The 1153433-nt window shown below is 43.0% G+C and overlaps 18 protein-coding genes and 4 long non-coding RNA genes across 43 annotated transcripts; 10 read left to right on the top strand and 12 right to left on the bottom strand.

Moving 5' to 3' along the window:
* Nucleotides 1-109310: 109310 nt before the first annotated feature.
* Nucleotides 109311-120511, top strand: LOC309328873 (nicotinamide riboside kinase 2-like). The gene is made up of 8 exons (XM_081839350.1): nt 109311-109576; nt 112727-112817; nt 115202-115247; nt 115405-115585; nt 117644-117715; nt 117900-118006; nt 119916-119998; nt 120303-120511. The coding sequence occupies exons 1-8, from the start codon at nt 109551-109553 to the stop codon at nt 120306-120308; spliced, it is 612 nt and encodes a 203-aa protein (XP_081695476.1). The 5' UTR covers nt 109311-109550; the 3' UTR covers nt 120309-120511.
* A 2316-nt stretch (nt 120512-122827) lies between these two features.
* Nucleotides 122828-156053, bottom strand: SQOR (sulfide quinone oxidoreductase). Of its 2 annotated transcripts, none has more exons than XM_081839125.1 (10): nt 155883-156053; nt 145182-145433; nt 142088-142258; nt 140925-140978; nt 136275-136469; nt 134465-134674; nt 132589-132772; nt 128301-128368; nt 125286-125464; nt 122828-123005 (listed from the first exon to the last, which is right to left on the bottom strand). In XM_081839125.1, the coding sequence occupies exons 2-10, from the start codon at nt 145413-145415 to the stop codon at nt 122948-122950; spliced, it is 1353 nt and encodes a 450-aa protein (XP_081695251.1). In that variant the 5' UTR covers nt 145416-145433; nt 155883-156053; the 3' UTR covers nt 122828-122947. The 2 variants fall into 2 exon arrangements, with proteins under 2 accessions (XP_081695251.1, XP_081695252.1); XM_081839126.1 differs by lacking the exon at nt 155883-156053 and adding an exon at nt 155350-155417.
* A 3039-nt stretch (nt 156054-159092) lies between these two features.
* BLOC1S6 (biogenesis of lysosomal organelles complex 1 subunit 6) lies at nt 159093-164780 on the bottom strand. Its single transcript, XM_081839373.1, has 5 exons — nt 164607-164780; nt 162629-162773; nt 162440-162527; nt 161258-161344; nt 159093-159817 (listed from the first exon to the last, which is right to left on the bottom strand). Exons 1-5 carry the CDS (start codon nt 164668-164670, stop codon nt 159698-159700), a joined length of 504 nt encoding a protein of 167 aa, XP_081695499.1. The 5' UTR covers nt 164671-164780; the 3' UTR covers nt 159093-159697.
* A 5445-nt stretch (nt 164781-170225) lies between these two features.
* Nucleotides 170226-205475, top strand: SLC30A4 (solute carrier family 30 member 4). Of its 4 annotated transcripts, none has more exons than XM_081839143.1 (8): nt 170230-170341; nt 172384-172929; nt 179275-179421; nt 191262-191415; nt 194153-194363; nt 196214-196319; nt 202017-202151; nt 202634-205475. In XM_081839143.1, the coding sequence occupies exons 2-8, from the start codon at nt 172548-172550 to the stop codon at nt 202786-202788; spliced, it is 1290 nt and encodes a 429-aa protein (XP_081695269.1). In that variant the 5' UTR covers nt 170230-170341; nt 172384-172547; the 3' UTR covers nt 202789-205475. The 4 variants fall into 4 exon arrangements, with proteins under 4 accessions (XP_081695272.1, XP_081695269.1, XP_081695270.1 ...); XM_081839144.1 differs by lacking the exon at nt 170230-170341 and adding an exon at nt 170391-170503; XM_081839145.1 differs by lacking the exon at nt 170230-170341 and adding an exon at nt 170564-171084.
* Nucleotides 205476-243320: 37845 nt separating this feature from the next.
* On the bottom strand, nt 243321-245789 carry LOC309329571 (normal mucosa of esophagus-specific gene 1 protein-like). The gene is made up of 5 exons (XM_081840474.1): nt 245711-245789; nt 245514-245578; nt 245132-245217; nt 244887-244944; nt 243321-243453 (listed from the first exon to the last, which is right to left on the bottom strand). Exons 2-5 carry the CDS (start codon nt 245556-245558, stop codon nt 243382-243384), a joined length of 261 nt encoding a protein of 86 aa, XP_081696600.1. The 5' UTR covers nt 245559-245578; nt 245711-245789; the 3' UTR covers nt 243321-243381.
* A 6330-nt stretch (nt 245790-252119) lies between these two features.
* On the bottom strand, nt 252120-256854 carry LOC309328905 (normal mucosa of esophagus-specific gene 1 protein). 2 transcript variants are annotated; one of them, XM_081839390.1, is made up of 5 exons: nt 256700-256854; nt 254168-254232; nt 253254-253339; nt 252982-253042; nt 252120-252327 (listed from the first exon to the last, which is right to left on the bottom strand). In XM_081839390.1, the coding sequence occupies exons 2-5, from the start codon at nt 254210-254212 to the stop codon at nt 252256-252258; spliced, it is 264 nt and encodes an 87-aa protein (XP_081695516.1). In that variant the 5' UTR covers nt 254213-254232; nt 256700-256854; the 3' UTR covers nt 252120-252255. The 2 variants fall into 2 exon arrangements, with proteins under 2 accessions (XP_081695516.1, XP_081695517.1); XM_081839391.1 differs by lacking the exon at nt 256700-256854 and adding an exon at nt 256280-256625.
* A 3963-nt stretch (nt 256855-260817) lies between these two features.
* Nucleotides 260818-279887, bottom strand: AFG2B (AFG2 AAA ATPase homolog B). The gene is made up of 9 exons (XM_081838895.1): nt 279865-279887; nt 276627-277747; nt 275048-275233; nt 271770-271925; nt 269883-270092; nt 267636-267863; nt 265172-265306; nt 264195-264320; nt 260818-262036 (listed from the first exon to the last, which is right to left on the bottom strand). Exons 2-9 carry the CDS (start codon nt 277698-277700, stop codon nt 261890-261892), a joined length of 2262 nt encoding a protein of 753 aa, XP_081695021.1. The 5' UTR covers nt 277701-277747; nt 279865-279887; the 3' UTR covers nt 260818-261889.
* A 16431-nt stretch (nt 279888-296318) lies between these two features.
* ATP8B4 (ATPase phospholipid transporting 8B4 (putative)) lies at nt 296319-428763 on the top strand. Its single transcript, XM_081838756.1, has 29 exons — nt 296319-296459; nt 301552-301656; nt 304225-304293; nt 307080-307138; nt 313216-313329; nt 315613-315711; nt 321574-321635; nt 334066-334138; nt 335822-335892; nt 339380-339462; nt 355273-355431; nt 356711-356799; nt 365860-366056; nt 373204-373412; nt 374270-374301; nt 387347-387512; nt 395050-395238; nt 397677-397792; nt 401927-402091; nt 403844-403955; nt 407335-407440; nt 410277-410418; nt 414627-414810; nt 419725-419948; nt 422057-422140; nt 423812-424057; nt 424229-424367; nt 427145-427275; nt 428331-428763. Exons 3-29 carry the CDS (start codon nt 304266-304268, stop codon nt 428607-428609), a joined length of 3558 nt encoding a protein of 1185 aa, XP_081694882.1. The 5' UTR covers nt 296319-296459; nt 301552-301656; nt 304225-304265; the 3' UTR covers nt 428610-428763.
* Nucleotides 428764-437278: 8515 nt separating this feature from the next.
* Nucleotides 437279-515120, top strand: LOC309328647 (NAD(P) transhydrogenase, mitochondrial-like). The gene is made up of 22 exons (XM_081838811.1): nt 437279-437405; nt 440652-440842; nt 453549-453778; nt 455544-455761; nt 461198-461285; nt 462713-462801; nt 465087-465274; nt 468977-469110; nt 472927-473118; nt 473900-474053; nt 476054-476215; nt 477848-477958; nt 479492-479637; nt 484839-485034; nt 495750-495983; nt 497015-497175; nt 500686-500865; nt 502690-502849; nt 507478-507559; nt 510135-510253; nt 513986-514101; nt 514901-515120. Exons 2-22 carry the CDS (start codon nt 440704-440706, stop codon nt 515051-515053), a joined length of 3252 nt encoding a protein of 1083 aa, XP_081694937.1. The 5' UTR covers nt 437279-437405; nt 440652-440703; the 3' UTR covers nt 515054-515120.
* A 7456-nt stretch (nt 515121-522576) lies between these two features.
* On the bottom strand, nt 522577-534027 carry DTWD1 (DTW domain containing 1). Of its 3 annotated transcripts, none has more exons than XM_081839277.1 (5): nt 533832-534027; nt 527293-527600; nt 526517-526660; nt 525178-525454; nt 522577-523328 (listed from the first exon to the last, which is right to left on the bottom strand). In XM_081839277.1, exons 2-5 carry the CDS (start codon nt 527572-527574, stop codon nt 523102-523104), a joined length of 930 nt encoding a protein of 309 aa, XP_081695403.1. In that variant the 5' UTR covers nt 527575-527600; nt 533832-534027; the 3' UTR covers nt 522577-523101. The 3 variants fall into 3 exon arrangements, with proteins under 3 accessions (XP_081695403.1, XP_081695405.1, XP_081695404.1); XM_081839279.1 differs by having other exon boundaries at nt 527293-527546; XM_081839278.1 differs by lacking the exon at nt 533832-534027 and adding an exon at nt 533426-533668.
* A 104-nt stretch (nt 534028-534131) lies between these two features.
* On the top strand, nt 534132-646784 carry FAM227B (family with sequence similarity 227 member B). 2 transcript variants are annotated; one of them, XM_081839020.1, is made up of 17 exons: nt 534132-534250; nt 536632-536685; nt 539652-539910; nt 541732-541796; nt 543095-543139; nt 544587-544691; nt 550058-550156; nt 550809-550910; nt 552125-552251; nt 553941-554093; nt 631764-631796; nt 634166-634230; nt 634937-635098; nt 642437-642513; nt 643099-643173; nt 645372-645441; nt 646568-646784. In XM_081839020.1, exons 1-17 carry the CDS (start codon nt 534215-534217, stop codon nt 646664-646666), a joined length of 1626 nt encoding a protein of 541 aa, XP_081695146.1. In that variant the 5' UTR covers nt 534132-534214; the 3' UTR covers nt 646667-646784. The 2 variants fall into 2 exon arrangements, with proteins under 2 accessions (XP_081695146.1, XP_081695147.1); XM_081839021.1 differs by having other exon boundaries at nt 534144-534365.
* FGF7 (fibroblast growth factor 7) lies at nt 559012-617131 on the bottom strand. Of its 3 annotated transcripts, none has more exons than XM_081839357.1 (4): nt 616881-617131; nt 604046-604645; nt 561900-562003; nt 559012-560071 (listed from the first exon to the last, which is right to left on the bottom strand). In XM_081839357.1, the coding sequence occupies exons 2-4, from the start codon at nt 604329-604331 to the stop codon at nt 559877-559879; spliced, it is 585 nt and encodes a 194-aa protein (XP_081695483.1). In that variant the 5' UTR covers nt 604332-604645; nt 616881-617131; the 3' UTR covers nt 559012-559876. The 3 variants fall into 3 exon arrangements, with proteins under 3 accessions (XP_081695483.1, XP_081695481.1, XP_081695482.1); XM_081839355.1 differs by lacking the exon at nt 616881-617131 and adding an exon at nt 605150-605580; XM_081839356.1 differs by lacking the exon at nt 616881-617131 and adding an exon at nt 605150-605580 and having other exon boundaries at nt 604046-604630.
* Nucleotides 599031-603257, bottom strand: LOC309328995. Its single transcript, XR_014150997.1, has 3 exons — nt 602749-603257; nt 601044-602498; nt 599031-600503 (listed from the first exon to the last, which is right to left on the bottom strand). It is a non-coding gene; the product is annotated as an uncharacterized lncRNA (long non-coding RNA).
* Nucleotides 646785-646924: 140 nt separating the features above from the next.
* Nucleotides 646925-728100, bottom strand: GALK2 (galactokinase 2). 4 transcript variants are annotated; one of them, XR_014150854.1, is made up of 11 exons: nt 723734-724132; nt 721321-721409; nt 719714-719837; nt 714431-714521; nt 704629-704775; nt 683461-683559; nt 682083-682235; nt 673396-673606; nt 652537-652738; nt 650398-650533; nt 647155-647292 (listed from the first exon to the last, which is right to left on the bottom strand). XR_014150854.1 is itself a non-coding variant. In XM_081839107.1 (10 exons), the coding sequence occupies exons 2-10, from the start codon at nt 721388-721390 to the stop codon at nt 647085-647087; spliced, it is 1305 nt and encodes a 434-aa protein (XP_081695233.1). In that variant the 5' UTR covers nt 721391-721409; nt 728020-728100; the 3' UTR covers nt 646925-647084. The 4 variants fall into 4 exon arrangements, 3 of the variants coding, with proteins under 3 accessions (XP_081695233.1, XP_081695232.1, XP_081695234.1); XM_081839107.1 differs by lacking the exons at nt 650398-650533; nt 723734-724132 and adding an exon at nt 728020-728100 and having other exon boundaries at nt 646925-647292; XM_081839106.1 differs by lacking the exon at nt 650398-650533 and having other exon boundaries at nt 646925-647292; nt 723734-724128.
* A 1638-nt stretch (nt 728101-729738) lies between these two features.
* Nucleotides 729739-750194, top strand: COPS2 (COP9 signalosome subunit 2). Of its 2 annotated transcripts, none has more exons than XM_081839124.1 (13): nt 729739-729863; nt 736846-736959; nt 738127-738204; nt 740070-740195; nt 741741-741830; nt 741929-742006; nt 742883-743057; nt 743945-744123; nt 744222-744274; nt 744880-744977; nt 746214-746296; nt 748300-748358; nt 749430-750194. In XM_081839124.1, the coding sequence occupies exons 1-13, from the start codon at nt 729810-729812 to the stop codon at nt 749572-749574; spliced, it is 1332 nt and encodes a 443-aa protein (XP_081695250.1). In that variant the 5' UTR covers nt 729739-729809; the 3' UTR covers nt 749575-750194. The 2 variants fall into 2 exon arrangements, with proteins under 2 accessions (XP_081695250.1, XP_081695249.1); XM_081839123.1 differs by having other exon boundaries at nt 741720-741830.
* On the bottom strand, nt 743515-746205 carry LOC309328951. The gene is made up of 3 exons (XR_014150946.1): nt 745224-746205; nt 744437-744534; nt 743515-743775 (listed from the first exon to the last, which is right to left on the bottom strand). It is a non-coding gene; the product is annotated as an uncharacterized lncRNA (long non-coding RNA).
* Nucleotides 746305-767061, bottom strand: LOC309328931. Its single transcript, XR_014150908.1, has 3 exons — nt 766958-767061; nt 756308-756554; nt 746305-747726 (listed from the first exon to the last, which is right to left on the bottom strand). It is a non-coding gene; the product is annotated as an uncharacterized lncRNA (long non-coding RNA).
* A 541-nt stretch (nt 767062-767602) lies between these two features.
* On the top strand, nt 767603-805305 carry SECISBP2L (SECIS binding protein 2 like). Of its 2 annotated transcripts, XM_081838804.1 has the most exons (18): nt 767604-767856; nt 780638-780816; nt 781713-782037; nt 784493-784628; nt 785452-785675; nt 785764-785788; nt 786332-786447; nt 786739-786870; nt 787908-787991; nt 788710-788877; nt 789433-789574; nt 791290-791459; nt 794095-794221; nt 795256-795418; nt 798065-798285; nt 799493-799647; nt 801216-801432; nt 802868-805305. In XM_081838804.1, the coding sequence occupies exons 1-18, from the start codon at nt 767833-767835 to the stop codon at nt 803533-803535; spliced, it is 3276 nt and encodes a 1091-aa protein (XP_081694930.1). In that variant the 5' UTR covers nt 767604-767832; the 3' UTR covers nt 803536-805305. The 2 variants fall into 2 exon arrangements, with proteins under 2 accessions (XP_081694931.1, XP_081694930.1); XM_081838805.1 differs by lacking the exon at nt 786739-786870 and having other exon boundaries at nt 767603-767856.
* An 11719-nt stretch (nt 805306-817024) lies between these two features.
* On the top strand, nt 817025-866496 carry SHC4 (SHC adaptor protein 4). The gene is made up of 14 exons (XM_081838963.1): nt 817025-817062; nt 817300-818487; nt 818908-819557; nt 833284-833354; nt 848184-848247; nt 850734-850853; nt 851441-851494; nt 852198-852249; nt 855733-855859; nt 857817-857994; nt 859834-859891; nt 861436-861615; nt 863465-863706; nt 864564-866496. Exons 3-14 carry the CDS (start codon nt 818970-818972, stop codon nt 864711-864713), a joined length of 1884 nt encoding a protein of 627 aa, XP_081695089.1. The 5' UTR covers nt 817025-817062; nt 817300-818487; nt 818908-818969; the 3' UTR covers nt 864714-866496.
* Nucleotides 848647-852389, bottom strand: LOC309328985. The gene is made up of 3 exons (XR_014150987.1): nt 852308-852389; nt 851337-851523; nt 848647-849060 (listed from the first exon to the last, which is right to left on the bottom strand). It is a non-coding gene; the product is annotated as an uncharacterized lncRNA (long non-coding RNA).
* A 2116-nt stretch (nt 866497-868612) lies between the features above and the next one.
* On the top strand, nt 868613-917919 carry CEP152 (centrosomal protein 152). 3 transcript variants are annotated; one of them, XM_081838662.1, is made up of 28 exons: nt 868613-868731; nt 871373-871485; nt 877021-877112; nt 877318-877387; nt 877553-877885; nt 878672-878831; nt 881471-881611; nt 882290-882429; nt 883092-883292; nt 885108-885255; nt 890442-890533; nt 892753-892904; nt 894973-895171; nt 898916-899023; nt 900151-900281; nt 900876-901004; nt 901134-901269; nt 903460-903651; nt 904377-904640; nt 905211-905342; nt 906639-907289; nt 911307-911475; nt 913381-913551; nt 914168-914258; nt 914342-914442; nt 914714-914870; nt 916018-916121; nt 916646-917919. In XM_081838662.1, exons 2-28 carry the CDS (start codon nt 871399-871401, stop codon nt 917587-917589), a joined length of 5295 nt encoding a protein of 1764 aa, XP_081694788.1. In that variant the 5' UTR covers nt 868613-868731; nt 871373-871398; the 3' UTR covers nt 917590-917919. The 3 variants fall into 3 exon arrangements, with proteins under 3 accessions (XP_081694788.1, XP_081694787.1, XP_081694789.1); XM_081838661.1 differs by lacking the exon at nt 868613-868731 and adding an exon at nt 874821-874948 and having other exon boundaries at nt 871370-871485; XM_081838663.1 differs by lacking the exons at nt 868613-868731; nt 871373-871485; nt 905211-905342 and adding an exon at nt 874821-874948.
* Nucleotides 917920-941312: 23393 nt separating this feature from the next.
* FBN1 (fibrillin 1) lies at nt 941313-1152254 on the top strand. 5 transcript variants are annotated; one of them, XM_081838595.1, is made up of 66 exons: nt 941329-941486; nt 941896-942287; nt 967627-967709; nt 970159-970257; nt 976120-976215; nt 978901-978996; nt 1017625-1017822; nt 1019916-1020041; nt 1026489-1026614; nt 1033184-1033342; nt 1035183-1035341; nt 1036718-1036867; nt 1037519-1037638; nt 1041709-1041834; nt 1044681-1044803; nt 1053139-1053261; nt 1054281-1054433; nt 1056911-1056964; nt 1057883-1058008; nt 1060160-1060285; nt 1061542-1061661; nt 1062844-1062981; nt 1065499-1065549; nt 1068539-1068664; nt 1070145-1070372; nt 1071977-1072102; nt 1072354-1072482; nt 1074197-1074322; nt 1076899-1077024; nt 1078532-1078654; nt 1081775-1081900; nt 1084045-1084170; nt 1093460-1093582; nt 1094366-1094488; nt 1095292-1095417; nt 1096971-1097093; nt 1098235-1098357; nt 1099445-1099609; nt 1100367-1100435; nt 1100557-1100682; nt 1102426-1102548; nt 1106127-1106285; nt 1107388-1107459; nt 1108229-1108354; nt 1111046-1111168; nt 1113629-1113754; nt 1114708-1114824; nt 1118493-1118621; nt 1119674-1119793; nt 1121216-1121341; nt 1125452-1125601; nt 1126602-1126667; nt 1127857-1127973; nt 1128390-1128509; nt 1130344-1130466; nt 1131497-1131628; nt 1133745-1133870; nt 1134426-1134632; nt 1136517-1136642; nt 1137749-1137871; nt 1138582-1138698; nt 1142211-1142339; nt 1143060-1143179; nt 1146178-1146409; nt 1147104-1147281; nt 1150967-1152254. In XM_081838595.1, the coding sequence occupies exons 2-66, from the start codon at nt 942073-942075 to the stop codon at nt 1151354-1151356; spliced, it is 8658 nt and encodes a 2885-aa protein (XP_081694721.1). In that variant the 5' UTR covers nt 941329-941486; nt 941896-942072; the 3' UTR covers nt 1151357-1152254. The 5 variants fall into 5 exon arrangements, with proteins under 5 accessions (XP_081694725.1, XP_081694724.1, XP_081694721.1 ...); XM_081838596.1 differs by lacking the exon at nt 941329-941486 and having other exon boundaries at nt 941892-942287; XM_081838598.1 differs by lacking the exons at nt 1134426-1134632; nt 1136517-1136642; nt 1137749-1137871; ... (4 more) ...; nt 1147104-1147281; nt 1150967-1152254 and adding an exon at nt 1134242-1134405 and having other exon boundaries at nt 941324-941486.
* The last annotated feature ends 1179 nt before the right edge of the window (nt 1152255-1153433 follow it).

The following is a 1153433-nucleotide window of genomic DNA, read 5'->3' as shown; positions in this document are numbered from 1 at the left end:
CTGACTTTTGGCAACTCACTCAAAAATGGTGCCAAACGGTTGCAAATGCTCGCATGAGAGGTTTGGCGATCGAAACAGAAGGCTTTTTATCACAGGAAAAGAAATCAGCCCTCGACAACTTAACCGGCAGAAAAATATTTTTTGAAAAAATCCCTAAGCCCCGGGGTCACAATTTCATCAAAAATCTGTCTTTCGGCATTTCACTCAGAAATGGTGCCAAACGGTTGAAAATGCTCCCCTGAAAGGTTTGGCCGTTGAAACAGAAGGCTTTTTATCACAGGAAAAGAAATCAGCCCTCGACAACTTAACCGGCAGAAAAATGTTTTTTTAAAAAATCCCTAAGCCCCGGGGTCACAATTTCATTAAAAATCTGACTTTTGGCAACTCACTCAAAAATGGTGCCAAACGGTTGCAAATGCTCCCATGAGAGGTTTGGCGATCGAAACAGAAGGCTTTTTATCACAGGAAAAGAAATCAGCCCTCGACAACTTAACCGGCAGAAAAATATTTTTCAGAAAAAATCCCTAAGCCCCGGGGTCACAATTTCATCAAAAATCTGACTTTTGGCAATTCACTCAAAAATGGTGCCAAATGGTTGCAATTGCTCCCCTGAAAGGTTTGGCGGTCGAAACAGAAGGCTTTTAATCACAGGAAAAGAAATCAGCCCTCGACAACTTAACCGGCAGAGAAAGATTTTTTGAAAAAATCCCTAAGCCCCGGGGTCACAATTTCATTAAAAATCTGACTTTTGGCAACTCACTCAAAAATGGTGCCAAACGGTTGCAAATGCTCCCATGAGAGGTTTGGCGATCGAAACAGAAGGCTTTTTATCACAGGAAAAGAAATCAGCCCTCGACAACTTAACCGGCAGAAAAATATTTTTCAGAAAAAATCCCTAAGCCCCGGGGTCACAATTTCATTAAAAATCTGACTTTTGGCAATTCACTCAAAAATGGTGCCAAACGGTTGCAAATGCTCCCCTAAAAGGTTTGGCGGTCAAAACAGAAGGCTTTTTATCACAGGAAAAGAAATCAGCCCTCGACAACTTAACCGGCAGAAAAATATTTTTCAGAAAAAATCCCTAAGCCCCGGGGTCACAATTTCATCAAAAATCTGACTTTTGGCAATTCACTCAAAAATGGTGCCAAATGGTTGCAATTGCTCCCCTGAAAGGTTTGGCGGTCGAAACAGAAGGCTTTTAATCACAGGAAAAGAAATCAGCCCTCGACAACTTAACCGGCAGAAAAATATTTTTTGAAAAAATCCCTAAGCCCCGGGGTCACAATTTCATTAAAAATCTGACTTTTGGCAACTCACTCAAAAATGGTGCCAAACGGTTGCAAATGCTCGCATGAGAGGTTTGGCGATCGAAACAGAAGGCTTTTTATCACAGGAAAAGAAATCAGCCCTCGACAACTTAACCGGCAGAAAAATATTTTTTGAAAAAATCCCTAAGCCCCGGGGTCACAATTTCTTCAAAAATCTGACTTTCGGCAATTCACTCAAAAATGGTGCCAAACGGTTGCAAATGCTCACCTGAGAGGTTTGGCGGTCGAAACAGAAGGCTTTTAATCACAGGAAAAGCAAACAGCCCTCGAAAACTTAACCGGCAGAAAAAGATTTTTTGAAAAAATCCCTAAGCCCCGGGGTCACAATTTCATCAAAAATCTGTCTTTCGGCAATTCACTCAGAAATGGTGCCAAACGGTTGCAAATGCTCCCCTGAAAGGTTTGGCGGTCGAAATAGAAGGCTTTTAATCACAGGAAAAGAAATCAGCCCTCGACAACTTAACCGACAGAAAAAGATTTTTCTGAAGAAATCCCTAAGCCCCGGGGTCACAATTTCATTAAAAATCTGACTTTTGGCAATTCACTCAGAAATGGTGCGAAACGGTTGCAAATGCTCCCCTAAAAGGTTTGGCGGTCAAAACAGAAGGCTTTTTATCACAGGAAAAGAAATCAGCCCTCGACAACTTAACCGGCAGAAAAATATTTTTCAGAAAAAATCCCTAAGCCCCGGGGTCACAATTTCATCAAAAATCTGACTTTTGGCAATTCACTCAAAAATGGTGCCAAATGGTTGCAATTGCTCCCCTGAAAGGTTTGGCGGTCGAAACAGAAGGCTTTTAATCACAGGAAAAGAAATCAGCCCTCGACAACTTAACCGGCAGAGAAAGATTTTTTGAAAAAATCCCTAAGCCCCGGGGTCACAATTTCATTAAAAATCTGACTTTTGGCAACTCACTCAAAAATGGTGCCAAACGGTTGCAAATGCTCCCATGAGAGGTTTGGCGATCGAAACAGAAGGCTTTTTATCACAGGAAAAGAAATCAGCCCTCGACAACTTAACCGGCAGAAAAATATTTTTCAGAAAAAATCCCTAAGCCCCGGGGTCACAATTTCATCAAAAATCTGACTTTTGGCAATTCACTCAAAAATGGTGCCAAAAGGTTGCAAATGCTCCCCTGAAAGGTTTGGCGGTCGAAACAGAAGGCTATTTATCACAGGAGAAGAAATCAGCCCTCGACAACTTAACCGGCAGAAAAATATTTTTTTGAAAAAATCCCTAAGCCCTGGGGTCACAATTTCATTAAAAATCTGACTTTTGGCAATTCACTCAGAAATAGTGCCAAACGGTTGCAAATGCTCCCCTAAAAGGTTTGGCGTTCAGAACAGAAGGCTTTTTATCACAGGACACGAAATCAGCCCTCGACAACTTAACCGGCAGAAAAATATTTTTTTGAAAAAATCCCTAAGCCCCGGGGTCACAATTTCATCAAAAATCTGACTTTCGGCAATTCACTCAGAAATGGTGCCAAACGGTTGCAAATGCTCCCCTGAAAGGTTTGGCGGTCAAAACAGAAGGCTTTTTATCACAGGAAAAGCAATCAGCCCTCGACAACTTAACCGGCAGAAAAGTATTTTTTTGAAAAAATCCCTAAGCCCCGGGGTCACAATTTCATCAAAAATCTGATTTTCGGCAATTCACTCAGAAATGGTGCCAAACCGTTGCAAATGCTCGCCTAAAAGGTTTGGCGGTCGAAACAGAAGGCTATTTATTACACGACAAGAAATCAGCCCTTGACAACTTAACCGGCAGAAAAAGATTTTTTTGCAAAAATCCCTAAGCCCCGGGGTCACAATTTCATCAAAAAACTGACTTTCGGCAGTTCACTCAGAAATGGTGCCAAACGGTTGCAAATGCTCCCCTAAAAGGTTTGGCGGTCAAAACAGAAGGCTTTTTATCACAGGAAAAGAAATCAGCCCTCGACAACTTAACCGGCAGAAAAATATTTTTCAGAAAAAATCCCTAAGCTCCGGGGTCACAATTTCATTAAAAATCTGACTTTTGGCAACTCACTCAAAAATGGTGCCAAACGGTTGCAAATGCTCCCATGAGAGGTTTGGCGATCGAAACAGAAGGCTTTTTATCACAGGAAAAGAAATCAGCCCTCGACAACTTAACCGGCAGAAAAATATTTTTCAGAAAAAATCCCTAAGCCCCGGGGTCACAATTTCATTAAAAATCTGACTTTTGGCAATTCACTCAAAAATGGTGCCAAACGGTTGAAAATGCTCCCCTGAAAGGTTTGGCGGTCAAAACAGAAGGCTTTTTATCACAGGAAAAGAAATCAGCCCTCGACAACTTAACCGGCAGAAAAGTATTTTTTTGAAAAAATCCCTAAGCCCCGGGGTCACAATTTCATCAAAAATCTGATTTTCGGCAATACACTCAGAAATGGTGCCAAACCGTTGCAAATGCTCGCCTAAAAGGTTTGGCGGTCGAAGCAGAAGGCTTTTTATCACAGGACACGAAATCAGCCCTCGACAACTTAACCGGCAGAAAAGGATTTTTTTGCAAAAATCCCTAAGCCCCGGGGTCACAATTTCATCAAAAAACTGACTTTCGGCAGTTCACTCAGAAATGGTGCCAAACGGTTGCAAATGCTCCCCTGAAAGGTTTAGCAGTCGAAATAGAAGGCTTTTTATTACACGACAAGAAATCAGCCCTTGACAACTTAACCGGCAGAAAACGATTTTTTTGCAAAAATCCCTAAGCCCCGGGGTCACAATTTCATCAAAAATCTGTCTTTCGGCAATTCACTCAAAAATGGTGCCAAACTGTTGTAAATGCTCCCCTGAAAGGTTTGGCCGTTGAAACAGAAGGCTTTTTATCACAGGAAAAGAAATCAGCCCTCGACAACTTAACCGGCAGAAAAATATTTTTTTAAAAAATCCCTAAGCCCCGGGGTCACAATTTCATTAAAAATCTCACTTTTGGCAACTCACTCAAAAATGGTGCCAAACGGTTGCAAATGCTCCCATGAGAGGTTTGGCGATCGAAACAGAAGGCTTTTTATCACAGGAAAAGAAATCAGCCCTCGACAACTTAACCGGCACAAAAATATTTTTTGAAAAAATCCCTAAGCCCCGGGGTCACAATTTCATTAAAAATCTGACTTTTGGCAATTCACTCAAAAATGGTGCCAAACGGTTGCAAATGCTCCCCTGAAAGGTTTGGCAGTCGAAATAGAAGGCTTTTTATCACAGGAAAAGAAATCAGCCCTCGACAACTTAACCGGCAGAAAAATATTTTTCTGAAGAAATCCCTAAGCCCCGGGGTCACAATTTCATCAAAAATCTGTCTTTCGGCAATTCACTCAAAAATGGTGCCAAACTGTTGCAAATGCTCCCCTGAAAGGTTTGGCGGTCGAAACAGAAGGCTTTTTATCACAGGAAAAGAAATCAGCCCTCGACAACTTAACCGGCAGAAAAATATTTTTTGAAAAAATCCCTAAGCCCCGGGGTCACAATTTCATTAAAAATCTGACTTTTGGCAACTCACTCAAAAATGGTGCCAAACGGTTGCAAATGCTCCCATGAGAGGTTTGGCGATCGAAACAGAAGGCTTTTTATCACAGGAAAAGAAATCAGCCCTCGACAACTTAACCGGCAGAAAAATATTTTTTGAAAAAATCCCTAAGCCCCGGGGTCACAATTTCATTAAAAATCTGACTTTTGGCAATTCACTCAAAAATGGTGCCAAACGGTTGAAAATGCTCACCTGAGAGGTTTGGCGGTCGAAACAGAAGGCTTTTAATCACAGGAAAAGCAATCAGCCCTCGAAAACTTAACCAGCAGAAAAAGATTTTTTGAAAAAATCCCTAAGCCCCGGGGTCACAATTTCATCAAAAATCTGTCTTTTGGCAATTCACTCAGAAATGGTGCCAAACGGTTGCAAATGCTCCCATGAAAGGTTTGACGGTCGAAATAGAAGGCTTTTAATCACAGGAAAAGAAATCAGCTCTCGACAACTTAACCGACAGAAAAAGATTTTTCTGAAAAAATCCCTAAGCCCCGGGGTCACAATTTCATTAAAAATCTGACTTTTGGCAATTCACTCAGAAATTGTGCCAAACGGTTGCAAATGTTCCCCTAAAAGGTTTGGCGGTCAAAACAGAAGGCTTTTTATCACAGGAAAAGAAATCAGCCCTCGACAACTTAACCGGCAGAAAAATATTTTTCAGAAAAAATCCCTAAGCCCCGGGGTCACAATTTCATTAAAAATCTGACTTTTGGCAATTCACTCAAAAATGGTGCCAAACGGTTGCAAATGCTCCCCTGAAAGGTTTGGCAGTCGAAATAGAAGGCTTTTTATCACAGGAAAAGAAATCAGCCCTCGACAACTTAACCGGCAGAAAAAGATTTTTTTGAAAAAATCCCTAAGCCCCGGGGTCACAATTTCATCAAAAATCTGACTTTTGGCAATTCACTCAAAAATGGTGCCAAATGGTTGCAATTGCTCCCCTGAAAGGTTTGGCGGTCGAAACAGAAGGCTTTTAATCACAGGAAAAGAAATCAGCCCTCGACAACTTAACCGGCAGAAAAGTATTTTTTTGAAAAAATCCCTAAGCCCCGGGGTCACAATTTCATCAAAAATCTGACTTTTGGCAATTCACTCAAAAATGGTGCCAAATGGTTGCAATTGCTCCCCTGAAAGGTTTGGCGGTCGAAACAGAAGGCTTTTTATCACAGGAAAAGAAATCAGCCCTCGACAACTTAACCGGCAGAAAAAGATTTTTCTGAAAAAATCCCTAAGCCCCGGGTCACAATTTCATCAAAAATCTGACTTTTGGCAATTCACTCAAAAATGGTGCCAAATGGTTGCAATTGCTCCCCTGAAAGGTTTGGCGGTCGAAACAGAAGGCTTTTAATCACAGGAAAAGAAATCAGCCCTCCACAACTTAACCGGCGGAAAAATATTTTTTGAAAAAATCCCTAAGCCCCGGGGTCACAATTTCATTAAAAATCTGACTTTTGGCAACTCACTCAAAAATGGTGCCAAACGGTTGCAAATGCTCGCATGAGAGGTTTGGCGATCGAAACAGAAGGCTTTTTATCACAGGAAAAGAAATCAGCCCTCGACAACTTAACCGGCAGAAAAATATTTTTTGAAAAAATCCCTAAGCCCCGGGGTCACAATTTCTTCAAAAATCTGACTTTCGGCAATTCACTCAAAAATGGTGCCAAACGGTTGCAAATGCTCACCTGAGAGGTTTGGCGGTCGAAACAGAAGGCTTTTAATCACAGGAAAAGCAATCAGCCCTCGAAAACTTAACCGGCAGAAAAAGATTTTTTGAAAAAATCCCTAAGCCCCGGGGTCACAATTTCATCAAAAATCTGTCTTTCGGGAATTCACTCAGAAATGGTGCCAAACGGTTGCAAATGCTCCCCTGAAAGGTTTGGCGGTCGAAATAGAAGGCTTTTAATCACAGGAAAAGAAATCAGCCCTCGACAACTTAACCGGCAGAAAAGTATTTTTTTGAAAAAATCCCTAAGCCCCGGGGTCACAATTTCATCAAAAATCTGACTTTTGGCAATTCACTCAAAAATGGTGCCAAATGGTTGCAATTGCTCCCCTGAAAGGTTTGGCGGTCGAAACAGAAGGCTTTTAATCACAGGAAAAGAAATCAGCCCTCGACAAGTTAACCGGCAGAAAAGTATTTTTTTGAAAAAATCCCTAAGCCCCGGGGTCACAATTTCATCAAAAATCTGACTTTTGGCAATTCACTCAAAAATGGTGCCAAATGGTTGCAATTGCTCCCCTGAAAGGTTTGGCGGTCGAAACAGAAGGCTTTTAATCACAGGAAAAGAAATCAGCCCTCGGCAACTTAACCGGCAGAAAAGTATTTTTTTGAAAAAATCCCTAAGCCCCGGGGTCACAATTTCATCAAAAATCTGACTTTTGGCAATTCACTCAAAAATGGTGCCAAATGGTTGCAATTGCTCCCCTGAAAGGTTTGGCGGTCGAAACAGAAGGCTTTTTATCACAGGAAAAGAAATCAGCCCTCGACAACTTAACCGGCAGAAAAAGATTTTTCTGAAAAAATCCCTAAGCCCCGGGGTCACAATTTCATTAAAAATCTGACTTTTGGCAATTCACTCAAAAATGGTGCCAAACGGTTGAAAATGCTCCCCTGAAAGGTTTGGCGGTCAAAACAGAAGGCTTTTCATCACAGGAAAAGAAATCAGCCCTCGACAACTTAACCGGCAGAAAAGTATTTTTTTGAAAAAATCCCTAAGCCCCGGGGTCACAATTTCATCAAAAATCTGATTTTCGGCAATACACTCAGAAATGGTGCCAAACCGTTGCAAATGCTCGCCTAAAAGGTTTGGCGGTCGAAACAGAAGGCTTTTTATCACAGGTCACGAAATCAGCCCTCGACAACTTAACCGGCAGAAAAATATTTTTTTGAAAAAATCCCTAAGCCCCGGGGTCACAATTTCATCAAAAATCTGACTTTCGGCAATTCACTCAGAAATGGTGCCAAACGGTTGCAAATGCTCCCCTGAAAGGTTTGGCGGTCAAAACAGAAGGCTTTTTATCACAGGAAAAGAAATCAGCCCTCGACAACTTAACCGGCAGAAAAGTATTTTTTTGAAAAAATCCCTAAGCCCCGGGGTCACAATTTCATCAAAAATCTGACTTTTGGCAATTCACTCAAAAATGGTGCCAAATGGTTGCAATTGCTCCCCTGAAAGGTTTGGCGGTCGAAACAGAAGGCTTTTAATCACAGGAAAAGAAATCAGCCCTCGACAACTTAACCGGCAGAAAAGTATTTTTTTGAAAAAATCCCTAAGCCCCGGGGTCACAATTTCATCAAAAATCTGACTTTCGGCAGTTCACTCAGAAATGGTGCCAAACGGTTGCAAATGCTCCCCTGAAAGGTTTGGCAGTCGAAATAGAAGGCTTTTTATCACAGGAAAAGAAATCAGCCCTCGACAACTTAACCGGCAGAAAAATATTTTTCTGAAAAAATCCCTAAGCCCCGGGGTCACAATTTCATCAAAAATCTGTCTTTCGGCAATTCACTCAAAAATGGTGCCAAACAGTTGCAAATGCTCCCCTGAAAGGTTTGGCGGTCGAAACAGAAGGCTTTTTATCACAGGAAAAGAAATCAGCCCTCGACAACTTAACCGACAGAAAAAGATTTTTCTGAAAAAATCCCTAAGCCCCGGGGTCACAATTTCATTAAAAATCTGACTTGTGGCAATTCACTCAGAAATGGTGCCAAACGGTTGCAAATGCTCCCCTAAAAGGTTTGGCGGTCAAAACAGAAGGCTTTTTATCACAGGAAAAGAAATCAGCCCTCGACAACTTAACCGGCAGAAAAATATTTTTCAGAAAAAATCCCTAAGCCCCGGGGTCACAATTTCATCAAAAATCTGACTTTTGGCAATTCACTCAAAAATGGTGCCAAATGGTTGCAATTGCTCCCCTGAAAGGTTTGGCGGTCGAAACAGAAGGCTTTTAATCACAGGAAAAGAAATCAGCCTTCGACAACTTAACCGGCAGAAAAAGATTTTTTGAAAAAATCCCTAAGCCCCGGGGTCACAATTTCATTAAAAATCTGACTTTTGGCAACTCACTCAAAAATGGTGCCAAACGGTTGCAAATGCTCCCATGAGAGGTTTGGCGATCGAAACAGAAGGCTTTTTATCACAGGAAAAGAAATCAGCCCTCGACAACTTAACCGGCAGAGAAAGATTTTTTGAAAAAATCCCTAAGCCCCGGGGTCACAATTTCATTAAAAATCTGACTGTTGGCAACTCACTCAAAAATGGTGCCAAACGGTTGCAAATGCTCCCATGAGAGGTTTGGCGATCGAAACAGAAGGCTTTTTATCACAGGAAAAGAAATCAGCCCTCGACAACTTAACCGGCAGAAAAATATTTTTCAGAAAAAATCCCTAAGCCCCGGGGTCACAATTTCATCAAAAATCTGACTTTTGGCAATTCACTCAAAAATGGTGCCAAAAGGTTGCAAATGCTCCCCTGAAAGGTTTGGCGGTCGAAACAGAAGGCTATTTATCACAGGAGAAGAAATCAGCCCTCGACAACTTAACCGGCAGAAAAATATTTTTTTGAAAAAATCCCTAAGCCCTGGGGTCACAATTTCATTAAAAATCTGACTTTTGGCAATTCACTCAGAAATAGTGCCAAACGGTTGCAAATGCTCCCCTGAAAGGTTTGGCGGTCAAAACAGAAGGCTTTTTATCACAGGACACGAAATCAGCCCTCGACAACTTAACCGGCAGAAAAATATTTTTTTGAAAAAATCCCTAAGCCCCGGGGTCACAATTTCATCAAAAATCTGACTTTCGGCAATTCACTCAGAAATGGTGCCAAACGGTTGCAAATGCTCCCCTGAAAGGTTTGGCGGTCAAAACAGAAGGCTTTTTATCACAGGAAAAGAAATCAGCCCTCGACAACTTAACCGGCAGAAAAGTATTTTTTTGAAAAAATCCCTAAGCCCCGGGGTCACAATTTCATCAAAAATCTGATTTTCGGCAATACACTCAGAAATGGTGCCAAACCGTTGCAAATGCTCGCCTAAAAGGTTTGGCGGTCGAAACAGAAGGCTATTTATTACACGACAAGAAATCAGCCCTTGACAACTTAACCGGCAGAAAAAGATTTTTTTGCAAAAATCCCTAAGCCCCGGGGTCACAATTTCATCAAAAAACTGACTTTTGGCAGTTCACTCAGAAATGGTGCCAAACGGTTGCAAATGCTCCCCTGAAAGGTTTGGCGGTCGAAACAGAAGGCTTTTTATCACAGGAAAAGAAATCAGCCCTCGACAACTTAACCGGCAGAAAAATATTTTTTGAAAAAATCCCTAAGCCCCGGGGTCACAATTTCATTAAAAATCTGACTTTTGGCAATTCACTCAAAAATGGTGCCAAACGGTTGAAAATGCTCCCCTGAAAGGTTTGGCGGTCAAAACAGAAGGCTTTTCATCACAGGAAAAGAAATCAGCCCTCGACAACTTAACCGGCAGAAAAGTATTTTTTTGAAAAAATCCCTAAGCCCCGGGGTCACAATTTCATCAAAAATCTGATTTTCGGCAATACACTCAGAAATGGTGCCAAACCGTTGCAAATGCTCGCCTAAAAGGTTTGGCGGTCGAAACAGAAGGCTTTTTATCACAGGACACGAAATCAGCCCTCGACAACTTAACCGGCAGAAAAATATTTTTTTGAAAAAATCCCTAAGCCCCGGGGTCACAATTTCATCAAAAATCTGACTTTCGGCAATTCACTCAGAAATGGTGCCAAACGGTTGCAAATGCTCCCCTGAAAGGTTTGGCGGTCAAAACAGAAGGCTTTTTATCACAGGAAAAGAAATCAGCCCTCGACAACTTAACCGGCAGAAAAGTATTTTTTTGAAAAAATCCCTAAGCCCCGGGGTCACAATTTCATCAAAAATCTGATTTTCGGCAATACACTCAGAAATGGTGCCAAACCGTTGCAAATGCTCGCCTAAAAGGTTTGGCGGTCGAAACAGAAGGCTATTTATTACACGACAAGAAATCAGCCCTTGACAACTTAACCGGCAGAAAAAGATTTTTTTGCAAAAATCCCTAAGCCCCGGGGTCACAATTTCATCAAAAAACTGACTTTCGGCAGTTCACTCAGAAATGGTGCCAAACGGTTGCAAATGCTCCCCTGAAAGGTTTGGCAGTCGAAATAGAAGGCTTTTTATCACAGGAAAAGAAATCAGCCCTCGACAACTTAACCGGCAGAAAAATATTTTTCTGAAAAAATCCCTAAGCCCCGGGGTCACAATTTCATCAAAAATCTGTCTTTCGGCAATTCACTCAAAAATGGTGCCAAACGTTTGCAAATGCTCCCCTGAAAGGTTTGGCGGTCGAAACAGAAGGCTTTTTATCACAGGAAAAGAAATCAGCCCTCGACAACTTAACCGGCAGAAAAATATTTTTTGAAAAAATCCCTAAGCCCCGGGGTCACAATTTCATTAAAAATCTGACTTTTGGCAACTCACTCAAAAATGGTGCCAAACGGTTGCAAATGCTCCCATGAGAGGTTTGGCGATGGAAACAGAAGGCTTTTTATCACAGGAAAAGAAATCAGCCCTCGACAACTTAACCGGCAGAAAAATATTTTTTGAAAAAATCCCTAAGCCCCGAGGTCACAATTTCATTAAAAATCTGACTTTTGGCAATTCACTCAAAAATGGTGCCAAACGGTTGAAAATGCTCACCTGAGAGGTTTGGCGGTCGAAACAGAAGGCTTTTAATCACAGGAAAAGCAATCAGCCCTCGAAAACTTAACCGGCAGAAAAAGATTTTTTGAAAAAATCCCTAAGCCCCGGGGTCACAATTTCATCAAAAATCTGACTTTTGGCAATTCACTCAAAAATGGTGCCAAATGGTTGCAAATGCTCCCCTGAAAGGTTTGGCGGTCGAAATAGAAGGCTTTTAATCACAGGAAAAGAAATCAGCCCTCGACAACTTAACCGGCAGAAAAAGATTTTTTGAAAAAATCCCTAAGCCCCGGGGTCACAATTTCATTAAAAATCTGACTTTTGGCAACTCACTCAAAAATGGTGCCAAACGGTTGCAAATGCTCCCATGAGAGGTTTGGCGATGGAAACAGAAGGCTTTTTATCACAGGAAAAGAAATCAGCCCTCGACAACTTAACCGGCAGAAAAATATTTTTTGAAAAAATCCCTAAGCCCCGGGGTCACAATTTCATCAAAAATCTGTCTTTCGGCAATTCACTCAGAAATGGTGCCAAACGGTTGCAAATGCTCCCCTGAAAGGTTTGGCGGTCGAAATAGAAGGCTTTTAATCACAGGAAAAGAAATCAGCCCTCGACAACTTAACCGGCAGAAAAAGATTTTTCTGAAAAAATCCCGAAGCCCCGGGGTCACAATTTCATTAAAAATCTGACTTGTGGCAATTCACTCAGAAATGGTGCCAAACGGTTGCAAATGCTCCCCTAAAAGGTTTGGCGGTCAAAACAGAAGGCTTTTTATCACAGGAAAAGAAATCAGCCCTCGACAACTTAACCGGCAGAAAAAGATTTTTTTGAAAAAATCCCTAAGCCCCGGGGTCACAATTTCATCAAAAATCTGACTTTTGGCAATTCACTCAAAAATGGTGCCAAATGGTTGCAATTGCTCCCCTGAAAGGTTTGGCGGTCGAAACAGAAGGCTTTTAATCACAGGAAAAGAAATCAGCCCTCGACAACTTAACCGGCAGAAAAAGATTTTTTGAAAAAGTCCCTAAGCCCCGGGGTCACAATTTCATTAAAAATCTGACTTTTGGCAACTCACTCAAAAATGGTGCCAAACGGTTGCAAATGCTCCCATGAGAGGTTTGGCGATCGAAACAGAAGGCTTTTTATCACAGGAAAAGAAATCAGCCCTCGACAACTTAACCGGCAGAAAAATATTTTATGAAAAAATCCCTAAGCCCCGGGGTCACAATTTTATTAAAAATCTGACTTTTGGCAATTCACTCAAAAATGGTGCCAAACGGTTGCAAATGCTCCCCTGAAAGGTTTGGCAGTCGAAATAGAAGGCTTTTTATCACAGGAAAAGAAATCAGCCCTCGACAACTTAACCGGCAGAAAAGTATTTTTTTGAAAAAATCCCTAAGCCCCGGGGTCACAATTTCATCAAAAATCTGATTTTCGGCAATACACTCAGAAATGGTGCCAAACGGTTGCAAATGCTCCCCTGAAAGGTTTGGCGGTCGAAATAGAAGGCTTTTAATCACAGGAAAAGAAATCAGCCCTCGACAACTTAACCGACAGAAAAAGATTTTTCTGAAAAAATCCCTAAGCCCCGGGGTCACAATTTCATCAAAAATCTCTCTTTCGGCAATTCACTCAAAAATGGTGCCAAACTGTTGCAAATGCTCCCCTGAAAGGTTTGGCGGTCGAAACAGAAGGCTTTTTATCACAGGAAAAGAAATCAGCCCTCGACAACTTAACCGGCAGAAAAATATTTTTTGAAAAAATCCCTAAGCCCCGGGGTCACAATTTCATTAAAAATCTGAGTTTTGGCAACTCACTCAAAAATGGTGCCAAACAGTTGCAAATGCTCCCATGAGAGGTTTGGCGATGGAAACAGAAGGCTTTTTATCACAGGAAAAGAAATCAGCCCTCGACAACTTAACCGGCAGAAAAATATTTTTTGAAAAAATCCCTAAGCCCCGGGGTCACAATTTCATCAAAAATCTGTCTTTCGACAATTCACTCAGAAATGGTGCCAAACGGTTGCAAATGCTCCCCTGAAAGGTTTGGCGGTCGAACTAGAAGGCTTTTAATCACAGGAAAAAAATCAGCCCTCGACAACTTAACCGACAGAAAAAGATTTTTCTGAAAAAATCCCTAAGCCCCGGGGTCACAATTTTATTAAAAATCTGACTTTCGGCAATTCACTCAGAAATGGTGCGAAACGGTTGCAAATGCTCCCCTAAAAGGTTTGGCGGTCAAAACAGAAGGCTTTTTATCACAGGAAAAGAAATCAGCCCTCGACAACTTAAACGGCAGAAAAATATTTTTCAGAAAAAATCCCTAAGCCCCGGGGTCACAATTTCATCAAAAATCTGACTTTTGGCAATTCACTCAAAAATGGTGCCAAAAGGTTGCAAATGCTCCCCTGAAAGGTCTGGCGGTCGAAACAGAAGGCTATTTATCACAGGAGAAGAAATCAGCCCTCGACAACTTAACCGGCAGAAAAAGATTTTTTTGAAAAAATCCCTAAGCCCTGGGGTCACAATTTCATTAAAAATCTGACTTTTGGCCATTCACTCAGAAATAGTGCCAAACGGTTGCAAATGCTCCCCTAAAAGGTTTGGCGTTCAAAACAGAAGGCTTTTTATCACAGCACACGAAATCAGCCCTCGACAACTTAACCGGCAGAAAAATATTTTTTTGAAAAAATCCCTAAGCCCCGGGGTCACAATTTCATCAAAAATCTGACTTTCGGCAATTCACTCAGAAATAGTGCGAAACGGTTGCAAATCCTCGCCTAAAAGGTTTGGCGGTCGAAACAGAAGGCTATTTATTACACGACAAGAAATCAGCCCTTGACAACTTAACCGGCAGAAAAAGATTTTTTTGCAAAAATCCCTAAGCCCCGGGGTCACAATTTCATCAAAAAACTGACTTTCGGCAGTTCACTCAGAAATGGTGCCAAACGGTTGCAAATGCTCCCCTGAAAGGTTTGGCAGTCGAAATAGAAGGCGTTTTATCACAGGAAAAGAAATCAGCCCTCGACAAATTAACCGACAGAAAAAGATTTTTCTGAAGAAATCTCTAAGCCCCGGGGTCACAATTTCATTAAAAATCTGACTTTTGGCAATTCACTCAGAAATGGTGCCAAACGGTTGAAAATGCTCCCCTAAAAGGTTTGGCGGTCAAAACAGAAGGCTTTTTATCACAGGAAAAGAAATCAGCCCTCGACAACTTAACCGGCAGAAAAATATTTTTCAGAAAAAATCCCTAAGCCCCGGGGTCACAATTTCATCAAAAATCTGACTTTTGGCAATTCACTCAAAAATGGTGCCAAATGGTTGCAATTGCTCCCCTGAAAGGTTTGGCGGTCGAAACAGAAGGCTTTTAATCACAGGAAAAGAAATCAGCCCTCGACAACTTAACCTGCAGAGAAAGATTTTTTGAAAAAATCCCTAAGCCCCGGGGTCACAATTTCATTAAAAATCTGACTTTTGGCAACTCACTCAAAAATGGTGCCAAACGGTTGCAAATGCTCCCATGAGAGGTTTGGCGATCGAAACAGAAGGCTTTTTATCACAGGAAAAGAAATCAGCCCTCGACAACTTAACCGGCAGAAAAATATTTTTCAGAAAAAATCCCTAAGCCCCGGGGTCACAATTTCATCAAAAATCTGACTTTTGGCAATTCACTCAAAAATGGTGCCAAAAGGTTGCAAATGCTCCCCTGAAAGGTTTGGCGGTCGAAACAGAAGGCTATTTATCACAGGAGAAGAAATCAGCCCTCGACAACTTAACCGGCAGAAAAATATTTTTTTGAAAAAATCCCTAAGCCCTGGGGTCACAATTTCATTAAAAATCTGACTTTTGGCAATTCACTCAGAAATAGTGCCAAACGGTTGCAAATGCTCCCCTAAAAGGTTTGGCGTTCAAAACAGAAGGCTTTTTATCACAGGACACGAAATCAGCCCTCGACAACTTAACCGGCAGAAAAATATTTTTTTGAAAAAATCCCTAAGCCCCGGGGTCACAATTTCATCAAAAATCTGACTTTCGGCAATTCACTCAGAAATGGTGCCAAACGGTTGCAAATGCTCCCCTGAAAGGTTTGGCGGTCAAAACAGAAGGCTTTTTATCACAGGAAAAGAAATCAGCCCTCGACAACTTAACCGGCAGAAAAGTATTTTTTTGAAAAAATCCCTAAGCCCCGGGGTCACAATTTCATCAAAAATCTGATTTTCGGCAATACACTCAGAAATGGTGCCAAACCGTTGCAAATGCTCGCCTAAAAGGTTTGGCGGTCGAAACAGAAGGCTATTTATTACACGACAAGAAATCAGCCCTTGACAACTTAACCGGCAGAAAAAGATTTTTTTGCAAAAATCCCTAAGCCCCGGGGTCACAATTTCATCAAAAAACTGACTTTCGGCAGTTCACTCAGAAATGGTGCCAAACGGTTGCAAATGCTCCCCTGAAAGGTTTGGCAGTCGAAATAGAAGGCTTTTTATCACAGGAAAAGAAATCAGCCCTCGACAACTTAACCGGCAGAAAAATATTTTTCTGAAAAAATCCCTAAGCCCCGGGGTCACAATTTCATTAAAAATCTCACTTTTGGCAACTCACTCAAAAATGGTGCCAAACGGTTGCAAATGCTCCCATGAGTGGTTTGGCGATCGAAACAGAAGGCTTTTTATCACAGGAAAAGAAATCAGCCCTCGACAACTTAACCGGCAGAAAAATATTTTTTGAAAAAATCCCTAAGCCCCGGGGTCACAATTTCATTAAAAATCTGACTTTTGGCAATTCACTCAAAAATGGTGCCAAACGGTTGAAAATGCTCACCTGAGAGGTTTGGCGGTCGAAACAGAAGGCTTTTAATCACAGGAAAAGCAATCAGCCCTCGAAAACTTAACCAGCAGAAAAAGATTTTTTGAAAAAATCCCTAAGCCCCGGGGTCACAATTTCATCAAAAATCTGTCTTTTGGAAATTCACTCAGAAATGGTGCCAAACGGTTGCAAATGCTCCCATGAAAGGTTTGACGGTCGAAATAGAAGGCTTTTAATCACAGGAAAAGAAATCAGCCCTCGACAACTTAACTGACAGAAAAAGATTTTTCTGAAAAAATCCCTAAGCCCCGGGGTCACAATTTCATTAAAAATCTGACTTTTGGCAATTCACTCAGAAATGGTGCCAAACGGTTGCAAATGCTCCCCTAAAAGGTTTGGCGGTCAAAACAGAAGGCTTTTTATCACAGGAAAAGAAATCAGCCCTCGACAACTTAACCGGCAGAAAAATATTTTTCAGAAAAAATCCCTAAGCCCCGGGGTCACAATTTCATCAAAAATCTGACTTTTGGCAATTCACTCAAAAATGGTGCCAAATGGTTGCAATTGCTCCCCTGAAAGGTTTGGCGGTCGAAACAGAAGGCTTTTAATCACAGGAAAAGAAATCAGCCCTCGACAACTTAACCGGCAGAAAAAGATTTTTTGAAAAAATCCCTAAGCCCCGGGGTCACAATTTCATTAAAAATCTGACTTTTGGCAACTCACTCAAAAATGGTGCCAAACGGTTGCAAATGCTCGCATGAGAGGTTTGGCGATCGAAACAGAAGGCTTTTTATCACAGGAAAAGAAATCAGCCCTCGACAACTTAACCGGCAGAAAAATATTTTTTGAAAAAATCCCTAAGCCCCGGGGTCACAATTTCTTCAAAAATCTGACTTTCGGCAATTCACTCAAAAATGGTGCCAAACGGTTGCAAATGCTCACCTGAGAGGTTTGGCGGTCGAAACAGAAGGCTTTTAATCACAGGAAAAGCAATCAGCCCTCGAAAACTTAACCGGCAGAAAAAGATTTTTTGAAAAAATCCCTAAGCCCCGGGGTCACAATTTCATCAAAAATCTGTCTTTCGGCAATTCACTCAGAAATGGTGCCAAACGGTTGCAAATGCTCCCCTGAAAGGTTTGGCGGTCGAAACAGAAGGCTTTTTATCACAGGAAAAGAAATCAGCCCTCGACAACATAACCGGCAGAAAAATATTTTATGAAAAAGTCCCTAAGCCCCGGGGTCACAATTTTATTAAAAATCTGACCTTTGGCAATTCACTCAAAAATGGTGCCAAACGGTTGCAAATGCTCCCCAGAAAGGTTTGGCAGTCGAAATAGAAGGCTTTTTATCACAGGAAAAGAAATCAGCCCTCGACAACTTAACCGGCAGAAAAGTATTTTTTTGAAAAAATCCCTAAGCCCCGGGGTCACAATTTCATCAAAAATCTGATTTTCGGCAATACACTCAGAAATGGTGCCAAACGGTTGCAAATGCTCCCCTGAAAGGTTTGGCGGTCGAAATAGAAGGCTTTTAATCACAGGAAAAGAAATCAGCCCTCGACAACTTAACCGACAGAAAAAGATTTTTCTGAAAAAATCCCTAAGCCCCGGGGTCACAATTTCATCAAAAATCTCTCTTTCGGCAATTCACTCAAAAATGGTGCCAAACTGTTGCAAATGCTCCCCTGAAAGGTTTGGCGGTCGAAACAGAAGGCTTTTTATCACAGGAAAAGAAATCAGCCCTCGACAACTTAACCGGCAGAAAAATATTTTTTGAAAAAATCCCTAAGCCCCGGGGTCACAATTTCATTAAAAATCTGAGTTTTGGCAACTCACTCAAAAATGGTGCCAAACAGTTGCAAATGCTCCCATGAGAGGTTTGGCGATGGAAACAAAAGGCTTTTTATCACAGGAAAAGAAATCAGCCCTCGACAACTTAACCGGCAGAAAAATATTTTTTGAAAAAATCCCTAAGCCCCGGGGTCACAATTTCATCAAAAATCTGTCTTTCGACAATTCACTCAGAAATGGTGCCAAACGGTTGCAAATGCTCCCCTGAAAGGTTTGGCGGTCGAACTAGAAGGCTTTTAATCACAGGAAAAAAATCAGCCCTCGACAACTTAACCGACAGAAAAAGATTTTTCTGAAAAAATCCCTAAGCCCCGGGGTCACAATTTCATTAAAAATCTGACTTTCGGCAATTCACTCAGAAATGGTGCGAAACGGTTGCAAATGCTCCCCTAAAAGGTTTGGCGGTCAAAACAGAAGGCTTTTTATCACAGGAAAAGAAATCAGCCCTCGACAACTTAAACGGCAGAAAAATATTTTTCAGAAAAAATCCCTAAGCCCCGGGGTCACAATTTCATCAAAAATCTGACTTTTGGCAATTCACTCAAAAATGGTGCCAAAAGGTTGCAAATGCTCCCCTGAAAGGTCTGGCGGTCGAAACAGAAGGCTATTTATCACAGGAGAAGAAATCAGCCCTCGACAACTTAACAGGCAGAAAAAGATTTTTTTGAAAAAATCCCTAAGCCCTGGGGTCACAATTTCATTAAAAATCTGACTTTTGGCCATTCACTCAGAAATAGTGCCAAACGGTTGCAAATGCTCCCCTAAAAGGTTTGGCGTTCAAAACAGAAGGCTTTTTATCACAGCACACGAAATCAGCCCTCGACAACTTAACCGGCAGAAAAATATTTTTTTGAAAAAATCCCTAAGCCCCGGGGTCACAATTTCATCAAAAATCTGACTTTCGGCAATTCACTCAGAAATGGTGCGAAACGGTTGCAAATCCTCGCCTAAAAGGTTTGGCGGTCGAAACAGAAGGCTATTTATTACACGACAAGAAATCAGCCCTTGACAACTTAACCGGCAGAAAAAGATTTTTTTGCAAAAATCCCTAAGCCCCGGGGTCACAATTTCATCAAAAAACTGACTTTCGGCAGTTCACTCAGAAATGGTGCCAAACGGTTGCAAATGCTCCCCTGAAAGGTTTGGCAGTCGAAATAGAAGGCGTTTTATCACAGGAAAAGAAATCAGCCCTCGACAAATTAACCGACAGAAAAAGATTTTTCTGAAGAAATCTCTAAGCCCCGGTGTCACAATTTCATTAAAAATCTGACTTTTGGCAATTCACTCAGAAATGGTGCCAAACGGTTGCAAATGCTCCCCTAAAAGGTTTGGCGGTCAAAACAGAAGGCTTTTTATCACAGGAAAAGAAATCAGCCCTCGACAACTTAACCGGCAGAAAAATATTTTTCAGAAAAAATCCCTAAGCCCCGGGGTCACAATTTCATCAAAAATCTGACTTTTGGCAATTCACTCAAAAATGGTGCCAAATGGTTGCAATTGCTCCCCTGAAAGGTTTGGCGGTCGAAACAGAAGGCTTTTAATCACAGGAAAAGAAATCAGCCCTCGACAACTTAACCGGCAGAGAAAGATTTTTTGAAAAAATCCCTAAGCCCCGGGGTCACAATTTCATTAAAAATCTGACTTTTGGCAACTCACTCAAAAATGGTGCCAAACGGTTGCAAATGCTCCCATGAGAGGTTTGGCGATCGAAACAGAAGGCTTTTTATCACAGGAAAAGAAATCAGCCCTCGACAACTTAACCGGCAGAAAAATATTTTTCAGAAAAAATCCCTAAGCCCCGGGGTCACAATTTCATCAAAAATCTGACTTTTGGCAATTCACTCAAAAATGGTGCCAAAGGGTTGCAAATGCTCCCCTGAAAGGTTTGGCGGTCGAAACAGAAGGCTATTTATCACAGGAGAAGAAATCAGCCCTCGACAACTTAACCGGCAGAAAAATATTTTTTTGAAAAAATCCCTAAGCCCTGGGGTCACAATTTCATTAAAAATCTGACTTTTGGCAATTCACTCAGAAATAGTGCCAAACGGTTGCAAATGCTCCCCTAAAAGGTTTGGCGTTCAAAACAGAAGGCTTTTTATCACAGGAAAAGAAATCAGCCCTCGACAACTTAACCGGCAGAAAAATATTTTTTTGAAAAAATCCCTAAGCCCCGGGGTCACAATTTCATCAAAAATCTGACTTTCGGCAATTCACTCAGAAATGGTGCCAAACGGTTGCAAATGCTCCCCTGAAAGGTTTGGCGGTCAAAACAGAAGGCTTTTTATCACAGGAAAAGAAATCAGCCCTCGACAACTTAACCGGCAGAAAAGTATTTTTTTGAAAAAATCCCTAAGCCCCGGGGTCACAATTTCATCAAAAATCTGATTTTCGGCAATACACTCAGAAATTGTGCCAAACCGTTGCAAATGCTCGCCTAAAAGGTTTGGCGGTCGAAACAGAAGGCTATTTATTACACGACAAGAAATCAGCCCTTGACAACTTAACCGGCAGAAAAAGATTTTTTTGCAAAAATCCCTAAGCCCCGGGGTCACAATTTCATCAAAAAACTGACTTTCGGCAGTTCACTCAGAAATGGTGCCAAACGGTTGCAAATGCTCCCCTGAAAGGTTTGGCAGTCGAAATAGAAGGCTTTTTATCACAGGAAAAGAAATCAGCCCTCGACAACTTAACCGGCAGAAAAATATTTTTCTGAAAAAATCCCTAAGCCCCGGGGTCACAATTTCATCAAAAAACTGACTTTCGGCAGTTCACTCAGAAATGGTGCCAAACGGTTGCAAATGCTCCCCTGAAAGGTTTGGCAGTCGAAATAGAAGGCTTTTTATCACAGGAAAAGAAATCAGCCCTCGACAACTTAACCGGCAGAAAAATATTTTTCTGAAAAAATCCCTAAGCCCCGGGGTCACAATTTCATTAAAAATCTCACTTTTGGCAACTCACTCAAAAATGGTGCCAAACGGTTGCAAATGCTCCCATGAGAGGTTTGGCGATCGAAACAGAAGGCTTTTTATCACAGGAAAAGAAATCAGCCCTCGACAACTTAACCGGCAGAAAAATATTTTTTGAAAAAATCCCTAAGCCCCGGGGTCACAATTTCATTAAAAATCTGACTTTTGGCAATTCACTCAAAAATGGTGCCAAACGGTTGAAAATGCTCCCCTGAAAGGTTTGGCGGTCGAAATAGAAGGCTTTTAATCACAGGAAAAGAAATCAGCCCTCGACAACTTAACCGACAGAAAAAGATTTTTCTGAAAAAATCCCTAAGCCCCGGGGTCACAATTTCATCAAAAATCTCTCTTTCGGCAATTCACTCAAAAATGGTGCCAAACTGTTGCAAATGCTCCCCTGAAAGGTTTGGCGGTCGAAACAGAAGGCTTTTTATCACAGGAAAAGAAATCAGCCCTCGACAACTTAACCGGCAGAAAAATATTTTTTGAAAAAATCCCTAAGCCCCGGGGTCACAATTTCATTAAAAATCTGAGTTTTGGCAACTCACTCAAAAATGGTGCCAAACAGTTGCAAATGCTCCCATGAGAGGTTTGGCGATGGAAACAAAAGGCTTTTTATCACAGGAAAAGAAATCAGCCCTCGACAACTTAACCGGCAGAAAAATATTTTTTGAAAAAATCCCTAAGCCCCGGGGTCACAATTTCATCAAAAATCTGTCTTTCGACAATTCACTCAGAAATGGTGCCAAACGGTTGCAAATGCTCCCCTGAAAGGTTTGGCGGTCGAACTAGAAGGCTTTTAATCACAGGAAAAAAATCAGCCCTCGACAACTTAACCGACAGAAAAAGATTTTTCTGAAAAAATCCCTAAGCCCCGGGGTCACAATTTCATTAAAAATCTGACTTTCGGCAATTCACTCAGAAATGGTGCGAAACGGTTGCAAATGCTCCCCTAAAAGGTTTGGCGGTCAAAACAGAAGGCTTTTTATCACAGGAAAAGAAATCAGCCCTCGACAACTTAAACGGCAGAAAAATATTTTTCAGAAAAAATCCCTAAGCCCCGGGGTCACAATTTCATCAAAAATCTGACTTTTGGCAATTCACTCAAAAATGGTGCCAAAAGGTTGCAAATGCTCCCCTGAAAGGTCTGGCGGTCGAAACAGAAGGCTATTTATCACAGGAGAAGAAATCAGCCCTCGACAACTTAACAGGCAGAAAAAGATTTTTTTGAAAAAATCCCTAAGCCCTGGGGTCACAATTTCATTAAAAATCTGACTTTTGGCCATTCACTCAGAAATAGTGCCAAACGGTTGCAAATGCTCCCCTAAAAGGTTTGGCGTTCAAAACAGAAGGCTTTTTATCACAGCACACGAAATCAGCCCTCGACAACTTAACCGGCAGAAAAATATTTTTTTGAAAAAATCCCTAAGCCCCGGGGTCACAATTTCATCAAAAATCTGACTTTCGGCAATTCACTCAGAAATGGTGCGAAACGGTTGCAAATCCTCGCCTAAAAGGTTTGGCGGTCGAAACAGAAGGCTATTTATTACACGACAAGAAATCAGCCCTTGACAACTTAACCGGCAGAAAAAGATTTTTTTGCAAAAATCCCTAAGCCCCGGGGTCACAATTTCATCAAAAAACTGACTTTCGGCAGTTCACTCAGAAATGGTGCCAAACGGTTGCAAATGCTCCCCTGAAAGGTTTGGCAGTCGAAATAGAAGGCGTTTTATCACAGGAAAAGAAATCAGCCCTCGACAAATTAACCGACAGAAAAAGATTTTTCTGAAGAAATCTCTAAGCCCCGGTGTCACAATTTCATTAAAAATCTGACTTTTGGCAATTCACTCAGAAATGGTGCCAAACGGTTGCAAATGCTCCCCTAAAAGGTTTGGCGGTCAAAACAGAAGGCTTTTTATCACAGGAAAAGAAATCAGCCCTCGACAACTTAACCGGCAGAAAAATATTTTTCAGAAAAAATCCCTAAGCCCCGGGGTCACAATTTCATCAAAAATCTGACTTTTGGCAATTCACTCAAAAATGGTGCCAAATGGTTGCAATTGCTCCCCTGAAAGGTTTGGCGGTCGAAACAGAAGGCTTTTAATCACAGGAAAAGAAATCAGCCCTCGACAACTTAACCGGCAGAGAAAGATTTTTTGAAAAAATCCCTAAGCCCCGGGGTCACAATTTCATTAAAAATCTGACTTTTGGCAACTCACTCAAAAATGGTGCCAAACGGTTGCAAATGCTCCCATGAGAGGTTTGGCGATCGAAACAGAAGGCTTTTTATCACAGGAAAAGAAATCAGCCCTCGACAACTTAACCGGCAGAAAAATATTTTTCAGAAAAAATCCCTAAGCCCCGGGGTCACAATTTCATCAAAAATCTGACTTTTGGCAATTCACTCAAAAATGGTGCCAAAGGGTTGCAAATGCTCCCCTGAAAGGTTTGGCGGTCGAAACAGAAGGCTATTTATCACAGGAGAAGAAATCAGCCCTCGACAACTTAACCGGCAGAAAAATATTTTTTTGAAAAAATCCCTAAGCCCTGGGGTCACAATTTCATTAAAAATCTGACTTTTGGCAATTCACTCAGAAATAGTGCCAAACGGTTGCAAATGCTCCCCTAAAAGGTTTGGCGTTCAAAACAGAAGGCTTTTTATCACAGGAAAAGAAATCAGCCCTCGACAACTTAACCGGCAGAAAAATATTTTTTTGAAAAAATCCCTAAGCCCCGGGGTCACAATTTCATCAAAAATCTGACTTTCGGCAATTCACTCAGAAATGGTGCCAAACGGTTGCAAATGCTCCCCTGAAAGGTTTGGCGGTCAAAACAGAAGGCTTTTTATCACAGGAAAAGAAATCAGCCCTCGACAACTTAACCGGCAGAAAAGTATTTTTTTGAAAAAATCCCTAAGCCCCGGGGTCACAATTTCATCAAAAATCTGATTTTCGGCAATACACTCAGAAATTGTGCCAAACCGTTGCAAATGCTCGCCTAAAAGGTTTGGCGGTCGAAACAGAAGGCTATTTATTACACGACAAGAAATCAGCCCTTGACAACTTAACCGGCAGAAAAAGATTTTTTTGCAAAAATCCCTAAGCCCCGGGGTCACAATTTCATCAAAAAACTGACTTTCGGCAGTTCACTCAGAAATGGTGCCAAACGGTTGCAAATGCTCCCCTGAAAGGTTTGGCAGTCGAAATAGAAGGCTTTTTATCACAGGAAAAGAAATCAGCCCTCGACAACTTAACCGGCAGAAAAATATTTTTCTGAAAAAATCCCTAAGCCCCGGGGTCACAATTTCATCAAAAAACTGACTTTCGGCAGTTCACTCAGAAATGGTGCCAAACGGTTGCAAATGCTCCCCTGAAAGGTTTGGCAGTCGAAATAGAAGGCTTTTTATCACAGGAAAAGAAATCAGCCCTCGACAACTTAACCGGCAGAAAAATATTTTTCTGAAAAAATCCCTAAGCCCCGGGGTCACAATTTCATTAAAAATCTCACTTTTGGCAACTCACTCAAAAATGGTGCCAAACGGTTGCAAATGCTCCCATGAGAGGTTTGGCGATCGAAACAGAAGGCTTTTTATCACAGGAAAAGAAATCAGCCCTCGACAACTTAACCGGCAGAAAAATATTTTTTGAAAAAATCCCTAAGCCCCGGGGTCACAATTTCATTAAAAATCTGACTTTTGGCAATTCACTCAAAAATGGTGCCAAACGGTTGAAAATGCTCACCTGAGAGGTTTGGCGGTTGAAACAGAAGGCTTTTAATCACAGGAAAAGCAATCAGCCCTCGAATACTTAACCGGCAGTAAAAGATTTTTTGAAAAAATCCCTAAGCCCCGGGGTCACAATTTCATCAAAAATCTGTCTTTCGGCAATTCACTCAAAAATGGTGCCAAAAGGTTGCAAATGCTCCCCTGAAAGGTTTGGCGGTCGAAACAGAAGGCTATTTATCACAGGAAAAGAAATCAGCCCTCGACAACTTAACCGGCAGAAAAATATTTTTCTGAAAAAATCCCTAAGCCCCGGGGTCACAATTTCATCAAAAATCTGACTTTTGGCAATTCACTCAAAAATGGTGCCAAACGGTTGAAAATGCTCACCTGAGAGGTTTGGCGGTCGAAACAGAAGGCTTTTAATCACAGGAAAAGCAATCAGCCCTCGAAAACTTAACCGGCAGAAAAAGATTTTTTGAAAAAATCCCTAAGCCCCGGGGTCACAATTTCATCAAAAATCTGTCTTTCGGCAATTCACTCAAAAATGGTGCCAAAAGGTTGCAAATGCTCCCCTGAAAGGTTTGGCGGTCGAAACAGAAGGCTTTTAATCACAGGAGAGGAAATCAGCCCTCGACAACTTAACCGGCAGAAAAAGATTTTTTAAAAAAATCCCTAAGCCCCGGGGTCATAATTTCTTTAAAAATCTGACTTTTGGCAATTCACTCAAAAATGGTGCCAAACCGTTGCAATTGCTCCCCTGAAAGGTTTGGCAGTTGAAATAGAAGGCTTTTAATCACAGGAAGAGAAATCAGCCCTCGACAACTTAACCGGCAGAAAAAGATTTTTTTGAAAAAATCCCTAAGCCCCGGGGTCACAATTTCATCAAAAATCTGACTTTCGGCAATTCACTCAAAAATGGTGCCAAACGGTTGAAAATGCTCACCTGAGAGGTTTGGCGGTCGAAACAGAAGGCTTTTAATCACAGGAAAAGAAATCAGCCCTCAACAAGTTAACCGGCAGAAAAATATTTTTTTGAAAAAATCCCTAAGCCCCGGGGTCACAATTTCATCAAAAATCTGATTTTCGGCAATACACTCAGAAATGGTGCCAAACCGTTGCAATTGCTCCCCTGAAAGGTTTGGCAGTCGAAATAGAAGGCTTTTAATCACAGGAAAAGAAATCAGCCCTCGACAACTTAACCGGCAGAAAAAGATTTTTTTGCAAAAATCCCTAAGCCCTGGGGTCACAATTTCATTAAAAATCTGACTTTTGGCAATTCACTCAGAAATGGTGCCAGACGGTTGCAAATGCTCCCCTAAAAGTTTTGGCGTTCAAAACAGAAGGCTTTTTATCACAGGACACGAAATCAGCCCTCGACAACTTAACCGGCAGAAAAAGATTTTTTTGCAAAAATCCCTAAGCCCCGGGGGTCACAATTCCATCAAAAATCTGACTTTCGGCAATTCACTCAGAAATGGTGCCAAACGGTTGCAAATGCTCCCCTGAAAGGTTTGGCGGTCAAAACAGAAGGATTTTTATCACAGGAAAAGAAATCAGCCCTCGACAACTTAACCGGCAGAAAAATATTTTTTTGAAAAAATCCCTAAGCCCCGGGGTCACAATTTCATCAAAAATCTGATTTACGGCAATACACTCAGAAATGGTGCCAAACGGTTGCAAATGCTCCCCTAAAAGGTTTGGCGGTCGAAACAGAAGGCTATTTATTACACGACAAGAAATCAGCCCTCGAAACCTTAACCGGCAGAAAAAGATTTTTTTGCAAAAATCCCTAAGCCCCGGGGTCACAATTTCATCAAAAATCAGACTTTCGGCAGTTCACTCAGAAATGGTGCCAAACGGTTGCAAATGCTCCCCTGAAAGGTTTGGCAGTCGAAATAGAAGGCTTTTTATCACACGAAAAGAAATCAGCCCTCGACAACTTAACCGGCAGAAAAATATTTTTCTGAAAAAATCCCTAAGCCCCGGGGTCACAATTTCATCAAAAATCTGTCTTTCGGCAATTCACTCAAAAATGGTGCCAAGCGATTGCAAATGCTCCCATGAGAGGTTTGGCGAACGAAACAGAAGGCTTTTTATCACAGGAAAAGCAATCAGCCCTCGACAACTTAACCGGCAGAAAAAGATTTTTTGAAAAAATCCCTAAGCCCCGGGGTCACAATTTCATTAAAAATCTGACTTTTGGCAACTCACTCAAAAATGGTGCCAAACGGTTGCAAATGCTCCCATGAGAGGTTTGGCGATCGAAACAGAAGGCTTTTTATCACAGGAAAAGCAATCAGCCCTCGAAAACTTAACCGGCAGAAAAAGATTTTTTGAAAAAATCCCTAAGCCCCGGGGTCACAATTTCATTAAAAATCTGACTTTCGGCAATTCACTCAAAAATGGTGCCAAACGGTTACAAATGCTCACCTGAGAGGTTTGGCGGTCGAAACAGAAGGCTTTTAATCACAGGAAAAGAAATCAGCCCTCGACAACTTAACCGGCAGAAAAGTATTTTTTTGAAAAAATCCCTAAGCCCCGGGGTCACAATTTCATCAAAAACCTGACTTTCGGCAATTCACTCAAAAATGGTGCCAAAAGGTTGCAAATGCTCCCCTGAAAGGTTTGGCGGTCGAAACAGAAGGCTATTTATCACAGGAAAAGAAATCAGCCTTCGACAACTTAACCGGCAGAAAAAGATTTTTTTGAAAAAATCCCTAAGCCCCGGGGCCACAATTTCATCAAAAATCTGACTTTCGGCAATTCACTCAGAAATGGTGCCAAACGGTTGAAAATGCTCCCCTGAAAGGTTTGGCGGTCGAAACAGAAGGCTTTTAATCACAGGAAAAGCAATCAGCCCTCGAACACTTAACCGGCAGTAAAAGATTTTTTGAAAAAATCCCTAAGCCCCGGGGTCACAATTTCATCAAAAATCTGTCTTTCGGCAATTCACTCAAAAATGGTGCCAAAAGGTTGCAAATGCTCCCCTGAAAGGTTTGGCGGTCGAAACAGAAGGCTATTTATCACAGGAGAAGAAATCAGCCCTCGACAACTTAACCGGCAGAAAAAGATTTTTTTGAAAAAATCCCTAAGCCGCGGGGTCACAATTTCATTAAAAATCTGACTTTCGGCAATTCACTCAAAAATGGTGCCAAACGGTTGAAAATGCTCACCTGAGAGGTTTGGCGGTCGAAACAGAAGGCTTTTAATCACAGGAAAAGAAATCAGCCCTCGACAACTTAACCGGCAGAAAAGTATTTTTTTGAAAAAATCCCTAAGCCCCGGGGTCACAATTTCATCAAAAACCTGACTTTCGGCAATTCACTCAAAAATGGTGCCAAAAGGTTGCAAATGCTCCCCTGAAAGGTTTGGCGGTCGAAACAGAAGGCTATTTATCACAGGAAAAGAAATCAGCCCTCGACAACTTAACCGGCAGAAAAAGATTTTTTTGAAAAAATCCCTAAGCCCCGGGGCCACAATTTCATCAAAAATCTGACTTTCGGCAATTCACTCAGAAATGGTGCCAAACGGTTGAAAATGCTCCCCTGAAATGTTTAGCGGTCAAAACAGAAGGCTTTTTATCACAGGAAAAGAAATCAGCCCTCGACAACTTAACCGGCAGAAAAATATTTTTCTGAAAAAATCCCTAAGCCCCGGGGTCACAATTTCATCAAAAACCTGACTTTCGGCAATTCACTCAAAAATGGTGCCAAAAGGTTGCAAATGCTCCCCTGAAAGGTTTGGCGGTCGAAACAGAAGGCTTTTAATCACAGGAAAAGCAATCAGCCCTCGAACACTTAACCGGCAGTAAAAGATTTTTTGAAAAAATCCCTAAGCCCCGGGGTCACAATTTCATCAAAAATCTGTCTTTCGGCAATTCACTCAAAAATGGTGCCAAAGGTTGCAAATGCTCCCTTGAAAGGTTTGGCGGTCGAAACAGAAGGCTATTTATCACAGGAAAAGAAATCAGCCCTCGACAACTTAACCGGCAGAAAAATATTTTTCTGAAAAAATCCCTAAGCCCCGGGGTCACAATTTCATCAAAAATCTGACTTTCGGCAATTCACTCAGAAATGGTGCCAAACGGTTGAAAATGCTCCCCTGAAAGGTTTGGCGGTCAAAACAGAAGGCTTTTTATCACAGGAAAAGAAATCAGCCCTCGACAAGTTAACCGGCAGAAAAGTATTTTTTTGAAAAAATCCCTAAGCCCCGGGGTCACAATTTCATCAAAAACCTGACTTTCGGCAATTCACTCAAAAATGGTGCCAAAAGGTTGCAAATGCTCCCCTGAAAGGTTTGGCGGTCGAAACAGAAGGCTATTTATCAAAGGAAAAGAAATCAGCCCTCGACAACTTAACCGGCAGAAAAAGATTTTTTTGAAAAAATCCCTAAGCCCCGGGGCCACAATTTCATCAAAAATCTGACTTTCGGCAATTCACTCAAAAATGGTGCCAAACGGTTGAAAATGCTCCCCTGAAATGTTTAGCGGTCAAAACAGAAGGCTTTTTATCACAGGAAAAGAAATCAGCCCTCGACAACTTAACCGGCAGAAAAAGATTTTTCTGAAAAAATCCCTAAGCCCCGGGGTCACAATTTCATCAAAAACCTGACTTTCGGAAATTCACTCAAAAATGGTGCCAAAAGGTTGCAAATGCTCCCCTGAAAGGTTTGGCGGTCGAAACAGAAGGCTTTTAATCACAGGAAAAGCAATCAGCCCTCGAATACTTAACCGGCAGTAAAAGATTTTTTGAAAAAATCCCTAAGCCCCGGGGTCACAATTTCATCAAAAATCTGTCTTTCGGCAATTCACTCAAAAATGGTGCCAAAAGGTTGCAAATGCTCCCCTGAAAGGTTTGGCGGTCGAAACAGAAGGCTATTTATCACAGGAAAAGAAATCAGCCCTCGACAACTTAACCGGCAGAAAAATATTTTTCTGAAAAAATCCCTAAGCCCCGGGGTCACAATTTCATCAAAAATCAGACTTTCGGCAGTTCACTCAGAAATGGTGCCAAACGGTTGCAAATGCTCCCCTGAAAGGTTTGGCAGTCGAAATAGAAGGCTTTTTATCACACGAAAAGAAATCAGCCCTCGACAACTTAACCGGCAGAAAAATATTTTTCTGAAAAAATCCCTAAGCCCCGGGGTCACAATTTCATCAAAAATCTGTCTTTCGGCAATTCACTCAAAAATGGTGCCAAGCGATTGCAAATGCTCCCATGAGAGGTTTGGCGAACGAAACAGAAGGCTTTTTATCACAGGAAAAGCAATCAGCCCTCGACAACTTAACCGGCAGAAAAAGATTTTTTGAAAAAATCCCTAAGCCCCGGGGTCACAATTTCATTAAAAATCTGACTTTTGGCAACTCACTCAAAAATGGTGCCAAACGGTTGCAAATGCTCCCATGAGAGGTTTGGCGATCGAAACAGAAGGCTTTTTATCACAGGAAAAGCAATCAGCCCTCGAAAACTTAACCGGCAGAAAAAGATTTTTTGAAAAAATCCCTAAGCCCCGGGGTCACAATTTCATTAAAAATCTGACTTTCGGCAATTCACTCAAAAATGGTGCCAAACGGTTACAAATGCTCACCTGAGAGGTTTGGCGGTCGAAACAGAAGGCTTTTAATCACAGGAAAAGAAATCAGCCCTCGACAACTTAACCGGCAGAAAAGTATTTTTTTGAAAAAATCCCTAAGCCCCGGGGTCACAATTTCATCAAAAACCTGACTTTCGGCAATTCACTCAAAAATGGTGCCAAAAGGTTGCAAATGCTCCCCTGAAAGGTTTGGCGGTCGAAACAGAAGGCTATTTATCACAGGAAAAGAAATCAGCCTTCGACAACTTAACCGGCAGAAAAAGATTTTTTTGAAAAAATCCCTAAGCCCCGGGGCCACAATTTCATCAAAAATCTGACTTTCGGCAATTCACTCAGAAATGGTGCCAAACGGTTGAAAATGCTCCCCTGAAAGGTTTGGCGGTCGAAACAGAAGGCTTTTAATCACAGGAAAAGCAATCAGCCCTCGAACACTTAACCGGCAGTAAAAGATTTTTTGAAAAAATCCCTAAGCCCCGGGGTCACAATTTCATCAAAAATCTGTCTTTCGGCAATTCACTCAAAAATGGTGCCAAAAGGTTGCAAATGCTCCCCTGAAAGGTTTGGCGGTCGAAACAGAAGGCTATTTATCACAGGAGAAGAAATCAGCCCTCGACAACTTAACCGGCAGAAAAAGATTTTTTTGAAAAAATCCCTAAGCCGCGGGGTCACAATTTCATTAAAAATCTGACTTTCGGCAATTCACTCAAAAATGGTGCCAAACGGTTGAAAATGCTCACCTGAGAGGTTTGGCGGTCGAAACAGAAGGCTTTTAATCACAGGAAAAGAAATCAGCCCTCGACAACTTAACCGGCAGAAAAGTATTTTTTTGAAAAAATCCCTAAGCCCCGGGGTCACAATTTCATCAAAAACCTGACTTTCGGCAATTCACTCAAAAATGGTGCCAAAAGGTTGCAAATGCTCCCCTGAAAGGTTTGGCGGTCGAAACAGAAGGCTATTTATCACAGGAAAAGAAATCAGCCCTCGACAACTTAACCGGCAGAAAAAGATTTTTTTGAAAAAATCCCTAAGCCCCGGGGCCACAATTTCATCAAAAATCTGACTTTCGGCAATTCACTCAGAAATGGTGCCAAACGGTTGAAAATGCTCCCCTGAAATGTTTAGCGGTCAAAACAGAAGGCTTTTTATCACAGGAAAAGAAATCAGCCCTCGACAACTTAACCGGCAGAAAAATATTTTTCTGAAAAAATCCCTAAGCCCCGGGGTCACAATTTCATCAAAAACCTGACTTTCGGCAATTCACTCAAAAATGGTGCCAAAAGGTTGCAAATGCTCCCCTGAAAGGTTTGGCGGTCGAAACAGAAGGCTTTTAATCACAGGAAAAGCAATCAGCCCTCGAACACTTAACCGGCAGTAAAAGATTTTTTGAAAAAATCCCTAAGCCCCGGGGTCACAATTTCATCAAAAATCTGTCTTTCGGCAATTCACTCAAAAATGGTGCCAAAGGTTGCAAATGCTCCCTTGAAAGGTTTGGCGGTCGAAACAGAAGGCTATTTATCACAGGAAAAGAAATCAGCCCTCGACAACTTAACCGGCAGAAAAATATTTTTCTGAAAAAATCCCTAAGCCCCGGGGTCACAATTTCATCAAAAATCTGACTTTCGGCAATTCACTCAGAAATGGTGCCAAACGGTTGAAAATGCTCCCCTGAAAGGTTTGGCGGTCAAAACAGAAGGCTTTTTATCACAGGAAAAGAAATCAGCCCTCGACAAGTTAACCGGCAGAAAAGTATTTTTTTGAAAAAATCCCTAAGCCCCGGGGTCACAATTTCATCAAAAACCTGACTTTCGGCAATTCACTCAAAAATGGTGCCAAAAGGTTGCAAATGCTCCCCTGAAAGGTTTGGCGGTCGAAACAGAAGGCTATTTATCAAAGGAAAAGAAATCAGCCCTCGACAACTTAACCGGCAGAAAAAGATTTTTTTGAAAAAATCCCTAAGCCCCGGGGCCACAATTTCATCAAAAATCTGACTTTCGGCAATTCACTCAAAAATGGTGCCAAACGGTTGAAAATGCTCCCCTGAAATGTTTAGCGGTCAAAACAGAAGGCTTTTTATCACAGGAAAAGAAATCAGCCCTCGACAACTTAACCGGCAGAAAAAGATTTTTCTGAAAAAATCCCTAAGCCCCGGGGTCACAATTTCATCAAAAACCTGACTTTCGGAAATTCACTCAAAAATGGTGCCAAAAGGTTGCAAATGCTCCCCTGAAAGGTTTGGCGGTCGAAACAGAAGGCTTTTAATCACAGGAAAAGCAATCAGCCCTCGAATACTTAACCGGCAGTAAAAGATTTTTTGAAAAAATCCCTAAGCCCCGGGGTCACAATTTCATCAAAAATCTGTCTTTCGGCAATTCACTCAAAAATGGTGCCAAAAGGTTGCAAATGCTCCCCTGAAAGGTTTGGCGGTCGAAACAGAAGGCTATTTATCACAGGAAAAGAAATCAGCCCTCGACAACTTAACCGGCAGAAAAATATTTTTCTGAAAAAATCCCTAAGCCCCGGGGTCACAATTTCATCAAAAATCTGACTTTCGGCAATTCACTCAGAAATGGTGCCAAACGGTTGAAAATGCTCCCCTGAAAGGTTTGGCGGTCAAAACAGAAGGCTTTTTATCACAGGAAAAGAAATCAGCCCTCGACAACTTAACCGGCAGAAAAATATTTTTCTGAAAAAATCCCTAAGCCCCGGGGTCACAATTTCATCAAAAATCTGACTTTTGGCAATTCACTCAAAAATGGTGCCAAACGGTTGAAAATGCTCACCTGAGAGGTTTGGCGGTCGAAACAGAAGGCTTTTAATCACAGGAAAAGCAATCAGCCCTCGAAAACTTAACCGGCAGAAAAAGATTTTTTGAAAAAATCCCTAAGCCCCGGGGTCACAATTTCATCAAAAATCTGTCTTTCGGCAATTCACTCAAAAATGGTGCCAAAAGGTTGCAAATGCTCCCCTGAAAGGTTTGGCGGTCGAAACAGAAGGCTTTTAATCACAGGAGAAGAAATCAGCCCTCGACAACTTAACCGGCAGAAAAAGATTTTTTAAAAAAATCCCTAAGCCCCGGGGTCATAATTTCTTTAAAAATCTGACTTTTGGCAATTCACTCAAAAATGGTGCCAAACCGTTGCAATTGCTCCCCTGAAAGGTTTGGCAGTCGAAATAGAAGGCTTTTAATCACAGGAAGAGAAATCAGCCCTCGACAACTTAACCGGCAGAAAAAGATTTTTTTGAAAAAATCCCTAAGCCCCGGGGTCACAATTTCATCAAAAATCTGACTTTCGGCAATTCACTCAAAAATGGTGCCAAACGGTTGAAAATGCTCACCTGAGAGGTTTGGTGGTCGAAACAGAAGGCTTTTAATCACAGGAAAAGAAATCAGCCCTCAACAAGTTAACCGGCAGAAAAATATTTTTTTGAAAAAATCCCTAAGCCCCGGGGTCACAATTTCATCAAAAATCTGATTTTCGGCAATACACTCAGAAATGGTGCCAAACCGTTGCAATTGCTCCCCTGAAAGGTTTGGCAGTCGAAATAGAAGGCTTTTAATCACAGGAAAAGAAATCAGCCCTCGACAACTTAACCGGCAGAAAAAGATTTTTTTGCAAAAATCCCTAAGCCCTGGGGTCACAATTTCATTAAAAATCTGACTTTTGGCAATTCACTCAGAAATGGTGCCAAACGGTTGAAAATGCTCCCCTGAAATGTTTAGCGGTCAAAACAGAAGGCTTTTTATCACAGGAAAAGAAATCAGCCCTCGACAACTTAACCGGCAGAAAAATATTTTTTTGAAAAAATCCCTAAGCCCCGGGGTCACAATTTCATCAAAAATCTGATTTACGGCAATACACTCAGAAATGGTGCCAAACGGTTGCAAATGCTCCCCTAAAAGGTTTGGCGGTCGAAACAGAAGGCTATTTATTACACGACAAGAAATCAGCCCTCGAAACCTTAACCGGCAGAAAAAGATTTTTTTGCAAAAATCCCTAAGCCCCGGGGTCACAATTTCATCAAAAATCAGACTTTCGGCAGTTCACTCAGAAATGGTGCCAAACGGTTGCAAATGCTCCCCTGAAAGGTTTGGCAGTCGAAATAGAAGGCTTTTTATCACACGAAAAGAAATCAGCCCTCGACAACTTAACCGGCAGAAAAATATTTTTCTGAAAAAATCCCTAAGCCCCGGGGTCACAATTTCATCAAAAATCTGTCTTTCGGCAATTCACTCAAAAATGGTGCCAAGCGGTTGCAAATGCTCCCATGAGAGGTTTGGCGAACGAAACAGAAGGCTTTTAATCACAGGAAAAGCAATCAGCCCTCGAAAACTTAACCGGCAGAAAAAGATTTTTTGAAAAAATCCCTAAGCCCCGGGGTCACAATTTCATCAAAAACCTGACTTTCGGCAATTCACTCAAAAATGGTGCCAAAAGGTTGCAAATGCTCCCCTGAAAGGTTTGGCGGTCGAAACAGAAGGCTATTTATCAAAGGAAAAGAAATCAGCCCTCGACAACTTAACCGGCAGAAAAAGATTTTTTTGAAAAAATCCCTAAGCCCCGGGGCCACAATTTCATCAAAAATCTGACTTTCGGCAATTCACTCAAAAATGGTGCCAAACGGTTGAAAATGCTCCCCTGAAATGTTTAGCGGTCAAAACAGAAGGCTTTTTATCACAGGAAAAGAAATCAGCCCTCGACAACTTAACCGGCAGAAAAAGATTTTTCTGAAAAAATCCCTAAGCCCCGGGGTCACAATTTCATCAAAAACCTGACTTTCGGAAATTCACTCAAAAATGGTGCCAAAAGGTTGCAAATGCTCCCCTGAAAGGTTTGGCGGTCGAAACAGAAGGCTTTTAATCACAGGAAAAGCAATCAGCCCTCGAATACTTAACCGGCAGTAAAAGATTTTTTGAAAAAATCCCTAAGCCCCGGGGTCACAATTTCATCAAAAATCTGTCTTTCGGCAATTCACTCAAAAATGGTGCCAAAAGGTTGCAAATGCTCCCCTGAAAGGTTTGGCGGTCGAAACAGAAGGCTATTTATCACAGGAAAAGAAATCAGCCCTCGACAACTTAACCGGCAGAAAAATATTTTTCTGAAAAAATCCCTAAGCCCCGGGGTCACAATTTCATCAAAAATCTGACTTTCGGCAATTCACTCAGAAATGGTGCCAAACGGTTGAAAATGCTCCCCTGAAAGGTTTGGCGGTCAAAACAGAAGGCTTTTTATCACAGGAAAAGAAATCAGCCCTCGACAACTTAACCGGCAGAAAAATATTTTTCTGAAAAAATCCCTAAGCCCCGGGGTCACAATTTCATCAAAAATCTGACTTTTGGCAATTCACTCAAAAATGGTGCCAAACGGTTGAAAATGCTCACCTGAGAGGTTTGGCGGTCGAAACAGAAGGCTTTTAATCACAGGAAAAGCAATCAGCCCTCGAAAACTTAACCGGCAGAAAAAGATTTTTTGAAAAAATCCCTAAGCCCCGGGGTCACAATTTCATCAAAAATCTGTCTTTCGGCAATTCACTCAAAAATGGTGCCAAAAGGTTGCAAATGCTCCCCTGAAAGGTTTGGCGGTCGAAACAGAAGGCTTTTAATCACAGGAGAAGAAATCAGCCCTCGACAACTTAACCGGCAGAAAAAGATTTTTTAAAAAAATCCCTAAGCCCCGGGGTCATAATTTCTTTAAAAATCTGACTTTTGGCAATTCACTCAAAAATGGTGCCAAACCGTTGCAATTGCTCCCCTGAAAGGTTTGGCAGTCGAAATAGAAGGCTTTTAATCACAGGAAGAGAAATCAGCCCTCGACAACTTAACCGGCAGAAAAAGATTTTTTTGAAAAAATCCCTAAGCCCCGGGGTCACAATTTCATCAAAAATCTGACTTTCGGCAATTCACTCAAAAATGGTGCCAAACGGTTGAAAATGCTCACCTGAGAGGTTTGGTGGTCGAAACAGAAGGCTTTTAATCACAGGAAAAGAAATCAGCCCTCAACAAGTTAACCGGCAGAAAAATATTTTTTTGAAAAAATCCCTAAGCCCCGGGGTCACAATTTCATCAAAAATCTGATTTTCGGCAATACACTCAGAAATGGTGCCAAACCGTTGCAATTGCTCCCCTGAAAGGTTTGGCAGTCGAAATAGAAGGCTTTTAATCACAGGAAAAGAAATCAGCCCTCGACAACTTAACCGGCAGAAAAAGATTTTTTTGCAAAAATCCCTAAGCCCTGGGGTCACAATTTCATTAAAAATCTGACTTTTGGCAATTCACTCAGAAATGGTGCCAAACGGTTGAAAATGCTCCCCTGAAATGTTTAGCGGTCAAAACAGAAGGCTTTTTATCACAGGAAAAGAAATCAGCCCTCGACAACTTAACCGGCAGAAAAATATTTTTTTGAAAAAATCCCTAAGCCCCGGGGTCACAATTTCATCAAAAATCTGATTTACGGCAATACACTCAGAAATGGTGCCAAACGGTTGCAAATGCTCCCCTAAAAGGTTTGGCGGTCGAAACAGAAGGCTATTTATTACACGACAAGAAATCAGCCCTCGAAACCTTAACCGGCAGAAAAAGATTTTTTTGCAAAAATCCCTAAGCCCCGGGGTCACAATTTCATCAAAAATCAGACTTTCGGCAGTTCACTCAGAAATGGTGCCAAACGGTTTCAAATGCTCCCCTGAAAGGTTTGGCAGTCGAAATAGAAGGCTTTTTATCACACGAAAAGAAATCAGCCCTCGACAACTTAACCGGCAGAAAAATATTTTTCTGAAAAAATCCCTAAGCCCCAGGGTCACAATTTCATCAAAAATCTGTCTTTCGGCAATTCACTCAAAAATGGTGCCAAGCGGTTGCAAATGCTCCCATGAGAGGTTTGGCGAACGAAACAGAAGGCTTTTAATCACAGGAAAAGCAATCAGCCCTCGACAACTTAACCGGCAGAAAAAGATTTTTTGAAAAAATCCCTAAGCCCCGGGGTCACAATTTCATTAAAAATCTGACTTTTGGCAACTCACTCAAAAATGGTGCCAAACGGTTGCAAATGCTCCCATGAGAGGTTTGGCGATCGAAACAGAAGGCTTTTTATCACAGGAAAAGCAATCAGCCCTCGAAAACTTAACCGGCAGAAAAAGATTTTTTGAAAAAATCCCTAAGCCCCGGGGTCACAATTTCATTAAAAATCTGACTTTCGGCAATTCACTCAAAAATGGTGCCAAACGGTTACAAATGCTCACCTGAGAGGTTTGGCGGTCGAAACAGAAGGCTTTTAATCACAGGAAAAGAAATCAGCCCTCGACAACTTAACCGGCAGAAAAGTATTTTTTTGAAAAAATCCCTAAGCCCCGGGGTCACAATTTCATCAAAAACCTGACTTTCGGCAATTCACTCAAAAATGGTGCCAAACGGTTGCAAATGCTCCCCTAAAAGGTTTGGCGGTCGAAACAGAAGGCTATTTATTACACGACAAGAAATCAGCCCTCGAAACCTTAACCGGCAGAAAAAGATTTTTTTGCAAAAATCCCTAAGCCCCGGGGTCACAATTTCATCAAAAATCAGACTTTCGGCAGTTCACTCAGAAATGGTGCCAAACGGTTGCAAATGCTCCCCTGAAAGGTTTGGCAGTCGAAATAGAAGGCTTTTTATCACACGAAAAGAAATCAGCCCTCGACAACTTAACCGGCAGAAAAATATTTTTCTGAAAAAATCCCTAAGCCCCGGGGTCACAATTTCATCAAAAATCTGTCTTTCGGCAATTCACTCAAAAATGGTGCCAAGCGGTTCAAATGCTCCCATGAGAGGTTTGGCGAACGAAACAGAAGGCTTTTAATCACAGGAAAAGCAATCAGCCCTCGACAACTTAACCGGCAGAAAAAGATTTTTTGAAAAAATCCCTAAGCCCCGGGGTCACAATTTCATTAAAAATCTGTCTTTTGGCAACTCACTCAAAAATGGTGCCAAACGGTTGCAAATGCTCCCATGAGAGGTTTGGCGATCGAAACAGAAGGCTTTTTATCACAGGAAAAGCAATCAGCCCTCGAAAACTTAACCGGCAGAAAAAGATTTTTTGAAAAAATCCCTAAGCCCCGGGGTCACAATTTCATTAAAAATCTGACTTTCGGCAATTCACTCAAAAATGGTGCCAAACGGTTACAAATGCTCACCTGAGAGGTTTGGCGGTCGAAACAGAAGGCTTTTAATCACAGGAAAAGAAATCAGCCCTCGACAACTTAACCGGCAGAAAAGTATTTTTTTGAAAAAATCCCTAAGCCCCGGGGTCACAATTTCATCAAAAACCTGACTTTCGGCAATTCACTCAAAAATGGTGCCAAAAGGTTGCAAATGCTCGCCTGAAAGGTTTGGCGGTCGAAACAGAAGGCTATTTATCACAGGAAAAGAAATCAGCCCTCGACAACTTAACCGGCAGAAAAAGATTTTTTTGAAAAAATCCCTAAGCCCCGGGGCCACAATTTCATCAAAAATCTGACTTTCGGCAATTCACTCAGAAATGGTGCCAAACGGTTGAAAATGCTCCCCTGAAATGTTTAGCGGTCAAAACAGAAGGCTTTTTATCACAGGAAAAGAAATCAGCCCTCGACAACTTAACCGGCAGAAAAATATTTTTCTGAAAAAATCCCTAAGCCCCGGGGTCACAATTTCATCAAAAACCTGACTTTCGGCAATTCACTCAAAAATGGTGCCAAAAGGTTGCAAATGCTCCCCTGAAAGGTTTGGCGGTCGAAACAGAAGGCTTTTAATCACAGGAAAAGCAATCAGCCCTCGAACACTTAACCGGCAGAAAAAGATTTTTTGAAAAAATCCCTAAGCCCCGGGGTCACAATTTCATCAAAAATCTGTCTTTCGGCAATTCACTCAAAAATGGTGCCAAAAGGTTGCAAATGCTCCCCTGAAAGGTTTGGCGGTCGAAACAGAAGGCTATTTATCACAGGAGAAGAAATCAGCCCTCGACAACTTAACCGGCAGAAAAAGATTTTTTTTAAAAATCCCTAAGCCCCGGGGTCATAATTTCTTTAAAAATCTGACTTTTGGCAATTCACTCAAAAATGGTGCCAAACCGTTGCAATTGATCCCCTGAAAGGTTTGGCAGTCGAAATAGAAGGCTTTTAATCACAGGAAAAGAAATCAGCCCTCGACAACTTAACCGGCAGAAAAAGATTTTTTTGCAAAAATCCCTAAGCCCTGGGGTCACAATTTCATTAAAAATCTGACTTTTGGCAATTCACTCAGAAATGGTGCCAGACGGTTGCAAATGCTCCCCTAAAAGTTTTGGCGTTCAAAACAGAAGGCTTTTTATCACAGGACACGAAATCAGCCCTCGACAACTTAACCGGCAGAAAAATGTTTTTTGGAAAAAATCCCTAAGCCCCGGGGTCACAATTCCATCAAAAATCTGACTTTCGGCAATTCACTCAGAAATGGTGCCAAACGGTTGCAAATGCTCCCCTGAAAGGTTTGGCGGTCAAAACAGAAGGCTTTTTATCACAGGAAAAGAAATCAGCCCTCGACAACTTAACCGGCAGAAAAAGATTTCTTGGAAAAAATCCCTAAGCCCCGGGGTCACAATTTCATCAAAAATCTGTCTTTCGGCAATTCACTCAGAAATGGTGCCAAACGGTTGCAAATGCTCCCCTGAAAGGTTTGGCGGTCGAAACAGAAGGCTATTTATCACAGGAGCAGAAATCAGCCCTCGACAACTTAACCGGCAGAAAAAGATTTTTTTGAAAAAATCCCTAAGCCGCGGGGTCACAATTTCATTAAAAATCTGACTTTCGGCAATTCACTCAAAAATGGTGCCAAACGGTTGAAAATGCTCACCTGAGAGGTTTGGCGGTCGAAACAGAAGGCTTTTAATCACAGGAAAAGAAATCAGCCCTCGACAACTTAACCGGCAGAAAAGTATTTTTTTGAAAAAATCCCTAAGCCCCGGGGTCACAATTTCATCAAAAACCTGACTTTCGGCAATTCACTCAAAAATGGTGCCAAAAGGTTGCAAATGCTCCCCTGAAAGGTTTGGCGGTCGAAACAGAAGGCTATTTATCACAGGAAAAGAAATCAGCCCTCGACAACTTAACCGGCAGAAAAAGATTTTTTTGAAAAAATCCCTAAGCCCCGGGGCCACAATTTCATCAAAAATCTGACTTTCGGCAATTCACTCAGAAATGGTGCCAAACGGTTGAAAATGCTCCCCTGAAATGTTTAGCGGTCAAAACAGAAGGCTTTTTATCACAGGAAAAGAAATCAGCCCTCGACAACTTAACCGGCAGAAAAATATTTTTCTGAAAAAATCCCTAAGCCCCGGGGTCACAATTTCATCAAAAATCTGACTTTTGGCAATTCACTCAAAAATGGTGCCAAACGATTGAAAATGCTCACCTGAGAGGTTTGGCGGTCGAAACAGAAGGCTTTTAATCACAGGAAAAGCAATCAGCCCTCGAACACTTAACCGGCAGTAAAAGATTTTTTGAAAAAATCCCTAAGCCCTGGGGTCACAATTTCATTAAAAATCTGACTTTCGGCAATTCACTCAAAAATGGTGCCAAAAGGTTGCAAATGCTCCCCTGAAAGGTTTGGCGGTCGAAACAGAAGGCTATTTATCACAGGAGAAGAAATCAGCCCTTGACAACTTAACCGGCAGAAAAAGATTTTTTTAAAAAATCCCTAAGCCCCGGGGTCATAATTTCTTTAAAAATCTGACTTTTGGCAATTCACTCAAAAATGGTGCCAAACCGTTGCAATTGCTCCCCTGAAAGGTTTGGCAGTCGAAATAGAAGGCTTTTAATCACAGGAAAAGAAATCAGCCCTCGACAACTTAACCGGCAGAAAAAGATTTTTTTCCAAAAATCCCTAAGCCCTGGGGTCACAATTTCATTAAAAATCTGACTTTTGGCAATTCACTCAGAAATGGTGCCAGACGGTTGCAAATGCTCCCCTAAAAGTTTTGGCGTTCAAAACAGAAGGCTTTTTATCACAGGACACGAAATCAGCCCTCGACAACTTAACCGGCAGAAAAATATTTTTTTGAAAAAATCCCTAAGCCCCGGGGTCACAATTCCATCAAAAATCTGAATTTTGGCAATTCACTCAGAAATGGTGCCAAACGGTTGCAAATGCTCCCCTGAAAGGTTTGGCGGTCGAAACAGAAGGCTATTTATCACAGGAGCAGAAATCAGCCCTCGACAACTTAACCGGCAGAAAAAGATTTTTTTGAAAAAATCCCTAAGCCGCGGGGTCACAATTTCATTAAAAATCTGACTTTCGGCAATTCACTCAAAAATGGTGCCAAACGGTTGAAAATGCTCACCTGAGAGGTTTGGCGGTCGAAACAGAAGGCTTTTAATCACAGGAAAAGAAATCAGCCCTCGACAACTTAACCGGCAGAAAAGTATTTTTTTGAAAAAATCCCTAAGCCCCGGGGTCACAATTTCATCAAAAACCTGACTTTCGGCAATTCACTCAAAAATGGTGCCAAAAGGTTGCAAATGCTCCCCTGAAAGGTTTGGCGGTCGAAACAGAAGGCTATTTATCACAGGAAAAGAAATCAGCCCTCAACAACTTAACCGGCAGAAAAAGATTTTTTTGAAAAAATCCCTAAGCCCCGGGGCCACAATTTCATCAAAAATCTGACTTTCGGCAATTCACTCAGAAATGGTGCCAAACGGTTGAAAATGCTCCCCTGAAATGTTTAGCGGTCAAAACAGAAGGCTTTTTATCACAGGAAAAGAAATCAGCCCTCGACAACTTAACCGGCAGAAAAATATTTTTCTGAAAAAATCCCTAAGCCCCGGGGTCACAATTTCATCAAAAATCTGACTTTTGGCAATTCACTCAAAAATGGTGCCAAACGATTGAAAATGCTCACCTGAGAGGTTTGGCGGTCGAAACAGAAGGCTTTTAATCACAGGAAAAGCAATCAGCCCTCGAACACTTAACCGGCAGTAAAAGATTTTTTGAAAAAATCCCTAAGCCCTGGGGTCACAATTTCATTAAAAATCTGACTTTTGGCAACTCACTCAAAAATGGTGCCAAACGGTTGCAAATGCTCCCATGAGAGGTTTGGCGATCGAAACAGAAGGCTTTTTATCACAGGAAAAGCAATCAGCCCTCGAAAACTTAACCGGCAGAAAAAGATTTTTTGAAAAAATCCCTAAGCCCCGGGGTCACAATTTCATTAAAAATCTGACTTTCGGCAATTCACTCAAAAATGGTGCCAAACGGTTACAAATGCTCACCTGAGAGGTTTGGCGGTCGAAACAGAAGGCTTTTAATCACAGGAAAAGAAATCAGCCCTCGACAACTTAACCGGCAGAAAAGTATTTTTTTGAAAAAATCCCTAAGCCCCGGGGTCACAATTTCATCAAAAACCTGACTTTCGGCAATTCACTCAAAAATGGTGCCAAACGGTTGCAAATGCTCCCCTAAAAGGTTTGGCGGTCGAAACAGAAGGCTATTTATTACACGACAAGAAATCAGCCCTCGAAACCTTAACCGGCAGAAAAAGATTTTTTTGCAAAAATCCCTAAGCCCCGGGGTCACAATTTCATCAAAAATCAGACTTTCGGCAGTTCACTCAGAAATGGTGCCAAACGGTTGCAAATGCTCCCCTGAAAGGTTTGGCAGTCGAAATAGAAGGCTTTTTATCACACGAAAAGAAATCAGCCCTCGACAACTTAACCGGCAGAAAAATATTTTTCTGAAAAAATCCCTAAGCCCCGGGGTCACAATTTCATCAAAAATCTGTCTTTCGGCAATTCACTCAAAAATGGTGCCAAGCGGTTCAAATGCTCCCATGAGAGGTTTGGCGAACGAAACAGAAGGCTTTTAATCACAGGAAAAGCAATCAGCCCTCGACAACTTAACCGGCAGAAAAAGATTTTTTGAAAAAATCCCTAAGCCCCGGGGTCACAATTTCATTAAAAATCTGTCTTTTGGCAACTCACTCAAAAATGGTGCCAAACGGTTGCAAATGCTCCCATGAGAGGTTTGGCGATCGAAACAGAAGGCTTTTTATCACAGGAAAAGCAATCAGCCCTCGAAAACTTAACCGGCAGAAAAAGATTTTTTGAAAAAATCCCTAAGCCCCGGGGTCACAATTTCATTAAAAATCTGACTTTCGGCAATTCACTCAAAAATGGTGCCAAACGGTTACAAATGCTCACCTGAGAGGTTTGGCGGTCGAAACAGAAGGCTTTTAATCACAGGAAAAGAAATCAGCCCTCGACAACTTAACCGGCAGAAAAGTATTTTTTTGAAAAAATCCCTAAGCCCCGGGGTCACAATTTCATCAAAAACCTGACTTTCGGCAATTCACTCAAAAATGGTGCCAAAAGGTTGCAAATGCTCGCCTGAAAGGTTTGGCGGTCGAAACAGAAGGCTATTTATCACAGGAAAAGAAATCAGCCCTCGACAACTTAACCGGCAGAAAAAGATTTTTTTGAAAAAATCCCTAAGCCCCGGGGCCACAATTTCATCAAAAATCTGACTTTCGGCAATTCACTCAGAAATGGTGCCAAACGGTTGAAAATGCTCCCCTGAAATGTTTAGCGGTCAAAACAGAAGGCTTTTTATCACAGGAAAAGAAATCAGCCCTCGACAACTTAACCGGCAGAAAAGTATTTTTTTGAAAAAATCCCTAAGCCCCGGGGTCACAATTTCATCAAAAACCTGACTTTCGGCAATTCACTCAAAAATGGTGCCAAAAGGTTGCAAATGCTCCCCTGAAAGGTTTGGCGGTCGAAACAGAAGGCTATTTATCACAGGAGAAGAAATCAGCCCTCGACAACTTAACCGGCAGAAAAAGATTTTTTTAAAAAATCCCTAAGCCCCGGGGTCATAATTTCTTTAAAAATCTGACTTTTGGCAATTCACTCAAAAATGGTGCCAAACCGTTGCAATTGATCCCCTGAAAGGTTTGGCAGTCGAAATAGAAGGCTTTTAATCACAGGAAAAGAAATCAGCCCTCGACAACTTAACCGGCAGAAAAAGATTTTTTTGCAAAAATCCCTAAGCCCTGGGGTCACAATTTCATTAAAAATCTGACTTTTGGCAATTCACTCAGAAATGGTGCCAGACGGTTGCAAATGCTCCCCTAAAAGTTTTGGCGTTCAAAACAGAAGGCTTTTTATCACAGGACACGAAATCAGCCCTCGACAACTTAACCGGCAGAAAAATGTTTTTTGGAAAAAATCCCTAAGCCCCGGGGTCACAATTCCATCAAAAATCTGACTTTCGGCAATTCACTCAGAAATGGTGCCAAACGGTTGCAAATGCTCCCCTGAAAGGTTTGGCGGTCAAAACAGAAGGCTTTTTATCACAGGAAAAGAAATCAGCCCTCGACAACTTAACCGGCAGAAAAAGATTTCTTGGAAAAAATCCCTAAGCCCCGGGGTCACAATTTCATCAAAAATCTGTCTTTCGGCAATTCACTCAGAAATGGTGCCAAACGGTTGCAAATGCTCCCCTGAAAGGTTTGGCGGTCGAAACAGAAGGCTATTTATCACAGGAGCAGAAATCAGCCCTCGACAACTTAACCGGCAGAAAAAGATTTTTTTGAAAAAATCCCTAAGCCGCGGGGTCACAATTTCATTAAAAATCTGACTTTCGGCAATTCACTCAAAAATGGTGCCAAACGGTTGAAAATGCTCACCTGAGAGGTTTGGCGGTCGAAACAGAAGGCTTTTAATCACAGGAAAAGAAATCAGCCCTCGACAACTTAACCGGCAGAAAAGTATTTTTTTGAAAAAATCCCTAAGCCCCGGGGTCACAATTTCATCAAAAACCTGACTTTCGGCAATTCACTCAAAAATGGTGCCAAAAGGTTGCAAATGCTCCCCTGAAAGGTTTGGCGGTCGAAACAGAAGGCTATTTATCACAGGAAAAGAAATCAGCCCTCGACAACTTAACCGGCAGAAAAAGATTTTTTTGAAAAAATCCCTAAGCCCCGGGGCCACAATTTCATCAAAAATCTGACTTTCGGCAATTCACTCAGAAATGGTGCCAAACGGTTGAAAATGCTCCCCTGAAATGTTTAGCGGTCAAAACAGAAGGCTTTTTATCACAGGAAAAGAAATCAGCCCTCGACAACTTAACCGGCAGAAAAATATTTTTCTGAAAAAATCCCTAAGCCCCGGGGTCACAATTTCATCAAAAATCTGACTTTTGGCAATTCACTCAAAAATGGTGCCAAACGATTGAAAATGCTCACCTGAGAGGTTTGGCGGTCGAAACAGAAGGCTTTTAATCACAGGAAAAGCAATCAGCCCTCGAACACTTAACCGGCAGTAAAAGATTTTTTGAAAAAATCCCTAAGCCCTGGGGTCACAATTTCATTAAAAATCTGACTTTCGGCAATTCACTCAAAAATGGTGCCAAAAGGTTGCAAATGCTCCCCTGAAAGGTTTGGCGGTCGAAACAGAAGGCTATTTATCACAGGAGAAGAAATCAGCCCTTGACAACTTAACCGGCAGAAAAAGATTTTTTTAAAAAATCCCTAAGCCCCGGGGTCATAATTTCTTTAAAAATCTGACTTTTGGCAATTCACTCAAAAATGGTGCCAAACCGTTGCAATTGCTCCCCTGAAAGGTTTGGCAGTCGAAATAGAAGGCTTTTAATCACAGGAAAAGAAATCAGCCCTCGACAACTTAACCGGCAGAAAAAGATTTTTTTCCAAAAATCCCTAAGCCCTGGGGTCACAATTTCATTAAAAATCTGACTTTTGGCAATTCACTCAGAAATGGTGCCAGACGGTTGCAAATGCTCCCCTAAAAGTTTTGGCGTTCAAAACAGAAGGCTTTTTATCACAGGACACGAAATCAGCCCTCGACAACTTAACCGGCAGAAAAATATTTTTTTGAAAAAATCCCTAAGCCCCGGGGTCACAATTCCATCAAAAATCTGAATTTTGGCAATTCACTCAGAAATGGTGCCAAACGGTTGCAAATGCTCCCCTGAAAGGTTTGGCGGTCGAAACAGAAGGCTATTTATCACAGGAGCAGAAATCAGCCCTCGACAACTTAACCGGCAGAAAAAGATTTTTTTGAAAAAATCCCTAAGCCGCGGGGTCACAATTTCATTAAAAATCTGACTTTCGGCAATTCACTCAAAAATGGTGCCAAACGGTTGAAAATGCTCACCTGAGAGGTTTGGCGGTCGAAACAGAAGGCTTTTAATCACAGGAAAAGAAATCAGCCCTCGACAACTTAACCGGCAGAAAAGTATTTTTTTGAAAAAATCCCTAAGCCCCGGGGTCACAATTTCATCAAAAACCTGACTTTCGGCAATTCACTCAAAAATGGTGCCAAAAGGTTGCAAATGCTCCCCTGAAAGGTTTGGCGGTCGAAACAGAAGGCTATTTATCACAGGAAAAGAAATCAGCCCTCAACAACTTAACCGGCAGAAAAAGATTTTTTTGAAAAAATCCCTAAGCCCCGGGGCCACAATTTCATCAAAAATCTGACTTTCGGCAATTCACTCAGAAATGGTGCCAAACGGTTGAAAATGCTCCCCTGAAATGTTTAGCGGTCAAAACAGAAGGCTTTTTATCACAGGAAAAGAAATCAGCCCTCGACAACTTAACCGGCAGAAAAATATTTTTCTGAAAAAATCCCTAAGCCCCGGGGTCACAATTTCATCAAAAATCTGACTTTTGGCAATTCACTCAAAAATGGTGCCAAACGATTGAAAATGCTCACCTGAGAGGTTTGGCGGTCGAAACAGAAGGCTTTTAATCACAGGAAAAGCAATCAGCCCTCGAACACTTAACCGGCAGTAAAAGATTTTTTGAAAAAATCCCTAAGCCCTGGGGTCACAATTTCATTAAAAATCTGACTTTCGGCAATTCACTCAAAAATGGTGCCAAAAGGTTGCAAATGCTCCCCTGAAAGGTTTGGCGGTCGAAACAGAAGGCTATTTATCACAGGAGAAGAAATCAGCCCTCGACAACTTAACCGGCAGAAAAAGATTTTTTTGAAAAAATCCCTAAGCCGCGGGGTCACAATTTCATTAAAAATCTGACTTTCGGCAATTCACTCAAAAATGGTGCCAAACGGTTGAAAATGCTCACCTGAGAGGTTTGGCGGTCGAAACAGAAGGCTTTTAATCACAGGAAAAGAAATCAGCCCTCGACAACTTAACCGGCAGAAAAGTATTTTTTTGAAAAAATCCCTAAGCCCCGGGGTCACAATTTCATCAAAAATCTGTCTTTCGGCAATTCACTCAAAAATGGTGCCAAGCGGTTGCAAATGCTCCCATGAGAGGTTTGGCGAACGAAACAGAAGGCTTTTAATCACAGGAAAAGCAATCAGCCCTCGACAACTTAACCGGCAGAAAAAGATTTTTTGAAAAAATCCCTAAGCCCCGGGGTCACAATTTCATTAAAAATCTGACTTTTGGCAACTCACTCAAAAATGGTGCCAAACGGTTGCAAATGCTCCCATGAGAGGTTTGGCGATCGAAACAGAAGGCTTTTTATCACAGGAAAAGCAATCAGCCCTCGAAAACTTAACCGGCAGAAAAAGATTTTTTGAAAAAATCCCTAAGCCCCGGGGTCACAATTTCATTAAAAATCTGACTTTCGGCAATTCACTCAAAAATGGTGCCAAACGGTTACAAATGCTCACCTGAGAGGTTTGGCGGTCGAAACAGAAGGCTTTTAATCACAGGAAAAGAAATCAGCCCTCGACAACTTAACCGGCAGAAAAGTATTTTTTTGAAAAAATCCCTAAGCCCCGGGGTCACAATTTCATCAAAAACCTGACTTTCGGCAATTCACTCAAAAATGGTGCCAAAAGGTTGCAAATGCTCGCCTGAAAGGTTTGGCGGTCGAAACAGAAGGCTATTTATCACAGGAAAAGAAATCAGCCCTCGACAACTTAACCGGCAGAAAAAGATTTTTTTGAAAAAATCCCTAAGCCCCGGGGCCACAATTTCATCAAAAATCTGACTTTCGGCAATTCACTCAGAAATGGTGCCAAACGGTTGAAAATGCTCCCCTGAAATGTTTAGCGGTCAAAACAGAAGGCTTTTTATCACAGGAAAAGAAATCAGCCCTCGACAACTTAACCGGCAGAAAAATATTTTTCTGAAAAAATCCCTAAGCCCCGGGGTCACAATTTCATCAAAAACCTGACTTTCGGCAATTCACTCAAAAATGGTGCCAAAAGGTTGCAAATGCTCCCCTGAAAGGTTTGGCGGTCGAAACAGAAGGCTTTTAATCACAGGAAAAGCAATCAGCCCTCGAACACTTAACCGGCAGAAAAAGATTTTTTGAAAAAATCCCTAAGCCCCGGGGTCACAATTTCATCAAAAATCTGTCTTTCGGCAATTCACTCAAAAATGGTGCCAAAAGGTTGCAAATGCTCCCCTGAAAGGTTTGGCGGTCGAAACAGAAGGCTATTTATCACAGGAGAAGAAATCAGCCCTCGACAACTTAACCGGCAGAAAAAGATTTTTTTAAAAAATCCCTAAGCCCCGGGGTCATAATTTCTTTAAAAATCTGACTTTTGGCAATTCACTCAAAAATGGTGCCAAACCGTTGCAATTGATCCCCTGAAAGGTTTGGCAGTCGAAATAGAAGGCTTTTAATCACAGGAAAAGAAATCAGCCCTCGACAACTTAACCGGCAGAAAAAGATTTTTTTGCAAAAATCCCTAAGCCCTGGGGTCACAATTTCATTAAAAATCTGACTTTTGGCAATTCACTCAGAAATGGTGCCAGACGGTTGCAAATGCTCCCCTAAAAGTTTTGGCGTTCAAAACAGAAGGCTTTTTATCACAGGACACGAAATCAGCCCTCGACAACTTAACCGGCAGAAAAATGTTTTTTGGAAAAAATCCCTAAGCCCCGGGGTCACAATTCCATCAAAAATCTGACTTTCGGCAATTCACTCAGAAATGGTGCCAAACGGTTGCAAATGCTCCCCTGAAAGGTTTGGCGGTCAAAACAGAAGGCTTTTTATCACAGGAAAAGAAATCAGCCCTCGACAACTTAACCGGCAGAAAAAGATTTCTTGGAAAAAATCCCTAAGCCCCGGGGTCACAATTTCATCAAAAATCTGTCTTTCGGCAATTCACTCAGAAATGGTGCCAAACGGTTGCAAATGCTCCCCTGAAAGGTTTGGCGGTCGAAACAGAAGGCTATTTATCACAGGAGCAGAAATCAGCCCTCGACAACTTAACCGGCAGAAAAAGATTTTTTTGAAAAAATCCCTAAGCCGCGGGGTCACAATTTCATTAAAAATCTGACTTTCGGCAATTCACTCAAAAATGGTGCCAAACGGTTGAAAATGCTCACCTGAGAGGTTTGGCGGTCGAAACAGAAGGCTTTTAATCACAGGAAAAGAAATCAGCCCTCGACAACTTAACCGGCAGAAAAGTATTTTTTTGAAAAAATCCCTAAGCCCCGGGGTCACAATTTCATCAAAAACCTGACTTTCGGCAATTCACTCAAAAATGGTGCCAAAAGGTTGCAAATGCTCCCCTGAAAGGTTTGGCGGTCGAAACAGAAGGCTATTTATCACAGGAAAAGAAATCAGCCCTCGACAACTTAACCGGCAGAAAAAGATTTTTTTGAAAAAATCCCTAAGCCCCGGGGCCACAATTTCATCAAAAATCTGACTTTCGGCAATTCACTCAGAAATGGTGCCAAACGGTTGAAAATGCTCCCCTGAAATGTTTAGCGGTCAAAACAGAAGGCTTTTTATCACAGGAAAAGAAATCAGCCCTCGACAACTTAACCGGCAGAAAAATATTTTTCTGAAAAAATCCCTAAGCCCCGGGGTCACAATTTCATCAAAAATCTGACTTTTGGCAATTCACTCAAAAATGGTGCCAAACGATTGAAAATGCTCACCTGAGAGGTTTGGCGGTCGAAACAGAAGGCTTTTAATCACAGGAAAAGCAATCAGCCCTCGAACACTTAACCGGCAGTAAAAGATTTTTTGAAAAAATCCCTAAGCCCTGGGGTCACAATTTCATTAAAAATCTGACTTTCGGCAATTCACTCAAAAATGGTGCCAAAAGGTTGCAAATGCTCCCCTGAAAGGTTTGGCGGTCGAAACAGAAGGCTATTTATCACAGGAGAAGAAATCAGCCCTTGACAACTTAACCGGCAGAAAAAGATTTTTTTAAAAAATCCCTAAGCCCCGGGGTCATAATTTCTTTAAAAATCTGACTTTTGGCAATTCACTAAAAAATGGTGCCAAACCGTTGCAATTGCTCCCCTGAAAGGTTTGGCAGTCGAAATAGAAGGCTTTTAATCACAGGAAAAGAAATCAGCCCTCGACAACTTAACCGGCAGAAAAAGATTTTTTTCCAAAAATCCCTAAGCCCTGGGGTCACAATTTCATTAAAAATCTGACTTTTGGCAATTCACTCAGAAATGGTGCCAGACGGTTGCAAATGCTCCCCTAAAAGTTTTGGCGTTCAAAACAGAAGGCTTTTTATCACAGGACACGAAATCAGCCCTCGACAACTTAACCGGCAGAAAAATATTTTTTTGAAAAAATCCCTAAGCCCCGGGGTCACAATTCCATCAAAAATCTGAATTTTGGCAATTCACTCAGAAATGGTGCCAAACGGTTGCAAATGCTCCCCTGAAAGGTTTGGCGGTCGAAACAGAAGGCTATTTATCACAGGAGCAGAAATCAGCCCTCGACAACTTAACCGGCAGAAAAAGATTTTTTTGAAAAAATCCCTAAGCCGCGGGGTCACAATTTCATTAAAAATCTGACTTTCGGCAATTCACTCAAAAATGGTGCCAAACGGTTGAAAATGCTCACCTGAGAGGTTTGGCGGTCGAAACAGAAGGCTTTTAATCACAGGAAAAGAAATCAGCCCTCGACAACTTAACCGGCAGAAAAGTATTTTTTTGAAAAAATCCCTAAGCCCCGGGGTCACAATTTCATCAAAAACCTGACTTTCGGCAATTCACTCAAAAATGGTGCCAAAAGGTTGCAAATGCTCCCCTGAAAGGTTTGGCGGTCGAAACAGAAGGCTATTTATCACAGGAAAAGAAATCAGCCCTCAACAACTTAACCGGCAGAAAAAGATTTTTTTGAAAAAATCCCTAAGCCCCGGGGCCACAATTTCATCAAAAATCTGACTTTCGGCAATTCACTCAGAAATGGTGCCAAACGGTTGAAAATGCTCCCCTGAAATGTTTAGCGGTCAAAACAGAAGGCTTTTTATCACAGGAAAAGAAATCAGCCCTCGACAACTTAACCGGCAGAAAAATATTTTTCTGAAAAAATCCCTAAGCCCCGGGGTCACAATTTCATCAAAAATCTGACTTTTGGCAATTCACTCAAAAATGGTGCCAAACGATTGAAAATGCTCACCTGAGAGGTTTGGCGGTCGAAACAGAAGGCTTTTAATCACAGGAAAAGCAATCAGCCCTCGAACACTTAACCGGCAGTAAAAGATTTTTTGAAAAAATCCCTAAGCCCTGGGGTCACAATTTCATTAAAAATCTGACTTTCGGCAATTCACTCAAAAATGGTGCCAAAAGGTTGCAAATGCTCCCCTGAAAGGTTTGGCGGTCGAAACAGAAGGCTATTTATCACAGGAGAAGAAATCAGCCCTCGACAACTTAACCGGCAGAAAAAGATTTTTTTAAAAAATCCCTAAGCCCCGGGGTCATAATTTCTTTAAAAATCTGACTTTTGGCAATTCACTCAAAAATGGTGCCAAACCGTTGCAATTGCTCCCCTGAAAGGTTTGGCAGTCGAAATAGAAGGCTTTTAATCACAGGAAAAGAAATCAGCCCTCGACAACTTAACCGGCAGAAAAAGATTTTTTTCCAAAAATCCCTAAGCCCTGGGGTCACAATTTCATTAAAAATCTGACTTTTAGCAATTCACTCAGAAATGGTGCCAGACGGTTGCAAATGCTCCCCTAAAGGTTTTGGCGTTGAAAACAGAAGGCTTTTAATCACAGGAGAAGAAATCAGCCCTCGACAACTTAACCGGCAGAAAAATATTTTTTTGAAAAAATCCCTAAGCCCCGGGGTCACAATTTCATCAAAAACCTGACTTTCGGCAATTCACTCAAAAATGGTGCCAAACGGTTGCAAATGCTCCCCTGAAAGGTTTGGCGGTCAAAACAGAAGGCTTTTTATCACAGGAAAAGAAATCAGCCCTCGACAACTTAACCGGCAGAAAAAGATTTTTCTGAAAAAATCCCTAAGCCCCGGGGTCACAATTTCATCAAAAATCTGTCTTTCGGCAATTCACTCAAAAATGGTGCCAAACGGTTGCAATTGCTCCCCTAAAAGGTTTGGCGGTCGAAACAGAAGGCTTTTTATCACAGGAAAAGAAATCAGCCCTCGACAACTTAACCGGCAGAAAAAGTTTTCTTGGAAAAAATCCCTAAGCCCCGGGGTCACAATTTCATCAAAAATCTGAATTTTGGCAATTCACTCAGAAATGGTGCCAAACGGTTGCAAATGCTCCCCTGAAAGGTTTGGCGGTCGAAACAGAAGGCTATTTATCACAGGAGCAGAAATCAGCCCTCGACAACTTAACCGGCAGAAAAAGATTTTTTTGAAAAAATCCCTAAGCCCCGGGGTCACAATTTCATCAAAAACCTGACTTTCGGCAATTCACTCAAAAATTTTTTTGAAAAAATCCCTAAGCCCCGGGGCCACAATTTCATCAAAAATCTGACTTTCGGCAATTCACTCAGAAATGGTGCCAAACGGTTGAAAATGCTCCCCTGAAATGTTTAGCGGTCAAAACAGAAGGCTTTTTATCACAGGAAAAGAAATCAGCCCTCGACAACTTAACCGGCAGAAAAATATTTTTCTGAAAAAATCCCTAAGCCCCGGGGTCACAATTTCATCAAAAATCTGACTTTTGGCAATTCACTCAAAAATGGTGCCAAACGATTGAAAATGCTCACCTGAGAGGTTTGGCGGTCGAAACAGAAGGCTTTTAATCACAGGAAAAGCAATCAGCCCTCGAACACTTAACCGGCAGTAAAAGATTTTTTGAAAAAATCCCTAAGCCCTGGGGTCACAATTTCATTAAAAATCTGACTTTCGGCAATTCACTCAAAAATGGTGCCAAAAGGTTGCAAATGCTCCCCTGAAAGGTTTGGCGGTCGAAACAGAAGGCTATTTATCACAGGAGAAGAAATCAGCCCTCGACAACTTAACCGGCAGAAAAAGATTTTTTTAAAAAATCCCTAAGCCCCGGGGTCATAATTTCTTTAAAAATCTGACTTTTGGCAATTCACTCAAAAATGGTGCCAAACCGTTGCAATTGCTCCCCTGAAAGGTTTGGCAGTCGAAATAGAAGGCTTTTAATCACAGGAAAAGAAATCAGCCCTCGACAACTTAACCGGCAGAAAAAGATTTTTTTCCAAAAATCCCTAAGCCCTGGGGTCACAATTTCATTAAAAATCTGACTTTTGGCAATTCACTCAGAAATGGTGCCAGACGGTTGCAAATGCTCCCCTAAAAGTTTTGGCGTTGAAAACAGAAGGCTTTTTATCACAGGACACGAAATCACCCCTCGACAACTTAACCGGCAGAAAAATATTTTTTTGAAAAAATCCCTAAACCCCGGGGTCACAATTTCATCAAAAATCTGTCTTTCGGCAATTCACTCAAAAATGGTGCCAAACGGTTGCAATTGCTCCCCTAAAAGGTTTGGCGGTCGAAACAGAAGGCTTTTTATCACAGGAAAAGAAATCAGCCCTCGACAACTTAACCGGCAGAAAAAGTTTTCTTGGAAAAAATCCCTAAGCCCCGGGGTCACAATTTCATCAAAAATCTGAATTTTGGCAATACACTCAAAAATGGTGCCAAACAGTTGCAATTAGTCCCCTAAAAGGTTTGGCGGTCGAAACAGAAGGCTTTTTATCACAGGAAAAGAAATCAACCCTCGACAACTTAACCGGCAGAAAAAGATTTCTTGGAAAAAATCCCTAAGCCCCGGGGTCACAATTTCATCAAAAATCTGACTTTCGGCAATTCACTCAGAGATGGTGCCAAACGGTTGCAAATGCTCCCCTGAAAGGTTTGGCGGTCGAAACAGAAGGCTTTTAATCACAGGAAAAGAAATCAGCCCTCGACAACTTAACCGGCAGAAAAAGATTTTTCTGAAAAAATCCCTAAGCCCCGGGGTCACAATTTCATCAAAAATCTGTCTTTCGGCAATTCACTCAAAAATGGTGCCAAAAGGTTGCAAATGCTCCCCTGAAAGGTTTGGCGGTCGAAACAGAAGGCTATTTATCACAGGAGCAGAAATCAGCCCTCGACAACTTAACCGGCAGAAAAAGATTTTTTTGAAAAAATCCCTAAGCCCCGGGGTCACAATTTCATTAAAAATCTGACTTTCGGCAATTCACTCAAAAATGGTGCCAAACGGTTGAAAATGCTCACCTGAGAGGTTTGGCGGTCGAAACAGAAGGCTTTTAATCACAGGAAAAGAAATCAGCCCTCGACAACTTAACCGGCAGAAATGTATTTTTTTGAAAAAATCCCTAAGCCCCGGGGTCACAATTTCATCAAAAACCTGACTTTCGGCAATTCACTCAAAAATGGTGCCAAAAGGTTGCAAATGCTCCCCTGAAAGGTTTGGCGGTCGAAACAGAAGGCTATTTATCACAGGAAAAGAAATCAGCCCTCGACAACTTAACCGGCAGAAAAAGATTTTTCTGAAAAAATCCCTAAGCCTCGGGGTCACAATTTCATCAAAAATCTGACTTTCGGCAATTCACTCAGAAATGGTGCCAAACGGTTGAAAATGCTCCCCTGAAAGGTTTGGCGGTCAAAACAGAAGGCTTTTTATCACAGGAAAAGAAATCAGCCCTCGACAACTTAACCGGCAGAAAAATATTTTTCTGAAAAAATCCCTAAGCCCCGGGGTCACAATTTCATCAAAAACCTGACTTTCGGCAATTCACTCAAAAATGGTGCCAAAAGGTTGCAAATGCTCCCCTGAAAGGTTTGGCGGTCGAAACAGAAGGCTTTTAATCACAGGAGAAGAAATCAGCCCTCGACAACTTAACCGGCAGAAAAAGATTTTTTAAAAAAATCCCTAAGCCCCGGGGTCACAATTTCATTAAAAATCTGACTTTTGGCAATTCACTCAAAAATGGTGCCAAAAGGTTGCAAATGCTCCCCTGAAAGGTTAGGCGGTCGAAACAGAAGGCTATTTATCACAGGAGAAGAAATCAGCCCTCGACAACTTAACCGGCAGAAAAAGATTTTTTTGAAAAAATCCCTAAGCCCCGGGGTCACAATTTCATTAAAAATCTGACTTTCGGCAATTCACTCAAAAATGGTGCCAAACGGTTGAAAATGCTCACCTGAGAGGTTTGGCGGTCGAAACAGAAGGCTTTTAATCACAGGAAAAGAAATCAGCCCTCGACAAGTTAACCGGCAGAAAAATATTTTTTTGAAAAAATCCCTAAGCCCCGGGGTCACAATTTCATCAAAAATCTGATTTTCGGCAATACACTCAGAAATGGTGCCAAACCGTTGCAATTGCTCCCCTGAAAGGTTTGGCAGTCGAAATAGAAGGCTTTTAATCACAGGAAAAGAAATCAGCCCTCGACAACTTAACCGGCAGAAAAAGATTTTTTTGCAAAAATCCCTAAGCCCTGGGGTCACAATTTCATTAAAAATCTGACTTTTGGCAATTCACTCAGAAATGGTGCCAAACGGTTGCAAATGCTCCCCTGAAAGGTTTGGCGGTCAAAACAGAAGGATTTTTATCACAGGAAAAGAAATCAGCCCTCGACAACTTAACCGGCAGAAAAATATTTTTTTGAAAAAATCCCTAAGCCCCGGGGTCACAATTTCATCAAAAATCTGATTTACGGCAATACACTCAGAAATGGTGCCAAACGGTTGCAAATGCTCCCCTAAAAGGTTTGGCGGTCGAAACAGAAGGCTATTTATTACACGACAAGAAATCAGCCCTCGAAAACTTAACCGGCAGAAAAAGATTTTTTTGCAAAAATCCCTAAGCCCCGGGGTCACAATTTCATCAAAAATCAGACTTTCGGCAGTTCACTCAGAAATGGTGCCAAACGGTTGCAAATGCTCCCCTGAAAGGTTTGGCAGTCGAAATAGAAGGCTTTTTATCACACGAAAAGAAATCAGCCCTCGACAACTTAACCAGCAGAAAAATATTTTTCTGAAAAAATCCCTAAGCCCCGGGGTCACAATTTCATCAAAAATCTGTCTTTCGGCAATTCACTCAAAAATGGTGCCAAGCGGTTGCAAATGCTCCCATGAGAGGTTTGGCGAACGCAACAGAAGGCTTTTTATCACAGGAAAAGCAATCAGCCCTCGACAACTTAACCGGCAGAAAAAGATTTTTTGAAAAAATCCCTAAGCCCCGGGGTCACAATTTCATTAAAAATCTGACTTTTGGCAACTCACTCAAAAATGGTGCCAAACGGTTGCAAATGCTCCCCTGAAAGGTTTGGCAGTCGAAATAGAAGGCTTTTTATCACACGAAAAGAAATCAGCCCTCGACAACTTAACCGGCAGAAAAAGATTTTTCTGAAAAAATCCCTAAGCCCCGGGGTCACAATTTCATCAAAAATCTGTCTTTCGGCAATTCACTCAAAAATGGTGCCAAGCGGTTGCAAATGCTCCCATGAGAGGTTTGGCGAACGAAACAGAAGGCTTTTTATCACAGGAAAAGCAATCAGCCCTCGACAACTTAACCGGCAGAAAAAGATTTTTTGAAAAAATCCCTAAGCCCCGGGGTCACAATTTCATTAAAAATCTGACTTTCGGCAATTCACTCAAAAATGGTGCCAAACGGTTGAAAATGCTCACCTGAGAGGTTTGGCGGTCGAAACAGATGGCTTTTAATCACAGCAAAAGAAATCAGCCCTCGACAACTTAACCGGCAGAAAAGTATTTTTTTGAAAAAATCCCTAAGCCCCGGGGTCACAATTTCATCAAAAACCTGACTTTCGGCAATTCACTCAAAAATGGTGCCAAAAGGTTGCAAATGCTCCCCTGAAAGGTTTGGCGGTCGAAACAGAAGGCTATTTATCACAGGAAAAGAAATCAGCCCTCGACAACTTAACCGGCAGAAAAAGATTTTTTTGAAAAAATCCCTAAGCCCCAGGGTCACAATTTCATTAAAAATCTGATTTTCGGCAATTCACTCAGAAATGGTGCCAAACGGTTGAAAATGCTCCCCTGAAATGTTTAGCGGTCAAAACAGAAGGCTTTTTATCACAGGAAAAGAAATCAGCCCTCGACAACTTAACCGGCAGAAAAATATTTTTCTGAAAAAATCCCTAAGCCCCGGGGTCACAATTTCATCAAAAATCTGACTTTCGGCAATTCACTCAAAAATGGTGCCAAACGATTGAAAATGCTCACCTGAGAGGTTTGGCGGTCGAAACAGAAGGCTTTTAATCACAGGAAAAGCAATCAGCCCTCGAACACTTAACCGGCAGTAAAAGATTTTTTGAAAAAATCCCTAAGCCCCGGGGTCACAATTTCATCAAAAATCTGACTTTCGGCAATTCACTCAAAAATGGTGCCAAACGGTTGAAAATGCTCACCTGAGAGGTTTGGCGGTCGAAACAGAAGGCTTTTAATCACAGGAAAAGAAATCAGCCCTCGACAACTTAACCGGCAGAAAAAGATTTTTTGAAAAAATCCCTAAGCCCCGGGGTCACAATTTCATCAAAACTCTGTCTTTCGGCAATTAACTCAAAAATGGTGCCAAGCGGTTGCAAATGCTCCCATGAGAGGTTTGGCGAACGAAACAGAAGGCTTTTTATCACAGGAAAAGCAATCAGCCCTCGACAACTTAACCGGCAGAAAAAGATTTTTTGAAAAAATCCCTAAGCCCCGGGGTCACAATTTCATTAAAAATCTGACTTTCGGCAATTCACTCAAAAATGGTGCCAAACGGTTGAAAATGCTCACCTGAGAGGTTTGGCGGTCGAAACAGATGGCTTTTAATCACAGGAAAAGAAATCAGCCCTCGACAACTTAACCGGCAGAAAAGTATTTTTTTGAAAAAATCCCTAAGCCCCGGGGTCACAATTTCATCAAAAACCTGACTTTCGGCAATTCACTCAAAAATGGTGCCAAAAGGTTGCAAATGCTCCCCTGAAAGGTTTGGCGGTCGAAACAGAAGGCTATTTATCACAGGAAAAGAAATCAGCCCTCGACAACTTAACCGGCAGAAAAAGATTTTTTTGAAAAAATCCCTAAGCCCCGGGGCCACAATTTCATCAAAAATCTGACTTTCGGCAATTCACTCAGAAATGGTGCCAAACGGTTGAAAATGCTCCCCTGAAATGTTTAGCGGTCAAAACAGAAGGCTTTTTATCACAGGAAAAGAAATCAGCCCTCGACAACTTAACCGGCAGAAAAATATTTTTCTGAAAAAATCCCTAAGCCCCGGGGTCACAATTTCATCAAAAATCTGACTTTCGGCAATTCACTCAAAAATGGTGCCAAACGATTGAAAATGCTCACCTGAGAGGTTTGGCGGTCGAAACAGAAGGCTTTTTATCACAGGAAAAGCAATCAGCCCTCGAACACTTAACCGGCAGTAAAAGATTTTTTGAAAAAATCCCTAAGCCCCGGGGTCACAATTTCATCAAAAATCTGACTTTCGGCAATTCACTCAAAAATGGTGCCAAACGGTTGAAAATGCTCACCTGAGAGGTTTGGCGGTCGAAACAGAAGGCTTTTAATCACAGGAAAAGAAATCAGCCCTCGACAACTTAACCGGCAGAAAAAGATTTTTTGAAAAAATCCCTAAGCCCCGGGGTCACAATTTCATCAAAAATCTGTCTTTCGGCAATTCACTCAAAAATGGTGCCAAAAGGTTGCAAATGCTCCCCTGAAAGGTTTGGCGGTCGAAACAGAAGGCTTTTAATCACAGGAGAAGAAATCAGCCCTCGACAACTTAACCGGCAGAAAAAGATTTTTTAAAAAAATCCCTACGCCCCGGGGTCATAATTTCTTTAAAAATCTGACTTTTGGCAATTCACTCAAAAATGGTGCCAAACCGTTGCAATTGCTCCCCTGAAAGGTTTGGCAGTCGAAATAGAAGGCTTTTAATCACAGGAAGAGAAATCAGCCCTCGACAACTTAACCGGCAGAAAAAGATTTTTCTGAAAAAATCCCTAAGCCCCGGGGTCACAATTTCATCAAAAATCTGTCTTTCGGCAATTCACTCAAAAATGGTGCCAAAAGGTTGCAAATGCTCCCCTGAAAGGTTAGGCGGTCGAAACAGAAGGCTATTTATCACAGGAGAAGAAATCAGCCCTCGACAACTTAACCGGCAGAAAAAGATTTTTTTGAAAAAATCCCTAAGCCCCGGGGTCACAATTTCATTAAAAATCTGACTTTCGGCAATTCACTCAAAAATGGTGCCAAACGGTTGAAAATGCTCACCTGAGAGGTTTGGCGGTCGAAACAGAAGGCTTTTAATCACAGGAAAAGAAATCAGCCCTCGACAAGTTAACCGGCAGAAAAATATTTTTTTGAAAAAATCCCTAAGCCCCGGGGTCACAATTTCATCAAAAATCTGATTTTCGGCAATACACTCAGAAATGGTGCCAAACCGTTGCAATTGCTCCCCTGAAAGGTTTGGCAGTCGAAATAGAAGGCTTTTAATCACAGGAAAAGAAATCAGCCCTCGACAACTTAACCGGCAGAAAAAGATTTTTTTGCAAAAATCCCTAAGCCCTGGGGTCACAATTTCATTAAAAATCTGACTTTTGGCAATTCACTCAGAAATGGTGCCAGACGGTTGCAAATGCTCCCCTAAAAGTTTTGGCGTTCAAAACAGAAGGCTTTTTATCACAGGACACGAAATCAGCCCTCGACAACTTAACCGGCAGAAAAATATTTTTTTGAAAAAATCCCTAAGCCCCGGGGTCACAATTCCATCAAAAATCTGACTTTCGGCAATTCACTCAGAAATGGTGCCAAACGGTTGCAAATGCTCCCCTGAAAGGTTTGGCGGTCAAAACAGAAGGATTTTTATCACAGGGAAAGAAATCAGCCCTCGACAACTTAACCGGCAGAAAAATATTTTTTGGAAAAAATCCCTAAGCCCCGGGGTCACAATTTCATCAAAAATCTGATTTACGGTAATACACTCAGAAATGGTGCCAAACGGTTGCAAATGCTCCCCTAAAAGGTTTGGCGGTCGAAACAGAAGGCTATTTATTACACGACAAGAAATCAGCCCTCGAAAACTTAACCGGCAGAAAAAGATTTTTTTGCAAAAATCACTAAGCCCCGGGGTCACAATTTCATCAAAAATCAGACTTTCGGCAGTTCACTCAGAAATGGTGCCAAACGGTTGCAAATGCTCCCCTGAAAGGTTTGGCAGTCGAAATAGAAGGCTTTTTATCACACGAAAAGAAATCAGCCCTCGACAACTTAACCGGCAGAAAAATATTTTTCTGAAAAAATCCCTAAGCCCCGGGGTCACAATTTCATCAAAAATCTGTCTTTCGGCAATTCACTCAAAAATGGTGCCAAGCGGTTGCAAATGCTCCCATGAGAGGTTTGGCGAACGAAACAGAAGGCTTTTTATCACAGGAAAAGCAATCAGCCCTCGACAACTTAACCGGCAGAAAAAGATTTTTTGAAAAAATCCCTAAGCCCCGGGGTCACAATTTCATTAAAAATCTGACTTTTGGCAACTCACTCAAAAATGGTGCCAAACGGTTGCAAATGCTCCCCTGAAAGGTTTGGCAGTCGAAATAGAAGGCTTTTTATCACACGAAAAGAAATCAGCCCTCGACAACTTAACCGGCAGAAAAAGATTTTTCTGAAAAAATCCCTAAGCCCCGGGGTCACAATTTCATCAAAAATCTGTCTTTCGGCAATTCACTCAAAAATGGTGCCAAGCGGTTGCAAATGCTCCCATGAGAGGTTTGGCGAACGAAACAGAAGGCTTTTTATCACAGGAAAAGCAATCAGCCCTCGACAACTTAACCGGCAGAAAAAGATTTTTTGAAAAAATCCCTAAGCCCCGGGGTCACAATTTCATTAAAAATCTGACTTTCGGCAATTCACTCAAAAATGGTGCCAAACGGTTGAAAATGCTCACCTGAGAGGTTTGGCGGTCGAAACAGATGGCTTTTAATCACAGGAAAAGAAATCAGCCCTCGACAACTTAACCGGCAGAAAAGTATTTTTTTGAAAAAATCCCTAAGCCCCGGGGTCACAATTTCATCAAAAACCTGACTTTCGGCAATTCACTCAAAAATGGTGCCAAACGGTTGAAAATGCTCACCTGAGAGGTTTGGCGGTCGAAACAGAAGGCTTTTAATCACAGGAAAAGAAATCAGCCCTCGACAAGTTAACCGGCAGAAAAATATTTTTTTGAAAAAATCCCTAAGCCCCGGGGTCACAATTTCATCAAAAATCTGATTTTCGGCAATACACTCAGAAATGGTGCCAAACCGTTGCAATTGCTCCCCTGAAAGGTTTGGCAGTCGAAATAGAAGGCTTTTAATCACAGGAAAAGAAATCAGCCCTCGACAACTTAACCGGCAGAAAAAGATTTTTTTGCAAAAATCCCTAAGCCCTGGGGTCACAATTTCATTAAAAATCTGACTTTTGGCAATTCACTCAGAAATGGTGCCAGACGGTTGCAAATGCTCCCCTAAAAGTTTTGGCGTTCAAAACAGAAGGCTTTTTATCACAGGACACGAAATCAGCCCTCGACAACTTAACCGGCAGAAAAATATTTTTTTGAAAAAATCCCTAAGCCCCGGGGTCACAATTCCATCAAAAATCTGACTTTCGGCAATTCACTCAGAAATGGTGCCAAACGGTTGCAAATGCTCCCCTGAAAGGTTTGGCGGTCAAAACAGAAGGATTTTTATCACAGGAAAAGAAATCAGCCCTCGACAACTTAACCGGCAGAAAAATATTTTTTGGAAAAAATCCCTAAGCCCCGGGGTCACAATTTCATCAAAAATCTGATTTACGGTAATACACTCAGAAATGGTGCCAAACGGTTGCAAATGCTCCCCTAAAAGGTTTGGCGGTCGAAACAGAAGGCTATTTATTACACGACAAGAAATCAGCCCTCGAAAACTTAACCGGCAGAAAAAGATTTTTTTGCAAAAATCCCTAAGCCCCGGGGTCACAATTTCATCAAAAATCAGACTTTCGGCAGTTCACTCAGAAATGGTGCCAAACGGTTGCAAATGCTCCCCTGAAAGGTTTGGCAGTCGAAATAGAAGGCTTTTTATCACACGAAAAGAAATCAGCCCTCGACAACTTAACCGGCAGAAAAATATTTTTCTGAAAAAATCCCTAAGCCCCGGGGTCACAATTTCATCAAAAATCTGTCTTTCGGCAATTCACTCAAAAATGGTGCCAAGCGGTTGCAAATGCTCCCATGAGAGGTTTGGCGAACGAAACAGAAGGCTTTTTATCACAGGAAAAGCAATCAGCCCTCGACAACTTAACCGGCAGAAAAAGATTTTTTGAAAAAATCCCTAAGCCCCGGGGTCACAATTTCATTAAAAATCTGACTTTTGGCAACTCACTCAAAAATGGTGCCAAACGGTTGCAAATGCTCCCCTGAAAGGTTTGGCAGTCGAAATAGAAGGCTTTTTATCACACGAAAAGAAATCAGCCCTCGACAACTTAACCGGCAGAAAAAGATTTTTCTGAAAAAATCCCTAAGCCCCGGGGTCACAATTTCATCAAAAATCTGTCTTTCGGCAATTCACTCAAAAATGGTGCCAAGCGGTTGCAAATGCTCCCATGAGAGGTTTGGCGAACGAAACAGAAGGCTTTTTATCACAGGAAAAGCAATCAGCCCTCGACAACTTAACCGGCAGAAAAAGATTTTTTGAAAAAATCCCTAAGCCCCGGGGTCACAATTTCATTAAAAATCTGACTTTCGGCAATTCACTCAAAAATGGTGCCAAACGGTTGAAAATGCTCACCTGAGAGGTTTGGCGGTCGAAACAGATGGCTTTTAATCACAGGAAAAGAAATCAGCCCTCGACAACTTAACCGGCAGAAAAGTATTTTTTTGAAAAAATCCCTAAGCCCCGGGGTCACAATTTCATCAAAAACCTGACTTTCGGCAATTCACTCAAAAATGGTGCCAAAAGGTTGCAAATGCTCCCCTGAAAGGTTTGGCGGTCGAAACAGAAGGCTATTTATCACAGGAAAAGAAATCAGCCCTCGACAACTTAACCGGCAGAAAAAGATTTTTTTGAAAAAATCCCTAAGCCCCGGGGCCACAATTTCATCAAAAATCTGACTTTCGGCAATTCACTCAGAAATGGTGCCAAACGGTTGAAAATGCTCCCCTGAAATGTTTAGCGGTCAAAACAGAAGGCTTTTTATCACAGGAAAAGAAATCAGCCCTCGACAACTTAACCGGCAGAAAAATATTTTTCTGAAAAAATCCCTAAGCCCCGGGGTCACAATTTCATCAAAAATCTGACTTTTGGCAATTCACTCAAAAATGGTGCCAAACGATTGAAAATGCTCACCTGAGAGGTTTGGCGGTCGAAACAGAAGGCTTTTAATCACAGGAAAAGAAATCAGCCCTCGACAACTTAACCGGCAGAAAAGTATTTTTTTGAAAAAATCCCTAAGCCCCGGGGTCACAATTTCATCAAAAACCTGACTTTCGGCAATTCACTCAGAAATGGTGCCAAAAGGTTGCAAATGCTCCCCTGAAAGGTTTGGCGGTCAAAACAGAAGGCTTTTTATCACAGGAAAAGAAATCAGCCCTCGACAACTTAACCGGCAGAAAAATATTTTTCTGAAAAAATCCCTAAGCCCCGGGGTCACAATTTCATCAAAAATCTGTCTTTCGGCAATTCACTCAAAAATGGTGCCAAACGGTTGCAATTGCTCCCCTAAAAGGTTTGGCGGTCGAAACAGAAGGCTTTTTATCACAGGAAAAGAAATCAACCCTCGACAACTTAACCGGCAGAAAAAGATTTCTTGGAAAAAATCCCTAAGCCCCGGGGTCACAATTTCATCAAAAATCTGACTTTCGGCAATTCACTCAGAAATGGTGCCAAACGGTTGCAAATGCTCCCCTAAAAGGTTTGGCGGTCAAAACAGAAGGCTTTTTATCACAGGACAAGAAATCAGCCCTCGACAACTTAACCGGCAGAAAAATATTTTTCTGAAAAAAATCCCTAAGCCCCGGGGTCACAATTTCATCAAAAATCTGTCTTTCGGCAATTCACTCAAAAATGGTGCCAAACGGTTGCAATTGCTCCCCTAAAAGGTTTGGCGGTCGAAACAGAAGGCTTTTTATCACAGGAAAAGAAATCAGCCCTCGACAACTTAACCGGCAGAAAAAGATTTTTTGGAAAAAATCCCTAAGCCCCGGGGTCACAATTTCATCAAAAATCTGAATTTTGGCAATACACTCAAAAATGGTGCCAAACCGTTGCAATTGCTCCCCTAAAAGGTTTGGCGGTTGAAACAGAAGGCTTTTTATCACAGGAAAAGAAATCAGCCCTCGACAACTTAACCGGCAGAAAAAGATTTCTTGGAAAAAATCCCTAAGCCCCGGGGTCACAATTTCATCAAAAATCTGACTTTCGGCAATTCACTCAGAAATGGTGCCAAACGGTTGCAAATGCTCCCCTGAAAGGTTTGGCGGTCGAAACAGAAAGCTTTTTATTACAGGAAAAGAAATCAGCCCTCGACAACTTAACCGGCAGAAAAATATTTTTCTGAAAAAATCCCTAAGCCCCGGGGTCACAATTTCATCAAAAATCTGACTTTTGGCAATTCACTCATTATTTTTTTTTAAATAATTTTTATTAATTTTCAACAAACAAAAATACAAACAAAAAACATAACCTGACTTCCCCAAACCTCCCCTTCGCTGCATCCTTATTTTATCAGTTTTTTTAGCATTCTTTCATCCAATTCTTAAATATAATTCTTATTAAAGTTTATCAAACTTCAATTTTACAACTGTAATTCCTTGTGTCTAATCCCTTGACATCTTAACATTCCATAATATTACAAACGTCCTTAAGATAAATTTTAAATTTTTCCCAGTCCTCTTCCACCGACTTTCTCCTCTGGTCTCGAATTCTGCCGGTCATCTCCGCCAACCCCATAAATTCAGTCACCTTGGTCTGCCATTCTTCCAGAGTAGGTAGTTCTTGCGTCTTCCAATACTTTGCCAGGAGGATTCTTGCTGCTGTAGTTGCATACATAAAAAAGGTTCTATCTTTCTTTGGAATTGTTTGGCCAACCATGCCCAAGAGAAAGGCCTCCGGTTTCTTTACAAAAGTCCATTTAAGGATTTTCTTAATTTCATTATAGATCATTTCCCAGTAAACCTTAATCTTAGGGCAGGTCCACCAAAGATGATAAAAAGTTCCTTCACATTCATTACATTTCCAGCACTTGTTGTTGGGCAAATGATATATCTTTGCAAGCTTGACTGGGGTCATGTACCACCTATAGATCATTTTCATTATATTCTCTTTTAGGGCAGTACATGCCGTAAACTTAACCGGCAGAAAAATATTTTTTTTAATATTCCCTAAGCCCCGGGGTCACAATTTCATCAAAAATCTGACTTTCGGCAATTCACTCAAAAATGGTGCCAAACGGTTGAAAATGCTCACCTGAGAGGTTTGGCGGTCGAAACAGAAGGCTTTTAATCTCAGGAAAAGAAATCAGCCCTCGACAACTTAACGGGCAGAAAAAGATTGTTTTCAAAAAATCCCTAAGCCCCGGGGTCACAATTTCATAAAAAATCTGATTTTTGGCAATACACTCAGAAATGGTGCCAAACGGTTGCAAATGCTCCCCTGAAAGGTTTGGCGGTCGAAACAGAAGGCTTTTTATCACAGGACACGAAATCAGCCCTCGACAACTTAACCGGCAGAAAAATATTTTTTTGCAAAAATCCCTAAGCCCCGGGGTCACAATTTCATCAAAAATCTGACTTTCGGCAATTCACTCAGAAATGGTGCCAAACGGTTGCAAATGCTCCCCTGAAAGGTTTGGCGGTCAAAACAGAAGGCTTTTTATCACAGGAAAAGAAATCAGCCCTCGACAACTTAACCGGCAGAAAAAGATTTCTTGGAAAAAATCCCTAAGCCCCGGGGTCACAATTTCATCAAAAATCTGACTTTCGGCAATTCACTCAAAAATGGTGCCAAACGGTTGCAAATGCTCCCCTAAAAGGTTTGGCGGTCAAAACAGAAGGCTTTTTATCACAGGACAAGAAATCAGCCCTCGACAACTTAACCGGCAGAAAAATATTTTTCTGAAAAAATCCCTAAGCCCCGGGGTCACAATTTCATCAAAAATCTGTCTTTCGGCAATTCACTCAAAAATGGTGCCAAATGGTTGCAATTGCTCCCCTGAAAGATTTGGCGGTCGAAACAGAAGGCTTTTTATCACAGGAAAAGAAATCAGCCCTCGACAACTTAACCGGCAGAAAAATATTTTTCTGAAAAAATCCCTAAGCCCCGGGGTCACAATTTCATTAAAAATCTGACTTTCGGCAATTCACTCAAAAATGGTGCCAAACGGTTGAAAATGCTCACCTGAGAGGTTTGGCGGTCGAAACAGAAGGCTTTTAATCACAGGACAAGAAATCAGCCCTCGACAACTTAACCGGCAGAAAAATATTTTTTTTAATATTCCCTAAGCCCCGGGGTCACAATTTCATCAAAAATCTTACTTTTGGCAATTCACTCAAAAATGGTGCCAAACGGTTGAAAATGCTCACCTGAGAGGTTTGGCGGTCGAAACAGAAGGCTTTTAATCTCAGGAAAAGAAATCAGCCCTCGACAACTTAACAGAAAAAGATTTTTTTGAAAAAATCCCTAAGCCCCGCGGGGCGTCACAATTTCATCAAAAATCTGACTTTCGGCAATACACTCAAAAATGGTGCCAAACAGTTGCAAATGCTCCTCTGAAAATTTTGGCAGTCCAAACAGAAGGCTTTTTATCACAGGAAAAGAAATCTTTTTTTATATATAAATATTTATTCAGATTTTTTTAAATACAAATGAAAAAACAATAAACAATATAACATATATCATAACATAGTTTCATAACTTCTTTGGACTCCCTCACATCTCCCGCTCCCACTTTCATCAAGGTAAGTTTTTGCTAGCAATTTATCATCTTGTTTACATTCTTGTATTCCACAAATTGAAAAAATAACCTAACACTTCTCCAAAAAGTTATTTTCTTCAATCTCGCTTATCTTCCTAATTCCATCTAATTTAGTGGTGCCGAATTATTTATGATCTAGCATCCTTCTTAACATTCAACCAAATTACAGTATTTTTGTAAGTAAATCTTAAATTTCTTCCAATCTTCTTCAACCTTCTCCTCTCCCAGGTCTCGGATTCTGCCAGTCATCTCAGCCAATTCCATATAGTCTATCAGTTGCATCTGCCATTCTTCCAGTGTAGGTAGATCTTGGGTTTTCCAATGCTTGGCGACGAGTATCCTTGCTGCCATTGTTGCATACAGGAAAAAAGTTCTGTCCTTCTTTGTCACTCAGAGGAAAAGAAATCAGCCCTCGACAACTTAAGCGGCAGAAAAAGATTTTTTTGAAAAAATCCCTAAGCCCCGCGGCGGGTCACAATTTCATAAAAAATCTGACTTTCGGCAATTCACTCAAAAATGGTGCCAAACGGTTGCAATTGCTCCCCTAAAAGGTTTGGCGGTCGAAACAGAAGGCTTTTTATCACAGGAAAAGAAATCAGCCCTCGACAACTTAACCGGCAGAAAAAGATTTTTTGGAAAAAATCCCTAAGCCCCGGGGTCACAATTTCATCAAAAATCTGAATTTTGGCAATACACTCAAAAATGGTGCCAAACAGTTGCAATTGCTCCCCTAAAAGGTTTGGCGGTCAAAACAGAAGGCTTTTTATCACAGGAAAAGAAATCAGCCCTCGACAACTTAACCGGCAGAAAAAGATTTCTTGGAAAAAATCCCTAAGCCCCGGGGTCACAATTTCATCAAAAATCTGACTTTCGGCAATTCACTCAGAAATGGTGCCAAACGGTTGCAAATGCTCCCCTAAAAGGTTTGGCGGTCAAAACAGAAGGCTTTTTATCACAGGACAAGAAATCAGCCCTCGACAACTTAACCGGCAGAAAAATATTTGTCAGGGGTTCAGGGAGAGAGACGCAGATGAGGGAGGAGACAGAAAGTGAGGGGGAAGGATTCCAGACTGACGAGGAAGAGGATGACAATGACCCAAGATTGTCCATGAGTCCGTCCAGTGAATCGGAGGACTCCCAAAAGGGAGCCCCTCTGGTCAAGCCAAGGGGAGCTAGAGGGGGAAGCAGTCAGGAGCAGGGAAACGAAGGGGGAACCCCCAGTGGGAGTTGGAGAGCGAGACCGGCTGCTCCGCTGGAACGGAGTGAGGGGGGAGGAGTGACCAGTGTGTCAGAAGGAGCAGAACAGGAAGCAGAGAGGGGAAGGAGATCAGGGCAAAACGTCCTGCCGGAAGGGGAGGAAAGTAGTATCGAGGGCAGTTTAACTGTCGAAGGGAAGGTCAGGAGCAACGTACGCGCGCCAAGTTCAAAATGGGAGGCGCGCGGAAATGAAGAGAGTCCTGGGGAGGAGCCTGGTCCCAAAGCCCGAAGGAGGGGGGAGGAGGCGGCAGAGGATTCAGCCTCTGGAGAGTCCCGAAGGGAGAGAACACAGGGGGGCAGAAAGACCCTGCGGAAAAGGAAAGAGAGAAAGAGGTGGACCAGTACAAGCCTCTTAAACTGGTGTAGAGGCGGTACTGACTCAGAGGGGACTTCAGCGGTCTAAGCGTAACAGACGTAGGGTCACGGACCTCGGATGTAAAGCTACTAATGCTCTTCAATATAAGCTTTTGTACATAAGCTGGAGTGGACTTTGGTCTCTTGTGAGCTGGGACCACGAGTGACTCTGACAGCAAGTCCCCTCTCTAAGAACGCAAAATTTTTTTTTTGCAAAGCTCACGAACGGTAGCAGCCATGAGTGCGGAGGAGCAGCTGACAACACTGCGAAACGCAGTTACAGAACTCACCGCTGCAGTCATTGCATCTCAGAAGAAGAGTGATGAAGCGGAGAAGCGCTGCCAGGACCTGCAAACAAGGTGGGAGCGTGCAAGCAGGGAAGGGTTCCCAGCGTCCAGATCGGAGGGAATTGGACTTGGAAGGCGGGGGGCAGTCTAGTCACCCACTTCGATGGGAGCCTAAAGCACTACCCAAGTTTCAGAGCAGACGTCTTGTATGCACTGCATTTGCTTCATAATGACTTTAAAGATGAAGAGGAGAAAGTGGGGTTTATTGTGTCTCATTTGCATGGGGAGGCAAGAGCTTGGTTGCGCAATTTGTGGCGCGAAGACGGCCCTGCCCGCCGCGATTCTGATGAATTTATTAAAGCGATGGACGCTTGTTTCCAGTCAACCGTGGATCTTGATCTTGCACGCAGGGAAATGCACGGGTTGCGGCAAGGGAGAGCCACTGTGTGTCAGTATCATTCGCGATTTTTCGCCTTACTGACTGTATTAGGCTGGGAGAAGGACTGCAAACCAGTGAGAGATTTGTTCTGGGAGGGTCTCAGCGGCCCCATAAAAGATGAACTTGCCAGGGGAGACAGACCTCAGACCCTGGAGGACGTCGTGCAGAGGGCTCTCGCAATAGGGGTACGGCACGAAGAACGTCCTTGGCACAATGAGGAGGGACGCCAGGCGCGTGCACCGGCAAGGACGCCTCCTCTTCTCCCCAGAGATTTCAGTCAGGCACATCCCTCGCCTCTGGCGCGGCAGGGGGAGGAACCGATGGAAATTGGTGGTGCTAAGGCTCAAGCAACAGCCAGAGTCCCCGCATCCGGTGCAGTAAAGGCGAAGCCTCCTAGAGGGAACAGGAAATGTTACATCTGTGACAGTGCACAACACATGGCGAAAGAGTGCCCCCAGAGGCCCCAGAAGCACACTGCAGCCTTAGCAACAGTGGCAGCAGAAGTGATGCAAGAGGAGCAGCCTCAGGGAAACGACAGTGCCTGGCTGGAAGCAGAGCTGCTGGGGCTCAGCCAGGCGAATCTGTAGAGCAGTCCCCAGTGCCTTTGCAACGTACAGACCCTTTACCACCCAAGCCAACGGTGCAGCTCACTGCAACACTCCAGTTGCCGAACGGAACCACCCTGGAAGTCCCCATCACGATCGATTCTGGGAGCAACGCGGACTTTGTGGGGGTGCATTTCGTCAAGCAGCATCGCATAACGCTTCTGCCCGCGACAACGCCTCTAAACGTAGTCACGGTTGATGGCAGGAAATTGCTGGGAGGACAAGTTGTGCAACAGACGCCCCCCATGGAGATGCGGATTGGGCATCATAGAGAAGTCATCAGCTTCAATGTCACCCGCCTGTCGGACACGCCTATAGTACTAGGCATGAGTTGGCTGGAGAGACACAGTCCTGCGATAGCGTGGTACCAACGGCAGATCACCTTTTGCTCATCGTACTGTGCTCAACATTGTATCCAGTCCAGCCAGGAGGAAGGGGCGGAGCAGCAGCTGCAACTTGGCATGGCGCAGGCAGTTCCTCGCAAGTACGAGAGTTTCCTGGAGGTTTTCTGCGAGAAGGAAGCTGACCGGCTGCCGCCCCACAGACCTTACGATTGCGCGATCGACCTGTTGCCGGGGGCGCAGCTGCCGACTGCAAAGCTGTATTCCATGTCTGAGGACGAGATGCAAGAACTCAGGGAGTTCATAGAGCATAATTTGAAGCGTGGATTCATCCGGGAGTCCAAAGCAGTGGGGGGCAGTCCTGTGTTTTTTGTAAAGAAGAAAGACACGCCCCAGAAAAGACTCATTGTGGATTTCAGGGCCATAAATTCCATGACCAAGCCCAAGGCCTTCCCCATGCCCAAGATTGATGACCTCCTAGCGACCGTGCGGAAGGGGAAGATCTTCACCAAGTTGGATCTGCGTGGAGCGTATAATCTCATCCGTATCCGGGAGGGTGATGAGTGGAAGACGGCCATGTTCACGCCTCTGAGCACGTATGAATACAGAGTTATGCCGTTTGGTCTCCAAAATGGATCTCACGTCTTCCAAGCCTTTATGCATCACGTGCTGGCAGGGCTCCTCTACAAGAAGTGTGTGTGTTTCCTCGACGACATCCTGATCTTTTCGGAATCGCAGGAGGCTCATGAAAGAGACGTGAAGGAGGTCCTGCAGAGACTGCGAGAACACAGGCTCTACGCCAAGTTGGAGAAATGCCAATTTGATGTGACGGAGGTGGATTTCCTCGGCTACAAGCTGTCTGACAAGGGGCTGGCCATGGACAGCGTCAAGGTCCGCGCCGTGTTAGACTGGAAGAGCCCACGCAATCGGAAGGAGGTCCAGAGATTTGTCGGGTTCGCCAATTTCTACCGCAAATTCATCAGGGGTTTTGCAAAGGAGACGGCAGCAATCACGGACACCCTCAGTTCCAAGAAGAAGAAGTTCGCTTGGACGGAACAGGCGGAGCGCTCTTTTAGGAAGCTTAAAAGCCTCTTCGCTTCCGAGGAGCAGCTGATGCACGTGAATCCGGGCAGACCCATGCGAGTAGAGACCGACGCCTCAGACAGAGCGGTGGGAGCCGTGCTCCTGCAAGAAGATTCCCAAGGAAATTGGAGACCCTGTGCCTTTTACTCCCGAAAGCTCAGCAAGGCGGAGCAAAACTACACCATATGGGACAGAGAGCTGTTGGCCGTCCACGCTGCCTTCAAAGCGTGGCGACACTTCCTCATAGGTGCCAAGCACACAGTGCAGGTCCGCACAGATCACAAGAACTTAGAGTATTGGCGCACGGCAAAGCTCCAGAGCCAAAGACACATGCGCTGGGCTGAATTCTTCGCGGATTTCGACTTCAGGATAGAATACATCCCGGGAGAATCCAACGTTATAGCCGACGCGCTCTCCAGGAAACCGCAATATCTCGAGGAAGCAGCGCCAGTGGCAGCCAAGCACATTTTCGCACCGCAGGCGTGGACGTGCGCTACCATCGCAGTCGACCTGGACGCGGTGCGACGTGCGTTGCAAGTAGATCGATTTGCACAATCCAAGATGGAGGCACTGCGCAGGGGTTCGCAGAGAGAAGATGAGTTCCAATTACGCGACGGGCTGTTAACTCACAAAGGTGCCCTCTACGTACCGGGCGAAGAGCTCCGCGCGAGGGTTCTGCAGCAGTTGCACGACGCCCCCAGTGCGGGACACTTCGGCAAGGAGAAGACAATAGAACTGGTGGCCAGGGACTTTTGGTGGCCCCAGATGCGGGGAGAGATAGCGGATTACGTCGCAAGGTGTGACACTTGTCAGAGGTCCAAGCCAGTGCACCAGAAGCCAGCGGGGTTACTGGAACCGCTGGAGACGCCACAGCAACCGTGGGAGAGGGTGGCGCTGGACTTCGTCACTGACCTGCCCAGCTCCAGAGGCAAGACGGCGGTGCTGGTGGTGGTGGACCTGTTCACCAAGATGGCGCACTTCATTCCTTGCGCGAAGGTGACGACGGCGGAACAGACCGCCAAACTCTTCATCGATCACGTGTTCAAGGTGCATGGGCTGCCACAATCCATCCTGTCCGATAGGGGGCGCCAATTTGTTTCTACTTTTTGGCGGAAGCTTCTAGGTATCCTGCATGTCAAGATCAACCTAACGTCGGCAAGGCATCCGCAGACCAACGGCCAAGCAGAGAGAGTCAACGCGATCATGCAGCAGTACCTGAGATGTTACGCCAATCAGCGCCCGGCGGCGTGGGTGGACTACCTGCCGATGGCGGAGTTTGCCTACAACAACACGAAGCACGCGTCGACGGGGGTGACGCCGTTCTTCGCGAACAATGGTCGTCATCCCAGAACCTTCCCGGGGTTCGTAACACCGGGAGAGGGGGTGACGCAAGAAGCCGACCAGTTCGCAGCAGAACTGCAAGAGGTGCACGAGGAGCTGCGGAGACATTTGGAGCTAGCCAAACAAGCATATAAGGTGCAGGCAGACAAAAACAGGAGAGTGGGAGAGGACATCCAGGTGGGGGACTGGGTATGGTTAGCGGCCCAAGCGATGCCAGGAGGTCGTTGGCTAAGAAGAAGCTGGGACACAGGCAGCTAGGGCCATACCAGGTGGAGGCTAGGATTAACCCTGTAGCTTTTCGACTGGCCCTCCCCGAAGGTTCCAGAGTGCACCCGGTCTTTCATAGGTCGGTGCTCACTCCCTACAAGACCCCGCACAGGTTTCAGGAGTCTGAAACAGTACTGCACGCACGCACTCAGTCACCCGAGAGGGAGGGGGCGCCCAGGGCCGAACCACTCAACGAGGTCACTGAGATCCTGGACTCGAGATGGGGGGTAGAGGGAGTAGAATACCTTCTAGCCAGAGAGGGTACCCCGGCCAGTGCCAATATTTGGGTGCCGGAATACGCTTTAGACGAACCTCTTCTGAAAGACGAGTTCCATGCACTTTTCCCGCATAGACCCATGCCAGCCGAGTATTTTGATGACTGGCTCTTTACGCCCACACTTTCAGACAGTACTTTCAGGGGCTTTTCTTCCGCCGAGGAGAGAACGCCAGAATCAAGCCCGCCCAGGGGATCGTGTTCGGGGGTAGACACAGAACCCTCTTACTGGTGGGACGAGCAACCAGAGGACGACTGGCGCAAGAAATGGCTGACGGGGCCTGGGCAGGCAGCTCCAGACGAAGTAACAATGGAAGAGGGAGCAGAGAACATCTTGGGTGAAGAACCCGCATTCGAACACACATACACCGAGCTGCTAGCAGAGGACATTGAAGCAAACGAACTGGATCCTGCATCTACCTCCGAAGATCTGCGGCTCCCACGACCTGCCTCCGAGGGCCGGGAGGGGGGAAGGGGGGGCTTCGAGGGGGGGATGGATGTCAGGGGTTCAGGGAGAGAGACGCAGATGAGGGAGGAGACAGAAAGTGAGGGGGAAGGATTCCAGACTGACGAGGAAGAGGATGACAATGACCCAAGATTGTCCATGAGTCCGTCCAGTGAATCGGAGGACTCCCAAAAGGGAGCCCCTCTGGTCAAGCCAAGGGGAGCTAGAGGGGGAAGCAGTCAGGAGCAGGGAAACGAAGGGGGAACCCCCAGTGGGAGTTGGAGAGCGAGACCGGCTGCTCCGCTGGAACGGAGTGAGGGGGGAGGAGTGACCAGTGTGTCAGAAGGAGCAGAACAGGAAGCAGAGAGGGGAAGGAGATCAGGGCAAAACGTCCTGCCGGAAGGGGAGGAAAGTAGTATCGAGGGCAGTGTAACTGTTGAAGAGAAGGTCAGGAGCAACGTACGCGTGCCAAGTTCAAAATGGGAGGCGCGCGGAAATGAAGAGAGTCCTGGGGAGGAGCCTGGTCCCAAAGCCCGAAGGAGGGGGGAGGAGGCGGCAGAGGATTCAGCCTCTGGAGAGTCCCGAAGGGAGAGAACACAGGGGGGCAGAAAGACCCTGCGGAAAAGGAAAGAGAGAAAGAGGTGGACCAGTACAAGCCTCTTAAACTGGTGTAGAGGCGGTACTGACTCAGAGGGGACTTCAGCGGTCTAAGCGTAACAGACGTAGGGTCACGGACTTCGGATGTAAAGCTACTAATGCTCTTCAATAAAAGCTTTTGTACATAAGCTGGAGTGGACTTTGGTCTCTTGTGAGCTGGGACCACGAGTGACTCTGACAATATTTTTCTGAAAAAATCCCTAAGCCCCGGGGTCACAATTTCATCAAAAATCTGTCTTTTGGCAATTCACTCAAAAATGGTGCCAAATGGTTGCAATTGCTCCCCTGAAAGGTTTGGCGGTCGAAACAGAAGGCTTTTAATCACAGGAAAAGAAATCAGCCCTCGACAACTTAACCGGCAGAAAAATATTTTTTTGAAAAAATCCCTAAGCCCCGGGGTCACAATTCCATCAAAAATCTGACTTTCGGCAATTCACTCAAAAATGGTGCCAAACGGTTGCAATTGCTCCCCTAAAAGGTTTGGCGGTCGAAACAGAAGGCTTTTTATCACAGGAGAAGAAATCAGCCCTCGACAACTTAACCGGCAGAAAAATATTTTTTTGAAAAAATCCCTAAGCCCCGGGGTCACAATTTCATTAAAAATCTGACTTTCGGCAATTCACTCAAAAATGGTGCCAAACGGTTGAAAATGCTCACCTGAGAGGTTTGGCGGTCGAAACAGAAGGCTATTTATCACAGGAAAAGAAATCAGCCATCGACAACTTAACCGGCAGAAAAATATTTTTTTTAATATTCCCTAAGCCCCGGGGTCACAATTTCATCAAAAATCTTACTTTCGGCAATTCACTCAAAAATGGTGCCAAACGGTTGAAAATGCTCACCTGAGAGGTTTGGCGGTCGAAACAGAAGGCTTTTAATCTCAGGAAAAGAAATCAGCCCTCGACAACTTAACAGAAAAATATTTTTTTGAAAAAATCCCTAAGCCCCGCGGGGCGTCACAATTTCATCAAAAATCTGACTTTCGGCAATACACTCAAAAATGGTGCCAAACAGTTGCAAATGCTCCTCTGAAAATTTTGGCAGTCCAAACAGAAGGCTTTTTATCACAGGAAAAGAAATCTTTTTTATATATATAAATATTTATTCAGATTTTTTTAAATACAAATGAAAAAACAATAAACAATATAACATATATCATAACATAGTTTCATAACTTCTTTGGACTCCCTCACATCTCCCGCTCCCACTTTCATCAAGGTAAGTTTTTGCCAGCAATTTATCATCTTGTTTACATTCTTGTATTCCACAAATTGAAAAAATAACCTAACACTTCTCCAAAAAGTTATTTTCTTCAATCTCGCTTATCTTCCTAATTCCATCTAATTTAGTGGTGCCGAATTATTTATGATCTAGCATCCTTCTTAACATTCAACCAAATTACAGTATTTTTGTAAGTAAATCTTAAATTTCTTCCAATCTTCTTCAACCTTCTCCTCTCCCAGGTCTCGGATTCTGCCAGTCATCTCAGCCAATTCCATATAGTCTATCAGTTGCATCTGCCATTCTTCCAGTGTGGGTAGATCTTGGGTTTTCCAATGCTTGGCGACGAGTATCCTTGCTGCCGTTGTTGCATAACGGAAAAAAGTTCTGTCCTTCTTTGTCACTCAGAGGAAAAGAAATCAGCCCTCGAGAACTTAAGCGGCAGAAAAAGATTTTTTTGAAAAAATCCCTAAGCCCCGCGGCGGGTCACAATTTCATAAAAAATCTGACTTTCGGCAATTCACTCAGAAATGGTGCAAAACGGTTGCAAATGCTCCCCTGAAAGGTTTGGCGGTCGAAACAGAAGGCTTTTTATCACAGGACAAGAAATCAGCCCTCGACAACTTAACGGGCAGAAAAAGATTTTTTTGAAAAAATCCCTAAGCCCCGGCGTCACAATTTCATCAAAAATCTGAATTTTGGCAATTCACTCAAAAATGGTGCCAAACGGTTGCAATTGCTCCCCTAAAAGGTTTGGCGGTCGAAACAGAAGGCTTTTTATCACAGGAAAAGAAATCAGCCCTCGACAACTTAACCGGCAGAAAAAGATTTTTTGGAAAAAAATCCCTAAGCCCCGGGGGTCACAATTTCATAAAAAATCTGAATTTTGGCAATACACTCAAAAATGGTGCCAAACAGTTGCAATTGCTCCCCTAAAAGGTTTGGCGGTCAAAACAGAAGGCTTTTTATCACAGGACAAGAAATCAGCCCTCGACAACTTAACTGGCAGAAAAATATTTTTTAAAAAAATCCCTAAGCCCCGGGGTCACAATTTCATCAAAAATCTGACTTTCGGCAATTCACTCAAAAATGGTGCCAAACGGGTGCAAATGCTCCCCTGAAAGGTTTGGCGGTCGAAACAGAAGGCTATTTATCACAGGACAAGAAATCAGCCCTCGACAACTTAACCGGCAGAAAAAGATTTCTTGGAAAAAATCCCTAAGCCCCGGGGTCACAATTTCATCAAAAATCTGACATTCGGCAATTCACTCAAAAATGGTGCCAAACGGTTGAAAATGCTCACCTGAGAGGTTTGGCGGTCGAAACAGAAGGCTATTTATCACAGGACAAGAAATCAGCCCTCGACAACTTAACCGGCAGAAAAAGATTTTTTTGCAAAAATCCCTAAGCCCCGGGGTCACAATTTCATCAAAAATCTGACTTTCGGCAATTCACTCAAAAATGGTGCCAAACGGTTGCAAATGCTCCCCTAAAAGGTTTGGCGGTCGAAACAGAAGGCTTTTAATCTCAGGAAAAGAAATCAGCCCTCGACAACTTAACCGGCAGAAAAAGATTTTTTTGCAAAAATCCCTAAGCCCCGCGGGGCGTCACAATTTCATCAAAAATCTGACTTTCGGCAATACACTCAAAAATGGTGCCAAACAGTTGCAAATGCTCCTCTGAAATTTTTGGCAGTCCAAACAGAAGGCTTTTTATCACAGGAAAAGAAATCTTTTTTATATATATAAATATTTATTCAGATTTTTTTAAATACAAATGAAAAAACAATAAACAATATAACATATATCATAACATAGTTTCATAACTTCTTTGGGCTCCCTCACATCTCCCGCTCCCACTTTCATCAAGGTAAGTTTTTGCCAGCAATTTATCATCTTGTTTACATTCTTGTATTCCACAAATTGAAAAAATAACCTAACACTTCTCCAAAAAGTTATTTTCTTCAATCTCGCTTATCTTCCTAATTCCATCTAATTTAGTGGTGCCGAATTATTTATGATCTAGCATCCTTCTTAACATTCAACCAAATTACAGTATTTTTGTAAGTAAATCTTAAATTTCTTCCAATCTTCTTCAACCTTCTCCTCTCCCAGGTCTCGGATTCTGCCAGTCATCTCAGCCAATTCCATATAGTCTATCAGTTGCATCTGCCATTCTTCCAGTGTGGGTAGATCTTGGGTTTTCCAATGCTTGGCGACGAGTATCCTTGCTGCCGTTGTTGCATAACGGAAAAAAGTTCTGTCCTTCTTTGTCACTCAGAGGAAAAGAAATCAGCCCTCGACAACTTAAGCGGCAGAAAAAGATTTTTTTGAAAAAATCCCTAAGCCCCGGGGTCACAATTTCATAAAAAATCTGACTTTCGGCAATTCACTCAGAAATGGTGCAAAACGGTTGCAAATGCTCCCCTGAAAGGTTTGGCGGTCGAAACAGAAGGCTTTTTATCACAGGACAAGAAATCAGCCCTCGACAACTTAAGCGGCAGAAAAATATTTTTTTAAAAAATCCCTAAGCCCCGGGGTCACAATTTCATCAAAAATCTGAGTTTCGGCAATTCACTCAAAAATGGTGCCAAACAGTTGCAAATGCTCCCCTAAAAGGTTTGGCGGTCGAAACAGAAGGCTTTTTATCACAGGAAAAGAAATCAGCCCTCGACAACTTAACCGGCAGAAAAAGATTTCTTGGAAAAAATCCCTAAGCCCCGGCGTCACAATTTCATCAAAAATCTGACTTTCGGCAATCCACTCAAAAATGGTGCCAAACGGTTGCAAATGCTCCCCTGAGAGTTTTGGCGATCGAAACAGAAGGCTTTTAATCACAGGACAAGAAATCAGCCATCGACAACTTAACTGGCAGAAAAATATTTTTTAAAAAAATCCCTAAGCCCCGGGGTCACAATTTCATCAAAAATCTGACTTTCGGCAATTCACTCAAAAATGGTGCCAAACGGTTGCAAATGCTCCCCTGAAAGGTTTGGCGGTCGAAACAGAAGGCTATTTATCACAGGACAAGAAATCAGCCCTCGACAACTTAACCGGCAGAAAAAGATTTTTTTGCAAAAATCCCTAAGCCCCGGGTTCACAATTTCATCAAAAATGTGACTTTCGGCAATTCACTCAGAAATGGTGCCAAACGGTTTCAAATGCTCCCCTAAAAGGTTTGGCGGTCGAAACAGAAGGCTTTTAATCACAGGAAAAGAAATCAGCCCTCGACAACTTAACCGGCAGGAAAAGATTTTTTTTTTAAATCCCTAAGCCCCGCGGCGGGTCACAATTTCATAAAAAATCTGACTTTCGGCAATTCACTCAGAAATGGTGCCAAACGGTTGCAAATGCTCCCCTGAAAGGTTTGGCGGTCGAAACAGAAGGCTTTTTATCACAGGACAAGAAATCAGCCCTCGACAACTTAAGCGGCAGAAAAATATTTTTTTTTTAAATCCCTAAGCCCCGCGGCGGGTCACAATTTCATCAAAAATCTGTCTTTTGGAAATTCACTCAGAAATGGTGCCAAACGGTTGCAAATGCTCCCCTGAAAGGTTTGGCGGTCGAAACAGAAGGCTTTTTATCACAGGACAAGAAATCAGCCCTCGACAACTTAAGCGGCAGAAAAATATTTTTTTTTTAAATCCCTAAGCCCCGCGGCGGGTCACAATTTCATAAAAAATCTGACTTTCGGCAATTGACTCAGAAATGGTGCCAAACGGTTGCAAATGCTCCCCTAAAAGGTTTGGCGGTCGAAACAGAAGGCTTTTTATCACAGGACACGAAATCAGCCCTCGACAACTTAACCGGCAGAAAAAGATTTTTTTGAAAAAATCCCTAAGCCCCGGCGTCACAATTTCATCAAAAATCTGAATTTTGGCAATACACTCAAAAATGGTGCCAAACAGTTGCAATTGCTCCCCTAAAAGGTTTGGCGGTCGAAACAGAAGGCTTTTTATCACAGGAAAAGAAATCAGCCCTCGACAACTTAACCGGCAGAAAACGATTTCTTGGAAAAAATCCCTAAGCCCCGGGGTCACAATTTCATCAAAAATCTGACTTTCGGCAATTCACTCAAAAATGGTGCCAAACGGTTGCAAATGCTCCCCTGAGAGGTTTGGCGATCGAAACAGAAGGCTTTTAATCACAGGACAAGAAATCAGCCCTCGACAACTTAACTGGCAGAAAAATATTTTTTAAAAAAATCCCTAAGCCCCGGGGTCACAATTTCATCAAAAATCTGACTTTCGGCAATTCACTCAAAAATGGTGCCAAACGGTTGCAAATGCTCCCCTGAAAGGTTTGCCGGTCGAAACAGAAGGCTATTTATCACAGGACAAGAAATCAGCCCTCGACAACTTAACCGGCAGAAAAAGATTTTTTTGCAAAAATCCCTAAGCCCCGGGTTCACAATTTCATCAAAAATGTGACTTTCGGCAATTCACTCAGAAATGGTGCCAAACGGTTTCAAATGCTCCCCTAAAAGGTTTGGCGGTCGAAACAGAAGGCTTTTAATCACAGGAAAAGAAATCAGCCCTCGACAACTTAACCGGCAGGAAAAGATTTTTTTTTTAAATCCCTAAGCCCCGCGGCGGGTCACAATTTCATAAAAAATCTGACTTTCGGCAATTCACTCAGAAATGGTGCCAAACGGTTGCAAATGCTCCCCTGAAAGGTTTGGCGGTCGAAACAGAAGGCTTTTTATCACAGGACAAGAAATCAGCCCTCGACAACTTAAGCGGCAGAAAAATATTTTTTTTTTAAATCCCTAAGCCCCGCGGCGGGTCACAATTTCATAAAAAATCTGACTTTCGGCAATTCACTCAGAAATGGTGCCAAACGGTTGCAAATGCTCCCCTAAAAGGTTTGGCGGTCGAAACAGAAGGCTTTTTATCACAGGACACGAAATCAGCCCTCGACAACTTAACCGGCAGAAAAAGATTTTTTTGAAAAAATCCCTAAGCCCCGGCGTCACAATTTCATCAAAAATCTGAATTTTGGCAATACACTCAAAAATGGTGCCAAACAGTTGCAATTGCTCCCCTAAAAGGTTTGGCGGTCGAAACAGAAGGCTTTTTATCACAGGAAAAGAAATCAGCCCTCGACAACTTAACCGGCAGAAAACGATTTCTTGGAAAAAATCCCTAAGCCCCGGGGTCACAATTTCATCAAAAATCTGACTTTCGGCAATTCACTCAAAAATGGTGCCAAACGGTTGCAAATGCTCCCCTGAGAGGTTTGGCGATCGAAACAGAAGGCTTTTAATCACAGGACAAGAAATCAGCCCTCGACAACTTAACTGGCAGAAAAATATTTTTTAAAAAAATCCCTAAGACCCGGGGTCACAATTTCATCAAAAATCTGACTTTCGGCAATTCACTCAAAAATGGTGCCAAACGGTTGCAAATGCTCCCCTGAAAGGTTTGGCGGTCGAAACAGAAGGCTATTTATCACAGGACAAGAAATCAGCCCTCGACAACTTAACCGGCAGAAAAAGATTTTTTTGCAAAAATCCCTAAGCCCCGGGGTCACAATTTCATCAAAAATCTGACTTTCGGCAATTCACTCAGAAATGGTGCCAAACGGTTGCAAATGCTCCCCTGAAAGGTTTGGCGGTCGAAACAGAAGGCTATTTATCACAGGACAAGAAATCAGCCCTCGACAACTTAACCGGCAGAAAAAGATTTTTTTGCAAAAATCCCTAAGCCCCGGGGTCACAATTTCATCAAAAATCTGACTTTCGGCAATTCACTCAGAAATGGTGCCAAACGGTTGAAAATGCTCCCCTAAAAGGTTTGGCGGTCGAAACAGAAGGCTTTTAATCACAGGAAAAGAAATCAGCCCTCGACAACTTAACCGGCAGGAAAAGATTTTTTTGCAAAAATCCCTAAGCCCCGCGGCGGGTCACAATTTCATAAAAAATCTGACTTTCGGCAATTCACTCAGAAATGGTGCCAAACGGTTGCAAATGCTCCCCTAAAAGGTTTGGCGGTCGAAACAGAAGGCTTTTTATCACAGGACACGAAATCAGCCCTCGACAACTTAACCGGCAGAAAAAGATTTTTTTGAAAAAATCCCTAAGCCCCGGGGTCACAATTTCATCAAAAATCTGAATTTCGGCAATACACTCAAAAATGGTGCCAAACAGTTGCAATTGCTCCCCTAAAAGGTTTGGTGGTCGAAACAGAAGGCTTTTTATGACAGGAAAAGAAATCAGCCCTCGACAACTTAACCGGCAGAAAAAGATTTCTTGGAAAAAATCCCTAAGCCCCGGGGTCACAATTTCATCAAAAATCTGACTTTCGGCAATTCACTCAAAAATGGTGCCAAACGGGTGCAAATGCTCCCCTAAAAGGTTTGGCGGTCGAAACAGAAGGCTTTTTATCACAGGACACGAAATCAGCCCTCGACAACTTAACCGGCAGAAAAATATTTTTTTGAAAAAATCCCTAAGCCCGGGGTCACAATTTCATCAAAAATCTGACTTTTGGCAATTCACTCAAAAATGGTGCCAAACGGTTGAAAATGCTCCCCTGAGAGGTTTGGCGGTCGAAACAGAAGGCTTTTAATCACAGGACAAGAAATCAGCCCTCGACAACTTAACTGGCAGAAAAATATTTTTTAAAAAAATCCCTAAGCCCCGGGGTCACAATTTCATCAAAAATCTGACTTTCGGCAATGCACTCAAAAATGGTGCCAAACGGTTGCAAATGCTCCCCTGAAAGGTTTGGCGGTCGAAACAGAAGGCTATTTATCACAGGACAAGAAATCAGCCCTCGACAACTTAACCGGCAGAAAAAGATTTTTTTGCAAAAATCCCTAAGCCCCGGGGGCACAATTTCATCAAAAATCTGACTTTCGGCAATTCACTCAGAAATGGTGCCAAACGGTTTCAAATGCTCCCCTAAAAGGTTTGGCGGTCGAAACAGAAGGCTTTTAATCACAGGAAAAGAAATCAGCCCTCGACAACTTAACCGGCAGGAAAAGATTTTTTTGAAAAAATCCCTAAGCCCCGCGGGGCGTCACAATTTCATCAAAAATCTGACTTTCGGCAATACACTCAAAAATGGTGCCAAACAGTTGCAAATGCTCCTCTGAAAATTTTGGCAGTCCAAACAGAAGGCTTTTTATCACAGGAAAAGAAATCTTTTTTATATATATAGATATTTATTCAGATTTTTTTAAATACAAATGAAAAAACAATAAACAATATAACATATATCATAACATAGTTTCATAACTTCTTTGGACTCCCTCACATCTCCCGCTCCCACTTTCATCACCGTAAGTTTTTGCCAGCAATTTATCATCTTGTTTACATTCTTGTATTCCACAAATTGAAAAAATAACCTAACACTTCTCCAAAAAGTTATTTTCTTCAATCTCGCTTATCTTCCTAATTCCATCTAATTTAGTGGTGCCGAATTATTTATGATCTAGCATCCTTCTTAACATTCAACCAAATTACAGTATTTTTGTAAGTAAATCTTAAATTTCTTCCAATCTTCTTCAACCTTCTCCTCTCCCAGGTCTCGGATTCTGCCAGTCATCTCAGCCAATTCCATATAGTCTATCAGTTGCATCTGCCATTCTTCCAGTGTGGGTAGATCTTGGGTTTTCCAATGCTTGGCGACGAGTATCCTTGCTGCCGTTGTTGCATACAGGAAAAAAGTTCTGTCCTTCTTTGTCACTCAGAGGAAAAGAAATCAGCCCTCGACAACTTAAGCGGCAGAAAAAGATTTTTTTGAAAAAATCCCTAAGCCCCGCGGCGGGTCACAATTTCATAAAAAATCTGACTTTCGGCAATTCACTCAGAAATGGTGCAAAACGGTTGCAAATGCTCCCCTGAAAGGTTTGGCGGTCGAAAAAGATGGCTTTTTATCACAGGACAAGAAATCAGCCCTCGACAACTTAACCGGCAGAAAAAGTTTTTTTTGAAAAAATCCCTAAGCCCCGGCGTCACAATTTCATCAAAAATCTGAATTTTGGCAATACACTCAAAAATGGTGCCAAACAGTTGCAATTGCTCCCCTAAAAGGTTTGGCGGTCGAAACAGAAGGCTTTTTATCACAGGACAAGAAATCAGCCCTCGACAACTTAACCGGCAGAAAAATATTTTTCTGAAATAATTCCTAAGCCACAGGGTCACAATTTCATCAGAAATCTGACTTTCGGCAATTCACTCAAAAATGGTGCCAAACGGTTGCAATTGCTCCCCTGAAAGGTTTGGCGGTCGAAACAGAAGGCTTTTTATCACAGGACAAGAAATCAGCCATGGACAACTTAACCGACAGAAAAAGATTTTTTTGAAAAATCCCTAAGCCCCGGGGTCACAATTTCATCAAAAATCTGACTTTCGGCAATTCACTCTAAAATGGTGCCAAACAGTTGCAAATGCTCCCCTAAAAGGTTTGGCGGTCGAAACAGAAGGCTTTTTATCACAGGAAAAGAAATCAGCCCTCGACAACTTAACCGGCAGAAAAAGATTTCTTGGAAAAAATCCCTAAGCCCCGGCGTCACAATTTCATCAAAAATCTGACTTTCGGCAATCCACTCAAAAATGGTGCCAAACAGTTGCAAATGCTCCCCTGAGAGTTTTGGCGATCGAAACAGAAGGCTTTTAATCACAGGACAAGAAATCAGCCCTCGACAACTTAACTGGCAGAAAAATATTTTTTAAAAAAATCCCTAAGCCCCGGGGTCACAATTTCATCAAAAATCTGACTTTCGGCAATTCACTCAAAAATGGTGCCAAACGGTTGCAAATGCTCCCCTGAAAGGTTTGGCGGTCGAAACAGAAGGCTATTTATCACAGGACAAGAAATCAGCCCTCGACAACTTAACCGGCAGAAAAAGATTTTTTTGCAAAAATCCCTAAGCCCCGGGTTCACAATTTCATCAAAAATGTGACTTTCGGCAATTCACTCAGAAATGGTGCCAAACGGTTTCAAATGCTCCCCTAAAAGGTTTGGCGGTCGAAACAGAAGGCTTTTAATCACAGGAAAAGAAATCAGCCCTCGACAACTTAACCGGCAGGAAAAGATTTTTTTTTTAAATCCCTAAGCCCCGCGGCGGGTCACAATTTCATAAAAAATCTGACTTTCGGCAATTCACTCAGAAATGGTGCCAAACGGTTGCAAATGCTCCCCTGAAAGGTTTGGCGGTCGAAACAGAAGGCTTTTTATCACAGGACAAGAAATCAGCCCTCGACAACTTAAGCGGCAGAAAAATATTTTTTTTTTAAATCCCTAAGCCCCGCGGCGGGTCACAATTTCATAAAAAATCTGACTTTCGGCAATTCACTCAGAAATGGTGCCAAACGGTTGCAAATGCTCCCCTGAGAGGTTTGGCGATCGAAACAGAAGGCTTTTAATCACAGGACAAGAAATCAGCCCTCGACAACTTAACTGGCAGAAAAATATTTTTTAAAAAAATCCCTAAGCCCCGGGGTCACAATTTCATCAAAAATCTGACTTTCGGCAATTCACTCAAAAATGGTGCCAAACGGTTGCAAATGCTCCCCTGAAAGGTTTGGCGGTCGAAACAGAAGGCTATTTATCACAGGACAAGAAATCAGCCCTCGACAACTTAACCGGCAGAAAAAGATTTTTTTGCAAAAATCCCTAAGCCCCGGGTTCACAATTTCATCAAAAATGTGACTTTCGGCAATTCACTCAGAAATGGTGCCAAACGGTTTCAAATGCTCCCCTAAAAGGTTTGGCGGTCGAAACAGAAGGCTTTTAATCACAGGAAAAGAAATCAGCCCTCGACAACTTAACCGGCAGGAAAAGATTTTTTTTTTAAATCCCTAAGCCCCGCGGCGGGTCACAATTTCATAAAAAATCTGACTTTCGGCAATTCACTCAGAAATGGTGCCAAACGGTTGCAAATGCTCCCCTGAAAGGTTTGGCGGTCGAAACAGAAGGCTTTTTATCACAGGACAAGAAATCAGCCCTCGACAACTTAAGCGGCAGAAAAATATTTTTTTTTTAAATCCCTAAGCCCCGCGGCGGGTCACAATTTCATAAAAAATCTGACTTTCGGCAATTCACTCAGAAATGGTGCCAAACGGTTGCAAATGCTCCCCTAAAAGGTTTGGCGGTCGAAACAGAAGGCTTTTTATCACAGGACACGAAATCAGCCCTCGACAACTTAACCGGCAGAAAAAGATTTTTTTGAAAAAATCCCTAAGCCCCGGCGTCACAATTTCATCAAAAATCTGAATTTTGGCAATACACTCAAAAATGGTGCCAAACAGTTGCAATTGCTCCCCTAAAAGGTTTGGCGGTCGAAACAGAAGGCTTTTTATCACAGGAAAAGAAATCAGCCCTCGACAACTTAACCGGCAGAAAACGATTTCTTGGAAAAAATCCCTAAGCCCCGGGGTCACAATTTCATCAAAAATCTGACTTTCGGCAATTCACTCAAAAATGGTGCCAAACGGTTGCAAATGCTCCCCTGAGAGGTTTGGCGATCGAAACAGAAGGCTTTTAATCACAGGACAAGAAATCAGCCCTCGACAACTTAACTGGCAGAAAAATATTTTTTAAAAAAATCCCTAAGCCCCGGGGTCACAATTTCATCAAAAATCTGACTTTCGGCAATTCACTCAAAAATGGTGCCAAACGGTTGCAAATGCTCCCCTGAAAGGTTTGGCGGTCGAAACAGAAGGCTATTTATCACAGGACAAGAAATCAGCCCTCGACAACTTAACCGGCAGAAAAAGATTTTTTTGCAAAAATCCCTAAGCCCCGGGGTCACAATTTCATCAAAAATCTGACTTTCGGCAATTCACTCAGAAATGGTGCCAAACCGTTGAAAATGCTCCCCTAAAAGGTTTGGCGGTCGAAACAGAAGGCTTTTAATCACAGGAAAAGAAATCAGCCCTCGACAACTTAACCGGCAGGAAAAGATTTTTTTGCAAAAATCCCTAAGCCCCGCGGCGGCTCACAATTTCATAAAAAATCTGACTTTCGGCAATTCACTCAGAAATGGTGCCAAACGGTTGCAAATGCTCCCCTAAAAGGTTTGGCGGTCGAAACAGAAGGCTTTTTATCACAGGACACGAAATCAGCCCTCGACAACTTAACCGGCAGAAAAAGATTTTTTTGAAAAAATCCCTAAGCCCCGGGGTCACAATTTCATCAAAAATCTGAATTTTGGCAATACACTCAAAAATGGTGCCAAACAGTTGCAATTGCTCCCCTAAAAGGTTTGGTGGTCGAAACAGAAGGCTTTTTATGACAGGAAAAGAAATCAGCCCTCGACAACTTAACCGGCAGAAAAAGATTTCTTGGAAAAAATCCCTAAGCCCCGGGGTCACAATTTCATCAAAAATCTGACTTTCGGCAATTCACTCAAAAATGGTGCCAAACGGGTGCAAATGCTCCCCTGAAAGGTTTGGCGGTCGAAACAGAAGGCTTTTAATCACAGGACAAGAAATCAGCCCTCGACAACTTAACTGGCAGAAAAATATTTTTTAAAAAAATCCCTAAGCCCCGGGGTCACAATTTCATCAAAAATCTGACTTTCGGCAATGCACTCAAAAATGGTGCCAAACGGTTGCAAATGCTCCCCTGAAAGGTTTGGCGGTCGAAACAGAAGGCTATTTATCACAGGACAAGAAATCAGCCCTCGACAACTTAACCGGCAGAAAAAGATTTTTTTGCAAAAATCCCTAAGCCCCGGGGGCACAATTTCATCAAAAATCTGACTTTCGGCAATTCACTCAGAAATGGTGCCAAACGGTTTCAAATGCTCCCCTAAAAGGTTTGGCGGTCGAAACAGAAGGCTTTTAATCACAGGAAAAGAAATCAGCCCTCGACAACTTAACCGGCAGGAAAAGATTTTTTTGAAAAAATCCCTAAGCCCCGCGGGGCATCACAATTTCATCAAAAATCTGACTTTCGGCAATACACTCAAAAATGGTGCCAAACAGTTGCAAATGCTCCTCTGAAAATTTTGGCAGTCCAAACAGAAGGCTTTTTATCACAGGAAAAGAAATCTTTTTTATATATATAAATATTTATTCAGATTTTTTTAAATACAAATGAAAAAACAATAAACAATATAACATATATCATAACATAGTTTCATAACTTCTTTGGACTCCCTCACATCTCCCGCTCCCACTTTCATCACCGTAAGTTTTTGCCAGCAATTTATCATCTTGTTTACATTCTTGTATTCCACAAATTGAAAAAATAACCTAACACTTCTCCAAAAAGTTATTTTCTTCAATCTCGCTTATCTTCCTAATTCCATCTAATTTAGTGGTGCCGAATTATTTATGATCTAGCATCCTTCTTAACATTCAACCAAATTACAGTATTTTTGTAAGTAAATCTTAAATTTCTTCCAATCTTCTTCAACCTTCTCCTCTCCCAGGTCTCGGATTCTGCCAGTCATCTCAGCCAATTCCATATAGTCTATCAGTTGCATCTGCCATTCTTCCAGTGTGGGTAGATCTTGGGTTTTCCAATGCTTGGCGACGAGTATCCTTGCTGCCGTTGTTGCATACAGGAAAAAAGTTCTGTCCTTCTTTGTCACTCAGAGGAAAAGAAATCAGCCCTCGACAACTTAAGCGGCAGAAAAAGATTTTTTTGAAAAAATCCCTAAGCCCCGCGGCGGGTCACAATTTCATAAAAAATCTGACTTTCGGCAATTCACTCAGAAATGGTGCAAAACGGTTGCAAATGCTCCCCTGAAAGGTTTGGCGGTCGAAAAAGATGGCTTTTTATCACAGGACAAGAAATCAGCCCTCGACAACTTAACCGGCAGAAAAAGTTTTTTTTGAAAAAATCCCTAAGCCCCGGCGTCACAATTTCATCAAAAATCTGAATTTTGGCAATACACTCAAAAATGGTGCCAAACAGTTGCAATTGCTCCCCTAAAAGGTTTGGCGGTCGAAACAGAAGGCTTTTTATCACAGGAGAAGAAATCAGCCCTCGACAACTTAACCGGCAGAAAAATATTTTTTTGAAAAAATCCCTAAGCCCCGGGGTCACAATTTCATTAAAAATCTGACTTTCGGCAATTCACTCAAAAATGGTGCCAAACGGTTGAAAATGCTCACCTGAGAGGTTTGGCGGTCGAAACAGAAGGCTATTTATCACAGGAAAAGAAATCAGCCATCGACAACTTAACCGGCAGAAAAATATTTTTTTTAATATTCCCTAAGCCCCGGGGTCACAATTTCATCAAAAATCTTACTTTCGGCAATTCACTCAAAAATGGTGCCAAACGGTTGAAAATGCTCACCTGAGAGGTTTGGCGGTCGAAACAGAAGGCTTTTAATCTCAGGAAAAGAAATCAGCCCTCGACAACTTAACAGAAAAATATTTTTTTGAAAAAATCCCTAAGCCCCGCGGGGCGTCACAATTTCATCAAAAATCTGACTTTCGGCAATACACTCAAAAATGGTGCTAAACAGTTGCAAATGCTCCTCTGAAAATTTTGGCAGTCCAAACAGAAGGCTTTTTATCACAGGAAAAGAAATCTTTTTTATATATATAAATATTTATTCAGATTTTTTTAAATACAAATGAAAAAACAATAAACAATATAACATATATCATAACATAGTTTCATAACTTCTTTGGACTCCCTCACATCTCCCGCTCCCACTTTCATCAAGGTAAGTTTTTGCCAGCAATTTATCATCTTGTTTACATTCTTGTATTCCACAAATTGAAAAAATAACCTAACACTTCTCCAAAAAGTTATTTTCTTCAATCTCGCTTATCTTCCTAATTCCATCTAATTTAGTGGTGCCGAATTATTTATGATCTAGCATCCTTCTTAACATTCAACCAAATTACAGTATTTTTGTAAGTAAATCTTAAATTTCTTCCAATCTTCTTCAACCTTCTCCTCTCCCAGGTCTCGGATTCTGCCAGTCATCTCAGCCAATTCCATATAGTCTATCAGTTGCATCTGCCATTCTTCCAGTGTGGGTAGATCTTGGGTTTTCCAATGCTTGGCGACGAGTATCCTTGCTGCCGTTGTTGCATACAGGAAAAAAGTTCTGTCCTTCTTTGTCACTCAGAGGAAAAGAAATCAGCCCTCGACAACTTAAGCGGCAGAAAAAGATTTTTTTGAAAAAATCCCTAAGCCCCGCGGCGGGTCACAATTTCATAAAAAATCTGACTTTCGGCAATTCACTCAGAAATGGTGCAAAACGGTTGCAAATGCTCCCCTGAAAGGTTTGGCGGTCGAAACAGAAGGCTTTTTATCACAGGACAAGAAATCAGCCCTCGACAACTTAACGGGCAGAAAAAGATTTTTTTGAAAAAATCCCTAAGCCCCGGCGTCACAATTTCATCAAAAATCTGAATTTTGGCAATTCACTCAAAAATGGTGCCAAACGGTTGCAATTGCTCCCCTAAAAGGTTTGGCGGTCGAAACAGAAGGCTTTTTATCACAGGAAAAGAAATCAGCCCTCGACAACTTAACCGGCAGAAAAAGATTTTTTGGAAAAAAATCCCTAAGCCCCGGGGGTCACAATTTCATAAAAAATCTGAATTTTGGCAATACACTCAAAAATGGTGCCAAACAGTTGCAATTGCTCCCCTAAAAGGTTTGGCGGTCAAAACAGAAGGCTTTTTATCACAGGAAAAGAAATCAGCCCTCGACAACTTAACCGGCAGAAAAAGATTTCTTGGAAAAAATCCCTAAGCCCCGGGGTCACAATTTCATCAAAAATCTGACTTTCGGCAATTCACTCAAAAATGGTGCCAAACGGGTGCAAATGCTCCCCTGAAAGGTTTGGCGGTCGAAACAGAAGGCTATTTATCACAGGACAAGAAATCAGCCCTCGACAACTTAACCGGCAGAAAAAGATTTCTTGGAAAAAATCCCTAAGCCCCGGGGTCACAATTTCATCAAAAATCTGACATTCGGCAATTCACTCAAAAATGGTGCCAAACGGTTGAAAATGCTCAACTGAGAGGTTTGGCGGTCGAAACAGAAGGCTATTTATCACAGGACAAGAAATCAGCCCTCGACAACTTAACCGGCAGAAAAAGATTTTTTTGCAAAAATCCCTAAGCCCCGGGGTCACAATTTCATCAAAAATCTGACTTTCGGCAATTCACTCAAAAATGGTGCCAAACGGTTGCAAATGCTCCCCTAAAAGGTTTGGCGGTCGAAACAGAAGGCTTTTAATCTCAGGAAAAGAAATCAGCCCTCGACAACTTAACCGGCAGAAAAAGATTTTTTTGCAAAAATCCCTAAGCCCCGCGGGGCGTCACAATTTCATCAAAAATCTGACTTTCGGCAATACACTCAAAAATGGTGCCAAACAGTTGCAAATGCTCCTCTGAAAATTTTGGCAGTCCAAACAGAAGGCTTTTTATCACAGGAAAAGAAATCTTTTTTATATATATAAATATTTATTCAGATTTTTTTAAATACAAATGAAAAAACAATAAACAATATAACATATATCATAACATAGTTTCATAACTTCTTTGGGCTCCCTCACATCTCCCGCTCCCACTTTCATCAAGGTAAGTTTTTGCCAGCAATTTATCATCTTGTTTACATTCTTGTATTCCACAAATTGAAAAAATAACCTAACACTTCTCCAAAAAGTTATTTTCTTCAATCTCGCTTATCTTCCTAATTCCATCTAATTTAGTGGTGCCGAATTATTTATGATCTAGCATCCTTCTTAACATTCAACCAAATTACAGTATTTTTGTAAGTAAATCTTAAATTTCTTCCAATCTTCTTCAACCTTCTCCTCTCCCAGGTCTCGGATTCTGCCAGTCATCTCAGCCAATTCCATATAGTCTATCAGTTGCATCTGCCATTCTTCCAGTGTGGGTAGATCTTGGGTTTTCCAATGCTTGGCGACGAGTATCCTTGCTGCCGTTGTTGCATAACGGAAAAAAGTTCTGTCCTTCTTTGTCACTCAGAGGAAAAGAAATCAGCCCTCGACAACTTAAGCGGCAGAAAAAGATTTTTTTGAAAAAATCCCTAAGCCCCGGGGTCACAATTTCATAAAAAATCTGACTTTCGGCAATTCACTCAGAAATGGTGCAAAACGGTTGCAAATGCTCCCCTGAAAGGTTTGGCGGTCGAAACAGAAGGCTTTTTATCACAGGACAAGAAATCAGCCCTCGACAACTTAAGCGGCAGAAAAATATTTTTTTAAAAAATCCCTAAGCCCCGGGGTCACAATTTCATCAAAAATCTGACTTTCGGCAATTCACTCAAAAATGGTGCCAAACAGTTGCAAATGCTCCCCTAAAAGGTTTGGCGGTCGAAACAGAAGGCTTTTTATCACAGGAAAAGAAATCAGCCCTCGACAACTTAACCGGCAGAAAAAGATTTCTTGGAAAAAATCCCTAAGCCCCGGCGTCACAATTTCATCAAAAATCTGACTTTCGGCAATCCACTCAAAAATGGTGCCAAACGGTTGCAAATGCTCCCCTGAGAGTTTTGGCGATCGAAACAGAAGGCTTTTAATCACAGGACAAGAAATCAGCCCTCGACAACTTAACTGGCAGAAAAATATTTTTTTAAAAAATCCCTAAGCCCCGGGGTCACAATTTCATCAAAAATCTGACTTTCGGCAATTCACTCAAAAATGGTGCCAAACGGTTGCAAATGCTCCCCTGAAAGGTTTGGCGGTCGAAACAGAAGGCTATTTATCACAGGACAAGAAATCAGCCCTCGACAACTTAACCGGCAGAAAAAGATTTTTTTGCAAAAATCCCTAAGCCCCGGGTTCACAATTTCATCAAAAATGTGACTTTCGGCAATTCACTCAGAAATGGTGCCAAACGGTTTCAAATGCTCCCCTAAAAGGTTTGGCGGTCGAAACAGAAGGCTTTTAATCACAGGAAAAGAAATCAGCCCTCGACAACTTAACCGGCAGGAAAAGATTTTTTTTTAAAATCCCTAAGCCCCGCGGCGGGTCACAATTTCATAAAAAATCTGACTTTCGGCAATTCACTCAGAAATGGTGCCAAACGGTTGCAAATGCTCCCCTGAAAGGTTTGGCGGTCGAAACAGAAGGCTTTTTATCACAGGACAAGAAATCAGCCCTCGACAACTTAAGCGGCAGAAAAATATTTTTTTTTTAAATCCCTAAGCCCCGCGGCGGGTCACAATTTCATAAAAAATCTGACTTTCGGCAATTCACTCAGAAATGGTGCCAAACGGTTGCAAATGCTCCCCTAAAAGGTTTGGCGGTCGAAACAGAAGGCTATTTATCACAGGACAAGAAATCAGCCCTCGACAACTTAACCGGCAGAAAAAGATTTCTTGGAAAAAATCCCTAAGCCCCGGGGTCACAATTTCATCAAAAATCTGACATTCGGCAATTCACTCAAAAATGGTGCCAAACGGTTGAAAATGCTCACCTGAGAGGTTTGGCGGTCGAAACAGAAGGCTATTTATCACAGGACAAGAAATCAGCCCTCGACAACTTAACCGGCAGAAAAATATTTTTTTAAAAAATCCCTAAGCCCCGGGGTCACAATTTCATCAAAAATCTGACTTTCGGCAATTCACTCAAAAATGGTGCCAAACAGTTGCAAATGCTCCCCTAAAAGGTTTGGCGGTCGAAACAGAAGGCTTTTTATCACAGGAAAAGAAATCAGCCCTCGACAACTTAACCGGCAGAAAAAGATTTCTTGGAAAAAATCCCTAAGCCCCGGCGTCACAATTTCATCAAAAATCTGACTTTCGGCAATCCACTCAAAAATGGTGCCAAACGGTTGCAAATGCTCCCCTGAGAGTTTTGGCGATCGAAACAGAAGGCTTTTAATCACAGGACAAGAAATCAGCCCTCGACAACTTAACTGGCAGAAAAATATTTTTTTTAAAAATCCCTAAGCCCCGGGGTCACAATTTCATCAAAAATCTGACTTTCGGCAATTCACTCAAAAATGGTGCCAAACGGTTGCAAATGCTCCCCTGAAAGGTTTGGCGGTCGAAACAGAAGGCTATTTATCACAGGACAAGAAATCAGCCCTCGACAACTTAACCGGCAGAAAAAGATTTTTTTGCAAAAATCCCTAAGCCCCGGGTTCACAATTTCATCAAAAATGTGACTTTCGGCAATTCACTCAGAAATGGTGCCAAACGGTTTCAAATGCTCCCCTAAAAGGTTTGGCGGTCGAAACAGAAGGCTTTTAATCACAGGAAAAGAAATCAGCCCTCGACAACTTAACCGGCAGGAAAAGATTTTTTTTTAAAATCCCTAAGCCCCGCGGCGGGTCACAATTTCATAAAAAATCTGACTTTCGGCAATTCACTCAGAAATGGTGCCAAACGGTTGCAAATGCTCCCCTGAAAGGTTTGGCGGTCGAAACAGAAGGCTTTTTATCACAGGACAAGAAATCAGCCCTCGACAACTTAAGCGGCAGAAAAATATTTTTTTTTAAAATCCCTAAGCCCCGCGGCGGGTCACAATTTCATAAAAAATCTGACTTTCGGCAATTCACTCAGAAATGGTGCCAAACGGTTGCAAATGCTCCCCTAAAAGGTTTGGCGGTCGAAACAGAAGGCTATTTATCACAGGACAAGAAATCAGCCCTCGACAACTTAACCGGCAGAAAAAGATTTCTTGGAAAAAATCCCTAAGCCCCGGGGTCACAATTTCATCAAAAATCTGACATTCGGCAATTCACTCAAAAATGGTGCCAAACGGTTGAAAATGCTCACCTGAGAGGTTTGGCGGTCGAAACAGAAGGCTATTTATCACAGGACAAGAAATCAGCCCTCGACAACTTAACCGGCAGAAAAAGATTTTTTTGCAAAAATCCCTAAGCCCCGGGGTCACAATTTCATCAAAAATCTGACTTTCGGCAATTCACTCAAAAATGGTGCCAAACGGTTGCAAATGCTCCCCTAAAAGGTTTGGCGGTCGAAACAGAAGGCTTTTAATCTCAGGAAAAGAAATCAGCCCTCGACAACTTAACCGGCAGAAAAAGATTTTTTTGCAAAAATCCCTAAGCCCCGCGGGGCGTCACAATTTCATCAAAAATCTGACTTTCGGCAATACACTCAAAAATGGTGCCAAACAGTTGCAAATGCTCCTCTGAAAATTTTGGCAGTCCAAACAGAAGGCTTTTTATCACAGGAAAAGAAATCTTTTTTATATATATAAATATTTATTCAGATTTTTTTAAATACAAATGAAAAAACAATAAACAATATAACATATATCATAACATAGTTTCATAACTTCTTTGGGCTCCCTCACATCTCCCGCTTCCACTTTCATCAAGGTAAGTTTTTGCCAGCAATTTATCATCTTGTTTACATTCTTGTATTCCACAAATTGAAAAAATAACCTAACACTTCTCCAAAAAGTTATTTTCTTCAATCTCGCTTATCTTCCTAATTCCATCTAATTTAGTGGTGCCGAATTATTTATGATCTAGCATCCTTCTTAACATTCAACCAAATTACAGTATTTTTGTAAGTAAATCTTAAATTTCTTCCAATCTTCTTCAACCTTCTCCTCTCCCAGGTCTCGGATTCTGCCAGTCATCTCAGCCAATTCCATATAGTCTATCAGTTGCATCTGCCATTCTTCCAGTGTGGGTAGATCTTGGGTTTTCCAATGTTTGGCGACGAGTATCCTTGCTGCCGTTGTTGCATAACGGAAAAAAGTTCTGTCCTTCTTTGTCACTCAGAGGAAAATAAATCAGCCCTCGACAACTTAAGCGGCAGAAAAAGATTTTTTTGAAAAAATCCCTAAGCCCCGGGGTCACAATTTCATAAAAAATCTGACTTTCGGCAATTCACTCAGAAATGGTGCAAAACGGTTGCAAATGCTCCCCTGAAAGGTTTGGCGGTCGAAACAGAAGGCTTTTTATCACAGGACAAGAAATCAGCCCTCGACAACTTAAGCGGCAGAAAAATATTTTTTTTAAAAATCCCTAAGCCCCGGGGTCACAATTTCATCAAAAATCTGACTTTCGGCAATTCACTCAAAAATGGTGCCAAACAGTTGCAAATGCTCCCCTAAAAGGTTTGGCGGTCGAAACAGAAGGCTTTTTATCACAGGAAAAGAAATCAGCCCTCGACAACTTAACCGGCAGAAAAAGATTTCTTGGAAAAAATCCCTAAGCCCCGGCGTCACAATTTCATCAAAAATCTGACTTTCGGCAATCCACTCAAAAATGGTGCCAAACGGTTGCAAATGCTCCCCTGAGAGTTTTGGCGATCGAAACAGAAGGCTTTTAATCACAGGACAAGAAATCAGCCCTCGACAACTTAACTGGCAGAAAAATATTTTTTAAAAAAATCCCTAAGCCCCGGGGTCACAATTTCATCAAAAATCTGACTTTCGGCAATTCACTCAAAAATGGTGCCAAACGGTTGCAAATGCTCCCCTGAAAGGTTTGGCGGTCGAAACAGAAGGCTATTTATCACAGGACAAGAAATCAGCCCTCGACAACTTAACCGGCAGAAAAAGATTTTTTTGCAAAAATCCCTAAGCCCCGGGTTCACAATTTCATCAAAAATGTGACTTTCGGCAATTCACTCAGAAATGGTGCCAAACGGTTTCAAATGCTCCCCTAAAAGGTTTGGCGGTCGAAACAGAAGGCTTTTAATCACAGGAAAAGAAATCAGCCCTCGACAACTTAACCGGCAGGAAAAGATTTTTTTTTAAAATCCCTAAGCCCCGCGGCGGGTCACAATTTCATAAAAAATCTGACTTTCGGCAATTCACTCAGAAATGGTGCCAAACGGTTGCAAATGCTCCCCTGAAAGGTTTGGCGGTCGAAACAGAAGGCTTTTTATCACAGGACAAGAAATCAGCCCTCAACAACTTAAGCGGCAGAAAAATATATTTTTTTTAAATCCCTAAGCCCCGCGGCGGGTCACAATTTCATAAAAAATCTGACTTTCGGCAATTCACTCAGAAATGGTGCCAAACGGTTGCAAATGCTCCCCTAAAAGGTTTGGCGGTCGAAACAGAAGGCTTTTTATCACAGGACACGAAATCAGCCCTCGACAACTTAACCGGCAGAAAAAGATTTTTTTGAAAAAATCCCTAAGCCCCGGCGTCACAATTTCATCAAAAATCTGAATTTTGGCAATACACTCAAAAATGGTGCCAAACGGTTGCAAATGCTCCCCTAAAAGGTTTGGCGGTCGAAACAGAAGGCTTTTAATCTCAGGAAAAGAAATCAGCCCTCGACAACTTAACCGGCAGAAAAAGATTTTTTTGCAAAAATCCCTAAGCCCCGCGGGGCGTCACAATTTCATCAAAAATCTGACTTTCGGCAATACACTCAAAAATGGTGCCAAACAGTTGCAAATGCTCCTCTGAAAATTTTGGCAGTCCAAACAGAAGGCTTTTTATCACAGGAAAAGAAATCTTTTTTATATATATAAATATTTATTCAGATTTTTTTAAATACAAATGAAAAAACAATAAACAATATAACATATATCATAACATAGTTTCATAACTTCTTTGGGCTCCCTCACATCTCACGCTCCCACTTTCATCAAGGTAAGTTTTTGCCAGCAATTTATCATCTTGTTTACATTCTTGTATTCCACAAATTGAAAAAATAACCTAACACTTCTCCAAAAAGTTATTTTCTTCAATCTCGCTTATCTTCCTAATTCCATCTAATTTAGTGGTGCCGAATTATTTATGATCTAGCATCCTTCTTAACATTCAACCAAATTACAGTATTTTTGTAAGTAAATCTTAAATTTCTTCCAATCTTCTTCAACCTTCTCCTCTCCCAGGTCTCGGATTCTGCCAGTCATCTCAGCCAATTCCATATAGTCTATCAGTTGCATCTGCCATTCTTCCAGTGTGGGTAGATCTTGGGTTTTCCAATGCTTGGCGACGAGTATCCTTGCTGCCGTTGTTGCATAACGGAAAAAAGTTCTGTCCTTCTTTGTCACTCAGAGGAAAATAAATCAGCCCTCGACAACTTAAGCGGCAGAAAAAGATTTTTTTGAAAAAATCCCTAAGCCCCGGGGTCACAATTTCATAAAAAATCTGACTTTCGGCAATTCACTCAGAAATGGTGCCAAACGGTTGCAAATGCTCCCCTAAAAGGTTTGGCGGTCGAAACAGAAGGCTTTTTATCACAGGACACGAAATCAGCCCTCGACAACTTAACCGGCAGAAAAAGATTTTTTTGAAAAAATCCCTAAGCCCCGGGGTCACAATTTCATCAAAAATCTGAATTTCGGCAATACACTCAAAAATGGTGCCAAACAGTTGCAATTGCTCCCCTAAAAGGTTTGGTGGTCGAAACAGAAGGCTTTTTATGACAGGAAAAGAAATCAGCCCTCGACAACTTAACCGGCAGAAAAAGATTTCTTGGAAAAAATCCCTAAGCCCCGGGGTCACAATTTCATCAAAAATCTGACTTTTGGCAATTCACTCAAAAATGGTGCCAAACGGTTGCAAATGCTCCCCTGAGAGGTTTGGCGGTCGAAACAGAAGGCTTTTAATCACAGGACAAGAAATCAGCCCTCGACAACTTAACTGGCAGAAAAATATTTTTTAAAAAAATCCCTAAGCCCCGGGGTCACAATTTCATCAAAAATCTGACTTTCGGCAATGCACTCAAAAATGGTGCCAAACGGTTGCAAATGCTCCCCTGAAAGGTTTGGCGGTCGAAACAGAAGGCTATTTATCACAGGACAAGAAATCAGCCCTCGACAACTTAACCGGCAGAAAAAGATTTTTTTGCAAAAATCCCTAAGCCCCGGGGGCACAATTTCATCAAAAATCTGACTTTCGGCAATTCACTCAGAAATGGTGCCAAACGGTTTCAAATGCTCCCCTAAAAGGTTTGGCGGTCGAAACAGAAGGCTTTTAATCACAGGAAAAGAAATCAGCCCTCGACAACTTAACCGGCAGGAAAAGATTTTTTTGAAAAAATCCCTAAGCCCCGCGGGGCGTCACAATTTCATCAAAAATCTGACTTTCGGCAATACACTCAAAAATGGTGCCAAACAGTTGCAAATGCTCCTCTGAAATTTTTGGCAGTCCAAACAGAAGGCTTTTTATCACAGGAAAAGAAATCTTTTTTATATATATAAATATTTATTCAGATTTTTTTAAATACAAATGAAAAAACAATAAACAATATAACATATATCATAACATAGTTTCATAACTTCTTTGGACTCCCTCACATCTCCCGCTCCCACTTTCATCACCGTAAGTTTTTGCCAGCAATTTATCATCTTGTTTACCTTCTTGTATTCCACAAATTGAAAAAATAACCTAACACTTCTCCAAAAAGTTATTTTCTTCAATCTCGCTTATCTTCCTAATTCCATCTAATTTAGTGGTGCCGAATTATTTATGATCTAGCATCCTTCTTAACATTCAACCAAATTACAGTATTTTTGTAAGTAAATCTTAAATTTCTTCCAATCTTCTTCAACCTTCTCCTCTCCCAGGTCTCGGATTCTGCCAGTCATCTCAGCCAATTCCATATAGTCTATCAGTTGCATCTGCCATTCTTCCAGTGTGGGTAGATCTTGGGTTTTCCAATGCTTGGCGACGAGTATCCTTGCTGCCGTTGTTGCATACAGGAAAAAAGTTCTGTCCTTCTTTGTCACTCAGAGGAAAAGAAATCAGCCCTCGACAACTTAAGCGGCAGAAAAAGATTTTTTTGAAAAAATCCCTAAGCCCCGCGGCGGGTCACAATTTCATAAAAAATCTGACTTTCGGCAATTCACTCAGAAATGGTGCAAAACGGTTGCAAATGCTCCCCTGAAAGGTTTGGCGGTCGAAAAAGATGGCTTTTTATCACAGGACAAGAAATCAGCCCTCGACAACTTAACCGGCAGAAAAAGTTTTTTTTGAAAAAATCCCTAAGCCCCGGCGTCACAATTTCATCAAAAATCTGAATTTTGGCAATACACTCAAAAATGGTGCCAAACAGTTGCAATTGCTCCCCTAAAAGGTTTGGCGGTCGAAACAGAAGGCTTTTTATCACAGGACAAGAAATCAGCCCTCGACAACTTAACCGGCAGAAAAATATTTTTCTGAAATAATTCCTAAGCCCCAGGGTCACAATTTCATCAGAAATCTGACTTTCGGCAATTCACTCAAAAATGGTGCCAAACGGTTGCAATTGCTCCCCTGAAAGGTTTGGCGGTCGAAACAGAAGGCTTTTTATCACAGGACAAGAAATCAGCCATGGACAACTTAACCGACAGAAAAAGATTTTTTTGAAAAAATCCCTAAGTCGTGGTGAAAAAAGCTATTTAAAATAAACTTTTTGCCAGTGCCTGATTATTATTCAAGGCATAGCATCATACTACACTCCCATTCTCTGTGACAAGGAGCATATTAGCAAAAAACAAAATAGCCTTTAGTGAGATCAGCCTCCACAATATCTGTTCAGAAACACAGGCAATATTGTTTGTAGAATTTCACAGCCCAGAATAAATTCTATAGTATTTAATATACTGAATGCTTAATATAGCGACATGTGTCTCCTCAAGCAGGATTTCCAAAGATCAGGGACACCAAGACCAAGCGATTCATGCCTGAAATCAGAGTTAGACATGTTTCCCTGTGCATGATTCTTACTGGAAGGTTTTTATTTTATGGGAGGCAAAGTTTGTGAATCACTCTGCAATTTTCTAAATTTAAAGCAGTGTAACCTAGTTTCTCCCATCCCCCAGCAGAACTACAAAACCTGAGGCATCTTTAGTGGAGTTGTTCGTTAAAATGTAGCTACCATCTTAAATACTGCTTTTAGACAACAAATTGTGGTCATGATGCTTTATCTAAATGGTTATGTCAAGATTCAGTCTCCAGCATGAACAGGCTTCGACAGAAACAAGAGTTGGAATTAAATTTAGCATTTCACAGCCTTACCAGCAGATTAGTAGTCTAAATATAACAATGTATAAAATAACATTGGTCAGTTCTCTGCCTTACAGCCAGCGGCTTTCAAAGCATCACATCCCCAAATTGGCATTTCATTCTCTCATTCAGACATCTTACACCTTTGCAGTTGAAGAATTATTGTTGTTGTAGCTTCCTTTGGAATTCATTTGTTCCTGAATTTGCCCGGCCTAGAAGAAGTATAACTGTATCAGTCCATAATTCTTGCATTCACTATACTTCCCTGACTGGACATTGTTATTAAGGTTGCAATCCAATACACACCTGATAATATGTGCAACTGAGGTCAGTTTGGCTTCTGAGAAATGTGTAACCATGCACAAGATTGTGTCAAAGTACTGCATTAAAACTAACTCCCAATGCAGAAAGCCTGGCTTAAGTATCATTAATGGAATAAATTCCAAAATACATTAGGGCAATACCTTTATTTGACTAACCGTAATTCATGAAATTGCATACAAACTTAAGTTTCCTAAGATTTCATCTGGCTAGATGGTAAAACAAAACAAAAAATGCAGGAGAAAAAATACTATCCAAGCTACTATCCTTGTCAGCATCTGACAATAGTCTAAAGTGTGGAAGGTAGTGTCGACATTCAGATAAGATGTCCACAGGTGTATTGCAGGTTTCAGGTTGCACCCAACTCTCATGGGGAAAAGAAAACAATGATTTGAGTCTTCATGTCTGCACATCTTATTTTCAGGCAGAACACACAGGTTTCTTTGATACGTAACAGGTGTAAATAGTTCCCATATAGCCAGAGGTGGAGATCAATTCTACTAAAGTCGGCTGCGTTTCACCTATGGATGCAGAATGCAGTTAACAGATGGTTGCTAGGTTTGCAGACAGGATCAACTATTATGTGTTCTTCCAAAAGACCTGGGTACAACAAACCTGTACTTGAAAGGACCTGATTTGAATGTCTGATACCTCCTCTCAGATTGCTTGAAAAGTTTTCTCCCCCCCCCCCATTGTGTTTTCAACCATCTAGCCCATGGGTAGGCAAACTAAGGCCCGGGGGCCGGATCTGGCCCAATCGCCTTCTAAATCTGGCCCGCAGACGGTCCGGGAATCAGTGTGCGTTTACATGAGTAGAATGTGTCCTCTTATTTAAAATGGATCTCTGGGTTATTTGTGGGGCATGGGAATTCGTTCATTTCACCCCCTTCAAAATATAGTCTGGCCCCCCACAAGTTCTGAGGGACAATAGACTGGCCCCCTGCTGAAAAAGTTTGCTGACCCCTGATCTAGCCTGATAAATTCTGGTGAATTCAAAAATTTGCACATTGTTTTGTTTGAAATCTTGGTTGGTCCAATAAAGGGATTGCCCTCATTGGTGTAGCCCCCCTAGAGCAAGTAAATCCTAATTCCTGCTTGCCTCTGCCCTAGAGCAAGAAAATCAATAAAAATACTTAACTGATGTTCTGCCCCTAACAAATCCTGCCTACGCCCATGGTTGTCCTAATATGTATTCAAAAATACAATAATGCCACTACAGTGGTACCTTGGGTTACATACGCTTCAGGTTACATACGCTTCAGGTTACAGACTCCGTTAACCCAGAAATATTACCTCGGGTTAAGAACTTTGCCTCAGGATGAGAACAGAAATCGTGCTCCGGCGGCGCAGTGGCAGCGGGAGGCCCCATTAGCTAAAGTGGTACCTCAGATTAAGAACAGTTTCAGGTTAAGAACAGACCTCCAGAACGAATTAAGTACTTAACCCGAGGTACCACTGTACTTTGTGTACATTCATTAAACCTTTGGTTAGCTTCTACATAAAAATATGGAGCTGCTGTATGCTTGACATTTAAACAAGCAAAGAATTTTAAGTTATACACTTTACTCAATAATACTAAAGATTCTTTTTTTGCAACAACCATGCCTTCCATTATATGCATGTTTACCCAGAAGCACGCCTCACTGTTTTCACTGGGATTTACTCACAGGTTGATATGCAGATGACTGCAGTCCAAACTGTGAGCCAACTGAGATCTTCAAGAAGTAATAAATTACCATACCAATATTAGATAATACAGTTATTAAGACATATTAAAGCACATACTTACTGATGGAAGGGCACTAGCCATCTCTTTTGTTCCAAAGTGGGTAATGGGCACAAAGTTCTTTGGTTCTACTATCATGTTTCGGTCAAGTCTTGGAGGCTTCTTCTTTGGAGTACCATGAGAAAGAAAAGCATGTCTCATTCAAAAAATGGTTTGGATTTATAAAACTGGGAAAGTCATAGTTGTTAGCCATTCTAAACATTACACACAAATGCAGAATTACTGGAAGCCCACTTTGCTTCTCAAGTTGATATTGTTTATAATCCACCTATAATTAATATCCACTATTTAACTAGGCTTACTTTCCATTTCCTCATAATGAAAACTTTCATGTGCTGTTCTGTACAATTCCCGCGAAAGTCAATTTCCTAAATATATTTTTTTTAATGTCCCTAAGCAAGCTTTAATAATTATTCCCCCAGTTCTGCTTGTGCTTATAATACAGATGCTGACAACGCTTTCTGGATTTGTTTTATTTTATTATTCCAGGATCACAAGATCTTCTGTAAATTAAAGTCATTGTATTACTGCAGGGAAACAGCTGGAACTTAATTCACGGGTCAACTCACCACTTTGAGCTGGTTACCAATGCAACAATTAAAACAAACCCGGAACTCTGTCATTGTAGCACTCAGTGGCCTCAAGAGTGAGATATTAAAAGCAATGTGTTAAGCTTGTCATCGCTAAGCACCATGCTACTGAAAAATCAACACACTGTTTACTTCAAGCTTTTAGCAACCTACCTAGGACTGCAATCCTAAATGCACTTACCTGGAAGAAAGCTCCACTTAATTCAATAGGACTTAATTATAAGTAGGCATGATTAGGACTGCATGGTTAGAATACATGGTCAGGTTGTTTCCTATCCAGTTGTCTAAATGGAAAATATATTCCTGGTTTTGTTTAAAATATCTGAAATTCTATCAAGCAACTTTACTCTTCTCCATACCTCTATGCATCTTGCTGTGCCATTCAACAGTACTAAAAGAATAGGGCTGCTGTAGGGATTGTGGTGTTGCCTAGGCATAAAATGTTGAGTTTATATACAGTGGTACCTGTACTTAATTCATTCCGGAGGTCTGTTCTTAACCTGAAACTGTTCTTAACCTGAAGCACCACTTTAGCTAATGGGGCCTCCCGCTGCCGGAGCACAATTTCTGTTCTCATCCTGAAGCAAAGTTCTTAACCCGAGGTACTATTTCTGGGTTAGCGGAGTCTGTAACCTGAAGCGTCTGTAACCCGAGGTACCACTGTAGTAGGAATACATGTTTTAACATGAAGGTAGTGTTATTCTAAAGCAGCAATGCTGCAGCAAGCAAAGGCTCCAGCAGCTCAGTCAGCTGCTTGTGGCTGCAAAGCCAGACAGGATGTATGTGACTGTTGCCATGGAAACAAAGGGGCAGTCCATTCTCCTTATTGAGCACAGGATGTGAGCTCAGTGTGTGTCATATGACCTGTACAGGATGTACATGGGTGGAGTTTCGAGTTTCTCTCTGTTGGTTGAAGAGAGCAGACATCTTTTACTGTATGACTGCTAAAGACAGGAATAAAGGCATGTAGATACATTTCTGTCTGAGTCTGATTCCCCTCCCTGGGGATATGCAGGGAGGAGGAGAAGGAGGAGAAGCAGTTGGTGTGTTTTTCTCACAGCCTGAGGAAAATCGCCGGAACGGACCTCGTGTGTTTTTCCTGCCGGGAGTCGCCGGAGGGAGGTCAAAAGAATTCAGCCGGTGCCTGGAGAGATAGGCACATACCTCTGACCGAGCCTGAATTCTAACAGGTAGTTCCTGCCACAGTTAGCTTTACAAGAACAGGGAGAGAGTCATTCTTATAAAATTTCAGAAGCTTTTTTGCTGATCTTGCAATACTGTGTCACCAGAAAGGTCTTAGATAAAGACGTTTACAGGAGTATAAACTGTTAACTCCTGTAAGATATTTCATTAGACTACCTCAGAAGTTATAACACAAAAGCAGCTTCTGAACAAGGAATAGCAAGAGTCTATAGTATATGAAGATATTTTGCTTTATCATTCAGTGCCAAATAGAGTTGATTTAATGCAATCTCTTGAGTAAAATCTATCAGCTGTATTTTAGACAGACAGCATATTTTACCAAATCTATTTTTACTTAGCCCAATTAAATAAATTTGAGGTGCTACAATGCAAGGAACAACAGTTAGGAAGAAACTCACAGCCAAGTCTTCTAAACCAGCCACTCCTCTAAATACTGTAGTTTTCCTAAAATGAATGTTAAAATATGGTATCCGGTTCTTATAAAGGCACAAAAATTATCACCTGTATTTCCTCTGGTTTATCACCACTGCATTCTGTTTTGTTTTCCTCTGGGTGGAGCCCTTCTCACATATACTTTTAGGGCTCATTTGCTGAGGCATATTTACTTGGAAGTAAGTACTGTATAAGTGAATTCAGTTGTATGTAATCCCAAGTAAACATGCATGGGTTTGTGGACTTAATTGTGCCTTCATATTTTTCATTAAGGTTTCGAACCTACACGACAGCAGTCACTGAGATGTCTATAATTATTTTGAGCACCAATATAAATTAGTGTTTACAAGCTTGCATAGTTGCAATATGCCCCCAGTCTTGCGAGGTACTACAAGAGATCCAAATTTTTGTTCATGAGGAATATATAGGGACTATTTGTGTTCCCATCACCACTCAAGATGATGACCTGTGAAAGGAATAAACTCATCACAATTAAACAGTCCACATCTGGGTTTGCATCGCAGCATTTCATGGTGAGGTACATTATATGTGTGTATGAGGATTGTTTCTTTTAACAGAAATTTAATAAAAAAGAATTTTAATAAAAATAAAATTAATAAATATGTAACAGCTATATGACAGGTCAAAATCCAACAGGTCAAGCTGTTCTTTGAACCTTGGTGTCCATCAGTGTGGCCGCCAGCCACACTGCAGATAATAACATGACAGGAGTTCTTCAACAAGGAATTCCAATTAGAAGCAAGCAGCCTAATGTCACTAAAAGTCAGGCAGAGCATAAAATAAGACAAAGTAATGCCTGTTTACAGTCACTGCTTCATGTAGAATTGCTAGAGCTCCATAGGAGGAGAAATATAGGCTGGTGTTTTGATGACGACGATCTCTTGTAATCACTACCAAAATCACATTCATGAAGAATAGGGGGGTCTCACATTAGTCACTGGATTTCTGCCTTTTCACTACAGTATTTCCATACAAACCGACCAAGTAAAAACGGAGCCTGCTCTTTATGAAGCAAGATATATACATGGTAATATCCAGCAGATATAGACAGCAACACCAGTTTTGAATCTGCAGGCATCTGTTTTAATTTCTGTAGCGATGAACGTTAGCCTGTGGCAGCAAAATCAATGAACCATCTTGTGGCATCTGAAAAATGCTAGTCCACAAAACTGTTACACCCTTTTAAGAGTGCAATCCTATACAATGCCTACTCGAAAGTAAGTCCAATGAGTTCAATAGGACTTACTCCCAGGTAAGCGTATTGCTGCTTGGCAATGCACTCATCCTAAATCAGCTGCACTGACCACATCGAGACATGTCAGTGTATATAGGATTGCCTGGCTCGTTTGTTAAGGTTTGAAACACTGTGCAATTCTTATATGAACATCTGTTTTTATCATTTTTGAAATTTCCACAAATCCTTTTAATTCCATCTGTGGAATGCTCTCCCCAGGGAAATTCGCCTGGTGCCTTCATTATACACCTTTACGCGGCAGGCGAAAACAATTCCTTTTTAACCAGGCCTTTGGCTGACCTGATTTGACATTTAAAAATGTGGTTCTTTTTTGGGTTATTGTTTTTATCTTGATTTTATATATTGTGATCTTTTCTGTGAACTGCCCTGAGACCTCCGGGCATAGGGCAGCATATAAATTCAATAATTAAAATAAATAAAATAAAACCTACCACATATGATCGAATGAGCCTATAAGATAAATCTTATTATAAGCAGTGCTCTTTTTTCTGGGGGGTACCAGTACACATTTCGTGAATCTAACAGGTGAAGAAATTATTATTTTTTAAGTTTTTTAGTTTCTTCTCTAGCATGGTGAATCGTCAGTTCTATTGCTACCCCCAATGTCCTTTTACTGTGTTTGTTTTTCCCGATTTGAACTACAAAATTATGATTTTCTTGAGTCAAAATAAGAGTACTGTATGTTGCGTATTGAGTCAAAGGATTTTATATCTGTATTATTATTGTCTGTATTTGCATTAGGGTAAAGTAACTGCCTTTTGGTTCCAGAGGGTACAGTGACTATTGGTTCATTTAAGCTGCTGTATTTGGATCCTCTGTCTTATTGGTTTCCTCCAAAAGGCAGGACTGTGATTGCCTGATATTGTTCCCTCCAAAATGTATCCTTTCTAGCTAGTTCCCTGTCCCTATAAATGTAACTCTCCCCTCCTCAGGTCTCAGTCTTGTTTGCTTTAATAAAGAAGTGTTACTAGAGAACTGTCTCCAGCATATTATCTCAAGAGAGCTGAAATCACAAACCCCACGTCACAACACTGTACATAGCTGTCAACCGTCCTTTATTTGGTGGGAAACTCCCTTATCCCAGCACTGTGTCCCGCTGCTGTCCCTTATTGATGATGTCCCTTAAATTTCCCGGGTTTCAAAGGAAGCAGCTCCTCTCCCTCCCTCCCTGCCTGCCGGCCAGGGAGGACGGAGGCTCCAACTGTGTTGCTTGGCTGCCCAGCCCGCCCCCCCTCTCACCAGCCCCGGCCCCCGGGAGCCCCTCCCCGCTGGGATTGGCGGGAGCCTCGGGCCCTTCCGCCGCCATCCTCCTTGCGGCCACCAAACTGAGCGTCTCTCCCCTCTGCCCATCGCCGCCGCTCCCTGTTAGGTTGTGGGTGAACATATCAGACAACACAGCGATTCTTCAAACAGCTCTTGTTTATTCAGCGGCCAGAACAGAACTGAACTGAAGAGCTCAGTCAGCCTGCTTATATAGAGCTCCAGTACGACGTTACTGTAGCAACTTTCTAAAACTATCCAATCACTGAACGTCACTTTCGATCTTTCATTTGCATAACTATCTACAGTAGCCCCCTGCTGGCCCAGGGTGAGAACTTCAGTACATAACACCCCTGCTAGGCCATACTGCGGCTGCGCCGCCAAAGGACCCGCCAAAGGGCAGCCTGGCGCAGCCTATGAATTGCTGAGGAGCCTTGAGAGGAGAGTGAGGGCAACCATAGAGAAAGCAGTTCAGAGAGAGGAGGAGGAGGGGAGCTGGAGGCGCAGGCAGGTGTTCCAGGGGCTAACCATAGCGGGGAAAGCGGAGGAAGGACCACAAGCGCTTCTCCCATAGATTTGTAGTGGTAGACTAGCACAGATGGTCTGATCTGCGGGCTTACTTCGGGTGCTATTTCCCCCCCTCTCTTTCTCCCGCCCCGCCTGATGGAACTGAGAGCTGCAGATGGAGCAGGAGAGAAAAGATACAGAACTGCAGCAGCATCTTCGTAGCATGGACTTCATTTTCCGCGAAAAGTGGTTGCTGCTTGCAGTTATTTAATTGCAGTGTTTCATCGGCTGGTGTCTTGAGCACCAACCTCTGGAAACGAAGGGCTAAAAACCGGCGTTGCTCTCCCAAATTATCTGGTCCCTTTTAACTTCGTATTTCAGCTGGTTGAGTAAAATCCCTTATTTTGGCTGCTGATCCCTTATTTTCGAGGCTGCCGGTCCCTTATTTTCAAATCTGTAAGTTGACAGCTATGGTACTGTACCCCTAAACATTTTTTTTTTTTTAGAAATAAGCACTGATCATAAGCTACCGTTTATGGTTCCATCCACCCTCCTCAGTGAAAAATAAAATAAAAGCAAACACCGCCTGATGCCGCCAATAACCTTCCCCACCCAAATCTGCTGCCTCCACCCTCCCCGGAAGCTGTAAAGAAAAGGAAAACGTGCGCTGGTCGAAGAGTCATTGCAAGGTTGCACGATGGGGGCGTGTCCAGCGTTGCCAGGGGGCGGGGACCGAGGGCCAGCCAATGGGAATCGAACCCGCCTTCGTTTCTTCCCCCGGGTTGGACAGCGCGGACATTCCGCCGGCGCTCCGGGCCCGTTGGTTGGCTGCGGCGCCCCTTCCCGCCCAATGGGCGCTCGCGTCGCCCCGGCGGAGAGGCGAGAGGCGCGCGCAGCCGTTAGCTGGCTCTTCTTTTCGGCGAGCGCTTCGCCGCGGCGCGGACGGCTCTCGCTCTTGCCGCCGTTTCCCGGAGATAATGGCGCCCCTCGGGAGCTGACGCTCGTGGTTCCTCTCTTCCCCCTTCTCTGTCCTCCTCCTCGTCCTCCTCCTCCTCCTCCTCTAGCTTCGGAAGGGAAAGACTGTGAGGGAAGCCGACGCCGCCGACGCCTCCGGGCCTCGCGCGCAGCAACAGCATCACCAGCATGAAAGTCATCGTCGGCATTGGCGGGTGAGGAGAATTGGGGCGCGTGGGGCGCGGGCGCGAGCCAGGAAGGCGCGCGCGGGAGCCGAGCGGGCGGGCGGGGGGGGGGCGCGGGGGCGCATGGCTCTGGACCGACCTATATTCGCCATGCTGCTGCTGCTGCTCTTTTTATTTTATTTTCACTTGATTTTATTTTAGTTTTATTAGTAATAATTATAATAATGTAATAATTGTATCAAGCGGGGACGGGGGCTCATGGCTTTGGACCGACCTATATTCGCCATACTGCTGCTGCTGCTGCTCATTTTATTTTATATTCACTTGCTCTTATTTTTTATTATAATTATTACTTTATTATAATTATTACTATCAAGCGGGGACGGAGGCTCATGGCTTTGGACCGACATATATTCGCCATGCTGCTGCTGTTGCTACTCATTTTATTTTATATTTACTTGTTCTTATTTTTATTATAATTATTACTTTATTATAATTATTACTATCAAGCGGGGACGGGGGCTCATGGCTTTGGACCGACATATATTCGCCATGCTGCTGCTGCTGCTCATTTTATTTTCACTTGCTTTTATTTTTAATTTTATTATAATTATTACTATTACTGTCAAGCGGGGACAGGGGCTCATGGCTTTGGACCGACATATATTCGCCATGCTGCTTCTGCTATTTTTATTTATATTTTTTTCTTTTATTTTTCTTTTATTATAATTATTACTTTGTTATAATTACTGTATTTATCAAGAGGGGACAGGGGCGCATGGCTTTGGATCGACATATATTCGTCATGCTGCTGCTATTATTATTAATTATTTAGATGGCTTGTTTCTCCCAGAGCGGTTCAGTTTTGAACGTTTGTTTCTAGGGGATTGGGGAGAGGAAGAAGAGGGGGCTGAATTTTATTTTTAAACTTACTTATGGTTTGCTCTCGTTTGTATTATGATTGACCCCAACAAATAAATTTTGTTTAACTGGCTGATTTAAAAACAAGCAGCAGCAATGGGTTGCATAAAATAATATAAAATGTTATAATTGTGAAACACTTCTTTTGAAAACTAAGGCGGTCTTTAAAACAGATTTTTGGGGAGGGGCTTGCGATGCCATCAGGGTGGCAGAAAAGGCGCGCCAAGGGCAAAAGGGGAAGGTGGTGAGATGGGAGGGAAAGACCCAGAACAAAGTGGCGAATTGCACAGGTGCTTATTTGGGGGATCCAGGCTAGGCTCCCCTCCCTGTTGTTTCTTTATTATATTATTTTTATTTGAGTAGAGGTTGGCTTAGAGGGCACCTTCCCCCTCCAGGCCTCCACCGTTGCAGGGCAAGTGGAGCTGAGCATTGTTTCCGGTAGGGAAAGTGATGGGGGGTAGCGAGAGAGGAGCTGAGTCTGCTACAGTTGCTGCTGCTTGTGTTGGATGAACAGGGCCAGGATGGTTTTCACCCTCCTCTGGGGATGGCCTTCAGCCCTGCTGCCCATGTGCAAGATCTGGCAGCCGTTGCACCAGGAGGCTTGCTTCCACATGCTTAGTTTCCATTCTGTGCCACAGCAGCTGTCGAGGTTATGGTGTAGGATGTTAAAAGTGTGAGGCGGGGCTGGTTGCTGGCCTCATGGAACTGTTTCATTTTCTCTCTTTTTTAAAAAAATTAATTTTATACTTTTTTATTCTGACAAATTAATAATCATAAATAAATAAGAATAAAAATGTGCACCCCACCACTGAGACCATTCCATTTTAACTATGCAACCTCCGCAAATTTCAACACCTCTTGCGATGGCTTGACCCCTTTCCGTTTTAACAGTACAAGTTCTACAAACACCCTCCATATCTCCTCAGAATAATTACAACACCTCTTGCGATGGCTTGACCCCTTTCTGTTTTAACAGTACAAATTCTACAAACACCCTCCATATCTTCTCAGAATAATTTCTCCTGCATATTCCCCATCTTACCTTAATGGCACATGTTAATTTTTCATTAATAGCTATATCCCACACTTCTTTGTATCATTCTTCCTTTTTATATTCTGGTTGCCCCTTCCACTTCCTTGCTATAATAATTCATGCAGCTGTCAATAAATTTGTGAGCAAGTCCTTCCTAGCCTGTGAACCTTCCACCCCATCGTAAACTGATAATAATGCTACCTCTGGGCTTTCAGTCAGCTTTGACCCAGTGATTTCTGTTATTTGATTTTTATGGAGATCTTACATTGTATGGTATTGATTGTTTAATAAACGTGTGCGTTAAAACCAGTTGGGTGGTCAGAAGCTAGATTCTGTGTCTGGTTGGGGAGGCTGCTTAAGAACCCACGCTGATGATGACGATGGCACAGCTTTTTTAAAATTATATTTTTATCTTGCCCTTTCTTTCTACAAGGAAAGGGCTTAAGACAGATTCACAGAAGATTAAGTTGACAGTGGCTCCTATGCCTGCTCCCCCCAGGAACAGAAGCAGCATAGCACTGAATACCAGTTTTGGGAGAACAACAGTGGGAGAGGACTATTGTCCTTATATCCTGCTTGTGGGCTACCCATAGGTTGGCCACTGGGAGACTGGATGCTGGCCTAGATGGGACTGTGATTTGCGCCATCAGAACTCTTGAGTGCCGAATGGTGCATGTGGTTTGCACAAACGTCGTTCTACTTTGCATTGACAACTCTGTGAGCTAGGCTGAAAGGGTGTGATAGTTATCCTATGAACTTTACGGCTGGTTGGGCTGCCCTAAAACCTTTAACTAGTACTTTACTTTGGCTTGTCTATGAATAAAAGCAGTGATAAAACAAGGACTTAATGCATCTGACTAAGCAGATTGTGTGTCTCCAAAGCTACAATAAATGGTGCCTTGCTGTTCTTACTGGGGATGTTTTAAAATGGTAGACACTGTGTGTGTGTGAGAGAGAGAGAGAGAGAGGGGGGGAGGGAAGCTTATGGGCGGTAGTCAGGACATAGTTTGCAGCCACTATAAGCAGAATCAGGAAGTACAGCTGTCTTTTCTTGCAGCTAGTTTCATATTTCCCCTTCTTTATCTCTTTGGTTCACTCATCTCCTAGTAACGTTTTCCCACACAGAGATGTTTCTTGCTTCCCACAGATGTGTTTGGAGTCTGCATGTTTTCTAATTTAATTCACACCTTTCATCTTCCATTCTTCCTCCCACATTCTTATTTCAGGATCACCAATGGTGGGAAGACCACCCTGACCAACAAACTTATGCAGGCACTCCCTAATTGCAGTGTTGTGCACCAAGACGACTTCTTTAAGGTGAGGCAGAATTCAGTTTGTATACCCTTTTACGATCCCCACTTTCGTTGCATCACCTCCTACCACATCCTGTTTTGAATACAAGAAACCTGCAACCTGCATCTGTTGTAAGTAGACTACTTATTACAGACTTGCTGTCTGTCAGGGGTACTTCACTTGACCCTTTCTATATAAGGTGGCTTTGGGAAATGGGTTGAATTCTTAAGATGAGGGTTGTACTGTGTGGCAGTGCTAGGGCCATCAGCACCCAGTGTTCTGAATGCCGAGTCCAAAATACATCCTATTTCTGTCTGAGATGTCTGTGGAAGGAGCGATGGCTGGAATCTCCCATACAGTCCCACAACAGTAATAGAATGCTGCAGAGTTTCTGCTGCAGCAAGTAAACCACAAAGGATGTTTTAGTATCTGATATCCATAATTGTGTATTTCTGTCAATACAGTGGAACCTTGGGTTGCGAACATGATCCATGTGGGAGGCACGTTCGCAACCCACAGCGCCGCATCTGTGCATGTGCGGGTTGTGATTCAGCGCTTATGCGCAATTTAGTGGTTCTGCGCAAACGCCAAAACCCGGAAGTAACCTGTTCCTGTACTTTGGGTTTGACACAGTGCGCAATCCAAAATCACGTAACCTGAAGCACCTGTAACCCGAGGTACCACTGTATCTATATGAGAAATAATTGAGAAATTTCTGTTGTGCCGTTACCTGTGCACAAACACAACTGAACTTCCACATAACATGGGCAGAACTGCTGTTGTGACCTAGGGCAGCCATCTGACTACCTCTGTGTGTGCTGAATAATAGCCACTGTATGCAGAAGTTAATACTAGTTGATCATATGTTGTCCAGTAAGCAGTTAAAACCAGCGTTATTTATTTAAAGTACTTTTAACTCTACTTCTTAGTCAAGAAGGCTCCAAAAGTAGCTTAACGAAATCAAGTAGTAAGACGGTCCCTGCCCCGCCAGCTTCAATCTAAAATAGGTGACTCACAAAGAAAAAAGAAGGATGTAAAAAGCAATCTTAGGCACCAGTTATTAACCTTATGACTTGTTTGTGTAAGTAATGCCTATTGAAGTTGCTCATCTCTTATAAAAGTGGTATTTCCCCCTTTTGTCCCACAGCCATAGTAATGTTTTGAAGGGCAGGGAAGGGAGGTCATCTTGCAAATGCTAGAATACAAATGGTCCTGCTAAAATGGATTTTTGTACTGGCCACACCTTAGTGAGGCAGATTTCTAGCTGTTATAATTGAGGAGAGTTTTGCAGATGTGTTAGAAAATAACCTATTTGCAGAGGTTAGGAAGTGAGGCTTCAGTGATGAGCATAGCTTGTTTTCCTCACAACTGACATGATAAAATATGCAGAAACATGTTGGTTTGCTGGTGTTACCTTACCTAATTGCAAATGTTGGCTGCTTTTAGCACAGAATGTTCACCTTGGTGCTGAATTCTTAATTTTACAATAAGACTCTAGATAGCATCAGCAGCAGATCCATACATTTAAAATGGGGGACAAGGTATTCACTTCTAACAGCTGAATGGGATGGTGAGTGAGGGCCCTGTGTCCATTGTTTACTTCCCCATAGCCTTTCTTAATCCTACACCTTAGCTCATGTCTAGTATTGGAACTTAGCTGAGAAGCACACACCTGGAGGGAGAGATGGAGGGCTGGCACACCACCTCTTTTTGCTGTAAAAATTAGATACTCTAAATATTAAGAGAAATTTGGTTTCAAATATGCAGGTCTCCTATAGTTGTATCTAATTACCTCTACTTTAAACAGATGTAATATTGGACATATTTAGCCCACCTAGTCCTTTTCCCCCACACTGTGTGCAAATTCCTCCCCTTCTTTCTCTTTTCCCTGCCTCCAGCATTGACCATTCAGTTGGTAACTTTGATCCTAGGAGTATAGAATCATCCCACTCTTAGTGAAACTGCTCCATATCCAGCAACATTTGTTTTCTCCAACTTGCTAACCTAATGGGGTTTCATACTGTTCCTACCTGATGTTTTAAGCCTTCTTTGTCCTCTTGGCCTTATTTTTGTTTTGCCATGTCAATTTACTTTGGGAGGAGGGTTGATGGCTGTGAGTTGTTCTGCAGTCAGTGGATAAGACCTCTGGTGTGGCCTCAATGACATTTCTGTTTTTGAAAGTAGGTTAGGTGTGCTTGTGGTAGTGATTAGATAAAGGGTGAAGTGTCTTGTTTCTGCCTTTTAGATCTGCACTACTTAAATTTATTGAAGGTGCAGCTGTAATACATTTTTAAGGGCAGTGAATTACCAGAAATCTGTTTCAACGGGCTCTTTTACCCATCATGCTCCTCTTAAAATGGATGTTGAATTTGTCAGCAGTTCTGTAGACAGTTCTTATTCTGTTTCAGCCCCAGGATGAGATAAAGGTTGAAGATGGATTTAAACAGTATGATGGTAAGTTCTGTTTATATCCATGCAATTACTAAAAATAAAAATTCTAGTCCTAGAACGGCACAATAGGGCATGAGTTGGTAGAGTCCCTTGGAATTCATAACTTTGATAACACGTGTTTTTCTTGAATCTAATGAATCTTACTGCTTTTTTGTCTTAGTTATTAGTGCTTTGGACATGGATGCCATGATGAGTACCATCAACGCTTGGAAGAAAAACCCAATTAAGTTTGAACGATCTCATGGCATTAACACACTAGATACTAGAGCAATAGAGGATTCAGAGGAGAATGATACCATCCATATTCTTATCGTGGAAGGATTCTTGCTTTATACTTACAGGTAACTGAAGCACACGGTTAATGAGCTCTAACTAAGTGATTACTTTATAGAGTCATGACATTTCAATGATCCCTTCTGTTTATAAGTAAAACTTAATATTCCTAGAGCTGTTCCAGCCGTCTGTATCTAATCACATAACTGCTAGCAGCTGCTTGGCAGGTCTTTGATAATGAAATGAGTGTTGTGTGATTATTTTTGATTGTATGGGCACATAACAGCAGACTGTGATAACATAACCATTACTTGTTCTGGTGCGTGATAGATAATTGCTGTTCTTTCAAAATGTGGTTACCTTTTGGTGGGGCTGACCGGGGCAGAATAGCAGAAATGAAGGACTAGGTTGGCATATTTTCAATGAAGTAACTCAAATCTTAGCAAGCATTTTTAAAATTTATATTCCTGGTTGCAGCTTGAATATGTGCCAGCCCTATAGTAAGGGACTTGGACTTCCAAACAGCTTTGGATCATCTCCCTCACCAAAATCTCCTGAGTGAACTTAATGATCATGGGGTAGAATTACCAGTTCTTTTATGGGTCATCTGAGTTCAAGAGCAGAAAACAGCAAGAACAGAGAGTTACGGTGTGCTGTCTGCCAAGGATACGTATTGGGACTAGTACTATTTAATCTATTCTTAACTATCCGGGTGAGCAGTGAGATAGTTAAAATTGTGAATGTGACACCAAAATGTCTGAGACTGTGAAAATCGAAGCTGATTACAGAGAACTCTAAAGCAGGTCTCTTCAACCTTTTTCAGACCCACACCCACTTTTAACTCAAACATGCATTTGGGGCCCCATTTCTTAATTTTTTTAATCATATATTGTACAGTTGTACCTTGGATCCCGAACACCTTGCGAGTCAAACATTTTGGCTCCCAAACGCAGCCAGCCCGGAAGTGAGTGTTCCAGTTTGTGAACGTTCTATGGAATCCGAACGTTTGATGCAGCTTCTGATTGGCTGCAGGAGCTTCCTGCGGTCAATTGGAAGTTGCGCCTTGGTTTCCGAACGTTTTGGAAGTCAAACAGACCCACCAATTGAAGTCCAGTTCTCTCAAGGACTTGTCCAAGTTGAGTGAACAGGCAACAAAATGGCAAATGGGTTTCAATGGTAATAAATGTAAAAGGATGCACATTGTGGCAATAATATTCACATGCATGCTGCAAGGATATGAACTGGCACTGACTCTTCAGGAAAGATCTTTTGTTATAGTGTGTAGTAATATCAAATCATCAAGCCTCTTTGTGGCAGCCTTGAAAATAAAGGTCCATGCTAGGAATTGAAAGTAAAATGACACATTGTTGCCCTGATGGAAATTTAATGTGACCACATTCAGAGTACAGGTAATTCGCAACTTACAAGCGTTTAACTTTTGAGCATTCAGCTTTATGCGCTTGGCAGTTTAAAAAATAATTAGAAGAGGAGGCAGGTATACGGGGAAAAGCCTGGCAATCCTATCTGCCGTTAATCCTAGCGAGATTTGATTATATGCGCTGTTGGGTATAGGTGCTATCCTCTGAACATAACCCCCCAGGGTAAGTTGAGAGTCACTGTATTGTGTATGCTTCTGGTTGCTCAGTCTTTAATAAAAGTATGGTAGAGCTGTAAAGGTGTAAAAAAAGGAAATATCAAATATCAAAGGGTGGAAAGGCAGAGCATGTGGGCTTTTCAGTTTATAACAACCAGTGCAGGAGAGGGCATGACATATTATTCATGGTTATGGATTTCACATAATGAATTTGATGAGCAGACCATTCGGGACAGAAAAGAAAATATTCTTTTACAGGAGCTTAATGTAGTACATTCACTGCTGCAGAACATGGTTGCAGCTTAAATGGCTTTAATAGGGGATTAGACAATTCATGGGGAATACGCCTGTCAATAGTTCTTAGCTATGAGCCACGTAAGAGGCAATGCTCTGGTTGCTGGATGTAACTATTGTGTTGATGCCCATTGTTGGATAAAGGACGCTAGATCATTTGGTATTATTCATGAGGGGTTTTCCTTTGTTTTGTTGTATTAAAAAAAACCACCCAGGTCACCTTTTCTTTTCTTTTTAGGCCCTTGATTGATGTATTTGACTACCGGTATTTTCTTTCTATTCCCTATGAAGAATGCAAGAGGAGGAGAAGGTAAGCCAAACACACACACCCTACAAAATGCACAAGTTGTTTTGATAATCTGAAAAGTCATGTTGAGGTGACTGAATAAGTAAATGGGGTTTGCATGAGCAAAGGACTCCTAATTTGCTCGATAGTAATCACATTCAAGCTGAAACTTACGGTGTGTTTTTCTCCCTCCTCCCCAAATATTTAGTTCAAGGAATTACACTGTACCTGATCCACCGGGTTTGTTTGACGGTCACGTCTGGCCCATGTATGTCAAGCATAAGATGCTAATGGAAGACCTTAATGTTGACGTGGGTAAGTTTAAATTGGGACATGGGGTCAGTTTTAAAGATGATTGTATTCTGTGAGGTAGGTGTTACAAGTTTATTTTAAGATTTTATAAGGCAATGTTCCCACAGTGATTTTACCACTGTGAAATATTAGTGTTATTGAAATGATCGATTTGCTCAAGCTGCAACTGTTGCTCATTAAATAACTTCATAATGAATTGACTTTCAGTATATGACTGTTTGAGTAGGGCAGTGTTGAATTGATAACATCTGTGTACAGTGGTACCTCGGGTTAAGTACTTAATTCGTTCCGGAGGTTCGTTCTTAACCTGATACTGTTCTTAACCTGAAGCACCACTTTAGCTAATGGGGCCTCCTGCTGCTGCTGTGCCACCGGAGCCCGATTTCTGTTCTCATCCTGAAGCAAAGTTCTTAACCCAAGGTAATATTTCTAGGTTAGCGGAGTCTGTAACCTGAAGCGTATGTAACCCGAGGTACCACTGTATCTGCCCATCCTTCACTTCAAAGTAGTCCTTTTCTAGCAGCCCAGATTGTCTCCTTTACACAGATTCAAATGGCTGGGGCTGCAAAGGAATGCTTACATGCCACATGGAGACTAAATTTTCTGCCCCAAGATTCAGAACCAAGTTTTCAAGTTAAAAACGGTGGTTTTTATTGGTGGTTGCAAGAACCAATGATCCCTGTATTCTGAACAAAATGCTTCTTTGACCTGGAGGTAGGCTGTATGAATTGTGTATTGCTTTGTAACGATTTGTTGGGTCTCTGGACCGTAATAAAGATTGTTGTTGTTGTTGTTGTTGTTGTTGTTGTTGTTAAAAACGGGAGGGATATAGTGTACTCAAAGGTCACACATCTGTCTTTGGGCTAGGACACCTTTGGCCCTCCTGATGTTGCTAAATTACAACTCCCATCTCTTGATGGGGCTGAAGAGAGTTATAGTTCAGCAATATCTGGAGGGCTAAAAGGGTAGGTGGTTTGGATGGGCCTGCTTAGTTGTCTGGGGACCATTTTGCTCATTGCAGGCACATAACTTTACAGTAATCTGTAATCAGTATCCTAGCTCAGAGGTTTTCAGCCTTTTGGGGTCCATGGCTCCCTTGGCCCAACTACATTCTTTCTGTTGCACCCCTGTGGGGCTCAGGAGCCCAGTTATGTCACCCCTTGCCTGCAGAGCTGGCAGCCCCTCACCCCTCCTTTGTGGAGGGTTGCCTCAGCCTCCTCTCTTCTCCCCTCTCATTGGGAGTCCTCTGGGCAACTGCTGCCCCTGATCTCTGAGCTGCCCACCTTGCCCCAAAGAGCGGTGCCTCATACTGCCCCACAGGTGCCTGGGAAGCAACCCTTGGCCATCCCCAGAGGCACCATTTGCTTGGGGAGCTCAACAAACAGCTGTGCAGGCCTTTGGGAGGCAGAGATGTGTTGAGGGCATCAGAGGAGGGAAGGAAAGAGAGGCAGAGGTCAGGGTTGCCCATGGCAACCCAACCATCATTCAAGGCACCACAGAGTGCCACGGCACACTGGTTGAAAACCACTGTCCTAGCTTGTTAACAAACTGTACTTTGAACTCTCCTTTATTTCCTGTTTGCTGAATTGCCATGGTTTGTCGCTAGGATCAGAAACATTGTAACAGCAAACCAGTATTTTGATACATCTGAATCAGGCCTGGAAATGGTCTGAAAACTTTGAATAATCCAGTATATATTCATGAAAATGAAACTGCATTTCTTCAGGAAGATCTTTGTGAATCTTAAACATCTTCTTTCCTCCTCCCCCTAACTCTTGTTGGCCAGATTTAAAAATGCATTACATATGCAGATCTGTGCGCCTGGCATACACAGAAATAGCAATACTTAAAATAACTGGCTTATTTCAGCTTGCTTCCTTCCTTCTTCAAATGGTGGTGTTTTATATTTCAGTTCAGTTGGATGGAAGAAAATCAAGAGAGGAGCTCTTTAATGAAGTCTATGAACACATTCAGAACAGCTTAGAAGAACTGCTGGTAGGAATTGTTCTTAAGTAGGGGGGGCAAAGTGAGTTGCAGATTGTTCCATGTAAGATGATTAACTCATTACGTTCCAAAAAAGTATATCTGTGTGCGTGTGCATCAGTGCTCTGTATTTTAATTTGGGCTACCCGCTAGGGTTGCTAACAGGTACTTGATGGCGAGCAATCTCTCAAATATTGATTTTTTTCAGATGATTACAATTATATAAAGGCTACATCCCATGTCATACAGCTGTTATAAGCATATAATTACCTCTTTTGGAAAATGTGTTTATGTAATTTTTTTTATTATTTTACAGAGATAGACAAGTGGTTGGAGGATTCTTGTGAAGTAGAAGACACTTGTTCAGTAACTTATTTTTTTCTCTCCTACATATGCCTGGCTTGGCAGTAAAGTTCCAACTTCTATGAAGATTTTTTTCCCCTTTGCTGTTAATAAATACATTTTTCTTGCTGACATAAGTCTCTAAAATGTGGCCTTGATTAAAAAGCATTTACCACCTTCAAAGATTTTGAGATTTATTTTGTGCTTTTTTTATTAACGCATAGGAATCCTAGCGGTTGTATTGTGCAAATTATATTGTCAATAGTATAGGATGCTTCCTAATACCTGGTCAGACTGCCTTGTCTATTATTATTTATAACCCACCTTTTTCTCAATGTGGCTTACAGCTAAAAATAAGAACCACTAAAATAATAAACAATTATTAAAGAACAATTAAACACTGATATAATTAAAGCTATAATCTGTTAAAACCATGCAAATAATTACAATAGAAACAGCACAGCACCAGCCCTTTCATTAAAAGCAGTCAGTTCCCAAAAGCCTGTTGGAACACAAAAGTCTTCATGCCAGCAGGACGACAACAAAGAGGGAACCAGTCTAGCTTCTCTAGGGAGGGCGTTCCAAAATCTGGGAATGAACTCTCCTGAAGAGTTCAAAACCCAGGCAGGTTCACATGAGGGGAAACTGTCTTTCAGATAGTTTGGATCTAAGCCATATGGGGCTTAATAAGGTTAACCAGCACTTTGAATTGCACCTGGAAAGACAGGTAGCTAGTGGAGCAATTGTGGAATGCCCTCTCATCAGATGTCAAACAACTACCGTATTTTTCGCTCTGTAGAATGCACTTTCCCCCCTCCAAAAATTAAGGGGAAATGTGTGTGCGTCCTATGGAGCAAATGCAGGCTCCTTGGCTTCAGTGATAGCAATGCGAAGCCTCCGAAGTGCAGAGGGAGCGCTCCCTCCGTGCTCCGGAGGCTTCACGTTGCTTTCGCTGAAGCCTGGAGAGCGAGAGGGGTCGGTACGCACTGACCCCTCTCTCCAGTCTTCAGGGATAGCTGCCTGAAGCCTTCGGAGTGCAGCGCAAATTCCTGCTGCGCTCCGCAGGCTTCAGCAGAGGGGGAGAGCTGCGCAGCACCCCTTCAGCCAAGCGGGAGGAGAAATGGAAGGGGCTCCGTTTCTCCTGCCGCTTCGCTGAAGGGGCGCTGAGCAGAGAGGGGAAGAATTTATTTTTCTTGTTCTCCCCCTCTAAAACAAGGTGCGTCCTATGGTCTGGTATGGTCTGGTGTGTCCTATAGAGCGAAAAATACGGTATTGTGACTTTTAGAAGACATCTGAAGGCAGTTCTGTTGAGGGAAGTTTTTAATGATGTTTTATTGCGTGTTTAGTATTTTGTTGGGAGCCACCCAGAGTGGCTGGGGCAACCCAGTCAGATGGGCAGCATACAAATAATGAAATTGTTAATTATTAACAAGGGAGTCGTATGCGTCCTATAACCAGCCCTAGTCAACAATCTGGCTGCAATCATTTGAATCTGTTGAAGTTTCCGAGCACTTTTCAAAGGCAGCTGTGCATGTATCTTGTTTAGATTATTGTAACATGCTGTAATTAAAGTGTGTGTCACTGATCAAGTCGGGCATCTCAAGGAAATGGGTGCAGCTAGCAAACAGCAAATGCGCTCCTGGCTGGCAAATGTGCTCCTGGTCACCCCAAAGCTTCTTCTCTAGCTTAGTATTGCCTACTGGCAGCTGCTTTTCAGGCAAAAAAGGTGCTTTACACCACCCATCTCATTCTTTGAATTAGTGATTGTACCTGGGACACTGCCTACAAAACATAGGATCAATCCTACTGAGCCATGACTCCTCCCCAACAGAAGAAAATTCTGCAATTGCTGACAAATCACAGGAAACAGGCAGTTGAGACAGTTCCCACTTGGCTGCTATCTAGGGAATATTGACTTCAGCAGTGTGATACAATACGTTTAACAATGCAGATATTGGCAGTACTGATAGAAAAGACCACAAAATAAAGCCTGGTTTTCATTGAACAAGGGCAGAATGTTCCATATTTGTTACAAAGATAAGTTCTATGTAAGGAGACACTTGCTGATAAGGAGTTGGTACAATTGTAACAACACGACATTTTATAGAACGCTTTCTGAATTTTCCCTGTAGCCCTTCTGACAGATTTGTAAGGTAGACCATTATCTGTATTACAGACTTGTAACACTTCTTGAACTGGGATCATTCAAGGTCAACGGTTAGCCATTACACCAGCTGTTAAAGCTGGGAAGAGAACACATATAAACTAACACAATTCAGTATATTATCTCATGGGTAGACTCAAAATAGAAAGTCAACAGCTAAAAATGCAGCTGTTGCTACACTATGCTGGATGGTGCATTTACTAGCTGGATAAAGTTTTCTTTAAAATGTAAAGAAAATGTAGATTCGGGACCTATAAAGACATTGAAAAGTACCAAGTTTATTTGCTTTAAAAAATAATACATAAAATCCAAGTATTATGAGTCTGAAGCTCTAGTCTGCTCAGAAACTTTTATTGATATACTGCACAGGACATCTGTTTCTATATCTTGCTGTATACCTTTTCAAGCTGTGGTCGTACTTTTGTAGTTCGTAGCAGGTACAAAAGGACTGGCGGCTACTTCAACCCTAGGTGTAGCAGCTTTCGTATCGGAGCTGGACCTCCCCAGTATCCCCTAGAATAATTTTTTCAAGGGTTAGAACTGGGATAAAGACCACTTCAAGCTTCATCATATTCACACACAAAAAAACCTTTTAATGTAGGTGCTTTCCTTACAATCAAGATTCCCTTCTCTTATTTGCATAAGTTATGTAACTGGCATGACAAAATATAAATCGAAATGGTTGCTATTTGCTGCAGTGATGACTTGTTCATATAGTTCATGTTTAATCTGAGATGTAAAATTTGGAAACCAAGGGAAAAATTGGTGTATTTTTTAAAAAAAGTGGAGAGACAATACAATACAATACAATACAATACAATACAATACAATACAATACAATACAATACAATACAATACAATACAATACAATACAATACGTGTGTGTGTGTGTGTGTGTGTGTGTGTGTTTGTTTTTAAATACACATTACCTACCAAAAACGCTTCATTTCTTTAGGACAATGAAATGAAATACAGTCGTACCTTGGATTCTGAACACCCTGGTAATCTGACGTTTTGCCTCCCAACCGCTGCAAACCCGGAAGTGAGAGTTCCGGTTTGCAAACATCCAAAGCAGCTTCCGATTGGCTGCAGGAGCTGCCTGCAGCCAATCAGAAGCCGTGCTTTGGTTTCCGAAGGTTTGGGAAGTCGAACAGACTTCCAGAACGGATTCCGTTCGTCTTCCAAGGTACAACTATGTATATCTTTGTTTACTGTAGAGTTATCCTGTCTGGTATATTAATAAATAATAATTAACAATAATTATTTATACCCCACCCATCTGGCTGGGCTTCCCCAGCCACTCTGGGCGGCTTCCAACAAAATATTAAAATACAGTAATGCATCAAACATTAAAAGCTTCCCTAAACTGTATTAAAAGTATAATTGCAAGTCAAATATAGTTACAAATGGAGCTACAAGCTGCTGAACTGTAACAGCAATCCAAACCCCTGAATCTCAGTGCGGAAGGAGTTTTGGATAGAGTGCAGCTGTCTCTCTGCTCAGTTCTGCCTGGTTCTGTCAACAGTTGAGCTCCACTGTCAGGGAGTGCCCTTGGGTGTACCCACCCAAACAGGTAGGCAGAAGCCCCTGAAATTGGGGTGTTCTGGGGCTGGCATGAGTGTTGCTGTCCTTTGACAGCAATGGGCCTGATCTGGGCATCTTTGCTGCACCAGCCTGAGAGATGGCTCAGTAAAGGGCCATTCTTCCCTGCTCCCCTGCCTTGACGGCCTCCAACTTGGACCTCTTTCAAAGAGGATAAAACAAATTGATGGAGGATCTGAATACTTAACTGCTGGAAATGGCAGCTTCTCCTAGGAAGTGGTTCTGCTTGTGGGCTTGCAATGGGCGGCAAGTTGTCCAGATTTTGGACAAGATGAGGGCACTGGTGTGATCCAGCAGACTCTTATGACCCTAAATTGGGGTGGTGGTTGTGTCAAGCCTCACTATGGCCAACCCAGGCGTTAGGACTGCAGTTAAAGCTATCCCTCTAAAAAATGAACTTGGCAAGTCAAATTTCCCTCTCTGCAGCTACGTCGAAAGCTGCGTCAATCCATTTGGAACAGCAGATTGCTAAAAATTTTTTAATTTAAAGTGCTTGTTTGGTGTAAAGTAAAGGTAAAGGGACCCCTGAGCATTAGGTCCAGTCGTGGATGACTCTGAGGTTGTGGCGCTCATCTCACGTTATTGGCTGAGGGAGCCAGCATTTGTCCGCAAACAGCTTCCGGGTCATGTGGCCAGCATGACTAAGCCGCTTCTGCCGAACCAGAGCAGCACACGGAAATGCCGTTTACCTTTCCACTGGAGTGGTACCTATTTATCTACTTGCACTGGCGTGCTTTCGAACTGCTAGGTTGGCAGGAGCAGGGACCGAGCAACGGGAGCTCACCCCATCGCGGGGATTCGAACCGTCGACCTTCTGATCGGCAAGTCCTAGGCTCTGTGGTTTAACCCACAGCGCCACCCGCGTCACTTTTGCTTGTTTTGTGTTCTTCGGCATTAAACTGATAGCACATATAGAACTTCCCTCTATAAAAGCATCTTTGAAACACATAACTGCATCTTTAATCCCCCCCCAATATAAGATGTTAAATTTTCTCTATGACGGTCCAAATGGCTTTTTTTTTAGACATTCACCGTTCAAACGAAAACCTACCTGCGCAGTTAAGAAATGTACAGTTGGTTTGCTGCATTGCACAAACCTGTGCCGCAAAAAATGCCCTTGCATTTTGCGTAGGTCGGTTTTTCCAAAACCCGTGCAAGTTAGTTTGGCACATATACACAAGGGATACTTACTTCAATAGCCCGTGCCAGTAAAGGAAAGGCATGAGATCAGCTTTCATGTGAAAACTTGTCAGCCGCTCCTTGCTCTGGTCAAAAGGAAATGTTTCTAAAGGCTGCGCGCTGTAATCAAATTCTGCCAGGATCGCGCGGTTGTAGTTGGTTACCAGGGGGCAGGATGTGTATCCGTCATACTACAAAAAGATTTTGTGGTGTACATTTTACATAATGGAACAAAAAAACCCCAAAAACTTCACCTGAATTTTGCAAAACAATTTCTCAGGTTGTCCACCCCAGAAGGATCCCTCCAGTCTGCTTATGACTAAGTGGTGTCCAAACTTTTTCCAAAGAGGGCCAGATTTGATGAGGTGAAGGGCTGTGAGGGCCGACCAAAGTTGTTAACCTCTTTTAAGGGTTGAAGATGAGCTTTTTTTGGATTTTATCCCAGGATTAAACCGCCCATCGGGCCATATTAGGCCCCCAAAATGGACTTTGGACATACCTGGCTTATGCAAAATACAGTCGTACCTTGGAAGTCAAACGGAATCCGGTCCAAAACTCCGACTTCCAAAACGTTCAAAAACCAAAGAAGCTCCTGCAGCCAATCAAAAGCCGCGGAAGCCCCATAGGACGTTCGGCTTCCAAGAGAACGTTTGAAAACCGGAACACTCACTTCTGGGTTTGCGGTGTTCGGGAGCCAAAACGTTCAAGACCTAGGCTGTTCGAAAACCAAGGTACGACTAATAACCTTTGTGTAATTCTCTTTACCTCTTTCATACAACATGGTAAATAAATTATTAAAAATTAGTTTGGAGATGGTACTTAATGTAGTTAGATTAAATCAAATAAACAAGGAATACAGTGGTACCTCTGGTTACATACTTAATTCGTTCCGAAGGTCCATTCTTAACCTGAAACTGTTCTTAACCTGAAGCACCACTTTAGCTAATAGGGCCTCCCGCTGCTGCCCCGCCACCGCCGCATGAATTCTGTTCTCATCCTGAAGCAAAGTAATATTTCTGGGTTAGCGGAGTATGTAACCTAAAGCATCTGTAACCTGAGGTACCACTGTATTCGGTGTTATATTGGAGGGGATGCCAGGAAACGAGGAATTATGTTCACATGTGATGGAGGTGTAAACATGTACAATTTTGGGGGGCAAAGGGTGTTTAAGGAGATAACAGAAACCACTGGGTTAAAGCTGACCAAAAGTCCAGAGGTAGCATTATTATCAATTTACGAAGGAGTGGAAGCTTCACAGGCTATGAAGGTCCTGCTCACAAATTTATTGGCAGCTGCACTAATTATTATAGCGAGGAAGTTGAAGGGGCAAACATAATATAAAAAGGAAGAATGGTACAAAGAGGTGTGGGATATAGCTATTAATGATAAATTAACATGTGCCATTAAGGTAAGACGGGGAAGATGCAGAAGAAATGATTTTGAGGAGATATGGAAGTTGTTTGTAGAATTTGTACTGTTAAAACAGAAAGGGGTCAAACCATCGCAAGAGGTGTAGAAATTTGCGGAGGTTGCTTAGTTACAATGGAATTGTCTCGGTAGTGGGGTGCACATTTTTATTCTTATTTATTTATTACTATTAATTTGTCAAAATAAAATAAAAATTTAAAATAAAGATGCAAAGAGAGAGAGAGTATACCTCCCCAGTACCAATTTCTCATTACGATGTTTTGTCTTTTTCTACTGACTTGGCTTATGTCCAAAAGCAGGGATATAATGGCAATTTGGAAGTTCTCTTGCCTGCTGTTGTATGTTAGCAGTATTAAAAAATGAACATTGCAGAAAAAACCATAAATAAATTTGCAAGTGTTTAGCATATCATAAAATTGTTGGGATAGTATTTTTTTCCAGAAAATGCAAGAAAATCCAACCTATGAAAAGCATAGACACAAGTTATATCTGTTCTTGTATTGCCGTTAAAAATAAATAAATATCTGGAGTGGTGTTTACCAAATGCATTTGGGCCATGACAGCAGAGCAGCAGAAGAATGGAACCTTGTTTTAATTAAATGGATTAATTTAATGCTCCTAATTGGGGGCTCCTCACATCATATTACTAGGAAATAACATTTGCCAATACTTGTGTGGCCAGATATATGGAGAGAGAGAGATTTTCTTAAAACCATTTATCTACCACTTATCTCCCAATAGTCTCTTAACTGGTTTACAAAGATAAAAAAATAATAATTTGAAAATATAAAATCAAGCTATAATTAAAATGCTTGCTGGATTTTTTTAAAAAAAAAATAATCAGTTGGCACTGAAAGTTCAGTCTGACCTGAATTGGAAGGGAACTCCAAAATATTGGGCCCACAATACTCATTGTATAGATCCTGGTAGATATTAGCTGTGCCTTCACCAAAGAACTCTGTGATAGGGCAGGGATATAAGGGATTAGGTGGTCCTTAAAATATTCTGGACCCACATTATTAAGAGTGGGGCTGCCCTATGTCCTGATTTTTCAGGACATGTCCTGGAATTCACCTCTGAAAATGGCGTCTTAGATTATTTTTCATAAATCGGGGAAATATCATTGAAAATTGGCAATGGGGGTTAAATCATACCCAAAATGCCTCAAAAATTCTTGTAGCTTTTGCTGAAAAAATCAGATTTTGGGGGCTTCCTTTAGAAACCTCAACAACTTTTGGGGTGTCCTGGTTTTTACTTTTTGAAATAAAGCTAGCGCAAACTTTAGAACACTGGGGTTATGCGCTGGTGACAGTCTGTCCCTGACAACTGTAGGAACAACTTTTTGCATCATTTTTTTTTTTTAAAAAAATGCAACTTAAATATCCCTGCCCACACAATGCTTGAGGACGACCTGTGAACAAGGCGTTTTCAATTTGGGAGAGAACCTTTCCGATCTTTAATAAGTTAAAGAATACTGCCTCAAAATATGTTACAAAACTTAAGTCATTACCCATGGGATCGTTATTAAAAACATAATTCTTGATTCGAAGTGATAATACTACTCACTTAATGACCAATTAATTGAATTAACCAGCTTACCTTTTTAGCTGGAAGCTTGCCCTTCATTACGCAAGAAATGGTTTTATCAAGCACACCAGACTGGCCAGCTACAGAAGAGATAATGGTTTGTTTACATTAGTGCCGCAACGTTTTTCTTCCCAAAATAGGAACACTAGAGTCTAAAAATAAAATTCTATTTTTAAATGCTACCCCCTGAAACATTTCTCTATGTATTCCTCTTATTTTTATTTATTATTATTTAAGCTATTCATAGACCACTTAATTGCCAAAGTTTTTAATTGGTGCTGTGTTGCAATTTCTTTTTCCGTCTCAATTTCCAAACGGACCAACACAGCTCCCTCTGTTAGAATATCCACTAATTTGTACCATAATTTAGTCACTGATAAAATAGATGGACCCTGGTCTAGCTAAAATTAGTTGTAAATAAGTCCTATTAATTTGTTCTAAGGCATGACTAACTAAAGACCAATGCTTGCTTACAATAGGGCAGACTAGAGAGAGCAGTTGTGTAGCTCAGGAGCAGAGCAGAGAAGACCTGAAGAAGAAATAATAATAATAATAATAATAATAATAATAATAATAAGGCGACGCGAAACGGAGGCGACGCGAAACGGCAATGGCGGTCCTCTTTACGCTGTGAAGAGGGGCTCCGCGGAAAAGGGTCGTCCGCTGCGGCAAAGCGGAGACCCATCAAGAAAAACCGCAGGCAGAGTGAGCCTGTGGCCGTGGGACTCGGCGGGTGCCAGAAGCCCCCCCAGAAGCGCAGAAGGGACCCCGTAAGGGGCTCCGGAACGTGAAAGGGGGAGCGGCACTGTGAGTTCATCGCTCTTTCCGTGGATGCAAAGCCGCGCAGCTGCTGCCGATGAGCGCCGACCTTTCTTCCTGAAAAACATCGGATTGGCTGTAATTTACCCGTGAGTAAGGGGTATTAAAATCTGGATCCAAAATTTAAAACTTGGAAATTCGGCCGAAAACGGGAGGCGAGTAACAGGAAGTCCGTCTCCCGATCTTGCTAAACAGATCAAAGCAAAGACTCTGAGGAATGCTGAGGAGTTTAAAGGAGATCGTAAAAGTGGAACTATTGTGCATTTACAGACTTAGTTAAAGGATAAAGGAGAAATTATTCTTAAACCTGTGGGATCTGCTTTTGGAACTTTCTTCTTGTTTTTCCTTTGCTTTTGGATTTAAAAGGGACAACCAAGCCGTCGGGCTGCCAGTGCGCAAGAGAGCTGTCAAACTGCGGATTACTGTTGCAAGAGTTTAAACTGTTACACGCATTGAGGTCTTAACACTTAAACATTGTTGCTGTCACCTTTCTTGTTACCTCATGGCTTTCCTTTAAGAAATAGAAGGCTTTTGGGAACTTTCCTTTTGTCTCGGAACTATAAGGATTTAACATAGGGAATATAGGAACTTTAATGGCGGAAAAATTATTCCCTTCCTTGAAACTGTGAGATACCCCCCCTAGTGGATTGTGGAGATATAGAGGCCTGGGAACTACACTTTGTTTGGACTTTCTGAGGTTTAATTGTTTGCATTCTGGACTTGTCTATCCCATGGAATAAAAGATAATTTGACCTTGAACAGAGGCAGGTGGGGAATGAGCGGCACAGGGAAAACAAGAGCAGCTAAAGCTAAAGAAAAAGAAAAAGAAAAAAAAGCTGTGCAACTCGTTCAAACAACTTTAACTCATCAACGGAGATCATCTGTCCCAACTGTGCTGACAGCACAGGAGGTGGAAGCTGAACAGCCTGCTGCAGAAGATATGGCAGCAGGAGGGTCTGAAGTAGTTTTGAAACAAATTTTGAAGCAATTAGCAATTTTGAACCAAAAGGTGGACAATCAATCAACAAAAATTGACCAAGCAACATCCTCTATTAGTAAACTGTCTGAAAAGGTTTCCCAGCATACCCAAGCAATTGAGAATTTGCAAGGAGCAACAGCTGAAAATCATAAATTAGCTGAGGAAGCCTTTCAAAAAGCAGAGCAAGCGAACAAAAAGGTTGATGAGATTAAGGGAGAAGTTAGGCCTCTGCAAAGACAGGTAGGGGAACAGCAAGCCTACCTGTCAATGGTTGAACTGAAAAATAAGGAGAATAACCTCAGGCTGAGGGCCATCCCAGAATTGGAGGAAGGTAATTTGGAGGGATTTTTGACACTTTTATTTTCCAAGTTCTGGGGAATAGAAGAAGATAAAGACTTTAAAATTGTGACGGCATTCAGACTGGGTAGATCGGTAAAGAAAGACAAGGCCAGAGACTGTTTGGTCATCTTGAGATCAAGAGAAGAAAGAGACAAGATACTAGGCCTACATTTTAAAAAATCTTTGGAGATACAAGGTAAAAAGGCTGAAATTTACAGAGATATACCCAAACAGCTTTTGGATCTTAGAGCCTCATATTTAGAACTGACAAAATTGTTGAGATACAACGCAATCCCTTATAGGTGGGAGTTTCCGCAAGGACTATCATTTACCTACAAAGGAAGGAAAGTAAGAATTAAAACACCAGAGGACCAGCAGAAGTTCCTACACGACCACGGGGAAGACCTCCAAAAAGGGGCAGTAGCTTCTTGGCCACCGCCACTACCGGAACCTACACCTGGAGTTGGACCAGCTTTACCACCATCGGGATCGGAGGAAAATCAAGATACCCCATTGTAAGACTTACGAATTGATCCAGGATGTCTCTGCAACTTCTTAGTTGGAACATAAATGGCGGAAACTCCCCGGAAAAAAGAAGAAAAGTGTTTCATATCTTGAAAAAAGAACAATTGGACATTATTTGCCTGCAAGAAACCCATGTGACAAGGCTCCATAGGAAAGTGTTAATTAACAAAAGGTTAGGCCAGGAATTCATTTCTTCGGATAAAGTCAAGAAAAGAGGAGTGGTGATATATGCAAAGGAGAGCCTGTCACCGAAATTTTTATTTAAAGATGAACTAGGCAGAATTTTGGCGATTGAAATTCAAACACAAGGAGAAAAATTTTGGATATTAGGAATTTATGCACCAAACGATGGAAAATCGGAATTTTTTAAGAAGTTGCATGAGACCTTACTGGATTATTTAGATTACAACAACATCATCATGTTGGGAGATATGAATGGGGTGGTGTCTGTACATATGGATAAGTCGCAAAGTGCAAACATAACGAAAGATGGCAGACTACCTAAGACCTTTTTTGAAATGACTGACAATATGGACCTGATTGACATATGGAGGGTTAAGAACCCCCTAGGAAAAGAAGGAACTTTCTTTTCTGAAGCTCATCTGTCATGGACACGAATCGACCAAATATGGATAACTAAAGGAATTTCTGTGTGATTTTCTGTGTGATTTTTCCATAGCTTTTCCCCCCTTTTGTTATAATGATTTAATTTTAATAGCGTTTTCCCCCTGGGTGTAGATGCACCCTTGGTCAGTTAAATAATTTTTTTAAAAAAAATCCTACTTCTGATGTTTCAGACATCAGGTCCATAAAAGGATTCTTTCAGTATAGGAAGCTTAAGACTCAAAGTTTAAGGCCAGTTTTGCAGCAAACATTTATTATTATTTATTTCAGGTATTTGTATACTGCTTTTCTTCAGATATCAAAAGGGTCTGCAAGGAGAGCAAAAAAGGCTACATCAAATAAGAATTAAATGCAATATTTATGTTAACGCTGAATAAAAAAAAAGGTAAAGGACTCCTGACAGTTAAGTCCAGTCGCGAACGACTCTGGGGTTACAGTGCTCATCTCGCTTTACTGGCTGAGGGAGCCGGCGTTTGTCTGCAGACAGCTTCTGGGTCATGTGGCCAGCATGACTAAGCCGCTTCTGGCAAACCAGAGTAGTGCACAGAAACACCGTTTACCTTCCAGCCGGAGCAGTATAGTCATACCTCATGTTATGTCCGCTTCATGTTACGTTCTTTCAGGTTATGTTCTGCGGTAACCCGGAAGTACCGGAAAGGGTTACTTCCGGGTTTCGCCGCTTGCGCGTGCGCAGAAGCGCAAAATGACGTCATGTGCAGAAGCGGCGAATCGCAACCCACACTTTTCATGTTGTGAACAGGCCTCCGGAACGGATCCTGTTCGCAACCAGAGGTACCACTGCACCTATTTATCTACTTGCACTTTGATGTGCTTTTGAACTGCTAGGTTGGCAGGAGCTGGGACTGAGCAACGGGAGCTCACCCCGTCGTGGGGATTCGAACCGCCGACCTTCTGATTGGCAAGTCCTAGGCTCAGTGGTTTAGACCACAGCGCCACCCGCGTCCATAACATTGAATTAACATTGAATCAGTTAATTGCAAAAGCCACTCTTACCTACAGCTGCAGCCGTCTTTGAAGTGGGGAGGTTAGTGCAGTCTCCAATCCCAAACACATTTGGGTATTTCTTGTGTTGCAATGTCTCCTTGTCTACATCGACCCAGCCCCCTGCATCTGAAACCGGACTGTTCAGAAGTACGTCTTGGGGTCCCATGGGGGGTGTGACATGAAGCATTTCGTACTGCATCCAGAGAAAGAGAAAAGAGTTCAAGCAGTGCCGTATTTACGTATAAGCTAAACAAGCTATAGCTCAGGGCTTCACTCTCTTGGGGTCCCCCAAAAAATTTAAAGGAAAAAAACCACCGGATGTACATTTCCAAAATATAAGATAAAAAACAAATTAAATAAAACCTTCATACAGCAATAGTGTTTTGTGTTGTGTAGGCTCCTAGGATGTAAATAATGGGCCCTGTCTGCTAGCCTGCTCCCTAAAATATCACTGGTTTGCTCATTTCTATCTATAGGGTGCCTACATTCTGCATGGACTAGTTGCATGACAACATGTGCAAATGGCTTAAGATACCTATTCGTTCCATAAATCCATATAGCATATATTCAACACAAAGAACAGTGACAATTTGTTGTTTGTCAAAGGACAGCTCGACATATAAAGGACCTCATTACCTTCAGTAGCTTAGGGCCTCATCAAACCTAAATGCGGCCCTGAGTTCAAGCACAACTGTATATTATACAGCACAAGATATTATGGGCTGTCCAGTGAATCCACTGGAAGAACGTTGCCTCAGGAGAGTGAGGAAAATTCTCAGGGATGATTCACACCCTGGCTGCACTTTCTTGATCTCCTGCCCTCAGGCAGAAGATATAGAAGGCTGTTAGGCTGCTGAATGAAAAGATAATAACAGGGCAACTGACTTTCGGGTTTGGTGGGTGTGCGTCAGTAAAGGGAATTAAGAATTAAGAAGGGAATTGAGACTAAGAGAGCTGAGTGGGGGTGTTTGTGTAATCTCACAGTATACAAGTTGTACAATAAATACAAGTGACAACAAAGTATTTCAATTTCAATATCTGATACTATAGATTAGCATGAGAGAGAGAGAATTTTCCCTGGCTAAGATGCATTTACGCAACTACAGCTGCAAGGATGTTGCTTGCCCAGCGACGGAAAGGGAATAAGATGCCGACAAAAGCGGACTGGCAGATGAAAATATTGGAGTAGATTGACTTTGAAAATCGGAAATCAGGTGGATCAAAACTTCAACAGAGAATGGGACAAATATAGATCATATTTAAAAGAACACTGGAAACGCTTGAACTCTTTGGCAGGCTTTGAATAACTCTTGCAGTGTTATAAAGACTTTGGATATTTTGGAGGACCGTAATTTGAAGGAAATATTAATATGGGGTGGATTAAGATACATAAAGGACCTGTGGAGGGGAGGAGGGAAATCTCAGGATTCAGAGGAATCTTGTTTTAGTTTAAGATGGTTTTTTAAAAAAAGATTAATTGTGTGATTTATTTTGTCATATCAATAAAAATTACTTCAAAAAAGAAAAAGAAAAAAGGAATTCCCAGAGATGATTGTCGTGTTTTTAATATTCTGTTGGGAGCTACCCAGAGTGGCTGGGGAATCCGACCAGATGGGTGGGGAATGAATAATATTTGTTGTTGTTGCAATTATTATTATTAGTAGTATTAAGATAATGTCCTTATAAAGTTTTTCTCCCACTTCTTCACTGTATCGACCATTTTCACCTTCTCACATCACATACTTCGATCAACATTTTGATTTACTATTTCCTGCCTTTGCTAACAAACAGGAAACCAATCCAGGTCACAAACAGGAAAATCACAATAGTCACAATAATTCGCTTTGTACATAGATGCATCTGGAAAAAATCTCATTTTGCTGACCTGATAGACCTCCGTCTCCCCACTTTTGTCCAAGTTCTCAAAGACCGCTTCCTGTTTATCAGCTCGAACTTCAACAAGGTTGTATTTGTAGTTGACTGTAATGTCCCTCGATTTGATAATCTCTAGCAGAGCATCGGCATACTTCTGAACACCAAAAATCACTCCAAGGGCAGTATTGAAGATTATTTTGGCTTTCGGTCGTTTCCCAGTCTACCAAGAGGATAATTCAAAAGTAATGGTTCAAAACCATAGTTATGAGTGTCAAACCAGAAGCAGGAGACAGAATGCTATTTTTTACAACACCCACCCAAAAAATCCAACATAATTTAGTACAACTTTTTTTGGGAAAGGGTAGAATTCACCATCACATTATTACGCACACACCATCTATAAAGCAAAGTGCCCGTCTTTCTTCAAAACAATTGCTTTAGTCCTTTGCAAATATATGCAGAGACAGCTGGAAAAAATGTGATTAATGAATCAACGTAATTGTGATAAGAATTCTAAGGTCTAAAATATAAAATAAATGTACAGGCAAACGCATACATAAGTATATCAACCACCTGTCTGAAACAGTACAGGAAAACAATCCTGAAGCCATTTTGACTCTCCCAAATTGACCTCAAATATTTCTCTGCAAGGAGGATGGAAATGGGAAAAAGCTTTCCAACGGTCTTTTGACTGTAGGGGCTTAACCCTCCCTTTTCAAATACAGTTTGGCAAGTATCTGTTAATAATAATAATAATAATAATAATAATAATAATAATAATAATAATTTATACCCCGCCCATCTGGCTGAGTTTCCTCAGCCACTCTGGGCGGCTTCCAATCAAGTGTTAAAAACAATACAGCATAAAAAACTTCCCTAAACAGGGCTGCCTTCAGATGTCTCTTAAAGATAAGATAGCTGCTTATTTCCTTCACATCTGAAGGGAGGGCATTTCACAGGGTGGGTGCCACTACCGAGAAGGCCCTCTGTCTGGTTCCCTGTAACTTGGCTTCTTGCAATGAGGGAACCGCCAGAAGGCCCTGGGAGCTGGACCTCGGTGTCCAGGCTGAACAATGGGGATGGAGACGCTCCTTCAGGTATACAGGACCGAGGCCATTTAAGGCTGTTAAGCTGAGCGCACTATCAATATGCATAAGAGATTCAGGAACTAAGTATTTACCATCCCAAAGGAATGGCCAGGCAACCCAGATAATGCAACCAAGTAGGGCATTATCAGGTATCTTGGCAGACAGGAGAGAAGCAACACTCAAATTTCTCCCTCCCTCTGTGATGTATATATGATGTTTTGGGGGGTGGTCTTGGGCTACAGGGTGGGCAATTTCAAAGGTCTATATAAGGGCTTGTGCACCATTGTTCAGGGTCCTCCTCCCTCCTGTGTGTGGTTAGTGGGGACCCTGTTGCAACAGTTTCTTGAGTAAAGATCAGGCTTACTAGCTGCTTTGCTTCTCAATATACTCTGGTTGGCCTCTGTTATTTCCTCCTACCGATAGGGAACCCACTTAAGGACTCTATATGGGCTTTGGAATACCCCATAAGGGAAAGGGAGCCATTTTTTCTTATAACATAATCAAGGGACAGCCTCCCTGCCTCCATCTTTCTCAGGAGACGAGAGAGAAGTCCACCCTAATAGCTAAAAAGTTTTTGTGAACAGAGGCTGAGAGTCCCAGCAGTTTAAAAGAGCGTAATATCTGTGCAGATGAAGCTCTGGCCCTTTTGCATTGCAAAGATCTTGCCATCTGCTCAAGCCACAACGCAGATCTATCGAGTCTGCTCAGCTTCCAGTAACAGACAGCGCATACCTTTCTCATGTACGCCTCTGACAAGTACATGATCTTTTGTGGTGCTCCGGCACATTTCACGGGTGTGTTTGGAAAAGTGAAGATGGCATTTCCTCCCTGGAAATCTTGCAGAGCCTTCCAAGTTTTCTCCACAGTGTGGACGGAATAATTGGAACCTATTTTAGGAGTGCTGAAAGCTTCGGGCAAGCCCTTGATCTACAACAAAACAAAATTAGCTGCGTAATATTTAATTGTGCCAGGCGCGTTGGAAATGCAAATTGAGAGTGGCTTCTTTCCAGCTACGTTATTAAACCCGTTGAGTATGGGAGGAAAGTGCCAACCTCAGTAACATAGTAACATAGTAACACAATTCCTATAGATTTTCTTGGGACCAAGATCATGATCAGAGCTATTACATCAGCATTTATCTTGATTCAGTACAGTGGTACCTTGGTTGGAGAACAGCTTGGTTTATGAACGACTTGGATTAAGATCGCTGCAAACCCGGAAGGAGGTGTTTTGGTTTGTGAACTTTGCCTTGGAATAAGAACACGTTTCACTTCCTGTTGAGTGTGTTCCATTTGTAAATTGAGCCCCCCGTTGCTATGAGAAAGTACGCCTTGGTTTAAGAATGCTTTGGTTTAAGAACAGACTTCCGGAACGGATTAAGTTCGTAAACCAAGGTACCACTATAACTGGTAAAATATTCAGATCAAGTCTTCACATAAACAAGGCATATTATTGTGTGATACGTCACATAGAATCATAGAATCATAGAATCATAGAGTTGGAAGAGACCACAAGGGCCATCGAGTCCAACCCCCTGCCAAGCAGGAAACACCATCAGAGCACTCCTGACATATGGTTGTCAAGCCTCTGCTTAAAGACCTCCAAAGAAGGAGACTCCACCACACTCCTTGGCAGCAAATTCCACTGTCGAACAGCTCTTACTGTCAGGAAGTTCTTCCTAATGTTTAGGTGGAATCTTTTTTCTTGTAGTTTGGAACCATTGCTCCGTGTCCGCTTCTCTGGAGCAGCAGAAAACAACCTTTCTCCCTCCTCTATGTGACATCCTTTTATATATTTGAACATGGCTATCATATCACCCCTTAACCTCCTCTTCTCCAGGCTAAACATGCCCAGCTCCCTTAGCCGTTCCTCATAAGGCATCGTTTCCAGGCCTTTGACCATTTTGGTTGCCCTCCTCTGGACACGTTCCAGTTTGTCAGTGTCCTTCTTGAACTGTGGTGCCCAGAACTGGACACAGTACTCCAGGTGAGGTCTGACCAGAGCAGAATACAGTGGCACTATTACTTCCCTTGATCTAGATGCTATACTCCTATTGATGCAGCCCAGAATTGCATTGGCTTTTTTAGCTGCCGCGTCACACTGTTGGCTCATGTCAAGTTTGTGGTCAACCAAGACTCCTAGATCCTTTTCCCATGTACTGCTCTCAAGCCAGGTGTCACCCATCTTGTATTTGTGCCTCTCATTTTTTTTGCCCAAGTGCAATACTTTACATTTCTCCCTATTAAAATTCATCTTGTTTGTTTTGGCCCAGTTCTCTAATCTGTCAAGGTCGGTTTGAAGTGTGATCCTGTCCTCTGGGGTGTTAGCCACCCCTCCCAGTTTGGTGTCATCTGCAAATTTGATCAGGATGCCCTTGAGTCCATCATCCAAGTCGTTGATAAAGATGTTGAATAAGACCGGGCCCAATACATGGTGTCTCCTAGTTGGTATAGGCAAGCAGTGAGTAACCTGCGGCTCTCTAGATGTTGCTAAACTACAACTCCCACCATGCATTGGGGCGTTGGGCATCTTTTAACTAGAGACAATAGGATTTGCAGTCCAATAACATCTGGAGGGTCGCAGGCTTCTGTCTCAGATATTAACCGGTCCTCAAATTACTGATGCCTCCCTGAATGTATGGAAGGCTATGGAGTCATAATTTGGTAAAAACTCCACATGCGTTGGAGATGCAATAGGAATACTGCTTCTCTAAAACATGTTTTTTCACTGTCCTATTTTGATAGATTTTTGGCAGAAGGTAACTGAAACCATCAACAGAACTGAATGGAACAACCTTACACTTACAGAGCAAAATATCCTCTTGAATTATATACCCAGCACATGGAACCCTACAAAAGGACAACATGAGTGGACTCTCGGTGCCCTTACCACAGCAAAAAGACTGATCCTGATGAACTGGGAAAATAAAAATGCGGCTCCCTTCTACGATTGGATTGAAGACTTGCAACATATGAATAACTTGCATATAAACACAGACTTGCCATGGACAAATTCAATGATATTTGGAATCTGTTCTTACAAATACTGTAATAGGTTAAGATCTGGTGAAGTACAATAGCAACCTCGTAAAATATACAATTTTGGGCGTCCCCCCCTTTGTTTTCCCTCCTCATGGGTTCTGTTTCTCTTTTTCCTTTTCTCTTTTTTGTTTGTGTCTCACCATGTTTGGTGCCCATACAGTCATGTACTTTTTGAACTTTCAATAAAGATTTTTAAAAACCTGCACATGCGTAAGTTAAAGAAGCCTTCCTCCACGTAACAGTCTGAAACAGAGAGCAATTGACTTGTTTCTAATTTTTAAATAAAAGAGGTTGTATTGTTGATGAGGGAAATGAAATTCAATTCTGGATGTACTTCTAAACATGTCCAAAATTCCACCATTAACTGTCATATTCTAACATGAACTGAGAGTATTCTCCAATTTGAAGCAAAGCTCATTCATTCTCACACTGATCCCATGCATGAAGCGAGTGCTAGACCTTCGGATACATTCAACTTCTTAAGACAGACCACCAGAGGGCCCCTGCAGGCCTTCTCTGTTAGCCTTCAGGAAATACAGTGGTACCTCAGGTTACATACGCTTCAGGTTACAGACTCCGCTAACCCAGAAATAGTGCTTCAGGTTAAGAACTTTGCTTCAGGACAAGAACAGAAATCATGCTCCGGCGGTGCGGCAGCAGGAGGAGGCCCCATTAGCTAAAGTGGTGCTTCAGGTTAAGAACAGTTTCAGGTTAAGAACGGATCTGTGGAACGAATTAAGTACTTAACCCGAGGTACCACTGTACATGCAACTTGTCTTGTCATGATCACCATCTGGAACAAACAGTCTGCATGCACACACTCCCAATTAAAAAATAGTTTCCTCACAGCACCCAGACCCTGAACATCCTAGCCCCAGCCCATCACAGATTCTAGTACACTTAAAACCATTGAAATCGGTGGTATTCAAAGTGCATTAAACTCTGTGTTGGATTGTGGATACCATAGTTTTCGGTGTATAAGATGATGTTTTTCTATTATAAAATAATGTTAAAAATTGGGGGTCGTCTTATACATGGGATAGTGCAGAGTGGGGACGGGCGATTGGTTTCAGCAGTCACTGCGGCAATTGGGTGGGTGATTGGCGGCTGCTTGCGGCGAACGGTCAGGTGATTTGTGGCTTTGGCGATGCATGCATTTGTCAGGCGGGTGAGCGACTTATGGCAACCCCCCCACCCCCCCAAAAAGCTCAACTCTAGGCAACCCACCACCCCATTTTCTTAATTTGGAATCCCCCAAAATAGGGGTTGTCTTATACACGGGGGCGAGTTTTACACGGAAAAACACGGTGTTCTAAATGCACACTGGCCCCACACCTGCATGCAAATAACTGCAACGTTTTCAGGACTGAAATGCCTTCCGGGGATGAATTTTTTGTCCACCACCCCCCCCGGCCAGTTTTGGGAAACAATATAATGTCTCAAGGAAAAACCAAAACATGATTTTTCATTGGTGTTAGTTTTTCCAGCAGAAACATTTAGAATCCAGCCAGCGGGGAAGGCCCGGCCTTCTTTTAAGGCAATTTGACTCTCCAGAATCAGAAAGTGAATTTTCAGAGCACCGGAGTGCATTTCAGTGGGGCTTACTCTCTGGTAAGTGGGCACTGGGCAGCAGCAGCTTTCTCCAACCTGGTGGACTGTTGATGTTTTGGAATATAACTGCCACAGATTATCGCTTTTTTATTTTTATTATTAATATTCTGTTGGCAGACGCCCAGAGTGGTTGGGGAAACCCAGCCAGATGGGCAGGGAATGAATTATTATTATTATTATTATTATTATTATTAACAAAACGACAATGTAATGACATAATTTTGGGACCACTTGCAAACATTACATAAGCTATGTCATTTCACCACAGCGGACAGCTCACTGCGAGAAGCCAAGTTACAGGGAACCAGGCATAGGGCCTTCTCGGTAGTGGCGCCCTCCCTGTGGAACGCCCTCCCACCAGATGTCAAAGAGAACAACAACTACCAGACTTTTAGAAGACACCTGAAGGCAGCCCTGTTTAGGGAAGCTTTTAATGTTTGATGTATTAAGTATTTTAATATTTTTTGGGAAGCCGCCCAGAGTGGCTGGGGAAGCCCAACCAGATGGGCGGGGTATAAATAATATATTATTATTATTATTATTATTATTATTATTATTATTATTATTAAGTTGAATAATGCAATTTGCGGCAAGATTGCAGCAGAACAGAAGCGGCGCTGCATAAGACAAATGCAGAATGGGCAGTAAAATGATGCCCAAACTAACTCTTTGTATCCTGCTTCACACCAGAGTTTTTACCAACAGAGACTTTTTTAAAATAAAAAAATACCTTTTCAAAATGTAGCTGGAGCCCAAGGGCGATGATCAAATACTTGTAAGATATCTGTAATATAAGAAAGTCATTCATTACATTGAGCATCCTTGCCAATCTATGCTACAAAGCTGTCTTTTCACGAGCTTCATTGACCATTAACCCTATAGATGTCTACTCACATGTAAGCCTTATTAAGTTGAATGGGACTTGCTCCCAGGTCAATGTATGTATAGTATTGCAGCTTCAAAACAATCACACAAGGTGATTGTAGAATCTCCTATGACACTCCATCTGGAAGCAATGGGTTGCTTCCAGCAATGGGCAGGAAGCCATGAAGTCCTGTTCAGAGCAGGTCCATTAAAATAAATGGATCTAAGTTAGCCATGTTCATCAGTTTCTTTCTTTTACTTTTTCTTTGTGACAAAGTAATAATCATAAATAAATAAGAATAAAATGTGCACCCCACCCCCGAGACCATTCCATTGTAACTAAGCAACCTCCCAAAATTTCTACACCTCTTGCGATGGTTTGACCCCTTTCCCTTTTAATAGTATAAATTCTACAAATTATCCTCAAAATCATTTCTCCTGCATCTTCCCCGTCTTACCTTAATGGCACGTGTTAATTTATCGTTAATAGCTATATCCCACACCTCTTTATACCATTCTTCCATTTTGTATTCTGCTTGCCCCTTCCACTTCCTAGCTATAATAATTTGTGCAGCTGTCAATAATTTGTGAGCAGGACCTTCCTAGCCTGCGAACCTTCCACCCCATCGTAAATCGATAATAATGCTACCTCTGGACTTTTGGTCAGCTTTAACCCAGTGGTTTCTGTTATCTCCTTAAACACCCTTTACCAAAAATAATTGTACGTCTTTACACCTCCACCACATGTGAACACAATTCCCTGTTTCCTGGCATCCCCTCCAACATAACACCGAATATTCCTTGTTTATTTGATTTAATCTGACTGCTGTTAAATAGCATCTCCAAATTAATTTGTAATGTTCATCCGTTTCAATGAGTCTACTGTGAGCAGGGCTAATATTGGATGCAACTGCTTGTCTCTAGCCCAAGTTTCCAATATTCTCCATCAAGGTGACAAGCTTCCGTAAAGTATAGAGCTTCAGTTTTTGTAGTAACGAGGATTAAATGAAGAGGCAGCTGAGAGCTTACCTTTTGGTTGTTCTCCAGGTGGACACAGTTCTTGTCTGGATCCAGCTTCTGAACTCTGGATTGGATCCACTTTACACCGGAAGGAATCACACTTGCCGTTGGACGGGAACAGGGTGCCAGTGGTTTTGCTCCTGCCCCAACCAAAGTCCAGAGTGGCTGATAATAGTGCTTCTGAAAATATACATTTTTAAAAAAACAGAAGCATTTTTACTTGGTATTATAGGTCAGGACATTAATAGGCATGATGTTAAATTGTTTTTATATGCAACAACTGCGATAAGGGTGTTGTTAGCCCAGAAATGGAAACAAGAAGAAATTCCGATGAAAGAAGAATGGCAGACGAAATTAATGGACTATGCAGAATTGGACAAAATGACAGGAAGGATTCGAAACCTGCGGGACCAGAGATTTACAGAAGATTGGAAGAAGTATCTGAATTATTTGAAGAGCAACTGTAATCAACAAATTACGCTAGTAGGACTACAAGAAGTTTTGTAAGGAGAAATATACAAGTGTTACAAAGTAGAAAAAGACAGAGATATTGGTTATGAGTTTGAAATGCAATAGGGAAGATAAGAAATGCATACTGAGAAATTAGACTGGAAAATTTTCAGACAGGATTGATGGAAGTCAAAAATTTGAATAAGATGTAAAAGTATGTTTAATTACTGTTGAAAATGATATGTTAAAAAAACTAATAAAAATTATAAGAAAAGAAATAAAAAATAAAATAGTGCTTCTGAAAAACAGGAGCAGAAGCCACATAGCCTGAGCACTGGAGGGACTTCTTTCAAAAGTCAGTTAAGCAGGTGTGATAAGAAAGGAGCATCTGTACCTCAGTCCTTAAATTGTAACACCTGTCTTTAGCAGCCCACAGCTCAGAATAAATAATACAGGGTTACAGTAGGAATGCAGAAATCTGTCAATTTTTGTTTCTCTCTAGTTCTCATTTTTCCACATTTGCACATTGCGAATTATCTTTCTTAGGTCCTTATAAAAATTCAGCAGTATTCAATGTGAATTTATCCTAAGATATACACTTGTATGCAACTTTGCCCATTACAGATTTTTGCAAAGCAAATTCCCCTCATGTTATTTTCACTAATACAGTCATACCTCGGGTTACAGACACTTTGGGTTGCGTGATTTCGGGTTGCGCACCACGATGAACCTGGAAGTACCAGAACAGGTTACTTCTGGGTTTCGGTGCTTGTGCATAAGTGATAAATCGTGCTTTGTGCATGCACAGAAGTGACGAATCGCAACCCGCACGTGCACAGACACGGCGCTGCGGGTTGTGAACCTGCTTCTTACATGGATCACGTTTGCAACCCAAACGTCCACTGTATGGGCATTTTTTATACATGCTTTATTCTAATGTACAGTGGTACCTCGGGTTAAGTACTTAATTCGTTCCGGAGGTCCGATCTTAACCTGAAACTGTTCTTAACCTGAAGCACCACTTTAGCTAATGGGGCCTTCTGCTGCCGCTGCACCGCCGGAGCACAATTTCTGTTCTCATCCTGAAGCAAAGTTCTTAAGCCGAGGTACTATTTCTGGCTTAGCGGAGTCTGTAACCTGAAGCGTATGTAACCTGAAGCATATGTAACCCGAGGTACCGCTGTATGTAGTTTTGTACACAATAGATGGCTGGAGAACAGCAGAGCAAAATTCAGAGACCTGCAAATTCTGATGGATTGCTGCGTTTTGGTTCTCACATGGTGCGAGTTACAATGATTTGTCTTTAAAAGTGTACTGAATAAAATGTCTCCCTTCTCCCTAGCCTACAGCTGAATGCGTGCTCCGACTCCATATAGGGCAGCTGCAGATTATGTTCACCACCTGGCGACAAATTTTAATATTTCAAAATGCGTAAACTCAGCCCAAGTCCTGGATGTTCTATTTCTAGATTAGAAGAGCAACCCACAGCCCGCCCCGTGAGTGATCTTTCCAGGTCAAAAAGCATTTGTTGTTCTAGATGCAATGCAAAAAGACAGGAATGTTGCAGCCCCCTAAGTATCAAAAATGAAGGCCAAAACTGAGACAATTTATACGTGGGTGAGCAGCATTCAATCCTACCCTGTTTAACAGGAGAACATCTTGCCTCAGGCAAAAGTGATCTGAGAGTGACTCTCTCTGATTGCTTGCTTAAAGTCCTGCCATGGAGTGTTGTTCTTTAAAAAAATTAAATCATTTTTATTTGATTTTACAAATGAAAAGTTATAACAATACCAAATACATATCCGTATATAGAGATTTCTCTGAATCTCGAGACTCCCCCCCCCCCATCCCAGGCATGGGTCCTATTGTCAACATTTCCAACTGTATTTTATTTCATTGTCTATATTTTATATCTGTCCATATTGTCCATCGTATTTGTTACACTACAAGTGTTATTAGAATCCTGCTAATGTTCTCATCTGCTTACAGTGGTCTCCTAAATAAATTATAGTGTTCTTCTTTTAATTTAAACGAGGCTTACAAACTTCGAACAGTAAATTTCTCCCCCAGCAGACCTAAAGGGTAAAGGTAAAGGGACCCCTGACCATTAGGTCCAGTCGTGACCGACTCTGGGGTTGCACGCTCATCTCGCTTTATTGGCCAAGGGAGCTGGTGTACAGCTTCCAGGTCATGTGGCTAAGCATGACTAAGCCACTTCTGGCGAACCAGAGCAGCGCACAGAAATGCCGTTTACCTTCCCGCCGGAGTGGTACCTATTTATCTACTTGCACTTTGACATGCTTTCGAACCACTAGGTTGGCAGGAGCAGGGACCAAGCAACGGGAGCTCACCCTGTCGCGGGGATTCAAACCGCCAACCTTCTGATCGGCAAGCCCCAGGCTCAGTGGTTTAACCCACAGCGCCACCCAGCAGACCTAGCACCACCTAATTGAAATTATGCACATTGGTTTTATTTAGCAAATTTATATACATCCCACCCCTGCTCAGCCGTGAGAGAAAACTTCTCAAGATTATTCTGTCCGGAATAACTGTGGGAGCGGAATGTGATGCATGGGAGGTAACTATTAATATTAGGAATTTGCTGCCCACTGGGATGGAGGCAGGAGGAGAAGAGGGAGAGCCACATTTTTACCTCACTGGGCTCAACAACCGCCACATTGCCAGCTCCGACTTTTCGCTTCATTCGTGTACTCATGGAGACTCCGCCGGTGCCTCCTCCTAGCACAAGCACCTCGTAGTAATCCTTCGAAGCAGACCTGGCTGTGGTGTGGAACTGGGACGATCTCATTTTCTGAACCCCCTGCCTCATCAAAGGCGCCATGGGACGCACACCGGCACACGAAGACATGAATCCAACTGTTGCCATCTTGGGCCAGCCTCAAATCTGCGAAGCGATAAGGAGAGATGTGAGCGGTGAAAAGGAACGTTGGTTTACGTTACTGTTTGGGTACCGTCAGGGATCGTGCTGAGGAGGGCTGCATTCCTCTTGATCGTGATCCTGAATCTTCCCAGGAGCAGGAAGATTGTACAGTGGTACCTCGGGTTAAGTATTTAATTCGTTCCAGAGGTCCGTTCTTTACCTGAAACTGTTCTTAACCTGAAGCACCACTTTCAACACCAGTCTTGAAAGACCTACACTGGGTCCCAGTATGTTTCCGAGCACAATTCAAAGTGTTGGTGCTGACCTTTAAAGCCCTAAATGGCCTTGGTCCAGTATACCTGAAGGAGCATCTCCACCCCCATCGTTCAGCCCGGACACTGAGGTCCAGCGCCAATGGCCTTCTGTTGGTTCCCTCGCTGCGAGAAGCCAAGTTACAGGGAACCAGGCAGAGGGCCTTCTTGGTAGTGGCACCCGCCCTGTGGAACACCCTCCTACCAGATGTCAAAGAGAAAAACAGCTACCAGACTTTTAGAAGACATCTGAAGGCAGCCCTGTTTAGGGAAGCTTTTAATGTTTAACAGACCATTGTATTTTAATATTCTGCTTGGAACCACCCAGAGTGGCTGGGGAAACCCAGCCAGATGGGCGGGGTATAAATAAATTTATTATTATTATTATTATTATTATTATTATTATTATTATTATTATTATTTAGCAAAGGGCTTACTACCTTCACATCTAAAAGGAGGGTGTTCCACAGGGTGGGCGCCATTCTCGAGAAGGCCCTCTGCCTGGTTCCCTGTAACCTCACTTCTCGCAATGAGGGAACCGCCACAAGGCCCTTGGTGCTGGACCTCAGTGTCCGGGCTGAACGATGGGGGTGGAGACGCTCCTTCATGTATACTGGACCGAGGCCATTTAGGGCTTTAAAGGTCAGCACCAACCCAACACTTTGAATTGTGCTCGGAAACGTACTGGGAGCCAATGCAGATCTCTCAGGACCGGTGTTATGTGGTCCCGGTGGCCGCTCCCAGTCACCAGTCTAGCTGCCGCATTCTGGATTAACTGCAGTTTCCGGGTCACCTTCAAAGGTAGCCCCATGAAGAGCGCGTTGCAGGGAAGCCAATTCCCTAAAGCCTGACAGGTACCGCTCCTATCACAGGTTCTGTGGGTAGAGCCATGAGTGCGAGCTGCCCGAAGGCGCTATACAAACAGATGTTGATAACCTGGAATACTCAGGTGCCGTGTCAAAGGTCACATCCACAGTGTCCCTTTAAAGCAGTGGTTCTCAACCTGTGGGTTCCCAGATGTTGTTGGACTACAACTCCCATCATCCCTGAGCTCTGGCCTTGCTAGTTAGGGGTGATGGGAGTTGTAGTTCAACAACATCTGGGGACCCACAGGTTGAGAAAGGCTGCTTTAAAGAATCCTTGTACCACTTTAAGAGTCACGGCTTCCCCCCACAGAATCCTGGGAAGTGTAGTTTGTTAAGCAGATTGGGCATTCTAACCCTATGAAGGGTGAACTACATTTCCCAGGATTCTTTCAGAGTAAGCACTACACATTTATTTATTTTTGAAATAATTTTTATTTGATTTTACAAGTGTAGAGTTATAGCAACACCAAATACATATCCATATTTAGAGATTTCCCTGAAGCTCCAGACTTCCTGCCTTCCCCTCCATGGGTCCCATTGTCAACATTTTCAACTGCGTATTATTTTATAATCTATATTTTGTCTGTGTCCATATTATTTGTTACATTACAAGTGTTATTAAAATCCTGCTAATGTTTTCCTCTGCTTACAGTGGTCTCCTAAATAAATTATATATTTCCTCTCATTCTTTCTTGAAGTTTTTGTCTTCTTGGCTCCTGAACCTTCCGGTCAGTTTTGCCATTTCAGCGTAGTCCAACAGCTTAGTTTGCCATTCTTCTCTGGTACTAGAAAGCACCACACATTTAAAGCAGCATCATACCACTTTGAGCAGTTCCTCCACCATCACCCAAATCCTGGTGAATTCTACAAATTCTCCTCAAAATCATTTCTCCTGCATCTTCCCCATCTTACCTTAATGGCACGTGTTAATTTATCGTTAATAGCTATATCCCACACCTCTTTATAACATTCTTCCATTTTGTATTCTGCTTGCCCCTTCCACTTCCTAGCTATAATAATTCATGCAGCTGCCAATAGATTTGTGAGCAGGTTCTTCCTAGCTTGTGAACCTTCCACCCCATCGAAAATTGATTACAATGGTACCTCAGGTTACATACGCTTCAGGTTACAGACTCTGCTAACACAGAAATTGTGCTTCAGGCTAAGAACTTTGCTTCAGGATGAGAACAGAAATTGTGCTCTGGCGGCGCGGCGGCAGCAGGAGGCCCCCATTAGCTAAAGTGGTGCTTCAGGTTAAGAATAGTTTCAGGTTAAGTACAGACCTCCAGAACGAATTAAGTACTTAACCTGAGGTACCACTGTATAATGCTACTTCTGGACTTTTGGTCAGCTTTAACCCAGTGATTTCTCTTATCTCCTTAAACATCCTTTGCCCCCCCCCCCCAATGTACATATTTCCATCCCCACCACCTGTGAACATAATTTTATACACTTCTGTCGCATTCCCCCTCCTTTATTCATCTTTTTCTAAACTAAAAAGTCCCGAATGTTGCAACTTTTCCTCCCAGGGGAGTTGCTCCCTATTATTCTGTTTTCCCTCGCCCTGCAGACTTCTCCTGACAGGAGGAAGTTGGGGAAAGTGGATGACGTTCAGTGAAATTTCGCAAGGCTGCTATATTTGATATACAGAGAGCGCTCATGTTGTACTCAGGACAAATGACTCAGCTCTTTCGACCGTTTCCTTCTCCTTTCCCATCCCAAGTTTTGCAAAGCAGGCTGATAGATCTTTTGCCACCTCGCATCCACCCCCCTGAATTTAATCCCTTAAAAGTTGGGGGCAAAGAGACTATCTGGTGACTAAAACAAGAGTCTTGTGGCACCTTAAAGGCTCCCCAAATTTATTATGCCTAAAGCTTTTGTGGACTGCAGTCGGCTTCATTAGTCGTATCGGATGAAGGAAGTAGATTGTGTTGTTTTTGCTGGAAAAACCCAGCGTGATGTTTAAGAGGCCATTAGTTCGGATCAATTCTGGATAAGCCGCAAAATAAACAACTTTAGCAGCACTAATGAGCCAAACTTAATGGAATGGCAGAAAATCTATGCATTTAAACCAGGGCTGGGGCTGGGCGAGGGATCCAATTTTCAGATTGGGAAAGGTTATGGAAAACTGACTTACATTTTTCGGCGTGCTGTACAGTGAAAGAAATGAAAATGATGTACAGATGGTACTTGACTCCTAGTAAACTAGCAAAAATGTATAAGACAGGTACAAATATCTGCTGGATATGTAAAGAAAAGAAGGCACCTTTTACCATATGTGGTGGAAGTGTAAGGTTAAAAAAAGCATTCTGGGAAATGATATATAATGAGTTGAAATTAATGTCTAAACTAACTTTTATTTTAAAAAACAACAACCAGAGGCTTTTCTATTAGGAATTGTTGGTCCTGATATTCCAAAGGAGAAGAAAAGACTTTTTATGTATGTGACAACAGCTACACGGATGATACTAGCCCAGAGATGGAAAGAAGATAAAGTCCCTACCAGAGAAGAATGGCAAATTAAACTATTGGATTACACCGAAATGGCGAAACTGACCGGAGAGCTCAGGAACCATGAAGACCAAAACTTCAAAAAGAATGGGAAAAATTTATAATTTCTCTTGGATGAAAACATTAGCAGGATTGCATTAACACTTGTAATGTAGCAAATACTATGGACAAAATGAAACGACTGGACTGTTGGAAAATATGCAGTAGAAAAGGTTAATAATAGGATCAACGGAAGGAAAGGTGGGACGTCTAGAGATTCGGAGGAATCTTTAAATGTGGATGTGTATTGTTATAATTTTATACTTGTGAAATCAAATAAAAATTATTTTTTAAAAAAATCCCGCATTGCAGGGGGCTTGACTAGATGATGCTCAAAGTCCTTTACAACTCTATGATTCTATGATTCTATGAGGCTGAAGCCATTTTGACCAGATTACTGAACAGAGGGGAAATGTCCTTTGGCTGGGTGCTGATTTGCCAACATAGATGCTGTTCGCTGATGGAAAATATATATATTTTACTTTTCTTCACCCATCTCATTAGAACAGCAAGGCCATGGTTATGGGAAACCAAATGTTTTGTATGTGCTTTGATTTGCAGAATGCACACACATTATTATTATCATTATTATTATTATTATTATTATTAGGTGGTTTGCTGAGACTTCCCAGTGATTTTAAAGTGGTTCCCCCCAAAAGGGAGACCACTGTGTTAGAGGGTATAAAACTATGCCTGGACTCGCTGTTCGAAGGTCAAAAATTAAAGTTAACTTTTGCACTAGTTTTATAGTTAGACAGCAATAAAAGCACAATCCTTTCTCCCCTTTTGGCAGTGGAAGCATAAACGTATAACCCAACAGCATATGCTCCATATCTCCATCATTGCCCTGTAAATAAAGCTCTTGCTATCAAACTCGTGCTCAGTGAAAAGGGGATGACTGCAAGTTTCCTTCTCCACCAGGCTCTGTGGCTTAATGATTAAACAGCAGCTTCCTTCAAATTGTAAAAAAGTGGTGCAAAGCACGCAATATAATCCCCACAGTCCTCTGTGTGCAACAGTTCAGTAGACCTAAGAGCAGCTGTCCCAAGAGCGATTGCAACAGAGAAAACATTTGGTACCCACCTGGATTTTATAGAGTGTAAAATGCTGTCCACTGCCAGCAGCATCTTGTGGACTAGAAACTTGAACGGACTTATTCTACTTGGCTGCTTTTTTTTTTTTTTGGTAATAATTTTTATTAGTTTTCAATTACAATAATCCAATCATAGCCTCATTATATCAATGTCAAATTATAATAAAAGTTACAGGTAGGTAGCCATGCTGGTCTGCCGTAGTCGAAACAAAATAATAAAAAAATTCCTTCCAGTAGCACCTTAGAGACTAACTAAGTTTGTTTTTGGTATGAGCTTTTGTGTGCATGCACATGAGAGCTCGTACCAAGAACAAACTTAGTTGGTCTCTAAGGTGCTACTGGAAAGAATTTTTTAAAATTAAATTATAATACAGTTCCTAATATCAATCATTCAAACTATATTCAAACTAAATCATTCAAATTATATAATTTAGGTGCCCCCCCAGCATCCTAGAATTTATGGTTTGACGATTTACTTTATTTCTGCGTTCCAAAATCTTATTGATCTCAATTACATTCCAGTCATCATAGTAATCCCTTATACAACAGCTGCAATATTTATAACTTCTTTTCGTGGTGACACATTAAATGGTTTATAAGTCTACAAGTGAAGATCTCATACTGTATCCTTGTTCTTCCTGTGTGTGACATTTATTCTGTCCATATTGTTTCTTCTTATTCTTGTAAAATATTACGGCTATCTTTTACCAGTTGTTGCTCCTATACGTCATGTCTTGCGCGGAGCTGATGTCCCAATGCTATGCCAAAATTACTTGGCTGCTTTTTGACAAAAATCCAACCGGTGGATATGGAACAACTGATTGGTTCAAAATTGGGAAAAGAGTATGACAAGGCTGTATATTGTCTCCCTGCTTATTTAACTTATATGCAGAATTCATCATGCGAAAGGCTGGGCTGGATGAATCCCTAGCCGGAATTAAGATTGCCGGAAGAAATATCAACAACCTCAGATATACAGATGACACAACCTTGATGGCAGAAAGTGAGGAGGAATTAAAGAACCTCTTAATGAGGGTGAAAGAGGAGAGCACAAAATATGGTCTGAAGCTCAACATAAAAAAAAAACGAAGATCATGGCCACTGGTCCCATCACCTCCTGGCAAACAGAAGGGAAACAAATGGAGGCAGTGAGAGATTTTACTTTCTTGGGCTCCATGATCACTGATGGTGACAGCAGCCACGAAATTAAAAGACGCCTGCTTCTTGGGAGAAAAGCAATGACAAACCTAGACAGCATCTTAAAAAGCAGAGACATCACCTTGCCAACAAAGGTCCGTATAGTTAAAGATATGGATTTCCCAGTAGTGATGTATGGACCATCAAGAAGGCTGATCGCTGAAGAATTGATGCTTTTGAAGTATGGTGCTGGAGGAGAGTCCCATGGACTGCAAGAAGATCAAACCTATCCATTCTTAAGGAAATCAGCCCTGAGTGCTCACTGGAAAGACAGATCCTGAAGCTGAGGCTCTAATACTTTGGCCACCTCATGAGAAGAGAAGACTCCTTGGAAAAAACCCTGATGTTGGGAAAGATGGAGGGCACAAGGAGAAGGGGACGACAGAGGATGAGATGGTTGGACAGTGTTCTCGAAGCTACAAACATGAGTCTGACCAAACTGCGGGAGGCAGTGGAAGACAGGAGTGCCTGGCGTGCTCTGGTCCATGGGGTCATGAAGAGTCGGACACGACTAAACGACTAAACGACTAAACGACTAAACGACAACAACAACAACAACAACTTTTCTCAGCGTGAAACTGGAGTGAGGGAGAACCTATGCTCTGCACTACGGCACAACTTGCGATAGCACAGTGTTTCCCAACCTTTGGTCTCCAGCTGTTTTTGGACTACAGTTCCCATCATCCCTGACCACTGGTCTTGCTAGCTAGGGATGATGGGAGTTGTAGTCCAAAAACAGCTGGAAACCAAAGGTTGGGAAACACTGCGATAGACAGATGGGGGAAATCAGGAAAACTTGGCCTTCTATTTCATCCCACCCCTACAGACCATAACGGTGATATGTTTAGTTTGGAAGAATTATGGCTGCAGAGACAGCAGCCAGAGGTCAGGTAAACACACATATAAAAGCGTCTTCTGGATGGCGAAAATGCTTGATGTAAAGCAGAGACGTTGTCCTCCAAGGTTTTGTTTATGCTACATACAGCCCAGCTCAATGCCAAGTAAGCAAAAGGCTGCAATTTACTACTGAGCAATACAGAGCTGAAGTTGACTCCTGTTCGGGGCTGGAGCTATTTAGCAGGGATTGGGGACCATCTCGGCTGCCTCTTAGTGCAAACCCAGGCCATCGAGCCTGAACTTACATCTACTTCTTTGGCGATCCCTCGTAGCCGAGTAAGATTGTCTTCCATAAACACAGTTTTAACTGTGAGTCTGTAAGTGACTGTGGAGGCCAATTCTGGATCCACACATCCTTCGACAGTGGGGACGTAGGTTTCGGGTGGGAGTTGATCACGGTCAGGGCTGGATTTAGGTTTGATGAGGCCCTAAGCTAGTGAAGGTAATGCAGCCCCTTTATATGTCCAGCTGTTCTTTGTCAACAACAAATTGTCGCTGTTTTTTGTGTTGAATATATGCTATGTGGTATTTTATGGACATAGGTAAAGGTAAAGGTATCCCTGACCATTAGGTCCGGTCATGGCCAACTCTGGGGTTGCGGCGCTCATCTCGCTTTACTGGCCAATGGAGCCAGTATACAGCTTCCAGGTCATGTAGCCAGCATGACTAAGCCGCTTCTGGTGAACAAGAGCAGCGCACGGAAGCGCAGTTTATCTTCCTGCTGGAGCGATACCTATTTATCTACTTTGCACTTTGACATGCTTTCGAACTGCGAGGTTGGCAGGAGCAGGGACCGAGTAACGGGAGCTCACCCCGTTGCGGGGATTCGAACCACCGACCTTCTGATCGGCAAGCCCTAGGCTCTGTGGTTTAACCCACAGCACCACCCGCGTCCCTAGTTTATGAACCTAGGAGGTATCTAAAGCCATTTGCACATAACAAAATATGCAAGGGCATCTTATCCATAGAGGCTAGTGGCGATGAGGTTCCCCCACCCCTTTCCTAAAAGCTGCCTATCTGCCCTTTTCTTGCACAAGAAAAGCTTTTCCTGCGGCAGGGAAGGGCAGAACAGAAGTTGATGTAAGCTTATATTTGATTATCCAAGGCCAAAGGTCCTAAGTTCACACCCTGCCACACCCTGGGGTTTCAATAAACCATTCAGCTGCAGTCCTGTACACATTTCCTTACAGAGGAAGTGCCTTGCACCAGGCTCCATCAAGCCCAGCAGTGCCTACTCGGACTGGCAGCAACAATCCTATCACCTGCCACTTTATCCTTTTCACAAGAGATGGCAAGAATTGAACCCAGAACCTTCCGTATACAAAGCACATGCTCTGCCACTAAGCTACAGCTCTTTCAAAAGGTGTGCAATGCAATTTGACTGTAAAGGTCAATAGACACTGACTTCTAGGGTTATCACCACTTTCTGAAAAGAATGCTATATTATTATTTATTTTTTTAAAAGGGTAGTAAAGGCAGCAATTCAAGCAGCACAGCCTTCCCCATTACAGTGGTACCTCAGGTTACATACGCTTCAGGTTACAAACTCCACTAACCCAGAAATATCACCTCAGGTTAAGAACTTTGCTTCTGTAAATATTTCTGTATTTATTCGTACAGTGGTACCTTTGGTTGCACGTGTGATCCGTTCCGGAGCTCCAGTCGGATCCCGAGGAATTCGCAACCGGAGGTGCCTGTTCTGCGCATGTGCACGGCGCAGTAGAGTGCTTCTGCGCATGCGCACGGGGCAAAAGCCGGAAAAATACTTCCGGGTTTGCTGTGTTCACATTCTGAAGAATATGCAACCAGAGGTGTGCATATCCAGAGGTACCACTGTATACTGCTTGAGGCCAGTAAGCACTTTGCAAATCTAAAAACCAATCTTGTTGGCATCCGTCGGTCTCGAAAGACAACAGAGCGCTGCTCCAGGGGCGAAGTCAAACCGCTGTGTAGGTGTAGGGAGCCCCAAACTGACCTCCCCGGGGCGCAAGCCTGGGCAGTGTGTGGAGATCTTGGGCTGCCCAGACAACAAGACCCCCCTCTCAGCCTCACTGATGTGGTTCAAAGGAAAACAGAGCAATATGTTTGGTACCAGCTTGGCTGAAGGAGTTGCCAGAAGAAGAAGAAAAAGAAGAAGAAGGGAAGAAGAAGAAGAGTTTGGATTTGATATCCCGCTTTATCACTACCCAAAGGAGTCTCAAAGCGGCTAACATTCTCCTTTCCCTTCCTCCCCCACAACAAACACTCTGTGAGGTGAGTGAGGCTGAGAGACTTCAGAGAAGTGTGACTGGCCCAAGGTCACCCAGCAGCTGCATGTGGAGGAGCGGGGAATCGAATCCAGTTCACCAGATTACGAGTCCACCGCTCTTAACCACTACACCACACTGGCGTACAAGCCAGCATTCACCTGTCTTAGGGACTCCACTCTGGATTTGTGTAGGGTTGACTCTGCAGCCTTTTTCTTTTCCCAAATACAGTGGTACCTCGGGTTACAGATGCTTACATACATTACATTATACATTATGCATTACATACGCTTCAGGTTACAGATTCCGCTAACCCAGAAATAGTACCTCGGGTTGAGAACTTTGTTTCAGGATGAGAACAGAAATCATGTTCTGGTGGCGCGGCGGCAGCGGGAGGCCCCATTAGCTAAAGTGGTGCTTCAGGTTAAGAACAGTTTCAGGTTAAGAACGGACCTTTGGAAGGAATTAAGTTCTTAACCCGAGGTACCACTGTACTAATACCAATACCAATACTAATAATAGATATCAAATGATGTGAAACTGCAGGTAAAATGTGGCCTCTTAGAAGTCACAACCCTTTCCAGTCACCCAGGAAAGAAAGCTTCTCCTAACATGGAGCCTCGCTGTGTCAAATACACACATCCCCGAAATAAAACAAAAATGAAAGGAACCCGCCCCCCCATACATGAGAAATATTGCTCTCATTAACTATTAACCAACAAAATCTCATAAAATTGAATATGATTTTATTTTACTCTGTGAACACCAGTAGTAGCTTACTGGGCTGCAGCCAAATCTCCACATGCTCAGAAACACTCTCTTCTGTCCCATTTGTCAGGAAGGAAGCCAGTTATTCCTGTTGTGGCTGAACTCCCATCATCCCTGACCAGTGGCCCTGCTGCCTGGGCTTGATGGGAGCCCCAGTTCCCCCCACCTCTGATCCCAAGCCGAAAATCCTCTTGCCCTGTTGCTCCTCATTTCCCTCCAAACCCCTCAAACTCCCCCGGTGGAGTTTTGCTGGCGGAAAAAAGAGATCTGGCGACGGGCGGAGCTTCACCGGTTGAATTTCCACCTGGCGCAACTGTTAAAAGCGCAGAGGGGGAAAAAGGAACGCTGCAAGAAAGAAAGAAAGAAAGAAAGAAAGAAAGAAAGAAAGAAAGAAAGAAAGGGGAAGGGAAGGGAAGGGAAGGGAAGGGAAGGGAAGAAAGAAAGAAAGAAAGAAAGAAAGAAAGAAAGAAAGAAAGAAAGAAAGAAAGAAAGAAAGAAAGGAGCAGGCAACTTCAACCCTGATCCCTTCAGGAAAGGAAACTCACCGGCCAGAGAGAGAAAAACCGACCTCCCAGTTCTGCTCTCCTTAATTTCAGAGCTGATGGCCGATGGCTGCGCAGCCTCCGCCCGCCTGTTGCGCAAGAGCTGCTCTTTCGCCTATCAGAGGGAAGAGTCCGGAGGGGCCGGGCGGAGGCCGGGGGTGAAGGCAAACAAACGCCGCTCCCTCTCCGGATCAACCTTGCGCCCCGGCATGATGTTTCCCTGCGCAATAAATTCTGGGCGCTCCAGAAACGCCGGTGCGCTTAGGTGGTTTTAGACTCTGGACTGCATGGGGTTATCTGTAAACACACGCACCCTCTTTTATTGGCTGGCAATGGGTTGCACCCAACTCAGTTTTACTCAAGAGTAGGCCCACTGGAATTAACAGAGTTCGCGTAGAATCGTGGAGTTGGAAGGGACCCCGTGTGGCCAAGGAAGACCGGAAGAATAAGAAATCAAGATAACACACACACACACACACACACACGAATACATACACACACACACACACACACACACACACACACACATATATATATATATATATATATAAACATTGGCAGGATTATTGCAATAACCTGCAGTTTTATAAGACTATATATTTACAGGAGATGAATACATGAGCAAACTAAGTTAATTTGGATATGCAGAAGATATTAAAAATAAATTTAAGGAACCACAGAAAGAGGGGGAAGGAAGTCAACTTTTGAAATGTCAAAATGATGGTAAAATCAGTGAAATGTGTAGAATTAATGAAATGTATAAAATTGAAAAGTATAACATAAACAGATAAATAGAGTATTGTGTAATGATTTGCTTGATTTAGGGGGGCAGCTGCCCTCCCTGCCCCCCGCCCCCGGCTACGCCCATGGGAGGCAGCAGTTAGGAGTTACCAGTCTCTGCAACCACACCAGGCACTCTGATTCTCCAGTGGGTTGAATTCACCCCTGGAGGTGCACTCCAATTTTATTTCTGAGTCAAGCTAGTGGCTTTTGCCCAGAAAAGAATGCAGCCTTGCTGCACCCCGATCAGGACTTTTGAGCTCTCCAATTTCAGTGGCAAAGGTAAAAAAAAAAAAGGGTAAAAGGACCCCTGGATGGTTAAGTCCAGTCAAAGGCAACTATGGGGTTGCGGCGCTCATCTCGCTTTCAGGCCGAGGGAGCCGGCGTTTGTCCACAGACAGCTTTCTGGGTCATGTGGCCAGCAGGACTAAACCGCTTCTGGTGGAACGGAACACTGTGACGGAAACCAGAGCGCACGGAAACGTCATTTACCTTCCCGCTGCAGCGGTACCTATTTATCTACTTGCACCAGCGTGCTTTCGAACTGCTAGGTTGGCAGGAGCTGGGACAGAGCAACAGGAGCTCACCATCGTCGAGCAGATTCGAACCGCCAAAATTCTGATCGGCAAGCCCAAGAGGCTCGGTGGTTTAGACCACCCTGTGCGAAGGTAAAATTTGGAGCCCCCCACCTCTCACGCTCTGTTCTGCAGCATTGTTTTGGCGCCCCCTGCAGTGTGGCACCCAGTGCGCTGCTCTAAACTGTCTCTAGTGGCACTGACACAGCAGAATCACTCTCAAACGCAGGATTCATGATCTTCCACACTTCCGTAGGTGCCTTGCAGTGCAGAAGCTTGTTGTCATTATTTGCATGCTCAGGGCTTCTTGATCTTTTAAGCTCAGGGGTACCAGCGCTAAATTAATCCGTAAACTCAGCATGTTTGTCTGGCCAACGTGCTCAAGGCTCACATAGTGTTAGGCAGTGATAACATATCAGTCTTGCTACAGCAGCATCTCCCTGGGCATCTGTGTACCAAGAATATTCCCATGCCTGCAGCTCCTGCCATTTGCGGGGGGGGGGGGGGGAATGTTCTTTCTGAAACCTTGGCAGGCTGCTGCCAATCAGTGTGGACAATACTGAGATAGGTGTAGTAAACCACTGAGCCTGTGATAACTCTAGCACAAGTTCCTGCATTTCCTTTCAGAATGTTTGAAAATGCATCATTTCACAAGTTTGATGAAAGTTCGCTTGTTTGCTCTTACAGAAAAAAAAAAGATGGAACACACTCTCATAATAATAAACAATTTTTTTAAAAAAAAGTTAAAGACAAAGAAATTTGATATACTGGAGTTGGTTGAATTGTTTCTTTATTTTGTTCACATTGTGTCTTTATTTTTTTTCCATTTTATTGGAATTAATTAAGCTCTCTCTATATATATATCTGCAATCTAATTTCATTTACATTTGATTACAAATAAGGTGTTTTAACAGGAGATACTCTGTCCCAAAACAAAAACAATAAAACCCACCTGGACTTTAGAATATATATATATATATATCTTTTAGAAATAAGTGGAAACCACAGCATCTATCAGGTATTTTTCCCCACTGAGAAGTACGCAATTAAATTCATTTTTAAAGTATACTTTTTATTATCTGCAACCAAGTCGGGTAACCCACTTTGGCCCCCAAGATTGTTTGAAATCCAATTGGCCTTAGTTAAGCAGAGTCATTTTTTGCTCTTTCCATAATTTGAGTAGTTGAGGGCATAGAAACATGGACATAAATATATATATGTGTGAAACTAAAGTGATGCAATAAGGACTCGACACAGGGAGTTTTCCACTAACTTTCTAGTGGTTCAGATGTCATCCTATTCTTTTGCCATATCTAGAAGATGTCATTGCAATGCATATTGAACCACAATTCTAAAACCACTTGCTACGGAGCACCACTAGGAAAGCTGGAACCAATGGTTATAATCTGCAAGAACTTTCAAGGGGCTCCATAGATTTCTCTAATCCTTTCTAACCCTCTAGCCCCCTCCCTCACCCTTAACCCCACCCCTAGTTCTCCAACCATCACCCTAACCCAGGCATCCTCCAGATGTTTTCGCCTACAACTCCCATGATTCCTAGCTAGCGGGACCAGTGGTCAGGGATGATGGGAATTGTAGTCCAAAACATCTGGAGGGCCGAAGGTTGGGGATGCCTGCCCTAACCCTCCAACCCTCTAAACATGGGAGTTTAAATATGGAAGGGATGGGGAACTTTTGGCCCTCGATATGCTGCTAGACCAGAACTCCCACCATCCCTGACTGTTGTTTGTGTTGTGCTGATTAGGGCTTATGGGAATTGTAGTCAAGAATTGTAGAGTTTTGCCACGTAAACTTTACTACTGTCACCACTGAAATCAGTGTTATGCAAGAGCACTCGTTTGATGGGTTTTTACAGACACACTTTAATTCTGACATGATCGGAAGACGACATAATTGAATCTAAAAGCCTCACTTCGCCAGCAGTGCCTATTGTTCTCGGAGCTGAAATAAAACGGACAAGGTTGTCATGCGGGCTTCTCATTCCAAGTCGGTCTACGGCTGCCCTGCTTATTTTGTACACAGCAACAGGAAAGGGAGAATCAACGAGCCAAGAATTGTAAACCAGACTTAAAGATTAAGCCTATAGTTAATGAGGTAGAGGTCAGCTATCAACAAAACATTCGTACATGGGACAAGGATGCACCAACCTAAGACATCTAAGATGTTGTTAAAGAATGCAATATTCTATTTGTGGGAAGTAAGAAAAAGGCTGACGCAGCAACGTTAATCTGTATAGTGTTAATCGAAAAGGCATCTTGAGCTGCTGGTAAGCTCCCTGTTCCTGCTTTCCTGATTAGGAAAAAACAACCTGGAAACGCTAATACTGAACTAATAGACTTCTTGGCAAGGAAGAACATCAGGTTCATGAGGTGCGACATGGGCCTCCCCACCAAGTCCAGAGAATAGTGTAATTAGTTCGACAAGCCAATACATGTTCGGCTTTCATGTTCTTTTAGCTGGTTTGGCGGTTAACTGTTTCTCTCTTTCGAGCTCTTTTTCCCGTTGCTGCTCTCGTTCCAGTTCTTCTTTCTGCCTCTTTTGCTGGAGCTTGAGAGCTCTTCTCTGAAACGAAAAGCCAGAAAAGAATGTTACTTTCCTGAAGCTGTAGAATTAGATTTGACAGCACAGCGGCAATGATATCCCGTTGTTATTTCTCCTGAGGTTTTTCAGAGAACTCCACCCACCCCCAAAAAACCACCAAGTGGGATTTGCAACATAATGTCACAGTGGATCAGACCTAACAAAACTGCTCCTGTTCAGGATTTTAGCCAGCCATGCCCTCTAAGCATAGTATCCTGTTCTCTGCCCCACTCACACATTTTCCCCAATTGCTTTTCCAACTGACACTCAATACTGGATTCCATGGCTATTCAGTGTGCCCAGACAACATCAGGCTTTTTATAGGGGTGTGTGGAATGCTCCCTAAGTTGATACTTAGTCCCTCCGCAACCTCACAGGTCCCTCCCAAAGAGGCCGATGACAATACAGTCATACCTTGTAAGTCGAACAGAATCTGTTCCAGAAGTCTGTTTGACTTCCAAAACGTTTGGAAACCAAAGCACGGCTTCTGATTGGCTACAGGAAGCTCCTGCAGCCAACTGGAAGCCGCGCCGGACATTCGGCTTCCGAAAATCGTTTGAAAACTGGAACACTCACTTCCGGGTTTTGATTGTTTGGGAGCCGATTTGTTCAGGAGCCAAGGCGTTCGTTCGAGATCCAAGGAATGACAGTACCTTCTTTTTATTTTCCAGCAGCCTTGCTTTTATTCTTTTTCTACCAGTCCTCACTACCTGAATTTGCTATTACAGGGAGTGCTGTTGGTCTAAGGAAAAATTACGTGCAACACACACAAACAATTCAAATAATTCTATTAAAAAACCTGTTAATAGATTCTGTATTCATATTTACATACACTCATACCTGTACAGCAATTGAAACTACTCTTATGAGTAGCCAATATATAGACTGAATATTTAGCTTATGTATGAATAAAAGATAAATTCATCATTAGGTAGAATCTATAGTTAATTTTAATACAGCCCATGTATGCTTACTTGTAGGGAAGTTCTGTTTTGTTAAGTGGTGCTTGCTTGCTGGTAAGCAAGCATAGGACTGTCACCTTCATTCATTAGAGACCTAAATCTGAGATGTACAATTGGATATTATGTATATTAAGAAGTAAGTCTCACTAAGTATAGATGATTGCAGCCCAAACATACTAACAAGATTGCAATATCATAATACTACGGTTACTACTCTTCGGTAGCCTGATGAATTCTCCTCATGGTAGCATTAATGGTACTAGGGATTCTGCTGTACACAAACCTTTCATCAGAAAGATAACTACTTCAAAAACTGGAAAATTAATAAAATGCTAGTTCCCAATGAAAATATAAAGCAAAAGCAGAGCATGAAGATCAAATTTGATCTGCAAGACCTCGAAGAACAAAGAAATAAGCAGTACTCTTTAACCTTCGTTAGTCAAAGTGAAACAAAACTCACTTTCAACTTTGATGTTTTCTCATGCAGCAGTAGCATCTCTTTCCTAATGTTTACCAACTTGTTGTGATAGTACTTTGCTTCTGAAAACTTGAGAGAGCGACAACAAAAAAGCAAGAATTCAGTAGAACATATAACTTCAACATCAGCAACTCACTGCCTGAAGTTACTGAAATAAGTGAAAAGTTGTGATACAACGCGTACGCGCTTGGAAATTAAAATTCCACTGTCTCAGTGAGAGTTACTTTCAACTCCTGCATGATTGGGATGTACGATGCTAGAATGTGCTAAAAATGGGAGCTTGTATTTTTCCATCTATTTTAAAAGGTCGTACCGCATCAAGAGCTACTCCTGAAGCCCATGCAATGTTCACTTAAACCACTGTTTTAAGTATATTGAAATATCTTACTGCAACCCAGGTGCCAACCTCAAAAACCTTTCCAAGTCACACTTATCATGACCCAAGCACTGCATTCCCTGGATTCTATGCAGAGTTGATTTCAGTAGTCTTAGGTATGACTAACTCTGCCTAAGATCAAGCAAACAAGACTGACCCGCACTCTCATTTACGTATGTTTGCTCAAAAGTAAGTCTCACAGTGTGTGATGGGGAGTACAGTGGTACCTCAGTTCCCAACCGCCAAAACCCCGGAAGTAAGTGTTCAGGTTCTTGAACGTTTTTCGGAAGCCGAACATCCGATGCGGCTGTTGGCTATTGTTTCCGGGGCGCCTGCACCAATCAGAAGCTGCGCATTGGTTTTCCAACATTTTGGAAGTCAAACAGACTTCTGGAACGGGCTAAGTTTGGCACCTTTTTTTTGCTATTTATTTTGCATTTTTGTTTTTGAGGCTTTTTTGGTTCATTTGTTTTTGTGACTGTGTGGAAACTGTGCGTGAATTATTCAGCTACTGAATGACTGTGTGACTGCGGAAATGGATAAAAGCCCCTCATCCAAACAATGACACTCATCAGTGCAGGTAAGAAAAATTTTTAATTTTAATTTTTATCATCTAAAGTGCTGTTTTATTTATTTTATAGTACAGTGCATTGATTATTGCTTTTATTTTATATCCTGTGTTTAGGTTTCCCCACGTAGCATAGATTTTCTCAAAATATAAGATTCCATTTTTGTACAAACACGACCTTTAAAACTGAGGAAAAAGTTATCTGACAGAACACACTTACCAGCACGTTGATATCAAGGACAGAATTACATTCTTTAAACTTTGAGATTTCTTGCTGCAGAGTTTCTAGTAGTACTTCTTGGTTCTGTCTGAAAGAAGAATGCAATAGTTTACACATATTTCACAATAAAATCATGTATTCAATTACAGAATTTAGTGAAGAGCAAATGCATTTTGATTGTTTACATACGTTAGCTCTTTTAAGGATAGTTTTGATCGTTGTAGATCAGGTAAATAATGTGAAATCAGCCCTTCTGTTAGCTGCTCCACAGCTTTCTTGTCTATAACAGTGAAGTCTTCTATTAATCCTTCATCGGGAGAATTATCGTTAGAATCTGTAACAGATGTCATACATTTTTATCAAATGTGTATATGTGTGCACACAAATATTAATTATGTAAATACAAAATTAAAAACCCCAATGAATAAGCATACAAAATACAACCAAATAACAAGCACTTAAGAACCCTAAACACTAAAGAGCGGAGTAATGTAAGATCCCTGCAAAAATTATTTTATGCTGTGGGTCACCCAGAGAACATTAATGGGTGATCTGAACATAAATAAAGGCCGCCTTATTTTCCACGTTTATCCAAGGTGAGAAAGCTCACCTCTTAATCTTCAGCCTGCAAATTCACCCACCCATCTCTTCAATTTTTGGCAGTTTTCCAGTGAAGCCGCACCGTACTCTTTTTGCCGCTTGCTAAAGTACGGTTGTGACTTTTATTTTATTGTTTCACCTTTTGTAAACTGCTTTTGAGTCTTAAAAACAAACAAACCAAACCAAACCAAACCAAACCAAACCAAACCAATCAAGAGGCACATACACTTTTACAAAACAAACAAAGGTAAACGGAACCTTTTAAAGCATGCTTTTTATTATCTGCAACCAAGTTGGGTAACCCATTTTGGCCCTCAAGCATCTCCACCCCCATCGTTCAGCCCGGACACTGAAGTCCAGCTCTGAGGGCCTTCTGGCGGTTCCCTCCCTGCGGTAAGTGAGGTTACAGGGAACCAGGTAGAGGGCCTTCTCGGTGGTGGCGCCTGCCCTGTGGATGTCAAGGAAATAAACAACTATCTGACAGCAGCCCTGTTTGCGAAATTTTTAATGTTTGATATTTTGTCAGGTTTTTAATATTCTGTTGGGAGCTGCCCGGAGTGGCTGGGGATATCCAGCCAGATGGGCGGGGTATAAACAATAAAATTATTATTGTTGTTGTTGTTGTTATTAAACCCAATTGGCCTTGGTTAGAGCAGACTCATTTTTTTGCTCTTTTCCTAATTTGAGTAGTTGAGTACATGGAAACATGGACATAAAAAACCCCATGTCACACTGAAGTGAAGCAATAAGGACTCGACACATGGAGTTTTCCACTAGCTTTCTAGCAGTTCTCTTATTCTTTTGCCATATCTAAAAGATGTCATTGCAATGCAACAAACAAACAAACACATCCTTTGGAACAAAACCCAGAAAACCCGGTGGCATCTTTCAAGAACTGAGCAGCTGCATCCCAACAAACAGTTATACTGAAGCACAGACCTGTCAAGATTAAATAATAATAATAATAATAATAATAATAATAATAATAATAATAATAATAATAAATTTTATTTATATCCTGCCCTCCCCAGCCGAAGCCGGGCTCAGGGCGGCTAACAACACTAAAACAGTGCAACATTATAAAAACATTGTAAAAATTAATTAAAATCAAAATTGATGGCAAAATTAATTAGACCCGAGTTAACCAATAATAAAATACAATTATTGATGATGATGATGATATTTATACCCGCTCATCTGGCTAATAATAATCATCATCATTTCATTATTTATACCCCGCCCTTCTGGCTGGATTTCCCAGCCATGTCCCACAGTTTTCAATAGGTCTACTCCGAGCAGGATGCAACCCCGTGGTATTTTATTACGGGCTTAATATACATTTCACGACGTTTGATGGAAGCGAGCCGTTTTTTGCTGCGGTCCTGGACGGCTCCTGCCGCACGACCCGCAGCTCTGTGACCTGTGAGCGGACTAGATCTCTTCCCCAACGGATCAAGAGCGAGACGATCAAATCCGTCCAGACTTTGAGGGCCCCGCGAGGGGACCTCCGGCGGTCATCTAGCCCGACCCCCCGCAACGGCAGCCCCTGCCGCCGAAGCCAACATACCCAAAGCAGGGTCGTTTCGGGCCTGCAGAGCCGCCTTCACGTCCAGCGGGTCCGCCAGACTCATCGCTTCCTCCCTCGCGAAACAGACAGACTAGATACTTATTTTCGAGGGGAAGCCAAGGCAACGCCAGGCCCCGCCAAAGGCAGAAGTTGAAGTAGGCCTTCCGGTCAAAAAGGCAGCCAGCCTCGACGTAGGAAGGAAGACGGGCGCCTGAGAACCATAGAGATAAGAAAAGAAAAGGTTAGAGGCGAACAGCAATGTTGTTGTTTTTTTTTTTAAAAAAAACATCTTTATTGAAAGTTCAGAAAGTACATAATTTTAATGTATTTTTAATTTTTGCTGGAAGCCGCCCAGAGTGACAGGGGAGACCCAGCCAGATGGGCGGGGTACAAATAAATAGTAGTAGTAGTAGTAATAATAATAATAATAATAATATATAATAATATATATTATATATTATATTATAATATATAATAATATATTATAATTATAATAATTATATTATTATTATTATTATTATTATTATTATTATTATTATTGCGCTAAACATGGTGAGACGTAAATGAAAGAGAGAAAAAGATAAAACAAACAGCACCATAGTATTCCACAAGTAGAGAAGAAGGCAACAAAACAAAACCAGGCGACCAGAGTATATAGCTGGGGTGTGTGTGTGGAAATAGCCACAGATAAATTTTATGGGGCAAACTAGGAGCCACCTCACAATAAAAGCAGAAGCTGCCAATTAAAAAGATAACTATTCAAGGTAACTCTAAAGGGGACCATGAGCAGTTGACTTTTGCTCCAAGTTTAATCTTTACTGGTTTTTCAAAATACATCACGTTTATCCTTCTCCATCCAGAATATACACAAAAGCAATCCTAAAGTGTTTGAAATGAAGTACAGTCGTATAATGAAGTATTGAGACTTCCCTCCACCCCAACATGGGTCCTCTACATCTCTGTATTAACTGCATATTGAATAATATCTAGTTTAAAATTATCCATTATTTCCATAAGTTATGTCACTTCCTGAGAAGTTGACTTCTGATCACATTTCCTCAAAACTGCCATCCAGTTTTTTCAGAGCAATCCTAAATTATGTCAGGGAGAAAGAGCAACATGACAGCTCTAAGGCAGTAGGTATGGCGAATGTTGCTATGCAATTTTTCACTATGCCAATTTTAGGGTCCCTTAGGGGATTTGCGGAGCTTTGTATGAAGCTGATCCAAAGCTTTTTGGGTGACAAACCTTGAAACCCTTTGGGGGCTTTCTGCTTGCTGTTACTAGTGGGAGAATCACCTTCCTGGGCACAGCTGCAGGATAAACTGGTTTATCCTGAATTTTAATTGATTTATCTGTTATAAGGGGTTGCCCTTCATCATTTTAAACCATAATCCAAAGAGCAGCCTAATATGCACAAACCAGCAAGGCAAGTTATTCAAAGTATAAACATTATCCCCTGACTGTGCATTAGTTGACTCCAATAGGCTTCAATGATTGCTCCAAAAGCTGGTAATCCCATATTTCCTCAGAAAGAGTTAGTAGCCTGACAAAAACAGAAGCACCCATATCCCTTGCTCTAGGATTGAAAATGTTTAATGAAGAGCAAGCTTTAAATAATGTAAATAATAAGAATGGTGATGATGATTATGTATTTAAACAAAGCCCCACCCTCTCCTGACATTGAATGGTTTTGGATTGGAATCAATTACACTAATCTGCATATTAATCTGTTTACCACACTTCTGTATATTGTGAATTAGTGTCAAATATTTTCTTGCCTTTCCTCCATGGAATGCAGAAATTGAGTAAGTTAATAAGTGAAACGTGCAACCTTTCAAACAGCTAAAAACAGACCGTTTCACAACCTTCAGAAATTTAAGAATGTGTTGTCCAGAGGGTGGAGGAGGTCAGTGTTAATTCAGCAAAAATAGAAATCAAAATGAAGTAAACCAGGAATGTTAAACCTTAATTAAAACAAATTAAAACATTTCCAAAACATTTTTTTTTTCTTTTGCTGCTCTTAAATTTACAAAGTTAGCAGCCAAATCCTGTGCATGTTTACTTGGAAATTGGTTCCACTTAGTTCAGCAGGACTTACTTCCCAGTTGCTTTGCTCTACTTGGGAGTAATGCTCATTGGATTAGATGTGATTACTCAACTAAACATGTATAAAGACTGGGCTATATATTAGGCATAGGATCACAGCCTTGCTAGGAAGGAATATGAACTTAATAGAAAGTAATAGAAAATAATAAAAAGTACAGGTAAGCACAATAGTGCTACATTTGATCTGGGACAGAATTAAATTTGATTATTAGTACCTATTAGTGGCTATCAAAAAGGAAAAAGAACATTTCACATCTTCTTTCTCTTTTAGGTTTCAACATGGTTTTGTTTTGGAGTATTTGGACGGTGGACCAAGCTCAGAGATAGAATACATACGTTCCATGCAGAAGATTCCAGGCTCGATCCCTAATATTATCAGTTAAAAGGATAAGATAACAGTTTGCATGAAAAGTCTCTGATGGACATTGTGCAGAGCCACTTCCACAGTTAGAGGTGGGCCAGATTTGGGGTCACCAGCCTTTTTGCACCAATGGGCACATTGGGAACTTCAATAAAGTGCGTTCTGAGTTCGAGTGTCTTATATTCCATGTTCCAAAGTTCAATTGTCTTTTACGACTGCCAGGTGGTGACCCCACTGGGCGCGGTAATCCAGTCAGGGGAAAAGGGAGGCAGACTATGTTTAGGGCACCTTTTCTAGCCCCTCCCACTTTTTGGGGTGAGCAGAGTGGATCCTAAAAAGGGCTGCTCAGTCATGGATACAGCTGCCGAGCTGCTCAACTTCCTCGTTCCTTGAGTCAGAACGACTGAATCTGTATCCACCACCCATGTGCTGGTTCATGACTAGGGGCTTCCAGATTTCACGGTCCCGTCCCTGTTATCATTTGCCGATCTCCATTGGACTTTTGGGATTTGGACTGGGTTTTTGAAAGACTCCTGTGCGTGAATTTGTTTTATGTGTGTAGATCAGTGCACGCTGATCAACGTACAGTCTTTACAGTAGGGCTCTGTTCTGATGGCATGAGTAGTCACGACGAACTGATAGATCCTATCTGCTGCAGCTTTCATCTGCCTTCACAGCCGTTGTAACATACTGCTTGTTATCATCTGCCTGTTCTGCCGTTGAGGACTTCTTGGATCATTCTTTGTCTAGCTCCTTCCCTTTGACCTTACCGGCTTGGGTAAGATTGTTATATGGTCTCGGTGGCCGCTCCCAGTCACCAGCCTGGCTGCCGCATTCTGGATTAGTTGTAGTTTCTGGGTCACCTTCAAAGCTAGCCCCAGGTAGAGAGCATTGCAGAAGTCCAAGTGGGAGATTTAACTAGAGCATGCACCACTCTGGCAAGACAGTCTGTGAGCAGGTAGGGTCTCAGCCTGCGTACCAGATGGATCTGGTAGACAGCTGCCCTGGATACAGATTTGACCTGTGCCTCCATGGACAGCTGTGAGTACAAAATGACTCCCAGGCTGCGCACCTGGTCCTTGAGGGGCACAGTTACCCCATTCAGGACCAGGGATGCCCCCCCACTTGCTCGCCCAGTCCCCCCAAAACAGTACTTCTGTCTTGTCAGGATTCAACCTCAATCTGTTAGCTGCCATCCATCCTCCAACCACCTCCTGACACTCACACATAAGTCTTTGTGAATTAAAACCAGAACTTCTTGAATTGTGCTCAGAAATGTATAAGCTGTCAGAGCAGTTGGGCCAGAACAGGTGTGCTACAAGGTGATGCTCTGACCCTAGCTATTAATTTGGCTCCTAGATTTTACACTAGCTGCAGCTGCAGCTGCAGCTTTTCTCCACCTACCTAAAGCTGTTAATAATCTTCTGCACAACTTTAAAAGATACAGGAGCCCCTTTTTCCCTTTAGCATAAGGATGGGATGAAAAGGGAAGGGAAGCAACAAACTTGTTTGAATATAAGCGGATTTGTTCAATGCCAAGCTTGGAGAGCTTGTTTACTGTTTTGAGTTCTGCAGGAAAGGCGAGATATAAACAGGCATCACCTGTTCATTTTCTGCCTAACATATAGCTCTTGAAGGTGCAGAATGTCTGCCCATAAGAAGGTGGTAACACTTTGCTAAGCCCAGGAAGCCACAGCATTTAGCAAAGCAAAGAATCCAGATGCAAGCCAGAATGACTGCTGTTAATCACGCTGTGAGCAATTTAAAAGGTATCTACGGCGAGGATTTTGTACTGTTATGTCAGCACTTTTTCATTGCAGAGTATTGCTTTGTCCAATCTTCTTAAAAGCATTGTAAAATTTGCACTTCTGCTAATGACCAAATGACCACTGCAAGCATTTTGCTATTCTAGTTTTTGTGGTTGAAAGATAAAGCTGCTGGTTATGTACAATGTGACTTTTTTGTGCTCTACAAAGAACAGCACATTTTCCGTTTGCGTAGGGTAGTGTCCTTGCTTCTCATGAGAAATTATTAACAGTTTTGTTAAACATTTCATGAGAAGCAGCATGGAGCACAACCGTGGTTTCTTGGTGATGGTCTAGCAAGTTGTACAGTCAGTGCAGAATGCCAATTGACGCATCTTGTAAGAACTATAATTAATATAAGGCAAGATTTACTTCCAAACCCCATTGATTTCAGTGAGAGTAAAGTATATAGATGTTTAAAAGCACATTTCCAAAAAAAACCCAGAGTCTTCTGGTTGGGGATAATTCAGAGGGAAATTTCCAGTTGTCAAAAAAGACTTTTTATGTATGCTATGGGGTCCCCTTTACCTTTACTTTACTACTGCGGCCCATGTCTTGTTAGCCCCCAATGGAAAACTGAAATTGATGGAATACAGTGGTACCTCAGGTTACATACGCTTCAGGTTACAGACTCCGCTAACCCAGAAATAGTGCTTCAGGTTAAGAACTTTGCTTCAGGATGAGAACAGAAATTGTGCTGTGGCGGCATGGCAGCAGCAGGAGGCCCCATTAGCTAAAGTGGTGCTTCAGGTTAAGAACAGTTTCAGGTTAAGAACGGACCTCCGGAACGAATTAAGTACTTAACCGGAGGTACCACTGTATGCACATTTTGCAGTTTTTTTATACTGTGAGTAGATCACAGTCTCTTGGGAGTTGGACGTGCCTGATATAGAATAAGAGAACAAGAAGAACATACTTTAGAGAAGACTGGAAAATGTTAACTGAATATATGTGTGAAAATTGTGTGCATTTAAAAACGCTGGTAGCATTAGGATAATTTCAAGTGTAAATAAGTTTTGATGAGTATAACAATAGATTACTGAACGGTTTAGTTTATGTAAAATATGCAGGGATGTATCACTAGTCTCTCAGCTTGACGTACCTCTTAGGGTTATTGTGAGGATGAAAAATTGGGGGAGATGAGCTTGTACAACCCTTGCAGGGTTACAGTAAACAAACAAACAAAAACAAACAAACAACAGAATGCAGACAGGAAAGCAACCTGCATGCGTGCATTTGCTTTAAGGCTTATTTATTGCGCAGGAGATCATGCAACAACTCCCCTTCTATAATTGCCTACAATTCCCAGCCTGCCCCGCGCTCCGACTCCATGTGCACGCTTAACCCCTTCGAATCCTCGGCGCCGTTGCTGCAGCGGTTGAGATTCGGAGCTCAGATGGGTGTCAAGAGAATCCAGGCACGTGAAACGGCAGCTGGCTTTTCTTCGTCTCGGAAAAGCGGTGCGTTTGCGTGTGTGTGTGTGCATTGCAACCCCCGCTTTTTTCTCTTTTTTTTTTTTCTTGCTGTAACTCCGTGATCCCCGGACCCGCATCGTGAGAACGCGTCTCGCCTTTCTGTAACCGATCAGCCAGCCTCCCAAAGAAAACGGCAAATAAAAAATGGTCGGGGACGAATTGCTGGGGGGCAAGGGGGGCACCTGGGCGCAGCACCCGGGACCCGGACGCTGGGACAGCTGCTTACACATCCGCCATGGGGAAATCTAAAGCAAAAAATTGATTTTACAAAGGCCTCTCGGAAGCTGTGCGCCTCTGGACTGGCTGGTTTTTGGGTTTTTTCCGCCTGTTTTGGGAGGTGAATGGGGGGGGGGGGATGGCGCGATCGGCGGAGAAACCTTCCCTTTCCAGGGGGAGGCGAGGCTGCTTGGATGAATATTCAGGCATGCATATTCTTCCCCAGAAGCCTACACCCTCTTTTTTTGCTAATCCCCTTCCTTGCAAGCTGGCTCTGCTCAGTTGGCTGCCGGTGGGGGAGAAGAGCGCAGGAATCTATTCTCTCCGATTCGAGGGCCGTATCCTGAAGCGCTGGATCGCGCGCAAAGCGCAGGGCGTCTTCTCCACGGGGGGGGGGGGGGGCAGGTAGACCGCGCGTCCCTACGCGCTGCTGTTAGGGACCCTGTTCCTGTGCAGACGTGCCGCGATGTCCCCGCTCCGCATCGGGATAGCGGCTGCGGTTTTCCCTGGCGGTAGGAAACATGCCATTGTCCCCGGGGCACGCCAGCTGTGCCACTGCGCGCTATTGTTTTTGTTCCGCGCAGGGAGGGATCGGGATTGCGCTTCCCTCTGTCAGTTGCAGGGTCGCCACTCTCTGCTTTTCTATGGGGGACCCCGGGGGTGGATGAGGGAGGGGGTAATAATCCTGTTGATTATGTTGCTTTGACTGTATACTTTATATTTGACTTTCTTCAGAAATGTTTGATTTTGGATTGTTTCATTGATATTTTAATACGCTGTAAAGCGCTTTGAGATTTTTCTTTAAAATACAAAATGGTATAGAAATGAAATTAATACAGTGGTACCTCGGGTTACATACGCTTCAGGTTACAGACTCTGCTAACCCAGAAATATTACCTCAGGTTAAGAACTTTGCTTCAGAATGAGAACAGAAATTGCGCTCTGGCGGCGCAGCGGCAGCAGGAGGCCCCATTAGCTAAAGTGGTGCTTCAGGTTTTAAGAACAGTTTCAGGTTAAGTACGGACCTCCGGAACGTATTAAGTACGTAACCCGAGGTACCACTGTAATAATAATAAATAGGTCACCAGTGCTCCTCGAACCCTTTCCCCAGCTGCTTCTTAGAAACATTTCCTTCCCTATAACGTCCTGATCTGATGAGTCACAGGGTGCCACCAACATCCATGGCACTTTTTTTTGCTACAGATAGGTAGCCGTGTTGGTCTGCCATAGTCAAAACAAAATAAAAAAATTCCTTCCAGTAGCACCTTAAAGACCAACTAAGTTAGTTCTAGGTATGAGCTTTCGTGTGCATGCACACTGAAGAAGTGTGCATGCACACGAAAGCTCATACCTAGAACTAACTTAGTTGGTCTTCAAGGTGCTACTGGAAGGAATTTTTTTATGAAGAAGTGTGCGTGCACGCGAAAGCTCATACCTAGAACTAACTTAGTTGGTCTTCAAGGTGCTACTGGAAGGAATTTTTTTATGAATAAGTGTGCATGCACACAAAAGCTCATACCTAGAACTAACTTAGTTGGTCTTTAAGGTGCTACTGGAAGGAATTTTTTTATTTTGTTTTGACTTTTTTTTGCATAATTGTTAATGGAAGCAGTTCCCTGCCTCGAGGCGCTTACAATTAAAGGGATTAGACAGATGGGAGAGGCATGAGATGAGTATGAGGAAACTGGGCTACACCTCCTTAGACTTTGTAACCCATCAGGCCGGGCAGCTTATTGCAGTCTTGGCACAATATCAACGGGCAGAAGTTTACCTCAGTTCCTAAACCGCCCTCTTCTTTTCCCGTGTTGCAGTTTTGATCTCTTGGTGAACTCGGCGCATCTGGCTCCACCCAGGTGAGAGATGACCCGGGTGAATAGCAAAATGAAGCCCTCTGGCCTGCGAGGGGAAGTTGCCTGAGAAGAAAAGGGCCGATTGGGCCGGCCTCTGGCTGTGGTGCCGGCCGGCAACCCTTACCATGGCTCATTCCAGCATCTGGAACAGCCTCAAGTCTGTGCTGAGGAAGAACAATGACCCTCTGTTCCTGAACGACTGCAGTGCCTTTGACTTCTCGGACGAAGTTGGCGAGGAGGACTTCCCCAGGTTCAACAAGCTGCGGGTGGTGGTTTCGGAGGATGCGGCGGACGCTTCGGCTAACGGGGCCCACCTGGGCCCCCACTCCGACGACGAGTCCTTGCTGGACAGAGACATTGCTCTGCGGAACGCGCAGAACGGACCCGGCGCAGAACCTTGTAACAATTGCAACAAGCAAAGGGAACTCTCGAAGCAGAAGAAGGTGAAGAGGCGGCTGGTTCTAGCAGCCATCCTCTATCTCCTCTTTATGACAGGGGAGCTGATAGGTAAGAATGCCTTGATCTCAGGAGATCTTTCAATTGCTTCGCTGTGCCTTCGGGGACAGTCTTTTAATTATTTACTCGGTGGGACCAGCGGGTGACATAGCTCATTATGAAGAGGCGGCAAGCTCAGAGGGCATCTTGAGTAAGTAAAAGCAATGTGCGGGTGGAAAAGGGCATTGCCACCTTTGCAAATTACTGTTACATTCATCGATTCTCTGGAATAGTATGTCTCCATTTGCAAAGTGGAGATTTCATCTTCCTGTTGGTCATGCTTTTCTGAAAGGGATAAAGGAAGTTTAGTAGTACAGTGATACATCGGGTTATAGACACTTCAGGTTACAGACTCCGCTAACCCAGAAATAGTACCTCGGGTTAAGAACTTTGCTTCAGGATGAGAACAGAAATCGTGCGGCGGCAGCAGCGGGTGGCCCCATTAGCTAAAGTGGTACCTCAGGTTAAGAACAGTTTCAGGTTAAGAATCGACCTCCAGAACGAATTAAGTACTTAACCCGAGGTACCACTGTAGTAGTCGTAATAATAATAATAATAAAACCCTCTTTCTTTCTTTCTCTCTCTTTTTAACCTCCTCGAGAGGTTCAGAGGGTGGCAACACGAGAACGGGGCCTTTTCTGCAGTGGCTCCCCGTCTGTGGAATACTCTCCCCAGGGAAGTTCGCCTGGCACCTTCATTATACACCTTTAGGTGCCAGGCAAAAACCTTCCTCTTTAACCTGGCCTTTGTTACATCTGATTTACATCCTATGCCCTTTTAAAATGTGGGGTTTTGGGGGACGGGGGTAATTAGGTTGCTGTTTTTATTTTTATTAGGTATTTTGTGGTTTTATATCTTGATTTTATTCTGTGAAGCACCTTGAGACCCTCGGGTATAGGGCGGTATATAAATTCAATAAACAACAACAACGGGGCACTGCGTAGCTTGGTCGGTAGTGCGTGAGACTCCGAATTCCAGGGTCATGAAAGCTTCCTGCATTGCAGGGGTTAGACTAGATCAGGGGTCAGCAACCCGCGGCTCCGGAGCCACATGTGGCTCTTTTACACCTTTGCCGCGGCTCTGGGACGGATACTAGCGAGGGGAGGAGGCGCATTGTGTGCCCCGACACTCCCCACTGTTTTAAATGTCGCAATGGTTTTGCGGCTCCCAGTTTTTTTCCCTTTGGTCCAAGTGGCTCTTTTTGTCTTAAAGGTTGCAGACCCCTGGACTAGATGATTCTTGTGTTCCCTTCCAATTGTACACTTCTATGATTCTGTGGTCTGTTAGCTGTATGTCACATGCCCAGACGTAACAGCCTTGAGGCTTTCTCTTGAACTGTGTGGAATTTACACGGAAACTATCCCTCTGATGGAGACATTTCCGAAAAAGTTAGTTGCAGCTAAATTCTGTGAAAATCAATGGGCCTCAGCTTAGTCCCATTCCATTGTTTTAACTGGGATAATCATAATGGATTGTGACCATTGTATTTGTTGCATGCAGAGTTCAAGCTCTTTATCTGACATTCATCCTGTCTAAAATCGTGCGGTTATTCTGAACCATGTGCTTTTGTTTTTGTTTCAAAACCACGATGTTTCCCCCACTAGCTACTACTTATGTTGAATGTTCTACCCACCACAGTTGGATTCATGCCAACTGTGAACATTATAAGTGTTTGTTTGTGTAATGCTTGCATAAATACACGTCAAGATTTAAAGCCCAGAATAAAATCACATGGTTAAGTTTTTTTCATTTTGAAAAAACAAATTCGTCAAATCATCAAATTACCGGCCATAATCTAGCATGCATAGGCATTCTTAAACCTCATTCATATCAACAGCATTCAAAGTATGCACAACCATGAACTTTTGCAGGTACAGATATTACAAAAGCCTTAAAGGTAAAGGGACCCCTGACCATTAGGTCCAGTTGCGGACGACTCTGGGGTTGCAGCACTCATCTCGCTTTACTGGCCAAGGGAGCCAGCTTCCGGGTCATGTGGCCAGCACGACTAAGCCGCTTCTGGTGAACCAGAGCAGCGCACGGAAACGCTGTTTACCTTCCCGCCGGAGCGGTACCTATTTATCTACTTGCACTTTGACGTGCTTTCGAACTGCTAGCTTGGCAGGAACAGGGACTGAGCAACGGGAGCTCACTCCGTCGCGGGGATTTGAACCGCCAACCTTCTGATCAGCAAGTCCTAGGTTATGTGGTTTAACCCACAACACTACAAAAGCCTTAAGTAACTGCAAATAATAATCTATAGAATTTGTTCGTAGAGTTGGAAGGGACCGCAAGAGTCATCTAGTCCAACCCCTTGCAATGCAGGAATCTTTTTGCCCAACGTGGGATTCGAACCCACGACCTGTGAGGTTAAGAGTCTCATGCTGTACCAACGGAGCAATCCCTTCAGTTGGTGTGATTACTTGGACATATTCTTCCTGCTATAATTTGTATTCCTGGACTTTCCGTTCAGATTAATATCTCTTGGGTTAATTATTCTGATAGTCTGAGGTCTCGCAGCTAGCAGCAGCCTTGTTAGGTATCAGTAACTAAGCAATGAAACTTTTCAGGTAAATTACCAAAAAACAAGGACTTATTTAAGCAGTGTTTGGATTTTTTTTTAAAAAAACCACCTTTGCCCTGCAGTCCAGCAACTGGATCTATGTTTCTTTTCTCTGCATGTTTCTAAAAGTCATGTGAAAAGTTTTGTTGCATAAAGTTCTCCGTATAAAGTTGCCATTTGGTCAGTGACGGTAAATGAGGGTTGTTTCCAGTCAACCCAAACTTCATTGATGTGGTGTTGAATATGGTTTCAAAGGCCTGTGTTGTGCTTTCAGCGTGGGAAGTGTCTCCTGTTTAGATGTTCAGTGTCATAAATAACTTGGCATATACTTGGTGTGGCCAAATACGGTTAATAAAACTCTTGGGCTGGACGCTTGCAGCTTCTTTGGACTTACTGGAAATGCAGTTTTTCTGAGACGTAGCTCTTGTTCTTGAGGTGGTTTGTGGGACAGGAGTCTTTGTGAACTGCACTGTGGCAGAAATTAAGAGAGACTCCACAGTCTGGAAACCCTCAGAGAGTCACATTAATCAAAGCAAATGCAGTTGTTGTTTTTTTAAAAAAATAGTTTTTATTAAGTTTTTCTAATTTACATTTCAAGATATTCCTTTAGACAACCTTAAATCAATGACTCCCCTTCTTCTCTTTCCATGGTTCATTTTGCATACAATACATCCCTGCATATTTTACATGAACTAAACCATTCAGTAATCCATTGCTAGTAAAGGTAAAGGGAACCCTGACCATTAGGTCCAGTCGCGGACGACTCTGGGGTTGCAGCGCTCATCTCGCTTTACTGGCCGAGGGAGCCGGAGTACAGCTTCCGGGTCATGTGGCCAGCATGACTAAGCCGCTTCTGGTGAACCAGACTAGCGCACGGAAACGCTGTTTACCTTCCCGCCGGAGCGGTACCTATTTATCTACTTGCACTTCGTGCTTTCGAACTGCTAGGTTGGCAGGAGCTGGAACGGAGCAACGGGAGCTCACCCCGTCACAGGGAATCGAACCACTGACCTTCTGATCAGCAAGCCCAAGAGGCTCTGTGGTTTAACTTCTTTACACTGCTGAATTTATCTTAATGCTACCAGTGTTTTTAAATGAACACAATTTTCACCCAAATAATCAGTAAACATATATTCTTCTTGTTCTCTTATTTTGTATGTTAAATCTGCAAGCTGTGCATATTCCATCAGTTTAAGTTGCCATTCTTCTTTGGCTGGGACCTTGCTCATTTTCCATTTTGGGGCTAGCAAAACACGGGGCACAGTAGTAGCATACATAAATAATATTTTTGGATACCTGGGTGCAGTGGCTGACTTCTCAATCTCCACAGGAAAAATGCCACCTGGCCTATTATTTCCCCCCACGCCGCACCAGTTTTCAGCTCTGAACCTCCTAAGCTGCTTGCACAAAGATTTGTGATCAGCCAGCCATGAGATGGGCCTTTGTCCTTCATGGCTCATTGAAGGCGGCAATGAGACAGACATCAGGCTCATTATTGACCGGGATCTTAACATGGCCTTTTTGAAATCTCTTCTACAGAGGAGGCAATAAGGAGACTTCTTTTTTCTTACTCTCCTATGGAGATCGAGTTGCTGCGGACACACCTCACCCCGCTGCTTCCATTGTCAGAGAAGTGCCTCTGACACTGGCACTGATTTTGGGCAACATTGTGCCCATTGGGGGCAAGATCTCACCCAAAATTGGCACAGTGGGGTGCACAGTGGTGGCAAAGCGGGCAGCGGCAGGAGCAGGGAGGTAGTAGTGGCAGCAGTGGCAGGGCAGAGAGGCACTTCCCGGTGGAGGAAGGGAGGACAGGAAGAATAGTTTGTGAGCCAAACGCTTATTTAAAGGTAAAGGGTAAAGGGACCCCTGACCATTAGGTCCAGTCGTGGCCGACTCTGGGGTTGCGGCGCTCAACTTGCTTTATTGGCCGAGGGAGCCAGCGTACAGCTTCTGGGTCATGTGGCTGGCGTGACTAAGTTGCTTCTGGCAAACCAAAACAGTGCACAGAAACGCCGTTTACCTTCCCGCCGGAGTGGTACCTATTTATCTACTTGCACTTTGACGTGCTTTCGAACTGTTAGCTTGGCAGGAGCAGGGACCGAACAACGGGAGCTCACCCCACTGCGGGGATTCGAACCGCTGACCTTCTGATCGGCAAGCCCTAGGCTCTGTGCTTTAACACACAGCACCACCCACGTCCCAAGCACTTATTTAGAGCAGGGCTAAAGACCTAGAGGAGGAGGAGGAACTTTATTTTAGGATCTGTACCTCATTTTCATGGTACTATGCATATGCCCACATTCTTCCTCCATGCCCAGGTTCTGCCATCTAATCACAGGGGCAGGAGAGGCACATTAATCCCACACAACAGATCGGTACATGTGATTATTGTTGGTCCTGGAAAAAAGCCATGGAAAAGGTTTGTCTGTTTTTCAGTGTAGTTCCAAGGCTACAATGGTTGCGTCCCACCACTGCGAGTAGTGCTTCTTTTTTTGAAATAGATTTTATTTGTTTTTAGAAGTATAACATCATAACAATACATCCACACACATCCACATTTACATATTCCTCCGAATTTCTGGACTTCCCACCTCCCCTTCATGGGTCTTTATTATTAAACCTTTTCTGCTGCATCTTTTCCAGTAATCTGAGTTTTATATAACTCCACTGTCTCCATAGTACTTGCTACGTTACAAGTGTTGCTGCAATCCTGCTAAGGTTTTCACCTGCTTACAGTGGTCTCCAAGATAAATTATGAATTTTCCCCATTCTTTGTTAAAGTTTTGGTCTTCTTGGTTCCTGAGCTTTCCGGTCAACTTTGCCATTTTGGCATATTCCAATCGGGGCGGAGCAAGGTGGTGGTGGGCGTCATCACCAAGGGGGTGACATTCGGCGCGCTGCCCGCCCGTGACTCCTGCCTACCCTGAGCTGTGGGGGGAAGTGGGGTAGTTTCGCTGCCTAATAGAGTGGAACCTCGGTTTTTGAATGTAATCCATTCTGGAAGACCGTTCGACTTCTGAAAACCAAGGATCAATGGGCGGTCGGCAAAATCCATTGAAAAATGGAAAAACATGCAGTGGAAGCCATTCAATTTCCAAAAATGCGTCCGAAAACAGAAGCAGTTACTTCCAGGTTTTCAGTGTTCGAGTTCCGAATTGTTCAGCTTCCGAGATGCATGAAAACCAAGGTTCCACTCTATTTACTTGTATGTGCTTGTTGCTACAGGTCCTTTAAAACACACCCTAGCATATTTACACCAGGGCTATAAACCATGTTTCATATACAGTGGTACCTCAGGTTAAGTACTTAATTCGTTCCGGAGGTCCGTACTTAACCTGAAACTGTTCTTAACCTGAAGCACCACTTTAGCTAATGGGGCCTCCCGCTGCTGCCGCGCCGCCGGAGCACGATTTCTGTTCTCATCCTGAAGCAAAGTTCTTAACCCGAGGTACTATTTCTGGGATAGTGGAGTCTGGAACCTGAAGCATATGTAACCTGAAGCGTATGTAACCCAAGGTACCACTGTATGTGCATTGTACGAGGTGTTTTTTTCTGCTAAGGGCTTCATATGCTGTAATGGCCTAGAATTATTACGACCCCGGCGCAGCTGCATTTATTCATTTGTTGATATACATTTTAAATTGTAATGTGTGGATATGGCAATTGATGTGCTTGTGTGTGATTGGCGGCTGCTCCCTTTTGAGGGTACACTTGGTTTTACTTCTCTGTAGCACAGACCCCTCAGTATTATAGACCTAACATATATTTTCCTTTTAAATTTGCACGTCAAGGTGGATACGTTGCCAACAGCCTAGCAATCATGACGGATGCGCTTCATATGTTAACTGACCTCAGTGGCATTATTTTGACCCTGCTTGCTTTGTGGCTATCTGCAAAATCACCGACCAAAAAATTCACCTTCGGATTTCACCGCTTAGGTACGTAATCTTTTTTTAAAAAAATATTGTTGTCATTCAAATAGAGCTGTATGTACTAATATAGGTAAGAGATGTATCCCTAAACTGTGCAAGCTCATCAGGGGCTAATAGCCTTTGAGAGCTACAGTTAAACCTTGGTTCCCGAATGGCTTAGTTGCCGATCAAATCGGCTCCCGAATGCCGCAAAACCGGAAGTAAGTGTTCCCATTTGTGAACATTTTTTGGAAGCCGAATGTCCAACGCGGCTTCCGTATGAGTGCAGGAAGCTCCTGCAGCCAATCGGAAACCGTGCCTTTGTTTTGGAATGGTTTTGGGAGTAAAATGGACTCCTGGAACAGATTAAGTTCGAGAACCAAGGTACCACTGTATTTTTAAAAGTTGATTTATGAACTGAAAGTAGGCGGTATTGGTGGCGAGGAGGAATAGTAAAGCCCACTTTTACCTGTTCCTTTATTAAGGAGACACTTTTGGCTGTTCATGCATTCCGCCCTTCTTCTTTTTGCTTTCCTGTATATGTTCTAAACATATTGGGTGTTCGTCTAGAAACGTTATTTGCATCAGGACCCTGACAGGCTTATTGTAGTGTGAGGTTCCATAGGCAGAAGCCCCTTCATCATGTGTGTGAAAAAGAGGGCAAGGTCAAGGCCTGTAGCTCAGTGGTTAGAGAATTTGCTTTGCATGCAGAAGGTCCCAGGTTCAGTCCTCAGCATCTCAAGGTAGGGGACGCGGGTAGCGCTATAGTTTAAACAACTGAGCCTCTTTGGGCTCGTCGATCAGAAAGTCTGCGGTTCGAATCCCCGCAACGGAGTGAACGCCCGTTGCTCTGTCCCAGCTCCTGCCAACCTAGCAGTTTGAAAGCACGCCAGTGCAAGTAGATAAACAGGTACCACTGCGGTAGGAAGGTAAATGGCACTTCCATGCGCTCTGGTTTCCATCACGGTGTCCCATTGCACCAGAAGCAGTTTAGTTCTGCTGGCCACAAGACCCGGAAAGCTGTCTGTGGACAAACGCCGAATCCCTCGGCCTGAAAGTGAGATGAGCGCCACAACCTCATAGTTTCCTTTGGCTGGACTCAGCCGTCCAGGGGTCCTGTACTTTTTACTTGTTTTACTAAGTAGGGCTGGGAGAGAACCCTGTCTGATATCCTGGAAAGCTGTTGCCAGTCAGTGTTGAAAATTCTGCGCTCAGTCGATGAAGGGTTTGACTGATGTGGTTTAGGGCAGCTTCCTATGTTCTGAAGATATAAGGCAGCAATCCCACACTTGCTTCCCTATGAGTAAGCACGGGTCTAAGGCATACCTTCTAAGACAGCTGCTGTGCTGCAGTGGTTAGAGCAGGGCTGGGGAACCTGTGGTCCATTAGCTGTTACTAGACTACAAGTCCCATCCTCCTTGACCTTCGGCCATGCTGACTCCCACATCATCTGGAGGGCCACAGGTCTTCCCCATTTCCAGGTCAGAGCATCAGTCTTAGAACTGGATCCCACTGGGAGATCTTGGGCCAGTCACACACAACTCCTTCTGACTTGCAGCCTAAGAACATAACAGCCCCGCCGTCAGAGACCAAAGGTCTGCCCAGTTTAGCATTCTGTTCCAGTGGCGTCGCGTGGGTTGCCAGAACCTGGGGCCGTATAGAGGGTGGTGGGAGGGAAATGAACAGAGTATGCATGCACGTTCAATTGCCTAATGGCGTGTGCGTCGCCCAGCAGATCACAGCCACAGAGATAAGAAAAGAAGAGCTGTTCTGTTGTACGGAGAGGTCACTTCCTGGTTTGCATGGAGAAGCCATTTTCAGATTTCTGCCCGCTAACAAATCTGCGCATGGGGCCTCCTCATGCTACAGCATTGTTCTGTTTGCACAGTGACCAACCAAATACCTGTAGAAAGCCCATAATTATGTGTAGCTTTGTGCTTCTTGGTTAGAATGTCAGATTAGGACTTGAGAGACCAGGGTTCAAATCCCCGCTTGGCCATATAGCTCACCTTGGACCAGTCACTGCCTCTTAGCCTAGCCTACTTCACAGGGTTGTTGTTGAGGTTAGATGAGGAGGGGGAGAATCGAGTCTGCCACCACTGGGAAGAAAAAAAGTGGGATATAAATGTAACGAATGAACAAGCAAACAATATAACGTTCTTAATAATAAATGCTGAATTAGTGAGGCATCTAATCATAGCCTGCATTTTAAATCAAGGCCCATTGATTTCAGGCCCATTGATTTACATTAGGCCCATTGATTTCAGAGGAGCTGTGTATTGGATTGTGGTTAAGTTGATTATTATTTATTTATTTATTTATTTATTTATTATTTATACCCTGCCTATCTGGCTGGGTTTCCCCAGCCACTCTGGGCGGCTTCCAACAAAACACTAAAATACAATACCTATTAAACATTAAAAGCTTCCCTAAACAGGGCTGCCTTTAGATGTCTTCTAAAAGTTTGGTAGTTATTTTTCTCTTTGACATCTGGTGGGAGGGCGTTCCACAAGGCAGGTGCCACTACCGAGAAGGCCCTCTGCCTGGTTCCCTGTAACTTGGCTTCTCGCAGCGAGGGAACCGCCAGAAGGCCCTTGGCGCTGGACCTCAGTGTCTTTAGAAACTATTACAGTTTATCTCCTAAAGCCAGGGCAGCACGCATCAAAAGTTTCCAAGAACATTTATCAACTCTTAGAAAGCAAAGTTACGAAACAAAAAAGTGTGTTGCAGTTAAAATATGCACTGACTCAGCTCTGCTTCAAGCCTGTGTTAGGTTAGTCTCTGATCAGATTATTTAATTCACTGTTCATGTGACTTCTTCTTCTTTAAAGCTATAATTAGATTTTTTTTTCAGTCGTGCTTTTTGTTTTTAGTTCCAAATTGTAATGGGGGCCCCATGGGAGATGCACATAATAACCCTAAGCAATGGGGTGTATTTAAAAGCCTTTGAAAACGACTCCTGGCCCCGGTGGGTTATATTTCAGTCATAAGGATACTCATGCCACAAAATTAAAAACTCTTGAAAGAAAAGGTTCGTTGCTGCCAAACTCCTTATCGCTAGAGCCGCAGGAAGACTTGCTACTGTACAGTATAGTACAGTATGGCTTTATAATGAATTGATGGGCTGATACTGTAAGCCCAGTGTGCAGGAAAATGTCTCTATCTAGGAATAAAAGCTTGGCAGGCTCAGTTATGAAATTTAACCCTCCTCCTAGATGGAGTAAAAGGAGACTTTGGAAATATTTTTTTCCTCACAGGGCCCATTAATAGTTTCACTCTTCAATTTTTATGCTGCTTTTACATTCTGTTTGCATGTATTACATGGTTTTCTTTCTTTTCTTTTTTCCATTTTTTCCATTTTGTTTTGTTTAGGCATTACAACAACTTTAGAAAAATAATTAAAACCAAATTGAATACAAATTGCTTTGAGAACATTCAGGCATTATTATATGACAGCATCAGTTACTTTTATCCTAATAAATGTTTCTTTTCTCTTGTATTACATGGTTTTACTACACTGTCCTATGTATGATTACTCGGAAGTAACTCCCAGGTATTCAATAGGGCCTTTCCCCGGAAAAGCTGCTTGGATTACTGCCTTAATATTTGTTCATTTTTATTTATTTAAAAGAATTTCTAAACCACTCAGCATTGAAAATGTATTTAAGTGGTGCACAGAAATACAAACAGCAAAACAGTATAACAAAATCAGAAATTTAAAAAATACAGTATTGTTGTATTTTTGATGTATGCATGTCCTCAAAGTCACCCTGGTTGTTGTTTTTAAGATAGTAGGGAAAATAGCTTATATTGGGCTCATAAGACTGGGAAGCAGCTGAAGAATTTTGAGTTCAGTTTCTCCTAATAAGTTAGCCTATTACTGTTGTGGGGTTTTTTGTTTTTTTTTAAGAACCTGTGACAGCTTTGCAGAGTAGCTGTCTTGCAGAGTAGCCTGTGGTGCAGTTTTTGCTAATTAAATGAGCTTGTGATGTTGTACGGCATGGGCTTTCCAAACTGAGGGCTCCAGGGAAACTTTAGATTCCTCAAAAGCTTAAATGGGATTTCTCCATAGCTTATCTGTTGGTTTCCCCCAGGCATATGGTCACAGCCATTGTGAGATGATGATGCTGGAATAGTTGGAGTATCGGCCTGATCCATCACCCTCTTCTCACATTATTATTTCCTTTTCCTTTTGAAATATTTTTTATCTGATTTTACAAGTATAAAATTATAATATACAACCATACACATCCATATTTAAAGATTCCTCCGAATCTCTGGACTTCCCACCTTCCCCTCAATGGTTCCTCTTGTCAGCTTTTTCAACTGCATATTATTCAGTAGCCCATATTTTATGTCATTCCATTATCTCCATAGTACAGTTGTACCTTGGTTGTCAAACGCCTTGGTACTCATACGTTTTGGCTCCTGAACGATCAAAACCCAGAAGTGAATGTTCCAGTTTTTGAACTTTTTTTAGAAGCCAAACGTCCAAGGTGGCTTCCGATTGGCTGCAGGAGTTTCCTGCAGCCAATCTGAAGCCGTGCTTTGGTTTCCGAACGTTTTGGAAGTTGAACGGACTTCCGGAACGGATTCCATTCTACTTCCAAGGTACGACTGTATACGCTACTGTCAGGGTTTCTGGGAGAAGTGAGGAGATGGCAGAGGAGACGGAAAGCGAGTGGGAGGAGGGAGAGAGAGACGAGGAAGAAGATGACGGAATTCGAAGGGAATCTATGAGCCTAAGCAGTGAGTCAGAGGATTCCCAAAAGGGAGCTAGCATGATCAGGCGAAAAGCAGGAGAAGAGAGAAGCTGTGAAAAGTCAGGGAAGGAGGGGAGAAAGCCCAGTGAAGCACAGACGCTGTCAGAGGGGTCTCAGCCGGAACGGAGTAAAGGGGGTGGAGTTGTCAGCCTCTCGGAGGGAGGAGGAACAGGAGAAAACAGAGAGAGGGGGTTGGAGCAAGGTGTTCAGCCGGAAAGGGTAGAGAGTGGAACAGGGGGCAGTATAGAGGACGAAGGAAAGGTCAAAAGCAACGTACGCGCGCCAAGTTCAAACATAGAGGCGCGCGGAAGTGGGGAAAGCTCAGAGGAGGAGCCCGGCCCCAAAGCCAGAAGGAGGGGGCAGGAGGCGGCAGAGGATTCAGCCTCAGGCGAATCCCGGAAAGAGAGAACCCAGGGGGGCAGAAAGACCCTGCGGAAAAGAAAGGAGAGGAAGAGGTGGTCTAGAGCCAGGCTATTAAGTTGGTGTGGAGGAGGGGAGGAGTCAGAGGGGGACTTCGGTGGTCTAACGTGACAGACGTACAGCCACAATGCCGAACTGTGAAAGAAGCAATTATCTTCAATAAACTTTTCCTGTAAGTAAACTACAACGGAGTAAGGTCTCTCGTGAGCTGGGACCCACCTGGGTGGCTGTGACAGAAAGTCCCCCTCCTCCCTCTGAAAGCAAAAATTTTTTTTTGCGAAGCTCACGAACGGGGCAGCCATGAGTGCTGAGGAACAGCTGGCTGCACTCCGGGATCAGATTACCACTCTCACAACGGCAGTCATTGCTTCGCAGAAGAAGAATGCTGACTTGGAGAAAGCGTGCCAGGATTTGCAAGCAAGGTGGGAAAATGCGGACCAGGCGGGGACCCCGGGCTCCAGAGCGGAGGGCATTGCGCTTGGAAGGAGGGGGGGTGCCCTAGTTTCGCATTTTAATGGCAACTTGCAAGACTATCCCAACTTCAGGGCAGATGTCGTGTATGCACTGCATTTACTCCGTCATGATTTTAGAGATGAGGAGGAGAGAGTGGGATTTATTGTTTCGCACCTGCATGGGGAGGCCAGGGCTTGGCTACGCAATCTGTGGCGCGAAGATGGACCAGCCCGTCGCAATGCAGATGCGTTTATCAAGGCAATGGATGCTTGTTTTCAATCCTCTGTGGATAAGGACATTGCGCGCCGGCAGATGCACGGGCTGAGGCAGGGGAGAGCCACTGTACGCCAATATCATTCTAAATTTTTTGCATTGCTCACCGCCTTAGATTGGCCGAAGGACAGTCTACCGGTCAGGGATCTTTTTTGGGAGGGATTGAGCCCCTCCGTCAAGGATGAGATCGCAAGGGAGGACAGACCCCAGACCCTGGAAGACGTGGTGCAACGGGCTTTGGCTATAGGAATTCGACATGAGGGACGTCCGTGGCACGAGGAGGGGGGGCCCCAAGCGCGCGCGCAAGCAAAAGCTCTCCCTTTTGTGCACAGGGATTTCAGCCGTGCGCACCCCTCACCAATGGGGAAGGAAGGCGAAGAGCCAATGGAGATTGGTGGTGCTAGGGCTCAAAAGCCATCCCAGAGCCCCATCCCTGCTGCAGCCAAAGCGAAGCCTCCTAGAGGGACCAGGAAGTGTTACATCTGCGACAGTGCACACCATATGGCGAAAGAGTGCCCCCAGAGGCTCCAGAAGCACACTGCAGCACTAGCAACTGTGACAGCAGAGGTGCAATCAGAGGAGCAGCTTCAGGGAAACTGCAGTGCCTGGCTGGAAGCAGAGCTACTGGGGCTCAGCCAGGCGGATCTGTAGAGAAGTCCCCAGCATCCTTGCAGCGCATGGACCCTTTACCTCCCAAACCAGCAGTTTTACTCACAGCAACACTCCAGCTGCCTGATGGGCGACTTCTCGAGGTTCCAACAACCATCGATTCGGGAAGCAACGCCGATTTCGTGGGATTACAGTTCGTCAAGCAGCATAACATAGCGCTCCTGCCTGCAACGACGCCTCTGAACGTGGTCACGGTAGACGGCAGGAAGTTGCTGGGGGGGCAAGTGGTGCAGCAAACCCCTCCCATGATGATGCAAATTGGAGACCATCGAGAGCTTATTAGTTTCAATGTCACCCACTTATCGGACACGCCCATCGTGTTGGGCATGAGTTGGCTGGACAGGCACAGTCCCGCGGTTGCTTGGTACCAGAGGCAGATCACCTTTTGTTCATCGTATTGCGCCCAGAATTGCATCCAAACCGATCAAGGAGGAGAAGCCGAACAGCAGCTGCATCTGAGTATGGTGCAAGCGGTTCCTCACAAGTACGCGGAGTTCTTGGAGGTTTTCTGCGAAAAGGAAGCTGACAAATTGCCGCCTCACAGACCTTACGACTGCGCGATTGACTTAGTGCCAGGCGCGCAGTTGCCAACTGCCAAGCTGTACTCCATGTCGGAAGACGAGCTGCAAGAGCTTCGGGAGTTCATAGAACACAACCTCAAGCGCGGATTCATCCAGGAATCTAAAGCAGCGGGAGGCAGTCCTGTTTTCTTTGTGAAAAAGAAAGACACGCCCCAGAAGAGGCTCATTGTGGACTACTGGTTCATAAACAGACTAACTAAGCCCAAGGCCTTCCCCATGCCCAAAATTGACGACCTTTTGGCTACAGTCAGGAGGGGGAAGATTTTTACCAAGCTGGATTTACGTGGAGCTTACAACCTCATCCGCATCAGGAAGGGCGACGAGTGGAAGACGGCCATGTTCACTCCTTTGGGCACGTACGAATACAGAGTTATGCCCTTCGGTCTACAAAATGGCAGCCATGTTTTCCAAGCATTCATGCATCACGTCCTGGCAGGTCTCCTCTACAAGAAGTGTGTCTGTTTTCTCGACGATATCCTGATTTTCTCGGAATCGCCAGAGGATCACGATAAGGACGTGAAGGAAGTTCTGCAGAGGCTGAAGGAACACAGGCTGTACGCCAAGTTGGAGAAGTGCCAGTTTGATGTGAGAGAGGTAGATTTCCTTGGCTACAAGCTGTCCGACGAGGGACTGGCCATGGACAAGACTAAAGTCCAAGCGCTGTTGGACTGGAAAAGCCCTCGAAATCGGAAGGAGGTCCAGAGGTTCATCGGCTTTGCCAATTTTTATCGCAAGTTTATTAAAGGTTTTGCAAACGCGACGGCGGCAATCACTGACACCCTCAGTTCCAAGAAGAAGAAGTTCGTCTGGACCGAACAAGCAGAGCGATCCTTTCGGAAGCTTAAAAGCCTTTTCGCCTCCGAGGAGCAGCTGCTGCACGTGAATCCTGGCAGGCCCATGCGGGTAGAGACAGATGCATCAGACAGAGCAGTTGGGGCCGTCCTCTTGCAAGAGGATTCGCAAGGCAACTGGAGACCGGGTGCATTCTACTCCCGGAAGCTCAGCAAGACGGAGCGCAACTACACCATATGGGACAGGGAGTTGTTGGCCATTCATGCAGCTTTCAAAGCGTGGCGACACTTCTTGATAGGAGCCAAGCACACGGTGCAGGTCCGCACGGATCACAAGAACTTGGAGTATTGGCGGACGGCTAAATTGCAAACCCAACGACACATGCGCTGGGCGGAATTCTTTGCGGATTTCGATTTCAAAATAGAATACATCCCTGGAGACTCCAATGTTATAGCAGACGCGCTGTCCCGAAAGCCTCAATACCTGGAGGAAGTAGCTCCAATCGCAGCAAAGTACATTTTCGCACCGCAGGCGTGGACGTGCGCTACCATCGCAGTCGACCTGGACGCGGTGCGACGCGCGCTGCAAGAGGATCAGTTTGCACAATCCAAGATGGAGGAGCTCCGCAGAGGGTCGCCTGACAACAATGAGTTTCAGTTGCAGGATGGACTTTTGACTCGCAAGGGCGCCCTTTACGTGCCCACCGACGAGCTTCGCGCCACGGTTTTGCAACAATTGCACGATGCCCCGAGTGCGGGCCATTTCGGCAAAGAGAAGACGATGGAGTTGGTGGCAAGGGACTTTTGGTGGCCCCAGATGAGAGGAGAGGTGGCGGACTACGTAGCCAGGTGCGATATCTGCCAGAGGTCCAAACCAGTGCATCAGAAGCAGGCGGGATTGTTAGAACCGCTGGAGACACCGCAGCAACCGTGGGAGAGGGTAGCGTTGGACTTTGTTACAGACCTGCCCAGCTCCAGAGGTAAGACGGCGGTGTTAGTGGTTGTGGACTTGTTCACCAAGATGGCGCACTTCATTCCTTGTGCCAAGGTGGCGACGGCAGAACAGACCGCAAAGCTCTTCATCGATCACGTCTTCAGAGTGCATGGACTACCGCAGTCCGTCTTGTCCGACAGGGGGCGCCAATTTGTTTCCACTTTCTGGCGGAAGCTTCTGGGTATCTTGCACGTCAAGATCAACCTGACGTCGGCGAGGCATCCACAGACCAACGGTCAAGCGGAGAGGGTCAACGCGATCATGCAGCAGTACCTACGGTGTTACGCCAACCAGCGACCCGCGGCGTGGGTGGACTACCTGCCGATGGCTGAGTTCGCCTACAACAACACGAAGCACGCATCCACCGGGGTGACGCCTTTCTTCGCGAACTATGGACGTCATCCCAGAACCTTCCCGAGCTTTACAGCACCTGAAGGGGGGGGACCTCAAAATGCCGACCAGTTTGCAGCGGAGTTGCAAGAGGTGCACGAGGAGCTGCGGAGACATTTGGAGCTGGCAAAGCAGGCGTATAAGGTGCAAGCCGACAAACACAGAAGGGCGGGGGAAGACATTCAGGTTGGGGACTGGGTATGGTTAGCAGCCCACGCGATGCCGGCCAGGTCGTTGGCCAAAAAGAAGTTAGAACACAGGCAGCTAGGACCATATCAAGTTGAGGCTAAGATCAATCCGGTGGCTTTTCGCCTAGCCCTTCCGGAGGGCTCCAGGGTGCACCCGGTCTTTCATAGGTCGGTGCTCACTCCCTACAAAGCCCCACACAGGTTTCAAGAGTCAGGAGCACCTCCAGAGCCACGTAGAAGGGCGCCTGAGAGAGGGGAGTCGCCAAGACCAGAACCTCTTAATGAGGTCACAGAGATACTGGATTCACGATGGGGGGAGGAGGGAGTTGAATATTTTCTCGCCAGGGAAGGCACTCCAGTCTCTGCAAATAGCTGGGTGCCGGGTTACGCTTTGGACGAACCCCTGTTGAAGGAGGAGTTTCATGCAATTTTTCCGCACAAACCCATGCCCGAGGAGTATTTTGATGATTGGCTTTTCACGCCCACTTTGTCGGGCAGCACGTTCGGGGGTTTCTCCTCGCCCGAGGGCTCTACGCCCAAAACAAGCCCGACCAGGGATCCCCGCCTGGGGGGGGGAGAGACAAACCCTTATTGGTGGGTGGATCAGCCAAGGGAGGTATGGAGTCAGAGGTGGATGATAGGTCCTTGGCAGGCAGCGCCAGGAGAAGCAGTGAGGGAGGAAGAGACTGTGATACCTTCAGGGGGGGAACCCGAGTTCGAACACACGTATACGGAGCTGCCAGAGGAGAAGATTGACGTGGACACCCGGTATCCTGAACCGACCCAGGAAGAACCACATTTCCCTCAACCTGCACCCAGCGACCGGGAGGGGGGAAGGGGGGGCTTCGAGGGGGGGATGGATGTCAGGGTTTCTGGGAGAAGTGAGGAGATGGCAGAGGAGACGGAAAGCGAGTGGGAGGAGGGAGAGAGAGACGAGGAAGAAGATGACGGAATTCGAAGGGAATCTATGAGCCTAAGCAGTGAGTCAGAGGATTCCCAAAAGGGAGCTAGCATGATCAGGCGAAAAGCAGGAGAAGAGAGAAGCTGTGAAAAGTCAGGGAAGGAGGGGAGAAAGCCCAGTGAAGCACAGACGCTGTCAGAGGGGTCTCAGCCGGAACGGAGTAAAGGGGGTGGAGTTGTCAGCCTCTCGGAGGGAGGAGGAACAGGAGAAAACAGAGAGAGGGGGTTGGAGCAAGGTGTTCAGCCGGAAAGGGTAGAGAGTGGAACAGGGGGCAGTATAGAGGACGAAGGAAAGGTCAAAAGCAACGTACGCGCGCCAAGTTCAAACATAGAGGCGCGCGGAAGTGGGGAAAGCTCAGAGGAGGAGCCCGGCCCCAAAGCCAGAAGGAGGGGGCAGGAGGCGGCAGAGGATTCAGCCTCAGGCGAATCCCGGAAAGAGAGAACCCAGGGGGGCAGAAAGACCCTGCGGAAAAGAAAGGAGAGGAAGAGGTGGTCTAGAGCCAGGCTATTAAGTTGGTGTGGAGGAGGGGAGGAGTCAGAGGGGGACTTCGGCGGTCTAACGTGACAGACGTACAGCCACAATGCCGAACTGTGAAAGAAGCAATTATCTTCAATAAACTTTTCCTGTAAGTAAACTACAACGGAGTAAGGTCTCTCGTGAGCTGGGACCCACCTGGGTGGCTGTGACAGCTACATTACAAGTGTTTTTGCAATCCTTCTAATGTTTTCATCTGCTTACAGTGGTCTCCAAGGAAAATTATTAATTTTTCCCACTGTGAAAATTTTGGTCTTCTTGGTCCCTGAGCTTTCCAGTCAATTTTGCCAAACAGATTAATTTGCCATTCTTCTCTGGTACGGACTTTGTCTTCTTTCCATCTCTGGGCTAGTAATATCCGTGTGGCTGTCATCATGTACATAAAAAGTCTTTTCTGTTCCTTTGGAATAAAAGGTAAAGGGACCCCTGACCATTAGGTCCAGTCGTGGCCGACTCTGGGGTTGCAGCGCTCATTTCGCTTTATTGGCCGAGGGAGCCGGCGTACAGCTTCCAGGTCATGTGGCCAGCTTGACTAAGCCACTTCTGGCGAACCAGAGCAGCACATGGAAACGCCGTTTACCTAGAGCGGTACCTATTTATCTATTTGTACTGTGTGCTTTCGAGCTGCTAGGTTGGCAGGAGTCCTTTGGAATATCAGCACCTAAAATTCCTAATAGAAAAGCCTTTGTTTAAAAAGCATTAGAAATGTTTAAACGTACATTATTAACATTTACTTAACCCAGCCTGGATTCAGTGTAATTAAAAGTACCGTGGAAATGCTAAACGCTGCATGATGTTTGCGTGCAGATGCTCTTGTAACAGTGCTGCTTTTTTCCTTTCTCTTTCCCAGAGGTGTTGTCTGCCATGTTCAGTGTCTTGCTGATTTATATCCTCATGGTTTTCCTCTTGTACGAAGCTGTTCAAAGGACCATCCACATGGACTACGAAATCAATGGGGATATTATGCTGATTACAGCAGCCATTGGGGTAGCGGTCAACCTTATGTAAGTGTTCCGTTTCCTTCTGTTGAAAGTTTGCCGCCTTCTTAGCAAGGGACTCCTGTGAAGAAAGTCCCAGAACCGCCCCACCGTTTCTCTTTTATTATTATTTAAGTTTTTATTAATACTTTTCAAGTTTAAACATTTCATTAGTTTTACAATCACTTTATCATTTCAAAATTTGACTTCCTTCCCCCTCTTTCCGCGGCTCCTTAATTTTTTTGCTTTTTAAAATATCTTCTGCATATCCAAATTCATTTAATTCACTCCTTTGCCCTTCCATTTCTTTATGCTGGTCTGTCACGTATCTCCTGTCAATCCTCTTCAATTGCCAAAAAGGGTACCAACTGGATCTCATTTGTCAGAAAGAGCCAGAAGGAAGGTTACCAGATTTTTTTCAGTGAATCCAGGGACATTTTTCAACTTCAGTAGGAATGATAGGATTTTGTAAGGGGACTGATTTGTAAATCCGGGGACTGTCCCCGGGAAACAGGGATGTCTGGTAACCTTAGCCAGAAGTCACCCCTTTCAGAAGAGAGGTTCAAAAAACCTCAGCAGCCCTCAATGTTCCCCTGCCACCACCAGGGTTTCAGAATGGACTTTCTATGAAGCTGACTAGCCTCACGACTATGGTGTAGTCAATAGGCTAGAATTAGTCCAGTTTGGAAATTTTAGGTGCCAAAATCCCAAGGGAGCAGAAAAGTTTATCTATGTATGCAACCACGGCTACATGATTGCTATTAACCCAGAGATGGAAAGAATAAAAAGTCCCTACCAGAGAAGAATGGCAGATCAAGTTGACCGAAATGGCAAAAGTGACCGGAACAATCAGAAATCAGGAAGACCAAAATTTTAATAAGGAATGGGGAAAATGTATAATCTATCTTAAAAACCATTGTAAACCGTTAAAATCGTGAGTAGGATTGGAATAATATGGTGAACTTTGAAGGTAATGGAGATGTAAAAGATTTGGATTACAGTCATACCTCGGGTTAAAGTTGCTTCAGGTTGAGCATTTTTGGGTTGCGGTCTGTGGCGACCTGGGTTTCGCCGCTCGTGCATGCGCAGACGCTCAAAATGACGTCACACGCACGTGCAGAAGCAGCTAATCGTGACCCGCGTACGTGCAGATGCGGGTTGCGTTCGCTTCAGGATGCGAACGGGCCTCCAGAACGGATCCTGTTCGCATCCAGAGGTACCGCTGTGTTATAAAAGATGCAGGAGGAAATGATTAACAATAGGACCCACAAAGGGCAGGAGGGAAGTCCTGGAGATTCTGTGGAATCCTCTTAGTCCTGTTTGGGAGCCGCGGTGCTCTGGTTTATTTTGTATTGTGGCTCTTGCCTGCTTTCCCTCTACCTTTTGTTTTTAGCGAAGTCTCCTAATTTCACCACTGCAGTGGATGCGATTGCCAGCTTCGAGGTTCTAGCATCCCCTTCTAGCTTAGAATTCCTGGTACTGGAAGTTTAGGATCAGTGCAAAATCAGAAAGAGGACGAACATTTCTCTTGGTGGGATGATTTGATCTGCCGGCCAGTGAGTCAGCGCGAGTGCGACCACCATTGCTCTCCTGGCTTCACAATCCGGTCGCTTGCTGGGTCTTTCCAAGAGGCAAGTGTGTCAGAACTCTCCCTTCTTGGTAACCACCTGCAACCCGCTTTGTTGGGAAGCCAGGAGAATGACGGTGCTCTATCTTTTGCCACCTTACTTACTGGGTGGCGCTGTGGTCTAAACCACTGAGCCTCTTGTGCAGGCATAGGCAAACTCGGCCCTCCAGATGTTTTGGGACTACAACTCCCATCATTCCTGACCACTGGTCCTGTTAGCTAGGGATGATGGGAGTTGTAGTCTGAAAACATCTGGAGGGCTGAGTTTGCCTATGCCTGCTCTTGGGCTTGCCGATTGGAATTTCAGCGGTTCGAATCCCTGTGATGAGATGAGCCCCATTGCTGTGTCCCAGCTTCTGCCAACCTAGCAGTTTGAAAGCACACCAGTGCAAGTAGATAAATAGGTACCACTGTGGCGGGAAGGTAAATGGCATTTCCATGCGCTCTGGATTCCGTCACAGTGTTCCGTTGCGCCAGAAGCGGTTCAGTCCTGCTGGCCACATGACCCAGAAAGCTGTCTGTGGACAAACGCTGGCTCCCTCGGCCTGAAAGCAAGATGAGCGCCGCGAGTCCATAGTCGCCTTTGACTGGACTTAACCATCCAGGGATCCTTTACCTTTTTTACCTTTACCTGTAGTAACAATCAAGGATATATCTACAGTAATAGCTAGTGATGGAACACCATGTTCATTCTGAGGCTGCCTTAACGTTTAAGACAAAAATGAATTTTCAAAAAGGTTTTAATATATGTGTCCAGGGGTCCTTTACCTTAGAGTGGTACCTCTGGTTAAGAACTTAATTTGTTCTGGAGATCTGTTCTTAACCTGAATCTGTTCTTAACTTGAGGTACCACTTTAGCTAATGGGGCCTCCCGCTGCTGCCGCACGATTTCTGTTCTCATCCTGAGGTAAAGTCCTTAACCCGAGGCACTACTTAGCAGAGTCTGTAACCTGAAGCGTTTGTAACCCGAAGCGTTAACCCGAGGTACCACTGTCCTAGCAGCTTGCATTTGTGGTTTGCTCTCCTCATGCTTACGAAAAGAACGAAACGTGCTAACATCTGGGGTTGGGTTTTTTGGGGTCTTCCTCCTTATCTCTGCTTTGTTCTCAACTTCTTTCCTCCTACTTTCCCTTTCAGCATGGGCTTTCTGCTGAACCAGTCTGGCCACCTGCACTCCCATTCGCATTCCCCTGCCCCTGTTCCTCCCTCCAGTTCCTCTTCTGCCACAACTCCTGGACATGGTCACGGTCACGGCAGCCTGGCAGTGAGAGCCGCCTTTGTGCATGCCCTGGGAGACCTGGTGCAAAGCATAGGCGTTCTTGTAGCTGCATACATCATTCGTTTCAAGGTAGGGCTTTTCTTTAGACTTGCAAACAAAGACACTTCTCACCTTCGGCTGGCCAGCGCTTGAACTCCACAGGAACCTGTATGTGCTCTTAACTTTTCCCCCCAGCGTGCAGGGATTTGCATGCAGAACTGTAGTTCTGCTTAGCTCAGTGGGGAAATTATTGTGGAGCTTCAGTCCCTCCCAGGAACTGCAGGGTTGGACAAATTAGGATCTGGGGGCTAGGTGCTGAGGATATTTAATTTTAAAATATTTAATTTTTAGCAGTGGGGAGTGGGAGTGTGTCAATAATAATAATAATAATAATAATAATAATATATTTATACCCCACCCATCTTGCTGGGTTTCCCCATCCACTCTGGGCAGTTCCCAACAGAATACTAAAAACACAACAAAACATCAAACATTAAAAACTTCCCAAAACAGGGCTGCCTTCAGATGTCTTCTAAAAGTCAGATAGTTGTTTATTTCCTTGGCATCTGATGGGAGGGCGTTCCACAGGGCGGGTGCCACCACCGAGAAGGCCCTCTGCCTCGTTGCCTGTGATTATGGGATATGGCAAATTTGGACAGCTTGCCTTGCTTAAATCAGCCTAGCGGCACACGAAATATCAGATTCTCTGTTCTGTATATAGAATCATAGAGTTGTAGAGTTGGAAGGGACCCCACGGATCATCTAATCCAACCCCCTGCAATGGAATCGAACCTGCTACCTTGGCGTTCCCAGCACCACGCTCTAACCAACTGAGCTGAGCGCCCCGCCCCCCTGCTACATTTTTATGGCTTAGCATGATATATGTCCTCTGGGTGCAATGCTCTGAGAGTTTGCCTAGCTTAAAAATGCTTTGCCCCATACCTGCTTACTGAAATAGGCAAGGAAAGCTCTCCTTTTTGTTTGGGAACCACAAGGAATGTCATCTGCAGTGATGAGAGGCAAGGCCTTTTTTCCTTTTGGGCCAGATCAGTGGAGCTTCTTCCAAGAGAAGCCTGTGAATGCTCAAAACAATTGATGTGTAGAAACATTGTCAACCTACTTTCAATGCATTGTAGTACTCGATACATATTTATATTTTAAAACCAGCGTAGATTTTTAAAATGTTATTTAAAAACAGTTATAAGCCACTTAATCAAAAAGATTCTCTCTCTCTTATCTCTATATGGAAATTTTTATATTTATATATTGTGTTATTAAATTATATATATATATACACACACATACATGCATACATACACACACATATTCATTATTTTATTTTTAAATTAATTATATATATATATTTATTTTGTATTTTTATGTTGTGAACTGCCCTGAGATCTGTGGATGAAGGGCAGTATACAGATTTATTTATTTGAAAAATAAATAATAACAATAGATTAAGCCATCTTAATCTGCTCCCTGCTGCAAGGCCCATTTGCACCTGGCCTGGGGAGCAGGGCCCACACTCATCCTGAATAGCTAAAAGGCTCCTGGGAGGGCACTGGGACATTGCTGGAACAACGCTTGGGTTGCGGCAACTGACTAAAATGTTTTAAATGGTTCTAATTTTGGTTCCTCCGTTTCATGTTTGTTGGGTTGGTGTCGGTTAAATGTTTAGTTGGGGTTGACGGTTATTTTAGTTTGGGTAGAACTATAAACAGTTGTTTGTTTACTGTTGTTCTTTATTGATTTGTTTGTTGCTTTTATCAGATATTTGTTTTCTAATGTTTGATGTTTTGTTGTGTTTTATAAGTTGTAAGCCGCCCAGAGTGGCTGGGGAAACCCAGCCAGATGGGTGGGATATAAATTAAAAATTATTATATTATAATTATTTATGCAGATGTAATCTTACCAGGCTTTAACCTCTTTTGTTTCAGCCAGAATACAAGATTGCGGACCCTATATGCACATATGTATTCTCAGTCCTGGTGGCTTTCACAACATTTCGGATCATCCGGGACACCGGAATAATTGTACTTGAAGGTAATGACTGAACTCCTATATTTGAGCTGCCTTTTCAAGAGCAGATAGGAGCAATGAGCAAGTGGAAGCAACAATGGCTGTACTACTTACCGTATTTTTCGCTCTATAGGATGCACTTTCCCCCCTCCAAAAATTAAGGTGAAATGTGTGTGCGTCCTATGGAGCAAATGCAGGCTCCTTGGCTTCAACGATAGCAACGCGAAGCCTCCGATGCGCAGAGGGAGCGCTCCCTCCGCGCTCCAGAGGCTTCGCGTTGCTTTCACTGAAGCCTGGAGAGCGAGAGGGGTCAGTGCCCAACGACCCCTCTTGCTCTCCAGGCTTCAGGGATAGCTGCCTGAAGCCTTTGGAGCACAGCACGAGTTCCCGCTGCGCTCCGCAGGCTTCAGGTTCCTTTCAGTGAAGCCAGGAGAGCAAGACTCTCCTGGCATCAGCAGAGAGGGAGAGCTGCGCAGCGCCCCTTCAGCCAAGCGGGAGGAGAAATGGAAGGGGCTCTGTTTCGCCTGCCGCTTCGCTGAAGGGGCGCTGAGCAGAGAGGGGGAGAATTCCCCCCCCTTGTTCTCCCCTTCTAAAACAAGGTGCGTCCTATGGCCGGGTGCGTCTTATAGAGCGAGAAATACGGTACTTTTATTTTCTAAATAACTTTCAAAATCTTGATCAATAGGTTTGAAAGATTTATGCATTTTACTGTATGTGGTTGTCTTACAAGGTGATTTCGCACTGAATCTCAGCTGGGCATCTGAGATTTGCTCAAAATCTTCGTTGATCATTTCATTTGTGCTCAGGGCTCCCCCCCCCACCCAGCCAGAACTCAGTGAAACTAAGTTCTGGCACCTCTCATGTGGGTGCCGTTGCCATGCTAAGAGAATGAGGGAGGTGTGTAAAGATGAAAGACTGCCTACCAGAGAGGAATGGCAAACTAAGCTGCTGGATTGTGCCGAAATGGCAAAATTGACTGGAAAGCACAGGAACCCAGAAGACAAAAACTTCAAGAAAGAATGGGGGAAAATTATAATTTATTTAGGAAACCGCTATAAGCAGATGAAAACATTAGCAGGATTTTAATAACACTTGTAATGTAACAAATAATATGGACAATATGGACGGAGACAAAATATAGATTCTAAAATAATATGCAGTTGAAAAATGTCAACAATAGGACCCAGGTAGGGGATGGTGGGAAGTCTTGAGATTCAGAGAAATCTCTATACAGTGGTACCGCAGGTTACAAACGCTTCTGGTTACAAACTCCGCTAACCCGGAAGTAGTTGGGTTGTGAACTTTGCCCCAGGATGGAAACGGAAAAAGCGCACTGGTGGCGCAGTGGCAACGGGAGGCCCCATTAGTGAAAGCGCACCTCAGGTTAAGAACGATTTTGGGTTAAGAATGGACCTCTGGAACAAATTAAGTTCGTAACCCGAGGTACTACTGTATATAAATATGTACCGTATTTTTCGTCCCATAGGACGCACCTACTTTTTTTTGGGGGGGGGATAAAGGAAATTTTCCCTCCCTTTATTTCCCCCCCAAAACCAGGTCGGGGAACAGTAGGATGGCGGCGCTGCGCCTCCCCGCTGTCCCCCGAGCTTGTGGGGCTGGCCGATGTCTGTCCGGCGCGCGGGGCACTCTGCTTTAGGGCGCCCCGCCCGCTGGGCGGAAGGCTGCGGACACCTGCGCGAAGCATTGGGCGTCCTCTGGAGGGCGCCCCGTGCTCCCCGCTGCCGGCTGCCGCCCGCAAGCCTTGTGCGCCCGGGGGGAGTTCCCCCGGGCACGCAAGGCTTGCAGATAGCTTCCTGGAGCCTGGAGAGCGAGAGGTGTCGGTGCACACCGACGCCTCTCGCTCTCCAGGCTTCAGCGAAAGCCTGCATTCGCCCCATAGGACGCACACACATTTCCCCTTCATTTTTGGAAGGGAAAAAGTGCGTCCTATAGGGCGAAAAATACGGTATTTCGTATTGTTATAACTTGGTATTTGTAAAATGAAATAAAAGCGATTTCAGATAATGAGGGAGGTGTTCATGGTGAGTTCTGGCACCTCTTTTTCAAGAAAAATAGCACTGGTTGTACTTCATCCAGAGGACCTAAACTTTTTGTTATGCTGTCAACTGAAACACATGTTTCTCTGGGAGATTCCACAAGTTACCAGTTATCAGCCAACAGTGTCAGAAGCTGTGCTAGCTGTTGTTGACTTATAACCCTAATAAGGCAATTCCAAATTATGCAAATGGCTCTCCCATTCTGCTTTATTGAATGTTGGTTCCCATTTATACTGCAGATTTATAATAACTCATCCATCAAATTCCTAGCCAGCTGCCACGAATTGTTTTCATCTTACGTTAACAGCTTCATGCAGGTCTTTTGCAGTCTCAGCCCAATCCTAGATTTGCCTTCTTGTGTTTACTCAGGTGTAGGGCTGTGTGATAAATCACCATATCATGGTATTGAAATCACATCCTGATAAGTGTTTCAACAAGGCAATATACCTGTAAACAAAAGATGGACACTTAACAAATTCTCAGGGCTTTTTTGAAAAAATAATCTTTATTATTTTTCTGTTTTACAATTTAGAATACTCATTTAAACATCCTTAAAGTATCAATGACTTCCCTTCTTCTCTTTCCATGGTTCATTTTGCATATCATAAATCTCTGCATATGTTACAAAAACCATACCATTCAGTATTCCATTTTTGCATCCATCAAAACTTATTTACCCTGTTGAATTTATCTTAATGCTGCCCGTGTTTTCAAGTGTACACAATTTCCCCCCATATATTCAATAAACTATTCATAATCTTCTCTAAACATACCGTATTGGCCCGAATATAAGACGCACCTTTGAAATTCCGCAGGCACTCACACCCGTTCCATTTTACCGTATGTCTGTTTTAGCAGCGACATGCGTAAAAGCCAGTTTTTGTAAGGTTGCGAATTTAAGCCGCACTTTAACTTTTCACAGTCGGATTTTGGAAAATAAAATGAAATGAGGCTTATATTCAGGCCAATACGGTATGTTCTTCTTGTTCTCTTATTCTATATGTTAAGTCTGCAAGCTGCGCATATTTTGTCAGCTTAAGTTGCCATTCTTCTTTAGTTGGGACAGCTTCCAGGGCTTGTTGAGAAAAGCCCGCTTTATAACATTATTGTAGAAGGAGCCTTGCCTCAACAAACTTTAGTTAAGATTAGCCACAGTTTAGTTTTTGAACATGATGCTAAAATGTTGCGCCTATGCCACTGGATGGGAAGGGCTACTGTGGCTTCTTCAGTGCTAAGTGAAAACTGGGCCAATTTGTCAATGGTTCCCCAAAATTGTTGAGAACCAGTGCACTACTATTTCCGAATAAATGTTATCACGTCAAAGTGACTGATAACATTTCAGTTCCTAGAAACACAGAAGATGAAATAATAATAATAATAATAATAATAATAATAATAATAATAATAATAATTTATACCCCGCCCATCTGGCTGGGCCTCCCCAGCCACTCTGGGCGGCTTCCATAGAAACCAAAAATACAGTAAAATATCACATGTTAAAAACTTCCCTGAACAGGGCTGCCTTAAGATGTCTTCTGAATGTCAGGTAGTTTTTTATCGCTTTGACATCTGCTGGAAGGGCGTTCCACAGGGCGGGCGCCACTACCGAGAAGGCCCTCTGTCTGGTTCCTTGTAGCTTTGCTTCTCGCAATGAGGGAACCGCCAGAAGGCCCTTGGCACTGGACCTCAGCATCCGGGCAGAATGATGGGGTGGAGACGCTCCTTCAGGTATACTGGACCGAGGCCATTTAGGGCTTTAAAGGTCAGCACCAACACTTTGAATTGTGCTCGGAAACATACTGGGAGCCAATGCAGGTCTTTCAAGACCGGTGTTATATGGTCTCGGCGGCCGCCCCCAGTCAGCAGTCTAGCTGCCACATTCTGGATTAGTTATAGTTTCTGAGTCACCTTCAAAGGTAGCCCCACGTAGAGTGCATTGCAGTAGTCCAAGTGGGAGATAACCAGAGCATACACCACTCTGGCGAGACAGTCCGCAGGCAGATAGGGTCTCAGCCTACGTACCAGATGGAGCTGGTAAACAGCTGCCCTGGACACAGATTTGACCTGTGCCTCCATGGACAGCTGTGAGTCCAAAATGACTCCTAGGCTGCGAACCTGGTCCTTCAGGGGCACAGCTACCCCATTCAGGACCAGGGAATCCTCCACACCTGCCCGCCTCCTGTCCCCCAAAAACAGTACTTCTGTCTTGTCAGGATTCAACCTCAACCTCTGTTAGCCGCCATCCATCCTCCAACCGCCTCCAGACACTCACACAGGACCTTCACCGCCTTCACTGGTTCTGATTTAAAAGAGAGGTAGAGCTGGGTATTATCCGCATACTGATGAACACCCAGCCCAAACCTCCAGATGATCTCTCCCAGCGGCTGCATGTAAATATTGAAAAGCATGGGGGAGAGGACAGAACCCTGAGGCACCCCACAGGTGAGAGCCCAGGGGTCTGAACACTCATCCCCCCCACCACTTTCTGAACACGGCCCAGGAGGAAGGAGCGGAACCACTGTATGACAGTGCCCCCAGCTCCCAGCCCCTCTAGACGGTCCAGAAGGATGTTATGGTCGATGGTATCAAATGCCGCTGAGAGATCCAGCAGAACTAGGAAACAGCTCCCTCCTTTGTCCCTAGCCTGCCAGAGATCATCAACCAGTGCGACCAAGGCAGTTTCAGTCCCATGATGAGGCCTGAATCCCGACTGGAAGGGATCCAAATGGTCCGCTTCTTCCAGGCGTGCCTGGAGTTGTTCAGCAACCGCTCACTCAATCACCTTGCCCAAGAATGGAAGATTTGAGACTGGGCGATAGTTGGCCATCGTGGCCGCATCGAAAGATGTTTTTTTAAGAAGCGGTTTAATAACCGCCTCTTTCAGCGGGTCTGGGAAGGCTCCCTCACGGAGGGAAGCATTCACCACCCCACGAAGCCCATCGCCCAGTCATTCCCAGCTAGCTTTTATAAGCCAGGATGGGCAAGGATCCAGGAGACAGGTGGTTGGTTTCACTCGTCCAAGCAGCCTGTCCACATCCTCGGAGGTAACAGATTGGAATTCATCCCACTCAACTTGACTAGACAAAACTCTAGCACTCTCCCGCCCCGGCCCTGCTCCCACGGTGGAGCCTACTTCTTCCCGAATCTGAGCGATTTTATCTGCAAAAAACTTTGCAAAATCATTGCAGGAGAACATGTGACCCGTACTGGGCCCCGATGTTGCAGGTGGTTCCGCTAAATTGTAAACCACCTGAAAAAGTCTCCTGCTGCTGTTTTCTGCAGATGCAATAGAGGCGGTGAAGAAATTCTTCACGAGTGTTTTCCCTTGAGGCACTTTCACAATGTGACTAAATGGCTGCTTTTTATCCTTTTTTAAATACTCTGCTCAAGTTTAATGTAACTCGGGTTAAGTACTTAATTTGTTCCAGAGGTCCGTTCTTAACCTGAATGTGTTCTTAACCTGAATCACCACTTTAGCTAATGGGGCCTCCCGCTGCCACCGCGCTGCTGGAGCACGATTTCTGTTCTCATCCTGAAGCAAATTTCTTAACCCGAGGTACTATTTCTGGGTTAGCGGAAGCGTATGTAACCTGAAGAGTATGTAACCCGAGGTACCACTGTAAACAATAATTCTAAACATCTAAAACGCATGTCCTCCTTGTAGGAGTTCCAAGGCATTTGAATGTGGATCGCATTAAAGAAGAGCTAATGAAAATTGAAGATGTGTTTTCAGTGGAAAGCCTGAATATTTGGTCATTGACTGCTGGAAAAACCATTGCCATAGTCCACTTGCAATTAGGTAAAACTGGGAAGCAGGCAGAGCTAACAGTTGTGTTAATGAAGCAGAATCATGTGATTAAATTCACTCAATAAATTAAATTTTTTTTGGGGGGGGTCATATTTGTGGTTTGTTAACTATAAATTAATTTATTGTTTCCTGTGTTCTGTTTCTAGTTCAGGGATGGGAATCTGGGGTCATTTAAATCTTGCTGGACTTCAGTTGCCATCATCCTTGACAATTGACCATTATTCCCCTGGCAGAGCCAGAGTTTCCCTCTCAGCATGTTATAGCTCCCATAATTACTCGGGGGAAGCCAATACTCTTTAAGGTGGCATCCCAGTGCTTTAGATGTTTGATGTGAAAGTAGCCTCTCTTCCCATAGCCCCTTGCCCAGAAGTGCTTTGGAGATATCTGCCATTTTCCACCCCCGCCCCAACCCACCGATACGATCGCTCTGCCCATGTTTTGGCGGTACTTACTGTGTCTTCCTTGCTTTCCAGTTCCTGGCAGTTCATCAAAGTGGGAGGAAATCCAGTCGAAGGCCAGGCGGTTGTTGCTGAGCACATTCGGAGTCTATCAATGTTCAATCCAGCTTCAGAGTTACCGGCGAGAAGAGAACAAACCGTGCGCAAGCTGCCAGAATTCCAGTGCCTAATTTTTCCACGCTTTTTTTTTCTTTTGGGAGGACTCGCTGCCTTATTCTTCTTAACCTTTGCAGCCAAAAGACCACGAAGCAATAAATGCAAGATTTGCAAACGGAACGGAATCCCTTAGGGCTGGACTAGTATTGGCAATCCTCTTGCAACAAGAAGGGTTTGGAACGGGGTCAGAATTACCCTTTCCGTGAAAACGAGTTGTAACTTTCCCTCTTGCCGTTCCTTTTGGCCAGGGTTTTCATGCCAATATCTATACATATCCAACAAATTGTTTACAGATCACGTTGTGGTTGGCGGATACCTCGTAGAGCACACTTCCTCGTTGCCATTTGTTAACTTCCAACAGTGCTTGCCTGCTTTCCTAAAGGGCGCCAAGAATTCACTACTTGAGTTTAAAAAGAGTTGCCAAGGTTGATCATGTCTGTGATCAAAAAGGTTAATGATCCCTGAACTGGTTACACCGTATTTTATCTCTCTCCAACAGCTATGGGGTTTTTTTTACTACCTTGCCTAAAACAAAAACGATGCTGCAGGTATAGCAGAACATTTTTTTATAAGTTGCCTCTCTTCATTCAAACTTGAATACATATTGAGAAGTATAGCTTTTGCAGTAACCAGTCCTGGAAATTTTAGCTTTAACCTACGATCCAAACCAGAAAAGGTCTTTTCCTGGGACAAGCTATCGGTTGTTTATCTGAAGACTTTGGGGCTGGACCCACTATGTTTGTAAAGAATAGTTGTCTCTCGTATCTTTCGGCGTAGGACTTCTACTATAGAAAAAGCATATTTAAATTTCTTTTCAAAATATATATAATTTACTTTGAGACGATTCTTATCGATCATCTTGGATATCTAACATTTTAACCTGCTTCAAGAGGCTGTTTGGTTAAGCATGAACCTTAATTCTAATGAATAAATATGTTGTAGGGGACTTTTTGTGATTGATTTGCCTCTTGCGAGAGAGGGGGGCCTTATAGAAACCACATTTAAAGCAGAGATCCAATCAGTAGATGTACTGTAGAATAGCCTGCACCAACTCTGTGCCCTGCAGATGTTGTACAGCTGCCCTAATCCTCAGCCAGCACAGAATTGTGGTCCATCTGGAGGGCACTGTGTTGGTGAAAGTTGTAGACATTCAGGAAATAAAGAGAACGAAGGCTTCACATACACTGCAGCCCCCAAAACTTACAATTGTGAGCATATGGTTTCCATTTCACCTTTGCATTTCCTCCCGATAAATATCGATTTTGCATGGTAATGTATGCTAACGTGTGCCAGTGAAATGTTAGTGATTTGGTGAACTGTACTGCCTTTTAGTCAAACAGAAGAACGCCCACTGTCTATTATTTTTTTGGTTGCCGTTCTTCTCCTAGCAGTCTAAAAGTAAAATGTTCCATTTTTTTGACCTGTGTTGAATTGCAGGCCTTCAGAACTGTTTTCCAGGCACCAAATTATTACTGGATTCTTCCTAAAACTTTTGAGTATAGAGAAGGTGAAATCAGTGGAAGGAACTGCAAGACAAGAGATGGTTCTTCTGGAGCATAGCTAATCCAAAGCCAGATACCATGAGAATTAGTGGTGTAGAAATTTATATTTTAAAAATGCCAGGGATTTGACTTCCGATTCTTTACATCTAAACAGATCTATCGGTGTGAATAAGATTGCGGTGTAACAAATACATGGTATAGTCTCTTGGAAAGGTTTGATCTTCAACTCTGAAAACCGAAGCAATCAATATTTTAAAGCTTAGCTTGCAACATTTGATTTTCCACCATAGTTTTTGTATCGCCTGTAAATAGGGCTAAAGAAGCCAAAAAAAAGAAAATAAGCCCACTTAATCCCAACAAACAACAGAAATAAGTATCAACGTTAACAATTGCCAGCATGTTTTGACCAATTGGATAGCTATTTTGCTGTTTGGAGCATAATAGTTTGAAATCTGTTCTTTTTCCTTCACAGAAGAGATACTTGTTATTGTTTTTAAGGACCAATATCTTCTCATGAAGGGTGACTTTTAAAATTAACACTTCATGAAAGCAATATGCGTAGTTATTTAACTTTAAATTATTATTCAAATACTTCATGTAAAGGAAGGATGGCTTCAGATTTTATTGGACTCTAGTGCCCATTGACAATTGGCTAAAACTGATGGAATCTGGAGTTCAACAAGATCTAGAGAGCAAGTGATTCCTTGAAAAGCAAACTCTCTCCAAGTATCTTAGGAGATGGTACACTGATGGATAAAAATATGCCCATTTGCTGGATTTTATGTCGCTTGGGACTAGCCAACTTTCCCCCCTTCTGCTCAACTCCAAGACAAAATTTCAGTATTAGAATGAGCAAACTGCACTAAATGATATCGAAATGAAGAACTGGCATATTTGGGACCCTGTTTTGATACACGACAATAGAAACACAAAGCCATATCTCAGTTTGTGAAACTTTTTGTGTATCCCTTCTTTATGACCTTTTCGGAAGTCAGGTATTTTTGCACACAAATGGATATTCATAATGGATATTTCATTAAACTGGGGTTTACAGTATACCTAATTAGAAACTGGGGGTTTGGTAGATCTGTACTGTACTTGGAGTTTTTTTTAATTGTAATTATATACTATATATTTGTTTAATGAAACAAATGTGTTGCTTTACTGTGGATTTATTAAATTGATTATTATACTGCCCACTTATGAGTTATTCTTATTACTCTTTTCTGAACTCTGAGCTCATTTTGGATTGCAGATGAGTAGATAAGTGATGGTTTTTATTTTATTTTTTTTCTTGCCTAGCCAAGAGCAGACTTTAAAGTGCCTGGGCAAATAGAGTTAAGTTTTGACCTGGCACCGAATCAGTTGTAGAGTCAGTGCCAGACATGCCTCCATAGGGAGGGCATTCCAAAGGTATCGTACCATCGCTTGGAAGTATAAACCCTGTTTCTTAATCTCAGTGGTATGTGTGCATTTGTGCAATTAGAGTTAACTGCTGTTTTCAATCTATGTACAGTACCGTATCACTCACTTTTTCCCTCCTAAAAAGTAAGGGGAAATGTGTGTGTGTCTTATGGAGTGAATGCAGGCTGCGCAGCTATCCCAGAAGCCAGAACAGCAAGAGGGATGCGATCCCTCTTGCTGTTCTGGCTTCTGGGATTCAGAATATTTTTTTCTTGTTTTCCCCCTCCAAAAACTAGGTGCGTCTTGTGGTCTGGTGCATCTTATAGAGCAAAAAATACATTATTTCTATATTCAAAGGACAGGTGAGGCCCTGTGCTTAATCATAGAGTGCAGTGTGTGTACTGGTGGCCACAACTGTGGGAAACTTTTGGGGAAATTGTATTTCTGAAGCTTGATGGCTCATAACACCACTTTTTTTTGGAGTAATACCATAATATTATATATCAATGAAAAGATAATTTAATGAAGAATGTAATGCAACAATGTTTGTTCAGTTATCTGTGTTCTATCAAAAGTTATAGCCAAATAACCAGAAAAAGGAAGCACAACTTGCTCAGGTTGATATGTGGTAAGCTTTCCTTCATTTGAATGTAGCCAATGAGCATGAGTGTTTGGAGAGCCAATCCGGTGTTACGAGCCATCAAACCTCGGAAATACACTTTCCCCGAAAGGTTTCCACAATTTTGGCCACTAGTGCATAGAAGTTTGGGTTCCTCCAGAGCAAGGCCAGTAATGACAGCGCCAAACTTAATCTGTTCTGGAAGTCTGTTTGATTTCCAAAATGTTTGAAAACCAAGGCTCAGCTTCTGATTGGTGCAGACGCCCCAGAAACAATAGCTGACAGCCGCATCAGACATTTCGCTTCTGGGTTTTCAGCATTTGGGAACCAAGGCGTTTGAGAACCGAGGTACCACTGTATTGGCTATACTGACTGCCAACGACTCCGAGATTTCAGTCTGTGGCCATGTTGTTAATAGTCTCTCCCAGCCCTACCTAGAGATGCTGGGGATTTGAACCTTAGATATTCTGCCCCCAAGACGGATACAGTGGTACCCTGGGTTACATACGCTTCCGGTTACAGACGCTTCAGGTTAAAGACTCCGCTAACCCAGAAATAACCTTGGGTTAAGAACTTTGCTTCAGGATGAGAACAGAAATCATGCTCTGGTGGCACGGCAGCAGCAGGAGGCCCCATTAGCTAAAGTGGTGCTTCAGGTTAAGAACAGGCCTCTGGAACGAATTAAGTTCTTAACCCGAGGTGCCACTGTACTCTTATCATGGAGCCAAGGTCAACAGATTATTGCAATTTACATTGCTGAGAAAGCTTCCTCCTTCCTGTTCCATTGTTTACGGCAGAAAAAGCCAGTACAATGGCAAGCTCAACATGCCAAAACCACCCCTCAAAGAACAAGAAGAACAGTCCTTCTTGATAAGGTCATAGGAGGCCTGTCAAGATGACCTGTAAGCAACAGCACTTTCTCCACTTGCAATTGCCAACTACTAGTTATATCCTCTTCTTTGGCAATCCCTCGTAGCTGAGTCAGATTGTCTTCCATGAACATGGTTTTAACAGTGAGTCCGCAAGCGACTGTGGAGGCCAGTTCTGGATCCACACGTCCTTCCACAGTGGGGACATAGGGTTCCGGGCGGGAGTTGATCACGGTGAGGATTTGCCAAGCGTGCCTTCCTCTTAGCACATTTCTCCCTTGCGTTCTGAGTTTGAGCGTCTTCAAAGCCCATGACACCTTTGGCAATGGCTGTTCTCCAACTGGAACTCTCATTGGCCAGTGTTTCCCAGTTGTTGGTGTTTATACTACATTTTTAAAGATTTGCCTTGAGAGAGTCTTTAAAGCTATTTTGTTCTCCACCATCATTACGCTTTCCATTTTTAAGTTTGGAATAGAGTAGTTGCTTTGGACGACGATAATCAGGCATCCACACAACCTGACCAGTCCAAAAAAGTTGATGTTGAAAAATCACTGCTTTGACAGTGGTGATCTTTGCTTCTTCCAGTACACAGGTATTAGATCCCCTGTCTTCCCAAGTGATCTGTAAAATTCTATACAGGCATACTGCCTCTGACGACAATGTGTGATGCTATTGTAATGTGCGATTGTCACTTAATGGTGGCAAAAGTATTCCTCTTTGCCTCTCTGTACGTTTGGTGCCACCCAGAGGAAATCCTCTGCTGTTCCTCAAAAAAGATAATACACACCGTCCGAAATGGTGACTTGGCTTTCTTTCTGATAGGAGAGCTAAAATGCAAAGCCTTGAGAAAGTTAATGATTTCTCAAGGAATTGCTGATCGCTGGAAAACAGGACTGAACTTGCTTTGCAAGTGAATTGTTTTAAAAACTACATTACAGGGCGTTCTTCACACTGCGCCGAGGGCTCATTTTTTGGCCTACCTGGAAACACAGCATTTGCACCGCAAAACGTTGTAGGGGGCAATTTGCAGGTGTTTGGCACTGTTTTCTAGTGAATCGGAAGACGCCTGAATTTTAGTGATAACCGTGACCCGTGGGTAAGGTCGCTGAAGGCTCATTTTTTTGCCTACCTGGAAACACAGCGTTTGCACCACCAAACATTGCAGGGGGCAATTTGCAGGTGTTTGGCACAGTTTTAGAGTGAATGGAAGGATGTCAGAATTTTGACAAAAACCGTGACTACTGTGGGGACAGCCTGAGTACTGCTGAGAGTGCCTGGCCAGCTGGCCAAGGGAAGGAGGGGGGCAGAACAAGCACCCCTGCCATGCAGCCCATGCCCACGTCGCCACTAGCTGCCAATGCTTGCTGCTCCTGCCTGGGCACACGACGGCCTGACCCCTGGCACGGAAGGAGGGGGTCAAGGGGCTGGGGCTAGACGGACCTGCTCCCCCACTCCAGCCCAGCCCTGTTTCGCTCACGTTGGCACCACAACCTCCTGGCACATGTGGGGAATGGGTTCCCCGTGGAATTAACATACCACAACTTCTATCTGTTTCCCTTTCCCTCAGGTGAAATCTTTCAATGGAGAATGAATCACGAGCCACAGTGGGTTTTTCTTTTGCGAAAATTTTTGCAAGCAAACTTTATTTGACCAAACTGCAGGAGGCAGTGGAAGACATGAGTCCATGGGGTCACAAAGAGTCAGACACGACTAAATGACAACAACAAAACCAGGAGTTTGGGGTTCTTCTTCTTCCACAGAAATGTAACAAACACTGCTGTTGCTTATTATTAACGGATACAGTGGTACCTCGGGTAAAGTATTTAATTCGTTCCGGAGGTCTGTTCTTAACCTGAAACTGTTCTTAACCTGAAGCACCACTTTAGCTAATGGGGCCTCCTGCTGCCGCCGCACCGCCGGAGCACGATTTCTGTTCTCATCCTGAAGCAAAGTTCTTAACCCGAGGTAATATTTCTGGGTTAGCAGAGTCTGTAACCTGAAGCGTATGTAACCTGAAGCGTATGTAACCCGAGGTACCACTGTACTGTATGCTGTATGCTGTTCAGGCTTAAGGTTACTTTCTTTCATAGATCAGACTTCTCCACACACACTTCAGGAACTTAGGATTTCAACTGGACTGTTTCCTTACAGACCCCCAAATCCTCCTTGGCCTTGGAATCACTACTGCCCTTTCCTATCAGAGTATTCCCTCTGTGGACCCTTTTTTGTGTAAAATACCGTGTGGGACTGTGTCTTGTCTATTTTAACAGTGTTCTGCGATTCAGAACCTTACAGTATGTCCGACTAGAGATGGGAAGTCCTGGAAAAAACCCGGAAAAATTGGGGGGAAAACAGTCGTCCCCCATTTTCCCAGTTTTCCCCCAGGCCTTCCCTTCTCTAGTCAGAACGAACTCTCCTGACAGAATCCCCCTCACAGACCAAATGAATCTCTCACACAGTTTCTCACTCCACTCCAACTGCCTCCCTTGGAACTCTGGCCAATCAGAAGCTGTTGCTAGGTAACTGTTTGCTGGCAGGGGATAAAAAAAACTTGGTGACTCAACAAACCTTTCCATCACAGAAGGCAGCTGACTTCATAGCTGGACTTGCTCAAAACAAGGTTTCACAGCCTAATCCCTAAGCTTTTCGTTTTGCTGTCAAGGAGGGGTTTTTAAAACCCTGTTCAGCTCACAATTGTGGGAATTTGGAGGGATACATTTCAATTAACGTATACTCTCCTTCCCGTTCAAACCCATCCCACACAGTGGCAAGATCGTGAAACTTTGGGAAATTCTCTAGAACATGTTTAGGAAAGTAGTTTGACATTTAATGGAACAACTCATGACTTCAAGGTGTGATGTCTACACAGCCTTAGAGTTAAGAGAATAGAGGCATGGAAAGGCCATATGGTTCAACCTTGTCACCAACCAGATATTGACAACAGAAAATATCATCTGGGGACCACAGCTGAGGACCTGCCAAGTTTCTCAACAGCTGCGGACAAGTCAAGCCAGGGAGCCCAAGCCACATGCACCACTTACAGGTGATAATAATAATAATAATAATAATAATAATAATAATAACATGCCACTCCTCCTCTGGGCATCGGAGCTCCTTCTACCTTCACAGTTCTTTCTCATCATGATTTGTCTCAGTAAGTCTCTCATCATCATCTGACAGGCATCCTTCTTGCAGGGCAATTGAAATATACTTGAGTCGCAAAGTGATTTCATGCTCTTTATTCAGCTCATAGTGGTGAGGAGGAATCATTGAATGTCCCCTCAAAGTATCTGCTTTATATACATTATTTACACAATGGGCTGCACATGATTGGCTAATTCTGGAATTCTACTGTAAGCCAATCAGGTTGTGGATTCACTTATATCTGGAGCATGATTGGGTGGTTCCTGCCAACCAATCATACTGCTGCATTGTTCTAGGACCAATCAGACTGTTGCATTCTGAATCCTATTGTTCTAGGACCAATCAGACTGCTGCAATTTGGATCTTATTGTTCTAGGACCAAATCAGACTGCTGCAGTTTGGATCCTATTCAACTCAGTACATAACAGCAATATAGGGCTTGCTTGCACTTTGTGACATCAGCTGGCAAACTGGGGCCAGGCTGTTGGGTTGTCAGGCAGCTGAATTAAGAAAAATAAAATCGGGGGGAATCAAAGTGTGCTGGGATGAGGCCACCGTGGGTCAGGCCAGAGTGTGCTGTTGGGGTATATGGTTGTGTCTCTCCTTGTTCTGCATCTTGCTCCCCGGCCCTTTCCTTTAGCTACTTGATAGAATCATAGCATGGTAGAGTTGGAAGGGATCCCAAGGGTCATGTAGTCCAACCCCTGGCAATGCCAGGATCTTGCCCACAGCCATCCCTGGCTGGGCTCCAAACTCTGACCATCTTCTTACCAACCAGATCAGGGGGTCAACAAACTTTTTCAGCCATGGGCTGGTCCACACTCCCTCAGACCTTGTGGGGGCCGGACTATATTTTGAAAAAACACACAACCTGAACCAATTCCTATGCCCCACAAATAACCCAGAGATGCATTTTAAATAAAAGGACACATTCTACGCATATAAAAACACGATTCCCGGACTGTCCGTGGGCCAGATTGAGAAGGCAATTGGGTTGGATCCAGCCCCCAGGCCTTAATTTGCCTACCCATGAACCAGATGCACCAACCCCTTGCAGTACTGAATGGGGTGAAGAAAGGGGACAGAGAAACGTTTTGCTGTCTCTCTCAGATATTAGAGCCACACCATGCAGCCCTGTAAATATCTCAAGGGCTGTCACAGGGAAGGAGGGAGGAAGCTTGTTTTCTCCAGCTCCAGAGGCTGGGACCGGAAGCCATGGCTTCAAGTTACGAGAAAGGAGATTGCAACTCAACTCCAGGAAGAACTTTCTGACAGTAAGATTTGTTTGACAGTGGGAATAAATCCCTCGGAAGGCGGTAGACTCTCCTTCCTTGGAGGTTTTTCAGCAGAGGTTGGATGGCTGTCTGTCATTGATGCTTTAGCCGAGATTCCTGCATTGCAGGGGTTGGACTAGATGACCCTTGGTTGCAGAGGCAGAGCAAGGTGGGGGCGGTTCGCCCCAGGTGTCATCCCTGAGGGGGAGTGACATCGCTGCGGGTGGTGCCCCCCCGGGACACACCCCGCCACCGGCGCACCCCCCTGGGACGTGCGCTGCCGCTAGCTCCGCCTCTGCCCGTCCCTATTGGTGTGGTGCGCTCTGACATACCCCAACCCTAGTCTCTATGGGTGCCGCGCCGCGTGGCACATCATGCCCCGCCCCTGGGCACACCGCCCCAGGTGCCTGAGAGGCTTCCTCCTCCACCGCCTTGGGGTCCCTCCCAACTGTGCAATTCTACCATCCTATGATTTAAAGTGCTTCCCTCACACAGACCTACAATTCCCAGATCTCCTAACAAACCACAATTCCCAGGATCGTTTGAGGGAAGACACCTGCTTTTTACAACAGGGATGAGGAACCTGCACCTTGCTTTCCCCGATTTCCTAGGAACCAGAAACGCAAAGCTCAAGTGCTTCTAACAGGATGAGTTCAGGCAGCAGGGTGTATAAAATATTGTTCCAAAAGTTGGGTGCCTCTCCTTTCTCTACTGAGCGGTGGCACGAGCCCATGGGGTTTCAGGCTCTCACCTTTAGAGAATCATAGCTGTCAACTTACAGATTTGAAAATAAGGGACCAGCAGCCTCAAAAATAAGGGATCAACAATTACTTTGATAAAATACATATTTTGTTGCGTGCAAATGGCTTTAGATACCTATTAGGTCCATAAATTACCATATAGCATATATTCAACACAAAAAACAGCAACAATTTGTTGTTGACAAAGCAGAGCTGGACATAGAAAGGGCCCCCATTACCTTCAGTAGCTTATTTAAGGGACATCATCAATAAGGGACAGCAGCGGGACATGGTGCTGGGATAAGGGACTGTCCTGCCAAATAAGGGATGCTTGACAGCTATGTAGAGAATTGAGACATGGTAGAGACTGTCATAGCTTTAAGAAATACGGTTTATTCACATGTTTTCATCTTCAGTTTGCATGGAGGGAGTCCAGATCTTACAACAGAATCGTTGCAAGAGGGACATTGCAAGAGGGACTTGCAAGCCTACAGCAGGGCAGCCAGCCTTCCCAAGTTGGATTCCAGACTCTCCTCCTCCTCTTCCCCAGCACCCCTTACTCAAAGCCTCTCTTTTCCTGTCACCTCACACCCCGTTATCCTGCCCCCTTGCAAATCCCCCATCTCTGTTCACACCTCTAAGCAAGGGAGTTCTCTTGCATTTCCACTTAGTCTCTCAGGGGCCTTGAATTGTTTCTTAGTGGGATCCCCCCCCTAAATCTATACCAGTAGTAGTGTGTGTAATAGGGTAATTAAGGTAATTCTATTAGAATGTCATGCAGGGAGGGAGGGGGAAAGAGAGAGAGTGGAATTCTAGTGGTGAGAGAAGGTTGGAGGAGGCTTGGAAAGGGAGTTTGAATGCTAGAGGGGAGGCAGTTGAGAGTCGGTTGAGAGCGGTGGGTTCTGGAGTGGGGGGCACTTGGTGGGGGACCTGAAGCTGGGCTGGGCAGCTATTCAGCATAGGATCAGTACGACAGTCATCATCGCCTTTGTTTGACGGGGGCTGAAAAGGAATGGAGACACAGAGAGGGACTGTGAGTCTCCTGTGGAGGCCCCGGGGCATGTGGCAGTTCCATGCCCAGTGAAGAGGGGCTCTGCCAGGTGCCCAGGAAACAGAATAGCCGCAAGAAAGCGAAGTGGCTGTCCAATGATGCCTTACAAATAGCAGGGGACAGAAGGCAAGCAAAATGCAAGGGAGATAGTGAAAGATACAGGAAATTGAATGCAGATTTCAAAAAAAATAGCAAGGAGAGGCACGAAGGCCTTCTTAAACGAGCAATGCAAAGAAATAGAGGGAAACAACAGAATGGGAAGAACCAGAGATCTGTTCAAGAAAATTGGAGATATGAAAGGAACATTTCGTACAAAGATTACCATAATAAAGGACAAAAGTGGTAAGGACCTAACAGAAGCAGAAGACATCAAGAAGAGGTGGCAAGAATACACAGAGGAATTATACCAGAAAGATATGGATGGCTCGTACACCCCAGGTAGTGTGGTTGCTGACCTTGAGCCAGACATCCTGGAGAGTGAAGTCAAATGGGCCTTAGAAATAATAATAATACTAATACTGCTAATAACAAGGCCAGTGGAAGTGATGGTATTCCAGCTGAACTATTTAAAATTTAAAAAGATGATGCTGTTAAGGTGCTATACTCAATATGCCAGCAAGTTTGGAAAACTCAGCAGTGGCCAGAGGATTGGAGAAGATCAGTCTACATCCCAATCCCAAAGAAGGGCAGTGCCAAAGAATGCTCCAACTACCGCACAATTGCACTCATTTCACACGCTAGCAAGGTTATGCTTAAAATTCTACAAGGAAGGCTCAAGCAGTATGTGGACTGAGAACTCCCAGAAGTGCAAGCTGGATTTAGAAGAGGCAGAGGAACCATAGACCAAATTGCAAACATGCGCTGGATTATGGAGAAAGCTAGAGGGTTCCAGAAAGACATCTACTTCTGCTTCATTGACTATGCAAAAGCCTTTGACTGTGTCAACCACAGCAAACTATGGCAAGCTCTTAAAGAAATGGGAGTGCCTGATCACCTCATCTGTCTCCTGAGAAATCTCTATGTGGGACAAGAAGCTACAGTTAGAACTGGATATGGAACAACTGATTGGTTCAAAATTGGGAAAGGAGTACAACAAGGCTGTATATTATCTCCCTGCTTATTTAACTTATATGCAGAATTCATCATGCGAAAGGCTGGGCTGGATGAATCCCTAGCCAGAATTAAGATTGCCCGAAGAAATATCAACAACCTCAGATATGCAGATGACACAACCTTGATGGCAGAAAGTGAGGAGGAATTAAACCTTATAATGAGGGTGAAAGAGGAGAGTGCAAAATGTGGTCTGAAGCTCAACATCAAAAAAACGAAGATCATGGCCACTGGTCCCATCATCTCCTGGCAAATAGAAGGGGAAGAAATGGAGGCAGTGAGAGATTTTACTTTCTTGCGCTCCATGATCACTGCAGATGGTGACAGCAGCCACGAAATTAAAAGACACCTGCTTCTTGGGAGAAAAGCAATGACAAACCTAGACAGCATCTTAAAAAGCAGAGACATCACCTTGCCAACAAAGGTCCGTATAGTAAAAGCTATGGTTTTCCCAGTAGTGAAGTATGGAAGTGAGAGCTAGACCATAAAGAAGGCTGATTGCCGAAGAATTGATGCTTTTGAATTATGGTGCTGGAGGAGACTTTTGAGAGTCCCATGGACTGCAAGAAGATCAAACCTATCCATTCTTAAGGAAATCAGCCCTGAGTGCTCACTGGAAGGACAGATCCTGAAGCTGAGGCTCCAATACTTTGGTCACCTCATGAGAAGAGAAGACTCCCTGGAAAAGACCCTGATGTTGGGAAAGATGGAGGGCCCAAGGAGAAGGGGACAACAGAGGACGAGATGGTTGGACAGTGTTCTCGAAGCTACCAGCATGAGTTTGACCAAACTGCGGGAGGCAGTGGAAGGCAGGAGTGCCTGGCGTGCTCTGGTCCATGGGGTGACAAAGAGTCGGACACAACTAAACAACAACAACAACAGGAGGGACACGGAGCCAGGGCTTGGCTTGTATTCCTAATGCCCACATGCCTCACACCACCCCCTCCAAGCCCCTGGAAAGCAGCTTTACAGACCTGGGCTATGCCTGATTATCATCTTCCCAAGCAACTTAAAAATGGAAAGTGTAATGTTTAAAGACTCTCTCAAGGCCAGGGGTTGGCAAACTAAGGCCCGGGGGCCGGATGCAGCTCACCAGGCTCCTTATTCCGGCCCGCGAACCTTGCGGACCCTGCCGCCTGCTCGGTCACTCCCTGCGCTAAACCAGCACAGCACGGAGGCCTCACCGCACGGGGACTGACTTCCATGACGCTGGCGCGTCTTCAGATTGGCTGCATGAACCTTCTGCAGCCAATCCAAAGCTGTGGACGCCTCTGGGCGGGTGGCAATGCTGGCGCAGCTTTGGATTGGCCACAGGAAGCTCCTGTGGCGAATCCGAAGCCACAGACGCCTCTGGGCAATGCCCCTTCTTTCCCACTGAGGCGGCCACGTATGGCCAAGAGCCACGTGGGAGGAAGCGGCAGTGGCAGGGAGGCTACCTCTGCTGCCCAGGCCAGAGGCACGGGCTCTGCGCCCCGTGGACCCCTGGCCGAGGCAGAGGATGGTGATGACACTGCTGAAGATGAGGCGGTGTTGGCAGCTGTGGCGTGAGTGGTGGCGTGGGGGGGTCCTTTTGGGAGAGGGGGGTGCTTTTGGGAGAGGGGGGGTCCAGCCCCCCCAAGGTCTGAGGAACAGTGAGGAACTCCTTAAAAAGTTTGCTGAACCCTGCTCAAGGCAAATCTTTAAAAATGTAGTATAAACTCCAACGATCGGGAAACACTGGCCTGTGAGTGCTCCAATTGGGGAACAGCCTTTACCAAAGGTGTCATGGACTTTGAAGACGCTCGAACTCGGGACAAAAGGGAGAAACAAGCTCAGAGAAAGGCATGCTTGGCAACCCTCACCGTGATCAACTCCCGCCCGGAAATTTATGTCCCCGCTGTGGAAGGACGTGTGGATCTAGAATTAGCCTCCACAGTCACTTATGGGCTCACTGTTCCATGGACCGTGTTCATGGAAGACAATTTTACTTGGCTACAAGTGATCACCAAAGAAGAAGATGATAGATTTGGGGTCTACGGCATATTTCATGGACACAGACTTCATGGAATGCTCTTGGGAATATTCCTCACATGCGCATGCTCCCCCTTCCCCTAGTTGGTCCAGCACTTCCACCGTCTTACTTTCCGAAAGCCACCACCCATCTGGCAGGTGGAGGGGCATCTTAGGGCAGGGAATAGCGTCATCGGGCATGAATCAGCTTCATCTGCTGAACAGCAACCTGAACAGGGAGAAGGTGTAGTGACTTCACCTGCAGCTCCAAGGACTCCGCGGAGAAGGCACTGATGAGAACCAGCTGGCTCCAGGCTTCTTAAGCAGAGCTCAAAGCAGCAGCCAGAGAAGGCAGAGAAGGCAAGAAAACTGCTTGTTATTTTTCCTTTTTAACAATGTTTATTACAAAATATTATTTGATCACCAGCATATCGAAAGCAACCAGTTGCTCCAATTTATTTATTTAGTTTTGACATGTGCCAGTCATGCCGTTCTCCTCTTGTCAGGGACTGGCACATTCAGACAGCAACCGGGACATCCTGGAAGACATGCAAGGCACTGAGTAGCATGGATTCCTTCAACGACTTGGAAGGACTTTACAATCCACAAAGGCTGGACTGGAATGCCATGGATGACGGAGTTTTGCTCTTGTCCATCAGCTTGGGAAGTGGTGATGGAGACCATTCTTTTGAAGCATGGCCCTGTGGAGGAAGAAGGACCTGGCAGACATGGGGAATGGATGTCCAATGCCCTTGACCTGACATTGCTCCCAAAGAAAACTTGGCCCACCCACTTCCAGACGAGAGCATCTCCTTTCTGCTCTCTTGCAGGAAAGTTCTGTAACCTCTGTAACAACACAGGGCTTCCTCCACCACCTTCCCAGTCTCAGTTTGTGTGTGACACTATAGTTCCCAGATGGACGCAGAGTATAACTGTGAGCATTACAAAACTCAGGAGCCGTCAGTGATTTTATGCCCTGTGAGTTTGCACAGCAGCATGGTGTGGCAACGCGATAATTGGGAAACCCGTGGACAGTTAGACCCCATTCACATGAGAGCCCATACTATATCCTGCTTCCTCCACAGGGCCATGGCTCCAGGGATCAGGCTTCAGCTCCCAGGATGAAGGACCAGAGAACATCCCAGTGGTTCCCAGCTGCCATCCCTTGTGCCTCTTCCCCACTGCCCCTTTGTGCAGGCATGGCTCAGTCTTGGCCGTCTTTGACGCAGAACCAGCAGCCAAAGTTTCTTCTAATTAAGAGAACAGCTCAGAGAAAGAGGAGACTTGGGCTGCTGCTTCTGAGCTAAGCTGGCTGGGACAGAGCTGAGATGCCTGTACGGAGGCAAAGTGGGGAAAGCTTCTAAGATCAGGTAGGAGGAAATGCCAATTGAGTGCCCTATATTATAGGAATGCTTCCTTTCCATGTCCCCCGCCCTCATGCGCCACTGGTCCTAGCATGGCTGGGAGCCAGGCGCCTGCTGATGTCTCTGTTTTCTTTCCAAGGATGGAGCCTTTCCCCAGCATTTAACTTGCTCTGGCCAAATCCCTGGAGAGACATGACAAGCCTCAGGTACTGGGGCAGAGGGAAGGAAGGGGTCCTTGTGAAACATGCTTGGGGAGTTGTAGGAACACTCTCCCCACCTGTGGCTACTGTTAACGGAGAAATCTGAGGGCTCCCTTGGACAAAAAAACAAGGGCACCAGCCAGGAATACCAGAGCAAAACAGCAGGCAGTAGGCTTTGTCTTTAATGAAGACTGTTGCAACAGGACTCACACCTGCCACAAGGTGGAACAAGATGGAAGCCCCGAACAAAAGAGCCCCCAAACCTTTTATTAGCTGCTAATCCCCATGTTACACCCCCCCAAGCTACATCACTAATACATCATGGTTACATCATGAAAGGGGAGGTCCGGTGGCAGAAATCTGAGCATCCTGGACCCTGCCCCATGGTTCTCCTTGCCCTCCACCAAACACCCATCAAGTGTAACAAATCGTCTGTTTCCCATCTGGGTTTGTTATTTCTGGAATGGCTACCTGTCTGGCACTCAGGTATCAGGATGCCAGGAATTATCACTCAGGCAGAGGGGCTGCTGAGTAGCTGAGCTCACATGTCTATATGAATTTCTGAAGTTTTCCCTGTGAGCCAGTGAATTATTACATTTGGTATCGTGCAGCAAAGGCCCTTTGAATAGATAGGAAGAAACTGTGATGAAGTGTTTTGTGGGGACAAATCACAAAAGTCACAAACGTGATTGTGCTGATTTTGGTAGTGGGCTGCATGTGCATGATATCTGCTGGAGGGGCAACTCCTCCCCAACCTATACATAACTTTCTGCAACACTTCCAGGAAGTGCTTTTCAGAAGCATTGCTCCCTCCAACTGTGGAGGCTGAACTTAATTTTGCAAGCAGCCATCTCAGGCCCACCTGGGTTCTAGATACAAGTACTAGGTCATCAGCATACATTAATACTGAGAGTTTTTGGTCGAGAATTGTGACGGGGCAAACTGTAGGCCCTCCAGTTCTTTAACCATGTCATTAATATACTGTAAAAATTAAACAGGAAAGGTGCCAAAATGCATTCCTGTTTGACTCCAGTAATGGTCTTAATTCTAGTGGTGAGATGGCCAGCCAGACCCACCTTTACTTGTATTGATGTGTCAGTATATAATGTTTCGATGAGAAATAACAGACGGAGGTCTATATTTGTCTTTTCCAATTTTTGCCACAATGCATGTCTTGGGACCGTATCGAAAGCTGACTTTAGATCGATAAAAGCAACATATAATTTTTGCTTCAAATTATGTATTTACATAGCAGAAAGTTCATCACAAAGCACGGGTCCAATGTGGATTTCCCTCTTTGGAAACCTGCCTGGACTTCAGATATCACCTTATTTGTATCTGCCCATTCTTCCAGTCTCCCAAGAAGGAGCCTGGCATATAGTTTAGAGGCTACATCTAACAAACTAATGGGTCTATAATTGGCAGGGTTTTTCTTATCACCCAGTTTTATCTGGTAAAGCGAATGATTAGAGGTTCGAACCATCTAGTAGCTGGTTCCCTTTGAAGTTTCCCTCAGGATAGCTGGCGCTCGAGCACTGCAGTTTTATCTGTGGAGGCTGAGCATAGCGATCATGGATAGTTGTCTTGGATAGGCCTCTCCTCCATGCAATTGTCTCACCCTCTTTGAAAGCCATCTCATCCAAGATGCTCTTGTAGGGCATCTGCTTCTCCTTGGCTTCCTTACTCCTGCAAGGAAATGGCTCTGCTGACGATGGCTGTGTGTTGTTCTCTCACCCTGAACACAAACAGGGACGTCCAACTCCCAAGGGACTGTGATCTACTTACAGAAAAAAATACTGCCAGTGAGCTACCATTTTTGGGGGGGGGGTCAATGTTAACCTTTTTTCAGGGGGGCAAGTCAAAGTTGTTGACTGTAGGGCAAACCGCTCATCAGAACACAAAAAAGGCAGCTAAAGCTCCATCTTCTGTTTTAGCGATCATGCAAAAATGAAAAACACCACTAGGGGGCGGGGGCGGATAAATCCCTTCTGCATCATCAACACCGAACGTAAATGAGCCCGCGATCGACTGCTGTCACCCAGGGATCGATCTATCGGTCCCAATCGACCGCTTGGACATCCCTGCACTACAGGATTGCCAGGATTCTCCAAGACTGTGAAAGTGGAGTGAGAAGTTGTAAGGGCAAATTGCCCCCTGCAATGTTTGGAGGTGTAAACCCCACGTTTCCAGGTAGACCAAAAAAGGAGCCATCAGCGCCCTTACCTATGAATCATAGAATCATAGAATCATAGAGTTGGAAGAGACCACAAGGGCCATCGAGTCCAACCCCCTGCCAAGCAGGAAACACCATCAGAGCACTCTTGACATATGGTTGTCAAGCCTCTGCTTAAAGACCTCCAAAGAAGGAGACTCCACCATACGCCTTGGCAGCAAATTCCACTGTCGAACAGCTCTTACTGTCAGGAAGTTCTTCCTAATGTTTAGGTGGAATCTTCTTTCTTGTAGTTTGGAACCATTGCTCCGTGTCCGCTTCTCTGGAGCAGCAGAAAACAACCTTTCTCCCTCCTCTATGTGACATCCTTTTATATATTTGAACATGGCTATCATATCACCCCTTAACCTCCTCTTCTCCAGGCTAAACATGCCCAGCTCCCTTAGCCGTTCCTCATAAGGCATCGTTTCCAGGCCTTTGACCATTTTGGTTGCCCTCCTCTGGACACGTTCCAGTTTGTCAGTGTCCTTCTTGAACTGTGGTGCCCAGAACTGGACACAGTACTCCAGGTGAGGTCTGACCAGAGCAGAATACAGTGGCACTATTACTTCCCTTGATCTAGATGCTATACTCCTATTGATGCAGCCCAGAATTGCATTGGCTTTTTTAGCTGCCGCGTCACACTGTTGGCTCATGTCAAGTTTGTGGTCAACCAAGACTCCTAGATCCTTTTCACATGTACTGCTCTCAAGCCAGGTGTCGCCCATCTTGTATTTGTGCCTCTCATTTTTTTTGCCCAAGTGCAATACTTTACATTTCTCCCTGTTAAAATTCATCTTGTTTCTTTTGGCCCAGTTCTCTAATCTGTCAAGGTCGTTTTGAAGTGTGATCCTGTCCTCTGGGGTGTTAGCCACCCCTCCCAGTTTGGTGTCATCTGCAAATTTGATCAGGATGCCCTTGAGTCCATCATCCAAGTTGTTGATAAAGATGTTGAATTAAGACCGGGCCCAAGACAGAACCCTGTGGCACCCCACTAGTCACTCTTCTCCAGGATGAAGAGGAACCATTGATGAGCACCCTTTGGGTTCGGTCAGCCAGCCAGTTACAAATCTACTTTGTGGTAGCATAGTCAAGTCTGCATTTTACCAGCTTCTTTACAAGAATATCATACCTATGGGTCACAATTGTTGCCAAAATAATGACATTGTCCGATTCACTTGAAAATGGCGCCAATCACCTGCAAATTGCCCCCTACAATGTTGGGAGCTGCAAATGCCGCGTTTCCAGGTAGGCCAAAATGTGAGGTCTTGGTGGCCTGACCCATGCCAAATTTACCGGAAATGGTGAAAGTTACTGGAAGAATAAGAAATCAAGATAAACTTTTTATAAAAGAATGGAAATGGCTTATTGAATATTTACAGATAAATTGTAAAAAGATAAACACATTAGCAGGATTATCGTAATAACCTGCAGCTTTATAAGAGTATTTAAAGTAGATGAATAAATAAGCAACTTAAGTTAATTTGGATATGCAGAAGATATTACAAATAAATTTAAGGAATAGCAGAAAGAGGGGGAAGGAAGTCAAAATTTGGAAATGTTAAATTGATTGTAAAACTAATTGTATAAATTTGAAAGATATAAATAAAAAACTAAAAAGTAAATAAAAACAGAGTGCTGGGCTAGAACATGGAAGACCAAGATTCAAATCCCCACTCAGCCATGAGTGGGTGACTTGGGGCCGGTCACAATCTCACAGCCTAATTGTAATGGATGTATGGGGTTGCTCGTGCGTAAGTTTGCCACCACTCCTGGCTAGGTAGCCTGGTTAAACCTTTCCTGACTGGACAGCCCTTCACTTTGTGGCTGTTCAGTCGCTAGCAGAATCCGTCAGTGGGCGTTTCTTAAACTTCTTCCAGCACAGAAGCTCTTTGACGCCAAGTCTACGCCTACTTTCCCTGCGCGGAAGTCTTCTGCGCAGGGTGGGTGTGGGCAGAGGAGGACCTGTGCTCTCCCCGCTGGTCTCCAGCGAAGAGTCCTGGAGACCCCTCTCCGATTCCCCCAACCGCCCCCCTTTATCCCTGGTGTTACGCTGATTTCCTTCCCCAGCCGATGAGTTCCCTCTCTCCCTGCTTGGTCCTTCTCCGGCATCGCTTGGGAGCCCTGCCTCCACTTCTGGCTCCGATATCAGTTCCCTGACACTAACCTACCTCACAGGGTTGTTGTGTGGAGAAAATGGGGAAAAAGAACGACACATGCTACCTTGAAATCTTTGGAGGAAAAGTGGGATGAAAAATTAACAGTCATAGTAGTAGGGATTGTGGGATGTAATCCCTTGGAACAGTCAAGCGCAACATTCCTTATTTTTCTAGAGTGGTCATAGGCAGGGGGACAGCCAATCAGGGTAACTTCCTGTTCCACTGGTCTGGAGCTTCCTCCCCCTGCATGTCACCTGGGAGATGGGCATGGCCCTGGCTGTCTCCATAAAAGAGCTGAGTCACACAGCCATTTTCTCTCTCTTGATCTCTCTCTAGCTAATCTCTTGCTTGTAGCTCTCTTGCTGCCATGCTGCTCTCCTGCAGCCATTTTGGTCTCTCCATGTAATTTGGCACATGATCTCAATCTTCATGTGAGATGAACTCACAGTTTGTTATGTAACTACTAAGTAAACCTGCCTTTCAGGGATCAAATTGTGAACTGAAATGTGGGTAAACTACTTGTTACTTTTTAAGGAAAGACTCTTGTGTCTTTATTCTTTTAAGGGGGATCAAAGGGGACACCATGGGCAAGCCAGATCGGATTACTTAACTAAAGAGATTCAAACGAATCTGCAAACTAGCTTCCTTCTATATTGAGGGGACTCTGCTCTGCTACATCATTCACTAGCGTGAGTGAAGAAAGGATAATACTTATTCAATATATCCTTCCATCCCTACTATCCATTAGGCGACACAGGTGGCGTTGTGGTCTAAACCACTGAGTCTAGGGCTTGCCGATCGGAAGGTCGGCGGTTTGAATCCCTGCGCCGGGGTGAGCTCCAGTTGATCTGTCCCTGCTCCTGCCAACCTAGCAGTTCAAAAGCACGTCAAAGTGCAAGTAGATAAATAGGTACTGCTCCGGCGGGAAGGTAAATAGCGTTTCCGTGCGCTGCTCTAGTTCGCCAGAAGCGGCTTTGTCTTGCTGGCCACATGACACAGAAGCTGTCTGCAGACAAACGCTGGCTCCCTCGGCCTATAGAGCGAGATGAGCGCACAACTCCAGAGTCGTCCGTGACTGGACCTAATGGTCAGGGGTACCTTTACCTTTATTATCCATTACATTCCTACAGGTCCCAGTAAGGTCCCAGGTTCAATTGCTCACATCAACCTTCTCCACAACCTTGGAGAACCTCAACCTTGGAGAACCACAACCAGCTGGTATAGTCAATACTGGGTTAGATCAACCAATAGTCGGATGGCTCCGTCTTGGCCTCCTTGGAAGGAAAGGATGCTTCCCAAGGACACTGCCAAGTTGGTCCTGAAGATCCACCTCATGTCTGAGTCAGAGTGACAGAACCTGGGGGTCCAGGAGAGCCAGGGCTGGGTTCACTACATGCTCCACAAGCCAGAGCCCCACATCCTGTTTTTCCGATGGCCATTGCCAGAGAAACAAAAAAAAATGATGTGCTTGTGCCTTTCCCTATGTTTTAGCCAGTGCTTTTTTTCTGGGGGGGACGCCTACTCCCAAACATTTTGCGAATCTAACTTTGGCCTCATTGAGGGGCAGTATTTCAAAATGAGTAGGAAAATGAGTACGTCTAAACATATATTTTTTTTAGAAAAAAAGCTCTGGTTTTAGCTATAAGCACCTTTAAATAAAAAGCAAACAAACCCAGCAACTGTGTTTTTTGTTGTTGGATTTTTGGAAGAGTTTGACAAACGTTTTCTCTACGTCTGTCATGAAAAGACCACTCAACATAACAGTGAATGCCGGACAAGAAAAGGTTTGCTTGCTGCAGAAAGTGTGTCGGCAGAAAAGGATTGATTTTAGCTGCTGAAACATTATTTATTTTTTTCACTGGCTGAAACCTTGCTCCAGCTTTATCCCACACTGCAGGGCTGGTTTGGTTTTTCAACCCAGGAGAATGTATTTCCCTGGTTGGATATTTCTAATCTATGTTTTTATTTTTTATTTTTTTAAACCTTGTATTTCATGTCAATCCTTTGGATCTTTTAAAAGTTACGCTTGATATGGCTGTTCTTAAGGGTCTGTCAACAAAACACCAAGATTTTGCAAAAAAACAATAGTATGACGGGCATTTAATGTAATGTTCTGAACTGCCAGTTCTTAAAAGTGTAGAGAAATATGATGAATTCCATGTTCAGAAACAGCATCTGAATACCAGACTAGGAACCTCTAAAACTGTAGCTTCCTTCCTCTGTCTCATTTCCTCCTTTCAAGTTCAAGAAGTTGAGCAACCCTGGATTTCACCCCGCTGCAGAAATCTAAGGCAGTTACAGAAAAAACACACCTTGCACACAAGAATTGAATTGCACAATTTGTGCACTGGGCTTGACCATGTGAAACTTGGGTTGTGGTTTTCTTTTCCTTGTGATCAGGGTGGAGTAAATATCATTCAGTCTTAAACGACCTGAGTAGGTTTGACATGTTAAATATGGCTTCTTCCACATTTGACATTATAATAGCCTTCAGAATTTGATTATTATTATTTGTTTGCAAGCAGTAGCAGATCTTGGCATCTCAAATTTCAGATCCACCTATGTTGCAAGGCTTCCAGAAACTCTTTTGTCAAAATCTAGACGCCACTAGATACCAGAAGGCAAACCTGCATTGTTTCATGAATTGAACTGAAACAACAGCACTCCTTCTCTGCCCTAAACCCTTCCTGTTCTTTGCTTTTAGGATATTTTCACTAATATCTACATTTTTTAATGCACACTCCCCCCAATATATGCATTTTTGTGAACATTGTTTGGAGAGCTGTGTTGCAAAATTTGGAAAAGTGGATTTCAAAGGAAAGCTGCGTTTTGGTTCACATAGTGTTTCGGAAAGGGCAAAGTCAACAGATTTGGCTTCAGGTGTGTACTGAACTGAATTTCTCCTCCATTTCAGTAACTATTATTATAGTCTAATAGCTCATCATTTATATATTGCTGAGCTGTAAAAATGTGGTGTATTCAAAAATTGCCAATTCACTGTGTCTGTAATTTTCCCCAGGCTTCTTTTGCTGTTGCGACTCTGTTTTTATCAGGCAAATAATGCAATATTTTCAGAGCCATATGCTCTCTGAGAATTGGCCATAATACTCACCTTTTTCTAATTTGTTTTTAAAAGTACAGATAATGCCACAGGGTGGGGAGCAAAGCAGCAGAAAAAGCAGAGACTGGACTATAATGCTGAGAGAGTGTAATAGATCTGTCTGAAAATGACTTCCTGCATCTGAAGCTAGTATTACTGTTCTATTTTTTCAATAATTTTTTATTGGTATTACATAATTTTATACATTTTAACTTTAACCATTTCAAAACATTAAAATAAAAAGGTTCTATTGAATCTTCGGACCTCCCCCCCTCCCCCCCTCCTATGGGTTCCATTTTCAAAGAAAATATATTCATTTTCTGCATGTTTTACCGTTGTCTATCTGTTTTATATTCATAGTTTCCACAGTTCTTTTCATATTACAAGTGCCATTGTATCCCTGCCAATGATTTTAACAGTTTACAGTGGTCTTTTAAGTATGTTAAAAAGTTATTCCAGTCTTTTAGAAATACTTGATCTTCCTGGTTTCTGATCTTTTCTGTCCGTCTTGCCATCTCTGTTCTTCTCCCTCTCTCTCTCTTAAAAAAACCACAACTCCTCTAAACATTTCCAAAATTGCCCACAGTCATTGGAAAATACGTGGTTGCATTCTTTATCAGTCTTTCTTTCTGTACATCAGTTGCTACCAACTTTCATTGATTGGTACAAAGAGTCATTTGGAACTAAAAACATTATGATGGGAACATTGTATTGACCATCCGGATATGAAAATATTGCTCCATAATCATGTATTTTTTTGGAATGCAGGGCGCTGTGGGTTATACCACAGAGCCTAGGACTTGCTGATCAGAAGGTCAGCAGTTCGAATCCCCGCGACGGGGTGAGCTCCCGTCGCTCAGTCCCAGCTCCTGCCAACCTAGCAGTTTGAAAGCATGTCAAAGTGCAAGTAGCTAAATAGGTACTGCTCCAGCGGGAAGGTAAACGACGTTTCCGTGCGCTGCTCTGGTTTGCCAGATGCGGCTTAGTCATGCTGGCCACATGACCCGGAAGCTGTACGCCTGCTCCCTCGGCCAATAAAGCGAGATGAGCGCTGCAACCCAGAGTCGGTCACGACTGGACCTAATGGTCAGGGGTCCCTTTACCTTTACCTTACACACTTCCATTATTTCTGCACCCAATGTGTACTCTGACAGCTGCCGTTTCTGAGCTCTGGGCGCAGTACTGAGCCTAATATTTCCGATTAAAACTGTAGAGTGGAAGGAAAGGAGGACCTTTTTCTGCCTCCCCAATTCCAGCTACTCTCTGAAGACCCTCTTAAGAATATCAGGGGGGTGGGCAGGGGAAGGACTAGACCGTGTGATAGATGCACCACATAAATATCTCTGCCATTTCAATGCTTTTTGCAGATATTCTGCTGGCTCTGATGTGTGCTGTTGCTATGACAAGACTGGGTGGTATATTAGAAGCCTCTGATTGATCAATGAACCAAACCATCTGAGAGCAGCGAGTAGGGAGAAGGTGTATTTATTTAACATGAAAGCTTTCCTGGGCATTGTCCAAGAGCCGCCAGCTGCCAGAATCAATTAATCATTTCCATAACTGCTATTGGTGCGCTGCAGCTCGTCTGAGGGCAACAAGTGTGCTTTAAAAATAAGACCAGCGGTAGCTGTGTTATAAGGAAAACTGCTCCCTTTACCTTATGGGTTATTCCTTGAGGGTAGGAGGAAATAACAGAAGCCAACCAGAGTATATTTGAGAAGCAAAAGCGGCTAGGAAGCCTGATATTTATTCAAAGAACTGTTGCAACGGGGTCCCAATAATAATAATAATAATAATAATAATAATAATAATAATAATAATTTATTTATATCCCTCCCATCTGGCTGGGTTTCCCCAGCCACTCTGGGTGGTTCCAAGCAGAATATTAAAAACACGATAAAACATCAAACTTTAAAAACTTCCTTAAACAGGACTGCCTTCAGATGTCTTCTAAAATCAGATAGTTGTTTATTTCCTTGACATCTGGTGGGAGGGCGTTCCACAGCGCGGGTGCAACTACCGAGAAGGCCCTCTGTCTGGTTCCCTGTAACCTCTCTTCTCGCAGGGAGGGAACTCCAGAAGGCCCTTGGAGCTGGACCTCGGCGTCTGGGCTGAATGATGGGGGTGGAAATGCTCCTTCAAGTATACTGGGCCGAGGCCGTTTAGGGCTTTAAAGGTCAGCACCAACACTTTGAACTGTGCTCTGAAATGTACTGGGAGCCAATGTAGGTCTTTAAGAGAGCAGAGCAATGGGTGTGACCCTCACCTTTGTGCAGCAAGTTACCTTCCAGCCCTGAAAAGGTCAGAAGAGTCTGCAAACACACATGACACTCCTCTCTCCATCCTCTTTCCAGGAAACAAAAGCACCCAGGAAGGTTGCAGCCTGTTGGAAGGGTGTATGGCTTGCAGAGAGTACCGAGGGCTAAATAGGGTCACATTTGGCCCCCGGTCCTGAGGTTCCCAACCCCTGTCATATAGATATGTATGTGATATAGATATGTATCTCAGCTACATCTTCTCTATCGCTATTCTTTTATTGAACTTTGTGTTCAGTAGAAATCTGTGGGTGTTGCTACCAACGATGTGCTATCTGTATTTTGTAGTTAATTATTGAACAAGATTTCATTTCTCCTAGGTGTATTTGGTTTTACTGATGTTTTCATAGAATTATTGCCTTAACGTTCTCCAGTTTAACCTTTGAAGTTCTCATATTTTTTTGTCACGCAAAGATTTTTATTTTTATTTTATTTTTACTGAGAACACAACACGGAAGCAATCTCATTTCAGCAGGGCTCATTCACAAATCTGTTACCCACATGGAAATTTCAACTATGGAGGTACTGTAAATGGTGATAGGAACCAAAGTATTTCTTTTGGGTCCCAAGGGGGGAAACAGTCTAGAGAGAATCAGAGCATGAAGCTAGAACCCTAAGCAACAGCTGATATGTATGGGCTTATAAATATAATAATAATAATAATAATAATAATAATAATAATAATAATATTCTAGGCTACAGTGTTTATCCTTTCCATTGTTTGCAGCAGCAAATGTTATGAACTGATAGCAATAATAATTGAAGAGAGAGTAAGAGCATTTCTACTGAACAAAATTTGGATCAGGTGGGCATGGTTTGGGGAAAATGGCTTCATGGGTCAAATTTGGATCCCAAATGGGCCAAGTTTGGCTCATGGGCTAGAAGTACCCACCCTTGTGCTACCTGATCCTTTTAGCCAGAGATGACAGAATATGGGTCCTTTCTCATGCAGATCATGTGCTCCACTACTGAACAATGACCCCTTTTCAGAAAGGATCAAATTCAGCGAGTTTAGATCTTAATGGAAACTGATGGTCCAAAGTTTAACTGGGTGGTGCTGTGGTCTAAACCACTGAGCCTAGGGTAGGGCCTGCCGATCGGAAGGTCGGCGGTTCGAATCCCTTGTGAGCTCCCATTGCTCGGTCCCTGCTCCTGCCAACCCAGCAGTTTGAAAGCACGTCAAAGTGCAAGTAGATAAATAGGTACCACTCCAGCGGGAAGGTAAATGGCATTTCCATGCACTGCTCTGGTTTCGCCAGAAGCGGCTTAGTCATGCTGGCCACATGACCAGGAAAAACTGTCTGCGGACAAACGGCTCCCTCGGCCAGTAAAGCGAGATGAGCGCTGCAACCCCAGGGTCAGTCACGACTGGACCTAATGGTCAGGGGTCCCTTTACCTTTATACAACATACAAACAAGATTCCAAAGAATCTCCTGGACTTTCCTCCTCCCTTTTGTGGGTCCTATTGCTAATCATTTCCTCCTGCATCTTTTTATAATAATCCAGATCTTTTGCATCTCCATTATATCCAAATTCACCATTAAACTACGAGTGTTATTCCATTCCTACTAATGGTTTTAATTGTTTGCAATGGTTTTTAAGATAAATTATATATTTCCCCCATTCTTTATTCAAATTTTGTATTCTTCCTGATCTCTGATTCTTCCAGTCATTTTGCCATTTTGCCAATCTTAATCTGCCATTCTTCTCTAGTCAGGACTTTATCATCTTTGCATCTTTGGGCCAATAACATCTGGGCAGCTGTGGTCGCATGCATAAATAGTCTTTTCTGCTCCATTGGGATTTTGGCATCTAAAATTCCTAAAAGAAACACTTCAGGTTTATTTTAAACACCCCCCCCCCAATTTAAGACCCATTTAAATTAAGGAACCTAATTTAGTTAGTCATGTCCATTAACATCCATGGGTCTACTTTGAGTAGAACTAGTGCTGAATACCACCCAGAACAGGCATAGGCAAACTCGGTCCTCCAGATGTTTTGGGACTACAACTCCCATCACCCCTAGCTAACAGGACCAGTGGTCTGGGATGATAGGGGTTGTAGTCACAAAACATCTGGGGGCCCGAGTTTGCCTATGCCTGACCCAGAATTTCCGCAGCAGGAAGGTCTCCTCACCCCCCGCCCCCAGTTTAAAATAGCTTCTTCTGCTTTCCCCATTTGGACATTATTGTTTCAAAATTAATTACCAGTGTATTTTCTCCATAGCGAAGAAGAAGAATCTATTATGCATGACTATATCTATAGCCCATCCAATTGTTAATGGAGTTGGGCAGACTTGATTTCTTTTTTCCAAAAGGCCTCTTGATGGAAAAGTACAAATGCAGCAATTAATGGCTCACATTAGTGCCCTCCCAAGGAGACATATCAGAAGTCCTTTAAAGTTTGCCAAGGAAGCAAGCCTCAACACTTCTAAAAATGGACCCCATCTAATGTCTGGAGACAGTGTAAGATTTATCTGCAAAAGTCTGGGCACCGAGCGATTGTGGCTGCAACCCAGTTTTATCCTAGCTAATTGCCCCGTCATATCTGCACGAAGAAGCAGAGACAGCACAGAAGCAAAAAAAAAAGCTGGTATTTGGAGTTCTGACAGTCTGCACAACTACCTTCTGCACAACTAAGCCTCCGGGGAGTGAGATCAAGTCTTGAGTCCACCTCCAACAGGAAACTTGGGACTTCCTGAGTGCAACTCTTTGCTCCTTCTAGAGCTGCAGCAATGCTTTACTTGCACATGCAAATAGAGAGCAGGTTTCACAGATGGGTGCAACCGCCCAGCAAACTAGGAAGAATAACAAATGCAGCTTTCCAAGAGTGGGACCTCCCTTCACGATGTGAGCTCTGCTTTGCAACTTGTGTTTTTTATTCATTTATTAATGTTTACCCCCACTTTTCAGCCAAGATTGCCTTCTGCAGCAGTTTAAAGCAATTAAAACCATAAAGATACAGTATTAGATCCTAGGGGACCACATGGGCATGTGTGTGTCTCTTTTTACCTTTAAATATCTAAAGAGGTTGTGGTTGTGGTTAGACCAGTGGTTCTCAACCTTTTTTTTGGCCATGCCCCACCTAAGCATCTCTAAAATCCCGATGCCCCCTCCCAGTGACATATAATTCTTATTATTCAGAAAGGGAACTCCTATTCACATGGAGAAAGCCTAAAAGGCCACTCACTGTTAATAACTCATTCTCAAATTGTCCCCCCTTAAAAATAAAATTGCCTCCTGTGGGGCGTGCCCCATGTTGGGAACCACGGGGTTAGACTGGATGGGCTTTGGGATCTTCTGCAATCCTGTGATTTTATAGCTGTGAAATGGAATTGTGTTGGATAAAGGGGACTTCCAAAACAGTCAAACCAGTTAGTTTGTGAAGGAAGTAACCTCCCTGGGTTTGTGACACATCTGCTTTGTAATGTAAGCTAGAAACTGATGATGTTTCTGCAAGGTGAGTGGAAAGGAACATGCCCTTTTCTCCCCTACCTTCTCTAGGTGGAGGTGATATCAGAAGACAATAGCCCTCACCTGGAGCAAGCCTCATCTTGAACAGGACTGGGAAGAGAAATAGAGGTTTTCCTGCTATGGCTTTGATGCCCCCCTGAAACCCTAAAGAGAGCAAAATCTGTTAATGTTTGCACCCTTCCACCTTATGTTCAGTCTGCATAAATGTAAAAATATACCTTATATATCATGGAAAGTGCCAGCAGTCTCCAGGGACCTCCATGCTAAAGAAACCAAACCCAAGGTATGCATTTGCACCCCAAAACCTCCTAAATAGATAGATCTCCCCACACACTGTCAATTACAAAAAGTTTGCGAGGTTATTTCCGCCCCTGCAGCACGTAGGCAAAAGAAACTCTCATGAGTCATTAGGCTAACAGTGTGACAAGGGCACAGTTCCTGTAAGCATGCAGAGGAGGAAATGAAGTCTTGCTGAATTATAGTTGCTTTTAAAGCACATAGACTACAGTCTCGAACACCTGCCCCATAAAATTGGTGCTGTGCATTCATGTGATTACAAGTGTTCCTGGGACTATTGGCCAAAGGACATTTTGCCCCATGGCCATAGCTGTCAAATTTGAAAATAAGGGACCGGCAGCCTCGAAAATAAGGGATCAATAGCCAAAATAAGGGATTTTAGTCAACCAGCTGAAATATGAAGTTAAAAGGGACCTGATAATTTTGGAGAGCAGCGCCAGTTTTTAGCCCTTCGTTTCCAGAGGCTGCTGCTCAGGACACCAGCTGATGAAACACTGCAATTAAATAACAACAAGCAGCAACCACTTTTCGCGCAAAACGAAGTCCAAGCTACGAAGATGCTGCTGCAGTTCTGTATCTTTTCTCTCGTGCTCCATCTGTAGCTCTCAGTTCCATCAGGCGGGGCGGGAGGAAGGGGGGGGGGTAAATAGCGCCCGTAGTAAACCCGCAGATCAGACTATGCTAGTCTACCACTACAAATCTATGGGAGAAGCGCTTGCGGTCCTTCCTCCACTTTCCTCCTCTATGGTTAGCCCTTGGAACACCTGCCCGCGCCTCCGCCTCCTCCTCCTCTCTCTGAACTGCTTTCTCTATGGTTGCCCTCGCTCTCCTCTCAAGGCTCCTCAGTCCTGGCGGAGAGGGGCTCCTGGGGGCCGAGGCTGGTGAGAGGAGGCCGGAGGGGGGCGGGCCGGGCAGCCAAGCAACACAGCTGGAGCCTCCCTCCTCCCTGGCTGGCAGGGAGGGAGGGAGAGGAGCTGCTTCCTTTGAAACCTGGGAAATTTAAGGGACATCATCAATAAGAGACAGCAGTGGGACACGGTGGAGTTTCCCGCCAAATAAGGGACGGTTGACAGCTATGCCCATGGCTGCGACCAAATAGGGGATGATAAGGTGCTGTCTTTCCTGCCTCCCACATTGATCCTGTTTAATAATCTCAGGAGTGAGACAAACCATAAGCAATATGCTGATCCAAACCATGACTTAGCTCATGGCAACATGGAGGGCTGGGGGGGAAGAAGTGCAACAACTGCTACCTCTTCTCCAGAAACCAGTCTGCTTGTGCATTCGCAGCGAGCCATGGCTTGGCTTAGTGTGACATGCAAAACAGGCCATTGTCTCATATCCATTTATGCCTGTGCAACTTCTGCGACGTTTAGCCAGGTCACCTTTATTTACAGCACCTGCATTTCAGTACAAGGAAGCTTTTCAGTCAAATTCTATGCATGGCAACATGAAATTAAGTCTGCATTCAATAGGACTCACGCCCAGGTTGCAGCAACCAGGTTGCAACCTGATATATTTCCCCCCAAAAGCCTGGAAACAAACCTTTAGACCTTGCAGTGAACCGCTCTTGAATTGCAGTAAGAATACTAAATTTAGCAACAATAAATCCCTTCCCAAACCACTTCTTCAGAAAGTGGTTCACTTTGAGCAGAGAAACCAATTGATTTCGGACCGAAAGGTCAACCAAGGATAATGGATAGTGTCAAGTCACATAGTTGTGATGCTGAGCTAGCTTTTAACGTTTTTCCTTTTTAAGAAAATGAAGAGTTGGTTCACCTAGCATGCTAGCAATTTAGCAATACCATAAGTGTGTTTGTCCACCTGTGAACATAAAATGTAACATATGAGACAAGATCCCATGTATATGTCCTTGCATGTGATATACCAGTGAAGGGCCATTAGAATATTGTTCTCTATATGATCCCAAAAACTGTTTGAGGCATTTTCTTCTCTCTCAAATGTTATCCCCAAACCCCTTCCTTAAAGGGGGGAGGGAGGTTTTTGCGTGGACAGGCGGAGTCCCCAGATCCCGAGTGGTCCCCCCCGTCATGTGGAATAACGACTCTAGACAACGTGCTATGGGATTAAATTGGCCACAACTTTATTAAATTTCAAATGTGGGTAGACCTTGGCTCAGGCATTGGGCGTTCTCCCTCCCTAGTCCCCAGCCGGGGACCTAGGGAGCATCAGGGTTATCCAGTGTGTGAGGGGGGGATGGGCCGGCTCTGGAGAACATATGTTCAAGCAGAGATAGCCGCCCCCGTTACGCCGCCGCAGGGGAGAGCAATGACGACCTTTCGGCGTACGGCCAAAACCTCCCTTCAAAAACCCCTTTAACGGGGAACCCTGGTATCGCCGCCGCAAAGAGGAAGATGGACTAAAGGATTCCGCCCAAGGCCTGATACCGCCACCCGAGACCGCAAAGATTGCGGTCTCGCCGCCAAGACTACCTACATCTGAAAATCCCCTTTGCCATCCTCCAACCAGTCAATCAGGCCATGCCTGATGTCGCTCAGCCAACGCTCGTTACCACGGTCCGATAGGTGCACGCCATCGGGCCAAAATAGCTCCTTCATGTAGACTTTAATGTTGGGGTGTTTTGCGACCCGACCTCCAATGCGAGTGATTGCAGAGTGCACTGCCCTATTGATTTTTTCAATGGTGTAATTAAGTCTAGTGGGTTTGATGTTGCCACGCCAATGCAAGCGTGGCAGAAGTTCGGACCAGAAAATCGTGATGTTGGGGTGAGCGGCATGTACGCTTTCCAGGTCCGCGATCGCTGTTTTAATCAGAATTATGCTTTTTTGCACGATCAAGTCATTTTCGCCAAGGTGGAGCACAACCGCGTTTGGCGGATGGCGGAACGCAAGTTCGTGACGCAACCGAGGGAGCAGGGAGCACAACCGCGTTTGGCGGATGGCGGAACGCAAGTTCGTGACGCAACCGAGGGAGCAGGGCATCCCATCGCATTCCACGTAGGCCGAACCAGGAAATGGAGATCTTTGGCTGCAGACCCAGATGTTCTCCGCCTGGACCAGTAGTGGCATGGATGGCCGCCCAATGCACTATGCTGTGGCCGAAGATCCACACATGTTTGGGGGTTGAGCCTGAAAGAAAGGATTATATGGTATCTGTCAGTGCCTGCTGGTTGTTTCAAATATAGCCTTTGAAGGCAGCTGAACGCCACCGCCCCATTGTTTTTATGTGTTCTGCCGGGAGGCCGCTCGCAGCTGCCGAGGTTGCTGCACCAATACGAAATGAATGCCCGGAGAATTGTGCCGGGTCGCCTCCACAAGCATGGATGGCCTTACGCAATATTGAGACAAATTGGCAACGGGTCATGGGGCGGCCTGATGCATGAATGAGGAGGGGGCCTGGTCCCGGAGGACGTACATTCAGGAATTTGCGTGTGTCCGCGACAGGGCATGGTCCAGTGTGTGGGGAGGAGGCTAGACTTAGCGTGGAACCCCTAAGTGTGTGTGGGGGGGATGGGCCGGCTCTGGAGAACATATGTTCAAGCAGAGATAGCCGCCCCCGTTATGCCGCCGCAGGGGAGAGCAATGACGACCTTTCGGCGTACGGCCAAAGCCTCCCTTCAAAAACCCCTTTAACGGGGAACCCTGGTATCGCCGCCGCAAAGAGGAAGATGGACTAAAGGATTCCGCCCAAGGCCTGATACCGCCAAAGTTGTGACGTTTTGCTACGGGAAAGGCGAAACCTGCCAATGCAGGGAAATTCCTTTCCGGCCCTTTAACAGCGACCTTATCGTAGCAGCGCCCGCATACCTGTGGAGACAGGTTAACCTGCAAAACCTATGAAGAAAAGTTAACCTGCAAAAGAAGACATTAACTGAGGGTGGGTAGGGTGGGAGAAGCTCTGGAGCCAAGTGAGGATTACCAATTAAGATCCACCCTCTATTGTGTGGGCAGGTAATCCCTCCCCTTACCTGGCCTGGTTTCCCTGGCAACGCTTCCCCCAGGTGGGATTGGACAACTCACTGGGGTAGGCGGGGACCTCCAGGTATCCCACCTGAGGGAAGGCAAAGCCTGTGCTGATGGAGCCACTCCAGATCCAGGGCTGCACGCGTCCACGCAAAAGGCGCCCCCTGTTTTAAGTGGGGAGCGGGCATTACACCAGCCAGAAGAACAAGGTGTTTTTCTTCTTCTTCTTGATTAAATGTTACAGTGAAAATTGGTCTCTCTCTCTGGAATGTCTGGCTTAGGCGGGTAGAGATAAAAGCAAGGCTGAATGGGTGTTATTGTAACCCCAGACGGGAAGTAGGGAACGGAAAAGGAGGAGGGTAACACAAGAAACAAAGCTATATCTTATTGCTATTCGTGTAAATCACATGTTTTACATGTGAACACGTGTCTATGCATTCTAAGGGGTATAAAAAGGGGGCGCACCCTGACTGGGGTGTGCAGATTGCAAACTCATTGCTCTGTACCTTTGTTCTGCATATGCATTTCAAATAAATCCTGTTAAATCCTGCAAGGTTGGTTGCCACTTCGTGTGAATCTGTGCTCCGAGGACCTAATAGCATATATGGAAAATGTCCAACACCAGGGTATCAACTTGAATAAAATATTGGGGGTGGGTAGAGGTAAGCCCCACCCCACATAACTGATCACATGACGCGGTGCACACACCCTATTTGAATGGCAATGCCCATTAACGGGGGATGGGGGTGGGGCTGACCCCCTCTAATATTTTATGGTGGGGGCTGAAGACCCCTCGCCCCCTAGGACTTGGCTCCTATGGCACACACTCAATTCCTGCTTTAGGTCTAACTTACATTCTAAGTATAAATTATACGCTTGCAAGTGTCTGAGTTCCAATCAGGTATGAAACCTTGTCCTCTTAGTTGAGGGAGACTCACAAGGTCATCTGGCTTTGATTATTTCCTCCTTAAAACAGTGGTGCCTTCAGACGAGGGTCTATTGCAGAAGATCAGACACTTTACAATAGATCTGAGAACACTGATTTGAAGGACTACACACGAGAAAAAGAATTTATATTTATTGAGAACAAAAGTGGTGCTGTGTGTAAAGAAGACATACTGGGCAGCTACGAGAACGGTTTACATCTAGTGAAGATTTTTAGTGAATTTTAAGAAAAAACGAATGTGGCAGCAGCAGGAAGAGATGGACATATAAGTTTGTAACAGGAGTGGGAAACCTAATTACTTTTAAAAATTGTATAAAATGTTAAATAATTTAGAATGATTTGTTAAAATTTGGAAACTAATAAAAACTAAATATATAAGAAAGATTGGGCACTGCAGAGCAGTGGCCAACTTTAGGCTCTCAGATTTCAGCAGCACCCCGTGTGACGCTAAAATTCACCTCCTGCTTCTCACACTCTCAACAGCACTGTTCTGGCGCCCCTTGCAGTGTGGTGGTGCCCAGTGTGGTGGAACTGGTCGCAATCCTCTAAGACCATCTCTGTCTATGGGCTGCTGCCTGACAGCTTCAGGTCCACAACCCTGAATTTGGTCCATCTCCTGCCTGTGCAGCTTCTGGATTCAGGGGTCATGACACAGCTCCTACCATCCATGTCTGATGGAAATTGTAGTACAGCAACATACGGAGGGCACCACGTGGTCCATCCCTGTCTTAACATGTTCTAAGGACAGAACTAACCACACTGATGCATTCAGGTAAGTTTAGACTTTTTGTACAGGGCTCAGCTGCATCATACGTTTAAAGCATTATCGTACCACTTTAAAGAGTCACAGCTCCCCCAAAATAATCCTAGGAACTGCGGCTTGTTAAGACGGCTGAGAGTTGTAAGGAGACCCCTTTCCCCCTCACAGAAATATGATTTCCCCCTGGTTCTTGACGTACTTCTTCACTCATCCCTTCTTCCTTGGTGCTAAAAATGTATTGCTGCTTCTCATCTATTTACCTGTATTGAAGCACCATTAGATGAACACACAGAGGCTGGAATCAGGGAACATATTAAGTTGTGGGTGAACATATCAGACGACACAGCGATTCTTCAAACAGCTCTTGTTTATTCACAGGCCCAGAACAGAACTGGGCTGAAGGGTTCAGCCAACCTGCTTATATAGAGCTCAACTACAAAAGCAACAGTAATCACTTTCTGTAACTATCCAATCACTGAATGTCACTTTCAGTTCCTTATTTGCATATGTAGACCTGAGTGAAAACTATCTACAGTATCTCCCCTGCTGACACAGGGTGAGAACTTCAGTACACAACAGAACAGGTGCAATCCCTCTGGACTCTCCAATTTAGTCTTGCAAGAAGTGTGCTTTGAACTGTTCAGGTGATCTATTTTCACTTTAAATAAGCACAGAAGAAGAGCCCTATTGGACCAAGTCAATGGCCTGTGTAGACTAGCTTCGGATCCTCATACCTTCGGGACCGCCTCTCCTGGTATGTCCCACAGAGGAACTTACGGTTTTCAAACAAAAACATCTTGGAGATCCCGGGCCACGGAGAGGTTAGGCTGGCCTCAACCAGAGCCAGGGCTTTCTCGGCTGTGACTCCAATCTGGTGGAACGCTCTGTCACAAGAGACTAGGGCCCTGCGGGACTCGACATCTTTCCGCAGGACCTGCAAGACAGAGCTGTTCCACCAGGCCTTTGGCCAGGGCATAGCCTGAACTCCCTTCTTTGGCAATCCTCACAGAACTCTACAGAACTCTAGCCCAATGGTTGCCATTAATCTGATTTGAATTAATTTTATAATGAAATGATTTTAGAATGTTTTATCATTTTACTGTTGTTAGCCGCCTGAGCCTGGCTTCGGCTGGGGAGGGTGGGATATAAATAAAATTTATTATTATTATTATTATTATTATTATTATTATTATTATTAATAATAATAATAATAATATTATTATTAAGGCACTTCATGGGCTATAATGAAACACGCAAGCAGGGCCATAGTGCAACAGCTATTTCCCTCTGGCGGTTTCCAGCAATTGATATTCAAAAGCATACAGTCTCTGGCAGTGGAGAAGAGGAGGTTAAGGGGTGATATGATAGTCATCTTCAAATATATAAAAGGATGTCACATAGAGGAGGGAGAAAGGTTGTTTTCTGCTGCTCCAGAGAAGCGGACACGGAGCAATGGATCCAAACTACAAGAAAGAAGATTCCACCTAAACATTAGGAAGAACTTCCTGACAGTAAGAGCTGTTTGACAGTGGAATTTGCTGCCAAGGAGTGTGGTGGAGTCTCCTTCTTTGGAGGTCTTTAAGCAGAGGCTTGACAACCATATGTCAGGAGTGCTCTGATGGTGTTTCCTGTTTGGCAGGGGTTTGGACTCGATGGCCCTTGTGGTCTCTTCCAACTCTAGGATTCTATGATTCAAAGAACATTGCCATTATGGCTAGTAGCCATTCATAGCCTTATCGTGCACCGTGCAGAACTATATGCCCTATTCTGATGGAATATGCTCTGTCAATCCAGCTGCAAGCTGATTGTTACGACCTAATTCCCACGAAGGCGTTATCTTGTGCTGAGCAACCACCAGGGGACTTTGGGCTAACTGTCCCACTCAAACTGTTTGACTTGCAAACTGACTTTCCAGAAATCAGAATATGAGCCTGGCCTTGTAAACAAACTCATTCAGGATGGTGTGCTATCTACAGCTGTGCAGGGCCTCAATTCTGTTGAGTCATGCTTGCTTGATTTTTTTAAAAATAAAACGAACCCTAATGTTCATGCTGCAGCTGTAGACGATAAACAGATAACATGTCACCAGCAATGGTTTTTTCCCCCCTTCCAAATAAAACATTGCAGTGGGGCAGGGGAAGTACCTAAATAGAAGCCTGGAGGGGAAGGGAGCAGCGCTGTCCGTTTGCAATTTTTAGTACAGAAAGTATTGATCTGATTTGTAGAGATCTTTCCTCTTCTACTTAGTTCAAGAGTGTTCTGGAAGGCTTCTTTCTATGTGTAAGAAACAGGCAGGTTTCTGACATTTGGGTTCTTTCGTTCTGGGAAGCTGAGTGCAGCTGGTTTAAATTGGTTCTGTTATCCTGTGTCCTTTTTTCCTGGGGGGATGCAGGGATACGCATACCCCTAAACATTTTGTGAATCTAAGTTTGGCCTCATTGAGGGGCAGTATTTCAATATGACGCGGGTGGCGCTGTGGGTAAAACCTCAGCGCCTAGGACTTGCCGATCGTCAGGTCGGTGGTTCGAATCCCCGTGGCGGGGTGAGCTCCCATCATTTGGTCCCAGTGCCTAGCAGTTCGAAAGCACCCCCGGGTGCAAGTAGATAAATAGGGACCGCTTACCAGTGGGAAGGTAAACGGCATTCCGTGTGCGGCGCTGGCTCGCCAGATGCAGCTTGTCACGCTGGCCACGTGACCCGGAAGTGTCTGCGGACAGCGCTGGCTCCCGGCCTATAGAGTGAGATGAGCGCACAACCCTAGAGTCTGGCAAGACTGGCCTGAACGGGCAGGGGTACCTTTACCTTTACCTTTATTTCAATATGAGTAGGAAAATGAGAGTACCCCAAACACTTTTTAAAGAAAAAAAGCACTGGTTATCCTTTCTGTCAAGGTCATGCTGATTATAATAGTCAAGCCAGGAGGAGGCTGGTTTTCACTCACTTTCTCTTTCTGTCTCTTTGTTCTGGTGTGGTGTCCTGTTCTGTATGCTATACTGTTAAGGTTTAGTCTTATTACACGTTTTCGTTAAGTTTAAGTTAAGTCTGCTGCAACTGGATTTCTTATGGACTATGGATTTATGCCTGAATGTATTGGATTTGTGCCCATTATGCTCATCCTTCAGTAGTGGGTTAAGCTCTGCTGGATGAAGTACAATTGCCTCTGGTCTATTTTTTAATAATAATAATAATAATAATAATAATAATAATAATAATAAAATTTAAACCCCGCCCATCTGACTGGGTTTCCCCAGCCACTCTGGGTGGCTCCCAACAGAGTATTAAAAACACAATACAATATCAAACATTAAAAACTTCCCTAAACAGGGTTGCCTTCAGATGTCTTCTAAAAGTCAGATAGTTGTTTATTTCCTTGACATCCGATGGGAGGGTGTTCCACAGGGCAGGTGCCACTACCAAGAAGGCCCTCTTCCTGGTTCCCTGTAACCTCTCTTTTCACAGGGAGGGAACCGCCAGAAGGCCCTTGGAGCTGCACCTCAGTGTGCGGGCTGAATGGTGGGGGTGGAGACGCTCCTTCAGGTATACAGGACCAAGGCCGTTTCGGGCTTTAAAGCACCAACACTTTGAATTGTGCTCGGAAACATACTGGGAGCCAATGTAGGTCTTTCAGCACTGGTGTTATATGGTCTCGGCAGGAACTCTGCAACATGTTTAAGTTTCTTCCTCCACACACATGACAATAACCTCAGCCAACCAGTCCATGGTTACCTGCCTTCTTACTGCTTGCCAGTTCGGGGAGGGTAGTACTGCATATCGGCTCCTTCCTCCTCAGTATCTGTTACTCAGCTTGCTGCCCTTCCAGTCCCAATGGGAACCAGTCAACACCGCAAGCCAGAGTTCTCTCCACTTCGGAATCAGAACTATTATTTAGTGCCTGCTTTGGCACTGTGGGTTAAACCACAGAGCCTAGGACTTGCCGATCAGAAGGTCAGCGGTTCGATTCCCCGCAACGGGGTGAGCTCCCATTTCTTGGTCTCTGCTCCTGCCAACCTAGCAGTTCGAAAGCACATCAAAGTACAAGTAAATAAAAAGGTACCGCTCCAGCGGGAAGGTAAACGGCGTTTCTGTGCGCTGCTCTGGTTCGCCAGAAGCAGCTTAGTCATGCGGGCCACATGACCCGGAAGCTGTACGCCGGCTCCCTCGGCAAGTAAAGCAAGATGAGTGCCGCAACCCCAGAGTCGGCCACGACTGGACCTAATGGTCAGGAGTCCCTTTATTTTGCTTGTGCTTCAGACATGAACCTACACCATGACACAATGATTTATCTTTTAGTGACTTAGGGCTTACGTAATGGTTCTGCCAGACTTCCCCAATCTACATGGAAGCCACTTTCTTTTGCAAGGCAATGTTCTACCGGGTTGTTTTGGAGGGTTTTTTTTGCAAACTTTTTAAATGTTTTTTGTTTTGCAAACCTGGATCTCCTTTGCCATTCTGTGCTAAATTAAGGTTACTAGATTTTTTTCAATGAATCCAGGGAGAGTTATTGTTTGCTATGTACATGTGAATGTTGAGAAAGTTGTAAATCCGGGGACTGTCCCTGGGAAATGGGGAGACCTGGTAACCTTATGCTAAATGCCCATTTAAAGGTAAAGGGACCACTGACCATTAGGTCCAGTTGTGGCCGACACTGGGGTTGCGGGGCTCATCTCGCTTTATTGGCCAAGGGAGCCGGCGTACAGCTTCCGGGTCATGTGGCCAGCATGACAAAGCCGCTTCTGGCGAACCAGAGCAGCGCACGGAAACGCTGTTTACCTTCCCGCCCGAGCGGTACCTATTTATCTACTTGCACTTTGACATGCTTTCGAACTGCTAGGTTGGCAGGAGCAGGGACTGAGCAATGGGAGCTCACCCCGTCGCGGGGATTCGAACCGCCAACCTTCTGATCAACAAGTCCTAGGCTCTGTGGTTTAACCCACAGCACCACCCGCGTCCCATTTAATATGCAATAAAAAGTGGGAGGGTCGCACAACATGGAAAGCGGGTGGTGCTTGGTCACATTATTCTAAAAATCATGTACATGCATGTGCAGCTTCACAGCTCTGCAGACAGTTAAGGCATTACCATTACTATGCATTAACTGCCTGCAGGCAGCCATCTCATCATTAACTTTCATAGGCACTTATTTCCACTTATGGTGGGAATGTCAACCAGCGGCAGAATTTTAAAAGAAGCCGTTCCTAGAAATTACCATATTTTTCCATGTATAAGACTCGCCTATGTATAAGACAACCCCTATTTTTTTGAACCCAAAATTAAGAAAACAATATTTTAAACATCAAACATGGCGGTCGGGGAAAAAAGCACTGATTGCAGGGTCCTGGTTGGTTCAAATGCAGAGAGGCAGTCTTTGAGTACAGCAGTTCTAAATATGAAGTCAAAATATGAAGAAAACATTTGTGTTGGAACTTGTGCTTTTTTTACTTAAAAAAATGTTTAGGTGTACTCTCATTTTGACCCAAGAAATTCACCATTTTATAGTTCAAATCAGGGAAAATAAATACAGTAAATGGACAAAAATACAATGATTCACTAAATGTTTAGTATGCATACCCCTGCGTCCCCCCAGAAAAAAGCTCTGGTTGGAACACATTTCTGGGTAAGTGTGCTTAGCTTCCTAGCTCTGGGCTTTGTGCCAATGGAAACAGTGTAAGAGCTACCAGACCAAATCCTGAACTATCCTGAGCATATTATGGTATGTTTGCTCGAGGTGAAAGCTGTGTATACCCCCTACAAACTGAAAAGGAAATTCTGTTTACTAACTTCAAATATCGATTCCAGGTTTATTGAAAATATATATTACAGCATTATTTCGGTGAAAAATAAGACAACTCTTTTCAAAGTTCACAAGGGGATAGCATATAGATCGCCAAACACCGTGCTTCAAAGCAAACGTGGCTGTCGCAAGTGTGAGCCAACCTCTATTTTTGGACTGTGTGGCTGTATGCACGGTAACTTACTAAGGCCAACAGTAAAAGTCCTTAATCCAGAGTCCAAAAAATTGGAGGGAGACCCTAAAAATGTAGCAGAAGCATTTCCGCACACTGGTTTCGATAATCTAGTTTGTGCAGAAATGATTCCACTAGATTCATAGAGTGTCGTTTGGAGGGGGTGACACCTCATCGCTTCGTCATTTCTCGAACCGTCTCCAGTTCTTCTATGGGCTTCCATTGCTGATTGATTGTTAGATGCTACCAGGCATTTTAAGACAAAAACGGGAAAAAAGAGCAAAGTGTTAAAACAAGCCCAACCCAAACTCAAAGCTTATCACGTAGCAATTTCTCTCCAAATACTGGTTATGTCATACATTCATGATTCTCATTACACGGGCAGCTAACCGTATAAGCAAGCCATCACCCTTCTTGTCGTATTATTCAGATAAGCAGTTTGCATAGTACTCCTTTAAAAATCTGGATTTTAATTTATTTTACCTGTTTCTATTTTATCTTGTTGCTAAGTCACTTTGAGACTATTTTTATTAAGGGACAAATAAATGCACTTAATCGTCATCGTATAAACTATATATTTACTAGATGCAAAGCGTTTTTTCAGCCATTGCCATTATAAGAGAGCAAGGGAGGTGTTCATGGTGAGTTCTGGCACTTGTTTTTTCTAGAAAAACATCACTGGAATGTAAATCTTTGTCATAATTATGAGCATGATTTATCACACTTTTAAACTGCCCTTCATCAAGAACGATCACATTGCAGTTCACAAACATTAAACATGGCATTGGGTCCAGATCGTTATTATTTAGCCCAAAGCCACCAATTGTACAAAATAAAAGGATAAATTGCTCAGAGCATGATAAAAACAAAAGAGTTTATTTGGCTGAAGGGTGATTTCGACCTAGGTCATACTCACAAGTAGATTCACTGACATAAATGAATCTGATCTGAGGAGCATTAATGTTAGAGAGCATTCTTACTGTGCAATTCTATCCTTGTCTATGCAGAAATATGTCTTCTTGCATTTTAATGAGGTTTATTCTCATGTAAGAGGGATTAGAATTGCAGCTTTATTAAAATAAAAGAATGGGAAAAAATAAGCACACGTTATGCGGTGCTTATTTTTTCCTGGATTGTGTCCTCTATTTTAAAGGAAGAAGGAGCGGGCACCCTGGTCATTTTCTTAATGGAGAAGTGACTCAAAATTTTTGGAAGCTGATAGAATACTAAATTATATTACAAAAAAAAAAAAAATACTATGTTGCCAGAGCAGTTTAAATTTATGAGAAAATTTTAATAAAAGCAACAAAAAACCAATTCCAATCAATTTTAATGTTCTTCTTTTGTTTTTGGCAGGTGCAAGATTCCTTAGCTCAAACGAGGCTTATGGAAAAATTATTATGAGGCTAGTAATTTACAAATTAGTTTGCGCTTTCCATAACCAAAATTTCCAGTCGAAATAAGTTGCAGAATTTTGAAACGCAGGTTCAAATAGTGTCTAAATTAATACTTTAACTTAGTGCTCCTCTATATACTACCATTCTGTTGACACATTAGCAATTCTTAAAAAAAATCAACCACACACCCGGCTAATAGTTCTTTTATAAAACCCCACCATTTACTTAGGGACTAATTACCCTATAATAATTCATTTCTTGGACAAGTATTTTCATTACCTTCTGAGGTTTGGTAGGATCCACATATTGCCACGGTTCTGGGTCAGACTTGCTTAAACTAAAAATGAAATGTCATGATCAGAAATGACATCCTGTAATTAATTGTATTTTCAAAGGTTTCTTTAAATAAAAAATTAGAGCATTTCTACGAAACAGGATCTTATAGCCCCGTTTAAAACACATCTACTTGGAAATAAAACTCCCGAATTCAAAGTTCAGCTAAGCTGAAGGAAGAATGAGCTTACATCAAATCGGGTTTTCTCAGCGCGTTCCAGCCGGCGAAGGTGGCTCCGAATCCAGCAAAACTCACAAACCCGATCAGTGGAATAAGCTGGAAGACAGAAGCAAGTCAGGGGTGTTTTCCCACCCCCCCCAAAAAATTAGTAAGGTCTGGGCGATGCATAAGCAAATCCTTAAAAGTTAAGCTCCGTCTCTGCTCTCCAAAGATGCGCTTGGAAAGGATGGCGAGGGAGGAGGGGCAGACGCTTAGCCAAAAGCATCTTTTCCCAGCGCCTCCTCGCAAGGAGAAGGAATTTTTCGTCCATCCCAAAGATGCTCCCGCTTCTCCTTGGCCAGACTCCATCCGTCTGGCACCACCATCCCTGCATCTGCTGCTCTCCAACTTACTTCCTTCTTCTTCATCAGCAGCTGGAAGAATCCCTTGTTCGCCATGGTGAGAAGCAGGCGCACACCTGGGAGAAAAAAACAGGGTCCATCAGCATCAGTCAGCATCCTGGGTACCACTCAGGGCGAGAGGGTCCCGCATCCCTTGGCGCTCCCCCTTCCCAATTTAATACGTCCGATCAGGTGCAACAAATACAAACCCGCAATGATAACCTGGCTGGCTGGATCCGCACTGAAGTTCAGCAGGACGTAGCTTCCCCTTTATATAGCCCGCTAACGCCCAAAGGGCTGGATGTGGCCCAAGTCACGTAGTCCGGACGAGACACCCAGCGCAGGAACCGCACCGGGATCCTGCCAATGGGGTGCGCGTTGCGCAGGGGTGGGGCGCCCCCTGCTGGATTCGCGCAGCTGCGCCACTTCAGGAGGGAGGCTGATTTCCACCCCGGTAATCGGAGGGAGATGAAGTGCCCCTTGTTGCAGGAAGCGATGGGGCACTTAGATTACCTGCCCCTCCATTAAATTAATAGGCACGTTGGTTTTGGTTTTGTTGATATTGTGATTTTACATTTGTGAACCGGCCTGAGATCTAGGGATGTAAAATAATCATAATAATAAATGTGCATTACTTCCGCCCCTAAGGCTTGCAACACTGGCACCATTCACATTATAAGGGACGCGGGTGGCGCTGTGGTCTAAACCACTGAGCCTCTTGGGCTTGCTGATCAGAAGGTTGGTGGTTCGAATCTGAGAGACTGGGTGAGCTCCTGTTGCTCTGTCCCAGCTCCTGCCAACCTAGCAGTTCAAAAGCACGTCAAAGTGCAAGTAGATAAAGAGGTACCACTCCAGCAGGAAGGTAAAAGGTGTTTCTGCGCACTCTGGTGTCCATCACAGTGTCCTGTTGCGCCAGAAGTGGTTTAGTCCTGTTGGCCACATGACCCGAAAAGCTGTCTGTGGACAAACAATGGCTCCCTTTGCCTGAAAGTGAGATGAGCGCCGCAACGCCATAGTCACAAGCACAATTCCCAGGTTTCTTTGGAGGAAGCCCTGTGCTTTGAAATGCATGGTGTGTGCCGCCCTAGTCTCAAGTGCAATTATCTTCCCCCTGGCAAGGTTTATAAGCCAGTTTTTAAAAATTGACTAATAGTCTGGAAAGAGCTATATCGAAACTTACTGGAAGAAATGGCAAAACTTGCTGGAAGAATAATAAATCAAGATAACAAACTTTTAATAAAAGAATGGAAATGGTTTATTGAATATTTACAGATCAATTGTAAACAGATAAGAACATTGGCAGGATTATTAATAACCTGCCGTTTCTTAAGCGTATATATTAAATAAAGTAGATGAAAAACTGAGCAAATTAAGTTAATTTGGATATGCAGAAGATATTAAAAATAAATTTAAGGAACTGCAAAAAGAGGGGGAAGGAGGTCAAGTTTTGAAATGTTAAAGTAATTGTAAAATTAGTGAAAGCTATAATCCTGAAAAGCATAAATAAATTTTTAAAAAGTATGGAAAGAGCTTTCTTAGTTGGAGAAATTGCTTGGAGATCATTAGATTGCCTGGAGATATTTTATTTTAACATCTTTATTGAAAGCTCAAAAACATAGTTATATGTGCACTAAACATTGTGAGGCGGAAATAAAAGAGAGAAAAAGAGAAACAGAACCTGTGTAGAAGGGAAAATATAAAGGGGGGAGGGGGGAAACCCAGAGACCCCCTTGTTATAGCAGTTAAAACAGTTTCCCACTGAGCACACAAGCAGGACTTGAGTGTGACAGTTATCTCCCCTCCTGCAGTTTTCAGCAATTGTTGTTCAGCGGCTTCCTACCTCCAAGTATGTAGGCAGAGCATAGCCACCAGGGAAAGATAGCCTTGCCCTCCATGAATCTGTGCTGTGGAAAAGGGCCCATTGTCTCATACCCATTTTGGGCTGTGTGCCTGCATGCCGGAGTTTCCCCTACTTCAGAGGTATAACTTTATTATTTAGTACCTGTTTTGCTTGTGCTTCAGACATTCCTCATAAAGCGTGACACAATCGCAGGATGAATCTTTATTTATTTATTTTAGGTCTCTTAGTGCAGGTAGATCCAACAGGTAGATCGTGATCTACCAGTAGATCACTGGAAGGTTGTGGTTAGATCACCGGTAGATCACTGGTTCCCCCCAAAGAAGCTCAACAACTTTGACCTGAACCCCCCAAAATGGGGTAGATCACTGCCAGTTTTTAACCCTGTGAGTAGATCTCAGTCTCTTGGGAGTTGGCCACCCCTGTCTTAGTGACAGTCATTCTGTCCTGGCGCTTAGGTAATGGCTCTGCCAGATTTCCCCAATCTACACTGATGTCCTTTTCTGTTGCAAGGCTGTTCTCTACTGGCATTTTCAACAAACACAATAGCTGCTCTTGGGGCATACTGTACAGAATACAGAATACGCAGATGGTGCTGTGGTCTAAACCACTGAGCCTTTTGGGCTTGCTGATCGGAATGTTGGTGGTTTGAATCCCCACAACAGAGTGAGCTCCCGTTGCTCTGTCCCAGCTCCTGCCAACCTAGCAGTTCAAAAGCACACCAGTGCAAGTAGATAAATAGGTACAGCTGCGCTGGGAAGCTAAACGGCATTTTTGTGTGCTCCGTTTTCCGACATGGTGTTCCGTTGCACCAGAAGCGGTTTAGTCATGCTGGCCACATGACCCAGAAAGCTGTTTATGGACAAACGCTGGCTCCCTCAGCCTGAAAAGCAAGATGAGTGCCCTAACCCCATCGTCACCTTTGACTGGACTTAACCATCCATTACCTTTTACCTACAGAATACAATGCTGTATCTCCTTTGTTTATAATGCCATTCTGTACGAAATGCCCCTGTAAGGTGCAGTAAAAGGTGGGTGGGGTCACACAATATGGAAAGTGGGTGGTGCGTGAGAGGTTATGTTATTTTCTAAGATCATGTATGTCATTGGTAGGCAAACTAAGGTCCAGGGGCTGGATGCGGCCCAATCACCTTCTAAATCCGGCCTGTGGACGGGCCGGGAATCAGCGTGTTTTTACATGAGTAGAATGTGTCCTTTTATTTAAAATGCATCTCTGGGTTATTTGTGGGGCATAGGAATTCGTTCATTTTCCCCCTCCAAAATATAGTCCAGCCCCCCACAAGGTCGGAGGGACAGTGGACCGGCCCCCTGCTGGAAAGGTTTGCTGACCGCTGTATAATTTGAATGTGAAGCTCCACACCTGTACACAGCTAATGTACATTAATGGAGAGAGCACATTTTCACAGGTGGAGAGAGAATGAAGCCCCCCAGAAATGGCCAGGCGGGGAAAATCTCACCTTGACAGAAAGGACGAGAAAAGACCCCATCCCCAGATTCGTGTTGTTAAGTTGTGGATGAACATATCAGACAACACAGCGATTCTTCAAACAGCTCTTCTTTATTCACAGGCGAGAACAAAACTGAACTGAAGGCTTCAGCCAGCCTGTTTATATAGAGTTCCAGTACAACGTAACTGTAATAACTTTCTGTAACTATCCAATCACTGAACGTCACTTTCAATCCCTTATTTGCATATGTGGACCTGAGTGAAAACTATCTACAGTATCCCCCTGCTGGCCCAGGGTGAGAACTTCAGTACAGTGGTGCCCCGCAAGACGAACGCCTCGCAAGACGGAAAACCCGCTAGACGAAAGGGTTTTCCGTTTTGGAGGCGCTTCGCTAAACAAATTTCTCTATGGGGTTGCTTCGCAAGACCAAAAAATCTTGCGAGTTCCCGCGGTTTTTTCCCGCTTTCCCCCCCTTTTCCTAAGCTGCTAAGCTGCTTAACAGCTGATCCGCTGATAAGCTGTTTAACAGCTGATCGCTAAAAGCCGCTAGACCGCTAATAGCGCTAATCCGCTAAGCTGTCAATGGGCTTGCTTCGCAAGACGAAAAAACCGCTAGACGAAGAGAATCGTGGAACGGATTATTTTCGTCTTGCGAGGCACCACTGTACATAACAGTTGTGGTCAAGCGGTTGTTGCTGGGGGGGGGGGGAGAGGAGATTCCTCCCTTCTCCAATCAAATGTTGATGCCCTGTATATTTTCTCTGAAGTAAATATCAACTTGTCAGGAGAATAGATCTCCCACACATAACATGTCGTTCGGCTCTCAAGCCTGTGCCTATCCCGCTAAAATGCTCTGAACTGCATAAAAAAATACATGAGAATGAAAAAAAAGAGTGCAGACAAATGAGCAATATATTGGGGAAACTACCAGCTAGAAAGAAGGCAGCAAAAAAATCCAAAAAAACCCAAAACCAATCCAGGTGCCAAGAATTCTCGGATTCAAAATGTACACATGCTGAATTTGCAGAATATTTTCTGTATGTTTGGTTTACTGGTATGTTTTTTTCTCAGCACTGACTTGATGTTGCTGTTGAATATGAGCTCTGAGCCACAAGGACATTTTCGTTTCTAATCTCAGTTCAGCTATGTGCTCAATAAATAAGCTTAGGATCCAATTAAACCAAATACCAGTAGCAGTGGCAAGGCAATTTTGGTCAAAGCAGTAATCAAGATTGGGCAGTGTGGCTGTAGTTAGGATGTTGGACTAGGACCTGTCAGACCAGGGTGTGAATCCCCATGCAGAGCTCATCCAGACTTCAGCTTTTCCCATCAAATTTCCCAGGGGAAATCCATTTTTTACGCTGAATTGGAGCAAATGTCAACTGCATTTTCCATGGATTGATGTTCGCTCCGATTCAGCACTAAAGAGCAGGTTTTCCTGTGGAATGTGGTGGGGCAAACAGAAAACCATGGGAGAAGCAGCAAATCGCTTGGACTTATTTATTATTATTATTATTTGAATTTATATACCACCCTATACCCAGAGGTCTCAGGGCGGTTCACAGAATAAAATCAAAATATAAAACAAACCAGTAACAGCCCCCCCGCAAAACATTTAAAAAGGGCATAGGATGTCAAATCAAATCAACCAAATGCAGCGGCATAGCGTGGGTTGTCAGCACCCGGGGCAAGGCAAGTAATTTGCGCCCCTAACCCCTAACCTGCCACTGCTGCCAGCTTCTTCTTGCTGCTGCATGGGCTGGGGTATTTACGGTAAGGTAGCCACGGCGGCGGCGGCGGGTCCGTGTCAGGTGATCTGAGGCGAGTTGCTGCTGGTGCTGCCGCCCAAACGACGCCGCTTGCCCGGAGGAGGAGGAGGGCAGAGAGGCGAGGAAAATGCAACATGGCCCAGCAGCTGCAGCAGCAGCGGCGGCGGCGGGGCTGTGAGGAGGGGCAGAGCCCTGACGCGCGGGGACCACGGTGAGCGCTGAGAGCCGCTGCCTGCCGGACACCTTCAGCCCGGACGCGCGCACAGCTCGTCGGTTCCGCGAGACATAGGGCTCTGCTACAGCCTGCGCCCGAGGCTCTTCGGCGACTCCGGAGGCGGCGAGCGCACACCCCCCCCAGATGTTGTGCCCGGTGCGGCCGGCCCCCCCTGCACCCCCCACACTACACCACTGACCAAATGCCTGGTTAAAAACGAATGGTTTTGCCTGGCGGTTCTAAATGTGCTTCTGGTGCATTTTGATTATTGTCTGAAACTAGCTTTTTTTATTACTTTGTATGATGTTTTAAACACTGGGAGATGCCTTGAATCTCAATTTGGGGAGAAGAAGGGATATAAAATTATAGAGTTGGAAGGGACTTCGGTGGTCATATAGCCCAACCTCTTGTGATGAAGAAATCTCAACATGTGGTTCCCCATCCAATCTGAAACCATACCAGACCCTGCTTAGCTTTGCTAAATAAATGAACTGCACTTAGGACTTACAAGAAAGGGAGCAGCAAGTGAACTAATCCTTTTCTGCCTATGCATCACATTTCTTTGGGTTGTTTTAATAGCTTCTGCAAGGAGGACTGGGCCAGTTTTTCTTATTAATCAGAAGCAGGTGCTTAAGGACTCCTGAAAGGCTGATTTTCCAGCTGGTTATGGAACAAGTGGAACAAGTGGAACTGGGCATGAGCCATCAGCCGGACATCATCTTGGGTTGGTTGTGGTGTCTCAGTGTTGTTGTGTGGATAAAATGTGGAGAGGGAGAATTCTGTGCACCACTAAGCAACTAAGAGGAAAAGCAGACTATGAAAGCAACGCCTTTCCTCCGCTCTTGCAGTCCTGACAAAAATTGTCCCCATCTCTCATGGCTGTTATTAAACTCCTCAAGGAAACGTTCCGTGGGTTGAAATAGAAAGCTCCTTCCAGGGACTAGAAGCAGTTTTGGGGTAAATCAATTTTTGTGCATTTTGTGATTGTGCATTTTCTTCTCTCACGTGGGAAAAAACTGGGAGAATGAAATTTGTTCTTTTTAAGTATTTTCCAAAAAGGAAAGTGTATCAACACAAAGGCAGGTAGAAAGAAACCCAGATATGTCTCCAAAGAAAAGATTAAAGAGACTCAATCAGCTGAAGTTAAAGAGCTAATTTAAGAGCCCCTGCTCCACAGTATAATAATAATAATAATAATAATAATAATAATAATAATAATAATAATAATAATAATAATAGATTGCAGCCATGGTAGGATTGATCTTTGCCCCTGTTAACCAAAAAAGAAATTCTGTTTGCTGACCTAACTTTAAACTGAAACTCCAAGTTTATTGAAAAGGTAAATTACAGTGTTCTTTCAGAGAAAAATAAGCCAACTCTTTTTAAAGTTCACAAATGGATAGAATACAGTTCACTGAGCTCCATGCTTCAAAGCAATGACATCTCATCCCTTTGTTATTTTTCTTACTTTCTCCAGCTCTTCGATGGGCTTCCATTGCTGGTTTAATGTTATATGCTACCAGGCATTTCAAGAAAAAGAGACAAAAGAGCAACACATTAAAAAATGCAAACATCCCCCCCCAATTATCCAGTAGCAATTTCCCCCCCAAATATTGGGTAATTTGTACATTCATGATTTTCATTACACAGGAAGCTATATATGGAGTAAGCCATTGCTCTTCATACTGTATTGATAGTTGAGCAATTTAGGAATTTTGTAATGTATAGTTCATTTTTTAAAAAAATAAATGAATTTGGCTTTTAATACAGTACATTTTTCCTGTTTGCATTTTACCTTCTTATTACGTCGCTTGGAGACGTTTTTATATAGATATAATGACCAACAAATGCAGTAATTAAAACATTATAAACTAGATCTTTACTACGTAAACCATTCAAATAATATTGGCCATGAGATAGCCAAAGTCAAGCCCTTCTTCACCTTATCACACAAAAACCATCCTTCGTCAAGAGAGATCGCACTGTAGTTTACAAACATGAAAGGTGGCATTGTGTTCAAATCTCTATTATTTAGCAAAAGTTCACCAGTTGTACAGCTACACTATTAACACATCAGCCTACATAAAAAATCGCTAATATTTCTGAATGAAAACCCACAATATACTTAGGAACTATAACAATTCGTTTCTTGGTCAAGCATTTTCATTACCTTCTGGGGCTTGGTAAAATCTACATCTTGCCATGGTTCTTGGTTGCCAGACTTATTAAAACTAAAAATGAAATGTATTGATGATCAGATATGCTGAAATGACATATTGTACTTAACTGTATTATTTCAGCCCCCCCCCCCTTTAATCACTTTTACAAAACTGGTCCTTATAGCCCAGTTAAAAATACATCTACTTGGAAATAAGCTCCCAAACCCCACATTAAAAAAATCCTGTAGCTGATTTAAGATGAACGAAGGGCTGTGTTGCTTACACTACATCAGGTTTTCTCAGAGAGTGCCAGCTGGAATAGATTGCGAAGCATCCAGCAGATCCCACAAATCCAATCAGAGGAATCAGCTGGAAGACAGAAGAAAGAGAGGGATTTATCTCAGCAGCATCAAGGTGACGTATGAGTCTTACTTAAATTAAGAGCCATCCCTCCTCTAAAGACGAGTTTGAAAGGATGACAAGTGAGGAGAAGATGACTCTCAGAAAATCTCTCTCTCCAGTGCTTCCGTTCTCCTTGCTTGGCTCAATGAAGAACCTTATACAGTGGTAACTTGGTTCTCAAACTTAATCCGTTCCGGAAGTCCGTTCTAAAACCAAAGCATTCCAAAACCAAGGCGCGCTTTCCCATAGAAAGTAATGCAAAATGGGTTAATCCGGCCCAGACTTTTAAAAACAACCCCCAAAACAGCAATTTAACATGAATTTTACTATCTAATGGGACCATTGATCCATAAAATGAAAGCAATAATCAATGTACTGTACTATAAAATAAATAAGACAGTATTGTAGATGATAAAAATTAAAACTATTATTTTTTCTTACCTGCACTGATGATAGTCATTGTTTGGTTGGGGGACTTTTATCCATTTCCACAGTCACACAATCAATCAATCAATCAATCAATCAATATTTGAACTCAGTCACAAAAACAAATGAACCAAAAAAGCCTCAAAAACAAAAACGCAAAATAAATATGGTGCAGGCGCTCCAGAAAAAATAGTCGACAGCCGGACGTGACATTCAGCTTCTGAAAAACGTTCGCAAACCAGAACACTTACTTTTGGGTTTTCGCATTTTGGGAACCGAGGTGCCACCGTATGCATATATGCTTATATGCAGAGGAACGGATGATAACCCAGACTCAGGCATCAGTCCTGCACCTGCTCTAAAACTTACCTCCTTCTTCTTCATCAGCAGTTCGAAGAATCCCATATTCGCCATGGTAACAAGCAGGGGCAGACCTGGAGGGGGAAACCAAATTCCAGAGATACCTTCAGTAAGCATCTTTGGGTACCACCCAGGGAAGAGGGATGCACCGCTTGACCCTTTAGCTTTTTTATATACACTTCTCCATCCCAAAATAAGTCAGTTCTAGTGCTTCCCCCACAAGGACAAACTGGCTGTTTGGATCCACCCCAAAATTCAGCAGGAGGCAGTTTCCACTTTATATAGCATGCTAAGCGATGACAAACCTAGACAGCATCATAAAAAGCAGAGACATCACCTTGCCGACAAAGGTCCGTATAGTTAAAGCTAAGGTTTTCCCAGTAGTGATGTATGGAAGTGAGAGCTGGACCATCAAGAAGGCTGATCACAGAAGAATTGATGCTTTTGAATTATGGTGCTGGAGGAGACTCTTGAGAGTCCCATGGACTGCAAGAAGATCAAACCTATCAATTCTGAAGGAAATCAGCCCTGGGTGCTCACTGGAAGGACAGATCCTGAAGCTGAGACTCCAATACTTTGGCCACCTCATGAGAAGAGAAGACTCCCTGGAAAAGACCCTGATGTTGGGAAAGATGGAAGGCACAAGGAGAAGGGGACGACAGAGGACGAGATGGTTGGACAATGTTCTTGAAGCTACCAGCATGAGTTTGACCAAACTGCGGGAGGCAGTGGAAGACAGAATTGCCTGGCGTGCTCTGGTCCATGGGGCCACGAAGAGTCGACTAAACGACTAAACAACAACAACAGCACCCGACAGCTGGGTGTGTCCCAAGTCACATAGCCTGGAGGAGACACACAGTAGAGCAGGGGTAGGCAACCTCAGGTTCAGGGGTTGGATGCGGCCCAAATCGCCTTCTCAATCCGGCCCACGGACAGTCTGGGAATCAGTGTGTTTTTACATGAGTAGAATGTGTGCTTTTATTTAAAATGCATCTCTGGGTTATTTGTGGGGCATAGGAATTCGTTCATTTTATTTTTTTTTCAAAATATAGTCGGGCCCACCACATGGTCTGAGGGACGGTGGACCGGCCCACAGTTGAAAAAGGTTGCTGACCCCTGCAGTAGAGGAACTCCACCCCGAACCTGCCAATATATATATTTATACTCCGAACCTGCCAATATATATATTTATACCCCACCCATCTGACTGGGTTGACCCCAGCCACTCTGGGCGGCTTCCAAAATATATAAAAGCATAATAAAACATCGAACATTAAAAAGCTTCCCTATACACTTTCCCTGATCTCCTTGGCTCAGGGGTCACATAACTGCATACCCTCCAACATCTCTTCCATGAAAATAAGGACGTCCTAAGGAAAAACAGGACATTTGGGGATCAAATCAGAAACTGACATGGCTTCTGTAAATCCGGGACTGTTCTTGGAAAATAGGGACACTTGGAGGGTCTGGACGGGCCCTGATCCAGCAGCGCTCTTCTTATGTCCAAGGCAATTAATCCAAAACAATATCGGGCCTTTTCTGCAGCGGCTCCCCGTCTGTTGAATCCTCTCCCCAGGGATGTTCACCTGACACTTTCATTATACACCTTTTAATTTTTATTTTATATATTGCGGTTTTTATGTTGATCTTTTCTGTGAACCGTCCTGAGACCTCTGGGTATAGGGCGATTAATAATAATAATAATAATAATAATAATAATAATAATAATAATAATATCATCAACGGGTCTAAAATCCTCTCTTCACACAATGAAGGAGAAAATACACACCCTTAAATCTCAACAACACCCCCCAAATATATATATAGAGAGAGAGAGAGAGAGAGAGAGATATGAAAAGGTTTGCAGAAAAGGCTGCTTTAGGAAGGGGAATGTAGGACAATGAGTAACCCCCCCCTTTCTTCAACAAAGGTTTCTTGGCATAAAAACAGACCCTCCCAAAGATCTGGGAGGGCAGAGCAACTACACAGCCAGACCCCCAACCTAGTGCCATCCCAGCGACACCTCTTTTTTTGGCCGTGCCCCACCTAAGCATCTCTAAAATCCTGATTCCCCCCCCCGCCATCTAATTCTTATTATTCAAAAAATGAACTCCTATTCACCTGGAAGAAGCCTAAAAGGCCCTTCACTTGGTCTAACTCGTTCTCAAATTGCCCCCCTTAAAAATCAAATTGCCCCCCCCCCCCCGGTGGTGGGGTGTGCGCCCCACGTTGGGAACCCCGGTGCTAGGCCCAAAGCAGCCTGGAAATAACCGACACCCGGTGTCTCTTTGCTTCTTTAGCTCCACTTGGATTATGGCATGCCAGGCTTTTGAACCCGGATGCGTGGCGGGCCGTTGAATAGGACTAGGCCAGGAGCCCCTAAACACACGGCTGTTGTTGGCGCTTTAACAGATGTTGCCATGTTTTATTCCCGTCTCCATCCTCCCATTTTGCAGCCGCCATCTACACTCTGTGCCCCCAGCGGATTAGGCCTGCCAGGCTCAATTTCACTCTGGCCCCCGTTCTCTCCACTTCTCTCACCGGAACAGGTGGTTTATTTTTAAGACCCTTGACAGCTAGGAGTGGTGGAAAGCGATGGAGTGGAATGGTCCGTCTTTTTTCCGCCTGCAATGCAAAGAGCAATACACCAAGGTGGGCAAGGCTGCTTGTCCCAAGGTGATGTTGCAGGAGAATTTCAGAGGCAGCGTTCCATAGGCTGAAAGGAAGCCAACCTGTTGCTGCAGGGGGAGGATAATATTTTAAGAGATGAGGGCTGCAGAGTATGGGGTGACCGTTTTCGAGTGGCTTTGAAAGATCAAAGTGTTCTGGGGCTTAATTTATGAGGAGTTGAAAAAAAATGTTTGGAATAACTTTTTAAAAAAAGACCAGAGGCATTTCTGTTAAGCATTGTTGGCAGGGACATCCCAAAGGCATTTAGGGAGGTATTCTTATTTGCAACGGCCGCAGCTCGGACTTTGGTGGCAAAGGGCTGGAAGGAACAAGAAGCCCCGACAAGAATGGACTGGCATTACAAGCTACAAGAGTTTGCTGAAATGGAGCAGTTAACAAATACCCTGAGAGGAAATTCAAAACAAAAATTTATGGAAAAGTGGGATACATATAAAACATGTGTTCAAAAATACAGTAAAGGTTCGCTATCTATGCTAGCATTTGATTGATGTTGGAGTGAGACTGAGTTGAGAAATAAGACTAAAAGCACATATGGATATAGGAATGTATTAGATAATATGTAAAGAAAAATACAATAATAAGAGTACATTCATTTGTAAAAAAGGAATATACAACGGGAAAGACAGGAAGTCTAGTGTGTTGGTATGTATATGATTTTTTTGGGGGGAATTGTTTTTGTTTTTTCTCTTTGTTCTTTCTTTTTGTTTGTTTCATTTTTTCCCTAGGTATATAAAATTTGTATATAATTTTTGTATACATGTTGGAAATTATATTATAGTAAGTCCTGTAATGTAATATGACAACGTTTACCGATGTAATATAAGAATGTTAACAAATAAATAAAATGCAAATTCAAAAAAAAAGAAGAAAGGGGGAAAAAGAAAAAGCACGACTTTTTTCTAATTTTATCATCATCATCATCATCATCATCGTTCCACTTCCCATTGAAAAGCAATTTACAATATAATAAAAACATTAATAATAATAATAATAATAATAACAACAAACTTTTATTTGTATCCCACCCTCCTCAGCCGAAACCGGGCTCAGGGCGGCTAACATCAAATATATAACATTGGTATAAAATCAAACAAGTATTAAATCACCTCCTAAAAACAAGTCAGGATCAAATTAAAATGAGAGCAGTTTTATATACAAATCAGTTACACATACAAAAACATTTTGGCATATATCAGGACACGATTTACATCTGCATATAAACATATACATGCACTACCACCACAAAAAAATAAAAACGGTTTTAAACAGCAGCAGCCCATACATAAAACTAATTGCGGCCTCCCTGTGGAAGGCCCTCCCATCAGATGTCAAGGAAATTAACAACTACCTGACTTTTAGAAGACATCTGAAGGCAGCCCTGTTTAGGGGAAGTTTTTAATGTTTGATGTTTTTATCGCTTTATTATTATTCTGTTGGGATACCCAGAGTGGCTGAGGAAACCCAGGGAAGATGGGCAGGGCATAAATAATCAATTGCTGTTAATAATAGCAACAACAACCATATTACTATTATTATTATTATTCAGATCAGTACAGATGCCAGCTGAGAAAAATATATCAGTTTATATACGGTAGGTTTGTCTTTAGTGGGCCCAGAAAATACAAGAGAGAACGTGCTTGTCTGATATATAATGGAAGGGAGTTCCACAGGGTATGCAACACCACAATAAAGTCCCAATTCTGACTTTACTCAGGATGGTTATCTGCAAGATGCCTTCTGCTGCAGGATGCACTAATCAGTTGGGTACATAGTGGGATTATGGGTACATAATCCTTCTGGTATTCTGGTCCCAAACAGTATAGGGCTTTGTATCCCAGCACCAGCGTTTTGCAATTCACTTTGGCCTTGGTAAAAGTCCATACGCATAATGCACCAATCTTAATATTGTAACCCAATATTTGTACCATTATATACTTTTTATTCCCAACCCGCAAATCTCTGTTAGTGAAAATAATAATTGTATTATTTATACCCTGCCCATCTGGCTGGGTTTCGCCAACCACGCTGAGCAGCTTACAACATATATAAAAAATTGTAAATCATCAGACATTAAAAATTTCCCGATACATACCTAATGAAACCAAACCCAAAACCTCCCTTTCCAGCAACAGGGATTATAATGATTGCTTCCTTTGTTCAAAATAAATGGAGTAAATGAAGAACGCCCCCAGAAATCCACCCCAAACTGATAAAAGTCCTATTTCTCCTATGTGCTAAGTGCACCTTATCATATACCGGTGCTGTACTCCTTTACACAAAACTCCAATATAATCTTATAGATCTTCAACAGTTATCAGAGACAAGGGGAAATTATATCAGGTTAATTCATGGTTGTTTTTTCCAATTTTTATATTTTCAAATTTATACATTTCATTAATTTTACAATCATTTTAATAATAATAATAAATTTTACTTATATCCCGCCCTCCACAGCCGAAGCCGGGCTCAGGGCGGCTAACAACAATAAAATAGTACAACATTCTGAAATCATAGAATCATAGAATTGGAAGAGACCACAAGGGCCATCGAGTCCAACCCTCTGCCAAGCAGGAAACACCATCAGAGCACTCCTGACATAGGGCTGTCAAGCCTCTGCTTAAAGACCTCCAAAGAGACTCCACCACACTCCTTGGCAGCAAATTCCACTGTCGAACAGCTCTTACTGTCAGGAAGTTCTTCCTAACGTTTAGGTGGAATCTTCTTTCTTGTAGTTTGGAACCATTGCTCTGTGTCCGCTTCTCTGGAGCAGCAGAAAACAACCTTTCTCCCTCCTCTATGTGACATCCTTTTATATATTTGAACATGGCTATCATATCACCCCTTAACCTTCTCTTCTCCAGGCTAAACATGCCCAGCTCCCTTAGTCGTTCCTCATAAGGCATCGTTTCCAGGCCTTTGACCATTTTGGTAGCCCGCCTCTGGACACGTTCCAGATTGTCAGTGTCCTTCTTGAACTGTGGTGCCCAGAACTGGACACAGTACTCCAGGTGAGGTCTGACAAGGGCACAATACAGTGGCACTATTACTTCCCTTGATCTAGATGCTATACTCCTATTGATGCAGCCCAGAATTGCATTGGCTTTTTTACCTGCCGCGTCACACTGTTGGCTCATGTCAAGTTTGTGGTCAACCAAGACTCCTAGATCCTTTTCACATGTACTGCTCTCAAGCCAGGTGTCATTCATTATAAAATTAATTCAACTCAAATTGATGGCAACCATTAGGCTAAAGTTCTGTGAAGATTGCCAAAGGAGGGAGTCAGGCTGTGCCCTGGCCAAAGGCCTGGTGGAACAGCTCTGTCTTGCAGGCCCTGCGGAAAGATGTCAAGTCCAGCCTAACCTTCCTGTGGCCTGGGACCTAATAATAATAATAATAATAATAATTTATTTATACCCCGCCCATCTGGCTGGGTTTCCCCAGCCACTCTGGACAGCTTCCAACAAAACCTCAGGCTCATTTCTAGGCATATCAAGGTAGAGTTAGGTAGGACAACCCCCAGAAACCCTGGAGAGCGGCTGCCAGTCAGTGCACCATAGACCCCACTGAGCTAGCATTTCAAAGTTTGACTTCCTTCCCCCTCTTTCTGCAGTTCCTTAAATTTATTTTTTTAATATCTTCCGCATCTCCAAATTCATTTACGTCATTTGCTCATTTAATTATCTACTTTAAATGTAAACTCTTATGAAACTGCAGGTTATTAAAATAATCCTGCCAATGTTTTTATCTGTTTGCAATTTATCTGTAAATATTCAATAAACCATTTCCATTCTTTTATAAGAATATTCTCTTGATTTCTTATTCTTCCGGTGAGTTTCAGCATATTCCGTAAGTTTCGTATCCGTTCTTCCTTTGCTGGGACAGGCTAATTAATGGTTTAAGATAGGGGACCGTATCAGAGTAGCAAAGCCAATAAGGAATGAAAGAATGAAAAAAGGAAATATCCAGACTTCATTACAAAATTGGATACCTTTATTGAATATTATGATACAAATCATCTATATTCAGTTATAAAAACACATTTCACCTTATTATGAGATGATTAAATTCTTTATGTAAAAAAAGAGCAGAAATGTGACTGTAATTGACTCTTGGAAGAATTTTTCGTTTTATAAATATGTAGAATTTAACAGCACTGTGGTAAATATTTCAGAGCAGTTTGACAGCACTTCAAATTCTGGGCACAATTCAGCGTTAAGTCACTCAGTGTTAAGCCAAGATCCATGGCGACAGTCTTTATTGGAACTGGAAAAGCTGATTGACTAGGCATAAGGTAGGCACATAAAAAACCCACAATCTTGGGTCCACTCTGAAAATATACTCACAGCATTTTCTTTATACGCACAAGAAGAAACTGGTCCCACCAGTTTGCTTGGCTGCTGTCCATAATGTCACCAAGAAACCTCTCCCCACAGCATAGGATCTAAACATTTTTTTATTCAGTTTCACAATTAAAATTATGACTTGAATGTGAATGTGAATGTAAATGTGAAGTATATAGGATTCCATGAAATCTTGGGACTTCCCTCCATGGGTTCCATTATTAATCTGTTTTGCCCTGCATCTCATATTATCCTCAAAATCCTCATTATACCCTAGTTCTTACAAAATCACAAGTGTTTTTCCAATCCTGCAAAGGTTTTTAATTCTTTGCAGTGTTCTCCTAAGTAGCTTATAAATTTTCCCCACTCTGTATTAAAGCTTTTGTCTTCTTGATTTCTAATTCTCCCGGTCATTTTCGCCATTTTGGCATAGTCCATCATCTTTATCAGCCAGTCTTCTCTGGTAGGGACTTCTATCCATAGGATCTAAATTTCACTGTAATCCCAAGAGAAACCCCTGTGATGCGTATGAGCTGCCTTGAAACAGTCTGAAGAGGCGATGGAGAAATTTACACTCTAAATAAATGAATAAACAACCACATCCCCTCTGTTCTCTTTACAGATGTGTTGAATTCATTGCCAAGAGTTGTTGGTTATGTCAATGTGGATAATAGTCCCTCCCCTACTGTTTTCACAAGAATCATTCTCGATTTCTAAACATTTTTTCATAAAATTCCAGCTCTTCATTGGTTAGCGACGGTTTGACGATCTCCAAGGATTTTTCAAAATGTTTCTGCTTCACAGGTGTTGCTTCAACTTTGTTCTCTTGCAATGCCAATAAAGCAGCCTAAGGGGTAGGGGAGGAATAACCGACATGAACAAAGCTTAGTTAATGAACACGACTAAGTAAGGGCCAATCATTTCCATATGCCGACTCTGAGCATAAAACTTAACTGACTACCATCCATTATTTCTATTCCAGGTGTGGTATACCCTCTAGCTCATGGACCTACTTAGGGTTTCAATTTGGCTCACGGGGCTATTTTCCCCAAAACAGACCCACCTGCTCTGCTCTGATGCCATGTGTGAAATCAGATGTGGGAGAGACAAACCTGTGGTTGCTAATAATAATAATAATTTATTTATACCCCTGCCACTCTGTGTGGTTCCCGACAGAATATTAAAAACACAATAAAACATCAAACATTAAAAACTTCCCTAAACAGGGCTGCCTTCAGATGTCTTCTAAGCGTCAGATCGTTGTTTATTTCCTAGACATCTGATGGGAGGCCATTCCACAGGGCGGGCGCCACTACCAAGAAGGCCCTCTGCCTGGTTCCCTGTAACCTCACTTTTCACAGGGAGGAAACCGCCAAAAGGCCCTCGGAGCTGGACCTCAGTGTCCGGGCTGAATGATGGGGGTGGAGACACTCCTTCAGGTATACTGGGCCGAGGCTTTAAAGCACCAACACTTTGAATTGTGCTCGGAAACGTACTGGGAACCAGTGTAAGTCTTTCAGGACTGGTGTTATACGGTCTCCCCGGCCACTCGCAGTCACCAGTCTAGCTGCCGCATTCTGGATTAATTGCAGTTTCCGAGTCACCTTCAAAGGTAGCCCCACATAGAGCGCATTGCAGTAGTCCAAGCAGGAGATAACTAGAGCATGCACCACTCCGGCGAGACAGTTTACGGGCAGGTCGGGTCTCAGCCTGCGTACCAGGTGGAGCTGGTAGACAGCTGCCCTGGACACAGAATTGACCTGTGCCTCCATGGACAGCTGTGAGTCCATAATGACTCCCAGGCTGCACACCTGGTCCTTCAGGGGCACAGTTACCCAGCTCATGGTCCTACTTAGGCCCATGAGGCTGTTTTCCCCAAACCACACCCACCTGCCCTGCACCTGCTGCCATCGGTGAAATCGGACATGGGAGAGACAGGCCTACGGTTGCCAATGCACAATCTTGGGAGCCTTAAAATGTGCTTCTGATTGTGCATTGGCAAAGGAGTCTTGCTTTCCTCATGGGTCAGCTGAGTCGCAGTCAGAGCAAGCCTGCTGGGATCAGCCAGGATACTGCGTTCACAGGGAACTCAGTAGTGCAAATGACCTCGGTCCAAAGCAGGACATGGAGAAGTCCAGCAGGTTTGAAATTACTGCCTATCAGCCGATAGGTGATGACTCCAAGCTTGCTGGATTGGCAGTGTGACCTATTTGCCTCAGGGAATATCCCTCTGGTTAGGTAGTAACTCGAGGCCGTGCTTGACTTTTCTCTTTTTGCCATGCTGCAAAGGGGAAAATGGTATCCTGATGTCAATAAGATAGGTGGCAAAGTGGGGGATCCATCGGGGGCTGTAACAACCATCTTACCATCGGGGGCTGTAACAACCATTGACATGATCCTGTAAGATCTTCTTAGATTAGGAATGGAACACTAGCACGATCTGGGAGCCATTTCAATATACATTGCCCGTGTATATCCTCATGGAAAGCAGTGACTCTCATGCTATTCACAATGCCATGAAATGCCAAAACTGTCCAACCTCCACAAGGTTGTTGTGAGAATAAAGTGTGTGTTGGGGAAGGAGACCCATGAGGTACACTGAAGTTCTTGCTGGAAGAACACAATCAAAATGTAGACGAGTCCAACACAATGGATCTACTCCAAATACAATCCAGTTGGATTTCACCACTATATCTGCCTCTTTTGAGTTTGCTGACATACTGTTTTCTTAATTTGTACCAGATACTAAATTAAATTAAGAATCCATTTGCATAACCCAGTTGAGATCTTCCAAGGCAAAAACAGTCAAATCACTATAACATCTAATTATTTGCAATGCTAGATTTTGTCTCTTCCTTACAAACACAAACTTCACTTCAGGTTGAGATTTTACTTCTCTCTCAAGCTTACATGAAGCCTTTCCCCCTTAATTAGGAAAAATTAGAACATTTCAGAAAACTCTCCCAAGACTAATTAGGACTAATTAGGAAAATTAAAAGCCTTACCTCCTTGCAAAGGTTTTCAAGGTCAGCTCCAGAGAACAGATTAGCACGAGCTGCTATATCCTCTAGAGAAACATCAGGATCAACCGGAATTTTTTCAGTGCAGATTTTCAAAATAGAAAGCTTTCCCTAATACAAAACAGAAAAGAAAGGGTCAGAGTTACGTATTTGTAAGTTAGAAGGGAGCCAGCTGGGGAGGCTAGCTGAGAGCGGAATGATGTTTTCCTTAATGGATCACTACACATCAGATTTCAGGAACGGCATAAAATAAATACAGCCTCCCAAAGCAGATAAAGTATTTGCCCATTTTAGACAGCTTCCCAAATTCCCTTACAGTGGCAAAAAGAGCAATAGCAAGCAAACTACCTATAAGGGACATTTATTCCCTGTTACTGATCTTTTCACCATGAAACCTCTGAAAAGTTTCTAAGGAACCCCAGACCTCCCTGGAACACAGTTTGAAAGCCAGTATTCTGCAGCACTGAAGTACAAGTCCAGTCTACTCTGAAATAGGTTTAACACTTTTTTTTAAAAAAGAACAATTATGATATACACTGCTGCATTCAGATACAGCACCGAACCATGGACTGGCATTATGTCTAAACCTAGGTCAACCTACTATGGTTTGCAAAAGGCTGTCAAACTGGGAACTTACAGCTACTATTTTATTATTTATTTCACAAAATTTATTCACCACTTAATTGTGTGTTGTTTTTTTAACAAAGTAGCATGCTAACTGCTGTTCTGTGTCTCAAAAGGCAGATGCATCTTTAGAATGGCACAAACTTAGGAAGCCGAGTTCTAAGAGGATGGAATATGAAAGCAGACAATCAGCTCTAAACCCTGGGCTTGCCTGCTAAATATCTGGAAGTTTAAACCCAAGTCTCAACAGGCTTCATATACCTTTCTTTGTGAAAAACAGAATGCTCGTAATTACCTATCTCTGCGGTTTAAAATTCACCTCTGGATTTGTGCCCTACCTTCCGATCTGGAGGTGGAATATAGATGATCTTGTCAAACCGTCCAGGACGCAACAAGGCGTCGTCCAACATGTCTGGTCTGTTGGTTGCAGCGACGACGATGACATCTTTGTTGAAAACCTCCTGAAATTCCAGCTAGAAAATTGGCAAAAATTAAAAGCTTGAAAAATAAGCATTTACATATTAACTGTCTGTCTGTCTGTCTGCCTCTCTTTCTATCATCTATCTATCATCATCTATCTAATTTTTATTAAATTTCCTGTTTTACAATTTAAAATATTCATTTTACATCCTTAAGATATCAATGACTTCCCTTCTCTTTCCATGGTTCATTTTACATATCATAAATCCCTGCATATTTTACAAAAACTATACTATTCAGCATTCCATTATTGCATCCATCAAAACTTATTTACACTGTTGAATTTATCTTAATGCTGCCAGCGTTTTCAGCTGTACACAATTATTTCCCATATATTCAATAAACATTTTCCAATCTTCCTTAAACGTATGTTCTTCTTGTTCTCTTATTCTTTATGTTAAGTCTGCAAGTTGTGCATATTCTGTCAACTTAAGCTGCCATTCTTCTTTGGTTAGGACCTCGCTCATTTTACATTTTGAGGCTAACAAAACACAGGCCACAGTAGTGGCATACATAAATAACCTTTTTTGACACCTGGGAATTTCAGGCTGAATTATCCCCAACAGGATGGATTCTTGGTCTTTTAAACACCCCCCAATTCATTATTGGGGGAAAAACATTTAATTCACATTAACTGTATATCCTGCTTATTCACCAAAAATTAAAGGTGGCTTTAGATTACCCCACATACTTGTTTTAGTCAACAAGTCAACTAAGAAAAGAATTAGGCTGCAATCCTATAAATAAATACTAAATAAGCCTCACTGAACTCAATGGAACATACTTCAGAGTAGACCAGGCTTCCTCAACCTAGCCCTCCAAATGTTTTGGGACTATAACTCCCATCATCCCTAGCTAGCAGGACCAGTGGTCAGGGGTGATGGGAATTGTAGTCCCAAAACATCTGGAGGGCCGAGGTTCAGGAAGCCTGGAGTAGACATATATAAGATTGTACTGATGGAGATTTATAATTTGGCATAAAATTTGAACTGTTAGATTGCATTACAATTTGGAATGTTTTTAATGTGGCTTTTATTGGGTTGTTAAAATGGAAATTTTAATATTTTTTTTTTTTAAAAAAAGATTGTGCTGATAGTAACAAAAAGTTTCACTAACTCTTTTCATGTACAGGATTGTCCAGGGTTATAGAACTATGAGGCACAGATGGAAATCCTGTGGCCTTATGATGTTGAACTACAACTCCCATTGTCCTTGACTGCTGGCCAAGCTGGCTGGGACTAGCTATAAGTTTCCCATCCCTGTTACGCAGTATTAGAAGAAAGCCAACTAGTTCTTTATTCAGGATTTATCAGAATTAAAGCCCAATCTGAGATAATCATTGTTGTATGTAGCTTATAGCTATTACAACCTTTGTAGACATAAAATGCAAAGTAAGCAAACTTATGGAAAAGGTTTCAAAGAAACCCATTAGCAATATTTTCTCTGTGCGTCCTTCTATTTATCTGTTTATATCTAACATTGCCAGTGGTGGTATTTATCAATTTAAGGGAAAATGAATTCAAGGATAACTGTGCAGAAAACTGAACAAAATGATTTTCAAAACAATTTAATAGATGGGCGGGGTATTAATAATAATAATAATAATAATAATAATAATAATAATAATAGTTGACTTAAGAACCTACTACTGATGGCGTTCACTGGGGAAATGGACTGATTATTATACCACTCTGGGAATGGTATCTCTGTGAGAGGATTAAGCGTCTCCTAACAACTCTCAGGTGGATGCGGGTGGCGCTGTGGGTTAAATCACAGAGCCTAGGACTTGCCGATCAGAAGGTCGACGGTTCAAAGCCCTGCGACGGGATGAGCTCCCGTTGCTCGGTCCCTGCTCCTGCCAACCTAGTAGTTTGAAAGCATGTCAAGTGCAAGTAGATAAATAGGTCCTGCTCCGACAGGAAGGTAAACGGTGTTTCCGTGCGCTGCTCTGGTTCGCCAGAAGCAGCTTAGTCATGTTGGCCACATGATCCGGAAGCTGTACACCAGCTCCCTCGGCCAATAAAGCGAGATGAGTGCCGCAACCCCAGAGTCGGCCACGACTGGACCTAATGGTCAGGGGTCCATTTACCTTTACCAACTCTCAGGACCCTTAACAAACTACAGTTCCCAGAATTCCTTGCAGGAAGCCATGACTGTTTAAAGTGGTATGATACTGCTTTAATTCTACAGTGCATAAGGGGCCCGTGTCCGTTGTTGCAACCTAGGTTTCTGTGTTTATGCCGTAACAGATTCAGCAGATAGAAATGAGCTCATCTACGAAAGCAAAAGGATGAAAAACATCTCGTTGTGAGAATTAGATACCTCTCTATCATCTTCTGTTTGTTCTCGACTGTCGTTTTCCAGCTCGGCTTTATTTCCCCTCCTCTCCGTTAATTTCAGCCCAACGCCATCCAATTCATTAAGGAGGACAGAAAGAACTCTCTCCTGGACGCCATGCCCTGTTTTACTGACTGACCGAGATCCCAGGATAGAGTCGATCTCATCAAGGAACACAATTGAAGGCGCGTTGGCTCTTGCTTGACGAAATACCTTGAATAAGTAAAATTAAGCAGCGGGTGGGGAGATAGGTAGAAATCATGTATCTGTGCAGAACGCATAATTTAAGTCAAATGGGGGGAAGACATGCATTTTCCCCCTATGTTCAAATGAAGTATAAATTCTTCTTTGTACAGTGATACCTTGGTTCTCAAATGCCTTAGTACTCAAACAACTTGGAACCCAAAAACTGCAAACCCGGAAGTGTTCTGGTGTGCAAACTTTTTTCGGAAGCCAAACATGCTCTGTTTTGAGTGTTATGCTTCCGATTTGAGTGCCACGCTTTCGTTTTGAGTGTTACACTGAGGTCTGTCTGGTTTTGCTATTTATTTTGCATTTTTGTGGCTTTTTTTGTTGTGTTTTCATGACTGTGTGGAACCTAGTTCAGCTAATGATTGATTGTGTGACTGCAGTACATTGTTTATTGCTTTCGTTTTATGGCTCAATGGTCTCGTTAGATAGTAAAATTCATGTTAAATTTCAGTTTTAGGGGTTGTTTTTATAAGTCTGGAACGGATCAATCCATTTTGCATTACTTTCTATGGGAAAGTGCACCTTGGTTTTGGAACGCTTTGGTTTTGGAACGGACTTCCAGAACGGATTAAGTTTGAGAACCAAGATAGCACGATACTTGCTGAAGCCAACTAAATACCCAGCAGATCACTCTGATTTGTAGAAGAGCTTCTTTTGCATGATATAAAGATCTCAGAAGCTTGCTCTGCAGTAACTCAAAGCAGGGCTTTTGCTGTGGCTGTCTCTGTTCTGTGTTTCTGTTGACCTTCAACCACAACCTGCACTTTCACGAAACAACTGAAGAATTTATATATCTGACAGGCTTTCCCTGCTGGATAAATAGGTATTTACCATGTGTGTCTATTTTGTTATGGTTTTATTTATTTACTTAGCTTTTTATTATTTATTTATTCTTTTCAAATTTATAATCATTTTATAAGTTTTACAATCAATTTCACGTTTCAAAATTCGACTTCCTTCCCCCTCTTTCTGTGGGTCCTTAAATTTATTTTTTAATATCTTCTGCATATCCAAATTCATTTGACTTGCTCATTTAATTACCTACTGTAAATATATACTCTTATAAGACTGCAGGTTATTACAACAATCCTGCTAATGTGTTTATCTGATTATGTCTAACTGTTTTTAATTCTCTTACGTGCAAATCGCCTTGAGGTGGTTGTTTGGAAGGTGATTAATAAACTACCACCAATAATTTTTAAAGGCATAAAAGGTCAGCCCTGCCACACCGAGAGATAAATAGAAATCTGTGAAAAAGGCTCAATACAAAAATTTAGCATCAAGTTGAAAGGTACTTCAATTAGCATGGCTTGTCTGAAGTTACAATGTATACCGAGTGAGACGGTAGCCCTTAATAATGAAAGTGTAGACATAAAATAAATAAATAATAATAATAATTTATTATATATACCCCACCCATCCAGCTGGGTTTCCCAAGTCACTCTGGGCGGCTCCCAACAGATCATTATTAATAATAAAAGTGATACAAGATAAAACATTTAAAACTTCCTTAAACAGGGCTGCCTTCAGGTATCTTCTAAAATTCAGACAGTTGTTTATTTCCTTGAAATCTGATGGGAGGGCGTTCCACATGGTGGGCGCCACTACCGAGAAGGCCTCTGCCTGCTTTTTATGTTTAACTGTTTTTTATTATCTTAAATTATCTTATTCTGTGGCGATACTGTCACCTCAGATGCAATAAAGTAGGCATAATAACATGAGTTTTGTGCCTGCGTGCTCTTTCCTCCCTACTCTAGCACACTGTAACAGAAAACTTAAACCATTTCTGAAACCACCATTTCTTCTTGTATCCAAACCAGGAAGCCAAAGTTTAATCTCAGTTTATCAGCCACAATATAAAACTAGAATCTAGCTATGGGTTATTAAAGCAGGGTGGCTAGGTCTGAACCAGCCAACTATTTAACATGGTCTATTTTCACCCAAGGACTGCAGACTACGAGGAGAATAAAAAAAACAAACCTGAGACAAAATCTTCTCCGAATCTCCAACGTAAGGCGAGAAAAGGTCGGCGCCGCTCACAGACAGAAAGGAACAGTGACAGCTTGTGGCTGCTGCTTTCACAAGCGAGGTTTTGGCGCAACCTGACGGTCCGTACAAAAGGATGCCCTTCGGGCGGGCAAGCCCCATTCTCACAAAAGCCTCTGGGAATTTTATAGGCCATTCAATGCTCTGCAAAGACAAAAAAGCCGCAGAAACTTCCATTAATTCCTTATAACGTTAGATCATACAAGGCAACACTGAATGGGGCAACTGTGCCCCTGAAGGACCAGGTGTGCAGCCTGGGAGTCATTTTGGACTCACAGCTGTCCATGGAGGCGCAGGTTAATTCTGTGTCCAGGGTGGCTGTCTACCAGCTCCACCTGGTACGCAGGCTGAGACCCAGCTGCCCACAGACTGTCTTGCCAGAGCTCTGGTTATCTCCCGCTTGGACTACTGCAGTGCACTCTATGTGGGGCTACCTCTGAAGGTGACCCAGAAACTGCAATTAATCCAGAATGCGGCAGCTAGACTGGTGACTGGGAGTGGCCGCCAAGACAGTATAACACCAATCCTGAAAGACCTATACTGGTTCCCAGTACGTTTCCAAGCACAATTCAAAGTGTGGTGCTGACCTTTAAAGCTCTAAACGGCCTTGGCCCAGTTTAGATGGGAAGCCCAACCAGATGGGTGGGGTAGAAATAATATATTATTATTACACCTGAAGGAGTGTCTCCACCCCCATAGACACTGAGTTCCAGCTCCGAGGGCCTTCTGGTGGTTCCCTCCCTGCAAGAAGTGAGGTTACAGGGAACCAGGCAGAGGGCCTTTTTGGTAGTGGCACCTGCCGTGTGGAATGCCCTCCCATCAGATGTCAAGGAAATAAACAACGATCTGACTTTTAGAAGACATCTGAAGGCAGCCCTGTTTTGGGAAGTTTTTAATATTTGATGTTTATTGTGTTTTTAATATTCTGTTGGGAGCTGCCCAGAGTGGCTGGGGAACCCAGTCAGATGGGAGAGGTATAAATAAATATAATTTATTATTATTATTACAACTTCAGATCAATGTACTTGTCATTCCAATGTGCTACACTGGTAACAGGGATGGACCCACAATCCAGAGAGAAATAGCTTTCTGCTAAACAAACACCATTCCTTGTTTTTAGTTTCCTTTAAGACTTTGAGCTGATAACTTTCTCCGCATTCTACACTCAACTGCACTGAGCATAGGGGCCTTCTCTACAGTGGCTCCCCGTCTGCGGAATGCTCTCCCCAGGGAAGTTTGCCTGGTGCCTTCATTTTATACCTTTAGGCGCCAGGTAAAAACGTTCTTCTTTAACCAGGCCTTTGGCTGATTGATATCCGATGCCTTTTTAAAATGTGTTGGGGGTGTTAATTGGGTTGTTTTTGCTCCTTATGGCATTTCTAGTCTGGTCCCAGGTTATGGTCCTGAATGCAGTAAACCAGCTGGCAGAGGGAAGTGCCCCTCCACCCCATTCTCTCTGCCATGTAGAGAAATAATTCTCACAAAACTAACAAAGCGTTTTGAACCCTCTAAATAAGTACAAGGAACGTGTGGTCCTCTGGATACTGGTAGATTCAAACTCCCACCAGCCCCTACCAGCATCAACAATGGTCAGGATCTAACAACCTTTTGGAGGGCCAACATTTCCTGATCCCTGGTTTAAGAAGTCATCTAAATCTAGCTACAAACTTACATGTTATTTTGTCTCTACATCAGTAGTCCTATAAACATCTCCCCAAGCTCCATACAGGGAGAGAGCTGAAAATGTGACAAAGTAATAATTGCAGAATCCAAGACCTGTGAAAGTATAGCTGCCCTTGAAATTCGTCTCTGTAACGCTACCTGTTTTAACTTGAGTTTCACATCTTCAAGGCCACCAATCTGATCCCAGGAGACGGGTCTGAAGTCTGCAAGTCCAACTCCACTTCGAACAGAGGACGGCCGAATCTTTTTCAATGCTTCACAGAAGTCCGACATGTGCACTGTGTCAATTGAATCCTGAAGAAATGTATGTACAAGCAGAGAAAAAAAAGGTTTGTTTGCTTTTAATGCTCCAAACCCTGAAGTCACTCATTCATGAGAAGTCTTAGCAGCCCTGCCAATGAACAATCAGTCCGTATATCTGGGTCCACAACTTACATTTATATACTGCTTTCTGACATGACACCCAGAGCAGTTTACAGTGGCAAAATACTAAAGCAAATAAATGATATAAATTGTAGGTGTAAATGTAAAGGACCCCTGAAAGGTTAAGTCCAGTCAAATGCGACTATGGGGTTGTGGCGCTCAACTCACTTTCAGGCCGAGGGAGCCGACGTTTGTCCACAGACAGCTTTTTGGGTCATGTGGCCAGCAGGACTAAACCACTTCTGGCGCAACGGAACACCGTGACAGAAACCAGAGCGCACGGAAATGCCGTTTGCCTTCCCACTGCAGTGGTACCTATTTATCTACTTGAACTGGCGTGCTTTCGAACTGCTAGGTTGGCAGGAGCAGGGACCGAGCAACGGGAGCTCACCCTGTCGCAGGGATTCAAACTGCCGACCTTCTGATCGGCAAGCCCAAAAGGCTCAGTGGTTTAGACCACAGCGCCACCTGTGTCCCCACTACTAATTGTACAGTTGGGCAGGGAGGTTTGACTGGAGCTGTCTCTAATATTGTCTTTGCCTGTTTGCCTCATTTTTCCCTTCTTTCCCACAGGGCAGATAGTGTCTGTTACAACATTCAAGTTATAATGTTTTACAACACTCTGATTCTACAGAGACGTGCAACTCTGCTATGCTATCCAGGAGCTTGTGATAACACAGCTACAGAGGCCTCCTAGGGGAAGCAACTGTGGCTATGTGATATTAATAATTACTAGCAACCTAGCAGCCCAAAAGCATACCAGTGCAAGTAGCTAAACAAGTAAGCAGATAGATAAATAGGTACTACTGCGGTGTGGCGATCACACAGGGTCTCCAGATGTTTCACCATCTATTGATCCCTGTGCCACCACTTTATTTCTTGCTGCCACCACCCAGGCCCTACCTGGAAAAAATACTGAGTCCAGTCAGGGTTAAACTGGAACATAAACTTCTGTTTATTTATTGCAGTTTAATAAGTGTGTGGTTTCATAAACGGTATCAGTCAATTACAATCATGGGGTGCCTATCCAGACCTATAACGTCCGCTACCTGCTCTCACTCACTAAACCACCTCTCAGATATTTACCTGTCTTCCTAGCTCCTAACTGTTCCTGACTCAGCTTATTTTGCTACACTAACTCAACCTCCCCACAGACTCTACCCCAATTCACTCCCACTCCAACCACCCACCCAACTCCCAACGAACTCCTTCTCCCCTCCCAGAGCTGGTTTTATAGTCCCTCTGACTCCACCCCCCTGGGTTCTGATTGGGTAACCTGTTTAACTATTTCACCTCCAGCACTCTCATATGTTAACGTCACATGAGGCGGAAAGGTTAAGTAGCGTTTCCGTGCGCTCTGGTTTCCGTCACAGTGTTCTGTTGCGCCAGAAGCGGTTTAGTCATGCTGGCCACATGACCCGGAAAGCTGTCTGTGGACAAACACCAGCTCCCTCGGCCTGAAAGCGAGATGAGCGCCACAACCCTAGTCACCTTTGTTAGGACTTAACCATCCAGGGGTCCTTTACCTTACGAGCATAAATACCCACTGTTGAGTGGGGAAACTGAGAAAGGTCCTGTGAACTGTAGAATCTGGGTCTGTTCAGTGGGATTGGCCAGGAAGACCGCCTCTCCCGGACACCCAGCTCAAATTTTCTCTCTGACCCTGTAACCCTGTGTTTACAGAGATGGCTGGAGCAAAGCAGACACCTATAACCATATACAGTGGTACCTCGGTTCTCAAACATCTCCGTTGACAGATGTTTTGGAACCCAAACACTGAAAACCTGGAAGTAAATGCTTCCTTTTTCGAATGCACCTCAGAGGTCGAACGGCTTCCGCTACGTGTTTTTCAATTTTCTCAATTGAATTTGCAGACAGTCCTTTGTGCCTCAGTTTTCAAATGTTTTAGAACTCAAACTGATAGCAGCTCATTTTACTTTGTGCTCTAGAATGTAATGGGGATCACTGAGAAATGAGCTTGACTGTAAATGTCTCGGCCTAGGTTGTGTTCCTTGGCCATATTACAGGGTGTGAAAGGCACAGATTCCAGAAATAGGCACATAAATGATATACCACCGCGCACAGAGTGGATCTGCAACAAAACATTGCAGTGGAGAGTATTGCTTCTCATGATCCCAGTTGCTCCCTTATCCGCCACCTCAAACAGTCAGCTGGTATTCCATGGCCACTGTGCAAAGTTTGGAGAGTCCCCTTCTTTGGGTTTTCCACACCAGATATCTTGTACTTTTGCAAAGCTCAACAATTTTGGGGTCTTCCTAAAAAAAAAAAAATCTCATCAACTTTTGGGGTGTGCTGGTTGTTACTTTTTGAAATATGGCAACCCCAGTTAAAACACCTTCCTGAGTTTGGGTGGTGTCAGTTAATGGTACCCACTGCCTGAACATCAGAAATAGAGGTAATGGTACATATCAGTTGAACCACTGTTGCCGACTCTGTGATGGGCAAACAAGTTATTTCCAGTGTTATCATCTCAGTCTCTTCTGCATCCCAGGTGTGTGAATCATTGATATCTAGTAAATATGGGTTACACAGTGACACAGACACTCAATTGCACCTGTAGAACTGACACAAGTCCCCCAAGCTGGTTCCCCACCCCACCCTAGATGTTGTGCGGGCCCAGCAACTCAAAACAGGCAGCCCTGTTTAGGGAAGTTTTCAATATTTAATGCTGTATTGTTTTTAACACTTGATTGGAAGCCGTCCAGAGTGGCTGGGGAAACTCAGCCAGATGGGCGGGGTATAAATAATAAATTATTATTATTATTATTATTTATTTATTTATTATTATTATTATTATTATTATTATTATTATTATTATTATTATTAAACCAAGCTATGTCCATTTGCAGCCACAATGTCACACAGGATAAAGCTGCTGAGCATTTAGCACAAAGCGAGGGCAGGGGGAAGAGACCCCCCCCCCCCCCCGTGCACAAAAATATTCTGGGCTGACATCTGAAATAATTCCTTACCGAAGAGGCACGAAACACAGCCTGCATTGCAGCCTCTCTGCAGAGCGCCGTAAGGTCAGCTCCAACATAACCAGTGGTTATTTCTGCAAGTTCAAGCAAATTAACATCGTTCGACACAGGCATGCCAGCAGTAATCAGCTGTAGAATAGACCTCCTTTGCTTCACGGTTGGCGTCCCGATTATAACCTAAGAAAAGAGCAAATGTAAAAAAATGTGTTGCTATCTTGGTGTATCCTGGCAATTCACAACCTGCATTAGCCGTAGGCAACGCAGGGCTTATCCGAAGCAAATGTCAGGCCAATTTTGAGTGCAAAGGTTTCGATCAGGAATGGGCAATCTCTAGCCCGACAGGTGCCGTGGGACTCCAACTCCCATCATCCCTCCTTGCTTCACAGACTGACTGGGGCAGATGGGAATTGTAGTCCAGCAAAATATGGAGGACTGACGGTTCTGCAACCCTGTGCTAGATGGGCTGAACTAAACCTCAGACCTGAGCTTCTTCATAATGTTCTTCTCCAACCACCTCAGATGGCTTTAAAAGACACCCTCCAATGTCCACATGATGAACAAATTCTACAAAGTAACTCCAGTGTTTAAGTGTCACCGTAAAATTATTTATCACCCCGTTTTCCATCATTCCAACTACGGGGCAGGACTGGAACTGCCCATTTCTAAATATTACCACTTGGAACAAAAGAAGTCTGCGAAATGTACTTCTGAAAATGGGCCAGATGATAAAAGAGTTCTCTCACAGGAACTACAACTCTACAGTCCTTTGAGGAAAGCCATGACACCCTAAGGTCATTGAGAGGGCTCCCCCTTCCTTTTCTTTCCATAATTTTTATCAAATTTTCTGTTTTACATTTTAGAATACAGTGGTACCTTGGTTTTTGAGCATCTCAGAAGCTGAACGTTTGGGTTTTTGAACGCCTAAAACCTGGAAGTCAATGCTTCCGTTTTCGAACGCGCCTCAGAAGTCGAACGGCTTCCGCTGAGGTTTTTTCCCCCCAACTTTCTCCATTGAATTTGCAGAGAGCCCTTTGCGCCTTGGTTTTCAAACGTTTCAGAAGTCGAACGATCTTCTGGAACAGATTACGTTCGGAAGCCGAGGTACCACTGTATTCATTTAAACAACCTTAAAATATCAATGACTCCCCTTCCTCTCTTTCCATGCTTCGTTTTGCCTAACATAAATCCCTGCATATTTTACATAAACTAAACCATTTAGTATTCCATTATTACATCCATCAAAACTTATTTTCACTGTTGAATTTATCTTAATGCTGCGAATGTTTTCAAGTGTACACAATTTCCCCACATATAATCAATAAATGTTTTCCAATCTTCCTTAAACGTATGTTCTTCTTGTTCTCTTATTCTATATGTTAGGTCCAGAAGCTGCGCATATTCCATCGGTTTAAGTTGCCATTCTTCTTTAGTTGGGACCTCGCTTGTTTTCCATTTTGGGCTCAGAAAACACGGGTTGCAGTAGTAGCAAAAAATAAAAAGGGCTCCCCCTTCCTAAACAAAGCAGTAAGTAGCAATCAGAAGTAACAAGAAAGATATAATTTACAATCACCTCTCGGTCCAGCCTGCCTGGCCTCCTAAGTGCAGGGTCCAGGGCATCAGGTCGATTTGTCGCCGCCACGATCACTACGTCATTTTCTCCCCCAATGCCATCTAGAAGAGTTAGCAATTGAGCCACCAGACGATTTTCCGGGGCATTACTTGAACTTCCCCGTTTAGGACACAATGAGTCAATCTCGTCAATAAAAAGAACAACCGGTCCGTCGTCGGACAATTCTCTTGCTTGTTCAAAAACTCGCCGCAAGTTCTCCTCGCTTTCGCCAGGCCTTGAACCGTAGATTATAGGGCCATCAATGCAAAGGAAGCTGGCACCAATTCCCCTGGCGACCGATTTCACCAGAAGAGTTTTGCCCACTCCTGGAGGCCCGACCAAAAGCACTCCTCTAGGGACAGAAAGGCCCAGCTTCTGGAAGGTTTTTGGAAACCGCAAGGGCAAGTCGATCATCTCTTTTAAGGAGGTGCTGGCGTCGTTCATGCCCGCCACTAGGATTTTGGCACCATCCTCCGTCGAACTGTTGTGCCAGTCTAGTGTGACTGCCTCTTTAACAGTTACACCAGTTTTGAGGGTGACCAAACCGGCTTCTTCTGCGGTGGCAGGCTCCATGGACAATATTTCAACACATGCCAATGGACTGCCCGGAACTGGCGCAAAGGTAACAACATGATGGGGAGAAACGTAGGCCTTTCTCAGAAGTTCCTTGACCATGTCCTGCACCATGGTTTTCGGAGTGGATTTTTTCAAGGCACGGTTCTTAAAGATGACTTTGACTGTCACTCTCCTGAGCTTGCAAGAAGGCAGGAGCTTCAATTGGTCCATGCTCACGGTGAGATTTTGGGGCTGGCACTCCTTTAAGCCCAAAGTTCTGCACTTGAGATCGACCTGCAAATAGCCATCGGCCAAATCGTGCCTCGGCCAGGTGGTACAGAGACAGCTGCCAGTAGGGAGGGTGATCTTCACTGGGGAGCCCAGTGTGGCCCCCAGGGCAGAGAATACAGCAGGCCCTAGCCTGCACCTTTGGGTGCCTTCATCTTCGGGAACCTGCGGCAACAGCTTTAACAAAGCCATGTTCACGGCGAGCTGCTGGGTTGCAAATCATACACGCAGATGTTTCTCTGCACAGTTTAGAATGAAGAGGGAAAAAGAAAAAGAAAATTAGCTGATTTTATTTAACAATAGTGTGTGCAGGTTTTAGGAAGGGGGAAAATAGATTTCAGGGAGAGGTGCAAGTTTCATAGAAAGGTTCAAAGTTCTTGGATGCATTCAAGAATAAATTACAAGACAGGCGTACATCTGAAGAGCCTTTCTGTTATCATTCCATACATAAAATTTGCCTGAAAAAGAAATACTTTTCTGAATCACAGAATGTGAAGGGGTCTGTCTTCCCTGAATAGTTTATCTAAGACATGGATGGAGAAACTCAAAGTGACAGGACCAACATGGCCCTCCAAGCCTCTTTATACAGCCCTCAGATAATTCCTAGCCCCTGTCCTTCTCCCCAGTTTCTTTACATCCTCCCCAAGTTCTTTTGCCTGGCTAGAATGTGCCCTTGACTCCGATTATACTCTTCCTTGCCTAGACCCAGGAGAAAGAGGGATCTAAGAATGTATGTAGAAACAGGCCTACTGTAATAATAATATTTTAATTTATATTCCGCCCATCTGGCTGGGTCTCCCCAGCCACTCTGGGTGGCTTGCAACATATAAAACGCAAAACATCAAACATTAAAAAACAAGGTATCCTATACAAGCAACATGGAAACCAATAAAAACCAACAACAAGTTTACAGTTATACCCAAATTAAAGTAACTGCCAACCCCAACTAAACTTTTAACCAACACCAACCTGACAAAAAATTACCTTTTACAAAGGTAAAAATTACTGTTCCACCCACTTTTGCTTCTGGGCATGTATCCCCTGGGAGGTTGCCTATTAGGAAATATAGCCCTTATAAATATAAATATAAATATAAATATAAATATAAATATAAATATAAATATAAATATAAATATAAATATAAATATAAATATAAATATAAATATAAATATACACACACACACACACATACATATATATACACCTGGTAAAATAAGATGCTTATGCAATCTTCATGCATGTAATGTTGCCTATTTATATATACTGCACTTTCCCTCTACCAACATAACCAACATAGAGGCAGCAGCGCTCGCTGTGAATCTGTCCTCTGCCCTGAAACCCTTTTAAACTACCAATTCACAAACAAGAAAGGCTGGCCCTTGGATACATGCAGAAGACCTTCCCTCCGTTGTTATGGACAGCCAGCTGCCACAATATGGGGGGGGGGGCAATATGGGGCACAATTTCTAGGTAGCCTTGAGCATCAGCAGGCCTTTTGTTGACTAGCTCTCAACCCAGCCAGTAGTTATAGGAAGCCCGTAAAGCCCATTGCTAGAGCCTAGGCTTTTCATACAGAAGGTTACAAGTTCAATCCCAACTAAAAGCATCAAGTAGCTGGAGAAGCATCAGGTGAAGCTGCTGCCAGTCCGAGTAGGCAATGCTGGCCTAGATGGAGCAATAGCCTGACAATGGCTTTAGCGGCTTCCTATACCCTATCTTTCAACACACAAACTCAATTCTGAAAGCAAAATGCGCAAGGATAGGTACGCAATTATTTCATCAAATTTATATCCTCCTTTATTGCTTTTTTTAAAACCCAGTAAACACAAAGGAATAAACACAAAGGAACCCATTCACAGAGACAGGCATCCCAAGCCATACATGAAATACAGCCACAAAAAGCAACATTTCCCAGTTTAATTTCTAAAAGCATGAGTGTCTGCAACATTTTTCCTCAGGTGCGAGATCCACCCACCCCGTAACTGAACTAAGACTTTCTAAAAAAATATATTATGCATTTTATATTCTCATTTTTTTCCCCCCTGTCGTGAGCTGCCCTGGGCTATTCGGTTGAAGGGCAGTACACAAATTTAATACCTAATTAAGATACGGCCAATTCTCTAGCCGGCATTTTAGGGCAGCATTGGGATTAATGATAATTATTTTCCATTGTCTTGCTGCCCCATTTATCTGGTGGGATTTATGGATGCGGGTGAGAAATGTGAATAATTAAGCATTATTTTAGAAGGAATAAAATAAAGATGAAAGGCATGCAAGCTTCTGATGAAACATAGGAGAAAAGCGCCTGCATATCTCAGGAAGACAGGTATAAAAAGACTGCAGCCTAAACACTCACCAACCACCAGCGACTTAAAGACATTTTCTCCTTTGCAAGCAAGCAAAGGGAAAGGGGGAAGGAAATGGTACAGTGCAGCCCGCTAATTGGCTAATAGCCCTGCCAATCAATTCTCCCCGCAAAAGAAGGCAATCAGACGAACCCTTGGAGCGAGTCGCTTTTCCTCCGGTCCCATGGAGGTCGGATGTGGAGTGGAAGGTTCCAATCAGAGAACGGGGGTGGTGGTAAGTAGTGGGTGGGACAAAGGAAAGAGGAACAGGCTTCTGGTTGGACGGTGGGTGGCGCATAGTTGCAAAAAGGGAGGTCTCTATTTTATTGAGAGAGGCTTGGGGCAGTTGTGTTAGGAAGCTGTGTGAGGTTTATTTTTTTGGGGGGGGGGAAACTTAATTTTTGCAACTTTATTCAATGAAAATATGTTTTTGGGTGCTATTATTTTTCAGATTGCACAGCATTCAGTTTGGTAAACCTAGGTCGTATTAAAAGCACATAACTGTTCTCTGATAAACCAAATAATTTTAATTTTACCTTCTGAAAACGTCAGGTAATGCTTAATAATAATAATATATGCTCTTATGAAAGTGCAGGTTATTGCAATAATCCTGTTAATGTTCGTACCTGTTTATAATTTATCTGTAAATATTAAATCATTGCTACTCTTTTATTTAAAAAAATGTTATCTTGATTTCTTATTCGTCCGGTAATTTTCGCCATTTCTGCATATTCCACAAGTTTTTGTATCCATTCTTCTTTAGCTGGGACTTCTGCTTCTTTCCATTATTGGGCTAGTGACATTCTTGCCGCTGTATAGTATATGAGTTTATATTTAAAGTAGATGAAAAAATGAGCAAATTAAGTTAATTTGGATATGCAGAAGGTATTAAAAATAAAATTAAGGAACCGCAGAAAGAGTGCGAAGGAAGTCAAGTTTTGAGATGTTAAAATGTTTGTAAAATCAGTGAAATGTATAAACCTGAAATGTAGAATAATAATAATATAAAAAACTGCAAGTATTTGGCAATCATTTTTAATGACTTCTATGCAATTTTGCACAGATTTTACATACTAAGCAAAATAAATTACATAAGTTGCACCCAAATATCTTTTGAATTCCCAAGTCACGTTAAAACGTTTAAGTACCCCTCATTTTTGGCATTTGAAAAATTCAACATGCCCCATCGAGGGAGCAAGTCTTGTTGGTCTCAGTAGGACTCCTAAATAAATGTTATTAGGATTTTTATACACACAAGTTAATTTCTTTTACAGTGCAATGCTAACCTTACCTGTTCAGAAGTGAGTAAATTCACTGGGGGTTTACTCCAGGTATGCTCTGGTTAGGATTTTGGCTTTATAAATAGAAAATACTCACCTTTTCCTCCAAGGAGCTCAAGGTGACATACATAGTTCTCTTCCTTCTCATTTAATCCCCACAAAAATCCTGAGGTATTTTAGGGTGAAAGGCAGTAACTGCCCCAAGGTCACCCAGTGATTTGAACCCCAAACTCCCAGGTCCTTGTCTTAACATTCTAACCACTACACCACAGAGGTGCTCCTAATAATATTTCCTCTCATCTGTCTCTTAGATTATATAGTGAAGTTATACTGATATATTATTATCACAGAATACAATGGAAGGGACTGAGAGGGACATCTCGTTCAACCCTCTGCAATGCAGGAATCTTTTGTCTTGAACCCACAACCATGAGATTAAGAGCCTCACGCTCTACCGATTGAACAATCCCAGCTACTCGCAAAGACCCAAAGACCGAAATTTAATAAAGAATGGGGGGGAAAATTACAATTTACTTGAGAGACCAGTGTAAGCAGATGAAAACGTTAGCAGGATTGCAATAACATTGGTAATGTAATAATAATAATAATAATAATAATAATAATAATAATAATAGTAGTAATAATAATAAATGTTTATTTACAGTATATCCCGCCCTCCCCAGCCGAAGCCAGGCTCAAAGCGGCTAACAACAATAAAATAATACAACATTCTAAAATCATTTAATTATAAAATTAATTCAAATCAAATGTAGAAACTGCTATGGACCAAATGGAGAGACTTAAAACTTGTTGGATGATGAAAATAATATGCAGTTGAAAAGGTTGATAATAGGGCCCATGGAGGGGAAGGTGGTTAGTCTAGAGATTCAGAGAAATCTCTAAATATGGATAATGTATTTGGTATTGTTATAATCTTACACTTGTGAAATCAAATAAAAATTATTTAAAAAAAAAAAAAGCAATCCCAGCTACAATACTTTTATTATTAAGGATGGAGAGGCATAGCAAAGTGGCTGTTGGCCTCAGTGCTTTTCTGGTAGTGGTTTTGAGGCACACCTTGCTCTCGCACTCATGCAGAATAAAATGACAGGGCTAGATCCGTGAGGAACAGTACAGGAAAAGAGAGCACAGAGGGGGTTTTTTTGTTCTGCTTAAGACACTTCTAGGGTCCTGACCAGAGAAGAATGGCAAACTAAGCGGATGGACTATGCCGAAATGTCAAAACTGACTGGAAAGCTCAGGAACCAAGAAGAAAAAAACCTTAAGAAAGAATGGGAAAAAATTATAATATACAGTGGCATCTTGGAAGTTGGACGGAATCTGTTCCGGAAGTCCATTCGACTACCAAAATGTTTGGGAACCAAGGCGCGGTTTCTGATTGGCTGCAGGAAGCTCCTGCAGCCAGTCAGAAGCCGCATCGAACATTTGGGTTCCAAAGAACATTAGAAAAATGGAACACTCACTTCTGGTTTTCGATTGTTCAGGAGCCAAAAGGTTTGACTTCCAAGTCATTTGAAAACCAAGGTACCACTGTACTTAGGAGACCACTGTAAGCAGATGAAAACATCAGCAAGATTTTAATAACACTTGTAACAATTAGAGTCAAACCTTGGTTCCCAAATGCCTCCGTTTTGGAATGTTTCGGCTCCTGAACGCTGAAAACCCGGAAGTAAGTGTTCCAGTTTTTGAACGTTTTTTGGAAGCCAAATGTCCGTCATGGTTTCTGCTTGAGTGCAGCCAATCGGAAACCGCACCTTGGTGTTGAACATTTCGGAAGCCGAATGGGCTTCTGGAATGGATTATGTTGGACAACTGAGGTTTGACTACAATATGGACAGATGCAAAACATAGATCACAAAACAATATGCAGTTGAAAACGTTTGCAATAAGACCCAAGGAGGGGATGGGGGGGGGGATCGGGAGATTAAGAGAAATTTCACTGTGTGGACCTTTATTTGGTATTGTTATAACTTTACGCTTGTAAAACCAAATAACAATTGTTTTCTAAAAGAAAAAGAGAAGACACTTCTAGGAGCCGCAGCTCGTGCTGCAGTTGGGAAATGTGAGAATAACTTCTGGCTTTGGCTGCCAGAGGGCAGGCATGAGCTGGCTTCATATTCCAAATGTAGAAGTCTAGCTGCAGACAGTCTCTGCAGCGATCTTTCCGTTGAGCTGAGCTTCAGTAACATGGCACATATTTGCATGCACAAGGTGTGGCTTTCACTTAAAAGGATTTCAAGGAGCAAACCTTGGAAAGACCTCACTGTGAGGCCTTGGAGTGCCACTGTTAGACGGACCAGACAACATGAGGCAAAATGGGCCAATAGCCTCAGTGTAAAGCTTTATATATTTATAGAATATAAATCCAGTCCAACTTCCTGCAATGCAGGAATCTTTTGCCGAATGTGAAGCTCGAACCCAAGACTCTGAGCTTAAGAGTCTCATGCATGTGCAGAGTGCATGGCACAGCCAGGCCTTTGCATATATGTATCAGTATTTAGAGGGACGCAGGTGGCGCTGTGGGTAAAACCTCAGCGCCTAGGGCTTGCCAATCACATGGTCGGCGGTTCGAATCCCCGCGGCCGGGTGAGCTCCCGTCTTTCGGTCCCAGCTCCTGCCCACCTAGCAGTTCGAAAGCACCCCAAAGTGCAAGTAGATAAATAGGTACCGCTTTATAGCGGGAAGGTAAACGGCGTTTCCGTGTGCTGTGCTGGTGCCGGCTCGCCAGAGCAGCTTCGTCACGCTGGCCACGTGACCCGGAAGTGTCTCCGGCCCCTGGCCTCTTAAGTGAGATGGGCGCACAACCCTAGAGTCGGACACGACTGGCCTGTACGGGCAGGGGTACCTTTACCTTTACCTTTTACTGGTATTTAGAAAGGGGTCGGCTGCTTCTAAAAGCAGGCAAAGTTTGGCTTCACAGCAAGCTTGAATTTATATTGCAAAATTCAGCTCCCTTCTCTCTCTTGTCTCTTAGACCAGTAACATTCAACATTTTCAGATCTGGAACCCACCTGTAACCCAAACATGCATTGGGTCCTCAGTTCCTTGCCATATATTTGTTTTTCCCTTGGTAGAATTACGGATTTGGCATAGGACACTTAACTATTGGCTTCGCCTAAACTCAAATCCCCCCCCCCCGGTCTAATATCCCTGGTGTTGCAAGATTGTCACAAGAGCCCCTGGACTAAAACTGTCTCTCAGAAACTTCACTCTTGTGGTTTATCACAACAGCTACTCACTTTGGGTTTTAGTAAAGCAAAGTCTAATTTGTCAGCGCCTAAATGATATCGAGCGTCAGAACAACTTGGCCACAATAAGGAAACTTTGCCCATGGTATGACTATTTTCCACCTTCCCATTTCGACTCTGCATAACCTAGTAATTCTAAAATATAGACACGCTTTTACTCTCACAAGATTGAACGTATTACCCTTGAGGGACGATTCCAACAGATTCCACACAAAAAATGCTTATGTCCCTGTGGAGATAGCAGTACAGAATCGGTGGCGTATGCACTTCCGGCTTGCACTCTCTATAAAGACTTGAGGGATGAGGTTATCACCCCTCTTTTATTGTCTATTCTGGGTCGCTCATCCACTGCCACAGTGTCCTTTCTCTTGGCAGATCAAGATGAGCAGGTGACAGCAAAGGTTGCAAAGTTTTTAGCTGGGGCAATTAGAATAAGATCCACTATTTGACTATTGAATCAAAACCCTAAAATGTATTTTATATAATGGACTTCTTATTTCTATTTTTTGTACATCGTATTGTTGTTTTATCACTATGGTCGATGGCTGACGCAAATAAAGAGTCATTCATTCATTCATTTGTCTCCCCCCCGAAATAATTTTTATTTGCTTTTACAAGTGTAGAGTTATGACAATGCAAAATGCATATCCATATTTAGAGATTTCTCTGAATCTCTAGACTTCCCACCTTCCCCTCCAAGGGTCCTATTATCAGCCTTTTCAACTGCATATTGTTTCACCATCTAAATTTTATATTACTCAATTTTATCCATATTATTTTCTAACTGATATGTAGGAGAAAACTGGATTCTATAGGGCTCATTCTAACTGACTTTGAAATCTCTGATCCTAAAGATACATGGGAAATTATTAGGAAGACTCTTATAGAAAAAAGTGCTCTCGCCATGCTTGAGGTTGCAAAGCACAGCACCTGCTTTCCCATTCACTTAAATCTCCCTTTGTGTAGAGATTTCCAAAAGGGATACATGACAAATCTGAAGAATCATGAATCGCGTAGGCTGTTTATGTTAGCCAGATTTAACATGTTTCCCTCGGTGGTAGTGAAAGGAAGATATCTAGCTATCCCAGATTCTGAGCGTCTCTGCAAATGCAGGAAAAAAGAACTCGATACTCTAGAGCATATATTCTTCTCCTGTGATTTTAGTAGTTATGCCAGAATACAATTATATGAGGCCCTAAAATTAAAAAAACAGATTTGTACTCAACCAACGGTCCAGGACATGTTGGCGGACAGTGATGATCAAATTACTTTGATAGTGGCCGAATTTTTGAGAGCTGTCCATGATGAAAGAATGGGCCATGATAGAGAGACTTAGTGGTTTCTAATGGTAGGTGACGTTGCTGTGTTGTATTTTTATTTCATATTAAATTGTATTATATTATTCATGTACATTGATTAATTTCTGGGAGTTAAGAATAGGACTAGGATAAATTGTGTTTGCTGTACCTGTATTTTATACAGTTTGTATATGTTGTTTGTCAATGTGTGGTGTGCTATGCCTAATAAAGGATTTTGAATTGAATTGAAATTATTTTCTAACTTTGCCATATATTTATAGGGTAGCAGTTTTACTTTGATCAAGCTATGAACCGGTAGGTGATTGTGTCGGATGATATTGGGGATACTCTCATGCTGCTACCTTGAAAATAAGGCTATCAAAGTTACTAGCCCACAGAAATCTTTGCTCATCTGTGTGTCCACACATGTCTTAGTAATTATTTGCGGAATATCAATGATCTGGGGAGGAGAGAGAAGAACCAGCACTCTTCCAGTTTACAGAATTGGTCAGCTGGAAACAATTCTTACTCATCACATGCTACCAGGCAAGTGGCTATTTGCAAGCCTGCTCTTGTATACATATTGTTGTTGTTTAGTCGTTTAGTCGTGTCCGACTCTTTGTGACCCCATGGACCAGATCACGCCAGGCACTCCTGTCTTCCACTGCCTCCCGCAGTTTGGTCAAACTCAAGCTGGTACCTTCGAGAACACTGTCCAACCATCTTGTCCTCTGTCGTCCCCTTCTCCTTGTCTTTCCCAACATCAGGGTCTTTGTATTTACACATCACACGTACTTACGCTGCAATCCTATACACATTTACCCGGCAGACTCATGCAACTCCAAACGGGCCTTTCTTCTGAGTAGACATGCATAGGATTATGTGGTTATGCTGGTGGGCATTATCTTTCATAAATAATAAAATATCTAGTTTGGTGTTTTTAATATCCACTAGATGGCAGAGAAAGATCAGTGATGACTATTCCTCTCCTCAGAGAAGAGTGCTTTTAAGGGGAGTAGTTTTAAAGGGAGAATAATCAAAATATGATCCAGTATTTCTCTTTGGAGCAGATTGTGCCTCAAATCCACCTATATAATTTGGCAAATCTTTTGATAGTATTCAGGAACTACACCACTAAACCAGCTCTGCTTCTTCATAACGATTTTTTTTTTTTAGCAGAATACTGCAAAATACAGTGCCGTTCCAGACCAATCCTATACTCATATTTTGAAAAGAGCAGAGCTGTAGCACCACTATGCCAGCAAAATGTCCACTGTATCCGGTACAGAACCAGCCTGGGAAGGAAAGGGGAGGGAAAAAGTGAGTCTTAGGAGGGAAAAAGTGAGTCTTATAGAGCAAAAAATATGGTACATAATAAAAATAGGAACACAAACTGATAATCCCCCCTCCAACAACACATTTAAAAGGGCATCGGGTGTCAATCAGTCCAAGGCCTGGTTGAAGAGGAATGTTTTTGCCTGGTGCCTGAAGGTGTATAATGAAGGCACCAGGCGAACTTCCCTGGGGAGAGCAGTCCACAAACGGGGATCCACTTCAGATATCCCCACAAGATCGCAGGAAATTAACACAACCCACCAGTCAGGAGTATTTGGCAAGAATGCCCACATTCTGCCCGCACACAGGTTACCAGCTCCATCTGGTACGCAGGCTGAGACCCTACCTGCCCGCAGACTGTCTCGCCAGAGTGGTGCATGCTCTGGTTCTCTCCCGCTTGGACTACTGCAATGCGCTCTACATGGGGCTACCTTTGAAGGAAGCTACAACTAATTCAGAATGCGGCAGCTAGACTTGTGACTGGGAGTGGCCATCGAGACCATATAACACTGGTCCTGAAAGACCTACATCGGCTCCCAGTACGTTTCTGAGCACAATTTAAAGTGTTGGTGCTGACCTTTAAAGCCCTAAATGGCTTCGGCCCAGTATACCTGAAGGAGCGTATCCACCCCCATCATTCAGCCTAGACACTGAGGTCCAGCTCTGAGGGCCTTCTGGCGGTTCCCTCACTGCAAGAAGTGAAGCTACTGGGAACCGGGCAGAGGGCCTTCTTAGTGGTGGCACCCGCCCTGTGGAATGCCCTCCCATCAGATGTCAAGGAAATAAACAACTATCCGACTTTTAGAAGACATCTGAAGGCAGCCCTGTTTAGGGAAGTTTTATTGTATTTTAAATATTTTGTTGGGAGCCATCCAGAGTGGCTGGGGAAACCTCAGGGGTATAAATAATAAATTATTATTATTATTATTATTAATCAATTAACTCACCATGATGGGAAATATGTTCTGAGGACAAGTTCGTGCATCGTGCATGCAGTGATGCAGGAGTTTCTCTATGGGATCAATACATTTAACAGGTCTATGGGCCAGGGCATTATGTTCTATGGATTTAAAATGGAGGTAACCATTGTATATGGGAGCTCTTCTGAATGCCATCCCCCTGCTGCTGTACAGCATATAGGGACCTGAGAGGGAGGGCAATGTGAATGGCAGTCTGACCACTTGCCCAGTTGTGTCCCTTCTGCGTGGCTCCCTCCTATGGGCTTCAAACTCCCCCCCCTTTTTTTTTACTTGTTGACCGAATTAACTACCATGCTTGCCAGGAAAGAGGGTGGCAGTCTTAGCAATCACCGCTTCTCTCTCTCTCCCTTTTGTAGTTTATTATACTGTGTGCCAGACACATGGTTTCTATAAGCACTACTGTAAAAGCAGAGGGGGTGGTCCTATTTACTTAAACTCAAAGAATGAGCATGCATGGTTAGCATCATAATAATCAGGACAATGTGAAAAAATTCCAGGCTGGATTATTTTATAGTTTGTGTAGGTATTGTGCTTGCACAAATTGCGCGCACCCGGGCGGCGGCGGTGCTGGGAGCATGGGTAAAAAAAAGCCTTCCTGGTCTGTAGAAACGGTAAATGAATAGCCTGATTTTCGAAACTGGGAGATATTCACCTCGACACTCTGCTTGCACAGCTTGCCAAACTTGCTTGTTGCCTTGGTGTTTTCTCGCTGGGGGTACCCTGTTGCTCTTGGAGTGGGCTCTCTTCCTAGCTTGTCCTCAATTTATACTTTCCACCCGGCTGCCGAAGCCAATTCAATCGGTTCCTTCCATTCATGCAGAAATCCAGCAGGAGAATCTTCAACTGTAAAAGGCGCTGCAAACCCAGCAGCACGCTTGTGGCACAAAAATGTGGTTTCCCCCTCAGTCCAGAATCATTCATGCTCATCCTCAACATGCTGCTTTCAATCTAGATTGATTGCATTTTTTCAAATTAAAAGTTTTATTAATTTTCCAATTATTTGTTAACATTCTCATCAAGCATAAATAAGAAAAAGAAGAAGAAAAAAACAGATACAAGATTCTTTCGAATCTTTGGACCTCCCTCCACCTTTCCACGGGTTCCATGTTTATTCCTTTCTGTTGCATATGTCCTCCATTTATTCCATTTATCATTTATATCTTAAGTCTCTGTTAACTCACAAGCACTACTTAAGTCCTTTTAAAGAGCTCAATTGTTTACGGTGGTCTTCTAAGTACAGTGGTACCTTGGGTTAAGAACTTAATTCGTTCTGGAGGTCCGTTCTTAACCTGAAACTGTTCTTAACCTGAGGTACCAATTTAGCTAATGGGGCCTCCTGCTGCCGTCGCTCGATTTCTGTTCTCATCCTGAGACAAAGTTCTTAACCCAAGGTACTATTTCTGGGTTAGCGGAGTCTGTAACCTGAAGCGTCTGTACCCCAAGGTACCACTATCCAATATAAATTTCATCCAGTCTTTATTAAAGTCTTGGTCTTCCTGGTTTCTGATTTTCCCAGTCATTTTCACCTCAATCTAGATTGATTCTGGATTACCTGATGCACATTTGAAAACCCTCCGCCTTGATCAGGTTGGCCACACCTTTTCCTCCCTGTAGATGCCCTGGGTGAATGAGGAAGGAAGTGGTGGTTGCTATCTTGGCATATGCCCACCCACAACCTCATTGGGCAGGGGTGAATACAGCCTCCCGCCACCAACTGCCTGGAATTATTTTCACCCATTTTCAAATGGACACACTGTGGCGTAATGCAGTATCAATCAGCAATGACATTTTATTTCTGGAACGAAACAGTTTCTCAAGAAGTGCTTTCCCGGGCCAAAAAATATGCACTAGATCTAGATTGTGTGTGGACTATGCAGAAAAAGACAAGTACAAGGATACAAGGATGTATGGAGTCAGAGGCAGCCCAGAAATATAATTTCTTCTGTGAGTGAATACTCCCAGGTCCCAGCACCATTTTGTTACGGCTGTCTTTCTACTGATAGGAGAAATTTGAGGAAAAATGCTCTGAATTCAGATGGTCTCTGCTGAGAGGGTCCTCATCTTGTTGGTGGGTCTCTGCCTTAGTGCCTTTGTAATGTTGTTGTTTAGTCGTTTAGTCGTGTCCGACTCTTTGTGACCCCATGGACCAGAGCACGCCAGACACTCCTGTCTTCCACTGCCTCCCACAGTTTGGTCAGACTCATGTTGGTAGCTTCGAGAACACTGTCCAAACATCTTGTCCTCTGTCATCCCCTTCTCCTTGTGCCCTCCATCTTTCCCAACGTCAGGGTCTTTTCCAGGGAGTCTTCTCTTCTCATGAGGTGGCCAAAGTATTGGAGCCTCAGCTTCAGGATCTGTCCTTCCAGTGAGCACTCAGGGCTGATTTCCTTAAGAATGGAGAGGTTTGATCTTCTTGCAGTCCATGGGACTCTCAAGAGTCTCCTCCAGCACCATAATTCAAAAACATCAATTCTTTGTAATACATAGGTTTTACATATATGGAAGTGAGAGGGAAAGGTTTATTTATCTTTATAGCTCAGCTTCCAAAAGACTGAGAAGCAGAACTGCTTCTAGGTTACTTTGGTTTGCACCAAATTCCATAAACATTATCCAAAAGCAGGAGAGTTTCAAAGCTAACTTCCTCCTCCTCCTCCTCCTCCTCCTCCTTCCTCCCTCCCTCCCTCCCCCTAAAAACAACAACAGTCCCCTGTATCACTTCTCCCTTCAACACTTGTGTCCCCGCCCTTACAGATGCTTAGCCAAAACATACATTTTAGCAGATTTGACTCTCTTCAGCTAATAAATCATTCCCTTTCACCACAAAAGCCATTGCTCCTCTCCCAATGGGGTCCAGTTTTTCCATCTTGGATGCTGAATACAATGCAGCTTTCTGACAGCGAGGCCCTTGCCAAAACCGTATTTCTTAACAGCAAAAGCAGTCGCCTCCCAGATTTGTGTTCACTAACCCAAGCTGCACTAGCTTGTGCCGCCCTAAATAAATACCATTGTGGAAACCCCTAGCTAATTTGCAGTCTACTGTTAACCTCAAACAATTCTTGGCACTGTAGCTTTTTTTTTTTGTTTTCTCCTGTCCTTTCAGTACCTCTACTTTGAATTATTTCCTCAACCCTGTATTATTTTGCATAGGTAGAGGCATTTTTTTTTAAAAAAAAAGAGGGGTAGATTATTAGGAAAATAATGTTTGTGGTTCGAGGACCCGATCCCCGCTTAGTGAAATGAAGACACGAGGATACGTAATATAAGGTTAATGGGCAAGAAAAGGCCACAACTTTATTGATTACAGCAAGTGGAAAGGTATTGGCTTAGGCATTGGATCATGTGACTTGACTCCACCCACTCGGAGAGGGGTGAGTCTAAAAAGGGGGGTTTATTCACCAGTAGGTGGAGCCCATTGATGCTAATCCAACTACAGTGGTGCCTCGCAAGACGAAATTAATCCGTTCCGCGAGTCTCTTCGTCTTGCGGTTTTTTCATCTTGCGAAGCACCCCTATTAGCGGCTTAGCGGATTAGCACTATTAGCGGCTTAGCGGCTATTAGCGGCTTAGCGGCTAAGCGGCTATTAGTGGCTTAGCGGCTTAGAAAAGGGGGGGGAGGGGAAAAACTCGCAAGACTCGCAAGACGTTTTCGTCTTGCGAAGCAAGCCCATAGGGAAATTCATCTTGCGAAGCGCCTCGAAAAACGGAAAACCCTTTCGTCTAGCGAGTTTTTCGTCTTGCGAGGCATTCGTCTTGTGGGGCACCACTGTATAAGCTCTCCCCTGATGTCACCGAGGGTCGTGCCATGGCCCCCCGCCACACAGGCATCGGACAGGATCCACGACAACCGGATTCCTTTAACGGAATACCCAAAATTGAAGGCGTAGGCGATGGCCACACCTAGCCCTTCCACTACCACAAACACATTCCAATGCCTAACCTACCCACCAATACTATGAAAGTTGTGACGGTTGCTACGAGGTAGGCGAAAAAACCACAAAGCCTAATGCCAAATGGAAAAATTCCTACCAGGCCCCCTGGACAACCTGGGCGACCAACCTAAGGTCCATAGCAAGGCCAAAAGAAAAATTGAAACCCTGAGCTCTGAGGGAGTAGAGGGTGGGTGACTCGCGACGGGATGGCGAAAAGTGAGACTGCGTGGCTGGCGCAGCAACAAATTAAGCTGCTGTCCACGCCCCCCTCAAGCCACCTGGTTGGCCGCTTGCCCGTGGGCGTGGTGCGCCAGCCAGGTGAGTGGGTGGCAGGGGGCTAATGCCCCCTGCTTGGGTCGGAGATCGGATCCCGCCCACAAGCCCTCCCCTCTTTGCAGGAGGAGAGTCTTTGCTTTGTTGACAGGTAACAGCTGCAAAATGGGAAAAAATGGAAGGAAGAGAAAAGTATTGCCCCGTGCTGGGTGAGTTGAACATTGTACGGTGGTACCTTGGTGCTCAAACTTAATCTGTTCCAGAAGTCCGTTCCAAAACAAAAGTGTTCCAAAACTAAGGCACGCTTTCCCATAGAATGTAATGCAAAATGGGTTAATCCGGCCCAGACTTTTAAAAACAACCCCTAAAACTGAAATTTAACATGAATTTTACTATTTAACGAGACCATTGATCTATAAAATGAAAGCAATAAGCAATGTACTGCAGTCACACAATCGATCGATCAGTAGCTGAACTGGGTTCCACACAGTCACAAAAACAAAACAAAAAAGCTGCAAATACACAAAATAAATAGCAAAAACAGACCTCAGGGTAACACTCAAAACGGAAGCGGGGCACTCAAAACGGAAGTGTGGCACTCAAATCTGAAGTGTAACACTCAAAATGGAGCACATTCGGCTTCCCGAAAAAGTTTGCAAACTGGAACACTTATCTGTACCTCCGTGTTTGGAGTGTTTGGGTTCCAAGTTGTTTTGAGTACCAAGGCATTTGACAACCAAAGTATCACTGTAGTCACATTGACACATTGGAGATACACCACAACAAACATTTATACTACTCTTATAAGCAGTCATGGCTCCCCCCAAAGAATCCTGGGAAATTTTCTTTCATGGTTGAATGGGAATTTGGACACTGGTCTTGCAGGTCCATCCCTGACATTCTCACCAGTATACACTGGTTTACACGAAAAATAACCTTAAAATGAGTAATGAACAAAATCCTTGAGCATCTCTTGTGAGTGCAAGGATGTGTTTGCATTTGAAGTTATGCTTTCTCATTTCACATTTTGGATTCTGTCCTTTTCAGAAACAAACCTATATCTGTGGTTTACATTAGGCAGTTCGCATTCACCCATCTAGCACATATAGTGGTCTTGCTCTTCGGTACGGCCTTTATTCTACAAAACTGGGACCTATGTACAATTGCTGCCAGATGTAAATACTCAGATTATTACCTCATTCTATTGGCGTAGGCAAAGCCTCATTGCTTCTGCAGTCCATAAAAGTCGCATTAGAATATTGCCATTATTAAATCTTAATAATAGGAAATTTCAGAAAGCGTTTAGCCAAGCTGCTCAAATGGTCTCTGCCCTTTGGGAAGGGAGAGAACCGTGTCTCGGAGAGTGAGCACCTGCTTTACATGAAAAAAGGTTGCAGGTTCAACCTCCCTGCATCTCCAGACTCCTGTCTGAAACCCTGGACAGTTGCTGCTGATCAGTGTCTACAATATGGAGCTAGACAAACCAATGGTTTTGGTAGAAGGCAGCTTCCTATATTCCTACATCAGGAGGTTAGGTTCAGATGCATCTTGGCCCAGTGTCCTGGCTCCCTCCTTTGGACACTGGACTCACCACTTGAGGAAACCTAAAAGTTTTACTGACAATGTTGGCACATGGCCTAAACATTAGGATACAGGTTACAGGTAAAGCGGGTGGCGCTGTGGTCTAAACCACTGAGCCTCTTGGACTTGCCAATTGGAAGGTCAGCGATTCGAATCCCCACGACGGAGTGAGCTTCTCTTGCTCTCTCCCAGCTCCTGCCAACCTAGCATTCAAAAGCATACCAGTGCAAGTAGATAAATAGGTACCACTGTGGCGGGAAGGTAAATGGCATTTCTATGCGCTCAGGTTTCTGTCACGATGTTCCGTTGCACCAGAAGTGGTTTAGTCCTGCTGGCCACATGACCCAGAAAACTTTCAGGCTGAGGGACAAGCGCCGGCTCTATTTTTATAGAGCGGGGTGAGACCAGTCATTTGTATGCTTCCTGACCCAAGTGAGAGGCAGAAGTCTCTCCAAGTCCTACCTGGATGTGCCGGATATTGAATCTGGAACTTTCTGCATGCAAAACTTATGCTTCACCACTGCACCACACCCTTCCCTCTGTGTCTAGGACATTATTATTATTGTTGTTGTTCTTGTTGTTTAGTCGTGTCCGACTCTTCGTGGCCCCATGGACCAGAGCACGCCAGGCACTCCTGTCTTCCGCTGCCTCCCGCAGTTTGGTCAAACTCATGCTGATAGATTCGAGAACACTGTGCAACCATCTCATCCTCTGTGGTCCCCTTCTCCTTGTGCCCTCCATCTTTCCCAACATCAGGGTCTTTTCTAGGGAGTCTTCTCTTCTCACGAGGTGGCCAAAGTATTGGAGCCTCAGCTTCAGGATCTGTCCTTCCAGATACCGCCCTATAGCCAGGGGTCTCAGGGCGGTTCACAGAATAAAATCATGTTATAAAACCACAAAATACCCAATAAAAACAAAAACAACCCAATAGCCTCCCCCCAAACCCCCACATTTGAAAGGGGCATAGGATGCAAATTGGATCAACCAAAGACCTGTTTAAAAAGGAACATTTTTGTCTGGCATCTAAAGGTGTATAATGAAGGCGCCCGGCGAACTTCCCTGGGGAGAGAATTCCACAGATGGGGAGCCACTGCGGAGAAGACCCCGTTCTTGTGTTGTCACCCTCCGGACCTCTTGAGGAGGGGGCCTCAGAAGATCATAGAATCATAGAATCATAGAATCATAGAATCATAGAATCATAGAAACATAGAGTTGGAAGAGACCACAAGGGCCATCGAGTCCAACCCCCTGCCAAGCAGGAAACACCACCAGAGCACTCCTGACATATGGTTGTCAAGACTCTGCTTAAAGACCTCCAAAGAAGGAGACTCCACCACACTCCTTGGCAGCAAATTCCACTGTCGAACAGCTCTTACTGTCAGGAAGTTCTTCCTAATGTTTAGGTGGAATCTTCTTTCTTGTAGTTTGGAACCATTGCTCCGTGTCCGCTTCTCTGGAGCAGCAGAAAACAACCTTTCTCCCTCCTCTATGTGACATCCTTTTATATATTTGAACATGGCTATCATATCACCCCTTAACCTCCTCTTCTCCAGGCTAAACATGCCCAGCTCCCTTAGCCGTTCCTCGTAAGGCATCGTTTCCAGGCCTTTGACCATTTTGGTTGCCCTCCTCTGGACACGTTCCAGTTTGTCAGTGTCCTTCTTGAACTGTGGTGCCCAGAACTGGACACCAGGTGAGGTCTGACCAGAGCAGATGAACCAGCACTTTGAATTGGGTCTGGAAACTAATTGGTAACCAATGCAGTCGGACCAGGATCGGTGTAATATGCTCAAACCGTCTTGCTCCAGTGAGCAACCTGCCTACTGAATTCTGCACCAGCTGAAGTTTCCAAACTGTTATCAGAGGCAGCCATACGTATAACACATCACAGTAATCTTTCAGCAGTGAATGAGCCGGGCTGGAGACAGGAGCAGGGCTTATTGTTATCACCCACCTGGTGGGCCCAGACGGGCGGCTCTTCTACACTCAATGCAGGTAGCAATTCCTTAATATTTCAGTTGTGCAGTCTCCTTATTGAATGGCTTTCAGCAGAATAAACAGGACTGATAAACCCAGGTCTGAGAGTATTGCTGAAAACTGTGCCAGAGAAAAGGATTAATGCCTCCCTCTGCGAGAGAGTTGGCATAATTCAATTAGTTTGCTGCACATCATTATTGCCTTTGTTCCTGCTTGCAATTTCTCCGTTTGCTCTGGTAAACACTTTTTTTGGGTGGGAGGAAGTGGGGTTGGGGGGAAAACATGTCTTCCAGCAAATGTTACAAGTTAATTAATTAGCAGGTTGAGGGTCCCCACCTGTCTGCATCCCTGGTTTCTTATCTTCTGGCTGAGTTTCTGCCGGACTCTGTGCAGAAAAGCTGTGCTGCGGGCGATACACCGAGCGCTTGGCGTCGGAACAAAAGGAACTCCCAGGGCATGCTTCCTGAAACGCTCTGTGGGTTGTTAGCAGCAGGTGAGGCACTACGAGCAACCGCCGAGTGCCAACCGCAGCTGCGTGGGAAACAGCTGCCCCTCCACGCTCGGCACATCTGCCTTTTTCTAATCTCACATCCAGCCTTGTACTTTCCTGTTGTTGCTCTCTTGCAACCAAATCCCTTGGTCTGTTGATAGGTGAGGATGGTTCCTTCATGCGCTTCTCCGGTGGTAAGTTGAGCAAAAACAACCCACGCATCTCCTTATGGAGGTTATTTTAAAGTTTATGCCTTCCAGACCCAGAATTTGTGTGTGAGAGACAGAAAGACAGAGAGAGGCATGTTTTATTTTTATTTTATGACGCCACTTTGATGTGCCTATATATCTATATATTAAAACTGACACCCATACTTCTTGATAGCAATTAAGACTGATTGTGTAGGAAACTGCCTCATTCCATACCAGATTTGTCCATCTTCTGGACAAATCCGGCCAGTCTTGTGGTCTTCAATCGGCAGTCTCAGGCAAAGGGTCTTCCTTGTAACTTGTGATGCGATTTTTAAATTGGAGATGCCAGGGTTTCCCCTGGATAGATACCACGGACCAGGAGACGCCAGGGACCTTTTGGGTCGAAGGCATGAGCTTTCCTACTAAGTTACAATATCTCCCCTTATTAAGTTTCTGGAGGAATTGCTACATTGTCCTCCATCCAGCTTGGTTTTGATTACAGTTTAAGGGGAAGGGCCAAAACTCAGTGGGAAAGCAACCGCTTCCACATGTAGAAAATCCCAGGTTTCAGCCCTGACATCTCCAAGTAGAGATTGGAGACAACCCTGTCTAAAGGCCTATAGGGAAAGCAGCTGCCAGTCAAAGTTGACAATATTGAAATAGCTGGACCAGTGGTAGAAGGCAGCTTCCTTTGTTTGTCCTATGCTCCCAGTTTTTAAATTTTCTTTTAAGGTATAGAAAAGTAATTTAAGGTGGGCTAAGAATAAAAGTGGGGCGCGGGTGGCTCTGTGGGTTAAACCACAGAGCCTAGGACTTGCTGATCAGAAGGTCGGCGGTTTGAATCCCCGCGGCGGGGTGAGCTCCCGTTGCTCGGTCCCTGCCAACCTAGCAGTTCGAAAGCATGTCAAAGTGCAAGTAGATAAATAGTACCGCTCCGGCGGGAAGGTAAACGGTGCTTCTGTGCGCTGCTCTGGTTCGCCAGAAGCGGCTTAGTCATGCTGGCCACATGACCCGGAAGCTGTACGCCGGCTCCCTCGGCCAGTAAAGTGAGATGAGCGCCGCAACCCCAGAGTCGTCCGCGACTGGCCCTTTACCTTTACCTTTAAGAATAAAAGTGGAGAAACAGATATTTGCAGCACACACTTTACTTTGAAGGCACCTTCCCACCCCTCAAAGAGTTCTGGGCACTGTAAAGGTAAAAAAGTAAAGGACCCCTGGACAGTTAAGTCCAGTCAAAGGCGATTATGAGCTTGCAGCACTCATCTCGCTTTTCAGGCCGAGGGAGCCGGCGTTTGTCTACAGACAGCTTTCCAGGTCATGTGGCCAGCATGGCTAAATCACTTATGGTGCAACAGGACACCATGATGGAAACCAGAGCGCACGGAAACGCTGTTTACCTTCCCGCCCCAGTGGTACCTATTTATCTACTTGCACTGCTGTGCTTTTGAACTGCTAGGCTGGCAGGAGCTGGGACAGAGGAACCGGAGCTCACCCCGTCGCGGGGATTCAAACTGTCGACCTTCTGATTGGCAAGCCCAAGAGGCTCTTTGATTTAGACCACAGCGCCGCTCGCAACCTGGAGCTGGGCACTGTAGTTTGCTTGGAATGGTAACTCTGTGAACTGCATTGCCCAGAATTCTTAAAGGGGGTACATGTGTTTGGAATGTGCTTTAGAGACACAGTGCGTACACAGCTATTGTGCTAGTGGGAAAACTCAGTAGTGATGAGCAGGGTACCTTTTCGAAACCCTGAAGAGCAGCTGCAAATCTGTGTAGACCATACTGAGCTAGATGGTCTAACTCAGTGTACGGGGCAGTTTGCTATGCATTCACAAACCACTACCAGAGCCAGTGTGGTGTAGTGGTTAAGAGCGGTAGTCTCGTAATCCTGGGGAACCAGGTTCGCGTCTCCGCTCCTCCACATGCAGCTGCTGGGTGACCTTGGGCCAGTCACACTTCCTTGAAGTCTCTCAGCCCCACTCACCTCACAGAGTGTTTGTTGTGGGGGGAGGAAGGGAAAGGAGAATGTTAGCCGCTTTGAGAGTCCTTAAAGGGAGTGAAAGGCGGGATATCAAATCCAAACTCTTCTTCTTCTTCTTCTACCAAACCTGGTTTTCATCATGAAATATTTTTTGATGGGGGAGAAATGAAGTCCGTGTGCTTGCTGCAATCAACAACGTCTCTGTTTACTTCTTTCAGCTCTTCTAGAAACCATGGTCTGTAGGTATATCTACCCTGCAGGCACAAACAGTTTAATAGTTACCAGGGCACCATGGGAACAGCGCTTCTGTAAATAGTGCTTGAAATGTCTAATCATGGAAAAGTCCTGACATGCTTATTGCTGACTAAACTACAATTCCCAAGATCCTTTGAGGAAGGGCCTGATGTTACAGTGGAACAAATCTGATAAAAGGTTCTAAGTGAGGTTACAGGGAACCTGGCAGAGGGCCTTCTTGGTAGTGGCGCCCTCCCATCACAACTATCTGACTTTTAGAAGACATCTGAAGGCAGCCCTGTTTAGGGAAGTTTTTAATGTTTTATCGTGTTTTTAATATTCTGTTTGGAGCCACCCAGAGTGACTGGGATAGGAATAATAAATTAAATATATTATTATTATTATTAGTGTAGATGATCACATCATCACCATACATTTGAATCCCATTTAAAGCACTCAGCTTCCCCCAGCGAATCCTGGGATCTAGCAAAGCTACAATTCCTAGCACCCTTAACAAACCACTGTGGCTGGGTGACATAGGTAAGGTAAAGGGACCCCTGACTGTTAGGTCTAGTCGCAGATGACTCTGGGATTGCGGTGCTCATCTCGCTTTATTGGCCGAGGGAGCTGGCGTACAGCTTTCAGGTCAAGTGGCCAGCATGACTAAGCCACTTCTGGCGAACCAGAGCAGTGCACGGAAACACCATTTACCTTCCTGCCAGAGCTGTACCTATTTATCGCCTTGCGGGGGCACTTTGTGGGCTGTAGCCAGACATGCTTTTGAACTGCTAGGTGGGCAGGAGCAGGGACCGAGCAATGGAAGCTCACCCCGTTGCGGGGATTCGAACTGCCGACCTTCTGATCGGCAAGTCCTAGGCTCTGTGGTCTGCTGATCCCTTATTTTCAAATCTGAAAGTTGACAGCTATGGTCCCAGTTAGTTTTGCCATTTTGGCATAATCTAGCATTTTACCTTGCCATTCTTCCCTGTTTGGAATTGTTTCTTACTTCCTGAAATCTCTTTGTTGCCCCCCTCCCCAAACCCTGAAATGAGACCTCTGGGTCTAACACCTGCTGCCTTGTAGTCAATTCAAGTTAATTGCTCTGCCTCTAATCCCCATGTCAGCCTAGCTTACAGCTGCTCCTTCTCACCTGTAATTACTTGACTGTATTTGCACAGGACTGTGTCCTCCAGACTGGGTTGATTAATTCTCGGTGCGTTATAATTGTAATGGGCTGCCTTTGTTGATGTAGGCTGCAGTCCTAGCCCTGTTTACCTGGGAGTAATCCCTAGTGTATTCAGTGGGACTTCCTTATGAGTAGGTTAAGGTCGTGCTGTTAGTCACCTGTTGAAAAAAAGAAGAGATGTGGTTTGAAATATGTATGCGACAAAACTGCAGAAGGCTTTATTTCTCCCCTTCCTCCAGTAAATCCATATTTCATTGAAAGAATCATTTGTACACAGACAGGGCTGTTGGCGTAAGAAATTCACAACACAAAAAATGGGGAGTTGGAAAACTCTTGCAAGGAGCGGCAACGGAGCTCAGCATATCGCAGGATTACTGTAATAATTACCTGCAACTTCATAAGAATTTATATTTAAAGTAGATAATTAAATGAGCAAACTGAATGAATTTGGATATACAGAAGGTATTAAAAAATAAATTTAAGGAACTGCAGAAAGAGGGGGAAGGAAGTCAGACTTGGAAATGTTAAAATGGTTGTAAAATTAATGAAATGCATGAATTTGAAAAGTATAAATAAAAACTTAAAACAAACAAACAAACAATGGAACTTGGTGGAGCTTGCCCGTGAAGCTAATGGAGGACCGAGCAGGTGAAAAAGTGTGAGAGTTGTCTCACAGTCAAAATGCAGCACATGTTATCTCAGGTGTGTGAATGCAGGGAACCCTCATTTCATCAAAGGTATATATCCCACTTCTAGGGACGCGGGTGGCGCTGTGGGTTACACCACAAAGCCGAGGACTTGCCAATCAGAAGGTTAGCGATTCGAATCCCCGCGACGGAGTGAGCTTCCGTTGCTCGGTCCCTGCTCCTGCCAACCTAGCAGTTAGAAAGCACGTCAAAGTGCAAGTCGATAAATAGGTACTGCTCCAGTAAACAGCATTTCCATGCGCTGCTCTGGTTCGCCAGAAGCGGCTTAGACATACCGGTCACATGACCCAGAAGCTGTATGCTGGCTCCCTTGGCCAATAAAGCGAGATGAGCACCACGACCCCAGAGTCGGCCATGACCGGACCTAATAGTCAGGGGTCCCTTTACCTTTATATATCCCACTTACTCTGTCACATGTAAACCCTGTCAGGTTCAGCAAGATTTGCTCCCAGGGAAATGTCTATGGGATAGCACTTGTGCAGAGCAATCCTGTCAGGGCCGCATTTAGGTTTGATGAGGCCCTAAGCTACTGAAGGTAATGGGGCCCTTTATATGTCCAGCTGTCCTTTCTCAACAACAAATTGTCGCTGTTTTTTATGTATTAAATATATGCTATATGGTAATTTATGGACCTAATAGCTATCTAAAGCCATTTGCACATGCAGAATGTAGGCACCCTATATATAAAAGGTTATTATTGAGATAATAATATGGTGTTCGGAACACCAGAAAGGTGGCATAGAGGTGCTGAATTGTGTGTGTGTGTGTAAGCTTTTTGCCATTTTTGTGTGTGCATTTTGTGGAAGGACAATTCAGAAATGTTTTATTTTGGAGCAGGGCACCACAACATGCTTGGACTCAAGTGCCCACTTTGCACTCTCTCTCTCTCTCCAGTAGCACTTTCAGTTTTTATACTGCAGAAATGTAAGAAGTAGAAGCAGGGCTTTTACTGAACAGATGATAACTTTCCTTTCCTCTCCTTGCTTAGGGTGGACCTTTTGGAAACTAGAAGATCTCTGAAAAGTGAAGGAGATGTTGTCCTCATGGCATGGCATTGGAGAGCTTTCTCTACAGAGCCATCTAGATTGCTTTGGTAAGCTACTTATTTATTCATTATATATATAGGCCACCTTTTTTCTTCCAAGGAGCTCAAGGTACAGTCATACCTGGGGTTACAGGCGCTTCAGGTTGTGTGTTTTCGGGTCACGCACCATGCCGAACTCAGAAGTACCAGAATGGGTTACTTCCGGGTTTCGGTGCTCGCTCATGCGCAGAAGGGCTAAATCGTGCTTTGCACATGCACAGAAGCACCAAATCGCAACCCACGCGTGCGCAGACGTGGCGCTGCGAGTTGCGAATGCTGTGGTTTGCGAACGTGCCTCCTGCATGGATCACGTTCACAACCCGAGCGTTCACTGTACAGTGGTACCTCAGGTTACATACGCTTCAGGTTACAGCCTCCGCTAAACCAGAAATAGTGCTTCAGGTTAAGAACTTTGCTTCAGGATGAGAACAGAAATCGTGCTCTGGTGGCACAGCGGCAGCAGGAGGCCCCATTAGCTAAAGTGGTGCTTCAGGTTAAGAACAGTTTCAGGTTAAGAACGGATCTCTGGAACGAATTAAGTACTTAACCTGAGGTACCACTGTAAATAGTTCTCCTCCTTCCCATTTCACCCTCCCAACAACCCGGTGAGGTAGGTTAGGCTAAGAGATGGTGACTGGCTCCAAGGTCACCCAGTGAGTTTCATGGCTGAGAGGGGATTCAAATCCTGTGCTTTGCCAGGTCCTAGTCCAGCCTTCTTAATTATTATGCCACAATTTTTAATTGTAATCTTAAACTTTTCTTATGAATGGCTAATATCTGTCCTTGTGAGTTGTGAACTGTGTTATACTACTTGTGGTTTGTATGAGTCCGCAGTTTTATTTGATTTGTTTTGTTGTGTTGTGTTTCATGATGGGCGTAAAGCCGAATAAACATTTTGATTTGATTTATGCCACACTTGCAATATTCACAGGAATTGAAGCATTCTGCCTTGATCCAAAGAGTGCGTGCTGCAAATGAGTTTCCCTCTATGGAATTCAGGAACATAAGAAAAGCTCTGTTGGATCAGAACAAAAGCCCACCCCAGTCTAGCTAACATCCTTTTCTCACAGTGGCCAACCAGATGTTGTTGGTGAATAATTGGAATGATCAATATATATAAATATTTTGCTATCCTGAAGGAGTAACTGTTTGTGTGGTGTTGTGAGAAGGGTTGTTAGCCTGGTGTATATCTAAATGCTGAGTACTTTGCAGCAAATGAACTTATTATCAGAATTGAGGTTTGAATAGAAGCTAACTTTGATCTCGCAGCCAGAAAATTATATTATAAATGTTTCCTAAGAAATAAACTGATTACATGCTAGCCGACCATGATTAAACTCCTAAATGTTGAAGGTTGAAAAAAAACTCTCAATAAAAACCCTCACTAATAACCAAGAACTGTTAAAAAAATGTTTCAAAGAAGAGTCAAGCTTAACTGTGGAAAATCGGATGAGGTCACCCGCAGAGCAGGACCATTTCTTTACCACAGTTCTGAGTATCTTCTGATGGCATGACCCATCTTGGAAAACACATTGGCTTGCTCTATTAAAAGGATCTCAGTACACACACACACACACACACACACACACACACACACACACTGAACACTTTTGGTCATCTCTGGTTATTTTCTATAAAAAACAAAACAAGCCAAGCAGAGCATAAATAGTAGGGAACTTTCTTTAGCCCAACAGGCTAATGACTGCAGATTTTACCATTGTACAGTAGGCTAGTTTACACACACACACACACACACACAGGTACATGCCCCACACTGCCCTCAATCCTAACACGCAAGATGATGATGATGGTGATGATAATTTATTATTTATACCCCACCCATCTGGCTGGGGGCTCTCAACAGAATATTAAAAACACGACAAAACATCAAAGTGTTGGTGCTGACATTTAAAGCCCTAAACAGCCTCAGTCCAGTATACCTGAAGGAGCGTCTCCACCTCCATCGTTCTGCCCGGAATCTGAGGTCCAGCACTGAGGGCCTTCTGGTGGTTCCTTCGCTAAGTTTAATAATAATAATAATAATAATAATAATAATAATAATAATAATAATAATTTATTATTTATACCCCGCCCATCTGGCTGGGTTTCCCCAACCACCTTGGGCAGCTTCAAACCAAATATTAAAATACAGTAATACATCAAACATTAAAAGCTTCCCTAAACAGGGCTGCCTTCAGATGTCTTCTAAAAGTTTGATAGTTATTTTTCTCTTTGACATCTGATGGGAGGGCATTCCACAGGGTGGGCGCCACTACCAAGAAGGCCCTCTGCCTGGTTCCCTGTAACTTGGCTTCTCGCAGCGAGGGAACCGCCAGAAGGCCCTCGGTGCTGTTATGCCAAAATAACAGCACTAAAAGAACAAAAGGTGCAGATTTTGGAATCCAAGTTAACAGTGCCCATTTAAGAAAACAAGCAAAATTCAAAGTAGCTAATGTTCTACTTTTGATTCTCAGAAGCAAATAACTTTTCAAGGTACTCTCATTGCACAGAACTCGGGCGTTACAGTTTTTCTTCCTGAATATTGCCAGCCTCTGAAATTGTACTGTTTTTCTTCAGGGCAGATACTGGGACCCTGTGGAAAATAAGCTGGTGTTATAATGCTCTGTAGAAAGAAGAAATTTGTAGGTATGTAATCCGTTCAATATGTTTGTGCGTGTGGTATAAGAAACTGTATAGTTGTCAGCAGAAGAAATGTGACTGAAATTACGTATTGCCAGTGCTTTTTTTCCTGGGGGTACGCATACTCCTAAACATTTTGTGAATCATTGTACTTTTATCCATTTACTGTATTTATTTTCCCTGATTTGAACTATAAAATGGTGATTTTATTGAGTCAAAATGAGAGTACCCCTAAACATTTTTATAAGAAAAAAAAACCCACTGCATATTGCTAAGATCATGAATAAGAGGCCTGTGACTCTGTGACTTGCACTGGCATGCTTTTGAACGCTAGGTTGGCAGGAGCTGGGAGAGAGCAATAGGAGCTCACTCCATTGATGGGCGGGGTATAAATAATAAATAATTTATTATTATTATTATTATTATTATTATTATGCATTTATTTACATTTTATACATTTTTTAATTTTGACAAACTAATAAGAATAAATAAATAAGAATAAAAATGTGCACCCCACCACCGAGACCATTCCATTGTAGCTATCCAACCTCCCAAAATTTCAGCACCTCTTGTGATGGTTTGATCCCTTTCCATTTTAACAGTACAAATTCTACAAATTCTCCTCAAAATCATTTCTCCTGTGTATTCCCTGTCTTACCTTAATAGCGCATGTTAATTTATCGGGTGGCGCTGTGATCTAAACCACTGAGCCTAGGGCTTGCCGATCGGAAGGTTGGCAGTTCAAATCCCTGCGATGGGGTGAGCTCCCGTTGCTCGGTCCCTGCTCCTGCCAACCTAGCAGTTTGAAAGCATGTCAAAGTGCAAGTAGATAAATAGGTACCGCTCTGGCGGGAAGGTAAACGGCGTTTCCATGCGCTGCTCTGCTTCGCCAGAAGTGGCTTAGTCATGCTGGCCACATGACCCAGAAAAACTGTCTGCGGACAAAGGTCAGCTCCCTTGGCCAGTAAAGCGAGATGAGCGCCGCAACCCCAGAGTCATTCGTGACTGGACTTAACTGTCAGGGGTCCTTTACCTTTACCTTTACCTTTACAGTGGTACCTCGGGTTACATACGTTTCAGGTTACATATGCTTCAGGTTACAGACTCCGCTAACCCAGAAATAGTGCTTCAGGTTAAGAACTTCGCTTCAGGATGAGAACAGAAATTGTGCTCCAGTGGCACGGCGGCAGCAGGAAGCCCCATTAGCTAAAGTGGTGCTTCAGGTTAAGAACAGTTTCAGGTTAAGTATGGACCTCTGGAACGAATTAAGTACTTAACCCGAGGTACCACTGTAATTTATCATTAATAGCTATGTCCTACACCTCTTTATACCATTCTTCCATTTTATATTCTGCTTGCCCCTTCCACTTCCTCGCTGTAATAATTTGTGCAGCTGTCAATAAATTTGTGGGCAAGTCCTTCCTAGCCTGCGAACCTTCCACCCCATCAAAACCCCACTTATGGAGAAGGGCCGTTTCTGTAGTGGTGCCCAGTCTGTAGGATGTTCTCCCACATCCCACAATAAAGCTGGTGCTGACAGTGATGTTTTCTCAGTGCTACCTAAAAACACAGAGGCAACATCATTGTTTGCACCTGCCTTCTAGTGAGACCATCAGTCCTGAGCATTGGGGCTGATAGGAACTGTAGTCCGATGAATATAAAGGGCCACAGGTTCCCATCTCCGCTTCTGTCTCTGTGACAATGGAAGGCAGGAATGGTGGGCAAAACTACAAGTAAATAAACTCTGACCAGGGTTGATGGTACCACATGGTTCCCTTGAGCAACAGCCTATTAGAGCCCAAGGCTAATGCTTTCTTTTGGCCTCAAAGAAGAAGAAGAAGAGTTTGGATTTGATATCCCGCTTTATCACTACCCAAAGGAGTCTCAAAGCGGCTAATATTCTCCTTTTCCTTCCTCCCCCACAACAAACACTCTGTGAGGTGAGTGGGGCTGAGAGACTTCAGAGAAGTGTGATTAGCCCAAGGTCACCCAGCAGCTGCATGTGGAGGAGCGGGGAAGCGAACCCAGTTCACCAGATTACGAGTCTACCACTCTTAACCACTACACTACACTGGCTCCATAAAGCATGTTGAAGCCAGAACATCTTAAACATGGGAAAAGGTCATGCTCAGAGTTGATGGGAGCTTAAGTCCAATCACATCTGGAGGGCCACAGGTTAAAAGTGGTGATCATTTTGTTATAAAATTCAATATTTATTATAACATCCAATGCAATTAAATGTTTCAAAAATTATATGACTACCACTATTTATATATTCTGGCTGCGCTGAAATTATCAGCCACAAACCCAGTCTCTCGGAGGTTATTTCATCTAGACATTCATTTTCAACTTGTAAAATTATCTCCCATGTCCTTCAGACCTTTCACCACAATGTTTCTTGCCACAAGTTTGGCAAGATGTGTGTGTGTGTGTGTGTGTGTGTGTGTGTGTGTGTTTCTTCTCCCACTCATAGTTTTAGGTTTCATTTATTTACTTTTCCCTTTATCTTCTTTACTGCAGATCTCCTGGTGCACATGAGAAATGAAAACTGAAACTATTTTTGCAGAGCAATTTGAATTTTTAAATTAGCCTTCCCAAACCTTCCCAAACCAAGTGCCCTTCAGTCGCAGTGGACTACAACTCCCATCAGTGCCTGCCAGCATGGAACTGGTGGAGGTTGATGGAAGTGACAGCCCAGCAACTGACTAAGTTATTTAAAAGGAAGGAAGGAAGAATACAGAAACTGTACTCTGGTTTGCCTTCTTATGCTTTCATGGGTTTTAATTTTTCAGAGGAGAAGCGGAGAGTGAAAGCCAATAATCGTGAATATAATGAAAAATTTCAGTACGCAGTGAGTACAATGTTTTCATAGTGGAAACACCCACCAATCAGTGGCTTCCAATTAGCTAAGTATTGCAAACCCCCTGTTTTTCAAGCTACTTTTGAAAATGTTGATATCTCTATGGTAGCTTTTGTTATGTGCGGTGCTTTTTTCCTGGGGGTACGCAGGGGTACGCATACCACTAATCATTTGTGAATCTTTGCACTTTTGCCCATTTACTGTATTTATTTTCCCTGATTTGAACTATAAAATGGTGATTTTCTTGAGTCAAAATGAGAGTACCCCTAAACATTTTTTTAAAAGGGAAAAAGCACTGGTTATGTGCATGGTGCCACGGAACTTCTGAGAGGGTTACCCAGATCCCCTAGGGTACGTGGACCACCAGTTGGGAACTGCAGCATTAATGGTTCTGTTTTTATTTGGTTTTTGTGCCTGGACTGGCCAGACATTTTAAGAGTCAAGGCATTTTTTTAGAATTCGTCTAATGTTTCTTATTTGATTGAAAATCTTGTAGGCCAGAGGTGAACTGCTAAGGTCAGCTAGCTTTTCTCCCGAAAAAAACCCTCCCCTCCTTTTGCTGATCAAAAGTATCATAGAAATGTAGAGGTGGAAGGGACCCTGAGAATCATCTAGGACTGTGGTTCCCAACGTGGGGTAATTTTATTTTTAAGGGGGGCAGTTCGAGAATGAAGGAGCATCTCCACCTTCATCGTTCTGTCCAGACGCTGAGGTCCAGTGCCGAGGGCCTTCTGGCGGTTCCCTCATTGCAAGAAGTGAGGTTAGAGGGAACCAGGCAGAGGGCCTTCTCGGTGGTGGCACCTGCCCTGTGGAACGCCCTCCCATCAGATGTCAAAGAGATAAAAAACTACCTGACATTTAGAAGACATCTGAAGGCAGCCCTGTTCAGGGAAGTTTTTAATGTGTGGCATTTTAATGTATTTTTAATCTTTGTTGGAAGCCGCCCAGAGTGGCTGGGGAAACCCAGCCAGATGGGCAGGGTACAAATAATAAATTATTATTATTATTATTATTAGGAGTTCACTTTTTGAATAATAAGAATTATATGTCACGGGGTGTGGGGGGCATCAGGATTTTAGAGATGCTTAGGTGGGGCATGGCCCCAAAAAGTTGGGAACCACTGATCTAGAACAACAGGTATATGCAGCTGTCCCATACGGGGATTGAAGCTGCAACCAGCAGGAGATAACCACGGCATGTACCACTTTCTCCAAGCCTTGAATAAATTTCTAAACTTCTGTCATCTCACCTCTTAACTCACTTTTTCTCTGAACTAAGAAGTCCCAAGTGCTTTCAACCTCTTTTCAAAGGGAAGTTGCTTCAAGTTTAGTAAGGCACATGTACACAACACTTCAGGGAAAAACCACAAACCCGGCCTCTCGGAAATTATTTCATCTAGACGTTCATTCTCTAGACGAGAATCCTGAAAATGGAATCTATTCCCTGTCACAGTGTATTTTATTTATTCACTTCTCTCTTTAAAAGTCATGTTGGCTGCCTGTGCCTGTTCCCATCAGGGGTGTGCAGTCATACTGAGGTGAGAGGGTGAGTTAAATCCTGCTCTGGTCATCAGGATTCCATGCAGAGGAAGAGGTTTTCCTTGGAATCCCCTGCTAAAATGATGGTGGAAGGAACATCTTAGCAGCACCTTGCAAGCCCTGAAGTCCTTGCTTCGGGGCTTGAAACCACTTTATATCTGATGTAGGGACGTGGGTGGTGCTGCGGTCTAAACCACTGAGCCTCTGGGGCTTGCTGATTGGAAGGTCGGCGGTTCGAATCCCTGCGATGGGGTGAGCTCCCGTTGCTCTGTCCCAGCTCCTGCCAACCTAGCAGTTTGAAAGCACACCAGTGCAAGTAGATAAATAGGTACCACTGTGGTGGGAAGGTACCGTATTTTTTGCACCATAACACTCACTTTTTTCCTCCTAAAAAGTAAGGGGAAATGTCTGTGCGTGTTATGGAGGGAATGTCTACGGGTGGCATGCCTACGGATTTTCCTCCTCTAAAAACTACGTGCGTGTTATGGTCAGGTGCGTGTTATAGAGTAAAAAATATGTAAATAGCATTTCCATGTGCTCTGGCTTCTGTCACAGTGTTCTGTTGCACCAGAAGCGGTTTAATCGTGCTGGCCACATGACCCGGAAACTGTCTGTGGACAAATGCCAGCTCCCTTGGCCTGAAAGCAAGATGATTGTATGATGATCCTGTATATCTGAAGGAGCGTCTCCACCCCCATCGTTCAGCCCGGACACTGAAATCCAGCACCAAGGGCCTTCTGGCGGTTCCCTCATTGTGAGAAGTGAGGTTACAGGGAACCAGACAGAGGGTCTTCTCGGTAGTGGCGCCCACCCTGTGGAACGCCCTCACTTCAGATGTGAGGGAAATAAGCAGCTATCTTCTTTTTAAAAGACATCTGAAGGCAGCCCTGTTCAGGGAAGTTTTTAATATTTAATGCTCTACTGTTTTTAACACTTGTTTGGGAGCCGCCCAGAGTGGCTGGGGAAACTCAGCCAGATCGACGGGGTATAAATAATAAATTATTATTATATTATTATTATTATGAGCGCTGCACCCCATAGTTGCCTTTTACTAAACTTAACTGTCCAGGGGTCCTTTACCTATTATTCATTACATTTGCACCCCAACTTCCTTTAACGAGCTTGCAGCAACCCAATATGCAGCCCCCTCCTGCCCCACTACATAACATAGTTTGTGACTGGGAGACACCAATGTACCCAGTAAGCTTCATCGCTGAGCGAGGACTGGAACCAAGTCCATGGAGTCTGAAGTCTGTTATGCAACACAGCGTACTAGGCAGCTTGTAAAACCGGTTCATGCAACATCACTACATTCCCATTAAAAGACCAGATGTCCTAAAGGAAATTAAATCACTATGCCGACTCTGGAGACAGGGGCTACCCTGAGCACGTATAACATGTGCAGATTTCTTTGTACTATCGCTTGAGCCAGTGCCAGATTTCCGCGTTTGTTCCTGACAAATGCCGAAATGAGTCTGTAAGGCCAATTATCTGTGCACTTTGCTAGGTCTAGACATTTATTTCAGCTGCGGAAGCTTTGCGTAACCTTAAGTCCGACTGTTGATCATGGATATAGTCTTTTTAATTTGCTAAAAGTGCTTTAGATTATTTAGATGAGAAACAGCATCAAGATAATATAGTCTGAAAGTAGTGGTTGGGTGAATTTATTATGAGCTACCAGGGAGTAGACGGGGGCGGGGGGGGGGACAGGGACTAGATTTGGCTTTGGGATATATTTTCCTGATAAAATCTGTTATTGGTTACATTTAGATCCCCTTCATCTTTGACAAGAGTGGCTCAAATTGGTGCAGCACATAGGCTAGGCAAGGGATAAAAGTGACAGCAGGTGGAATGTGTATGGCTAGGATTGCCAAGACGCTGATGTGACAAGCAATGTGCCTCCTTGGGACTGAAGATCTGAGCAGGCTCAGTTTTATCACATCAAGCGAGAGGAGTCCCTGGACTGGGCAAACAAACAGCCACTCCTCCAAGGGGTTTGAGTCTAAGTCAGGGGTAGGCAAACTAAGGCCTGTGGGCTGGATGTGGCCCAATTGCCTTCTAAATCCAGCCTACGGACGGTCCAGGAATCAGCGTGTTTTTACATGAGTAGAATGTGTTCTTTTATTTAAAATGCATCTCTGAGTTATTTGTGGGACCTGCCTGGTGTTTTTACGTGAGTAGAATGTGTGCTTTTATTTAAAATGCATCTCTGGGTTATTTGTGGGGCATAGGAATTCGTTTATTCCCCCCCCAAAAAAATGGTACGGCCCCCCACAAAGTCTGAGGGACAGTGGACTGGCGCACGGCTGAAAAAGGTTGTTTACCCCTGGTCTAAGCTGTCTGTGCTGGCTCAACACACACAAACCCTTCAAGTGTCCCTGCTTTCTTCTCTTCTTCTTTTTAATTTTTTTATTATTATTATTTTAAAAAGAAATAAATATACAACAAATTCAACTGCAAATCCATGTAAAGAGGTTGCTCTGAATCTCAAGACTCCCCCACCCCAATCCCTTCCATGTGTCCTAATATCAACATTTACAACTGCATATCTTTCCGTTAGCCACTTTTTTTTATCCATCCGAGTTATCCAGAATTTTTGTTACATTGCAAGTGAAATTAGAATCCTGCTAATGCTTTCATCTGCTTACAATGGTCTCCTAAATTTTTTTTTTTTTTAATTCTTTTCTTGGTTCCTGAGCTTTCCAGTTAACTTTGCGATTTCGGCATAGTCCATCAACTTGGTTTGCTATTCTTTCTTGGTTGGGTTAGTTTCTTCTTTCCATCTCTGGGCTAAAGTGTCCCTATTTTCCAGGGACGTCCCAGATTTATAGAAGCCACCCCGGTTTCTAATTTGATCCTGGGATATCCTGCTTTTCCTTGTTGTTGTTGTTTAGTCATGTCCGACTCTTCATGACCCCATGGACCAGAGCACGCCAGGCACTCCTGTCTTCCACTGCCTCCCGCAGTTTGGTCAAACTCATGTTTGTAGCTTCGAGAACACTGTCCAACCATCTCATCCTCTGTCGTCCCCTTGTGCCCTCCATCTTTCCCAACATCAGGGTCTTTTCCAAGGAGTCTTCTCTTCTCATGAGGTGACCAAAGTATTGGAGCCTCAGCTTCACGATCTGTCCTTCCCGTGAGCACTTGGGGCTGATTTCCTTCAGAATGGATAGGTTTGATTTTCTTGCAGTCCATGGGACTCTCAAGAGTCTCCTCCAGCACCATAATTCAAAAGCATCAATTCTTCGGCAATCAGCCTTCTTTATGGCCCAGCTCTCACTTCCATACATCACTACTGGGAAAACCAGAGCTTTAACTATATGGACCTTTGTTGGCAAGGTGATGTCTCTTTTTAAAATGCTGTCTAGGTTTGCCTTTCCGTAGGACAGCCCTATTTTCATCGGAGAAATGTTGGAGGGTATGCACACAGCTTGTTGTCAAGCACCTTCTATGAGGGCAGAGGCTTGCCAACAGGAGGAAAAGGAGGCTGCTTTAGCAAAGGAAGGGTCTGGTGATACAGGAATCGGGCTTTCTTCTGACAGCTGACCTCTGGTATCTGGGGGAAATAATGCTGGACTCGTAATTAGGGACGTTGGAGAGCTCTGTTGGAAACAGAAGCAGAAATTGCCACAATTCACATGTTTGTCTGAAGTCTGGAATGGAAATCAGACAAGATAATACAAGCAGTTTCTGCTACTATTCCTAACCCCCACCCTGTGGGAATATGGTCATTTGTCCATAAGAGCATGGGCAAAAGTTCATTATTGCAAGGATGATTTCATAGTAGAAAGCATTGCTTGGAAGCATGAGCAGCGCGTGGACAGCTCATGCCATCCAATGATTGGTCCACGTAGCATAGCATGATCAACTGCGTGGTCTGGTGTGAGAACATGAGACTAATGTATTGTATTGTCTTTTATCTGCTGACTGAGGCAAAGCTCGCTCCTTGAATTTGTATCTTTTCGTGAACTCACAATAAAGGTTGGGGCTATAACAGCTTCTAGAGAAGAACTGCGGCCACAGATTTCTGCAACCCATCTTGGCGTGAGACTGATTATTTACGGATGGCGAGCTGGTTCTCGTCACCACCCCCCAATTTTTATCAGAACCACAGAAGGAGGGGGACATTTAACCCTTCCCTATCTTGCAGCAGTCTTGACACTAGCACCCTGAACTGCATTTACACCTTGAAAAAAAGCTCTTGACCTTTATATTTAGCTGTTCAGGGACTTTATAAATGGTGATGATTAAAGTTTATATATTATGCATTTTGTAAATTTGGTATTGCTCAGTGCTTTGGCTTTTTATATGCAAAATAGTATATGCATAAATTAAGAATCACATTTTTTATTATGTTTATCGTTGAGTCTATAACCATTAGCCAGTTGCCAAACTTTGGTGCAGAATCATAAAAATTGTAGAGTTGGATGAGGGTCAATTTTCTGACTTTGTTTAATGTATACATTTTTTTGCTCTCCCATGTTAATACGTTTTCAATCTCCCCCACCCCCCTTCTTGCGTATTTTTCAGAACAATCGCATCCAAACATCAAAGTACAACGTTCTGACCTTTTTGCCTATCAATTTGTTTGAGCAGTTCAAGCGGGTTGCCAACGCCTACTTCGTGTTCCTCCTGATTTTACAGGTTATATTCAATATCTGTTTTTATTTTAAAGGCAAATTAAATGGCAATGGTTATACAGTAAAAGAGAAAACTGTGTACAGTCGTACCTTGGCTCTCAAACGCCTTGGGAGTCGAACGTTCCAACTCCTGACTGAACGATCGAAAACCAGAAGTGAGTGTTCCGGTTTTCTAATGTTCTTTTGGAAGCTGAATGTCTGACGGGGCTTCCGTGGCTTCTGATTGGCTGCAGGAGCTTCCTGCAGCCAATCAGAAGCTGCGCTTTGGAAGTCGAACGTTTCGGAAGTTGAGCGGATTCTGTTCAACTTCCGAGGTACGACTGTATATTATTACGTGCCACACTGATCTCTGAGTGATGAGATTGAGTGAAGAGCAGGGGTCCCCAAACTTGAGTCTTCTGCTTTTTTTAGACTACAACTCCCATCATCCCTAGCTAGCAGGACCAGTGGTCAGGGATGATGGGAAGTGTAATCTAAAAAACAGTGGGAGACCCAAGTTTGGAAAACACTGCTCCAGAGGTTCCAATTCCTTATCCAGGGTTCAGTTTCCTTGGAATGAAGGTCAGCGGAGACTGGTGTCTTCAGTACATACGGTTTTATTTACAACCTGAGGGTGGAGGGGCTTACAGCATTAACACCCCAAAAGACTCCATTAGTCACAGCTTAGGATCCAGCACAGAACAAGACATATCTCTCTGTCCCCAGCTTCCAGCCTGCCTCTTCCATCCTACTCCCACCTCTCCCTACGCCATGCTTTGGGCTATTGCTCTCCATCACTTATCTGAGGCTATTGCAACCTAGCTCACTCTTTTAGATGCTGATGATCCCCCAAAGGACCTGGGTATTGTAGTTTGTTAAGAGTGCTGGGAATTGTAGCTCTGTGAGGGGGTCAATTGCGTGCTAAGGCACCCAAGCCACAAAGTTCCCAGGAGAACAATAAATCACATTGACACAGAGTATTTTGGTTTGTGGGTTCAAATAGGCCACAACTTCATTGGTTACAGATGTTGAGTGGTTTGGCTTAGGTGTTGCGGTGAAGCCAGGCTATATCTTGACTCCTGCCTGTCTACAGGGAGTCCACTTAAGGGTAAACCACCAATAGGGGGTGTCCTATGAGTTACATCAAATAGGGGCACCCTGAGGGGTTCCCTGTTGGGGTAGTGGCATGGCCCTAGCCCATGTCCAGGCTTCGGAAAGTATTCACACCCCAGATGCCTCTAACAGGATACCCTTACTGAGGAGGGGCAGGCGAGGCAACAACCTCTCCTCCAACCAAACAAAGGCTCACCCAGTGCCTAACCTCACAAAAGTCTAACCTCCACCCCCATCGTTCTGCCCAGACTCTGAGGTCCAGCGCCGAGGGCCTTCTGGCGGTTCCCTCATTGCAAGAAGCAAAGCTACAGGGAACTAGGCAAAGGGCCTTCTCGGTAGTGGCGCCATCCCTGTGGAATGCCCTCCCACCAGATTTCAAAAGATAAACAACTACCTGACATTCAGAAGACATCTGAAGGCAGCCCTGTTCAGGGAAGTTTTTAATGCATGACATTTTAGTGTATTGTTGGTCTTTGTTGGAAGCCGCCCAGCATGGCTGGGGAAACGCAGCCAGATGGGCGGGGTACAAATAATAAGTTGTTGTTGTTATTATTATTATTATTATTATTATTATTATTATTATTATTATTATTAAAGTTGTGATGATTGCTCCTAGGTAGGTGAAAACCAAATGGCCGGTGCCAATTTGCCAAGTGGAAAAAATTCCTACCCGACCCCAACAACATGGCGACCGACTATTGCCATAGCAAGGTCATATCAGAGCAAAGCATGAAAAGAGGGTGGGTGTGTAGCGTGATCTGGCCAAGGGGCAAGAAAGAGGGTGCCAGCCAGCCGTGCCACCATTAAATGGCCCATGGCCAATGCCACCCAGGTAGCAGATTGGCAGGGGCTGTCCGCAGCACAGATGCCATGGCCAGCTGTGTTGTGGGGTAAGGGGAGGCAGCGCACCTCCCCCCCCACGCCGGAAAACTGTTGAGGCTCGGCTGACTGGATGCAATACCGCCCACCGGATAAAAGGTGAGTGGACCGACAGTACCCATTATTCTTTTGGGTGTGTGGTGCGCTTTAAATGTACGGTATGTACACAGGCTCACTCTCTAGGTGAAAACTGGCATTTCACCAATTTCTATGAATTGGTGAATTCATAGAATTCTATGATTTCTTTGAAACTATAGGAGGCTTTTTTAATATTACTTGTCCTCACACAAAAAATCCTTTAATCTTTCTCTTACAGTTGATTCCAGATGTATCCTCCTTATCATGGTTCGCTACCATTGTTCCTTTAGCGCTGGTTTTAACCATTACAGCTGCCAAAGATGCCACCGATGACTACGTAAGTCTTTGCAGTAATTTACTGGTGCCCTTCCCCCCATTTTTGTATTGCATGCACTATCACAAGATGGCTGCCTAAAAGATATAGCACCTCTGTATCTGTACCCTAACCACTGTATACTGATTTTGACAGTGGGATTTGCAGCAAGGTTTTAGTTTGCAATGTTATGCGGTCTTTCTCCCCTCTGTATCTTTTTATTTTAAGAAGAGTGAAAATCTCAAAAACGCTCTGCTTTTGCACACACAAAAAAGATACTGATAAAAAACGGTTATGACATATCATAGAGTATGTTTCCCTCCTGACATCTTTTTTAATGGGCAGTTGGGATGATTTGTGCTCCTGATGCTGTCAGGATCCTGCCCTCAATATTGTTTCTGCAAATGTTTTGGGGGCAGTCAGACTGCTTCACTTTCAGTCAGTAGGTATCTTGTAACTTCCTGCTGAAATCCTGTAACTTTGTGTATATGTGTGTGTGTGTGTGTGTGTGTGTGTGTGTTTCAAATTACAGTTTTACAATCACATATCCAACATACAACCTTAGCGGGTCCTATTGTTAATCATTTCCTCCTGCATCTCTTATAATAATCCAAATCTTTTACATCTCCATTATGTCCAAAAAATCACCATTAAACTACAAGCATTTAATGTAACTTCTTATGCTGTAAATGTTGTGGTTTATTTTTGGCCGGATTTTTTTGTGCTATAGCACCTCCAAAAAACACTACTATGGTAGCATTGCAGAACAAAGTAAAGCAGAATAAATCTACCACAAACATACTACTGTTGTGTAAAGAATGTTGCAGAATACACCCACAATGAAAGGCCAGCCTGGTCCTTCCTTCCTTTTTACACAAACCCCCTACCAGGGGTGGGGGTGGCTGTGTTGGTCTTTTAAAAAAAAAGTGGAATAGGTTATTGTCTCACTTCAAGAAAGGCCGTCTGTAAGGGCTTGTTAAGATAAATTCAACAGTTTTGATGGATGTAATAATGGAATACTGAATGGTATAGTTTTTGTAAAAGGCCTTCTGCCTGGTTCCCTGTAACCTCACTTCTTGCAGGGAGGGAACTGCCAGAAGGCCCTCAGCACTGGACCTCAGTGTCCAGCTGAATGATGGGGATGGAGACACTCCTTCAGGTATACAGGACCAAGGCCGTTTAGGGCTTTAAAGGTCAGCACCAACACTTTGAAATGTGCTCAGAAATATACTGGGAGCCAATGTAGGTCTTTCAGGACCAGTGTGATATGGTCTCGGCGGCCACTCCTAGTTACCAGTCTAGCTGCCGCATTCTGGATTAGTTGCAGTTTCCGGGTCACCTTCAAAGGTAGCCCCATGTAGAGCACATTGCAGTAATCCAAGCAAGAGATAACCAGAGCATGCACCACTCTGGCAAGACAGTCTGCAGGCAGGTAGGGTCTCAACCTACGTACCATATGGAGCTGGCAGACAGCTGCCCTGGACACAGAATTGACCTGCGCCTCCATGGACAGCTGTGAGTCCAAAATGACTCCCAGGCTGCGCACCTGGTCCTACAGGGGCACAGTTACCACAGCTCATAGACCTACTTAGGGTTTCAGTGTGGCCCATGAGGCTGTTTTCCCCAAACCACACCCACCTGTCCTGCACCTGATGCCACGAGTGAAATCAGGCATGGGAGAGACAGGCCTACAGTTGCCAATGCACAGTTGGGAGCCTTAAAATGTGCTTCTGATTGTTTGTTGGCAAAGGAGTCTTGCTTTCCCCACGGATCAGCTGAGTTGCGGTCAGAGCAAGCCTGCTGGGATCAGCCAGGATACTGCGTTCACAGGGAACTCAGTAGTGCAGATGAAGTTCAGATGGAGTCAAGAATTACCGACGAAAGAAGAATGGCAAATGAAATTAATGGACTATGCAGAATTAGACAAATTAACAGGAAGGATTCGAAACCTGCAGGATCAGAGATTCTTAGAAGACGAGTAAATATTTGAACTATTTGAAATGCAATTGTAATAAACAGATTACGCTAGTAGGATTGCAAGAAGTTCTGTAAGGAGGATTATTTGAAACATTGCAAGAAAGACTATGATGAGAATTATTAGTTAAGGACAATTAAAAGTAATAGAGAAATTAAGACATGCAGAACAAGCGATAAAGAACGGAAAATCTTCAGAAGTTGCTGACGGAAGTCACAATATTGTATAAGATAAGAAGTTACGTTAAATGATTGTTGGAAATGATATGTTTAAAAAACCAATACAAATGTGTGTGTGTATATATATGTGTGTGTGTGTGTGTGTGTGTGTGTGTGTGTATAAGTTCAGATGGAGTCATAGTCCATAGCAGATGGGGATAACCTTTGGTCTTCCGGTTGTTACAACTCTTAGGCCATTGACCAAGCTTGCTGGGGCTGGTGGGAGCTATCATTCAGCAAGTTTCTTGGTTTGTTTGTTTGGTGTTCTGGTTTTTTGCACCAGGGTAGGAGTTCTGCAAAAACAGGCATTTCATTGGGAGATTTCTCTGGGAGTTTTTGGATATTGTGAAACAGTTCAGCGGGAGATGAAGAAACTTGAATTCTTCACTGAATCCTCCCCAGGGCTTTGAGGATTCCATTAATAAACATACATCAAATTGAAGCAAGTTAGAGGAAACCATTAAAAGTAAAAAAAAAATTGAGGCAGGGGAAAATCCTTGGTCTTTTTCTTTGCCAGGGCATTTCCAGACAACAGTGGGTAGTGGAAGAAACACACGTTTGGTTTTTCAGAAAATTCTTAAATGCTTTTCTTCTTTAAAAGATCTTTCATCATATTCTGATAATATTTAGTAAGGTTCTAGTGCAGATGAGCAACGTGGAGCTAAAACTGAGGAAGGTGGGGTTATTTTTCTTTCGCATCCACTGGCTTGACTCCAGTGGGAAACAGTTCTGTGGTTTTGCGAAATGTTCTCTGGCATTGCAACAGGGCAAACCTTTGATCTTGCAAAGCAATAGAAATGAAGGGCTTGCAGTCAACAACTAAACTGGCGGCTGCTTGAGTGATTAGTGTCTCAATGGTTGATCAGCCTGCATCTGTCCATCAATTCTTGCTCGTAAGAAGACTTCACATTGTGCCTGAGTAATTCTTGGTTACCTTGTGGGTCCTTCCCTCCTTCCTTCCTTCCTTCCTTCCTTCCTTCCTTCCTTCCTTCCTTCCTTCCTTCCTTTAGATGGTGCATATCAGGCACCCACTAAAGGAGTCTTCTTCAGAGGAGGACCTCATCCTTCCTGAAGGGAACCATATGGAACTGGTGCAGGGAAACTTTGGTCCTCCAGATCGTGCTGAACAACAACTTCCACAATCCTTGGGCATTGGCCATGCTTGCTGAAGTTGATGGGAGCTGTAGTTAAGCAACACCTGGAGGGCCAAGGTTTCCCTACACATGATACACATGATACAGAGGGACAGGTGAGGTTAGGCAACAGTGAAGCAGAACCAGGACTGTTAGGTATTATGGCAGTTCAGCTCCATTTGGCTGTTATTGAGGGCTCAGAGGCAGACATGGAAGTTGAGCCATGCCCAAGCCCAAGAGAGCACTGGCACATGAAGGTTTAGTATCAGGCTGTAGAGTGTTTGAGGACCGGGACATTCACAGGGAAACCAAAATGCTTGTTTACAAAGCTATTGTACTACCAACCTTACTGTACGCTTGTGAAACATGGACCACTTATAAACGCCATTTGCAACTCCTCGAAAGATTCCATCAACAGGTGAACTAATGCCAGTGTACTGGAAGAAGCAGAGATCACGAGTGTTGAAGCAATGATTCTTCAACATCAACTTCGTTGGACTGGTCATGTTGTGCGGATGCCTGATCATCATCTTCTAAAGCAACTACTCTATTCTGAACTTAAAATACAGAAAGCATAATACTGGTGATCAACAAAAGAGGTTTAAAGACTCTCTCATGGCAAATCTAAAATAAATGTAGTATAAACACTGAAAACTTGGAAACACTGGCCTGCGAGCGCTCTAATTGGAGAACACCAAAGGTGACATGGGTTTTAAAGACATTCGAATTCAGGACAAAAGGGAGAAGCGTGCTAAGAGGAAGGCACACTTGGCAAACCCTCACCATGATCAACTCCTGTCTGGAAACCTATGTCCCCACTGTGGAAGGACGTGTGGATCCAGAATTGGCCTCCAGTGTCACTTACGGACTCACTGTTAAAGCCATGTTTATGGAAGACAATCTTACTCGGCTACGAGGGGTCGCCGAAGCAGCAGCAACAACATCAGGCTGTAGTTAGGTGCTAGAGTGCCTGTCCAAAAGCTAAGACTTCATTCAGAGTAACAAACTACACATGAGGAGTCACACACACTGGGTTCTGCCCAACTCTCTCTCTCTCTCTCTCTCTCTCTCTCTCTCTCTCTCTCTCTCTCTCTCTCTGTGTGTGTGTGTGTGTGTGGCATCTCATGGCAGGAGGAGGTCCGATGGGACTCTCCACAGCCGTGGGGAGGCCTGAGGGGGCCTGCTGTGGCTGTGGGTAGGTCCAGTGGGCCTGTCACAGCTACAGGAGAGCCACCAATGGGGCTGGTCACAGGTGTGGGTAGGTCCAGTGGAGCCTGCTGTGGCTCTGGGGTATTGAGAGGTCCCGGCTCCCTCCTTGAATTTTTATTGGGGGACCTCATGTCTCCACCTGCTGGATGGTGCCCTTGTGAGGAGTAGTGCCCTCATGAGTAGACCTTACTCCTTAGCTAGCAAAGATTCCTGATTATTATTGTTTTCTGCATTAGGTGCCCAAATACATTGGCCTGCTTTGGGTACCATGCTCCATGATAGATGATGCTGCCAATTTTTGCCTGGCCTCAGGCAGCAAAAAGCCTTGAACTGGCTCTGAGGATTATTGTTGCTGAAGGTTGACCACAAACTGGCCAGTTTGACCTCGCTGTATATGCAATTGTTTTAGCTGCTTTTAACATTTGTAAGTGTTTTATATGTGTTTTTGTTATATTGCAAATTGCTTTGGGATGCCTCATGGGAAGTGATTCATAGATGAAATAAATGTGTCTGAAAGTTCAAGTTTAGAAAAGGGAAGCCGCTAGAGTTTGCCCACTCTGGAAACAGCACTTTGGGGAGCAATCTTCTCCCCAGTCTTTTCACATTTAACTTCCTAAAGCTTTAAGTAGCAGCTCTGCAATATATCACGAGGGCAAAAGCCTCTAATTTTCAGGATGGTCCCTAAATTGTGGGACCCCTTCTCCACAGAAGTGCATCTACCAAGAATCTTCATTGTACAACTTCTGCCATATTCTGATGACACACCTCTTTACACTTAACATGTTTTGTGGGTGCACCTTTTTTGGGTATGGGGAAGAATTTATATTGTTCTGCTTTGTTTGGAAAGGGTTTACGCATTTTAGAATTGTAATGCTGTTATCTGTGTTTTTAACCCTATTTTCTCTTCCTGTATCTGACCCTGGGATCTTATGGAGAAGTGTGGATAAGAACTATTGCAGATCAATAAACCGATAAAGAACATTCCCACACAGCTCCTAATTTTGTGCTCCTGAGCTATAGGCTTTTCCGGCATTCTTCCCTTGATGTCGCCTCCTCACTTCAACTCTCAGTCTCGCTCATCGCTCAGGAAAGCCCGTAAAGAGACATCTGGAAAACGATTTATATTTGTCCTTACATTTCTGCTCCTAGCTTGCAAAACAGCAATGTGGAAATCTGCAAATGGAACCCCTAGCTAAGTCCATTTTACTTTCCTGTTCCAAGCAACTTGTTTGCATTCTGCTGCAAGTCAACTTCATTTAAAAGACGTAGTCTGGCTGGAACCTAACTGCAGAGTACTGCGTACCACACTTACCTGGGCCTGTTTTTTCTTCTTCCTTTTAACCCTTTGCAGTTTCGCCACAAAAGTGACAACCAGGTGAACAACCGGCAGGCTCAAGTACTCATTGATGGCAAGTAAGAAGCACGCCTTTATAATTTTCCGCATGCAATATCTCTTGCCAGTAGACAGTTATGGAAATTACTAGGCATTTGTCAAAATGCAGAATCCTGACATTGAAGTATTAAAACAGGGGTGGGGAGTCTCACATGCCTTCCAGTCTCTTCTGCCCTCAGCTGCAGCTTCTTTTCCCAGGCATGTAAAGGTAAAGGTAAAGGTATCCCTGACCATTAGGTCCAGCTGTGACCGACTCTGGGGTTGTGTGCTCATCTCTCTCTATAGGCTGAGGGAGCCGGCGTTTGTCCACAGACAGCTTCTGGGTCATGTGGCCAGCATGACTAAGCCGCTTCTGGTGAACCAGAGCAGCGCACGGAAACACCGTTTACCTTCCTGCTGGAGCGCTACCTATTTATCTTACTTGCATTTGACGTGCTTTCAAACTGCTAGGTTGGCAGGAGCAGGGACCGAACAACGGGAGTTCACCCCGTCATGGGGATTCAAACTGCCGACCTTCCGATCGGCAAGCCCTAGGCTCTGTGGTTGGCACATACCAGCCTGTTATAAGAAAAACTGCTCCCTTTCCCTTACGGGTTATTCCCAGAGCCTGTATAGAGTCCTTAAGTGGGTTCCCTGTTGGTAGGAGAAAGTAACAGAGGCCAACCAGAGTATATTGAGAAGCAAATCGGCTAGTAAGCCTGATCTTTATTCAAGGAACTGTTGTGACAGGATTCCCACGTACCACACGCAGGAGGGAGGAGAACCCCAAGCAATGGTGCACAAGCCCTTATATAGACTTTTGAAATTGCCCACCCTGTAGTCCAAGACCACTCCCCAAAACATCATACATACATCACAGAGGGAGGCGGTCTACAGCAAAAATCCTGCCTGCCAGGATACCTGATAATGGTCACTGATTACATTACCAGGGCAGTCCGGCCATTCTATTGTGATGGTAAATACTTTAGTTCCTGAATGCAGGTCACAGGCTCACCCTATTCATACACAAATACGTCCTTCGGCTGGGGAGGGCGGGAGATAAATAAAATTTAAATTAATTAAATTTAATTAATTTTTTTTAAAAAACAAGATTTTATTATTATTATTAAGACAGGATTTGCAAGCAAAAAGACAGTGGGAAGGCTTTCCTCATTTGCCTCCCTTACCGCAGAGGAATATTTGAGGTCATTGGGAGAGTCACAATGGCGCCAGGATTGCTCTCCCATACTATTTCAGACACATGGTTCATATACAGTGGTGCCTCGCAAGACGAAATTAATTCGTTCCGCGAGTTTTTTCATCTTGCGATTTTTGCGTCTTGCGAAGCACGGACTTTGGAAAAGCTTCAAAAATCACCAAAGTCTTCAAAAACCTCAAAAAAGGCTACCACACCGCGTACTATGAGTTGCTCCTCAAAGTGAATGCACGGTTTTAAGAAAAAGAAAACAAACTTGCAAGACAAAGGAAACAAACTTGCAAGACGTTTTCGTCTTGCGAAGCAAGCCCATAGGGAAATCCGTCTTGCGAAGCAACTCAAAAAACGAAAAACTCTTTCGTTTTGCGAGTTTTTCGTCTTACGAGGCATTCGTCTTGCAAGGTACCACTGTATTTATATATGTGTGCATTTATGAATATTTATGCTATATTTGAGACCTTAAAATTCTTATAGCAAACCCATCCTTTAGGGCTGGAGGAAGGGCCATAGCTCAATGGTAGAGCATCTGTGCTCATGCCGGAGGTTCCAGGTTCAGCCCCCATTATCTCCAGGTGGGACTGGGGGAACTCTTCTGCCTGAAGCCCTGGAAAGATGCTCCCAGTTAGCGACAAACAATTGATAGGGTAGATGGACCAATGGCCTGACTCAGTATAAAGCAGCTTCCTATGTTACTATTTTTGCCCGGCTGGAATGTGCCCTTGAGATAAAGTAGATAAATAGATACCGCTGTGGTGCAAAGGGAAACGGCATTTCCATGTGGTCTGGCTTCCGTTACGGTGTCCCATTGTGCCAGAAGCAGTTTAGTCCTGCTGGCCACATGACCTGGAAAGCTGTCTGTGGACAAACACTGGATTCCTCGGCCTGAAAACAAGATGAGCGCCACAAGCCAATAGTTGCCTTTGACACCATCCAAGTGTTCTTTACCTTTACCTTTTACCTACCACTTAGACCTTTTAAAGTATTAAAGTGCTTTTAAATAAAATAAAGAAAAGCATGTGCTTTTTTCACCTGCATATGTAGTATTGTACATTTGTAGCTGGTATTCAGGCATTTAGTCCCCACCTGTGCACGCCAGGTGGGTAAGAAGGAGCCAGCCAGACACATACACTCTTCCCTCTGTGTAATGGGTTGGATCAGGAGAGTTGTCTCATTCAATCTAACCCTGAGAAAGAGGATTGCCACCTGAATGTAGAGATTTGGGAAGCATCAGTCAGAACTCTTTAGCAATGGAATGGAGGATACGAATTAGCAGACTGAAACCAAATCTAGTCTTGGGATTGTTGTACAGATTGACTGTGTTTGGAAAGCCCCTGGAAAGCCCATAGGCCAGTCTACTACAGTTGTACCTTGGAAGCCGAACAGAATCCGTTCCGGGAGTTCGTTCGACTTCCAAAACGTTCGACTTCCAGGGCACAGCTTCCGATTTGCTGCAGGAGCTTCCTGCAGCCAATCAGAAGCCATGGAACATTTGATTTCCAAAAATAGTTCACAAACCAGAACACTCACTTCTGGGTTTGCAGCGTTCGGGAGCCTAAACATTCGACTGGTGTTCCTCAACCAAGGTACGACTGTACACCCATGGCAGAATTGGATGATGGTCTGTAGTGAGAGAATACTGGATTATACCAGTTCAAAATGCAGGTGCTTACAAACAGAGATAAAAATTAGAACATCACTGCGGAGGATATACTAAAACTTTTCCCCTGATGTGCTAGCTTTCTACATGCATGGAGCTTTTGCTATATGGTAGCATTCTAATATGGGACTCTACACCAGTGATACAGTGACATCACTTTCAGCCTTGCAGCTTTCAACAAACGACACATTCTCACAATTCAGCTGAATGTAGGAATACAACGTTGAGTGTTGAAATCATGAGTGATATACATACATATGTTAATCAGCCTAAAGAATATTAACACCAAATGTGTGGGTAAATGACAAACAGAGGGGTGGCCAAAGTTTCCCTTTCAGAACTCTACTCAAGAACGCCTTGGCAATTGGTGCCCCAGTAAATATCATCATGTTTTTATTAGTGACACATGCAAGTCGCACATGGAGCAATAATGAGAAGCAGTCTGTTCGTAACTTTTTAATGTTGTCATAACTGCAATTATATCTTATGCCTCATACAAGTGAAATTTGAAGTAAATAGGATGCATGCAGGGGAGATCATTATGAACAATTTTCTTTCTTGTACTTTTCCTTTCTTCTTTTGGAACAGAAAATATCTCCCTGCAAGTTGACAAATGACATTATGCACAACTTTTTTTTAATGAGCAATGGGCAACTTTGTTAGTCTGAGAAATCTGTGAACGCCAAGTGGCTCGACCCACTTTTATTCTGTGGTGAGCTATGAGGATTATTTCCTATTCAGCTTAGCCATGGCATAGTCTGGCTGGTTCTGTACATCCACAGTAGGAAGTGTTTGGATTTTATATTCCGGTTTATCACTACCCAAAGGAGTCTCAAAGCGGCTAACATTCTCCTTTCCCTTCCTCCCCCACAACAAACACTCTGTGAGGTGAGTGGGGCTGAGAGACTTCAGAGAAGTGTTACTGGCCCAAGGTCACCCAGCAGCTGCATGTGGAGGAGCGGGGAAGCGAACCTGGTTCACCAGATTACGAGTCTATCACTCTTAACCACTACACCACACTGGCTCCCAGGTGTGGGGTATCCTTGGCTCTCTGTGTTGTTGAACTACAACTCCCATCATCCCTGGCCATGCTTGCTGTGGCTGATGGGAGTTGTAGTTCAGCAACCTGTGGCGGACCAAAGATTCCCCACACCTGATCTACAGGTGTGTAAATTTCTGTGCATTTGTAAGGTGCTAATGGGTCTCCTTTGCAGTGTGTTGGCTTGTAGATGGTGACACCAAACCTTCTGCACATTTTTTCTGCAACTCTGTGCTTTGCAGAAGTGAGGAATGTTGATCCCAACTTTGAATATGACAGAGATGATCTTTCTTTAAATTGAACTCTAAGCTTCTATTTTAGGTTGTTTTGAATAGAATGTTTAGCAATAAACATCATTTTCTGAGATTTCATTTGTTTGAAATGGGATTTAAGATTGTAAATATAGCATTAACATACTGCAGCTGTAACAAACACAGATTCTTTTTTAAAAGAAGAATCTGTTAATGGCTGTGATGATCCACTGTCCATCATTGTGCAATATCTAATATGCTTTTTGGCATAGAGTTTTTCAAAGACCGTCAGAGTACGGGTGAATTAAGGCACGGCCTTTTTAAGGTGTACACTTCATTTTATGTTGATTGTACACTTAAAGATGTCATGTGTGAATGTGAAATCCCTGATTTCATATATGTATGCTAATAAATGCAGCCATGATTGGCTACAGTCCCCTGTCAACTATAAAGTCAGCTGCAAATCTGCAATTCCTGCCATGAAACGTGAAAAGTTTTCAGATTACACAAGCCAAAAAAAAGAAAGAAAGAAAGAAAGAAAGAAAGAAAGAAAGAAAGAAAGAATGTATTGGAGCTTTCCTGGGTATAGAAAATGGCCCTGTTTTCTCGGTCACTTTTGGCACAGCAAGGTAAATGGCAAGGAGAATTAACTCACTGGCATTTTTTCAGACATTCATTTTCTTTTATTTATGTATTACGACACTACCCTCTCAATCATATTCTCAAGATGGTTTGCAAAATGGATAAAACAATTAACATCATTATTAAAAAAATAAGCTAAAAGCCACAAAATTATAAAAGCAACAAGAAGCAGACATAACAATCTTGTTCTATTAGACCAGGGGTAGGCAACCTAAGGCCCAGGGGCTGGATGCGGCCCAATCGCCTTCTCAGCCCAGCCCATGGACAGTCCAGGAATTGGCGTGTTTTTACATGAGTAGAATGTGTCCTTTTATTTAAAATGCATCTCTGGGTTATTTGTGGGGCATAGGAATTCATTCATTCATTTTTCCCCCAAAATATAGTCCGGCCCACCACATGGTCTGAGGGAAGGTGGACCGGCCCACAGCTGAAAAAGGTTGCTGACCCCTGTATTAGACTATTATGTTGCTGTGCTCCCTGTCTATCTGTTGCCATAACATTAGACCACAGTTTCCTGCTATATCTGAACTGGGAAACCATGGTTTAGTATCTTACCACAAACCCGTATATCAGTCAAACCAGGATGTGATTTTCGTTTCATATTCTGGGTTGTAGTCAGCACTTTATTAGGCAGAGATCTTTATCCCCCCCTTTAAACATCTTTACTGAAAGTTCAAAAAGTACACAACTATATGTGCACTAAGGGACGCGGGTGGCGCTGTGGGTTAAACCACAGAGCCTAGGACTTGCCGATTGGAAGGTCGGCGGTTCGAATCCCCGTGACGGGGTGAGCTCCCGTTGCTTGGTCCCAGCTCCTTCCAACCTAGCAGTTCAAAAGCACGCCAGTGCAAGTAAATAAATAGGTACTGCTCCAGCGGGAAGGTAAATGGCATTTCCGTGCACTGCTCTGGTTCGCCAGAAGCGGCTTAGTCATGCTGGCCACATGACCCGGAAGCTGTACGCTGGCTCCCTCAGCCAGTAAAGGAAGATGAGCGCCGCAACCCCAGAGTCGGTCACGACTGGACCCAATGGTCAGGGGTCCCTTTACCTTTACCTATATGTGCACTAAACATGGTGAGACGTAAATAAAAGAGAGAAAAAGAGAAACAGAACCCATGTAGAAGGGAAAATAAAGGGGGGGGGGAGGAAAACCCAAAACTGTATATTTTACAAGGTGGTTGTTGTACTTTACCAGATCTTAACCTATTACAGTATTTGTAAGAATGGATTCCAAATATCATTGAATTTGTCCATGGCAAGTCTGCATTTATTTGCAAGTTGTTTATATGTTGTGAGTTTGTATAAGTCCTCAATCCAATTGTGAAAGGGAGACACATTTTCATTTTCCCAGTTCATCAGGATCAGTCTTTTTGCTGTTGTAAAGGCGTGGAGAGTCCACTCATATTGTCCTTTTGTAAGGTTGCATGTGCTGGGTATATAATTCAAGAGGATACTTTGCTCTGTAAATATAAGGTTGTTCTGTACAGTTCTGTTGATAGTTTCAGTTACCTTCTGCCAAAAATCTTTCCATATAGGCAGAGATCATCACTCTATTGTAATAGGATGAAATATTCTTATTATAGCATCGTTGGCAGGTAATAGTAAGACTAATAAATAAACAACCTCAAAGTACTCATGGCCTAGAAAACAAGCTCCACCAGATTATCAAGATGTGTTTTCAAGAATTCAGGACTTCAAAAACACTAGCACAGAACAATATTACTCCCTACGGAAGGGAATTCTCTGACCAGGCCTGGTACCAATACACAAGGCTACATTAGTTTAGCCTTCAGAAGTCCCAAGTGAGCCTTTTATCCAATCACCCTGGGCTAGAGAAGGTCAAGAGAGAGCATACTGTTTGAGTCTCTAAAAACAACAACCCTATTGCAGTACACCAACATCATGTTGAGTGTTATTACAAAACAAACTCAAAGGATAGCAGGAGTCTTACCCAAGAGGGATGATTTAGTGTACTTCCAAACATCACTGGAACTTTTATTTATTTTTTATGCACTTGGTATGCATCCTATGTTTTTGGCATGTGTGGAGGTGTGATTATTGATGTTTTGAGCTGATTCCTCCATACATTTGCTTTCCCTCCTAGAAGCAGAAAGAAACTTATCACCAAACGAATGAATGAATTGATTTATTATGGTAACAGACCAGAGATGTTATCACCAAATTACTTCATAGGCTGTATTCAGAGAGCCCAGTTTCTTGTATCCAAGCATAAGATGAAAACCTGTTCCTTGATCTCAGAAACCATCGTGCAAAATCTGGTTGCAATAAGTATCTGAAGAAGTGTCAAAATGCAATTAGAAAACAAAGAACTTTCTACAATCTATAGTATATTTAAAGTGCATATACACCATACATTTAAAGCACAGTCCCTCAGGAATCCTGGGAATTGTAGTCTACTCACAGAGCTACAGTTCCAACGCCCTTCACAAATTACTGTTTCCAGGATTTGTTTGGGGAGCAGAGATGTGCTTTAAATGTGCTTTGAAAGTATGTTGTGTGCACAGCCACTGTCAATACTGGAGGCCTATTTGCTTAAAACGGTTTGCTTCATGTTGCACACACAGCTGTTTAGATGCCAGGAACTAGGCTGTGTGTCTGCTACCACTAATACAGTTTTCTGCACCGAGCGTGATAAAAGGCAGAAGAGAATAGGCATGGAAGAATAGGGGCATTCTGGCTCTAGATGAAAATGCTGCAGCTGAAAACTTTCCGGGACAGCATGTACTTGGATTGAAATTAAAGCGAAAGTCATCCGATGTATAAGCCAAATGACCAGGTCAAATGATGGTGTAGGGCATTTCTCATGGTTCTATAAATATGTAAGCTGCTTTTCTATAGAACAAGTGGATTAAAAAAACTAACTAACTAAAAATAAATGACCCTGATCACCTTGTTGTAGAGTAACCCACATCATGAAATTTACTGTAGTCACTTAAACCTAGACAGCATCTTAAAAAGCAGAGACATCACCTTGCCAACAAAGGTCCGTATAGTTAAAGCTATGGTTTCCCAGTAGTGATGTATGAAAGTGAGAGCTGGAATATAAAGAAGGCTGATCGCCGAAGAATTGATGCTTTTGAATTATGGTGCTGGAGGAGACTCTTGAGAGTCCCATGGACTGCAAGAAGATCAAACCTATCCATTCTTAAGGAAATCAGCCCTGAGTGCTCACTGGAAGCACAGATCGTGAAGCTGAGTCTCCAATACTTTGGCCACCTCATGAGAAGAGAAGACTCCCTGGAAAAGACCCTGATGTTGGGAAAGATGGAGGCACAAGGAGAAGGGGACGACAGAGGACGAGATGGTTGGACAGTGTTCTTGAAGCTACCAACATGAGTTTGACCAAACTACGGGAGGCAGTGGAAGACAGGAGTGCCTGGTGTGCTCTGGTCCATGGGGTCACGAAGAGTCGGACACAACTAAACGACTAAACGACAACAACAAGCAATACAGTAGTACCCTCTGGTTACGTAAACTTTGGGATGCAAAAGTTGCAAACCTGGAAGTAGTTTACTGGGTTTTGCCACGCATGCATGCGCAGAAGTGGTCCTCATGTTGCGGAAACCTCAGGATCCGACCGGAGCTCCGGAACGGATCCCGTCCGCAACCGGAGGTACCACTGTATACAAGTGTTAAGATGCATGCTATTTAACGCTGTATCATCTTAATTAAAAAGAAAATTTGATAGGTTGATGATATAAGATGGCTTAGTTTTTTTTAAAGTGTCCAAGGCACCAATTGTTCATGTAGTACTTTTGTATCCTGCCTTTCCCCCATCGCAGGAACATGGGAAGCTCCCTAATACCAAGTCAGACACTGGTGCACGTAGCTTAATATTGCACCTGTCCAGGGTTTCAGACAGGGGCCTTTTACAGCCTTAGCTGGAGATGTTGGGGATTGAAACTGGAACCTTTTGTATTCAGAGCATCTGCTCAGTCAGTAAGTGTCAGGCTTCAAGGAATCAGCTTGCTCCCTGCCCCCGCCCCCGCCCCCGACAGTAGATAAGCATAACAAAGCAAAAGGAGTCTCTTACCAGTTAGAAATGTTAATGATCACAGCAAGAGAACAAAGAATCCATTCCTCAGAATGAAGGTGCTCCCAGTTAAGGGTTCCACCCACTCCTCCTTAGTCACCCCCGTCACTTCCGCATCTTTCAACCTGATCTCTCTACCACTGGGCTTTCTGTTCTGCCACCTTATCTGCTCTCCTTGACCTTGGGCTGAGCGGATGGACGCTTTCCAGCAGAAGGGAGTCTGTTAACCCCCTCTCTTCCAGTGTTTCTTCTCCTAGCTGTTCCCCATCTAGTATTTCCCAGCTTCTGCCTTCTGAACTATGTCCCTCTGCAAACCACTGTTCCAAATCTATACTGTCCTGCTCCTGGGAAGATTCAGCATCCTGATTAGGAGCAGGGGGAGGCTCCCACCATTCCTCCTCAGAGCACACCTCCTCAGCACGGTCTCTGACATTAAGCGACTGCCCTCAAGGGCAAAGCTCATGGGCTCCCAGGTTGCCTTGCAGACCCAGACTAGCTGAGCTTAGCAAAACGATTTCACCACCTGCCCACCGACAATGCTGTTTGGGCCAATCTTTCTGTGCCAATCTACAGCTTTGGAAAGGTCTCTCAGAAGCGTTGACGGGATCCCATTATAGTTTTGTACATTGCACTTAAGGCTGTGTGCCTTTTGCTTTCTCAAAAGTTGTGGTGTTATGGCCATGAGAAGAAAGGGGCACAAGCAAAACGGGCCAAACCAACCCCTCCTCCTTGCTAACCTCACTGCAGCCAAATTTATCTCTTTCTATGGTGTCCCAGTTCTGCCATAACTTTACTATTCAAACTTTCCCTCTACTAAACTTCTAGGCCTGTGTAGCTGTTTTATAAATAGCTTCCTTGCAATACCAGAACAATGTGCCCACTTGCCTCATCATAAATATTTATCCCCTGGCTTATTTTTATCCTTCATTCCCATCTGAAGTAATAAAACATTTCTTATATCATAAAACAATTTTATGTCCTTTTCTTTTCCAATTTCTATTTGAGTGCCCCAGCGGCAGTCCCCCCTCTGTCCAGTAGCCGGACCTCAGATCAAGGAAAACACATGACAACCTATTTGAGATTAAAATGGCCACAACTTTATTCAATTTCAAATGTAGGGAACCTTGGCTTAGCCACTGGGCTCTAGGCACCCAGATGGGAGTCTGAGGCAAGACAGGGTCAGTCGGGAATATGGGGACACTGCAAAACATAGAGGGAAGCTCTGTGGCCCACTGCCAAGCGCTCCCCTCAGGACCCCTCTAATGGGAAACCCTGATATCTCCGCTGCAGAAAGGGGTGAGTCACCGCAACACCCCTTCCTTGATTGTTGGACTAAAGGATTCTGCCCAAGGTCTAAAACCACCAAAGTTTTGACAATTGCTAGGGGGAAGGCAAAACCTGCAGGGCAGGGGAAATTCCTTCCTGGCTGTGAAAAATAGCAACCATCATCTGACCTTAGCAATGCCCATGAATCTGGAAAGGAAAAGGTTGGTCTGGAAGAAATGATACATCTTCTTCTTCTCTGGCGATCCCTCGTAGCCGAGTAAGATTGTCTTCCATAAACACAGTTTTAACAGTGAGTCCATAAGAGACTGTGGGGGCTAATTCTGGATCCACACATCCTTCCACAGTGGGGACATTGGTTTCCAGGCAGGAGTTGATCACTGTGAGGGTTTGCCAAGCGTGCCTTCCTCTTAGCATGTTTCTCCCTTTCGTCCTGAGTTTGAGCATCTTCAAAGCCCATGAGACCTTTGGTAAAGGCTGTTCTCCAATTGGAGCGCTTGCAGGCCAGTGTTTCCCAGTTGTCAGCATTTATACTACATTTTTTTTAGATTTGCCTTGAGATAGTCTTTAAACCTCTTTTGTTGACCACCAGCATTACGCTTTCCATTTTTAAGTTCGGAATAGAGTACAGTGGTATCTCGGGTTAAGTACTTAATTCGTTCTGGAGGTCCGTTCTTAACCTGAAACTGTTCTTAACCTGAAGCACCACTTTAGCTAATGGGGCCTCCTGCTGCTGCCGTGCCGCCGGAACACGATTTCTGTTCTCATCCTGAAGCAAAGTTTGTAACCTGAAGCACTATTTCTGGGTTAGCGGAGTCTGTAACCTGAAGCGTATGTAACCCGAGGTACCACTGTAGTTGCTTTGGAAGACAATGATCAGGCATCTGCACAACATGACCAGTCCAACAAAGTTGATGTTGAAGAATCATTGCTTTGACACTGGTGATCTTTGCTTCTTCAAAGTACACTGGCATTAGTTCGCCTGTCTTCCCAAGTGATGTGCAACATTTTTCAGAGACACCATTGATGGAGTCTTTTGAGGAGTTGGAGATGATACAATTAGAGGGAGGGCTGGGTGGGTGATGCTCTGGGGCCAACTGCGCCACTGGTGTCAGTGCAGGCCCTTTTTATCCTTTAGGAGCGGAACGGAGTGAAGACTGCACATTCCTGGTCCTCTCCTCTTGCTCCACCCCCCAGGCCACTGCGGATAGGCTGATTTGAACGAGGGGGTTTGGCAGGGAACCCAAAACAACTTCACAGCAACCAATGGGGTTGGGCAGAGCCAACTGTCAGTGGAGTGGCGTGGCTGCTGGAGGGCGATGGGGCAGCATGCCAGGCCTCAAACCTTGCCCACCGCCAGACCCGGTGAGCAGTTATTTCCCCCCATTATTTAATTTCTCTACTAATTATAGTGCTGCCTCGCAAGACGAAATTAATTCGTTCCGCGAGTTTTTTCATCTTGCAATTTTTTCGTCTTGCGAAGCACGGACTTTAGAAAAGCTTCAAAAATCACCAAAGTCTTCAAAAACCTCAAAAAAGGCTACCACACCGCGTGCTATGAGTTGCTCCTCGAAGTCAAGTTGCAACTGCACCCCCTGAATGCACGGTTTCAATAAAAAGGAAACAAACTTGCAAGACAAAGGAAACAAACTTGCAAGACAAAGGAAACAAACTTGCAAGACGTTTCCGTCTTGCGAAGCAAGCCCATAGGGAAATCCGTCTTGCGAAGCAACTCAAAAAACGAAAAACTCTTTCGTTTTGCGAGTTTTTTGTCTTTCGAGGCATTCGTCTTGCGAGGTACCACTGTAATCTAGAATCAGCGGAGGCTGGTCCATTAAGGCAAATAGGCTGCTGCCCACCTCCCATCCTCGGCCTGCCCTCTTTCTTGCAACCAGTCAGGGAGCGGCTCTGAATATTCATTGGCTGTGCCTCTACCAGTGTGGTGTGGTGGTTAAGAGAAGTGGACTCGTAATCTGGTGAACTGGGTTCGCTTCCCCGCTCCTCCACATGCAGCTGCTGGGTGACCTTGGGCTAGTCACACTTCTCTCAGCCCCACTCACCTCACAGAGTGTTTGTTGTGGGGGAGGAAGGGAAAGGAGAATGTTAGCCGCTTTGAGACTCCTTGGAGTAGTGATAAAGTGGGATATCAAATCCAAACTCTTCTTCTACTCTTCACCTCCACCAGCCCCAATGAACACAGCCACCAATGTCAATAAGATACCGCTACTTATTCATAAAGGATTATGTTTCAGTAAGGAATTTCGAGAGACCCTTTCCCACAACACATAAATGTTAAAAATGTATAATGCGTATTCTCCTTCACTGTAGATTGCAGAATGAAAAATGGATGAATGTGAGAGCTGGAGACATCATTAAATTGGAAAATGACCAGTTTGTGGTGGTAAGTGCCTATAACTTTACTCCTTTAGAATATGTATCACAGAGAACGATATCTTGTCCTAAACATGGTTAGGAAATAGGATGCAGGTCACCCCTCTTTCTTGCCTAAAATGCCTCTCCTTTGGTTAGCTGTAATTCTGTTTGCATGGGTGATGAGCAGGGTGTGCAAAACAGCTTCTACCCTGATTTCAGACTATTCTTCTAAAGGTGAACATGGTTCATTGATGATTGACGCTTTATCATAATTAATTAGCTGAATATCAGCTCTGGATAAATCGGTGGAAAGCATTATTAGAAATAAAATGATCATATATAGGTGTCCTAGGGTGTGTTTTTTTGAGGGGGGAGGGGTGTCCTCTAGTTGTTGTTGGACTCCAACTCCCATCGCTGGTGGTCATTATAGCCTGTTAAGGGATGATGGGAGTTGCAGTTCAAAAACATAACCACCACACTGCCCTTGATAGAGAAGAATGAGTCTTGCTGATGAAGGAACAGCATGGCTCCTGGGATGGTTAGTCTGATTTCACTGAGCTTTAAGAGTTCTTTGTGAGTCTTATCAAGCATGTGGATAGGCCTTATCTGAGCAGGTATTATTTACTTGAACTTTCAGAAAGCTTTATACAGTGGTACCTCAGGTTAAGTACTTAATTCATTCTGGAGGTCCGTTCTTAACCTGAAGCACCACTTTAGCTAATGGGGCCTCCTGCTGCTGCTGCACTGCCGGAGCCCAATTTCTGTTCTTATCCTGAAGCAAAGTTCTTAACCTGAAGCACTATTTCTGGGTTAGCGGAGTCTGTAACCTGAAGCATATGTAACCCGAGGTACCACTGTACCTCACCAAAAGCTCATGAGTAAGCTTAGCAGTCACAGAAGAAATAGATGGTTCCTTATTAAAAGGTAAAGGGACCCCTGACCATTAGGTCCACTCGTGACCGACTCTGGGTTTGCAGCGCTCATCTCGCTCTATTGGCCGAGGGAGCCAGCGTACAGCTTCCGGATCATGTGGCCAGCATGACTAAGCCGCTTCTGGTGAACCAGAGCAGCGCACGGTAATGCCGTTTACCTTCCCACCGGAGCGGTACCTATTTATCTACTTGCACTTTGACGTGCTTTTGAACTGCTAGGTTGGCAGGAGCAGGGACCGAGCAATGGGAGCTCACCCCGCTGCGGGGATTCGAACCGCCGACCTTCTGATTGGCAAGTCCTAGGCTCTGTGGTTTAACCCTCAATGGCTAAAGAACATGACAATTCACCAGTTTTTTTACTGTGAATTTCACCTTACAAACACATTATCGAACGCAGTACAATATATACATTTCTGGAAGCAATTTCCCCTATCAAAATGCATTTTTGTATGTTATCGTCACTAATATATTCATCTGATGCACCTGGCCTGCTAATATATGCGTTTTTGTACACGCCTTTGGGTTGGAGAACTTCATTGCAGAGAAGTGTGAAGGACAGCTGTGCTTTGGTGCATATATTTATTCAAAAACTACAGATTAGGTGGTTTTTCACAGAAATGCAAACAAAATCCAGTTTCTCCCCTGTCCTTACCTGCAACCCACCCCCTACATCCTAATCATAGGTGTTCGCTAACATTTCAAAGGTGATAGGAATATGCAAATAAAATACTGTTGTGCAGTTACTTTAACAGTGCTGAAAATCTTCCTTCCCTTTATAGGCTGATCTTTTACTCCTTTCCAGCAGTGAACCACATGGACTGTGTTACATCGAGACCGCAGAGCTTGATGGGTATGCATGCTCTCAATCTATTTTGCCTTTAACCTCGTAAAGTGCTGGTCCCTCTGGCAGTAATTATAAAAACAATAATAATTTATTATTTATACCCCACCCATCTGGCTAGGTTTCCCCAGCCACTCTGGGCAGCTCCCAATAAAATATTAAAAATACGATAAAACATCAGACATTAAAAACTTCCCTAAACAGGGCTGCCTTCAGATGTCTTCTAAAAGTCAGATAGTTGTTTATTTCTTTGACATCTGATGCATAGCTGTCAACTTTTCCCTTTTTTTAAGGGGAATCCTATTTGGAATAAGTGAATTTCCCTTAAAAAAAGGGAAATGTTGATAGCTATGATCTGATGGGAGGGTGTTCCACAGGGCGGGCGCCACTACCAAGAAGACCCTCTGCCTGGTTCCCTGTAACTTGGCTTCTCTCAGGGAGGGAACCGCCAGAAGGCCCTCGGAGCTGGACCTCAGTGTCTGGGTTGAACGATGGGGGTGGAGACGCTCCTTCAGGTATACTGGGCTGAGGCCATTGAGGGCTTTAAAGGTCAGCACCAACACTTTGAAATGTGCTCGGAAACGTAGTGGGAGCCAATGTAGATCTTTCAGGACCAGTGTTATATGGTCTCAGCAGCCACTCCCAGTCACCAGTCTAGCTGCTGCATTCTGGATTAGTTGTAGTTTCCGGGTCACCTTCAAAGGTAGCCCTGCATAGAGAGCATTGCAGTAGTCCAAGTGGGAGATAACTAGAGCATGCACCACTCTGGCGAGACAGTCTGCAGGCAGGTAGGGTCTCAGCCTGAGTACCAGATGGAGCTGGTAGACAGCTGCCCTGGACACGGAATTGACCTGCGCCTCCATGGATAGCTGTGAGTCCAAAATGACTCCCAGGCTGCACATCTGGTTCTCTACATGAGGACTAAAATCACTGAGTGGGCAACATTTTCCTTTCTTCAACCCCTGTCCCTACTCATCTTAAATGAATAGGGAAGGGGTATTATTTTGGTATTTTACCAGAGAAGCTGAGAAAGCAGCAACCATACCTGACTGGTGTATAGCAATCAGAGAGGATTGCAGTAGTCCAAGCAGGAGATAACTAGAGCATGCACCACTCTGGCGAGACAGTCTGTGGGCCCGCTGATTTTTCTTGCTAAAGAGCAAGGAAGTGACTGGGGGACCCTGTTGTCTGAATGCACCCTGTGTCTAGAAATCTGAACCACAAATGCTTTCAAATGTTAAAAAACATGGCAACATGGACTAAACATGTACTTACTGTTTAAGACAGACACTTGATATTTAGTTCTTTCAAGGGCCTCTCGGGGTGGGGGTGGGGATAACTATTTCAAATTCCCTGTTTCACAGTTTGGTTGCTGCTACTGTAAAATGATATTAATTTCCCTCTGAAGTGCAAAAAAATATAAAAATATCTTCAGCATGAACATCTGCGTTTGGTGTGAACTCCTTTCAGATGGCAGTGGTTTTGCCCTGTTATACTTAGTAACCTGTGTGTGGGATGTCTAGATGCAGCCTGACTAAATCATATTTGTTGTTTTCTTTCTTCAGAGCCTCAAAACAAATAATTGCTGTGCAGATGTTCAACCTTTACAATGCCAGCTTTTTAATCGAAACAAAACCAAAGATCTTTCATTGTAGTGCAATTCCAGTTAGTCCGGTGGGAAGTGAGTTTGCGTCCTGCCCTGGGGGGTTGGGAGAGGGGAGCCCGTCCAGCAGACTTGGCCCCTTTTCACTGGTCAGCAGCGGCCGCAGTTCTCCCTGGGCTGATAAGTTAATTAGTTTTTCTCCGTCTGAAACTAAGGGCCCACTCACAGCATACATTTAAACACTGTTCTACTAGTACATTAAACAATGTGTTGGATCTCTGCACCACCTGTGGGGGAAGAAGGTAAAAAAAAGGTAAAGGACCCCTGGACGGTTAAGTCCGGGCAAAGGCGACTATGGGGTTGTGGTGCTCATCTCGCTGTCAGGCTAAGGGAGCCAGCATTTGTCCGCAGACAGCTTTCCGGGTCATGTGCCCAGCATGACTAAACCGATTCTGGTGCAACAGAACACCATGACGGAAGCCAGAGCTCATGGAAACACCATTTACCTTCCTGCCACAGTGGTACCTATTTATCTACTTGCACTGGTGTTCTTTCGAACTGCTAGGTTAGCAGGAGCTGGGACAGAGCAACGGGAGCTCACCCTGTCGTGGGGATTTGAACCGCCGACCTTCCGATCGGCAAGCCCAAGAGGCTCAGTGCTTTAGACCATAGCGAAGCCTCTGGTCACAAAGAGCAAGTTAAGATGCAAGCAATTGTTCCTAAAATGAGCACTCCGAGTAATTATCAGAGAAACCCACGTTTCAAGGGTTTGAACACTTAGCCCCTCATAGCTGCACACTGTTGTTTGCAGAGTAAGATGTAGCAATCCAATCCAAAATGTCTGATGTGATGTCATTGCATAGCACAGACATGCCATGCAGTGACATCACATTCTGTTTTGTTGATTATTACCAGGGAAGGGGGGAAGAGATGCAGCTACAAGCGTGTCATTATGGGTGGTATTTGAGTAGTTTATTTTTTTAAAAAAATATTTATGCTTTTCAGGTTTATACATTTCACTCATTTTACAGTCATTTTAACATTTCAAAACTTGACTTCCTTCCTCCTCTTTCTGCTGTAACTTAAATTTATTTTTAATATCTTCTGCATATCCAAATTAACTTAATTTGCTTTAAATATATACTTTAAATATATACTCTTATAAAACTGCAGGTTATTACCATAATCCTGCCAATCTGTTTACAGTTTATCTATAAATATTCAGTAAACCATTTCCATTCTTTTATGAAAAGTTTGTTATCTTGATTTCTTATTCTTCCGGTAAGTTTCGCCACTTCTGCGTATTCTATAAGTTTTTGTATCCATTCTTCTTTTGCTGGGACTTCTGCTTCTTTCCATTTTTTAACGAGTAACATTCTTGCCTCTGTAGTAGCGTACGTGAATAAGTTTCTATACGGTTTAGGTAGTTCTGTCCCTATAATTTGACTAGTCTAGGGACTCAACTATACAGCTGCAAATATAACATTTTAAAAGAGTTTTAAATGCATTATACAAATGTGACACTAGATGGCGATGGTGAGCTAATGGCAAATTCAATATATATTTTAAAACTTTTTTAAAAGCATTTTAAAGCCTGAGTGACTTGAACTAGGGAACCTCCTGTAATTTTTAAGAGTGGCTGAAGGTGGTAAGCTAGAGACATCATGTGCACATGAATTTCTTTTGCTGTTCTATAACTTTTTTGCTCTGCTATTGCAAAAAACAATTTCACCAGGAGTTACAACAGAGCATGGGGGGAAATACATATCTGTGTTGGCACTCTTTTGTTTCTTGCGGGGACACATACCCTTATTGTCTGCTTCCAGTCAATATACAAGATCATGGCATTAAGTTCCAGAGAGATGTGTAAATAGTATATTATGAATTTTGCAGCGAAACCAACCTAAAAGTGCGACAGGCTTTACCCGTGACCTCAGAACTTGGAGATGACATTACCAGGCTTGCAGAATTTGATGGTAAGTCACTGAAGCAATAGCGAAAGTTAATTTTTGGAAACTTAATTGGTTAAAGTTTTTTGTTCGTTTGTTTTGCTGTGTCAGAAATTCCCGGTGGAAATTCCTCTGTATGAAATCAGGTACTACTTGAAAAGTAAACGTGTTATTGTCGCCATGCAATATGATTCATGTTTTCATACATTGCCAGACTAGTCTGCCAGACTAGATCACAAAAAATTAGCTGCTGTCATGTTTACTCTTTGATCCTGACATCTCTTTGATCCTTATTCTTGGCTTGTTCTCTGGTCCCAATTGCTCATTGGTCTTGACTTGGGGCTTGATCTCCAATCCTGCCTTTCGGTTGCCTTCAGATCCTGATTTACCTTGATCCAGGCCAACAAAGGTCCATATAGTTAAAGCTATGATTTTCCCAGTAGTGAGCGCTGGACCATAAAGAAGTGAGAGCTGGACCATAAAGAAGGCTGATTGCCGAAGAATTGATGCTTTTGAATTATGGTGCTGGAGGAGACTCTTGAGAGTCCCATGGACTGCAAGAAGATCAAACCTCTCCATTCTTAAGGAAATCAGCCCTGAGTGCTCACTGGAAGGACGGATCCTGAAGCTAAGGCTCCAATACTTTGGCCACCTCATGAGAAGAGAAGACTCCCTGGAAAAGACCCTGATGTTGGCAAAGATGGAGGGCACAAGGAGAAGGGGACGACAGTGGACGAGGTGGTTGGACAGTGTTCTCAAAGCTACCAGCATGAGATTGACTAAACTGTGGGAGGCAGTGGAAGACAGGAGTGCCTGGCGTGCTCTGGTCCATGGGGTCACGAAGAGTCGGACACGACTAAATGACTAAACAACAACAAGGCTCCTGGTTCCTGTTTCTCTCCAGACTGCTGTTTGAGGCCCAGCCCTAAGACAGAGCAAGAGTCATCCATTTCCCAATTCAGTAAAGTCAGATTATTTCAAATGAATTGCTGTGATAATTGCTGTCAAATGAATTGCCCTGATATTTTGTGGGAGAGTGGTATATAAACATTATATATATATATATATATATATATATATATATATATATATATATATATATATATTTGCTTTCGTAGATTTTCACGGGTACAGGAATGCAGGTTTTGGTGTCCTCGGGTGTCTTCCCGTGTAAAAGTTGGGGTGTCTAGGCGACGTTTCGACGAGGTCTCACTCGTCATCTTCAGGCTGGTGCTTTCGGCTTCTTGTTACTGGAACAGAGCAGGATCTCAGTGTTTGAGTTCCTATAAATACTGTAGAGGGGGTGTGGTGTATAGCCTCCAATGTTCTGGGCAGAGAGGAAGTTCCCAGGCTAGTGTGCCTTTTCTTCTTTTGTTCCTTAATTACTTGAGAGGTATCTTGAGTGATTTCTTGAGTGATATCCTGAGTACCACTTAGGTGGGTCATTAGGTGTGGATTAGTTGTTAAAGTCTTTGTGTCTTGACCTCTTGAACTTTGTGAAGAGTTTTCCTGAGAAGATGGCTGTACTGTACTTAGTTGTGCTCTGGCTTGGCTTCGTGTATAGGGGCGAGCTGTGGTTTTGTGGCTTGTGTCAGCCAGGTCTGTGTAGGGATTGCAGGGGGGTGCAGCATCCGGAGGTGCCACCATGGATTGGCTACTGGATGGTGTCTGTAATTCATCTGTGGAGAGGGTCTGGGTTTGGGTCTGGTGTGGTTGATTGGTGTTGGCGTTCTGTGTGCCTCTGGATCTGGTGTCAGTTTTTGTGGGGAGGGCTAATTTCCAGATGTCTGGCAAGCGGGATGTGTCGTCACGCTTGTTCATGTTGTGAGGGTGTTTCTCTATCTCGATGGCTTCCATGATTATTCTCTTGTGGTGATGTTCCGTGTTAAAGAGCAATTTGGAATCTGCAAAATTAATTTCGTGTCCTGTTTCTTTCATGTGTTGGAAAAGAGAGGAAGTTTTTTCTTCTTTTTTGACGGCATTCTTGTGTTCTGCGATACGTGCATTTATTCGTCTGTTTTGTTTGTCCAATTCACTATGGAAATAGAAGCCAACAACCAACTTCCCTTCCTTGACGTCCTAATCTACAAAAAACCTGATGGCTCCCTAGGACACACTATCTACCGGAAAAAAACACACACCAACCGCTACTTACATGCACAATCACACCACCACCCTGCACAAATAAACTCCGTAGCCAAGACTCTCATCTCCAGAACCAAACGCCTGGCTGACAAAGACCACTTGACAACTGAGTTACAGAATCTCTCAAACGTGTTAATTGCCAATGGATACCAGCAAAACAGGATTACGAAGCTAATCCAAAAGGAAACACCCCCCAAAAACCAAGACACAGAAGAAAACAATGGCATGGCCCTCCTTCCTTATATCAAGGGCACTACAGATAAAATTAGCAAAATCCTCCATAAACACAATATCAAAACAGCCTTTTGCACCAACCAAAAAATAGCCAATATCCTCAGAAACCCCAAGGATAAAATCCAGTTGGAAAACCAAGGGATCTATGAAATACCCTGCAAAGTCTGCCCAGCCACGTACATTGGACAAACAAACAGACGAATAAATGCACGTATCGCAGAACACAAGAATGCCGTCAAAAAAGAAGAAAAAACTTCCTCTCTTTTCCAACACATGAAAGAAACAGGACACGAAATTAATTTTGCAGATTCCAAATTGCTCTTTAACACGGAACATCACCACAAGAGAATAATCATGGAAGCCATCGAGATAGAGAAACACCCTCACAACATGAACAAGCGTGACGACACATCCCGCTTGCCAGACATCTGGAAATTAGCCCTCCCCACAAAAACTGACACCAGATCCAGAGGCACACAGAACGCCAACACCAATCAACCACACCAGACCCAAACCCAGACCCTCTCCACAGATGAATTACAGACACCATCCAGTAGCCAATCCATGGTGGCACCTCCGGATGCTGCACCCCCCTGCAATCCCTACACAGACCTGGCTGACACAAGCCACAAAACCACAGCTCGCCCCTATACACGAAGCCAAGCCAGAGCACAACTAAGTACAGTACAGCCATCTTCTCAGGAAAACTCTTCACAAAGTTCAAGAGGTCAAGACACAAAGACTTTAACAACTAATCCACACCTAATGACCCACCTAAGTGGTACTCAGGATATCACTCAAGAAATCACTCAAGATACCTCTCAAGTAATTAAGGAACAAAAGAAGAAAAGGCACACTAGCCTGGGAACTTCCTCTCTGCCCAGAACATTGGAGGCTATACACCACACCCCCTCTACAGTATTTATAGGAACTCAAACACTGAGATCCTGCTCTGTTCCAGTAACAAGAAGCCGAAAGCACCAGCCTGAAGATGACGAGTGAGACCTCGTCGAAACGTCGCCTAGACACCCCAACTTTTACACGGGAAGACACCCGAGGACACCAAAACCTGCATATATATATATATATATAAACTGTTTTTAAAAAATCTGCTCGGTAATTTGAATACATTGTTATGTGTATAGTCATACCTTGGAAGTCAAACAGAATCCATTCCGGAAGTCCATTTGACTTCCAAAATGTTCAGAAACCAAAGTGCGGCTTCTGATTGGCTGCAGGAAACTCCTGCAGCCAATCGGAAGCCCCGTCGGACGTTCGGCTTCCAAAAATAGTTCGCAAACCGGAACAGTCACTTCTGGGTTTGCGGCTTTCGGGAGCCAAAACGTTGGAGAACTAAGCTATTCGAAAACCAAGGTACGACTGTGTTTTGTTTCAAACCATGCCTCTATAATTGTCTTTTGATATGTTGTTTCAGCTGAGAAGTGCATCTCAATGTGAAACCCAGTGGATAGCTTCGTTCTTGGAGGTGCTGATCTGGTCAGTTTGTAATGGAATCTGCAGAGGTCAAATTCCTCCTGTCAGTTTGCATTTCTTAGTGTAGAAAGTATTGATCTGATGTATAGAGATCTTTCCTATTCTACTTAATTCAAGAGGGTTCTGGAAGCTTCTCTGTGTGAAAGAAGCAAGCAGAGTTACTCCTGGGATACTCCTTCAGAGAAGCTGAGTGTTGTTGTTTAGTCATTTAGTCGTGTCCGACTCTTTGTGACCCCATGGACCAGAGCATGCCAGGCATTCCTGTCTTTGACTGCCTTCTGCAGTTTGGTCAAACTCATGCTGGTAGCTTCGAGAACACTATCCAACCATCTCGTCCTCTGTCGTCCCCTTCTCCTTGTGCCCTCTATCTTTCCCAGCATTGGGTTTTTTCCAGGGAGTCTTCTCTTCTCATGAGGTGGCCAAAGTATTGGAGTCTCAGCTTCAGGATCTGTCCTTCCAGTGAGCACTCAAGGCTGATTTCCTTAAGAATTGATAGGTTTGATCTTCTTGCAGTCCATGGGACTCTCAAGAGTCTCCTCCAGCACCATAATTCAAAAGAGAAGCTGGGTTCAGCTGGCTTAAACAGGGTCTGTTATCTCTTCTGTCAAGGTCATGCTGACTACAGTGGAACCTCGGGTTATGTACCATCCTCCTTACGAATGCTTTGGGTAATGAGCTCTGCTAACCCGGAAGTAGATGCTTCTGGTTGCAAACTTTGCCCCAGGATGCGAGCAGAAGTCATGTGTCGGCGGTGTAGCAGCAGCAGGAGGCCCCATTAGCGAAAGCACGCCTTATGTTAAGAACACTTTTGGGTTAAGAACGGACTTCCGGAACGAATTAAGTTCGTAACTGGAGGTACCACTGTACCCAGGGCCACAAGGACCCTGGGTACCACTTTCTCTTTCTATCTCTCTTCCTTCTGTTGTGGTGTTCTGTATACAGTGGTACCTCGGGTTAAGTACTTAATTTGTTCCGGAGGTCCGTTCTTAACCTGAAACTGTTCTCAGTGGCGTAGCGTGGGGGGTGCAGGGGGGGCCGGCCGCACCGGGCGCAACATCTAGGGGGGCGCGCTCGTCGCCTCCAGAGTCGCCGAAGAGCCTCGGGGCTCAGCTCCTTTGGGAGGAGGGGTCGGGCTGGGCGATCAGGGGGAGCAGCAGGCGCCAGCAAGGAGGTCCGGAGCCGGAGCCTGGCCAGGATCGCGCGCAGGACGGGGCGCAAGAGGGAGGGGAGAGTCGAGCCTGTCCCCCCCCCGCGAGGACTGCTGCGAAGAGGCGGGAGGGAGAGGAGGCCCCTTGGGAGGAGCGGGCAGGTGCTGGGGCGGCGGCACCGGGCGGGGGAGGGGAGCACGGAGGAGCCCCGCGGGGCCTGGGCCCGACCAGCCGAGCCTCCCGAATTGCGCCCCGCAGCCAGGATCTTGTGGCGAGGAAGGAGCCCAGTCTGCACCCTCCTTCCCCACAGAGCTGCAGAGGGAAATCAAGGTTCTCCTGCTAGTTTCTCTTCTTCTCTCCCCCCCCACTGCGTTGCAACCGTGCCCCCCCTCTCGGTGCACATAGCACGATTGCAATCTCTCTCTCACCCCCCCCCAAGTTAAACTAATGGAGCAAGCCAGCGCCAAAGATTTGTAGAACTGTGAATACCCCAGCCCAGGCAGCAGCAAGAAGAAGCTGGCAGCGGCGGCAGGTTAGGGGTTAGGGGCGCAAATTACTTGCCTTGCCCCGGGTTAGGGGGTGCAAATTACTTGCCTTGCCCCGGGTGCTGACAACCCACGCTACGCCGCTGACTGTTCTTAACCTGAAGCACCACTTTAGCTAATGGGGCCTCCCACTGCCGTCGCGCGATTTCTGTTCTCACCCTGAAGCAAAGTTCTCAGCCCAAGGTACTATTTCTGGGTTAGCGGATTCTGTAACCTGAAGTGTATGTAACCCGAGGTACCACTGTATAGTGTTAAGGTTTAGTCTTATTATAAGTAAGTTTCAATTAAGTCTGCTGCAACTGGATTTCTTATGGACAGTGCCAATCCTGAATGTATTGGATTTGCGACCATTATGCTCATTTGCCTTCAGTAGCAGTAAAGCTCTGCTGGTCTATTTTTGGGGAATCCTGCAACGTGTTTAAGTTTTTACTCCACTAACTATACATCAGAGTTCTGCTCTGGCTCAATATTGAGTAGAATTTCGATGACAATCACCACTATCGCCCCTACATCAGGCACATATCTGCAACCTGCTCCCTCTTCTGCCCAGTGCATGCTTAATGCTTACCAAATTCTTCCCTCTGATACCTTTGGCCAGACCTTTGTGTCAAAGCAGGAGATTTTTTTGATCAGTGGACCTAAGAACATTAGAAGAGCCTTGCTGGATCATGCCAAAGACTCATCTAGTCTAGCATCCTGTTAGGAGCAGGACATTCACAGGGAAACCAAAATGCTTGTTTACAAAGCTATTGCACTACCAACCTTACTGTATGCTTGTAAAACGTGGACCACTTATAAACGCCATCTCCATCTCCTCAAAAGTTCCCATCAAAGGTGTCTCCAAAAATGTTTACACATCGCTTGGGAAGACAGACAAACTAATGTCAGTGTACTGGAAGAAGCAAAGATAACCCATGTCGAAGTGATGATTCCTCAGCATCAACTTCGTTGGACTGGTCACGTTGTACGAATGCCTGATTATCGTCTTCCAAAGCAACTGCTCTATTCCGAACTTAAAAACAGAAAGAGGTTTAAAGACTGTCTCAGGGCAAATCTAAAAAAATGTAGTATAAACACTGGGAAACACTGGCCTGCAAGGGCTCCAATTGGAGAACAGCCTTTACCAAAGGTCTCATGGGTTATGAAGACGCTCGAACTCAGAACGCAAGGGAGAAACGTGCTAAGAGGAAGGCACACTTGGCAAACCCTCACCGTGATCAACTCCTGCCTGGAACCCTATGTCCCCACTGTGGAAGGACGTGTGGATCCAGAATTGGCCTCCACAGTTACTTACAGACTTACTGTTAAGACTGTGTTCATGGAAGACAATCTTACTTGGCTATGAGTGATCACCGAAGAAGAAGAAGAAGAAGAAGAAGAAGAAGAAGAAGAAGAAGAAGAAGAAGAAGAGTAGGACCATGAGCACAACAGCACTCTCCCCACTTGCAATTCCTAGGAACTGACATTTGGAGGTGAATCATAGCTTTCATGCCTCCTGAAATTTCTAAAAGCTCCAAGGATACTGCATAGACTTCAGCAACGCAAGAAAAGAGCCATTTTTCTTGGCTGCTCTCAATATTCCAATCGGACTGGTGTGCAAATTTTTGTTGTTGGCCAGGTTTGTGTGTTATAGCTCTAAGTTTCATTTATCTTTCTCGAACCTGCTAATATTTTTGGTACTTTTGTTAACAGAAATACTAAATACAGCTAGCGTTCATGTTCAGAAATTGAATTCTTCCAGATTGAGAAGGATTTAGATTGTTTAGGCCAGATGAATAGCAAGGAAACTTTAAATGGATGGGCCAAGTGATATTTTGGTTTGGCCGCAACAAACGGCATTTTTTCCACACAATGTAGTTTTTTTTATATATATATAAAAGCTCATAAATTATCGTTTGTAAGTAAATAGTATATGAAGCCAGCAAATGTTTGTTTAAAATAAAGAGTGGAATATTTGTAGCGCCAATTTTCCACATGTAATAGAATGGAATGACAAGAACGCATCAAAGGATTTTGATGTTATTTGCACTTCACTGTGGCATTTGAATATATTCTGCACATCTTTCCCCATCAGGATATCTTTGGTTTTAAAGGTCACGAGACAGCATTATGAGGAGGTAACATAAGCTGAGCTGCTTAATTGTTCAATACAATGGGAAAAGGGCCTTGTCTTCTGAAGACGCAAAATGCAGCATAAAACTAAGCAGGCCTGGGTCTTGTCAGTGCTGGGATAGAAAACCACCTTTCTGGGATAGAAAACCACCTTTGGAAACCTGTGTATACAGACTTGAGTCCCCCGATGGAGGAAAAGAGAGATTTAAATGCTTTTTAGACCAGCAGGTGATGCCTTATGTTTGAGGTGTGGGGGTTTTTTAGTGGTGGCTCCTCGCATGATGAACTCCTTCACTATTGAGATGCAACTGGCCTCTTATTTTCTTTTAGGTTAGGAGGGAAGAACATGGGGCCAGTCTTGGCTTGCCAGGGGGTCCATTTCAGCTCATGAGGCCGTTTTCCCCAAACCCTGGATGTCACTGGATTATGTCAGCAGATAGGGTTCAAATCTGATGGGTGCTGTTTTACCATTGTGTTTCCTTGCATTCATAGTTTGGCTTAGCATTACTTGTGAATAAAGCCATAGCATTCAGTGCCTTCTCCTCTGTTGCATCACGACACATCGCTAGCTTGGACACAGAGTCTTGTCTCTCGCATTTATTTATTGCAGCTGCAGACGTTAGCTTCTTGCGCTAGGAATGGATTAATGTCAATTTCAGTTTGTTACTTTTCCAGTCTTACATTCAGTTCTCAACATTTCTGCAGCAATTTGCCTTAAAAAAGCACACACACAAAAACTGCTCATTGGCATTTTACTGCATATTCCCCCCCCCCAAACACACATTTTATGTTTGACTAATACACACATTTACAAGCAATTATAACATTTTCCAGCATAACAACTTAAGTTCTTAATACCATAGGCACCTTTTAAGTTTCCCTGCCATTTTAAAGTAATGATGTATTTATTAACTTTCAGTAATTGTCAAAATAAGTCAATCAACTTATAGGCCTTGATCTCTGCCCGCCCCTCCCAAGAAATGACTGACCCGATTAAAGAGTTTGAGATTTTATATTGGAATTGCTAGCATTGCTTAACTCCTGCAACTCTATATTTGCAACCTGTTTACATTTAGCTTGGAGTTGTTTTAAATTTGTTATTTAGCCTTTTTAGACATAAAAATGTTTTCCAGAGGGGATAAATATATATATATAAATCAGCCAGGCAACTCAATCAGCTGCAATTCCAATTATAGTTGATGAAAAAATTGCAGTCTATTTTTTCATATTTAATACTAGGTTATTTTTGTTGTTGTTGTATCTTCAGTTTTTGACTGCTGCGGTGGTCTGGTTCTTGCTGCTTCTGACAAGTTTACATATTTTGCATGACTGTTAAGCCTCAGGGTGGCACAGGGTTTAGTAACAGGAGTCCTTATAGGAAACATCCCGTATTTTGTGGTCATCCTGACAGCACATTTTGCAACTGAAAAAGCAGAAATATAAAACATGAATGGTTAGCAAATGTGGGGGCAAAGGGCTGTTTCGTTGTGTATTTATTTTATGCCTTCCGATAACAGTGCTGTGTTACATTTTGTAGCCCAAGAGATATATTTGATCTCTGCATGTCAAATGTTTTACAAAAGTAACAAAAAGAAACAGAAATATTTGTATTTTCTCAAGTAGCAGCTGGGAATACCAACTAGGTAAAGCCTGTTACTTAGTATTTTATTTGTACAGGTGTGGACAAAATCAGTTTGTGTCTGAGAGACTAAACAGCCAGGACAGAGTTAGCAGGTGTGTAGGACCAGGTATTAGGGACGTGGGTGGCGCTGTGGGTTAAACCACAGAGCCTAGGGCTTGCCGATCAGAAGGTTGGCGGTTCGAATCCCCACGATGGGGTGAGCTCCTGTTGCTCGGTCCCTGCTCCTGCCATCCTAGTACAGTGGTACCTCCGGTTACATACGCTGCAGGTTACATACGCTTCAGGTTACAGACTCCGCTAACCCATAAATAGTACCTCAGGTTAAGAACTTTGCTTCAGGATGAGAACAGAAATCGTGCTCCAGTGGCGTGGCAGCAGCGGGAGGCCCCATTAGCTAAAGTGGTGCTTCAGGTTAAGAACAGTTTCACTTCAAGTATGGACCCCCAGAACGAATTAAGTACTTAACCCGAGGTACCACTGTAGTTCGAAAGCACGAAGTGCAAGTAGATAAATAGGTACCGCTCCGGCGGGAAGGTAAACGGCATTTCCGTGCGCTGCTCTGGTTCGCCACATGACCTGGCCACATGACCCGGAAGCTGTACGCCGGCTCCCTCGGCCAATAAAGCAAGATGAGCACCGCAACCCCAGAGTCGTCCGTGACTGAACCTTATGGCCAGGGGTCCCTTTACCTTTACCTTTAGGACCAGGTAATATAGTTCTCTGCCCTTTTCAAAGGCTCCCTTTGTCAGGTCCAACAGATATCTAGGCCAGAGGTTTCCAAAATTATTTGGCTTACCACTCCCTTTTAAGAAACAAAAATTATGCAGTGCCCTCTGGAAATCTACTTTCTTTAAGTGAACAAAAAGATAGATGCAGTAACCAATTTGCATTCTTTTAGGTATCTATATTTCTACCTACAATTTCTACCTACTGCTAAATCCTGTGCATGTTTACTCAAAGGAATACAGAGGTACCTTGGTTCCCAAACTTAATCCGTTCCAGAAGTCTGTTCCAAAACCAAAGCATTCCAAAACCAAGGCGCGCTTTCCCATAGAAAGTAATGGAAAACAGATTAGTCTGTTCCAGACTTTTAAAAACAGTAATTTAACATGAGTTTTGCTATCTAATGAGACCATTGATCCATAAAATGAAAACAATAATCAATGAACTGTACTATAAAATAAATAAGACAATATTGTAGATGATAAAAAAAAAAAAAATATTACCTGCACTGATAATAGTCATTGTTTGGATGGAGGCTTTTATCCATTTCCGCACACAATCAGTCACACAATCAATCAATCAATCAATCAATCAGTAGCTGAACTGGGTTACACAGTCACAAAAACAAATGAACTGAAAAAGCCTCAGAAATAAAGATGCAACATAAATAGCAAAAACAAAAGCACCAAACTTAATCCGTTCCAGAAGTCCGTTCGACTTCTGAAATGTTCGAAAACCAAGGCGCAACTTCTGATTGGTGCAGGCGCCCCGGAAACAATAGCCATCAGCCGCATCAGATGTTTGGCTTCTGAAAAACGTTCAAAAACTGGAACACTTACTTCTGGGTTTGTGGCGTTTGGGAACCAAGGCATTTGAGTACCATGGCATTTGAGAACCAAGGTACCACTGTAGTCTGATCCTCCCCAGGGGCGGTGACACTGCCCCAGCCTGCCTGTCATTGGCCAAATAGGCAGGCGAGCTGTCACCCACTTCCTGAGTCTGGGTGAGGATGAAAGCATTCATCCAAGCTTGGGAAAAACCCACAGCTCCATCATAACCACCACTGGAGGCAATGTTGTCGTCCCACAACAGCGCCTGACTTGGTGGTAAGCCAAAAACCGGTGAAACATGTATGAATGGTTTTTCAAAATGCTCTTTTTTATGCTTCCACCACCGCCTTGTTTTCATTCAACTCTCTCGAATGCACCCCAGCATCCTATCATCCCCCTGGATCGTTCCAGCTCACCCCCAGGGGGCAGTATCTCCCACTTTGGGAAACATAGTCCAAAACTGAAGATACGACAACAAAAATGAACCTAGTATTAAATATGAAAAAATGGTCTGTAATTTTTTCATCGACTGTAATTGGAATGGCAGCTGATTGAGTTGCCTGGCTGATATATATATTCCCCTCTGGAAAACACTTTTCATGTCTAAAAATGCTAAATAACAAATCCAAAGGAACTGCAAGCTAAATCTAAACAGGTTGCAAAGATAGAGTTGCAGGAGTTAAGCCAGGGGTCAGCAAACTTTTTCAGCCGGGGGCCAGCCCACTGTCCCTCAGACCTTGTGGGGGGCCGGACTATATTTTTGGGGGGGGAAATGAACGAATTTCTATGCCCCACAAATAACCCAGAGATGCATTTTAAATAAAAGCACACATTCTACTCATTTGAAAACAAGCTGATTCCCGGACCGTCCGCAGGCCGGATTTAGAAGGCAATTGGGCCAGATTCAGCCCCCGGGCCTTAGTTTGCCTACCCATGAGTTAAGCAATGCTAGCAATTCCTATATAAAATCTGAAACTCTTTAATCGAGTCAGTCATTTCTTGGGGGGTAGGGCAGGGGGGCAAAGATCAAGGTCTATAAGTTGATTGACTTATTTTGACAATTACTGAAAGTTAATAAATACATAATTACCTAAAAACGGCAGGGAAAGGTGCATATGGTATTAAGGACTTGTTTTTATTCAACACTCCCAGTTGCGCCCAAGCATATTACCACCCCCCCGGATTGTTCTAGCGCCCCTAGGGGGCAGTATCGGCCACTTTGGGAAACACTGATCTAGGTCATCTTCAGCAATCCTATGCTTTATTCCAGTGGCAGTGGTCTTTAAAATTTCAGTGGTGCCCTGTGCAAAATTCGGTGCCCCCCTGTCCCTCGCCTTCCTCTCTGCTCAATTCACTACTCTACGGTTCCAAAACCCTGCAGCGCCCTCTAGTGTTGGCACTCAGTGGGGCGGAACTGGATGCACTGGCCGCCTCTGTTTATTCCAGCTTCAGTAACAGTGATCAGTAAACATGGAGCAATTCCGAAGGCTCTGAAAAAGCTCAATATGGAGGCCAAATGGCCGAAGTATTGGGAGATTTTGGAACAGGAGGGTGACAAATTGAAACTGGAGAGTTTTGAGAAATTAAGAGACAAAGTGCGAGATTGGCTTCAGTATTATCAAATAAGGGAGGTTTACAATTTGGACAGAAAAAATGGATTCCAGGTGGAAAAATCAAAATTGGAAACAGAACTTTTAGATCCTAAAACTAAGGTATTATCAAGAATGTATAACTTGCTGTTGAGATGGAACACTCAAGATGAAACAGTTAAATCTGCTATGATTAAATGGGCACAAGATGCTGGACATAACATTATGTTTGCTGACTGGGAACAGTTATGGACCACAGGTATGAAGTTTACGGCATGTAGTGCCTTAAGAGAGAATATTATGAAAATGATATACAGGTGGTACATGACGCCAGTCAAGCTTGCAAAAATATATCATTTGTCCGATAATAAGTTTTGGAAATGTAAAGAAAATGAAGGTACATTTTTTCACCTTTGGTGGACGTGCCCAAGGATTAAGGCTTTCTGGGAAATGATATATAATGAAATGAAAAAGGTATTTAAGTATACCTTTCTGAAGAAACCAGAGGCCTTTCTCCTGGGCATGGTCGGCCAATTGGTGTCAAAAAAGGATAGAACTTTCTTTATGTACGCCACAACAGCAGCAAGAATACTTATCGCAAAGTATTGGAAGACACAAGATCTACCCACTCTGGAAGAATGGCAGATGAAAGTAATAGACTATATGGAGTTGGCGGAAATGACTGGCAGAATCCGGGACCAGGGAGAAGAGTCGGTGGAAGAAGACTGGAAGAAATTTAAAGTTTATCTGCAGAAATATTGTAAAATTATTGAAAGTTAAAATGATGTTGGATTGAAACGAAGCGGTTTCAGCAACAAGGTTAAAATGAATCTGTAAAAATAGATTGATAACAGATGAAAATATAAAGTTATAAGGTGTTAAGATATTGGATTAAGATTAAAACAAAGAGGGAAAGGATTTGCTGAACTAAATAATGTGAATTGGAATACAGAAAAGGGAGGTGTGAGGGAGTCAGGGAAATAAGTAAAGGAAGTATAAGATAAAGAAAAGATGGATTTATTTTTAAGTGTTTTTTTCTTTCTTTTTTGTATTTTGTATCTTGAAATTTTCCCGTGTATTTTTCTTATCTCGTTTTCTTTGTTATTTTTCTTCATTAACCTTTTTTGTTCTGTAAAACCTTAATAAATATATTTTAAAAAAACAACATGGAGCAATTCCTCCCCCCCCCCATAGGTTTGATCAGTCTTGGAAAATTCACCTATTTAAAGGGTCTCTGTGTGTCCAACAAAAGCATTGAATGAATAGTGCGCAACGCTGAACATGTGATCTCTATTAATGGCTTCTCATACATTGGGATAAAGCAAAACAAGTCCCATTGCAGCCAACTGAGATCAGTGTGTTTAGATTGAAAACAGGAATGGCATCCTATAGCCGCAGACACCAAAGGGACACAGAAGAGGCCACATATATTCAAAAGTAGCACATGCGCCCCTGGTTTTTGGCCGTGCCTTTTAAATCTGTAGTTCATCTGTGCTTAATCTGCATGACCTCGGGGTTGAAAGCTTGGCTGAGCTTGAGTTGCAGAAGCTGAACTCCACAAGACAATGTTAAGATTGCTGAACTTTAGCAAGGTTAACACATAAAGAAAGCAGTTCTAACTTGCTGCGTTATATACTGAGTTCATTTTGCTCCCCCCCCCCACAGTTGTAGATAGCGCAAAGCCATTTGATGCCCAAGTTTTTTCCTTAACAATTTCTAGCATTTACTTGAACAAAAGTCATACCAGAATACCTTCTCAACAAACAAAAATGGAAAGCGAGCTAGGTCCCAGCTCAAGAAGAATGGCAACTTCAGCTGATGGAATATGCACAGCTTGTGGCTCTAACATATAGAAGAAGAGAAGAAGAAGAACACACGTTTAAAGAAGATTGGAAAATGTTTATTGAATATATTGGGTGGTGGAATTGTGTACACTTGAAAACGTTGGCAGCATTAAGATCCTGTAAATTCAACAGTGTAAATAAGTGTTGATGGATGTAATAATGGAATACTGAATGGTTTAGTTTATGTAAAATACGCAGGGATTTATGTTATGCAAAGGGATGCGGGTGGCACTGTGGGTTAAACCGCAGAGCCTAGGACTTGCCGATCAGAAGGTCGGTGGTTCGAATCTCTGCAAAGGAGTGAGCTCCCGTTGCTCGGTCCCTGCTCCTGCCAACCTAGCAGTTCGAAAGCACGTCAAAGTGCAAGTAGATAAATAGGTACCGCTCTGGCGGGAAGGTAAACAGTGTTTCTGTGCGCTGCTCTGGTTTGCCAGAAGTGGCTTACTCATGCTGGCCACATGACCCAGAAGCTGTACGCCGGCTCCCTCAGCCAATAAAGCGGGATGAGCGCTGCAACCCCAGACTCAGTCACAACTGGACCTAATGGTCAGGGGTCCCTTTACCTTTATGTTATGCAAAATGAACCATGGAAGGAGAAGAAGGGAAGTCATTGAGATGTTAAGGTTGTTTAAATGAATATTCTAAATTGCAAAACAGAAAAAATTAATAAAAATTGTATTTATTTATATAAAACAAACAAAAATAGGTATTACAACTGGGACTCACAAGATAACATTGTAGTATATCCTCATTGCCTAGTAATTGGCAAACAAACTACGAATAGTAACCAAGCATTGATTTGGGCATACAGTGGGACCTTGGTTCTTGAACAGCTTAGTTGCCGAACAAATTGGCTCCCGAACGGCGCAAACCCGGAAGTAAGTGTTCTGGTTTGAGAACGTTTTTCGGAAGCCGAACATCTGATGTGGCTTCTGATTGAGTGCAGGAAGCTTCTGTAGCCAATCAGAAGCCACGCCTTGGTTTTCGAACAGTTCCAGGAGTAGAACTGACTCCCTGAACGGATTAAGTTTAACAAGCAAGGTACCACTGTATAGCTCATATTATTATTATTATTATTTTCAGACAACCTGGCAATCTGGATTGTGGCTTATTGTTTTCACAGTGTGGCAGGAGCAGGGGAGGAGTCCTGTGGGAACTAGCAACCATAATTCAAAACAAGCTATGGTTTAATGGGAAAAAGCAGGCTACTGATAATGATCATCACATTGAACCACAGTTTGTTTTAAGCTATGGTTTGCTGTGACATGTGTACTGCGCCCAAGCATCACAGCCATGTTTTACCACATCAAATTAAAACAGCAATGAACAACCAAGTGAATTCAGGGTTCAGACAGTTTCTATAGTAGGTCTAAGCAATATTTGGGCTTAGAGGGTGTTCTTCCCTTCAATACTGGGGGGGGGGGCAGGGAATCAGCCCTAGGAAATCTTTGTTAAAATGTGGAACACCTCACATGCTTGCAGATAGTATCTAAAACACAATAAAGCAACCTGTTTGATTTTCATTTTGTAGGAGAAGTTGAGTGTGAACCTCCTAATGGAAAACTGAATAGATACACAGGAGTTATTTCCTGGGATGTTAACAAATACTGCCTTAATAATGAAATGCTGCTGTTACGAGGTTGTATGTTGAGAAACACTGAGTGGTGCTTTGGAATGGTTATTTTTGCAGGTAAATATGAACTTTTAATTATTTCTAATCTTACCAACAAAAACATTTCCCCCAGTCCTTATATACATTGCGTGGAGAGGCGGAGTCCCCCAGATCCCGAGTGGCCCCCCCGTCATGTGGAATAACGACTCAAGACAACGTGCTATGGGATTAAATTGGCCACAACTTTATTAAATTTCAAATGTAGGTAGACCTTGGCTCAGGCATTGGGCGTTACCCCTCCCCAGTCCCCAGCCGGGGACCTAGGGAGCATCAGGGCTATCCAGTGTTTGTGTGGGGGATGGGCCGGCTCTGGAGAACATATGTTCAAGCAGAGATAGCCGCCCCCGTTACGCCGCCACCGCAGGGGAGAGCAATGACGACCTTTCGGCGTACGGTCAAAGCCTCCCTTCAGAAACCCCTTTAACGGGGAACCCTGGTATCGCTGCCGCAAAGAGGAAGATGGACTAAACCGCCAAAGTTGTGACATTTTGCTACGGGAAAGGCTAAACCTGCCAAGCAGGGGAATTCCTTTCCGGCCTTTTAACAACCACCTTAACATAGCATACCTGTGAAGAAAAGTTAACCTGCAAAATAAGACATTAACTGAGGGTGGGTAGGGGGGAGAAGCTCTGGAGCCAAGTGAGGATTCCCAGGTAAGATCCTCCCTCTATTGTGTGGGCAGGTAATCCCTCCCCTACCTGGCCTGGTCTCCTTGGCAACGCTTCCCCCAGGCGGGATTGGACAACTGGCTGAGGTAGGCGGAGACCTCCAGGTATCCCACCTGGGGGAAGGCAAAGCCAAGCCTATGCTGATGGAGCCGCTCCAGATCCAGGGGCTGCGCACGTCCACGCAAAGGGTGCCCCCCGTTTTTATGTGGGGAGCGGTCATTACCTAATATTGATAAGTATGTAAAATCACCTAATAATAGTGAATGCTAATAACAAAAACAGCTAATCTACATATTTTTGGAGAATTGTCTGTTGGCTATGTATTTGGATGTCTTAAGATATTGTAATCAAATTTTTCATGGTGGCTCCTCTGATCAAGGAACGGATCTTGCATCCAGAGGGGTGGAGCCAACTTTTGAAAGCTGCCCTGATTTTTTGGTTTCCTGTAATTCGGTATGAGATTGCAAGTGATATACAGCCTAAAACATGATTAAAAACAGAAGAACTGCATAAAAATAATATATTGATGGATAGAAAAGTTTGAACCTGATGGGTGACCAGTTTCAAAGTAATCTACTTAGATAATGTGCTAGGGGTTTAAAAAAGAATATTAATTCCATTTTTTATAGGCCCTGACACTAAGTTAATGCAGAACAGTGGCAAAACTGAATTGAAACGAACAAGCATTGATCGCCTGATGAATACTTTGGTATTGTGGGTAAGTGACTACAGTAGGACCACAAAACTTAATCTGACATCTTAAATATAGTTTCCTTGAACATTATGTATAAAGGTATAATTCCTTAAAATAAGACGAGGGATGCCTGTACTGTCATCAGCATCAGTAGGGATGTTGGAGAATTCTGATGGAAATGGAAATGAAAGTGGAAGTTGTTGATGTTGACTTATTTGTCCCATGTCTGGATTGAATCCATTGCTTTTTTCAGTCTGCAAAGAATACGTAATTAAATACTCCCCCTTTAAATTGTGTTTCCTTTGCACTGGAGGGGACATGGGTGGCGCTATGGTCTAAACCACAGAGCCTAGGGCTTGCCAATCAGATGGTTGGTGGTTCAAATCCCCACGAAGGGGTGAGCTCCCGTTGTTCAGTCACTACTCCTGCCAACCTAGCAGTTTGAAAACATGTCAGAGTGCAAGTAGATAAATAGGTACCACTCTGGCGGGAAGGTAAATGGGGTTTCTGTGTGCTGCTCTGGTTCGCCAGAAGCAGCTTAGTCATGCTGGCCACATGGACAAACGCTGGCTCCCTCGGCCAGTAAAGCAAGATGAGCGCCGCAACCCCAGAGTCGTCCACGACTGGACTTAATGGTCAGGGGTCCCTTTACCTCTTTACCTTGCACTGGAACAAAGGATGTGGAAATAATTGTGTTATTAATTATGTTAAATTCATGTCTTACCTAAGTAGTTATAAGTCAGCTACATTAAACAGCAGGCAGCAAAGCAAATTACTTAGTATTTGGTGGAACCTGAACTGCAGCAGAACAGCAACAGTGCCAACTGAGAGGCAATGTGGTGTAGTGGTTGAAGTGTTAGACTAGGACTTGGGAGACCAGGGTTTGAATCCCCATGCAAACATGAAACACACTGGGTAGCCTCAGGGGAGTCACTCAGTCTCAGCCTAACCTACCTCACAGGGCTGTTGTAAGGATAAGATGAGGAGGAGAGGAACTGTGTACAGTGGTACCTCGGGTTACATATGCTTCAGGTTACATACGCTTCAGGTTACAGATGCTTCAGGTTACAGACTCCGCTTCAGGTTACATATGCTTCAGGTTACATACGCTTCAGGTTACAGACTCCGCTAACCCAGAAATAGTACCTCGGGTTAAGAACTTTGCTTCAGGATGAGAACAGAAATCGTGCTCCAGTGGCATGGCGGCAGTGGGAGGCCCCATTAGCTAAAGTGGTGCTTCAGGTTAAGAACAGTTTCAGGTTAAGAACGGACCTCTGGAACGAATTAAGTACTTAATCTGAGGTACCACTGTATACTGCTTTGATATCTTCAGGGGAAAGATGGTGGAATATAAATGAATGAATGTAAATCAATGAACAAACAAACAAACAAACTGATGAAGACAGGTCAGAATGGAAATTACTGCCTCCTTACATGCTGATGTACCAGTAGCTGGGTTAGTAACAGTGGGAGCCACTGTTAAAATTTCCCACGGTGCCCTGCAGTATCCCTGATATAAAGTTGTTCCAGGACACCTGAGGCAATTTAAATGATTGGCCTTGTTGTGCTGATGCCGTTCGCTGATGCCACCAGGTAAGCCCACCACGACATGTGGGAGGCCGTCAGTGTTGGAGGAACCCCACCAGAGGGCACTATACTGAAAGGCCCCTCAGTTGTGGTGCTGTGCCTGAATCACACACATGCCCGAACTTCCTTGAAATGAGCATGTTTCCTGTCATGGCCCTGCTGGCTCCTATCTGTATTACAAAATCTATCTGTTCCATACCCGACTAAATATCACAGCTTTCTCAGAGAATCCTGGAACTTGGTCACAGAACTACAATTTCCTGGATTCTCTAGAAAGAAGGGATTAAGATTAAAACACTGGGTGGGTGGGTGGATGGGTGTGTACCCCTCTGTCTCAGGAGAAATCCTGTAGCAGTCCTGACATTATTCCAAAGTTGGCATTCAGCGTGGATTTCACTATAGAATTCACTATAGATTTTCAGAAGTTTTTATTAAGTTTTTAAAAAACTTGAATCAACTAATTGTTTCCTCTTGGGAGAATTTCTTATTTTCAGACCTGCTTCCCAAGTAATCAGCATGGCACAGAATGTTGGACAGGGAGATCTGGATTCAAATTACTGCTCAGCTTTAAAACTTTAGGGTGTAGCCTACCCTACCTCACAGCAGTGGCGTAGCGTGGGTTGTCAGCACCCGGGGCAAGGCAAGTAATTTGCACCCCCTAACCCTGGATTTGCGCCCCCTAACCCTAACCCTATCCCTAACCCCCAGATGTTGCGCCCGGTGAGGCCGGCACCCCCTGCACCCCCCATGCTACGCCACTGCCTCACAGGGTTGTTATGTGGATAAAATTGCTGGTGATTAGGATAATTATGCATGCAGTCCTTGGCTTCTGAGTGGAAAGACTCTCTCTCTATATATATAGAGAGAGAGAGAGAGAGGGGGAGAGAGTGTATATATATATATATATATATATATATATATATATATATATATAGACTGTAGATGGATGGATATATAGATGACAGATAGATAGATGATGATAGATAGATAGATAGATAGATAGATAGATAGATAGATAGATAGAGATATAGATACATAGATAGATAGATAGATAGATAGATAGATAGATAGATAGATAGATAGATGATAGATAGATAGATGATAGATAGGGATGCGGGTGATGTTGTGGTCTAAACCACTGAGCCTCTTGGGCTTGCTGATCAGAAGGTCGGCAATTCGAATCCCCACAACAGAGTGAGCTCCCGTTGCTCTGTCCCAGCTCCTGCCAACCTAGCAGTTCGAAAGCACACCAGAGCAAATAGATAAATAGGTACTGCTGCGGTGGGAAGGCAAATGATGTTTCCATGCGCTCTGGTTTCCGTCACAGTGTTCCGTTGCACCAGGAGCAGTTTAGTCCTGCTGGCCACATGACCCGGAAAGCTGTGGACAAACTCCGGCTCCCTTGGCCTGAAAGCAAGATGAGTGCCACACCCCATAGTTGCCAGGGGTCTTTTACCATTACCTTTTACTTTATATATAAACATTTAAAAGTGAAAAACAACTTGTTCTTGGCAATCCGTCTGTCTCGGGAGACAATGGAAAAGTGCACTTTCAGGGGATGGTCAAACCATCACAGAGCGACTTTGCCTGCTGTGGTTGCAGAGACTGATATGGGAGAGACATGTTTCATTGCAGGGGGAGCAGGTGAAGGCATGTGGTTTTGCTGCTGCAGATGCAGCACGGTGTATCTTCTCTCTGCTCTCTTCCCAGTGGTCATTCCTTCTATAATCACTGCTGTGGATTGTCTCCAGGTGCTACTACCATCTGCAAGGGATTCCCATATGGCTGGGTTAATGTTGTCAACTGATACCCCCCCCCCAAAAAAAACCTTGTATGAACTAATATATTCATAAATAACTGTTGCTTCTTTGCAGCCATGGTTTCCACAATCACAGCAGCACTGTTGCAACAAATAGGAATTGTAACCCCAAAATGGCAGCTCTAGTACAGTGGTACCTTTGGTTGCAAACGGGATCCGTTCCGGAGCCCCATTCACATCCCGAAGCGAACGCAACCCGTGTCTGCGCAAGCACGGGTCGCGATTCACTGCATCTGCGCATGCGTGTGACATCATTTTGAGCTACAGATAGGTAGCCGTGTTGGTCTGCCATGGTCAAAACAAAATAAAAAAAATTCCTTCCAGTAGCACCTTAAAGACCAACTGAGTTAGTTCTAGGTATGAGCTTTCGTGTGCATGCACACTTCTTCAGATACACTGAAACAGAAGTCACCGGACCTTTCTATATAGTGAGAAGGTGGGGAGGGGTATTACTCAGAAGGGTGGTGGGAATGGGTGATTGGCAGATAGCTGCGATGAGCCTGTTGACGACTCTTAACGACTGCAATAGGTCTAACAGGAAAAAGCAAGGGGTGAGAAGGTGAAAAATGGCTTTGTCATGTATAATGAGATAAGAATCCAATGTCTTTATTCAAACCAGGTCTCTCCATAGTTTTAAGTTTGGTGATAAGTTGCAATTCAGCAGCTTCTCTTTCCAGTCTATTTCTGAAATTCCTTTGTAATAGAACAGCTACTTTGAGATCTTGTATAGAATGTCCTGGGAGATTGAAGTGTTCTCCTACTGGTTTTTCTGTCTTGTGGTTCCTGATGTCGGATTTATGTCCATTTATTCTTTGGCGTAAGGTCTGGCCTGTTTGTCCTTTGCTGCCACATACACCCGGACAACACCATTACTGGCCCCAACAACATCACACATACCATCTCGGGACTATTTAATTGCTCATCGTCTAACATTGTGTATGCCATAAAATGCCAACAGTGTCCTTCAGCTCTCTATATTGGACAAACAGGCATGAACGCATTCCATTACTTCTGGGTAACGCATTCCATTACTTCTGGGTCGCCGTGGAGCGTAACCTGAAAGCGCTCAACCTGAAGCATATTTAACTCGAGGTATGACTGCACAGTGGTACCTTGGTTCTCGAACTTAATCCATTCCGGGAGGCCGTTTGACTCCCAAAACCGTTCGAAAACCAAGGTGCATCTTTCAATTGGCTGCAGGACCCTCCTGCAGCCAATCGGAAGCGGCAGAAGCCACGTCGGACGTTCGGCTTCCAAAAAACATTCGCAAACCGGAACACTTACTTCTGGGTTTGCGGCGTTCGGGAGCCGATTTCTTCGACAACTAAGCCGTTCGAGAACCAAGGTACCACTGTACTTCTCTTCAATTGAAAGCCACCCTTTGCGTGCTTTTGCGGGGGCAGGACGGTGGGGGTGGGGTGAAACGAGACCATGGAGCATTGCAATGTTTCACGCGAATCGAATTGAGAAATAGGGCATTGTATGTAGAGAGAGCTCTTAACGAGAGGGAAAGCAAAATATGTCCTGGTTGGGCAAAAAGAAATTCAACTTGCATTTTCAGAGCTATCTGCAAACTTTCCAGACCATTAGTCCAATCAATAAAGTTAGAAAAATGCAACTTGAACCAGACATTGGTAAGAATATTTGCAATAAGTACCGGCTGTGGTTTTTAATTAGCTACTAAAACAATAGAAAGTTGGGTGGTGTGCGGTCGTTGTTTTGTCAGCATTTGACATATTTGCTTAATATAGGATTACACAGATGTCGGGCCAAATTCTGAAATCTGTGCCATGGACCGAGATCTGCCACAAGGCCCATGCCTTTAGTAGGTGGCTGCAAGGCGTTGCATCACCCCAGAGGGAATATAAGGAGACAGTTTGTCTTAGGAATGTATCCCAGAACATTCTGGCAAGCACAGGGAATATGTAGTGCCAATCCCATATAAGGAACCAGTACAGAAAGAGTGGGAAAGCTTCTATTCGGAGCAGAGAACTCAGCGACTTTAATTCTCCTGCCTGGCCTTGGAACACTGTGCAAAAGATGGCGAGGGGAGGCTCCTTCTTTTGGACCACAGCTGAAGGGTGCTGGGTTGGTGAAGGCTTTTGTAGGTATCTATAGAACAGGGGGACGTGGGTGGCGCTGTGGGTTAAACCACAGAGCCTAGGACTTGCCGATCAGAAGGTCGGCTGTTTGAATCCCCCCCGATGGGGTGAGCTCCCATTACTCGGTCCCTGCTCCTGCCCACCTAGCAGTTCGAAAGCACGTCAAAGTGCAAGTAGATAAATAGGTACCATTCCGGCGGGAAGGTAAATGGCGTTTCCGTGCGCTGCTCTGGTTCGCCAGAAGCGGCTTAGTCATGCTAGCCACATGACCCTGAAGCTGTACGCCAGCTCCCTTGGCCAATAAAGTGAGATGAGCGCCGCAACCCCAGAGTCAGCCACGACTGGACCTAATGGTCAGGGGTCCCTTTACCTTTACCTTACATCAGTGTTTAGTTCTTATTTAAGATATCGGGTTATTCATTTTGTAAGACCAGAGCAAGAGGCTGTTTGTTGATGAACAGTTGTTGGCCACGACTGGACCTAAAGGGACCCCTCCCTTTACCTTTACCTATAGAACAGTGGGTCCCAATGCAGGCGGTTGGATTACCTAGGGGGGCACAAACAGGCAGGGGGGCACAGGAGGTGTAAATGACATTGAAAAGCTGGTATCACCAGATCGAATTCATAATTGTTGACTTAATTAAACTACATAGTTTTAATTGGATCTTAAATAAATAGTTACTGTTTTAATTTTTTATTGCACTGTTATATTTCACAGTGGGTTCTGCAAACCATGATTCTGAATAATGCTTTTTATATACAGTGGTGCCTCGCAAGACGAAAAGAATCCGTTCCGCGAGTCTCTTTGTCTAGCAGTTTTTTCGTCTTGCAAAGCAAGCCCATTGACGGCTTAGCGGATTAGCGCTATTAGCAGTTTAGCGGCTTTTAGCGGCTTAGTGGATAAGCGGATAAGCGGATAAGCGGCTTAGAAAAAGGGGGGGGAGGGAAAAAAACCCCGCAGGAACTCGCAAGACATTTTCATCTTGCGAAGCAAGCCCATAGGAAAATCGTTTTGCGAAGCACCTCCAAAATGGAAAACTCTTTCGTCTAGCGAGTTTTCCGTCTTGCGAGGCATTCATCTTGCGGGGCACCACTGTATTCGGGTAAGGGGCAGTGGGGATGCGTTTATAGTGGCCCAATAAGGTTTTTGCAGCTGTTAGGTGCTGGTGTGGTTGCTCGAGAGCAAACAGGCAAAACTCTGACCTGTCTTTTCCAGGCTTTATTCTTAGTACAAACTATTTACAGTGAAGAGCGTCGCAGGTTCATGCATTGGGACCCACTGTTCTATAGGTAAAGGTAAAGTTCATGTCTGGCTCAGTCGCTAGCAGAATCTGGGAGTGGTCGGTCCTTGTACCTCCCCTAGCATAATAGTCCCATGACCCCCAACCTTCTCCTCCCCTCCCTGCACTGAAACCTACTGCGCAGAATGGGTGCTGGCAAAGGGGTACTTCCCTCCCCTCTGATTTGCTCAGGCTCGGTGTTGAGTCTCTCCCTAGCATCCTCTGGTCCCTGCACCTCCTCTCCACTGGAAGTGGGGCTTTCCTCCTCGCCAGAGGAGGAACTGCTTCGCAAGATTTTCGGAGGTTCCCCATAACACAACTGTCCTTCCACCTCTCGCCTCTGAGCTGATGGCAGTTCCCTGACAGCAGCTACTGATTTCGCAGTGTTTTATTATGTTTTTGTATATGTTGGAAGCCGCCCAGAGTGGCTGGAGCAACCCAGTCAGATGGGTGGGGTACAAATACAGTGGTACCTCGGGTTACATACGCTTCAGGTTACAGACTCCACTAAGCCAGAAATAGTGCTTCAGGTTAAGAACTTTGCTTCAGGATGAGAACAGAAATCGTGCTTCGGCGGTGCGGCGGCAGCAGGAGGCCCCATTAGCTAAAGTGGTGCTTCAGGTTAAGGGAAATTTCAGGTTAAGTACAGACCTCTGGAACGAATTAAGTACTTAACCTGAGGTACCACTGGAATAATAATCACCATCGTCATCATCATTAAGATTTAAGATTCATAAAATGCCCCCAATATCCACAGTGCACAGGAGCTTCCCGCGGCCAATCAGAAGTCGTTCTTTGCACAGAACCTATTCTTAGCATCCTTACAAACCTGCCCCCCCACCTGGCCTTGGGTTGGAGGTGTGGGGTTTCAGATTTCTCTCTTTCCCCCTGTCCTCTGCAAGATCCCTCCAGAAGACAAGGTGTCCAAGGGGAGGGCTTAACAGCTGCAAATGAGACCTGATTAGTTTGTGGGGAGATTAGACGGCAGCTGCTATTTAATGAATATTCTTCTCAGTTTGTTGCAAAGAGGTTGGAACACTGCATGAAGTGTTGGCCCACGCTTTCCACTGCATTTTTCTGTCACTTTCCTTATCGTTTAAAGTCCAGTCCTTTGGGGAAGTGGATTTGCTCTGTACGAATTCCAAATCAGCTTTAATTGCAAAGCCTGAATTTGACTGAATGTGTGGGATGTGATTGAATCCCATGGAAGATAGTAACAGTCTGGATGTACCCTATGTCTCCAAGACCCATTTTTTTCAATAATAATTTTATTTTTTATTTTCAACTTTTACCAACATTTTAGCCAGAAAAACAAACTCTCAACAAATCTAATTTACCTTCCCCTCAACTTCCCTCCCCTCCCTTCTGCCGTTATTTATTTCATATCTTTTTGTTACTGCATATCCAATTCAAATATATTTATAATTTTTACCTTATCCTCCCCTTAATTATTTCTTACTGCACATATTTATATCAATCTGACAAAAAGGTGAATGGAGGTCACTCCCCCCCCCCCAGCCACGCCGCAGTTTAAACAGCACCAGTCCTGCACCTCGGCTAACCCGATTGGTCAGCTGGGGGGCGTGAGACAGCAGGGAGTCCTAATGCCGTGCACGGCATCCCTCCATCCCCTGCCAGGTCACACTGAGGTCCCAGATGCCCGCCCACAACTCCACCCCCCCGAGGAAGGGGAGTGGCTTTACCATCACAAAAGAATAGCCAGGCTGCCCGGGTAAAGCAATCAGTGACCATTATCAGGTATCCTGGCAGGCAGGATTTTTGCTGTAGACCGCCTCCTTCTGTGATGTATGTATGATGTTTTGGGGAGTGGTCTTGGGCTACAGGGTGGGCAATTTCAAAAGTCTATATAAGGGCTTGTGCACCATTGTTCAGGGTCCTCCTCCCTTCTGTGTGTGGTTAGTGGGGACCCTGTCACAACAGTTCCTTGAATAAAGATTAGGCTTACTAGCCGCTTTGCTTCTCAATATACTCTGACTGGCCTCTGTTATTTTCTCCTACCGATAGGGAACTCACTTAACTCTATACGGGCTCTGGAATACCCCATAAGGGAAAGGGAGCCGTTTTTTCTTATAACGCTTTTAGGAATGTTTATAATGCAATCATATTGTTCTGAAGCTCTGTTAAGCCTAGACAATAGCTCTATTCATAGTCATGCATGCACAACGTAGAAAGGTGATTTTGTGTCCAAGTACTGCACATATACATTCGAGGCAAAACAGTAGTGTTGAGAGATGAAGGGGAACTAATCTAACCTCCTTTATTGCTCTGATTTCAGATCTTTGGACTATTGGTGTTCATGGGAATCATTCTGGCAATAGGAAATTCAATTTGGGAGCATCAGATTGGCATCCATTTCAGAATTTACCTGTCTTGGAGTGCAGTGGTGAAAAGTCCTATATTTTCAGGATTTCTGACATTTTGGTCATACGTTATCATACTAAATTCGGTTGTGCCCATTTCCTTATATGTAAGGTAAGGTGTCAGATTCTGTTGCATTTACCTTTAGGTAAAAGGACCCCTGACTGTTAGGGGTGGGAAGGTAAATGGCATTTCCGTGTGCTGTGGCTTCCATCACGGTGTTCTGTTGTGCCACAACTGGTTTAGTCCTGCTGGCCACATGACCCGGAAAGCTGTGTGTGGACAAACACCGGCTCCCTCGGCCTGAAAGAGAGATGAGCACCGCAACCCCATAGTCGCCTTTGACTGGACTTAACTGTCCAGGGGTCCTTTAGCTTTGCCTTCATACGAGTATATTTATAAGGATGAAATAATTGATGCCCCGCTCAAAAGATTTACCGTATTTTTCGCTCTATAAGACACACCATACCACAAGACGCACCTAGTTTTGGGAGGAGGAAAACAAGAAAAAATATATTCTGAATTTCAGAAGCCAGAACAGCAAGAGGGATCACTGCACAGTGAAAGCAGCAATCCCTCTTGCTGTTTTGGCTTCTGTGATAGCTGCGCAGCCTGCATACGCTCCATAAGACGCACACACATTTCCCCTTACTTTTTAGGAGGGAAAAAGTTACAGATAGGTAGCCGTGTTGGTCTGCCATAGTCAAAACAAAAAATTAAAAAATAAATTAAAACCATGGAGAGACCTGGTCTGAACAAAGACATTGGATTCTTATCTCATTATACATGACAAAGCCATTTTTCACCTTCTCACCCCTTGCTTTTTCCTGTAAGACCTATTGCAGTCGTTAAGAGTCGTCAACAGGCTCATCACAGCTATCTGCCAATCACCCATTCCCACCACCCTTCTGAGTAATACCCCCTCCCCACCTTCTCACTATATAGAAGGGTCTGGTGACTTCTGTTTCAGTGTATCTGAAGAAGTGTGCATGCACATGAAAGCTCTGTTGTTGATAAGCAGTAGTCCCGTGCACAGCGGAAGGATGAGGAGTACGTGCTACATACTGTATATTGCTTTATTTACACTTCAAAGCTGGTATGTTACAGAAAAAACATCTTGCCTCTGCCGGAGCAGAGAAAAGCATCCTCTCTCCTCTAAAGCACACACTGAACTGCAAAGAACAGTGAAAAACAGGAAACCAGTGTACGTCACATCCAGTCTCCCTTTCCCGTGGGAAAACTCCAACAGTACGCTGACTGTGAAATGTAAACATTGTCTTGTGACAAGCAGTTCGCTGCACAGTGAAGAGAGCAGAAACCAACATCCTCCCCCTTTCTGTGAACATCACTGGGCAGCGTGTTCGTACAATATCAGTACAAACCCAACTTCTGCACATAGGTACAGTGTTGATCCCTTGATACAATCTTGGACAATACATCAGCAGGAATTTCATTACCTGGCATATAGGACACCGTTACGAGTCCCTTCTGAATACGTTCCCTAGCATGTTGCAACTTCAATTGCAAGTGCTTCGTGCTTTGCTTACAACCTTCAGAATTCAGCAAAGCTAAACATGCTTTGTTGTCCTGGTAAACCTGGATTGGACATTTGACAGGAATTTTCATGTCTTTGCACAATTGTAACAACCATTCACAATCTTTAAGTGAATAAGACAGTGCATTCAGTTCAGCTTCACAAGTACTTAAGCTAACTGTTGTTTGCTTCTTGCATGACCAATCAAATACACCCTGATTGTACATATAGCAAACTCCAGACGTACTTTTCCTGTCTGTAGTGTCACTTCCAAAACTTGCATCTGCAAATATCTCAAGACCACCAGACTTCTGATTGTTAAATCTCAGTCTGTAATGCATAGTGCCTTTCAAATACCGCGCTATGCGTTTCAGAGCTTTCCAATCCTTAACAGTAGGATTGTTGACTTGTCTGCTTAGCAAATTACAGCTAACAGCAATGTCTGGTCTTGAACATCTGGCAATGAAATTTAGCTTGCCTAGCACACTTCTGTACAGTGTAGTGTCAGAAAATGCTTCTTCAGTGTCATCTACCTGATAACCTGTTGTCATCGGTGTGTCTACAGGGTTAGCATCCATCAGGTTTAGTTTGCTTAACACATCAGCAATTTTCCGTGACTGGTGTACTAGAATGTTACCATCTTGATCTCTCTCTATTTCTAGAGATAGGTAGTTGTTTACCTCACCAAGATCTTTCATGTCAAAGTGCTCTTTCAGTTGAGCTAGGGCGTTATTGTACATTGTGACATCTTTCCAAAAGAATAAAAGATCATCAACATAAAACAAACAATACAGTTTCTTTTGCCCCTCCTCTTTGACAAATACACATGGATCAGCTTTCCCTTGCTTAAAACCTAGAGAAAACAATACTTCAGTGAGTTTTGTGTGCCAACACCGTGCACTTTGTTTGAGACCATAAAGGGACTTCTTCAGAGCACAAACAAATCCCTGTTTTACCTGTACGCCATCAGGTGGAAGCATATAAAGTGATTCATCTAGAGATCCGTACAGAAAAGCTGTATTTACATCATGGTGACTAATGTGTAGATTCTCCTCTGCAGCTAGCTTGAGCATAAGCCTAATGCTCTCATACCTCACTGTGGGTGAGTAGGTCTCGTGATAGTCTTCATCTGGTACCTGTGCAAAACCTCTGGCTACCAATCTGGCTTTGTGTCTGACTATCTTGCCATTTTGATCAGTCTTCGCTTTGAAGACCCATTTGCTTCCAAGCAATTTCATTCCTGGAACTACTGGAACTAGGTCCCATGTTTTGTTCCTTTCCAAGGAATCAAGCTCAGCCTTCATTGCATTTAACCATGGCTCAGCTTCCTTTGAATCCAAATCCTGGATTTCTTGGAAACTTGAAGGTTCAAATACCTTCTTGGAGCTTTTAACAGCTGTTACTGCTATCTTAGCAAACTCATCAGCAAATCTCTTTGGAGGTCTGCCTTTTGTGGCTCTTTGTGACCTGCGAATTAGCCGTAGGTCTTCAACACTCTCCTCTTCCTTCTTGGGAGAAAAGTGACCTATTGTGAACAATGGTTCCTCCAATTCTTGATCAGAGCTTTCAGAGGGTCGCATAGAGGCTTTCGCACTCTTGAAATCCTCTGAATCACCCGATTCAGTTTCAGACTCAGAATCAGAACCTTCATCAGTGGGTGTGGGTTGTTGCGGTTGCTTTTGACTATCCTCAGTCTCATCACTGTCATCAGGATAACATTGGAAAATTCCCACATTCTCCCCCCACTTGGCATTGTACTCAACACTTCTTGTGAGCTTAATTGCCTTTGAGTCAGTCATCATTATTCTGTAAGACCCTTTCTGATAACCTAGAAAGATACCATGCAATCCACGCTTGTCTAACTTGGAGTTTTGTGGTGAGTGAACCCACATGTCAGAACCAAAAATTTTCATGTGTTTGATGTATGGCTTCTTGCCAAACATCTTCTCATACGGGGTACAACCAATCGCTGAAGATAACCTGCGATTATAACTGTAAGTGAAACATGAGAGAGCTTCGGCCCAATAACTCTCTGGAAGATTTGCATCATGCAGCAAGGTTTTTAACCCTTGAAGCAATGTCTGATTTGCTCGTTCCGCAAGTCCATTCTGCCATGGCGAGCGAGGACTAGACAAATCGTGTTGAATTCCTTTCTCAGTCAGAAAAGCTTCAAACTGCTGAGAAGTGAATTCTCCCCCGTGATCACTGAAAAGAGTCTTTACCTTCTTACCATGCACATTTTCCAACCAAGCACAGAATTCCTTGAACCTAGGAAAAGCCTCTGATTTCTGCTTGAGATTGTACACATAAATATACCTGGAAAATGCATCAATGAGAACCATGAAGTACCTGTTTCCTCCCAAAGAGGGCGCTAGTGGTCCAACCAAATCAGCATGAACAATTTGGTATGGTTCTGTAGCTTGCCTACTAGACACCTTACCTTTCGCAGCCATTTTTACCTTGTTTGCTGCGCATGCCTTGCACTTCATGTGGTACCTGCAGGGTTTAATAGTCATACCTTCAACCAAGGCAGGCATCTTAGATACTGCCTCAAAATGCAAATGACCAAGTTTTCTGTGAAAATCATGAATACATTCTGCATGCAAACTTTTGTTAGAACCTGCAATGCAACAAGTGTCATCCTGCACAACATCATCATAATACAAAACATACAAACGATCAACATATTCAGCATACAATACATAATCATTTTTCTTTGTGATGATGCACCTTTTGTTCTTAAAGGAAACGTCAATATTCCGCTCATTCAGCTGTCCAACGCTGAGCAGATTATGTTTGGCATCCGGCACATAAAGCACATTCTGTATCGATAAGTCCAAACTGTGAAGAACAACAGTTCCGTAGCCTTTACTGGGGATTGTGTGGTCATCCGCCTGGTGAATCGCGCCTTCCTGCGGTGTAAAAGACACGAACAGTCGCTTATCGTTGCACATGTGGTGGGTCGCTGCTGAATCAACCACGAAGAAAGATCTAGACGTCTTCTGGACCTCTGCAACTTTTGGAGTGAAGCGTGAGACCATTGCCTTGTGCTGCGTTGTCCTGGACACTGGACCTTTGCCTTTGCCTCGGCCTTTTCCACGCGATGAGCTTTCGCTGCGCTGCTCTGTCTTGGCTCTGGGATATTTGCATTCCCTTTTCATATGGCCTAGACGTCCACACGAGTAGCATTTCACTGCCTTCAAAGCTTTGGCGCCATCTGGTGGTTCCACTGCACTATGGGATGACGACTGTGAAGTCTCTCCCTTGCCCATGCAGCCAGCACCACGGCGATCTGCTTCATTGAGAATTACGGCAGTAACATAGTCCACTGTCAGCTGAGCAGTAGGTTGTACAGCAATCTGAGTCGCAACAGACTCCCAACCTGAACCCAAAGATTGTAGTATCATGAAGGAATACACAGCCTCTGGAAAGTTGAGTCCTCTCTGTTGCAGCTCATGTCTCAGATTCTGCATCTCCATCAGATGTATACGCACATCTCCACCTTCAGCAAGAGCCATATTATGCAGCTTGTTAAAGTAAAACATTGTGGACCCAGCTTCTGTCCTCAAGTGAGCCTCTCTCAAAGCGTCCCAAATTTCTCTGGCTGAGGTCTTATCACGCAATAGACAGAGCTCTTCTGGGGATACTATCAATGTAAGAGTTCCCCTTGCCTTGGAATCCATAGCTTTCCATTCATCTGTAACTGGAGCTGGGGGGGTGTCTGTAATAACTTCAAACAGACCCTCTTTCCGCAGAATAGCCTCTGCATAGAGAACCCAGTCCGCATAGTTATTCTTATTGAGCTTAGGAATTCCACAAGCATCCTGAAGGGCCATCATGACTCTGGCATTAGCCTTCTGTGTCATGTCTGCTGCTTTAAATCAGGCTACTTTATACAAGCTTTATACAAGCTGTGTCTGTGCTGCTTCATTCCAAAAGCAAGTTCAAAACAGCCTCTGCCTGTGCCACTCTGCTTATTCCAAGAGCACTTTTAAAAGTTACTTTCGATTTCCCCAGCCCGGCAAAACTGCCTTAAAAGTTCAAAGTCCAGCCATAAAGCCATTAATTAGAAGCTGGCAGGCTGCCCGGAGCAGTAGCACATACCTCATCAATCATCTTGACGCGCAGAGCAGATTCCGTTCCGATCTGTCCCCCTGCATTCCGATCTTTTGCCGGCACTCCGATTCGACTTCTGGAGCCCATTCTTAAGATGACTGCGTTTTTCTGGGCCCGGAACCAAATGTTGTTGATAAGCAGTAGTCCCGTGCACAGCGGAAGGATGAGGAGTACGTGCTACATACTGTATATTGCTTTATTTACACTTCAAAGCTGGTATGTTACAGAAAAAACATCTTGCCTCTGCCGGAGCAGAGAAAAGCATCCTCTCTCCTCTAAAGCACACACTGAACTGCAAAGAACAGTGAAAAACAGGAAACCAGTGTACGTCACATCCAGTCTCCCTTTCCCGTGGGAAAACTCCAACAGTACGCTGACTGTGAAATGTAAACATTGTCTTGTGACAAGCAGTTCGCTGCACAGTGAAGAGAGCAGAAACCAACAAGCTCATACCTAGAACTAACTTAGTTGGTCTTTAAGGTGCTACTGGAAGGAATTTTTTGTTTTGAGTAGGAGGGAAAAAGTGAGTCTTATAGAGCAAAGTGAATGTTCTTAATAAGTGATGAAGCACATCTTCCCATCTTATTTGGCGTAAGAACCTTCCCCACCCCACCCCACCCCACCCCCCAGAATTCATTGAAGTTTGAATTCTGTTTTACCTTGAGGTCTGTGTAACTAGGTCAAAGATAATGGGTTTACCGAAATTATTGCTTATGCATCTGACATTGACTCATGAGCAACGGCATCTTCTTAGTTAGAACTGCCAGATTATAATATCTAACGCAAAGTTATATTTGTTTTATATTACATTTGACTTTTAAAATCAGCTACATGGCAGAATAAGTTTCTCCCCCTTTTTGCCTGTTCAAACTCTGAAAATGTCAAACAGTGAATAATGCCGCTTCCTGCAACGGTGTTTGGCATCAGTAATCCCCACCACAAATTGCTATGGGTGTGGTAAGAATAGGCTATTTTGAAGCAACTATGTGGATATAGAAGGATCTGGACCAAAAGGAAGGGTGTTGCCAGTTAACATGGCATATCAAGTGCTACACTGAACCTCCTAATTTTATTCCATTTCTGGTTAGTTGAAACGTAATACCTCGGCCGTGCTTAAGGGCTTATTTATTAATTGCTAGCAGTCCTGTACCTGATGTTGCTTGGAAATTTTAAAAAGAATCCAAAAAAGTCAGTGCAGATTTTAAAAAGTGCTTAAAATGAGTGCAGTTTTGGTCCAGTCCACCAACTTGATTCAAAATGGTACCCCGTTGAATCTAAACATCGGCAAAAGCTGCTAGGTCTCAGCAATGAAGCGTTCAAATCGCACAATAAGCAGACAAACAACTTTCCAAAACACACAGTACATTCTTTTTACCCTGCTTTTTTATTTAGATGTTCAGGGCTGCAAACGAGCGACAAACCACAGGATTACAATAAAACAGAATAAAATAATATCTGTCCAACAACCAAAGAGATAAAATAGCTGTCGGTTAAAAACTCACTTCAGATATTAGTGATAATAGAAATCAACTGCTTGCTTGACCTGTTTTTGTGTTTGCGTAAGTTTTGTAACCTCCTGAACAGCACTTTCTGTCTGCATTGCTTTCAAAGTGTGGAAGTGATTCGGCTTGGACATAGCTACTTTGTCAACTGGGATAATAAAATGTATTATTCCAAAGAAAACACACCCGCTGAAGTTCGGACCACAACTCTCAGCGAAGAACTGGGGCAGATTGAATACGTTTTTTCAGACAAAACAGGGACCCTCACTCAAAACATAATGACTTTTAATAAGTGCTCTATTAATGGGAAAGTATATGGTAAGTTACTGTTTCGTGATTCTGGCAACTTTTCGTTTTAATAGCATTTCCATCAAATTCAGGCTCGTATTATTGAGATTACTTTGAGTTTGATCCAAAGACCACAAATGGAAGGGGGAATAATCACCAGTGCTGTTTCACAAACACTTGTGCAAAGGGTTCATATGGTGTAACAGTAATCAATGACAGTGATGATGTTTTAATGAAACTTAAAGGTTAAAATATAAAATTTCTAGACAAACTTTTAATTGGAAAAAGGCTTATGAAAAGAAAGTGTATTTTAAATAAAAATGGGGAAAGATCATCGGTATGCCTCCTTCTTGCTTGTATAATTGTCCTAATACGCAATGCAGGGTTGTTTTATATAAAGCAGTTCGCAACAGAGACAGTTTTTTCAGCTGCCAAAAGGGGGCTTAATGACAAGACCATCAAAGTATTGGCAGCTGCCACTTTATTGGGGATTTATCAATAATCTAGTACTAGTCTGAGTGCAATTTTTTTGAACGTTCAACTTTGATCATGAAGCTCTGTGTGTGATGAGGTGCTTGATTCTGTCTTGTAGTAACCCTCCTGAAACCCACCCCCCCAAAGGAAAGCTATTCACAGTGCAACCCTATACATGTATACTCAGAAGTAAGTCCCATTTGGTTTAATGGATCTCACCTCCAAATAAGTACACACAGGATTGCAGCCTTAGGTGCTACCCTAACCTCATTAACCTGAGAGCAGACCCTGTTGAATTAAAGGAGACTTACTTCTCAGTAGACGTGACTAGGATTGGGCTTTTAGTTGGGACACTTTTTGAACTTAAATTGAATGTTCTCTGGCTTTTGCTAATTTAAAATTATTTTTTTCAGGTGAAGTGGGCCAGAAAACACTAATCGATGAGGTACAGTGGTACAATATTTTATTTGGCTTGTGGAATTTTGCTGATTTGTGAAAAGAGCAAGTAAAATATTATTTTGCTAGTTACTTAAATGGTAAAACTGAACTTTCATTTCCATCTGAGCAACACCAGAAACAGTTGCCCTAATATAGATATGTCAAGGCTTTGTAATTTTTGTTCCTAAAGCACCAACTTCTGTTTCTCTCCCTCTTGCCCCTGCTGCATCCCAATATGATTTTAAAATCCTCTCTTTTTGTATGCACTTTCAGTTAATAGACACATTTTTGCACAGCAAATCCCCCTAAAATAATGCATCTTTGTATGTTCTTTTCACAAATATAATGCATTTTTATGGACAATTTGCCCTAGTACAATATATACATTTTGCACACATTACTTGACTGGAGAACTGCATTGCAAAATTCGGAGAAGTGCAAATTTTGAATGGTGCCTGTGTTTTGGTCCTATTGTTTCAGAAACGGTAAATTATGTAGATTTCCCCTTAACTGTGAACTCGGTCAGATTTCTCCCTTATCCCTAGGTAGAACTCACCACCTCCCCAGCTAATTTGTTCCAGTGTCAAACTACTCTTACCATCACAATGTTTCTCTTAATGTTCAGTGAATATCTACCTTCTTATAAGTCCATTAGATCTAGTTGTACCCTCTGGACCAGCAGAAAAGAAATATTTGGTCTTTTCTATGCATGACCCCTTCAGGGACTTGAAGAGTGCTTGAATCAATCTCCTTATCTTTTTCCAGGTTAAACATACGCAGTTCATTCAACCTTCCCTCATAGGTGTGGGAATGTTGAGCATAGTAGGAGAGGATATATTGATTAAATATTATCCTTCCTTACTCACGCTAGTGAGCTAGTAGCAGAGTACATTCCCTTGTACATAGCAAGAAGCTAGTTGATGGATTCGTTAGAACCATTTGAGTTAATCAGACCAGTCTGAACTTGTCCAGATTGGATTGTTCCTGGTAAATCCTCTTTAGGTAAAGGTAAAGGGACCCCTGACCATTGGGTCCAGTCGTGACCGACTCTGGGGTTGTGGCGCTCATCTCGCTTTATTGGCCGAGGGAGCCGGCCTACAGCTTCCGGGTCATGTGGCCAGCATGACTAAGTCACTTTTGGCGAACCAGAGCAGCGCACGGAAATGCCATTTACCTTCCCGCACTTTGATGTGCTTTCGAACTGCTAGGTTGGCAGGAGCAGGGACTGAGCATGAGAGCTCACCCTGTTGTGGGGATTCAAACCGCCGACCTTCTGAGCGGCAAGTCCTAGGCTCTGCAGTCTTCTTTCAAAAGTAATGATAAGGTTTACTTACATTCGGTTCACAGTATGATCCCAAAGGCAGGATTGCAGATGATACCCAGCTCTACCTCTCTTTCAAATCAGAACCAGTGAAGGCGGTGAAGGTCCTGTGTGAGTGCCTGGAGGCGGTTGGAGGATGGATGGCGGCTAATGGATTGAGGTTGAATCCTGACAAGACAGAAGTACTGTTTTGGGGGGACAGGGGGCGGGCTGGTGTGGAGGACTCCCTGGTCCTGAATAGGGTAACTGTGCCCCTGAAGGACCAGGTTCGCAGCCTGGGAGTCATTTTGGACTCACAGCTGTCCATGGAGGCGCAGGTCAATTCTGTATCCAGGGCAGCTGTCTACCAACTCCACCTGGTACGCAGGCTGAGACCCTACCTGCCCGCGGACTGTCTCGCCAGAGTGGTGCATGCTCTAGTTATCTCCCGCTTGGACTACTGCAATGCGCTCTACGTGGGGCTACCTCTGAAGGTGACTCGGAAACTACAACTAATCCAGAATGCGGCAGCTAGACTGGTGACTGGGGGCGGCTGCCGAGACCACATAACACTGGTCTTGAAAGACCTACATTGGCTCCCAGTACGTTTCCGAGCACAATTCAAAGTGCTGGTGTTGACCTTTAAAGCCCTAAATGGCCTCGGCCCAGTATACCTGAAGGAGCGTCTCCAACCCCATCGTTCTGCCCAGACACTGAGGTCCAGCGCCGAGGGCCTTCTGGCGGTTCCCTCATTACAAGAAGCAAAGCTACAGGGAACCAGGCAGAGGGCCTTCTTGGTAGTGGCGCCCGCCCTGTGGAACGCCCTCCCATCAGATGTCAAAGCGATAAATAACTACCTGACATTCAGAAGACATTTTAAGGCAGCCCTGTTCAGGGAAGTTTTTAATCTGTGATATTTTAGTGTATTTCTGGTTTTTGTGGAAGCCGCCCAGAGTGGCTTGGGAAACCCAGCCAGATGGGCGGGGTACAAATAAATTATTATTATTATTATTATTATTATTATTATTATTATTATTATTATTTAGCTTTTAGTTACAGTTACAGAAAAAGGTGTGGGTTAATCCTCTTGTGAGGGATGCGCCCATGTGCTGCTGGCTGAGAGCCAGCAGACAGCAAAAGGCATCAAGATACTCAAGAAAGTGAGACATAGGGTCTACCAGGGTCACTCCCATCTACCTGGTCACATGCAGGGGGAGGATGTGTCAGACCTGATGTGACAGGAAGTCCTCTTGGCTGGAGCAACATTCCCCTGTGTGTCCACTCTGGGCAAACAGGAAATGTTGTATTTGACTGCTTGAGTGATGTTACATCCAGTGCTCTTTTTCTTTTAAAAAAAAATGTTTAGGAGTGCTCTCATTTTGACACATTAAATCATGGGTAGGCCCAGGGGCCAGATCAGGCCCAATCGCCTTCTCAATCTGGCTCACGGAATGTCTGGGAATCAGCGTGTTTTTCCATGAGTAGAATGTGTGCTTTTATTTCGCACATTGTGAAATAAAATGTGTGCTTTTATTTCAAATGCATCTCTGGGTTATTTGTGGGGCCTGCCTGGTGATTTTACATGAGTAGAATGTATGTTTTTATTTAAAATGCATCTCTGGGTTATTTGTGGGCCATAGGAATTCGTTCATTATTTTTTCCCCCAAAATATAGTCCGGCCCCCCACAAGGTCTGAGGGACAGGGGACCGGCCCCTTGCTGAAAAAGTTTGCTGACCCCTGATAATGCTCGCTTCTGCCTGAGACTCAGGAAACACTGGGAAAGGAAAGGAGGACGCCATTAGGGGGAACTGATGATTCACCGTGCTAGAGAAGAAACTAAATTTTTAATATTTTTTAGCTTCTTCTTCCATTAGATTCACAAAATGTTTAGGGGTATGTGTACCCCTGCATACCCCCAGAAAAAAGCACTGGTTATACCCCACAATAGGTGTCAGGGAACTGCCATCGGAGAGACAGGTGGTGGACAGGCTCCAGGAGAATAGGAGAGAATCTGCAGCAGAAGAGAGAACCAGCAGGGGGAGTGCAGGAGTCACAGCGGAGGGGAGGCTCTGGGATGCTTCCAGTGAGAGTAGTGGAGAGGTAACGGGACCCCCGTTGGGAACTCCCACCCTTCGCCGGAAACTGTCACGCAGAGAGTCACGAAGGCGCATGTCCGTCAAACAGCTTTTATGTTGGCGTAAATTCCGTAGACGCCCACTGTCAGATTCTACCAGCGACTGACGGAGTCGTGCTTTGGGGGCTCCGTTAGTGCATCGGTTTGGATGACCAGCCAAACCCCAGAGGGATCAAGCTTTTACGCACAAGCAGCTTATTATCCCATCACAATAGGGAACAATAAACCGACGTGAATAGATTTGGGGTGGAGGACAGGAGTAAAACCCGCCAACGTAACTTCCTGAACCCACCAGTCGCCACTATTTGAAGCTCTTTTCCTACATCCTGCTCACTTATGGGAACACAAGAATGTCAGATGTTTTGGCTCAGACGAATGGCCTGTTTAGTCATTTAGTCGTGTCCAACTCTTCGTGACCCCCTGGACCAGAGCACGCCAGGCACTCCTGGTATGTTAAAACCGCTTGTGAAGGCGGATGAAGGCTGCAGCACATAAGAATCTACCAGTCCTCGTGATACTCTGTTGTTGTTTAGTCGTTTAGTCGTGTCCGACTCTTCGTGACCCCATGGACCAGAGCACGCCAGGCACTCCTGTCTTCCACTGCCTCCCACAGTTTAGTCAAACTCATGCTGGTAGCTTTGAGAACACTGTCCAACCATCTCGTCCTCTGTCGTCCCCTTCTCCTTGTGCCCTCCATCTTTCCCAGCATCAGGGTCTTTTCCAGGGAGTCTTCTCTTCTCATGAGGTGGCCAAAGTATTGGAGCCTCAGCTTCACGATCTGTCCTTCCAGTGAGCACTCAGGGCTGATTTCCTTCAGAATGGAGAGGTTTGATCTTCTTGCAGTCCATGGGACTCTCAAGAGTCTCCTCTAGCACCATAATTCAAAAGCATCAATTCTTCGGCGATCAGCCTTCTTGATGGTCCAGCTCTCACTTCCATGCATCACTAGTGAGAAACATTATTGGGAACAATAACTAGAAATTCCATGGAAGTTTCGTTTCTCTGATGAAACTTACTGTAAAAGATATGCTCCCAGGGGACCCTTTCCCCCTCAACATCCAGGGTGAAAACTGTCAAGTAGAAGAGACTTGCATACTTCTAGGGCCAATGGAATAAGTTGTCACTGCTGATGCAATTTGTAAAGGCTTTCAGGCTAAATGTTAAAAGGCAAGACAATAACAAACACTTGATCTTTTTCATCAAGTGAAGTGCAACAACGCAGATGCCAAGACTCTGCAGCCGGCCACATCACCAATGATTAGTTTTCCTGGATTTGTAGACACAGGGGAAAGAAAAACTCCCAAGTCTTGTTTGCTTCTTGCAAAATTACTGTAATTTTTCAGTTGCTTACTCAGTCATTTCCAAACTGTGTGCTGGGAAAGAACTGCTGGTGTGCAATGTTACTCAGTCACGTGTATGAGTCTTCCTGCTGCATCTCTGTATGATTTACTGTTCTTTTTATTATTAATTTTTATTAATTCCCCAAATTTTAACAAATCAATCCAAATTATTTAAATTTTATACATTTTTAAAAAGGTAATTAGGTTTCCCACTCCTGTTACAAATATATGTCCATCTCTTCCTGATGTGGCTACTTCATTCTTCTTCTTTAATCACCTTCTCATCCTTCTATTAATTTTAATCCATTTTCATAGCTAGCCTTTGTTCTCTGTTTGATTTACTCTTCTGACCTGCTCTACTACTAATCATCCCCTGCCAGGGCAGGTTATTCTCCTGTGCAGGCCCAGTAGCAACAACCAGCTTTCTCTGTCTATTTTATTTGTTTATTTAATGTTTAGTTTTGGTTTTTAAAACCACTTTAATAAATTATAGTAAGGTGGTTTATAACCTGCAAAAATGTAATAAACCAATCCATAAATATCCATAAAACATAATTGTTGAAAACACCAGTAAATACCGGTTGGTTAAACAGAGAATTTCATCTTGTGAAGGCCTGTTTAAACAGTACAGTTTTCTGAAGACTTCTGAAAGAAGGGAGGGCTTTTTTAAAAAAAATAAAAAATTACTTTTTAAGCTTACAAAAAAGAAAAGGAAGAAAGAAGACAAAAGAAAAAAAAAAGAACAAAAAAGAGAAAATACAATACAATACATAAACAATACAAAACACAACCTTAACACATTAAACTAACACAATAAACTAAACCGAACAAAACAAAAACAATTTAAAAACATACATCATACCTTTTCCATATTCTATCTTTCATTCCCTTGTATCATTGACCTCCTCTTACCTCCCTCTTTGTATTCCACTTCCATTAATTGTTTCAGCAATTCCTTTCCATCTTTCTCTATTTTCTATCATATAAATGTCTTAACATATTTTTAATCTTATTTCCATTAAAATTAGTATACTTATTTAAGCTTAACTCCTTATAGCATTTCAGCTAAAGCCATAAAATTTCCTTCCAACATTTTTCTATCACTCATTAATTTTACAATATTTCTATATATAGACTTTAAATTTCCAATCTTCTTCCACCATCTCCTCTCCCCAGTCTCGGACTCTGCCAGCCACTTCCGTCAACTCCATACAGTCCATCAACCTGGAGATCTTATGTCCGAGGCTCTTAACTCTTTTCCACGTCCCTTCTGCCAGTCTTCTTCATATTCTTTGATGCTAAAGAGCAGATCTCGGGGAAACTCCAATCCAATGATACTTTTATTCCTTCTTGACAGGTCAGCCAGATTTCCATAATTAAAGCTAGGATCCATAAAGTATTTCAGGGCATGTTTCAAAATTCCTCCAAATCCAAAGGCCCCCAGAACTCCAATCTCCTCCTGACCCAAGTCCATATTCCAAAAGTCAGTTAATCCCTGCATAGAGGGATCTTTCCAACTTTCCTTTTCTAGTCCAGGCCAGGCTCCGATCTTCAAAATCTGACTTTTTCTAGTCTCAATCATAAAGGGCCTCAACTTGTAGTCCTCAATTTGCCTCTGTAAGGCTAAGGCTCCCCCTTGTGTTACTTTAGGTTCGACAACAGCAACTTTCTCCTTCTCCTTTTCAGCAATTTGTCCTGTTGAAATAGATTCCTGTGCCAAATCCTGAATAATTTCTGTATTGGTGCTCACTTTTGGTTCCAAAATGTCAATTTTAGTAGTCATAGCATCCATCTTTTTATGAAGCTGTTCCAACAGATGGCTTATCTTAGAAAATGCAGTCCATAAGGCTTCTCCTGTCGACATTCTTGAATATCCAAGGTCAATCTCTAGTTCTCACAGTTCTTATCAAGCAGCTGGAGATTTCCCAGCTCCACTCTTGTAACAGTTTCAAAAGCTCCCTCTAGAGGGGAACAGTCTCCACTTGTATCAATCTTTTCCAACACAGATCAAAAAGTAAAGATAGTTTCAATTTTCAGATACTTTTCCTCCCTTTTAAACGCAGAAGCGGACAATGGAAACAATATATTTCTCTTATTTAACTGACTGTCAACATCCGTTCTCTTCGCTGTCAATGAACTCTCCTGAAAAGTCAATCACTGGGAGCCCGTTCCCAGGTTCAGTGGTAATTTAATTTTAATCACTCTCTCCTGCAGGATACACAGTCCAAAATTTCCCCCCTCTTCTCCTGCTTCCAAGGGGGGTCTAATAATTTCAATCGATGGAAGTTTAATCCTTTACATAAGGCTTTCCAAGACCTTAACTTGTAAGCTCTTTGCTTCAGTCTATTTACAAAAGGGGAAAGGCGGACTTCCTGTTTTGAACCTTCCCCGTTCGATGCCAAATTAAGATATCTAAAGATCCAATTTTCCTTTTTACTCACGGGTTGTTATTTAAAATCCAATCGTCCACAAGAAAAAGTCAGCGCTCTCCGGCAACAGCAGTGCGGCTTCACTCCGTGAAAGAAGCGAGGCAGAAGCGTGAAAGAAGAAGGGAGGGTTTGCCACATGAAAGTACCCAGTGAAAGGCAAATTAATCGCGGGGGCAAGTGGGGGAACCATGAGAAATGCCCCATCTCTGTTACTGAGGTGGACTTGGGTGGCACTGTGGTCTAAACCACTGAGCTTCTCGAGCTTGCCGATTGGAAGGTCGGCTGTTTGAATCCCCGCAACAAAGTGAGCTCCCATTGCTCTGTCCCAGCTCCTGCCAACCTAGCAGTTTGAAAGCATACCAGTGCAGGCAGAGAAATAGGTATGCTGTGGCGGGAAGGTAAACAGTGTTTCTGTGTGCTCTGGCTTCTGTCACGGTGTTCTGTTGCGCCAGAAGCGGTTTAGTCCTGCTGGCCACATGACCCAGAAAGCCGTCTGTGGACAAACACTGGCTCCCTCAGCCTGAAAAGCGAAATGAGCACCGCGCCTCATAGTCCCCTTTGACTGGACTCAACCATCCAGGGGTCCTTTACCTTTTTTTACCTACATCTAATGTCATTGCTCAGTCCCTTCTCCTGCCAACCTAGCAATTTGAAAGCACGTCAAAGTGCAAGTAGAGAAATAGGTACCGCTCCGGTGGGAAGGTAAATGGTGTTTCCGTGCTCTGCTCTGGTTTGCCAGAAGCGGCTTAGTCATGCTGGCCACATGACCCAGAAGCTGTACGCTGGCTCCCTCGGCCAATAAAGCGAGATGAGCGCCGCAACCCCAGTCAGTCACGACTGGACCTAATGGTCAGGGGTCCCTTTACCTTTACCTTAATGTTATTATAGTATCAATTAATTGCCCCTCCCAACGTGTTCAATTTGGCTGATTCTTAACCGAAAGGGTTCCTCACCCTTGCTTTAGTTTAGACTCTAGAGCATGGGCAGGCAAACTAAGGCCCAGGGCCAGATCTGGCCCAATCGTCTTCTAAATCCGGCAATGGACAGTCTGGGAATCAGCATGTTTTTACATGAGTAGAATGTGTCCTTTTATTTAAAATACATCTTAGGGTTATTTGTGGGGCATAGGAATTTGTTCATCCCCCCAAAAAAATATAGTCTGGCCCCCCTACAAGGTCTGAGGCACAGTGGACTGGCCCCCTGCTGAAAAAGTTTGCTGACCCCTGCTTTAGAGGATTGCTAAGGACTCTTGGCAAATCAAAATTCAACTCAATTGTCTGTGGACAAACGCTGGTTCCCTCAGCCTGAAAGCGACTTAAGCGCCGCAACCCCCTAGTCACCTTTGACTGGACTTAACTGTCCAGGGGTCCTTTACCTTTACCTTTTTGCCTATTGAAGTGGAGCATAAGGAATCAGGTGCTCCTTAAGCTACTCTGTGCACAGGACTTTGGGAATTAACAGAAGAACATTGAACCCGACCTCATAGCAAATGGGCAACTAGTGTCAGGAGCTCATCCTACACTCTAGTAGGACTCTGGCAGAGACACTTGCCCAACTGGCATGTTCTCTCCCTCCTGGTCGATCGTTCAGGAGCTTCATTAGCTTTCTTCAGCCCGAACATCACAGTGACCAATGCCAACAGACATCTGCACACTTAGGGATCTACAGAGTCTTCACAGCTTGCGTGACAGACCTCAGCAACTCAGCATTTTGGCTAATCTACTTTATTTACATATAAACACACACGGAGCACTGCAACATGGCTCCCTCTCTCTCTAGCATCAGACAGCAAAGAGAAAAAGAGAAAAAGATTATTTTCCTTACTTTTCAATTCAACCAGTGGAATAGAGGACTGGTACCTAAGACTAGAAAAGTGGAAATCTGCCCAAAAACTTGCTCCGACCATAATGCTTTGAAAGTGGAATTGAGACTAAACATAACCGGATCCTTTAGATGGAAAATGAATGACACCTTATTAAGGGATCAGGAGATTGTTAAGAAGGCCCAAAAAACTTTAAAGGACTATTTTGAAATAAATCTAAACACCACTGTGGAAAAAAGAACAATCTGGGACGCAAGTAAAGCAGTTATGAGAGGGTTTCTAATACAACAAAATACGATTAAGAAAAAGTTCTGGAATGAAAAGAAGGAGAAGATATTGGAGAAAATAAGAGAAGGAGAGAAAAAATTAAGATCTAGGCCCAAGTCGAAGGAAGTGCTGAGAGAGGTGAAATTTTTCCAGGCACAATACTCGAAATTGATAAATCAAGAGGTGGAATGGAAAATTAAACAAATGAAACAAAGATCCTTTGAATCAGCAAACAAGTGTGGGAAACTGCTAGCATGGCAGTTGAAAAAGAGACAAAAACTTAACACAGTTACAAATCTAGAAATTGAAGGGAGAATGGTTCAGAAACCCGAGGAAATTAGAAAGTGTTTCCAGAGATATTTTAAAGAACTTTATTCACAAGGGCCACAGAAAGACTTTGAGATGGATCAACTTCTTAAAACTAATGGATTACAAAAGATAACTCAGGAAATGAGAACTACCCTGAATAGTAATATCACCCAGCAAGAAATTGAAAGTGCCATTCAGAACCTTCAGTTAGGCAAATCTCCAGGCCCTGATGGACTTACCTCCAAATATTATAAGGTTTTGAAGGACTATTTGATACAACCTCTGTTGGAGATTTGCAATCAGATTATGGAAGGGAGGAAGGCACCGGAGACGTGGAAAGAAGCTTTCATCACATTGATACCTAAACAAGAAACTGAAAAGACCCAGCTTAAGAACTACCGCCCCATCTCACTCCTAAACGTGGATTACAAAATTTTTGCGGATATTTTAGCAAGTAGGTTTAAAAAAGTACTTAATGAAGTGATCCATAAGGACCAGGCTGGCTTTCTCCTCGGTAGGCATTTGTTTGATAATACAAGAAACATCATTGACATTTTGGAACTTCTACAAACAAATCAGAGCACACACAAATACTAGAGCGGTTTTAATCTTTATTGATGCGGAGAAAGCCTTTGAGAACATTTCTTGAATGTTTATGAAGAAAAATTTGGAAGGGATGGGAGTCGGGCGGGGGTTTGAAAATGGAATAGAAGCAATTTATTCAGAGCAAAAAGCTAAATTGATTGTTAACAATGTGGTGACAGAGGAGTTCAAAATAGAAAAAGGGACACGACAGGGGTGCCCCCTATCCCCCCTATTGTTTATTTCAGTCCTGGAGGTGCTATTGAACATGATTAGAAAGGATCGGTCTGTACAAGGAATTGAGGTCGGAGTGAAACAATATAAACTGAAAGCTTTTGCAGATGACTTGGTATTAACATTACAGGAGCCAGTCTCTAGCACTAAAAGAGTGTTAGAATTAATTTCTGATTTTGGTCGGGTGGCGGGATTTAAGCTGAACAAGCAAAAAACTAAGGTTCTAGCAAAAAATTTGACAACTACAGAAACAGATGAGTTCCTGAAAGAAACAGAATTAAATGTGGTTAAAAAAGTAAAATATCTGGGGGTGTATCTGACCTCTAAAAATTTGAATTTGTTTAAAGATAATTATGAGAAATGTTGGTCAGAAATCAAAAGAGACTTGGAAATATGGTCAAGATTGAAACTTTCCTTGTTGGGCCAGATAGCAGCTATAAAGATGAATGTATTGCCGAAAATGTTATTCCTGTTTCAGGCCCTACAGATCGTGGACAAAGTGGAATGTTTTGGAAAGTGGCAGAGGGATATTTCCAAATTTGTTTGGCAGGGAAAAAAGCCCCGAATAAAGTTTAAAATACTAACTGACGCGAAAGAAAGAGGGGGATTTGCCCTGCCAGACTTGAGGTTATATTATGAATCTGCAGCCTTCTGCTGGTTGAAAGATTGGATTTTATTAGAAAACACTGATGTCCTAGATCTGGAGGGGTTTGATAATGCTTTTGGGTGGCATGCATATTTGTGGTATGACAAGGTTAAAGTTCACAAACTGTTTAAAAACCATATTGTCAGAAGAGCAATTTTGATGGTCTGGACAAAATATAAGGACTTATTGGAGAGTAAGACTCCGAGGTGGCTCTCACCGGTGGAGGCTAAGGCACGTAACAGACTTAACATGGAAGCCTACTGGCCTAAATATTGGGAAATAATTGAAAAAATTGGAGACAATTGGAGGCTGCTGAGCTTGGAAAAACTGAAAAACAAGGTGCGAGATTGGTTGCATTATGCTCAAATCCAGGAGGTTTTTAAAGTGGATAAAAAGGTTGGATTCCAGGTGGAAAAATCGAAACTAGAGACAGAACTGTTAGAGCCAAAAAATAAATTACTTTCGAGAATGTATAATTTGCTGCTTAAATGGAATACACAGGATGAGACAGTCAAATCCGCCATGATAAAATGGGCACAGGACTTGGGGCACAACATTATGTTTGAAGACTGGGAAAGGTTATGGAACACCGGAATGAAATTTACGGCATGTAGTGCCTTGAAGGAAAATATTATGAAAATGATATACCGGTGGTACATGACCCCAGTCAAACTTGCTAAGATATATCACCTGTCTGATAACAAATGTTGGAAATGTAAAGAGGCGGAAGGGACATTCTTTCACCTCTGGTGGACTTGCCCGAAAGTGAAGGCCTTTTGGGAGATGATTCATAATGAACTAAAAAAGGTACTTAGATTTACCATACCTAAGAAACCGGAGGCCTTTCTTCTGGGCATTGTGGACCAGAGAGTACTTAAGAAAGATAGAACTTTTTTTATGTATGCTACCACAGCAGCAAGGATCCTGATTGCTAAGCATTGGAAGACACAAGATTCACCCACGCTGGAGGAATGGCAGACGCAGTTGATGGACTATATGGAACTGGCCGAAATGACTGGCAGAATCCGAGACTTGGGAGAAGAAACAATCGAGGAGGACTGGGAAAAATTTAAAGACTATTTGAAAAAACATTACAAGTTGTATGAATGTTAAAAAATGCACTTTTTAGAAATTCTTGCTTCAGCATTGGTAAATTAATGAAATGGAAATTAAGGTACAAGAAGACAAAGGTGGAATAATGAAATAACTTTATTATGTTTAAGTTAAAACATATAAGATTTGGGTTACAATAGTTTTGAAATTAGGTAACATGATAAAATGAAAGATACAATAAGCTTGGAAATAAGTTAACAAATTGCTGATATTTTGTATTACAGAGAATGCAGGGTTTGGAGGATGTGGGGAAGTCCAATAGATGTGTTGGAAAAAGGGATTATGGAAACTTGTAATTTCTCTACTGTATTTTTCTATCTATGTCTTTATTTCTTTTTTCTGTATTTCATAAACTTAATAAAAATATTATATATAAAAAAAGAGAAAAAGAGAAAAAGACAATAGTCCCACTTCACGGAACACAGTAACACAAACATCCTGTCTCCATCACTCCATCACTCCATTACTGTGATAGACAAAAATCCCATGACTGCAATCATGGAGCAGGAATTCTAACAACAAGTGCTGCTCTCTCAGCAGTGGAGTGACATGTTACTAGTAATGCGCTCCTTTGAGCAGTCTGGCCTTTGCATTCTGCACTTATTGCAGCTTCCAGACCAGATACAATGGCAGCCCCACTTAAAGTGTTTTACAGTTGCTGGGACTCCTGCTTGCTTGCATGCCCCATCAGTGACACCTGCCAAAAAGGTAGGTTCACTCTGATCAGGACTTAGTTGATCAGCATCCCTAGATATTTTATTTTATATCTTGCTGTGCAAGTTCCACTGTAATGCTGAGGTATTTCAGTTTCCTGCAAGAAAGATCCCCAACCTTACTTTCTTCTTATCATTTTCCCATGTGCTTTTATTTCACAGAAGAAAACGCCTGTGGATTTCTCATTCAATCGGCTAGCAGACAGAAAATTTCGCTTTTATGACCACAGCCTAGTTGAATCCATTACAATGGGAGACCCAGAAGTCCATGAATTCTTTAGGCTGCTTTCTCTCTGCCATACAGTCATGTCCGAAGAGAAAACCCCAGGTAACCTAGATAAATATGTATGCTTTAATTTATTTGGGACATTTGTATATCTCTTGGTGATTCAGATTTCGAAGTGGTGTTATGTAAAGACAATCCACAGAAAATGGTACAAAACAATAAATATTTATCATAAAATCTGAACATAAAAAGAGTTGGCTGGATCAGGCTAATGACCCATCAAGTTCTGGAACGTCTTCTCGCAATGTCCATGGGAATCTTGCAAGCTGAACTGGGGCACAACAGCATTCCACTTCTGATCCCCAGCAGCAGCTTTTCAGAGGTATTGTTGTTGTTTAGTCATTTAGTTGTGTCCGACTCTTCGTGACCCCACGGACCAGAGCATGCCAGGCACTCTTGTCTTCCACTGCCTCCCGCAGTTTGGTCAAACTCATGTTGGTAGCTTCAAGAACACTGTCCAACCATCTCGTCCTCTGTCTTCCCCTTCTCCTTGTGCCCTCCATCTTTCCCAACATCAGGGTCTTTTCCAGGGAGTCTTCTCTTCTCATGAGGTGGCCAAAGTATTGGAGCCTCAGCTTCAGGATCTGTTATTCCAGTGAGCACTCCAGGCTGATTTCCTTCAGAATGGATTAGGTTTGATCTTCTTGCAGTCCAAGGCTGCTTTCTCTCTGCCATACAGTCATGTCCGAAGAGAAAACCCCAGGTAACCTAGATAAATATGTATGCTTTAATTTATTTGGGACATTTGTATATCTCTTGGTGATTCAGATTTCGAAGCTTTTGAATTATGGTGCTGGAGGAGACTCTTGAGAGTCCCATGGACTGCAAGAAGATCAAACCTATCCATTCTGAAGGAAATCAGCCCTGAGTGCTCACTGGAAGGACAGATCCTGAAGCTGAGGCTCCAATACTTTGGCCACCGATGAGAAGAGAAGACTCCCTGGAAAAGACCCTGATGTTGGGAAAGATTTAGGGCATAAGGAGAAGGGGACGGCAGAGGACAAGATGGTTGGATAGTGTTCTCGAAGCTACCAGCATGAGTTTGACCAAACTGCGGGAGGCAGTGGAAGACAGGAGTGCCTGGCGTGCTCTGGTCCATGGGGTCACGAAGAGTTGGGCACGACTAAATGACTAAACAACAAAACAATACAACAACTGTAATATCCATGACATCCATTCGTCTTGACACATTGAATGGTTTATAAAGCTATAGGTGAATCATTCAAACCATATCTTTATTTCTCTTGTGTGTGACAACTATTCTGTCCATGGTTTTCCTTCCTATCCTTGTAAAATGTTATGTCTATCTTTTCCCAGCCGTTGCTGCTCTCCATCATGCCTTGGGCGGAGCTAATATCCCAAGGTTGTTTCAGAAGTTCTCCATTGCTCCGTCCCATAGTTCATTGTTTTGCAACTTCAACAGCAGCTACAAAAACCACACTGTTCCAATAAATATCTCTGTGTTACCTTTGTAGAGCTCAGCTAGGAGGAGAATGGAATGAAACCAGAATTAGTTGGCTCTCTGGCGCCACCTAATGTTCACCTCCTAGCCTTCTGCTCCAATAGCCTCAAAGGGCTCCAGCCTCCACTGGCTTAGATGATTCTGCTAGGATTCTGTCGTGGGTTCCCCTCAGGCTTCTTGGCTTACTCCATACCTCTCCTACTCCGTTCATCATGGAGAGAAGGTACCAAGTGAATGTGGAGAAGCCCATGCTTGAATGAACACAATATTTCGCGACCCTGCTTGAAAGTAGGCTTCCTCCAGCAGGTCCAGAGAACCTCTGAGCTCAAATGAAAAATGAGAAGGGAGTTGAAGAGGTAGTATGAAAGCCCCAAATCTGTTCTTAACCTGTACCCTGGGTACAAGTGGCCCAAAAGCATTTCAGAGAAAGAAGGGGGAAGAGGAAGAGACTATCAAAAGAGTGGGGTACTGTAGTATAAGATGGTTACGGATTTTTGTATTCTTTTCGGAACCCACACAATGCATTCCTAATAATTATAAATTAATCATTAAATTTATAGACCTTCGTTAGAGGATCACAGGGCAGTTTACAGTATAAAAACACAAAAAATGCATAGCATAATAACAAAGAAAACACACACACACACACACACACACACACACACACACACACACACACACCCACCCCAGTTTAAAAGGTCATGGATTGTTTCATTAGCCAAGATGAATGTTTTTGCCTGGTGCCTAAAGACATTAGTTAAATGCAAACCCTAACATAATTTGGTGTTGAATATGGCTGAGATATTCTCATGCATTGTGGGATTGTTGCTGGCGATGGTGATTGAAGCCTGCCTACAAAGGAATATTTTGCTTTTGCTGGATCGTATTGTGCAGTCCACTGCTATGACAAGATTTGACAAGAAAGAAATGGGCCATACTCTAGTGATTAACTCAGATACAACACGTCTTGGCTTGCCCTTGCCCGTATCTGTTTTGAGACATGATCTCATAATGTGTAATTGTCTTGCTTTGGTTTGTATGGATGCAGATTTTTTAACTTCAAACAGCGCAAAGTCTTCCATTCATGGTTAAAAGCTTTCTTGCCGATTTGAAGTTGATTGAAGTTGATGAATATGTTTGGCTACAACAAAAGTCAGGGTCTTTGAGTTTGAAAAAACTGAGCCATTATAAATGAGCTGTGCTGGCTACTAGTAGAGCTTTGGTGTTATATCTCTTTTAAAAACACTCGTTGCAGATCAGACTCATATTTTTTGCCCGTGGTAGGTTGGTGCAAATTTCTTCTCTATGTTCACTCTTCAAAATACAGCATGGTCAATATGGTGTAGCGCTTAGACCAGGCATGGCCAAACTTGGCCCTCCAGATGTTTTGGGACTACAGTTCCCATCATCCCTGACCACTGGTCCTGTTAGCTAGGGATGATGGGAGTTGTAGTCCAAAAACATCTTGAGGGCCAAGTTTGGCCATGCCTGGCTTAGACCATTGGTAGGCAAACTAAAGCCTGGGGGCCGGATCTGGCCCAATCACTTTCTAAATCTGGCCCACAGACAGCGTGTTTTTACATGAGTAGAATGTGTCCTTTTATTTAAAATGCATCTCTGGGTTATTTGTGGGACATAGGAACTCGTTCATATATTTTTTTTCAAAATATTGTCTGGCCCACCACATGTTCTGAGGGATGGTGGACCGGCCCCCTGCTAAAAAAGTTTGCTGACCCCTGGCTTAGACCAAGGAAACCTGGATTCAAATGTCTACACATTCATGATGCTCATAGGCCTAAAATGAGACATTTCCCTGTAAGCAATCTTGGGCATCTCGGAGCAAAGGCAGGATATAAATGTAACAAAAGAATGGTAATAATTACCAAAAATAATTAAGCCTCCATGTCAGTTGGTAACAGTAAGGTACCTATTCTTTATAAGGAGATACAGTACTTACGGTGGCGCTGTGGGTTATACCACAGAGCCTAGGACTTGCCGATCAGAAGGTCGGTGGTTCGAATCCCCGTGACGGGGTGCGCTCCCGTTGCTCAGTCCCTGCTCCTGCCAACCTAGCAGTTCGAAAGCACGCCAAAATGCAAGTAGATAAATAGGTACCGCTCCGGCGGGAAGGTAAACGGCGTTTCCGTGCGCTGCTCTGATTCACCAGAAGCGGCATAGTCATGCTGGCCACGTGACCTGGGAGCTATACGCCGGCTCCCTCGGCCAATAAAGAAGTTGTTGATGTTGACTTATTTGTCCCATGTCTGGATTGAATCCATTGCTTTTTTCAGTCTGCAAAGAATACGTAATTAAATACTCCCCCTTTAAATTGTGTTTCCTTTGCACTGGAGGGGACATGGGTGGCGCTATGGTCTAAACCACAGAGCCTAGGGCTTGCCAATCAGAAGGTTGGTGGTTCAAATCCCCACGAAGGGGTGAGCTCCCGTTGTTCAGTCCCTACTCCTGCCAACCTAGCAGTTTGAAAACATGTCAGAGTGCAAGTAGATAAATAGGTACCACTCTGGCGGGAAGGTAAATGGGGTTTCTGTGTGCTGCTCTGGTTCGCCAGAAGCAGCTTAGTCATGCTGGCCACATGGACAAACGCTGGCTCCCTCGGCCAGTAAAGCAAGATGAGCACCGCAACCCCAGAGTCAGCCACAACTGGACCTAATGGTCAGGGGTCCCTTTACCTTTACAGTACTTACATGGGATGCTTCCAGGCAACCTGTTTGTTCATCCTAACTTGATAGGCAAAGTCAGCTATTTAGTGAGCATTCATTCTTATTTGTTTGGCGGAAATTAGATGATGTTGTGTCAAAGTGTGTGGTCTTACACTTTCCAGTGTATTTTACTCAGCATTCTGGGGACATGGGTGGCGCTGTGATCAGATGGGCGGGGTATAAATTATTATTATTATTATTATTATTATTATTATTATTATTATTATTAATCACCCTCTCCTGGTGATCATGGGAATCATCTGGATGCAGTGCATGTCACAAGGTGACCCTTAACCTTAGTCAACCCCAGCCAACAACCAGCAGTCAGGCTAATTGATTTCAGGATACACACCTGATGCTTATGTCCAAACCATCTGACATCTGTAGTTAATGAAGCTGTGGCCTTATCCAATCCCAAAATTGCTGTGCTGTGTCTTACATTGTGCAATTGCATGTGCACCATGCCTGCCTCTGGCTGCATTGCAGCCCACATTCTCTATCCACTAGCGCAAGAGCCCTTGCGCCGGCGGATGACAGAGTTTAAACATTGCACAACAAAAGAATCCGACACAGAGTTGGGGGAGCTTGTTGTGCAATCTGTTGTGTAATCTTTCGCAACGTACTTGTGTTTTCCCCTTGGGCAACAGCGTATTGTTTTGTGCAATCTGCTGTGAAACAGTCTTTGGGAATGCACTTTTGTTTTCTCTTGTGAAACCACATTCTGCCATTGCAACAAGTATACCACCGTTGTTGTTGTTTAGTTATTTAGTCGTGTCCGACTCTTCGTGACCCCATGGACCACAGCACGCCAGGCACTCCTGTCTTCCACTGCTTCCCGCAGTTTGGTCAAACTCATGCTGGTACCTTCGAGAACACTGTCCCACCATCTCATCCTCTGTCGTCCCCTTCTCCTTGTGCCCTCCATCTTTCCCAACATCAGGGTCTTTTCCAAGGAGTCTTCTCTTCTTATGAGGTGGCCAAAGTATTGGAGCCTCAGCTTCAGGATCTGTCCTTCCAGTGAGCACTCAGTGTCTTTAAATCAGTAATACACTGGGCATAATAACCCGTTGTCCTTTTGTAATGGTTCAGGAGGCCGTTGTCCTTCCTTGCTCTGTCTGCTTCTACTGTTAGTGCCCCTCCCATTTCAGTAGCCCATTGAGACTCAGAAAGATAGGGAAATCCAGCTGTGGGTGCATGCCCTTGTCTCAGGGCTGCCAGCATCGCCATGCATCACATCCATACATTCCATGGCTTCTCTCGCCCTGTCTTATAGCAGGAAGGGTACAGGTTCCATTTGCTGCTTGAGTGCTCGCCTGGACAACGTGTCCTTCTCACCCTAGGCGAGCTGCAGATTAGAAGCCCTGTACGAAACAAAAACTCATTTATATTTCATTTGACATGTACCGAGGTTAAATTAAGCCCTGGCAACAAAATAAGTTTCAGGGTTGATCCCTGGCTTGAATTAATCCCTACTGCTGAGCCCGTCACATGAATGTGCTTGAGAACGACATTTTATATTACAATGACTAAACTTTGATACTGAGGAAATTACTCATTTTTATCTGTTTATTGGCGAGATCTCAGACGAAATCTCCTGACCTTTCAACAGATGCAGTTTCTCAGCCATAAAAGGATATATTTTTATGCTTATTTACTGAATCACTTCAGTAGAATCAGAGTGCGTGGTTTCAAAAATCTTGCTCTGCGTCTTGCAGCAACACATGCCTGGTTTTTTACCACATCGCGAGACGCCCACATGTGGGGTTTGGAACCGTCCTGGTTCCTTCACATTGAATATCAGTCAGATACTCTTTTTTGTGCTTTGTACTCTTATGCATCTAAATTTAAATTAAAAGACCACGATTCCCATTAATTACAGCACAGCTTGATTGGACGGAGGTAGAGAATCACCCTGTGACTTTGGTCACATATGCACCATTCATTTAGAACACATTAACAGTCATTTCTTCCTCCAACCTTTGTGCAAACAGATCAGGATGAATGCTTAATGAACAGGTCCTCTGGTCATTTCCAGTCATTTCCCTCAAAGCCTCTGGCTGGAAGCAACTGCAGTTTCTCTTATAGTGACATGCCCTTCAAGTGATTGTAACATATATATGGAAATGTGACCTGTTAAGTTGTGGGTGAACATATTAGACGACACAGCAATTCTTCAAACAGCTCTTGTTTATTCACAGGCCAGAACAGAACTGAACTGAAGGGTTCAGCCAGCCTGCTTATATAGAGCTCCACTAGAACGCAACAGTAACCATTTTCTGTAACTATCCAATCACTGAACATCACTTTCAATCCCTTATTTGCATATGTGGACCTGAGTGAAAACTATCTACCCTGCTGGCCCAGGGTGAGAACTTCAGTACATAACACCACCATTTGTTGTTGGTGGTGTTTAGGCGTTTAGTCCTGTCCGACTCTTCGTGACCCCATGGACCAGAGCACGCCAGACACTCCTGTCTTCCACTGCCTCCCGCAGCTTGGTCAAACTTTATGTGACCATAAAGGTGGGCTTTAGCCGACTGAAGCCCCATCTCCATCAACACTATTTTTATTTTAATGTATATCCTGCCCTTTCTCCTGGAGGGACCCCAGAGTGGCACTTCAAACAGTCACAGCTTCCCTCAAGGAATCCTGGGAACTGCGATTTGTGAAAGGGTGCTGAAAGTTGTGAGGAGACCCCCTATTCCCCTTGCAGGGCTACAATTCCCAGAGTGGTTTAATAATCAGTTCCTCACCCCAGATAACTCTGTCAGTAGTAGGTTCTTAAGTCCATTTTTTATCTATTAAATAGTTTGTTTGGTTTTTTTGGGGGGGGGGGAAATGTTTCGTTTCCTGCATGGTTATTCTTGAATACCACTACAGTGGTACCTCAGGTTAAGAACTTAATTCATTCTGGAGGTCCGTTCTTAACCTGAAGGTACTATTTTAGTTAATGGGGCCTCCCGCCGCCGCCGCCCCGCGATTTCTGTTCTCATCTTGAAGCAAAGTTCTTAACCCAAGATACTATTTCTGTGTTAGCGGAGTCTGTAACCTGAAGCATCAGTAACCTGAAGTGCCTGTAACCCAAGGTACCACTATATTAAACATATTTTAAAACAGTTGCACATGTAAAAACAGTTGCATAATTCCATATATAAAAAAACAGTTTAAAACAACAGCACATGCATAAAATCAATTCTGTTACAAGATAGATACCAACTGGGATACATTTTTTAGAAGGCAGGTTGAAAGAGGAATGTCAGCGAAACAGCAATAGAGTAGGTGCCATGTTGATACTTAATGAGATAGCAGTATATAAGTAATTTAAAATAATAATTTGCTAAAAATTTGTCTTTTGTGTTCTTTAACAGTGGCTGAGTTTTCTTTCTTTTTCTCTTAGATGAATTGATTTACCAAGCACAATCGCCAGACGAAGGCGCTCTGGTGACTGCTGCCAGGAACTTTGGTTTCATCTTCAAGTCTCGAACTCCTAAGACTATCACGGTGGAAGAAATGGGCAAAGTTGTCACTTACCAGCTGTTGGCAATTTTGGATTTCAATAACACCAGGAAAAGAATGTCTGTGATAGGTACCGAATGCAAATCCCCCTTCCCCCTTGTTTTATATTTGTATTTTGAAAGCATGGTGGTGGAAACAGAGCATTGACTTCTCCAGGAGTGATTTCCCTGCTCAGCGCATGACATGAGAGCTGTGGACATGATCCTAATTCATATGAAAAAGGTTGGGCAGGGCTTGACTTGACTGGGAACTGTTGGCATCCGTCTGTCTCAAGAGACAAAGGAGTGGGGCTGCCATCATTGGGGTAGCATTACTTGGTGGCAGGAACAAGGCAGGGCTATGTTGTTGTTATTGTAGATCACTCTCCAACAAGTGGGTGCTCATAGTACTCAGCATTTGAATATAAAATAGGGACATGGGTGGCGCTGTGGTCTAAACCACTGAACCTCTTCGGCTTGCCGATCAGAAGGTCAGTGGTTCAAATCCCCACAACAGGGTGAGTTCCCGTTGCTTTGTCCCAGCTCCAGCCAACCTAGCAGTTCGAAAGCACGCCAGCGCAAGTAGATAAATAGGTACCACTGTGGCAGGAAGGTAAATGGCATTTCTGTGCACTCTGGTTTCTGTCACGGTGTTCCGTTGCACCAGAAGCAGTTTAGTCCTGCTGGCCACATGACCCGGAAAGCCGTTTGTGGATAAACACTGGCTCCCTCTGCCTGAAAGCGAGATGAGCGCCGCAACCCCGTAGTCACCTTTAACTGGACGTGCGCTGCTCTGGTTCACCAGAAGCGGCTTAGTCATGCTGGCCACATGACCCGGAAGCTGTACGCCGGCTCCCTTGGCCAATAAAGTGAGATGAGCGCCGCAACCCAGAGTTGGCTACGACTGGACCTAATGGTCAGGGGTCCCTTTACCTTTATCTAACTGTCCAGAGGTCCTTTACCTTTTTTACCTTATAAAATACAAAATAAAGCCTCAGCAATTTAACCATGTATTTGCTGTTTCTGGAGAGAGCCTAGCCAGTTGCCATGCACCTCCATTTTAAATATTTTGATCCCTTTTAATAATATAAGCCATAGTTGGACCCAAAGATGCTCTTGAGGTGCCCTCGATTTTTACTGCTTTCCCTTTAACCGCACAACTGCGCACTAGGCTTTGCAAAGTTACCAGAAACCTGCTTATGGATTCTCTTGCACAACAATGTTCTGCTGGTGCAAAGAGTTTGCTGGTGGAACAAGTACACCATTAAGTGACTTTCATTTAGCATGACTTTTTGGCTACAAAAACGGGACACATCAGATGTTTCTTATCCCACCATTGGGATCTTGGAAGCCTTTAAACATCAGCTGGGCAAACACCATTCACATGGGTTAAATAATAATATAAGACATATTACTTTCTTTAGCAATATGCTGGAAGCTTTCCCCTGCTATCCAAATTGTGATAGCAGAGAAGTGACAGGCATCTCTTACGGATAATAAATACATAATAAAACCCCTCACAGTTGTTGTCGTTGTTTCCTTAAAGACAGAAAGAAAGAAAAAGTTTGGATAATTATCCTAAGGATATAAACTATACAAGCAAACTGTCACGGCTGAGAAATCTTCCTTTCAAATTGATGGCTGGTGGTGTTTAAAGAACAAAGTGTAAAAATAGCCTATAGAGTGAAAACTGCCATACTGAGCCAGGCTCTGAATCTTCTGTATAAACCAACCCCTGCTTTGTTTATCCTGACAGTGGGGAAGCATCCTTGTACACTGGCCTGGCTCAAAATATACCCTACCCTTGTTTCTTGGTGTCCTCTCTTCCCCCGACATCGAGAAAGTTCTGTTAACAACAGTAAATTAGTACCACGTAAAACTACAACTTTGCACCATATCAAACTGCAACGGTGCAGTTAGGTAATTTTAGTTTCTGAACTGAATGGTGTTTTTTTGGGGGGGCGGGGTGTTCCTTTAGATAGTAGGGTACCCACCCCTGCCTTACAGTAACCCCTTGTGGGAATTGATTAAAATTACTGTTCTAAGAAGGAAAATTAAGAATAGAAGATGGTGACTTTTTAAGCCACCTTTATGAACTGATGCAGGTGGTGCTGTGGGTTAAACCACAGAGCCTAGGACTTGCTGATCAGAAGGTTGGCGGTTTGAATCTCCCGCTATGGGGTGAGCTCCCGTGCTTGGTCCCTGCTCCTGCCAACCTAGAAGTTCGAAAGCACGTCAAAGTGCAAGTAGATAAATAGGTACCGCTCCGGTGGGAAGGTAAACGGCGTTTCTTTACGCTGCTCTGGTTCGCCAGAAGTGGCTTAGTCATGCTGGCCACATGACCTGGAAGCTGTACGCTGACTCCTTCGGCCAATAAAGCGAGATGAGCACCGCAACCCCAGAGTCGGCCACGACTGGACCTAATGGTCAGGGGTTACCTTTACCTATGAACTGATTAATGCAATATTCCACACACCACGGTAATCATAAAGTCTTCAGTTATTTTTGTTGTTCTCTCTTCATTTTCCAGTTCGAAACCCTGATGGACAGATAATGCTTTACTCAAAGGGAGCAGATACTATTTTATATGAAAGGCTTCATCCATCAACCAAATCTCTCAAGTCTTTAACTTCAGACCATCTTGCGGTAGGTCCATATTGTTTAGAAGCCAATGCAAGGGCTTCTAAAGTATTAAGTATAAATGAAAAAGACTTTGGCATGCTTCACCCAAACTGACAGTTCTGACCGGCGTGGGAAGGAACTTGATTGAATGCTGTCCCCTTCAGTCCAACCTGCCCATAAAACCTAGCATAGTATGGAGAAGGCTAGCCTAGAATTCTTCTCTCAGAAATCCTTCCTAGGGGCAGGATTCCTTTGTCGGACAACATTAAATCATACAATTATTTGCCTTCAGCTTAAAGTGGCATAGACCAGACTTAGTTTTGCTGCATTCTCAGGTAAAGTAGAGTAAGCCATAAGCACAGTTTTGAAGATTTTCTGGAGTAGGAATTTTTATTTGTAATTATTGCTTTTCAGTATACCCCTCAAAGCACCTTTTGCTCAGTTCTTCTGAACTAAAATGACCTTTTAAGGAGAACCCCCCTGAAAAGTTCTTATTTTCTTAAAGGAAAAAGGTGTTGTTGTTTTTTTAAGTGTCTACGTTTAACATGAACCATTCCACAATTCTATAACCAAAATAAGCCTTTGACATTTAATATAAAATATGTGGATTTAGTAATATTGGTTACAAACAGAACCATTTTTTCCTCTGCAATGGAGCTCTTTTGGCTTTGTTTTAATCTTCTCCAGGATTTTTTTAAAATGAAGGTTAAAATCACAAACATTTTGAATCTTGCATTTAAAATATAGAGACCTTGAATTTTCTTACACTGACCCAGCAAAGTTTATGGAATAGATTTTTGTGAAAACAGAACAACTCTTCCAGACATCTCATGTTTTCATAGTCAGCTAAATTGATTCTGTGGCTTTTTTCTAGCCCATAATATTTTACCTTGTTCAGATTCCTCTTTTCTTATAATTATTAATTTTGAATATTACAAGAAGAAATGCTAAAAATGTTAATAGAGTGTTATAAACCATTCACATTTTCAGCTCTGCAAGGTCAAAATCCAATGTGTTTGCAATTTTCATAGCAAAAGCCAAATTTGCTAGGTTTTGAAAGAAATTCATACTGTTTATATCTAAATTAGCCAAAATATATTTTAGATAATAAAACAAAATGACTTGCTATTTGGAGTTTATAAGATGGCTCCAAGTGAAATTACTGTTGTCAGAACAATAAACCTCAGCCTTCGAGAAATAAGGAATGGGTGTTTATGGGAATTCATAATTTTATAATGGAAATACAATAGAAGAAGGTCTAAATTAGCTGGCGTGCATCTCTGAGCATTTAACGCACCAGATGTTCAGATATTTACATTTGTATGCAAGATTTTGTTGTGTGTGTGTGTGTGTGTGTGTGTTTTGCTTCGTGTAGTTTTCACATATTATTTGTCAAGTTCAGATTAGGTTTCTTCTTATGTTTAGGAAATAGTAATAGTAATAATGATAATGATAAGTGGTATCCAATGCCATCATTCTGTTAACACAAGGATTTATGCTTGCACAATGGAAATTTAACTCCCTCTCATTGCCCTGCATGCACTGTGCACCCTCCCCAAACCTGCTCCCAAGGCTTTGTTGATACTACCCAAACAGATTTAGAGGGCAGACGGAGGGAGGAGAGTTGGAGGAAGGTTTTGTTGCACAAGCAGAAATCATTACACTAACAGAATGTGTGAGTTAGCAGAATTCAACGGCCAGGTTGCTCACCGGAGAAAGACGTTTGAGCATATTGCACTGATCCTGGTCCGACTGCACTGGCTACCAATTAGTGTCTGGTCCCAATTCAAAGTACTGGTTTTGACCTATAAAGCCTTAAACGACTCAGGACCGCAATACCTCAAGGACCGCCTCTTTCCATATGAACCTACCCAGACCCTGAGATCATCTTCTGAGGCCCTTCTTCATGTGCCACGTCCTCGAGAGGTCCGGAGGGCAACACGAGAACGGGGCCTTCTCTGCAGTGGCTCCCCATCTGTGGAATTCTCTCCCCAGGGAAGTTTGCCTGGCCCCTTCATTATACACCTTTAGGCGCCGGGCAAAAAAGTTCTTCTTTAACCTGGCCTTTGGTTGATCCGATTTACATCCTATGCCCTTTTAAAATGTGTTTGTGGGGTATTGGGTTTCTGTCTTTATTTTTATTAGGTGTTTTGTAGTTTTCTATCTTGATTTTATTCTGTGATAATCTTGATTTTCCCTGAGACCCCCAGGTATAGGGCAGTACAGTGGTACCTCGGGTTACATACGCTTCAGGTTACAGACTCCTCTAACCCAGAAATAGTACCTAGGGTTAAGAACTTTGCTTCAGGATGAGAACAGAAATCGTGCAGCGGTGGCGCGGTGGCAGCAGGAGGCCCCATTAGCTAAAGTGGTGCTTCAGGTTAAGAACAGTTTCAGGTTAAGAACGGACCTCCGGAACGAATTAAGTACATAACCCGAGGTACCACTATATATAAATTCAATAAATAAAACAAAATAAAAAATATTTCGGATAGAAATCACTAACTTTACAGTGTGCAGAGCACTCCATGTACATTATCTCACCATAGTTGTTGCAGCCACACTGCAAGATAGGTCAGTATTATTATATTAATATTGTGATTTGAGGACCCGTTACCCACTTGGGAATAATAAAGAAACATGGACACAGTATATGAGGTTATTGGGGTAGAAAAGGCCACAACTTTATTGATTACAGCATGTGAGAGGTATTGGCTTAGGCATTGGACAACCACAAATTTTGACTCCACCCACTCAGGGGTGAGTCTGAAGAGGAGTTAACCACCAGTAGGGGGAGCCTGTTGATGCAAATACAACTATAAGCTCTCCCCTGATGTCACCGAGGGTTGTGCCATGGCCCCCAGCCGCACAGGGCATCGGACAGGATCCACGACCACCGGATTCCTTTAACAGAATACCCAAAAATGAAGGGGTAGGCGATGGCCACACCTTGCCCTTCCATACGCCAACAACCTATTCAAATGCCTAACCGCCAAATACCGAGAAAGTTGTGACGATTGCTACGAGATAGGCGAAAAAACAAAACAAAAGGCCAGTGCCAATTTGCCAGTTGGAAAAAACTCCTACCAGGCCCCCTAGGCAACTAGGCGACCAACCACAGGTCCATAGCAAGGTCAAGTGGACAGCTAAGCCCTAAAGGGAGTGGTAGGTGGGTGACTTGAAGAGATTGGCAGTGCAATGGCGGGGAGAGCTGGCACGGCTGCATTTGAGTAGCTATACCACGCCCCCAAGCTGCCACCCGTTCTTCTGGGAGGCATGGCGTGCCAGCGATGGAGCAGGGCAGGTGCCGGCACGCCCCCTGTTTAACGCGGGAAACTGTTCCTGTTCACACTCCCTCCCCTCCTGGAGGAGGAGAGGCTTTGCAGATATGGGGAGAGGCTAAAGGAGAGTAGCTTTCCCAAAGCCACTGAGAGAGTTTGTGGCAGAGGTGATATATGAACCGATGACTTCCTGATTCACAGTTCAGTCTCCGCAATAGCTAACTTTGCAAACCTAGGGCCTTGCTTGTGATGCAGCTCCCTTGATGAAGCTAAGATGGTGTGAGGCTAGTTGTTGCTTGAATGAGTGTCCTGTGTATGTTTCCCCAAGTTCTCTAATTGAAGCAGTGGAGTTTGGTCCACGAGGACAAACAGGAGACAGTTTTGCCCTGGTAGAAAGTAGGGAGGGAGATGAAGACAAACCTTGAGTTAGTTGGCTTCACTAGTCATTGGTCTCCATTGTCGGTCTCCATTGACTTCTGGAAAACCCTGAATGGAAGACTGGTAGGGTAGAAATTCATTAAATAAATACATATATCAGTTTCCACCAATCAAGTTGCTGGGACTTCAGCTTTCCCAAATGACTGCTGAAATCTGGATCCTAGCAGCCCAGATCTGAACTAAGCATAATTTTGCATGTGCGGTTTCCCACAGAAAACGAGAATCAACCATTGAAGTTCCACTTTGAAGGAACTGTAGGTGTAGGAAGGGGGCGAGTCTTTGCAGTTTCATGTCAAAATAACCTAAACTAGGATATTGCCTAGAAATTTAGCATCTTTTGTGACTTCATTACTTAAAAGGAGGGGAGGGCAATAAAAGGCTGTTTTAATTAGCAGACATCTTACAACATGTTTGCATTTTTGTTCTGGACAAATAATAGGAGTTTGCTGGAGAAGGCCTTCGGACTTTAGTTCTGGCTTACAAAAATGTGGATGAAGAGCAATTTCAGGAGTGGCTTGAAGTTTATCAGAAGGCCAGCAGTTTGCAAGAGAATAGGGATGAACTGCTCGCTTCAGCATATGAAAGCATTGAGAGAGACCTGAAGGTATTGCAAGTCAACTTGCAGGGGGAAATATTTTGTGTATTTACTTGAGTTGATTATTCTATCCGCCTGATGCTTTTCCATTAGAAAAATTGATCAAGGTGACTTTTCTTTTAGATAAATGAAACAATTAAAATACATTTAAAAAAATCAAAACAACAATAAACATCCAAAACACTGAATCATCACTTTAAAGTCAAGAATGGGCATGACCTATTAGGCAAACCTTGGCCTGGAAAATATTTAACAAATAAAAAGGACATCAGATTTACATAGAGCATCACAGGTTATTTCCAAGTTGGGTTAAGAATGTAAGAAGATAAAGGTAAAAAAAAAAGGTAAAGGACCCTTGGACGATTAAGTCCAGTCAAAGGCGACTATGAAGTTGTGGTGCTCATCTCGCTTTTCAGGCTGATGGAGCCAGTGTTTGTTCACAGGCAGGTTTCCAGGTCATGTGGCCAGCAGGAATAAACTGCTTTTGGCGCAATGGAACACTGTGATGGAAACCAGAGCGCACGGAAATGCCATTTACCTTCCCACCACAGTGATACCTATTTATCTACTTGCACTGGCATGCTTTTGGACTGCTAGGTTGGCAGGAGCTGGGACAGAGCAACGGGAGCTCACCCTGTCGTGGAGATTGCGATCTACTGGTTGATCCCCGGGAGGTTGGGGTCGATCGCTGTCGATCGCATGCTCTTTTTCCTTTGTGATGGCCCCCTCGCCCCGCTCTCCATTCGCTCATGATCGCTAGAACGGAGGACGGAGTCTCCGTTGCGAGGCTGTTTGTTTCCTGACTGATCTTTGGGTGAGCTTCCGTTTCCTTTCCCCCCTAAAGAAAGCTCATCATTATTTGACCTGTCTCTTTAAAAAAAAAGTCAACAACTTTTTCTTTCTCCCGTAAAAAAAGTTCAACAACTTTGACCTGAACCCCGCAAAAGGTCAGCAAGTTTGAATTTCCTCCCTAAAACTAAGAAAAGCTCAACAACTTTGACCTGAACCCCCCACCCCAAAAGGGGTAGATCACTGCCAGTTTTTTATTCTGTGAGTAGATCGCAGTCTCTTGTGAGTTGGATGTCCCTGTGTATAGGAAGCTGCCTTGCACTGAGTCGAACCTTTGCTCCATCTAGCTCAATACATGGTGCCTCGCAAGACGAAAAGAATCCGTTCCGCGAGTCTCTTCGTCTAGCGGTTTTTTCGTCTTGCGAAGCAAGCCCATTGACGGCTCAGCGGATTAGCACTATTAGCGGCTTTTAGCGGCTTAGCAGATAAGCAGATAAGCGGCTTAGCGGCTTAGAAAAAGGGGGGAAGAAAAAACAACAACGCAGGAACTCGCAAGACATTTTCGTCTTGCAAAGCAAGCCCATAGGAAATTCGTTTTGCGAAGCACCTCCAAAACGGAAAACCCTTTCGTCTAGCGGGTTTTCCGTCTTGCGAGGCATTCGTTGTGCGGGGCACCACTGTATTATCTAAAACAGGAGGTGCCAATCTTCTCAGGCCCATCGACACATTTGGATTTTTGAGTGAGTACCATGGATGTCACCTCCTCTGGTCACCCAGAATAGTCCCCACGCCACCACATATAGATACAAAGGACCTGGGTAAAATATCCCTGTAAGACTCAAGGTGTTATTATGGGAATTTACATTATGCTGAGAAGTTTGAAATTGTATCAGGAATGAAAGACATGTTGCCCAGAGCTCATGCTTGTTTGTTAACATTTTTTCAACTCATCTATTTTGCTTCCTCACAAAGCTATTGGGAGCCACAGCTATAGAAGATAAATTGCAAGAAGGAGTTTCAGAAACCATTGAACGCTTATCGCTAGCAAACATTAAGATCTGGGTACTAACGGGAGACAAACAAGGTAGGTTTTCAGTTTTATGTATCAACTGATTCTCTGTGGAGGGGTACCAGAAGGGCTTCAATTCAGTGAACGTGGTTATTTTCCAATGTGGTGCAATGGTTAGAGCAGTGGTTCCCAACCATTTTTGGCCATGCCCCACCTAAGAATCTCTAAAATCCTGATGCCCCACCCCACCCTCTGACATATAATTCTTATTATTCAAAAAGTGAACTCCTATTCACGTGGAGGAAGCCTAAAAGGCCATTCACTGTGAACAGCTCATTCTCAAATTGCCCCCCTTAAAAATCAAATGTGGTGCCCCACATTGGGAACCACAGGGTTAGAGTATCAGACTAGGACCAAGGAGATTCAAATCTTCACTCAGACATAAAGCTCACTGGAAGACAGGCTATTCATTATTTCTTAGCTAAACCACCACATAGGGCAACCTTTTTGAGTCCACAGCTCCCTTAACCAACTTCATTTTTTCTGCAGCACCCCTGTTATGGGGTGTCAGGAGCCCAGTTATGTCACCCTCACCCCTTGCCTGCGCAGATGGCAGCCTCTCACCCTTTTCTGAACACCCTCCCTTGTGGAGTGTTCCCTCAGCTTCCTCTCCTCTCGCCTCTCCTTGGGTGTCCCCTGGGCAGTCGCTGCTGCCATGCCTGGTCTCTGAGCTGCCCACTCCCCCGCCCCAAAGAGAGATGCCTCCCAGAGGCATCATTCGCCTGCGGAGCTTATAGCCAGGGCTGCTGCAATAAACAGCTGTGCAAGCCTTTGGGGGGCAGAGACACAAAAGGACAGAGGAGGGAGGAAGGGAAGGAAAGAGGGACAGAGGCCAGCGTTGCATCTATGACTGTCTTTCAAGGCACCCCAGGGTGCCACGGCGTGCTGGTTGTAAACCACTGACATAGGGTATTGTGTGTGTGTGGACATGAGCTCCATGGAAATAGGAAATAGGAAATAGGGGTATGCTATGAATGCAATATATGAACAAAATACAAGGAGGAGCAGGGCAGAGTTTGAGCAATAGGGTCTATTTCTCTTTTAAGTGTAACTTTTTAATACAGTGGACCATCTGGATACAAATTAAATTTGTTCCAGGGGTCAGTAACTTAAAGGGACCCCTGACCATTAGGTCCAGTCGTGACCAACTCTCGGGTTGCGGTGCTCATCTTGCTTTATTGGCCGAGGGAGCCGGCGTACAGCTTCCGGGTCATGTGGGCAGCATGACTAAGCCACTTCTGGCAAACCAGAGCAGCACACGGAAATGCTGTTTACCTTCCCGCCAGAGCGGGACCTATTTATCTACTTGCACTGGTGTGCTTTCGAACTGCTAGGTTTGCAGGGACCCAGCAATGGGAGCTCACCCTGTCACGGGGATTCAAACCGCCAACCTTCTGATCGGCAAGTCCTAGGCTCTGTGGTTTAACCCACAGCGCCACCCACGTCCCATTCCAGGGGTCAGTACTTAACCTGAAAAGTCTGTAACTGGAAGCGCTGCTTCTGTGCACATGCGCGCACAGCGAAACCTGAAAGTATACACTTCCGAGTTTGCCGCGTTCACAACCCGAAAGTCACATATCCACTATAATAATTTTTATTAGTTTTCAATTACAATAATCCAATAATAGCCTCATTATAACAATGCCAAATTATATTACAATTACTAATACCAATCATTCAGATGCCAAATGATATAATTTAGGTGACCCCCTGGGTGCTAGAATTGATGGTTTGATGATTTACTTTAATTCTGCATTCCAAAATCTTATTAATTTCAGTTACACTCCAGTCAAAATAACAATCTCTTATACAACAACTGAAATATTCACGCTTTCCATTTGTATTGACACATTAAATGATTGATAAAACTACAGGTGAAGCATTCAAAGAATATCCTTGTTCTTCCTGTGTGTGGCAATTATTCTGTCCATGATGTTTCTTCCAGTCCTTGTAAAATATTATTTCTATCTCTTCCTGGTTGTTGCTGCAATCCATCATGCCTTGGGCAGAGCTAATATCCCATTGTTGTTTCAAAAGTTCTCCATTGCTCCGTCCCGTGGTTCATTGTTTTGCAGCTTCAACAGCAGCTGCAAAAATCAATAAACACCCTGTTCTCGCCATTTCTCCCTTTCTCTTTTAAGTGTATCTAGACTGCAAACTTAAACTAGTTAGTTCTACTCAGAGGCAGACCCACCAAAATGAATGGACTGACGTTAGTCATGTACATTAATTTCAGTGGGTCTCCCTTGAGTAAACCTTAGTTGACTACCACCTTCTGTGAGCTCTGTGCTCAAACAACAACATGGAAGGATCTTTGGTAAATCTGGGCATCCATAGCCCACTCTGGCAAAAGAATTTGAGATCTTTGAGCCCAAAGTAACATGTGAACCAGTCCTTCAACCATTTATTGTGGCACTCACAGGCATGATTTATTAGGGACTACTTACTAAGATTGGTTTGAGATAGCCAACTATTTTTGACATTATTTAACCTGTCCTAACACTTGCTCCTCTTCCTTCCCTTGTCTCATTCTGTTAATCATCACAGCGGAAAGGGAGAGAGGCTGGCGCTTAGAATTTCATTTTGCAACCTTCTCGTGTGTTCCATTGTATTTTTTTATGGGCTGGCATACAGAGTCCCGCCACATAAATGGTCCCATTTGGCAGCCTTTTGGTTTACACTTCCCTCGGAATTTACACTTTCCATTAGTTCACAAGAGGGGGGAGATTGACACACATAACTGGTGGAATTTTTTCCTTGCTCCGTTTAAGTCATAAAAATAAAAAGAAATGTGGTTGTTCATCCTGTGTAAATTATTAGGCTACAGATCAGCACTCTTTGCGTTGCCTGGGGGTGAATAAGAATTTCCTCCAGTCAGTCAGACAGTGAAGTCTTATTGTATTGTTCCTCCTACTGTGATATCCGCCACCATTTTATTAATCCAATTTTACAAACTATATCAGGAAGATCTGAAATGTTTTATATCGATTATCTTTTGGCAGACCAGTTTCCAGAGACCACTGCCAAGGTAACTAGTTTTTGTGTGGCAGCAATAGCTTGTCGGTGCAGGCACTTGTCTTAATTTTAGAATTATCAACACCTTACCTTGATTTTAACCATTTTAATATAATTATTTTATATTTCTCATTTTTTAAAAAATATCTTACATTGTTTTTAACTCCACTTTTAATAGTACACTTAACGTATTTTGTTGTGTTCTATGTACTTTGTTTTCTTCTTTTCTCCTCTACTGGTCATTGACTGAAATTATATATATATATATGAAATAACACGCATCAGGATAAACATGCACAGGTTCTCATGCTGTCCAAAGTCAAGTTCTTCTTTCATCTTCCTTCATGAGATCTTGCCCATCTTTCTTGCTTTTTTTTAGAAACGGCTATGAACATTGGTTATTCCTGCAACATGCTTACTGATGCCATGGATGAGATTTTCATAGTAGAGGGCCACACAAAAGCAGAAGTATGTGAAGAACTAAGGTAAAACTATTATAAAGCAATTATTGGGTTGTACTCAAAATATCTTATTTGTTTCTTCGTTCTCCTGTTCCTCACTAGAAAAGCCTAAATGTTCAAGGTGGTGTTAGGTGTTACAATAACTTCAGCTGAAAAGGGAAAATGCATGTCGTCTTCTTCTTTGGAGATCACTTGTAGCAGAGTAAGATTGTCCTCCTGACTGTGGAGGCCAATTCTGGATCCACACGTCCTTCCACAATGGGGCATAGGTTTCTGGGCAGGAGTTGATCACAGTGAGGGTTTGCCAAGCGTGTCTTCCTCTTAGCTCATTTCTCCCTTTTGTCCTGAGTTTGAGCATCTTCACAGCCCATGACACCTTTGGTAAAGGCTGTTCTCCTACTGGAGCACTCGCAGGCCAGTGTTTCCCAGTTGTCGGTGTTTATAGTACATTTTAAAGATTTGCCTTGAGAGAGCCTTTAAACCTCTTTTGCTGACCACCAGCATTACACTTCCATTTTTAAGTTCAGAATAGAGTAGTTGCTTTGGAAGATAATAATCAAGCATCTGCACAACATGACCAATCCAATGAAGTTGATGTTGAAGACGGGACGGCCTCTCCTGGTATGTCCCACAGAGGAACTAACGGTCTGCAAATAAAAACATCTTGGAGATCCCAGGCCACAGAGAGGTTAGGCTGGCCTCAACCAGAGCCAGGGCTTTTTCGGCTGTGGCTCCAATCTGGTGGAACGCTCTGTCACAAGAGACTAGGGCCCTGCGTGACTTGACATCTTTCTGCAGGGCCTGCAAGACAGAGCTGTTCCACCAGGCCTTTGGCCAGGGCGCAGCCTGACCCCCCCTCCTCTGGCAATCTGCACAAAATTTTGCTTAATGGTTGCCATCAATTTGATTTTAATTAATTTTTATAATGAAATGTTTTTAGAATCGTTGGATTATTTTTATTGTTGTTAGACACCATGAGCCCAGCTTCAGCTGGGGAGGGCGGGATATAAATAAAATTATTTATTATTATTATTATTATTATTATTATTATTATTATTATTATTATTGCTTGGTCATTGAATGTATCATTGCATGTATCCTTTAAGGGGAGATATGCAGGCTTAAAACATTTAGAGAGCCTACACATTTCTCCATGTGCAAAATGCACAAATTCCTTGTTTGGAAAGAACAACATTGGTGGAAACTGGAAGTGTGAATCCATGTGTGTATTTAACTTTTGCCACGTGCTGCAGTATCTGAAACTTCCCTCTCCTTGTGCCAGCAATTGCTGACTTGCTGGTTTCTGGAAAACAGACTTGGGCTTAAGTGGCTGTTGGTTGGGGCTACAAGCTAGTTTTGCTTTTACTTTGATATACAATATATTGAGTTTCAATAGTTTAATGGTGGATTTTTCAAACTAATTCTATGATATTTGATGAAGTTGTCTATAGCTGCAAAGGTTGAGGCTGTGGCCAACATTTTTTTATCATACCATATTTTTCTTTGTGTATGCCTTGAGAAAAAATGCTAGTGGAGTAGGACAACTGGGCAAGGTGTTTGTGCCCCTAATTTGTGTTCCACTTCCACTTTTGCCGGAAATGGGTTTCTGGTAACAGAGGAACTCAAACTCAATTTCTCATAATCATCCGCAACAGTGTAAGAATAGCAGTGCTTGAGAAGTTCAAAAGGAGCCAGATCCAATTCACCCTCAGTTCAATTGACAGTTTAGTTCACGATTCATTCCCATGATCCTTGGCATTTTGTCCCCTGCCGCCGCCTTTCAAATTTTAAGTATAAAATATACTTAAGAAGGTGGGTGGGACTCAACACATGCACACACAGAACCACAGTGTAAGGTGAAGAGTTGTTTTGTTTGTTTTCCTCAACCATTATAATCTTGAAGCATAAACAGCAGCATCACTTTTCAGACAAGTAAAAATGGTAAAAGCAGTGGCCAAATCAAACACAGAGTTAAATACAATGCAATCTGTGTCTACGTGTGTATAATTGAATTAAAATTAAATTTGAATCAAATTCCCCAACGTTCCACCATAAAAGAAACTTAATTCATGTTCAATGCACCTAGAAATTATGGAAACTGCTTTCAGGTGTAACTGAGATATAATTGATTCGAATTAGTTAATCTGAATTAGTTCATTTCAAGCCCTGTGTTAGAGACATTGGAACAAACAGTGAATGTGCTCATGGAGGATATAAGTAACATATGACTCTAATGAGTGTAAATATTGTGGGATGTTGTTCATGAGTAGATCCATTGGCAGGCAGACCCTCCATCTGCCATTTGACACAAAACCCACCCCCTTCAGTAGATCTAGTCATGTCACTAGAGTGCTTACTTGCATGTATTCCTCTACCGTTTTTGCTTTGAGGACTTTGACCTTGACTAGAATCTTTTTTTAAAAAAAAAAAGTGAATTTGGGAGAAAGTGGTCTATCTAGATGTTTGCTAGCTCTTTCTCTCACCACAGTTCCTAGTGCTAAAAAGGCAAGCCATTTTTAAATTGAGCAAAGGTTTGTCTCTTCCACGATGGAGACTGCTTTGACAAAAATATCAAGCAACTTTCTGGCTGTCTTCAAGATTCTCCCATGCAACTAAGTATCTGTTTGTTGTTTGTATTTGATATCCCGCTTGATCACTACCCTAAGGAGTGTCAAAGCGGCTAACATTCTCCTTTCCCTTCCTCCCCCACAACAAACACTCTGTGAGGTGAGTGGGGCTGAGAGACTTCAAAGAAGTGTGACTAGAACCCGGTTCACCAGATTATGAGTCCACTGCTCTTAACCACTACACCACACTGACTATGTGTTTCATAGATGCTGTTTTTTTTTTTTTTTTAAAGGAAAGCAAAAGATCTTATTTTGGGGCTGAGCAAGGACATTTCTGATGGACATGCTTATGATGAAAAGCTCCAAGAACCAACACAAAACTTGGAAGAAACTGTCGCTTCTGATTATGCCTTAGTAATAAATGGACATAGCCTTGTAAGTGAGTCGTTTCTGGACTTTTCCACTTTCTTTCCCGCTGCTAATAATCATGTGCTTTTGGTGTTCTAACCATGACAGATTCCTCCCCAAACTCCAAAATTATTTCACAAGAAAGTTAAACACAAGGGCTGACTGAGCTGTAAGGACCAATTAGATATGACATCTTAACTTTTGGATGGCTTTGTAATGGAAATCAAATTAGTAACTTGGTGCAGCTTAAAAAATTTTTTTTTAATGGTCTTGATTAGAAATTGACCCACTGGTATTGTTTAAGTACTTTTATGAGGGGAATATCACAAGTCATTGCAAATTACATTTTTTTAAAAAGCAACAGGCAGAGGCAAAAGGGCGTAAGGTTGAATATATTCCTAATGTCTGCTATTTGAGAGCACAGACTGACCTGAAAGTCATTACTGTACCAAATTAATGTCATTAAGATGCCTCAAGTGGTTTCTCTAAATATCAGCTTTTACAGGGATACCAAAACACTTGGCTTTGATTAAGAAACCTGGTTCTTGTCATAACACAAGAAAAGCTTACTTTTATAGCTGTTCTTGTACGCTGGTAAGCTTCCAGATCTTGGAACAAATATCTGAAATGCTCTTCTGAATTGCAAAGACCATAAAAAGCTGCAGTTGAACTCTGAATGTAACTTGTTCTGTAGGGTGGGGGTGGGGACTTGCCACAAGCACTTTGATCTTTTTGCCCTCCCTTTTACACTTATAAAAGAAGCATCTCTTTAAGCACTTTGGAATAACAGAATATGAGGAGAAGGTCTCAACCCAACGAGAAGCACCAAAAAGAAGGAGTTATGACAAAGGCATGGGAGGTGGGAGCCCCAAATATAACTTACATTTCTGCATCCCAGATGTTGTTAGACTCCATCTCCCAGCAGCATAGCTGTCAACTTACAGATTTGAAAATAAGGGACCAGCAGCCTTGAAAATAAGGGACCAGCAGCCAAAATAAGGGATTTTAGTCAACTAAATATTTAGTCAACTATTTAAAAGGGACCAGATAATTTTGGAGAGCAACGCCGGTTTTTAGCCCTTCGTTTCCAGAGGTTGCTGCTCAAGACACCAGCCGATGAAACACTGCAATTAAATAACTATAAGCAGCAACCACTTTTCACGCAAAACGAAGTCCAAGCTACGAAGATGCTGTTGCAGTTCTGTATCTTTTCTCTCATGCTCCATCTGCAGCTCTCAATTCCATCAGGTGGGGCGGGGGGGGGGGGTGTGAAATAGCGTCCGAAGTAAACCAGCAGATCAGACCATCTATGCTAGTCTACCACTACAAATCTATGGGAGAAGCGCTTGCGGTCCTTCCCTTATAGACCTTGGAACATCTGCCCACGCCTCCGCCTCCTCCTCCTCTCTCTGAACTGCTTTCTCTATGGTTGCCCTCGCTCTCCTCTCAAGGCTCCTCATCAATTCATAGACCATGCCAGGCTGCCCATCTCATCTGGGTCCTTTGGTGGCGCAGCCGCAGTACGTCCTAGCGAGCGCGGCGGCGTAGGGCAGAGGGGAGGCAGAGACGCTCAGTTCGGCGGCCGCAAGGAGGATGGTGGCGGAAGGGCCCGAGGCTGCCACCAGTCCCAGCGGGGAGGGGTTCCCGGGGGCCGAGGCTGGTGAGAGGAGGCTGGAGGGGGGAGGGCCGGGCAGCCAAGCAACACAGTTGGAGCCTCCCTCCTCCCTGGCCGGCAGGGAGGGAGGGAGAGGAGCTGCTTCCTTTGAAACCTGGGAAATTTAAGGGACATCCATCAATAAGGGACAGCAGCGGGACATGGCGCTGGGATAAGGGAGTTTCCCGCGAAATAAGGGACGCTTGACAGCTATGCCCAGCAGCCCCAACCATCATGGCCAAAATATGGAGGCCGTTACATTGGCTACCTCTGGTTTAGAAGTTTGGTATGTGTTTGTGGTAGACAACTGAAGGCCAAACCATACCTGATGAAGGAAATTTGTATCTTAAGATCCTGTTTTGTTTTTAAATTAAAAAAGGATTTGGGGGGGGTGTTATTTGCACATTCTCTCATGCAATTTCCACAATCTGAATCTGCCCCAAGCCTGCCTGTGCATGCCTTTTAAAAGTGAAAAGTGTACCACTGTAAGCAGATGAAAACATTAGCGGGATTTTAATAACACCTGTAACAAACACTATGGACAATATGGATGGATACAACATATGCATTATGAAATAATATGGAATTGAAAAGGTTGACAATAGGAAGTCTGGAGATTCAGAGAAATCTCTAAATATGGATATGTATTTGGTATTGTTATAACTTTATACTTGAAAAATCAAATAAAAAGTATTTCCAAAAAATAAAAATAAAAGTGAAAAGTGTGTACAATACACACCAGCCTCCTATATCAGGTGTGGCTTGGCTGGTTGCTACCAATATTTTGCTACCTGAAAAAGAACATTGGCTCGAAACATGTGTAGGTTGGCTATTTTACAAACCAAATAGAGTTGTCATTTTTCTCCTCTGTGTGTGTGTGTGTGTTTCTAATGGCCACTTACTTGGTCAGGAGGTGGGTGGCAGTTGTGTCACAGTGCAGCAGTTGCTCACAAACCCAGGAGGCGAAATGACTTCACCGTGGTGACTTTGCCTCCCTAGCTGGCCACCAAACTGAAGTTTGAATTTGCCCTATCAGGGACAAGCAGGGTGTGTGTGGACTAGAGTGGAGAAGTATTCGCTGTGTGCATGTGTTTTAACATTGTGTTTTGTTGTCATCTTTTCCATGGATATGCTCAGTATCTATCTTCATTTGCTTAGAAGATTTATTGTAATGTTCACTTTGAGAATGTCCTATTGCAATGGATGTGTGCCTGTTAGAGGCTTATATCTCCCCCAAGAGGCTCAGTGGTTTAGACCACAGTGCCACCTGTGTCCCGGAAGGTTGGCGGTTCAAATCCCCATGACGGGGTGAGCTCCCGTTGCTCTGTCCCAGCTCCTGCCAACCTAGCACTTCGAAAGCATGCCAGTGCAAGTAGATAAATAGGTACCCCTGCGGTTGGAAAGTAAACAGCATTTCCGTTCACTCTGGTTTCTGTCACGGTACTCTGTGTGCCAGAAGTGGTTTAGTCATGCTGGCCACATGACCTGGAAAGCTGTCTGTGGACAACCCTGGGAGATGAGCGCTGCAGCCCCATAGTCGCCTTTGACTTGACTTAACCATCCAGGTCCTTTGCCTTTTTATATCTCCCCCACATAGCCCCAGCAATATATAGCAAAAAAAACCCCAAAGCAACAAAAAAATTATGGGACGGAGTGTCATCGAACCAGTGCTGGATTACCCAATAAGCAGGCAAAGCGTGTGCTTAGAGCACCATCAAAGCAGGGCACTCTATCTATCTATTTAATTTACATTTGATATTTCAAAAAAAAAAAAAAAATCAAAATCAAATAGTCATCATGGAAAAAATCAGAACTTCCTTTCACTGCACTTCACACTCTTGCCCTATTTTCATGTGTTCATTTTATACCATATTGGCCCAAATATAAGCTGCACCCGAATATAAGCCGCACATTTAAAATTTGAAAAAGGGGGGGGGGGAGACATTACCCGAATATAAGCCGCTCCCTTAAAATTCTGCAGGCACTCACACCTGTTCTGTTTTACCATATGTCTGTTTCAGCAGCGATATCATAAAAGCCAATTTTTGTAAGGTCGCAAATTTAACTTCTCATAGTCAGAATTTGAAAAAAAAAAAAGTGAGGCTTATATTCAGGCCAATACGGCAACTTATCCCTTTGTGAACCTGGCAACATTCTATTAACGTAGATCAAAATAATGTAAGGAAATCAAACCCTGCCATGTGTTGTATTTTATTTTTATTCGTTTGAATTTTAGGGTTTAGTATTTTGAATTATGCATGTGAGAGGCGCCATAATCTTTCTAAAGGTCTTAATCTGGCCCAGCAACAAACCCATCATTTCTGTGTCTGCACAAATTGGCAGCCAAGGACTTTGACCAGAAATAGGGAAATGTTTTCTGCAATGATTGTACATCATCCATTTCTTCTTGCTATATATTACCATGGAAATATGTGGGGGAGATGCAGGTCAATGATGATGATGATGTCGGAGAATAATAATAATAATAATAATAATAATAATAATAATAATAAATGGTTTGGCAGCACTCATTTGGATCTTGATTTGCAGCTGTTTTATGGGTAACCCTTTCTTTTCACAGGCTTATGCACTTGAGGCTGATCTGGAAAATGAGTTCGTGGAAGCTGCATGTGCTTGTAAAACTGTGATCTGCTGCAGAGTCACTCCCTTGCAGAAAGCGCAGGTTGTGGAGCTGGTTAAAAAGCACAAGAAAGCCATCACCTTGGCCATAGGAGATGGAGCCAATGATATTGGCATGATAAAAAGTAAGATGATATTCTGTATCCTGGCTGGGAATGGTGAGAAAGCCACTTCCGCAATAAACAAGGAGGTGGAGTTGCGGGCGGCACGCCCCTTCCCCACATTCGCGGGGCTCCAGCCCCCGCGATACCTAAGGGAATCCCCGCCCGTGTCATACCCCAGGCCAGCCAATCAGCTGGCTCCGGGGGTGGGGCCTCGGCAATTTAAACCTGCCACAGCCGAGGCTCCCCCTCTTTTCCTCCACTGCTCCAGCTGACCCAGTTTTCCCTCCAATCCCACCCCCTTTTTAGGATAGGTTCTCTGACGTTGCTATGAACTCCGGTTGGTCGCCGTCAAGGGGCCTGGTAGGAATTTTCCCAAATGGCTCCAGCCATTTGGTTTTCGCTTACCTCGTAGCAAACTGTCACAACTCTTCAGTATTGGCGGTTAGGCATTGGTAGGGGTACTGTTCTATTGTTATGCAAATGAAGGGGGAAGGAGCGCCATCACCTTCCCCCAAGCAAGGGTAGTCCGGTAAAGGATTCCGGGGGGGCGTGGCCTTGTCCTAAGCCTAGGGAGGTGTAGGCCCACAGCACGCCCCCACGCAGTGACACCCGGGGGAGGTCCTAGTTGACGTGCCTCAGCAGGACTCCTCCCTCTGGTGATTAACCCTTCCGGCCTCTAGCCGGTTAATAGTTAGGACCAATGCCTAAGCCAATAACGCTCAATTCCTGTAATCAATAAAGTTGTGGCCTAATTTGACCCATTAACCTGAATTCTTGTGTCCGTGTCTTTATTTCCTCGGGGGGAGGGGGAACTCGCCACGCAAAGTTCAGCTATTTGCGTGTCGAGACCCCGCAGCCATCCCCTCGTTGGAAATAACTCACACAAGGACACTGATATTACGTTTATGTTATTGGGCAAATTTTGGCCACAACTTTATTGAAATTACAGAATGTGAGCGGTATTGGCTTAGGCATTGATTGGACCTGACTATATCTGACTCCTGTCCATTGTGCAGGAAGTCCAGTAAGGGTAAGCCATCGGTAGGGAGAGCCCTGTTGATGCGAACCAACTCAAGCTCCCCCTGGTGTCCCCTTCGGGGTCGTGTCAAGGCCTTAGCCCCGCAGCTGGGCTTCAGACTAGATCAACACCCCTGGATTCCTTTAATGGAATACCCTTAAGTATGGAGGGGCAGGTGATGGCCACACCTCCCTCCCACAAGGTCAAACAATGCCTAACCGCAACCCTAACAAAGTTGTGACGATTGCTACGAGGTAGGCAAAAACCAAGTGGCCAGTGCCAATTTGCCAAGTGGAAAAATTCCCCCTCGGACAACCAAGGCGACCAACCGAAGTCCATAGCAAAGGCCACTGCCTAACCTGCAAAATAGGGAGGAAGGGCGGGTGATTGAGGAAGCGAGCCAAAGAGGAAGTCCTCTGGCTCGCTCCTCCATTTAAACGGCCCTGGCCACGCCCCCTCGGCCAGCGGATTGGCTGGCCGGGCTCTGACGTGGCCGGGATACCCCAGGCAACGGGGGACAAAGTCCCCCACCCCCGGTGGGGAGTGGGTGGCCACGTGGTCTACCGCAACACCTCCCCACTGGGAGGTGGAGCAGATTTATCACAACAAACTTCTTAAGTATCCCCTCATGTGAAGAATAGTGAAACTCTGGGGGAGAAAATCCCTTCTGCTTTGCTTTCGAAGGGAGTGATGCTAAGCACAGGAGGACTTGGGTCGATATGCATCCATTAGGGATGCGGGTGGCGCTGTGGTCTAAACCGCTGAGCCTCTTGGGCTTGCCGATCAGAAGGTTGGGGGTTCGAATCCCTGCGATGGAGTGAGCTCCTGTTGCTCTGTCCCAGCTCCTGCCAGCCTAGCAGTTCAAAAGCACACCAGCACAAGTAGATAAATAGGTACTGCTGCAGCGGGAAAGTAAACGGCGTTTCCGTATGCTTGGGTTTTTGTCACGGTATTCTGTTGCTCCAGAAGCCATGTAGTCATGCTGGCCACATGACTTGAAAAGCTGTCCGTGGACAAATGCAGGCTCCCTCAGCCTGAAAAGTAAGATGAGCGCCACAACCTCATAGTCGCCTTTGACTGGACTTAACCATCCAGGGGTCCTTTACCTTTACCTATTAGGCCCTAGAACTCACTTCCAAGTAAATGCATTTGGGATTGGTGTGCCAGGTGTTAGAGAAGATATGGCAGATTGAGATGCATATTGTGTAGGGAATGAAGGAAGCAGTGGTGCATGTTTTTAGTTTGCTAGAGTTGACCATTTTTTAATATTATTTTTTTTTGCCTAAAGTGGATTTGCCTAAAGTGCACTTTAATGGGGTTTGCCAACTGAGAAATTCTGATGAAACCAAATATGAATAGCCATTTTGTGCAAATAAAGGTATCAAACAGCCAAATAAAGGGCTCATTTGTAGGATACCCTCAGGATTATTTCCTGTTCATTATTATATGTTTGGTTAGATGTATAGGATTTGGGATTGTGCCCATTCAGAATGTCCCTCCATGTCAAATGAGTCTTATATATCTGGGAAGTTAACACCTCAAGGAGAAGACTAAGAACCTCTGAAATCTAAATTTCAGTGTGGATTTGAATGGAGAGGTTGCCACAGAGTATTCTTCTTCTACGTGATCTTTCCTTTGAATTATCTGCCCTGTTAGAATGCTCAGAAAGAGGTTCTTTAAATTCTTGGGCATCTAAAACAACATTGGCAAGAACTAAAGGAATGTTAGTGAACTATAGGACTTCAAACATTACAAATATGACCTCTAGCCTCTTGAGTATCATCTAGTTGTACACAAGCAATCCAAATTAAACGGGATTAATGTTCCAGTTGGTGAAGTATTCCAAAGTATAATGAGGTACCATGGGAAGTAATCATCATTAGAATAACCCCTAATATGCAGCACTGATAATGCTCCTGAAATATGGTTTGTTCTCTTGCTAAAAAAGAGAACATCACTTTGCAGTTTTTTAAAGCAAGCCCTCAGGAAAACCCATAGGTGATTTACTACAAAATTTGTCCCAATATACACATTTGTGTGCAGTTTTTGCAAAGCAAATTTTCCTTATGGCATTTTGTATGTTATTTTCGCTAAAAAACATGCATTTTTATGTACACTTTTCTCAGTGGATACATTTCCGTGCACATTACTTGGCTAGAGAATTGCATAGCAAAATTCAGAGAAGTGCAAATTTTGGATGTCTGTGTCTCAGTCCTTGTATTGTTTCAGAAAGTGCAAATTAGGGAGTTTCACCTTTAAATGTGAACTGAATAGGATTTATCCTCCTTCCCTAAGTGGGTATAAGATTGCAGGCTTGCAATATTCCGCTTTGCTGCTGGTACAAAGATAGGAACATAGAAAGCTGTATTATACTTATCCAGACTGCTAGCTCAGTGTTGATTCCTAAATTGACTGGCAACTATTCTCCATGATTTCAGATAGGAAGTCTTTGCCTTATGCCACCTGGAGGTAAGGATGGTAGGATCTGTCAGTTTCTCATTTTTCTGATCTTAAATTCAGCTCCCCACATTTTTGTAGCAATCTTTTTTCTTATTTCAGAATCCTCATGAAGATTCATAATCACTGTAGCGTGAATTTCTCCTAAGAAACATATTTTTGCATGCATGTTCGAATTAATATCCACCTTTTCTTGCAAGCAATTTATCCTAATAAAATGCATTTTTGATGAGTTATCTTCCCTAATATATTCATTTTTATTCACACTTCCTTCTAATATGTGCATTTTTTGTAAAGACTCTCCTCCCTGAAAGAGAGGGGAGTGGTTGTGGGCGCGAGCCCGAACACCGCTCCTAGCAGGGGGCATTGCCCCCTGCCTCCAGCTCACCTGGCTGGCGCTCACGCCCCCCCCGGTGGCCATCCAACCAGGTGCCATGGGGGGGCGTGTCCAGCAGCCTTTATGCTGCAGCGCCAGCCTCTCTCCCTGGCCTCATTTCTCTTCGTCGTCCTGTGCGAGTCACCCACCCTCCACTCCCTTCGAGTTAGGGCTTAGGTCATTGGCCTTGCTATGGACCTTAGGTTGGTCGCCCCGGTTGCCCGGGGGGCCTGGTAGGAGTTTTTTCCATTTGGCATTAGGCTTTTTGGTTTTTCCACCTACCTCGTAGCAATCGTCACAACTTTTTGTGGTATTGGTGGGTAGGTTAGGCATTGGAATAATGTGTTGTGGTGTGTCGAAGTGCTAGGTGTGGCCATCGCCTATGCCTTCAATTTCTAGGGGTATTCCGTTAAAGGAATCTGGCGGTCGTGTATTCCGTCCGAAGCCTGCTTGGCGGGAGGCCATGGCACGACCCTCGGTGACATCAGGGGTGAGCCTATAGTTGGATTGGCATCAACAGGTGATGAACCCCTGGTGAATAAACCCACTTGTTTCGCGATCCAATGCCTAAGCCAATAGCTTTTCATTGCTCTAATCAATAAAGTTGTGGCCTTTTCTAGCCCATTAACCTTATATCACGTGTCCCTGTGTCTTCATTTCACTTTGCGGGGGTCGGGTCCTTGAACCACAAACAATGGTTGAGTGGCTAAACAAAAATGAGAGTGAATTCTGAAGGGTAGCTGTGTTTCGGTTTGCAAGGATGAATTTGGTAGGCTCACGTGTAAATTCAAACTGAATTACATTTCTCCCCCTCCCCAGGAAAAGGAGGTGCTGGTCCACCCCCTGAGATATGTTCAGGGGCCGCTGTTTAACTTCTCATTTTTTGTTATTTTAAAAAATTAAATTCATTTTTTAACCAAAAAAGGTGCCAGCCTAAGATAAAAAAAAGAAAGAAAACAAAATGGACTATTTAAGACGTTACAGCCTGGAAGGACAAAAGTAGAAAGATACAGCGTATCAGGTTGTTGGTTTTTTTTATTGCTATACATTTTCATGTATTTCCCTGCTGTTTGTTTGCTTGCAGGTGCCCATATAGGTGTCGGCATCAGCGGCCAGGAAGGCAGTCAGGCGATTCTGAACAGTGATTATTCTTTTGCTCAGTTCAGATACCTTCAAAGACTCTTGCTTGTTCATGGCAGGTGGTCATACTTTCGGATGTGCAAGTTCTTATGTTACTTCTTCTACAAAAACGTTGCCTTCACTCTGGTCCATTTCTGGTTTGGCTTCTTCTGTGGCTTTTCAGCCCAGGTAGGTTCTCAGTGCTTAGCTTCACAAAGCAAAAAACAAAACGTTTCCTCCTATGTGTTTAATAGCACTCGTTTCTTAAAACCTGTTTTTGGTTTTTTTAGTAGATGAGAGAAAACAAACACACTTAATTGTTCAGATGCTTCGTTGAAACTCAGATAACATTGTAATGTTAAGATAAATAATTCTGCATGCGTTGACACCCCCCTGCAATCAATCAGTAGCTGAACTGGGTTCCGTACAAAAACAAATGAACTGAAAAAGCCTCAAAAACTCAAAATAAATAGCAAAAACAAAAGTGCCAAACTTAATCCATTCTGGAAGTCCGCTTGACTTCTGAAATGTTCAAAAACCAAGGCGCAGCTTCTGATTGGTGCAGGAAACAATAGCTGACATCTGCATCAGACATTCAGCATCTGAAAAATGTTCCAAAACTTGAACACTTAATTCCGGGTTTTTGGCGTTTGGGAACCAAGGCGTTTGAGTACCAAGGCATTTGAGAACCAAGGTACCACTGTAATAGTAATGATCTGAGTCTGCTTGTTGCTCAGACTAGGAACATAGGAAGCTGCCTTAGCCCGTGTTGCCTACACGGGCTGGCAGCAGTTCTCATCCAGGGGTCTCCTAGCTTTACCTAGAGAGGCTGGGAGCACACTTGTCAAACTACAATCCTCTGGTTCACTGAAGAAGCTATGATGAGTTGTTGTTGTTATTGTTTAGTTGTTTAGTCGTGTCCGACTCTTCGTGACCCCATACACCAGAGCACGCCAGGCACTCCTGTTTTCAACTGCCTCCCGCAGTTTGGTCAAACTCCTGCTGGTAGCTTCAAGAACCATCTCGTCCTCTGTCGTCCCCTTCTCCTTGTGCCCTCCATCTTTCCCAACATCAGGCTCTTTTCCAGGGAGTCTTCTCTTCTCATGAGGTGGCCAAAGTATTGGAGCCTCAGCTTCAGGATCTGTCTTTCCAGTGAGCACTCAGGGCTGATTTCCTTCAGAATGGAGAGGTTTGATCTTCTTGCAGTCCATGGGACTCTCAAGAGTCTCCTCCAGACCATAATTCAAAAGCATCAATTCTTCGGCTATCAGCCTTCTTTATGGTCCAGCTCTCACTTCCATACATCACTATATGATGAGTTAAAACCAGTCAAAAACCAGTATACATGTGTAGTGTCAATGTGCTCCTGCCTGCCTCCTATGCTCTTAAACTTAATGAGAGTTTATCAGTTGCCTGGTCCCATACACTTGTCTGCATCTTCAGAAAGTAAGGTCTCAAGCCAATTACAAGTATTTTGTCTCCTAGCTTTATTTATCTTATTTACGACAATATGCCATTGTCAAAGAGGGCTTCAAGGAAAAGTTTCCTTAACAAAATGTGGAAACAATTATCCTGTCCATGAATATGTTTTTAATTTAATTTAGTTTAATTGCAATAAAGCCAAACCATATAAAAACTCATGGTGAAAAGCTTATTTTATTTTATTTTATTTATTTTAATAGCATGGGAGTTCTTGTCTACTCTCAGAGGTTTGTGATAACTTGCTGGATTCTGATTATCTGCGAAATAGTCATTTACCCCACCCAGTGTTATTCCCCAAAGCCATTGGTTAATGCAGTGGCTGGCTAATGTTTCAGAAAGAATACTTGCTGTTCAACTCTGTTCATTTCTCCAGTGCATTTTTTTGCTAATTGTCCAAATGGGAAACAGATGATTAAGGCACTTCCCATTTATATGGAAATGCTGCTTCTTATGTGTTTATAAATCCCCTTACAACTTCAGGAATGTAAAAGATATGAGTAACTGTGACTTTTACGAGACTGGTTCCTAGGAGGTCCGTCTCGCAGAATGGAATGTCTAAAGTAGAGAATATCACAAATTGCGATTTGTACAACTTTATCTGCTAGGCTCCCTGCTTACCAAAACGCTAAGAAGACCTAGGCATAAGTCTATGCTGAACTTTGTAGGAGAACTCAAAGCCTGGGGATCTGGGCTCCCTTCTGCTTCTGTGCCTACAAGAAAAAGAATAAAATATGAAAGGGGCAGTACTATTTATTTATTTGAAAGGTGACATCTCTGATCATACTTTTAACTTTTTATTTGTGTTATCTTTTCAGACTGTTTATGACCAGTGGTTTATCACCCTCTTCAACATTGTATATACTTCTCTGCCTGTACTAGCGATGGGATTGTTTGATCAGGTACACATTTTGGCATATTCTAGATTAATCTGCCTTCAGCACAGTCCATCCAGCAACTTCTCTGCCCAGGAATATATATAGCAATCCCTCTAAAAGGTGAAGAAGCCAGATTTGATTTGAATCTGGAGTCAACACTCAGGTGTTACAGTCCCAGTTTATGCCTAACCTTAAGAGCTGAGATTACAAACTAAGACAAAAATCTGCCGCGGTGGAAGGCTTCAGATATTAAGGATACAGCATGCAGCCAGTTTGTTAAAGGTGTCTGGGTTCTTGGCACCTGGCAATTGCAAGTCTAATTGCAAGAATTCGTGCCTCATGAGATCTGTATAGCACAGACTCCCTTTCCTTTCAGTTATGAAATCAGTTGTGCTCCCCTAAATCTGTCTCTGCTGATGGCAACTGCTTTGGGTAGCATAGATTCCATCCCTCACTCTTTATTCCAGCTCATAGCAACAGTGATTGAATTCCCCTCCAAAGACCTCTGGCTTTATATACACTATTTTCACAATGGGTCCCACGTGATTGGTTGATTCTGCTCTCCTCCTGGAGCCTGATTGGGCTGTTCCTGAAGGCCAATTGGATGCAGCATTCTAGGATCCTCCCTGCCGATTGTTCTAGTGATAGGCTGATTCACTTCCTCTTGTGGCCTGATTGGGTTGCTCCTGCAGGCCAATCAGGTTGCTGCCTTCTAGGATCCTACTAGTGTATTGTTCTAGGACCCAGGCTCAGTACATAACGCTCACATTTAATGTCATCTCTAGTTTGACCATTGGATGTGCACATTGATATTAAAAAGAGTATGCTGAGATGGCTAAAATGATGGGGAAAATCAGGAGACAGGATGATAAAAACTTTAGCAAGGACTGGGGAGGGGATATAATTTATTTGAGGGAACACTGTAAACAGTTAAAAACATTAGCAGGATTGAAATAACACTTGCAGTGTGAAAAGAACTATGGCTATAAATAGAATTTTATGGACAAATAGAGGTTGATATGATATGCAGTGGAAAATGGTTATTAGCAGACTCCACGGAGGGGAGGAAGGAAGTCCGAGAATTCGGAGAATTCTACACTTTTTTTTGTTCTATTATATGTGTGAATGTAAAATTAAATTGTAAATCCAATAAAAAATTATATCTAGATGATAGGTAGACAGACAGGCAGACAGATATTAAAAAGAGTAAATAAAAAGGTATTGGGGTTTGCTTCTGGGGTCATACTGAAAATGAAAGTCCTTTTGCCTCTGATATGCCCATCCTTTAAACTGAATTTAACAACAACAACAACAACAACAATAATTTATTATTTGTACCCTGCCCATGTAGCTGGGTTTCCCCATCCACTCTGGGCGGCTTCCACAATGACCAAAAATATCATGCATTAAACACTAAAATATCACGCATTAAAAACTTCCCTGAACAGGGCTGCCTTCAGATGTCTTCTGAATGTCAGGTAGTTTATCTCTTTGACATCTGGTGGGAGGGCGTTCCACAGGGCGGGCGCCACTACCGAGAAGGCCCTCTGCCTGGTTCCCTGTAGCTTTGCTTCTAGAAATGAGGGAACCACCAGAAGGCCCTCGGCGCTGGACCTCAGCGATGGGGATAGAGACTCTCCTTCATCGTTGGACGTCATGATGCTGTTAAAACTCAAGTCGATGCATATTTTGCAGGATGTGAATGAGCAGAGCTGCCTCCGTTTTCCAAAGCTGTATGAACCTGGGCAATTAAATCTCCTCTTCAACAAGCGCAGATTCTTCATCTGCATAGCACATGGAATCTACACGTCGGTCGTTCTTTTCTTCATCCCCTATGGTGCTTTCTATGATGCAGTTGGAGAAGATGGGAACCATATTGCTGACTACCAGTCTTTCGCAGTCACAGTCGCAACCTCCTTGATCATAGTGGTCAGTGTTCAGGTAAAAAGAAAAAAGGCTGATAATCATTTAATTATTGAGACTCCCCCTCCCTCCAAATTTGTATGCGGTATTACAGTGCTGAGATAAACATGTACGACCGATGTCCTCTAATAACCTTATGTGTTAATACTGTTACCTCCATGCCTAAATGCATACTATTTCTTTTTGTAGATTGCACTCGATACCAGCTATTGGACAGGAATCAATCACTTCTTCATCTGGGGTAGCATCGCTGTGTATTTTGCCATTTTGTTTGCGATGCACAGTGATGGCATTTTTTATTTATTTCCCAACCACTTCCCTTTCGTAGGTGAGTAAAGAAGCACTGAGTGGGGGCGGGGGGGAATGCTCATGCAGGAAACCATATAAAGGTAAAAGGTAAAGGACTCCTGGATGGTTAAGTCCAGTCAAAGGTGACTATGGGGTTGCAGTGCTCATCTTGCTTTCAGGCCGGCGTTTGTCCACAGACAGCTTTCTGGGTCATGTGGCCAGCAGGAATAAACTGCTTCTGGCGCTACAGAACACTGTGACGGAAACCAGAGGGCATGGAAATGCCGTTTACCTTCCTGCCACAGTGGTACCTATTTATCTACTTGCACTGGCATGCTTTCAAACCGTTAGGTTGGCAGGATCTGGGACAAAGCAACAGGAGCTCACTCTGTCACGGGGATGCGAACTGCTGACCTTCTGATCGGCAAGCCCAAGAGGCTCAGTGGTTTAGTCTCTATCATATCCTTGGATGGTGGCACTGGTTTGTTTAAATAAATAAATAAATTCCTGGGCTTGTATTTTGGCATGTCCCCAAGGAAAGATAATTTTTCCAGCACTGAGAGGCAGCCACTGAGGAGGCTTCTCCAAAGGCCCAGTAAGACTGCAACAAGTGCGGTCAGGACCACATGCTGTTGGAGAATGTCATTCACCCGAAAGCTTTATTGCAAAAGGCACTGCCAGGAATCGCTAAGCCCCAGATGGACTAGACTGATGTTAGAGGATGACTCTGTTGCTTCACAAAGTAGCTCTGGTAGCCAAAAGTGAGCAACAGGAAGCAAAGATGCTTCCCTTAAAATGAGGATGCCTGGAACCGTCTCCTACCATTTGAAGCCTTGAGATAAACAAGTTTATGTCACTGAGAACAGCTGGGGCTTGCTGGACACCCTCCAGAACAGGGATACCTGTCATTATCTAAACCTTGGACCAAGCTCCCTTAAACAACTTCCAGTCCATCTTTGCTTATGTGTTCTGCCTTTCCCCTTAGACTTTGATCACCAAGGAGGCTAGGACGTGTGTATCTACCACATCCCAACACAAATATAATTCGGCTGATGGGTCCAAACATGTGTCCAAACGCTTAATTTTCATTGTGCGCTGAAACCATGGTAGAGAGAGGTCAATGTTGGATGGTGTACCTGGTTCTGTCAAACGGGGGTGCGGGAGGGCCAAAGCCAAGGTGAGGCAGGGCAAGAGAGGTGGGGGAGTGAGGGGCAACAGAAACAAAGGTGGACCCAGAGGTGAGTGAAGTGCCAGGGAGTGCAATGCCAGAATCTATAGGAGCCAACTCCTAGGGGCTATGGACGCTTTGGCCGCCACAATAAAATATTTGAGGGGGCCAGCCCCCCCCCAAGTTGTTGGCCATTCCCATTCAAATGGCGTATGTGTAAAGGTAAAGGGACCCCTCACCATTAGGTCCATTCGTGACTGGAGTTGCGGCACTCATCTCACTTAATTGGCCGAGGGAGCCGACATACAGCTTCCAGATCATGTGGCCAGCATGACTAAGCCACTTCTCGCGAACCAGAGCAGCGCACGGAAACACTGTTTACCTTCCCGCCGGAGCGATACCTATTTATCTACTTGCACTTTCACGTGCTTTCGAACTGCTAGGTTGGCAGGAGCAGGGACCGAGCAACGGGAGCTCACCCCGTCGCGGGGATTCAAACCGCCAACTTTCTGATCGGCAAGTCCTAGGCTCTGTGGTTTAACCCACAGCGCACCTGCATCGCGTGTTATATTACAATATTTAATTCAAGTTGGCACCTCTGCCAGAGTCCCAGTGGCCACACCTGCCCTTTGCATTTAAAGCAATACAGTCGTACCTTGGAAGTCAAACAGAATCCATTCCGGAAGTCCGTTCGACTTCCAAAACATTTGGAAACCAAAGTGTGGCTTCTGATTGACTGCAGGAAGCTCCTGCAGCCAATCAGAAGCCCTGTCAGATGTTTGGGTTTCAAAGAACGTTTGCAAACTGGAACACTCACTTCCGGGTTTGGAGCTTTCGGAAGCTAAAATGTCCGAGTACCAAGGCGTTCAGGATCCAAGGTATGACTGTATTTTATCATTTTAAACAGTTATGGCTTCCCTCAAAGAATCCCGGAATTGTAGTTACTTCAGGGTACTAAGAGTTGTTATTAAGTCAAAAAAAACCCCAGAGTTCCCTTTGAAGAGGGATTGACTCTTAAACCACTCAGGGAATTTATTTCTGTGAGGGAGACCTCTTAAGAGAGAATTTAAGAGACAATTCTAAGCCCAGTAATATCCGCACCATAAATTCCCGGGATTCCTTGAAGGAAGCTGTGAGAGGTAAACTGGCAAAAACACCACCACCACCCTGATATAATTTTGTAGCCCTCTTCTATGTGTCTTCATAAGTTTTAAAAGAAACACAGAGAAAATCTGCCCGTTCCTACAGAAATGGAACTGGCAGTGAGTAATTGCAAGCAAGCTGATGAGCAGAGTGTACATCATTTTCCCTGTCCTACATATTTCTCAATGCCAACTCTAAATCTATATTATCCTCTGGAATATGTGTGGTATTTTGTATGATGTCACATTTTTAGATGTTGCCAAAACATGTTCTTTTATTCTCTCTCTCTCTCTCTCTCTCTCTCTCTCCCTCTCCCTCTCCCTCTCCCTCTCCCTCTCTCTGCATTTTTGTATAGCTCGTGTAATTTAAGCACTTCAGAATTAAAATCATGTGTTAACCTAAGGAATTAAAGATTGCTTAGCATGTCCCATTGTCCCACAACTGCAAGCTGTCACCACCCAACTGGTATTCCTACCAAAATATTTCTTTCTTCTGTACTGATGCAGGAAATGCTTGGAACTCCTTGGCGCAGATAAACGTTTGGCTCATCATTCTCTTGACCACTGTGGCTTCCGTTGCGCCCGTGATAGCGTTTCGTTTTCTAAAGGTGGATTTGAACCCAACGTTGAGTGATCAGGTATGCCACAGCAGTGAAACATTTAAAGCAATTCCAGCCCCTTTTATGTATACCTTTTGGGTTCAAGTTGGCAGATGTTGCATTAAATAATCACATAGTACTTTTTTTTTTTAAGTCCCAAACCATTTTTAATCAGAAAAACTTTTCCAGGAAGATTAGGAAAAGTGCTTTGTGACATTATTGATGCCTAGTCCCTTTTGCTTCAAACGGAGAGAACTTGCCCCTTTTGAGTTTGGTGCCCAAGAGAAGATTGCTTTCATATCAACAGTGTGGTGGACGTACCGTATTTTTCTCTCTATAAGACGCACCAGACCACAAGACGCACCTAGAGGAGGAAAACAAGAAAAAAAATATTCTGAATCTCAGAAGCCAGAACAGCAAGAGGGATCACTGCACAATGAAAGCAGCAATCCCTTTTGCTGTTCTGGCTTCTGTGATAGCTGCGCAGCCTGCATTCGCTCCATAAGACGCACACACATTTCCCCTTATTTTGTAGGAGTGAAAAAGTGAGTCTTATAGAGCAAAAAATACGGTATTTTCCAGAATGGAGTGGTTCCCACTTTATGCACGTTCAAGCCCTCCCTTTAATGTCAGTCTGGGGATGTTCCTAAAATAGTTTTGAGAACCCTAATTATATTACAGTGGTGATTTTATGTGTACACCAGGTCCTCTATTGCGTATTATTTTGGAGCATACAGAACATATATAACAGAGTGGTGAAAATGCTGCAGAGAATACGCCAGCGGCTTTAATAAAAATATCCTTTCGCATTTCAAAAGTGTTGTGAAAGCAGTGTATTTGGGGAAAGGAATCCTTGCAGTAGCGGCAACAACATACATTTAAATTTAGGGATTGTGGTTTGGCAAAGGTGTGGCCGAAATCAGAAGTTGTGCTTCCTAGGCCTTCCCTCAAACAACAGGGTGCCGGCCTTTTCACTGGAAACTGATCTGTCAAGAATTTGCCAATATAATTCAGATCTGAAAACTAGTCAGTGTTTACAAAAGGAAGATTATTTTCCATATCAATGTAAACTGTTTTTCCCCTCCTTCCTAAAGGTACAGATTTTGAACAGGGCTCAGAAGAAACAGAGCCCATTACCGATCCAGATTCACCAAACGCACAGAGCTAGCTCTCGGAGATCGGCTTACGCCTTTTCTCACCAAGAAGGCTTTGGGGAACTTATAACATCTGGAAAGAATATGCGTGTCAATAATATACATTCAGTATTTGGGATAGGAAAAACGATGCAGAATACCTGGATTGAGAACTTGCGGAAGAGAACATCGGAGTGTGAAATTCAGCTGAGAAAGAACTCCAAGACTATAAATCATTGAGTATGTGGAACAAAAGAGTGTGCTATTGTTACACAGAATACTTACACTCTATTTATCTACTTGCATTGGCATGCTTTCAAACAGCTAGGTCGACAAGAGCTGGGACAGAGCAACTGGAGCTCACTCTGTTGCGGGGATTCGAACTGCCGACCTTCCAATCACCAAGCCCAAGAGGCTCAGTGGTTTAGACCAGTGTTTCCCAACCTTGTGCCTCCAGCTGTTTTTGAACTACAACTCCCATCATCCCTGACTAGCAAGACCAGTGGCCAGGGATGATGGGAATTGTAGTCCAAAAACAGCTGGAGGCACAAGGTGTGGAAACACTGGTTTAGACCACAGCGTCACCAGCATCCCATTTGAAGGTGGGACCATCTGCTGGCAAGGAAGGTGCTGTGCCACTGACCTAATACTTTGGTGTGGTTTTTTTCAGAGGGTTGGTGGGAATATGAGAAAGCAGAGAAATCACCTTGCCAACAAAGGTCCGTATAGTTAAAGCTATGGTTTTCCCAGTAGTGATGAATGGAAGTGAGAGCTGGACCATAAAGAAGGCTGATCGCCAAAGAATTTTTGAATTATGGTGCTGGAGGAGACTCTTGAGAGTCCCATGGACTACAAGAAGATCAAACCTATCCATTCTGAAGGAAATCAGCCCTGAGTGCTCACTGGAAGGACATATCCTGAAGCTGAGACGCCAATACTTTGGCCACCTCATGAGAAGAGAAGACTCCCTGGAAAAGACCCTGATGTTGGGAAAGATTGAGGGCACAAGGAGAAGGGGACGGCAGAGGACAAGATGGTTGGATAGTGTTCTCGAAGCTACCAGCATGAGTTTGACCAAACTGCGGGAGGCAGTGGAAGACAGGAGTGCCTGGCGTGCTCTGGTCCATGGAGTCACAAAGAGTCGGATACGACTAAATGACTAAACAACAACAACAACACACACATTTTCCTATTACTTCTGATTACTAGATATTGCAAGTTTTCATTATGCTTCAGAAACCTGCCAATTCTATTCCACCACAATATGCACATACATTTTCCTTCTTCCGCTGTTGCATCTGCCTATCTGTACCACATTCAGCTTGCTTTAAAACAACCCTCTGTCTCTAACTCTTGGCTGTAATCCCACAAATAAGCTACACCACAGATTGTAGGCGGTGAATGTCCTGTGTGAATTTCTGGAGGCGGTTGAGGATGGATGGTGGCTAACAGATTGAGGTTGAATCCTGACAAGACGGAAGTACTATTTTGGGGGGACAGGGGGCGAGCAGGTGTGTAGGACTCCCTGGTTCTGAATGGGGTAACTGTGCCCCAGAGAGACCAGGTGTGCATCCTGGGAGTCATTTTGGACTCACAGCTGTCCATGGAGGCAGAGGTTAATTCTGTGTCCAGGGCAGCTGTCTACCAGTTCCATCTGGTACACAGGTTGAGACCCTACCTGCCCGCAGACTGTCTCGCCAGAGTGATGCATGCTCTAGTTATCTCCCGCTTGGACTACTGCAATGCTCTCTACGTGGGGCTACCTTTGAAGGTGACCCAGAAACTACAACTAATCCAGAATGCAGCAGCTAGACTGATGACTGGGATCGGCTGCCGAGCCCATATAACACCAGTCCTGAAAGACCTACATTGGCTCCCAGTACATTTCCAAGAACAATTCAAAGTGTTGGTGCTGACCTTTAAAGTCCTAAATGGCCTTGGCGCAGTATACCTGAAGGAGCGTCTCCACCCCTATCGTCCAGCCCGGACACTGAGGTCCAGCTCCGAGGGCCTTCTGGCAGTTCCCTCATTGCGAGAAGTGAGGTTACAGGGAACCAGACAGAGGGCCTTCTCGGTAGTGGCGCCCACCCTGTGGAACGCCCTCCCATCAGATGTCAAGGAAATAAACAACTACATGACTTCTAGAAGACTTCTGAAGGCAACCCTGTTTAAGGAAGTTTTTAAACGTTTGATGTTTTATCGTGTTTTTAATATTCTGTTGGGTGCTGGCCAGAGTGGCTGGGGAAACCCAGCCAATTGAGCACGGTATAAATATATTATTATTATTATTATTATTATTATTATTATTATTATTATTATTTCCGATTTGTCTCCACAACTGCCTTTAGGAAATTCGGGAAGCTGCATTATGCCTGGTCAGCCTCTATTTTTCCATCTAGCCTAGTGATGTCTGTTCTGAGTGACAGCAGTTCTCCCAAGAAGGATTTTACTTTCTGAGCCTGCTACCTCGCACTTAAATCTGGAGAACAGTGGGATTGAACACAGGCTCTTCTACAGACATATATATATAATTTTATTTGTATGCTGCCTTTTCACAGTTCAAAAAATGCTCATGCTTTGACTCTGTTCTAAACACATTTATCTATGAAGAATTTGTATATGTGGTTATATTTCTACTGCAGTCGTGTATATACTCAATATTTTCTACAAATAAATTATTTTAAATATACAAGCAATCTATGTATGTTTCTTTTGGTGTTCTTCTTTGTCTCCAGTGCCCCCTTCCCTACCCTATAAAAAAACGTTATTCAGAATCATGGTTTGCGTGACCCACTAAGGAAGATAAAATAAAATTTCAAGACTGTAATAATTAATTGGACATTTATTCAGAATCCACTTAAATATTACACCGTTGATGAACTTGACCCAGTGATGCTAGCTTCTCAAAGTCCTGATAGTCTGTTACACATCCCGTGGCCCCTGCCACCCTCTTGCCTTTTAGCAACCCCCCCCCCCCAGGAACCACTGATTTAATGGCTCTCTAACTGCTCTAAAAAGGAACATGGGTGGCGCTGTGGGTTAAACCACAGAGCCTAGGGCTCGAATCCTCGCGACGGGGTGAGCTCCCGTTGCTCGGTCCCTGCTCCTGCCCACCTAGCAGTTCGAAAGCACGTCAAAGTGCAAGTAGATAAATAGGTACTGCTCTGGCAGGAAGGTAAACGGCGTTTCCGTGCGCTGCTCTGGTTCGCCAGAAGCGGCTTAGTCATGCTGGCCACATGACCCAGAAGCTGTACACCGGCTCCCTCGGCCAATAAAGCGAGATGAGTGCCGCAACACCAGAGTCGGCCACGGCTGGACCTAATGGTCAGGGGTCCCTTTACCTTTACCTATGATGAGGTCAAATAGGAAACACCAGCTGGAGTCCAACAACATCTGGAGAGCCACAGGTAAGAAGGCATAGTTCTCCATTCCTCTTCTTTCTTCTTTGGCAATCACTCATAGCCGAGTAAGATTGTCTTCCACAAACAGGGTTTTAGCAGTGAGTCCATAAGTGACTGAGGAGGCCAATTCTGGATCCACACGTCTTTCCACAGTGGGGACATAGGTTTCCAGGCGAGGGTTGATCACGGTGAGGGTTTGCCAAATGTGCTTTCCTCTTAGCACGTTTCTCCCTTTCTTCCTGAGTTCGAGCATCTTCAAAGCCTATGACAATTGGAGCGCTCGCATGCCAGTGTTTCCCAGTTGTCGGTGTTTATACTACGTTTCCAGCAGGTGTTTATACTTGTCCTATACATTTTTGCCAGCTTGTTAGGCGTCTGTGCTTATATTTTCTAAGTTTACTAGTTATCACTTAAAACAACATAACTGGCACTTTCACAAGATTATGTTGTGTGGACATCTTTCACAAGCTTCCTGACAATGTTTTTTCTCCCAAGCTCCTTTATGGGGATTTTTACTCCATTTCAAAACTTCTAAGAGGACCATTTTCCATTTTAACTTCCGAAGATTATCAAACAGCCAGTCATCCCTGCCTAGTTTGCCATTCTATACGGATTGGTGCTAAGCCCCTCTCTAAATTCAAACATCAAGAAGACAGGAGGATGCTATTTATCTGCCAACGGGGAGTTGAAATTAACTGAAGCATTTGTGATCTTATCCCATGTAGATTATATCCAAAGATTCTCCTGGACCTTTGAAGTCTGGCTAAACTTTAGGCTCTAGCACTTCTGTTTTCCATATTTAAAGACGTGCAAATAATCTTGCCAGATAAATAACTCCTGAAAGACTGATCAGGGAACAATTTGAACTGCCCAAGCTTACCTTAAAAGCCCTATGTGGCTTGGTCCTGAAGAACTTGAAGGCTCAGTTGCCTCCATATCAGCCCATCTGAAGACCCTTTGGAGACCCTCCTCCAGCTGCTACTGCCAGCTAAGACACACAGGTGGTGACTGAGACCATGACCTTCTCAGTGGTGGCACCTCATTTGTGGAACACTCTCCCCAGAAGGATTTGCCTGGCACCAACCTTGTGGCCTTTTCAGAGCCAGGCAACCCCACATATTTCTTTTTATTTCGCCAAGCCTTTTGATAGCCTTCCTCCATATGAATTTCTTTTTTTATATTCCGTTTGTATTTATTGTGTTGTTTTAGTTATGTTTCTTCCCTCCCTAGGGGAATTCCTACAGTGCATGTTTGTAACTGATTTGTTTCGTGCATTATGTTTGTCCTTCCAATGTCATGAAATTGGAGGCAGTCCTATTCAGGGAAGTTTTTAATGTGTGACATTTTGATGTATCTTTAATCTTTGTTGGAAGCCGCCCAGAGTGGCTGGGGAAACCCAGCCAGATGGGCGGGGTACAAATAATAAATTATTATTATTATTATTATTATTATTATTATTATTATTATTATTAGGTCAAACTCTTCTTCTGTGTACAATTATATTAATGGTTTTGAGTGTGCACCATCTCTGTAGTTTGGGAAAGCCGAGAGTTGTTAAAGATTCATTTAACAAGCCAAGCAAGGCGTGTTTCACTGGATAGCACAGTTGGCTAGAGCATGGTGCTGATAATACCAAGGTTGCAGGTTCGATCCCCATATGGGACTGCGGCATATTCCTGCATTGCAGGGGGTTGGACTAGATGATCCTCAGGGTCCCTTCCAACTTGATTGTATGATTCTCTCTTCTTGGGGAAGAGTCGTAGCTCAGTGGTAGAGCATCTGTTCTGCATTGGGATAAGTCCCAGCTTCCATCCAGACATCTCTATGTAGGGCTGGGAGAGACCCCACTGTCTGGTGTTTTTACATGAGTAGAATATGTGCTTTTATTTAAAATGCATCTCTGGGTTATTTGTGGGGCATAGGAATTGGTTCATATATTTTTTCAAAATATAGTCCGGCCCCTCACAAGGTCCGAGAGACAGTGGACCGGCCCCCTGCTGAAAAAGTTTGCTGACCCCTGGGCTAGCATCTATGTTACATTACGGAATAAATGTTGTGAAAGTGTTCAGCTGGAACCTGGGCGAGATTCATAAACAACTTCACAGTCAACTCATCAAGGCGAGTTAAAAGGATGCAAGTTGCCAGGTTGAAACCTGTTGAGGACACTCTATGCAGGCTGCCGGTACAGCGTGTTACTACTTATGCAATTAAATCCCACGATGCAAGGAAAGCCAACCAATAATTGCATTGCTGAACATCCCAGAGACAAAATAACCACAACTTCCAGAAGAGCACCGCAAATGTTTTTTGTACTTTAGCCTTTTGTTCACTGATGTTTTGAATGTACCTGGAAAGGTTTCACCATGTTAAGATGCATTTTGATCGCTATATTTTATTATAGTCTCTTATGTAAATATAATGACTGCTCCCCACATCAAATGGGGGGGTGCGTTTGCGTGGTCGCGCGCAGCCCCCCAGATCCCATGCAGCTCCTGGTAGTACAGGCTGGCTCCGCCCTCCCCAGGCTGGATACCTGGATGTCTCCACCTACCTCAGCCAATCGCCCAGTCCTGCCTGGGTAGGCGTTGCCAGGGAATAGGCCAGGTAAGGGGAGGGACTGCCCTGCCCACACAACAGAAGGTGAATCTTACATGCAAAGCAGCAGTCGGCTCCATCCAGAGCTTCTCCCACTCTGACCTCCCTCAGTTAAGTCTTCTTTTGCAGGTTAACCTCTTCTCCACTGGTATGCGGGCGCTGCTACGTCATGGTAGGGCCGGAAAGGAATTCTCCAGCATTGACAGGTTTGCCTTTCCTGTAGCAAAACGTCACAACTTTGGCGGTTTCAGGCCTTGGGCGGAATCCTTTAGTCTAAATGGGGGGGGGGGCGTGAAGCGGTGACCCATGCCCCCCTTGCGGTGGTGATCCCAAGGTTTCCCTTTAAAGGGGTCTTGAGGGGAGGCATTGGCCATATGCCGAGGGATTGTCATTGCTCTCCCTTCCAACGCGAGACGGGGGGCGGGCTCTCTGCTTGAACAGACATTCTCCAGAGCCAGCCCAATCCCCACACATTCTGCATAACCCTGATGTCCCCCAGATCCCTGGCTGGGGACTGGGAAGGATAAAAGCCCAATGCCTGAGCCAAGGTCTTCCTACATCCGAAACTTAATAAAGTTGTGGCCTATTTTAATCCCATAGCACGTTGTCTTGAGTCATTATTCCACTCGGGGGTCGCCTGGGGTTGGGGGGACTCCGCCTGTCCACGCAAATGTATGGATCCATTGTGAAGCAATTTTTAATTCTCCACATTTCTACATCAGTTTACTTTGAAAATAAAATTACCTTGAAAATTCACCAGCGGCCAAACACTACCCTCAAACCACTTCTGCCAGAGGAGAGTCCCCGAACTTGTAATTTCCATTTAGTAAAGGGATTATGGATCTTTTGTATTTATGAAGGCATATCTGCATAAAAGGTTTGTGTTCATAACAAGGTTTTAGCTAACATTTTTGCATCCAAATTTATCTACTGCTTGTTTGCTTTAGCTACTATGAAATAAAGAAGGCTAAACTGAAAAACCTTGCAATAAAGAGAATTATACAGGCATCCCCATCTACCTCCTTCAGGCTGCTTGTACTAATATTTCTGTGGCCAATTGTTATAGGAAATACTTGATCTGAGCATTAATCACCATAAGGAAAAGTCTAGTCTTGCTAAGTGTGTTACAGATGTTCTTTTAATACACAAACAATGTTGGTTTCATCCACTTGTTATTTTAGAATAAAGTTAATCATCTTGTAAAATTCCATCCTCGAAGCACATAAAAATAAAATTATATTTCTACCATGAGTTTGTACAGCGTTATATTCAGGATGCGGTTGTAGTAAATGGATTATTCATTTGTCCTTGGCAAAGCCTGCAAGCAAGCCCTTTGGCAGAATGTAAGAAGACGTAATAAAAAAATCTGGTATTTGTCTTTTACCCACAAAGGTCAGCCTTTCAATTTCCTTTGGTGGCCAGAGTTCATCCTCCTCTTTCTCCAAACACCAGGAAAGGGGTTTGTTTGCAATAAGGGATCAAGAGATGCAGGAGATTTTAAGCAAGAATTGGTGTTGTGGCGAGACCAGTACATAGGAAATACTATTTTTTAATTGCATTGTAAACCGCTTTGATATTTTTTATGACACTGCAGTGAAAAATAATAATAATTTTATAAGAATATAAATAAAATAGAGACACAGCACAAGGCACCACCCTGTGTTCTTGAGTGAGACCATTGGCCCATCTACCACAACAATATTGGCACTGGCTGGCAGCAGCTCTCCAGGGTTTCATAGAATCATAAAATCATAGAATTGTAGAGCTGGAAGGGACCGCAAGTGCCTGGAGGCAGTTGGAGGATGGATGGCGGCTAACAGATTGAGGTTGAATCCTGACAAGACAGAAGTACTGTTTTGGGGGGACAGGGAGCGGGCAGGTGTGGGGGACTCAACTGGTCCTGAATGGGGTAACTGTGCCCCTGAAGGACCAGGTGCGCAGCCTGGGAGTCATTTTGGACTCACAGCTGTCCATGGAGGCACAGGTCAATTCTGGGTCCAGGGTGGCTGTCTACCAGCTCCATCTGGTACGCAGGCTGAGACCCAACCTGCCTGCGGACTGTCTTGCCAGAGTGGTGCATGCTCTAGTTATCTCCCACTTGGACTACTGCAAGGTGTGAGGCTGCCTTTGAAGGTGACCCGGAAACTGCAATTAATCTAGAATGCGGCAGCTAGACTGGTGACTGGGAGTGGCTGCCGAGACCACATAACACCGGTCCTGAGAGATCTGCATTGGCTCCCAGTACGTTGCCAAGCACAATTCAAAGTGTTGGTGCTGACCTTTAAAGCCCTAAACGGCCTCAGCCCAGTATACCTGAAGGAGCGTCTCCACCCCCATCGTTCAGCCCGGACACAGGTCCAGCTCCGAGGGCCTTCTGGCGGTTCCCTCATTGCGAGAAGTGAGGTTACAGGGAACCAGGCAGAGGGCCTTCTCGGTAGTGGCGCCCACCCTGTGGAACGCCCTCCCTTCAGATGTGAAGGAAATAAGCAGCTATCTTCTCTTTAAAAGACATCTGAAGGCAGCCCTGTTTAGGGAAGTTTTTAATATTTAATGCTGTATTGTTTTTAACACTTGATTGGAAGCCGCCCAGAGCAGCTATGGAAACTCAGCCAGATGGGCAGGGTATAAATAATAAATTATTATTATTAAATTATTATTATTACATCTAGTCCAACTCCTTGCAAAGCAGGAATCAGGAGATGCCGGGGATTGAACCTGGGACCTGCTGCACTGACTGCATGTGCTCTGCCCACTTTGCCCAGATTGTACTTCCCGGTCGTGACAAGGAGACTTGGAAATACAAGTCCTGTGGGCAGCCTTCCAGAATGCTCCTGGTGTGTGTTGCTCTGAGAGTCTCCATGCCGTCAGTGCCAAGTGGAATGTGCCTTTGGTGTCACATGGCCCCTATTTATAGACCACACAGATGCCCTCCCTTCCTCAGCAAGCAAGGTCACTAGTCAGTCAGTCCCCCGGGGCTGCCCTTTTGTGTGCCATGGGGGACAAGCACAGAGCGAGCTCCTAAGGACACCAATAATTTCAGGTTAGTCTCTCGCTAGCTTTTCTTCAGCCTGTGTGCCATGCACCTTAGCTGTCCCTCTAACAGTCCCGAAACCCCTTGGCTTAAGCGTACAGACAGAGGAATTTTCTCCCTTGGCTCATTCCCACTGCCCTTGCGGTCAGGAGGCTGGCAGGCCACAGCAGAGGGGGAAGACGAAGGCCAAAGTGGGGAATGAGAGATGTCTCATTCAGAGTACACAGCACAACATCCCTTCCCCACTTTGGAGGAAAGCTAAAGCAGCTTTGAACTAAATCTCTTACCTAGGGGAAATTGAAGAGGAGAAAACCTTCTTGCCCTTACAGGTGAAACCCGGGCTTAATTTGACTTGGGGACCTGATTGTAATGCCAGGAAAAGGCTCACCTCTGAAATATGCAGGTATTTGCAATGAAGTGCCTTGCAGAAAGACAATCTCTCAGTAGGTTTGTGTGTGGTGCGCTCAGCATCCTGGAAATTTCATCTTTCTTTCTTATGGAAAAAGCAAGTTCCTACCCCTTATTGTTGTGAACATTAATGGGCAATGCTCTTGAAGTTTCAAAACCCAGCTGAATGGGATTTCTAGTGAGAGGTGAGCCTAGTTTTTTGGTGTTCCTCATAATTAACAGAAAGAATCTGAGCTTGCAATCTTATACTCCTTACCTGGGAGTAAATCCCATTGAATTCCCTAGGGTTACGTGTATGGTAGTAATTTAATAGGAATTAGGAAATTTATTTGCAGCTATTTTAGAATTCAACCTTTCCCAATGCAGAATTTCAGGCACCTTGGCAACATTACTCTATACTTCTCAGGTGCTTAAAAGATCCATGGCCACATTCTCTCTCTGTATATAAGGTGTGGACAATTGTACGATTATCACATACAACTTGCTTGTAAGCCACCTGTATTTTTTGTGTTATGACTTGTCAAACTAGGTGATACATAATATTTGTATCTGTGCCTATACCTGCCGTTTTTTTAAAAAAAAAATTAAAAAATTGGCAAGTTGCCTGTGTGAGTGAGATATAGTTTGGAACCCTGTCTCCAATATGGTCCTGATCTGGGTATCACTTTCCTCCCTCCCCTCATGGAGCTACAATTCCCAGAGTGGTTTAACAATCAATCCCTCTTCATAGGGAGGGACATGGGTGACGCAGTGGTCTAAACCACTGAGCCTGTTGGGCTTGCTGATCGAAGGTTGGCAGTTTGAATCCCCACAATGGAATGAGTTCCTGTTGCTCTGTCCCAGCTCCTGCCAACCTAGCAGTTTGAAGAAGAGTTTGGATTTGATATCCCGCTTTATCGCTACCTGAAGGAGTCTCAAAGCGGCTAACATTCTCCTTTCCCTTCCTCCCCCACAATAAACACTCTGTGAGGTGAGTGGGGCTGAGAGACTGGCCCAAGGTCACCCAGCAGCTTCATGTGGAGGAGCAGGGAATCGAACCCGGTTCACCAGATTACGAGTCCACTGCTTTTAACCACTATACCACACTGGCTCTTGAAAGCACACCAGCACAAGTAGATAAATAGGTACCACTGCAGTGAGAAGGTAAAGGGTTTTTCCATGCGCTCTGGTTTCTGTCACGGTGTTCCTTTGCGCCAGAAGCAGTTTTAACCCCATAGTCCCTTTTGACTGAACTTACCTTTACCTTTACCTTCACAGGGAACTCTGAAAATTGTAGCTCTGTGAGGGGTATAGGGTGGGGGTGTCTCCTAACAACTTTCAGCACCCTTAACAAACTACAACTCCCATAATTCTTTAGGGCAAGCCATGACTGTTTAAAGTGGCTTATCAGCACCTTAAATGCATGCTGTGGATGTGGCTTTTGTCAGTTAGTCTGATGTCATTGCTCCTGTTCTGAAAACTGTGCTTCCCCACATTCCCCCTCTATTACATTACTAGATGAGTTTCAGTCTGGTCCTTTGACTCCTGAGCACAATTCCTTGTTTTTGTCTCCTTCCGAAGCTTCCTATGAGTCAGCTGTGACACAAACATGAGTTTAAAAACCCTTTGCACAATGTGCAGGGTCTCGCAGAAAACACTATGAGAAAATGTTTCTGGTGTGCTTCCCCCCGCCCAAAAAAAAGCACTCAGAGATTGCTAAATTCTGTACTCAAAGCCAACCCAACCCCTAATCTCCAGACATTTAGCCAGAAGAGCATCTTGCCACACAACCTGAATGAGCCTTGTGGAACATGCAATAATTAAGTTCATGCATCTCGTGTCTAAATCAATTTGGATCTAAGATTAAGGACAGGAGCAAGGGAGCTTCAGAGTGGGCATTTCAACAATTTATTTTCATTTTGACCTGAAGCAAAACAAACTCCTCTAAAATTTATGTAAGGCTAGCATGATCTTCAGTTTGTCAGATCTGGCTTCTTGCCCAGCTCAACTGTTCTTCAGCAAAGTTTGCTGACCTCTTTGAATCACACGTTTCTGTTGTAAAGGCCTACACCTGGCGTGTGTCTTCCCCCCTGACAGATCCTGAGAAATAAAATGGAGGTTCTTCACAGCAGCTGAAAATGGCCTCTGTAGAAATGTCATTGTGCAGAGGATGAACATGTGTCTCTGTGTGTAATCTGTTTCTGTGACATCGGTACAGTTTAAGTTTCTATTAAAAATAATTTCTCTTCACGGGAACTCACGGGTTCATTTCACTCATGTATCTGCTTGAGAATTAAGACATTTGTCCAAAGCACAGGCAAAGAGTGGAAAGAATAAGCCACAAAACTCTTGTTTGGTATGATTGGATAATTCCTTTTGTATACTAGGGTTTTATTCTGTAAGAGTTTCCACATTTTGCTAGCCTAAAGAAAATCCAATAACTTTGCTGACCTTTACAATTTAAATCATGGCCTGTTTAACTGTAATCCATGTGCCCAATTTGTTTGTAATTAGGAATATCTCTCAATTCAGGCTGCATCTATGGCCTGGAAGAGTCTATGAAACTTGCTAGCTTGTAGTTTTGCATTAATTGCCCCTTTCAGGCAAATTGCTGTAGGAAACTCCTGGGTATCTTTTCCCAGCCTAGTAGACATTTGAGGTAAGTTGATTATATGTCAGGTTCCTGGGCTTGCCAACATGTCTGTAGCCTCTGCTTTTAGAATAAAAAAATCTGGTTTAGCAGCTGATAATTTCACAGATACACATATTTCCAGAATGACTTTCAAGCATTTGCGACTTTGCGGTTCTGCCTCACTGAGGGATAGCATGAACTAAGTGCAAGGTAATTAAAAACTTGTATACCTGCAGGGCAACTGGACCAACATCAAGTGCAGAGTGCTTTGTCTCTGGAACTGCCAAGATGGCAGGCTTGGTGCGATGTGCTAGCAACTCTTCATTGCCCTTCCTGCTGGCATTAAACACAAGGACGTTCCAGCCATCAACTGGACAACGCTCTTTCAAAACTTTCCCTACTTTGTGGAGTGACCAGTCGGCAAAAGGTACAGTGTGTCCTTGAGTGGCCAAAAACACTTTTCTCATACTGATAATATGAAAACGAAAGCCTCTTTTTCTTCTTCCTTCGATGGCATCTATAATGAAAAATATTGCCATATTTCCAAAACTGATAGCATCACACAGTCCATTGACAGGGACCATGAAAAGCATTGGAAAATTCTTCACTTGAGGGCCTAATATAACATTTGACATTCAACAGTGGGTTTTAGCCCAGACACTGAGGTCCACTTCTGAGGGACTTCTGGTGGTTCCCTCACTGCAAGAAGTAAAATTACAGGGAACCAGGCAGAGGGCCTTCTTGGCAGTGGCACCTGCCCTGTGGAGCCCCCTCCCACCAGATGTCAAGGAGATAAAGAATTACACAACTTTTAGAAAACATCGGAAGGCAGCCCTGTTCAGGAAAGTTTTTAACACCTGACATTTTATTATTTTTCATATTTTCCTGGAAGCAGCCCCAGAGTGCCTGGGGAACATGGAAGGCACAAAAGTTGACATAGGCAAACGGCGTTTCCGTGCGCTCTGGCTTCCGTCACACAGCGGTTCCTATTTATCTACTTGCACTGGCGTGCTTTCGAACTGCTAGGTTGGCAGGAGCTGGGACAGAGCAATGGGAGCTCACTCCGTTGTGGGGATTCAAACCGCTGACCTTCTGATCAGCAAGCCCAAGAGGCTCAGTGGTTTAGACCAGAGCACCACCTGTGTCCCTGCTTCTGTCATGGTGTTCCGTTGCGCCAGAAGCTGTTTAGTCCTGCTGGCCACATGACTCAGAAAGCTGTCCGTGGACCAATGCCGGCTCCCTTGGCCTGAAAAGCGAGATGAGTGCCGCAACACCATAGTCACCTTTGACTGGACTTAGCTGTCCAGGGGTCCTTTACCCATTAGCCCTAAGGTGCTAGCCTCCACTATCCCCTACAATCTTTAAGCCTGGTTGTCTCTTCTCTCCTCAAGGAGTTTGAAACTGACACAGATGAAACAACCTCAGTCCATTTGCCCAGCTGGGGTTTAATCCAGCTTCAGCTTTCATCCTCCATGTTTTTCGGGTCTCCCTCTGGGAGGGGAACATGGCCTCTACAAAATGCCAACCACAAGCAATATTTCCTAGGCAAATAGGTCAAGTCTGTACTATCTTGTGAAAGGACTGCCTTTAACCTGAAGGAGATGTCTGAAAAATTCAGAAGGGGATGATATAATGGATCCTTTGAGGACTGGATAAAGTATGAGTTGCTAACCTTTGGGGGCTCATTTGGAAATCTGAAAACTTTTGTAGCACCAACACAAAATGGCCGTCATGGGGCCATGGCTAGTTATGAAATGGCTGCTGTTTGCAAGCAACTTCCTCAAGAAACAAGGTGGAACTGGGGCCTAAAGCCCAGAACACAAAGCCACTGTGTTGTACCTCACAAACAAAACATGCATTAAATAATTGGTCTTCGGCAGGCAGGTCAGGACTGACTGCTGGGTTGCGGCCTGATCTATGGTGGGTCACAACACCAGCACTACTACTCCACAAAAAAATATGGTTTAAAAAGCAAGAAATGGATCCTCAAATGCATGTTGAAGGCAGGTCCTGGGTCTTAAAAGTTCAAAAAGAGCTGCATTACATGCTGTGCTATTAGAGAGGCAACTGGCATTTCCCCCCTATTATTTATTGGGGAATGTAGGATAGAACATACATCTCAGTCATCAGGGTTTCAGTAACATTACTCCGTGATTCAGCCAAACTTTGTTCAAAGACACATGACATTTAACAGTTCTCCAGTGTAATCTGAGTTGGGTTTCTTTGCAACATAATCATCAGGTTAGTTTCTGAACTCCACATTCTTCAAATAGCTTCCTAAGTTGTGTTATTGGTCGTGGTTACTTGCTTGGTAGTCATAATTAAAGAAAGAAAACAGATGAAAACAGTTCTGCAATGGCAGATAAGGCATTTGGTTTCTGACAGGGAGGATATTGATTAATGGCTAAGAATGGAACTCTCATCCTTTAGAAATGAGGGGGGAAAGTCTTCATGGAGTTCAATGGTCAATAGTGATTAATAGATTATGACAGTTGCACTATTTATAAGACTAACCTGCTTTCTGAGTGCCAATATTAAATTTAAGCGTTTTTTTATTACCAGTATGTATCCCTCATTCTGTATCCTGGGAGGACTCTCCAGATGTTGCTGGACTCATCAGTCCCAAGCAGCATGGTCAGGAATGATGGGAGTTGTAGTCCAACAATGTGTGCATTAGGGATGTCAGGGAATTCTGAGGAAAACAGAAATGGGAGCAGAAATTGCCAATGTTCACTTATTCGCCCCATGTTGAGAATGGAAATCATTCCAGCGAATATAATTTGTATTCCCTATTGTTGCTTTCAGTCCGCAAACAATATGTAATTGATTGCGTGGACAGGCGGAGTCCCCAGATCCCGAGCGGCCCCCCCCCCGTCATGTGAAATAACGACTCAAGACAACGTGCTATGGGATTAAATTGGCCACAACTTTAGTAAATTTCAAATGTGGGTAGACCTTGGCTCAGGCATTGGGCATTCTCCCTCCCTAGTCCCCAGCCGGGGACCTAGGGAGCATCAGGGTTATCCAGTGTTTGTGTGGGGGATGGGCCGGCTCTGGAGAACATATGTTCAAGCAGAGATAGCCGCCCCCGTTACGCCGCCGCCGCAGGGGAGAGCAATGACGACCTTTCGGTGTACGGTCAAAGCCTCCCTTCAGAAACCCCTTTAACGGGGAACCCTGGTATCGCCGCCGCAAAGAGGAAGATGGATAAAAGGATTCCGCCCAAGGCCTGATACCGCCAATGTTGTGACATTTTGCTACGGGAAAGGCGAAACCTGCCAATGCAGGGAAATTCCTTTCCGGCCCTTTAACAGCGACCTTAATGTAGCAGCGCCCGCATACCTGTGAAGAAAAGTTAACCTGCAAAACCTGTGAAGAAAAGTTAACCTGCAAAATAAGACATTAACTGAGGGTGGGTAGGGTGGGAGAAGCTCTGGAGCCAAGTGAGGATTCCCAGGTAAGATCCTCCCTCTATTGTGTGGGCAGGTAATCCCTCCCCTACCTGGCTTGATCTCCTTGGCAACGCTTCCCCCAGATGGGATAGGACAACTGACTGGGGTAGGCGGAGACCTCCAGGTATCCCACCTGAGGGAAGGCAAAGCCTATGCTGATGGAGCCGCTCCAGATTCAGGGGCTGCGCGCATCCACGCAAAGGGCGCCCCCCGTTTTATGCGGGGAGCGGTCATTATGCTTCTCTGCAGTTTGCATTGTGTTTCCTTTGCATTTAAGTTAATGGGATAGAATAACACAGTGGCATTGTAATTTCACCACAGCGCAGAGCAAAATGAATAATGTAGTTTTTGGCAGAATCCCAGCTGTAGCAGAACAGAAACAGTGTTGCACATGATGTGTGCAATGTAGAATGGAAACGAATGCATTCTTACCTCTCTAATCTAGATAAGTCCATAGTACTCTAATCTAGATAAGTCCATAGTACTGAACAGCAAAATTCTCCCACAATATTTCTGAATCCAGAGAGCTCAACCATGTTTTCATTTTTTATACTAGAGTCACTGAAGCACTGTTGGCAGTGTTGGCAGTGTTGGCAGTGAACCCCTGCCCTTTCCGGTAGCTTCTAAACAATGTTAGGGCATTGTTGACTGGATATTAGAGAGTTGCTATCTGTAAAACTGTTATGTGTTCAAAATCTGCCGATTATCTGTAGCCCTTTACATTGAATGAGCTTTTGAACCATATTCTCACCGAAACAGTATAATTGGTATCAATGGAATAGATACAGTGGAACCTCGGTTTTCGAACATAATCTATTCTGCAAGTCCGTTCGACTTCACAAATGTTCGAAAACCGAGAATAAAAGAGCTGTCAGCAAAGTGAACGGTGAAAATGTAAAAACGTGCCATGGAAGCTGTTTGACTTCTGAAAATCATTTCAAAAACAGAAGCATTCACTTCCAGATTGTCAGCGTTTGGGTTCCGAATTGTTCGGCTTCCAAAGTGTCAGACAACCAAGATTCCACTGTATATTTAAAGTTACTTAGCAGTTTTATAAATAAATAATAGATATGTTACAAAAAACTTGGGGTATAATCACTATTTTTCTAGAAAAAGAGGTGCCGGGACTAACCTCCCTTGTTCTCTTATAATGACAACAGCGGCTACCAGAGAGGTGCCGGAACTGAGTTCCAGCAAGTTCCAGATGAAAAAAAAAGCCCTGCTTTTAGCATTATAAAACTGAATCGGCAAGGAAAGAAGCCAGCAGTCAGCCGCCTCTGGACATTGTACAGGTTATCAGCCCTGGATCTTGTTCAGATGGTATGATGTGCAATGAAACATAGACGAGAGTCATTGCCAAGGTTTACATCAAAGGAAGAATTCATAAGGTTTACTGAAAAGCCGTGCTCTGAGTGTTCTGCTGCCAACTGATCCACCAACCTCATGTGAATGGTGTTTTTTTCTATAGAAGGAAGAGAGGGCCTCTCATCTGTTCAGTGTGGGGCAGGATGTGTAGTAAAGTAGGCATATTTGTTTCTTATGGTGAAAGCTGTGTATTCGCTAGGATTTTTTTATTTTTAAAAAAACCTTAAACATCCAAGAAGAGCTGAAATTAGAAGAGTGTAAAATTAGGCAAATTTGCATGATTTCTCTTTTGAGTGTGCATTATTTACTATGCATTTTTTCCCAGTTTGCATCACCAGTGGCGTAGCGTGGGGGGTGCAGGGGGGGCCGGCCGCACCGGGCGCAACATCTGGGGTTAGGGCAAATCCACGGGTTAGGGGGCGCAAATCCACGGGTTACGGGGCGCAAATTATTTGCCTTGCCCCGGGTGCTGACAACCCACGCTACGCCACTGTGCATCACTTATTCCAGTTTTCAGGGCATCGAAATCTCTTCTTCCAGTCATTGTTCATCTGCCCCTATTCTGACTTCTGAGATTTCAGCAGACCTTGCTTACGTACTTTCAGGTGTATATTTTGCAAGCTTTAGAGCTAAGTACTTGCTCGTCTTTAAAAAAACGAATGTCTCTGTGAAATGTTGGAAGGTAAGTCGGTTTGATAAAAGGGTCTCTGTAACATGAAAATTTTGCAACATCCTGGCCTTCCAGCACAATTAGATCAATAGCATTGATAGTAACGCCAATATTATTTTGGATCATGTCACTTTGCATTTCCTATACTGCATACAGTTCAGTACCATCCACTAACGGCTTGAAGAATGGCTTTCCTTTTCCTGAAGTTATCCTTAGCCAAAAATCTCACGACATTTTGCACTTATTGCATACAGAGAGGTCCAAGTCTTTGGCCAGTTGATGTAGCTCAGCCTCACAGTTCATTCCTCCCTCATGCCAGGGATGGAAAGATCTGTCATTTACGGTTTTCCCCATCTTAAATTCAATTCTCCACATTTTGCAGTGATTTGAGAAACATATTTTTTTAAAAAAAACCTTAATGTAAACATTTTTGCAAGCAATTTCCCCTAATACAGTGGTACCTCAGGTTACATATGCTTCAGGTTACATACGCTTCAGGTTACAGACTCCGCTAACCCAGAAATAATGCTTCAGGTTAAGAACTTTGCTTCAGGATGAGAACAGAAATCGTGCTCCGGCAGTGCAGCGGCAGCAGGAGGCTCCATTAGCTAAAGTGGTGCTTCAGGTTAAGAACAGTTTCAGGTTAAGTACGGACCTCCGGAACGAATTAAGTACTTAACCAGAGGTACCACTGTAGAATGTATTTGTCAAACTGTTTTCACCAATACCTTCATTTTTATGCATACTTTCCCCTAAAATATGCATTTTTGTAAACATGCTTACCTGAAGAAATGCATCACTAAATCCGCAGAAGTGCGACTTTTGAAGGATAGTTATGTTTGGGTTTGCATATTGCATCAGAAAGTTTTTAAATGCATACTAAATCCAAATTCCCCCTCGCAACTTTGTTTGCTGTGGTTTTTGCTTATGACTTTAAAAAAAAAATAAAAAATCATTATTATTATCCTACACTTGGCCAGAAATCCGCAGTTGCTTGTCTGCCAATTCAGGTAGCTTGTATAATATTGCAAGGAGCCTTTCTTTAAGGTCCAGTGATTGTTCTTCACCTGTAGCCCTGCTACAGAGATTAATGCTTTTTTATAGTCACTCTTCTCTGTTTCTTATTAGCATCCAGTTTACATATCTTGTGTCAAGTGCTGGAAGCCATTACCTTTCAAGGTCGGACCAAGGGCGTGCCTGCAGATTTTTCAAATTATATTTGCGTCTCAAAAGAAATCAGTTTGCTTCTAGGGAAAGTGAAACAAAATAATGTTATCAAGGTAGTGTTTTAAGGATTCCTTTCTTCATTGTAGGGGGTCTCCCAGGTCCAGTTTAGGACTGCACTCTATTTGCTTGTTTTTCACACCAGAGGGCCTGTGTGCTGGAGATGTCGGACTTAGACCCAGGTTCAAAGTCCTGCTTGGCCACAAAGCTTATTAAGCATAACTTCATTCAAGTGGGGTTATGGTAATGAAAGAATGAAGGGGTCTGTTAGGAGCCAGCCAGCAATAAATCACACGGAGTAAGGGAAGTTGGTGACAGTAGCCACGAAATTAAAATATGCCTGCTTCTTGGGAGAAAAGCAATGACAAACCTAAACAGCATCTTAAAAAGCAGAGACATCACCTTGCCAACAAAGGTCCGTATAGTAAAAGCTATGGTTTTCCCAGTAGTGATGTATGGAAGTGAGAGTTGGACCATAAAGAAGGCTGATCGCCAAAGAATTGATGCTTTTGAATGATGGTGGAGGAGACTCTTGAGAGTCCCATGGACTGCAAGAAGATCAAACCTATCCATTCTGAAGGAAATCAGCCCTGAGTGCTCACTGGAAGGACAGATCATGAAGCTGAGGCTCCAATACTTTGGCCACCTCATGAGAAGAGAAGACTCCCTGGAAAAGACCCTGATGTTGGGAAAGATTGAGGGCACAAGGAGAAGGGGACGACAGAGGACGAGATGGTTGGATAGTGTTCTTGAAGCTACCAGCATGAGTTTGACCAAACTGCAAGAGGCAGTGGAAGGCAGGAGTGCCTGGCGTGCTCTGGTCCAGGGGGTCACGAAGAGTCAGGCACGACTAAACAACTAAACGACGATGAGGGGAAGTTAGCTCTTTATTAGAAGAAACAAAGTCTACTCATGAGTGCCAGGCCTACTGAGTCCAGCATCTCTCCTGGGTAGGTCTTACACCTGTGAGGCAGTTGTGGAGGCTAAAGGTCCCTGCCTGCCCACAGCTGCCTAAGTCTCTCCCAAGCCCTTCCCAATCAATCTGAGACTATGCCAGTGTGCCTGTCTTTGCTCCTTTGGCTTCATACCTCTCCTGGTCCTGGAAGACCAGGGGAGAGGGGAGCTGGTTGCAGCAGAGGTGGGAGACATGCCTGCTGAACGCCTTCTATACCATGAAGCTCGTGCCAGAAATTAAGAAAAAATATATCTGTGAAAGTTAGTTGATTATTTCCGATTTTAATGTTTCTATTTGGTTTTTTATTGTATACAGGATCCCAGGATTCTTTGGGTGAAGCCATGTGCTTCAAATATATAGAGAGTGCAGAGCTTTAACCATAGCCTTTCCTTTGGCTTTCAGCTTCATTCTGCAATTTACTTGCTACAATCGGATAAAGATAACCATAAAGAAACAATGGCATACGAAATGTTCTTTAGTTTATGCTTACAAGAACAGTAGTTTAGCTTTATTTTAGCACGTTCCAGAACATGATTTCCCAATGAGATAAAGTAAGCAAAGCAAAAGTCAATTTAAAACAAGAGTTTAATGACTAAGAAGAGGGTTTGGAAATGTGCAGTGATGGCTTTGTAGTGGAGAAATATTGGACAACACTATGTATACACTAACTGATTTCAGACTTGCGGGAAATGTTGCCCCAAATGTCACACTGACATCGTAATTATACAGAGAAAGGAGAAAGTTGTAAGAATATAAACAGGTTGGTAAGGGGAGGTGATAGAGCAGAGGTTGATATGCCAAAGCTCTGAGAGTTGATTTTTTACTAGGGCTTAATGCGCATCATGCATTTAAAGCATATTGCTTCCCCTAAATATTCCTGAGAACTATAGTTTATACCTTACAGAGCTGCCAACATCATCATCAGTGCTATTTTTCTAGAAAAAGAGGTGCTGGAACTCACCATGAATGCCTCCATTGTTAGAAAGGCAATGTTCTCTTAGAAAGACCTTTAAAGCCCTAAATGGCCTCAGTCCAGGATTTCTGAAGGAGTGTCTCCACCCCCATCGTTCTACCCGGACACTGATGTCCAGCGCCGAGGGCCTTCTGGCAGTTCCCTCACTTCAAGAAGTGAGGTTACAGGGAACCAGGGAGAGGGCCTTCTCGGTAGTGGCGCCCACTCTGTGGAACGCCCTCCCCATCAGATGTCAAGGAAATAAACAACTATCTGACTTTTCGAAGACATCTGAAGGCAACCCTGTTTAGGGAAGTTTTTAATGTTTGATGCATTAGTGTATTTTAATATTTGGTGGAAGCCGCCCAGAGTGGCTGGGGAAGCCCAGCCAGATGGGCGGCGTATAAATAATAAATTATTATTATTATTATTATTATTATTATTATTATTATTATTATTATTATTATCACCCACCAATTGCGGAACTGAGTTCCAGATGTGCTGGAACTGAGTTCTGATGAGTTCCAGCTGTTTAAAAAAGCCCCGATTCTTCTTATTATCATTTGGTTGCTTTCTTTGTGAAAATGACCCAAAGCGACATACAAACACAATGTACACACTAAATCTCAATACAAAACCAGTAAAAAACTTTTTTTTTTAAAGCCCTCATCTATACAAATAAAAAATAGGTCTTACAGATCCTGCCCCACCAAAAGAGGCTACTAGTATTTAAAACCCTTCAAATTAAAGGCCCAAGTAAAAAAAAGAAAATTTTTGCCAGGCACCTAAAAATAGATGAAGATGGCGCCAAGTGAACCCCGCTGAGGAAAGCATTCCATAAGAAGGGGGACACTCAAAACAGACTTCTCCACAGTGGCATCTCATTTGAAGAATCTCTTCCCCTTAGATTTATGACCTGTGCTGGTATTGCTATCATTTTGATGCAAGATCCAAACATACCTGCTTACCTTGGTGTTTAAAGACTTTTAAGCTGTTGTTTCATCAGCTTGCCCTGTTATCTTAACTGCTTTAATTCTGTTTTGCTGCATTTTTATTATGTGTTTTATGGCTGGATGGTGTTTTTTGGACTGTAGGGGCTGTTTGTTATATTTATGCACCCTACTTTGGTCTTGATAGACAAAGAGCATGTTTTCAATAAATAATGAAAAATAATTCTAAGGTGGGAACTAGCAAGGAAACCATCCTTTGGTAATGGCTGTTCACAGCTATGTTTCTTGAGGGTTTAAGTGAGCTTCAGTGGGTCTGAAAATATCCTTAAACATGCTACGGCTAGCGAATGAATTTGCATCTGAAACTCCCTATTGTGTTTTCCTGCAATTTAGCTAATAGTGACTGGTATCAATATACAATTTTGACACTAAGCCCTAAATGACTTAGCCCCAGATATTTTACAGATTCTCTCAGGTGTTAAGATCTTACCCTTGTGGTAATTCCTGGGGTGGCCCAGGAGAGAACATTCTCTATAGCAGCCTCTAAATGTGGAAATCCCTCGCCACAGTGGCACATCTGGCACCTTCATAATAAAGTTTTTGTGGTATGCTGAAGAAAAGCCTCCATATCTTGGCCTTTGACACTTGAGGTCCATATTTTTAGGACCCACTCTATTCTTGTGATTGTAATTACATTTACACTGGTGAGTAATAAATAACATTGTTGCTGCTGCTGCTGCTGCTGCTATTATTATTATTATTATTAATTAATTATTTGTTACTCAAAAGGTAGGCTGTTGCTGTGTTTAATCTTTAAACCCTGCCCCTGCTGTTATGTTTCCATCTTCAACCTGCATGTCGGGCAGACTCTCCAAGTGTCCATATTTTCCAGAGACGGTCCTGGATTTTCAGAAGCCGTCCCAGTTTCTGATAGGATCCCGGAATGTCCCACTTCCCCTTAGGACATCCCTATTTTCACTGGAGAAATGTTGGAGGGTATGGAGTTATGCGACCCCCTGATAAGTAACTATACAACTTTTTGAGGATATCTGCCGGCAGCCCTGTATCGGGAAGTTTTAAAAATATTTAATGTTCTATTATATTTCTATGTAAGTTGGAAGCTGCTCAGAGTGTCTGGGGCAACCTAATTAGATGGGTGGGGTAACATCATCATCATCAATAACAACAACAATAATAGACCAGGACAACCCTGTTTTCATTGGAGGAATGTTGAAGGGTAAGGTTGGGTGTGGTTGTCTGCAAAGAAATTCCCAACGCTTCTTTGCAGACAACCGTTACAAATAATTGCAGTTAACTCAAACCAGGGGGTGAGGGTGGGGGAAACTCTTCTTGACACCACTGTCTTTTTATCTATTTATTTAATCTCCCCCTCTTCAGGAGTCTGAATCCTAGACTTGTAGGTTGTCTCGTCATTCCTTGTGGCCTCCTCTCCCACACCTTTTCCCCGCTCGGAGTAAACAGCATGGAAACTTGTGTAAGCAGCATCCCAGCCAAGCCTTTTATAAACTAAACTTTAATTTGTTATTCTTTTGGCATCCACCAGAGTGTTCGTGTGACTGTGTGGGTTGGCTGTGGAACTGAGCACTGCAAAAACTTTCAGCGGCGGAATGTCTCATTTGGCAGTGGCTCTGTGTCACTAACCAAACACACACAACCCCACCATATGCATGTAACCCCATGGAGGGCAATTGGTGGAAATGTTTTGTGTGAGTAAAGAGCTCTCAATTGTGAGCGAGGTCTTACAGAGTCGGCCACTTAATATTAGTAAAGCTTTGGAGGAAGAGGCAAAGATCCACTTGGTTTTTTCACTATAACTGGGACAATAAAGAGTTACTGAAAGCAATAGGAAATGGAGGGGGAAGATATTTTTCTAGCTTTTTCTTCCTAGTACGCTAGAGAGAACAGAGAAATGAGGGGGGCTTGTTACAGTAAATATAAACCTAGAACCACGGCTTTCCTTTTATTTCAAACATCAGTGTCCTAGCTTTCTGCAAATTTGTCTGTCCACCCACATTGTCCCCACCTGAAACTGTTTTCCTGGCACGGGAAGGAAAGATGCTGTAAGAAATCTGGAACAGATGAGAAGATGAACGATTGTGTCTGGGAAAAACTGTAACATTTCACTTGTGCGCATGAGAGCGACAGTAAGACAGACAGCTGCTTCTCACTAAACACAACTTCCCCCCCCCCTTGAAATTGTGTAGAGGACATAAGAAGTGACCTGATGGATCAGAACAAAGGCCTGTCTATTCCAGCATTCTCTGAATGACTAACCAGATGCCTGTCAGTATTTGAAAAGGAAAAGGTTCTGACCTCCTTTGACTCCTTTGCCTGGTCCTTGGACCCTAGTTGGCACAAAAGAGTCCTTGAGAAAGAGTACTTTGCAGAATGCTGCTTTTATTCCTAAAATAGTCTTCTCCAACCGCGACCGACAGCTTTATACATATCAAACACAACCAGCTTTCTACCATCCAACCAACCCACCACACACAAAGTCAATGACCACTCTATATATACAATGGTACCTCGGGTTACATACGCTTCAGGTTACAGACTCCGCTAACCCAGAAATAGTACCTCGGGTTAAGAACTTTGCTTCAGGATGAGAACAGAAATTGTGCTCCAGCGGCGCGGCAGCAGCAGGGGGCCCCATTAGCTAAAGTGGTGCTTCAGGTTAAGAACAGTTTCAGGTTAAGAATGGATCACCGGAACAAATTAAGTACTTAACCTGAGGTACCACTGAACAGACATATGTAGGTGAAAGGTTGCAAGAGTCATGCAGGCTTTGCCGATTCATTGTAGGCCACTGACTCAGTTCCTTTTGTATTAAAGAAACAGCAGCAAATTTTAAGCCATGACAGCGCTGACATGAAGGCCACAAGCAGAACATGGTTGCAATAGCACTCTCTCACTTGTGCTTGCATACAGCTGGTATTCAGAGACTTAGTGTTTCTGATACTTGAAGAAACACAAAGCCATCGTAAGCAGCAATCATTGATAGCCTTATCCTCCATGAATTGGAGGAACATCTACGTGAGTGGGCACTACTTCATATTGTGGTACTGGATTCCATCGTTTAACTGTTGTATGAAGTAGTCATATCTATTTTGAAACATCTGGATTGCCTTCTAGTTAGCTTCTGGCTCAGTACAAAGTGCTAGTTTCAACTTCTGAATCCATAAACAACTCAGGACCCTGATATTTACCATCTTCTCAGCTATTTCTCTGGTCACTGAGATCCTCCATTACGACTCTCTTTTGGGTACCTCACCTCTGAGGTGTCATAGTATGCTTCCGAATACCGTTTGCTTGAAACTGCAGGATGGGAGAGTGTTTGTGTCCTGCTTTTGGGCTTCCTGTGGGCATCTTGGTTCCATTCGTACAGCTGTTGCATTGAATTTCCTATTGCACCACCATTATTCTCACTAGCACACAACAGCCCCTTACACTACTAGCACAACAGTCCTTCTGTTGGTGGTCAAAGAATGTTGATTCTTTAACTTTCCTTTTATGTATGTTGTGTTTCTATGTTTGTTTTATTCAGGAATTCGCTACAAGGATCTTATTGTTGGCGTGCCCAAGGAAATATACAAAAACGAGAAGAGAGTAGCTCTTTCTCCTGCTGGTGTCCAAGCTTTAGTGAAGCAAGGCTTTAATGTGCAAGTGGAACATGGAGCTGGTGAAGAAGCGAAGTTCTCCGATGATCTATACAAAGATGCTGGAGCAAAAATTGGGGACTTGAAAACGGTGTTTGGATCTGATCTTGTGTTAAAGGCAAGTTTGCTAGTGAAATGTATAGACTTACATTTGTGAGAGTATGACATGGCAGTTTCATCTATCCATCTCCAAACCCATATCTCTTGGGCAACCTTATTCAATGCGTCCTAGGGTTGCCATGTGTCCTCTTTTTCTAGGACACGTCCTCTTCTTCAGGGGTAAAATTTCTGTCCAGGTGGATTTTTTTTAATTTGTCTCTGGCTATACTTTCTGGATGAGTCATAGACATAACTGGTGGTTGAAGACTTGCTTTCCTCTTCTCTTCTCCTGCCCCCCTGAGCAATATATCACAGCTTCTATAGATGTCCAGTCTTTCTTGAGCATTCTTTCTGATATGTTTACAGGGTGGTTATACAAATTTGCTCATAGTGTGGTTATGGCTTCCCATTAATAACTTCTTCATCTTACACTGAAATTTCCCTGTCACTAGCTGTAACAAGTCCTTTTTTAAAAAGTGGATTTGTGGCACTAGGGTGTGCTACAATTCACTTTAGGGTGTGCTTTAATTCACTTTAATTGAACGGTAATTGAACAAACAGAAACTTCCATCATGCGCTTGAAACTCTCCTTCAAAACAGTGACAGTCTAGAAGGCACCCTTTGTTTACTCACTGTTTAGAGGACTAACACGCTCTGAAGCTACTTGCTATAAGTCATCAATGTAGGGAGGGGGTGTAGAATGCAGGTATAATAAGAGTAAAGAAGGAAACATAAAAATATCATCTTTGACTGAATTCACATTTACAATCAATGCACTTTTGCTGGGAGCCATTGTCATAACCTATGTCCGTAATCCTCCTTCACTAAGGTTGCCATATTTCATATTTCAAAAAGTGAAAACCAGGACACTGCAAAAGTGTTTCAACTTGAACAGAGATGAGTTAAGTCCAGTAGGACTGCAACTGAACATCATCATTGTGCAATACATTTTCATAACACTTTGCAGAAGTCAACCAAAAGACATTGTATCAGTATCAGCATCAAACTTTATTTGGGTCACAGACCAGCATAAGACCAGCATATACTCTGGTTTCTCTTCAGATCGTATAAAAAGACATAGCCTTCGCCCAAGAAGCTTACAATCTACATTTCAGCACAGGGGAAGACAAGGAGAGAAGTGGAAAGGTGTGAATATGATTTGTTTCTGTTGTTATGGGATAGGAACTAAAGGGTTACAGGCTTCATGGAAAAGATGAGTTTGGGAGAGGGATTTGATTGAAGAGGTGGCATTCTATAAGTCAGCCTTCACCAGCTTGGTTCCCTCCTGATGTATTGGACTATGACTCCCATCAATCCTAGTCAGCACAGCTGAGTTGGCTGAGCCTCATGAAACTTGTAGCCCAAAACATCTGGAAGACCCCAAAGTGTAGGTGGGTTCCCACGAGGCAAGACACAGTGAAAACAGCACGAACCTTTATTGAACTAACAGAATTGGACAACAGGGGCAAGGCAACTGCTTATATACATTTCTGAAGGCCAGGGCCACAGTGATTGGCTGTCTATACTTCCAAGCTGCGAATCACAACTCAGAGTTTAAGGGCCAATGGCAGAGGCCCAAATCCTGAAATGCTCTGTGACTGTATATCATGCATCGAATCAGAACACAGGGGCTCAGAATCCTTAGTCCAGACTCAAGTTCAGACAAACACAGACCACTGAATACATAACAGACACCATGTTGGAGAAGGTGTTCTGGAGGGTGTTTAATTTAGGTACATGGAAATATATATTTTGGATTAAACAAAGCATTTCTTTTCTTTCAGGTCAGAGCTCCAGTCTTTAACGAAGCATTGGGAGTGCATGAGACAGCCCTACTGAAGGAGAAGGCGACACTTGTCAGCTTCATCTATCCGGCTCAGAACCCAGATCTGCTGGATAAACTTGCTCAGCGCAAAGCCACCGTCTTGGCAATGGACCAAGTTCCTCGAGTCACTATCGCTCAAGGATATGATGCCTTAAGTTCAATGGCCAACATTGCAGGGTGAGGATCCACAATATTCTCTCTACCAATGCTATTTTTTGTAGGGCTGAATTTTCTGTTTCAGCTGTGTCATATATGGCATTGCTTCTTACCCTTATCCTACTTGGACAGTTCTCAATTGTGGCCAGTTTTTCAATAGTGAAGGACCAGGGCTACCATTTCAGATTAATCAGTACAATTCCAGCCTCAGCCCCACTACATATCTTTGCAGCCTCTCTGACTTTAGTGCCAGAAGGACAGTCAGCATGCTCAGAAGAGCCTAGGTAAAGGTAAAGAGTTCCCTGACCATTAGGTCTAGTCGTGGCCGACATTGGGGTTGTGGCGCTCATCTTGCTTTATTGGCCGAGGGAGCCAGCGTACAGCTTCCGAGTCATGTGGCCAGCATGACTAAGCCGCTTCTGGCGAACCAGAACAGCACACGGAAATGCCGTTTACCTTCCCGCCGGAGCGGTGCCTACTTATCTACTTGCACTTTGACGTGCTTTCGAACTGCTAGGTTGGCAGGAGCAGGGACCGAGCAAGAAGAGCTCACCCCGTTGCAGGGATTCGAACCACCGACCTTCTGATCGGCATGTCCTAGGCTCTGTGGTTTAACCCACAGTGCCACCCGCGTCCCCAGAAGAGCCTAGATCAGCCTAAATCATAAAGGTGGGGAAACCCTGTCTCTGGGGGGAGGCTTTTGTCACAGGAAGAACCCATAGCTTGGGACATGGAATGACTGTTAGATTGCATTTGTTCTGCCCTCACAGAGCTACAATTCTCAAGACTGGTTTACCAGTCAATCTCTCTTCTGAGGGATCTCTGGGAATTGCAGCTCTATGAGGAGGATAAGGGTCTCATCACAGCTCTCAGCACCCTGAACAATCAACAGCTCCCAGGAGTCTTTGGGGGAAGCCATGAATGTTTAAAGTGGCATGATACTTCTTTAAATGTATACTACAGATGAGACTATAGGGATGTGGGTGGCGCTGTGGGTTAAACCACAGAGCCTAGGACTTGCCGATCAAAATGTCAGCGGTTCGAATCCCCGCGATGGGATGAAGAGTTGGACATGACTAAACGACAACAACAGAAAGTGAAGTTGGTAACTGCTAGTTGATTAAGACAAACCCAGCTTCTGTCGATCACTGTTTGGTGACTGTGGGCCTTCAGTAATGATCAGCCTTCTCAAATGGGCCCTGATGATAGAAAGTTTGAGGACTCCTGTCTTAGATGGGGAGAATATACAGCAACTGTGTGTTGCAGGTCCAACATGCCCTATTATATGTGAATATAGAGAAGATGTGTAGAATCTTCTAGGAGATATTAAGTGTGTTGTGTGGGAACGCTAATGACACTTAACCTCTCTGTCTTCTGTTCTGGGAGACATTATAATTTTGGGCCTCTTCAGTGGCCGTTTATGACACCTCATTTGGGCAGAAGGAAAGTATGTGGGGTGTTATTAGATGCCAGCACTTAGGAAGCAAGTAAGTGTTTAGGAAAACAGCCTGGAAAAATAGTGTTGTCAGATTTAAACCACGGCGTAAAGTGTGTGTAATAGCCCTGTAACTGGAGAGATTACACCTGACTTAACATCTGCACGGTTCTTAAAAGACGCAAGAGTTTTCTCTGAATACAGCAATGGCAAGTCTAGCTTGGTGTCTTGACCAAAATGAGTCCGATTGAGATGAAGTGGCTTTAATTCTGAACCATTTCAAGATGCAGCATGTGTACATAATTGGTGTAGCATTTAAACCAGTTTGTTGGGTTGAAAGAAAGAAAATATCCCAGCAGCTTTGAAATCAGTTCCAAACGCGAATTGATTCAAAATGTGTTTATTCCTTAATGGCAATGACTGGCCCCAAAGGTTTTGGCTCATAGTACAGTCAATGTGATATGAAGGGCTTCAAACTCAAGCATACTTAGTTGGAAATATGGGACTTGCTTCTGAATGAATGTGGCTAGGACTGGGTCGCTGCTACTACCCGGTCATTCAAAAACACCTTGGATGTAAAATCTGATCTGGAGGCAATTTGGATTGACTTTCAAGTTTATCAGCTGAAGTTTATCAGCCTGTTCTTTCACAGGCTCTGCTTTTGTTGTGTTAATAGCAAAGTAAGGGTTGCCACATATTTCTGGGGCTGCAGCTGTTTCTGCAATTGGTTCCAGAACAGCTTTGTTTCTGAGCACTTCTAGAAGACAAATTAGGTGTCAGTAGCATATTCTGGACCTGCTTACCTGGATGCAATCTCCTGAGAAAACAGGGCCTTGATGTAGTCAATGTATTGCTTATACAATGGTTTTCTGGAAAGCAATGATGGCGCTCGACATGCCGCAGGGACGGCTCGTTTGATGTTCCTTTTCTGGTATAAGATGGCAACTTTTGCCATTTGCCAAGCCCAAAGATTGCTTGAACAGGGCTGCGTGCTGTCCTCCTTTGCACAAAACAGCCAAGAAGGGCAAAAGAGTCCAAACTAGACGTGACAGGAATTGTGTGAATGCCAGTAACCTGCATGGTTTTTGTCGTGCAAATAGCTGCCCAAAGAAAAGCCTCTGTAGCCTCAGAATCTGAGAAGAGGAGAGGAGAAGGTTAACTACAGTGGTACCTCGGGTTACAACGCTTCAGGTTACATACGCTTCGGGTTACAGACTCCGCTAACCCAGAAATAGTACCTCGGGTTAAGAACTTTGCTTCAGGATGAGAACAGAAATCGTGCTCTGGCAGAGCGGCGGCAGCAGGAGGCCACATTAGCTAAAGTGGTGCTTCAGGTTAAGAACAGTTTCAGGTTAAGAACGGACCTCCGGAATGAATTAAGTACTTAACCCGAGGTACCACTGTACTTCCTGACTGTAGTAATGGGTAATGCTAAGAGTTATACACTGTGGCCAGTTATTATTGCTGTTATGATACATTTTTAATACCCACCCTTTTCCCTAATGGGATTCAAGGGAACTTACAGATAAAAAGAAGAACTGCAGAGAAAAAACAGGAAAAAACAATAAAATAATTAAAAACAATCAAACACTGACAGAATTAAAACAATATACATATAGAACATATATTAAAAGCATACCAATAATTACAAAGAAAACAGTGTGGCACCAGCCCTTTTGTTAAAAGCAGTCAGTTCCCAAACGCCTGTCAGAACAAGAAAGGAGAGAGCCAGTCTAGCTTTCTAGGGAGGGAATTCTAAAGTCTGGGAGTTGCCACTGAGAAGGCTCTCCCCAAAGTTATTATGGGCTGGAGCTAAGACTCGTTTAGCTTTTCCTAGTGGTTGCTTTCATTTTCCTGTCCAGTTCATCAACAAACAGCCTCTTGCTCTGGTCTTACAAAATGAATAACCCGATATCTTAAATAAGAACTAAACACTGATGTAAGGTAAAGGTAAAGGGACCCCTGACCATTAGGTCCAGTCGTGGCTGACTCTGGGGTTGCGGCGCTCATCTCGCATTATTGGCCAAGGGAGCCAGCATACAGCTTCCAGGTCATGTGGCCAGCATGACTAAGCCGCTTCTGGTGAACCAGAGCAGCGCACAGAAACACCGTTTACTTTCCCGCCAGAGCGGTACCTATTTATCTACTTGCACTTTGGCGTGCTTCCGAACTGCTAGGTTGGCAGGAGCAGGGACCAAGCAACAGAAGCTCACCCTGTTGCGGGGATTCGAACCCCCGACCTTCTGATCAGCAAGTCCTAGGCTCTGTGGTTTAACCCACAGCGCCACCCGCGTCCCTAACACTGATGTAGTCCCCTGCAAAATAGTCTATGCAAAGCAGTGAACTGCATTTCAAGGAAAACTCCTCGTAGCATCAATGGGATGCTTGAAATGCAACTCGTAGCTTCTGAGGGGTGAAATGGGAGAGAAAGCGTTAAGTGTCCCTTCCCTAGCCCTGCAGTCCTGAGGCTGCTCAAGCATCCCTGCTATTGACATAACTAAAGATGGCGGCCTGCTGGACAGAGTCAATTCTGCGCCTCTTCCTTAAATACAGATGTATTGACACATCAGCATTTGTGCACTGGAGTGCTCTTTATCTGTTCCATCCTCCTTCGAACTTCAGTGGTGGCTCCACAGTGCAGGTGAGATCATGCCAGTAGCTCCTTTGACCTGCAAAATGGTTTTGGTGTTGTATGGCATAAAACATGCAGGCCTCCCTATTAGCACCTCAGTTTCAGTAGCTCAACAATCCTTATTTGGGGTCAACGGAGCTAGCACACAACCAAGGGAGATCAAGTACGCACAATGATTTTGAGGAGTCCCTGTGTTGCTCTGACAGCTGTCTATGAGTCGACCTCCTGTTGGATCATCTTGTAGGCAGAGTGAATGCAGGCATGGATGCAATTATTCCTCTTTACATATACAACAGAGGGATTCCCTTGTTAATCAGCGATAATGTAAACCCTGCGTGAAGTGAAAAATAAGGCAAACATTGCTGCGACTTTCCAAGGAACGTTTATGTTGGAAGCATTAAGTTGGGTAGCATCCCACCCCCCCTGCAAAAACAAAACAAAACCCTGTTGCTTTAAAAAGAAAGAAATAATCTAAACCTCTTGTTTTCTTCTTCAGAGAACTAGAGTGAACCCAGAATAGCTCCAATTGTTTGGAAGTTATACACCCCTAATGAACCTTAGACATGCCCAGCGCTTTTTTTCTGGGGGGACGCAGGGGTACGCATACCCCTAAACATTTTGTGAATCTTTGTACTTTTGTCCATTACTGTACTGTGGTACCTCAGGTTAAGAACTTAATTCATTCTGGAGGTCCGTTCTTAACCTGAAACTGTTCTTAACCTGAAGCACCACTTTAGCTAATGGGGCCTCCCGCTGCCGCCGCACCACCACTGCGCAATTTCTGTTCTCATCCTGAAGCAAAGTTCTTAACCCGATGTACTATTTCTGGATTAGCGGAGTCTGTAACTTGAAGTGTGTGTAACCTGAAGCGTCTGTAATCCGAGGTACAGACCTGAGGTATAAATTACCATATAGCGTATATTCAACACAAAAAACAGCAGCAATTTGTTGTTGACAAAGGACAGCTGGACATATAAAGGGCCCCATTACCTTCAGTAGCTTAGGGCCTCATCAAACCTAAATCCGGCCCTGATACGGGGTGATAATAAAACATTTCACTCTCTACCAGGTGCCTCTCCCAAAGTATTCATGGTTCCCTCCACAGCAATATTCCTTTGTTGGGCACTTGAAAGCATGTAACCAGCACTGATATAATTTGTTATGACAGTCAAATGTATTTTTTCACTTAGACAATTTATATCTTGGATATGCTCTCAAGCAGTTGTTTGTTTTCTTGGGTGGCTTTTATTAATTCTCCTTTTGGTTGCTTTCTGTATATTTGTTAAGTCTGTTGCAATTTATTCACAAAGCCTACGGAAGAGCCAAGAAATATTTTCACCATTTTCTTTCTTCTCTCTCTCTCTCTCTCTCTTGCTTTCTTTCTCTCTAGGTACAAGGCTGTAGTCCTGGCAGCCAATCATTTTGGAAGATTTTTTACCGGTCAAATTACCGCAGCTGGAAAAGTTCCTCCGGCAAAGGTGCGAACAGTACAGTGGTACCTCTGGTTGCGAACGGGATCCATTCCGGAGCCCCATTCGCAACCTGAACAGAACACAACCCACGTCTGTGCATCTGCGGGTCACAATTCGCCCCTTCTGCGCATGCGTGTGATGTCATTTTGTGCGCATGCGCGAGCGGCAAATCCCAGAAGTAACTCTTTCCGGTACTTCCGGGTCACCGCGGGACGCAAACTGAAAATGCTCAACTTCAATTCAATTCAGTTTGCATTTAAAAGAAAATCTATGAAACTCACACTGCCCCAAACAATTTGAGAAAGGAACCATGGCCACCCTTTGAAACCCACACTCATGTGAATTTTGTGGTGCAGTTCTCCAACCAAGCAATGTTGACAATAATGCCTATGTTAGGGGAAAGCATGCATCAAAATGAACGTGTTGGTGAAATAACATACAAAAATGCATTAAATTGTGGGGGAATTGCTTGCAAAAATAGGTACATTTGTCAAAATTATGTACAAAGAATGTCTTTATTAGGAGGCATTCTCTTTATATATATATAATATTTATTAATTTTCAATTACAGTAATCCAATAAAAGCCACATTATCACAATACCAAATTACAATACAATTTAAAAAGCCAATTATTCCAATACCAAATTAAACAATTTTAGGTGACTTCCTGTGTGCTGGATTTCAGGGTGCAAAGTTCTTATTTCTTTCTCCTTCCATAATCTTGATTAATCCAATTACAACAGTTCTGATCTTGCTCCTTTGTTTAACAGCCACTGATTTCTTGACTTTCATTCATGGCTGCATATCTAATAAATTTTATTTCTGCAAGAGGAGTTTGTATCCTGCAAATTTCCTGTGTGAGATGTTCTCTTGATGAATTTTCATGAGGATTTGAAAATAAAAAATTACAAATTGGTGCAGAAATGTGGATAGCTCAATTGAATGAGAAATTGAGAGGACTGTAATTGACAGATCCTTCCATTCCTAGCCGCTTCCTTGCTAGGCCAATGAGCGAGCTGGCAAGCATCTATGGTTGCACCAGCACTGTTGCCTAAGCCAGAGCAAAAGGCAAATGAATAAGCAGGTTGCTGTGGTGAAGAGGAGAAGCAGCTGCAGGGGGGCCCTTGTCAATGGGCCCCCTTGTGGAGTGTGGACCCTTGACCCTAACCCAACCATGCTGAACTTTGATGCCAACCCTGGATTAGTTATCACGCCATGGTTTTCTGTCTTGTAAAAGTTTTCAGTGAGGCTTGAGACTAATAAGCAGACAGTATGTTTGCTCATGGTCTCATTTCCAAATCTTCCAAAGAGGAGGATTTGGGCCATCACTTTCTTCCTTTATTCTAAACCATTTTATCCTGCTTAAGTGATGCGTGCTTTGTTCCAATAGTGCCTCTTTGTTGCTATTTATTGCTATTGTCTTCCTTCCTAGATATTAATCATTGGTGGTGGTGTAGCTGGCTTAGCTGCAGCCGGAGCAGCTAAATCCATGGGAGCCATTGTTAGGGGATTTGATACCAGGTATAGTAATAATAATAATAATAATAATAATAATAATAATAATAATAATAATTGCTATTTATACGCCACCCATCTGGCTGGGTTTCCCCAGCCACTCTGGGCAGCTCCCAATAGAATATTAGAAACACAATAAAACATCAAACATTGAAAACTTCTCTAAACAGGGCTGCCTTCAGATGTCTTCTAAAAGTCAGATAGTTGCTTATTGCCTTAACATCTGGTGGGAGGGTGTTCCACAGGGCGGGTGCCACTACCAAGAAGGCCCTCTGCCTGGTTCTCTGTAATTTGGCTTCTCGTAGTGAGGGAACCGCCAGAAGATCCTCGGAGCTCAACCTCAATATCTGGGCTGAACAATGGGGGTGGAGACGCTCCTTCAGGTATACTGGACCGAGGCCATTTAGGGCTTTAAAGGTCAGCAACAACACTTTGAATTGTGCTCAGAAACGTACTGGGAGCCAATGTAGGTCTTTCAGGGCTGGTGTTATAGTAACTCAAATCCTCAAACTGTAAGCTGACTGTAAGCTGACAGAAATCTGACAGAAACGCAGGGTCTTTAAAGATTGCTTATGGTGTGTGCACATATTCCTTTCCTGCTTGCAGCCTATGGTCTTACCAGTGTACCTACATCTCTTTGCAAATAAACCAGTAACTGAGCTTGATTTAATAAAAAGCAAAGATGAAACTCTGAAATCCATGGTTGTGTTGCAAAAATGTGGCAAGCTTTTGAGATCTTCCAGAACTCTTCATCTGGCAAGTTGTTACACAAAGCAGGGTGTGAGCAGAGCTGACTTTCCCATTGGGTTTACTGGTGCGTTGTGCCAGGGCACCGGTCTCTCGGGGCGCCCCAGTGAGTGGGGGAGCTGCACGGATTTGCTGGTGGCCTCCCCTTTCTGTGATGGCCTGGGATTCGGACTTGGATGCTGAACCTGAGGGATCCCAGCCTGCACAGGATTCCCCGCCTCCAGAACCAGCTGAGCCAGGGCTGGGGCATGAGCCTGAAGGGTCCTCACCTGTGCTGGGTCCTCAGGTGCAGGCATCACCTGAGTCTGCTCTGGCTCCTGAGGTGATGGAAGACCCATTGCCTGCAGGTGATCCACTCTCAGCCCCATCAGAGGAAGCTGAGTTTGCCTCTGGGTCTGGTAACTCTCCAGCCTCTCCTGAGCTGCAGAGACTCAAGGCAGAGAGGCGGAGGGAACTAAGTTCCCGCAGGAAGAGTTCTCACCTCCAAGCCAGGGGAGGTGAGTCACCAGAGGATCGGGGCCGCCCTATGCCTCGGGGCAGATAAAAGCCGGCCAGCCCCAGTCCCAAGTTGCGGGAGCAACATTGTTGGTTTCTGATTTCTGCCTGAACCCTGTCCTGCTTTCCTGCTTGAGCTGACCCGCCCTGGCTCCCTGCTTGCTTGCCTGTTCCTGACTTCACCCAGCTCCCTGCCCTGCACCCAGCTTCAGCTACTACGGGCTGCCTCCACATTGCACCTTTGACCACGGACCGGACTTGGACCTCGCCTCTCGGGTAACCCAGGGGACCAGCACACCTTTCCCTCCTGCACGCCAGCCAGATGCGCCCCATCAACCATATGGCTGGGGGGCATGCAGCTTCCTTCCCAAGCCCCCGCAGCATGAGAGCGATCCCCGCAGAGGCTTGGACAACTTCGGGGGTGGGGCGATGGAGAGATCTTTGCACCACGGCGCTGGATATGCTTAAGACGGCCCTGGGTGTGAGTTCTAGAGAACTTGTCAGCTTACCACATTTGGTTGGTATTGTCCAAATATGGACTTTGGAGTTCTTCCTTGATGGACACTCTGCATTGGCATGGACAGCTACCTGTTTTGAGCACATATTAGGTTAACTAAAGGTAAAGGTAAAGGGACCCCTGACCATTAGGGCCAGTCGTGACCGACTCTGGGGTTGCGGCACTCATCTCTCTTTATTGGCCAAGGGAGCCGGCATACAGCTTCCGGGTCATGTTGCCAGCATGACTAAGCCGCTTCTGGCAAACCAGAGCAGCACACGGAAACGCTGTTTACCTGCCCACCGGAGCGGTACCTATTTATCTACTTGCACTTTGACGTGCTTTTGAACTGCTAGGTTGGCAGGAGCAGGGACTGAGCAATGGGAGCTCAACCCGTCGCAGGGATTCAAACAGCCGACCTTCTGATCGGCAAGTCCTAGGCTCTGTGGTTTAACCCACAGCGCCACCCACATCCCTATTAGGTTAACTACCCGTGGCTTGGAAAAGATCTGACTCGGCAGTGCCTGTGAATTTCTCCCCACTTTGCTTGCAGGCCTCCAGCTCTGGAGCAGTTCAAATCTCTTGGCGCGGAAACGTTAGAAGTGAGCATTGCTGAAGCGGGAGAAGGCGTTGGAGGGTATGCGAAAGAGATGTCCAAGGAATTTATCGAGGCGGAACTGGCATTATTTGCCAAACAGTGCAAAGAGGTGGATATTGTTATTAGCACTGCCCTTATTCCAGGTACTGTACAACTTTATAACGATTCCAGATGCCCTTGGCAGAGTGTGCTCCTAATTAGGAGCCTGCAGATCCAGTCACCAAGGAGGCAGCCAAGAGGAGGGGCTGTAGCTCAGTGGTAGAGCATCCCAGTTTGCATGCTGAAGGTCCAAACCTTTGCATCTCCATGGGGGACTGAGAAGGACTCCCTGCTCATAGCTGTCAAGCGTCCCTTATTTGGAGGGACTTATTCCAGCGCCATGTCCCGCTGCTGTCCCTTATTAATGGATGTCCCTTAAATTTCCCGGGTTTCAAAGGAAGCAGCTCCTCTCCTTCCCTCCCTGCCGGCCAGGGAGGAGGGAGGCTCCAACTGTGTTGCTTGGCTGCCTGGCCCGCCCCCCTCCGGCCTCCTCTCACCAGCCTCGGCCCCCGGGAACCCCTCCCCACCGGGACTGGTGGGAGCCTCGGGCCGTTCCGCCACCATCCTCCTTGTGGCCGCTGAACTGGGCGTCTCTGCCTGGGGCCTCCCCTCTGCCCGTCACCGCCGCTCCTGCTAGGCCGTACTGCGGCTGTGCCGCTGAAGGACCCAAATGAGATGGGCAGCCTGGCATGGCCTATAAGTTGCTGAGGAGCCTTGAGAAGAGAGTGAGGGCAACCATAGAGAAAGCAGTTCAGAGAGAGGAGGAAGAGGAAGAGGAGGAGGCGTGGGCAGGTGTTCCAAGGGCTACAAGGGAAGGACCGCAAGCGCTTCTCCCATAGATTTATAGTGGTAGACTAGCATAGATGGTCTGATCTGTGGGTTCACTTCGGCCACTATTTCACCCCCCCTTCCTCCCGCCCCACCTGATGGAATTGAGAGCTGCAGATGGAGCACAAGAGAAAAGATACAGAACTGCAGCAGCATCTTCGTAGCTTGGACTTCGTTTTGCGCGAAAAGTGGTTACTGCTTGTAGTTATTTAATTGCAGTGTTTCATCAGCTGGTGTCTTGAGCAGCAACCTCTGGAAACGAAGGGCTAAAAACCGGCGCTGCTCTCCAAAATTACCTGGTTCCCTTTAACTGGTTGACTAAAATCCCTTATTTTGGCTGCTGGTCCCTTATTTTCAAGGCTGCTGGTCCCTTATTTTAAAATCTGTAAGTTGACAGCTATGTCCCTGCTTGAAACTCTGAAGGGCCACTGTCAATCAGTGCAGACAATATTGAGCTAGATGGACCAGTGGTCTGACTCAAGATAAGACAGCTGCCTATGCCAAACATTCCTCCTCTGAATTCTTTGTGAATTGCATCGTACTTGGTGGGTGGGCATGTGATACAAGATAGCTTCTACTCCATCAGATTGTATGTTGAAGAACTTGGGTGTTTTGTGTATTACAGTGGTACCTTGGTTCTCAGACTTAATCCGTTCCGGAAGTCCATTCCAAAACCAAAGTGTTCCAAAACCAAGGTGCGCTTTCCCACAGAAAGTAATGCAAAATGGATTAACCCATTCCAGACTTTTAAAAACAACCCCTAAAACAGCAATTTGACATGCATTTTTACTATCTAACGAGACCATTGATCCATAAAATGAAAGCAATAAACAATGTACTGCAGTCACACAATCAATCAATCAATCAATCAATCAGTAGCTGAACTCGGTTCCACACAGTCACAGAACAAAAAGACAAAATAAATAGCAAAAACAGACAGACATCAGCATAACACTCAAAACAGAAGTGTAACACTCAAAACGGAGCATGTTTGGCTTCCAAAAGAAGTTTGCAAACTGGAACACTTCCAGGTTTGCAGTGTTTGGGTTCCAAGTTGTTTGAGTACCAAGGTGTTTGAGAACCAAGGTTCCACTGTACTGGTCTTCGACTTTATCCCAGGTAATTGACAACAGGGACAAGAGGCACTGAGGAAAGAGGAAGTAGTAAAAGGCATTTCAAAGCCTTAGGTAAAACGATAGAAGAGGTCCCAAATTCCTGCACCTAATATTTCAATATTAGGCCTTACAATAAAAATGATGCATGCTTTATTATTATCATTATTCATTTGTTTCAGCCTGCCCTCAACCAAAATATCTCAGAGGAGGGTACATTGATGGTGATGATGATGATTTAATTTCTATACCGCTTAATTTATTAAAAATATATTTCAGTGGTGTACAGAAAACCAAAACATGGGGTGGGGAAAATAACAAAGTTTTACGAAACAAGAGAAGGAATTTACTAAAAGGATAAAATAAGGTTGCTCTGAGTAAAAAGGTCTAAACATACAAATGGTTACATGCACACACAAAATCATCTTTTTCTTCTTTGGCGATCACTCGTAGCTGAGTAAGATAGTCTTCCATGAACACGGTTTTAACAGTAAGTCCGTAAGTGACCGTGGAGGCCAATTCTGGATCCACACGTCCTTCCATGGTGGGGACATAGGTTTCCGGGCGGGAGTTGATCACATTTCTCCCTTTCATCCTGAGTTCAAGCGTCTTCAAAGCCCATGACACCTTTGGTAATGGCTGTTCTTCAACTGGAGCGCTCTCAGGCCAGTGTTTCCCAGTTGTCAATGTTTATACTACTTTTTTTTTTTTTTAGATTTGCCTTGAGAGTCTTTAAAGACAATTAACATTCATTCAAACATAATTAACAGGAAACTAAAATATTATTCTAAACTTTTTTAAAAACAACAACAACACTACAGAGGAGGTCAACTGCAGAATGCACGTTCAGCAGAGCAAAGCTAACAAAAAAAAATCTTAAACATTTCAAAAGAAAGCATTACTAAGTTGAAGTCAAGTATAAAAGGCACATTTGAAACAGCATAGCTAGCAAGAGAATAAAATGTTCTCATAAGCATAGAATATATCTGCCGCTGTAGCTGCAAATCCTGCTGATGGTGGTTCATGGCAGGGGCTGTGGAAGCTCATGTTCAGTGAGCTGGTTCTGCACAAAAATATAACCAGGGGAGCCTCTGTCCTCTTCAGCAGCCTCAGCTTTTGTAGCTGGAGTCAATCAGGGCCCTGCCCTCCCAGGCCAGGTAGGAAAAGGCCTGCAAGGCAGGAGCAGGTCTTCCAGGACTGACAGCCAACTTAGATGAGCAGAAGCACTTTCCAGGCAAAGCCATCATTGGATACAACCATTGTATCTCATGCAAGGACAGGTATCAACTCAGGGAGATGGGTTACAGTTTCTGGTCTATGGGACCAGGAAAAGCTCAGACTACAAGAACTACATATACAGTGGTACCTCAGGTTACATACGCTTCAGGTTACATATGCTTCAGGTTACAGACTCCACTAAACCAGAAATATTACCTCAGGTTAAGAACTTTCCTTCAGGAAGAGAAGAGAAATCGTGCTCCGACGGTGTGGCGGCAGCAGGAGGCCCCATTAGCTAAAGTGGTGCTTCAGGTTAAGAACAGTTTCAGGTTAAGAACAGACCTCCAGAACGAATTAAGTTCTTAACCCAAGGTACCACTGTAAATCCTCTTTTCATGCATGTGTGAGACTGTTAAGGGTCGAGACAGGAGGGTTATATGAGTTGTGACCTGGAAACCAAGTGCACTAACTCCACCCCTATAAAATGCAGGAACAGGCAGAAATGGTATCAAACCAAACCATTCCATTATTGCTTTATTGTATGTGCTTTTGTTGGCACCTGCTCAGGCTTTTTAAAAAATGCTATGCGCTATATTAAAACTGATGAGAATTCCCATATTTCGTTTCTTTTCTTGCTAATTGCAACAGGGAAAAAAGCTCCTACCCTGATTACTAAGAATATGGTGGAGTCCATGAAGGATGGCTCCGTGATTGTCGATCTTGCAGCTGAGGCTGGTGGCAATGTGGAAACCACCCAACCTGGAGAGCTTCACATTCACAAGGTTTGTAGACGGTCTGTTTGGAACACTTTGTCCCCCTCTTGATTAATGAAATGCCTTGGTTTGTTACATGTGGATCCTGTCCTTCTTCCAAAGTTTCCACAGCATTGTACCTTGGGTTCTCAGGTGGCCCCACATCCAGATACAAGCTAAGACCAGATCTTCTTGACCATATCAGATACTTTCTGGGTTCCTGCTCCTTCAAGAATATAGCTAGGGAGAACTAGAATTGTACTACTGATCTTCGAAGGCAAAATTTCCCCCTCCTTCCCATTGAAACTATTTTGGTCATATTGATCCACCTAGCACAGTACAGTTTCTTTCAACTGCCAGCCGCTCTCCAAGATCAGAAGGCAGCTGAGATCCTTTTAACTGGAGGTGACAGGGATTCATCCTGGCACCTTTGACATGAAAATCAGGTGATGTACCACTGAACCACAGGCCCTTGCCCATTGCTTAAGTCATGCTTGCATTTTATGATGGGATGGGGAACCTGGGGCCCTCCCAATGTTGTTGGACTCCAACTTCCATCATCCTTGAACCTCTTCTTTTTTGGTGATCATTCGTAGCCAAGTAAGATTGTCTTCCATGAACACTGTCTTAACAGTGAGTCCGTAAGTGACTGTGGAGGCCAATTCTGGATCCACATGACCTTCCATGGTGGGGACATAGGTTTCCAGGCAGGAGTTGATCACGGTAAGGGTTTGCCAAGCGTGCCTTCCTCTTAGCACATTTCTCCCTTTTGTCCTGAGTTTGAGTCTCTTCAAAGCCCATGACACCTTTGGAAAAGGCTGTTCTTCAATTGGAGCGTTTGCAGGCCAGTGTTTCCCAGTTATCGCTGTTTATACTACATTTTTAAAGATTTGCCTTGAGAGAGTCTTTGACCCTCTTTTGTTGACCAACAGCATTACACTTTCCATTTTGAAGTTCGGAATAGAGTAGTTGCTTTGGAAGACAATAGTCATGACCATGCTGTCTGGGGCTTATGGGGGCTCCACCCCTATGGCATATGACTTTCTTCTTTCACTTTCCATTCCATCACATTTTGAATATTATAAGGGCATCTTCTCTCTTTTTGTTCTGAAAAAATTGCATCCTATACCATTGTCTATTAGAGTAAGGCTGAATGGCTTTTCTTATACTGTAGAGTCTCCAAAAACTGGGTGGAGAAGTGGTGGAGTGGGTTTTTGTTTTTGCAAGTGTGTGTGTGTGTGTGTGTGCACTGGCGGAGGAAGAGGAGTGTGGGGGAAGCGCACTGCCCCCAGCAGCGCGATCCCAGTGGGGTTCCATCACGGCTGCCCCCCCCCCCACGCTGGGCACCCCACCCCCACAGGTGGCACGCCATGCCCCTAGGATGTGCGCCCCGCCCCCAGGACACACGCCCTGCCCCTTTGGGTTGCGCGCCCTGCCCCTTTAGGTGGCGCCCCTGGGACGTGCGCCAGCCCCGCCCCCGCCTGCTCTCCGCCTCCTGGTGCCAGAGCATGAAGCTCCGCCACTGTGTGTTTGTGTGTAAATAAAATAAATATATTCTCTCCATCCTCCATCCTAGGAAAGGCAGTGGTTTTCTAGTGATTTCTTACTTACCTCTTCCCAGAGCTTTTACCAGTGTTGTGTAGAGCCACTAGCAGCACTAGCAATGGAACATAGAGTCCATTGTTGGTTCCAAAGCCCTGTAATATTTGCCATGGTGAAGAATGGAATGAGTGACTTAAGTGCAGCAAAAGGCTTCAGTGGTGTGTCTAGGGATGAGGGTGGGGGAATTTGATTCAGTTTAAAAGTGAACTTACCTAATTTGCCCCTTTCAAAACAGTGTGCAAACTAAAACACAACCAACCTTTGAAATTCACATTTTTCTTATTTTTTCAGTGCAATTCTCCAGCCAAACAGTGTATACAAAAAATGCATGTGCTTGGATAAGTTGTGCATAAAAATGCATGAAAATAACATGCAGAATATATTATAGAGTAAGGAAAATTCCTCTTCAGAAATATTAGACAAAATTGCATAAAACGTGTGTTTTAAAAGAAATGTGCACCAAAATGCTGATGGATTTTAATGAGGACTCCCTTTTTTAAAAGTGGTGTTGTATCCAACTAAGTCCCACTCAGAGCAGACCCACTGAAGAAGTAGGTCCGAGTCAGTCATGTCCATTAATTTAAATAGGTCTACTCTGAGTAGGACTAGCATTGGAAACAACCTATCCATGAGAGTGCATTGCTCTTGTGATTGGAATTTTGAGGTCTTAGATATATGGTAATGTTCATAAGTGTACCAACCAAGCATGTACATAGATCAGCACAGGAAGACCAAGCTCGAACCATTTTGATTCCTAAACTGAGCAAATGTTTTCTCTGCAAGGTCAAAGTGTCATTTTCTCTTTCCTCACATATCCTGTCTTAAGGGCATATTTAAGATATGAATAGGGTGTGAGCCTGTGACCTGACCCAGGAACTAAGTATTTATCATTACAAAAGACTGGCCAGGCTTCCCAGGCAATCCAGTCAAGTAACCTGCCAGACAGGAGATAAACAACATTCAAATTTCTGTTTAGACCACCTTTTCTGTGATGTAGGTATGATGTATCTGGGGGGTGGTTTTATGTTACACCCCTTCTGTGATGTATGTATGATGTTTCTGGGGGTGGTCTTGATCTACAGGGTGGGAATTTCAAAAGTCTTTATAAGGCCTTGCGCGCCATTGTTCTGGGTTCCTCCTCCTCTCTTGCGTGTGAGGGGAGCACCCTGTTGCAACAGATCAATAAAGATCAAGCTTACTAGCTGCTTTGCTTCTCAATATTCTCTGGTTGGCCTCTGTTATCTTCTCCTACCAATAGGGAACCTATGTAAGGACTCTATATGGGCTCTTGGATACCCCATAAGGGAAAAGGGCAATTTTTGTTTACAACACTCTTCAGAGGACCACATATTCACAGTGACCCATAATTAATAGGCATACATTCCCTACTTCCATGTTTGGCTGCCAATCCAAACCAGGCAGGCAGAACCATAAAGGACTAAAGAATACCAATCAATATCCAGATTTTCAAACCAAACAAGGCATTTCACAGGTGGGGGATTTGCAGCACAAGTATGTACCCAGCCCAGCCTACAATGTATGTAATTTATTTCACAGTACCGTACCCAACATAACTGGTGTTTTGCTAGTGAATAAAAGGCTCTGAACTCACAATGCACTTAAATTCAAAACTTGTACACTCCTTAAAAAACCTAGAATCAGATTGTTCAGGTTTTCTTTTTCATTTCTTTTCCTTTTTAAACAATGGCAAGGCGATAGTTATGATATTTTCTCACTAAATGTATTTGCTTACAAATTTCTCAGGACTAATTGGAGTGCAATTAATCTGCAAAGTACATCTTGTAACCATGATAGCATCCCGCGACTAAGAGGTGTTTTCAAACCTTTAAAATGCATTTTGCTTCTTCATTCTTGAAATAAGCACCATATGACTCTATAGCTCATTCCCCGAATGGCCTCCCAGCTTGTTCAGTCATTGGCTCCCGGTCAAAAGTAAAGCCTTTCCTTTCCCCCTAAGCATCAACACAAGCCGTTCGTTTTAAAAAGGAGAAACCACTTAACTTGTAAAATGAAGTGTCAGAAAATCCACAGACATGTGCAAGGTTTGATTTAAACCATTCAAGAAGGCATTTGGGCATATAAGTGGTAGATAAATAAATAAATTTGCTGTTGGTTCTGAAAGGTGCACCAGGTCTGGGCAAACTGCATGAGGAAAGTTTCGAGACAATGCATGAGAAACACTTTTTGAAAAATAATAATGTTTGTTTATTTCGTTTCTCCCAGGGCGTGGTACATATTGGTTACACAGACCTGCCAAGTCGCATGGCTACTCAGGCCAGTAGCCTTTATTCAAACAACATCTTGAAGTTATTAAAAGCTATTTCTCCCGACAAAGAATACTTTTACTTTGAGCCAAAGGATGATTTTGATTATGGGACTATTGATCATGTAATTAGAGGGACTATGGTAATGAAGGTGAGATTCTGCCTGCCCTCCACCTTCCCAAAATACTTCAATTAACAGTTTAACAAATGCATGCAGAAACCCAGTGAAACCCAGACTCTTAAGGAATAAAGGGGGAGTATCCAAATGCATTTAATGGAACACAAGATAAAGATAATTTAAGAGTTGTCACTGCTGATTCTTTGCTTGAGGCATGAGTCTGGCTTTGCACCTGCAAGAGCAGCCAATATTGAACCCTCCAAGTGTGGTTGGGCTACAGCCCCCATCAGACCCAGCCTGCAGCACCAGTGGTCTAGGATGATGGGAGTTGTAGTTCAAAAACATCTGTAGGGCACCACTTTGGGACGCAGGTGCTGCTGTGGTCTAAACCACTGAGCCTCTTGGGCTTGCCGATCGGAAGGTTGGTGGTTCAAATCCCCGCGATGGAGTGAGCTCCCGTTGCTCTGTCCCAGCTCCTGCCAACTTAGCAGTTTGAAAGCACACCAATGCAAGTAGATAAATAGGTACCACTGTGGTGGGAAGATAAATGGCATTTCCGTGCGCTCTGGATTCCGTCACGGTGTCCCATTGTACCAGAAGCGGTTTAGTCCTGCTGGCCACATAACCCGGAAAGCTGTCTGTGGACAAACGCCAGCTCCCTCGGCCTGAAAGCGAGATGAGCGCCGCAACCCCATAGTCGCCTTTGACTGGACTTAACCGTCCAGGGGTCCTTTACCTTTACATTACCTGTGCAACAGAGATTCCACCTGTTATCTTATGACTGTATCCTAATGAAAATCTTTCCCTGCTACAGGAAGGGAAAAAAATATTTCCTGCACCTTTGCCCAAAACCGTACCACCTGCTGCCCCAGCTAAGCAAAAAACTGTCCTGGAGCTAGAAGCAGAAAAACAAGCTTCCATCTCGCCATTTAGAAAGACCATGACATCAGCAGGAGTTTATACGACAGGTATTTCATCTTTAAAAAATTGCAAAGCCACATTCCCTACACAAGTTGGGGAAAGTAGCTTTGCACCTGCCTTTTCTACCAACTGTGGGTACAGCTGTAACATCAGAAACTGGATATAACATTTGCACTGGATTTGCACCTGTAGGCCCAAAGCAGAGGGCAATTTCCCAGATTTTATGTGATTTTAATGTGTGCCAGCTTCACCATTAAGCCGAGTGTAGCTGCCGGCTTCAGGCAGCTGACTTTGGTTGGCATGCAGCGGCAGCAAATTATTCATTGATTTATTATTATCATTAGTTGTTTTAGTGCCAGGGAGGGGAAGAGGGGATTGGGTAGTATGTACCTTGACTGTGGGGTGCCATTTGCTGTCCCCCCTCCCCAACAAGGCAGCAATATTTCTTGGTCTGGTCCTCCTGATAGCAACTTACACATGTAGTGCCTATGTAAAAGTTGCACAGGGCAGGCACCTTAATCCCAGAGTGCATTTACTAAACAGCTGGGGTGGACAGCAGTGCGGAGTTTTGCTGCCATATATATAGGAGGGATGCGGGTGGTGCTGTGGGTTAAACCACAGAGCCTAGGACTTGCTGATCAGAAGGTCGGCAGTTCGAATCCCCGCGACGGGGTGAGCTCCCGTTGCTCGGTCCCTGCTCCTGCCAACCTAGCAGTTAGAAAGCACGTCCAAGTGCAAGTAGATAAATAAGTAACGCTCCGGCGGGAAGGTAAACGGCGTTTCCGTGCGCTGCTCTGGTTCGCCAGAAGCGGCTTAGTCATGCTGGTCACATGACCCAGAAGCTGTACGCCGGCTCCCTCGGCCAATAAAGCGAGATGAGCGCCACAACCCCAGAGTCGGCCATGACTGGACCTAATGGTCAGGGGTCCCTTTACCTTTTTATGGGGATGGGTGTGGGGACTAAAGTTTTCCTCGGACAGGGATTTGTCAGGCTGTATATGCAGCTCTGTACGTTTTCCAGTTTCCTCCATGGGGAGGAAAAATCCCACACATTGATGAGCATAGAAAAGTAATATGTTAAGGAGACGAGTTCTTGGTTCTTCCTGAGACATGCAGGGACTATTTTAATGGTCAGCATTCAGATGTGCGACTCACTGCTTGCTGTGGTTACAGGCCCCGAAAAGCTTTACCATTTTGTCATAAGTTGCCGTATTTTTTGCTCTACAAGACTCAACTTTTTCCCTCCTAAAAAGTAAGGGGAAATGTGTGTACGTCTTATGGAGCGAATGCAGGCTGTGCAGCTATCCCAGAAGCCAGAACAGCAAGAGGGATTGCTGCTTTCATTGTGCAGCGATCCCTCTTGCTGTTCTGGCTTCTGAGATTAAGATTTTTTTTTTTCTTGTTTTCCTCCTCCAAAAAAACTAGGTGCATCTTGTGGTCTTGTGTGTCTTATAGAGCGAAAAATATGATACACAATCCCAGTGCTTCTTTGCCCTGAATAACCAGACTATTCACTTAGCATTGGAAAACAGACAATTGGCTGGTTGGCTAGGTCAGGTTTCCACCATCAGCAAAGGATAAAACAGACAGAGAAGGTCAACACAGTTTCTCTCATCAGGTAATGCTGAAGAGCCTGTGTGGTCTGCTGCATATTTTAACCATTTTCAGATGCTCTTACGAAGCGAGAAAAGAAGTCAATGGAGAAATTAGTGCCGTTTTTTCATTTCGCTCTTCTGGGTGCTCTATCATTTGACGATTCGTTCAGACAAAATACTTAGCATCTCAGAATATGGCATTTCCGTTCCTGGATGCCAAAGTGTTCTGGAACAGGCAACTTGGCGAAGTGAACTCTATCCCAGGCAGGTTCCCTTTTCTGGCAAAAGCAGAGAATGCAAGATATGCCTATAAAACCCTCTCTCAGAAAGCTGCTCCTGCTCCCGTTCTTATTGTTGTCAAGGTCAAAATGCCAATGAGTATGGGTGTGGGCTGATGATCTGGGTTCATTTGAAAGAAAAATGCATTTTTGATTTGATGCCTTTCTGTTTAGGCCTAACAACGGTTTTAGGGCTGGGCCTCATTTCTCCTAATGCTGCTTTTACGCAAATGGTTACCACCTTTGGGCTTGCTGGAATCGTTGGCTACCATACTGTTTGGGGTGTGACGCCTGCTCTTCACTCACCCCTCATGTCAGTAACTAATGCAATTTCTGGTAAGTCTTGACTCTTGTACACTTTGCTTTGTTTCGTGTGGTGATCACCAAAGAGCAGGCTTACTTGTAAGAAAATTCAGAATGAATGTGCTTATTCAGATTTGAGGAATGGCCGTCCCAAAATAAGTGGCAGCCATGGTGGACTGGCTTCCATATTTTCTCTCGTTGTTGGGAAATTACTTAATACAATAGCAAAGATACCCAAAGACTGCTCATTAGTTGAAGTTATCAAATGCAGCCATCATTTGGGGAAACCCAACTAGGTAGGTGGGGTATAAATAATGTATTATTATTATTTATTATCTGAGAACACTGTAATGTAGGATTTCATCAGAAGCTGTAGGACTTGATTGTTCGTGCATTATGTCAATCCAACTGGCCAAGTGTGGCTTAATCTTTCTGTGGAAAGCCAGCAATGTCCATCAGGTGAAGTACACATGTTCTAAATGCTCTTTGAAAACAGTTCTTGCTTGCTCTGCATAACAGCACATACTGAAGACCATTTTTTCTCCCATTCTGCCTCAAGATCTGCAACTGAGGCCCTACTCGTGAGTGTGATAGGGCCTTCTCTGCAGTAGCACCCCATCTCTGGAATGACCTTCCACACCTTGGGAATGACCTTCCACACCACAGTGCACCTAGCACTGACATTGCTCACATTTGTCATCATGCATCTCTTTGCTCAGGCCATTGGGAAAGGAATGAGAACCGTAAAAAGCCACTCAGCTTGCTGCTAGCTGATTGGGTGTATTTTAATCACGTTTTATGATGTTTGGCACGGTTTTTGTTTTACAGGTTTGTTGTTTAATTGCTGTATTCCAACCTGGGTCCAGTTGGTAAAGGGCGAGTTAGAAATACAATCCATCCATCCATACCAACCACAGGGTTCTTTGACATTGCTGAGGGACAGTTTTATATAGCCAGCAAGTTTTCCCTGGACTGTGTTATTTCAGTCTGCAGAGTGAAAGGTTTGAATGCCCTTTTCCAAATGAAGAAGAACAAGACTCCCTTCACAGAGAAAACTAGCACATCAGAAAGATTCGTGTGAACCATTCTTCCAGCTAGTTTTCTAGCAGGAAGTTTTTTCACATCTGTGGTCAAGTATTCAAATATATCATCCCCCACCTGCAGACTTATGGCAAGCGGTCATGGAAAAATGCTGCCATTTGATATTAGTCTTGTCTTTTTACCTTGACATAGCAATCTCCTTATGGTCCACAAACTGAACTTGGCCTGGAAGCCAATGCAGGTGCTGTTGAAGCTGATCCTACTTTGGGATAGTAACTTTACAATCTTTGCCGTTTTATTTCTCTGTAAGAAGCCAGCCCTTGATAAACAATTTCTGATAATTAACAATGGGCAGTATGGATTTAGCAATTTTTGTAGCTTGACAAACTCTGACGTCCTTGCAGAGTCAGTAGAAGCTTCTGTCCCTGCCCTTGAGGTGGTTTTTCTTTTTAGTCTGCTTGCTCAGAAGAGGAGCAGAATGATGTTGACATTTTGAATAATCTCCATATTCAACCACAACAGGAAACATCTGCTGTATAATTCAAAGATTTTGAAAAAAAGTTTACTAATTACACATTCCTTAGTTATGTTATAAAGTCTAAACCTGTTCTGTTTTTCCTTTAGGACTTACTGCTGTTGGCGGTTTGGTGCTGATGGGGGGCTCATATTTTCCTTCCAGCGTACCACAGACATTAGCTTTACTGGCTGCGTTTGTTTCATCTGTGAATATTGCAGGTACAAATTTACTAATGTAAATAATATATATTTTTTATTTTTTTTATACCCCGCCCATCTGGCTGGGTGTCCCCAGCCACTCTGGATGGCTCCCAACAGAATATTAAAAACATCAAACATTAAAAAGCTTCCCTAACCAAGGCTGCCTTCAGATGTCTTCTAAAAGTCAGATAGTTGTTTATTTCCTTGACATCTGATGGGATGGCATTCCACAGGGCAGACGCCACCACCGAGAAGGCCCTCTGCCTGGTTCCCTGTAACATCTCTTCTCACAGTGAGGGAACCACCAGAAGGCCCTCGGCGCTGGATCTCAGTGTCCGGGCTCAATGATGGGGATGGAAACGCTCCTTCAGGTATACTGGGCCGAAGCCATATAGGGCTTTAAAGGTCAGCACCAACCCTTTGAATTGTGCTCGGAAATATACTGGGAGTCAATGTAGGTCTTTCAGAACCGGTGTTTTGTGGTCTCGGTGGCCACTCCCAGTCACCAGTCTAGCTGCCGCATTCTGGATCAGTTGTAGTTTCCAGGTCACCTTCAAAGGTAGCCCAACGTAGAGTGCATGCCAGTAGTCCAAGCAGGAGATAACTCAGTCACCATCCCAGGGCAGGTGGAATGTACTTTGGGGGATTCTCCTGGCTCCCTGTGTAGCTGGCTGGAGTTCCCACCAGCTCCTGCTCTTTAAATTGGCCAATGAGAGGCCTGCTCTGTAGGGTGTGCTTCACTGGCTGAAAGGACATTGGCTGCCAATGAGGCATAATAAGCAGAATCACCTTCCGCCCTCAGTGCAGTTGGCGGAAGAGCACTACCTACTTATTTAACAGCTCTCAGGACTGCCCCAATTTTTTTTCTGCTTGAAGCAAAGCAGAAAAAATTACCCACACAAAAAGCTGCAGAACACCCAGTTATTTTGGCACCTGAGGCAGAGGATCCCACAAGCACCTGCCCCCCTCCTTGGCAGTAAAAATGTAATAATAATAAGTTGAATGGCTTAAAATTTGATGGAGTCTTAGTCTTTAATCTGGGTAACTTTATCACAGCTAGAGATGGAGGAGAAATCCAGTTTGTATTTCAACATGATGCTACCCACTTTCTGAAACTATCAGAACTGAAACTCAGCCAGCCTTCAAAATTTGCCCTTGCCCGAATTTTGCAATTTTGAATTTTGAATTTTGGTTCTTCAGCCAAGTAAGATGTAGGAAAATGTGCACACTAGGGTAAAGTGTGCATCCAAATGCATATATTAATGAAAATTTCATACAAGAATGCACTATATTGTGAAAAACTGCTTTGCAAAAGTGAGTATATTAGAAAAAAATTCATACAAACGTATGTATATTAGGAGAAATTTACACTAAGATGCTAATGAATTTTCATGAGAGCTTTTTTTTTTTTTTTTAATGAAAGCAGTTGTGGAAATGTAGTGAATTGAATTTAAGCCTGGAAAATTGAGAAACAGAGAAAAAGGATATATAGGGCTCTAACTGTTTCTTCATTTTCATTCTAAAAATCCATGTTCCTTTTTTCCCCAACAGGTGGCTTCTTAATTACCCAGCGAATGCTGGATATGTTTAAACGGCCAACAGATCCACCAGAATATAATTATCTTTATCTCCTCCCTGGAGGGGTGTTTGTTGGAGGATATGGTGCATCTCTTCTCAGTGGACACAGCATTGAGCAGGTCAGAAATCATTTCTAATTTTTACCATACATTTGCGTAGATTGTCTTAGCAGAGATGGTAAGCAAGCAAAATCAGTGCTTATGAGCTACTCTTAAGCAAAGCCAGATCTAGATTAAGGGAATAAGAAGCATGCACTACGTATTGTAGCATAAATATACCATAAAGTCATCAAAAAAATTAACTAGAATTAAAGTAATAAATGCATTGAAATCAAAGGGGAAATCTTCACACACAAATCATTCACTACAGTCATTTTTTCAAACAGATGTTTTCTGGTTTTGACAGGAATGAAATCTACGATGTCTTACCTCTAAGGGGCTCAGGGTGGCATTAATAGTAATAGTAAAAACAACAACAACAACAACAGCAACAACAACAACAACAACAACAACAACAACAACATAAACATATAACACCGGTCCTGAAAGGCCTACATTGGCTCCCAGTATGTTTCTGAGCACAATTCAAAGTGTTGGTGCTGACCTTGAAAGCTCTAAATGGCTTCAGCCCAATTTCGATGGGAAACCCAGCCAGATGGGCAGGATAGAAATAATAAATTATTACTATATTATTATTATACCTGAAGGAGCGTCTCCACCCCCATTGTTCAGCCTGGACACCGAGGTCCAGCTCCCAGGGCCTTCTGGTGGTTCCCTCCCTGCGAGAAGTGAGGTTACAGGGAACCAGGTAGAGGGTCTTCTCAGTAGTGGCACCCACCCTGTGGAACACCCTCCCATCAGATGTCAAGAAAATAAACAACTCTCTGACATTTAGAAGACATCTGAAGGCAGCCCTGTTTAGGAAATATTTTAATGTTTGATTCTATTTTTAATATTCTGTTGGGAGCCGCCCAGAGTGGCTGGGGAAACCCAGCCAGATGGGTGGGGTATTAATAATAGTAATAATAATTTATTATTTATACCCCGCCCAGCTGACTGGGTTTTCCCAGCCAGATGGGCGGCTCCCAACAGAATATTAAAAACACGATAAAACATCAAAAATTAAAAACTACTGAGAAAGCCCTCTGCCTATTTCCTTGACGTCTGATGGGAAGGTGTTTCATAGGGCAGGTGCCACCACCAAGAAGGCCCTCTGCCTGGTTTTTCCTCTCCCTTGTACAAATTTACTGTAATGTATGATGGTGGTCCTTGTTTTTGGTTCTGCTTTGGCTTCTGTTTGTCTTTTGTAAGTTTTAGCGATTTTAAATTTGGAGGTTTAAGTATATTATGTTGATATGAAACTGTCGTGTGACGGGCCAATGGCCGTAATAAAGATCAATCCAATCCAATCATCTCCCTTGTCTTTACAATGTGGTTTGCCATTTCCCAGAGGAACAAGAACAGAAAAAAATAAACATGGTGTCAGTTTTCAGCCTGCCTTTTCATTTACTTCAAACAAGAATGGGGGGAAATGGGATGATATGTTTTATTTTTTGGACTGCCTTACGTTCAAAACGAAGCAGGTGAGCAAAATCATATTTGAAAAGAAAACTGACAAATGCTCTGGAACATTGGTCACACAACAGGTATAAAACATTGGCTTTTTTTACCAACAGCTGTATAGGGGGAATCCATTATTTGATATTGCTTAAGAAAATACCTATACCTGTTGCTTAGATTATGTAGGGTGGTCCATTGTTCTTTCCATCAAATAAAAGACAAAACAGAGCTGTTCAATAAACAGTCCATTCTTTTATTAAATCTCCAGAAGTGTCTACTGAGCCAAAGCTTAATTGTAGACTAGAACAGATGTTGGCAAATTATTTTCAAGATTCAGAGCAGCGAATTGGCATGCAGCCCCTTCTAAAAGTGCATTGTACCGTGCAACAAATACTGGGGGAAAGTGTTCATAATTGCATCTACACTTTACACTAATCTTCTACTGCCAAATTTATATACAGTGGTACCTCAGGTTACAGACGCTTCAGGTTACAGACTCTGCTAACCCAGAAATAATACCTCTGGTAAAGAACTTTGCTTCAGGATAAGAACAGAAATCGCACGGTGGCGGCGCAGCAACAGCAGGAGGCCCCATTAGTTAAAGTGGTGCTTCAGGTTAAGAACAGTTTCAGGTTAAGAACGGACATCCAAAACAAATTAAGTTCTTAACCCAAGGTACCACTGTATATCCTATGGATTATCTTACTTCATATGTATCCTGCTCTTCCTCTAAAGAGGTCAGTGCAGAATCTGTAGCAGATTTAAAGATGTTTTGAAAACAAATACTAGGAAAGATCAATGGAATAGAAATAGAAATATTGTTTGATCCTATTTGAATGTCAGATGTCAAGGAGATAAAGAACTATTCAACTTTTAGAAGACACCTGAAGGCAGCCCTGTATAAGGAATTTTTTAACGTGTGAAGTTTTATCGTGTTTTTCTAATATTCTGTTGGGCGCTGTCCAGAGTGGCTGGGGAAACCCAGCCAGATAAGTGGGGTACAAATTATTATTATTATTATTATTATTATTATTATTATTATTATTACTACTACTACTACTACTACTACTACTACTACTACTTCCAGAAAAATGAGAACAGGAGAACTTTGCTAGAACAGGCCAAAAGACCACATGGTCCACCATACTCGTCTCATAAAAAGGAAAAACAGTTAATATATATTTTTAATGACAGCAGCAAAGGTACTCATGACCTGGCATTGGAAAACAGAGGAATTTACCAACAGTAAGAGACTGGGAGTCAAAATGTTGGACTTAAACGCAATCTGCAAGATTAAGTTAAATCTGCAAAATTAACCAAATTGGAGAGAATAGAATAAGAGCAGATTTTAACTGCATTAAATTAATGAATAATTCTATTCAACATATTATTAAACTACAAGTACAGTTGGTTACAAAAGTAAGTTAGCATTGGACAGTATAAAGATATCAGAGGTGTCGTGTTTTGTATTTTGGCCCATTTATTTCATACAGTTTGTATAGTTTGATCAAAAATTTAAAAATCAAATCTTGATCGCTATATACCAAAAGATAAAACATTTACATTATTCCTGTTGTAGAATCATAGAATTGAAAAGGGTCAACCCACTGAATTGCAAAAATCACAGTTTATAGTTATCATTATTATTCTTAGACTTCTTAGATGCTTGTTACCCAAAGGTCTCAAAGCAACTTACAGCATATTTGAAAACATAAGCATAAATACATTATAACTTTTTTAAAATATACATCGGCTATTTATTTTAACTTTTCCTTTTAGAGAGAAGAAAGGGATATTCTGTACACTATGAGCTAGTCATCTGTTTTTATGATGACACAAAAAACACCTTTCATATTTCTGGAAATGCAGACAGAATAAAAGAAGTCTGTGTTAGCCTTGATTAAATAAGGGTGGAATGACTAGATTATTCTAATTGGATTCTGCTGTGTGACTTTAATGAACATTGTTGGGGAAGGGGAAATTTAGTATCACATTTTTTTTTCTTCCCTAAAGATTACATTGAACATTTGTGATTAGCAGTAGGGGAAATAGCATATGCTTTTCAAACATAAGGAGAACACCACATGTTCTATATAAATGCATTGTCATACAGGGATTTCAAAGCATTTTGGTGTATCAAAACACTAAAAAATCAAAGTGAGAGGAAAATCTGACGGAATGATCTCACAAAGCTGGCATCTTTAAAATGTGTTTGAACTGGTGATCTGTAACTCTTCCACACATAAGAACAATGGCTGAAACTTAAAAAAAGAAAAACTTGGCATAGAAGAAACTGAATAAATCTAGCAAGGATGGTTATACCAATAAACCTGAGCTACTCAGTACTTCCCTTGTTATACACCTCTGGAAGAATGTGATAAGAGCTAAGGGTTGTATTCAGTGCCAGTCCTACTCAGCCCAGAGCCACTAGAGTTAATGATCATGGCTAATACATGGAGAATATGGCTATCTTCTATCACAGTCAGAGGCAGAATGTCTTCAGTTGGTAGGATTTGTGAGAGGCCAATATTGCTGTGGCGCCGGGGTCCTGCTTGCAAACTTGCCAAAGATTGGACCCTTTGAGAAGAGTATGGTAGACCACGTGGCCTTTTGGCCTCATCTAGCAAAGTTCTCCTGTTCTCATTTTTCTGGAAGTAATAATAAAAAAATCATAATTTATTATTTATACCCCACCTATCTGGCTGGGTTTCCCCAGCCACTCTGGGATGCTCCCAACATAATATTAAAAACACAATAAAACATCATACAGTAAAAACTTCCCTAAACAGGGCTGCCTTCAGATGTCTTCTAAAAGTCAGAGAGTTGTTTATTTCCTTGGCATCTGATGGGAGGGCGTTCCACAGGGCGGGCGTCACTACCGAGAAGGTCTCTGCCTGGTTCCCTGTAGCCTCACTTCTCACAGTGTGGGAACCAACAGAAGGCCCTCGGAGCTGGACCTCAGTGTCCGGGCTGAATGGTGGGGGTGGAGACGCTCCTTCAAGGATACTGAGCCAGGGCCGTTTAGGGCTTTAAAGGTCAGCTCCAACACTTTGAATTGTGCTCGGAAATGTACTGGGAGCCAATGTAGGTCTTTCAGGACTGGTGTCATATGGTCTCAGCGGCCACTCCCAGTCACCAGTCTGGCTGTCGCATTCTGGATTAATTGCAGTTTCCGGGTCACCTTCAAAGCTAGCCCCACATAGAGCGTATTGCAGTAGTCCAAACGGGAGATAACTAGAGCATGCACCACTCTGGCGAGACAGTCTGCAGGCAGGTAGGGTCTCAGCCTGCGTACCAGATGGAGCTGGTAGGTACCAACCTCATTCCTGATGCTCATTTAGTTAAAAAATAAGTAGCTGCCTTTCCTTTTGCTCACACCAAACAAGTCACATACTCGTTTACAGCTTGCTGTGCAGAAGGCTTTGTGACAAGTGGGATGTCAATCCCAGACTTAAAAAGAGTTTGGATTTGATATCCCGCTTTATCACTACCCGAAGGAGTCATAAAGTGGCTAACATTCTCCTTTCCCTTCCTCCCCCACAACAAACACTCTGTGAGGTGAGTGGGGCTGAGAGACTTCAGAGAAGTGTGACTAGCCCAAGGTCACCCAGCAGCTGCTTGTGGAGGAGCGGAGATGTGAACCCGGTTCCCCAGATTACGAGACTACCACTCTTAACCACTACACCACACTGGCTCTCAAGAACTATCATGGATTTCTTTCATGCACTGCTTTGGGTGATCTCTGTTTTTGTCTCCCTCAGATGATGTATCTGGGCTCAGGTCTTTGCTGTGTAGGTGCGCTAGCTGGGTTGTCCAGTCAGAGCACCTCTAGACTTGGCAATGCTCTAGGAATGATTGGGGTTGCTGGCGGCATAGCAGCTACGTTTGGTGCTCTGAAACCATCCCCTGAAGTGCTGGCTCAGATGTCTATGGCCATGGCTATGGGTGGAACCATGGGTGAGTACTGTCTGTTGTACTAACTAAACCATGGGTAGGCAACCTAAGGCCCGCGGGCCAGATGCGGCCCAATCGCCTTCTCAGTCCGGCTCGCGGACGGTCAGGGAATCAATGTGTTTTTACATGAGTAGAATGTATCCTTTATTTAACATGCATCTCTGGGTTATTTGTGGGGCCTGCCTGGTGGTTTTACATGCGTAGAATGTGTGCTTTTATTTAAAATGCAACTCTGGGTTATTTGTGGGGCATAGGAATTTGTTCATTTCCCCCCAAAAAATATAGTCCAGCCCCCCACAAGGTCTGAGGGACAGTGGACCGGCCCCCTGCTGAAAAGGTTTGCTGACCCCTGAACTAAACTATTGAACTTAAGCAGGAAGCAATTGGAGCTTGTTGGAAGCACTCCTGCAATGAGAAAGTCATTTGCAGTGAACAAGCTACCAAAGAACAGCTTTCTGGCCACTGCTGTTCTTCCCCTCCAATGTGCAGATACAAGGGAATATTGTTTTACTGTTTGCTGTGTTTTCTAGGTAAAGGTAAAAGGTAAAGGACCCCTGGATGGTTAAGTCCAGTCAAAGGCGACTATGGGGTGCAGAACTGCTGACCTTCCAATCAGCAAGCCCAAGAAGCTCAGTGATTTAGACTACAACACAGTGTTCTAGGACATGCTTTCATTTAATTCAGGGCATTTGCAAGCCCCAACAGGCTGACCTTAATTATGTGCTTCTTAGATCATTCATGGATGGATGGATGGATGGATGGATGGATGGATGGAGTAGAAAGATAATTGCACCAGCCGTTGGAATTTATGTACAAAGAAGTAGATGTTGGTCCATTAGGGTGAATTGGACACTGCCCCACAAATTTCAGAGGTCTTTCCTCTGCACCTTTCTGGTTTTTTTTTCTGATAGATATTTATTGAGATTTTTTAAAATACAAATGAAAAAATAATAAACAATATAACATATATCATGACATAGTTTCATAGCTTCTTTGGACTCCCTCACGTCTCCCGCTCCCACTTTCATCACCGTAGGTTTTTGCCAGCAATTTATCATCTTGTTTACATTCTTGTATCCCACAAATTGAAAAAATAACCTAACACTTCTCCAAAAAGTTTATATTTTCTTCAATCTCGCTTATCTTCCTAATTCCATCTAATTTAGTGGTGCCGAATTATTTATGATCTAGCATCCTTCTTAACATTCAACCAAATTACAGTATTTTTGTAAATAAATCTTAAATTTTTTCCAATCTTCTTCAACCTTCTCCTCTCCCAGGTCTCGGATTCTGCCAGTCATCTCAGCCAATTCCATATAGTCTATCAGTTGCATCTGCCATTCTTCCAGTGTGGGTAGATCTTGGATTTTCCAGTGCTTAGCGACGAGTATCCTTGCTGCCGTTGTTGCATACAGGAAAAAAGTTCTGTCCTTCTTTGTCACCCTCTGGCCGACAATACCCAGAAGGAAGGCCTCTGGTTTCTTGGGGAAGGTATACTTAAATACCTTTTTCAACTCATTATATATCATTTCCCAGAAAGCCTTCACTCTAGGGCACGTCCACCAGAGGTGAAAGAATGTTTCTTCATTTCCTTTACATTTCCAGCATTTATTATCAGACAAATGGTATATTTTGGCAAGTTTAACTGGGGTCATGTACCATCTATATATCATTTTCATTACATTTTCCTTCAAAGCATTACATGCAGTGAAGTTCAACCCAGTAGTCCACAACCTTTCCCATTCCTCAAACATGATATTATACCCAATGTCCTGTGCCCACTTTATCATAGCCGATTTCACCGTTTCATCTTGTGTGTTCCATTTTAACAGCAAGTTATACATTCTTGAAAGTACCTTAGTCCTAGGTTCTAACAGTTCTGTTTCCAATTTCGATTTCTCCACCTGGAACCCTAATTTTTTATCATTTTTAAAAACTTCTTTAATCTGAGCGTAATGTAACCAGTCTCGCACTTTATCTTTTATTTTCTCCAAACTCTGCAATTTCCAATTGTCTCCATCTTTTTCTAATATTTCCCAATATTTTGGCCATTTGGCCTCCATATTGGGTCTTTTCCGGGCCTTAGCTTCCAGAGGTGAAAGCCACCTTGGAGTTTTGTTTTCTAGTAAGTCTTTATATTTTGTCCAGACATTAAAAACTGCTTTTCTGACAATATGGTTCCTAAAGGCCTTATTGATCTTAACCTTGTCATACCATAAGTAAGCATGCCAACCAAAAGCATTGTTAAAACCTTCTAAGTCCAATACATCAGTGTCTTCGAGAAGTAGCCAGTCTTTTAGCCAGCAGAAAGCTGCTGACTCATAATACAACCTTAGGTCTGGCAGGGCAAAGCCCCCTCTTTCTTTCGCATCCGTTAATATCTTAAACTTAATTCTGGGCTTTTTGCCCTGCCAGACAAACTTAGAGATATCTCTCTGCCACTTCCGGAAGCACTCCGTCTTGTCCACAATCTGTAGTGTTTGAAACAAAAACAGCATTTTTGGCAATACATTCATCTTGATCGCAGCAATTCGGCCTAACAAAGAAAGTTTCAATTTTGTCCAACTGTCTAAGTCTCTCTTGATTTCTGACCAGCATTTTTCATAATTGTCCTTAAATAAACTCAGATTTTTTGCTGTTATGTTTACCCCTAGGTACTTTACTTTTTTGACCACATTTAATTCTGTCTCTCTCTGAAACTGTTCTGACTCTGTATCTGTCAAATTTTTTTCCAATACCTTAGTTTTCTGTTTGTTTAGTTTAAATCCCGCCACCCGACCAAAGTCTTGAATCAGTTGTAATACTCTTTTCGTGCTAGATTCTGGCTCCTGCAAAGTCAAAACTAGATCATCTGCAAAAGCTTTAAGTTTATATTGTTTCGCTCCGACCTGAATTCCTTCCACCAACCGGTCCCCTCTAATCATATTTAAGAGCACCTCCAGAACCGAAATAAAAAGCAAGGGGGAAATAGGGCAGCCTTGTCGTGTTCCTTTTTCAATTTTAAACTCCTCTGTAATCACATTGTTAACTATCAATTTAGCCTTTTGTTCTGAATATATTGCGTCAATCCCATTTTCAAAACCCCGTCCCACTCCCATCCCTTCTAAGTTTCCCTTCATAAATTTCCAGGAGATGTTGTCAAAGGCTTTCTCCGCATCTATAAAAATTAACACTGCTTTTGTATTTATATTTGTTTGCAAAAGTTCCAAAATGTCAATAATGTTCCTTGTGTTAGCAAACAAATGTCTACCTGGGAGAAAGCCTGCCTGGTCCTTGTGAACTACTTCATTTAAAACTTTTTTAAGTCTACTTGCCAAAATGTCTGCAAATATTTTGTAATCCACATTTAAAAGAGAAATGGGACAATAGTTCTTAAGTTGTGTCTTTTCAACTTCCGATTTTGGTATCAATGTGATAAAGGCTTCTTTCCACGATTCCGGCGCCTTCTTCCCCTCCATAATTTCATTGCTAACCTCCATCAGTGGTTGTATCAAATAGTCTTTTAATGTCTTATAATACTTGGAGGTCAGCCCATCTGGCCCTGGAGATTTGCCCAATTGCATGTTCTGAATGGCTTGTTCGATCTCTTGCCGTGTTATTTTACAATTCAGGATTGATCTGTTTTCTTGTGACAATTTTGGTAATCCATTTTTTTCCAAAAAATGTTTAATCTCTACCTCGTCTTGCGGCCCTTGAGTGTATAATTTTTAAAAATATCTCTGGAAACATTTTCTAATGTCCACAGGGTTCTGAATAATTCTTCCTTCAATCTCTAAGTTTGTAACTGTTTTTAGTTTTTGTCTCCTCTTCAACTGCCAAGCTAGCAGTTTTCCACATTTATTCGCCGATTCAAAAGTTTTTTGTTTCATTAATTTAACTTTCCACTCTATTTCCTGATTTATCAATTTAGAATATTGTGCTTGGTAGAGTTTAATTTCTCTCAGAGTCGGCTGTGACTTCGGATTTAACCTTAACTTCTTCTCTAATTCTTTAATTTTCTCCAAGATCTTATCTTTTCTCTCATTCTGTGTCCTTTTCTTTACAGCATTCTGTTGTATCAAAAAACCCCTCATCACAGCCTTGCTTGCGTCCCAGATGATTCTTTTTTCCACCGTAGTATTCAAATTTATCTCAAAATAGTCCTTCAAAACTTTTTGGGCCTTCTTGATGGTCTCCTGGTCTCTAAACAAATTGTCATTCATCTTCCATCTAAAGGAGCCGGTTGGTAGTAGTGTCATGTCCATCTTTACTGCATTATGGTCGGAGCAGGTCTTTGGGCAGATTTCCACCTTTCTGGTCTTAGGTGCCAGACCTCTAGATATCCATATTTGGTCGATTCTTGTCCATGTCAGTTGAGCTTCAGAGAAGAATGTTCCCTCTCTTCCCAAGGGGTTCTTTGTCCTCCAGATGTCAATCAAATCCATATTGTCTGTCATTTCGAAGAAAGTCTTTGGTAGTCTTCCATCTTTTGTAACGTTTTGGCTTTGTGACTTATCCATGTTAGTTGATACGACCCCGTTCATATCTCCCATCATAATGATGTTGTTGTAGTCCAGGTAATCCAGCATAGTCTCGTGCAACTTCTTGTAGAATTCCGATTTCCCCTCATTTGGCGCGTAGATTCCTAATATCAAAAGCTTCTCTCCTTGATGTTGTATCTCAATTGCCAAAATTCTTCCTTGTTCATCTTTAAATAAGAATTTGGGTGACAGGCTCTCTTTTGCATAGATCACCACACCTCTCTTCTTTACGCTATCCGAAGATATAAATTCTTGGCCAAGTCTTTTGTTTATTAACACTTTTCGATGGAGCCTAGTCACATGTGTTTCTTGCAAGCAAATAATGTCCAATTGTTCTTTTTTTAATACGTGGAATATCTTCCTCCTTTTTTCCGGGATGTTACAGCCATTTATGTTCCAGCTCAGAAGTTGCAGAGACATCCTGAATAAATCTGGTTATTTTTCTGGGGGTGGTATCTTTTTCGCTAGATCTTCAGGTTCCAAGGGTGCAGGTACCGCCGGTGCTCCAGGCCCAAAGGGTAATTCAATTCCTTTTTGAAGGTCCTCTCCGTATGTAGTCAAAAATTTGTCTCTGTCTTCCAATGTTCTAATTTTAACCTTCTTCCCTCTGAAAGTAAAGGATAGTCCTTGGGGAAATTCCCACCTGAAAATAATTGAATTGCTCCTCAGTAGTCTAACCAATTCAAGATAGGCGGATCTAAGGTCCAACAGTTGTTTAGGAATATCTTTATAAATTTCAATTCTTCTGTCCAAAATGTCCAGTGACTTTTCGTAATGTAGGCCCAAAATCTTGTCCCTTTCCTCCTTTGATCTCAATGTTATCAAGCAGTCTCTGGGCTTCTCTTTCTTTGCAAATCTTCCAAGCCTGAAAGCTGACACAATTTTGAAGTCTTTTTCCTCTATATTCCAAAACTTGGAAAATTCTTTAGTCAGAAACTCAGCTAAGTTACCTTCTTCAACTTCTGGTATCGACCTTATCCTTAGGTTACTCTCCCGGTTCCGCAGTTCTATCATAGAAAGATAGGTCTGATGCTCACCAACTTGTTTGCAGAGTGGTCTTACCTCTTGTTCTAAATTTTCAAGTTTTTGGCTAGTGTCCTCAGCCAATTTACGATTTTCTGCTGTAGCCTCCGTCAGCTGCCCAATTGCTTGTACGTTCTGTGATACTTGTCCAGTTAATCTATTTAAGCATTCTGTATTTTGATCAATCTTAGCTGTTTGTTCATCAGCTTTCTTGTCCAGGGATTCCACTCTCTTATCCAAAGATTCCAATTTTTCATAGATTTTTTCTAGAATGGAAGCAGTTGCTCCTGAAGCCATATCTTCCAGTTGTGGCTGCTCAATTTCTCCCTCCCCTGCCAATGGCAGAGTAGACACAGCTACTTCCTCTGAAGGCAAAGTAGGTACAGATGATCTACGTATCTGCGAGGCTGAAGTTAAAGTTGTTAAGGTTGTTTGTCTAGTTTTTGGTCCCTTTTTTCTTGCGCCACTCATTCCAAAGTTATCTAAAAGTCAAGGTCAAGCTGAGTTGTTCCCATGAGAAAGCCGCAGCCCAGATGTAAACAGTCAGACAGGAGGTAGGGGAAAAGAAAGTAAAATAATGTCACTGCTGTAAATCCCAAATCCTCTAGAGGGAGCTTGAAATGTCTTTAGGGAAGAATCCAGTTCTAATAAACTTTCTGAAATCAATTTTAATATCCAAGAACCTTCAGTAGTAGGTATTAAGCAGAGTTAGTGTTGACAGCAACATTGATACTAACAGTGCAGGCTGGTATTTATGATGTTTCAAAGTAGCAAGTCCAAATACCCTCAAATTGTTGCAAGTTCTAATACACTATAACCAAGTCTGCAAAACTGACAGCTCTGTTACTCAGGCAGCTCCAGCACCTGGGTTTCTCATTCAAATTGTAGTTCCAATAGAAGAAAGGTAGCACAGTCCAGATAAAAGGAAAGAGATCATATAATTAAAGTCCTTACTTTGTTTGAAAGAGAGTTCAATGGGTGCTCAGATCGATTGAGATAAAAGTTTCTTCTACGCCTCCACTCCTCCAGCTCCTTGCTTTAAAGTTCAGTAACAGCGGAAGACGGACTTCCTGTTTTGCGTCTCTCCGCTTTCAGCCAAATTCAATACTTTGGTCTCAAATTTTAGAAAGTCCTTCTTTACTCACGGGTTGTTGCTTTTTCTGAATCAGAAGTTTCCAGGAAAAGAGGTCAGCGCTCACCGGCAGCAGCAGCGCGGCTTCACTCCACAGATTTGCGATCGACTCACAGCGCCGCTACCCCCTCCACGTTCCGGAGCCCCTTACGGGGTTCCTTCAGCATTTTGGGGGCCGCTTCTGGCGCCCGCCGAGTCTCAAGACCACAGGCTCTTGCTGCCTGTGGGTTTCCAAAGTGGGTCTCCGCTTCGCCGTAGCGGACGACCCTGTTTCCGCGGAGCTTCCTCCTCACAAAATGAAGAGGACCGCCATTACCGTTCGCGCCGCCTCCGGAAGTGCCTCCTCTGCACCTTTCTGAACACACCCATTATTCTGTTTAAAAGTGCTGTTGGGCTGCCATAATAACACACATCTGTATGGAACAAGTAGTTTGGGAATGTGGTTCCTTACCCTGCAAACATCAGCTGCCCAGGAGGCTCAGGGACTTTGTTTAAGTATTTACCCCAGGGATTTATCTATTGCCCTTTATCAAAGCATCACAGGGCAGTTTACAAAATTTAAATATCACAAATGCCTAATATAAGGCTGAAATTCCAGCATCACTCACCTGGTTGGGAGTAAGCCCAACTGAATGCAGTGGGACTTAACTTCAGGATTGCATGGTAAAACATGAAAACACTTTGTGTGCAAAGGATGGCCCTGCGCATCTGAACAGGACTGAAGCTGCAGAGTTTCTTTCTCACCACTATAGCAGCATTCATATTGCCCCAAATGAACTGTCCAATGCTATATATAGTGGTACCTTGGGTTATATACGCTTCAGGTTACAGACTCCGCTAACCCAGAAATAGTGCTTCAGGTTAAGAACTTTGCTTCAGGATGAGAGCAGAAATTGTGCTCTGGCAGTGCGGCGGCAGCAGGAGGCCCCATTAGCTAAAGTGATGCTTCAGGTTAAGAACAGTTTCAGGTTAAGTACGGACCTCCAGAACGAATTAAGTACTTAACCCGAGGTACCAATGTATTTTTTGAACTAGTTGACAAAAAGTGACTAAGTGTGATTATTTACAAAGAAAAATCTACAAGTTGATTCTTCTTACTGGTTTATGGGGCCCCTGTATGCTGCTCTGATCTACTGTAAAAGATAAAGGGTAAAGGGACCCCTGACCGTTAGGTCCAGTCGCGGACGACTCTGGGGTTGTGGCACTCATTTTGCTTTACTGGCCGAGGGAGCCGTACCGGAAGACAATGCCTTTATGAAAATTTGAACTATTGCTACTGCAGGTAATATGAAGACCTCACTGCGAAGGCATCAGTGATCCATCAGTCAGTGTGTTAAGCATCTTTTGGGACTTAAGAGGTATATTTAACTCCAAAAGGTGGCAGTCTTGACTAAGAGGAAAAATGACAAAATAGAGAAGCAAGATATGTATGTTTTAAACATAGGTGGCATTTCCTCTGGAGCCAAATTTGCAGCCAGTTGCTATGAAACAAAGTAGTTTTCGTGACACTGGTATTTATGAACTTTTGTTATGCTACTTTCCCAAAGTCTGTTTGGCCCCCACAAGGCCAGGCATCCCCCAAGCATATCCATTCTAAATTGTAAAATCAGCTTGCATGTTTTTGTTTTTTTAAAAAAATAGTTTTGTGAATAATCCCTCAGTGAACATAAATGGAGGACAAAATAATGAGAACCTATTCTGTACCCACAAAACCCAAGTTCTTGGAAATGTCCTCTAGCATTCTTCTGGGTGGAATTTTGTTCTGTGTTTTGCTCTTTACCAGGACTGAAATCCCTTTCCAACAAATATTGATATATCTTGTGCCATTTTTAAAGGATGGCTAATAATAGTTTAGAAATCCATCTCAGTCTTAAAAAATTGGCAGAGCAGAATCCCAGTCCAGTTTTTATGAGTCCTCTAAGAAGCATATAAGAGACGTGGGTGGCACTGTGGGTTAAACCACAGAGCCTAGGACTTGCCGATCAGAAGGTTGGTGGTTTGAATCCCCACGATGGGGTGAGCTTCCGTTGCTCGGTCCCAGCTCCTGCCAACCTAGCAGTTCAAAAGCACGTCAAAGTGCAAGTAGATAAATAGGTACCACTCCGGCGGGAAGGTAAACGGCATTTCCGTGCGCTGCTCTGGTTCGCCAGAATCGGCTTAGTCATGCTGGCCACATGACCCGGAAGCTGTACACCGGCTCCCTCGGCCAATAAAGCGAGATGAATGCCGCAACCCCAGAGTCAGTCACGACTGGACCTAATGGTCAGGGGTCCCTTTACCTTTACCTTTAAGAAGCATATAGAGCATACAGAACTCACTGCCACCCCCACTCTGTGCAGTAGCAAGATTTCAGGGGGTTCCAGGTGCTCACCCAGGGTTGGTGTTCCTTTGGAGAATTGAAGACGCAGCAGAGACTGTCATAGCTTTAAGAAACATTATTTATTCACATGATTACACCTTCAGTCTGCATGGAGGGAGTCCAGATCTTACAGCATGGTCATTTCAAGAGGGACTTGTACAGCACTGGAGTGCAAGGCCTCTTTCCCAGCCACAGTCTTCAGCCATCCTGCCCAAGATGGGTCACCCCCTTTGTTCTCTCCTTCTTCCCAACACACCTTGCTCTAAAGCCTCTTTTCCTGTCATCTCAACACACACCCCATCATCATAGCAACCTCTGTCTGCCCAAGCCCAATATTCCTCTTAAATGGGCCATCAACTCCTTTTGTCAGGGAAGCAGGTGGCACTGTGATCTAAACCACTGAGCCTCTTGGACTTGCCAATCGGTAGGTCAGCAGTTCGAATCCCCGCAGCGGAGTGAGCTCCCATCGCTCTGTCCCAGCTCCTGCCAACCTAGTAAATCTGAAAACATGCCAGTGCAAGTAGATAAATAGGTACCACTGTGGTGGGAAGGTAAGCGGCATTTCCTTCGTCTCTGGTTTTTGTCATGGTGTCCTGTTGTGCCAGAAGCAGTTTAGTCCTGCTGGCCACATGACCCAGAAAGCTGTCTGTGGACAAACGCCGGCTCCCTCGGCCTGAAAGCAAGATGAGCACCACAACCCCATAGTCACCTTTGACTGGACTTAACCGTCCAGGGGTCCTTTACCTTTACTTTTTTCAGTACAAGAAGATCAAGAGTAATCAACCCAGCACTGTGGTTCTCAGTCTCAGAGTATTACGTAAGAAGAGCTCCAGTTTTATCCCAGGATTCCATGATACATTTTCCAAACAACAGTGTCTATTCCAAACTTTAAATCATAGCTAAGTCCCTGTAGGAACAGGCATTCATTGTAGAAATAGACAATACCGGTAGGAAGTGGATATGGTTATTTATGCCGGTGGTTTTCAAAATTTCTACCTCCAGAGAGTTCTGTCGATGCAGGCATGCCTGCCAAGAAACCCTGGCACGTTGCAGAGGATTCTGGGTGTTCTTCCAGGGCAACCTCTCTCTTTGTAGATCACTTCTGGCTAAGGTAGCTCTCCACATCACCCTGCTGGGTCTGAGGGTGCCCCAGGACACACCCAACCCTCTATTGCTGAGCACTGCAAGGATATAGTGGACAAACTGTCTCTCAGGGTTATTTCTTTACCATTATTTATCTGCTCCTGACGATGCCCTGTTATGCTTCCAAGGTAGCCCAGGACACCCCAGGAAATTGCTTGAAAATTACTAATTTATGCCATAGTTTGATCTTCCAGCTATCCTTCTATTTAATACAGTCTGCCAACTGCAGATCGTTCTTCCACACTCCTTCCCCTGATGGGGTTGTGGCTCTGACACCCTATTTTTGTGAGTTCTTTAGATGCTGTTGCCTTGAGAGAGGTCCTTGCGACACCTTCTTTTGAGAGAGGGCTTAAAATAAGCTTGCGATTTCCTATTATTTTGTCTTTGCACAAAAAAAGGGGGTAATAACTTAAGAAAGTAAAGTAAACAGCCTTTGTTACTTAACTGGCTGTTTATGTTTCTAAGACAGTATGAAATACAATACAACATTTTCTTTAACGACAACAAAAATATCTTGGATCTAAATTGTTTCCTTTTGCAGGTCTCACCATTGCGAAACGCATTGAAATTTCCGACCTTCCTCAGCTTGTTGCTGCATTTCACAGTCTGGTGGGTTTGGCAGCAGTTCTGACGTGCATTGCAGAGTACATGATCGAATATCCACACCTTGATGTCCACCCTTCTGCTAATGTTCTCAAAACAGTGGCCTATTTGGGCACCTATATTGGGGGTGTAACATTCAGTGGTTCTTTAGTGGCATATGGAAAACTACAAGGTACGCTCAATTATTTTTATTTTTATTCCCTGCGGTTTAGACACCCAAAGTTACAGCGTACAGACTTCTGCTAGGATTTCCAAAGGCTCTTAGAGTTAGGAACTCTGTTCATGCTGAATTTCCGTAACTATTGATGCCAGCCTTTTAAAAGAAAGAAAGAAAGAAAGAAAGAAAGAAAGAAAGAAAGAAAGAAAGAAAGAAAGAAAGAACCTTTGAAAATTTTGTGGCTTGGTCCCAAGATTTGCTGAACAAGTAAATAGTTGCTTCGGACACAGCAATTTATTTGCAGAGAAGACGCGGGTGGCGTTGTGGGTTAAACCACAGAGCCTAGGACTTGCCGATCAGAAGGTCAGCAGTTCAAATCCCCGCGACGGGGTGAGCTCCCATTGCTCAGTCCCAACTCCTGCCAACCTAGCAGTTCGAAAGCATGTCAAAGTGCAAGTAGATAAATAGGTACCACTCCAGCAGGAAGGTAAACGGTGTTTCTGTGCGCTACTCTGGTTTGCCAGAAGCGGCTTAGTTATGCTGGACACATGACCCAGAAGCTGTCTGCGGACAAATGCCGGCTCCCTCAGCCAATAAAGCAAGATGAGCGCCGCAACCCCAGAGTCGGCCACGACGGGACCCAATGGTCAGGGGTCCCTTTACCTTTCAGCTGTAGTGTCATAATATTACAAATTAACATTGTGTGAGTTATGCAGTCACAACAAGGACTAGTAAAGAGTAGCAGACCAAGTGCTGCACTTAGACTCCAAAAGACCTGGGTTCAAATCCCTGATTTCCAAACGTCTTTCTCCTTGCAGAAGAGACCGGCGATTGAAAGAAATCTCCTTGACAAAAAGCAGGAACCCAACAAACACATATCCAGCAGGTTCTATTAACCCTCTGCTGACTAAACCTCAGTCTTAAAATTTAGGATCACAGGACTGGAAAGAGCGCTTCGGACGACATCCAAATTAAAAACCCCAAATTGCAATAAAATATTAACATGCCAAAAGATTAAGCCTCAATATTGGTTTTTCCCTCCCTAGGTATATTAAACTCTGCTCCGCTTCTTCTGCCTGGTCGCCATTACCTGAACGCTGGGCTGTTGGCAGCTTCAGTTGGCGGCATGATTCCTTTTATGCTAAGCCCCAGCTATATGACCGGCATGGGCTGCCTCATAGGAGTTTCAGGACTCTCCTCGATCATGGTATGAACAGAAATGGAAGCTTTGGGTTTGAAGGAGGGAAAAGGTAGGGCAAGTCAGGAACCAGAGGTGAGGGCAGAATTGGGTCAAGAGGGAACCTGGTGGGTGTTAGAATTCCTGTTCCATGATTGCAGTCATGGGATTTTTGTCTATCACATAATGGTATAGGTTTTGCCTCCACAGAGTGGGAAGTGACGGAGACAGGATGTTTGTGTTACTGTGTTCCGTGAAGTGGCACTATTGTCCTTTGTTCTTTTTCTCTTTGCTGTCTGATGCTAGAGAGAGAGGGAGCCATCTTGCAGTGCTCCATGTGTGTTTATATGTAAATAAAGTAGATTAGCCAAAATGCTGAGTTCCTGAGGTCTGTCACGCATGATTCGCAAACTCTGTGGATCCCTAAGTGTGCTGGTGTCTGTTGGCATTGGTTGCTGTGATGTTCGGGCTGAAGAAAGCTTTTGAGGCTCCTGAACAAACAGCCAGGAGGGAGAGAACATGCCAGTTGGGCATGTGTCTCTGCCAGGGTCCTACATGAGTGTAGGCCGAACTCCTGACAGGGCATAATCTTCTAGAACAGGTTGGTAATGGTAGGAAGATGGAGTCAGGGACACTGGACTGTGAAACAGATATATTATGTAGTGAGGCTGGCACAAGTCTAGTGAGCTGATAATGTGCAGTTCAAAAAAAGGGAGGGGGGGTCAGATACATTAGGCGTATTAATTAAACACTTAAATATGAAGCAGTGTCAGGGACTGCATGTACAGAAATTATACAAGGGTAAGATGTGCTCAGTCTCTGTACTGAAAACAAACTGCCCAAAATATATTTTAAAAACCCTTCTTCTTTTTGACTCAAACCTCTTCACCTTCATCTTCAGGCAGGTAACATCCTTATAAAGTAGCCATTTTGTGTGTGCCTATTACAGTTACAGGGACGCGGGTGGTGCTGTGGGTTAAACCACAGAGCCTAGGACTTGCCGATCAGAAGGTCGGCGGTTCGAATCCCCGCAACGGGGTGAGCTCCCGTTGCTCGGTCCCTGCTCCTGCCAACCTAGCAGTTTGAAAGCATGTCAAAGTGCAAGTAGATAAATAGGTGCCACTCTGGCGGGAAGGTAAACGGCGTTTCCGTGCGCTGCTCTGGTTCGCCAGAAGCGGCTTAGTCATGCTGGCCACATGACCCGGAAGCTGTACGCCGACTCCTTCAGCCAATAAAGCAAGATGAACGCCGCAACCCCAGAGTCGGTCACGACTGGACCTAATGGTCAGGGGTCCCTTTACCTTTACCCATTACCTTTATTACAGTTACTGTACGAAGGCAGATTAATAAATGAATCATTGTCGTATAGTAGATAAGAACCACAGACTCCTATGAAAAAACCACCTCTGGTACGGGATGTAAGCAAGCAGCAAAGCATGCTTTGTATTCGTTCATCTTCCCCCATCTCCTTTCTATAGTGTGGGTTGTCAAAGAGGGGAATTTGTTTAGTTGGAAAATCTGCTTTAAAAAAGCAACCCTCTTGTCATGCTCCTTGGCAAGTCAGACAATGGGGTTCGTAATAGGTTGGGCTTTTTTCTTTGTTTTTAAGTAAGGCCATCACTGAAATATCCTGGGTTTTTAGACCCCAGTACGTATTAACTTGCCAGAATGTGGTTTAACTGGTTAGCAGAGTGCAGTCATGGAACGTCAGCTACCCTTGGCATGCAAAGATATTCCAGACAAAAAGGCTGGGTATAAATTTAGTAAACAAATAAATAGCAGTGACATAGTCTGCACTGTTGATCACAAACAAGATAATTTAGGGTATATAATTGCTCCTGAACCCTGGGGTGGGATGGAGAAGCAACTATTTTGATGTTGCTGTCATTCAGCCCAATAAATCATATTGTTTTCCCTATTGCGTGTGTAAGAAATATAAAATAAGTCAGACTGGTTTTTTTAGTGTGGTGGTTGGGCCGCCAGCAAAGGCTGTGCTGTGCTGCCTATTTTGAATTTCAAGCAAGGTAGCACAAACTTCTCCCACGAATATCCAGCGTCTGCTGAGCAATGCAAGATGCAGCTGCGGCTGGAAGGGGCTGGCGATGTTCCGAGGACTCCGCAGAGCCCTCTTCAAAATAGTTGTGCGGCTCTATAGAAATTCCATGAAAAAATCCAGTGCAATCCCTTCAGGATCCCACAAACCACATCTGCAGGGTTCCAAAAACTTCTTAGCTGCGGGCTTTATGGGGAAATAAGCTACTGGTTTAATCAGTCAGATGTTATTGTAATCCTAGATTGGAGAGAGAAAGAGAGAGATAACAGTATGAGCCAAGAACGGGCTTGATGTAGGGTTCCCAAATGTCTGTTTGACATAACCAAGATCTTTGGGTAGATGCTTGCAATTTTCTTTTTTTGGGGGGGGGGTAATAATTAATGCCCTTCTTTTGCACCATTCAGACTACTGTGGCTGTAGTACACCAGGAAATATAGGGAGCATTGTAGTAACACTGTCCTGTGAAGGAGTCAATGGTTTTTTGGGAAGGACAGTAAGATGGGCAGATCAGAAGAGTCCTTATTGGCACTTCTAGATATTTAATTGAACTGTTTTCCATTCCAATTGCCAATGCAAGGCATATATGGCTTTCGCCATAGAAATGAAACAAAGCACCTGTAGAGTGGACTGTTCAGAGTCAACCTTCACTTTAATTACTTAAAGTACTTCTTCTTCTTCTTCTTCTTCTTCAATCACTCGTAGCTGAGTAAGATTGTCTTCCATAAACACAGTCTTAACAGTGAGTCCGTAAGTGACTGTGGAGGCCAATTCTGGATCCACACGTCCTTCCACAGTGGGGACATAGGTTTCCAGGCAGGGGTTTGCCAAGCGTGCCTTCCTCTTAGCACATTTCCCCCTTTCACCCAAATTTCAAGCGTCTTCAAAGCCCACTGAAGACATTGGTTCCTGGGCGGGAGTTGATCACATTGTGGATTTGCCAAGCATGCCTTCCTCTTAGCACGTTTCTCCCTTGCGTTCTGTTTTCGAGTGTCTTCAAAGTCCATGACACCTTGGGTAAAGGCTGTTCTCCAATTGGAGAGCTCACATGCCAGTGTTTCCCAATTGTTGGTGTTTATACTACAGTTTTTTAGAATTGCCTTGAGAAAGTCTTTAAACCTCTTTTGTTGACCACCAGCATTACGCTTTCCATATTTAAGTTCGGAATAGAGTAGTTGCTCTGGAAGATGATAATCAGGCATCCGCAAAACATGACCAGTCCAACGAAGTTGATGTTGAAGAATCATTGCTTTGACACTGGCGATCTTTGCTTCTTCCAGTACACTGGCATTAATTTTACTTAAAGTGCAGGCCATGTATGACCGCAGTCTTTGTTTAATGTCTATGCTTCACAAATCCTGCTGATTAAATTTCCATTTTTTCCCTCCCTGCTCCTTTTCTTTCTGATGCGGACCTTATACACTCTTGCTGTTACTTAAACCTGACCTACGTTGGGTTCGCCTTCCCTTTTTGGCACATGAAAATGGCAGGGAGTAACCCTGACGGCAGCTATTGGTGGAGCGGATATGCCTGTGGTGATCACTGTACTCAACAGCTACTCTGGCTGGGCCTTGTGCGCAGAGGGGTTTCTTCTGGACAACAACCTGATGACCATTGTTGGAGCCTTGATTGGTTCTTCCGGAGCTATCCTGTCTTACATCATGTGTGTGGTAAGTAGGGGCAGGGGGAAAATTTGAATCAGTTCTCCTTTGAAGGTGAATGTGTCTAATTTGCGCTTTCCAACCAGAGAACTGAAGCACAGCCAACCTGTGGAACTCACACTTCTCCAAATTTTGCCACACAGTTCTCCAGCCAAGTACAAAAATGCATATCTACTAGGGTGAAATGTGCATAAGAATGCACATCATGATTATATATATATATATATATATATATGCATTACAGTAGAGGAATTTGCTTTGTGAAATTTTGTATATTGGGCAAAACTGCATGCAGATGTGTATATTAGGAGAAATCTGCAGTAGAATGCCAGTGAATTTTCATGAACTTTTTTTTTTAAAAAAAGTGAGAATTTGTTTTCCTTCAAAAAAAATGCAAACTGATTTGGGAATGCAGAGAACTGAACTTAAGATTGGAAAGGCGAAAAACTGAGAGAAACCAAAATATACAAGATTCACTGATCCCCAGTATAAGATGAGTATAGGCACCCTGTGGTTGGTGTGTTTTCATTTTTCATTTAGCAAGGCAATAATTTCATGGCTACCCCACTTTATCTAGTAGCTGGAGCAACCCACCCAAATGGGCAGGGTATAAATAATAAAATTATCAGCATCGCCACCATCATTAAGTCACTAGGTGTCAGCTGCCACATCATCAATGTCCTTGTGAGGAAAGAGTACTGGACATATATGCTGGGTTTGTTTGTCTGTTGTTTTGCAACTTTAAAAAATCATTGGCAAATATACACGTTGAGGAGGGAAAACAGGCCAACCTCTCTCCCTGTCATATACAGTGGTACCTCGGGTTAAGAACTTAATTCTTTCTGGAGGTCTGTTCTTAACCTGAAACTGTTCTTAACCTGAAGCACCACTTTAGCTAATGGGGCCTCCTGCTGCTGCCGTGCTGCCGGAGCCCAATTTCTGTTCTCATCCTGAAGCAAAGTTCTTAACCTGAGGTACTATTTCTGGGTTAGCGGAGTCTGTAACCTGAAGCGTCTGTAACCCGAGGTACCACTGTACACACACAACCTGACAGGACACGTCTCAGTCTCCACCTTGGATGATAAAGATGTATCTAGCCTTGCTAGCTCTACAAAGACAATCAGTCAGCAGTACCCATTAAAGGAAAAACAGGGAACCTGTGGCCCTCCGAATGTTGCTGTAGTACAACTCTCCTCATCCCTCACAATTGGCCATGCTGGCTGAGCTTGATGGGAATTGGAGTCCAACGACACAGGCTTCCCACCCCTACATTATAGGAACAGGTTTAGGCACTGCTTTTTTATTTAAAAAAATGTTTAGGGGAACTCTCATTTCCCTATTCCTATTGAAATACTGCCCCCCAATGAGGCCAAACTTAGATTCACAAAATGTTTAGGGGTATGCGTACCCCTTGCATCCCCCAGAAAAAAATGCACTGGGTTTAGGTGTTAACAAAACAGACTGTGCAGTTATAGTGTGTAACAGTGGTTTGGTTTACTTTCCTTATCTATGAATAAGAATTATGAGTAAATACCTAACCATAGTTGATCACAAACCAGGATATGAAACCATGAGTTTGAAAGCAATGGGTTGTATCCAACTAAATTCTACTCAAGGATAGAACCATTAAAATTAATAGACCTCAGTTAGTCCTGTCCATACTCTAATGTGGATACAATCTCCTGGCTTTAATTAACCATGTTTAAGCATTCAGTAAAGCAATGGTTAATGTAGTTTTACTACCTCTCCATTCACCCCAGGTGGCAAGCAGATATCCCAAGTGGTTTTGGTTAGACCTGACATTTGCTAATATATGTCTAATGGTTTGTCCAGGCCATGAACCGATCTTTGCCAAATGTCATTTTGGGTGGATACGGTACAACATCAACAGCTGGAGGAAAACCCATGGAAATAGTTGGAACACACACTGAAGTTGGAATCGATCAAACTGTTGACATGATCAAGGAAGCTAATTCGATCATCATTACACCTGGTAAGAGTTCGACAATGCTTTATTAAATTGTTTAGTAGTTATGCACATGGGCCATGAAAACGTTATTATTCAGGTTCTTGTTCTACTGTTATCTGTGCAGTTCCCAAATATCCATATTTATTTTCCCAGTTAACAATTAACTTTTCACTATATGGAGTGCAAAGGTAAGCAATCTCTAATTACCTACTTGTTAAGGCAAATGCTGTTAGTCACATCAGTCTCTGCTGACATCTGTGCCTCAGCTGAAATGATTAGAAGACCATATGAGGTGAGGTTGGTTGGGCCACTTAGTGGTCAAGGCTGAGAACTGAACTTCAGTTGTGTGCTGAGACAAACAAACAATTTGACCTGGAATGAGTCTGTACCTCAGAAAAGTGCGCAATATCACTGACCAGAAATGTCCTTTTCTAAAACAGTGGGAAGGAGACTTGGAGAAATTTCTGAAACTGAAAGCTGATTCAGGATGTAAGAAGGCTACATTTTCCTTTCTACCCTTTGTTCATTGCATGCAGCACTGTTTCCATTCCACCAGAGTTCATCTTCTGCTAAAACTGCATTACTTGTCTTGCTGTCTGCGCTGGCAAAATGATTTAACTTATGTAATTTACGTAAGAAATTACATTGTCATTCTATTATTCCACATTATTCGTTTCACTGAAAACAAAAAATAATGCAATTTGGGGGACGTGGATGCAATTGATTATGTATCGTTTGCAGACTAAAAACAACAAAATCATATATCGATGTTATTAGCTGGATTGATTTCTGTTCCAGAGAGGGGACAAATAAGCCAACATTGGCAATTTCTGCTCCCATTTCTGTTTTTTGTCAGAATTCTCTGGCATCCCAGTTCTATCAGATTCTAGATGGAGAAGGTTTAGACAGGGGTGGAGGAAGGGGTGTGTGGTGGGTGCAGGCCGCCCCAGGTGTCACCACTCAGGGGGGTGACAAAATGCTGGGCAGCACTCACCACGGGGCCTTCAGCGCGCCCAGGCCACACGTCTCTCAGTGGCTTGAGCATGCGCAGATTCCACATTGCCCAACGGTCTGCCTGCTGCCTTCCCCCCAGCTGTAGGGAGACTGGGAGAAGGCAGGCAGATTCTGGAGGCCCTGCCCCATCCCGCCCCTATGGGTGGCTTGCCCCACTACTGGGTGCACCACACCAGGCGCCCGAGTGGCTTCCTCCACCACTGGGTTCAGAAGCAAACCAGAGTTGAGCTTCTCATCTTTCTCCAGCTTAGCAAAAAAAGCAGGAATGGAGCTTCAAGTTCAGGAGCTTCAAGAGGAGAATGGGTTTTTCTATTTTGTCTTCAAGAAGCCATCTGTCCTCCTGGGCAAGACAGAGCAGGTGAGGAAAAGTCAGGATGGTGCCAAAGTCATCTTCACTCTTCTGACGCCAGCTTCTTTTCTGTGTGGCAGAGCTTGAAGGGCATAAATGACACCTGGAGTTGCTTCATTTAGTGACTTGAACATGCATTCTGTCTGGAATAGACTAATAGCTCTTCTGTGGCCCTTCTTCTTCATTATTACAGGGCTGGGAAGCATAATGACTCCAGGGGGGTTGATGCTATTCTGATTTTTTCTGTCCATTTCCAAGCTACATTATTTGACCATGAGACACTGTACCACGTGGTCTTTGAATTCTCCAGAAAAGCATTCCTCCTCTTATTTTTTATAGGAAACCAGAAAAATATGTCCTACTGGATGAGCCTGAGTTCATAGCAAAAAAGAAACAAACCAAAAAGAAGATGCAAGTCACTGATCTCATTGACAGGGAAAATTCCCCTGCTAGGGGCATTGAGTTGTTTGCAGGAGCATTCAATTAAACCAGCTGGTGGTCTTGGCAGGACAGCTTCAGCCTGGATGCTTGAGCCAGGCCTATCTCTTCTTGGGCTCTAATAGTTCAAACCTCTTGCAGGAACAGAAAATGAACATGTCTAAGTCCATTATTCCCCATCTAAACATACTGCTTTTGAGGGAGGTGGGATGAGAGAGAATGAATTTAATACTTCAGAGATGTTTTTTCAGTAATGCTTTAAAATAGGGTTACCAGACGTCCTCATTTCCTGGGGACAGTCCCCGGACTTGCAAATAAGTCCCCGGACAAATTCCGTCCCTGGAATGTCCCCGGATTTCATCTAATGTCCCCGGGAAACGCATCAGCGGCAGTCTCTCAACAGCCCGGAGCAGTTGGCTCTGGCTGGCTTCAGGAGATGCTCAGAAGTCCCCATATGATGGTGGTGCAGGGGCTCTAAGATGCAGCTGCCGGGCTGCCTCCACCTTCCCTGACCCCAGAAACTAAGCTGTGAAGGGAGGCTTCATGCTGCCTATCGGAGCTTGCGTGCAAGTAGGAGGGGGCAGGGATCTCTCAGTTAGGCAACGGGAAGCCTCGCTTCCCAGCTGAGGGATCCCTGCCCTCTCCTGCTTGCACACAAGTAGGAATGGGATTGGGGCTGCTCTGATGAGAAGGGAGGCATCGCGCTGCCCGAGCCTCGCCGCCGTCGCTGCCGCTGTTGGCCCTCCTCCGCCTTCCATGCCTGACCCAACGCTCACTGCTTCCCCACCACCACTGTTATGTACTGAAGTTCTCACCCTGGGCCAGCAGGGGAATACTGTAGATACTTATGCAAATGAAGGATCGAAAAGTGACGTTCGGTGATTGGATAGTTTTGTATGCAAATGAAGGATCAAAAAGTGACATTCAGTGATTGGATAGTTTTAGAATGTTGCAACAGTTACAATTGTTCTGTAGCTCTATATAAGCAGGCTGACTGAGCTCCTCAGTTAGTCCTGTTCCAGCTTACAAAATAAAGAGCTGCTTTGGAGAAATCGCTGTGTCGTCTGCTATGTCAACCCACAACTTAACAACCACCACCACCACCACCGAAGAACCAACAACTCAGGGGCTGCCCAGGCTCATGGAGAAAGGAGATAGACGCCTCAGAGGAAGGGGAAACGTGGTGGTTGAGGTCAAGGCGGCGGCCACCCGTCTGCCACCGCCATCGCTGCAGCATCAAAGACCTGAATGTGTGTTTATTTATTTATTTATTTATTTATTTAATCAACCAACCAATCAATCAATCAATCAATCAGTCCCCGGATTCATTGAAAAAAATCTGGTAACCTTACTTTAAAGTATATATTTTACATGCTTGGAGTGCTCAGATATTTCCTCCTGGTCATAATACCAAAATTCCTCTCCCTCAAGAGATGGTAGAACTTTGTGCAATGAAAGTTTGTAGGGGAAAACTTCATCTGGAACTAAAGACTGAGTTCTGAATTCAACACTGCTGAGTGTTTGGAGGGTTGGGAATCCTCTGGTTGTTTCCTAGTAGGGTTTTGGCAGTGGGTTGTATTGGATTTCTTTATGCTACCCCCACCTCCATTTGCTCCTAAATGTCTGCCTTAATTTTCATACCGTTGGGTTGATGTTCTATGATTGTTACATACTCTGGTAAGACTTTTTGCTTATAGATGGGCCACTGTGGACCCCTGGTATATATTTGCAGCCAGATAAAAGGGCCCCAGAATCTTTGTTTAAATCTAGGGCTGGTGATGGTGGTCAGAGTAGCTGGGGGCCTGGAACCTCCTAGCGCTGCTGGCTTTCACAGTTGTCTTCTCTGAGCATGCAAACAGCGACCAGAATAACTAGAGATGGAGCAGCATTTTCCCATTTCCCCCCAAAAGGGGGACCCAGACTTGGCCCTGTGTCAGTGGGGGTGGGCCCAGCTTTTGCCCAACGATAGTAATTTATTATTTATAATAAATTACTCTGGGCGCCCACTCTGGGCGGCTTCCAACAGAATATTAAAATACAATAGTCTATTAAACATTAAAAGCTTCCCTAAACAGGGCTGCCTTCAGATGTCTTCTAAAAGTCTGGTAGTTGTTGTTCTCTTTGACATCTGGTGGGAGGGCGTTCCACAAGGCGGGTGCCACTACCAAGAAGGCCCTCTGCCTGGTTCCCTGTAACTTGGCTTCTCGCAGCGAGGGAACCACCAGAAGGCCCTCAGCGCTGGACCTCAGTGTCCGGGCAGAACGATGGGGGTGGAGACGCTCCTTCAGGATGGCATGTTCTGGTGCTTGGCCTGCCAGGTGACGAGGGAACACACTGAAACTATATTGCCTAAAGTGTTCCAAACCTAAAGCTTTCCACTACTTACTGGGACAGTGTGCAGTTAAATTTACTGCCCCTGAATATGACACAGACTGTGCAAGACATGCCAGCTACTCTCTTTGACAGAATAGCATAAATAACAAAAAGGGGAGGACCATTTTTTTTGTCCCATGAGTTTTTAAAGTTGCACCACAGGAAAAGACAGCAAATGAAGAGAGATGAGTGTTAAAGGGATAAATGTGAACATGCACTTTGATATGTGCTGCATACACAACCAAACATTTAAAGCACATCTATTTCCCCCCGAGAGAATTCTGGGAACTGTAGTTTATTGAGGGTGCTAGGAACTACAGCTCTGTGGGAGGCTAAACTACAGTTCCCTGGATTCTTTGGGGAAGCCATATGCTTTGAATGTCGGTGTGTATGCTGCCTTAGATTTGATTGGGAATTAAGACCTGGGAGATATTAAGCAAGTGCTTAAGCTCTGATTTCTTTTCTCTCGTCATTATAGGTTGGGGCCTTTGTGCAGCCAAAGCTCAGTATCCTATTGCTGACATGGTAAAGATGCTTAATGAACAAGGGAAGAAAGTCAGGCAAGTGTGATCAATATGCTGGTATAAACAGGTTATATTACTAATAAGTAAATTAGCTTTAGTCCCCGGAGATCTGTTGTGATCTGCAACCATTAACTCTACAGTAACAGCTTTGATGGCGCTCTTATGGAGTGAGATAATTCTTTAAAAAGATGACCATGCTATGTGGAGGCATATCATAAGACCTGTTTGTATCTACCCTTCATCCATGAGAAATGGCTGGCCGTTTCTTTTCCTTCTGTCTTCATTCACCTCCTTTCATTTCTCTCCTCAATTACTGGGTCCTGCTAACGAGAAACTTCACAAAACTCGAACTCATAGCTAACAGCAGCAGTTGTTTTTTGTGGTGGGGAATGAGTTGCTTGTACAGTGGTACCTCGGTTTAAGAACACTCCTGTTTATGAATGATTCTGTTTACGAATTCCGCAAAACTGAAAGTAGTTTTCCAGTTTGCGAACTTTACCTCGGTCTAAAACGGAAACTGAGTGGTGGAAGGGCACCAGCGGCAGGAGGCCTCATTAGGGAAAGCACAGAACAGATTGGGTTTAAGAACAGACTTCAGGAACGGATTAAGTTCGTAAACCCAAGTACCACTGTACAGTACTCATGTTGTGGGTGCCAGCACAAAATGGCTGCCCATGGCATAAAAAAAAAAGTGACTGTACTCTGTGAGTACCATCACAAAAGGCCACTGGTTAACAGAACAGAACAAACTGCTTTGCTAGTTCAAAAGGTTATAAAGAGTCAGTCCAGTGTATTTGGAGAGCAATTTTATGATGAGCCACATCTACTGAAAGCCCTGTCTTCCTGTCTTCTTTTGCACTGGACCACTCTGGTCGTGCAGCCATGAATGGCATGGAGCATCTACACATTAAAAATTGTGGCAACATTTGCCCATTTTCTCCTCTGCACCCTATTGTGCTCTGCCACCACAACAAATAGCAACATGTTCCTTGTTCATTATTTATTTATTTATTTATTTATTTATCACCTTTATAGACTGCCTTTCTGCCAAGGTATTTTACGCTTCCTTAGGCTGCCGGAAGTCTACATTTCCCTCCATCTCAGAACACTGCCGTTCCTCCCCTAGGAATACAGAAAGCTGCCTTAAACAGAATCAGACCAAGTTTCATGATTGTTATCACATCTAGTTGGGCTGTTTGAGTTCTGGACATGGATGAGGGACATGTGGATATGGAACTCTGCTTAGGTATGAATCTTGGTAGGAGTAATTTAGCCAATAATAATAATAATGATGATAATAATAATAATTTTTTATTATTTATACCCCTACCATCTGTCTGGGTTTCCCCAGCCACTCTGGACGGCTCCCAACAGAATATTAAAAACACGATAAAACATCAAACATTAAAAACTTCCCTAAACATGGTTGCCTTGAGATGTCTTCTAAAAGTCCGATAGTTGTTTATTTCCTTGACATCCGCTGGGGAGGGCATTCCACAGGGCGGGCGCCACTACTGAGAAGGCCCCCTGCCTGGTCCCCTGTAACCTGTCTCCTGGGGGTGGAGATGCTCCTTCAGGTATACTGGGCCAAGGCCGTTTAGGGCTTTAAAGGTCAGCACCAACACTTTGAATTGTGCTCAGAAACGTACTGGGAGCCAATGCAGATCTCTCAGGACCGGTGTTATGTGGTCCTGGCAGCCTCTCCCAGTCACCAACCTAGCTGCCGCATTCTGGATTAGTTGTAGTTTCCGGGTCACCTTCAAAGGTAGCCCCACGTAGAGCGCATTGCAGTAGTCCAAGCAGGATATAACTAGAGCATGCACCACTCTGGCGAGACAGTCCGTGGGCAGGTAGGGTCTCAGCCTGCGTACCAGGTGGAGCTGGTAGACAGCTGCCCTGGACACTGAATTGACCTGTGCCTCTATGGACATCTGTGAGTCCAAAATGACTCCCAGGCTGCGCACCTGGTCCTTCAGTTGCCCCATTCAGAACCAGGGACTAATTAAACTCTCTTTCCTTAGTGTACCTCACAGATATTAGCAGAGTGACTGAAATAGATCGGACCAGAGTCCAGAGAGAAAAGAAACTGATCCTAATTTACTCAGCGTGAGCTGAATAAAAGCAGCACATAATATGAGGATAAATAAACAGAGAACTTTTTTCTTTCATAGGGCACATAGGGTAAAAACTGATTAAGAAGTACTTTTCCCTCCTACACTTGCAATTGTGAAAACTCAGCTGACACTTTCTTACTGACACTTAACTCCCAACTAACTACAGCCTCCAGCCAATTGGAATTTGCTGTCATTCCGACCAATAACAGACCTAACTCCTTAAGACTCTCGCTGAATAGTCCCTGCTATTGCACTTCTCACAATAGGTTCCGACCATCTGTTTCAAGCTGAGAACAGTGCTCACCCATTGAAACTGCCTTTCACAAATGCCTTTGCTACCCATCACTCTCTCCTTAGTGGTTCAATCAGGAGGTAGGCAAGCCTGGAGCTGGCCTGCCGCCGCCTGCGTAGCATTGCTAACATCTATCAGTTTCTTTTTATTAGTTCAGCATGTCTTGGACGCAATGTGGCCATTCCTTTTCTCTCTTTGTTTCCAGGTTTGGCATCCATCCGGTGGCAGGCCGTATGCCAGGGCAGCTGAACGTTCTGTTAGCAGAAGCCGGTGTCCCTTATGATGTTGTGCTGGAAATGGACGAGATAAATGAAGATTTCCCAGGTAAAGAATGAGGGTGGAGAGAGAGAGAAATAAATAACAGCTTATCTTTTATTTAAACCATGCTGAGAAAGTTAGTTGTATTGTGTGCTTTTGCAATTAGGCCAAAGAAAGACTCTCCTCCCTGGAAGAGAGGGGAGTGGTTGTGGGCGGGAGCCCGAGCTCCGCCCCGTAGCAGGGGGCAGTAGCCCCCTGCCTCCCCCACTCACCTGGCTGGCGCCCACGCCCATCGGCAGGCACCCAACCAGGTGCCACCGAGGGGCGTGTTCAGCAGCCTATGTGCTGCGGCGCCAGCCCCTCCTCGGCCTCATTCTCCTCTCCGTCGTCTCATCGCGATTCACCCACCCTCCACTCCCTTCAAGCTCAGGGTCTTAGTTCCTTGACCTTGCTATGGACCTTAGGTTGGTCGCCCTGGTTGTCCAGGGGGCCTGGTAGGAATTTTTCCATTTGGCATTAGGCTTTTTGGTTTTTTCGCCTACCTCATAGCAATCGCCACAACTTTCGTGGTATTGGTGGGTAGGTTAGGCATTGGAATAATGTGTTGTGGTGTGTCGAAGAGCTAGGTGTGGCCATCGCCTATGCCTTCAATTTTTGGGTATTCCGTTAAAGGAATCCGGCGGTCGTGTACTCTGTCCGATGCCTGCTTGGTGGGAGGCCATGGCACGAACCTCGGTGACATCAGGGGAGAGCCTATAGTTAGATTAGCATCAACAGGCTCCACCTACTGGTGAATAAACCCCCTTGTTTTAGACATCCAATGCCTAAGCCAATACCTTATCACTGCTGTAATCAATAAAGTTGTGGCCTTTTCTTGCCCATTAACCTTATATCACGTGTCCTTGTGTATTCATTCCACATTGCGGGGGTCGGGTCCTCGAACCACAATAATCATGCTGTCTCAAGTGCTATTTGCCCTTGTCTCCTATCCTCCTCTGACTTTTCCCATAGAAGCTCTCCAGGTATCAACTTTAGCTGAGCCCCATAGCAATCTTTTTTTTTTAAAAAAAAAAATATTTTCCATACATAAACATAACAGAAGAAAAAGCCAACAATAATAAAGAAAAAAGAATTAAACGAAAAAAGAAAAAAGAAAAAAGAACATAAAATACATCAAATCACCACAAAAACTGAAACTTAATTAATTACTCAAAATCCATCTTCATAAACATATTACTTGACTTCCTCAAATCTCTTCCATCTGAGTTTCTTAGTAATTATATATAGCAGTTTCCAATATCATTATTTCATAAAACAATATCACAGTCATAACCATATTTCCTAACTTTTCTTATCGTACATTTTCTTATTTGTTTATTTAATCCCAATTTAATCCTAGGCCTAATCGATTCTTTCAAGTGATTACATATCTTTAATATTACAATATTTATTCAAATAGTCTTTAAATTTCTTCCAGTCTTCTTGGTATTCCTCTTCTTTCTGGTAATGGATTCTCCCGGTGAGATCAGCCAGCTCCATAAACTCCCTCATCTTTATCTGCCATTCTTCTACCGTTGGTAGTTCTTGTGTTTTCCATTTTTTGGCTAGTAAAATCCGTGCAGCAGTTGTGGCATACAAAAATACTTTAACATCTTTTTTGGGCAGTTCAGAACCTGTTATTCCAAGGAGAAAGGCCTCTGGTTTCTTCATAAAAGTATATTTCATCATTTTTTTTAATTCATTATAATTTTTTTCCCAGAAGTCTTTAACCTTGGAGCAAGTCCACCACATATGAGAGAAAGTACCTTCTTTTTCTTTACATTTCCAACATGAATTATCACAATTGTGGTAGATCTTCGCCAATTTAACGGGGTTAAGTACCATCTATACATCATTTTCATAACATGAGCCCCATAGCAATCTGCACCAGCTACACACCTGAAGCCTACACCCTAGGTGTACTACTATTTGTTCAAACCTCTCTCAGTGGCTTTGGGCCATCATATTGCGAGCATCAGATTTGCAGAGGGCTATTCTGGAAAGCGGTTCTGCTTGTGTAGCATACTTTCTCAGCTGACTTCAGAGGTGGTCTGCTTCCCCATACTTTCTCTTCTAGAATGAGCCGAGAGATGCAAGAGCCTTTTGATGTTGCATTGGGGAGGTCAAGTTTTATAGCGTGATGCTGCTGGACAAGAATTAAATGATCAAGCTAACAATGCATCTATGAATCAGCAGCTTACAGCTGTCAAGCTGGTGCTCCAGCAAGTCTCCTGCGTAAAATCTCTTTAAGCAATGAAAGAAGCAGAACGCTTGTGGGAATCAGAAGGCAGCCAAAAAGAGAACGGAAAATGAATTTCAAAAAGGAGCTCGGAAGTAATCTCAAGCCTCCGTCTTAAAAATCTGTGCTTTGAAATGAAAGTGTCCCCCCACCAAAATCCAGATGCTCATAAATTATAATTTAAATTATATAAATTAATCTTACCCTTCCTATTTCATTAAAAGGCTGCTACTTTTGTATTCCAAAACTGATCTAGGTAAACCATCTGGGCCACTCGCATCATATGAAAAGTAACTTTTCGAATCAAGTTGTAAATATTGAATCTCACACTTCTTAACACCGTTCTTGAGTTCAGCTAATTGAGAAGATTGCCCATTGCTTCTTTGGAAGAGGGCATGGCATTAAGTCATGAGTATTCCTTTGTAATAATTTTCAGCTGTCAATCAGAGTTCATTGTTGGTCCTTCAGTGAAGGGACTTAACCCTGTGAAATTGGCTAGGCCACTGTGGTAGAGACTACTATCCCTCCTGCATCATACAGATGGCATAATGTATGACCCAGGCACTCAGCAGAAGGGACAAATTGTGTCAATTTTTTCCTGTTTGTCTGAGGAAGAGAAATAACAAACATAAGACTCAAGTGCGATTGAGCATCAGCATGGAGTGCCTAAGTCTTCTGTTACAGCTGATGACACACAGCTCTACTTCTCCTTTACATCTGCAAGTGTTCTAGATTCAGGTAGGTAGCCATGTTGGTCTGATGCAGTTGAAATAAATTTTAAAAAATAAAAAATTGTCCAGTAGCACCCTAGAGACCAACTAAGTTTGTTCTGGGTATAAGCTTTTGTGTGCATGCACACTTCTTATACCCAGAACAAACTTAGTTGGTTTCTTAAGGTGCCACTGGACAATTTTTTTATTTATTTCATCTGCAGGTGTGGCAGGTGTGGCAGTAGAAGTGCTGGACCATTGTCTTGCCTCAGTAATGGACTGGATAAGAGGCAATAAACTGAAGCTCAATCCAGAGAAAACTGAGGCAGTGTTAGTGGGTGGTATCCCGGACTGGAGGCGTGAAAGATTTCCTGCTTTTGATAGGGTTACACTCCTGGTGAAGGAGTGGATATGCAGATTGGAGGTGCTTCTGTTGTTATTGCTTGAGTCTCAGGTGGCTCATCGTGAACATTTAGATGTGGTGGCATGTGCCCTAGTTGGCTTGAGGGAGTTTTCCTTCAGATGTTTGGTTGAATGTCTCCCTCCCTATGTACAAGTCCTGAACTAAGAAAGACAAAACCTCTCTGTTCCTTTCTCCTCATTGTTTCTGTTCAATTTCTTTATCAGTTTTTCTTTTCTCTCTGGCCTCCGGATTTATATGTTTATAAGATTTATATGCTTAGATGTTTTATCTGTCTCCGCATCCCAAGGGAATTAAGCAGTTGTCTGCCAGCGAGTTTGAAAGTCCTGACAAAAGACAGTAGCTTTTCACGTTTCCGAAGTGTTGATGAGTTTTCTTCTGCCTCTCAGACACAGATCTGACTTTGGTAATTGGTGCCAACGACACTGTGAACTCTGCAGCGCAAGAAGATCCAAATTCAATAATAGCTGGTATGCCTGTATTGGAGGTCTGGAAATCTAAGCAGGTAAGTAATGGCAAGGGATTGATTCTTTTGTGATAGCCTCCAACAGAATTCCCTTTACATCTCAACCCATGAGAATCGGGCACAGGTTCCTCATTCTTGATGGATCCTTGGCCTGTTTTGACAGGGCTAGTCTTACGTCATGAAGAACATGCTTTTTACAAAGGAAGAGTAAGACTGTATTATGGCATGTGTACCTAATTGGCTCTTCTGTCTACTTCACTTAGTTACAGGTACTTACGCCCAGTTAAAAATGGAAACGTTTCCACTAAAGTTTAGGGTTGCCATATTTCAAAGAGTAAAAACCAGGACACCCTGAAAGTTGTTGATCTTTTTTAACAAAAACCCCCAAAACACTTTTTTTCAATTGACTTGGTTCCCCCCCAGACATCAATTCCGCCTTTGGAATTGTATAGACATTTGGCAGCCTTACCAAAGTTATCTTCCTTAACATTTCCATGTCTAAAGCTTTAAGGCACTTCAATTCACAGCTGTATGTGGTAATATCTTTAAGTGCTTGAATACTCACTTTTATGGAGTTAAGCCACGTAGAATTGATGGTTTCAACCATATAATAATTAAACTATCCATAGACTTTTAAATTGGGGGGTGGTGGTATTGTTTTTGTTTGTTATTATGGTATGTATTTTTGTGTTTTTGTATTGTGAACAATCCTGTGATCCTCGGATGAAGGGCTGTATAGAAATTTAAGAAATAATGATAATAATATGGTTTCAGAGTAGGTACGCTGTGATTGCTTGAGTATCTCTCTATTCATGCCGCCATTTTGTTTCTCCACCAGGTCATTGTCATGAAGCGCACCCTGGGAGTTGGGTATGCTGCAGTTGACAACCCCATTTTTTACAAGCCCAATACCTCAATGTTGCTTGGTGATGCCAAGAAAACCTGTGATGCTTTACAAGCCAAAATTAGGGAATCTATTTCTACCCATTAGTATTCTGTGTTTTGTGTAAAAACATAGGGCACCAGCCACCCAACAATAAACCTTGTTTAGTACCATTAATTTCATTGGTTGAATTTATTTATTATAACTTATTTAATGCATTATTTGTACCTGGTTCTTCAGCCACAGAAGGGCTCCTGGAGCAGCTTACAAATATCAGGAATAAGACAGCACAGAAAGTTGAAATCAAGGCAACTAAAAAGAGGGCAACTTTGACCGGACTGTGTCTATAATTTGGTATTGTTTAGGAAATAGGTTTGGTGGTAGCTGCAGTCTTTTTTATATATATACAGCTGTGTCCGACAGACAGCTAGAAGAACCTGAGGTATTGGATCATGTTAGTAGTTTGCGGCTTCTGTAAAGGTAAAGGACCCCTGGTCGGTTAAGTCCAGTCAAAGGTGACTATGAGGTTGCGGCACTCATCTTGTTTTTAGGTCGAGGGAGCGGGCATTTGTCCACAGACAGCTTTCTGGGTCATGTGGCCAGCACGACTAAACTGCTTTTGGTGCAACGGAACACTGTGACAAGTGCCAGAGTGCATGCGACGGGGTGAGCTCCTATTGCTCTGCCCCAGCTCCTGCCAACCTAGTAGTTCAAAAGCATGCCAGTGCAAGTAGATAGAGAGCCAGTGTGGTGTAGTGGTTAAGAGCGATAGACTCGTAATCTGGGGAACCGGGTTCGCGTCTCTGCTCCTCCACATGCAGCTGCTGGGTGACCTTGGGCCAGTCACACTTCTTTGAAGTCTCTCAGCCCCACTCACCTCACAGAGTGTTTGTTGTGAGGAAGGAAGGTAAAGGAGAATGTTAGCTGCTTTGAGACTCCTTAGGGTAGTGATAAAGCAGGATATCAAATCCAAACTCTTCTTCTTCTTCAAGTAGATAAATAGGTACCGCTGCGATGGGAAGGCAAACGGTGTCTCCGTGCGCTCTGGCTTCCGCCACTGTGTTCCGTTGTGCCAGAAGTGCTTTAATCCTGCTGACCACATGACCCGGAAAGCTGTCTGTGGACAAACGCCAGCTCCCTCGACCTAAAAACAAGATGAGTCGCCTTTGACTGGACTTAACTGTCCAGGGGTCCTTTACCTTTTACCTTTATTTTTCTGGCTTCTGTGCCTTTGTGGTTGGAAATGTAAATCTCTGTAATTAAAAATTCAAATGACATCATTTGCAGCTTATTTCTCAAACTTTGCAGTTGTAGTTATGGAACTTTAAGTAATCAGAGGCAGGTGAAAGGGATGGGCCAATTTGGGTCTGGAGCATAGCTGTCAACCTTCCCCTTTTTTGCGGGAAATTCCCTTATTCCAGTGCCGTTTCCCACTGCTATCCCGGATTGTTAGATATCCCGTAGACTGTCCCTGGGACAGGTGAGGCTGCTGATCCCTTATTTTCAAATCTGAATGTTGACAGCTATGGTATGGAGAAGTGCCATCAGCTGCCAGGCCAAGGACAGGGTAGAGAAAGCAGTGACAGATAGGCTCTAGGCCTTGTTGCAGCAGCCCATTTCAAGGGAGTGATGGCTTGGTTTGCCACCCACCAACTGCTCCTCAAAGTGACTGGCTATGATGAAATGGACATCTCATATATTGGAAATCATGCCTTCTGTGTTTGTTCCAATGATCCCTCCCCTTCTCATTAGCCTCATTTTTAAAAAAACAAAAACAAAAAAACTACAGCTTCTTAAGCCAGGGAAAGTCTCTAAAGCAGCATCAGTTGCAGTGCAAGAGGTTGCAGCTGGTGGAGAAAATGGTTAGATCTCTCTTTTTTTGCTTAGAAGCACTTTTAAGTGTCCACTAGAGCAGTGTTTCCCAAACACGGGTCTTCGGGTTTTTTCGGACTACAATTCCCATCATCCTTGACCACTGGTCTTGCTAGCGAGGGATGATGGGAGTTGTAGTCCAAAAACAGCTGGAGACCCAAGGTTGGGGAACACTGCACTAGAGGATCTTTGACTCCTGAAACTCACAGAGGAGTAAACTGGATTGTAACACACTCTAAAAGTAAACCAACACTTGTTTATATAAGGTTTTATCCATCCCTACTTTTACACTAAAATGTTTTCAAAGAAACGTGATTTGGAAGAAAACGAATTATGTTTTGCCTCTTCGGACTGATTGTTAAGAATACATTGGGTCAGGGGGTCGCTTTGATGTGCGTTTCCAGTGGGCGGATTCCTTTCCCTTTCCATTATAGCCCAGTAATCTTCCACAAAGCTGCTTTAGAGACTTTCCTGGGAAAAGTTCAAAGGAGTCTTTGTTTAACAACACACAGAGAGATGAAAATGTCAGAGAGACAATCAAAAGTCATTCACTGGAAACAGTATTAATCATTGCGCAAAGCCAAGATGCCCTTTTCTTGACAGCAATAAAAAACAACAACACATGGATGGTGAAAGCATTTGCTGTTGCAATTTATTAGAGAGATGACTGTTGAAGATATTTCTTGCTGTAAAAACATGACACAGTTTTGTATAACAATATTGGTTTTAGCAACATAGGCTACCATCCAGTGAGCCTTAAGGACGATTCTTCACTATGTACTGGACTGCAGACTACATGTCTAAATAGGGGTTAGTCTACATAACCTGAGCCTGTATTCTGCTATATCACCATTAGAGGAATATGTTAACACCAGCTGGCCAGTTCTACCCATCCATTTTTGTGTGTGTGAATGAAACTAATGATAGATTTTGCCCATACTGGGGAAATAAACTACCTTCCTACTCTGCCCTCCCCAAACACCTGAAATTTGGGCTCTCCCTACAACACTGATTGGCGATACATATAGGATAAATAGAAGTACTTCTTCGCACCATGCACAATTAATTTCATAGGCTAACTACCATAAATTGCTGTGAGGAGGGCCACTTAGCTTATGTGGTTTACAAGAGGAACAGCCATTTTAGATCTGGTCCTAACCAATGTTGATGACCTGGTTAGTGGGGTAGAAGTGGAAGGATCATTAGGCGCGAGTGATCATGCTCTTCTGAAGTTTACTATACAGCGGAAAGGAGGAGCCAAGCATACTAGGACTCAATTTCTTGACTTTAAGAAAGCCGACTTCATAAAACTTAGGGAAGTGCTGGGTGAGATCCCATGGACAGTAATACTAAAAGGAAAGGGAGTTCATGATGGCTGGGAGTTTGTTAAGAGGGAGATAGTAAAAGCACAACTTCAGGCAATACCAATGAGACGGAAACATGGAAGGTGCCTAAAGAAGCCAGGGTGGCTATCTAAAGAACTTTTAACTGAGTTAAGATTAAAAAAGGATGTGTACAAAAAATGGAAAAGGGGGGAAACCACCAAAGAGGAATTCAAACAAATAGCCAGCACGTGTAGACACAAAGTCAGAAAAGCTAAAGCACAGAATGAACTCAGGCTTGCTAGAGAGGTTAAAAGCAACAAAAAAGGCTTTTATGGGTATGTTCGTAGCAAAAGGAAGAACAAAGAAACAGTGGGGTCACTCAGAGGAGAAGATGGTGAAATGCAAACAGGGGACACAGAAAGGGCTGAACTCCTCAATGCCTTCTTTGCCTCAGTCTTCTCCGATAAAGAAAACAATGCCCGACCTGAAGAATTTGGAGCAAATGATTCAGCAGAGGAAACACAGCCCAGAATAACTAAGGAGATAGTACAAGAATACTTCGTTAGTTTAGATGTATTCAAGTCTCCAGGGCCAGATGAACTGCATCCAAGAGTATTAAAAGAACTGGCAGATGTGATCTCAGAACCACTGGCAGTCATCTTTGAGAATTCCTGGAGAATAGGCGAAGTCCCGGCAGACTGGAGGAGGGCAAATGTTGTCCCTATTTTCAAAAAGGGGAAAAGAGAGGACCCAAATAATTACCGCCCAGTCAGTCTGACATCAATACCAGGGAAGATTCTGGAGCAGATCATTAAGCAAACACTCTGTGAGCACCTAGAAAGGAATACTGTGATCACCAATAGTCAGCATGGATTTCTGAAAAATAAGTCATGTCAGACTAACCTGATCTCGTTTTTTGACAGAATTACAAGCCTGGTAGATGAAGGGAATGCAGTGGATGTAGCCTACCTTGATTTCAGCAAGGCATTTGACAAGGTGCCCCATGATATTCTTGTAAAGAAGCTGGTAAAATGTGGACTTGACTATGCTACCACTCAGTGGATTTGTAACTGGCTGACTGACCGAACCCAAAGGTTGCTCATCAATGGTTCCTCTTCATCCTGGAGAAGAGTGACTAGTGGGGTGCCACAGGGTTCTGTCTTGGGCCCGGTCTTATTCAACATCTTTATCAACGACTTGGATGATGGACTCAAGGGCATCCTGATCAAATTTGCAGATGACACCAAACTGGGAGGGGTGGCTAACACCCCAGAGGACAGGATCACACTTCAAAACGACCTTGACAGATTAGAGAACTGGGCCAAAACAAACAAGATGAATTTTAACAGGGAGAAATGTAAAGTATTGCACTTGGGCAAAAAAATTGAGAGGCACAAATACAAGATGGGTGACACCTGGCTTGAGAGCAGTACATGTGAAAAGGATCTAGGAGTCTTGGTTGACCGCAAACTTGACATGAGCCAACAGTGTGACGCGGCAGTGAAAAAAGCCAATGCAATTCTGGGCTGCATCAATAGGAGTATAGCATCTAGATCAAGGGAAGTAGTAGTGCCACTGTATTCTGCTCTGGTCAGACCTCACCTGGAGTACTGTGTCCAGTTCTGGGCACCACAGTTCAAGAAGGACACTGACAAACTGGAATGTGTCCAGAGGAGGGCAACCAAAATGGTCAAAGGCCTGGAAACGATGCCTTATGAGGAACGGCTAAGAGAGCTGGGCATGTTTAGCCTGGAGAAGAGAAGGTTAAGGGGTGATATGATAGCCATGTTCAAATATATAAAAGGATGTCACATAGAGGAGGGAGAAAGGTTGTTTTCTGCTGCTCCAGAGAAGCGGACACGGAGCAATGGTTCCAAACTACAAGAAAAAAGATTCCACCTAAACATTAGGAAGAACTTCCTGACAGTAAGAGCTGTTCGACAGTGGAATTTGCTGCCAAGGCGTGTGGTGGAGTCTCCTTCTTTGGAGGTCTTTAAGCAGAGGCTTGACAACCATATGTCAGGAGTGCTCTGATGGTGTTTCCTGCTTGGCAGGGGGTTGGACTCGATGGCCCTTGTGGTCTCTTCCAACTCTGTGATTCTATGATTCTATGAAAGCAACTATTCTATTCCGAACTTCAAAATAGAAAGCGTAATGCTGGTGGTCAACAAAAGAGGTTTAAAGATCTCTCAAGGCAAATCTATAAAAATGTAGTATAAACACCGACAACTGGGAAACACTGGCCTGCGAGCGCTCCAGTTGGAGAACAGTCTTTACCAAAGGTGTCATGGGCTTTGAAGATGCTCAAACTCAGGACAAAAGGGAGAAATGTGCTAAGAGGAAGACACGCTTGGCAAACCCTCACCGTGATCAACTCCCACCTGGAAACCTATGTCCCCACTGTGGAAGAACATGCGGATCCAGAATTGGCCTCTGTAGTCACTTATGGACTCACTGTTAAGACCGTGTTTATGGAAGACAATCTTACTTGGCTACGAATGATCGCCAAAGACGGAGAGGTTCAAGGATAATGGAAATTGGAGTCCAACAACATTGGGAAGGCCCCAGGTTCTCCACCCCATCATAAAATGCAAGCATGACTTAAGCATTGGCAAGGGCCTGTAGTTCAGTGGTACATCGCCTGATTTGCATGTCAAAGGTGCCAGGATGAATCCCTGGCACCTCTAGTTAAAAGGATCTCAGCTATCTTCTGTTCTTGGAGAGCAGCTGGCAGCTGAAGGAAACTGTACCGTGCTAGATGGATCAATACGACCAAAATAGTTTCAATGGGAAGGAGGGGGAAATTTTGCCCAGGGCTAACTTATTTCCTTGGCACAATTCTAGTTTCCCCTAGCTATGTTCTTGAAGGAGCAGGAACCCTGAAAGTATCTAATATGGTCAATCTTACTCAGCTATGAGTGATCGCCAAAGGAGAAGACGGCCTAAATAATCAAAAGAAGAAATTAATGTGTAAGTTAAATCAAAATCAAATGTTTAATGACTTCATTTATTTCACTATATTAATTTAGAAACTTTGCTCTGTTTCTCTCCCCACCAGCTTATGGTTTCTGTACCTCATTGTGAACCTTAAGAAAAAGAGTTAAAGGGAAAAGGAAATGGAAATGGAAATAATCCTAGGCACTGTCACTGAATGAAACTTAGGCATATTTCTAAACATCACCACTCCTCAGGAACAAACCCACTGGAATTGCTTCTGGAATATTTTGCTTTTAGTGAAAAATCAGATTTTTTTGTATCCCTGAGGCATTTGATCAATGATATTTACTGAAACGAGTTAAGTAACTAGCTGTTAATATGGTTAAGGGTGTGTGCCTTTAAATCACAACTGGTACTTGTATTAAATGAGTTGTTCCAAAGAGGAGGAGGAGAACACAGATGGTCCTTTGGTAACTGTGAATTTGGCACATCACCTTTAAACAGATTGTTAGGCCTCCTGTACGAAATGTGTTGTGTATCAAGCCTGCAAGCTTCTTAATAAACAAGGGCCTTGGGTAGAGGCTAGGAAGCACTTGTAACATCTGTACTTCAGTTTTTAATACACTGTTTGTTGCAGAGTGGGGAAAAACCCTTTAAAGGACTCAATATCTTTATTTAAAGGACTTCTGCAGCTTCCCCTAGTGTGGGCTCTACAGCTTACACATAGTACATTGCTACCTTGGTTCTCGAACTGAATCTGTTCTGAGAATCCGTTCAACTCCTGGAATGGTTCAAAAACCAATGTTTGGCTTCTGATTGGCTGAAGGAGCTTCCTAAAGTCAAGCGGAAGCTGCGTCGGACGTTCGGCTTCCGAAAAACATTTGCAAACCGAAACACTTACTTCTGGATTTGTGGTGTTTGGGAGCCAAAACATACAAGTACCAAGGTGTTTGAGAACCAAGGTACGACTGTCTAATAATTTGCTTCATTTGCAATGTAAAGTGCAGGGCTCAGCTGTGGGCAGAGGACCCTTAATTCCTTTGCAAGCCTTCCAACTTTAGTTGGAAGGAAATGCACCTTTCTCTGAAAATGTATGTTTCTCCTGGTAAATTTATTTCAGAATGCAGCAGGAAACTTTTGTTTGGCAGTACCAAAGCTGTCAACCTGAAATGGACATAGAAGTAGTCATTATAGTAAACCTGCTATTATAATATTACCAAAGCAATTTTACAGCTTAATTTAGACCCAAACATGTTTACCATTGGCATCCTGCTGAATACATCAGCCTGGATTTTTTTTGGGGTTTTTTTTTTTTTTGGTCTACTGAAATATTGTTCCAATCATTTTTTTAGTAAACAGTTACATCACCGGGATTAAGTCATCCCTGACAGTGAAGTGCGCATTCCTATAGAGTGAAACAGCTGAACTAAGTTTTACTATGTTTAAGAAAAGAGACACTATGTTGGCATTTTCCCTGCTTATTACGGTCTGAAAACATTTCTATTTAGAGGCAACGGGCTCAGTTTTATTTCAGGCAACACTCCCATAACAGTCCAGCTTTTTTTAAAGTGTCAAATTTAGCAAAGAAGTGGGGGAAGATAAAAGAGACAGAAAATCCCCCCAACGAAACAATATACGCTGTCAGTTCGCATTGAAAACATAACAGCCATCAGTTCTTCTCTCTAAAATATGTAAGTTGATATAAACCCTCCAAACATCCAAATTGGTGCTTATAAAAATATGTTCAAATGTAGCAAGGGCAGTAAAGTCCCCAGACCATTTGGAGTCTCTTGGGAACCATAAGAGAGATTTGCCTCAGATGATAAGTCATGGGTTTGCATTTAGGATTGAACTAAAAAGGACAGGAACATTTTGCATTCTTACAAACAAACAAACAAATGCTCTAGCCAACTGTGCAATTTATTTAATTCAATTGTTTAAAAGCATAAAGTACAATGGATCATAAGGAATATTTTAGGGGACGGATTTTTGTTATTCACACAAAAAATATACAGTATTGCCTTAGTCTTTTCCTGCTGACTTGGCATTTTTTATCAATTTGTACATAAACGAGAAGAAGAAAAGGAGGTTGTCATACTGTCCTTCATATTTTTCTTTCAAGAATTCCTTATGATAGTCGACTAGGAAATAATAAATTGCTTCGATGGTAGACAGGTACGTCTCTGGCTTTCCTTTCTGATGACGCCAAAAGCAGGTTTTCCGCGATTTCAGTTCAATTTGCAGCAATCCTGCATTAAGAGAGATAACAAAACAGAACATGTATACGCTAAATTGTACATATGACTCAAATCAGCTACTGGTAACAGAATGATATAGTGGTTCTCAACCTATGGGTCCCCAGATGTTGTTGGACTTCAACTCCCATCATCCCTAGCTAGCAAGGCCAGAGCTCAGGGATGATGGGAATTGTAGTCCAACAACATCTGGGGACCCACAGGTTGAGAACCACTGCCAGATGCAGATGCTCTTGGGCAGAGGAGAGCTCTGGTTATAGGAAGCATGTGACTCCCTTGTTACAGCAGCTCCAATGGCTACTGGTCTGTTTCCGGGCACAATCTCAAGTGCTGGTTATGGCCAAGGCTATCTGAAGGAACCTGCCCAGGCTTTTAAGATCTTTGGTCCCACCAACCTCACAGGCATGGTTGGTGGGAACATGGAGAGGACCCGGTTGGTGGCTGCTCACAGACTTTGAAACCCCCTTTCTAGAAAAGTTAGACAGACTCCCTTCTAGTTGATTTTCCACTAGCACAGGCAAACTCAGCCCTCCAGATGTTTTGGGACTACAACTCCCATCATCCCAAGCTAACAGGACCAGTGGTCAGGGATGATGGGAATTATAGTCTCAAAACAGCTGGAGGGCCGAGTTTGCCTATGCCTGCACTAGCAGGTAGAAGCTTTTTAGTGTTTAATGCTTTATTATGTTTTTATATAGGTTGGAAACCGTCCAGAGTGGCTGGGGCAACCCAATCAGATGGGTCGGGTACAAACAACAACAACAACAACAACAATTTTATAGCCCACCCATCTGGATGGGTTTCCCCAGCCACTCTGGGCAGCTCCCAATATTAATAATAACTTTAAAAAGCAACAAAACATCAAAAATTAAAAACTTCCCTAACCAGGGCTGCCTTCAGATGTCTTCTAAAAGTCAGAGAGTTGTTTATTTCCTTGACATCTGATGGGGAGGACATTCCACAGGGCGGGCGCCACTACTGAGAAGGCCCTCTGATGAGGATCATTAATTCCAACCAGCCTTTGAGAACTGACTGTTTTTTAAGGAAAGGGTTTTAATAGTGCTGTTCTATTTATATTACCCATATTTCAGTAAATTTGTTTCTTATGTTTTTAAAATTCTACTAGAGTTTAATTACTTTTTAACGTTAATCTTTTATCCTTTTGTGTTTTATCTGTGTTGTTTTGATTTGTGGAAGCCGCCTTGAGTCCCAGTACAGGAAAAGGGCAGGATATAAATAAATACAACAACAATTTCATTTCTCTAATCAGGAAACTAGTCCACTTAGGGGCTGGATGCAAGGGACTGTACCTGGTGTTGGACCACAAGGCATTTAATTGCGACTAGAACCATGCCCATGCATAGCTATGGGGGATCCATTGATTCATCTACAGTGGTGCCCCGCAAGATGAATGCCTCGCAAGACGAAATACCCGCTAGACGAAAGGTTTTTCCGTTTTGGAGGCGCTTCGCAAAACGAATTTCCCTATGGGCTTGCTTCGCAAGACGAAATGTCTTGCGAGTTTTTTCGACTTTTTTCCCCTTCCCCCTTTTTCTAAGCCGCTAAGCCGCTAAGCCGCTAAGCCGCTTATCCGCTAAGCCGCTAAACCACTAATAGCGCTAATCCGCTAAGCCGTCAATGGGCTTGCTTCGCAAGACGAAAAAACCGCTAGACGAAGAGAATCGCGGAACGGATTCTTTTCGTCTTGCGAGGCACCACTGTATATGGATTGTTCAATTTGTTCATGCATAGAAGTAACGAGACTGATGTGTCAAGCACATCCCTTCGATTTGCACTTTTATTAATCTGCAGCACTGGGCTTTAGAATCTGGTGTTAACATACCTTGGAGCCGCTCATCTGTGATTATTTTGTTCGTTTGATTCCAAGTGCTATCAATAAACACAATTCTCTTCAATGGAGCATTTCTGTTCATGCTGTTAAACTGGTGTTCGCCCAAGTCGCTTTCACTGCCTGACTCTGTTTTCGCACATTTGAGGACTGGTTCTGCTGACGAGTCCTCGTCCTCATCACAGTCAACCTTCTTCTTAGATTTGTTTTGCAAACAGAGGGGAATGTCATTTATTGAAACTGAATTAGGCCCAGGAAAGATAAGTGCAATCTAGAAGAAAAACAGACACAATGTTTGCAGGCAGGTAGGGTCTCAGCCTGCGTACCAGGTGGAGCTGGTAGACAGCCGCCCTGGACACAGAATTAACCTGCGCCTCCATGGACAGCTTTGAGTCCAAAATGACTCCCAGGGTGCCTCAGAACACGTCAGAAGTCCCCGTGTGGTATTCTATTCTATCCCCCCACCAAGGGAAGTATTAAGAATTTTGCAGGCCTTCCAACTAGTCACAGAAAAATTCTCTTGAGGAAAAAGGCCTTGTGTGGAGGCATTGCCTTTCTGCTCCTTCTCATCATCTAAGAGCTCGCTCTCTCCTTCCTGGTTGTGGGAAAGAGATTTAGATCCAGTTCCTGCCTAATTATAATCTAGCTAGCTAGGGCAAGTCCCTATCAGGAACCTAGTCTGGGGAGACCCCAAGTTGTTCAAATGGACTAGGGCATTTAGGACAATGCCCCTGGCCTGCTTAGTTTGGTCCTCCACCAATGCTTCCTTCTACCCGCTACCCTAACCATGCCAAATCTCCTAAGAACCATCTTTCTCCACATGACTCTCAAACTCTGTGCAAGCATGGATCTCACTGATGTCTGTTTTTAGCTTTATATATATAATTGCATAGCAGTATATAAATATTTTAAGAAATAAATATGGAGGGACACAGGTTAATTGTCCCTGGTGTAGACCTACGTAGGTGAATACATATCCTTCCCTCTGTAGGTAAAGTATCTCCAGAGTAGATATTGCGTACATCAGGTCTTAGAAAAGCAAAAAGTATAATTTCTTGCCTGTCAAATCAGGAGGAACCCAATACAAGTGGCAAATGCAATATAAAATATGGCAACTGGGAAATTGTGGTGTATAATTTAGAGAAGTGGAGAGTGGGGGAGCAAGCAAGCCACTTATTTTTCCCTTTTCTACGTGCAGAAGGGATTCTGAACCCCAGGTGAGCCCTGATATTCTCTTTGTGGCAGCATTGTGGATTTCATAGGCATCAGCAAGAAGGAAAGAGGAAGGAAACGAGGAAATATCTCCCCCATGCTACTTCTAGACAACCCTTACTTCGTGTCTCATTCCTTCGTAGTCTGGAATACAAGGATATGTGTAAATGGTAACTTCTTCGGGCGCCAGGAGCTTGGCATGTACAGCTGTGCTTTTGCCATCCGTTTCATTGGGATGCTTAATGATGTCAATTTTCAATGGGAGCTGAAACCAAGAACACAAGTACATACACTGGAGAAAAGGCACTCCCCATTCCATTTCATAAGAAAAAGTAAGTAACTGGCTGAACATTTTGCATTTGGGTACAGGCAGCAGTGCACAAGATACACACACGCTGCATCAGTGCCTACTAGAAGTCACTGCTTTCCTCAGCAGATCTGCTTAAAGCAGTGGGAATGCACAATGACTGGACAACTTCCGCCAAAATAAATTGTTTCTGAGCCCTATGGGTCAAAGCAGCAGGGTGCAGACTTACTGAATGAAAGATGTTACTGCTTTTCACCCAACCTACTCTAACTGGAAGTCATCTCCAAGGTCTCAGAAAGACATCTTTCCTATTAGAAAGGACCTTGGATAGCAACTGATTTGCAGTACTAGGGATTTCATCTGGAATCAGGGCCCCCTCTTCTTCTTGTACCACTAGAGTTTGGCAAGCCTGTAGCAAGTTCTGAAGAAAACAGAGTTTTGGGTTGCCGCAGCTTGTTTTTAAAACTATATTGCAAAAACATGAGTCTCACTTCATTCTTCCCCAGTTCGTTTATTAGAATGATTCACTGTGACAAAAACTTGCTAAAATTGACAAATTAGATCAAAAATAAGATATATCTTGCACTAACCTTCACAACAGGAATTTCTCCAATGGGAACAGTTTCAACTGGAACATAGCATGTGTAACAATAGAACATCCTTGAACTATTACATCTGGGACATTTTGATCTCCCTTGTTTTGGGGCTCTTTCAAGAACAGTCTGAGGCGCTAGATGCAGGTTTTCAAGTGGTGTTTCCTGCAACATCGACGTAGTCTGTGAATCTGAACTATTCAGGCCTTCCAAATTTCTTTTTATTCCCTGGTGGCTCTTTTGGTCATCTTCTGAAATCACAGGTGAATTGAAAGACATCTTACTTTCAAGTAATATCCTTGGACCTGTTACAGGGAAAATAAAAATCACAACGGCTTTCAACAAGGGCCAATTTCCACAGAAACATTTTGACAGTCATAGCAAAACTTTTATGATTTTAGATCAACTTAAGTCAATGGCTATTTTGATTTTAAAAAAACAAAAACAAAAAACTAGGGGCGCTTTTGAAGATCTTTTTTGAAACACTTTATGGTGGGACATATCTTCTGATGACTGGGTACAAGACTGCAGTCTTAATATCTTCCCGATGACTGCAAGTTTCACATACACGTATCTTTGGGGGAAAAACATGACTGAGCCGGCCAAAAAGAGAGATTCAGCTTCTGATGTGACACCACTAGCCTGCATTTAGGTAGGTTTGCAGAGGAGTGTGCAAAACACCTAATTCAATGCATGACAGTGGCTTAGGAGGAATATAGGGAGCTGCCTGATACAGAGTCAGGCCACTGGACCATAGCTCAGAACTGTCTACAATGACTGGCAGAGTCTCTCCCAGCCCTACCTAGAGACTGTCTGCATTTCTTAGCTCTTACCAGTGAGCTACAGTCCTTCTTGCCTACATTTGGCCATAAAGTAATCCAATGGAAAGCAGGACCTACCTTTAGTCCCACATCTCTCATAGGCAGATTGTGAGAATTATCTCCTGCTTAAGCCTTGTTAGTTTAAACATCTGCTTCTCAATAGTTTAAATATCTGCTTCTCTAGGGTTTTAATTCTATGGCCTAATTGATGAGTAAAAAGGTAAAGGTCCAGTCGTGGCCGAGTCTGGGGTTGCGGCACTCATCTTGCTTTATTGGCTGAGGGAGCCAGCGTACAGCTTCCAGGTCATGTGGCCAGCATGACTAAGCCGCTTCTGGCGAACCAGAGCAGCACACGGAAACGCCGTTTACCTTCCCGCCGGAGCGGTACCTATTTATCTACTTGCACTTTGACATGCTTTCGAACTGCTAGGTTGGCAGGAGCAGGGACCGAGCAATGGGAGCTCACCCCGTGGCGGGGATTCGAACCGACGACCTTCTTATCGGCAAGTCCTAGGCTCTGTGGTTTAACCCAAAGCGCCACCCGTGAGTACAACACAGTAATTTCATACACTGATATACCAATTTAGCTATATTTTTAAATGCATTTTGCTGGGCTTCTTATGTTCCTGTATTCTTATGTCCTAAGTCACTTAAGGGCCTTGGCGGGCCAGGTGTGGGAAAACATTTAAAAACAAATAGGTAACTAGGTAGACAAACACATATGCATAAATATGAATATATTAAAGTGCTTATCTTGAATGGCCGAGACAAAATTACAGATAAGCAGGTTACTTAGCCTATAACAGTGCAATCTTATATATGTTTACTCAGAAATAAGACCCACTGAGTGCAGTGGGGTGGCTTAGCTCCAGGTAAATGCATGTACCACAACCCAAACCTTTGGAAAAGTCAAGTAGCCCTACAAATGCAAAAACAAAGCAATTATAACATTTTCTCTGTAAACATTGTCCACGGAACATTGCTAGTTTATATATTTTGCCAACCGTCTGGAGTTAACATTTGTAATGGCTGTTTATGTAGTGGTACTTTTTAAAGAAAGTGATAACTTTCCAGCTTCACAAAACTTGGAACCGTCACTTTTCTTGGTGGAAGAACACAGCAACGGTACTAAATTTGTTTTTGTTGTTTTCATGTAACAAACCTCACTTCCAATTTGCAGTTTTAGTGCTTTCTCCTCCTGAATGGGGGGGGGGGGGGAATTGAGTCCGTTTACTCTGGAAAGCTCATGAAGTAAGCATCTCAGGTTTGGGCTAAAACCTTCTAACCACGCAGATTCCTCAGCGAGAGAGCAGGAAGTTATTTTAATTTGTTATGCATTCCCAGCCTACAAACGGATACGCTTTACTATAATGTCTCATGGCAGATTGGTGTTTAAATCTGAAGCCCCAAAGGGCTGTCATTGAGACCATACGGGTGAAAGCAGCTAACAAAGGAAAGGCAAAAACTTCCACAGTCTCCTGAAAATGTACCTGCAAAGTTGTCACTCTGAATTTACATTGCTTGAGACAAGTTAACATATGCAGCGCCTATGCCACACATTTCATGGAGGGAGGGGGATAGGTGCATGATAGGAGTATGAAACTAGGACCGGGCAAGTTTCTTCCCATGAACCATCTCAGTTGTGTTCAAGCTACAGTGGTGCCCCGCAAGACGAATGCCTCGCAAGACGAAAAACTCGCTAAACGAAAGATTTTTCCGTCTTTTGAGGTGCTTCGCAAGACGAAACGTCTTGCGAGTTCTTGCGAGTTTTCCCCTTTTTTCCCCTTTTTCTAAGCCACTAAGCTGCTAATAGCCGCTAAACCGCTAATAGCCGCTAAGCCGCTAATAGCGCTAATCCGCTAATTGCCGTGCTTCGCAAGACGAAAAAACCGCAAGACGAAGAGACTCGTGGAACGGATTAATTTCGTCTTGCGAGGCACCACTGTAGTTCTTTCTTCACTCAGAGCACAGAGGTTCTGGCACAATGTACAGTGGTACCTCGAGTTAAATACTTAATTCGTTCCGGAGGTCTGTACTTAACCTGAAACTGTTCTTAACCTGAAGTACCACTTTAGCTAATGGGGCCTCCTGCTGCTGCCGTGCCGCTGGAGCACGATTTCTGTTCTCATCCTGAAGCAAAGTTCTCAACCTGAAGCACTATGTACTCAGCACTAGCTGAGTTTGTAACCTGAAGCGTATGTAACCCGAGGTACCACTGTATTGTACCTAGGGTGGTCAGATGCAAAAGAACACAGGGCTCCTGCACCTTTAATAGTTATATGTAGGACATCACCTAACTTCTGAAGGTACAGGAACCTTTTTGGATTTTTGAAGCCACCCAGATTCTAATGTACTCCATTAGCCACATATATCCATATACAGTGGTACCTCGGGTTACATACGCTTCAGGTTACATACGCTTCAGGTTACAGACTCTGCTAACCCAGAAATAGTACCACATGTTAAGAACTTTGCTTCAGGATGAGAACAGAAATTGTGCTCTGGCAGTGCAGCGGCAGCAGGAGGCCCCATTAGCTAAAGTGGTGTTTCAGGTTAAGAACAGTTTCAGGTTAAGAACGGACCTCCGGAACAAATTAAGTACTTAACCCAAGGTACCACTGTATATCCATAGTGGATACTGCAGAAAACAGGAAAGGCAACACCTCTGTGATCTCATGGAAAAGTACAGTGGTACCTTGGTTCTCAAACACCTTGGTACTCAAAGACCTTGGTTCCCAAACTCCGAATACTCGCAAGTGTTCCAGTTTTCTAATGTTTTTTGGAAGCCAAACGTCCAATGCGGCTGTCAGCTATTGTTTCCGGGGCGCCTGCACGAATCACAAGCTGTGCCTTGGTTTTCGAACATATTGGAAGTCAAACGGACTTCTGGAACAGATTAAGTTTGGCGCTTCTGTTTTTGCTATTTATTTTGCGTTTTTGTTTTTGAGGCATTTCTGGTTCATTTGTTTTTGTGACTGTGTGGAACCCAGTTCAGCTGCTGATTGATTGATTGTGTGATTGCGGGAATGGTTAAAAAACCCCCATCCAAACAATGACTATTATCAGTGCAGGTAAGAAAAAAAATTAATTGTAGTTTTTATCTTCTACAATACTGTCATATTTTATAGTACAGTACATTGATTATTGCTTTCATTTTACGCATCAATGGTCTTGTTAGATAATTTATGTTAAACTGCTGTTTTAGGGGTTGTTTTTAAAAGTCTGGAAAGGATTAATAGGTTTTACATTATTTTCTATGAGAAAGCGCACCTTGGTTTTGGATCGCTTTGGTTTTGGAACGGACTTCCAGAACAGATAAAGTGTGAGAACCAAGGTACCACTGTACCTGCAAAGTTGAGCAAATAAATTACATATTTCACATTTTGTCAGTGGAACTCAGGCACATCTTGTATTAATGAATGCTTCGTTCCAACTGCTGATCACAGTCGCAAATTTCTGGCCAAGAACCTTAAGGCCAAGTTGGATCACTGTTACTTGGACTGCATACACACTACAGTGGTACCTCAGGTTAAGTACTTAATTCGTTCCGGAGGTCTGTTCTTAACCTGAAACTGTTCTTAACCTGAAGCACCACTTTAGCTAATGGGGCCTCCCGCTGCCGCTGCGCCGCCAGAGCACAATTTCTGTTCTCATCCTGAAACAAAGTTCTTAACCCGAGGTATTATTTCTGGGTTAGTGGAGTCAGTAACCTGAAGCATATGTAACCCAAGGTACCACTGTAGCACATTTCTCCCCTCAAATAATTCTTGGCACTGTAGTTTGTCAACAGGTTGCTGGGAATTGTAACAATAAAAGAGGTAAATACATTGCCCGGAATTCTTTTTTTTGGGGGGGGGGGAGGTGTTAGGGAGATGCACTTCAAATATGTTTTAAAAGTGCAGTGTGTATGCAGGCCCATAACCATTACCAAGATTTCTTAGCTGATATTTAAAATGACAGATTCCACTTCTAAGTCTCCCTCCCCCAATTCAGCACCAGCCCAACTTGTGGATTGCGCTAATACCACACACAGGAAATATAAGATCTTGTCTTTCTCACAGATGCTGGAAGCACTTGCTGCTTTCTAAGATCAAGCAGTTCAGCAACTAAGAAAGCACAACTGAGGATCATTCTACAACATTTTGAGAAAATGCGGGAAGGGGAAGAAATGACTTCCACATGTTCAGGAACCACACTAGTAATTCACTGGAGTGGTACAATAACTGGGTGTTGTTTGCAACCCAAGGAGATCAAAGCAGTTGGAGAACTCTAATCTCCCCCAGTGACCCAGTCCTTATCTTCATTGTATCTTGTTGCCTACTCAAATCATCCCTGATCACTGGTTCTGCTAGCTAGGAATGATGGGAGTTGTAGTCCAACAACAAATGAGGACCTGAAGTTGAGAAAGGCTGATCTAGCCAATGTGTGCTCTGTTGTTATAAACACAGCCTTAAGTGACTGGATTGTAAGCAAATATTCTTGCAGTTGAGGAGACTCCAGGTTTTCATTTTGCCTCATAACAAAGTTTAGGCATCACATCGACTAGATGCCCAAGGTCAAGTTGTCTGAAAACCTGTGCCCATATTGCTTTAAGCTCCAAAACACATCTTTGCTTAACTTTATTAGTTATTAATCGGAAAGCCTATGTGCATTTCCTTGAGGGTAAATCCTACAGGGTGATCAACACTCTAAAATCAAACTGTAAACCTGCAAGCCCAGGAGAGGTGCATTGTTCTTCCCCAAAATTACTGGGGCCTGCTTGCTCTAAAAGCACCATTTCGATTTTAAGGCCACAATCCTAGGCATACTTACCTTAGACTAACCTCAATGAAAACAATGGGTAAACACATGCTTGCTTGAACGCATTCTATGTTTTGCATCACTGCTCTCTTTTTTTGGTATATAATTTTATTAAGTTTTCTGTTTTACAATTTAAAATACTCCTTTTACATCCTTAAGACATCAGTGACTTCCTTTCTTCTCTTTCCATGGTTCATTTTACATATCCTAAATCCCTGCATACAAGAAGTGAGGTTACAGGGAAGGAGGCAGAGGGCCTTCTCAGTAGTGGCGCCTGCCCTGTGTTGCGCCCTCCCATCGGATGTCAAGGAAATAAACAACTACCTGACTTTTAGAAGACATCTGAAGGCAGCCCTGTATAGGGAAGTTTTTAATGTTTCATCGTTTATCATGTTTTTAATATTCTGTTGGGAACCACCCAGAGTGGCTGGGGAAACCCAGCCAGATAGGTGGGGTATAAATAATAACAACAACAACAACAACAATAATAATAATTACAAAAACTATACCGTTCAGTATTCCATTACTGCATCCATCAAATCTTGTTTACACTTTGGAATTTATCAGCTCTTAAGCTGATCGCTCGCACTGCGTTTTTATTATGATGATTATTGCTGTGCGTTCCTGTTGTAAATTGGTGCGAATACAAAACAACAACTGTTACGATCTCACACATTACTATCGCTTTTGTTAAACCATGCACAAGATCGGGCAAAGAAGCAACTTGGGAGAGGGTCCGAGGAAGCACCTCGGGGGGACAAGAAAAACCTCCATTCCCCTTCCATCCTTAATGGGAGATCTTCGGGGCCTCCAACCCCCCCCCCACTCGCCCGGATCCCCAAATAAATAGAGAGCAGCACTTCGATCTCGTCACAACGATCACCCCTTTCCCGAAGAAAAGGGAAACCAACCTACTTTTTGCAAAGGCTAGGGGTTCTTCCCTCCGCCTCCTGAGGGTTGGGGGGGGGGTCAGTCACAGCCACTGCACCGTAGAAAACGGCGTCTGTCCTCCGCTACCACCGCGTTGCAGCAGCAGCCGCACAAACACCCACAACCGGAAACGTGCGTGTATATATATTTGCGTAGATATATTTATATATTTGTCGAGATACCTCTGCCTCGAGGTCGGAACTCAAGTGCCGGGGCCGGCGGGGAAGGCCGGAAGGATTTGAGATGGAGGACGGAGGGCGACGGGGGACGGTTGCTAAGGCGCCTTAGCAACGCCGAGAACGGACTTCCGCCACGGGCGGCGGAAAGAGGCGCTGACTGGGAAAAGCGGGCCGTGCGCAAAGGGCTCTATGGCTGCCTCAGAGAGCAGTACGGCGCCCACAAAGGTCGGGGGTTTAATATAAGCCTTCCTTTAAATTGAAGTTGCCTCCTGAAAGGCTTAACAGCGCCCATGTTTACTCAAAAAGCCCCTCTCCCTCTGTTCCATGGGACTTGCTCCGGGTAAATGCGCACTTCTTTAGGATCAAGCATCCATTGAAAGTGAGAATAGTGAAGGAACATGCTTAGGATTGGGCCATGGGCCTAGTCAAGAGGTGGGGCAGATGCTGCCCTAAATCCTCAATAATAATAATAGTAATAATATTTTTTCAGTTAAGGTAAAAGGTGAAGGGACCCCTGACCATTAGGTTCAGTCGTGGTCGACTCTCGGGTTGCTGCGCTCATCTCGCTTTATTGGCTGAGGGAGCCGGCGTACAGCTGGTCATGTGGCCAGCATGACTAAGCCGCTTCTGGCGAACCAGAGCAGCGCATGGAAACGCCGTTTACCTTCCTGCCGGAGTGGCACCTATTTATCTACTTGCACTTTTGACGTGCTTTCGAACTGCTAGGTTGGCAGGAGCAGGGACCGAGCAACAGGAGCTCACCCCGTCGCGGGGATTCGAACCTCTGACCTGATCGGCAAGTCCTAGGCTCTGTGGTTTAACCCACAGTGACACCCGTGTCCCTATTTTTTATTTTAGCCTCATTATAACAATACCAAAAGGGTATTGGGCTGCTAATGGATGTCCGTTCCCATGTGAGGGAGGTTGCTGCCTAGAAAACAAATGCATCCCATAAATACAGTGCTTTTTTAATCAAAAAAATGTGGTACTCGCCATTAAGTTGTTACAGTCCTTTTAATATGAGTAACCACACACCCCGGGGCAGGGGAAACCCTGCAGAAATATATATGACTAAGAGCTATTCTGGGATCGGTAGTTGCAGATTTCCTGCTGTGAAAACAAGAGCAATTTAGTGGTAGCACTTTGGATATGTTTTGTTTGCTAGAAATAATTTTTACACATATAGCATCTGCCACACGTGGAGTGGGGTGGGGGTATTGTGCACCAGATTGTGAGACCAATACGTGTGCAGTTTCTTTTTTTAACCATCTCAGTAGTCCAGTTTATTTTATTTCTATTGGATTTGTTTACAGAAAGTAACTCAAAGGGGCTTACAAAATAATTGTGTACAAACCAGCTCATTTTTGCATTTGGAGGATCTCTTCTCTAGCTGTTAAATGGAAAGCAAAACGACAGCTAGATGCTTTTGGCTTTTATGCCTTTTGATGGATTGGAACTGCACTCAGAATATAAAAGGCAATGTTTCAATCTATGTCTTGTATTTGGTATAATATATTATGGCCAGTAGCATGTTATACACCCATTTACCCTCTGGCACAGAGCAGCTTCTTTTCTTATACTAACAACCCATACTTAGGGCCATTATAGCTGTTGTCTGGCTACTTGAACAATGAAATCTTTCATTAGATTCCACCCACCTCAAAAACAAAACAAAAGCACCTCACAACAATATTGTGGCAAGCTGAAACATGACTTTCGCATGACTTCACCTGGTTTTTGGCACGATAGGTCCAAACTGTGCTAATTTGGACACCTCTGAGTACATCCTCAACCCTTTTGGATGGGGCATTGCCAGATTTGGTGTAATGGGCCCAACCTGCGCCAAGTTGGATGGCTCTGAAGGTATTGTTGCCTAATTTGGTCTGATGGTTCCCAAGGGGGAGCCAGTGCTCTTAGTCTACATTTGGATGCCAGGCATCATTTTGAAACAAGGTGGTGGGCTGAAATGTGACTTTGGATGACATTACCCAATTTGGCGTGACGGTTACAAGCAAGGCTTTCCACGGTGGAAATGGTGTTTTGTGGCCATATTTGGATGCTGTTGGATGCACAGAACCCTCTGTGTGTGTGTGTGTGTGCGCGCGCACGCACGCACGCACGCACGCACACACAGCCCCAAAACTCACACAGCCCTTTTAAAAAGCAGAATTTTCTTTGTTTTTTTAAAATTAAATTCCTAGGCAGCACCAGGCATTCCCCATTAGTGCATTCATACTTTGTGATTCCCAGCAACTGGTATAGTGAGGCATAGTGCCATTGGCAGTGGAGGTAGAAACATAAGCTCTGGGAGTGGTTGATGCATTTGAACCTCAAATAAGCATAAGGATTCCCAGCTTGGGTGGCTGTGTAAACCAGTCCTGTATCTCTCCTTTCTTGTTAGTCTTCTGCATAATTTCTTGTGTTCCTTTATTTTCAGTGTTATCTATTCAGTGTAATGCCTCCATCTTTCATATACTAATTATCAAAACCCAGCAGTAGACATCACAGACTTACTGTTGCTAAATTGAGCACCTAATAGTTCTTTTACTGGCATGCACCATTTATGGAGGGTTTCTTTTGTAATACAAATGTATCTTTGTTTCTAGGCAGTGCCACAGCCTCCTCGCACATTTGAAGAATTTTTAGTCTCTCAGAAGTTGGTAGGTAGTTTTTAAAAATAATAATACCCGTATGTATGTGTGTTGTGGGGGGAGGGGGGTTAGGTCTGGGGAGAACAAAGTTTTGAGCAAGGACCTCACAAATGTATACCCTGAGAAACAAGTTTAAATGAGGATTGCATTTCAAGCCCTCAGGCAGTGGAATGTAAGAACAGTGCAGAATTGGGAAAGCTTACATAGAAAGGCGCTCCTGTGGTTATTCTACATTTTTCATATGCAAGTTTTGGAAGAAATGTAGATGTTGTTACCCATTTGTTTTTTGGAACTTACGCTTTAGTGATTTCATTGCCTTACATTTTGTCCGATTTTACCATTGTAATATATTCGATAGAGTGCTAGACCTGAACAAGGGAGAACCAGGGTTCAAATCCTCTCTCTGCCATAAAGGTCATTGAGTGTGCAGCTTTGGATAACTCACTTTCTCTTACCTAACCTACATTACACAACACATAGTTGGGACTTTGAAATTTTTTGCTACTGCAAGATGAAGTGATAGCTGCCTACTTAGATACCTTTAAATGTCTTGGCTCCCACTCAGTGTTGAAGTCAGGTGGTTGTTTCTACCAATATCTTGAATACTCATATCGTGTGATACATAGGCAAAATGATGATCCAAAGCACAGCTAGTGCTACACATGACTACACAAGCAAAGACGTTGATCCAACATCAACACCCCTGGTGTGAGCACAACTTGGCATGGCAAGCAGTTCTGGTCTTTAGACTGGGCAAGCGACGTGGCACTTCTCCAAGAAGGATGCAGCGAGTTGCCTCATCTGTTCATGCTGGCACTGGTGTCTCTGTGACCTAGGCAATGGAGGAAGCATCACTGCCTCATTGGAGGCAAATGGGACAGGTGCAGCAGTAACCTCCCTTGGAGAGGCAAGATTAGATGTGGTTTCTGACAACTCCAGAGGCAGAATTGGTGGCATGAAAGGCAAAGTGGATGAGCTGGAACCAGCCTCTGACAACTCTGGAGGGGCAGCCCATATCTTGTACTGCAGAGGCTAATGGGGAGATGGAATGGGGCAACAGACCCCACCACCATCACAAGAACCCTCTCCAGCATCCCCTTCCTTGGGCTCTCCTGACCCAGCTAGAGACCTTCCCAGCCTACTAGATCCTTACCCAGAGTTACCTGTTTGCTGCTACTCTGTTCTCTGACTCGACCAATCCCCCACGCCCAGGCCCATGACAGAGGCTTAAAGAAATTCATGCAATGTGTGAACAATGGATAATGCTCACAATAGATGAATACTGTAAATGAATGAATCTTGTGCAGTATGCTTCTGAATGCCAGTTGCCAGGGATCAAAAGCAGGAGAGGGCAGTTGTGCCCATGTCCTGCTTGTGTGCTTTCCATAGGCATCTCGTTGGCCACCCTGAGGAACAGAATGTTGAACTAATCAGGTCTTTGGGCTGATCTATGCACCAGTGCTTTTCTTATGTTTGTTGTGAAGATAAAATGTGATAATTCCATTTAAGTAAACCTAAGCTCTACAGAAGGATCAGATAAAGATGTATAACTTCTCCCCCCTCCCCAATAATTTTTATTAATTTTTTCCAAATATCTTAAACACAATACAGCTTAACAATATTATTCTCCTTTCAATCTATATCTTATCCAAATTAACTTCCCTCCACCCCTCTTCTGGCTTCTCTACATTGCTCTTACTTAAGCGTGATTACTATATATACATTATATAAATGTCTATAATTCCTTAATAAATTTTTGTATTATACTTTAGACAGGTACATTCCTTATTATATTACAGCATTACATCTTGTGGTCTAACCAAATGTTTACAGTAAACATTATGAGTTTTATTTTAGTCCTGTGAGTATCTTTATTTATGTACAGTTTTCTCTAAGTATACCATAAATTTGGACCATTCTTTTTGGAATTTCTCATCGTCCTGCTGTCGGATTCTTCCAGGTAGCCTTGCTATTTCCGCATACTCCAATACTTTCTGTTGCCATTCTTCAATTGTCGGAATATCCTGTTGTTTCCATCTCTGTGTGAGGAGTAGTCTTCCTGCTGTTGTGGCATACAGGAAGAATTTCTGATCTTCCTTTTTAATGTCCTATCGGACCATACCTAGCAAAAATGCCTCCGGTTTTTTTATAAAGGTGTACCTAAATATCTTTTTTAACTCATTATACACACTATCCCAAAAAGTTTTCACCTTGTCACGCAACCACCACATGTGAAGAAAATTTCCCTCTTTTACAGTGCATTTCCAACAGTTCTTATTTTTCGTTTTGTACATCTTTGCTGGTTTGGTGGGTGTTAAGTACCACCTATACAAAAGATGTATAACTTCATTTTGGGATTATATTCTCTGGATGGTGTATGAGAGAACTTACTAAAGACAGATGTAGGCAATACTATACTAGAAAAATATATATGATCCATTTGTTTTATTTATTATGTACCGTATTTTTCGCTCTATAACACGCACCCGACCATAACACACATGTAGTTTTTAGAGGAGGAAAATCTGTAGGCATGCCACCCGTAGGCATTCCCTCCACAACACACACAGACATTTCCCCTTACTTTTTAGGAGGAAAAAAGTGAGTGTTATGGTGCAAAAAATACGGTATTTACCACCTTAGTTTCTATCCCACGTTTCTACACATGGCACTCAAGGTAGCTAACAACAGTAAATCCATTATTTAGCAAAATGTTTACAAACTTGTTAAACATCACCATACTCTAAAAATCTATTAGCATTTGTGAATAAAATTTATTTTAGTGGAAGAATTAAGCGCACACATTAACCTCTGCTATTCAGGTAAACTGGATAAAGAAAGCAAGTGCTTAATTTTGGCGTGATGATTCTGTGTATATATGCATGTAGGTGTATGGGTGTGTCTCTGTGTATATATAAATATTTGTTCCTTAACATTATTGTTTGTCAGATTTTCAATAACTGTTATTATTGCAGGATGATTGGCCACGGTTTCCCTACATGCCAGAAATGGATACTCAGCCTTTGGTTGCCAAGTTAAAAAAAGACTATGCCTTGGAGACTATTACAAAGTTTCTTCATGACAATGCTCCAATATCCACTAAAATTATCTCTGATTTGGAAAAGAAAATGGATGAATGCAAAATGAGAGTCCATGAACATGCTGATGTCGTACTTTATTTGGAATCTAAAGAATCAGAAAGAGATGACCAAGAGGGTGTTTTTATAGAGCAAGGTAATAATTATCCATTGAGTTATCAGTTACAGCCAATATCCAATTAGTGTCCTTCTGTTGAAGACATCCACACAGAGGGGGACAATTTCAAGTGATTCCTTTTCCTCCCTGCAACCTACCTACACACTCGCCCTGAAGCAGATTTTTGGTGGTGTGCAGGAGGCTGCAATGGTGAGTGAAAATTCCTGAAAATTGCCTTCCTCTTCATTGCCTTCTGTCCATGAAGAGACACCAACTGCATACCACCCCGTTATAAGTTTCACACTTTGAAACATATCCTTATTTTTTAATGTTCAGTTGCTTGAAGGAACAGATTTTAACTGTGTAATGTTTATTATTTATTTGCATAGGGGAACTAAATTATCAGCCCAGGTTTAGATATAATGCCAAGTCAAACCATGGCTTAGCTCAGAGCAGCAGCAGGAATGGAGGATGAGCAAAGCAGCTATGGCCTTATATCTGGGAGGTCATTTGTTCATGCTAAGTCATCGTTTGGCTTCATGTTACGTTTCAACTGGGGCTATGTAAATAATATCCAAAGGGGGAGTTGTGCCAGTCTCTTGCAGCAAAACAAAAGAATGTTTCACAATATTCTCTCTATGGTAGTGTAAGGATTCTAGTGCTAGTGGACAGGTGAGTTTTAATGTTGTGCAACAGAGGAATCCAATGTGACAGTAGCACAACATATTATACAACAAAGTTACCAGCAAACAGCTTATGCATTCTCTCATGCAACATTCCCCTGGCAAATTTTGCCAGCAGAACAAGTATACTGCTAAATGACTCACTTAGTGCTGCATTGAATGCAACTAAATTGAGTCTTGCAGCACCTTAAAATAAATTTATTATAAGCTTTCATTGACTTCAGTCGACTTCAACAGATGCATGAAGTATTATATAGATATAGATATATTTGTAAATACAATGGTACCTCGGGTTACATACGCTTCAGGTTACATTCACTTCAGGTTACAGACTCCGCTAACCCAGAAATATTACCTCAGGTTAAGAACTTTGCATGCTCCGGCGGCACAGCGGCTAAAGTGGTGCTTCAGGTTAAGAACAGTTTCAGGTTAAGAACGGACCTCCGGAACGAATTAAGTACTTAACCCAAGGTACCACTGTAGTGAGATCAGCGGGAAATTAAATTCAGAAAACTACACAGTGGATCATTACATAATAAACTGTTGTAATTCACCAAACTGCTGACATTACTCAGCTAATTAACACAAGCTCCTTATCCTCTGGTAATATTTAGACAACATTTACTGCCCAAAACATTAGGCTCAAGAAGTGAAGTCTGGCTTACACCAATAGAGATATATTTTCCTTAATAGCCAAAGTGAGTTTTCAAAGCAAATTTACATCTCATCTAAAAAAAAATTTCCCCAAAATATGAGTGGTGTTTTACTCTAGTCATTAGCATTACTCCCTGAAGTACCCCACCTTTCCTTAAAAACAATTTAGGAGAAATTTAGACTTCATTACAAACACATTTACTACGGAACAAGTTCATTCAGTGGAACTTACTGCTGAGTAAATGTATGTGAATTTGTGGTTGTGGGAAGTCATCTACAATTGTGTACTGAAAGTGGTTCTGTGGTCCAGCTGTTAAAAGCTACTATATACATATAGGTAAGGCAGTTAGCATAAGTCAGGAATCTAGCTCAGTTCCCAGATCACTGGCTGGTCATTTCAGTGAACCAAGATTTCTATACTACACATATTTGAAAATGCAGTTATGGCCAAAATCTGTATTTGTTTCATGAAATTGAAAATTAGTGATACATTCTAAATTCTTCATACTTTCTTCCTTTCAAGACACTTGTCTTTCTGAATCAACAAGCAGTTTGCCAAGGAAGAAGAAGAAAAAGAAGAAAGTGCAGGTATTGTACTCGTTGGTTAATACATAAACCCCATTTTACTCATTAGGAGCTGCCAGCTGATAACGTTCCTGAAATTGAATCACCTCACTAGTATCCCTGAAACAAGTGCAGAAATGATTATATTTCATTTGCCAGAGAGGGCTCTTTAAACAAAATTCTCAGCAACCTCACCAAACACAAATTCCATGGATCACTGTGGGACATGACAGTTAAACTGGCGGAAAACTGATGTAACATTTTGGGCTACAATATCAGCATAATGAGGTGGTAGAATGGACTCCCATTTCAGACTTCCACTGGGGGTCTGATGCTTCCTGCACATTTTTTTTTTAAAAAAGAACATATCAGAGAAAGTACTGACTTTTGCTCTTGCTGTGCTAGCTCTTGATTGCAAAGTGCTTTGTTACACAGAGGTGCATTCAGAACTGTGATTTTCTCACCCTCCACCTTCAATGATACACTCTATTCTGTTACCCCAGTATGTTTTCACTGCGTTACCACCTTCTACTGCATATGCAACAGGTATGTATAACCAGATGTTGCACTGGTTGGAATCCAGTGACAATTGAAGGGCCACAGCCTCCTCATTCTTAATTTACAGACACTAGTAACTTTGCAGCAGGTAGACATCTTACTTAAAGTACAGTGGTACCTTGGGTTATGTACGCTTCAGGTTACAGACTCTGCTAACCCAGAAATAGTACCTCGGGTTAAGAACTTTGCTTCAGGATGAGAACAGAAATCGTGCAGTGGCGGCGTGGTGGCAGCGGGAGGCCCCATTAGCTAAAGTGGTGCTTCAGGTTAAGAACAGTTTCAGGTTAAGAACGGACCTCCAGAACGAATTAAGTACTTAACCCGAGGTACCCGAGTATGCCTATGCATACTTTTTTTGTAGTGGCTCAAGAAATGAAGTGGGAAAATTTGCTCGTATTCAGAACTGTACAACTTTAACACAATTAGCACTGTATTCAATATCAGCTCTGATATGTTTATAGTGTAGATGCTGCCAGATGCTAGTTATGTGTGTTTCTCTGATCATCACTAATTCTCTCACCTGGCTCCAAGTAAAAGGCCTTGAGTAATTTTATATGTCCACACAGGTAACAACACTGCCTAGAGAATCCACCTTTTTTCATAGCAGATAATTTCAAATTTCACAGCATTTATTTTCATCATATATTTTCAGCAATTATTATTTTTAACGACAAAATATTGATAGTGAAGCAGATAACATGTACCTTTACCACTCAGCGCATTTAGCATACTGACACAATGCTTTTGTTTAAAATGTATTTCAGATTGCTACAGATGCCATAGACCACACAAGTTCTAAGAGAGTTGAGGTAATTGTACCAAATATGCTGCAGAAGTCAATTATAGGATTGTAGAGTTGGAAGAGACCCTAAGGGTCATCTAGTCTAACCCCCTAGCATGTAGCCCCACCCCACCCCTTGACATGGGTGGCCTCTCTGTGGCCTGGGACCTCCAAGGTGTTTTTGATTGAAGACCGTAAGGTCCTCCGTGGGACATACCAGGAGGCGCGGTCCCGTAGGTACGAAGTGTTCATTGTGCGTTCCGACACCTCTTTTCCTAGAAAAATGGCACTGCATATAAACAAACATGAAGCTTCTTGCACAAGGAGAATGTTTAATTCCTCTGAAACTAGGGGAGAGAAGCAGTAGAAGGGACAACTGTGAGCTGACTCAGGATCAGACATGTGGTGGTGCTTTTATCTTTCTCCTGGCTCTTTATCATAAGACAGTTGATCTTGCACATAATTTCGGTGGTGGAGGAGGAGACAGTCTTTTATAAATCACTCCTGATTATTAACTATTACATGGGGTCAAATTTAACATTATGTTAAACATACACATAACCTTTAAAATAATAATGGTTAGAATTTGCTGCTGTCTTTTCCCCCCAGCAAAAACAGACCACTTGATATTTGGATTAATTCTGCAGCATCCATTTCATTTCCTACTCCTTAGCTGCTTTGGGGCAAATTGCTTCTGGGGGAGGATTTTTATCAGGAAAGTATCACTGGAGAAGGGACTCAGGTGGTGCTGTGGGTTAAACCACAAAGCCTAGGACTTGCCGATCAGAAGGTCGGCAGTTTGAATCCCCACAACGGGGTGAGCTCCCGTTGCTCGGTCCCTGCTCCTGCCAACCTAGCAGTTCAAAAGCACGTAAAAGTGCAAGTAGATAAATAGGTACCACTCTGGCGGGAAGGTAAACGGCATTTCCGTGCGCTGCTCTGGTTCGCCAGAAGCGGCTTAGTCATGCTGGCCACATAACCCGGAAGCTGTATGCTGGCTCCCTCGGCCAATAAAGCAAGATGAGCGCCGCAACCCCAGAGTTGGCCACGACTCGACCTAATGGTCGGGGTCCCTTTACCTTTACCTTTATCACTGGAAGAAGTGAAGGGTTCAACCGTTGGGTGCTAGAGTCTCAATATTGATCAGGATCCTGTATAGCTCCTTTTTTGTTTCTTTTATTTTACAGAAAATTTACATTTATAATACAATGGGAATCATCAGCATAGAAGCTGTAGCCGAAAAAGTCACAGAACAACCAACAGATTCTCTCTGATCATTACCTAAAATAAAGAGTTTTTACACAGTAGCCTGAACATAGCTCTTTTGTCTAAAAAAAGTGGATAGTTCTGAGCTTGCTTTTTTAAAATGTACACTTCATGTAACTTACTGATACCAAGTATCAGAACTAGAACATTTATCTGAGATAAACAATTAGAAGCATACTTATTAATGTGGATTTTCTTCTTCATCTTAGAATTACAAGTTCCCTGGTTTCAAGCCAATGAAAGTCATGAAACTACCAAATCATCTAGAACCCGCACAACTCTGGGGTTCAGTTCTTAAAGTCCAAACCTTCAAGGTATAAACTTTGTATTTCAGTTTAGGTAGCAAAACTTCCTGATGTAAAATATTTTTAGAGCTTAAGGTAGATCAATTTTGATAGGTGGTTTATATCTGAAACAAGAAAAAAATGTTAAGAGTTCTTTTAAGATTGCATGACATACTTGAGACATATTATACATTCAAGTCAGTAAGAAGCCAATTACATCATATGAAAGCCTATCATCCACTGTTAAAATCCACATAAAATGCATTTTATGTCTCCCACTATTATATTTTGGGTCTTTTGCTGCTATACATCCTTCTGTACCTCCCTTAGCAAGATGTATTCCATTTTCTTTTTGCAAATAATGATAAATTTCAGATAGCATTAAACATAATATGCAGAGTGATTAATCCACTCCATTTTATTAACAAGTGAGGAAAGTGTCATGAATTGATTGTTCAGCAGAGCAGCTGTTGTTAATTGAGCCTTGTTAAACAGGAGCACATGACTGGGCTGGCTGGTTGCCAGATCCATCTCCCAGTTGCTATAAGTATTTTGTTAGCTTGGCCCCCCCAAAGAACACAAACTCTTGGGCCTGCTGATAGTCTTTTTGGTATGCTCTTGTGTGCTACCTGCTTGGAGAATATAAGTTTGGAGAACCGTTCCTGTGATAATTTTGTGACTTCATGACAGAAAGGACATAGCCTTCAATCCAAGTAACATTTTGTGTATTATTGGAAATGGAAGTGCTCCAGCCTCTGATAATATATTATTCTGTGATTAAAGAAGCACCAGTGTTTGATGAAACATAAGAATTGATCCTTGGAATATCTTTGTTCTTTTAGTAAGTTCATATGTGGTATTTTAAACTTTTCATCAGTAGGCATATTAACATTGTAAATCTGAAAATGTTTTAGAATTGTAACGTCGTCCCCTCCCTGGTTGTTTTCCAGCTTTATAAGGGAGGGGAAAACAATGCTTACAAGCATTTGTTTGTAAATATATATATTGCTTGATTGTAAGAAAATCTCTAGGTGGTTTACATTAAAATGGTCAGTAAACTGGTTAAAACTGGCATTTTAAAATATTGAAAAAATGATTAAAATCAGCAGTAGCTAAAAAAGGAATAAAACACTTTTATCATCATCCTTTAATTTGGGCTCTATGTCTGCAAAAGAAAAAGATACTGCAACATGTTAAACAAACAACGAAACAACCCTATCCAGTACCTGTAACTATATATGGAGCTTGGGGGTTGTGCATACACCTACCAATTGGTTGGATACCATAAACAGCTTTCAAGCAGCAGTTACTTGTTAAGGGTATGGCAAAGACTCTCCTCCTGGAAGAGAGGGGAGTGGTTGTGGGCGGGACCCCCGAGCTCCACCTCTAGCAGGGGGCGTTAGCCCCCTGCCTTCCACTCACCTGGCTGGCGCCCATGCCCATCGGCAGGCACCCAACTAGGTGCCTCCGAGGGGGTGTGTACAGCAGCCTAAATGCTGCGGCGCCAGCCCCTCCTCGGCCTCACTCTTTGTCGTCCCGTCACGAGTCACCCACCCTCCACTCCCTTTTAGCTCAGGGTCTTAGTTTTCCTTGGCCTTGCTATGGACCTTAGGTTGGTCGCCCTGGTTGTCCGGGGGGCCTGGTAGGAATTTTTCCATTTGGCATTAGGCTTTTTGATTTTTTCGCCTACCTCGTAGCAATCGTCACAACTTTTGTGGTATTGGTGGGTAGGTTAGGGATTGGAATAATGTGTTGTGGTGTCGAAGAGCTAGGTGTGGCCATTGCCTATGCCTTCAATTTTTGGGGTATTCCGTTAAAGGAATCTGGCGGTCGTGTATCCTGTCCGATGCCTGCTTGGCGGGAGGCCATGGCACGACCCTTGGTGACATCAGGGGAGAGCCTATAGTTGGATTAGCATCAACAGGCTCCACCTACTGGTGAATAAACCCCCCTTGTTTCAGACTCACCCCTCTCTGAGGGGGTGGAGTCAGCTGACGTAATCCAATGCCTAAGCCAATACCTTTTCACTTGCTGTAATCAATAAAGTTGTGGCCTTTTCTTGCCCATTAACCTTATATCACGTGTCCTTGTGTATTCATTCCACTTTGGGGGGATCGGGTCCTCGAACCACAACATTATGTTTGTTCCCCATTGCTCATTGTTTCCAGAGTGGTGATCAGCACCATTGCTTAGGCTCAGCAGTTGTGAGGGCTGCCATCCTTACTGATCTGTGAGTCTATATCTCCAAACCCAGAACAGAAATTGTGCTTTCAAAGGGGATCAACTGTTCCTGTTTGGTCCCAGTAATCCTTGGTTCAACACAATCTGAGATCTGTTTGCAAAACCTATTTTGCAGTGCAATTCTATACATACCTGCTCCCAGGAATGTTGGGAATAGAATTGCATCATAAATCTGCATAATATATGCACTTCCACCTTAAAATTTGCAGATTAGGCTTCTCACTTTTTGGGGGGGTACTTTTGTAGACTGAAGAAGTATGGAAAATTTTGAAGCTTTCTTGGTACTTTTTGACATTTTTTTTTTGGTCCAAAGAAATATATTACCCTGGCTGTTACTTTCACATTAATACTATTTGAATATATCTAAATTATTTTTGCTGTACAGCTGTTACTTTAAATCATCCCTTTTTCTTTTCTCTATTAATATTTTTGAAGCAGGCAGTAAATGTTAGTTTAAGATAATTACTGCATGTTTATAGCATAATGTCATTTTATGGATTTGCATTTTTCCTTGAATTTACACAATTTGACAAGGTGTCAGGTTTATTTATTGCAGCCATTATTCATTTCTTGTCATTTGTGCAAGGCCAAGAAGTATAAAGTATGAGAAGAACCAGATTTTTTGGCGGGGGGGGGGGAGGTAATGACTTTAACCCATTTGAGCTAATATTATTATTTTGGTCTAACTAACGGATATTCTTATAGATCTGTGCCAGACTTGCATTTGCAAATACTGTCTTTAAGAAGCCAAAAATTAATTAGGATCTAAAAATCCAAATGGAAGGTTTTAAATTTAATACCAACAATCAAGGCCAATTTTTATAATCCCATAAAAAGTTATATGATTGCAGAGCATAAAATGATTGGTTGCTATTGAGAAAATGAATACTGACCCAAGCAATTATTTGGGGTCAGTTTTTAAAGGGTTATATAAGGTTGCAGCTGTGGAGTGACAAATAATCTTGTAGATGCATAGCAAAGGGCATAATGAACTATAATTTCTGAAGTTCAATGCCATAAAAATAATTTTCCAAAGCATGACTTGAGTATAAATAATGCAGTGACATTTGCCTAGGCCTGTCAGATGCCTTGTTTTTCATCACAAGTCCACCGAGATCCTTTCAAAAGGTTACAGTTGATTTGCATGACCACTTCCTTATTTTTACATCGTGGGACCTAATTGTAGCATGATGATGCTTCAGACTCCCACCACCCCAGGCGGTTTGGAAGGCATCCTGTTTTGGGCTTGCCCTCCACACCATGTATAGCAATTGTAGCAACGCAGGTCAAACCTTGACTCCTTTTTTGAATTTAAAAAAGTGCCCTTGGTAAGCGGTGCTTACTTCTGAGTAATAACAACAATAATAATAAATTTTATTTATACCGCTCCCTCCCCAGCCAAGGCCGGGCTCAGGGCGGCTAACAAGCAATAATAAAAACAAGTTGAATGAATACAACTTAAAAACAAGATTAAAATACAACATTAAAACATTGAAACATTAAAATGCAGCCTCATCACAGGAGGAGAAAGGAAAAAAGAAAGAGGGGGAGGGAATCAAATTGACTCCAAGCCAAAGGCCAGGCGGAACAACTCTGTCTTACAGGCCCTGTGGAAAGAAATCAGATCCTGCAGGGCCCTGGTCTCATGAGGCAGAGCGTTCCACCAGGCTGGAGCCAGTGTTGAAAAAGCCCTGGCTCTGGTTGAGGCTAATCTAACTTCCTTAGGGCCTGGGACCTATGGGGTGTTGCTATTTATGGACCTTAAGGTCCTCCGTGGGGCATACCGGGAGAGGCGGTCCCGTAGGTAGACATGCATAGGATTGTATGCTTAATTGTTTATAACAGTAGTTGCATTGGGCAAGCATATAGATGTGTGTTACAAATCCCCTACTTTTTCAAAATGAAAAGCAGCTTTAGGGAGCAGCAATTTGGAGTGGAGCAGAAGAAGCTTCTTAACAACTTTCTTGCCAGCTGTTTTTCTTGTCAAAGTCCTTCCCCCACAGTGTGTTCACCACCACCCCACCCCATGCGTGGTTCCTGATGCATGTTTATGAAGAGCCACTCAGGGTTCAGTTTGGGTGAGAAGTGGCTGGTGTTGAAAGGTGAAATATACTCTGAGTCTAGAGTGGATTTCATGCTCTTTATTCAGCTCATAGTGGTGAGGAGGAATGGAATGTTCCCCCAGAATGTCTGCTTTATATACATTATTTACACAATGGGCCCCACATGATTGGCTAATTCTGGGATTCACCTGTAGGCCAATCTGGTTGTGGATTCACTTCCACCTGGAGCTGGATTGGGTGGCTCCTGTGGACCAACCAGACTGCTGCATTCTGGACCCTATTGTTCTAGGACCAATCAGACTGCTGCATTCTGGACCCTATTGTTCTAGGACCAATCAGACTGCTGCCTTTTGGATCCTATTCAACTCAGTACATAACAAAAGGATTAAAGCAGTACATAACAAAAGGATCTTGCTTCTGTTCTCACAGTTGTAGCCTCCTGGGGTTGCATTTTCCATTTTAAAAAGGAGTTTGAACTTCATATCTTTAATATATTGTTGCACACCACCCCAATCTCCAGGTGGTGCAAGATAACAAATAAGGATCTGTAGAATGGAAATGCTCAGCTTATGGTCAGCTCCAGGCACTTGCCCAGAGTTCGTGTTTCCTTTGGAATGAGGTACAGCAGAGACTGTGGTGTCTATGATACATGGTTTATTTACACATATATAAAACCTGAGCCTACAATGGAGGGGTTCACAGCATTAACACCACCAAAGAGTCTTGTTTCTCCCATAGCCACAGCCTTCAAACATGACAGAAATCAAACATGACTCTTACTCTTTCCAGTTTCCTGATTTTTCCTCTGGCTCTCATCACTTCCAAACTCTTCTCTCAACACTGGTTTTTTCTGTTGAGGGAGTGGGGCAGGGATTAGAGGGGTCTCTCTCTCTCCCTGTCCCTCTCCCCACACTTACAACAATATCAAATTGATTATCACTCAAGTCTCTGATGCTCAACAACACCATATTGGAAAAACATCATGTTTTAATCAGGGGCACTCCCTTTGAAGTATATATGTTTGGGACTGCATAAAAAAAGGTATTGTTCATCACTTTGTTGTAATTATGTTTTTTCATTTTTTTTTAACAGGGAGTGGATACAAAAATTCTGAAGAAATTGTTTATCTCTGAAGCATCCCTTGCAATTTTACAGGATTGCTTTTGGTGGTGGTTTCTTCACAAGTTCAAGGTATGAAGACACAGAGCTTTATTTTCATTCTTATCCAAATTAAAAAACGTAATTCGAATATATAAAATTTCTTGATCATGAATGAATCTGTGCTCACATACATGGACTTCTGTGTTAAATAACTGCTGCCCTTTGACTGATTTGTATTGAAAGACAAACAGAATAAGTCCCACAGAGAGTGATAATAACCCTGAAAGAGTGTTGCATTTGTGGGGTAAATAACCCATACTAGAGAGCTTAAATCTGACATCCAAGGTGTGTGCAAATGCTATAACCCTTATGTCATGCCTGGGCTTTTCATATATGAGATGTAAGCCGTTGTTTGCATTATCAGTGCAACAAAGAGTGAAAGCAAGCAACTTGGGGTAGATACAACATTAACTACAAAAATTCCACTCATCTTTCTCCCTCTCTCTCTCTCTCTCTCTCTCTCACACACACACACACACACACACACAGAGAGAGAGAGAGAGAGAGGGGGGGGGAGAGTTTCCTATGTCATGTAACCTTTTTAGCTCCAAAATCACAATCATGATCACTCTGAAGTTCCGGTTAATTCATACATTATTTCTACCACCTGTGCTTAAAATCAGTGCTAAGTGAAACAATGAAATATCAATGCTAATAATACCTTTTCCTGATTTATTTCAAGCCTGATCAAGCTGAACAGGACCACCTTTTTGATAGAATATCAGACAGCTTTGTGGCGCTTCTCTTGAGTACTCCCAGTTTCATAAAAGATCCTTTCTTTCAGGTAAAGACACTAATAGGTATTTTTCAATCGTGAGTGTTGCCCCAGAATGCATCCCTTTGGCATCCTTATACTGTATACTTAAAAGCATAAGTATATACTTATACTTTTAAAAGAGGCCCTGTAGAACATGTGTACTCTGTATCCACAGGGCCTCTTTTAAAGGACTCGCCCTGTATATCCTTATTCTGTACACTATCATGCTGCCTCTTAAACTCTTTTCGGAGATGAAGATACCCAGGTCCTTTAGCTGCTCCTATGTTTTGCCTTCAAGCCCTTTTATGGTCACTCTTTATACTGGTGCCAGTGACTGCATCCTCAGCCATTGTCGAAGGTCCAACCTACACTTTATGGGATGTATGGGTACTGTCACCTCACTACCCCCAGGTAACGTTGCTGGAAAAATAATGTAGTATATACAGGCTTGGGAAATACGGCACGTACATGATAATGTGTAATTATCACAGGTTCTTGTAGAGCTTGTCTTGAGGTCTGGGCTGGATGTCTTGTTAGAATAAAGTTATAAACTCAAACAGAAGCAACTGGTCCCTGGTTTTGGGGGCCCAGCCAGTTTAGTCCTCTGAGGCCAAGGGCAAGTATACCTGGCTGCCCCCCCCCCCCCCCGCTCTGCATGGGCCTGAAGTATTGTACTCAGGCTACATGTACTTTATTGCATTTTCATTACTTCTGTTTCTTTCTCTGTACTTCATTGTGGTGTATGTGAGTTTGTCCCATTTGTATTTCAGTTTTAAGTTTTTGGTTCTTTGTTACAATAATGTTTAAGGTAGTTGGTGTCACTTCTGACATGGTGCAACAATACTGTAACAAAAATAAAATAAAATGAATTGTTTTCCAAACCATGTATCACAGGTTTTGTCTCCTTGGCTGCTGCTTGTGGAGACAAGGAAACATCACATAATATCCATAATAAAGCTTTTTTGCTCTCCGTAGTTTTTGATGATAAATAGTACAATAGTAACCCCCCAATTTGTTACTTTACCTAAAAAGTATTCTCTGTACATTGCTTCACAAGATGTTAAGCTAGCTGCCATGCTTACTTACTTCGCACATTGGCAGAACTATTCATTTTGCCACAAATAATGATTCAGCTATGTTTAAATGTCTGGGTTTGTTATTAACTATACTTTGCTTATTCTTTATATTACTCACTGCCAACTTTAAATGTTTTAAATTTAGCTTTGTTTGTATTTTGGCAGATGTACCCTGACTGCTTGTCACAAGCCATCTATGTTACTTTTTGTGAAGCTTTTCCTGAATCCCGTCTTCGTTTCACTGACAAATTTAAAGAGGAACTAATGGATTTAGTTTTTCAGTGGATAAGAGGTACCACAATTTGTCTTTGAAATTTATGGTATTAGGACTTTTCAAAAATATCTTTTCTACATAACTTTATATATTCAGCATTTTATTCCAGTCAACATCAGTACTGCAGAATAGTAAAGAATAATAACACTAACACTCTAATAATGAAAACAATGAGTCCTGTGGCACCTTCCAAGTTTATTGCAATACATGTTTTTGCAAATGAAAACTTTCAAGTCGATGAGAGCTTATGCCACAACAATTCAGTCTTTAAGGACTAAAGTAGATAGCATGCTAAATGCTTCACTCTTAATCAAGGTTTAAGAAAATATAATAGTGGGGTGAGATACCCAATTTTCATTGGAACAGCAGCACACAGTGTGTGTGGGGGAGGTTTAACTGTTCCTTCCTCAGCCCCAATCCCAATAAAATCTGCAGAAACAACACGCACGCACGCGCGCACACACACACACACACACACACACACTAATGCGGGGAGGATTTTCAGTGGGATTACAGCTGAGGAAGGAATGCTTAAACCTTCCTTCTCCAATACTGTGATCCTCATGAAAAGTGGACTCTCCTACTTGCTAGAAACTTATGATGCCCTGGTGACATTTGAAGTGATGAGCTTCAGGCATATATATGTAGTTTTGTCCCAATACTTTATGGGCTCTTTGTTGCAAGCAATTACTACTATTTATTACTATTCTCACTGTCATTATCATTATCGCTAAATTTATTACCTGCCCTTCACTGGCAGGTTTTTGGGCGAGTTGCAATTTAGAGTTCAGAATTAAATACAATGAAAACATATTACATTCACAAGAATAGGCAAATCAGTAAATGGTGGGGTGGTGGCGCTATTATTGTATTAACACAACTGTCTCTTTAGAATTTGTCACAATGCAGTCCTCTTGGGGAGTACCATCCTTCTGTGCTCAATGGAATTTACATGCTTAGAATTATGCTGTTAAAGTGAAACAGCTAAAACTCTCGCTTCATGAGTATAACATGTATCAAGGGTTTGTCTTAGGAAGTACCAAATGTAATTTCAGCTGTGCTTATAATTTTATGGTACAAGTGTTACTGAATAACTAAAACGTACGCCCCAGTGATGATGACATTCTCATTGAAATAATGCTTGTCATTCAAAATAATTGCAAGTATGGAATGAAGTAGAACTCCTCAGATATGAACTACTAAATGTGCTTTATAGTTCTCAGGGTCGGCAGGCTTTAGAGAGCTGCCCCAGCCACATTTCAGTGTGTATTCCCCCCTCAAATACAACCATGGTGATCAAATGTATTCTTATGTGGTTATAACACTTGCAAGATAGCCAGTCTAGTTCCTATTGTGAACTCAAATAATCCACCACCAAATACAACTAATTTCATGTCTGAATAATCTACAGTGAAAAGTGATAAAATTAACAAAACTAGGACAACATAAAGCATTATGCCTCTTCTTTAGAAATATCCATCGAATGTTAGTTCTCAGTTTCCAGTAAGAAAATGAAGAATGTTAGAAAGAAAATGAATGAAGAATAAACCCCAGTTTGCTAACAAAGCAGCAGGCTGTTGAGGATACAGTGTATACCAAGAAGTAAACATGTGCCTTTCTTTCTGTCTTTCTTTGGTAACAAAAGAACCGAAAAGCTCTTGTCGGTTCTTTTTTTAAAACACACACACATTAATTTATGCTTTGCAGGTTTCAAACCACAAAAATCTGCTTGGAAGAAATGGAATTTATTCTGGTTGGAAGCGCCCCTGACACAAATGCAGAAAACAGATTCCTTACATAAGTTATCTAGTTTGAAACTCCAAAACTCTGTGATTAAGACAAGGTCAATCGGAAAGTCTTGTAAGTACCAGGCGAAGAACTTAAAAAGTTATTGAATGTTTGTTTCAGAATACTGGCATAATATTGGCCACCGTATTAGTGAAATAGAGATCAATATTATAAATCTTAAGGATAAATATGAACCTTGTAATTTATTGTTGCTTCAGAGGAATCAAAACAAAATGACAAATGCTTACTCCCCAGCCATGAGGTTCAGGATGCAATATCAGCAAGGAATGATTTTGAGTATCATTTATGTTGAGACAAGGCTGTTGTGATGGGTTCAGCTTAGGACTGGTGTTGAAGACATCTGGGAACTTTGTGGTGCCTGGTACAAGTTACCCCACTTCTTAAGAAGATGGGACAGTGAATAGATGAGTCTTTGTACTGATTCCCTATTACATTTTTTTTTTTACATAAATCGAAGTGTGGTTTTAACCTTTAAAAACATGAACAACGTAAACCCTGGACTCAGCTAGACTGGTAAAGAAAAAGTGATTTATATGCGTTGTACATGCAATATAGCATTTTGCCACCATATGGCACAGTGGAGTCCCATTTTTCCTCTGCCTGTTTTCCCTTGTTTAAATTTACAACGTGTTTAACTGAAACGCATCTTTGACATGTCTAAATCCAACCCCTGTACCATGGAGACATTGTTGTCCTATGCCACATCATAATCTTTTAGATGTACTGAGAACACTTTCTTAATTATCCTATCCATGTTCTAAGTATAGTAAGGAAAAGCACCGCAAAAATTACAAGACCCTTCTCCCAACAACTTTTCTGGCCCTTTTTCTAAGGTTTTGTAAAATCAATCTTTTCAGTCTGAGATTTTATAATGACAAGCAACAAACATTTGCATAGAGTCTGGAAATACCATGTTTAAGAATTTGTTGGGAGCTATAATGTATTCTACACATGTAAGATTTGCTTTATATACAAGGAGGAATCGCTGTAGCTTAGTGAAAGCATGCAATATTCGCCTTAATTTGGAGCAGAATGTACATGGCCAATACAAATCTTGCAAGGTGCAGAAAAAAGGATATATAAAGAGTGCCTCCCATAGCTGTCTGTTTCCAAAAGACTTGATAATGTTGTTGCTCGGGTGGTAATTCCTAGAAAAAACTTTAGTAGGAGTACAGTAATATGCCAAACGCTGTAGGTCAGGGATCAAAATATTATGTCCCAGGCAAAAATTATAAATTGTTTCTGTCTCAAGTTTGGATGGAGGAAATGCATCCCAGTTTGAATGTTCTTCACAAAATAAAAAGCTTGTTTCTCTCTTTCTGTTATGAAATGGCCACTGGGTGGGCAGTAGTTGTGGCCTGTCACACCAGACCCCTGGCCTCACAGAACAAAGGGCTCTCCATTGTGAGGCCGGCGACTGGGGAAATTCCTCAGCCAGCCACAACGAGGGCCGGGATAGCCTGCCACTGGTTGAGGTCAGGTGGCTGCTGGGCCCTGCTGTTAGGTCAATCAGTAGACCTTACTTTGGTACTTTAATTTCTGCCATATTTATCTTGTATGCTGGCCTTTTCTTCCTTGCACAGCTTATTGACCTTGCTGTGGTTCATTAATGGTTGCTGTATTTCGAGCCAGAAATGAATTTGCCTGCTAACAGATTGGCCCTGTCTGGAGGTTTTGCAAATAGCAAATAGTCACAACTTTTCTGGATAAGGCATTGGATGGAATCCTTATTCACATATTGGGGCGGGGTAAAGTGGTGCAGCGGGGTAAAGTGGGGACGCGGGTGGCGCTGTGGTTTAAACCACAGAGCCTAGGACTTGCTGATCAGAAGGTCAGCGGTTCGAATCCCCACAATGGGGTGAGCTCCTGTTGCTCGGTCCCTGCTCCTGCCAACCTAGCAGTTCAAAAGCATGTCAAAGTGCAAGTAGAAAAATAGGTACCACTCCGGCAGGAAGGTAAACGGTGTTTCCGTGCGCTGCTCTGGTTCGCCAGAAGCGGCTTAGTCATGCTGACCACATGACCCGGAAGCTGTACACCGGCTCCCTTGGCTAATAAAGCGAGATGAGCGCCGCAACCCCAGAGTCGGTCACAACTGGACCTAATGGTCAGGGGTCCCTTTACCTTTACCTTAAAGTGGTGCAGCACCCCTATCCTAAAACAGGTGCAATTGCAGGGTAGCCCATTAGAGGGATCTAGTAGCAAGACTTTGTTCAGAAACCAAGTGTGGGACAGACAGGGCCATAGAGCTTTAGACAGCAGCCTCAGAAGCCCACCTATGTAGACCCACATCTTCAATGTTCTTCAATCCCAGGCTCAACCCTGCTGTAGCATCAGCTGGGGACTGAGAATTGATATACACACAATGTATATCCATAAAGGATGTGGCTAATTTTAAACCCCAGAATGTTGTCTTGTGCAGATTGTTACTGTTATCGTAGGCTAGGCCTTTGTTCCCTGGGGGAGGGAATCACTGCGATTGGGTCTGCAATACTAAGCAATTTCTTCTCATTGTTATCTCAGCTCTTTGTTTTCAAGAGTATTGAAACAACGCTTCCATTTCTAACATTTTGAGCAGAATGTTTGTGAATCAGGGTAGACTGACCGTGGGGAGTTAATACTGACGTTCCAAATAAAATTGGAGAGAATCTCCTATTCTAGAACAGGAATGTAAGTGGTTATAAAATTTCAGTACTTGGAATGCCTTATGATTTGCAAGTTAACAACCCTTAGCCAGTGTATTATTAGATTAACTACAGGGCCAAGGGCTTTAATGTTTGACTTTCTTCATATGTAGGTAATTTTGTTGCATGCTTAAGACTTTATTGGGGGGGGGCTTAAGACTTATATGTTTTAAAGCATTAGAAATACTTAAGCGGTGTGTATGCCTTCATGACTGGATGTCTCATGCCCAAGATTTTATGTAACGCCTTCAAAATGTATGATTAAGCGATTTTTCATACGGTCTTGCTCTGATATGATCCTACTAAGCAACACCAGTACTGTTAAATTTATTCTGTATAATATCACTCCAGACCCTCCTAGTGTCCCAATTTTCCAGGAACGTCCTTGATTTAGAGAAGCTGTCCCGGTTTCTGATTGGATCCTGAAACTTCAAACTTTTCCTTAGGTCCCTATTTTCATCAGAGAAATGTTGGAGGGAAATATGGTCACTCTAATAGTCAAGTAACTATCATAGAATCATAGAATTGGAAGAAACTACAAAGATAATCTAGTTCAGCTCCCTGCACTGCAGGAATATTTTGCCCAACGTGGGGCTTCAACCCACGAGCCTGAGATTAAGAGTCTCATGCTCTACCAACTGAGCTATCCCCCAAGGCTATGAAACATGCACTAGAATATTGATATCCACTATAAAAATAATAGTGTGAAACAGAATAGTTATTAAATTGTAGGGAAAACATATTTGTCCCATTGAGCTGAGAAACGTATGGTTCCCACTATTATTCTCCAGCAGCTGGTATTTAGAGGCATACTGACCCTGATTCTGAATATGGTATTTAGACATTGTGACTACTTTCTCTCCCATGAATTTGTCTCTTTAAATCACTCTGAATTGGTGGCCATCACTACCTATTGCTGCAGCGAATTCTATTGAATGCTGTTCTCCTGGTATTTATTTTGGATCATAAGCGAGACAAACTCTTCTTCTCCTTGATTTATGATGATAGACAGAGCCTAGTGTTACGCCTGCCAAACCAAATGTAGAAGAAATATTTAAAAATACAAAAAGAACTGTCAGCGAGACTTAAGAGCCTTTGGATTGTATAGCTTTTAAATGTAATTGTTTAATAAGGATTTTGTTTTAAAAAACCTAGTTATGCTTGTGGGTTTAATTTTAAGTGTTCTGGTATGCATTTTAAGGCTAGCTTCAGTTGATCAGCTAATGAAACCCACAGTAGCTGAAACATTTTTCTTTCTTTCTAATGAATGTTGTCTTGACAAATGCAGTGTTCAGTTCTTTCCCAGCCACGTGTGTGTATTTAAATGTGTAAAGGGGAATATTATTGTGTGCGTATACTTACAAATCGAAATGCCCTCATTTAACGCAATGAATAACAGTGTAGGAAAAGGTAAAAGGCCTTTCCACAAGCCCAACTCTTGACTCCCCCTACTTTTGGCCAATTCAGCTTCTCTGGTAGCAAAGGGGTTGGTGATTCAAGTGGTGCTGAATAGCAAAGGAATTTTGCAACAGAATATCATGCAACAGAATTTGCTCTTTTGCAGATTATTTCAGATCTAGATTTGAAGTGCTTTTCAGTCAGTTTTTGGGGGTCCTCTCCTTAGTATTTCCTGAAAAGAGTATGGTAAATTATTGTATTATATTATATTATATTATATTATATTATATTATATTATATTATATTATATTATATTATATATCCATATTGTAACAGAGGCAATTTAAATGGATTCAAAGAACAGCTGGATCATAGTGTAGCAAAAAACGGGAACTGTTGTCGTTTTCTCCCTCTGTAGATACAACCCTATGCCCTATTTCGATTACATCTTTGCACAACTGCCGAGCTATGCTCCCAAAGCTCAGTTGTAAAACAACAATCATATCACTTAGTTAATTTAGCATGAGGCGGAGTCAGTCAGCAAGCAGAGCATTTTCCAAAAAGTTCCTTGTCCAATCTTTTAATAGAGCCCTGTGTACATAGCCCTATGGCTTTAGATTTTTTGGGATTTGGGTGCTGTTCTATTTGAGACTTCCATTGTAAGAAGGGCTGCAGGCTGTCATTTTTGTCTGCCATCCAGTGCACATTGGCAAGAGTATTATGTACTAGACATTGTGTCTGGTCATAGAAGGTGGGGCGGGGGGGGGCGGGGAGGTGGCTCAGACAGACTGTTTTGTTACTTCTTTAGAATTAAAAGCATATGAAACAGACGCAGCTTAATAAGTTTTTTTATAAATAACATCAACTTAAATAACTTAATAAAGTTCAACTATAACTTAAAATAAAGTTTAATGCTTTAACAGAAGAAGCATGAATAGGTGAAAAAAATATCAAGCCATATACCCTAACAGAAATTATATAAAAAGATAGGTTATGTTACATAAAAACCCATATGATGTCTGAATTTTTACTTCGTCGTTATAGAAAAGGATATTTTGAGGAAAGTGAGATGAAATACATTTCCCTTATTAATATTATTTCATATACACTATTTTTTTAACATCTTTCAGAGCAGCGTTAGGCATTCTTACTAATACATATGAATACATTGCAGTGGTGCAACCTTCATCTTCCATACTAGCTTTATTGTCTGAATACCGCAGAAATCCAATTTCAAATTACTTTAAAACTTACACATTTTTCCTGGAAAGTATTCCATACTGCTCCACCTCCATGCTTAGTACTGACTTGATCATCTGAAGACTCATTCCAGCAGCCATCAAGTCCAACATATTTTACATAACATTTTCATCTGCTTTATTATTATCATCATTATTATTATAGCAGCCATGTTTAATTAAGCAGATAGGTTTATTTTAAATAAAATATCATCAGATAATCAAGTCATGACTTAATGCATAAGGGTAAATTTAACTTAACAATCTGCAAAGCTACTCTTATACTAACATGAGGATTGTACAACTCTTTACAATTTTTTACAACTTTTAGTTACTAAATCAGATGTAGTGTATCTTCATTTTTTTTTAAAGGCAGTCTCTTAAAAATAAACATAAATGCGCAAGTCCAGCTTGTTCAGTTTTTCAGTAGTATTCCAGCTTCTCTTCCTTGCACTTTCAAACAGTTCCCTTGTGAAATTAAACATTTTGCTGGAACTGGTTCTCCATAGATTTGTGATTAGGGTGCTGGCCGTGGAAGGAATTGGGAAGATATATCTTCTTTACTTGTTTTCTGACCTCTCTTGGGGGCGCCATTCTGTTTCAATGCAATATACATCTCTTTCCCTTTGTGTGTCCAGTTTGCTGAAGCATATGTATTATAATGGTTTTCTTGAATCCATTCTATGAAGTTGCAGTCCTCATTGCATACTTTCTGTTAAAAAAAAAAAAAGACAATAGGTCACATGAACGCTGAAATTGTTCATTGTATTGTAAAAAAACCCATCAGAACTTTAAATGTGCAGTTTAAACAATTTATGTCTGTTAAAATGTATCCGTTTTTGCAAATCTCTTGCATTGTTGTGAAGGGGAATGATTTTCATTAATGCAAAAATGCTCAGACATGTTTGGGTGAAATCCTGATTCATTGTAAAAAAAGAAAGAAAGCTGTAACTGAGTCCATTCAGGAATTCAGTTCTCATCTTAACATTGCATTATGTACATCCCTAAAAAATTTCGTGGACCCAGTCTCTGTCATGAGATAATGATCTGTTATAAGCTGAAATGTGCCCCATCTTAGAAACAGATTTCTTTTGATAACTCTGCATATCTGCACAGTTGTAAGGATGGCTGCAGAGCACGACATGCAAGCCTCAGTGCCGGATTTATGTATAGGCTAAGTAGGCTGAAGCCTAGGGCCTCTAAATCTAGGGGGCCCCACCAGCCCACCCGCTCCCCAGTGGGCAGAGGCAAAGCAGCCTGCTCCGGTACCCGGAGCGGCGCTCATCCCAGGGAGCCTGGTGCGCATCCTGCAGGGGCGTGACGTGCATCCCAGGGCCGTGGTGCTTGTCCCAGGGGTGTGGTGTGCCACCCATAAGGGTGTGGCACACTGCCTGGGGTGCGCGGCACACAATGCTCCCAATCGGGAGTCAGCATTTGGTCCTTCTTCATCCCGTCCAGGCCTTCTTCGTCCCAGCCAGGCCTTCTTTGTCCTGGCCAGGGCTGCTTCTTCCCAACCAGGTCTTTGGCGTCCCAGCCAGGCCTTCTTCGTCCAGGCCAGGACTTCTTTGTCCAGGCCAGGACTTCTTCGTCCAGGCCAGGCCTTCTTCATCCCGACCATTCCATGCTTGTCCATTGTTAATCATTATCAGGAAGTAAGTCAAGATGTGGGTGGCATAGCTTATCCTGGGGAAAGCCAAGAGCGTACAGTGGTGCCCCGCAAGACGAATGCCTCGCAAGACGGAAAACCTGGTAGACAAAAGGGTTTTCCGTTTTGGAGGTGCTTCGCAAAACGAATTTCCTATGGGCTTGCTTCGCAAGACGAAAATGACTTGCGAGTTCCTGCGGGGGTTTTTTTCCCTTCCCCCCTCTTTTTCTAAGCCGCTAAGCCGCTTATCAGCTGATCCGCTAAGCCACTTAACAGCTGATCCGCTAAGCCGCTTATCAGCTGATCCACTAAGCTGCTAAGCCGCTTAACACCTGAGCCGCTAAGCCGCTAAGCCGCTTAACAGCTGATCCGCTAAGCCACTTATCAGCTGATCCGCTAAGCCGCTAAGCCGCTAATAGCGCTAAGCCGCTAAGCCGCTAATGGGCTTGCTTCGCAAGACGAAAAAACCGCAAGACGAAGAGACTCGCATAACGGATTCTTTTCGTCTTGCGAGGCACCACTGTATATGCAAGGAATAGGCGAACAGATCAGGCAAGAGCAGGGAAAGATAAAGGAATCTAGACATAGGCAAGGCACTCTAAGCAGGAGACGTTGACCAGCCTGTTACCTCTTGCTTTGTTTTATATGTCATTTGGGAGGCTGGAGCCAAAGCAGGGAAGCTCAGCTGACTTCAGCTGAGCTTGCATTCCAAGGCAGAACAGGACCCGGAAACAATTTCCACCATTCTGTAAAAGCAACCCAGCTTCACAATTTTTAATGTGCTCCCACATATTGGGGGCATTATGTAAAATATAACCGGTACATACTTTTTTTTCTAAGCAAATATGTTATTTGCCTGTTAAATAAAATCTGCTGCTAATAATTATGCCAGTACCTTTCCATAGAGTTTTCCGGACTTGTTCATGGCTAGAAAGTATTCACTTGCCACTCCTTTGATTGCCACTATTCCAATTGCCACTGTTCTTATTTCGAGAATACCTGCAAGGAATAACAGTGAAGTCTGTAATTTGGCTATCTGCTTTTGAAGTGGCATAACAAGACAATTTCTCTTGATTTCACAGTATTTTAAAAAATATATAGGATCAAGTGATAAAGCAGGGGTGGAAAAAAAATCAAATCTTTTAAACATAACCATGTATGTAGTCAGCATTCTTAACTACGGTAATTTCTTCATTTAAAAAACAAAGGACAGGTTTCTCCTAATTAACCAATCATCGTAAGCCCTCTATAAGGGCTTCTGCTTATGTAATGGGGCTTCCCTCCCCCTTCCTGTGTGCTCTTGCACCCCGTGAAATTTGATTGGTGTGTGTGTGTGGAACAACATTGCAGTTGGAACATTCAACACATCATAACATCGGATTCCACCCAAAGAGTACATACAACCCATTACAAACTCCACTGAAGTGTGCTCACACATAAGAACTCCCATGCTTATATGAATTACACTAATATCCATTATATATGACCATGCAAACTTTTCACACTACCACTTAGTCCTGTACAGTGGTACCTCGGGTTAAGAACTTAATTCGTTCTGGAGGTCCGTTCTTAAACTGAAACTGTTCTTAACCTGAAGCACCGCTTTAGCTAATGGGGCCTCCTGCTGCCACTGCACCGCCAGAGCACGATTTCTGTTCTCATCCTGAAGCAAAGTTCTTAACCCAAGGTACTACTTCTGGGTTAGTGGAGTCTATAATCTGAAGCATCTGTAACCTGAAGCGTATGTAACCCAAGGTACCACTGTATTTACAAATTATCCATTTGCCACTATATTTTTGTGTTATAAAGAAATTTGGAACTTTGGTTATATTTTTTCTTGTGCTCTTTGAAGCATTTGCATTTCTCATTCTAAGTGAATGCTTTAGATCAGTTTTAATCAGGATTCAGATAATTGTCCCCCCCCCCCCCCAAGATTACATTGACAAAATTTGTAAGAAATTTACCAGTGCCATCTCTGTGCAAGCGCACAAACTTTAGAACTTGTAAATGATAGAAAACAGACCTTGGCAACTACCAGAAGATAAAGTATCTGTCTGACCCTTGTGGCTGTTGAAAACTGACAGGCACTGAAAATATATCTGTGTCACATAACAAGAAACAAGTAAAATTTACTATTGGAGCTTTTTCATTCAGATGCATTTTACTTGTATAATTGGGAAGTTGTTCCTGCATTAATGGTTTATTGGTTACAAAATATTTCTTGATCTAGTTAAGGAAGCCTACATGTAAAAATGGGTTTCTACATACAGTGCAGATCGTCTTCTGAATTGGGCTTGTGTACATACAAGGATGCTGCATAGGAGTGGGATGGAGGACTTGTATCACGTCTCCAGGGGTACATGTAGAGTGGCTCTTGTTGGATTGGGACCTCAGGTTTGGAAGACTGGGAGCTCCTGGCACTATCCAGTTTTTGCTGTTCTGCTGGAAGCCACGTGCTACTGCCATTGACTTTCCACCATTTGAATGGTATATATCGTATTATGGCATGACTTAGGGCGCATGTAGACTTCCTTTTGCACCACGTTTTCCAGCGTAGGCTTGTGAGGGGCTCATATGGGAAGTTGGCAATATTTTCTTTAAGTTCTTTTGCAGAGATAGAGCTGTCAGAGGAGGCAAGGAAAGCTGGAGAACGTTCTTATGAGTAGATGTGTTTGTAAATAAGTATGTTGGTCTAGCAATTGAAACAATAGACCAGGCCACTTCTTCATTCATAAATCTGGCCCCAAGTTGACCAAGCATGCTGTTTCAAGCAGTAGGCTGGCATCTTCCCAAAGCCACACCTTGTAGCTAGTTCAGCATCCCAGCCTGAGAAGTCCCTCATTATCTTATTTATTCTTTAGTTACTCCTGTGTTGTTTTCTGTGGAAGTGTTCTGACAGTGTGCAAATAGCAGTACAGAAACACATTGGGAAGGGTTTTAAATTATGCTTTAAAATACATATAAATAAGTATCCAAATAGCAATTATTTCTTTTTGGTTCTTGACATTTTCAGGAAATAGCCAACTATCAGTTGAAAATGTGTGGAAGGAATTCCACAGCTTAGGTCCTGCTAGGCAATGTAAAAAGACATCACTTGCATGGCCCAGGTATATAAGATGTGCTACATGCCAGTGCGGGTTTGACAGTGAAAATAAGACACGTGAGGCCATTGGATGGGTTAAATTAGGCCACAACTTTCTTGATTACAGATGTAAGCTGGTTTGGCATAAGGCATTCGGTAAACAGCTGCCTTCAACCAGCTGGTTGAACCCAGAATGGGTTGGCCCTGACATGAAGGCCACCCCTTGACATGAGTGAAGTGTGATGTTCCTACCAGTGCTGCCTCTCAGAAGGGGTGCTATGACCCATCAGCCCCCATGTGGGCGCCCAGACAGTTCTACCTCTTCCAGGACCCTTTTAATGTGCATGTGTGTATATTTGCCATGGTTTTTCCACTGGTAAAACATCCCTGACCATTAGCAAGCATCAGCTTTACAAAAGATGACCAGCTCATGACTTGACACATGAGGGTAGCAGCATTGCTGTTGCAATACAATAGCTATTTCTCCGCGTTCTCTCTCTGTTTGTCATGTTTCTTAACAAGCTCAAGATCAGCTCTCACAGTAGTGTTCCCAAGAACATTCACACTTTCAGAGGGAAACTTGAGCTCCTTCTCCACATAACAACTTCATGACTGTTTTCTTGGACTTCAAATGACTCAGTAACACCTTTTTTCCATCATGGAACCCAAAGTGACATAATTGTGGTTCCCAATCAGTCACACACCCAGGCACTGAGCAGACCCACAGCTGCTTAGCTTCAGCAGGGTACTGGTCTCATGTGTCTTTTAATAATCAGTAATAAACAGACAATTATATTCTAGCCAACAACAGTACAAAGGACACCCTAGTGATACCACTCTCCAAACGCCCTTCACCATATGGTGAAGACCCATTCATTTGTGCTTTCAAAGGTGCATTTAATCTGACTATTGAAATTAAATATTTAAGGGAGCCAAAAAGATTTGCTGCGGGGTCTATAAACTGCCAATGACAAAATAAAGGGTTGTGTGAGGAACATGGAGTCCATGTACACACAGTTCAAAAAACAGACTATTGCAGTGGCTCTTGCTCTGAATTTGAGTTGGGAAAGAAAGGACTTGGATGGGCTACAGCTAACTTGTGTTTCTAATTAATGAAGGTTGGGAGTGCTTGTTTTTTGAGTTCAGATGACCTTTAAAGATGATACAAGCCAAATCAAATCTCTACATTTTTTATGTTTGCTTTTCATGTTTTAAAATTCAATAATAGGCAATCGAGGAAGTACACATTATGAAGATCAGTGTTGTTTTCTATATGAATAATTTCCAAAGGGCTTTATTAACATTACCAGATGCATGTTGTAATGATGAGCTGAATGTGCTGATTAATTGATTTATTGAATATGAAGAATTACTAGAATGCAGTTTCATTTGTCAGCTGAAAGTGTGTGTGTGTGTGTGTGTGTGTGTTTGTATATATGTCACCAAATCATCTAGAAATGTACCCCCCAATCATCTGTAATTGCATAACCTGAATTTGCTGGTATGTGATTGAATTCCACTTGAAAATAGCAACTGTCTGTAAGCCCTTTCTGTGCTATATTAGCAAAAATAATCTGTTAATTTTCTACCCCGTGTATATATCTATAGCACAGCCTTCATTGAAAACGCTGTACAATAAAATGCTTTAAACCCATAACAATGAAATTGGTCAGACAGTGCTTGTGTAAAACAAAATCAGATAAGAAATTAATACCAGCAAATATAGAAGTGCCTTTATCTTAACCATTCAGCTGGAAATGAAAGCCAAGAAGTGTATCACCAGACATATTCCACAAACAGAGCATCAATTCAGAGAAGGCTCTCTTCCATGTCACCACACTACAGATCTCATCACAAAGGGCCTTCCTTGGCAATCTTAACACACAGGCAGGTTGATAGTGAAGGAAACAATGCTTATTTATTTATTTATTATTTCTTTCATAAAAAGGAAAGACTACTTGCTTGTAGAAAAAAAGCTCAAAGCAGTTTACAAAAAGCATTTAGGAAGAATATTTGCAGCCAATGCAGGTGTTGCTAGATTGGTGCTTCACTCATGGTGCTGAACAATGGCACAATTATTAAAAGCTTTGCATGAACCTTCCCCGCCCTCCCCTTATAGGTGAGAAGATTTCCTAGTCAAAGTTCCTTCAGTTACAGAGATCAGAACACATTGAGAAAGGAGCAGAGACTCATTTTCTGTTGCCCAAGGTTTTGGAATCCATTCTCTATAGAAGTAAATCATTATCTCCCCCCCCCCAAAAAAAAGACATCTTTAAAAGTCTGAGCAAATTTTTCCTGCTAATGATTTATTGCTGTGGGCATATTTGTGCTTCTAATAATGTGAGGTTTGGAGCAAATTTTATTATGTTTATTGTCATTTCACTTGTTTGGGTTTTTTATTATTATTTGACTGGGGGAGTGTTGGGATTTTTTTGTTGATTTTTTTTTTTTTTTTGTAACACTTTTTACATGTACTACTGACACGTCAGGTATCCTTCACCCTGTGCTTTGGATTTGGCTTTTCTTTTGTCTTTCTTTTTCTTAAATTATGTACTTTGCATTTGTCTCCGTTGAATTTTATTTTGTTAGTTTCCCAGCCGAGTTTTCACAGTTACACAAGGTGGTGTTGTTTTTTTTAATTCCACCCCCACCCAGTCTTCTGAAGTGTTAGTTAACCCTCACAGTTTGGTGTAACCTGTAATTTTGATGAGACTTCCCTCCATCCCTTCATTTAAGTCATTCATAATCATGTACCAGTCTCAGGATAGAGTCCTGCAGCATCTGACTTGAAAGCACACTCCCATTTGTTGAGGAGCTATTGATGAACATCCCTTTATGATTTACCAACCAGTTCTAAATTCACCTGGTGGTATAGACAAGTTACAGTTTGTGCTGTTTTGTAACTTCCCCCCCTAACTATTTTATTATTCTACATCAACTAGGGGCATGTGTGTAGGCAGCTTAATTAATAAGAAAAATATTATCATCATTTAGCCCACATTTAGCCAGTTTGCCAATCAAATACCAGTTTGCTAACCAAATTGCTTTGCCAGACTCAAGATAAAATGCCCACAGCACACCCATAATCCATTGAGCTAGCAACTTGATTAGTCTGGTAGGATATACTGTATTCTCAACAAATTTAATGATATCGGAGAGAGAGAGAGAGAGAGAGAGAGAGTGTGAAGGACCAAAAATGCAAAACAGTGGGAATAGATGTTCAGTTTAACACTATTCAGTGATGATGATGAAGGGCTTATCCACTCTTAAGTTTCCTCCGCTCTTTCCAGGCATGGGGAGGGATTTAAAACTCTGTGTCTGAGCGCCCCCCCCCCCTTCTTGCTCCAGAGTTTTCCTCGTGAAAACCTTCTCTTTAAAGTTACAGATAGGTAGCCGTGTTGGTCTGCCATAGTCAAAACAAAATAAAAAAATTCCTTCCAGTAGCACCTTAAAGACCAACTAAGTTAGTTCTTGGTATGAGCTTTCGTGTGCATGCACACTTCTTCAGATACACTGAAACAGAAGTCACCAGACCCTTCTATATAGTGAGAAGGTGGGGAGGGGTATTACTCAGAAGGGTGGTGGGAATGGGTGATTGGCAGATAGCTGTGATGAGCAGTCGTCAACAGGCTCATCACAGCTATCTGCCAATCACCCATTCCCACCACCCTTCTGAGTAATACCCCTCCCCACCTTCTCACTATATAGAAGGGTCTGGTGACTTCTGTTTCAGTGTATCTGAAGAAGTGTGCATGCACACGAAAGCTCATACCAAGAACTAACTTAGTTGGTCTTTAAGGTGCTACTGGAAGGAATTTTTTTATTTTGTTTGTTCTCTTTAAAGTTCAGTCAGAGCAAAAAAGAAAAACAATGCTCGAGCGCGGAGTGTTAAAGCATGGATCCCTGCCTGGAAAAGAGCAGGTCAAAAGGTAGGCAGAAATATATGCTTAAGTAATCCAGAGAACCACCATAGCAAGCACAGAACAAAACATTAGCATTCCGTTCAAATGGGCATCTCATCACAAATGGAAATACAGCTTTAAAAATTAATAAAACTTGAAGTGAAGATATGATACTTTTTTGCAGTAACTAAAAAAGAGGTCCTGGTTTACATGGAAGAGAGACTATATAGGTAAAGAAATTAGGAAACTTTTCTTCATCATGTAAGCAGGCACCAACATCCCTTGCGTGAAAAGTCCATAACTAACCACTGAGAGGCAAGAGTTTGGGAACATCTGTTCCTTTCCAAACTGAAAAGCAGTATAAAGCAGTCTATTAAATTACATGTAAATTAATGCTGAGAACATAAGCAACAACTTCCTCCAGCCTGGTAACACGTGCTTCCAGCTGTCAGGAGCTATCTGGCACCTCCCGATGCCTCACATTTCCTAACTACTTTGATTTCACTGGCATAGAATTGGTGAGGGGTGACCACATGCTGCTACCTCAGACAACACCAGCTTTCATCACCTTAAAGCTATTAGGAAACCCACAATGTTCACTCTGCCTTTCTAGTTTTCCTGCAAGCGCTTGGTACATTTTCTCTGTCTGACATATGATGTTGATAAAAGGGAGCATGTTCTACAGAGATATTATGCTCAGGAATGCAGTAAGAGATAGATCAGGCATATTGATGAAAATTTAAAGCAAATGATTTTATTCGCCACCTACGTTGTCCTTAGAATGGGGTACCCATCTCTCTATGCGGCTGCTTTAAATAGCTGGATCAGACCTCAGAGTTTAACCCCTTCGTCTGCTTCCCCAAACAAATCAGACTAAAGTATATATAACTGCATTTGCCCTCACTCATCCCTTGCTATTACTGTCTCTGTTGTATCTCACATCTTCAAAAGTTAGGTTGTATTGTAATCTCCTTGAGGCAGAAATATGTCCTTGCTAATGATACCCTATAGAGCATACATTTATGGTACTATATAAATCAGTATCCTTGAGTGGCATGCTGCTAATGTGAACTGGTGCATCTCAGCCTTATACAAAGTTACAAATAGTGAAAGCTGGTCCTTTTGGTCCAGTGGGGCACTGCCCCACCAACCTCAGTCTGCCCTCAGCTAGCCTCCACCTGCCTGCCTTCCAACATACAAGTAGCCCAGAGGGTAGACCTGGCTGTTAGATTCCTTTTACTCCTCCACAGTCTGTTTTGCCTTTGTAAAACACAGATGGGAGAAGGATGGGGACAAAACTAGAACTAACTGGCTCTGCCTGACATTGGTTCTGGTTCCACCTCTCTGCCTTTTACCCTACCTGTCCAATGAGCATAGAAGTTACAGGGAACCAGGCAGAGGGCCTTCTTGGTAGTGGCACCTGCCCTGTAGAATGCCCTCCCACCAGATGTCAAAGAGAAAAACAACAACCAGACTTTTAGAAGACATCTAAAGGCAGCCCTATTTAGGGAAGCTTTTAATGTTTAATAGATTATTGTATTTTAATATTCTGTTGGAAGCCGCCCAGAGTGGCTGGGGAAACCCAGCCAGATGGGTGGAGTATAAATTATTCTTATTCTTATTCTTATTATTTATTACTTATTATTATACGCCCCAAGGCAGGCCATAAATTCCATGGGAAGCTGTGGAGTTGTTTTTAAAATATAAAATGACACCTATAAGGTTATTGTGTCAATGCATTTCTTGATCAAAATTTGCCAAGGGTTGTGCTTGCTGTTAATAAGTTGCTGACATATTTAACATTTTAAGTTGGAGAGACAATTCCTGCCTGCTATGCAACAGTATTTTATATATCAGCTGTTTGATAACAATAGCATTTGAAATGCCCTATTTGGTTTTCTCATGACAGAATGAGGCTTTTGTGTTTTTCAGTTGAAGTAAACAGCAAGGACAATCATTAGTTTATCTTTTATTACTTTTCATTATGCTGTCACAATCCCTCAAATATATATATTTTAGAACTACATGTGGATTGCAAATGTTGAATTCCACAACTATTTCCTCATAAACAGAGACTTTATTCTCTGTCGCATTAAATTAAACTCTGTGACTTTGGAGCTTGGGATATATATTGCATGAAGCAGTGTGCATTGTCTTCTATGGTTATTGCTTTTTTTAAGGAACAAAATACCAAAATTGGCTTGGTTTGAGCAAAGGAAGAATTAGCTGAGTGACAGTGCAATAACCCTTCTCCTTTCAGGTTCCTTTTTGCCTCAAAATCACCGTTCCCAACAGTTTTTCACCCACACAGCTCTCCTCAGAAAATGATTTTGCATTTTATGTGCCCAGGAGCCAATAACACACCAGGTAGTGTTGGGGAAGACAAGGCTGCAACATCATTCCCATTAGAGTCACAAGAAGGGTTGACATGTCACAAGGCAAAGGTCATGTGTTTTGGCGGCCAAGCTGCTAGCCAATATTCCCTCTCCAGCCCACCAGCTTGTTGTTGTTGTTTAGTTGTTTAGTCATGTTCGACTCTTCGTGACCGCATGGACCAGAGCACGCCAGGCACTCCTGTCTTCCACTGCCTCCCACAGTTTGTTCAAACTCATGCTGGTAGCTTTGAGAACACTGTTCAGCCATCTCGTCCTCTGTCATCCCATTCTCCTTTCCCAACATCAGGGTCTTTTCCAGGGAGTCTTCTCTTCTCATGAGGTGGCCAAAGTATTGGAGCCTCAGCTTCACAATCTGTCCTTCCTGAGTGAGCACTCAGGGCTGATTTCCTTAAGAATGGAGAGGTTTGATCTTCTTGCAGTCCATGGGACTCTCAAGAGTCTCCTCCAGCACCATAATTCAAAAGCATCAATTCTTCGGCGATCAGCCTTCTTTATGGTCCAGCTCTCACTTCCATACATCACTACTGGGAAAACCATAGCTTTAACTATAAAAAATGAGTTCATGGGCATCAGGGGCCAATTCTGACATAGGACCCTTCTAGGAAGGCCCCACCTACAACTTTACCCCCTCCAAGCTGGGGCTATGACCTTCAAGATGGCACCCACACAAGACCCCTTATGAGAGCCATCCTAGATGACTGCTGATCCTGCACCAGAAGATTATATTGTAGGGGACAAAGAGACAAAGTTTATTGGAGAAGGGCAGTGAGCACCACACATTATCTTTTAGGCTCACAAATGAAATATGGATACACGAGAATGGCAAGACAGTGGTAAATCCAGTCGCGGACCAGATCTCCGGTCGGATCCCAAGGTTTCCACAACCAGAGGGACCGCTTCTGCGCATGTGTGCGGGGCGAAACACTTCCAGGTTTGCTGCTTTCGCAACCCAAAAGTTACATTACCTGAGGGTAACATAAGCCAAGGTGCTACTGTATGTTTAAAAAGGTAAAGGGACCAATGACCATTAGGTCCAGTTGTGACCGACTCTGGGGTTGCGGCGCTCATCTTGTTTATTGGCTGAGGGAGCCAGCATACATGCCAGCATGACTAAGCCGCTTTTGGTGAACCAGAGCAGCACACGGAAATGCCGTTTACCTTCCCGCTGGAGTGATACCTATTTATCTACTTGCACTTTGATGTGCTTTCGAACTGCTAGGTTGGCAGGAGCAGGGACCGAGCAACGGGAGCTCACCCCGTCGCTGGGATTCGAACCGCCGACCTTCTGATCGGCAAGTCCTAGGCTCTGTGGTTTAACCCACAGCGCCACCCACGTCCCGACTGTATGTTTACATGGTTTTAAAATTATGAAAGCGACTATGTAAAATAAAATTCTTTGGATATGATTCTTATACCCCTTGGTCCCTCTTCCCACTGAAGAAGCATTTGGCATCCAGAACTCATTCAGAGACACCTGTATGACACACATTCTATGATCCCCCAAAAAGGTTCTTAGGGCCAAAACCCCCACTTTACAGTACTGTCTGTCTGTCTGTCTGTCTGTGTGTGTGTGTGTTTGCATGTTTGTTTAAACATTGCTACACCAATATTAATTAATGCTGTTAAAGAAAAGTATTCTAAATATGTTAAAAAGGGCATTTGTTTATATATCACAGAAGTCCAAGTAGTTTACCCTGCATGGTGAAAAATCAGCATGGAAAGGGAGATTTTGAACTGAAAAATTTCCATAATGGAAAAGGATTAAGCAGCTTCTCTCCACTCTGGCTTGCAGCTTGGCACTGATTTTTAAAAAGAATTGTGGAGGGATAAAAACTGAAATGGCTCCCTATAATGTAAAGCCTGCTTTTGGCACGGAATAAAATATTGCCAGCCCTGTAAGTAAGTGTTTTAGGTGCTAAAAAGCTTCCGAATACATTACTAGACTATATTTCTCAAATGAAAAAGCTTTAAATTGTGACTCAAGCAAATTTTTGTGTTGGTGTTTAGGTCTGTGAATAATGTTATGGTTCTTAAGTTTGTTCACTTTTCTCTGTTAGCTGATTACCGTATTTTTCGCCTTATAGGACGCACTTTTTCCCCTCCAAAAATGAAGGGGAAATGTGTGTGCGTCCTATGGGGCGAACGCAGAGCTGCCTGCAGTCCCGGGGCGAGCGCAGCTCTGCGCAGCCATCCAGAGCGGGGCGCGAAGCCGCGCCCACCTCCCAATGGCTGCGCAGAGCTGCCTGCAGTCCCAGGGCGAGCGCAGCTCTGCGCAGCCATCCGGAGCGGGGCGCGAAGTCGCGCCCGCCTCCCAATGGCTGCGCAGAGCTGCCTGCTGTCCTGGGGCGAGCTGCCTGCATTCCGAAGCCTGGGGAGACCGGCGCGACTTACTGCTGGCCTCCCTAGGCTTGCGGATAGCAGGCTGTTCTCGGGGCTGGGATTGGGGGAAGCTCGGGCTTTCCCCGCACCAGCCCCGCGCCTGGAGGGGGGGGGAATAATATTTTTTTCTTTATTTCCCCCCCCAAAAAAACTAGGTGCGTCCTATGGGGCGGTGCGTCCTATGGGGCGAAAAATACGGTAATTCATTCAGGCTGCAATCTACTACTTAGTTAATGCACTGTAGCTGCTTACTTAAAGGCATTTTGGAGGTCAATAAGTCCAGTGGCTGATTCCAATGTAACTAATTTGTACAGGGATTTATTTAACGTATTTTTACTTGCCGAGGAAGGGTCACTTTGGTCTTATTTTACTTATGTCTTCTTCTGGCCAATTGCTTGGAGCAATTGCAGACCTTTGTGGCTGCCTAGGATGGAGCTTAGTCATGCTGGCCACATGGCCCAGAAAAACTGTCTGCGGACAAATGTCGGCTTCCTCGGCCAGTAAAGCGAGATGAGCGCCGCAATCCCAGAGTCATCCATGACTGGACTTAACTGTCAGGGGTCCTTTACCTTTACCTTTTAGGATGGAGCAGGCAGTTCATAAGCCAAGACATTTAAGCAAGAATCTCACAATATGGGTATGTGCAGCAGGGAACTGCAGCCCATCAGGAGCTCCCTATAGCATGTATCAGTGCCAAACATGTTTGTAAGTACCTTGTGTCATAAAAAGCCTATATAGTAGAGGTACATTCAATGAATGTCCCATCTGAAGCAATCCTAAGTGCCTAATAAGTTACAGATCTCATAATTTTAACTTTTCTTATCTTGGGAGTTTTAAATTTTCTCTTACAATAAAATAACAACTTTCTTTTCTTTGTGATCATACTTCTACTTGGTGTTTTTTAAAACAACAACAACCATATTAGGTAATTATTTTAAAACAGGATTAAAGAAGAAGAATTTATAATTTCTATGAGTTTTCACTTCTTCCATCTGATATATACCATTCTCTGCTCTACCATTATCCTGGTCTTTGAAGTTCTAGCTTATCTTGCTTAAGATGAGTTACTGGATTAGATAAGTCATAGTCCGCCCCCACCGTCTCCCCGGACAGTAACTTCCAACTTCTCTATGTAAAATACATTAGAGATTTGTTAGTTGGTTTTTATTCTTGACATGAAGATTTCTTTGGAAGGGTTGAGCTCACCAGACTCCAGTCTTTAAACTGAAACACTGTTCCAACTATAAAATACTTCAGTCATTTAATGTAAGTGCTCTGAAAGCAGGACTAGGGGTCTTAAAATGTATCTATTATATTTGATGGTGGGGGAAGGAAGCAGCATTTGTTGTGCACAGTATAATGTTGCATAAGTAAGTTTGCATGACTGCAGTGCTGAGAAAAAACAAGTTTCAAGTTACTTTGGCTCTATCATTCATTCCTCCAGGATCATTTCTTTTTGTTTGGTATCTAATCACATTGCTTAGCAAAATACAGACAGAGGAAAGAAAGTAAACAACACTAATTGTTACAGTTGAGCAATTACAACATTTTCCTAACTAGACTTTCCAAGTTTCATCTTTCTTTACAGTTCACAGACAAATGGGTGCCTAAGGAGAACACAATTCAGCCTTTTGCTAACTAAGAGGTAGGGGTTGCATTGGCAGGGGCCAATGCAATCATCTTCTATGATATGGCCACAAGCAAACTGCTCAAACTGCAAATGTAACATTAGGATCTCTGGGCTTTAGCAGACTCAGTGGTTTTGTAGTCCAACATTCTGTTTCCAGCTGGCTTTGGAAACTCACAAGCAGGGACATGAAGTTGATAGGACTATAGCTCAAACAGTGTAGCCACAATAAATCTGGATCATCATAGCCATGTATAAAACATTTGTCCCATTTGTAACATATCTGTTGTCTTCTCTGTACGGCTGAGGCTGTGGTCTAAACCACTGAGCCTCTTGGGCTTGCTGATCGGAAGGTCAGTGGTTCAAATCCATGCGACGGGGTGAGCTCCCATTGCTCCGTCCCAGCTTCTGCTAACCTAGCAATTTGAAAGCACACCAGTGCAAGTAGATAAATAGGTACCGCTGCGGCAGGAAGGTAAACAACGTTTCCATGCACTCTGGCTTCTGTCATGGTGTTCCATTGCACCAGTAGCAGTTTAGTCATTCTGGCCACATGACCCGGAAAGCTGTCTGTGGACGAATGCCAGGTCTCTTGGCCTGAAAAGCAAGATGAGTGCCACAACCCCATAGCTGCCTTAACCGTCCAGGGGTCCTTTACCTTTACCCTTACCATGGCCAGGCAAAGAAAATAACCACAACCTTAGCCATGTCCCATTCTATTTCCAGTAGAAGTACCTTAGGACATCACCTGTATGAGTCTCCAGATCACATATCCTATCTACACGTTCATAAGCCATTGTGGCCAACTGGTCAAAGAGCTGTCATATAAACATCTGTGCAAGTTCTCACATTTTAATTTAATACTAACAGCAACATGTATGTACAAGTATTTTATACCTAGACATGTGAACAAGCTGGTCGGGGAGCACACTTGAGTGGTTCTTCTCTTGTTCAGGGGTAGACTTTGGTAGTATGGTGCATGGAGTGAGAAGAAGAAGAAGAGTACTCTGCTCACCTGACTGTGTTGTTCCAGCCACTCTGGGTGGCTTCCAACAAAATATAAAAACACCGTGACAAAATTTGGTGTGCTCTCTAAATAGTTCTTATTTTCACAATCATTCATTATGAAATGGTTGCTTTTTATGGATCCTCTCGGTAAAGGTAAAGGTATAGGGACCCCTGACCATTAGGTCCAGCCGCAGACGACTCTGGGGTTGCGGCACTCATCTCGCTTTATTGGCCGAGGGAGCCGGAGTACAGCTTCCGGGTCATGTGGCCAGCATGACTAAGCCCCTTCTGGCGAACCAGAGCAGCGCACGGAAACGCTTCTCACCGGAACGATACCTATTTATCTACTTGCACTTCGTGCTTTCAAACTGCTAGGTTGGCAGGAGCTGGGATCGAACAATGGGAATTCACCCCATTGCGGGGATTCGAACCACCGACCTTCTGATCGGCAAGCCCTAGGCTCTGTGGTTTAACCCACAGCGCCACCCCCATCCCTCAGTAGGTACCAATATAAATATAGACTTTATTTTTATTTTTACTACTACAGTACTACTATTTTGCGCCTCCTCAGCTCTACACCCTGTGTGGCAGAACCACCCACACCGCCCTAAATCCGGCTCTGTCCGTTTGCAAAATATACATGGCCTAATGTATAAGGGCAGATGTGCATGCACATAGGAAGCATTTTTGAGAAGTTTCATACATCATTCAGGTTAGTAGAATGAAGGGAGAAAGATTTTTAAATGGGACATTGGTGCAAAACGTTACTGGCTCAAAAGACAAGACAAAATGCTTAGATGGTTTCATTGATTTCTTTCTGTTTTCTGTTTCCTTTCTGCCTGATTCAATCCATTGATTTTCTTTGATTGTGAAATCTTTCTTATAGTTTGTGAATTTCAATACCTGCGGACAAATAGCTGCTAAGGATTGTGTGAGGGGGGTTGGCTTTCATGGGTGGAGCTCATGTATCTCATTGCTACATACACCCTTAGTTTTTCTTCCCCATTCTGTATAAAAACAGATTGGGGGTGCCTCTGCTGTTCCTCAAGAACATTCACTGATTTTCATGGCTGAGTTTGAATTTGAACCCTGATCTTCCAGATCCTAGTCTGACACTCACCACACTAACTCTCCTTCTGTTATAAGCTAGAGTTAGGGTGTATCAAGATGGATGTTTATTGTAGGATGGGTGCTGTTCAAGTGTGGAAGGGAAACCCCACATAGAGTGCAGTGCAGTAATTCAGTCTTGAACTAACCAGGGTATGAACTACAGTGCAAAGCTTTCCTGGTCCAGGAATGGTCATAGGTGTTGTACCAACTGCAGTTGGTAAAAGGCAATTCTAGCAACTGATACTACCTGAGCCTTCAATGACAGAGCACCCCCAGATGGCAAACCTGAGCCTTCAGGTGGAGTGCCACCCCTATTGGGCTAGGCAACTGATCAATTGCTTAGACACGGGAACTGCTCACCCACAGTGCCTCCATTTTGCCAGTAGTCAAGCTCAGCTTCTTTTTCCTCATCTGTCTCACAACTGCATCCTCAGGGACCTGACTATCTCTCCTGATTCAGATGTTAAGGAGAAATAGAGCAGAGTGTCATTGGCATACTGGTGGCGCCATGCCCCAAACCTACTAATGACCACTCTCAGAGGCTTCATATAGATATTGGCGATAAAATGTTGCCCTAGAGCAGGCATGGCCAAACTTGGCCCACCAGCTGTTTGGGGACTACAATTCCCATCATCCCTGACCACTGGCCCCTGTTAGGGATGATGGGAGTTGTAGTCCCGAAACAGGGGGCCATGCCTGCTCTAGAGCATACCATAACATAGCCACAAGAAGTCATAAAGTCTCTGCACTATTCTCTGGTCCCAATCCCAAAGGTAGGATTGCAACCACTGTAAAACAGTGCCCCCACGTTCCATTCCCTGGAGCCTGTCAATGGTATCAAAAGTTGACAAGCGGTCAGAAAGCAGGAGGAAGGCCACACTCCCTTCTCCTGCTTTTTATATGTTTGAAAAAGGAAATATGTTATGAATATTGTTCTCAGCACCAGTTGTGCTTCACTTTGCTTCACTAAAAGTTTGAATTTGGTTGCATTATAATGTGCTGTTACTCCGTTTCTTGACTTGGTTTTTTTTATGTTGTCTTGTGATAAATGCTTAACACTGACTTTTTCAGGGGCAAAAGCCAACTCTAATATTTTTCACATCCTAGATATAGCATTAACCATTTTGTTTGTATTACACCTTTTTCATACCTGCTTCTCCCTCTACTTCACTGTTCCTTAACCTTGTTATTTCTTTGGAGTGGCTACGGGCCAGCCATTTGATTCCTGATTTTCACAATGATATTTCTGTTAATTTAAGTTTTACATACCCTGTTATTTAAGTCAGTGTTCTCTCTGCATGAAGGAAGAGTGAGAGGGAAGCCTTTCTTTTTTCCTGGCCCTCACATCCTCCTTTGCCAGTGGGGTGGGCAGGGGAAGAAATTAAACTGGTGCTGGCAAAAAGGTTGGGGTTGAGCCTCACTTTGAGATGGGGATGCCCTACCTAACACGGAAGGTTGGTGATAACCAAAATTTTGCTGATACCTGCTAACCATTATACTGTAAAATACTTTCTAGAATTCCTATTCAGCAGTACTATTGTGCGTAATAATTTGCATTGGTTCTAAGGCATTTTCTTTTTAATTCTATGAAGAAACTTTACAATTATAATAAAGTCATGCACCCACCTTTGCAAGTTCCCTGTGCGGTTCCAGCCTTATTAAATGCATTGTTGAGGGGAATCAGACTTTTAAACGTTTTCTCGGCCATTCAAACATCTAAACTATTCCAGTGACACAAATACCAATCAACCAATCAATGGCCTTTATTGGCATAGAAAAAGTGCAATGTACACGTGAATCAGAACACAACACAGCTAATGAAACATAGTAGGAGATACTTTAGGATAAAACTGTCCAGACATTGTGAGGTACGAAAATGGCTCTTAGGACCTATGGTGACATAATTTCATGGCATCACTCAAAAATCTTGCCACATTCTCCACAATGCAGTCATTACTACAATTGTTCAGCAAATAGGACACCCTTCAATAAGGGAGATTTTTGCATAAGATGAGCAATAAAATAAAACATGTGATGGATTCAACCTGTTTTGTGCCACAAAGGCAGTATCTTTCAGAGTATGGGGTTTTTGAAAATATGTCTTGCAAAACTGCAGATGGTAACACATTAAATCTTGCGATTAAATCTTTAAATACCTAGACACAAATACATTATAAACTTGCCAAATTTCTACAGCTGCAGAGTCTTCAGGTATCTGAAGAAGTGTGCATGCACACGAAAGCTTATACCCAGAACAAACTTAGTTGGTCTCTAAGGTGCTACTGGACATTTTTTAAAAAAAATTATTTACTTCGACTGCGTCAGACCAACACGGCTACCTACCTGAATCTAGAGTCTTCAGGGTGAGAGAAACAGAACTGTTTGATGGATTGACACAGCAGGCTTTTATATTATGGTGGCCACTGTAGGTGCAGATCAGGACATAATAAATAGCTGGCCTCAGCTAGCATTTTTACAATGTATTTGAGAGCTTAGCCTGTCTATGGACCCAGCCTTACTTTCCCTTAAGTCCATACCTCTTCACCCCATTTTCAATTTGGTTCAGGGCTGTGATTTTTGCCTTGAATTTTAGTAGAGGAAAGAACCATGAAACCCTGTGTTTTCCTGCTCGTTCTACCTATAATCAATAGGTTTGTTTTTTGTGTCTCCTCCACTTTCAGCTCCACCCACCGGGGCAGAGAGTCAGAGAATTTAAAGAATCAGAAATGCAGGGAATCAGAGAATTAGAAACCCAGAGAATCAAAAAACCAGAATTTCAGATAATCAGAAAACTAGATCGTCAGAAATTCAGATAATCAGAAAATCATTCAACAAAACATGCAGCAAAGCATGTCTCTCCCATATCAATCTCTGCAGCCACAGCAGGCACTGTAACCTTCAACAGTTTGAGTTCACCCACAAAGGCACATTCATCCATTGTGTCCCAAGACAGATGGATGCCAACCAATTCATCATATACCAAAGAGGCCACCAGCTTTCCAATACATATTATTTATTACTTACTACAATAAAAAGAAACAAGCAGAAACACACATATGTTTTGCACATACATCATTCAATCACAATTTTTATATGTGAGCTAAACGGGGAAAATAAAAGACATTTAAAAAAATTAAACGCACAGAGAAAACCGGGAGTGTGCTGCTTGAAGCTGGAGAAAACTGAAAAAGTTACCCTGCTGGAGGAGAAGGAAAGGAGGTAGAAAGCATGCAAAATCCCATCCAGGAGGTATTTTAGGACTAGCTCAGAAGAGGGACAAATTTTTCTTTGAGTTTTCTGCAGATTGACGTTTCTTCCAATTCAGCAGTAAAACGGGTTTTCCTGGGGAAAGCCCTGGGACAACAACAAAAAATGCTACACAGGACTGCACAGAACAAATGAAAATGTGGATGGACCCTGTGAATCCACTCCTAGGACTTCTGCCCTGTATTCACTAGAGCCTGTCCTCTAGAACTCAGCTGGTTATATGGTCCCAGTGTATCAAGCACTCTGTGCATCAGTATTTTTATCATAACATTAAGAGGGTGACTGTATATGTGCCCAGGCTGCAATTCTATGCAGACAAACTTTGGAGAGAGCACAAATACATTTAGTAGAACTTCTTTAAAGTAAGCACATATGGGATTGACTCATAGCGATGGGGGAGAATTTCAGTTCAGTTTTCATTTAAAGCCAAATTTATCAAATCCACACTATCTGAAACAATATAAGAACCAAAACACAGCCACCGTTTAACATTTGCACTTATCCAAACATTGTGATGCAGTTTTCCAGCCCGCCAGTGTTACAAACCTGATATATTAGGGGAAAATATATATAAAAATCCATATACCATAGAAAATAATATGCAGAGACGTTAGGGGAAATTGCTAGCTAAAATGTGCCCATTAGTCAAAACTGCATTAAAAAATTGTTCATTAGGAGAAGTTTCCACTAAAAAGCTGGTGAATTTTCATAAGGATTTTTTAAAATGTAAACTGCTGCAGAAATGTGGAGAACAAAATGTAAGATTGGGGGAAATGAGAAACTGAAAGAACCAAAATTGACTGATCCTTCCACCCTTAGGATTGAGATGAAAGCCCTAGTTTAATTAGCATTGGTGGAAAGGTTGATCAAATCCTTTGCACTACAAATGTAAAGCATCCCTAGGAATTCAACATTTTAGGAAGCAGCTAGGTCAAGTATGTTTAGCAGTCTTGAAAAACAACATTTCGCATGGTTCTTTAGGCCAACCAGACCAAACGAACCAGTTTCTTCATATAGTGTAAGTGTGCCCCCTTTTGCCTCTTTTAATATGGCAACTGAATATCAATAACAGAGAGCATTTTTACTGCTCTGCTTTGCTAAGGATCTCCATGTGTGTTCTGGCTGCTGTAGCCTAGTGTATTTCTTTTACCCGGTCTTCAAAAGCAATCTGCCCTACCCCTCTATTTCAGGTGTAGCTGACCTAAAGTCTTGTTGGACTCAAACTTCTATCAGCTCCAGCTAGCTTGGCCACTGCTTAGAGATGTTGGAAATTCTAAGCCCGCCAACATTTACTGCTTAGTCCAGTAAATCCCTTTATTCAGGTTCCGCACAAAAATAAATACATAGAGCAACACAAACCGGTGGAGAGACCACTTTCATGTGGTGCATTTTATTATCTTAATCATATCTACTCAGAAGTCCTGTTGAATGAAACCCCAGGAAAGTGGGTGTAGAATTGCAGCCTTAGTCCTGATGAGTTCAATCGGGCTTATGTAGAATCATAAAATCGTAGAATTGTAGAGTTGGAAGGAATCCAAAGGATCACCTAGTACAAACCCTTGCAGTGCAGGAATCTCGGCTAGATCATACATAACAGACAGCCACCCAACCTCTTTTTAAAAACCTCCAAGGAAAGAAAGTCTACCACCTCCCAAGGGAATCCATTCGATTCCTTCACCCAAATTATTCAGAAATACATTGAACAACAATGGGCCCAGGACAGAACCCTGCAGCACTTGCCGCTTTTTTCCAGGATGATGAGGAACCATTAGTCCCCCACCCTGCAAAATATCCAAAGGTGTTTCTAATACCAAGTATGCTTTTTCTTCAGCCTGAGAAAGCAAACTTTTTTTTTGTTTTTTGTAAGTAAATTATGGGAAAACAGCTGGAGCTGTTTTGTGGGGAAGAAAGCGATATTCTATAAGGTACAGCGCAGTGCCAACTGCCCGTAATAAATCACTGACAGCAGAGCTGAATTTAGATTCAGTCTTTTCTTCTTCTTAGTTTTGAAGAAAGTTACAGAGCAAGTGAAAGCGCGAGGGGCGTAGGGAAGAGCTACAGGATTTGTGTGAGAGTGAATCATGCAGAAGGTGAAGGGTGTGAGTCAGAGAGAAGAAACATTTTTAAGGAAAGGACAGTGAAGGGGTTTGAGTGAGGTATTTTTGTAGAAAGGGGAAGAGGGATTTGAGCCTGATTTTGGGGGTAAGGGTATTTTCTGGAGATAATTTCGAGAGACTAGAGTGGGACAGGATTAGGTGTGATAGGGACATAGGAGATTGGTTAAGGCCAAATTCCTTAGCACTAGTGAAACTATTGGGAGGGCCTATAGTAAAGTGGCAGAATACCTGTTTTGTGTTCAGAAGGCTCTGGATTCAGTTCCTGGCATCTGCAGTTAAAGCACCTCAGGTGGTAGAACTGGGAAAGACCTCAGCTGCTGCCAGTCAGAGCGGACAATATTAGCCTAGATGGAGCAGTGGCCAGACACAGCATAAGGCAGCCCCTTATGTTAATTGAATGTCTTGAGGCACTATCCCCAGCAACATGGTTATTATGGTACAACCAGTTTCCAAATGTGAGGGTTTGTTATTTACCAAGAAAGCTGCAGGCTCCTGCCAGACCTTTAATTATGGAAAACTAGACACAGTGGCAGAACACCAAATCATCCACCTCCACACTATGTAGCATACAGAGTAGCAAAAATTTGCCAATATAGAATCATGGATACAATCGACCAGAACAAATCACTATTTGATACTGTAAAAGCGAAGACTCACCCCAGGTGCAGTTATTTGGGATTGGGTTGGAGGGAACTTATTAGCTTATTACTTTCCTTCTTTATTAACACCCTACTACTTCTCACTGCCACTACGTAAATCCTCTGCCCTCTGATACTGGTCTCCTTTGCTGCCACCATACTGCTTCCATGACAGCTGCTGTCACTGTCACCATTCATTGAACAGGTGTGTCATGCATGCTTGTGAAGGAAAGATGAATATTGTACACAATACAAACATGCAGATAAATCTTTATATGGCACTAGGTAAAGGTAAAGGGACCCCTGACCAATAGGTCCAGTTGCGGACAACTCTGGGGTTGCGGCTCTCATCTCACTTTATTGGCCGAGGGAGCCGGCATACAGCTTCCAGGTCATGTGGCCAGCATGACTAAGCCACTTCTGGCGAACCAGAGCAGCGCACGGAAACCCCGTTTACCTTCCCGCCAGAGCAGTACCTATTTATCTACTTGTACTTTGACATGCTTTTGAACTGCTAGGTTGGCAGGACCAGGGACCAAACAACAGGAGCTCACCCCGTCACGGGGATTCAAACCGCCGACCTTCTGATCAGCAAGCCCTAGGCTCTGTGGTTTAACCCACAGTAAAAGCTGGTGCGGCAGCAGCAGGAGGATAGTTTAAAAGGTAGGGAAAACATTAGGGGACATTGGGGAATGGAAAGAGCAATGGTACACAGAGCCAGCTTTAAAGCTCCAAAACATTTTTTTTTGAGCAGCCTGAAAAAATGTTAAACCCCACCGATAAAACCACTTCAATATGTACATTCATCATTAGATTTGTGAAATTAGAGTAGACAACATCAGTTCCTCCATTAGGAATGGATGTCTGTCTCTCAGATAATATTGATACACGTAAGTAGTAATATTGATTCATGTAAACTCTGGTTTTGGAAAGAATGCAGTACTTTGGGGGAGGAAACATGCACTTAGAAGTGGGAAGCACCTTGGCAGGTACAGAACACACCTGGTCCGCCACATCACCGGCAGTTTTCCTTTGCATCACAGCTGCTGACAGAGGGTGCGTGCAGCTCAGGTTTCTGTTAAAAACTTGTGGCAGAAGCTGCAGAAGGATGGATTGAATTACGGCATCCTTTGGCTGCCCTGCCCGCAACTTCTCTTGTGCCAGCACCACCCACATTTTTTATTCTACTGTCTGCCTGTGAAATCAAGAGGAGAAGGGTGGTTTTGGATGCTGTCCACTGACAGAATTCTTGCATTCCTCATCATGGTTTATGGTGGTACAGAAGTAGATTTCTTCCAAGATGCCAGTAATTTCTGTTCTCTGAATCATCTATATAAACGCTTTGCATTAAAGAGTCAGACTCCCCCCCCCCTTGTTGCTGAGCCCCACAATTAAAGATTAATATGTGAGATTTACCACTCCCAACTTGCTCTTTAAAGAAATGCATTGAATAGCCAACAAAAAGCATGAGGAGAAGCGGGTTGCCGGGGATGGGAGGGGGCAGGATAGACTGTCAATTCAGGTCTGCACAATTTGTCAGTTTTTATTTACAAGATTTCTAGGCCACCTCTCAGCAAAACTGAAGGAGGCGGCTTACAAAATCTTTAAAATACAAGTATAGAATAGAACACATCAAAACAATAATGAAAACGTACATAGAAGAATTTTTTTAAAAAATCTCCCAGCTAATTCCTAAATGCCTGGCGACACAAAAAAAGCTGTCACCTGCCTCCAAAGGGAAGGACACAAATCAGTTTCTCAAAACAGTGCCTTTCATAACTCATTCACAGAAAATTCCCTGCTTTAGAGGATGGAACGTGGAGCAGGTCCTCGATGGCAGGTCTTAATACCATAGGGGGGGCGGAATGTCACAGGAGAGAAAGTGCTCCCTGGAATTAGATTTTTAAATTGTTTTATTATTTGTTTGCCAACCTGGGCTCCTTTGGCAGGATATAACTTTTAACAATTTTGTTTGTTTGTTTGTTTGTTTGTTTGTTTGAAATGGTCTATATAGTTTGCGGTTCGCAAAGAGCATGTATTACATCTCCCTGCCCTAAGGCAAGCTCCCTGCCCCGTTTTAGACAAACTAAAATAGACACAATGAGACAGCAAAGCAAGCGGGAGGGATAGGCAGGGAAGAATGTGTGCTTATTTCAGTCGCATGGACTTCGACTCATTTACAATGTGTGGCATCAGGTGGGGTTGCCAACTTTTGTGGGACCCGTGGGCACATTTGCAAAGTAGAGAAACTGAGCATCACACACACGCACTGCACTTCACTCCACTGCACCAATTCTACTGAATGGTTCTTTCAAGCCTAGTTTGAATAGGGTGAGAGAAAAGGACTTTGTGGGTACCAGGAAGGGCCTCTCTGTGTACCTGTGGGTGGTGCGTTGATGACCCCTGGTGTAGGGGCTAGTGGGATCCAAAGGTTTCCTAGAATATGTGAGTTTGAGGACTAAAAGGAAATAAGGAAGGAATACGTCAAGGCAGCTCTAGCCATGAGGCATATTACCATGCCAAACATGACCCAAAAGGCACATGGGCAGCTCAATAAACCCATTTCCCTGCTAAAACCATTGTGTGAGGTTGATTCTCTGGATCGCTGTGATAATAATGTATGTGAAATGCTTTGCACTCTTAACTACGCTATAAAAGCACAGCAAATTTTGCAATTCACTTATCCAGTTCCTCTGCGTTTTGTTGTGCTGATTTGTAACAACAAGAACAAAACAAGCAAACAAATAAACAACATGTTCTGTATTACTGTTGAAATCACTTGTGTTCTAAACCCAAATTGGCATTTGTCAGTTTAGGCACAGTTACATAATTCTAATCCTGCTTCCCTCTTCACTCCAGCCTTACCTAAATAATTGGCTCTTAATTTAGTGCTGAACAAGGTGTTGCTTAGCTTCACCCACAATTGCCGTAATAAGAACCATCATCCTTTACTGGTATCAGTAGCAATGTAGGCAAAGCTCCTGCAAAAAGTTTTTCTCTCTCACCTTTTATACTGGCCACATTGCTATAAGTTTATTGTTTCAATCCATCCAGAGTTCAGTTGTAAGTCCTCCTTCAATATGCACAGGAATAGAAATATCAGTCTTCATTTCAATGGCCAAATCCGATTATCTGAGCAAATGTAAACTATTAGGTGATTTTGTTTATTAACTTAGGTTTAACAATGTACATCTCACTAAAGATAGTACGGAAGTGTGTGTTTTAATATCCTGCCATGCTAGATCATTTTGTGGCCATTTTATTATAAAATACTGCAGATTACTAGGCGTAACGAAAAGAAATGCAAGGGTTTGTGGTGGGAGAGAGCCCCTACTGTGTATTTAAAGATGGGAACATATGCAATGAATGAACTCTAGGGAACCACTCTTGGGGGAAGAGATCGCTTCCAACAGTTCTCTTCCCCTAAAACTTGTTTGTTGTTTTATTATGTTTTAAAGTTGTTGATTTTAGGTAAGCTTTGAGTGTAGGAAACACGGCATATAAATGTTTTCAATAAACAATGTTGAAGCAGGCAATAGCAATCAACAAATTAAACTAAATGCAGACTCCAGCTAGGCAAAAGCGAAATCGACAAGACACATCAGGAGCTGACGGGAATAAAAAGGTCTTGCAGCCTTATCAAAATATGAAAACAGCTCTTATGTTCTTTAATCTCAGCAAGGATGTCAGTCTGTGACCTTGGGGCCTCTGCTGTTAAAACCCTGCTCCTAGCAGTAGATGCTCTAACCCAGCGGTTCTCAACCTGTGGGTCCCCAGATGTTGTTGGATTACTATTCCCATCATCCCTGAGCTCTGGCCTTGCTAGCTAGGGGTGATGGGAGTTCAACAACATCTGGGGACCCACGGGTCTAATGCCTTATGTGGGAAGTAAACAGAGCAGGGCATAATAATATTTATTTATTTATTTATTTATTTATTTATTTATTTATTTATTTATTTATACATACCCCACCTATCTGGCTGGGTTTCCCCAGCCACTCTGTGCGGCTTCCAACAAAACACCAAAATACAATAACCCATTAAACATTAAAAGCTTCCCTAAACAGCTTATCAGCTGAACATAAACAGCTGATACACAGAAAAGCAATCCCTAGGGTATGTAAGTCCCATGTCATGAAGGGCTATAAGTATTAAATCCAGAACTGGGCCCAGGAGCAAATAGTTAGTAGCCAGTGCAAATCAGCCCTTGAATATGCTCATGTCTCCAAATGCTTATTAGGAGATGTACTCTAGCATATTGCACTAACCAAAACCAAGTCATCTTTGACAACAGCCCTAGAGCGCATTATACTATAGTCTAGCCTTCCCCAACTTTGTATCTTCCAGGTATTTTGTGCTAGCCATCGTAGGGATGATGGGAATAGAAACACACGGACTACAGGTATGTCAGTCCTGGCGGCTACAAAACCAAGATTTGGCATGGCAGGATCACCTCTTCCTGAGAAGGGGAAGAGCCTATATAACAAATGCAATTGGTGATATACAGCACTGGCAAACATTATTTCTTGTTTATCCTGGAGCAAAGATGAGCCCATGGAGCATCCCTGGGCTTCAAATAGGAATATTTCAACCCCATCTACCACAACCATACTAACATAGTCCAAGACCTGAGCATTCCTCCCACCCCCAGTGTAATCGCTGTCTTGCCTGGATTCAGTCTTATTTCAATCCCTCGCATCTTATTGACTAAAAGCATCCAAACAGTGGTTCAGGAAAGAGGTGGTAACTCCCATAAAGGTAAAGGTAAAGGGACCCCTGACCATTAGGTCCAGTCGTGGCCGACTCTGGGGTTGCGCCGCTCATCTCGCTTTATTGGCCGAGGGAGCCGGCGTACAGCTTCTGGGTCATGTGGCCAGCATGACTAAGCCGCTTTTGGCGAACCAGAGCAGCACACGGAAACGCCGTTTACCTTCCCGCCTATTTATCTACTTGCACTTTGACGTGCTTTCGAACTGCTAGGTTGGCAGGAGCAGGGACCGAGCAACGGGAGCTCACCCCGTCGCGGGGATTCAAACCGCTGACCTTCTGATCAGCAAGTCCTAGGCTCTGTGGTTTAACCCACAGCGTCACCTGCGTCCCTGGTAACTCCCATATGCTTAGTTAAAGAAATATTGAGCTGGATTTCATCAGCATAATAATGAAACCTACCCCCAATCAATGCTGATGACCACATACATGGGCGTAGGCAGGAGTTTTCGGGGGGGGGCAGGACCTATGTGATTGGTCAGTTAGTTAAGTGTTTCTATTGTTTTACTTGATGGGGGGAGGGACATCTGTCCCCAACCTTGGCTATGCCCATACCACACCACATTTAAAATCTTCCAGCTCATGGGAAGTTGACTGAGTGTTTGGTATCAGAGCCACACCCACAATCATTGCTAGGGGTGGCTGGGCTCTGATCTTGCAGGGTGCCCATCATAGCTCAGCCATTATTACTGTCACCCTTCATCTGTTCCAACTATCACTCCCTCCAGATCAAACCTCTTCTAGCAAACTTTAGAAAGGAAAGTAAGAGCTGCAGCTGATTGTCCTCAGAAGAAAGCATGAACGCCAGCTTGAAAAGTGTAAATAGAACCCCTACTGGAGCCTGCTTAACTTTTTCCCAGATGCACCATCTGTTTAACTTCAGACATTTTTGTGGCTTTTACGCTTCGGACATTTCCCCAATAAGTCTAGAGACTCCTATCATGACAACCTGACGTGTGAGCATTGATTTGAATAGAGCTGTATCAGATTACATTAGCTGAAGATCTTGGCGCATTATATTTAGAGGCCTCACCCTATGCAAAATATTAAGCAAATGCCATTGAGCCAAAGCTTGGGGCAATGAAGTAAGCCAGAAGATAGCTTGACCTCAAATGGAGGAAAACTCCAGTCAAATGCTATCAAGCACGGGCTCATAATCGGGCCTGCTCAATGGCTGTGAAGGCAGCAAAGAAGGTATATTTACTGCTTCAACCGCATCCTTAATATGCTGTCTGGTGGAGCTTTTCCAAGTAGTACGGTGCCTTTTTCATTCTAGCCCAAAGGAGGTGGTAGAACTGATGGTATAATAATAATAATAATAATAATAATAATAATAATAATAATAATATAGGCGTTATATGTAAATCAACCAATCCTGTTATAATCAAGTTGACTTGGGTGGGTTTTTTTATTTCAAACTTGGAATCATAACAAATTAATAAGGCATATTGATTTCATTATTGTTTTTACTGCCTTTCTTGAATTGTGTGTGCAATTGTCAGCCACATCTGTGAATATCCATTTCCAAGTTTTCAGCACCGTTCGTTATACAGAGAAGTTTTTCCAGGCATACAAATGATATCATGTGTTATGAAACTTTCATAGGCTAATAGTACAGCGGCTATAGAAACTGGCCTCTGTTCTCTTTTTAATTTAACAGTGCAATAGGGCTTACTCCCAAACAAGTGGGTTGCAGCCTGCTAGTTTAGGTAGGTTCATATAATTTTTCCTAAGATAGTTTTTTTAAAGATAGTTTTTTTAAATATATTTTAATATTTTAGGAGGGGACCCCTGAAACTGAACAAAGTCTAAAGAGATACTGACATTTATAACTGCCAGAAATAGACATATATGCGTGACAATTCTGCAAAAAGAGCAGGCAAGTGACAAAAAAATGTTATTTGCAGTTAGTTGCAGTCGTGAAGCAGGTCTCCCATTTCTGGTTACCAATCATTCATTTATTTATTCTATTGGTTTTATTGTTATGGACTAGGTAACAATAATTAAAAGTAAGAATGCATATAATTCTTCAATTGAATGAAATCTGTTTTTATTTGTCCAGACTGCCATATGACAGGTCAAATAAAATTGTTTTAATACATCCTAGAATGCACATCAACATGTTGTTATGTTATGGATGCAGACGGTAGAAAATTTGGAGTGTTGCAAATCACAAAGCTGGAAAATTAAATAATCAAAGCAAGCAATAAAAAGAGACCAAATTGATACTGATATGTAGAGAAACCGTTTTAAACCATTTCATCTCATGACTTTGCTATCAATAATATTTACATTTGATAGTAAAAGTTTTTGAGTGTTCAAAAAGGGCCATATAGATTCTCTCAGTAATTCTTAAATCAGCCCTGTAAGTGTTGTTACCCCAGTTTTGCAAATGGAGAGCAAAGTCTGAGAAAAAGTGACTTGTCTCACTACTGCACACAGAATTCATTGCCAATGATGTGTGAATAGGGGACCTCAAAATCACAGCTCACACTCAAGCTATTACAATACACCCATTATATTGCTTGTGCAATATTCAGATTTGTATGAGAAATAATGGAATGTGGGTAAAATACACTGGCTTGGTTCAGATGTAACAATCTTACAGCAGAGTCTTAACCATTGGGAGCCCTATTTAATTCAGTGGGGCTTACTCCCAGGAAAATGGAGTTAGGACTGCAGCCTGATCTGATCCTGGTTTCATATCAGAACTTGTAGTCCAATAAATGCTTCAGATTTAACAGGAAGCTGTGGTTTAACAAGCACTGAAGTTAGGTATAGGAGAAGGTTGCGCTGAGCATCTGGGCAGAAGGCATGACATTGTTATGTCTGAAACATGCCAGTAGAAAGAAGAGAAAGCACAAAGAAGAGCAACAAATCATAGGTTTGAGAGGTCAAGACTTTGTCTCACATCTGTTTCAATCAGCGCTTTTTTCATGGGAGTGTTTTTTTGGCTCTCACTCTGCCCTTCGTTCCCAAGCTGAAGAACAGTTATTTGTGTCAGCTGCAGAGTGATTTCTTCTGGCTGTTGGTGGCCTGCTGTACCATTATTCATCAAGTTTATTCCCTAGTCACCAACTTGATGTCCAAGAAGAAGTTCAGCTAGTAAACGCAGGCATTCCTGTTGGTGCCAGTCCAAGAATTAGGACACCGTTGCTATTGAACAGGCTCATCATTTCAAAGCTTAATTTATATCTGCTGCATAATGATGTATACGCATTAAATACAGTGGTGCCCCACAAGACAAATGCCTCGCAAGACGAAAAACCCGCTAGACGAAAGGGTTTTCCATTTTTCGAGGCGCTTCGCAAGACGAATTTCCCTATGGGCTTGCTTCGCAAGACGAAAACGTCTTGCGAGTTTTTTCGCTCACCCCCTTTTTCTAAGCCGCTAATAGCCGCTAAGCCGCTAATAGCGCTAAGCCGCTAATAGGGATGCTTCGCAAGACGAAAAAACCGCAAGATGAATAGACTCGCGGAATGGATTATTTTCGTCTTGCGAGGCACCACTGTATACACCTGGGAACATCAGTGCTGAAATGTAACTTTAAGAGACGTACAAAACGTTAATCCTTCCAGTGCTAAATGAGAGTTGCCAGGGCTCTTTGCCTGAAAGCCATTTCCTATTATATTTATTTACACACTTGCCTTCTACTCTGATAACTGTTTGGTATTATCCAGTAGGTGAGGGAAAGAGAATTTGCACTGTGCATTTTCAAAAACACCTGTTGTCAAATATGCCAAGGCTAAACCATGTCATAAAGACAAGTTAGAGACTTACTTCAAATGTTATTGAATTCCATGAGATTGTTTAGTATCTTTTCCACCAATGCAAGATATAGTTAGCGGGTGCCCCTATCTTATGGATCAAACTGCGGCAAGGCCAGCATCAGAGTGCAATCCATCATATTCTTGGCAACTGGAAAAGAGTGCACTTTCCAGAAAAAAAATTGAACCCCATCATTTAACTATGCTATTTGGCTGAACTACATTATTTATCTATTCATTATTTATACATACAGCCCACCCTTCACCGACTGGTCCCAGGGCGGGTTAGATAAATAACCACAATTTAAACAATATACAATCAATTAAAAATCATTAGATTAAAAACTGCAGAACCAAACAAAATCACAACAATGGTGCAGCAATAGAGCGGGCAGAGAAACATCCATTCACCAAAAGAGCTGACTAAAGAGGTATTGTCTCAACCTGATGCCAAAAGCTATACCACAATGGCGCAAGATGCATTTTGGAAAAGTAGGCATTCCAAGATGGCAATTTTCTTTCCTCGCGCCTTCTGCTTTGCTTAACCCAGTGGTTCCCAAACTTTTATAGACGGCCACCCTCCACCCTTTGGTTCCATAAATACACCCTCAGCACTCTGCCCCCCCCCAAACCTATTATTCAGAATAGTGGCGTGCACAAGAATATGATATCACAATAAAATTCAAAACAGCAACAATTAATTGCACCTTAATTCAACTGATGATCCAGTGATACCAGTTTTTCAAGGTCTGATAATCATGGGAGCCACCATCTTAGCATGGCAACTGTACTGAACATGGGTTTGTTGGAGCAGCGACAACAGTGACACCAATTCAGTGAAAGCTGAAACCTTGACAAGCTTTGGGACTCAACCCATTTGACTCATTCCCTGCAATGAACACTGAGAAATATATTTCCCTCCTCCATCACAAAAGCTAAATAGTGAAAAGGAAACTGAGTAGCTACAACTAGCCAACCTGCAGCCATATTACTGACAATTGCTAAGAAGAAGCCAATTTGCTAGCTTTGGCTTACGTATTTCTATTTTCCCATCACTACGCCTCCATGTTGGGGAAGGAAGGCAAGGCTGTAACACTTTTAATACGAGCCCTACAGGAAGAAATCTGACAGGCAAAGCTCTCGTGACCAGAACTTTAAAGAGGGGCATTTTTGAGGGAGTTTGGTAGAGGAGTTTGAGGGGGAAGCCTGGAGTGCTGTCTCATGGTGTACATTGGACCAAAAGACATGAATGGTGAGGGGGCGCTGCCACAGTCACCTGCAACACCTGTATCGTGTCTGCCTTCCTGCCTGGCAACATGCAAAACTAACCTGCAGCAAGTTCAAGCTGGTTCCCCTGCTGGAAGAGAAAGGTACTGAAACTTGAGGCCTGCCTATCCACGCATGGCGCTAGAGGGCTCCAGACTATCTCAAGACCAAGTCCTCCATGATATTCTTGCAGAGATGATGGTAAAATGTGGGCTGGATGAAGTAACTGCTAGGTGGATTTGTAGCTAGCTGGCTGACCAAACCCAAAGAATGCTCACTAATGGTTTCCCACCATCCTGGAAAAAATGGACATTGTTGTTCAACTTATTTAAGAATAACTTGGATGAAGTACTGAAGGGATGGTTCATTAAATTAGCAGATGACAGTCACCTGTTATGTATGCTTTAGTTGAAATTCCTGCATTGCAGGGGATTGGACTAGATGACATTTGGATCCCTTCCAATTCTGTGATTCTAAAGAAAACTGTAGTATTGTTAATAGGACCTTCTCTGTTAATCATCCCCACAGGTTGATATGAAATGAGTTACCCCTTCAGATACTTCAGGCCCACCTCATTTAGGGCTTTATATGTCAATATCAGAACCTTAAACAGGTGTTGGTAGTGAATGAGCAATCAGGGCAGATCCTTTAGGACCACATGATATGAGTCCAACCAAATATACCAGTAGCCTAGTTGCTGGATTCTGTGCTAGTTGCAGCTTCCAAACCATCTTTAAGGGTAGCCCATAAAGGTAAATCATCAATCTTTATTACGGTCCAGAGACCCAACAAAACATTACAAATCAATACACAGTTCATACAGCCTACCTCCAGGTTAATCAAGCATTTTGTTTAGAATATAGGGCTCATTTGTTCTTGCAACCACCGATAAAAACTTTGCCACTGCCAACGTTCTAGCTTTTGTCCGGTCTTCCAGTAGGAACCTGAAATAGTGAGCCTCTGATTTTCCCGGGAAAGGCACCAGCAAGGGTAGTACCAGTATAAAGGATGTTGCTCCTGTAGCCTAATAAAAACCCAAGCAATGTGGAGCACGGCTAGAATCAGTACAACAAATCTTGTGTGCGAAGTCAACAAGAGAAACACATTGGTGCCGCAGCACCAACAGGCAGCTGAAGCTCTGAATCTTTATGCTAGCTCTCACAATTTGGGTCACTGTGTGGTGGTTTATGAGAATCAGCTGTTATATAGGTAGGGCTGTTATATAGTCCAGTCCCATGGCTCCCTCGGCCAGTAAAGCAAGATGACCACTGCAACCTCAGAGTCATCCGCGACTGGACCTAATGGTCAGGGGTCCCTTTACCTTTTTACATGGTATCAAAATGTTCACTATGTGATCTCTGATTAGCCAGGATCACCCAGCCTTTTTAAGTTAAATATTTTGAAAACAATGACTTCAGAGAGCTACAAAATAATCAGTTGGGCGCATATAGGGGGTTTTCATAGACACAAACCAGTATTGAATGTTACATTAACATATTTGATAAATTTCTGTTCACGATCCCAAAGACTGTGGTAATTTAGAACCACATAAGATTAATAAAACAAAGGGCACGTCATCAACATGCTGAGTGAAATTGTCGCTTGCTTCTTTTCTTTTCAGGAGGCTACATTATTCTGTGATTTATAAGGTTTTGAATAAAAACCCATAAAGAATATGAGTGCTTTATTCATCTGCATGACATATTCCTTATTATTTCATTATATTCTTAAGATGGTTGCATACTTACATTGACTAATCTGAAAAGAGGGAAGAACTTTAAGCATCCTTTATTTGGCAGTTTATATTGATGGTTTGGGCATTCAATCTGAGAGAAAGTTGACTTTGCCTACTTTCTGTTTTGTATAGTACCTAGATGAAATATGAATAAGGATGCTCTCTTGATGCACATTTTATATATTAGTGGCTTAAACCATGCACTTTCATGTTGGTGTGAAATCCAAAATACATAGCTTTGTCATGGGTAAATTCCATGCTATTCTGTACTCTTGCAATCTGCTTTATAGAGCACAGATCTAACTGGAAACAGAAATCCCCCACATGTTCCAGCTTTGGAAATCTGTAATGTTAATCATGAGAAAATCCAGACATGCTGATAGAGATGATGTCACACTTTTGCCCCCTATTCGTTTAAAATATAAGGTTGAAGCAGGCAAATTGATTTCTATAAACTGCCCTAGATGACTTGAACTAGCAGAATTTCTAATAGCAGATACTTCTTAGAAGCCTCCAGATTAGCCTAAGAAATTTATAGTGATTTTTTTTATATATGTGACAGAACAAATCGTCAAAGTTTGGCTTCTCCAGAATCTGACTCTTTAAGAGGAGGTTCATCTTACATCTTGTAATACTTTCTGGCTATCAGATGAATTTGGTTTGTATATCAGAGCAGGGCTGCCCCTAAGGAGGGGTTAAATAGAGGCAGCTGCCATCAGCCCTGTTCTCATCTAGGCCTGCACAACTTGTAGCCTGTTAGCTGAATGAATGCAGCCCACCAGCTATGTACTGTACTGTATCCTGATAGGCACAACCCACATGCTTCTGCAGGCTCAAGCAACCAATCAAAATTAGAGTCATCCGTGAGCTGCCATACCTGACCAACTAGGTGTTTTCCAGCTTAGTGGGTCACAAGCTGTTCATGCCTCTTTTAAGACAAGTGGGGTTTGTAGTGTGCAAATGAGATTATCTGAAGCCATAACCAAAAAAATAGAAAATATATGTATAAGGGGTTGCTTTGATGCAGCTTAGTGAAACATTCAAAATTACTATTTTAAGTATCTGGAAGTCAGGTGCAAATGTTAAATACACCCATAGAACAAGGTGTATCAACAACTGCACCAGCGTAACACACACAGTTTATATTTTATTAGACCTGCAGAGATGTTCTGCCAGTGCTAACGTCAGACATACCAGAATAAGTCTTTTGAATCAGGCTGACACTGTGTTTAGCACTGGGACCTTCACAGTAGGACAGAGCTAAACGCAGTTTTACATTTCATATAGTTTGTAAAGAATTTACTTAAGAAAGTACAGTGGTACCTCTGGATGCAAACGGGATCTGTTCCAGAGCCCCGTTCGCATCCTGAAGCAAACTCAACCCACGTCTGCCGGGTCACAATTCACTGCTTCCGCGCATGCGCGCAACGTCATTTTGAGCGTCTGCGCTTGCGCAAGCGGCGAAACCCGGAAGTAACGCGCTCCGTTACTTCCAGGTTGCCGCGGAGCGCAACCCAAAAATGCTTAACCCGAAGCTCCTTCAACCTGAGGTATGACTGTATTTTGATATGACATAAAACTAGTTAATTCCAGACAGTATTCAATTTCCATAGACCAGGCACGTCCAACTCCCAAGAGACTGCAATCTACTCACAGTATAATCTACCCATTGTCATTGCCAGGAGTTGTTGAGCTTTTTTTAGGGGAGGGGAGGCCAGAGGTGGTCACTAAACTTCATACCACCATCTACCTGTTGGACATGCCTGCCATACATAGACTAATACGGTTGGAAAGGGCGAAAAGACCTTGCCCTTTGGCATGTTTCTCTAAACAGAGTAATACACATGAACCACAGAGTTTTGCAAACATATAAGGAGCACCACACAAAGCATAAAAAAATCTCTAGGTGATTCAGGGAAGCAAGCTACATAATACATGGAAATGGGGGGAACCAGCTCTCTAGAAAATGTTATCAGAGTCCTCAAATTTGTTTAGCATATTATTGATGTATAATTGTCAGTGTGCATTAAAAAAAAAAAAAGACGACTTCCGGGTCGGCGCCATCGCCGAATGGCGGACTCCCTCCGAGCTCCGGAGGGAGCCTGCACGGCAGGGGCTGGGTCCTACCGCACCGGCGATGCGGGGACCCTTAAAAACCACGGCCACGGGGGCCGTGGACATGGAGACTCGGCTGACACCGTCAGCGCCCTCCCGACTCGTGAAGGAGCCTTTTTAAAGGCTACGGATCGGGTGCCGGGGAGAAGCGTGGTGTTTTGAGTCCTCTGCTATCCCTGCCGTGCGAAGCCGCATGCCATTCGGCGGAGAGCGCTGGCTTCTTCCTTTGAAAATTCGGACCTAAAAGAACAACCTGTAAGTAATTGGAACTTGGACTAAAAAGAGGGATAAAAATTTTAAAAATTTCGGAGCGAGCGGGGGAGGCGCAAAAAAGGAAGTCAGCCACCCCCTCCATTGTAGAAGGATCAAAGCAAAGGATCTGATAACTAAGATCGGAGTAACATCATTTTGGCAAGTTTTTAACCTCACGAGTGAAGAATATGAGATTGAGCTGGAGGAGGAAAGTAGAATTCGGACTTAAAAACAACCCCCCCTGGAACCCCGGGAGCGATCGATGACGGAGTTTGGAGAGGAGAAAGGCAAGTTTTGACAGCTGTCAAAGAGCTGTCAAAGCGGAAAATAAGATAGAGACTATGTTACAAGGACTTTGCTGGTTATATTTGTTATAAATTGGATACAAATTGTTTTAAATAAGGATTACAAAGTTACTAGGGCTAATGGATGCGATCTGGAAGAGAACTCAGTTTTTGCAATCCACCTAGAGGAGCCGAGGGATATTACAAGTTTTAGCTGGAAATTGGAACTGAACTGTTTATCTCCTGGGAAACTGCAGAAATGGAACATTATTATGACTACAGAGGCCACTACATCGAAGAAGACAATGGAATCATCTGTTGTGGAATGAAAGGAACTTGACGTAATGTTTTGTTTCTGAATAACAAGCCTCTGTAAAGGAACTAACTTTTGGAATTAGGACATTTGTGCAGGAAAACAGGGACAGAAAGAAATAGAAAGAGGAGTCTGATCAATAAGAACAACAAAATAACAAGAATTGGACCAAGTCAAAAGTGGGGACATTTGGGACATCCAGATTTGACAAGCTTAAGGATTATAATTTGGAGTTTTTCACTCCTGGATATAAAAATCTGGATGGAAAAAATGGGCCTCTCTTTGAGACAGAATCCTTCCATGATTGGACACTCGAAATTAAAGAGGACTGGCAAAGGACTATGATTTAGAGAGACGTGGAAATATCGGACATTGAGGAACATTGGGAACGCAACCGGGAAAAGGGGGGGTGGGAAATGTGGAATCCTTAAAGGCGTAAACTATGTTTTATTTAGGCTATATACATTTATATGGTATTCTAAAGTGGGGAACTCGTGGTGGGAATAAGCCGATTTTAGGGGAATGGAAAATAATGTTGTTGTTTTTTTTAAAAAAAAAAATTGGGTTAAGGATAACAAGTTTGAATTGAGGAGAAGAACTTGTTGAGATCATTTGAGAGATTTGGAATACAAGGGGGGGAGGGAAGGGGAAGTCCTGAAAGGATGTAATTGGAAAAAGATTTGAAATTGGATGTTTTATTAATTTGTAATTAATTGGAAAATTTTAATAAATATTATTAAAAAAAAAAAAAATAAAATAAAAAAAAAAAAAGACGGGTCTCTGTTCCTATGAGCCTACAATCTAAATTTCAATGGGAGCAACAGGAAAGGAAGAGGAGGAACATGGACCATAGAGACAGGTGGAACAGGAAATAAATACACAAGTTTAGTTACATATATTCAGGCTTAGTTTCGCTGGGAACAAAGGAGAATTCTCATGGATGAGATGGGTTTTGAAGAAGGGATTTGAAGTAGTATAATCTAGTTCAAGGGACGCGGGTGGCGCTGTGGGTTAAACCACAGAGCCTATCACTTGCCGATCAGAAGGTCGGCAGTTCGAATCCCCGTGACAGGGTGAGCTCCCGTTGCTTGGTCCCTGCTCCTGCCAACCTAGCAGTTCGAAAGCACGTCAAAGTGCAAGTAGATAAATAGGTACCACTCCGGCGGGAAGGTAAACAGCGTTTCTGTGCGCTGCTCTGGTTCACCAGAAGCGGCTTAGTCATGCTGGCCACATTACCCGGAAGCTGTATGCCGGCTGCCTCGGCCAATAAAGCGAGATGAGCGCCGCAACCCCAGAATCGGCCACGACTGGACCTAATGGTCAGGGGTCTCTTTACCTTTTTTAATCTAGTTCAAAGGTAGCCAAAGTAGTGTCCTGCAGACATTGTTGCATACAACTCCCATCATCCCCTAAAAATTGCCATGCTGGTTTGGGCTGATAGGGGTTGTAGTCCAGCAACATTTGGAAGGCACCACAATTACCACTCCTGATCTAGGTGTTTTCAGAGAGAATTACAAGAATAAGGGGCATCAAAGGAGAGTGTGTGGCATGCAAAGAACCTTTGGAGAGCTGACAATAGAAGATGTGGAGAATAGAAAGTCAGGGCAAGGGTATTTGAGAAGCCAAGGAGGGTTTTCAGTGTAAAAATGCGGACTTCTTAGGCATGCCTGGACTGAAGAGAGGTGTGGATAAGAAACCCCCATAGGGCTTTAATGAGTAGTGCCACATGTTCTGAATGATGAGATTGGCAAAATATTTTGTTTCATGTCAAGTATTTTTGTATCGCTTTTAATCAGAAAAGTCCACGAAGTGGATCACAGATATTTTAGCAGCAGAATTCTAGGGGATGGTTGAGGTCTGACAACTGAAGGGCAGGCAAAATGGTTCCACAGTAGTGGAAATAGGAGACAAATCACTCGTCGTCGTTTTTCTTTAAAGTTGGGATGGAAATCCACCTTACTTATTGGGCAAGAAGCTTCAGTTCTAGCTGTTTCAGAATAGATATTTCACCAGAATATAAATAATGAGCCATCTTATAAAATCGTATATGTTTGTGTAGCTTGGATTGAAACCAGCAAAATTACTTGCCCTCACTGTTACATCAAATAGTAGAATGTTAGAGATCTGGTAGCTAGAAACCTTCATGGTTTTCAAACTAAGGAACTAACTCCATTTCGGCGCAAGCACATAGTGCAAGGACCCATCATTGGCTTTTGTAAAAAACAAAGCAGTGGGGATTCTGAGCAGTGAAGAAGTGGATTGAGGGGCTACCTAGCCCTTTACCCACCCAGTGTTTTCCCACTCCATATTGTTGACATCAAATTGATTTTCTCTCTGTCTCTCTCTTGTCTCTCTCTCTCATTGAAACCCCTCAAAATTCAGATGTGCACCTACTTTAAGGTATTTATGTCCTATGCCAACCTTTACCTCTCAGAGTGACTTACAGAATCAGTACTAAGAATATAAAAAAGCCTGCTGGATCAAGCCAATGGCCCATCTAACCTAACATCCTGGTCTCACAGTGGCTGACTATATGCCTGTGGGAAACCAGCATCCTATTCTCACAGTCGCCCATCTATAGTCCATGTGGTTAAAGGTAAAGGTAAAGGACCCCTGGATGGTTAAGTCCAGTCAAAGGCAACTGTAGGGTTGTGGCGCTCATCTCGCTTTCAGGTCAAGGGAGCTGGCGTTTGTCCACAGACAGCTTTCCGGGTCATGTGGCCAGCCGGACTAAACCGCTTCTGGCGCAACGGAACACCGTGACGGAAACCAGAGCGCAAGGAAATGCCGTTTACCTTCCCGCCGCAGTGGTACCTATTTGTCTACTTGCGAGGGTGTGCTTTCAAACTGCTAGTTTGGCAGGAGCTGGGACAGAGCAACGGGAGCTCACCCCGTCGCGGGGATTCAAACCACCGACCTTCTGATCAGCAAGCCCAAGAGGCTCAGTGGTTTAGACCACAGCGCCACCTGCTTCTTTAGACCCATGTTAACAGGATTGGAGTGCAAGAGCACTTTCTCCTGCTGTGGTTTCTGGCAGCTGGTATTCAGAAGTGTTGCACCTTTAACTGTGGAGACAGAGCATAGCCATCCTGGCTAGCAGCCATCAATAACCCTCTCCTCCGTGAGTTTGCCTAATCCTCTTTTAAAGACTTTCAAGTTAGTGGGCATCACTGCCTCCTGTGGGACAAAGTTTCATAGTTTAACTATGCACAGCATGAAGAAGTGCTTTCTTTTGACTGTCTCAAACCTCCCAACATTCAGCTTTATGGGATGCCCACAAGTTACATTTTTAGGTGAGAGGGGAGAAGAACTTTTCTGTATCCACTTTTTCTATGCCATGCATAATTCTATAAACTTCTATCATGTCACACTTACTCACCTTTTCTCTAAACTAAAAACACCTAGACGCTGCAACCTTTCTTCATAGGGGAGTCGCTCCATCCCCTTGATAATTTTGGTTGATCTTACTGGAACCTTGCAATTACAAACCTAGACAGCATCTTAAAAAGCAGAGACATCAGCATCTTAAAAAGCAGAGACATCACCTTGCCAACAAAGGTCCGTATAGTTAAAGCTATGGTTTTCCCAGTAGTGATGTATGGAAGTGAGAGCTGGACCATAAAGAAGGCTGATCGCTGAAGAATTGATACTTTTGAATTATGGTGCTGGAGGAGACTCTTGACAGTCTCGTGGACTGCAAGAAGATCAAACCTATCCATTCTGAAGGAAATCAGCCCTGAGTGCTCACTGGAAGGACAGATCCTGAAGCTGAGGCTCCAGTACTTTGGCTACCTCATGAGAAGAGAAGACTCCCTGGAAAAGACCCTGATGTTGGGAAAGACTGAGGGCACAAGGAGCAGGGGATGACAGAGGACGAGATGGTTGGACAGTTTTCTCGAAGCTACCAGCATGAGTTTGACCAAACTGCGGGAGGCAGTGGAAGACAGGAGTGCCTGGCGTGGTCTGGTCCACGAAGAGTCGGACACGACTAAATGACTAAACAACAACTGGAACCTTTTCTAACACTACAATATCCTAAGGCAGTCCCAACCCTGAGGCTCACAATCTAGAAAGACATGGCAGACAAGGAAAAATGAATGGAAGAGTACACGTTGTTTCAACCCTACAGGGGGAAAGCCATGGGCAGAGATTTTGGGTAGAGAAACAGAGGGTGAGGGAAGGATTAGACACTCCTTCATCTGATTTTCTTTTAAATGATCAAGGGCTGGGGCACCATGGCACTTATTTACAAACATCTAGTTAGTCCCTAAGTGCAATTGCATGGTGTCAGATTAGATAGCAAAGACATAGGAGTTGGTTTATAGAGAGAAGTGGAGCAGCATTTAACATCATTGCCCCCATTTGTTTCTCACAGGCTGTAGCTATAGTGGCACACGCCTCTTTTTCATTGCAACAGAGGAAAAATTGTCCATTTAGTAATATCCATTTTCTAGCCATTACATATTTTACCTCCTCTCTCTCTCTTGAAATTGGTCTTATGCATGCATATTTCCAGTACTCTCTTTTGTTCTATATTACTTGGAGTCGGCGTAGAAACAAATTAGAATGCAACTGCTCTTCAATGATTTCTGTTTTCTGCTCAATTTAAAGAAGGAAGAATGTAGGCATCTGGGTTTAATAGAATGTGATGGTGTGAATATTCAGTGACATGATTTTGTGGCTTTCACAAGATACATTGGCATATGGAGAGGTCCTCTCAAAAGTATTTGTTTCAGATTAATGTACCTAAGACCCTCACCCGCATAAATTGGCAATTTGATTATCCAGTAATTCCAGTTCATATGCAGACCGCCACATGTGTAAGGACTTCCCCATTTTTTTTTTTTCAGTGGACAGGTACAGCTTTATACATTAGTATTATTATTAATACATGCACAGAGATACCCTAACTTATAAAGTGAACAGCATGCTTGTATGGGATCATCCATACAAAGATCCCTAGAGCACCTGCAGAGTGCTGAAATGAGGGTCCTCAGTTCAGAACACTAATTCTGGATTGGATATACTAAAATCAATATGATTGCTTCAGCATGTTGAAAGAAAGTAAATTCAATCAGTTTAATTGAGTATTACTCATAAAGTTAGGTGTGATAGAGGCTTCTCCTGCTACATGATATGGTTGAGGCATAGATGAATATTCAGACTTCTTTTTTCAGTTATTTGTGTGTTAACTGTATAGCAGTTTTCAGAAGGAGATATAATCCAATGCTGTACATGTAAGTACATTTAAGTGCAATGTACCTAAGACAGTCAGTCTTAGTTACATGTTATATTCCCAAACTTATGCAAAATGTATATACAATTTTTTGTTCCTGTAACTTCTAATCCCACATCCAACAAGATTGCTTTATTCATTTAAAAGCATTAGCCTATATGCCAAATTCAAGATTGTGTGAAACAAAGACCTAAAGCATATCTTAAATATGATAAACTGAACCATTAGCTAACCTAATAGTAAGTAAGTAATTTTATTTACGGCCATAGGCCCATACAGGTAAAAACGACACATAAATAACAACTTGTGCACGTGGGGAAAACAGCCGCTAAAGCACCACTATAACAATAAAATACTATAAAATAGAATGGCATACTACGCCTTAGTTAGCTTGTAGTGCTCCTTGGCGTCGCGTTTGGGTAAGGACAGCGACCAGGAACCTTGCCACTTTCAGGGTCGTATGAGTATCCTTATCCTGCTAACCTAATAGAAGTTTGTTTCTATCACTGTTGGTCAGTGTGAGGTGCTAGAAACCCATCCAGAAATGTAGGAGGCAACAAATGTAGAGATAAAACACAAGCATAGCTCTCTTTTTCAGCATTGCATAAATTGGGGAGAAATGATTCTCTGTTCTCTATGGAACATATCTTGTTGTTTTGTTTACTTGAATTTGGCATATCAGTGGGTCCCTGCTTGTAGTAGGGTCCAGAAAATACCTCTAGGTTTGTTTTTATGTCCTTACATTGATATTTGCTCTATTCCAACTGCCTGCGTGCAAGATTTAAATGGACTAATACAGACATCAACATTAAAAGAAGGTGAATCACAGACCATGATGAATTGTTTCTCATAAGTATTTAGACAGAGAATTGAGTAGAACAGATCTCTATTTCCCAATACACCATGTGTTAATGTGCTATACCACAATTAAGTACAAGAATTGCTGATCTACTTTTTACCATTATCATCAGCATTGAAATATATTGTTTATTATTGTTAAATTGTTTTTAATATATATACAGTACTTACCTGTGCACAATAAACACATACTATCATAAGATCTATATATAATGTTATTAAAGTACTCTCGGATGAAAAATCTTTCAAGAGATGTGTGTCAACATCAAAATTGGCATTTAACAATCTCTTGCAGGTTTTAAAAATAGGTTTCCTTCCCTATTAAGCTAAATAGATAAAAATAATGGATGGAGTGACAGAAGAAAATACTGTTACATTTTATTATCATTGTGGTGAAAAAGGACCCTGAAAGAAATTAGTCTTCATTCCAGGTTTGGCAAAGTTTTTTTTTTGCAAGGCTAGTTTTGCAGGCTAGTTTTTGCAAGGTATCATTCATCATTGTCTCTGCTTCAATTTGAGGTGTGGATAAGTTTTCCTATGGTGTTAAGGCATTATACTTACAGGTAGGGTGTATACTACAGGCATTCTTTAATATTTCATAATAATTTTATGAGCATAGAGCTTTGTGGTTTGAGACTTTTAATACTTAACAACCTTAATTCACTTGTTATAATAGTCTTTTTCTGTTAATAGTTGCCAGCTGCCAGTAATACATTAGCAGATCTACAACATATTGGAAACGTATTCTTGAAAATGACGTATTTCAAAATCAGTACCAAATGTCCTGCCACATTATTAGGAAGGCATAGTCAGTATGCTTTAAAAGAACTAGGGCACCATACGTTACACTAAGAAGAAAAAAATTGACAGTACATACAGATACAAAACTATCCATTCATATTGCAGGAGAGAGATTACTTACTGTAGTTGCTGTTACGCTCCAATACTCCTTTTATCTTGCCTCTCTTATCAATCTTGATATACCACTGAGTTCGACAGAAAAGTCTTCTTACTCTTACATTCCCCCCTTCCATATAATCATAACTTCTGGTATGTCGCTCAGGGGAAGAACAGTTTGCATTTGTAGCCATTTGCTCTGGGGTCATGTCATTGCAAGCTAATGCTATAGCGCCCACGAGGAAGATAATGTAAAAGTATGATCTGTAGAGCAAAGTTGGCAGGATCCATGTCAATATCCATTTGTGCATTATAGTGCAGTGTTCTGGGTACTCACGAACAACATAATGAAAAAAATCCGTCTTCAGTAGATTGTCTTTCCTTGGTCATTGACCTGTCCTCCTCTGCCTTTCCCTTGAATTGTAAAGTAATTTAACCAGCGACTGTTCCCTCTTCCAGAATTCCAGTCCTTACTATTTTTAAGATGCAGGTATCGAAGAGAATTGACCCTTAAAAATCCTTTCAGCCAGGAAGGATATCCTTTAAAGAAACAGGTTGCAATAACCTCGGCTGCTGCGTCCTCCTTTGCTACTTGTATTCTCTGTTCGCACTGAAAGCAAAAGATCTATGAAGAAAGTGGTATGCATAAATTTTTATGGTCATTACATAAGCAAAGCAACTATCTTCCATGCTATGGGAATAAAACAGTAGGGGGGGGGAGGGTTCATGTGTATGTGAGCGAGAATTTCTATCATTAACATGACATTTTAAATGTTGATATGCAGCCCTCGTTTCTCTTGTTCTGTAGTTTTCTACTGAGTCTGATGATTCAGTTAAATTGCCAAACTCTTCAGGAGAAAACCGCTATTGCATCCTCTTTCACTTGATTGCTTCATCTATTTGTCTTAGTAGTAATTTCCCTAAAAGCTTGCTCTGGTATCTAAGATTTATCAGGACAAAGTACACTCAGTTCTATTTTTTACATAGTCTGTATATATACAGTTCCATTGCCACTGCTTCATAAGACACTGAGAGCATTGCTTCTGATACTACAAAATCATGACAACGGAAAATGCTGTTAGCAGCTAAGAAATCTTTTAAGATGTTTTAAAGAAGACAGATGACTTACTTGCTCCTGTTGATAACAGCTGGACACACAAGTATTCCATTTCTGTTGTCTGCCTTTTGCAACATGAGACGCTCTACTGTAGCTACAAACTTTCGGAGCTCAAGAAAGACTGCTACAGAATCATAATTGTTTCCATAAATCAACATGCGCGCAAGAGGGTGTGTGCGAGCATGTGTGCGTGTGCGTGCACACTTGTGTGTGTGTGTGTGTGTGTATGTGCACTGTTAAGTCTGTTCAGGCTTTTTTTTTTTTAAAGGAAAACCTTTGCTGACCTCTCTTGGAAGCAATTAGGACACAAGCAGTCAGCTGTCAGTTGACTGCATGAACAAAAATAAAATGTTGTGTGGAATTCTATGGTCATCAGAGGGAGCTATCAACATGGCTGGTGCCCTGAATCTCAAACCTGCCACTTTTCTAGAATACTGGGTTTTCTGACTCCAGTTCATGCACTGCTCGCATTGCCTCCTTATTTAGTGAAGCGTAATTCTTTTCTGAATCATTTTCCAAAGCCTGCTGATTCCTCTCCGATCATTGTTTCCCACAGATAAACACAGAATTGTTATTTCTTACAGGCAAGGTAGATTGAGGGCGTTAGAAGAAAATCCAAAAAATATATAAGCTAACAAATGCTTCTGTGCATAATCAATCATATCAGTGTCAATTGAAAACTGAGCTAATCTGTGTTCTCTGTTTTCTGCAAGTGCGTTTTTTCACCTACAGATACATGGTTCTCATAATGGGAACACAAACATAAATGGAGGGCAATACACCTTAGAACTAGCTAGTGTTGTATGAATCTGCTCCTATATTGTGTACGAGGGCTCCCGCAGAGCCAATGCAAAGGGGAGCCTTGGACCAGCTGCTGACCTCAGTAACAGGACAATGGATGTCAGTGGCTCTGCTAGCTTTAGCTAACATTCCCTCTACTATTTCCACATGTTGGTGATTTTCCAGTCACCTTTCTAGTAAAAACTTAATCTAAGTGGAAAGCCCTCTTTATCTCGAGTAATGAAATGATGGTAACTAAACAAGCTAATTCCACCGATTCCTACAAACCTTTCTACCCGCTCTACACATTGCAAAAACTTTTAAATCTCAGTGGCAACCTTCAAAGTCTCCCAGAGAGAGTAGCTCATCCAGTAGTCAGCAGATTTGTCAAACACTAGCTCCAAATGAAAAGTCCCAAGCAAGATGGCAGAGTAGCATGCAAGCCAAAAGAATCAGATTGCTCAGTTGGTAGAGCTCTTAATCTCGGGGCATGGGTTCAACCCCTACATTGGGCAAAAGATTCCTGCATTGCAGAGGGTTGGACTAGATGACCCTCACAGTCCCTTTCCAACTATTTTTTTAAAAAAAATTAAATAACATTTGTTCAAAAGTTCCAGTTCTACAATTCTATGATTCATAAACATGCCCAGGAGGTTGCTGACTCAATTCCACACAGGAGATTCCAACTGACCCCACGCAAAGAAGTCACCACCCACATTTACCTTTCCTCCACTCTTTCCATGCACTGCCTGTGCTTTATAACTCCATGCCTGAGCTCCTGGTTTGTTTGTTTTTGCTCCAGAGCTTTCCCCATGAAAACCTGTTCTTTAAAGCTTAATCAGAGCAAAGGGCAATCTGCAGAAAACCCGATTTGGTGTCTGTGCCAAGTGAGCACTAAAGAGCAGCTTTTCATGGGGAAAGCTCCAGGGCAAAAAATAAACCCACATTTTGTCACGGAGCTTATAAGCGTGAACCTTTGCCTGAAAGATCGGGGCAAAAGGTGAGTGTGGATAAACCCATTATTTCAGTCAAAAGGGATAAAATGAGCCAACCTCGTTTTAAGTATGTAGCATCTTGCCAGCTATTTATTTATAAAAATATTTATATTGCCCTAATTCATACAGATCATATCAAAGCAGTTAACAGCTGTACATAAAACAGTACAATAAATACCATATTAAAAAAAATAAAAGTCCGAAATCAGAAAACCAGTGTGGAGATATGTTTTCTTTAGTGCCTGCATAGGCCTAACAGAATAGAAGAGTTCAGTAAGTGTTTGAAAGTTGGAACAGTACTAATACTTTTCTAATTTACTAATTGACAGTCATTCCATGTGTAAATCCAGTAAACCGGCTGACTATGATAAATATCACTGGGTGGGACAACTGACTCCCACTTGTGATGTCCCTACCTCTTATAAATGTTAAACTTGACTCTGCTGTAATACTCTGCTGAATGTATAAATGGGTATTTAGTGTGTGTAGGAGTGGTAGCTAAATTGTGTAAAATTATTCTCGAGCATGTGCCCCAGGTGTTCAAAGCAGTTTATTTCTTAAATGTCTCTTATACGGGTCAGCGAAACAGCACATTCTTAGGATGTCAATGGATAAATCTGTGTACTTGAAAACATTTTTTCAAGACACATTTTATAATAAATGTTGCAAAGCAGAGGCCAAAATCTTCATCTCTGTTTGCTTTTCTGGTTTGTTGATGGTGCATACTTGTACCGGCTGCTGATCTATGAATTTGCATACTGTGAAATGGCAAAAGGAGTATTTAACATAAAATTAGGCTCCTGTATAATTAACAATTATTTGCTTCAACCTGTGACCCGCAACTGGGATCAACAGCTAAGATTTGGTGATCAGCAAGCTATACAGAAAAGGTGATTAGAGACTCAACATGATTCAGTGTTGTGGATTTTGATGTTTTTGAATCAATATTTTATTGAAATATATTTTAAAATATTGAAAAATAAAAAATGACAGATAACAAAAATAATACCTGAAAAATATTAAACCACTGACAAAAATGTTATGCCACTAAAAGCATTCAGATATGTAATATAAGCTCCATTGGTCAGGCAGGAAGACTTTTTCTTTCCCCCCATAAACGTTTATGAAAGACCAATTTTTTGGTCTTTTTTTTTTACTTGCTTGTTTGCCTTGGGGGTCCTTTGAAGGAAGGGTTTGTTAGAAATTCAGTAATTTATTCTGCTTCTTTTGAAGTGTTGCAAGAAAAAGAAATCTAAAAAACAATAATTTTGGCATTATTTTCATTGTGGCCCATCTAGGAGAGTTTTGCTTTAAACCTTTAACTCTTGCTGCTGGTGGGTTGTTTTTTAAGTTAAAGGGTCAAAATTATCTTCTGCCTGACAAGTTACATCTTGGTTTAAAAAAATATCAGGTATCTCTTCCTTTTATTTTTTCCATTCAGAAGTAGTAATCATTCCACTTTCTCCTTTAGCTGTGTCTTGGCAGGGGAAAAGAAATAAAGCTACAAATTTCTTTATGCCATGGAACCAATCTGGCTCAAGCCCTCTGTGTCTCCTGTTTATCAAATATGCCAGGACAGACAAGGTGATAAAGATCATGTCCAGTTTGGCCCTTAGAAGTCCATTTTCCAGCTTGAAGTCAACCCCAAGCAGGTGCCTGCCCAGTGAAAAGAAGGTTCTGGCAAAGAGTCTCAATTAAGCAAAGGCATCCTAAGCATGAACCCAAAAAGGGGATTTTACCCAGTGAGCAAACTCATTTATAGTAAGCCTCATTTTCTGGAAATGTTTATATAGTTCCTTGCTGAATGTTAATACAAAAAATGCTGATAGAATGATCTTCAGTGTGTTTATTTTGTAACAGGGAAAGAGGATGGATTTGTGGGAATCGAGTAGGAGTAGGGTCAAATAAAACAACTTTTTCATGAATACCTGACATTTTCAGCTGTTTAAAATTCTAAGTCCTTGGAATCCTGAAGGATTTTTATGAGTTTCTTCTTTCTGGCACAGATACTAGGTCTATACCTCACATACTATTTCAAACCAAGTTATAGGCCTGATGTCTTGTCAGTTGTCTTGAATGGTGTTCTTTGGCGTGGGTCAGAGGGCTAACATACTTTAACTTGTTTTTAAAAACCTATACAGTGACAATTAACTTCTCCCATCTAACATTAGCTGGCATGGGAAAAGACATCAATACACCGGTACACCATTTATGACAAGTTGACTGGGATCTTTCTCTGAAATTATTTCAGTCACATCATCTTTTCATGCCCACGTAGTGGGCAAAGGGTATGAAAATCCCATTGTGATATTTTTTTCTGGATCCATTCTAAGGGGTAAATGGAGAAGTGCCTCTCCATAAATACAAGTAGGATGAAGTTCGAGAAGAAATGTGAGGACTCTTAAATTCAAAATTACATTTCAAACAGTATGTGTTTACATGAGCATGGAATCCCTGGGTGTCTAATAAGACTTTTGCTTACCATCTGACATGCTCATAGGTTATTCTAGGCATGCAGCAAAAGTGCCCACAATATTAATAGTACAGTACTTCATTCAGTGCAGGAGGCGCAACCCGTGGATTAAGTTAAAATTTAAGAAAGGTTCTGTGGCCACAAGCCTTGCACATGTTGCACTGTGAGCACCGCACCCTATAATAGTCACCTTTGACTGGACTTAACCATCCAGGGGTCCTTTACCTTTACCTCCATTTCTCTGCTTATTCAATGTAGCATACTGATGAACAGATATCCTAGCTTTAGCAGCAAGGTATGAGAAAAGATAGGGACACGGGTGGCGCTGTGGGTTAAACCACAGAGCCTAGGGCTTGCCGATCAGAAGGTCAGCGGTTCAAATCCCTGCGACAGGGTGAGCTCCCGTTACTCAGTCCCTGCTCCTGCCAACCTAGGAGTTCGAAAGCATGCCAGTGCAAGTAGATGAATAGGTACCCCTCCGGCGGGAAGGTAAACGGCATTTCCGTGCACTGCTCTGGTTCACCAGAAGCGGCTTAGTCATGCGGCCCACTTGACCTGGAAGCTGTATGCCGGCTCCCTTGGCCAATAAAGCGAGATGAGCGCCACAACCCCAGAGTCGACCGCGTCTGGACCTAACGGTCAGGGGTCCCTTTACCCTTTACCCTTTACCTTTATGAGAAAAGATACCCATTTGGAAGATACCTTCCAACTCTGATTCTTTGGCTTGTAATTCCACAAGAAGATAAGCCCTGCTAGATGAAGCCAATGGCCCATCTCTTCCAGCTTTCTGTCCTCACAGCAGCTCACTATGGGAAGAATGCAATGAGGACCTGAGTGCAGACCACTCTCCCCACTTGTGATGACCACTGCCTTTCTACAATGGAGGTAGAGTATAGCTAATGTGGCCAGTAGCCACTGATAATCCCAAAGCTAATAAATATCCTATAATATTCTTACTTACTTACCTGCTTCATGAAACAGTCATGAAGCAAGAGTTCCTAATTACCCAAAGGTCCTATTCCTTGCCTTCAATTTCCTTGAGCCAGATTAGCATTTTGAAGCACTGTTTGAAGACAGTGCCTTGTCTGCATAAAAAGGGAGCTAGCCCCATCTAGCTTGAGATGAGTACAAAATAGTGGCTGCACTCCTGCAACAGGGAGCCAAGCATATACCCATCCATGGAAAGAAGGCAGATCTCCAAATAAAGCAGGGAGCAAAGAGTCCAAGAGAAATGTGAGGATCTTAATGTTTGCCTAGCCAGCTGCTAAAACTGTTAGCAGCTTCAGCCACAGCAATACCACTTTAGTTTTGTGTGTGTGTGTGTGTGTGTTTTTACAATCAAGCAGTATATAAATTTTACAAAATAAATAATACAAGTGGGAGAGTAGATTGGGAGTTCTAGATTCAGTCCCACGTCCGATCCCTCACCTTATTGGGTTTACATTTTGTTTTATTGGTCTTTTCAGCAAGATGGTTCTGCCATACCCTTAGCATGGTTGTCTTTTAACCCCCCCCCCTCCAGGTTTACTGTATGAGTCTAAGGAGTTGCCTGCTTTTCCAGGATGGTGAGGACTGATGGGCAGCCCCTTCTCCTGGGGGCAGCTTGTAGGTTTTCCTATGGACTGTCATGGCTGAAAATTGGCCGCTGTTTCTTCAATGCTTAAAAAGCTGGGTTAGCACGAGTCAGCGGCCTGCACCATATATATAGAGTGAGAAATGTTAGTTTGTTGTTGGGTTGGGTGGTTGGTGAAAGCTGGTAGTGCTGATGTGTGTACAGTTGGTCAGTCGCTTTTGCAGAAAGACTTTTAAGAATAAAAGCAGAAAGTACTCTGCAAGGATACTCTTCTTGTGGACTCTTTTATGACGACAAGGATCTGAGGACCAGGCTGAGGCAACAAAGGGAGGTCAGAGCCTTTTTTTTTTTTTTTTACAAACACTGACATGGATTGCCATCCTGAAAGTGTTGAAGGCCCTATGGAAGATCCCCAGAACAGAAATGTATCATAATAAATTTGTCTTTTGCCGGTTAGAAGTGATTGTGCTGCTCCACTAACACAGTGTCTGGATAGGTGCTATATTTAGAATCCTTTCCACGTTCATCTTTTGACGCTCCAAACCTGCAACTTTTATTTTTTATTTCACAGAGGAGCTTCTCCTCCAGCCTTCATTCTAGTCGTGGCCAAATGTATTATTTAACCTTGATTTGGTTCTTATAGCACAATCAAAACATGTTTTTGAGAATCTTGGTGGTCTCAGCAATCCCCCCTCCCCTTTTAAGTCTGGGAGGGATTTTTATTATTATTTTATTTTAAGCTCTTTCCAGTGCCTGCTCCATTCTTCTGAAATACTTACATAGTCACCACTGCCACCCAAACCAGTCCATGTTTCTAGAAACGCCCTTGGGGCATTCTTTTTATTTCAATTGATTTTCTCTAGTGTAGTTGTTTATCTTTTTTTTCAATCTGGTCATAGAAAGCACATCTGGTTCCTGTTTTAATCAGGATTCCTCTGGGAGCAGCATCATATTAGAGAGAACTAGCAGTGCTAAAACAATAATCCATAATGATGCAACTTCTGGAAATCTAAAACGGTTTTATCCACTGTTTTTAGAAGTGTGCTAATGGTGTAGGCCAACTGACTCCTTTGTAGATAAAACTTACAAAAGGTCTTAATAACAGATATGTGGATGCATTGACATAAGTGAACAATTAAGGCAATCAGCAGTTTCTGCTTCTTATTGTATATTTAAGTCTTGCTGAAGCTCATGGCTATGGTCTCATATCACTTACTCCAAAGTAGTCCCACTGGGTTTGGATTACTCTTGAGTAATGTATTTAAGGATGATTAAGGAATCTGGATGCCATTTCTGCTGCTGTAAGGCCATTAACTTTAATGGGACTAAACCAGTTTGAGGAGTAATTTTTGGAATTCCTATGGGTTATTTTACCAACAGATCACATAGCATAGACTTTCTTGACAATGTGCATTGTCTAGTACAGACTTCTATATCTTGATAAAAAAAGATAACTGAACGTGTGAGCTGATTCGCTCACAGACCCATTTATTCAAATGATTCTTAAATCTTTTTAAGCTTACAGAACTGATTTTTTATTATTCAAGTCATTTGAAGGCAATTTTTAAATATGGTGACTCGTGGCTGAATTTGCAGTAATTATAAAAGCAAAGGTGGAAATTTTTATAGGATATTATTAATAGACTGAGCCGGTTCAAAATGTATTATTTGACAAATTAAACAGTATGGAACTATACAATGCAGTCAGCTTACACATATGTTACAAGTTACATTACTATTACTAGAGAGATGCAGACAATGGTGCGTCAAGACACAACAGAGGACAGAATGTGATATGATAGACCAAATTGTTTAAATCCAGGTCTGCCGCTACCTCACATTAAGTTAAGGCCTCCAATTTTAGGGCAAATGGGAGTATGTGGGTCAGAAACCCTTCTCATGTTCACTGCTTACCTCTCTCTCTCTCTCTCTCTCTCACACACACACACACACACACCACAGACTTTTTTCTTACCCAAACTCACTTTCAGTAGAGCAGCTTAGCTAAAAAGATAGGCTCTGGGGAGATAAGGCATGTGGAGGAGATTTAGAATCCCATCCATATTATAATTTATCTCTTATTAACAATGATATCCCACACATTCTGTACAGAGTACTCTCACCATGGCACTTAGAGATAAATTAGAATCAACATAACTGTAAAACATCCAATAAAATATCAATGACAATAAAATCATCAGATTAAAAAGCACCATATCCCGTGCTTTGCATGGACAGGTGGAGTCCCCAGATCCCGAGTGCCCCCCCCCCCGTCATGTGGAATAACGACTCAAGACAACGTGCTATGGGATTAAATTGGCCACAACTTTATTAAATTTCAAATGTGGGTAGACCTTGGCTCAGGCATTGGGCGTTCTCCCTCCCCAGTCCCCAGCCGGGGACCTAGGGAGCATCAGGGTTATCCAGTGTGTGTGGGGGATGGGCCGGCTCTGGAGAACATATGTTCAAGCAGAGATAGCCGCCGCCACAGGGGAGAGCAATGACGACCTTTTGGCATACGGTCAAAGCCTCCCTTCAGAAACCCCTTTAACGGGGAACCCTGGTATCGCCGCCGCAAAGAGGAAGATGGACTAAAGGATTCCACCCAATGCCTGATACCACCAAAGTTGTGACGTTTTGCTACGGGAAAGGCGAAACCTGCCAATGCAGGGAAATTCCTTTCCGGCCCTTTAACAGCGACCTTAACGTAGCTGCGCCCGCATACCTGTGAAGAAAAGTTAACCTGCAAAATAAGGCATTAACTGAGGGTGGGTAGGGTGGGAGAAGCTCTGGAGCCAAGTGAGGATTCCCAGGTAAGATCCTCCCTCTATTGTGTGGGCAGGTAATCCCTCCCCTACCTGGCCTGGTCTCCTTGGCAACGCTTCCCCCAGGTGGGATTGGACAACTGATTGAGGTAGGCGGAGACCTCCAGGTATCCCACCTGAGGGAAGGCAAAGCCAAGCCTATGCTGATGGAGCCGCTCCAGATCTAGGGGCTGCGCACGTCCACACAAAGGGCGCCCCTGTTTTAAGCGGGGAGCGGTCATTACTTCTAGAAAAATGGTGCTGGTACTGCATACCATTGAGAACCTCCAGAAAAAAGCACTGACCATATCAGAAACCCAGCTGATGTTTAAAAGGCCCAGGAGAGCAAAATGTATTTGCCATGCACTGGAAACATGAGTTCAACTGCTGGGCAATCCTCCCTGAAGAGACCCTTCTACAGTTGTGCTGTCATGGTCAAAGAGGCCCTCTTTGTAGTTGTTGTTGTTTAGTCATTTAGTCGTGTCCGACTCTTCGTGACCCCATGGACCAGAGCACGCCAGGCACTCCTGCCTTCCACTACCTCCCTCAGTTTGGTCAAACTCATGCTGGTAGCTTTGAGAACACTGTCGAACCATCTCGTCCTCTGTCGTCCCCTTCTTCTTGTGCCCTCAGTCTTTCCCAACATCAGGGTCTTTTCCAGGGAGTCTTCTCTTCTCATGAGGTGGCCAAAGTATTGGAGCCTCAGCTTCACGATCTGTCCTTCCATGAGCACTCAATTACCACTCGCTTAACTTCAGAAGGTAGGAGCATCTTGAAAGACGCATCCAATGTAGATCATATGCTCAAAAACATGTTAAATTAGCACTCCTCTGAGAGCAACATCATATCAGAGAGAGGGTTGCAGCCAACTAAGTTTTACTCAGCATAGACCCACTGAAATACATTGTACGTCCATTAATTTCAATGAGTTTGCTCTGAAGAAACCTTAGTTGGATGAAATCCAGACTTCACAGTGGTAAATCAATAATCCATAGTGATGCAACTTCTATTCATATAAAATAGTTTTGCCTCCTGTTTTAAGAAGTATACCGACTGACACTTTTGTAGATAGAAATAACAAGCAAATGAGACAGTCCCTGGGAGGTAAGTAATTCTAAGCTGTGCAGGGCTTTAAAGATAAGCACCAGCACTTTGAATCTTGGAAATTGATTAGCAGCCACCGAAGTTGTTTCAAAACGGGCCTCCTGGGGCAGTCCCAGTTAGCAGTTTGGCAGCTGTGTTTCAAACCAACTGAAGTTGCCTTCAGGTCTTAATTGGCAGCCCCACGTGGAATTCACTGCAGTAATCAAGCCTGGAGGTTATCATTGCATGGTTCGCTTGGCCAGGCTCTCTCTGTCCAAGAGTGCCAGCAGCTGGCATACAAACCTAAGCTGGCAGAAGGCACAACATGCCACCGTTGCCACTTTGATCTCCAGTGACAAAGCTGGATCAATCAGCAATTACAGAAACTTAATCTTATGGGATATGTTATGTATCCCCATCCTGGACAGATTGAACACTACATCCGTGGTCAGACAAGTATTTCCATCTTGACATAATTAAGTTGCAGTTCATTGGTTCTCTTCTAGCCAATCACTAATCCCAGGCACAAATTCTTCACTTCCTCTGCCTCATCTGAACCCAAATTCTCACTACGTTTTTTGCCACCATCTCTGCAGTGGTAAAACACTTTATTTTAAAATTCTGGTCTTCCATTTTATTGGTGAATGTGATAGACTTTACAAGCATGTCTGCCACCAGCACATCTAGTTTCTTCCTGTGTAGACTTGTACGTACAGTGGTACCTGGGTTTTCGAACAGCTTAGTTCTCAAACAACTTGGAACCCGAACGCTACAAACCTGGAAGTAAGTGTTCCGGTTTGCGAACTTTTTTCGAAGATGAACGTGCTCTGTTTTGAGTGCCACACTTCTGTTCTGAGTGCTATGCTGAGGTCTGTCTTTTTTTGCTATTTATTTTGTGTTTTGTGGCTTTTTGTTTGTTTGTTTTTGTGACTGCGTGGAACCCAGTTCAGCTACTGATTGAGTGCAGGTAATAAAAAATTACATTTTCATTTTTATCATCTACAATACTGTTTTATTGATTTTACAGTACAGTACATTGTTTATTGCTTTCACTTTATGGATCAATTGTCTCGTTAGATAGTAAAATTCATGCTAAATTTCTGTTTTAGGGGTTGTTTTTAAAAGCTTGAACAGATTAATCCATTTTGCATTACTTTCTATGGGAAAGCGTGCCTTGGTTTTGGAACACTTTGGTTTTGGAACGGACTTCCAGAACGGATTACGTTTGAGAACCAAGGTACCATTGTATCTCTATGTGTAACTGGAAGAACAGCCACCCTTTGCTTCCAGTCACAACAGTAGCATCAGGATGCCCAAAATCAGGTCTCAAATGATACTAAAATGGATCTATACAATCAATTTCCATCTAACAGTACCTGGAGTTGTGTAAGAACCACCTCCATGATCACCCTGAGTAATCTACGGAGCAATCTTGTCAAACACCTTAAGCCATCTCTACATCCTATGGAATGACTAGAATTTCACCAGGACTACCAGCCATGTCAACATGGCTCTCCAAAATCCCACAGATTTCATCAGCCTCCCATTGCAAGTCATTCTAGTGGCTTCTGTGTAAACCCACACCTCTGTCTCTAAATGGAAGTCTAGTATTCTAGTTGAACACCTCTGTTGCTTCTGGTCTTGTCAGGCTGTTTCCATTCCTCTTACTTTAAAATGAATTGTCCAACAGTCTTCAGATTAAGTTCTAACAACGTTCCAATATACTCTTAAGCCCCTGTGTTTCTGAAGAGCCAGTTTAGAGATCTTAACGGGTTTAATGGGAGAGATTTATTGAGATAGCTCAGATTACATAAGCCTTTGAGTCATCTCACAAAGATCTTTGGCATTTGAGACCTTTCTCTTTAAAACATGCTTGCCTTATCTTTCAGTAGTTTAGCAAAGTCACTCACTAAAGCAATGAATAATATCTTTTAAGTGATAGGTCACAGTATGCATCAATTATGTGCCAATCTCTACAAATGTTAGCAAGTATACTTTGAGCTCCAAGCATAAGAAAAATCAAAATGCTACAGACCTTAATTCTTCAAATATCTCTCTCAAAGTGTTCCAGAAAACTTCCCATGATATACACCCCAAACATGTATTGTGGTAAAATGTGGCAATCCTATGGAATTATGCCATTTTCCAAAATGCAATGGTTGACAACTCCAGTCTTCCACGTGTAAATGTAAAATGTCAGAATAACTTGGCTGAGGATAAAGTTGTAGGAATGTATATTCCAGTAGAATAACGTAAGGAAAGGGTCTAGCTGTGGTTGAGACCTTGTCTCTTTTGAACAGACAATACTTCTATAGATGCATTAATATCCCCACTCACATATTTATAGGATGAGCTCTGGAATCAAAAATAGATGCCATGACTCAAGTAAAAGCTGTCTTTATAATATTTGTTATTGCATAGAATATTTGAATATGTAATATTGAAGAATTATTGACCATTATTGACCATGTGTGTTGCATCTAATTTGATGACTAAAAACAAATGTAAGATACAGAATGATACATTATTCTCCGCTGAAGAATAAAATCTTACTAACTTGGAGAAATAGAAGCCTTATGGAATCTGAGAGATACTTTTCATCAGCCAAAACTGCTGCTCAGCTGTTTCGAACTCAAGCACATACCTTCTCCAAACACTACTGCTCAGATCACAGCAACAGATCAGATGCATTTCCTGATAAAGCTATGCTACTAAATCCTTTATCCCAACAAATCACAGTCTTCATAATATCATGTGATCCTCAAATTTGGAAGGCTTTTGCTAGACTTTGGGGGTTTTTTTGGCTCACTATAAAATATTCTGTCAGGAGAACAACCTTCCTTAACTTTAAAAAAATAACAGTAAGATCCATAGTTGGTTGGTGGGAGGGTGAGGTCCTGAAAGACATCTCTGGCACAAGCTTTTTTTTTTTTCTTCAAGAGGTTTATCATGAAAAGAGCTTGAAAATCAGACTGGGCAGTCTGGCCAATTTCTCCTGAATATGTCAAAAGGATGCCATTTATATGCTAAGCTGAAGCTACTATGTAAAGCATTTTTTAAACCTTTACTGCAGTAATATTTATAATGGTTTGACTTTAGTTTTGAATAATGCTAGTATTTTAATTAATTTTTAAGTGGTTTGTTAAACTCTTCATCTGAGGATCACGGGGGGGGGGGGCAGAGGTTGAAATATAAAAACACCAAAATACATAAAATAGTGGCAAATAATCAATACCCCCCCCCCCCCAGTTTAAAAGGCCAAAGGCCTGGGAGAAGGTTTTTGCCTGGTGCCTAAAGATATGTAATGAAGACACCAGGCAAGCCTTCCTGAGGAGAGCATTCCACAAACTGGTAGACACTGCAGAAAAGACCCCTTCTCATGTTGCCACCTTCCGGACCTTTTGAATTTTAACAGGGAGAAATGTAAAGTATTGCACTTGGGCAAAAAAAATGAGAGGCACAAATACAAGATGGGTGACACCTGGCTTGAGAGCAGTACATGTGAAAAGGATCTAGGAGTCTTGGTTGACCACAAACTTGACATGAGCCAACAGTGTGACGCGGCAGCTTAAAAAGCCAATGCAATTCTGGGCTGCATCAATAGGAGTATAGCATCTAGATCAAGGGAAGTAATAGTGCCACTGTATTCTGCTCTGGTCAGACCTCACCTGGAGTACTGTGTCCAGTTCTGGGCACCACAGTTCAAGAAGGACACTGACAAACTGGAACGTGTCCAGAGGAGGGCAACCAAAATGGTCAAAGGCCTGGAAACGATGCCTTATGAGGAACGGCTAAGGGAGCTGGGCATGTTTAGCCTGGAGAAGAGGAGGTTAAGGGGTGATATGATAGCCATGTTCAAATATATAAAAGGATGTCACATAGAGGAGGGAGAAAGGTTGTTTTCTGCTGCTCCAGAGAAGCGGACACGGAGCAATGGTTCCAAACTACAAGAAAGAAGATTCCACCTAAACATTAGGAAGAACTTCCTGACAGTGAGAGCTGTTTGACAGTGGAATTTGCTGCCAAGGAGCTTTGCATGTTCCCTCGGCCCTAAAGGTGTTCAAGGCAAAAGTGGTTGCCGCGCTTGCTTATGCTGCCCCGCTTTGGGCCGTGATGACAGATCTTGCTCCTCTTGAGACACTGCAAAATCAATTCCTGCGTCGGCTCCTAATGCTCCCCCTGTGCGTAAGCAACGCAGCCATGCGACTAGAACTGAAGATCGCATCCTTAGAAACTTGCCTGTGGAAGCAAGTCTTCAATTATTGGTTATCATTGTGGCATAGATTACCAAACCACTACCTTGTCCAATGCTTATGGCGAGATGAATTCTCTAGCCTTTGGTCTAGTAGAATTCATGCCAAACTCCTGAGTTATGGAATCTCTCCTTCAGATTCCCTAAAACTAGACCAAATTACCGCTCAAAGACTGATCCGCCAAAGACTGGATGACATCGATCTACAGCGAAATTATATGCTGGGGGGAGGTGTTTGTTCGCCCCAGAACATTGGTATCACTTTAACTTACTGTGTTCCATCATACCTCTCCTCCCTTTCGACTGTTGCCCATAGACTGGCCTTCACCAAAGCGAGGTTCAACGTTTTTCCCTCCAACGTCCTGAGACATAGATTCTCAAAGGGCCAAGCCCCCGCCACGTGCGAATGTGATAAGGAGACGCCGGAGTCGCTCCAGCACATCATGTTCACTTGCCCCCTGTTCAATGTGCCACGGGCAAATTTGTTGGGATCAATCATACAGAAACTAGAGGGTACCCCACCAAAATTCCACCTTGCCCAAATCTTGCAGGATAAGGATACTCATACGACCCTGAATGTGGCAAGGTTCCTGGTCGCTGTCCTTACCCAAAAGCGACGCCAAGGAGGACTACAAGCTAACTAAGGCGTAGTATGCCATTCTATTTTATAGTATTTTATTTTATAGTATTTTATTGTTATGGTGGTGTTTTAGCGGCTGTTTTTTTTTCCCACCACGTGCACAAGCTGTTATTTATGTGTTGTTTTTACCCGTATGGGCCTATGGCCGTAATAAATATTGTTTGTTTGTTTGTTCATATAGGGTGAGGTGGTCCTTGAGGTATTGAGGTCCTCAGCCATTTATGGCTTTATAGGTCAAAACCAGCATTTTGAATTAGGCACAGAAACTGCTGTAATATGCTCAAACTGTCTTGAGTTGGTGTGATATTGATGTAATATACTCAAACTGTCTTACTTGACCACTGTAAGGGACTGGACAGAGGAGGAATGATGGGAACCGCCTCCCCAGCCTGACTCTTCCAGAGAAGAGGAGGGCAGCGTGGATTTACAACAGTGGTTTACAGGAGGACATAGCTCAGAGGCAGATGAGGGGGAAAGCTGGGAAATAAGGGGAAAGGAGCAGGAAGAAGAAGAGGAGGAGTTTGGATTTGAGATCCCGCTTTATCACTACCTGAAGGAGTCTCAAAGCGGCTAACATTCTCCTTTCCCTTCCTCCCCCACAACAAACACTCTGTGAGGTGAGTGGGGCTGAGAGACTTCAGAGAAGTGTGACTAGCCCAAGGTCACCCAGCAGCTGCATGTGGAGGAGCGGAGACGCGAACCCGGTTCACCAGATTACGAGTCTACCACTCTTAACCACTACACCACACTGGCAGGAAGAAGAAGCACCACCAGGGGAGAGACAGCTGACAGACTCAGTGTCTTTAGAAAGCATTCCAGACCCCACTCCCAGAACCCGGCGGGCATGGAAAGTAAGAGAGCAAAGAGCTCAGAGGCAGAAGGCACAAATCAGCCACCGTAGGGATGACATATAATGGGAGAGACGGAGGGGGTGGGATTTCACTTGGAGCAACATCATTACTCTAAGAGGCAGAATTTCTAAACCTCTCTCTGTGAATATTGAATAAAAGACACTGGGGGGGTCGGATTCCCTGAAGCCTGACAGCCACTGAATTCTGCACCAGCTGATGTTTCCAAACCCTCTTCAGAGGCAGCCCCACATATAACACATTGCAGTAAACTAACCTAGAGGTTACTAGAGCATAGACAACAGTAGTTAGGCTATCCTTGCCCAGATAGGGGCACAGCTGGGCCACCAGCTGAAGCTGATGAAAGGCACTCCGGGCCACCGAGGCCACCTGAGCCTCAAGCAACAGCAAGGGATTCAGAAGTACCCCAAAGCTACATGCCTGCTCCTTCAGAGGGAGTATAACACCATCAAGACCAGGCAACCTCCCATCCATCTGGTCTAGAGAACCGCCCACTAACATTGATTCAGTCTTATCTGAATTGAGCTTCGGTTTGTTGGCTCTCATCCAGTCCATAACTGAGGTAAGACGACAGCCCAGCACCTCCACTGCCACACCTGCAGATGTAAAGGAGAAGTAGAGCTGTGTGTCATCAGCATATTGTTGACAGCGTACTTCAAAACTCTGGATGATCCTACTTAGCGGTTTCATGCAGATGTTGAACAGCATGGGAGATAATATCAAATCCAGAAGAACTGCCCATTGAATGTTCCACAGGGCCAAAAAAAACCCCCACTCCTCAAGCATCACCCTCTGGAAACAACCATCCAAATAGGACCAGAACGACTGCAAAGCCAGCTACTCGAGAAGGATACCGTGGTTGATAAAATCATTGGTGTATAACTGTTCTGCAAACAAATCAGAATGAATACTCCATAGCAAACAAGCCGCTTGTCTAACTGTCATGTAAGCTTTGTGCAAGGAAATCAGGGTGAATGCTGAATCAACAGGTTGTCTAGAGGAGCCCTCCAGAACCTTAGAGCAACTTGCAGAACTGAAATAAAACTAAGGTGGTAGGAATCAACTCAGACTTAGTCCAGTGAGGAAATTCTTCAACTCTGTGCACCCAGCACAAATCTGTCTTGCTGAAACTGATTAACAGTGGGACCAACATGCTAAAATATTTTGCTTCCCTCATGGGACTGTGTCATGCAAAAACTGAGGTCACACACTGGGAGATTTGAGCTGTTCTTGCTTGACTGTGACAGAGTATGTAAGCTTCTATCTAATTTGAAAGAAGTTTGCTTCTATCTGCTTGAATAATATTAAATACATAAAAGTTGGGGTCTCAGTAGTTAATCAGATTTTGTCTAGCTGCTTGATACTCTCTAATGTTGTTTCTTCATGGCATTCTATGAAGTTTAGGTCATCATAGTCTGTGAAAGTGTTGTATATGGAACCTCTGTGCTCTGCTTGTTCCTAGCACTGTCAGTTAATGGATGAGATATTTGGCATGAGCAAGCCCCAAGAGGTTAGTTACTTACCCATGTTCATAGTATTAGCTCTGAATTTCTTATTTACTAAAAAGCAACTGCATATTTTATGTAATTAAAAACAGTAGAAACTTATGCACATTCAACTTGATTTATGTCTTCTTTTAGCCCTTGGGAAGAAGTCATCATTGACTGAAAAGAGGGAGGGGAGGAGGGAATTTATAAAAACTTGAAAGAACAGCTAAAGACAAGCCTCTTCTTTTGTATGACAACACTGTTTTGATGACAGAGGGCAAAAGGTAGGGAGTATTGTATCTACGGCATCTCCTAATACTATGGTTCCCAGAAAAGAAATGTGGGTTAGCACATCGCCTAAGAGCCAAATACTTAGGGAGTTGCCTGAAAAGATGCACTCCTGGAGAGAGGAAAAAAGATTAAAATAATGGGCCACTGGTGGGTTGGCAACAGTTCTACAATTCCGTGACTTCTGCCAAGGTTGTGTGAGGCTGTTGCTGCAAGTGATTCCTATTGAAAATTAGAATCATGCAGTCCATAGAAAGAGGTGCCATGAAGCTTGCTAAGAAAATATAAAAGAACAAGCAAAACTTCATGCTCATTCATACCTTGGAAGATGGGAGCATGAAAATTTAAGAGTGCAGCCTCTTCGATCTGTGGTGCAATTAAAATAAAGCAATTTTAACCATGCACAGAGTACTTTCACAAACTGACTTTCAAAATATATTTGATTATGAGTCCCTTCAAAAATAAAGTCCATGGGATCATTTTCATATTAAATTACAGTGGTACCTTGAAATGCGAATGGGATCCATTCTGGAGCCCCGTTCGCATCCTGAATGCAATGTAAGATGCGACGGCGTGACTGCGCAGGCGCGGGTCGCGTTTTGCCGCTTCCGTGCATGCGCGTGACGTCATTTTAAGCATCTGCGCAGGCGCGAGCGGCGAAACTCAGAAGTAATGCGCTCCGTTACTTCCGGGTTGCCGCGGAGCACAACTTGAACGCACTCAACCCGAAGCACATTCAACCCGAGGTATGACAGTATCTTTATTCTGCTCAGACGCTCAGAGCAGTGTATAGTGGTGCCTCGCAAGACGAAATTAATCCGTTCCGTTAGGCTCTTCGTATAGCGTTTTTTTCGTCTTGCGAAGCAAGCCCATTGACAGCTTAGCGGATTAGCGCTATTAGCGGTTTAGCGGCTTTTAGCGATCAGCTGTTAACCGGCTTATCAGCGGAACAGCTGATAAGCGGCTTAGCGGCTTAGGAAAAGGGGGGGAAAGGGGGGGAAACCCGCAGGAACTCGCAAGACATTTCGTCTTGCGAAGCAAGCCCATAGGGAAATTCGTTTTGCGAAGCGCCTCCAAAACGGAAAACCCTTTCGTCTAGCGGGTTTTCCGTTTTGCGAGGCGTTCGTCTTGGGGGCACCACTGTACATAGTTCTTCTCCATCTGCCTTTTAGACTCACAAGAACTCTCAGTAATGCTGAGAGATCAAGACTGGCTCAGGGGCCCTGAATGAGCTTCATGGTTGAGTAGGGACTTGAACTCAGTCTCCCTAGTTCAAGCCCAATACTCTTTTAACTGCTACACCAACCACACCACATCTCCATTTAGATGTCATTATTGCTGTATCTTGAAGGCTCAGAGATGTCACAAAAAAACAATTTTTTAAAATGATACAATAAAGGAGAACTGTTTGTGGCAAAGACCATTGAATTTCAGTAATATACAAGAGTGCATTCTTCCAGCTTAGCTGGTTCGCCAGCTTCAGCTGTTCCTGGGCAAGGATGACTTGGTCACAGTGGTGCAGGTCTTGAGAACATCTAATTTGTTGTTGTTGTTTAGTCGTTTAGTCATGTCCGACTCTTTGTGACCCCATGGACCAGAGCACGCCAGGCCCTCCTGTCTTCCACTGCCTCCTGCAGTTTATCCAAACTCATGCTGGTAGTTTCGAGAACACTATCCAATCATCTTGTCCTCTGTCGTCCCCTGCTCCTTGTGCCCTCCATCTTTCCCAACATCAGGGTCTTTTCCAGGAAGTCTTCTCTTCTCATGAGGTCATTGGAGTCTCAGCTTCAGGATCTGTCCTTCCAGTGAGCACTCAGGGCTGATTTCCTTAAGAATGGATCGGTTTGAACTTCTTGCAGTCCATGGGACTCTCAAGAGTCTCCTCCAGCACCAGAATTCAAAAGCATCAATTCTTCGGCGATCAGCCTTCTTTATGGTCCAGCTCTCACTTCCATACATCACTACTGGGAAAACCATAGCTTTAACTATACGGACCTTTGTTGGCAAGGTGATGTATCTGCTTTTTAAGATGCTGTCTAGGTTTGTCATTGCAAGGTTCCAGTAAGATCAACCAAAATTATCAAGGGGATGGAGCGACTGGGAAAACCACTGTAATACACTGTGTGGAACCCTTGAGGTCGGTTCAGAAATTGTGAGTAGTATAGAATGCTGCAGCCCAGCTTTTGGCAAGAACAGCTGCATGTCAGCATATTACACTGGTGCCGAAAGCTCTACACTACCTGCCAATACATTACCAAGCCATGTTCAAGGTATTACTATTAGTGAATAAAGCCCTAAACGGCCTAGGACCAGGTTCCCAGAAGAACTGCCTTATCCCTTATACCCCCGGCCAGATCACTGTAATCATCTGGAGAAACTCTCCTGACTGCCCCACAGTTATCTCATATTCATGTGGTTTCTGTACACAGTAAGGCTTTTAGCATCATGGCACCAGGATTTTGAAACATTATTTTTATGGAAATCAGACAGACCCTACAATTTTTGACATTTCTTTGCTTGCTGGAAACAACTTCTTCTTCTTCTTCTTCTTCTTCTTCTTCTTCTTCTTCTTCTTCTTCTTGCTAAGTCTTTTTAGAGATTTGATTTGATTCAGTGACAGTCATTTGTTCTGTATTTTGTAATTTTATGATATTGTAATGCTTTTATTGAATGCTGCCAAGAATTTTTCTTATGAGCTGGCAGCTCAGAAATACTTTTACATATACACACATACACAGTGCTTTTTCTGGGTGTGTGTGCAGGGGTACGCATACCTCTAAACATTTTGTGAATCTAAATTTGGCCTCATTGAGGGGCTGTATTTCAATATGAGTAGGAAGATGAGAGTACCCCCAAACATTTTTTTAGAAAAAAAAGCACTGCATACACACACACACACACACACTCCCCACCCCTGATGTTATTTCCACTGATGCTATACTATTTATTTATTTATTATATTAGTAGCCTTATTTCAGACAGGTGAACTCAAAGTGACATACACAAACGAGTAAAAACAAAGCTCTGTAGCTTGAAGTTTTGTCCTCTGTACTGAAAAAGTACGGTCAGGATCACCACAATTTGGAGAGTGAAAGTGGGGCAGTGTCATGCCTAGCGGTACCCGGTACCAGGCACTATGTCTTCGTAGGAAGTACTAGACACCCCACAGGTCGAGGACCTTGAGGTGCAAGCAGGCCTCCCTGAATCCAATGCTGAGGATGCCCCGAGGGGCTTTCTGATTTGATACCTGATGAAAAAAAACCCAGAAGTGAAAGAGGAGTTGGTGGAGCACCCCGCCCCTGACCTCAAGAGTGCCACTTCAGGTCCAGGTCCAGGCGACAACACAGTATTCGCCTGTGGGCCCAGAGTTGTCAGTCTACTCATGAGTAAGGGGGTGCTTGAGAATATGCAATCCCCAATACTCCTTCATTGTCAGTAGCTGTATTTAGGGTGTGGTTTAGGAGGCCAGAATTTATTTATTTTTTAAAAATAATATTTATTAAAGTTTTGAAAGTTACAGAAGAAAAAAAAGAAAAAGAATTAAACATAACAAAACCATACAATACAGAATTTATAAGGTCCTGAACCTTCTAGTTGCTGGAAGCAACATTGGTCCCTGACTCCTAGCATCCCCGTCTTGCAGAGGCTCCCTGTGCTAGGGACCTTTTGAGGTGGCAAGGAATAGGGATTGTCCCAGCTTTGCCCACCTCCTGTTTTCCAGGATGTGAACACAGCTGTATGGGACAATCTTATTTTTGCATCCCAGTGGTGGAAAGAATTATTAGACTACCACATCCTACCACAATTATTAGACTACCACATCCATTAGACCTACATTGGCTCCCAGTACGTTTCCAAGCGCAATTCAAAGTGTTGGTGTTGACCTTTAAAGCCCTAAACGGCCTTGGCCCAGTATACCTGAAGGAGCATCTCCACCCCCATCATTCTGCCTGGATGCTGAGGTCCAGCACTGAGGGCCTTCTGGCAATTCCCTCACTGCGAGAAGCCAAGTTACAGGGAACCAGGCAGAGGGCCTTCTCGGTAGTGGTGCCCGCCCTGTGGAGCGCCCTCCCATCAGATGTCAAAGAGATAAACAACTACCTGACATTCAGAAGACATCTTAAGGCAGCCCTGTTCAGGGAAGTTTTTAATGTGTGACATCTTAGTGTATTTTTGGTCTTTGTGGAAGCCGCCCAGAGTGGCTGGGGAAACCCAGCCAGATGGGCGGGGTACAAATAATAAATTATTATTATTATTATTATTATTATTATTATTATTATTATTATTATTATCATCATCATCATCCCCATGAAAATCATTCTCATTTTTACTCCCACCTCTGATGGTTACTGATTTAGTATAATTCGCTTTCAAAGTTTCAATGCACATATCATTCAGCTAACCTTTCCCTATTTTGTGTTTTCTAAAGCACCAACATTGCCTTATAGAGGCATTCTTTTGAAATGGCTTCTCATCTATGCGAAATGTGTTCTACAAATTCCTCTGAAAAGTTATTGTTAAAATAGCAATATTGTTCCCATATGTTCCTCTCCATAACTGATCTTCAAGCCCTACAAGATAAGCAAGACAACCAGATCACTTTCTCTATCAGACTGAATTTGAAGAGAATTAATTACATTCAAAAGGCTTGTCAGATTGGAAAAAGGAGAGTTAAGAGATCTGAACCAGCAGCAGATGTTGGAGAATACTGATCCAATTATTACCTAGCACAGAATATACTGGAAAAATGTTCTGGAGGCCAGCAGCGACACAATCTCTCTGGGTGGCCTGCCCATCATCTCTTGCTGACTGATCTTTGCTCCAGAGTTGTCATTCCACAGAAGGCACTTGGGGTCATGATGACACTTGGAAAAAGATTATTTAAGGAATGATGTACCATTCCTTAGAGACATACAATAAAAAACTCTGCCATCAGTCTAAATCACTTTATCTTTTGGCCTGTCTATTCAGCCCCACCTATGGGACTATGTACAGACCACTGCTCTGCTCCACATGAGTGACGGCACCCAAGGGCTCGTACATAGAGGTAGTGCCATCTGAATATTTTGGTTTGAGTTTTATTTCATTTCTTTTTCAAACTTTTGCATGTTTGCTTTATTGTGTTCCCAATGCCTAGCAAGTCCTGCATCTTTTGGAGATTTTGCTTCTCGTAAGAAAGTAGGAATCTGCCTTATACCAGATTATTTGTTCATATAGCCCAGTATTCTGAGTATCTGTAGCTCTCCAGAGTCTCAGCTGAAGGTTTTTTCTATCACCCGCTGTGGTGATCACACAGGGTCCCCGGACGTTTCACCGTCTATTGATCCCTGTGCCACCACTTGATTTCTCGCTGCCACCACCCAGGCCCTACCTGGTACAATACTGAGTCCAGTCAGGGTTAAATTGGAACATAAACTTCTGTTTATTTATTGCAGTTTAACAAGCATGTGGTTTCATAAACGGTATCGGTCAATTACAATCATGGGGTGCCTATCCAGACCTATAACTTCCGCTACCTGCTCTCACTCACTAAACCACCTGTCAGATATTTATTTGTCTTCCTAGCTCCTAACTGTTCCTGACTCAGTTTATTTCTCTATGCTAACTCAACCTCCCCACAGACTCTATTCCAATTCACTCCCACTCCACCCAACCTCCCAACGAACTCCTCCCTTCGCCCCTCCCAGAGCTGGTTTTATAGTCCCTCTGACTCCACCCCCCTGGGTTCTGATTGGGTAGCCTGTTTAACTATTTCACCTCAGCACTCTCATATGTTAACGTCACACCTGCTACCTCCTCCTTTTAACAGAAAGTACCAGGGATTGAGCTTGTGGAGTTCTGCATGCAAAACATGTACTCTGGCACTTAGCTATGGCCCCTCCTTTCTCAAATGATTGATTGATTGAAAGTATCTGCAGAGTTTTCATCAAGATTGAAACAGTGATGAAGAATGCAACGGATGTGTAGCTCACTCAAGGCGAATCCCCATAGAAATGCTTATACATTTCCAGAATTGCGTTAGGCTTACCACCAGCTGCAGCTGCACATGTTGGCACTGGACATTCAGGGCATCATCTCTCTCTCTCTCTCTCTCTCACACACACACACACACACAACCACACCTACAGTTCATCTAACCACACCAGCTTGGGAAGTCTGTTAAACCCAGTGGAGACCATCACCCCAGCAATAATTGTTCGAAGGCACAGCTTGCTACCACAGCTGAAAAGCTATAAACTACTATATTGGAAGAGGGGGGAAATTTGCCAGATGGCTCTCTCATCATTGCAGTGTTATAAAGCAGCAAAATGTTTTAATTGCTGCAGAAGGAAAAGAACTTCTGCTGGGACTGTGGTTTACATCAGAAGCAAACCTTCTTTGAGGGAGATGGCCCTTCTCTTGCCTTACATATCTCTGTCAGGGGGGGAAATGTGTATGTGTCTGCATAAACCCTGAAAATGGGCATGATTTCAAACCCGTAGAAGATCTTGCAAAATGGATTTTGCCCTAGGTTGGGGGTAGGATTGATGCTAGACTCCATCAATAAGGAGAACATTGGCAGCAGACTATCAAAACACCATTGCTTGTATGCCTAGATCAGATGCAACATGAGTGGTCATAAGAACTCCATCACGAAGCAAATTTGACAAGTGGGTGGGGCCACCCACCTGTCAATAAATGTGTGTCAGAAATGACATCAGGTCATTAACATGCTGCTAATGGGAAGTCAAGGAGGAGGAGGTCACAGCAGCCATGGTTAAGTGGTCACAAGACTTTGGGTATTCAATAACCATGCCACAGTGGGAAAATTTGTGGAAGATTAATTGGAAATTCACAAACCGTTATGTCTTAAGAGAAAACAACACTGATGGTATCTAACACCTTGGAAACTGTCAAAGATGTACAAAAATGTCCCAAGTAATTGCTGGAGGTGTGGAGATAAATCAGGCACTTCCTATCATATGTGGTGGCTATGCAAAAAAATCCAGGCTTTTGGGGAGAATATCCACTTAGAAATACAAATATATATATATATATATATAAAGATTTCCTTTAAGAGAAAACCAGAAGCTTTTCTCCTGGGGATCACAGATTTGAAAATCCTGCAAAAAATGAAGAGTATATTTCATACGCCACAGAGGCAGCAAGAGTTCTTATCGCTACAAAGTGGAAAAGTGATGAAATCCCCTCTACCCATGAATGGATCCAAAAGCTAACAGATTATGCGGAGTTAGATAGTTTATCAGAAAAAATAAAGAACAAACCAAAACAGGAAATTATCTCAAAATGGGAAGTCTTCAAAGTTTATTTGAAAAACAAGTACAGTCATTTAAACTCTGTCGCCGCATTTGAACAACTTTAGTAGTAGATTTAAGAAAGATAGGAAACCTAAGATAAATCAATAATTAGTTAATTTAAGATAAAAATGTGTGGCGGCAACAAATAATAGATAATTGAAACAAGGAATGGGTGGGAAGTCGGGTCTATAGTCGAAGAACCGCTTTTTGCTTTATTTATTTGTAATTAATATTGTCTTTATCACTGTTTTGTTTGTATTTTTCCTTTTTTGGTGTATCAACAAAAAACAAACAAAAAACACTCTGCTAATAGAACAGCTGAATCAAGCTAGACTGTTCTTCCTTTACATGAGCTGGTGTGGGAGGAAGTCTGTGATGCTTAGCACTGAAAAATGAAGGGCTGCTTCGAAGATCAATGCTGGGAAGGAGAAACAGTCCTGGATAATGTCAAGTTTAGGGCAGGCCGGCCGGCGGGCCTTCCTGAAAACAACCTGGTGGGCAGAATGGGGGGGGGGGCTAAGCCTAGCCTGTGGGCCAGAGGGTCTCCATCCCAAGCTACAACAGTAATAGGTAATTTGTTGGCTATTATTTCAAAGATACCTCGATCCTCCTAGGGACTATATATGCATGAGTGAAGCTTTGGTGCATATTCCCTAATTGATGGGAAACTCTGTATGGCAGGTGGGTTCTGCACACATAGTCCAGCTGCACATACAGAACCCTTTCAGAAAATCATCATCATCAATCTTTAGTACGGTCCAGAGACCCAACAAATCGTTACAAAGCAATACACAATTCAAACAGCCTACCTCCAGGTTAAACAAGCATTTTGTTCAGAATATAGGGAAATCAGCAGTAGCACCAATGAACTGGTTAGGAAGCAGACCAGGATGGGCTGGATTTGCGATTGCTGCATCTTAAGAGAGTTCTGTATCTACAACCTCAACTGCTGAGCAAAACACACAACTGGATCAAGGCTGGTATTATTTTTTATTGTTCAGCAGCTATTCAAATACAGAGCTCTTCATGGTACAAAAGTTCAATATGGACAGCCCTTTTATGGACAAAATGAACAATGTCTCTTTAAAAACGATTGTGTTTCTCTAGTCAAAATTATGTATCTGCCAAGATTATTAATGAAGTAGAAAGTGCAACAGAGGTAAATACGGCCTTGGAAAACAGCTGGGGGCGTAAATGTGAGTGGTATCCATTCTCAGCACTGTAGACTGAGAGAGGAAAACTTGCTGAAAAGAAGCTGGAATTTATTAAAAGGGTTTTTCAAAAGACTGTTGAGCTATTGTAATGACTGTTTCTTCCAGTGATCATAACTTGCTGCGGGCAAAGCAGTTCATCTTCAAACACCCATCACAAATGAATGCAAGTTTAAATTGTGTTAGTACAAAGAGCTGCTCCACTTGCATGTAAATAGAGTGACCTATGTAAAATCAATATGCACAAGATACCTGGTCATTTTCAATTGCATGTACAGCAATATGAGAAACCTATGTACATGCCAAGGATACTGTAGTTGGGTTGAAACCTTCTGTTGCACGAGCATCTCTTTAAAACATGCCATTTGTTTTCTGTAAAACAGTAACTCTCTCAAAAAATAGTACACATAATGGAAAATCTTGACGAGGAAGCTTGGGTTGTCTAGGGCTGTCAGTGTTGATCTTTGGCAATTCCACATCAACATTTAATCCACTACAGGAGTGTTTCTATGTTCCAGTTCAGATGTACCAGTTTAATAAACCATGACATGAACAAGTGTTTTACCTATGCATTCCTTTATTCCCTCCTCCCTTCTCTCACACGTTCATAATGCAAAATGGCTGGGGTTTGTTAAACCACAGTTTCCTGTTACATCCAAACCAGGAAACTGTGATTTACAAGTGACTGGTTTAACAAATCCCAGAAGTATTTTAATTAGTCTTAATTTATCATAACAGGGAAGTATCTCCTCCGTGCTTCCTTAACATTATCTTTTCAACTTTTGCAGCCATCTTATCTTGAATATAGTTACCACATATGCACTAAGGAGAAGCATCTCTATACAAAACTGAAACCTATTTTCTGTGTTTTAGGGAGTCGGAGTCCGATTGCAGATCAGCCTCAAGGTAAAATCCAAAAGCGGGCATGAAACTGACTGTGATGATATATCATATGAAGTAGAGGGGAGGGGGCGCCATCTATAAGAAATCATATTGTGCGTTTGGGTGCTATATTCTTACTGCCCGTTATTCACTTATAGCTCGTTCATTGTAAGGTGACAAATGGCGATTAAGTGCAGCGGCATATTAGTGTTACCAAGAAGATAAAGCTGGAGCTCTGCACATGCCCTGGAATCATGTGTTTATTTTTTGCCTTTGTTGTGAGCAATGAGTGCACCATTGTTGCAAAGTATCAGAGAACTGCAGTAGATCAAGATAAATATCCTCCCATCAGGTGACGTCTCAGCAATTTCAGCCAAAGAACCTCTGCATACTAGGTACAACCCCATTAAACTCCCCACTGTAACAGCAATAAAATGCTTAATTAGTCCCCAGAACCTTTTGCAACTGGCATTCAGTAGCATAGCACCCATAACAATGGAAGTGGAATGTAGCCATCATGGGTGGTAGCCTGGGCCGGATTTAGGTTTGATGAGGCCCTAAGCTACTGAAGGTAATTGGGGCCCTTTATATGTGATATTTTAGGGAGCAGGCTAGCAGGCAGGTCCCATTACTTACATCATAGGAGCCTACACAACACAAAACACTGTTGCTGCATGTAGGTTTTATTTTATTTGTTTTTTATCTTATATTTTGGAAATGTAGATCCAGTTTTTTTCCTTTAAATATTTTTGGGGGCCCCAAGAGAGTGGGGCCCTAAGCTATAGCTTGTTTAGTTTACTGTCCAAGTTGGTGGCTATCACTACAATTGTTGGGAGCAAATTCTACAGCTGAACTACGAACTATATGAAGAAGTTACTTTTTTTCACTGGCTGATGAGAGTTGTAGTTCGAGGGCACCACTTTGGAGAGGCTGGTCTAGATAATGGCACTGAAGAAGATCCTACATGTAAAAATGAGAATTTTAAGAAGTGAAAATCCAGAGCCTCCTTGTTTGTAAGATGTTCTTATTCCACATGCAAGGCTATGTCAGACAAACAGAATTTAAAAGATGAGGCATTAAAAAAAATTAGAAAACAATAATACAGTCGTACCTTGGATCCCAAACGCCGCAAACCCAGAAGTGAGTGTTCCGGTTTGCAAATGTTCTTTGGAACCCGAACATCTGGTGGGGCTTCCACGGCTTCCGATTGGCTGCAGGATCTTCCTGCAGCCAATCAGAGGCACACTTTTGTTACCAAACGTTTTGGAAGTCAAACAGATTCTGATCGACTTGCAAGGTACAACTGTAATGAAGGCTGTGAAAACACTGTGCTTTTTTGAAACCTTGAATGCATGCCACAGCAGATAACTTGATCTTGCAAGAACATCTTGCCTCTTCATGAAATCTCTTTTGTAACTTACACCTTCTGATATCTGAGATGGCATTTGATGGGCTATTAAGTCTGTTTCCAACTGGGCAGTTTTTATAAAGGATCTTCTCCTGAGCTTGATGTTATGATGATGGTCAGTGCCATTTTTCTAGAAAAAGAGGTGCCAGAGCTCACCATGAACCTCTCCCTTGTTCTTTTAGAACAGCAATGGGGCCCACTTGTGAACTGCTGGAGCTGAGCTCTGGTGAACTCCAGCTTGGGGTGGGGCGGACTCTGGCAATGGTAGTTAAAATGACTACAGCTTGAACAATGTGGAAAACTGCCAAATCAAATTTTGGCCCAACTAAAAGGTAAAAAGCTAAAGGACCCCTGGACGGTTAAGTCCAGTCAAAGATGATTATGGGATTGCGATACTCATCTCACTTTTCAGGCCGAGGGGGCTGGCCTTTGTCCACAGACAGCTTTCCGAGTCATGTGGCCACCATGACTAAGCCGCTACTGGTGCAACATAACACCGTGACAGAAACCAGAGCACACAGAAATGCCCTTTACCTTCCTGCCACAGGGGTACCTATTTATCTACTTGCACTGGTGTGCTTTCGAACTGCCAGGTTGGCAGAAGCTGGGACAGAGCAACGGGAGCTCACCCCGTCGCAGGGATTCGAACCACCGACCTTCCGATCAACAAGCCCAAGAGGCTCAGTGGTTTAGACCACAGCACCACCCACTTCCCAAGTAGCCTAACTAGCCCAGTACTGTCCACGCTGACTTGCAGAGCTCTTGCCAATCAATTGCTATCTAATCATTTTCAGCTGAACTTATCAGGGATATACACCAGAATGCAGACTCCCCTTGGAAATTAGCCAAACACTTAGTAGTAATCTGAAATGATCCTTGGGGAGGCAATGTTGACGTGTCCTCCTCAGCTTTGTCTGCAGCTCCACCTGCTTCTGGCTCATTGTGGGTGCAGGGATTTCGTGACTTGTGTTTGCCTTTTGTGCAGTGCACTTTCAGCTTGAAAAAGAAGAACCGAAGGAAGTAGAGGTAACACCAAAGAAAAAGGCAGAGGTAGGCAACTGATCCTCGTATCTGCCATATGCATTATAAAATAAAGGTTGCTTTGTTGAGCTGGAAAGGGTTATTTGGTTTGGTGGTTTGGAGAAGGCTGAGCCGTTAAGCAGTTTATATCCCATTAGTTCCCAAAACTTTTTCTTCTGAAATTTTTCTGAAGTCACTGAGTAGTATACTTGTATCACTGGCATCCAGAAGAACATTGTTGCACAAAACACCACATAACCAGGCATGGCCAAACTTGGACCTCCAGCTGTTTTGGGACTACAACTCCCATCATCCCTAGCTAACAGGACCAGTGGTCAGGAGTGATGGGAATTGTAGTCCCAAAACAGCTGGAGGGCCCAGTTTGGCCTGGTAACATTGTTGCAGGATTGATTGCATAGTGCAATACTGTTGCACTATGAGTTTCCATAATAATGGCTGTGGCCTTGGATTCCTCTGTCATGCAATATTAAAACTCACTTATCCACTTGCTCCAACAGCAAGGAACATTGGATACAACCCATTGCCCACAGGCTTTATGCAGCAACCAGAGCAGGGAGCAGAACTTTTTACCTGAAAATTTATTAGAGGTTATTAGGAAAAATGTTCTGGATGTCCATTCTTTTCCCCATTTTATTGCCATGTACTGTCATTCATTTACAGTGCACTGTGATCTATGTTAAGGTGCTTTGTAAGATTCTTTTCCCCTTTGTTACAGTCACATTATATTGGAGATGGCCCAGATTTCCAACGTTCACTGTTCAACCTTGGTGGTCAAAGTCCTCTGGTCGTATATTACCTTAAGATGCATGGAATATCTAACACCTTAGCAAACATGCGGGCTTACAGGATTAATCACATTGAAATCTGCAAAGTACCATATCCTTTTTAAAAATAAAAATGTAACTTCAGCTGCATTTATAAAATTGGGATTAATTCGGTTCTTTAAAGGATATTAGGTGGGTGCAGTGCTGACAATGGAAGAATTTCTTTCTTCTGAAGATTTGGTTTTCCTTTTCACCAAGGCAAACTAGGAGTTTGGGATCAGTTGCTGCAACTTCTTTTTCCACTTGCACCAGACAATATTTGAACTGGGCTGCTAAATCACATCTCAGGATCCAAGTGTCTCTCATCTATAATCTACTGATTTAGAACTGTGTTCCAGAGAACCCTGGGATTCTGATCAGGAAGTTTCTCAATTAGTAATGGCAGACTGGTTACCCGAAAGGCATGTCGCTCACCACAAATGATCTGCAATGTGCAGGGGAGGGGGCTGCAATACACAAATAGTTTTATGGCAGATCTTGGTGTTCCTGAGCAGATGGATCAGTCTGGAATGAGTTTCCTGAAGGCAAAAGGTTTAAAAAACTGTTGCTGCAAACCCTCTGGCAGCATTCTGGTCCTGAGTTTGCCCACTGGCTTATGGTGGAATACATTCCAGTTGTCCAAAACAATGTGTTCCTATACTACATCTGGATTAGACACCGGGATCTTAAGAATGTGCTGAACTTCAACATGAATTGTAATACTTGAAAATTCCCTGCTATAACCTAGCCCAGTGTTTCCCAACCTTGGGCCTCCAGATGTTTTTGGCCTACAACTCCCATCATCCCTAGCTAGCAAGACCAGTGGTAAGGGATGATGGGAATTGTAGTTCAAAAACAGCTGGAGGCCCAAGGTTGGGAAACACTGACCTAGCCAACCTTTAAGAGAGTTTACACACTGGGTTTTGACTATAATACTAGTACCGGGTCAAAGGCTGTATCCCTTTCATTTCATATGATTTTAAGGTGCAGTGCCTAGTTATTGTGTTGGCTTCCTTTGGTTAAATTAGGAAGGGTTTTTGGAGATGAGGGTCATTTTAATTAATTTTTGTTCAGTCTTACATAACCATTTCCAACAAGTCTGGGTTTTAGCAGAGTTAACTATTCCCAATAAAGATTAATGCCTGGATTCCCTCAAGCATTTTTTTTTAATGATAATTCTTATTGCTCTGCTCTCCTGTGTACCAAAATGTTTCCACAGGAGCAACCTTTCCCCTCAGAGGAAATGTTACAGGATTTGGGGCTTCTTAGTTTAGAGAAAAGGCAAGTGAGAGTCAACATGGTAGAAGTGTATAAAATAGGCATAGTTTGGAGAAAGTGGATGAGAAATGGTTTTCTCCATCTCTTATAATGCTAGGACTCGAGGGCATCATACATTAACAGATTGATATGCTTTATTATGAGTTCTGTAGAATGACTGATTCAGAAACTGATCTGTGATCAGAATGCTACTTTGTTATAGTAATTGTAGGCTGAATACCACCCATCTCATTTCAGAATCTGCTTAGAATTTTCAACTTGTTTTTATTATTGCTTGTTAGCTGCCCTGAGCCCGGCCTTGGCTGGGGAGGGCGGGGTATAAATAAAAAATATTATTATTATTATTATTATTAGAATGCAAGACTTTTTTGTGAGTGTATGTTTTCAGATATCCTCTCCCAGCTTGCATTGTTTGCGCCAACTTTTCAGTTTTGCTTTCATCTTTGTTAGTCGCAGTAGCTTCCATTTTCCAGTGAGTTTTCAGCCAGCCTGCAGAATTTCATGCTGGACACTCATCAGAGCTCAGAGCTGGGCAAAAAGCCCTTTATAGGTCTGGAGGGAAAGAAGGGGGTCGGTTATAGGTTTGCCCCTGAGAGACAGAGAAGAAAGTTTCCATCTTTTCTTTATCTGCTCCTGTGAGTGTTACTGCTTTCTGGAGATTTAGGTACTAGTCCTCCTGCCTTCTACATCTAAAACTATTGTTACTGGCTTCTAAACACTTTCCAGTGTGTCTGTATCTTTCCTGGATTTTCAGAACTGGACAGCTGAGGTCGCATATTTCACTATGCTTCAAATCTTCAAGTTACATGTATTTGATCTGCCAGTAACCATCATCCTATGTCAGCATCTTCATCAGAATCCAACTTCTAATTGCTACTGGCTTTTAAAAACAAATCCAGCTGAAAAGATATAAATCAACTCTTTTGGAAAGTTTTTGTTGGAGTAGCTAAAGGAAAGGCTTTGTAAACATAATCTTCTGTTCTGATTCTGACACTGTTGGTTTTCTTGCAAGGAATTACCTGAGAAGAAAAACTCTCTGAGTTCAGGACTTTTCAAAAATGAGTTTAATCGTAGTGTGACTTTTCTTGGTTTTAACATAAGCCTACCATGATCAAATTCCTCTTGGATAATAGTACATATCTGTATCAAATCTGTTTTGTGGCTCTTCTCTGCAGCCCTAGATTTATCTTAAGGAAATTTGGTAAATCCTTTCTTGGGGCCTTTATTTATTTTACATACTATTTCCTAGTGTATTTATTTCCCTTGGCTGCTACATCAGCACTGGGAACTGTGTGTGTTTGCATTTGTGATATTTCTTAGATTTTCAGGTAGGTAGCCACGTTGGTCTGACGCAGTCGAAATATATAAAATAAAAATTAAAAAATTGTCCAGTAGCACCTTAGAGACCAACTAAGTTTGTTCTGGGTATAAGCTTTTGTGCGCATGCACACTTCTTCAGATATTTCTTAGTTATTGTGTAGGCCTTCATATGTCCAGTTCTTCCTTCTAATAGTTGACTCAGATGGTAGGTGACAACAGGACTGTAACCAAAATGAGGCCTATGAAAAACAAGATGGAGGCATTAGCGTGCTTTGGAGGCACCTAAAACTTGCAGAGGTATTTTTAAAAAATAAATTTAAGGGCAGGGTGTTGCACACCCCAATAACTATTCCAGTGAAGACTGCCTGTTTAGTAATTATGTAATTTTTCAAAAGAAAAATAGGAAATGGGGGAAGGGGGTAGAATGGTCAGCTGGAAGGGGCATGGCTGGCTGGCTGAAACACTGAATAGGGGCATACCTGCTAGTACATGATGGTTTATTGCAACGTGGTGTGAGAGATATGACTTGTGTTACAGAGCTTCCCGTTAAAACTAAGGTTCCACATGCCTTCAGGCTTTAAATTCAGATTCCCAACTGATTTCACAGAGGAGACCAATGACATAGGAGATGACCCAGTACCCCATCATCTCTTTCACTCTTTCACCCTGGCGCATTGCTCCGCATACAAGAGCAGTGTTAGAAACTGAGATATGAAAGCTAGGAACTAAATGGCACCTTAAGCCTAGGCTATAGGTACAACAATGGAATGTCTAGGAACGCTTGGTTATATATATATCTCAAGAACACAAAGCTGAAAATGAATGAATTGCAGCTAAAATATTATGTTCATTTTTCATGTGGTCCAGTCCTTCCCCTGCTCACCCTCCTAATATTCTTAAGAGGGTCTCTTCTTCAATCTTCAGAGAGGAGCTGGAAATGGGGAGGCAGAAAAAGGACCTCCTTTCCTTCCACTCTGAAATCTTAGGCACAGTGCTGCGCCCAGAGCTCAGAAATTGCTGGTGCTAATGGAACTCTCTGTCGCATAATGCGCCTAGAACAATGGAAGTTTTTAACACTGTACACAAGTCCCCTTCTCCCCCACTGGCTGCCTTCACACAGGTAGAGCGGACCTGTAGCTATTGGGGGGTGGGTAGCTAGGATTTTTGTCCCAGGCGAAGCCTCCAGAGGGATGCCATTGAGGCTCCCAGCCACAGTATGTGTGTAGGCAAATGCATTTGTGGGGGTGCCAAATGGGTCTTTGACCCAGGTGAAATAAAACCTTGTTTCGCCCCTGGTAGAGCAGACTGTGCATGCCCAAATAGTAGTGAGAAAGTACAGTGGTACCTCGGGTTACATATGCTTCAGGTTACAGACACTTCAGGTTACAGACTCCGCTAACCCAGAAATAGTACCTCGGGTTAAGAACTTTGCTTCAGGATGAGAACAGAAATCATGCTCCGGCAGCGCAGCAGCAGCAGGAGGCCCCATTAGCTAAAGTGGTGCTTCAGGTTAAGTACAGTTTCAGGTTAAGAACAGACCTCTGGAACGAATTAAGTTCTTAACCTGAGGTACCACTGTACAGTGGTATCTTGGTACTCAAACAGCTTGGCTCCCAAATGCCGCAAACCTGGAAGTAAGTATTCTGGTTTGTGAACGTTTTTTGGAAGCTGAACATCTGACGTGGCTTCCACAGCATCCAATTGAGTGCAGGAAGCTCCTGCAGCCAATTGGAAGCCGCCCCTTGGTTTTCAAACCATTTCAGGAGTCAAACAGACTCATGGAAAGGATTAGGTTCGAGAACTAAGGTACCACTGTACTGTGGGTTGAGCGCAGAGGAAAAGGTGAGCAGCAGTGGTGGGGAGGAGAAGGAGGAAGAGGTGGGTCTTTCTGAGAGCATCTTGCCCATTGGCCACCCCAAACCATGAAAGAAGCAACTGCAGACCTGACTTCAGCTGTCCAGAGAGAGCTAAGGAGACTTAATGGAGAATGGCTCAGATCAGAAAGAGATGTGGTGGGAGAGGAGAGGAAAGAGTATGCTATGGGACACAGAGGAAAGGAGGTTAACTGAATGGGTTGAAAAGAAAATTATTAAATTGTAAGAAAAATGTTTTTTCTATGGTTTACATACTGGTGCATCTCTCTCGGGTTAATAAAAAACGTAAAAGTGGTCCTTGGCGTGGTTTGCGTTATGCACCACTGGTATAAAGAAACAATAATATTTAGGTAGATTGAAGCAATTTTATGCAGACGCTTGTAGTCCCCCCCCCCACAAGGCTTTGCTTAAAAATGCATCATAATGCTTTGTATATTATTCTTCGGGAAGACAAACAGACCAATCTCGCAGAAGTCTTCCTGCACTGGACCCGCGACATGAATGGGAGTTTTGAAAAAGCACTATCAGAACATGCGGAGGTGCCTGCCCTGCTGGCTTGGACATCACTGCTTCGGCCACCCCCAGCCATGTTAATGGGAACTGCTGCCCCACAGTCATTGCCTCAAGCATTTCATTGGGACTTTCCTAGGAGAATGCAGAATGGGGCATATTTCCTTTTCTTAAAAGGAAAACGTAAATTTGTAATGAAATACTACATTGCAACTCTTTTTTAAAATACAGTGGTGCCTCGCAAGACGAAATTAATCCGTTCCGTGAGGCTCTTCGTATAGCGGTTTTTTCGTCTTGCGAAGCAAGCCCATTGACAGCTTAGCGGATTAGCGCTATTAGCGGTTTAGCAGCTTTTAGCGGATCAGCTGATAAGCGGCTTATCAGCGGATCAGCTGATAAGCGGTTTAGCGGCTTAGGAAAAGGGGGGGAAGGGGGGGGAAACCGTAGGAACTCGCAAGACATTTCGTCTTGTGAAGCAAGCCCATAGGGAAATTCGTTTTGCGAAGCGCCTCCAAAACGGAAAACCCTTTCATCTAGCGGGTCTTCCGTCTTGCGAGGCGTTCGTCTTGCGGGGCACCACTGTAATCTTTAGTAGAAATTCTGCCCACGCATGTGCAAATTTTCTCTCTCTAGTTTCCTCGAAGGAAGGAATATTAAGCTCATATTCATGCCAACGTATTCATGCTACCAGCTCTGATTTATACCTCCGTATATGGTATAAACGGCCTCGGTCCAGTATACCTGAAGGAGCATCTCCACCTCCATCGTTTTGCCCGGACATTGAGGTCCAGCGCCGAGGGCCTTCTGGCGGTTCCCTCGCTGCGAGAAGCCAAGTTACAGGGAATCAGGCAGAGGGCTTCTTGGTAGTGGCACCCGCCTTGTGGAACGCCCTCCCACCAGATGTCAAAGAGAAAAATAACTACCAAACTTTAAGAAAACATCTGAAGGCAGCCCTGTTTAGGGAAGCTTTTAATGTTTAATAGGTTATTGTATTTTAGTGTTTTGTTGGAAGCCGCCCAGAGTGGCTGAGGAAACCCAGCCAGATGGGTGGGGTATAAATAAATTATGATGATGATGATGATGATGATGATGATGATGATGATGATAAACCAGCTCTTTATGTTCCTGTGGAATCCAATAAAAGCAGGCCTCTTCCACACTTTATGGTTTTATACCATCATATGGGACGCGGGTGGCGCTGTGGGTTAAACCACAGAGCCTAGGACTTGCCGATCAGAAGGTCAGCGGTTCGAATCCTCGCGATGGGGTGAGCTCCCATTGCTCGGTCCCTACTCCTGCCAACCTAGCAGTTCGAAAGCACACCAGTGCAAGTAGGTAAATAGGTACTGCTCCGGTGGGAAGGTAAGCGGCGTTTCCGTGCGCTGCTCTGGTTTGCCAGAAGCGGCTTAGTCATGCTGGCCACATGACCTAGAAGCTGTACGTCGGCTTCCTCGGCCAATAAAGCGAGATGAGTGTCGCAACCCCAGAGTCGGCCACGACTGGACCTAATGGTCAGGAGTCCCTTTACTTACCTTTATCTTTACGGGATTATTAAGACAAAGCAGGGGAGGCTAGTCTGTTAGGCCAAAGGTGCCCTGCCCCAACAACCTCATCCAGCCCCCACCTGCCTGCCTTCTTACTTGCAACCAGACCTGGAATTAGTACTGTCAGCTTCTTCCTCCTTAGTTTCTGTGCTGCCCTTGTAGAATTCTGCAGCGGAGAGCATGACAACAAACCAGTCCCAGCGGGTGCCAGTCATCACTGGGAGGAAATACTTGCTCAGCTCACTGAGCCCCCGCAAAATGATACTATTGTGCCATTTAAAGAAATAAATGCAACACGTTGATTTACAACTTGTGTTGGGCTTCATAAAACACCAGAAGTATTTGTCTCTAGAGTGACAGTGGAAAATGTCAACACCACCTTCCGTCACAGAATGGCTTTTGGAAAGAAAGAAAAAGGAAACTAACATTCCATTTCAGAGCCAAACAAAATAAACAGGATTATAAATTTATTGAAAAACGAGCTCTATTCATGAATTATTGGAACAGCAAAATATAATATAGAACCATATGTCTCCTTCTCCCAGCTTTAAGATACCACTCTCAATATTCTTAGCATTCTCAATATATGTAGCATTTTCAATATTCAATATTTCAGTATTCAGTATTCTCAGTATCTCCAACCTTATAGAAAATCTGGTACTTTTATGCTTGACTTCTATCCTTATTTTAACTATTGTATATAAGACCAGGCTATCACAATTTCTTGATGGTTTCTCTTCTTTGACTGTCTGCTTAACTCGTGCTTAATTCACATATGTATGTTTGCTTGTTGTAGATTTTGTAGCTTGGCCTTATAAATAAATGTTACAAAGAAAGACAAGCCTGAAAAATAAACATCTTTTCCCTTGACTGCAATAACAGCACACCAGCTTCTCCGACATACAGAGATGCTATTGCAGAAAGTCAAAAAATTGCAGAAAAACGGCACAACGATTTTCTTAAGTATTGCATTCATTAAGCAACTGTCTTTACTTTGAAAAAAGCTCTGTGTACAATTGGAGGGTACTTTGGGGACCTCACGTGAGGATGGCATGAATTAGATTTCTTGCCAAGCAGCAAAAAGGCAAAGGCGTATTGCGCTGCCTTAGTCACTCCCACTATGCGCTCTATGAATTATCTGCCGCTAATGTTCCTATGTTTTAATGCTAAACTACAGATTCAGGAGAAGCAATGAACTTGCACAATAAGCTTGCAGACACCCAGGTACTTTGGTCACTCTTGGCAGTGCAAGTTGTTCATTTTCATATAATGAATAGCAGATGTCTATAGCTGCAATCCTCAATGCTGATCACCCTCCAGAAAACGCTTGTTCAATGGCACTCTTTCAGGGCTACTCAGCAGCAAATGATTTGAGGAATGCTGGGTTTCCAAGCAAACGTACTGGAAAAGCAGAGATAAGCTGCTGCATTTCATGTACAACTCCATATTTGCTTTTTATTTATTTTAAGCAGTGGGGTGAGTAAAAGTGTGTGTGTGTTCTTATGGATAACATTGCAAGTGTGTCATGCATATGGCTTTGCTTTTCAGTTTTGAACATAAGTGTGCTGATGAACTAGCACATTTACAACGCCAGAGAAAAAAAGTTAACAGAACATACAAGAGGTTTGCTTTTAACTATATTTTTTTTATGTAGCAAAAGGTTAAGGCTCTCTTATCTTTATGAATGTAAGTAACATAATGGCCAGGGCCAAATGATTTGGCTCTGACTAGTGGATCTCTAACCTGGAGGTAAGTTCCATTGAATTAAATGGGACTGGCATCTGAGTTAGACATGTATAGGTGTGCTGTTAATTATATCTTACTTTTGGGACATGCTACACTAAAAAGTGAAGGCAGTTGAGGGATAATGGTGATTGATTTTATTATTTGTACCCCATCTGACAGGGTTGCCCCTTAATGTCATCAGCTAGAAATGCATGAGTTCAGTTGTCAAACTCTATATCCTTCTTCATAGGGAACTGAGGGCCAGACTAGATAAGTGCAAAATCAGTTTGCCCACCCACCCCCTCCCAGATGATGAATGTGTATTTAGTAAATTTGTATACCGCTCACTCATAAAAGAATTTCTCTAAGCGGTGAACAGCAGGCGTTGTTAAGACTGGAGGCAAAATAGGTCTGAAGCTGAATGCTAGCAAGCTGGAAGTGCTATGGACAGGTAGTTCCGAGGCACAGCCATTAGGGAGTCAGCCTATTCTGGTTAGAGCAGCACTCCCCCTGCAGGATCAGGGTTGTAGCATGGGAGCACTCCTTCGATTCCAGGCTGTTGTTGGAGACCCAGGTGGCCTTTGTGATAAGCATCCTAGAATTGTAGAGTTGGAAAGGGACCGCAAGGATCTAGTTCAACCCCCTGCAAAGCAGGAATCTTTAAGGAGTGCTTATACCCAGCCCTGACCATTCTTCAACTGGGACAACTTGGCATTAGGGATTCAAATTATAATGCCGTTTTTGACACTGCCTTGCCAATACGCTTGTCCAATACGCACTTTTCTGTTTTCTACTGAGACAGACTGGGGCCAACCAACACACTGCAATGTGCTGTGTGAGAGACTAACTTGAAGATGCTCTGGAGTCTGCAGCTAGTACAGAATGTCACTGCCAGTCTGTTACATGGAGCACCAAGACCAATACTTAGAACTCTATACTGGCTCCTTGTTAGCCACCAGGCCCAATTCAAGACGTTAGTTCTGGTCTACAAGGTCCTATATGATTTGAGGCCAAATACTTAGAGGAGCACCTCCAACAATACCTTCCAGCCCAAGTTCTAAGGTCTTCAGGGGAGACCCTGATGGTGGTGTCAGTGGGCAAGGCCTGGGGGCATGGCATGTGGCAGTCTTTCTCTGTAGTGCCCCCCTCACTAATGGAATCCCCTCCTATCGGAGAGTCAGTTGTCCCTCACACAGTTAACAATTAGGCATCAGCTTAAAACTGCCAGGCCTTTGTTAGCTAGCTGCACACACATTAAAAGGAATAATTTCTTGTCCATTGGGTTGCATCCAACTAAGTTCTACTCACAGTAAACCCATTTAAATTAATATATTTGTTAGTTATTTCCATTATTTTCCATTGCTATTTCCATTATTTTCCATGGGTCTACTCTCAGCAGGGCTAATGTTGTATGCAACCCAATGTCTTTGAGGCCTGTTAATGGATGGCTGACAACTGTAATTGTTTTGTGAGATTTTATTTTGTTTTAATATGGTTAGCTATCCTGGGCTTCAGCGGGAAGAAGGCTGGGGGTATAAGAACAATAAGTAAGCAAAGAAATGTCCCTTACAAGGTGCAAATGTTTGCTAATGGAGATATGAACTCTGCACCAGCTTCCATAGCCTATTCAATTTCTAAAATGTTCCAAAATAATAATAAAAATAACAACAATGTGGGCCAAAAGTTGAGTGTAGGAGAAATGGAATTTAACACATGAGCTGGCAGAGGTGAATCCTAAATTCCAGATGGTGGCAGACTCGTTTTTATTGGTATGTTGAAAACAGTTGAAGTGTTAGATTATTCACTTCTCCTGATTTATAAGATTCAAGAAGTGTTATGTTCTAGTCATAAAGACAGGCATATATATGGGACATAGTTCACCCTGTAGCACATGAACTTTGAAGAAAGCAGTACATTGTGTTTGCTTGCCCTATATGCTAGAAATTCAGACAGATGAAATGGAATGTCACTTTGGCCAGACTAAAGTAGGAGGGACATTGTGGTTTTCTACAAAAGTGCAGCAGTGACAAGAGGGGCCCCTGGAACACAGAGCTAAATTCTACTGAATCATACTATGTCCTCTATTCTTTTCTTAGGATGTTGGCAACCATCACTAAGAAGCGTACTGAATCAAGGCTGCAAACAGAGAGCTTTATAAGCCAAAGGGTATGTCACTTTTGAGATCGCCATTTTCAGTTTTTAAGTAAATCTTGTGGCCTGGATAAAGAGTGGAAAACCTACTTAAGTTGGCCAGAAGATTGTGCTTTTCCTACCTGTTCCATTCAATACCAGTCATACACTCAAGTCTCCCTGTTCTTCATCTGGGCAGGCAAAAGGTGAAAGCACCATCTCCAAAGCCCACTCAGCATCTTTGACCCACTTTTGGATTCAGTTCCATCCTCTAGCAACTCCACTGAATTTCTGAAGGACATGAGAGTTCTTCCTTCCCACCAACTTTAAAATGATCAGTCATGTCTGAAGTAATCTATTCAGGTTTAAACTGCCCAGAGATGCAGCAACCTCAATTTAGTATTTCCCGCAGCATCAATATGTGAAGTCCATCTGCAGCATTGGTTTGGTTTTCTGGGTTCCTCTAGTCAGCTTCTAGTTGTCCCAGTCACTGGGCTGGTAGCTGTTGTTAGCCTACAAGTACCACAACGGACTGATCCCCACCCCAGAATGATCAGGCTCAGCTCTCTTCTCCTGCTGCTTTTGCACACTGAAACTGAGCATACAACCTCTGACTCACGAAGGCTGTAGAAGGTGGGCACCAGCCCCTTCTGTGGGTTTCTCTGGGCATTTAACTGTAAGGCCAGAAGAATTTCATTTGTGTCCAGGGGTGGGTGTCTGTTGCAGGAAATATTTTTTGAGGGTACCCCTTAAGATGGAAAGGCAAAGTTAGAAATGGCAGAATTTCACTAACTGCCTGGCCCTCATTCCACTTTCTCCAGCCCTTGCTAACTCTGGGGACGGTCTCTTATGTGCTAGGAGAACCTGCTCTTAGTTAGGATAGCCAGTCCTAGACATCAAGAGGTGGCCCGCCTTGAGAACTGTGCATTGCAGCTGCTGATTATGTCTTATCCCAGTGGTGAGAGAATCTCTGCCCTGAGTGTGTGGGAGAAGGAAGCATGATGGAGCCAGAGGAGGCTTCAGCTCTGCTGATAAATCCCACAAAAAGTGTACAAGGTCCATTGCACTGAGCCAGATCCCAACCCCCCCAACCCCCACTTCACATGCCAGGTTATTTTCTCCACTTAATTCAACAGTTCATTGTGGTGTTTTGTTTGAACAGGAAATCCCAAAGCCATGCCATTCTGCATCCACCTCTGCATCTACATCCACCTCTGCATCTACATCCACTGTGAGTTCAGCAGCTGAAGACCTCCCTTAGTAAGATACATGTAACAAAAGCTACCCGATTCATTCCTTGTATTAAGCTTAGTGACATACTTGATATTAAATACGCCTCTATCTTCAAGTCAATAAAGAAAGACAGAGCAGCATTTAAATTTTTTGAATCTGATTCGTTTCTTTCTCTTACATTAATAGGTTTTGGCAAATAAAGTTTTGTAAAGTCCAGACAGAAATCAGTGTTTTGGATGATCTCTTTTAGAAGCATAAGTTCTGCAGGAAAAATTCATTACAACAATTAATAGAACTCTTAATTTTATTACAATTATTTTTCAAAATGCATTCTAATAATGGACATTGCTCATTATAATAAAAACAAATGATTTGTTTACTGTAGCGTAGGAAGTCCTGCCTACTTCACAGTGCCCCAGATTATTCTTTTAAAAAACTGACATCCTTTAGGATTCCAGAAAAATTGTCGCTCCACCACCAGGGTTGGTAGCAAATAGGCTGTTTCCTCCCAGCGCTAACCTCTGGTTATTGTTTTTATAGTAAGCCTCTTTCACATGTGCTAGGAAACTCTCCAGCTTCTCCACAGGAACCATTGACACAGTGCAGCCACCCCATCCTGCTCCCGTCAGGCGCGACCCAATGGCTCCAAATTGCCTAGAAGAACAAAAAGCAAGTAAATAGATTTTTGAAGCCGTAAGTCAAACTGAGAGTGTGTGTCGCATGCAACATGCCCACTTGAACACAGTGCGCTTAAGTGCCTTGGAATTCATCTCATTTTCAGAAGCTTAGAGTAGGAAGAGGCAACTGTGAACAGGGTGGTGGGGTGCTTAATTCAGTCCTGAAAGGCTTCCCATCTGGTCCCCACCACAACCTAATCGCTTGTTATGCCTGCTTAAGCCAGGCAAGCCAATGCCTCTTTAACCTCTCCAGCGTGAATATTAAGAGAGGTCACGAATGAACCACATTTGCTCATTCTTCTATGCCTATGTCTTGGAGAACAGATGACTTATATTGCACCGGAAGGGCTCTGGTTGCTGAGAAAAGGTGTATCAAAGACAGTGAGGGCAGCCAACAAGCCTTTATTAAATTAAACCTATTACCCCCGTTAAAGCTTTGTTGCCGACCAGATGCTTAAAAGTTCCTGTCTGCATAGAAGGCAAAGTTATTCGCAATCACTTTTTTCAGGCATTATTTTTCTGCTCAGTTTTTGAATTAATTTATTTATCATTTTCAAATACATCCATCCTTTGTAGTGTTTTAGAGCATTTATATTAGTAAGCACTGAGGGGAAAGCAGAAGAAAGATGTCATTTTGTTTACCAGCATTCGTCAGCAAAGATCCTTTAGTTTATGCCCCGTTAGTATTCATAATATAAATTTCCAAATCTGGTAAAGTGCAGATGCCGAACAGTTCTGCTCATCAGGATGAGGCACCTCACGCTTTTCAAGATTCAGCTGCTCCTTCCATTTATAGCAACAGGCAGAAAAAGGGAATGTTGTGTCATTCAGAGAATATCCAAACACTTTAATCACTCGGCATTAGGGGTTGTTGTTGTTGTTGTTAAAAATGCATACTATGTATTTGCTATCTAAAACAATGCTGAAATTGGACCAGTTAAGGTTTCTGCTTGCCTTTGTGAAGCATGGTAAACTGATATTCCAAAAGGGGAATGACGCTTGTTCGAATAATAGTTGCATTATTATATAAAGAACCCCAGAACCTGGGGAGTTGTGTTATTGCAGTTTGCAGCTGGTGTTTAGCAAGGTGATTTGAAGCAAAGGCTCGGTGTTGTTAACCCATTCCCATCTTCATTCTTGACCAGGGAAAATGATGATGGGACTTAAGAGTTGGGTTAAAGTGAAACTCATGCATTAGTCCCAGGCTGAACCAGGCCACAAAGGTGGCTGGCCAACCAGAGTAAGAGTTCACAGGAGAGTTCCCCTTCTCAGTGCCAGAGACTGAGCTGTTTTGTCTCCTCCATCTAGCAATTTGAAGTAATTTGAAGTAATTCCTCTTCACTTAGAACAGTGCTGTTGAGCTCAGAAGAAAAATTTCTTTTAAGGTGGTATTTCCAAGAAGTCTCCCTTTATTAATAACTCCTACAACTTTTTTCCAAGTAATGGGCAAAATGACATGAAACTCAAAATCTATTCTGTGGATTTTTAAAAAATGTAGTGCTGACCAATTAGTGGTTAAGCCTTTTGGCACTCCAAGCCCTCACCATTATGAATCTTTTTTTAAAAAAATATGGCAGGAACTCTTTAGGAAAACCCAAATATGCTGGCAAACCCAAAAACATCTGTATATGCAGATTTTGCTTCACAGTTCAAAACCTTGTAAGAGATGCAAATCTGATAGACACAAGGAAAGCTGTGGCACATGGTTTTAGGAAGGATTTTTAAACCTATGCATAGCAGCTGGCTATGATTGTGTATAAAAGCCATTTAATATATGCAATTGCTACCCATTACCATAACCATATCAAGCAAATGTTTTTGTTAGTCAGCTTTTTAAATCAATAACAGGCAATAAAAGGCCAGGGGGGAAATATCGGTCATCAGTGGAACAATCCAGGATGAAATACAATAATTACTTAAATAAAATATCTTCTGAATGAGACAAGAGCAAAATGAACCGTGTTCTTAGTTGCATGCAATTCATTTCCTGTCATAAATCTCCTAGACCAGTTTAATTGTGGCTGCCAAAATTGGTATCACTCTTACATCAGTGAAATCTTAATAACCACACACTTCATATTGGCACTTACTCATCTCCATCAGTTTCTGTGTTGCTTAATGTATATCTTATAAAGCAGGGGATTTATAAGGTTGTGGCCATTCTTCATTTTTATTCAGCTTCCAGGTTTGTCATAGAGCAAGAATCCCATTTCAGTTCAGACATCACACCAAACTATTATTCACACTTACCATACCACAGTTTGAGCTACCAAATGTACATGGAAACATTGATTTCGACCATCTTCCTGCTTTCATTTTTTATCTGCTCAGCACACCTTTGCTATAGTTCCTCAGCTTCCACAATCCAGACGTAACACAAACCATAGGTGACACAAGCCATGATTTACAAATTTACCTCCAATCTCCATTTCTGGTTGAAGTTTCCTGACTGGTTGTAAAACATTTGTCAGTTGAAACAATATGCCAAAGCATAGTTAGGTTTCCTTAACCATGCTTTGGCACAAGGCCTGAACTGATTCTCTCTGTAGAGCAGTGGTAGCTAACCTATGGTCCTCCAGATGTTGGACTACAACTTCCATCATCTCTGACTACTGACTGCAGGTGATGGAAGTTGGGATTCCAAAAACATCTAGAGGACCACAGATTGGCCACCCCTGTCCTATGACTATAGCGAAGACAGCTTAGATACATACAGTAATTGCTTTCTATGACTTGGGGTTTCTAAAGCTTAAAACATCCCTGTGGTTAGTCTCAGCACACAGTGACAGACATGTAGCACCCTATGGTGCCCTTAGTTTAGGGCAGGCTTCCTCAAACTCGGCCCTACAGATGTTTTTGGCCTACAACTCCCATAATTCCTAGCTAGCAGGTCAGGGATGATGGGAACTGCAGTCTCAAAACATCTGGAGTGCCGAGTTTGAGGAAGCCTGGTTTAGGGGGTAAGGAGATTCTAAAAGGATGAGGAGGGAGTAAGTCTTAAATCTGGGATTTTTTTTAAAAAAAATTAAAAAATCTGGGATTTAAAGGGAGGTAGAGATTGCACCAGATTATTGGGACCTACCTGCATAAGTGGTTGGGCTGCCCCAAGGTAAAACAGTTCTAGACAAAATTATTTTCTGAGATCTCACTGATAACTGGACAAACAATTCATCCTTTGTCTGGCTCTTTTGAATTTGTTTGTAGATTTGGATCAAGACCTGAATAACAAGGAAATGATTTTGCATCTTTTGACAGTGAGACAGGCCACAATTGCCAAATGTTGGGAAACTTTTTATCTCAATAATCTAGGCTATTGATATTCCCAGACTTTTGAAATATCTCACATGAGCTAAAAGTGGCCACAGGCCAAACTGAGAGATCACTTCATAGCCATTTGGTCCAATTTTATATTATATAGTAATATAGCATCTGCTTTAGACCATGGAGCTTTTCCCCTTGGTGTGTTTTATTACTGACCCAGTCAATCACATAGCTATATTCTCTTGCATAACAGCCTGCTTATAAACATGGCAAAGGAGGCAGGGAATGGGTGTTGCTGGAGAGACACATATAAGAAATAGGCAGAAAAAGGTGCTCTCTGAATCTCACTTGAGGACACAGTTGACTGACAAACACTTTGGCAAATATTTCCCTTAAGGCCACTGCAGGCCACTGCTATAAGTATGACAATAGAAATATATTTGCTCAGCTCAATGTCAGCTTTTTATATTATTAAATGCAAAGAAACAAGCCACCAATTGCCAACTGAAAACTTTCAGTGAAACTCACTTCTGGGAACCATCTGCACTTTAAAAACACACAAACTGCAGTCGAGTACACAGCTATGAATATCTGAGTCTCGCTGATGTTTGGTCCATTCTAACAATATGGTTCTATAAATGTGCTAGGTTGCGGCTTTAATGCCTAGGCTGCAATCCTTGTAGCATTCCATTAGCATCACTGCCACAAAATCAGCCTAGAGCAGGGAACTGTAGAATAATCTGTATGGTGAGCTGGTTTGAAAGCAATCACTGTATCTAGGCTCTACATTACTGTATCAAGTGTCCCTGCACTCTTTGAGGATACAGAAATAATGTCTCTTCCACAAACTTTGCCAGCACTTCAAGTCAGGAACCCCCCAGGGCCTCACACTCTTATAGCATAGCCTAAGAAGGATAATAACCTTCACTTAGCTACTTAGTGCACCAAACCACCAACACATTCTGCCAAACACTTGTGGTATGACAACCATACAATATGGCCATAATGAAATAGTTTAGATTCTTTCTAGAGTGCTGAGTTTCAGACTGGCCCAAGACAGCCTTGGCATATTAGATCAAACTACCAACTAGCTGTACACAGTTACACATGAAAAAGTGTTAGATGAAGCTGGGCAGCAGATGCCATAAAATTCATTGTATTCTCTTAAATTAACAAAATGTACCAACCACTTCTCTTCTATCATGGAAAGAGCAGCTGATTGTTTGCGAGAGCTAGTTTTGGTTTCAGCAAATGCTATTTAAAAACCTCTCTGGAGGGTTGCTACTGGATGATCCACAGTAAAGGAGCTTTGTCCTACTATGAATTTGTGTAGCACCTAATGTGAAAGAGTTTTGATCTTGCTTGAGACAATAAAGGGAAGGAGCAAAAATAAACAAGTAAACTAACTTTTTTCCTAGGTGGGGAAAGTCAGGAGCTGTAAATGCAAGCATGTTTCTCTTGTATTTGGGGAACAGCCACTGCTCAGCAAAAGGTCGCCATGCAGGGCTGGAAAAGGCTCCTCTCTGAAACCCTGGCATTCTGGTCCAGATTTAAATTGTGCTTTAGACCCCAAATATCTAAAAAAGTAGAGGCAAGAGTCCCTGCTTTCTGTGAACTCTGACATGTGGTTCTCCATCCAATTTGAAACCATATTGGATCCTGCTTAGCTTTGCAAATGTGCTTGCAGTTTTATTGCTGCACCAAAGCCCTAGGGCAGAGCTGGTAAGCCAGCAGCCCTCCAGACGTTGAACTCCAACTCCCATCAGCCGCAGCCAGCAGCATAGTTAAAGATAATGGGTGATGTAGCTCAGCAACGTTTGGCGAGTCATGGGTTCCCCACCCTTGTCCTAGAGCACCAGTAAGAGTTTTTAAAAACAGCTTAATGTTATGGTGCACATTCACTGCAATCCAACCCACATGCTCAAAAGAAAGTTCACTTTCCATGGCCTTTGCAACTTACAGACAGATGTCCACCAGCTGATTCAGTTCAGGACAGCTGCACTCATATAAGTCCTTGCAGCTGGCATGGCTCTGGTTCATTAAATCCCCCAATAACTGGACTGCATCTTCAGGTGCCTCTGTACAAATCTTCTTAAACTCCAGGACTCTGGCAGCTTCGCTGTACACATGCTTAGCACGTTGGTATAATTTAAAGGTGGTCACTAAATTTAAAAAGCAAGAAAAAATATTCAGTGCAGGAACAAATGGAAAGATGTATGATTTATTGCTATCAGATGTGGTCATGTGGCTTCCAGAGAAAACTGGTAAGAAAGGTGATCCAATATTTTCCTATCTATTTTGTTTCTCCTTTCTTTCAGTCATGTCAGTATTGGTATAAAAACTGTAAGCTCTGATCCACAGCAAGGAAGATGGTATGCAGAGGGATAGGGGACTGCAGTTATCACGACATAAAACATACCATGCCAGTCAGCTGTGTTGTATTCTGTAAAGGCAGAAAACTTGGGGGTTGAAATAATGTGGTCAGGAGGAAAGTGCTTTAACAAACATACCCCAGTAGCTTCCTCCATTCTGCTTTTCTTGCTGCCCCACTCCAAGTAGGAATAGACAACACTCCTTCCCCTGGTTAAGTATCCTGAGCAATGGCGCTGCTTGACAAGTGTCAAAGCATTAGAGCTACCTCCATGGTTTGTGGTCTTCTTAACTTCCTTCAGAAATGTCTAATTGACTTTCTTTTTTTTTTAAAAAAAATGAAAGACAAGAGTCTGGAGCCCCTGTTGGTATGCAACCCAATAAATGTGTACCTCCTATACCTGTCGGCATCTGAAATGCCATGACTAGGAGGTTGTCTCCTTTGAAATCCACAATATGTTTCTCCTGTTGTGTTTGCTCAAAAATTCAGCATTCGTTCATTTATTACATTTATATTCCACTTTATTTTCTTCCAAGTTGCTCAAGGTGGTGTACATTGCTCTCCTCCTTCCCATTTCATTCTCACAACAACCCTATGAGGTAGGTTAGGCTAAGAGATGGTGACTGGTCTAAGATTCCCCTATGAGTTTCATGGCTGAGTGGGGATTCAAAGCCTGATCTCCCAGGTCATAGTCTAACCCTGGTTCTCAGGTGGCAACAAATAAATACCTTTCTGAAGTTTTCTGATTGAGCTGTGTTTCGAACTTTCATGCAACTAAGGAACTGGGAACTACTAACCACAGGTGAATGAAAAACCTTTATAAGATTATCTCCACCAGTAAATTTCATATAACCCAGACCAGCAAATACGGTGTGTAGTTTATACTGTCAATGCTTAGCCTTGTGCCAGCCCCCAAGTGAGTAGCGTTCTTCCAGCATGAAATATATAACCTCAAAAGTATTACCAACCTTATCAAGTACTAACCTTGCCCTAATGATGCTAATGGTTGTTGAGAAAGCGTATTTCACTGCTCTTTATCTCAAGCGTTGTCCTATCCCTTCCTCTATCACCTTTACTAACATTTTTGTTGAAGTTTATTTTGTACATCTCTTCACCAGTCCCTTCAACTCAGGCTACATTCCCAAACTTACTTAATAAGCAATAAAGCCCTTCTGAACAAAACTTGCCTGATTTCTGAGCAAACATGCATAGGGTTGAACTACCAATCACCTAGTTTACATTTCTCTCTCTCTCTCTCGACCATTGTTTATTTATTTATAACATTTTATATCCTGTCTTTTTGCCTGACCACAGGCATCTGAGGCATCTTCAAGATTCAAAACGACACGGCAATAAATTGCAGTGGAAGTGGTTGACACATGCAGCTGCAAAAGTAACATATATGTATATATGAGTTCAAGGGATACAAATATTTTCACATTAAAACTGAATGGCCATTTCATGCAGAAATACTCCAAAGCGCTAAGCCCTTAATTGCATCCACCAGGGACCCAATCTGGGTGCCAGGTGGAGATCAGCCAACATATTTTCTCTATTGGGTTCTTGGATCTTTGGTCATGTTGAATTCTGGGAGTGATATAAAACGCCAGTAGATTTTTCTTGTAGGAAAAGCTGAATAAAAGATGGTATTCAAATGCACTTCATAGCGCATCATTCACAACATGCGTTGCCACCGTAAAATGTCCACTTTAGCTGGTTTAAATTTGAGAGACATTGGTTTCCTGTCTCTCCTCAAGGACATGGGAAGCAGAGGGGGAATTACAGTGATGAATGAAGAAAACAACATCGTCAGAGGTGCCAGGATTATTTGGCCCGATATGAAACATAACTGCTGTTAATGAGAATGGACCCAATGGAAGAGTTGCCTAAATACATCATTGTTTTGGAATAAGATTAAAACCCATCAAAATTGGAAAAAGCTATGTACCCCAATGGAAATGACCCCCCTGGGATGGGTCACTGAACAATGGAAGAAGTTTTCCCAATTCCCAATTTACCAAATCCATTCAGGAGTACATTTTGTCCCTGTGTTTATGAATTGGTCTCTGCTACATTTGCACCATGCAATGCACAGTATCACTGCTGGGTGGTTTACAGAGGTGTGTGTTGAAAACAGAGCATTCCTCTCTGGACAAATTCTCTTTCCAGACTATTTCCTTTTGAAGGCATTATTTTACAGCGGGGCAGTTTTAAAAATGTGCATTTGTTTAGGGCATATCTGAAAGTTGCGTGAGAGTCTGCCATTGCTCACACTCTCTTGTAAATCACCATTGAACAGTAGTAACCCAGAGAATGAACTGAAAACATGTCTGGTTTCAATTTGGAGGCCAACATCTTGCCAAAGGCTGTGATTGATTCAGAGACCACCCTTCGGTAAAGCAACGCTTCACTGGCCAGATTACCTTAAAGCACTTCGCGGTTCTCTCAAGCTCGTCACGTTACGTACTGGCCATGGGAATCATCTTTTTACTTCTTCCTGCCAGCCAGACACTGGAAAGGCATGTTCTCAACAACATTCTGTCATGTAAGAGAAGGCTCTATAACCTCTCCACATTTGGTTTTGCCTCTAATCTAGTGTAATCCTTTCAAAGCAATTATTACATCCAAAATGACAGAAACCGGGGTTGCATTGTTGTTTTCTTAGACTTTCTTATTAGAGTGACTGTTTGCCAAGCAAATGTGAGTTGAGGAATGATAGTATTTAATTAAGGGGCTCTATTGTGTGTGGGACGTGGGTGGCACTGTGGTCTAAACCACAGAGCCTAGGGCTTGCCAATCAGAAGGTCGGCGGTTCGAATCCCCGCAACGGGGTGAGCTCCCGTTGCACAGTCCCTGCTTCTGCTCACCTAGCAGTTCGAAAGCACGTTAAGTGCAAGTAGATAAATAGGTACCGCTTCGGCGGGAAGGTAAACAGCATTTCCATGCGCTGCTCTGATTCGCCAGAAGCAGCTTAGTCATGTTGGCCACATGACCCAGAAAAACTGTCTGCAGAAGCAGGCAAAAGACGACTCCCTCGGCCAGTAAAGCAAGATGAACACCGCAACCCCAGAATCGTCCGCAACTGGACCTAATGGTCAGGGGTCCCTTTACCTCACTTTTATTGTATTTAGCTGGTAGAGCAGCCCAATTCTTGGAGAAAGCCACAAGTACTAACACATGATGGATTCTAGTAACAAGGAGTCATGCAGCCACTTAAAAGGTCTACCATGCAGCATCTGTAAGATGCAAAGGTGCACATCTGTCACCTCCACCGACCAGCAAGACAGAGAAGTAGAAAGGACTATAATTTGGGCTAGTTCCCCCCACCTAACCTACATAGTTAAAGAGTTTTAACATCACGTCTCCCATTTTATTTTTAAATTTATTGTGATTCATATAGTATATACAAACTCCACAAGTAACAAAAAAGATCCAATAACCGTTTCTGCTTTCCCTTGGACAAGCAGATTATACAAACATCAATGCCAAAACAGGATGGAGTATCAGTGTCCGTCTTCTTTCAGTGTACATTCCCAACAACAGGCTGGAATCGGATTCATTCTGGATTAGGCTTTACAAACTGTTCCAAATTAAGACATATTGTGATGATAATTGCATCTCTGTGTTTATCTGGTTCTCAAACTAAACAAAATCTTCTAAAGCTGTGTGAAAGGATTCAATTTGTGTTTGCTCCCTTAATACTTGAAAGTAGTGTGTTAGTGTCTCCATTGCCACTAAATACCATAACTTCTTATACCAGCTTCTCAAGTTTAGCCCATTAGCATTTTTCCAATGTTAGGACAGTATACGCGGGGCTGCCCTTGAAACTGTCCCAGAAACTCCAGTGGGTGCAGAATGCTGCAGCGAGGCTCCTCACAGGGTCTCTGCCATGGGAGCATATTTACCCAGTGCTTTTCCAGTTGCATTGGCTCCCGGTGGAGTACAGGGTCAGATTTAAGGTGCTGGTTTTGACTTTTAAAGCCCTTCACGGCCTAGGACCCTTGTACCTATGGGACCGCCTCTCCTGGTATGCCCCACGGAGGACCTTAAGGTCCATTTATAGCAACACCCTAGAGGTCCCAGGCCCTAAGGAAGTTAGATTAGCCTCAACCAGAGCCGGGGCCTTCTCAACACTGGCTCCGGCCTGGTGGAATGCTCTGCCTCATGAGACCAGGGCCCTGCGGGATCTGATCTCTTTCCGCAGGGCCTGTAAAACAGAGTTGTTCCACCTGGCCTTTGGCTCAGAATCAGTTTGATTCCCTCCCCCTCTTTCTTTTCCTTTCTCCTCCTATGAAGAGATTGCTCCCTAATTGTTTTAATGTTGTATCTTAATTCTTTTAAATTGTATTTTAATCAACTTGTTTTTATTATTGGTTGTTAGCCGCCCTGAGCCCAGTCTTGGCTGGGGAGGGCGGGGTATAAATAAAAATTTATTATTATTATTATTATTAGTCTAGCCACTACCACCATATGTTGGAACAATTCTTTGGCAACAATGTCTAAATTGAGACATCCCCCAAAAGTGATAGAAGGCGTAGTTGTGGATCTTTGGTGACTTGACACTTGGCTCATCTCCTCAATGACATTCTCCTAAAATATTTCTACTAAGCATTGTCACCAGAGGTGCTAGTAGGTCTCTAACAGCCTAACCTGTGAATAATCTTTAAATATTTGTACTTAACAGAGAACAATATTATTCTGAATGTTTTTATCAGCCAACCTAAAGAAAATATAGCATGCTGGGTCAATTTGCTTTCCTAAATCTATTTCCCATACAGCCTTAAAGTTATCAAAGGTTGACATTGTCAGATCAAGCATCAAACCATACACCTTAAGAGACTAAGCCCTTGTATCCTCAGAATCATGAATCCACTTTTCAAATGATGAGAGCTCCCTTCCTATTATGCTCTTTAATTAGGGAGCAAGTAATGAAAGACTGTCCTGGATTAAGCTCCAGCCACCCAACCCTTCTCTTGCAATTTTTATTTTTTATTTTGACATTTGACAAAAGTCACCTGAATGAAAGAGCCATTTATCTTTCAGTTCAGAGCAATATGATTCCTTAATTGGGCTATGAAAGGAGGAATAATGGAACACAGGCATTACCTCCATTTCAATACATGGAATGGGAATCACTTAGCAAGCACCACCAAGCACTGCATTGGAATATGGCTCACAGACATGTTCAGAGGAGGTATACCACTGGGTACCAAAACACTAAGAGTCAACCATGGGGGAGACTATTGCCTTCCTGCTCTGCTTGAGGGCTTCCCAGAAATATCTGGCTGGCCACTATGGGAAATAGGATGATGAACTATATGGAGCTTTGGATTGACCCAGGAGGGTGGTACTTTTATTCTTATGATACACTAATGGAAACAAAACCTCCATGGAGAGGCCCAGATTCGCAACCACAATTGGCTTACAGGGCCACGCTTCTCATCTTACAGTTGAGCAGCTGAACTTCAGGTTTCCCAAGTTCACATAAAGAAAGCAAAGCAAAGCTGGCACCCAGATTCCTGTTGTACATCAGGGTGACTAGCCTGTGGCCTTCTAGATGCTATTGGCCTTAACTCCCATCAGCCCCAACAAGCATGGTCAGGGGTGGTGTTAGCTGTAATCTAGCAACATCTGGAGGGCCACAGGTTAGCACATTCCTGCACATGCCCTCTTCAATAGCTCCCACATGCATTAAGTGGATTGCACTTAAACTGCTTGTGTTGAAGGCCACAAAAAAACCCTTCACAATCAATCAAAATCTGGTCCATGCTGCAAAAAGTCAAGCAGATAGCTTCCCATCCTGGAAGCTCAAATTCTCCAAAGACAAACTGCAAATAAGCTGGGTGGCTTCCAACAAAACACTAAAATACAATAACCTATTAAACATTAAAAGCTCAGCTGATTTAGCTGCTACAAAATGTAGGTCTCTCCCTCCCTCCCACTCCTTTCAGGATTATGGGTCCCCCAGCCATTCTACTAAAAAATTATTATTATTATTATTATTATTATTATATATTTACACCCACCCTCCCCAGCCAAGGCCAGGCTCAGGGCAGCTAACAAGCAATAATAAAAACAAGTTGAATGAATACAACTTAAAAAGAAGATTTAAATACAACATTAAAATATTGAAACATTAAAATGCAGCCTCATCACAGGAGAAGAAAGGAAAAAGAAAGGTAAAAACAAAAAACAAAACAAAAACCAAGTTGGTTGTGGAGAAGGAAATCAGCAAGCTTGTTTCTCCTCTCAACAACGCCAGCCAACTACTTACTATGAAAATTTCGACCTAATGTGTGCCAAAAGGAAAAACATTAAGACTATAATAACCTGGAAATGCAGCAATATAAGCAGGTAGACGTCTTTGTTTTGCTCTAATAAGGCCCTTTCTAAACACACTGTTTCCCCTGAGGGACCAGATAGGCATCGCTAATCCACCCAGACGACAGTGTCCCGGCAAGCCATTCCATTAAGTAAGCCCCACTTCCTAGTATTCCATTGGCGCTGGAAAACAGTAGTTTGTGCCAAAGCAAACATGGGGATTATACATGTACTGGTGTGGAGATGGCAATTGTGCTACTGTCATGCACCAGTTGTATGATGCCCAACTCAACTCCTTTTGAGTTCTGCATGGGACAAACATAACCTGTAGTCAGCAAGAAGCAGCAAGTGATAGGGGACAGGGAAAGGTCAGAGACTAGCAGTGAATAATAGGGATGGCTAGGGAGGAGATGGATGGTGGCAGTAAAACAACTGATGTGTTTCTGTGCTGGGTATGGGAAGATTTAGCTGCAACATTTTTTCATACTGAAAGCATTTTTTTCACATGCTACAGTGGTGCCTCGCAAGACGAAATTAATTCGTTCCGCAGGTTTTTTCTTCTTGCGAGTTTTTCGTCTTGCGAAGCACGGTTTCCCATAGGAATGCATTGAAAATCAATCAATGCGTTCCTATGGAAACCGCCTTCAGACCAGGTCCGGGGACAGTCTGTCCCCCAACCTCTTCTGAAGGCTGGGGGGGGGGGCAAGGGCTTTTCTTCCCACCGCCAGCCTTCAGAAGGCTGTTCTGAAGGCTGGCGGTGGGAAGAAAAGCCCTTCTCCCCACCTCCCGCCCCGCAAGCTCCGGGGACAGGAGGGCTTCGCTGCCGCCCGCCAGCAAAGACTTTCTTCTTGCGAAGCAAACCCATAGGGAAATTCGTCTTGCGGAACGACTCAAAAACGGAAAACTCTTTCGTCTTGCGAGTTTTTCGTTTTGCGAGGCGTTCGTCTTGCGAGGCACCACTGTACTATACCTTTGGGTCTATCCGTATGACTGGCCTTAATGAACCTTTGAAAGAGTCAGAACCCAGGTTTTAATTTGATTTCTGCCTTCATGGGCCAGGTGTGACCAGGTGTGTTTCACCTGAAACTTATTACTGGTCCCTTACTCACTATCATTACCATTTTAGGTCATGTTTCCCGCACTAGTTAGGTATGACTTTCACAATTCACAAAAGCAATGGGAGCAGATATTTTACTTTTTATGAAAGGTATGGGTTAAACCATAGATTTGAATCCATTTTTTTTTTTTTTAAATCTAAAGGGTTTCAGGAGAACAAAATCTGAAAATTATTATTAAGGGGTTCCATTTGACCTAGATGGAAAAAGCAAAGTTCAAAGCAAAATCGAAGGCTTTGGTTTGGATGTATTCAATATTAAGTTTAGAAACTGAAATGTTTATAAAACATTTTTTCCCCCATAATAACCAGTTTTTTAGGTCCAAAATATTTGGGCCTGGAGTTCCTTTGTTGGTTGATTCTTCACTTGCCCCTACTGCTCCTAATACAAAACCGTTTGTTTAATAAATACATACATACAAAGGTCTCTAGATATCCTTGTACTGCCCTGTGCCACCAGATGACTCACATAGAGCGTCCAACACATTCCAAACAGCAGCTCTTCATCACACAGAAAGAACTGTCTGACCTTTTGAAAATAAAGCACATAGAGCTTACGGAGCAACAAGCAAATAAATAAAATGGCATCCTTTCAGACACTCATATGAAGTTATCAGTGCCCTCCATTCCAATAGTGTAATGTTTATTCAAGCTCAGGTGACAGCACCTTGCTTTATGAAGTCTCCTTAAAATGGAACACTAGCCTTTTATTATTCTTTATAGGATAAAACTGCCTTTTAAAAAATGGTTTTACTTTTTTTCAGAAAGCAGGATCACAGAACTAAAAAGAACCTCTGGGATTACGAAGTCCAAGCCTCCAACTGAGAGCTTTGCCAGCCAGCTGACAAACTGGGAGATTAGCAGAACCAGCAAAGGTGACATAGATCCCAAAAGGGATTGACTCAGAGACCATTGCACAAGAAGTCACTGTGCACAATTTATCTCTTTTCTCCGGCTACTGCTTTCTCCACTTCTGGATTAAGGTTAAGCAATGCAGCCTGGCTGTTGCTATTTATGTATGAATCTGTCCTTCTGAATCCAAGTGTTGGTACTCATTATTTAACAAAGTAGCACTCAAGTCTCAGCACCTTACTCAAGAAAACAGCTTAGCACACCTTAAGGACAGAGGCAAAGACTGATTTTGTGAATGGAGGTGTTTTCGTGCGGTCAACTCTAAGGTTGCTAACAAATGTCAAGCACGGCCATGGACAGGATAACATGGGAACTTGCCCCAACACTGTCACTCTGCCCAGTGTGCTGATGGTCCTAATAAAGAAAGTAACCACATCATTCCATCTACCCTCAAGATGCTGTACCAAAGCTATGAAGGTAACATTTACATCAGCCTTAAGCATTCTCTAAGGACAGTATGATTTCTAAAAATCCTCTGTTTATCGTATGAACCTGCCCAGACTTTAGGACCAGCCTTGCGGTTCTGCTTTCTGTCCCCATCCACATGTGGTATCCATGGTGACCCCAAGACTGGAATTCCCTAACAGCCAGGCACCCTTTTTCTCAGTTGGGAAAAACTTTCTAATTCCAGTTACCATATTTGTTAATGTATAAACTGTTTCTGGATTATTCTGGTATGTTATTGCTGACTTCGCATCCAGAAGCAAACGTGACTAGCGACGGCACGTCTGCGCGCACGCATGTCGCTTTTCGCCGCTTCTGCGCATGACGTTGTTTTGAGCATCTGCGCACCTGTGAGCGGCGAAACCCAGAAGTAACGTGCTCTGTTACTTCCGGGTTGCTGCAGAGCGCAACTCGAACGCGCTCAACATGAAGCAAATTCAACCCAAGGTATGACTGTACTGCTGTTTATCACTGTATGAAATCCATCTATTGCTTTTACATTTCTTCTGTTTTAATGTTTTACCTTTTAAAAATGCAAGCCATTTTGCCTCAGCACAAAGCAGCACATGAATAATGAAGTAAACTAAACCCTTTCAAGTCCATCGCCAGAGATACTTGATAAAGTTATTCTTGGATCACAGGCCTTTGACAGTGCAATTCTATACATGTATCTACACAGAAGTAAGCACCGCTGAAAATAGGTAAGGATTGCAATCTGAGTAACTTGACTTGCCATAGTTGTACAAAGTACCTTGAGATTTACTTTGCTGGTCGTTACTTCCAGGATGTAAAGCTGTGTGTAGAAAAAGATTTTGCCAAAACCACAACAAGCTGGTTGGATGCTTTTAACTCTTAAGATAATTCTGCCCCCAGGTTTACACATCAAAAATAGACTGCAAGGGTTTTTTTGTTTGTTGTTCTTATGAAAGGGAACAAACTGTTTTAAAATACTTCACTTAGAGGGAAACAAATCCCACATTTTATAGGGGAAATGAAGGCACTGTTTTACTGTGGAATGCCTTGCTGCGATGGGGCATACTCATACAATGTGTATTTTATTTTTCAAAACAGCAACAAGCACCCCATAACAAGCAGAGTGAAGCAAAACAGAACAAATGGTGGTGGTAAAGTGTCCCTTAGCCATGTAAGCAAATAACCAAGAAGTAAGATCCTTTAAATGGAACTAAGTATTCCCATTCTTGTTCTAAATTAGGATCTAGGCCAGGGGTTGGCAAGGTTTACCGGCCATGGGCCGGAGATCATCCGTGGGCCAGACTGGTGCAGCACGACGCCAGAAATCACGTCTGTGCATGTCCGCGATGCCAGAAATTGCTTCTGCACTAGCCCAGACGCCAAAAATCGCACCTGCGCAGAAGCGATTTCCAGCATCTGGACATGCGCAGATGTGATTTCCAGAATCTGCGCGAGATGCAATTTTTGGCACCGCTCGGTGAGTCCCCGCGCTGCACCAGTTTAGCACAGTGTGTGGAGGACTCACCGAGCGGGCAGCTTGGTTCAGGGGTGGCTCATGGGCCAGTAAAACGGTCTTCATGGGCCGCAGCCAGCCCATGGGCCGCATGTTGCCAACCCCTGATCTAGGCTTTCAGCTTGAATCTGAAAGGAACGGTAGGAGCAGGATACAGTATAATGTTGTTGTTGTTGTTGGCATCTGTCGGTCTCAGAAGACAATGGGGTGTGCAAGTCAAACTGCTGTGTTGGCAGCAAGGAGTGAAATCGAACTGCTGTGTTGGCAGCACTGAAGTGATCTTCCCAGGGCGCAAGCCTGGGCTGTGTGTGGAGGTCCTGGGCTGCCCAGACAACAAGACTGGTGAGACAACTCACTGATGTGGTCCAAAGGAAAGCAGAGCAATATGTTTGGTACTACCTGGCTGCAGGAGTTGCTGGAAGGAGGCGTACAAGGCTCCATCCAACTGTCTTAGGGACTCTACTCTGGATTTGTGTAGGGTTTACTCCGTAGCCTTTTTCTTCTCCCAGATATATCCCTCAAGCTGCAAGGGTTTAGGACCAGAGTTTTCTTTCTCCTAGATCAGGGGTCTGCAACCTTTAAGACAAAAAGAGCCACTTGGACCCGTTTCCGGAAAAAAACAAAAAACTGGGAGCCGCAAAACAAGCCAAATGTAAATAACCACACATTCTTCCCCTTCCCCCATTCTCTCTCTTTTCCCTGAGTCTATTTCAGATAGCAAAGAGGGGTATGGTACCTCTCATATCCATTTTTTGCAAAGCACCATGTGCATAGAGGGCATTATACAAATTAATACATAGAAAAGTGTCTGTCCCTCCCTGCAGTTCAACTCCCTCTCTTTTTACTAACAGCACATATCCATTCCTTCTGCTGGTGCAACTTTCTCATCATTTCTACATAGCAGCATTTATAAACCAGTGCCAGAGAAACTGGTTGAAAGGAAGGTGAGAGGGAAGAGATATGAATATTTATGTGTGTATATGTATACATACACACACCTACACAATTACAGGTTTGAAGCCAACTTAAAACAAAAAGAGCTGGTAAGCAAAGGAATCTGTGGTGCTTTCCATGGGATCCGGGGACATGTCAGCTAATACTCTTCCCTTTCTTCATTTGCTTGTCTCTGCAGCAAATCTCGAGGGGGAAGGGAGAAGGGCAGGAATTGCATAGGCACGAGAGAACGGGGGAAATCCCGCATGCAGGATTTTGGTGCCTAACAGCCCCCCCTCCCTCTGCAATTGCTCTTGTGCTCCCCCGCCTCTCCTGCTGGCTACCTCTGGACCCCCTCCTCGTCACTGACGTAATTCACCCCTTCCTCCCTGACAGGGAGGGCGGGCCCATTTTGTGGTCCACCTCAGGTGCTCTCCCTCAACTCGGTGGCCACTCAGAAGCAAGGCACGGAAAAGGATCCCGAAGCACCACCGCCGCCACCCCCCACAAACACACACAAAAACCCCGCCCCACCATTTCCTTCAAGCGCGCGCGCTCTCTCTCCCTCGCCTCAAGTGCCTCGCACGCGGGGCTGAGGAGAGCGTGGCCTGGGTGGGCGGCTCTCGATGTCGCGGTGCGCGGTGCCTAAGGGAGGGCGGGCTGCCGCGACGGCGAAAGCAAGCGCGCCTGCGTGTGGCAGGTGCCGGCGGTGGCAGTGGCAGCCGCGTCCACCTGAGGGCAGAACCGTCGCTGCGCCCTAGCACACTTTCCTGCCACCGCCCTCCTCCTCTTCCTCCTCGCTCCCTGCACCATGAGGGAAGAGGCGCCGCCGTGAGCTGCTCGGCCGCTTCCTCACCGTCCTCCAGACGAGGCATCCCCCTCGCCGCCCGTCCTACCCCGGGGGAAGCTATGAGCCATGAAGCCACCTGGCAGAACTTCCCTCCGGCGGCAGCAGCAGCAGCAGCAGCCCTTCTCCGGCCACCGCTGCCTCCTCCTCCATCCCAGCAGCCGCCACCTCTCGAGCTCCGCTGCCGCCGCCGCCTTGCTTTGCCCGGCTCGGCTGCCCAGCTCCATCCCCCTCCTCTTTCTGGCGCTTCTGCTTTTCTGCTCAGGGTCCCCGAGGATCTGCGGAGCCGCGGCAAAGGTGTAAAAGAGCCGCATGCAGCTCCGGAGCCGCGGGTTGCCGACCCCTGTCCTAGATGGACTACCTTTCCAGGTTGACATGTTCTTTCTGCCCTTCCCTTCCCTCTACAGCATGGGCAGAAACCGCCTTCTTGACCGTTGGACCCACTTGTCTGTTCAATCTGCCGGAGCCTGTCTTTGCATGCAGGGGAAGTCCCTAACTCACCAAGGGTTTGAGACCCATTGGCTATCCTTACCTGGTTTAGCCTGACAATCAAAGCCATTTCTGGGGTGTGCCCGCTGTCGCTTGCTCACAGTTTCTAGCAGCCACAGGTGGGAGCTGAGTGTAGGGTGAGGACCAAAGGTGGACAAATTACTCTGGAAGGAGCATAATATGTCCTCCACCAGAGGTACCACCCCTTCCCTAATATCCATAATGAGTTCCATGGATGCAGGATGGGTGCAATAATAAAAATTACTAACTGCAAATTTTAATATTACACAGAAACATGAGCAAGGCATCTCAACTATCTTTTGTTACTACAAGGTACTGTTGCCTCCAGCCAGCAAGTCCAGCAAATAATTTAACTACGTTAAAGACAATTTTTAACAAAATATTAATTCTGTTTCTACAAAGGAAAATAAGATAATATATAGTTTGCTTAACAAGTTCGTTAAACAGAAAAGGAACTGAACTAAAAAAATTTTTTTGAAATCTTTACAAAGGTTCCCTTTCAACCAGTTATTTCAGTTCCCATAACAATATGCAGTAATGCATAATTTAAATACACTGGGAAAAGACAGAAATCTCTTTGTTTTGTGTACTTCAGCATTCCAAAACCAAGCTGAGGGTTATACAAACAATAAATTCTAATTTTTATTTCCCTATTTCTTCCATGCAACTAAACAAGAATCTGTAACCAAGTTTTGTCTTGTACCAATGAAAACAACAGGCTTACTCTATGACCCATTTTTGTTGGCTTTATCACACAGAATCAGAGTCACGCCACATCCTAAGACAGATTCTGTTCGACTAACATCTGCAAACGCTATATGGGATAACATTTCCCTTGTACTTTTCACACTGAAAAGTCTTTCCTACAAGAATAAGGTGCCCAAAGAAGCGGAAGTAGGGGGGAGACGGGCCGAAAATAACTGAATCTAAACTGTATTCTGTTGGAGCAGATATTAATAAATACAGCCACACACCCCAATCTAGAACTCACTTCAATCCATGATAATCAGCCTGGAAATTTTCCTGTTCCCTTACAAACAGCTCTGCCCTGTCTTCCTTGCTATTACTCCCAGAAGACACCTGTGGTACAATTTTCAAATCCCTAGGAAAATCTCACCCTAGTTTATCACTTAAGCCTGTAGTCCTCACCCTGAAACAAAACTAAGTACCTAAGTGAATTTGCCGCCACCTGTTGCTCTTCCCTTATATTCCTTCCCTCTCTGCTGACATTTAAAATGGTAAACTCTCTGGGAACAAGGGCCAGGGTTTGTTTGTTCTTTGCTTTTGTTACTCCAAGAGCACCATGCATAGTAATATTGGTGAAATAATAAATATGGAGTGAGCGTTGCTCAAAAGTTCCTGGGAAATTCCTCTCTTGCTCCTGCTGCTGCCATGCACTAACCAAACTAGAGTCTGGCTTGCCATGCTGTCTGAACTTCATGTTGTGATTTGTTTCCTCCACATAAACCACAAGCAGTAAGCTAACAACAAACCTTGTTTGCCACTCATGGTTGGGGGGGAAACAAACCACAAGCCCAGGTTCAGACAGCATGATAAGCCAAACCTGCATGGAGTAGCAGGAGTGTGAACTTTTGGGCATGGTGCACTAGTGCACTGGTTATTCACATTACTGTAGATATTTTTTTAACCATGTGACATGGAAACCAGGCCATTAACATGAAAGGGGGGGGGAGATCTAGGCTTTAAATATAGACGCAGCCAACATTCTAAAAATGTTCCATGTGCACAGCAAAATGTGGTTGGCTCATTTAATAATAGGCAGAAATACTAAGAGTATATGCCAAGCAAATAAGAGTAGATTAAATTCACTTCCTAAATCAAAAGTTACCTCCCCCGCCAAATGATCAAAATCAAAATAGCCTCTATTTATTTCAAAGGAGAGAATTTAGAACACATGCTAAATATCTTACAGAACAAGCCGGTCTCGTTCTCCGACCTCCTTTGGTTTTCTGAGGCATGCAAGTTGCTTTGATCACATATCTCCCATGTCAGAACCAGAATTTTTTGCCCCATTGGCACCGTCCTTTAAAGTAGTTGCAGAACGTAAGTTGCATGCATCGATTTAGTTTGTCCCTGCTGCATCCTAAAGGATTGGGATGGGAACATATCTCAGTGTTGCTTCACCTGTTTTTATTTAATTTAATTAATTTAATTTATTATTTATACCCCGCCCATCTGGCTGGGCTTCTCCTGCCACTCTGGGTGGCTTCCAAAAAAATATTAAAATACTATAATACATCAAACATTATAGCTGTGGGAGGAGCTTATCAGAGCTTGTAGGGCAGCGGCTGAAGAAGGAGCAAAAAGGGTTTTCTCCTGTGTGTGTTTCTTGTGGCTGATTAGCTGCTCCCCCTGTGCAAAGGTCAGAGGGGGCAGGGTTTCTGTTGAGGTAGGTGATTAGCTGTGGGAGGAGCTTATCAGAGCTTGTAGGGCAGCGGCGTGCGCAATTTGATCTATCTTTAGATTTAGGGGAGCTAGTCTCAAACGTTTGTTGGGGGAGACCTAGGGTTTTTTTGGGGGGAGTTACTTGTCCTGTCTGCATGCTTCTTATGATGGAGGACCACTGTAGCCAGCCCCAACGACACGTTCTCAAGATGGAGAGTGAGGGAACAGCTGCAGTCGCCTGCGGTTCCTGCACAATGTTTGCCATCTTGCCAAAGGTTGCAGGCAGCTTTACCTGCAGCAATTGCATGTTGATTGCCCTCTTAAAAGACAAAGTCCAGCAACTGGAGGAACGTGTGGCTACGCTCCAAAGAATTAGAGAGCTGGAGCTCTTCTTGGAAGCAACAGAGCACACCGTCTCCACCAAGGAGGAGACAGGAGACTCCCCTGAGAAGGAGGCTAGTTCACCAACACAGGAGCCAGATATATGGAGAAACGTGACTCAAAGAAGTAGGAGGCCCAGGGTTCGCTCTGATTGTTTAGAAATACACAATCGCTTTGAGGTCCTCTCCCCTAGAATGGAAGACGAAGAGCAGACTCCATTTGAGGATCTCTCCCTCGTTACAGTCGATCAGGTATATGAAGACGAGCAGCAAAGTCAGTCCTCAGGGAATGTGCAGGCGACCTTGGAACGGACAGATCACGGAAGAACCCCGACCAAACCTAAGAAGAGGCGTGTAGTGGTGATAGGGGATTCCCTACTGAGGGGAACAGAAGCAGTGATCTGTGGGCCTGACAAGATGTCTCGGGAAGTGTGCTGTCTCCCCGGGGGTAAGATCCAAGATGTAACTGAACGACTGCAAGGAATCATAAAACCCACTGACAAATACCCCTTCCTCTTGGTTCATGTGGGAACCAATGACACTGCAAGCAATAGCCTCCAGAAGATCAAAAGAGACTATGAGGCTCTGGGCAGGAAATTGAAGCAATTAAATGCACAAATTGTCATCTCATCTGTCCTCCCAGTTGAACGACGTGGCCCAGGGAGAGAGAGAAAAATAGTGGAAGTGAACAGCTGGCTTCGCAAATGGTGTAAACAGGAACGGTTTGGATTCTTAGATCACGGACTGCAGTTTCTTGAAGATGGACTTCTGGCTAGAGATGGGCTGCACCTCACAACGGTTGGGAGGAATGTTTTTGCCAAAAATCTCAGAAACCTCATCAGGAGGGCTTTAAACTGACTAATGTGGGGGAGGAAGACAGTGCTCCTGAAGGTAGGAGTCTATCAATTGATGAAGATGATCATCCAAATGTCATAGACCAAATGGAGCAAACAGCACGCAGACCTAGTGGTGGGAGGAAAAAATCCTTAAATAAGAGACACGGGAGAATGATTAATGGACTTCAATGTCTGTACACTAATGCGCAAAGCATGGGAAATAAACAAGATGAGCTTGAGCTCTTGGTACAGCAAACTAAATATGACATAATAGGCATCACTGAAACCTGGTGGGATAAGTCCCACGACTGGAATGTAATAATGGAGGGTTACAATCTATTTCAGAGAAACAGACCAGACAAGAAAGGAGGAGGAGTGGCGTTATATGTCAGGGATGTGTATACCTGTGAAGAGATCCAAGATTTAGAACCTCAAAGCCAAAGTGAGAGCATTTGGGTCAAAATTAAGGGAGAGAAGAATAACAGGGACCTCATTGTGGTAGTTTACTATAGATCCCCAAGCCAAACGGAGGACATAGATGATGCCTTCCTGGAACAGATGGCCAAGCATGCAAAAGGAAGGGAGATAGTAGTAATGGGGGACTTCAATTACCCGGATATTTGCTGGATGTCAAACTCAGCCAAGAGCATAAGGTCAAACAGATTCCTCACTGGCCTTGCAGACAACTTCATTGTCCAGAAAGTGGGAGAAGCAACAAGAGGAACAGCCATTTTAGATCTGGTCCTAACCAATGTTGATGACCTGGTTAGTGGGGTAGAAGTGGAAGGATCATTAGGCGCGAGTGATCATGCTCTTTTGAAGTTTACTATACAGCGGAAAGGAGCAGCCAAGCATACTAGGACTCAATTTCTTGACTTTAGGAAAGCCGACTTTATAAAACTTAGGGAAGTGCTGGGTGAGATCCCATGGACAGTAATATTAAAAGGAAAGGGAGTTCATGATGGCTGGGAGTTTGTTAAGAGGGAGATAGTAAAAGCACAACTTCAGGCAATACCAATGAGACGGAAACATGGAAGGTGCCTAAAGAAGCCGGGGTGGCTATCTAAAGAACTTTTAACTGAGTTAAGATTAAAAAAGGATGTGTACAAAAAATGGAAAAGGGGGGAAACCACCAAAGAGGAATTCAAACAAATAGCCAGCACGTGTAGACACAAAGTCAGAAAAGCTAAAGCACAGAATGAACTCAGGCTTGCTAGAGAGGTTAAAAGCAACAAAAAAGGCTTTTATGGGTATGTTCGTAGCAAAAGGAAGAACAAAGAAACAGTGGGGTCACTCAGAGGAGAAGATGGTGTAATGCAAACAGGGGACACAGAAAGGGCTGAACTCCTCAATGCCTTCTTTGCCTCAGTCTTCTCCGATAAAGAAAACAATGCCCGACCTGAAGAATTTGGAGCAAATGATTCAGCAGAGGAAACACAGCCCAGAATAACTAAGGAGATAGTACAAGAATACTTGGCTAGTTTAGATGTATTCAAGTCTCCAGGGCCAGATGAACTGCATCCAAGAGTATTAAAAGAACTGGCAGATGTGATCTCAGAACCACTGGCAGTCATCTTCGAGAATTCCTGGAGAACAGGCGAAGTCCCGGCAGACTGGAGGAGGGCAAATGTTGTCCCTATTTTCAAAAAGGGGAAAAGAGAGGATCCAAATAATTACCACCCAGTCAGTCTGACATCAATACCAGGGAAGATTCTGGAGCAGATCATTAAGCAAACACTCTGTGAGCACCTAGAAAGGAATGCTGTGATCACCAATAGTCAGCATGGATTTCTGAAAAATAAGTCATGTCAGACTAACCTGATCTCGTTTTTTGACAGAATTACAAGCCTGGTAGATGAAGGGAACGCAGTGGATGTAGCCTACCTTGATTTCAGCAAGGCATTTGACAAGGTGCCCCATGATATTCTTGTAAAGAAGCTGGTAAAATGCGGTCTTGACTATGCTACCACTCAGTGGATTTGTAACTGGCTGACTGACCGAACCCAAAGGGTGCTTATCAATGGTTCCTCTTCATCCTGGAGAAGAGTGACTAGTGGGGTGCCACAGGGTTCTGTCTTGGGCCCGGTCTTAATTCAACATCTTTATCAACGACTTGGATGATGGACTCAAGGGCACCCTGATCAAATTTGCAGATGACACCAAACTGGGAGGGGTGGCTAACACCCCAGAGGACAGGATCACACTTCAAAACGACCTTGACAGATTAGAGAACTGGGCCAAAACAAACAAGATGAATTTTAATAGGGAGAAATATAAAGTATTGCACTTGGGCAAAAAAAACGAGAGGCACAAATACAAGATGGGTGACACCTGGCTTGAGAGCAGTACATGTGAAAAGGATCTAGGAGTCTTGGTTGACCACAAACTTGACATGAGCCAACAGTGTGACGCGGCAGCTAAAAAAGCCAATGCAATTCTGGGCTGCATCAATAGGAGTATTGCATCTAGATCAAGGGAAGTAATAGTGCCACTGTATTCTGCTCTGGTCAGACCTCACCTGGAGTACTGTGTCCAGTTCTGGGCACCACAGTTCAAGAAGGACACTGACAAACTGGAATGTGTCCAGAGGAGGGCAACCAAAATGGTCAAAGGCCTGGAAACGATGCCTTATGAGGAACGGCTAAGGGAGCTGGGCATGTTTAGCCTGGAGAAGAGGAGGTTAAGGGGTGATATGATAGCCATGTTCAAATATATAAAAGGATGTCACATAGAGGAGGGAGAAAGGTTGTTTTCTGCTGCTCCAGAGAAGCGGACACGGAGCAATGGTTCCAAACTACAAGAAAAAAGATTCCACCTAAACATTAGGAAGAACTTCCTGACAGTAAGAGCTGTTCGACAGTGGAATTTGCTACCAAGGAGTGTGGTGGAGTCTCCTTCTTTGGAGGTCTTTAAGCAGAGGCTTGACAACCATATGTCAGGAGTGCTCTAATGGTGTTTCCTGCTTGGCAGGGGGTTGGACTCGATGGCCCTTGTGGTCTCTTCCAACTCTATGATTCTATGATTCTATGAAAAGCTTCCCTAAACAGGGCTGCCTTCAGATGTCTTCTTAAAGTCTGGTAGTTGTTGTTCTCTGTTGTTCTCTTTGACATCTGGTGGGAAGGCGTTCCACAGGGAGGGCACCACTACCGAGAAGGCCCTCTGCCTGGCTCCCTGTAACTTGGCTTCTCGCAGTGAGGGAACCGCCAGAAGGCCCTTGGTGCTGGACCTCAGTGTCCGGGTAGAACGACTGGGGTGGAGACGCTCCCTCCTTCAGATATACTGGGCCGAGGCCGTTTAGGGCTTTTAAAGGTCACCACCAACACTTTGAATTGTGCTCGGAAATGTACTGGGAGCCAATTTAGGTCTTTCAAGACTGGTGTTATGTTGCACAGTTATCTTCCTTAATCCTATCAGTGACAAAATCTGTGGGAAATGTGTGGGTAGCTTGAAACATACGACAACTGTCCACATGTTTGTTTGTTTGTTTGTTTGTTTGTTTGTTTTTGTGTGCTGCTAAGTTACAGCCAATCATGGCTTCCCAATGTGTGTGCAAGGAAAACATGCATGCGGATAGATCTGCATGTAGGCATATTCTAATATGTGAAGCAACTATGAAACAGATTTGGACTTTGCCCAAAGCCAACCTACTCAGTGTCATGGATGAGGAGAGGTTTCAAACTGGGTATCCTTTGTCCAAACACAACAGGCTATTCATTTGCCTCTGATATTTTTTTGGTGGGAAATGTTTTAGGGCCAAGTGACTCAGAGCAGTGGTCAGCAACTACACAGGCCAGAGAGCCAATCTAGAACAAGCACACTCACATCTTCCTCCAACTAAAAGGTCCAGATTATTATGTACCACAGATCTATCATGGAAGGAAGAGGCTATCTGACACACAAGTAAGTGGTAAGCCGAATTATGATTTCTCAGGAGCCAAAGTTCATTTGAAAACTACCAATTGTCCACTGCTGACCTAGAAGGCTGCATGCAATTAATTCAATCCTGTATTTTTAATCACCAAGCCATTATCAGTATATTGCCTTGACTAATCAGATAGCATTTCAGTTCCATTTTCTCCACTTCGTTTTAAAAAAGTCACAACACAATCAACCCTTTTACTCCACAAAGATTCCAAAAGAAGGTCCACTTGAGGTTATACAAAATGTAAAATATTTCCACATCTATTGCCTATTATCCTTTACATAAATGGAAACATTCGCTGACCATCACCACCACCTCCAATTTGGCATGCACTCACCGTCTTGTGTGTTCTGGTTGAGGATCTGAGTGCGTAGCTCTTTGGAGCTAATTCCCAGGTTTTTCCCAATTTCCTCTATGTTGTAAGGCTCAGGGTGAAACACCTCCTCAACCACAGCCAGCATTTCCTCTAAGCTTAGTTTCAGCTTGACCTGCACTTCCTGGAGCTTTGCCATTGCTTTCCAATCTAGGCCTCTGGATTTTGCTAGAAGCTGCAACAACAAACAATGCATAGACATCTTAGCAGTTTGAAGTTAATACAAAACATTTCCTAAAACCCTTACAAGCTATTTTTTTCTTTAAGGGAAAACTCTTTGAAAAGCACAAAGAACAGCATAATTTTTAACATGATATTGGCAGCAAGATTAATTTAAAGAATTGGAAAATATAGCAGACTCTTCCCACTTAAGGGGATAAACAATAGCACCTTGCAAAATGTAATAAAGTCACTTTATATATCAAGGAAAAAGAGTAAATGTGAAGAAAGCCCCATTGTTCAGCCCAGACACTGAGGTCCAGTTCCGAGGGTCTTTTGGCGGCTCTCTCAAGTGAAGTGATGTTACAGGGAACCAGGCTAAAAGGCAAAAATGCTCTTTGCACAGTGCTGAAAAGGAGTTACAGTGGTGCCTCGCAGGACGAAATTAATCCGTTCCGCGAGTCTCTTCGTCTAGCGGTTTCTTCGTCTTGCGAAGCACGGCTATTAGCAGCTTAGCGGCTTAGCGGCTATTAACGGCTTAGCGGCTTTTAAAAAAAGGAAAAAAACTCGCAAGACATTTCATCTTGCGAAGCAAGCCCATAGGGAAATTCGTCTTGCAGAATGACTCAAAAGACAGAAAACTCTTTCGTCTAGCGAGTTTTTCGTCTTGCGAGGCATTCGTCTTGCGGGGCACCACTGTACTGTTGGTGTCAGGTGGGCCTCTCTAGGGAGAGTGTTCTACATCACAGGAACCAGCACTGACAATACCTCAACTCTCATTGCCAACCTGCATACTTCAAAGGGAGAGGACACTCATAAAAGGACTCATCTGCTTATCCTAAGGGAGGCATATACAGTGGTACCTCGGGTTACAGATGCTTCAGGTTACAGACGCTTCAGGTTACAGACTCCGCTAACCCAGAAATAGTACCTTGGGTTAAGAACTTTGCTTCAGGATGAGAACAGAAATTGTGTGGCGGCAGCGCGGCGGCAGCAGGAGGTCCCATTAGCTAAAGTGGTACCTCAGGTCAAGAACAGTTTCAGGTTAAGAACGGACCTGCGGAACAAATTAAGTTCTTAACCCGAGGTACCACTGTACAGGAAATGTTTTCCCTTTACATACTGAGATCCGAAGCTGTGCACATACACAAAAATGACTTTTATAAAGCCACATAATCACCATGTCCTGGAGATTTTCTGGCACATAAAGCCTAAAAACAGCCAGAAGTTCTGCTTAAAACAAACTTGGTTTGATTCTCAGGCTGTCCAGATGGAAACTAAACTGGGAAGGAGTATGGTGTGAACTTACCACAAGATAAATGAAACAGCCACTTCAAGAATGATGGGTTTTAGGGGCAACAGAAACACCCAGACTAGACTCTCTAGGGCACAGTCCACCAAGAACAACTCCTCTTCAAAAGCCACTATAATTAATTGGGACATTGAGAAGAACCGCAGAGCAGGATCTTCCCATTGGATTGAGCCCCATGTTAAGTAGTGGGAGGGAGGTGTTGCCTGTGATTTTCTGCCTCATGCACCAAAATGTCTTGGGCCAATCTTGTGGTGATCTGTGGTTAATCTTCGATGTTTGCTTGCCATTATAGTGGACCAGTCACCATAAAGAGCCCTGATGTTCAGCACAGACCACTCCCTCAAAGACACATAAACTGGTATTCAAACAGCTGCTCATATATACTGAACTGAACATGGCTGGCTATTCCTGGAAAGAGTATTTCTGCATTAGTTAACTTTGATCTCGTTCTGACAGCTGAGCCTCATCTTTCCCAGTGTTCAACTTTGTTGCACGAAAGTAATCTGACTAGACTGAAAAACATTTTTGCGGAATCATGGGTAGTTCTGGTCACTCAAAGATGTGTGGGGTGTAAATTTCTGCTCTGCTTTTGAGAAAAGTGCAGCTGAATTCCTTAAATTTTTTCATTACTCTTCCAACATAAAAAGTGGGGACAGGAAAGCACTCTGAAAAGAGAGATGAAAGGTCTGATGACCACATCTCTGGGGTGTATTTTCACTGAAAATGCCACACCCCAGAATATGTGAACCAATGTGTGTGGCTCTGAGCATGTGCACCACTGTGGAAAACCATAACAAGACCTCATGCACCAAGGGGGAGGGAATCACAGCTCAGTGACAGATCACATTCTTTGCACGTATAAGGTTGCAGGTTCATCCAGCCCAAGTGATCAGGTGATGGGAAAGGCACCCTGCTTCCTGCCACCTGAAACCTTGGAGAGCAGCCCTGGAGATCAGATGACACCAGGCTAGATAGACTGGTGGTCTGATGCAGAATAAAGATGTTTCATATGTTCATCTAAGATTCAGAAGAATTCCATGTACAGAGGGAGGCATCATTCCCAGACCAATTTTTAGCCCTAACACCCTCCTTTTGTAGAAAATGAGCAGCACTTAAATCAATCACTTCAGTTTCCTTAAAATGTAAATTAATGCAGATGAAGCAAATGAATAGGTATTGTGCTTGTTAATTCCCCCCCTTTTTGCACAATTTTGGGTATAACAACTAAAATATAGGGGAGATCAGATATTTAGAACATTTTTAGGCAGCAAGCGTACAAAGGCAAATACTGACATAAGAGAGACAAAAAGAAGTATTTGTGGAGGGAGGAAATATCATCTTAGCCTAGGGGTGAATATTCAACAATGAGGAAATTTTAATGCACTCTGGGCATGTTCAGAGGCACCATTTTCAGTATTCTCATATTCCCAGACCAGTCCCTAGCACTGAAAACATGTTATTGAGCTAACCCCTACAGAGTCCTGGCTTAAATGAAGCCCCACGACAGAAATGATAAATATTACTAAAGAAACTATTGTTTGTTGTCCAAAATTAATGTTAGTGAATATTTTTGATAATAGCAATGTAAATATATTGTCAAAAGTATTTGTCTTATATATGATTTTGGCAGCGCAAATAGAAATTGCAACTCAGTGGAAAACAGTCCAAAATCTTACACTTGACGCTTGGTACCATTCATTGGAATACAGCTATAACGGAGAAAATCACGCATAATTTGGGATTTTGACAAGGACTAGAACCTTTTTATATGATCTGACATTCTTTCATAACATAAAAACGGAACCATCCTTTTCAAGACAACCTGCATCACAAGTCTGGCAAATCTGGAATTATACTTGATATTCTGATAAAATTAATAGTTTTCACTTGGACTTCGTTATTTTATGTGCAACTACTCATTCTATGTGCCTACTTAATAGGTTTTTTCCTTCATTTTTAAAATTTTGTTGTTATTTTTCATATACATTATAAAATGAAATAATAATAAAAACTTTACCCCCCCCAAAAAAAATGAATCCCCACAGATTTCCAGACCCACTCCCCTTGCTCATCTTACAGCACTCTCTCTACACCTGTGCAAAAGCAGAGGGCATTTTGCCAGCACACCACACCACTGAGGAGATAAAAATATAAATGATATAAGGATTCCAATAATGAGAAATGACATAAACATACATATGGTGAAGGGGTCATTATCAGGGCTTAGTTTCTAATCTGGGGAAGGAAAGAAAAAAACTAGGCCTCAAGCCTGTCTTGAAGACCATCTGGCCTAGATTTCAGATGTATGGGGGTTAATTGTGGTTATTCAGTGGCAATGAAAGACTGTAGATGGTCAAAGGCATTTACTGGCACTGAAAGCAAGATGTGGAGTGAAGTCTTGGTGAGCCCTGGGTCATATTAAATTCTGGCTGTGGTCCAGCGCTTGCTAGACTGGAGCAGTGATTGTGGTTACTTTCCCTGAAGACAAGGGTGCAAAAATATTGTCAGTGATGAAACCTTTCGTTGCAAATGTCCTGAGGGGTCCTTTATTTGTTTGTTTCAGGTTTTTTAATTATGACTTTATCTTAAGAAGAAACATATTCTCAACCACAACTGTGTCTAAATGAAGGAGCTTTTTTTGTCAGGGCAAATTTTAATAGGAGGTTCGAGTCTTTTTCAAGCGAAGAATGCGGTCTGCTCCCAGTCCTAGATTACATTGATAAAAGTGCATTCAGATCCACTCTAAAGTAGCCCGATTGGGCTGTCACACTTCATATATTCAGCCTAGTTGAGAACAAGTGCAGCCTAGTTGAGAACAAGGAAGCCATGAAGAAATGAATATAAAAGCTTCAGATGGGCAATGTCCTTCCTTAACATGCGGAGTGAAAAGAGAAATCACCCCTATAATTTCAACAAAAAGGTTGGAGGTTTCTAAAAAGGGTTCATTCCTTCATCACAGTGGTGATTGAAGGAGGTGAGGACAGGTGACCCCACCTAGGCCCGAAGTCACCCCTCCCAACCAGGCCTCAAAACTGTCCAAAATTCCTTTTGTCGTCTAAAAATCCAAAACAGCTTTTCTCTGCTCTTCTCTGCTTTTCTCACAAGATGCTGTGGCAAGGGCAAACCGTTACTTTTATCAGTACAAGAAGGCTTCAAAAAGCTAATGAATAGACTGTCAGAGCAGGCCTGAGAACTGACTTTTATCTCATTCAGTTGCAACATCTTGGACATGCTGAACCACCAGCGCTCCCTTGACCACTTGGCTTCTCACCCCCCCTTTCCTGGGAAGAGTCCCAAGACAGGAGCTTTCTGTACATGCTCAGGGGAACACACATGGGGCAGGACTCCTGAGGGAGGAGAAAGGGGAGGGAACTGGAAGGGGAATATATACTCTGTGCAAATGACTGTGAACCCGTGCATGCTTTTGTGAGTTATCACACTTGCTCCTTCTACCAGTTCATGGATGGTAGAAATAAAGCTTTTTCTCCGAAACTATTCCTTGAGTGTCTGTTGACTCCCATCTCCCTATCCCGGATGCAATATTTTTCCCACCCGAGGGCAAAGCCTCATAAGGCTACAGTGATAAACAAGACAACAGGTGACAAACATGAACAGGAGGTTAAAAGCACTCTCCCATCAATGTCCTCAATGATGAGTAATAGCGGACAGACTTCAAGGGAGAGCATCTTTGTCCACAGCTACTGATCATATCACATTCTAGCATCCTGGGCTGACAGTGATGCCCAACAGACCTAGTCAATGCCCTGCATGAACTGAATATGTGCCCTAAAAAGCTCTTGTGAATCCTCTTCAATGCACAAGACCGTGTAGGAAGGATTTTTTTTGGGGGGGGGGTGAAGGCGACCACCATGTGCCTGCTTCTGCTCTACTTTCCACTCTCCTCAGGATCTGCGATCTAAGCATGTAGCACCAATTCTGCCACAACTGCAGTAGGTACCAATTAGTTTACTGGCTCAAATCGTAGTGCTGTTTTTTAGCCTATAAAGACTTATGTACCTTCAAGACGACTTATGTACCTTCAAGAAGACCCCAGTATTTCAAGGACTTCTCCCTACCTGGATCTACCTACACACACTCAACCATATTTGCAATTTGGGGCTCTAAACTCCACAGCCAATAAAATAAACAGTGGAAGGAACAACAACCACACTTGGGTGAATGAAGTTTTTGGGGAGAGGCCATGATTGGGGTTCAATGTTGTGGTTGCACCTGGCTTTCATTTCACTAGGAGAAGGAGTCCTTGTACTGAAAATCTCTTAATAAAACCATACATTTGCAAGAGAAAATTACTGAGAAGGAAAGTTCTGTTAAAGTTGTTGCCTTCCTCCTATTGCTTTTTTCAATTTTAGCTTGCCTTTTTTCCTGTTTTAATTCCCTTCATGTAGGTGTTGTTGTTTTTTATGAACTACTTTTGGTGCCATCTAGTGTACTTTGCAAGGTTTATAGTTCTTATCACATGGATCTGCTACTATTTAAATCAGAGTCATTTTCAGACATTATAGTGAACACATATTTAGGCATTAATTCATGCCAAAGCATTAAAGGGACCCTGTTTTTACTCATCTTGTCAGTGAGACTAAAAACAATTCTTTTGTGCATCCCAGTTACAGCGATTATATTTCTCTAACATCTGTCGGTTTTTCTAGGGACCCAAGACAGCACATCCTTGCCAAACATTTTAAAGAGTTTAGCATTCTATTAAAATTGTCCCTTTCAAGCATATGCAGAGGCAATGAAGGGTTGTTTTTAAAGTGATGTGTTTGGGTTTTTTTTAATGTAGCATCAATGTTTCTGAATATCTCTAGTGATCTTAATGTCAAATTGAAGAGCAGCTAAGTTGACAGCCAATGTGGTAAAAGGGGGTTAGAATCCTGAATGCAACTTACAATTTGTTTAAAAAAGCATGTAATGCCAAATTTAAAATACATCACAAAATAAACTAAAAGATGAACACCAACTAAGGGCTAACTGCCTGTGCATCTTCACCTGACACCCAAAGGTGGACAGTGATGGCAGTAGGCACAACACTCTAGGGAGTCTTCCACAGCTGGGGAGCCACTACTGAGAAGACCTGATGTTGTGTTGCCACCCTCAACACATGAAGAATGACTACACATGATGAACACAGGTTCCAGGTACTTTCATGTGCCAGGGCAAGAACCACCCTGAGCTTTTAAGGGGGGGGGACCCCTATATATAATAAATTATAGTTACAGCAATGTCCTCACAATGTAGAATCCTAAACTTTGTAACTTAAAGAAACCACAGAAGCCAACACAAATGTTGTGCCAGTCACCTCCCGTAGAAGGTTGTAAACGGACGGGTTTCCTAGGAAAACTAGACAGACCCAACCACTGGAACATCTGGTCTATATAATGACTCTTGACTTCAGCTTTGGAAGTCACCAGTTTGCTCCCCATAAACTGTGGGCAGCATTGCTATTTCTAATTGTAATGCATTCCACTAAAAGCTAAAATAGATCGGCGAAAGCCACATGTGATGTTATCTGTTGTTGGGCTGCATCATTTTAGGCTGCATATGCGGGACTGAATGTTTGAATGCTCCACATGAAATGTGCCTCACACATTAAAAAAAAAACTTAGCAAGCTTATAACTTTCTCTCTAACATGCTATTTAGGATGTTTGAGATGTACTTTGTGTGGAGGAGGCATTCAGATATTTGAATTCCTCCCCTGTCTCAAATGGTACAGCCCAGCAACGGGTGCATCACAAAGGGCTTCTAGTAGCTCTCATCAATAACCTTAAAGGAAGCTTGAGTGGGAAAATATGCACCCATATGAAATGTCAAAATATAACGTGGATTTTAAAAAGAAACGGGGGGGGGGGGAATCTCCCTATTGCACTGCTGTCAAGAACACTGAATCTAACACAAAGCATTTCCTGGCAGTTAATGATCTACAATCTCTTCCAACGAATTCTCAGCTGCCAAGATATGCTCTTCTTTTCTGGCTCTTCTCTTTGGTTAGCACAATCACGCTGCAGGCCGATTGAGAGAGAGGGAAGAGGGAATCACAGGCCTAGGATACATCACTTTCGTAGCTAAACAATTCTGGTTTCCCTAAAAGAATCCTGGGGATTGTAGTTTGGTGAGGTTGCTATAAATCAACCATTAGACATCCCGCCCTTCTCCCCAGACTGAACCACTCTTATCTGTTGTAAAGGTGACCAGTTAATAAACTAGGATATCAAACCAAGAATCGATCCCAGTTTTGTTTTAACCAATTGTAATTAATGTTGTTCTCATTCTTCTTGGAGAGCACGAGGAGTCTGAAAGCTTTAACTTTGGAATTAAACCACATTTCCCCATGATACCTGAACTGAGCAAAGTGGGATTTGCTCTAAACAATGGCTTAGTGTTATGCCTGAACTTGACCACAGACACGTAAGTTGATTCTCAAGGAGCAAAGTCTCTGAAGGTCACCTTGTCATTAAGTTTATAACTTGCTGACTCACTCAACAATCAATTGAGCGTATCAGTTTTATTTAGTTATTTATTTATTTTTAAATTTGTATACCACCTTTCATCACAGGAAAATATGTTTGTGGGGGGGGGGAGGGTAACCAATTATCTGAGTATGGATTGCTGTAACTTGTGTATGTAGTAAAGTGGTTGCTTTGGATGAAACGCATGGAATAATTTGAACCCAAGCTTGAGGAGAGTGCTACTTTCTACAGCTTACCAGGTGCATAAAATCCAATCTTCAATAAGATACAAATAAATGGAATGTTATTTCATGAATTTAAATGTATGTATTTCCATTTCCTTTCCTTGTTTTAAGAGTGAATACATTGCTATTAAAGCATTTTGTTTTATATTCCTGGGATTAGATTGCGCTCTCTCATTAAGTGAGATCAGCTTTGACAAAGATAATTTATTTTGCCCTTCCTGGGCAGACTCCTTTTTAGTGCTATGCTACCCAAATGGAAACACACACATTAAGGGCTAAATTCCATCCCCCTCTTCCATCAGTCATGTATATATGGCTTGAATCCAGACCCTGAAGAGATAAACATGCCCTTTGAGGCAGCACCTGACCTGGTGTTAAAATAAAGCAACAACTGGTAGAGTGGAAAGAGTTGCAGCCAGCACATATTTGGATGATGGCTTCATTAGGGTTTGATGAAAGCCATGCAGTACCTTTGCAGCCAGACGACACTCCATCACCCTAATATTAAAATGAGAAGTCGCTGCCTTGTTCATTTCAACGCAACTGTTGGCAATAAGGAAAGCTACTCCCTCTGGAAGCCTCACATCAGTTGCCCTAAGAGGATTGAACTGTATCAGCTTGGCCTATGGAAAGAAAAAATAAATACATAAATAGTAGAGAGTTATTTTGACTAGTAGGCAGCACATTTAAGATGAATAAATCACACATCATTTACCTGCAGACTCTCTCTCTCTCTCTCTCCCCCCCCCCCCCACATTTGGAACAGTGGGCATAAACCAGCAGGAAAAAGACAACCAAGTTTTTTATGTTTGACGTTTTATTATGTTTTTATATTTTGCTGGGGCGGGGTATAAATAATAAACTCCTCATCTTCCTCCTCCTCCTTCTTCTTCTTATCAAACCTGAACCCCTTTTTAATTTGGAGGTGCGTTTTTAATAGTTATCTTTCAATGAGATATTTTTTTTAAAAGAGTTAATAACTCGAGCTGACCAAAGGTCAGCCCTGGCCCTGGGAGCAATTTTGCCTTGCCCCTGGCAGCTGCACTAATTTTTAACCAAGGTATGATTACTTTTCCGAAAGGAAACAACAAGTGTTGTTATAAGTAACAGATGTGCCTCACTTTAACATTACATCTCTCTGTATTGATAGCATGCTTCCTTGTGCAGGTATGCACAGTGGTACCTGAGGTTAAAAACTTAATTTGTTCTGGAGGTCTGTTCTTAACCTGAAACTGTTCTTAATCTGAGGTACCACTTTAGCTAATGGGGCCTCCTGCTGCCGCAGCCACGAGATTTCTGTTCTCATCCTGAAGTAAAGTTCTTAACCTGAGGTACTATTTCTGGGTTAGCGGAGTCTTTAACCTGAAGCGTCTGTAGCCTGAAGCATCTGTAACCCGAAGTACCACTGTATTCATAATGACATAAAGAAGAGCCCCGCAGGATCAGGCCAAAGGCCTATTCTGTCCAGCATTCTGTTCTCACAGTGGCCAGTCAAATGCCCATGGGAAGTCTGCAAGCAGGGCCTGAACACAACAGCCCTCTCCCCTCCTGCAATTTCCAACAACTGGAATTTAGAAGCATATTGCCTCTGACAATAGAAGCAGAAAGTTAGTCATCAGGGTTAGTAGCCACAGGTGGACCTATTCTTCATGAATTTGTCTAAACTTCTTTTAAAGCCATCCAAGTTGATTGCCCTCCCTACCTCGCGCGTGTGTGTGAATACATCCCTGACTTGTGGAGTTAGCCCTGGATCCACCATTTGTGCGTCATTCATCAGCTCAGTTAACAAAAGCCCTTTCTTGTGTTGTAACACAATGGCTACTGAGTTCGTGCTCAGACAGTACGTACAGTTCCCTTTTCCGCAAGAAAGCAGATGGATTGGTCCATGCCTCCTCCTTCTGTGCCAATGTAGCGTTCACTCTTGCTGCAGAGTTCAGCCAGCTCCACCTGAGGAAACACAGAACTCAGCACACAAACCAAGGCAGGGGGATGTTCCCTCATACATTCTTTACAATTGAACTAATGGCAGGGGGTGTTGATATGCCTTTGAGGTCTTTATAGTTTCCCACACATTCCATACCAGTTGACTAAACATTTGATACCAAGCCACTCCATCTCTACATTGGTATCAGTCAGTCTATACTTAGGTCTCCTTCTCCCTGCTTTCCCTCAGATTTTCTCCATATTTTTTACTGCTAATTGTAAACTTCTCCTCTGATATGCACCAGGATTGCTCTGCCTCTGGCATGCTCACAAAGACAGTATGATTTTCAAAGCTGCCTGCATTTAAAAGCTGCTGCTTTTTTGCTTCTCTTCACTTATCCCCAGGCTGGAGCTATCTGGGTAACTGTACCCAATTTTCAACTTGGATAGTATATTCCCCAACTCTGGGTAGGTGATATTAATAACGTAGCATGGGAACTTGAGGGTGAAGATAGCAGCAAGCAGAAGAGTCTGCTTCATTGACCAGACAAAGAAAAGTGGTCAATTTGGTCAAATGGCAAAAATGACCGGAAGAATCAGAAATCAGGAAGACCAAAATGTTAATAAGGAGTGGGGAAAATTTATAATTTATCTTAAAAACCATTGTAAACAGCTAAAATCGTTAGCAGGGTTGGAATAACACTTGTAGTTTAATGTTGAATTTTGGGCATAATGGAGATGAAAAGATTTGGATTATTATAAAAGATGCAGGAAGAAATTATTAACAATAGGACCCACAAAGGGGAGCAGGGAAGTCCAGGAGATTCTTTGGAATCTTGATTTTATGTTGTATTTTGGATAACTGACTGTAAAACTTTAATCTGAAAAACCAAATAAATTTTTTTTTTTTAAAGAAGTAGTCAATTTATGTCAACCTTGGCCAATCCAAGAGCATAGTACTGCTTGCCAAACGCAGGGCCAATATTGCCAACCTTGAAAGTGTCTGCACCTGAAGACCACAATAGTTCACAAAACTGGATCCCAGCTTTACACCCTAAGATTCCCAGGTTAGGTTCCTGATCCCACCAATCCTCACATCTCCAGGTACACCTCCTAATTTCTGTACTTCCTTTAGACACTTCCTTTAGGTACATGAGACATCCATACAGGTATACCTTTAGGTCCACCTCAGATATTTCTAGAGCAGGATGGAGGTTATGAGATGCAGCTGTAGCCCAATAAATTCCTAGTGTCATTGTTTCATTAGGTGTCCTTACAGTATAGATGCAGGTCCAGTGGCCTTACAGATGTTTCTGGATTACAACTTCCATCATCCCTGACCAGTGGCCATGCTGGCTGGGGCTGATGCAAAATGGGATTCCAACAATATTTGGAGAGTGCATTGGAAGCACACAGAAGGATACTGCTATCAAGAGGAGATAAGTTGGCATCCAACAGGTTGTCTCTTTGGTGCCTTATGTAGGACCTATGTAGGACCTTGAAACTGTATCATAGTTAGCCATAGTCAGGGATGATTGGAGTGGTTGTCCAACAACATCTGGAGGGCACCACATTGCCCACCCCCAGCTTAAACACTCCAACAAATATCCAAAGTCTACTGATCTTACATCAGATCTCCAGGGAGACAACAAGACCACTGAAATGCTTGTGCCACTCAGATATACATAGCTAAACTTGTATTAGCCTCAGAAACATGGTGTCAGGGCTGGAGACAGGTGCAGGTCAGCAGTGGCAGAGGAAGGGGAGTGCGGTGGATGCGGACCACCCCGGGTGTCATCACTGAGGGGGGTGACAAAAATAGGAGTGTTTTTTTTTAATGGGCTCACGAAACTTTTTAGTTCAGTCAAGAAACGTAATGAAATGCGGCTGGCACTGGGCGCCACAGCGCGGGGGCTGGCACTTACCGCAGAGTTTGCACCGTGCCTGAGCCACGTGTCTCTCCTGGGAGTGACGTTTTGGCTTGGGCACCTGCGGGCTCTGCGCTGCCTGAAACAGCAGCGTGGGGCTTGCGTCTGCCCACCGCCTCTCCCTCAGCTGCCCCACAGCTGAGGGGTAAGCAGTGGAGAGGCTTCATGCAGCTCACCCTGCCCCTGGCTGAGGGACACGTGTGCTGTACCAGGCACCTGAGCCGTTAGCTACACCGCTGCAGGTCAGCATGAAAGAAGCAGGGCTCCATTGTCAGTGAAGTTAACTCTTTATTCAAGGAAATGCCATACAACTCAGCAACACTTCCCAGCAGGTACAGTGGTACCTCGGGTTAAGTACTTAATTCGTTCCAGAGGTCCGTTCTTAACCTGAAACTGTTCTTAACCTGAAGCACCACTTTAGCTAATGGGGCCTTCCGCTGCCGCCGCCAGAGCATGATTTCTGTTCTCATCCTGAAGCAAAGTTCTCAACCCAAGGTACTGTTTCTGGGTTAGCAGAGTCTGTAACCTGAAGCGTCTGTAACCTGAGGTACCACTGTATTGCCCCTATCGAGCAGTTGCCAGAACTGAAAGTCCCTGCCTTCTTCTACCCTTTCTAGGTCTCCTCTCCTGGATGTTTCCTAAGCAGTCTCAAACTGCATCTGCCCACCTCTGACCTCTGTTCTGCCCTCATTATTATGTGCATTCTTGGAGACCAGGGGGAGGGGAGCTTGTTGCAGCAAGAAAGCGAGACTCCCCGAATTCTTCTGTAGCCTCTTGACCCCACTCCTCTGCTTCAGCCTCGGAGTCTGAACTGCTCCCTGTCACCGGCTCTCCCTGCTCACTAAACCCTGTTGCCCATTCAGCATCCAGCCCCTCCTCCCAACCTTCTCCCTCTGACCTCTCCTCAGTTTCCCACCAATCCCCTGGCTCTGAGCCTTCCTCCTCTGGGGTTCCCTTGGAGGCTCCCTGGCTGGTGCCTCCCACCACTCCTTGTCATCCAGCCAGTCCCTGACACATGGTCAGCAATGATGGGAGTTGTAGCCCAGTGTTTGCCAAACTTGGACTACAATTCCCATCATTCCTGAGCACTGGTCCTGCTGGCAAGAGATGATAGAATCTGAAGTCCAAAACGGCTGGAGACCCACGTTTGGGAAGTTGTAACCCCACAACATCTGGAGGGGACCCTGTTCTAAGTATAGGGTAACGGGAGCACAAGCATGGGGGGCGCAGAAAGGAGAGGGAAGAATGTGTGTGTGTGTATTCCTTCCAGCAGGGTTACACAGCTTCATGGGGCCTTAAGCTTAGATAATTACCAAAGAAATGACATTAACCAGGGCATGGCTGTGAGATAAAGCCCGTAACTCATTGCATTTGGAAACGAAGAATGTGGGCACGCCTGCCCACTTGTTCAGTTTCCATAAAGGCACTGGAAACAGACGAAGCTGTAAAATGTGAGCTCAGAGCACCCTAATCAGGGTGAATAGCTTGCAAATGCAGTGAAAACTGATAAGACTCTACTCACAGTGCTCCTTAAGCCATGTAAATTCCCTCATAAACTCCAAGTTGAGAGGACAGAGCTGTCAAAAAGGGATTAACAAACTTGAAAATATGCACAGAGTTTGATGTGAATAAACCTTCCAGGAGACTTCCAAGCGGAGCTGGAGGCCCGTTATTGGTGGTCCAGATTAAACAGATGTTTTTAATAAAAAGACAAAAGGTGACTGTTCTTACTTGAATGCTCTTTGGGGGTAAACTCAAAATACTAATGGTGAATTACATAGTTCTAATCCCTTTTTAGTAACTGGAGAGACGTGGCACATTATTTTACTATTTTCAGCATCAAGATTTCTGCTCTACTTCCACCTCTAACATATATTTAAAGGTAATAATAAAAGGTTGCAGCATTTTACTTACTTAAATGCTTTAAAAATGGATTTCCCCTCTCTCCTCTCCACTGTTGCATAGAAATTTGTTTCCCATTAAATATGCAAATTTATTTGGACATTTCCCCCAAGTAAACTTGCTGCATGGGGGGCTACATGATGGCAATCCTAGTTCTCATCTCAAACCTATTTGTATGTTGAATAACCAAGGGGCAAAGATTGCCATGCTTACTCAGCTGTTAAGTATTTGTGCTAACTTTGGCCTTAGCAAAATATCAGTTTCTGTTCTGAGGGTGACACAGTTAACAGTGAGCAGAGTATATGGTAAAATGGCTAACGACTGCTCTGAAAATGCTTGATGGGGGAGCAGAATTTTGTGGTCTTCTGTGTGACATGAACATGAAAGCTATGGGAATGATTCATTTATTTTCAGGATCAATAAACAGGAAAACGTTAAGCAGTGGGCAGTTAAAGTTAACTAAAATCAGCAACGGAAAAATCAGAGCAGCTTACCAGGGCGAAATTCTTTCTATAAAAAATGGCCTTTACCTCCCAGTGGAAAGACATCAGAGAGGAGGCTAGTTAGGCCTCCACAGGGAGGGAACTGCAGAGCTTGATGAAGTAACTGAGAAAACTTCTCAAGTTTCCACCTAACACATTTCTGATGTTGGTTGGGTAGAGAGAAAGGTCTCTTGGAAAGAGTTGAAAACATGGGCAGGTTTATATTCAAGAAGGCAGGCAGCCCCCAACCATTTACTGCTTTACAAGACATAACCACCACTTTTATTTGGGTTCGGAACAGAACCAGTAGATAATGAAGTTGTAAAATGGGAGTCATATGCTCCCTAAACCCAAGTCCTGATCAATAATCTGGCTGTAGCATTCAGCTGAAGTTTCTGAAGCTGTTTTTAAAAAACAAAATGAAAGCTGAAGGCTGAAAACAGAATAAAATAAAATAAAATCCTTCATGGGACTGCACCACTTCAAACAGCATTTGGTAAGGTCCATATGCATGAACATTGCCCCGGGTAAAATGAACTAACTCCCCCACCCCTAAATCTCTGCATATAGGAAAAAAAGCATGACACACAAAACAGGGTTCTACCTTATTTCCAACATCTCCTTTTCCATAGCAAACAAAGGTACCGTATTTTTCGCTCTATAGGACACACTTTTTCCCCTCCAAAAATTAAGGGGAAATGTGTGTGCGTCCTATGGAGCGAATGCAGGCTCCTTGGCTTCAGCGATAGCAATGTGAAGCCTCTGAAGTGCAGAGGGAGCACTCCCTCCACGCTCCGGAGGCTACGCGTTGCTTTCGCTCAAGCCTGGAGAGCAAGAGGGGTCGGTGCGCACCGACCCCTCTCGCTCTCCAGGTTTCAGGGATAGCTGCCCAAAGCCTTTGGAGCGCAGTGGCTATCCCTGAAGCCTTTGGAACGCAGCCGGACCTCGTACTGCACTCCAAAGGCTTTGGGTTCCTTTTGCTGAAGCCGGGAGAGCAAGACTCTCCTGGCTTCAGCAAAGAGGGATAGCTGTGCAGCACCCCTTCAGCAAAGCGGGAGGAGAAATGGAAGGGGCTCCGTTTCTCCTGCCGCTTTGCTAAAGGGGTGCTGAGCAGAGAGGGGGAGAATTTTTTTTTCTTGTTCTCCCCCTCTAAAACAAGGTGCGTCCTATGGTCGGGTGCGTCCAGCCAGTGTGGTGTAGTGGTTAAGAGCGGTAGTCTCGTAATCTGGGGGACCGGGTTCGAGTCTCCACTCCTCCACATGCAGCTGCTGGGTGACCTTGGGCCAGTCACACTTCTTTGAAGTCTCTCAGCCCCACTCACCTCACAGAGTGTTTGTTGTGGGAGAGGAAGGGAAAGGAGAATGTTAGCCGCTTTGAGACTCCTTAAAGGGAGTGAAAGGCGGGATATCAAATCCAAACTCTTCTTCTTCTTCTTCTATAGAGCGAAAAATACGGTACCTGTATATTGAAATATGAGGCCCTCCCTACAGGCCTATGGGCAATCTTAAGTGGTACAGTCTCACAAGATTATCCTATGTGTACATTCCCCCTAAAATTTTGATGACTTTTCCATAGTACCCATAACAGGTTGAATACTGTGCATTCAATGCATAAGCAATGCAGGAAACCTTTCATGTGTATTGCAGCCTTTGCCACAGTAGCTTCAAGCAGCAGCTGGAGATTGGTTGCTGATTTCTAGAAACTGCTTAACAGAACTCAAAATACAGGCATTTCCTATCTTATGTAACTTCTCATCCTATGAGGAACTGCTACTTGAACTCAGCTATCACTTGAGAAAACGAAACTTGCATCATGGAACCCATTCAGTGGAATCAGCCCAAGAACTTGCATGTTAGCATTTAGCAGTGCAATTCTCCCCATCTTTTTCTCTGCTCTTGTGATGAGCTTTTGGTCCTTGCTGGTCCCAGTCTGCCAAAAGTCCCATCTGCAAGTGATGGGTGTGCATTCTCTATTAGAGCTGCAAGCATTTGTTCATTATTATTATTTTTGCACAAATGGGAGGATTGGCAGGACCACCAAGGATGAACTAGCAGATCTAGGAGAACTTTGCCACAAGACAGCCCAAGGTCTCCCTTGATATAATGGACTGCTAGACTCTGAAATTGAACAGACCTGTGCCTATGGCTTCAGAGTCTTTCTACTGATAGCAGCAGAACAATGATGGATGCAGTAAGAAAGAAACAGCTTGTGCAAAAATACCAAACTTTCACTCAAGTAAGTGGAAGACTATCGTGGAAGGAATTGGACATACACAGGAGGCAATTAGGTTCATATCTCAGACATATCCACTGAGATATCCCAGTAAGTGAATGTACTCGGTGAGCAAAATTATTGTTGCAAAAGCGGATGCTGATTCTCTTTCTCAGCACAGCAATACTTACAGGAATACGGTGCAACAACAAGAATTCACTGATACTTCTGAAGAAAATCTATGCATTGGCAAAGGGAAAATTCACTATGGCTTTAAAGAGGTGACAGAAAATTAAAGCACAGATTTGCAGGGAATAGTTGTTTTTATCAATTCACCTTCCACCTCCATGAGGAAAAAAAAAAAGACAAAAGTGTACACCTGAGATAAACACAGACGGCAGTTTTTGAAACCTGTGTTACTACTGGCTGTAAAATGTCTGGCTTCAGAAGACTAAGATGAGGCCTTCATAGCCAAGCTAGACATCCTGAATTATTTTTCTGGTTGTTAACTGACATTAAGCCACAGTTCCTTGGTTCAGATGTAACTATGAACTCTGGCTTGAAGCAAGTCAGGATTTTTTTAGTTCTAAATCCAGTGCGTAATGGCCGTGGGGGACAAGAAAGCCTTAAACAACCATCACAATTTAGCCAAATTACACTTAGTCTTAGCTGTAAGAAGGGATGTTTTAGAATGCATAACCATGACTGTATATTTTATGTTTATAATTTTAAAAAAAATCACATGGGAAGTGCACTACAACACTGGATTACTACACAGTATTAAAATATATATTTTTTCCATTATGTGTGTTGGGGGAGGGGTGTCATGAAAGGGCTTTGTGGGTTTCCTTGCTAAATTCACCTTGTCGGGATTTAGCTACACTCCACATAACACAACCATCATGGTGGATGTGCTTGCTGAGGTGGGGGCAGGTGGGGGAAAGTATCACCATTTCCCAGAAGCTCAATTTAACAGTCAGGATGCTGAGAAACCACAACGCCACCCCACATGCAAACACTCGCTGGGGCAACCCCATCTGGAATGTTCTCAGAACAGTAGCAACTGCTGCCATGGTCCCTGTGGAAAAAAAATCACATCATGTGGAAACCCCTTGGAAAAAAACCAAACTGTTAAAAGAGATGGACCATGTCTTCTCATAAGTGGCCTCTCTGGAGCCTTCTAAATGCTGTTTCGCCATGTGGCGCTAACAACCACAAAAGGATAAACATAACATCTGTGCAGTATTATCACTCTTAAACCATGACTTTACCTCAGAGTATTCTATTCAGACAATATCTGTGGGATTTGACATACTTCCTTTCCCATGTAGTAACTGCCTGCACATGTTTGGTGTTTTTTTTAACCATGCTTTTATCACACTACTCATTCCCGCTATCCCGGCCTGCTATCAGAAGCAAATCACCATATAATTGACCTTTTCTTTTAAAAAAAAATACCACATGAGAAGAGTGTATTATGCCCGTCAGCCACAATCTGCTCCTGTTTTGGCAGACAGTAGATGTGATAGTATATTCTAAACTAAAGATATAAGGCCTTCACATTAGTGGCTTCTGTCAGTTCTTTGCTCTTAACTTCTCTTGTAACAACCAGTCTGCTTGCTGGCTCTAATACCCTGGGCCTTCTCGACATTTCTTCTCAATCATGTCCAGGGCCTTTTTTTCCAGCCGGAACTTGCCGGAACTCAGTTCCTGCACCTCTCAGGTGGGCGCAATTGCCATTTATAAGAGAACAAGGGAGGTGCTCATGTTGAGTTCTGGCACCTCTGTTTTTAGAAAAATAGCACTGATCATGTCTGTTAGCTACAGCAGAGATCTCGGTGGATGTTCCTGAAAAGATTAGCTGCCTTGGAGACGAGTATAAACTAACTTGCTTTTCTTTAATTATGCAAACAGAAACGGCTCAAACACCCCTTATATAGCTCACTTGGAACATGCATCCTGATAATAGACTACTGTACAAACAGACAAGTTCAGCCATTGCCCCCAACAATGCAGCGTCTATCTTTAACCTCCCGTTGTCTAAAAACGCAAGTGCCCTGCTAATTAAAGGCTGCTTCCCGCGAAATCCAGATCATGGTCTGAAGGCACATGTTGCAGCTAAGCAGGTCTAGTCCTATAAACCGCATGAGTGGAAAACCACTTGGGAAAGTGGTGTCGCCTGTTCTGAGCAGTGAGGTACAGTGGTGCCCCACAAGACGAACGCCTCGCAAGACGGAAAACACGCTAGACGAAAGGGTTTTCCGTTTTGGAGGCGCTTCGCAAAACGAATTTCCCTATGGGCTTGCTTCGCAAGACGAAATGTCTTGCGAGTTCCTGCGGGTTTTTTCCCCTTTTTCCCCCCCTTTTCCTAAGCCGCTTATCAGCTATTCCGCTGATAAGCCGCTTAACAGCTGATCGCTAAAAGCCACTAAACCGCTAATAGCGCTAATCCGCTAAGCTGTCAATGGGCTTGCTTCGCAAGACGAAAAAACCGCTATACGAAGAGCCTAACGGAACGGATTAATTTCGTCTTGCGAGGCACCACTGTATAAGTGTGTTAAACCAAACAACCAGTGGAGGTTAGTCCATTGCAGCAAGTGGGGCATTGCGCCATCAACCTTAGCCAGCCCCACCACCCTCCCTTCTTACTTACAGCCAGTCCAGAGGTGGTGCTGCCTGTCAGCTTCCTCCTCTCACTCTCCCCCCCCCCCACAAAAAATTATTTGGTTTTACAAGTATAAAATTATAATAATACCACTACACATCCACAATTAAAAGATTCCTCCAAATCTCTAGACTTCCCACCTTCCCCTCCATGGGTTCTGTTGTTAAACCTTTTCTACTGCATCTTTTTTCAATATTCCATGTTTTTTACAACTCCATTGTAAAAGTCTACAGCTCTCGTTACATTACAAGTGTTATTGCAATCCTAGTGTTTTCAGCTGCTTACAGTGGTCTCCAAGATAAACTATAATTTTTCCCATTTCTGATTAAAGTTTTGGTCTTCCTGGTTCCTGAGCTTTCCAGTTAGTTTCGCCATTTTGGCATAGTCCAACAGTTTAATTTGCCATTCTTCTCTGGTAGGGACTTTATCTTCTTTCCATCTGTGGGCTAACAACATCCATGCAGCTGTCGTTGCATACAGAAAAAGTCTTTTCTGCTCCCTTGGAATTTCAGCACCTACAATTCCTAATAGAAAAGCCTCTGGCATTTTAAATAAAAACTATTTCAAACATTTTTTTCAATTCATTATATATCATTTCTCAGAATGCTTTTATTACCTTACAGGGCCACCACATATGATAAAAGGTGACTTCTTTTTCTTTACATTTTCAGCAGATGTTTGTACCTGTCTTATACATTTTTCCTCTTCCTCCTTACTCTCAATGCTTCCCTTGCAGAACTCCACAGGGAGGAGGATGGGGGCAAAGCTAGAAAATTGTTGGCTTTGCCTAGCCTCAGTTTTCGCTCCACCTGCTGCTAGGCTATCTGCCCTCCACCCTACCAGTCCAAATTGGTACCAGGTACCACTTAAAGCAACCAATAACAAAATATAACTGAGTGCCCTGCCAGGGGCCAACGAGGACCCAACCTCGTTACTTTTTGTGACATCCCCTTAGCTCCTGTTTTAGAAGGCTATGGGTGGAGAAATCGTGGCATGGTGGCTTGTAGACTCCCAGATGCTCCCAGAGTACTTCAAGCACTATACAGAATTGCTGGTTCTCCAAACTCTTACCCCCTCCTTGAAAATGCAATCCGGATGTTCATATCAGTTGGCAACTATTAATTCCAGATTGGCAGAATATGAGCAGGGGATGTTTATCAGTGGTGGGTTATACAACATATCATGTTTAGCCTTTTTATGTTTATGCAGTGAAATAACATTTAATCAGAAAATATCTAATTAGAACAGAGAAAAACAACATCATCAAGAACAGCACCACATTCTGCAAGAATGCATTAACCCGCCCACAAGGCACACACTATATTGAGGATAGTGGTGTTTCGAATAAGCTGAAGCATGCACACAACCTTCTGGTGATTCTATGCCTCTTGACTTTAATTGTAGGCTTGGTGCAAAAATTGGACAAATGCTCCACACCAAAATCTACCTGCCTCTGCCAGCTCAGTATTTCTCTAATACTTTAGTATTATTTATTTGAAGTATTTATGACCTGCTCTTCCTTGACTATTTTCAGTTTCAGAGTGAAAAACAGCTTTGGACAAGTAGGCATAGCTGTCAACTTTTCCCTTTTTTAAAGGGAAATTCCCTTATTCCGAATAGGATTCCTCGCAAGAAAAGGGAAAAGTTTACAACTATGTAAGTAGGTACATTCTAACATGCAGTGTTCCTCCCCTCACCCTGCTGCCATATGCATTCTTATTTATCATCCTCCTTGTGCATTATGATGTGGTACAATCCCACACAGCAGGCAATAGGCAGACCTCGGGCTTACGGGATTATTATTTTTTGTTTCACTAAAACTCTCAATTCCACGAACCAGAGGGACGTGCAAAATGGAAGGTCAGAAGGCTGAGACCGACTGCTCATACCTGCTGAGAAACTTTTCATATATGACAGAATCTACTAACTCAAATGAAGATTTAGCAGCCTTATTTAGAAGGGAGGACGTTGCCTTTTTTCAGTCGCTACTGTTGAACAATTAAACTTCAGAAACCTTTCTGATCTAATGCAAATCAAGCTACAAGATCTACCAGTAGATCCTAATCTATTCTCTACCCAACCCTCCTGTAAAGGACTCTTATTTCTCCTTAAAATACTTATGGCTTGTTTCCCACAGACTGGCCTACTTTCCTGCAAGCTCCTGCCTTCCAAGCCAATCATAGCACCTTTTGCCAAATTATCATATAAAAAACCTGCCCGGAAAGAGAGACTGCACATGACTTAGTATTCCTTACAAGCAGTGGCGTAGCGTGGGTTGTCAGCACCCGGGGCAAGGCAAGTGATTTGCGCCCCCTAACCCGTGGATTTGCGCCCCCTAACCCTAACCCCCAGATGTTGCGCCCCCCCTGCACCCCCCACGCTACGCCACTGCGGAGTCGTCCGCCATCCTGAGCCAGCGGACCGACCGATCGCTCGCCCGCCCGGAGCCGCTGCGGCCGGAGAGCTGCGCCCGATCGCTCTGCGCCCTCTGCCCGCCGCTGGCTCTAGGCCAAACCCCGGGCCCGACTCGGGAAGCAAATACCGCGCATGAGAGGAAAAGATGCGCAAACCCCCGGCGCAGGCGCCCCGCTTGTTGACACGGGAGGGGAGGGGGGGAGAGGAAACGCTGCTGGTGCCGCTGCTCCTCGGCAGCGGCTCCTCCTCTTAGCCCGCCCTGCTTACATTTGCGCCAATCCCCACCCACTAAAGCCTTCGCGCCTCCCAATGGGAAGCCTTGCCGGGCGGCGGCCTCTGCTGCCTGAGAGTTCTAAAGCCACGCCCACTTTCCCAGAGACTGGCTGTTCTGAGGGATCCAGGGCAGGGCCGGCGTGCGCGCGCGCTTCTTGCTGCCCGGGCGCTTGCTCTAATCCCGCCTTCCCTGGGAGGGAGGGACGGCGGTGGCCGCGAGCGTCTGGGGTGGGGCGCGCGCTGGCTCTCCCTGGCGGCCCCCGCGCCTGGCGTTCTATCAGCGCGCCCGCCCGCCTCCTCTCTCTTTCCCCACCCATCCTCCACGTGCTGCGCTCTAACCCGGAGTTAGAAGGGAATTAGAACACGCCCCCCGTGTGGGGTGGTTTTTTTTTTTGCTGCTTCTTCTTTTTTTAGGGCTTTAAAGTTATGCTTAATATCTGCAACACATTGAGTGCTCGTCCAGAAAAGTTGAGACTCACCCTCCAGTGCTATGCTCATGAGGCGCTTTCCTTCTCGTTGCTTAGGACTTCGTAGCAGCGGGGGAACCGCCAAAAAAGCCCCTTCGGGCGCGCGGGAGGAGCGAGCCGCCCGCTTTCCCGCCCTCGCCGGCCTCCTGGGGCGCACGCAGCGCTCGCGCCCTCCGCAGCCCGCCCAAACGCGCGCCAATGCCGGGCGGGCGACGCGCCCCCTCTGGGAAGCGCGATGTAGGCGCCGCTCCTGCACCCGACGGCCTTTTCTGCAGGGCTTCTAGCTGCAAGCGAGTGTGCGCGCAGAAGGCGGCGCCTGGGCTGGGGAGCGCGCAGCCTCGTCCTTTCCATCGCAGCCAGCACTGTGAGAGAGAGAGTGAGCCACCAGGACCAGGTAGGGGCAGAGAGCTCCGAGTGCGCCCCCAAAAATGTTGCGCCCGGTGCGGCTGGCACCCCTTGCACCCCCCACGCTACGCCACTGCTTACAAGCTAGTGTCCAAAAGGGTCCATGAAGGAAGGAGACGCCACTAGACTACTGGGTAAAGCCCTGTATATTTAACATTTGACAGAGAACAAGAGGAATGTGATTTTACATTAGATGAACAAAAGGATCGTGGTGTCCTAGAAAACAAGCTATCTGCCAGTAACTTGGAGTATGACAAGATGTCCCACCAGAACTATTTTGATATGTTAACATTTTAGAATAGATTTAATTGACAGTGCAAACACACACACAAGTTTGCATTTAGGTATCAAAAATTCACACGTTTTTATTGTGACATGCCATCTAAAGTACAGAGGGCCATTCCACACATTATGCAAAGCAAACCTTGGTTTGGAACTGGGTGTACCTAGAACAGGAAACTGCACTCAAGCCTGGCTTCTTAATGTGTCTAACTATCCACAAACATGTTCTGAAGACGGATTTAACCCAATTAAAGCCCAGCTAACGTTACATTGGGGGGGTATGCTTATCTTTGGTTTCACATACAAAAAGGCCTTTAGAAAATTAGTGAAAGGCTAAACTGCATTTGCAAGCTAAAAACCAGCAGCTCTGAATTACACAATTTGCCTGCAGACTTTAATAATTCAGTCTGGTTTACAATATCATTTAGACTATATTGCATATGTAAGATCCAGCATTCTAATCTTGTAGAAATCTTTACACTCATGAAAGTCTTAAAACCTATTAAAAATAGCACAGCAATTTGAGTGAATGGGAGACAGGCAATTGCTTGGTATATTCTCAAAACAGCAAGCACTTTATCGCACACAAAAACCTGATATATGTTTGTGGTTAGCATGAGCTGAGTGGAGAATGTGCATATATATGGATGGATTGGGCACATGCTCAGGAATGCATGGAAAGTTTGCACAATGAAAACATGGACAGGGTTTTTTGTATGTTGCCCAGTCAACATGCACCTTTTGCAACTAATGCTGGAAAACATGCACACATTGACAATGAGAACTGAGTAGCATATACACTGTTAAGTACAAAGCAGAATTTTCTAGACTAGTAGAAATTAGACCCACAGATGCCTAATGTGGTGGAGTTTTATATTGAACAATTGGATTTTCTAGAATGGATTTATCAAGCACTTGGTGTGACTTAAACTGAACCATACACATGATTTTAATTATAAAGTAACCCCCCCTTAATCTGAGTATGCCAAATAATTATAATTTTAATCAAAACTGAAAAATGAGAACATGGTTTAAAAATTTTGAGGGATAAAAATGTTTGAAAATGTTCACAACAGTCCTGTACAACAATCAAAACATTTCTTTTAAGGATTCCGGTTTCCTTTCTGTTTAAAAAGTAACCATTTCTGAATGATGGGAACTCCTATATTTAGCAGGCTTAGAATAGTACATAAAAATCTTGCCTGCCACCTTCCCTGTAAGTCTTTCATCATGTAGCAACTGGTGAATTAAAAGCAACCACCACCAAAGCAACTGTGTGTGCCAGGCAGAGCAGAAAGCAGTTGACTGCATTAAGTCAATCACTCATAGAATCATAGAATCATAGAGTTGGAAGAGACCACAAGGGCCATCGAGTCCAACCCCCTGCCAAGCAGGAAACACCATCAGAGCACTCCTGACATATGGTTGTCAAGCCTCTGCTTAAAGACCTCCAAAGAAGGAGACTCCACCACACGCCTTGGCAGCAAATTCCACTGTCGAACAGCTCTTACTGTCAGGAAGTTCTTCCTAATGTTTAGGTGGAATCTTCTTTCTTGTAGTTTGGAACCATTGCTCCGTGTCCGCTTCTCTGCAGCAGCAGAAAACAACCTTTCTCCCTCCTCTATGTGACATCCTTTTATATATTTGAACATGGCTATCATATCACCCCTTAACCTTCTCTTCTCCAGGCTAAACATGCCCAGCTCCCTTAGCCGTTCCTCATAAGGCATCGTTTCCAGGCCTTTGACCATTTTGGTTGCCCTCCTCTGGACACGTTCCAGTTTGTCAGTGTCCTTCTTGAACTGTGGTGCCCAGAACTGGACACAGTACTCCAGGTGAGGTCTGACCAGAGCAGAATACAGTGGCACTATTACTTCCCTTGATCTAGATGCTATACTCCTATTGATGCAGCCCAGAATTGCATTGGCTTTTTTAGCTGCCGCGTCACACTGTTGGCTCATGTCAAGTTTGTGGTCAACCAAGACTCCTAGATCCTTTTCACATGTACTGCTCTCAAGCCAGGTGTCACCCATCTTGTATTTGTGCCTCTCAAATTAATTAATGTTGCTCCATGTCTGCTCACTAACCTTTTGTCCAATCCATTATTTAAAAAGGTAAAGGTACCCCTGCCCGTACGGGCCAGTCGTGTCCGACTCTAGGGTTGTGCGCCCATCTCACTTAAGAGGCCGGGAGCCGGCGCCGTCCGCAGACACTTCCAGGTAGGTCACGTGGCCAGCGTGACGAAGCTGCTCTGGCAAGCCGGCACCAGCGCAGCACACGGAAACACCGTTTACCTTCCCGCTAGAAAGCGGTACCTATTTATCTACTTGCACTTTAGGGGTGCATTATTAAATGCTAGCAAAATGCCAATCCTCAGAACAACTGATGGGGGAAATAAGGAGGACCTGTATATTGCAAAGACTTTGCTCGCAGAAGCACAGGCCCAGTGTCAGCACACAGCGTTCCTGAGCAGCTCCCAAGACCCCAGCACCCTGACCTCACCCCAAATGGTTAGATCTGGAAGCTACCATTTAAACTTTCTTCAATGCTGTGGGGCAAGGGTAGTCAATGCTGTGCTCTCCAGATGTTGTTGGGCTACAATGCCCATCAGCCTCAACCAGCATGGTCAGGGATGATGCAGTCTAACAACAGCTGGAGGGCATGGTGTTGGCCATCCCTGCTCTAGAGCATTGTGGGAACTTTAAATTATTATTATTATTATTATTATTATTATTATTATTATTATTATTTATACCCCCGCCCTCCCCAGCCAAGGCTGGGCTCAGAGCGGCTAACAAGCAATAATAAAAACAAGTTGAATGAATACAACTTAAAAACAAGATTAAAATACATTAAAATATTGAAACATTAAAATATTAAAATGCAGCCTCATCACAGGAGGAGAAAGGAAAAAGGAGGGGGAGGGAATCAAACTGGCTTCAGGCTAAAGGCCAGGCAGAACAACTCTGTCTTTCAGGCCCTGTGGAAAGAAATCAGATCCTGCAGGGCCCTGGTCTCATGAGGCAGAGCGTTCCACCAGGCCGGAGCCAGAGTTGAAAAGGCCCTGGCTCTGGTTGAAGCTAATCTAACTTCCTTAGGGCCCGGGACCACTAGGGTGTTGCTATTTATGGACCTTGAGGCTCTTCGTGGGGCACACCGGGAGAGGGGGTCCTGTAGGTACGAGGGTCCTAGGCCATGAAAGGCTTTAAAGGTCAAAACCAGCACCTTAAATCTGACCCTGTACTCCACTGGGAGCCAGTACAGCTTAAAAAGCACTGGGTGAATATGCTCCCATGGCAGAGACCCCGTGAGGAGCCTCGTTGCAGCATTCTGCACCTGCTGGAGTTTCTGGGTCAGCTTCAAGGGCAGCCCCGCATAGAGCGAATTACAGTAGTCAAGCCTGGAGGTGCCCGTTACATGGATCACTGTGGCCAGGTCGGGGCGGTTCAGTGAGAATGCTGCTATCGCCACTAACAAATATGCCTGTGGTGCTGGTGGGGGGCACTTTGCCGAGGGTCCTCTCAATTGTGGAGCCACTCAGGGCGCTGACCCTCCGCTTCAGGACCCATGTCAGTTAAGGCTAGGCCATTTGGGGTCAGGAGTGGAAGGCAGATTTCTCGTCACAGTGTCCCTGCATTGTTGTGATTGACAACTGTAGGCTTACCTGGAGGAAAGTAAAGGGAATCACCAGTGGAATCCCCAGTGTCTGGGGTGAAGAGCAATGGCTCCCCTTCTCTACCATGTGCCCTACTACAAACTATTTACTTTGTCCCATTGATAGTAGCTAACAAGAATCAAGCTTAATGGCTCTTATTCCAGCAAGCCAACCCAAGCTCTGTCTGCACTATATATCTATATATATATAAAAGCACTATGATACCACTATTTAAACAATCATGGTTTCCTGCAAAGAATCCTGGGAAGTGTGGTTTGCTGTGGTTCTTTAAAATGGAACAACACTGCTTTAAATGCATATTGCAGATAATATTTCTTTCAGCAGCTTTGAAAAGTAGGCAAATATTGTCATTTCCATAGTACAGAACAAAGTTCTGGTTGAGAGATATTGAGTATCGTAGGAATATTTCCATTCTCTTCCCTCTCTGTATTTTAAAGAGCATCCACATAGAACTTCATATGCATTTTTGTGTATATATCTCCTAACATATGCACTATTTATACAGTTTTGACAAATATGATATATATTTTGCATTGCATTTTTTGCATGTGATTTTTGCAATGCAAAATACCCTAACAGAATGCATTTTTGTACATTTCTTTTACTAATATATACATTTTTATACGCGTTATTTGGTTGGAAATTCGAACAGCAAAATTTGGAGAAGTGCTAATTTCAAATGACAGCTGTGTTTTAGTTTACATATTGGTGTGCAAAATATAAATTTGGGAAGTTTGTCTTAAAAGATGAACCAAATGAATTTGTCCCCCATTATCTTTGCTTGCTCACTAACCAGAGTTTAAACCATGCATGGGGAAACTGAAGCCCTTCAGATGTTGTTCGACCCCAGTTTCCATCAGTTCCAGAGAGCATGGCCAGTAATCAGGGATGATGGGGCTGTAGTTCAACATCTGGAAGGCCATGCTTTGATTTAAACTAACAACGTTGAACCTAACAGGGAACTCTGGTTAGTTGAAAAGAAGAAGCAGATGCTTGCAAATTCCTCCCCACAGGTAATGAAGGAGCATGCAAAAGACTGAGGCTCACTCATGGAAGACTAAATCGTATTTTAGGGTTACATCCAAAGTGGTCTACTGGCTTGGATACCCAGTAAATTTGTAACAGAGATGAAAGTTGAACTTCCCCACCTCACAGCTCACTATCTTAACCTAGGGTGAGAAACCTTCGGCCTGGGAGGCAAAAGCAGCCAGTCAGGATTCTCTATACCAGGCATAGGCACACTCAGGCCCTCCAGATGTTTGGGACTACAATTCCCATCATCCCTAGCTAACAGGACCAGTGGTCAGGGATGATGGGAATTGTCGTCCCAAACATCTGGAGGACCAGAGTTTGCCTATGCCTGCTCTGTACGGTCCATGGGACTCTTGCCAGGTCACAGCCGCACCCACTCTGCCCAGGCCACACCCCTCATCATCCCTACTTCATTCAGTGCTTGAGTTTCTCTGCCTGGCTCTGACAACACCTCTTGGCTGCCTGGATGGAGTATAGAGAGGGTTGTGTGAATGTGTGTAGAACTTTGCTCACAGTTGCCTCTGCCACTGCCCACCACTGGCATGCCCCCCCCCCCGAAGGCTGCTCAGGTGGGTATATGGCCCTCTGTCTGAAGAGAGTTCTCCACGCTTGTCTTAAACACTATGCAACGTTAGCTAGATATTGCCTCAATGCTGAAAATGGTTAGCACTGTGTATCTGGTTGGACAGTATCCAAGATTTCTCTAAACCACTGTGCATGCATGATGACCTTTAAAAAGAAAAAATCTGGGCAAGTGGAGACAATGCAGATTTCTAAACACATTAATCAGACACAGCATAAACTGTTTTCTGAATTTACTTCCAACAGACAAAAGTATGTTGTTTTAAGAATAAAACAGAGTCAATGTTTCATGTGAGTTTTAACTACACAATGCTTTTTGTTTTTAGTCTTCCTTCATTCTCTTTAGTGTACAGAAAAGGGAGAACCGTATTGAATCGGCATCATTGACACACTGACATAGGACTTAAGTATGCTTACCCTAAGCTTGGGTTAAAATACTTTTCTGATCAGGATATTTTGATAAGGTGTGGGTTCTTCTTCCAAGCTAAATATGCAGCACTTTCAAGGTTTGATCCCTGAAGCCCTGTCCACAATCTCATTATGTTAAAGTATGGGGAGCAGGTTAGGGATGCGGGTGGCGCTGTGGGTAAAACCTCAGCGCCTAGGACTTGCCGATCGTCAGGTCGGCGGTTCGAATCCCCGCGGCGGGGTGCGCTCCCGTTGATCGGTCCCAGCGCCTGCCAACCTAGCAGTTCGAAAGCACCCCCGGGTGCAAGTAGATAAATAGGGACCGCTTACTAGCGGGAAGGTAAATGGCGTTTCCATGTGCTGCGCTGGCTCGCCAGATGCAGCTTGTCACGCTGGCCACGTGACCCGGAAGTGTCTTCGGACAGCGCTGGCCACCAGCCTCTTAAGCGAGATGGGCGCGCAACCCCAGAGTCGGACACGACTGGCCGTACGGGCAGGGGTACCTTTACCTTTACCTTTATGGGGAGCAGGTTATATATCAGATATATTTTCCTCCTCTTGGAAACCCATCAACAACTCCTAGGGATTGCCAAAGAACAATTCCTAAGGGTGCCAATAGTTAATTTAAAAGAAAACGGGAAAATATTCAGGACCAATGAATGGGAGTGACCCAAGTGACCTTACTGCTGGAATCCTGATGTCAATCTGTTACGCTGGGCTCTGACTTGCTCTGACCCAGGCCTCCTGATGAATGATGACCCCAGGTGAGCAAACACCCCACCTCAATCTGGCACTGAAATCCCTGGTGAACCTGGAATGGCCTCCCTGGGCTTGCCTCCAGGGGTCACTCTGGAGGTACATCAAGGTGGGCTCCTGACAAACCTCTGGCAGTGGAACTGCCAACTAAGTCAGAGGGGAATGTCAAGTCGTCCCCAGCCCTAAAGAGGATCTACACCAGAAGGTCCAAGCCCAAACAGCAGGTCATTGACAAAATACATGCCTGAGAGCCCAATGTTGCTGCACAACACCTGAGTAAAGGGCTCCTTGCAAGTACAGTGGTACCTCGGGTTACATACACTTCAGGTTACAGATTCTGCTAACCCAGAAATACTATCTTGGGTTAAGAACTTTGCTTCAGGATGAGAACAGAAATTGTGCTCCGGCGGCGCAGTGGCAGCAGGAGGCCCCATTAGCTAAAGTGGTGCTTCAGGTTAAGAACAGTTTCAGGTTAAGAACGGACCTCCGGAATGAATTAAGTACTTAACCCGAGGTACCACTGTAATGGCACTTGCAAGGAATAGTACCACTGTAATGGCACTCTTAGAGCAGATTCAAGCATCTGCAGTTGGTGTTGGGTGTGGTCTGGGGCAACAGGTTTCACTTAGGAATCTATCAATTGCTAGGAGCAATGCATGCAATTCAGCTTTCTATGCTGAACTTGACTTCTTTCTTTTCCTGCATGTCGTGAGGCAGCCCCAGATATTGTCCACTTGTTATCAAACTACCAGAACTATAAAGAGTAGACCAAAAAACAGGGCCATGTAAGGAGGCTTAAAAAGATAACGGTACCCCTGCCCGTATGGGCCAGTCTTGACAGACTCTGGGGTTGGTGTGCCCATCTCACTCAAGAGGCCGGGGGCCAGCGCTGTCCGGAGACACTTCCGGGTCACGTGGCCAGCGTGACAAAGCTGCATCCGGCGAGCCAGCGCAGCACATGGAAACGCCATTTACCTTCCCGCCAGTAAGCGGTCCCTATTTATCTACTTGCACCCGGGGGTGCTTTCAAACTGCTAGGTTGGCAGGCGCTGGGACCGAGCAGCGGGAGCGCACCCCGCCGCGGGGATTCAAACCGCCGACCTTTCGATCGGCAAGCCGTAGGCACTGAGGCTTTTACCCACAGCGCCACCCGCGTCCCGATGTAAGGAGGCTTAGGCTAGGCTAAAATATATCCCCCTATAGCACCTTTAACATGCATTTCCATGCTAGACAGAAGATGGCCAACAATACTTGCTCCCTTTTGCAATGAGCTTTCCAACAGGTCATTGTGAAAACAATCCTGAACTTCTTTTTAAAATGTTCATACAAATCAGCCTTCCTCAGCCTGATGTCTTCCTGATGTTTTGGACTACACCTCCCACTAGCCCCAGCCAGCACTGCATTCTTATTTTTATTCTTAATATTCTCCCCATCTGACTGGGTCACCCCAGTCACTCCGGGCAGCTTCCAACAAATTAAAACACAACGGCCAAAGGTCAGAGATGACAGAAGTCGCAGTCCAACAACACCTGAAATTTAGCAATGTTGAATTTTAACATGGTCTCTCACAAATTGTACTCCCCTCCCCAACCCGCCTTCCATCCGGTACCTTTGGAAGAGTCTTTCCATTTGCCATAAGGGTCACGAGTCCTGCACAGCAGACCAAGGCACTGGAACTGGAGAGGCCAGAACTTGGAGGGATGGTTCCTTCTACAAGGCAATTCATGCCGCTTGGACTGTCAAGACTGAAATGATCCTAAACAGCAAGGGGGAAATTACTAAAATTAATCAGTAAGCTCAGGCACACATTTTCAGTATAGAATAAGCAAAGAATGGCTCTTACATTAACACCGGAGCAGGACTGGCATAGTTTCTCACAGGGAAAATATAACATTTGAAGGCAATTTCCAGAACCAACCCTACCACGGATCCAGAACCAGGGGCTTAATGATGCGCGGGAGCCCTTAAGATACCACCTAGTTCTAGGGCAGTGTTTCCCAACCTTGTGCCTCCAGCTGTTTTTGGACTACAATTCCCATCATCCCTTGCCACTGGTCTTGCTAGTCAGGGATGATGGGAGTTGTAGTTCAAAAACAGCTGGAGGCACAAGGTTGGGAAACACTGTTCTAGGGAACTAGAGATAACATGCTGGACCAGCAGTAGGCCTGAGAGGGTCAGGTAGCATCACTGCAAAAAGATGTGACTACAATAGTCTGCTTTTGCCTTGCCCTTGCCCACCCCACCTCACTCCCAACCACTTAGGAGGTTGGTAGCTAAGGCTGACACTGCCAGTCCTTTATAACTTATCATTTAAAAGGGTACTATTGCTATAGCAGCGTTTCTTGTTATGTTAAAGTATACCTTCCATAAACCAGTTACAGTGGTACCTTGGGTTAAGTACTTAATTCGTTCCAGAGGTCCGTACTTAACCTGAAGCACCACTTTAGCTAATGGGGCCTCCTGCTGCTGCCGCGCTGTCGGAGCATGATTTCTGTTCTCATCCTGAAGCAAAGTTCTTAACCTGAGGTAATATTTCTGGGTTAGCAGAGTCTGTAACCTGAAGCGTATGTAACCCGAGGTATTACTGTATAGTGGTACCTCAGGTTAAGAACTTAATTCGTTCTGGAGGTCCATTCTTAACCTGAAACTCTTCTTAACCTGAAGCACCACTTTAGCTAATGGGGCCTCCCGCTGCCACCATGCCGCTGCTGCACAATTTCTGTTCTCATCCTGAAGCAAAGTTCTTAACCCAAGGTACTATTTCTGGGTTAGTGGAGTCTGTAACCTGAAGAGTCTCTAACCTGAAGCGTCTGTAACCCAAGGTACCACTGTACTCTCAATATTTCCTGAAAACACAGGTTATTTCCCAAACACCATGCTACCCATGGTTTCCTGTGTCCGCTCTTCTTCCAAACACTTTAGTGCTCCATTTATGCCTTGAGATGCAAAAACAGCCCAGTTCACTCCTTCTGGACGCCTCGTTTTATAGGTGCGGCTCTCACTGAATACAGACACTGATTCCCTAACTTTGCTGCAGGCAGTTGAGCCAAGATACCTGCACCACTACCTATAATCTTCCTTGTCCTGGGAACTGAGTGCCCCCCAAAGAGCCAGCCCCATGCCTTCTGCCTGCCATAAAGCTCAGATCTCCTACTCCCAATATAGGCAAGCCATTGCTGAGTGAGGGCGCCAATGTAATCTCTGTGTGCTCACTCAGTATTGGCAAATCACTGCTAAGCGAGGACATCAGGATATTCTTCTATGTTTCTCAACTACCCCTCTTTCCTGCTACCTCAAATAACTTACTAGAAATAGGAACTTAACAGGTGTTTGCCAGTACAACTTACAAGTAGCTAAGGAAAAATCCAAAGAAAGCCCACATCCACCTGTTCCTTGAACCATTTTTTTTTCAGTTATAGAGCAGCTATTTAGAGGCCCAAAGTATCACTGTATTCAGCCAGGGTAAGTCTATAAAAAGTGCTGCTTATATGAAGACTTGAGCAGAATGCTCTGCAAACCACTTCTACTTCAGTAAGAAATTTCAATATGGGGCTTTGAAAAGATGGTCGGTTTTTACTGAAACTGTAGTACATAGGCAGTTCCATTTTTCTATAGTGGCTTAAAGCCATCTTAAGTGGTCTGTGGCTCACCGTAGAAAGTAATCATTCTAAACTCCCAGACTCCTAATACAACATCAGCAGACAAGCTACTGGGCCAGCAACCTCATAAGCTAAAATATGCTAACAATTTCCCCTAAAGTCCACATATTGTCAATCAAAGACCTGTTTTAGCCAAGTGGAAGTTTTATGAGTTAGACCAGATGCCAAATGGGATGCCAATGCCTTCAAGTCAAATAGATATCAAATATATTATTCTTGTTGGTACAGATGGAGAAAGTATTAATAAATATCAGATATTATCACAGAGGTAGGGAATTGTGGCCAGCATTTAGAATTCTCACTACTAACTGGACAGAACACAGCACATAAGAAACACTTTTAATGGTACATCTGATTTTCCCCAGCAAAAAAATTATTGGCAGAATTTATTTGAAGTCGCTTTGCTTTTGATGACAACTAGCAAATCAGGGGTTTTAGAACAAACTGGTATGTTTTGAATATTTCTTCCACTGTTAAGACTCTTTCAAGTTGTTTAAAAATAAAATGTCTACAAAACATCTTACACCAAGAAACAGACCTATGCATAGAATTGCTCCATCAAAATTTTTACATGTCATGCTATGTCAATGTTATGCTATATATACACATACAGTGGTAGGCACAAACGTCCATGTTTTCCATTTAATTTCTAACAACTTGGCTTTATTATTATAATTATTATTTTTTAAGTTTGTATACTGCTCTTCATCTGACGATCTGAGGGTAGTTTTATCCATTTTTATTTTGAAGAAGGTTCTGCTGACATGGGCTTCCGAAGTGAGGTGGCTGGCACTTCCACAGGGCAATAAAAACTAAAAAAAGTGATGGGTTTTTTGGAAATGGAAACAGACTTGTGGATGCTACATTCTGTATGATGCAGCCAATTGTACATTTGCACAGTGATGCAATGAATGCACAGTCTCTCAGAGGCAGTTAATGGCAAGCAGTAGATGGAGTTGGGCTGTTGACCAAGTTAAATTCTTTGGTTAATTTAGCCCTGCTGAGACTATCGGGTCCAGTGAGAAGTAGCAGTTTACCGTAAGTGGCCCTACAAAGGAGTAATGCGATCAATTACAGCTGCATCAAATGAGCTGCTTCCCAGGCTACAGTAAATGAGAGACTGCAGGAGCATGCAAATTCCTTTTTTGTATATGTCGCTCTTCAGTCAGAAAGCAAATAGCAAAATAACACACATCCATCACCACTTTCAACATCCCAGTTAGCAATTGTGTGTCTTTTTCTTTCCATGTTTTGCAATCCTACTGGCGAATGAAGCAATCGCTTCTCCATTTTTTCCAATTATTATTATTTTCTCTCCCCCCACCCCTTGCTTCCTAGGAATCTCTCCTTCTGGGAGATGAAAGAAGACCTGGCGAAGAAATCTTTTAAATTCCTGGCCTCTCATTTTTGGGAGCCGTAAACACTTGCTCTGCAGAAGGTTGAAATATTTCCGATTCCTAGGAAAGAGCATCAGATTTTTTCACATTTCCACTGCAGATGGAACAGAAATTATTTTGGCCAATCACATATGACACAGGCATGGTGCCTTACTGACAATTTAAGACAAATTTCCAGGAGGCCTGAGGTTTTGGGAGCAATCGGTTCAGACTTTTGGCAACAGAAATCTGCTCCTCTTTTTGCAGTCCATGGATCAGGGAAGACAGGAAGAGAGAAAGGGGTGTTGGAAAAGGAGAGAGTAAAATATGGGGCTGTGGCCACTTCGGGTTCTCCACCAGAATGTCGCCCTCAAAAAATTAGTCCAGAGGGAATGTGGCCCTTGACTGGGGGAAAAAATGTTCTACTAAAGCACACTGCGAGTTCCTTTTCCATGTATCTATTTGCTTTGTGTTTGGTAGGTGGTCTGGCTTATCCTGACATGAAATATTAAATTAAGAAAAACATATTGGAAAGGCGAAAAGGATAAATGATATAGTACTAAACAACTAACTTTTGCCCAAGGTTTTACAAATTTCAGTGAGTGGATGAATTGGCCTGACTATTTTAGTTTCTCTCCTGGATCACAGGCTGAGATACTCTTTAGCATCCTTGAGACTGCAGTCCATTGCGGTGCTTTAAGGAAGACGGGGGGAAATTAGCTATGAAAATTGGCTATACTGAGAGGAATGGAAGACTTTGGCTATTATTTACTGTTTTGTAATAATAATAATAACAATAATAACAATAATAATAATTTTATTTATACCCCGCCCATCTGGCCAGGCCTCCCCAACCACTCTGGGCGGCCCCCAACAGAATATAAAAAAATGGATAAAAATCAAGCATTAAAAACTTCCCTAAACAGGGCTGCCTTCAGATGTCTTCTAAAAGTCAGATAGTTCTTTATTTCCTTGACATCTGATGGGAGGGTGTTCGACAGGGTGGGTGCCACTACCAAGAAGGCCCTCTGCCTGGTTCCCTGTAGCTTCACTTCTTGCAGTGAGGGAGCTGCCAGAAGGCCCTCGGAGTGGGACCTTAGTGTCTGGGATGGACGATGGGGGTGGAGACACTCCTTCAGGTATAGTGGGCCGAGGCTGTTGAGGGCTTTAAAGGTCAGCACCGACACTTTGAATTGTGCTCGGAAATGTACTGTAAATTATATGACATTCAGATGGACCATAGCTCACTGGTAGAGCATCTGCTTTGCAGAAGGTCGCAAGTTCAATCCCCAGCATCTACATATATATGTAGGGAGATATTTTGCTGATTTCAGTTTTTATGACAATACTGAGCTAGATGGAGAAAGGGTCTGACGAAGTCTAATGCAGCTTTCTACATTCCTAAACTTTGTTCAAGAACATTTGGCTAAAAGTGGCCAAGCCTATTCAGCAGAGGTGAAGAACTAGTTTTTCTTGGGCAGGTGCATTTTCTCAAGGGTAATGGAGGAGGTATACAATGGCAGTGGGCAGGGCCGCAGCACATGTGCGCGCACGCACACACACATAGCCTACCTCCCAAGTAAATGCATTGGATTGCAGCCTTGTTGCATTTAAAGGGGTTTATTCCATAGAGACATCACCTTGCCAACAAAGGTCCATATAGTTAAAGCTATGGTTTCCCCAGTAGTGATGTATGGAAGTGAGAGCTGGACCATAAAGAAGGCTGATCGCCGAAGAATTGATGCTTTTGAATTCTGGTGCTGGAGGAGACTCTTGAGAGTCCCATGGACTGCAAGAAGATCAAACCTATCCATTCTTAAGGAAATCAGCCCTGAGTGCTCACTGGAAGGACAGATCCTGAAGCTGAGGCTCCAATACTCTGGTCACCTCATGAGAAGAGAAGACTCCCTGGAAAAGACCCTGATGTTGGGAAAGATGGAGGGCACAAGGAGAAGGGGACGACAGAGGACGAGATGGTTGGATAGCGTTCTCGAAGCTACCAGCATGAGTTTGACCAAACTGAGGGAGGCAGTGGAATACAGGAGTGCCTGGCGTGCTCTGGTCCATGGGGTCACGAAGAGTCGGACACGACTAAACAACAACAACAACATTCCATAGTAAGTATGTTTAGGGTTTCAGTCTAAAAGGAACAGGGGAAAAGAATGGAAGGCAGGTCTAGCAGTGGTTATTACCATGGTAGCTAAGTGGAACCCCCATGCTCAGAAGTTTCATATGGTGAGGAAAAACAGAGATAGCGGCCATCTTCATCAACTGTTTAACAGCACCTGCTGTTAGCAGGCTTGGAGCCAGCAGGCAATATAATGGAGCAACTGTAAGGGCCCACTCTCACTGGGCCCGCTGCCATAACTACTACCACCACCACTGCTGCGGCCTGCCCAGCAAAAACAAGAGGTGGCACTCATGGGAGCTGTGAGCCTACACTCACCAGCTGGCGGGGCCGGTGAATTGCACCACTTGCGATGCAGACCAGGGGCATATAAATCATATGCAGTGGTACCTCGGATTAAGTACTTAATTCGTTCTTAACCTGAAGCACCACTTTAACTAATGGGGCCTCCTGCTGCCGCCGGAGCACGATTTCTGTTCTCATCCTGAAGCAAAGTTCTTAACCTGAGGTACTATTTCTGGGTTAGCGGAGTCTGTAACCTGAAACGTCTGTAACCTGAAGTGTATGTAACCCAAGGTACCACTGTATAGCAAAGCTTTTTAATGTTTAATGTTCTGTTATGTTTTTATATATGTTGAAAACTACCCAGAGTGGCTGGAGTGATGGGCAAGATACAAATGAAGAAGAAGAAGAAGAAGAAGAAGAAGAAGAAGAAGAAGAAGAAGAAGAAGAAGAAGAAAAGGAGGAGGCGGCCTGGGCGATGTATCAATACATTGTCCAGGACTGGTTTGAGGGCCAGAGCACAATGGCGCCTTCACCCAGCAGTATATTGCGAGAGAGGCTTGCCTGTTTCCCCTCCCCAGCTGAGACAGCCCCAGTGCTCCTGCCGCTCACAGGCATAGCTGTGAGCAACTTTACCCTTTTCTTGTGAGGAATCCTATTTGGAATGAGGGAATTTCCCTTTAAAAAAGGGAACAGTTATGCTCACAGATGAGTGGGCAGAGCATCGGGGCTCCTTTAACTGCAGAGAGCGCCAGTTTCCTCACAGTTTCACAGAGCCCTCACCCCGCCACCGGCTCACGGTGCCTCGAAGATATAGCTTGTTTCTCCATATATCGCTGGTGAAACTGCCGCTGCTCCTGAGTCCCTCTGCTAGCAAAGCTCGCTGGAGGAAGAAACTCTTAGCAGACACTGATAGCAGAGGGACTCAGAGTTGTGGTGGTTTCACCAGGGATATACCGCTGAGTGAAGCCGACATCGCGATGTTATGGCTACTAATGTTGTAATCTTGGGAACAAAAGTGGGTATTAGTAAAGAAGTTGACAAGAACTCGGCACAGGAACCTCTTCCAACTGAACAAATTGAAAAATTTGAGAAGGAGAATCATGTTGTGATTAAAGTGATGAGAGGGGGAGCCGTAACCCTACAGAGGCAAATGGTGGACTACAATTTGAGGCCTTACATGATGGCAACTAGGAGAAGTAAATTTTTGGAGATGGAAGCCTGGATTGGTTTGGAAAATGAAAGATGGAGAGATCACCCTATGTGGAGATCAAATGACCTTTGGGATACAAATCTGAGCCAGGTAGAGGTTGGAGCTTTGGGGGCCTTCGGATTTGAAAGGAGTGTGAAACAAGATTTGGAATATCCTATAGGCCCTATTTTTAACTATGGAAGTTTGGCAGGAAGGAATATGGTTACCGTTGGGTTGGAGCTTCCCCGAGATCTGGTTTTCAACACCAAAGATTATCAAAAAGACCGGCAGAGGGGATATGAAAGAGACTTAGGAGCCTCAGACTTAAGATCTCCGGGTTGATGGTTTTTCGAGATTGATGGAACTATTGCCAGGGGCCGAAACCGGGGAGGGGATCTGGTGGAAGAAAATTGGGAATTTAAAGTGCATATAACATAATTTGTTTTTTCTTTTCTTTTAATGAGAGATGGGAAAATCGTGGAATGGAATCTTTTTTGATCCTAGGGGAAACGTCTTAAGAATAAGTACAGATATATAAGTTTTAATGAGAAATAAGATTAAATAAAGTAAAAGTGGATGGTTATTTGGTGAAAGAAAGAATGGAAAATTATAGTATATTAAGATAAGATATAAGGATAAAAATAAGATGAAGGATTTGCTGAAATATCTATATGAATTAGAATACAAAGAGGGGAATTATAGTATGCTAAGTTAAATTATTAGGATAAAAACAAGGTTGGAAGGATTTGCTGGAATATCTAATTGAATTAGAATACAAAAATGGGAGGCGTGAGGAAGTCAAGGAAATAAGTGAATGTAAGTAAGTGAGTTAAAGGTTTGACTTGTTTTTTTCACTTCTTTTTTCTGTTTTGTGATGATGTTTTTTCATTATTTTTTTCTTTTTATATGTACTGTTTTTTCTGTTTTTTCTTCAATTGTTTTCTTTTTATATTTTTTTTCCGTAACCTTTAAAATCCTAATAAAAATTCATTTAAAAAAAAAAAAAAGAGGCCGACATCGCGGTCTGCTCCTTATACCGGTCCTGGGTGATATATCAATATATCGCCCAGGCCTACCCACCAAGGGTAGCCTGTTTGTCCCCTTCGAAAAAACAAACAAACCCAGACCTGAATGAAATAGAATGGTGGTCTGGTCCAGCAAAGTAAGATCCACATGCTCTTATAAACTTGTAACTAAAGGTGAGGATTTCCAAGAGAAAGTTTGCGATCTCTGCAAAGTCTGATTTATTTTAAAACGTTATCCTCCCCCACACCCTGACATCATTCCAGTATTAGACAGTTCTTGCGGAATTCTTGCAGCACCCACAGAAAATAGCTCTAGTTCAACACGTCCTAATCACCACCACAAATGACCCACATAAAAATTCCCTTTCTTAGACACACAAACAAACTATTAGCTCAAGCACTATCGCTGCCAACCACTTCCACACAGAACATCAGAAGACAAGACTGAGAGGCAGGGGAGAAATCTAAGTCATATATTTAACTAGGAACTCATCGGCAGAATTGCCTTGAAAGGGAATCACACTTGCAAACCTATCACGCAATGTTTAACATTGGGAGGGTGGGGGAGAAGAGGAGGGTGCCTGGCTCCAGTTTCAGAACTGAACGTGGATTTTACCAAGCTTTGCAGCACTCCTCTTCCAAAAGGATAGTATGTTCACTTTAATATAAACACGTTTATGTCCTTGGGTTCTCTTGCAACTTCCAGCTGAATAATGTTTTGCTTAAGGGGTTTTGTGTTTGCACTTACTTTCTTTTTAACGTTTTATATGCATCACCTTCTTTATAGGGGACTCTGTTCAGCATGCACAAATCTCCCCCAAATTTTATTTCCCCCTTGGAGCCAGGAAACAATCTGGAGTTTACTGTCTCTCTGGGCCCCTATACAGGTTACCTGATAGAATGTGGTTTTGCAATAAATCACTGGCTGATGTGCAAGCCCTTGAATACAGATGCATGCTGCTTCATTTAACTTAACGATCTTTAACTCAAGTACAGTATATGCCATTTACCTACTGTATTTTTATCTTACCTTTTAGACAATTATTGTCTCCCAAAGCAGCGCACACCAATAAAAGAGAGAGAGAGAGACCCTAACATGAGGTTCACAACCAAAACAACAAGGCACACAAGGAACGGCAAGTAGAGAGGAAAGGTAGAGGAGGAAGATTGATTTTTCAAGGCCAGAACCAAGTGGTGAGCTATAAGCAGGCACAACTGGGGAACAGGCTGAATGTCCCTTAATGATACTTGTCTATGAGGAAATGTAACCCTCAGGCCGAAAAAGAGTTCTTGTCCCTGGTACAGGGTATTACTGCAAGTAATATGGTTATTAGCCCCCATTCCCCAACTCTGCCCACCTGTAATTTCACTAATTTCAGTGGGTTAACCCAGGATTTCCAGGTTACAATGTGGAGTTAAAATTAGAGAAATATTGATCATATTCCTATGTCACACTTTTATTAATCTACTCTACTCTTGGAGCTCTGAAAAAATCTTTCAAAAACTCACAGCAAGGAGAAACATTTTAATGCCTGAAAACGTGAAACAAGAGACCATAAATTCTGAAAGAGTTTTGTAGCCATGGTGCTTTATCGGTGTAAATAAATCTAACTATAATGCATTTTAAATGATTTAATTAATACTTTGTTGTATTGTGTTATTTTTTTTTTTAAAAAAAACACTTTAAATGATGCACATACCCAAAAAACACACAACTTACTACAATGATGCATACTGAATTTGTTTTACCTCAATTCCTTTGACTCCACACAGAAAGTAGTTGTGCCACAAAGGTTCCGTTTGATTAATTTGAATGTTGTTGGCATTTGTAGTAAAATCCCTGGAAAATATAAACATACGGGAAAAACATTAAAAGTCCATCAACGTAGGTTTAGTGCTTTTAAAAATATAAACGACCTGCTGCTGCCATCTGCTGGCTAAGGAGCGACACATTCTTTTCTTTTCTTTTTGCCAAAGGTTTTGCCAAGGGCCTGTCAAACATTATTTCTTCATCTCGCCCCACTCTGCCTCTCAAGATGCTGGCCAGAGAGAGATGGGGAGCAGGCCACAGGTTTGTGCCAGCTCACTTTCTAACACCCTCCCTGCTCTCGGTACCAGGTGGAGTGGTAAGCATGCCTAATCTGCATTCATGTTCATCACATGGACTCCCAATTTGGGGTGCCCCACACCATGTATAAGGGATGCGGGTAGCAATGTGGGGTTAAACCACAGAGCCTAGGACTTGCCGATCAGAAGGTCGGCGGTTCGAATCCCCGCAACGGCGTGAGCTCCCGTTGCTTGGTCCCTGCTCCTGCCAACCTAGCAGTTCGAAAGCACATCAAAGGGCAAGTAGATAAATAGGTACTGCTCCAGCGGGAAGGTAAACAGCGTTTCCGTTGGCTGCTCTGGTTTCACCAGAAGCGGCTTAGTCATGCTGGCCACATGACCCAGAAGCTGTACGCTGGCTCCCTCGGCCAATAAAGCGAGATGAGCGCCGCAACCTGAGTCGGTCACGACTGGACCTAATGGTCAGGGGTCCCTTTACCTTTACCTTACACCATGTACTCTGAGGGACAGAGGGCAACTCCAGATTGTCTCTGTTTTGTGGAATATTATTTTGTTGAAAACATATAGTTTTGCTCAACCGAACTGCCCTAGTGTGGTGATGGAGACCCTCAGGCCCAGAGGCCAAATGCAGCTCTCTAGGTCGGTCGGTCAGTCTGGAGTCTGCTTGGCCAACACACTTTCCTGAGCAACACCCAGTGGTGACTAGTGCCCACTAGGGCTGGTAGGGCAGAGAGCAGAGAGCCTGGCCATTGGGGGAGTCAGAGCCAATGAAAGGAAGAGCCAACTAATCCTGGCTTTGACCCCCATCCTCTTTCCTACTGAGTTCTACAAGGGCAGGCATAGGCAAACTCCGGCCCTCCAGAGGTTTGGGACTACAATTCCCATCATCCCTGACCACTGGTCCTGTTAGCTAGGGATGATGGGAATTGTAGCCCCAGACATCTGGAGGGCCGGAGTTTGCCTATGCCTGTACAAGGGCTAATGAAGAGAATGCTGGCAGGCTGTTCCAACCCTAGGACTGGTTTTAGCTAAGGTTAAGGTAGACTGAGGGGGGGGGTGACTGAGAGAGGGGCAATGCCCCAGTAACGGAATATACCAGCCCTGCTTTGCATCCACCTGTTCTCGCCTGGCTGTAGTGTGCCCTAGAATAGGCATAGGCAAACTCGGCCCTCCAGATGTTTTGGGACTACAACTCCCATCATCCCTGACCACTGGTCCTGTTAGCTAGGGATGATGGGAGTTGTAGTCCCAAAACATCTGGAGGGCCGAGTTTGGGGATGCCTGTCCTAGAACTCTGATCATGCTTCTTGGTTGCCTGAATTGAGGGTTGAGGGGTATGCCACCAAGGGACAGCTGGCCCCTGGAAGGTTCTCCAAAAAAGGATGTGGCCCTTGGGCTGAAAAACCAATCCACTTTTTAAAAAGGATTGGGTTCTGTGGTTTGGAAAGTGTCGGTGAAATGCACTGAAAAGCGTGGGACAAAGGAATGCTTAACGAGAAGATGCAGAACAGCGCACAAGCATATCAGGATGAATGCTCACTGTTGTATAACCTTCCCGCAAACAAATGCTCTGTAGGGACTGGACATGGTACAATAATAATAATAATAATAATAATAAATTTTTATCTATACCCCGCCCTCCCCAGCCAAGACCGGGCTCAGGGGAGCTAACAACCAATAATAAAAACAAGTTGATTAAAATACAATTTAAAAGATTAAGATACAACATTAAAACATTAGGGTGCAATCTCTTCACAGGAGGAGAAAGGAAAAAGAAAGAGGGGGAGGGAATCAAACTGATTCCAAGCCAAAGGCCAGGTGGAACAACTCTGTCTTACAGGCCCTGCAGAAAGAAATCAGATCCCGCAGGGCCCTGGTCTCATGAAACAGAGCATTCCACCAGGCCGGAGCCAATGTTGAGAAGGCCCTGGCTCTGGTTGAGGCTAATCTAACTTCCTTAGGGCCTGGGACCTCTAGGGTGTTGCTATATATGGACCTTAAGGTCCTCCGCGGGGCATACCAGGAGAGGTGGTCCTGTAGGTACAAGGGTCCTAGGCCGTGAAGGGCTTTAAAGGACTTTAAAATAACTATTCTAGGTAGGAAAAAAGAACACCCAGGCAGACCCTAAGGTCTATTTTACAAACCAGACTTGTTTCCATGTTTTCTTAAAATTCATCAGGCAATTCAGATGAATAATACCACAAAAAGGAGAAGTTACTGTTGGTAGAAATCACTCTTTGTGCTACAAGTTCGTATTGTTTGCCGGAGAAAATAAATATGCAGTCTGCTGCTTCCCCTTTTCTCTCCTCCCTCCAAATAAACAGGGATCCTGTTTCCTCTGTGCATGCCTTTCTTTTAAAAGCTCAAAAACCAAACAATAAACAAAACAGGGATAATTATATGGTATCGCTGGCTGCCCCACGGAATTAAATGTTACAAGTTGGGTGTGCAGACCACTGAAATTATTTGCAGCCTTTTCAAACCAAAAGACTGAAAGAAATGTTGGCATCTATGCTGGCACATGATATTCAGATATCCATCCTCACAAGACAGCCAGGCACAATGCAATATAACTGTGACAAATGAGTAAATGGGGAAACTCTTTGCAAAGAACAGAAAATTGACACTTCCATTCTATCCTGGAAATTATCAACACAATAATCTTATTATGGAGTTGTCTGAGGCAACTTTTCTGCAATTCAGGTGCGGAGAATTTTAAAATCCAGTGTTATGAATAAAGACTCCATTCTTATTTTTAGAATAATAATTTGACTTGTACAGACAATCAAAATAGCCCAAGAGGAGATCTCACTTAGGTGTAGTTTGGTCCTCTGTACTGTATTATGCTGTAACACAAGGGTTGGGAACCTCCAGCCCATGAGCCAAATTTGGCCCACGAGGCAGTTTTCCTCAAACTACATCCCCTGCCAAGCATTTAGGAACACTTAAGACATAAGGTGCTTCCGTTTCAAGAGAAAGGTGTGCATGTTCTGCTACATACAAGGAAAACACAAATCACTCTGCAAGAAAGTATTAGAGAATTCCAAATAATTTGCTCATATACGTACAAACACAGAATTTGGCAGATCTAGCTGAAAGGCACCACATGGATATCTGCACTGATCATTACAATGCATCCCTAATTATTATTATTGTATAATTGTGTAATTATTGTATAATCTTAGTCTTTCACTGCCAGCAGCTGTGGTTAGGGTGGTGTTTAGGAGGTACAGTGGAACTTCGGGTTAAGAACTTAATTCGTTCCGGAGGTCCGTTCTTAACCTGAAACTGTTCTTAACCTGAAGCACCACTTTAGCTAACGGGGCATCCCGCTGCCGCCGCGCCGCCGCCACACAATTTCTGTTCTCATCCTGAAGCAAAGTTCTTAACCCGAGGTACTATTTCTGGGTTAGTGGAGTCTGTAACCTGAAGCGTCTGTAACCTGAAGCATTTGTAACCCGAGGTACCACTGTATATAAGACCTCACTCTGGTGTTGCTAGAAACACCAGAGTTCTCTGGCTCCCAGTTCCTGGATCAAGTTTTATAGACTTGCAGAATTATACCTATATCACTTCCCTGTGATATTGACCTTGGCCTAGTCTTTGTATTATACATTTAAAGCAATATTATCCTACTTTAAACAGTCATAGCTTCCCCTAAAGAGAGTGTACTTTTGTTAAGGGTGCCAAAAGTTGTTAGGAGACATGATCATTTAGAGTAGTATGATACTGTTTTAAACGTACAGTACAGATGTCCCTGTGTCATAGAATCATAGAGTTATAGAGTTGGAAGGGAGCATGAAGATCATTCATTCCCCTGCAATCATTTGCCCAACGTGGGGCTCAAACCCACAACCCTGAGATTAAGAGACCCATGCTCTACCGACTGAGCTATCCACAGGGCTAATCTGATCCTCTATTCTTGACCTTGGTTTGTTTGGACTGTGCTGCATCTGTAATCCAGTCCTCATTGGTGAGCACTTTGCTGATGTCCAATCTCCTGTAACTTGGACACTTGCTCCCAGAATAGCCCTTCTACCTTGCCATGAAATATTTGCTTGTCCAAATTTGCTTCTTTTTCTGTTCCTTTCCCATCCCATTTTTCTTTATATTGTGTCTATCAGAATGCAAGCTTGAAGGCATTGGGTATCTTGCTTTTTTTTTTTTTTTTGAAAAGTTTTTATTATTAAAATAATTCGGCATTAATACACACATATTACGAATATACAAGCATACATTTTATACAATCCTTAAAAATGTTCAAACATACCTACACTCAATCCCACAGATAATTCCTTTTCCCATCACCATCCACCACCCCTCACCCAACCTTTGTGTTAGACTTCCAATCTACTCAATTGCAATTTCTTTCCACTTCTATTACTTTCTTTCACACACCTTTAACCTAATATCACGCTTCTTTTTCTGTTACACATTGTTATCCATCTTATTTAGTATTTCAGTATTTATAACGGAACTTGTTTATTCTAACAGGAGTTCCGATTTTTCAATATGGTTTTGCAAGTATCCTTTAAACACCTTCCAGTCCCTGTCTATCTTCTCTTTTGAGATCCTTCCAATTTCTCCCATTGTTTTGGATATATTGTAATACTCCAATAATTTGGCAAGCCACTCTGTTTTTGTCGGTATAATACCACTTTTCCAATTTTTCGCAATCAATAGCCTTGCGGCTACTGTTGCGTATAAATATAATATCTTGTCCTCTTCCTTTAGACTTCCTGGTACTATTCTCAATAGAAAACCTTCTGGTGTTTTCCTAAATGAATATCTGAACATTTTTTTCATTTCGTTATATATTGTTTCCCAAAATTGTTTGATGTTTAAACAATTCCACCATATATGCATCATAGTACCTTTTCTTGCTTTTTAATCATTGTACAGTGCCTAGGAAACTTTAGGTATAATCGTAACAGCAACAATAATTGAAATAACAAGAACACTTACGAGTACAAAGGGTTTGTATTGGCCAGATGGATAGCTGGAGTGTTTAGAGGTTCAGCAGCTATAAGTATATCTTGCTCTATGGCCATTGGGAGCACAGCATATCCACAATAATCTATATGTTCACCTACCAAACAAAAAAGAATATTAACAACGTTTTAAAATAGTCTGGGACGCATCAGCAACAGCAGAATAATCCCTTTTAAAAGAAGGATAGTTTTTACACAAGCCAGAGAAATTCTATCAAATATACTGGGGTATATAATTTATATACTGGTCCAGATCAGATGTAATGGGAAACAATTATTTTCTATTATGACACTAACAAACTGCACACAGAGTCTTCTCACACAGTCTCCCCCTCCCCACTCCTCATGCACACAAAGAAATCAGAAATGTATGTTTCTGATGTTCAAAAAACAGTAGTTCACCATGACACCCTAACTGAGGAAACAGTGGTTGTTTAAACTACAATTAGTGAAAACAAGCCAAAATCAGATGAAAAAAGAAACGTTCTCAATGCATCTCAGTGGCAGAGCACATACTGTATTTTTCGCTCCATAGAACGCACCTTGTTTTAGAGGGGGAGAACAAGGAAAAAAAATCTCCCCCTCTCTGCCCATCGCCCCTTCAGCGAAGCAGCAGGAGAAACGGAGCCCCTTCCATTTCTCCTCCCGCTTGGCTGAAGGGGTGCTGCACAGCTCTCACTCTCTGCTGAAGCCAGGAGAGTCTTGCTCTCCTGGCTTCAGCGAAAGGAACCTGAAGCTTGCGGAGCACAGCGGGAACTCGCGCTGCGCTCCAAAGGCTTCAGGCGGCTATCCTTCTCACTCTCCAGGCTTCAGCAAAAGCAACACGAAGCCTCCGGAGGCTTCGTGTTGCTATTGCTGAAGCCAAGGAGCCTGCATTCGCTCCATAGGACGCACACACATTTCCCCTTAAATTTTGGCGGGGGGAAAGTGTGTCCTATGGAGCGAAAAATACGGTAGTTTATCTCCATTTAAAGCAGGACAGGTGACTTTGTGGCCCTTAAGATATTATTGGACTCTAGTGAGCATGGAAAATGGTCAAAGATGATGGGAATGGGAGTGCCACAGGTTCCTCAGACCAATATAATAATGCATAATAGGTAGCAGGACTGGGAAAGACCTCGGCCTGTAATCTTTGAGAACTGAGGCCAGTATGAGGAAGTTTCATCTTTTCATATATTACATCAAGAGGCTGTGATCCAGTGACATAGCCCATGCTTTGCAATGCAGAAGGTCCCAGATTCTGTCTCTGGTACCAAAAGGGCTTGGATTAGGACTGGGAAGGGTCCCAATCTGGTGGGCTTGACAGCTGCTGCAAGTCAGAGTAGACAACACTGGGCTATCTGAGGAAAAAGGTAAACCTGTACAGATTAGTTTCAAAAACGAAGGCACAAAATTGCTGAGCATCCTGCACCTCTGGCAAGTTCCATCTTTAGATGTAACAGTGTGGAAATTGCAAAAGCAGAGGAAATAAGATGTGGTACCTGAAAGCATGCTTCTATGCATGTGCTTCCACGTATGTACACATGAGTTTATGCATATTAGCCACTGAATTCATATTAACCCCAGTATGTATTCTTTTACCTATTAAGTTGACTCGCCCTGGTGCCCGAGCATAAAACTTGGGAGTTGATTTAAATTTAGAGATGAACATCTTCTTCAGCTTCAGCAATCTGGAAAATCAGGTTGGCACATTGAAGATTAATTTTGCTTTGGTTTTATTTGTTGTGTTGTTTTGATTTTAACTGTGATCTTGTGCACCGCACAGGTATGTATTACAATGCAGTATATCAATTGAATGAGTAACAAAGATGTAGCACCTTTAGAGAACCAACATAAATTCAAGGAATAACATCCAACAGGTATCCAAGGCTAGCTTAACATGAAGGGGCAGCAGTTTTTGTACACTGATGAAGTTTTACCCATTTATGCATAACAGGGTTTTCATTTCTGTTAATTATCAAGAGGGAATGTATATGTCAGGGGGGAAGCAGCCTCCCCCCAACCTGGTGCCCTCCAGATGTTTCAGAAAATTTCTCATCATCCCTGGCTGGAGCCAATGGGAGTTATATCCCACAACATCTGGAAAGAACCACGTCATAGGAGGCTGTAGGTAAAGGTAAAGAAACCCCTGACCATTAGGTCCAGTCGTGGCCGACTCTGGGGTTGCGGCACTCATCTCGCTTTATTGGCTGAGGGAGCCGGCATAGAGCTTCTGGGTCATGTGGCTAGCATGACTAAGCCACTTCTGGCGAACCAGAGCAGCGCACGGAAACGGCGTTTACCTTCCTGCCGGAGCGGTACCTATTTATCTACTTGCGCTTTGACGTGCTTTCCCCGCGATGGGGTGAGCTCCCGTTGCTCGGTCCCTGCTCCTGCCAACCTAGCAGTTCGAAAACACGTCAAAGTGCAAGTAGATAAATAGGTACCGCTTCGGTGGGAAGGTAAACGGCATTTCCGTGTGCTGCTCTGGTTCACCAGAAGCGGCTTAGTCATGCTGGCCACATGACTCGGAAGCTGTACGCCAGCTCCCTCAGCCAATAAAGCGAGATGAGCGCCACAACCCCAGAGTCGGCCACGACTGGACCTAATGGTCAGGGGTCCCTTTACCTTTACTTTATCTAGTTTAGCACTGTCTGCACTGACTGGCAGTAGCTCTCAAGAAATTCAGACAGCTGTGTTTCCCAGCCCTACAGAGAAATGTCAGGGACTGAAGCCGAGGCCAGCATGTGTTCTTCCGCTGAGCCATGGGTGTAGCCAAGGGGGAACGGGGAGCAGCTGACCCCCTAAATCAATCAAAATCAATACAAATCTGAGGTTCTGCCCCCCTACCGAAAGCCTGTCCCCCCCCAACAAAAATCCTGGCTACATCCATGCACTGAGCAATGACCTTTTTGCTATTTTCTCAGTCCAACCTACTTGTTGTTGTGAGGAACAAGAAGGGGAAGACTCATGTAAGCCACCTTTTGCTCCATGGAAGAAAGGTAGCATGCAAACCCAATAAATAAAAATACTGGAATACAGGGACATGTTGTATTGGTTGCAGGGGGAAGTGTTATGGACTCCAATCCTACGTACATTTACCTTGGAATAAACACCATCAAACAAATGGGACTGATTTCCAAGTAAACATACACAGCACCAGTGATTATTTTTTTCTAAAAAAAAATGTTGAGGGGGTACTCTCATTTTCCTACTCATATTGAAATACTGCCCCTCAATGAGGCCAAACTTAGATTAGATTCACAAAATGACTAGGGGTATGTGTACCCCCGGGACACGGGTGGCACTGTGAGTTAAACCACAGAGCCTAGGACTTGCTGATCAGAAGGTCAGAAGGTCGGCGGTTCGAATTCCCGCGACGGGGTGAGCTCCTGTTGCTCGGTCCCTGCTCCTGCCAACCTAGCAGTTCGAAAGCACGCCAAAGTGCAATTAGATAAATAGGCGTTTCCGTGTGCTTCTCTGGTTCGCCAGAAGCGACTTAGTCATGCTGGTCACATGACCCGGAAGCTGTAGCCTGGCTCCCTCGGCCAATAAAGCGAGATGAGCGCCGCAGCCCCAGAGTCGGTCATGACTGGACCTAATGGTCAGGGTTCCCTTTACCTTTACCTTATGTGTACCCCCAGGAAAATGGCACTGCGCAGCATATATACATATATATATATATGGGGTGTATGAATGAGAATGACAAAAAATAATGAATCCCCCAGGTTCATGTTAAACGTGTGTCCCAGGTCTGAAAACATGGATCTGGAACATAACCTTAACAGTGCTGAAGGTTGAAGGTGGGGCATTCAACAGGATGGGCGTTTGGAAACACAATTTCTTAAACATCCTTTTTGTCTAAAGCATAAATATCTTGGTTTTGTATTTTTTAAAAATCCCGTCGTGATGTTCCTTGCTGTATGGCAGCGACTCCTGCTTATTGCTGGATAGGGTAAACAAAAAAAACCGATGAAAGATCTGGAGATCGGCTGTAGGAAAGACAATCACGCACCTGGGTTCCTCTGCCAGCTGGATCGAGAGGGTGGGAGGGAGATTCGCGGCCATGGTTTGCTCCTTGCGAGTTGGCGCGCACCAGGGCAAAGGAAAGCGGCTGGAGGTTTTCTCTTTTCTAGCTACTTTGCAAAGCCCAAAGGCTCAGATCCTGGAGTACGTAAGCTGCTTCCTTCCGGCATTACGGGGGCGGAGGAGGGGAGAGAGAAATCAGCTGCAAACGTCCAGCCGCGGCTGCATTTCCTCTTTGTATTCCCCGCCCAGGTCCACCGTATAGGCAGCGCTTGTGCAAACAACTCGCTTGAGCAAATAAAAACTCAGCAAGTTATGATCCTCTTGCAGCCAGATTTAGTACGTTATCCTAGCTCAACCAGGCGAGGGAGGAGGAGGAATCTAGTTGCTGGATCTCTGGCGCCTCCCCTATCGGGAAGACTTGTCTATAAGCACCCACGTGCGCCACTTATGGAAATAAGGACTTCCCTTAACTTCAAATAGGGTTTATTCACACGGGGGATGGCGGGGAGGCAATCAGCAATACAATCCTGTACAGTATAAGCTTACTTTGAAGTAAATGTCACTGTCTCAACGCATGATGTGTGGAATTCAGTGTCACAAGATGTGGCAATGGCTTTCAACAAATGTATTCATACTTAAAATATTTAAAATCGCAGTGAATGTGTATGGTATAGTTTACCGAGACAATTTCTAGATACGTGTGTGTATATATATATTGTTTCATATATATATATATATATATATATATATATATATATATATATATATATTGTTTCATAATTTGTATTCATGTTTGCATCGTCATACTCTTCATTTTTTAAAGAAGTTTTAAAACTTAGAAGTTTTAATTGTATTGGTTTATTACTGATGTGTTTGTTGCTCTGGACTCCTTTAGAGGGTGGGCAGGGTATAAATTTAATAAATAAAGAAATCTAAAATCATAGCTTGTTCTATGTTTATAGTCCATATATAGCGGAAAATTATCAACTGTTTCTAATCTGCCTTCTGTGATAGGAATTTTATGGTCTTAGATATATGGTAATGTTCATAACCGCACATACATAGATCAGCACAGGTAGACCAGCCTGGAACCATTTTGATTCCTAAACTGACCAAATGTTTTCTCTGCAAGGTCAAACTGGAAAAGTCTCCCCATTGTCTCTTTACTCACAAATCCTGTCTTAAGGACACATTTAAGATATGAATAGGGTGTGAGCCTGTGACCTGGCCCAGGAACTAAGTATTTTACCACTACAAAAGAATGGCCAGGCTCCCAAGGCAATCCAATCAAGTAACCTGCCAGACAGGAGATAATCAGCGACAGGAGAAAAACAACAAGCAAATGTTCTGTTTTAGACAGCTTTTTTTTCTGTGAAGGTGTGATGAATCTGGGGGGTGGTCTTAGGTTACACCCCTCACGTGATGTATGTATGATGTTTCTGGGGGGTGGTCTTGATCTACAGGATGGGAATTTCAAAAGTCTTTATAAGCCCTTGCACAGCATTTTTCTGGGTCCTCCTCCTTTCCTGTGTGTGAGGGGAGCACCCTGTTGCAATAGATCAATAAAGATCAAGCTTACTAGCTGCTTTGCTTCTCAGTATTCTCTGGTTGGCCTCTGTTATTTTCTCCTACCAATAGGGAACCTGTGTAAGGACTCTATATGGGCTCTTGGATACCCCATAAGGGGAAAGGGCATATTTTTATTTACAACACTTCTCTAAATCTCATATGTTAATTTTAGACTACTAATGATATCTCAACATTTATGATAACCACTAATTTAGGTGGCATTAAAAAGGGATTAAAAATGGGACGCGGGTGGTGCTGTGGGTTAAACCACAGAGCCTAGGACTTGCCGACCAAAAGGTCGGTGGTTCGAATCCCCGCAACGGGGTGAGCTCCTGTTGCTTGGTCCCTGCTCCTGGACTGGACCTAATGGTCAGGGGTCCCTTTACCATTACCTAAAAGGGGATTAGAAAATGAACGGACAACAAGTTTATGGCAAGGGCCATAGCTCAGTGGTAGAGCCATCTGTCCCAGGTTCAGTCCCCAGCATTTCCAGGTAGGACACTTAATGTCTCCGGCCTGAAATTCTGGAGAGCTGCTGCCAGTCAGAGTGGACAATACTGAGCTAGATGGACCAATTGCTTGATTCAGTATAAGACAGCTTCCTGTGTTCCTAGTCATGATAGCTGAACGAAACTGCCAGCATCAGAAACAGTCTGCCACTTTAGATTAGTTGCTAGGGAGTAACAGCAGAAAAGTGATATAAACTTCAAGGTTTGCTAATGAGTTTTCCAGAGAAATCTGTTGGGCCACCCGGGAAGTGGACAATGTGGATCTTTTGACTGATCCAGCAAGGCTCTTAGTAGAACTTCCTTCCAATTACAGATAGGTAGCCGTGTTGGTCTGCCATAGTCAAAACAAAAAATTCCTTCCAGTAGCACCTTAAAGACCAACTAAGTTAGTTCTAGGTTTCAGTGTATCTGAAGAAGTGTGCATGCACACGAAAGCTCATACCTAGAACTAACTTAGTTGGTCTTTAAGGTGCTACTGGAAGGAATTTTTTGTTTTTACTTCCAATTAAGCATTTTAGAATCACATCTTAAAACTGCTTGAGATGGCCTGATGTACTCTAACATCAAAAGATGTTGACATTTTAAAATCAGTAGAAATAATTCCAACGAGGACCAGGCTGAAACAGTATAAGCATAGGGTACCTGTTCAGATCTTCATTTGTCATGCTTTGACCAAACACATACCAAAGATGATTTGTAAAAAAACGGGAAGCAAAATGGTTCCAAGGAGCTTCAGTATCTAAAAGCATCTATTCAAAAGCAGCACTGTCCTTAAGACATATTTTGATGCAGTGCATCGATTCCAAACCTTTCGTAAGGGTAATGAAAAAGTTTTTCATGTTCAAGATGTGTAATCCTTAAAGCTGTGTGCCATTGTCCTCACATAGACTGGGAGTAAATAACCAGTAAGAATATGTGGCCCTGCTGGTAAAGCATAGAAAAAGCAGGATGGGATGGATCAGTAATCTTTGCGGGGGGGAAACCCTGTGTTAAGTGCATGTAGAAGAGCAGGAATAACCTGAAAGGACCCTCTCTCTTGTGTTTATATGAAGCAGTAACTGTCCAAATGCTCTCTTCAGATCCAGTGAAGACTATCATTGATCTACACACATAAAACAAATTCACGCACAGGCATCTTCCAAAAACCCATCCCAAACCCCAAAAAGTCCCATGGCGACCAGCAAATGGAAAAGAGGGGAGATCTCAGCAGACTTTAGGGATGCAAAAATTATCAATCTCTTTTTAAAAGATGATAGAACAGATTGTGGAAATTATCAAGGCATCTCAATAATTTGCAGCCAGCAAAATTTTTGCAAGGATCTTTGCAAACCGTCTCCTAACAATATCCGAGGCTCCCCATCCTGAATCCCAAAATGGTTTTTGACCTTCTACGGGGACAGTGGACATGATTTTCACTGCTCAACAGCTTGAGGAAAAATGCGGAGAGCAAAATCAACCCCTGTATATGGCGTTTATTGACCTGACTAAGGCCTTCAACGCTGTAAATCGTAATGCCCTGTGGGCTGTCCTTCTGAAAATTGGCTGCCCATATAAATTTGTGAGCATCCTTCAGCTCCTCCGTGATAATATGACAGCAACAATCGCAAGTAACAATGCCTCTCAAAGTGAATCATTCACAGTGGGATCAGGTGTTAAACAGAGTTGTGTTATCGCCCCAACTCTATTATTTTCATTGCTATGATCCTACACTTGGTTTAAGGGAAACTACCCACTGGAGTAGAAATCACATATCAAACTGATGGAAAGCTTTTTAACTTGAGTAGGCTGAAAGCAAAGAGTAAGGTTACTGTAACTTCCGTCATAGAGCTTCAGTATGCTGATGACAACAGTGTGCACACTCAGAGGATGACCTCCAAACCATCCCAAATATATTCGCAGAAGCTTACAAAAAGCTTGGCCTATCACTCAATATCCAAAAAACAAAAGTGCTGCACCAACAAGCACAAAACATGCCCTCTGCAGCACCACAAATCCAACTCAATGGTCTAACGTTGGAAAGTGTAGATCACTTCTACTTGGGCAGTTATCTTTCCACAAGGGCTGACATTGATGCCAAAATCCAGCATCCCCTGAGCTCTGTGAGTGCAGCTTTCTCTCGACTGGAGTGCAGAGTGTTTGAGGACATTCACAGGCAAACCAAAATGCTTGCTTACAAAGCTATAGTACTACCAACCTTACTGTATGCTTGTGAAACGTGGATCACTTATAAATGCCACCTCCAACTCCTCGAAAGATTCCATCAATGGTGTCTCCGAATTTTTTTGCACATCACTTGGCAAGACAGGTGAACTAATGCCAGTGTACTGGAAGAAGCAAAGATCACCAGTGTTGAAGCAATCATTCTTCAACATCAACTTCGTTGGACTGGTCATGTTGATCATCGTCTTCCAAAGCAACTACTCTATTCCAAACTTAAAAATGGAAAGCGTAATGCAAGTGGTCAACAAAAGAGGTTTAAAGACTCTTTTAAGGCAAATATTTAAAAAATGTAGTATGAACACTGACAACTGGGAAACACTGGCCTGCGAGCGCTCCAATTGCGCTCCTTTTCCAAAGGTGTCATGGGCTTTAAAGACACTCAAACTCAGGACGAAAGGGAGAAACATGCTAAGAGGAAGGCATGCTTGGCAAACCCTCACCATGATCAACTCCTGCCCGGAAACTTATGTCCCCACTGTGGAAGGACATGTGGATCTAGAACTTGGACACACTGTTAAGACCAGGTTCATGGAATACAATCTTACTCTGCTACGAGTGATTGGCAAAGAAGAAGACTGTCTCTCAACGTAATCCACCTCACAGGGCTCTTGCGAGGATAAAATGGGTAGAACCATGGAAGCCATCTTGAGCTCCTTGGAGGAATAGTGGGATATATACATGTAATAAACAAACACTGACTACATCTGCCATACAGAAATTTAGCAGGCGCATTTCAGCGTCTGCGATTGCAGCTGCTTGGTTCACACTTGCCCTGCTTTCATGGTGAGGCACGGGAAACCCTGTCTTTTAAAAAACAGCATTGTATTTCATATAGGGACGCGGGTGGCGCTGTGGGTTAAACCACAGAGCCTAGGACTTGCCGATCAGAAGGTCGGCAGTTTGAATCCCCGTGACGGGGTGAGCTCCCGTTGCTCGGTCCCTGCTCCTGCCAACCTAGCAGTTTGAAAGCACGTCAAAGTGCAAGTAGATAAATAGGTACCGCTCTGGCGGGAAGTTAAACGGCGTTTCCGTGTGCTGCTCTGCTTCGCCAGAAGCGGCTTAGTCATGCTGGCCACTGGAAGCTGTACGCCGGCTCCCTCGGCCAATAAAGTGAGATGAGCGTCGCAACCCCAGAGTCGGCTACGACTAGACCTAATGGTCAGGGGTCCTTTTACCTTTACCTTTATTGTATTTCATTTCATTTTTATTTTTATTATTTTATTTTATTTTTTAATTATTATTATTTTTTATTTCATTTTATTATTATTTTTTATTCCGGTAGTGCCAACAGCAGGAGACCACAACAGCGTTCGCCCTTGACAAGACAAGAGAGGGAAGGAAACGAAAGGGCTGCGCTGATTCAACCACGCAGCAGCGCTGGCCGAAGCGCCTCCCTCCTCTCTCGCCTCTGAGGCCTAGTCAGGCCCAGCCGGTTGCTAAGGGCCCGGTTGCCAACCACAGGCCTGCTGGTGCACCCTCGATTAGGCTCCGGGCTCGCCGCGCGCGATTAAAAAAAACAAACACCCCTCCCCTTCACCCCCACCTGAAGGGAGCCGACGGGTGCGCGCATGCGCGCCGCCGAAATCCCCATCCCCCCCACCCCGGTTCCCTTGCTCAGCCCGAGAACAGAGTCACATTGAGGCGCAGCCGCGGGGCATTGTGGGAGAGGAGAGGGGCCGGCCGCAGCCTGTTTCTCCTCCCTCCCCTCCGCCCCTTTCTTCCCCTCCCCCTCCCCCCCCCCCGCGCGCGCGTCCTCCGGCCAAGATGTCTGACATGGAGGATGATTTCATGTGCGATGATGAGGAGGACTACGACCTGGTAAGGCTGAGGGGGTGGAGGCGGGCTTGTGGCGGGGGGAAAGGGAGGCCGGCGGCGGGGAGAGGCCGAGCTTCCAGGCCGGGAGGGGGTCCTCCGGAGCCTCTCCTCGCCTCCCTCAGGGGTGCTTTCCCTCGCCTTCCTTTCAAGTGCCGTGACAAGGCCAGCCTGTTCCCCCCGCCTCAGAGGTGGGGAAGGGGGGCAGGCAGAGGAAGCTCGTGAGTGGGGATAGTTCGAAGGGGGGGGTGGACACCTACCTTCTCTGTGTCTCATCCTGCCACGGCCACCCCCAGCCCAGTCCAAACCTGAGGCTGCAGAAGTAGGCCCCTCCTCAGGCCCAGCCAGAAGTCGGGGGCCCCTGTGGGTTAAAGAACCGTTTCTTTGGATTTGGAAAGTCAGGGGCGAAAGCGCTCAGGAGGGCCCTAGTCCTGTTTCCCCCCACACTCTTAAAATACCTGAACATCGAAGAGGAGGGAGCCAGAATCAGTCCCTTTCGGGTGCTTAGGGGTGATCGCTGTCTCTGCCAGGGTCAGCTCAGAGGCGAGGAGGTAAGAAACTGGTTAGCACACAGATGCACTCCGACTGGGATACATTGCAGTGGGAAACAGGCTTTTCTGTATAAGGCTGGTTACTGCTTCATGTGGTTTTTTTCTCCTTCGCCTCCTGATTTTTTTTTTCCTGAATGTGTGTACACATGTGTGTTTGCAGTAGGAATCGGTCTGTGTTGCTGAAAGGGAACTCTTAAAATTTGAGGCAGTGGCTAAGTTTAATAGATGTGATATTGCTGTTTTTTTTTTAAAAAAAAAAATTGTTTTGAAATGTGCCATGCATCTCTTTTAGAGGTATTTGAGTCTGGATATATTGTCTATTGTGTATTCCTTATCATTTGTGTACTTATGATTACACAGAGGAAAACAGTTTTGAAATTTTCATAGAACTGTGTAGTTATTTGCTGCCTGTGCTATGAAGTTCTCCTGTTTTAATAGAAAACACGGAATACTGTTAGATTGCCATCCTATGCATGCTTGGTGGGAATCGATTTCCAAGAAGCCATGCGTAGGATTGAATGAAAAGTCATGCTTCTTCCTTTTAGCAACAGCTTATGTGTAATGTCAGTTTCTACAGCTTCCTCATGTCCATATATCATTTCATTGTGAACTTACTGTTTTCTTATGGCCTTTCCAAAGAACCATTCAAACAGAGAAGAAAATACAAGCATAGTCTTAATCTCAAACTCTTGACTGTTGATGTGTATATTTCTTCTCACATCTATAAACCCTTCAGAACACTGACAGATATGTTATGGGTATATTATAGTATCCTGTACAAGCTCCGCCAAGAGGGATAGAGTGACAGTTATCTTAATGAAGACCCATAGTTCACAAGGTCCAGCTCCTGGCATGTCAAGTTAAAAAGATCTCAGGCAGCACAGCTAGGAAAGGTGCTTGTCTGCGACCTTGGAAGACTGCTGTCAGTCAGCATAGACCACAGTAGATTACGTACACCTTGATGTATGATAGTCACAGGTTTAGCATTATTATAAATAAGGATTCTGTCAGTTTATAACTTTTTGACAGATATGTAGATATGTAGTGTTTAAAATTGCTATATTTCCCCGCTCCACAACTTTTCTATTCATATTGACTTGATAATGTTCCATTATTTTAATGCTGTATTTTATTTTTGTTTTTAAGTTGTAATCATTCATCTTGTTTTTATTATTGCTTGTAAGCCGCTCTGAGCCTGGCCTTGGCTGGGGAGGGCAGGGTATAAATAAAAAAATATTATTATTATTATTATTATTATTATTAGATGAGAATGGAACACCTTTCCTCCTCTAGAATGCAATATAACCTTTACTTACAGAATTAAGGAATTAATTAAGATACCCAACAACCATGCAGTGCATCAGCATAGATCTGGAGCTACTGTAAATTAACATAGTTTCAGTGTAGTTGAACTTTTCCACTTACACAAAATTTTGCAAGTGCTTTTTTTCAGAGAGCTGAGCAACCTGTGAGATATTGCTAGACTACAACTCCCATCAACCCAGACTGCTGACCACAGGTTCCTCATCTTTGATCTAAACATGTGTCCATACTTTGCTGACACAAGTATTATATTCACTACCCAGATTTGCAGGTGGAGGAGAGTTTTGGGCACAGAATTTTAGTTGGATCAATGAACAATCATTCAAACTAACTAACTTGTAGAGTGCTGGATGGATTATTACATTGTGAATCAAGCAAAGAAAGCAATAGATGTCTACTATACAGGTCCCTTTATAAATCAGCGTAGGAAACCTGTGCCTCTTCAGATGTTGCCGGAACACAAGCTCACATAAGAATATAAGAAGAGCATGCTAGATCAGTCCTGTTGCCCATTTTATCCAGCATCCTGTTCTCACTATGGCCAACCAGATGCCTGTGGGAAGTCTGCAAGCACAACTCTGCCTACCTGTGATTTCCAGCAACTGGTATTCAGAGACATAATGCCTCAGAGTGTGGAGGTAGAACATAGCCGTTATGACTAGTAGCCATTGATAGCCTTTTCCTCCCTGCATTTGGCTAATCCTCTTTTAAAGCCATCCAAGTTGGTGGCCATCACTGTCTCCTATGGGAGCAAGTTTCATTATTTAACTATGTACAGCATGCTTTGTGGAGGGGGTACAGTTTGTTTTTATTCTTGTTAATGCAGGGTTAACAGCCACTTGCCATGATTGCTAAATAGAACCTTCATGTGCAGAAGCAGTTTGTCCTTGAAAACCAGGTGCTGGGGCAAGCAGGAGACGACTGTCTCTTTAATGTCCTATTTATAAGCTTTCAGAAACATCTGCCTGGGCCTTGCTGGAAACAGTCCTGGACCTTCTGATCCAGCAAGGCAATAGTATTTAGAAGCACACCATACTTTTAAATAAGCTTCAGACCACTGTTTCTTGATACACTCTTTCACACCAGTAGCTCCCCCCCCCCAATACATTCATCTATTGTCCATTTCTTCATAACTTTACCTAGTCCATGAAAATGTGTTCACAGGTAGCTATGCTTGTTCCTGCAAAGTCGCCTCCCTCTCTCCTTGCATTGGAGATAAAAGTTACCAGCAAGAGAGCACCAGTCACTTGTTAGGTAGGTGTAGTAGCAGTGGAAAAGTCTTCCTCACTTTCCCCCTAACACAGCATGAACTGAAAGTATATTGGATAGGGAGAACTAAGCATGTTGCTGGATGGCATTTATTTTTCTTCCATGCAATTGACTTTTCTTGCCATGTTACAATACATGAGGACATAGTTTGGGTGTGTAGATGTTTGCTATAGGGTCATTGTAGATAAAATTATTTGTAAGACAGGACTTCAACAGGTTAAGAATCCATTTCTGTTTACTGGTGATGCTGTGATGTACCAAAGAGATATTTGATGCTGCCCTTTCGAAATGGAGGAGGAGGACACTGTTTCTCAATCCCAGCAGTTGGATTCTGAAATAAGTATTGAACATCAAGTGTGCGTATTTAGCCTTAAAAGGTGGAATTTGCATTGTAACAGCTTTGCTTTCCACAGATCAGTGAGCATGCTTTAAGGAAAACTACATTGCAGAGGCTTTTAAACAAAGCTACACAAACCTTGAGTCATCTTACATATATGATTTTAAAAAGCAATATACTGTACTTCCCAAAACAAACTGACATTCATTGGATAAGACAAAACTTTAAACAAATGATAAAGGAGCTTGTAAAAGCATTGAACAGGAGAATAAATTCTAATGTTAATGTCTGTATCAATCATGACTTGCACAGTTTTGCATAATGTTATCTTCAGAAAAGGGGTGAGTTGATGGCTTTTGTTCCTCTGAAATGTAATAGGCATAAATTTAGCCAATGCACATTGGCACTAACTTCAAACCCTTGTTCCTGTAACTCTCCCAGAACACCTACACTTTGCCATCTGCATGCATTCAACTTTGATCTTCATCCCCAACCAAAACCTAGTGCAATACCTAGATGTGTCTGCTCATAAGTAAGTCCCACTGAGTTCAGTGTGGGTGTAGGATTGCAGCCATAGCGTGTGAAACTCACCTTGATGCCTCTTTCTCTTTGTTGTCTGAACTTCCGCACTGCCGAAATCTAAATTTGTAATCTCCTTTTCACAGGGATCTTTATGTTTTGCTTCTGTTTCTTTGGAAAGTTCACATACACTTATAGTTCCACATTAATAACTAGTGAAATGCTTGTCGCTACAGGTGTGGGTGGGGGATGTCCCTTTCAAGAGAGGGATTATATATTTAAAGAGGTGCACCACACCTTCCTGCAGAATCCTTGTCACCAATATCTAGACAACTAAGGATGGAAGGACAAGATTTTAACTTTCTGTAATCATTTGTGTAGGTGACACTCTTTTCCCAAGGAAATGAATGTCAATCATGCCACTATAGCAGAAGGTAAAAGGATGCATTCAGAGACATCACCAGGGTGAGAACTGAACCTGTTCCCCACCCCTGACAACTGTAGCCATTAAGAATTCATCCTCTTTCTATCTGGTTTTTCACTGTGAGAGCAAAATGGTAGATTTAAAAGGCTTTTGGTATGATCCAACAGGGCGGTTACAGCAGGTTAATGGTTAAAGATAACCATACGTTCTGCATATGCATGGCTAAGTTACGTGAAAGCTGACAAGAGAAGATAGATTAGGGAATTTATACCAGAGAACAAGGAAAAGAGACTGAGGGTGTTCACTCCCAATATTTAGGATATTATATGTGCACCAGGTATCCCTGTCTCCAATGAACTTGACTAGTGCAAGAACAGAATGCCGTAATGTGCAGAGTAAACTGCTACCAGTGAAATGTAATACGTTTTTGCTCTCTGAATATTTTATGCAATTCCTTTTATGTTGTGATTGGACAAGGGGCATGCTGACATTTAAAAAATGCCCAGGTTTATCTCCCTGGCAACACAGCAACAACTGAGGTTAATGCCATGTGCGTGTGTTGATGACTTGGAGCTACGCTGCATGCTGAGAATGTCTGCCTTTTTCGAGCCATAACTTCACTTACTGCTCTTTTTAAACTTCTCAATCCACCAAACTGTCTTTGTGTGCCTATGCCTTCATGTTCATGGAAATAAAACTTAAGGTTGCCTTCTCAGGCTTACACTTCTAGAGAGAAATACTCTTGTGAACACAAGCACAAATTTGAGGTGGGGTGTGTGCATGCCTCGAGGTTTAACCTGATCTGTTTCAGAGGTGCTATGTGTCTTACTAGTACAACTGAATTAGATCTGGTAAAAATGAAGCTGTGTTTCTCCCTACCTCACACTCAGTCCTCGGTCACTATGATTCAGAATCTAAAAATGCCTATAGCTTTCCCCCCCCTCTCTTCACAAATGAAGTTTGTGGGTATAGCAGCCCCTTCAAAGTGAGTTAAGCCAGTTTGCAGACTGATACATCCAGATGTTTTCATGCAGGTCACCTTTAAAGTTTGGCTTCTTCTTTTTATACTTTCAGCCAGAATTGGAAGCAATTTGCAGGCATGGTTACCTATTTTGAGGGATTGGAGCCAGCTAAGTTTCAGAATGACAGCTGCAGTAGTTTTCCGGTTGGGTACAATAGAAATTGTAGCGGGAAAGGGAGTGGTAGCGGGAAAAAGAGCATGGATCCCCAGGAACATCTGGGGTGGGGGAATTCACCCCAGTAAGGACTTTGTTACCTCAGAAATTGTTGGTGGGCAGTGGGCTTTTGCCCCCCCCCCAAATAGTTTTTTGAGGATATATCTTCAATTCTGGGAGAAAGTGATTTCTCCATGGACTTGCATGGGAAAATGGTGTGGTGGAAAAACAGCTTCTTGCCACACACATAGCAAGGACTGTGTTATCCTAAGCTTGAATGATGGTGATGGGGCTTCTGTGCCCCACTCCCATGGATTTTAGGGGATACATTGGAGCTTTCTTCATTGACTTGCAAGTGGGAGGAAAAAACAAATTTGTAATCGCTTTCCCAAACCTCTGTGATAAAAGAGCACGCTGGGGAATTAATCATGATTAAAAAGATAGACCTGCCCATCAAGATAAAAGATATTCAGCCCTTCTCAAGGGATATTTCCTTAAACAGCTTGATTTCATTTCTCCACAATGTGGTGGAACAACTGTGCTGCATTTTTTAGACAGTCAAGGCTGCAAAGTGTCTTGGAAGTTCAAGAAGCCCCAGGTGTGACTGAAGATGCCTTGTTAATGGTGAGATCTGACTCAGAAATGTGAGAATCTTCCCTGAACCAGTCCAGTTTGCCTCGTAATTCAGGGTACACAGCTGATGCACACTCCCATTTTGAGGTAGTAACAAAAGATAACCCCCAGTAGTCTCTCAAAGACCAGATACTATTAGTGGTTTGCATTAACATCTTCCAGTTAACAACCATGGGTCTAAAACAGGCATAGGCAAACTCCGGCCCTCCAGATGTTTGGGACTACAATTCCCATCATCGCTGACCACTGGTCCTGTTAGCTAGGGATGATGGGAATTGTAGTCCCAAACATCTGGAGGGCTGGAGTTTGCCTATGCCTGGTCTAAATGAACTGGAAAACATGCCTGAGAACTCATTCTGGTCTTTATTGCTTCACCATTTTGCCCACAATTCAAACAGTTATCTGTGGAAGGTAGCTATGCATTATGATTCAGCATCAGCTATAGGATCATGTGTAGGGCTTTTTCCTTTTATTAAGCTAAAGCTGTTACTATTTTTGGCTGGAATTTCTTTTGAGTAGATCAAAAGTGTACTAGTAAGGACTGCTGCCCTTGCATCTCAGCATTATGTGTACTTGTATTCTGTTTGAAATATTTTTTTAAAAAAACGTAAATATAACTCTTCTTAAGTCAAACTGTAGCAACATAGGTTGATGTCTGTCCCCCACTCCCCAACCCCCTGTTCTTATCTTATCAACAAATCGCTTAGTATTATTAATGCTTTAACCTGCATTATTGCTTTCCACCCTTTGAACGTAGGAATATTCTGAAGACAGCAACTCTGAACCAAATGTGGATTTGGAGAATCAGTACTATAACTCTAAAGCCCTGAAGGAAGATGACCCCAAAGCAGCACTCAGCAGTTTTCAGAAGGTTTATAGTTTTTTTGTTTCTTTATATTGGTACACATGTTACTGTGTTTTATAATGTTAGCCGCCCTGAGCCTGGCTCCAACTGGGGAGGGCGGGGTACAAATAAAAAAATAGTGTTATTCTTATGTTCCAACTAAATGTTTTCCTCCAAGTTTGTAAGAGCTTTCTGATCTATGGTGGCCTTATTTAGCTGTAACTCTGCCCATTAGTCTTGGGACATTCGTCCTCACTTCATTAGCCAATTATGGCTAATGTTTTGCTTTCTAACTCTAGACGTTATCAAATCATAGTATGAAGCAGGTATGCATAATGTGATCTGGGCTAAGCACTCTTAGCGTCAATGTCAGTGCGGACATAGGCATGGTTCATATGTCATGTTAAACCATAGTTTGGCTTAATGCAGACAAGGAGCATACTCATGCATGCTGCTCAAAAGTTTCCAGGACCCCTCCCCTGCTGCTGCAGTGCCACAGACAGAATAAGCCTAACTTACCATTCTGTCCAAACCCAGGCTTGTGGTTTGTTTTCTTCATTGCTTGGACAATACCACAAGCCAGACTCCTGCTGGTTTCATCCACTTATGCACTACTCTGGTGGTTTCTTGATTATATTTGCTTGTGATATGAATTTTTAAGTTGTTAAAGACACATTAGTCTCAGAACATAATGCAAGGGAGAAACTAATACATTTTTTTTTTAATCCCAAGGTCTTTTTAAAATTATTTTTGTTCTGTAGCAGAAGGTTGATCAGGATCTTCTAGCAGATCTCTGGGTGGACCATTCATGTTCTGCAGTATATATAAATTCCAGTGCAGCCTAACTTGGAATACTCAGTAATAGGGCCAGAATTCTTGAATCAGTGACAATTCCAATAATGCTTGAAAAGTTGCATTGGATGGGATTTTTACACAACATGGTAAATATGAAACATCACAGAATCAGCAAAATAGTTGGGGAAGGAGTGAGTTCTTGATGAAGATTTATCTATGTCTTTGACCATCACCAAGCTATCAAGTTAGACAGCAGTGGGAGTTAGTAGAATGACAACATTGCAAAAGCATTTCCGGACTGCCTTGGTAGATTGTTAAATAGGCTTCAGCGTAACTTTTAATGAAATTTACAGATATCTAGAAAAACAATTATCTTTGATTTATGTGGTTTTTTTATAGGTTTTGGAGCTTGAAGGTGAAAAGGGAGAATGGGGATTCAAAGCATTAAAACAGATGATAAAAATAAATTTCAAATTGGTAAGCTGTATACTGTTTTTCCTTGCTATTTTTCTGTATTTGAAATTAAACCATATAAGTAGGGCAGCAAGCCGCTTTTATCAAATGGCAGTCTTCCTGCTTTCATTTGCACTTCATTGCTGATATAACTCAGCATTGCTGCAGTTGCCACAAGATTGCTCTGTAATGAATAAATTAATAAATGCATATGAGAGATTTCCCAAACCAGTGTATTTCTTGTACAAGTGTCTGTATTTCTTTTTTTTTTTTTTTAAGTAAAAAAGTTGATGCCCTCTTCAAACTAGTAATAAACTAGTTTTCATATATACTGGCATTACTGCCTATAACAGAGAACCTTATCATTGTAAAAAAAATAATGAAGCTTTATACCTGTGGGTCTTAATGTATTAAACGCACATAGAACCTGTTTCCATCTTCCTTAAGTATCTATTAATATCCTGTAGGGAGAAATATCTTGAAGACTGCGTAACACTAATGTTTGATTTAGCCTTACGTGAACGAGACCCGAGCCTTCCTCCCCTCTCCCACTTGGCAGCAAGAATTAGATTATAAACTTTTGCTTCCCATTTTAACTGCAATTTAGCTTATGTCAGAATGCTTAAGAATGGTTTTACTGAAAAAGCCAACTTCATAAATAATGGTTTTTAATTATCTTGTTTCAATAATCTGTGGTTAAGATTAATCACAGTTTAGTGTTCAGATGTAACATTGTGGTAAATGGAAATGAACTCCTGTGCTGTTTTCACAACTATAGAAGGTGAGTGGGTGAGGATTGCATGAGCCCAAGGCTTGTGCATGTAATGCTAAACTGAAGTTTAATGTTAGATTGAAACTTTCATAGTGTGGTGGTCACATTTAGAACTTTGAGGGAATGACATAAGGACCACATGCTCTAGTTGCTTCTCTCCACCAGGTCACACATACCCAACAGACAGAAACACACACACACACAAAATGCCATTCCATGGGGTCTTGGCAAAAGTTGGGTCCAACAAAATTAGTTTGCTTGGTTCTATATGAGTTTCCATATGAACCCTTCTAGATCTTCAATTTTTTTACATAGGATGATGACGACAAAATCATTAACAAGTCACAGAACACGCAGGTGACCTATGATTGGATGGTGTTTTTCTGGGAATCTCTTGTAAAAAATGTTGAGGCTGCAAAAGATCTCTACCTTTGGTCCAGGTTTTTGCAATATGGTAGCACTGGACAGCATCAGATCTGTAATTTTCATAGTTCTGTTCAATGGAGACATGTCATCTGTGATTTGATTATGTTCATGCAGGGAGAGGGAGACCATGGAAAATTGCAGTTTCAAAATGATCCATTTTACTGTGTGCATATGCCTTTTTCTCTCTGTTGACACTTGTAGCACTCCACTGTCTACCCCTGGTCACTCTGTTTTCCTCCTCTCAGATTGCTGCCCTTTCCTTCCTCCCCACTTGGTCACTCCTCTTTCTGTTTAGTTGCTGTACTAAGTTTCGAAAGCACATAGAATTTAAAGAGTATTGCTTTTACAAGATTCCTCCTCCAACTTCATGTCCTTTCGAGGAAAAGGGTAGCTACCCTCACCTCATTTGCAGGTACCAGGGGAAGTTCAATAGTACTGTTGCACCTGCAGATGCCTCAGTGGTAATCCTCCTATATAGTATTTATATTAGGTAAGGTCATTTCTTCTAAAACATCTAAACGAAATCACTCCCACTTTTCCAGCTGTGAGTAATGTGCTCATTCCAAATGTATGCACACTCTAGTTGCACATGCTGTGTACCAAAAATATACACTTTTGTGTGATTATCTTTGCCACTAATTAGACTCTGCTTCTAGTCCTAAATGCTTAGGTTTTTTTTTCTCCCTTGCAGACTAACTTTCCTGAAATGATGAACAGATATAAACAGCTATTGACATACATACGGAGTGCTGTTACAAGGAATTATTCCGAAAAATCCATCAATTCTATTCTTGATTATATCTCCACTTCCAAGCAGGTTAGATTATCCTTCCTTCCAAATTCTAGGTTTTGCACCTTTTTTAAAAAATGAACTTTGAGAATAATTGCACTGTTGCCCCTTGCTAGTCTCTCTCTCGCTATCAGTAAAATAGGTAGGAAGAGCACTGAGTTAGATTTATAATTTAGAACTGCAGATTTGCACTTCTCAATCATAGGGAATGTTTTTGTTGTGAATTTTCATGGACTGACCCCCTGTGTGCAATTTAATGTCATCTAGTGTTTATGAGGATGTTGTATGAACTGTACTGAACTGATATTGGTGTATCTGTTTTAGACTATGCTCAGGATGAGAGAGAGAATATGGGGATTTCAACAGAGCCCTGTCAGCACTCATTGATTCCATAACAGAACTCAGCAAAAAAACACCCCACCCTAATCTAACATGTAACAATGCAGTGCTCTTCTCTCCGCCCATCAGAAACGTGCAGGCTATTTAAAAAATGCTGAAGAATGTTCTTGGAGGGGTTCTGCAGAAGGCCATGAAACCCTTGAGCCTTCCAGCTTTATTGTTGTTGCTCTGTCAGCTATACTTCAACAGGACAGTTCCAAAACACTATCTCAGTTTTAAAACAATTCGCATCTGCATGTACTAGGTTTTCAAATCCCTGCCTGATTGGGTTTGCTTCTAAAAGTTGGATTGCAGAAGTATTTTGGTTCTGCCATGAGCTCTTTGTGACTTGCTTTCATGGGCTGAGTTTTCTGGGGCCAGAAAGAGCTACCCTGGCCTGTGCCTTTCCAAGACACTTTGAAGAGCCGTTGCCTAGAGTTGTGAGTGATAAATAGCATGACACAAGAGCTCTTGGCAGAAACCCAGAGCCTTTTCAGAAATCACTATTTCTACTTTTGCAGCTAGAGAATAGCTTGAGCAGTTATGAATGCTAATAAATCTTCCATCCAAATGAATGACCAGGCATAGGCAAACTCTGGCCCTCCAGATGTTTGGGACTACAATTCCCATCACCCCTGATCACTGGTCCTGTTAGCTAGGGATGATGGGAATTGTAGTTCCAAACATCTGGAGCGCTGGAGTTTGCCTATGCCTGGACTCTACATTATCCTCCTTTCACTACTGTGGCTGCTCTGTCATCCCTGGTGCCTAAAGAAAGCAGCCAGTTAGGTTCCAACACGAACAGTTGACTCAGTTTAGAGAGGACCAAAAGATGGGGAGAGGGGACGTTGCCGCAGCTTTATTCCCATAAAGGGGGAGTAGAATCTACAGCTTTCAGAGAAATTGAGAGCCCAGGTGAGGGTACATAATTATGCCCAAGAAATGGTGACACATCTTAACTATTAAGCAGAACTCCTTGGGAAAGATATTGGAAGTTATTCTTTGTTAAGTTTTTCTCAATAACAAAAGTATGTACGCCTTAAATAGATGTTACAATGTATAAGTTGTTGATTTCTTCATCTGATGTATTACATACTGTAGTTTAATCTTGCTCTTTGCGTATGTTCATGTTGACTTTATTAACAGACACAAATTTGCTGTTTACAATTATAGAATTCTGATTTTTTATGCCAGATGGATTTGCTTCAGGAATTTTATGAGACAACACTTGAAGCTCTGAAAGATGCTAAGAATGATAGATTGTGGTTTAAGACAAACACAAAGGTATAATGGGCAATGGGGATTTTGTTTAAAAGTAATTTTTTAAAAGTGTGTGTTTAGAACTCACAGTGTGTTTTTAAAAAGCAACTTGTTGTTTACAGCTTGGCAAACTATATTTAGAACGAGAAGAGTATGGGAAACTACAGAAGATTTTGCGCCAGCTCCATCAGTCATGCCAGGTATGTTACAATCTATTTTCTAAACTGTAATAAATGTACTTATTACAGGAGGGATTTTATATTTTATAATGTGTTTATTATGTTTTGAGTTGCCTTGGGACAACCCTAAAAGGCAGCTTTTCAATACTAAATAAAACACCCAAAACTTGATAATGAGGTGGTGTGGCAAGCACCTCTGGAGAAATGTTTCACAGTGATTGTATCACTACTAAGGTCCTATATTCAGCACTACAAATCTAAAGTCCTATAAAGACCGTACCCAATACAAGGCATCATCCCCTTTCCGTCTCTGGTGAATGTTGCATAGAAGAAGAATGCGCTACAGAGATGTGTACCAAGTTAGTTTTTCAGATGCACTGTATGCAGTGCCCTTGAAGATGATCCAGAAGCATTTACAAGTTCCGAATTCTGTTGCTGGCGATGTCAGGACTCTGATAAATTATTCATTTGTGTTGGTTGCCAGTGTGTTTTTGGAGCTCATCAAAGAAGCCTTAAATAGCCTGAGTCACTATATCAGCTTACACGGAAATAGAAATTAGTTTTGTAATTGTTATGGTTTGGCAAAACAGTAACAGGCTACATATTGCGCTGATTTTTTTGCTTTATGCATCTACATTCAACTAATGTGATCAGTAACAAATGGTGACTATTATTTTCTGTCCTTTTAGTAAGATTAGGGTTTTTTTTTAAATGTGTGTTGATTTTTTAAACCATGCAAGACACTACTTCAGTTTTCTGTTGCTTATATGGAATGTGAAATAATATTATGCTTTAAGTTCTGGTTATATTTAAGAGTGCAGGTTAAGATTTTTATGGAGAAGAGAGTCGTAATTTATTTCCCAATTTACAGTGCACATCTTTCTTCCTTTTTGTTAGACTGATGATGGAGAAGATGACCTTAAGAAGGGTACCCAGCTATTGGAAATATATGCTTTGGAAATTCAAATGTATACAGCACAGAAAAATAATAAAAAACTTAAAGCACTATATGAACAGTCGTTGCACATCAAGTCTGCCATCCCCCATCCACTGATCATGGGGGTCATTAGAGGCAAGTGCTGTTTACATTTCGTTATCAGATCACATAGCATTTGTCTAGTTAGTTCACTGCATTTATCCTGTATTTTCCTCTTGCATAAAGTCAGGTACAGTGGTGCCTCGCAAGATGAAATTAATTCGTTCCGTGAGTCTCTTCGTCTTGCAGTTTTTTCGTCTTGCGAAGCACGGCCATTAGCGGATTAGCGCTATTAGCGGCTTAGCAGCTTTTAGCGGCTTAGAAAAAAGGGGGGGAGGGGGAAAAAACTTGCAAGAACTCGCAAGACGTTTTCATCTTGCAAAGCAAGCCCATAGGAAATTCATCTTGCGAAGCACCTCAAAAAGGGAAAACTCTTTCATCTAGCGAGTTTTTCGTCTTGCGAGGCATTCGTCTTGCGGGGCACCACTGTAGTTAAAATCTGAGCATCTTTTGTCTGCTTTTATTACAAAGGATTTTATTGGATTGTACATGATGCAGGAAATAATGCTTTTGTAGGAATGCATCACTTCCTTCTGTGTAGATGCAAATCCTAGCATATTGTTTGCTCAAGGCATATTCCACAACATAATGTTTCCGTGATTTGAAGTTTTCTATTTGGAATAATTCCATCTGAACAAATGTATTTATAGTAGGTTGTGGGTTTTTTTAGTGTAACCGTTGAATCTTTGCCCCAGGGTGGCAGTGTCCTTCTTTAGTTCTCTTTAGAATGCGTGCTTGGAGTAGGTTGTACAATCTGGAAGCTCACAAATGAAGTTCTGTTATTTGGTGTGTTTGCCCTTTGTCAGAATTAGAAAATAAAAGGTCATTTCTAGAAGTCTTGCTGGTATCCATATTGAAAAAACATGGAATATGTCTGGTAATTGTAAGACAACAATATTGATCTCTACTTGTTTTTCTTTCAGAATGTGGTGGTAAAATGCACCTAAGAGAAGGTGAATTTGAAAAGGCACATACTGATTTCTTTGAAGCATTCAAGAATTATGATGAATCAGGGAGTCCAAGAAGAACCACTTGCTTAAAATATTTGGTCCTAGCAAACATGCTGATGAAGTCTGGAATAAACCCATTTGACTCTCAGGAGGTACAGTTATCCGTTTCTTACTGCTTGTATGAAGGCAATTAGCATAAACCTTTTAGCTGGTATCTAAATATGCTTATTGTTGTTTCTGTCCTGTTCAGGCAAAACCATACAAAAATGATCCAGAGATTCTAGCAATGACAAATTTAGTAAGGTAAGAGCTAGTTTCCCTTAAGGGCAAAGCTAGAAGCAAATTTTAATCTAAATAATCTAGTGAGCTGTAGAAACAAACTCAAAAGTTGGTGTCAAAATTACCCTTAACAGAAGAAAGTTTACCAAATCTCAGATTTTCAAAATGTGCTGAAGGCACGCTCACATTCCGTTTTACTGTAAATGAGATTGCACTGAATATTAAAATCCTTATTCTCTGCATACAGGCCAGTAGCCACAGAACCATTCATCTAACCCCAGGCCCTATGAAAGAATAAAAAATGTGTGTTTGTCAAACCCCTATCCTCCCCTAATACCACATGGCAAGCCATTCTTGAAACAGGGGACTTCCAAAAGTAGTTTCTATTGTAGTGGTATGGAGGTCTGCTGAAAGAGAAGTACACTCACTTTGCCCAAGCCCTCGGTCATACTTCGCAATTTGAATACTCACCTTCAGTTTCTGTTGATCCTCGGAAACTGGGGGTAAAGCTCACTATAGATAATGTGTTCACCTCTGTTTGGATCATAGCAATCAAATTCTGTTATCTGTTTTCTTTCCTAATTGACTAAATTGTAATACAGTGCACATGCTCTCTTTCTCACTTGAAGTGCCTATCAGAATAACGACATCACTGAATTTGAGAAGATTCTGAAGACAAATCACAGTAACATCATGGACGATCCCTTCATAAGGGAACACATTGAAGGTATAGCTGGGAAGAAGTCTTGTGATTTTAGCCAGCCCGAGCTCCTCATCCATGTCCACAGTGTATAAAAAAAATGCCTTCTTTTGTAGCGAAAGCATGATAAAAATGTAACCGAAATAATAATTTGTGCTAGATAAGGCTGAATAAAATGATTTTGCAAAACAAAAATTGGCAGGAGTTTGACTGGAAGAAGAAAAAAATAGATTTTAAGTATTAACAATTTGTACTGGCCGCTGAGTAGCTTACCTGTGTTGGGGTTGGGAGAAGGAACCATACGTTGCAGCTTCATGATGGTACATCAGAAAGAGTCTCCCTGATTATCTGTGAGACTAGCGCACTGTCCCACACAGCTGTTTGCTGGTGGGCTGGAGTGTATTGGACCTGGTTGCCAGGGAAACCAGGACATACTCTGATCCTAACCACCAACATGGGCAATCCAGGAGACATCTGCCCAGTTGCCAAGAGAAACAAGTTTGCGGCAGGGGGGCAGTCTTGGCTGGAATGGAGCAGAGGGAGCATACATAATCCATCACTGAAGCTTTAGAGTAGCCTTTCTCAACCTTGAGTCTCCAGATGTTGTTGGACTATAACTCCCATCATCCCTAGCTAGCAGCACCAGTGGTCAGGACTGATGAGAGCTGTAGTTCAACAGCATCTGGGGACCCAAGCTTGAGAAAGGCTGCTTTCAAGGATGAGTGGGAGGGGTGGCCCAGGGTGGAAATAAAGTGTGACTTAACCTCCTCGCCTCTGATTCAATATATCATGGGGCAGCCGAAAGTGTAGGGCAACCTTTGTGTTATATTCCTCTGCTATTGGAGCCCTGACCTCTAATGAACTATACTAACAAACAGTATCCTTTTCAGCTCAGTGTGTCTTGAGTAGCTGTTAACTAAAGATGCCAGGAATTGAACCAGGTGACATTTACTTGGGAAACTTTCACTTTCTACAGGTTGATGCCCAGTTTGTTTCCAAACTGAGCGACCATTTGAGTTAGGGGGAAAGCCTTAGGAGCATTTAAATACAGTTGAATAATTTGTTTGTTTGATTTAAATTTCACACGAATTCCCAGCTGGAAACGTCATTTGAGAGTAAATTCTTAGGGTTTGATATATAGTCTAATGCATCTGTAAAAGTGTAGTGATCGCTAGATATAAAATTAGACCTATGCATTTGCTTTTATCTAAAGTGCTTTCATTGTATTCATAATGTAATTACTTTGCTTTTGTTCTTTTCCAGAACTTTTGCGAAACATCCGAACACAAGTGCTTATAAAATTAATTAAGCCTTACACAAGAATACATATTCCTTTTATTTCTAAGGTATTTGAACACACTGTCTCCAGAGGATTACCCCTAAAATCTGCTTACAAAAACTGCATCTTGATATTTTTTTTCTCTTGGAGGTTTTAGCAGCTGGCCAACTTGTTGTTTGCTACTTCCTTTCCAGATGCCAGGGTTGTGAGAGATGCTGTAAATCCCAGAGGAGCACAGCATAAGTTTAGGCTGTGATACTGGGTTGAGATGAGATGATGTTTTGGCTCAAATGTTATGGTCGGGGCTCAGCAAAATGAGCGGCTCAAAAACCAATTGCAGTTTTCTGTGGGAAGAAAATTCTGTTAATTTGTGGCAGCAGGGCTTACAGTTAATGATGCCACACACACACACACACACACACACACCATTTGTTCTTTCTTGGCTTGCCACTGCTACAAATGTCAGTGGCAGCAGATTTTCTAGTAGATCCCACCTCTAGCAACTGCCCTCTTGCACCCAATAGTGCATGATGCTACATCACGATGCGCACTTCTTTCAATAGGGCATTCTGGAGTGAAATGGGTGCCACCGATATTATGGTTGTTACTTGCAGCAGGAGCAAACTAGAGTTTTCAAAGGAACAGAAATCAAAGTGGGAGGGTCTGGTGAATAACAGTTGACTACTGGCAACTCAAATTATTTTCTGTATTTGCTACTCTTAAATGGAGGGGGAGAGAGGTAAATTTGAGATCAACACTGCTATTGGATGCACATTCATCTTCCTCACAAACCTGTGAAGCTACATCTGTGAAAGATAAGTTTGAAAAGCTGTGGTCAGTGCCTTCTCAAAAGCCAGACAGGAGGCTGAAGTGGAATTGCAGTGGGTACAGAGGCCTGCACAGCCACTTGTTCTTCAGCAGAGCTGGCAAAATCAAAATTAATTAGGCAGATATGGTTATTTGCACAATTTATTACAGAATTCAGTTTTCATTGGCTTTTTTTAAAATGTGAAAGGCAAAGCCATGGTTTATGCTAGCTAGTTAAAAGTCTGTGCCATTATTGGAACTTCCAGATGTGCAACAAGAAAAACAACGGTACAGTTGTACCTTCGTTCTCAAACGTAATCTGTTCCAGAAGTCCGTTCGACTTCGAAAACATTCGAAAACCAAGGCGCAGCTTCCAATTGGCTGCAGGAGCTTCCTGCATTCAAGTGGAAGCCGTGTCGGATATTCGGCTTCTGAAAAATGTTTGAAAACTGGAACACTTCTGGGTTTTCAGCGTTCGGGAGCAAAAAAGTATGAGTACCAAGGCGTTCGAGAACCAAGGTGTAACTGTATAGAGTGGCTTTCCTTCTTTCTGCTCAGAATTCAGCTTCATTGATTTCACTCCACGGTGCAGCAGCCTCTTGGTCTTAATTGGTGTCAGTAGTTTGTGAAAACCATGGTTTGCAGTTCAGCTTCAAACTCTTTGGCTTAGATACATTTTAAAATGTATAGCTAAAAAACAAAACATGATTTTGCATTACATCTGAACCCGGCCCCTGTCCCTCTCAACAGCCTTACCTGTACTTAGGTTTTACTACTGCAAGTAAAGTCAAGATAACCATAACTGATTCTGCTGTTTGTGTTAAAACTTTCCTACCCTTTCCTTTACCGTCATATATACCCACTGCAACTTGCATCTTTCCTCAACCTGGTGTGCTCCAAATGTTGCTAGATTTAAACCCCAGATAGCACGGCCAGATGTCAGGGTGCTGGAATTATAATCCAAGCATCTTTTTTAAAAAAAATCTTTAAAAAAAAACATTTATTCAAAAGTTACACTACAATAGTCCAAACTTCTTGAGGTCACAAGGTTGGGAAGACTGGTTTATAGTATTGAGCTATAAGTGCACTGCCAGCAACAATCCGCTGAATCTAAAGGCTTTCATCTGGTAATCCTTCCTTTCCCAGTGATCATACTGGTATTGACGTTATATGTTTAACTTCACGCTTGCTTTCCTAGATAAAGAAAAAAAATGCTTACTACCCAAAGCTTCGTTGATATTTGATACCTCTTTTCTCCCTTAGGAGTTAAACATAGATGTAGCTGATGTGGAGAGCTTGCTTGTGCAGTGTATACTGGATAAGTGAGTATTTTTTCCTTTTCCTTTTTGAGTACTGAATGTTTTTAAAATGTTTATTTATAGCAGGGGTGGGGAACTGGATTGGGCCAGATCCTTACCTCCCCCTGCTTCCACTCTTTTTGGTGCCTGCTAAAAACATTTTTAGGGAGGCAGGTGGTGCTGTGGTCTAAACCACAGAGCCTAGGGCTTGCCGATCAGAAGGCTGGCGGTTCGAATCCCTGCAACGGGGTGAGCTTCCGTTGTTTGGTCCCAGCTCCTGCCCAGCTAGCAGTTCGAAAGCATGTCAAGTGCAAGTAGATAAATAGGTACTGCTCCAGGAGGAAGGTAAATGGCGTTTCCATGCGCTGCTCTGGTTCACCAGAAGCGGCTTGGTCATGCTGGCCACATGATCCGGAAGCTTTCTGCGGACAAACGCTGACTCCCTCGGCCTATAAAGTGAGATGAGCGCCACAACCCCAGAGTCGTCCGCGACTGGACCTAATGGTCAGGGGTACCTTTACCTTTAAAAACATTTTTATTTAGACAAGCGTATTCAGATGCTTAGGTAGTTGAGGTAATTATAATCTGTTTAAGTATTTTAACTTTTGCATGTTTTAAAGTACTGCTGTAATTTTTTTATGTTTTAGGAAACAGCTTTGAGGTTTTTGTTTTTTAAAAATAATAATCAGTGTATAAATTTTATGAAATAAATAATAAAAATATCCTTATATTCAGTAAATCAGGAGTGTCCCATGGACTTGCACATGCCTTGTTAATCCCACCCTTCTCTTTTTGACCCTCACCAGAGTTAATCTGAACCAGGGACTATTAACCATAGTTAGTCTGCAAACTTTAGTTTGTAGCATTCATATAATTCTTCTACAGAAAGAGGAGTCGAGGGAACTGGATATGTCAGGAGGGAGGGGAAGGACGCTATGAGCCCCTTGTTGTGCTCTTGACCTCCTGGCCATGAGTGTAAACACTCATAATTTGTATCAGCTTGTGTTGTCTGGAACATTCATAACATTGCACCAACCTGTATTACCTATATTGTAGGACACACTTTAATATTTCTTGTTTTGTCTCTTGCTTTAGCACTATTCATGGCCGAATTGATCAAGTTAATCAACTCCTTGAGCTGGATCATCAGAAGAGGGGTGGAGCACGGTATACTGCGTTAGATAAATGGACCAACCAACTAAATTCTCTCAATCAGGCCGTAGTCAGCAAGCTGGCTTAACCAACAACAGGCAATTACAAAATGTACTTAAGGCAACAGCGCAGTGATGTAAACCTTAAAAACTGGGAATGGCAAAACTACTGTCGGTTGGTGTGCCCTGAAATTATTGGAGTTAATGGCAGAAGTGCTTTTTTGATCAGCTGGTTTGTGTTTTGCTGCTGCATTTATCCCAAGAAAAACAGCTTTAAACTCCAGAAGAAAACCAAATGCCACGGGATTTATGCTGTGTTGACATCTTGCCCTCACCATGCAACACCCTAATAATTTGTCAAGGGGCAACTAATGACCAGAGCGAAGGTTTTGTTTGTCATGATTTTAAATACACTGACACGTTCCTGTTGGTTTAAATTTAAACATATTTTACCTGCAGAAAAAAGAAATCTCACAAAAAAATAACCTGCAATAACTTGAAATGCATACCCTTTTGAACACTTCCTTTTTCTCATGTATAAATCAAAATGTTTGCTGCATTTTGCAAAATGTCAATTCTCCAAAAATGTGTCCGTATATTTCTGTACCTGCAGTGTAGTAAAGGTTTAGAAGAAACCCCGTAATTATGGTGGCATACTGTCACTTAGGTTTCAAGCAGCAAAAATAAACAGTGCAGTTCAGAAATTGTAGAGTTTTTGTTTCTTGATGTGTTTTTCATTATGTGGCTGGCTTGTGTTTAAGAGATTGAGGGAGAGTGTTGTTGCCTTCTGCCTGTATTTTGAAAGCACTCTGAAGGTCAGGGGCACCATCTACGAAGCTCTGCTGCTAAACAACTGCAATCTGTCAAAGGGGCTTATGTGAAACTTCCACACATGCCACATTTTCTTAGTACAAACCTGCCTGCTCCGTGGCTAGTCAGTCAAGAGCACTCCACTGGAATCTTCCCTTTCAGTTTCAAAGAAGAATGTTCTTGCTAACCATAGTTAGCGTCAAACCACATTTTGCAGCTGGAGTTAAAATGGGTTTGTAGACTGGCTGAACTAAATTTAGTTAATGAAAATACAAGTGCAGATGTAATCTTAACCATATTAGCTCTGAAACTGAAAGGGAGGTGGGAAATGTCCACATTGGGTTGCGAACCTGTGGGATGCACTTAATTATCTAATGTGATTAGCTAATTATGCAACAGTTTAGCAGGCTGCACCTATTAACTTAAATTTTGCACGTGTGTTTAAGTATTACTCTTTGGTATTTATATGCAAACGCTACTGATCAAGCATTACCAATTTAACTGTTTGCTAATGTACAACCCTTTCTTAAGAGTGTCCTAGCCACTGTTGTTTTGGCACATCGCAGAACTGGATTTTTAAATCTTGGATTTAGATAAACATGGGCTGTGGTTGATGGGATTGCTCAGACGAGTGGTGCCAAATGGAAGTTTGTGGTTTTACTCTTTTTAAAAGAAAAGGGGGAGAAACTATAAATAAAAACTGTAGAAACTTAAGACCAGCATTCAGGAGTCATACCTGATGGCTATGGAGTCAGAATTGGTCTTTTCATATAAGGATTTCTGAAGTGGCAGGTGAACTATAGACAGTTCTTTCACAGTCTGCCAATAGGAAGCAGTAGAGGGTATTTCAAAGCATTATTGCAGCTGAGACTGTTAGGTTTCCATATGGAATCTGATAGAATATGGTTAACAGAAGTAAAACTTTGAAAATGAGTGTTGGTCGGCTTTTTGTTCTTTTCATAGTAAATTCCTAGAATTGAGGGGATGTGGTTGTGGGAATATTTCTGAAAGCCTGCAGGGTGTGTCCAAAGATGGAGTTTTTGTCCTGCCTGCCCATGATTCTCATCCTCTCCTATGTCCTGCAGCTGCTTCCCATTCTTCATCCTTATGTCTTCCCTTTGTACTGGCAGCACTGGTGAAAGGATAATCCTGGTTCATACATTTTAGATGTCTTGTAAACTTTCCCTTCCACCCTCACATGGCATCCCTTTTGAGAACATACTGGATCAAGCAAAGTACTGTTTTATAACCTGATGTCTCTGAGAGGAGGAGTGCTACAGGTGATATGCCTACCAAGATTTTTAAATATTTTTTTGCAATGATGTCCCTTGTTGGTTTTGTTTTTTTTGAGCCACTGCAGTCTTGAAAATTGCAGTGGCCATGTGTACAGCTGCCATGTAGAGGCACTGTTGCGTTTTAGTGTTGCCTCTGCATGATGCTGGCTAGCAGCTCACTGGTGCCTTCACGTGCTATCGGGTATGTGAGCAGGACCAAATAATTTCTTACTGCTTGTATAACACACTATATAGTAGTGCATTCAATCCCTAGGCCAATAGCTTTCAAACTTCTGCCATGGAAATCCTGCATGTTGCAGAGCATTCTGAAATATGTTCTAGTGCATATCAAGCTCTCAAGAGGTATTGTTGCTCCACATGAACTGAAAGTACATTCTAGAAGATGCCTTAACAATCCCTTGTGTGCTATGCAGCACAGCACAGGTTTCAGACAATGGTACCTGGAACACAATCGCGATGTGAGTGTCTCCTCCCCACTCTTAAAAAAGCCCACATAGGTAACTGTGGGGTTGTTTGTTTGTTTTTTACTTGAGATATAGACAATGAAAACTTTATTGTCCAGGGCTGAATTAACGTACTGTGTATCCAAATGGATTCCCCACCTCCTTCCATTAAACATTACGCAAATCTGGGAAATGGCTTGTCATTTTAAGGTAGGAGCCAAAATAGATGTCTGAAATCAGATGGTTAGTTTTCTTTCTTAGCTGTTAGCAAGGAGATTTCTATACAAAAAATAAGGAGCACCAACATCCTTTGAAACATTATCTAGCATGTAAAAGGTCCCAAGTTGATCTCTCTAAAGGACTGAGAAAGACCCATCTGAAAATTGTGGTGATGTATTGCTAATATCAAGTTAGATGGAATAATGGTCTAATCTTGTATAAGGCAGCTCCCTAAGATGCCTGTATCTCCTGTATCAGCCTTTGTCACCATGGAATCCATGATGGGAACTATAGTCTCATGTATGTATGTACGTATGTATGTATGTATGTATGTATGTATAAAGAGAGGTGGGTGGGTGTGGCAGCTGTCCTACCCATTCTATAGCCAGGGTTCATGGTAAATTACAGGATAAGAATTCAGCGCTAGTGCAGTCCAAATTATGTGCCTTTTTATAAATTGTGCAACCAATGTCCATAATTTGCAAAATTCTACAATTTTTACATTTTCCACTGCAAGGTGGCATTCCACTAAGTTACTCAGAGTAGACCTATTGAAAGTAATTGATATAGCCAAATTAGGTCTATTGGTTTCTCCCTACTCCCCAACTTCAATAGAGTTGTGGCAGCTGAACAGCTCTAGCTACAGACTGTACATTTTGTGGCTTTTACTATAATTTCCAAAGATGTGCTCTCATTGAAGGGGCAGGGCAAAATTGAACATCTTTCTGGAGTGTGACAAATGGATTGGCTGTGTTTTGAATACATTTTATTAGGGCTTACAGAGAAAAATACAAAACTTAATATCAAATATTGTTGGTTTTTGCCCAAACTAACTATGACTTGGTTCTAAATGCAATGGAAACAAAGGAGGGGAGAGAGAGAGGGGGAGGGAGAGAGAGAGAGAGAGGGAGGGAGGGAGGGAGAGAGAAATAAATAAGAAATAGAATAGGGGTTAAAAAGAGAGAGGGAGAAATAACATTCAGAAGGTAAGGGACTTCTCATTCTTTGTCTGTCCACTATAATTAAACAATATTCACTTCATCCACTCCAATATAACACCCAACAAATGGATTGGCTGCAGAGGAGCAGCATGCCTTATGATGTCCTTTGGTTAGCAACATAGCACTGATGTAGCTGGGCATTCATATAAAGCAGTATTCCATAGGCAAAAAGCTGCAATACTTTTTGGCTTTGAAGCTTTTTTAAAAAGCATGCGTTGGCCTATTTTACCATGTAGTATATAATAAGCTTGATGAGCAGAATGCATACATGAACACCAAGACAGTCCATGGACAATTTATGTATGTTACGTTGTTCCCAAAGAACCCTATGATGTCATAAACAATGATATCATTGCCCTGGATGAATGTGACATACTTAAAAATCTGGCGAGGGTGCCAGGACCCAGGCAAATTTTTCTTGGTGACTTGGTTGAGCCTCTGTGCCATCAGTTTGCTATCCTGCCCTACCTGTTGTGCAATTTCCTCAAGTTTGTTTAGGCCAACGTAAGTCCCATGGAACTTGATGGGACTGACTCGCTATTAAGTGTGTTAAGGGTTGCAACTCTAATCTTCACATTGTCCTTCGCTGCCTTCATCCCCATTCCATAGCTGCTGCTGTGAGCTACTAAACAGCATTCAGAGGCTTGTCTGGAATCTGACCCTGCCAAGTAGGAATCTATGCAGTCCTCCTACACCTTCTGGCAGAGGAACTGCAGCACTGTAATAGAGACCAAGTTGTCGTAGATGAAGTGAGATAACAAACAGGGATCAGAAACTGGAAGGCAAACCCCACTGAAGGGTTAGGTCCTGCTTATGTAGCAGTACAGCTGACATTTCTGCCTTGCCTGATCCCTAGTGCAAAGTGTTGTCTCTAAAACGTGTCCATAAAAATGTTGCACTGTGCATGATGGTCTACTGCATCACCCCTCCCAGTATAAACCTTCCTAGACCCACAACTGTGATATCAGAAGTAGACAAGCAGGGCTGGTGCCAGCACATAGCATCCTTTGCCAAAGGACAAGGCCCACCGCCACTGGTACCAGAGCCCCACCTGCCCTATAATATTAAAGCAGTGTCTTTCCACATTAAATAGTCAAAGCTTACACCAAAGAATCCTGGAAAGCATCATCTGCTAATGTTGTGGCAGATATTCATTTAGGAAAACACCAGAAGCTTTTCTATTGGGAATAGTACCAGGAAGTCTAAAGGAAGAAAACAAGACATTATATTTATATGCAACAGTAGCCGCAAGGCTATTGATTGCGACAAATTGGAAAAGTGGTATTATACCGACAAAAACAGAGTGGCTTGCCAAATTATTGGAGTATTACAATATATCCAAAACAATGGGAGAAATTGGAAGGATCTCAAAAGAGAAAATAGACAGGGACTGGAAGGTGTTTAAAGGATACTTGCAAAACTATATTGGAAATATCAGAACTCCTATTAGAATAAACAAGTTCCGTTATAAATACTGAAATACTAAATAAGATGGATAACAATGTGTAACAGAAAAAGAAGCAGAAAATTGGTTTAAAAGTGTGTGAAAGAAAGTAATAGAAGTGGAAAGAAATTGCAATTGAGTAGACTGGAAGTTCAACACAAGGGTGGGGTGAGGGGTAAGGGATGGTGGTGGAAAAAAGAAGTATCTGTGGGATTGAGTGTGGGTATGTATGAATATTTTTAAGGATTGTATGAAATGTATGTTTGTATATTCGTAATGTGTGTATTAATGCTGAATTATTTTAATAATAAAAATTAATTTTAAAAAAATGTTGTGGCAGCTATTAGGAGGCCTACATTCTCCCACAGAGCTACAGTTTTCAAAGTGGTTCCCTTCTTGGGGAACTCTGAAAGCTGTCGCTCTGTGAGAGGAATGGACAACATGTGAGTGTCTCCTAATAACTCAGCGCGCTGAACGAACTACAGTTCCCAGGATTCTTGAAGTGGGGGAGTCAAGACTGTTTAAGACGGTTCTGCTTTAAACGTATAGTGAAGATGGGGCCCAGGTGTGGTCTGGACCTCCCTTTATCCCCCCCCCCAAGGCCCATGGAATTGGGCTTGCCACTACCACCATTTTTAATTTCCTCAAGTACGAAAGAGCTGAGCTAATAAGGCCCAGTGTTTTACCTACTTGCTTCTATTTGGAAAAGAACGTTTTGCACACTCACCTGGAAACATTTTTATTTATTAAAACACTTCTCTACCGCCCCGAGCACATCAGTCTGGAAGCAATGCACAGCCAATTGTTTAACATACTGGCATCCACCTTTAAATCAATACAGATAAAAATGATAATAAAGCTGGTAATACAGGACAGAGTTGAAACGTGACAGCCTGCTGGGAAAAGTTGAGGAAAGGTCTACAAACATAGGTACTTACTTTAGCACAGGTATGGGGAATCTTTGTTGCTCCCAATATTGCTCCTATATACCATGTTTATTGGGTCTGGTGGGAGTTGTAGTTTGGCAACATCTGGAGGGTCAAAGGTTCCCCAGCCTTGTTTTAGTGAGTCAACAATGATAGCACTTGCCTGAGCTGAAGAGAGGTTTTCGATAAAATCTTGCCACCCTAGAAAAGGTTCTACCCCTCACCAAATTTGCTGACTACCAAGAATGCATTGTCCACCAAACATAACAAGCAAATAGGGCAATAGAGGTGAAGGTGCTCCTTCGACACCCAGCTGGAATAGGAGGCGATTCTCAGCGTGAGTCCAGAGAGCAACTGTGGGTCACAGCATTCAGAGAGTTGGAAAAGATAGTAGAGTTGCGTTGCCACAACCTGCCCTGCCATCGGTCTTGCTTCTGTCTGGGAGTGCCACAAATGTCCCACTGTTTGGGACTATAAAGGCTAAATGGGTACCACTAGAAGGCAAGCACATGTTCAACACACTTCCGGCTACATTGGTGAGAGCAGTGGTTAGAATGACCTTGGTTGGCCAAGTCACTATCTCCCTGCCTAAGCTACCTTGCAGGCTGGTTTCGAGGATAAACTGAGGAGGGGAGTACCATGTGTACTAGGAGATCCTTAAATGAGTGGGAATACATCACAAACCTTTATGCCAGACTCTCCTCCCTCGCAATCTGTATAGCTGCTGGAGACGGTTGCACAGCCACAACAGAATCAGAGAGTCCTTTCTATGCCCCAGGAGGGTCTTTGAGAAGACGTTTTGGAGTACCACCATGGCCCTCATTCTCATTCTTCACGCATGCAATAGGCTGATAAGGATGTGTGATGGATTGGACAATATCTCTTTCTTCTCTTGTCCAGCGGGATTGGACTGTATTCCTTCCCCTTGCTTCTGTTAAGAATTGAGAAAGTGTGGTTGAATAGCCAGTTCATGCTGGTGCTTTCTTCAGGAATAGATTGTGGTGAAGAAATTATTTATGGGATGTGGTGCTGTTGGCGTCAGTACATAAGATCCAGTCTTGCTGGATCTGACCAAAGGTTAATCTTATCTAGCATTCTATTTCCAACATACCAGCCAGCTGCATTTGTAATCTGAGTACAATAGTAACTTTGTCACACGTGAACATTACCCAATCCATTCTGCTTTGACACTATACCATAGAGACAGGCTCTAATGTGGAAACATGCACATGAATGGGTTATTTCAGACCAGTTTCTCCAGGCTGTACTAGAATCACCATTTAAATTTCCCCAGAGTGCTCTGGAACAATACTATGTTGGGGACCTTGTAGAAAACTGAAACAGCAGTTCTGAAATCCTAATACGGGAGGACTAGATTACATCAGTACAGGTGAGATCTGCTGATTTTCTGGGGCATCAACAGTTGCTGCAAGGTGCTGGATGCTGATATCTGGCATAGTTCCAGTGCACACTCTTAACCTCTCCCATATAAGTGAAGTTTCCTATGGAGAAAGGTAAAGTGCTCCACTTTGGGACACATTGAAGCAAGTACAAAAACTACTTTCTGTTCCAGTCATGGAGAGGGGTGTGGGCAGTTTCCTACCTTATTCAGGATCCTGAATAAGGGGGTACAGTGTGCCCATGAACAGATCCACAGCACTCTCTAAAGGTCCTTGCAATATGAAAGCCATCCAGCAGTGCAGTTATGCAGTTTTAGATTCTCGACTTAATGACTTTGTACACATAGATACCATATTTTTTGCTCTATAAGACACACTTTTTCCCTCCTAAAAAGTAAGGGGAAATGTGTGTGCGTCTTATGGAGCAGATGCAGGCTGCGCAGCTATCCCAGAAGCCAGAACAGCAAGAGGGATTGCTGCTTTCACTGCGCAGCGAGCCCTCTTGCTGTTCTGGCTTCTGAGATTCATAATATTTTTTTCCTTGTTTTCCTCCTCCAAAAACTAGGTGCGTCTTGTGGTCTGGTGCATTTTATAGAGCAAAAAATATGGTACCTCTTTACCCTAGCCTTTGGCATTTGAGATTTATTTTGTCAGGATCCATTCTATTCTTCTGATCATTTTTTAAAATTGATTTTAATGTTGTATTTTTATACTGTTGTAACCTTTCACAGGGATCTTTTTGTGGTCAAGGACAGGAAATCCAATAAATAATAACAGATGAAAATATGCATTACTTTGCCTAGTCCAAACTGTGTCAAGACATCCCTGTTGCATTTGGGGGACCCTCCTGCTCATTCAGCTGAGTGGGGCTCTGGATTTCTACCCTGACAGCACCACTGAAGCCCTTCTCTGTGCACACCATCTGCCCATCATAATGACAGACATTTTGCTGCCATATAATAAAAACAGAACCAGAAAGCACTACCCAGATTAGCTCTGAAGAACTGCATTGTTAACAAAGCCTGAATAACAGCCTTTACAAAAAAAAAAGTGACCTTTATGTGGGCATGTATTGCTGGAGCATAAAAGAGAACTGTACAATGGCCATTTTCATTGTAGCAATACATTTATTTTAAATACGATCAAGCAAATATCTTAAGAAAAATATCACAGGCTATAACTTGACAGTCAACACCATTTGGAGTAGGATTCCTAACAAGCTGAACTGCATTCCAGATTTACAATCCTGATGGCCATTACAAAGAAGGCAGTTGTTTCAGGTCCTGCTTGTAGTGGGCATTTTTCACTGGATTTTCTGGGCAGACGGGTTCTCCCACATTTCTCAGAAGGAGAGCAGTGACTGGGTTTTTAAATAAGTTGTTTCTCAACAGAAGTAGAACACGCACAAACATATTGTTGCATGCCACTGCAATCTCAAAGTGGTGCGAGATTCCAGGGGTCCCTATCGGAAATGAGGCACAGCAGAGACTGTGGTGTCTTTAGGATATGTGGTTTATTTATGCATACATACAACCTGAGCCTATGATGGAGGGGTTCACAGCATTAACTCCCATAGCTGCAGCCTTGAATTCAAACAGAAATCAGCCATAGCTCACTCTCCATCTTTTCAGCCTGCAGCTTTTCCCCTCTAGGTCACATCACAGCAAACTCTGCTCTCAAACTCAATCTTTGTTCTTCTAATTATCAAAAAGCTGGAGGATGGGACCCACCCTTTCATTATCTGGCACAGAGCCCCCTTTCCTTTGCTCTCTTATTAGCTTTCACCCAGGCGATCACCTCAATGAAAAAAGGTAGCCTGGATTATATTTTAACCCTTGCTGAATCTTGGGATTAGAAGGCTTGATCAGATTTCAACACCCACTCATAACACTATGTTACGAAGAACTGAAAGGTGGATTGGAGAGGGATTTAGTTGTTTACTTTCAAAAGTTATGAAACCTTTACACACTGTTTATCTTCTTGATGATATCTTACCCTCCTGCATTTATTAATGAATCATGAAACTCTCCTTTTAAATTGCAGGGTTTTAAGCACGCTTGATCTGATCTATATAAAACCATATTTTGGATGCACTCCTTTAATGCAGATGCTGGAAAAGATATGAAGGGGCAAAACATTAAAATTATTGTAGAATCATAGATTGCAGTCCTAACTACTAGAAAGTACATACTACTGGAGGAAGTGACATGAGTATTTGGGATTGAGCTGTGTGACACACATGCCCTTGGCTTCAATAGTTTCTCAACATAAATACAAAACCCTATTGGGCAAAATGCTGATTTGTATTAACATAAAAGATGAAATAGACATTGGTAACAATGATCAAACATTAAACTAAATACTGAAGAAGAGGCTCAACTGATACTTTACTTCATTTATACGCACATTTATTTCCACTTTCAGCTGTCAACAGGAAGAATTGTGCTTTCTCTTGTTCCTAATCTTCCCTAAAAAGGTAAAGGTACCCCTGCCCGTACGGGCCAGTCGTGTTCAACTCTAGGGTTGTGCGCCCATCTCACTTAAGAGGCCGGGGGCCAGCACTGTCCGGAGACACTTCCGGGTCACGTGGCCAGCGTGACGAAGCTGCTCTGGCGGGCCGGCACCAGCGCAGCGCACGGAGACGCCGTTTACCTTCCCGCTAGAAAGCGGTACCTATTTATCTACTTGCACTTTTTAGGGTGCTTTCGAACTGCTAGGTGGGCAGGAGCTGGGACCGCAGACGGGAGCTCACCCCGCTGTGGGGATTCGAACCGCTGACCAAGCGATCGGCAATCCCTAGGCGCTGAGGATTTACCCACAGCGTCACCTGCGTCCCTAGCCCCCTGCCAAACCCAGAGGTAGTGTGGTGCTGTTCAGCCCAGCACTGACATCACTGTGATACTTCCACAGATCTCAACAATATGTTTAGATATCTCTCTCTGTTGTAGATTTGATATTGAGATTTGGGTCCAATTGGACACAGAAAATGTGCAATGCGCTATGTCTGGTTGCATTATAAATTTGCAGCCCTGCTTAAACTGTCCTGTTCCATTTGCAGGTGATAGTTTTCAGAAACGTTGCAGTGATATGTTGCCTGTTGTATATATGTCACTTCCCCTTATCCTGCCATGGGCTCTGGTCAAACAGGTTTTGAAGCACTACAAAATGTACTAGACCTGTTTAGACTTCTCCAAGGAAGGTGCCCAAGTCTGGGGCTTCATTGCAGACTGATCCTATGCATTAAGTTCAATGAAAGTTGTCCCCAAGTAAGCCTCAGACAGCTTGTTTTTTGGCTAAATTAAGAAAATGTTCATGCAGCCCTATTCTGTGCATGGTTACTTGAAGGTAAATCTCACTGTGATCAGTGGGGTTTATTCCCAGGGAAGTGGACACAAATTACAGCTTCACTGTTTGAGAGAAATCTATCTCTAAGTTAAAATTTATTGTTTATTTTCTCATTTGTGCAGAAACAGGGAACCCCTTATCCTTCAAATGTTGTGGACTCCAACTCCCATCAACCTAAGGTAGCACAGTTAAACCATCAGGGATGATGGGAACTGTAGTCCAGCAACATGGAGGACCACAAAATCCCCACTCCTGCACTAGTGGATATGGGAACAACTATTCTCTCTTTTCTTGACACTGGTAATTATTATAAAGTTATCAACATGGCCCACTTTGTGCAACTTGGTCAGGCTTTATTCTGTTGCCACTAAGGAAAAAATATTTTTGTCCACCTAGCTCTCATGGTTGCATGTGGAATAGCACCCTAGGTTGGTTTTATTTGTTCTTGCTTTAATGACTGATCTGACCGGGGGTGTGTGTGTTAAGGTATGGGGGTTTATTTCTTTCCTTATGTGTTCTCCCTTCATTGTGTTCTTTGTTCTGTGAAAACAGTAAAACTATTTTAAAAATAGAGACCTTCAGAAGGCAACTGGGTCCTTCTTCTGGACTTCTGATCACCAGCAGTGTTTTCCTAGCGAGGAAGGGAAATGCAACCACTGTGAATTTCACAGTTGTGTTGCAAGCATAACGAATTATTAAGTTTGAACTTGCATCCAAATCAAGTAAGGTCATCTCACAATCCTATTGACGTGAGAATATCTCATCTCAAAAAGTAACAAACATACATATGTCTGCAATAACAGCACTCCTACATGTTTCTTAAGAAGTAACCCCTACTATCTTCAATGAGGCTAAACCCCTAGTGTGTTTAGCATTGCAAGCAAAGTTAATTAAATTGCACAATTCTTGAATAGGCAGTCACTCCATGTGCTGTATTTAGAACACTGACTTTTCCCAGCTGTCTTTATGCCAATAGAACTGAATAAATGAACTGCCATGAGGAAATGTTCATGGATAGTAAAGGGTATTTCTGCAATAACATTATGTCCTTCTGGTATGGCAATTTGACTTCATGGTGTAGATCAGCCTTCCCCAACGATGTGCTCTCCAGTGTTTTGGACCACAATTCTTACTATACTTCACTAATGGGCATGCAGTGGTACCTCGGGTTACATACGCTTCAGGTTACATACGCTTCAGGTTACAGACTCCGCTAACCCAGAAAGAGTGCTTCAGGTTAAGAACTTTGCTTCAGGATGAGAACAGAAATTGTCCTCCGGTGGCGCAGCAGCAGCAGGAGGCCCCATTAGCTAAAGTGGTGCGTCAGGTTAAGTACAGTTTCAGGTTAAGAACGGACCTCCGGAACGAATGAAGTACTTAACCTGAGGTACCGAGGGCCTTCTGGCGGTTCCCTCACTGCGAGAAGTCAAGTTACAGGGAACCAGGCAGAGGGCCTTCTCGGTAGTGGCGCCCTCCCTGTGGAATGCCCTCCCACCAGATGTCAAAGAGAACAACAACTACCAGACTTTTAGAAGACATCTGAAGGCAGCCCTGTTTAGGGATGTTTTTAATGTTTGATGTATCATAGTATTTTAATATTCTTTTGGAAGCCGCCCAGAGTGGCTGGGGAGGCCCAGCCAGATGGGCGGGGTATAAATAATAAATTATTATTATTATTATTATTACCACTGTACTGACTTGGGCTGATGGGAACTGTAGTCCAAAACATTGGGGAGAAGAGGGAGAAGAAGAAGAAGAAGAAGAAGAAGAAGAAGAGTAGTAGTAGTAGTAGTAGTAGTAGTAGTAGTTTGGATTTGATATCCCGCTTTATCGCTACCCGAAGGAGTCTCAAAGCGGCTAACATTCTCCTTTCCCTTCCTCCCCCACAGCAAACACTCTGTGAGGTGAGTGGGGCTGAGAGACTTCAGAGAAGTGTGACTGGCCCAAGGTCACCCAGCAGCTGCATGTGGAGGAGCGGAGACGCAAACCCGGTTCACCAGATTACAAGTCTACAGCTCTTAACCACTACACTACACTGACTCTTGGTCAGGTTGGGGGAAGATAGTATAGATTCACATTAGAAGTGTTCAGTGCCAGGTTTGGGGCAGCCCTTAGACAACGTGATCTCAGTCTAAACCAGCATCAGCACCTGGCACCTTGGGGAAGCTGTCAAGATATCAGTGCCTTGTCAGGACCCCCTGCTGATGCCTATCCTGTCCTGTCCTGCCCTGCCCTTCCCTTCCTTTTTCTGGATCTAGCCACCCTTTCAACTTTCCTCTGTGCCCCAATCCTGGCAGCCCATCTAGTTCGGCATCCTTTTCACAGTGACCAACCAGACGTTTCTGGGATGGCTGCAAGAAGGAACTGAGCATAATAGGTTACACGGGTCAGCAAACGTTTTCAGCAGGGGGCCGATCCACTGTCCCTTAGACCTTGTGGGGGGCCGGACTATTTTTTTTTGGGGGGGAGGGGTGTTAATGAACGAATTCCTATGTCCCACAAATAACCCAGAGATGCATTTTAAATAAAAGGAGACATTCTACTCATGTAAAAACACGCTAATTCCCGGACCATCCATGGGCCAGATTTAGAAGATTGGGCCAGATCCAGCCCCTGGGCCTTAGTTTGCCTACCCATGGCTTAATACATACAGTGGTGCTCCGCAAGACGAATGCCTCGCAAGACGGAAAACCCGCTAGACGAAAGGGTTTTCCGTTTTGGAGGTGCTTCGCAAAACTAATTTCCTATGGGCTTGCTTCGCAAGACGAAAATGTGTTGCGAGTTCCTGCGGGGTTTTTTTTCTCCCCCCCCCCTTTTTCTAAGCTGCTAAGCCGCTTAACAGCTGATCCGCTAAGCCGCTAAGCCGCCAATAGCGCTAATCTGCTAAGCCGTCAATGGGCTTGCTTCGCAAGACGAAAAAACCGCTAGACGAAGAGACTCGCGGAACGGATTAATTTCGTCTTGCGAGGCACCACTGTACCACCTTCTGAGAGGGAGAACAAGTTGCGTGGAGATTGCTACTCATTCTCATACCTCTCTCTCTGCTTGTTCCCTCACAGAAGGGAAGCAGTCACAAAGAGGGGGTGAAGGAAACTTCAGGGACTAACTATGCCCCCCATCCTGGGAGTGGGCTAAAGTTTGTAACCAGAAATACAACACTCTGAAAGGGCTGGTGCAGTGTGTTGCTCTAAGTGAGAAAGTAAGCCCTTGGTTCAAATTTTGCCTGTCATAAATTCCAGAGGTGGCCTTAAGCAGCCTTCTTTCTTTCAGCCTCTGCTCCTCTGGGCAACTGCTGCTGCCGCCCCTGGTCTCTGAGCTGCTCCCCACCCGAAAAAGAGAGGCGCCTCTTAGAAAATAATAAGAACCCTCCTGGATCAGACCAAATCTAGTCCCACATTCTGCTATCACATTGACCAACCTGATGTCTATGGGAAGCCCATGAGGACACAAGTGCAACAGCACAAGATGTAATAATTTCTAAAAGAATGTTAAAATGCTATTATTATAAATGGTAAACATTTAGGATTGTTAAACTGGTGCACTGTTAGTATACAACCAGTGGGCTTTGGACTGCCTTGTGCTAGTCCCCAAGGCAAAGAAAATATAGATATTTAATATTTCAGACTTTATTTTATAATATATAGATTCTACCCAAAGTGACAGTAAAAATAGATGGTTTCAGTTTGTATGTTCCAACATTTAATCAGCAGCTAAGAAAAGCACTTTTACTAGCTATGATGTTTTCTAACTTGTTTTCCAAGTCTTCAATTTGGTTGTGAACCATTAATCTAATAGGGAACATTCTGGTGTTAAAAGCATGGAATCCTGAGTTCAAATTCAGGCTTCAACAGATGGTTTTGACTATTCTTGTCTTCTTTAGACTTGATTTCCCACCTGAAAAACATTCTACATAATTACAAGCATCCATAATCCATTTTTGTGGAAACATCTAAAGGTACACAGTAAAATCAGCCTTTTAAAAAAAAAGTGTGTTGGAAATAATGTTGACTAGAACAACCAGTGGTTATATCTAGGTCAGCATGTAGCATCCTCACTCTCTGTGTCAGCATTATCTATATAGGATCAAAAATGCAACCTCTAATTAAGAGACATGAACAACAGGAGGTGACACACTTTATAATTGCTATGTATGTCCATGTATACTTCCAATGAAGTATTTAGTCACTGTCACTAAACATGATATAAATTGATAGGCTGTTGGTTTTTCATGCAAAGCTTGATCACGTATGTGACTTTGCTTTTGAATAACAAGCCCATTACTGAGAGTGAATTCAAATAAGTGATCTAGATCATTCCATACCATCCTTGATCTTAATACAACCTGAAAAGATGTGTGTCTATAAACATAGGGTTTATAATCCTATAAACACAGGGTTTGTTGTCTTGACCCCATGGCCCTGGGTGAACAACCAGCAACCATTTTGATTAGGGTTGCCTCTGCTCAGATTTTATCTCTGAAATTATTAGTGTATTTGTCTGCATGAACTTCAGTTAAACTTTCCTCCAGCATTAAGGAAGCATTTAGGTCAGGGGGAGGCAAACTAAGGCCCAATCACCTTCTAAATCCAGCCAGCAGACAGTCCGGGAATCAGGGTGTTTTTACATGAGTAGAATGTGTCCTTTTATTTAAAATGCATTTCTGGGTTATTTGTGAGACATAGGAATTTGTTCATTCCCCCCCCCCCCAAAATATAGACCGGCCCCACACAAGGCCTGAGGGACAGTGAACCAGCCCCCGCTGAAAAAGTTTGCTGACTCCTGATTTAGATAGAGAGATTTCTGGAGACAGGTAAATGCAACAGGAGGAGGAGGATAGTAGTCCAGTGGTGCCTCTGGATACGCACACCTATTGTTGCGTATCCTCCAGGTTATGCATGCAGCAAACCCAGAAGTATTTTTCCACGTTTCACCCTGCATGCATGCGCAGAAGCGTTCTATTGTGCTGCGAGCATGCGCAGAACAGGCACCTCCGGTTGCAAATTCCTCGGGATCTGACCGGAGCTCCGGAACGGATCCCGTGCGCAACCGGAGGTACCACTGTAAATTATTTTGTAGGAATACAATGCTCAGTGACATTTTATCATCCAATGTGAAAACTGGAAAAAAATTATGACTCTAATGACCATTAGGAATGAATGACCCATTTGCCAACGCCACATTTTATAGTTAAAATAACACTAGATACCATTATGGCTGCAATAACTTGTCCAATCGCACTGGACATGAACATATAAAACATTAAAACTAGATTATTCACTTGGATAAAGACATCTTACAGTGCAATCCTATACACATCTACTTAGAAGTAAGCCCACTGAGTTCAATGGGAATTACTCCAAGGAAACTAGGTATAGGATTGCAGCCTTGTCGCTTCAGTAGGACTTACTTCCAAGTAGGCATGGCTAGGTTTGTGCTGTGAGTTGAGCAACTAATTACCGTATTTTTCCGTGTATAAGACTAGGTTTTTCCCCTAAAAAATATTTTCAAAAATTAGGGGGCGTCTTATACTCTGGGCCATCTCCCCCCATTTTCTTAAATCTGAGTCCCCCCAAAATAGGAGACGTCTTATACATGGGAGCGTCTTATAGATGGAAAAATACGGTATATGAGCTTCAATCATTTAATCAATTTTTGTAATTTTATATATACACAACAACTGGCATGAAGGAAAAACACCTATTTATGGAAGAAACTGAGAAAGGGGTAAAATTCAACCTCCCCCAAGTTTCACAGAGATATTTTATAAATACGGCATTAGGTTAAGTTCTGGTTAACTACAATAACATATTTGGGGGGGGGGGTCATGTATACAAGTTCTTTCTTTTGTTCTGTTCTCTTTTCCACTATTTTTTTTAATTCTTTTTGTGTGTCTTCTCTTACTCTGCGCCCTTGTGATGATGTACCGTATTTTTTGCACCATAACACTCACTTTTTTCCTCCTAGAAAGTAAGGGGAAATGTCTGTGCGTGTTATGGAGCGAATGCCTGCGGGTGGCGGGGAGGATCTGCTGCAGTCATGAGCAGAGGATCCATGGTTCCCCTTCCTTCCCTCCTCCGTGGTTACAAAGCATGGATCCAAATGGATCCTCAGTATTTTTGCATTGGGCTACTCCAAACTCACTGTCAGATCACATGTCTGTGGCCACAGCATGAACCACAAAAATCATATATCCACTATTTCGTTTAGAATATTTTTTTTCTTATTTTCCTCCTCTAAAAACTACGTGCGTGTTATGGTCTGGTGCGTGTTATAGAGCGAAAAATACAGTACTTTAAATTTTTCCAATAAAGAATATAAAATAAGTTTCACAGAACTGAAAACATACATACACAGATAAGCAAGGAAAGCGTGACCTAAAAAATGTAGTGCTAAGCTCAAGTATAAAAGGCAAGCATTTAAGAACAGTAGACACCCATCCTAAAACAAAACCCTGCACCTTTATAGTTAAAAAACACACACCTAAATAAATAAATAATCCTTTATACCCCGCCCACCTGGCTGGGTCTCCCCAGCCACTCTCAACACTCTTTTACTAGGCAGCTAGGCTGCAATCTTATTACATACTCACCGGGCGTAAATCCCATTGTGGGCCTTACTCGTGAGTAAGCATGCATACGGTCGGACTGAACTGACACACAGCTCAAGGAAAGCTCTCACCCTGTCATGTAAAGTTACAGATAGGTAGCCGTGTTGGTCTGCCATGGTCAAAACAAAATAAAAAAATTCCTTCCAGTAGCACCTTAAAGACCAACTGAGTTAGTTCTAGGTATGAGCTTTCGTGTGCATGCACACTTCTTCAGATACACACTAACTCAGTTGGTCTTTAAGGTGCTACTGGAAGGAATTTTTTTATTTTGTCCTGTCATGTAAAGTAAAGCCCCACTGTGGGCCTCACTCCCACAGCGAGGAGCGCCTATACGACTGCAGACAAAGACATAACACACCTAGATAGATGGACATATAAATAGATAAATAAAGAAAAGCCTAAGAAGAAGGCGAGGCCCTCCCCCTGATGAACTCCAGCTGGGCTCCAAACAAGCCTTACAGGCCCGGCGTTGCTGGGCAACGGCAGAGAAGATGGGAGGGGGGAGTTCCGAGCGCGGAGCAGGAGGAGGAGGAGGCGGCCGCTTTTAAACCAACGCTTTTAAGCGCAGCGTGTCTCCCGTCGGCTTCCGTCCCAGATGCTCCCTCCTCCTCCTCCCCCGCCCCTCCCCTCCGTCGCCTCCATCTCAAGCCGTCGCTAGTGGCGTAGCCGGGTCTTGTTCGGGAGCCGCGTCAGCCGCCGCGGAGTCGCCTAGCTGCTCGCCGCGCCGGGTGGTGAGCGGGAAGCCGGTCCGTGAGGGGAGGGGAAGGGAGAAAGAGAGAGAGCCATGGGGGGAGAAGCGTCCCGCCGTCGCCGCTGAGAGAGGCGCCCGGGCCCGCTCTGCTCTGGCTGCTGGAGCCATGGACAAAGCCGTCGGCGGCCAGGTAGGGAGGAGTCCGGCGAAGGAGCCCGCCGCGCAGCGACCGACCCCCGGCTGAGGGGTTGCTAGGCAACGGGGGGAGGGGTGGCCCGCACACCACCCCCCCCCTAAATCCTGGGAGGAAGTCCCTTGAGGCAGCTGTGCCTAGGGGTTAGTGGCTGAGGGGTGCCTAAGTAAAGAGGAGGGGGCGGCGGCTGAAATGGTGAGGGGCTTAAATAACGCCCCGGCCTTCTAAAGCTCAGGCGTCCCCTCTGCGCCTCCTGTGCTTTTGTTTTGGTTTCTCAACCTGGGCTTTTAACTTCGGGGGCGTTAAATGACTTGTAGTACTTGCTTACGGGGAGTCGCCCGAAGAACTCGTCTGCTGTGGAGGCGGCGTACAAATGCCACCGACACGTAAACAAACCGAGAGGGTGCTTCGTGTTGCGGTAGTAATAATAATAATCGTGGGGGGACGGGACACGGCAATGGGAGTTATGGGGCTTGAGTCCTAGACCCGGTCCCTACCGCGGGTGGGATCGGGCCCGAGGGGAATTAGGCGAGGTTGCCAGGGCAGTGAGGGATTTAAAGGGATTTGTTGAAGCTCTGGGAGAAGGAGCTGTTTATACAACGCTCTCACTCTTGACATCCGTAGGGTGGTCTTTATAAGTTTTAATAAGCAAAGGATATATGTAGATTGTTTCTTCTCTCTCTCTCTCTCTCTCCCCCCCCCCACACCCCGCAATCTAAATTCTGCAGCAAGGAATCTGAATTCTGGAGTAAGAAAGCAAAGGCAAAGCTAGCAGGCGTTTAACATGGGCCACTGGTGTTATGGGTGTGGGGGGTGTTGTAGATTAAATCGCCAGCTATTGCTAGCTGAATGGTGCTGGTTTCCGTAGCAGTAATACATTAAAGTATGCTTCTGTATGGTATTGTGGTTAGTGTCGAACTGCGACCTCTGAGACTTAAGAGTTCAAAACCCCACTCAGCTTGAAACTCCCTTTGTGACCTTGGGGCCACTGCTTCTCTCAGCCTAACTCACCTCAGGGGGAATTTGTGAGGATAAAAGCTCCATGGATAGAAATTTCAGGGCTTCAAGACACTTTTGCTATGCATTGTTTCAGTAACTTCTAAAACATATCTGCATGACACTCCAGTATTTTTCTTATTGCAAAGTATTGGGGAGGCTAGCCAAGGATGGAAGAATATAGTGGCTTGTCTAATACCACCTGGTGAATTTTGAACTGGGAACTTATTTTCTGTGCTTTATTGGTGGGAAGGAAAGGATGATAATGCTGACAAATTATCAAATTTCCAGTCTTGGCAGGAAAGACCTGGATTAGCATATATAGTAGAACTTGGCTATAGTCTTGCAATGCGAAAAGGAATGAGGTCAGGAGGAGGAATGGGACAAAGTGCATCTCTCCCCAGGTTCTTCTTTGAGGCTAAAATCATTGTCAGTGACTGACTTGAGAGTTGAATATCCTTCACCTCCTCTTAAAGTAGACTAAATTTTCCAATAAAGCTGGACTGCTATCAGCTATGGGCATTTCTTCGCCTCACTCTTCACACACCTCTTTCCAGTTTGAGGCAAGTGGGGAAGTCAGATGGCTTTTAGAGCGAGAGAGATTTGTCCCTGAGAATTTCAGGTATTACTGTACTTCTTAGAGGGCAAACTATATGTAACTCACATTTAAATGTAAATGAAGCACCAACACGCTTGATTAAAAGCGGAAGGGTTTGATTTTGAGTTGAGGGAGTGTCTACTTAAACCTTTCCTTACCAGCTGATTCTTATATCAATATTGTGCTTCTCTCCTCCAGCCCCATCCCTTCCACTCCTCAGGGTTCCAAAGTATCAACATATGTCTGGAATTCTTTGCAGGGAGAACAGCTGGTAGAGTGGAAAAACAGTTGGAAGGAGAAGAGTTAAACATCCCTTGCTTAAAATTGCTGCCTCTTAAAGTTGCTTGATTTAAAACACCACCACCATTGGGGCTTCATTGCACACACTTATTTGTTTTGTTTGTAATGTTTAATTTGACCCACTGGCAGAGGTTAAACACATTGTGGATGCATTCAGACAGCTTTTAAAATTAAGATATTAAACATTTTGCCTTTATAAGAACAACCTAGTTGCATTTTTAAGCTAGTAATCTGTACACAACCATAGTTTCCCATTTTACCTGAACTAGGAAAATGAACTGGAAACCATGGTTAGAGATTTCCTAGTTTATCAGCCATGCAATGAAGAGGCTTTCTAAGTGGGCATGGTTTGTACATATTGCAGCATATTTAGCCAAGATAAGCTGAAGCAGACCACTGACACTTGCAAGACAAGAGTTTAAACTTTAGTCCACGGAAGGTATCCTCTTTATAAAGTTCTCTGACTAATATCAATCTCTTCAGTTTATTATCACTATCATTATTTTTAATTACCTGCACTTCACCCTAAGGTCACAGGACAAGTTATAAAAAAAAACAGTGCTAAAAACAGTTTAAAACATAATCACAAAAATAAGGTGGGTCCTAAAAATACAGATTTCATGTACCAAAAACCAGGATAAAGAGGTGTGTCTTCAGCGTTCACCAAAATTGTGTAATGAAGATGCCGGATGAATCTCTGTGGGGAAGAAGTTCCAAAACCTAGGGCCTACTACAGAGAAAGCCCTCTCTTAAACCACCTCCCCTGAGCTCCTGTGGAAGAATCAAGAGGGCTCCCCCCGCTGATCTTAAAACTGGTGGAGGTCTGTAGGAAAGATACAGTATTTCAGGTATTGGGGGGTGGGGACTGAGTCAATTAGGGCTTTAAACACTTGTAATTGGCTTCAGAAACAAACTGGTAACTAGTGCAGCTATTTTAAAATTGGTTTGGTGAGATCTAAGACCAGAACCCCAGCTAGGAATTTGGCTGCTGCATTTTGGACCAGCTGAAGTTTCTGAGGCTTCAAGGGCAGCCCCACCTAAAGCACATTGCAATCATCCAATCTGACCTGGGATAGCTCAGTTGGTACAGCATGAGACTCTTACTCTCAAGGTCATGGTTTTGAGCCCCACACTGGGCAAAAAGATTCCTGCATTGTAGGGGGTTGAACTAGATCCTTGGGGTCTCTTCCAACTCTACAGTGCATGACCCATACGCAATACAGCCAGCCTAGATTTCAGACCACAGGTCTATGATCTGACCTAATATTAGGCAGCAGCATATGTTCCTAAATGTAAATTTCTACCCAAAACTACAAAGTTGGTTTGGTCTGATCATTGCTGCTGTTATTTAAAGATATGGCTGTTTGGGGTTACATATCATTTGTTTTTATTTTTAACAGGTCTTTTGTGTTGCCTGTAGTTTCCATGAATATTTTAAAAAATTGTTTCTGAAGGCAGAATGGTTACTAAACCACAGACATCACTCTTGTTGAGCAATATGTTGTGGATTAATTAGTAGGAATTGTAATTAGCCTTCAGGTGACTTCATGAAATGGTTACTTCCTTGTTGCATTCTTCCAGTACAGTGGTACCTCGGGTTAAGTACTTAATTCGTTCCGGAGGTCCGTACTTAACCTGAAACTGTTCTTAACCTGAAGCACCACTTTAGCTAATGGGGCCTCCTGCTGCTGCCACGCCGCCGGAGCACGATTTCTGTTCTCATCCTGAAGCAAAGTTCTTAACCTGAAGCACTATTTCTGGGTTAGCGGAGTCTGTAACCTGAAGCGTATGTAACCTGAAGCATATGTAACCCGAGGTACCACTGTATCTTCCTGTGTCTTCAGTTCTTTGCAGCCAGCCATTATCTGGATTTTAGTAACTAGGCATGGATAGCTGTAGAAGAGGGAGAAGCTCTAGATGACTCCAAGATAAAATAATAATGATGATTAGGTTCAAGGAGAAGGTCTCATTCACAGGAGTGGTATAGCCACTTGCTTGCAAAAGGCCTCAGCTTCACTCCCCAGTATTTCTAGACAAGACATGGAAAGGCTTCTTTAAAACCCTGAGGTGTTATTGCCAGTCAGCATAGACAGTAGTAAGCTAGATAGACCAGTGGTCTGACTTGGTTAAAGGCCGTTTTTCTGTGTTCCTGTAACATTTGCCTGACATTTTTCTTTAGGGGACGAAAGGGTGTGGGTGGGCATTGTTGGTTTTAGTCCTCTTAAAGTCGTATGTTGCATAGTATTGTGCCAGGCAGCAGGCACATGCCTTCACAAGATAGCGGTGTTAGAAACTCAGATATACCGTATTTTTCGTCCTATAGGGCGCACCGGCCCATAGGACGTACCTAGTTTTTTGGGGGGGAATTTTTTTAAAAAAAATTATTTCCCCCCCACCAGCCGCAGGGCTGGGGCGGGGGAAGCCCGAGCTTCCCCCGACCCCAGCCCCCAGAACAGGCTGCCGCCCGCAAGCCTTGCGAGCCCGCAGGACCTCCCGCCGGGCGCGCAAGGCTTGCGGACATCTGCCCGAAGCACGGGGCGTGCTCTGGAGTGTGCCCCGTGCTTCGGGCTGCAGGCTGCTGCCCACAAGCCTTGGGAGCCCGGCGGGCACTACCGCGGGCTCCCAAGGCTTGCGGATAGCTTCCTGAAGCCTGGAGAGCGAGAGGGGTCGGTGCGCACCGACGCCTCTCGCTCTCCAAGCTTCAGCGAAAGCCTGCATTCGCCCCATAGGACGCACACACATTTCCCCTTCATTTTTGGAGGGGAAAAAGTGTGGCCTATCAGGCGAAAAATATGGTATAAGCTAGGTGCCAAATGGCTCCTTAAACCAGGACTACAGTTGCCAAATAACAAAATTAGGAAACAGATTGCAAAAAGGAAGGTTGGTATCTTACCTTGTATCATGCATCACTTCAAAACAACTTGTTCTGTGATTGAACCAATGGCACGATATGTTCCTTATGCTGCCACATTGATTTAAAGGCATCACATTAAGACAAGTTATGACTTAGCATGAATGCAGGGTCTCTAAGAGAGTAGATTGGGGCCATTTTGCTCCTCCCTAATCACTCTGCTACTGCACTGATGTGTGAACTAGGCCAGTGTCTAATCTTAGTAGCTCCTTTTCTTGGGAAGTATCTGTTCTAATGTAGAGTTAGCCTTGGCCTTTATGAAGTCATGGAGGTACAAATCAAGGTTGGATAAGATAGGCTCTTACAGTTTTATAATGCAGTTGTTTCTAGTAGTAAGTTTTAAACTCTTTAAAATGGACTTGGGTTGTGATAGGGAAGGAGGAGTTGCATTTTGTTAATCCAGATGTAATCCAGATATAGATTCAGTTACTAAACATCATAGTTGTATCATTAAAAATAAAACACGTGATTTATAAAAAAATACTTTTATGAATACAGTAATGAAATAGGATCGATCATTAAAAGTCTTCCGGTATTGGATCCTTGTTACCTGGTAGGTTCATGCCCAAGTAATTGTAGGATTGAAACATTACAATCCAAACATAATGCATTTCTATACAGATGCAAATCCCTGTGGTCAGTAGGAATTGTTCCTGTTAATTGTACATAGGATTGCATCCTAACCTAATGATGTTTGGCCTTGTTTAGAAGCTAAGTACGGTGGTGCCTCGTAAGATGAAATTAATTCGTTCTGCGATTTTTTTCGTCTTGCGAAGCACGGACTTTGGAAAATCAAAAATCACCAAAGTCTTCAAAAACCTCAAAAAAGGCTACCACACCGCGTGCTATGAGTTGCTCCTCGAAGTGAATGCACGGTTTTAAGAAAAAGGAAACAAACTTGCAAGACAAAGGAAACAAACTGGCAAGACGCTTTCATCCTGCGAAGCAAGCCCATAGGGAAATCCGTCTTGCGAAGCAACTCAAAAAACGAAAAACTCTTTCGTTTTGCGAGTTTTTCGTCTTACGAGGCATTCATCTTGTGAGGTACCACTGTAATAGATTACTTTATATGAGCTTCATGTATTACTTGTACCCTCATGTAGTTTATAGGGAGACCTCTTGGAAGTTGTATTAATTCAGCACAGTCAGTAGAGCATGAGACTCTTAATTTCATGGTCATGGGTTCAAGTCCCACGTTGGGAAAAATGATTCCTGCATTGCAGGGGGTTGGACTAGATGACCCTTATGGCTCCTTCCAACTCTGCAATTCTATGATTCTGTAAACACAGTGTAGGAGTAAGGAATTAAATATGAAAGTTATGAGTAGGTGTTCATGGGAACAGGTTGTTCAGTACTTAATGAAAGTACTTAGCATTTATAAAATGGTAGTGCTACTGCCCACTCATGTTACCTTGTTTTATAGCTTATCTGTTTGAATGAAGCTAAGACACAAACAATGGAAGCTCTAAGATTGCACATGACATGTCATATAATGTATATTATATATTATATTATATTATATTATATTATATTATATTATATTATATTATATTATATTATATTATATTATATTATATGACATGTCATGTGCAATCTTAGAGTTTCCATTGTTTGTGTCTCCACCTATCAAAGATGTCATACTGGCAGTATTGAGTTTGTAAAAGCATTTCACTCAATGTGTTCATTGAATATTGGTTTGTAGATACAGTATTCCCAACTAAGGGTTGCATGCCTTAGTATACCCATTTCCTGATCAGAATTTGCTTTGTCTTTCTTGTGTATCTTTAAAAAACAGCCATTCATTAGTCTAACATGCAAGCAAATGAAACAGTTTGTATGATCCTTTTTAAAACAGATAAATGATGCATGTTAATCTGAATCTGTAAGATGTTCTGTTTGGCAGTTGAGCTGGAACAGATAATAAAAAGTGGTGTGAGTTTTCCAGACAAAATGTAATAGGAACATTTTGTGCTGCTTTAAATGGAGATCTGATTTAGCATGTATATTTGACTTGCATTTAGTAAACAATATCTGATCCCCTCCCAGTAACCAAAAGTAGTTTCACTGAAACATGATAAGAGAAAAATGTGGAAACAATCGAGTTGTTCTAAATGTCATATTCAAAGCATTACTTAGAAATTTATATTTAGAAATACTCCAATGAAAATGTTAAGACATAGCTCAATAGCATACATTCCCCTTAAGCTATTTAAATTTTAATAACACATTACTGTTTATTTACTCAGAAGTAAGCCACATTGAGTTCTAGAGTGCTAGCTCCGTAGTAAGTCTGTTTAAGATTCCAGCCTAAGGGAGAAAAAGGAAGATGCTGAAAATTAACATATACTAATTTTAGCATGCCCGGACTGCTGCTTGCATAAGTGTTTGCATTCTAGTGAGAGTCTCCTGAAAAATAAAAGTTTGCTTTTAAACATTACTACTACTATATTGGTTCCATTTGCCTAATGTAACTTGTATTACATTAATGCACAGAGCAGTCCTAAAAGTGGAGAAATTACTACCCCATCATTGATTAAAAAGTAAGATTTTTTCAGACAGAACTTTGAATAAAATGCTCTTGCTATCTTCTAGTCAACCACCATATTTCCCGTTCCTTATTGCATTGAATAATCTAACTATAGCCACATCTGTTTTTGTGTTTACAAAGCGACTCTTAAAATAGGCAAAGTGTAAGTTCTTAATATGCTTGTTGCTGCATATTCTCAATTTTAAAACTGACCAAAAAAATTTTTTTTTCAAATTGCCGAAAGATAAAAGGTCACTATTATAACTAGGCTGCTTCTTTTTCCAGCTGTTAGCCAGTATAAAACCCAACATTATTTTGAATTTGAAACATAATATGTAGGCATCTGCCTTGTGTTAATTACACAAAGTGCCTTCAGCCGACAGCACTATTCTGCTTAGAAGGACAGCATGCGTTCTGTTTTAATGGGTAATATTGAACGTCTGTTACAGGTTTTTTGTATATTGTAGTCTAAAGATTAAACACAGTGCTGTAACTATAAGACAAAGTTTACCAGTCTGTTCCTGCTAGTGTCATCTTCTGTTGCTGCAGCTGCTAAATAATACAGTAGCCTTTATATTGAAAACAAAGGTGGCTTTATGTTAAATATCTTGGAAGAAATGTAATGGTCAGTGGGAAACATATATAATGAGCTATTGCATACATTCTGTAAAATTAAACTGAAAGCTGGGCAAGTCTTAAAATCCTGTGCTTTGAAAGAAAATCGCTAACATAAACAATAGAATATGTAAGTACTGATTGTTGTATTTATATAGTGTCACCAATGTACATGTTCCTTTAGAGGAAAAAGAGGTTCCTGTGTAATCCATACTCTGATAGAAGTGGAAACAATAGACAGATTGTTATTTGCAAATGGCTTAATGTAGAGGCTCTGAAATCAAAAGCCAAACTTAATTCAAACTAAACCTGAATAAGAAACCACTACACTAATTAATCTTATATCCTGCTGTTTTGCTCAAAGGTGGGTTTGGATTAAGAATTATTATTAAATATATTTATGTAGTCACCATTCAATAAATATTTCTTGTGTAACTTGCAACAAAATACTAAACACACAATACAGTGGTACCTTGGTTTGCATATGTTTTGGATTACAAACACGTCAAACCCGGAAGTGCGTGTCCCTGTTTGCAACCTTTTTTTGGATTACAACCCATTTTATTTGGATTAGGAACAATTTATTTTTTTTGGAGACCCCATTGGCAAAAGCATGCCTTGGGTTACAACCTGTTTTGGTTTACAAACGGACCTCCGGAACAGATTATGGTTGTAAACCAAGGTACCACTGTATACAATAACCAATAAAACAAGAAACCTTAAAAAACTTCCCAGTTCTTTTTTTTTTTTAAAGAAATTTTTATTAAGTTTTTTTTTTATAGCAATAGAGAAGAAAAACAGCATAGCAAAAAGCAAAAAGAAAAAGAAAAACAAACATAAAATTTAGCATCGTATAATAACCAACTTTTCTTCGTTTTTGGACTTCCTCACGTCTCTCGCTCCTACTTTCCAAATTTATAAAACTTTAACCAGCAATTTTATCACCTTATTTCCATTCTTATTGTACACTTTTCCAATATTTTGTCCCTAACTTTGAATATTTTTATCTAGGTCTTAAATATCTAGTCTTAGCATAATATTTATTCAAAATTTATTTTTCTCATAAAATTCACTCATTTTCACAGTCTTTTCACCAAATTTTATGGTGCCCTGTTATTTTCAAATCCCTCATCCTTCTTAGCACTCATATAATTTACAGTGTTTTTGTAGATAGTCCTTGAATTTCTTCCAGTCCTCTCCCAGGTCTCGGATTCTGCCAGTCATTTCTGCTAGCTCCATGTAGTCCATCAGTTGCATCTGCCATTCTTCCAGCGTGGGCAAATCTTGAGTTTTTCAATATTTAGCGACAAGTATCCTTGCTGCTGTTGTCGCATACATGAAAAATGTTCGATCATTCTTTAACACCCTCTGGCCAACAATGCCCAAAAGGAAGGCCTCTGGTTTCTTAGGGAAGGTATACTTAAAGACCTTTTTCAGCTCGTTATATATCATTTCCCAGAAGGCCTTAACCCTGGGGCAAGTCCACCAGAGGTGAAAGAACGTTCCTTCAGTTTCCTTACATTTCCAACACTTATTATCTGACAGGTGATATATTTTTGCTAGCTTGACTGGGGTCATGTACCACATATATACCATTTTCATAATGTTTTCTTTCAAGGCATTACATGCCGTAAACTTCATACCGGTGGTCCATAACTTTTCCCAGTCAGCAAACATGATATTATACCCAATGTCCTGTGCCCACTTTATCATAGCTGATTTAACCATTTCATCCTGTGTATTCCACCTCAGCAACAAGTTATACATTCTTGAAAGTACCTTAGTCTTAGGTTCTAACAGTTCTGTTTCCAGTTTCGATTTTTCCACCTGGAATCCTAACTTTTTATCCAATTTAAAAGCCTCTTTGATCTGAGCGTAATGTAGCCAATCTCGCACTTTGTCTTTTAGTTTCTCCAAACTCTGCAATCTCCAATTGTCTCCATCTCTTTCTAATATCTCCCAATATTTCGGCCATTTGACCTCCATATTGGGTCTTTTCACAGCTTTAGCTTCCATAGGTGATAGCCACCTTGGGGTCTTATTTTCTAATAAGTCTTTATATTTTGTCCAGACATTAAACACTGCTTTCCTTACAATATGGTTCTTGAAATTCTTGTGAATCTTAACCTTGTCATACCACAGATATGCATGCCATCCAAAAGCATTGTTAAATCCTTCCAAATCGAACACATCAGTGTTTTCAAGGAGCAGCCAATCTTTCAGCCAGCAAAAAGCTGCTGATTCATAATACAACCTTAAGTCTTGCAGGGTTAGGTTAAGGTCTTAAGGCAAAAAACTTCCCAGTTCTAAAACAGTTTAAAAGTTTGGGTGAACAAAAGGGACTTCAGTTGGCACTGAAAATACCATAAAGTCTCTGTTTGACCATCTCTGGGGAGGCTGTTCCACAGCTGAGATGCCACTAATGAAAAGTCCCTTTCCTTGGTTCCCCCCTGATTTGCTTTGCCTGCTGAAGCTACCCAGAGGAAGGCCTCCAAAACAATATTAAGCTTCAGGTTGGCATATGCAGGATAAGGCAATTGGTACTTTAAATTGGCACTAGATTATTTTTGCAGGAAAGACTTGAAGGAGGCCTTGAGTTTAAGCACTCCTCCTCTCCTCTGGTATGGACACAAGTGGCCGTAAAGCTTTCTCTTCCCTTTTAGTTTAACCACTAGGTTATCTGAACTATGGTTTGTTGAAATAAGGCGGGTGTGTGTTTGTGCGCGCACACACACGGCAACAAATGGCTCCTTAAACCAAGGTTACAGTTGCCAAAACAGAATATCTAGTTGCCATTTTGGGGCAAGACATATGTAAAGTTTTATTTTTTAAATGACTGTCTATGATTGATTATCTGTTAAACATCTGGCTAGTTCAGATGACAACATAGGGCAGTGATGGCCAAACTTGGCCCTCCAGCTGTTTTGGGACTACAATTCCCGTCATCCTTGACCACTGCTCCTGTTAGCTAGGGATGATGGGAGTTGTAGTCGCAAAACAGCTGGAGGGCCAAGTTTGGCCATCACTGACATAGAGCTAGGTAGAGCTAGGTTGAGAACTTTGTGAACTTAAAAAAGAAAAGTCACTTGATCCAGGGACAGTCCACACACACACACACACACACACACACACATATATATATATATCAGCCTATTCCTCCCTCTTCTTAATGATGACACAGACCATTCATAATGTAAGAATATTCTTACATTACTGTGAGCAGGGCAGTGGGGTGGGGTAAGTGAAGGCAAACTACAACGATTAACTGTAATGTCGTTCACTGCTCCTGTTTAGGCTGCACAGAAAAAGCATTTTGGTTCCTGAAATTCATTCTAATTCTGCAGATAAAATATAACTGATAGAATTCTGCAGGATGTGGTATTAGTGTGTGAAAACAGTCAAGATTCAATTATCCCCAGGCATGCACCTCCAGATGGTGGAGATGTCAGGTGCTGCCATCCTGGCACCCAGGTATTTTCACTTGGTTGCAAGTGGCCAATAGGCAGGTGCAAAATGTGCCTGGCTAATTTAAAACACTGCTTCAAACCATAGGTTATAGGTTTGTCTCAATTAACCATAATTACGATTAAGGTGTGAGTGTCATGACCAGTTGCAGTGAATCTAAAACAGAATCAAAAGCTCCCAAACTCATTGCAGTTGTGCCAGAAGAGCAAAGTGGGCCTGACTTGTTGAGAGTATTATTGCTGCATCGGGTATCATAGCTGAATAGCTTTCCTTTGGGAGGGTAACTTTTCTTCTGCAGGTTTTTAAAAAATTAAATAAATACTTTGTCAGATTTGTTTCTTACTAGTATCTTTCCTCTAGTACATTTCCTTCTCTTGAAAAACAAAAAACCCAGACTCTTGACTCTTGATTGAAGTGCATAACATTGGAAATCAGTTTTCTATTTCTTTGAAATACACTACTTTGCCCAACAGTTACCCCCTGGTTCTAGGAAGTGTGGGACACTTGTTACAGCTCAGTCTTTTGCAAATGTGTTTGGAAGTAAGTTATATTTTGTTCAGTGGAACTTGTTTTTGTTTTTTTGTTTAGAAAAGGGTGCAAAAGACTGAAGCTTCACCTATCAACAATAAGTGATTATTCATACTTAAATAGACCCACCGAAAGCAATAAACTTAAAGTAACATTTTTCTTGGGAGTGTAATTCATTCCATTCTCATTTAGATTGATCATGTGCAATGCTCTAAATGAGTGATGGCCAAACTTGGCCCTCCAGCTGTTTTTGGACTACAACTCCCATCATCCCTAGCTAACAGGACCAGTGGTCAGGGATGATGGGAATTGTAGTGCAAAAACAGCTGGAGGGCCAAGTTTGGCCATCACTGCTCTAAACAGTATCTCCTATGCTTCCTTCCATCATAAAATTTCATGTCTTTACTGCAGATAAATGTGTGGCACAAAACATGACTGTCTTTAATTGTTTTCCTATTTTGTAATGTGCATTCTTCAGAAGACTGAACTTAGGCCTGTTGTGCATATTTCCTTGTGTGACATAATTGTTTGCATAGTTGTCACCACCTCTCTGGTTACTGCTCTGGTGCTTTACATAAGGGATATATTTCCTGCACATGGAACTAGAATAAATTGTGTCAGTGTGTAACAATCTATGTAGTATTCTACCAGCTTTGGGATTGCTGATCTTAAATGCAATTAATTTTGCTTGAATAATTTTGACTGGGGAAATGTAACATGGTAAACCTACTGAAAATACAGCCCTAGTGGCTATGACATACTTAAGTACTGACAGCCCAGAAAATACTCTAGTTTATGTTCCCTAACATTTTAACTTTTTTCTTTCCCTTCCCTTAAGAATGTGAAACTCTCTGCTGAAGTAGAACCATTCATTCCTCAGAAGAAGGGTCCGGATTCACTTATGATGTCTATGGCGTTACCTACTGACAGTGGAGGAGTTAATGGCGTGGAACCAGCTCCTATTCCTAGCTACCTGATTACTTGCTACCCATTTGTTCAGGAAAACCAGTCCAATAGGTAATTAAATATATTCTGTGAGTAAATAAATGAATGTAAACATTTTCTGCACCTGCCATTTAGCTTTCTATGTTCCCTAAAATACTGGGAAGCTTTCACACTAAACTTCAGCACTTAAAGCTGAAATTTTGTGCATGTTTTCTTGGGTGTAAGCTGTTCCAAACTTAGTGGCACTTGCTTCTGGGTAGACATGTGAGGATTAGATTGCATGTTAGTTGAATAACATGGTTGTAGAAGGAACTTATTTGCTTTCTCTCTAGGTTTTTTTTTTAAAACCATTCAGAAAAATCATCTATTTTTTGTGTCTCCTGAATGAAAGGTGGTGAGGTCTGAACCTTCAAGCCACCTCTTAAATTTGCTATCTGTTAGAGCAGCGAAATTAGCTTCATGCCACTTCCAAAATGAGGCAGTGGCCTCCATTTGCTGCCTTCTTTGCAGATGAAAGGCAGAAAACTGTTTTCACCGAGCATAGGGCTATGATGAAACCTCTGGAAACATCATGTAATTCAGGTCTCCCTTTGATGTTTAAGGCTGCAGTTGTAACCCCTTTTACATGGAAGTAAGCACCATTAATTCAGCAGAACTTAATTCTGAATGGACATTGTGAGGACTTGGCTATAATTTTACCTGTAAAAACATAGGACTGCCATGGTAGTATAGCACTTGATATCTCACAATAGTGTAATACTTAGCTTGTGCAGTACAGTTTGGTGCAACCAGTTCCTCATACCTCATACTGGACAGCCATATGAACACAGTGGGGAAATGTATGTGGGATGGACAGCACTTAGCACTTGCAGAATCTTTCTTTTTGGTTTTAAAGGAAAGAAGTGGTGCTGGTGGACCGTTGCGCACTTAACCATTCAGAAAGTGAATTATTCTCTTCCTCTCCACAGGCAACTTCCGCTGTATAACAATGATATCAGATGGCAGCAGCCTAACCCAAACCCTGCTGGTCCATACCTTGCTTATCCCATTATTTCTGCCCAGCCACCTGTGTCTGCTGAATACACGTATTACCAATTGATGCCAGCACCATGTGCCCAGGTCATGGGCTTCTATCATCCTTTTCCAGCCCCTTACTCAGCACCCTTCCAGACAACAAGTGCCATAAATACAGTCACGGCAGAATGCACGGATCGCCCAACCCAGCCCAACCAGGTCTTTTCATTATGTAGCCAGCAGAGTAGAAGCTCCAACAGGGGACCAGCTGTGCAAAAAGTAAGTCCATTTAGCAAGCAACATAATCAAAGGATGAATGGCTAGTTTGGAATATATCGGTGAAGTATATGTTTGTCAATACAGTCCAACCTCGGTTCTCGAACGCCTCCGTTTGGAACATTTTGGCTCCCGAATGCCGAAAACCCGGAAGTAAATGCGCCAGTTTGCAAACGTTTTTCTGAAGCCGAACGTCCGACGCAGCTTCCCCTTGGTTGTCGAACATTTCGGAAGCTGAACAGGCTTCTGGAATGGATTACCTTCGACAACCAGGGTTTGACTGTATACATATCATTGTTGTAAAACATTACGCTGGAAATGAAAATCCTTTAAAAAAAATGTTTTACACCAGAAATGGAAGAATCTAGAAAATATTTTTGTACAGAGAATAAACTTTTTGAATTCTGCATGCATTATCAGGGCAGCATAGAGCACAACCTCTCACTTGTTCCCTTCCTCGGTCTGCTTATGCCAGGCATGGCCAAACTTGGACCTCCAGTTGTTTTGGGACTACAATTCCCATAATCCCTGACCACTGGTCCTGTTAGCTAGGGATGATGGGAGTTGTAGTCCCAAAACAGCTGGAGGGCCAGGTTTGGACATGCCTGGTTTATGCAATTGGGCATGCACAAAAGCCCAAGCCTAGGTGTTGTGTGATTCAAGACCTTTTCACATGTAGACACACATATATGATAGTTTTTATCTGATACAGATATCAAAACTAACAAAAGTTAAAACAAGTACTCCATATAAAATGCACCTTTCTGAAAGATAAAATAATTCTTTTTTATTGTTACCTGCTTAGGATTTGAGGATAAAGAAGTTTGAAAAAAATAAAGGACATCCTTGGTTTATTTTGCCAGCAGAATATGGTGGTCACTGAGCTGTCTAAAAAATAGCCTTCCAATATATTTTGCTATATCTAGTGCACACAGGTCCTGTTGAATTCAGTATGTTTTACACATGTGCAATTGGAGGCAAGATTGTAACCACAGTGTCTGTACACGTCTGTTGTCTAGAGTAATGTAGCGTTCACTGTTTTATTTTTAAAAAAGTGGTGCAGTATCAGCCTAATTTCATTTTTTGGTGTTTCTGAAGTGCTGTAGTAAGATTGTAGTGTTGAACTCGATACATTTTAAAAACATTTACCCTTCCTTCTTGAAAGTCATGAATACATCTAGCTCACATCCATGCAAACATGAATAGGTATCATATTTATGTGCAGTGGTACCTCTGGTTGCGCATGGGATCCATTCCGGAGCTCCGGTCAGATCCCGAGGAATTTGCAACTGGAGGTACCTGTTCTGCACATGCGCACAACATGGTAGAGTGCTTCTGCGCATGCACACGCAATGAAACCCGGAAAAATACTTCTGGGTTTGCCGTGTGCGTAACCTGAAGGATACGCAATCAGAGGTGTGCATATCCAGAGGTACCACTGTACTTGCTTTTGAAATTTTATTTTAAAAATGGTTAAATGACAGTTGTTTAAAAAAAACACAGGCAGCCATACGGATGTAATATTTTAAAAAACTCTTAAAAGCCACCATAATAGTAAATTGCTGCTTTTGGCAAATTAATTCCAAAATGAATTAATAGTGTTTAAGTGCTGCCTAACCTCTGCTTAAGATGTATTAAAAGCAGTTAATTTATCCATTTGAGTTACCCTTAATACTGTCTTCCATAATTCCAAGACTGATAGAATTCTGGACCATTTCCGATTCTTAATTATCATACTTGGACACCTACCAAAAGGTTCTCAATACATTTTTAAAAACCACACTTAACAGTTATACTTCAGTAAAGCACTGTTACAGTGGTGCTTCGCAAGACGAAATTAATTCGTTCCGCGAGTCGCTTCATCTTGCGATTTTTTTCGTCTTGCAGAGCACGGATTGCCCGGGTATTAACGGTTTTACGAAAAAGGAAGCAAATCCGCAAGACGTTTTCGTCTTGCGAAGCAAGCCCATAGGGAAATTCGTCTTGCGAAGCACCTCGAAAAACGGAAAACCCTTTCGTCTAGCGAGTTTTTCGTCTTGTGAGGCATTCGTCTTGCGGGGCACCACTGTACTGAAATGTCAGAATTTCAGCAACTAGACATGCTAGGCTTGGGTTCCAAACACGTTGCAGTAGCTGGAACATCAGAAGTGTGAATGTACCTAATGTAGAAATCGTAGTTTATTAGTTATCAGTACAGATAGATGAAAGCTGCTTAGCAAAATATGAAAGATCTTTAAACAATGGACTGTACTTGGTACTCATTATTTATTCATTGTTTCGTACGTAACATACGTTGATTTTTTGTTAAAGTGCTGATTGATCTAAGGTTAGTTTCCAAATGTTTGCGGATAATATTAAATAATCTTCTGTGGTTATTTTCTGTGGAAATTGTCTTTCCTAAACCAAGTCCACTGGCTTACCAAATAAATCTCTTTCCTTGGCTAATCATTTTAAACAGCAACCGCCTCCACAGATACACATAAAAAGCAAAAGGCCTCCAGTGAAAAGTGTTGCTATCCAGAAAGAGACCAGTGCGTCGGGCCCTGAGAGCAGACCTAAAATTGTACTCTTGGTGGATGCTTGTCAGCAAACAGGTACAGTAATATTCTGTGCTTAAGTGAAATTTCATTGTACCTGAAAAGGTCCTTGTACAAAGCTTATATAGGAATATCTGTGATGGAAGTATTGGGTGTTCCTCCCATTCTGGGATGATATGCTTAATCTGCCTTGGCTCCTGGGTAAGTTTACATTGGCTGTTAGGCATCATTCACGTGGTGTATCTCCCTTTTGCCACTAATATTTCTGTCTTTTTAAGTCAAATTTTATTCAGTTATTTTCTCAGAACATAGTCTTATGAACATAATCACAACTGACAATATATTATTCCTTTCAGTCTAGCTGCCCAAGTCCGAAATTGGTCCAGTGAGGGCTAGCTGTACTGAATGGTCACAGAATGCTGACCAGGGCAGAGTGGGAATGGAATATGGGGAAGAAGGAATCGTTTATTAAAAACGAGCATAATTAACTAGAATCTGGGACATTTCCCACACAACATAGCAACAACTGTTCTTACTTGTTTTTATCATTTTGTATTTTATCTGTGCTGTTTTAATTTGTGTAACACTCCTTGAGTCCCATTGTGGGGGGAAAGTGGGCTATAAATGAAATAAAAATAGGTACCATCCATTGCCTGTTTTGCACTTTAGAAACTCAAGCACCAAGGTTGTAGAAGGAAGCGGAAATTATTGCCATCTGTACTTGTAACAAAACTCTCTGGCAATGGGTTGTTCTAGAATGCCTGATAATTCCATTACTATTGTGACAGCTCTTCTTAACTGCTTGTATGTTTGTGGAAGAAGACTAGGTTGCTCCAAAGAACTGTTAGTTCTTAGTAATCCCACTTGCCTTGCATTGCAGACTTTCCATCGGAGATCGCAAGCAAATCACTGTCTGAGAGTGTGAGCGCCATGCACTGGAAACCAAAAAGCAGGCGGCGGCGAACCTCCCATCCTGCGGAATCCTCTAGTGAGCAAGGGGCTAGCGAAGCAGACATTGATAGTGACAGTGGTTATTGCAGTCCTAAACACAGCAACCAGGCTGCTGGTGTGACCTCAAGGAGCACAGAATCTGCTGCATCAAATGTAGGTAAACGCCTGAAGTGCTTAAAAGGGATGAAGATGGCACAAAATAAGCAAAATCTTAAAATCTCTTCTTTTTTAAATTTTTCAGATGATGGAACCATCAATACATCCAGGTAACTTTCATAGAGAGAGAGAGAGATCAAAAAATCTCAAGCACTCAAGCTTTGCTGTTTTTGCCAACATTCTCTTCCTAACAGCATCAATAAACCACCTTTTTTTCTATTGTCCTTCCGTCTGATAAATATCCAGGCCTGAGGTGAAAATTAAGCTCCATAAGAAATGCATATAAGGCTTCATTTTTAATTGTGCATTCCTCCTTATGTTAACACAATGCAAGTAACTTACAGTAAAGGAACAAAAAAATGTTCGTTTAGAAAGAAAACATGTTGTACTTGGCAGACAATACACATGGGAGTAATAGCTATAACAAGCCACTTTCATTCAAAATTATCTGATGTGAACCATTAGAACAGGTAAAACTACTGAAAACAGGAACTAATTTTACAGGGTATATATACACAGAGCTAGATTTTGCACCCTAGCTGTCTCTCCCTATATGTATAACTTTCAGTACTGTTGGAGAATGGATATATTTTTTTACACTTTGTTTTTCATACATGGAGTATTTCCTTAAATATCTGCGGTGTTTATTTCAGGAGCCGTCAGTTGGGCAAGTGTCAGTTCCCAAGCAACTCAGAAAAAGCCTTGGATAGAGAGAACACCAGTTTTCTCAAGAGGTGGACGGCAACCTGAGCAGTGTAGTAACTCACAGGTAACCTTTTACTATGAAAACCCTAAACTTAGTGTAAGTTATGCAGGTTAAGCAGGGCTGTACATCAGTTTCTTTAAAAGATGAAAACTACTGTAGAAAGCATGTAAAACTGGCAGACTTGTACCATGCATTCATTCAGAGCTATAGAGAGCATTTGGGGATATCATTAAAGGGCACATGAGATTTATTACCATGATAAGAGTTAGTCATGATAAGAGTTATTTCATGATAGTTGGGAAAAGTACCAGTCCATAATATGTTTTGGGTTGTGTTTTTTTAATGCACCTGTAGCCTGCCTTTAGATGTAGGGGACATAGCACATCTTCAGAGAGAAGACAGAACTTGCAGAAGAAACACGAGAAGCCTATAACCATAAACCAGTCAAACAGAACCGAGCCAAGTCCTGAGCCCCTCTATTTTGAGGTAACTTTTTTATTCATTCATAGTAATTGTCACACAAAACCCTCACTGAAATTTTTGAGTGGACGATGGCGGCCTTGTAATCGGCTTATCCTGTTTTGTCAGCTCCACTCCACCCTGTCTGCCTCTGGAAGAAGCCAACCATAAGGATTTGCTCGGTGTTACTTGCAAATCTTGTGGTTTCTTTCTTTCTAAACAAACAATGTGTAGCAGCCAAGATTTGTTCTTTGCTTGCTGTCTGCAGTTTGTTTGGAAGAAGCAACCTGTGGTTACTGGTTCACACACAATCCTAAGCCAAGTTTCATGGTTTGTTTCTCCTGGAGGCAGGCAGAGCTGAACCCATGAACCTGAGCTCCATGCACCAGCACACTGTTCGTTCAGAGTGAGCCTTGGTTTTATTTTTGACCATGGGTTATTGCACTATATGGGGAACCTTGGGGCCCAAGGCAGAATGCCACCCTTCAGGTCTCTCTATCTCCCGCTTTGGCCTTGCTTCCTCCTTGAGCATTTTTGCCTGGCTCGCTTGTGTCACTGGACTCATTAAGCTTCTTGCTTGCTTGGATGCCGAACAAAGAGGGATTGGGGAGTGTGAGTGTGGAAATTACTGTACAAAGGTACAAATGACATCTGTTCCTCTTCCCATTTCTGCTTCTGGCACTACCCTCTACTATCAGGCGGCCCCTGAAAGATTGCCCAGGAGGACCTGTGCCCCTCAGGTTCCCAACACCAGGATTATTATTATTATGTGCAAAGAAGGCTGGTTTTGTGTCCTACATAATAGGCATGCTCATTTTTAAAGCATATAAACTTGTCTTTTGTCGTTACTTTTTAGTGTGTCCCAGCATTTTGCTGCCAGCATCTTCCCTTCTCTAATTGTTGCATAATGAGTGTCTCATGATTGGGCAAGTTATTCTTTTTTAAGCATTGCAGAGTGGCATCTGCTAACTTCTGCTATTGGCTTGAGTGAGGCCTTAGTGCCTAGTAGAGATAGAGCCATGCAGACTTAATTCATTTCAAATCTTCCCAATATTTTTATTCAGGATGAAGATGAATTTCCAGAGTTAAACAGTGAAAATGGAAATTCTAAGGGTGGTAATATGCAGCTGAAACATGCCCCTAAAGTGGTAAGAGGCTTTTATAATGTTAATAGTATTTTGATTTAAATTAGCTGGTTTTCTTTGCTAGACATTGTGATTGACTATTGATAATGCAGCAGCAGTGAATGCTTCTATTTTGTGGGAGTGGAGAAAAAGAGAATGTGGTGGAACGAGGTGCAGAATTCAGTTTCATAAGAATATTTGCTTTTAAAGAAGGAAGCATGTTTCTAGCCCTTTATGGCTTGGATTATATGCCCGAAAGTGTGAGCAATGTCTGCTGAAATCTCAAAAGCCAGAGGTGTGGAGGGAGCTTCAACACCTTGCATAGCTCGTTATTCTAGTCATGACTGGAATAACTAATGCAAAATAGAAGAGTACTGTTTCCCCCCCTCCATGTGCTTATACCAGCAGCAAGTAAAAAGTTCCAGCCTTTCTGGAGTAAATCATTCATGCTAGTAATATTTTGAGTCTCTAGATTATTTATGAGTTGCCTTTTTCATGTGACCTAAAAGCTATTGGTAGAGGACTGCATCTGCCAAATCAAATAATTGCTCAGACTTAACTGAGATACTGTTTAAATAAAGCACTCTGACCACTTAGGGAGTCCTATATGAGTGTACTAGGTTGTGTGCTGATACAGTTGAGGTAGTTTGGGAAACAAGGTCAACTTGGGCAAGTTTGTGATGAGCTATGCTTTCTGTTGTAACACCTTTAAAGCTGTGCTCTCTCTCCTTGTTCACCCTAGTTGGATGGTTTGCCTGAAAATTCTCCAATCAATATTGTACAGACTCCAATTCCAATCACCACATCTGTTCCTAAACGGGCAAAAAGTCAAAAGAAGAAAGCCCTAGCAGCAGCACTGGCTACAGCTCAAGAGTATTCAGAAATTAGCATGGAGCAGAGAAAACTCCAGGTCTGTTCTTTTTTATGTTATAATCGTGATTGGCTGCATATTTAAATCAGGGACAGCCAGCTGGAAGCCTCCAGCCTGGGTACAATCCCCAAAGCAATCATAATCACCAAAGGAGCCCTGGTGAACCTACCAAAAAGTTCATACAGCTTCACTTGCAAGAAGAATGTTCAAGTTGTAATATTTCCTAGAATTACATCTCTCCTTCTAGGTTTTGTAAGTACTGCCTTGGCTATGCCTTTGTTGTTTGTAAGCACAAAAACATTATTGCTATATTGAACCAACGGTATCTTCTAGCACCGCACCCTCAGGAAAACAGATTAAACACCAAGATCAGGCATCCCCAACCTTCGGCCCTCCAGATATTTTGGACTACAATTCCCATCATCCCTGACCACTGGTCTTGTTAGCTAGGGATCATGGGAGTTGTAGGCCAAAACATCTGGAGGGCTGCAGGTTGGGGATGCCTGAACAAGATCATGGGAAGTTTATAATGTCTGGTTAAGTTATGCCTCTGGTCACTGGGGGTGAACTGTACCACTTTTATTCTGATTATAGGAAGCAGTTTCAAAAGCAGCTGGAAAGAAGAGCAAAACACCTGTGCAGTTGGACTTGGGGGATATGCTAGCCGCTCTTGAAAAACAGCAGCAAGCTATGAAAGCTCGCCAGATCACAAATACCAGGCCCCTTTCTTACACAGGTTGGTACATCTCACTTGGATGGTTTTTAATAGCTACTCGTTTCTCAGCCATTTTCCACCTAAGGCTAACCTGTGGCCCTCCAAAATCTGTTGGACTGCAGTGGCAGTCGGTCCCAACCAGTGTGCCAAATGGTTGTGGATGATCGGAGTACGTTTTTGTTATTCAGTAAATGTTCATACCATTCATGTGTGATGAATAAAGTCAGGTTGGCTTGTGTATGTAATATTATATGTCAGGGTGGCTTATTATAGTTATAAAAAAGTATAGAATACAATAATGCATTAAAACCAGTACAACAACAAAACAACAACAACAACAATTTATTATTTATATCCCGCCCATCTGGCTGGGTTTCCCCAGCCATTCTGGGTGGCTTCCAACAAAAGATTAAAAATACATTAAAACATCATACATTAAAAACTTCCCCAAACAGGGCTGGTTTCAGATGTTCTAATAAAGAACATTAGATAGTTCTTTATTTCCTTGACATCTGGTGGGAGGGCATTCCACAGGGCTGGCGCCACTATCGAGAAGGCCCTCTGCCTGGTTTCCTGCAACTTCGCTTCTCACAGTGGAGGGAACCGCCAGAAGGCCCTCGGCGCTGGACCTCAGTGTCTGGGCAGAACGATGGGGGTGCAGACACTCCTTCAGGTATACTGGGCCGAGGCTGTTTATGGCTTTAAAGGTCAGCACCAACACTTTGAATTGTGCTCTGAAACATACTGGGAGCCAATGTAGGTCTTGCCAAGCCAGCAGCAGAAAGCAATGCCTTGTTACAAGTGACCAGCTGCCCGTAAATGCTTTGAGGAACAGAGACGTTTTCAACTGGTGTGGAAACTCATACAATATAGACTACAATCATATTTCTGCTGGGAGTAAGTCCCATAGCCAGGGTGCTACCACAGAAAATGCCTTATATTGAATCACTGCCTGATGCACTACAGTAAATGGCAGGACTTCCAGAAGGGCTTCTTCTTCAGATCTCAGGACCTAGACACCTACAGGTGTTTGGATTTCAAGTTGTTCAGGGCTTTATATGTCAACAGCAACACTTTGGATGCTTCTGAGCCCAATTCAGTCAGTGCAACACTCTCATAAAACTGATGTCATATGGCTTCAATAAGCTACACCACTTGGCAGTCTGTCAGCTACTTTCTGCACTAGTTTACACTTCTGAATCCCCTAAAAGGGTTGCTCCACGTAGAGTGGATAATAATACTGCACTATTAAGATCGGGGGGGGGGGGGAGAGAGCTATGGTTCAAATCTCCACTCAGCCTAATCTGGCTAACAGTGTTGTTGCAAGGATAAAATGCAAGCCTCCGCAATTTCAAAAATGGTTTCTGTGTGGCAATCCTCCTTGAGTGTATGAGGCTGGCTGTGCAGTTCTTTGAAAGCCAGCCAAAGGAAGGTTCCTTTCTGCTAACAGTTGAGATAACATACTATTAATTTTAAGGGACGTACCATGTTTCTGTTTCCTTGCTGAGCTAAAGTGTTCCTGCAAAACAGTAGACTAAACCGAATAGAGTTTAAAGCCATCTGGAAGCAGAATCGTTCTATTGTGTAACTTTCCTGTCATTGTTGTCTGTTTTTGTTTCCAATGAGAGGAAAAGGCTTTTGTAACAAGAGCTGATCGGGGGGGGGGGGGTGTTTGCTAATTTTGGTTTTCTTTCAGTAGTAGGGGTTAGAATAATGGTTGTCTTGATTTCATTCAGTTGGCAGTGCCGCACCTTTTCATGCCAAAGAACCTGCCAGCCGAAAATCCTTAACTAAAGGACAGCCGTCAGTGGGTTGTCTCAATCCTTTGGACTCCACTGCCCCAAAAGTGAAACGAGGAAAAGAAAGGGAGCTCTCAAAGCTGAAGCGTCCAACAGCACTTAAAAAGGTAAGCAGTTTTTAGAATGTTGCCTGTGGACATGGTGATCATGAATCCTAATGGTCCAGCTTATTTTATTTTATTTTATTTGAAAGCAGGAGACAGGATAAGCTTCCATTCATGATCATGACGTATGATTCCCCTCCCACCCCGATGATGGGAACAAGCAGAGCACCAAGGAAGCCAACCGGCCAATCGATACCTTGATGTCACTTATTTCATCCCCAACAGATCCAAACTGCCTCAGTAAAAGTGCTTGATTCAAAAAATGGTCTCCTTGCTCACAAAAACACAGTTCTCTTGATGAGCTGTTCTTCTCTTTGCCCCGCAGCATCTGTTTCTGTGTTAATTCCCAGGGTTTGCCCACGCTGACTTGTGCTGTGGGCCTAGCTGCTGATCTAAGGGTTGCCTATATTTAAGGTCATCTTTCTCATTCAGTGGCCTCTCTGCAAAGACTGATACTGTATGCCCTTAAGACCAGTTGTGTTACAGTGGTGCCTCGCAAGACGAAAAGAATCCGTTCCGCGATTCTCTTCATCTAGCGGTTTTTTCATCTTGCGAAGCAAGCCCATTGACGGCTTAGCGGATTAGTGCTATTAGCGGCTTAGCGGCTTTTAGCGGCTTATCAGCTTAGCGGATAAGCAGATAAGCGGCTTAGCAGCTTAGAAAAAGGGGGGGAAAGGGAAAAAAAGCCGAAAAAACTCACAAGACATTTCATCTTGCGAAGCAAGCCCATAGGGAAATTCGTTTTGCGAAGCGCCTACAAAACGGAAAACCCTTTCGTCTAGCGGGTTTTTCGTCTTGCGAGGCATTCGTCTTGCGGGGCACCACTGTATTTCTAGCAGATGAAAAGTGGACATTTTACACCACAAAAAGCTAAAAGGTTATATTTGCTTGTTTCTTTTCGGCAGCTCCCTTTGCTCGCACAGCAACAACGCTGCCTCTGACTCTCCTGCACTCCACTTCCGGGTCAGGCTTGACCTGGGAGTGCAGCTGCTGCAGCTGGGTGTAAGAAAGCTGCCTCAGTAGCTCCCTTGCGTGCCAGAGCCATGCTTCAATGAGGGAGCATGTCATGGGGGTGCCTGGTTGCGCCCCTTCCAAAAAATGTGCCTGGGGTTATGCCCCAGTTATGATATCTGGGTTACAGACTAACCAAATACTTTCTCTGTACCAGAGAGCCTAAAACTGGTAATCACTATCCTGTTGTTAACCATGTAGGATATGGCCAATAAAAGGGGCAACACGCATTTAATGAACAACACAGCCTAAATGGCTTTCCTTTATTCTTATTTTGGGATCCTAGAAACTAGGCCCTCCTTTTTCAAAGATTTTTGCCATGTCCCAGGTACTTTAAAATTGTTGAATCAGTTAATCATAAATACTGTTTTGCACCACTTCTAAATAATAGCCGTATCAATTTAAATACAGTGGAATCTTGGGTTAAGTTACCCTCGGGTAACGTAAACTTTGGGTTGCAAAAACAGCAAACCTGGAAGTGTTTCGCCACTTGCGCATGCACAGAAGTGTTCTACCACCGTGTGGGCATGCACAGAAGTTGTCTCTCCGGTTGCGAAAACTTTGGGATATGGCCGGACCTCTGGAATGGATCCCATTTGCAACCAGAGGTACCACTGTCCTTGATTATTGTTGCATGGTTTTATTTGCAGGTGTGTGAGCAAAGGATTCTGGGGGGAGAAAAATGTTTTTCAATTCTGAATTATTTTCATATGTCACTGTGTTTTCTTTTTAAAAAGAAAACATGCAAAAGTCAGGCATAACAAGGGCTTGGATCCAGTGATGTCCTGGTGTTAGCAGAAAGGCACCTCTCTTTGTGCAAGACAGCACCACTGAATTATCCCAACTCTTCTCAGTCTTGCTACAACCTCCAGGGCCCTGTTCCACACTGTTCTGGGGGTCCATTGATACTCCAGACTAGCTTTGAATGACAGGGTGGTGTCTAGCTTGTACAAGAAGATTTTCTCTCCCCATCTCTCAGATCCTACCCAATATGAAACAAAATAATACAGTTGTGAAGAGGCTACGTTTGCTATTGCACATACATAAAAATGACAACTAATGGATTCTCCATTCCAAAGAGAAGGAAATTCAAATTTGCAATCATCAAGTATCACGTTCTTGAAATAAAAGATTGCATGTGCCACTGAGGAAGACAGCAAGATTTAAAATCATCTGGCAATTGAAATCACTATTTGCCCTAAATATTGGCAGTTAGATTTATTATACTCTGGTTTGCAATAAGGATATAATTTTATAAATAATGTGGTTAATCTTTTCTTTTAAAGAACTATATTGTTTTAGAATATTTGATTATGTATATGATACTAATCTTAGTAACGTATTGTATATTATAATATATTCCCAACTTTTACATTGTTTCCTAATTTTCTTTTGACACGGGTAATTTTCCTTTCTCATGGTGTTTATAAAAAATACAGTTTTTTCCTGCTGTCCCTTCGTTGTTCAGAACATCCACCCACTTCTGAAAAATGACTTGCACTTACGAACAAAAGATCCACATTAAATTTGCTATCCCTTTTTCTACAAAGCATCAAGCTTGTTAATTTGTAGAAGAAATTAGCATTGCTCACATTATCCTAAACTGTCTCTCCACCCCACCCCCCAGATTATCTTGAAGGAAAGAGAAGAAAAAAAGGGGCGATTATCTGTAGATCATACCCTTCTGGGAGCTGATGAAGAACAAGAGGTGAATCTGACTCCAAATCAGTCAGAAGACGTAGCATCTCAAGAAGGTCAGAACTCTAAAGATTGAACTGAAATATCTGTCTAGATACAGTAATATGCTTTACAGTATTTCCTGTGTGCATGTGTGTGCCCTTGAACATTGTTGTGTGTTTTTTTTGTAATTTTAAGTAGAGTTACTAAATCAGGAGCTCTGTGTCTTGTCTATGGCAAGTATTGTTTTACTTAGGAATTTGGACCAGAAGGAGTAAGCTTTGTGCATGTTTTTAATCTAAATTGTAAATATAATGTCACTCCAGAAGCTATTTTAGCCTTTCAAGAGCAGTAGGAGTCTGTGGATGGGCAGCTGAAGAGCCTCTACAGCAGGCTTCCTCAACCTCGGCCCTCCAGATATTTTTGAGACTACAATTCCCACCATCCCTGACCACTGGTCCTGCTAGCTAGGAATCATGGGAGTTGTAGGCCAAAAACATCTGGAGAGCCAAGGTTGAGGAAGCCTGCTCTATAGTAACATAGTCCATGACTTGGCAGCCTCAACATCTCACCCTATAAGTTTTTAAAATTGCCTTGATAGTTACCGTATTTTTTGCTCTATAAGACTCACTTTTTCCCTCCTAAAAAGTAAGGGGAAATGTGTGTGCGTCTTATGGAGCGAATGCAGGCTGCGAGCTATCCCAGAAGCCAGAACAGCAAGAGGGATTGCTGCTTTCACTGCGCAGCAATCCCTCTTGCTGCTCTGGCTTCTGAGATTCAGAATATTTTTTTTCTTGTTTTCCTCCTCCAAAAACTAGGTGCGTCTTGTGGTCTGGTGTGTCTTATAGAGCGAAAAATACGGCAATTGCTAGCTGTAGTTTAATATTTTTCCCCCAACTGAAAACAAAACAAGAAATCTAGCACAGCAACCACATGGTGTCAGTGCACCATTGTTTTGATGCACAAAAGCTGGATCTGTCAGATCATAGTATTGACTAGTCTGGTTTACAGTGTTGGGTTCTTTTGAAAGTGTCATGGTGGCATGAAGGAATGATATGTTCCAGTGATCCACACAGATGCTGTTTTTGACTTTATCATTTTCCTGTTACAGAAACCGGCTTGAGTGTGCCGAGTGACACCTCACTCTCTCCGGCAAGTCAAAATTCTCCTTACTGCATGACTCCAGTATCCCAAGGCTCACCTGCCAGTTCAGGAATAGGTAGCCCAATGGCTTCTTCAACCATCACGAAGATTCATAGCAAGAGATTCCGAGAGTAAGAGCTGTTTTTAAAAACCAACCTTCTGCATCACTTGTCCAATAAAATGTGTATTACAGTGTAAGTAGAATGATGGAATTGTAGCGTTGGAAGGGATCATGAAGTTCATCTAGTCCAGTCCCTTGCAATGCAGGAATCTTTTTGCCCAGTGTGGGGCTCAAACCCATGACCTTGAGAGTAAGAGCCTCATGCTGTACCAACTGAGCTATCCCACAGAGTTTAGTTTATAATGGACCAAAAAAACCCCAAGTTCAGCCCATGCTGCAAAGCATGACAGTTGCACTTAAATAAATTCCAGCTATGCTATGCATAGTGTATCATAGACCAGAGAGAAGGTATCTGCACCCCAAATATATTTGGATAGCTTAGTCAAGTCATAACTGGAAGAGACGACAAAATAGGTATTCTTAGCCAATCCTGATGAGAGAGGATTTTGTCAATTACCCCTTGTTGACAGACCATGTGTCTTTGCTTTACCTTTCGTTTTGAGTGCCTGGGGTCACTTTGAGTGATACTAGGTTTTGGTATTCTAGATACCAATATTTGGTTCTTTTTTAAAAAAAAAAAATTATATTTTATTAATTTTCCATCAAAAGAAAACACAAATAACATTGCAACTTCTACAAATTCTCCTCATTTTTAGACTTCCTTCAGCCTCTCTGCCAATCATCCGAATTAAATTTTCTTTAATTACACATTTCCAGATTTTGCTATTAATCCCTACCCCCCGCTTCTATTTTCCTTTTTTGTAATATTTCTTATGTTATTACAGAGCTTCTTTAAATGCCACTAACGGTATTTCACTATCACTTATACATTCCCAATACTCAACTAACTTTCCCCAGTCCTCGATGAACTTTTGATCTCATAGATATCTGATCTTCCCAGTCAGTTTATCAAGTTCTGCATAGTCCATCAGCTTCATTCTCCACTCCTCCAGTGTTGGTATTTGTTCTTGTTTCCATTTCTGGGCCAGTAATATTCTTGCCGCTGTTACTGCATATTGGAAAAGTTTATGATCCTTTCTATTTATTTCATTTCCAACGATTCCTAAGAGAAAGGCCTCTGGTTTCTTAGGAAATGTATATTTCAACATTTTTTTTCAGTTCATTATATATCAACTCCCAGAAGCTTTTCACTTTCTTACATTCCCACCACATATGATAAAATGTACCATCCTTTTCTTTACATTTCCAACACTTCTTACATGTTTTATACATTTTTGCAAGTTTTACTGGTGTAATATACCATCTATATATCATTTTCATAACATTTTCCTTTAATGCAGTACATGCAGTGAATTTAATACTTTCATTCCATAGTTTTATCCAATCATTAAATTGTATATTATGACCAATATCTCTGGCCCATTGTATCATAACTGATTTAACTTCTTCATCCTTTGTATGCCATTCCAACAATACAGTGGTGCCCCGCAAGACGAATGCCTCGCAAGACGGAAAACTCGCTAGACGAAAGAGTTTTCCGTTTTGGAGGTGCTTCGCAAAACACATTTCCTATGGGCTTGCTTCGCAAGACGAAAATGTCTTGCAAGTTCCTGCGGGTTTTTTTCCCCTTTCCCCCCCTTTTTCTAAGCCGCTTATCCGCTAAGCAGATAAGCTGCTAAAAGCTGCTAAACCGCTAATAGCACTAATCCGCTAAGCCGTCAATGGGCTTATACATTTTAGATAAAATTTTATATTCATTATTTATTATTTCTAATTGAAATTTGGAATCTTTCTCTACATATCCATATTCTTTGAGATCTCTTTTAAACATTTCATTTATTTGAAAATAATGCAACCAATCATATACCAACTCTTTTACTTCTTCATAGGGTTTCATTTTCCATTTCCCCCCTTCTTTAACAATCAAATTTCCATATGTAATCCAATTCTTTCTCATATTAATTTTTTTTACACTCATAACCTCTAAAGGAGACAACCAGTGTGGAGTTTTTGGTTCAAGTAGGTTTTTATACCTATCCCATATTTCTATCAACGATCTTCGGAAAATGTGGTTCTCAAAGCCTTTATGGATTTTCTTCTTTTCAGCCCATAGATACGCGTGCCATCCAAATCTGTTATCAAATCCTTCTAAATCTAACAACTCTGTATTTTCTAACTTTATCCATTCCTTTAACCAACAGAGGCATGAGGCTTCATAGTACAATTTCAAGTCTGGCAAGGTGAAGCCTCCTCTTTCTTTTGCATCAGTTAGTAGCTTAAATTGAATTCTTGGCTTCTTCTCTAAATGATTTTAGGAGAGATTTTTTGGGATATCTTTTAGTTTAGGAAGCTTGTATCAGAAACTTCTGTGCCACATTCTCTGCTAGTTTGAGATTCAGAATAACTGACAAAATAAAAACAGTGATTCTAAAATTACACAAAGTTGTAGCCATAAATATTAAAGATGGCAAATATGCCACAAAATATCAAGATAAACCTAAATATGTATTTTACACTTTTCTGAAGTCCTTTAGCTCATCCCTCTATATGAGAGAAGAGCTCATGTTAAAATACCCAGGTATAGAGGGATGAGCTAAAGGACTTCAGAAAAGTGTAAAAACCCTTGAGGAAAGGATAGTGAAAGCAGTTTGGCCTTCTTGAACTTTGTCTTATTGTATCCCTTCTGACTTTACAGGTACTGTAATCAAGTTCTAAGCAAAGAAATAGATGAGTGTGTGACCCTCCTGTTACAAGAGCTTGTCAGCTTCCAAGAACGAATTTACCAAAAGGACCCCATGAGAGCAAAAGCAAAGAGGAGGCTTGTGATGGGTTTACGCGAGGTTACAAAACACATGAAGTTAAACAAGATCAAGTGTGTTATCATTTCTCCAAACTGTGAGAAAATCCAGTCAAAAGGTATTAATGATTATCTCTGGTGGACCACCTTCTCTTACAGCTTCGGTCTGATTCTCTGCTTCAACACGGAATCATTTTTTTCTTTTTGCCTATGCCGTTTTTTATTCTGCAGGGCACTGAGGGGCTTTCAAAGAGCTGTGTGCAGAGTACCATATGCACCCTGGGGCTTTCTGTCTCCCTTTCCTCCTGCAGGTCCTTTCACCCCTCGAGAAGCCCCTGCAGAGGAATGCAGAATGATTTTGTGTGGCACAGAGCCTGCCGATGGGGCAGGGGTTGTGGGGAGAAGACATGAGCGGATGTCATGACATGCACACACTTTTTATGCACTTTCTACTTGCACAGGAGGAGGGATTGCAACCTGGCTCACACAAAACTGGCTTAGCACAAAAGAAGTACATGTGTGGGCTTCCGGAGAGAAGATCATGGCTGCTTTGCTTCTCTCCTCCAGTTGTTGTTCTGCTGCTGCACTAAGGCATACTCCGCCTTAGCATGTTGTTTGAACTTGGGCTCATGGTTTAGCGCACTCCAGACAAAACCGCAAGCTGTAACCAAAGTTGGTCTTTTGGCTTACAGCTTGTGGATTTTCTTGGAGCACTGAACCACAGGCCTGGTTCAGACAATACGTTAAGCCAGTACAAGTTCAGTGCAGCACAGCAGTCATGATCTCTGTGGAAGCCCACACATCTGCTCATTTGCGATTTGGCTTGGCACTGCCCTAACAAGGGCTTTATATTTTAATTGAACTTCCTGTCTAAGGCCTTTAGACTTTTTCTTTAGAACCTTGTCTTACTGATAAAAATAAGTTGGCTTAAAGTAGCAATTTAGCCATCATTTTATCCTTACGTATGTAGCATCTTAAAACTGGCAAATTATATTTAATTATATGACTGAATTTTGAGCTGCAGCCAGTACCAATTCCTGACTCATGTGCCTGTGTGCTGCAGGTTTTTGTGACATCCACATTTTGTGTGTTTTTTTGGTGTGCTCTTAAATCTTAGCTCTTTGCCTAAAATGCAGAATGTGTAAAAGGTTTTTATAGTTCATCATCCTGTGCTGTATGTGCTGCATTGGTACAGTTTTCATTGGTTGGAAATGTGTAGTTGGACTTAAGCATTTGATTATTGATGTAAAGTTAGCAGACTTTAAACTAGTTATGAGGAAGTTCTTCACATTTTAATCTTCTGTTCTTCTCCCGGCATGTACCAAGGTGGACTGGATGAAGCTCTGTACAACGTAATAGCCATGGCACGGGAACAAGAAATCCCCTTTGTCTTCGCCCTGGGTCGTAAAGCTCTTGGTCGCTGTGTGAACAAGCTAGTTCCTGTTAGTGTGGTTGGAATCTTCAATTATTCAGGTGCTGAGGTAAGAGCATATAAATCAACTCTGCCACTATGGTGTGAATTCTTTCTGTTTCACTGAGTTCCTAAGATTATTCATAATGGTGCCTGACCTGTGCCACATACCCCATTACTGAGCTTTGTATGTGTTGCGTTCTCCACATCTTTGAAGTAACCCAGATCAAATCCTCCTCTTCGCACACGTCCATGCATCCCAAAACGTGAAGAGGACTGCCTGCCCATCAAATGTGATACACAAGAACCATGAGAGTAGAGTCAGGCTCCTGCTTTCAAATGAGCACTCTTACAGAAATCTGATTGGTTCCTTCACAGAATTTCGAAGAATGACAGGAAATGAGCTTGGAAAAGGAGCAGGCTAAAAATACACTAAAAGCACTTACCCATTTTTGACACGTGAATATGGGCCATATCCGATATTAAATGTGTGTCTTTTTTTCCTCTTAATTGGAAGAGAAATTGGAGTGAGAGCCAGAAATCTCATCTTCATTAAATATTAAGGAAAGTGGCTCACAATGTTTTTACAAAACGTAAGTGTCATATTCACTAGGGAGTGCTCTGTTAAGTAAAATGATGCTTCCATTTTGCACTAAGCTACACCATGCAGCGGAACACACATACCCCTGCTCCCCCCCTCAAATTTCAAACTAGCCGTTATAATTCAGATGTAATAAAGGGATCTTATTTGATCTACATTTTATTGCCATGCCTAATTTTAGTTGGCATGTAGAATTTTAGCTGGTGCAGAACTAGAATGCTTTTTTGCTATCACTATAATGAATTTCTTCAGCCAAGTGATACCCTTATGTGTCTAGGATCTAGGGATGAATTCCAGTCCGTGGTAATTTAACAAGTGTTTACAAGCCAGTTTCATTCTGTTTCTGCATTAAGCTGCAATTTGAGAGAGAAAGAGAGAGAGAGAGTGTGTAAACTTAGTTTATCTCAGCATATGCATGTCTAAATATGGGTGGTATTCAGCTAAAGTTTACTCAGACCCATTTAATGAACCTGACCTAAGTTTAGGTCCATTAATTTCATTGGTTCTACTCTGAGTAAACCTTACCTGAATACCTCCCACTTACTTCTAAATTACATTTGCATTTTATTACATTTTGGGTGACTGACAACCCCAAATCTTGGGATACAAAAGAGCAAAATCCAGACTATAATTCTGTTCCATTCCACATGTTAGTGTCGGTTTGTATCAGCATTCCAAGAAATCAGATTCCTCAAACATCCATCAAAAACCATTGTCTATGCCTCTAGCCAGTGTTCAGTTCTTTCCCTGTGGATCTATAAACTTGAGGCTATCAGTAGATAAGGTTACTACTGTTTCAGCTATCTCCTTCTGAACTACCATGGTACAGTCTTTGGGTCGCAGAATGAGAGGCTCGTTGGTTTCCCTCCTCAGATTCCTTAGGCACCTGTAGTATAATGCATTGCCTTGTTTCAAGACAACTTGTGACACTAGAGTGTCTTGCCTTGAAAGCAGGGGACCTTCCAATAAAGAGATGCAGATAACAGGGTGGTCTCTTGGGGTAGCTTTTATCTCTTGCTGGGGTCTTTTTCTTTTAGAACCTCTTCAACAAATTGGTGTCACTGACAGAGGAGGCTAGGAAAGCCTATCGGGACATGGTTGCAGCAATGGAGCAGGAGCAGGAGGAGGCCTTGAAGAACATTAAGAAGGTGCCCCACCACATGGGGCATTCTCGGAATCCTTCTGCAGCAAGTGCAATTTCATTCTGCAGTGTTATTTCAGAGCCCATTTCAGAAGTGAATGAGAAAGAGTACGGTGAGTGCATTTTCAAAACAGTGCTTATGTAGCAGAATCGTACTGAGAGTGAGCTAGCTGTCAACTTCTTTCCTTTTCCCCTTCCTTTAATGTTGATGATCTGCTTATTTTATGATCACGAAGCAAATTTTGGGGGGTTTTCTGCCCCTGTGGCAGATTGGCTAGTGGCTTTGGGGGGGGGGGTTTGCCTCATTTTTTGTAGCCTCACACTCCGAATTGAGGCACCTGGATTGTCTGACTAAACAGGAGTTGCCTTCTGGTGTGAGATGCTCAATTTGCTCCTCCACTCTTCTTGCGGCACACTGGTTTGGATGACAAGATTTGTGTGTAGGGGTTTTATTTTTTGATGTGGAAGTGAATCAACATGTGCGGGATGACACCTTGCAAGCAGGATGATAAACTAGATGGTCTCTACACTCAACCCAGCCATAGATGTGGATATTCCTGTAAATGTAAGTTTGTTTGATGTGACTGACTGAAAAGAAAAACCCCTTATTACAAAATAATGCAGCCCTGTGAAATAGGCCTCAACTCATTTCCCGAACGTATGTTCTTCTCTAGAAGCTCCTTACTAGTTGTCGCGAGCAAAATGCATCGAATCGAGTGGTAAAGCCCACCTGGGTTTAAATAAAATTAGGAACATAGGAAGCTGCCTCATATTGAATGAGATAATTGGTCCCTCCAACTCAGTATTGTCTACACTGGCAGCAGTTCGTCAGGATTTCCAGCAGAATTCTCTCCCAATCCTTCCTGCAGATACGAGGATCAAACCTGGGAACTCCCAGACACAGTTCTGTTCACTGGAACACTACTTAGAATGGCTCTTTCATTTCTCTCTCTCTCTCTCTCTCTCTCTCTCTCTCTCTCTCTCTCTCTCTCTCTCACACACACACACACACACACACACACACACACACTCACACACACACACAGAGAGAGAGACAGACAGACAGACAGACAGACAGACAGACAGACAGACACAACACCAAAGCTTGGTTTTCTACGGAGAGCTGTTTTCCATTTAATTGATTATTAAACAACTTTAAAGCATTTAACTGGAAGCCTGCACACATCCCAATACACATCCCAGTACACTGTTAATGTTAGGCAGCTAGCAGTGGTGCGTAGAACCTAACCTGTGTTCTATACTTCCTTCTCATGGCAACACATCTGACTGCAATTTCTGTTTTTTGCCATTCTCTCTTCCCCACCTTACCCTACCCCAAGATTGATATAACTGAATTGGAGGGGGGAAACCTTTTCTCTGATACCCCCTGAGAAAAGTTCTAAAATTGCACTTTGTTTTTGTATGAGGGTGAGTGGAACGTGTATGTGTGTGTGTGTGTGTATCAATTGTTTTAAAAAAGAACAAAACCACACCTCTTTCTGCGTGTCAACCATTCCCAATCTTTTCTGCATTTCTTCCCCTCCCCAGAAACAAATTGGAGGAACATGGTGGAAACATCAGATGGATTGGAAACGTCTGAAAACGAAAGAGAGGCCTCTTGTAAGGTTGCTGCTCCAGAAAAGCCCGACAGCAGTAAGGCTGTTGCTAATAAGCAGCTGTCTCTAACATCTGTTGGGGTTGTTGCAGTCACAATTCATGGGAAAGCACTTGGTGGTGGCAAGGAAGAACCCAAACCAGATGACAACCTGGAATGGGCCTCGCAGCAAAGCACAGATACGGGATCTTTGGATGGCAGTTGCAGGGATATTTTGAACTCCTCCATGACCAGTACAACCAGTACCCTTGTCCCAGGAATGCTTGAAGAAGAGGAGGATGAGGATGAGGAAGAGGACGATGACTACACCCACGAACCTATATCTGAAGAAGTTCAACTCAACAGCAGAATTGAATCTTGGGTCTCAGAGACTCAGCGGACTATGGAAACGCTTCAGCTTGGGAAGAGCCTTAGCAGTGCAGAGGATGAGAATGTTGAGCAAAGTGGTGAGGAGGAAGAAGCCGAAACTCCTGAGCAAGTGGATTCGGTTGTCGACAGCGAGGAATGGACAATGGATAAGCATGCAAGTAAAGCCCAGCAGAAGCCTTCAGTCTGCAGTTCCCTGGAGACGAAGCTTACGGACTCAAACTATATACCATAAACTCGAGCACAAACTCAGGAAACATTAATATTTTAAAAACTAACTGTTGTAAGGATTTCAGCCATTGCTTTGTGTGCTTCATCTCAGCATTTTGCACTGTGTAACGTTTAATATGCATATTTAATTCACAACATAAATATTTTTTGTAGCTGTCTTTATTACTTTTTCCATTAAGAGCTAGAGTGTATGTGCATGTGTGTAATGACTATTTATATCTTCCTCAGAACAGATTATGTGTGTTGAAACTGCCGGAGGCATCTTTTTGTATGAGAAAACTATTTGCAAATGACCATTTTTATGCAAAATTATTCTCAAACTATAACTTAAAAGTTCTTACACTTTCTAGCCTGGCAGTAGTGACCAATATTTGCTTTGTCATTCTATTATCTTGAAATTAGTTGACCACATCTTCGTGTACCAGAATTTGGGCCAGAATTAATCTTTCCAGGGGCTTTTATCCTTGCTGATAAGAGTTAGAAAGATGCATATTAGTCAGTAACTTAACTTCAAACCTCTTCTTACTGGCCTCAGGATATTCGTCTCAGAAATATACTCTTGAAATGCTGGTTATAACCATCTAAAACAATTTGGCAAGGCACCTTCGGAAAGAGAATTCTTACTTCCATTTTGATTCACTATCATTGTCACTGTGCCTATAGGACTGTCACAAGGGGACCCATTAATCACAGCAACTTTTCCTTGTTGGGTTTTGTTAACTTTACTGTTTGCGGTTTTCACTTATCTCAGGAATGCTAATATAAATTTATAAATGCTATGTAAATGCAGACACTGAATTGGATATTGATCATTCAGCAGAAAGTAAGGTGGGCCATTGAGGCTCAATTTATTCGGGTAAAAGAGGGGAAATTTGTGCATGCGATGCTCATGATCACCTCTTATGTTTTTAGCTTGGGGTCAGTCATAAAAGTTGGTTCTTGTTGATGAGGTGAGCTCTTCTGTAACAGCAGGAGTTCATAATAGTGAGCAGGCAGAATTTATTTGGGTTGGTGGGAAATCAGTTGGTTTAGTGGGAGAGAGTCAGGCTGCTTTGCTATTAACATAAAAAAATCAAAAGGCTTGTCTTAACTTCTGCATGCTCTGCATCAAACTTTTGTCCATTGCAGAACATCGAATTGTACCCAGATAAGCTGCATGGAAAAAAGAAATCCATTAATGGTGAATGTAGAAGGGTTGTATACTCATTGGTAGTGCAAAAAGATATGCTTTATGAAAACATGGACTTCCAGCGATTATTGAAGTATTTCACAGTTAGGTTGTTCACTTAATTATTGGGACCAATAGTTTCAGCATCTTCATAACTAGCTTATTATATTGTACGGACAAAAATCTGATACAGTGTCTTAAAATCTCATATTGTCCTTCATGGAATGTAGCAGAATAAGCCAGTTTGAGTATTTGTGCAAGAAGCTCTTTGGAATATTTGGCTCAGCACAAGTTAGAGTTAGACAGAAAATGTCTTGGAGTTTGGCTGTCACAGGATGCGAGTAGCCCCGACCCCCCCCCGACCCCTCTAAGTGCTAGTAACTCATATTAGGTACCTTTTTAAAAAGGTTTGTCTTTTTTTCAGAACCTGCTTAATCCTATGGCAATATACATAAAAGTAAAGTACATTAATTAAGTATATCCACTTTTTCAGCTGTTGGTTTCAAATTCAGTCAAGGCATTCTTCCCAGTTTGCGAAATTGCCTGTCCAAAAATTGCAACAAATCTCAGTGCAAACAAGACATGAGTGTAAGGAAGCCAGCCTTTTTTTTAAAAAAAATGTTCATCCTGAAAAGTGGCAGCTAAGCCTCAAGGTGGAAATGGAATATCTCTGTGTTTGTATGCTTGTGAGGCTATGTTAGCTTGTATTTAATAAGGTTTTTTCTGGTGTGTAGTATAATGAGGTGTATGTGATTCTGTCATCTTCTGTAATGAGCATCCACATTCTGTTCCTTTTGATGAGTTACCTTATCTTTCAGTGCCACGATAGTTCCTGTTTGTTTGGGTTTTTTAAGTAGCACAATTTCTATACTGGCATAAAAAGTAGGTTCTGACGCACGGTCAAATGGTGTTTCTGCTTTCGTAAGTAGGTTCAAATTTAGGACATGTTCAGCAAATATCTGTGCTCTTTTAAAAACTTGGTTAGCAAATTTTACCAGAATTTGTGGAAGGAGATGAGGGGTGGGGGGGGGAGTGCACAATGGGCTAGATCTTCCTTTGTTTGAAGTGACTATGTGATGAAGTATTAAACACTCCAGTATTTGGATAAAAATTAGCTTACCCTGGAAAATGGAATGCCTGGTGAGCTATTGCACTTGAGCCTTTGGCAGGCCAAACAAGATTTTGGGGTTTGTAGGCTGCCAATGCAATGTTTAATTCTTTCGAGTTTATGGTAGCCAGTAAACCCCATTTAACTTATTCCCTCTCTCCTCTGGATTAAATTTCAAACTGTATTTACAGACTAGAAGCTTGATCAGTGACTGGTGTGGTGTGGCGTTCTGCTATTTTTAACATGGAAGAAAAGGTCCTTTTGATTAATGCACTTGTGTGAATTTTGAACTCAGTACAACACAGGGAGCGATACCTTGGAATGTTAATTGGGTGGGTGGATGTACACAGTATAGTTGAGTCCAGTTCTTCAACTGGAAGTTGTTAAATTTTAATAGCATGGAGCAAAAAGTATTGTTTGAAAAGCTGCTATTTGCTGAAATTGTCATAATATTTTGTGTGTGTGATGTGCCAACTAATCAAGATATTCAGTCAAGTTACCAGATTTTAATCACTAATTCAATAGGAAGACTTTTTTAAAAAGTTGCAAAGCCATAAATGGAAATTGTACAGCTTTATATACCCAGACCTGCCCAGCAGAAACAGTAAGAAAATGTCTAAACTTAAAACAATTAACACTTTTAAAAAATCAACTTAATGGCACAGCCCAATTAATGTTAATATATGGTTAATGTATTTTTAAAAGACTATAATAAAGTAATGTCTGTTAATCTTTGATACCTTTACATTTGTAGTAACAGAACGTGGGTTTAAAATAGAAAATCATTATGAAATTACTTCATGAACAGGTTCTGTCTGTTTTTTCTTTTACGAAGGATAATTGTTCTGTCTACCATACCTTTTTGAGTAATAACAGCTTTTTGCACTATGTAAATACTAGTGGGGGTTCTTCCATAATGAATAAAAATGATTATAAAAAAGTAATGGTGTGGTGTGCTTTTTTTTCACCAAGCTGTTAATGGTTGCTCTCAATTCTCTGTGTCAACATTATTGTGTAAAAACTCATTTTTGAAGGGAAATTGATTTTCCCAGCTCCCTATATTCAACTGTGGTGACTAAAATGGGCTGTGCTGGCCAGTGTGCCACAACTCCAAAATATTTTTGTGTATAGTACGTACTGCCTCTGCCCTCAGTTTTCACTAGTCTACTAAGCTAGGAAGGAGTTAACATAGGCATGGAAGAGTCATGCAGAAATGATCATCCTAGCACTTGTTTCTTACTACAAATGTCCTCCATATGCAATATCTGTGTTGTAGGTTGCCTGCTCATGAGTTAGAAATAGCCTCTCTTTTAGCCATAAACAGAAAGGATGTTAGCAAGGAGTGCATATAGTTGCAGGTTACTGAATGTACAGCGTATTCAAGTTCGAATGCTGCAAAGTCATACTCCCTTCAGGTCACAAGCTTCCTGTGAGGAAATTTGTAAGCCACTCAAGTTTTTAATTTTTACTTAAGTGAATAAACAAATTAAGCTTATGCAGTTATTGCATGAATGCAAGAACTATTCCGCTTCCTCTGGATGAAAAACTGCCTCGGGCCTGATGAAATACTGCGTGTTGTGTATCATTGGGCTGATTTGCACATATATATTGCACCACTTTGATTTTTCTGCTCTTGGTTACCCTACATTTTTCTATTATTGCAGCGAGAGCGTGCAGGCCAACTTTTATTGAATAAAAGTATTCCATGTGTGGTGACATTGGGCATCAGGAAAGTGCTATCTTTTACAGGGCCTGTAAAACAGAGTTGTTCCGCCTGGCCTTTGGCTTGGAGCCAATTTGATTCCCTCCCCCTCTTTCTTTTTTCTTTTCCTTTCTCCTCCTGCGATGAGGCTACATTTTAATATTATATTGTTTCAATATTTTAATGTTGTATTTTAATTTTGTTTTTAAGTTGTATTCATTCAACTTATTTTTATTCTTGCTTGTTAGCCACCCTGAGCCCGGCCCTGGCTGGGGAGGGCGGGGTATTATTATTATTATTAATAATAATAATAATCTGCACTCAGCAGTGAAGGCTTTGCCTGGGTGGATTGGCCCACTGAAGTATTACAAACTGGAAGATGTGGAATGAAGCAATTTAATATTCAGCATTTGCCTTTTTCACATAGCTGACATTTTCAATTTTTTAGCTATCTGTTGTGACCCCAAGGTCTTGCTCCTTGTCAGTCACTCCCAATTTAGACTTCATGCGCATATATGTGAAATTAATATTTTATGCCCCTTTCTGCAATACTTTACACTTATTATACTAAATTTGCTATTTTACTGCCCATTCGTTCAGATTGGAGAGGTCCTTTTGGAGCTCTTCAGAATCCTTTTTTTTCTTCAACAACCCCGTACAGTTTAGTATCCTCAGCAAACATGGCTATTTGGTTGCTTTTCCCCACTCCACAATTCTAGATAGTTCATGTACAAGTTTATAAGCACAGGTCCTAATACCACAATAAGGGGAGTTCATGCTCACTGGGCACAATAAGGATTGGAGTCCCATCTACAAAGTTGCAGAGTCCTTATCCATGTGATAAGAGGATGGAGTGATAAGAGGATGTGAGATTGCTGAATTGAAAGAGTTTTCAACAAAGTTTTCAATGCATCAATGAGAGATCAACATGTATATCTCAGATTACCACTGCCCCCTTGAAAGGGGGATGGGGGCATAGGCACCACATATGCTGAGGTCCATTTGCTTCCCTGCTCCCACAGCTTGTTTAGTCATGTCCGACTCTTTGTGACCCCATGGACCAGAGCATGCCAGGCACTCCTGTCTTCTACTGCCTCCCACAGTTTGGTCAAACTCATGCTGCTGGCTTCGAGAACACTGTCCAACCATCTCGTCCTCTCTTGTCCCTTTCTCCTTGTGCCCTCAGTCTTTCCCAACATCAGGGTCTTTTCCAGGGAGTCTTCTCTTCTCAAGAGGTGGCCAAAGTATTGGAGCCTCAGCTTCAGGATCTGTCCTTCCAGTGAGCACTCAGGGCTGATTTCCTTCAGAATGGAGAGGTTTGATCTTCTTGCAGACCATGGGACTCTCAAGAGTCTCCTCCAGCACCATAATTCAAAAACATCAATTCTTCGGCGATCAGCCTTCTTGATGGTCCAGCTCTCACTTCCATACATCACTACTGGGAAAAGCTCCATGAACAAAGACAACAGGCTCCCACAGCACAGGTACATAATTTCCTATCGGTGTGTAAAATTGTCTTTTAGACTTCACTCCCTCTATCCATGTGTGTAAGGTAAAGGTAAAGAGACTCCTGACCATTAGGTCCAGTCGTGGCCAACTCTGGGGTTGTGGTGCTCATATCGTTTTATTGGCCGGCGTACAGCTTCCAGGTCATCTGGCCAGCATGACTAAGCTGCTTCTGGTGAACCAGAGCAGTGCACGGAAACGCCGTTTACCTTCCTGCCAGAGTGGTACCTATTTATCTACTTGCACTTTGATGTGCTTTTGAACTGCTAGGTTGGCAGGAGCAGGGACTGAGCAATGGGAGCTCACCCCGTCGCGGGGATTCGAACCGCCAACCTTCTGATCGGCAAATCCTAGGCTCTGTAGTTTAACCAGTGCCACCCATGTCCCATCCATGTGTGTAGAGAATTGGAAAATGGTTTGGAGCAGCAGGAGACAGGGCCAGCCCTACCATTAGGCATAGCCAGAGGCGCCAACTTGTGCACAAGATTTGGGGGAATGTTGATGATGCATGCGAGACATTGGGAGGAGCAAAGGGGTAAAGCCAAATATGCAAGCACAGCTTCAATGGCCATTGGCGGCTCCTCTCTGGGCCACCTACTGCCACTGGCTGAGGGCTGCTTCCCCTGTCTTCCCCTTAATAGGGGGAAGGAGGTGCCGCTGGCCACTGAAGCCGTGCCGCACATGGCTCCAAAATCAACCACCTCTTCCTTCCTCTGCTGCTGGGGGCAGCTTTTTCCCTCCTGGCCCTCTTCAGCAGGAGGAGGTGTTGGCCATGGAAGCTGCTCTGCGATTGGCCTCATCTGCCCCCCGATGGTTCTAAACATGGGGGGATATTGGGGGCTCCAGAAGAGCTGGTCCCCAAGGAGTTGGCACCTATTGGTGGTGGATGCTGGGAGTGATGAAGGGTGGCGGCGGCAGCAGTAGCAGCCCCTTGGGGTTTCCCCCCCCCTCAGCCCCCTGCACATTCCCCTCTGTTAGACGAGAGTTGTGCCTGCCCCACACCCTCAGGTACAACGGAAGATGTTATCTTCAGTGTTGAAGTGAGTTTCAGTCGTTAGCCCAGGCAGCTCCTGTATCTGGAATGGGGTAGGGCGCCATCTTGTCCTTTGCCTCAGGCAGCAAAATGTCTTGGGCGAAAGCTGGCAGTAGAGTGCATCCTTTACTTGCAGACGGTCTCAGGTTCCATCCCTGCTGTCTCCAGTTAGAAGGAACAGGTAGACCTCTACTTTAGTCCCTGCAGAGCGGCTGCCAGTCAGAACAGACAATATTGGGCTAGATGGACAAATGGTCTCGCTTCGTATTAGGCCGCTTTTTATGTTCAGTGTAGTTTTCAGTGTCTCCAAGCCAGGGCCTACCTTTAATGCCAACCAGTTAAGTATTTTAATTGTGCATGTTTCTCTTCCTCGCTACCACACGTAGCCTAGACAGGCCTTTTGACATAAGTTCCAGCCATTTGGGGTTTACTTGCCCCATTTTTTAAGTATATATAATATATTTGCAACCTTGCTCCACCCCACCCCCACCCTGCCCCAACAATGAGCAGCAAAGGGGGGGAATGGCGGTTGCATTACTCAGGTGACCTGCCTTAGGTCAGACTGGTCCTCACTTGGGGATTTCTGGTGTGTCAGTTGAAAAGCATTAAGAGCATGGGTAGGCAAACGGGCCCGGGGGCCGGATCTGGCCCAATCACCTTCTAAATCCGGCCCGAGGAAGGTCCGGGAATCGGCGTGTTTTTACATGAGTAGAATGTGTCCTTTTATTTAAAATGCATCTCTGGGTTATTTGTGGGGCATAGGAATTCGTTCATTTCCCCCCCCCAAAAAAATAGTCCGGCCCCCCACAAGGTCTGAGGGACAGTGGACCGGCCCCCTGCTGAAAAAGTTTACTGACCCCTGGTTAAGAGGAATCGGGGGAAGATAGGGAAAAAGCTGGGCTGGAAGCAGGTGCAGAAATTAAGAGCAGCTTGTGATTAGAAAGATGGGAAAGGGGTGGTTTTGTGAGTTTATTCTGGAGGAAGGGAAGCTGGGAGAGGGGAGGTAGATGCACATGGCCACCAAGAAGGCTGAGTGCTGGGCAGGAGGTCTGCCAGTGACAATAAATATTGCTGTTTATGCTAGCGAAAAGCTGGGCTCTGGTAGAAACCGATGCTATTTGTGCCTGAAAAGCAAGAACAGATGCCTTTTTGCACTAAAAAAAAAGAGAAAAGAAAGTCCCCATCTCCTTAGCAGGGGTGATGGCACGTGTAATTCCAATCACGATTGCTTCCCTTTGAAATCCTTTTCCTTTCTTTTTTTTTTTCCTTCCACAAGTGATGCATTTTATATGAACAGGGATCTAACGTGATTCTGGACTTCTGCATCGAGCGATACCAGCACTGGCACCGGCACATGCCTCTCGCTTCCCTCTCCGCCCCTCACTCACAAGGCAGTAAATGTGACTGCGGTCTGTCTCACCCACACACTGAGAATTAACATGAGGGAGTGCATGTGACAGGAAGCATCCACTGCAGTTTAAAGCTCTCCTGTGGAAGAGGTCAATAAAGCCTATTGTTGCTCGCTTCCCTGTTGGTGGGAATATATATATATATATATTTTAAAGCCTTATGGAGAAGGGAGAGGATTTATTCCCTCTCTTTTAGACAAGCAAGTTGCAATTTTGTGGTATTTTGGTAGAAATCTGTTTGCAGGAAGGAGAGGTTCCAAACAATAGCTAGCAAAGAGAGTCTGCCCACTTCAATGAAATCTGATACTTGCATTTTAGGTCCCCACTTTTCAATCTTTCCTTCTGCTCAGCAAGTACAGCCTAATTCCTTCAAAGTTCACCTTCCACACTCTTAAAGTTGCAAACTCCTATGATGCTAAGGGGGAAAAAAGTGTGTAACAACAAGTATGAAATTCTACTGAAGAAATGACATGCAAATTCAAACCTCTATTGTTCCATTGCATAAAAACAAACCATATAGTACCGTATTTTTCGCTCTATAACACGCACCCGACCATAACACGCACATAGTTTTTAGAGAAGGAAAACAAGAAAAAAAATATTCTAAATGAAACAGCGGATGTATGATTTTTGTGGTTCATGCTGTGGCCACAGACATGTGATCTGACAGTGAGTTTGGGGTAGCCCAATGCAAAAATCCTGAGGATCCATGTGGATCTGTGCTTTGTAACCACGTTTTAAGTGGGGAGGGAAGGAAAAGCACTCAAGGGACAAGGGACACGCGTGGGGTGGGTGGAGAAGGATGCTGTTAATAATGCAGAAGAGGGGTATAAGAGGAGAAGGCTCCTCTCCTCTCCCTCTTTGCTCCTTTAAAGCAAGCAGGCTCTCTGTCCCTCTCTCCTTCCCACTCAGCGGCTCTTCTCCCGCTTTGCTGTTTCAAAGCAAGCCACGGAGGAGGGAAGGAAGGGGAACTGTGGATCCTCTGCTCACGACTGCAGCAGATCCCCCCGCCATCCGTAGGCATTCGCTCCATAACACGCACAGACATTTCCCCTTACTTTCTAGGAGGAAAAAAGTGAGTGTTATGGTGCAAAAAATACGGTATATACTGTGCATGATAAAATTCACTCCAACATCACTGCAACTGAAATGTGCAAAGGACAACAGCTAAAGTAATCATAATCTTCTTATATACCTGGAGTTATAACTAATGATAGTCCTACTCAAAGTAGACCCATTGAAATCAATGGGCACCGCTAACAGGTCCATTAATTTAAATAGATCTACTCTTATTTGAACTATTAATTTGACAGGTTCTTTTTTTAAAAAAAAACAGCACAGCATTACCTCATGTGGTGCATTATACTTTTGGGTTTGTCAGATCAGTTGGTCAACTCTTGAGTAGGACACAAACCTCTGTAGCAATCTCTTAAGAGATCAACACACACACACACCCCCCGGACTTTTTGCAGTGCGAAAAGTGATAGGAAAATGCAATGGAAAGTGTGGACTAACAGTCGCTTGACTCAACCTAAACTTTGTACCAGCAAATCAGAATGAATGCTAGCCTGATTCTGAGGTGGCAGAAAAGGGGAGACTATTGTGCCCATACATGGGCAGCTGGGTACACTTGCCCCAGGCCTTGGAGGGCCAGGCTGTCCAACCAGAGACCAGCTGCCTTTTTGTTTTGAGTTTATAACTTTATTCTAGCAAGATTCCCCTCCCTGGGCCTCAGAAAAGCTCTGCACGGGCCTCCTATGCTCTGTCTCCACTCACAGGCAGTGTTCTGTTTGTGCAGAAAACTGATGTACCGTATTTTTCGCTCTATAAGACGCACCAGACCACAAGATGCACCTATTTTTTTGGGAGGAGGAAAACAGAAAAAAAATAATTCTGAATCTCAGAAGCCAGAACAACAAGAGGGATCGCTGCGCAGTGAAAGCAGCAATCCATCTTGCTGTTCTGGCTTCTGGGATAGCTGTGCAGCCTGCATTCGCTCCATAAGACGCACACACATTTCCCCTTACTTTTTAGGAGGGAAAAAGTGAGTCTTATAGAGCAAAAAATACGGTATGTCTGGCTTAAACGTAGCTTACTGCTCAAAAGAGTTGCATCCATTTTCCCCTCCCAATTTTGCCTCTGGCTCCACCCACCCTGGAATATTAACCACCAGGGAATGTGGCCCTCGGGCTGGAAAAGTTTCTCCAACCATGACATACGCTGTGTGGTATCTGTGACTGGCAGGGCGTATGCGCCATTGCTAGCAAGGCAAGAAACTATGTAAACAAAATTATCCCCACAGAAATAGCTTGTTATATGGTTTCGGGGCGATCTTAAAGGTGGTTATCTTCTATTTTTTAGTGTAACTACAGAACAGCATCAGGTATATGGACTTTAATAATTTTGGTAACCCGGAGCAGGCCAGGAGTAGCGTTAAGTGTTGCTGATGACAGCGGGGGCAGGGCAGGGGGAGTCCACAGAAAATACGCAGGTATTGTCTTAAAGCAGGCTTCCTCAACCTTGGCCCTCCAGATGTTTTTGGCCTACAACTCCCATGATTCCTAGCTAGCAGGACCAGTAGTCAGGGATGATGGGAATTGTAGTCTCAAAACATCTGGAGGGCCGAGGTTGAGGAAGCCTGTCTTAAAGCCTCAGCGGTTTATCTGCCTTTTCCATCCCACCCTCCCCCCATGTTTTGTTCAGGCTCCATCTCATAATATGACACAGGAGGAGTTTGTATGAAGAAGGTTCTGGAAGAATGTGCTTCGGAGGAACTTCAGCCCTAGTGGGAAACGGTGGCTTTGTTGGGATCCGCGCATGTGCTCTGCCACAACAGCTCTCTGATTGCAAACCTTGCAAATCCACCTTGCCAATATTGCACATTCAGAAACAGAGGGATTAAATCGATGGCCTCTTCCCTGCCAGGCCCTGGTCCTGGGAGATGCTCCTGTTATTGTTTTTCTGCATCAGATGCCACGTCCCTGCTTTTCCAGAGAGAAGCACAGTTGGGGAAACGATGGAAAAGCAATCTGAAACAATCAGAGAACCACAGGTAAGGCTGAGAACGATTATGATTGGAACGTGGGGGACCTTTCAGCTGCTTTCAGATGAACGCCTCAGGGTTTCATTCAACTACAGAGTTAGACCCATAGAAACCAATGAACAAAGTTAGCCGCGTCTATTTATTTCAATGGGCCTACGCTGAGTAGGACAAGCCTTGAACCCTCAGCCTTGTAAACCATTGGAGGGACGTGAATAATGTTGAGGGGTATTTTAGTGGGTAAATTAGGCCCAACTTGAAACTTCGGCTTGCTTTTCCAATTTGGGGGGTGGGGGGTGGAGAGAGCTTTTTACTCATGCATTTCCACCTCCTTCTGCTAAGGCTGGTTTAGAAAGCTATTTCTGATTGTGTTCTTTTTTAAAAACAAAACAAAAGCCAGCTTTTAAAAATCTTGCTTCACATGTGCAGCACCCTGTGACTTACTAAAAGAGTGTGTTATTATGATGTGTCTCCTCCCACACCACAGGCCCACACACTGGTGCCTTTAGATAGGGGAGTCTTCCTTTGATGTTTTTTAATCTCCCTTTCATCATTGGAAAAGATGTGGCAAGGAAACTTCTTTGTTTTTAACAAAAAGCCCTCACATAGGAATTTATGGCATAGGAACTGGTGCCTGTAAGGAAAGCCCAAGTTTTTCCCTGATTGCCCTGGTATCACGCGAACCCCTCATGGGGCATCCAGAATCATAGGACCATCATGTTAAATGTCATGTAAAGAAAAACTGGAGGGATCTGTTGTGATTTAGTTACGAGGGCCCGGGGCGCAGCATAGGGTGTGTATGTGTGCCAGTGGGGCCATGGCCCCAGGCACACATTTTTTGAGGGGGCATGAACCAAGCACACCCCCCACAAGCACCCCCAGCACAGCCCGACCTGGTGTGACTCTCCACCCGCCAAGGGCTGTGTTAGCTGGCCAGGCTCCCCGCCCCCACCCCTGCATGGATGGACAGGCCCTTCTTTGCTCCGGTGGGGGGGTCGGGTCGCTCCAGCAGCATCGGTGGCAAGGGCTGGGCTGGCGCTCCCTGGCCAGCGTGTGTGCATGCGCCCTCCGGCACGCTTGCCCTTGCCCACCCTGGGCACCACCAACCAACGCTACGCCACTGTATGAGGGACTACCCCAATGTGAAAAGTGAATGGCATCTGTCCGCTTTCATTAAGATCTTCTGCACCACCAAGCTGTCCTTTAAAAGCCCATGGAGTACTTGCTCATTTTCACATTCTCACTTTCAAACTTCTGAATCCAGTTCCCGAAGAGACCCCCTTTTGTGCTAGGCCAAGACTGGCATCTTTCAGCATGACATGATATCACAGCAGACAGAGTCAGTGGCAGTCGGATGCATGCCACTTCTGCCACATCTATTTATGGTGTGTTAGTGCACACAAAGCAATGACGGAGTTGTGTGTCTGCGTTTGACATATTGATTGGCATGTCCAGGACACAGAAGAATGAAGTAGGGTGCAGAGAGAGGGTCAGAGGCAGAGATTGTAAGAGGGCACAAGAGGCCTGACCACATTCGAGGTCTGTTGTATCGAATGAACCAATAATTACTTTATATTATGTTCATAACTACCACGGCTAGCACCATCACCCTACATCTTTGGGCATCTGCCAGGGCCCCAACACCCTGGTGGGGGCCTACTGCTGATTCCTGCCCCGGGTCCTTTAAGAAAAAACTGACTCAGTGCCTGGGAGGCCTCTCATCTCAGCCTTTTAATTGGACTCAGCTGGTGTTTTAGGTGGCACTCCATAAACAGATTAAGGAGATGATGATGATTTCTTGGTCCCCGAACACAGGACAGGTAGCTTGGAGTTTCCAGGGTGTGAGCTTTGCCATCTACCACCCAAGGTATCCTGAAGGAAAGGCAAGAGGTCCCAGTGGAAGAAGGCAGAAGGTGCAAGCTGAGGCACTGCAAAAGCACTAACAGGTCTCAGGTAAGAGTGTCACCCCTTTAAATGTCCTGCAGCTCTGCTGAGGGACTGGGGGATCTCTGGTTCTGCTCAGATATATAAATGCTAAGTTAATGGTTGGACTCAATGGGAAGATTCTGGTTTCCTTGTTGCTTCCTATGAGGTCTAGGTTTTCTTCCATTAGGCTTGATCTCTATACCTGGTACCTACAACTGAACGAGTCCAGTTGAAGGTAATATTGTCCCAGTCTTGCTACTTAGCATCATGAAGGCTCCTGGCTTGAGAGTCAGGATGTTGCCCGAAACTAACAGCTGAAAACATGAAGAGAAAGTGACCTGGTCACCCAGGAAGTAGATGTTTGAACCTGGGTCACTACATCACCCCTGCTTTCATCAGCCACGTTTCTGAACATCACCACATGTACACTGAAGGGTTTTGTTTGACTGTCAATAGTTAGCAAGTGCTGGTGTTGGTTAGGCTTCCCCATGGTATTGACTTGAGGCTGAAGAAGTGTTTTGTGGGAAAGAGGCTGTCATGGGCTTAACTCTGCAAGTGATCATGGCTAATTAAACCTTTTAAACTGGGGAGGGGGTATCATTTTTGTTCCTTATTATGTTATGTATTTTGTGTTTTTATGTTGTAAATTGCTCTATGAACCTCAGGTGAAGGGCAGTAAAGAAATTTAATAAATAATAATAATAATAATAACAACAACACATGCCCATTGCATACCCCATGCTGGTTCTGTATTCGTTCCTGTAAAGACTTGGAGATCTGATGCCGGTCAGAGGGGACAACACAAAGCTACATGGACAAATGGCTGCCTTGCACCAAATCAGATTTCTATCAGATATAGAATAAAAGTGTGCGAAGTAAGTAAATATATTTTTTTGACAATTTGTGTGTGCATTTTGGCCGCTAATTTCAGCTTTTACTCTCTAGTACAGAATTCAGATTCTTGTTTTTAAGTGTAATACACACATCCTTTGTAATAAGCATTAAATCATTGGGTCAGCCCCACTGCTTAATGCAGTTTTGTGTTCCTCACTAATGGCTAAGACTGCTAGCAATTTCGGTGGATGCAATGTGCTTTATTGCACTGCCGACTCAGCCTCACTTCCGGTCTGTGCTCAGTCCTTTGCAGTTTTTCTCATGTCTTCAGAGTAAATTTGATAGGCACAGGAAGTGTCATTAGATATTGAACCGAGAGTCAACAAAAAGGAACTCTTCTTCTAAGAATGGTACATCATTACCACCCCCTCCCGATTTTATACCATATGAACTAACGCTGGTGGAAAAGATGTTTGCTTGTTTCCTTCTCTACTAGCCTTCTCATGCTGCATTGCAGAAATAACAGCACATACACACACACGTTTTTTCTCAACAGGAAAAAAAATGAATTGCACACATTGGCAGCGTAATTATTGATGTCTTCATCCATTCACTGCCTACCAGAACATTAAGAATTGCCCCCATCACTAAAAGTCACATTTTGCATGGCTACTAGTTTAGTGTATTTATGGTGCATGAGTCACTGAGCTTTCTCCTGATTGGCTGGAAATTAAACACCCCTGGGACTGTCAGTCAGTTACAGCCATTCTCAGCTTCATTCACAGATTTATTTCGCTTGCACACAGGGAAATTCATTCAGAAAACTTCATTCATAAAAACTGCAACATTCTCTTTCTTTTAATCTTCCCTACAAATAAGCTACCATGACCTGGCTACTGAGGAAAACCTACGGATGACTCAAAAGGCTGCTGGAGATGCTTCACTGTAATATTTCCACTGACTGATGATGAATCTGAAGTCCAATTGTGCCGGATCATAAATCTACGAGGAGTATTTTGCTTATTGTGGTGCTAAAGGATTTTTCAAGAATTACCAGGGTTTCACTGAGAGAAACTGAGTTTCATCTGCAGAATTATTTAACATGGGATCTTTTCACCTACATTTCTGTGAATTAAGAATTTTTAAAATCGCATTTTTTCCCCTGACAGAGAAATTCAGCATTAATATGCTAATGAAAAATCTCCTTTCAATGCTGCTGTTCTAGGAAAGGTAGAAATTTAAACTCTCTTGTGCTGTTTTGATATGAAATAGTGTTTTCCTTTCTCATTTTAAATATATTTAGATAAAATTAATTGCAGCCAGGGTTTGACTATTGCTAAAATGGGGGGCTATGGTAGTGAGAGGTCAAAGCAGAGCTTGCTTGCTTGCATGCTTGCAGAGCTCTTCAGAATAAACGGTTGTAGTTTTCTCTGGTGTACCTGCATGCATGTGTTTGTGTAAATTTAATTCAGATTTAATTCCAAATAGCCAGATGTCCAGACAGAGCGAGGCTCAGTTTATTAAAAGGGAGAAGTCACCTGGGAACCTGACGAGGACACCAGTGACAACCAAATCTGCTCTTTTCTTCTTTCTTTTCAAAATAGTTCTGGTTTGCCTAATTCCATATTTCTTTCTCTTATTTATAAAAAGGCGGCCGATTTAGAGAAGGGTGTAGTAGGGAAAGAGAACCCAGTTGCAGAACTTTGAAGGCTATGAGAGAACGCATTCCACACAGCCTCGGCGGACACATACTATATGTAGGACTGTTGAGAGACCTAGGAATGCTTCACAGGGCTAAGTACAGTCGTTTTAAAAATGAATCCCTCACATCCCTGGAGGAAGATGTGCAGAGCCGTCCTTTGCACCTTAAAGGGTCTTCGGCTTCTCATTCCTCAACGCCTAACATGCCCATTGAAGATGTCACCATAGGGACACCGGACAGCTCTCTTGCTCTGTGCACCTTGATCCCTCGGATGGCTAATATCAAGCTGGCCAACCCTTCCGCCTTACCAAGCTTCAAGAACTTCTGCCTACGGACTAAGGAGGTACCAAGAATTAAGCTCACCGAATGCCAAACTGTCCCGAGCAGCCCAACCTTGCCAGAAATCAATTTAACCAGCTGCCTGACTGCTTCTTATTCCCGGGGAAACCCAGACAGGCCAACAAAGGCCAAAACAAATATCCAAGAGGACAGTTTCTTGTCTGGCTCTGAGGAATCAGCTTTCATATCTAAACAGGAAAAAGACTTTAGGCAGAGGGGTGAATCCAGTTTGGAGACTGGGATCTCATACGCCGTCCAAGTAAGTTGCTTCTCAAAATGTCTCTTTTTTCTAGTTTTTGACATGGTAGATTACCTGCTATTAAGAATTTAAAAGCAAGACCAACTTGGGAATTATGTGGGGTGCTAAAAAGCGTTGAAAGCACTTTAGTTAAAACTATCCCAATTCTTGCAGCTGTTGTGCAAAACAAAACAAAATGCCAGTATTATTATCCTCATGCAGATGTGAAGACGGAGGCTCACGGTGTAGCTTCTTTAAGACCATTTTGTGATGTGAGTTGGTGATACTTGATTTCAGGATTTCCTGGTTTATGGCTCACTTGCTAGCTTTTATCCTGTGCCAGTACATAACCCACCTCGTCTTAAAGGTCTGGGTTGGATTGCAACAGAAAAGCTAGGCAGAGAACCATGCAACGCTGAAGACATTTCCTCTCTCATACGGTGGTAAAAGAAATTCAGATCTCCCTTTTGGGCTGTGTGTATTCACATGTAGGGAAGCAGACTGGAGTTATTTTTAAACCAGGTATGCATATGTCTCAGCTGCGTACACACTACACAGCATGTGCAAAGCACATTGTCTTTCAGAAAAGACTGGGGGACGGTAGCTTCTTAAGGGCTGTTGGGAATTACAACTGTGCATGGTAAGAAACAACAACAGTGCCCAAATTTCTTTGAGGGGAGGAAAGAATGTGCTTTAAAGGTATAGTGTGAACATTTTATGTATGTTTTATATTTGAGATGTGCGTGGAAATGTGACAAACGGCGTGTCGTGTGAGAAAACAGTCTCAAGATGCATGATGACCTAAGCCATGAGCTAGTGCGCTGAGATAGCTGTTTTAAAGACATAGTACAAGGTGTTCCTGGTGCAGACTAGATCAGTCTGTCATCTGACTTGACCTCTTTTCTGCATAGTGGTATGGGACGGCCCAGAAGAAGAGAATAAGTTTGTGGACAGGGATGTGGAGCCACTTGGAGGAGTGCCAGTGCCAAGGTCATGTTACCTGAGGAAATCCCAAAATCTACAACACTACAACTACTGGTCACTCAGCCATAGCTAAAAGGGTTTCCTGGGAAGAAGGGCACGAGCAGGGATGGGGAGCTTGTGCACCCCCTAGATGTTTTGGACTACAATTCCCATCATCCCTGACCACTGGCCATGCTGCCTAAGGCTAATGGGAGATGGAGTTCAACAACATCTGTAGGACCACAGTTTCCTTATACCCTGCATAAGAGAGAGAGGAAGAACATTGCAGAGGGGGTTGTATGTTGTTCGAAAATGACTCATGAGTCCAGGACTTCTCAAACATTTTGAAGTGGAACCAAGCTGTAAATTGACTTTACTGGACCCACTTGTATCCCTGCCTTGTGAGCCCTACTTTCCCCCTTTGTAACACTAAACAGGAATATTGCGTAAAATGCTTGGTACTGAGGAAGTTTATATTTAATTTTCAATTTTAATAGAGAACGCAGCATGTTCCCCTCTTTGGATGTTTCTAATCCACATTTTTCTTTATTGTTTTTGTGGGGGGCAGGGGGCAAATAACATGGGTTTTACTCTAAGTAGGCCCATTGAAAGTAGACATGCCTACTTTGAGTATGAGTAAGACGGATTAGAACCCTATCTATTTAAATAAAATTTAAGGATGGTATTATACATGAAACGAAGGAGGGAGTAAGAGGGTTGCTTCCTTCTGAAAGAAAAATGGCATTGAAATAAGGGAAATAAGGAGGCAATATCCTGATTGTGCAGCCTGCTTAGGAGCTTAAGAATCACTGTGTTTCTCAGACTGCCAGAGAACTGGCATGTCCAACGTTTTATCATTAACCCAGAAGATGAAGCCCTCTGCTCAGATCTCCCAGTATCCCTTCCCTGCCTAGAACAAATGAAAATTACAAAACAAAGCATATGCCCCCAAACAACTTTCCCACTTGTGCATGTCAAAGATGTACAAGCTTCCATTTTTATTTTTTCAAGTCAGTTTCAGGGCAAATACCTAAAGATCAAATGATTTGGATTGTCACCCCTGTGTTTACCATGCAGTTGGGTTACATTCCATCTTTCTGTATAAAATACACTGGGGACAGCTTGGGCATGTTATGCAGTTGGTGGCTGCACAGCTTGCGACGCGCTGAGCAAAATGTTGATGTGTGATGTCCTTCCATGTGCTCTGCAAACCCTTATGTTCTTGCAGAGCCCAGCTAGCGACAAAAAGCAGGCATATCCATGAGCATAGGGAGCTGCCTTACTGAATTGGACCACTGGTTCATTGAGCTGAGTAGTATTGCTTGCACATAATGCCAGTGGCTGTTTAGAATTCCAGACAGGAGTCTTTTCCCAGCCCAACCTGGGGGTGTCAGGGATTGAACTGGCGACCTGCATCCAATACAGAAGTTTTCCACCCAAGGTACAGCCTTTCCCTTTCTGCTCCTAGTGGGCCCCCTTAGAATCATAGAATTGTAGGGTTGGAAGGGATTCCCAGGGTCAGCTGGTTCACTCCTTGCAGGTCAGTAATGAACACCCGCATATCATATTCCTGCATTGCAGGGGGTTCGTAGATGATCCTCAGGGTCCCTTAAAACTCTATTCTATGTCGCCATCAGTCTAGCAGGAAGTTTGGGCTGATGAGGAAGGATGCCTGCACGGTGTTCCCAAGCAGCATCAACCTCATTGCAAGCCTTTTTGTTGTCGAGAAGATGCTATTTTGTCTCCTCTTCACCCTCTGTGATTGCCACAAAAACCACTGAATGCTATTGGGACTGTCACACATTTGAACATGTTTTCACTTTAGTTCTTAGCCCCCTTTTCATTCTTCTTTATTTTATTTGTGGCAGAGCAAGATTCAGTTTTTAGCAGGTCTGGATTTGGATTTTCGAGGTCTTGCTTTAGATCTCTCTGCTGAGCTCAGACTTTTTTGGGGCAGCCAATATTTCACAGTGCAATCCTATACACATCTACTCAGAAGTGCGTGCCTCTGAATTCAGTGGGGCTTACTTGCAGGTAAATGGGTACAGGACAGCAGCCTTAAAGATTCAATTTCTCCATCAATTTTGTGAAGCAGGAATAGTCTCGAAACAGCTTTTAGGGGAAAAGATTGTAGTGCAGTCTAGGCAGCTGGTGCTGTTTTAGCTTCAGAATACAAATCAGGTTAAGACAACAAGATATGCCACTGGGCCAAATTCTGCTGACTAGCCTACAGAGGTTTGCATTTTCTGCTGTGCCTACTTTAGCAATGGCCCCATTCACCAATGAAATGTGGCCCCTGAAAGGTTGCCCAGTAAGGAATGTGGCCCTCAAGCCGAAGTATGCTTGCCACATCTGCAGTAAGGGATTCACTATGAGTAAACACCCTCCAAAACCTGGAAATGGCACCTGCCATTCTAAAGTGCATATCAGACAGAAGGAAACTGCACATATTCAGAAAGGTGTTTGCAGAGCCAAGCAGTCCTCCTAGCGAGTCAAAATGCACATCACTGGGATTTTTCTTTGAAGGAAACACAGTGCCCAGATTAGCTAATCCTGACCTAGCAATTGGTTCTTCCCTTGATGGGGGATAGTTAGATCCTGAGCAAAAGCTGCCCATCTGACTTAAAGAAAAAAACCAGACTGGAAAATGGATTCCACGCAACATGCTGGCCCCAATCCAGAGATCTTCATGGACTGCCGTCCGCTGCATGCCTTCCATGATGGGGGAAAGCTCCCTTGCCGAACAGCTGGCCCAGACTGTCAGCTTTGATAGCACTGAGCACCTGTTACAGCGGGAAGGGGGTGCTAGGCATGAATTCCCTGCCCCTAAACAGGTGTTCGCTGCTGATCAGAGCTGACAGTGTTATCTGTCTGTTTGACAAGTGTGGATAGGGTACACAAAAGCATATTGGGTGCATCAACATTGTGTGCATGTAAGCACCCATTCAGGTGGGCAACCTGCTGAAGCTCCATTTCTGAATGTATATTTCCTCTCCTGGATTGACCTCCTAGCTTGATCAAGGTGCCCAACTTCCATTGTGGTTGCAGAAGTAAATGGGAAAGGTGATACCAAGAGGTTTGGAGAGAATATTTCCCGGTTTATAGTTTGGCTATAACTTAAGGCAATAGCATCATAGTGAATTCTGTTAGCCTATTCTGCTTTTGAGGCAGATTTTCTGCATTTACGTGTTCATGTGTGTGTTATGGAGGAAGAGAGAGGAAACGTACAAAACTAAATTTATTTTTCCTTTCAAGTGAGTGCACACCAAGAAGAAGAATATGTTCGTTCTCCGTCTCTCATATCAGAGGTTAATTTTGAGGCAGCACTCTGCTCTGGGAGCATAATAATGCTTAGAATTTAATTCTGCAGAAAACCAACTTAAATAGAACTGATTAGAAAGTTCTGGTAGCATCTGGGGATAATTAAACTAATGAAGGTGAAAAAAACAGGAGTATCAGGAAACGCAAAGTGGCAGGTGCTTGGTGATCAAATGCGTCAAGGAATAGTTAGGGATTTCACAGATAGAAATCAATGTTTCCCTGGGAGATGCATGAATTATGTGAGAAAAAAGTAATATATTTATTGTTACTTTCATAATTATTGGATGTCATTCTAGTATTTTCCTTCTTTTTTGGTATTCCTCCCCCCTCCCTAATGCTCTTTTGTATTTTGGGTAATAAAACTATACATAAAAGAACTTCGAACACATTCTTCACATATATTATTGCAGTAATCTTTAAAACAACTCTGCATAATGTTGAGGAATTGCTGCATGCGGGAGGGATGGAGCACATGCTTTGCACAGACAAATGTCTGCTTGGACCTGACCACACACCTCCTTGTCCACTTCCTCAGCCAAAACTCATGCAACAAAAGTGGGCAAGCCAGTCTCCCAGAAAACCTTGCCAGATTCAACTGCAGCAATAGCGGAGCCCGAGTCTCTCACAATGCCTCACAAACACATCACCGTGGGCTTCAGAGAGCACGTGACAAGACACCAGGCCATCTCAAAAAGCACCCACTGGATAATACGCAGAGGATGCAATGGAGACTGAGAAGGAATTATCATAGATAGGAACACAGAAAGCTGCCTTACACTGAATCGGACCATTCGGTGGTGGAATTCCCCATCAAATAATTGCACCTGTTAGGCCAGCTAGTCTTATTTGCATACCCTGTTTTCTTCTCTCTCAGTTCCTGGCAGAGCAAAGTCTTTGCTGCACCAGTGGTTTCTTGAGAACCACATTTTCCACTCCCCACCTCTGCCTTGCTTCCCCACCTCCTGCCTACGCTTGCTTTCAACTCTTTTCCAATATGGATTCTGGCAGAATATTCAAGCTGGGTTTTTTTTTAAAAAAAATGCATCGAATTGCAGCTGATTAACAATAAGAAGCTGCCTTCTACTCAAGTCAGGCTGTTGGTCCACCTAGCTCAGTACAGCCTACACTGACTGGCAGCAGTTCTCCAGTGTTTTAGTCAGGGGATCTCTCCCAGGTCTAGGATTGAACCTGGGATCTCCTGTGCACAAAGAAGGAACTCTACTGTGGAACTATGGCCCTTCCCCATATTAAATTACGGGCATTTGAATGTAAAAGTTCTGCAGGCAACAGTGGTAGACCTGCATTTAGGCAGAGTTAGAGGTCAGCCTCAAATGGTATGAGGGGTGGGAAAGAGCTGCCACCCATCTTATCCTCCACAATAATAATAATAGTTACAGGTAGGTAGCCAGGTTGGTCTGCCGTAGTCGAAACAAAATAAAAAAATTCCTTCCAGTAGCACCTTAGAGACCAACTAAGTTTGTTATCCGTATGAGTTTTCGTGTGTATCTGAAGAAGTGTGCATGCATATGAAAGCTCATACCAGTAACAAACTTAGTTGGTCTCTAAGGTGCTACTGGAAGGAATAATAATAATTTTATTATTTATAACCTGCCCATCTGGCTGGGTTTCCCCAGCCGCTTTGGACGGCTCCCAACAGAATATTAAAAAAAACCATAAAACACCAAACATTAAAAACTTCCCTAAACAACTTAGCCTGGGTAAATGCATAGAATCATAAAGACAGAAGGGACCCTGAGGATCATCTAGTCCAGCCCCCTGCAATGCAGGAATATGCCGCAGTCCCATATGGGGATCGAACCTGCGACCTTGGTGTTATCAGCACCATGCTTTAACCAACTGAGCTATCAGCCTGAGAGCCACATCCCCATATGGACAACCTTCTGGGGTCCATATGCTCATGATGGGCAGGGCCACAAGCAAAAGTGAAGGGAACAATGAGTTTGAATTTCACCTTTGGGTAGAGGAGGTTTGTTTCTACACACACTCGTGTATCCTCTCCGTCCTCCATCCAGGCCAACAAGAAGCATGACCAGAGTGCAAGCACACTTTCTAGCTAGGCATAAACACCTAAAGGGGGTTCAAAGCAGCATTGGAGAGGGGTCGATTTATCTGGGTTTAGGTTCTGCCTAAGACCAGAACTCCTCAGTTGGGAAGGCTACATACACAGCCTGGAGGTCAGGGCTCTTGTAATCTTAACAATTGGGCAGAAGACGGAATTTTGTTTTTGTTTTTTTTAATAATATTTATTCAAATTTTTTAAAGATTACAAAGAAAGCATGGGGGGGGGGAAACAAAAAATACACAATAGAACACAAAAGGCATAAAAAAACCAGAAAAAAAAACAGAGAAATACAGAGAAAAAATGCAATCATTAAAAAAGAAAAAAGAAACAAAAATAATTTAAATCCTTTGCATGACAACTTCCCTTTACTTATTTTCTTGACCTCCCCACACCTCCCATTTCTGTATTCAAGTTCAAATTTTTATTTCAGCAAGTCCTTTCAACCTTATTTTTTTACTTAATAATTTATTTTAATATGTTATTATTTTACTTTCTCTCTTTCATCCATTTCCTCAATTCATTTTTGCTTTAATTTAGTTCATTTTAAAAACCACTTTTACCTTATCCAGAAGACGGAATTTTGGCACCTGCGTCCCTGTAGAGGTGAGAAGAGTCTGTAAAGACTTTTTAATATTGTTTTGCAGATGGATGAGTGTATGTGCAAACAAGGCACTTTCCAAAATTAGAGTATGTAGGCTTATGCCGAATGTATTTTTGTCTCCGCTCTGCCATTAGATTCAATATGAGGAGGGGAATCACACCCAAAATGTCAGGGAGACTTAGGTCACCCGAAAAGCACCCCATCTCTTGAGCATCCTGTTTTGTTGCAGGGAGATTAGCTGATGTTGGCTATTTAATAAGCATCCATTCTGATGGTTTGTGGGGACATGAGATATCATTGGGTCAAAGCAAGTGTTATGACACACTGTCCAATGCATTTTCCTGTCACTTTCCTTATCACAAAAAGTCTGATATGGGGGTGGGGAGAATGATGGCCAAGGTTTGCCAGTCAACTATAATTCCACAATGTGAATTTGCTGGAATGTGATTCAAAATAACGACAGTCCAGAAGCACTTACAGCTCCTCCCCTCCAATCTGACACTCCTGGTGATACTCGTTCAATTGTGTATTTTCATTAAGCTCAGTCAGTTCCACGGGAACAGAGGTGAGGAGTCTCAATCAGTCAGGGGTCAGCAAACGTTTTCAGCAGGGGGCCAGTCCACTGTCCCTCAGACCTTGTGGGGGGCCGGACTATATTTTGGAAAAAAAGAACAAATTCCTATGCCCCACAAATAACCCAGAGATGCATTTTAAACAAAAGGACACATTCTACACACTGATTCCCAGACCGTCTGCAGGCTGGATTTAGAAGATGATTGGGCCGGATCCGGACCCCGGACCTTAGCTTGCCTACCCATGCTTAGTAGTGCAGTTCCTGGGATCTCTCATGGTTCAGCTTTCAAAGGCAGGTTTCACCCGTCACTGCTTGAACCTTAAGCTGCTATGAAAGGATTTGGAAGAAATGCCTGATGGCATAATTAGTAGAAGACTGGTATAAATTCCAGTTTTCTTGAAAAATGCAAATTAAAAATCACATGTAGTGCCACCGGTGTGAGTCCTGCCCCTCCAACCCACTGGCCTATCTTTAAGTTTCTATCCCAGGTAAATTGCTGTCCTGATAGTGACTTGCTTTGGCCTTTTGTGAATACCTTCTTAAAATTCTGCTGGTGTGATTTGCCTGTATCTTGAAACATTTACCAGGGCAGCCAGAAGGCTATTGATGTGCTCATCTGGGAGCCTGTGAGTCCGCTTCTATTGTCATGTCTTGTGTGAACCATGGTGTTTTCATTCCTAAGGGTCTGGTGATCTCCTCTGGAGCTCTAGAAATTAAATCTCATTGTGGGGTAGCTTGTGGGCTTGTGTCTCTTAACATGCATACAGAGAAACACATGCATACATGAATGAATGTTTAAGCCTGCGCATGTTTAAAGAACTTACTTTCCCCCAAAGAATCCTAGGAACTGCTGTTTACCCCACACAGAGTTATGATTCCCAGCACTTCTAACAAATTACAGTTTCCAGGATTCTTGGAGGGGGGGCACACATTATGTGCTTTAAATGTGTGCTTAGTGTACCCCAGCATGTCACATTTCGCTGGAGACACATTTTGAACTGTTGGCAACAGATTGCAGGACAAAATCATGTTCCCCACCCCCAAACAATATGTTTAACCTAAGAAACAAAGGCTCTCCTGGCTTTTTAAACTGGGGAGGGCAGAGTAAGTCTTATGTGGTATTCAGCAGAAAAAGAACCTTCTGCAATGTATCGTATGGGGCAGTGCAGAGTTGGGTGGTATATAAGAAGTTGCCTTATTCAAGGTCAGTTTGTGTTATGTCTACTCTGACAGCTAGCAGCTCTCCAGAAACAAAGGCAAAGGTATCTCCCATCACCTGCTCTCTGAGCCTTTGAGCAGATGGTTCCAAGGGTTGAACATGGGACTGAGAATGAAAGGAGCGGGGTTAACAATTGCGTCTAGATGGCAGAATGTTGGAGGGTATGCTCTTCTTGGAGACAAATGCCCTATTGCAGGGATGGGGAAGCTGCGACCCTCCAGATGTGCTCTTCAGTCCCAGCCAAAATAGCCAACAGCCAGGGATGATGGGAGCTGCTGTGCAGTAACATCTGGAGGGCCGCCATCTCCCCATCCTTGCTTTGTCACATACCATCACTTTTAAGGGGTGGAAGAAAATAAACTGACCCCTCTCCTCCACCACACACACACACACACACACACACACACACACACAGCAAGGTCCTTCCTCATGCACCCAGGTTCATTCTGCTTCCATTTAATCTGAACAATTTGTGTGTGGACATCAGCAATGCAATTGTGCCATTGCTTCCAAGACATTGCCCCCCTCACTTTCATTGGTGTCTTACCTTGGCTCAAGACAGAATGCATAAGGGTCCAAGGCAGTCTCCCCTTGGGGCGCTGTCTGGACCAGACATAATCCTGCATGACTTCTGTGTGGTTGCTATATTTTTGCCTTTCTATCCACCCAAGACTCCCATGAGGAGGAAATGAACTCCAAGTGACTCAGTGTTTCTCAAACTCATCTATGATTCAGGAGCTGGGGGAACATATTTTTAGCTTCTCCCTCTCTTTTAGATCCACTCCACCGGGTGCAAACATTTAATTATAATATCCAAATGTGTGTGTGTGTGTCAGTATACTTGAGAGCACAGGTGTCTGCCTGAAGACCCTTGCAGCTCCAAGCCTTGCCAAAAGAGATGGACAGTGGGCTGCAGCTGTTCCATCTGCTTCCTTTGTAATTACTCCTGATGAGTTGTGGTTTGGCATCCCGTGGGTGACTGACCTGGCAAAGAAGCCTGCCAGATGCGCTTGCTCTTTGGCATTCGTTACTGAGTCCCTTACTGAATGGCAAAGTGGCCTGTTCACTGAGGAAATAGATCAGTTAAGCATCGTAGGAGGACATGGAATTTCACATCATGCCTGGCTCCAGGAAGTAGCATGATACAGTAGACGCCAGGGCTTTGAAGCTACCAGGGATCTACAGAGGAGGTCAGCTGGATCTAGACCAGCTTTTCTCAACCTGTGGGTCCCCAGATGTTCTTGAACTACAACTCCCATCACCCCTAGCTAGCAAGGCCAGAGCTCAGGGATGATGGGAGTTGTAGTCCAACAACATCTGGGGACCCACAGGTTGAGGGCTGTTGAGCTAGACAGAAACAAAAGTATTTGGCAGTGGTCAGTAATGTGCTGGCTGTTGGTCTCCAATGATGTCTCCAAAACGTAGGTGTTTCCTCAAAAAATCACAGTGCACAAGAATACTGTTTGCTGTTCCCACTCAGTTCCTGTTTGCACTGGCTCATCTTACCAGCACGTTAGAAAAGCTTGCTGGATGAGGCCAAAGGCCCATCTATTGCAGCAGCCTGTTCACACATACAGCCTTTTTAAACCTAAAGAAAAAAAGAGGGATGCAAACCCTCAATTCTTTCTCAAACCTAAAGACGTACAGTGGTACCTCAGTTTAAGAACAGCCCTGTTTACGAACTATTCGGTATAAGAACCCCACAAAACCGGAAGTAGTGTTCCATTTAGTGAACTCTACCTTGGTCTACAAATGGAAGTTGAATGGTGGAAGGGCACCGGCGGCGGAAGGCCTCATTAACAATAATGGCTAACCCCCCCCCCCCTTTTCTAATTTAAAACCAGAATTTCTCTGTTTTTCATCAACTTCAGTGCGTTCCCCCAAAATATCTGTTAACTAATGTTATGTTCTGGTCCAGTACTTTTTTTCTGGAGGGATGCAAGGGTACACATACCCCAAAACATTTTGTGAATCTCTGTAGTTTTGTCCATTTACTGTATTTATTTTTCCCAATTTGAACTATAAAATGGTGGTTTTCTTGAGTCAAAATGAGAGTACCCCTAAACTTTTTTTTTTTTAAGAAAAAAAGCACTGGGTCCACACCTCCCTCCTTTTGAAGTGGAAGAATTGAGGCAAGGGAAAACATCAGATAAAATTCATTCTTTCCCCATTGTTATTGATTTTTAAAAAACATTTTCACCCTACTCTTCAGCCAAAAAGCTGTATTTTATAGCTTTCATCCTATGCTGAACACATACCTCTTTGCCCTGGCCTTTGATACCAGAGAGAATTTTAAGGCCCACCTATTCTTCTGATTGTATTTGTTTTAACTGATTTCAATACAGTCATACCTCGGGTTGAAGTAGCTTTGGGATAAGTATTTTTGGGTTGCACGCTGCGGCGACCTGGAAGTAACGGAGCGCGTTACTTCCAGGTTTTGCGGCTCGCGCATGCACAGACGGTCAAAATGATGTCATGTGCAGAAGCGGCAAATTGCGACCCGCGCACGCACAGATGTGCAGACACAGGTTGTGTTCACTTCTGGATGCGAATGGGGCTCCGGAACGGATCCCGTTTGCATCCAGAGGTACCACTGTACAGTGCTACCTCGAGTTACAAACACTTCAGGTTACAAACACTTAGGGTTACAAACTCCACTAACCCGGAAGTAGTACCTCGGGTTGATAACTTCTCCCCAGGATGAGAACAGAAATTGCGCGGCGGCAGCGGGAGGCCCCATTAGTGAAAGCGTGCCTCAGGTTAAGAACGGTTTCATGTTAAGAACGGACCTCCGGAATTAATTAAGTTAGTAACCCGAGGTACCACTGTATTTTATTTGTGTACTTTGTCAGTCACCTTGGGACCTTATGATGAATAAATAATGCCACTCCTAAAGCGGCTTATAGTAATCAGGCGTAAAATCTAAAAAGACACGACACCCAAGGAAAAGGGGATTGGAAGGGAAGAGAAAACAAGAAAACGCAAGCACCAGTTCTCAAATTTACAAAGGTCCTATAAGAACGGCCAAGGAGAAGATGAGACAAAAAGAGCTGGCATCTCAGCAGAGCCAATGGAGTGGCCTTGCTTCCCATCTTTCCCTGTGCTGCAACAGTCTGGTGATGACTGATAGCAAAGCAAAGGTCACATAGTGGCATTTTCCCCAGCACCCTCAGACTTCCTCAGGGCCATTGGTGTTCGTCCCACCTTGCTGCCTTCCAAAACCAGCTCTACCTATTTTTCTCAGTTCCCTTCCTATTGAAAACTACAGCCATTAATAGTCCCAGGAGCTGGAGTCACCCATTGACGTTTTTTTTAAAAAAGCCCAGATCCTAGGAGATGCTCCTGTATTTAATGTATTATCCCTGTTCAAGCTTTTAAGTGAAAGTGGCTTTGGTGAAATGCTGATAAGATTAACTCTGCTCAGGATAATTTATGGCAAAACCCCTGGTATTGATTTCTCTTCTCTCTCTCTCTCACCCTCCCCACCCCAACTTTGCAGTTTTTGCTCAGCGTAGCTTCCCACACAGATGTGTGCAGCGTGTCTTACTCACAGTCATATGATCTCAAACTGTGACTCACCTACTCCTCCGAATCTTTGGCTTTATCAAGCATGGCGAAGCACAGCCCTGCCAGTTTGCAAGATTTCTGCTCTTAACAGAAAACAGAGCACGCATATAAATACACCGTTGCCTACCTTTCATAGCATAGATCATACACGTTCTTCAATGGATAAATGATCTCAAGGGGAATTTTTCAAATATTTGATTCGAAAAGCCTCTTCATAAATACCCTCCTCCCCTTAAAATCTACATCTTTAGTCTTGGGAGCTAATTGTAATATTATATGAAATGCATTGCAACTTCTTTGTTTTTGCATTATAGATGATGCCATATTAGGGATGGGAACACTGATTCTGTTTGCATCTAAAGGCGACTCCATCTATATGGAAACTGAAACACAACCATCCTTCAGAATTCACACCTATCCAGATTTTGCAGTACAGTTCTCCCAACTGACCCTTTTTTTAAAAAAAGAAATGCATATACATTAGGGGAAAGTGTGCATAAGAATGAATATATTAGAAAATAATAACATACAAATATGCATTAGATTAGGGAAAATTGCTTTCAGAAATGTATACATTAGTCAACGATAGGAATGGTGAGGTCTAATTCTGGTTCTCCCACTTTCTCATTTTTCAAACCATAAATTCAGTTTTCCACAATTCTGCAGCAATTATCCATAGATAGATAAAAAGATAGATATAATTCTCAAGAACATGCATCACAATTTTAGTGTGAATTTCTCCTAGCACGCACATTTTTGTATGCAGTTTTGACTAATGTACACATTTTTGCAAGCAATTTCTCTTAATATAATGCATTTTTGTATGTTATTTTCACCAATAAATTCATTTTTATGCACACTTTTATGCACTTCTGACAGTCAGGAAAAATGAGAAAACATTTGTATTTACCCGGGCGTTTGATGGTTGAAATACACTGTTCTTGGCAACCCTGAAATCACTGGATAAGGTTATGTTTTCAACTGTAACTGTTTTTAGAAGGTTTTAATTGCTTTTAGAATGCTTTTTTATTGTCTTGTTTTGAATGTGTTTGCTACTCTAGGCTCCTTCAGGTGGAAGGGTTGGATATAAATTCCATAAATGGGGAGATTTTGGAATGGGTTTATGCAGTGGCGTAGCGTGGGTTGTCAGCACCCGGGGCAAGGCAAGTAATTTGCGCCCCCTAACCCGGTAGGGGCAGAGAGCTGCGAGTGTAAGCGCCCCCCCCAGATGTTGCGCCCGGTGCGGCGGCCCCCCTGCAACTGCCACGCTACGCCACTGGGTTTATGTATTTCTGTGCTATCATTTTAAATTAAGGAGTATATCTTTTGAACGTTTTCTGATTGGAACTTCTTTCTCTTTATTTTTCTAGATAATTTTTAAACAGCTGTGATTTCTCTCTCTCTCAATATTTACTCTAGTATATGGGCTGTATTGAAGTGTTGCAGTCAATGAGATCTCTGGATTTTGGCACTCGGACACAAGTTACCAGGTAAGTGGTTGAAGTTTGAAAATAGCAGCTTACTAAATAGTAAATCCTTTATTTTGCAGGTAGAAGTGATTGCTTTTCAATGACTTTTTAACATAGTCCTTTTTGTTCTGTTTGAGGCTACAATATCAGCTCATAGGGCCGGCCCTCTCATGAGGCGAGGTGAAGCAGTCACCTCAGGTAGCAGATCTGGCATCTGAGAAGCACATTGCACACCACCCGATTTTCTTTAGCCTCCTATTCCCCTGCTGGTTTCCTGGGCTGTCCTGGCAGCTCACAAAGTGTAGACATCAATAAATAAAAAATGCAGCCACACGCAAATATTATCACGTGGGAACTTTCACATTCTTATTTCTACTGTAATTTTCAAGAGGGTAAGAAAAGCAATAATCCTTTTTGGAAAAGTGGGAGAACTGGCTTTTAAAAAATCATTACTACAGTCAAAATGAAAGAGGGGGCCTTTTTGTTGGTGGCTCCTGGCTCTAGAATCTCTCCCTAGGGAGGCCTGCCTGGCACCCAGGTTCAATTTTTTCTGTTTTCACAGGCCTCTCATCTAATTTTAAGTCCCTGTGGTACAGGTGATAGTTGTAATATATGAACGTATCTGATAACTGTTTTTGTTCTGCACTGTATGAACTATTTCATTGTGCCTATTTTGTATTTAGGTCTTTATGTTGGTCATCTCGAGATTATTGTGGTTGTATCAGAGCATGTTTTTATTTTCTTTTTATTTGCATTACACCTAGCGAAGATATTTTCTGAGGTGTTTCATAAGTATATATAAAACACCCTGCTTTTCCTTTAAGCCCTCTGTGGCACCATTGTGAGTCTCCCTCTTGGGACTAATAACAACTTGGCTGGTGGGGGGTGGAAAACTTTCATGTGGTCTGCGGGGGAGAAGAGTTTCATCAGCTTATTTACATTTTAAAATAAAATAAATTGCACCCTTAATTGCTTCCATGCACTTAACATCACAACTAGCTTGGCCCTTAAAGGGAGGAAGAGAATTAGTGGTAACCACAATTAATAGCTGGCTAGTATGCCGATCCAAAGCTTGGGTAACCTTGAAAATCTCATTTAAAGACTTCTGTTGTACAGATTTCTGATATGCTTAGCCATACTCTGTACAGGCTACATATGGTTCTGCTTCATGCCATGCCATGGAAGATTGTACCAAAATTCTATTTTTCCCCCTCAGACAATTCAACATTAACTTTATGCCATATGTACATCCGATGGATTCCAAACTGTTCTGTAATCCTTGTGACATTGGCCTTATCAGCTCCCCAGAGGTTGTGAATGATGATTTCTGAACACAAAAACCTAACCTTATAATAACGCAAACACCTCTTTTTCCAGTGAGACACAGTTTGGGAACATACATCCTATTGCATATCATAGAAGAACATTCAGAAGTGATCAGAAAGAAAATGAGAGTTTTCAACTCTAGATCAGAGATTCTAATCTATCCCACTATATGGGTAGTAAAAACTCACAAATATTGTCACCTTCAGCCAAATCATCTACAGTAATGCTTCCCCATACTTAAACTGCATAGCCATGTATTAGATTAATGTTAATAACATTCCATATTTTATTTAGCAGAAGGGGCTTGTTTCTGGAGCTAATTTCAGGCTGCTAATAGTTAGCAAGTATCAGGAAATAAAGCAGCACCTCTATTTGTCGTCTTGATCCTAGGTTTTATGCATTTCCAGTATATAGCCTGGTAATTGGTTATACCACATGGTGTTATATGGCAGACAGAATGTGTAAAAGAATTCAGGCATGCCCAGAAATCCGATGGAACAGAAACTGCACCAAATGTTTGTGCTCTACTGCATATGTGATATGCACAAAAAAGTTCTTTTCCACAAAAAAATGCAAGCAACTGATGGGGCAGGGTGGGGTGGGAGGAAAGCAAGTGGATCAGAAGAAAATGACTTTTGTCAACATTAGGCAACTATCCCAAGAATAGGAATTGAGAGAATCTGTCCATTTCAGTTTCTCAGTTTTTCATTTTTCCAATCTTAAATTCAGTTCTCATTTCCACATTGTTTTGCTTTCTTTTCTTTTTTTTTAAGAATTTTGCATGAAAATTCACCAGCATTTTAGTGCAAATTTCTCCTAATATACTTACGTTTGTATGCAATTTTGCCTAATATGCACATTTATACAAAGCATATAGTGCACTAATATAGTACACTTTTGTATGTTATTTGCAGCAATATATGCATTTTTATTCACACGTTACCCGAGTTACATGCATCTTTGTACACCTCACATGACTGGAGAACTGCATTGCTAAATTCAAAGGAGTGCAGATTTTGAAGGGCGGGTGTGTTTTGGTCCCCGTATTGTTTGGAATGTGTGCATGAAGTCTGTTCACTTAAATGGAAAGTGAATGAAATTTCTCCCTCGTCCTTAACCAAGAGGGATCTGTCCAGGCATCTAGACATGTAGCAGATGAAGCTGAGTGTCCACATTGTGATGTTCATATGAACCCCACTGAACAGATACTGAATGCTTCTTTTGATGTAGATGAGGATGTACATCTTCTTCCAAGACTTCTAGTCGTCGTAGATGCCCGGTTGCATGCAACTAGAACTGGCTTCAGAGGCTGACATTTACAATGGGCACCAGGCCATTTGAATCACTGCCCTGTTTTCTTCTGTTTTTGCATGCATGGTCTGGGGGGAAAAAAAAACAGTCTAGAAAATACGTTTGGCTGCCCTTTTGTCTCTCAAGTTGCCATGCAGAACATATTATTGTGTCATGGTCTCTGTTTATATCACTATTATTTATCAAAGTGATATTAGAAGGGAAATGACGTCCAGTGGTTGGTGTTGAATGCATTTTGTTTAATAGGCTAGCAAGTCTCAGGCTTCAGCTTAGAAAGCCGCGAAGAGCCTGTAGCTAGACATTATTTCACTAATATATTGCCCACCACCAATCATACGAATGAATATCATAAAATGTCTCCATTGAGCAGGAAGCAATAAAGACAACCCATGGTTCCCTGAAGGCTATTTAAGCATGAACTACACTGTTCTGTATGTCATCTTGAGACGTCTGTAACTTCCTCTGCAAACAGATTTTCTGCTGTACAGAAGCACAGATGTGGTATTCCTATGTTAAATCTAAGATTGGAATTAATTGCTCCTGTGTTTCACTTCCACATGTTGGAGGGGAATCTTATATGCCTTTCCTCTGAGAACAGGCGTGCTTTCCTAGACTCTGGTCAGGTAGGAGTGTGTCTTTCAAGATTCTAGTTTTTTCTTTGCTTCCCACCCCCAACCTTGGTGAAATTGATAGTGGCATGAAGGATTCTGAGGCAACAGCTTCTTAATATTTTGACTTTTGTGCCACACAGCACAATTGCAGGAAATTGTCAGAGCAGGGGCATCATTCAAAGGATAGCAGAGGGCAAGCAGGTTTCTCTCTCTCCTATTTTTCAGACCACATGTCATTAACCTATATATCTGATCATTGTGAAGAATATAAAAAACACCACAAAAGCTCTGAAAACAGTTGCTTTAGAAAGTTCATCTTCAATACATCCAGGAGCAGACCTTTGGACCTTTCGGTGAATTTCTTCCCACCCTCATGCTGTAACCTAAAACATTGTGTCTGGGTGAAAACATACACACAAAATAATGAGGGAGCAGGATCATGAAGAAAAAAGAGAGAGGCAAGACTAAAAAAAAAAAAAAAAAAAAAAAAAGAATTGCAAACTGACAGGGAAGTTAAGATTAGAAAGATAAGAAACTGAAATTGACATTCAGCCATACCTAACCTAAACCATGCAATGGTGACAAAGGATGCTATTTCACACCGCGGCCAAAGCACAGCAGTGGAAGACCCCCGTGCTTCCCGTAGGGCACTAAACCCTGCAGGCTCAGCTGCCTTTGCTTGTGTCCAAACTTAGGTGCAGGGGCCAGCAGCCTGGCAGGAAAGGGAAGGGTCATCACTTAGTAGCAGAGCATCTTCTTTGTATACAGGATAGTCCCAGGCTCCATACACAGAATCTCCAGGTCTGGCTGGGAAAGATTCTCTCTTTGACGTTCTGGAGGGCTGCGGCCAAGTCAGTGTAGATCTGGTTGGGTGATTCTTGGTAGGGTTGATGAGAGTTGGAGTTCAGCAATATCTGGAGGCCCAGAGGTTCCCAGCACCTGGTGTAAACAATACTTAAGCTAGAGGAACCAATGGTTTGATTCTGTAGGTAAAGGGAAAAGGTAAAGGGACCCCTGACCATTAGGTCCAGTCGTGGCCGACTCTGGGGTTGCGGCGCTCATATCGCTTTATTGGCTGAGGGAGCCGGCGTACAGCTTCTGGGTCATGTGGCCAGCATGACTAAGCCGCTTCTGGCGAACCAGAGCAGCACATGGAAACCTATTTATTTACTTGCACTTTGACGTGCTTTCGAACTGCTAGGTTGGCAGGAGCAGGGACTGAGCAACGGGAGCTCACCCCGTCGCGGGGATTCGAACCGCTGACCTTCTGATTGGCAAGTCATAGGCTCTGTGGTTTAAGCTACGTTTTTGCAAGAGCTGCATCTGTTAGAAGGCCTGTGTCCAGGGTTATCCCTTACCACCTGCTAGGAGATATTACATATACAGTGGTACCTCGGGTTAAGAACTTAATTTGTTCTGCAGGTCTGTTCTTAACCTGAAACTGTTCTTAACGTGGAGCACCACTTCCCGCTGCTGCCGCTCTGCCGGAGCACGATTTCTGTTCTCATCCTGAAGCAAAGTTCTTAACCCGAGGTACTATTCCTGGGTTAGCCGAGTCTGTAACCTGAAGCGTATGTAACCTTAGGTACCACTGTATTTTGGTGTCTGGGATGCTGGATTAAGGAGGACGAGGTGGGGCAACACCTGTTTCCACATTCCACTGCACTTGTGGATACATATCCAATATACACAGGGGTTCCTAGTCATGCCAGTGGTATATCTTGCTTCCAGCCAAGGAATCTCCTTTGTCAGATAGGAGCGGGTGCCCAAGGACACATAGTGAAGGATGGTATCCCCAGCAAGAGACAAACAATGGAAAGAAGAATCCAGTGGGTAGGGTGGGCTAGATTTCTTTTGCATTTCCAACATCAATAAAGAAGATGCAGAAATGGGTGGAAGACTGTGCCTAGTTATTAAAAGAGGCTTCTGCATTAAAGCCAAAGCAATGCCTTTGAAAATGAATTGTTACAAGCTTAAGTCATTAAAGCTCCCATTCAGCCTTAATGGACCTATTTATCTACTTGCACTTTGACGTGCTTTTGAACTGCTAGGTTGGCAGGAGCAGGGACCGAGCAATGGGAGCTCACCCCGTGGCGAGGATTCGAACCGCCGACCTTCTGATCGGCAAGTCCTAGGCTCTGTGATTTAACCCACAGCACCACCTGCGTCCCCCGCGTTACACCTAGATGCTTGCAATTGGGCGGTATGGAGTATCCTGGAACAGGGCAAGGCTGGGTGCCTGGAATCCTGAGCAGAAGCATTGTAATGTATTATTGCAAGTCTCACTTGTATACAACTGCAAGTAAGAAGGGCTGTCTACAGGCAATGGTGGAGTCAAGAGAGTCAGTGTGTGCATAAACTCTATGTAGATGTTAACCTGATCATCTTTTGCTTGAGGAGGGGGCCTGCCACTACAATGCCAATTCTCTTTCTATCTGTTACATGTGTATTTCATGCACATAGCTTGAACAGCTGCATAGGACTTAATGCACAGACTATCATTGCAACCTGTGGCACTCCTACATTTTAATACCTGCTGTGGATACCATAGGCCAGGCATAGGCAAACTTGGCCCTCCAAATATTTTGAGACTACAATTCCCATCATCCCTGACCACTGGTCCTGTTAGCTAGGGATGATGGGAGTTGTAATCCCAAAACATCTGGAGGGCTGAGTTTGCCTATGCCTGCCCTAGGCCTAGTATAATACACACCAGTATTTTTTACAAGTGTCACAAAACCACATACAATTCAGTATGTGTTCATTGCAGTACAATTCTGTATTCCTGGAAGAGAGCACCATTGAGTTCAATGGGCTTTACTCCTGGGCCAATTTGTTTGGATTACATGCTTGGACATAGGACGCTAATCCTTTCCGGCTAGTCTCAGGGGGAAGAGAATATCCAATCTATTCCTGTTTCGGACAGATCTTTGGGAACATAACACTTGTAAGCAACAACTCTTGGTTGTATGTTTCGTACTGTGTAGTTTTTGTAAAAGAATTTGGAAACCAAAATAAGATTTAAAAGTTAGCATGCACTTGATCTGGCTGTCCTCCTTTTATTAGTACACAGTTCATGATTTTTCTAAATCGTTTTGTTTGGTTTCTCTCATGTTCTGTCTTGCTGACAGTAGTTTTGGGACCTTTACGGGATAACAAAGTTGGGATCTATACCTTGTTGGATAGCTACATTAAACCTTGAAAGCAGCTAGGCAAAACCGCTAGAATTAGAAGGCATCTGAAATTGTGGGGCTAACTGGATAAGGCTGATTTTATCTTGATGATTAGACTTTCTACTTTGTCAATACATACAATCCCTTTCTGTTCTGCGGGTGAAGGAAGGGCCTCAGATGCTTAAAATCGAATCTTCAACAGCATTCTTGTTCACTTACATCAGCCCACCTCCTTGCTCCCAGCCTCATTTGCAGAAACAATAAACAAAGTGGGCCAGTGTTCGTTGCAAGATTGCCTCTCCTCCTCAACAAAATTCTTTTTTCTAGACGGTCTAGAAGACCGCAGGCTCTTGTGTCAAGTTCCTTGACACCCAAAAGAGTTTCAGATGCTTTTAGCATGAAATGGCTGGTTTCATGCAGTTTCAGGGCAATAAAAGTAACAAATTCCTCATATGCTGGATAAAATCAAATTGGTTTTGCGATTTCCACCTCTGTGTGTAATTGTCAGGCTCAGGCCAACGCTATATAGACAATTTAAACAGATGGGGGAAGGCAAAACAGAACTGTGTCAAGGGCTCAAGGCTAATTCATAAATGCCTAAAAGAGGATTCCCCCCCACCTGACCTAGAGACAACAGGGTGTGTGTGTGTGTGTGTGTGTACACATTCAAGGTTTCCCAAAGTAACCAACACATCAGCTTGTATGTATACATCTGTTTGTCTGTCTTTCTACCTACAGTATTGCAATTACAAAAAGAAAACAATACAAAACAGTTAGAGTTGCCCTTGGTAATTGCAATATTATTGTTCTTGCCTGAAAGTGATACCAGTTGACAAAATAGAGCAGTGGTAATAAAGACAAGCTGTGTTTCCTTAGCTGATCAATGGGATACATTGCTATATCTTAATAGAGAAGTATAGAGAGGAATTTAGTGGCGGTTTCTCTTCTTTTCTTTTTTAAAGGTGCTTTTCATGAAGGGGTTATCCACATGTAGTTTTTGCCTCACTCTTTCCAGGCATAGGTCTGTCTGGGCACTCGTCTTCTTACTTTATTTTTTGGTCCTAGAGCTTTCCTTGTGAAAACCAGCACTCTTTAAAGCTGAAGGGCAACAAACAACAAGCCCTAAGTCCATATGTGTCAATAAAGGAATTCCAGACAATCAGGAATTTCACATCACCTGAGATCTTGGCACAAAGCTCTGCTCCACATTCTGCCATTCTCTGAGATTAGGCCGGTAGGATGTGGACAGAGCCTTCTTGGTGGTGGTGGAACTTATGCGTTGGAACTGCATTCCCTAAGAGGTGGGTTTAGTTATTTGTTAGATTTCTCACTAAAAATTCCCAGGGTGAGTTGCAACAATATTAAAATAGATGGTGAAAACTAACCTCTCCTATCAGGCTTTCTATGAAGACAAAGCTACTGTTTTTATCCCTTGATTGCTGCTGCTTATTCATGTTTATAGTCATATCTTTGCCATTTTGATCACATTGCTTGTGGGGACAGCTTCAGGGTTTGAGGTGGCCCCTGTGCGAAGTGCCCTCTGGTGGGAACCATCTATATCAGTGGCCCTTTTATAGCTTACTTTGTGGCAGTGCTGGATGACTGGGGCCAGGAGCTACAATTTTCATTTTCCACACTGCCCTCATGTAGGGTTGCCATACATCTGGAATTTTCCAGACATATATAGAATACTGCAGCCACCGCAAGCAGTGTCCGGCTGGAAATTGACAAAATGTCTGGGCAAATTTGGACATAGGCAGCCGATGTTGGGCAGTGTCGTTTTTGCCAATTTCCCTCAGAAATAGCTCAAAAACGTCCAATTTCTTTGCGATTTTGCAACATCTTTGGATTTTCAATTTTTTGAAATATGGCAACCCTACCCTAATGTATGGCGCTGTGGGTTAAACCACAGAGCCTAGGACTTGCCGATCAGAAGGTCGGCGGTTCGAATCCCCGCCACAGAGTGAGCTCCTGTTGCTCGGTGCCTGCTCCTGCCAACCTAGCAGTTTGAAAGCATGTCAAAGTGCAAGTAGATAAATAGGTACCACTCTGGTGGGAAGGTAAACGGGATTTACATGTGCTGCTCTGGTTCACCAGTAGCAGCTTAGTCATGCTGGCCACGTGACCCGGAAGCTGTACACCGGCTCCCTTGGCCAATAAAGCGAGATGAGCGCCGCAACCCCAGAGTTGGCCACGACTGGACCCTAACGACGACTACCCTAACGTAGTACCACTTCATGGCATTGCAAACCCAGAAACGTTTTCAAAGGGGGCCACAGGGGCCCTGGCAGTACCCAAGGAACCCAGGTGCTGTTGGTAGGATGGCTTGATTGTACTTCTGTTGCCTTTTTTAAATTTATTCTTTATACAACAACACCTTGGCAGCCAGGCATCCAAAAAGAAACATAAATGTTAACATAGCATCTTTAGTAGATACTTTTATGTGGGCCTTTATGTTAAAAAGCAAATACTTTGGTACTATTGGTGCAGTACTACGATTCACTATTTGATGATTGGTATACATGGCATTGTGATCGAATGAACTGCTCCCAGGAGGTTAAAGATGAAGCGGAGGTTGTGTCTGTGCTGATTTTTTGATTTTCTTTTAAGATCACGGGTGCCAAAGCAGCCCAGCTTCCATGCCAGGAAAAGCAGTACCCTGCAATCTATATAAATTAAGCATGTTTGCATATTTTATCTTTCTTTTTGCCGCACTTAGCTGCTGCTAGTTATAACTGCCTCGGTCCCCTGCAAACCTTATGTAGCCAGCCCTCTGCTTTCTGAACTATCACTGTGCATAGCTTACATTTCTAAGCCTGTAGTTCCTGAAGCTATAAGAGCTAGAAATGGCATAACAGCCCTATAAAATAGGCCAGTATTACCTCAGTATCACAGAAAGGAGAGAGAAAGAGAGAGGCTTCTTACTGAGAGGAAAGATTTGAACTCAAGACTGCCTAGTTCGTGGTTCAGTCTTTACGTTAGGTCTCTTGAGATGGCCAAAATTCTTTCATGGGGGTAAAGGTTTTGGGCTATTCAGCAAAGCATTTTCCACTGGACAATATAAATAATGGGGACCACTTGGTAACAAACTTTGACCTCCCACTGGGGGGAAAATTACTGGAGTGGGTAGCTGTTCCTGAAGTCCTGCTATTTTTTTCACATTCAAGAATGAGAACCCTTGTTATTGTATTTGCTTTGGACTTATTCATTCTACCCAGAGGGTCTTTGGGCAAAGCAGCTGAGCATTCATTTATTGCCAAATTTCAGTTTGCCCCTCATTCCCCCCCCCCCATTTCATTCATCTTCTCAGTGTGCTTTCCTTACATAAGAGGCCAGTCTGTTTTATTCACTGTTGGGCCCTTGTATATGCTTGGAAGAAGAGTTCCCGCATCCTTATAAAGGCCAATTTAGTAGCTAGGAGCTTGGCAAGAACTTTTTCTCTGATTAATTGTTCGCAAGAAGGGAGTTGAAATGAATTTAAAATAATAATCAATAATTTACTTATATCCTGCTGTCCTTCTGCAAGGACTGAGAATGGCATACAGAACATAACCATAAAATCATACTATACAATCAATTAAAAAATGCAAGTAAAACAGTTTCTAAGAGCAATATCAAAATGCAATCAGCTCTTAAAGCAAAGAAAAACACAAACATAGCAGCAGCAGCAAAGTTAAAAGTTGTTATATAATAAATCTGCTACAAGCAACAATAGAGTCCACTGAAATAAAGGTGTATTCAGTTATGGTAAAAGACAGTGAGGGAGCCTGGTGAATATCATTTTGGAGGACAGTACAATGTCGTGATAGCATCACCAAGAATGCATTGGTGGAATCTACACAAATTTCCCCAATTTTATTTGTATTGGTCATTGAAACTCTGGCCAATGTAATTAGAGAAGATGGAAATATAAAAGGAATAAGCAATAAAGGAAAAGAGAAAATGAGCTTATTTGCAGATGACACCTTGCTGACAATTGAAAATCTGTTGGAAAATATTCAGGTGTTAGAGGCACATTTGAAAAAAAAATTGGAGAAATAACAGGGTTGCAAATTAATTGGTCCAAATCAGAGATGATGATATTTAACTACAGTGAAGATGAAAAACGATTTTTTTTGAAGTAGATAAGAATAGACATAAAATTAAGAAATATAATAAAGTACTTGGGAATAAATATAACAAGAAATGCAGAACAACAGAATTTTAACAAATTAAAGAAGGAAATTAAGGAAAAGCTGGATGAATATAAGAAAAAAGCTTTCATGCTTTTTTTTAAAAAAGCGTTTTAAAAAAATACATTGAATTTTCCATAAGGCTCACCATCGCCATCTTGTGTCACATTGTATATTACACTTAAATAGTTTTATTTGAAATTGTATACCTGAGTCCTCTGTTTCTTGTGCTCACAAGAAGGGGTTGGACTATATGACCCATGAGGTCCCTTCCAACTCTGCAATTCCACGATTCTATGCCAAATCTCCTGAGATGTCACAAAGAGCAGGGCGTCTGACATTTATCCTAATTCCCGGATAAACCTATAACGGAACAAGTAGTCCTCTAGGTTACCTGTTTCTAGCTGCTGAGGGCTTTAAAGGCTAGAGCATGGGTAGGCAAACTAGGGGCTGGATCCGGCCCAATCACCTGCTAAATCCGGCCCGTGGACGGTCCGGGAATCAGTGTGTTTTTACATGAGTAGAATGTGTCCTTTTGTTTGAAATGCATCTCTGGGTTATTTGTGGGGCATAGGAATTTGTTCATTCCTCCCCCCCCCCAAAAAAATATAGTCCGGCCCCCCACATGGTCTGAGGGACAGTGGACCGGCCCCCTGCTGAAAAAGTTTGCTGACCCCTTAGCTAGAGTCTGCACTTTGAACAGCCCAGAAGCATACAGGAAGCTAAAGTAAATAATGAACATAACATCAGAGTTATGCGCTAACCTGTGAGAGCCAGATAAAAGTCTTGCTGCTGCATTTGGATCAGTTGACGCTTCTGGACTGTATTCAAAGGCAGACCAGTCTAGGGCGCAGGGTGTCACAGAAGCATGGATAACAAACCACACCTGCCTTCTCCAGGTACGTCTTCAGCTAGCATTTCTACAGAAACTTATAAAAAAGTCATCCCAGCAACTGCTGCAGGGTGGTGTTGTGGGTTAAACCACAGAGCCTAGGACTTGCTGATCAGAAGGTTAGCGGTTCGAATCCCTGCGATGGGGTGAGCTCCTGTTGCTTGGTCCCTGCTCCTGCCCACCTAGCAGTTCGAAAGCACGTCAGAGTGCAAGTAGATAAATAGGTACCGCTCTGGCGGGAAGGTAAAAGGTGTTTCCGTGCGCTGCTCTGGTTCGCCAGAAGTGGCTTAGTCATGCTGGCCACATGACCCAGAAGCTGTACGCCGGCTCCCTCGGCCAGTAAAGTGAGATGAGCGCCACAACCCCAGAGTCGGCCACGACTGGACCTAATGTTTAGGGTTCCCTTTACGTTTACCAACTGCTGTCAGATAAGTACAGTATCCAGGAAAAGTGATTGATCAAGGAGTACCACTATCTTGTTAACACTCACATGCCACCAGTTTATCACGTCCACTGCCTCAGAGCTGTGTGTCAATTTAGGAATGGACAAATCCATTGAAGTAGAGATAATCCACCAACCACAGCCTTGGGCAGCTAGCAGACGGGGCTTCTTGCTGCCTCATGCCTTGAATGAAAATAAAGCAAGTTCCGCTACTAATGACTAATTGACATTTCCTTGCTCTCGGGGTGGGGATTGTGTATGGGTCGTGTGTGTCCCGCCCCCCCGTCCCCCGCCAGCTACAATCCCTTGTAAGGGAAATGGAAAGTCATCAAGTCCCATTGCTCCCAGGCGGACTTGCTGTATTTGCATCCCAGGTGTGCAGTGTCAAGGAGTCCCATGTGCTAGCTACTACAGGTGGCCGAATAACCTATTTTTAAAACATTTAAACATAGTATTTTAGATTAACAGAGGGAGGGCTGTCTCATAAAGGAATCCACACAACTGGGTTACAAAGTGGATCCGTAATCTGATCTGGGTCATGATCGTGCCTGGATTAAATCAGGTGTGTGTCCACTTCTGACTCTGAGTTTGGCAGATTCCTCCTACAGGTTGCATATTGGTAACTGCTCAGCCAGCCCAGGATAAAAAAACCCTAAAACATTCCTGGTCGCTAAACGTGTCTTTGTTTTAGCAGTCTCATTTAGGGTAGCAGTGGGGAAGTCTTTCAGTTGTTAGGCAATTAGGAGTCAAAAACACTTTTTGATCTACTGCAGGCACATCCAAATTCCGCGTTGGGGGCCTAATTCAGCCCTCTTGTAGATTTAATCTGGCCCCTGTGGCAGTTTATTTTCTGTGGCAAAATCCCCCCCCCCAAAAAAGCTCAACTCCAATCCAAACTCAAGAACTCCAATCCTAAAAAAAGGTCAACACTCATGTTCACTTCATCAAATCCAGCCATCTTTGAAAAAAGTTTGGGCACCCCTGATCTACTCAGAGATCTACCAAGATATCCCAAGCTGGATTGCAAGAAAAGCTATTCCACTCAAACAGTCACCCTATGGATTCATGGAGACAGTGGCCTTTGGCAAGGCTAACTCCTTTTCTCCTTGCATAACTGTAATGAGGATAATTAAATGGTACATTGCATGCCAAAACAGAGATTCTGACTGATCTTATATCAGTGGTTTCGTTGTTGAACCATGGCGGCATCAGGAAGGGGAATGCAGCTTGTCATTTGACTATATGGTGTGTAATTTGCCTGTCTTTGATGTAGGTCATTAAGCGTGCAAGTGCTTTATTAGCCATCTGTTTCCCTCCCCTCCCTTCCCCCATCTGGACACAGAATCTTTAAAAGAGACATTCACTTAAATTGGGTTGGAAAGGAAATCTTATTAGAAGTTTTGGGTGTCCCCCTCTCCCATTTCTACCCTTCCTTGCCAACAAATGTTTAAGGCAGCTTGAAATCAATCACACTTTCAAAATCTTCACAGCAACCCTGCAAGGTTGGTTATTCAGATAGATTGTGGTTTGTTCTCTAGGCTATCTATCGAGCTGCTTGATTAAACAAAGATTTGAGGCTGGAGATCCTGCACCCAGTTCTGCCATGCTTGCTACTAAACAACCATGGCTTTGTAAAAAGTAATATACGGTGAAATCCACCCCAAACTGGAAGTATTTTCATAGAATCATAGAATTGTAGAGTCGGAAGGGTCTCAACCCCCTGCAATGCAGGACTCTCAACGAGATCAAACATGACAGGTGGCCATCCAACCTCTGCTTAAAAACATCCCAGGATAGAAAGTTCAGCACCTCCCGTGGGAGTCTGTTCCAGTGTCAAACAGCTCTTATGGTCAGAAAGTTCTTCCTGATGTTTAGTTGAATTCTCCTTTCTTGTAACTTGAATCCATTTGTTTGGGTCCCAGCCTCCAGAGCAGGAGAAAACAAGCCTATTCCATCCTGATGGTGCTCTGATGGTGTTTCCTGCTTGGCAGGGGCTTGGACTCGATGGCCCTTGTGGTCTCTTCCAACTCTATGATTCTATGATTCTATGATCCTCCATATGACAGCCCTTAAGATATTTGAAGATGGCTATTATATCTCCTCTCAGTCTCCTCTTTACCAGTCTAACCTTACCCAGGTCCTTCAACCATTCCTCATAAGGCTTGCTCTCCTAACCCTTGGTTATCTTGGTCACCCTCCTCTGCATACATTCCAGCTTGTCAGTATCCTTCCTAAATTATGGTGCCCAGAACTGGACAAAGTATTCCAGGAGTAAGGAAATGGATGCTTACCCCTTTCTTCAGGTGGGTGGCTGTTGCTACAAATGATACATTTATGTATTTATATTTTCATATACTGTATATGCTGCAGAAAAAAACCTCAGAGACATTTCTAACAAGGAGTGAAATCCCCAGAATTACTCCAAAGGTAGAGCTATGTTCGGTAGCTTTGATTTTTATATGATAAGTAGAGGCAGAGTACAAAGTAAACAGACAACTGCTTTAACACCACACTGCATCACTACAACCAGTTTGGGAGAGGATAAAGTTTGCACAGTGGAGTGGAGAATTTTGTTTTAATGTTTCTTCGCATGTCTTGGACCAGCTGTCTTCCTTATTTCCTTACCCCCTACTGCAGCCCCTGGTTGCTTGCGAGAGGCAGGGGGCAAGTTCAGTGGCTGCAGCGACTAGTTTCTTTAGCACTGGCACTTGGGACAAATGTCCCAGTCGCCTAAAGGCCGGCCGGCCATACCCTTGTAAGTTACTAACAGTTATTTTCTGGAAGGTGGTTTTGCTGAAATCAAAAAAAGGGGGACTTAAATATTGAAAATAAGTATTCACTGTCTGAATCTGAAGCTAAGGCTGCATAAATAAACCACATTGCTCCATCATCAACTGTCTGTGCTATTTGTTCTTTCTCAAAGGGAAGCAATAAGTCGGCTGTGTGAAGCTGTACCAGGAACGCAAGGAGGCATAAAAAAGAGGAAGGTAAATATGAAACTCCTGGAAATTTACCATTTACTAGTATTTGCTTGTTTTAATATCTTTAAGTTGAGAAGGCATCAAGCAATCAGACACAGGCTAATCCCAAAGCAGCAGCATTTCTAAAGCAACAGCAATACACCCAAAGGCATAAGATTCCTCCTACCTGCTGCTTTCAGAAACTTGTTGTTGTTTAGTCGTTTAGTCGTGTCCGACTCTTTGAGACCCCATGGACCAGAGCACGCCAGGCACTCCTGTCTTCCACTGCCTCCCGCAGTTTGGTCAAACTCATGTTGGTAGCTTTGAGAACACTGTCTAACCATCTTGTCCTCTGTCATCCTCTTCTCCTTGTGCCCTCCATCTTTCCCAACATAAGGGTCTGTCACCATCTGCAGTGATCATAGAACCCAAGAAAGTAAAATCTCTCACTGCCTCCGTGGCTTATTCCTTTCCTAGCCAATTCAGCTCCCTCTTGGGCAAGTGGATGTGTACATTCCATCAAATAGGAATAGTTGCTATCAGTGAAAGACGTATTGTTTTACATGCCATGCTGCATACAAACCTAGAGAGAAAGGGCCATTTTCTTTATATTTGTTTATTTTACAAGCGATTAAACACTAAAATATTGTGTAACAATGGCTGTAACTATACGAACATATCTGTGCTTCTAGTGAGATAGGTAATTAATCAAGGAACATCCACAGTGAAGGTAAACCGCCTTGAACAACAGCGTTTGCATTTACTTTAAAGTGCTTGTTATTTGATTAGCAGCCACTAGCAATGCTGAAATATTTCACCAGCATTTTATGCCAGGCGTCCCTCTAGAGGGAAGGAAAAAAGGAGAGTAACACACAGCCTGAGTTTCTGGCACTAAACTGAAAGCTGACATTGAACATTATGCTTTATGGGGCGGGGGGAGAAGGTACCGTATTTTTCGCTCTATAAGACGCACCAGACCACAAGACGCACCTAGTTTTTGGAGGAGGAAAACAAGAAAAAAAATATTCTGAATCTCAGAAGCCAGAACAGCAAGAGGGATCGCTGCGCAGTGAAAGCAGCAATCCCTCTTGCTGTTCTAGCTTCTGGGATAGCTGTGCAGCCTGCATTCACTCCATAAGACGCACACACATTTCCCCTTACTTTTTAGGAGTGAAAAAGTGAGTCTTATAGAGCAAAAAATACGGTATCTTCATCGCCTTCCCCTACACGCCACTGGCAACTAAATTCAATGTTAATACAGTGGTACCTCGGGTTACATACGCTTCAGGTTACAGACTCAGCTAACCCAGAAATAGTGCTTCAGGTTAAGAACTTTGCTTCAGGATGAGAATAGAAATCGTGCGGCGGCAGCGTGGCGGCAGCAGGAGGCCCCATTAGCTAAAGTGGTGCTTCAGGTTAAGAACAGTTTCAGGTTAAGAACGGACCTCCGGAACGAATTAAGTACTTAACCCAAAGTACCAATGTATTAGAAATATCAGTGATGCCTACATTGGGACTGGACCACTTTGGCTATCCCATGTGTCCTCATTGCAGATGGTAGAGGTTTGTTTGCTCAGCTATCCAGACCTCCCCAGGTAGCTTGGGCCCCCCAAAAGAAGTCATCCTCAGCTCTCTCCTCCAACACTATGGTAATCACCTCTTCCATCTTTCACAAACACCCCAGTAGTATTTGTAGCTCAGCTACTTCTAAAGTAAGTGTGGAGAATCTGTCGCCCTCCAGAAGTTGTAGGACTACAGCTCCCATCAGCCCCAGCCAGCATAGCTAATGGTCAGCAATGATGGAAGTTGTAGTCCAACAACATCTAGAGTTTCCCCACCTCTGTTGTCAAGGAAGGGAAGAACTCTAATTTGTTTCATCTTTATATTTGCATCTTGATCTTTCTTTCATCTGTTGAGCTGGCCTCAGTAGCCTCTACTGCAGTTGAATATGCCAGCACTACACAGATTGTGTTTGGCTTTGTAGGGCGGGGGCCACAATACCTTCCATATTGTTGTGCCTTTCCAGTTTGTTCCTGGGTCCCATTGAGCCCCTACATATGTTACAGATGGCTAGAAATTCTATTTTTGCTACACTGGAATCACAACATTTTAAGTACCGGTACCTAAAGTCCCCCCTTTCCATGTACCATAAACAGCGCTGTTGCTACTTGCTACCACCTTCATGGCTTCTTTCATGCTAGTTCGGATCCTTGTAAGTTCCCTCAGTTGCTCCTTTAATGCAGTGGTGGCCAAACTTGGCCTTCCAGCTGTTTTGGGACTACAACTCCCATCATCCCTAGCTAACAGGACCAGTGGTCAGGGATGATGGGAATTGTAGTCCCAAAACAGCTGGAGGTCCAAGTTTGGCCATCACTGCTTTAATGGTATGTCTTGCATCTCCCAAGGGTCCTGGTGTTATAATAAATACCTTGTAATAATTAATTCATTTCATTTCTCCTTGGTTACGAGTGAAATGTGAAGACTAACGGATAGGCATTTTGTTGTCTTTTTAGCCTCCAGCTAAATTTTTATCTCCAGTGCTTGGTAAAAGTAACCTTCAGTTTTCTGGCATGAATACAAAACTGACCATCTCAACAACCAGCCTCACTCTTCTGAACATTGAGACCCAGCAGGTAGGCTGGCACATTATTTTACATCAGGGTGGGGAACTTCCAGGCCTCAATATATTCATGGGCCACAGCCCCTCTGCAAGAAGCCCTCCTATTTCATGCCCTCCTTTAATGTTTTCACCTGGTCGGAATTTGCCCTTGATCTATAATCATGCCTCTGAATTACTGGTTGGAAGGCAGATGCGTTTGTGTGGTTGAAGCTAGCCTACTGCTGCTTAACCCCCAGTCGTGCTACAAATTCCCAGCACCAATAACAAACCACAGTTTCCATGATTATTCTGAGGGGGAGGCATGTGCTTTAAATGTATGGTGTGTATACAGCCAATGTAACTTAGCCTAAATGTGTATTAACTAAAACGACTGTAGATTGCTTCTTTGTTCTTTCTCTACAATGTAACTCACTGGTGATTTCTAGCTGCGTAGCACCTTAGCATAGTTAATTGTTTTTAATTGCTCCTAATCCCTTCTTTGAATTGTTATACTTACTGTTGTTCATTTGAGATTGTGAGCCACTTGGGACGCCATTTTGTGGGAAAGTGGCATACCAATAAACAGATGACGACAATGATGTTGTTGTGTTTTTTTTCCAGATTATTGCAAATCACCACATGCAGTCCATTTCATTTGCTTCTGGAGGTGATCCTGTAAGTACAAACTTCTGAACTTTAAGAACCTGTTATAACACACTGTCTGTCAGTTGTCTCATTTCATATGTGACTCGTTTCCAAGTTAAATTGTTCCCTGTCTTTCCGACCCTTCTGTGGTTTTGATTAGGAGAAAAGGCTCATTTTAAATGATAACTGAGGGATTTGTTTCATATGGAAAAGCTTGTAGTTTGCTTTTCCTTGACCATTAAAAACATAATACTTTGTTGTCACTCTGTTTTAGGCCATTTCCAGATGACTTGTTTATTCATTCATCCTGATTTGTTTGTGAGGAGATTAGACTATGTTGGCTATTTAATGAGCGTTCATTCTTTTTTTTTTTTTGGCTGGGAGGTTAGATGACGTTGCATCAAAGCAAATGTTATCCTCCACTGGCCAGTGCATTTCCCCTTCATCTTTGTTATTGCAAAAAGCCTAATTTCTTGAAGAAATAGGTTTGTTGAGCAAGGCTTCCTGACCAACTATAATTGTGCAACCTGATTTTTGTGTCTATTGAATCCTGCCCGAAAACAGCAATAGTCTGGAAGTGTCCTTAAGTATCCCTGCTTGCTTTCTTGTAAAGTGGGGTGGGGGTGGGGGTGGGGGTGGGGGTAGGAGTCTGCTGTAAAATAGAATGACCGCATTGTAGTGGCTTAAGCTCATGAAATAAAATTTCTTTCTTTTTTGGCTTCGTGTGTTTTAGGATACAACGGACTACGTTGCCTATGTTGCTAAAGACCCTGTTAATCAAAGAGGTAGGCACATTCATTTCCAGTAATGTTGCACATATAAAATATAATAATTTCCACTCACTTTCCATGTACTTCAAATGTTGCCATGAGATGACCATACTTTGGAGGGAGAGCCAGATACAAATGGTAGAACTGAAATGATATACAGTGGTATCTCTGGATGTGAACAGGATCTGTTCCGGAGCCGCGTTCGCATCCAGAAGCGAACGCAACCTGTGTCTGCGTGTGCACAGGTTGCGATTTGGCACTTCCGCACATGCACGTGACATCATTTTGAGCATCTGTGCATGTGCGAGTGGCGAAACCCAGAAGTAACGCTCTCCATTACTTCCGGGTCGCCACGGAGCGCAACCCGAAAATATTCATCCTGAAGCTACTTCAACCTGAGGTATGACTGTATAATAAAAAGGTAAAGGACCTCTGGATGGTTAAGTCAAGTCAAAGGCGACTATGGGGTGCAGTGCTCATCTCACTTTCAGGCCAAGGGAGCCAGCATTTGTCCACAGACAGCTTTCCAGGTCATGTGGCCAGCATGACTAAACCACTTCAAGCGCAATGGGACACCATGACGTAAACCGGAGCGCACAGAAACGCCATTTACCTTCCCGCCTCAGCTGTACCTATTTATCTACTTGCACTGGCGTGCTTTCAAACTACGAGGTTGGCAGGAGCTGGGACAGAGTAACGGGAGCTCACCCCATCGCAGGGATTCAAACTGCCAACCTTCCAATCGGCAAGCCCAAGAGGCTCAGTGGTTTAGACCACAGCGCCATCTGTGTCCCAGTATATAATAAAGACATGCTAGTTTGTGGAAACCAGTGACTTTAAAGTTTTGCGATAACTTTAAACAGTAATTTAACACTGTTGTGGCAAACGGCAGGACTCTTTGGGCAACCTCACCCATGATGCCTGGTGATAAGGAGAGACCCCTTCCTCAGAACTAGGCAAGGCATGCCCATGCTGCCACTATGTCAGGAGCATGCAGTCGTTATGCAACAGGGAAGTGGCTGGGGAGGTGAGGGAAGAGGAGTTGTAGTCTGTAGCCCATCTCGGGCAACATGTTGTTTACTGGTTACACTGCTTACTGGTTTTCCTGATGAAAATCCTTCCTTGCCGGCCAGGTTCTATTTGCCCAGAAGGTGAGCTGCCTTCCACCCTAGGGCAAATAGCAGCTGAGGCAATTTTAACTAGGTACTGTATTTTGTGCTCTATAAGACTCACTTTTTCCCTCCTAAAAAGTAAGGGGAAATGTGTGTGCGTCTTATGGAGCGAATGCAGGCTGCGCAGCTATGACAGAAGCCAGAACAGCAAGAGGGATTGCTGCTTTCACTGCGTAGCGATCCCTCTTGCTGTTCTGGCTTCTGAGATTCAGAATATTTTGTTTCTTGTTTTCCTCCTCCAAAAACTAGGTGCGCCTTGTGGTCTGGTGTGTCTTATAGAGCGAAAAATACAGTAAATGTGGGATGGGGAGAGTTAACCCCCCCTCCCCACACTGCAGTCCCAGTCTGGACCAGGCCCTCCTGGAGCAGATTAGTTTTGTTTTTGGTTTAGTTAAAGATATGGAAATGCAAGCACACATTTCGCATATCATTTAGTTAAGTTTTTATTCTACCACATACAGTGGCTTTCAAAAATGTGAACCTTTGTGGAAAACAGGGTGCATAAGATTTTTGGTGTGAAAACCTTTCCTCCTACCTTTGTACAAGAAATCCCAAGGTCCATTAGTGGACAGGGAAAGTTAAAAACACCCAAGAAGAGATCGTTGGCTTTATTCTTTGATAGCTTTCTTATCAGAGTGGTCTCAAAGTGCCATCTGATGGCTAAGATGGGGAAATGTGGCTAGTCGATACCATAATGCTGTTATACAGATCTGTGGTGTTACTGCATTTGGAATATTTTGTTCAGTTCTGATCACTTCACATCAAAAAGTGATATTGTAGAGTTGGAAAGGGTTCAGAAAAGGGCAACCAAAATGATCAAGGAGATGGAATGACTTCCCCCCAGGAAGAAAGTTTGAGTGTTTTGGATGGTTTTAAAAGAAAATTAGGTCCAGCACCGTAGGCCTTCTGGCAGTTCCCTCACTTTGAGAAGCCAAGTTACAGGGAACCAGGCAGAGGGCCTTCTCAGTAGTGGCACCCGCCTTGTGGAACGCCCTCCCACCAGATGTCAAAGACAACAACAACTACCAGACTTTTAAAAAGACATTTGAAGGCAGCCCTGTTTATGGAAGCTTTTAATGTTTGATGCATTACTGTATTTTAATATTTTGTTGGCAGCCGCCCAGAGTGGTTGGGGGAGCCCAGCCAGATGGGTGGGGTATAAATAATAATAATAATAATAATAATAATAATAATAATAAGAAGAAGAAGAAGAAGAAGAAGAAGAAGAAGATAAGGCCATCAATGACTATTAGCTTTGATGGCAATGCTCTGCCTCCATGGTCAGAGGCAATAATTTCTCTGAAATCCAGTTGCTGGAAACATCATGAGGGAATGCTCAGGTCCTGCTTGCAAGTTTTCCACAGGCATCTGGTCAGCCCCTGTGAGAACATGATGTTGGACTAGATGGGCCATTGGCCTGATCCAGCAGGCTCTTCTTATATTGTTATTTATGTTCCTGGAAATATATATTTTTAAGAGTTTATGTTCCTGGAAATATATATTTTTAAGAGTCATTAGCAAGGCAACAGAAAATATAATAATGTGACTATGCAAATCAGTGTTTACATTTGCACCTGTAGTACTGTCTAAATGACTCCAGGGATTCCAAATATATCAGATGTGGAAATGAGACATCCAAAACAGTTTGTCCCAGAATACCCAGGACACAATACCTCCTGTCCTGAAGATAAGCTAAAAGAATTAACAGTGCAATTCTATGCAAGCTAACTCAGAAGTCACTCTGTATTCAACGGTGCTAACTTCCGGATGAGTGTGCACAGCATTGTGGCTTAAATTTTGAACATAGTAGAATTTACTCCCGAAAGTCTGAAGTAACGATTAAAATCCTTATCTCCCTAAAAGTATTCCCCAGTATGCCTCCAGAGCCAATGTCTGTACTTGGCCTGAGGAAAGATGAACTATGAAATTCCTTAGCATAAGGAAACCACTGCCTCAAAGAATTAAGCAAGCTCTAAAAAGCAAACAGATATCAGTAGAGAATGATGTTTGCAATTGCCAGCTGATTATTCCAAGCTCCACTTCCACCTTCCGCCATTTTGTTAGTGGCTCCACCTCTGCACTGCCATTTTGTAATTGGTGGGCTTCAGGAAATTTCAACCCTCTCAACAGATCCCCGTTGGAAAGTTTGAGAACTTAGGTTAGATTTGATTCCTTTGGAATCAAATACTCTGGAAACTGTTCTAACCTTCACTTCAATGGAACTTTTACCTGCACAGCACTCTTGATAATCAGACTCCTAAGCCTTGTAATATATGACAACGATTTATTTGTTTTCCACAACGTTTCTCTGTTGTTGTTTTTTTAGCCTGCCATATACTGGAATGTCCCAGCGGAATAGCCCAGGAAGTCATAAATACCATAGGGCAAGCTTTTGAGCTCCGTTTCAAACAGTACTTGAAGAATCCATCCACTTTGATTGCTTCCAATGAAAGGTCAGCATGGTGCTGGGAAATAATGTGAATATACATGCTGTTTGCATGCTGATTTCAAGGGCCTTGCAGTGTATCTCTTTCTCTCTACATCTCTACTGTCCCATACCTTGTCATTTACCAAGAGAGCATCATGTCAGGGCTGGGAACGCTCAGGCCTGGGAGCCAAATGAGGCTCTTCTCATATCTGGCCCCAGGACACACTGCTTCCTATAACTGAGTTGCAGTCCTAAAGGTCACCTAAAATAAAATCCCATGGAAAATAAAACTCTGAGGAAAAATCACAAATAGATTGTAAATTGTGCAGAAGAGCACACAGCTTAGTGGCAGAGTTCATGCTCAGTGTGTGGGTTCTAGGTTTGTGCAGGTTCTAGGTTCAAGCCCCACACACTCCTGGTAATAGGATGTCCAGCAGCGCTGCTTTGAAAGACCCCAGCCTGTAGACCTGATGCCAGTCACAGTAGTTAACACTGTGTTTGTTGGATTAGTGGTCTGGCTCTGTATAAGGCAGCATTTGCCAAAGTAGTGCCCTTCACATGTTTGGGACTATTACCATCATGTTGGCTGGGGCTGATGAGAATTGTAGTCCAAAATATCTGGAGGATAACAGCTTGAGAAAGGCTGGTGGTACAAGGCATGACTTCTGAATAAGTTGAGTGCTCCGCACTTATAGGTGATCAGATGTGAAATGTTGTCCATATATTGCTCTGCAAATTGAATGGCTGCTTCTCCAGCCACGGTGAATTATACAATTAAATTCTTGAATTATATACTCCTAACCAGACTACTTGAACTCTGCCTCTTTCCTGTTCCCGGCCGTTTATAAAATTATGTTCTCATTATAAATTAAAAAGCAGGATTCAGGATTAGCTGCATAACATTTTTACAGAAAAGACACAACAAAATTTGGGTTTTTTGCCCCTGGGAGGAGGGGGGTATCCAAACGGAAGATTTTTCAGATTTCTTGGTTGCAACTACAATGTAATTCATTAATATTTTGCTGCGGTTTCAACTGCAGCAAAATGCTACATTTATTTTTTGAAGGTGTTTATCTACCACTTACAGAAGGACCTCACAAAGCAGTTTATAAAAGATTGTTTAAAACTTTGATTTTAAAAAATGTTAGCATTACATTGAAAGACATGAATGGGGAACCATTGTCATCTTAAGGGCCACTTTCACTTCTGGGCAACCTTCCAAGAGCCACATGCCAGTGGTGGGAGGGGCAATGGATGCAAATTTTATTATTGTACAGTAAGCTGCAGACATTGACACAAACCTCTCTGTCCTCCATCAGGACAAAAAGAGGCATTATCAGAATTCAAGAACATATTTTCACCAGGCTAAAACACTTAGAGTGAAAAGCAGGTTGAGTGAAGGGTGTGGTCAGAGTCAGGATTTTGAAGGTTAGATAGAAAGCCATATTTGGCTCCCAGACCTGAGCTACCCCACTCCTTTTGAAAGACTCCACCACAGAAAAGGCCCACTTAGAAGCTCTACATTCTCAATTAAAAATTGCCATATAGACCTGACTGAACTTTAAGAAAAGCCTGGGAAGTCGCACCCTCTGTGCCATCATCTCAGACCACTCGGTGAGTGAGCATAACAGGGGCTTTTTGGTGGTGGTGCCAGATGTTTGGAATAACTTTCCTACGAAGATCCCACGAAGCTATGATGTATATCTGTCATCACATTAAAACTTTTCCTTTTGGGGAGTTCTTTAATGTTTAATTTTATGGCTGCCTGGCTTCTTTGTTTTAGATGTATTTCTTGGCTTTGTTTATGTTGTGAAGCCATTCTGGGGGTTCCATTAGCAGAAGAGCAGAATCTATATAATAAATATATTGTCAATGCATTCACTGGTTGATTTAATTTAATGTCGTTTGAAACTACTTGCAGCTCATTTTATGAGACACATTTGAAAGTTGTGCATTTTGTAATGTTGATTAATTTTGAACAGGGAAGTGGTTAATCTTGGTGGATCCACGTGGAATATTCAGGATAAGGAAGATCATGAATACTATAATGAAATCCCAGGCAAAGAACCTCCTGCAGGTGGACTATTAGATGCCAGGCTGAAGGTGCCCACAGAACAAAGAACTAAGTGCCCTGTGCACTATGAACAGCAATATTGTCCAGTAAGTGTGTTTATTATTGATAGGACATTATTATTAGTTAACATTATTTAGACTTCTTGATTGCTTGTTACTCAGAGTTTTCCAGGCAGCTTACAACACACTGAAAACATACATATAGATGCATAATACCATAAAAAACAGAACAAGGAACTGCTGTAACAGCAAAAGGAAGCTTGGCAGCACACTAACAATAATGACACCATTTCAGTCTATCACATTCCTTGGGGGAAATATAAGTATTCCCCTGGTGCTGAAAATATGTCAATGATGGTACCAGGTGGACCATACTGGGGAGAGCATTCTGCAGATGGGGAGCCACAACTGAAAAGGCCCTTAACAACATGCCTTGCACTGAAATTTAACTGTATGAGAAGAGATCTCTTTAATTCACTAGAAATAACTAGAACAGACTTTCCCAAGTTGGTGTCACCCAAATGTTTTGGCTTATAGCTCCTCATTATCTCTGGCCATTGACCATGCTGGCCGAGGCTGATGGGAGTTGCAGTTCAACAAGCTGGGGAAGGCTAGATTATGTCAAGAGTGACATTTGGGCTGAGCCAGACAGGTAAGCTGCGAGACATTGCTCAGATAGAGAGATAGGACTTGGGAGGCTGTCTGAGGCTCAGGGGTCAACCTAGATAAGGAGAAATGCTAGTGTTGCAGTCCATATCATCTGGAGGGCACCAGGTTGGAGAAGTCTGGGCTGGAGTCTCAAGCCAAGAAAGCAGCGACAGGGGGGCCTTCTAGAGCAAGCCAGCAAAGATAAAAATGTCAGACTGTTGATATTTATACCTTGCTTGGCCAACCCAGAAGCCAGTGGCAAACCTACATTTTTGGGGCCCCAGCTTGAACTGTCACGGGGCCACCTTCACAACCAGCCACAAGGTCTGGATAACCACTGTTGCCTTCTTCAGTGAGGTTGTTCCATGACAGATCACCACACTTTTACAACATCTGTGCTGCTGACTGTCCAATTCTGGGATTGTTGAAATATAGGTAAAGGTAAAGGGACCCCTGACCATTAGGTCCAGTCGTGACCGACTCTGGGGTTGCAGCGCTCATCTTGCTTTATTGGCTGAGGGAGCCGGCTTACAGCTTCCGGGTCATGTGGCCAGCATGACCAAACCAGAGCGGTACCTATTTATCTACTTGCACTTTGATGTGCTTTCAAACTGCTAGGTTGGCAGGAGCAGGGACAGAGCAATGGGAGCTCACCCTGGCAAGGGGATTCGAACCGCCAACCTTCTGATCGGCAAGTCCTAGGCTCTGTGGTTTAACCCACAGCACCACAAAAAGTCCGTTTCAGTCCTGCCACTCCAATTAGGTCTACAAGACCCAAAGTTTTTAAGCCATGTGGACTGAAGTTGCTTCTGGGGCCCTTCTAGGATTAGGGGCCCTGAAAACTTAAGCTTCATTAGCTTTGTAGTAGATCCAACTGTTGCACTGTCTAAAGAAGTACCATACTTTCTTTCATCTTTCTTGGAACTTACAGCAGTCAGCCGCTTTGGATGAAACTTTCTCTACTCCGTGCATAATTTTACAAACCTTCCTCGAGTCCTCCCTGACCTTTTTTCCTAAACTAAAAAGCCCCAAATGTTATACCTTTCCTCATAAGGGAGTTGTTTCAACCACTTGATGAAATTGGTTGCCCTTTCCTGAACCTTTTCCAGCTTTTGCCGTGAGCACAGCACCAAGGATAGATGACATGTAATTTGTTAGGCAAAACTATTTGATCCAGATGTGTGTGTTTTTTCTCCAAATGAACTTCATAGGATTTGATTTGACTGGACATTAAAAAAGCAATGAACACCCTATATGATTAATTTCTGTTTCTTTCAGACTGGGAGCCCCAAATCCACAAATATTTATGAAAACTGCCCAGAGAACAAGGCAGTAGGTAAGTAACCTGTGGGTTCCTAAGACATAAGTCACAAACTGCCCTCTGCATGGGGGAATGGAAAATGTAGAATCAAGCTCCGTTCTGCCTGTGGTTAAGCCTGCCTCTGCTTCTTCTTCCCCTTTGCTAAGGGTGTTTCAGAATTCCATTAGAAACAGGGGTGGAAATTGCCACAGTTCACATGTTTGTCTGAGGTCAGTAATGGAGATAATGCAAGCAAATATGAGACATGATTCTTTGGGGGAAGTAATGAGCTTTTAATGTGTGCTTTACAGACAGAGAAACACTGCCTGGTTAACAGAGTGCTTCAGGATGGAGGGGGGAGGGGGGAGAGAGAGTTTCTTCAGCCTTCCACCTAGGTTGAATGAATGAGTGGTTGGCAAAGAGAACCGGGAGGGCTAATTAGCTATGTCTTTCTGCATTAACTGTTGAGTGAAGTGGGGTGGAAAACTGAGGCAGGTACAGCCAGAAGAGGATGTACATTCATAGCTGTAAATGTAAGCATCAGGGGCTTTTTAGATCTGTGTGTGTATGTAACGTAAGGGAGGCAGTGTGGTGTAGTGGTTAGGAGTGGTGGACTCGTAATCTGGTGAACCGGGTTCACTTCCCCACTCCTCCACATGCAGTGCTGGGTGACCTTGGGCTAGTCACACTTCTCTGAAGTCCCTCAGCATCACTCACCTCACAGAGTGTTTGTTGTCGGGGAGGAAGGGGAAGGAAAATGTTAGCCGCTTTGAGACTCCTTAGGGTAGTGATAAAGCGGGATATCAAATCCAAACTCCTCTTCTTCTTCCGCCCTAAATGATGATGTGTGCTGTGCTTGTTACAGACTTTCTAAATTTTGTAATAGATGCTGTAATTTTAATATTGCTATGTGAGCCACCTGGAGGATTCCACTCAGTGACGGGCCTTGGGGTTTCAAATTTCCGCAGCATCCTATGTGACGCCAAAATTTGGCACCCCCACCTTCCATTCTACCTAAGTTGCAGAGCCCCCAAGGCTCTATGCAATCAAACAAGTTGTGCTACCCTAAATCTGTCTCTGTTCCACTGGGATCATAAGATGATAAATGCATTTATATGCAAACTTTACCCCAGTATATGTATCTTTGTACATACTGCTTGGCTGGTGAATTGCATTTCAAAAATCAGAGAAGTGCTAATTTCAAAGGAAGGATGGGTTTCAGTTACAGAATATTTCAGAAAGTACAAATTAGGTTCACCTCTAAATGCAAACTGAATCAAATGTCTTCCTCATCCCTACTGAGTCTGGGACATTATACATTCTCTTCCCTATTGTGGTTCTGAGCCGATGGGATTATAGTGGTAGAAATCAGTTTACATCACAGTTCGATATCGGTGTTTATGTAGGATAGCTTGGTATGCTAGAAATTCATTTTTTCATATGTGCTGAAAATATTATATAAGTAGGCCCATGGTTTTTTTTGAACATGTTTTGGAAGAACACATTTGGAAAATGTCAAGTGTTTTACTAATGTTTATTGTGAAATAAAGGAAGTCTCTTTCTATTGCAATTAACTGCAGATGGCTGCACTGAACAAGGGCAGGGAGGAAAGAGAGATGCTTCATTGCTGAAAAATGCAAGCAAAATGGATCTTTTTGACGACCCTCGATATATCAACACTCAGAATTTGCAGACCATACCTAGTACTACCAGAAGCTGCAGTGCAGAACAGACCTGTGGCAGCCCTGTTCACCATTCAAGTACGTTCATATTCCTACAGTACATGCCATGAGGCTTTAAAAGAAATGTGAATCCTTGCAAGCCTTTCAGGCTTTTTGAAACCTGCTAAGCATCTGTTCTTGATATGAGACTCAAGATGAGTAATGCCAAATTTAGCATTAATGAAAACAATGAGCAGTAACAGATGACCATTATTACTCAACACACAGTGTACATATACCCTCTTCATAAGCTGGTGCTTCCACTTCCCTGCTTCTCTGGATTTCTGCCCTTCTACACACAGGAAGCTGCCTCATATCAGGTCCATCTACTATTTGTTCTATTTATATCCCATCTTTCCTCCAAGAAGAAACTGAGTACCTGGTTCTTCCCGTCATGTGATAAAACAATCCCATGACTGCAAGCACGGGGCAAGAATCCTAACAACCACGACCCCTGGCTTCACATTACATCTGAGCCATGGATTGTGGTTTATTTCACACCAAGCAAACCTTGATTGGTAAGCTAAGAATAAGCTTGATCTTATCATTGAGGTTTGTTGGGAGTGAAACAAACCACTGTGGTTTGGATGTCAGGAATAATGGTTTGTTTCTCCCCAGTACAAGCAGGGAACAGTGAAAAAGGTGCCCTCCGTTTACTGTGGCCAGTCTCCTGTCCACACTCCTTACGTTTACTAGGTATGGTAACTGTTTAAATAATAACAATTGTGCAAGCCACTACACTACCCTACAATTTAAAAATCCTTTTCTCATTGTTGAAACTATTCCCCAGTGAACTGCAGTGCAGTGGCCTTTTCCCAGTTGGTTGATAGACAAATAATCACAACAGTCAATAATAAATCTTGTGCATTTTCTTTTGGTTTCCATTGAGTTTTACAGCAGGGATGGGCAGAAGAATGTAGGTTGTGGATCACTGGTGAATTTCTGGTGGATTACTGCCACCTGCTGATTGACGGCATTCTTCCAAATCACGCAGCCTAGACCAGGTGTATCTTAGCTGGATCGAGTAACACATATTTTAAAGCAAGAGTGCTTGGGGACATTTTACACAAGTTTGTTGTGCCTTAAAAGCTAAAGGGTCTTAAGTTTGCTTTGTAAAGACATCACTGACTGATGGGAACCCTTGTTCAAAAAAGCTAAGTGACGCGGAAGTCAATTCATTCTTGTAGGTTTTGGAAGGGCTGTTGGAGGCAATACGCCTCTGAGTGTCAGTCGCAGGGAATCCCAAGAGGGGACAGTGCTCTGGCACTCAGGTCCCGCTTTCAGGCTTCCCATAGGCATCCGGCTAGCCTCTGTGAGAACAGGATTTTGCACCGCATGCGACATTAGCCTGATGCAGCAGGACTTTTCTTATGTTCTCATGGTCATGTCTCTTTACTGGTAGTTTATTGCATGCCAATGGTGCTAGTTTGAAGCACTATCTAATGCAGACCTGTACATTTCCTTCGCTGCTTTTTTAAAAACTTTATTCCAAAACCGAAAAAGAATTACAAACATCAAATTCAAAATCCATATTCGTTTTGTAACCTAAGCCTATTACATAGTTGACTAGATTAAAATATACCTAATTGCTATAGACTTCCGTTTGCTATATATAAATTCAATGCAATTAGAAATATTATATTAGAATTTTTTATAAATTCCCCTATACCCCCCACTACCCTTCACCCATGCGTGATCTCAATATTATTATGCTTCTTCCATCTTGTTGTGTTGTTGTAGTTTAATAATTATTCAATTGATTCTTTTATTATTTCCTTGCACATTATCTATTCATATTTTACACATTATCTATTAATATTCCAGTTCCGGTGCTAGTTTAAAGCACTGTCTAATGCAGACCTGTGCATTTCCTTCGCTTTAATTTCAGAATCATTGGAAGAGGTTGAGCAGAACCTGGCAAGTCTTGGAAGCATTGCAGGCATACAGCAGCAGCTATGGAATGAAGAATGCTACCATGGAAAGTTAACCAGGAAAGCAGCAGAGAGCCTCTTAGTGAACGATGGGGATTTTTTGGTACGTGAAAGTACAACGTCGCCTGGCCAGTATGTTTTGAGTGGGCTACAAGGAGGACAAGCGAAACATTTGTTGTTGGTGGATCCTGAAGGCAAGGTAGGAACATTTAAGAAAATGGATGTAGTAATAATCACTAGGAGGATCACTGGGCAGGTGCAGAATGCCAGAAATAGCATTGTCTGGTTATTGTTCCCGGGCAACTGGTATTTAGAGGCATGCTGCCTTGGATCCAGGATAATAATAAGAATTTATTATTTGCACTCTGCCCATCTGGCTGGGTTTCCCCAGCCACTCTGGGCGGCTTCCAACAAAGACCAAAAATACACTAAGATGTCACACTTCGTGTATTTTCCCTGAAAACTTCCCTGAACAGAACTGGCTTCAGATGTCTTCTGAATGTCAGGTAGTTTATCTCTTTGACATCTGATGGGAGGGTGTTCCACAGGGCGGGTGCCATTACTGAGAAGGCCCTCTGCCTGGTTCCCTGTAGTTTTGCTTCTTGCAGTGAGGGAACTGCCAGAAGGCCCTCGGCGCTGGACCTCAGCGTCCTGGCAGAACGTTCCTGCCAGTAACTGAGAGGGGAGGGGCAAGGTGGCAGGGAGGGTGGTGCAATGGAATAGCAATAGCGTGAGCATCTGATTGGCTCCGCTGCTACACCCACACTGCAGCAACCTCCCTGCCACCTAACCCCTTGCCTGCTCAGTGCCCAGCAGCAACCACTGTGTTGAGAATCTGGGTGAACAAAGCTGCTCCAGCACCACAAAACACACACCTGATGCTACTGGGATGTAGCACACAGCAATCATGACTCTGGCTTTTAATATTTTGCAAGTAGAAGAAAAGCTGGGGAGAAGGCAGGTGCAATATGGTGGTTTGAGATGCAGAGCCACCTTATTGACACACAATTGAAAACTAACGTTTGCCTTTATTATTATTTTTGCTGTCTTTTCTAGGTTAGAACCAAAGATCATGTGTTTGACAGTGTGGATCATCTTATTCGTTACCACATGGAAAATAAATTGCCAATAATCTCTTCTGGAAGTGAATTAAATCTGAAGCAGCCTCTGAGGAAAGGGACCGGACACCCGCAATATAACAAATAATTAGGTTGGCTTACGCCATCCTCAAGACAATTCCTCCTTTCTTTTTCCTAACAAAACTTCAAGTGACTACTGTATATTGAAACATGGATCCTAGGAATCCAGCTCTGCAAAGAATAGATGATGCCTCTAGATGCTGTTACACAAGACTTTGTGCGTGTGTGTTATCTACTTGCCAGTGTGTTTATCTACTTTACATCTATACAGTCCCATCTGGACAGCTATAACAGTTTTACCTTACAGAAATAAAACCCTGGAGAGCAAGAGGGAGAGGAGATACCAAGCACCAGAATCACTTTCTAATGATTTTTAGAATCAGTATGAAATATAAAAGCACAAGCAAACGATCACAAGCAAAAGCAAAACTGACTCGAAGAAACTGGCTGGAATGATAGAAATATGTGCCTTTTAACCAAGGAGGTGTGGGGAAATAAATAATCTTTATACTGGATTTTTAAAAAATTAGTTGATTAATTTGTCTAGGTATACAAGATATGATTGCCAAAAAAAAAAAAGAGAGATAAAAGAACCCACAGGTCAATTTGAATAGAACGATAAAACAACAACAACTTCCATTATGATACTGATCTTTCTTTGAGGGCTACTCCAAAATTCACAGTTTCGTTAATCAATTTCAGTGAAATGTAAGTATGCTTTGGAGAAAGACTACAGCTTAAGAAAGGTATCAGATTCATTCATTAGTAGTAATAAATAATAATATCCCTAAACTTTTTTTAATGTTTGTGCAACATTTGCTAAATCTAAGTATGTAAATTAAGCATAATTTTGAAATGGAAGCTGACACTGGGTTAAACTTAGGTTTGCTTACTTTTCAAAAAGCCCTTCTATGCCTTTACCAGCAGCACTACATGTTAAGCGATAGCTGAAGCTTCATTTGCATGTCATGCTGCTGTTTAAGAAAAGAAGAGATGGACTTAATGGATGGTAAGCCTAGTTAGATGCTAATATTTTTAAGAGTCTCAAATATGATTTTACTAATAACGCCAACAAGTATCAGAAATAACTTTCACTCTCAAATTCCATTGTACGTTTACAATATAGAGAAGCTACAGGAAACAGATTATATGTTATTTTGCAGGGGGACCTTTTTAAACTGGCTACTTTCCTTTCCTCTTTTTAAATTTTGCATGCTCTGTATTTCCCTTTCCCTCTGCTCTTTTTCAGCTCCGCTAGATTTCTTTTGTTCCTAAAAGTTAAGAAACTAAATTTCTTAGAAATAAATATTCACCCTGCATTGTCTCTGTACCTGTTGTCAATCTGAAGTATTATGTAAATTAGCATATACTGGAGCAATTCTGTACTTTATAACAGAGAGACCAAGTAGTGTGTTTAGAGTTTTGAAAAAGAAGACTACACTCTTAAGCACACACATCTAGGGAGTAATATTTACTGAACTCAGCGGCCACACTCAGATGTTCTAATCCTGACTTGATAAACCACTGCATGCTTGTCCATGCACTCGTATATATGCTGGTTTATTAAGCCAGGATTTGATTGTTATGAACCTGGTCACTGGAACCTACTTCCAAGTGCACATACTCAAGACCACACTGCACATGGAAAGGATAGTTTTCTCAGGGTATATTCCTTTTTATATATTAGCACAATGCCACCAAAATTGTATTTGCAAGAGCTGAACAAGTTGGCAGAGCAATAGATGGCGATTCTCTCCTAGGATGCCCAACAATGGATATATGAAAGTCTTAAATAAGGTTAGCTTTTAAAATAATGACATTTAAAAATAAACTTTGTCTGTGCAAATATATTTTACATGTTTTGTTTCTGTTCTTTTTACAACACACTGTTCACCCAGTTTGTCACAATGCCAAGCTGAGAATCCCAACATTTTACCAAAAGGCTTGCAGCATGAGATAGCTTGCTGGTGACTGCACTGCTCATGGCAATTTTGGTGTATAAAGCCTTATACAACTTGGGACCAAGATACATGAAAGATCATATCATCCCTTACACACCCAGCCAATCACTATGTTCTGAAGCTGAGGGCCTCCTGAATCTCACCTGGAGGTCTGTTCTGCAGAGTTTGGGAATCAGACCTCTTGTGTTATGGCAACTACACTCTGGAATGTTCTCCCATTAAATATTAGACAGGTGTCAACTTTCTGGCACCCAATGATGCTTGGGGAGTGCTGTTCGGCGCAATGGAACCTGCAATGCAGGGTTCCTCGGGGTTCAGTTTTAGCATCTACATGAAACTACATGGGGTCTTCTGAAGGTTTGGAGTACGTTGTCAGCAATATGCTGTTGAGGCACAGTTCTCTTACATCTGTAGGTGTGGCATGGGATGTCCTAGACCATTGTCTTGCCACTGTAATGGACTGGATTAGAGCCAATAAACTGAAGCTCAATCCAGATAAGACAGAGGCACCGTTAGTGGGCAGTTCCTTAGACCAGATGGGTGGGGGGAGGTTTGCTCTTGATGGACTTACACTCCATCTACAGGAACAGTACATAGCTTGAAGATACTTCTTGAATCTTTGCTGTCACTTGAGGCTCAGGTGGTCTCAATGGTGCAAGAGAGCTTTCATCAGCTTAGGCTGGTGACCCAGCTGTATCTCTATCTGGACAGATATAGCATAACTAATGTCATCTATGCTCTGGAAACCTAGGTTAGATTGCTGCAATGCCTTATACATGGGGCTGCCTCTGAAGATGGTTTGAAAACATCAGCAGGTGCAGAAATCAGTGGCCAGTTTGCTCACTGTGGCAAGACTGTTTGAGCACATAATTCTGGCCCAAATGTACTGGCTGCCAATTAATTTCCATGCCTAAATCAAAGTGCTGGTTTTTACATATAAAGCCTTAAAACGGCTGAGGACCACAACACCTCAAGGACCACTTCTCCCCATATGAACCACCTCAGACCTTGCAATCACAATCTGAAGCCATTCTTTGTGTACCTCGTCCACAAGAGGTCCAGAGAGCGGCAAGTACGGGCCTTTTCTGTGGTGGCCATGGGCAAATAAATAAAAATGCTTAACTGACCAATTGTATCAGATAGTTCAGTTCTGCCCCCGCCCATGGTGGTGGCTCCCCGTTTGTGACATGCTCTTTAGGTGCCAGGCAAAAACATTTCTCCTCTCCCAGGCCTTTGGCTAATCAAACCATCTACGGCCTTTTAAAATTGGGGGGGGGGGCTTTATTTTTGCTCGTTACTGTGTTATGTATTTTTTGTCTTGTTATAGTGTAAACTGCTCTGTGATCCTTGGATGAAGGGTAGTGTATAGAAATATAACAATTATTATGATTATGATTGCTGGTCCTGATCCAACCACGCGCTCCTTCTGTGTAAGATGAGCAGGTGAATGGGTCCTGAAGGCAGAACAGAGGATGCCCCCCGCCCCACCTCCAGCCCCGGAATAATTCCTATTTGGAATTACAGATAGGTAGCCGTGTTGGTTCTGCCATAGTCAAAACAAAACAAATTCCTTCCAGTAGCACCTTAAAGACCAACTAAGTCAGTTCTTGGTATGAGCTTTCGTGTGCATGGTATCTGAAGAAGTGTGCATGCACACGAAAGCTCATACCAAGAACTGTCCTATTTGGAAGACAGCCGAAATCCTCCCCTTTGCCAAAACCACACACTCAGCTCCCCTTCCAACAGGCAGCCTGCAATGTGCTTAGAGCGCAGCCGCAGCCGGCTCTGAAACTGTCTGGTCCTTTGCGCTCCTCCCGATTGGCTGAGACCTCCAGCCAACCGCCGAGCAGGATCCTTTTCCCGCCGCCAGCCGCGCCAGCTTTCAAACAAGGAAAGGCTTCGCGGCGCAACCGAGCTTGGAGCAGGAAAGAAAGGGAAAACAAAAAAACAAAGACCGCCTCTTCGCCCACCGCCTACCGGCTTCTCTCAAACAACCCCGCCTTGTGGAAAGGCTTGCCTATTGGTCGGCCTTTCTTTCAATCATCCAAAGAACGACGGGCAGGTTCGGTCGTCACGCGGAAGAGAGAAGGGGTCGCTTTTAGCGGCGTGGGGACGGGGGAGCAGGTGAGGCGTCTCGGCTGCTCGTTGAATGGGGGGGGGGGGAGAAAATGTGGGGGGGTCTCTGCTCGCTCGCTCGTGTAGGAACCCAGGGCGGGGTTCAGCGCGGCGGGGGCGCCCAGGGAGGGGTGGTGGTGGTTGGGCGTCGCCATGGAAACGGGGCGCCTCGGGCCTAGACGTCGAATTCGCCTGCTCTGCTTCCCTCGCAACTCGCACCCCGTCTTCTGACGAATTTTTTTTTAGAAGCAAAATGTTTTAAATAGGCACCTGTTTCCTTCGCTGTGGTAAAGAGGGACGCTCTTGTGCTAAAATGCGACCGAGGAAGCTTGGCGTAGCCGCTTACCTTTGACTAGCCCCCTTGTCTAGGGTTTCCACCTTTGTTGTGGCAAAATGGGGGGCGGTTTTTATTTTCTCATTTGGTGCTGAAGCGACTTCAAAGCAGTCCAAAGTGATCTGTTGCAGCCTATTCTCTGGAATACGTGTCACACACACGCGCACACACATGGATTTTTAAATCTGTGCTTGGCTACCCGGAGCTTAAATACAGTGGTACCTCGGGTTACATACGCTTCAGGTTACAGACTCCGCTAACCCAGAAATATTACCTCGGGTTGAGAACTTTGCTTCAGGATGAGAGCAGAAATCGTGCTTCGGTGGCACGGCAGCAGCAGGATTTAAGCACCATTAGCTAAAGTGGTGCTTCAGGTTAAGAACAGTTTCAGGTTAAGTACGGACCTCCGGAACGAATTAAGTACTTAACCCGAGGTACCACTGTACATGACTTTTCACACACCCTTTCAAACACAGGCATTTGGAGAGGATCTCTAGCTTGGCAGAGAGAAGACCTGAAATACAGGGCAAAACTGTATCAATACAGGACGCACCGAAATACAGGACAGGTGGCAATCGTACCATTGACCTGCCTAAATAGATGTGGGGTTGCAGCTTCGCAGCCTAACCTGAGATGCTCCAATGGCAGAATTCTAATTCGCCTAAATAAGGCACACTTTTGAGCAATACTCATTTACAGGGTTGTGTGCATAAAGCTGCCATGCTATGTAGTGCTTTAGAAGTACGTTTTGATACGTTTTCAAAAGAGCTTCACACATACATTGCTTGTTAACATTTTGGGCTGCTTTTCTGATCGTTCAAAGCGGCTTGCAAAACAAAAATGGCGACCAGGGACTTGCAGAAGATGCTTGACAAAATCCCAGTTGCCACGCTTGCTAAACCAAAAGCCAGCTAGCTGAGAAAAATGTACCTTTCCAAAGGCAAGTAAGGAAGTATATATAATTCTGAAGTTAATGGAGAAGGCTTTCCCAGAGATGGGGAAGAGAATTGGACAAATGCATGGAGGATACTATTAGCCATGATGGCTCTGTTTTTACCTGCACTGTTGGAGATGGTATGCCTCTGAATATCATCCGCTGGGAATCACAAGTAGGAAGGGTGCTGTTAAGCTTTTGAGTCCTCCTTGCCGGCTTTCCCTGGGCATCTGGCTCACCAGATGCTCAAATATAATGGACCTATGGCCTCATCCAGAAGAGCTATTCTTACGTTGTTATAATTTGAAGGAATAGTGGAAGTGTCACAAAATATTTCCTGCTACCTTATTCACTCAGCAAGGTTTCAGTCACTCAACACATAATAGGTTTCCCAAGCTAATCTTTCTGAATTTAGGCTGAGTAGGGCTGGCCATTTTAATTTAGGTTTATGGATTCTAGCCTCTCTCAGGGTCTTCAGGGAAAGGAATTTTATTTCAGCGTGGTGGGTCAGAACCAAAAAGGTTGGCTAGCTTCTCCTGGTCCCGTCTCCTGCTAGTGTAACAGGTAAACTCTGCAAGCCATCAATTTACACATTGTTTTGCAAATATTGCTATGCAAAGCAACTATAAAATAAAATAGCTTTTTATATTCATAGGTTGGATGCTTGAGGCTAGCTTTTTAGACTGAAGAGTGCAGGAGTCTGGGTTGGATCTATAAAAATGCAGCAATCAAATATCAAGGCATTTCTCAATATCTCAAGTACCAATTGAGTTTCACAGAACTCGTCAAAAGCACAACAGATATGGCAAAATAATAATTTTGTTAGCAAATCTTGAGATTAATTTTTAAAGAATAATATGCAGAGAATAAAATTAGAGGTGATTAGAAGGTTTAGTGAGGTGTTTATTTGAGACTAAAATGGTCTGTTTTCAAGGTTATATAGGAAGTTGCTATTTGTATCTGACTGGTGATAAATCACCACAACCATATTCTGCTTCAGAATACCAAACCTTCCAAGCATAGTAATGTAACTGAACAAAATTGGCACTTGAACTGCAAGTAGGGAATGTTATATGAAAAATTTGGGGTGGGGTAGGATGGAGGGGGTCAGTCTTTAGGAATAGGTGTAACATAGGCCAAATGACTGATTATGAGCAGGCAACCAAACATTGTTAACTCCTATTATATGCCTTTTGAAAGCTAACTGCAAACCAAAGGCTCAGTATCAAAGAATTTTTAAGTACCAAGGAGCTAACAAATTCTGGCTAATGGGAACGTCACTCTAGGAACGGTGTCTATGTTTGAGGGCTCTCTTCCTCATTCACTAAAGCTTTTTACTATTATTAAATGCAGTTGTGTAATTTTTGTTTTCCCTACCACAGGTGAAACAAGAAACATTATTGCAAGCATGTCACTTGACTTTGACAGCGCAGCTTTGCAAGTACAACATGAAGATGAAGAATATGACCAGGAGGACTATGCTAGGGAGCAAGAGGTAAAAACTAAGAGTTGCCAAAACTTCATGTTTCTTATTCTTTCCCCGCCCCCCCAACTTTCCTTTTTTCTTATGCTGGGGTAGATGACTTGTTCAGCACTAAGGACCACATTGGAAATGATTTAGAACATATTAAGAGCCTGACGTACCAGGCCAATGACCCATCTGGCCCAGCAGTATATCATAAACAGTTCATTATATAATTCACGAGGAAGCCTGATATATATAGAGAGAAATTTTCCCATCTCTCATGAAATTAAACTTGTGAGCATTCAGTGAAACTGAATGTTGAAAGATTCAGAACAGACGAAAGAAAAGTACTTCCTCACACAGAGCACAGTTAATTCTGAAATTCACTTCCACAAGAAATAGCAACAGTCACCAACTTGGATGGCTTTAAGAGAGGATCAGACAACTTCATGAAGAACAGGTCAGCTACTAGCCACAATAGCTCTATAGCTGGTGAACGTATTTACATCAGCCAGCAGCTATCTTGTCTTAAAATCATCTGGTTGAACTTTTAAGGTTTGAAAGGGAAGAACATAATATTGAAAGGAAGGTATAGCCTCGGCCCTCCAGATGTTTTTGGGCCTACAACTCCCATGATCCCTAGCTAGCAGGACCAGTGGTCAGGAATGATGGGAATTGTAGTCTCAAAATGTCTGGAGGGCCAAGGTTGAGGAAGCCTGCTCTATATGCACTTTCTCTAAGCCATGCATAACTTTACACCTCTAGCATGCCCAAATTTTGTAGCTTTTCCTCATAGAAGAGTTACTCTATGCTCTTGATCATTTTGGTTGTCCTCTTCTGAACCTTTTCCAGCTCTACAATATGACTGACCTAGCATGTCTGCTATACAGCTATAATGGCAGGTCCAACTTGTATAGTTGTTGAGCTTTTTCTGTGACTTTCTTATTCTGGGATTGGACTCCACCTCAGAAATCTACTTTCTGTTAAGACTAATACTGTTGTCTTGGAAAGACATTTATAGTGACATCATAATCTTCTTGAAATTACACCTGAGTGTCTCATGATGTCACCGAAACAGCTCCTTATTAGTGTGGCTGGCTGTTTTAAAAAACACCTTTAAATAAAGTGCTTTTGTCATTTGCTATTTCTTAAGCTTCTGTACATGTTGGAGTCAGCTGTTGTAACAGAACTGTGAATTATGCCTTCTCTTATCTGGAGTATTTAGGAATGTGGGTGCCTCTCTCGGTTATGAAGAGAGATTCTGCTGTTCTATGCAGCAATTCAGTATGTGTTTCTTATACATTTAGTTTAATTTATTTGGTGTTTTAGGGTGCCAGTTGTACATGTAACTGATTTTGCTGTGTATAAGTTTTCCCTGAGAGTTCTGTATATTTTGTGGAGAGAGAAAAAACACACAAATCTGCTAATTTCTAAATGGAGTTGTGTCAAGAGGGCTTATAGGAAAACTATTGCTGGTTAATTGTATTGCAGCAAGATACTTGTATTGATTTGGTCCTAGAGAACCAGAGTGGCTCTTACACCAACATCAGCTGACCAGTACAATCTCCTGTCATTGTTGCATTAATGCTAATTAATCAGCATAGAATTTGTTTTGCTTCTTGTGTATTCCTTGCTGGATATGCTTCCTGTCCCACTTAATACTCCTTGCTATTGGCTTTCACAGTATCACAGCTACAGTATTTATCTCAAAGTAGTAAGCTAGGATAATTTCCAGATTGCATTCGTGTTCAGATATCAAATAGAATTCACCAGGCCCTTGATTTTTGTTTGTTTTTTTGAAGCCACCTTCTGTGGCTTCAAAAACTCCCAACTTTCCCTCGTTTAGGTATGCTGATTACTAACTGAATTAATTCCCTTCCTTCCACCGGGGTGGTGACGTGCTTCCCTAATTTTTGCAGAGGTGTAAACATGTTTCTGGGCTGTACTACCACTTCATACTGCAAATGGGGACTGACTTAGTTGGACATTTTTCTGTACACCCCCTTTCCCAAACCGTTGAAATAAGCATGCCAGGAAGAAGGGGACCATATGGCAGTGGTGAGCAAGTCTAGAGGCAAAAGTGGGCATGACAGTGGGTGTGATTTGTTAGCTTAATGTAGCAGACTATTTTCCAGCCACAGCAAAGTGAGAGGTATACACACACACACACTGTGTATTTATTTATTTATCAATCTATATTTATATCTTCATTCAGGAGGGATTATAATAGTAAAGGGCACATTCCAGCCAGGCAAAATGCTTGATGGTGGGGAACAGGGCCAGGAAGAACCTGTTGCTTACAAATAGTCCTAAGGGCCAGAAGGAGAGACCTACATTTGGTCTCTGGCCTTGAGATTCTCCATCCCTCATCTAATCCATAGAGCAGGGTTTTCCAAACTTTTGTCTCCCGCTGTTCTTGGACTACAACTCCCATCATCCCTAGCTAGCAGGACCAGTGGTCAGGGATGATGGGAACAATAGTCCCAAAACAGCTGGAGATCCAAGTTTGGGAAACGATCTGAAATCCTTGTACAACAGGTGCAATCTTTTCTCATTTACAGCAATATAAAAATGCAGCCTTCCTCTCTCCCTGTCCCTCCCCCAGCAAAAATGAATCAGTGTCTTAGGCATCTTTTGTAATCCCACTTCTGGCCTTCTGTTGTCTCACGTTGGTCAACTCACATTTTTCCAGCGCTCTGCTACTAAAATTATTCACCTCTCTTGTGATCATATTCCTTAAATTCCCACACTGACTTCCTATCAGTTCCCAAATCCTGCGCAAGGTCCTCAGTTTTGCTTTCAAAACCTTCCATGGCCTTGCTCACCCTTCTCTCTCTGTTCTTATATGCCTTGACTCATCCAGTTCCAGCATCCTCCGCTCTCCAACGGTTTCCTGCTCCCCTCCAGCTGCCTCTTATGAGTGGATCTTTAGAAGAAACTCATCTACTTCACTCCAGTTCTGAAGTCCTCAATACTGTGCAGTGCTGAAGCCCTAGTCTATATAGAAATAGTAATTGTAAACATTGAACAAAAAGGTGTTGATAGTGTATAGCTTGGAACGTCTGAGAACATTTAGATGTAGTATATTTGATAACTTAGAATCTTGATTGCCATGCCAAAAAGAAGTAGTATAGTTTTCCAGGTGTTTTTGGTGCAGTCTTACTTATGTGGTTACCCCCATTATTTGTAATATAGTAATCCCACTCTAAAATATGAGAGAAGCATTTCTTCTATTTGCCCGTTATTCTTTTTGTGGGCAGATGCTTTCCTTTAATAAACAAACGTGTATAGGCTTTGCTAGTTTTAGGATGAAGAAAAATTGGGTATCTAATTTAAAACACCATAATCGCTTATGTTGTGTACAGTTTTCTAGTAACGTGAAAAAAAGAAAATGTACTGCACAGATGTATCAGTTGAGATCCATTCTAAGTACCAAAACCTCACTGAAGGTTTGGAAGAACAGGTGCACTCTATACAGGATTCCTTGCTCCAAGTAAGTAAAGAAAGTTTATTTTAGTTAGTTGCTGAAAAGTAACTTCCTCAAAAAAGAAATACTGGGGAAGGGTATTCTGAGAGATGTAAGTGGCCTGTAGCTCTTCCCTCTCAAAAGAAAGGTTGGCCCTGCAGAGACATAAGTTCTACATTCACAGTATTTTCTGGCTTTAAAAAAAAAACACTTAGAGAAGTGCAGTATTTGTTTCCTATCATGATACTTCAGCTGAAATAATGTTACTTTATTACCACCCACTCCAGATTCGAAGTAAAATTATAGGGTTCCCAAGTTTTGTATGTTCCATTGCATATTATTTATTTAAAGCATTTATTCCTTGTTATTTAGCCAGAAACGCTCCCAGAGTAGCCTACAAAAATTGGTTATAGAGACTCATAATCTAGAAAGCCACGACATACGAAGAAAAGGCATGGGAGGGAGAAGGCAAAAGCAGGCTCAAACAGATGTTCTTCAGGTTACCATTCTTGTAATGCAGTTATATAGTTCTGTCTAGACAGATTCTGTCTAGAAGAGCAGCAACTCCTTTCTGAAGTCAGCAGCAGTTGTGGGTGTTCCTTTACCTTTGATAAAACCCCACCCTCCATCAATTCCGGGAGCCCAGCAGGAGGCAGTATTCAGGCCAGGAGGATAGGATAGCTTTTGCCACACACCTCTTCCCTCAGGCAGGCTTGCATATCAATATAATGTCATGTCAAGACAAACAGTGCAACATTCAAATCAGCTACCTGTCCTGGCTTCTCTAAGTCATCAAGGAGTTGAGGTGGAGAACTCTGTGTGTGGGTGTGAGAGACAGACAGAGGGCTGGGGGCTGGGGGAGAGTTTCGAGAAATGTGAGGAATGGAGTGCTAGAATAGAGGAGGGATAAGCTCATACAAATGGGACGCAGGTGGCGCTGTGGGTTAAACCACAGAGTCTAGGACTTGCCGATCAGAAGGTCGGCGGTTCGAATCCCCGCGACGGGGTGAGCTCCCGTTGCTCAGTCCCTGCTCCTGCCAACCTAGCAGTTTGAAAGTACGTCAAAGTGCAAGTAGATAAATAAGGTACCGCTCTGGTGGGAAGGTAAACGGCGTTTCCATGAGCTGCTCTGGTTTGCCAGAAGTGTCTTAGTCATGCTGGCCACATGACCAATAAAGCGAGATGAGCGCCGCAACCCCAGAGTCAGTCACGACTGGACCAAATGGTCAGGGGTTCCTTTACCTTTACCTTTAAGCTCATACAAAGAAACTGGTGATTGGGTAACCTATCGCTCCTGATTATTTTCAAGTAGTCAGTTACAGGCATTGGGTCCACAGTGTCCAATCCACAAACAGTCTTTACATTCCCCCAAGGGACTCTGATCCAACAGTGACATCTGCATCCCCCAGCACTATCTCCCACACTTTCATAGGAACCCCAAACCTTCCAGAGCAGATTCTTGCAGTCATGGGGGTGTAGTATAAGGAGATGAAGGGGCAACTAGTAGCAACAATGACAACAGCTTCCTTCTCTGAATTCTGCCTATGAAGCATCCAGTTAGCAGAGTTCTGCTGCAGCCATGTCTGTATTCAACCTAATTGTCTGAACTACAACCTTACAGATATATTTCCGATGTGCAACTTTGTGCTGAACAAGTTGATGAATTCTAATCTTGCTCACTGTTTTGGGTAGCAGCAAAGCATGCCTCTCAAAGGCATCTATGCGTAGGTTGTGCAATAGGTCAGCTCCCATAAATGAATCTGTTACTATGGTTCTATTCCATCTTACCTGCCTTGTTTATGAGAATGAATATCTTTCATACTTTTTGTGCAAATGTTCATGGCCCAGCAGAGAAAGACTAATATGTGCTGTGGTGGCAATATTATAATGGTATGGCGTTTTCAGAACAATGTAGCACGCCTTCTCCTCAGTTGAATTCCTTTGATATTGAAGGTGCCAAAACCTCTTTCGCTTAAGCACAAGTCGAGTTAGTGGATATGTGCTCCATAGAATCAAAGAAATATAGGATTGTAGAGTTGGAAGGATCATCTAGTCCAGCCTTCTGCATGTTTATGTAACTATAATAAGTCTTATTTCAGTTGCAGCAGCTATTAACAGACCTTCCCCATGATATGCTAGAAGACAGTGGAGATCACCTCTCTGATTACAGTGCACCCGAGGACCATGAACAGTAAGAAACTTGACTCTTTTTATTATCCACCACCATCCCTAACAGTGTTGAAATTTTCAAATGGCACTCACAGTAACTGTATGAGCAACATCAGCTGCCTGAGTAGGAGCCAGATGAAGAAAAAAGTTCAGCTAATAATATATATATCACAATAATGCTACATATGCTCATGTGATTCCTATGGCTCCATGTGCTTTCTTTATAGAGCACAGAAACCCTGGGATCAGGATGCCAACAGATGGAATGATCATCCAGTTGCAACAAATCCACCAAGTGTAAGTTAATACGACATACAGTGGACCAGATTGGCATGCTTGCTTGCTTGTTTATCTTTATCTTTGCTCAGGTTTGCAAAATAATAATTTATTCATGTTGTCTTTCAAACTTTTCTAGCTGTAACATAACTAGTACCCAGTTGTGCTAACTAACTTTATTCACAGGACTATGAACAGGGTCAGAATTTGTATGCTGAGCGCTTTTTATATGACCAAGGCAACTTCCAAGGTGAAATGCATGGCAGTGACTGGTCAGAGCATCACAATGAAGATGAAGATAAAAGCATGTATGAGATTTCTGGCAGAGCTAGTGAGGATGGATCTGATGAAGTGTATCTGGGAGGAGATGGGTTTAAAGCATCTAGCCACTACCAACAAGACAATATATATCACCTTCCAGAAAACTTTAGGCCATACACAAATGGTCACCAGCGAGAGTTCAGTAAGCAACACAGCAAAGCAGACAATTTCATTGATGCTAAGAAGGAAAACTTGAAGGTATGTAGACTCTTTGAAGCTGCTATTTTGTTTTCTCATTTCCTGGTACTCCTCTTCCAAAGCTGTAAAAACTAGTGGCATTGCAAGAAAACTACAACCTCAAGATTAAGTCAGTTTGTAACTTTCAAATAGCAAATCTGGCACTACTGAGTTATGTCTAAGCTCTGTTGAAATTGTTAGGGCTTATTTCCAAGTAATGGTTTCCAAATTAAGGTCTTGGGGTACTACATTTCACATAGTGTTTGAGCCTGGTATCAGAAACAAATAGTAAATACAGGAAGTCTTTTCTTTTAAGTTCATGGGTGTATAAAGAGGTGTGGGATATAGCTATTAATGATAAATTAACTTTTATCATTAAGGTAAGACGAGGAATACGCAGGAGAAATAATTTTGAGGAGATATCAAAGGTGTTAGTAGAATTTGTACTTTTAAAATGGAAAGGGGTCAAACCATTGCAAGAGGTGTAGAAATTTTGGGAGGCTGGATAGTTAGAATGGAATGGTCTCGGTGGTGGGGTGCACACTTTTATTCTTATTTATTTATGATTATTACTTTGTAAAAAACAACAACAGAAAAAACAAATAGAATAAAAAATAAAGTACATGGGTGATGAGAGGCAAGGAGTATGAATTCAGTCATATGTATTAAAGGGAAAAGTGAGGCTTATATATGCTTCCTTTATATGTGGCACTATACAGTACATGTATATTTCATAATTGGGTATTGGAACTCTGATAACAAATGTAAGAAGCAACTTTTTAAAGAAACTATGTTTTTCTGTTGTAGTTGCAATGTGGCACTTCAGAAACAACTGTGGAGCCTTACAAAGTAGTATATAAGCCATACCAGAATAACATCCAGCAATCAGTCCCTATTTCTCCAGATGCAACAAGAAGAAATGACGCATTTGAAGAGATGCAACAAGAATTTTTGGGTACTGGTGAGGGTAAGTTGTTAATTACTCTAAGAGTTGATGTTATGAGGGTAGCAGATGAGATATCCTTATAGACGGTGGTGCCCTGTGATTTGCCTAAGTCAGGGACATGTGACTAGTTGATCTATATGTGCTTTTCCCTTTAGGCTTCTTCAGTTTAGTCTCTGCCCTCTCCTAAAGTGGTTGTATTTCCTCTGCTCTGCTTTCTTTGTCTGTGTTCTGTGGTGGCTTCCTTTCCTGCTACCTATCTTTGCCCTTTTCTCTTTATTGCTCTTTTTCTGAAGTATTTTCTAAAAAACAACAACCCTAACTTCATTTCCTTCTTTACTGTCTTCTTTGACTCCCAACTGGAAAAACCTTTGCACCGATGATGAAGATGCACACACAAGCTGGTGAAACAGTCTCTGAGCTGGTGGCTGGATCCATCCCAGCTAACCAAATGCACACTGCCAACAGTAAGGGGCGCAAACAACTTGGTCAAGCAGTGAAGCAACACACGCCAAAAACTGGCTAGCGCCCAGGTTAGTCAGTCTAGCACCAAGACACTTCACAGTCACCATTTGCCACAAAAGTGTTGGTCCTGACAGAAGACACAACCACAAAAGCACACCTAGAATACCAAGGGGCCGGCAGATCATGCTTGGTCCTAAAAGAGGCACAAGCTTTCCTTATCTTTGCAGAAGAAAACCTGGCCTTGATTGTAGCACAGCACAGTACAACAGACTACCTCATCAGCAGACTATATCTAGCCAGCAGAGTGAACGCTGAACAGGCTTGCCTTTTCCAAAATCCAGGCCAATATTGGACCTCTCTCAGGTTGAGAGGCAAAGACTCCAGAAGACTGGACGTGCTACACAGGTGATTGACACAATTCTGGCCTCCAGAAGGCATCAGCTAACTGGATTTATGAGGCCTTTTGTGGGGAGCCTTTTCCAGATGGTTCCATAGAAAGTGGATGGGCAAACTGGAACCTGGCTTCAGAGTTCTTGCAGTTCCTATAATCTGGCGTGGAACAGGGCCTCAAGCCCAACACTGAGACACCAAGTTTCTGCACTAACCTCAGTGCTATCTCAGGTGAGCCACAGGTCTGTTGGCCACATCTACAAGTGAAAAGATTCCTCAGAAGGGCAGCACTCCTTAGCTGACCAACAGTTCACAGATTTCTGACTTGGAGACTACACATGGACTTGAAGGTGCTAGGTCAGCCTCCTTTTGAACCCACCAGATTGGTTTCTCTGCGCCTACTCTCCTTAAAAGTAGCATTCCAGGTAGTATTACCTCAGCCAGCGTTCAAGGCTATCTCAATGAAAAAAGAACTATTTCACAAGGACAATGTGATTCTTTCTACAGACCCTACATTTTGCACAAAAACCAACACCACTTTCCACAGTACCTAGGAATTAATATTTCTATCCTTTTTCCTGCACTCCTCCCACCCTATAGAGCAATCTTGGCACATGCTAGATTTCAGAAAGGCAGTCAGCGCACACATGGAAAGAACAAAGTGCTTTTGAGAGACACACAGCCTCTTTGTATCATTTCATCCTATCATAGCAAGGTGAATTAAGGGTGTGGGTGTGTGTAATGTGTGGGTGTATTCATATTCATTCTAGTCCAGTGTTTCCCAACCTTGGGCCTCCAGCTGTTTTTGGACTACAACTCCCATCATCCCTAGCTAGCAAGACCAGTGGTCAGGGATGATGGGAATTGTAGTTCAAAAACAGCTGGAGGCCCAAGGTTGGGAAACACTGTTCTAGTCTATGAATCACAACACCTGTAGGCACCCAGGCATGTTACTGCCCACTTGACAAGAGTAACAGCTATTTCAGCAGCCCTGCACACTCAGGCCAGCATCTATGTTTACCCATCCCTACAAAATAGACCTTTGCACCTTGGCAGAGGGAGCCCTTTTGTTAGGTGTGTATTGCAAGGTGTACTGCCTTCACAGTGAGCAGCTTTCAGAGATTTCCTACCCATAATAAACACAGGCTCTGGTAGTTGCTGCAGTGATTGGCTCACTATTTGCCAGCAGAACAAAAAATCAGCCACATCTTGAAGGGGCCTTCTCTTGCAGATAAATCAGCCAGCCATGAACACACCCTTCAAGCAAGCTGCTCACAACAAGCCTCACAAGACACACACTCAGACCGCCCCACCCTTGATCTTGTGGAAGGCTCTCTGCCTTTCCATCATATGATTTGTGTAAGATTCATAAACAAAAACTGAATGGGAACTAGGAAGGAAGAAGTCTATATGAATGGTCAAATTGCAGACAGCCACAGAGCTATTGCCTGGTGGGTTGAGTTCCCTCAATTTATTTTAGTAATTAATATACCACTTAAATGCCAGAATGTTGTAGGTAAAGTTGCTTGCCCAGCAGCTGTGGGACAGCAAAGACTTCATTTGTGGGGTTTTTGGAGTTTAAATATTCGGATCCCTGCATATAAGCTTCATAGTTGGCTCTGCCATCTAATCGGGGTGGGGGTGGGAATCAAAAGGAGAAGCAAAGATGCATTTGGCAAAACTTCTGATATTTTTATCAAGATATAATTATCCCTCCATTAAAAAACTATATGGCCATATTTATATTAGTTGAGGAAAGCATACATATTTTAATATCTGATGTTTGGAATTTGTATCTGAATTCACAGATTCTCCAGACAACATGCAGATTCTGCAACTTCAGGTTCTTAATAAAGCAAAAGGAAGAAAACTGGAAGAACTTAATAACCAGCTGGAAGAAAGAGCCCAGCAGATTAGGTATCTGTCTCATCAGCTTGCAATTGTAAAAGGTAAATCTCTTTGCCTTGGGGAGGCAGAGTTTTGGTTTGGTTTGTGAGAATTCTAGCTCCCTTAGAAATAAAATATTTTCTTCTCTGGCAGTGGTGGGGGGCCCCCTGTCCGTAGGCCAGATTAGATCCAGAAGGAATCCTGATTTGGAATTTGAGGCTGTTTTCCCCAATTCACTCCCACTTGGGATTATTGACCAAGATCACTTGCATTCTTGGCAGAATGTGTTAGAAGTTTGGGAAATAACAGAGATAAAATGCCAAAAGGGCAGTAAGAGGGCCAGATATGCAAGAGTTAATATTGAAGTGCCTATTACAAATAATAAACAAGGCAGCACACTGTTATTTTGCTACAATTTATTGTCCGAACTGTATTTTGTGTGTTCATTAAATTAAAACTACACCAATCTGGACCCTAAAATTAAATTACTTCATTAGAGACAAATTGTGTGTTCATTCTTTCCATGCTGATCACTACATTTGTATTAATGTTTACAATTGTGTGTGAGCAGGGACTGACGATTTCAGGGGGAGGGAACAGGATTCAACCAGTGGGCAAGATAGTTTGGTCTCCCCACCATCCATGGGTCATTTTGACAGGTAGACATTGTAGTCCTTTTCCCCACCCCCTCAAACTTAATCTAGCAGTTTTAAATATTTTTCTTTCTTTTTTAAAAAAAGATGAAAAAGATGGCATGTGTCTCAGTCTCCAGGAAAGCCAAAAACTCCATCAAAATGCCAAAGAAAGGGAAATTCAGCTTGAAGGCCAAATAAAAGCTTTAGAAACACAAATTCAGACACTAGCTGCCAACGAGGAGCAGGTACGGTAACTATTACAATTCTCATGGTTATTAAAGATTTACCAAAGTACTGCAACATTTCAGAATTTTGTTGGTGATGTCATGAAGAAAAGTGAGCCATCACCCATATATAGTAGGACTCAACTGGATTAGGATTGTTTGGAAAGATATCAGAGATACTAAAAGGGGAATTACAGGATACAGCCTGCAACTAAATCCAATTATAATGTTGTTAGATCATATTAAGCAGCAGATAAAGAACAATCAAAGGGTTCTTGTATCTCATTGTTGATAGCAGCTCAGATAATGTTTGGTAGCAAAATCTTGGAGAAACAGTAATCATCCTGAAATTAATCAGTGACTAAGAAAAGTGTGTGACATCATGGTCTTGAAGAAAACTACATGCTGTAAATTGCTTTGGGAAAGAAGTATGCAAACACATTTCCAAGCAAAACTGGCCTTTTAGTATATATTAGCATTTTTAAAAACTTGATTATTATGGATATTCTTAGCCGAATATAGTTGCACAATACTTGCTTCATAACATAATATGGCATTCTATTTAAGAAGTTGAATACTTTGTAACCAGAGAATTGATGTCAATAATTTTATTTTTTTAAAGGTGCTAGAGAATCATTTTGAACTAACACATGTTCCTGTTTGATTTTTGTTTGTTTTTGTAGCTGATCAAACAATCTAAAGTTGCAGAAGTTGCAATGGAAACCATGCAGCAGCAGCTCCTGGAACTTCGACGCTCTGACACCCTCCAGCGTGCAAGAGAGCAGCATGAGGCGATCGTTACAGCACTCAAACAGAAACATGAAGAACAAGCCTTGTCTTTGCAGCAGAAACTGGATGCTAGGAATATAGCATTTCAGGAGCAGGTCAGATTGAGGTTTACAATATTGAAAATATCACACAGAGGGCATGAAAAGTTGCGATGTTCTGCTTTTTCCATCTGACAATGATTCTAAATACCAACTCTCCATTTAAAAATACACTTGGAAGGGAAGCATACAGAATGCATATAAACTACAAAACCACAGAGCTCAGTTGTCTTCAGTGGCTTTCTCCTTTATTTTAGAAATTGAAACAGATGGTGGTAACTATCCTCACTCCTTTGACTTCCAGTCATGGACCTGTTTTGACAAGATTCTGTAATGCTGAAGATCTAATTCAGCAAATGATTCTTAAAAATCTGTGGATCACTTGACTTCAAATTGTTTATACTCCAGCTTTCTTTCCTGCCCCACCACACCTAGAAGCACAGCCATTTTTTCTCTTTTTAAAGTGGGCTGCAGTTTCCCAGGGTCACCACCAGAGGCCCCTGAAGGACAATGCTCTTAACGTTGATAAATGTCAATTATCAAAAGCATCCATCTTTGGGACTGGTTCATACTTCCCCACCTTCATTTTTATTTACTAAAGAAGTGATTTAAAACCTTAAAGAGACTTTACCGACTGACATAACAAAAAATATGAAATCTGAGAAGGGGTGGTCTAAACTTAAAAAAAAAAAAAGCTTTAGGCACTCCTTTTAATCTTTTTCTGTTCCTGCCTCTTTCTATAGCCACATGAGGAAAAAAGCCACCCTCCTGGCTGAGTGCTGGAGGCACCATTTTGAAGGATGTGGCTGAAAAGAAAGTTGATTCATCCCACAAAAAGCTCAAGAGGCAATAGCAATAACTCTATGAGTAGCTTCATATATCAAGCCAGGAGCAAGCTATCCTTGTAACAGCTCCTTTAAGAAACCACAGTTTATTGGACTAAGTTTGTGATACCTGAACCATCCTAAAGTGTTGTTTTAATTTTTATTTTCCTTCCCCCTCCCTCCCTCCCTTTAAAAAAAATTCACTAGTGATGCAGATTATATGATGTATATTGGACCTGTGCAAAGATATTCTGGAAAATATGCAAAATATGATTGGATATAATATACCATTGTGTCTGACCCAAAAAAGAATTTACATCTTAAAATAATAATAACAATCAGAACATGGTAATTTGGTGGTGAATTGCTAATTGAAGCAAAAATGTTAATAGCAGCCAAATGACATACTTAAGGAATCTCAACTGAAGGAGAGTGGATTAATAATTAAAAAAAATGGTATCTGGTCATGATGTCTACACTTACTGTGATGAGAAAAAAATCAGAGCAAAAACCAGCTTGAGAGAACTTGGTTCCCCTTAAAATCAATTATGAAGAAGAACTATAGTTTGGAACTATTTAAACTTTTCCACTGCTGGTATAAATCTGAGATCCAGAAGATGAATTAGATAGCTTACAATGGAATGGAAAAAAACCAAAATGTCTATACATTTTTTTCAGTTGTTGTGTTATTTAATTGAGAATATGTAAATAGTTTTATGTTTCTGTGTTCCACCCCCCCCAACCCAATTGTGAAGTATGGATGATTTTAATATTAAACTTGATTGGGAACAATGTAGCCTATATGGACACCCATTCTGCTGTTTGTTTGTGTTGCTTGCTGTTTGTGTTCAAAGACATTTCTCTTTAAGCTTTTGATTCTATTGCTTAGCTGTTTTGCCTCTTTTATACTCTTGTTCTGTGATGCTGCTTTTAGTTTGGTAATTGTGTTTTAATGTAAGCTTATTTGAGTCCATTTTGGAGGGGGAAAGTGGCATAAATTTTTTGTTTAGGTATTGATTGGAAACTTTTGATACAATTCTTTTATCAGTCAGAACTTTGCTGCCATCTAAAGGAACATGTGAAACAACTTGAAAGAACTCTTGAGGAAAGCAAAATGGAAAAAAATGAAATTATCAGTCGGCTCTCAAGAAGTCTAGAAGAAAGCCAAAACCAGTGTGCAAATCTGCTGCAGACAGGTTTGTCATATTTGCATTGTTTTGGCGGCAAACATGAATGAAGATCTGCTCAAGTTTTGAATAGGTGTTTGCCTGAAAAATCATAATAGTCTCAAAACAGTAGCCTTTAGACTATAACTAGGTGCAGATGAAGAAACCATTTGTCAGTTCCTTCGGGACAATAGCTTAATGCTATTCTTAAGTATCAGCTGAGCATGATAGTTATCGGGGGGTTTTTGGGGTTTTTTTATTGAGAGTTTTTTTAATACAATAAAGAGAGAAAAACAGCATAAGCAAAAAACAAACAAAAAAGAAAAACAAACAAAATTTAGCATCGAGTAATAACCAACTTTTCTTCATTTTTGGACTTCCTCACGTCTCTCGCTCCTACTTTCCAAATTTATAAAACTTTAACCAGCAATTTATCACCTTATTTCCATTCTTATTGTACACATTTCCAATATTTTGTCCCTAACTTTGAATATTTTTATCTAGGTCTTAAATATCTAATTTTACCATAATATTTATTCAAAATTTATTTTTCTCATAAACTTCACTCATTCTCATAGTCTTTTCACCAAACTTTATGGTGCCCTGTTATTTTCAAATCCCTCATCCTTCTTAACACTCGTATAATTTACAGTGTTTTTGTAGGTAGTCCTTGAATTTCTTCCAATCCTCTTCCACTGCTTCCTCTCCCAGGTCTCAGATTCTGCCAGTCATTTCTGCTAGCTCCATGTAGTCCATCAGTTGCATCTGCCATTCTTCCAGCGTGGGCAAATCTTGAGTTTTCCAATATTTAGCGACAAGTATCCTTGCTGCTGTTGTTGCATACATAAAAAATGTTCGATCATTCTTTAACACCCTCTGGCCAACAATGCCCAAAAGGAAGGCCTCTGGTTTCTTAGGGAAGGTATACTTAAATACCTTTTTCAGCTCATTATATATCATTTCCCAGAAGGCCTTAACCCTGGGGCAGGTCCACCAGACGTGAAAGAACGTTCCTTCAGTTTCCTTACATTTCCAACACTTATTGTCTGACAGGTGATATATTTTTGCTAGCTTGACTGGGGTCATGTACCACCTATATAACATTTTCATAATGTTTTCTTTCAAAGCATTACATGCCATAAACTTCATACCGGTGGTCCATAACTTTTCCCAGTCAGCAAACATGATATTATACCCAATGTCCTGTGCCCACTTTATCATAGCTGATTTAACCGTTTCATCCTGTGTATTCCACCTCAGCAACAAGTTATACATTCTTGAAAGTACCTTAGTCTTAGGTTCTAACAGTTCTGTTTCCAGTTTCGATTTTTCCACCTGGAATCCTAACTTTTTATCCAATTTAAAAGCCTCTTTAATCTGAGCGTAATGTAACCAATCTCGCACTTTATCTTTTAGTTTCTCCAAACTCTGCAATCTCCAGTTGTCTCCATCTCTTTCTAGTATTTCCCAGTATTTCGGCCATTTGACCTCCATATTGGGTCTTTTCACAGCTTTAGCTTCCATAGGTGATAGCCACCTTGGGGTCTTATTTTCTAATAAGTCTTTATATTTTCTCCAGACATTAAACACTGCTTTCCTTACAATATGGTTCTTGAAATTCTTGTGAATCTTAACCTTGTCATACCACAGATATGCATGCCATCCAAAAGCATTGTTAAATCCTTCCAAGTCTAGCACATCAGTGTTTTCAAGAAGCAGCCAGTCTTTCAGCCAGCAAAAAGCTGCTGATTCATAATACAACCTTAAGTCTGGCAGGGCAAACCCCCCTCTTTCTTTAGCATCAGTTAATATTTTAAACTTAATTCTGGGCTTTTTGCCCTTCCAGACAAATTTAGAGATATCTCTTTGCCACCTCCCGAAACACTCCATTTTATCCACAATCTGTAAAGTCTGAAAAAGAAACCGCATCCTTGGCAGTACATTCATTTTTATAGCAGCAATTCGGCCCAACAAGGAAAGTTTCAGTCTTGACCAACTTTCTAAATCTCTCTTAATTTCTGACCAGCACTTTTCATAATTGTCCTTAAATAAACTCAGATTTTTTGCTGTTATGTTCACCCCTAGATATTTTACTTTTTTAACCACGTTTAACTCTGTCTCCTTCTGAAACCTTTCTGACTCTGAAACTGTCAAATTTTTCTCCAATACCTTAGTTTTTTGCTTGTTTAATTTAAAACCCGCCACCCGACCAAAGTCTTGAATTAATTGTAATGCCCTTTTCGTACTAGATTCTGGCTCCTGTAGGGTCAAAACTAGGTCATCTGCGAAAGCCTTAAGTTTGTACTGTTTCGCTCCGACCTGAATTCCTTCCACCAACCGGTCCCCTCTAATCATATTCAAGAGCACCTCCAGGACCGAAATGAATAACAGTGGGGAAATAGGGCAACCTTGTCGTGTTCCTTTTTCAATTTTAAACTCTTCTGTCACCACATTGTTAACTATCAGTTTAGCCTTTTGTTCTGAGTATATTGCATCTATCCCATTTTCAAATCCCCGTCCCACTCCCATCCCTTCCAGGTTTTTCTTCATAAACTTCCAAGAAATGTTGTCAAAGGCCTTCTCCGCATCTATAAATATTAACACTGCTCTAGTATTAATATTTGTTTGCAGAAGTTCCAAAATGTCAATAATGTTGCTTGTATTAACAGACAAATGTCTTCCTGGGAGAAAGCCTGCCTGGTCTTTATGAATCACTTCACTTAAAACCTTTTTATATCTGTTTGCTAAAATGTCTGCAAAAATTTTGTAATCCACATTTAGAAGGGAAATGGGGCGGTAATTCTTAAGTTGTGTCTTTTCCAATTCTGATTTAGGTATCAATGTGATGAAGGCTTCTCTCCACTTTTCCAGTGCTTTCTTCCCCTCCATAATCTCATTGCAAACCTCCATTAGTGGGTGTATCAAATAGTCTTTCAGTATCTTATAATATTTGGAGGTAAGCCCATCTGGTCCTGGAGACTTGCCCAGTTGCATATTCTGAATGGCAACTTCAATCTCTTGTCGTGTTATTTTACAGTTCAGGATTGATCTATTTTCTTGCGACAACCTTGGTAGTCCATTTTTTATCAAAAATTGTTCTATCTCAGCCTCATTTTGCGGCCCTTGAGTGTATAATTGTTTAAAGTATCTCTGGAAACACTTCCTTATCTCCACAGGGTTCTGAATATTTCTTCCTTCAGTCTCTAGGTTGGTGATTGTGTTTAATTTTTGTCTCTTTTTCAACTGCCATGCTAGCAGTTTTCCACATTTATTTGCCGAGTCGAATGATCTTTGTTTCATTAACTTAACTTTCCACTCCACCTCCTGATTTATCAATTTGGAGTATTGTGCTTGGTAAAATTTAATTTCTTTCAAAATCTCCTTTGACTTCGGTTTTGATCTTAACTTCTTCTCACATTCTTTGATTTTCTCCAAAATCTTGTCTTATCTTCTCATTTTGTGCTCTTTTCTTTACAGCGTTCTGTTGTATCAGAAACCCCCTCATAACCGCCTTACTTGCGTCCCAGATGGTTCTTTTTTCCACCGTGGTGTTCAAATTTATCTCGAAGTAGTCCTTCAGAACTTTTTGGGCCTTTTTGGTAATCTCCTGATCTCTAAATAGACTGTCATTCATCTTCCATCTAAAGGAGCCGGTTGGGATTAGTCTCATGTCCATCTTTACAGCATTATGGTCGGAGCAGGTCTTTGGGCAGATTTCCACCTTTCTCGTCTTAGGTGCCAGACCTCTAGTTATCCATATTTGGTCGATTCTTGTCCATGTCAGTTGGGCTTCAGAAAAGAATGTTCCCTCTCTTCCCAGTTATCGGTTTTTGAATTTGTTTCTGAGGATCTCCAGGTTTCCTCAATGGAAACAGCAACTACAACAGAGCCCTGGTAACCTGTGTATTTGACATCGCAGAAAGCTGTTGATTCACAGCTGCAAGTGATTAATGGGCACATTCTAGGAATACATTCTTTGTTTGTGTAGGGCAGGGGTAGTCAACCTTTTTATACCTACTGCCCACTAATGCATCTTTCTTGATGGTAACATTTCCTTACCGCCCACCAGTGCTCGGTCGAAGGAGGATTCAGCTTGTGCCGTAGAACCCCCTACCGCCCACCTAGAATCCTGAAACACCCACTAGTGGGCAGTAGGGACTAGGTTGACAACCACTGGTGTAGGGTGAAAAGTTGGCCCAACAAGCTTACCTAGCGAATCCTACAAACACTATACATGCTGCGCCCTAGAATCCTCTGAAAAACACTTAGGATTCCGTGGCAAATGTACAGGTATTCCTTGGCCAACAAATCAGTGGTAAAAAGAGTTATTTGAGAGGTAGGAATTAAGAAAGCCCCTCATATGTAAATAATCCTGGATTGCTCATACATTACGACGAAGCTCATATAGCACTTTTTTTTGCTTAGAGTGTCATCCTAAAAAAGCGACTAGATCAGATACCTAGGTGGCATAGGTGGTGAGAGGCCTCTTGCAAGGAGAAAGATGGAAAGTTTCAGTAGAATAAAACTTCCTTTTAAGCGAACCTTGCGTAACAAGGTAAATAAGTGATGATGAGTGTGGCAAGTGATACTTAAGTGACATAAGCCCTGCCAACTCCACACTGAAAAATATTCCTGCTGGCTAAAGAAATACTGTGAAATGCCTCTGTAAGTGACATTAAAGATACCACTGTATACATTTAGACATCTTGTTCCTTAAAAAACCCCCCAAAACTTAACTATTTTACCAAGCCAACCTTGTTCATCCTGTTTTTTTTGGCAGAGTTTCACAGTTTCCTTCAGCTTCAGGCAAGCTAAAGAAAAGCAAACATTGGACATGTCTTATGTACTCATCATTACTTTTATTTTAAAGTGCAAGGAAAAACTCAAAGGAAATAAAGCTGCCACAGTCTCAAATGCTGGAAAAGATTTTTTTAAAAAAAACAACAACCTGAGAACTTGAGTACCTTCCATTCACATAGGGCCATAATGTCCACATCCTCTCTGTAGTAGAAAAATCCAGCGTTTCAGTGCATCTTTAAAAGGGTACATTTAAAAATGCTGCTACCTGATTATTGCTTTTAATTTGAGTTATTAATGTATATTCTTCTTAATGCCAAAATAGACCTTAGTCAAGGTCACTTGATACCCCCCCCCCCCCGCCTCTGCTGTTCTTACCATATACTCACGATATATTAATTCCAGCTCTTTCTCTTCAGGTTTGGTAAAGGAGACCAATCAGTTACGCATGCAGCTTCAGCAAGCCCAGTCTGTCCAGCTGATAAGCAATGAAATGAATAAGGCTCTGCAGGTTAGTTTATTATCCTGTTTAAATACCGTATTTTTTTTGCTCTATAAGACTCACTTTTTCCCTCCTAAAAAGTAAGGGGAAATGTGTGTGCGTCTTATGGAGCGAATGCAGGCTGCGCAGCTATCCCAGAAGCCAGAACAGCAAGAGGGATTGCTGCTTTCACTGCGCAGCGATCCCTCTTGCTGTTCTGGCTTCTGAGATTCAGAATATTTTTTTTCTTGTTTTCCTCCTCCAAAAACTAGGTGTGTCTTGTGGTATGGTGCGTCTTATAGAGCGAGAAATACGGTACTTTACGATTTTGGCCTGGGCACTATTTCAAGGTGCTTACCTACTAAGCTCTAAGCTGCATGGGGTCCAAATACCTGAAAAAAACACTTTACACTATACCAGCCTAGCTATGTCTTCAGGTGTCCAAGGGTGGCTCTTCTCAAAACTATCTTTACTGGATATGTGATAACAGGGGAAAGAGCCTTCTCTCTTATGGTGCCTTGTTTGTGGAACACTCTCTCCATGGTAGTGCACCTGGCAGTAGCCTTGAAATGCTTTTGTTGCCAGGTCTAAACCTTCACTGATTTCCCAAGCTTTTTATGCTGCATTCTATGCTTGTCTGCCCATATGTTGCAGTTTGCTGCCCTGATATTTTTTAATGGTTTATAAACATTCTAAAAAAAATAGTATGTTGGTGTTTGCCGAGATCATTGCGATGTTGGAGACTAGACTGAAAGGTTTATTTTTACTGTCACTAATTTCAGCAGTCCTAAATGAATTTAGGACTTGCTGTTGAACTCATTGAGGATTACAACAGAGTAAATATGCGTGGGCTTCCCCCCCCCCCCGCAAGTGTGCAAAATACAGAGTAATCCTTATCTCATGTATTCTTTCATCACACCATAAGATTGATTCATTTTATTGGTGGAGGATGATGTAGGCAGACATGACAAAAGGCTACCCCATGCATTCATTGTGAACTGGAGCTTTAGCCTACTTTAAAATTTCCTTTATATTTACCGTATTTCCTAGTGGAAAAATGGCACTTAATGACATATCTGTAGTGAGAAGTGTGCTGCCATTAAGAATATGAATGAATGAAGTTTTATTACCCATCAAAGATATCTGTGCACACTATAGGGTTACCTCTTGCATTCAACCCATCTTAATAAAATCCAGGAATCAAAGGAGTCTTTCCACTAGGCATTTGCCCCGAATTCTTGGAGACAGTGTCATTGAGTGTCACACCTGGATTCTTCCAGGAATCAGTCGGTTGTAATAGACAGCACTCAGACACTTCCAGAATAAAGTGGCCCAATGAATGTCTGTCAGTCCCTGAAGCTGTTTCATTGATAAAGTAAATTCCTTTGATCAGACACTACCTGGTTCCCAACATGGGGGAAGGGTATGACAATAATATATATATATCTTACCAGTGTCACTTCATTTGGCTTACAGATCATCATTGTCATATATAGGTATTTTAAGAAATTAAACAGATGCTTAACTGCACACTCAGCTGTGACTACAGTTGTCAAAGGTGGTGTGGTTGCTCGAGAGCAAACAGGCAAGACTCCAACCTGTCTTTTCCAGGCTTTGTTCTTAGTGCAAAACTATTTACAGTGAAGAGCGTCTCAAGTCCATGTCTGGCTCAGTCGCTAGCAGAATCTGGGAGTGGTCGGTCATTGTACCTCTCCCAGCATAACAGTCACGTGACCCCAAACCTTCTCCTCGCCTCCCTGCACCGAAATCTACTGCACAGAATGGGTCTGGTAAAGGGGTATTTCCCTCCTCTCCGGTTTGCTCAGGCTCCATGTTGAGTCTCTCCCTAGCATCCCCTGGTCCCACCACTTCCTCTCCACTGAAGGTGGGGCTTTCCTCCTTGCCAGAGGAGGAACTGCTTCGCAAGATCTTCGGTTCCCTATAACACAACTGTCCTTCCGCCTCTGAGCTGATGGCAGTTCCCTGACAACAGTCAACAACCATTTTGCCAGGGGTTCCATTCCCGGACCCTGTACCCAGCATGTATAAGTGAGTCCTGCTCCTGTTCCACCCTTTTAGTGACTTGTTTCATGACATTTTTTGTTATTTCTGGGTTTGGTGCTGTGTGCAATTGTGCATCTTTTGGACGCACATTAATTGGTCATAATAATTGGTTAAATGTTAGCAGGCCTATATTCCTAACCTATTCTGGATTTGTTTATCTTCCACCCTACCCCCCTGTATTTTAGGAAGAGTTAAAGGAACTTAAAGAAGAATTGGTTTTATATGAATCTGCTGCGAAACATGGTGTGTTTCTCAGTGACCCAGGTGGAGAATTGAATGTAGACGTGACTGATTCTTATGTAGATTTGGGTATTAAAAAGAAAACTGGACTTAACAGGTACTGGGTGAACAGCTTTCTAATCTGAAAATGACTAATACTGAAATGTCCAAATAGTATCATATCTCCCTATTATGTTTTAAAATTTTAAATCTCACTTTCACATGGGGCTTGCAGTAGTCTGCTATCCAAGGGACTGTTCAAGTCCATATCTACTTAACTTTAGTAATTCTGAAGAATTAGTTGTTGTCTTCCCATTCCCTGGATGTAGGAAACTTCCCTTTACCTGGACCCCTAAAATTATTCCCCTTATTAATGTACCTGTGTGATACATGTTTTTGTTACATATTTAAAGTGTACTTTTAGGTAAAATACAACAGTTACTGCTTTCTATTCGTCTTTCTTGTGTAGATAATTACCAAAGTAGCAGTGGTTTTCATAAGAAGAGAATGGACTTGTAATAGTTGTGTTTAAGATTGATGTAAAGATACAGTGTAAACCTTCATTAGTAAATTTAAGGCTGCAATGTAGTGTGGTGTTAAGTCTTTGTTTTTAAGCCAACATAGAAATACGCAAGCTGAAGGTGTACCGCTTGAGCTATATTTGTGGTGGTAGAACCCAAAATTTAGGGCAAGTTTATTTGGTAGAACCCAAAATTTAGGGCAAGTTTATTTGGTAGAACCAAAAATTTAGGGCAAGTTTGTTTGGTCTTGTTTGTTTTGCAATTTATAAGCCACTTCTTGGGTAAGCCCTCAAGCAGCATATGATAAAATAAAAATAACAGTAAAACAACCATGAAAATGTTCAATAAAATAATAGCACTATAGCAAAACAAGATTCCAAATAGCTAGATGATAATCTCTAAATGGTACTCCAGATTGAAGAATGTCTAAACAATGCAATTTCTATTAGCCCTTGGAAAATTGAGAGGGAAGGGACTTGGTGGGCATATGATGAGTTCACAACTCTCCTTAGATAGAAACTGAATGGGTAGCACTGCTAGAATTAGTTATGGGAAAAGCTCAAATGTTGATAGAGCCAGTGTGGCGTAATGGTTAGTGTTGGACTAGGACCTGGAAGAGCAGGGTTTGTATCCCCACTCAGCCATGAAGCTCACTGCCTCACCATCTCTTAGCCTAAACTACCTTGCAGGGCTGTTGCCAAATGGGGAGGAGGAGAACCATGTACCCTGTGATCCCTGGAAGATAAAAGGTGGTATATAAATGCAATAAATAACTAAAATAAACGGGATGGTTATTACTGTCCTCAGGTAAAAAACTGAATGTCTAGCACTGGTATAATCAGTTACAGTGGTGCCTCGCAAGACGAAAAGAATCCATTCCACGAGTCTCTTCGTCTAGCAGTTTTTTCGTCTTGTGAAGCAAGCCCATTGACGGATTAGCGCTATTAGCGCTTTTAGCGGCTTTTAGCAGCTTATCGGCTTAGCGGATAAGCAGATAAGCGGCTTAGCAGCTTAGAAAAAGGGGGGGGGAGGGAAAAAAACCCTGCAGGAACTCGCAAGACATTTTCGTCTTGCAAAGCAAGCCCATAGGAAATTCGTTTTGCGAAGCACCTCCAAAACGGAAAACTCTTTCGTCTAGCGAGTTTTCCGTCTTGCGAGGCATTCGTCTTGCGGGGCACCACTGTATGGGGAAAGTTGAAATGAGGCCCCAATGACACAAGCCAACTGGAAGGGTAATCCGTATATCCTATAATATCTGCATGCAAGAGTGAATTTGTGAGCTCTTCATTTGTTGTTTAAGTAAGTAGGTGCCTTAAACTCTTTGATAGTGAGTCCATTTTAAACTACTCTGTTGCCAATTATAGCATCCTAGAATTGCAAGGCTAGAGCTCTCTGCAATGAATAGGATACACAGTCCAAGAACCAGTTACCAGGTCAACTTCTAGTGCCACTTCAAAGTAAACCTGAAAGGCAAAGGACACATACAAATAAAACTGTTTGCCTCATCCTACTTGTTTATTTGGGAGCAAGTCTCACTGAAATGGAACTTTAGGATACAGCCATAGTACATAAAATAATTCCAAGTGGCTCAGAATCTCAAAGTCTCCCAATAATTATAGGCTATTAATGCAACTATCCCCCCCCCCCCTTGGTAATGTTCAACAGCGCTGCACTGACTAAAGAAGCAGATAAAGAATTTTCTAAAGATGAGATCATCTTACAGCTGAAGATTGAACTAGAACGTTTACTGAATAGTAACAAAACAAAGAGGAACCGCATTTCTCGGTTACAGAGTGACCTTGATGATTACCAGAGAACAGTTGAAGACCTGAAGGAGCAACTAGTGAAAACAAATGTGCATGAGGTTTGTTTTAATTGTGGGGTGCGTTTTGAAATATTGATATACTTTTAAGTTTTCTCTTTTCAGTTGGAGTAACGAGACATCCAGTATCCTGGGCTATAACTACCAATTGCCCAGGAAGTCCAGAAACGTGATAAACTTCTGGGTCATTCCTGTGACCCTAGGTTCGTCCTTTTCCTGTCTTCAGCCAGGATTGAGCCTTTTCTCATACATCCTTTCTTTCAGCATTTCCACCATGCCCATATTCTTCTCTCTATTATTACTTGTTTGATTACTGCCACTCATCTTCGAGTTTCTCCATTTTTCCTCTTAACTTTCTCATCTCTGTTTCTATTCTCCATAGCCCAAAAGCATTACTCACATCCTGCCAAATTTATGAAGAAACTTAAAACTCCAGTAGTAGATGTGCCAGTGTTCTTCTTCCCTTGGATGATGACTCTTGTCTCAGATTCTTCTGCTGTAGCCCTCTGGGTCCTTAGGACGTCCCTCATTTCATCGGAGAACTGTTGGAGGGCATGGGAATAATATAATAAATTTATTATTTGTACCCCACACATCTGACTGGGTTGCCCCTGCCACTCAGGGGGTCATCCATCTTATATAAAAACATAGTAAAACATCAAACCTTAAAAAGCTTCCCTATACAATCAATCAATCAATCAATCACCCCCAAAACAAGAGAGGGGTTTAATAATAATAATACTTTGGTTGATCTGATTTACATCCTATGCCCTTTCAAAAAGGGTTTTGGGGGGGGGAGAGGGCAATTGGGTTGTTTTTATTTTTATTATATATTTTGTGATTTTATATATTGATTTTATTCTGTGAACCGCTCTGAGACCCCCGGGTATAGGGTGGTATATAAATTCAATAAACAACAATAAACAACACCTCATTTCCCCCATAGTCATCCTTTTCTAAGCAGTGGCTATGATGCAAGATAAGGACCTAAATGATAAAACCATAATAAGGAGCCTTCCCAGAACTGCCAAGGACAATCATTGCAGATGCTACCATAGAAGTCCTGTAGTTTTCAGCTCAACCCATTGCTGCCTCAGCTGTAGTGTGGGTGTCCCTGTAGCTACACTAGTGGAACTCAACAGTGGCAAAAGAGCCCTCTTTTGAGCAGCCTTCCAATCCCAGAGAGAGTAGATGCCAGAAAATGAAGGTTCAGGCAGCTGTCCAGTGAAGAAGGGCTACTCAAGAGTAAAGGTCTCTTGGAGAGCAGATTTAAGTGTTTACCATAGGAGCCAACACCTAGGGGGCCATTTGGGCTTTCAATATAAAATATTGAATGGGCATTGCCTTTCAAATGGTGTGTGTGCACCGTGCCATGTGATCAATTATGTGGGGTGGGGCTTACCTGGGCACCTGCAATATTTCATTCAAGTTGGCACCCCTAGTATTTACAGCTGGTCCTGAGTAGAGTTTGGTACATTGGAATATATGAGTGCTTAGTTGAGATCGAGTAGCTGATGGAACAGCCCATGACTTTTGAATCCCAGACTACTGAATTGTCTTACTTATTCTGTCCTAGCTTATGCATATTGTATGCCTCACTTACCCTAATTTGCTCATGGGGGTACCCAGCATTCCCCCCACCCATTAAATTTAAAACTTCGATTGGATTTCAAACAACCCAAAACTTAGTAGTCAATAATTATGGACATGAAAGTACCAGTAGTTTATACTGTTACACTTTGGAATTTAGTTTACGAGACTGTAAATGATAGTAGGTGGTTAGATCATCCAGAAATCAGAGGCTAAGTGTTGCCAACTCCTGGATGGTATTATTGAACTCATAGTTGCAATACGTATTGAATACAAAGACTCAGCTATAATAATTACACCCCATATTTGTGTCAGATGATTATTGGATTTGATTAGTCCTCAGGTTTATTCAACCCTCCTTAACAACTGCTTTAACCAGGTATGAACCAAAAGGAGAGAAAAAACCCACCATCTTGGATTGTGTTAGGTGGATGTGGTAAATAATATTTAAGCAGTACTGCTGGTGAATTAATGGGTGGTGTTCAATAAAGTTTTACTTCGAGTAGACCCATTGAAATTAATGGACCTAGCATGCTCATTAATTTCACTGGGTCTGTTCAGAGCAAAACCTTGTTGAATTCTACTCAGTATTTGAAGAAGCCATGTGCTTCATATACAGTATGGGAAAGATGCAGCCCTCTGATAGTGAAGATGGCTGCTATTGTAGTTGGAGGCAATGCCCTAGGTCAGAGCTTTCCAAACTGTGTCGCGACACATTAGTTTGTTGGCTGCAGTGTGTAGGTGTGTCGCACGAATTGCTCCCTGGGCCTTGAAAGGGGTTAGTTTAACCCCCAGTTTGCTAGTAAAACTGAATTACTGTGTCGTGAAATGATGCATGTCTTAAAAGTGTCAGCAACATGAAAAGTTTGGAAAGCTCTGTCCTAGATAATATTTCACAAAGAAATAAAACAGGTGATTTTCTTCCTAAGAAACTGATGGCTGCCCTTTTGGTAGGAGCCAAGTTTTATTACAGCTATATGCACTGACCCTTTTGTTATTTTAATTTCCTGTGCTTAGCTTAAAGCACACTCTTCGTGCTGAACAACTGTATGTGATGTTTTTGCTTACATGAGAGAGTTGCTTAAGAATAAGATGGAGTACTGTAATTTAAGTTCTATAACTTGGTTTACTTGCCTAGGATAGAATGGCTAGAATATGATAGTGCTGGCTGATGGACTGTACTGGATATGTTGAAACCTTTGCCTTGATGCTGAAACATATTTACTTGGAAGTACTGTTATGTGAATCATTTAGTTGCTTCTTGTGCTGCTTGGACAGTTGTTGGACCTGGAAATTCATGTGGGAAGCACTGACAATAGTAATTCTTCTGCCAAAATTGTCCAGCTGGCCCTAATATTTAAAACTCGAGTGTGCCCTACTTGCTATAGCATCCATGTTGCAGTACCTGCCATACCAAATAAAACACAGACACTTACATCAGGTTTTTGGATAACAGTGTGTTAGGACATAATTTGACGGCTTTGTGCTGTGCTCTGCAATCATGGCTTTGTTCCACTTAGCATAAACCTATTGTGCACCAGCCAGCAAAAAGAAGCACGTATATAACACACAATCCTATCTGGATATAGTTCCAAGTGAGCTGTATTTTGGTACTCTCTGTGCTTTGTATTTTCTTTTTCCGCCAACAACTTGCATCAGGGATGGTTAGCATGGCGTTCCAGATGTTGTTGGACTAGTTTCCATCAGCCCCGGCCAGCACAACTAGGGATGCTGGGAGTTGTAGCCCAACAAAATCTGGGGGTCCACAGGTCAGCAACCCTGATATGCATAATTGACAAATTCACCTTGTGAGTGGTAAATATTGCATGTTGGGGTTACATTTTTACTTTTTCGCTTTGGGGAAGTGTTGGGCTTCATTTCTGATTCATTTCAAATGTTCCAGTGTTAGCTTTCGTCCAGATGACATGTATTGAGTGTCTTCACAAGTGGCTGTGTGAAAAGTTTTTCTTTGGCATCTCTCACAAAGTTTTTCATTACCTGACAATTTAGCAGTCCCTAGTCCCTCCCTCCCCTTTTTCTTTCTGGTATTGGTACTTTAAACTGTTACGTCTTCTAGGAAAGGGCAGTCTTACCTCTGATTGGGGCAGCACAGAGCTATTTTGCTGTGTGTGTGTGTGTGTGTGTGTGTGTGTGTATGTTTATGTTGTCTGGACTCATTTTCCCCTCCTTTATTAGCCCAGAGGAAGAAATATAGAGAATCAACTTGATCCCGTACAGTCTAATGTCTCTGAAGAAATGCTGAAGCTGAAAAAGGGAAATCAGGATTTGAAACAAGAAACTGAGGTGGGTTTTTACCATGTCAGTTTTCTTTCCATCTAAGGATAGGATGGGATGGGATCACTCAGAAAATGGCTTACATATGTTGGAGACCTGAGAGTGGTAACACATACTGTTGCATATATATCTTGATATTGAGAGTAAAGGAATCCTTATAAAAAGTCTAGACAAAAGTGAGCATGGTAATTTGCTACAGTACCCACACTAAAGTAAAATGAGGGAGGGGAGGATATACCTATCCTGAAGGAAGCAGAACCTAAGTTAGGGGTCCTTGCATTTTGTTTGAGAGTTATGCTCTCCCCGTCAATAACCTGTACCAGCAAGGCAACAACATCTCTCACCCATTCTTTGGTCCATGACATTATTGAGGAGCAAAGAGCTCCTGTTGGAGCTTTGAGCTGCTCAACTTGAAAATCTGAGGTTTTAAGTACTATTTTGAGCCCATGTATCCTCATGGAGAAGGAAGAGGTCTTTTTCAACAAGTGAGTGCTGTAACATCTTTATTCCTTTGTGCCATTGTACCATCCTACAAGTTCCTTGCCCATTTTGTAGTTGAAAGGAAACAGTCCTCATGAGAAATGACTAGCTGGTTATCTGTATGTTTCCTGAATCATGGCTTTTTGGAAGAAGACTGTTGTATGTAGAAACCTTTCCCACAGGAAGTGATAATCTATTTTGGTAACAGGATTAGTCTGCTGATCTTATTCTGAGGTCAGAATATTTATTCATGCCTTCCAGGTTACATTTAAGATAAGAACTATTCATTGAGGAGACCCCTTTTTATGTAAATTTATGCCAACTGCACTGATGCTATGATCTACAGAAATAAACCATAGTCAAAGTTCAGATTGGCACCCATTGTTACATTACTTTGTGATGTCACTGCACTATATGTTTTCTACCCCACACCATTGGCTGCCACTGGCAAAAGGAAAAATGCACACAGTGTTAGAACACACACGTTCATACCTGTTTCAGGAGAGAAAAGAACTTTACACAGGGATGCCACTTTTGGCAGAGTTACCCGTAAAATGTTTCTCAGTAAAGGCAGGACATGTTAATAAGATGTGAGCATTATTCAAATATAAATTGACCTTTTATCATTATTCCTCTCTTATTTTTTGTTTGGACAGAGCCTTAATGCACGTATTCGGGAATTAATAGAAAACCAAGAAAAACTGAAAAATGCAAATCAGGAGCTATGTAGTCAAATGAGACAGATGATTCAGGAGTCTGATCGGGATAAGCAAGAAGCTCTTGACAGGTAATGTGGGGGAGTGGGAAGCTAACACAATGTCCTGCATGTGCCTATAAATGTTACTTTTTGATTTTCTCTGTTTAGGAGATAAAGAAGTAGAAAATGGGTTGGCTCGGATTCTATATTTATTAGGACTTGTCCGTACTAGTAGTAGCCAAGGAGGTGAGGGCTTTCCATCTCCAGCTGCAACCAACAGGAAGATCACTCCTTTCTCCAAACAAAAAGCCTTGAAAATAACTTTCTGTTAGAGCTAAGAGAATGCTTTTTCAAGTCTAATTGTGACATGTAATTAAGCTTGAAAGAATCCTACTACTGTAGCCAGTGGAAGCCTTCCTTGAAGCCTGATTGTGACACAGCAGACACAGTTGAGGAGAGGAGAGTTAATTCTTACCCCCTGAGCTTTAACCACCCCAGAAATTGTGTACGCTCTCTCTCTCTCTCGCTCGCTGTGTGTGTGTGTGTGCGCGTGTGCATGTGCATGTGTGCACGTGTGTGCATGCATATGCTTGATGGGTTGCAGGCTTTGTTTGTTTTGCTCTTTATACGTGTGTAAAAAAATCATTTCTTAGGCTTTTTCCTCTTCCTATCTCCTATCCCCAGATGTGAAAGAACCTATCAGCAACATTATGAAAACATGAAGAAAAAGCTTTGTGAAGAGCTTGAAGAAAGGCATGCTGCAGAGAAAGAAAAACTCACCTATGATTATGAAATGAAGATTACACAGTTAAAGTGAGATTTGTTTTTGCCCTGCTAAGTTAGACTGCCCGAAACTGTTTCACTTTCAGACTCACTGTTTTATTAGAAAAGAACTGGGATTTTTTTTTTATCTTTTAAAATGCAACTTGTATGTGTTTCCAGGACTGTCATTGATGAGTTGAACAAAGAGATGCTCTCAGTGAAGGAATGTTACGTCACTGTCTGCAGAGAGAGAGATGAGCAGGAGGCCACTCTGAAGGCAGAATCTGAACAAAAGCAGCAACTGAAGGAAGAGCAGGTAGAAGCAGAAATAATCCTAAGAAAAAAATACTCCAGAGATGGTGATTGCATAGCAACTATACCAGATTTGGTTCCTGAACAAAGGCAAATTCTCTCAGCAATTTCTGTTAAGTAAAATGTTTGGGAATGCCTGAATTGGTGCAGAACAGACATAACACTTGCTGTTCCTTAAGCATAATTAAACTATGGAAGATAGGCCACATAGGATCTTGTACTCTTTCCCACCTGTCCCTTCCTCCTCAAGCATGAATCACCCCTATCCTTCTCTTGTTGGCATTTACTGTGATATTATATCTGCGTCTGTCTAAATATGGTAGCATATTGAGTAAAGTTAGAAAGCACTTATTGAGGTGAGCTATATTTCACTCACCTTAAGTGCTTTCCAGTTTTAAAGATGTTAGAGTTTTGCATACATATAATGATTGTGTGAACATATTACCAAGTTATGTATTGGGTGCTTGCAGGATCCAACCCTTAAAATATATAATGAGGATTAAAGGCTCATTTGTGGACCAAATAGAAACCCTAAGTTAAATAGTTTTTTTCTGTTTTCCAATACAAATTTTATATGCTTAGGATTGTGAAATCATACATAGCCCCTTACTCACATTTAATCGTTGTATATCAATCATGTTTAGTGGTTGATTTCTGACTCTGGTAGAAACTCTGGTTCCATAGCTTTCGGCTTTATTTTGTATCTGAAGATGCTCTTCGCCATCAGAAATGTAAATATGAAAGATGGATTTTGTTGTACAGAATAACAGTGAATGGATTTTTTTTGGCCTGCATCCTACTTTCATATGGAAGTTGTCTATAAAGGCATTTTGATTTGTAATCTTGCTTTGTGGTAGTATTTGATTCCAAAGCACTATCAATGACCATTTCTTTGTAGAATAATAAAAGTGTGTACACACTTCAGACAGCTCCAAGGTGCTTAGAAACTTTGACAGTGGTGAGTCAACAACAGAGAAAACTAAAGGCAGGGTTAACAAGTTAAGGGCAGGGAGGCAGGGTGGATTTGATTTAGATCAAATCGATTTAAATCACGATTTAAATCATGATTTAAATCACTAGTCAGTAAGACTTGATTTAAATCATTTTTTTTACAGAAAGACTCAGTCTTGCATATTTACAACCAGATGAAGGTTTCTTTTTGGGAATAAAAAATTTTCAGAGTAGTTTTTACAGTTATATCAAAAATTACTGATTTGGTTATACTATTAAAAATACATAGACAGATAATTATGAAATTATTGTGAGGTTTAATAAGTTAACTATATTTGGACAACTTTTCTGCAGTACTTTATTGGAAGGAGAAAAACAATCACTTCCTTAATAACAATTTAAACAATTTACTTAACTAAAGCAGTAACATTATAGCATATGTATCCATGTTTGTTAACTGATGTGGTTAAACAATTTAAAAAACAAACAAACTTAGACTGAGTTTTAGCACACATGAAAAACTCAAAACAAATTCTTATTTCCTTTGGACTATAATGTAACTTAAATATAAAACTATCTTTAGAAAGAATTTTCCTCCAAAAGCATTTTATTTTAAAAATCCGATTTAAATTTTAAAAATCTGATTTAAATTTTTTAAAACCATTTTTTATAAAAAAAAAATCATTGATTTTTATCCACCCTGCAGACAGGCAAGAATAACATGAGATGAAAACAAGCAAATATATCTATGTTTAAATTTCGTTGGGCATAAGGATCAAGAAGCTAAGCCCAAAACCCCATGGGAAAGGTTGGTTTTGAAGAGGGATTTGAAGGAAGAGAGAATTGCTTGTAATGAGAAAGTTTTAGATGTAAGAACTGGCAAGGAAGAATGCAGGGAACTGTTTTAAGTAACAGCATAATCCTATGCATGTTTACTTGGAAGTAGTCCCACTGTGTTCAGTGAAACTTCCTCCCACAAAAGTGTGTATAGAACTGCAGCCTAAGAGAAACCCCTTGAGTAAGAAATGCTAGAGTAACATAACCACATAAATAGTGGTAAGATCACACCAGTGATAGTATTAAGAGAAGAGCTTTTTTAATTCTAACAGGTGTGGTGTCTATTACAACAGCTTTAATACTTTTGTTCTTTGCCAAGAAGCTGATAAACCATTGCAGATGTTTAGCTCCGAAGCTGTTGTATTTATCAAAAAGTTAATTACTAATCATGTTATTTTTTTCCTAGCTCAAGAAACAGTTATTGAAGGAAAAAGAAGACTCTTTGAGCAGGCTGAGGGCTGAACTAGAGGAAGAACACAGGAATTCCATTGTAACAGCCAAGAGCCAATGGCTGAGGGAAAAAGAATCTGATGTGAAGCAGCACATTGAAAATGAAGTGATGATAGTCAAGACCCTCTGGGAGAGAGAACAGAAAGAGGTGTGCTGGGGTTTGTACTAATAAAGTCATACCTCGGGTTGAAGTAGCTTTGGGATGAATATTTTCAGCAACCTGGAAGTAATGGAGCGCATTACTTCTGGGTTTCACCGCTCACGCATGCACGGATGCTCAAAATGACGTCATGCGCAGAAGCGGCGAAACACGCTCACGTGTAGTCACGTCTTACATTCGCTTCAGGATGCGAACGGGGCTCCGGAACGGATCCCGTTCTCATCCAGAGGTACCACTATATACAGTGAACTGCTTCTGGGATGCTATTTATGCAGACACTGAAGAATTCTTTCTGAATTTTTTGGCTCTTGCAGAAGCTTGCCATTTGTTCCTTGCATTTAAAAGCATAGTGCTAAAATAGATTTGTTTCTTTGTTGTCGTTGGTGGCAACATCCTTTTCTAGTACGTATTCATTTGTGTGTTCATTTCCAGCTTATTTTTTCTTAAGTGATCAAGGATCATACACACTATTCTGCTGTTACATTTGCTCTCAGAAAACATTGGCTTAATCATTTCACACGTGGCAAGTGAATTTTTTTGAAGGCGAGGTGCTCTTCTTTCTGCTTCTAATGAAAGAAAGAAAAACCTAAGCCTTGATTTCACTTTGTTTCTTTTGGAGATTGACAGTATGAAATTTAGCTTTTATGTTTGATGGTTGATTTAGATGTTTCTTAGTGTGCTCTAAAAAACCCCACATCATTTGTTCCGTGTAGATCAAAGACAGAGCTATTCAGGAAGTTGAAAAAGAGTGGCAACATAGACTTGATCAAGCTTTAGAAGAAGCAAAGAGGCCTGCTGTGGAACTCAATGATTATTGCGGCCAAACAGAGTTGTTAACCATCACAGATGAATCGTTGGACCAAATGATTGCCGAAGCAGTTGAAAAACAGACACTTCTAATTCAGGAGGCACTGCAAGAAAAGGAAAAGGCCCTGAGGGATTGTGAAGCAAGGCATCATGAGAGCATTGCTAGTCAGGTAACAAGCAAACACAACATACTGCTTTGCCCCAAATATGGCCAAAGCATGTGCAAGAAAAATTATAGTTATCATAATACACATTTTCTTAATATTGCCACGCTAGAGTTGAATCAGTGTATAATAGGCACTGATTAATAAGCAGTTCTAAATCATGTATTTTTAAGCATGTTCTTAAGATGAATCTGACTGTATACACTTTCATTACCTCAGAGTTCAAAACCTTTATATGATAGCTGGTTGTCTAGCTTTTAATGTGCAAATTAGACCATAGCACTAAACAATCAGATTGATCTAGATTGAATCTGTGTGAAGCCTCAGCCTTGCATTCTCCTATCTTCTGGTTCTCTCTCCTGATTTTGAAGTTGGCTAGTATTGAAACCAACCACATTTTACATGGGAAAAGGGTCAATATCTGTTGCTTTAATCCTGGGCACAGTTGGGCTACTTTATATCTCATTGATTTCAGTGAGTTTAAGCACCTGCACAGACAGATTTGTAGCTGAAGTCCTTTCTCTTCATTCTGTGATTAGTTGAACATAGACTGAAGCTCCACTTACCCATTTGTAGGTGGAACTGGCTCTGACAAAAGCTCGTGTCAGGTGGCTGCAAGAACTGACTGAGCTTGAGGAATACAAAGCTCACCTGAAGGTAGCCAAGGAAAAATGGGAGAAGGAATGTGAAATCAGCACAGCAAAACAGGTAGTGGAGAATGAATTGCCCGTGATGAGCAAAACTTGGCTTATTTTTCACAGTAGGTTCAAACTGGAAAAGTTGCAGATTTGAGCCCACTTGATCAGAAATGTATGTTAACTGCTCAAATTCAGTAGACCAGTGTTCTCCATAAGTTGTGTTTTATGCTTTGCCTGAGGGAATGGTATGATACATTTTGTTTTGCTAGAGCTCCCTCCCTTAAGCTGCTTCCTCAGTTCAGTTCTTGCCATCACTTAAAGTAGACATGGTTTCTTCTCTCTCCTATTTTGATGCTCAAGTTTCTCCTTGCTCTTTTGTCATCCTAGTTTCCCTCTGTTTACTTTAAATCTCCCTCCTTTGTCTCTTTTCCCTCCATTTACCTTAAACCAAAAAAACAAACAAGCAAGTCTTCTTTATACTCTTCAATTTCTCCCCACTGTTTTGGCATGCTGCCCACAGAAAAGAACAACAAAGAAGAAGTTGTAGCTCATAAGGATTTCTCACTTAACTGGCAAATTGAGGGCAGTGGCCTTTGGGCACCAAAACTGTCTTTCTGCTTTTAGCTTAGCATATGTCCATGCTATAGGTGAATCATGAGACACAACCAGTCACATAGATATATCCCTATGCCAACCTTGGAGGTCCATTCATGGTAAGTGACCAATGTTCCATTTTGCTTTCAAAAAGAGAGATATGATAAATTTGTTAGTACAGCTGATGAAATTTTCTAAATTATTATTTTTTTCTTTTCAAAATCATCTAGTGTTTTTTTTTTTAAATCCAGTTCAAGTTCTGCTTACATTATTTAATTATACTGAATTCAGGCTTGAGTGCCACTGACAAAAGTGGCACTCGCCTTGGTACAAGTGCTAGTATTCTCGAATGGGTTAATTTTGACTGGTGCACAGGTAAAGCTGTCCAATCTCCTAATGATGTCTATGTGATCTAGAGGACCATTCAATCTGCTGCTCCCTCGATATCAGAGATGGGCTTGCATTGTGCCTGCACCTATATTAAAACACTAAGCATAGTTCTACCTCTAACCATGACTTTGTTTTGACACTTAACTATGGTTTGGGAGCATGCCTGTGCAAATATAATCGTAATGCTAACAATAGTTACCAGAACTGAATGAGGGCGGAGAAAAGAGAGGAGCGTGCAAGCTTGTGTGCACTCCTGAGTTCCTAGCCATCATTAGGACACAAGGCAGGGTTCTGTCTGCACCAAGCCACCTGTAACCTTTAGAACTCTCAGATAAATTTGTCAGGATATTGCTGATGGGCCATCATGTGTTGCATTCTTTAGGTGTCACTGGCTCTTTCAGCTGCTGAAGAAAAGTGGAAGAAGGAACATGAGAACACTGATATAGCTAGAGTAAGGACCAAAGAACTTGAAGATAAGGTATTTTCCCTTAAAAGGGAATTAGAACTCAAAAAAGAAGAAATCCCTGCCATCATTAAAGCAGAAGTGGCAAAATCTCGGACTCAGTGGAACAAGGAAAAGCAAGAGGAGATTCTGAGGATTCAAGACCAAAATGAAAAAGATTACCACTCTTTTTTATATGACCACAGGAATAAAATCAATGAGGTGCTTGCCAAAGCAAAAGAAGACTTTGCAAAGCAGAAGAAAGAACTTCTAGATCAAAAAGAGGCAGAACTGAATATGTGTCTGGGCAGAAAGCAACAAGAATGGGTAGCCGGAGAAGCCAAGAGATTCCAAAATGAGATTCGCCAGTATGAAGAAAGGATTCTGGTTCAGGTGGAACTCCTCTTAGATGACATGCACAAGAACTTGGTCAAATGTTCAAGCAAAGAACGTGCTCAGCAACTTAAGTGGACTGCTTCTACCATTCAGATCAATTCCCAGTTCAAAGAGAAACTGACATTTTGTCTGCAAAAAGCATATAGAGCCACTGTCAGCGCTGTTCTGGAAAAAGCCAAGCAAGAATGGAATGAGGTAACATTTATGCAACTTTAAATGAAAACATGTGGGGTTTCATTTAAAAACAAGCTACATTTTGGCTTTCACACTCTGATTATGGACAAGTTTAAGAAAAATAGGGAGCCATGTATTTTTTTCAGAGTTGGGGGTGGGAAAGGATGAGGACCAATTGATGCGAAAATGTTGTAGATAATATAGAATTTGTTAACTATACATGTAAAGGGGGGGGGATAAAATAGATTTGTGCAAGTGTAGCCTTGCCAGACTTGACTCAATTTGTTTATTTCTATTTAGTCATCACACTATTACAAAACAGGTTTCACAGAATGAAAGTAACACAAAATAAGCAATAGACGTTTAATTCAGACTTGGATAAACTTTAACATAAGCAAGTTTAATGTGCTGAATTTCTCATAGTTTATTGCTTGCCCCTTTAAAAAGGGGGGAAATGTTTCTCTTGTTAAAAACATTCCATTTTAATACTGCATTTTATAAAAATGGGTTTAAAGAAAATGAATCTGCAAATCTGGAAAAAGTAAAACTTAAATGAATAAAATCCAAAAACATACTTAAAATTTTGAATTTCCCAGGCAGGATACAGAATTCTCTCCTAAAAAAACCCCTCTCATTACTGTCTTCACAGTTGTATACTTATTTTGTCCGTCTAGTAGATGAATTATTGACTCATGGTCAAACCTCTTCACATCTCTCCCTAAAATTTGTCACAAGTCAACCCACAATAAACTACAAGGACAGGTATGTTCAGAATATGGCATGTTTCTGAACCTTCCTTCAAAAACAGGAAGACATCAGATTTAGCTGGGATTTACAAATTAGATATTTCACCTGTCACCATTTATATCAACACTTGTAAAAAGCCTGATTTTATGATGAGCGGGGTATATGTATGTATGGAGGGGTGAGCCTGTAGAGACTCCTAGGGCTTGAGGTGCATCTTTTCACTCAGACACACACACACACACACACACACACACACACACACACACACCGTGGAATCCTGCAGTGGGGCACAAAATGCTCAGTTGTGGGTGGCAAGTTTGGTTCTCAGAGCAAGTGAATGATTGTGATTTGCTCCATTAAAGACAAAGGATTCCTTCAGGAGTACCATTTGGTGTGGAGACTAAACCTGTTTCCCACCTTGGCAACCCCAGCTTTTGGAAACGCCCATGGGCCTCATTGAGGCTTGGCCACCTCTGAGAGCTGCGTGCTAGTGTGGACACATGTCACTCGCACTGTATGTCATTGGTGTGCATTCATACACACTTGCCACACGTACAACAGAGCACTTCTCCAGCACACATCTAGATGCCAGGTACACCACACCACACCACCCCCCAGATACAGACATACAGTTGGCTACTCTCACTTTCCTGTCCTTAATTGGTGAGCTCATTGATGAACTAATTCAGGTGGTCCTGACACCACAAAACAACCATTTCACTAGGAGGAAAAACAACACACATTTCAGACAAATAAAGCACAGACAAAGAAGGCAAGAAAAATGGTAATTCCTCCCCAGCGCCCATCAGTTCTGCAAAAATGGGAAGGACAGGGACCCTGGGGGGCACCACGGGGTTTGTAGTGTCTTGGGGTACTGTGGTGCCCATGTGCACTACATAGGGGACCCTCACATTAATTACTCACCCCATTTGAATAACAGTTTTATTCAGTTGTTACCAATTTGTTGCTCTTTATTGAGGAAGCACTTTCAAATAATTTTTCCATTGCACGCATTGGATTTAATTGCTTTTTGTATTTTTAATTATGCATGCTGCTTGTGGCAAGCCCTTATAACCACTCCACAAGCATAAATTGCTGTCTTATTCCTTAGTGAATTGGATAAGTGAATTTAATGAGCATCCCCACCCCCCTTCCTCCTCTTATTCATTGTAAAATTCATTAAACACCCCTCATTTAATGAAAAGAGCAACTGCACCATAAATTCCTTATAAAATTCTCCCCATTATTTATTACTGAATTCGTGTTTACGTTAAATAGGTGGTGATGGTGGTTGTTTTTAAGTTGCCACTCTGGCCTGCTTTCCATCATTTGCTCTCTTGGCTGCTCCCTGAATAGATAGTATTTATCCATCAGGAAAGTTGTAGCCAAGTTGTTCAGTCTTCCTATAACTGGCTCCCAGCTGCTCCCAAAATAGATTGTCTCTCTTTCACAGCAAAGCTATGTGAAGGCTGTAACAAAGTTTTCAGAGTACTGCAGAAGTGTTCTCAATAAGGAAGCTGAAGGAGCTACTTTGAGGTGGAGCTTTTGGAGCTTTTGGACATTGTAGCCACACTGAAACTGAGCTTAAAAGTTACATGCTTGCTGGCCCACATTGAGTGGTCTACCTAATAAGGTCTTATACCCTGTTTTGAAAAGCACCATGATACAGAAAGATATAACAAAAAAGGGATTCTTATTGTTCTCTTTCCATCTAAAGAAAATGAGTACTATATCTACCATTGGACTCACAACAAGAACTTTAAATAGATTTTATACAGAGATACACTTTTCATCCTATTTCCCATCACGCCCCAGAGAAACAAAAGTTTAACACAGTTTAAGAGTGGTTGAATATTGAATAATATAAACACTGGTGGAAAGACAGAAGTTAAAGGCTTGATTCAGCCATTCTGTAGAGTTATATTGATTTGCCTGATGTCACCAAATTCCGCACACTGTCATTGCATTCCAAACCTCTTTTGTTGTTGCTAGGATGATTCCACCAATGCTGTTACATATGAATGTAATCTCAAGTGCTGCTCTTTTTTCTTTGGGGCAAAAACGCAGTGGTGGCAGTTAATGATATATTCTGTTGTGGGGGTGTGGATTATACTTTACTATAGTCCCTCACTGTAAAACCTCATTCCACCTGTTCCCTGATCAATGATGATCAGATAGTATTTGGCAAAACCAAGAAGAACAGAATATCAGCTTTAAAAGAAAAAGGGGCCAGGAGAGAATGGAGCACCAGGAATTTTTACAGAGATGAGGAATGTAGGGGCCTTTTTCAGTGCATCATTACAGAAAGGGTTTAAGAGTGGGTCACCCTTGATCACATTCCCCTCTGCATTATTCCGACTCCTATGATAGCCATGACTTTGTATTTAGCTGTTAGTCTTTCTCCTCTCTGCAAGGTGAGGGAGTCTTCAAAATGCTCTGAAAATTAAGAATTGTTGAACTACAGTGGTGCCTCGCAAGACGAAATTAATCCGTTCCGTGAGGCTCTTCGTATAGCGGTTTTTTCGTCTTGTGAAGCAAGCCCATTGACAGCTTAGTGGATTAGCGCTATTAGCGGTTTAGTGGCTTTTAGCGGATCAGCTGATAAGCGGCTTAGCGGCTTAGGAAAAGGGGGGGGAGGGGAAAAACCCCGCAGGAACTCACAAGACATTTCGTCTTGCGAAGCAAGCCCATAGGGAAATTTGTTTTGCGAAGCGCCTCCAAAACGGAAAACCCTTTCGTCTAGCGGGTTTTCCATCTTGCGAGGCATTCGTCTTGCGGGGCACCACTGTATGTCAGTATGAAGAGCCTTCTCTGTTCTGCAGTAGTGATACAATGTTTGGACTGTTTTCTTTCATTTGTTGTCATGAAGCCTTGCAAACAAGTTTTATCTCCTTGAATATACATGAATATAAATCTGTCTATATATAAAGACAGATATAAAAACTCCACAAAGGGTTTCTTTTCTTGCTAGAAATGTTTTTTAAAGCTGAAGAGGAGCATTTAAACTGAGTCTAAGAATATTGCCCAATCTTTGATTGAATATAAATATACCATTTAATATGCTTCTTTTAAACAGTGTGGTGCAATAGATACTCCATGGTCTAGCCCTTGGAAAGCTAGGTCCACATTTCTGCATAGCCATGGAGCATGTTAGGTGGTCTTGACGACTAACTTTACCCTAGTATTTACAGGCTTGTGAAGATAGAGAATTGTAAAATACTTTGTACACCTAAATAGAAATTGATATTAGTGGCTCTCATTTGGAACTTGAATTTGTGATATCTTTTGCAGAAACATGAGGTTCTGGACTATAATTTCAAAGAACCAGGGGACTCCTGCTTACACAGCAGTGAAGGAGAGACAGGAGACAAAGCAAGACCTTCCATGTACAGCGTTGGACAGCAAGTAGAACTACAAAGGCTGTTAAGGAAGCAGACACCTTTGCAGGAATCTGAAACGGGTATTGGTATTATTTCCTTCCACCTTGCTTTAATCTTGACATTGGTTTGTTTCTTTGTAAAATAACATTTTTATAGTAGCAACTGGATATAACTGGATATAAACAGCATTGTACAAATACTGTAATACTGACAGCTACCTGCTGTTGCCCTTCCCTCTATTTCAGGCATAGGCAACCTTCGGCCCTCCAGATGTTTTGGCCTACAACTCCCATGATCCCTAGCTATCAGGACCAGTGGTCAGGGATGATGGGAATAGTAGTCAAAAACATCTAGAGGGCCGAAGGTTGCCTATTCCTGCTCTTATTTCCTTCTCTGATGGCATCACGCAAATCCTAAGCATTACCTCTGATTTCCAGAGATGGGAGTATTCCATGCACAGACCAGGCTTTCAGACCAAAGATGTATTCCATGTTTCATAGGAACCATGATTCTTCTCCCTCAATCTGGCAATCTGCACAGAATTTTGCTTAACGGTTGCCATCAGTTTGATTTTAATTAATTTTTATAATGAAATGTTTTTAAAATGTTGGATTATTTTATTGTTGTTAGCCGCCCTGAGCCCAGCTTTGGCTGGAGAGGGCGGGATATAAATAAAAATTATTATTATTATTATTATTATTATTATTATTATTATTATTATTATCAAACCCTCTCACCCTCTGAGAGGATTTGACAGAAGTTGATAGGCTATCAAAATCTACAACAAGCGGACAAAGACATTTAGATAGCCTGACTCATTGTTTGTCTCTTTTCATCCCAGATTTCAGGGGGATTCTTGCACTTCCAAAGCCAAATTGTTTAAAGCCTGCATTTCTGTGGCCTATGACACTTGCCTAAACCACACAGCTTGAGAACACTCTCCTATAGTGTATGATAATTTCCCCCAACATTTCCAATGTTTGTGTGCATGCATGTTTTGAAATTTATTTTATCTATCACCATTTTAGTTATATACCATCTGCGGATTAATTTTAAACAATTCTGCTGAACAGCCTTATTTAAAAAGAACTAGCAGCGTCTTATGTGGTATTGCTTGATAATTCTAGGGGTGTGTGGAATCAGTGCAGCTTTGAAATCAGTAGTAAAATCACTACTATTCTGAAAGGTTTATTCAGCTATCTTGATTCAAAAGGGCACCTAAATGGTATCCAAGCGTAAATTGAAAAACTGCTCCTTAATCTCAGGAACCATCACGCAAAATTTGATTTGATGAGGTGTCCAAATGTGGAAACATAGGTCTCAAGTTACATGCTTGTACTGTAGAAGTGCATTGAGTAGCTACGTCAAAACACTTCTAATATTACTTCCTTTATCTTTTTACCAAATTCTAGTTTTACTGCCCTATCCCTTTTCTTTTCCTCCTTTCTTTCAGAAGTTTTCATCTCCTCAACTAAGGTACCTTTTATATCCTTTCCTTAGACAGGGAGGAATCTTTAAGTGACCAGGCTTAACTGAAAGATTGGTGAAGTGTTCTCTGTCTATTAGATACTTCATTCACCTCGGAACAGAAAGAACCTTCACAGTAAATGTCAAAAAATCATTGCCCTTCAACAAGGTCAGGAATGGGGAACCCATGTTCCTCCAGATGTTGTAGGATTCCAATTCTGATGGAACATGGCCAGCAGCCAGGGATGATGGAAGTTGCACTTCTACAACATCTGGAGGGCCATAAATTCCACATAGCAAGACTCCAAGAAGCTGGGAAGCATAGAATAAACGTGACTCTGGTTGGTCTATTAGCTGATTTCCTTCAACTAAGTAAGATATATAGGCACTAGAAACCTGTTGTAACCACACAGAGGTTCCAGAAAAATACAAGAAAACAGTAGTTTCTGGCCTCAAATACAATGGCTACCAATCCACGTTTTCTAGTTTTCTTAACTTTTTGTGTTGATTAACTGCAGATTTGAAATATAGGAAAAGAGATCCCTTGTCCCGAGAAGACATTTGTTGTGAGCACTGTCGCCAGCAGCTGGAAAGAAAGGAAAAAGAATGTCAGGATTTGAAAAAGAAACTTGATAAAGCTTGCAAGCACCTCCAGCTTGCAGTCAAAGCAAAGTCAGAGCAGTTCCAAGGTTTGTGTTCTTATTTGTCAAGGTAGAATTATTATTGGACTATACCAGTGATGGCCAAACTTGGCCCTCCAGATGTTTTGGGACTACAACTCCCATTATCCCTAGCTAACAGGACCAATGGTCAGGGATGATGGGAATTGTAGTCCGAAAACAGCTGGAGGGCCAAGTTTGGCCATCACTGGACTATACCATCTCCAGCCAACACTGGGTATAATAGGAGTTGCAATCCACTGGAGTCATTTTCATAGAAGTATACGTCCCCAGGTGGATGAGGTCCTTTCTCGGGTGCCACAATCCCAATCAAATAAGTTATAAGACTATGAAAGAGAAGACACAAGTTGATAATGTTACAGTGTCTTTTTAGGGTGAAGTGTTCAAATCTTCTTCCCTCGCATTCCCACTGCATTTTCCATCAGTATACTAATGGTTCTATTTGACATAAATTTGAAATGCCTGGGCTGCATGTTTCTATAGGGTTTCCGTAACTTTTTACTCAGTTCTATATAGAATTCTGGCAATGGTGCCAAATTAAGATAACAGGAAAATTCCACACTGATTCCTATTTAGATACCCAGTTAAATTAACAATGTGTAATATTTTTGTTCTGTACTTTTAGAAAATGAAAAAATTGTAGAGGCATTAATGGAAGAAAACTCCACAATGAAGGACAAACTTGAGGATTTGAAGTTGGCCAACGGTCCCCCAAGGTAGTTAAGAAAAAGAAGAGTGATTTATGGGTGCTTGAAACTTCATACTCAGTTTGTGTACTGTGTATTTTGTGTGCTTATAGATCATCGTCAGAGGGGAGTGTCTCAGCCCCTTGTTCCTGTGATGGAAAAGCCTTGGAAGAAATGCGTTTTCAGTATATTAAAGCAGTGGGCAAAATTAAGAGTAAGTGCTAAAGAAGTTCCTTGTAGTTCAGTAACTAGTTTCCCCCATCTGCATGCTTTACAACATAGTAACTGAGGCAAATTACCAGTAAGACTGAATGGCTGCATTGTGGGTCCCATAATCCCCTGTCTTTTCTGCACGATATGTCCTCTTACTATGTTTCATAAACATTGATCTTTTGTTTGTATTATTGAATATTCACTTCTGAAACTCCAGTTGTGTATCTCTGGAGCATAAATTCTTTATTTAATTTATACCATGCTGTTTATAGGTGACATGCTTCGTTACATACATGAAAGTAAAGAGAGAGCCGCAGAAATTATTAAAGCAGAAGTTTTAAGAGAACGTCAAGAGACAGCCCGGAAGATGCGCAAATATTACCTCATTTGTCTTCAGCAGCTTTTGATTGATGATGGAAAGCATGATGGGTGAGGTATTTCTAATTGTATTAGTTGAGAAGACAACATTTTTCATAGACTTGTGCTTGAGATCCAACACTGAGTGAGTCGGCTTGTGCTCATTTAGCAGGACATTCTCTTCCTTTCCTCTTGCCTGCACCCGCTTGGCCTCAGCCCCAACCCCAAGTTAGAGGTCTGCACAGCCTAACTTTATGGAAAGTACCTTATTTTTCCATGTATAGTACGCCCACCAGGTATAATATGACCCCTATTTTTTTGGACTGCAACAAAAATGGGGGGGGGGGAATTGCCCAAAGTTGTTGAGCTTCTTTGGGGGGAGATTGCCCAGAGTTGTTCAGCTGGGAGGGGGGAGCACCAATCGCTCTACAGCCTTGCCACAGCAACCAATCACACGCCCAATTGCCGTGGCCAATCTCCTGCTGGTAGCTGACGCCAATTGCCCTTCCCCCTCTGCTATCCGTGTATAAGACAACCTGCAATTTTTGCCTGTTAGTTCTAAGAAAACAATATTGTTTTATAGCTGGAAAAATACGGCATTTTTAATCTTGCTTATCAATAATGGTATTATCAGTGACAATACTCTCCAAGTATTGTCTGCGAAGCAGAAATAGGTTGCTCAAAGCACCTGTGGAATTTACCAAAGTTGCTATCTCACCTGCTCTGCATGAGAAATCCTCTACTTTCTGCTTTTCAGCTCATTGATTGAGAGAGGTAATAGCTGCTCTTCTAGCCTGCACTTGGACAGATCACATTTCATGAGCTCTGCTCTCATCTCTCAGAAATCCCATCCTGTCGTATAATTATTTTATACAATAATGAAGAATTATGCAGATATCCTTAAATCATTCAAACTTTAAAGCTACAAGGGAATCTTTTGAGTAGCCAAACCTTGGAGAAACCTTTCTGTGATATATATATATTGTCCACAGACAGCTTTCCAGGTCATGTGGCCAGCATGACGTACGTGTGTGTGTGTGTGTGTGTGTGTGTGTGTATAAGTGCTCACTCTCTTTATTGAAGTGCTCACTCTCTTTCTTTTTGTCGTAACTTCAGATGGCTGGAATGGCCCTTGTAATTTGCTCCTCTAAAACAGTTGTCAATCAGATTAGTCCAGAAAAGGGTGGAGTTTTAAGACCTCTTACTGGTTTTCCTGCAGGCCTGAGAAGAAAATAATATGTGCTGCTGGCAAACTTGCTACAATGGCGAAAATATTAGAAACACCTGTTCGTAATGCATCCCAGAGCAAAGTTACCCACTCAGGTACAGTAACATGAAGAATGCCTATCTCCTGGTTTTTTATACATGTCATTTGCTTATGTAATGAGAGGAGATGTTTGCTTGTGTGGCTTATAGTACCTTCAGTTGTGCCTTCCGTATATGTGAAGCACTTTAAACTCATTGAAGGAATTCTTTTTAAAATATATGTGTTTGTTGATTTTTTGAGGATACAGCTGTAAAAACTTAATAAGATATAGAACATCTTCAATGTTAAGAAATAAATATGGACCGATGGGTCAGAGTTTACATAAAATCAAATCAGATCAGAAGCCATTATTGGCAACAACAACAAAATCAGTTGATTGGGGAAGGGGATAGTCTGAGATGTGTCTAGGCCAAGCAAAAAGAGTCTGTCGGTGGAGGCAAATACCTCCCCTGCATAGGTGATGCACGAGTCGTTGGAGGTTTCTATAATACACTGTTGTTGGCTATAAAAAAACAATTCCTCCAAAACAATTACATGCTTGATTTTAATTTCTTTTTACTTTCCATTCCACCTTCTGTAGCCCAGTCACAAAATTCCAAGCTGCTCTCTGAGGTTGAGAAACCTCAAAGAAATTATATGCAACAAGCCTCGCCAACCCTAGTAGAAAACCAAGTTCATGTCAAAAAACCCAGTAACCCAGCTACCCAGAAACGTATACCTTGTAGCTTACGACAGCAGCTGGATGCTGAAACCCACTCAGTTGCAAATTCCCATACCCAAGTTGGTGGGAGAGCTTTTAAACAGCTGGATGATACATCACTTGGTGCTGTATCAGTGGTGGCATTCAATGAAGGCGAAGACGTAGACAGAGGTCAGTGTCATGCAGTCAGTGATGCTGCGTTCCAGAATCGTTCCTCGCGGATTTCTCAAGCAAAGCTCCAAAACATTCAGTCAACTAGCGGAACAGGAGATAGCTCTGACTCCAGAGCAGCTTGTGTAAGATTTAAAAACCTAGATGAAAGACCAGTTGTTACAGAACTTGGATGCACTCAGTCTTCTAGGCATCAGAAGTCAACTTCTCAGAAAACTCAAGTCTTTGACATTCAGGAAACTCCAGAACGGGATGAAGGATGTTCTTCTGATTGGAGCTTGGTCAGTGAGACTTTACACATGGATGTGTCTCTGTATCCTCTTCAGAAAGCACATTCCAGTGCACCAGGAGAATCCCACCCCAAAGAAGATAGTTCTGGTTTTTGTCTACAACCTGGTGGCCACAAAGACAAGACAGGTGTTACAAAGAGCCGAGACATGGGCTGCAATGAAGGCCATCTGGCTATGAATCCTAGCTGTGTACCATCTTTGAATGTGAGCAAATTAAGCCCTGCCGATCCCTATCTGAGTGGTGCAATGTGTTCAACAGCTGGGAAAAGCTATAGCCTTCTGAATTCAAGGAAACAGAAGCAAGATGTTTTGGCTTTTCAACAAGATAGTGGCTTTGACAGCCCACAAATCAACTTTGATTAAGCATCATGGACTCTCAGGACAGTCTCACAAAAGAGATACTTAAAAATATTTAAATGAAAGCTGTGGAGGAAGCCTGTTGTGACAGTCTTGTGAGTGTTTTTTTCCAATTCTTAACTTTCCCTTTTCGACTGTTACATGAACAGACCGATCATAAATATTTATGCAGGTTTGGGATATGTCTTAGCTATCTGTCTTAGACTGTGTATAGTGTGTGTGTGTGTTGCGTTTTGCATATGAAATTATCTATTTTTATACCTCAAGATTAGTGTGCAGTACAGTGCAAACTTTTTTAATTTATATGGCAATAAAACTGACACTTTGTGATCCGTATGCACAATTGTCATAGAACTTTCTTCAAAGTTGGGAGTACCTTTCATTTATTTAGTACATTCATCACCCTTTTCTCCAGAGAACTGGCAGACATAGAGTTCCAGGGCAGTCTTCCAGCTGGCCAGTAGCCAGACCCAAACCCACTTAGCTTCAGCAAAGTTAACTATGTTATGCACCTTCAGACCATGCCTTGTATGTGTGAAATGCCAGGACATGGAATCTTAAACATTTCCTTTCTAATATGGAATGTAAAAAACAACTGGCATTAGCAAACTCCAATACCTAGAGTGCTATTGGGTTTCTACTTCCAGAAACAGCACTGCTATGATGTACATGGAGGAAACTTTCTCAGGAAGCAGATCCTGGCCATCAATTAAGCGTTGAGGAGATACCCAAAGTTCTCGTGATGAGATTTCATTTACGGTATACCTAAGGTCCAGTTTATGTGTCCGTGTTTTTGTCACAAAATGCCCAGCAGTCAGCACCAAGCTGCTTTATCATATAAACAACAGTGTGCTTAATGAGAAGGCAATGTGTTTAGTTAGCTGGTTTGCACAGAACATTAAACCATTGGGGGTTTTCTTTTAAAAAAAAAAAACTGGTTTAATGTGACTATGAGTGTGGTGGCGCACAATATACAGTGTTTGCTTTGCTCCTTCCCTACTCCTACTTATGCCATACCAGTGGGAAACAAGGCAAAAACAAATGGTATGCTAAGGGAAAAACCTGGGCTTATTGCTTGGAGAGAAATGAACCACAAGCCCAAGTTCAAACATTACGATAAGCTTGTTTCCCAGTGACTCAGCAGAAGCAGGGGAAGAGGACAGCATTAACTACATGCAACAGCACACTGCTAATTTGTGCTAAACCATAGTTCATTTTAAATCTGTTATATTGCCAGGTGCTAAGTGCCTCTAGCAGGACGCGTGTGGCGCTTGGGTTAAACCACAGAGCCTAGGACTTGCCGATCAGAAGGTCGGCGGTTTGAATCCCTGCGACGGGGTAAGCTCTCGTTGCTTGGTCCCAGCTCCTGCCAACCTAGAAGTTCGAAAGCACATCAAAGGGCAAGTAGATAAATAGGTACCGCTCCGGCGGGAAGGTAAACGGCGTTTCCATGCGCTGCTCTGGTTCGCCAGAAGCGGCTTAGTCATGCTGGTCACATGACCCGGAAGCTGTACGCTGGCTCCCTCGGCCAATAAAGCGAGATGAGCGCCGCAACCCCAGAGTTGGCCACGACTGGACTTAATGGTCAGGGGTCCCTTTACTTTTAAGTGCCTCTAGCATCATATCAAAAACCTTTTCAATGGGACTTTTTCTTCCAGGTGTTTTTCACAGAACAGTAATTTTTGTGTTTCATCTCACAAAATGCCACTTTTCCAGGTACTGGCTTTCTAAACTTCCAGCATGAAATAAGTGGCATAGAAACCTATTTTTTTATGTGCCTTTAAGCAAATTTGATCACTCAGAGTTGATTCCCTCCCACCCAGTGTTGCAGTGAGGACTACCATTGAAGTTTGTGGTGTCAAGTGTGTAGCTAAGGATCCAGAAATTATGGTGTATCTGAGCTTTGCTCCTGCAATGCAGAGGAGGAAGGGCCAATGAACTAGTCTGTGTCAGTTGTTGACATTTCTGTATAACTATAATGGAAAAGAATCTGCAATAACCCTTATCAAATTCCTAAGCAGCAGAATGGTTTCTTGAACAGAAGTTGACACACAACCAGTCTTAAGGAGGAAACTATATTAAAAAGATCTAAACCAGTTTCCAGGTTCCATGGTACAGATGTACCTGTAGAAATTAGTCGCATCCGGTTATTAGAGGTATATGTTTGATTTCTCCAGTAAGAGGAAAGATGCTCACAGCAATGCTGCCATTATTCAATCAATGTTTCTTTTTTATATTAAAAAACCCCAACTGCAGTTCACCTTCAATCGTTTGGTGCTACTAAAGCCACTAACTGGTGTAAATACAGTTTGTTCAGTTAAACTAAAATGTGTTACGTTTTTAAAAAATGTTCATTGTTTAATGGCACTCTGCTCCCACCTAGTGGATTCCTGTGTGTATTCTTTGAAACATAATTCCTGAAAACGTTTGAGCAGTACAAGTAAGTGATGGCACGTAACCAATTTCAAGATTTGAATGCTGCAGGAAAAGGAAATAATCTGGGGTACCATCCATCACATCACATGTGTCTGCAACTCCATCTGACTTTTCCTCAGCCTCTTTGCTGTTGTGAGAGAAAAGGTATGTATTTAAGGACTCTGTATATAGGAAGCATTTGCCTACAAAATAACCCCCCATGCCCTTTCTATCAGGTACATTACAGAACATGGCATGCCTCCAAGCAATTTGCCACTCCTTTTTTATATCTGTTTTTAAAGAAAATCTGTATCCTGCCTTTCCATGATAAACAGTTCTCAATGCAGCTTCCTGTATTAATAAAAACAATTCAGTGTAGAACAATACATTAAAAACCGTAAAAATGCAACAGAGTCAGACACTCAAACTTAGATCTTCAGTTAGGAGCTAACCTCAATAAAGCTTGCCCTAACAGTAGAAAATAGAAAGGGGAGTTTGGCAACTAGGGTGTGACCACAGAGGAGGTCCTCATGCATCTTAGCTAGTTTTGGAACAGTCATTATTGAGTCTGAGAAGGGCCTCGCCATCAGATACTAGGGAGAAGGCACAAATGGTATGGGAGGAGGTAGTTCTTTATATCATTTAGGCCTTTTATAGGTAATCACAACACTTTGAAACCCTCCCAGAAAGGTACTGGCATTCCAGAACCACCATGGGAACATAAATTTATGTGGTGCAAGATATAAAGTTTGTAACATGCAAGATTCCCAGCAGAAAGTGGCCACTCTCCCATCTCACCCTTGTGCATTCCTACTTGTGTTTCTGTAAATTGTATGGCCTTTCCTCCAGCTTGTTTCCATTCCCCATGGCTCCCTATGCAAAAGTATTGTCCTTTAGCTGCAGCTTCCATTTCTGTGGAGGAAGCCACCATTATTGGATGCTGTTGGAAGGACTTTGCTGTAACCCACAACCTTCTGATGATGTCTTCAACTGAACTCCTTCCTTACTGTTGTCCTTATAGCCAAGAAAGCCTTCCTTTTAGCTGTTGCCCTTGCCCAATTGATATGGTGCTCCCACAGTAGTCTGGGTCATGTGATTCCTCTGGCAATGGTTTCTCTCTTGCATGATGCTCTAGGCACACTGTCAAGGAATTGATGTTGGCTGAAGCCTTTAAAACCCCACTCAGCAACTACTTTAGTAATTTAGAGAAGATGGATGACCTAGCAAGTGCCATCATCAATACTGCCACTCCTGTTATGGGCTGGCAACCAAATCAGAGGGGCCTGATTTGGTTTTGGGTCCTACAGTTGCTGATTCTTACTTGGCATGGATTTAGAGCAGTGTGGGAGCTACTAGAGTTGAGGGTACATTTAAAGGAGCCTTAAGATGAGAACTAGCATATATCAACACATATGCACAATCGAATACTGCTAATGCTGTTTGTTTACTTCGTTGAGTCTAAAATCTATCAACTTTAGGTTTCCTTTTTCATAGCTTTACTCTTGAGAATCAAGAATTGGTGCAAAGAGCCTTGTGTAAAGAGATCACCGCGTAAAACTGCTATACATGTGGCAGCATAAAAGCTGTTTTCTCTGGTGTACCTTTTGTGCAGGAAAGTCAGTCTGCGGAGTGAAGCATTAGATGCGTCTAGCGGTTATAGCTAATCAGGTGTATTGTTCGCATTCTGGGCATGAATTCTTTACCACCCAGTTAGTGGAATCTGTGGCCATGCTCCACAAACATTTTGCTAGTTCACCTGAAGAAAAATGGCTGGAAGTGGGGCAGGGCTGCAGAGAGAAAGAGGCAGGTGAGCGAAGGGGTAAACAGCACCCCCAACCTGAGAGAGGGTGTGTCAGAAGGAAGATGAAATAATATTGATTTATATAGATTAGTAATTTTGTATTAATGTAACTTATGTATATGTAACTATTTTTGGTAATACAGTGGTACCTCGGGTTAAGTACTTAATTTGTTCCGGAGGTTCGTTCTTAACCTGAAACTGTTCTTAACCTGAAGCACCACTTGAGCTAATGGGGCCTCCTGCTGCTGCCGCACCACCGGAGCACGATTTCTGTTCTCATCCTGAAGCAAAGTTCTTAACCTGAAGCACTATTTCTGGGTTAGCAGAGTCTGTAACCTGAAGCGTATGTAACCTGAAGCGTATGTAACCTGAGGTACCACTGTATTTTGTTTAAGTTGTGTGTTGTTCAGTTTTTTTGTACGCTGCTTAGAGTTATTTTAATATTAAGCACTATAGAAATTAAATAATCAATAATCCATTTCTCCCACAAATGTGCCTTTCTCCATCACCACTTTGCCTGACTCTTCGCTGTTGAACATGTAGGATGGTAAAGTTTTTCTCAGAGTGGATTTGTTGAAACTAATGAGCATGACTTAAGTTTAGTCCATTATTTTCAGAGGAGCTCCTCCAGAACTTAGCTGGACACCAGCTGCAGTTCCTCCCTCAACTTCTGTTTGTTTTAAAAATAAAATGTGTTTCTAGTCCCTCACGTGTTATGTAATAAGGAGATTAAATGTATGCATAGTTAATTGATAAAAGTTTTAAGGTGGCTGTCTTCTAGCTAGATCTTCTCTTCTTAGCTTTAATTCTTCTAGTTGTGATTGAGTGTTTTTCTCCCATGTTGAGAAGCTGCAGCCGCTGGCCATTTGCCACCTTTTCTGTTATTGCTTGGTTCTTTTCATGAACCACATAGAAGTTGAGTGGGAGTAGAGCAGGTGCTCTGGTTTGCTGCAGCCTCATGAGGAACACAAAGTAAATCTGCTCGTCTAAGCTACAGAAGACTTAACACTTATTTAGAAGTGTGTGTGTAAGACTGCAGTCTTAGAGCGTTTAGCAGTAATTGGAAGTCTCAGTGGGTAAGAGGGGCCCTCTCTCAGCCCCACATTCAGAGATGGGTAACCTGTAGCCGTCCAGATGTTTTTGGACTCCCAACTCCCAGAATCTTTTACCATTGACCATACTGGTAAGGGCTGATGGGAATTAGAGTCCAGTAGTCAAGAATCATGGAAGTTGAAGTCCAGGAATCTGGAGGGCTGCAGGTTCCTCATCTCTGCCTTAATTGGTCATATTCAAGGCCCTTTCTCTTCCTTCCCCCACAGAATACCTTTAACATAAAAATCCAGCATGGAGGTGGTAGGGTAGAAAACCTGATTAGGTTTACCTCTGAGTACATTTGGACCAATATTGTGGCAGGGTATGTTTCCCATTGCATATTTCAAGTGCTGGTTGCTGTAATCCCCTTCCATGCCAAATTATAATGTTTAGTCATTTAGTCATGTCCGACTCTTCGTGACCCCATGGACCAGACCACGCCAGGCACTTCTGTCTTCCACTGCCTCCCGCAGTTTGGTCAAACTCATGCTGATAGCTTCGAGAACACTGTCCAACCATCTCGTCCTCTGTCGTCCCCTTCTCCTTGTGCTCTCAATCTTTCCCAACATCAGGGTCTTTTCCAGGGAGTCTTCTCTTCTCATGAGGTGGCCAAAGTATTGGAGCCTCAGCTTCAGGATCTGTCCTTCCAGTGAGCACTCAGGGCTCCTTAAGAATGGATAGCTTTGATCTTCTTGCAGTCCATGGGACTCTCAAGAGTCTCCTCCAAGCACCATAATTCAAAAGCATCAATTCTTTGGCGATCAGCCTTCTTTATGGTCCAGCTCTTCTATACATCACTACTGGGAAAACCATACTTGGTTTGGAAGGCACATAAAATGGAATGTGACCCTTCATATTGGAGGTGATAACATTTGAAAGTGGTGTGCACCATGGAGAGTCTCTGCTCCAGAACCGCTTTTTAGTGTTGTAACAATGAAAAAAAATCTCCATGTGATCAGTCCACACCGGGTTGCAAATGAAGGTTTACATCAACTATTGCCACTGCAAAAAATGCCACCTTGGACACATGTGGAGTTTGGGGGGTGTCTATAGCCTATGAAGTGGTCTTCCACAGGAACGTGTTTTGAAACGATATGTGTTGACAAAAATTGTTTGTCAGCTCTATTACACATGACCTATAGAATTGGAGCAGTACAACTCACAAAAAAATGTTCACGTACATGGAATGGAGTGGACGTGAACAAGTTCTGTTCCCAGAGCGAGGTGGGTCCATTGTAATTCCTATCCTCCGAGACCATGGATATTACTTAAGCTGCATCAGTAGGACACTCCCTTTGAACTGAAACATCTCATTAGCAGGGGACTGATTGGGGCAGAGGAGAGAGACAGCAACGCCTATTCCCACAACTGACATGTTTTAAGGAATGCGAGCTTTGATTCTGCAGCTGCCGCTCCTCCAATCATCAAGGGGTTTTGCAAGAATGAAACCGAAGGAACTCCCGAGTTCATAGCTCCAACTTGGCTGACCCACATTTTATTTGTACATCCATTGGGGGGGAAAGAAGAATTCCAGATTGCTCAGTGCACCAACCCAGCAACAAGCAATTTATCCCAAGGTACGGCACAAACTTAACTGTCTTGCTCTGAAAGATATGGGCACTGTAATTTGTGTATGCCAGTGCAAATTTTAAATGGTTGACTTGGAATACAGACATTACTTTTATGTATGACTATGCGGTGGTAATTGAGGAAAGGAAATCTGAACTATCTAGATTATTCAAAATGATCAGATTTTGAACTCGGAGAAATCAAAATTGGTGGGGGTAATTGCTTGTCTTTCCGGAAAATGTCACTCACAGCAAAAGCAATGAGTCTTAAGGAACGTAAAAAAATTCTAGTCTTTTTGAGTTGCCTCAATTTTCACTTTTGCCGCCACATGACTGCTTCTGTGAAAATTAGTAACAGCAAATACGCAGTGGAAGCAGACTAAAAATCTTTTACATAATAGAGGAAGTACGGTACATGCTCCTTGTCTAGAAGTCTCCAGTATAAATGGGCTTATTGGGATTAGCTTTGTGGGATAGCAGATTTTTGGATTTAATGTGGGGTGACCTAGCTTCAAATTCCTGATCTTATTAAGCTGAGGGCCCGTACCACACAGGATGAAGAAGATCCAGGGCTGGCTGTACTGACTTTTTGTTTTAACTTCTGAAAATCACTGCAGAGTGCTCAGAATTTGACTGGAGCCCTCAGAATTTGACTGGTTACAAGCTCCAGAGTTCCCTGGGAAGATGGGCTGATTGATAACCCACTCTGGAAACCGACGCTCTAAAGGGAAATGGGGGTCTCCTAACAACCGCCAGCACCCTTAAGATACTAGAGTTCTCTGAATTATTTGAGGAAGCCACAGAGATTTAAAGTGGTATGATACAGCTTTATGTGTATAGTGTAGATGGAGCCTTTTCCTTCACAAAAGGATTAGATAACAATAGCTTGTCTTAGTCATGAACTCATAACAGTGGCTAAGATTAGTATAGACTTGAGCTTTGAACTGTCTTCATTTTAGACTTTTATTGAAACATGGTTGAGATATGCATACACATGCACCCCCACAGGCTGCCATAAGGCTGTTTTGGGACTACAACTCTCATCATCCCTAGCTAACTGGACCAGTGGTCAGGGATGATGGGAATTGTAGTCCCCAAACAGCTGGAGGGCCAAGTTTGGCCATGCCTGCATTAGGGAATAAATATCTGTACTAGCTTGAGGTTCACATCTCTTTTCATGTACCTTCTGCAGGAGGTGCCTTCTGTTTTAAACTTGAAACGCTTGCCAAAAACATTCCTATGCTACCAAGCTTAGACAGGCAGTTAAGAAAACACAGTTCCATAATAGCTTATGGTTTCTTATTTTAATTTTTAAGTGGTTTTATTGAATACAGATGTTGTAAACCACTTGAAGTTTTTTAATGATATAGTGGTATTACAATTTTTTTATAAATAAATATTAAAAAACCAGCAAAAACATTTGCACATTATGAAGCTATCTATCATTTTATATCACAAGTTAAAACTGTAGCAACACACACAGCAAATCAAATCAAATCAAATCCAGTACGGCTACCAGCTGTGATAAATGTCTCCACTTAGAAGGCTTGTTGAGAGAGGAAGGTCTTCAGCAGGTGCTGGAAAGACAATAGATTTAACAGAGACTCTGGAGAGCCACTGCTTGCCAGATTACAGGAGAGTACTGTGATGGGAGGATGGATGATCCGGCCTGATAGAAGACCACATCCTATTTAGGCATTGCCATCATGACCTGCTGTGTCTGATGACCGCCCACGTGGCAGGTAAGGTCTCATGTGGAAATTCTTCCTTTAAAATCTTGGACAGAGAGACAATGTCAATACAGTTTCTCCCATGCTAACCCCTGTAATGAGCTAGAGTTCAGGTGCATTACATAGCAGGTAAAGAATGAGGTGAACTGCCAGCTGGAGGAGGGACAGGTCTAAAGCAGATTTATAGTATCGCTGGGCTGAAACCAAGCTTGGCTTGTATTCTCCCTGCTGTTGAGACATTGCTGCCTTGTTATTACACTTTCCTCCTCGGATGTTATGTGCATATTGTCTTTAATATTGCTCTCTGCTTTGAGAACAGAGGTGAAAATCTGATTATGAGAAGCTGCCTTATGCTGAGCCATACCAACTCAGTATTATCTATATACAGACTGATGTGAGTCTTTCCCAGCCCTAATTGGAGAGGCCGGGCAGTGAACCTGTGACTTTCTGCAGGCAAACCAGATCTTCTGCCACTGAGCTACAGCCCATGTATATCCTCAGATACAGGAATAAACCAGCCAAACTGTTAGCCCTTCTTTTTAGTCCAATTCCATCTTTTCCATTAGTTACCTTGGTTGCTGGGTAGCCTGTTATCTCTATTTAAATGTGTGTGTTTTTTTTTAAATTTCCGGTATGTATAAATATAAAGGTAACAGGTAAAGGGGCCTCTGACCGTTAGGTCCAGTCGTGACCGACTCTGGGGACCGAGCAACGGGAGCTCACCCTGTCGCAGGGATTCGAACTGCCAACCTTCTGATCGGCAAGTCCTAGGCTCTGTGGTTTAACCCACAGCGCCACCCGTGTCCCTGGATGTATAAATATATATATATAAGGACTAGCCTTGAGAAGCTGCTTTTTAAAAATAAATCACCTCACAAAAACAACAACAACCCTTTATTCCATGGCTATCGCAACTATCATAAATCCTCTTTGACAGAAAAGATTTTCTGAGTTTGTCTTTTTGTTTGATATAATCTTGGGTGATGGTGGTTTTTTAAATGGTGAAAAGAATTCAGGCTGCAATCCTATACCCACTTTACCCAGGAATAAGCCCTGACTTACTTCTGAGCAGTCAAGCTTTGAACTGTAGATACCAAATGATGGCTGCACAATAGCTTAAAACAATGAAAGTTTAATATTCCCTTTCAGCGTATAAACTGATGACCCTTCTTTTTATTTTATTTTTTAAATGTACAAAAGAAATTTATGAGGTGTTGCATAGTTCACCATATTAATTGATGGGCGGTCTACACGTCTGCCGCATTATCTCATATATTGTAATCCACATTGCTGCAGCAATGAGGTAAGGAACCAGCTAAATACATAATCACAATTGTCCCACTAGACATAAAAAAAAGTCATGCGATTCTAATTAAGGTTGGATAACTCTTCAGCAGCTGAAGGAAGGTTCTGGCACAGATTTGAGAAGGGTTAGCCTACATTAATAGAAGTCTCCTTTAAGTACACCACACAAACACACCCTAAGTGCGCAGTGGTGTGCACATTTACTTGGGAGTGTGTCTCATTGAACACAAGCGTGTGTCCTGCCCCCAGGCAGATTTCCCAACAATTCTACTTAAACTCTCCATTGTGCCCATTTGAATGTTTCCACTATGTTTTTCTATGTAGTGCTCTTCTGCAATTCCAATCCACTTAATTAAGGTTTCCACTGAACAACTTCCCGGCAATTTACCAAGTGGTACGCTCAGGGCAGGACTTTGTAGCCAGCCTTGCTGACTCAAAGCCGGATGTGTGGACTCGAATTTAGAAGCAATGTGTTGTATCCCATGTAGGGCTAAGTTAAAAGTCATTTAACAGTATGCTTGCTCCGCAGGCGAAATGGTTTGTGCCAGGAGAATGTTGTTGTGCGAGGGAATGCATAAGCAGATTTATGTATTTGTTTATAAAAAATATTTATGTACCGCTCTTCATAAAAAACACACGATAAAAGCAATTTACAGTGGTTATACGTAAGGCAATGAAACCATACAAAAAGTTTAAAAGTCTGAAATCAGCTGACTATTAGGGGAAGTTGAAACAGAAGACATCTGCTGAATCTCTATTCCACAAAAGTAGGCTGATCCACACTGAAGGTGTGGTTCCTTGTTGCTGCCAAATAAGCCTTGCCAACTCAGCAAATGGCCAATGACCTCCTGCATGGTGTAGTGTGGTGTAGTAGTTAAGAGCGGTAGTCTTGTAATCTGGTGAACTGGGTTTGCGTCTCCATTCCTCCACATGCAGCTGCTGGGTGACCTTGGGCTAGTCACACTTATCTGAAGTCTCTCAGCCCCACTCACCTCACAGAGTGCTTGTTGAGGAGGAGGAAGGGAAAGGAGAATGTTAACCGCTTTGAGACTCCTCAGGGTAGTGATAAAGCGGGATATCAAATCCAAACTCTTCTTCTTCTTCTCCTGCAGGTGATCTCAGTCATCAAGTGGAAACACAAGGGTTCAGGTGGTCCCTAAGGTACCGTGGACACTTGTAAATTAATACAAGGACCTTGAACCTGGCTTGATAGTAGATGGGCAGCCAATGCAGATGTTTTAACAATGGAGTCACATGTTGTCAGACAGGTGCCCCCATCAACTGTCTCGCTGCAGCATTCTGCACCAGTTGGAGCTTCTGGGCCAGGCTCAAGGGCAACCCTGCTTAGAGCACATTCCAGTACAATCCAGTCTCGAGTTTGCTGGTAACTTTGCTGAACCCTTGTGCCTGGTGGGCAGAACATGTTGGATACAGCCCGTTGTGTTTGAGTTGATATGGGTGATATGCAAGTTGTATCTTAAAGGTAAAGGTGAAGGTACCCCTGACCATTAGGTCCAGTCGCGGACGACTCTGGGGTTGTGCGCTCATCTTGCGCTATAGGCCGAGAGAGCTGGTGTTTGTCTGCAGACAGCTTCTGGGTCATGTGGCCAGCATGACTAAGCCACTTCTGGTGAACCAGAGCAGCACACGGAAACACCATTTACCTTCCCACCAGAGCGGTACCTATTTATCTACTTGCACTTGATGTGCTTTCGAACTGCTAGGTGGGCAGGAGCTGGGACTGAACAACAGGAGCTCACCCCCGTCGCGGGGATTCAAACTGCCGACCTTCTGATCAGCAAGCCCTAGGCTCTGTGGTTTAGACCACAGCACCACCCGTGTCTGCTATGTGAATATGGCGTATTCATGCATCCAGCCTGCCACATGATGGTGCAATCATCAGGGGCCGATCGTACACCTTCAATCTCCTCTCAGCTTCAGGAAGAATCCTGTAGTGTGCAATGTGTTTGTTTTAAGATATATTATTAATGCATACCCGTTCCTTTTCCGCTGACAGGTATTTTATTTGTTTGTTTGCTTTTTTGTTATAAACAAACACTTGTCCGGTAAGTGGATGTTTTCCCTCTACTGAAACCTGCAGAAATTTGTAATGCGTGCTTGACTCAAAGGGCTGAAAGGAGTTTTCTACAAACATAAAAATCCATTCATCTCCTTGACAAACTTGTTTATCAAAATAACATGAATGGAATGTCTGCCTCCGCAAGGGTAAACATAATGTACTGCATCGCATTTGTTCTGTGGGTTAAAAGCAAAACGTCCTGTGTGTGCAAAGGAGAAACTCTCCTTGTATCTACATGACTGCTCTGCGGGACGTGTAATTTATTCATAAGTTGAAATGTGGAGTTGAGGGGAGGGAGGAGAGAGAAGAGGCTCTGTCAGTTGGCAAGCTGCAGAAGTCCCTCTCAAAGTTGTCCAGTCCTTCCCACCAGTGATGGCTGGTGCCCATTGGTACTTGGTAGGGTGGAAGGCAGTGAGACCAGACAAGAGTGGAGCCAGAGCTAATGGCAGGCATCTAATACTTGTTGTTTTGTTGTTGTTGTTGTTGTTTAGTCGTTTAGTCGTGTCCGACTCTTCGTGACCCCATGGACCAGAGCACGCCAGGCACTCCTGTCTTCCACTGCCTCCCGCAGTTTGGTCAAACTCATGCTGGTAGCTTCGAGAACACTGTCCAACCATCTCGTCCTCTGTCGATCTAATACTAGCATTGCTCTTATCATGCTCCCTTCTAAGAAGGCAGGCAGGTAGGGGCTGGCTTGAGGGCAGGCTTAAATTAGTGGTCCACGACCCCCTGGACCTAAACTGCCAACTTCCACTATTACCCAGCCTTTTCTAAATGGATTAGGGAGGAATCCAAGTTGCCCAAGAAAAACCATTCTTCCAGATGTTTTGCTTCTTGAGGCCACTGGGTAACTTAGATTGCGCAATGCAAATGCTTTCTGTCATTCTGACAGATGTATTAAGGAGTTGCTGTTTTGATTCTTCCAGCATTCCCTCAAGTGTTCCCCTCTGCATTCACTACATTCCCTCTCTGCTCTCCAGTAACCAGATGTACTGTATGTATGATTGCCAACTTAGGGTATGCCGTCCACAAAAGCTTACCATAACGAAAGTGCTGGTCTTTAAGGTGCCACAAAATTTTGGCTTGTATCCAGCTAATTATTACTCAGCATAAACCCGTTGAAGCAAATATACCTAAAGTCCATTAATTTCAGTGGGTCTATTCTGAGTAGGCCTAACTTTGGCTACAACTGTACGTCTCACACAGTTTTAAATCCGATTAGAACAGAAAGTTGGCCAAAAGAAATATAAGTAAGTACCAAAGGAGTGATCTTGTGGGACAGGTAGTTATATATAATATAATCTAAAGAAGTTTTATTAAATAGCAAGACTAGTTCTTGATTCCCAAGGGTAAAGGTATTAATGAAACACGAAACCTAAAACTGATCTCACAGAAAAAGTGGATGTTGGCCACCAGGGTCAACTAAATAAATAAGCACCAGTAGTAGCTGTGCAAATTGAAATTAATTGAAGCTGACCCACCGAAATGAATGGGCCTTAAGTTAGTCATGTTCATGAACTTTAGCAGGCCTACTTTGTGTACAACTAATATTGAATGCATCCCATAGTTTTGTTCAGTCTTAGCTGTTGGTGTCCTCCTACTCAAGTGATTTTCTTAACCATCCATGGGGAATATTTGGCCTTCCAGAAGTTGCTGAATGGTAGCTCTCACCATCTCTGGCCATTGGCCATGCTGGCTGGGGCTCATGGGAGTTGTAGTTAAGCAACATCTGGTGGTCCAAAAGGTCCCCCACCCCGTTCTTCGCTGTCAGCTTCCATCTAGGGCAGGCACGGCCAAACTTGACCCTCCAGATGTTTTGGGACTACAACTCCCATCATCCCTAGCTAACAGGGCCAGTGGTCAGGGATGATGGGAATTGTAGTCCCAAAACATCTGGAGGGCCAAGTTTGGCCATGCCTGATCTAGGGGATAGGAAAGCCTATGACCCATGTAGGTGTTGCTGGGTTCTAATTCCCATCATGGTCAATGGGCAGAGATGATAGGAGTTGTTCACTCATTCATTTCAGAACACTGTACAATAATACTATATATTATATTCATATTTGTTATTATATTCATAGCTGATTTTACATAGAATTGTGGTTCAGGTATCATAAGATCCTTCCATCTAACTAAGGATGCTAAGTGTTGGCCCCTCCCTATGTGCTATCATGCTTGTGCAACTTGCTAATCTGAATATAGTCCACTACAATGTCCTTTGCATGCTAACAGGTGCTTGACAACCTCACTTGTTTTTGCACTGCCCTCCAAGCTGGAAGAGCAACAGCAGAACATGAGGTTTAGGAAGCCCCGCTGGTTCAGTGCCAGACGTGGCTGGTGGGCTGTGTGTTCAACTTGGTGGGTCACAAATCATGTAGGCCTTTGCTGTATATATTTCGCCTACTTAGGGCAGGGCATCTTGGCAACGGATAGTGTGTGGGAAGTGTTGCTTCTTGTCTATAAAATTGAGCAGCAAACTTTGGAATGTCAGTTTTGCAACACAAGGACCTTTAAAAAACCTGAACTGACTCTAGACATTTACCATATAATACAGGACCTTTTGAGAGTTTTCAGTATTTTGAAATGCAACGAATTGCGTACAAGCCGAACAGCAAATATTAAGGCTTACATCTGCAAGTGAGGTTTTGCAGTCTGTCTTTGGGCTTGGCGAGAGCCTCTCAAATCCCAGAACAAAGACTCTAGCTATGATTCAGGTTTGGCTCTGGGGCTTGTGAAGATGTGGCACAGAAATTAGGTGCACATCTGGTGCTATTAAATGCATGGCAGAATTCTTAGTCCTACATTTGCTCTCCACCAAAAAGCATGGAGCAGAAGCAGACACTCTCAAGACCAGCTCTTGTTTATGGGGAAAGGGCTGTAGATCCATGGGGCAGTACAACTGTGTTACATGCAAAAGATTGTGTCTCCTTCATCTCCAGGTAGGGAGGTCAAGTCCCCTGCCTGAAACCATTGGAAGACACTTTCTGTCATTGCAGACCATGCTGAGTGAGATAGATGAATGGACTGACTCAATATAAGAGATAGATGAATGGGCTGACTCAATATAAGGCTCAGTATGTTCCTAAATGATGCATCAGCTGAGAACTCCATTTTGACCCCCAATATTTTAAAATATTTAATTGGTTTTTTTGTAAATTACTTTGAGGTTTTCTACGATCAAGTGATATATTAACTGCTAGACAGACACAGAAACTCAGCCCATGCACACAAATTTTTCAAAAGCCTGTCCCATCATGGGAGAGCATGATTTTTGAAAAGAAGTTGGAACTTCACATTGCAGGGACTTGCTTATGATCACACTGCTGGTCATTGGAAAGATCATAGGATCTTTCTGCCTAATCCTTCTGTTTCCACAGCATCTAGTTTCCGATTTTTCAGATCCAGGACCTACCTCAACGTAAAACTTAACACAGGGGGATTTTTTCTTAATTTTTCTACCTTACCTCCAGTAGTGCTACCATTGTGACCCACATTAGATCAGACTGTGACATTGGGAAATAAAAACCATCCCTACTCCTATCGACTTATTCTTCTTTACAATTGCAGATAGGTAGCCGTGTTGGTCTGCCATAGTCAAAACAAAATAAAAAAATTCCTTCCAGTAGCACCTTAAAGACCAACTAAGTTAGTTCTTGGTATGAGCTTTCGTGTGCATGCACACTTCTTCAGATACCAGATACTTCAGGTCTTCTTTACAAGTTCACTCTCCACTCATGCTACATTTTTACTACCTTCACAACTATGAGAAGTTCCATAGTTCCACTAAGAGTGTCCGAAAGTCTTTTTGGTGGTGGCTCCACTAGTAGCTGCCTGGTTGGCATTGACCTGTGTCAGGGCCTTTTCAGTGGCAGTTCCCTGACTGTGGGATGCCCTTCCTAGTGAGATGTGCCTGTCTCCTTCCTTGTTAACTTTCAGGAGGAATTTTAAGACATTCCTGTTTACCCAGGCATTTGATGGATGAAATATCTGTTCCTGGCAAGCCTAAGAGAACAACCTCGGCCCAGTATGCCTGAAGGAGCGTCTCCACTCCCGCTGTTCAGCCCAGACACTGAGGTCCAGCTCCGACGGCCTTTTGGCGGTTCCCTCACTGCAAGAAGTGAGGTTACAGGGAACCAGGAAGAGGGCCTTCTTGGTAGTGGCGCCTGCCCTGTGGAACGCCCTCTCATCAGACGTCAAGGAAATAAACAACTACCTTACTTTTAGAAGGCATCTGTAGGCTGCCCTGTTTAGGGAAGTTTTTAACGTTAGATGTTTTACCGTGTTTTTAAAATTCTGTTGGAAGCCGCCCAGAGTGGCTGGGGAAGCCCAGCCACATAGGCAGGGTATGTATGTATGTATGTATGAATGTATGAATGAATGAATAAATAAATAATATATTATTATTATTATTTATTTACTTATATGTGTATGTAAATACAATCATGCACCTCCAGAAGGTTGCGCAGAATGGAACATGATACTTGGGGCAAAAAGGGTTCCCTGCCCCAATTTACAATCTATGGGGTTGACTGTAGGACAATTTTATGCAAAACTCACCACCCTTTGCTGAAAAGCCAAGATGATACCATTTCAAATACTGGAAGAATGTAACAATATCTTCCCTCATGCTTCCAAGAAATTGTTGGCTCTGATCTCTTGGGCGCCTCCTGGTCCCATGGGGAAGGTGGCCTTGTTCACAAGACTGAGCTAATTGCAGTCTGTTGAAAGATTGATCTCATGGGACCGAGTTCAATACATGCCTAGGCCCCCAAATCAGGGTGGGAACCCATGAACTGTGTTGTGCAGTAAATATTTATGGAAAATTGAAGTCTGTTATGCAAGTGAGATAATTGGGACTGACCAAGGGTTTCGAATATCCAAAAGTTAAACCTCCATGGGGGCCCATTGTTCAAATACATATGGAATAAAACCAGTACTTTGTAAGCTCCCTGGGGCAGGGACTTGAATTTCGCTTATGTTAATAGGTAAAGCGCCGTGTACAATTATGGTGCTACGGGCAGGATCCAAGTTAAAACATTTTAAATTCCCGTTGATTTAAATGGGACAGCTATTTATTTATTTAAATAAATATATATAAACCACACTTTTTAAGAATGTCAGACATCAGTAAACGCTGGTTGGTGAAGCATCTCTGGTTTGAAAATTCTGCCTGAATAATAGGAGTTTTTACAAGATGCCCGAAAATGAGCAGGGATGACTCCTGACGAACTTCTATTGGCACGGAGTTCCGCAGGACAGGGTCACAAGGCAGTAAAAGCTCGGGCCCTGGTAAAAGGCTAGCTGAACTTCAGGGTCATGTGGGGCCACTAAAAATCACCCACAAGAAGACCCCAGCAACCGAGGTGGAACATGAGGGATCAGGCTGCGCTTAAGGTTTATGCTGTTTATGCTGTAAACCGCTTTGAGATTTTTATTAAAAATATTGTGGTATAGAAGTTTTATTTATTTATTTATTTTAAAAAGGTACTATGGGTCAAAGTTGTTTAGGTCACTGGTCTTCAGCTGGTGGGGTGGACAACCCACTAGTGAGTTGCAGCCTGATCCAAGGTGGGTCACAATAGACATGCAAATATATGGTAAAAGGTTAAGAAATGGGTCCCCAAATACATGGGTTCTGAATCTGCAAAGGTTGAAGATACCTGCTTTAGGTGACTTAATTATGTACCTAATTAAAATATTAAATCTCTACATTAAAAGGTAAAGGGACCCCTGACCATTAGGTCCAGTTGTGACTGACTCTGGGGTTGCAGCGCTCATCTCGCTTTATTGGCCATTGGAGCCGGTGTTTTTCTGCAGACAGCTTCTGGGTCATGTGGCCAGCATGACTAAGCCGCTTCTGGCGAACCAGAGCAGCACACGGAAACGCCGTTTACCTTCCCGCCAGAGCGGTACCTATTTATCTACTTGCACTTTGACGTGCTTTTGAACTGCTAGGTTGGCAGGAGCTGGGACCGAACAATGGGAGCTCACGCCGTCATGGGGATTCAAACCGCCAACCTTCTGATTGGCAAGCCCTAGGCTCTGTGGTTTAACCCACAGCATTAGTGGGACTTAAATGTGGCTGCATTGGGCTGGATTCGCATTCTACAAAGAAGTTCAGAGTATGTTCATACATGTTTAATGTGCAACCACCACATTGCCAGTGCTTTAGTTTTAACCCATGTTCGTGTGGAGGTTATCATTAATGCAACTGCATCTCTTCTTTCTTTTTTTGGGGGGGGGGCAGTTGAAGCATCCCCCTGCTTTGCCCTCTAACAGGCCTCACCACAATTGAAATCCACAAACTGCTTCAAATTCAGCTTTGGCTTGTTCCTACAGTGACGATGTCATCATAAGAGCGAACAGGGACAAATTCAAAATGCGGAAGACCTGTTAAATGGTTAATTTCACCTGAGAAATGGCGGTGCATGTTCTTACTACTTGCAGTCATAATAACTGTTGGTCAAGAATCATATGGGCAGCAGGAGGCAGATACCGTATTTTTTGCTCTATGAGACTCACTTTTTCCCTCCTAAAAAGTAAGGGGAAATGTGTGTGCGTCTTATGGAGCGAATGCAGGCTGCGCAGCTATCCCAGAAGCCAGAACAGCAAGAGGGATTGCTGCTTTCACTGTGCAGCGATCCCTCTTGCTGTTCTGGCTTCTGAGATTCAGAATATTTTTTTTCTTGTTTTCCTCCTCCAAAAACTAGGTGGTCTGGTCTTGTGGTCTGGTGCGTCTTATAGGGTGAAAAATACAGTAGATGCCATCAATAACGGGCAAAAGATTCCTGCATTGCAGGGGGTTGGAGTCTCGTGGTCCCTTCCAACTCTTCCATTCTATGATTCTCTCCATATTGGTAAGCCAAGGACACATACCAGCCAGGCAAAAGTACTCCATAGGGGTGGGGAGGTTGTGCAGCGTGCATGAGAGAGTCCTGAGGGGCTAGATACGAGGCCTGGAAAACTGCATTTGGCCTGCAGTCTGGAGGTTCCCCACCCCTGGCTTAGCTATTTGTTGACTTACTGATTTTGGAATTTAAAAATTGAAATAAATAAAGCCCAGTAGTCGCTCAGCAATTTCTCCACCATTAGGCTAAATGCACAGGACCCTTGCGAGGCAGAGAGAAGCAAAGGTGAACATGGTGGTTTTATATTGGCAGCGCTAACAAATAATTTTAAGCGGCACCCTATGTTAAAAAGTCAAATTGGCCAGTACTGCCTAGCGCATGGGTAGGCAAACTAAGGCCCAGGGGCTGGATCCAGCCCAATCGCCTTCTATATCCAGTCTGCGGACGGTCCAAGAATCAGAGCATTTTTACATGAGTAGAATGTGTCCTTTTATTTAAAATGCATCTCTGGGTTATTTGTGGGGCATAGGAATTCGTTCATTCCCCCCCCCCCAATAGTCCGGCCCTCCACAAGGTCTGATGGACAGTGGACCGGTCCCCTGCTGAAAAAGTTTGCTGACCCCTGACCCCTGGCCTAGCATTTGGAAGGCACTGGTGGTGACCTGGAGACCCTCCTTCACTTTCCTCCAGTCTTTCCAGGGGGACGCATTTAGTAACATTAAGTAACTGGAAGCTGCAGTTAGTGCAGAATGCTGCAGCACAATTACTGACGGGTGAAGCGTTGTCACCCTGTAACCCCTGTGCTCAGAGAGATCTGTACTGGCTGCCGATTTGCTACTGCGTCAGGTTCAAGGTGTTGTTACTGTTAGTTGTTGTTTAGTCGTTTAGTCGTGTCCGACTCTTTGTGACCCCCTGGACCAGAGCACGCCAGGCACTCCTGTCTTCCACTGCCTCCTGCAGTTTGGTCAAACTCAGGCTGGTAGCTTCGAGAACACTGTCCAACCATCTTGTCCTCTGTCGTCCCCTTCTCCTTGTGCCCTCCATCTTTCCCAACATCAGGGTCTTTTCCAGGGAGTCTTCTCTTCTCATGAGGTGGCCAAATACAGTAAATCCATTAGCAACTCGGGACCAGTTTACCTATGAGATTGCCTCATCCCTTTTCATTCAGCAGAACTAGCACTGTAAGAACTTGATCTATTAGTGTGGCACCACCAACACTTCGAAGCTCTCTGCCTATTGAAATCAGGCACACACCTTCACTGTACTCTTTGCAGCATATTTTTATTTAGACAAGACAGGTGCTTAGAAAGCTGGTGCCAGTTTTAATTTCCTTTCAGTCTATTCCTCTTTTAACTTTCTGAAAGATTTAAATTATTGTTAATTTTTTCTTATTGATAATTTTATTGTTTTATATTTTCTTATAAACCACTTTTTTTGTTTTTACATCCAAGCAGTGTATGCCTTTTAAATAAACAAACACAGTAGCTTAAAGAATGAAGGCATATGCCTAAAGCTCGCTTGGTGACTGGTCATGACTTGGCCCAACCTACCTCACAGGGTTGTTGTAAAGATACAGTTGAGGGGACAGAAGGAGCCATGTATGTCACACAAGTATACTGATATACAGGGTTGATTTTGTGGTGGTGGTCGCTGTTGATATTGTGTTGTATCCAATGTAGCAGTAAGCTCAACTCGCTAGTTTTGTGGGCAAAATATTTTGCGCTGGCAGAACACTGTGTACAGTGGTACCTTGGGTTACATACGCTTCAGGTTACAGACGCTTCAGGTTACAGTCTCCACTAACCCAGAAATAATACCTCGGGTGAAGAACTTTGCTTCAGGATGAGAACAGAAATTGTGCTCCGGCGGCGTGGCAGCAGCAGGAGGCCCCATTAGCTAAAGTGGTGCTTCAGGTTAAGAATAGTTTCAGGTTAAGAACGGACCTCCGGAACGAATTAAGTATTTAACCCAAGGTACCACTGTAAAAGCAGCTTGCTGGCAACTCTGTTGTGCAGTAGAGTGTGTAATCTGTTGCACTATGAGTCTCCACTACTGCAATTGTTGCATCGGATTGCTCTGTTATGCAACATTAAAATCCACACGTCTGCTAGCACAACAGCCCTTATACTGGTAGACAGAGAATACTGGATACACACCAAGATCACTATTTCTAATTGTCTTGATTCCCCCCTCTCCCCCAATTGCTATACTTATTGTTCGTTTCCTATATTGCTATATCATTTTTGGAGGGAAAGTGGGATGTAAATAAACAGACAAAGAATATAGTTGTAGTGAACAACTCTCCTGCCCACCACTTGCCAGGGTTTAAAAGTCTTTGAAAAGTCTACCCTTTTCGCACTTTGCCTGCCAAAGAAGTGACAGAGGACTTTTAATCATTTGGGTTAAACTAAGGTTACCAGATTTTTTTCAAAGAATCTGGGGACACTTTTTTTTTTAAGAGAGAAAAAAAAGTTGTTTAAAAAGTTATTTAAAAAGAAATATTAAGAAGTAATATCTTCTCTTCTGTGGTCTCCTTCTGTCCTCCTGCCTCTGGACCCTGGCCCACTCTCTTGGAGTGCTAGCTGCCGTGGAGTAGGCTCGGGTCGGGCCTGGGCTCGGCCACGTGTCCTTGCCCTCCCGGTGCTCTCCTACCTCTCTTCCGCAGCGGTGGCAGCAGTGCGGCAAGGTTGGGCACCGCTCCCTTCTTTTTTCTCCTTCCTCTTTCTCTCTCTTCCTTCTCCTTCTCCTCTCCTCCCTGAGTCGGCTCCAGGGTTTTCCTGGTCCTGGAGCGCCGCTGGGCAGTCAGCTGGGTGGCCGGGTGCTCTTGTACCCAGCTCAATTTGGGTTGCAGGTGTGTGTGTGTCAGCGGCATCCCCGGTTCCGCTTCAGCAGTGGTGGCAGCAGCGGCAGTCTCAGCAGCCTGGAGCCAGCCTGGTAGCACAGTTGGCTCTGGCTGGTTACAGGAGCTGCTCGCTGCCATGGCGCCCACCATTTTGCCTCACCAGAAGTCCCCATATGATGTGTCTTGTGCCGTTGAACCAATCATGCAACATTCATTCTCTACTAATAAATCTACAATACTTAAAATATAAATGCGGGGACATTAAATGAAATCCGGGGACATTCCGGGGACAGATTTCTGAATGCAGCGACTGTCCCTGGGAAAGGGGACGTCTGCTAACCATAGGTTAAACTACTGTAGACATGAACTCTTGTGTTCTCTGTCCTGACACTACATTTGAAGCAGTGTAGTGCCACACTGTACAGTCACAGCTTCTCCCCCTCAAAGAATTCTGGGAGCTGTAGTTTGATAAAGGTGCTGATAGCTGTTAGGGGAAGACCCTTGTCCCACTTACAGAGCTACAATTCCCAGAGTTCTTGGGGAAAGAGGGATGGACTGCTAAACTAGTCTGAGAATGGTAGCTGGGGGGGGGGGGAGATGTTGTTTAGTCATTTAGTTGTGTCCGACTCTTCGTGACCCCATAGACCAGAGCACGCCAGGCACTCCTGTCTTCCACTGCCTCCCACAGTCAATAGGGGAATGGGGTCATTTGGGGAATGGGGTGTCCTAACGCCTCTCAGCATGGGTGGTGCTGTGGTCTAAACCACAGAGTCTAGGGCTTGCCGATCAGAAGGTCGGCGGTTCGAATCCCCGCGACGGGGTGAGCTCCAGTTGCTCTGTCCCAGCTCCTGCCAACCCAGCAGTTCCAAAGCATGTCAAAGTCAAGTAGATAAATAGGTACCGCTCCGGCGGAAAGGTGAACGGTGTTTCTGTGCTCTGCTCTGGTTTGCCAGAAGCGGCTTAGTCATGCTGGCCACATGACCCAGAAAAACTGTCTGCGCACAACCGTTGGCTCCCTCTGCATTAGCTGTCAACTTTCAGGTTTGAAAATAAGGGATCAGTAGCCTCGAAAATAAGGAATCAGCAGCCTCATCTGTCCCGGGGACAGTCCACGGGATATCTAACAATCCAGGATAGCAGTGGGAAACGACGCTGGAATAGGGGAATTTCCTGCAAAAAAAGGGAAGGTTGACAGCTATGCCCTCTGCCAGTAAAGCGAGATGAGCGCCGCAATCCCAGAGACGTCCTCGACTGGACCTAATGGTCAGGGGTCCCTTTCGCTTTTTAACGCCTAATGAACTACACTTCCCAGCATTCTTTGTGGGGGAAGCCTTGGCTGTGTTAAAGTGGCATAATGATACTGCTTTAAATGTATAGTGCAGATGAGGCGTTATATAAGCCAGGAATCGCCAATTATCTACCCTTCAGGTTCCTTCAGCCCGTCAGTGGAGGCGGTGAAGAGTTTGGGTTGGAACCTGCTGCTATGGCTTCCCTGCGGTCAGGCGGGCACAAGCTCTTGGCACCAGGGTGCCCTTCGCTTCGTGGGTCAGCCTTTCGGGATCACAGGAAAGGTTAATCTGCCGTCTAGACGACTTTGCCAAGCCCTTGGGTGCCCGTCCTTGCCCACGCCGCCCTGAAGGAGCGCAAGGCGGCAGTGCCAAGCCGGAGGTCGGGCGGGGGGGGGGGGGAGAGCGGCGCTTGCGCCAACATCCTCCCCTTTCTCTCTCTCTCTCCCCCCCCCCTCGCGCCGCTTTGGTTTGCGCTGCGTTCTGCTAAAAGGCGCGCAAAAGAAACCGAAGCAAAAAAAAGTTGTGAGGCGAGAGGAACGCGAGGAGACGCGTCGCGCGCGCGAAGAGGGAACTCGCGTCTCTCTCTCTCTCCCTGTGTGTTTTTTCCAACCGGGTTTTGTTTTGGCTAAATTTCCCCCCACTTCCCTCTCGCGAGAAAGGAAAGAGGGAGGGGGGCTGTAAAGACGCCGCGCAGACGATACTTGAAGAGGTGCGGGGGGGGGGGGGAGAGAAGAAAAAAAAGAGGGGAGGGGAAAAGGAGGAGGAGGCGAAGGAGGCGAAGGCAGACGGAGGAGAGCAAGGAAGGAAGAAGGAGACGGCAGGCGGCACAAGCAGTGCTGGATGCAGCGGCCACGGCTGGCAGAGCAGCCCTCCTCGCACTACCTCGGCCGGCAGCAGCCGCCGCCTCAGCAGGAGCCTCTCCCGTGGGCGCAGGTCCTTCAAACCTTCGAGGCTTTCTCTTTGAAATAAAACGGGGGTGGGAAGCGGGGAGCTTGGAAGCGCATTCCTCAGAGGTGTCCCCCAAGTGACAGGCGCCTCCTGGAAGACGCTGGCTGCCTGAGGAGAAATTTTGGCGCGGGGAGGCTCTTCGCTCCGAGGGCAGATGCTCCGGCGAGGCGAGCTCGACTGAAGAGAAGGGCGCACGGCTCGGCGTTACCCCGGGGGAGCGGGGAGGCGGCGGGAGGCGGCATGCACGGCCAGAGAGGGGCAACCGGGAAAAGGGTGGCGGTGAACGCGCGGTTGTGGGAGCGAGCCTGTTGCCGGTGGCGCCGGGGCGATGCTGTCGCCTCTTTCCCCCATCTAATAACGGTTCCTTTTTCTCCCTCCCTCTTTCCTAAGCTAGCCAGTGGAGAGTCTCTGCTGAAGCCGAGCTGCCCCGGGAGCGGAGGAGGCAGGCAGGCAGGCGAGCCCCCTTGCAGCGGCGCGGGCGCGATCCGAGTGCAAGGAGGGTGGGTGGAAAGCTTGGAGGACGAGGAGAGGAGCCGCCGGCGTCGTCGCCACCACCACCACCACCGGCAAGATGCGGCCGGCCGGGCTGCTGCTGCTGAGGTTCACGCTGGGATTTATTGTGCTGCTGGTCGCCTGCTCTTCCCCTCCGGGCGGAGGGGCTGCCGAAGGCAGTGTGGAAACGGACGTGGTCGCCGCCGCCGCCGCGAAGGAAACCAACAGCCGAGCCAGCCGGTCCAAGAGGAGAGGGCAGGCGGGAGGCGCCGCGGGGCACGATGCGCTCAAAGGGTAATTGCCTGGAATGACGCGCGGGACGGGTGCCCGGCCGGTGCGCGGGGAGGGAGGGGAAGGGGACGGGGGAAGAAGTTGCCTGATACCCAGGTCAGATTGTTTGCCAACCTAGCCCGGTACGGTCTGCTCTGGCTGGCAGCTACTCTCCAGAGGTCTTTCCCCACCATCAGCTCACCGATCTTCTTAAAACTGCGTTTGAATCTGGGGCTTTCTTCTGCATGCGGCTCCTCAGCTAGGATGCTAGACTGCTCCGGGTTCACTCCTTGCCTTGCATTAGAACACATGCTTTGCATCCAGAAGGGTTTGATTCCAGGCAGCTTTACCACAAAGGATGTTAGCCATGGTGGGAAAGACCTTTGGCAGAGTTCTTCTGCGCTAGATGGTCAGATTCTCATGCAATGCAAAAGTGAGCTTGGCAGCACTCTTCCTCTTCTTCTTCCTCTTCCTCTTCTTCTTCTTCTTCTTCCTCCTCCTCCTCCTCCTCCTCCTCTTCTTCTATTTTTTTCTGACATGAGCTGACATGGGCTAGAGCAGGGGTGACTGCTGTACTACAGCTGCCATCTTCCTTGACCGTTGGCCATGCAAACTGAAACCGGTGGAAGCTGGACTTCCTTGTTAGAATGAAGCCATTGGATGTGACAGGTTTCTGTTGGTTTTCCTGAGCTGAACCCTGGAAATACAACTTAGCAAGAACTTTTTCCCTGGGCAGGTACAGGTTCTTGCTTTCTCTGTTCCACTGTTGTGTTGTAGAGTTGTCCCTACGTTCTGGTAATTAAGGAACTGTAGCTCAGGGATGTGCTTTGCAGGCAGAAGGGAACCATGTTCAACCCCTGGAACGTCCACTTCAAAAGGATCAGGTAGCCGGCAACATGAGAGGTGACAATTGCCAAAAAATATTGGGCTACATAGCCTGACCTGGTATAATAGAGTTTCCTGTGTTGATTAGGGAATGGGCTTTATTCACAAGGACTGTGAAGGCTGGGGGATTGCTGGAGAAAAGAGATCCTGGTGTACCTTTTGGGTGGATAGTGTGGGGAGAGGTTGACTGGTATCTGGCCCACCTGGTGTGTTGCTTTGCTTGCTTTTGAAATCCGTAGAGAACTCTTGGTTTAAAGCAGGAGTTTAGCTCCCCACAACATTAACTCATTTTTCCACTCTTGCCTATGGACATACACAGCCTAATTCAGATACCTGCTTTGCCAGCAAATATATTTGAGGGGGGAACAGGGTATGTATGTGTGAATGCTTAATGCACTGGTGCAGTGGCATTATAAATTGCACTGTTGGCTAAATTGGGGGCATGATAGCTCAAATAGATGGTTTTGCCTAAGTAACTCCCTCCATACCTACCAACAAGCTACTCGGTGACCAAACTATGGCTCTTTTATCTCAGCACAGCATGGCACCTTGGCCAAGTTTAGCTTTGTATGTTGCCTCAACCTGGAATCATGGTTAATCTCTCTCCTAAACCACAAGCCAAGAACTACAAGGACTACATCTTTGGCTTAGCTGCCAAATTGCACTGAGCTAAAAGAGCTGGGGAAGAGCAAAGTGGCTGTAGTCGCCTCCCTGGAAGCCAATGCTTTTGTGCTAAACCACGGTTTAGCTTGGCATTATGTGCGAACGCTGCTTCTAGATGGGACAGGAGCAGGGCAGCTTGACACAAATGTTTAGTGCAGATGTATTGGTTGTGTGGGATACGTTGTATCCTTTCAGTGGCTCTAAGCTTGTCAGTTCCGCAGTCATTTTAATATGCTCCTCACCTGCATATGAGTGGCCTCGTGCAAACCTTCCTCCATCCAGGTGGATTGTGCCCTTGCATTGGGAATTAATCTGGATTGTGCCCTTGCATTGTGGAAACCTACTGGCAAGAGTGCCAGGAGTGGCTCCAGAGTATTTTTGCACCTGCCAACCTCACTCTCTCCCTTCCCCCTCTACCTCCTGGTACGCTGTAGTGATGCAACCAACCTAGAGGTCAGGTGAGTCTCAGTGCCCCACTATGGTGGGTGTTCTTTTATCCCTTCTTTCTCCTTCAGAATGTGCCTGGGCTCACTTGCTAGAGTCAGCTATGGCTAAGTGTTCCGCCAGCAGCCTTGGCATCTCATTCTGTTAATTGCCCTCTTGCTTATCTTGCTTAAACTCTACAGTTGCAATCCTATGCAAACTCGCTGGGATTGCGATAAGGCCCCATTAAACTCAGAGTGACTTATGTATGAATGGACACATGCTGTAAATGGCTTGCATGTGGAACATCTAGATTGGTGGCAGTTGGTGGATGCATCCACAGTATTCTGTGTTTGGAGGCAAGAGAGGAAGGGGTTGACTTCCTTTATTTGCAATGCCAGAACAGGAAAGTATGATCTTGCAGAGCCTCAGTGGTGCTAATTGTTTGTTTGTTTGTTTTGCAAATTTGACAAGCTAACTCAAAGTAGAGATGGCTTTTTGAAGAGGGGAGGAATGTGTGTGTGTGTGTGTGTGTGTGTGTGAGAGAGAGAGAGAGAGAGAGAGGGAGAGAATGTTCAGTGTGTGTTTTCATGTAGAATTTCTAAAGAATACAGTCTTGACTAGCCTTGTGACCTCATAAGACTTTCCAGTTTGATCAGAATTGTGAATTTTGGATTTTTCTGTTGCTGAGAAAGCTGCGATGTGGTGTGAGCATATACAAAGTTAGAGTGCATGGAAATCAATTAGTGTTGCCTTCTGAAGGTTGCTTGCTATCTTCTGGATAACACTTTTGCTGATCTCCTATAAAAATGGTTTGGGGATCATTTTAGCACAGGACTGGGGAACTGTAGAAATCATAGAACTGTAGAGTTGCAAGGGACCCCACAGATCATCTAGTCCAGTGATGGCCAAACTTGGCCCTCCAGCTGCTTTGGGACTACAACTCCCATCATCCCTAGCTAACAGGACCAGTGGTCAGGGATGATGGGAATTGTAGTCCCAAAACAGCTGGAGGGCCAAGTTTGTCCATCACAGATCTAGTCCAACCCCCTGCAATGCAGGGATATGCAGCTGTCCCATAGAGGGATCAAACCTTGGCGTTATCAGCATCATGCTCTAACCCAGTGTTTCCCAACCTTGGGCCTCCAGCTGTTTTTGGACTACAACTCCCATCATCCCTAGCTAGCAAGACCAGTGGTCAGGGATGATGGGAATTGTAGTTCAAAAAAACAGCTGGAGGCCCAAGGTTGGGAAACACTGCAGTCTAACCAACTGAGTTATGCAGGCTCCTGTGACCCTGGATTGCAATTCCCATCATCCCTGTGCATTGACTGTGAAGGGCAGAGCTGGTGGAAGTCCAACATCTGAAGGGCCACAGGTTCCCCCACTCCTGCTTCATTTTACTCCTTTTCATAGTAGTCATACCTCGGGTTACAGACGCTTGAGGTTGCGTTTTTTTGGGTTACAGACCCGCCGAAACCCAGAAGTACCGGAATGGGTTACTTCCGGGTTTCAGCAGTCGCACATGTGCAGAAGCTCTAAACCGCGCTTTGCGCATGTGCAGAAGCACAGAATCGCAACCCGCACATGTGCAGACGCGCCACTGCGGGTTGCGAATGCTGCGGGTTGAGAACGTGCATCCCGCATGGATCTCATTCGCAACCCAAGCGTCCACTGTATATAAGCCTATGATGACTGCAGGAATTGCATTCTTCCAGTGTTTTGTGCTCATCTTTTGGTTTTGCCTTACCAAACTGTTTTGCAGTGTTACACGGCTGCACAGGCTAATATTTGGTATGTCTGTGATGTGATGTTTCACATGAGTCCCTGGGCTGCCTTCCCAGTGCCATTCCTTTTGACTCCAAAGTTGTCAAAACTCTGGCAAGAGGAGGCCACCTTAAGTGAATGTGAAAAATGGTTTAAGCCTCCTTTAAGCATTACCAAGAGGAAACAAAGCCAGGAAGGTTATATTCTTTAGTTGTTTACTTTGCAAAGAGGCAATTGCTAAATATCCTATGGTCCTTGGTTGAAGTAAGCTTTGCAGGGATGCTTGAATTAATTTAAATCTGCCTTTCGCACACTAATTTTAATGGAGCTTGACAGGATTATAGGTAATGGGTTTGATATTATAGGTAATAGGTTCAATTACAACGTAATTTTAGGTTTCTCTGTCTCTTCTTTTTGCTCCTTTTCTGTTCCTTTGTGTATATCCTGTATTATTTTGTGGGTTTCTTTTAGATCAGTTTAAGAATACTTGCATTGATTAAGCAAGGAAATAGAACCAGTATGACGTAGTTGTTGGAGTGTTGAGTGGACATAAAAAGGGGGTGTCTGGACCAGCCAGTCAGAACTTCCTGTTTCCTCCTGGGCTGGGACAGACTTCCTCTGCATGTGACCAGAGGTGGGCGTGACCTCACCTGGGCAGGTAACAAAACAGCACAGGGGAGGCAGCCATATCTCTTTCTGACTCCATTCCTTGAAGAAGCAACATCTTCTTAGCCTGAGATGCTCTCTTGGCTTCCAGCAGCAAGTCTTATTGGCACATGGTCCTGGTGAAGGGTTAACATAGGAATGGCAAAGCACTTTACCCCCCAAAAACCCCAGAGTCCTTTTTGTTGGGGATAATTCAGATGGAAATTACCAGGTTTCAGAAAAGGTTAGTTATGGCATGCCACTACTGCGGCCTGTGTTTTGTTAGCCCCAAAATGAAAAATGAGCGAGGTCCCAACTAAAGAAGAATGGCAACTTAAACTGATGGAATATGCACAGCTTGTGGATCTAACATATAGAATAAGAGAACAAGAAGAACATATGTTTAAAGAAGACTGGAAAATGTTTATTGAATATATGGGGGGAAATAGTGTACACTTGAAAATGTTGGCAGCATTAAGATAAATTCAGCAGTGTAAATAAGTTTTGATGGATGTAATAATGGAATACTGAATGGCTTGGTTTATATAAAATATGCAGGGATTTTTGTTATGCAAAAGGAACCATGGAAGGAGAAGAAGGGAAATCATTGATATTTTAAGGTTGGTTAAATGAACGTTCTAAATTGTAAAACAGAAAATTATACACACACACACACACACACACACACACACATATGATAGGGATGGTGAACCCTGTGGCCCAACAGATGTTGCCTGACTACAACTCGCCTCATCCCTGACCATTTGACAGACTACCCAGGGCTGATGTGGGCTGCAGTGTTGCAGATTCCATATCCTTGGTCTAGTTGCCTTAGAAAGGACCATAGAGTTGGAAGCGACCCTTGGAATCATCTAGTCCTACTCCCTGCAGTGCAGGAATATGAAACTGTCTCTTACGGGGATCGAACCTGCAACCTTGGTGTTATCAGCACCATGCTCTAGCCAGCTGAGCTATCCAAGCTATGCCATTGCTGGTTGCTTGTCTCTGGAGATCCTGGGATTGAGTGGCCTCATGGAAGCAGTGTCAGGACGCACTCTGTGCCTCTTAATTTCATGGTCTAGGTGGACACTAGAGATAATGTTGAGGACAAGCAACAGGCTTGACTCCCAGGTCTATTGTAACCTCCTGTCCCCCTTTAAGGCTTGTCTGTTGTTAGTCCTCCCAGAGAAGATGAGGCTGTGTTTGGGCACGTTCATTGGCAGGTTAGAATTGAGAACATAAAATGAACCAATGGCCCATCTAGTCCTCTTCTCATAGTGGCTGACCAGATACCTGCCTGTGGGAAGCCTCTTAGCACAACTGCCCACCTGCAGTTTACAGCAACAGGTATTCAGGGGCATAATGTCTCTGACAGTGAGGCAGAACGTAGCCATTGTTAACTGACTGTGTTTTCTGGATTAGACAATGAGCTGTATTCAGTGCCAATCCTACTCTGAGTAAACCCATTTAAATTAATGAAGCTAAGATAGCCATTACTACTTTTTAACTGGGCTTGGAATACTAACTTTGAAATACATTTCAACTTAGTAACCTCCTTGGCGGGAGCTACTTAACAGTATTAGATGATATCATTAAAATTTCCACAATCTTAACAGAAGCCCTAAATACTTACTAGAGATTATCTTATCTGACTGAACAAAGCTGGAGGTAATTTGTAATGATTTTAGTTGAAACTGACTGCCCAGTTATATTTAATAATATTTTGGGATTGCTTTATTCTACTTCAGCTGTCTTTTAAAGTAGAAGCAACTGTTTAATCAACGTTAAAAAAAAGTTAATGGAAAAGCAAAATGGATAAAATCAACCAGTAAAGGTACACATTGTAAGGTAAAACTACAGATTAAAATCCACATCAACCTTTGTATGTCTTGAGTAAAAGGTAAAGGTACCCCTGACCATTAGCTCCAGTCGTGCACAACTCTGGGGTTGCGGGGCTCATCTCACTCTATAGGCCGAGGGAGCCGGTGTTTGTCCACAGACAGCTTCCAGGTCATGTGGCTAGCATGACTAAGCCGCTTCTGGCGAACTAGAGCAGTGAACGGAAACGCCATTTACCTTCCCACTGGAGTGGTACCTATATATCTACTTGCACTTTGATGTGCTTTCGAACTGCTAGGTGGGCAGGAGCAGGGACCGAGCAAAGGGAGCTCACCCTGTTGCGGGGATTTGAACTGTCGACCTTCTGATCAGCAAGCCCAAGGCTCTGTGGTTTAGACCACAGCATCACCCGTGTCCCTATGGCTTGAGTAGGGTTGCTCAAATGGAAAAGTTTTTATTGGATGCTGGAAAGAATGCAGAGAATACATCTGGCTATTGACCATTCGGCGGGTGTGCGGGTGTGGAGAGATCCAGAATGTAGAAGCTGGCTACACTAAATACTGGGTCCTTATGAGTGCAGAGAGAACGTTATGTGGTGCTTTTAGAAATGCCAGTTCTGCCAACCAAAATGGTCGAGTGGTCAAATATGGGGTGCGGTGATCCTTTAAGTAAAGTAGTCCCAAGCTGTTAAGGGCTTTATATACTAATTCTAACACTTTGAATTTGACCTGCTAACAAATTGGCAGCCCGTGTAAACTCTGAATAGGGATTTGGTGTGCTTGACTCCTGTCAACAACTGTGCTGCTGCAGCATTCTGCTCAAACACCACTTTCTTGACCAAATACAAGGGAAACCCCACATAGAGCTTGTTGCCATAATCCAATATTGAAACCGGCGAGAAATATCACGAATGAACAATATTAGCAGTTACAGATACAGTGAGGATGTGTTGCATAAATCAAGGTTAAAACAAGATGAGAAAGCACAGGGTTCAATTTGGCCAAACCCATCATATCTAAGGCCCTACACTTTTCAAAGGGCTGTGGGGAGGGCAGTTTTGAGAGTGCGCTTAATCTCCCCTCCCCACTGAAATCAGTGGGTCTTTAAAAAATGTTTTGACTTTGTATCCTCCTCAGATTTTGCAAGAAATGCATACAGCTCCCCCCACCTCCCAGTCCATTCTTCTCCAAAGTACAAATATATTCTGAGACCTAAGAATTACAGTATAAATCATTAGCAGATGCGGGTAGACTTTTGTTTTCATGTAACTGTAGTTAGGATAGAAAGAGCAGCGGGTGGATTGGGGGGGGGAGTAGACTCCATCTGTTTTTAGAACGTTTTCTGACTTGACTCTCAAACATATGAACAGAAAGAGCTTCTTGAAACATTTCAGAAGAATAAAAGAGTTTAAATCTCACGATTGTTGTTAGTGCTGTTTTTAAAAAAACTGTGTCAAATTTGGTCAGGTTTTTTAAACCACCTTGCTATGTGTAGTGCAGAATTACTGAACTGGTGTTCATTTGAATGTTGAGATCTCATGAGCCAGCATTTAAAGCCCTGCTTTGAAGCAGGTTCTTCTAGATGGTATGGGCTAAAAAACCATCCTGATACAGGGTTTAGCTTTGTATGCAGGAGTGCCAGCTTGGCCCTGCAGCCGTGGGTCAGCATGCATGGCCTTTGCACCAAAATTTGTGGGTGCCCGCCCAGCCCCTTCATGGGGAATTTTGTGGGTGCCCAGGGCCCCAGGGGGTTGGCACCTATGTGTGAAAGGAAGATGGGGAGGAGATATGTGAGTACAGTGGTACCTCTGGTTACGTACTTAATTCATTCCACAGGTCTGTTCTTAACCTGAAACTGTTCTTAACCTGAAGCACCATTTTAGCTAATGGGGCCTCCTGCTGCCGCCACACCGCCACTGCACAATTTCTGTTCTCATCCTGAAGCAAAGTTCTTAACCCGAGGTAATATTTCTGGGTTAGCGGAGTCTGTAACCTGAAACGTATGTGTCAGAGCTGCCTCTAGGTCCCAGCTCACAGAGGACCAACGCTCGGTTGATGTAATGTACAAAAGTCTTTATTGAAGTTTAGTTTCCATTTCAAACCCCAGAGCGTGCAGCCCTACGTCTTGGCCCTAGACCGGCGAAGTCCCCTCTGAGTCACTACCCCTTCCGCACCAGTTTAAGATCCTAGCCTGGCTCCACCTCCTGTGCTGTTCCTTCCTCCTCTGGGTCCTTCTGCCCCCTGGGGTTTCCTCCCTCCTGGACTCTTCTGACGCTGACCCCCCTGAGTCTTGCCCTTCCTTCCGGCGGGCTTTAGGACCTGGCTCCCTATCCGGGCTACCTGCTGTGCCGCTCGCCTGTACATTTGAACTTGGCGCGCGCGCCCAGCCAGTGACTTTCCTCTCGACCGTTTCCCCGCTCTCCGATGGAGGCGTGGCCAGTCCTGACTCATTTCCTCCCTCTGGTGGTGGGAAGACTGGTCCCGATGCCTGGGACTCCTCCCCCCCACTACGCTCTGGTGGGGACGCTGGTCCTGATTTCCAACTGCTGCTCAGGGAGTCCCCGCTGGCCCCTTCCTTCTGGGGTTTCCCCCTTGGCACCCCCCTTGCCCTGGCCATCGGCGCTCCTCTCTGTGAATCTTCCGATTCGCTGGAGAGACTCGTGGAATCTCTCTGACCACTGTCACTGCCTACACCCCCCTCGGATTCCTCCTCCTCACTCTCCATTTGCTCCTTCTCCTGTGTCTCTGCTCCTGAACCCCTGACAGTATGTAACCCGAGGTACCACTGTATAACAACATCACCCTGGAACCATTGTGGAGATCTCAGCTTGTTCTCATTATTGATTATCCTAATATAATTGTGGCAAGAATAGCAGGTTTGTTGCTTCCTGATGATGTGCAGGTGCTGACTGGATTGCAGTATTTCATAGAAGTGTACTGTAGAATCTGTAGAGGTGATGTTGTTTGAATCTCTTGTCCACGTGAGGCAGGTTGTTGCTGGACTATATCTCCCAATCATTACCATGACTATTGGCCGTGCTGGCAGGGGCTGATGGAAGCTGTAGTCCCAACAAGATTTGAAGGGCCATAGGTTCTTCATCACTGATGTGCATAGTCATGGTTAGATAAGGAAGATTCTTGCAGCAAATGGGCTAGATTCCAAATTTATTTTTTGATTTAATATTTCCTTCCATGTGTTGCCTACTGGATTATCTTGCAGGATATTTGGAATAAGTGGGCTAATGTCATGAAATATGATGCAGTAAAATGAGAACTCCTGACTTTGTTTTTATTTCTGTTCCATTTTTACACCGTGGAGCTCAAGGCATAGTAAGTACATCATTCCCCTCCTCCATTTTATCCTCACAACAATCCTGTGAGGATCACCAAGTGTGCTTCATGGCGTGAACTTGAATGTGTATCTTTCTGGTTCATCATTCTAATCCTGGCTTGTGAATGAGCCCACAGATGTTACTTGCTTTGAGGATTTCTTACTAGCCTGCTAAAAGTCTTGTAGGTCATGTTATTTCATTCGGACTAAAAGAATTGCCTTCTATCAGCAGACTGGAGGAGGAGGAACAGACTAACCTGTCCCTCTTGTGCTAGCCTGTTAACTTTTCCAGTCTGGTTGTGGAGGAAGGGGCTTTTAAGTCTTCCTCAGCTGCCTCCAACTCTAGATAAAGCCTGGATTTTGATGGCGTATTCAGCATTTCAGGAATTGTGTGTGAGTAAGTGAGTGAGTGAGTGAGTAATTACACAAATTTACTATCCCTATGTCTGCCAAAAAGACTTGGAGTGTGTTGTGAAATTTCTGAAGTCAGAGGCGAGTCTCATCCAGTGGTGACAGGCTGTTCTTCAATTCCCTTCATAGCTTCTTACCTTTCCTATGATTTGCAATTAAGGTTAATCAAAAATGCAAATTAAGAAAATAGTATTCATATTACGCTTCTAAAATTCATACTTATCCCGCTTTTCTCTCCAGAAATGCAATTTGAAATGCAAGCTCCTCTCCCTTCTGTGGTTCAAATCCCACTTGATTTGTTAAGGGCTAGTCTCTCAAATATCTCAGTGGTAACTCTAATATCCCAGTTTATAATTAAGGCTTATGGGTTTTTTCGTTTCCAACCAATATTTACCACTAAAAGCCTGCTTGAGAAAATCAGACTTACCATACTGGTAAATATTGGTTTAGGCGGGAAAAACCTCAAATGCTCTTTCGTTCAGCTTCTGGCTGGCACACCTGGCTGGCTGTTTTCATTGCTGACAGTGCCATGCTATGTACCCAGGCAGAGTTAGATGGCAAGATGCCTTTGAAACTGGGAGCAACATGTGAAGTCAGATGAATGCCAGAAAGGTGCACTTTCTAAAGTGACTCCTGCGTGTTGTCAGTGGGCATCTTATCAGGAAGTAGCCTGGCTTTATGACATGTGCTTCCAGCAGGCAAAAGGAAAACAAGAATTCAAGAGGACATCAGCTCAAAAAACCTAGCAGAAAAAGAAATAAATGTCGACTCCTTGAAATTGCCTTATTGATAATCAAATAGTCACATATTTGCTAGGGGTTCATACTGTGTTTGGATAACTAGAATGTTTGGATAACTGGGTTTTTATATTATGTGCATTTTGTAGTACGCTGTTTGCCAGTCCTGGGTCTTACTGAGGCAATTGTATATAGGATCAGAGATCCTGGGGTCAAGGTCAAGTATTTATTTTTATTATATTGATTTATATTGTGCCTTTTCCCCAGATTGGGTCTTAAAATGGCTTACACAAATTAAAACAACACAGGTAAAATACAGAAGGCTAAAAACATATAAAAGGTCATAGTTTAACTACTTTTTAACTATATAATTATATTTAACTATAATGATATAAACAATAATTAAAACAATATAAAAACAGATCTATTAAAATAAAGATAAACAAACAGCACAGCACTACTTAAAAACAGCCAGTACCCAAATGCCTGTCGAAATATAACAGTCTTCAGCGGCCAGTGCAAGGACAAGAAAGAGTGAGCCAGTCTAGCTTTTTCAGGAAGGGAGTTTCAAAGTCTGGGAGCAGCCACCAAGAAGGCTCTCTCCATTGTTCCATTTCTGGAGGCTCAAACTTCCTTTCCTTGTTTTAGATAAAATCCTCATGGTACTTCAGGGGCAAGGTTCCATACCGTCTCGCATTCCGGTCCTGACCACACCCAGACATACCGGTACTTAACTTTTGTAGGGTAATTGCATCATGTTCCTTCAAGCCCATGTCCTGGGACCATTGGGTTGCATCTCATGTAGTGCCAAGTTAAATTTTATTTATTTATTGTATGTATACCCTGCCTTTCCTCCCCAAAGGAGCCCAGGTGGCAAACAGTCTACAATTTAAAAACAAAAACAAAGCAAAAGCATTCTAAAACAGAGCCAAACATACAAATCAAAAACACCTAAAAGCAATTTCAGCCAAAAACGTACCTTCATCCAATGCTCTTGAGGTAAAGTCAGCACTTGTTGTGCTGGCAGAATGTTGTTGCACAAGGGGAAACAAGTACATTTACAGATGTTTCACAAGAAGCTTCTGCTAGTGCAGGTGGCATTGGATTCCTTTGTTATTCAGCCTTTAAACTCTGACATCCCTTAGCGCAAGGGCTCTTGCACTAGCAGACCAAGAAGGATGGCTATGTCCTATTTGCTCCAGTGAGGCTTAGTGCAATACAACACAGTTTTGATTTTTGCAAAACTGCCTTTCTAGCCTGCCTCAATTTTACGATTGCTGTCATTGAGCAACATTCGAAACCACTATTTATGAATCAGGATCTTTTTGTTCTGTCCTTGGCAGCAGGCCCTTCAGCAACATGTTTCTTTTAACCCTTGTGTTCACTTAGTACAAATTGTGACTTGCTGCTTGTTTGTGTTGCATACATCTCACTTTGAGCATCTTTGTGGGTGCAGCTAGGAAGCAGAGTTCTGTCAAGCTAAATCTGGCCACTATTATGTCTATTTCATGTAGTGGAGCCACAGAGTTTGGTCATCTGCTTCCACATCAAAGCCAATAAAAGCTCTATGCTTTATAGCTATCTGGGTTCACTAGAAATACATATAGAGAGAGCGAGAGCGCACATACATATCTAAGTAGTAGGGGAGGTGATTCCTTCGGGAGCTTGGAACACAGCCCATTAAAATAAAAAAGTAGCACAATCCTATGGATGCTTACTTGGAAGTAATCCAACTGCATTCAGTGGGACTTACTTCGTTGTAAGTGTTTGAGGGAATGTTATATCTACCAATACATATATCCCACTGAGTCCGGCTTACTCTTACTAAACCTGTTCTCAGTGTCAGCAGGTACTATTAATGGACATAAATGACAAATGAAAACAGAAAGGAGAGATAGAAGAGCAACACAAGCATTTTCATCCTTCAACTGTCACAAATTTGTCAGAGATATTGTCTAACTGGTGGTTATATAATAGTCAATAGTTGCATTTAGTGTGTGTGTGTAAAATAAATCTATGGGTTTGTACCCAAGCAGTACCAGTGGAGTTCATCTGGCACAGTGACACTTTCATTTCCTCTCCTCCTCCTCCTGTGGCCCCCTAAATCATCTTTGAAGGGTCTCCACAACCATCAGGATCTGATTTTGAAGGGGTGGGGAGCTGTAGTGGAAAGACAAGTTCCATTCTGCTTATTTCTTTCCAGTCGTCTGTAACGGATGTGAGTAACCTTTGGCCCTCCAGATGCTGTTGAACCACAACTCTCACCATCCATGGTTACTGACCATTCTTCTTGGGGCTCATAGGACGTACTTTAACAGCTTCAGGGGGGCCAAGGGCTCTCCCCTCACCATACCTGATCTATAAATGAGGCCCAATCTTCAAGGAAAGTCTCAACTGCATATAATTTACCTTAGTGAGTGTGAAGTGCTTGCTTAAAAATTCTGTGCATTTAATCTGTAGAAACTGATTTGGAAGATGAGCATGGAGGGGCATAGTTCAGTAGAACACATGTTTTGCTTGTGGAAGATTCCTGGTATAAGGCTACTTGCTGTGTACATCCAACATGCACATCCAACACTGCAGAGGATTATACCCCTCACTTTATTGTTTTTGTTATTATTTATTTAATTCATTTGTATCCCACCTTTCTCCCAAGCTGGGATTTTATGGTTTAAAAGCGTAATTCCAAAATACAAACTAATAAACATAAACTAGTTAAAACCAATAGTTAAAATACATCAAAACGTATTTAGAACTATCAGTTAAAACAGTTTGCCCTGGTAGCGTTGTCAGTGATCAGCATTGTCTGCACCTTGATTTCCAAAGGCCTGTCTGAACAGGATGGTTTTAGTTTGCCAGCAGAAGGGTAGAAAAGAGGGAGCTGATCTAACCTCTCTTGGGAGGGAATCCCACAATATGGGAGCAGCCACCAAAAAGGCTCTTCCTTGTGTCACCACCGACTGTGCTTCTGATGTTGATGCAACCAAGAGAAAGTGCTCACTTAAGGATCTTATCATCTGGGGCAGGTTCATATAGGGATATGTTTTGCAAAGATCATAAGGATCCCTGGATTCAGCTACGTTAGTAAAGAAAATTCATTTTATATGCGTGTGACACCAGATGGCGCTGTGGTGTCCTGCCTTTCGCCAACGTGATTTCCCTCTTATGAGGTTTTCTGGAAGCGCTTTTTTGATGTGTCTAGATCCAGCCTTTGTCTGTGAAAATGAGGTACCTTCTATTTAATCTCTTGATGAGGAAATTCTTCACTTATCGGAAGATGGCATGGTAAGCCTAGGATGGTCCAAGATTTAGTCATCAAAAGCTGCTCAGAAAAGCCCTGTCAGATCAGATGAAAGACACATCTAGCCAAGCATTTCCTTCTCACAGTGGCATAGTGTCAGACATGGAACTGATTGTTGTATTGGTGCATGGAGTCACAAAGGAACTCGCCCCTAGGAATTGTGCTGTTTGTTTCCCACTTAAAGTGAGAATGGCACCCCTCTGTCAGATTGTACGAAATCTTCCCATTCCAGCAATGTTGGGAAGCTTCTGTAATATTTTGCAGAGGTCCCCCTGTGTTGAGTAAGATCAGTTACCGTATTTGGCCATTCTCAGTGTGATTGAAACTGAGGTCAGTAAAGTGTTTGGCGTTGCTGCATGTCATTTTGAATTCCTGACTTTTATCCAGGCCTCACAGCTGCAGAATCCCCAGTCCATCTGCAAAGCTGTTCTGCTTCTTATTTTTCCCCCCTCTCTCCTCCTGCTGAATTAAGGCAGGATGCTGAAATAAATATATTCTTAGTCAAGGGCTTGAGTGTTACTTCTTGGGCCTGTTTGTTATTAATGGAGCAAAAAGGTAAATAAGGAGGGATTAAGGGCACAGGAGGAACAGAGAGGGGGTGAGTGAGGACAAGGGAGAAGGAAGGCAGCAATGGTTATGGGATGGCCATTTGCTTCTGACTGTCAAATAGAAGGACCATTATATTATTGGCTCAGGCTCACCATTCACTTGCACTGTGTAACTGGAGAAAGCTGAATCAACACCGCTAACAGAAGCAGTCTACTTTGAGATCCATTGAAATGAACAAGGCTGTTGGAATCCTGTTGTTCTGGCCTGTCCAACACCTGTGTGTATTTCACTCTCAACAGCTTGTATTTTCTGCATTTCTTGTGTCATCGCTTATTTGAATTAATCTGTATGGAACGCAACTCATGGAAACTAGGCAAAGGGTTCCAAAGTGACCTTGCTAATGACTTGTAGAACAATATTAATGCCCACCAGAAATGCCTCGTCATACTGTTACAGGCAGATCGGTGTCCACGATTTGAACTTTATATTTTATTTATTTTATCTGAAATGTTTTCCGGCTCACTTTCATAGCAGGAAAAAAGCCCTTCCCCTGGGCCTCTTGCACAAAAGTGTAAGATTAGGGAACACTGTTTCAAATAACGTAATGTAGTACATAACATCTTGCTATTATTTTATTTACTTATATACTTTCAGGTGCTGAAATACATAAAATCGCCAAAATCTAGCGACATGTCTAATCAGACATGTTTAATGGTTCCATTTCAGAATGATAGCTCAACAATATCACAATAAATTCAACAAATAACAGTGAGGTGAGGGGTTAAACGTATTGCAAGATTCACAGGGACGAGCAATTTAGAGTGCAGTAGGGGTGTCAAAAACAACACTGCCAAAGGGGTTGCCATACGTCCAGATTTTCCCAGAAGTTGCAGCGATTTCCAGACAGTTAACGGTATGTCCTGGAAATTCTGAATGTGTGGCAAGCAAAGCGTGTAGTAGATCTTCTGCTGAGTTGGGACATTTCAAGCTCAGGTGGGTTGAGGTGATGATCCTGGCTCAGCTGAAGATAATCTGGTGTAACTTGCATTTCCTGCTTCAGCCAGGGCTCAGCTGATGCTAACTGATGCTAACTGAGGTGTGGCGGAGGCAGGGGAAACTTAAGCTGGATCCTAACCCTGTTCAGCTCAGTCATGAGACCTGGCAAAAAGGGTATGGTAAGTCAAACACTATTTCAAAGGCTTATTTCCTCTCTGACAGATTTGGGGCAGCTCAGCTGGCAGTAATCTCGCTCCTGAACAGGGTTTGCATTTGGTGTAACTTTACACCCGGCTCTGCTTAAATCAGCTTGCGTTTCGCCAGCTTCTTGTGTACAGAATTCTCCCGAAGTGGCTATAAACACATGCAATTTATTTCCAGCATGTGTTTTTTTAAATGTTTGATGGAGGTTCACTTCTGACTGACTTTCCCTTCACATTCCAATGCATATTGATGGCCTCTCTCTTCATTATGGATTGATTCTCTGATGTATCTTAATGTTTTGCTTTCGATGGGAAGCTTTCCTCACACTCACTTAAGGCAACAGCTCTCCAGTGTCTCACCAGTTTCCCAACCTTTAGAATGGAGTTGGCAGGAATTGAACCTTGGGTGTTTTGCACAGAATGTACCTGTCTAAATTCCTCCCCTTTATGTAAATGGGTTTGCAAATCATGGTTTGCATTAAATGTTACGTCTGAACAAAGCAAACCATGGCTAAGGCAATTTCCCTGTCCCTCTACCTTCTCTCTGGGCCTCCTTATATTCATTCTCTGTGAGCACAACCTTTGCTTGACATGCTAAACTATGGTTTTCATTGCATGTTTGCGATCTTAACAGAATAAAGGCAACAAACTACAGTTACAGTGGTACCTCGGGTTACATACGCTTCAGGTTACAGACTCCGCTAATCTGGAAATAGTACCTTGGGTTAAGAACTTTGCTTCAGGATGAGAACAGAAATTGTGCTCTGGCGGCGCGGCGGCAGCTGGAGGCCCCATTAGCTAAAGTGGTGCTTCAGGTTAAGAACAGTTTCAGGTTAAGTACGGACCTCCGGAACGAATTAAGTACTTAACCCAAGGTACCATTGTACTGCCAATCATAATTCTGTGGTTAAGCCTTAAGTGTATACTGGGCCAATATGTTAAAATGAATTTTCTGTAATGTTTAACTAACTAACTAAATAATTGGAGTCTGTTTATTCCACCTCTCCTACATTACAACAAGCACAATAAAATTACAAAAGTTGGAATGAAGCATGTTACAGAAATTTCAAGCCAAATTTGCATAGGCAAAGGAGTAACAGAGAAAGGGAAGTGATAAACCATAGGGGAAAAAAACAATTTCACATGGGAAATATACACTTTGGTGTTGTGTGTGTGTGTGTGTGTTCAAAGGACAAGGTTTAGGAGTCGTAGGAGCAATCACCACCTCCTTTATAAGATAAACATTTGTTTAACTCTGGGTGGGCACTTGGTTTAGTTTGCTTGTCCAGAGAATCATATAAGTTGTTTTTATCTTATGTAATGTTGTCTATAAAAAGTGGTTCTCAAACCCTCCAGAATATCATTACTCTATGTCATAATGATGTGAGAGCCAAATTTCATCCCATAATCAAGTGCAATTACCGTAATTATATATATAAAAAAGCTGGTTTTACAGTTGTAATTCGCAGAAACAAGATTAAAAGGAGACAATTTGTTTTGATTAAATGTACAGTTTGCTTTTACTTAAATGTAAGCAAGAAAAGTTCATCACTGTATACATGCCAACTCTCACATCTTGGCCCGGAATAACTTGTGTGTGTTGAAATGGTTTTGCTGTTTGCTGTAGTTTTGGGGTCAACACCACCAATGCAATAAAAGTGCATATGGAACTTTTCCTGACTTTCCAGAGAGTGGGGAAAATTGTGCTTTACCAGAAACTCCTGTGTTTGCATCAGAGCTCTGTATTCCACAAGGATATTGTTGCAGTGCTGACTGTGATAATGGCCTGTTATCTCCAGGTAGGGCTGGGAGAGCCTGCTGCCCGAAACCCTGGAGAGTTGTGGCCAGTCCAGGTATTCAATATAGAGCAAGATGGACCTATGATCTGATCAAGTATAAGGCAGCTTACTATGTTCCTATAATACAGCGAATGCAGTGCTGTACTTAGAGACTTTTAAAACCTGTTCCTGCTCTCTCTCTTTAATGGCACAGAGATGTAAGGGTTATAGCTCAGTGTTGATTCATCTGCTTTGCCATGTCATGGATGCTTTAGCTGAGATTCCTGCATGGCATGGGGTTAGACTAGATGACCCTTGAGGCCCCTTCCCACTATGATTCTATGAAAGTCTCAGGTTCAATCCAAGCATCTCCTGTCTGAAGCAGTGGAGAACCATTGCCAGTCAGTGCTAGGCAAACAAAGATTCTATGGAAGCAGGGAATTTGTCTCCTCTGGGATCTGCTGTCTGAAGCTATTGCATGCTGTTGATCTACCTTAACTCTAGCTTTGAATGAGTATGGAAGCCCCATGCATTAAACTTGCAAAACCAACTTTGGACTGGGTGTCATGGCAGGAAAGGTGGTATGACCCACTATTTTTTGAATTTTGACTTTTGTAGCCTTGAGTTTTCATAGAACAGCTTCTATACAAATACGATTTTGGTTTTAAATGCAGTGTAAGGTAGTCTCTGTGGGAGTATATTGTATTTAATTATGGGGTATCAGAGTTTTTAGGGGGTTAACCAGGCTGGGATAGCTGGGATAGCAGGCTTGTTGGTTTTTGAATGTCTGGTGTAGATTTTTTCTATTTCGTTGTTCTGTGTGGGACAATGACAATAAATCGTATCATATCAAGCTGGGAGGGACCACGAGGGCTGTCTAGTCCAGCCCCCTGCAATGCTGGACTCTTTTGTCCAACGTGGGACTCAGACCTATGATCCTAAGAGGAAGATGGAACCAATGGTCTGACTCAATATGAGGTGGTTTGTATGCTCCTGTGTGTGCCTGCATCAAGCAGGTAACCGGAGAGGTCTTCCAAGTCAGATTCCAGGCAAAGGGCGAGCTCTTCCTTTTTCTTTAGTTCTTAGAAATAAATTCATGGCCATTTGCCTGGTTTAAAGAAGGCAGCCGAGTCGCTGCAACTAACAGCCAGTTAGATGTTTGAGTTGTTTCAAAATTGTGATTATTTGAAGAGTGGAAGCTGGCCAGGGGTTGCTGGCAGAGTGGGGAGGGGGGAATGTGTTGTTTCGTAATCTTAGAGTTCCCAGTTAGCAGTGATTTCCTCTTAAATATTCCAAATGCGCATTTGTGTGTCTGTGTATGTATACCCTTTTAGATCCCCCTGCAGCCACCTTCTTCTTGCATTCTCTATGACAAACCACTTTCACTGTATCCTTTCTGCATCTATCACCTAACTCCTCTCTCTGCTGAGTTCTCAGACTTGCACTTCCCACTCTGTCTAGCCTCCCAGCCTTAATTTATTCAACTCCCACACTTTTGCCAGCCTTAGCCAGCAAGTGCCAGAACTTCTGATGGAATGCTTTTGCCTCGGGCAGTGTTTGTAGCCCTGCTGGTGATCAGCGTTGTTGCTCCTTAGGGAGCTGATAGATGGGCAGAGTGTCGCTTGCCCAGAATTGGGTTTCTGCTTGGTTGGGAAGGGTCATTGCAGGGGCAGTTGCGGGACAGTCTAATTCAGCACTTCCTGTGCTGCAAGGAGGCTTTTTATGGCTATTCTAATCTCTTGGGCTGCCTTTTGTTTTTGTGTATTGCAGATAAGCATGGCTGAACCAGGCTGTAGCTTTCGAACTGTGTTCTGGGGTTCCCTGAAATCCTAGCACTGGGTGTTTTGTTGGGGATAGGGAAATACATTCAATTCAGTTCCCATTTATTAAAGGAGAATCTTACCAAATTTGCGCTGTCCATAACAATGTGAGAACCAAAACACAGCCATCATTTGAAATTTCCACTTGCCCAAATTTTGCAATGCAGTTCACCAACCAGTGTTAACAAAAACACATATATTAGGAGGAAAGTGTATGTAAAAATTAATACATTGGTGAATATAACACACCAAATGCACTATACTGGGGAAAATTGCTTGCGAAAAGGTGAACTTGATACCAAACTACACAAATATGGTTTTTAAGGGGGGGGGGCTGATAAGTGTTCATGAGGATTTTTTTGTGTGGGGTGGGGAAAACAATTATCAGATTTCTGCAGAAATGTGGAGATTGGAAAAATGAAAAAGGGAGAGAACCACAGTACAGTGGTACCTTGGGTTACAAACTCCGCTGATCCGGAAGTAGTACTTCAGGTTGAGAACCTTGCCCCAGGATGAGAAAGAAAATCGCGCAGTGGTGACACGGCAGCAGAGGGAGGCCCCTCAGCGAAAGCACGCCTCAGGTTAAGAACGGTTTCGGCTTAAGAACGGACCTCCGGAACAAATTAAGTTCGTAACCCGAGGTACCACTGTAGACAGATCCTTCCATCCCTAGTCTTTTGTAATAACATACATTTTCATACTAGATTGGCTTCCTTGTGTCCTGGCTCTCATGGCTGGATGAAGAACTCGTAACTCCCAGCTTTATTTCTGCTAAAGACTTTAATGCACAGACTTTGAGTTACATAGGCAAGGCACAGGTTACAAGATTTCAGCAGGTGTATAAGAGTTATAGGTCCACGGCTAAGAGTAAGCTAAGACATTGATCCAACAAGCGATATGTCCCTTGCACTTTCCTTTTGAAGACCAGGGTGGGCACAGCTCTTAGCGCAGCAAGTGGCTAGGGTCATAGGACTGGGCAAGTAAACAGGCACTCCTTTGAATGAGTTGGGCCTGCAAGGTTTCTTCACACCATTGCTGGTGCCTCCATGTCCTTGGAGATGGAGGTGGTGTTGGAGCCAGCTCAGCATCCAATTTACTCTTAGTGGCCTCTACAGAAGGGGGAGGCTCCTCAGTGACAGGAGAAACCTGAGGTGACTCTGCAGTAGGAGACAACTGGCTACAGGTGTCTTGTATCACAAGGGTGGAACAATCCTCCGCTAACCTGCTTGGTTAGCTCTCCGTCCTCTAGACCAGGGTTCAGCAAATGCTTTCAGCAGGGGGCCGGTCCACTGTCCCTCAGACCTTGGGGGGGGTGGACTATATTTTGAAAAAAAATATGAATGAATTCCTATGCCCCACAAATAACCCAGAGATGCATTTTAAATAAAAGCACACATTCTACTCATGTAAAAACACACTGATTCCTGGACTGTCTGTGGGCCGGATTTAGAAGGTGGTTGGGCCGGATCCAGCCCCCGGGCCTTAGTTTGCCTACCCATGCTCTAGACTGCTACCCCCTGCTCCAGTCTCAGACCATTTATTGGGGTCCTTTTTTTACCTCTTTCATCCTCCTGGGGCCCTCCCTAAGGCTTATCGCTTTCCTCCTCTGGAGGACTCCAAGATAAACATGCCCACCACAGTTCCTTCCTGCTACAGTAGACAAACTGGGGAGTATTGTGTGTGTTTTTCTGCACATTATCACTACATGTGAGGTGACTCTCAACAATGTCCCACATGGACGGAGTGAGTGTTTGTGTCCTAGAACATGTCCCAGAATCCTTTGTAGTCCAGAGGGGTTCCCTCCCTGGGAGGCGAGGGATTCTCTGGCAGGCAACTTGATGCTTGGAAGTTGCTACCAGACTAGTTTCTAGAGGATGATGCAAAGTAACAAGGGATGCATTTTCCTGGCTTGTTATCTCTTGATGAAACAGAATGATAATGAGATCTTTGGCTGCTCTGTGTTGTCTTCAAGCAGCGCCTTTGCCCACGAGGCCCTTTCTTCCCTCTAGTCTGTTGTAGTGATCATCAAACCCTAACTATGGGGCAGTGGCGTTTTGACATGGCAGCGTTCATTTGCAGGGCCTTCCTGTCGTCGCCTTTCAGGGGCAAGCTTATCTGAGTTGACAGCTGGGCATTGTTCTCACTTGTTGTGGATTCTACAACAGTTGTGCCCTCTGCAGCTCCCTGGTTTTTCTGAATGGAATTTGTGCAGAGAAGAACTGGAAGCGTTGGCTAACAGCGGAGGGAGAAAGCAGAGAGAGTAACCCCAAACACTTCAGAGACACAGAAAGAAAGAAGGCAGTGCCTCTCAATAAACAGTTGCTGAGGCTCATGTACTCCTTGTGGGCTTCTCATAAGCATCTGGTTGGCTTCCCTTCCCTTCCCTTCCCTTCCCTTCCCTTCCCTTCCCTTCCCTTCCCTTCCAAAAATTGATGCTGCAGCTGTTGGCCAGTTGTTAGAAACCAGTGTTTCCCAAACTTGGGTCTCCAGCTGTTTTTGGTCTACACCTCCCATCATCCCTAGCTAGCAAGACCAGTGGTCAGGGGTGATGGGAATTGTAGTCTGAAAACAGCTGGAGACCCAGGTTTGGGAAACACTGCCCTAAAACTTTTGAGTGGGGGATGAACTGGCCCTAATCACAGGCGCAGACAGCTCAGTGATTTATCACCTTTCCACTTTTAACATAATAATACATTCATGAAGGTAGTAAACTACAGCGGAACAAAACAATAAGCTGGGAAATTGGCAAGGAGAAGGCAAGGCAAACACTTGCCTTAATAAAACAAAAACTGTCTTGACTTGGCTGTGAAAGGCCAAAAAAGAGCAGGCAGGATGAATCTCATGGGGCATGGAGTTCCACAGTCTGAGTGCTAGTACAGAGATGGCTTCTCCAAATGATTCCAGGGATGGGCAGGATTCTGGGAGCTGGTCCTTAAGGCAGATGAGGGTTTAGGGGAGCTTGACTGGTTCACCTGCTCTGGATTCCGAGCTGAGAGGGCTCCACAACAATGTCGAACAATGGAAGGCCATCCATTTTTGGGCATCGCACAGGGCAAGCCCAAGTCCACCACTTCTTGTGGCTTTGGTGGGTGGTGTTTTGCACTGAATTCAGAAGCAGCACCTTAAACTGTTCCTGGAAACAAACTGGCATCCAGGACGAGATGGTGTGAGAACGACGCAGCATTCTGTACCAGCAGAACTTCTGAACGCATTAAAATTAATGGGCTCAAGTCTGTCTTGCCCACTAAGTTCAGTGGGTCCCCCCCCCCTATGTAAAACCAGCACCACATGTTCATTGCAAATTGCATTCCTTCCACAGCAGCCAGAATCCAATGCTGTTATCTGTATTTATAAAATCTTGTTTCCTCAGGGAACAAGGGAACAAAACCTTTGCTTTACCTTATTGGCATGAAGTATAGCAGCAGTGTTTGGCACTGATAAGAGGGGTAACTTTAGGAAGCTCTGTAGCTCTGAGGGATAGTGGCTGAAACACAATGGACCATGTTATGGCTAGCACCCTGATCCTCTGAACTGTGATCAGGGTGGATGCAGTAGATGCAGGAAAGGGGGGCACAGATGGACCGAATTGAAATATGCTCTTCACTCACTCATTCAGCCTGCTGCCACTAGAATCTAAGAGTGACTCTTGCTAGGTAAAGGCTGCATTATAATGAGTCAGACAAACTGGTCCATCTAGTTCAATATTATCTACACTGAATGGCCTTGGCTCTCCAGGATTTCATTCAGGAATCTCTCCTAACCCTAGCTGGAGATGCCATTGGGGGCTGAACCTTCTGCTTGCAAGGCAGGTGCTCTACAACTGAGCCACGGATCTTGGCTATCACACTCTTGACAGGCTGGTTCAGAACAAAGATCCATCTAGGTTAGCCCTCTGTTTCCAAAACTGGATAGTCATGTGACTTTGGTAAACTTGCCAACTGGGACTGGTGGAGGCAGCCAGCCGCCTGCCCCATTAGCTTCCACGATTTATTCAGCGGTATACTAGTTCTGCACATGGAAGTTCCATTCAGTTGTAGTTGCTAACATCTGTTGGTAAAACTGTTCTCCTTAAAGAAGGTCCACTTCTCCACCTCCACTGAATGTTCAAGTAGCCATCCCATGGAGTTCTTTTGTATTGTCCAGGGACAGCGTCTTACAGTGGTTTTGGTCCTATCTCCAGAGTCGGTTTCAGAGACAAGCTTTGGGTATTTATCTCTTGGCCTCCTGGAGGTTGTGCTGTGTGGGGTGTTGCAGAATACTGTCCTGGCCCCAGTGCTGTTTAACCATCTACATCAAGCCCTTGGGAGCAGGAGATTTGGGATGAAGTTTCATAATTTATCAGTAACATCTGAATTGGGAGAGGCCTTGGAAGCCCTGGGCTGGTGCCTGTTGGCTGGGTGAGGGTCAAATTCTGGCACGATGGTGAGCAGTCCCCCAATCCTGATAATTGGTCAATTTCCTGCTTTGGATGGCATCCTCCTCCCCCTGAAGGAACAGATTCATAGTATGGGGGTGTTCTTGGAACTGTCTGTGTCAGGTAGAGGCCCAAATAATAAAAATATTTGTACCCCAGCCACCCTGGGTGGCTTCCAGCATATATAAAAACATAACAAAACAGTAAACATTAAAAACATCCCAATAAAGGGCTGCCTTCAGATGTCTTCTAAAGGTTGTATAGTTCCTTGACATCTGATGGGAGGGCGTTCCACAGGGTGGGTGCCACTACCGAGAAGGCCCTTTGCCTGGTTCACTGTAACCTCACTTCCCACAGTGAGTGAACCACCAGAAAACCCTTGGAGCGGGACCTCAGTGTCCAGGCTGAACAACGGGGGTGGAAACGCTCCTTCAGGTATACAGAGCTGAGGCCATTTAGGGCTTTAAAGGTCAGCACCAACACTTGTGCTTGGAAAAGTACTGGGAGCCAATATTGTGCTTGGAAAAGTACTGGGAGCCAATATGGCAATTTCTGGACCAGGGTAGTTTGACCACTATCCTCTATGTGCTGGTAGCTCTCAGATTGGATTGCATTCTGTGTAGGAGTTTTCTTCAGGCTGATGCAGAAACTGTAGCAGGTGCAAAAAGTGGCAGTTCAGCTGCTCCTAGGGGCAGAATATTGCTATCATATTACACCATCTCTGAAAGAATTGCACTGTCTGCCAATTAGCTACTGTACTAAGTTCAAGGTGACTGCACTAGTATTCAAAGTCCCATACAAAATACCCAACTGATCCCTGTGTTCTATAGGAGAGGGCATCTTGAAGATATCATCTTACCAGGAGGTCCGTTCTCCTCAATGTAGGAACAGGGCCTTTAGTGTGGTGGCACCTACCCATGGGAGCTCCCTCTGAGACAGGCACCACCTCTATTTTCTTCCCATGCCTGTTGAAGACCTTTTCTCTTTCAACAAGCATTTTGAGTGGAGATTTTTTTTTTTTACCTCAGCCAAGGTCTGCATTGTATCTGAATGGTTTTCATGTATGCAATTTTTATGTATGTTTTTATTGTGCTGTGAAATTGCTTTGCAATGCTTCATAGGAAGCGATTCATAAATGGAATTAATAATGATAATTTGTCCTTTTTTAAAAAAAGCCATCTAAGCTAATGTCTGTGGGTGGACCCATTAAAATGGTCTGCACATTTAATATGATTTTTTTGGGTCAGCTGATATTCCCTCTGTGGCCTCTGTGGAGGTGGATGCATGTGCAACAACAGGAGGAGGAGGAAGTGTTTTGTCCCTGTTGAAAAACTGCTTCCCTTCCCTCTCAGGTTTTTTCTCTCTTCAGTGGTGCCTCTCCTCCATCAAAGTGATTCAGGAGGAGAAGGGAAGGTAAGCTGTCAGGCAGATGTAAAAACATGTGAAACATCACCATGAACATTATATGACAGCTTTTGAGGTGCACCTGTAGCCTTACTAACACATTTGCGTTTCCTCTAAGCCTACCATTTGTTAGCGGGGATGCTTAATGCTTGTCGTAGCAATGACAGAGAGCTAATCTCATTTGTATCCATCTTGTAGACCCAACGTATGTGGATCACGTTACAATGCCTACTGTTGTCCTGGATGGAAAACATTACCAGGTGGAAACCAGTGCATAGTCCGTAAGTCATTCTTTGCTCTTTATTTCAGATACCAGTGTGGTGTAGTGGCTAAGAGCGGTAGACTCGTAATCTGGTGAACCGGGTTCGCGTCTCCGCTCCTCCACATGCAGCTGCTGGGTGACCTTGGGCCAGTCACACTTCTTTGAAGTCTCTCAGCCCCAGTCACCTCACAGAGTGTTTTTTTGTAGGGGAGGAAGGGAAAGGAGAATGTTAGCCGCTTTGAAACTCCTTCGGGTAGTGATAAAGCGGGATATCAAATCCAAACTACTCCTCTTCTTCTTCTTTGGCGATCACTCATAGCCGAGTAAGATTGTCTTCCATAAACACGGTTTTAACAATGAGTCCATAATAGAAAAAATGCTTGCTATTGTTTTGCCCCAAGCATAGCTAAATCCCTCCTGTCATTTCAGTGCCATTCCCATATGCTTTCATTTCCCCCCTCTCCATTCTATGGCAGGGGTGGGGAACCTTTTTCAGCCTGAGGGCCACATACGCTTATGAGGAACCTCAGGGGGCCACATGCTAGTGTTGGGTGAGGCCAGAGGCAAAAGTTGGCGAGGTAACAGGCCATTGTTAACAAACAACACCTACCCTCCACCCTAAGGTGCCAGGTTGGGTTACAACAAATTATATGTGATTCCTACCTTTCTAAAGTAGGGTACATTCTAACCACGTGAAAGCAGGTCTGGAGAGAGTCCTGAGGGTAAGATAGGTCTGGAAGAGGCTGTATTTGGCCCTCAGGCCTTAGGCTCCCCACCCCTGGTCTGTGGTCTAGTCTGTTTCCTGCTGGTTGTCATATGGAAGGTGCGTCAAACAGCCTCGGCATGGCAATTGCAGCTACACACATAGGAGCGTAAGTAGGAGGCCAAGAAGAACTCTTTGTGATCCAAGAAAAACATGCAACACTCAGCCATTTGCCCTGCTTTACAAGAAACATTTCTCAGAGTTGTTTCTTGGCCATATACTTCTGCTGTGTTATTGCAACCCACACAATCTGTGGCATTAAAGGTTAGATAGGAGCTCGGGTAAGGAAGTGCTCACTGGTGGGTCGGTCAAGAGTGGGCAAACGTGGCACACCATTCCCAAGACTTCTATCCTTCATGCAAGGGCTTTCACACTGAAAGTGTTAAACATAGCGCAGCCTTTCCCAACATTGGCATTTATCCCTTACCTTCTCCCCTCTGGTAATCCACTGCAAGTGCAACTTAGCTTTATCAGTGTCGCCCTTGGGTGTGGCACCTCAAGGAGGATGTTGAGGAGCTGGAAAAGGTTCAGAAAAGGGTAACACAAACACTCAAAGGGGTTAGCCATGTTCACCCACCCCGATTGATCCTCTGGCAAGCACCTCTGTAGAAGTGCCGCCTTCACCATTAATACTACAGATCCTCCGGCTTGTAATAACACCTCAGTGGAATGATGAGTATTTGAATTTCATTAAAAGGGCACACCTGACCATGTTTTTCTCAGTCAAAGCCAATTAACTGAGCCATGTAATAAAGGAGTGATCAGCCAGTAACCATGACAGTATATAGTTGTCCATTGCACAGCCAAAAGGCATGTTCAACTGTTCCATAGGGCATTCTTATAAAACACAGTTGAAGTTCCGCTATTGTTATGTACTGAGCCGAATCCTAGAACAATAGGATCCAGAATGCAGCAGCCTGATTGGTCTGCAGGAGCCACCCAATCCAGCTCCAGGAGCAGCCCGGAATTAGCCAATCACGCGGGGGCCATTGTGTAAATAATTTATATATAGCTAGACGTTTTGGGGAAAGTTTCATTCATTGCTACTATGAGCTGAATAAAGAGCATGAAATTCACACTCGACTCCGAGTATATTTTAGCTATACAAACTTCCTAGGGGTTAATTATCCTGCTTATAGTTTTCAGACCATGCTTTTGTATATGATGACACTTGTAAACATGGCAGTAAGGGGAAATGGCAAAACTTTTCAAAATGGATGTAAGAGTTAGTTTAGCATTTCAGGTCTGGAACAAAAACAACCCCACCATGACCATTTCAACACTGCACAACACTCCTTTCTTTTTACTCAAGTGTACAGAACTGCAGATATGTGAAATATAATGTGGGGATTGACCCTAGGACCAATGAAGTGCCATTGAATGTCAAGCTGCATACACACTATGCAATTAAGGCACATTTCTCTGCCCTTCCCATAGAATTCTGGGCTCTGTGGTTTATCCCTAGCAAAGTTACAGTTCCCACCAACACTTTAAAAACTACAGTGCCCAGAATTCTCTGTGGGGAAATCTCTGCTTTGTATGCACTTTGAAGGTGTAGTCTGGAGCCTCAGTCACCCAAGGACAAATAAGTAGCTGCAAACTATTCAACATTAGTGCCTAAAAACCATCAGAGTGCATGCTAACCTGCTTAAAATCTGTTTTTCTGCTTATACCCCTTTTGGGTTTTTCCTCTCTTCCCTTACAGCAATCTGTAGACATTCCTGTGGAGATGGATTTTGCTCAAGACCGAACATGTGCACATGTCCAAGTGGCCAGATCGCCCCGTCCTGTGGCTCAAAGTCAGGTATGTTTTCTAGGGCTAGATTATTCTTATGCTCTTGAATTGGCAGTGTGGTGTGTTTTAACTTGAAAGTAACTTGGTAGTTCAGACAACTAAACACTGACTCAGTATTAATCATTTACCACAACTAAAGGAATCTTGGGTTCTAGCTATTGCAGACATTCCTTATGGCCATTTTTTAAAAAGTAACAAATACTATACAAGTATTGGCAATTGCATTTGGCTCGCCAGATGCTATATGCTTTTTGAAAAATTGGTCCTGCTTGCAACAGAAGTCTAAATTATTGAAACAAACAAGAGGTGCTAGATATTTCCTTCTTGCTTTTTGTGTGAATGCCCTTGTGGGAAACCACCAGGAAAGGCAGACTTTTTTGTGGGAATTAAATGACCTGGCATTTAGATATTTGGTATTAATTGTCCTTCCTTCCTTCCTTCCTTCCTTCCTTCCTTCCTTCCTTCCTTCCTTCCTTCCTTCCTTGTCAGTGGCATTACTCTTTGGGAACTGGCCTATATTATTTTTAGTGGGTTCATAAAATAGCATGAGATTAGGAAGTAAAAATCAGGGTCAACATTTGTAACAAGTAAAATAATAGCAGAATCATTCAGGACAGAACTAATCCCCAGCTATAGGCAACATGGGTTGTGTCTATTACCAGACCTCAAACTAGCAGTGATTGAGAGTTTGAAAGGGAAGGGCCATAGCTCAGTGGTAGAGCACCTGTTTTGCATGCAGAATGTTCCAGGTTCAATCCCTGGGATCTCTAGGTAGAGCTGGGAGATACTTTTTTTCTGAAATCCCAAAGAGCCACTGCCAGTCAGTGAAGGAAAACCTGATTAAGATGGAACAATGATCTGACTCACTATAAGGCAGTGTCTTTTGTTTCAAGCATTATGTAGGCTACTTGCTTTCCTCATTTATTCATTTGCAAGGCATATTAGATGGGCCTATGCAATGCTCCTACCCTTTGTGAGATATCCACCAGCAAAAATGAAAACTAGGAAACCAAAGTTCCCTTTAAAGCCCATTAATTGTTTTGGGGTACTAGCAGCATTTTCTTTTCTTTTTTTAATCTGGCAACTAGTTTTGATAGTTCTCCAACAAAAGCTGAGATTAGAGCTCACTGTGTCCTTGAATAAAACCACAATTCCAAAAATTTCTCAAGATGTAATGAACTGCAATACTGGCATGGTTTGCACAATGCTGTAAGCCAAACTGTTGCTTGCTGGGACTGTGCAAACGTGTGAGCTCTTGGAGAGTAGAGTTCATATACTTTTCTCCTGCCTAGCCTTTTTTATTCCCACACTGCACTGAGCTCAGCCGTCCAATGTTACTGCCTTACATTGTTATTGCATATCACCTGGGTGAAGGCACAGCGGATGCTATGCATGACTAAGACATTGATCCAATGACTGACATGCCCCCTGGGCTCCTGCCTTCCCAGACATCTCTGAAACTTCCTGAAGACCAGATGAGGCCCAGCCCAATAGGCCCTTCCTAGGGATCATCTGATTCCAGCCCCTCAAACTTCTCCCACTCAGCTTCTTGATCTGACCAGCCTATCCAGGACATCTCCTTGGGGGTTCATGATAACGCTTTCCTCTCAAGAGTGACTAGACCAGCCTTTCTCAACCTGTGGGTCCCCAGATGTTGTTGAACTACAACTCTCATCACTCCTAGCTAGCAAGGCCAGAGCTCAGGGATGATGGGAGTTGTAGTCCAACAACATCTGGGGACACACAGGTTGAGAACCTCTGGACTAGACTGAAACTTGTAAGTGCAAGTCCTCTGAAATCTCATTTGTTCCATTCTTGTTATTGTCAGAACGGCCCCATGCTTCTGGCAGAATGAAGCATTTCTTCTACTTTGTTACTCAATCACAGACCTCTCCAGCGATTCATTGATAAATAAAAAGTAGTAGAAATACCACCCCCCTCCTTAAACTAAGCAACAGCCCAAGCTGCTTAAAACTTCACATCTGTTCTTTTCCTTGAATCTCAACACTGAGACATGGCTGGCGAAGACAGCTTTGGATGCCTTAAAACATTCCGGACCCTCCTCTGCATATCCTTAGACCTCACAGATGTTTTCTGGCAATTTGGTTCTTCCTGAAGCTTTTCAAAGAGATTGTGGAGGCACCCTCCCTTGAAAGTTAGAAGAACCCTGCTAGATCAGGCCAAAGGTCCATCTATTCTAGCATCCTGTTTTCAGCAGTGGCTCATTAAACATTTCCAGGAAGACCACAACCAGGACATGAAGGCAATAGGTTGGCGGCTTGAATCCCTGCGATGGGGTGAGCTCCCATTGCTCTGTCCCTGCTCCTGCCAACCTAGCAGTTTGAAAGCGCCAGTGCAAGTACATAAATAGGTACCGCTGCAGCAGGAAGGTAAAACGGCGTTTCCATGCGCTCTGGTTTCTGTCACGGTGTTCCGTTGTGCCAGAAGCGGTTTAGTCCTGCTGGCCACATGACCCGAAAAGCTGTCTGTGGACAAACGCTGGCTCCCTTGGACTGAAAGTGAGATGAGTGCCCCTACCCCATAGTCACCTTTGACTGGACTTAACCGTCCAGGGGTTCTTTACCTTTTTACCTACTCACCTCTGTAGTTCCTCCCAACAGCTCGTATTCAGAGGTATACTGCCTCTGCCCCTCAGTGATCCATTTAGCAGCTGCCGTTACCTATTTATAGACCTTCCTTCAGTGAATTTAGCCACTTTCCATTTAAAGCCTTCTGAAGCCATCTTATTGGAAGAACACACCTGAACATTCATGTTCTTTCTGACCAATCGATGCTTTCATTTGCAAATACAGTGGTACCTTGGTTCTCAAACTTAATCCGTTCCAGAAGTCTGTTCCAAAACCAAAGCATTCCAAAACCAAGGTGCTCTTTCCCATAGAATGTAATGCAAAATGATTAATCCATTCCAGACATTTAAAAACAACCCCTAAAAGAGCAATTTAACTTGAATTTTACTATCTAATGAGACCACTGATCCATAAAATGAAAGCAATAATCAATGTACTGTACTATAAAATAAATAAGACAGTATTGTAGGTGATAAAAATTTTAAAAAATTCTTACCTGTACTGATGATAGTCACACAGTCAATCAATCAGTAGCTGAACTGAGTTCCATACAGTCACAAAACAAATTAACCAAAAAAGCCTCAAAAACAAAAACGCAAAATAAATAGCAAAAACAAAAGCGCCAGACTTAATCCATCCCAGAAGTCCGTTTGACTTCCAAAATGTTCAAAAACTGAGGCGTGGCTTCTGATTGGTGCAGGCGCCCTGGAAACAATAGGCGACGCTGCATCGGATGTACAGCATCCGAAAAACGTTCGCAAACCAGAACATTTACTTCTGGGTTTTTGGCGTTTGAGAACCAACCAAGGCGTTTTAGTACCAAGGCGTTTTAGAACCAAGGTACCATTCTATAGAGTACTCTCAGCTGCCTTTAGATATTTAAGGACTCAGTCCTAAACACACCTAAGCCTTGTTGAAAACAATGCGACTTACTTCTGAATAGCCATGCATTGGATTGGGTTTCAAGCAGTTTTGACAGCAAACACAATGCATTGCTGTTGAAGAATTGCCCAAATTTCCGTATAGATGGGTGAATGCAGAATACTCACATCAATTCCATTGCACCTGCTCTTTTTTCCCCTTTTGCTTTTAGTTATGTAAACAGTCACCATCCATACCATTGTTGGACACATCTATGATGGTTGGACCTAGTTTAGATCTGTTCATGCAGCCTTGTATGTAACATCAAAGGTGGCATGAATTCCAGGCAGGGGGGTTCAGGGAATTCCATGTGGGTGAGTGAATGGGCTGGCAGAGGAAGGGTTGCCGTCACTCCTCTTCCAGACTTCCTGGTTTCCATGCTGGCCAGGGAGGAAGAGAAACTTCTTCCTCCACAGCTGGCCTGGAAATGCAATGAAGGAAGCAAAACCACTCAAGGAGACTTTGAAACAAAGCTGGGTGGGATGTTGCTTAGGGAAAGGGGACGTGGCTGAGGGAGGTTTGTGTGGCCTGGGCAGAGTCCCAGGGGCCTGATAAAGAGGCCCGGGGGAGGGGCACATTTCACCCTTGAACCCTAGGTTCCCTCCCACTGCCACAATGTAAAAAAAAAAAGGAAAGTTGCAAAAAGCTACAACAATGGTGAGTCCATGCAGCCCCACTCAGGCCTTAAAAACAATTCCAATGAAAATGATGATTTGCATTCCTAGTCTGCCAGATAATTGAGACTGCATGAGAAATAATTTCCTTTGGAAAATGAATTAAGGCAGAATAGGGCACCCTCTCACCCGCAGTCCCGCATTGCAGAGTTGCATATAAGACTAAGATGAAGAAATATTATCAGCCTGTAGCATGGGGAAAAAAAGTAAGGTAAAACAACAACAGCTCTGCACTTAAGCTACCGTTAAACTTGTTATCTCAAAGCATTTAAATGCCTTTGGTAATAAATGTGGGAATGGAAGTTAGCTTTTGGCTTGCTTTACTCTAATTGAAATCAGTTTGTGGTTTGAGTTCCTACTCCGCCTGACAGATGATATCATTTCCTATGTGTTTTCTAATCCCTTCTGTTTTCCTAAGGTTTTATAAAGCAAAGTCCGACCATACATATTGAAACCACTGCCCACCTTTTTCAGACCTACTTAGGAGGGTGTGAATAAGGCTACTGAAGATCAGCTGGTTGAAATTTTGCAAGTTAAATACAAGCAAAGTGTGGAACGAAAGCTTTTAAGTTCTGCATCTTGCTTGGAGGCAAGGTCAAGAGCTCTGGGGTGCTCTCGCAAGATATTGCAGGTCTGTCTGAGCTCCTACGAGATCTTGCATGAGCACCCTTAGCCTTCCAAAAATCATCACAAAAAAACTTTTAAGCTCTCTACCTTGTTTGCTGGGCAAGGCATTCTTGATGTGTTGGCTCTGGAAGTCGAGTAGGGATGCTTTTGTAGGATCTTATGGGAACTTGAACAACCCCATGGGGTCTCACAGAGGCAGCCCCAAACCGGCGTGTTGAGAGGGCCTTGCCCTCCTTCCAAGGCAGGGAACTTAAAAGCTCTTTTTGCAGCAGGTCTGCTTGGGATGAAGAGAGTTGTAGCCCAACAATAAGTGTGGTCCCAAGGCAGAAGAGCACTGTATTCAAGGACTTTCTTGATACTTCCTGTGCTCCTTTGATTTCAGAAAGCTTGGCTGCACATTGCGTGGCCAGTTCCCGCCTCCCCCCAGCAGAAATAAAGACACAAGACACTATAATTAAGGTTAATGGGCTAAAATTGGCCACAACTTCATTGGTTACAGGTGATGAGCGGTATTGACTTAGGCATTGGTCCTAAATGACTATCCGGCTTCCGTCCGTCTGCCTGAAAGGCCGTGAAGGGTTAACACCAGCAGGGGGAGCCCTGCTGATGCACATCAACTAGGCACTCCCCCAGGGGTCACCGCTTGGGGGCGTGCCTTGGGCCCTGGCCTCCATAGGCTTCGGACGTGGCCACGCCCCCCAGAATCCTTTACCGAACTACCCTTCATTATCCGGGGGAGGTGATGGCGCTTCCTCCCTCCCATCCATCTACATAACAATACCCCTACCAATTCCTATCCGCCAAACTGAGGAAGTTGTGACGATTTGCTACAAGGTAGGCGGAAAAAACCAAATGGCTGGTGCCAATTTGCCAAGTGGAAAAAATTCCTACCAGGCCCCTTAACGGCGACCAAAAAGCCACAAAATACAATGAGGCATTCTGCATTTCTATTTGATGGTGGTTGTGGCCAGCGCTTCACAGAATTAAACATTTAAAATGGTTGCCATCTGCTGTTTAGCTTCTCTGGACCACACAGTTAAGTAATTGTCTTTCCTTTCCAGTGCAACATTGCAACATCAGGTGTATGAATGGAGGTACATGCAGTGATGACCATTGTCTCTGTCAGAAAGGATACACAGGAACACACTGCGGGCAGCGTAAGTAAACATAATCTAAACATTTAGCTAGGGGTGCTGTCCTATGTGTACTAAGTGATACAGGGTGCATTTTAGTGACTTTTGGAGGCAGAGGAGAAATGGAGAAATTGTGGGTGAAATGGGGGCTTTGCCAGCACCAATGGTTGCAGGAAGAGATCTTACTGGAAGCCACCAACTGGAAGCTGCCAAGCAGTGGCATAGCGTGGGTTGTCAGCACCCGGGGCAAGGCAAGTAATTTGCGCCCCCTAACCCGTGAATTTGCGCCCCCTAACCCGTGGATTTGCGCCCCCTAACCCTAACCCCCAGATGTTGCGCCCGGTGCGGCTGGCCCCCCCTGCACCCCCCACGCTACGCCACTGCTGCCAGGCAGTGACACTATGTCATCATACAGTGTTGCTTCCAGGTTTCTTTAGGGAAAGGGTGACAATGGCAGTCACTGGGAAGTGGTCTTTTGGTTGAGACTTCTGTTATGAAACTGAGAGAAGTGGCCCAGTTTTGAGCTAAAAATTCTCATCTGACATTTGACTCTGCACTGGTTAATTAAAATGTAGAGCTCAGCCACAAGAAGACTAACAAATCCATTGTAATCAACAAATTCTGGGCTGCTGGTTAACTGCTGTGGAATTTTTCAAGCTAGCACGTGACTTTGCAATAGATGCCAGGAGAATTCTTTCTGACTAGAACAATTAAAGTAAGCATCAGACAAATTCATAATAATTGGATATTGCCTGATGTTGCAGTTCTATGCATTAATTTTTTTTAAAAAAAAAATTTCCATTTTCCACATCACAATTAAAACAACGTAACTCACAGCACATCAACCGCGTTGCTTAAAACAGTTCTTGCGTTCGTAGAATTATCAAAGACTTGAAAGGTTTTATGCATGTAGGATCTGATTAGTTAGAACTTCAACTGTGAGTGCTGTCTGGCCCCTTTGCAAATGTGGAGCAGACTGCAAGGTGGCTCCTATCAGAATGTATTCTAATGTTCACCCCCACGCCATGCTGGCTTCCATGCTGGTTGTACTGCTGCATGACTGGGTACACTGAAATGCACTCAGCCTTTCCAGGTAAGATGAGGTCTTCCCACATCTCATTTACATCCATCCATGCTGCTCACAGCAGAAGCAAATGTTATATGTGTTGCCTGGGGAGTAACAGGCACTAGCGGCAGGTAAGTGAGGTCTAGGAGAGCCTTGGTTGACCAGAAATTACTAGATTGTGAACTGTAGTGCACTGGTCCAAGGCTGGCAAAGGGATGGAAAAGATAGACTTACAATGCATGTTATTAGTAACTCCTTTTCATGTGCAGAAATGGCTGGATTGTGCCCATATCTTGCTCTGTTGAAATTGTGACATATTGGGGAATTGGATTACGTATGCTAAATCTTTGGCTTTTCAAATAAAGTCATAGCTGAGCTTGATGTTTGGCTGTTTTGAAATACATGACTGCATTTGATAAGTAGTTCATAGAGTTTGGCATTCACCAGCAAAGGCTTGCTTGCTGGTCAAAATGAGTAAGACTGTGAGAGTCCCAGGCCATCCATATTCCAACAAGTGGTTTTGCCAAGCAATGTGGATTTGTAATAATGTGTTTAACTGCAAATCATGTTCTTAGAAAGAGGCCTGTAATTCAGTTGGGCAGATGTGTGTGAGGTTTTGTAGAGAGAAAGAAGGGGGAAATAGAAAGTTTTTGTCTTTTAAGTAAGGGTATGTCCTTATAAAGGGACACGGGTGGCACTGTGGGTTAAACCACAGAGCCTAGGACTTGCTGATCAGAAGGTCGGCGGTTTGAATCACCACAACGGGGTGAGCTTCCATTGCTCGGTCCCTGCTCCTGCCAACCTAGCAGTTCGAAAGCACCTCAAAGTGCAAGTAGATAAATAGGTACCTCTCTGGCGGGAAGATAAACGCCATTTCTGTGTGCTGCTCTGGTTCGCCAGAAGCGGCTTAGTCATGCTGGCCGCATGACCCGGAAGCTGTACGCCGGCTCGCTCAGCCAATAAAGCGAGATGAGCACCGCAACCCCAGAGTCGGCCACGACTGGACCTAATGGTCAGGGGTCCCTTTACCTTTACCTTTTATAACTCTTTCAGACAGGTGACCTCTTCCACCCTGGTACAGAGCTACCGTTGCTTGGACCCAGCTGTAGGCAGAGCTTGAGGACAAAGACCCAAATAGTAATTTCTTACACAGCTGGTTGGGTGCTTCTATACTAAACCTTAATATTTCCATTATTATTATTTTTTATTTGCAGTTTTGAGACTATGCTTCCTCCTGGAGGAGAATAGTTAGCAAAATAGCCAAAATACAATACAACGATCAAACAATTATCAAAACACACTTGAAACCACAGAGCTGGTTTTCACGTAACACCAAACCAAACTATGGGTTAGTGTGAAAGTGTGAAGGCCTCCAGAGAGAAGATTCACAGCCCCTGAACTTCTCTCTGAGGTCTGCTGCTGCTAGGGTACTTTGAGCCAAGCTATGCTGTTGCCTGAACCCAGGCTCATAGTTTGTCTTCTCCAAACAGGCCATGAGCTGTAAACCCAGGACCAAACCTTGGTTACAGTGTGTGGTTTGTCTGGAGCGAGACAAGCTACAGGCCCGGGTAAAGCCACAAACGGTTGCCCGTCATGGAAACATGGAAGCATCCAAATAACTCTGTTTCTTATTTCACTTACAGCTGTCTGCGAAAGTGGGTGCCTTAATGGAGGGAGATGTGTCGCCCCAAACAGATGTGCCTGCACTTATGGCTTTACTGGACCTCAGTGTGAAAGAGGTAGGTGGGATTCCCGCCCCCCCCCCATTAGAAAAGACCAGACTTTGATGTGTTGTGTATGAGTTAAGATTCTGAATGAGTCAGTATGAGTTAAGTTTCTGGGGTTTTTTTATTGTTTGCCGATGTGATGAATTAAGATGAAGGAACAATATGTTTCTGGAAGACTTATTTTTTTAAGAAAAGCTGATTAAAGAAGGCAAATGAAACTGTGGCAGGTGATGGAGTGAGGAAATAGCTCCTTATTACCAACAGGATTCAGGGCAGCTTTGTATGTTAAAACAAAGCAGGGGAAGAAATAAATTTGTGTTATTTGTACTTCCTCTTATTGCAGTTCCAGGATAGCATGTCCTTAGCTACTCTGACACTATAACCCTCTGGTGAATCCACACATAGCAATTATTTCAAATCTTAGAAGAGGCCAGTGGAGAGGTGCAGTCTGTGTTCCTTACTCCCATAAGATCCTTTTGGTATATTCTCCAGGTTGTTGTTTTTTGCAATGTGTGGACGTTATCCTTACTTCTATATTGCTTCTTGGCGCAAAGGTCTGTTCTAAGATTGCTAAGCAACCAAGTTTCCCTCTTTCGCCTCACAGTCAGCCTGCCGTTTCCCTCTCTGATGAAGCTTCTGTGCTTTTAATCAGCTGCCCGAGAGGCAGAAATTCAACAGGTGCAGCATTTGTATCTATCATTATAGCTCCTTCTCAGCAGCTTCATTTCCTACTGTCAGGAAGAAGATGGCAACACTTTCTCTTACGTGGAGCAAGGCACTGGTGTATTTAGGACACAGCAATGGTTGTGCCTTTGTTTCCACAGTATCATATGGTTCAATATGTGTGTGAGGTTTTATTTACGACTGTGATGTTGATGAAGGGATGACCCACTTTGAACCTGTACAGAATTTGAGGTGCAGGACTTTAGAGATTCAGTGCTATACGTGCACTTTTAGGACTGAATTTTGGCCACCCCTGCTGGAATTTAGATGTGTTGGAGGTCTGCATACTTTTTATTTAAAGATGGGGATGAGGATGAAAGGCAAAGGAAACTTGGGAGTTCATTTTGTTTCATTTTTCATTTTTAGCTGTAAAAGCTGGCCAGTAAAATGAATGCAATCACGTACATTTTAGCTTGCTGTTTAATATACACAGAATGTCTTGGGCAATGTTTTGGCAATTGGAGCTACACTTAAGTATTGGAGTTATACTATATCCCGCCTCAAGTCTCGTGCTTTGTTTTGACTAGCTTTGCAGAGTTCTTCTTCTGTAAAACTTGTATGAGTTTGTTATCAGTTTTGTGAACTTTTTTTTTTTGCTTGGGTAGCCATAGCAACGCACACAGCTGTTTCCAGATGAGAACACAGCCCTACTTATCTGCTGTGCCCGAAGTAGTTCAAGGAAATTAAATCAAGTTTAAGAGCATTCTGGAGAGAGATGACAGCAATAGCTGTTTAACTGTAGTTATCGTTTGGCTGTTTTTGTATTTTTGCAGATAACGTATGTTTTAATTTGAACAAATGGGCTAACTTGGTGTATGGAAAATTCATACGATGGGTTACATATAAAGCAGACTATTATATACTCAGTCATGCAAGTCCACCTTTCTCTCTCATATGTATGTAGGCTCTGTTCAAGCCTAAACCTGGGAGAAACTCCAGTAGCTACAGAGAGCAGTTTGAATGCAAACTGTTACAAGCCAGGGTAGGATTGAATCCAGCATTCCGGTTAACTCTTCCACACAGGAAAAATAGGTGGTTACAGAGAGCAGCCAAATGTTAGGAGCAGTGGAAGGACTGTTTATACTGTGTTCAACCACAGAGAGGAAAACAGCAGAGAGAGGTCTCATGCATTTGGCTCTGAGCAGAGTTGTCCATTAAAATGATGGGGTGCACTTGAGCCAGACGTCCGAGTCTTAACCCCATGCTAAACTTATTGCATAGAAATTAGTAAAGGGACTCCTGACCATTATGTCCAGTCATGGCCAACTCTGGGGTTGCGGCGCTCATCTCGCTTTATTGGCCGAGGAAGCTGGTGTACAGCTTCCGGGTCATGTGGCCAGCATGAATAAGCCGCTTCTGGAGAACCAGAGCAGCGCATGGAAACACCGTTTACCTTCCCGCTAGAGCGGTACCTATTTATCTACTTGCACTTTGAGGTGCTTTCGAACTGCTAGGTTGGCAGGAGCAGGGACTGAGCAACGGGAGCTCACCCCACCACGGGGATTCGAACTGCCGACCTTCTGATCGGCAAGTCCTAGGCTCTGTGGTTTAACCCACAGCGCCACCCACGTTGCTGCATAGCAATTAGCAAGGCTTAAAAAATGCTGAATGATCACACCCATGCTGACTTATTTTGACTGCTAAGGTCAGTTTTTGCATTCAGCTAATCCCCCCTCCCATACCGTAGCTCTGTGAAGGGGAAGGGGGACTTAATGGGAATCAATGGAAGCTGCCTTGTGCTGAGTCAGACCACTGGTCCATCTAGTTCAGTATTGTTTACACTGACTGGCAGCAGCTCTCCAGGGTTTCAGACAGGATCCCCTCTCAGCTCTATGGGGTGATGCCAGGGATTGCAAAGCAGATACTCTACCACTGAACTGCGACCCTTCCCTTTGTGATACTGGTACTGAAGATGCAACAGAGAAACAGTTTTGGGATTAAATCCGTATCAACAACTGCCAGACTTAAGGATGCATACCACTTTTCTATTTATACGTTTCTAAAAATCCCAAATACACATGGTCACATGGGGTTGTCACTTTGGGATTTCTAGGATCTGGAGGAATCTGACTTGTGGTGTTTATACCTTGATTGGGATTGTGTACAGTTTTTTTTTTCTGCCAACCAGTGGCAAAGCCAACTGGTTCATTTTGCCAACCAGTGTAACAGGGAGTAACAAATCTGTGTTTGTTCAAGACACAGCAGCTGATTTTTGAGAGTATAGAGTAGGCAACCTAAACACTAAAAAGACTGAAAGGTTTTGATTAAGGTTACTAGACGTCCCCGCTTCCCAGGGACAGTCCCTGGATTTACAAATCAGTCCCCTGACAAAATCCATCTATTTAGTAGGAAGTTGAAAAGGGTCCTCGGATTCATTGAAAAAAATCTGGTAACCTTAGTTTTGATAGCTCCAGAGCAGCCAGCCTGTTGACAGATGCCATCATTAGTCACAAGTACTCATCAATTAGAGCCAATGGACTACAGTATTTTGAAATGGGAATCTATTACCTCTGCAACTCATTAAAAACATTTCATTCACTCTTCATGGCTTTCAGATGGACTGTGTTCCAAACATGTTGTTAAACTTAATGTCTTTTTATTCCATCATGTTTTTATTTGTTTACAATAGTTATAGCCCACCTTTAGATATTAAGTCCTTAATGTAGTAAAATTGGGCAAATAGCATTTCTGCTTTATTACAAAAACTTATGGGGATATCTGTGTATCACATCATCGGCTACTGGCTGGAAGTAATTCCAAGCCTATTGCATACAGCCTTGTAAATAGGCGCACAAAAGTTAGTGGGAGTCAGCATGGAAACGCAGAATCCAAGCCTCTTAGCAGGCTATTTAAAAAGCCTTCCAGCAAACAGGCTGATAGAAGAGGATCTTGGCGGCAGAATGAGCTTCCCGTCCTCCTAGTTGAGCCCTCTCTGTTAGGGCAAATGGGTACCACCCCACCCAATGCAGTCTGTCCTCAGCCAGCAGATTGCCTACCTGCTTTCTTAAATCCAGTCCAGGGGGTGGCACTGCCAGCCCCCTTCCTCCTTAGTCTTAGTCACGCCCTGAACAGGGAAGAGGATGGAGACAAAATTAGTTGACTCTGCCTGTCCTTTCCTCTGGCTCTCCCTATGGTTGGTTTCCCTGCCTTCTGCTCTAGCATACCCAAATGGTCCTCGGCCACCACCTCTTCCTCCTCAGCCAACATGGAAATCAAGTGCACTGATGGCAGAGGAAAGGAGAGATTTGTTGCTCCGGGCTCAGCCCATTAAAACATCTGCATGGAATTGCTGGTTGCCTTCAGGTGCCAAGCAAGTTGTTGATGGCAAGGCTGACTTAATGCTGATACATTGAAAACTGCAGGGATGGAAGAGACTTCAAGGGACATCTAGTCCTATCAAACTGTAGAAGAAATTACATTACAAACTGAAGCTCCACACAGGGATGTAAAATGAAATGAGAGAGTATTAAGACATTTCTAGTAACATTTGGGAGTTGTTAGACAGTGTGGCGTAGTGGTTAAGAGCGGTAGTATCGTAATCTGGTGAATCGGGTTCGTGTCTCCGCTCCTCCACATGCAGCTGCTGGGTGACCTTGGGCTAGTCACACTTCTCTGAAGTCTCTCAGCCCCACTCACCTCACAGAGTGTTTGTTATGGGGGAAGAAGGGAAAAGAGAATGTTAGCCACTTTGAGACTCCTTAAAGGGCGTGAAAGGCGGGATATCAAATCCAAACTCTTCTTCTTCTTCTTCTTATAGGTACATACATAGGAAGCTGATTTCTGCCAAGGCAGAGCTTTGGTCTACTGAGCTTAGCATTATCTACACTGAGTGCCAGCGGCTCTCCACAGGTTCAGACCTTTGGTGATTCCTATATTTCTGTTTCTAAATGCAGTGGAAAGTACAGGCAGAATCATGCTCCCACCCAGAGTTTCCTTTTGAGTCAGACGACAGCAGGCTTGGACTCCAGTCACTTCAAATATTAAGATTGTAGCATGTACCTCCCTCGTGTATGTACTGCATGTGCAAACAATGTCTGGCTTTCCTTCATGGCGTCAGTCCTGTCCGGCTCTCTTTCTCTGCAGCAGGATATATATTTCAGAATTTTGATCACCTTGTGAGTCTAGGAAAGGCAAAAGGTAAAAATCAGGGCTGCCAAACCATTTCAGCTGAATATCTCATTGCTTTTTATTTTATTGATTTAAATATATATTTGCATATCCTACCAGTTAAATCTACTAAAGTCTGCAGCCCTCATTAAAAAAAAATAACGTCCAAAGAACTTTGGCAAAAATGCAAATTGGGCAATATTGAAGCAATGCAACTTTACTACTGTGTTCTTATATAACTGGCATAATTTGCAGAAAAGACTATGCACCCTGAGAGTGGTGTGGAAAGCAAGCAGCAAAGTGTAGATAAAAGTACAAGTCATTTCCCAAAAACATTTGTTGCATTTAAACTAGTATTATAACCTATCATTACTGGTATCCCCCCCTCCCTCAAGAAAACCCTTTTTAGAACTGTCTTCTAAGCAGTACATTTGATGACAAAGACATACACTACATTTCTTTCCTGGACTTTAATATAAATAAGTGACATAAACGTTTATCTAGCATAGCTGTTAAGATACCTGAACAATAGGGCCACACTAGTATAGTGTAAGCGGCTTCATATTTTTGTGAGAGAGGTTCTAAAATATAAACCCAATATTTATTTATTTATTTATTTATTTATTTATTTATTTATTTATTTACGGCTATTAGCCCATAAAATATGTACAAACATAAAAGCACAGAAGCATAAAAACCAATACATCTAACAACAGAAGGGGAACACCACGATGCAAGGGTGGGTCATTGAGCAGTGACAGTAACAGCTTGGGGCCCGGAAAGATCCAAGGGACGGTTCACAGAAAAAGGAGAACTGGAGACGAGATCCGTCATGCACTCTCATCATAACTGTCCGATTAGTTTTTGTTGTTGTTGTTGTTTTTTGGTGGTTTTTGTGTGTGAGATAACCGCATTCAGGAATCTCGCCACCTGCAGAGTTACAGAAGGATCTGTATCCTGCAAAAGCAGTGCGGCATGTGACTCAACAGGCCTGCCAACCAAGCGCAGTAATCTAAAATATAAAGCTTTCACAGTAGTATTTCATGACTACACAGATAGTTAATGCACACTGATGGTTAACTTCACAGATAGTTATTTTCTCTGTTTAGAAATAGTGTATTTCTAGATAAAACAATTGAGAGTATTTCTGAATAAATCAATTCAGTTAAGTAAGTCATTAGCAGAACATTCACCTTCAAAACAGAGAATGGCTTTGTTTGGACGATTGAATCCTTGGATGATAATCTAAATCAGGCCATTGACTACATTTGGGTGTCATAATGAACTATGGTTTTCCATTACTTGAATGAGCTTTGGCAAACCCCTCCCTCCCTTCTTGCTGTGACTGTGAGGAGACTGAAAGCTTTTGCTGCTCATTCAAATGGAACTTTCATAACCAAAGTTTAGCATTATGCCCACCTAAACTGCGGTTAATGTTAATCATGGCTTATCAAAATAAACCCGCTTTATAACCAATGGCTTAAAGTTGGCTTCTTTCAAACAAGCCATTGTTAAGATTAACTACAGTTTCTTGGATTTGGACAATGCAACAAGCTGTGGTTAATTTTAAAACGGAAAACATCTGAACTCCTCCATGCAAGTAGGAGGAGTTAGTGAGCCCAAAGCTTATCTAGACTCATTCCTGCAATGATAAACCATGGTTAATTGTGACATCCGAACACAGCCACTAAGAGCATCATACTAGATAATTCATAGACAACCCAGGGAAGAAGTGTACACAAAACCAGAGGTGGTATGATTTATTTATTTTTAATTTCAACTGTCAGAGTGTTCCCAGTTTAAAACCTGTTTGTTTGTTCTGCCTGGTGATCAAAAGATCTCTGCCCATAGATGTTCTTTTCCCCTGGTGCATTATGGGTATCTAGGACTGTAACCTTAAGTAAAGGGACCCCTGACTGTTTGGTCCACTCGCAAACGACTCTGGGGTTGCGGCGCTCATCTCGCTTTACTGGCCGAGGGAGCCTGCGTACAGCTTCCAGGGCATGTGGCCAGCATGACTAAGCCGCTTCTGGCAAACCAGAGCAGCACACCTAAATGCCATTTACCTTCCCACCGGAGCGGTACCTATTTATCTACTTGCACTTTGATGTGCTTTCAAACTGCTAGGTGGGCAGGAGCAGGGCCCAAGCAACGGGAACTCACCCTGTTGCGGGGATTCGAACCACCAACCTTCTGATCAGCAAGCCCTAGGCTCTGTGGTTTAGACCACAGCGCCACCTGCGTCCCATTAATCTTAAGTAGGCATGGTTATTTAAAAAAAGCAATCATGGTTAAATTCTGAATTGTCTATTTGATTTGTCTATGAGGAAACCCAAATTCGAGAGTTTTGGCATCCACTTCATAATTTATCTCTCTTTGGGGTATCAGAAATAACAGATCTTGAGTTTGAAAATACTGCTGGATTATGATTTTCTGTTGGGAAATATAATTCATGTTGGGTTAAGCTTGAATTTGCAGTTGCAATGATGGGGTATGTGTGTGTGAAAGGGAGGAAATGACTATTCAACAATGATTAATAACATTTGCAATAGATATGTTCACACTTCCAGCTGATCTCTGGAAGTTTTGTAAGAAACGAGTAGCTTTCCTGTATTTCTTTTGTGTCTGCTTGTTCTATTTGGCACTGGAATAGGACTGTAGGGAAAGAGGCCTAAATAAGGTATACGGAATGAAGTAGATGATATAAGAGAACAATCTGATTGCAAACTGTTAAACAGAGAATGCAGAATTTGTATTGAATGTGCTATATGGAGGCGAAGATCTGCTTTGGGATCTTTTGTTTGAATAAAAAGTAAAAGATTCTTTGAAAAATCTCAGAAAGGGAGATCTAGGCTGTCGCTCTATATGCAGTTACCTGGGAATCCCTTGCACTCTTGGCAAGGAGCTGTATCACCCCCCCCCAATCCCTTTACTGCAATAGCTACATTAGAAATTACACATTTTTGTACTCCCCACCAGGGCCTGTCTCTGCTAGGAGTATCCCTGACTGAACTCTATGGCATTTATTTCTCAGTAGAGTTGCTGTTGACCTGTGATCCCAAGCACTTTTACTTGGAAAGGAGATCAATTAATCTAACTGGGTCTTCCATATAAGTAAATGGGTTTAGAATTAGGCAGTGGGGGTTTTCCTTTCAGTTTTCAAATCTCTAACCTCTGTCATTGCAAAGAGTTGTATCCAATGCTAGCCATATTCAGGATAAGACACACTAGGTCCAGTAATTTTAGCAAATATTCTCTGAGTAGGATGTAGTTGTGTACACAGCCCAAATACCCCGATGCAGATTTCTGCACTCATTTACATTATATTTCTAAACATTTTATAAATGCAACAATATGCATCCTTGGGGTTTTGAAGCTTTGCTAAACTTTAGCTGCTAGAAAGCCCAAATCTAACATTTTTTTCAGGGTCCTTGCAAAACCTTAGGTTGACATTGAACTATGTCATATTAGAGTTCAAGATTGCTTAAATAGTGCAACTTTGTCCAGAAAGGGTAGAAAAGAAGGATTTGGCATGCCACATTTAACGTTATAGTGGGAGGCATTTTAACTTGAGACATCGCATATTCATATAGCCAAATATGACCATGATATCATGTGGGTGTCAATGGAATTTGTCCCAATATATCCGAGATATGAGCCATGCTAGTCTGCCAAATTCTTGTGTAATTATGAAGGGAACTTTAATCCAGGCCTCCAGATTGCTCTTGGAATTTGGAAATGCTGGGTTAAGAGGTTTTCATCATCCCGCTTGACGCTTCTTCCCTTTTGGGACACCCAGACTTCATGAATGCAGATAAATATGCACAGTATAAAGAGCAGAAGAGTTGGGTCTTGTATAGAATTCAGCATCTGTTTGACCAAGGCAATGTTTTGCCAGAGAGGAAACCAAATTCTTGTGACTGCAGAGGGGTAAATTGGAATTTTCAAAAAGCAAAAAATCAATTCACTTGCAGAAAAAAACAATGAGGACTTTGTGGCGATTGTGGTGGGCTCCTAGATCGCTTACTTGCTTTGACATGTGTGCAGGAGAAATCAAATAGGTTACCTTCCAATTTTATTTTATTATGGTAGATTCTTCCTCCACCCCCGTTCCTGATCTGGGCTGTGCTTCTCAGAAGGAGAATGGAGAAGTATGTGGTTGAAACCAGTAGTACTATGTGTTGTGTGGTGAAGCCATGAAACTGTATTGTGTATTTGACATACTGTATCGTCTCCACCTGGGCCTATGGTTTGTCTTCTCTAGACAAGCCAAGAGATGTAAACTAACAAGAAACCTTAGTGTTACATTTGAAAACATTGGGGGAAAATAGATTATTTTTTTAAGCAGGTGGTGGAAATCTGTCAATATCAGCTCAGTTGACAAAATATTTACCATAGAGATGTGAATAATGTTTATTCATTTCCAGAAAGCGTGTCAGAAAAGATGGTTAATTCTAGGCAGCAAGTTTTCAAAAACTGGCTCTTTACTTACTTTGCCAAAGCTTTACAAATATAGGCTACCATAAAACATCTATATATAAAAATTTAAAATATATACAAATAAACAGGCATGTAGAAATATGTAATAATGAGGATTTTCATTGGAGTTTCTTCCTGCTAAATTGTGCCATTCACCACTCTTAAGAGATGCTATTGATAAAAACTCAGCCACCCTTGCAGTTACTTCCGGGTTGGTTTGTGACATCAGTAAACCGTGTCACTTCTAGAACGTCAGCCATCTGAAAATGATCTAAGCTTAGATTGTCAAAGTGCTCCCAATACTGAACATTTTGTGTTCGTTCTTTACTGCATGTGGCGTCTGTTGAGTCTGTGTGCTGCCGATGAGTCATGTTCTGCTGCCAAGAAAAAGCATATGTTAGACAGACAATCCCAATTGAACACTTCTGGTGAAATGTTGAGGAGGGAACATAAGACTCAGATCTTTGGGCATCCAAACATTAGGGAACTTAGACGAAGGGATAAGGAAGTTGCGGCTTTCCAGATGTTCTTGGACTCACAACCCACAGCCACCTCACCCACCATGAACAATGGTCAGGAATGACAGGGTTTGTGTTCAGCGTCATCTGGAGGTTCACAGGTTCCTCATCCCTGATTTGGAGAGCAAACTTACCTTATGGCCAGAGAGCAGTCAGACTGAATACAACAGTGGAGCCACATTCCAAAGCCACTTGTCATTGACTCCACCTACTGTTGGCCTCTCAGTCTTCTACCCTACCAATCCCCATGAACAACAGCCAATAGTGGGTGGAGCCTCTGCTGCTGGTGGAGCGGGTGAAGAAAAATCTTTGCTCCATCCTAACCCCCTGTCTGGCAGTACGGATCCGTGTTTAGGATTGCTTTGTCCAGATATTCAGAGTAGAATGTTAAGAACTCTATTAAAGGATCCCTGACCATTAGGTCCAGTCGTGGCCAACTCTGGGGTTGTGGCGCTCATCTCACTTTATTGGCCAAGGGAGCCGGCGTACAGCTTCCGGGTCATGTGGCCAGCATGACTAAGCCGCTTCTGGTGAACCAGAGCAGCGCACGGAAACGCCGTTTACCTTCCCGCCAGAGTGGTACCTATTTATCTACTTGCACTTTGATGTGCTTTTGAACTGCTAGGTTGGCAAGAGCAGGGACCGAGCAACGGGAGCTCACCCTGTCGCGGGGATTCGAACCACTGACCTTCTGATTGGCAAGTCCTAGGCTCTGTGGTTTAATCCACAGCACCACCCGCGTCCCTTAAGAACTCTATTAGGGACATTTAAATTTTTCATTTCACTGTAGTTACATTTGGAAAGGGAGCCCCTTTCCTAAGTTTATGGAAATGATGCTACAGCATGCCCAAACATTTTAACCAATAGTTAAACACTTACAGGCAGAGTGTTTAACTACTGGTTAAAATTCTGGGTGTATGTTGGGACGCCATTTGGTGAAAGTGTTTTCTGGAACAAATTTTACTGAGTTCTTGGAGAGTAAACTCCTAACCATCAACATCTACTATGTAAGGCAGATTTATTTCGTCTTCTGCAGAATTCATCTTATACACGAGGAAAGTTTTTTATTCTCTCCACCAGGAGAGAGTGAGAGATGAACCTGCACTACAGGAGTCTAGAAAATCCTGAATTGCTGTGCAGGCACAAAACACCCTAAATTTGGGGGCTTCATTCTCTTGTTCTGAACTAACACTCAGCTACAGTTCTAGGGATAGAGACGGTTTGGTTTTAAATCACCTTTCTGATCCCCCTCTCTCCATACGGGCATTACTTTGGATCCTAGCTGGCCTAAATTGCAAAGCTGTGTGCATAAAGCAAAGAAGAAGAAAAATATTTGTGCCAAGGTATTAAAACAGCTAAGAAGGATGGGAACATCAGCTCGGTGGGAACATCAGCTCCCACCCCCTAAGAACAGCCTCCCAGATGTTTATATTGTCTAGCTATTTGTTGTTTGTGTCTCAAAAGCTGCACCAAGATTCTTACTGTATTGGCTGGACATACTTGTGTGTTTTGCTGGCTTGGGTTTGGGGAACTCCCTAACCCTCCCAGCTACAACTTCAAGAATGACCTCATCTTGCCTTTTTACCTTGCAGTCAGTTCCATCCTCAGCAATCTCATGCAAGGCAAAAGGCCTTCCTCTTGTTTTATAAAAATGCCTGAATTATATTTTACAGCATGACAGCAGTTACAGACAGTAAAGTGTTTTGCTTCAGAAACCCTTAAAAAAAAAATCACTGTGAAAATGTATGTATCTCCCTAAAGATTCAATTCCTTACTTGGAATTAAGTGCATTTGAGTTCAATGCCTTTACTTTTAAGTAGGTGTGTGTAAAATTGCACCTTATGGTTGCAAACCTAAACACACCAGGGAGTAAGTCTCAATCAATGAGTAAGTTTCAGTCAGCTGAATGGGACTTCCTTCTGAGTAAACATGTAGAATTAGGCTGCATGCCAATTTTCCTTTGGGACTCAAAGGCAGAAAAAGCAATTGGGAGCTGAAGAAGAGATCAGTGGGCTACTAGAAAGGATATGGCAAGTAATATCAGGCATCAAAATATTGCTCAGGCTTGCACTTCTTACATACAGTATCCACAAAGCTTGCCCTGCCACCAGAGATTACGTTGTATGGTTTCCAAGCTAGATAACAGTCTTCATTTTTCTCCTATTCAAATCTTAATTTGAAATAAATAAGCAAACAAACTTGCTGTTCTCCAGATTGTCCGTAATGCCATTGCTGCTCCTTCTGAGTCAGTAGGAGGCACACTTTATAAGGAATACTGACTAGAGGCTACCAGCCGCATGCTTAACTCTGCAGCTTCCCAGATGTATTTTGCCTGCGCTGAAGCTGGTAGCCTGACATTTCATGCTGCAGGCTAGTAATTTCATCCTGAGCCAGTGTTGATTTGTGACAGTGAGTGAGGCTGCCTGGTCTCCACACAGCCATATTTTCTCCTTTGCATGTGTCACGCTCCCATGCCAGCAGTTCCTGCCATCGTGTGTTGAGGCACGGCCGTGAGCATCAGTGCAGCGCACTAAAACCATCCTTTTGGGAGCTGTCTCAGGAGTATGGCTACAGCATGAAAGGAACATATCTCACCTTGTCAAATGGTACCTGAGATTATCTGGGAAGAGCATCCCAGAGGTGTGTTTACACACTTGGCCAATATGCATCTGCACTGATAAAAGTAACTCCCCAAATTTCCCGGCCATTAACCTCAGTCTATGCCAAGGGAAGCTGAATTATGCAGTCTGTATCCATTCTGCAAACTGGATAGCAGAGACTTGCTAATTTGTTTCATTTTTGCTAATATGGGAGAGTCAATGAGTTATTAAGGCATTTGAAACCATGACTGCAGCAAATTCTGCTCAGTCTTCCTTCCCCCCCAAATTCATAAAGCATTCCCCCCTCCCACACCTTGAAACCTATAGCGATAGCCAAGAGAACTGGGAACTCTCTGTGTGTCTTAACTAAAGCAAATAATTATCAGAAAACAGAATTCTTCAGTCATTTCCAAACTACATGCTTTTCCTAAGTTTTGTGCAGAATCATGGGATGCAAACAGACTTGTTTTATCTAATGTCACTATTATCTTGTATATGTTGTTTTAACGTCTATGGTTACTTTTGATTTATTTAAATGCTTTGCTTGTACTTTAAGCCAAGTTGGGTTCTGTTGTATCTTGATCTAGTTCTTCATCAGAAATGAGCGAAGTAACTGTTTGTGGTGATGCATTTAGAAGTTGCTAACCCATTCCTGAAAAAACAGTGTCATGTTAGAAGGGAAGACTACCTTTAGTAACACAACAGAACAAATGGCTTTCTGAAGGTTACCTGCAAATATAAACAAAACTTCAGTTGTACCCCCACCCAAAAAACCCCAACAGAACCAGAGTGTGTCACTGAGTTAAAATATGCCTCTACCTTGGGGTTACCACATTCCTAAAAGTTTTGGGTCTTTTCTTTGATTTTTAAAGTTTTTCTTTTAAAGCGGATGTATGCCAGCTCTGGACATGGGTGGCGCTGTGGGTTAAACCACAGAGCCTAGGGCTTGCCGATCAGAAGGTCTGTGGTTCGAATCCCCGTGATGGGGTGAGCTCCCATTGCTCGGTCCCTGCTCCTGCCAACCTAGCAGTTCAAAAGCACGTCAAGTGCAAGTAGATAAATTGGTACCACTCCGGCGGGAAGGTAAACAGCGTTTCCGTGCGCTGCTCTGCTTCACCAGAAGCGGCTTAGTCATGCTGGCCACATGACCTGGAAGCTGTACGCCGGCTCCCTCGGCCAATAAAACGAGATGAGCGCCACAACCCCAGAGTCGACCACGACTGGACCTAATGGTCAGGGGTCCCTTTACCTTTATGCCAGCTCTACTGGGCAAAATGCAGATTCCAACTCATACGTTCACATACCTGCTCAGCTATGTAGCCCACTGAGAGGCCTTCAGCCAGTCACTCTTTCTCAGGTGCAGAGCCATTGCAAATTTTAATTTGGAGGAGAGCAAACCATGTGCACTTCCTTAAGCTCACTGGGGGAAATGAAAGATAAAAATACCAGACTAAAATGAGGTAGAGTAACTTATCCCCCTCCAGATGCTGTTAGACTCCAACTCTCATCATTCCTGAGCATTGACCATGCTGGTCAGGGCTGATGGGATTTGGAGTCCAACATCTGGAGAGCCACAGCTTCTTGATCCCTCGGCTAAAATATAAGGTGGTCAACCCCTTGCACAGATGTCAGAGGCAATGGGAAGAGTGCATTTGTGGCATACCCATGTGCTTCACTAGGGCACAGAGTCATGCCTATATTCTTATTCCCTCTTCGATACTATTGTTTGCATTCCCCAACCCAGTAAGCTGGACACAAAACTGCATCAATGCATTTGGGGGTCTGTGTAGAGATGCGCAGCAGCTTTTATAATGAGTGATGGGAGCCTAGGGCCCTTTAGATGTTGTTGGAGTCTCAACCTCCATCAACTTCAGCCAGCAGGTGTTTTATAGATAATAGTTTCATAGAATCGTGGAGTTGGAAGGGACCCTGAGGATCATCTAGTCCAACCCAAATATGCAGCTGTCCCATATGGGGATCGAACCTGCAGCCTTGGCGTTATCAGCACCATGCCCTCACCAACTGAGCCATCCAGGTGTCTAATGGTGAGAGGAAGAGGCCAGGCACAACAGCTATCCTTCAGGCGAGCCTCTGGGCAATGAAAGCTGGCTTTTCTGTTGCCTGGATGTATGCTCCTTATTCCCTGCAGGTATTTTTTTGTGCACGTAAAGGTAGAGAGGAAGAAAGCAGGTGCAACAGCCGGGCCTCTGCTGAGCTGCTGGTCAACAGCAATTGGATTTTAAGCAGCATTAAATTTTGTTTCAGACAATTTTGTTTCAATACAATGCACCTTGTCATTTCTTAGAATTCCTAGAGAACAGCTGATTTGCTATTTTTTAAAAAACTATTTCAGGCAGAGAAAATGTTCTGCAGCAACGCCAGCTCTAATAACTATGTAGAGGAGAGGTCCTGAATTTACTCAGGAGGTCAGCTGAGAAGGAGACAAAAACCATCTCCCCTCCTCACAGCAAATCATAACACCTTGTATATCTAGGGGACAATCTGAACCTCTGCAGTGTCTTCTTGTCAGTTCCGCCAAGTACAGTGTTCTGTAATTTGGGGCCTGATATGAACTACCATGAAGGGAGACAGTTATTTCGATCAAATTTTCTAAACAGCTGTTTCAAGACAGACCACTTCCTTTCCCCAGTGATTGGATTCAAATCAAACTGTTTTTATCTCATGCATTCTTTGCATTTGACTCTTTTGTTGAATTAGAAATTTAATAGAGCAGCTGAGCATTTTAAGCAATTTTGGAAGATGGGGGGGGGGGTGGAAGAGGGATGTGAACTCCAGCACACCCTGTAAAGCATAAATTTCTTAACCAAAAGAATAGTTTATTCATATGCTCTGTACATTAGGTCAATTATTACTCACTTTCTTTGGACACCAAGCAAAGGCCTCCACCCTCTATTACACAGCTTACTGTAATCAAATGAAGAAAGAAAAGCAGAATCGTTCAAAAGCAAACTTGTGGCTTAAGCCCCAGCCCAGAGGCTGAAAAGGAACAGAAATCTCCAGCTCTATGATTCTATGAAATGATTTGCTATGAAATGATTTGCTTCAGGCAGGGCTGCTGTTCCATATATATACAGTACACACACAAGCATTCTCTTAGGTGCTTAAAAATTATATAACATTATTATTTATTTCTTAATTATTTGCAGTTATAATCCATCATTCATCAATTACATAATCCACAGGGCAAGGTACAGAAAATGATAAAACTCCATTGAAACATCACAAATGGGGAAGGGCTATGGTTCAGCATTGCTTTGCAGAAATTCCCAGGTTAAATCTCTGGCATCTCTAGGTAAAGCAGACATCCCTGTCTGTAATCCTGGGGAGCCGCTTCCAGTCTATGTAGACACTACTGAGCTAAATGGACCCAATGGTCTGACTCAGGACTCAGCTATACAGTTGCAAATAAAACATTTAAAGTGTTTTGTAAAGTGCATTATACAAATGTGACATGAGATGGCGATGGTGAGCTATGGCAAATTCAATATACTTTTTCAAAACTTTTTTTAAAAAAGCATTTTCACATCATTTTTTATATTTCTGGATTCCACCTCAGTATAAGCAATCTTCCTGTGTTCCTAATTTAATGAGAAGAACAGTCAACAACTAGAATACAATAAAATAAAGCTAAAGGGACCCCTGACCATTAGGTCCAGTCGCAGGCGGCTCTGGGGTCGCAGTGCTCATCTCGTTTTATTGGCTGAGGGAGCCGGCATACAGCTTCTGGGTCATGTGGTCAGCATGACTAAGCCACTTCTGGTGAACCAGGGCAGCGCATGGAAACGTTGTTTACCTTCCCACTGGAGCGGTACCTATTTATCTACTTGCATTTCGTGCTTCCGAACTGCTAGGTTGGCAGGAGCAGGGTCCGAGCAACGGGAGCTCACCCCATCACGGGGATTTGAACCACCGACCTTCTGACCTTCTAGAGGTAGCCAACGCACTGAAGAGGTGTCGCGGGGCCCAATTATGTGGAATGGGAATAGGATTTTGTCAGGAAGGAGAGTTACTGATTGTTCCTCATGCCTATCCCTATCCCCTATCCCTAAAATTATAGAAGCCGCCCATGAATCTTTCCTGAGTTCAGCACTCCATGGAATATGCTTGAAAACACCAACTCAGCCACCCAGATTCACATACGTTCTCTGTTGCTCTGAAAACCCACATCTCTTCCCAAGTTTCAGTCCCTGTTTCATCCATCTGATCGAAACCAAGTCCTCACGCCAAGCTAAAGTCTCCATTCTGCAGTTATGCCATTTAAAGTACGTAGGTTTATATTACACTACTGTAATGTCCTAGGATCATAACATTTAAAAAATTTATTTAAATGGAACATAAGCATATCAAACTTTCTCCATATCGTGTCAAGTGCCTGTGATCAACACAGAGGCATGACCCTCTCTTTGGGAATCGCTGTTCTAGGTCTCCAAATATCCTTTCTCTATATAAAGTTTTTTTAAAAAAACAAATTCCCCCTAAGCAAAAGTTTAAATTGGCAAAGATAGTACTAAGTCTTGCAAGGCCAGAACTCCTGCAGGGAAACTTTTGACAATATATATAATTTGTTGTATAATTCTGTAATTTCTTCTCTTTAACTCTAAAGACGTAAAGGGACATGGGCACAGTGATTTAAATTGTCCTTTGGGCAAGAGATGTATAAGAATAATATTTAGTGTAATCTGAATAATCTAATAAAACACGAACTATCCATCCCATTTAGCATAGTTCATTTTGGAAGAAACTGTTTTCTTTTTTAAAATACATAGTTTACATTACAGTGCTCATTGGTGCAGAACCACAGTTTCTTCATCCCTGACCAGTGGCGCCAACATGGGCCCCAGACTGTGGGTGGTGCCCAGTGTGTGTGTGTGTGTGTGTGTTGTGCCGTCATGACATCAAGGTGCATCATGATGGCACAGGTGCGCAGTGTTGGCAACTGGGCTGCGGCCTGAGACTTCGCAGTGGGGCCTCTGTTGGGGCCCACTGCGGCTGCACCCACGGCCACAGTAGGTCCCAACAGAGGCCCCACGGCAGAAGTGCAGGCTGCGGCCTAGTTGCTGCTGTGGTGCCAAAGTACCGGAGGTAAGGCAGTGGGCGGTGGCATGCGGTGGCGTTGGGCAGAAGCTGGGCACTCACAGCAAAAAAATTTGTGGGTGCCTGGGGCCCTGTGCAGTTGGAGCCAGTGGAACCATTGACCATGCTGGCTGGGGCTGTTGTGAGTTTAGAGTCGAACAACATACAGAGGGTGATATCTTCCCCTCACAACCTTGTTTATAAATGCTATTGCAGGAGTGAGGAACCCTTTTTTTGCTGAAGGTTGCATTCCCTTCAGCAAAAAAATGTGCTCGTATATGTATACATTAGAGAAAACATTTTAAAATATATGGGAAGATTGCACACAGAATTGCACACAAACATGTACATTTTAGGAGAGATTTGCTAATGAATTTTCATGAGAACTTTTGCTATATATAATATATTTTTGTAAACTGATGTGGAAGTGTGGAGAACTGGGCTTAAGACTGGAGAAATGAGAAATGAAGAAATTTGCTTATTCCTGCTCAGATGTAGGAACTTGCTTCCAAGTAAGTAAGTATAGGATAATTGCCACTTCAGTCTCATCATTGGTCTGATAAAAACTTGTAGCCTTGCAGCTGACACCTGGTGATTGTTTCTTCCAATGATTTTGGCAGTCTGCTACTGCCCACCCCTGCAGATTTTGCCACAAGACGAAATAAAGGCCTTTTCATCTGTTTTGACTTTTTAGGTACTTCCACAACAGGCCACATTCATACCATACATTTAAAGAATTATGACACCACCTCCAACAGTCATGGCTTCCCTCAAAGAATTATGGGAAGTGTGGTTTGTTAAGGGTGCTGAGAGTTGCTAGGAGACCCCTGGTCCCCTCATGGAGTGACTATTCCCAGAATGGTTTAACAATCCTTCTTAACAGGGAACTCCTGGGGAATTGTAGCACTGGGAGGAGAGTAGGGGTCTCCCAACGGCTCTCAGCACCCATAGGAAACTATAGATCCCATAATTCTTTGCAGGAAGCCATGACTGCTTAAAGTGGTATCATAGAGCTTTAAAGGAATGGTGTGAATTTAGCCTTGGTGTTTTAAAGTAGAATTCCCACTTTTTGCCCTGCTATAAATGATTGAAAATTGACGCTAATAGAAAGATGGACGGTGTGTGTGTGTGTGTGTGTGTGTGTGTGTGTGTGTGTACCTGCGGGAGAATGGAAAATTATTCAGTTTATAGTATAGGTAGGTGTGGGGAAGTTTTGGCCTGCCAGTTGTTTTGGAAGTACAACTGCCTCATCCATGCTTGCAAGCATCGATGTGAGTTGTAGTTCAGCAACATCTGTGGGGGGCAAAGTTTTCCCACACTTAGGAGAAGAACAGTGAATATAAGATAAAGGGACCCCTGACCATTAGGTCCAGTCGTGACCGACTCTGGGGTTGTGGCACTCTTCTCGCTTTATTGGCCAAGGGAGCTGGTGTACAGCTTCCGAGTCATGTGGCCAGCATGACTAAGCTGCTTCTGGCAAACCAGAGCAGCACATGGAAATGCCGTTTACCTTCCCGCTGGAGCGGTACCTATTTATCTACTTGCACTTTGATGTGCTTTCGAACTGCTAGGTTGGCAGGAGCAGGGACCAAGCAACGGGAGCTCACCCTGTCGCGGGGATTCGAACCACCAACCTTCTGATCGGCAAGTCCTAGGTTCTGTGGTTTAACCCACAGCGCTACCTGAGAAACTCTTTGTCATGGGAAATATTACAAGAAAGATTATATAATCTCTTGCTCTTAAGGCATGGAAGGGGAACTCAAGCATGTAATCCCTCCAACCTACTGGCCATCGCCCAGCCATGACCAGAGTTGCCATATTCCCAAAACTGAAAATCCAGACAAAGTTGTTGAGTGTTTTTTGTTGTTGTTGTTGGGGGGGACACACACACATCTCCCCTGGAATATTAAGTTTTGGAGATTTTTTATTTTTGTAATTTTTATGGATTTTAAAAAAATTACCCCCATTGCCATAGTCTGGTAAAAATTCACCTGGATGCCATTCTGCTGTCCGCATCCCAGTTGTGTCCGGGAAAATCCAGACGTATGGCAGCTCTAGCCATGAAAGAAGTGGAGGATCACTGCTAGCAGCTGGGTGGTCCAGGCCTTTGGTCTTATTACTGACTACAAGAAAGCTGGTTGTAAATATCAACTGCTGCTACTACTCAAAAGCAAAATGGGCCCGGAGAAAAAGGAGAGGGCACTACTCAAAATGGAGAGATGTGTAGTGTTGGTCAAAAAGAGTTTTTCAGCCCTGAAAAGAGGTTTCATGCCAGCTTGAGCCTCTTGGCTATGCAGAAGTGGCATGCTAGCAACTTCTGGGTTAGTTAGCTAGTGTGGCAGAAGCATTAGGATGTACCCAGAATAACAACTTGTGAGGCCAAGTAGGTTTCAACTGGTAGGGAGGAAGAGGACAAGTGGGCAGGATTGGAGAGCTCCAAAACCTAGTGCTGCTCTCATTTTGGGAATGTCCCAGCAGTAATAGGGACATTGCTGGCTTGGAGTTGAATACCACTTTGAGCCTCGCCAGCCCTGTTTTACTGCTCCTGCACCTGGGGAACTTCTGCCTATTGAGGAGCCAGAGGGCTGAGCCAACGAGCCCCACCCTGGAAAACAATTGTAAGAACTCTGGCACAGCTGTAGCTGTTTCCAGGGAAAAGCCTGTTGTGTGAACAGTTGTTTGTGGTTCGACAGCTGTGTTTGTTGTGAGAGCACAAATGCGACTCATGAATTCATAAAGTGTGATTCATGGTGTTCCTGGGTGGTGGTTGTTTTATATTTTTATTGTATTGTACTTTTGAGTATGCATTTACTGTAGCTGGCTACAAAGAAATAAGCTGAGGACGATGACATAACTTCCTGCATGCATGGCATTCCCAACAGTGAACTTTGCTGAGACCCTTTTTATTGGGTATAATAATATCAATACATTACACTTGCAGGGGCTTGGTTTTTCCCCCCTTTCATGGAAATGGTATAAAGCTGACAGCTCATAATGAAGAACAGTTAGTGCTGATGGAGTTCTTAGTACCAATTGGGTCTAATTAATTCTCCCATGTCCCTTGTACCTTTACAGTTCCTATATTGTAAGGTTACCAGATTTTTTTCAATGAATCCGGGGACACTTTAAATAAATAAATAAATAAATAAATAAATAAATAAATAAATAAATAACATGTTCGGGGTGTTGATGCTGCAGCAATGGCAGTGGTAGAGGGGTGGCCACTGCCTTGATCTCCTCTGAGGCTTCTATCTCCTTTCTCCATGAGCCTGGGCATCCCCTGAGTTGTTGGTTCTTCAGTGGTGGTAGTGGTGGTGGGGAAGCGGTGCGCAGTGCGTCAGGCATGGAAGGCGGAGAAGGAGGGCTGAGAGCGGCAGCGGTGGTGGTGGTAAGGCTTGGGCAGCACGATGCCTCCCTTCCCATCGGAGCAGCCCCAATCCCATTCCTACTTTCATGCAAGCGGGAGGGGACGGGATCCCTCAGCTGGGAAGCGAAGCTTCACACTGCACAATGCCTCCCTTCTCATCGGAGCAGCCCCAATCCCATTCCTACTTTCATGCAAGCAGGAGGGGGCGGGGATCCATCAGCAGGGAAGGGAGGCTTCCCATTGCCTAACTGAGAGATCCATGCCCCCTGCTGCTTGTACGCAAGCTCCGATAGGCAGCATGAAGCCTCCCTTCACAGCTTAGTTGCTGGGGTCAGGGAAGGTGGAGGCAGCCTGGCAGCTGCATCTTAGAGCCCCTGCACCAACATCATATGGGGACTTCTGAGCATCTCCTGAAGCCAGCCAGAGCCAACTGCTCTGGGCTGTTGAGAGACTGCCGCTGATGCGTTTCCTGGGGACATTAGATGAAATCCGGGGACATTCCGGGAATGGAGTTTGTCCGGGGACTTATTTGCAAATCTGGGGACTGTCCCCGGAAAATGGGGACGTCTGGTAACCCTACGTATATTGCAAAGCTCCAACCCAGATTGCCACAGAGAAGCATGGTTTCTGGTCTCTGTGTTTCCTTTGCATAAAACACCTAGATATGGTACACCTCTCCATGTGACAAAATTGCAGTGAGCTGGAAAACTAATTAGGCTATCTAATTGATTTCGCATGAGCTCCTCCAGGGAATGTGCTGCATCGCCGACACTACGGCTTGCACAACGTACAAAATCCCAGAGAATAATTCTCAGGGGGTTTGGCTAGAAATTGACAACCAAACAATGCACTGAAACATAGGGAGAGAAGTGGTGTGGGTGGGATATTAGTAGGAGAAAGGGTTTAATGGTTGTGCCATTATTCACCATATGCTTCAACAAGTAGAGATGAAATTTAAACCACGGGCTTATGCAAACTTACCTTTCCTCCTCTCTTTCTCGTCATGGTGCACACTTTAAAGCACCCCTCCCCCTTTTCTTGCTCCAGAGCTTTCCCCATGAAAACCCACTCTTTAAAGCTCAATTGGAGCAAACACCAATCCATGGAAAACTCAATTTGATTTTTTCTCCAATTGAGCACTGAATAGCATGTTTTCATGAGGAAAGCCCTGAGGCCTTTAAATGGTGGGGCAAAAGGTAAGTCCATAGGGAAAAGGGGGGGGGGGAATCAGGATACAAAAGTTGTTGAACTTAGCCCTGGGAAACCCACAAGCATAGCATGAGCAGAACAGCACTCTTTCCACTCATTATCTCTAGCAACCAGTATTCAGAGATATACTGCCTCTGGTACTGCAGGCTGCATGGCCTTATCCTATCTGAGGATGCTTTCAGACATCATATGGCAAATGGTAATTTTAGCTCCAGCAATGTTACCTACTTGTTCTAGTTCTTCAGAATTTTTTGTTATTCTGATGGTAGTACTGGGGGGTAGTTAGCTAGGGACAGAGCATCTAACTGAGCATAGTACTTAATAATGATACCTCACCTTTATAGAGCACCTTAGAATGCCCAAAGCATTTTATATATTTTGATTTAGCAATCCTTACTACAGGGGTGGAAAACCTGTCACCCTCCATCATAAATTACCATTGGTCATGCTGTTGGGACTGATGGAAGTCCAACAACAACTGGAGGGCACCAGGTTGAGGAAGCCTGGCCTAATCACATATATGGTATACCTTCTGTTTTGGCTCTTAAGATTCCAAGATGCTAGGAAATCCTCCTCCTGGTACTGTGCTTTGCTTGAAAACAGCATATGTATATTAACTGTAGAAACCTGGCTGAAATACAAACCAATGTAATACAGTGGTACCTCAGGTTAAGTACTTAATTCGTTCCGGAGGTCCGTACTTAACCTGAAACTGTTCTTAACCTGAAGCACCTCTTTAGCTAATGGGGCCTGCTGCTGCCGCCGCACCGCCTAACCATGATTTCTGTTCTCATCCTGAAGCAAAGTTCTTAACCTGAAGCACTATTTCTGGGTTAGCGGAGTCTGTAACCTGAAGTGTATGTAACCCAAGGTACCACTGTATGTTCTGGTTTAATGGCCTGACCCCAAAATTAAAATGGCTTTGACTTGAGCAGGAAAGAAAAATGTATGCTTTCTTAAAGGTAATCAACAAAAATATTAGGGGCAGATGATAAATATTACTTTGAACTGTGATGATACAAAGTTAGATTCTCTCCTTTACAGATTTTCAGTAGTTTTCATGCTTTGAATTTTTAAATGTTTGTTTTTGGTAAAAACCACAGTGCATCAGCCATTAGGCAACATACTTGAATAGGCAGAACATCAACCACACCCCCCAACTGAATGACCCCGACCAGAAAAATAGACAAATTTCAGAGGAAGGCATGCTAACATCGAGAGAACTCTGGGGTATGAAATACTTATTGATAAGAAACATTTTTCAAGGTAGATATCCCATGAAGGAACCAAGTTAAATCACTCATGACTCTACAGATTTAGACATTTTGATATCCATTGTGTCTAATTACATTACTGTTATGACCAATGCCATAAGAATACAGAGACAACATTTTATGATTCTCTAAAAACAAATAACGCATGAAGAACAGAACATATACAGATATGTGAATGCTTTTAAATGCATCAAAACTGCCATCGCTCTTCAGCCAGAATGGCTGTATTTATGGCTTCTCTTAATGTTCATGCTGAGTGGAACGCTGTTCTTGAGTGGCTTCATTATCCCATTAGTTCCAGATGTTGTCTGTATTTGTACTGATACACTGAAATAATTGTCATGGCAACAGATGAAAAACGTTCACCTTTTGATGGGATGACACATGCATAGTTCTGAGAGGAGCAAGGGGTCTGCGTTGTTTTTCAATGTATTCTCCAAAATGTCATTTGGAAGCCCATTGCAATGGAACTGTCTCTAGTTGGCTCCACCGTTAGGCAAACTTAGATATTTTGGCGGGGTGTGACTAAGAGGCTTTACTGACATATCTGACCTCATGATTTCCTGACATTCTGGTCCACATGTAGCTGAGAAGGCCAACAAGTCTCTAGACTTGTTATTTAAAACTGGAAGTTTTATGCATGGGTGCCATTTTGGATCTTGGGAGTAGGGTGGGAGGAATCAGTTACTGAAAGGGTTGTTTTTCATGTATTCAAGCTTTTGAATTGCAAAAAATGAGTGCAGTTTTGGGAGCATTTGTCATGGTTCCATGCATGCTTTCAGAATACTCCATTCCATCTGCTGCTGTTTTTCTATCTCCCATTCCAAACATTTTGTGGCTAGTGAGCATGCTGAGGTGACGCTTTGCCGAAGACCCCAGGAGGGTTGCAGCACGATGGGGATGTGTCTACCAGAGTTGGACAGCCCAAGGCTGGTGTGTGTGTGTGGGTTCCTTCAACCAACTCACTCACCTTACCAGTCACCATGCTAAGAGCCACAAGCCCCAGTTCCCTCTCTACAGCTGTAGGAGCCTATCCCTGACCCTTCCATGGTGTGTTCCTCAGATACTGGGAGTAGCCCTACCTCTCTAGTGGGGGATGTTTCTCTGGCTCTGCCCTAACCTCAGATGGTGTAGAGAACCTCCTACACCACCTCAATCCAAGAGGTACCAAAGAATGATGATGATGTTGCCAACTAGGTTTCGTGGGAGATGGGTGTTTGTCATTGTCCGATCAATGGCTAGGTTTTGGGAGCTATATCACCTGCCTTTGTGTAACTGTACCTAGGATTACTTATGTGTATTGCCTGTTGTGCATTAAGCCATTAATTTGCATATACTGTATATCGCAGCAATCTAAACACCAAATCCTTTGTAAAGTCTCCTCTTTTGAGTTTTTGTTCTTCAGCAAGTAGGAGCCAGGACACAGTAAGCACTCTATGCATTGCTAATTTTATCACCTTTTAAGGTTTTAAAATTCTAGGACTAATCTAAGAATGCAGTCTGTCCTTACGACATGAGTGTGATACATTGTGAAATAACATAGCTTGTTGAGAAAGCTGGAGAAATGACACAAAAAGTAAATATAGCTGTTTTGGACCAGAAGGAGGGTGGTTGGAGAAATCACTTTTGTGATACCTGTTTTGTGATATTTTGTTTTGCCTAATGAAGATATTGTTTGAGTATGGATTTTGGAGCAAGGAGGTTCTCAAGTGCACCCTTACTTGACTTTCTTGTCCTGTAACTAGCAGCTTCCTATTTCTGACAAAGTTGTTAGCCCTCTTCCCACAAGCATGACATATGGGGCAAAGCTGATTCTCATAGATGAGTTTGTTTGCCCCCTGGGAACCTTGGCTGGGTATAGCAATAGCAGGCTGCATTCTGATCTCATAGACACTGGGATAAATACTATGAGTGGTTCTGCCAATTGAGTTGACTTCAGATTTTGGCTCCAGCGCAAAACTGGCTGTAGAATGGGCTGTGTTGGAACGCGCTACTCTTTCACAATATGCTCTGGGATAAGTGTGTATGTGACGGATACTGACGGTTTAATCTGTGTTTACATTTTTAATGTTTTGTGAATAGCTTTTAAAAGGTGAGCAAAAACCAACAGGGACATGAGACCCTTGCCAACATGGTCTCTTAAACATGAAAAAGTATATGGCCTATTACTGAAAGCAATAATATTGCTTAGCACTAACACTTTGCAGTGTTTAAAAGTAGGGCTGAGCGGAAAGTTTGACTTTGTGAACTTCAGGCTCAAAATTTGAAGAGCAAGGGGTGAAAAGGGGGGGGGCTGAAGCTACATTTAACAAGAAATTACATTTAACAAGTAAATAACAAAAATGCCTGCCCCCAAGTCAGACAGTAAGGTCCCCAAAATGATTGCAAGCTTTCACACTCCACAAAAAACCCACCAAAATGACAATACCCCTGAATATATTGCCAAATTTACTGTGCGTTTGTGTGTTCATGAGGGTTTTTTTGATCCTTCCTCAAATTGTCTCAATAAAACTATTCTGTGAGGTAGGCTAAGACTGAGGGGTAGCTGCGTGTCAGAAGTATCTATTTCTGGTGAGCACTGAACACAGTTCAGCCATTTAGAGCCAACCTAGACATGTGGGGAAGCCACATCTATAAATTATGCCCATGTCTGTCCTGTTTCCATAGAACATGGGGGTGGGGTTTCTACCTTTTTAATATGAAAAACAACATGCAGGGGAGGAAAATGAAACCCAAGTCCTCCGCCATCCCTTCTTGTGATCTGTTTACAGTCTTCTTTCTGCCTACATCCTGCCTACTGTTGATTATCCATGGTCCTTGCCCATGCTTCCTAGGGATGGTGGCACTTATAGCTTAGCAATACCTGGAGGGCTAAAGCTTCCTTGCTTTTCTTTTCAAGCAGCAGAGCTCAGCAAGGCAAGGCTTCCTTCCTCTGCACGCTGCTTTTCATATCAAAAGTAGACCTTCTTACAAGTGTGTACTGTTGCCCTGTTGCAAGGGTGGGGAATCTCTGGCCCGCGCTGCAATCTTAGCCTGCCAAAGTATCCAGTTTGGTTTGCAAGGGCATTTCCCCCAAACCCGTGCCCACCTGTCCATCATCATTGGTGATGTCAGCTGATGGGTGGGAGAACGAGGTTTAATTTTGCATTGGCTGTGTGCCGTCTTCCCATCAGGGAACAGGGTCATGCAGCCAAGGCAGCAGAATATATAAAGCAAATGAATGGCGATTAAAGTGCTTCTCCAAAGCAGTGTTTGAAGCAGCAAATGTGCTTCTGTGAGTGATGTGAGGTAGCCCCATGTTCCTGTTTCAGCTGAAATGGGGGCACAGGGCCTGCCTTAAAATGCTTCTCAAAAGTGCTGTTTGAAGCAGCCACACCCCTCTTTCATTTAAAGGAGAAAGGGCGGGGTGTGTGTGTGTGTGCTTCAAAAGCACTTTTGCAAAAGTCTTTAAGATGGCCCCAGTGCTCCTAATTCAGGCTAAAATGGGAGCATGGGAGCTGTCCTAAAACTTTTGCGAATCTCATTGTGTTCCTCTTGTAAACTTTTGAGATTGGGAATGAAAGGGAGAGGAGGGGAGACTTGCAACGCTATGCATTTAATACATGGGTGGGCTTGTCAAATTTGGCTCATGAGGTTGATCCTGATAAGGACCTGGCCTGTGCAGAATTGCTGCCCATCCCTGCCCTATTGTATCTTGTTTGGCCTTTAAGACGCTATGCTACACTACTCTCAAACAGTAAACTAGTTGTTAGCTTCAGATAGAAATATAGGGAGAGAAGCCATGATTTCAGATGAGACCTGAGGAACCATGTGGAACTTCAACAGTTTTGTAAAAGGACCACCTGCCCTTCTTGACAGGTGGCACTCATTGTGAGATGAATCTAGAGGTTTCATGTGTTTTTCAGTGTTTTTTACTGGGTGGTGCCAGAGGTTTATGGGGTCAGTCTATCCATCTTTCAGAGAGATATTGTAAGGGTAAGGCCTCTATTCAGGGGCATCTTATATGCAGAACAAATGACAAATGTGTGTTTATGACTTCCAGGGGTTTCTTCCATCTGCCTGCACAGTACATTTTATTCATTCATTTCTGAGCATTTACATCCTCTTCTGCCTGAATATAAGAAGGGTAGCTTTGCTCTCTGGATTAGAAAGTGTAACAAACAAATCCACCATCAGACTCCCTAGTCATACTCATTTTATTTTGTAAAACTACTCACAGAAGCAGAAAGCAATTGTGTTGTGTTCCATGGCTTCATGTGAATCTTGCATTAGCAGAAGTCTTAGGTTGCGTACTTATTACCATATACTTGGCTGCAGCATGCTCCCACTTCTGGTGTTTGACGGCCTGTGCAGATGACGTTAGGCACGATCCACATCTGTCCTGCAGATTCATGACAAATATTGCAGTATACAATGTGCTTTCCCTCAAACCAGCTTTCATCTGATCTGAGAACGTAAGCCACGTTCACTTTGCAGTTCAGCTGAGTTGCGTATATTTGAGTCAGCTTGCACAGATGACAGCTTGCTTAATGGGATTTGTGGTGCCTGTGTGTTGTAGACAGGTAATGCTCATTGGGAGAAGAAACCCCTGGCCCCCATCTCTGGTGTGCACAGCAAATGCAACTTGAAACACAGTAGGGAGAAATTACCTTGCAACGTTTTAAGCCACTAATCTGTACAGAAGTGTGTCAGTTTGGGAAGCAGTGCTACATCAACGGAAACTTCTTCATTTTGCTGCCTTTTTTATTATTTTTCTTCATTCTGGAAAAAAAATGCTGTATATTTTTGGACTGCTAATTGTAATTGCGAAGAACAAAACTAAATATTCACCCCACCCCCTTGTTATGGGCTTAGTTTTGTGTTTTGGATTTGAGTGTGCATAATAAATTACTCCAGAAACAATTCTTGAACATTACTTGGTTGTTGTTTGATTACTTTCCAGCTACAGGGAAAGTGGGTCAATTGCAAGAACAAAATAGGTTTTGAAAAGATTCAAGTTTTTTGTTCTCGAATGTGGGTTTTCAGATACTTTTCAAAAGCATAAGGAGATGAGTGCCCAGTTCGGAGGGGCTCCTTGGCTTCTCGCAGAAGGAGATTCAGAAGGAGCATCTTCTGTGATTGTTTGCTGAACTGGGCAAAAGAGCCATATCTCACCTGTGTTAAAGGCCAAGGAACATCCATCAAATTTAGGTTACTGGTACTGGCGACCTTGGCTTGGCCAGTTTTCATATACTTTACATTAAATATGGCTGATAAGAAGAGCCCTTAGGACAAGCCTATACAACATGTGATTTGCCAGCTCAAATGCAGACCACAGGCTGTGTATGGCAGCTCAGCAGGTTCTCAATAACCCCTATTGTTTTGCTGTCTGTTGGGGACTGCAAAACCTGGGAAAGGGGAGAGATAAGGGCCTGGCAGGCCATTAAACTTGCCTGTTGGGTTGTGTTCAGCTAAGTGGGTCACAGGTTGCACAGGCCCAAATGAGGATAATGATTTCCAAATGGTGAGTCAGGCATTTGGACTCCTGTGAATAAGTTTCCAGGCTCCAGATATTAGATGGTGATGCACCAAGAAATGCAAGCCCAGTGAAATCCCTGGTTAGGAGGAGCTCCAGTGGAAAGGCAGCTATGTTGATTAATCCTCTTGGGCAAAACATTTAGGAACCCACCAAAGTTGGCTTAGGAATCTCATTAAAAAAAACCCTTGTACTTCAACTAGTGTACAGTAATTGTAGATAATTTTAACTACGATACAGGTTTATCTGCTGATCAAGGTTTTAAAATAAGCAAAGCAGCAAATTGCAATTTGGCATTATGCCGAGCCTGTCTTTTGCTTTATTACAAAGTGCAGAATTCTGTATTTTGGTGCTAATTTAATTTAATTTCACACTGGGCATGATGCAGCTAAAGTTAGTTGCTTCTACAGCATAATTTTACCTGGACCAGAATAGTCTGCTATCAGCAGTGCTTGGAAAGTAACTTTTAAAAGGAACTAGATGTAGTTGAAGTTCATCCTATCCGAAAAGGAACTAGCTACAGTTCAAAATAATATTTTGCAAGATGCTGTCTTTCAGCCTAGGTTTCCCTATTTATTAAATAAAATTAATATGTTCCTGACCTGGAGGCTGTAAGGATCCTAGGTGAAGAGTTAGATATTAGGAGCCTTATGTGTATGCCTGTTTAATGTACTGAAAAATATTCTTAATAACAAGCTTTTTTTTATAGTGCCTGATTTAAAAAAATAAAAAAAATATGTGGACTGCTGCATTGCTGAACATAATGAATTCCATGTAGGAAGCATGTGGTGCTGGGAAGGTCACAGGGGTTAGATTTATGTTGCCATGAACATTTAGCATTCATGAAGGCTGATTCAAGTAGGCACATATATATTCTAGTTTCAATTGTCAGACCTTTTAGGAAATTCATAGTTAAGAAAAAGGAGATTATTGCTGGGGGAGGGGGTTAAAACTGAGTTGTATTTAAGTCTTTGGAAATGGCAAATACTTAAAATTTCAAGTCCAGATCATGTGTCTGGGGCTTTCATTGATTTTGGCAACCTGACTTGAAGCTTGTGTCTTTTCCAAGCAATTTACGAAATCAAGTACATTTTATATTTTTTACATATTACACCTAAAACGTGCTGCTGATTTTAAGTGCTGTAATACCCACCATTCTCAACAATTTCAGAAAAAATTCTGACATGATTTGGACATAATAGTTTTATTTTCCACCAATGCCTTTTTTGGGTCGTGGGGAGTGAAGTAGTCTATTCTGAAAGCTTGAAGTTTGGATACTTTAAATGGTATTTTGTTATGTGGGTGTTTCAGCTGTCATTTGGAAGTTCAGGAATGTTGAACATCTATGAAAAAATGCAACATACTTATAAATCCAGGATTCCCTTTGTTCCACCCCACTCTGCTGTTCTTCCAGTGTGCCAGAGAGCCAATGTGGTGTAGTGGTTAAGAGCGGTAGTCTTGTAATCTGGTGAACTGGGTTCGCGTCTCCGCTCCTCCACATGCAGCTGCTGGGTGACCTTGGGCCAGTCACACTTCTCTGAAGTCTCTCAGCCTCACTCACCTCACAGAGTGTTTGTTGTGGGGGAGGAAGGGAAAGGAGAATGTTAGCCACTTTGAGACTCCTTCAGGTAGTGATAAAGCGGGATATCAAATCCAAACTCTCCTTCTTCTTCCCTCCCAGGGTGGCCCTGCCCTCTGCCTGCCCTTCAGAGCCAGTGCATCTTGCAAGGCTGGGCCTCAGTGGTGGCAGCCTCTCTTCCTCCTTCTCACCTGCTCTCCAGCTGCCCCTATGAACTGCCCAAGGGAGGAGGCCAGTAGCGGTGGCTATGGAGAGGCAATGGAATGCCTCCTTGCAGGCGCCACTGCCACCAGCACTCAGGACAAGCGCCAGCTCCTCCTCCTCCTTGAGCTCGGTGGTGGCACTGGCAGGGGAAATAGGGACATTGTGGGATCAAATCAGAAGCCAGGGTGGTTTTCATAATTCTGGGACTGTGCCTGGAAAATAGTCGGGCTAACATAAAGGCCCTGCATTGGACTGGAATTAATAATTTTGAAATATAAGTGACCCTGTCACTTATCTGTTGGATTTATCTGTTGGATTTAAACCATGAAACCTGGGGGAGCAAAATTTATTTACCGCTGACTTGATATTTTCTTTTCCAATGTCCCTTAATCTGATTTGAATACAGTATTATGATAAATATATTGCTCACTTGAATTATGCAAGAGTTCCAAGTCAACACAAATAGATCTGATTTTGCTATGTAAGCATTGGAACCGTCTGGTTTTATAAGAGTCCTTAAGTAAGTCAGATATCAGACTTGAAGGCTGGCAAAGAAAATGGCAATTTGACCAGTGTTTTATAGTGCTAGCCCACACCCAATATTCCTTTGTGTGTACACCTAGTTCTGTACCTAGTTCTGCACACATCGTCTCATACTTGATTGAACTTGGGAGCCCCAGGATATGACTCAAGTATTAGTATTATATGCTTGTATCCAATCAAGTTCCATTACAGTGGTGCCCCGCAAGACGAACGCCTCGCAAGATGGAAAACCCGCTAGACGAAAGGGTTTTCCGTTTTGGAGGCGCTTCGCAAAACGAATTTCCCTATGGGCTTGCTTCGCAAGACGAAATGTCTTGCGAGTTCTTGCGGGTTTTTTCCCCTTCCCCCCCTTTTCCTAAACCGCTAAGCCGCTTATCAGCTGATCGCTAAAAGCCGCTAAACCGCTAATAGCGCTAATCCGCTAAGCTGTCAGTGGGCTTGCTTCGCAAGACGAAAAAACCGCTATACGAAGAGCCTCACGGAACGGATTAATTTCATCTTGCGAGGCACCACTGTATTAGATTCAGAGAAGAATTTTGTTCTACACAAATACTACCGTTTCCTGCAGCTTGGGGTAGGGGTTGTATTGGTAGATCCAGTAGGTTCATTTTTGGAGCACAGGAAGGTAAACCTCCCTCCCTTTCTTCTCCACTGATTTTGCTTGGCCCTGAGGAACTTCTATAGATGTCAAGTGGTTGCGGATATTGGATCTATTATCAGTTTCTACCTCCGATTCTTTGACCCCTTTCAGTATGTGGCTCATAGAGTCAAGAATATTGATAAAAACAAAACAAATTCCTTCCAGTAGCACCTTAAAGACCAACTAAGTCAGTTCTTGGTATGAGCTTTCGTGTGCATGCACACTTCTTCAGATACACTGAAACAGAAGTTTCCAGACCCTTCTATATAGTGAGAAGGTGGGGAGGGGTATTACTCAGAAGGGTAATACCTGAATACCCCTCCCCACCTTCTCACTATATAGAAGGGTCTGGAAACTTCTGTTTCAGTGTATCTGAAGAAGTGTGCATGCACACGAAAGCTCATACCAAGAACTGACTTAGTTGGTCTTTAAGGTGCTACTGGAAGGAATTTGTTTTGTTTTGACTATGGCAGACCAACACGGCTACCTATCTGTAACAAGAATATTGATGACTGTTTGTTGCTCTTCCTGAGGGAGTTTCCTATAGGAGCTAAGAAAATCACATTCCAAGGGGTTCATGAAATGCTCAAATCCTGGGACTGTTTGTTTGGAGAAATCAGCTGATCCTTTTGACCCTCCTGGTTATATTGCTGTTGAGGATGCTTCTGGCCATGTAGCTTACAAATATAAATAGTACCTCAGTCCCTACCCTCAGGATACCCAAGGAAAAAGGAAGGAAGGAGAAGGGGGGAAAGTAAGCTCAGCCACCAGTTCTTCAGATTACAGGTCTTAAAACGAATGGGAGCAGTTCTGGTAGTTTGCTGCCATGTGAAGGAGGACCAACAAATAGCCCTGCTTCTCACTTCTCCCTCTGCCCTGCCGCCTGGTGGAAAGGCAGTTGCCACATGACTGCTGGGGAGACTGAAAAGCAGCTGGTCTCTTAGCACAGGCAATGGAATAGTGCTGTTTCCCTTCTCTCCTCTCTTCTGCAGCCTGTTGGAGAATCTGCCCTTGCTGCCGAAAAGGTTGGCTGAAAAAATAAACACACAAATGCCAGAATCTAATATTTCCAGGGTCATGATTCCTGTGAATGGCTTCACTAGCTCAATCTGTTCCATAGATTACTTTGGAGCAATTGTTGTTCATTAGCACTGTGCCTAGTTTAGATAAAAACCTGCCAATAGTCTGAGGTTCAACAATCTCTACAGTTGTTTTAGGCTACTTCCACTTTTCCACTGGTCTCAGTAGTTAATGTCAAAGGAACTTTTTCAGTTGTGGCTTTAATAGCTTGAGACTTAGAGGCACATATATTTTTTCGCAGTTTTAGTATTTATAGAAGTAAATAAGGCCACATGCTTTTGTATTGGTTTCAGGCAGTTGTGGGCAACAATTCTCTAAAATTAGTTCAGGTGAAAATAGATCCGGAAAGAGGCAATATATGAGAACTCTTTGAAGGCACATCTGTATTAGAAGGCATTGATTGATCCTGGGATGGGGGCACATTTGTTCAGCCCAGGGACCACATTCCTTCATGAGTAACCTTTAAAGGGTCCCATGCCAATTGTAGGTGGAGCCAGGGGCAGAAAAGTAGATGGGGACAGATGCAAAAGCTTGTGGAGCAATGAATGACCTTTTCACAGTAGGCTGCATTCCAGCTGTGCAAAAGCCAGTTTTCTACACCCACCAACCTTCTCTTCTCTATTCCCTCTACAGACAAGCGAGAAGCATTATTATAGTTCAAGGAACATTTTGCAGGCAAAATGCTCAGCAAGGGCATGGAGCAGGGCCTGGTGAGCGGCGTAGCCTGTGGAGAGCGGGCTACAGTCTAGGGGACATTCTTAGGAGCCAGATGGAGAAGCCTAGAGGAGTGGTTCCAATTAGCTAAGTGCTGCAGAGTGCGGACCCCCTGTTTTTTCAAAAGCCAAGCCATGGACCCCCTGCTTTTGTAAATGTTGATATTTCTGTAGCAGTTTTTGTTATGGAATAGTGCTGCCATACCCTCCAACAAGTCCCATCACAAAACTGGGCCATGGGTCTTCTAGGCTTCACTCCTGCATGAGTCACATAACCCACCCGAGAACGCAGCACCCACAAACTCATGGTTTTAGGTGACATAATCTCGTGCGAGACGCATGTCCGACCGCAGTGTCACATTTTTGAATGTTGTGTTCTAGTGTGAGGGCATGGTCCCTCAAAACGCGATGTCCCTGGCAGTTGACGGATATGTGACATGGACCACCTGGGGTCTACAAACCACCGCTTGGCAACCACTGGCCTCAAGGTTCTCCCTCCCCTCTGAAAACAAGAGATCAGTGTGATATTTCTAGCTATCATGGGGAATTTTTATATTCAAGAACAAATGAAACCCTGATCAAGTGGATGTGACAGGTTTATTGTTACTTAATATATACTGTCAGCCTTTCCACAAATGTACCCTAGCAGAGGAATGTATCCAAGAGCTTGGGTCTCAACTACATCTATTTTGTGTAAATGTTTAATTGTTTTTCATGATTGTTTTTTTTTTAAAAAAAATATTTTTAGCTGTTCCTATTTTTATCTGTAAGCCACCTTGAGTCCCCGTCAGGGAAAAAGGCGGGATATAAATAAATACATAATAATGTGGTAAAATGGGAATGTGTTGCTCTATAGCACATCATAATCACAAGGGAGATGTTTCACAGTTTTAATAGGTAGGCACATAAGCATTGGGATGTAGAGACTAGTGTAAAAGAAAATATACATAGGCAGTGGTTTTTTCCTCTGGGGCGATACAGGGGGACGCATACCCCTAAACATTTTGTGAATCTAAGTTTGGCCTCATTGAAGGACAATATGAGTAGGAAAATGAGTAGGAAAATGAGAGTACCCCTAAACATTTTTTTAAGAAAAAAAAAAGCACTGTGCATAGGCAAACTGATATATCACAACTCAACCAAAGATTTGGTGTGTTTATAGTTTGAAAATGGAACTCAGTGAAAATGTTCAATCTAGCATTCTGCAAAGTATTTTGGATAGGGATTCCCCTTTCTTTTGAACCAGTTGGAAGGATGTGCAAAGAAGTCACTAGCCTTTCAAAAACAAAAAAACCCCACTAGCCAATATGTCCATACTTATTTTTGTTGTGTGGCCTGACAGGTGACAGGGTGAGAGGCTGAGACAAATTTTGTAAAGATTTTGTGCTTTCACATTTGGAGGAAATTTTAACTTGCCACTGGGGGCAAGTAACTATAAACAAGTCTAAGGAACACTGAAGATTGGATAAAGGGTGGGAGAAAACACATCAAGTAAGAGCATAACCTTTATTTGAACCGACTAGTGCTTAAATTCCTGGAGAGAGAGATTTTGTGTGACCTAATCTCAAATACTAACTGAAATTTATGACACTCAAAAGCTTGCATCTGGCAATTCAGTTGGTCCAAATTTATTTTATGCAACTAAATTTATAGGCCACTTAATAATGAAATTAAGAAGTTTACATTAAACAGCACACATACACATCTTGCCTGATTTTTTTTTTAAGGCGGCAGGAGAACAGGAAAAAGCCATTGGCAAAAAAAGTCTCTCAAAGGCCTCCAGAGCCGAGTAAGCAACAGCAGAGAGCTTCAAAGCTCTTTCCATGGTGGGAAAACTCGACACAGAATTATCTTTTAAGTTCTCTGCCTTGCTTATTGGGCTGTGGGAAGTTCTTGCACAGGTTCTGGAGGCCTTTGTGAGATCTCAGAAAGCCCTGATAGATCTTGTGCAATCTCTGGAAGGTAATATTGCCCACATGGGGGTGGCTTTACACACAGCCCCTGGAATCTAACCCCCCCCCCCAATATGCAGTCCTCTGTATAGTTCATTGAGACCAACTGAGCCTCTGCTAAGGGCCTCCTACACTGTACACTTTAAAGTGGCATGGTTTCTCAAAGTGTTTGATATTGAGGTCAGTCAGTGGGACTGTACAGGTAGGCTTCCCATATTTCAAGAAGTAAAATTCCTGACACACACACTGCCTCTCCCAAAGTTGTTGAGCTTTGTGTTGAAATTGTTGAGCGAGGAAGCTGAATTAAAGAAAGAGGAGGCAGTGAAGCCACGTGAAAATATCCTACGCCAAAGGATAAATGGACACAAATCTGATATCAGGAATCACAAGATAGAGAAACCAGTAGGAGAACACTTCAGTCTCCCAGGACATTCTATACAAGATCTCAAAGCAGCTGTCTTATTACAAAAGAATTTCAGAAATAGACTGGAAAGAGAAGTTGCTGAATTGCAACTTATTACCAAACTTAAAACCATGTAGATACCTGGTCTGAATAGAGACATTGGATTCTTATCTCATTATACATGATATCGCTATTTTTAGCCATCTCACCCCTCGCTTTTTCCTGTAAGACCAATTGCGGTCGTTAACAGTCGTCAACAGGTTTACCACACCTATCAGCCAATCACCCATTCCCACCACCCTTCTGAGTAATACCCCTCCCCACCCTCTCACTATATATAAGGGTCTGTTGACTTCTGTTTCAGTGTATCTAAAGCACACAAAAGCTCATACCAATAGCAAACTTAGTTGGTCTCTAAGGTGCTACTGGAAGGAATTTTTTTATTTTGCATCGACATGAAAATAGGTTATTGAGGTTGGCTGAGGCCAGAGGAGAGAACAAAGCTTATCTTTCTCCTGTTCCTTTTTTTATTTACTTGGGGAGCCCTGCATGCAGAACCATGTGTGTGTGTGTCTGCGCCAGGGCTCCCTTTCTCTGCCCTGCCCCCTCGTGCCTCTACGTGGGCAACTTGGGGAAGGCAAAGGTGGCACGAGCAGAAAACGGTAGTTGAGGAAGGGGGAAGTGTGGGCATGGACAGACTGGGGGGCCCGTGTCCCGCCTGCCGCCCACCCTCAGCAACACGCTCTCTCTCCTCCTGGGCCCGCCCCCCTTTTGCCATTGGTGCCCTCCAGGGCAGCCCTGGAGACAGACAGAGAGAGGTGCTAGTAGTTTGGGGCTGTTTGATATGACGCAGGGGCTGTGTGTGAAATATCCCACCCACCGCCATACGTGCAGGAAATTCTGGAAATCTCTTAAAAATCAACCACCCCACCCGGGCATCATTTTAGGCATCTGATTAATGTACATGTCCGGAATTTTCCGGATGTAGGCAAACCTAATATGAGGTACCATGCCCCCCCCAAAAGTAATTAGGAAATATGAGCCTTAAAAAAAAGGAACAGGCATATACAGAGAGTACCTTCCTTGCTAATGCATTTCATTAGTTGATTTTACACAACAGTTTCCCTTATTTATTTTATTCTTATTAATGGTGATTGATGATAAATAAATCTTAATTATATATTGACATTTCTTTACTTTATCTCATATACATTCCCAGTCATTTGGGTTGGGGTCTATAGCAACTTTATAAGCTCATTTGGAGGTCGGTGGGTTCAGAAGTTTGGGAACCCCTGATGTAAAGTGAGAATGTAAGAGTTATGTTGGCAACTACCTAGGTGCACTTGTGAAGGATTTGGGCTTGGAGGGGGGATGCTTGTGTTTGCCCTGTGTTACTAGCGTGTGAAAAACATTTTAAGGGAAAATATCTGTTCTTTGTGAGGGCGATGAATAAAGGAATATAGCAGGCTTCCTCAACCTCGGCCCTCCAGACTTTTTTGGCCTACAACTCCCATGATCCCTAGCTAGCAGAACCAGTGGTCAGGGATGATGGGAAATGTAGTCTCAAAACATCTGGAGGGCTGCGGTTGAGGAAGCCTGGAATAAAGGAAGGCGCAGAAAAGAAGCAGAGAAGGTGACAAATGTTAGTTTGAGGGAAAAAGAGAGCTTGTGTGTGAGAGTGTGTGTATGTGCGTGCAGGGGAGCTCGCCATGCCACTGTTGTTGCCGTGGGAGAATGGAACAAAATACAAGTGAATATTTTATTAACGGCCTAGTTTAATTTTGTCTCTTGGATAAATAGTTTGTCGTACCATAAACAAACCAAATCAGACGTGTTCCACATGCCCTCTCGTTTAGCTGCAGACAAAGGTTGCCCACAGTTAAATGGGTGTGCTTTGTGCCTGCGTATCACTGAAAGTTGCCTCTAATTAACTTGCTTGTAAGCTACAGCCCTTTAGGATCTGTTAAATTCCGTGGTAGGAAAAATAATTAATAAAAGTATTGTGCTCTAAGCAAGATTAATCAGGGAAGGGGTGGCAAACTTGTCCCTGTTGGGTCAGGGTCCTTTACAGTTCCCTACAGATCAGAAAGAGTTTGTTTCCTTATTGTATGAAATGTGAGGAGTCCTCATATACACAGTTTGGGGGATGTACACAACACAAGGCACAGAACGAGACTGTGAAGCTACACAGGGCTGTGATAAATATGGCTGCCGGAACCTCATTTAACTCTCTGTCTCAGGCCTGTTCCCCCCTTTTTGGAATAAGAGGCAATGACACTCGGAAGTCCATTTATCAGGAAGTGCTCCTTCCTTCAATTTTAGGGACATAATTTATTGACTTCCCTTTCTCTCATTTTTGCTATACACTTGCTTCTGTACTGCAGTGTGGAAATTTGTTTGTTTGTATACCGTCCCATACCTGCAGGTCTCAAGGTTTTTCACAGGGTAAAATCACGCTATAAGAACACAGAATTAGCAGGACCAGAGTTGAAAGGATGCCTGCTTCTGTGTGCCGGGGCGGAGGGGATGAGGGGAGTGTGCAAAGCTACCTGTCAAGTTCTTACATTGTTGCTTTGAGTTCGCATCAATGAAATTCACCCCCTGATTTAACACTGATGATGTTTCCTTGTTCTGATCCAGATTATAGGACAGGCCCGTGCTTCACTTTGGTAACCAATCAGATGTGCCAGGGGCAGCTCAGCGGGATAGTCTGCACAAAGACCCTCTGCTGTGCGACTGTCGGGAGAGCGTGGGGCCACCCCTGTGAAATGTGTCCAGCTCAGCCTCATCCTTGTCGCCGGGGCTTCATTCCAAACATACGGACAGGAGCCTGTCAAGGTACGGTACAGTAGGAGCTGCTGAAATTTTTATTAACAGAATGATTGCAACCGGGCTTCATCTGCTGTCTGAAATTGTAGAGAGAGACATGAAAGGAGTGTCAGATCTATTCGTTAAAGCATCTACGGAGAGCTGGATGCTCTTGTAAATTGCAAATGGCATTTGTAAAACTTGCAAGAGAGAAAGGCAGGGATCTTACTGAATTTCTTTGGTGCCGAAAGGTTCATTCATAAGGAAAGTAGCTCCATTCTGCAATGCTACAGGAAGATAGAACAGATTTTGGCGACAGCACAGCCACAATAAAATTGTTTATTTTAACATTTTGCAACCGGAACTCGTTGATATTTCTCTGTAGAGAGATTCCTCGAATATGGGACGGCTCTTAGGTTGCGCTGTTTATAACAGCTTGCTATGTATTTTAAGTAATATAGTAAATAAACCTAAGTTGGTTATGTCCATTAACTTCAGCAGGTCTACTCTGAGTAATGCTTAGTTGAATACCACTCTATCAAGATAATTCTTTCTTTATTCTTTAGCATGCCTCACAACCACAAGCCCTTACACTGCTTTTGGCTTTTATTGTTATACATATACAGCTGTATAAATTCTTTTATTGTCTGGATGTCTGGCAGGAAGCAGGAGAAAGTTAAAAGGGACAGTTGCTATACACTAAATTGGTGTGGATTTTATATTTCCAGGACTGGATCTTTGGGAGGATTTGTTTTAGACCATTCTCTAAAATATTGTGTAATGAGGTACAGTAGTTAGTGGGTCTAGAAGAGATAAAGATTAACCAAAGTAGTATCAGATTTATAATCTAAAGATTCCCATTATGAACTGAATGCAGTCTATTGTTTTAGAAAATTTGGATATGGTTTAGCAAAAAACTAAGCCCTTTCTCTTATCTTTAAACAGCTGGGGCTGCTCTATAAACTGCAGAAACAACTTCCATACAATTTGTGTGGTTATGTTCTAACCTTTCATTGTCCTAAACTAGCATATTCTCCTGTCTAATGGCCCCTGTCTAATAGCAGTAAACAGTCATGGCTTCCCACAAAGAATCATGAGAATCCCATCACAGAGCTACAATATTCAGAGTTCCCAGGAAAAAAAGGATTGACTGTTAAATCTCTCTAAGAATTGTAGGCCTGTGAGGAGCCCATCAGGATTCTTGGTGGAAGTCTTGACTGTTTAAAGTGGTATGATACTCTTTGAAGGGAATAGGTTCCCCTAACATAGCTCAGCATCCTTTACGAGCTACAGTACACAGTATTCTTTCAGGGTGCTTAAATTGGCATGATAATTCTATAAATGTTTAGTGCAGATAGGGCCAAAAGTCTAGCATATTGAGAACATTGCCCAGTCAATAATTGCTGTGTCCTGAAATAGCCAACGGCGCCATTTACTTATGGAGCCAATCTTCATGTGAAAAAAATTAAATGGAATATACACAAACAGCAATTTTAATTGGGAGTTATATAACCACATTGTATTTATGTATGCATAGTCAACATGGAAGTGACAATCAGGAGTAGAGTTTTGTGCCCTGGTTTTGTGGAGAAACTGGCCATGCACCATTAACAGTTGGATGACAGGAGTAGAGTTTTGTGCCCTGGTTTTGTGGAGAAACTGGCCATGCACCGTTAACAGTTGGATGACATTATCCATACAGGTACTTTTTGTACCTGAGGACAAAATGTTAAGTATGAACTGGCTCTATAATTAAGGATGACATTGGGTTTTACTTTTCTTTACATGCTTGATGTAATACTGACCATAGGATGCTAAGCAAGGGGCCTAGCCTCATATATTTTGTACCCCATGTAGTTTGATGGTATAAACTTAAATACGACAATGGCCGAAATTTCTTTGTGTTACTTTTTAAAATAGAAAGTACTTAGGGAGACTGTACTAAATTAATCTTAAAAAAAAACCACTTAATAATTTCCAAATAAGTTGGACTTTCTTCCAGTCAAGAAACCTTACAAGATGATGTGGGAACAGTGAATTTGTTTTTAATTTTTGTGTGGTCAAATTGTTAACAGTTCTTTTTGTGTGTGTGGTTTTTCTCCCCCACCCCTTTTGCATGATAGATGTGGATGAGTGCCAAGCTATCCCTGGAATCTGTCAAGGGGGAAATTGCATTAATACCGTTGGATCTTTTGAGTGCAAGTGCCCAGCTGGACACAAGTTTAATGAAGTGACACAGAAATGTGATGGTAAGTCCTTTCAGAACCTTCGTTTGAAAATAAGGGGAAATGTTTTCACATTTGAAGCAAACAGTATTTCAAATATTTCTTCCCACAAGTATGCAAATATAAATTACACAAAGGGCATTTCAGTATTATCTCTCTCTGTGCATAAAATCTGTTTCATTTCTAGCCTTTCGTACACTTCCATTTCCCCACCAGTATTTTTATGTGAGTGGCTGGGGAAACCCAGCCAAATGGGTGGGGTATAAATACAACCACCACAACCACAACATCTAGACTAGTATAACTGTGGCAGTAGGTCAGAATTAAATGAAAGGGGAACATATTTTGACAATATTTTGATTTATAACTATGTGAAAGGTTGGAACAGGAGAAAGCTATGCTGAAGCTTTTTATATCCCCATTGCTCTCCCCATATTGCACTTTATCCTTGGACATTATTGTACATAAAGGAAGGGTGATGCAAATGATACTTTCTCTGCCTTCTCTTGCCCACTCCGAATCACATAAATTTAGGTAAAAAAGTAAAGGACCTCTGGACAGTTGAGTCCAGTCAAAGGCAACAATGGGGTTGCGGCGCTCATCTCGCTTTCAGGCAGAAGGAGCCAGTGTTTGTCCACAGACAGCTTTCTGGGTCATGTGGCCAGCAGGACTAAACTGCTTCTGGCACAATGGAACACTGTGACAAGTGCCAGAGTGCACAGAAATCTCATTTACCTTCCCAGCACAGCAGTGCCTATTTATCTACTTGCACTGGCGTGCTTTTGAACTGCTAGCTTGGCAGAACCTGGGACAGATCAACGGGAGCTCACCCCGTTGCACGAATTCGAATTGCCAACCTTCTGATCGCCAGGCCCAAGAGGCTCAGTGGTTTAGACCACAGCGCCACCCGTGTCCACATAAATACGCATGCATATTATCAGACAGTATCTCTCTTGTTTCAAACAATCCCATTCTTTCCTCTCTGAGAACCCACAGATCTTACTTTACTCCTCCATCCCAATAAAGTAACATTTCGCATGGGCTGTGCTTCGTAGCTTATTTAACATCATAGCTCATTCAGCAGTGTACATGTGTTTCAATGGATTTATTTAGAAGAAGGAAGGAAAGTGTTCCCTTTGGTAAATTATTCATGAAGGTCAATGGGAACTATACATAAGTAAAGCATAAACCCTTGTAATATCACACAGCTCATCCTGAATGTAAGACCCCTTTAAGACTCTGCAAATTGGGTGCCATATAACAGAGGAAATATAAATCTAGGTGTAATAATAATATTTATACAACAACTCCTTTGTCATTTTTATTTTATCTTATGTAAACCAATTTGCAAAGAATTTGCTCCAGACAAATACGGTTTTCATTCTGTCTGCCAGTGCTGTTGGCAAAAAGGCAGCCAAAGGTAGAAGTTGCAACTTCTCAAACACAGGAATCACTGGTAGTGTTTCTAGAATTAAATTCAGTGACATCTTAATTAAAAAACCAGTTAAACTGGATTATGTGGAATTGAGATACCGCAATTTAGCCCCATTGGTTTAAATCTGTTTAAATCTAGATTCTATTGTTTAATGGGTTGTGTATAGGACTGTCAGGATTTGGAGAGGAAGGGTGGATCTAGACACAGGTTAGAAACGGAATAAATAAGTCAGAAATTAAATCGTTACAGCAACAAAAAAGCCTATGTAAAAATCAATATAAACTCCTTTTTGCCCTCTGGCACCATCTGGTGTTGGGATGTTTATAACGCATTCAAAACGTATGATTGTGACGAATGTAGCCTCAGTGGGATGCTAAACTTGGATCTTCCTTAAAACATTCACGCTTACAAAACTGTAATCCTGCATGCCACAAAGTGTGTATACAGTGCTGCAGTTATATTTAAGGTCTCATAGGCTGGATAATATAGGGGAGAACCCACCACTTTTGATAGGTACATGATGTAGCAGAACATCAGCTGGAATGAATGGATGTTCTGTTTGAAAACCCTTATTAAGATGCTGGTATGCTGGGACAACAATGAAGAGTCATTCCAATAAGGCGCCTTATATCTGTCTTGGTCAGTACTCCATTCATAAGTTTAGCAGATAGAAGTGTAGTTTGAGAAGATGTTGAACTTTTCTTTTGCACCCCTTTAAAAGCTTGTTGATCTTATAGGAGCATAAAGACTAATGTTAAGTCAGTGCAAGTGCAATTCAAGACATGTATCCTCAATACCTGAATTGTGGGGAGAGGGGGGAAGACAGAGGGAACTGTGATGAAGCCTGTAACTGCCACACCATGCTTCCTTCCAGTTTTACCCAAATCATGCTTTTCCTCTAGCCTTCCAAAATCAGGACCTTAAGGACTCTCACAAAAGTTAAAGGGACTGGGGGCTTGACCACATGGGACTTTACTATGTGTTTGCAGTTTTTTGTCATGTGGACTATGCAAATTAAATAAGAATACAATTACTTTCAAGCAACACCAATTGTGAGGGTTTCCCCTCTATAATTTCATGTTAAGCCAATATGGGCATAATCTGACAATTTAGGGGGAATCGGGCTCAAAACTGATCTACTCAGGGTCACAGATTATTTGTTCAGTGGCTAGATCAGTTGTCACTTTCTGCTAGTCTCATGGCCACTACTTTCTCAGTAGTACTTTCATTTCTGTTCTTGGCTGTGTTCATAACTATTTATGGTGCACTCCTGAATGGAACTTATCTATCTATCTATCTATCTATCTATCTATCTATCTATCTATCTATCTATCTATCTATATCTCCCACAGATTTGCAAAAACCAGAAAACTGCACAAGCAAACCACATTAAAAACAGTGTGCTGAGAGTTTATAACTCACTGACCGTGTGCTTTTGTGCACTTCCTGGGTGGGGATTTTTTTTTTTAATGCAGGCCACACCAGCACCTATTTGCGCATATGCCCTGTCTTTACTTACCTGGCACAATAGAATCAACAAATTAGAAAACAGGGACAAGCACAAAAGGGAACACCTGTTGGTATGAATGGGAAAAATCAAAGTTGCTCCTCATATATTAAATCAATTATGTGCAGGTTTTGGACTACTCCAGTCTAATTTGAATGGGGGAGGGAGGAGTGGATTATCAACTAAGTAATACTGAAATGTGAACAAGCCCTGGATCTCATCTGCTCTTGCATGGCAAAGTCCCAAACCCTCCCAGGAAGTGGAATAAAGACACATGAAACAGTATTTTTGGTTAATGGGTGAAAAAGGCCACCACTTTGTTGGTTACAGAATGTGAGATGTATTGGCTTAGGTATTGGAAACCACACGACTATATCTGAATCCTGCCTGTCTGCAGGAGTCTTGGAAGGGTTAAACACCGGTAGAGGGAGCCCTGCTAATTCACATCAACTAGGGGCTCCCCCAGGGTCACCGCTAGGGGTCGTGCCATGGCCCTAGCGCTCCGTCTGGGGCTTCGGACAGAGACCACGCCCCCTGGATTCCTTTAATGGAATACCCTTGAATTAGGAGGGATAGCTGATTGCTACTACCTCCCCTCCCTTTCAACCTAATACTCCAAAGCCTAACCACCAAACCTTACAAAGTTGTGACAATTTGCTACGAGGTAGGCAAAAAAAACACACCAAATGGTCGGTGCCAATTTGCCAAGTGGAAAAATTCCTACCAGGCCCCTTGGACAACCAAGGTGACCAACCGAGGTCCATAGCAAGGTCAAGAAATAAAAGAGCCTAACCTAAGGGAGGGAGAGCGGGCGGGAGAACTGGCCGAGCAGGGAGAAAAACAGGGGCGAGTCCTTGGCCGTGGGCAGTTTAAATAGCCCGCGCCATGCCCCTGTACCGTCCGAATTGGATGGCCTAAGGGTGACGTGACTGAGGACCATTCAATGGCGCTGGGGCAATCCTGCCCTGGACGCTTGGGGAGGGCTTGCTCCCAGCTCTCAATGACATTTCCCCAGGAACGGGAAATAGCTTTCCTGTAATTTGAATGCTGTGCATCCGAGCACAAAACACAGGCTGGTTCCATTTTGAACGAGGTGCTCATTGGATCTCCGTGTTGCCATTGACTCTTCAAATGTGTTGCTTCACTGGTGGTATTTACCAGAAGCTTATGGTATTGAATTCCTGACGGGTAACCTCTGCTGACCTTGACACTACAGTGGTGCCTTGCAGGACGAAATTAATCCGTTCCGTGAGGCTCTTCGTATAGCGGTTTTTTCGTCTTGCGAAGCAAGCCCATTGACAGCTTAGCAGATTAGCGCTATTAGCGGTTTAGCGGCTTTTAGCGGATCAGCTGATAAGCAGCTTATCAGCGGATCAGCTGATAAGCGGTTTAGTGGCTTAGGAAAAGGGGGAAAAAGGGGGGGGGGAACCCGCAGGAACTCGCAAGACATTTTCGTCTTGCGAAGCAAGCCCATAGGGAAATTCGTTTTGCGAAGCGCCTCCAAAACGGAAAACCCTTTCGTCTAGCGGGTTTTCCGTCTTGCGAGGCGTTCGTCTTGCGGGGCACCACTGTATTATTATTTGCCTCTGATTTGGACAATCCGCTATAACAATTGACCTTAGTTCATCAATGGCTGTGCACATATGGAGGCAAGATCACTTGCTGCTTCCTTCCTGAGTGCAGTGCTGGGTAGATTTCGGCTCCTCAGACAGATTCTAACCCTCTAGGTGTTCCTAAAATCTCAGCAACTAAAATAGGAATCGAGTGCAGCAACTTAATTTTTTGGTATGAACTGAGTCCTGATTCATTGAGGCATGGGGGGGGGGGTAGTTGCAAATGGATTAGATTCAAGTATTTTCTGACTCAAGTTCCCTACTGTTTATCTTCAAGCTAGTGTTGCCTCTGTTTACAGAGGGTCTGGTCTTATTGAAAGCAAAATCTCCAGGTTTTATTTTAAGGCTGAGCCTAACCCAAACAGCCTTTCACTGTTTATAGTGCTGTTGACATTAATATAAATACCATTGTCATCAGTTTAAGCACTTTGGTTTCATTGAGGTAACGGCAAATATGGCTGGTGACTTTCCAGACATTAGCAATAGGAGACAAAAAGTAAGCCCATTAAAAACATTATGTGCTTTTTTAAAAAGGGACTGAAATCTATCTTGTGTGTTGTCTGCAGCACTATGGTTACTCCCATGACATGACAACTCTCTTGCTCAGGGCTTGATTCCTAGAAAAAGAAAACTATTAGATTTATTGACAACTGTTAGGAAATGCTACCCTCTGATCTGGTAAATCCCCCTCACCTCAATTCATGATCTGTGAAGTCTCTCTTTTTACTCACAGGTGAAGAAAATATGCTTAGCATTTGTTCAGACCATGGCTGGATCTACACACATAAAAAACAACAACAATTAAGTTAAACGCATTGTAAACGTCATACAAGGAAATCCCATTGGTGAAAGATGGGACTCCATAGCGCCACCTGGTGTCACAGTGTTATGATGCATGTAAAGTGCTTTATCTTTACAAATGTAGCTGAGTCCCATGTTTGCCTATTCTTCTGGGGTTGAACCCTGGCACAAATTAAGCCTAGTTCAACTGCTGCTGCGAATATGTGAAGTACAGTGGTACCTCAGGTTAAGTACTTAATTCGTTCCGGAGGTCCGTTCTTAACCTGAAACTGTTCTTAACCTGAAGCGCTACTTTAGCTAATGGGGCCTCCTGCTGCTGCCATGCCGCCGGAGCACGATTTCTGTTCTCATCCTGAAGCAAAGTTCTTAACCCGAGGTACTATTTCTGGGTTAGCAGAGTCTGTAACCTGAAGCGTATGTAACCTGAAGCATATGTAACCCGAGGTACCACTGTATTCAGAAAGTGTGAGTGATGTGATGTGAACATAGGAGCTCTTCTGAATCAGACCAAAACCTGCATCTAGCCTAGAGTCCCATTTCCACCCCACCCCTGACCTCCCATAGCCCATCATATGCTTTCAGGAAGCCTTTAAGAAGGGCATGAGGTCAGTAATAGTGGTATTCAGTTGTGCCCTGCTTCTGGAGGCAAGCTCACCATCAGCACTTGTCATAATTGGTCTCATTTAGGCATAAGGTTAAAACCCTTTTTTGTTCACCCCAGGCATTTGGAATGTACACTGAGCTTCTTTTGCTATGCTTAATTTCCTTTCCGACTGTTTCAGCAACCTTGGCAATAACTTGCAACCTTTGTTATTATCAACATACATTAAGAAATTAGGAATTGAAAGCAAAGATTGTTGAATTTGGAATTTCTTTATTTTATGCCTGGTATTATGGTCAAGGGACATGAGGATCCACATGTTTTCTCACATGATGCAGCTATTTCCCAATGTGTGGAGCTAGTTTTCATAGCAATAGATTTAATTGATGTGACTATAAATATCAAGAGTCATCAATATTCTCATCCGTACAATTCTCAATAAAGTTGCTGTTTTGATGGTATTGTTCTAACGTGATTGAACCTTCTTCTTCTTTTTCTTTTTAAAAACCTGTAGATATCGATGAGTGCAATACCATTCCTGGAATCTGTGATGGGGGAGAATGTTCCAACACAGTTAGCAGTTACTTTTGCAAATGCCCTTCTGGATATTATACATCCCCAGATGGCTCCAGGTGTATAGGTGAGTCAAAAAATAAAAATGCAAATGTAGACATGGTAGATATGGAAATGCAACGGAAAAATCTGTGAAAAGAATTACATGGAACCAAACTTATTTGAATGGTTCGAAAGATCTGCTTTGTGAACAGATCTAATGGGCTAGAAGATCTTTATTTTTATTTTAAATGAAAGGTTAGAAGACTGAATTTTTTTTGGTGTACCTAACCCCATTGGGGTACCCAATGGGAGCCTTCACAAAATGACTGTGCATATTTATTAGTATCCCTCCCCATTTTTACATGCTGCAAGATTTGGGCCAGGATTTCGGTTATCGTGCTTCCTTCTTGTAGTCCCCCCTCCTCTAAATGCACATAGAAGTGAACAGAGGAATTGGCAGATTTTTTTCTTTTTTTAATATGTGATGCCCATTGACCTTCAATTCTGAATCCAAAAATCATGTCCCCAAACAGCTGGAGACCCAAGTTTAGGAAACTATTCTCTAAATATTATGGGATTTTCCACAACGCTCCAGAGTAGACTTGGAGATGTCTTGGGGAGTGCATGAGAGAGCGAAGTCCTGCTATAGTAGCAGTAATCCTAGTGCTCACAAAATTATTTCGTTGAATATTGCCCTATCATTTAAAGTGTTTCCTGGAATGTTGTCATCTGACTTCCCACTGTAATTTTCACATATTTAGAATGTGACCCATTTTTTTATTTTTAAAAAATTCTTCAGATATTTTAGTTATCATCCTACAACAGGTAGAAACCTCACTACTGTAATGGAAGTGCCATCCAGGGATGTCCGAAAAATTCTCCAAATTCACATTTATGTGTTAATTTGGAGGTGGCCCAGTACCTCAAAAATCCAACCTGGAATTAACAGCCACTACATCAGTTTATGTGGCAAATTAATGGCTGTGTTTTTGGTTTCATAAAGAGTTGTTTTTTATTTAGAACATAGTAATGTAGAGTAAATTATGCTGAAGCTATTGCTTCCAAAGGACATCTCTGACTATTAGCTATTATGGCAACAAATCACCTGTTCTTGGCCAGCTCTAGTTATGCAAAGGTCCATTATCCCAAGGAATGGGAATGTGTCAAGCTGTCTACTTCACAAAGGAAACTGGTTTAACCCATCCTCCTCTTTTTAAGGAGTAATTATTAAAACAGGCACTGCTTGAAGATTGTTCCTTAAGTAATGGAAGTGTAATGGAGACAGCTAAAAGTTAGAGTGATGAATGGCAAAAAAAGCACAATAAATATTGCTTCTGGGTGGGGGGAGCCGACCCAGCAAAATCCTACTTACATATGCAATGTGGGACAAGGGAGGGGAGAGAATCAGTCTATGCACAGGATAGTGAGGATGTGATTCCCATAACTGTAGTGCTACTTATGTTCAACCCATTTGTTCCTGAAATAAAGAGCCTTGAGTTTCACAAGCATGTTGATACTATTCAAAAGCATATGCATTTTTAAAAGTTCACATAGTCATACATAGCAGCCGGTATGAATAAGGATGCATACTCATGCATTAGTTTTGGCTGTCTTACACTGGGGTATACTAACAGACATAATATGAGGAGGAAGAGAAGAGAAGTATTCATGGGAGGAGAAGGCAGGAAGTAATAACCACTCCCTTTAGAAAAAAAGAAGGGATTATAACAATCCCTCTCTTGTGACTTAACATCTTTTTTTTGTTAAGTCTGGACAGTTTCTCTCTCTCTCTCTCTGTGTGTGTGTCTGTTTGAAATATGATATGCACACAATCCCAAATGCAAACTCTGCATAGCACTCCATGTGAAATGGGTTCATTCGAGGGGAATAGGCAGAGCAAAACGGACATGGAATTAGAACCAATGTTGTAAAACATACTTTCCCCTTAGAAATCTGGAATGGATTTAATTTGGGAGGTGATTCATTTTGGATTTTTTTTAAAAAAATACGTCGAAGGCTGCTTTTAAAAAAAAAATACGTCGAAGGCTGCTTTCACTGAGACTGTTATAACTTGTTTTCTTTGCTGATTTCCCTAAGTAAAATTTAATATATTTTATACCATGAAAATTTGCTCTTCAATCTATGATATAAAATATGCACATTTTTTCTGTTACTAACATTGGAGGCTGTTGATGTTTGGATTTCTAGACCACAGAAATAGAACTGCTATAGTCAAAATTCTGTTGTTGTAGGTCCCGCTCAACCACATTGCACTATTGTTTATCTATAGTTCTGAAAATGTAGCACAACCTTCTGTAAGGTAATTAGGGATGGATGGATCTGTCCATTTCAGTTCTCTCAGTTTCTCATTTTTCCAAACTTAATTTCAGCTTTCCAAATTTCTGCAATAAATAGCAGTAATAAAGAAATGTGAAAATTCATCAGAGGTATAGTTCGAATTTCTGCAGCTTAAACACATTTTTGTATGCAGTTTTTGACTAAAGTACACCTTTTTGCAAGCAATTTCTTCTTAAAATTGCTTATTTTCCATTTTTATGCTCACTTTCTCCTAATATAATGCATTTTTATAAAGATTATATTGTTGGAGAGCTCCACTGCAAAATTCATAGAAGTGCTAATTTCAAAGGATGGCTGTGTTTTGGTTCTTGTATTGTTTCAGAAATTGTGAATTAGGTAAGTTGGCCTTTAAATGTGAACTGAATTGCATTTCTACCCCATTCTTGAAGGCAGGCTAGCAGTTTCATGGGGATATACAAACTCTTTCCTGCCCAAAAGTCCAATCCCATTGGGTATACCTTGGTGACTGTGTACTCCTTCCTAGTCTATGTTTTATACACCAGCAATACTATTTTTTATAGTATTCATCGAAGCCCCTTACTTTAAAGAAAGAGTGGGGAATGTAGCCCTTGAAGTTTTGTTTGACCGAGCACATCATTCCTGACCATTAGCTGTGCTGGCTGGGGCTGAAAAGAGTTGGTGTCCAACAACATCTGGAGGGCCACAGGTTTCCGATCCCTTCTTTAAATGAAGCATTGGACATATTTGGTCTGTCTCTCTGTTCCTTTCTTTCCCTTCCACATTCAGCGCAATTGCATGAACAACTCAAGTAGTTACTTAGAACAGAGGTCGGCAAACTTTTTTTGGAGAGGGGCAGTTCACCATCCCCCAGACCTAGTGGCGGGCTGTACTGCATGAGCGGGAGGGAAAGCACGCAGTGAAGGGGACTTCTCTCTCTCCCCCTCTGTCCCCCAGTCCCTCCCCCTGCCTATCACCTCCATCGCTCTGCTTGCAGTTGGGAGCTGGTGGTAGCGGCTCTCCTTTTCGGGCCAGCTTTCCCGGGTGCCAGGCGCAGGGCCAGCACCTACCCTACAGCGTGGCCATGGGGAGACGCCAGAAGGCAGATGGCGAGGCTTCCTATCAAAGCCCAGCCCCCTTCCTCTGCAGGGCAGGGAGAAATTAGGAAGAGGGAGGGAGGAGATGCCGACACCACGGTGAGGGAGGGAGGGGGGAAATTGCAAAAAATGGTCCCCCCCCAAAAATGGGGGGTGGGAGGCGATTGCACCGATCCAAGCGGTGATTGCAGAACCGTTTGTGGGCCAGATTCAGAGGGCAATTGGGCTGGATCCGGCCCATGGGCCTTCGTTTGCTGACCCCTGACTTAGAACATCCATTGAAGAAGTGCATGAGCTAGGGGTTCTCCCAGAATCCTTTGCAATGGTGCTGATAATTCTGGACACTGTTCTCAGATCATATAAGGCTATGTACAAATGAAGAAGATTGTGTCCCCACCCCCAGCATTGTCTATGATATTGCAGAGGATTCTGAGATGCAATTCTCTGCATACTTTACCAGTTTAGGGCAGCAACATGTATTGGTCAAGCTTCAGCTCTAACATCAAATCAGTATGTTTTAATTGCACTCACTGGGCCCCTGCAATATGAACTCTTACAGATTTAAAACTTGGTTTCATTTCTACCTACATCTCCAGATTGAAAGTATTTTAATTTAATGATTGGGTGTTTTAAGTGATGATAAGGAGCAGAGTGAAAGTGGTAATCCAGGCCCTAAGCTATTATTAACTTTCAACATTATTTTCAAGACAAAACGTGCTACATGCAGAACACTATTAATTATCCACAGATAGTCTGGATTTGTAAACTGCACATTTGCAATATAAAAATGATGCTAGCCAAAACACATGGAACAGGGCGAAATAGCTAGTCTGGAATTAGTTTCAGTATGATGCTAGCAGCAGTTTTCACAAGATAATACTGATATATTTATTGCACTTTCTGTGCCTGTAATTCAGCTGCAATGCTCATGTTGGCTTAGATGCATGTTAGATTTAAAAATGGCTCTCTTCCTTTTCCGGTTCCACACTGGCAAGATTCTCAGCTGATAAGTCCCTTCCAAATGGCCCTCCTAGGATCCTTTTTTGTTTTTTTGTTTGGCGGGGGTGGGCAGAGGGGAAAACCATTCTCCCCAAAAGAACCTTGGAAAAATCTCCTTCCTGGACCAAATTGAGGTGGTGTGATAGAGGCATAAATGCCTATAGTGTACAGTGGTTCCCTGTGTTATGTACTTAATCTGTTCCGGAGGTCCATTTGTAACACTAATGGTACTTCCCGCTGCTGCCGCACTGGCAGTGCGCGACTTCCGCTCGCATCCCGGGGCAAAGGTTGCAACCGGAAGCATCTACTTCCAGGTTAGTGGAGCTCATAACCTGAAGCATTCGTAAGGGGGACGGTACATAACACGAGGTACCACTGTACACTTAATACAGTGGTGCCTCGCAAGACGAAAAGAATCCATTCCGCGAGTCTCTTCGTCTAGCGGTTTTTTTGTCTTGCGAAGCAAGCCCATTGACGGATTAGCGGATTAGCGCTATAAGCGCTATTGGCGGCTTTCAGCGGCTTATCGGCTTAGCAGATAAGTGGCTTAGCGGCTTAGAAGAAAGGGGGGGGAGAAAAAAAAAACCGCAGGAACTCGCAAGACATTTTCGTCTTGCGAAGCAAGCCCATAGGAAATTCGTTTTGCGAAGCACCTCCAAAATGGAAAACCCTTTCGTCTAGCGGGTTTTCCGTCTTGCGAGGCATTCGTCTTGTGGGGCACCACTGTACTTATTTGGAGAAGTGTAAAATCTGATGGATACCGTCATTTTTCCTCTCCCCAATCTCCAAGGGCAAAATTTTTGAAAGTTTTGCTGTAACTTTCAATCAACTTACTAATCCCTGAAGGCTGTCGCCTGAGGAAGTTTCTTCACTTTCCTGCATGGCATAGCTGGCCCTGCTGTCCTGTTGTACTTGATAACAGTGATCCCTTTGCATCTGGTGCCTCTGCCACAGTTTAGTGAGAGGGAGGGTGGCCTGGCCTAAGACATGCATAGTTGTGTTGCTTCTTTAGAGCAATGTGCATGATAAGTGTCAGGGAACTGCCATCGGCTCAGGGGTGGGGTGGGGAGGCGGATGGATTACAGAGAGCCCCCAAAGATCGTGGGAAGCAGCACTTCCTCAGCGGAGAAAGGAAGCCAAGCCTCTATTGGGGAGGAGATGCAGGGCTCGGAGGATGCAAGGCGGTTCCAGGACACCTGGTCTGAGCAAAGCGGGGAGGAGGGAGGTCCCCCTTTACCCACGCCTTCCTTGCGCAGTAGGCTTTTGTGCAGAGAGGGGAGGCGTAGGCTGGGGGTCAAGAGACTACTCTGCTGGGGAAGATTTAAGGACCGCCCACTCTCAGATTCTGCTAGTGAATGAGCAAGACGTGGAATAGAGGCGCTCTGCATTGTAAAGGTTTTTTAGCACCAATAATAAAGCTTTAGAACAGACCAGTGAGGCACCTTGCCTGATTGCTCTCGAGCAACCACCCAATAGCCATAACAGCAAGCTACGGATTTTCCTTCTAGAAAAGGAAAGAAAATGTCTAGCTTCATTTCCAGGAACCACTCTGACTTCCTGGCATTAATTCTATTCTCGTTCATGGCTGTCTGCCAGAGTTGAGCCCCAGCATCTTCCCTCCAACCTTAAAAAATAAAATAAAAACCAGAGTACTGAATGGCATTCACTGGTATTCTTGTGAGGTTCTTAAGAACCTACAAGTCAGATAGCATCTCGCATCTCACAGAAGGGCAGCTTTTAAGCATTCTATGGTGGCTGCGGTGGTTGCATTGCAATATTTTAAAAATCATATCCTCCTCTCACTTGCATATCTTTCTTATTCTATTGTTGCTGGGGAGACATTGATAGGGGTTGCCAGCTCATTTACTGGTCCTTACTCTTAAGCAGGGTTCCCCAAACTTGGGTCTCCATCTGTTTTTGGACTACAATTCCCATCATCCCTTGCCACTGGTCCTGCTAGCTAGGGATGATGGGAGTTTGTTGATAGGAGTGGGATTGTTTAAGGCTGTTTATTTGTTTACAATACTACTCACAGGTCCAGCTGCATGGTTAGTTGACTCTGTGGTGTGTATAGTGAGGTTTAGGCACTAATTCCTCATGTTTGGATAAGTGAATTTTCATACAGCAAGTGTTAGGATAGCTAGAACTGCTTGTATTTGGTGTCGAAAGAGATGTATTCTTTATAAACTGATGGAGTGTTCTAAAAAGCTGAAAGATGTGCCCGTTTCTTCCCCTATAACAGATGTACGTCCAGGATACTGCTTTTCTTCTCTCATCAATGGCCGCTGTGGTAACCAGCTCCAGCAGGTGTTGACCAAAACACAGTGCTGTTGCGACACTGGACGGTGCTGGTCTCCTGGCGCAACCAGTGCCCCGGAAATGTGTCCCATTCGAGCAACTGGTATGGAACCCATCATATGCCAAGCATGTAGCTCTTCAGAATTTTTGCACTGAAGACTCTGTGGAAATCTTATGGGAATAATTATAACTTTGAATGAATGGCATTTTAATGACTGAAGGTTGCTCAGGCCTTCTCAAGTGGTTGAGGAAATATTTTTGGGGAAGCTCTTTTTTATGGTTGCCAACTCTCATGAGAGAATGAATTTTCTCTCTGATAGTTGAGTTGCCTACTTTAAATTGCAAAGTAGCCAATATAGCTTGGTTATTGTTACTGGTAGCAATGCTACGTGAAATCAAAACTCAGCCATCTAAGTGGTCTGCCTGACAGAGAAGTATTTAAGTGAGAATGGCAAATCAGTGAATTTAAGGAGCTCAAGAAGTACCCCCAAACAAATTGGGGGGATGAAATACTACCTCCTCACATCACTGCCTATGGCAGCTTTATGAGCTGATTCTGATTGGGGAAACAGCATGGGGGAAAGGGTGAAAAAAGCAAAAGCCCTGATGGAATTCCTGCTCCCCTCACCATGTTGTTTTGAAGTAAAGAAGTTCCTTTCTTTGTTTCATTTATTTATTTACTGGGGTTTTTTTATATATCATATTCCTATCCCATTATGTTCTCAAGTGGCCTGCAATTCATGATACAAAGCCTCAATAAATTTACCATAATGCAAGCCACACTAAGACTACAAGGGCATTCAAAGGTGTGTTTTCAGTGGCTGCTCCTCAGTTAGATTCATAGAGTTGGAAGGGACAAAATAAAAAATAAAAAATATCATTCAGTCCATCCCCCTGTCAATGCAAGAAATCCATAGCATCTTTGATAGGTGGCCAGCCCATTTCTGTTTAAAAACCTCTAGTTGAAGGAAAATCCTTCTGGTCTGTTTCACTTTTGAACAGCTCCTGCTGTCATGGAGTTATTAAGGTTTTATTGAAATTCATTATGTTCAGACATGGGATCACAGAATCATAGTTGGGAGGGACCTTGAGGGTCATCTAGCTCAACTTCCTGTGATGCAGGACTCTCAACTAAATTATCTATGAAAGATTGTCATTCAACCTCTGCTTAAAAACCTCAAGTGAAAGAGGGAGTCAATTTCACTGTCAGAAAGTTCTTCTTGAGGTTTACCTGGAATCGCCTTCCTTGTAACTTGAAGCCATTGTTTCAGGTCCTACCTTCTGGAGCCAGAGAGAACAAGCATTCTCTCCCTTCCATGTGACAGTCCTTTAGATATGTGAAGATGGCCATCATATCTCCCCGCAGTCTCCTCTTTTCCAGGCTAAACATACCTAACTCCCTCACCTGTTCCTCATAAGGCTTGGTTTCCAGGCCCTTTATCGACATACCTGTTTTCTGCAATTTTTGAAAGAAATTGTATCTAAATTGTTCACATTTCCCCTAAAACATACCTTTTTGTATGCTTTTTCACCTAAGATGGGCATTTTGTATGCTTTTGTATACGCCTCCTGAACGGAATGCACAATATGTACACTTTCCCTCATGAAATATGCTTCTTAAAATGCATTTTTTGAACTGAAAGTGCATCACAAAATTCAGAGGTGCACAATCCGAAAGATAATTGCACACCACTGTGTGTATTAGTCCTGGAAATATGAATTAGATTGGTTCATTTTGGACAGCCAGTTGAGTGAAATTCTCCTCTAGCAAGAAAAGACACATGACTCATGCCCAGGGCCCTGCACAAACTTAACAGATGGTTTTACTTAGCCTACTTAATTCATTAAGGACTGCTTGACAACTGTATTTCATAAGCACCATTGTAAATCCCAAACTGGCTGTAAAGTCACTTTTCATTTGATAACACGGTGTTTTCTTTTAGAGGAGTTCCGCAAGTTATGTGTGTATGCCAGCCTGTTGCCTGCGAGACCAGATGTCCCTGGTGGGCCTGTTTTTCCTCCTGTCTATCCACCTGTGTATCCTCCTCATCCAGGTTACCCACCACCAGATGCCGTTGTGCCATCTCGTAGACCAGGACCAGGTAAAAATGAAACAGAAACCTTTATTTATTTATTTATTTGCGTTTGTCTGCCTGCAGTGATGTATTTCCTTGTCCTTTGCATCAGAAAAAGTCCCAGGTGCCTACTTATCCAAGGTGTTAACCATTAGATGGTGGCAACCTAAGATTTTGAATAATTGCTTTCCCTTTGTACCTGCACAGGGCTGGTCCCTAGAACTTTAATGTTTTCACTCAGTCTCTGATACTGTGCTTAGGAATTTGAAATATTTTAAGATATCCCACCTCCATACAATCTTCCTCTGCCTCTTTTGGGGTTTGTTGAGAAACCAAGGAGACTTTGATGGCTGAGGTTAAGGCAGAAAACTTTGGTGGAATGACCGTGGCTCAAAGGCCATGTGTTTATGGGATTCAATGCAGCTCAATGTGTTTCATCGGGAAGAAATGTACCGTATTTTTCGCCCTATAGGACGCACTTTTCCCCCTCCAAAAATGAAGGGGAAATGTGTGTGCGTCCTATGGGGCGAATGCAGGCTTTCGCAGAAGCCTGGAGAGCGAGAGGGGTCGGTGTGCACCGACCCCTCTCCCTCTCCAGGCTTCAGGAAGCTATCCGCAAGCCGGGGGAGTCCGCGGGAGTTCCCCGCGGGCCCCCCCGGCTTGCGCAGCACTGCCTCTTATCCCAAAGTCCTGGCGCGCTCAGCAGTCACACCGGGGCTTCGGGTAGCTCTGCGCAAGCCGCGGGAGAGCTCCCCCGGCTTGTGCAGAGCTGCCTCTTATCCCGACACCCCGGCGCACTGAGCAGTCGCACCGGGGCTTCGGGTAGCTCAGCGCAAGCATCGGGATGGCTCCCCCGGCTTGCGCAGCACTGCTTCTTATCCTGAAGCCCCGGTGCGCTCAGCAGCAGCTCCCCCGGCTTGCGGAGAACAGCCTGTTCTGGGGGCTGGGGTCGGGGGAATGACAGTGAGAGTTCAAGTTGTGGTGAAAAGGGTGCTGTATACATTTGCCGAAGGAAAAGCAACTGTTTTTCTTTAATGAGCATTCACACCTTCCTTTGTGGGTGCCCTTTGTGGGTCCACATGCAGCACCTTGGGCCATGTGGGACACACCAGCTGGTTGGGCTGGCCTGCCTCCCTGTGCTAGTCATTGGAGGTTCCCGCCAAACCTCAGTTAGCCAATCAGCACTGCAGGGAGGCGGAGCCAGTTGCTTAAATAGGAGGTGGAGTTAAATAGGAGGCGTTATCCTGTTGAGTGCTTGCATTAGTAAAGGGCAATGCATTGCATTAGTGAAAAATATACACAAATTGTAACTGCTGGTGCATGTAGATTTAAATTAAAATTAATATACTTGGCACATAAATTGTGTAGGATTTTAAGTTTTTGTTTTTGTTTTAACTTTCTAGATACTATATCACTTAATGTCACTGGTATTAATGTATGCCAGAGATATCAAAATCTCTGCCTTAATGGTCGCTGTGTCCCAACTCCTGGAGGAAGTTATCGCTGTGAATGTAAGAAAGGATTTGAACTGGACATTAGAGGAGAGTGCATTGGTATGCGATTTTTTTTTTTTGTCCTTTCTATAGTGTCAAAAATAGCATTTTGCTAAAATACCTTTCCCCTTTGCATTCATGAAAATGTTGTTCGTTGATATTTAAAAACAGAAATTATTGACTAGTTCTGTATGCCATATCATGAACTTGTCCATATTTCCCCATTTCATTTAAATAGTTTTAGGAGGTTGTGTGCTCACCCTCTCAAAGGCAGTAGCGCACAAAACCCTCTACAATCTCTTTTAGTACATATGAAGCTAGGAAGTGAAACTGGAAAATGCCTGCTCAGAAATGTGTGAATCCATATCCTTTTCTGTGGGGGTTAGATATAGGTCTGGAAGGGACATTTGGGAAGGTTGTGTAAAAGAAAACAGTGTGCTTTGAAAGTTTATCTGGATAAACCTTAATTCACTTAAGAGGGAAAAACTAGTATACTTTCCAAATGTGGCATATGGAATTTTCCAGTGGGAATGCTGCATAACATAGAATTATATTGCCGATGAAAAAAAGAGTTCTTAAAGTTCGAGTATTGCATAGCACAGTTTATTATTTTATTTTCTAAAAAGTTGTTTAGCATACGTAAAACAAACTTTCGAAAGAAAATTCCAGGCCTGACGAAAGCTTACTAAACGTACTCTCTGTATCTTTCAGATGTTGACGAGTGTGAGAGAAATCCTTGTATTGGTGGAGATTGTTCAAATACGCCAGGATCCTACGTATGTCAGTGCCGTGCTGGATATCAAAGCACCCTGATGAGGACAGAATGCCGAGGTAGAGCTACCATAGACATAGCAAGGCGGGAAATGGTTCGCTATCCTTTTGTAGTCATTTGCTGCTTTCCCCAAATTTCCATTTAGATGTTACTTTTCAACTATACAATGTCCAAAGCAACATAATCAACCACAGAGGACTGCCATCTCAGAATCTAGGAGGCAAGGCCAGATTCAGCAGCTCTTCCAAGCTGCAAACCTTCTATTCATTTAAGTCAGATAGATGCACAATTAGTTGGGTCCCTCATCCTCGATAATCAACTCCATCTCTGTATTGGGTTTGTTTATTCACCCTCATCTAGTCCACGCCAGGTACTCAGTGACTTAACTGCTACACCTGGGTCAACTGAATTATCAGTTTGCATACTGGTGACACTTGAACCCAAATCCCTGGACTTCTCCTCTCTGCAGTTGAATGTAGATGTTACACAAGTGCATAAGAACTGCGGGACTAGATAGGCCATTTGCCTGATCTTGCAGGCTTTTTTACTCTTGTGGAAGTGAATTCTGTGGTTTAACTATGTGCTGTGTGAAGAAGCACTTATTTTTGTCTGCCCTTCGTCTTCCAACATTCAACTTCTCTATTCTAGTGTTACGAGAGAGGGGAAGGTAAGCTTTTCTCTGTCCACCTTCTCCATACCATTAATAATTTTATACAGCTGTATCATGTCTCATCTTAGTCTCCTTTTCTGTAAACTAACAAACCCAAGTAATCATTCCTTATGGGTTGAGTTCCTCCATCCCCTTGATCGGTGTGGTTGCCCTTTTGCCTGTTAAATAGCATAAAAGATAGAACCTTTCTGGAATCTGTCTGCAAAACTGGAGCAGAACTTCTACAAAACAGGACATCCCCACTCCTTGTTCCTGCCACCAGTTCATTATCAATAATGTATCAACCATTGAGAGCATGAGAATCAGTGGGATTACACTTCCCTTGTATCTCTCCCAGCAGAGATTGTTCACCAGGGTAACCAAAGCAGTGTCAATCCTGAAATATGGCTGAAATACAAACAGAAATGGAACTGGAAAATTCAGTCCATCCTTGAGAACTTTGCTTTCTTGGCTAGGAAGGGTAGGTTAGACTCTTGGGATTAAGTGTTGAGATCAAAACGAGCCATGGAAGGATGCCTTAGGACAGATTTCTTCAGCACAGAATAAAAAAACACACCCTTCTTTAGTTGTTGCTTTATCCTTGGGATTGGAGCACCCATCTCTAAGCAATATGTGGTGCTTAGGTCATTTCAGCTTCCTGGAGACATTTAAGGAGACAAGGGCTGGGTATCCTTTTTATTTTATTTTTTATTAAATTTGTATACCACCCTTCATCTGAAGACCACAGGGTGGTTCACAAAATACGAAATGAGAACACAAAATACATTTTTAAAAAACAACCCTTCCAGAAACACATTCAAAAGGCCATAGATGGTTTAATCAGCCAAATGCCTGGTTATCAGGAAACATTTTTGCCTAGCACCTAAAGATATGTAACAAAGTTGCCAGACAAGCCTCCCTGCGGAGAGCATTCCACAACAGGGAGCCACTGCAGAAATGGCCTGTTCTTTGGTTGTCACCCTCTGGACCTCTCGAGAAGGCAGTCGAAGAAGTGCCTCGTGATGATTACGGGGTCTGGGCAATTCATATGGGGAGAGGCGGCCCTTGCCGCAAATCTCTGCTGCTATACATGAGAGAGAAAGTTCTAGTTTATTTTATACCATGTATGTGGCAAAAGAATGGGGTGGCCATACTGTGAAAATATGAGCGAAGTCAGAATGAAACTATCTCCTGTTGACTTTATGTTTGAAGCTTGGAGATGTAATTAGGGGAAACTGTACGATTGGCTTAGAAAAATAACAATATTGTAGGCATGCAGAGGGAAAGCACGGATCTAGAAATATCTGCGGGATTAAAGAGTTATGAAAGAGAAACAAAGAATTAAAAGACGAAGCCTAGAGAAAACAACTCTAAGCACTATTGGCTGCTAGTGAAGGAGAGAGGCTCAAGAATGACATGTCATTTTGCCAAAAAGCCCGATAGGAAAACTGCTAGCACTGAAGTCAAATTGTTTGCTATATGAAAAGAACAGCAGCCATGCAAATTGTTGTACAGTGGAACATTCAGAAAAGGCAAAATAGTATACGAATGGCCACTTTGGATTAATTGTAAGGGCTAAAAGAGGAAAGAAAGGAAGAAGACCCAAAACCTGGCAATGGTTTCCATCCATGCATATCTGTTTTCTGTGTGTTTAAGGGCAAAATTATGCAATTCCCTCCCCCCAGTCATATCAACTGCAGTTTGCCTTGTGTCCCTGTGTATGTTCCTCCAATCCTCATCGCTCGGCAGTCGACTCAGTGTGTGGCCGCCGTGAAAAAGGAAGATTCCATGCTAAGGTTCATTAGGAAAGGAAAATAAAACTACCAATATAATAATGCTGTTATGCAAATCAATGGCGAGACTGCTTTGGGAATACCGTGTACAGTTCTGGTCACCTCAGCTCAAAAAGGATATTGTACAGTTGGAAAAGGTTCAGAGAAGGGCAGCCAAAATGATCGAGGGGATGAAGCAACTCACCTATGAGGAAAGCACACACTTTTTAGTTTAGCAAAAAGGCAAGCAAGAGGTGGCATGATAGAAGTTTATAAAATTATGCATGGCATGGAGGAAATGGATAGAGAAAAGTCTTTCTCCCTTTCTCCTAACACTTGAATTCGAGCCCATCTAACAAAGATGAATGTAGGGAGATTCAGGACAGATAAAAGAAGGTACTTATTCACACAGTGCATAAACTATGGAACTCACTTCTGCAGGAGGCAGTGATGGCCACTAACCTGGAGGGTCTTAAAAGAGGATTAGGAAAATTCATGGAGATGTCTTTCTTACCCCCTGCCCCATATGCTTTAGCAGACTTAAAAAATATAAGCACTGTGTGTATATCAATCAATTTAGCCATACATTCATCTAGTGCCATCCACAGCTGTTTTATGCAACAAACATGCAAAACTGTTTGTTTCAGAGTTTGACGCTGGAGATGCAAGAGATGTCTGGGTCAGTGAATGCCCCACTGCTTTAAAAATATTACTGTATTCTTCACTCCATAAGACGCACCCGACCATAAGACGCACCTAGTTTTAGAGGAGGAGAACAAGAAAAAAAATTCTCTCCCTCTCTGCTCAGCGCCTCTCCAGCAGAGCGGGAGGAGAAATGAAAGGGGCTCAGTTTCTCTCCGTTTCGCTGAAGCTCTCCTGGCTTCAGCGAAAGCTGTACAGCCTGCATTCGCTCCATAAGACGCACACACATTTCCCCTTACTTTTTAGAAGGGGAAAAGTGCATCTTATAGAACGAAAAATTCGGTACATCTGTCACCAACTATTAAATAGTGGGGTCCTCCCCCCCACCTACCTGGCATTATTCACTTTAAACGTATGATTTAATGAAACTTTCCCACCACAAGCAATATGAGTGTTGCTGGATAGAAACTGGACTTGGCAGTTTCATCCTGTTCTTTCTGTTCAGTGATCTGGAGCTAGTGATTATAGACCCTGGGATTGCATTTTGCGATTATAGGGAATAGTCCCGTCAATGCTGCCCTAAACAACTTGGAGGAAGGGTGCAGTACGAACGTGATAAGCAGATTATTGCAACACAAGTAAAGAGTGCTTCCTGTCCATAGCCTGGTGGGATGGCCTGGAATGCTGTCTCTTAATGGAGTCAGGGGGAGTCACTTTTGGGAAACTTTTGACTTCATGCCACCTTAGATGTAGCAAGAACAGAACAAGTGTACTGTCCTTAACTGGATGGGCAGACCTGATTTCCAACATCACAGTGTGCATGTTACACTTAAAAAAACCATTGATTCAAGTGGTAAAGATTCAAAGCATGTGTTCGAATTTCACCCATAAAAGGCAGCAAAATTTAAATGTGCTCGACTTTGGTTTGATTGTTTTTGTAGCTTCTAGGCAATTCAGTCAATTAAACCAACCTCTCTCTCTCTCTCTCTCTCCCACACACACATCCACACACACATGCAAATAAGCACCATTGTTAGATTTACATCTTCATTTTCTTCTGTTCCAGATATTGATGAATGCTTGCAGAATGGCCGGATATGTAACAATGGTCGGTGCATAAACACAGACGGCAGCTTCCACTGTGTTTGCAATGCTGGCTTTCATGTGTCGGCTGATGGGAGAAACTGTGAAGGTTAGGGTCATCTAATTTCTTAAGAGTATTCTTCCTTTTATCCGTGTAATAACTGCCTTTGTGTGAATGTGTACACGGGCTGTCCTATCGCAGGGCAAGTAGGCAGCTTATCAGTAAAAACTATATGGTGTTTGAAATCATAGTCCTGTATAGAGGCCCTATATCCTCTTTCCAACTCCTAGCAATATTTTCCAGAAGTTTCACAACTGTTTCATAGGTGAGCAGCTAAGGAAGAGTTCAGAAAGGGATAGCCAGCAAAGCATTGTCTGGCCAGGCTCCTATGAGTGTGGTCTCCTCATGACTCAGGCCAAGGAACACACTGGAACTATAAGCTTTTATAAGACTTGGAGGACTTCCTTGTTGGCATAATGGTTCTCCTGGTTTTTTGGTTTGCTCTTTAGCTTTCCCCGTGAAAACTCACTCTTTACCTCTGAATCAGAGCAAACCCACTGAAAACCCAAATTGCCATTTGTTGTGCTTCAGCTTTCAAAAAGAGCCGGATTTTTGTGGGGAATAGTCTTTGGCTAAATAAATAAATAAATAAATAAATAGTGCTTGGACACAAAGCTTTAAAGCACAGGCCTGTGCCTGGAAAGCCCAAGAAAACAGCTAAGTGTGTAAACCATTAAGTTTAGTGGGATTACTTCAAGTAGAACTAACATTGGATACAACCTCCTGTGAACAACTTTGCATGCCCAGTTATAGAGCCCCATTAGCAATGCCTGACGTGGTTTCTGCAAGACAATTAGTACTTCCCTCTAGCCCAGTGTTTCCCAAACTTGGGTCTCCAGATGTTTTTTTTAGACTACAGTTCCCATCACCCCTGACCACTGGTCCTGCTAGCTAGGGATGATGGGAACTGCAGTCCAAGAACAGCTGGAGACCTTAGTTTGAAACTGTGCTCTAGCCTGTCGTGGACAGTATGCCCTTGAGAGGTCTGTACTAGCCGTATCATGAACTTGTAGCTATATTGAGTAATTAACATGCCTGATGGGATCTTATTGCAACATTTCCTGAGCTTTAAAGAGTTGCCTCTCTTTTAGGAAATGTAAACATAATTTGATGTGTTCTTACCTCCTAGACCCTTAACCTTTAAAAGAAGAAAAGAGAATGTTCTTTTATCATATTTCCCAAGGTTCTTGGGAGAGTTTCCAATGATCTGTTCATACATTAAAAAGAATTTCAGGCACTGGTTGTAGAAACATTTTTGGCAGAATATTATCTTAGTGATTCAGCTTGAAGATTTAATGCCAACATTCCTACTTGGGATAGATACACATTTTAAAAAATCATAAATTATTTTTGTCTGATTTAGAATGTAAGTGAAAAGTAAACATGCCATGTCTAGAGGAGTAATTTCAATGCAAGACAGCTGCAGTATTAAGAGAAGTATCTTGGTCTCAAATATAGTTCTAATGTCATTATGATCTAGAGGTAACTGCTAGTAGTAATTTTTGTTAATCCTTGGTAGAGACAGACCTTTTAGAAATCTGTATTTAATCCTACTTTTGTGGGGGAATGATCAAAAGTTCAGGCTGCTTTTGGGTATCATATCTGCATATCCATATCACTGAAATATATATCTGGAAACCCATCATAGCCTTTCAGTCTAACATCTGCCCCACCCCACCAAATCCCATGTGTTAACGGTAATGAGAACCAGTGAAATGCAGAGAACAATCTGCTAAAACATTTTTCATTCCACTAAGAACGCTGCCAAAATGTCTGTGAGCATATTGAATTGCGTCAGCTTCTGAAGTAATTGTCTCTGTTACACTATAATGGCCCAGTTTCCATGCCCAAATTCAATCATATACCTGTCTAAAGCCACGCAGTACATAAATGAAGATATTAAGAGTTAAGTCTTTTTGGCTGTGAATTTGATCTACACTCTGAACTTGGATTTCTTTTGGCCAAACATGATTCTGTATTTCATCTATTTGTTTAAATAGATGAAGGACCGAATAGAAAGATAGGAAATACTGTCAACAGGGGCTACAATCCTATGCTAATTTACATTGAGTAAGCATGTTGAATTCATTGTGAGTTTCTTCTAAGTAAGTGTGCAGAGGATCAGGCCATATATCTTGTATTCTTGTAACTTGTTTTTTTGTGTGTGTGCAATAGCACTCCTGGTTGACCTCATCTTTGATAGCCAGTGTGCTATACAACATTCCATGTCAGGATATTATGTGTATAAACGTCTCTTTGCAAGGCAAAGTTTGGCAAGTTGGGTGGTAATATAAACCATGCCCATTAAGCCCCTTCCTGCTATGTAATTACCAGAAGAATGGAATCACTTGTTAAATCCAGGCACTGACTGTTGAAGAGAGAGGTTTGGGAAAACCTCCTGTAGCAGAGTTAAGGACAATGGCGATTGCTGCAAACACATTAAAAACTTGCTTAGATTTACATCTGCCCCCATCCACCTTTAAACAAATGGTCCCCATGAAAATACTTAGGCTAGAATAAATCACAGATACTTGGCTTTGCAAATAATATTTTAATCACAGTTTCCAGAAGTTACAGCAAACAAATCTCCATCTGCTGGCAGTTAAACAAAGATGAAAAAAAGTTTCCAAATGACTTTAAAAGAAACGTGGTTTCCTTGCAAAAAGGACCGTACAATCTTTGGGTTAGCAAAGATACAGGCTTTAAAATATCATTTTAGAGAGATTATGTTCACTTGCGGGGAGCCATGTTGCATTGCATAAAGAGATAGAGAGGATGCTGTGGACCTGCCCAGCTGCACCCACTCTGGTAACTTCAGTTCAGGGCTCAGGTTAACACTTTCATGCATATCTAATCAACATGATGAATGTCTGCTTTTCTCCATGATTTTATAGATATGGATGAATGTAGCATACGGAATATGTGCCTTAATGGGATGTGCATCAATGAAGATGGAAGTTTCAAGTGCATTTGCAAACCTGGCTTTCAGCTAGCTTCAGATGGACGTTACTGCAGAGGTAAGAACTCAACTGCAAATGGCACCATGTGCTATATATTTGTGATGAGATATATGATGCTATGATGTGGTGGTGTTGGTTATAGCATGAGCATTTCTGGTGTCCTGACCTGTCCCCTTCAGTAAGGTACTTTAGCCAAGGCTGGTTTCTATCCATCCATATGACTTGACATCAGACCAGTGCCTGATAATTAGTCCACATAGATGGATTCCCATGTTGATTACAGGGATAGCCTGGCCAGTAGGACCCTTATTTTCCCAGGGCATTTCCTGTGTTCCTGATGGCGCATTACAGTGTCTAGCAGTTGACAAAGAAAAGGGAAAACAAAAAAAGAAAAATCTAGTTTCTTCTTCTGCTTCCCCTGCTTTATCTCATGTGCCTAAATAAGGTTGTAGTAATGAATGCTGAAAATTCTCTCAGAGCTACGACCCCCAAATTTCCCTAGGAAGAGAGTTTGACTGTTAAACCACTATGGAAATTATAGCTCTGTGAAGGAGGATCAGGGTCTCCTAACAACTGTCAGCACCCTTAACAAACACCAGTTCCCAGGGTCCTGTGATGTAAACCATGACTTTCCAAGTGGTATATTTCTTTGCTTAAGAGCCTCATTTCTAGCTCCAAGCAAGGGATCACATCGCAATAGCTTGCTCTCATTTTGCTATAGCAGCTGTGTATTCCCCCACAGTGAACTAAAGAACCAGCAAATAAACGCTACATGATGTCATTACACTGTACTTTCATTCTTATGCCATAAGGAATCAAGTGCTTATAATTCTAATTTGTCCCATTTTCCAGGTTTGTAAGCACTAACCAGAAACAGGAGCAAGTAGTAAAAAATAAATTTAAAAATGAGCCAATTTTAAAACAGATTTTTCTTTTCATAAAATACAAATGTTTTAGCTTCAGGGATTGAGGCATCAGTAGAAAGGTTTGTTGACAATATGAGAGGTTTGAAATCCCCCAGGTAAGCTAGCCTGTATCACACGTGACACTTCACTCCCCAAAGAGTTGCAAGGAACCAACAGGATGTAATGGCTTTGTTAGCCTGCTTTGAAAAAGAACTATTAAGGTTGCAGTATTTGGCACACCTATCAGCATTAAAAACAGTGGGACTTGCTTCTGAGTAAACATGCACGGAATTGCATTACTCCTCTGAAGTCTTCTGCACCCTTGCCTGAGTGGCTAAATTCTTATACCCACTTCTGTGGGAATAAATCCCATTGATACCTACTCCTAAGGAAAAATGCTTTGCAAATTTCATTGAACACAGCGAGAAAGATCTGAATAAACATGCATAGGATTGCACCTTAACTCAGTTTAAACCATATTGCCTATTGCATCTGGCAGTGAGGATCTGTGTCTAGGATCCAGACAGCAAATAGACTTAATATTGATACTTAAAAGATTTATAGTGAATGTTTGAATGGTGCATATCATTGTTTTAAATCATAACCACTGAGATATGTTTTTGAACGAGTAATTTAATTATTTAGCCGTTTTTATACCCCACCCGCTAAACAAAGTTCTTAAGGCATCTTACAATATATTTTAAACACAGTAAAACAGACAACGATGCAATAGTCACTACAGCAGGGCAAAGGTATATATAAGGTTTTGCTCTCCACCATCCCTGTTCTCCAGTGTGCCAACGGATGTTATTCGGGAGCCTAGAACTGACTGTTGAAGCAGCTAGGTGTTAGTCCCACACTAACTAGGACTTCCTCACTGGTTGGCTGTTGCTGCTGTCTCTCAGAACCCCTTTCTCTGGTGGCAGATGCAGGAAGTGATGCTGGAGCAAAGATGTTACAAGCCCCCCCCCCCCGGCTCTCAGATGTTCCAGCTCTCTGCTGTGGAATCTATGGCTCCATAGCAGGTCAACTAGTGAATAGTCCCCAGCTCAGTGAGTTTTAGTCCCTCACATAATGGTCTAAAAATAGTTTGGTAATAATAATAGCAAATAAAACATTGCTTCTTGTCTGCTGTTACTTTCTGATTTTTAATATTGTCGTAAGTCTGGCACATAATAAAACAGACTACTACGAATAACAGCATGCTTCAAACATTGAAAGCACTTGATTTCAGTGCAGCGGGCCTGTAACGTAGGGCAGTATTTTTATCCCTGCATTTGCAGAGCTGATACTGCAGTGCTAGTATATTGGTAAAAGGGTTAACCTTTGGGTCAGAAAGTTGTTCATGTATTTTTACCTTTGTAAATATATAGTACAAACTACACTGTGGCGGGTGGCGCTGTGGGTAAAACCTCAGTGCCTAGGACTTGCCGATCGTATGGTCGGCGGTTTGAATCCCCGCGGCGGGGTGAGCTCCCGTCGTTCAGTCCCGGCTCCTGCCCACCTAGCAGTTCGAAAGCACCCCTAAGTGCAAGTAGATAAATAGGTACCGCTTTATAGCGGGAAGGTAAACGGCGTTTCCGTGTGCTGCGCTGGTGCCGGCTCACCAGAGCAGCTTCGTCACGCTGGCCACGTGACCCGGAAGTGTCTTCGGACAGCGCTGGCCCCCAACCTCTTAAGTGAGATGAGCGCACAACCCTAGAGTCTGTCAAGACTGGCCCGTATGGGCAGGGGTACCTTTACCTTTACCCTGTTTCTGGCACCGGTAATAGTAGATGATGCCAGTGGGGATGTGTTTCATAAGCATTTAGTTTGGGACTTAAACAATGAGTGAATTTGTTTGGATTTGAAACAAGCAAACAAGTGAAAGCATTGAAACCATTCAACATAAAGAGACATCACATTCATAGAGAGAAACTCCCGTGCTCAGTTCAGTGTTTCAAAGCCAAATGGGAGAGAGTATTCTTCCAAAAAGGTGTGCCTAGCAGCAGTGCATCAAATGAGAAGTACCGTAAATTTCGCTCTATAACACGCAGATTTTTTCTCCTAAAAAGTAAGGGGAAATGTCTGTGCGTGTTATTGAGCGAATGTGTGGTCCCTGGAGCTGACTCGCCGGAGCGCAGGGGCAAAAATAGGCAAAAATCAGGCAAAAATCAGATCGGGTGGTCGGGCGGAGGGAAGGCAGAAGCTGCTGCTTTCCTGCATTCTGCCTCAGGGTCTTACTGCCCACCTGCTTCTGTTGCTGCGTTTGCTCAAACTCAACAAAGAGCAGGGAATCCCCTGCCCTCCTGGCAAGCAGAGGGTTAAGGAAAGGATCGAGTCCTTCCTTCTAATTCTTTCCTAGTCACACTGCGTGCAGGCTCCAGCCCACCACCTCCTCCTCTCCGTGCTCTAGGGACTCACAGGCAGCTGTAAAACATGCAGATGGGAGAGAGAGAGAGAAGGCTGGCTTGGGGGGGGGGACTTTTGCCTTCCTTTCCTCCCCCCCCACCCCGTTAAGCTCCTCCCCTGCATTCTTAGCCAGCTGCTTCTCCGCACACCCCTCTTGTGCTTCTTGTCCCTTCTGTGTTTTTCCTTCCCTCCCCATTTAAAACGTGGTGACAAAGCACGGATCCACATGGATCCTCAGGATTTTTGCATTGGGTCACCCCAAATTCACCATCAGATCACATTACATGTCCATGGCTACAGTCTGTACCAAAAAAATCACGCACCCACTGTTGCCTGGGGCTGCAATGGTGCAAAAACATGGTTACAAAGCATGGATCCACAGGATCTTTGCACTGGGTCACCCCAAATTCACCATCAGATAACATAGCATGTCCATGGCTACAGCCTGCACCAAAAAAATCAGGCACCCACTGTGGCCTGGGGCCACAATGGTGCAAAAACGTGGTTACAAAGCACGGATCCACATGGATCCTCAGGATTTTTGCATTGGGTCACCCCAAATTCACCATCAGATCACATAGCATGTCCATGGCTACATCTTGCACCAAAAAAACACGCACCCACTGTTGCCTAGGGTCACAGTGGTGCAAAAACGTGGTTACAAAGCATGGATCCACATGGATCCTCAGGATTTTTGCATTGGGTCACCCCAAATTCACCATCAGATCACATAGCATGTTCATGGCTACATCTTGCACCAGAAAAATCACGCACCCACTGTTGCCTAGGGTCACAGTGGTGCAAAAACGTGGTTACAAAGCATGCATCCACATGGATCCTCAGGATTTTTGCATTAGGCTACTCCAAACTCACTGTCAGATCACCTGTCTGTGGCCACAGCATGAACCACAAAAATCATACATCCACTGTTTCATTTAGAATATTTTTTTTCTTGTTTTCCTCCTCTAAAAACTATGTGCGTGTTATGGTCTGGTGCGTGTTATAGAGCGAAAAATACGGTATTTTGATTTTTTTCCAAAATGGCAAGCTGTTCAGCTAATAATTCCTGTTGAAAACTGGAACTGTTTTATAGTGCTTCCCCCTTCTTATAACTTTCAACGCTTGTAGAAAGCCTTATAGTCAAAGTGTTAAGCACGTAAATGTGTTCAAGTCTAGACTTCTGGACCATTTAGGCCGTTCTGTCTCCAGAGATTTGAAGAGCCGAGATTTGAGAGACACTTCATACTTCTATCCTTCTCATTAAAAAACAAACAAACCCGTCCCCAGATTTGTGAGTAGTGGGATTCTGCTATGCTTGAAGATAAGCAACAGCTAAGGTTTCTACCTTCTTGGGACCACATTTTGTCCATGCATTTTTAATACAGGAATTTATATTCCACTTTTTCTGTATAAAATAAACTCAAAGTGGCATACAGAAAAAGTTCACAAAACAAAGAAAACACAATAGAAACAGTTCAAATTGCTCTAATCAACATCATCATCAAACCTTTTATTAGCATCACATACAAACATCCAAAACAAATCAATACAGAATTACCACTTCCCCTGTGGCACAAAACATTTGCTAAAAGAAAGGAGGAGGCAGAGCAGTCTATCATCACATCTCTTGGTCTCCAGGGAGATCAGACGTCTGCAGTGTATTTCAACGATGAAAAACCAAATAGAGATATTTAGCCACTAACTTGGTGAGCTCCTGATCATTCCCTAGTAATAGAAAATGTATGACCTCCGACTCTGGTTTCCATTTGGGGATACAGAGTTGATCTAGAAATTGCTGACGGAGATCAGCATATAGTTTGAGAGCCATATGTGTAAGGGTGGTAATCAATATACAGGCAGTGACCATTTTGTGTGTGTTCAGTTGATGCATGACTGCTGACTCGTAGGTCCTTTTGGACCCAGAATGGGGCAGGGTGGGCTTATGCGTGCTTTGCTGACGTGTGCAGGGGCCAGGAACACAACCCCCATGCAAATCAGGGGGTGCTTGTACTACAATAAAACCACGAGTAGGATGAAACAACGCAGCATGAAAAACAGGGACACAATTTTAACCAACGCTGAAAGCTTGATAAAATAAAAAAGGCCTTTGCAGTTTGGCCCTAGGGCTCACCTTTTAAAATCCATTTATTGTTTGAATAGAGGCAAATAAAACGTTAAGATAATGGCCAATTTGGAAACTGCAGAAAGGCTTAATTTGTTCACCTTTCTGGCCCAAGGCAGGAGGTTGGATGTTAATGTGTCTTAGGCATACATATATTAAAATACAATCAGAACACCAACTCTTGGATCAGCAGCACAATTCTTGGTGCCAAACAACACAAGCTAAGTAAAACACAGAGGTGTTTTGCTCTGTACTTGCCCTTTTAAGGTTGAGGGGTGAAAAGAAGAAAATGTCACACATGCCGATTTTTGTGTATATTAAGGCGAGCTGTTACGATGTGATTACATTGTGAAATGTTACACATCCTCCCACACAATATTTCAAAAATATCCCCTTCTTTAATCCTTAGGGTTTTTTTTATAGAAAAGTAGATGATTACTATAGCAGGGGAAAAAATGTTGTTTGCTTCCTGCTGGGACACAGGTTTTTTTTTTCAAAAGCTTGAGTAATTTGGCATACGAATTCAAAGAGCGATTGGTACCAAATCGTTTTCCAATTTGGTAAATGCTGGGGGACATGCTGTGTGGTACAGTGTTGCAGAACAAAGGCAAAATTATGTGAAGTTGGAAGACCTCAAACACAGAAGCAGCCAATGTTATGCCCTGCAGATGTTTCAGGCTACAATTCCATTCATCCATGGATGTTGGTCATGCTGGCTGAGGCTGATGGGAATTGTATTCCACAACACCTGAAAGGCACGGTGTTGGTTGCCCTAACCGCCTGCCCCAAACAGAATATCCTACATATTTGCCATAGGAATGGAGGAAAGTGCCTTTTTATTGGTAGTATAAGGGACGCGGGTGGCGCTGTTGGTTAAACCACGGAGTCTAGGACTTGCCTATCAGAAGGTCGTCTGTTCGAATCCCCGCGACGGGGTGAGCTCCCGTTGCTCGGTCCCTGCTCCTGCCAATCTGGCAGTTCGAAAGCACGTCAAAGTGCAAGTAGATAAATAGGTACCACTCCGGCAGGAAGGTAAACAGTGTTTCCGTGTGCTGCTCTGGTTCGCCAGAAGCAGCTTAGTCATGCTGGCCACATGACCCGGAAGCTGTATGCCGGCTCCCTTGGCCAATAAAGCGAGATGAGTGCCACAACCCCAGAGTCGGCCACGACTGGACCTAATGGTCAGGGGTCCCTTTACTTTATTGGCTGGCAGCAGCTATCCAGGGTTTCCGACAGGAGTCTACCCCCGCCCTACCTGGATATGCCAGGGATTAAACTTAGGATCTTTGGTGGAAGGGCCCATAGCTCAGTTATAGAGCATCTGCTTTACATGCAGAAAGTCTCAGGTTCAACCTCAGGATCTCCCAAGTAGGGCTGGCAATGAAACCACTAGATGGACCAATGGGCTCACTCATTCCAAGGAAACTTCCTATGTCTGAACTGCACCCAAAAAGCTTGTACCAGCTTGCTGTCTATGACAGACACAATTAGACCCAGCCACCCAAGTTGTGGGCAAGGCAGAGGTGGTCCACAATCATCAGAAGGAACAGTTTCACAGAGCACTTACCAGTCCATTGAGCTTAGATCACTAAAAAGTGTTCTTTGTGAAAATAATATTACAGTCATACCTCGGAAGTCAAACAGAATCCGTTCTGGAAATCCGTTCGACTTCCAAAGCGTGGCTTCTGATTGGCTGCAGAAACTTCCTGCAGCCAATCGGAAGCCCCAGAAGCCCCGTTGGACGTCTGGCTTCCAAAAGAACGTTCAAAAACCGAAACACTCACTTTCAGTTTTCAATCGTTCAGGAACCAGAACATTTGACTCCCAAGGTGCTTGGGAGCTGAGGTATGACTATATAACACAAATAGCACTTTTAAAAGCAATACAGAGTAAAACAATGTAATAAAATTTGTTAAAATCCAGCAGGAGAAATCACACAGTAGTTGCTTAGATCAGTGAATAAAACTGACTGAGATACTTTTGGGCATCACCTGACCCCTCTCCTCAACAGCTTCTGATTGTTGATTCCATTCATTCCATTTCTTGCCTCACTTTTCCTATAAGGTCCCAGGGCGGCTTACAACAATAAAATATACAATGGAAAACAATTCTGTTTTCCATACAATACAAACATTTAAAAATACTTCCAATGCAGACTGAGATAAGTACCGGTGTATCACTAGGTGGGTTGGTGCCACAACACTAAAGGCCCAATTCCTCTAGCATTCAAAATGGACCTTCTGATAAGATGGTATCTCCTGTAGAGCACAGTGATCAATAGAGTATATATAGGGTTGCCATATTTCAATAGTTGTTGAGGGTTTTATTGACCAAAGTTTTTTTTGGCCAGGGTACACTTTTATTCCTTCACATTATAGGCCTACTTCAGCATAACTCCTGTCAGATTTCAACCTTATTTCTAAAACCTCGAAGAAGGGGACTGTATGTCCTTCCTAGGCTTCTCCCTGTTGGATCCTGCCTGTGTTGTCTGCCAGGCACTTCTGCAAAGTGACTCCCAGGTCCTGGGAGAACCAAGCATCTATTTAAGCTAGATAGAAAAGAGATTTGGCAATTAAGAATTTTTGCCCTCTTGTGAAACACTATCCAAATGGTTTTTATTCCTCCCTCCCATAGTTTTCTTGCATATGTATCATTCGTTTTTGGATTATTGTTCTCCTGGGATTGTATGAAAATATATCCTTTGTGAAGGAGGAACATTCAATTCGGAGGTTTTATAATTATCCCGCTCAGAGAATGGGACAGCTTCCTCTGAATTATGCTTTTGTTTCATGGGATGAGCTAATGTTGTTTTAAGTTACTTTTGCTAAGTAACAAGTTATTGAATGAATTCCCTTTTCTCTTTTATCTGGATACACTATGAATAAGCAAAATGGAATATGCACATATCAGCTCAAGTAAATGAAAACTGCTTTAATTTTTAATTTCTTATGTAACCTATTCTGTTCTTTGGCAGACATTGACGAGTGTGAGACATCTGGAATATGCATGAATGGGCACTGTGTGAATACCGAAGGCTCCTTCCGATGTGAATGTCTCCCTGGCCTTGCCGTTGGACTGGATGGGCGTGTATGTGTTGGTAAGTGTGTATGCCGGCAGCTACAATTCAGTTCTAGATTAAAAACCACAAATAGTTGTAGAACATGCCATCTGTCTGTGACTCAGGTAGAAAAGTGTTATGCTAGGATATGTCTTTGGTAAGTCTCCGTGAGAAGGGAGTCTCTACAATGAGGGGACCATCAAGACCAGGCTTCCTCAGCCTTGGCCCTCCAGATGTTTTTGGCCTACAACTCCCATGATCCCTAGCTAGCAGGACCAGTGGTCAGGGATGATGGGAACTGTAGTACCAAAACATCTGGAGGGCCAAAGTTGAGGAAGCCTGATCAAGAACATGTGCTCCTGCTTTCCTAACAAACACAGAACAAGATAGGTACTATGCAACATAATTTTTGACATGTTATATCCTGCTTTTTGCTCATCGTGGAACCTGAGGATGCATTTGTGTGGTTCCCCAGCAGAAACCCATTGAGGCCCTTTTTGTTTCAGCAAGGTTGTGGCTTCATACGCCTTCAGACCACACCCTAGCCAAGCAAAACCGACTTTCCTCTGCATTTTAAGTCCTTGACTAAAAAGTGCAAAGAGAGGAAGCTGAATTGTTTTATTAAGCAGAGTGTGAAGCCTTCAGGGAGGTTGTATCTCAAAGAGGTTGAAGCATCTAAAGTTAAGCTAAATTACTTGACAGCCTTTTCATTTGTTCTGCAGCTGGGATTATCCAAAGTTGGTCAGACTTGCCTTGTTACATTTGGAGTAATACTTTTCAAGAACATATGTATTATAACTAAGACCAGTGGGGGATTTTTTAATATATATATTTTTAAACCCTATTTGCTTGGCAGTAATGAATGTTTTCCATAGCTCAGCATTTAGACAATAAAAGGAACGGGGGGGGGGGTGCAGAAGAGGAGAAGCTGGGGGCGAGGTGTAGAACAGTATATGAAACCTAGCCTTAGCGGTGTGGCCTTTTTCTACAACTTTGTGGCATTATTGTTGTTGAATTGGTTATCTTATTGGCTATTTCTCTCTCTGTCTCTCATTTAGATACACATATGCGAAGCACATGCTATGGTGAATACAGGAGAGGTCAATGTGTTAAACCATTATCTGGAGCCGTCACTAAATCAGAATGTTGTTGTGCCAACACTGATTATGCATTTGGAGAACCTTGCCGGCCTTGTCCCGCACAAAGTTCAGGTACAACATGATTTAGATTTGCGTCTTTCTGTCATAATTTTAAAAGTGTTCAAAATTGCCACAGCAGGCCACACTCTAATAATGTCTTAATAGTAGGTACCTTTTAAAAATCTTACATGACTTATACACTGCTCTGCACTTTTAAAAACCTCTACTTAGTGTATTGAGCAGCTGAGGGGGAAAGCTGTTTGCTTGTGAAACTGCATAGGTCATGATCGATGAATTTTTCTAGTGAATATTCCTTAGAATTTGATAGTATGAATTCCTATAGTGAAAGTCAATTGCAGATTCTATTTTGGTACATTTCTACATATTTTGTGGTTTATATGTTTTTTCTTTACTTTCAAATTTGTGTATCTTCATGACATAAAATTTGGCATTCATTTAAAGGTGCATAAAATGTTTGCACCTCCCCAGCTTATGGCCTTCTTATTCACTGTGTTTGAAGAGAAATCTCAACCTGATGTGTGACAAGAGTCTTTTCTGTTACCACAAATTGTGCTAGGCAAGATTTCCAACAAATCTTGTTCCAATGGCAGATAATGATAATAATAATAATAATAATAATCCATAAATTTGTGTGGCACTTTATGAAGGATTAGATATTGTAAGCTTCTCAGTACCCTGCCTCAGGGATTTTGCTGTCTAAAATTAGATGCATCAGAGAACAGAGGAAGGAGAAACAAAAATGTATTGCAAGGTATTGCAGTTTCTTTTCAGAACATGGAACAAGCCAAATAATTTACATATATTTATGATTGTATGTTATGGATGCATTATATCATCTATTTATCTATCTATCTATCTATCTATCTATCTATCTATCTATCTATCTATCTATCTATCTATCATCTATAGATATCTCTCTCACACAAAAAAGGGAAGCTCTGTTCAGATTGTATGCATTTTTAAAAATTAAACCCCCCCCCCACTGTAGCCTCTTGGCCAAATATCTCAGAAAAAACAGTATTCTGGAATGTCTAGCACTGAAATTGGCTCACTGGTTTTGAGGAAAAGGTACCTTGAGAAGCTTGTGCATTTTTAACCTTTATTTGAATTGGCAGTTTTAAGACAGAGACAGAGAATAAAGATCACTTGAAACCAATTAAGCTGGCTTTAGCTGATGTGCAAGCTTTAAGGAGGAATTGTTGTCCACTGTTTCACTCTAGGCCACATTAGTTAAAATACCAGCAAAAATGCTGGGAAGTTATCAGACCAGGAAAAGGTCTTCACGGCACCGCCTGCTGCCATCGGCTCCCCCTTTGTAACTTACACAGTAGAGCTGAAACGTTTTGTAAATGTAAATGGCCCAATGCCATTAACTTCTGTTTTGTATTTGAATTAATTTAACAGAACATTTGCACATGTGGAAACAATTTATTCTGGGCTGTTCTGCGCACCTCTCCTATTGTTAAAGATGCCAGCTCATGGAGGGTAAAATATAGGACAGCTTTCAGCTTTTGATTTTCAGGTTGTGGGTGTGGGGCAGGGGGTTGGAAGAGTGGCTTTTTTCAGGAAATGCATATTGTGGTGTGAACTTGCAGCTCTCGGAAGGAAGACTTCATCTGTCTGCTCTGAATGAATAGGGCCATGCACTTAAAACACATGACTTCCCCTATGAATCCTGGGAACTAGGTGCATGACATGACAGCTCTTGCAACATATGAACAGATTACTTTCAGGCAAAGATAATTTAATGATATTTGGAAAGTATTTACTGAAACCAAAGTGACTCGTGAACTGATGTGTACATGAGGGATATCTATTTACATATAGTTTTGTAACTCTAATTACATTTTAACGTTACTTCGTTATTGTTGCTATTCTCTGTTTTTTTTTTTTGCTTCTTTTTCTATTTACTTTAATCTACTGCAAAATTTTCAATTGCATATATAAATATTCTTAAAAAGAATCCTGGGAACTATATTTCCCCTCTCAGAGCTGCAGTTTTCAGTGCCCTTAACAAACTACAGTTCCCAGGATTCTTTGGAGGGCAGGGAGCCATGTGCTTTGAATGTACAGTGTGGGTCTGTCCAGGCTAGACATTGAAGTATGGGAAATGAGGACGTGGTTTTGTCCAAAACAGCTGGCAGGCCAACCTCTGAGGTCCAGATGGCCTAATTTGGCCCACGGGCCAAAGGTTTCCCACACCTGTTCTAGATTGATTTCAATTTAGGTGGGAGGAGCAATGTAGCTTCAGACCGGGTCACCAGTTCCAACTTCAAGCAGAGATTATTGGTATTATAAAAGCTCTGTTCTGACACGATTGTTTTGAAAGAGCTGAATGCATCTATTAAAGCAAGCTTCCTCAAACTCAGCCCTCCATATTTTTTTGGCCTACAACTCCCATGATCCCTAGCCAGTGGTCAGGGATGATGGGAATTGTAGTCTCAAAACATCTGGAGGGCCGAGTTTGAGGAAGTCTGTATTAAAGTGTTAAAAATAAGTTGTTTGATTTGATTTATTTTTCTCCCCAGAGGAGTACCGCGCACTTTGTAGCAGTGGCCCAGGCATTACAGCAGCAGGAACAGGTATGGTTGTGCAAAACCAGTGGGTATTGGCATTATTTGAGGAAAGGATTGTATAAACTAACGTGAATACTAATAATTGTAATAGGGAAGGACCGTAGCTCAGTGGTAGATAATCTGCTTTGCATGCAGAAGGTCCCAGGTTCAGTCCTCATCCTCTCCAGGTAGGGCTGGGAAACATCTTTGCTGCCAGTGAGCATAGACCAGGGTTTCCCAAACTTGGGTCTCCAGTTGTTTTGGACTACAATTCCCATCATCCCTGACCATTGGTCCTGCTAGCTAGGGATCCTGGGAATTGCAGTTCAAAAACAGTTTAGGAAACCCTGGCATAGACAATAATGGACTAGATGACTCAGTATAAGACAGCTTCCTATGTTCCTACTGTTCTGAAAGAATAAAAAATTAGGGATAGACAGATTCATCTGTTATTTCTGGGTATGTGCACAATTTCACATGGGTTTATTCATAAGTCCTTTGCCTTTTTAGTATTAATCTGTGGTTTTTTAAGAATTAAAGAACACATGAAACTTCATATTTAAATACCTTTTAAAATTTATTTAAAAGAGAGCTGGTGTTGAGTAGTGGTTAGGGTGCTAGTGTAGGATCTGTAGACCAGGATTCAAATCCCCACTCTAAGTCCAGTGGGTGACTTTGGGCCTGTCTCTCATCCTTACCTACATCACAGGGTTGTTGTGAGGCTAAAAGAAGAAAGGGGGAGAAGTATGTATGCCACCTTTGATATCTGTTTTGAGCCAAGAAATGGAGCACACAATTTGGAGAAGTGTGAATTCTAAGCCATATGTTGGTCCGGGTGGGAGTAGAGTGGAATACAAATTAGGGCCAGTTTGCTTAAAAATATGGACTAAAGAAAATGATCCTCCATCAGGGTGAAAAATAATCTTGACGCCTTCCGTTTTCTAGATATCAATGAATGCGCACTGGATCCTGACATTTGCCCCAATGGAATATGTGAAAATCTGCGCGGAACCTACAAATGCATTTGTAATTTTGGGTACGAAGTGGATTCATCCGGGAAAAACTGCTTAGGTATGAAGTTTCCTATCTTACTATCTAACACATTCCTGTATGGTGCCTCATTGTTCTGCTTTAGTTCCATCTAGTGTTTCTGATTTGTCTATCTTGTTTCTTCCTGGTATTTTAGCTAGCTTCTTTTCCATCTTTGTAATCCTGTCTTCCTAGTTAACAGATGGCCAGATACTAATTCAATCGCCATATTTTGGAGGGTTCCCCCCCACCTCCATGTAAAATAGGCTGGAGGGATTCTGAATGGTGGGGAAGGGTATAGCTCAGTGGTACAACATCTTTGCTTCATGCAGTCTAAATTTCTTGTATTCTTTTTTTAAAAAAATTGTTTGTATGGGATGGGATATAAATTATAATATAGTATATTGTTGTATAATTTTGTGAAATATGTTTAATAAAGATTTTTTTAAAAAATAATTTAAAAAAAAGAAACCCTGAAGAGCTGCTGACAGTCCGTGTGATCAGCACAGAGCTAGATGAACCAGTGGGTCTGATTCAGCATAAGGCAGACCCCCATGTTCCCTATGGTTTAGACTCAGGCACCCCCAAACTCAGCCCTCCAGATGTTTTGGGATTACAACTCCCATGATCCCTAGCTAACAGGACCAGTGGTCAGGGATGATGGGAATTGTTGTCCCAAAACATCCGGAGGGCCAAGTTTGGGGGTTCCTGGTTTAGACTCTTGCTTCAGCCTCCTGAAAGGGCATTTGCAGGCCCTTTTCTGCAGTGCACCTGCTCTTTTCCTGAAGCCACACTGTGAATTGCATGGACTGACTTGCAAAGGAGATGCAGGCTGTCATGTCCTGTTCTTGGATAGTGTGTTGGATTGGTCAGCCTTTTGTTCCCCTTTCCATTTCTTCTGTTTTGGTTTAATGCTTTTTTTGCAGCACCTGTGATGTTATGGCTACACTCTTCCCAAACTGATTGCTGACTACCCTACAAGCTAGCATTTATGCTTTAAATCAGTGGTTCACAATCTGCAGCAATGAAGCAGATTTAAAGAAAGAGTTCTTACCAATTAGTTTATTCAGTCATCACAGTGAAAGACAAAGGAATGCAGTCTCTCTCCAGATCAGTGGTTCCCAACCTTTTTTGGCCATGCCCCACCTAGGGCTCTCTAAAATCCTGATGCCCTCTCCATGACATGTAATTATTATTATTCAAAAAGTGAACTCCTATTCACATGGAGGAAGCCTAAAAGGTCATTAATTTGGTCTAACTCATTCTCAAATTGCCCCCCTTAAAAATTAAATTGCCCCCCTGTGGGGCATATGCCCCACATTGGGAACCACAGCCTTAAATATTCTGTATGTACCCCTTTAGATGCTTCTTTCTCTGTGTGTTTTTCAGTGTCTGTCCACATGGATGTATTTGCTCCAAAACAGAAGTTAATGTAGCCCAGTGTTACCCAACCTAGGGCCTTCCAGATGTTTTAGATTCCAACTCCCATCAGCTCCAACCCACATGGCCAAGTCAGGAATGAGGGGAGATGTAGTCAGAAACATCTAGAGCAGGTTTTGGGAACCTTTGGCCCTCCAGATGTTTTTGACTTGCAACTCCTGCCATCCTTGACCGTGGGGCGTGCTGGCTGGGTCTGATGGGACTTGGAATCCAACAACAAACAGGGTGGTGTAGACCGAAGAGAACCATATGTTCCATTTAATTTAAACTTGGTGCCTGAAGTGGAGTAGAATGCCATCCCCCACCTTTTCAGGTGGTACTATAAACATCCTACTTTGATAGGGGGCAGAGATTGATTTGGCCTTGGGAAGACTATATTCCAATGTTCAGCTGACCCAATGATTGCATATCAGCCACATGTTGTTAGAAAGTGTGATGACATTGGAAAAGAAAAATACTTATTATGCAGTTCCCTTTTGATGGCACAGAGTTTCTTGTTGCTGCTTTTCGTTACAGGGAAATATAATTTTTCCTGCCAGAGGTGGGAAGTTTGGGAACTAGTGCTGTAAACCACTAAAAGTCCTGATACTTGTTCCTTTTCCGGTGATTTCAGCATTTCTCTTACAGAACAAAGGGAAACATCTCTATCAGTGAAACATATCTGCTTGTAAAAACAAAGTTTTCTTTTATGGCTTCCCATGAGAACAAAATCTTATTTAGTTTCTCTGATGACACTCTTAATTGTTTTTGCAGACATCGATGAGTGCTCCTTGAACCCGCTGCTTTGTGACAATGGGCAATGCAGAAACACCCCTGGAAGCTTCACTTGCACATGCCCTAAGGGATATGTGTACAAGCCTGATCAGCAAACATGTGAAGGTAATTGAAAACATCCCTTTATGTTATAGCTATTCTGAGCATCGGATTATTATTTTTTTAAATCACCCTATCTCTGGAGTTATATTTGGATCAAATAAAATGTCGGCTTATTTGCCAACATTAGGGATGAATTCCATTTAAGGCAGACTGGAACTGTTGTATTTTTATAAGTATGCCAGGAGACTTTTGACTTTGTATATTACACTTGGGGGTGGGGATATATAATCTGCATTCCCAAAGAATATTTCGGGTGGGAATTTAGCTGCAGCTAGGTGTTCAGTGATCCCGGGGAATGGGAAGATCTGGTTTCATATCCCAGAGGACTATTGGACTCAGTGGGCACCAATGAGCACATTGCTGTCCTTCAGCCTTGGCTCCCCAGTTTTAAATGAGAACAGCTGTGACCAGCCTTGTAGGATTCTTGCTGGAACGAATAAAGCAAGGTCCCTTGAAACTTTGGGGTAGGCAGTGGACTGTGTGTGAAGAGTGCATAGATCTGCATTTTTACTGTATGCATAAAGTAAAGTTTGAATTTATAGGGTTATTTTTTAATGGTACACAGGTGCCTTGGTCCTACGTGTACCTTGGCACGTGCATGGTGCTCCTGTGTTTTCAGGCTACCCTAAGTACAAGTTGAAACCTATACAGTAAATTGGAGCAATGGGACCATTTTACTTGCAGGATTACCTTACCCTCTTGTATACTCACTTCAATTTGCAGAACTGTAACTCCTACCGAAGCCGCACAATACTTGTTCTGCACTTGTAAGAAATCAATATTTTAGTATATCAGCACTGCACTTTGGAACTCCCTTCCTATTGACATCAGGCAGAAGCCTTTGATGTAATCTTTTTGGCACCTGCATAAAACATTTTTTGTGTTGGCAAGTCTATACATGCACAAAGAGTGCTGGCATGTGTTTTGATTTCTTTTTGCTACATTTGATCATTTTTGAATGTTTTTGAGTATCAGCTTTTAATTGTCTTTTATTGATCATTTTAATGCTTTTATATTTTTATAAACCACCTAGAGGTTTCCTTAGAATCAAATGTTGTGAAATAAATAAATGCGGCTTGAGGGTGCAGGAGACAAATTCTATGACAGATGGTGGGTTTGCCAGAGGTGGATTGTGGATTCCTAGCCGCAATCTACAAATCTCTGATTCAGCAAGAGAATCCTTTTGTTTCTAGATGACCAGACAGAAAGGAGCAATCTGAAGCTTTGCTGGTCACTAATTCTCACTGTTTCTCTTCTAGATATTGATGAGTGTGAATCCAGCCCCTGTATTAATGGCGTGTGCAAAAATATTCCTGGCTCTTTTGCCTGTGAATGTTCCCCTGAAAGTACTTTGGATCAAACGAAAACCATCTGCATTGGTAATTTCTTCTTCTGAGCTGTCTTTATTGGCTAGGAAATATTTTTTTTACAATTGACATACATATATCTTATTCAGTTTTCAGGAAGCTTTTGAGAATAACCACGAAATAGAAGTGAAATAAATTTAAGAGTATTTCAATCATCGCTTCACTGTTTACTTGAGCATATTAAAAAGTGTCTATAGAGTACCCTTTCACATTGCATTAAAAATTGCAGAGGAGGTATTGTAGGGAATCAGCAGATAATGAAAGACTGGCCTGACATTCTGAGCTGGAAGGAGAAGAGGTGGCAACTTTATAAAGTTGCTGTGGTTTGGGAATAGATGGCAGGTAGCTGGGTGTGGCGGCATCAGGCCAAAGGTCCTCCTAGTCTAGCAACCCACAGGCAGACCTGAGTGAAATAACAGGCTCCTTGCTCATAATCCCCAGCACCTGGTATTCAGAGGCCTCCTGCCTGTAGTACTGGAGGAAGATGGGAAAAGGCAGACAGGGCCATCTTTAGCAGATGCGGCGCCAGGGTGCAAATATCCGCCCAGTGCCCCCAAATTACTACGGAGGGGTGAAGCTGCACACTGCCAGCCATGGAGGTGGCGCAACTCTCCCCCTACCGCTGTGGGAGAGCAATCCCCGCATAGGCTTGGGAGGGAAGCTGCGTACCCGCCAGCCATATAGTTGGCAGGGCGCAGCTTCCATCCTAAGCCTCTGCGGGGATCGCTCTCCCAGAGCAACCGGCACCCTGGCGCAACGCACCACTAAGCCCTAATGGAAAGATGGCTCTGAAGACAGGAGCTGATTTTATCTTCTCAAAAACAATAAGGAAGCTCCAGACTGGAGGGTGTTGGCAACAATGTTGGCACCCATCTGTCTTCAGACAATTGAGTGAGCCTCAAGGGGTGAAATCAAACTGCTGCGTTAGCAGTACCGAAGTGAACTCCCCGGGGTGCAAGCCTGGGCAGTATGCTGCCCAGAGGACAAGACCTCTATCTCTGTCTTGCTGATGTGGTCCAAAGGAAAGCAGAGGAAAATGTTTGGCACCAGCTCAACCTGTCTTCCTAGGTTGTTTTTTTATGAAGATAACTGAGTTAGTTTTCACGAGTATTCACTCACACTGGGTAAAGATATTTGAATAGTGATACATTGCTAAATGGCAACATCTTGTTTTATTTTTATTTACCTTTGCAGAGACTGTTAAAGGCACGTGTTGGCAGACCATAGTGAATGGCAGGTGTGAGATCAATATCAATGGGGCCACTCTGAAATCTCAGTGTTGTTCCTCGCTGGGTGCTGCTTGGGGTAGTCCCTGTGTTCCATGCGAACGAGGTAAGACCATTTTGCTGTGTCCTTGGCAAATTATTATTTGGAGCATTAGAAGAAAGCATCCGATAGAAAGGGCAAAATCACCTCTGGATGTTTTATAGGGGGCGGTGGTGGCTGGATGGTCATTTGCCAGGTGGGGTTCAAGCTGAGCCCTCACTTTCATGACATGACAAAGCCCTAGAAAATATGATAGCAGCAATGGCTTTGAGCTTACACAGACTATCTTCCCCTCATCACTTAAAAGTCAGCGGTGCATCTAATGATGGCTTTGCTCCTGTCTGCTGATTTCAGAATTCTTTTTACAAGCATTTTCAGATAAGTCTTTTGGGGGTGAGTGGGGTGCACCTGAGCATTATGAACTGCACAAGTTAGTATTCTTAACACTTGGATTATGAACTCTGGCAAAATCACCCAAGAAATCTTGGTTTAGAAGGAAGGATTGCCGGGTGAGGGTATGCAACTAGAACCCCAGCATATGCCTCATCAGAAATGCTGAGTCTTCCTGAAGCTTTCTGCTGATGAAGTACCCTTTCCTTATCAGCTCATCTGCCTCAGTCCCTGGAATGTCTGCCTATCATGGAACCCAGGTACATTCCAGAGGAGTTTGGGTACATGTACTCTACTTCATGCAGGGCACTATTGATCTGTTTGAACTGAGTGTGCATCCTAAATCACGCCCTCTTGCAGCTGCACATTTCTGGAGAAGTATGCTAATGTTGGGCTGTCTTTCAAGAAAGCTTGTTTTCTGCTATTGATCATCTTCCAAGAAACCCCGGGTGCTTTAATATCCCCCCCTGGAAGATCCCATAAGAGTCTGGGTCAGATGTTGTTGTGATCATGGCCTGATATAGTGCATGCTAAATGCATTATTTGCTTCATAAAACTTATACACTGCTTGATTGTAAAACACCTCAAAGCGTTTTACAAATGTTTGCTTTGCAGGAAAGTACTAGGAAGCTTGGAACCTTCCAGCTCTGCCTCTTCCATTTTAGTGGCTCAACTCAATTGCTTAAACTGCATTTTGATTGAGACAGATCTCTCTAAGGGTCTACATTAATTCCTAGCATGATTATATTAATTGTGATTAAAAGGGGATGTGCATTACTGTCACACTTTACAGAACACACTGCAATATTTAGTATATATTGTTGCAGACCACCTCAATCTTCACAAACGATGTGAGATTCCAGAGGTTGCAGGCATGCCTTACCCAGGGCCTGTGTTTCCTTTTGGATGATGAGGCAAAGTGGAGACTGTGGTGTCTTTATGATACATGGTTTATTTACAAATATATACAGCCTGAGTCTAGATGGAGAAATTCAACACATTATACTCCAAGAGGCTCACTTGCTTCTCCCATAGGTGCAGCAGACTTGGGTCTAAGAACAGAGAAACCAGTCGTGGTTGCTGTCTCTTTATTACCACCTGTTCCCCTGAGCCTACATGGTGCTCTTTGTTCTCCTTCTTCCTCCTTGTTGCCACTAGCCCAGTGAAACTATTCCTCTCTAGCCTACATAATCCAAACGGAAATTTTAAACCTTTTTTGTCTCTGTCCACTAACACACAGCTGGAAAAAGGGCTCCCCCCTCCCTCTTTGCTGTCTGGCACTGAATGTCTTGATGGCTCATTTTTTGTTAGATTAATGACTCGGCCATCTTCAGGAGATTACCTCATGAGGAAGCTGTCCTGTGTTATTTACAGCTTGAACCCCTACTGGATCTGGGAGTTCAGTGTTTGCAATTCAACTCCCGAAACCTAGATTAAATTCTAACAGTTACTAAAACTGGAAATTATGGGTAACCTTGCACCCACAAACTCTGGCAAACAAAACTTACAGCAATATGTTAAGGGAAATGTAAGTCGAGTGGTTAAATGTGCCTAACAACCAGCCCTTGTGCACATTCAACAGGCCTTGCAGAAAATGTGCACATTATCTCTCTAGGAAGAGGGAATGGTGCACATTATGCAGAATGGCTGCAGAATGTAGAATATTCGTAGGATTTGTAGAGTTGGAAGGGACTCCAAGGGTCTTGCACATTCCCAAAGACTAGTGGGAGATTATTTATATTTATCCAGGAAGTGTGCACAGTTTTCCATGGGTGGATGTGTACCGTGACAGGTTGTTATACACATTACCTGCTCAACTTACATTACCCCTAACATGTACATTGCATACATGATAATTTTGTAATGTACAAAGGGGCCTTAAGCAAACATACCACATAAATACTGTGTAATAAGTGGGTTTAGTCTTAACTTTTTATTAGAGCACTAATTGTCAAAAGAGAACAAAGTGAGACATACTTATGAGTATATATGCTTAATATTCCACTAAGAATCATTGTTGTGTCCCTTATTCATGCTGCAGCCCCTTCCTTTAACTGTTATTGCTCATTTAATTGTTGCTATTTTGGAAGTTTCCATGCAGAAGAGGTCTGATCTGTGTTTCAGATGCAGTTTCATGTTCAGTGAAAGAAATTTGAGCTTTGGACTGCAATGTTCTTTGCTTCTCTTTTATAGATCCAAACTGTCCGAGGGGATTCTCCAGGGTAAGAGGAACACAGTGTGAAGGTATGTATTATTGCTCTGGAACTGGAAACATGTTAGTGGAGAAACAAAAAATTCCGGTGCCATTTCTCACATTGCTATGGAAGATCACAGTGCCTAACAAATCTTTAGAGCTAGGATGAGGAATTAGATCTGGCCTGGTAGGAAGGATCCTTATCTTGTCCAGCTCTCCTGTGAACCAAATTTGACAGGTGGGCAGCCTAACGCTGCAATTACCTGGTTTTGTCCATGCAGGTGATCATTGGGCATAACGCCACTCATGGACCTATGGGAGCTCCAGCAATCAGCTAGTTGTTGGGACTTGTATATGCCCATGTGCATGATCCTCATATTCTTTTGCATGCATGGTACAGGACCTGCAACACACAACCCTACTTAGAAACTTTTCAGGTTTACAAAGGCTGCTTAAACCCCATTGGACATCAATGAATACTAGCATGTTAATTCATGGAACTGGAAATGAAACTGATGGCCATGCAATCTCCATAAATATGTTATCATGCACACCTCCATGCCCCTCTCTTCCTGCAAGAGTAGCAACCATCCATTTCTCAAATAGCTTCAGAGGAGAAGGGTTTGATGTGAGAAGTTGTGGTGTGACACCTAGGGCTGCAAAAATATCTAGGGTGTGTTGTGTGACCAATGGTTTGCACGCACACATAGAATCAGGCTGTAGACTGCCCTTCGCCTAATGCATGTGATATGAAAGTATTACTGCACTGGGAGTTGGGGAGAGAAGTGGGGGAGAGCTGGCAAATAACCCTTGAGATCTATGAAAAACAGATATGCACTGGGATCTAGGAGAAGTCATCAAGGTGAACAAGGTCCCATGGCAATTACACCAGCGGTTGGGGAATAGGAGATGAAGCGGAAATGCTCACTGAAGAAGTGAACTGATAAAAAGACTGATGTGATAAAGGCATGGAAAGCAGTCATGAGAAAGGCTAAGAAGGCGCTGGTGGGGAACCTTGTATGGTCCAGCAAGCCAGGACTTTAATTCCCTGCACCCCACAGGGCGAATTTGTCAGGTGGGTAGCACCACTCATCTCAGGTGACTGAAAAGGTGGGTTGTCCCATCCACCTGTCAAGGTTGCCCTGTGGGCTAGGGCTAGGGCTCTGCTTTGCCAGTGCATTTCCCGCAGGATTGAACTCTCCACTCACCAGCTGATGAGTGGAGTCTTCCGTACTGCTCTTTGTAGCGGTCTGCTTTGCTAGCATGTCCCTCAAAGCAGTGCCCAGCAGGATTAAGCCCAGACCCCCTTCCATCAGCTGTGATGAGAGGTGGATGTCTAAGGCAGTTAAAGAGATGCTGTATACATGTCTACTCCATGATGTCTTCCCCTTTGGTGGAGCTCTTTGTCCTGACCTATGGCACCTTTCCCTTACTTGCGCCATCACTGTTGGAGACTGTGATGAGTACCCATAGCTGCTGGTTGAGCACAAGGTATCTAAATGACAGCAAGAATCTTGCCCATTATTCCTTTTCTCGAAGTTCCAATGGTTTCATACTGTATTGGGTCATGGTGACTAGTGCAACCTGACATGACAGAGCAGCTGAAATATTTGAAAAACAAATTATTCCCATGTGTGTCTTGTAATAGCTTTTATTTTATTTTTTTAAAAAAGCAAGGAGGAACAAATTTATCTCCCTCCCTCAAACTTGTCCCTTCTCTCTCTCTCTCCAAATAATTACCAAATATCTTGGAAACGTTTCTACCACAAATCCACTGTACATAGCTTATATGATCTCAAGAGAGATGTTGCCCCACCTATTCCAAATCACAAGAACATGTTTGAGTGCTGAGAGATGGAAAGTTATTTTTCCAAGATAGTGGCCACAGGATTTTCTCACATATAACTTGCAGTAATTTCATATTGATCGATCCAGCATATTTTCCAGCACCCAAATATATCCGATTCACTTTCCACTACTTTCTGACATGTGGAGGGAACCCCATAGAATTTCAATCAGTTTAAGCATTTTTTCAGAGGAGGCGATTCAAGAAGATCTTCCCTCGAGGCTGCCGGTTCCTATGGCTTGCCTGCTGTGCAAAAAACAAACAAACTTGACTTGTCCTGCTGTTGTTCTTTTAACAGCAGCTTGATGGAGCAACAGGTAGTGCTTTCAACCTGCTTGTTTGTATTGTCCCTTGCTAATATCTGTCATTAAAATTATAGTGGTGGGTTGAAAAGTCGACAACTCTACTATTACCTAAGCTTTTATTTTTTAAAAAAACAAAACTATTTCACCATCATCCCAATGACTTGGTTACGCAGCACCTGACCATGTCATTATCTATCAACCTTGGTACCTTTGACTACAGAATGGAAAATGGCCATAGTTCAGTGCTAGGCAATTTGCTTTGCATGCTAAAGGTTCCAGTTTCAATCTCTGATACTGCCAGATAGGGCTAGAAGGGTCTTCTGGCTGAAGCCCTGGAAACGTTGAGCTAGATGGACCCAATGGTCTGACTCAGTATAAGGCAACTTCCTATGCTTTCTTCCTCCAGAGTCACTGTGTCCAATAATGAAGCTCTTCCTTACTTAATTTTTTTCTTTTTTAATTGTTATCCTTCCTGTGGCCACCCGCAACCTTCTGTCTACTGTGGTTGACGTTTGTTTTTTAAGACAAAGCAATCCCTTAGATGCAGGGAAATGAAGTTAATTCTAACTATGGGAAAACGTGGTTAATTTTAAAGTTCTTGAAAGGCAAATCATTTCCGCATGCGAATATTCCATAGGTTCTTGGGGTGCCCGCTGTCCCAAGTTTTCTGATTCTCCTCCTGCCTCTGTGAATCAGTCTGCTTAGAGATGGTGCAGCCCATAGAGTAATGCTTGCGGTTTCCCTTTGGCTTTGGATATAGCTGGATCAAGCCACTTCTAACCAAAATGTACTGTTTCAAAACTAAAATTAATATGTTATTGTCATGCTTGAAGAGACTGCCTTGTAGACATTTTTAAAGCATGCGTTTCCGGCTTTTTGTTTAAATAGATATCAATGAGTGTGAAGTGTTCCTTGGAGTGTGCACAAATGGACGGTGTGAAAATACTATGGGATCCTTTGTCTGCCAATGTCCCAGTGGTATGACTCTGGATGCAACTGGACGGAGATGTATTGGTAAGCATGAGAGGACCTTTAATCCAATCTAGTAGGCTGTGAATGAAACCCTGAGCTCCAAAGCTTAGTCAGGATTTCAGCTTGAGCAGGGACATATTCATTCTCTTCTGCAAACCAGAGAATACTCCCCTGGGACAATTATTTTGTAATCACAGATATAAGGAAAAGACCAATGGGTGGGGACCCGCACACCTGGGGCCAAATGTGGCCCTCCACTCCCCCCATCTGCCCTGCTTTGAGCCCTCAATGGCTTTTTAATGGCTTGAATGTGTCAACAACAACAACAACAACAATAATACCCCGCCATCCCCGTCCAAGACCGGGCTCAGGGCGGCTAACACTGAATATCAATACAGTAAAAACATTATAAACAAAAATGGTTGATTAAAATATAAATTAGAATACAGTTTAAAATGCAGCTTAAAATGCAGCCTCATTTTAGTGGTAGCCTATAGATCAAAGCCATGAGGGGAGAAAATGTCAAATATTCACTGGGGCCAACTATCCATGCTGGTCCTACATGGGTCAGCAAAAAGAGCCGAGGGAAAATTTATATACAAATCCCATATAAGGGGTTCCATCAAAATAAAAATAAATAAATAAATAAATGGGGGGGGGATTAGACTTAGTCTAGCCCAAAGGCTGGGCAGAACAGCTCCGTCTTGCAGGCCCTGTGGAAAGATGTCAAATCTTGAATGACATGCTGGCCTTCTAGGGGACCCCTTGACTGCTGGGTGCTATGAAGCCACGTGATCATTTTGAACACGCCTAGCAGTGCATCCCGAGAGTTCTTGGAATGTGATACTTGCCTCCCCGGGGACCCATTGCCCACCAGGCGAAGATTTTGGAAGGGAAAGATGAAAGGGAAACCCCACTCAGCCTTAGGAAACTGGGTTCCATTGGGGTAGAAGGCAGGCTTTGTGGGTTGTATCCAGTGTTAAAGTCACTTAGTGGTGGGATTGTTCTGCTGGTTACTCTGTTGTATAATAGATGACACAATCCATTGCGCAATGGGGCAACTGTTGTATTGGATCCGTCTGTTGTGCAACATTAATATGCACCCTTCCACTTGCATGAGAACCCAACCACTTGTAGACACAGAACACTGGGTACAGCCATGGCTGCTGTTGAGTGCACCCATTTGCTTTTTCAGTACGGTCGATGGCAGCTATTTCCTCTCATGAGAAAAGGAAAATACTACAAAGGGAAGACTGTCATGCTGAAAGGGTGACATACTTGTATCACTGTGTGGTTCAGCCTCTATGAAGAGGGATCCCATGGTGGAAGGAAAATGGAGACACCCCTCCAGGACAGTCTGCCTTATATGGACTCCCTGTTTCTCTCTCCATATGACACTGAGTATTAGGCTGGGTTTCTGTGTTGTAACATTTCCTTAGTGGTTGAGCTCTGCTGCGCTGATGCTGCAACTGCTTATTTTCCATCTATTGATGGCTTTTTTTTAAAAAACCACCCTCAACAGATATCCGCTTGGAGTTGTGCTACTTGGATCACGATGACGAAGACTGCAGAAAACCAATAGGAGGGCGGCATCGCCAGGATGCCTGCTGCTGTTCTGTTGGTGCAGCCTGGGGCCCCGAATGTGATGAATGCCCTGAGAAGGGAACGCCTGAATATGAAGTCCTTTGCCCAAGAGGACCTGGGTTTTCTACCAGAGGAGAGATTATAAACGGAAAGCCATTTTTCAAAGGTATGCAAAGCCACCGATGGTACTGGAAAATGTTCCGAGGAACTGATTTATTTAGTTACTCCTTCTTTCCTTTCTCAGAGTAAACTCACACAACATGGGCAGGAATTGGGGTTTGGTGAAGTTCCAGACCACGTGCTTATCGCCCGAGAGTTGCAACACAGATGTAACACTACCGGGGGTAGTGTTCCTTGAGCAACATGACCATGGCACAGTGGCTATTGTACCTTTGTGTGTATTGCTGCTGCTTCTGCCTGCCTTCCTTGTGTATAGAGTAGCTGGGCATGGGAAGAAACACCAAGGACAGATACTGGCTTTCCTTTACAACCCCATAATTTCCACAGAAGTAAGGGAAGCACAAGGGACGCGGGTGGCGCTGTGGGTTAAACCACTGAGCCTAGGACTTGCCGATCGGAAGGTCGGCGGTTCGAATCCCCACGACAGGGTGAGCTCCCATTGCTCGGTCCCTGCTCCTGCCAACCAAGCAGTTCAAAAGCACGTCAAAGTGCAAGTAGATAAATAGGTACCGCTCCAGCGGGAAGGTAAACGGCGTTTCCGTGTGCTACTCTGGTTCGCCAGAAGCGGCTTAGTCATGCTGGCCACATGACCCGGAAGCCGTATGCTGGCTCTCTCAGCCAATAAAGCGAGATGAGCACCGCAACCCCAGAGTTGGTCACAACTGAACCTAATGGCCAGGGGTCCCTTTACCTTTAAGGGAAGCACGCGTATTCTTGCTTGTTGCAGTGGTTTTGCTTGTGGTCCTCCTGGACCTGTATTTGTAGAGCTCAGCATGTCAGGGAGCTGGAAGAGAATTAGGAATAATCAGGGTGAAGGATGAGGGGTCTGTGAATAATGGCTTCCCTGTGGCCTGAAAGAGGAGTGTTGATCTGGAATGAGTGTTAATGCACTCTTTTGTAAAGATGGAATGTTATTAGAATTCTTTAGCTGCTAATAAATGCTTTAAAGAACCAGTAATTGTGACCACCGTGGATATTAACTTTCCTCACTGAATTAATTGAATTAGCAAAATCATTCAAGAAGAATTCCTAGAAGAGGTGCTGGATATGACCTGAAGGGATGTTAGATATGAGGCAAAAAGAGGGGGGAAGGTCGCTGCTAGTACAATCCAGTGAATATTTAGTCAGAAGTCCCATTGTATTCAGTGAGATCTGCTACCTAGGAAATTGTGTTTTGGGTGACCGTCTATGTGTCTAGCCCTCATGGTCATAGATTAAAATAAAACTCAATAAGAGGTGTGCTAATTGCAGAGAATCTAGTCAGGCATCACTGCTAGTGATCAGAGGTACAGAGCATAAAACCCATTTCTACCACAGACATGGAAGAAATAAAGAAAATGTAATACGCTTTGTAAGAGTAGCATCAAATGAATGGGAGTTCAGTTTCATATGTACAGAAGTGTTACAGGAGTGTGAACCACTGCTGTAATTTGAACACTCAGATGTGGGCGTTGCATTCAGTGAACTGCATCTGTTAAAAGACTTTGAACCTGGTCATTTATACCTGGGCTTCACTGATGCCATTCTCATGAAATGAGAATTAACTAGATTTAACTACTGCTTTTAACAATGGCTATGTCTCTGTCTTAGATATCAATGAATGCAAAATGATTCCAAGCCTTTGCACCTATGGAAAATGCAGAAACACCATTGGCAGTTTCCGTTGTAAATGTGACAGTGGATTTGCACTTGATTCTGAAGAGAGGAACTGTACAGGTAAATTCCTTAGTTTTCATTGTGTCCAGTAGTGGCCGAAAATGTAAATGTAATATTGCAACTTGCACATCCAAAATATGTGTTTTATTGATTTCAGTGCATTTTAGAGGTTTTATTACAAGCAAGCAATATGCACATTTTGTTAAATACAATCAAAATAAAATATTTGTTGACCATTAAAATTCATTTCTAAAACTGCAATACAGCATATGTTTGCTTTTGAAATAACTTGGTTTTGTTTGAAATGGCAGATATTGATGAATGCCGCATCTCCCCTGATTTGTGTGGCCAAGGACTCTGTGTCAACACCCCTGGAGATTTCCACTGTGAATGCTTTGAAGGCTATGAAAGTGGATTTATGATGATGAAAAACTGCATGGGTATGTTACTCAAGGCATATTTGCATTGGGGCGCTCACCAAACCTTATGAGGTCATTGTTGTTCCAGTAACTGCTGGTTTGCATCTGGACTCCATTTTTTTTGGAACAGTTGTGAAAAAGCAGGGTGTGGGGAAGAAGTGTCACTTTAGGCATCCAAAGTCTTTGTTTCCTAAATTTAATGGGGGAATTCAGGCTGGTTTGGATTTGCAAAATAGCCAGCTCAGTTGGATCTTGGGAGTTTTTCTTGAACCACCAAAGTTCAAAAGTTGGGTTGGGGAATAGAGTGTGGTTAAAAAGACGCTAGTTCTTATTCTGAATCCACTCCAAAGATTGTTATCCCAGCACAATATGGATTCGTAGGGTTTTGTGCTCGGGACTTTTCATTTTAAAATAATGAAAAGCAAGCATTGTTATTTTGCTTGGATCAAAGGCTGGTCCATAAGTGGGAGCTTTGGTTTCACTCCCAATATGAAACTGATGGCTTTTAATAATGCCAACTCACAAAGTCTAGGGTTTCTTTTAGCTCATCCTCAATATTTCAGCATTATCTCTCCCTTCCCCCCACATTGTGATTAGCTCTGATTAGTAACAGATTTTATAATACTACATGATATCACCTTGAGCTATGATAGTTTCTGAAGGTATTATAGGTGTAAAATGTATGTCTGGCAACAGAGTTCACTATCACTCCAGGCTTTAAATAAGACACAATGTCTTTGTTCTCTCTCATCAAAATAATATTGCTCTCTTTACATTTCTGAAGTGTTTCCTACACTGAGTGACACCATGCACATCCATTCATTTTCATATTCATATTTTTTTGGGAAAACCTGGGAGGTAGATTACTCTGAGAGTTGTCACCCAATGGCTGACTCACGGTTGAAGATCTAACCTGTCTCTCCCACATAAAAGCTATCCAGAATGCCAGCCAAAGTCAAAGGAAAGATAGGTCCTGCTGTGATTATTACTCTTAAAACAAGTGCATACATTTCTGAAAATAATTTGAATCACCCCACTCTGTCACGCACACCCACAGACACACAACTCCTCAGGCTTTTTGTGTGTTTTCACTACCCGTTGGGACATCTGCTCATTGTGGATTTTATACACAGAAATATTTTCTATACAGACGGTGTATAATGTGTGATCATTTCCCTTTTCCTTGCCTTTGTATATAGATAGACAAGATTGATGGAGATATCACACACTCAAAATCCTAGATACTTGCCCAGATTCCTACCAGAAACTCAACTATCTGGTCTTTCTCTACTGCTGTGGTTCAGATCAGAGCTGACTGCAGCATGTTGGCCAAGTCAACAGATTGGGCTGGGCAAGACATCTCCTTTGAGCGAACAGAGAAATGTTCAGCAGAAAGCAGAGAAGCAGACAAGAGGGAAATGAAGAAACCACCCACTAGGCAGGGGAGGAATCCCAGTCATGAGTGATCTCTGTGGGAGTTGGGCTGAGGTATTTGGGAAGAGACAGTGTCTCATGTGGCATGGAGAGAGAAGGAAACAGCAGCTGGAAGATGGTTAGAACAGTTACTGGCAGGAGAGGAAGGGACATGTGGGGAGGAGATGCATGGGTTTTCATGAGGAGTTCCAAAGGCCAAGCAAACTCTTGGATTAGCGCCACTACTTCAGTCTCTCTGGTATGCTGAAAACTTTCGGCTCTAACATGCATTCTTTCCCCCATTTTTGTTCTGCTTTCTCAGACATCGATGAATGTGAGAGGAATCCTCTGTTATGCAGAGGCGGTGTTTGCATAAACACCGAAGGAAGCTTCAAATGTGATTGTCCTCCAGGTCATCAGTTGGCTCAGAACATCTCTGCCTGCATAGGTAAGGTGGGGGGAATAGCCCTTGCATGAAAGTTCACTGCAGTTCCCAGATTTATTTATTTTTACATTTTCACACCTTTGTTCCTGCTCTGTGGGAGTGCCATTATCCAGCTGGCATTAGATCTGCACAGTGTCTGATCTGATATCATTGTGCCTCTCAACAGACCCATTATTACACATACAGAGGAAAGGCTCCTCAAATTTAGGCCCCTTTCTCCATCCCATTCCTGGAAATGGTACAGGGATGAGTTAAGAATGGAGCTAGATTTAAGAAAAGAGTGATACGGATTCTCTATGGGCATTGCTGTTCAAGCAGCCCACTTGTGTTTATTAAAATTGTTGTTGTTGTTGTAGTTGTAGTTATTAATAATAACACTTAACATTTGTACGGTGGTTTCAAGTGTTCAAATGTTTCCGCTTGTATTACTTGATCGTAATCCATTCAGCAACTTGTAAAGTAAATCAGTTTTATTATCCCCCATATGGCAGAAATTCCTGTGCAAAATACTGATGCAGTTCAGCATCAGTGTCCAGTTCTTATTGATTGAATATGATTTACCGTGTTAGGCTGCAGACTCAGGGCCAATGAGAAAACATACAGTGCTGCTTGGCGTGGCCTACTGCATAAGATGACAATACATAATTGTAACAGTTGTCTTTCGAAAGCCATTTTTGCACCTCTTTGGGGGGTATGCCCAGGACAGATATCCCTACCATCTCACTGTAGTTACGTTACTGGTGGAACAGGATTGTAGTCAGAGTGCCTTGGCAAGGGTGCCACAAACTACAGCCTGAAACTGCTTGCCTGTCTGCTTCTTTCTAAAGCTCAGCATGGTACACGCCAGACTTAGGATTGTATCCAATGCTAGTCCTTCTCAGAGCAGACCCATTGAAATTAATGGACCTTAGTAATGCCCATTAATTCCAATGAGTCTAGTAGGGTCAGCATTGCCTACAACCCCTAGAGTTAGCAGATCAATCAAATACTTTCTGTCACAAGCCATCTACAGAACAGTTTGAGCATTACAACTCATCACCATGAGTGACCCAAAGACCTAGGGCTGTGTGGACTGTTCCCTGATCCAGAGTCACTCCTGTATCTGTTAGTTATGTTTTCCTGGTTTGAATGATCATCTCATTGGGAGCAAGATCCTTGCCCATTGGTGCTTTGTTTCTGAAACCTGTTGCCAGGAAGAGCTAAACTACATGCTCAGCAGAATTAATGTGCTGCAGCTTTTTCCTCTTGCAGCTCAGACTGCAAATATAGGATCAAAATACTACTGTTACTACTACTACTACTAATAATAATAAAAGGGACCACTGCTCAAAGGTTCAATGTTCACTGCCCATCACCTCCAGGTGTGGTTGAGAATGTCCCTTGCCTGAAACCATGGACAGTTGCTGCCAGTCAGTTTAGACAGTTCTGAGCTACATGGACCAAAGTTCTGACTTGGTATAAGGCTCCAGTATGTTTGAATCCTTCCCCTGTTATTTAAAAAACAAAACAAAACAAAACACTGCTCTCATATTAAAGAATCCTAAGTGTTTGGGCAAAGTCTGGGTCCGAACCCATTCCCTGACAAACTAGCTTTCTTTGAGCATAGAAACCTGGGCAATCCACCCACGCAACTCTGGGGCTCAGTGCTGTTAAAACTGAAATCTTTCATCTCTTGCTTTAAGCCCCTGTCTGTAAATGAAAGTTTAGTTGGATTCTCCCCCGCCCCCGTTACAAAATTAAGGTTTTGTTGTGATGTTTCAGATGGCAAAGCTTATGTTAACCACTAGTGGAACTAGTTAGTGAGGAAGTAAAACCTGGTTTCAGTTGAGCTAGAGGATCCCTCCCCACTTGATTACAGATTCTGTGGTTCCCCCAGTTTCAGAGTTGTTTAAAACTCATCTATATTAATTTCCATAGTGCATGTTTAACTTCCACCCATGTGCAGTGGATCCTTCCATTTAACTGGAAATGAACAAAGCTGAAATTCAGGTGAAATGCAGTTCTTCTGTTCTTCTTTCCTTTTCACCTTTCTGAGAGTAGATCTCAGGCTGGAGTTTGGCTTAAAATCCCTGGCAGCTTCTTCTATTCTTGGCAGGAATCTAGCCTTGTGCAGCCAAAACTCAGCTGTTGGCGCTTGGGCAGATTTCATAACCTAGGGCACAGTGCACAGCCCTTTCTCCTTCAACTTTATATTCTGTTTTCACTATGTTACCAGGTCTTCATATTTGTCCTCAGTGCTACCATCAACATAGAGAGCCAGTGTGGTGTAGTGGTTTTGAGTGTTGGACTAGAATCTGGGAGACCAGGGTTCAAATCCACACTCATCCATGAAGCTCGCTGGGTGACCTTGGGCCAGTCACTGCCCATCACAGGGCTACATCACAGGACTGCTCGGGGATTAAATGAGGAGGGGCAGCACGGTATATGCCACCTTGAGCTTCTTGGAAGAAAAAACTGGAATACAAATGGAATAAATTATATGAACTATTCAGCTGGGGTGGTGGTGAGGGGCAGGTAGAAGACAAAGATCGTTCATAGGAACTTTAAACGTCTGCCTTTCTTTTTTCCTTTTCAAATAGACATTAATGAATGCGACCTTAGTGTAAATCTGTGCAGAAACGGGCATTGTGTCAACCTCATTGGGAAATACCAGTGTGCCTGCAACCCTGGGTATCAGTCCACGCCTGACAAATTGTTCTGTGTTGGTAAGAGCTTTGTTTTCCTCATGGGTTAGTAGTAGGTGTTATATATGTGTGCGTGTGTGTGTGTGTGTGTGTTCTTGTGGTGTTGACAAAAAAAAATCACTGGTATTACAAACAGTATGTATATGTGTACACACGCATGCGTGTGCGCGCACACACTATAACTTACAAGAAGGAATAAATTTGTGAGCACCAGCCAACAAAACATAGTTAAGAATAGTGATATATCTATCTATATCTATATCTATATCTATATCTATATCTATATCTATATCTATATCTATATCTATATCTATATCTATATCTATATCTATAGTCCAGTAGCACCAGTAGCACCTTAGAGACCAACTAAGTTTGTTCTTGGTATAAGCTTTCATGTGCATGCACACGATAGCTTATACAAAGAACAAACTTAGTTGGTCTCTAAGGTGCTACTTTGATAGTCTTTTCTTCATGGAGCAAAATAAAAGTAGACCAGTGTAAATCCGATGTACGGTTGATTTACTATGAATTTATAACAGAAACGTCGCGTATGTCGTGTGTGAGCGTGTATGTGTGTCATGTTTGTACAAACTGAATGCTTGGGGGGGGGCGTTTCCTGCAACACCTTCAATTTGCGATATCGTGAGAACACAATTCTGGAAGTTTAGAGCACAAACTCCCCTAGTTTGAAAAGCTTCACCCTATTCCAAGTTGGGCCCAGGCCCCTTTAAAACTGGTTCAGAATCAGCTGCTCCTGCCAGTCCCATCTTACCTATGACAAGGGAGAGTTAATAACTGGTGGCAAGAAGGGCTTTCTGGAGATAGACAAGTCTCTCCTTACTTGGCAGGGATGCTCCTGAGGAAAAGAACATTCCAGAAAATGCTGAAGAGCATTGGTTTCTGCTGTGGAACGTGGGATTTGTAACTTCTTCTGCTTCCCAATTTAAGTTCAGTATTCAGAGAAAACTGCAATTCCCATTCTCCCAAGCAAGAAACTATATTACTGAGCAGCTTCAGAAGGAGGTAGATAGAACTGGAGGGTGGGCCACTTCAACCAATCGTCTTTTTGAATCTTCCTTGGAAAAATTAAACTTGCCCCACCCCAAGATTCATGTGAGTTAGCCCATCATATCTTCAGATGTAAAATGAGCGTGAAGCTCCACAATGCCGCCACCCCCGCACCCTTTCAAGGTTGTAAGCCCCTTGGGGCAGGAAATCTACAGAGATGCAACCTACATCAACATACAATTCAAAGTGTGGAATCAGTTTCCCCCTTTTATAATTTAAGCCCGACAGTTGGACATTCCACTATTTGATTTTCCTGTCTGAACATATTCCCCACCCCCCCACCCCTGCAACATATTGGAATGAAAACTTTGGAGTGTCCTAAGATAATACTAATCAGTTTAGTGTCAGTTTAAAAACACACTGAGAACTTTCAAACTTCCACAGCCTCACAGTATTTTTTAAATATTTTTTAGGAATAAAAAATATTTTGTGCTTTACATTGTCTTTTCTTTCTTTCTAGATATTAACGAATGCGACATTATGAACGGTGGCTGCGACACGTTCTGTACAAATTCGGAAGGCAGCTATGAGTGTAGCTGCAGACCAGGATATGCACTAATGCCAGACCACAGAACTTGCACTGGTAAAGTCAATTTGTGAACATTTATTCTGACAGCCACTGCCAAGCTGCTTCTGGTTCTTTGGCCGTATCTGTTGCCTTATTCTCACTTTATGTATTCGTCATTGCCATTTTTGCAACCCAATCCTTTGCATGTTTATTTAGAAGTTCCATCGAGATCAGTGGTATTTCCACACATTTATGCAATGGATTGCTGCCCTAACTATCAGATTTGGGAGCCACATGTAGCAGGATTAATAGCCTTAGTCGTCTCTGTAACTGTTTTAATAGGATGTTTAAATAACTTAATGCTGCAGACTTTATTAAGATGCTGATTATTTCAGATCATTGCATTATTCTTATTATTACCGCTTGCCCTTCACCAGCAGTCATGGGGTATGTTGCAACAATTAAAAATTGAGAATTTAAAACAGTTAAAGCATAGTACATACACAAGAATAGGGTGAGTCCTGATAACACCCGTCTCAGGTGTCCAAAGCCTGGGCAAAGAGGTGCATCTTCAGCATTTTTTGAAAGCTATATAGTGAAGATGCCAGACACATCTCTGTGGGAAGGGAATTCCACAACTCTGGGGCTGCCACAGAGAGTGCCCTTTCCTGGGCCACTCCCACCAACTGAGGGAGGTGTACCAAGATGGCGCCCTCTGCTGATCTTAATTTTGTGTTCTTGTTATTCTGTGGGATGCCATGGATGGGTTACATCCCAAAAAAGGTGGCATACAAATAATTTTATAAGCAAATGAAAAATAAATAAATTGCTGCACCAGGCCGCTTTGGAGGTTAGGGAAGTGGAGTGCAAAACCTTACAACAATTTCAAATTAAATAACTCTGCCTTTTGCTTCAGCAAGGAACTTCTTCTTGTTGTTGTATTAGCCATAGGGTGGGTTACCACAATTTAAAATTCAGAACTAAAACAGTTAAAACAAATTACAGTCACAGGAATTATGCAATAAGGGCACAGGCGTATTGCTTCGAAGGCCAAAGATTCTGCAGGAAGGATGTGGGTTGGCCATAATCCTCCGCACACACAGCTTTCTTATTTTAAAAGGTTATCTGTATTCAGTATTGAAGTACAATTTTCCAACTTCTTGCAGTGGCCTCTTTACACAGATGTGACAGCATCCACGTATTAGGAACAGGAAACCATGATGCACAAAGATATTCTACCAGAGTGCTTTAATTTTAAGGTGCCCGCTTCCTTCAGTGGGGAAATGCTTGTTTAAACACAAGTTCTTCTGGCGCAAGCACTTATTGAAGATTGGGTTTCTGGCTGTCAAAGAGTCATGGTTCTCTGTGCATTATGTTTCTGTCCCTTAATAAAAGAGAGGCAGTATGGTAGAGGCAAGGCAGAGGGAAAAGGAGAAAAGGGAACATGCCGTCTTTGGAACAGTGGCTAGACGCAGACCAAGAAAACCTGATATGCTTCCTTGCATACCTCACTGAGTAGCTATGAGAAGAAAAAGAGAAAGACCATATACAGTGCCCAACACCTCTTGAAGGGCTATAAATGCCTCTAATTAAAAGCTAGCTGTATTATAAATACCTCTAATAAATGATGGCATTTATAATATAGCTAGCTTTTAATTATTTTTTGATCCGGGGAGGAAGCTTCAACAATCTTTGTACCCCTATTGAGAAAGCCACTGATTATGGCTTAAGGTTTTGTGGAATAGATCCCATTTCCTCAGAGGTATCCTAGTTTGACACAGGGTGGCGCTGTGGGTTAAACCACAGAGCCTAGGACTTGCCGATCAGGAGGTCAGCAGTTCGAATCCCCGCGACGGGGTGAGCTCCTGTTGCTCGGTCCCTGCTCCTGCCAACCTAGCAGTTCGAAAGCACGTCAAAGTGCAAGTAGATAAATAGGTACCGCTCCTGCGGGAAGGTAAATGGCGTTTCCGTGCACTGCTCTGGTTCGCCAGCAGCGGATTAGTTATGCTGGCCACATGACCCGGAAGCTGTACGCCGGCTCCCTCGGCCAATAAAGCGAGATGAGCGCCGCAACCCCAGAGTCGGCCACAACTGGACCTAATGTTCAGGGGTCCCTTTACCTTTACCTTTATTATAGTTTGACAGTTATGTATACATCAGTACAGAGATGAAGGGCGCCCCCCTGGCAGTCAGCAGTGTCTGAAGGCCGTGAAGTGCAAGGGGGAAGAAATAGGTGGGGCAGATTTTCCATGTACAGGCTTGAAATAAATTATTTATATGTGGCTTACAAATAAGTTTTTTTTTTGGGTGCCAGTTCAGCTAAGGATGTAGTTCCAAACAGCTGATGAGTGTGATAGCGTCATGTGATTAATAAGAAAAGCAGTAGCCAGCAAGAGATGTCTTCCAGGTTGCATCTCCTTACAAAAACAACAGTTAGAACAGTATCTGTTTGTTTTGTGTTGGCTGAGCAGAAAATGAATAATGGTCCGAAAACTCTTGGACCCAGTAGTTAAAATGAGTTAAGTTTTCTGCAGCTGCATCATTCCTAACATACACAATGGACTCATCTCCTTGTGAGTTACACCCTTTCTCTCCGAAGAGAGGGGGTTCTCAGCTCAGCTCTTTGTTTTGCAAACATTTCCTTTGAGTAACCAAGCAAAGTTTTGGATCTTAAGCTAGTATGTGGCGCTATTGTCAAGGAAAAAAATCATGAGAACTTATAAAAGTTTGCAATTATACAACACAGAGGGTTTCCCCCCTAAAAGAATAAGTTATACTCAGAGTAGACCCATTAAAATCACACAAATTGATTTTTAGTGGATCTACTCTGAGTATGGCTGACATTGGATATCACCCAATAAGTTTAAACAGCTTGGTAACTGCAAGAAAAGAGGAATTTCCAGCATCTTAGATCAGTTTCCTGGCCACTGGTAGTAAACAGGGGTATGGATAAGTGTTAAATTTTAAATGCTAAATATTGCAAAGCTTTTTCCAGCAGAGAGAGCAGATGCAAAATATTATATTATAATAAAAGATTATTCTGCAAAAGAAATCTATATGTGGACTTCCTTAGCTTTAATAGATGTAATGTGGCAATTCTGTACTTTTGCTTCTAGAAATAAGTATCACTTAACTAAGACAGAAAGGATAGATTTGGGTGTCAACTGCTTAAGAATTTGTCATTTTCTCTTACAGATATTGATGAGTGTGAAGACAATCATAACATCTGTGATGGGGGCCAGTGTACTAACATACCCGGAGAATACAGGTGTCTTTGCTATGATGGATTCATGACATCCGATGACATGAAGTCTTGTTTAGGCAAGTAAAAAATATGTTACCCTAATCCTGTTTGTAACCTGCCTGTGATGAAAATAAAGGAGATGGTGGTTTGTTTTAAATTTGCAAGCAAGCAGTAACTCTTCATCATTGTTACTAATGTGGATGATAGATTGCAGTCAATTGTTTGCCACTACTTATCAATATCGCTTAATGTCATTTTCACATCATTTGGAAGATGCTGGCTGCAGATGAAACCTTATAAAAGTGCCTTCGAAAGACTCCTGTTTTTCAAAGATGGTGAACACAGAAATGTTTCTGTTTAGTTGTTTAAAAAATAAATAAAGGAAAATGTTTAAAACATACCATATTTTTTGTGTGGATAAGACTATATTTCCCCCAAATTTTTTTAAGTTTCAAATTGGGGGTTGTCTTATACATGGGGGCATCTCATACATGGAAAAATATGGTATTCTGTTTTCTCTGAGATTATCTGCTGAAAAGGGCACACAAACCCCATTCTGACATTTTGAGCAGGCCTTAACTAAACACTTGAGGAGCAAAGAGTAATTTCGTGAGTGCACTCTCTCCACCCATACACTTCCACATTGCTCTGGCCCTCTGCATCTTCCAGGGTGACTGTTTGCAGCAGGGGAGTCTGTTAGAATTCCTGCTCCATGATTGCAGTCATGGGATTTTTGTCTGTCACATGATGGTGTATATTTTGACTCCACAAAGTGGGAAGTGACGGAGACAGGATATTTGTGTTACTATGTTCCGTGAAGTGGAACTATTGTCCTTTGTTCTTTTTCTCTTTGCTGTCTGATGCTAAAGAGAGAGGGAGCCATGTTGCAGTGCTCCATGTGTGTTTATATGTAAATAAAGTAGATTAGCCAAAATGATGAGTTCCTGAGGTCTGTCACGCAAGATGCGAAGACTCTGCGGATCCTTAAGTGTTGCCGATGTCTATTGGCATCGGTCGCTGTGATGTTCGGGCAGAATAAAGCTTTTGAAGCTCCCGAACTATCGACCAGGAGGGAGGGAACATGCCAGTCGGGCATGTGTCTCTACCAGGGTCCTACTCATGTAGGATGAGCTCCTGACAGAGTCTCCTATCCTTGTGGATTCTTCCATTTGTGTGGAACTTTGGTTTTCCAGAGTTCCAAAATGTGTGAGAGCTTCTCTGAGCATAGGAGGCAGCCCTGCTGTACACAGTTGTCTTGGAGTTGGCAGAAGCTGATGATGGCTGGGATGAGGGGCAGAACTAGCACACTTGCTATAAGTTTCGTGCATGTTATCCCTATCAAGAGTGGAAATCCTTTCTGTGAGCTTCTGGAGCATTTTGATAAAGTGTCTAATGTGAAACAGGCTAAGGAAGCCTCAGTTGAAGTGCAGATCTTCAGAAGTGAAGCCTTTATAAACAGGGTTGGGATTCCAGTAGAATGATTCCAGACCTTTTAGGATTGAAATTACCCTAAGGAGGGGGAAATGTTCCACACAAGAAGATAGTGGAGAACATTAAGACCTTGGTAGGTGACTGCACTTTTTAATACCATTGGTGGAGGAACATTCAGAATATAATAAGAAAACATAGGCCAGATATATTCACTCTTAGAGATTCTGGGCTCATGAAAATGGAAATAACAAACTAGGAGCCAATGGGGGGGGGGGAGAGAAGTAGAAGGGAATGCTCATATTCAAATGAATAGGGACAGTCATCAGAGGGTTGAGGTAGATAAATCTCTCTGAAGATTTCCAGGGCTTGTTTCTGTTCCCATCACAACTCTAAGGAAGAAAACTTCCAGGTTACTTCTTTTGAGTTTACCTTCAAGGAGCTAGAAACAAGACTATCCTCAGCTTCCTAAATGGCTTAAGACTTTGGGTTGTTTTCAACTCACTTTTACTCAGGGTAGACCCATTGACGTTAATGGGCCTAAGTCAGTCATGGCCATTCATTTCAATGGCTCACCGCGATGTGTGGAAGTCAGTTGAATACTATCCTTTGGTTCCAATCTTTTCACAGCGCTGCATGGATCTGTTTCCAAAACCATATCATTCCCCTGCCAAAAATGTCATAGCTACTTCCTCCCTTTTTGTAATAGTTTATAACAATACTTGTATCTAGAGTGAAATGTGAGTAGCAGTTTCTTAAGATTTTTACAACTATAACCCCTTCCCCCCTACAGATGTTAATGAATGTGAGCTGAACCCGAACATCTGTCTGAGCGGAAGCTGTGAGAATACAAGAGGCTCCTTTATCTGTCACTGTGATATGGGTTATTCTGGCAAGAAAGGAACAACGGGTTGCACAGGTATGTATATGTCTTATGCTTATATGTAAATAGTTTTTTTCCCCATTTACAACTATATACAAATATTTGTCAACAGAATAGTTGCCCATTTGTTTGGTAAAGCAGAATGCCATTCCTCTTTCTGGGGCACAAATTTAAGATTAGTTGACGTGAGAGAGAAATAATGAGCAATCTTCTGGGCTTTGCTGGCATGCGCTTAGCTGGTCAGTTACTCAACAAACTGGCCACTTTCATAATACATCCGTGGTTAATTTTATAGCCGTGGAGTGATTTGAAAGTTGCCAGTTGTTTTTTGCCATCTGGCACAAGGAGAGTGCTTTGCTTCTCTCATCTTCAAAATAATTGCTAAGAATAAATTTTAAAAACTCAGTTGGTATATCATTGCTTGCTCTAGGGTGGGCTGCACACTTTCTTTTTGTTATTTTTCTGGTTAATTATTTTTGAAGGAAGGAGAAGGATGGACCTATATGATTTTTTTTTAAAAAAACCCACATTCTAGGTTGGGGATAGCAGTAGGCCCTCGTTCTAAAGACTACTGATTTAAAACGCTTGTGGTCCAGCAAAGGAAGTACTATGGGTTTTCCATGATCCTTCAACCAGTTACATTTAATTCCTATCAAAATTGTTGAGGTTTGCCTGTGCTCAATGGCATCTCAGATTGCGGATTTTGAGGGTGAGCTCTCAAGTCGCAGATCTGTAAAAGCAGGAAACACTCCTGTATCTGTCCACGTGCTCTGTGTGAATGGGTAGCACACAGGTATGACTCAATTCCTCTGTAGTTAACATGACTAAAGGTGTTCATGGATAAACAGGACCACCATGTACACACCAGAACTCCTGGGTGCCTTTGGCTTGGAACCAGTGGGTGATTTTGCAGTGAATAGATTAAGCGCCATAAGAAACCCATAAAACTCCAAGCCTATTTTGTAATCCTGGATTTCATATATTAGCCTGCTGTTCATGTAACGTTAAACCATAGTTAAAATTTAACTATGGATATATTTGAACAAGCAGTCTGTAAGTGCACGATGCTCAAAAGTCCCTGCTTCACTTCTCCCAAACTACTGACTTTTTAACTGGGATTTAATGTTACATGTGAAGTGGGCCATTGAGTCAGGGCTGTGTTTTGCCTAACTAGGTCACTATGCATACAGATTTAGGAATGTCTCCTGTGTCTGGAAGATGTAACATGAGAACTGACCTTTACTCCAGCAAAACTTTTTATACTAAGTTTTATTCCACCTAAGTTATTGGCAAAGTTCCATGTTGTGAGCAAGACTGGACCAACTAACACAGCATGTAATTCACTGCATCGTGACAAGACCACCAAGGACCACGTCAACAAGACCATATTGGATTTGGAAAGTCTACACTTTGTGTGCAAACAGCAGACTCTCTTTTCCAAATGTTTTGGTGAATAGTATGTGCTTAAATAGTTTTCTCTCCTTGTGCTTTCAAAGTGTCAGCAGTACAGATTCTTGATTTTAAGTGAATTATACCAAGATATGTCAGCAAAACCAAAACATACATGATTTTCATTTCGTTCACCAGCCAAAAGCACTGAAGTTCAAACTTACAAGCTCAGAGGCCAGTTGCATTAATAACACAGGATGTTGGTATTTGAGCAGTGGGGTTCCAAATCATAGCCGTTGCCTAAAATATAAACACAAGCATATGGTTAATTTAATTTTTTTAATGCAGGTTTAGAACAAACACTACTCTTGCCGTCTCAGAGTGGGACAGATACATCAGCCAATAAGTCACTTCTGCTAGGAAACCGAAATTAATGTTGTAAAACAGACATCAAAAATATTTGAAAACGATTCTAGGTGAGAGCAGTGTGGGAACATCATGTATCCCTGTTCATTAGTAACAGCTGTCTTCTGCCATGAATATGCATACATGAATGTGGATCTAAGCAATAATTGCTTTTTCCCTCTTGGACCAACCTTCCAGCATTCTGTAGATCAGGCACCCCCAACCTGCAGCCCTCCAGATGTTTTGGCCTACAACTCCCATGATCCCTAGCTAACAGGACCAGTGGTGAGGGATGATGAGAATTGTAGTCCAAAACATCTGGGTGGCCCAAGGTTGGGGATGCCTGCTGTAGATAGAGATACAGATTTTAAAAAGTCATTTGGGGTTAGTACCACTTCTTAGTATAGATGTGGGAATCCCACATTCAAATCTACCCCACCCTCCAGAGAAAGCTTCATACACAAAAGCCCACTTCATGGGTAAGCATAGTTTGCAGTGAACACTGAGATTTATCACACTTTGCTCCTAGTCTCTCGCCAGCAGGAGCAAAAAGCGATGACCTCCAGCTTAGGAGCCATCTGCACTATGCTTTGAAAGCAGTACCATACCACTTCAAACAATCATGAGAATTACCAGGAGACCCCTATCATGCCTTCACAGAGCTGCAGTTCCCACTCTGAGGATTGTAGGTCTCCTAACAACTTTCAGCATCCGTAACAAATTGCAGTTCCAAGAATTCTTTGAGGGAAGCCATGAGTGTTTACAGTGGCGCCATAGTGCTCTAAATGTTTAGTGCTGATGGGGCTTTAGTGTTGCGTCCAAACCAGGGATTTTGTGGTTCATTTTGCTCTGAACAAACGACGCTAAGCAAAGAACAAATCTTAGCTATGGTTTACTGTGATGTGTTAACACTGCCGTAGAAAAATTAGCATGTTGGGGAGAATAGTATGCAAGGAGCCTTTCTGTATGTTAGCTTTCCAGGGGTAGGAATGTTTTGCCATGGGGGAGTATTTCCCTCCGCGGGATGGGAACTTGCAACCTTGGGTTGCTTCAGCTGAAGATTCTGGTGGCATTGCCTCTCTGCATTCCTCCTCCTACTGCCATGGTGCACTCGCTTCTGCTGCTTATGAGCAGCAAGATACAGGAAGAAGAGAGTGTCTGTTGATACAAGGAGGGTTCAGAAAAACGGCAGCAGATTCTAGGAACCCAAGGAAGGACCAGCAATGAATACAGTGCTGGGCGAAACTTACCGGAAGAATAAGAAATCAAGATAACTTTTTTAAAATAAAAGAATGCAAACAGTTTATTGAATATTTACAGATAAATTATATAAAAACATTGGCAGGAGTATTGTAACAACCTGCAGTTTTATAAGAGTACACGTATATTTGAAGATGAATAAATGAACAAATTCAGTTAGTTTGGATATGCAGAAGATAATAAAAACAAAATTTAAGGAACCGCAGAAAGAAGGGGATGGAAGTCAAGTTTGGAAATGTCAAAATGAATGTAAAGTTAGTGAAATGTATAAACTTGAAAAGAATAAATAAATAAATAAATAAATAAATAAATAATAAAAATAAAAAGCAATGAATAGAGTGCATGTGTAGCCAGCTGCAATGCAAGGGGGAGCTTGCAGCAGTAGTGTAATGAAATTCAAAGGGGTAGGACAAATGGGGTGGTCTCAGTTGTGAGAATGTGTCCCCCGAACATTTGTGTATTGTGTTTATCATAAGTTTAGCACTCTGGCAGCCAGTGTGAAGTATGTGTTCCTTTTACTGCTCACTCGAATGTGAAAACAGTATTTGCAGCTGCCCGTGGAAGAGGAGCAGGGGTCCTCCTTTTGTCCCAACTGTCCAAATTCCTTTGTTAAAAATGTCTGTAGCCTATTTTATTGCTCAGACCTGGAGCCAAGTGCTTTGTTTCCTATTCCCAGACAGGAGACCTCCTCCCCCCCCAGTGACACAGCATTTGGTGACAGCATTAAAAATGTGTGCATTTGGGTTGAACAGCTTGACAATGGAGGACGAATTCTCTTCTTTCTGTTGACATGCCAAAGACACCAACACATATTTTTTTTTGAGAATTGCAAAAATGTGAATACAACTTTCAAGAGTAGTCTCTTTGTTCATGAGAACAGCCACATAATGTCCTCTGAGTTCTATTACAGTTGCATCTACATATTTCATCTCTTTAGTCATGACTGATTGTTTCCATTTTAACAAGTAAACATGTTTTCCCCCTTCACCCCCAATCATTTAACTTTGTTTGCAATCCACCCACTGACATGCAGTCCCATTCTATACAGATGTTAATCTGTTTTCACTTCAGTTCTTAGTAAGAATGTGGGCAGAGTTCATAGAAATATTTGGTTATATGCAAAGATATATATTACCTGTGACAGAAATCTGGGTGGGATTCATGCCATCATTTTTAATTATCAGAAAATGAAAGTGAATTGAGTCAGCTGAGCTACGTCTTGCTTGATATACGTCCAGCTATATCTTGCTTGAATGAGGAATACAGCACAGAAAGTGTTTGGAAGCAGGGAGTCAGAAACTACTTTATAAAACCCAGCCCTAATTCCAACTTCCTATACTTCATCAAAGCTTCACATTTCTTGTATTTAGTACATCTGATGCTCAATGTATTTATCAAATCCTCCACTAGCAAATGACAAAACAGTCCCTGCAATGCCTGTCACCAAGGAGCTTGGTCCATCTAAACTCTGCACATGCCCTGGAACTATCATATCTATTTTAGCTTTTCTTTGGGGAATAAGTGCAGTGCCACTGCAAAAGAAATCATAGGAAACAATATTAGTTTAAAGCATACCTCCCATCACAGTAATAATAATAATAATAATAATAATAATAATAATAATAATAAATTTTATTTATATCCCGCCCTCCCCAGCCGAAACCGGGCTCAGGGCGGCTAACAACACTAAAGTAGTACAACATTATAAAAACATTATAAAAATTAATTAAAATCAAAATTGATGGCAACCATAAACTAAAGTTTTGTAAAGATTGCCAAAGGAGGGAGTCAGGCTGCGCCCTGACCAAAGGCCTGGCGGAACAGCTCTGTCTTGCAGGCCCTGCGGAAAGATGTCAAGTCCTGCAGGGCCCTGGTCTCTTGTGACAGAGCATTCCACCAGGTTGGAGCCGCAGCCGAAAAAGCCCTGGCTCTAGTTGAGGCCAGCCTAACCTCTCTGTGGCCTGGGACCTTCAAGATGTTTTTATTTGAAGACCGTAAGTTCCTCTGTGGGGCATATCAGGAGGTTGTAGCTTTTGGATGGACCATAACCTATGTAGCCTAATTAGTCATTAGAAGCATTGCAATATATATTGCTAGCATGTTCCTCTATGTGGAACCTTTGGCCTGCAGACCAATCTTGGCCTACCAGGGGGGTCCAATTTGGCCCGTGAGGTCATTTCCTCCAAGCATGCCCATCAGCTGACAAAACTGACAAGGCAAACAGCACTTTTCAGAGGCAGTTTAATAGCAGTTCCTGTGATCCTGTTTCAGCTGAAACAGGATGAGCAGGAGCTGTCTTAAAGTGCTTCTTAAACATTTATTGAAGCATCCCTCTCCCCCGTCATTTAAAGAAGGGGTGGATGCTTCACACAGCCCTTTTGAGAAGCACTTTAATGTGCCCCCCACAATCCTGTTTCAGCTGAAATGGGGCCACTGAAGCTGCCTTGAAGCGCTTCTCAAAAGCCCTGTTTGAAGCCGCTCACGTGCTTCTGTGAGCAGGAGAAAAGCCCATACCCGCACCCTGTCACCTCTCTAGCACTTGAGAAATACATCTGCTTGTTTTTAAAGTGCATATTTTAAAAACTAAACCTGGAGAGAGAGAGAAACTGCACATCATGCGACGTTTCATCCTAGGTCAAGTGGGAAACAAGAGTTGACGTGGGGACAAAATGCGCAACCTTACGAAGATGCATCTTCCCAGTAGCGGTGGGTGGAGCCATGTTGCCTACCTGGCTCCCCAACGATGCATGTTGCTGCATGATGGAGGGGGGCACAGCGGTGGAGCTTGACATGGTGTAGGCATAGCAGTGGAGCCAGTCCATTGGTCTTGCCACTGTGCTCGCACTGAAGCCCTTGCTACTTCGCCCCTCCTCAGCAGTGACACATGGCATTGGGAGCCAGATGAACAACTCTGCCTGTACAGCCCCACCAGCCGCTACTTTGCCCAAGACCCAGGGCTGGGGAGAAATGGAGAGGAAAGTTGATATCCACTTTCTCTCTTGTTGCATCTGTAGAAGGTTGGGAGCAGCTCTCAGGACATCCACATAGTGGCAGGAATATGACCTAGAAGTCACAGAGCGGGTGAGGACTTAGGATATGGGCCAGTGTAAGGTCCCTTTTGGGACGTGGGTGGCGCTGTGGGTTAAACCACAGAGCCTAGGGCTTGCCGATCAGAAGGTTGGCGGTACGAATCCCCGCGATGGGGTGAGCTCCCGTTGCTCGGTCCCTGCTCCTGCCCACCTAGCAGTTCGAAAGCACGTCAAAGTGCAAGTAGATAAATAGGTACCACTCCAGTGGGAAGGTAAACGGCGTTTCCGTGCGCTGCTCTGGTTCGCCAGAAGCGGCTTAGTTATGCTGGCCACATGACCCGGAAGCTGTACGCCTGCTCCCTTGGCCAATAAAGCGAGATGAGCGTCGCAACCCCAGAGTCGGCCACGACTGGACCTAATGGTCAGGGATCCGTTTACCTTTATCTTTAAAGTCCCTTTCACTTCAAACAATGCATTAGTTTGCATTATGTACATTGCTTTAATTGATGTCATATGCACCACTGTTTCCACTGTGTACGTTTTATTTATCTGCATGCCTTCCTTCAACACAAATATTCTCAGGGTGGCTCACAACAATATGACTCTTGTAGAGAGGCCAAGTTGATAGCTGCTGCTGGGCTGGTGGCAGAGCAATTTATGTTCTGTTTTAGTTCAGTGGGACAGTATAAGTTCAGTGTGAGAGCTGGGATGGGGTTGTTTTTCTGTGCTTGCTCTCAAACGCTGGAGTCTTGGGACCGGTTCACATGGCCTCTTGGTGTGTTGCGGCCCTTTATTACAGCCTTGTTTTTTCTTTTACTTTGTATAGACTTGGACAGAATACAATATTCAAAAAACATTGGCTTGCCCCACACTCAACTGTTCATTGAGAGCAGTGCAGGCTGCCGCAGACTTTCTTAGATGGAAATCTACTGTGTTTTGTGCTAGCAACAAATCATTCGAGGCAACTTTGCTTCCTATGTGTGTGACGCAAACTGGCCTGGAAAATAAAGCAGAGCCCTCACATCACGTTAATTGACGTTCCTTACTAAGATAAGAAGACATGTGCTCTAGGAGGAAGAAGCAGTGGGGCGGGCTGAGGATGTAGGGTCATCCTTGGGCCAGAATGTTTGTTTTTATTGGCCTGCCACAGTTTTACGCTCAAAGGGAAACTTTGCAAGGAAACAAGATCTGGAGGGGGGCATAGATAGAGAAAATGTTTATACAGTCTTGACACTGTGCTCTTACTTTTAGTAAAGTCAATGAATATTTTGCTCTTCATTTTTAGAGGCTGTGTTGGGTATCTTTAGTCATGCTGAGTAGCAGCCTGCTTCACAGTGGTCCTGCAGGAATCGTAAGAGACTTGATAGGGCAACAGAGCCCGGTCTCTTTGTATTACTGGAAAACTGGAAGATAATTTTATTTTGGTTTCATAATCAGGGGACCAAACCAACACAGTTTGAAAACCACTGTGTTAAGGCTCCTCCTTTCCTCTGACTGAAACTTTTGTTGTTGTTGTTTAGTTGTTTAGTCGTGTACGACTCTTTGTGACCCCATAGACCAGAGCACACCAGGCACTCCTGTCTTCCACTGCCTCCCGCAGCTTGGTCAAACTCATGTTGGTAGCTTCGAGAACACTGTCCAGCCATCTTATTCTCTGTTGTCCCCTTCTCCTTGTGCCCTCAATCTTTCCCAGCATCAGGGTCTTTTCCAGGGAGTCTTCTCTTCTCATGAGGTGGCCAAAGTATTGGAGCCTCAGCTTCACGATCGGTCCTTCCAGTGAGCACTCAGGGCTGATTTCCTTCAGAATGGACAGGTTTGATCTTCTTGCAGTCCATGGGACTCTCAAGAGTCTCTTCCAGCGCCATAATTCAAAAGCATCAATTCTTTGGCGATCAGCCTTCTTTATGGTCCAGCTCTCACTTCCATACATCACTACTGGGAAAACCATAGCTTTAACTATATGGACCTTTGTTGGCAAGGTGATGTCTCTGCTTTAGTTCAGGGCACAAAATGATTGCTTTTGAGGGATGTGAAATGCCTTCCCAAAAACAGTTACTTTGTCACCTGTCTCCTCCCGCCCTGACCACTTTTTGGGTGACTATTTATTAAAGAAAGAAAGGAATAAGAAGTTGCATCCAGCTATACCCCACTCAGAGTAGACCCACTGAAATTAGCCATGGCATTTAATTTAAATGGGTCCACTTGCTAGTAGGACTAACAGGCAGCCAGCCTGTTCCTGGTCTATGCCAACAGTGCAAGTCAGTTTCATCCAGTTACCAGATTAATGTGTAATATATTTTTTTAACCTGTACAAAAATTCATATTCAAATAAATATTTTATCTTGAAATATGTATTTAAATACTTATTTTATCTCATTGTACAAATTTCTAAACACATTTTATAGTGCATTTCAGCATTTTGGGGTATATTTTTGAGCCAATAACTTACGTTGCAAACTTCAGAAAAGTACAAAATCTGAAAAATGAATGCATTTGGATCTGCATGTTAGCCTGGGAAGTGTGGATCATCTTTCCTAGCATTAGAAGTTACAGAAATCAAATTCGTGAATTCTCACTGTCTTCTGTTATTGCAGTCATCTGGTAGTATGAAAGCTGGCTTTAAAATGAAACTATAAGGAAGTCATGTAAGCAATCAAAATCAGATTCAATCACCTATGCATAATTAAACAATGCATTGCCAAGGTGGTGCTCTCTGCAGAATCTTTCCACCTGTTGAAAATATGGTGGCGCTGTGGTCTAAGACCACTGAGCCTCTTGGGCTTGCTGATCGGAAGGTCAGCGGTTCGAATCCCCGTGACAGGGTGAGCTCCCGTTTCTTGGTCCCTGCTCCTGCCAACCTAGCAGTTCAAAAGCACGTCAAAGTGCAAGTAGATAAATGGGTACCACTCCAGAGGGAAGGTAAACGGCGTTTCCGTGCGCTGCTTTGGTTTCACCTGAAGTGGCTTAGTCATGCTGGCCATATGACCCGGAAAAACTGTCTGAGGACAAACGTCGGCTCCCTCGGCCAGTAAAGTGAGATGAGCGCCACAAGCCCAGAGTCATTTGCAACTGGACTTAATTGTCAGGGGTCCTTTCCCTTTACCTCTTGAATACTGTACTCAAAGATTTGCCAACTGCTTATCAGAAAATAAAGCAGTTAAGGGGGGAAAGTGTTTGCCCGAAGAAATTTGAGAAAATGATTTACATTTGCTTCTCTTACATTTTATTGTTTCCCCCTGCAGATATTAACGAGTGTGAAATTGGAGCCCATAATTGTGACCGGAATGCTATCTGTACGAACACTGCTGGAAGTTTCAAATGCAGTTGCAGCCCAGGTTGGCTTGGTGATGGTATCAAGTGTAAAGGTGAGTTAGAGGAACTCTGGTCAGGTGCTGTTGTTTTTAAACTTCGAAATATTTATATGTCAGTGTTGAAAGTAATCATTTGGGCATCCTTTGGCTTCATTTGCTCTGAAAGTGACTTTATAGTTATCAAATACAACTCTCTGTGCCAGTGCAGAGATCTCATCAACCCCTTGCAGATGTTTTTCTAACTGCTCCTTAAAAACTTGGAGAGAAGGAAAATTTGCTGCTTTCCTTAGGCCTCTTCTACTGCTGCCCAGATGATTTTGAAATAAGCATTCCCTCTCCACCGCTTCAAATAATCAGCTTAAAATTACATTTGTTTCTCTTCCCAGGAGTATAAACAATTGCTGTCAGTCTTTATTCTGGCATTTTTATAACAATCTGCAAAGTAGTACAGTGTACCTCAGCAGCTATTTCTTCACCTATCAAAACTTGGCTTATTTTTAAGTATGTTGCACTTAAATTCTTGGTCTGCCAAATTTAGCATCTGCATTTGGCACAGCGACGTGTTTTGGTGATGAATTGCCTGGTATATTAATTGGTAGTTTTCATCTTAAGTACTTATCTGAATTGACTTAGACCTGGGAATGTTATGTCAATCCGCAGATAGAGTATATGGAGATCTAATTTTTTTTTTAAAAAAAAATTAATTGGGAATTTTGTCCCCCGTATTGTCGTGCCATTTGTTTTTTTTATAGACCTTCTGCTGTTGCAAGACTTTCCCTTTCAGCTTGCAATGAAAAATATTTATGTTTTTATTAATGCCATTTTTGTTCCCTTCAGACCTAGATGAATGCTCAAATGGGACACACATGTGCAGCCCTCATGCGGATTGCAAAAATACCATGGGGTCATACCGTTGCCTGTGTAAAGAAGGGTACTCTGGAGATGGATTCACATGTACAGGTGAGCTTTCTCGGGGGGGGGGGACGACCCTCCCATACCTCTGATAGTGACATTTAGGGAGTCCCTTTCCTCCACTGCCCAGTGTTTGACAATATAAAATGGTCCCTCAGGAACACGTACCTGGCCATCTTACCCATTTGAATGAATATGTGGCTGTTGTTAGAAACAACTGAATGGGGCCTGTGTAAAAAGGTCAGACAGATCCTTTTCTGTTCTGTTGCAGTTGTTTCCACAGGTTCATTCATAATTTTATTCCATTTCATCTCCACATTAATCTACTTTTTTTTAAAAAAAAGTGCAAAGAGTGCTGTTTAAATTAGGGATGATTCAGTCTGTTTTTGACCCAAGTGAATCTCATATGTGTTTTTTAAAGTCCAGATGGGAATTCATATTTAAGTACATACTTGAACAGTATTTTATCACAAAATATGTATTTTATCTCAGTGTATGTATTTAAACCTAGAACAATACCTTTCCCCCCCAAAAATAACAATACAGTAGTCGAGACTATGCATTTTTCATGCTTTGTGGGGTTTTTTGTTTAGCTAATAACTCTATTGCAAACTTAGGAGAAATATATGTATGATATACACACCCACCCACCCACCTCTTCTACTGAGCTATGGCTCCATCCCTTCATGTCTTCCCAAGAAGAAAAAAATATATTCTCTCCCTTTCCATTTGGCAAGCGCTCATTATGTCCATACCTTAGTTTCTGTTGTAGAATTTCAGGCCTTGGGCAATAGTTGCTCCTTGGCATAAATAAAAGAAATTGTTCATCTGTGACTTTTTTTTCTTTTCAGATATTGATGAATGCGCAGAAAACTTGAACCTCTGTGAAAACGGCCAGTGCCTCAATGCTCCAGGAGGTTATCGCTGTGAATGTGATATGGGGTTTCTACCTACCCCAGATGGGAAAGCCTGCACAGGTAATTCAGTGCCGTATATAAACAGTACTTACCTGAATTTGGCAAGCCAATGTAATTAGGCAATCAACACAGGTCTCCTGAATTTTTCGAAAGAAATTTAAAAGCATATCGCCATTGGGATGAAATGGAAGTGCCCACTTGGGAGTTTCAGTAGAATGTGTCTCATCTTAGTAGGTATATATTTATGAAATATCAAATGGTTTATAAAGATATTGAGATAAAATTGTAAGAAGCGTAAGTTGGTTATTGTAATGGTTCTAGGGGTTGCTCGTGCGTAAGCCGGTGCTTATCTCCCCGGCTGGGTGCAAACACCTGGCTGGGCTGCCAAAATGAACCTTTTCTGTCCGGGCAGCCACTCACCCGTGGGTGACTCAGTCGCTGGCAGAATCCGTCAGTGGGCGTTTCTTAAACCTCTTCCAGCAAAGAAGCTCTTTGACGCCTAGTCTCCTCCTACTCTCTCTGCGCAAAAGCCTTCTGCGCAAGGAGGGTGTGGGCAGCGGAGGACCCCTACTCTCCCCGCTGGTCCCAGGCAAGGAGTCATGGGACCGCCTCGCCGCTTCCCCCATCTGCCCCCCTTCTCCACTGGTGCTACGCTGATTCTCTTCCCCAGAAGATGGGCTGCTTCTCCCGATCCCTGGATGCTCTCTGGAATCCCTCTGGCTTTTGCTCTCTCCCTCTGGCACTGATGGCAGTTCCCTGACAGTTATGAATGATGATCTCAGCATCACAGTGCATCAACAACTCATAGCAATGCTAAACCTCTGTGAATCGTATCCTATACAAACAAGCATTGAAATCAATTGTGAATCCTAGTTGGGATTATGCAGATGATGAAATGAAGTTTTACATATAGCAGCTAGATTCATTATTGATGTAGTATGGTAATTATTATTATTATTTGTTAATTTATTTACTGCTTAATGTCAAAACAGGCTTGCAAGTGGTTTGCAAGTATTAAAAACAATTATACATAAACAATTCATAGTTCTTAGTGGCATTAAGTTCTATGGGACAAAGTGAACAAGTTGTAATCAGCAAGACTGATGCAGGGAGCAAACCCAGCTATCACCCTAGAAATTGGCATCAGCAGGGTCAAGAAACAGGGTTAGCTTCCCACCATAGTTCTGAGTACACATCTTTACTCTCTCCCAGATTACTGAACAATCTTCATGAATTTCTCAGGAAGAAATGAGAGATATCTCATGGCTAGTGAGTACAGTGTTTCTGAGACTCATCCCATAAGGGGAGAGACTACACTGGAACTATCAGAGGACAAATGTTTCCAACTGCCTCACCCCACTGTCTAGGTCCCTTGTAAGGTGGAGCTGCCTGCTAAATATTTATTTATTCCTGCTCTCTCTGGCATTTTTATGGGGAGTGCCCTTTGAGTCTTTTATTTTTTTTTTACTTTTAAAGAACATGCTGGTGTTTTTCTCACCCACTTTTGTATTTTGCTTTTCGAATTGTGGTTCATTACTTAAAACTGAAAGTTGCGTTCTTGCTTATATCAACGTAATTAAGGCATCTCCTGTCTCTTTTCCCCTTCCTTCAAGATATCGATGAGTGTGCCCTTCCCAACATATGTGTCTTTGGGACTTGCCAAAACTTGCCTGGCTTGTTCCAGTGCCACTGTGAGACAGGATATGAATTGGACCGAAGCGGTGGGAACTGCACAGGTAAGTATGTGACTTGGCCAATCTAGTTGTTAACATTACTTGGCTGATTCATTAAAGAGATAGGCCTCTTTACTTAATTGCTCGTGTAAACAAGTTTTCTCAGAAATATGTCCAGATTAACTAATCTTCAGTGGCAAAGACATCCTGGTGCTATGAGTTTGATCTTACAAAGGATGGCCACATTCAATCGTACCACCTGCCAAATATGTTACCATTTCTGTTGGATTGGGAAAACGAAATGTTTGGAGGTAGGCATTTCCACATATTATGCTTTGACTGTGTTCACACCATACCTTTAAAGCACTCGCCTCCCAATTATCCTGGGAACTGTAGTTTGCCCTTCACAGAGCTACAATTCCAAGCATGCTTAAAAAAACCTACAGTCCCCAGGATTCTTTGGGGTGGGTGCGAATGTGCTTTAAATGTATGATGTATATGCAGCCTTACAGTCTTAAATCAAGCTAATCTGACAGGCACTTTTCTTTGTTGTTGTTGTGGATAGATGCAAAGCATTTTATATTTACTTGCTAAAACAGGTCTGGGGGAACGTGTGACTTTGCAGATGTCTTTGGACTTCAGCTCCTCTCAGTCACAGCCAGCATGGCCAATGATCAGGGATGATTGGATATGTAGTCAAACATAATCTGCAAGGTCTCTACTCTCAAACGACAGTGGGCACTCAGCAAACATGATTCCAGTCACGCCAAAATTCCATGTACAACTTTCGGGATCAGGGCCATCGTGCCTGATTTTGCAGAACTGCATTTTCTTTTTGTTCTTTAAACAAATAAACAAAAAAAACCCCACAATATGCATCGGAAATATGAAGAATATTTAATTTGCATCGAAAAAATGCTTAGTAAATTGGCTGGCAAGGAAGGGAATAGTAGATGATGAGAACCCAGGATATTAATTCAAAGTGATGTTTGGATCACAGAATGGGTATAGGATGTTTGCATTCAATAGAACATTGAAATCCGTTGAGGCTTAAATGGGCATTGCCTTGTATTTTCCTCTTAGGCTTAGTAGACAAACCATGGAAATGGGCATACCTGGTTTTCTTGCTGCTGTTTGTATGATTTGCTTGGAGTCTTTGGGTGTTTGCTCACTCCTAGGTTCTTCTTGCATTTTTCCTGTCCAGATATCAACGAGTGTGCAGACCCCACAACTTGCATCAGCGGCACTTGCCTCAATATGCCTGGCAGTTATACCTGTGAATGCCCCCCAGATTTCGAACTGAACCCCACTCGTGTTGGATGTGTTGGTAAATATCATTTCTTTTTGGGCTTCCTGAGTCAACATACGTAGCTCTTCTGAAGTGTTTTATTCATGGTTTGGGTCACATAGGATGCATAGAAAGCTGAGTCAGACCATTGTTCCATCAAGCTAAGTCTTGTCTATGCTGATGGGCAGCAGCTCTCCAAGGTTTTGGACAAAAAAACACTTTCCCATCCTACCTGGAGATGCCAGTGATTGAACCTGAGACTTTCTGCATTCTTGAAAATTAAGTGAAAGTAGGCTTAAGTGAGGGACACGGGTGGCGCTGTGGGTTAAACCACAGAGCCTAGGACTTGCTGATCAGAAGGTCGGTGGTTCGAATCCCCGCGACGGGGTGAGCTCCCGTTGCTCAGTCCCTGCTCCTGCCAACCTAGCAGTTTGAAAGCACCTCAAAGTGCAAGTAGATAAATAGGTACTGCTCCGGTGGGAAAGTAAACGGCATTTCCGTGTGCTGCTCTGGTTTGCCATGCTTAGTCATGCTGGCCACATGACCCGGAAGCTGTACGCCGGCTCCCTTGGCCAGTAAAGCGAGATGAGCACCGCAATCCCAAAGTCAGCCACGACTGGACCTAATGGTCAGGTGTCCCTTTACCTTTAGGCTTAAGTGAAGCAACTCTACAGTTAAATATACAGTCATACCTCAGGTTAAAGTCACTTCAGGTTGAACATTTTCAGGTTGCGCTCCGCGGCAACCTGGAAGTAATGGAACGTGTTGCTTCCAGGTTTTGCCTCTTGCTCATGCACAGATGCTCAAAATGACGTCATGCATAGAAGCAGCAAATCACGACCTGCAGGCGCGGGTTATGTTCTGCTCTGGATGCAAATGGGGCTCCAGATCAGATCCCGTTCGCATCCAGAGGTACCACTGTAATCAAGGCATGGAATGGTAAACTGGGAGGGATATTCTTGAGGTGTTGATGGTAGAACCACCAAACCGTATTGGCTATTGAGGTAAAAAATAAAGATATGGAAATTTGACACATCAGGAAAGATAACCAGGAAAACACAATGCAGCTTGGCTTATTGGGGGGAAAGGCACTACAGTACTTGAAACATCTTCTTTTGCCCACTAGATACACGCTCTGGCTTCTGTTACTTGGAAATTAAACCTCGAGGAGATAATGGAGATACAGCTTGCAGCAATGAAATCGGTGTTGGAGTTTCCAAGGCCTCTTGCTGCTGTTCCCTTGGTAAAGCTTGGGGAATTCCCTGTGAGCAGTGCCCAGCTGTAAACTCAAGTAAGTGAGGCAGAGCAGTACAAGACGTTGACTAATTTGTGTCTTGGTCCATTTGCTCCCTTTGAGCAAAAGTCAATCCAAGTAGGATCACCCACAGGGCACAGTCATGTGCTAAATTGCGCTGTAGTGTAGAAAGCCACTGGCTTTGAACTTGTGTCACACACCTAGAGCTAAATAATTCAAATCTTGTTTTCGAAAAAAATAAAGCTCAACTTGCTTTGGGTGTAAATGAAGTCTGAAGCCGCGTATACTTTTCAGGAGAGAGGTTACGTATAGACCACTTCATTGCAATGTTAAGTTCATCCTGGGAACCTCCAACTTGATCTCTGGTTGGAAGAAGATTGCAGAAGAAAAATAAGGGTGCTAACCAGACTCCTCACTCCTGCTGGTGGGGCTTTGCTGAGCTGAATGACCACTGCTGTATCCATAGCCTTCTGCTCATGGCGACTGGGCAGAAAAAAGGAGGGGGCAGGGCAATTGGCTCCAAATTGGGGTTGATGCCGGCATGCGATGGAAGTAGGATGGGCTTAGGGGGCAGCATTTGGGGGCTCCAGCTGTCCTTCATCAGTGGGGATTTGAGCAGCGGCCCACCTTACCTGCATGTTTGGCAGCCAATGGGAGGCCAGTTTTGCTGGTAGAGCTTGATGTAGAAACACCTACCCCTTCCTTGCAGCCTGATGTAAGGAGAGTTAGAGTGATAAATTTTGTAGCAGAGCTTTGGCTATTGCAGGCTCATGAAATTTATTTCCCTTTTCAGGTGACTACAAGCTGCTGTGTCCTGGAGGAGAGGGATTCCGACCAAATCCTATTACAGTCATTTTGGAGGGTAATGCATATTTTGTGGTGGCTCTCGACTAATCACCATGTCATAATGAATTATTTCATGAGCTTCGTTTGTTCGCAGTCCTCTTTAACAAGATACTGTCGGCATTTTCATTTGATTTTAGATATTGATGAGTGTCAAGAACTACCTGGGCTTTGCCAAGGAGGAAAATGCATCAATTCATTTGGCAGCTTTCAGTGTCAGTGTCCAACTGGCTACTATTTAAATGAAGACACTCGAGTCTGTGAGGGTAAGTAAGCCTCAGGTTTATTCAGTATTGCTTTTAATTCTGCGCGGAAAAAGAATGTTCATCAAACCACATGGTCTGTTTCCAGAAAAATTAGTGCCACAATGAGGTACAGGTGTAGAAAGTTACAATTAACTGAAGGGTATGTGCATAATTACCGTATTTTTCCGTCCATAAGACTCCTCCATGTATAAGATGCCCCCTTTTTGGGGGGACTCAGATTTAAGAAAATGGCTTCGGCACTATCTGTGTATAAGACGCCCCCTCATTTTTTACATTATTTATTAGGGGGAAAACCTAGTTGTATACATGGGGGGAAATAGGGGACACAGGTGGCGCTGTGGGTTAAACCACAGAGCCTAGGACTTGCCGATCAGAAGGTCGGTGGTTTGAATCCCTGCGACGAGGTGAGCTCCCTTTGCTCGGTCCCTGTTCCTGCCAACCTAGCAGTTCGAAAGCACATAAAAGTGCAAGTAGATAAATAGGTACCACTCCGGTGGGAAGGTAAACGGCATTTCCGTGTGCTGCTCTGGTTCGCCAGAAGTGGCTTAGTCATGCTGGCCACATGACCCGGAAGCTGCACACTGTCTCCCTCGGTCAATAAAGCGAGATGAGCTCCGCAACCCCAGTCGGCCACAACTGGACCTAATGGTCAGGGGTCCCTTTACCTTTACCTATACATGGAAAAATACGGTACTTATCTTACCAAGCCCATTGGAACAGGTAGGGTAGAAAGCATAGAAACCAATGGTAGGCACAGCCAGAACCAATGGCAGGCAGAGTCAGTTCTAGTGTTTTCCCCATCCTTTTCCATGATGAGTTCTGCAAAGACGATGCAGGAGGAAGCTAACTATGAGTCACTGCAATGTGTTATACGTGGGGCTGCCTCTGAAGATGGTCCAGAAACTTCATCTGCTGCAGAATTCAGTGACCAGGTTGCTCGCCAGGGCAAGATGGTTCGAGCATATAATATCAAACCTGGCCCAACTTCACTGCCTGCCAATTAGTTAATGAGCCCAATGCAAAGGGCTACTTTTGACTATAAAGCCTCAGGACAGCAATAGCTCAAGGACAACCTCTCCCTGTATGAACCAACCTGGACCCTGCAATCATCATGAGCCCCTTCTTTGTGATCCCCCTCCATGAGAAGTCCAGAGGGTGGCAACACGAGATTGGGCCTTTTCTGTGGTGGCTCCCCACTTCCAGAATGCTCTCCCCTGGGAAGCTTGCCTAGCACCATCATTGTACTGTATGTCTTTAGGCACCAGGCAAAAACTTTTCTTTATAACCAGGCCTTTGGCCTTTAACTATCTGTGGTCTTTTGGAAGGGGATGGGATGTTTTTAATGTATTTCTCTTTTCCACTTGGTTTTAATGTATCTTATGTGGGGGGGGGGCAGGGGGAGTGGGGGGGTGTCTGTCTATTTGGTTATAAGTTGCTTTGGGTTGCCCTGGGCAATATATATTGTAGTTAAGCAATATATGCATTGTTTTAATCAATCAATCAATCAATCAATCAATCAAATATATAAAAATACCTACTATACTTCTTTTATTCAGGGCTAACCAAAGTGTGGCCCAAAGGTGTGATAATGAAGTGGGGGAGGGGGAAGCATCTGTTGAGCTTTTCCTCTTCATTCAATAACTACTTTCAACCCATATCTATATAGGATTAGGCAACCTGTTTTTTATGCAGCACAAAAAACTTTCTCTAGTTGATATTAACTTCCCCTATTTGTTTTTGCAGATATTGATGAATGTAAGAATGAAGGCATCTGTGGACCTGGAACTTGCTACAACACCGTAGGAAACTACACTTGCATTTGTCCTCCTGACTACTTGCAAGTAAATGGCGGAAACAATTGTATGGGTGAGTTTGTTTATTTCAACGTTTTCTAATCCACCTTTCCACGCTGAAATGAAGCACTTAGGGTGGCATACATCCAAACACAAAATCACAACAATGGCAACTCAAGCACAATGGAAAACAACAGCGTGGCAACATAATAAGCTAAATATGGTTGCGGGGAAAAATAAAATATATATTATTTAGAGTCCTTCTTGTTTCAGTTCTGAACTGGCAGCCTGGCTGAACTTAACTTGAGCAAAGGTAGCATATGCAAAACAAAAGCCTAGCCTTGTTTCTTCATGATCATTAACAAAACTGGTAACTATATTTGCAATAAGACTTTTAACGTATCTAATTACAGAGCATGGCTACATACAAGAGTTTCCTTCCCTTCATTAATGGAAAGTTTTACTTGCTGAAAAAGTTTGTGACTGGCTAGAATGCTTTTAACAAAGGAAGGCAAAATCAAATCCTGAATTGTGCTCTGGTAGTGTTAGCAGCAAACTTCCCATAATGTTCAGTGGGAACAATGTCAGGAAATTTGATATGTAGTGATAGAGACTGGTGTGACTAAGTAAATGGTGGCAGTTCAGGGTATGGAACTGGTTCAGTAAAGTGGGCTGCATTGCATGCTATGCTAAACCAAAAAGCCTGTCTTGATTCAGCATAGGAATGTGTGGTGTGCACTAGCACACAGCAGCTGCAATCTGCTTTCCTCCACCGTTTGTGTGAGCAGCTGAACAAGCCAGGATCTTGCCCTTAATAATAGCTTCCTGTTACACGCTTACCCGGAAACAGTAGTTAATGGCTTCCAAACAAGCCAAAATATGATGTTTAAATTTGGCTTAATATTCTGCTTTGTTTGGAAGCCAATAACTTGCTTTCCAGTTTCGCATGAAACAAGAAGCTATAATCCTGGCTTGAAGCAATAATAGCAAAGAGTAGCTCTGAGCATATGCAGAATGTGTTTCCTGCACCCAAGCAGCAGCTTCAAGTGGGGAGGGGGGAAGACTTCAAAGTTGGAGACTTCCAGAAAGGGCGATTCACCTTTTGCTTTGTAACTTTAGTACTGGTACATAGCTAAGGCGAAAGAAAGAAAGAAAACATCAGAGGCTTTGCAGATTTGGTACTCTGTTTAAGGGATGCTTCCTCCTATATTACTGAGAGGGTTGCCAGATTAATAATGACTTCAGTCGAGATGAGGACAAGTTTTGTTCTGGCTTCCTGAGAAACAAAAATAAATAAATGCTTGTTCGTTTGTTTTTTTAATGAGTTGTATGTTTTATTTTTGTACTGAATTTTATTGGTATATGGCTTTAATAAACCATATATTAAAGGCTGTGCAGTCTGCATTTTGAACAGTTTTGTAGTGGCTGCAGCACATTGAACTCAGTTGCCTTGCAGATGCATCATTTCAGGGTTTACCTTCAGTTGAAAGCATCTCAGATCAACCCTGTTCCTCAGCTGAATGTTGCTGAGGTTCCAAACTCAAATGAACCCAAAATGTATTTAAGCACAACTAAGCCAAAGACATATGGGGTATTGTCTTCCAGAATTTCACCAGAAGGATATGAAATCACTGATTTAGCAAGGTTTTAAGCAAGAACCCATGACTAGCTGAGGTTAGCATGTTCTCTGCTGCCAAAGCTTTTGATGAGTGGAGTGCTGGGTTTTATAGTTATGAAACCAAGCGTCATCCGTGGGATTTTGGACAACACTGAAAGATGTTTATCCATAGATGATGATGCAATTTCACTTTAGCTGTCAGCTATGTAACATAACACTGGATTTCAAGAAACCCTTCCAGAAAAAAAGGCACGAGTAGTTTACTACTAAAACATGGGAGTAGTATGTTTTCTCTTTTAAGGCAGGGGCAGCTAAATATGCTTTGGTACCTTAAAACTGAAAAATGGGAAATCAAACGGTTCCCCTCCTCCCAAATTAACATGCTTCAAAATCCACTGGGAAGTTGTTCTGTGCAAATTTCTAAGCTAGTGTCATATAGTTGTTAAACCAGGACCTGAGATACATCCCGACTGGGTGCCAGGAGCAGGTCACCAATAAATCACACAGAGTATGTAAACTCTTTATAAGAAGATACAAGGTCTGCTCAGGAGTGCCAGGCCTAATGTGCAACTCTACTCCGTAGATCTTGGTCCTATGAGGCAGTTGTGGAGACAGAAGGTCCCCACCTTCCCACAGCTATCTAAGTCTCCTACTCCCCTGAGTCCTTCCCAAGCAATCTGAGACGCCTCCAACTCCCCTGTCTTTGCTCCTCTCTCTTCATATCTCTTCTGTATCTGGGAGACCAGAAGGGAGGGGAGCTTGTCGCAGCAGGAGGGGGAGACACCAGCCTGACTCATCTCTGCCTCTTGGCCTTCCTCCTCTCCTGCTACCACTTCTGCTTCTGGGCTCCTCTCTGCCACAGACACTCTCTGCTCACTAAGCCCTGTTGCCTCTTCAGCCTCTGACACCTCCCTCCAGGATTCTCCCTCTGACCACTCATTGTCATCCTTAAATCCTTCAAAGACAGAGGTCCTCTGGCTGGGACGGGACGATATGGGATTGAGGGGGCAACTCCCATCTCTTGCGGGGGTGCAATTAGTGCCAGCATCGTCCGTTAAGAGTTGGGGTGTAATCTTCAATAGCTCCCTCTCCATGGTGGCGCAGATTACAGCTATAACAAAGGCGGCATTTTTTCATCTCCGCCAAGCTAAGCAGTTGGCTCCTTACCTCTCTCGCCCTGACCTAGCCACTGTGATCCATGCGACGGTCACCTCCAGACTGGATTATTGTAACTCACTCTACGTAGGGCTGCCCTTGAGACTGACCCAGAAACTCCAGCGGGTGCAGAATGCTGCAGCGAGACTCCTTACTGGGTCTTCGCTGCAAGATCACATTCACCCAGTGCTATACCAGCTGCACTGGCTCCCGGTGGAGTACAGGATCAGGTTAAAGATGCTGGTTTTAACCTTTAAAGCCCTATACGGCTTAGGACTCTCATACCTATGGGACCACCTCTCCTGGTATGTCCCACAGAGGAACTTACGGTCTTCAAATAAAACATCCTGAAGGTCCCAGGCCACAGAGAGGTTAGGCTGCCTCAACTAGAGCCAGGGCTTTTTCAGCTGCGGCTCCAATCTGGTGGAACGCTCTGTCACAAGAGACTAGGGCCCTGCGGGATTTGACATCTTTCCACAGGGCCTGCAAGACAGAGCTGTTCCGCCAAGCCTTTGGCCAGGGTACAGCCTGACTCTCTCCTTTGGCAATCTCCACAGAACTTAAGCTTATGGTTGCCATCAATTTGATTTTAATTAATTTTTTAAAATGAAATGTTTTTAGAATGTTGCGCTATTTTATTGTTGTTAGCTGCCCTGAGCCTGGCTTCGGCTGGGGAGGGCGGGATATAAATAAAATTTATTATTATTATATTATTATTATCCCATCAGCAAACCCTGGGCTCTTAGCCTTTGTCCCTTGGGGGTCCCCCAGCTAGTTCCCCCCACCATTCCTCTGCGTCCAACCGGTCCATTACACTCGGTGACCTTAGGCCAGTCACTGCCACTCAGCCTAACCTAACTCATTTTTCTTCATTGCAGATATGAGGAGGAGTCTGTGCTACAGGAACTATTATGCTGACAACCAGACCTGTGATGGAGAGCTGCTCTTTAACATGACCAAAAAAATGTGCTGCTGTTCCTACAACATTGGACGAGCGTGGAACCGGCCTTGTGAACAATGCCCCCTCCCAAGCACTGGTTTGTATTTCTGCTGGAGAGAAATATCAAAGCTGTTAGCAGAATCTTTTATACATCTCAACATCGTGCCCGGAAGCTCTTTTGGCTGCTACATGTGCACATGCACAAATGTTATGGCAAAGTCACCAATGCTGTGCTAATGTTGGGTTTCGTCTGCAACATAACCTGCTTTTCCTTATCTAGCCAAGGTAGATGAAACTCCCATGGGTATAGAGACAGGATTAGTAGACGATCGTCCAAGCTGCGATTTGATCAAAAATTCCAATTCTCAACCACCTGGTGTGTGTAGGCTCTCCTGTGGCCAAACGACCTCCATAGAGCATCACTTTCTCTTGCCATACAGCTGCAGGTAGTCTTTGAGGCTCTGTCTTCATTCTCCCTTTCCTCCAAGAGTATCAAGGAGATGGTATCAAAGTAGATATTATTTTATTATTTATTTTGACAGTTTTTATACCACTTTATTACAGTTGTCTATAAGCGGTCCACAAGTAGTAGTAGTAGTAGTAGTAGTAGTAGTAATAATAATAATAATAATAAACAGTTACACCCCCCCCCAGTTATTACAACACTCATGGATTTTATTTAGCTATCTTAATTTAGGAGAATATTTGCTAGCTGCATTCACACATATAACCATGTTTTCTGTTGTGATAACCATAACTGTTAAACAAACCTAACATCTCCGATTTGGCCCAAGGTTTATTTTGTCATGTCATTGTTGTTTACATTGATCTATCTAGTTTAATTTTAAACATATATCCACAGATTTGTACATGTATGATACTGATTGTGTGTATAACCAGGTTAGTGTATACTTCATGTAAGGATGTTGGTGAGTTTGGGATGAAGATTTAGAAAACCTGGCCTTTAAAAGGCATAGATTAAAAATTGAGAGTAGGTTGTTTGATTATTTGTGTGTTCTGAATCTTTTTACAGTATTTACATAGTTCCCAGAGCAGGTTACATCATCATCATCAATAATTAATACAGTAAAATGACTGCATTTCCTTGAAGTTTGAATCAATCGTCTTACTTTGTGACTTCAGGGAAATGTAATTATTCAGTGTGGGACTTTCCCTACATTTTTATTTCATTTTTTTAGATGAATTTGCAACTCTCTGTGGAAGTCAAAGGCCCGGTTTCGTCATAGACATTTTTACAGGATTGCCAGTTGGTGAGTTAAAATTCTGTTGAGATTTACTTTTCATTTCATATGGAATGTATTAGGGGAAAGGGGGTGTTTGTTTTTATGATTTGCCTTTTCCTGGGAAATAGTGAAGACTAAACAATGTGGTAGAACTCAACCTCCATGCCTTAGTTTGTCAGACTATGGCACCCTTCTTCCTGGGTCCTCTTAGCCTGCAGCTGTGGTTACCGCTACTTGGGATGAAGATAACATAAAGGTTTGAGGGCATTGTAGTTTGGCTTAGTTTGTAGACCATAGGTACTGGAAGGGTGGAAAGCTTCTGGGACGAGCGCCAGTCGGCAATGGGTTTGAAAGGGAGTCTTTTCTTTTTGCTAAAGCAGATTTTTATCTGACCTTTCACATCAGTTCCTCTGGGTATTGAATTTAAGCGCTGGGGGGCGGGATCCTTTATGTTTGTGTATACTTTACGAGAGGGCAGGGAAAGGATTCAATATGAATGTTTTTCACACACTATAAGCCTGTAGGTGTTTCATAGCCAAGGTTTGAAAAACTCAAACCCAAAGGGGGAAAACCAAGGAATTCATAGAGAAGGAGCCAAGTATTCTTAGATGGAATTCCCTTCTTCCTTTTCTTGTTTTCATTTACATGAAGAGCAAACTGGAGCATTTTGTGGTGCAAAAAGCAGGATTGTACAATATGCCCCAGGAACAGAGGTTAAGAGGAAGTCTTTTTGTTTTTCTTAATTGGGCCAACTTCTGCTTCAAATGTCCCAATCTTTATTCCTTTGTTAATACAGATATTGATGAATGCCGCGAGATCCCCGGTGTGTGTGAAAATGGAGTCTGCATAAACCTGATAGGCAGTTTCCGGTGCGAATGCCCAGGGGGCTTCTTCTACAATGAAAAGTTACTGATCTGTGAAGGTGAGGGGCTTCCTCTCAAGTTTATGACAGTGGTGTAGATATGGTAGTAGAGTGGCGTGCTGAACATGCATGCTGGCACATGTAAAGCTCATGGGCACAGTGAGGCTTCATCAGGTCTTGCTGCCTTCTTGTGTTTCCCAGGATTATTCTGACAGCCAGCAAACATGTTAATGTTCAGATAAGAGGTCTTTTGCATTTGTCATAATCCCTGATGGTGCTGATATGTGCAGTTCCATGTGCTGTAGCCACAAAGTAGAGGGCAGTAAGGTATGGATGTGGGGGTGATTAGGGAGGCAGGAGAGGATATATTATTTAATGATATCCTTCCTAACTTGCGCTAGCAAGTTCCATATTCTAGCAGAGTTCCAAACATCCCCCTTTTAAATTACGCAGCGATCAGCTTGTTGCTGACTCATCTGAGGCTTACTATTAAAGATTCCTTCCTGGTAAAATCCCTTCTAATCCCTCTTAAAAGGAATAAACACAAGAAGCTGATTAATGTTAATATAAAAGTAGTTTATTACAGATTCATTCAGGTTCACAGACATATCCCTGAAGGCAGGCTTAGGTTACATAACAACTAGAACTATTCCATAAAAAAGTTAGTCCCAATTGACTGCGACTAAGAGTCACTTCTCCAAACACATATCAACATACAAAAATGGAGAACACACACTGATCAGAACATGGAGGCCATGTGCTCCTCCATGCTAGTACAACAGACCACACCCTCTTCAAGTCACATGTAGTGGAAGTCTGTCCCAGCTCAGGAGGAAACAGGAAGTCTTCTCCTGAGTGGTACAAAATATCCCCTAACATGTCCACTGTAGGAATGTTGTACTTGACTGCAGTTTTACATCCCACAGTGAACAAAGGTCCAGTGCTTCTTCCCCACACGCATTTTGAGAACACCACTGTGGGAACAAGAGACTGCAGACAAAGGCCACAGTCATTTCAGTACTTTTTCTTAACTCTCTTCATCAGTCTACACCTGAGTGCTAAGTCTTCTTCCTTGTCATAATTATTCTTTGTTGGCAGTACCAAATTTAAAAACAAAGCCCAATAACTTCTAATTTGGTCACCTTATTACAGATTTGCAGCCATTGTTTTATTAGCATCCTTGTGATTGACTAATATGCCCTTCTTCACATAAACCAGATTTCAAGTTCAAGCTTGCTTGTAGGAATTCAGTGTGTGAGAGTTCAACTATTTTAAATGGTCATGCCTCCTCCATCTGTGGTAATAAACTGAGAAGTTTTACTAAAATGCATCACTGTGGGCTAGTCTTTCGGATGGAAAAGTACTATTCAGTCATATGCTATGCTTCCAGTCAGCAGGAAAGAAAACTAGGTCAAATAAAAGTAATGCTAATTAGGAACTTACAATGAGCTGTGAACTAAAAATTTTAAAATCAGGAAAATATATTCCAAAAAGTTACACTTCTGAATTAAAAAAAAATTGAGACGAAGGTAACATAATAAGTTTGCTAAAATGGATTTGTGCATTTAAAATAATTGCATAATAGACTTGCAAATTCTTTAATCAGACAAAGTTGTTTTGTGGTATTTAGCTCATTAGTTTTCACGCCAAGCCGAGTGGTTTACAAGTGCCTTCTCCAACAAGGTACTCCCTAAACGCTTTGGACTTCAACTCCCGTTATCCCTCATTGGCCATGCTCACCGATGTTGGTGTAGCCCAAATCATCTGAAGGACACCAGATATGGGGAAGCTGATTTACAGAGAGGGCAGTCGAGGAAGAGATGGAGTTGACCCTAGGTGACTTGAGCACCTATTACTTTTTATATTAAGAAACATGAGTGTCAAATGTTTGTGGTGCTCACACATTTCATCACAGATAGCAATCTTCTGCACAGCATTTACCTGTGCTGTCTTGCAGCTGTTGCTTCCTGGATGATATAGGAGGACCTAACCTCTGAAGCCACCAAAGGCTGAGAGTCCCTAAAGACATTGAACAGCATTGCAGCTTTCTACTAGGTGATTTGTCAGTGGCAGAATGTGGTAGCTGAGGTTCAGGCTAGGCCTCCCTAGTCCACATTTCTAGAAGAAAACTCCCAGAAATGCCAAATGAGGCAGGGCTCAGGGTACCACTTGGCTCTGAGGTCCCAATATTTCCAGTACTTCCCTTGGTCCCTACGGTACTATTGAGGATCCATCTTTATTTCAAGGTAAACAAGAAAACATGGGTCTTTTCCAGTCTGTACTCTCAAATACAGATTTTCTACTACTTTAGAAGCAACAAGCTAAGCATGTGCAACCTCAAAACAAAACATTTTATATACTTGGCATGGAGCTGCCTCCAACCCTGACTCTCTGCTGAGTCTTCCTATATGATAGATAATGTTTCCAAACTTGCTAATCACACAGCTTGCATTTTTAGGTGTATACCTACAGGATTTTTAAAAACAGTATACTAGAAGTGCAATGTGTAATCTCAGTGATAGTCCTTAGATTTATTAAGGTTTAATGGCATAACCTCCATGAGCTTGCGAGTTCACAAACTGAATCCTGGGAGCCCTACATCCCAAAACATTGCTGCCTGCCTTCAACCTGTGGGTGGAACCAAGACCCAATCTGCTGACCTTTCAATGGGAATGGAAAACTGCCATTCAGGTAGGTACAATTGTACTTTTAAGTACTAAGTACTAAGGTTTTGTTTGTTCTTTCCAACAGATATTGATGAATGCCAAAATGGGCATGTGTGTCAACAAAATGCAGATTGCATCAACACACCAGGTAGCTACCGCTGTGATTGCAAACCTGGTTATCGGTTCACACCAGTCGGCCGGTGTGTTGGTAAGTACTTCCAGCGAGTGTACTTTACTGCGAAATTCATGGTGACACTGATTTATTTTTATTGCTAATATTAAATGTATTGGTCACTTTTTCTTTGCCACGGCAATTTAAAGGGACTTACAAAAGTTGCCTTTTTGCAAAGACATGTACTAATAGTATGTGATGGAGGAGACTCTTGAGAGTCCCATGGACTGCAGGAAGATCAAACCTACCTATTCTGAAGGAAATCAGTCCTGAGTGGTCACTGGAAGGACAGATCCTGAAGCTGAGGATCCAATACTTTGGCCACCTCATGAGAAGAGAAGACTCCCTGGAAAAGACCCTGATGTTGGGAAAGATTGGGGGCACAAGGAGAAGGGGACGACAGAGGATGAGATGGTTGGATAGAGGCCTCGAAGATACCAACATGAGTTTGACCAAGCTGTAGGCGGCAGTGTAAGACAGGAGTGCCTGGCGTGCTCTGGTCCATGGGGTCACGAAGAATCGGACACGACTAAAAACAACAACAAAGAGTACCAGAATATCTTCTTTAAATGCAGTGTCTTATATTTTGACCACGAGTGGGCAGTTTTTTCTCTCTCATGAAGATGCCGGAGAAACTTTTTTTAAAAAATCGTGTGTTTTCTGTTCTGGAAACCTCAAGAACAACCTAGCCATCACAGTTGCTATTTCTTTTGCTAAGTACAAGCACGTTCTTTAGTGCAAGCAGTTTTAGGGACTTTTGTACAAGTGCTTTGATCCTGCACATTTGAAGGCTTAGTGTAATTTATTAAATTTATGGCTTCAGACAACAGAAAGGCGTCTCAGAGCAATTTACAAGAAAAGTAAAATACAAAATTGCATAATAAATGATCAATAAGAGCTGTACAAATGTGCTAGAAGCGTTCATCCAAAATTGCCAAAAACAAGGATAATCCACCCCATCCAAAAAAAGAAGGGATGCCAAAAACAGCAGCTTAAAGCCTGGGAAAATAAAACTATTTTTGCCTGGTGCTGAAAATATGACAGAGTTGGCACCACGCAAGCTTTCTTGTGAAGGGAATTCCATAATTAGAGGGATGCCACAGAAAAGGTCGGTTTAACCCCTCCAAACACAGAGAAGGACCTCAAAGTCCAACAGACTGGCCACTTCTAATTCTTCTGCCCCATTTCTTTCTCAGGGCAACTAGCAATCTCCAAGGCTGCTGTCAACCTCTTTTTATCTCAGATAACAGCAACATGAAGTAGAATTAATGAAATTTCAATTATATGAGACATTGGTGCTGCCTCCTCCCAACCCCAAATGAGTTGTATTGAATGTTAAACATACTCAGAGGAGACCCATTGAAATTAATGGCCATGACCAGCTTAGGTCTATCAATTTAAATGGATCTATTTCAAGTAGAACTCAGCTACACGCAACCCTATGTGTACAAAGATCGGTGTATGTTTCTGAATAACACTGCCATTAGAAAGGACTTTAGCAGTATTTTCCTGGGAAGTTTTTGTTCCACATAGTTGGGCTTTCGGAAGAGCACCTTTTCCTAAAGTACATGTTTACATTGTTTATAAGTCCTTTGTGGGGAAAGGGTGTAGACACAGAAGTGAAATTTCACTTTGAGAATAAATGTCTTGTTTTGCTTGGGTACATGCAGTCACTTAGATTATGTGCTTAACATAATTGTTCTTGAAAGGCCTTCACAGAGACTGAAACAGGAAAATCCAGGGTAACTGCTGATATGAGCAACAATGCCCCAATGTATGTTGGCACAAATATTACTTCCCTGAATTTTGCTTTGGCTTTCATAGGAAGAGAAAATAAGATGTAATGTTTGCCAGTTGATAAGAGAGTCATTTTAAGTAACACACACTGGAAAAGGTATAATATGTTGTTTGTAGCTGCATAAATCCTTAACCTTCCAAATTCACACTTCTCTGAATTCTGCAATCCTGTTCTCCAACCAAGTAATTTGTACAAAACTGCACATGCTAGGTAAAATGTGCATACATTAATACAAATAATATATACACAATGCATTATATTGGGGGAAGTTGCTCGTAAAAAAATGTATATATTGCATATAAAATGTATATATTAGCAGAAATTCACACAAAAATGTTGATGAATTTTTATGACGACTAAAAAAAAAAAAAAGAATTTGCAAACTGATGTGGAAATGTGGACAGCTGACAAGTTTGGAAAAACAAGAAACTAAGAGAAATTAAAATTGACAGATTCAGCCATCCATAGTAGGAAGTCCAAATCTTTCTCCTTTGAAGGAGGGTCTTGATTCCACATTTGGTTATTTTATGCATCCAGTTAAAGTATTTCAGATGAGAGAACTGGAAAAAGACCAATATTTGTCCATCAGAGGAGGAAACACTGAGCTAAACAGAAGAATAGGTAGGTTTAGTTTAGGGCAACTTCATATAGTTATGTGGTTTCTAAGCAGTAATTTTTGAAACTTCTGTTATTTTCAGACCGCAATGAGTGTCTAGAGGTACCCAATATTTGTAGTCATGGAGAATGTCAAGACATAGAGGGAGGTTACATCTGTCGTTGCCACACTGGATTCAAAACCAATGGAGACCAAACTATGTGTATGGGTACGTATGAAACTACATTTTCTCCTTTCTGAGTTGTAAGAGGAAAGCTCTGTTTTGGGCCCTAATTAATCAAGGTAACAAGTTTCTCCATATCAGTTCATTACATTCCTGCAGTGCAGGGGTTGGACTAGATAACTCTCGAGGACCCTTCCAACTCTGTGATGCTATGAGATGGCCGCACAGTATGTTGACTGCTAGCGTAGGACGTCTATTTTGGGGAGAACCCTGTGGTCCTGAATAGCTCTGCTCCCCAACCCCCTCATATTAACTTGGCTAGTGGGTGTTAGTGGCTTTGTGTTTCTTTTGAGTTATGGAATAATAATAATATTTTTTTATTTATACCCCGCCCTTCCCGGTTCAGAAAACCAGGCTCAGGGCGGCTAACAACAAATTTAAAACACTTAATTGATGCAACAAAAAACAGCATAAAATACAGTATAAAATGTGAATAAAAAGAATTCAAAATTCAAAAATCAATTTAGGGGGGAAATCCATCCAATAAACATTAGATGATCACCACGGCTAGCTGGCTAAATTAGTCCTATTTGGGCCAGCGAGGAGACCAGGGGAGAATTAGCTGTGGGATCCCAGAGCGGGTAATCTTCATAAAAAAAGGAGGGGGGAGGAAGGAGAATAAAAGATCAGGCTAAGTTCAAATTGAAAGCCAGGCCCTGCGGAAGGAAGTTAAATCCTGCAGGGCCCTGGTCTCATGGGACAGAGCATTCCACCAGGTTGAAGCCATCACTGGAAGGCCTTGGCCCTGGTGGAGGATAATCTGACTTCCTTCGGGCCCGGGACCTCTAAACTATGATTATTTGTGAACCTTAAGGTTCTCTGTGGGGCAGACCAGGAGAGGCGGTCCCGTAAATACGAGGGCCCTAAGCCACAAAGGGCTTTAAGGGTCAAAACCAGCATTGCCTTGCACTTTCTGATTTTCTCATTTTTGTTCACAGATATCAACGAATGCGAACGAGACCCGTGTGGAAATGGCACGTGTATGAACACAGTTGGTTCTTTCAACTGCCGCTGTCATACAGGATTCATCCTTTCTCACAATAATGACTGCATAGGTAAGGAAGCCGACTGAGTCTCTTTGGGTTTTTGCACATTGCAACCATAGTAGTCACTAGGCCACTTGAGAAGGGCGAGAAAGGCAGCAATCAACATTGATGGTGTCATATTATGGTGCTGTATTGGCCTTGTGAGCGGGCAGAAAAGACTGAGATGGAGCTTCTAAGCTGGAAATAACCCCCATCACACGCTCCCGCACTTACCTAGCACAGAACCGGGTGAGAAAGGAGCTAGAGTTGGGCGGCTTAATCTGCGTAGACACTGTTACACCAGCTGTGTGGGCTCCTGCATAGGATTACCTGCGTGTGTAATTATGTATAACGAACTTGGAGCGCTACTAAATATCATGATATAATACACCAGAAAACAGACAAATACTTGAGGTCTTTAGTAGCATTTCCAATCCTTCGAGGATTGCCTCCCGCACAATAGGAGAACAACATACCCGTGTTGCAAACTTAACACAACAAACAATACAAGCAACACGCAGACCAGTATACTAGATAGCACTGTAATTCTTATTGCATAATATACATGGGGCCCCTGACCATTAGGTCCAGTTGTGACCGACTCTGGGGTTGTGGCGCTCGTCTCGCTTTATTGGCTGAGGGAGCTGGCATACAGCTTCCATGTCATGTGGCCAGCATGACTAAGCTGCTTCTGGTGAACCAGAGCAGTGCACGGAAATGCCGTTTACCTTCCCACCTATTTATCTACTTGCACTTTGACGTGCTTTTGAACTGCTAGGTTGGCAGGAGCAGGGACCGAGCAACGGGAGCTCACCCCGTCGCAGGGATTCGAACCGCCGACCTTCTGATCGGCAAGTCCTAGGCTCTGTGGTTTAACCCACAGCGCCACCCGCGTCCCAAGTGCACACATTTTGTTTTTGTTACTAAATCATGTATATTACGCAATAAGAATTACAATGCTACGTAGTATACTGGTCTGCGTGTTGCTTGAATTGTTTGTTGTCCCGCACAATAGGAGACAGAACAACTTAGCTTATTGTCTGCTCCCCTTGAGAGGTTCTGAACCTCCAGGCTGGCGTTGCCTTATGTCAAGGAAGCAGGTTCCTGTTCACCTGCTTAGGCTTCTGGAACTGGAATTTATGGTAAGCCAGTTTTTTATGCTACTAGTGTCTAAGACCAAAAAAACCCCATGCCATCCGCAGAGCAGCACTGAAACAAGCATAGGCAACGTTTGCTGTCCTCTGGTTCTGATTTGTGACATGTTCTCATCCACAACCAAGGAAGAATTTGCAAGCTCTTCAAACTGGAATCAGGAATCCCTTTCTTGAGGGCCAGAGGCAGCATCTGGAGAGTCTGGTACTAGAGTGTACTGCTATAACCGCTATATGTTGGTGGGAGCCCTTTTTTAATAAGTATGGCTGTTTTCAATCTCCTGGATGTTATACTGAAAATTATTTAGTTCCCTTGAGTGTGAAGGAGTGAGCCAGAAGCAGTGGATTATTGTGATCATGTGACACAGGAAGGGTCATGTGACACAGACTGGACTTCATTAACCAGCTCCCGGGGCTCTGACCTAGTTCCTTTCTCCTGCTTTGATTTGTTCTTGCTTTTCTTGATCTTTTGTCTTAGTTGGAAATTGGCTCCCAGTTATTTTCCCCTAGCTCCTGTTTACATTTTTCTTCATCTCTTTTGTATTTCTCCTGTTTGTCCGTTTTTGTTTTTCTAAGATCCCTTTCTGAATTGTTCCCTTTTGCCTCCTTCTGTTTCTGTTATTTCCCTGTCTGTTTGAGCTGCCAATAGGGGGAAAGGATTTGTACAAGGAGAAGCAGAAAGGGGTGGGGTGGGGGGGTGTTCTAATGAACTCTCCTTTCATAATTCCTCTCTGGAGCGCAATAACACTGACCAGTCCCTACTTTCTGAGGAGCCCCACCCTGACTGGGAGAATCCACTTTGTTCCCCATCCACCCCAGCAGCCAGCATTATAAGCAGCTGCCATGACATGAAAAGAGAGACCCAGGACTATGGAGATTGCAAGAGGTCTCTCCCCTCCTCCCATTGCAAGCTAACACTGGCTGCCTTTTGGGTTCTCTTGTGGCTGGAATGGAACACAGCTTGTCAGTGTATGCACACTTGACTCCACCTTTAAATTTCAGTGCCTGCCATAATTTGCACTGCAGTCCTTCAGATGGATATGTAGAAAAGCAGCAATTATTATTATTATTATTATTATTATTATTATTATTATTATTATTTATACCCTGCCCATCTGGCTGAGTTTCCCCAGCCACTCTGGGTGGCTCCCAATCAAGTGTTAAAAACAGTACAGCATTAAATATTAAAAACTTCCCTGAACAGGGCTGCCTTCAGATATCTTTTACAGATAGGATAGCTGCTTATTTCCTTCACATCTGAAGGGAGGGCATTCCATAGGGTGGGCGCCACTACCGAGAAGGCCCTCTGTCTGGTTCCCTGTAACCCCACTTCTCGCAATGAGGGAACCGCCAGAAGGCCCTCGGTGGTGGATCTTAGGGGATCTTAGTGTCCAGGCTGAACGATGGGGGTTTAGGGCATTAAAGGTCAGCACCAACACTTTGAATTGTGCTCCAAAATGTACTGGGAGCCAATGCAGATCTCTCAGGACCGGTGTTATGTGGTCTCGGTGGCCGCTCCCAGTCACCAGTCTAGCTGCCGCATTCTGGATTAATTGCAGTTACCGGGTCACCTTCAAAGGTAGCCCCACGTAGAGCGCATTGCAGTAGTCCAATCGGCTGGACATTATGTCCAAGGGCTGGACATTAGATATTGGGGGCCTGTGGGAGCTTAATTCAGTAATAATGGCCATTTTGGAAGAGTCAAGGGTTTTCTGTCAAAAATGGCATAGTCATTTGGGTGATGGTGGCGGCGGCAATTGCATTTTGCAAGCACCAAAAGGTGTTTTTTTGTGCCTGCCCTCCCACACTGAATATACCTGGCACCTGGAGGTTAGGCTCCCTGCTTTTTATTCGATTAAGACTGCAAGAAGAGAGGTGCTTTTTCCCATTTCATTCAAGGATATGCCAAAATCTGAATGGGTGTTCCCATTTCAAGTAAATAAGACTATTGGACGGCTCACGCTTCTATGCTACCTTGCAAACTGATGGGTTGGCTTAAGGTGCTTTTAGTTGCTGCCGCAGTTGCTGCTTTGTTATAAAATGCTGAGGCCCTTTTCAGCAGTCCTGGCATTCATTTCTGCCTGCCTTCGGAGGAAATTTATGTTTCCCCCTTTACTCACGTTTTCTATTTCTGTATGCTTGCTTCATGCTCTGGGACCAACTCTGCTATGGGCAGAAGTTGGACAGAGGCTAGCCTGGATGGTGGGGGCTAATAGCTACTCGTTCTCCCTGTCTTATTTCTGCACATTCCCCAGAAAGAACATTTACAGTAAGTAACCAAAGTTGAGTTGAGTTTAGCTGAAAAGTATTCTGCTTTTTCAGCAACAAATGTTGAGCTCAAAGCAGCTCACAAAAAGCATCACTGAGCGTTAAAAAAACCACTTGAACATTGTAATCAAACTGAATAGCATATAAAGCAAACGACAACAGATTCATCAAAGCAATAATACAATCCAATAAAGTAGTAGAAAATGCTGTTCTGTTTCCTCCCCCTTTTTTTGTTTCTCTCCCCTAACTCTTGCCTTTCTTACCTTTTTCTCCTTTTAGATATTGATGAATGCGCCACTGGAAATGGAAATCTGTGCAGAAATGGCAAATGTGTCAACAATGTGGGGTCTTTCCAGTGTATCTGCAATGAAGGTTATGAGATGCCTCGAGAAGGAAGGATCTGTATTGGTATGTCATGAACGTAACTGCAGTATTTGAGTGCCATGTTTTGTTCTATATGGTAGGAGTTAGCTGGCAATGTTTCTATGTGTGGAAGACATACAGAGTGGATTTTCTGCTGAGATCACAGATCTTTATAGAAACCAGTACACTGTTGAATGCAGTTGAAATGAAATCTTCTTGAAATGTGCCCTTCACATTATTAAGCACATATGTATTATTTGTTAAACTTGCACACTGGGGCATTTGGTCATAAAGAATGTTTGGTTCTCAAACTTAATCCATTCCAGAAGTCCGTTCCAAAACCAAAGTGTTCCAAAACTAAGGCACGCTTTTCCATAGAAAGTAATGCAAAATGGATTAATCTGTTCCAGACTTTTAAAAACAACCCCTAAAGCAGCAATTTAACATGAATTTTACTATCTAACAAGACCATTAATTCATAAACTGAACGCAATAAACAATGCACTGTAGTCACACAATCAATCAATCAATCAATCAATCAATCAGTAGCTGAACTGGGTTCCACACAGTCACAAAAAAAGAGCTGCAAAAACAAAAACGCAAAATAAATAACAAAAACAGACAGACCTCAGTGTAACACTCAAAATGGAAGCGTGGCACTCAAAACGGAAGCGTAACACTCAAAACGGAGCATGTTTGGCTTCCAAAAGAAGTTCGCAAACTGGAACACTTACTTCTGGGTTTGCAGTGTTTGGGTTCCAAGTTGTTTGAGTACCAAGGCATTTGAGAACCAAGGTACTACTGTAATATCATCAATTCTTTTTGAGTTTTACAATTATCTTGCAACTGGAACTCTTCTAACCATAACACTTTAGGACATTTATCAAGTTGAGGTAAAAAGGACACAATCACCATCTTTGATCAAATTGCTTAATGGAAGTTAATGATCCCTCATCTTTCCCTAGTACATACACTGTTTAAGAAACTGAATCTTATCCCTTGTTTTAATTTTGAAATTTAATGTCAGCTTTTTAATAAAATGAGCAGGATCAAGACACCTGAAAATGAATGATTCCTTTGTTTATATCTTCTTGCAGATATCAATGAATGTGCATTGGATCCTGGCAAATGTTCACCTGGTACATGTCAAAATCTGGATGGCTCTTACAGATGTATCTGCCCCCCTGGATACATCCTACAAGATGACAACTGTAATGGTATGTGAAGATAATTCATTCACCACAAAATAATTTTAGATTAAAAAAAAGGACAAGTGTGAAATACCTTGTAGGGCAAAAAGTTACAGCAGCTTTTTTGGAGGGTTCATGAGCAAAGAGAGTCACAAATGATCGGTATATTTTCTCACATAATAATAAAAGATCAGAAATAGAGGGAGAGGAACCAAAACATGATACCATAAGTTGGCCAGGAGCTCTATGGTAATCCATGGCATTTTCCTTAGTGTCTTTTTATTTAAGGTTACCAGACGTCCCCGTTCCCTGGGGACAGTCCCCGGATTTACAAATCAGTCCCCATAAAAAATGCATTGAAGATGAAAAGTGTCCCTGGATTCATTGAAAAAAATCTGGTAACCTTATTTTAATTAATTGCCCAAGTGAGAACAGATTCAGGTAACTTTTTTGGATAGTGGCTCATTAGGGCTCCCTCCAGAGGGTTTTGCCACCTCCTTCTTTCCCTATATCAGTTTTGTGCTTTGACCTACAAAGAAGGCAGAAAAATGTCGGGGGGCCGGGGGCTTTGCACTTCACTATTCCTAGTGAATAGGGGATATAAGGTATGGTACCCTTCACATGCCACCCACAGTGCCATGGGAACTGCTAGATCGTGTTGTGATATCACACTGCTGGTTGGTGAATGGACCCAGTGTGTCCTGCCCACATAATAAATGCCCATGCTTCTCAGAAGTATGAGATTGCACCATGGAGAGAAGTGACTCCCATGCCCTATGGGTGCGTGTGAATGGGGCTTATTGCTGTTGGCTATTTTCTGAGTCATGAAGAGTGAAACAGCGTTTTCACCCTCAAAGCCCTAGTGATGAAGTAGACTCCACACACAAGACTTTGAAGAGAACTCTTTACTTGCGGGATGGCAACTATTGTAAGCAGTATCCTACAGTCCAGTGCAATGTGTTTCACTCTCTTGAGCCCAAGAGAGGGTCTTCTTTCTTCTAAATGTCCTTTGAAACAGTCTATAAATTATAGCTTGTCTGTCCTCACCAACCCCTCTGGACACAAAGTCTCCACACAACAACCTCCACCTCCCACTCCTCCTGTCACTACCTAAAACACACACATACTCACTCACTGTTAAAGGGAGTTAACAAATTGACATGCCAATGATTCAGTATTTCTCTGACCTTAATCAGAGTCACAAGATTTTGCAGCTGTTACATTACGTTACATAGGTTTTCTTTTCCCCAGCACAATTCATTCTTTGTGAAATACATTTCCTAACAAATACAGTACCAGTACAAATACTAACAACTGCCGACCCCTATACCAACTTCCTGAAGCACCACAGTGGGGTTTGCTACGTAGTGCAAGACACTGGCTTTGTTAGGTATATATTTTGTTGTTCATGGCTCAGTTTTGTAGCACTAAAATATAAATCCCTTGCAGATATTGATGAGTGTACAGAAGAGGCAGAGATCTGTGTCTTGGGCACCTGCAACAATACTCCAGGAAGCTTCACTTGCCAGTGCCCTGAAGGGTTTGTAGTGTCTTCAACAGGACGCAGATGTCAAGGTAAGCTTCTCTCTTATCTTTAGTGATTATTTTGTTTAGAATGGATGCTGCACTTCTGGCCTGTAAACTCTGGAGTTTAGTCACAACTCTTTTGTGGAAGAAGAGTGCAACTGGGCCCTCCCTCTGCCTTTCGCACTTGCAGCTAGTAGAAGGAAAGCAATGACTCTTTCCAGGAACTTCAGGGCTGTTGACTCCACCTCAAAATTCTGGCAGTAGTGCAGCCATGCTTGGGGCTAGCTGCTTTTGATTCCTTCTTCCCACAGAGAGTATGATTAATTCTGCCTAGAACAAGCATTTATCAGAATTCCAAAACCACTCTGTGGTTTGGCCTCCTTTGCTTGGGTGAAAAAGAGAGAGAGAGAGAGAGGAGGAGGAGGAGTGTTTGTGGTATAATTTTTGTAGCTGTATAAATTAGATAGGTCTTACATCTTTTATACTTGCGGCTTTAGCCTTGCCCTGTTGAAACTGCTACTCCCTTAAAGAAAGTTGTTAAAAAGAACTTCATGGGAACTTTGCTCAAGGAATCTGCGATTTCCTCTTTTATTCAGAGGCCCTTGATATGACTTGCTGTTTTATTCCGTGGAAGTATGGGAAGAATGATGTGCCAGAAGTGAACCAACTGGAGTATAGAGTTGGAAGAGGCCTTGTAGGCCAACTGACCCAACTCCATTGCTCAGGGCAGGAAAGCCACAGCTAGCATCCCCAACAGATGGCTGTCCAGCCTCTGCTTGAAGACCTCCAGCAAAAAAAGAGAGCACTCCACCCCTTTGTGTAATTGTTTCCATCATAAAGTTTCTCTTAACATCAATATGTTCCTCCCCACATGCTCTGTTGAAAGCCAGCTGCCTATAACTTGCATAAGTTCTCTTCTTTGTATTTGAATGTGTTATTTGGTCTCTTCTATGCAATAGTGTTTGAGAGTGGTACCTCCAGTGGTACCTCGGGTTAAGTGCTTAATTCGTTCCGGAGGTCTGTTCTTAACCTGAAACTGTTCTTAACCTGAAGCACCATTTTAGCTAATGGGGCCTCCTGCTGCTGCCGTGCCGCCGGAGCACGATTTCTGTTCTCATCCTGAAGCAAAGTTCTTAACCTGAAGCACTATTTCTGGGTTAGCAGAGTCTATAACCTGAAGCGTATGTAACCTGAAGCGTATGCAACCCGAGGTACCACTGTAGTAGTTCCAGTCTTCATTAGCTGTAGTAGTCAAAAATAACAATAAATAACCACAAAGACCCATCGCTGCTACAGGGACAATTTCTTCCATTTTGCCCCTTTGAGACATATTCTTTTCTAAACTAAGTATGGATATATTTTAATCCAAGTTGATGAGGAATGTTTTCTACCTTGAGCCTTCTAAAATGGATAATTTTGTTTTGTTCAAAGAGCATTTTTAAAAGTGGCCAGCCCATCTGAAACCCCCTGCTTCCACCCCCTGCCTCAATATCCAGTTCTTTACACAGTCTATAAAGTTCTTAAAAATTTTGTGGTCCATTTTTGACACTAGCTGCATGCATTTTTTTTTTAAAGTTCTAGTGACACCCTGCCCCCAATTTGTTATTGTCTCTGCCTCTGAACTTAAGAGAGCAAAGGGATTGCAATAGATGTACAAATTACCTTTAATTGATTTATTATTGCTAGCAAATATTTGGCTGTAGTATGTTCCTGGGTTAGGAAATGGAATGGCCTTTTAATTAATTTATTTCTGTTATTTATTAAATTTCTATACCTCCCTTCATCCAAGAATCACAGGGCAGTTTACAATATAAAAACACAAAAATACATAACATAGTAACAAACAAAAGCAATACTCACCCAATTTAAAGGTGTGTGTGTGTGGAGAGAGAGAGAAAATGAGTGGTAGTCTTTGTTTATTAAATTTTAAATTACCTTACACTTCCTTCAGTATCTTGAAAAAAGCCACTTTGCAGTACTGATAATTATTTTGTTAAACAGGAAAATCATTAGTTAATTTTAAATACATAATTGTGGCTGATTGTCTCAGGATAAATAGTCATGGAGGTTTTCTTCCTTCATTATTGAAATATTTTTTATAAATCCTGGGATGTTGCTCCTGTGAATCCAGCAAAACTGGGTGAGCAGCTGGTTTTGCAGCTGACACTCAGACTGTTCCTTTGCCAGCAAGAGAAGCTGCCAGCTGTCTGTCTGTTAGATGCTTGCGGTTTCCGTTCTGCTCCAGAGCTTAGATTACTCGGCTGGAATAACACAGTGTGGTGATACAAAACCAATAATGCTTTTTCTGAACGCCAGGCAGTTGTCCAAACACATCTGAAAGGAGAAAGGGACAGGTCTAAGAATGACCACTTCAATATTCTTTTTCTGGGTTTCTTTGATCTGATCTTTGGTTAAAAAAAACCCATTGTTCTGGGAATAGGCTGAGAACAAATTAAACAAATAGCAAGGAATTAAATAAGAGATATAGATGGATGCTTTCGTGTGCCTGCCTTTTGTGTTCCATAAGTCAGTTCTGCAAATACGTCCCCCCCAAATAATAATAATAATAATAATAATAATAATGAGGCTATGGTCTGCTGTGCCTTAGCCAAGAGGAATGGAGTTACTTGGACCCTGCCGCTTCTCCCTGTCCAATGAGAGCTACAGAATATATTTCCCATCCTCTGTTATTTATATCCAATAACACCTTCTTTCTGCCTCTCTTGATATGCTAGTGAATAATCCTTTAGTCACAGACAGGCTGTTGCTCATGAAGAGGCTTCTCTTCTGGCTTAAAGGAACTGGCCACTTCCACATCAGGGCTGTTGTCTCCCAATGGTTCCTCTTCTTATTCAGCCTTCCGTCTGGTTCCAGCACCCTTGTTATGGACCCTGTTTCCATATTTTGGGACTTTGGCAAAGTGGGAATGTTCATTGAGCCTCCTTAGTAGTACAGTTGTACCTTGGTTCTTGAACGCCTTGGTACTCGTCCGTTTTGGCTCTCGAACGCTGCAAATCCGGAAGTGAGTGTTCCAGTTTGCGAACATCTTTTGGAAGCCGAATGTCCGACGCGGCTTCTGTGGCTTCCGATTGGCTGCAGGAAGCTCCTGCAGCCAATCTGAAGCCGTGCCTTGGTTTTTGAAGTTTTCCGGAAGACGAAGGGACTTCTGGAATGGATTCCATTTGAGAACCAAGGTACGACTGTACATTGAAAGCCTGAAAAAGAAGAAACACTTCTCTTACAATTTAAAAAACTCCAACTCCCCTCCTTGTTTGCCTTGAGGAAATTTGTAGTCATCGTGGTGACCAGGGACATAGCCTGCCCCAAGAAGTAAAACTGTGATTCTACTTTATATAAAGTATTTTATACTGCAGTTCTCTCCTGTTTGGTCTGGTGTGTTGAATGTTCCAGTTGAAAGGACCTTTCAGGTATGTCAGTCACTAAAGCAAAATTAGAACCAGCTTTTAATTGGAAACTTCATACTGTTCCAGCTGTTGGAGATGGATTGTTAAAATTCTGGAATGCTGCAAAAAAAGAAAAAAAAGAGTACAACTCGTTTGCTTAATGAGAACCAGAAAATACTGGCTAAGATTTGTTGATTGACTATGTAATTAAATGGTGTTCCTTCATCATATCTTGGAATTAATATTTACAGTATGCTTTTTCAGATAATTATTTTCATTGATTTAGCACTATTCGTTGTTTGCCTTTTTATACCATTTTATCATAAATTATGTACAAGTGAAAAGATGCTAAATAATAAAGAATAAATAATATTTAGTCAGTCGATGCCCTTAGGCCATGCACACATCTTGTTTTCTGCTCAAATACGGAATCAGAGGTATATACTTCATTAATTAATAGGTACTGTAACTGCAAGCAGTAAGTATAGATAATTCAGTTATATTAAAGTGTTACCATATATTTCCTGTATGGTATCATGAGAACAGAAGACTGTCAGATAAATACCATAGAAACATAGTATGTGCACAATAGTACCAAGATCACCACCTTATGTATTGATCAAAACTTTATGTGTTCATCAACAACTTGCCTGGCTTTTTTGAGTACCTTCAACTGGTTTGGTGTTTTTTTTGTTGTTGTTGTTTTTTTTAAAAAAACAACACCTTAATATATACTATGTTTTTATTTGTTTAGATTTGAGAGTAAGCTTCTGCTTTACTAAATTTGAAGATGGGAAATGTTCAGCTCCTAAATCCAGAAACCATTCCAAGCAAGAGTGTTGCTGCAATATGAATGGAGAAGGGTGGGGTGACCCATGTGAACTGTGTCCAGGTGATGGAGAAGGTATATATAAACATTTCTCAATGGTTGTTGCAATCCCTACTCATAAGAGAAATTAGAAATGAACGATCCCAATAGAAACATGGAATAGCAATGGAGATAGGAGACATTTGTAAAGTTGTTACCTCGTCTTTAGGTACAAGATAACATTGAATTCATATCTACAGCTCATTTACTAGCAGAACAGCTTTCCCTTTCCTATCTGGATATAGGCAGTGCCTCTGGAATGCATAGAAAGACACAGTTAGGGCCTCCTCACATAGTGGCTTAAATCCAGACATGCCCTTCCATATGTGGTAGGCACTTTCACTCAGTGAAATCTGTTTTTTATACCTCACAGTAGAGCATTGTGTAAGAAAAACAAAAGTTAAGTCAAAGGTGGTTGTCTGCTTGCTCAAGTGAAAGCATGAGACCTGTCACAGAGCCATTCTGTTATAGCGCTGCATAAACTGTTATGTAGACAATTTACAGAATGTTTTTCTTACATTTGTGGATCTTTGGATCCAGTTCTTCTGAACAATGGCGAGCAGCCTGTGGCCTGTGGGCTATATAGGGCCTCCTGATTAATTTCACAAGATGTGAGTCTGGTCTTGCTCTCTGCACCACTTGTCTGGGAATTTCCTCCCCCAAACAATTGTCCACCTCCCCTGCACCTGTTGTCACCTGTTTGGAAGTTACAGAAGAACCTTGGACAGTGTTCTCTTAGTGCCAATTAATTGATAGGCATGCTGCCAGTGTTCCTTCCTAGCTGTCACCTGATGTCAAATATGGCCCAGGGAAGGATCCATGCTGGCCAGATCAAATTTACCACCTTTGATGTAGGACATTTGCCCCTGAGGGAATTCAGCCCTCAGGGGGCGGGGGCGGGGGGGGGCAGGGAGGGAAGCCTTCCCAATTCCCTGCTTTAGAAGATTTTCATCAAGGTTATGAACATTTTAATGTATCAGATGACAAATAAAAGTTGCCAGATTAAGCAGGTTTGTTCTTCTGATTTGACTTACAGAAGCTTATCGTCAGATTTGCCCATTCGGAACCGGCATGCTGGTTGGCCCTCTTGGCGAACCAATTGGTAAGTAATTAGTGCTTGGAGTATTATTGCATTTGAGAGGTTTTCTCTCTGCCTTGTTTGAAAATGTCCCTTTTTGTCAGATAAAATCTCTGCTCTTTGCAGTTCTATTTATTTTTCAAAATATATTTCCTTCTGGGTCAAGATGCAGTTTCTGCAAAGCTCAAAGCAATCTCAGTGAACTTTTTTGGAGCTGGTTTTCCTGGCCTTTCTCTGCCAGAGGAAACGTTTGATACTCTGCACAATGTCATGAGAGCATGGAGTGAGCAAGTCTCTGCTCGGTTCTTTTCTCCTCTCTGTGACAACAGCAGCTCTAAAAAGATACCCCTAAAGATTCCCTCCTCAAAAAAGAGAGAAATGAACTTCAAGCAAATGCCAGGGGGGAAATTGCCTCCTTGGCATACAGCACTGAGACACCACTTGTGCTGCCCCACCAGCTGCTACTGGTTATAGGATGGCACCCCACTATTTATATAGCTCTGTTCCTATGCCTGGCACTTTGTAGGGTCCCTGCCCCAGGGGTGTTACAACCTAGACAATGACTCATGGGGAACAGCAGGGGGAACAGAAAGTTGAGGGAACTTGGGGGAGGGGAGCACAGTTGGAGGAGGAGAGCAAGAGCACAAAAGAGAAGGAACTGTACGAAGACCTGAAGGAGGAGGGAGAAGAGAAGAAAATGGATAGACAAGATACCTGAAAGAAGGAGGGAAAGGGACATAAATTTACAGTACTGTAAAATTCTGGAGTAAGCCCCACTGCAGTCAGTGTAACTTACTTCCAGGGAAGAGTACATGGGATTGCAGCATAAAAGAAGCATTATAGAAGTTGATGTTCACTGATATTGTGCCACATAACCAATGGTGGTTTGAAGTTGGCTAATTTGTGTGCAAGAAGGTGGTGGTGGTTGTTCACAGTAAAAACCGTTAAATAATTTGTGATGTGTTTGCCTGTATTTAATTTATAAGAGAAAGAAAAATTGTTTACATACGTTAAGAGTCAAATGTTCTTGCCACTCTGTCCATAACTGTGAACTATGTACAGTGCAGAAGCACCTATCTTTTCATCTTGTATTTATGGACGATAAATCAACCACTCCTCGCCTTGCATTTATTAACAACAGAATGCAATTCCGCACAGGATTCATCAGTAAACTTTTCTTTCCCTTTTCTGCTTGGTTAATTTTGGGGCTAAGATGCGGATGAGTGTAAGGATCCAGATAGATGTAAGAATGGGCAGTGTATCAACACAGATGGCTCCTACCGCTGCGAGTGCCCATTTGGTTACAACCTTCAAGGAACTGAATGCATAGGTAAGTCATGGCACAAGTATTTATTCTGCTGTTGGAATTCCTAAGCTGCCAGGTCACAAGTATAAGTAAAGCCAATGTAAAATGCCTTTTGCTGTTCTCAAATGAATATTTGGGTAGGGGTGTGCTTGCGGGAAATGAGGTCCACTTGTGCATCAGGACTTTTCCCTCTTCTTGTCCTCACAAACTCCCCTCAATATTTTCTGAGTTTCCTCCTAACCCTCCAGAGCAGATTTAGGGGACAACACAGTGGGGAGGAGAAGTAGAGAAGTTTCCTTGCATCAGCAGACCCAGTTCTGCATGCGTAACAACTTAATTGAATCCTGTCCTCTGTGAGTCTCAAAATCTGGCAGGTTGCTGGAGTTGCAGGCTTCAGACTATTTTATGACATACTGTGCATTTGTTTTTCATGTTTCCAGATGCTGATGAATGCTCTGTAGGAAACCCATGTGGAAACGGAACTTGTACGAATATTATTGGAAGTTTCGAATGTTCTTGCGAGGAAGGGTTTGAGCCAGGACCGATGGTGACATGCGAAGGTGAGTGCCACTGACTCCTTCCAGAAAGGACTGAGTGGGCTTCTTCAGAAGGCATGCTCAGTCCTGACATCCATGATTTTCAGTAGGCTGTTGTTCTCATTAGTGAGAAGGAGTGAGATAACCAAGTAGTGAGTAAGTCCAATATTTTGTTCTAGGCATAGGGCAAAGCCATGGCTGCTTGAGTTTAGAATGAAATAAAGACAGCAGATTCATGAGTTGAAAGGAGGAAAGAGGAAAAGGTGCAAGCTGAGTGTTAGGATTTCTTCATATTTATTATTATTATTATTATTATTATTATTATTATTATTATTTATACCCCGCCCTCCCCAGCCAAGACCAGGCTCAGGGCGGCTAACAACCAATCATAAAAACAAGTTGAATAAATACAACTTAAAAACAAGATTAAAATACAGCATTAAAATATTAAAATGCAGCCTCATCACAGGAGGAGAAAGGAAAAAGAAAAAAGAAAGGGGGAGGGAATCAAATTGGCTCCAAGCCAAAGGCCAGGTGGAACAACTCTGTCTTACAGGCCCTGCGGAAAGAGATCAGATCCCGCAGGGCCCTGGTCTCAAGAGACAGAGCATTCCACCAGGCCAGAGCCAGTGTTGAGAAGTGTTTTAGTCCTTAATGGTACTAATAGGCATACTCTGAGGAGCTTGATTGGGATTTGGACTCAGTTAATAGCTTCTTCCCCCCACCCCGAGCCCAGTTCCAAAATTCAGCAACTCAATTGCCTTTCTGATGACATCTCAGCATAATGAGCCCCAAACATCCTCTGTTATCACCCAAACACACTCGCAAGCTCCCATCAGTCTCTTCCTTTTACCCCTAACTAAACTTTTCAGTGGCAATTGGGGCCTTTGTGCAGGGACTCTGAGACATACAGCTTTGCAGCATTCATGAGTACTCAGGAACATCAGTCACCCTGGAAATGCCATCTCTCAAGGCTCCTTGTATCTGGGATGTTGTAACATGCATGCTTACATCAGTATCCCAGTTTGGATATGAAACTTCCAGGAACCTGATTTCCATGAGTATGCAAAATCTTGGTTTATCTTCTGAGGCATAGAATAACACCTTGGGGAAATGACTTGAGGTTGTATCCAGCACTTGTCCTACTCTGAGTAGAACCAAGATCATATATAGGACCAATTCTTTTGACAATATATTTACATTGGTATCATAAAAAATATTCAGTAGCAATAATTTTGGACAACAAGCAATAGTTTCTTTAGTCATATTTGTCATTTCTGTCAAAATTAAATCTCAGAAATCTTGCACCAACTGACAATCCCAGTACAAAAGCTAATATGCGGTGCTTTTTTCTAGAAAAATAAGGTGCTAGACTTAATAAGTTTTCAAATTGTGATGTGTGATGTCCTATGACCATAGGAGTGTGTGTGTGTGTGTGTGTGTGTGTGTGTGTGTGTGAGAGAGAGAGAGAGAGAGAGAGAGAGAGAGAGAGAGAGAGATATGAGTGAGGATAGATATAATGTTTGGGCAAAGACAATCTTAAGAAAGCAGAGATGCAGAAAAAAAAACAAAAATGAGTAGCATCAATACCTTGCAAGTTTGAAAACTTACCGGGTGCCCTAGATGGTTGAAGGGCACATTGAGCCAGGAGAAAGGTACAGCATGAGCCCAAATCCATTCTTTTCTGAAAAGGATTAAGAAGAGGGGGAGCCCTTAAGGTCCCTTGGTAGAAACATTAAAATCTGTTTTGTTTCTTAATTGCAGGAGAGTAGGCATAAAGGAGTAAAGCCACTTTTAGGTGCTTTTTTTAAAAAAAAATTGTTTATTTTGTACCTGGTTTTTATGTTTGTTTATACAGATGTAAACGAATGTGCCCAGAATCCTCTTCTTTGTGCCTTCCGATGTGTGAACACGTTTGGATCATATGAATGCAAATGCCCTGCAGGTTACGTCCTCAGAGAAGACAAGCGAATGTGCAAAGGTAGGATTCCTGGAAATTCTGTTAATTATACAATACTGTCAGTCAAAGTCTCCTCTTGCTTACAGATAGGTAGCCGTGTTGGTCTGCCATAGTCAAAACAAAATAAAAAAATTCCTTCCAGTAGCACCTTAAAGACCAACTAAGTTAGTTCTAGGTATGAGCTTTCGTGTGCATGCACACTTCTTCGTGTGCATGCACACTTGTTCACTTCTTCTCCTCTTAGTGTGTGTGATACATACATACATACATACATACATACATAAAAGGTAAAGGTAAAGGTACCCCTGCCCGTACGGGCCAGTCGTGTCCGACTCTGGGGTTGCGCGCCCATCTCACTTAAGAGGCCGGGGGCCAGCGCTGTCCACAGACACTTCCGGGTCACGTGGCCAGCGTGACGAAGCTGCTCTGGCGAGCCAGCACCAGCGCAGCACACAGAAACGCCGTTTACCTTCCCGCTAGAAAGCGGTACCTATTTAACTACTTGCACTTAATGGTGCTTTCGAACTGCTAGGTGGGCAGGAGCTGGGACCGAAAGATGGGAGCTCACCCCGCCGCGGGGATTCGAACCGCCGACCATGTGATCGGCAAGCCCTAGGCGCTGAGGTTTTACCCACAGCGCCACCCGCGTCCCCATACATACATACATACATTTAGTTTATATCCCAGTTTTCCTCCAAGAAGCTCAGTGTGGTGTACATATTTCTCCCCCTCCCTGTTGTCAAAAAACCTGAATCATTAGTACCACTGATAAACAAATATTATGAGAGTGTCTTTGAGATGGCCACATCCCACAAATAAATCTGATCTAAACAGAGGAGTGTAACTACCTCTATTTAGAATCAGCAGCATAAAAATGATAACACAGAGCTTGAACACAGATTATCTGCTTTTTTCTGATGTACACACTTCTTCCCAAAACGTTACAGAGACAGAGTCACTGGTTGTTTTTACACTTTTGCTTTTTGAAAAGTAAGAATGAGCTATTTTGATCTTTCACCAACCTTCTGCCAACGATGCATATGTCTTTCAGATCAGAATGAGTGCGAAAATGGAATTCACGACTGTGATTCAAAGCAAATGATCTGCAAAAACCTAATAGGCACATACATGTGCATATGTGGGCCAGGATTTCAGCGCAGACCAGATGGTGAAGGTTGCATGGGTAAGTAACGATGAATCTCCTAGAAATTCTAATGGCAGATGGTGATTTCAGATTAATGTATGTACATGACTTAACTATAATAGATTCCGGAAAATATTTTTCTGTCTAGATATATAGAGACAGGGATTAGAACCAAGCTAAAATAGTTAGACTAACTAAATCAATGGGACTTAAGTTATGACTACCTATCTCAGTGATTTCAGTGGGACCTAAGAGCAACTAACTTCATCTGGAATACAGCACATGATTTCCAGAGGATAATTCCTCATAAATGCAAATATTATGTATGCTTGGTTCATATTTCTGATTTGTTCCTTGCTATACCATCCTTTGATACTTGGGTAGCAGGCCGCTCAAGAAATCACAATTGAAAAGTGTACCCAGAGCTTAGGTGACACTTCCTCTCTCATGTGAGTGATCTGTCATTTAGCATGAACCTTAGGGTTTTTCCTTACTTCTGCTTGTCTCCTGCCAAAAAGCATAGGCCTGAGTGGTTTTCGGCTTGCGATGTGCTTTCTAGGCACAGGTCCCAGTGGATTTGCACTTTCTTCCAAAAAATCTGCTCTTTAGCACTAAATCAGAACAAACAGCAGTCTGTGGAAAACCCAATTGCCATTTGTTCCGATTCAGCACTAAAGATTGGATTTTCCTTGGGGAGGAAGCAGTAAGGAAAGTGGAGGGGTAGGATAAGCCCTTAGCTTAGTTTATTGTCCTTACAGTGTGGAAAGAAGCATATAAAGCACAACAGTGCAGTGCCTAGTAAAGCTCATAAGATCTGAACTTCCACGGGAAAATATGTATTGTAATGTGCCATGAAGGCACCAGAGAATAAGTTAAGATCCTTAGCCATCCAAGGGCAAAACTAGATTAAGTGCTGGAAGTCTGCAGCTGAATCTACTATATCTCTTTGAATAATATGGTAGTGTGTTGTCCGCTCACCCTCTTGGTGCGGTGGTGTTGCGGGACAGCACAGGCTCCTCCAAGGCCCCGGCGAGGGATCTCAGGATCAGCATCCTGTCTGGATAGGAGGCGTGGGCATAGCCTGCGCCACCTGTCAGGAGCCAGATCCTAGCCTGCACTCAGGATTGGCAAATGGGGATGCAGTCTTGAATACAGGCTGGACCAAGGGGCAGAGCTGACAGAGCAGGAAGGCTTCCCTCAGGTCCACTCCCTGGCCCCTCCTCCAGGCCCGCACCTGGAGCCCTTACCTGTTTTCCCTCGTCAGGTTCCCCACCCACCTTCCCTTGTTTCAAGCTGCTGGCCAAATGACCTTGCTGTGGCTACGGTGGTTGACATATTTTGGGGCCGGGTAGGAATTTGTCCACCAGGCAAATTGGCTCCAGCTTGGTGGTTTTGCCTGCCTCCTGGGAATCGTCACAACTGGGTTGGGCATTGGGACAATCCTTGTCATGAATGGAGGCGAGGTTGTACTCTGCCTGCGCCTCCAGATGCTGGGGGTATCTTGTTAAAGGGGTCTGGGGGAGTTGCCATTTCCTCACACCCAGTTGGGGACGATGGCCAATGACGCTCCCCTAGACAGTGGTCCCTGTGGGGGTCACCCTATTTGATGTAAGCCTTGGGGACCCCTGCTCAGATTGACCTATGCGTCACTTCTGGCAGATGGACCAGAAGTATTTTGATTGCCCCATGCCCAAGCCAAACCTCTTTCATCTGTATTCAATAAAGTTGTGGCCTCAGTTGTCTTTTAATTTTCAGAGGGTTGGGGAACTGGGGAGCACGACATCTGGGCCTGCAACTGGATTGATCCAGTTCAGCCTCCACCCATCTGCTTTTAAAATAAATTAAAAGAGACAAGAGATCTGACCACAGATTGTCAATAATTCGTCTGGTTTGACCCTAAGATAATAAAGCATCAATACATATTGTCCTGCGGAAAGTCATAGGAAACAAATGTAATTGTATATTTCGATCCATTTTTGAACACTCATGGTAAGTATAGTTTAAATGAGAAGTCAGGGGTTTTTTTGTTGCGCTTTAAAAATATTCCTATAAATATATATTGCTTTCGAATCAAGTTAACAGCTAGCTGCATCTTCATGTAGATGTGGAAATACTAATGGTGATAATTTTGTGGCATATCCTTAAAAATATACAGATGAGAATGAATGTCAAACCAAACCTGGATTGTGTGAACATGGACGATGCGTAAACACACAAGGAAGTTACAAATGTGAATGCCATGATGGTTTCACCGTCAACGAAGCTCAGAATGAATGCATAGGTAGGTGTTGGGCCAGAGAAAAGTGGAATGGGTCAGAGCAGTATTTTTTATCTCTTACTAGTGAACTCTCCTACTATCACAAAATCTGTTAACTGAGCATGTTAAATTCAGCTGAAATTTACTGTGTTATCTGTTCAGCTGTCATTATAGGGAACTACTGGGTACATTACTTCAAATATTTATCTACATAACTTTAGGAGGGCCAGAATTGTGTGAATCTAGCTATTAATCTGCTTCTGTTTTTATGTAATCAAACACTGAATTGTTCTGTTGTTACCTAACAATTATTTGGAATATTCTAACTCTGATTATTTCTTCCTTTGTGTCTTCTTTGGATTCTTCACTCAATGACTTTTCTTTCTTTCTTCCAGACTTAATGTCCTCTTTCTTATTGCTGCCTGGTTTTCATTCTCCCTGTTACAGTTGCTAAATATGGCTAAGTATGCCCTTCTTTCTCTTATAGTCCTGCTTCAGTCCCTGTCTCCCTCTTTCCTGCTCCCCAAAATCAGAGTCTCTTTGTCAGCGTTTTGCAAAAGACGTTCATTTGCTTTGCAGACAAGAGAGAAGGCTACTGCTTCACTGAAGTCTTACAGAGCATGTGCCAGATTGGATCAAGCAACAGGAACCCTGTGACCAAATCTGAATGCTGCTGTGATGGCGGGCGTGGATGGGGACCCAACTGTGAGATCTGCCCCTTCCTGGGCACTGTAGCTTTTAAAAAACTTTGTCCTCTTGGCCGTGGATTTACAACCAGTGGCGATGGTATGACTGTTTAAGAAACTTAAGCACCAAAAATATCGATTCAACTAGACATTTAATTTGTAGCTAGGTGGCCTGGGCCACATGCCTGAAGTTCATAGGGCTAGACAGTAGCACATCAGCCTTTAAAAAAAAAACCAAAAACTGTTTTGAGAAGGTCTAGCTGAGAACAATGAAGCCAAAGGTGCACTTAACTCTTCCCATGGCAGCAGTTTAGCCACCCTAAATTGCCTCCTGAAGTGGCTTTTCATTTATTTTTATTTAATTGAAAGGTCACCATACACTTGTATGTAACATGTACTGTATTTTTCGCTCTATAAGATGCACCCGACCATAAGACACACCTAGTTTTAGAGGAGGAGAACAAGGAAAAAAACATTCTCTCCCTCTCTGCGCAGCGCCCCTTCAGCAAAGTGGGAGGAGAAATGGAAGGGGCTCCGTTTCTCCTGCCGCTTTGCTGAAGAGGCACTGTGCAGAGGGAAAGCTGCGCAGCACCTCTCCAGCGAAGTCAGAACAGCAAGAGGGATCGCTGCACAGTGAAAGCAGCGGTCCCTCTTGCTGTTCTGGCTTCTGGGATAGCCGTGCCAAGCCTCTTCAGGGCAGGGGGAGCGTTCCTCCCGTTGCCCCAAAGAGGCTTCGCGCGGCTATCCCGGAAGCCAGGAAAGCAAGAGGAATCGGTGCGCACCGATCCCTCTTGCTCTCCTGGCTTCCGGGATAGCCGTGCAGCCTGCATTCGCTCCATAAGACGCACACACATTTCCCTTTACTTTTTAGGAGGGGGAAAGTGCGTCTTATACAGCGAAAAATACAGTAGTTTGGCCCAAGCTGTAGCAGGTTTCATTGACTAAAGTACTGAAACACAAGCCATGAAATCATTTCTGGGGTTAAGCATTGCCTGCCCATTGAAAGATGAGCCCTGGTATTTGAGACTCAAGTGAATGAGGATTGGGGCAGACGCAGGACTGCTTCTTCCATGCAATCCGAGCTGTTCTTGGAGGGGGGGGGACGGACGACCCCAAAACCAAATAAACCTTGGAAAGGGCAATTTCTCTTTCAGGATCTAGCCTCCCTGTTATGTACCAACCAAAGCAGCCAACCAAAAAGCTTTCCCTTCCCACATGCTGTTGTAGTTCAGGAACAGCAAAGGCCAAGGGAAAAATAGAAGATCCAGTGCTGCAGAAACAAAGAAACAGTCTAGCAATAGGCAATGTAACATGAAGGAGTAGCAGAAGAGGGTATGGGTGAGCCAGATAGAGTAGCAGACTTTGGGTGATAATGGCCATTGCAAGTAAGTGCATGTGTTTGTGTTGGGGGTATCTAGCTCACATAGGTGTTGGTCTTTCAGCTTGTTTCTATTGCTTCGACTGTTTATCCACTGGTATGTCCAACAGTGTCTATGCAGGAATGTCCCTTACAATAATGTTATTTGCACATTTCCCCTCCCCTGCCTTCCTGCTGTTCAGACTGGCAGGAGGAAGTGAAAATATGGCCTAAGGGTCAGAACATGGTCATAAAGCACACTATGTGATTCCCACATCTAGCTGGGAGAAGAAATGTAATGACTATGGCTCAATGCATTACTTGGGTTGTGAGCCAAGTGGAAAGGTCAGCATTTGCTAAACTTTAATTGACAACTCCTAGGTCTGCTGTTGCTCCATTAGTTCCATCTCATTTTGAGGTTTCTTCCTTCATTGTGAAATTGCATGAAATCGCCAGTTTTCCTTTTTTTATATATACAATCCTCCTAAATTGTAGGATCAATGTTTTTCTCTTCACTGATAAGTTACTTTTGTCTCCTGCAAAAGCACAAGAGTAGCACTGAACCCAGGTATGCCGTTTTCCCCCTTTTGTTTTGCCTTCTCTATAGTCCTATTTATTGAATTTCAGATATTGATGAGTGCAAGGTTATTCATGATGTTTGCCAGAATGGAGAATGTGTCAACGAGAGAGGATCATACCGCTGTAATTGCAAAGAGGGCTATACTACAGATATAACAGGCACCCTTTGTATAGGTAAGTTTCTCTCATTTTATATGCAGACATAATCATTTTATTTATCTTTCCTTTCTGTTAAAGACGGGTGAGGAACTATGTTTCCGTACAGTGACTTCCATCACCCTTGATCATTGGCCATTCTGGCTGGGACTGATGGAAGCTGGAATTCAACCTCCTTTGAGAGGTCACAGGTTCTTTGGTAAATGAATATTGAGGGCCTTGCCATGTAGCTTAGGTGCTTTTCACCATGCCACCTCAACTTTTGTCATGCTCAAATCTGTGTGGGTAACCTCACGCATGCTTAAATTTTAAGGTGGCACTCAAGTGATGGCCTTAAAGGCCTGAGAAAGCTGTAGTGTAGATGACATGGGGGATCATGAGGATAAAGGAGCTGATAGCAGTTTTCAAAATATGCACAAGAATGGTGATTGAGAAAAGCCTCTATAAAAGAAGTGTTTTATGGAGTAGAAGGAAATGTCTAGAATAAGGTGGGGAAGACTTTCCTTCCAGGTGTAGCTATCAGTCCTAGGCAGCATTGCCATTGATGGATGATGAGCATTATAGTCCATCAACATCTGGAGAACCAGAAGCTTCCCACCCCAAATTAGAAGGTTGCATCCTGCCTAGGTGACATAGCAGGAGGATATAAAGTAGTCAAGAAAAAAGAAAGAGAAAAGCCCAGAAGAAGCCAGTAGCAGCTGAACTTGTAGGGATTTACAACAACTCAAAGCAGGGAAGAAAAAGTAATGAAAAGAATGTTTCATGCAATCCAATCATCACTTCATCATGCAGCTCCCGAGGAGTAAAATGCAAATGTAAAAATGTTTTTCTTAGAAGAATTAGTAGAAGTAGGGTTGCTATACGTCCCATTATCCTGGACATATCCGGAATACTGCAGTTGGCAGCAGTGTCTGGGCGGAAATCAGGAAAACATCCAGAAAAATCCAGACATATGTTGGCAGTTATTACTGTATTTTGATGATCCTTGTTTATATTTTGTAAATTGACCTAGTACACTGAAGTGCAGCATATAAATTTAATCAGTCACTGGGGGGGGGGCAGTAATTATTGATACCACAACGCTATTAATATAAATGAAAAGTGTTTGTCTTGTTTTACTTTAGATCTGAATGAGTGCAACCTGTCTCCAAAGCCTTGCAATTTTATCTGCAAAAATACAGAGGGCAGTTATCAGTGCTCATGTCCAAAAGGGTACATTTTGCAGGAGGATGGGAGAAGCTGCAAAGGTAAAAGTTGCTCGTATGTGGATATTGTTTGAAAGGTGTATCTATACGTGTGGTAAAGAGCTAGTTTACTTGCAAGGCTATTTTGAGAAGGAATAAAGGGATAAAGTGGCTGACAGCAAGTTCTCTTGCAAGCTTCATTGCCTCTTTCCCCCCCTTAAATTGGCAAGTAAGGGAACAGATAGAGCCTGTCATTGGCCTCTATTTTACCTTGGGTTACCCAGTTGCAGACCCTAAGCATAAACAAGAAACAACCCAAGCACATGCAGAATTTGTGTTATGGAAAACAAACACCTTTTCTGCATTAGTGAAAGACAGAATTGTCCCCCTAACATGCTCATAGTTGAGTGCATTCTAAGAGGATAATATGAAGCAATCTTGAATGTGGATGCACTCACAACTAATCAAATGCACACTCCTGAGATAAATGTGGCAGTGAATTGCTTTGGCTTTGAATTTTCTTTTCAATTGTATTGATACTTCACTGTTGTAAACCACCCTGGGGGCTCTTTTTTAGAGTTGAACAATGGCACAAAAATGTTATATAAATAAATTTTACCAGGTCCAGAAGAATAGAAAGAATGTTCCATCAAAAGTGACAAGGGCAATGTTCCTTGATACTTTCTGCTTCGCTGGATTTACATCTTATGGTTCACTCTGCTCCTTTGCCTTTATGAAGAAGAGAAATTGAAAAGTGTATGTTTTCCTTTTAGATCTCGATGAGTGTGCAACCAAGCAGCACAACTGCCAGTTCCTTTGTGTCAACACCATTGGGGGCTTTACTTGTAAATGCCCCCCTGGATTTACTCAACATCATTCAGCATGTATTGGTGAGTAACAAAGAAGATTGAGATTTATTTGTTTTTTTCCTATCTCGCAGGCATTGCTGCTGGACACACTACAATATCATAATATATGACAATGGCTGGCAACTAGATTGGCCACAACACCAATCTAGAGCAGACTACATGGTTGAAAGGCCAAGACCTTTCTGCATTTCCCCATTACATATTTCCTCTATTATATTCATATATTCATGACTGATTACTGGTCTGGATCTTTCTCCATCACTTGACCTATCAAGGAAGAAAGAATTGTTTGTGATGACACAACTCAAATACATCTGACAGTTTTCACTTCCTACAGCCACTTGAATGGATGCTATTGAGGATTTATACTTTTTATAGGCAAAGGCATAGCCAGAAGTCCACAATTTGGGCTTGCCTAAGTAGCCAGACACTATTTGTGGTCACCACCAACCCTTTCCCTCCTCCAATTCCTGTGGCGGATGTAGAGCACTTGGGGAAAACCTTCCCCCACAAAGTCTCAGGGAACTGCAGAGAATGTACGAAATGGAAAGCATAATCTGCTTTTATGTTGGGAGGCAGAAACAACGCACTCCAGTGGTTTCTGTAAAACTCAAATTGTTGGCAGTGTGTTGAGTATCCAGAGGATGGGAGAGGAGCTTAGTCCAGGATATGGTTAGTTGCCACGGGCAGCACGTCAAGTGGATTTGAGAAATCCTAGTCATAGATGAATTGCAGACCAAGAGGAGATATAATAGCCATCTTCAAATATCTAAGGGGTTGTCACATGGAAGATGGAGCAAGCTTGTTTTCTACTGCTCCAGAGGGTAGGAGAAGAAAGGAGATTCTGACTAAACATCAGGAAGAACTTTCTGGCAGTAAGAGCTGTTCAACAGTGGAATGGGCTCCTATGGAAGATGGTGGACTCCCCTTCCTTGGAGGTTTTTAAGCAGACCTTGGATGGCCACCTGTCATGGATGCTTTGGTTGAGATTCCTGCATTGCAGGGTTTTGGACTAAATTTTTTTTTTTTTTTTTTTTAAATAATTTTTATTCAATTTTCAATTTTAAAGACAAAACAAACTTACATAAAAAAAAATCAAAACAAAAGTAAAACAAACACAAAACAAAACAAAACACAACCAAATTTTCATCTCCTTCTTTCAATGACTTCCCCGCACTCCCCTGCCCACCTTCCATTTTCACTACATAGCTCAGCAAATTATTTATTAGGTCTCTTAAAAATTATTCAATTCTTTCCTTCCAATTTATCTTTTCCCCCTTTTTAACTTATCATAATTTTACATGTTCCCTTTCCCATATTGGATCTATTCTCCAAGGTCGGCGTAATTTCTCTCCCACAAATTCATCCTTTTATTTTTTTTCTTTTTTTTTTTTTAATATTAAATCTAAAATCATAATATTTCAGTTCCAAATCCCAGGTTTTTACCACCCCAAATTCCCCTCCCCCCTGCCCCCGCTTTGCCCCTACCCAAATAGATAAACAACAGTTTTAGCCTGGATTTCTGACATCCGAGGCCTTCAGGCCCCAGTTAGCCTCTCTCCGCCGATTTTGTTTATAGTCCTCTTTGTTGGTCTTCCCTTCTCCATGAAGTTCTGTCAGCAGCTCCTCATATTTTCTTTCTTCCAAATCAAACAAAGACAGTTTTTGACCAAAGACAACAAATCTCCCAAAGTCCAGCCCCAGAAAGAAGTCCCCATTGAACTTGTTCATTCTTTGTTGATTCAATATTCTGATTATTCCAGGGGCTTCTCTCTTCCTCTGGCCCTGCAGATCTGCAATCCCATAGTCATCCTCCTTGTTTCTTTGATTCCCAAAAGTTACAGGTTTCTGTTTGCATTCTTGTTGAACTCTTTCTTTTTCTCCTTCCCCCCATAGGATTATCTCTCCTTCTGCAGCTGCAAATTTTTTTTCCACTTGTTTAGTTCCATTGACAGAGTCGTTAAGTTTAAAACTGAAGGTCATCAACTGTTCAGTCATAATTGTGTTCTGTTTTTGCAAGGTTCCCACCAGACAAAACATTTTTTGTATCTCTGCCAGTAATTTTCCTTCAGCAGCCATTGCAATGTCATCAGTTCCCTCCAGAGGGATCTCCATCATGAATCTCACCCAACAGTCAGTTACTTTGTTGTTAAGAATTATTTTGTTTCCAATCAGTTCAATCAATTCAGTTTCAATGTAGCATTTAATCCAGAAAAGCAGTTATAACACAGTTCCACGTTTCGGCTAGTCGTTTGACAGCTCTTTTTGACAGCTGTCAAACTCCTTATTCTGTTTCTCGGGCTCCCACACTGGGCGCTACCCGGGTCTGGGGGGGTCAACTTAAAAAGCAAAACCCCCGGAATTCCTCTTTCTTCCACTCCTGCTCAAATTACTTCTTAATTCAGTTTGTGAAAGTTCTCCGTTTAAGCACCAAAGTCTTTCCGACCTGGTGCTATCTCTTTGCTTTAAATCTTTTGGTGGGGAGGGGGAGTGCGGACTTCCTTTTTAACACGTCCCCCCGATCATACTCGAATTCGTAAATAAGAAACTTTTAATGCCGAAATTTCCTTTTACTCACGGGTTACATTTTCAGTCCAAATTTTAAGAAGAAAGACAGCGCTCTCCGGTCATGGCTCGCGGCTTCGCTCCGCCAAGGCAGCGATCGACTCTCAGCACCACGCCACTCTCCGGTCCACTCCGTAGCCTTTAAAAAGGCTCTTCGCGGGTCAGGGAGGGCGCTTAAGGTGCCCACCGAGTCACCATGTCCGCAGGCTTCCGCGCCTGCGGTTTCTAAGGGTCCCCGTGTCGCCGGCACGGCAAGACCCGTCCTTAGCGGAGCCGACTCCCTCCGGAGCTCAGAGGGAGTCCGCCATTACCCGTTCGCGCTATCCCGGAAGTGCCCCGCAGGGTTTTGGACTAAATGACCCACCATGCCCCTTCCGACGCGCCAATTCTATGATTCAACTGTCAGTTGTCCACAGGGAAGATTTGACAACAGGCTCCCAACTGGCCACAGGATGCTGTGTTTCTCCCTGAATTTCACACAATACTCTAAGATAGATCTTGAATCCAGCCTCATGCTCACCAGATCCAAACCATACATTTCCCCATTGCATTTAAAACACAATCAATGCACATTAAAAGCACATGACTTCCCCCAAAATAATTATGGGAACTGTAGTTGTCCCCCCTTCACAGAACAATTTCTATCACCTTTAATAAATTGCAGTTCTCAACATTCTTTGGGGGAACCATGTGCTTTAAACGTGCACTGAATGTGCTTCAAATATGTGACATATATCTGGCCTGGTGTTGCTGTCATTGTAAAGATCCAATGAAAATATCTTCTCAGATCATACTTGTTATAAATCTTGTACACTTACCTTGTTTTCCATGGTTTGAATATGAAAGACGAATAACGAGTCTGTATTCTGAGATGAGAACTTTTCACAATAGAGGTTGTTTAGTAGTCATTTTCAAGATGAACAAAAATTGAGCAAACCAGCTGACTTCTCCACCTATTTTCCTTTTAGATAACAATGAATGTGCCACGGATGTCAATCTTTGTGGATCTAAAGGTGTTTGTCAAAACACACCTGGAAGCTTTAGTTGTGAATGCCAGCGTGGCTTTGCACTGGACCAGACTGGAGCCAGCTGTGAAGGTACAGATGTTGGACACATGTAGTCTACTATTCTTTTATCTGTTACTGTGTGATTAATGCATCCCATGTAAATAGGCAGTAGATGTAATCCCCAAGAGCAACTTGGGAGTCGCTTGGGCTTACACAAAATACAGTGGTGCCCCGCAAGACGAATGCCTCACAAGACGGAAAACCCGCTAGACGAAAGGGTTTTCCGTTTTGGAGGTGCTTCGCAAAACGAATTTCCTATGGGCTTGCTTCGCAAGACGAAAATGTCTTGCGAGTTCCTGCGGGGTTTTTTCCCTCCCCCCCCCCTTTTCTAAGCTGCTAAGCCACTTATCTGCTTATCCGCTAAGCCGATAAGCCACTAAAAGCCACTAATAGTGCTAATGCTTCGCAAGACGAAAAAACCGCTAGACGAAGAGACTCGCGGAACGGATTAATTTCGTCTTGCGAGGCACCACTGTATTTTGAAATCACGGCAGGGGCTTCCCTTGTAGAAAATTGGTTAAGTTGCCTTTATTGGGAAAGGCATGACACCCTGTCATTAAATGACAGCTGTTTTCCATTTAAAGGATGATACTGCCCATTGTGAGTTAAATCAATGCATGCGGGGAAAGCTGTCACTCTTACGCTATAATGCATACCCACAGATACAAGCAAATATTTGTGGAGTTGATTATGATACAGGTTTTCCTAGTGATTAGAGAAATAATTCAGAAATGTACTTTCATTTTATAGATGTTGATGAGTGTGATGGGAATCATCGATGCCAACATGGTTGCCAGAACATAATTGGAGGATACAGGTGCAGTTGCCCACAAGGATATCTCCAGCATTACCAGTGGAACCAGTGTGTCGGCAAGTCTCTTTTCTTATTGTCAGAGGAGACACGATAGTTATGGGGTTAGATTGCAGTATTGTGTCTTAATTTAGTAGGTTCAGAGGAAATTTCTGCACACTGTGGGTCAGCAATTTTGGGGGGCCCAGGTGCAAATTAAGAAACTCTCATGGGCACCACACACACACACACACACACACACACACACTGCAGTCTGTTCTATTGCCTATAACAGAATGCTTCTTTCAAGCATAATTTTTGGGGAGGGACACTGTGGGTGTCAGGGAATGCCTCTGCTAGTGCATGTGCATCTGTGGGTGCTGTTGGCAACCCTTGCTGTGTGCAGTCCTATAAAAGTCAACAATGGGTCTACATGTCCTTGTGAGTAGTTGAGTGTTACAGAACAAGCTCCTTTACTCACCTGAAAAGCCCGGTGCACCATTAGTTATCTGTCACTCACTCCTTAGCCATTTATGTGAACTTTGCCATTGATGCCATTAGAGGAACTATTTTGGTGACAGTACATACATTTGTCAATGAGCTAACCCCAAAATGCTTCGGACAGAGTGCATACAGAAGCGCCATAATTTCAGCCCAGAATGGTGCTCATCTGCATTAGATTGCATAGGCTATTTGTGCATCCAATATACAGCCGGTGGGCGCGGTGAAGGTCATCCAATGTAATATGGATACACCCAGGAAGGTTCCTTATACCGAATCAGACCATTGGTCCATCTAACTCTACATTGTCTACACTGACTGGCAGTGGCACTCAGACAGAGTGCTTTCCAGCCCTGCCTGGGGATACCATAATTGAAGCTGGGACGTTCTGCATGCAAAATGATGCTCTGCTACTAAGCGACATTTGGCCCTTCCCCACTCAGGCCCTAGGGAGAATTATTTGACAGAATTCAATCATGAAATGATTTTTAAGGACTTGATGTTTTTTACTTTGGTGTTCTTGTGAATAACAACTTTGATTAATCCACCACTTCAAGGCAATAGATGGATTGCTTACTGTGAGTGAGGTCTCCATTTAAAAGTTAACTTGATTTTTGTGGATCTTATGTTGACATCACGTAAATGCAGAGCTGTCAACTTTTCCCTTTTCTTGCAAGGAATCCTATTCGGAATAAGGGAATTTCCCTTTAAAAAAGGGAGACGTTGACAGCTATGCAGAAATGCAAGTAGATCTGTCAGTGATCAACAGACACATTAATTAATACCTGTCAGGAAAAGCTTCCTATGGACTTCACAAACAATCCATTGCTGTTTCCAAATGCCTTTTGAGTTGTGTGTGTGGTTTGCTTTTTAAAAAAACTGTGGTAACAAACAAATTCATCTGTTCAAACCAGAGGCATTTTTGTTCCTTAAGCAACCTTTGGTGGTGATCTGTGCCTCTGCAGCCCAGCCAGTAAAATTGCTCATGGAGAAAGTTACTGATTACTTCTATTGTAGGGTGGGTGGGTTGGGTCCTTATGTGTTTTCAAAGTCATGGGAAACCACTTTCTTATTTTCATTATATTACTGCAGTGTAGCATGAATGTCCCAATTCCAATTTTTATTAGGAAATCCATCTAGAGGTATTTCTAGTATCTAATTCAATTGGTCCATCTGAGTTGCAGTTCTTTCCTGGAGATATGTATGGTGACTCATACTGTGAGAATCAACCATGTGCCTGCCATTGTTTGCTTTCAAAAGCATATAAAAATGCCTTTCCTTGTTATCATTGCACTGCTCTAAGGGAGGTCTCTGGTTTTAATTATGCTTAGGAAAACTTGCTGACATTTTTACACAATCTTCCATTTGGGAATGTAGATGTTTCAGCTCCAACAAGGGAATTTGACAATTACTCAAAAGTTGCTTTCATTCTGGAAAGATTGGATTAGGAGGGGACATATGATTTAAATTAAAAATTTAATTTGCTCTTTCAAGCTTTTCTGATTTTAATATTGTTGGGAATGGGGTAGCCCCCAAAGACAAGTGGGTATAGTGAGTGTCTCAAGTTATTTTGGAAAGTTCAAAATTCTTCTGTTCTTTCAAATGAACCTGATGTTTTCCAAGATGATACTGTTAGACCCTTTATGTAGCTGAAAAAAGTTGGTGTTGTTTTTGTCAGTTTTAAAATCAGATACAAGTATGTATCTGTGCCTTCTTATATGGTTAGCTTCACTGCTATCATCTTTTCCAGTTTTCTGTCCTTGCTCACATTTGCCTTCACTCTCAAATACATATACCGTACTTAAGTCATAAAAATCAAGGGAAATTAAAATGAATTTAGCTTCCCTGATTGCTGTGGCTGTTGGTGCTCTTTTTCCTACCCATGAATGTTGATCTAGAATTAGACCTAGTATAATGTAGTACAGGCATAGGCAAACTCGGCTCTCCAGATGTTTTGGGACTACAACTCACATCACCCCTGACCACTGGTCCTGTTAGCTAGGGATGATGGGAGTTGTAGTCCCAAACATCTGGAGGGCCAAGTTTGCCTGTGCCTGATGTAGTAGGTTAGAGTCTAGGCTAAAGAGTCCCTGGTTCAGATCATACCTCTGCCACAAACTGTGCCCACATGTCCACCCTTGCCAGCTTAAGCTCAGCAGGGCTTTGGATATGATGGCTGAACTGTCTTTGGGTTGCATCCATAATTAATTGGTGAACTGGTTGATTATTTTTTTCTTTTCATAAGTAATAATTTTAATGAACTGCTATTTGAAAAGTAGACTTAAAAACATGTTCGGTTGTGTAGAGATTATATTTGTATGCACTGGAATCAGGTGGCACATAAGATTAATTTGTAAATAATTAGAATAGCAAACTCTTAATTCAGGCTTGGATTACAGTACATGTTAGTTCACTGTAATGATTTAGCTGCTCCACCCAAACTAGACCATTGTGATTTCTAGTATTTTTGGCTCCACCTTCTTTACCAGAAAACTCCATATCGGCTACAGTTGCTTTGTGAGAGAGATGTGCTTCACAGTAATATAAATCTGAATGTCTAATCTGCTTCGGTTGCAGATGAAAACGAATGCCTCAGTGCCCATATTTGTGGTGGAGCATCTTGTCACAACACTCTGGGGAGCTATAAATGCATGTGCCCTACTGGATATCAGTTTGAACAGTTCGGTGGAGGTTGCCAAGATGTCAATGAGTGTGGCTCTTCACAAGCCCCATGCAGCTACGGTTGCTCAAACACAGAAGGTGGTTATGTCTGTGGATGCCCACCTGGGTATTTCCGAATAGGACAAGGGTAAGAGGATTCTTATTTTGAAATGCATAGTTTCTAAATGCAGTAGCAGAAGATCTATAAGCATTTATCTGAGTTCATTGTAGACCAGCAGATGCTGCGGGTGAGTGAGCCAAGGAGAGAATGTGGAGGCTACAAAGCTCCCATTCTTTTCTGAAAGTTGTATCCGCAGCAGTGGTGAAGCAGTCATGAGGCAAACAAAAGAATTTGTATAATATGAGTTGGTTCACGAATGTATGCATGATCTTTCATCAATTAATAACTCAGCACTTAATGACTCGCAGGTAAATGTGTGAGCTGCCTCTGTTCAAAACTATGTTTCGGCAGATAGTCGATGCATGAAGTGTTATTCTGCATGTGTATCATGTCTCTCTCTGTGTGTATGTAGGTGTGTGTACACACACATACACAATACATGCATATACATACATCCATACACGTACATGGTCTGGATTTGAGTGGGTTGTAAACAGGAAAGGAGATGCAAGAAGAATATAGAGTCAGTGACCAATACATCATTGGCTGTTGTTCATCACACTGCCCCCACTTTTCTTCATTTCATTGTCGTCTGACCTCACTGTTTACAAATCCCCTTCCCCAACCATGAGTGTGTGTGTAGATTTTGTTCCTAATGTTTTGCTACAGATTGTACTGAAAGTGTTGTGGCTGATGTTTTTCTGTCCTTTCCATTTTTTAGACATTGTGTTTCTGGAATGGGGCTGGGTAAGGGTCACGGCCAGGATCTATCTGCCAGCAGTGAAGTAGATGACAATTCACTTTCTCCAGAAGCATGCTATGACTGTAAGATCAATGGCTATCCTAAGAGGGGAAGGAAGCGACGAAGCACAAATGAAACAGATGCACTCGATGCAGAGGTAACTAACCATTCACCATTCCTGGGATGGGTAGGGTTTGTGTAACTTCAGAAGAGTCTTTCTGAGCCCAGTTCCTTCATTAACTTTTCAGCAATATCACCTGAGGTGACTTTACCACTTTAGGTTCATCTGGTTAAAGTTTTGAATTTGCTTTCACAATTGTCATATTCACACATAATGCTTGGCGTAGTAAGCCATACGGATGCGTGCTAGAGCTCACAAGCTGAGCACTCTACCTTCATTCCTCCCTTTAGATGAGCAGGTAAACAAACCATGAAGGAGATAGTTCATTAGCATGATACCTTCCTCCCTGGATCATCACAACTGCTAAGCTGTCAACAAACAATGGCTTGAGGCAGGTTAGCAACAGTGGTTTCTTAGCGCAAAATAAATTATGAGCCTTATATATGAGTCATACCACTGGTCCATCTCGCCACTTAGATATGTAGTGTAGATAACACAGGGTTGTTGTGCATCTAACCTGAGATTCATATTTATACAGGTGCAGCCTAATTGGCTAGCTGTTGTGTGACCATTCATAAGCAGAAGCCTAGTTCCTGAAATGCACTGATGTTGCTGTGGTCTATAAAAGCTCACATTAAGCCAATATGACTTCTAAACACTTGGAAGGGGTATGTTTATGTGAAAATGAAGCTCAGATGCTGTGGCAGCTGCATCTATCAGTGGGGGTCTTCTGATGTCGTTGCCAGTTTTGAGAGGGGTCAGCTTTCGTAGGCTTTCACTTACATGCTCATTTCCTGTGCAGTGTCAGCACTAAAAGTGCCACCCAGCTTTGGAGCAAGAAAGCTTCATTGTATGAGATACTAGCATGTAGCTCATGCATTGGTAGCTCATGTTTGGTCTTTTAAATAGTTTTTGTCGTGGGCATGTGCAATGAGGGTGCTTCTTCTGTCCCCCAAAGGCATTTCCTTCCTCAAATAAGATGCATTTTGGCTGGAAGCCAAGTACCAAATTCAGCTCAGCATGGCCTGGAAGCTCAGACCAGCAGGAACTCACCATGAGATAATTGGAAAGAGCAGCAGAGTTTAGGTGACGAATAATTAGAATCAGAAAATAAATACTGTAGAGAAAATCTGCTACAGCACTCAAACAGTTCCCTTTTCTCCCCAGTATCTTATTTTGCCAAATGATAGTAATAAAAATCATTTGACAGTTTGGCAGAATAAAGCAATTTTGAGGAGATTTTCCTGCGGAAGCTCTTCTGACTTTCCAGTTCTTTAAACAATATAATCAGATGCAAACTTTACAGGCGCCTCAAACTGATCCTTATCACAGCTTCTGAGAACGAAGCATAGTAATCAGCCTGTTGGATGATGGTGTATTTCTCCAGTTCTAACAACCATTAGCCAAAGACCTGCATTTCCTTTAATTGTATTTCAAGAACTGTATATGGACTTTAGGACTCATCTTTTGCTCTGATCTAAATTATCTCATCCTTGTTCCTATGAACAGGGATCAAAGAAGCAGAAAGTGCTAACTGGTACAGAAAGGTGACAAATGCAACAACTATTGCAGAATACCATGTCACCTTAAAAGTATAATTGCTTATGGGCTCCTCTGGCAGTTCTGGAAATCTGGAGCCTTCATGTTTGTGTTGTCGGTTCACAAAGAGGATGTGAGTGAGCTGGAGGCGCATGGTGAAATGTTGGGTGGTCACCCATGCTGTCTGGACTTCCAGCCAATTAATACTTTTGGGGCTCTTGCTAAAGATCATTATGCCTGGGTCACATGTCCCTTACAGTGGGCTTATGAACCCTGCAGACTTGCATCTGTGGTGACAACTGGGTGTGATGCTTGGACCATGTGGTTATTGGGGAGGTCAGCATGCACAGTCCTGGGATTCATGTCATCAGTTTGATGTCTTACTTTTTGGAAGACATTAGTAGCTTGGCAGCTGCTTTTATCTTTATGATGCAATCTGGGGTGAGAGAGAGGCCAGACGTTGATATGTATCCTATGAGTGTGCCAAGATAAATCAATTGTGGCATTGGAACAAGGTGGTTCTTGGGATTATGAAGCCATTAGTCTCTAGGGCCATCATGGTGTTGGAGAGGTGCTGGTGTGCCTCTTCCAGGCTTGGTGACCAAATGGGGTTGGTTCATCAAGGTACAAGTGAATATGGTTACCCTGGAGGCAGAGGTGAGTCCACAGCAAGCATGATATTGGTGAATACTCTCGGAAGAATCTTGTACTAAAAGTGGTGAGGTCCTATTGGAAAGCTGAGGTATTTATGGTGGGCAGGCTGGATGAAAACATGGAGACGCATCCCAGAGGTCGACTGATGTGAGGAAGTTATGGTGGATTTTCCCAGATTGATCCTGAATTTTTTTGTAAATCACTCATCACTTTGGGAATTTGAAGTCCAGGACCGCTGCCAAGCTTTGCAGTGCTTTTTTAGCACCACAATGAAAGATGCAGTAGATGTCAAGAACTGGTTCAATGGCCATGTTAAGAAGATTCTGTATGTATGCAGTATGATTTGGTTCTTGGTTTGGCCCCTGGGGGCTGGTGCTGAAATGAAGTGGGATTGTGGCAGAGCAAGGAACTCTATCCAGTATCCCTGAGAAGTGGTGTTGGGGTCCAGCAATCTGTCATTGTCTCTTTAATCTGCCTCCCCACTTGCCTGGTGGTAGCCAGGTAGTCATTGGTTCTGTTGATGGGTGTTATGGCGGGGTGGCGTGGAGGATCCAAAATTATTACCTTGCGAGGACTTAGAGGCATGGGAAGGTTTGTTCCAGGAATACTTTGGTCAGTAGTCGCGTTATCTGTCTTTGGAGCTATAGTTCCAAAAGAAACGGTGGATTGGTAGTGGGAGTAGCATTTTGAGCAGTGTTTCTCCTTTTCTTGTTTGACCTTCCATTTATGCTTTGACTCAACAAGGATATCCTTAAGGATGTCCTCACCAAAGAGCTTACAGTCTCTGAAGCCTGTTGTGGCTTGGTTGATTTTAGATGCTGTGTCCGCTTTCCAGTGTTTCAGCCATAACATTCTGCAGGCAACCACTTCTGCTGGCATGGTGTGTGCAGTGAACTGGGTTGCGGGCAAGGTAACATCTTCAACAAAGGCTGCTGATCTGGAGAGCTTACGGAGTATCTTGCGGATTCCATCAGCGTCCTGCTGTGGATTGTTCAAGAGGTCATCAACCACTCTGGCAGATGTAGACATAGGAGAAAGGGTGGGAGAAAGGAGAAGGAAGCTATTGCTTCAGGGGGAGAGCGGCTTCAAGAACAAAGGAGAAGGCAATAGAGACGATTAAGCTGAGAAGAAGAAAGCAGGTGCTCGCTTTGTTCAGGAAGAAACAAAAAACTGGCTGCGAGCGAGGCCCATGCGTGTGGTGGGTAGCTCCATACCTCAGAGGACTAAGCTGGCCGAGGGACCCCATCAGGGACAGCCTGATTTTATGTTTCAGTTTATAACTTCATTCTAACAAGACTCCTGCCCCAAGTCTCAGGCAAGCTCTGCATGGGCCTGCCAGGAGCCGCCTACTTCCTGAACAGTTTGGTGTCCGGCAGGTGGAGCCAAAGCCCAACTCGGTACCCTAGGAAATATTCTGAGTAGCAAAATATTGTATGCACCCCACATACTATCTGAATAGCTGGGGTGGTTATTATGTATGTATGGAAAAGCAAGAAGAAATATATTAAAGCACTCTGTTCTTTCACAGGATCAACCTGAGATGGAGACAGCAGTCAACCTTGCCAGCTGGGATATTGAAAAGCCAGCCACCCTTTCTTTCAACATCTCCGATCTTAATAACAAAGATCGCATCTTGAAACTGATCCCTGCTCTCACAACACTGACAAATCACAACCGATATTTAATAGACCATGGGAATGAAGGTGGTTTCTTTAGGATAAATCAGAAAGAAGGAGTAAGCTTCCTTCACTTAACAAAGAAGAAGCCAGTGCCTGGAACCTACTCATTACATATCAGTAGTATTCCGCTCTACAAAAAGAAGGAACTCAATCAGCTTGAAGATAAACATGACAAAGACTACCTCAGCGGTGAGCTAGGAGACAACCTGAAAATGAAAATTGAAATTTTGCTTCATTAATTCACGAGAGACCAAATAATTAAAGCCAAAGATAGCTAGGTGAGACTTGAATGTTTTATTTCCCAATAAGGTTCTCCATATCACAGGTACAATCCTTCATGAATACATTTGAACATGTGAGCACTATTCCATTTTGATGTAAGCAAGGTACAGGAAGAAAACTGTAGCTCACAACAACCACTTTCTCAGGCTTCTTGTAAGTATACCTACCTTGATATGCTGAATCTTGAATACCGGGACTGCTGTTGGAAGTTGGCCACTGATGCCGAGGCAATATCCTGTCAGCAGCGATGCAAGAAAACAAGCTCAATCAACGGATTCTTATGTTTTGTTTCTGTTTTTTTAAAAAAATCTTAAAATCCGCTTCTCCAGCTACATCTTACTAGGTCAGCCGTTTATGATATCAAATTGGTGCTAGAAAATGTCCAACCTAGATTTTATAAATGCACTGTAATATATACACAACTTAGAAGCCAAAGAAATTGCAATTATTCCACCTAAATACATCAATCAACCAAAGTTTAGCTCAGTAGTTTATCTCAGTTATACCTATAATACAGTACATGTAAATTAAGTGTGTGTATACTGTAACCATGCTATTTTTATCCATGAAGCATTTGTAAACTAGAATAATAACACCCTTCATGTGAGGGTTTATAATGGTGCTTATAAGATCAACTACTTAACTGTATACACAAATCTGGTGATAACATTTCTGTGACAATCAAAATGCACTGGGGTCAATGGCGACCATTAAACATTCTCAGAAGTCACATGACACAGTGCCATCCATAGTTACACCATGACATAATGTAACATGTCAAAGAGTACCTACCATCATTCATATCAACAAGGGTTCATTGTCAAATGTCACAATAAAACAGTTTTTTTTAGTTCATTCTGTGGCTTCATGTTCTTGCTAAAGTTACAGAAAACCATATGAAAAGCTAGATTCATGTGCATCCTAATATTCATTTTTATGTTTAAATTGAAGACAACTATTAATAAAAGCTACAAAATCCACATGGACAATTCAGTTTGCAGTTTGGTGGGGGAGAGAATAATGCATTTACCAAAATAACCTGTACACCAATAATCTCTCTTAAAAGTATAAAATAATCATTTATCTCTAGAACTGAATAATTAGCAGTTTGGAATAAATATAACTATTAATCCCAAAAATATTTAGACAAATTCAAGGGTAGCCTTGTTGTTCCAAAGTGTATGCCAGTGTTTTCCCTCTCCAGAAAACAGTTATGTTAAGAGACAATCACATTATAATTTCTATTATTTCTACAAGAGTATAAAGTCAACTGATGTACCTTCTCCAACTGTAAATTGTACTAATTGTGTTGTCGCGTGCTACCCCAATCTCTGAGTGGTGCAACATTCCAGGGGTTCCAGGCTCTTACGCCAGGTTCATATTTGCTTTGGAATGAGGTACAGCAGAGCCTCTGGTATCTATGATATATGGTATGCTTTTTTACACATATATACAACCTGAGCCTGTGATGGAGCAATTCACACCATTAACACCCCAATAGAAATATATGTAAAGAATAAAAAAATTGTTCTTGGTATGAGCTTTCATAACAAACTTAGTTGGTCTCTAAGGTGCTACTGGAGAATTTTTTTATTCTTTACATATATTTCTACTGCATCAGACCAACATGACTACCTACTTCTCCCATAGCCCACAGCCTTGGAATCCAGCAGAAATCAGACATGGCTCTCTCCTTGTCTTTGCAGCCTGCAGTTTTGTTTCCAACTTCTAGCTCATATAACAGGGGAGGGAGGCCCACCCATTTGTCCTGTCCTTCATCCCTGAACTAAAAAATCTTCAAATACAATAGCATGCAAGGATTTGCACCAATGGCTCTGGAATGATCAACGCTGATAAACAGTCACCCATTGCAGTGGTAGGGAACATCTGGCCTGCAAGCCTAATTTGGTCCACCAGGCCCTCCCCATTTGGCCCATGAAGTCATATCAGTCAAGCCATTCCTACATATGTGATATCAGATGTGGGGCTAAAGGCCTGGCTCAGCCAAATGGAGTTTGCAGGCACTGCCATTCA

The sequence above is a fragment of the Podarcis erhardii genome (assembly GCF_964252035.2).
Source record: "Podarcis erhardii genome assembly, chromosome: 14".
Lineage (NCBI taxonomy): Eukaryota > Metazoa > Chordata > Lepidosauria > Squamata > Lacertidae > Podarcis > Podarcis erhardii.
The sequence above is the reverse complement of the archived record's forward strand: the minus strand, read 5'-3'. Positions and strand labels throughout refer to the sequence as shown.

Coding starts and splice junctions, on each gene's coding strand:
- LOC309328873 (XM_081839350.1), top strand. CDS start 109,551: ATGAAAGTCATCGTCGGCATTGGCGG. Junction 112,818..115,201: donor ACCAAGACGACTTCTTTAAG/GTGAGGCAGAAT, acceptor ATTCTGTTTCAG/CCCCAGGATGAGATAAAGGT. Junction 117,716..117,899: donor GAATGCAAGAGGAGGAGAAG/GTAAGCCAAACA, acceptor CCAAATATTTAG/TTCAAGGAATTACACTGTAC.
- SQOR (XM_081839125.1), bottom strand. CDS start 145,415: ATGGCAACAGTTGGATTCATGTCTTCGTGTGCCGGTGTGCGTCCCATG. Junction 136,470..140,924: donor TCCAGCTACATTTTGAAAAG/GTATTTTTTTAT, acceptor GTTTTGTTGTAG/ATCAAGGGCTTGCCCGAAGC. Junction 125,465..128,300: donor GCAAGCTTCCAGCTAAAAAG/GTAAGCTGGTTA, acceptor ATCTTTTTGTAG/TATGACGGATACACATCCTG.
- BLOC1S6 (XM_081839373.1), bottom strand. CDS start 164,670: ATGAGTCTGGCGGACCCGCTGGACGTGAAGGCGGCTCTGCAGGCCCGA. Junction 162,774..164,606: donor CCGAAACGACCCTGCTTTGG/GTATGTTGGCTT, acceptor CATCTGTTACAG/ATTCTAACGATAATTCTCCC. Junction 162,528..162,628: donor CTATCCTTAAAAGAGCTAAC/GTATGTAAACAA, acceptor TTCTTCTTTCAG/ACAGAACCAAGAAGTACTAC.
- SLC30A4 (XM_081839143.1), top strand. CDS start 172,548: ATGGCTCATTCCAGCATCTGGAACAGCCTCAAGTCTGTGCTGAGGAAG. Junction 179,422..191,261: donor CTTCGGATTTCACCGCTTAG/GTACGTAATCTT, acceptor TCTCTTTCCCAG/AGGTGTTGTCTGCCATGTTC. Junction 202,152..202,633: donor CATAGTCCACTTGCAATTAG/GTAAAACTGGGA, acceptor CTTGCTTTCCAG/TTCCTGGCAGTTCATCAAAG.
- LOC309329571 (XM_081840474.1), bottom strand. CDS start 245,558: ATGGCGAACAAGGGATTCTTCCAGCTGCTGATGAAGAAGAAGGAA. Junction 245,218..245,513: donor TGCTGATGAAGAAGAAGGAA/GTAAGTTGGAGA, acceptor TCTGTCTTCCAG/CTTATTCCACTGATCGGGTT. Junction 244,945..245,131: donor CTGAGAAAACCCGATTTGAT/GTAAGCTCATTC, acceptor TTTCATTTTTAG/TTTAAGCAAGTCTGACCCAG.
- LOC309328905 (XM_081839390.1), bottom strand. CDS start 254,212: ATGGCGAATATGGGATTCTTCGAACTGCTGATGAAGAAGAAGGAG. Junction 253,340..254,167: donor TGCTGATGAAGAAGAAGGAG/GTAAGTTTTAGA, acceptor TCTGTCTTCCAG/CTGATTCCTCTGATTGGATT. Junction 253,043..253,253: donor CTGAGAAAACCTGATGTAGT/GTAAGCAACACA, acceptor TTTCATTTTTAG/TTTTAATAAGTCTGGCAACC.
- AFG2B (XM_081838895.1), bottom strand. CDS start 277,700: ATGGCTTTGTTAAAGCTGTTGCCGCAGGTTCCCGAAGATGAAGGCACC. Junction 267,864..269,882: donor CGGAGAAGATTTTGTCTCAG/GTTTGTTTTTTT, acceptor TACTTATTCAAG/GTATTTCGTCAAGCAAGAGC. Junction 264,321..265,171: donor TTCCACCTCCAGATCGGAAG/GTAGGGCACAAA, acceptor GTTTTGTATTAG/GGAAAGCTTTCTATTTTGAA.
- ATP8B4 (XM_081838756.1), top strand. CDS start 304,266: ATGCTCTGTAGAAAGAAGAAATTTGTAG. Junction 403,956..407,334: donor ACTAACGGGAGACAAACAAG/GTAGGTTTTCAG, acceptor GCTTTTTTTTAG/AAACGGCTATGAACATTGGT. Junction 427,276..428,330: donor ACCCAACGTTGAGTGATCAG/GTATGCCACAGC, acceptor TCCTTCCTAAAG/GTACAGATTTTGAACAGGGC.
- LOC309328647 (XM_081838811.1), top strand. CDS start 440,704: ATGGCAGGCTTGGTGCGATGTGCTAGCAACTCTTCATTGCCCTTCCTG. Junction 485,035..495,749: donor GGCTATGGGTGGAACCATGG/GTGAGTACTGTC, acceptor TTCCTTTTGCAG/GTCTCACCATTGCGAAACGC. Junction 514,102..514,900: donor AGGTCTGGAAATCTAAGCAG/GTAAGTAATGGC, acceptor TTTCTCCACCAG/GTCATTGTCATGAAGCGCAC.
- DTWD1 (XM_081839277.1), bottom strand. CDS start 527,574: ATGTCTTTCAATTCACCTGTGATTTCAGAAGATGACCAAAAGAGCCAC. Junction 526,661..527,292: donor GAGAAATTCCTGTTGTGAAG/GTTAGTGCAAGA, acceptor TCTTGGTTTCAG/CTCCCATTGAAAATTGACAT. Junction 523,329..525,177: donor CACAGATGAGCGGCTCCAAG/GTATGTTAACAC, acceptor CTCTTAATGCAG/GATTGCTGCAAATTGAACTG.
- FAM227B (XM_081839020.1), top strand. CDS start 534,215: ATGGCTGCCTCAGAGAGCAGTACGGCGCCCACAAAG. Junction 634,231..634,936: donor CACCAAAGAAAAAGGCAGAG/GTAGGCAACTGA, acceptor CCTTTGTTACAG/TCACATTATATTGGAGATGG. Junction 642,514..643,098: donor CGGCACAACGATTTTCTTAA/GTATTGCATTCA, acceptor TTTGCTTTTCAG/TTTTGAACATAAGTGTGCTG.
- FGF7 (XM_081839357.1), bottom strand. CDS start 604,331: ATGCACAAATGGATATTGACATGGATCCTGCCAACTTTGCTCTACAGA. Junction 562,004..604,045: donor GGAGCGTAACAGCAACTACA/GTAAGTAATCTC, acceptor TATTCCTTGCAG/GTATTCTCGAAATAAGAACA. Junction 560,072..561,899: donor CCGGAAAACTCTATGGAAAG/GTACTGGCATAA, acceptor TTTTTTTAACAG/AAAGTATGCAATGAGGACTG.
- GALK2 (XM_081839106.1), bottom strand. CDS start 723,786: ATGGCCGCGAATCTCCCTCCCACCCTCTCGATCCAGCTGGCAGAGGAA. Junction 719,838..721,320: donor AGGGCGAGTCAACTTAATAG/GTAAAAGAATAC, acceptor TTTGTTTGGTAG/GTGAACATATAGATTATTGT. Junction 652,739..673,395: donor CAACCAGAACACACAAGACG/GTGAGTGCATGC, acceptor TTTTAAATTTAG/TGACCACCTTTAAATTATAC.
- COPS2 (XM_081839123.1), top strand. CDS start 729,810: ATGTCTGACATGGAGGATGATTTCATGTGCGATGATGAGGAGGACTAC. Junction 740,196..741,719: donor ATATCTCCACTTCCAAGCAG/GTTAGATTATCC, acceptor TTACAATTATAG/AATTCTGATTTTTTATGCCA. Junction 744,275..744,879: donor GCAATGACAAATTTAGTAAG/GTAAGAGCTAGT, acceptor TCTCACTTGAAG/TGCCTATCAGAATAACGACA.
- SECISBP2L (XM_081838804.1), top strand. CDS start 767,833: ATGGACAAAGCCGTCGGCGGCCAG. Junction 782,038..784,492: donor GGGGACCAGCTGTGCAAAAA/GTAAGTCCATTT, acceptor CATTTTAAACAG/CAACCGCCTCCACAGATACA. Junction 787,992..788,709: donor TGAAACATGCCCCTAAAGTG/GTAAGAGGCTTT, acceptor TGTTCACCCTAG/TTGGATGGTTTGCCTGAAAA.
- SHC4 (XM_081838963.1), top strand. CDS start 818,970: ATGAGAGAACGCATTCCACACAGCCTCGGCGGACACATACTATATGTA. Junction 855,860..857,816: donor TTGATTGCTTCCAATGAAAG/GTCAGCATGGTG, acceptor AATTTTGAACAG/GGAAGTGGTTAATCTTGGTG. Junction 857,995..859,833: donor ATGAACAGCAATATTGTCCA/GTAAGTGTGTTT, acceptor TGTTTCTTTCAG/ACTGGGAGCCCCAAATCCAC.
- CEP152 (XM_081838661.1), top strand. CDS start 874,847: ATGTACTGCACAGATGTATCAGTTGAGATCCATTCTAAGTACCAAAAC. Junction 905,343..906,638: donor AAATCAGCACAGCAAAACAG/GTAGTGGAGAAT, acceptor TGCATTCTTTAG/GTGTCACTGGCTCTTTCAGC. Junction 913,552..914,167: donor AAAGTCAGAGCAGTTCCAAG/GTTTGTGTTCTT, acceptor CTGTACTTTTAG/AAAATGAAAAAATTGTAGAG.
- FBN1 (XM_081838595.1), top strand. CDS start 942,073: ATGCGGCCGGCCGGGCTGCTGCTGCTGAGGTTCACGCTGGGATTTATT. Junction 1,053,262..1,054,280: donor GGATGGGCGTGTATGTGTTG/GTAAGTGTGTAT, acceptor TCTCTCATTTAG/ATACACATATGCGAAGCACA. Junction 1,072,483..1,074,196: donor GATGATGAAAAACTGCATGG/GTATGTTACTCA, acceptor CTGCTTTCTCAG/ACATCGATGAATGTGAGAGG.